Source organism: Ambystoma mexicanum, chromosome 9, assembly GCF_040938575.1.
Source record: "Ambystoma mexicanum isolate Mex_15411 chromosome 9, UKY_AmexF1_1, whole genome shotgun sequence".
In the NCBI taxonomy this organism is placed as follows: domain Eukaryota; kingdom Metazoa; phylum Chordata; class Amphibia; order Caudata; family Ambystomatidae; genus Ambystoma; species Ambystoma mexicanum.
Genome location: NC_090931.1, coordinates 1,277,360,046 through 1,278,513,478, shown reverse-complemented (window position 1 = coordinate 1,278,513,478; position 1,153,433 = coordinate 1,277,360,046). Strand labels below are relative to the sequence as shown.

The following is a 1,153,433-nucleotide window of genomic DNA, read 5'->3' as shown; positions in this document are numbered from 1 at the left end:
GGGTCCTCTCAGGGGAAATTCCCTTGAGCAATACCTTTCGCATTTTCGGTTGGTACTGGTTGCGTATAGGTCTACCTGGGAGGTTCCCCAAAGGGCGAAGATCTCTTGAATGACTTCCTGAGCTAGTTCCCATTCGTGGGACACCATGCTCTGCCTGCTCAGAGCATCTGCCGTCATATTATCTTCCCCGGCTAGATTAATTCCTGTTAAAGCGATTTCTTCCTTAATCGCCCAATACCAGAGCTGCATTGCCTCTCCGCACAGGGGTAGTGACCCCACACCTCCTCTTTTGTTTAGGTAGTGTATGGCCACTGTGTTGTCCGTCATTATCAGGACATTCTTTCCCCAGACAGATGGCAGGAAGGCCTTCAGCGCTAGTCTGATTGCCCTCAGCTCTAAAAGGTTGATATGTAGTTTGGACTCCGATGGAGACCAACGACCATTGATTGTCAAATCGTTGGCATGAGCTCCCCACCCCAGGATTGAGGCGTGCATCACTACTGTGATCTCCGGCCATGGTTGCCAAAAAGGTTCTCCTTTTAGGATGTCCTCTGTACAGGTCCACCATAGAAGGTCTTGTCTGACCTTGTTCGGAATCTGAAGAAGATCCGTCATTTGACCCGAGAACTGGGACCACTGAGTCTTTAGAGCCCATTGAAGGGATCTCAACCTCAAGCGTGCCTCTGGCACCAGGAAGATGTAAACCTTAAAAAGTCGTAAGCCTGGAGATTTTGGGCATTTTGGATTTTGGAAACCATTTGAAGAATGTCTTGAGCCCTCGTCTTGGGAGGCGAGCTCTTTCCCAAGGATGTGTCTAGTACAGCTCCTATGTACTGAAGCTGCTGGGAAGGTGTCATTTATGACTTCTTGAAATTGAGGGAGAAGCCCAGTTTGTGGAGGAAGTGGCAGGTGACTTTCAGATGATCCAGTGCTTGTTTGACAGAACGCGCTCTGATCAACCAATCGTGCAGGTAGGGGTAGACATGAATCCCCCCCTCTCCTGAGGTGCGCTGCCACCACTACCATTATCTTGGTGAAGACCCTCGGGGAAGAGGTCAATCCAAATGGCAGGACTCGAAACTGATAGTGTGAGTCGCCAACTACGAACCTCAGGTATTTTCTGTGTTTGAGATGAATCGGCACATGAAAATAAGCATCCTGGAGGTCCAATGACACCAACCAGTCCTGAAGTTAAAGGGCCTGAAGGATCTGAGAAAGGGTAACCATCTTGAATTTGTCCTTCCTGAGGAACTTGTTCAAGTTTCTTAAGTCCAAGATGGGTCTCAGTCCTCCGTCCTTTTTGGGGATCAAAAAATACGGGGAGTACCATCCCTTGTTCCTCTCCGCTGAAGGTACTGGTTCTATGGCACCTTTCTCCAGCAGGGTTAGAACTTCCTGCTGTAGGAGCGGGTTTGAAGATTTCAACGGGTGTCTCCCTGGTGGATTGCTTTGAGGTTGCTTTAGAAAAGGAAGGCAGTAGCCTTGGGCTATTATTTCTAGAGCCAAAACATCTGAAGTAATGGCTCGCCATTCTTGCAGCTGCTGTGACAGCCTGCCTCCAACAGGTGTTTTATGGTGCAAGTCCTCAAAGTGGTTTTGTGGCGGATGTTGCAGCCGCTGCTGGCAGAGAGGCTGCAGCTGGAGCTGGCTTAGCACGTTTTCCTCATCCACTGCGAGTGACCTTTCTTTGGCCCCTTTGACTGGCCATTCCTCTCGCACTTCCATATGAGGTGTAATAACGATAGGATCGTCCCCTCCATGATTGCCCTTGGGCACGAAAAGGCTGAGGTTGCCTAATAGCAGCTCCTAAAGATTTGGCCGCTGCTTTTGAGGTCTGCAACCTCTCAAGGCTCTCGTCAGCCTTGTTGGCAAAAAGGTGAGACCCATCAAAAGGCATGTTCAGAAGGCGGTTCTGTATGTCCGGTGCAAAACCCGACTTGCGTAACCACGCAAAGCTGCGCATTACCGTGCTAGTGCCCATGGACCTGCTTACACTATCCGCAGTGTCCAACCCAGATTGAAGGGATTCCTGCATGGCTTCCTTTCCATCTAGGAAATCTTCCCTTTCTTCCCCTTCTGGTATGTGCTCCGCCGCCATTGCGATGCACTCCCACAGAGTGTATGACAATTTTGCCAAGGCACATGTGGAGTTGGCAGATTTTAAACCCATGCTCTCGGCTGAAAATACCTTCCGTGCCCAATCATTCACACGCTTATCGTCCCTGTCTGGAGGGATAGACGGGTACGCAAGTTTGTTGGAAGCTGTGGCTGCCTGTATGACCAGACTCTCGGGAGTTGGATTTTTTGACAGATAGCCGGGGTCGCTACTGGCTGGGCGGTATTTTGATGCAAGGGACTTATTTACCGGAGAAATAGAATCCGGAGTTTCCCAATTCTTGGCCACCCTGTTTTGTAAGGCTACATGAAAAGGTAGTACTGGGTCTTCAGTGGGACCATGGTACAATATGTCTGTTAAATCATCTTGGACGAATTGGGCTGGTGGTCTAGCCCATCCCAAGTAATCTACCACCTTGGTCATTAACTGATGGTAAAATGGACTAGCATGCTCTCCTGGATCTGGTCTACCAAAGCCATTCTCAGGAGAAGTGTCAATGCCACTTGCATTATGTAAAGACTCCACCAAATCCCTCATTCTGCTTTCCTCTGAGATCAAGCATTCTGGGACATTTGGGGTGCCATATTCCAATCCAAAAGGTACATTTTCCTCATCGGATCTCTCGTGTTCCTCAAAAATTGAGATCAAGGATTGAGGAGGAGGAAGAGGTGTAGTACCAGACTCTGAAGAAATTATATGTTTTGTAACTTTCTCCTTCTCTTTTTCTGGTTTCCCTGGCTTGTCTGGAGCCTTTGGCGCCGAGGGTTTTGGCGTCGACGTCGATAAAGGTGTTGACGGCGTCGATGACATAGTGGTCGTCGACAGGGTCTGCTTCGAGGGCGTCGAGGCAGTCTTTGACGATTTTCCCTTCGAGGTGTGATAGGTCTCGGACGGCGTCGGTGACATCGAGCGGTCGACTCGACTCGAGGGTTGATCGCTCTGCGTCCTGTAAGGTTCCCTATCCTTCCTTTTACGATCACTCGGGCTCAAGGGCACGCGAGTGTCGGAGCGATGGCGCTCCCGGCCGGCTTCCGAAGAAGGCGCGGACCGAGGCTTCGCCTTCTCAAACACCTCCATCATTTTGACCCTGAATGCTTCCCACTCTTCGGTAGACAAATGTTTCGTGGGGCATTTCATCCTTTTCGGGACTCATCTGACAACGAGGTGGAGGGAGACCTGTGGCGTCGCTTCTTGGATTTTTTTGACAAAGACGACGAGCGATGAGAATCGCTTCGGGATCTAGATCGATGCCTTTCACGTCGAGGAGATTTCTCCTCATGGGGTCTCGACTCGACGCTAGAGGCTTTTTGATCCTTCTGACCTACCTGTAGCTTTCCTCTCCTTTCTCGCAAGGCCTTCCCCGTCATCCCCTGACACTTCGAATAGGCCTCCATGTCGTGGCCTTCACCGAGGCACCACAAACACTCGCAGTGCGGGTCCTTGATCGACATTTTTGAGCCTCACGACTTGCATTTCTTGAAACCCGATCTCGGGGTCGTGGTCGGCGTCGATGACCAGGACATATTTCTTATTATATTATATTTCTTCACAGAACTCGAGGCGCGCCGAATGTCCGAAGCAACGTAACTGCGGAAAACAGAACTGAGGCCAACGGGCACCGCGTGTGCTACTTATACACCCGATGACGTCACCCTCGACAGAGGCCTTCGAAGGACCATCGACTCGACGACATTGATGCACGGTGCCCATTGCCGAAAAAATTTCCGTAGAGCAGCAAAGCTGGATGGAATACATCTAAGATGAGGAATACGTTGAAGGACACAATCCACTCGAAATAAGTGCTGGGTGGCAAGAGTTGGGATTTGATAAATAAAGAAGAAAATCATCCCCATAAGCAGTGAACTTAAAAGTAAAATCTTCAATCATTATACCTTCAAGGCTATCATTGACGGAAATACTTTAGAGTAAAGGTTCTAAAGCTAAAACATCAAGGAGTGGGCATAGTGGACAACTCTGTCTAGTGCCTTGTGAGATGGGGAAAGCTTTAGTGAAGGTGTTATTAATAAAATTATGGTTAGGGGAGAGGACTATAGAAGTGACACTAATTTCATAAAGGTAGGGCTGAACCCGTGCCATATGAGGGATTGAAAAAAGAAAAGCCCAAGAGACTCTATAAAAAGCTTTTTCAGCATTTGAGTAAGGAGGAAAAGAGGATCATTAGAATTGCGCGCATAAATAAAAGTGTTGAAGGGGGCGTGGCTACAGGGCATGCGATAAGACATGCTTCCAGTAGTGCTATGCTGATCTGGAATGATTTGAACGTGAAACTATGCATAAAGCTTACCATAAGCTTTGAATTCTGAAGTGCACATGCATGAATGTGTACAGAATGCAGACAGCCTGAATTGGGAGTGAAGGGCACTGTGCTTCGTGTGCAACGTGAGTAAAAGGACATTGCTGGAGCTCTCCGACTGCAGAGACAAAATGGCGACGTGCCGGAGACAAAGAGATGAACTGAAGAGATAAGCAACAGGAGCTGAATCACTGTTTACAATTGAGGTTGGAGCATGCTGTAACATTGAAAGCGGTTGGAGCTTACAGAATATAGTGAGGATGCTCCAGGGCTGCGCGCTGTGTTTAGAACTGGGGGCCCGAGCGCCATAAAGCAGATTAGGGGGCAGTCGGTCGTGTGGAGGAGGAGTGCTGCCGGAGAAGTGTGGAAGGTTGAACGCAAGAGGAGCAGTTTAAGGATTGAGCGTTCTGCCCAAAACGTGAACCGAAAGCAGGCTTGCTAACCCCGGTTCGGACACAATAAATAAAGGAGCACCGTAATGGCGGTGAACAAACACACAGCTGTTGTAGTATCGGCATGCCCCAGGGGCATTACCTATGAAGCAATAACGTATAGAGACATGATGGACACGGCACTTGCAACTAAAGGGGGGCGAAAGTTCCAATTGGAACACTGGAAGCGCGACTAGTGAACACTATACCGTTGCCAGTTGTTGAGATAGCACTGGTAGGACCTTCTATGCTACGCAGCTGTTCGGACACTGGAACAAAGGAGCAAGGACACACCGCGGAACATGCAGGCGATTGTACAAATCAAGCCCGCACTCATTGTAAGGAAGAAGGATGTCAGAGAAAGTTACGTGAAACCTGGCGATGGCAAGCATCAAACAGCCACACCAAAAGACGGATGAGGACAGGTGGGCCAAAAATTTTGACATTCATGAGCAGTGTGTAGTGAGGACAAAATGCACATACAGAGTGTTATTCTTTGCCTGTAGCAGCTATAATTGCCGACCTTCAGGGAACGAGTGGAATGGACACACAGCTGTTGGGAGCATAACCGCAGAGACCACGTACTCCCTCACGGCGTGCGAGACTCTGGGTGGGACTGGTGGTATTCAACCCAAACCGACAGCTGGACACACAAGAGAGGCACGGCAGCCCACACAAGGAAGAGCTGTACTGAAGAGTTGGACCATAAACGCAATCCAACCCTCCTTGTACCTGCGCTGCCCAGATTGGTGCAGATTTGGCTCCGACAGGCCACAGAGAAATGAGACCAGGGCACTATCGGGTGGGCATCCAGTGAGAGATCCACGTGCTAACAAGAGGAACTGTAAAATATGCAGCAAGATAAAAGGCAGAGGAAGAAGCAAGACAGCGAATACAGAAGTATTGCCACGGGACGTTGGAGAGTTCAGGCAAAGGGCCAAAAGCGGAGGCAGTAATAGGAGTAGTACAAGAGGGTGAAACTGACAGATAGCTTCCACCTCAAGGAGGCATCAGGAGCACCTGAAGGTAAAAAAATAACGCCTCGGAACCAAACGAGGCCTGGGAGGTGGGGTGCACACAGTGGAAGGTACGGAGAATCCGACAGAGGCGTCCCAAGTCGATACGCTGAAACACACTAACAGTGTACTGCATCACTTATAGTGAAGGGAAGGACCGTGGAACGCAAGGGAGCAACAATGGCATCTGAGCCGAATAAGATCAAGGGGAAACAATCATCAATGGATATTTTTGCTAAACCAGCACAAACAGAAGTTGTGAAAACAATGGGGCAGGAAGCTCAGAGTACAGAAGCCCCCGGACGGAATGATCAACAGATCCTGGAGGCCATTGCAGAGCTGAAGACATCCCTGGAATTCAAAATTGACGCAGTCAGTATTAAGGGTAATCTCCTTAGACAGGATGTTAGAGCATTAGCAGAGTGCACAGGTGTGCTGGAAAAAGAGGTCAATGCTAACATGAGCAACTGCGCCTCCAATTCCATGGAAGTTTCCAAGCTTCAACAACAGGTTCGGAATTTAGAGAATGGAGTGGAAGAGGCATAAGCGCGAGCACGCAGGAACGTATGAATTGTTGGGCTCCCTGAGGGTGAGGAAGGCTCAGACCCAACTAATTTCATCGAGAATACGTTGCTGCAGGAGATAGGTGCAGAGTCACTCACCCAGGGATTCACGATTGAAAGAGCACATAGGGCTCTGTCAAGAAGACCACCACCCGGGGCCCAACCTCGACTGGTTATTGCTAAGATATTGAACTACAGGGACAGGGAGAGGATCCTGGAACATTTCTGGAAAGGGGGAACGATAAGCAGAGCATCAGCGACCATCATGGCGTAACAGGATTACACTTTTTTGGTACAGAAGCAGAGATTGAACTATGTGACGATCAAAAGTAGGCTGCGGGCTGCTAATCGTAAATAAATGCTGTTATACCCGGCAAAGATGAAGGTCTTATGCAAGGAGGGAGCTGTCTTTTTTTTCGAGACCCCAGACAATGTGACTAATTGTATGGTGTTAGGGAGAATTCCCATAAATGGTTGATTTCCCTTACCTACGGAGTCCCTCAGTAGCTTTGCTGGATTTCTAGGATACATATTTTTCACCTGGTAAGAGTGTGAGCATTTTTTACCACTCTTACATGTGTTTTGATATGTGTGTTTCTACTTTTTATGTGATCTTTGGCACTGGCCAGGGCACCATATTTTTCATGTGTGTTACCCAGCACCTTCAGTGCAGTGACACAGGGTTGTCTTTTAGACTTCCCACCGACTGCATTTTCTGGGGCGGACTACAGTCCCCCAGAAAAGGGTAAAGTTGCCATTTACTTTACCTTAGTCACTTTAAACCACAGACCCAGTGCATCCCATCTTCCGTGGCATATTGGAAAGGGTTAATTCTTATCCCTTTTTGTCTGTGCCCCTTGGGGCATTGTTTTGCTCCCTTTACATTAAGACTTGGCTGGTGGCAGCGGTACCTACCCTTACTTTTCTACTGCGATTATCTTATATAAACGTGGTCATGTTTTAGGCTATTATATTAGCCTCAAACATAAACCCACTTGATCAAATACATTTTATTTTGGCTCCGGCCGGGTTTATTCGACATTTCTTTTTGTTAGTCTTTCTTGTGTTTTACTCTCCACGCCAAACCAGGTTTAGTCCCTTTGTTCATCACCTTTTCGTGGGCTTCCACACAGAAGCCCTCCTTTAGGCGCCTGAGAGTCTGTGTAGGCAAGATGTGAGGGAGGGGTTTTAGGACCCCTGCCATGGGTTCCCTTGGTAACCCAAGTCGCACTCTTGTCTGATTGGCTAAGGGGACTGGCCTTGCCAGGCCAGCCAGCCTGCTGTGTGATTGACAGCCAGGCTGTATGAATGGGGGAAAACTGCATAAAAAGCAGGTCTCTGGGACTGGAAGAGCAGAGTCGCCACTGGAACGAAAGAACTAACGAGTAACTGGAAGAACAGGACCCCTAAAACGACTGGACCACCCGGTGAAGCCCTGCTGCAGGTCCGAATCTCCAGAATCTAACGACAGAGAAGATCCTCCAGGAAACTACTTCCCTTGAGCTGGTGGGACCAACCAGTTCACCCAAACTGCAAGCCAGGACCTATCCTCTGGTCGAATTTGCTGTACAGAGCTACAGTGGGCCGGATAGCCAGGAAGGTCGGAGCCTGGTTGGGTTTTAAGGAGGACACCTTTTATTTGTTACCTTGCTCTGCTGCTGGTTTCTTCCCTGGGTAGTGCAGGACCCTCCAGTCTTCCTACTTCTGATCAGTCCGACAGTCGCTTCAGGAACCATGAGCCTGCAGTAACTACCAGGAACGTCTGCCTCAGCTACAGCACATTCTCCGTTTTAAGGTACTGTGCAAATCCGGTTGTGCGTTTCGTTCAGCCGCGGTGAAATCGTTTGAAATCTTTCTCCAATCTGAGGGCTTGTCCTTCTATTTTCTTGTAACTAACTATTCTACCAACCAACCTCGTCCGGACACCGTGCCAAGAACTTCACTGCGAACTACCCTGAACTGTATTATCTTGAGCAAAATACTTTTGAACCATTGACTTGCCCTGAGTACTTACCTGTTGGTGTGGATTCATTTCTGTTAACTTTCATCTTTCCCTCCCTTTTAAATTGCTGGAGTGTCATTTTGCTCCAACTTCATTTTGTGAGCTTAACTTGTCTGGAATTTAAGGGAAGTGGTGTGGTGTATTAAGAGTGTGATTTTTAGACTGCTTATAATAGTGTAATGTTAAACAACTGAAGAGTGACATAAATGTATATTCTTTTACTTGAAAAACATGAGTCAATGTTTGCCTGAATCATAGTAATTGCTGTCCTTTGTGTAACTATTTGATACTACTCACTTACTCTTGAGATAAGTCTGGCTGTTCTGCTACTGCTAGCACTTTAACTGTGTAGTACAGGCTTATACCAAAGGTGAAGTTGTACTGTCACTTCTAGTCTTAATTGTGTGTGGTGTTCCCAAAGGGTACTGCATATAATTCTGCCTAACAGATGGATGGATGCATTGAACATCCCGTCGGAGGCAGATGACCCAGCAAAGAAACGAAGTGATAAGTGAACCTGCGTTGCCTGCATAATGTATAGTTCAACAGTTCAGAGACTATTGTGCAGAGTAGCAAGCGATTAGCGACATGCTGGAGCACCAGTGTTGTCTAGATACAGACAACGCCAGAAGTACGCTATCACCCCCATTAGAGTAGGTCACTTGGGTACTAGTAGGTTAGTATCCACCTGCTGCGCCCAGAGTACCAGCAGTAGAGCCGACATTGGAGCGAGATGCGGGAGTGCCTAAGCTCTGGATATGAAGCTGGGCAAATGTTGGGGAGAGAGAAGAGGGGTTTTGGATAGTTATGGGGGAGTTGGTCTACAGTCAAACACTACTGGAAGAGGGGGGTGGGGGAAATGGGAGGAAAACAAGACAAGTTTAAGAAAAATGGATGAACTCAAGATAGCAACCTGGAATGTCAGGGGGTTGAATAGTTACATCAAGAGGAATAGAGACATGGCATTTTAAAAATGCCAAAAAATAGGTATAGCCCTACTGCAGGAGATGCATTTGACCAAAGACAGACAAGAGACCTTGGCACGAAAATGGGGGGAGGTGACCCTGGGCTCTACATATTCAGCATACGCCAAAGGATTGTTAATATTGGTGGCGCTGACGGTCCCGTCAAAGTGCTACAGACCTATCCAGATGAGGAAGGCAGGATGGTTATATTGCAGGGAATGGTGGGAAATGTGCGTTATTAACACATATGCTCCGAATCATAATACAGCAGCATATTTCTGATCCTTGTATGCCAAGATAAGCCCGTACAGAGATGGGGTGTTAATATGGGGTGGAGATTTTAACTGTACGCTGAACTAATTGTTAGACAGATCACATGGGAAATTTGTTCACCCAACCCGTGCAGCGAAGGCCTTGAATACACTGCTACACACCTTTAAGTTGGAAGACGTGGGGAGAACAATGCATCGGCAGGACCGTGTGTACTCTCACTATAATACCCCTACAAATCTCTACACAAGGTTAGATTATATTATGGTGGGTGGTGAATTGTTTGGGGAGTTTGTAGGTGCGGAATATAAAGCAAGGGTCCTCTCAGACCATGCTCCTCTGGTTGTCACATGGCAAGCTCCACCCCAGCCCCCCTGAGGGACAGGATTCCAACCTGGAGATACAGGCTTTCGGGAACATCTAAGGAAGGAAGTGAACGAATATTTTTGACATAACACAGCTAGTGTCAATTCAGCTGGTACACTGTGGGAGGCTTTCAAAGTAGTGGTGAGGGGCGTGGCCATGTCACAATCTAAATGATTGCAAGATGGTGTTTTATGGGAATTACGAGGGGTGGAAGACAGGCTAGAGAACATAGCACGAACAGGACACGGGTCCCTAGCAGAAGCACAGGAAGTGGAGCAATTACAACAAGAATGTCGGTAACACTGGGACAGATTGAGCAATTTAAGCTACAGGGGGTATACTGAGAGACAACACGCAGAAGGAGACACGCCAGGGTGATTGTTAGCCTGGCTCTATAAAAGTGAGAATAAGCGAGAACCCATTAGAGCAGTAGCGGGGAACAATAGAGAACTGCATGAGTCGCAGGAGGGAGTAAATAAGTGCTTTTACTAATATTACAAGCAATTATATGAGGAAACCTTTGGGTGGGATGTAGCTGAGATACAGGAAGCACTGTCTGAGATTAGACTAGGTTAAGCTCAGCATGGAAGAACGAGACAAATTGGAGATTCCCATTACGGTAGAGGAGTTGGAGTACGTAATTAAAGAGTTGCTGACGGGCAAAGCACCAGGGGCAGACGGGCTCCCCAGCGAATTTTATGAAGAATATACGACTGATATCCTAAAACCACTGTTGGAAATGCTCAATGTATCACTGGAAATGGGCAGATTGCCCAGATCCTTAAGAGAATTGTTGTTAGTCCCCCTCTTGAAACCAAATAAGCCAGATACAGATTGTGGCCCCTTTCGCTATTGAACCAAGATGGGAAGATACTTACAGCAGTGATGGCACTCAGAATCAGGCCGCTGATAGCCAAGCGTATACATTCAGACCAGACAGGATACGTCCAACAGAGGAATATTACCAATAATTTGTGTAGATTGCATCATGTGATAGATTGCACTCAAGGTGATACGCAATAGTTCTTGGAGGCATCACCAGATGCAGTCAAGGCATTTAATTCGGTCAGATGGCCTTGGCTACTGGCGGTATAGGACTGTGTAAAGACTGGAGGGGGTGTCTGTACTCTTCCTCCCTATATGGTAGAGGAGATGCACAGAGGACCCCAGCCAAGATTCTCTATTGTTGGTAGCAATGGACAAACAATCGAGGTCTAGCTTCCCAGAAGGTGATGCAGGCTGGTTCGTAAGTACAGTGTAGTCCCCAAGCACCCACAAAGGAATGTGCACACACTGTATTAGTGAAAACACAGTCTTTATATAATTAAGGTTCAAGGTTAACTTTGTGCTCAGTTAATTTACAATAGCAAATATATCCAGTTCTAAGTGGTATCAAAATTATTATCAGATTTTATTAAAGTGCATCAACTGCACTCTGGTCAAATGTCACACAAATCAATTAATAAAGGCAACCAAAAATAGACATAGGAGGAACAGCGGTTGGTTAGAACAATTGGCAGAATAGTACTTTAGCTACTAAGTCACAAATCGGTATGAGGATCCCCCCACCTGGGCAACCTGCAAATAAAGATACACTACAAGCCCAGTCCATATATTGGCCAATTAGTCTTATTTCCTTCTAAAATGTTTCTACCACCCCAATGTACCTGGAATAGCAGAGTTCCTCGAGGAGGCGTCGATGGATCCTTCTTGAGTGACTCCCTTTAAGGCAGGAGCCACGGATTGCCGATGGGCCTTTAAGAAGGAGAACTTGGCGTTGATGATCCTCGATTAAAGGTTTGATGGCGTTGAGGCACAGGTTCGGTCCTGGCAGTGCTTGTCGACGATGGATCGAGGACGTCCTGCAAAGATGAGGTGTGCGTGGCCCCTCAGGGTCGATAGTTCGGGACCGCAAAGAGGCTATGAAGAACTTTGGCCAAGCAAGGGCGTTGAGTCGTCCGGCATCTCTGCGGTCTTCGGGTGGCACCAACACACCAGCAGATTCTTCTCGGTGCGTCGGCAGCCTCAACCTTCTCCAGCGGGACAAAGCAGTCAGCGGTGCTGGCGAGAGATTCCTTGGATTCAAATGTCTTAATCAATGGAGCATTGCGGTTCTGGTCGTCGACGGCACAGCATCAATCGGTCCCCGCTTCTGGGCAACACTGCTTCGACGGGCTCCCAGCGGTTATAGCAAACCTGCGAACCCTGGTCGACGACGGCGGACGGAATGTCCAGTGCTTCTCTTCGTTCTCCTCAGCGGTCCCCGTCTCCGGTCGGCAGCCTGTCGAGGGTCTGACTTCCAGGGTGCTACGGCGAAGGCAAGCGGTGCTCGGGAACAGGGCGCCTAACCAAGTCCTCTCTTGGATCAGTCCTCGATTAACTCGACAGCTTTCAGATCGGGCTGAAGCAAATGCAGCAGCAAATCTTCCTCCAGCTGGGCTTCAAGGATAAGCTTCAAGTATCAACTTCTGCTTCTGAACGAATTCTAGCAGTGAGAGGCCCCCAGATACACTGTTTTGTCTCTCATTCATTCTACTGGGTCACACTCAGGCACCCAATCACTCAGAAGGGCATTCTGGCAGCCAATCAGGCATACAGTGCATTCAGGCCATATTCCTCCCTCTCAGACACTCACAACAAGTAATGTGTATTGGGACAAGTACCCAGCCATTCAGCACTACGTACTGCATTCATACCAGTTTTGGGCAGAGCTGTCTCAGTCATGGTGTTTCATACCAGAAACCAGACATCCACAACAAGAAGTGCATATTGGTCACACACTCCATTTACCCAGGTCCCACCCACAGGGTGTACACACAACATACAGTCATTGGGAAGGCTCGAGCCAATCTGGCCTGGACTTCCCCACAATACCATATATGGATCTTCCCACCCAACAGCCACTCAAGGGGAAGGGACAGAGCCAGGGCTTCCCAGGTCTTTGGGAAAACAAGGTAACCGGCAATAGAAAGCAAGATGCCACAGGGGCCATCTTGTTTCCTATCAGGAATCAACTGATTCCAATGGGAGGGCCTGGGTATCCCCAAAATGGAGGATACTCGGAGCACCTGCCAAATTCAGCATGGAGCTGCCACCAGCCCATATCCTGCTCTGTGGGCCACACACAGGTGCCCAAAAACATACACTAGGGGCACATGGTTTTACCCCCACCCATGGGTGCCATAATGGTATTCCATGGGTCTGCACACCAAACCAAAAATAATAAGCGCTGCACTTCCAGGAGTCCTGCATTGACTCCTGGGCAGAAAACAATACAGAACACAAATGAAAGAGGACTACAGGACAAGGACAGGGAGGTCCTGTCCCTCCAATGAATTTCCAGCATCACAGACCAACGTATATTAAACGGGTGAGACTGCTGTACAGTGAACGAGTGGCTTGGGTTAAGACGGGTACGACAATTTCAGAACAATGGCAGTTAATTAAAGGTACAAGGCAGGGGTGTCCACGGTCTCCGATGCTATTTATATTGGCGCTGGAGTTGGAGCCGCTGGCCCTCTACCTGCGAGATAAGTATGGGGAGGCTGGGATAGAGACGCTGGGAGGACGACATTTGATATCATTGTACGCAGATGATATGCTACTCTACTTGCAACACCCAAAGACAAACTTGCAATTTATTTTAGACGTGAGAGCGCTACGCAGCCTTATTGGGCATAACCATTAACCGGCAAAAGTCGAGTCTGTTTCCGTTAGGGGAATACATCGGGAATTGGATACGTTTTGCTATTTGGGAGTGAACATTTACCATGATCCTCAGGTAGAGCATACACAGAACACTGTAAAAGCACTGACCGGGATTAAAAAGCCCATATCCTTTTGGGCAAGAGTACCATTATCTATGATGGGACGGGCGGCGCTGCTGAAAGTGGTGGTACTCCCGAGACTCCTTCACTTCTTCACAAATGTCCTGTTTGCAATACAGAGATCGTTTTTCAATAAACTGCACAGCAGATGTAGGGACTTCCTGTGGGGTAACTCAAGATGTAGGGTGGCCCTTTCGAAACTCCTGAATGCGTTCGACCTAGGAGGGCTAAAGCTACCCAATTTCGAGGTGTATTCTGTTACTAGCCAGTTGCAATTTGTAGCCTAACAGATGAACAAACACACGAGTCATGACTGGTACAGAAAACAACGGCGCAGATTTACCTGAAAGAAATTATATGGATGATGAACTCTCGCACAGTCCGCTTACCCAGGTTGATGAGATTAAGGTGTGTAATGAGGTGTAGAGCCTGTCAATTGATGAGAAGTCACACCATATTCCCCGCAGATTCCGCTGGTAGCATTAGAGGGAATGAGTGACCAATTGAGTTTAAATATCAGAAAATACTGGGGCCCTAATGGAGTCGTGACGGTTGGAGACTTGGTTAAGCAGGGGGTGCCTAAAGAATTTGGGGACTTAATGGAGGAAAATGGAGTGCACCCAGGTCAGCACCTGACACACTGTCTACTGCAGATTCTCCAGAGCAGATGGCCAGGGACTGACGCCCCGTTGCAGCCAGATGAAACGATTCAGTCATTTTATGATGTGTCAAAGGGAGGGCATGAAGTCTCAAGGATATACGAGTTATTAATGTCCAGAGTGGGGATGGAGTTGGAACATACGAGACAACAATGGGAGGCAGATCTGAAGAGACCAGTGTCGGACGCAATGTGGAATAGAGCTATGGTGTACCACAAGAAGGTGTCTAGGAACACATTAGGCTCCAGCAGATACAACTTTACATAAACCACAGAGTATTTAACCCCAAACAGAATAGCAAAGTCTGGCCAGGCAGTGATACAAACTTGCCCAAAATGTGGGGAGGTGGATGCAGATTAGATTCACATGTTCTGGGCCTGTATAGAGATTGGCAGATTTTAGGAAGAGGTGGCCCAAACATTAGCAAAAGCAGATATCACCTTAGATACTGGATCCCCCGCCTGGCTTGTTTACTAGGGGGAGTTACGAGACCCAAGAGAGACAAACATGTGAGTAAGCTGAAAGCTCTAGCATATATATTCGCGAAACGCTGGATAGCGATGCAATGGAAGGCACAGACGAGACCTCTAGTACAGGTATGGTGGAAGGACCTGCTAAAGTGGGCGAATGCAGAAACTGTCATGGCAAGAAGCAGTGGATAGGACCTCGGACCAGGGAGAGAGAGGGGTGGAAGCATGAAGACAGTTGAATGAGGATTTGGTCACTTCCACGATAGAAGTTGGAGCATCGGAGCAAAGTCCTGTACAGTAAAATACAGACACCAGAGTTGCTAGGTGAATGAACAATGATGTGGTGGAATTATGTGATATCAAGTAGGTCTGGGTAGGGGTGGGGGATTTGGAGGGCATTAGGGGACAAACAGACGATGATGGTAATGTGACATGGTGCACAATGTGAGACAGTGGGCCTCATTCCGAGGTTGGTGGTAGTCATGGCGCTATTTGCGCCATGACTGCCACCAATAACGGGTCTGGAACCGGTCTAGTTCAATGGGAACTTACCGGTGTAGTCTGACCTTTGCGGGATCAGTAAGTCCCCATTGAAAATCCCATTCCCCATTCCCATTTGAGCCCATATAGGGCTCAATGGGAATGGGGAGGGAGCAAATAACGGGCTGGCGTATGTCAAGCCTGTTATTTGCGCCCTGGTCCCTTAACAGGTCCCGTCCATAACGCCAGGTCAGACCAGGCGTTAAAGGAGGGACCCACCAAGGGACCTGGTAGTAGGGCGGTAAGGGATTACCGGTAGAGGTCTCCTTACCGGTGCCCAGTAGAGGAGGACTCGGCACCTGGACTCTCCCTGAGGGACGTTATGGCGCCATAGCAGACTCCCGCACATCGATGGAGCAGAAGATGGACAGAATCAGCCTGGACGTGTCCCTCCTCCGACACGACCTGCAGAAATTGTCAGCACCAACGGGCGAGGCGGAGCAGCTTATTTCCAACATGGAGGATGGACTGCACGCAGTGCAACAACAGCTTCAAGGGGTCACCGCCAAACTCAAAACTCTGGAAGCCAGAGTCGAAGAAGGAGAGGGAAGGTCCAGGCACAACAACATTCGGATCTTAGGTATTCCCGAGAAAGCCGAAGGCCCCTGCATGGAGCACTTTCTGGAGCAGTGGCTGATGGACCTGTTCGACCAGCAATCCTTCTCTAAATTATTTTCTATAGAGAGGGCACACCAAATGCCCACGGGTAGTCCAGTGCTCGGTGCTCCCCCGCGAGCGGTGATAGCAAGGCTACTGAACTATCGGGATCGAGACACGCTGCTGCACCTTGCACGAACCAAAGGCTCGATCACCTTTAACGGACCAAATATAGCCTTTTTCCCGGATTACACGCGGGAGGTCCAGAAAGCACGACAATCCTTTGATAAACTTAAAAGAGAGTCAAATACGGCCGCCTCTTCCCGGCACAGCTGAAAATCTATCACAAGGGCACAACGGTCCACTTCAGCGACCCAAGAGAGGCCTGGCGCTGGGCAGAGCAGCATATCAAGGGAGACTGGTCGGCACCTCGAGCCAACAGAGACAGAAATCCCAGGCCACCGGCACAACACCCACCGGAGCCGGACCGACCACCCTCACCGAACCAACTGGTGGAAGCCGGGGACTGATTCTGGCGGGCCCCCCGTGGGGGGGGGGGGGAGAAAAATCGACCCCACACGTGGGTCTGAGACCGAACTGATACCACGGACTAGGCCGAGTGGTGCCACGAACAGTTGTAAGTCGTTTATGTTGTTAATATTGTGGCTATCGGTGGCGTATCTCCATCGCACCTGGGATAAGACTACCGGGGGGCCCCCCCTAATTTCTTTAGTATTAATTTAAACGGGGGTTCGTAAGGTTGACGCTCCACTCTTTTTGAGAGTCAACGATGTTGGGGCTACAGGTGTTGGGGTGGAGTATGGGGAGGTAGTGGGAAGGGAAAGTTATAGGGAGTTTTTTTGTTATCCTGGGAGCAACGCGTTACCGCAAACTCCAGGGTTTGTTTAGGTTCATGGGAAGATGAGGCCACAGATGGTCCAGACAATACAATACCATTGATCCTGGGCAGACACTGCAATACACCAACACTGACGGGGACACCCTCCTCGTGAATCACCCGCCCAATCTCTTATCCCGATTATCGGATGGCATTCATACAACCCCAGTCGAGCCAGACTGAACCCTCCAAATCTTTGAAGGTACTCACCTGGAACGTGAATGGGATGGGCTCCGCGATCAAAAGGCGTCTGATTAAGCAACTACTTAGCAGACACTCTCCCGACGTGGCCCTGCTATCCGAAACGCACCTTGCGGGATCAAACTGTGCCCACTTCCAACGCACGAATTACAGGGTGGCCTTCCATGCGGGTTACACAATGGTATCCAGGGGCACCCTCATTCTTGTACACAAGCGCATTTCCTTTGCTATTCAGAGTCTGGAACAGGACCCCTAGGGGCCGCTATGTGCTGATTCTGGAAAATACCAGCCGGATAGGCTGTTTCTGGGGGGAGATTTTAATGATGTCATGTGCAATACCACAGACCGTACTCACCTTAGACACCGCAACCCAGATACCCCTGCGAAACTGTATAACTTTGCTTCTGCTTTGGGTTTGGGTGATGTATGGCTAAAGTTACACCCGGACACCAGGGGGTACTCCTTTCACTCGGGAGCCCAAGGCTCCCTTTCCAGGATCGACTATCTTTTTGTCCCACACACAGATCTTTACAGAGCACGAGCGGCCGACTTCCTTCCCCGGGGCATTTCAGACCACTCACCCCTACTTGTGGAAATTCACACACAGGGCCCCCCCCCCTAGAACTTGGAGATTGAACAATTACTATCTGGGCTTCCTCGAGCTAGTTGAACACCTTTCGGAAGTCTCCACTGAATACTTTGAGCTTAATGATAACGGAGAACAGGACCCAGTGGTAGTATGGGAGGCCTATAAGAAAGTCCTGTGGGGCGCCATAATCTCCTGGGTGGCAAATAGGAGGTGGGTGAGACTCCAAGGAGGCGGGTGAGACTCCAAGACATAGCAGCAGCGGCGGAGGGCGAACTGGCCCGACGTGAGAGCGAACACATTCTTGACCCATCCCCACAGACCCAGCTCTCCCTTAAACGAGCCACTGAGCGGCTCCGAAACCTCTTATTGGATAATGCTAAACAAGCCCATTGGGACTCTCGAGTCAGAATCTATGAACATGGGGACAAAGCCGGCAGAATGCTAGCTTGGCTGGAGAAAAGGGATGAGGGACAACAGTGCGTTCGTGAGATTGTCACCTTAAGGGGTGAAAAGTGCACATCGGACGCCGAGATAGCCGAGGCCTTCGTCCAATTCTATGAAACACTCTACCGGGCCCCGACCCTGCAGCTGGACGTAACTCTCCTTAGTGACATACCACTCCCAACTCTCTCAGTACAGCAAAGGGTGAGTCCTGACTAAGCCCTCTCGGAGACCGAGGTGGCTGAAGCACTAGCGCAACTGCAAACCGGGAAGACACCGGGCCCGAATGGGTTCCCAGCTGAAACTTGGCGGATGCTGGGGGGGGGGGGGCAATATTAGATCTTCCCTCCACAAAATGTTTTTGACAGCCCGGGAACTGGGCACCCTCCCGCAAGACCTCTGTAAGGCCACCATTGTGTTCATCCCTAAACCTGATAAGCCCCAGGACCAGTGCACCTCCTAAAGGCCAATCTCGCTAATCATTGGCAAGGCTAAGATCCGTGCCAGTAGAGTTCGAGAAGTTTAGGAGATAGTAGGGATGAAAAAGAAATATAAAAATCTATAGGAAAACCAGCTGGTCCCGGGGCGTTACTGATTTTAAGATCTAAAATAGCTTTTTGTATTTCCTGAAACAAAATCAGGTTATTGAGGAATGAATTAAAGGTTTATTGAATGTTAGGTTATCTTTTTATTAGAGTTTAGATATTTAAGAATATTATCGTTAAGAATTGATCTGCCGAGTAAATGTGGAAGTAAAACTGAACAAATGCATCATTCATTTTTTTTGCGAATTAGAAACTCTTAATATTTTGTTGATTAACTACTGAAGTCACGACATTTATTTCCTTTTTAGGTAAGCGGCTAATAATTTACCCGATTTATGGGATCCGCCATAAAACGTAGCTTTGGATCTTCATAAAGAGGAACAGGCTTTATTCGTGCTATAATTGTTGCATGTATGCTTTTTGCAAGAGGGATTTGAAGGATTCCTCTGTGGGATTGTTGAAGTACGCCTGTTCTAATCACTTGATGGAGCAAATAATTTTGTTTTTTTCTTAAAGGATTTGTAGCATATAATTAATCCACAAAGTGTGGCTTTAAAGGCATCCCAATTGTTATGTATAGATGTATCAAGGTGATTATTAAGGGTAAAGAATTCATTAATAAAGGTATTTGTTTGTTGGATAAACTCTGGGTCATTAGTAAAAAGGAATTGAATCTCCATCTGGATGAATGGAAAGGCAAGGAGTCCCACCCCAGGACAGTAAGAACAGGGGCATGGTCAGAAATAATTATGGGGGCAAATTGAGAATGAAGGATGTTGGGTGCAAGAGGGGAGTTAATAAATATATGATCTATTCTTGAAAATTATTTGTGTGGGGGAAGAAAAAGGTATATTGTTTCGCCTCAGGGTGGCAGAAGCGCCAAGTATCAACAAGGGCAAGATCTTCTGTAAAATTGAGGAATTGTTTGTGTGATTTTGAATTAATGAATTTGGATTCATATTTATGGTCTAGGGTAAAATCACAAATTTGGTTGCAGTCTCCGCAGATAATGAGGCGAGTAGAATTTTTGCTTAAAATAGTGTGTTTTAAATGGTTCCCAAAAATTGGGTCATGAGTATTGGGGCCGTAGATATTAAGAATTGTGACCGATACCTTGTTGATAATGGAATCAGGAATAGACCATCGTCCAGAGGAATCATGTTGCTCATCAATTAACTGAAAGGATCTTTTATTTATGTATAAGGATACTAACTCCACCTTTCTTATCAGCAGCAGGTGCAAAAAAGGCATGCTTGACCCAAAGTTTAATTATTTAATTATTTTCTTCCAGTGAATCTAGCTGTGTTCCCTGAATACAAGCGATGTCAAGGTGACCTTTTCCTAGATAACTAAGGACTCTGTCTTTAAATAGGGTTAAGCCCATTAACATTCCAAGATAAAACTTTAATACTCATAGCTATAAGGAGTTATATGGAAATAGCAATGATAAAGTGAAATATAAAGAATAAGGTAGTACCGATTTGGGGTCAGTTTGTATACAATGGTAGTTAGCCCCTCTGATATAACGATATATTCCATATTATACAGATGAGGAGGGTAAGGAAAACACATGAGGAAAGGTAACAACCAGAGCAAACAAACATTTAATTCTAAAAATGATAACAATCGTACAAGAGAACAAAGAAATTAGTGATCCTCAATTTGTAATGCAAATCAAACTGGAATCTGTTAGGAGCTGCCGTAGGAGGCAGCAAGACGGCACACATTGCATCAATGAGGCGGACATAGTTAAATATACATCTATAGCAAGATTGGGTTAATTAGTAAGAAGTAAATAAGAAAAATATCTGGGCAAAAATAAACCAGGATTAGTGGAGGAAGGAATTAAACCTTTCATGAAGTTGGAGCAATTTCTAACCCAGCATGTTTAATCCGGGACCTGGATGTATCCCTTTGTTTATCAAGATTGTCGAACACATTTATTTTATTTTATTTTAGTATTTGTAGAGCGCACTACAGCCCAGAGGCAACGAGGCGCTATAAGGTGATTTAAAGAAGGCTTGCTTGAGGGTTACAATAAGCGGCCCCAGAAGGTATCCTTAAGTAGATTCAATTAGCTCCAGTTACATGGCAGATGGACTTCGTTCAGATCTGTTCCTGGAGTGGTAAAGATCATCAGATTTTAATTTTTGCTGGTTCAGTAGAAGGTGGGCAAAATGACAGGGTTGATTGGAATAATTATGATCTTTGGAGGCCAATGCACAGGGCATGGTGTCCATAACAGAAGATTGAAGGGATTGCACCAAATCTTATACCTTTTTAGGGTTCAAATATTCGTATGTAATGCCTCCTGGAGGAGTAATCAGCATTCTTGCTGGTTCAATCAAACTACATTTAAGATCCTGTTTTTTCAGTGTCTTAAGTCCAGGAATCTTTTTCTTTTATCTTGCATGGATTTGGAAAGGTCAGATGGAATAAATATCTTGTTTCCTTGAAAAGGTGAGAGGTGAAATTGTTGTTGCTGTCAGGAGAATTAGTCCAGTTGGTTGATGTTGTAATAAACCAGCAATTAAGGGCCTGGGTGAGTTATTATGCGAGGTAAATCGAGCTTTCATTCTGTGAGCGCATTGAAATTCAAGATGAGGCATGAAGGTAACATTTTAAATTGTATGGAAGCCATTCAGTGAGGAATTTAATGGGGTCATTTAGTTCGACATTTCCTGGGAAACCGTATATTCTTATATTATCCCTCCTGTTTCTGTCTTCGAGGTTTGCTACTTCCACTTCTAAGTGTTGGATTTTGCTTTGCATTTGTTCAAAACCTTCCATTTTGTCTTCAGTGAAAGAAACATGCTCCTCAACCTCTGTCAATCTGGAATTAATAGTTTGCATATAATTTTTGAATGTATTCAAAGCATCTTGAATAGCCAAGGTCCTTGTATCTAATACAGAGATGGAGTTCTGGATGGATGATAGTTCTTTAAGTATCTTTTCCATACCATTGTTGATGGAAGATAAGTCTGCAGAAGTATTGCCTGAATTTTGGGTAGCCATTAGAACTATAATGGTCAAAATAGCATAAAACGATTAGAGAGTTTAAACTTATGAATGCTTATATGGTGTATTATCTACTATTTCCACAAGATGTCAGTCAGGAGAGGCCTGTATTATGAACTGAAGCTCTGGACTCAAGTAAACGTGATGCAGATTTATCACCTTGGAGGAGGTGGCGCAGCTGCTTCACTCACAAGCGGATGGCATTATCAGTTCACCTGACACTCATTGGCATACCCCTCTGCCTGTTAACGCTGGGTTCGCCGCTTCATATCAGCTGATAAGTTCTAGGTAGCGATAGTGCTAATTCTCAACCCATGTTGTGGCAACTTACTTCATGAAGAGCGGTAAAGCCCCATGGCGCCTACCTCATATGAGCACCAGAGATAATGTGCGTTTGCAAGGCATAAATGACTCTGCTAGATGTCTACAGCATATTCCACGGCAATATGCGAGTAAAACTCCTAGTTAAATTAGGATAAGACCATTTAACATGCACTCTGTGAGCTCATTAACTATGCAGCCATCTTATTTGGTCGCCGACCACACGCCTCCATGGTGGCCATTTTGTTGGTTTACTTTTTTACACTTATTTTTAATGGCCGCCATGGAAAGGGAAAATTGACTTTTGTTTTTCCTTCCCCGGCAGCCATTTTTTTAAAATGTATTTTTCCTGTTCCAAAACGCCAGAGCATTTCAGAACAGAAAGAAAACAAATGCTTTTAGTACCCCGATTTTACGGGCTGGTGAACTAATAGCAATAAGCCCCGAGCGGGGGGGGGGGCATTACCACTTCTGGTAATGCCACGGGGCTTCCGTTTAGTAACTATGGGCCCCGGGGCATTAACGGAAGTGGTAATGCCAACCTTGCTTGGGGTTTATCGCTTACGTGGTGGAGGATTACATCATTTTTGTCTCTTATCTACTAGATTATTTGTTGTTTATTGAGATAGGCCCCGCTACCTGACTGCTCATGTTAAAATCACTGCCAGATCAGTATTCTCTTAGTTCCACAGCTTGAAAAAAACATAATACAGTGTATTCCAAAACCGGCCGCCCCAAAGATGTAAGGGCTAGAGTACATTTCTGAATGGATTATTCCAATAGTCCACATGCCACCCTAATGCACCTAAAACCCATCGCTATTGTCCCAATCCAAAGATTTGGGTAATGCTCTAGTGTGCGGGGCACACATTTTGGAACAAGCTTCTCGATGTCAACCACCTTACTTTCAAGAACAGTGAACAGTCTCAATGTCCTCCTCTTTCAAGTCATGTTGCCCTTTGGGGAGGTGCTGGTCGGTTCATCTATCCTAGTTCAGTGAGACAGATAATGCCTGGTGCCTCGGAATGATTCACTCCATACAAGTTTGCCTTAAAAATGAAGTGAGTCACTCACTCAATGAACATCCAACACCCACTGGAAACCCTGACAATCACTCAATATTTGAAAATACTGCCTGGCTCTAAACCAACTAGGGTATTAGCTCGGGAGGATAGCTCAGGGGCCGCGCACTCGCCTAGGAAGCAAGACGACATGAAGCAACACAGGTTCGATCCCCGGGTCCGCGCTTAGAAACCCCTGGGTATTAAGCGAGTTATAAATAACCTATCATATCATATCATATTAAAACATTTGCCAAGTCATTTCAATCACAAGGTTACGTTTTTAAGGAGTGCCTCCCATCCCCTTGAACCTATTAAAGATCTGTTTAATAAGTAATTGACACATACTTAACTGCCAGATGAGGAGATGATGTTCCAGTGAAAACACATACAAGTGGTTTAGAATTAAACTGAGAAATTGTCAACTGCAGCTGCATGTGAGCAGTTCCATATTCATATGGTGTAAATTGAACAGTCACTTCCACCACTCCTTTGGCAGGAATCAACCCTTAAAAGGTGAAGGAAAAGACAGCAGAAAGACATATCACCGGTCAGCAGATTCTCCAATTTTGTGAAAAAGGTACACAGTTTGCCGAGTGTGCTCGTAAATTCAACCTCCTTAGTGGCAGTACCTTTAAATTCAAGTTCATATGCATTAATGACGACAATGTTTGTTAAAAGAAAGACTACGGAAAAGAGGAAGGGGCGGAAAGGGGGAAATAATGCATCGTGAGCATAAGGGAAATGACAGCTTGTGAATGCTGGAAATATGGCCTACTCCCATTAGATTAAGACCTGGTAAATACCCCGGGTCGGGGGAGCCTAGGAGAATCAAAGCGAAAGCCAACGCAGTCAGAAATACAACGTTGTATTTGTGATTGCCGTGGCTTTCCAACCACGGCAATCAGAAATACAACAATGTTGTATTTATAATTGCTGTGCCTTTGCTTTTTGCCTTTCATTTTACGTTTTCTGTGCTTCCCTGGGTTTGGGGAGCACCGAAAAAAAGTCAAATGAAAGTGAAGGCAGCCTTCCAAGCTCATGTACAGCTCTGCTCTGGCTGCAGTAAGCAAAAGCTCCCATCAGGGGGCTTTTGCTGCTTGTTTAGTGCCACTAGTGCAGAGCTTAACATGAGCTGAGTAGACTGTCTGAAATGGCAAAATGGATGCTCCCATGTAAACGCTTTGAACCTCTTTTGCTCAAAGGTTTACATAGGAACTTTCATTAAAATTATGTTTAATGCATGTTTTTAATTATTGCCCATCTGTTGGGACAATAATATTTTTGAGCGCACTATTCCTTTAAGTAGCCTCCAATCACCTTTACATATGGGTATTTGATTATTGGGACATGAAAGAGCAGTACTAGCAGAATGTAAAACAAGTGGTAAGAGGAGTGACCCAAGCAAAGTTCTGGTTTAGGCTTCCACATTTTTGGCAGAGTGGCGCTTAGCTAAATGGTGACTGTCCCACAGCTACTGTACGTTTGTTCAGGTGCGTCTGTGTGGAACTCAGATAGGGTGTTTAAAATGATTAACTGAATATTTACTTCACATGAAAGAGGAACACTTGCTTTGAAAGTTCTCTGTCTTTCTTATGAACACGGCGGTTGGGAGATTGGAGCAGCCAATGTTTTATTATACTCTTTGACGTTGCAATTACAATATATTGTTCATTGGGAAGACCAAGAACACAGTTCAGAAAGGCAAATTAAGGGCCTGGATACATGTAATTAGTATTGAGTTATTTGTTTATTGGGAGGGCATAGCCATGTATGAACATCCCACACCTACCAGCTTTTGGTCATAAGAATTAGGTCAGCGCTTTAAAGAATCAAACGCAGCTGGTCCCCTATGCAGGGAATTGTCCACTGTGGGCTCTTTAGCATTTCGGCGGTACAGTGCATACAACGGATGTCCAGATCTGTCAGCAACAGGGTTTTCATGTAATTATGCATTTTTACTGCAGTAGCAAGTTGAGCAAATTAGAAAAAAATATGTGAGATGTATGATATAAATAAGAGTAAATGTGTTATGAGACTGACAATATACGTGTGAAGTATAGGAAGATTTCCCAATGCAACCAAGGGAATTGTCCTTATGTAAGTATTAGTTGGGGGCACACATGCAGTATCTGCATTGCATGAATTTCTATGTACAAGCAGCAAATCACAGGAGTTACCATGCAGGAAGAGGTGGGAATTGAGCTCGTGGCCTAAACATACAGATGCCGAAGGCAGTAGTGCATGTTTAATAGTAAAACAAAAAAAAGTCTCCAGGAATGCCAGATTAAAACATATCCAATACAATGTCCTGCCCAGACCATAGTACACCCTGCACAGGTGACAAGGAATACGTTCTTTCAGCCTATTTGAGATGTCCTAGATGCCATGCCAGGGAGGCGAACATCTTCCACTTGATTGTGCAAAGGATCAGAAGTAATTAATACATTGGAGAAAAGGACATATAGTACTATCCATTGCACGCCTCCCAGAAGTTTATTGGGGCTCATTCTGAAAACCAAACAGGATAAATAGATATATACGTTTCTTTAGTTGAGGTTGATATCTGTAAAGCAGTTGATAGCCAGGCACTGGCCCTGTGAATATATGCAGAACTCCATGAGGGTTTTTGAGACAGTTGAACTTCAAGTAATTCAGAAGAAGGGGAAAAAAGGATGATAATAAGGGAGGGATACAGGTATTGGAAATTCTGATCAATAAACTATGTATACAAGACATGTATCCTCCTTAGAAAGCAAAAATGTTCTACATGAAACACTGGTGATTGTGACAATAATAAATGTTACTTTCACCGTTTGATAGGTATGATGTTGTGGACAAGGACACAGAATGACTGTTGCATTTGGTCTAAAGAGCTCAACGGATGTAGCTAGCATGTTCATATTAAAGAGAGTGGAAGAATGCTTGTAGGGGGTTAAAAAGTTGATTCGATACAAATACTGTTCAATTATGAAACACAGATATGTCAGATTTTTAAGATACCCACACGGAACACGGTATATATAGTCTAAGTCTTGTCTATATAAGTCTAAGTTGTCTTCATGGAAAATTGGTTCTGCTACTTGTAATTGTGTACGGATAATGAAAATCAATATAGAGATTTACAAAAAAAGCTTTGTGGTTCTAGCTTTTTGTGCTCAGGAAATATTCAGATCCAGAATCTCTACTTCTTTAGAATGCATGCCTCTGGGCACCAGACTTTACTCAGCCAGATAAGGCAGCTGGTGAAGTACAATAGCCTTAAAGAGCAGGCAGTCAAATTAAAAACAAATCATAGCTACCAAAGGAAACCAATACAACTGAGACAGAATAGGAAAACACAAATAGTTCTCAGTCATAAGTCAAGAAGCAACATGAAGTGAACATATCAGTGGAAAAAGAGCATATTACAAGACACCATGCAATGCCACAATCAGAATGCGAAATACCCACAGCCTGAACCGGGTGAAATAGCTCAGAAGGAATGCACGTTTTTACTTAAAGAAGCAAAAACGGTTTTAACTTCTGGGTAATCTGATCTTTCATAGCCAGTTGATCATGAAAATGGAAGCCTAAGGACAACTACATGAGGTAAGTGGTGGCGGCAACCATCGTTAGTTAGGTCTGCAAGACAGGTTTGGATGATATGCATTAGAGCTATAAAAAACGAATTCATTTTTCAAGGCATTTAATTTCAAATTCGTTAGTGACATCCAGCCTTTCAATGTCTTTCAGACATCTTCAGGAGAAAAGATATTAAAGCAGAGCTAGGTATCACAGGGATAATGGTGTATATTAACTTATCGCTGAACGATAATACTAATTTGTTCCACATAAAAACTGAAATGAATCAGGGACAAAATGGATCCCCGAGGGACTAGTCAGTAGCAAATTCGGGCTGAACAGTTCTTGCCTGAATAGCTTGGCTCCTGCCTATCAAGTATTACTATTATTAGGGTATTTATTGAACATGGACATGTCTTCGAGAAGCAACAGAGAACTTTACAAATCGTAGTGGGAAATATACAAGAGAGCAGAGAAACAACAATGGGGGAAGGGAGGGGCAGGACATTTGGCAACAAGGGATCTACAAGCACCCAAGAGAGGAAACTGGGGTGCAGAATACCAGTCTTAGGTAGGGTGGGGAGTTTAGGGTGTGTGGACATAGCTGTTAGGGAGGAGTCATTCCTTAAAGAGGAGGGTTTTGAGCTCATTCCTGAAATGTAGGGGCGAGCGGGCAAACCCTGTAAGAACTGAACCACTTCTGTAGCTGACTAACTAGGACCAACTGCTCAGTGGGGGATGACCTAAGAGATTCATTGGACACTGTATGGAAAGTTGTGGCTACATGGAGTAAAACCAGTAAGCAAGCGTCTAAGATTTGATGAATGTCATCCAGTACTTGAAGGGTCACAGGTTCAGTATGGGATGAAAAACATATTTTGGCTTTCACCCCCGCTGTGGGAGGCGAACATGGCCCTTAATGGACCACCAGCCCGAGCCTAGATAGGCGTGATGCCATCAGCGAGGGCTGGGGGGCATTAAAGCCATGTCCTCTTCCCTCCGCCCAAAGAGGAGTGAAAGCCATTTGCAACACAGGGTTTATCCGGGGTGCAAATGTTTATTTTTTCCTCCCTCAGGATATTGGCTGTTCAAGCAACGCCAATCTGTCGAGAAGAAAAAAAAACACAAGATGGCTGTCGCCATAGGGGAAAAGGGACTAAGTTGTCCGGGAGCAGGAGGAGCACCGGGATCGGAGCACAGCGCTCTGGTCCAGTAGGTAAGTGGGGAGGGAGTGAGGGGGTGAGGGAAGGGGTTTGTTTTGTTTTGGGGGTGGGGAGGCAACAGGGAGAAGCTCCCGGTTGCCTCCCCACATACAAAAAAAATATCAAAAGATGGCTCCTCCTGGTGAAGGGCCTCGGGTGGCAGGGAAACAGCAGGTGGGTCATGTTTATTCTCACCCGTTGTTCCCAGCACCTGATAGGCTCAGCACCCTTGCATACACTGATACGAACGATATTAATAAAGTAGATCGAATTTCATCATGTTGCTGTGTACTCTCACTTTCAGATGGTTCCTGCTGCTATGGTGATTTAGCCTCATTCTGCATCGACGGATCAATCAGTCAATCAATCAATTCACTTTATTTTGCACATTTCCAAGTGTACAAAAAAGTACAAATCCGTATACACACATCGATACAATATTAATAATAAAATAGCTAACATTTCATAAGATTCCTTTTGGCAGAAAGACCATGTCCTATACACACTTCATAAATTGACATAAAACAATTTTAATACATCATATGTTCCCCGGTCCAGAATAAATGCTGGTAATTCTGGCACCAACATTTTTTCCAGAGCGGGAAACATACGTTTCCCGGTGGAGGCAATGATCTACCGACCAGCATGGCTTGCCAGCAGTTCAGGCTCCTACTGGCAAATAAATGGAATCACTGTCACCGGTACCAATGGTGCCGTTAATTCCGGCAGTCATATTGGACTCCATGGAATGGGAATTTATCGGCATCTCGGCTGCCTGTAATATCCCGTCATTACCGGGATATCAGGTGGCTGAAACAGTAAGTGAGTTTTGCCGGTATCCTGCCGGAATTACTGGAGGGATACCAGCAAAACTAATGAGGGCCTCAGTATTTAAAATTAATTCTAAAAGCACCAGTTATGACATTTTCAACTCCAAAACATACAAGAGGATCGTTCAATAATTGGGGGAAGATTAATGCCTGCCGCATTGTCTCAATCCATATTTCCTTGGTATCGGTAACATATTTCGGTCCCAGACAGATTTATGGATTCTGGAGGGAGACTTTAAGGATATCATAGACCCCTCCAGGGACAACACTCACCTTCGGGGCAGAAACCCGCCGATGTACACTAAATTGTATACCTTTGTCTCTACGATGGGCTTCTCAGATGCTTGGAGAGCACTGCATATTCAAGAAAGTGTTGGGATGGAAATTAGTATATCCCACCCGCTTTAAGGTGAGGCGAATGCCATATGAGGTAGTGTAGTGTATAAGGGGGAAGAGAAACGCACTATGAAACTCGGTGTGGAGGAAACCTAGCACGAACAGCAGATGCAGAACATTAGGAAACACATAGAAAGAAGAACAAGTTACTTACCAACTGTAACGTTCTTTCGACTGGATGTTCCTCCCACGTATTCCTCATCTTGTGATAATCGTTATCTCCAGCTTCGCTGCTTTGGAAAAAAACATTCTCAGCAGAGGGCGCTGTGCTCGAGGTCATGGCGTCGATTGTCCCTCGACGTACTCCGTACTCTGTCGACGTCACCGATGGTATAAGTAGCTCGAGCCGCGCCCGTTGCTTCAGTTCTGTTTTTTCGATGAAATATATATAGGAACACCACCCAGGCGTGTCCCATGACCGATACATTCTTCGTGAGAGGAAAGTGTAAGAACACGTAAACTGTACTGTGGGGTTGGATGGGAGGGTCGATGAGGAATACGTGGGAGGAACATCCAGTCGAAAAAACGTTACAGTTGGTAAGTAACTTGTTCTTCGAATGGATTGTGTCCTCCCACGTATTCCTCATCTTGTGATAGGCTCCCATAGCAGTATCAATTTTTGGAGGTGGGAGTACCATTTCAGTTTTCGTGGACAGAATGCAGAACTGCCTTTGCAAATAAACCCTTGTCAGAGGAGGCAGTGTCCAAACAATAATGTTTAACAAAGGTATGTATTGTTTTCAGGTTGCAGCTGCACAAATGTCTGCTGCCGGGACTCCCCTCTTTAGAGCCGCAGAAGTAGCCATTCCCCTTGTAGAATTGGCACGAAGCCCATCTGGTGGTTCTTTTCCCGCTAATCTGTAGCATTCAACAATAGCTAATATGATCCAGCGGGAAATGGTCTGTTTTGTTACAGATAAGCCTAATTTTTGACCAGTGTAACCCACAAACAGTTGGTCATCTTGTCTCAATTTAGCCATCCTAGATATGTAAAAACTAACAGCCCTCTTGGGATCTAATCTGTGTAATCTCTCATCTTCTTTGCCCAGATGAGGAGGAGGATAAAACGTAGGAAGTACTATTTTTTGTGACAAATGGAAGTCCGAGACTACTTTTGGCAAAAATGAAGGTTTAACTTTAAGGACTACCTTATCTTTATAAAAAATAGTATATGGTGGTTTGCATGAGAGAGCCTGAAGTTCGCTAACCCTGCGGGCTGATGATAGGGCCACAAGTAGAACAGTTTTTAGAGTCAAAAGCCTCAATGGACATGAGTGCAGAGGCTCAAAAGGTATGCAAGTCAAGAATTTTAATACTAAATTTAAGTCCCAGGCTGGTACATGAAAAGGGACTGGAGGGTATACATTAGTGAGCCCCTTTAAGAATTGAACTATTAACGGTATTTTGAAATATGAAACCTCTTCCGAGGAGCGCTTGAAAATGGATAGCGCAGCAAGGTATCCTTTTATTGTTCCTATTCGGAGCCCCAGATTAGCTAGATGTAGCAGAAAGGAAAGCACCATTGGGGTGCCACACTGAAAAGGGTCCACATCCTTGTCTTTGCACCAGTTACTAAACCTATTCCAGCGACATCGGTACAAAGACTTTGTTGCTGGTCTTCTGGCCGAAAGCAAGATTTCCATTACGTCATCCGGAAGATCCCAATCCTTGTATCTCAACCTCTCATAAACCATGCGTGAAGGTTGAGTGTTTTGACCTCTGGATGGAGAACCCGACCTTCCTCTTGCGAGAGAAGATCCTCTCTTTGCGGAAGATGTATTGGAGGGCAGATGGACATGTCTAGAAGGTCCGGGTACCATGTCCTCCTGGCCCAATCCGGGGCAATTAGGATCATGGTTTTCCTGAACTTTCTCAACCTCCTGATTACTTGAGGAATCACAGGGACTGGGGGAAACGCGTACAGCAGTGGAAACTTCCACTCCACTACGAATGTGTCTCCCAGAGCTCCTCTTTGAGGAAATTCCCTTGAGCAGTACTGATCGCACTTCCGGTTGATCGCGGTGGCGAACAGATCCACTTGAGGGGTTCCCCAAAGGGCGAAGATCTCCAGAAGGACTTCCTGAGCCAGCTCCCACTCGTGAGAGGCGGTGCTCTGCCAGCTCAGAGCGTCTGCCGCCGTGTTCTTCTCTCCAGCTAGGTGAATTGCCGAGAGAGAGATTCCTTCTCGTATTGCCCAGAACCAGAGCTGCATTGCCTCTCTGCACAGTGGCAGTGACCCTACTCCTCCTCTCTTGAGATAGTACATGGCCACTGTGTTGTCCGTCATTATCAGAACATTCTTTCCCTGTACAGAGGGCAGAAAGGCCTTCAGAGCTAGTCTGATTGCCCTCAGCTCTAATAGGTTGATGTGTAGTTTGGACTCCGATGGAGACCAACGACCGCTGATTGTCAGATCGTTGGTGTGTGCTCCCCACCCCGTGAGTGAGGCGTCCGTCACTACCGTTATCTCCGGCCATGGTTGCCAAAAAGACTCTCCCTTGAGAATGTTGTCGTTGCAAGCCCACCATAGAAGATCCTGAGCAACTGCGCTCGGGACTTGCAGAAGATCCGACATATTCCCTGAGAACTGGGACCACTGAGTTCTGAGTGCCCATTGAAGGGATCTCATTCTCAATCTGGCCTCTGGTACTAGAAAAATGCAGGATGCCATGAGGCAGAGCAACCTGAGAAAATCGAAGGCCGGTAGACGTTGGGCATTCTGGAATTTTGTTACCATCTGCTGGATGTGGCGAGCTCTCACTTCGGGAGGCGAGGCTTTTCCCGATGAAGTGTCCAAGACTGCTCCGATAAACTGGAGTTTCTGGGATGGTATCATGTGGGACTTCTTGAAATTGAGGGAGAAGCCCAGTTTGTGGAGGAAGTGGCAGGTGATCGAAAGATGTTCCTGAGCTTGTTCTGGATAACTTGCTCTGATCAACCAGTCGTCCAGGTAGGGATATATGTGAATACCTCCTTTCCTGAGACTTGCTGCCACAACCGCCAACAGATTGGTGAAAACCCTCGGGGCGGAGGTCAACCCGAATGGCAGAACTCGAAACTGATAATGAGAATTGCCAATCGCGAACCTCAGGTACTTTCTGTGCTTTGGATGGATTGGCACATGAAAGTAAGCATTCTGAAGGTCCAATGATACCAACCAATCTTGGAGTTGGAGAGCCTGAAGGATCTGAGAAAGAGTCACCATTTTGAACTTGTCCTTCCTGAGGAACTTGTTCAAGTTTCTCAAGTCCAAGATGGGTCTCAGTCCTCCGTCCTTTTTTGGGATGAGAAAATATGGGGAGTACCAACCCCTGTTCCTCTCCGCTACAGGTACGAGTTCTATGGCACCTTTCTCTAGCAGGGTTAAAATTTCCTGCAACAGGAGCGGATCCGGAATTTTGACGGAATTGGCTCCCGGTGGATGATTGTGAGGCCTTTTTAGAAAGGGGAGACAGTAACCTTGGGCTACTGTTTCCAGTGCCCAAGCATCTGAGGTAATGCCCCGCCATTCCTTCAGATGTTGAGAGATCCTGCCTCCCACTGGTGTTTTGTGTAACAAGGTCTCAGAGGGATTCGGAGGCGGCTGCAGGAGTGGCTGAGGGTACAGATGCCGCTCCTGAGGCCGATTTTGCACCTCTTCCTCGTGTTCCACGAGGGAAGTTCCTTTTGCCCCTTTGAGAGGCCTGTCCTCTTCCTCTACCAAAAGAGGATTAGTATCGAAAAGAACGACCCCTCCAGGAAGATGAGCCGGAATAGGGTTTTAGAGGCTGGCGCAAAGAGGCGCTAAGTGATTTAGCTGCCGCTTTCGAGGTCTGAAGTTTTTCAAGGCTTTCATCAGCCTTTCTGCCAAAGAGCCTCGAGCCATCAAAGGGCATGTTGAGGAGTCTAGCTTGCACATCCGGTGCAAATCCCGACTTCCTCAACCATGCAAATCTGCGTAGCACAACGCTTGCAGCAATGGATCTGCTGATACTATCAGCAGTATCCAGTCCAGACTGAAGGCATTCCCCCATTGCCTCCTTCCCGTCTTTGACTATATTCAGGAAGCCTTCCCTTTCCTCGCCTTCCGGAATATGATCAGCCGCCGCCAAAATACAGTCCCACAGGGTATGGGTAAACCTGGTAAAGGTGACATTTGCCGACTTAAGTGCCATACTGCCTGACGTGAAAACTTTACCTGCCCAGGCGTCAATTTTTTTATCCTCTCTATCTGGAGGGATAGTTGGATAAGCAGTTTGTTTTGAAGTGGATGCTGCTTGAATGACTAAACTCTCTGGAGTCGGATGTTTTTTTCAAATATTCAGGATCCGATCCAGCTGGTCTGTATTTTCTTGGAAAAGTGCTGTCTGCAGCAGCAATGGTTTCTGGTTTCTCCCAGTTTTTCTCCACAGTCCTTTGAAGGGCCCTGTGAAAAGGGAGAACAGGATCCTTCTAAGGTCCCTTGACGATAATATCTGTCATGTCATCTTGTTCAAAAATGGGTGAAGTATTACCCCAACCCATGTATTCAACTACCCTGGTCATAAAACCCCTCTACCCAGCATCTGCATGCTCTGCAGGATCAAGTTTGGCGAACTCTAATTCTGGGGATGTGTCAACTCCACTGGAAGAATGTAGAGTATCACTCAGGTCTCTCATTCTGGATTCCTGGTCAATAAGTTCTTCAGGAACTTGTCTTGTCCCATAAGTAACTCCCAAAGGAGTAACTTCGTCTTCTTCTTCTGAAGCAGACTCTTCATAAATTGCAGACATAGACTTGAAAAAGTCTGATCTGAGCAAAGGAGTGAATCTCCTTTCTTCCTCTTCCATCTGCTTCGAAGGAAATGGCAAAACCCTCGAAGTTTTCGAGGGGGTCTTCGAAGTCTTCAAAGTTTTCGAAGATGACTTCGATAATGGCGTCGATAACGCATGTGGTTTTGGTGTCGAAATTATCGATTTGTGTTTCTTGGCCGGCACCAGAGAGGTGCTCGACTCTCGAGGTTTCTTCGACGGTTTTACGTCGACCCGAGGTTTTTTGTATTCCTCGACGCTACTGGTCTTAGCCATAGTAGCTTTGGACTTCCCTTTGTCGTCCAACGGAGTGACCTTAGGGGTATGGCTTTTTCGAGGTTCTTTCGAGGGGGTCCAGGCCGCATTCTCGAAAACCTCCATCATCTTTTTGCGGAATTCTTCCCACTTACTGGGAGAATCTGATTTAGTCGGACAACGAATTTCTTCGGTCGACTCTGATGAAGAAGATGATGAGGGAGATCCATGTCTCCTCTTCATTTTTTTCGATGACGACGAAGAATGTCTCGATCTACTTCTAGATCGAGATCCCTTCGAGTGCCTATGGCAATCCGATCCCTTAGAATCGGTCGCTTTCTTATGTTTTTTTGATGAAACCTTTTTTGAGGCCTCCCTCCCCACCGACAGTTTACCCCTCCTCTCACGAAGAGCTTTTTCGGTCATCGATTGGCAGGAGCCCCAGTCGTCGGTTCGGTGACTGGAACCGAGACACCAGAGACAAATCCGGTGGGGATCGGTAATCGACATCTTAGATCCACAATCTGCACACTTCTTGAACCCAGTCCTGGGTGTCGAAGGTGTCAAAGATGACATTTTCTTCACAGAAAATAGAAGCGCGCCGTTCTCGATAGCGAAGCGATCAGAAAAACGGAACTGAAGCAACGGGCGCGGCTCGAGCTACTTATACCATCGGTGACGTCGACAGAGTACGGAGTACGTCGAGGGACAATCGATACCACGACCTCGAGCACAGCGCCCTCTGCCGAGAATTTTTTTTCCGAAGCAGCGAAGCTGGAGATAACGATTATCACAAGATGAGGAATACGTGGGAGGACACAATCCATTCGAAATGCTATTTTGTAGTTATGACAGAAGCATCAGCTTGCATAACCGCGCTGCACCAGTCGAGCTCCATGAAAAGATTTGACTAGGCCTAAACTCACCAAGGCAGAATGAATCTGCACCACCAGTTCTCACGGAAGTCCACTTCCCCATTGTCCCTTCACTGTTGCAAATACTTAGTATCACTGGACGGAATGTGCCCTATAAGGCCATGAGACAAAACCAGGCTCCTCGCAGTGCCCATTCATCACAACTAAACTGCCAGCAAGCCTCTGACCCCCCCCCCCCATCCCCCACCCAGCCAGCTCCAAGCCAGAGCCCACACCACTGACGCGACCGCCATATCCCTGCACTGCATGATAAGCGAGCGACCCCCCCCAATCCTAGTATAAAACAAGTAACCATAAAAGATCTCAGCATGCACGACTGTTTCACCCCTCAGCATAAAGCACATCCTTTGTAACACGAGGCACAGGGAGGGATACATTATAGATCAAAGCAGGGATGGAAGCCTTGAGTGCGAGAGATGCAGTATCAACGAAGCCCAGAATGTGTGGGTCAGTATGACTATTTCTTCCTCCCTTCCCCCTGGCACCAATCACCAAGCCGCCCAGGTGCATGCCACAGTGATGTAGTAGTAGGCTTAGTATGCTAGCTTAGATTTAACAATGTAGCTCATGAGCGACCTGACCTTTACTCCATGGTGAAATAAGCCCAGCTGACTCATGTGGAGCCTGACGAACAGCAGAGAGAAGCCAACCAATTGTAGCCTGGCATCCCCTATGAAGCAGGATCGCGTGTACGTTTTTACCAATCAGCTGTGTGGGTTTAGACCCTATATGTGATGTCATCTGTGAGGTAGTGACCTCTCATAAGGCACCGACATGTATTCTGAAGGCAGAAGGTTCGAGCAGCAAAGACCTTTGCTGATATTTTGTACAATTACACCTTGTTATCCTTGCAAGCTATCTCCTGGCTTATTTTCCTAGAGGGTTGTATTCATTCTGGAGTGTGCGTAAACAGGGCCTTTCATTCAGGGATGTGTGCATCCATGTCCAGGTTAGACTACTTCTTTATCCCAAGCACACGCTACTTTCGGATAGGTTCCTAACACAGGCAATATCTGATTACTGACCATTAATACTAGAGATCAGGGGCAACAGATCTAAACCAAAGACACATTGGTGCCTAAACTACTACGGGCTTCCCCAACCTTCTTGAATATTTTCAGCATATTTCTCACTGCATTGTCACCATATTCAAAGCATTTTGCCTGTGTTTCAAAACTCCTATCTGTTGTATAAACTGCTGGGGGGGAATTGAACTGAATTCTATTTTATTGCATTCCTAAGAACTGTGTCATCTTCATCTTCATCTCCTTACATTGCATAAAAGGGGGGGTGAATTGTCCAATAAAGTGATTACATTGTCTTTTGCTGAAACCCTATCAAGTTTTTTCCACCTTGCATCCATTTGAAACCATAAAAGTATTGTTGCTATCTTATCCATCCTATAACCACTCATCATTGATTATAAAGAAGTGTGCTAGTGCCAGACTATCCATTATTGATTACTGCTCAGATTAAGTGTGATATTCAATTATTAATTTATTATAAAGTGTGATATATATATATATATTGTTTAAATTCTCAAATAAACATTTTAACTTGCAAAACAGAACTACTTCTTGGCTCAGTGGGATCAGGGGGATTCCAAGAGAGAGGTGTTATATAGGGGTAGTCATCCAGAACTCATGAACTGGACATAAAGATATATCAATAAGGGTTTCCATTCAGTATCCCAGACTAGGCATTGACTTAGCTGTAGTGCTGGATTGAATCCTCTTACAAAGTGGGGGCTCGAGCCGGACGTTTGGGTTAGATCTATCACTTGTGCAGATTAATACAGTGTGCCAGCTGACCAGATACACATATCCGGTCGGATCACCACGCTGTGTTACGCTGTAAAGCACTCCTCAAAGGAACGCTCTAAGGAAAAGGTCTGTTTTGCAAAAATAAAATATAAACTTCTGTAAGTCAGGAAGGAACTCAAATTCCAGAATGACGACCTTGGTAGATATGAAAATAGCCAGAGAACACTTCTTACATAAGCTATTTGTGAGAGGTGAGTGGACTCATCAGGACCAAACGGTCTGGTTGCAGGCAATCGCGCAACAGGTCACTGAAACAGGGTCAGATATATGGGGAGATCAGGGTCCCCTACATGTGGCCCTGAGTGAACTATATATGGCCCCTAAGGCCAAGGATGAGCACCACAAGATTGCCAGGGTAGCGGCATATTTATATTTACATATGGGAGCCATGCAGGACAAATGTGCTGAAGGCCAAGATCTGGCGAGTAGGCAACTGCTGGCACTACAGAAGGCCCAATCTGATCTGGACTCTTCTGAGCAGAGGCTGCTCAGGAGCCAGGAGTCAGAAAATGACAGCAGACGGTACATCACTAAAATAAAGGAGGATATGGATGTGCTGCAACAGGAAAAGGCGGACCAGGATACCAGATTTCTGGCCTTGCAGAAGGAGTACCAAGAAGGTTTGGACTCCCTACTGCAGAGCCAGAAAAAGCTGGAGCAACAGTTAGACTTCAATAGGGCATGTGCTGAGCAGGTAGTCACCCTGCAAAGCCACCTAGATAGGGAGAAGGCAAAGAGCAATAAACTGATTTTGAAAGACCTGCATACCAGGCAGTATTTGACCAGGAGCGCCAGAAAACTGGTGCCTTCCAAAGGCAATGGGACGACCTGGCTGCACAGATGCAGCCTCTTAGTCAGGAAAGGGATACCTTAGGCCAGGCAGTCTGCCACTTAAAAAGGAAAATGGAAGAAAAACACCTGGCCCTCCAGGGACTGGGTGACCTCCAAAAAGGACACCAGAACTTGTTAGAGCACACCAGGAGGGTGGAGGATGCTCTGGCAAGAAAGGAGCAGGCCAATAGGGACACAGCTCAGGAGGTAACCCTCCTGCAGCAGAGGCTGGCCCAGAACGCCAGGAACAATCAGGAGGCACAGAGAGAAAATGAGGCTTTCTGTCAGCACAATGATAGGCTCCAACAACAGGTAGCGATGCAGGAGTGACTGATAGAGTCTTGTAAGGCCTTAACTGAGGAACTGAAAGCGCAGGCTCTTGCGTTGCAACAGGGAGCAGTGGCGGATAGAGACCAGGTTCGCTGGGAAAGGGAAACTCCCGAGCATAACCTCAGGAGCCCTAGTACCAGAGGCCTTTACCTCTCTCAGTCCCTGGACTCTGCCACCCCCATGTCCCCTGGCGCACATGAGCACCGGGCCACAGGGATGGCAGATTACTATCCAGCCAGAAGCATGGGGGCTCATAGGCCAGTACCTCCCAGGAATGGATGGGCGGGCATCCGGGTATGGGCACCCAAGCACAGTGCAATTTAGTGGGGAATCCCAGGAGAATAGGCCCATTAAGGGCATCCTGAAAACCTCTGCCCAGTTACGTCAGTGGGGGGGGGGGTACCCATCAAATCCTGCCAGCAAGGAGGAATCTGAAGACTCCTCTGAACGGCGCAGGACACAGGAGACCAGGTCCCCACAATCTGCCAGCCAATCCCAGGCTCGCAGAATCCGGGAAAACCTGGAAGATCAGACAGGAACCTCTGGGAGCAGTGCCTCTGAGTCAGAGGATGAATGGACCAGGGTTACCTGAACCAAAAAGGCCAATAAGGCAAAAAGGGCCTTGCTTAAGGACCCATTGAAGAAAATAAAGGCAATAAGGAGTGTCATCACGCCTTATCACAAGAACGCCAAGTATTCTGTTTGGGAACACTTGGAGCTTTACGAGCAAATGATGGAGACTTTCCATTTGAAGGACAGCCAAAGCTGTATTCAATATGTAAAGTGGACCTTCTCACCAGAATACTCCAGTTTCTTTGCGGGTCTGGAGGACCAAAATCATTTAAGATGGTCCACCTATAAGGCGGCCATCTTGAAACATTTTTCTGTTCACAGAAATCCTCAAGAGGCTCGCAAGGCAGCCTACAATTTGCAATGTGGGGAGGACCAGGCCCCACAAGAATTTGTGCAAGAACTGAAACGTGCCTTTGCGCAGACCACCAGAAGGGTGCGCACAGACAGCAGAGAATTTGTCAATACATTTTTCCATGCCTTGCCCAAATATATAATGACCCAGCTTGTGAGAGATTTTCATGAGAAAAGATCTTTAGACTGGGTCATTGAACAGGCTACCCGGATCTATGAGGTGCAGAAGCCCATAGAAAATAAAAGCAATACCCAGAAAAATCCCAAAACCAACAGCACCCCTGCTGCTGCCAAGGTGGCAGAGGTAAAGGTCACCCCCGTTTTGGATTTGGAGATGGGGGGGCCTAAAAACCTACCTGCACCTAATAATTCACAGCCCAGAAGGCCCTCGGGCCAGTCACAGACAGGGAGTCGAAGAGGTAGTCCCACAAATGGGGTCCCCCGCTCCCCTGACTATGCAAGTCCCCGCTACAAGGGAAACCGACCAATCCCGGGTTATGTGTGGACTCCTCCAGCCCAATGGGGGTGTCCAGCAAAGCACCTGACCCGCAGAACTTCCCTCCTTACTTCCCCCAGGAGGGCAGAAATTCTCCAAATCCTGGGCAGAACTTTTTCCCCAGGTATCCACCCAATTTCCAGCCCCAAAATCATCCATCCTTCTTTCCCCAATTCCCTGAGCCCAGACAACCTAATCCGGGAGAGGGGAGGCCAAGGGTGGAGGGGTACCAAAATCTTCCCAACCAGGGGTACTACCAGAGAAGGGATAGCTACCCTTCCGGGGATCAGCCCAGGGGAGAAAATAGAGCCCCGTATCAGCCTGAGCGGGTTTCACAACTTGAGCGCCAGGTCCAAAATATGGCACGAGATCTGGGTCACATACTGAGGGCTCAACAGAACCCTCAGATGAGCATGCCACCGCCGAATGCCCCAAACTCTGGACCTGGTGCTCCAGAACAATGACGGGGGCAGCACCCCGATAACACACCGGTTCCCAGGGAGGAGGCACAAGGGGAAAGGGGGTGTAAAGCCTTGGAGGAAGCTTCCTTCCCAACTTGTAAACAGCCCCTGGAAAACCAGGAACCGGAAACAAAATCTCCTACCCCTGAAAGCCTGCCTCCCAGAGGGGGGGTAGGAGAAACAAAAGACCCAAACAGACCCACTTTGTGGAGGAGGTACAGGTCTTCCAATTTGAGGGAGAGGGATCCTCAGAAGATCCTGGGAAAAGGATCTTTTCCTTCAGAGATGGGGAACTCCTCCCAAGGAAAAATGGGTCCCAAGGGATGTCAATTCAGACTGGGGAGATATGGAGACTGAGCTACCGCCGCCCATCATCTCATCCCAGAACCCACAATACCAAAATCCCCTGGTTCAAACCCATCCTGGTGATTGCCTCCAAAAAGGGGGGGCGGCCCAGAACCGGAACCAGGGGAACCCACAATGGCTCTGATCTCCAGTTGCCAACTTTTTCTTTCAGATTCCCAAGGCTCTCCACAGAATTCTGCCCAAATCTCTTCTCTCGCCATGTCCAAAACCAGAAAGTTAGCCCACCAGTTGTCCAAAAATGTGCATTATCTGTGCCCCCTTGAGGAGAAGGAGGGAAGATACTATGCCCCGGTACAAGTATAGGGGCAGGGTACAATTTTGGCACTGGTGGACACTGGATCCCAAGCTACCCTTCTGTCCAAAAGGGCCTTTGATTAACTAAATGCAGGAAGGGGGGAGAATTACCGTATTCCTCGCACCTCTGTTCCTGGATAACTGCAGAACTTTGACGGGAAGGAAATTCCCGTTGAGGGGACTGCAGACTTGGACATTAAAATTGGGCGACACAAGGTGAAACACCCGGTCATAGTAGTGACTCCAGAGGGCACCCCTTGTTTACTAGGGAATGACCTCCTGAGAAGGTTGTCACCCCTAATAGATTGTGTAAACAAGGTCCTCTGGACCCAGACTAGCCGACCAATAAAATTAAAACAGAGTGTCAACCATGTTAGTTTAAACGGCACCTGCCACATGGTTGAACAAAAATCTGACCAAGTAGAATTTCACTTCCAGAACAACCAAACTCCCGACGTGACAGTAATAGCAGTAGGACAACAGACTGGTGATGGGGGGTCCTCTCCATTTCTGAAAATCAACCTTCCTTCCAGTTTAAGGTGGTATTCCACACTGGAAGGAAACACTCTGAAATTCTTCACCAATCCACAATCAGAAACTCCCACTCCTATAGTCCAGAAAGATGTGAAATCAGCTCAGAGCCTGGCTGAAATTCAGCAAATTGGAGAGCAGTTGTTCATCCCTGTTCAGTTAAATGATGGGAAGCACTCTGTTCTCGCTCGAGTGTGTGTGAACAACGGTAAGAGCTTCATCAGCGAAGCCATGTCCGCCAACTCCCAAAAGATCCAGCCATTCCCACATTCAAACTGATAGACAAATGGGAAATGGACCTGGAAGCACCCAATTCCAAACATCTCCTGCCAAGCAGGTGTATGCTCAAAATCTCCATTGGCAACAAGAGCATAGTCCACAATTGTTGGGTCGTGCGAGACGTCACTGCCGCTTTTTACTTAGGCAGTGACATTCTCAATCGCTTTGCCATTAGTTTGGACCTAATAAACTTCAAAGCTTGGTCCCGATTAGCGGATAATCCCATGGGCTTTGATGATCCAGAAAAAGCATTTAGGTCAGCTCAATTACTACCTTATGCAGTTGAAATTCAGATTAAAGAGGAAGTCACCATCCCAGAAAGGACCCGGCAATTCTCCCTGGAAGTGAAAGTTAAAAGAGGACAATATTTGCAAAACCCTGATGCTTATATACATCTAAATGCTTCTCTCCAACAGCAAGGGATGGGGGTAAAGCCAACTCCATTAGTCAACATAGAACATGACACCATTCCAATAGAGGTGGATAACAGCGACTTTAAGAGTATTACTCTAGCCGCAGGCACCATTATTGGAATGGCGGTTGATGACCGACATTTTTCCATTGATCTAGGAAATGAACTGTTAGGACCAATCCCCAAGGACTGTTTTGACAGTGACAGTGAGGACAATACAACACCAGACAGGATTTTTACCCGGCATGGGGGGGAACTTCCTGGTGTACACTTTCTGCCCCTATGGTAAGGAATATGTGACTTGTGACTTCAGGAGGGATGAGGAGAATTTCCAGGTCCATGAGGGTTGCCTTTCCCACCTGAGGCCTCCAGTCCAAATCAGCACTCTGACCAGGGACTTCTCCACCCAGCTGGAGGAGGCCGCTGAGATAGCCAAACCAGAAGTCTTTCCAGGCTTCAGGCAGATGGTGGAAGAGAGAGTCAACCTAGCTGATGCCTGTGTGACTCTGGAACAGAAGCAAAAGTTGAAACAAGTTTTCTTGGATTTCCAAGATCTCTTTGCGATAGACTCATATGACTGTGGCTGCACCGACATCCACACAACAATCCCCACGGACCCTGGAATGACTCCAGTGTTTGTGAAGCAATATCGCTTGCCTCTCGCATCCATGGAGTCCCTTACTGAAATAATTAAGAACCTTGAGTCCCGGGGAATAACCCGTCCAGCCCACAGCACTTTCAATAATCCGCTGCTGGGAATATTGAAGCCAAACGGCCAGTGGAGACTCTGCGCCGACCTTAGGAAGCTCAACAAACGGGTCCATACTTCCCGATGGCCTCTGCCCTACATTGACCAAGGGCTGGCCCAGATCCAGGGGTCACAGGTATTCATTGCAATAGACCTGATCAATGAATACTGGACTGTGCCTATCAGTAGGGAGGACAAATACAAGCTGGCTTTTACCTTTGGGGGCCAGCAGTACACATGGACCCGGACTCCCTTCGGATACCTCAACTCCGGCAATTAATTCAACATTTTCCTACACAAGGCCATGCCCGACCTGGGTGCAAGGGGTAACCTGGCTTATGTAGATGATGTCCTCATCAAAAGTTCATCTGTGGAGGAACACATAGCAGAGATCCGTTATGTTCTGACCCAGTTGAGGGCTGCCGGAGCAAAACTTTCCTTTCAGGAAGCACAGTGGTGTAGAACCCGTGTTCATTTCTTGGGGCATGAGATTACTCCTCAGGGTCTCTGTCCCCAGGAAAAGAAGGTGGAAGCACTCCAAAAACTGAAAGACCTCACAACTCTGCGGGAACTAAGGAGCCTCCTTGGACTGACTAATTACAGCAGAAAGTTCATTGAGGGCTACACAGAGATCCCCAGACCCCTGATTCATCTCCTGAAGGGGGGGTCAAGTGGGAATGGGGTCCAGAACAAGCCGAGGCGGTAAAACAACTCAAAAGAAGCCTCTCACAAGTGCCTTGCCTAGCTTACCCTGTCAGAAACAAGGAGTTCTTCCTGGAGACGGGGTTCTCTAATACGTGCTTGACGGCAGTATTATACCAAAAGCATGACAAGGTCAATAAAGTAATCTCCTATGCGAGCAAAACATTATCCTCTGTGGAGGAAAAATTCAACGATTGTGAGAAGGCACTCCTGGCAACGGTGTGGGCATTGAAGAATTACCGCCCGTTTATCCAGGGGGAACACATCATAGTGGAGACTCCACACCAGCCTCTGCAATATCTCCAAAGTGACAAAATCCGGACTGGAAACGTGAGTAATTCCCGAATTACTTCCTGGATTCTGTCAATGCAAGGCTTTCCTGTGGAGGTCAGATATTGCCAAAACAAGAAGAGTCCCCTCGCTCAAGGTCTGGCTGACTTGCATGATTGTGCCAGAGAAAACGGTCTCGAGGACGAAAGTCTAAAAATCAAGGACAACACGGAGGCATACCTTAATTCCCCACACAAAGTCTTTGAAGAGGACAAGTGTGAGGGAATGCCCACCGTCTATGTGGATGGATGCTCTTACAATGTTGACAACGACGGGGAGAAAGAACTGGTGGCTGGCGTAGGGAATGCATGGGTGAAGGAGTTCCTAGAACCCTCCGCTGGATACAAAATTGGTCCCCGAAAGTAGTCAGGTGGCAGACTTGATGGCTGTGCATCAGGCCATCCTCACTGCTCTCCACAAACTGGTCATAATCAAAGATTCTGATTATGTACGGAACGGGTTCGTGGAGTACCTGATTAATTGGAAAACCAGAGGCATGTTATGTGCTAATAACAAACCCTTGAAACATGGGAAGTTAATTCAAAACATTGATGATCTGGTCACCTCGAATGGGATGACCATCTACTGGAAGAAGATCAAGGGTCATTCCAAAGTAGAGGGACCAGACAAAACTGGAAATGACTTAGCTGATCAGCTGGCCAAAACCGGGGCCATCCAAGGGGATCTAATTGAGATAGAATCCCTGTTGGGGGAAATCCAGGTCACTGCTATCACTAGGTCCCAGACAAATGCTCACAATGATATTTCAACTGCCCAATGGAGCAAGGAGACCCCTGATGCTGATTTGATTACAGCTCAGAAGGGGGATCCAATTATTGGTAAGTTTTACCAACACCTTGAGGACCCTGAGAACTTTCCCCTGACAGATACCGATTACATTGGGAAAGAGGACCTAAGAGTGTTGATGAAATGTCCAAAAATGTTCCGAATCCAAGACGGTTTGCTGGTAAGAAAATCCAAAGCTGGCCACGATCAGTGGGTGGTTCCTACCTCATTCCGAAGCCTGATGTTAAGTCACACCCATGATGCGGCCACCGCCGGTCATAGGGGGTTTCACACAACACTGGAAATCTTAAGAGAGGTTGCATACTGGCCACACATGGGGCAGGACCTTGACCAATACTTGAAGGGGTGTCTTGTGTGTGCACAATTTCAGCTATCATCCCTCACGCACCGTGCGCCCCTCCAAAAGAGGGGAATGACACTCCCATGGTCAGATTTACCAATCGACTTTGTAGGCCCCGTGATTCGCTCCGCTAGGGGGAATAAGTACATGTTGACTGAGACATGCTTGTTTACCAAGTGGGTGGAATGTCTCCCAGCCCCAAATTGCAAGGCAGAAACAGCAGCTGCCCTGATGATTAACCACATCTTTTCCCGTTTTGGTCTGCCTCAAAGGATTGAGTCAGACAGGGTAGCCACTTCACCAGTGAAGTAATGACAAAGATGTGGGAGATACTGGGGGTCAAGAGAAAGCTACACATTGCTTACAGGCCAGCTTCCTCTGGGGCAGTAGAGCGATATAACCGAACCATTGTGAGCATATTAAAGAAGTTTGTGGCAGATTCTGGGCCAAGTTGGGATATCCGATTACCTCTGGTCCTAATGGCCATCAGATCTACCCCTTCATCTGCAACCAAAATGTCACCATTCGAGTTGATGACTGGATGCAAGATGGTGCTTCCGCAGCATTTGCTCTACCGGACCCAAGAGCAGACACTAATAAATGCCTCCACAACTCATGAGTACGTGGAGAATTTAAGGAAACACCTTCAACATGCTTTTGCCTATACTCAGCGGAATCTAGAAAGATCAGCTGAGAGTATGAAGACCCACTATGACCTGAAAATTTCCAGGAAGGAATATCAGGTGGGGGACCGGGTCTATTTATACAATTTCCAAAGGAACCAGGCCAAACAGCGCAAAATGTTTGCCTACATGGAAGGGACCGTTTGAGATTATAGACAAGATCTCCCCTGTGGCCTACAAGATCTGCATCCCCAAAGGCGGTTTGGCAGAGGGGGAAGACAAGTGGGTCCACATCAACCAGTTGAAGTGTTGCCATCCCAGGCACACTCTGCAACAACTGGAGGAGTCCTCTGCAATCCCAGAGGGTACCGCTCCAGAGCAATTCAATTCCAACCCTAAAATATCCTACATATAACCTATCAAATTCTGTGTTTCTCAAGTTTATGTGTTCCTGTCGCTTAATTTAAAAAAATGTGCATGTTCATATCTGTTGAGTTCTAAAATATATATGCCACCCCACTATATCAATGGTGGGGGAGAAATGTCCATGAATAGGTATTGCCGCTCTTCCTTTGTCGTCCTAGGAGAAAGAAAACCTGGAGACTGGCCAAGGAGGACGATCCGGAGACCGGGAGCAGAGACGCAAGGGGCCCGGGGTACCGCCCAATATTCCCATCAGGACCGGCGAGGAGAACCGATCGATCAGTACCGGATGGAGGAAAAGATGCTGAACTGTGCCATCTACCGGAAGAAGATGAGGAGAACATCCCAGATCTTGCAAGTTCCATCAGTGAAACAGAATGGCCATCGCAAGAGGGGGGCTTGTGGGATGTTTTTACCCATGCATCCGAGCCCTACCACAAAAACTGTGCAGTACTGGCATGGAAAACATCATGATGGCCAGAACTTCCCAGAAAATGCACAGGGAAATGCATGAAGAATAGGCTGCCACCCATTTTCGCCTATGTTGTGAGCACAGAAGGGCACGGAGCCTAAAACCATTGCAAAAGGGGCAATGCCGATTGCCAAAAGCAACCCATAACTGGTGGGAATTCGTTTTCTTAAGGTCAAACATGGCTAATTTATGGGCACAAAATGATTTTACTGCAGAACTACACCAATGCCATTTGTTGAACCTGGACAATATACTTCCATGTAATATCTCTTGTTTGAAATGCTTGAATTCAAGACTGATCCAAAATATTTGCATGCAGTACCCGCTGTTGACTGAGGGCGGCGCTAGCGGTCTAAACTCTGACAGGGAAACTGCATGTCAGGAGTTGCAGGAGAGGCCTTTACATCAAAGGCTGGGAGTTAATTAAAATCTTAACCACATGCTGTTCCCAGAAGACAATCTGATTTAATTAACAGGCCAAAGGCTGGGAAACCTCTCACCTCCAGAGATTCACACCAGGAGTTAGAATCTCACATGACCTCTTGATTGATAGAAGGAAGACTGGCTGGGAGCCTCCTGGAGACCACACGATAGGCTCTTGCACTTGAATAGAGTATGTTGATTTTGACTCTTTCCTGTCAACAAAGGCCTGCCTGCCAGAAGACACATGTGATCACTGACCCACCCAAGTCTTGGAGGCGGACTCCAACATTCTGAGAACTGAATTGAAAGCAAAATATCTATTTTACAGAAACACTGATAACTCTTTGTAATCAAATGACAGGAATGTATAACTTTGAGAGCCTTCATTTAAAAAATGTACCTTCGATTCAAGCCCAAACTCCAATTTGTGTGATGTTCTGGGGCAAAACCCTGCTATTTATGTATACTACAGACTCTGTGTTGAAGCTAGAGACATGGGAATTTACTGGAGTATGTATGGACAGGCCGTGTATATGTGTATAATTTTCAATTAAAAACCAATATTGCAAAACCAGTTAAACGCAAAATGTTGCCGTTTCTAAATGCAAGCTCTTAGAAACATCAGAGTTTGAACAGAGTATACCTCATGTGATACGTGATGGGTGCATGTAATTTCAAACCACTGTGTATCTATGAAATATGTCTTTAGGTCAAATATAGATTTGTGGGCAAACTGACCAGGGGAGGATCCTCTGACCCATAAAACCTACAGCATCACCATGACACACATTTCCTTCCCCCAATCAAAGCAGTGCGGAAAGCTTGACCAATGGGCAGTTGAAAGAGGGGCTGGCTAGTGATGCTGCACACACACCCACTTTCAAAAGACATAAAAAGAGCCACTGGAAGCTAGAGAGGGGATTCAAGACCAGTTGCTGCAACGCGCTCTGCCGGACCATACAACATCCAGAAGATACCAGATTCAACACTTAGACTTTAAAACTCCAAAGAACTTGATTCAGAACTCAAAGCAAGGGCCTAAACCCACAAACTGAGAACTCTTCTCAGTAGGCCTCAGCATCCAGCAAACCTAACAGCGGTAGCAGCATCAGGAGCCGTGCAGATCAGTGCTGGGTCCAGAGAAAGCTGTGCAGAAAGTTCCAGAAGCAGTGCTGTACCCAGAGAAAGCAGAGCAGTATCCAGAACCAGTGGCCAGAGATCCAGAGTGACCCAGACCGCTGTTAGCAGAACCAGAGAGCTGACCCAGATCACTGTGAAGTGCCGAGACCAGAACCGGAGTCCAGTCCAAAACCTGACCAGATCCGTGGGGAGGCCTATTTCAAAATATATTGTGAGTACCTAGCAGAACTGTGCAGAACCAATCTCTTAGTTAAAATAATATAATTCAATCTATTTTAAATCTAACCAGAACTGCCTCCTAACTTTCACCTGTCATTTGCAAAGCTGTCACCTGTCAATTTCTAGCTGCAAGCTGTAACCTGTCGCTTTGAACTTTTAAAATTTCAAATCCGAAAAACTACCTTTATTTAATCGTCCGTATCTCTGGAACCGTTTGTGCTAGGAACTTGACTATCCATTATTGATTACTGCTCAGATTAAGTGTGATATTCAATTATTAATTTATTATAAAGTGTGATATATATATATATATTGTTTAAATTCTCAAATAAACCTTTTAACTTGCAAAACAGAACTACTTCTTGGCTCAGTGGGGTCAGGGGGATTCCAAGAGAGGGGTGTTATATAGGGGTAGTCATCCAGAACTCATGAACTGGACATAAAGATATATCAATAAGGGTTTCCATTCAGTATCCCAGACTAGGCATTGACTTAGCTGTAGTGCTGGATTGAATCCTCTTACAGGCATTGCCACTTATCAGCCACTGTGTTGAAATACCTATACATCACATAATAAATCCATCCCATGTAAACATATTGCTGAGGGTTGCTATTATTTGTAAGCAATGTGAATTCAGGATACGATAAATTGCATCTAATGTTGCAGGTTTGAGTTAGTAAAATAATATCGATTTTGAATATGATATGGCATTTATAACGCGCCTATACACAAGTGATTCAAGGCGTGCCGAGGCAAGGGAGTGGCAACAGAGGGAAGACAGACAACGATCCTACTAGGCCAGGTGTCATTCAGATCGCGCACGTGCATGGGAAGGGGGAGGGGTCAGTGCAGTACATGGGATAATAGAATAAATAAAGTAAAAGTAAGGCCAGCTGGTGGCAAGTGCAGGGGTAAATGCAGACATCAAGTGCTCGTAGAGGGACTGTAGGGATACAGAAAACAGTCCCCAAGTGGGACTGGCGGGGGAGGGGACCTGGGCCCGAGAACAGAGGGTGGCCAGGTAACCAGTGCAGTTTCAGTTTCAGCCAAAAATTCAGCAGGGCAGAGGAGGAGAAAAAGCAGAAGCAAAGAGAAAGGTTTTGAGGTGCTTCCGGCACCGGAGATGATTCTCCTCGAGTTTCAGGGAGGGAGGGAGGCTCTTCCAGAGAGGCCCCAGCCGATGAAAGAGATCTACCACCAACTTGTTGCTTGGAGAAGCGACTGACCCTGAGGGAGTTGGAGGCGGATGAGCGAAGAGCTCGTGAAGGAAGATATTTAGGAAGAGAGTTGAAGGTATTGAGGGCCCCGGCCCTAGAAGGCCTTGTGGACAATGCAGAGTTTTTTTTAACTTGATCCTCGCAGCGACTCGGAGCAGGTGCAGAGATTTCAGTCCTGGAGAGATACGATCCCTGGGCTTGAGGCTAAGGACAAGTCTTGCAGTCCTGTTCTGGATGAGTTGCAGAGGGCAGAGAGTAGAAGCAGGCAGATTTAGAAAGAGGCTGTTGCAATAGTCCAGCCTAGAGAGAACCAAAGCTCTGAAGACAGTGAGCTTATGGAGGAAGGAGAGGAGGTGCAGCTGGTAGTGTGACTTCTTAGAGACGTTAGAGATGTGAGGAGAGAAGGAGAGTGTGGAGTCGAAGATGACACCGAGATTTTTTGCCTCACAGGTGGGAGTAGAAAGAGGGCCAAGAGAGGCCGGCCAGAGAGTGACAGGAAAGGAAGGACTGGGTGTGCCGATGAGGAGAATCTCAGTCTTACTAGCATTAAGGCAGAGATTATTGGCGGCACACCACTCCTGGATGACGGACAATTGGAGATGAGAGGGAAAAGAGGTGGCTGAAGGTAGCCTAAAAATGAGCCGAGTGTCATCCGCATAGCACTGGAAGTTGTGGCAGAGTGCAGCAATGCAGTGGGTAAGCAGTGCCAGGTATTGATTGAACAGCCAGAGAGAGGTTAGACCCCTGGGGAACACCACAGGTAGAAATAGAGGAGAGGAAGGACCCAAGTTGAACCTGGGAGGGTCGATCGGAGAGGAAAGAAGTCAGCCACGCCAGGACCTGACCAGTGATACCCAGGTTATCACAGAGACGGTTGAGCAGGTTGGCATGGTTGACCGTGTCAAAGGCAGAAGAGGGATCAAGTAAGATGAGGACACAGGGGGTGTTGGAATCAAGGTTGGAGAGCAGGTCTTCATGGATGCTCAGGAGAGCAGTTTCCGTGCTTCTGGCAGCTCTGAAGCCAGACTGATGGTCATGGAGACAACCAAAAGATTCAGTGTGAAGATTAAGCTGGGAGATGGCCAACTTTTCCAAGAGTTTGCCCAGGAAAGGAGTGATGGAGATTGGGCAATCGTTAGCCGGGTAGGACGGGTCGGCAGAGGATTTCTTAAGAAGAGGGTGCACAAGGGAATGCTTCAGGGGGGAAGGGAAGACTCCAGTGGCGAAGGAGTGATTGCAGAAGTCGGCCAGAGCAGTAGCCAGGGAGTCAATGTGGTCCTTCATGGTTTTGGAGGAACAGGGATGAACCTGTTTTGCCGAGACTTTCATAGATCAGACTTGTCTAGAAACCTTGTCTGGGGAGAACAGGGGAAAGGCAGAGAAGGAGGGAGGAGAGGTGGCCAAAGAAGGGCCAGAGGAAGAGAAAGGAGTAGAGGGAGGAAGTGGAGAGAAGGAGAGGGAGGACAGGATGTCTTGTGTTTTAGAGATGAAATGAGAAGCCAGCGCCGTGCAGAGGGCTTGGGAGGGGACAGGAGAGGTAGAGACTGCGGCAGTATTGCCCAGTTCCTTGCTGATTTTAAAGTGTTCGGCCGAGTTGTTAGATGCCGCAGAGGCGTAGGTTTGGATGTGAACTCTCTTCTTTTTGAGGACAGAGAGCCGGTATTGCCTTTGGGGCAGGCGTCAGGCCAGTTTGTCAGAGGATGTACCAGAAGCACGCCACTTCCTCTCAGCCACCCTGCAGTTGCGTTTGAGGGTGACAAGGTCAGAGTAGTACCAGGAGTTGCACTTGGCTTTGGGCTTCAGGCGGATCCTCATGACAGGGGCAAGAGCATCAGGAGTATCAGATATAGCAGAGTGGAGCATGGAAAGGGCTGTGTGAGGGTGCGAGTCAGCCAAAGGGGGCGGGGTGAGAAAGTGGCAGCAAAAGCCGCAACTGACACGCGCTTCATGGGTCGGATGACCATGAAGGTGGGTGGCAGCACTGGATTTGGCTTGGCCTGAGGGGTAGAAAGGGTGAGCTGGGAGGAAAGGAGAAAGTGATCACTTCAGGAGAGAGGAGTGGTGAGAGGGGTAGAAAGGGGAAGGTCTGAGGAGATCAGAACATCCAGAGTGTGCCCTGCAGAGTGAGTCAGGCCAGGGGGGAGAGAGAGAGAGAGAGTCGCAAAGGTTGCGAAAGAGTCCAGAGGAAGGACAGGAAGCATCAGGTGGATGTTGAAGTCTCCAAGAAGGAGGAATTGAGTGGTCGAGACCAGGACGGAAGAGGAGAGGTCCGCCCACTCCGAGAGGAAGGAGAAGATCTGACCAGATGGGCGATAGGTCGAAGCCACAGTAAGGGAATGGCTAGGAGAGAGAGACAGAGACAGAGAGAGAGAGAGAGACTGCAGATGAGACATTCGAAAGAGGAGTAGGCCTGCATAGGAATGACAGAGGCAGGAATCCACTAGGGGAAGATCAGGGCTACACCCCCCCAGAACGGTTGGATCTGGGCACGGAGAGGATCTTGTAGTAGTCAGGGAGGAGAGTGTCAAACCTCGTCACAGAACTGGCCGTGAACCATGTCTCAGTGAGACCGAGGACATGGAGGTCAAGTTCCTCAAGAATGCGGCAGATGTCGGATGCTGTACAGGTTATTGTTTGAGCCACCCAATGGTTTTATGGGTTTCTAATATAAGAATGAGTATCAAATCTCATTTGCAAATCTGGTCTCACAGCTGCAGAGCCCTTCCCCTACTGTCCAATGCCATGGAAGAGGAGAAGATTTGATTATCCTGTTATCATGTGCCATAAGAATGAATTTAGAGTGTGTAAACTCCCTTTTTATCTCCCCATTCTCTTTTTAAATATCTATTACCTTACAGTTTGCAAATTACCAAACGATTCTCTATTTAGGAATGAAGAGTGCCCCCCCTCCCTCCATTCATAGCCCAGCGTGTTTGTCTGTTCCTGTAAATACTGCAGGATTTAGTTTATTTCAGCTTTCCTTTACTCTCAGCAGTGGGAAGTGTTACCGGTTTTACACAGCTCACACAGCACAGAGAAAGCATTTTTTTCTTATTTAAATATAATCACCCTTAGCTTCAGCATATTGAAAACAGGATATAACTCACACTAGCAAACTAAAATATTCTATTCTCATTCTGGTAATAATCGATCAACCCCTGAGCTCTGCGCACAGAAAAATGGTGTTTTCTAAAAGAAGTCAATCTTGTCTTGGCTTTAAATATGGTGAGATAGCACTGTTGCATTTCACACAAAAATATCAAGATATCCCATTTGGAATGAGTGCCCCCTTGTGGAAATTATTTCCCCCAGTTCCCTCCCACTCCAGGGACTTAGCGCATCAACACTTCTAGAGCACTGATTTAATTAATTGGGGGAATTTTTATACCCACTTTGGAGTACTTCTTTACCGTGGAGAGTCATGAGTTTTCAAGAAACTCCCAGTCATCCTCTCCTCACTCATGAAAAGCAGGTCTGCTCGAGGGAATAATCTCATCATGGATAGGGCCTAATCCCCCTTGTAATTTCGAGGCTCAGCTCCCATCCATTTGAAACAGGGGTTATCCCTTCAATGCAGCCTTTTGATTCCAGAGAGAGCTCGATATACCCTTTGTGTGTCTGCTTTTATAATGGGTGATAATTCCCATGCTATCATACTTTATGATTGGTCAAACCTTTCCATTGGCTTGGTTAATAGTCAGATATTCCTAGAGAATACATCCCCAATTCATAGGTTGATCATAATTCTTATATGTAAAGTTTGGAGCTAATCTGCCCTGAACATTTTTGAGTGCAAACATTATTTTGATTCCATATTTCCTCATAGCAACATGTCACATAGATGTAATTTGGATTTCTGGGATCCGCCAGCCTACACCGACGTCTCAATATGTGGCACGGGTTTGTACCATAAATGTTACTAAAGTTATTAATATTCATAATAAAGAAATGTTTAAAAACTTAGGGAATTCAAATTTGGATTAATCTAATAGGGAAATATGTCATGAACATAACATTTTTCTATTTGTTTCAAGATTATATGGTGGTGGATTTATAAGCAAAAGTAGTTTTTAAATGCATAAAATGGGCCATTAAATTCTTGGAACCGAGCTTATCTCTTACGTTTCATTTCTTAGAATTGTGAAACCCTCAGCCAGCCTCTGAGTTTTTGCTGGATTGACCATCCAGTGGACTTCAAGGGAATTCAAGGTTCAAAGGTGACATTCTAAGTACATTCATTTGCTTTTGAAGTTCGGCCCAGTTTCATAGCCTGGATCACCACATGAACAATCCTGATTCTTATAAGCCCAAACCACACATTTCAACCTATGTTGGAATTTTAAAATGCATTTATTAGGAATACTTCTTTGAAATGGCTGGGTTCTGGCATATTAACTCGGAGGCCTCATCAAAATGGACCTTTGTATTTCCGTGAACTGTAAGGAAGTCATGGTATCAAAGTAACAGACACATGTGATCACAGTTCAAGGGTGTTTATTGAACTTTATCAGGGGTGTGTAAAACGCCTATCTAAACCTAAATCTAAGATGGGAGCAAGCTACGACCATCAAATAATACAGTCCTAGTGGAGTCTAGTCAAATAAAAAGGGCCTATGCTAAAGAAAACTATTGCCAATCCTTACCGCTATGCTACAAAATAGTGTGGGATAATTTTCACAAAAAGAAAGAAGTGTTCACAAAATGATAAGTCAGGATGCTTAGGCCGTGGGCATCCCTTCCCCACGTTTTCAGCACGGTACAAGGCGGGTCACTCAAGCACATCAGACTCCTAGGCTTCATTGGCACAAGGTCACAGTTTCTTTTACCAACATCAGGGCCTTTTGTTCCCAAGTCTCTTTTGTGCAAAGTCTCTTGCCTCAGAGGACCCGATGTACCACAAACAACAAAGAAAAGTTCCTTTTTCTATATTCACGACAAGCAATTTAAACTTCACCCTGGATCCCCCTCAGCCAGGCTCCGATCCTTCTTTGACCATTAGCCTCCCTCAGTCGGGTTCAGACCAACTTCAAATTTGTAGGCATCCCTCAGTCGGGTTCACATTTGCCACAACAATCTTCTCGGGTGTCTTACTGTAAACCCAGTAACCCCCTCAGCCGGACTCAGACCAATTTCAGTTTATAGACAATCAAAGACTTTTGAAGGTGCACAGGTTTTTATGTAACCCACTTCAGGACCACTTTGATTACACAGTTCAATAATTCTTCCCTGTTCAGGGGGGCAGGGCATCAAACAGACCTTCGAGTGAGCACCCACGTGGCGCCGGACCACTCTGTATCTTGTACCTATCTTGGTTTCACAATGTTCAAATGTATACAAGTTCTCTGTTTTCATACAATATTGCTGCTTGCAACCTTGAGCATAACACAATCCGGTCTGCTATCAGTTTCTCCAACTCACCGGCCGTGCTGAACTCGTTGGCGTTACTTTGCGGTCAGAGTCAAGGACAGTACCACAGTGGCAATCGCTTCTCACCGCCTTGGCTATCAATGCGGGAGGACCCTGTATACCTTTGACACACGCTACACTGTTCATCAGCTGCAATTCCTGGTCTTAGAAAGGGAGATATTTCCCAGCAAGTATTGTATTACTTCAGAAGCATGAGGAAAGGGAGACATTCCCCCTACAGAAAAATTAGCAACCGGAAACCTGAGAAAGGTTATGGGGAGGGAGACAACACCACGAACTGGGACAATAGCAGAGGGAGACATCCCCCTGGCCAAAGAGCTGGAAAAGATTATATGCCAAAGGAATCACAGTGAAGACAACTGTGATAGAAAATGAACATTTCTTGTGAACTGTGTTTTGGAGAAACCTGGTGAACCTGGAACTTTATGTTGTTTACAAACAGCACTATAACCTGAGTAAGAAACACATCCCCTCACACCACAGTCTCAACGTGGAGCTGATGAAAAACCCTCTGTTTTTTAGTTTAAGTTTACAGTGTAAGGGAAGGAAATAGGATTTTTAAAAAGGACGGTGAACTCTTTACTTTGGACAAATTGACAGATTCAATAGTATTTTTAGGGGCAGGGAAACCCCTCTTAGTATTAGGTATTGTTAAGGTTGTTCCTCCTTTATTTACATCTAATAAAAGTGTTGCCAGCCACCGTACCACCATTGTGTTAGACTCGTACTTCTGCAACCTTACAGTACGTATTGAAATTGGTTACAATACTGTAAACCTACCTGAGAATCAACAGAGTGCTGTGCAATAAGGGGGACACAGTACCAACACAACAATATGGATACAATTAGAAGGATATGGAGAGACAGTGCACAGAGGGTACAGGCAGGTGATGCAGGAAATAGAGGGAAAAGCAGACCCATTATAGGCCGGGGAGGATCTGCAGGCATGCTCTATTTCTGCAAGTGTCCAATGATCTGACCATAACTGTGAAGTTAACTCTCTGGGTCTACATCAGCAATTTCCTCCTTTGCCACCATCCGTTCATAGAGGAAGCGCATATCCGTCCCCTCACTGCTGTGATATATGTTGCTCATGGGTGTGGGTTCCCCAATGTCATTCAATTGCATGAGGTGATTGGTAATGTCCCAAAGCTTGCAATCACATTCCAGAGGGGCAGATGTACTGTGGATATGGGAAGAAGATGTGATATGGCATCCTCCTTATCCGCCTCACTTGGTGGGTCTGAGCTGTGACACTTTGAAGCATCCTCTATGCTCTTGATAGAATTACCAATGAATATCTTAGATGAAATAACTGGAAGATGGTAAAATACTGCTTCAATCTCACTGAAAGAATGCAGGGAGATGTACAGCTATCAAAATAGATGCAGGCATATTCATACCTCCTGTTTGTAAAGTGTTTATATACTTTTTCATACGTCATTTATGACGTCATCCTACATGGCATTTTGCAAAACCTAGTAGCATGAGGGATTGGATTAGGGGAACATGTCTACTTATAGAATTATAGAAGTGTTACTATCTCATTGGCTGCCCCTTGTCTGTAGGACACGCCCTGAGCTACTTCTACATACATAGTATACGGTTTATAGCAAAGAATATGGCAGCGGGTTGGTAACTGTAACATTGTATGTAAAAGTGAGTGGCAGGCTTTATGATTGGTTGCCAACCCCATCCAACCTTGGACTTTCGGCTTGTTTAGCAGCACATGAGGAGAAATTACACCTAGGTGCTTGAGCAGTGTCAAATCATTTCTTGTTTTTTTTGTTAGCACATCTATATCATTGACCTGATCCTTAGCCAAGGCCTTCTGTTTGTAGTTGACCTCGTAATGTGCTCACTGTTCTGGAACATTTGAGGGAGTATGAGCAGGCCACTATCTCCATCTGGGTTTTTATTGAATAGCCCATGTTTTCGACTTCTGAGTCACCTGTCGGAAGACCACGATTTTGTCCATTTCAGCCTCTTATTTAGGACTATTTGATTTTATTAAACATGGGGCCATTACCTTTTCTGGCCTTAAGAGACTTGCTTACTCCACCTCACATAGGCTTTTGCCCTCGTGATTGTTCAACACTTGGCACTTGCAAATGTCCTTGTCTCTTCTAATCTTAGTAGAAATATGTCTTATGCACATGGTCGGTTCATTCGACTCCCTTTGTGCCTTGCACCCATCTTTCGAAAAATAGCATCCTTGCTCCCAAGTTAAGGTACTCCCTTATTCTGCACACAAAAACAGCTTCTTCATCAGTTCTTCAATTTTCAATCCTAGGCTTGTCTTTTCAGGTAACAAGGTAGATTCTTAACACAGGACGTTGTTCATTTTCTTCCAATGGCCGTCCTAAACAACGTACATATATCTCTTTTTAGCAACCTTCTAAGTACCTTTTCTACCTTGCGTTAGAGCGTATTTACAGTTATTGGTGAGCACTTTATTTCATCTTCTTATATTCACAATTACTTTGTCTTTAGGTACATGTTTCTCTTAGTGATTTTGTTACATTGTCAGTTTTAAGTATTTTCATATCGTTTTGGCATAGGTTCATGCATCTTCTTTATGACCTCATTCTGTCATCATCAGACTGTACTTGGAGTTCAACCCGATTACTCACAGCTGCCTTCTGGCATCTTGTTAGTGGGCATCCTTCCTGGTAGCATCCTTCTTCTGCTTCTACGTGAGGGTATAATCTGAATGGGAGCCTGAGTGCCTATCGTCTTTCATACACTTGACGCAGTATAGGAATGTTGAATGGATTCATGCAAGGGTTCTCAATTGTAGTTCTTCATCTGCTACTCCAATAGGACAGTGGTGAAGGGGTGGGGACCAGAAGAGAGGCATCCACCTTCTCCTCTACAGGTCCTATTCAACTATGCTAGCGAAAAATAATCACAAGCAATCAAGGGAAAGGAGAAGTGATGATGTAAGACCAAATGAAAGTCTGAAACTAATACAGACAATGGGCCTCATTACGAGTCCGGCGGTAACCATGCCGGAAAAACCTGCAGGCTGCCGCCGGACCGGTAATTACATTCCGTCTCTGCGATTGCCAGACTCACCGGGGCGTAACAACCCCGGTGACCCAGTAATTCTGGAGGCGGAATTCTGTAAAGCCCCATTCCCAAAGGACTCCATGGGGATGGGACCATGGAAACACCAGTTCCGTCTATGACAGAGTCATTGTTTCCATGTCCGCCTGCAGGCGGTTGGTTTTACTTCCGCCAGGTCAGACCTGGCGGGAGTGACACCTCCCGCCTGTAGGACTCGGAATCAGCCGGTCCGGAAACACTGATGGCGGCGGATTTACCGCCACCGTTGTTTCCGGACCGGCTGACTTGTAATGAGACCCAATGTCTTTCGTCACTATCTTAGACACACACATTCTTTCGATTGATACAAATCTCTTCCTTAAAGTTCAAGCCACTACTACTATGACGAAACAATCCCTTAGTGGTGAAAATTGTGGATATTCAAGAAGACAAGCTTTGCTGGACTACTTGGTCAAGCATATAGATCCACTCAGTGGTACTCCAGGAGTACATGCATGCACAGATGCCAATACACAAGACTGAGAATTAAATAGGGGAATGTCTTATATTGCTGAATTACATTGGTGTAACATCCTCTCTAGAAAGGAACAACGAAGCACAAAAAAAATATTGAACTTTAAGCGGACAAAATTGTTCAAATGAAAAGATGAAGTGTAGTCAGTGTTGCTAGTATGGACTAGTATCAATATGGAAAATCGTTTCTTTCTGAAAGATATTGAAGCTAAAAGGAACTATAAAGTAAAAAGTGGAAGCTCTAAGAGAAATATGTCTGTAGGTTTATAATGAATATGTGCCACCATTTCCACAATCATATTTACATTCCAAGCAGGAGATTGAGCTTCAATAGTGGGGAAAGTGTTTTAATTAATTTTCATTAACCTCCCAGTCACTAAAGCGAAGTACCTCAAATATTACAAATCCCTCTCGGTACTCGGAGATGGCACACACATTTAACCATATTTGTCTGTACATCTATCTCCTTACCCCTGGATTACATAGTGATCTATAAGCAGCCACGTCAAAGTGAATTTTAGTTTAAGTGTCAAAGGAAATGTGCATCAACCCGCCTCCCCCAACCCCTTTCTGGTTAATCAGCACTGAGACAACTGTGGGTTTAGAGTATCAATGTATCGTCTTCATCAACCTCTGTTTACGGATCGATTGCAATTGGCTGAAATATGTGACCCTAAGAGGGTGTTTGGAAGATATCTGGAATATATGCTGTGCTGATAGACTGGACATGCTCTGACCAGTCTCTGAATGCCAACTGTGTGCCACCCTACGCTTCTTGCACCCCATCGAGATTCTAACCCACCCTATTACGTGACTATATTTTTATTTTCAGGGTCAAACTATGACATTGTGCCTACAAAGGTCACCGTGAATCAGTGCTGAATAGTTTATTTTGAAAAACTGTACTGTTCAGTCTACAGGTCACAGGTTTCTAAACCCAGCAGGTGTGACCCATCTCTTCGTCCTTTCGAGATCAAAACATTGAATACCCTTTGATTGGGTAATAACACCTACTAGTACAGAACTTGGATGAATCTGGCATTAAACACTATAGAAAAAAGTTATATTCCTATTAATGTTTCTGTACTAAATACGACTATTTGATGAAAGGTGAATGGTACAAAAGTGCAATTATGTGAAGTTTTATATTTTCATCCTGGAATATGTTGGAATCAGAATCATTGACACTATCATTGGGGGATTTGGCTAATATTCCAGTAACATAAAATATCCTTTGATTTTAGCAGATTTAGGAACTGGTATGTAAACATGCAATGAGGACTATACGAGTTGCATGCACGCATTCCAAACTTCAAGCTAACAGTCCACAAGGAGCAAAACGGAAGATTTGGAAACTCAAAACAACGAAACAAGAAAGGCTTGGAGTCTACCTGAAGTTGGCTGAACAGTGAAGGCTCGATGGGGTTGAATGAAAGTGATGCAGAATTCAAAATCTATTGGACAACTGCACTGTAATGGTATGACATATTTCTTGCTAAAGAAAGGGAAAAAACGAATTACTTGACAAGCATAAATATACACATACTATTTCATCACAAAAACATTAATGATGAGGTACAACAAATATCAACATACACCACATACCACGTATTTCTAACACAGCCTTTTAGAGAACCAACAATATCATCTAGCTCCAACTCTCTGCAGGTCAGACGCTTCTCCAAGCAGAGAGTGGGTGTTAGAGTGTTAGATCTCTCTCCTCCCCAGGTGCCTCCCCCTCTGGAATGGCCTCCATGCCCCTCTCAGACTTGAGCCGGATCTCCTTAAGTTCAGAAGCTTCTCAAGACCTTCCTTTTCCCTTCCTCCTTCCCCCTCCCACTCCCCTGCTAATGTCCCAGTCTGCCTACCGGCTGGCTGCCTGGTCCCTTCAGCCCTTCCAGCCCCTTACCTCGCACTTAGCTCATGGACCTTCCTTCCCCTGCACTCCCCCACTTTCCTCTGGCTATGTCCACCGGGCCTCCCTTTGCATTTGCTCTTCTCACGGATATTCCACCCAGACTGCCCCCCTCCCCTACACTTCTTTACTGCACTTGCACAATCCGAATGTCACAAGGCCTAGTAGAACAGTTTTTGGTCTATGTCATCCCTGTCCCCCACCCCATCCCCACTTATCTTGTTGCGCCTTGAAATACTTGTGTATAGGCGCATTATAAATACCCAATAAATAAATGCTATTTCTCTATGACAATGACACTTCCACAATTGGGAGGCACATGCAGTTAGAAGTACTGAAGAAAAGTCTATTGGTTCCAGTCTGATAAATGTGTTAGTGCAAAGGATAGCATGCATATTATAGTCCTAATATGGTATTGATTGTGTATTCTTAATGCGCAATGAACTGCCGACATGCAGTTTTTGGTCCGGTTTGAGGGAGAGTTACCCCCTCTCGCAGATTTTAGATGCAAGTCTTAGAGGGGAACCTAGTGTCAATCGGCTTTTCTGTGAGGCACATAGTACTTCCTACTAGGCCATTGCTTCTTGCCTTCGGTATTGTCCATACCAAATGTGTCCATAATCCTGCCAAGTTCTTTCCCATGAAGAAAAGACAAAAAAAAAAAAAAAAAAGAAGTGGGGGGGGCGGGTGTCCTCCCCAACAGTACTGAAATACTAATGTAATAGTGGTAAAATGATTAGAGCAACATAGTTTTAAGACTTTGGATGTAATCATAGTCCTAACTACATGTAGTATTTTATCTTGTTCTAACCAGGAGCTGGCAAGTAATGGAAAACCCAATAGGTGTGGCTTTGTAATTGCACAAAGAAAGATTTTTATTTAAAAACCCAAAGGAGAAGAAACATATCAAACCCTCTACATTTGCTTTGCCCTTGCCCAAGCTTCTTGCAAGACCCTGCAGGATAATACTGGTTCACCCCTTCCCAAACCAAGAAAGCCTGAATCTCTCCCTGAGCAGACACAAAAAAACGTGAAAAGAGAAAGCTTTCATTTGAAAGCAAGCGGCTTCTTGCTATTCGACAATGGTAGAGTGTGTTTGGATTGATTGACTGATTAATATTTTATTTCTATTGCGCTCATACACAAGTGTTTCAGAGCGCGACCAGGCAGGGAAAGGGAACAGGGGAGAACAAAAACAACGATCTTACTAGGGCCAGTGACATTGAGAACGTGCAAGTGCAGGGTAGAGGGGGGAGGGGGAGAAGTGCATGGAAGGGGGAACAAAAGGAGAGTGCGGAGCAAGAAGGGAAAAAAACTAAAATAATAATAAAATAATAAATAAAAAGGCAACAAACAATGGGAGTGCAGCCAGCAAGTGCTGGGTTTATGGCAGCAGGCCGTGTAGGTCTGAAATTGCAGGAAGAAAAGCGGAGGGCTGTATGGGTACAGATACAGACCCCAGTGCAGGGGGTGGCCCGGAGGCAGTGCATGAGGGTGGCAAGATGAGCAGGTACCTGGGCCCAGAGGACAGAGGGTGGCCAGGTGCATGGTTCTGAGGGAGAGTAGAATCAACAGGGGAGAGGGGAGGAGAAGGCAGAAGCAAAGAGGAAGGTTTTGAGGTGCTTCCGGAACCGGAGATGGTTCTCCTCAAGTTTTAGAGTGGCGGGGAGGCTGTTCCAGAGGGAGGCCCCAGCCGAAGACAGAGATCTACCCCCAGCTTGTTTCTTTGAGAAACGACTGACCCTGAGGGCGTTAGAGGTAGAGGAGCGGAGTGCTCGAGATGGGAGGTATTTGCGGAGGGATAGCTGAAGGTATGTTGGACCCAGGCCCCAGAAAGCCTTGTGGACAATGCAGAAGGTTTTGAATTTAATCTTTGCATCCACAGGGAGCCAATGGAGAGATTTCAGAGCTGGAGAGATACAATCCCAGGGCTTGAGGCCAAGGACAAGTCTCACAGTCCTGTTCTGGATAAGTTGTAAAGGGCGGAGAGTAGAGGCAGGTAGATTAAGAAAGAGGCTGTTGCAATAGTCCAGCTTAGAGAGAAACAGAGCTTGGGAGACAGTGAGCTTCTGGGGGAATGAGAGGAAAGGAAGAATACCTCTGAGGAGGTGTAGTAGGAGGTTTGACTTTTTTGATACATCAGCGATGTGGGCAGAGAAGAAGTGTGTGGAATCAAAGGTGACACCAAGGTTCTTGGCCTCGCAGGTGGGGATAGAAGGAGGGCCAAGGGAGGCCGGCCAGAGAGTGATGGGAAAGGAAGGTGATGGTGTGCCAATGAGGAGGATCTCTGACTTGCTGGCATTAAGACAAAGATCATTGGCGGCACACCAATCTTGGATGGCAGTTAGACAATCAGTGATGATTGAGGTGGAGGAGGTGGCCGAGGACAGCCAGAAAATGAGTTGAGTGTCATCTGCATAGCACTGGAAGTTAGAGCAGAAAATGGCAATACAGCGGGCGAGAGTTGCCAGGTATTGGTTGAAAATCCAGGGCGAGAGGTTAGACCCCTAGGGAACACCCTGGGGATACTGTTGTAAGTTCACCTGGTACAACCAAGGGCTAATTTCTGAGAGTTTGAGGGACCTGTGGCGAACTCTGCACCTCCAAAGATACTATTCTAGCTCAGACTTCCTGAATGGTGAGAGTTCAGCGTGGAAGGAAAGGTTTCATGGGCCATATTCACTGGCAAGAGATTCTCACGCCGGTGATACAATGTTACTATTAACCTGCATGCACAAAGAAATTAAGTTCTTAAAACCTTACCCAGAGTATTCCCTACCTTAAAACATATGCTGGAAACATCAAGGAGCTCAGCACAAACAGCACCAGGGAGGGTCTGAGCGAAAGATTCAAAACCAAGATGGCGGAAAGGCCAATTATGAGCCCAGCACAGCCTGACGTGCACTCAGGGAGGACAACCAATCAAAACCTACACCAAATTACAAGTCTCGAGGTTTAGCCCCTCACTGGAAGACCCATTTAGTTGGAGGAGGGACTATGCTATAAAACATCCAGCCCCAATTGTTCATTGTGGTAGTTGAAGGAGCTAGAGGTGTTTGGAGAGAGGGGTTGAGCAGTGGAAGGAGACAACTGGGTGTTGGAGATGGTTGGTGAGAATAACAAGTTACTTACCAACTGTAACGTTCTTGCGACTGGATGTTCCTCCCACAAATTCCTCATTTTAGATAATCTGCCAGCTTGCTGCTTCTTTCTTCAGAATTTTTTTTTCGCCAGAGGGCGCTGTGCTCGAGGCCGCGTAGCTTTAGTCCCTCGAGGGCCGCCGTCGAGTGTCGACGTCATCCGTCATATAAAGGGCTCGAGCCGCACCCGTTGGTCTCAGTTCTGTTTTTTCGGTGTTAATGGTCACATCAGTTGTATCAGGCATCGAAGGATGTCAGGCTCTTAAGGAAGTACAAGTGTACAGAGGGGTAGGTTGGGAGGGTCGATGGGGAATACGTGGGAGGAACATCCAGTCGAAAGAACGTTACAGTTGGTAAGTAACTTGTTCTTCGAATTGATTGTGTCTTCCCACGTATTCCTCATCTTAGATAGACTCAAACAGCAGTAGTAATTTGGAGGAGGGAGTACCAGAGTTTTTAATTATGTACTGAATGAAGGACAGCTTTTTCAAAAAGGTCTCCTTGGTAAGAAGTGGAGTCTAAACAATGTTTCAAGGTGTGAATGGATGACCAGGTGGCCGGTGCACAAATGTTCTGCACAGGAACACCGCTGTGAAGAGCCATGGAAGTTGCTATGCCCCTGGTTGAATGAGCCCTTAATCCATCTAGAGGCTCTTTTCCAGCCAACCTGCAACATTCAGATATTGCTAGGATTATCCATCTGGATAATGTTTGTTTGGATATACCAAGGCCCAATTTGTGTCCAGTGTAACCGACAAATAACTGTTCAGTTTGTCTACATTTTTCAAGTCTAGAGATATAGAAGCTGAGAGCCCTTTTACGGTCTAGCCTGTGGAACCTTTCCTCCTCTTTACTAGCGTGCACAAGAGGGTAAAAGTAAGGTAAAGTCATCTTTTGTGACAGATGGAAATCTGAAACTATTTTACGTAAGAAACAAGGTTTGACCTTCAAAATAACTTTATCCTTGTGGAAAATAGTGTGAGGGGGCTTACAAGAGAGCGCACGCAACTCACTCACCCTGCGGGTTGAAGTTAAAGCCACTAGTAAAACAGTTTTAAAAGTTAGGAGCCTTAAAGAGCAAGAATGTAAAGTCTCAAAAGGGGCACACATAAGACATTTTAAAACTAAATTTGAGTCCCAAATGGGAACCTGAAAAGCTGTAGGAGGGAACACATTTGTTAACCCTTTAAGAAATTGGACAACTAAAGGCATCTTAAAATATGAAACATATTCCGAGGAGCGCTTGAAGATAGATAGCTCTGCTAAATATCCTTTAATAGTACCAACTTGGAGCCCCGAGTTGGCCAAATGTAAAAGAAAGGAAAGCACCATGGGAGTGCTACATTGAAAAGGATCCACATTCTCATCCCTGCACCAGTTACTGAATTTCTTCCAATGACACCAGTACTTTTGTTGCTGGCCTTCTAGCCGAAAGCAAAATTTCCATAACGTTGTCCAGAAGGTCCCAATCCTTATATCTCAGCCTCGCAGAAGCCAAGCATGAAGGCTGAGAGCTTTGACCTCTGGATGGAGAACTTGACCTTCCCTTTATGAGAGGAGATCCTCTCTTTGTGGAAGACGTATTGGAGGGCAGATGGACATGTCCAGAATGTCCGGGTACCACGTTCCCCTGGCCCAATCCGGGGCAATTAGGATCATGGTTTTCCTGAACTTTCTCAACCTCCTGATTACTTGAGGAATCACTGGGACTGGAGGGAACGTGGATAGGAGTGGACATATGCAGTCCACCACGAACGCGTCCCCTCTCGGGGGAAATTCCCTTGAGCAGTACAGTTTGCACTTTTGGTTGGTACCGGTCGCAACCAGATCCACTTGAGGGGTTCCCCAAAGGGCGAAGATCTCTTGAACTTCCTGAGCTAGTTCCCATTCGTGGGAGACTGTGCTCTGCCTGCTCAAAGCATCTGCCGCTGTGTTTTCCTCTCCGGCTAGATGAATTGCCGATAGATTCCTTCTTGTATTGCCCAGAACCAGAGCTGCATTGATTCTCTGCACAGTGGGAGTGATCCTACGCCTCCTCTTTTGTTGAGGTAATACATGGCCACTGTGTTGTACGTCATTATTAAGACATTCTTTCCCTGTACAGAGGACAGGAAAGCCTTCAGCGCTAGTCTGATTGCCCTCAGCTCCAAAAGGTTGATGTGTAGTTTGGACTCCGATGGAGACCAACGACCGCTGATTGTCAGATCGTTGGTGTGGGCTCCCCACCCCGTGAGTGAGGCGTCCGTCACTACCGTTATCTCCGGCCATGGTTGCCAAAACTGCTCCCCCTTGAGGATATTTTCCTTGCAAGCCCACCATAGAAGATCTTGAGCTACTTTGGCCGAGACTTGCAGAAGATCTGACATCTCCCCCGAAAACTGGGACCATTGAGTCCTGAGGGCCCATTGAAGGGATCTCATCCTCAGTCGAGCCTCTGGCACCAGAAAAATGCAGGAAGCCATGAGGCCTAGCAACCTTAGAAAGTCGAAAGCCGGTAGATGTTGGGCATTTTGAAACTTAGTTACCATCTGCAGAATGTGGTGAGATCTTTCCTCGGGAGGCGAGGCTGTCCCTGAGGTAGTATCCAGGACTGCTCCGATGAATTGGAGTTTTTGGCTTGGAATCATTTGTGACTTCTTGTAATTGAGGGAGAGGCCCAGTCTGTGTAAGAAGTGGCAGGTCATGGACAAGTGTTCCTGGGCTCCTTCTGGTGAATTTGCCCTGATTAGCCAATCGTCCAGGTAAGGGTAGACATGAATCCCTCTCTCCTGAGACTCGCTGCCACTACAGCCATCAGCTTGGTGAAAACCCTCAGGGCGGAGGTCAGCCCAAATGGCAGAACTCAAAATTGATAGCAAGATCCGCCAATTGCAAACCTCAGGTACTTTCTGTGCTTGAGATGGATTGGCACATGAAAGTAAGCATCCTGAAGGTCCAATGAAACCAGCCAGTCCTAAAGCTGAAGAGCCTGAAGTATCTGAGAAAGGGTCACCACCTTGAACCTGTCCTTCCTGAGGAACTTGTTCAAGCTTCTCAAGTCCAATATGGGTCTCAAACCTCTGTCTTTTTTGGGGATGAGAAAATAAGGAGAGTACCAAGCCTTGTTCCCCTCCACTACAGGTACATGTTCTATTGCACGTTTCTCTTGGAGGGTTAAAATCTCCTGCACAAGGAGCAGGCCTGAAATGTTTACAAAATTGGCTCCCGGTGGATGATCTTGAGGTCTTTGATGAAAAGGAAGGCAGTAACCATCGGTCACTATCTCTAGTGCCCAGGCATCTGACGTAATGCCCCACCATTTGGCCAGATACCAAGTGATTCTGCCTCCCACCAGAGTTTTGTGGGTTAAGACCTCAAAGTGGCTTTGCAGCGGCTTCAGTAGTGGCTGAGGAGGTAGTAGCCGCTGCTGTGGCTGATCTAGCACCTCTCCCTTTTCCATCATGAAAAGGTTTTCTCTGTTGGCCTCTCCGACTGTCCTGCCCCCTCCCTTTTCCAAAGGAAGTATAGAAGCGAAAAGGGCGACTCTTCCAGGAAGATGAGCCTGCGTAAGAGTGTTGTTGAGGCTGTCTTATAGCAGCACCGAGTGATTTTGCTGCCACTTTTGAGGTCTGCAGCTTCTCTAAGCTCTCGTCCGTCTTGCTGCCGAAAAGCCTCAAGCCGTCAAAGGGCATATTGAGTAACCTGGACTGTACATCCGATGCAAAACCAGATTTTCTCAGCCAAGCAAATCGGTGTAAAACCATGCTAGCCACCATGGACCTGCTCACACTATCAGCAGTGTCCAGTCCTGACTTGAGGCACTTCTCCATAGCCTCCTTTCCATCTCTTACTATCGCCAGGAAACCATCCCGATCCTCACCCTTCGGGATGTGTTCACTCGCTGCATTCAAGCAGTCCAAAAGGGTGTAATTAAATCTAGCAAATTTACAAGCCACATTAGTAGATTTAAGGTCCATACTGCCCGAAGTGAACACTTTCCTCGCCCAAGCATCAATCTTTTTATCGTCCCTTTAAGGGGGCAGTGTGGGATGCTTTAACCCACTTTTTGCTCTGCCATGCGGCATCACTGTGTTATGATGGTGCCAGAAACATCGAAATGGCCACAAAATCCTTTTGAGTGCCAAAACCTCTGGAAATCGTGCTTTGCAAAGCACAAAAAGATGGCTGCCTAATCGGCCATGCATGTTGTCAGTGGTGGAACAGAGATCTCACTCCTGAAACATGTCACTGGGCTCCACAACATGTGAAAATGGAGCACAGAAGGAAAAAGCAGTGCTTTGCTAAAGGAAACCCCAAAACCTTGCCTTAAATCACTGTTTCTTTGTTGCTGAAACTGCAGAATGCCGGTACAAAACACCCTCAAACATCCATAATTCTTGCTGGGTGCCACAATTCACTTATTATAAGAAATCATTGTGAACATACAATATCCTGAAAAGCTGAAAGCATCAAGGTATTTCCACAGCAAAAGTGGCCTGTCTGTGGATCTGTCAAAATCTAGGTGCAGTACCCTGGGCCGCCTGAATGACAGCTGTCAGGGCCCTGCAGGATTAAACTTTAAACATGTATAAACTAAAATCAAATGTTTGCAATCTAAGAGGCCTGTTATTGACAGTAACCCATCGTGTAATTGTTTTGATTCCATGGTTTACAATCTTGAGTAAGTATTTAGCTGTGATTTGATCCCACAAGTTTGTTGTATGCTAAGGGAACATTCAACAGAATTAACAGTTAAAATAAGCTGGCTAAAAGCTACCAAACTGGAATAACAGCTTTCCTCACAGAGACAAGGCCTCTCCCTCCAGCTCCCTCCACCAGGAAATCACACCAAAGCAATAATTATAGGGTGGGGGAAGAATCTGGTCTGCAGTGGGGAAGGAAACAATGAACAGCTGCAAAGCAGGAAATACGAGGTGTGAGGACCGTCGTAAATGGAGCCTGTCAAGAGCCAACAGGGAGTAGATGCTTCAGGACTGAAGGGAGAGAAAAAGAGGCTGAACAATCACAAACAAAATTTTGTTTAAATACATACAACTTGCCACTTAGAATTGTCAAAAACACAAAAGTAACAGAATTGTACATCTAAATTTTGGCTGCACTTTTCAAGAGACAGCAAAATCGTCTGACATATTTTGGAAGGAAATGGCAGAAAATGTGATTTTACACCAAATGTATTTCTGCAAGAATTATGAAACTTTAGACACTTATGTCCATGTTATATGCGCACACTTGTAAAAATTTGCTGATAAATTGGACATTGTGTTCCGGATGAAAAGGGCAAAATTCTGTGAAAAGCAGACACAAGATCCCACAGCTACGGGGTTTGGAGTAGTAGCTGCTGTACAAAATATGTAATCTGTATATGTGGTTGTTATAGAGGTTGCAAATGTGTAAATATGAAGAGGCTAGGGGTGGACTCTAAGCCTCATAAACCCACACCATAAAGGTGACACTGTTTTTCTCCTCCTATCAAGGCAGAGAGGAGATTCTGACCAATCCCTGTCAAAGGGGCGAGCTTAGGCTAAACCAGCACACAGACCCCCTTTATCATAGCATAAATAGAGACAGCAGAGGGCAGATAAAGACAGACGGATTCACCCACTAGACTCCAGACTCCAGCAACTTGGGCAAGCAGAACCCATTGCATAGCTGAACCACTTTCAGCTAGGCCTCAATTTCCAGAACCAGAACCAACCTCACAAACCTAAGGGGAGCTAAAATACAGCTGGGCTGCGCTGTACTACTTGCCTGCTGAAATAATCATCATCAGAATCAAAAAGGGCATATGCAATCCAGTCCTGTGCCATACTGTGACCAGAGTGCATTGCAGATCAGATCCAGTCCGGTGCCCTGCGTATCTATAGATAGAACAGTGTCACTAGCATTGGTGCCTTGCTTAGTTTATCCCCATCTTAAATCCATCCTATCTTGTCTTCAGAACCTACATTGTTAGGAGTACTTTTGAATTGCCTGAACTCTCCATCTAATCTCTCCTATCTTCCTCTTGTGCTAGTTTTGTTAAAACTATCTCTGCGCTGATCTTTTCTCATCTGAAGAAGGCGGGACCAAAGCAGGTAGTCGCCCTGATCAAGTGGCTGTGTTCCTGTGAGGTATTTGTTGTCTTCATAGTTATCCTCTAGTGTAAGAAATCCTTTTTGTCATTTTAAAAGTGCACTCCTGTTTCCCTTCTTGCGCCTATCTCGAAAAAACTACCTCCACTAAACGTCCATAACTTCCTCAGTTGTTGTGCTAGAAACAAAATCTCAACTTCTGCTTGTAGCTAGCATCCACAGCTTTAAAGCGCATATAAAACCGCATCCCAAATCCATACAGTTATCCCGTTATCGCGATTATCGCGCAGTGAAAAGTTTGCTGCAAATTTCGTTTTATGAAAATTCTTACACGTCTTCATAGTTATCCTCTAGTGTAAGAAATCCTTTTTTGTCATTTTAAAAGTGCATTCCTGTTTCCCTTCTTACACCTATCTCAAAAAAAACACCTCCACTAAAACGTCCATAACTTCCTCAGTACTTGTGAAGAAACAAAATTCCAACTTCTGCTTGTAGCTAACATCCACAACTTTTAAATCGAATTTAAAAACCCAATCCCAAATCCATACTGTTATCCTGTTATCGCGATTATTGCACAGTGAAAAGTTTGCCGCAAATTTCGTTTTAGGGAAATTCTTACATGTGTAAAACAGCTTAGGATTGCTCCCGACCTTAATATTAAGATTTCAAATTGTTTCTTGGTATTGAATCGTTGCTAGTGTTTGTGTGCAACTATCCAAAGCGGCTCCCATAAGAATTATAACAATTTCAGCAATTTAAACCATATTTAGTGTTGCTGCCAAATCCATTTTCAAGGTAACTTTAAGAGCCATTCAGACAGCTTGACAGTCAATTCTGTTTTCTCTTGTGTTTGCTGGGGGAAAGGAGGATTGTTATTTTGTTTGAATTCTGCCATTCCTGAATACCTGCTCTCTCCTATCTCTTTACATTGCCTATTGGGGGGTTGAGGGGTGTGCACAGGGAACCTTTAACCACAGTGCTACTTCATCTACACACACAAACATATTATTTCTGTGTTGAATTGTTTTGCTCATTATTACTCCTTGTGTATTAAAGAGATTATTCACTGTTACATCACCCCATTGGTGATTATTGTATACCCATTAAAACATAGTGTGATTAAATTGTAAATACATAAATAAATATTTTAACTTTGCAAACCAACCTGATTCCTGGTTCAGTGTGACCAGGGGGGTTCCAGGAAAGGGGTGTGATATGAGTGGTACATCGTTCAGAATAAAAGAACTTTTAGACAAAAATAAATAAGGATTTCAGTTGTGCATTACACGCTAGGCGTTGACTTGGAAGTGTGCCGGATTGAAATCACTTACAGCTTGGGGGCTCGTCACGAGATCCTGAATTAGACATACTACTTGTGACAGACTAACACAGCGCGCTAACTGATGGGGTACATACACCTTGTTGGGCTACCATACTGTGCTACACTGTAAAAACACCCTTCAATAGAAATACTCAAAGAGTTGGGCCTGTTTTGCAAAGGTAAAAGTAACCCTGAGATAAGTCAGAAGGAAATTAATATTTCCGAAATGGGGACTCCAGTGGAAATGAATATGGCAAAAGAACACCTACTGCACAAATTGTTTGGCAGGGGTGAATGGGTTGAGCAGGATGAGAATGTTTGGCTGCAGGAAATCAAACAAGCCACTGCTACAGAATTAGATGTATGGCAGGACCAGGATCCATTACACCAGGCACTTTGTGAACTGTATATGGCCCCAAGGGTAAAAGAAGAGCAATGTAAAATTGCCAAAATAGCGGCGTACTTGTACCTCCACACTGGAGTAATACAGGAAAAATATGCTGAAAACCTAGACCTGGCAAAAATACAAGTACAATCCCTAGAGAAGGCCCAAACCAATCTGGACTCTGCAGAGCAAAGGCGACAAAAGAGCCAAGAATCAGAGAGTGAAACCAGGCAGTACCGGACAAAAGTAAAAGAAGATCTGGATCTCCTGCAGCAAGAGAGGGTAGAGCAAGACCCCAAATTACTGACAGTGCAAAAAGAGTGCCATGAAAGGTTGGATTCTCTACTACAGAGCCAACAAAAGCTGGAACAGCTATTAAATAATAATATGAACTGTGCAGGGCAGGTAATCACCCTGGAAAATAAGATTGATGAGATAAAGGAGGAAAATAAAAATTAATTGTGAAGGAGCTCCACACTCAAACAGATTTTGATGAGGAGAGCCAGAAATGATGTGCCATTAGAAAACAAAGGGACGACCTGGCTGCACAGAGGGGTACTCTAATTCAGGAAAGGGACGCCTTAGGCCAGGAAGTCAGCCATTTAAAAACCATGGTGGAAGAAAATCACCTAGCCCTTCAGGGACTGGGTGAACTCAAAATGGATTAGGAAAAGCTGTTAGAGCACACCAGGAGGGTGGAAGATGCTCTGGCAAAGAATGACCAGGCCAGTAAGGACAGGACTCAGGAGGTGAGTCTCCTGCAGGAAAAATTGGCCAAATACTCCCAAATCAGACAGGAAGCACAGAGAGACAATGAGGCTCTCTGTGAAAAAAATGACAGGCTCCATAGACAGATAGCTATGCAGGAACAACTAATGGAGACCAGTAAGGCCCCTAATAGAAGAACAAAAGGGTCAGATTCTTGCATGCCATCAGGGAGTAGGGGCTGAGAGAGATGAGGTCAGATGGGAGAGGGAAACCCCTGAGCATAACCTCAGGAACCCTGGCACCAGAGACTTTAATCTCTTCAATTCCATGGACTCTGCCACCCCCATGTCCACTGGCTCACGTGAACCAAGGGCCATGGGGATGGTAGACGTCAACCCAATTGGGAATATGAGGCTAATAGGTCAGCGACTCTCAGAAATGGATTGGCGGTCATCTATGTACAGGTTCCCAAGTGCTAGGGCCATCTTCTCAGATCAGGGAGACTCCAGTGAGGGGAGAATCGGAGAAATTGATCCTCAGAAATATAACTCAAGAGATCAGGCAGTGAAATTTGGTGGGGAATTATATGAGATTAGGCCCACTAAAAACATACTAAAAACCTCTTCCCAGGTAGGACAATGGGGGGTACTCAACCAATCCGGGGAGCAAGGCCCCCACATTCTGCCAGCCATTCCCAAGCTTGCAGAATCCGGGAGTCTAGAAGACCAGACAGCCACCTCTGGTAGCAGTGCCTCTGAGTCAGAGGATGAGTGGACCAGGGTGACAAGAACTTAAAAGGCTAACAAAGTAAAGAGGGCCTTACTCAAGGATCCCCTGAAACAAATAAAAGCTATTAGGAGCGTCATCACGCCCTACCACAAAAATGCCAAATATTTGGTTTGGGAGCATCTTGAATTATTTGAGCAGATGGAGACTTTCCATCTGAAGGACAGCCAAAGCTGTATTCAGTATGTTATTTAGACATTTTCTCATGAGTACTCCAGCTTCTTTGCGGGGCTGGAGGATCAGAACCATTCCAGATGGTCCACCTATAGGGCGGCCATCCTGAAACATTTTTCCATTCATAGGTACCCTCAAGAGGCTCGCAAGGCAGCCTACAACTTACAATGTGTGGAACATCGGGCCCCACAAGAATTTGTTCAAGAATTGAAAAGTGCCTTTGCGCAGACCACTAGAAGGGTGCGCACTGACAGTAAGGAATTTGTGAACACCTTCTTTCATGCTCTCCCTAAGGATATTATGACCCAGCTAGTGAGGGACTTTCATGAGAAAAGATCACTAGACTGGGTAATTGAACAACAACACGCATCTATGGAGCACAGAAGCTGTTGGAAAGTAAAAATCTCAGCAAAAGGCCCAAACCAACCAACACCCCTGCTGCTGCTAAGGTGGTGGAAGTGAAGGTTGCCCCCATTTTAGATCTGGAGATGGGGGGGCCCAAGAACCTTCCCGTGCAGAATCCAACCAACCCCAGTCCCAGAAGGCCCTCGGGCCAATCCCAAACAGGGAGCCAGGGAGGTAACCTCACAAATGGGACCCCCAACTCCCCTGACTACATCAGTCCACGCTACAAGGGAAATAGACCCATCCTGGGCTATGTGTGGACTACTCCAGCCCAAGGGGGGGGATCCAACCAGACAGCAGGAAACCTAGGAAAAATCCCTCCTCACTTTCCCCAGGAGGGCAGCAATACCTCAAATACTGGACCAAATTTCTTTCCCCGATACCCGCCAAACTTCAACCCCCAAAACAACCCATCCTTCTTTCCCCACTTTCCTGAGCCCAGACAGCCCAATCCGGGAGAGGGGAGGCCAAGGGTGGAGGGGTACCCACACTTTCCTAACCAAGGGGTTAGGGGTGGACTCTAAGCCTCATAAACCCACACCATAAAGGTGACGCACTGTTTTTCTCCTCCTATCCTGGTCCTGGTCGTAACTCGGGGGCACTGTCTTCCACCCCATGAAGTCGATGACTCTTCCCATGAGGTTCCTATACCCAAATTCTTCATGGTCAGTAGGGTCTGGTCTTTCAAATTCTTCCTCAGGAGAGGTATCTAGGCCACTGGCCGATTGTAGGCAATCATAAAGGTTGGCCATTTTGGTACTTGGGTCTATTCATTCTTCAGGAACTTCTGTTGTCCCAAATCTAACACCAGCTGATGTAATTTCTTCATCAGAGGATTGTTCTTCAAAAATTGAAGACAGATTAAAAAAATGTGTGCCTGGGCTGAGGATGGAAGATTTATTCTGGTAAAGGTGGCGGCATTAACCTAGGTTTAGTCATAAATGTCGTTTTGGGATTCAGCATTAAATATTTCCCCAACAAATGCGTCTAAGGTGTCGATGGAATAGACGCTGGCTTTGATATGCTCCAAGGAATCCAATGTCATCGAGGAAGGCTTTGATGTCGTCGAGAGAGGCTTTGACACTGGTTGAAGGTATCAACGCCATCTTTGGCTTCGACGTAGTGGTCGAAGGACGTGTCGAGTCAATGCCTGACTTCGACGACAAGGAGGCCATTTTGTCCTCGGTTAACCTCGATTTGTGCACCAAACGTTTTTCTCTTGTTTCATGAGGTGCTGGAGAATCATCCTCCGAGGATGCCTGTGACTTTTTGTAGGATTTCGCGTGTACAGTTTTAGATTTCCCCTCCGTCACTCTTGGAGTGGACAGGGGCATGCTCTTCACATGACTTTTTTGAGGGGGTTGGGGCCGCCTTCTCAAAAATCTTTAGCATTAAAGCCCCAAAGGCCTCCCATTTTTTGGGGGAATCATGGTTAGAAGGAAATGAAATGAACCTTCTGTCAGGTGAGGAGGAAGAAGAGGAAGAAGATTTGTCACGTCGCTTCTTCAGTTTTTTAGATGAAGAGGAGGAAGATTTCCTCGAGCAACTCTTCGACCTCGATCGCCTCGACTCGTGACAAGATTTTCTACTCAACACTCCTGAGTCTTTTTGTCTTTTTGCAGACTTAAAAGACTCCTCTCCCACCGCTAACTTACCTTGGCGTTCCTTAAGAGCCTTATTCGACATCGCTTGACATGAACCGCACTAGTCGACCTGATGGTCAGGGCTGAGGCACCAAAGGCAATTGTGGTGAGGATCCGTAATGGTCATCTTCCTTCCGCACTTTAGACACTTTTTAAAACCCGTCTTGGGTGTGGTAGGAGTTGAAGACATTTTCAATGAAAGAACTGATGCGCCGTTTCGAAACACGGTACAATGGAACTGAGACCAACGGACATGGCTCAAGCCCTTTATACGACGGATGACGTCGACTGCGGCCCTTGAGGGACTAAAGCTACGCTGCCTCGAGCACAGTGCCCTCTGGCGAAACTTTTTTCCGAAGAAAGAAGCAGCAAGCTGGCAGATTATCTAAGATGAGCAATACGTGGGAGGACACAATCCATTCGAAGAGTAGGTTGGATGAAGGAGAGGCAGGAGAGACCATGGAGAAAGGAGAGATAAGGCTGAAACTGCAAGGTTTTCAAGAGTGAGGGTTTTACTGAGAGGAAATAACTGGTCTCCCACTTAGTCCCCCAATCTTCTCCCACCCCTCCCATCTCCCTCTTGGGTGAAGACTACTCAACTGGGGCTAGTCCTGGAAGATCGATATTGACAGAAACCTGCAAACTGTTCAGACAAAATTAAAGGGTTAGGGATCCCTTAAACCAATAACACCAAGGAACCATACAGATGGAGGAGAGGACATTAAGACACTTTTAAGTCCTGGGATGCCGGATAAGACACTTGTAACTGGAAAAGCCTCACCAAGATTGGAAACTGAATGTTCTTTTGGTTCCTTCCTTGGTTGAAAAAGTGTTCATGTCAAGACCCTGCAGTAGGAGGACCAGTCCGATATATTATTTGGGTTTAGACCCCCAGTAAAATTAAATGAAGAAAATATTTATTATTAAAACGTTTATTATTTTAATAAATCCTTCTGACGAATCAAGCACATTCGTCCCTTCTCCCCATGGGGAAGCCCCCCCCCATGAGTCTAGGGAGATCAGCCTGCCCCGCAACACCCTCCCTATGGGTCGAGATAAGTGGACCTCACTGGGAGAGACTCCCCCTTTAAGGACAAGGGCTCCTGTTTCTGTGAGGAACTCCCTACAGCTATGCATACCATGGCCTACATGGGATATTGTGCAATACCAGAAATTACTAAGGATCAAGACTGGGACAAAGAAGCTCTCCGTAGATGTCTTTATTATCAAGCAGAAGAACATGTCCCTTCAAATCAAAACGCCCAATCCACTGGTACGAGTACATTGAGGAATACTGACTCGGCAACACTGGACGAGAGAGACCTGGAGAGAGGGAGCGAAAGCCACTCAGAAAGGGGAGGACCTCGAGCTATGCAACAACCAGAAAGAAAGAGAAGTCATAGGCCAAGAGGCCCACAAGTTTCAAATTCGCTTGACATTGCAGAGCGAAATACCAACGCTATGGCGAATCCCAAGGCAGAGCAATCAAAAGGGCAGCAGCCCGGAGAGAGGTGTTGACAAGACCACGGAATGGCTGTGATGGACATCCAGTCCCCAAAACATCACTGACGCCACCGGGGAGACATTTCAGTGCAGCATCCAGCCCCTCAATGCATGGCAGAGAGAACGTATGGAGTGAAAGGAACCCAAAGCAAAGAACATTGACTGAGAGACACCGACAGCAAGACGATACCAGGCAGACGGCTCCCGAGGTACGAGACTTCTGAGGAAGTTTTCCAGTATACTTGAAGATAACAGGGAGAACGGGAGTCACGGGAGTACCCGTGGGGTCATTATTCCATGCAAGTAACTTGTCTCAGTAGAAGTGGCCAGACAAAAATAAATCAGAAGTTAATGAACTTCAAAGATTGTGACTCAAAAGAAGCACATTCTAATAATCTAAGCTTGAAGAGAAAGGACGAGTGGATAAGAATACACTGGCAAAAGGGGAAAACTAGTCAACAGTCTCTCTACAAAATACAGAATAGTAAAGAGAAAAAACCTTATGAATCAGAGTTCTGAAGAACCAACCAGTTGCAAGTTGTGCCAAGCCAAGTAGGCCAGAATGAACTGAATTATAATCATCCAGGAGAAAAAGGATGTCAGAAAAATAGTCTAAACAAAGAATATGTTGAAATCAACAACCAGGATAAAAGATCTTTCAGAAGATTGCCAGAAGTGATTCCCAAGGGGATGAGAACAGTCAGTATTCCCTTTGAAGAATTACAAAGATTTTTCCATGAAGTCACAAGAGACTATTTAAGAATGGTGTATTAAGTAAGAAGACTGTCGACTGGTACTGGAAGTATCCTCAGGAGAAGAGAGTAATTTTCCTGTTATAAGTTTGTTTTCATAGTGGTATGTTCAGAGAGGTTAGTTTGGACAACAGACTTATTTCTTTTTGGACTTTCACACATGACAGAAGAGCACCTTAGTTAGAAGATAGGCAGGGATCATGCATAGTGATAGTTAAAGCTAGGCTTTATAATCTTACTTTCATTTAAAAAAATAAATCTCTGTACCATGTCCTTAGAGTGTCCGAGTCCTTCTGGCTCACCAGACCCTGTAAAATACAACTACTATGTTGGTCTGTTTCCCAATCCCAGTAATAGGTATGTGACAATAGTCAGAGCAGGTGAGGATTGTAAATGTATGAATTTGTTTTTAAATGATACACATATTGACAGCATTTAGGACAAATCATGTGATAATGTAAATATGGTTTCAACTATTATTATACAAATATATACAAAGAAGAGACAATATGGGCTCCCAATCTAGGGGTGGTCACTGTACCCTTATCCTTGAAGGGGGTTCCCACCTCTGTAGCCCAAGCTCCCTTCTGGTCTTATCGCATTACAGCCTCTGTATAGCCAGTTCTAGTTAGGACCCTAAGGGTGTAGTGTTATCTCTCTAACTGCGTCAGGGACTGCCTAAGTGACCTAGATGAGGTAGTCTGATTCCCAGGTGCAATTGTCTAGATGACCCTCTATATATAGGTGGATAAAAAGGTGTTCTAAAGTTTCTAGGAAATTATTTTCTTTGAAGAATCACCATATCCGAAAATTCCGTGGAGTCATCTTGCATGTACCTATTGTCTCCCTCTTCTACTGGTAAATTTCCTTGAATGCGGAAGAACTTGATCAAGTGAATTTTCTAAAAAGGTTGTACAGTGACGAAATAATGTGCAAGTCCTTGATCGCTCTAAGCATCAATCCCTTTCGCTGCCCATGGTCTTTTCTTGACTAGCATTGGATCGGAAACAAGGAAATGTACTGATCAGTCTAATTTTTCTAAAATGTTGATACACTTGAGAATCCACTTATTCAAAGTCGCACAGGATTGTATGCTCATGGACTTGTTAAGCTTACAAAAAAGAGGAAATGAAGGGGGATTTATTATTTTAGTAAATAACAACGACTTCCAGTCTATAAACGCATGCAAGGACTGAAGGTCGTCGTTCAAAACGTACTATGGCTATGGGAACCCCCTGAGGGCGGTTAAGGATGCTTCTTCAGATCTTGCCCTCAATTTGTGACCAGTTTGTATGCATAAAGGCAATCTCTGTACCAGAACTTAGGCAGGGGACTATTTTACCTTTATATAATTTCAAAAGCGGCAATATTGAAAAATTACAATATTTGTGATCGATTTCTTTCAGTTGAGAAGTGAATGACACTACCCACGGTTGAAGATCTTTAATAATAATAATCTAATAATAATAATAATAATTTTGTATTTATATAGTGCTACGAACCCTCAGGTATCTGAGCGCTGCTTAATATTACCCACGGTGTGTGGTGCTCATTTATCGACTTCGGAAGGATGAAAGGCTGAGTTTGGCACTGCCGGGATTCGAACCTGTGTCAGCAGGCTCTGCACAGATGTCAAAGCAAGCACTCTACTCGCTGTGCTATCGGACCGGCTTTAACCCTTTTACTGCCATGGGTATTTCCCCCCCCAGTTCCAAGGCCTTTTTTGGTGATTTCTGTATGTGGCCATTCAAAGCCTTGGAACTTTTTTGTTACATGAGATATCTCAGCCAAATTTGGCTCCTTTTTTCCCACATGTAGGCGGTCATAATCCTAGGTTGCTGTAGGGGGGTGAGAGAAAATAACCAAAAAGGGCGAAAATGCGTTTTTTAAAAAAATGCGAATAAAATGATGTACAAAGAAGCCTGTGGTTTTTTCCTTGTAAGAGCTAGGAACAAATGGTTTGCTGTGCTGAATTCCCCAATTTCCTGGCTTTCAGGAAAAGGTTGAGTGGAAACTAAAAAAAAAATATCTTGATGTGGTTATCAACCGTTTTGTGAGAGGTAGGCGATTTTGGCCATTTTTGCCAATTGGACATGCATGGACGGAATGGAAGAAAAGGGTAGGAAAGCCAAATTGGAGGACAGAAAGGCATATATTTCTGAAAAGTAGACAAAATTCCAAGTTTAGAAAGGCGTGATTTGCGTAGGTCGGGCAACAACTAGGTAGGGGGAAATGCCATAGATTGGGGGAAAAGCGGAAAAATTACCGAAAAAAAAGGTATGTGTTGGACATGGTTGGCTTGGTACGGCAATGGCTTTCATGAATTTTGAGAAAAGCAATGCTCTACTACATTCCCCCGACTCTTGCAGTTAGGAAAACACACATTTTTTGTAGTGTTTTACAAAACAAGCAATACCACAAGCCAAACAATGAGCCATGGTACACAGGAGTTTTATGCTCACGGCCTGAACAGACGCACTTAGCATGTATAAATCTGGAAAACCAATGTGGCGAAGAACGGCAAGCATACATTTTTTGAAAGAGCACAGGCAGACCTTTTCAAGGGTAGGTGACTTGTGCAGGTTACAAAAGTGTATGGTGCCTAAAGCAGCTACTAAATGTAAGTCACATTTCGGAAATGAAAGGGTTGTGTGACAAAGGGCACCAGCAAATGGGTCAAAACGTTATGAAAACCACACAAACACAACAAATGTTATACCTTCCCGCGCTCCCACAGTAAAACGGTACCTCACATGTGTGGATGCACCTACGTGGGCGCCAAGGGGAAAGCCTAAAACACAAGTAACACCAAGTCGGTTTTCACATCTGAATTTCACACTCTCTGCAGACGGGCACATCATACAGATATGGGCCTCGGGTGTCCAAGCCACCAAGGAAAACAGGGAACCCCATGTATTTCCGAAAAGAGGACACCCGTGGGAATCCGCAGAGGTATAATTTGTACAAATCGGCCCAGAATTTATTACCCAGACACCCCAGCAAAGTCCAAAATGTAGGGAAAACCCCCCACATTTTTCACTTTGTCGGGGCTTCTGAGTAAAACATTCTGGTCCGCTTTGCGCAAGTTGGACCTCTGTAGATTCCTACTGGTGCCCTCTTTTCAGAAATGCATTGGGTTCCCAGTTTTCCTTGGTGGCTTGGACACCCTATACCCAAATCTGTAGGTTATCTCCCCAACCCCTTTTGTGGTTACCAGTGGGTTAGCCTTTTCCCTTTGCTAGATTGGTGAACCCACTCATGTGAGGTACCGTTTTCGTTGGGACACCTGTGGGAACGCGGGAAGGTATGACATCTGTTGTTGGCGGCGTGTTTCGGTCGTTGAGCATAGTGAAATGTCTGGAAATTGTGTTTTTTACACCCAAATTTGGAATTTGCCGGGGGTTCTTGGTAGTAGATTCTGGGCCGATTTGCGCAAGTCAGACCTCTGGATTCCTGCGGGTGTCCTCTTTTCAGAAATGGATGGGGTTCCCTGTTTTCCTTGCTGGCTTCGACACCCTAGGCCCAAATCTGTAGGTTGCCCACATGAACAAATTGGGAAGTGGCGAAAGGCTTGTGGTTACCAGTGGGTTACCCTTTTCCTTTTGCGCCCCCGGTAAGTGCACCCAAACATGTGAGTTACCATTTTCATCGGGACACGTATGGGGACGCGGGAAGGTAGGCCATGTATTGTTGGCGGTGTGTTTCGGTGGGTGGCCAGAGCGAAATGTCTGAGAATTTTCTACATTTCCAGCCAATTTCAGAGACATTTCCCTATGTCCACTCACCGAAACACGTCGCCAACAACAGATGTCATACCTTCTCGCATTCCCACAGGTGTCCCGACAAAAACGGTACCTCACACGTGTGGGTGCACCTACCTGGGGCGCAAAAGGAAAAGGGTAACATGCTGGTAACCCCAAACCTTTCGCCACAGCACATTTTGTTCATGTGGACAACCTACAGATCTGGGCCTAGGGTGTTGAAGCAAGCAAGGAAAACAGGGAACCCCATGCATTTCCCAAAAGAGGACACCCGTCGGAATGCACAGAGGTCTGACTTGGGCAAACCGGCCCAGAATTTATTACCCAGAACCCCAGACAAAGTGAACATTGTGTTTTTTCCTCCCACCAAATATCACATTTTGTCGGGGATTGCGGCTAATAAAAACTGGGGCAATTTGCGCAAGGCACACCTCTGTGGATTCCCACGGGTGTCCTCTTTTGGAAATGCGTGGGGTTCCCTGTTTTCCTTGCTTGTTTTGACACCCGAGGCTCAAATCTGTATGTTGCCCACATGAACAAAATGTGCTGTGGCGAAAGGCTTGGGGTTACCAGTGGGTTACCGTTTTCCTTCTGCGCCTCCGGTAGGTGCACCCACACATGTGAGGTACCGTTTTTGTCGGGACACCTGTGGGAACGCGAGAATTTATGACATCTGTTGTTGGCCACGTGTTTCAGTCAGTGGACATCCCCATCCCCGTTCTATTTCTTTTTTTTAATTATTTTTTGCCACCTTCCCTGGGGGAAGATGATCTGCCATCTGCCCCCAGGGTTGTGCACATATATGCCCCCATGCTTTGGGGGTCAAAGGGGGGGGGAGAGGGCTGCTTACTGTAAGCAGCCCCCCCACTTCACAAACATATCCCTGATGATCCAGTGGATTGCTGGTCACGGATCGAGCGCTCTGCGCGGTCCGTGACCAGCAATGCTGTCACACAAGGTATCGCTGGAAAGGGGAGAATCTCCCCTTTCCAGCGATACCTGCCTCGATCTCCGGCTTGAAATACAGCCGGAGATCGAGGCAGAGTAAGGTGAACACTCACCTTCTGTTTTCACCGCGGCAGCCGAAAATGGCTGCCGCAGTGAATTTACTTTAAATTTCATGTCGGCGTGCATCACGCACGCCAACGTGAAATTGAAGGTAATCCAACCCCCGGGCAGTGAAGGGGGACCTCCCCCTCACATAGCCCGGGGGTTGGATTACAGTTTTGTGTGATGCCTGCTTTGCAGGGAGAGCACAAAACAGAGTGTCTGAAAGGCCGAGGTATCTTGTCCTTGGCAACAGGGAGGGAATTCCAAGGACGAGATATCTCGTCCTTGGCACTAATAAGGTTAATAATCATTGCAGGGCTGAAGTGTCCAATCGTAGTATCCAGATATTTCCAGCTATTGACCAATTCCAGCTTTCTGTTATCCGTATACCAAGTACATTTCTTTAGTTTTTTTCCTTGGGAAATCAAAATCATATATTTCGTCTTGGAGGAATAAGGGTCAAATAAAGGCCCAGTAAAAAGATGGATAAATAGTTTAATAACCTCTGATTTTGTCATCAGCATATACTAGATTTCAAACACAGAAATGCCCCAAACAATGAGGAAAAACTGAAAATTGTTGTTCAAGGGCTTTCCTATGTCAGAGATGTAGCCAGAAAGCAACCTTGGCATAACCTGCAAAAAGTAGGTACCGCTCCCAACATGGAACCCTTGATGTCTAAACGTATTTTGACACAGGTGTCTGAATGAATATGTCTGATGATGTAAATTAATGGTCTGGGGCAGACAATAGCATTCATTTTACTCCACAATGTCTGGGGGTGAGGTTTACAAAGGTCAGATATACATGGGATGCTGCACTATGGCCTGTTGCTGCAAAATGTATGAAATAAAGCCATATAAGGAGGTGCCCATGCCCTTCCTAAAATCTGACTGGTTGGAGGCCCGGCCTCCTGTGTCTTCCTAACAAAATGTTTGCAGCTCATGGAAACAACCCTAAAGCAGCCTTATGATGGGGAGACAACAAAAGGGACATTGGCTCATCAGTAATGAGCAAATCTACAAGAGTTCCTGGAGTGAGTAGGATCAGGTAACCTTCTGATTACAGGGCCATTCTTAGGATCCTGTATAAAAGTGTGGATATCCACGTCTCTTCTGACAAGAGCAGGATAAGCTCGAAGGATAAATACAAAAACAGCAAGTAAGAGTTAATGCACATCTCCGTCTGACAAGACCACAGAGCGAGCCAAATAAATGCTCAGTGAGAAACGAGTCGGGGTACTGCTCAAATTTCCAGTTCTTAACTAAGTGTTGTCGTTTAGGCATAATAGTGATACATCAACATTTCTCTGAAGTTTATTTTCAAAGATTCCAGTGACTCAAGCAAAGAATTGCACGGCTACTATAATATCTGTAAGAGTGTTCATGGGAAGTCACAGTACAAATACAAATTTACATTTATTAGTTTGTAGCTTTATCGTCCTTCTTTGTCATTAAGTCTGCACACGCTGAAATTCTTCTTCTTGTCTGGATTAACAGCTGGGGATGCTGCGGTCTCGCCAGCGTATAGCTTGACTCCGTTCAGATATATCCACACCCGTCTGCCTTCAACTTTCACTGCTGAAGGAGTAACATTTTCAACACAAAAGGTGCCACTAAATCTCGGCTTGTGCTACTTCCTAGTGAAGGCTTTAATTAGCATGGTGTCGCCAACAAATAGTCTAGGTGCTGATAATAGTTCACTTGATCTGGTTGCTAAATGGTTTGCATCTGTGTTCTGAGACCGTGCCCCGCTGGTGCTTGAGTTGCTCCGATATGAGAAAGATCTCCGCGGTCATACATGTTAAATAATCATGTAACTCATTTCCTAACATTTCTGCTGAACTCTGGGCATCACTTCTACTCCTCGATGGTGGAGTCAAAGGCGTTCTCATTCACCTTCCAGTCACTAGTTCATGGGGTGTGAGGTGGTTGTCCGAACCAGCCTGATTCCTTAGAGCACATAAAGCTAAGGGCAAGCAATACAGCCATCCCTTTTTCAACGTCAATTTAAGTTTGGCAATCCTTTCTTTGAGGAGGCTGGTGAGTCTCTCTCTGATCCCGTTTGCTTGAATGCGATGAGAAGAAGAAAACTTGTGCTTAACTTTCAATAATAGTGCTATCTGTTTAAATACTTCATTGACAAAATGTGGACCATTATCGGATCCCAGCACTTCACACACACACCCCATCTTGTAAAAACTTCATGTACTAAAAACGTAGATGCACAAGTGGCATCAGGGTGTGTGCATGGACCTGCTTCGATCCACCTGCAAAAGGGACACACCAGCACTATCAAATACCTGTATCCACTACACACCTGCAGCATATCAACATAGTCAATATGTAAATGCTGAAAAGGACCATTTGGTCGAGAAAACTCTTAATTGTTCGCAGTGTATGCCCACCGGTAAACATTTGTCATACGATGCAGTTTACTACATAACATGCAAAGTGCTCTAACAAGTTTGGAACAAACAAGTCTTCTGCAATTGTTGCAGCAAGACTTTCCCTAGTTACATCCGCAGGGTAGTGCAGCTGTTGAAGCGCTATCTTTAACAATGCTTCTGGCATCACCGGCTTTCCAGTGCTAGCCTGTCGCCATAATGCTTCAGTAGGGGATAAAGTACACCCCCTTTGCTTCCACAATTCCTGTTCTTCCTATGATGCACTTCCTTGAATCTCCGTTAATTGGGTTTTTGGCAAATGATTAAATCCTTCTTTCACTACCATAATTGTGACTACCTTCTCCTTGACATCTGGAGTTTCAAAACTTGAAATATTTGGTCCATATGCAACCCTTTTGGCTTCTGCATCTGCGTCTTTGTTTCCGCAAGAAATAAAGTCGGTACACTTAGTGCGAGCAGCGCATTTAACGACCGCTATGGCTACTGGGAGCTATAGTGCCTTAATAAGCCCGTCCAATAATGATGCGTGCTGCACTGGAGTGCCTTCCGCGCAGAGATAGACCCTCTTTTTCCAACGTGCTAGCCCTACGTGTATGGTTGACATTAGGTAGGCGGAGTCGCTGTACACCATTACTTCCTGCCCTTCATGATTCTTGAGCGCGACAATGAGCGTAACCAATAGTCTTGCACTTGCTACAACCTCCAACTCGCCATTTGCTATATGCCTCACTACAGCTGCGCCAGAATGCCTTTTTCCACAAAATTGATCAATTTTCGAAGAACCATCAATAAAGAGAATTGCCCCTCCTGGCAATGTATTTTCTTTGATGCAAGGTATATCAGAACTTAACATAGACTGCACAATCATGAACATGGTCGCCCTCTGCCACTGACTCAGCTAGAAATGTGGCAGGGTTCATTATTTAACATCTGACAATTTTAATCGTTGGGTTTGAAATCACTCTATAAGCAGAAGGTCTCTGAGAGGTTAACATACCTTTAGGTTTCTCTAAAATGGCAAACAGAGCATTCTCCACAAAAAGGGTCATAGAACAGCCCATTACTATACTTGTAGACTTCTCAATTGCGAACGCAGCGGCTGCCAATGACTGTTCGCAAAGAAAGTGTCCCTTCATAAATGGGTCTACAAACCCACTGTAATACGATAGAAGTTTGTACCCCAATGTGGTCCTCTGTGTAAGCACTGCAGTCATGAATGTCCCATTCGTGTGCGAAGATAAGAAAAGCTCTTCAGCACAATTGGGAATTCCTAAAACAGGAGCTGGACAAATTGCTTTTTTCAACTCTTCAAACCCTTCCTCCATTTACTCAGTCCATTCTATTGTGACTTTATCTACCTGTGCCTTTTTTAAGGCCTGCAAAAGGGGTCCTATATACTAACTATAGTGAAACACCTAGGCTCTAATATTATTACATAGCCCCAAAAAAGGTTCCATCTGTTTCAGTGTATGCGATTTTGCAGTTTTCATAATCGCCTGAGCCCTTTCCGGTGTAACCTTCTTCCCCTCATGTGAAATCAGTTGTCTTATGTACAACACCTCTTCATGACAGTACTGCAATTTTTCAGTGTCTAACTTGTATCGTTTGTCTGCTAAGCTAGTCATCAACTGAATTGAGACTTGTCTACACTCATTTTCTATAATGCTACAAATTAAAATATCATCTACGTACTGAATTACTGTGCTTTTCAAATCAACATTACCTAAGTGCTACGCTCACCTGATATCCGCAGGGACGCCACCCAGCCGGGTTACTCTCTGGTATGCTTCTCAGCTCTGCCCAGATGTGGTCTGCGGGGAAGGTTCTGCCTGAAAATACAGGAGGACTGTGTTCAAGACTAACCGACCGGGGTAAGTATCCTCCCTCCACCCCCGTATGATTTCATCACCTCTGGGCCCTCTCCTCACCTGGTGGTAGAATTAGGCGTGCTCTCCATCCTGCCTTCTTTGCAGGGGCGCATTGTCTTTTTTGGGCATGTGCGGTCCAGTTACTTCACTGACGCCGGCCCGTTTGATATTGTTCAGGTAGGTCTTATTGCTGTTCTTTAGTTTTGTTGCTATTCTGCATGCCTTTCTTTATTTAGAATGTCTCTTTTTCCTCCCTTAGGTATGCAGAGCTTCAGCGCGGCGAACTGGCTTGGTTGAGCCCCGCTGTTAAATGATGGTGCATTAAGAGCGCTATGATGCGGTAAGTAAGTGCTATGCGCAGCGCTGCAAAGTCTTGCCTTTGCTAACCTGTGTCTTCCTTCCTTGTAGGTCGCTGTCTTCTTCAGCGCGAGTAGAATGTCCGGAATGGTGCCAGCTGTGAGGCGACCAGCCCGGTAAGCCTTTTGAGCAGTTCGTAATTTACAAATGTCTCTACTGCTTTCTTTAATGTTGCCACTATCTTCCTCAATCAGGTCATGCTGTCCGGGAGGCGTGCCGATTCAAGGAAGCTGTTCTCAGAAGCTGAGAGTGGTTAAAGATGAAGACTGCAGGTAAGATGCTGCTGCTAATGATGTTCCTTTTGTCTCCTTGCAGGTTCTGCTTCTCCGAGGTTCGAGGGAATAGCTGGACACGGGGAGCGTCACGCTGCAAACTGCAAAGTAACACGAAGCGTGTTGTCTTGCTCGGGTGTGGTTTAAATAGCCCCAACAAAATAGTCCAGGTAAAGTAGTCCCTAGGCTACCACACCCAAAACACTAGACCGCATAGCCTGGTTCCTGGGAACCAAGCTATGTGGATGCCTCCATGTTGGCTGGCAACTCAATAAGTAGTTCCCAAGCACATGTTTCTCATGGTGTATGAGCCTGGCGCCATAGGCGCCAGGAGTGGCCCCAAGAGGGCTTTGGTAAAAGGATGCCTGGCACTAGAGGCCAGAGTCCTGACTCCACCTGGCCAATGGGTTTGCCAGAGGGGGTTTTGGGCAACGGTCATGGCACTAAGTCCATCTAAATATTGATGGAGACTCACAGTACCCTTGGGACAGCCTAGTGTGTTTCAGACGAGTCTGGTAGAACGTAAATGAAGTCAGATCTTGTGAGTTCTTGTGCAGCGGGATTGAGAAAAAGGTATTTTTCTAATCAATCACCGTGAAATATCGTGCTTCTACTGGGATACTGCATAGTATCGTTGCTGCGTTAGGAACTAAAGGAAAATCTGCCTCTACAATCTGGTTAATCGGTCTCATGTCCTGTATGAATCTCCACGACCCTCCCTTTGATTTTTTCACAGGAGACACTGCGATATTACACAATGATTCTCACAGTACCAGAATACCTTGTTCCATCAGTGCTGAAATAGTCTTATACAAAAAAACTCAGCCTCTCAAGACATGGGGTACTCTCTTGCTCAAGGTAAAATCACTCCTGGTTTCAGCTTTATCTTGACTTCCCGTATCCCCTTCAACAGTCCTATGTCATAAGGGCCTGTAGTCCATAAGACGCTTGGCATCTTCTCCAAGTCTTTGTCAAAAAATGCTGGAAGCTGCCGTATTATTGCCATTCGCTGTGAGATCTCACTTTTCTCTATTTTTAGCCAATATGTAATGCTCACAGAGAACACTACTTTATGGTCTGTTGGATCGTCTCTAAATATGCCATCATCAGTAATGTCAGTCAACCTGTACTCTTCCCCAATAGTGATCACTGTTCTCCATGGTCCACCCTAGTCACCCGTTCCTTCGAGCATTGCCATTTCCCCTCGTACTATGGCTGCATCTAATTCTATAGGGATGGTCTGTCCCCCCTCTTCGTCCATGGGTATCTGTGCTCTAAACAAACATTCATCAGGCATCCTCAATCTTTCCCACTAAGCCAGGTAGGCATATCAATAGAATGCTCACCCCATCAAGGAAAATCTCTGGCTCTACTGGAACGCCTCGCATAGCCACTTGCCCTGTGAATGTCCACATTCATATAATGTATTCCAGGAGTGGAACACACTATTTCTTTGTCAGTAAACAAAATCGTCGAGTTTTGTCATCAGATCTCTTCCCAGAATGTTAACTGGTGTCTGTCGAGAATACAAAATGGAAGAGACAGATCACACTCTCCTATGCAGACTGATAATTCATCAGTAAAAGGACCTCGACTTGTAGCTCCAGAGAACCCTTGAGCATTCATGGCAATTCCGACATTGGATATTCTCCCTCTCATATACATAAACAAATAGCCCCAGTGTCTACTAAAAAAGAAAAAGATTTGCCTCTTATTGTCACTTTGACCCTTGGTTCCTCTTGGGGGTCTGGTGTCCCAGATAGTACTGAACACATCAAGTCACCCTGTGAGGTGTTCTATTGTGGATACATGCATACCCCTGTACCTGTGAAATGATTTCCTCCCACCAAAGTGACACCCCCTGTTCTAGGTGTCAATAGTTGTCCCGTGTTTGCATACTGCTGTGCTTGCATAGGGGCGTGCTGCGACATCCCTTGTGGTGGATTTATTTGCGCTTGCTGTGGTTGCTGTGCCGGTTGCATTTGTGGTGTCTGTGTTTTAAACGCTGTCTGATCTTGGGCAAACTCTTCCCTCGCATGTGAGCTATATGCTGGAGGATAAGCTGTCCCAACCTCTTGAGAATTGGCCATTCTGTACATTCACTTGGCTCCCACATATGCGTGCAATGTGTCCTGTCATCCCACAAGTCCAACACACAGGAGGAGCCAGTCTGAGTGGTCCCTGTTGGTTAAATCCTCCTTGCGCATTCTGATTCTCATTCTGCGCGTTCTGAAACACACCTTGATTGTTTCGGAATCCATTGCTTCCTCTATAGCCCATGCCTCTACTTCGTGGCATAAACCCATTCCCTCCTTGGTCCATTGGACGCCGAGTATTTGCCTGCGATGTACCCACTGCTTGCTGTATTCCCAGCCCTTCTCCACTTGTCAATACTGCCCCTTTTATGGCATATTTTGACAATTTCTTCTGAACTAATTTAGCTTCCTTATGTTTCCTAGCCTCATCTTTCTTCTTATTTTTCTCCTATAACAGTCGACAGTGATGCACTATTGTCAACTGTATTTCAGCCCATTGCTTTGCTTCCATTCCCACTTGCTTTTTCATCTGCCTCTGTACTTGCTTGGGCAATCCCCGACATAAAATGTGGTAGAATAATGCTGTTTTTCCCACGGTTCCCTCATTTCAAGAATCCAACGCTCTTGAATATCCTGCATGTAAGCAAGAGGGTCTTTATCTTCCTTCATCTTACGTGTCATGATTGCACCCATGTCTGACGTATTGGGATACTGTACCCTAAAAGCTCTCCAGACATCTGCTCTGCAATTATTGAACGGCACTCCATCGTGAGCTGTATTATGTGCTGTCAGACTTGAATAGCCTTCTCTCCTCCACATATTAGCTCTTTCCCCAAGAATAGCTGCCAAGAGACCCTTGATGTCCCCTTTGGGTAGCGTGTTTCCTCCTGTCATTTTTTCTAGTTCATAAATCCATTTTCCCACACCTGATGTCAAACTCAGGAGTTTGCATCTTAAATTAACCTTGTCCATCTGTGGGCATGGAATATACTGTGGTCTTGCTCCCCCTTTTTCCAATAAGGCAAACTGCGTGAACCCTAACCCACAATCAGCTCCCATCGTCTGCCTATCCATGGTGGGGACAATAGTCCCTGATCACCTCCTCCCTAGCAATGATCTTAACCTACTCACATATGGTGGTGATTCTCCCTTCTCACTAAACGATCGTCCTCTGGGATGCTCCAAGTATGCTATGGGATCTGGCGTCCTGTCCTTAGGTTGCTCTAGATCAAACCATCTTACTTTTTTGTCCATCTGCAGGCTTCCCTCTGGGGCACATGCAACTCCTCCCTCTGCCCCACGGGAGGATGCCCTCTCCTCGTCGGACATCTAGCTCCCAACTAGTGTGACTCTCGTCCCCTTCAAAACTATCTAAAGTCAGTCTGCTTAGGGGTAAGGCCCTCTGCTTGAGACAAAGGATTTTCCGCTTTGCTTCATGATTGGAAGACTAAAGATTGATCTTCCTTCCCTCGGCTTCCCGATTTGCTACCTTCCTTTAACTCTTGATAGGCCTTATCGATCATATCGCTGATACTTCCTATATCAGAATTCTCTTCTAGGTCCACTCTAGATGGTCCTGACGTCGCTCCCTTTACCGGAAGGAACTCTTCCACTCTGTCCCATCGTAGTGTAGGACTTGGCTCCATTAGCTCCTTTTGAATGTGGTTAATATCAAGCTCCCGCAGGTTCCTCTTACGTTCTAATTCTACATCTAATTCTCTTTGCTTTCTTGCTTCCCATCTTACTCCTTCCTCTTCTTGCTTTATCTGTTCTCTCCTTACTCCTGCTCTCCTTTCTTCCTCTTCTCTTCGCCTCTGTATTCTTCTGTCCCTTTGTAGAGGAGCAGCCATGTGCCTCTACAGGAAGTTGTGCCCCTATTTTGCCTATATGTAGGAAACCGGAAATTACAACATGTGCAATGCCAGTAATGGTACCTATACCATGAAGAATCTTTGACACAAGGTATCCGTTGAGAAGACCCTATGTGAAATATCCCTGAAAGACTGGTGGTCTCTTAAGAGAAGCACCTGAGGAAGTGTGAAGATGTGAAAAGGAGAAGCTAGTGACGTCACGAAAGATGAGACTGACGCATTGGGAAGGATGACCAGAGAAGTGAATGCATAGGTGGTATAGAATCTAATGGTGAAGTAAAGAATCAAGTAGACTCACGTGCGGAATGAAGATTGCATGTGTGGAGAACACTGCAGAAAACACAAGTCATTTTTATAATTGTACAAATGCTGTAACACAAGTAGGCTAAGTACTCTTAAGGCTGGCTATACGTAGCATATAGACTGCAGGTGGTGCCGGCAAAATATATGTATATAGAGTTCTGGACAACAAGAGTTCAATTTTAGTAAGCGAGTCTCCATGAAGGAAGACGGATTGGAAACTATGTTTGTCGCAGCAAAGAATAGGCTTGAATTTGAAGCAAGACCAAAGAGGCTGTCTGGCTTGATGTCAAAGGCTGGAAGCCGAGGCATCACTTGTTAAAGTTGCAAAGAGAGAACGCCATGAGTGCCAAGTTTCTTCATTAAAGGACTATTAAATGCTATAATAGGAGCAAATTCACGGTCTCTGATCACGTGAGCCGAGGATGAAAATAGATGAAGAGCATGGTGCACCAGATTGAAGATAACGAGTGCCTGCACTCCCTTACATTCCCAGAGGCAAGAAGTTACTACAAGGGCGAGTTCAAAGACAAGTGCATGGCTGACGGCATGAGTGATGAGAGATATTGGGCTAATTGGGTGGGGACACAGTCAAGTTCACCCACCAGCACCTGGGGTACCAGTTTACGTGCTGCTAGAGCATTGAATGTTCCAGAAGGGTATAAGCGTCCCAACCAATATAGAAGGCCGTATAACGAAGAGCCTTATAGTTTGAGAGCCAATGAAGTGCTGTGTTTCTAATTACTGTCGAAGATGACTTGCACTATGACTTGCACTAAGGGAGGGTGTCTGTTCCCACCTGACTATAGAGACCCAATCACGATCCCACCCCATTTAGAAAGTATATTTAGATGTTCCCCTTAAGCCAACCACAATCTCCCATAGGTTTTCTCAATTTGCCATGTATGATGTCACGTATGACGAACATTTAGTATATAAATTATATTTTTTCATGAGATACTTTGAGATTATGCTGTGCAATGTCTGTTTATGTCTGTTGTACTCCCTGTTTTAGACAATTGTGAATAAAACAGAGTTATTTGCCAACTTCCTGAGTCGGTCTTACTGCTTTGTGTAAGAAGTTATTCTCCATCCCATCCATAGTATGTGATTTGTTACCTTGACTAAAAGGGCCTCTAGGGTTCATCTTCACTTCTGTGCTTCCTGCTATTCTCTCTTCCTTTCTTTTCTATCCAATTCTTATATTGCTCTCTACCTGTTGTCATGCTTTATTTGCTCCTCTGCCCCAACTTCTTTCTTTTGTTACTCCTCCTGATATATCTGTTCTTGCCGTTGTCTGCTCTTTCTTTTATGCTCATCTTCCTTTAATCTTTTTTCTCATTCCTTGTCTTTCCCGATGATCTTTTTGCCTTACTTCCTCAATGCTTTTCCCCATCTAGCCTGAGCAGTATCTGTCCTCCCAGCCACTCGTTCGTTATGAGCGTTACCTCGTCAGATTTATCCTTTTCTCCTTTCCATCTCTTAATCTCTCATTCTATCTCTGTCGATACATTTGATCGCTCACTTTTAACTTCCCTGTTTTGTGTCATCTTAAAGATCTCTTCTTTTCTCTTACTCTCCTCTGGCCTATCGTCACTGCTATAAGCAGGCAGTTAATATATCAGGATACTATACCCTTTCGGCGATTTCAGTTCCTACACGTACACTAGTTAAGCATCTACTCCTCGGGTGGTGGATCCTCCCTCTCTTCCTGGTACATTTACCAAAGCTCTAAAATAGCTAACCTCTTCTCCAACTTCTTTCTCATGTACGCAGCGTGCAAGTATGTGGTCATGTGTTGCAATACCGCTTTTGACAATGTTCCCCCTTGTGGCCATGGCATTAACCCATTCTGCACTATAATGTTTGAGCTTGGGCATGTGCTTTGGCAATGTCTTACATAAATGCATCAGAGGAGTAGTATCTCTCATTGTGACGAGTCTCAATTGACTGTCAATACTTACCAGAGCTTTATAAAATACCTTTGCCACTTTTCAATTCTTAAAAACAATAAATATGGGCGCGCTCCAACAATCGCAGCTCAAAACCTCTATTTCTCCAATTTTCTCTGTCTACCTCTGGATTGGTACCAACCACTTCCCTAGATAGATAGTATAACTTCTTGACTTCGTCTCGATTCTTGCACAACAGTTTGTGTCGCTCCTCACACCTTAATTCAACACAAATACACAAACCGACTAGTCGACTTCACATAAAAACCTTGGTGATCACCCTTATTCCTCTTTTGCCCCTAATTAATACTCTGATCACAGAGTTTAGGTTGTCTCCTTATGTGGAACTAACCTGCATGCAGCCTACTTTACTCCGACTGGAGTATGTGACAACCTCTTCTAAACCCCTTTGGTTAGGACTCTCGGGTGGTTATAGGTCTCTCTCTTTACACAAAATTTCCCGTAACTTTCATTACTTTATAAATTATCACACTACCGTCGCCTTAGTTTGCCATTCCCCTCAGTCTACTCACCATTTGCTTGTTTGGCTCGAGGCCTTCGGTATCGTGCCCTCCTCCAATCGAACACTTTCGCCTTCCGTCCGCAAAGCGACTGTGGAAGCCAGGTAGGGATTTCGTCACAGAGGGACCCTGCCCACTGTTTCAATTTTCTTGCAAGTTTTCTATTCGGCCGCTCTCCACAAGAAACCAGCGATCTTCCGGCTAGAGGGCAGAGGATGTCCGATTGTCCGAAACACTGGAGTTCTAACAGGTTGATGGGTCTTTATCAACCATCCGACAATACTACCACGTGAACCCCGGGTGTCCTTAAATCAGTAACATGTCATGCATGGATGGGATGCAGAATAACTCTTATACCAAATAATAAAACCGACTCAGGAAGTTGGCAAGAAGTCTCATCCGACTGTTTTATTATCAATTATCTAAAACAGGGAGTTACAACGGACATCGCCAGATAAAAAACAACACTTTTATATTAAAAACTCGACATACATGACGTCATACTACGTGGCAAATAAGAAAAACCTATGGGGTGTTGTGATATCCTCAAAGGGAACATCTAAGTATACTTTCTTTATAGGGACGGGTTGTGATTGAGTCTCTGTCAGGGGGACAATTTATGTCCACCCCTAGTGCAAGTCATCTTCATCAGTTATTAGATACACGGCATATCATTGGCTCTTATATGGTCCTCTATAATAGGTTGGCAAGCTTGTACCTTTCTGGAACATGCGGCTCACTAGCAGCACGTAAGCTAGTACCCCAGGTGTTAGTGGGTAGACTTTGGGCATGTGTCCCTACCCAACTACCCCAAAATCTCTCATCGCTCATGCCTTCTGCCATTCAGATTGTCTTTGAACTTGGCCTTGCAAAGTATCCTTGCTCCTGGGAATAAAAGGGAGTACAGGCACATGCTATCTCAAGTCCAGAGCAGCATGCCCACCTTCTATTTCTATCCATAGCACAGGAGACCATATTTTGGCCTGTTTTGTAGCATTTAATTGTCTTTAATTAACAAACTTGGCACTCATAATGCTCTTTCTTTGTACCTTAACACAAGATGATTCAGCTTCTCATGGTTACTGTTCTTCAAGGATAGAGAACCAGTTCTTGGCTACTTCATCCTTTGACACCAGGCCAGACAGCTCTTCCAGGCCTTTCCATGCTTTCGGCGTCATGTTGCTGCGACACAGCTTTCCGTTCCTTCCTTCCTGGTGGGTCCGAGCTTACTAAATATGTGACACTGATGTCCACCTTCTGTACAATGGCGGCACCGCTTGCAGTCTATTCACTACATATAGCTAGCCTTTTAGATCACTTAGTCTACTTGCATTGCTGCATCTGTACAGTTATAATACGGCTTGTATTTCTTGCAGTGCTCTTCACACGTGCAATCTTCATTCTGCATATGAAAGTTTACTCGATTCTTTATTTCGTCATCAGATTCCATAAGGTCCATACATCCTTTTCTTCAGCCACCTTTCTCAGTGCTTCACGCTCGCTTCTAGTGACACCACCAACTTCTTTTTCTCTCATCTTCATTTTCCTTCAGGGATCTCCTCCAAGAGATTGTCATCTCTATGGGGATACATCATATAGGGTCTTCTCAATGGATACCTTTTCTCGAAGGCACTAAGTGGAATAGGCACGATCACTGTTACTGTGGGCAGGACTTCCTGAGGAGGCATTCAGCTACTTCTCTACAACAGGGTGCCCAGGTGGGGGGGATCCTCATTCAGAATTATGCATTTATATCCAAAGAAAGCATTCTGCCATTGCTTAACCTTAACCTGCCTTCCTTCCTTCCTTCCTTCCTTCCTTCCTTCCTTCCTTCCTTCCTTCCTTCCTTGTTATCGATGCTGCTCCACCTTACTGAATGATTTGTATGCTCTATTATAACTGCAAGCAGTTGATGTATTTTAAAGAAATCTAAAGTCTAAGTATGGTACCACATAGGATTGTATAGATTTGTCAATTTAGTATTACCAGGGTACAAAGTGATGTATATCTCTCTGAACCTTATTTTTATATAAAGAACAGTGTTAGCACATAACATAGCACAAGGACATTCCTTTGTGGGGGCTTGGGGACTCACTGTACTTAAAAACCAGCCTACATCACCTCCCGAGAGCTTAAGCCTTGGTTGTTCATCCATAGCTACCATATAGCTCTGTGTCTCTACCCTATCATATAGGGGGCAGAAATACAGACTCCAGTCTTTACACCCTAACAAACTGACATGGGACACTAAGATGACTTCATAAGCACATATCACCAACCCAAAATGGTCAAAACCTGTTGGATCTTTTTATATAAGATATTGAAATGAGCAATATAACCCTCGTGGCACCCACTCATAAGGATATTCCATATTTCCTCGCTCTTGTTGTTCACTTCCATTCCTTCCTGCTGATCGCAATGCCAAATGAAGAAGCTTCAGAAGTGAGGGGCAGTCGGTCAGAAGATGTTTAACTGTCTCCAACTGCGACTCATCACACAGGTGACAGAATCTAGAGTTCCTAGGTATTTTTCTCCAGTTTCCAAGTATCTAAAAAGGAACAAGTTACTTACCTGTAACTGTTGTTCTCCAGCATGGGTCTGGCATGGATTCACATGCTCATGAATATTCCCCGTCTTCAGGCTGGGAATCCTTGGTACAGAAAAAAATCAGTATCAGTTTCGTTTCTGATCTGTCTTTCCTAGTAGTAACCAATCACTGATCTCTGTGTCATACTGCCCACAGCCAATGACTGCCCTCTCCCTAAGCCCCGACTCCGGCGCCCATCCTCAGATTTGGTAGCACGTAAAGTGGCAGTATGACCAAGTGAAAAGCTGCAGAGGGGTAGGCGGGAGGGTTCGCATGTGAATCCATGCCAGATCTTATGCTGGAGAACAACAATTGACAGGTAAGTAACTTGTTCCTTCTCCAGCATGGGGTCTGGCATGGATTCACATGCTCATAAATATAAGATTACATAGCAGTACACACATGCACAACCACGGGAGGTGGCAAAAGGCTCAACATTAAGCAATACATAAACTCAACATTAAGCAACTCTTACCTCCTCACCAGGCCCTTCAGGCGAACAGGTTGCGCAGCACTGCTTGGCCGACCCTGGACTCCTCCCTGGAATCCCGATCGACGCAGTAGAATTTCGTGAAGGTGTGCGTCGACCTCCACGTAGCAGCCCTGCAGATGTCCAGCAGGGGCACACCAGACAGGAACGCAGTGGTAGCAGCGGTCACTCTGGTCGAATGGGCTCTCGGACGGCCGGGCAGCAGTCGGTTTGCCAACCGGTGACAGTGCATGATACAGCTGGAGAGCCATCTGGAAATGGAAGCCTTCGAGAGAGCCTTCCCTTGATTCACAGGCCCAAAGTTCACAAAAAGCTGTGACGTCTTCCGAAAACTCTTCGTGCAGTCCACGTAGAACTTCAGCGCTCTAGCTACATCCAGCGAGTGCAAAGTCCTCTCGGCCGGCGACGAAGGCGACGGGAAGAAAACTGGTAACACCAAGGGCTTGTTGAGGTGGAAGTCCGACGGCACCTTGGGCATGAAGGAGGGATGCGTCCTGAGCACCACCCTCGTGTCGTGAAAAGTATGGAGGCTTGCAAGATAGGGCCTGAATCTCTCCCACGCGCCATGCGGAGGCGATGGCCACAAGAAAAGCTGTTTTCCACGATAGGAACTTCAATGGTGCCGTATGCATAGGCTCAAAAGGAGCCCCCCATGACCCTAGTCAGCACCAGGTTGAGCTCCCACGCCGGGGCTGGGGCCTTCACCAGTGGGAACGAGTGGAATAGTCCCTTCATAAATTCCTTCACCAGGCGATGAGATCACAAGGACACGCGTCCTGTTGTCCTGGTGTATCTGGAGATGGCAGCCAGATGTATCTTGATGGAGGCGTCAGCTAGTCCAGCCTTGGCCAACGACAGTAGGTACGGCAGTACTTGAGGGGCCGTAATCCATAGAGGGTTAATCTTCTGTGCCCGGCACCAGACAGAGAACCTCTTCCATTTGTGTCCGTAACACTTGAGAGTTGAGGACGCCCTGGCCTTTGCAAGAACCTCTCTGCAGTCGGCCGGTATATCGTATCCCCCAAACTCTAGTGCTGCAGGAGCCAGGCCTGCACGTTCAGCGACTTCGGGTCGTGATGAAGAATGGCGCCTCCTTCTCTGGAGAGAAGATCCGCATCCACGGGCCGTCTGACTGGTGGAGACGCCGATAAGTCCAGAAGGTCCGGGAACCAGATCTGTCTCGGCCACGCCTGTACGAAGAGGATCATCCTGCACCGGGACCTCTTGAGCTGGTTGAAGAGCCGGAGTAGCAGTGGCAACGTCGGGAAAGCATAGAGGAACAGGTTGTCCCAGGGGAACGAGAAAGCATCGCCCATGCTCCTCGGTTGGGGGAACCTGCTGGCGAACCTCTTGCACTTGGAGTACGTCGCCGTTGCGAAGAGATCGACCTGGGGACTGCCCCACAGCCTGAAGTGTCGATCGACTTGATCCTGGTGTAGCTCCCACTTGTGGCACGAGCGCAGCTCCCTGCTGAGTGAGTCGGCAATGGTGTTCTTTATCCCTGCCAGATGAAAGAGTACCAGAAACATCCCCTGGTCGACGGCCCAGTGCAACAGATCCTGGGCTTCCTTGGACAGGGCTGGGGAACTGGTTCCACCCTGCTTCCCGATGTAGAACATCGTGGTGGTGTTGTCAGTGAAGATCCTCACCACCTTGCCCTTGAGGGACGGAAGAAAAGACCTGAGGGCCCAAAACACTGCGCGGAGCTCCAGAATGTTGATATGAAGCTGTTTTTCCTCCAGGAGCCAAAGGCCTCTCGCGTGGAGATCTCCGGTATGCACTCCCCACCCTTCCAGGGAGGCATCCGTCGTCACCGTTACCTGGTGAGCTGGGGTCTGAAAGTCTGCGCCCGCCGTCAGATCAGTGCGGGTGCCCCACCACCGGATCGCTCGTCGGAAGGTCTCGTTGAGCGGTAATCCTGTCCTCAAAGCTGCCCCTCGTCTGGATCCAGCGTGCGTTGAGGAACTCTTGCAGTGGACGCATTCGAAGTCTGCACAGGTGTACCAGATAGATGCAGGAGGACATCATCCCGAGAAGGGATTTGATGGATCTTACCCTGGCTACCTCTGTGGCTAGCAGGCGTTGCACCTTGCCCAGGATGGCTTTCGTCCTTTCGTCGGACGGCGAGGCCAGCCGTGCCACTGTGTCGAGCTTGGCTCCCAGAAACAGGGCGACCTGCGAAGAGACCAGGTGGGATTTGGGGAAGTTGATTGAGAACCCCAGGTCTGTGAGTAGCTGGACGGTCTTCGCTGTGTGTTCTATGGCAAACTCCCTTGTCCTTGCTCGGATGAGCCAGTCGTCCAGGTAGGGATAGACGTGGATCCCTTGCAGGCGTAGCCACGCCACCACTGGTGCTAGGCACTTGGTGAATACCCTGGGTGCCGACTTTAATCTGAACGGGAGGGCCTTGAACTGGTAGTGCCGTCCTTGGACCACAAACCTGATGAACTTCCGGTGTCCTTTTAGAATGGGGATGTGGAAGTAGGCATCCTCCAAGTCCAACGACGACAGGAAATCGTCCTCCTCCAGCTGTCCCAGCACATGCTGGAGGGTGACCATCTGGAACTTCTGAGCCTTGATGTACTTGTTCAGTCGCCGCAGGTCTAGGATGGGACGCCAACCTCCTGTCTTCTGCTTTACGAGAAAGTATCTTGAGTAGACCCCGGAGCCCCAAAGTCTCTTTGGGACGAGCTCGATGGCACCTTTCTTGAGCATCGCCCTTACCTCCAGCAGCAGCTGGGATACGTGGTTTTCCTTCCTGGCCACGGGTGGCACGCGAGGGCACTTCTTTAGAAACTCAAAGGCGTGCCCCTGTCCCAGGGTTTACAGCACCCAACTGTCGGTGGAGATGGACTCCCACACGCTGACGAACTTCGCCAGCCGACTCCCACTGGGGTGCTTCGGTGGGGGCCCGACGCCACGGTCGGTTCAGTCCTGTTTCGAGGCCGCCTTGCTGCCTTGACCTCCCTGGTGACGACAGCGGGAACCTCCAGACTTGCCCCGTCCTCTACAGGCCTCCAGCGATGAGGAACGGGCCGCTTAACGGTAGGTAGAGGAGCCGCTGCCGGAACCTTCGGAGGCCCCTTGCTTGCCTCTGGTGTTCTGAAAGGACGGCCGTCGTTGCTGGAGAACTCCCAGTGACCGGGCTGTCACCGTGTCCGTTTTGATGGCTTGCAGGGACTCATCGACTGTCTTCCCAAACAGGTTGTTCCCGTCGAAGGGCATGTCCAACACTTTGGCTTGTACGTCCTGGCAGAAATCCGTCACCTTAAGCCATCCGCGCCGTCTGAGGCAAACACCGTTGCCCAACTGACGGAAACCGGTGTCAGCGATGTCCGTCACCACCGTTATGGCGTGGTCTGACGCCACCTCACCTTCTTGCAAGATTTCCAGGGCTTCTGCCCTCTTGTAGTCCGGCAGGAAGTCCAACAAGGGAGCGATTTTATACCAAAGTTCCCTGTCGTAACGGGTAACGATAGCCAGGGCGTTGGCCGCCTTAATCATCTTCGTCGCCGCCGACGTGATGACTCATCGTCCCATCGCGTCAAGCTTCTTTCCTTCGCCGTCCGGCGGTGAAGTCAATGTCGATGCCCCCCTTCTTCCTGGCCGCTGCCGAGACGACTGAATCCGGGGTTGGCTGTGCTCTAAGGCATAGAGGGCCTGCGTCGCGGACCCGGTACTTCTTTTCGTATCAGTCCCTTTTTGCCGGCGTCGTGGATGGGTTCTTGAGGAGGGAGAGCCCCTCGTCCCAGATGTCATCCAGTAGAGGTACCGCGAGGACCGTCTTCCTCTTGGTCTCTCAACGTTGATAGAGGAACCCCTCCTTTTCTTCGGGGCAGAGCTGGAAAAGCTCGGATGCCCTGGAGATCATCGCATGGAAGGATCCAATCTCATCGGGCGGGGAAGCCCGGGGAGGGGTGGGGCGGGAGGTCCACCCCACCGTCACCGCCCTCGTTGTCCGTGCCCGTCGTGGCCATGTCTGTGCCCGTGTCATCCCCGTGGACGGGGAGGAGGGTTGAGCAGGCCTTGAGGGCTGGAAGGGTGTAGGAGGATGTGTTCTTCTCCTCTTGGTGGTGGACTTCCCGACGGGCCTGCCCCTGGCTCCTCCGTCGGGCCTGGCTCCGGCTCCTCCGTCAGGGTAAAGGCAATCTAGTCCTTATTTCAGAGCATACGGATTGAATTGCCATCAAAATGGCCGCTGAGTTGTCCTACGGCACTGGCTGCGACGGTTGGTCTGGGGTCCCGTCGGCGCCGCTGTCGCTTCCGTCGTCCCCCTCGTCGGGATGCCTCTCGACAGGCTGGTCCTCCTCCATGCCCGCGTCGTGGCTCTCAGGGACTTGACAAGTTCCTCCTCAGAGGTTGTGTCTGAATCCACGACGGCCACTGCCCCTCCCACCCCCTTTCTTCGCCGAGGGCTTCGTGGCGGTTCTTTTGATGGGCTTGAAAGATGCCTCCCTCTGAGGTGGCAGGGAGACTCTGGGCCCCGAGGCCGCTACCACAGGTGTAACCTCCGCAGGCTGCGCCAGGGTTGCCGCGACCTCCTCGATAGAGGCCTTGGCTGGGTGAATCATAGTCACCGACTGCATGCTTGTGGCCTTCACCTTGGGGGAGGGCTCCCTGCCTCGCTCCCCATCAGCCGAAATCTTCGAGATCGACCGGGGCCTCTCCAGAAGCTTGGCCCGGGTTCTCGGATTTCCTCTTATCCGAGCCAGAACGTTGGCTCGTGGTCGATGGCGCCGGGGAGGATGCGCCCTGCCTGGCAGCCGAGGAGCCCGACCGTTCGGCGCTCCTGGTGCCCGCGGACTCGCGGTGCTTAGCCTTCTGTTGGGCCCCCGTCGCCGGGGTGCCCTCACAGGACTTAGAAGACCGCTCGGATTTCTTCTTTTTCTTCTCACCCGACGGGCTCTTTCCCTCCAGCCAGTTGGCGAGACGAAGATGGCGGTCCCTAATGGTCCGGTCCGACATGTTCCCGCAAAAAACGCACAGTCCTCCTCCACGTGCGTTTTGTCCTCGTGAAGACAGTAGAGGCATAAGGAATGCTCATCTTCCTTGAACACGTTCTGCAGCTGGCATCCAGGTTAGGCCCTGAACAGCTTCCCGGGCATCGAGCTCCCTTTCTCCTGGGCAGGCCTCAGAAACTTCTGGAATCCTCCAAAAGCGTCGTTCGATGAAATATTCACCCTTGAGGGGCGTAGAAACTTCCGAAAAGGATCCCCGTGGATCGGATGTAAAGACGGTGGAGCTTGAGGCTCAATTTAACCGAAAAATTTGAAATTCTCTTTGAAAAAGCGCGAAAACGCAGCAAAAGCTTGAGAGCTATAGCACAAGGACTCCCATCACTTGAACGTGCGGTAAAAATCTGAGGATGGATGCCGGTGGTGGGGTTTAGGGAGAGGGCAGTCATTGGCTGTGGGCAGTATGACCCAGAGATCAGTGATTGGTTACTACTAGGAAAGACAGATCAGAAACGAAACTGATACTGATTTATTTCTGTACCGAGGATTCCCAGCCTGATGACGGGGAATATTCATGAGCATGTGAATCCATGCCAGACCCCATGCTGGAGAAGACTCAACTACATTGAATTGAATTTTGAGGTAATCCAAAACAAGGGATTACAATGAGATTGTCGGAAGCATCTGACCGCTGTCGATGGTGAGGATCAGTGTGGCTTGATGATCTAACGTTTCGTGACGTGGTGGATGTGCTGAACGTGAGGTCCTTTTCTCTGTATTCAGCAGCGGCGGAGCACAGTGGAGAGGCAGGGCGCTAGTGAGCTGGTGCTGCGATAGCCCATGCTTTCTAGAGGAGTGGCTTGTATACGCACGGCTAAAAATATACGGCTGAGGATCCTTCAGTCCTGACTGCGGGTCTGGCCCTGTATCTCCACGGCCCCTCACCCCTTGCGGTCTAGTGGCGGGCTAGAGCTGGGACGAGTGGATTGCTGACCGTCAGCCGGGTGTTAAGCTTATCAGGCACTGTGGGTGCATGGGGTAAGGCCTAGTGTGCTATTTGAGTCTCATGAACTGAATATTGAGCTCCGAGTGCATTGCACCTGTGGGTTAGTGTGGTAATCAGCAAGGGAAGGTTCATGCCAGTTTTTCCTTCCCTTTTTTTCTGCATTTTCTTCCTGATTTTGGCCGTGTGTTTGGTGATAAAAGGACATACAGATAGTTTTGGTATTGGTTAGTTCAATTAGCACTACCTACTTTTGCATTTGGTAGTGGTATTGTTATTTATTCAGTTATGCCGGGCAAAGCGCCGAACAAGCAAAGTATATACAACCTCCATAAGAGCAAGAGTAAGCCTTATGAAAAAACGAATGACTACAAACGTGTTGTGGTGAGTGTTCCACAAGTAGTGATGTCTGTGAACACTGCTGGTAAACTGGCTAACGATCAACAAAACCTGCCTCCGGCTATGGCTGCCACTGGTGTGAGCCAGATAACTAATTATTTTAAAGCAAACAGTTCTAAAGTGGTGCCAGTTTCGCCAGCAAAGTCCACGCCAGAGGAGAAAACGGATGCATCGGTGGGTGGGCTTTCGCTGGGTATGGGCTCAAATGCTATGTTTGGCGGCATAGATAACAATTGTTTGTTGCAGTTGTGTTACTCATTATGTAACAATATACGAGTATAAGATCCCTTAGGAATTGCACCATCTGGAAACCTGCATTTAACTGGGGTCGAGCCTGCAACAACAATTGCTTCTCTGGCCGAACAACCGCCTCTCAGAGGCCATCTGTGTCCCCCAAACAGTTCTGCTCTCACTTTCTTTATCGGAAGAGTATGTGCAGGCAAACTATGATCGGTCGGCACATAAGGGGTCAGTTTCCTGGATTGAGGAATCCAATCACTCTGCTGATGAGCATACGGCCGAGTTGGAGGTGGGCTGTGATGTCTTAAATTTTGCAGTGCAAATATTCCTACAATTATGTGGGCGTATTCATGAGAAGTACTGAAACAAAATGGCCATACATTAAAACTGCAAGATTGTTTTACGGCAGGTTGTGGTACGGCTCAACGCAATGGCCTGGCTCCCGAAGGGCGGTCACTTAGTAACCAACATGAAAGTGGCTCTGAAGTTCCGCCCATCACCATTCAATCCCAAGCTTCTGAAGAGAATTGTGACAAACCTGAAAGATCTCTCCAATCTACCTTTTGTTATTTAAACCACAAACAATTCGACGAAGGGAAATACAAAAAAGGACTGCAGCCGTGGCACATACTGTGGAGACAGTGGTGCTCCCTTATGAAGACTCTTCCCAACCATTGAATTCTACGATTGTGACAGTGGTAAATAAGAAAAAGGTGACGATTGTAAGGAACTCATGGCGACAACAGTAAAGACAGACACAAGTGATCACAGTTCAATGGTGTTTATTAAACTGAATATGCAGGTTGGAAAAACACCTAATATAAACCTAAATCTGAGATGGGAGAAAACTTTGATCATCAAATAATAATAAGAGTGGCGTCTTGTCAAAATAAAAAGGGCCTAAACTATAAAAACCTATTGCCAATCCTTACGCTAAATACAAAAAGAAGTATGGGATAATGTTCTTAAGAAGGAAGTGTTCACAAATAATAAGCCTCCCTTCCCCACGTTTGAAGCACTGGATAAGGTAAAATTCTGGAGCACAGCACACGCTCAAGCTTTCCCCAACACGAGCCAACAGTTCCGCTCTCAGCAATCAGGGCCTTTGGTGGTTAAGTCCATTTTCTGCAAAATGTATCTTGTCGCCGTGGGCCTGATGTATTTAAAATAATAAGCAAATGTTATTTTCTGTTTGCATGTTAGGTATTGCCTTTCACCCTTTGATCCCCCTCTTCCAGGAGCAAATCCCTAGAAAGTACCTTAATGATACTAGGACCTCCAATAGCTATGTTTTCTTGCTTTCGAAGGCCTGACGGGTTCAAAGTATCAGAACAAAGGTTCAACAATCTCTTCTGTGATATTTACAAATCTTAATGTCCTCTTGAACAGTTCACTGTGGACATCCCTCGGCCGAGTTCACTCTTGTCAACACACTGCATAGGGGGACTTTAGACTTCACCCCTCTTTATCGGCATCCCTCTTTCGGGTTCATTCTTGCCAATCTTGTCAATTGGCCCTTTTCATTCTACCCTTGTGATGCAGGATTCATTTCCTTTAGCTTCACAATCATCTGTCGGTCAAAGACTTTTGACTGTACAGAGGATTATACAAGACCGCTGTATGACCACTTTGACCCTTTTCCTTGCTTTTCCCCAAGGCCTTCTGGCACTGGTAGTTTTAACAATTTGGTAATCTCCCAGAGTTTTCATGAGTGAGCCTGACCCCTCTGTTGCTGGTTTTCCCCCTTCTAGCATCAATAGCTCTTTATGCTTTCACAGTTCAATTAGCCATTTGCTACTTTTCGTCCAACAGTTCGGTTTCTCATTGACTCTCCCCTCGACTCACCGGCTGAACCGCTTGGCTTTCTTTCTCTTTGGAGTCAAGGTTGGTACCACGGAGACGAGCATCTCTCCACAGCTTGGTTATCAGCAGAGGAGGGTTTTGTGTACCATTGACATCTGCTGCAACACATGCTGGCTATTGTTCACGGTCTTACGATTCATTCTGCAGAGGTTTCACGGGTCTTGGTCGGAAAGGGCAAGGTCACTTCTCTCCTTGTCACCCTCTCGGTATGCACTGTCTTTCTCCCCCTCTTGAACTGCCGTGCTTCGTTACCTCTCATGTCGTGCGGTCTGCCTTGCTTGTTTTGCTCTCCTGGTCTCCACTTTTATCACTGTGGGGAAGGGAAAGGGCTGTCAAGTGTATGAAATTCTGGACAATTGCCTGACTTTGCCTGCCCCTGGTGTTGGGACATGTCAGGTAAATGGCTCGAGTGTTAGTCCGTCATAATATGCGAAAGTGTTTGCGTCAGAAAAGGCAGGGCTCGGGGGGGGGGGGTGGGGGTAAAGTGTCTGTGTATCCTACGTGGTAGGTTGAGGAAAAGGTGTCATAAGAAACAAAAAACATAAAAACATGCATGGCAAATTAGCTTTAGCAGTATCCCTATGTCCTCATGTACTAGTGAAAGCAGGTTTGTATCCGCTAGGAGCTAATGCGCGAGAAATGGTTTGCTGGCGATGTGAAGTCGTTCATCTGGAGGCAGAGAAAGCATGTCAAAAGGGCATGCAGTGAGGGTGTGTGCTGAAAAGACTTTCTGGTCTATAGTTGCTTACCTGAGTGCAGCCGTATGAATTGGCTGAGTTCAGTCCAGTAGGTTCGTAGTAGAACGTGAAGTGTTGTCAGGGGCCTGGCTAGTAAGAAGTATGTCTGTCGGACTTGCCGAAAAAGCGAGGTTCTTGTGTCAACGCATCATCGTCATGGCAACCAGTATTTTCATATTGTTGGGGCGTCGATTGGTGGAGTATGTGCCTGGCCTGGTCGGGGACGTCTGTTTCTATGCCACCCAGTGACGTATGTAAAGAAAGAATCCCGTTGTCCTGGGAACTGGAGTGGTTGTTTAAAAATAAGTGTGTAAAGGAGAGAGCGGGTGTGCCTGCAAGGTCTTGGCGTCTTGCAGGGAGCATGCCTATGGTGCTATAAAGTATAGACACATCAGCAGATTAAAACGGAGCCTGCATTTGTTTACAAGCTGTGTAAATGATGCCAATGATACTATTAATATTGATTGGAGCCGAGTTGGGTCATGTCTGTAAAAGTGGCAGCTCTGCGTTTAAAGGCTGCATGAATGTGTTCTATTGAGAGAAGAAAGGAAAAAATAAAAGAAAACCCTTTATGGTTTACAACGGGCGTGTGTTTGATCCAGATAGTCCTGCCTGTGACCAGAGCCATCGGCAGACAAAAAAGCCTGCATTTGTTTGGAAGCCGTGTAAACTATATCAATAGTAATGGTACTATTGATTGGAGCCGAGTTGGGACATGGCTATCAAAGTGGCAGCTAGTGGCTGCATAAATGTATTCTGTTGAGAGAGGAAAAAAAAAGTGAGGAAAAACCCTGTGTGGTTTGCAGTGAGCGCGTGTTTGATCCTGATAGTGCTGCATGTGTCCGGAGCATAGATAGCGGATGTTAGTATTGGTAGGACCCTGGTGTGTCCTGGGGGGCTAACTGGTCAGACAGGAAAGGGTATTTTATATCACGGGTAGGAATTCCTTGTTCAGGCCGTGGTTATACGAGTCCATTTTGTGTATCCAATGGATTTCTCTCTCTAACAATCTTCTCTGCACATTGGGTCAATTTTTAACTGTAACCAGAATCGAGCAAAGTAGGTCATTCGGGGAGAGGTTGAAATTCCATATAGTGACTCAGCAATTGTATTTTAGATCTATGTTCAGAGATCCTAGTGTTGACCGCTCTCATGGTTTGGCCAACATAGCGTAGTCCACACGGGCATTCAATGCAGTAAAATGCTTGATTGGTTTTGCAGTTGGTCATGCTCCAAATTGTCCATGTTATTTCTCCTATTCTGAACGTTTGCATTTTTCTGGTAAATGTACATGCCACACCGTTTCCACAGGGGTAGTGTCATGTTACTACTCGTATGTCCCATAGTCTGGTGCAAGATGATGCTTTCATGAGCTGAGCATGTACTAGTTGGTCACATAGGTTTTTGTGATCTGATCCGAGACACTTTAAAGGCACCAAAGACACACCTGATCTTCCGAAGCGATAGCTCTCACGGAAAAACTGAACTGAAGCCAACAGTCGCTGCAAGCACTATGTACCAGTGATGACATTGACATCGAGACAGAGGCCCTTGAGGGACATTGAGTTGACAGGCATCAACGAACAGCAGCCCATGTTGTAAACAAATTCTAAAGCAGTTAAAGCAGGATATGGATATATCAAAAGATTAGGAATATGTGGGAGGGCACATTCCATTTGAAGGAGGTTTATTTTTGCCAACCCAACAAATTGCCAGCAAATGTTTGACATACACTTCACACTCCAGGTTTGGGCTGAGAGTGGTTCCACATGGTGCAGGCTCAGGAATGTTGCTGGGTAGCGGCAGTTTGTCCGACTATCCCTCACTTTCTGTGGACTGAATTACCCACCAGTTCCTTCACATCAGTTGTCTCCAATCTCACTAGCAGGGCACACGTGAGGCCGATCTGTTAGTCTGAAAGCTGAGGGGAGAAGTCCACTCCGTCACATCTGGCTGTGCTTCAACTAGCACCATGGATCTATCTGGCCTTGGCTCCAGGCAAGTTTAAGCAAAACAAGGAGGATATCTCCAAATTTGTGTGGATGGTGGTGTGACAGGGTTAGCGCCTTGAGAAACGGAACAATCTCTGCAATGCCAGAGCCCAGTTTCAACTCTGAGGCAAGTTGAGACGAGCCAGCGGTGTCAAAGGCCAACTTTCACTCTCCCTCCTACCCAAGACAAGGGCTTGTATGCATCCCCTGTGTCGGCTCTATGCAAAACTACCAAATCATTTACTACAAATCCCAAAAATTCCAGCTTTTTTCTTGTTTTTTTTTGCACTTTTCTAAACATATAAATGTGGGGGGAGACCCCCGCATCACCCTACTACATCCCCCATTGCCAATTAATACCCCTACCCCTTTTACTGTCTATTTTTGGGCAAAAAAGTGCTAAAGTTCGACAAAACAAATCCTCTATTTTCAGGTTCGCTGTAAAGGGGTTCGACATTTTTGTCCTATCCCCCTGAATCAGCTGAAAGCACAGCAGCTACAAGTTTTTCTGTGTCCACAGGGAAGCAATGAGGTTGGATGCAGAGCAGGGGGGGGGGGGTAAGATACATTACTGCAAATACATTTCACATAAAACCAAAAACAGATCCCCTGCAAATCTCTAAAATCTAAAGATCATACTTCTCTTATTCCTGTTCTCTTGGCACATTACCTGTAAGGATTCATTTTGCATTTAGTGACCCAAAATAACTATTTTGCTATAACTGCTCTGCTTCTTCTGTAGCGCAACTTTCACACAACATTCAGCAATTCGCCATTTTATCAGGAGGTCACACTCAATATAATCAAGTCAAGCATATGATCATTTCCCAAAGCTAAATCAATATTTGAAGCATAACTTCAGCAAAACCATTACTCACCTTTGTCCCAGTTCGACATCAGATAAGTTTATGTGTGATGGAAAATCCACAACATTCATGGCCGGATACGCATGCATCGGGACAACTAACGTATCATCTCCCTGGGGACAAGAATATTAGCAAAATATTTAGACAAGCAATGATGACTATGTACAAGTCTTTTCTTTCTTTCTTTACGTTAGGAGGATCTCTTGAAACATGTTGCCAATAAAACATAATTTGGTCGCACGCTATACATTTGAAAGATTTGTCGGCCATGTCAAATTGTCTCTTCTACACACTTTAAATAATCTCCGCTTGGCATGGTCTTGCAACTGTTCTGGTCCAGCCCAAGGTTTTTTGTTGTCAATGGTGAACTACCATTTTTCGATCTCTTCCTTGCAATGCGGATGGGTTGTCTGCTTCTAGGGCCAACACGCTGATAAAAATGCATTTATTCTTTTTTTTGTCGAGAATTCAGTGTGACACATCATATGAACATGTAATTCTTATTTCATTTTACTTTCAATGTACTTAAAGCTTGGTCGATGTAATATAGGCAAGGAGACTTGATGACATGAAAAATAATTCCGACTACCAGCTAAGAGTTCAAGATACTGACCAGGGATGTCACTTAGGGGTCGCAACTGCGACCTCTGTGGCCTCCCTTAAGACCTCTAAAAAAAATTTAAAAAAATGTTATGCAAGCTCCTGGGCTGTCGCCAGCACCATGTGGTGCTTTACTTCTGGAGTGGCTGGTTATCTTGTTCAGGCCCTTTAAAAAAAAAAAAGAAGAAAAATAAGAACAGAAGTGCCACAAGTCTAACACTTTCAGCACTGACCCTGAATAAGAAAGAATAGGAATACCAAATAATGTGTCTTTCTGGAATTCTATACAATAATTGCTGGACTCATTAAAGGTTTATTTCAGGCACACTTCAGGGGGTGAGTCACTGATTTAGTCTGTTCTTAAACGCCTCAACTCGGCCTTTGATCCTTCTGAGGTCGATAAATCAGTGCCAACACAGGTTGGATGATATTGGGTGTGTATTTTTTCTGAATAAAGCGCTAAAGCGTAAATGCTATACAATAACACATCATTATCATTTGGTCATGGACGTCTGCTTGCAGTCACAGTAATTCGGTAATATTGGCCTTGGCCTATACACACTGATCTTAACGATACATATGGCGATCCATTCTTGTATGAAATGTACATCACATAGTGCTATTGTAACCATATTTTTCGTAGTGTACAATGCTATGTGATGCCACTTCCTGTTTTGTCAACGGGTGAAAGGTCGTGTTCCATCGCTTCCCGTGATATCACTTTGGGGTGGGGTAAAATGACATCACTTCCTGTGATGTCATCAGGGGGGTCAAGGGTCGTGTGCTGTCACTTCCGCTACCCCCCTGGCATTTTGGTGAAATGACGTCCCTGATACTGGCCTTTGTTGAAATAAAGTTTCAGTTTGGCTACAGTTTCAGCTCTCTCTCACGGATCTTGGTGTTACATAAAAAGGGAACCTGGTGTCAAGCAGCTGATCAGTAACAGAGTGCCTCCAATTGGCCCATCGACTCTTCCTTTGGGGGTTGTTCCTACCCATTTCTATCGGTCTCCTATCAAGTGCCTTGCAAACTAAAAAGGACATTCATGCCCACAAGTGGAGCATTGCCCTCCGCTGCAGGACCCAAAATATGAATTCAAATGTGCTAATGAACGTTTTAAAAAGAATGTCGCCAGACTCCTAGAAATACAAAAGTACTATTTCACCATCTGAAATCTTTAAAAAATGCTGATTAATACTCATAAAATCATATTTCGGGTGCTGCAGGGAAGGACAGGACTAGCGATGTAAAATGGAGAAATGGAAAACTTTTTTCCCGTTTTCATTCTAATAAAAAACATTTGAGGAAAATTGAAATATATACAATTCGTATTTTCTAAGCACCCTTTACAGAGGCAAATTCTCTTTGCGCCTAGAAACACTTGTGTACAGGCGCGTTATACATTACTTATATAATTTTAAGGACATACAATATTCTGTGTTAACTTTGGTGTAATCATAAAAGTGCAATGGTTGCTCTATTTATTATAGGGAGAAAGAAAAATGTGCAGTGGCCAGCTTTCACAGAATATACACACACACTAAGCTAAAGCTTTTGCTGGGGCATTTTTCAACAAACTAACAGAAACCTACTGAGATTTCCAATTATTTTGGCGCTTAATAAATGTGCACATATTACGTTACACTATGAATCTTTTACACAACATAATGCACTGAGGCTTGTTTGGAACTTGTCACATTGTGGGATCCAGGCAATAGCCTGCAGAGGACATCAATTGAGAAGCAGTGAGGTGATGTGGGATAGAGGGGACAGATATAATCAACAGTGTTGCGTAGTAATACGCGGTTCTGCGCATGCGCGGCCCATAACGAGGCTCGCGCATGCGCGCATTAATAAAGACGGTCCCGGCCGGCAGTTCGCGCCGGAGACCAGAGCAGCAACACGTCTCTGGCGTGTCTCTTGGTGCGAGTGCTGTGTGCGTGCGTGTGTGCCTGCAGGTGGGGCCTGCCATCGCCCCACACCATCACACTGGCGACGAGGACGGCGCGGGAGCAATCCTCCGCTCCGGTAGCGTCCAGAGATGAGAACGCTGAGGTCAGGTAAAAGGAAGGGGGCTAGTGATTGTGATAGTTTAGGGGCATTTCAATTCAGCCAAAGCAGATCTTAGACCTGGATTGCAGAAATTAGGAAGGTAAATTCAGTGTTTGAAGGAGAAGGGAGAATTTACAGAGAAATTAATAGGCATCCGTAAAAGTAGAGCCTTGAATCACGTCAGCTTTTGTTGCCACGGAGTACATTTAACTTCTCTGACAACACAAACTTCAGAATAGAAATTTTGAGGCTGGCCAGTTGTGTGTAACCCCTGGGGATCCAGAAATGAAAAGCAAAAAATATAATCCCGTCCCCAATGCGAGCCGCCCCAGGAACCCTGAAGAAAGGAAACAAATTAAAGCAAGTGATCTTCGCACAGGGGCACGCAAGGGTCCCATTACTCAAAAAAACAACCAATCACTGGCAGAAGCAGAGTGCTAGTGACCGTTGGAAAAACCGTTCAACAGGGTCAGAGGTGCGCTGCTCAGCGCCGTTGAGTGCAGCTCGGGCCTCTATACCCACGCTCCCTGGAAAGGGGAGCGCTTTGAATATTTAGCTGCCCTTCGCTGCTGTTGATTTGCTGGTCCCAGGGCACACATATTGAATTACTGGTGTTCCCCATAGCTGGAGAGCTAATTTTTTAAAAAAAGGGCCACCTCCCTTACAGGTGGCCACACAACTCCCTGGGCCACACCTGGCAGACATGGCTCAGGAGGAGTGAGTAGTGTGGGCCCCCCACATTCTCTGAGTGCTGAGCTGCATCTGACATACGCAGCCCAGTCCCTGTAAAGACTTTTGGGCCGACACACTTTTGCTGTTGCCACTGCTGCTGTTACTGCCTATTGCCAGCCCTACAAAAAGTTTGGGGGTTCCCTGCACTGTTGCTGCTGTTGCTGCCTGCCGCCTACTGCCACAAGAACCACCACTGAAGACCGCAGGAAGAAATGAGAACCCTCAGAGCAGCAGCAAGGACCTTGAGACAACCCTGGTCAGGTTGTCCTGCAAGTAGGGTCATTATAAATAGTTCTTAATACAGTGATATATGATAAGTCATTATAGCCCGCCTGCACACAAGTGTTGCTAGGTGCGACAAGGAAGGGGAAGACAACGGGGGACAAAACAAATGATCTTACTAGGCCCTGTGCCATTTAGATTGTGCAAGTGCAAGGGGAAGGGAGAGGAGACGTGCCAGGGGGAGGGAAGGGGAGAGTGCAATAAGCAAAGCTCAAGTAAGTGCCGCCGGGGTGGCTGGCTCCAAGTAAGTGCAAGGAGGCAGGGGACTGTAGGGTTGCAGATACAGTCCCCAGTGTGTGGTAGGCCCGGAGCCAGTGCATGTGGCTTCTGGTTGTGAAGAAGCCTGGTCCCCATGAGGTTCAGAGGGTGACCAGGTAACCAGTTAGCGCAGCAGACAGTAAGATCAGCAGGGGAGAGAGAGAAGGCAGGTGCGAAAAGGAAGGTCTTGAGTTGCTTCCGGAACCTGAGGTGGTCCTGCTCAAGTTTGAGAGAGGCAGGGAGGCTGTTCCAGAGGGAAGCACCAGCCAAGGAGAGAGATCTACTCCCCACCCCCAACTCTTTGCCTTGAGAAGCATCTGACCCTCAAAGTTGGAGGTGGATGAGCGGGGGGCTCAAGAAGGAAAGTGCTTAGGAAAAGAGAGTTGGATGTAGTGTGGTCCCCGGGCCCCAGAAAACCCTGTGGACAATGCAGAGGGTCTTGAACTTGATCCTTGCAGTCACCAGGAGCCAGTGGAGAGATTTCAGGGCTGGAGAGATACAATCCCTGGGCTTGAGGCCAAGGACAAGTCTCGCAGTCCTGTTCTGGATTAGCTGCAGATGATGAAGAGTAGAGCTAGGAAGATTTAGAAAGAGGCTGTTGCAGTAGTCCAGCCTAGAGAGAACCAGGGCTCTGGAGACAGTGAGCTTCAGGGGGAAGGTGAGAAAAGGAAGAATACCCCCGAGGAGGTGCAGCTGGTAGTGATAGATGATATGGCATTTATAACGCGCCAATACATAAGTGTTTCAGGGTGCGTAGTGGGACTTCTTAGACAGGTCTGCAATGTGAGGAGAGAAGGAGAGGGTGGAGTCGAATAATGACACCAAGGTTTTTTGCCTCGCAAGAAGGCGCAGGTAGAGGGCCCAAGGAGGGCAGCCAGAGTTAAAGAGGGTAAGCGGGAGCAGGGGTCCCAATGAGAAGGATCTCGGTCTTACTGGCATTAAGGTAGAGATCGTTGGAGGCACACCATTCCTGGATCGGGGATTGACAGTCAGGAATGACCGAGAGAGGAGGCGGTGGGGAGCCTGAAGGAGAGCCGAGTGCCATCCACGTAACACTGAAAGTTTGGAATGAATGTAGAGATGAGGTGGACCAGAGGTGCCAAGTAAAGGTTGAAGAGCCAGTGTGAGAGGTTAGAGCCCTGGGGAACACCACATGTGGAGAGAGGTGGTGGAGAGAAAGGACCCCAGTTGGACCTGGGAGGGTTGATCGTAGAGAAAGAAGGTCAACCAAGCTAGGGCCTGATCCGTGATGCCCAGATTGTCACGGAGACAATTGATCAGGATGGCATGTTTGACCGTGTCGATAGCAGAGGAAAGGTCAAGGAGGATGAGGACAGAAGGCTTGGATGACACTTTCATAGATCGGACTTGTCTAGAAACATTGTCAGGAGTGAACACGGGGAAAGAGGAGAAAAGAGGAGGAGTGGGAAGAGGTGGCTGGAGAGGGGCCGAGAGAGGTAGAGAGAGAGGAAGAGGAGAGAGAGGACAGGAAGTCCTTAGTTTTAGTGGTTTAGTGAGAAACCAGTGCCATGCAAAGGGCCTGGGAGGGAACAGGAGAGGTGGAGAGTGGCGCAGGATTGGCCAGCTCCTTCAGGATTTTGAAAAGTTCAGCCATGTTGTTAGAGGCCGCGGAGATGCAGGCTTTTATGCAGGCTCTCTTCGTGTACAGGAAAGAGTCTGTATTGCCTTTGGCGCAGACGGCGGGCCAGTTTGTTGGAGGATGAGAGGATGCACCTGATACCCTCCACTTCCTCTCAGCCACCCTACACTTACATTTAAGGGTGGCAAGGTCAGAGTAATATCAAGAGTTGCACTTGGAGGTGGGCTTCAAACGGATCCTCATGACAGTGGCAAGGACATAAAGAGTGTTAGAGATAGAGAGATACAGGTTAGAAAGGGCTGTGACAGAGTGTGAGACAGCCGCAGGCATAGGAGGAGGAGAGAAAGTGGCGGCAAAGGCCTCCACTGACACATGCTTAATTAGCCAGAGGACTGAGACGGTGGGAGGCATTGCTGGGATCAGCTTCACCTGGAGGACAGAGAGCTTCAGGGGAGAAGAGAGAAGAAAGTGGTCAGTCCAAGAGAGAGGAGTGATAAGAGGGTTAGAGAGATGAGAACATGCAGGGTGTGCCCAGCAAAGTGTGTCAGCCCGGAGCGTGAACTAGAAAGAAAGAGTCGCAAAGATTGCGAAAGAGCCCAGAGGAGGGGTTAGAAGCATCCAGGTGAATGCTGAGGTCTTCGAGGAGGAGAAGGTGAGAGGTAGAGGCAGTATAGGTCAGAGGCCCAAAGAGATTGAGAGCCTGCAGACCAGCCATTCAAAGGAGGAGTAGGCCAGCGTAGGAAAGACAGAGGCAGGGATCCACTCCAGGAAGATCAGGGCTATCAGGGAAGAGAGTGTCAAAACACGTGACAGAGCTGGCCATGAACCATGTCTCAGTGAGACCGATAACATCCAGATGAAGTTCTTCGAGGAGTCGGCAGATGTCGGAGGAGTGTTTGACAGCAGAGCGAGTGTTGAGAGTTACGACATGGAGCATTGTATAGACTTTGTATATTTATTTTTTTTAAAACACTTTTATATTTTTGTGGGATTGTTTTTCAGTAATGCATGCGCTTAGCAGAACCTATGTTTTACATAGTGTCTTGTGTTTTGCCCTTTTTCTAAAAAACCTCACAAAACCCTGCTGGTGTAACTGAAAGTTATAGAAGTACGTGTTTAACAACTAAAATGAACTGTAGACCAGCAATCCTTATGTCCGCCTCTCCTTTTCTGCTCCAGTTACTCTAACCTTGTGTTTTTTCCTTAGGGGTATTTGGGGAACCTGCCTGCCCTAACCTCTTGATCGTCCCTACCCTTACCATTTTCCTAGCAAGGTACACCATGGTGATCTTGAACCCAGCAGGGCGGGGTTTGGAGACAGGTAAGAGGTGTGTCAAGTTATAAGTGAATAGTTAAACTGTATATTTTGTGCTCACCTACACCTGTCTCCATATAAAGGTAAGTTGGAAGATCACCCCGCTACATTTGTGTCCAACAGTGGCCAAGTCAAGAAATGACTGTCAAAGGGAGGGATATACGAGACAAAAAGGGTATGCAGAGATAGATGGAGTATATGTCTGTCCTCCTCTATACAGTGACTGACCCACTGAATTGCAGAATGAAATACTGGTACTCACTCTGCCATTCTTTGAATAAATCAAAAATAGAAGATGGAAATAGACAAGTAAACCATTGATTGGTATAATGCTTTTTACTAATGTTCATTTTTTCCCACCTAGAATAGATGCATGTATTATTAATAGACTGTTAGATACAGATCTCGTTTTTATTGATCAGACCACTAATGGTCTGCAGCGGCAGATCCTAGCTTGCAAAATTATGCACAGGAACATGACCTTGTGGTTAACATAAATAAGACTAAAGTTTTGATTATGTGCCCTACGAAGAGAACTAAGATAAAGAAAATGAAATGGTAATTTGCTGAAGACCCGCTAGAGGTGGAGTCTGAATGTGTTTAAGTAGGCTTTTTAATTTCAGATACCCTTAATACAACAAAGCAGAGAACCTTTTTAAAAATCAAAACTTAAAGTGTTAACAAGGCAATCCAAAATATGAAATAGGCGTTATGGAAAATTCTCATATCTTCCACTCCTGAAATTTTATAAGGCAAAAGTTATTCCTGTATTCGTCTACAGAGCAGAATCTATTTTACATTAGCACAATATGCAGTGGCGCACTCTTGAGAGTTTATTTTGGAAACAGTCCCTGGGGGTCTCCATCAGTGCTATGACTGCTTTGATACCCTATGAGTTTGGTTTTCTATCTAACCAGTGTAAGGAAGGCATGGTATCAACACTAAGACAGACAAGTGACCACAGTTCAAGGGTGTTTATTGAACTTCAAAAAGGGTTTGAAAAACGCATATCTAATCCTAAATCTACAGATGGGAGCAAGCTACGATCATCAAATAATAACGCAGTCCTAGTGGTGTCTTGTCAAAATAAAACAGCCTAAACTAAGAAACCTATTGCCAATCCTTACCTGGGGGAAAGTGTTACGAAAAAGAAAGACGTGTTCACAAAATTATGCATCAGGATGTTCAGGCCATTGGCCTTCCTTCCCCGCATTTTCAGCACGGGACAAGGCAGTACACTCAAGCTTAGCACGGTATCTGGCTTCTCTAGCACAAGGATACCATTCAATCATTAGCATCAAGGCCTTCCGTGCCCAAATCTGTTTGCCTTTTAAAGTCTCTTCTTTCAGTGGGCCTGATGCGACAAACAAATAATACGTTCTTTTCCTCTTAAGATTTCGTAAGTACTCAATTTCTCAGGTGATTCTCTATTCATCTCGGAACGCCCTCAGCCGGGCTCAGATCCTCTTTAACACACTTTTCAAGGAGTCTACCTCCGCTGGGCTCGGTCCAATTTCATCTAGTTTGTCATCAATTTTCTTTACGCTATTAACATCAAAGACTTTTGTTTGTGAACAGGATTTTGCTTCACCCGTTGCAGCACCACTTCGATTCACAATTCCTTGTCACTCTTTTTCTTTTGCCACTTTTCAGTTGGATACCTTACAGAGACTTTCGAATGATCACACACACGGTGCTGGACCACTCTGTCTAAGAAATCGTATTTTGGCTTCAAAGTTCAATAACTCATCTGTTGTTCAATTTTACTTGTGTTGATTACCACATACGCTTCATACACTGTTCGCTTTAGCGTTCACTATGCAATGTTGCCGATTGCAACCTTGGCTTCAACACAGATCGGTCTGGTATCAGTCTCCCAAATTCACTGTCTGTGCTGACTTCACTGGCGGCGCTTTGTTGTAGGAGCCAAGGACAGTACCACAGCGGCATAGATTCTCCTTGCCTAGACTATCAACGCGGGAGAGCCCCGGGTATATCCGACACACAATGCAGGATTCTACAGCCTTGTTTCGTGGTCTTTCGTTTGCTATTTTCAAAGGTTCATGAAAGTAACGTTCCCTCGTTGAAAGGGTCAAGGGCACATCACTCTTTGCGATCCCTTTATGCTTTTCCGTTTTTTACCTTGTATTAAACTGCCATCTCGTAACGGCTGCTTCCTTGTGTGCTTTGCCTCGATCAGAGTGTGCTCTGGTGCTCTGCCTTTTATCCGTGTGTGGAAGTGTAATGGAAGTCAGAGGAGTGTAATGGTCAGTAATTGCCTGAACCCGGCTGACCATTTTATTGGGACTAGTCAGGTACACGGCTCAAGTGTTCGTCTGTTTCCTCTCATAGCGAGTTGTCTGTCAGAAAGTGTTCATGTTGGGGAGGAGGAGAGGGGGTCGAGTTATCCTACCTGGTAAGATGGGTTAAAGGTGTTACAGGAAAGGAGATACCATGTCTTGCCATCCGGTGTCCCACTTCCACAAGACCACTCACCCAGGTAATCCTTCTGCACTGGTCCACCCCCTAAGGAAATGGATCCAAAAGTGATGGCCGTGTCCTGGCCAACTGGATTACAGATCCACGGGGACTAGTGGGTGGGACACCTTCTGGTTTCTCACATACCCTTCCCCCTAAGTGAGGTGGATATACTTGGTCTTTTCCAAGATCCTCTAAATTTAGGATTGTGGAGAGAACCAGGAAAAGATGTATCTAGGTTCTCTCGCATATTCCGTGAGTTTTGTTTCCTCTGGTCTGCTAGAGGCGGGGTGTTCGTATTTGCCTCCCGAAGGTATCCTACAAACTGAGATTGAGTTGGTGATTTTGTCATTAGGTATTTGAGATTTGAAAGGTACCTCTTGGCAAATGATAGGTTCCTGAAATTTGGTTTCCGTCCACTTCCACACCAGGGAGGTTTGGGAGCAAAAGTCAGGTTGCTAACAATCCTGGTGCACAAACTCTCTAGGGGAATTTGGGACATCTTGTAAGGAGTAGACAATGCAGGAAAGTCTCTTCCCACAATAACTTCTTCGGGGAGTCCAGGAATAATGGCAGATTACACCAGCCGTGATTCTCCCCTGATGTTAATGTACACCGGTATCTTGGGGTAGATTTCATTATCTCTGTGCACACATGTGACTAACTAGACCTGCATTTTCTAGGTCTGCTGTTGTCACCAAATTAGCCCTTATAGCTGTCTGTTTGCTGCCGGAATCAATTAGAGCCTTTACTGGTCTTCCATTTACTGGGGCTTTGTCCTATGTAAAGTCAGTTGAAGACTGAGACATATGCAGGTTTCTAGATCAGCCTCTGTTTCTTGCCACTCATCCTCTGTGAGGCACCCTTTTTCCATTGGTTCATCTTTTAGATTTGTAGGGCAATGTCGAGCAAGATGGCCAGTTTCTTTACACAAAAAACAAGGTTTAGGTTGATTTGAGCGAAAACAAATGGTCGAAACAACCAAATGTTCTAAAAATGTTACCACCAAAGGATCGAACACCAAATGTTCGATCCTTTAGTGGTAGCATTGGAAAGAAAATGGGGGCGTCCCCTGCATTCCCCCGCTCACTATACTTTATGTATAGTGAGCGGGGGCTGCGAGGGACACCCCTGCAGCCTTCCGTGGTAAAAAAAAAAAAAAAAGGACCCTGCAGCGCCGGTTCCCTTTCACACAAGTGAAAGGGAACCGGCGCTGCAGGAACCCAGCCTGAAGACAAGGTAAGTGGGGTTTGTGTATGTTGGGGGTGTGGGTGGGGGTGTGCTGAGGGTGTGTGTGTGTGTGTGTGTGTGTGTGTGTGTGCGCGCTGAGGGTGTGTGTGTGTGTGTGTGTGCGCGCTGAGGGTGGGTGTGTGTGTGTGTGTGTGCGCTGAGGGTGGGTGTGTGTGTGGCCGCGCTGAGGGTGGGTGTGTGTGTGCGCGCGCTGAGGGTGGGTGTGTGTGTGTGTGTGCGCGCTGAGGGTGTGTGTGTGTGTGTGCGCGCTGAGGGTGTGTGTGTGTGTGTGCGCGCTGAGGGTGGGTGTGTGTGTGCGCGCGCTGAGGGTGGGTGTGTGTGTGTGCGTGTTGGTCATTCGAACACTTTGTTTTCGGTCATTTCATTTTCGATAATTTGACATTCGGTCAAATCACTTGGATTCAAAAACAAATAGGGGTGATGGCTTAATCTCTTTGAATTCTTCTCTCCTGCTTTCCTCTCTGCCCTTATGGTCTGGTCTTCTGATTTCTATTCTTTCTTTCGAGGTCCATTCTTTGGTTTTAGAGAGCCCTCTATCTAGTACCTGGCTTTGTGAATGGTATGTCGGTTTGTGATCCTACCGTTCCTCACCTCGGTGCACAGAGTGAACATTTTTTGCTGCATCTGAGTGATTCTGGGCAGTTTCCATAGCCATGATTAGGGTAGATCGGTTTAGCTGTAATACTGCTTTCTGTAAAAAGGAAGGTAGAGAATTGGTGTATTGCTCTAGAAGGATAATTTCAACCAATTCTTCCATGGCCTTGTTAATCCAGAGGGCTACTGTGTTCTTAATTTTTTTCCCCTAATTCAAGGGGGGTTTCCCCAGGGTTTAATCTAATAGACCTTAGTGTTTGTCGCTAGAAGTTACAGGTATGGCCTACTCTTAAGAAGACCTTTTATGGATATAAAGGTGGCTGTCTGGGTAAGGTTAAGTAGTTGATAGGCGGTCTATAGTTTGCCTTTCATTAGGGGTCCCAAATTTAAAAAAATTAGATTTTCTTCCCACCCCAATTGCTCAGCTAATCGCTCAACATTCAAAAAGAAATTCCCTAGATCTTCACCCTCCTGATAAGGCTGAAGTATCCTACAGGTAGTATGGGTCTGGCCTTTAGTTCGACTAATTTTGTTACATTCTCTTGAAGACGGGTTTCGGCCTGCATCTGATGGGCGGCCAGTTGGGCCATGATATCTTCAAGGTTGCCCATATCTTCCAGGGGAGTAAGGGTCCCTCTGACACTTTCTGAATCAGAAAAAAAGGGTCTCAATCTCCGGAAAGGGTCTTGAAGTCGTCTGACTCCTCAGAACTGGATCCTGATTGAGGAGAAGATCTGGGCGGATTGATCTCTAAACCCGATACTCTAGGAACTAGTCTGGTACCAAAGAAAAAAAGGTTTTGGGAAAGGCGGATTAAGGGCCCTAGGTCCAATGAAGATGTGTGCAGGCCTTATTTCTAAGGCTATTCGATCCCATTGTTGATTATAGTGGGAGAGTGGAAGGGTTTCTAACAATACCTGGGTTTTGAAAAACAAATCTTGTGGCCAATTGGGATTTGAAGTTGGCAGAACAAGGCTTCTTTTATGGTATGAATTCAAACAGACTCAAGGAGTTAAATATTCTTACTTTCTCCTTCTGGTGTTATGACGATTATCAGCATTAGTTTTCAACTTTTGTCAGTTGAATCACACCCGGACACCGCAAGTAAGGAACGCATGGTATCAACAGTAAGACAGACACAAGTGACCACAGTTCAAGGGTGTTTATTGAACTTCAAAAAGGGTTAGAACAACACCCATCAATTATTAAATCTACAGATGGGAGCTAGCTACGACCATCAAACAATAACAACACAGTCCTAGCAGTGTCTTGACAAAATAAATGGCCCATACTAAGAAACCTATTGCCAACCCTTACCTCTAAATACAAATAATGTGGAAAACAGTGTTACGAAAATGAAAGAAGTCTTCACAAAATGATAGGTCAGGATGATCAGGCCATTGGAATCCCTTTCTCACGTTTTGAGCACGGGACAAGGCAGTACACTTAAGCTTAGCACAGACTCTGGCTTCTCTAGCATGAGGATACAGTTCAATCACTAGCATCAGGGCCTTCCGCGCACAAATCTCTTTGCCTTTTAAAGTCTCCTCTTTCAGAGGGTCTGATGCGACAAACATACAATAAGCTCTTTTCCACTTAAGATTTCACAAGTACTCAATTTCTCAGGTGATTCAATATTCACCTCGGATCCCCCTCAGCCAGACTCAGATCCTCTTTAACACACTTTTCAATTAGTTTGCCTCCCCCGGGCTCGAAACAATTTCAAGTTAACTTTTTAACACAAACTTGCTTTAACTAAAATCTCTCAGCTGATCTCCCTCCACCGGGCTCGGATGAACTTCATCTAGTTTGTCATCATTTTCTTTACGCTATTAATATCGTGGCTTTCAATGGTGCACAGGATTGTGCTTTATCCATTGCAGGACCACTTTGATTCACAATTCCTTGTCACTCTTTCACTTTTGCCACTTTTCAGTTTGATACCTTACAGAGACTTGAATGAGCATGCAAGTGGTGTCAGACCACTAAGTAATTGTATCTTAGCTGCAAAGTTCAATCATTCATCCGTTTAATTTTACTCACATTGATTATCACATACGCTTCATACACTGTTTGCTTCAGCGTTCACCATACAATGTTGCTGCTTGCAACCTTGCCTTCAACACATCAGTCTCCCCAACTCGCCGGCTGTGCTGACTTCACTGGCGCCGTTTTTTGTAGGAGTCAAGGACAGTACTGTGGTGGCAAGTGATTCTCCACGCCTTGACTTTTGACGCGGGAGAGCCCTGGGTACCTCCCACAAACAATGCAGGATTCTTCATCCTCGTTTCCTAATCTTACATTTTCTATTCTCGCAGGATCATGAAAAGAACCTTTCCTCATCAAAGAGGTCAAGGGCACTTCCCTCCTTGCAATCCCCTACAGTTTTACCATTTTTCTCCTTGAGTTAAACTGCCATCTTGGAACTGCTGCTTCCTCGTGTGCTTTGCCTCGCTCAGAGTGTGCTCTCGTGCTCCGCCTTTTATCCATGTAGGGAAGTGTAATGGAAGACAGGGGTGTGTAATGGTCAGTAATTGCCTGACCATTGTATTAGGACAAGTCAGGTATACGGCTCTGGTGTTAGTCCGTTTTCTCTCATATCGATTTATACGTGAGAAAGTGTTTGTGTCGGGAAAGGGGGAGTGTTGAGTCCCTAAGAATACTACCTGGTAGGATGGGGTAAAGGTGTTGCAGGGAAGGGGATACCGCATCTCGCCATCCAGTGTTCCACTCTCACTCCCACTCCCACTCCCCGAAGACCCCCACACCCAGGTGATCCTCCCACACTGGTCCACACCCAGGAACTTGATCAAAGCCGATGGCTGTGTTTGGCCACCTGGATAACTGATCCCCGGGGACTAGCGGGTGAGACACCTTTGGATTTCTCACACCAGGATATGGCTACCTGCAAAGTAATATCTCTGCCAAGGAAAATATATATTGAGAAAGAAGGTACTTTGCTGAACTCTATTTGTCATATTACCGAATAGATGAGTACAGGCTCTGAATAAATGGCTTGATAATTGCCTGGCGATACTAGTGAAGAATAGTACCTCCTTGGAACTTCTGATTGTGAATCCATTGATAGTAAAGAAGAAATATGGGAGCCAGAATGGATTTGGATGATTGATGAGTGCAAGCAATTGAAACACTGACATTACATTGCGTTAGATGGCAACATTTTGCTGCCACTCCGTTATTTAATAACATTCCTGACTGCTCAATGGAGGCTATATTTTAAAAAAGAATTATTAATCTTCCTGCCTACGAATGTTATCCTTGGAGCACACAGTGGCAATCCCTAGATCTGAGAGAAATTGTCATTTTTGTAATTCAGGTGACAAACTCTTCATCTAGCAATGAACTGTTTAGGCTTGATTTACTCCATATTGAGGTTTCTGGCTAATGTTTCAGGAACCGTCAAGTTAGCTGTAGTGTCTCTATATGGCAAACCCTGCTTAAGGGTCCGCAAGTTGGTTGCAAAATCAATTTAATACGATTTTTTTTTAATTGTGTATACCAAATTTCTAGACTTAGTTTTCATTACTCAGCCTTTTAACCATGCACTACTACTCAGTGTTGATGATTTAACTAGGAATTTACTCTTTTACTTATCAGGACAATGTAACTGTAAAGATTTTAAGATGTTTATTTTTGAAAATGTATTTGGGTGCTTGTTCAATGTGTAGATTTTATCTATTGCTATGCGAATATTTAATGTGTTGAACTATATTGCAATAAATAAATACAATTCATTGATGTACTACTTGCCCTTGGGATACATGAAAAAAGTTATACGATAGTACATTCTGGCATGACAGTCTTTCTATTACATGTTTGGGGAGTAAATGGCAGCATTACATTTATTCATCATTCTCTAGCAGGGGCCCTGTGTGAGTGCGTAATCAATGAGGTACCAGACGTAATCAAAAAAGGAGTGCATGGCAGGCAAGAAGTAATGTTGTTACAGCTGGGAAAGCACAAATCAAACAGTGCAGTGGAACAGACCTGATGAAGAGAGCTGACAAAACCGCCCACTGCAGTCAAACCTTTTATACCATTAGTTGATTATATGCATAGAGAGAAATAGTTGCCATTCGAGTATCAAGTTATCGAACATTCCACTAAACTGATGGGTGGGACCACGTCAGTCCCCTTTAGCTAGACAAATGTTAGTTAAAGATGATTGGAGCAAACAGTCCGGCTGTCCCCTTGTTCATCACATCCCCTTGTGGTGCCACATTCCTTCTTGCTCCAATATGTAATCCTGATGACCTTCGGAACTTTATTTACCTGCCACACACATAGGAAAAACACAAGACATCCTGAACTGGTGGGAAGGGAGACATTCACACGGCATCTGACCAATAAGGGTCTTCGCGAACATTATCGAGGACACAGTATAGTTGTTGCCTTTCAGGACATCAAAATGTACCTTTCTTTTTTTTTATTTTTATTTGTTGTGTTTTAGTCAAAGAATTCGACTTTTCACAAAGTTACAAAAGTTAAAATAATTCTAATAAAATTACATATTCAATATATCAACATTTTGAAAAGCGGTTCAAAAAGAGAGGAGAAGAATAGCTATTTCAGCAGAGCGATACTTTGTGCGAAGTCTCACTGCAAAAGGCTCAATTTGCATAGAAATGTTACCACTCCGGGACTTTCCTGTGCAGAACATAGCCGGTCCCAAAAGGATTTGGTGACCCGCTACCATTCTTTGTCCACAAATCTTGCCAACTTTGTAGCCCTCTGAGAGCGTGTACCAGGGCATTCAATCAGGAGATGTCTTAGTGTCTCTACACTTGCATCGTTACAGCGCTGGCATATATTATCGCTATGCAAATCCTTAACCCTTGAGAAGAGAATTTGCCTCATTGGTATCATGTCGAGACAAAATCTTAGGAAGTAATTCCGTCCGCTTGCATTTGGGAAGCGCCTTAAATAATCAAGTAGAAATCTCTGTGGATTGTCATGCGGCGAGTGAGAAAGGGACAGTTTTGTAGACCTCATTTCTGCAATTGTTTGTATCCAATCCTTTCTTTTTAATCGTTTTTGGACATACATTTCACTGTCACAAAGATCACTCACATCGCATTCACACCATCTCAAGATATCCTGTGCTTTGATAGACAGACCCGACAGAAAGGGAGTATCCTTCTTCGGGAGTTCTTTTTTTAAATATTCGTACAAGGTGTTTACTTGGGGACCCAAATTAATCTATAAACTGACAATATTCTCCACTCTATATGGTAGCAGAGAGAAGGGAAATCCAATTCATAACTCAGTGATGATATTGGAAGTGATTGGGGGAGCGAGAGAACATTTTTCCATAGAGAACCCTCTAACCTCTCTCAGTTTAATGTTGTGATTGCTGGAATAACGTCTACGCCATAAATCAAGGTGGGAATAACTTTGCTGACATATTATTTAATCAGGGGCAATATAGAGAACTTACAATATTTGGAACTCAATTTCTTCATTTGACTCCCCAAATGAATCAGCTTCTCTTCCATAATGCCCTCTATGTAGCCCATAAAGACAAATTAGTGAATGTTAAATCCCAAGTAAAGAACCCTCTTGCCAATCAATATTACTTGGCCTGCTATTTCCCAGATAAAGGTGGGTTCCCAAGACACATTTGAAGGAAATTATTTTAGATTTGGCTGGGTTTATCATTAGGTTATTAACCCATGCAACCTCTCCCAGGGCATCCAATAGCCTCTGCAATACAATGGGTCCTTAGTCCAGCATCACAATATCATCTGAGTATGCTACCCAGTCCAACCTTTCCATGCCCACTATAGGACCAGAGAAGCCCTTCTCCCGGGGGTTATTGGCAAGATCTGCCAAGTACAGATTAAATAGGCAAATAGCCGCCATAGATCCCTGTCTCACTCCCTTATGAGACCGGATGCAAGTTGATAAATTACCTCTCCCGTCTAGCCTTATCCTCAAATAAGACTTATTGTGAAGTTCTACGATTACCATAACTGCTCTCTGTTTACAAAAATCGAAGGCCTGGGAGAGATCGACCCAGGCCCGAACAAAGACAGACCACCCTTCAGAAAACCTTTGCATAATGTTGTTCTTAGGACCAGTCCATTCAGTGTGGTGGACTGGCCCGTCCTAAACCCAATTTGATTTTTTCGAAAGGATTTTGTGTGTTTTTGCCCAACTTTCGAGCTCCCTCAAAACCAAGCCTGCAAATATTTTACTGTCTGTGTCAAGAAGTGAAAACGGGCAATAATTCATAGGATGGGCCCGGTCTCCCTTCTTGTATATGGGTATCACTATGCTTTCCCTCCAGGAATCTGGTAAGGTTCTAGAGACTACTATCTCCTGAAAGAGATTGAAGAGGATATTTGACCATAAGATGTCATCGGACTTAAAGATCTTATTACTGAGTCCGTTTGGCCCTCGATCCTGAGGATTTCTTCATGGCTTCCTTTACTATATCCACTGTGAGATTTAGGCCCCACCTACCCTTGTTCAGACTACAATCCGGAATGTCACCCAAAGGTCCATATAGGGCAGAGCAGAGAAGTGCTTCACCCATACATACTCCTATATGACGTTACTTTGAGTGTCTCTCCTGTTTACTATGGCCCAAACATTTCTGGAATTGTGGTTCCCCAGGGATCTTAACATTTGTTCACTATCATTTTGTAGTCGGATTGGTCTACGAAACTTCGACCAATGGTTATATTTTTGGCGTAGCCTTCTTCTCTCTGAGTTCAAGTCCACTTTATTAAGATCTTTATTATTAAGCCTGCGTAGTTCTTTCCTTAATGCCCTTTTTTTTTAAATAGGGTTTCCTCACTAAAGGAGTGCAGATGTTTATGTCATGGCCGCTCACCTACAAATGCAGGTATTTGTGCATCCCACAAGGATTACACAAAGGTTGTCGGATTATAAAGGCAATTAAGTTTTTGGTTTGACATGTTCTGACACCTTCTTGTTAGTTCCCGGTTCCAGTTAAGTATGCCCCTTTTGAATTTCACAAGTTGATTTTCAAGATTTATTCACGACCAAGGCCAGTAAGTACCGCCCTTCAATCTTTTCCATGGCTAAATCAAAACATCCTATCATCATGTTATTGTCACTCCAGTGGGACTTCTCAATATTAAATTCTTTACATTTGTCAGAGATCTTTTGTTAAGAACATGTAATCAATGGTGGAACCCTGCGCGCCCCTCGACCAAGTGGCTGCTGGAGGAACATCTCCGTTAATGTTACCGCTGACGATGAGAAGATTCCATTCTTTTAGGAATGACAGCCACTGCTGGCCATTGAGCGTAGGAACCTTACAGTTATAGCCTTGTTTATTTGTGATCTGATACACCGGGTGTTTAAATCTCTGATTAGGATGATACTACCTGCTCCATATAGGATTCTTAACTGTGTTAAGACATGTGCCAAGTGCCTCAGAAAGGGGAGAAGGGGTGATATAATAGAAATCCAATAGATGTTAATGACCCAAAAATCCATAAATATTTTGGGTCCCTAAATATGGTTTTTATTGCAAGGATTCCTGGAATGTCATTGCTGACTGTCATCGAGCCTGAGAAGATAGAATTCCTCAGTGCGATTAGCAGGCCCCCGCTGGTCTACCTTTCCCTTGATGCAAGGCTAGCTTTTCAGTTATTGTGAACCCATCTAACTTTAGTGTTTGCTTTAGCCATGTTTCCTGTAGTACTATTATGTCATAATTGCATAAAATACCCTTTCTACTGTCTTTATTTTTAAACGAGCTGGAGCCCCTCGTGTTCCAGCCCAGCCATTTTAGCTCCCTCAGAACTAAAGCGACGCCCAGTCCCAGCTTCCAGAAAACTTGTGAGATTATCTCAGGTGCCAGTGACCAGGGGTTAGGCGTCTTCGGTAGTGAATATAGGGAATGTTCTGTAGTCTTAGTCCCTTTCGTACCATTAGTTGTTTTATTAGTAAATGCCAAACCTACTTTGGCTTCCTTAGGGTCCTGGGCCTCGGTCCTGGGTCTCACTGGACCTCCCTGCTCACTGAAAGGTACTGCTGAAGCGTCTATTCCTAGGGTCCTTAATACTGGGACTGCAGCTACCATTGCTTTGAGTCCTAGTCTGGACTTCAGCCCCCAATTCCGTGATGTTATTGTTTCTGAGATCGGGACATTTTACGGATTCAATGTCATGTGATGACATGAGGAATAATTCATCAGCCTGGCAAAAAAATAATAATAATAATTACAAAAAATAATCGACAGAATTTCACTCCTGTTCAAGGTTTTTGATTTTTTCCTATCAATGCGTTTGACCCAGATTTTGGAGATGGTGAATGGATTTGAAGCCAGGTCGTGTTCCTATCTCACAATGCATCCCTTCATTGCCCTTGGATCGTTAGCGGCACCCTCTCAGTTTCCCAGAGGCTTGACTGGGCCGTCACTTATTTGTTTTGTTTATTCATGTATATTGCGCACAGGACCCAAAGGCATCAGGGTGCGGATATAACAGGAAGGTTAACAGCTTAGTTACACAGGCAAAAATACAATACACAGATTACACAACAAGGAAATGCAGACTATACAGTGAGGACAGGCAGAGAAGAGTACATTTACAAGTCATACTGGTGAAGGCAATCAAATATTGAGAACTGAGGCTGGTGTCAGGCCTTACTGGTCAAAGGCTTTTAACCTAGTGATAAGTTTCTGCCTGAACTGGAGGTATGGCTGGTCCGCTCGTATTGTGGGAGGTAGAGAGTTCCATAGCTGAGCAGCTTCTACAGGAAAACTACAACCCCCCCCATCTTGGATAGGTTAGTTCTTGGGACATTGAGGCAATTTGCATTTGCTAATGTAGTGGGCCTAGTTGACGATTTTCTGTAGAATCTTTCGCGAAGGTAGAGGGGGGCTGAGTTATTAAGACATTTGTATGTAAGTGAGGCAGTTCTGAGTTGGATTTTGTCGCTCGTCGAGAGCCAGTTGTTTTGTCTTCTGAGCTCAGATATGTGAACTCTCTTGGAGATGCCCAAAGCCGCTCTAAGGACATTGTTCTGAAGAGTTTGAATTCTCTTCAAGATGTATTTATTGGAGCCAATGTAGAGAGCGTTACGCTAGTCTAATTTAGACAATATCAGGGCTCTGGCAAGGGTGGTACAGCTAACTGTGGAAAGAAAAGGTTTGCCTGCTCTGATAAGTTTGCATGTATATGCAGTCATGGATACCATAGAGTTGACTTGTTTAGTGAATGAGACGGTGGAGTCGAGGTAGAAACCTAGAGTTTTTACCTCTTTGACGACATTGATAGAGTTACCGTCAATAATAAAGGAGGTGTAGTCGGGTCCTAATTTTTCAAGGTTAAGAGTAGTACCCAGGATGATTATTTAATTCTTGTCATCATCCAGGCATAAACCATGTGTTGCCATCCATGCCTGGATGAAAAGGTAAACCCTGCTCACCAAGGCCAAATCCTTGTCAATCTCCACAAAGTGGAAGGAGAATCTGGGTATCATCTGCATAATTGGTGTAGTTGATACCGAGATGGTCCAGATCGCCAAAAAGGGGCTTGGTGAATATGTTGTACAGGGTGGGAGAAACACAGGATCCCTGGGGTACTCCGCAGGTGATGGTGAGAAGACTCTCATGGTCCTATTGCTGAGAAATGATTCAATCCATGTAATGGCTTTCTTGGAGAAGTGTGCAGCTGATTTCAAGTGGCTGCAAAGGACCTTGTGATTAACAAGGTCAAATGCGGCTGAGAGATCTAAAAGGAGAAGAAGTGCTGATTTCCCTTTGTCCCTGACTTAGTCTATTTGAGCCTTGAGGTCTATTAAAGCAGTTTCTGTTCCATATTGGGGACTGAAGCCTGATTGTCGCACTCCTAGTAGGTGGTTCCATTCAAGGAATTTTTGGATTTGTAAATATGCTGGCTTATCTATTATTTTAAGGAGAAAAGATACTGTTTTGATAGGTCGGTAGTTGGTCGGGATGGATGGGTTTAGCGTTTGTTTTTTCAAGAGTGGGAGTACCCAGGACTCTGAGGTTGCTTGGGATGGAACCAGATGTAAAGGAGGTATTGATGAGCTTCGATAGGAATAGAGCTAAATCTCTCGCTGCGTCCTTGAGGAGTTGAGCAGGGCATTGGTCGCCCTAGCCATTTGAAGGTTTAAGTGACAGTTTACTTTTTCTGTCTTGACAATGGAGACTTTGGAGAAGCTGAAGGAGGTTGGGGGGTAATGGGGGACGTAAAGAGGGGTATGGGGGGTATGGTAGGGGGAGACACCTTCTTTTTTGCAATTTTGTCTTGGAGGGAAGTTATTTTGTTGGCTAAGGCAGACTGAATGTTGGTACACCATGTTTTATCCTTAGTACAGGTGTATTGTACTGGTATGGAGTTTCTAATTCTTTGAGAATTACAAAAAGTTCCTTCATGCTAGATTTAGCCTATGATATACAGTTGTTGTAGGATTCCCGTTTTGCCATACACATTTCTTTTTTGTATAGAGCGGATATCTTATTAAGATTAGTTCTATTTCTATTTTCAGGGGAGGGTAGTAGTCTCCAAGTTGTTACGCATCTTCTTTTCTCCAAGCGTAAAGCTTTCAGCTGTGGTGTAAACCAGGAGTTGTGAAGTTCTCTAGGTTTGCTATGTCTCATTTTGAGAAGGGCGATGGAATCAAGGGATGTTGTCATAATTTGATTGTTTTCTGCAACGAGTTGGGGTCCACCTTGTCAGGTAGGGCATTGAGGGTTGGGAGAATCAGAGGTAAAAAAAAGGGTATCCGTGGTGATATTCTTTTTGTTCCTCATTAAGGTGGGGGGCAATGAGCACGTTTTTGGATAATCGTATGGTAGTGGTGAGGTTAAAGGATACAAGGTGGTGGTCAGTCTAGATTTTAGGAGTAATGGCGGCAATAGTGACATTACAATTGTAATCCGCCACCCAATCCAGCATTCTACCTTTGTCAAGGGTAGGTACGTTAACTTTCTGTGTCAGTCCTAGTTCTGACAAGGTGAGGGCCGTGCTTGATGCGTGTATTTCAGAGGGATCATTGAAGCCGAAGTTAAATTCACCTAAAAGGAACATTTGTGATGTGCTTTTTTAAGTTGTCTGAGAGTAAGGAAGATGGGTCTTCCTTGAAGGACCCGATAGGGCCTGGGGGTCTGTATAAGAGCTGGATTATCAGAGTCTGTAAATTAGAATTGGGCAGTTTAGTTGTGACGGCCCCGCAGGAAGTGAGGTGTGGGTGGAGAATCAACTCTTATAGACAGACTGGTTTTAGCGATGAGGGCAATGCCTCCTCCTCGCATTTTACATCCATCAGCCCTTAAAATAGTATAACCATCTGGGACAGCAAGCATAATGGCTGGTCCTGCTGCCTCATGCAGTCAGTAGTTTGTTTATCATTCTTGTTTGTTTCCAGAGGCATTGGATTTATCCCCATGTTATTTATGCATTCAACATCCTGAAGACCTTCAGCCTCCAGAGGTTCCATTGATGCCTGAACACTAGTGTTCTTATCACCTCTTTCTACTCAGGAATATTGGGGCTAACCTTAAGGGTTTTAATGGCGACAGTTTGCACCCCGATAGTTGTTTTAGTTGAGCCCTTCCCAGAATTCTGTGAGTCTTCTCCCAATCATGTAACTTGACTTCTGCTTGACTATCCTATTTTTTCTAGGCATATGCAACCACTATCTGTGAGAATGCTGCTTTTAGATGTTTTACCATTAGTCATGGGCCTCTTAGAACTTGTTGGATTATTAGGAATAGTAATGGAATGTACAAACTGCACTGTAGCTGATTTCTTATTCCTTGGAGTTTTCAGATTTTTTGTTTTTGGTTTCTGAGCTGTGCTTGGAGGATCCTGATGATCCCCCCCTCAGCACTTTTCTTTTTCTTCCTTCTAGTTTTCCCATTGATCTTATTAGGCTTTGGCAGATTCCTGATGTTCACTTCTTTCGTTAGATCTATGGTGGGTGATCATCCCTCTTCCTTGTCCCCTTGGAGTTCGCAGGATTGTGCCATGCAAATAAATTCCTGCATAATTGACTCTGAAAGTACCCTCTGAAAGTACCCTCTCCTGATTATTCATCTCTGACCTTGGCTCTAAGCACGGCCTTCTTTGGGCATCATCCAGCATTGAATTTACAGAGGCAGGCTATATATCGCTAGCTTCTTGTGTGGACAACCATTTCCCATGTAGCTCCTCTATTCCCTTAGACTGATGCTTAATGTCAAGTTTTAATTCTGCTAGCGGGGAAACAGGTTTTTATTAATAGCTTATATTACTTATATCCCACCATAGTACTTTCACACACTCGTACTTCCCATGTGAGTTTCAGCAGTAGCAGCACTGAATGTGTTTGTACCTTCTCTCTTAAAAGCTAGAAAACATTCACTTAGGAATTGAGAACAAAATGTAGAGCTGGCAAGGTGGCCTCGTTAGCTCATCTTTTTGAGTCTTTATTGGTCTCCTCCCCGCCTGGTATCCTTCTATTCCAGTTATCTGGAGCTGAACTACTGCCCTGATTCCCACCAGGTGTCTGTATTGGACTGAAGGCTAGGCCCGAAGCTAAGGGGATATATGTGGTTGTAGACAGTGGCGGTCGCTCACATAGGGCGGGAGGGCACCGCCACCCCACCCAGAGCCCCTCCATAGTGTGCTGCAGAGTGCAGACACTGAACAAGTTCTGTGTATTTTTTTTCTTTTTGAGGATTTTCTTTTTGCAGCGCTGCATCTCTGTGGCAGCAAAAAAAAATGAAAGCATAAATAATGTGACTGCTGAGAGGCCCAAAGCCCAATCATTAACATTACAGAGCACGGTCTGACTCAGAGCGCTCTGCAATGTTGATGACTGGGCCTGGCCTAGAACAACACAGGGGCGCGTCCACTTTTACGCATCTTCAGTTGTATTGTAGATGCATGGAGCTAGTAGCTCCACGCATTCAAGTTACATCTCACAATATAGGAGACTGGCGGGGCGCTAGAGGGGTGGCCTCGCCAGTATATAATCTGTGCGCAAATAGCACACCACCAACAAGCCTCTGACTTGGGCATAGCAACAGGTATTTCCTGAATGTCATTGGCTGTTTGCCAGCCAATGACATTCATGTGTGGGTGGTGCTGGGGGTGATGGATGGGTGCCGGCTTCTGGGTGACGTCGGTGTTGCCTCGTTCCTTCTAGAACTTCTCTCAGGCTCACACTTGACTTTGTGCTGACTGAGTATTTGAGAAGAGGCTCAGCTGCCCAGCCAGCCAGCCAGGCCACAGAACAAGAGTCTGGACAGAGGGCCGTCCAACGGCCTATGTGGTGCTGGTAACTGCGGTAAGTAAAAGGTCGACTAACTCGGAAAAAGACTGCCCGGCCTGGGCTGGCCTTCAATCATTCCCCAGGCCAGGAGGACAGTGCTCTCCTGGAGCCCTGCGCTGGGGAATGCAGCAGGGCCAGGGAGGGCCTAGTGGCTGTCGGTGTCAACGGCATAATAGGCCCTGGCTGCATCATGTCCTCCTCCTCGTCCATTCTAAGAGGAGTGGTCGTGGACATGATGCAGCAGGGAATAGGCGTCATCGACACGACTGAAAGGGGGACATGCAGTCAGGGTGGATAATTCCTTTGCGGTCGGGATATTGTGTCCAGTGGACAGCTGATTTTAGTTTATTAATTGTGTTCTTGGAGGTGCCGTTTAGTCCCGAAGTCTGTTTTTATGCTTTAAATCGTTTAAGGGTTTGACAACAATGAGATGTATGGGCTGAATGCCTGGATTGAATTGCATACTGTATACACTTTTACTCCACATCACAGTACACATGCTAATCACCCATACTTCCTGGCCAGCAGGGCTTTGGCTGCAGATGAATTTTTGGGAAAAGTGAAATGGTTGCAATGCTGGGTGGGAAGTTACTTTATACAGTAAAAGGGCTGGGGGAAGAGCCAGGTATTGATTCTGTAGTGGGAGGTGGAATTTGCCTCATTGTGAAAAGACTGGTGTTCAGCGGTAAATAATCTAGACAGTCACTCACGCTGAATATTTCCAACCTAACCTGCTTAGCATTTTGCATTTTTTGTTAGATTCTCCAGAAAACCGACCTTACTGTGTCTCTGCTGATAGTCACTAACACATAGAAGGAACTCTGCTAGTAACTGCTATACGTTTCCAAAGTGTATAGCGCCGGGCCTCCTAGTAGCATGGCATTGGCGCTATAAGCGGCATATGCATTCGCCTTTTGCATTTTCGAAGAGTTGACAAATGAATGCCACCATGGTTGTCCACAGTCGCATTAATTTGTCAACGCATGTACATGCTGAGAAATGCACTGATCACTTACCACAGAACTGCATCTCCTGCGAAGTTTGGTTTTTGTTAACCTCCCTCTCCTACAGCTGACGCACCACTGAGATCAAGTCCCACGAATGTTATAATTTCTGGCCTTTCTGGTGTAATGGCCTAGTGTGCGGCCCTGGGAGCGGGCTGCAGCACTAGTGTGCACTGAGAACAGGTCACACGGATATGATAATTTCTGGCCTTTCTGGTGTAATGGCCTTGTGTGCGGCCCTGGGAGCGGGCCGCAGCACCAGTGTGCACTATCCGGTCACACAGATATTATAATTACTGGCCTTTCTGTTGTAATGGCCTAGTGTGCGGCCCTGGCAGCGGGCTGCAGCACTATGCAGCTCTGGTGTGCCATCTGCGAGCCCCCCTCCGAACCAATGAGGCACTAAAAATACACACTGCCGACGCTGAGAAACGCATGCTCCTATTTTGACTGTGATGTTTAAATTGCAGAGAGTGCAGCCCCGGGATGGCTCAAAGTACAAGCAATATCTCTCTTTCTATCTTCATCTCTTCAGAAGGTTCCTCTTGCAGCCTACAAAATCACTGCCCTGGCACAGGGCCGTTTTCTAGCAATTGCAAATGTTAAAGCCGAGCCCACACAAGCGTAATTCTCCAATTACACAGTCGTGGCACATGTATTTATCATGTGATTTGTGTGTCCTTTCAAAATACATTTTTTGCTACTGATCATATTAATGGCATAGCCATGCATAATACAGCACCACATGAGCAATACAGGTAGAGCAATGCCGTGTGGCGGACTCCAGTCGTGAGTATTCGAATAATTGCCAGGCAGAGACAGAAAACCAAGCAATGCTCTGGATGGTGTCCATGCATCCCCTGGTAGAGCACTGATCTTTAGGGTCGCCTATTTGAAATAGGGTTCGTGCCCCACAGTGACCCAACACAGCCTGTGATTGACAGGTATGAGGTGTGGTCTCCAGAAAGAAGGAAGCCAGTCGCCCAGATCACAGAATAGCATTGCTGCAAGGCTGCAAATTACATGGGCATTGCCTGTTTGAAGCAAGACAAATGGAAAATAACAATTTGAAGGGTTCTTCTTTCTAAAATGGGAAATTAAAGACACCCACAAAAAAGTCTGTTTTGAAATCTGCTGCTACAGGCAAACAACTGCCTAATGCCATATACAGACAATGAAATAGTGTCCCTCTATTATACATTGGGACATAAAGGGGAAATTGAACTGTTTCCTTCTTCTTGACAGATTAAAAATAATGCATGTTCGGTTAAACAAAGATTATTCAGTGTCGTCTTCTGCAGGTCCACACTGCTTGTCACTCTGAAGTAAAATACATTCAATATAGTAAACTATATTCCTTGGCTCTGGTGTGTGGTAAGCTTGCCATATCTGTCCCTATTCTGGAACGAGGTCCTAAAACATGCACTTGCCCTGCCTATGTAGCTTGCATGCATTTACGTGCGACTGTTTCGCGTGCACCATGATGAAGCTACCAGTGTATCCCACTTAGCTCTAGGCGACTATTCCCAAACTCCTGATTCCCCTAAGTTCACAACTATTAATTACATATCACCAGCTAACACACCCATATTAAATAATATTAATTTGCAGGAGTGTATGGCATTAGCAGATCCTTTAAAGTCTGGAACAAGGAAAAAGAAAATAATTTCACAGGCTCCATTTCTCCTTTCCCTCGCTGCTCACATTTCACCCCATTTCCAGGAGATTCACACAAGACACGGCTCTTTACTTTGCATATAAGCATAAAGAAGTGTCTACAGACTTCAATGTTCATGTGCTAAATGGACATTTGCATTGGGCTAGCATAGAACCGAAAAAGAGCCACAGCCCATCCTGCAGTGAGAACTGTACAAAGGGATGACATCTGACAGCTGTGGCAGTGCTGAATGGACAGATGACTCTCTGCATCTCTACTCTGATCCAATTACAGTGCACATCCCTCTGACAGACCCAGCAGCTTGAGTCTGACTCCAGCTTTTGAGGAAGGGCAGTATTGATCTCTCAGGTCATAGTATTCAGGTACAAAGAAAGGTGCAAAGGGTAGCCTCTAAATGCTCTAAACTTGAAGAAATCATATAGCAATATGACACCCCAATCATGCTTACGGTCCAGACTGGAGGCAGACCTGGTTAAGACATTTTCATTACACCCGTAGTGGGTTTCCAACTCCAATTAAGTCATTAACTCTCAGAAGACTGCTTTGATAAAGCACTGCTGGCAGGCACATTTTAGCACAAAGTTTGATGGCAAGCTCAGTTTCAGTGAGGAGGTGTTTTGTGCGGGGAAGGGCAGGAACTGTGTGGGAATGGACCATTAGCAGGCAATGGGTGGTCAAATAACAAAACAACAACTGCAGGCTTTGTGACCCTCCTCATATGCCATTTCATCATATGCCATTACTATGTTGTACAATACAACATAGTAGCAGCTAGTCTCAAATACAAGCTGCTGTAAAATACACCATCACACTTGCACACATAAGAATACTATACCACCATTAGTATGTAAAACCTAATGCTTTTTATATCATATTTCTGTGGGTTTGGACATTTTGGAAGACATTTTACAAAAGATTTCTCGTGGAGGGACAACCCCCCCACCCTTGGTGTGGGTTGGGCTCGCTCACTGCGCTCGCTCACTACCAAATTCGGACTCGCAAACTTACGCCCCACCACCTTTTAAAGTCACCAGCCGCCACTGGTTGTAGAGTGATCTTGCTTTCTATAATTTACCTTCGGGAACTGCTATTATCACCAGCATGTCTGATGGAATTAGAATTACCCATAAGGTCTTCTAACCTCACAGAGATTTGCATCCCTCACCCTTCGATATTTCCTTCTAGAGAAGACATTTTGTATAGTTCTTTTCATGGTACTAGCAGTTAGAGTGAATTCTAGGTCCTTCAATAGTGGTAGTTTTAGGCTCGAAGTGTTTGATATATAATCCGCACCTTTCCCTTTAATTCCCTCAGATGTCGAAGGATGTGCTTGCTCACTCGGATGATCCATTTGTAAAGAGTGAGCCTTTTTACCCCTAGAAGAGGGCCTTATATCACTCAATGTGCATGTCACCGCTGGATCATCGAGTTCAAGGGCTCTTAAATGAACCTCTAGTAGCCCACTCTGGAGGAAGTACATGTGTGACATTCCTTAAGTGGCTGTGGAAAAGAAACGCTAAAGCACTGCAGCACTTTGACAAACACGTTCTATCCTCCAAGAGTCCCTATCAGATCTACTTAGAGTTCATATACGGTCTCTGATCAGCTCAACGGCTCTACTGGCCCACAGTCACCAATGTTGAGGAAGCTAATTTTATGTTAAAAAGTATGACTCAACTGGGAGTGGTGCCCTTGATAAATACAGACAAGAGGCCCCTTAGAAGAAACCCTGACTGTCTCAGCTCTGGGTATACTGAGTTTTCGCTGCTTCTCCATCTCCATATACTTCTAACCGGCTCAAAGGCGTTCAGCCCGCAGTCACCGAGTTGGAGTGGAGGCTATACTTCCAACCGCCTCAAAGGCACTAGGCCTGCAGTAACCTATTTGGAGTGGAGGCTATACTTTCAACCGGCTCGAAGGCACTAGGCCAGCAGTCACCGAGTTCGAGTGGAGTCGGACTGGTGAAGTTTAGAGCACCTCAAAGGCACTAGTTAGCCAATTTAGCTGTTTACCAAAAGCGACTGTTCATAGCGTTCTTTATCAATTTATCCAAATTGATAGTAGACTTGATCAGTGTTAGTGTGCGTGTCAACGCTGCAACAAGCTGCGCGGATGGCTACGCGCATAAGGCAAGAGCTAGTTTGCTCCAAGTATGTAGTCTAGATTGATGTTCAATAAAGAGGGGATCTTGTTCATAGGTGGTGAGAGGATGGAGATTAATAAAAAGGAGCTTTACACTAGAGTGCAGTTTCTCCAGCCTTCATTGTGGCGTTGGTGTGGTTTTTATGTTAGAGCTCTGCCTTCTCAGGGGAAAAATAGTAGACCGATTTCCGGAAGTAGCAAAGGTATGCCCCGACTGCCTCTCTGTGCCTCTTACCTTCCTATTGGCTCTTCCCGGAATGCCCCTTCATCCCACATACTCTTCCCATACCCACTTGGCCAAAGGGTGATTTGAAACTGCTATGAATGTGTCTCCCCGCACATATTTTGGTGAATTGCAATTCCCCACTGGTCTCTGTGAACGCCTGCAAGCCTGGCTCACCGACCTTGTATTTATCAGCTGGTTCCGTTCCCATTGACTACAGCCAGCTAGGATTGGCCAGCTTGAATCATTCTTCCCATACCCCCACTGCCTTAGAGTGTCTGCCCAATCTTTTCCATGTGGCCTACCAGGCAGGGCCGGTCTGTGCCACCCCCATGTCATATACTTACCTGTAGCATTTACCTGACGCTGATAGCGCTGTGACACCCCTGTGTTATGCCAGCATATTTTTCTTGCACCCCTGTCCCATATTCCTGGAGCCTCCCATATTCCCCCTTGAGCATCCCCACCCACTCTTGTTCGCTGGCTTCTCAACCTGCATATGTGCCGTTTCTGGGGTGGCCCCTCCTATCACCATTAATCCCGCAGCTGGCAGGTACGATGATGATCCACACACTTTTCTCCACACTTTTCTCACTGTTTTGGGCATCTATAGCCTTGTTACCCGGTCCATGTCTCCTCCCACTTCTACGTACAGGTCTAAGGTGGAACCTATTACCATGCAGTCCCGCCCATCTAAGGAGCACTACCCAAAATGCATCATTATCATCTGCATTCTGTGGTGGCACTGCAAAGACCACCTCCATTTTATCTTTACCATCATTCATTCCAGGGTGCTGGACTTCTTTTTTGCCACCCTCCTTTCCCGTTTCAAGTACAGACATTAAGTACCATACTCTTTTCCAGCTGCAGATACATTTTTTTAGAATTCACTGTCCTGCACAGAGGTGAGGATGAGCAAAAAAACATGCATGGGGACAGTTATCTTGAATATTACGGACATCCACTCGCGCATCCCAGGCAAACAATGAGTTCAGCCAACTTTCTGATGTGGTATCATGTGTCTCTTTGGTCATTCTCTCGTGTAGTGTGCAGATTCTCCTCGACAGCCTCCGTGACTGTCCCATTGGCAGCATACTTAGCAGGTATTGCTGTGCAGCAAATCTGCCTATCTTGTGACAGACCCCGCCCTCAATGACTGTCATTTCTAAAACAAAGCGGTTCTGAAGTGCCACCTGGCATACTGCATTCAGTCCTTTCTCAGTTGCATTTTCCAGCTGTAGCACCTCATATTGCGTGATCTGCAGCCACTTAGCATTAGCAGTTGCTTTCACCCAGAAAGTAGTAGTGAAGCGACAAAGACAAATGCTTTGCTGAAATGCCTTAAGGGATGTCGAATGGTATTCAGGCTTGGCGAGGATTCCTCCGAAATGTAGTTGCCGCTTCTTTTCCTTCTGGTCATCGTTCTCTCCTGTCCTCCCTGTGCCCTTTGCTCTCTCACAATTTTCCTTTGCCAAAGTGCAGAGAGATAATTGAATGGTAACAAATCTGTTCGAGGCACAACCAAAGCAGTGTTGTGGAGCACGACAAGGGCACTCACTCCTCCCCAATCTGGAGGCAACTGGGCATATACGCCATCGATCTCAGGCCCACCACTTATCCATCACCACCACCGTCCCCTTCTCACCAGGGGTATGGTGTGGCACCATGGGGTATCACGCCCTGCAGAATTTTTCTAGTGCACCCTACTATGGGTCGTGAACTGTGCTCCCCGTCATGCTCCTTCATGATATATTCTAGTATTAAGTGCTTGTTACTTCCTTTGTGGACATGCTTTCTAATTGTATATAATTATCAGTGTATGCTTCTTACCCTTCATCTATCCAATGGACCTCTACCGATTGCCCATGAAACAATCCATGAGTCTTACATAAGCACAGGTGCATTAAACATCCCTGATCTCCTGCTGTTATCTCTTGGGGCAAAAATAGTTTGTGTCCCTGTAACGTGTGGGGTCAAAGAGCACACATAGCAACTGCCATTAGCCCTCTATCATTCCACACGTTTCATCTCATCATACAAAACATTCCCAGATACAATTGGGGGCGGAGGGCACTGTATCATTAATTGTTTCTGTGCTAAATATGCTTCTTTTGCTGTGCATACTCTTAATTGTCTTTAGACATTCCACCATACTCTTTATGCGAAAGAAACCGGAAGAGAAAGCGACAAGGCAGAAAAATACAAAACCATTGTAGAGAGGCAGATGTACACATCATCTCTAGTGCCCGCCCCTCACCTCCGTCAAACTGGAGGAATAGCAGGGAGACACTGTATGACACTCGGTATCATCCCAATACTGCATTGAAGATACAAGAGATGTTATGCACTCAGACAACCGTACTGAATGCACCCTCACACTGACGTGGTGGAACGATGTCTGCCTACACCATTGGACATAGAAGAGCTGTAAGTGAAATCAGACCAGAGTAAAGTGATGTTATAAAGAGAAGACACGAGGACGCACTGATACGATTTGCAAATGCTTAAAGAATGAAGATTTAACTCAAGTAACAAAGTAAACATTTCTGCAAATATGAAGAAAATTATGTACACTAAGAAGGTAAGTGAGAAGAGATGCAGTATATGTACATATGCGGAAACGTAGGGTAGATGAGAAATATAGAAACTTGCTGCAGTCGAAAATATAACATGGGCAAAGCGGCCATGATGAAAAGATGGACATCGGTTTTGTATAATTGTAATCTAAGAAGCCTGAAGGTGAGGGAGTGAGACTGCAGAAGCTGACAGATGCTTGAAAAACAGCTTTGTGCGAAGAACAAAGAATATCTGTTTGGCTTGGGGTCAAGGATGCCACATCAAGAGGTAACTGCAAGGCACAAGGGGAGTCAAAGAGGATAAGATGCATACGCACAACATATTTCTCTTAGATTAAGTAAAGAAGAGAACATTTTCAAGTGGCAAATATTGAACACTCAAAGATGCAGAAAGCATATACAAGATGCAGAAACCATGTCTCCAGAGGGCAAGCGGAGTAATAGCACCCAACATAATTGAATTATATAGCACTATATAATAATTAAGTGTAAATATAAATGATATATATTACAAGGCCGTGTAGTTATGGTTAAGTTGCTCAGCTCATAGGAGGAGCACTTTTTGGGCAGCTTGTAACTTTGCTCACCCTGGATGAATTCTTACCAAACTTTGCAGAAAAGGTTTATGGCCAGCTCCAGATATTTTTGGCAAGTTTGGTGAGGTTTTGTCAAGGTGGGAGGCAAAGTTATGGGGGGTCCCAAAACTTTTTTTTCCATAGACATAATGGAAAAAAAATGTGATCACGCCTACAGCCCAACCAGCTGGATGGATTTTCACCAAATTTGCACCAGGAGCAGCGGCTTCTATGCATATTTCTGCAGTACAGGGTTGGTGAAAAGCAGTTCTTGGATGGCTTATAACTTTTTGTGCCACTCAATGAAACTGCATGAAATCTTTGAATTTTATTCTAGACTTGATTCTGAATTGTTTTGGAAAGTGTGGAGCTGTTTTGTCAAGAGGGAACAAATCTGCACAAAGGTTTGCAAAACCATTTTAAATCTAGATATAAATGTTTTTGTAAAGTTTGGTGGGATTTTCTCAAGAGGGGGCTAAATTAAAGTGGGAGTCTCAGCATTTCTAGATGACTTATAACTTTGTTGCCGTTTGACGACTGTGGACAAAAGTTTTCAGAAATATTATAGACCCAACCTTCAATGTTTGTGTAAAGACTAAATGGATTTTGACAAGTGGGGGCTAAGTTATATGACTATTATATGTACATACCTTTTGATACATTTGAAAAAATAAAACATGGGTGGATTTCAAGCAACCTCGTGCAAGGAGCATTGGCAATGTCCTTAAAGCATGGTTTTGCAAATGTGCCCGTGTTTTATTTTTTGACAAGTGTCATAATGTAGGCACAAAAAATAGTGATATACCTTTGGTAACTGAGGTGCAGCCAGTGACCAGATTGTCCGGGTCATCGTATAAGGTCATGACCCGGACAATCTGACTACAGGCCATAACCACGAGGGACGGAAAATGGTGTTAAAGTGGACATGTCCACCTGGGACCGGCAATGTGGTAAAGTTATTCGAAAGTGGGATAGGTGTGAAAGGGAAAAAAATGTGCACGTGCAAATATGGTCATAGGGTTCTAACTTCACCTTCTGCAGGCTGCCATGGAAAGGGAAGAGGGGCACTGTACAGGGCCCCGCCTTCTCTTTCCATGGTGACCATCTTGGTAAAGGATTTTTCTTCCGTGTCCCGCTGTAGTAAGAAAAAACTATTTTTTCGCATCCCGGGTTCCCGCTTTGGGAACCAAGGGTGTCAATGGCCTTTATCCCCGATTGCAGGGGCTGCAATGGAGGATAATGGTCCGGAGCCCTCGTTATTTATTCATACCGTGGCGAAGCCCGCAGGCATCAGGGCGCACACAGACACACTTAGCTGGGCCGATAACTTAGGCTGCTGAGCCGTTATCCCCCGTTCCGGTCCCTGGAACGGGGAATGAACGTCACATTATTTCCATTAGCATAACACAAAATGATGATGGAAATGTTGGAAAAACATACTGAGTCTATGTACTTTACTGAGAAATGGAAAGTAGATGGAGTCTAAGATTTGTTTTTAGTTCTATTTTTTTTTTTAACTGTGAAAGGTGGTTCCTGAAGGAACCTTTCTTTTGTTGCACCAAGCAATAATATGAAGGGGCAGCTGGACAGGGGGAGATATTGTGCATGTGTTACTTCTAAGGTAGTGGGCAGTGTTTCTGATGCTCCTTGATTACAGCTTCAAACGCAGGTCAAAATTGCTTCCCCCTGCAGAGTAGTGTGAAGTATATACAGAGGACTGTTGTCTTCAAAGATATAGATCAACAACCTATTTTTTGTGTGGTTTACAGTCATAGTTTCGAAATCAAAAATTTCGAAAGTCAAAAAGTCGAAAAAAAAATGTCGAAAAAAATAATGTCGAATTTATTTTTTATGACGTTTTTTTTCGAAATGGGGGGGTTCCCCCTCTAACCCCCGTTTTTTCTTTTTTTTTTTGTTTTCACCTATTTTTATTATATAAACTAGAGCCCAAAAAAAAATATCGAAAAAAAAAAAATAATTCGACATTTTTTTTTTTCGACATTTTTCATTCGACTTTTTTGCCATTCGAAATTTTGTATTCGATATTATGACTGGACACCATTTTGTGTCCCACAGAAGTAGGCTGTGTGGTTACAGTATTGGTTGAGGAAGATGATGTGGAGGAAGAAAGCCTACTGCTTGCTAAGAAAGGAACAATCTTTCTGAGAGCATTGCGGTAGTTAGATTTGATGTGGGGGCGCATTGAGCTGGTCCCGTAGGACTAATGTCCAGGAAGTCCGTGACTGAGTACAAAGTTGCATTCAGTGCATTTCACTTTTGTAGCTTTAGCCTTTGGTACTTTCCCAACAGTAGTAACAAACTGCCACACCCTTGATGCTCTCTGGGTGCTAGAAGTAGGCACCTCCTCTACCTCATCTTCTTGGTCCTCTTCATTGTCTTTGGAAATACTGCGCTTTTTTGTTGTGTGGGTCCTCCAGCTGGTGGTGGTGGTGGCTCTTGGGGAGGAGGGATGGCAATAGCTAATGCCATTTTTAAGATAAATAGCAGTCTTGCTACTATTCTTCCAAGTATGTACTTTGACTAGATTGTTAATGGGTAATGAGTAAGAGTAGGTGTAGGAGCTGGGCAAGCGTACATTTTTTGAGCTTGAAAGTTCATAGATCAGTAGAAAATGCAGTTCCTACCGCATGGTCACGTAGCACTGTCCGGAAGGTCCACAATGACGTCAGACATTCATGGATGTCGACGGAAGCAAAAACTGTGATAAAAATAGAGAAGTGTTAAAAATGATGCTAGAAGGTGGGAAATGACGTAATAACCGACAAGCATAAAACACTGTCCTTAAGTGGACTGGATCTTGATGACATGAAAGGGACGACATACAAGCTGGGGTATAATGATGTCAGATGTAGAAAGGGAAGAAAACGAAAGAGCGCGATGAGAAGGGGCATGCAGTTTTTTAATAGACCCAAGCATAGAAAGACAGGTGAAATGGTCAAATTTAGAATACCCAAAAGAAAAAACACCAGAACCGACACCTTATTCTGAACAATCACCAGCGCGGTCGTGCAGTGTAGGGGATATATCCCTGCCGGTATCAGGTAATATTTTAGCCACCAAAAATATCGCCATACATATGGTCGTCGGGAACAGCCATAGGCGATATTTATGGTGTTGAAAATATTAGGTGCGGGGGTTGCATGGGTGTCCCCCGCACATACAAAAATGATGCAGGGGTTGCGGGGGTGTCCCCCGCAGGGTCCATGTGTTATTTTAGCTGCAAAAATATGGCGATATTTTTGCGCCGAAAATATCACATGGAACCTCCCTGCCGTATGTAAGCAGATTAAGGTTGTTGCCAGGACAGAGACGAACGGGCAAAACTGGAAGACGAGAAGTAAAGGTGGGTATGAGTGTGGTTCAGGATTTACACAATTCCCATTATTAGGGAGAGGGGGGCACCACAATATATACCGTGGCCACAAATAGATAAAGATCATTTGAAATGCAACTGACCTAGTTTGACTGCAGGTGCGGGAAAATACATTTATGAGTTCGAAACAATGACAATGGGAATGACATCAGCAGTGTGTGACATAAAAAGCCTGCTAGCAGCAATCCTAGGGGAGAGAGCCGACGACATTTGGAGACAAGCAGGGTATGCAAGTGTAACAACGCAAAACACGATACATGATGGGGTGCCATTTAATAATTGCAGAGCAGACGTATGGAGGGCATTCAGAGTACAATAGCCTGACACATCAGACATGGGTGCGATTATGATAAGGAAAATGGGTGAGGACCAAGCAGCTCCTGCTGCTTTTATTGGAGAGATTCAGGAACGTTGGTATCTTGAGACGAGGGAACCATGGAATAAAACAGTAGCATTATCCTATCAAATTTGATGTAAGGGACTGCCCGAGCCAGTGCAATTTCAAATGAAGTAACAGGTAGGGATGGACGCGAAGAAATGGCTAGAAATACAGTTGACTATTGTACATCATTGTCGATTGTTACAAGAGAAGAATAAGAAGACAGCAGAGAGCAGAAAGCAGGAGGAGGCAAAGGTGTTTTAAAAAATGGACATAATTTGCTATAGAAGGAGCAGCACTGACAAGTGTTGAAGGTGTGGCAACACAAGAGTTACAGCCAGCGCAGCCAAGCAATGTAGGGTACTCTATAGATCTAAGTGGGTATAGTTTTTGGCCACAAGGTAGAGGGAATGGACTGAGAGGAGGACCAGGTAGATTTCAAAACCCTCGAGGAGGAGGAGGATGATTTAATGGAGGACAGCCACAGCAATGCTGGAATTGTGAGAGGATTGGAAATATGGCCCGAACATGAAGCTCCTAGAAGGGGGATGGGCTATTCTCCATAGTATAATACAGATCTACAAGAATATTCTGCCCAAGATCTCATGTGTGCTGTAAATTCAACAAGCGCAGCAAGTTCCATTGCAAGCACAGTCACCACATGGGCAACCACAGCAAGCACCTATGCAAGCACAACAAGTACATACCCAGCAGGTACAGACAAGCAATGGTGCCACAATGGAATACGAATACAGGTGTTCCTATCCTGGGTGTGGATACTTGCGGGTGTGTGAACGTGTTAAGAGGAAATCCTTTCAAGGGTACAGGGATGAATTTATATCCACAATAGTAAAGCCCACAGTGTGACAGGATGTGTTCAGTACTGTCAGTGACACCAGACCTCCTGCACCTCGAAGAGGATCCGAGGGTCAGGGTAATGATAGGAGCCAAGACATTTGCATTTCTTGTAGAAACTGGAGTGACTCGTTCCTGTTTTCGAGAGGGAAAGTACCCATTGTCTGGTATTGCCATGAATGCTCAGGGATTCTCTTACTGACAAACTACCAATTTCGATAGGAGAACAAGACGAGTCTATGCCACCATTGTATTCTCATCGAACATAAGGTTAACACATTAGGACGTGATTTGATGACAAAACCTAACATGACGATATGGTTTCCTGACAAAAGTGATAGTGTGTTGCACACCAGGGATACATTATATAAAAGTAAGAGTTTACTTTAGCATTTGCAGACCAAAAAGCATTATGAGGGGTCCCTTTAGACCCATAGGTATTTTTGTATGCAGTAAATATTTAGGTGACATGGCTTCCTAGATTGGTAGGTAAATGTTGAAAATATGTGACAAATTGTTGTTTAGGCCAGAAATACCTACGGATGATGAAGGAGGACAGGTTATCCCTTTAGTTACAAGCAGCAGTGGTCAGAGAAGAAAGGGTGGTTGTTCATGGGACAGATGAGTGAAGAGGATGGAGCGCAGTAATGGCTCTTGGTGAAGGATATAGACTAACAGACGAACTGTTTAGAAATGACTATTCAGATGACGAATTTGTATTTTTCAGAAGTCTCCCTTATTGGATTACAGTAGAGAATAGAGAAATACCACAGAGAATGGCATTGGTAAAAAGGAAATAGTCATTTTTCCAGGAAGATTTAGAAAAGGTGCCAAGCATCTTGTGGACCAGCAGTCCATATGATGTGGGCCTACTGAGTGGAGCAGCGTCATGATTCCTGCCCCTCATGTCCCCAGCCCTCCCAGATGTCAGGCTGGAGCCAGGCCACGATCACCTACATGGCCCTCAAGGGCCTCTCCATCCCTCCAAAGACCCACTTGGAGTCAGACTTGGCGCTTGTGGCACCAGACTCACTCACTCCCATAGGATAACATTGGGGATTGGAATTGTAGTGCATTGATGGGGACAAGATGGATGCCCCCACATATTTCGGTATCCAGAACTGCATGTGCAGTCTAGTCTTTTGGGTGTGGTTCAGCCCAGAGACACCTGGGATACCCAGAGACTACTTAAGCCACACCCAGGCTGAGAAACATGCTTTGCATTTTCTGCACCTGCAGCGTGACACTCACCGTGTTCAGATCGGTCTCCAGTAGGCCTGCATCTTTCTTCTCCGCTCAGCTCCTGCAAGAACAAGAACACCATTAGGAACAGTCTTACCTTGCGGCGCTTCTGCCCATCATTCATCGCTCCTTCTGTTCTGCGGGCATCTTCGGCGGTGTCATTCCCATCCCGGCACGCCGCTTCCTAAGGAAAAGGGAAAAGAACAGAAAAAGGCATTAGTAAGCATTCTGCAAATCTTTGCTTATTTTTAAATACTGTACGAGCTTCAAACGCTTACCTGAATCCCAGCCGCTCTGGGGGAACTCTGTCTTCGGAACTTCTCATCCATCTGCAAGAGGGAAAAGACACTCCAGGTTAGCTTGGAAACATCTAGATGCGCCACATACCGCACTTACCCACCGCATTTGTTCTTCATAATCGGCATCCACGTTGCGGCACCTAAAAGACATAGAAAAATAACTCAGTTCAATAAAAATACGAAAGGGGTGCATCGCGCATCGCGCTCTCACTCACCTTCAGCGCTACTCATCTCAGCAGCACGCCGCCATCCCCGGATGCCGGCCATCATCTAAGGAAGGAAAGGAACGAAGTTAGAGAACTGTTCAAAAGACTCATTATACCTACCTGTCTGACTCTTGCCAGTGAAGTAACTAGACAGCAACGAGCCTGCATCAATCAACACGCCCCTGCGCTGAAAGCAGGACGGAGAGCACACTATCCAAGAAAACAAGGCCCAGTCTCCAGTCGAATAGTCTCCAGGGAAGGGTTCGAGGTCATAAGAGGTCAGAACAGGCTGAGTGACGTCCCTGTGGATACCAGGTGAGCGTTACAAGCAGGAGCAGTTAAAATTAAGCTCAGGGCAGGAGCAATTCTGCCACAAGCAAAGCAGTACTCCATGTCCACAGAAGCAAATGAAGATATATTTGAAACCATTTCCGCTTTAGTACAGCAGGGAATATTAGTTCCATTGGAATCCCCATGTAACACGGCTGTGTACCCAGTGAAGAAATCAGCAGGGGGGTTGTGGAGTTTTATTCAGGATCTCCATCCCCTAAATATAGTCAAAGCATAGTTTGGAACAAGTTACTTACCTGTAACTGTTGTTCTCCAGCATGGGTCTGGCATGGATTCACATGCTCATGAATATACCCAGTCGTCAGGCTAGTAGTAACCAATCACTGATCTCTGCGTCATACTGACCACAGCCAATGACTGCCCTCTCCCTAAGCTCCGCCTCTGGCAGCCATCTTCAGATTTGGTAGCACGTGAAGTGGCAGTATGACCAAGTGAAGAGCCGCAGAGGGGTAGGCGGGAGGGTTCGCATGTGAATCCATGCCAGACCCATGCTGGAGAACAACAGTAACTTGTTCCTTCTCCAGCATGGGGTCTGGCATGGATTCACATGCTCATGAATAAAACAATACATAGCAGTACACACATGCACAACCACGGGAGGTGGCAAAGGCTCAACATTAAGCATTATATCCAAAACTCAACATTAAGCAATTCTTACCTCCTCACCAGGCTCAACTTAGGCGAACAGGTTGCGCAGCACTGCTTGGCCGAACCTGGACTCCTCCCTGGAATCCCGATCGACGCAGTAGAATTTCGTGAAGGTGTGCGTCGACCTCCACGTAGCAGCCCTGCAGATGTCCGGCAAGGGCACACCAGATAGCAACGCCGTGGTAGCTGCGATCGCTCTGGTGGAATGGGCTCTCGGACGGCCAGGCAGCGGTCGGTTTGCCAACGGATGACAGTACATGATACAGCCGGAGAGCCATCTGGAAATGGAAGCCTTCGAGAGAGCCTTCCCCTGATTGACAGGTCCAAAGTTCACAAAGAGTTGTGACGTCTTCCGAAAACACTTTGTGCGGTCCACGTAGAACTTCAGCGCCCTAGCCACATCCAGCGAGTGCAAAGTCCTTTCAGCCGGCGACGAAGGCGACGGGAAGAAAACAGGCAACACCAAGGGTTCGTTGAGGTGGAAGTCCGACGGCACCTTGGGCATGAAGGAGGGGTGCGTCCTGAGCACTACCCTCGTGTCGTGAAAAGTCAAGTACGGGGGCTTGCAGGAAAGGGCCTGGATCTCTCCCACCCGTCGTGCGGAGGTGATGGCCACAAGAAACGCTGTTTTCCACGACAAGAACTTCAACGGAGCCGAGTGCAGAGGCTCGAACGGAGGTCCCATGAGTTTGGTCAGCACCACTTTGAGCTCCGGGGCCGGGGCCGGAGCATTCACCGGCGGGAACGATCTGAACAGTCCCTTCATGAATTCTTTCACCAGACGATGAGACCACAAAGACGTCCGCCCCGTGGTTCTGGTGTATCGGGAGATCGCAGCAAGATGAATCTTGATGGACGCGTGCGCCAGTCCAGCCTTGGCCAGCGTCAGTAGGTACGGAGCCGTAATCCGTAGAGGGTTAATCTTCTGTGAGTGGCACCAGACAGAGAACCTCTTCCATTTGTGTCCGTAGCATTTAAGAGTTGAGGACGCCCTGGCCTTTGCAAGAACCTCTCTGCAGTCGGCCGGTATGTCGTAGCCTCCAAACTCTAACACTGCAGGAGCCAGGCCTGCAAGTTCAGCGACTTCGGGTCGTGATGGAGGATGGCGCCTCCTTCCCTGGAGAGAAGATCCACATCCACTGGCAGCTTGATTGACGGGGACGCTGACAAGTCCAGAAGGTCCGGGAACCATATCTGCCACGGCCACGCAGGTGCGACGAGGATCATCCTGCACCGTGACCCCTTGAGCTGGTTGATGAGCCGGATCAGCAGCAGCAATGGAGGGAATGCGTATAGAAACAGGCCCTCCCAGGGGAACGAGAAAGCATCGCCCATTCTCCTCGGCTGGGGAAACCTGCTGGCGAACCTCCGGCACTTGGAGTTCGTCGCCGTTGCGAACAGATCGATCTGGGGTGTGCCCCACTGTCGGAAGAGGCGGTCCACTAGATCCTGCCGTAGTTCCCACTCGTGGCACGAGCCAGCTCCCTGCTGAGCGAGTCGGCGATGGTGTTTTTTATCCCTGCCAGGTGAAACAGCACCAGAAACATCCCTTGGGCGACGGCCCAATGCCACAGATCCTGCGCCTCCTTGGACAGGGCTGGGGATCTGGTACCACCCTGCTTCCTGATATAGAACATGGTGGTGGTGTTGTCGGTGAAGATCTTCACCACCTTGCCCTTGAGGGACGGAAGAAAGGACCTGAGGGCCCAAAACACTGCACGGAGCTCCAGGACGTTGATATGGAGGGACTTCTCCGTTGGAGGCCAAAGGCCTCTCGCGTGCAGATTTTCGGTGTGCGCTCCCCACCCTTCCAGGGAGGCATCCGTGGTCACTGTCTCCTGGTGGCCAGGGGTCTGGAAGTCCATGCCCGCCGTCAGATGCGCGCGGGTGCCCCACCACCGGATCGCTCGTCGGAAACTCTCGTTGAGTGTGATCCTCTCCTCGAAGCAGCCCGTCGTCTGTATCCAGCCCGCGTCCAGGAACTCCTGCAACGGGCGCATTCGGAGCCTGCACAGGAGGATGAGATAAATGCAAGAAGAAATCATTCCGAGGAGGGACTTGATGGACCTCACCCTGGCCGCGTCCGCAACCAGCATCCGCTGCACCTTGCCCAAGATGGCCCTCGTCCTTTCCTCCGACGGAGAGGCCAGAAGCGACACTGTCGAGATTCTCTCCCAGAAACAGCGCGTCTTGCGCGGGCACCAGGTGGGACTTGGCGTAGTTTATGGAGAATCCCAGGTCCGTGAGTAGTTGGACGGTCCTTGCCGTGTGCTCCACGGCGAGCTCCTTCGTCTTCGCCCGGATGAGCCAGTCGTCCAGGTAGGGGTAGACGTGGATCCCCTCTAGGCGCAGCCGCGCCGCCACAGGTGCGAGGCACTTGGTGAACACCCTGGGTGCCGACCTCAATCCGAAGGGAAGGGCTCTGAACTGGTAGTGACGCCCTTGGACCACGAATCTGAGAAACTTTCGGTGTCCCTTTAGGGTGGGGATATGGAAGTAGACATCCTCCAAATCCAACGACGACAGGAAATCGCCCTCCTCCAGTTGACCCAGGACGTGTTGGAGGGTGACCATCCTGAACTTCTGTGCCTTGATGAATTTGTTCAGTCGTCATAGGTCCAGGATGGGACGCCATCCTCCCGTCTTCTTCTTCACGAGGAAGTGTCTTGAGTAAACTCCGGAGCCCCGAAGCCTCTTTGGGACGAGCTCGATGGCGTCCTTCCTGAGCATCGCCCTTACCTCCAAGAGAAGTTGAGGGACGTGATGTTCCTTCCTGGCGACAGGGGGGACGCGCGGACACCTCTTTAGAAACTCGAGCGCGTGACCCTGAGCCAGGGCGTCCAGCACCCAACGGTCGGTGGAGATGGACTCCCACACGCTGACGAAGCTCGCCAGCCGGCCTCCCACCGGGGTGCTTCGGTGGGGGCCCGACCCCATGGCAGGTTCAGTCCTGCTTCGACGAGGCTTTGCCGCCTTGTCCTCCTTGGCGACGACGGCGGGGTCCGCCCGACTTGCCTCGTCCCCTGTAGGCTTCCTGTGACGACGAATGGGCCGCTTGACGATAGGTGGAAAATCCGCCGCTGGAACCTTTGGAGGCACCCTGTTTGCCTCCACCACTCCGAAAGGGCGGCCGTCGTTGCTGGAGAACACCAAGAGCCCGGGCCGTCTCCGTGTCCGCCTTGATGGCCTGTAGGGAATCGTCCACTGTTTTCCCTAACAGGTTGCTCCCGTCAAAGGGCATGTCCAAGATTCTGGTCTGCACGTCCTGACGGAAGTCAGTAGCCTTGAGCCATCCACGCCGACTAATGCACACACCGTTGCCCAACTGGCGAAATCCAGTTTCCGCGATGTCCGTCGCTATCGTAATGGCGTGGTCCGACGCCACTTCTCCTTCCTGCAAGATCTCTAGGGCCTCCGCCCTCTTGTCGTCTGGTAGGAAGTCCAGCAGGGGGGCGTGTTTGTACCACAACTCCCTGTCATAGCGGGCTACGAAAGCCAAGGCGCTGGCAGCCTTAATCGTCGTCGCTGCCGATGAGATGACTCTGCGTCCTTGCCGTCCGGCGGAAGGGTGATGTAGAGGCCGTGCCCCCCCGCTTTCTTCCTGGCCGCCGCGCAGACGACCGAGTCCGGGGTCGGCTGTGCCCGAAGGCACAAGGGGGCCGCGTCCGGGACCCGGTACTTCTTCTCGTACCGATCCCTTCTAGCCAGTGTTGTGGATGGGTTCTTGATGAGGGCGAGACCCTCATCCCAGATATCTTCCAGTAGAGGTACAGCGAGGATGGTCTTCCTCTTGGTCTCTCGCCGTTGATAAAGGAAACCTTCCTTCTTCTCTTCCGGGCAGAGCTGGAAAAGCTCGGATGCCCTGGCAATCATGGCGTGAAACGATCCAATCTCGTCGGGCGGGGAAGCCCGGGTGGGAGGTGACGACGGGAGATCCTCGTCGTAAACCTCGTCGTCAGTAACCGTCGCAGCCGCGTCAGTCCCCGTATCATCCCGTGTCGTGGACGGGGAGGAGGGCTGAACAGGGTGCGAAGGTTGAAAAGGAGGTGGAGGATGAATCCTTCTTCTCTTAAGAGGAGGGCTCCCAGAAGGGCCTGGCTCCGGGTCCCCCGTCGGGAGTGGTTCCTCCGTTGGTGGTAACGGCAGTCTCGTCCTTATCTCCGAGCATAAGGACTGTATAGCCAACAAAATGGCCGCCGAGTTGTCTTGCGGCACTGGTTGAGGGGGTTCCGACGGGCAATCAGGAGCCCCGTCGGCACCCTCGACGTTCTCGTCGTCTCCCACGTCGGGGTCCCTCCCGACAGGATGGTCTTCTTCCACGCCAGAGCCGTGGCCTAAGACTTCAATCAGCTCCTCCTCAGAGGTTGAGGCCGAATCCACAATGACCTCCTGCCCCCCCTTTTTCTTCTCCGTCGGAGGTTTCACGGGGGTCCTGTCGATGGGCATGAAAGAGGACTCCCTCAGCGGTGGCAGGGAGATTCTGGGCCCCGAGGTCGCCACCACTGGTGTAGCCTCCACAGGCTGAGCCAGGGCCGCCGCGACTGTCTCGATAGAGGCCTTGGCCGGATGGATCAAGGCTTTCACCACCTTAGGTGCGCTCACCGCCTTCTCCTTGGGGGGAGGGTCACCACCTCGCTCCCCCTCCGATGGGGCCTTCGAGCACGACCGGGGTCTCTCCAGGAGCTTCGCCGGGTGCTCGGCCTTCCTCTTACCTGAGCCAGAGCGTTGGCTCATGGTTGATGGCGCCGGGGAGGATGCGCCCTGCCTGGCGCCCGTAGAGCCTGACCGTTCGGCGCTCCCGGTGCCAGCGGACTCGCGGTACTTGGCCATCTGTTGGACCCCCGTCGCTGGGGTGCCCTCAAAGGTCTTAGAAGACCGCTCAGACTTTTTCTTCTTCTTCTTCTCGCCTGACGGGCTCTTTCCTTCCAGCCAGTTGGTGAGACGCTGATGGCAGTCCTTCATGGTCCGCTCCGACATACTGCCGCAAAACGCACAGTCCTTCTCCACGTGCGTCTTGTCTTCATGCAGGCAGTAAAGGCAAAGGGAGTGTTCGTCCTCCTTGAAGACATTCTGAAGCTGGCATCCAGGGCAGACCCTGAACAGCTTTCCGGGCGTCGAGCTTCCCTTCTCCTGGGCCATGTCCGAGATGGGCCTGAGAAACTTCTGGAGTCCTCCAAAAGTGGCTCGACGATATCTTCACCCTTGAGGGGCGTAGAAAAATCCGACACGGGTCCTCGTTGATCGGATAAAGAAACGGTGGAGCTTGAGGCTCTTTTGACCGAAAAATGTTCCTAAGAAAAAAGCGCGAAAAAAGCACTAACGCTCGAGAGCAATAGCACGAGGATCCCAACACTTGAACGTGCGGTAAAAATCTGAAGATGGCTGCCAGAGGCGGGGCTTAGGGAGAGGGCAGTCATTGGCTGTGGTCAGTATGACGCAGAGATCAGTGATTGGTTACTACTACGAAAGACAGATCAGAAACAAAACGGATACTGATTTTTCCTTACCGAGGATTCCCAGCCTGACGACGGGGAATATTCATGAGCATGTGAATCCATGCCAGACCCCATGCTGGAGAACCTCTGGTTCCAAATCCAGCTACGATATTATCCAATATTCCAACCGCAGTATTTTACAGTAATAGACTTAAATAACGCCTTTTTCTCAATTCCCTTTCATGAGGACTCACAGGATTTTACCTCATTTTCGTATAGAAAGCAGCAATGGAAACACACGATTGCCTCAGGGGTACTGCGAGTACCCCTATATTTTTAATAGGGTCCTTCATATGGACCTGGGTAACGTACAAATCGAGAGCACAATAATCCAGTACGTAGATGATGTATTAGTGTGCAGCGAGAAAGAAAGAAGAAAAGTGCAATAAAGACTCAGTTCAACCAATGACCATACTAGAAGAGAAAGGATACAAAGTAGACAAAGGGAAATTACAGTATTGTCAGGAAGAGGTCCTGTACACAGCACAGTTAATCTCTCAAGAAGGGAGAAAAGGGGACACCTGGGAGAGCAGAAGCCATCATGAAAAATCCAACACCGGAGCCAGTGAGGGAAATGCAACAATTTCTAGGCCTATGTAATTATTGCAGGAGCTGGGTTTCTGGTTACAGTACATATATTCAACCACTTTTAAAAAGGACTTAAGGAAGCATGGGTAGGCAAAAGTAAGATAACATGGGCAGATGAGATGACTGAAAGATTTGAAGAATTAAAAAGGGCAATTTATACAGCATCTGTGTTAGGAATTCCAGACTATAACAAAGAGTGTTATCTATTCTCCCACTTAATTGGAGAAGTAATGACAGCAGTCCTCACGCAGAAGACATTAGGACATGGATATAAACCATTAGCCTACTATAGTGAGATTTTAGACCCAGGAATGAAAGGATATTATCCTTACGAACAATCATTAGTTGCTGCTACTTTCACAATTGAAAAGGCTGCAAGTATTACCATGGGGTGCTCAATGACGTTACTTGTCGAGCATTCCTTATGAGCTATTTTAGAGAATCCCAAAAGTAAATTGACTACACAGAGAGCATCAGGATATGAGGTAATTATTTCGAACCCAGCAATCAAAATTGTTAGATGTAGAGTAGTGAATCCAGCAACATTCTTAGCAGAACCAGTGGGGAAGGAGGACTATGTACATGACTGCACAAAATATACTGAATTCTATGATGATATTCCCCATGTTGGAGAAAATGCTCTTGGGGGTGGGGGGAATTCTATTTATGGACGGTTCTTCTAAAATTGACCAAACTACGGGAGAAAGCGTATGGGAACAGCAGTAGTGAACCTGAACAGGAGTGTTGTATTTGAATTAGTGACAAGTGCAAGACAGCCTTCACATTGTTCAGCACAGGCTGCAGAATTAGTGGCACTTATCGCCGCACTTCAGAGATATGAGGATGAGGAAGTGACAGTGTACTCTGACTCCGCCTATGTGATGTCAACCATACATGCAAGGTTTGGCACACTGGAAAAGGAGGGGTTTTCACTGCACAAATGGCACACCAGTGCAACATCCGTTTCTACTGGGTAAACTCATAAAATCACTAAAGCTCCCATTGGCTATCACTGTGGTGAAATGCACAGCCCATACTAAAATGGCAGACATGATTTCTCGGGTATCGAGTAATTTTAACAAAAACATTTTAGAGAATGATTTTATAACGAACCAATTACAACAAAAAATATCTCATTTTTAAATTAAATATATATGGGATGGGGTACGAGGTTAAGGCGGGTGGGGAGGGGGTTGGGGCTAAAAGCACAGGGAAAACAGGGAGCTTAGTTATAATTATTTCATTATAAAATACCTCTCTAAAAATTATTTTCAGTAAAAAATCACATAGAACCGATTTCTCACAGTAACAAAGTCGCATATGTTGAAGCCAAAAGGGCAGCATACTTCCCAAACATTTCTGATTTTGAAGTGAAAAGCAGTAAGCAAATGTCAGGGTGATGTATGATGGTAAAAGAAGGTTTTAATATGCTATCCATTGTACAGTTAATTGAGTTGCAAGGTACAGCACCTCGAGAAGAGCAGGATTTATGGAGGCGACAGGGATGTCCTTATCCCCCACTGAGGCTTTATGGAGACACGATAGTACTGGAAAGCCTGTTATGCCTCTAGCATTATTGAAGGTGGCGCTGGAGCAACTTCACTACCCGGAACACATAACTAGAGAGAGTCTTGATGCTATGATTGCAGAAGACTAGTTCTCACCATATGTATTGGAGCACGTGGAACGGTTTAATGTGAACTGCATTGTATGCCAGAAGTTCAAAGCAAGACACACTTTGAGAACAGTGAAAGGAGCAATTTCCAGACCTAATGATCCTTTTCAGCATCTTCATATAGATTATGTTGAGATGTTACAAAAGTGCAACGGTTATAGATATACGTTAGTGGTAGTATGTGCCTTTTCAAGATGGATTGAGGCAGGTCGATGTACGCACTCTGATGCGACGTGTGCTGCCAAGCTTCTCGTATGTGAGGTGTTTTCTAGATTGTGTGCGTGTGAAGTCCTGTAGTGTGATAATGAGCCACATTTTGTAAACTAACAGTTTGCACAGATCACTCTTTTGGGTAAAAAAAGAGTGATCATCTCATCTGCCTATCACCCACAAGCAAATGGTATTTGTGAGAGATTCAATGGACTGTTTAATGAAAGGATAGCTCAAATCAAGATAACTGTCAAGAAGAGATAGCTACATTGCCAACCACTTGCATTGTTTGCCCTAAGAAATCACCCCGGCTCAGATCACCATTTGACTCTTCCTCCTCCACTCGAATAGGAACAGATTCCCACAGTGTAGCAAAAATATTAGGTGATGAGATTCATGATTATTTAACAAATCTAGTGTTTCTTTTATTTCTCAACAGATCAAAAATCGTAGGGAAGGGTCAAAGAAGATTGAAGAAGACAGCCAAACAGTTGATCCTAGTGACTTGCTAAAACAGCCTAGTTTGTACCAAGGGGACCAAGTGCTTGTGAGGAGTTTTGTACACACTTGGAATCAGCCCCACTTTGAAGGACCCTACCTAGTAGTACCTAGTAGAGGGGGGTTGCTCCCACGGCAGTGAAACTTGAAGGAAGAAAAGCCTGGCTGCATCTGCATGACGTAAAGTCGTATAAAGGAGAGACCCAGATCCTCTCCTGTACCAGTGTATGTTTTACATACACCCAATTACTGCACCATAGTAACAGATAGGTTCCGGAATACTGAATACTGATTCTTGTATTTGGGCTAAATCCCGTCTGAAAGTAATAACTTTCTCGCATCCCGCGTCGGGACGCGAGAAAGTTACTACTTTCCGACGGGATTTAGCCGGTACTACACAAAACTCTCAGCTATTATGCACATTTGAAACCACGGAGAAGGATACAGAGATACGCCCTGATTTGAAAAAGGCATTATAATGCCGAAACACGTGTTAACATAAAGGGCCACCAATAATACTTATCAATACAACAAGAATAAGGATTCCGGAACCTATCTGTTACTATGGCGCAGTAATTGGGTGTGTGCAAAACATACACTTTTACCTTTACAAACGGAGTAGGGGAACTCTTTGTCCCCATTTCTTGGACACACCAATGCGACATCCCTGAAAAATTGCAATCAAAATACTGGTCGCGGAGGTCAGACAGTGATATTACTAAAAAGTTCCATGGTTTTTTTGGGGGTTTTTCCTCTCCAGTACCAGCTGACAGTGAAGCAAAAGGAGAAATTCCACGGATGACAAGATTGGCTACCAAGAGCCAAAACAAAGTCTTAGCAAAATAAAGACACTTTGAGTGTTAAAGAAATTCCCAAGTGTAAGGGGAAAGAATGAATAACTTTTGAAACAGTTCCAGAACTATTCTAGAAAGGCAGAAGGGACAATGCGTTGATGATCGAATACAAAGAAACAGAGCACACAACACTTGGTTACCTATAACAATAATGTTTCACACATTCTTGTATGTGGTTTTCAATTACATACTGCAGTCTTACCCAGCTTTAGTAAGACACAAAGTTGTATTTTTGGGAAATCCTAAAAACAGTCCTATTTTCAGGATCATCATTGCGATCATTTTACAATTTCTGACATAAAAAGGTGTGGTTTATAAAAGTGACAAATTATACGTTGAATTAAAAAGAAAATGGGAATTTTCCAAGCTACAAGAGATACACTATCAGTAAGAAGATTGATACTTTTTTGGACTACTTCTTGTAAAGTCATTTTGTACAATGATTTCTCTTTTCTTGCTTGTTATCATGGCATTGCATCAAACAATGATCAATAATGCAGATGAAGTATTAAACAATGAGACACCTATCTGTATTCCTAACAAATGCACAAGTAATATTTTCCCCGATTATTTGAAACAAATTATCCGATTTTAGAGAGATGCTGAAGAAGATCATGAGGATATAAATGCATATCTTGACAATTCAGCCCATTTAAAGAATAACATGTGGTATCAGCACATGAATGAGTTGAGGAGGAGAATGTGGGATGAGAGCTGCTATGTGTGTTCTCTCATCCCTTATGCCATGAGCCCCGCCAAAACATTAATTGCAAGAGAAGAACAAGTTACTTACCAACTGGCAACGTTCTTTCGATTGGATGTTCCTCCAACGTATTCCTCATCTTGGATGTATTCCATCAAGCTTTGGCTGCTTCGGAAAAATATTTCGGCAGAGGGACTCGTGCGTCAATGTCGTTGAGTCGATGGTCCCTCGAAGGCCTCCGTCGGGGGTGACGTCATTGGGTATACAAGTAGCACGCGCAGCGCCCGTTGGCCTCAGTTCTGTTTTTCCTCCTCACTTTTGTTGTAGTGTGTAGATTGTGCTGGTAGTCAGGTATCAGCCTGGCGAGAGTTGAAGTCGAAATAACCCGGAAAAATCTACAGAGGGGTAGGCTGGGAGGGCTATGAGGAATACGTTGGAGGAACATCCAATCGAAAGAACGTTACCTTTTGGTAAGTAACTTGTTCTTCGAGTGGATTGTGTCCTCCAACGTATTCCTCATCTGAGACAGACTCCCAAAGCAGTATGGACAATTTCTTTGGAGGAGGGAGTAGATTTTTTGATGCCCTTAAATGGCTGAATATAGTACTGCTTTACCAAAATTCAGCTCCTTAGACTGGGAAGCATCCAGACTATAGAATTTTGTACAAGTATGCAGCAAAGACCAAGTTGCTGCTTCACAAATGGATCTTATGGGACCACCTCTTTGAAGGGCTGTCGAAGAGGCGATGCCTTTGGTGGAATGGGCCCATACGCCTTCTGGTGGGTCTTTCTCTGCTAATCTGTAGCATTCTGAAATGCAAAGCACAATCCAATGTGATATGGTTTATTTTGACACCGATTGACCCTATTTCCTTCCGGTGTAGCCAATGAACAGTTGATTATCCACTCTAAGCTTGGAAAGCCTAGAGATATTAAAGCTTAGAGCTCTTCTCAGGTCCAACCTGTGCAATCTTTCCTCCTCCTTACTAGGATGAGGTCGAGGGTAGAATGCGGGTAGAACAATTTTCTGATTTAAATGAAAATCGGACACAACTTTAGGTAAAAATGAGGGTTTCACCCTTAATACCACTCTGTCCCTATGCAACACAGTATAGGGTGTCCCAGAAGACAGTGCCAGCAATTCGGTCACTCTTCTTGCAGATGTTAAAGCAACTATGAAAGCAGTTTTCCATTTCAACAATCTTAATGGACAAGTGTGCAAGGGCTCAAAAGGGGCACACAAGATCCCAAATTGGTACTTGGAAAGGGTAAGGAGGAAACACATTGGTGAGTCCTTTTAAGAATTTTACTACTAAAGGAATTTTGAAATAGGAGCATTCTTCCGACGAGCACTTGAAGATGGAAAGCGCTGCAGGATAACCTTTACTGGTCCCAACATTTAGACCTCCTCTATGTGCTAGGGACAAGAGGAAGGACAGTACTTCCGGAATAGAACATAGAAAAGGATCAACATTCTTTTCTCTGCACCAGTTGCAAAACTTTTTCCAACAGCAGCAGTATAGAGATTTTGTTGCTGGCATTCTTGCCGAAAGCAACACCTCCATGACGTCATCTGGAAGGTCCCAATCCTTGTATCTCAGCCTTTAGATACCAAGCGTGAAGGTTGAGAATCTTAACGTCTGGATGGAGAACCTGACCCTCCATTTGTGAAAGAAGGTTCTCTCTCTGAAGAAGACCTACCGGGGGACAAATGACATGTCTAGAAGGTCCAGGTACCATGTTCTCCTAGCCCAATCAGGGGCAATTAGGATCATGCGGTTTCCGAACCGTCTTAGTCTCCTGATGACCTGAGGAATGATGGGAATCGGAGGAAATGCGTATAATAGTGGGAAATCCCACTCCTCCACGAACGTGTCCCCTAGGGTTCCTCTCGGGGGAAATTCCCTCGAGCAATACCTTTCACACTTCCGGTTGATTCTGGTCACAAATGGGTCTACTTGAGGGGTTCCCCAAAGGGCGAAGATCTCTTGAATGACTTCCTGCGCCAGTTCCCACTCGTGAGCCACCGTGCTCTGCCTGCTCAGAGCGTCTGCCATCATATTCTCCTCCCCGGCTAGATGAACTGCCGTTAAGGAGATTCCTTCTTGAATCGCCCAATACCAGAGCTGCATTGCCTCTCTTCAGAGAGGTAGTGACCCTACACCTCTTTTGTTTAGATAATGCACGGCCACTGTATTTTCCATCATTATCAAGACATTTTTTCCTCAGACAGATGGTAGAAAAGCCTTCACCGCTAGTATGATTGCTCTCAGCTCTAAAAGGTTGATGTGTAGTTTGAACTCCGATGGAGACCAGCGACCGCTGATTGTCAGATCATTGGCATGAGCTCCCCACCCCATGAGTGAGGCGTCCGTCACTACTGTAATCTCTGGCCATGGTTGCCAAAAATGCTCTCATTTTAGGATATTCTCTGTGCAAGTCCACCACAGAAGATCCTGCCGAACTTTGTTTGGAATCTGGAGAAAATCCGTCATTTGACCTGAACTGTGACCATTGAGTCTTTAGAGCCCATTGAAGGGATCTCATCCTCAGGCGTGCCTCCGGCACTAGGAAGATGCAGGATGCCATGAGGCCGAGTAACCTTAAGAAGTCGTAGGCCTGGAGATTTTGGGCATTTTGGAATTTGGAAACCATCTGAAGAATGTCTTGAGCCCTCGACTTGGGAGGCGAGCTCTTTCCTAAGGATGTGTCTAATACAGCCCTTATGTATTGGAGCTGTTGGGAAGGTGTCATTTGTGACTTCTTGAAATTGAGGGAGAAGCCCAGTTTGTGTAGGAAGTGGCAGGTGACTTTCAGATGATCCAGTGCTTGTTCGGCAGAATGTGCCCTGATCAACCAATCGTCTATGTAGGGGTGGACGTGAATCCTCCCTCTCCTGAGGTGCGCTGCGACCACTACCATTAACTTGGTGAAGAACCTCGGGGTGGAGGTCAATCCGAATGGCAGGACTCGAAACTGATAGTGTGAGTCGCCAACTACTACCCTCAGGTATTTTCTGTGCTTGAGATGAATCGGCACATGAAAATAAGCATCCTGGAGGTCCAATGACACCAACCAATCCTGAAGTTGAAGGGCCTAAAGGTTCTGAAAAAGAGTGACCATCTTGAACTTGTCCTTCCTGAGGAACTTGTTCAAGTTTCTTAAATCCAAGATGGGTCTCAGTCCTCTGTCCTTTTTGGGAATCAAAAAATATGGGGAGTACCATCCCTTGTTTCTCTCCACTACAGGTACTGGCTCTATAGCACCTTTCTCCAGCAGGGTTAGAATTTCCTGCTGTAGGAGCGGGTCTGAAAACTTCAAAGGGTGTCTCCCTGGTGGATTGTTTTGAGGTTGCGTTAGAAAAGGAAGGCAGTAACATTGGGTAATTATTTCTAGAACCCAAACATCTGAAGTAATGGCTCCCCATTTTTGTAGATGCTGCGACAGCCTGCCTCCCACCGGTGTCTTGTGATGCAAGTCTTCAAAGTGGTTTTGCGGCGGTTGCTGCAGCCGCTGATGGCAAAGAGGCTGCAGCTGGAGCTGGCTTTGCACGTTTTCCTCGTCCAGCACAAGTGGCCTTTTTCTGGCCCCTTTGACTGACCATTCCTCTCGCCTTTCCATATGAGGAGTAGTAACGATAGGATTGTCCCCTCCAAGATTGTCCTGGCACCCAAAAAGACTGAGGTTGCCCAACATCAGCTCCTAAAGATTTGGCAGCTGTTTTTGAGGTCTGCAACCTCTCAGGGCTCTCGTCAGTCTTGCTGCCAAAAAGGTGAGACCCGTCAAAGGGCATGTTCAGAAGGCGGTTCTGAACTTCTGGTGTGAAACCCGACTTCCGTAACCACGCAAATCTGCGTATTACCGTACTAGTGCCCATGATCCTGCTCACACTATCTGCAGTGTCCAGTCCAGATTGAAGGGATTCCTGCATGGCCTCCTTTCCATCTCCAACAATAGCTAGGAATCCTTCCCTTTCATCCCCTTCTGCTATGTGCTCCGTCGCCATTGCAATGTACTCCCACAGAGTGTTCGAAAACTTTGCCAAGGCACATGTGGAGTTGGCTGATTTTAATGCCATACTCCCAGCTGAAAATAGCTGACGTGCCCAGCCATCCACATGCTTATCGCCCCAGTCCGTAGGGATAGAAGGGTACGCCATTTTGTTTGAAGCTGTGGCTGCCAGTACCACCAGACTCTTGGGAGTGGGATGTTTAGACAGATAGCCGGGGTTGCAACTGGCAGGGTGCTATTTTGAAGTAAGGGATTTATTCACTGGAGGAATAGAATCCGGATTCTCCCAATTCTTGGCCACCCTATTTTGCAAGGCAACATGAAAGGGTAGTATTGGATCTTCGGTGGGACCATGGTCCAATATATCAGTCAAATTATCCTGGATGAATTGGGTTGGTGGTCTAGCCCATCCTAAATAATCAACCACTTTTGTCATTAGTTGATGGTATGAGGGACTGGCATGCTCTCCTGGATCTGGTCTGCCATAGTCTATTTCAGGAGATAATGCCACTTGCATTATGTAAGGATTCCACCAGGTCCCTCATCCTGCTTTCTTCCGAAATCAGGCTTTCTGGGACATTTGGGGTGCCATATTCCAGTCCAAAGGGTACACTCTCATCAGATCTCTCCTGTTCCTCAAAAATTGAGGTCAGGGACTTGAAAAATTCCTTCCTAGAAAGAGATTTAAAAACCTTTTCTGGGAGAGGTGGGAGAGGTGTGTTAGTGGGCCCTGAAGGCATTACAGGCTTTGCAGCCTTCTATTTCCCCTTTTATGGCTGAATTGGCTGAACTGGAGCCCTTGGCGCCGAGGGCTTCAGGGTCAACATCGACAGAGGCATCGATGGCATCGACGTAATAGTGGTCGTTGACGGAGCCGGCTTCGAGGGCGTTGGGTTTCAGATGGCGTCGGTGACCTCGAGCGGTCAACTCGAGCGGTCTTTCTAAATCGGCGTCCTGGAAGGTTCTCTATCCTTCCTTCTTCGATCACCCGGGCTCGAGGGTGCGCGAGTGTCCGAGCGATGATGCTCGTGGCCGGCTTCTGAAGAAGGCGCGGACCGAGGCTTTGCTTTTTCGTACACCATCATTTTGACTCTGAATGCTTCCCACTCTTCGGAGAAAGAATGTTTTGTGGGGCATTTCATCCTTTTTGGGGATTCGTCCGAGTATGGGGTGGAGGGGGACCAGTGGCGCCTTTTCTTCAATTTTTTTGTCGAAGACAACAAACGATGGGAATCGCTTCGGAACCTGGACCGATCCCTTTCATGTTGAGGAGACTCCTCAAGGGACCTCGACTCGACGCTAGAGGTTTTGCGGTTGGATTTACGACCTACCTGTTGTTTTCTCCTTCTCTCTCGCAAGACCTTCCCCGTCATCGCCTGACACTTCGTACAGGCCTCCATGTCGTGGCCTTCCCCGAGACACCACAAACATTCTCAGTGCGGGTCTTTGATAGACAGTTTCGAACCACATGATTTGCACTTTTTGATACCCGATCGCAGGGTTGTAGTCGATGACGAAGACATATCAACATATATCAGTAATATTCACTGTGTTTCACAGAACTCGAGGCGCGCAGAATCTCCGAAGCAACGTGTACCGCGGTAAAATGGAACAGACCAACGGGCGCTGTGCATGCTACTTGTATACCCGATGACGTCACCCGACAACATCAACGCACGGCGCCCTCTGCCGAAAATATTTTCAGAAGCAGCTAAAGCTGGGTGGAATACATCTAAGATGAGGAATACATTGGAGGACATAATCCACACGAAATACATGTGCATGAGGCGAGGTGTCTCATCCACCAGCCTGCACAACAAGAGGATACTTTGAAGGAAAATGGGCAACCCTACGATGGAGGTCGAGGACAACATTTACATATGGAGATGAATACATACAAACGCAGCAAATGGAAAAAGGCTGAGCCTGGATAAATAGAATGCTCGTGTATTTCCCTTGTTGGTATGACTGGACACCAGATAGGGATTGTTGAATAAGAGAGGCTGGGGTTGTACAGACCCATGGGAAATGCCAGGATTACCAGGATGCTGGGAGAGACCTCAACTATTAGTATATAGATGAATAGCAACTAGCACAGGATGGGAATACAGAATATTAGCCTGTAGTGCACATTTATTGATGACAGCACCAGTTCAGATAGTGCAAATAGTGAATGATGAGTGTCTGAAAGCATGGAAGATACAAAAAAAAGTTCCCTAGTCGGGAACTCACGTCCCCTGCACACTATCCTTTGTCTGGAAAACCAGACCAATAATTAGAAGTGTTCAAACATGACATTAAATCAATTTATATATATTTAGAAAAAAATGTTCTTGAAAGAAAATTTCTCAAACAGACAGTCTTAGGTCATAAGAAACCATCTTCTTTTTATTCATGATGACGAAGTCAGGAGGGGCCCAATGCGTTTCGAGTGCATCACACTCTTCATCAGGGGCAATAAGTGATATCTAAAGAGAAATTACAATTTGTGCTTACATTAGTGTTTAGACATCATTTTCAGCATAATTTAGTAAACAATTTTGACAATATATGTTCAATGCATTAGTACCATATGTCTGCCTATACAGCATCTTGGTATTTGTGGTTATCATGTTTCCCATCTTTGAGCATTCATCATAACCATTTAGATATTCTAGTAATAGAAACCTCAATGTTATTGATTTAGTTCTAGTCTTTACAAGGAAAATCCAAAATTGTAACATAATATTCACAAAATAATTAGGTGAATAAGAATTCCTAACTGTAGTAGTCAAGTAGCTAAAGAGAAGAAATAATGGTGTGTATATAATTAGCCTAAAAGGAAAAAATGGAGGAAGATTCTAACCTTGTGATTTTCAATCTTTAAAGAGCGCTGTCAGCAAGCTGATAACGGGATGGAATAGTCCTCTGGATAGGAACTTCCAATTTAGTCCGCTAAGTACGGCTGGGGGCTTTTAAGGCTTCTGCTTCCCAGTGCTGTCTGTTAAAAAAGGCCAGAATGGGACTAGGTTATTTAATAAAACTAAATTGGATAACTACTTTAAAGTGCATAAAAAGGACTTACATAGAAGTCCGGACATTCACTCCTTGTGTAGAGGCTGCGGAAGACCCAGCTGGATCAGGCTGTCAAGTCTGTGTGTGTCCCGTTCAGGTCTAAAGTAAAAACGGTAAGGGCTTAAATTAATCTACTGTGGACATCGTGGGGATGAAGTCCATAAGAAGGTGATTCGAACTAAATGTGAGGGATATGCTCTTACCTTAAATACGTAGTACAGGCCCATGGAGTCAGGATCCCTCGGGATAACTGGACTCCATGTTGTTTGTACTTTCCTCACATTCCTTTAAAATAAGTCGAGAGAGGTTGGTCGTTGGTTCGATCCCCCTCTCCTTTTTTTGAGCAATTTATTATCCCTGTTCTCACACAGGGACGGCTGATGTTGACATGTGACGTCATTCACGTTTTCCGCGTGATGACGTCACTAGGTAAACAACCGGAACGTCCGGGTGTATCATAACAGCTCCCGCATTTCTGTTTAATTTAGGGAGGATCATGCTCATCCCTCTTCTATGAGTGTTTTGTACACACTCAGTTTATTATTCTAATAATAAACCTAAAATACGCATTTTGCAAAGTCGGGCATTAACGTCACACGCACATGCGCGTGATGACGTCATGGCCCATACACACATAAATAACGTAAGTACAAACAACATGGAGTCCAGTTATCCCGAGGGATGCTGACTCCATGGGCCTGTACTACGTATTTAATGTAAGAGCATATCCCTCACATTTAGTTAGAATCACCTTCTTATGGACTTCATCCCCACGATGACCACAGTAGATTAATTTAAGCCCTTACGGTTTTTACTTTAGACCTGAACGGGGCACACAGAGACTTGACAGCCTGATCCAGCTGGGTCTTCCGCAGCCTCTACACAAGGAGTGAATGTACAGACTTCTATGTAAGTCCTTTTTATGCACTTTAGAGTAGTTATCCTATTTAGTTTTATTAAATAGCCTAGTCCCATTTTGGCCTTATTCAACAGAGAGCACTGGGAAGCAGAAGCCTTAAAAGCCCCCAGCCGTACTTAGCGGACTAAATTGGAAGTTCCTATCCAGAGGACTATTGCATCCCGTTATCAGCTTGCTAACAGCGCTCTTTAAAGATTGAAAATCACAAGTTTAGAATCTTCCTCCATTTTTTCCTTTTAGGCTAAATATATACACACCATTATTTCTTCTCTTTAGCTACTTGACTACTACAGTTAGGAATTCTTATTCACCTAATTCTTTGCGAATATTAAGTTAAAATTTTGGATTTTCCTTGTAAAGACTAGAACTAAATCAATAACATTGAGGTTTCTATTACTAGAATATCTAAATGGTTATGATGAATGCTCAAAGATGGGAAACATGATAACCACAAATACCAAGATGCTGTATAGGCAGACATATGGTACTAATGCATTGAACATATATTGTCAAAATTGTTTACTAAATTATGCTGAAAATTATGTCTAAACACTAATGTAAGCACAAATTGTAATTTCTCTTTAGAAATCACTTATTGCCCCTGATGAAGAGTGTGATGCACTCGAAACGCGTCGGGCCCCTCCTGACTTCGTCATCATGAATTAAAAATAAGATGGTTTCTTATGACCTAAAACGGTCTGTTTGAGAAATTTTCTTTCAAGAACATTTTTTTCTAAATATATATAAATTGATTTAATGTCATGTTTGAACACTTCTAATTATTGGTCTGGTTTTCCAGACAAAGGATAGTGTGCAGGGGACGCGAGTTCCCGACTAGGGAACTTTTTTTGTATCTTCTGTATATCACGCAACCTAGGTGTCAAGGTTGCATCCTCCTGCTCTGCACCTTAAAACACATCCTCAGATATACTAATTTTTCATTTCATTGCAATCATACCGAATTCATTTTTACATAGGGTCTGCTTGTGGTGTCAGTTGTTCTTCTCATGTCTGAAAGCATGGGCCAAGTATTCAAAATTATTAACATGGGTCAAAAATGAAGCAGGACCTGTATCCATACTGCCAATGAAGAACACCACCAGATTGTGTTTCAGGAACAGAGGTTTGACTGAAGTTGGAGAAAACAAGGAATGTACGCAGTTAAATGACCTACCAGGAGTGCATGGAGTAAACGCTGTGCTAATGGACCACTATTGGGCCTGTGGATCCAAAGCTTAAAATTTGGGGGGGGGGGGTATACTCTGTAGTGATCATACATGTTCCTGCATCGGTGATTCCCCCAAAGCGATCTCCATATCGAGGACATTCCGAAAATGGATGCAGACCAGAGAAAGAAGAGGCCACTTAACCTCATCCGGCTGAAAGACTCATAACCCTCCAGAACAGGTACATGCTGGACTTGATTTCAGCCCTGGGAGGCGCCGTGTCTGCCAAGATTGGGCATTCCTGTTGGACATACATACCTGCTCATGAGGAAAATGGAACCCTTACAGAGGCAATAACTATGCTGTTAACCCTGCATACGAAGATGGAGGAAGAAGTATACGACACTGAAGATGACTGGTTCACATCCCTTTTCTCGTGGGTTCCAACCTGGCTGGCAAATGCCTTCAAGTTGCTTGGAGCAATACTAGGGTTAGTATTCCTAGGGTTCTGTCTTGTAAGACTAATCATAGGACAGTGTAAGAGGACCACAGAGAAAGCTACTGGGATGAAGATTATGATCGAAGTGAGTGCTGAGACTGGCGTACATAGACACACTGAAAATACCACCTGTGAGCACATGAAAGGAAGTCCCCTGGCAACCCAAAGAACTATGTAGGGCATTGGGTATTCTGTCAACCAACTGGGAATTGTTAAGTGTGGATGAGCACATAAAGAATGCAGGTGACCTGAGAGGGGTGGCCAAGAAATGGATTCCGAAGAAACAAAAGTGTGGAGAAAAGGTGAAGATTGGGAATGTGGTCGAGGACTCAACCAAAGGGGGAAAATGTAGACAGGCAGATGTGTACGTCTTCTCTGGTTCCTGCCCCTTACCTCTGTCATACTGGAAGAATAGCAGGAAGGCACTGTAGGACACCAGGTATCGTCCCTATAGCACAAAGATACGAGACACGATATGCACTCAGACAACAATATCGAATGTACCCTCACACTGACGTGGTAGAATGATGTCTGCATACACCATTGGACATAGAAGAGCTGTAAGTGAAATCACACCAGAGTAAAGTGATATCATAAAGAGAAGGCACGAGGACGCACTGAAACAATATGCAAATACTAGAAGAATGAAAAGGTAACTCAGGTAACACAGTAAACATTTGTGCGAATACGAAGAAAATCATAAGTGAGAAGAGATGAAGTAGATGTGCCTACACAGAAACGTAAAGGAGATAAGAAATATAGAAGTTTGCTGCCGTAGAAAATAAAACATGGATAATGTGGCCATGATGAATAGATGGATGTCTGTTTCATATAAAAGTAAGCTAAGTCAATGTCTCCTCACACGTGATTCAGGACTGAAAAACAAGGTCTATTCATTAAGCTCCAAGTAAAGATAACAACACACCTACTACACTCCCTTAAAAGGAAGAGAATAGTCAGCAAGGACAATTACAGAGAAGAAGCATTGGCTGAGGGCCTAACTGATGATAGTATGCTAATTGGCAAAGTGGGCAGTGGTCTGACATTCACCTGCACCTGGGTTTCATTTGCTTAGGTGCTGCTAGCGAGCTGAACTTCCAAGGTTGGGAGAGAATGCCAACCAATCATCAGGGCCTATGCAGCAGTGTACTATACATTGTTGCAGAAGCCAATCCGGCCGCAGCGTTTATTCTGCTATTAATCTGTATAATAGGTAGTTAGCGATAGTTCCAGGCATGCCTACCAGATAAGGGGCAGCCAATTATGTTACTAACACGTAAATGAAGTATAAGTATATATGTCCCCTTAACCAATCCCTCCTTTTGATAGGTTTTTACTGTTAGTCACATAGGATGATGTCATAGTTGACATACAATGAGGCCTTTGTGTAATTGAAATGTAGATGAGTGAGTGAGCTGCAATCTGTTTGTTCACCAGGTCTCCCTACTTTATTTGAGCTGATTATAAAGTAGTTATTTGCCATATTCTTTGATTATGTCCAGTTATTTGGGTCTGAGATCATTTATTGGTAATTCCATCTGGCACTTGGAATGCTCCATGTGTCCAAGATACTTCTTCAACATTCCTATCACCCTCATTGTCTAAAGTTCTTATGCAATGTCTCCAATGGTACAAACGGTATGATACCCGTGGGTTGTGGCATTACACAAATGTAAAAATAAAATACTGCACACCATCCTATCCCTATCAGTTGCACATCTTTTTTCAATTTTCTTCCATCCCCCCCAATGTTCGTGTGCCCATTGTACTCTTCTTCTACAGCCCTTCTGTAAAATCTTATAGCGGAAAAGAGCAATAATGACAGTTAATGAATACTTCCCATCAATTTGTTCCTCTCTCTTCCTCTCCAGAGGGGGCGACACTGTTGTCTCTGCGAGTGTCCGAAATGTGGATACATGCTCTTCTTTCTTTAATATGCACTGCTGTAGGCATTGCAAATACCACCTTGTGAGGACCCATAAACCTTGTGTCTTGGCACTTCCGCTATTACTTTGTCACCAGTATAGAGGAGTGTCGCTTGTGGAAAACTCCTCGTCCTGTGCACTTGTGGATGTTGTATCGTTGGCCAGCCGGCTTGCAGAACATTAAGGTTGGCGGGACACTTATTTCAGTGCTTTAGAGAGTTCAGTCATATACTTGCGTTTCTTCCCCCAGAAGCAGTGCTGTTGTGTTAGCGGCCGAAATTGCACATGCAATTATTTCTACCAGGCCATCGGTTTGGGGATGGTACACAGAAGTTTGCAAGATGGTCATGTGGAGTAGCTCTTTGACTTCAGACATAAGCTCACTCATAAAATTGGAACCCAGGTCTGTTAGTATTTCCTTGGGAATACCGACCCTGGAGAAATACAGCAGAAGGTGTTTAAGGATCTGGTGTGTGGTATTGTATCGCATTGGGAATGCCTTGGGACATCGCGTCGCATAATCTACAATTACAAGGACATATTTATTGCCCAGTCTGGATGTTTCTAGAGGTCCAATTATGTCCATACAGATTCTTGAAAAGGGGATTTCAATGATCGGCAACCGGTTCAGAGGGGCAGGTAATGGGATGTGCGTGCTGGTCTTTTGACATATTTTGCACGTCTGGATTAATCTCTATATATCTCAGTGGATACGGGCCAATACAATTTGCCAATAATATGCGTCTGGGTTTTAGATTGCCCTAAATGCCCCCCGCTAAGATGGGAATGCACGATCTCCAGCACAACCTTTCGGTGGCTCTTGGGTGTTACCAATTGTGTTTTTACTAATCGTTACGTAGATGTTTCTCTCATGTAGTGCAATCCTTGTGTAAGAAATAGGGTTCTCTAAGCCTTCTCCTTCCGGAATTGCTTGTAGAAAAACTTCAGCAAGAGCTGCATCATTTTCCTGGGCGAAGGCTAGGTCAGGATAGATGGTGGGTTCTTCTCCCTTCCTTTCTCCGATGTTAAGAGATTTATCAGCTTCCACAAAGCCCAAGTTACCTCAATCTGTTTTATCTGGTTCACTTTCTTTAAATATAGGAAATAAAGCTCTTTCCAAAATTCCCTGGGAAATTTGATCTCCACAGCGTACCTCAAAGGAGATTTCTGCATGATTCTGTAAAAGAATCTTCACATCTCCCTGGAAGTTGGGATCAATAATGCCTGCTAAGACGTCTATCCCAAATTTCCACGCTAGACCAGATTTTGGGGACAATCTTATGTAGCACCCTGGAGGGGATATCAAAATCAAGTCTGTAGGAATCATTCCTCTTTTTCCTGGGGGAATAATCGCTTCTCTACTGCTATAGATATCAAACCCTATTGATTCCTTGGTGGCGATGAAGAGTTAGAAGCTCTCTGACTAAGTTTTTCAAATTGCAGGGTTCCCCAATTAGTGTCAATTGAGTCACATCCCACTCCTGATACCATATGTAAGGAAATCATGGTGGAAACAGTGAAGACAGACAGAAGTGATTACATTTCAAGGGTGTTTATTAAACTGTATAGGTAGGTTGGAAAAACGCCTAATCTAAACCTAAATCTAAGGTGGGAGCAAGCTACGACCATCAAATAATAATAAGGCAGTCCTAGTGGTGTCTTGTCAAACAAAAAGGGCTTATACTAAAAAAAACTATTGCCAATCCTTACAGCTAAATACAGAGAGTGTGGCATAACGTTCACAAAAAAGAAAGAAGTGTTCACAAATGATAAGTCAGGATGTGGTAGTCAGGGTTCTCCCATCCCTACATTTTGAGCAGGGGACAAGGCAGGACTCCTGAGCACAGCACACGCTGTAGCTTTCCCAGCATGAGATAACATTTTGCTCTCAGCTATCAGTTCCTTCGGCCGCTTAGTCTCTCCTACAAAGAAGCTCTTGCCTCCGAGGACCTGATGTGTTCATAATAATAAACAATATGTTTTGTTCTCCTTTCGTGTTGGGTGAGATATTTTCACCCGTGGACCCTCCTCTTCCGAGCTCAGACCCTTCTCAAATGTTTGCCTCCCTCCGTCAGGTTCACTACGGCTTTTGTCAATTCTTAATGTCCTTTAAACAGTTCACTGTGGACATCCCTCCGTCGGGTACACTCGTGTCAACTACAAAGTTCTTTCTTGTAAACTCACCATACGGGATTAATTTCCCTTAGCTTTTCAATTATGAGCAGGTCAAAGTCTTTCGACTGTACAGGGGTTTTTGCTAGACCCCTGTATGACCACTTTGACTTTTTCCTTGCGGCTCTACTGTGGCCTGCCGGTATCAGTAGTTTCAACAAACGCGGGATTAACCAGAGTCTCTGGAGTAGGCACCCACGTGGTGCCGAACCCCTCTGCAGCTGGTTTTCCCTTAATTTTCACAGTTCTTTGAACTTTTCTTAATGTGCGATTTTCAATCAACACAGTTTGGGTTCTTATAGGTTTTCCCTTGGATTCACTGCCTCTGTTGAACCGTTTGGCTTTTCTTGTATCTGTAGTCAAGGACGGTACCACGGTAGCAGGTGTCTCACTGTCCTGCTATCAGCGTGTGCATGCTCTGTGTACAGTTGACATCTGCTGCAAAACACGCTGGCTATTATTCGCAGTCTTACGATTCCTTCCATGGAGGCTTCGCAGGTCTGGGTCAGAAAGGGCAAGGTCGCCTCTCTCCTTGTCACCCTTTCGATGCTCGCTGCCTTTCTCCTACTCTTGAACTGCCGTGTTTGGACAGATGTCTCGTAGTACGGTCTGCCTTGTTCATAGTGTGCTTTTGTGCTCCCCTTTCATCCCAGTGAGGAAGGGAAAGGGCCATCAGGTGTGTGTGATTCTGGTCAATTACCTGACTTTGCCTGACCCTTGTGTTGGGACATGTCAGGTAAAAAATGGCTCTAGTGTTAGTCCATTTTCTTTCATGATGTTCAAAAGTGTTTGTGTCAGAAAAGGGTGGGCAAAGCTTCTGAGTAGGATGGGGAAAAGGTGCTATAAGAAGTGGGATACCGCCTCTCACCGATAAGTGTCCCACTTCCATTCCCTGAGGACCCCCCCATCCAGGTGATCCTCCCTCACTGGTCCAACACCAGGAAATGGATCCAATAACGATGGCCATGTCCTGGCCACCTGGATGACAGATCCCTGGGGACTAGTCAGGAAGACACCTTCAGATTTCTCACAGAAGACATTCATTCACACGGCATCAGACCAATGAGGGGCTTTATGAACATGAGCGAGGGCATGGTTACTTGTTGCCTTTCAGGGACACTAAAATGTACCTTCCGATTGGCTCTACCCGGATTGCCACTTCATTACACATATTCTTCCCATACCCACCTGCCGAAGGGCGATTTTAAACCACTGACCATGCTGTGAATGAGTCTGCCTGCCCGCACATTTCTGAGATTTTTTATTCCCCCCATCTCCGAGTGCCCATTAGCCTAGCTTGCCAACTTTGTATGTATCAACTGGTTCCATTCCCAGTGACTGCAGTCTCCTGGAAAATACCAGCTTGAATCATTCTTCGCATAACCCACTGCCTTAGAGTGTCCGTGCAATCTTTTCCATGTGGCCTACAAGGCAGGGTCGGTCTGTGTCACTCCAATGTGATATACTTACATGTCGTTTTTGATGATGCTGACGGTGCGACGATGCCCCCGTGTTATGCCACCATATTTATCTTGCACCCCTGTCCTGAACTCAGAGCCTCCCAAATCCCCCTTGAGCATTCTGACCCAAATCTTGTTGCCTGGCTTCGAGCTGCATGTGTGCCGTAGACACCGTTATAGCAGAAGTCAATGATATGACGTCCCGTGTCTGGGGTGCCCTTCCTTTCCCCATTATTTCCGCAGCTGGTAGGTACGCACCCCTGGATGGCACTGAATCAGCACCTTCATTGTAAGTCTAAAAGAAAATATTTTGCTTTATTTGAAATTCAAAAGGTGTGAAGCCTGGTCAAGCATGTTTCACTCCTTGTTAAAAATGTTTTGGATGTAGGCTTGGTTCTAAGCTATTTCCAATCACTACTTTTTTGCTCCTGGACCGCCATAAGCAGTAAATGGATGAGAAAAGCCTGTAACAACTCTTAAGGGAGACTTCCTATAAGTGAGCATTTGATATGGAATTCCATATTTTGTTTCAGTATTCTGGAAAAGCAGGATGAAGTGTGTAGTTAAAAAAAAAGAATGCTTTTGTTTGTGACAATGTAAACTTCAAATGTAAAACCTGAATTGGAGATCTGGGAAGGTAAATTGTGCTCAGACCACTAATAATTGTAGAACTAAGTAATGCTGTGAGTAAGTATCAGTATGACGGATCAGTCCATAATAAAAAAGATTTAATTTCCTGTGGTGTGCGGCCGACATGTGTTTCGACCACCTGGTTGTTCTCAAGGCTGTGAATAGTTGTGAACAAATCATTTGACATAAAAGAAATGTAGTCATCAAATTGTGCACATAAAGCAAAAGCAAAGTGGTAGATAAGCAAAGCTTTACAGATGGATTGGGCACAACAATCAGGATTAATGATTTCATTAATTGTAAAACGTGCTATGTTGTATATGCCATAATATGTGTTTGCGGCAAATTATATGTTGGAAGCACTATCAGACAGTTGATAGTGCGGATAAGGAAGCACCTTGCGACTCTGAGAAGTTCTGACCCTAAATCACCACTAGCCATACATTGGCAAGAACAACATCAGTGGGTTAACAAAGTAGACCTACGATTTATTGGACTGATGAAAGCTAAGAGGGGAAAAAGAGGTGGGAACTTTAGGCTCAAATTGAGACAATTGGAATGTAAATTAATTTGTTTTCTCAGATGTACCACCAATGGCCTTAACAGTGACCATGAGATTAATGTTTTTTTATAATTATCCACTGTAACCAAATGTTAGGGTTCATACCATATATACTAGAAATGATTGTCTGACGTGGTAGCACGCCCCTACCATTTTTGAAGGCATGAAGCTATACTACTGACTTGCCACCAATTAACACATATTCACTAAAGCCCATTTAGCAAGCAACTCATTTACGAACACTAGCTTATTAGTACCAATTGATGAATCATACCACACCAATTATGACCTTCTGACACATTACAACAGTCTGTGCTAAGGAGGTCGATGGAGTTCATCACTATATTTTTATTCCTTCCTACAACTAAATGCCAAATAGACCAGTCTGCTTATATGCCTAATCCTGGCGCTTTACATGTCAATTGTAAACATCCGGAGAGATCGACCAGGGATCCGACTTTTGACACCCCAAATTATCTAATACGTCTCTGCAATTATGGACTTCTATGAGTCAACCTGCTATGATTTGCAGACATATTTCTATAGGGTGCATATCACTTCAGTCCAGGCACATTTAGCCTGATTTATCTATTTTTTTCAACCAGTAGTCACAACAATTAGCCAGGATGATTGAATTTTATACGTATTACTTCTTTATATTGCGTCATAGTAAATGTTCTCAAACAACTTTTCTCTCACCCATCATGGGCAATAATAGTTATTACTCCCAATTCCATTCTTCCATTTCATCACATTGACTACGGACATGACAAGCTTAATTTCTTACATATGACTTCATGCATTGTTTTACGCATGATGTCATCACATGCGGACGTCATCGCACGGGTTTTTGCGTGTAGGATATGAGGTTTTCTCACGAGACTCCTTTATATTGCTTTATGCAAAGCGTTCTCCAATACTTTTCCTTTTACCCATCATGGGCAATAACAGTGATTACTCTCAATTTTATTCTTCTGTCATATCATATTGACAACGGACATGACGTTTATTATTGTTTACATATGACGTCATGCGTTGCTTTACACATGACATCACATGCGTACCTCATCACGCGGGTGTTCGTACGAAGGATATGAGGTTTTTGCATGAGACTTTCCCTCTAGGCATTGTCCGTGCGACTTTGTTTCAGGGATTGATCCCATGAAAGTTTTTCACCTATTCAAAGTTATGCTCCTTAGCAAGCGTTTCACTCCCCCCCTTGGAGTATGTTTTCTTTTCTTTTCATTTCTTCACAACACTTGCGCACAGATTTTAGCGGGATAGTATTAGAAAGAAATGTTATGGACCTTCCGTTCTTGATTCACCAATATGGGATGACGGTTTTCACACTGAGCAGCACTCTGTTACTAAGGGGACTGACATGTTTGGTCTGACCGGGTCATTATTATAACTTTAATCACACAGATTTCTTGATAGCTCCTTCTGAATCACTTTTACCTCTATCTTTCCAGGTCACATAGATCAATTTGATATTTCTACTGATTTCAAATACCAGGATACCTCAATTAAATTCACAAACCAAATTCGGACTTTTTGTCCAACAAGATTATACCAGTGGAACCAGACCTCAGGTAGGGGTTTTTGACATTCTCAATGGCATTAGGCTAGATCCTATACTGAATCACACACAATGTTAATTATCCACAATGGTTGCATTACAGATGAGGCAGTTTCTGAATTGTGGAACAGCCACACCGTATTGAATTCTATTGCTTGAGACTACTTTCTTCTATTAACGAATATTCAATCTTGCAAGGTATGTTCTCCAGTTACATCATCTTCATCAACCTGAATAGGACATGAATGTCTCAGTTCTGAATTTTAGAATATTTCTCATCCTCAATATTCTTGTAACGTCTACAGGTGAACGTGTCTTTTGCCTTTATACTCGGGTAGGCACCATTTTGAGTTTCGAGTTTTGTGCAGACTTGACCAACAGGACTATATTTTCACCATATTGCGTAGCCCTAAATCGAATCCTTAATTGCATCCATAACTTTCAACATGCTACTAATAGACCACTATTTTGTCCACATGCATGGGTGACCCACCACTAGCAAATTCATTTTAAGTACATTGTGATCTTTACTTCATTTTGGTATTGTCCCTGGCTATTAACATAGGGCAAGCCAGGAGGCCTCACATCTCACGCCTTCCCATTAATCCTTTTAACCTTGGGCAAAGAAGGATTTACAACATTAGACTGGAATTATATTTTTTGCACTATTAATATTAGAATTGTACATTTCCATTATTTTGAATTGTGTATTTTCTCTTGCAATTTCAACCAATCGGCTTTATTCCCTGTATCTGACCTAAAATGTGGCACGCTTGGTATGTCTTATTTTCGATTATTCCTTCAACTTTTGTCAATCTACAACTTTGCTTTTGCCTTTTTTATGTGCACAATTTGATAACTACATTTTGGTTAATTCTGATTTTTTTTAATGTCAAATGTTTTGTTCACAACTATTCACAGCCTTGAGAACGACCAGTTGGTCGAAGCACGGGTCGGCTGTACACCACAGGAAATAAAATATCTATTTTATTATGCACTGATCGGTCATACTGATACATAATCACAGCATTACTTAGTTCTACAATTATTAGTAGTCTGAGTGTGAGTTACCTTCCAAGATCTCCAATTCATTGTTTACCTTTTGCAAACCTTAGTGGGTGGATTGTGGGAACAGTGTGTTCGCTGCCGACCAACAATTTATGTTCTTATTTCAAACAGAGTGGTCAATAGCATACAGTAACTGTATCGAATACACGTTGTTTATTCAAATGTAAAACAAATGCATTTTCATTACCAAACGAATCAGGGATGAAGGCCACAAATGCAAAACAATAACATCAGGGTTATCATGAGCACTGGGAATGGAGATTTTACAGTAAAATATGACTGAACACATCTCAATGTTCAAGGCAAGCAGCTCTTTGTGAAAGGAAAATTACTGCGAGAAACAAATGCCCTTGGGGGCCGGTAGGTGAGGGGACAGAATATGACTTTTTCCCTTGAGGTTTGTTTTTCCCCCTGACCCTTACATAACTCGGTTGTAACCTTCAGTGCTCTAAAAAAAATAACAATAATGCTTAGTGACCAGATTGTTCTATGCCTGGAATAGAAAGACTATTCGTAATAGGTGCCGCAGGACCATGTATGTAATACATGCATTCATAAACATGTTTTTTTTTAAACTTTATTTTGTGCAGTAACAGACTTACATCCTCAGAAACACAGAAGCATACAAGAACATCAGTTACGGACATTTAAGTACTTGAGCAGATCATGTAGACCAAACATGAAATATAGTGGGCACAGCTTGTGACGTATTTACGGATCTGACCTTGTCCTTTGTATGTATTCTTGGAAGGAAATGCAGCTTGGTACTATGAGGTAAATGTATGTTTCCTCATTCTCATTTGCATGGGTCAGTTCTTTCAGCTATACATATATGTCTGGAGCGAATTTTGATTTCCAACAATTCAGTATACATTTCTTGGCAATCAGACATCCCAAGTTGAAGAGGCGACGTATCTTAACGGGCACCTTCCCAATGTCGCCAAATAAATATTTTGGGGCTAGAGCGGGGGGGTATGTTAGTGAATTCATACACGCCATCTGCGACCAGTTACCAAAACTGTGCGATCAGTGGGCAGCTCCAATACATGTGCATAGAGTCAGCTACGTCAGCACCACACTTTGCACAGCGTTCAGCCACATCCCGAGCAAACCGAGCCACATGCTTGGGAGTGTAGTGTAGGCGGTTCAATATTTTGAATTGTATTCATCTATACCTTGCATTCAGAGAGACCTCCTTCGCAAGCCTGCACCAACGAAGCCACCTCTCATCGTCTATCGGGCTATTTAAATCCAATTCCCACTTTGTTCTAGCACCCTTGGTAAATGGCTGGGCACCCTGGCAGGTCTCATAATCTGTACACAAACCCCCGTGGGTATCTGCCCGAAACCACGATCGCCAATAGTTCACATTCAATGGGCTCCATAGGGAAAGAGGGCCATAGTGTTTCCCAGCAGCCGCTCTCATCCTATAGTACTGTAGAGTTCCGGTTGGGTTGTTGCCCAGTTTTTCAGAAAAGTGTAGACACGTGACAAAGGAACCAGTAGGGAAGAGGTTGTGTAATATAAGTATTCCGTCGGGGTCCCACGTCTTCTGAATATCCTTGTCATATATCGGGGGGAGGCCCAGACAATTCCATAGCAGAAGCGCACCGCAATAGGGGGTACCAACTCCAAGCCTCTTAAACAATCTAGCCCATGCATTCACTGTTGTGTGGACAGGGTTTAATGTGCATATGTCCGCATGTTTATTGGCAATAACGACATTTCTCAGATCCGAGGGTGAAGCGCTGTAGCTCTCTAGGGCCCTGTGTACCCGATTTTCCAGTGTGGAGTACCAGTCACTGGCAAATTGTGCCTGCGAGACCTCGTGGTATAGCTCAAAATCAGGGTCATGGAGGCCACCCTGTTCATAAGGTCTGGTCATACCCTCCCAGCTCATCCGCGAGGCCCCGGCACCCAACACAAAACCAACTGCCATGGACCGTAACTTGACAAATAAAGTGTGGCCCGGCCAGACTGGGATGTTAGTGAAATAGTAAAGTAGGTTAGGCACCACAATCCTCTTGAGTATCGAGAGACTGCCGTTTGGGAAATAGGGATTCCAGCACAGAAAGCCAGTTTGTCTGTTAGTGTCAGTAAGTATATTTCATGATGTTCTGCCATTAGGGAATGATGTGTTTGAGATACCACTACGCCCAAGTATTTACATTTATTGGGGACCTAGGTGAACCCAGCCAGATCCGTCGGGGTGAGAGTTGACTTGGTCAGTGGAAACAGTTCTGATTTGGATTTGTTAATGCGGTAGCCTGAATAGACCGAGAAACTACGTACCTCTTCCAACAATGGAACCAGATTAAGGGCTGGATTACATATATAAAAAGGAGTGTGTCGTCGGCAAAGAGAGATTATCTGTGGTGTACCTTTTATGTGCAGGCTGCAATGTACATGTTTAAGTCGTATTATGATATGATATGATATGATATGATAGGTTATTCATAATGTGCTTAATACCCAGAGATTTCTAAGTGTGGACCCGGGGATCGAACCTGTGTTGCTCCATGTCGTCTTGTTTCCAAGGCGAGGACATTGCCTCTAAAATATCATCCCAAGACAATTCACCAGATAATGGAAGCGAGAGGCTCAATCGTGAGTGCAAACAGCAGAGGGGACAGCGGGCACCCTGGTCTTGTGCGGCGCCGTGCAGAAATAAGGACGACAGCACACCTCCAGCACAGACCCTGGTGTCAGGGAAAGCATATAACAGTCGGACAAACAGAAGAAAGCCATCACCCAAGCCCATCCGCTTAAGAGTTGTAAAGAGGAACTGCCAAGAGACAGAGTTGAAAGCCTTTTCAGCATCGAGCGAAGCGGCGACCACCTGTGCTTTTGAATCAATTTGGGACAGAATACCGAAGAGCCTGCGCAGGTTGAACGCTGTTGAGCATCCGGGATGAACCCAGATTGATCCGGGTGTACTAGATGCAACATGCAGGGGAGGAGGCAAGTGGACAGCAGTTTAGCGAAGATTTTTCTATCGGAATTAATCAGTGAGAGAAGCCTATATGAGGTCATCTCCGTGGCAGGTATATTGGGCTTCAGTAGCACTGTAATCACTGCCTCTTAGAGAGAAGGGGGTAGTCGTCCAAGCTGGAGAGACTTCTCCCATATTTGCAGCAGTTTGGGACAAGGATATCACTGAATTCTTTATAAAACTCGATGCCTAGACCGTCAGGGCCAGGGGTCTTGCCGGACGGGAGTGACTTGATGGCCTCCAGGATCTTGTCCAAAGTCAGTGGTTGGTTAAGTGCTAACTGTGTTTCCTGCGATACCACCAGAAGAGGTATCTCGGCTAAATATGCCTCCAACTCCGTCTTAGTACAGTGGTCCGAGTTAGCGTATAGAGCTTCGTAATACTGTCGGAATTCGTCATGGAGTCTCCGGAGCAGTATGCAGAATCTCAGAGTGCCCCTTGATACCTGTGATGCGTAGTGTCCCCCTCTCAGATCGAACAGTGTTTGCAAGGAGCCGATCTAGTCTATCCGCCTCCCCATATCATCTTGCCTCAATGGGTAAATACATCAATTTAACCTCCGTATCTGTCAGCTACTTGAACTTTGACAGGTTGCCATTAATGAGTCCTAAAAGTGCCCGGTCCTGTGTATCCCTGTATTCATTTTCGAGGATCCCGACAGCCAATTCCAAATTACCCAGTTCCCGTTGTGGCTCCCTGAGGGTGGTGGAGGATATGGATATCACCTCCCCCCCCCCCCCCCAACCCATTCCCTAAAGGCCTCCTACACTGTGTAATGATATTGCAGCAAACCTTCATTTCTATAGAAGAAATCTGTCACTCCCTGACAGAGCATATCACAAAAAACTTGGTCTAGTAGACATGTTGGGGGCATGCGCCATGGGGGCCGATGAACGGGTAATCCATCTCCCAACACAGTCAGCATAGTGGGAGAGTGATTTTAAATTGTCCGGGGGAGAATCCTACAGTCATGTATTTGTGGCATTAACGTGGCCGAGGTCAGCCAGTAGTCGATCCTGGAGTGAGCGTCATGTACCGACGAGTAATAAGTGCATTCTCAAGTACCAGGGTTGCGGTCTCTCAAAGCATCAACTAATTCAAAGTGCTGCATGACTTTAAACACTGTGCAACCAGCATTCGTAAGGGCTCAGAGTAGTCCTGGACCGATCCAGCACACATTCCAGGATTAAATTGAAGTCTCCACCCCAAATGATAGGTGTATTGGCATCCCCCTGTTAGGATGCCCATTATCTGGCCATACAACTCAGGATCATCTATATTAGGGCCATAGGTGTTCACTAGAGTTCTATTGATACCAGCCAATTCACCCCACAGAATCACATATCTCCCCAGAGAATCTATACAACGTTTGGACTCCTGAAAAAGGATAGAGCAATGTATAAGTGTCATCACGCCTCTAGATTGTGAGCAGTAATCGGTGTAACCTCTCTGTGGCCCCCAACTAGCAGCAAACCCTTCATTAATTTTCCCATGGGCGTGTGTCTCTTGAAGCATCACTACCTTTGGAGCTTGGGGATTAATGTATGCTACAACCTTGCATAACTTAATGGGGTGATTAAGACCACGGATGTTCCATGACATGAATGACATTTTCTGATCTATAGCATCAAATTGTCATTGAATAATGGCCCAGTCTCAATGTAGATGAACTTAGGAAACTGTACTGTGTAGTCGAGTAAAAGCCTGCACTGACTTTCCAATTTGCCAGTTGAGAACATCATAATACAAACAGACATCTAAAACAACCGGTAACTAATGTGTCATATATCCCCAACTTGACACAACTTCCTCCCTCCACCCACATCATCATTACAAAATTGACGATTGTCCCAAAAAAACACACTTGAAAATTCATGGGGGACACCGTGAGCAGGAAACTGAGCTCTTCAGACAGCTGCATCCCTGCAGCCAGCCCCAATCAAAGAATTACATAACCACTATTATTAGAAAGAGAGGACACAGAGCCAGGTGTGTTGATCAGTCGTTGTCCATGATGTCTGGTTCATTGTTGCAAGGTTGGGGGCCGCCTCCGTCATCCCTGTTTTGCTTCAGTAGCGGTATGGAGATGGAGGCCTCAATGTAGGCCGTTGTCTCCACGGGATGCCCAAAGAAGTGGGCGCAGCCACCGTGCTGGATGCACAGTTTTGCCGGGTACAGAAGGGCTTATGGGACTTGTCTCATGCGTAGCAGCTTTTTAACATGATCATACAACTTGCGGTGAGCTTGCACATTAGCGGAGAAGTCAGGGTAAATGTGTATATCAGCAGATTCCTAGCGAAGGGCTCCTTTCTCTCTGGTTAGTCGGAGAATGAGATCCATGTCTTGATAGTTAAGAAGCCTAGCCAGGATTGTTCGAGGGGGAGCACCTGACCAGGGGACGGGAGCCAACACGCAATGCACCCTCTCCGCCAGGAAGTGCTGGGAGAACTGTGAGGAGTCCAGCATCATTGATTTCAGTAGGTTTTCCACAAATTGTTCAATTGAGCCTTTACAGGCCACCTCCAGGATCCCTATGATGCAAATATTGTTGTGCTGTGAGCACAATACCAAGTCCTCACATTTATTGCGGAATTTGTTCATCTCATGCTGAAGCCGAGCTATATCTCGATCGTGTTTGACGACTATCTTCTGTTTTGCCAATCCTCCTTTCAGCTTCAGTTATGCTTGCGCCCTCCTTCTCTAACTTGGATTTTAGAGACCCCATCGTTAAGACGATTTTGTCCAGTCTCATGTTAACTGCCATGAATCCGTTCTGCATGGCGGCCATTAAGTAGTCGTCACTTGCAGATCCGGAGGATGAGGGTTGCTCATCTCCAGGTGTCGGTTCAGTAGTTTCCGTGGCTTTGGCAGTGGTGCTCGTGTATGTGTACATGGGGCCCTTTTTCTTTCCCCAGGAACGTTTTGTCATGATGCCTCGTCGTAGGGCCAAAGTAGGAAACGTTACAGAAGAGTAGATGGCAGAGAGTTCTTCAGCGCGGTCTGATGCGAGGATCCCAGTCAATGTAGTATCTCTACAGTTATCTCCCAGTACAGGGTCAACCTGCCAGTATGTGCACTGGTACATCAAAAGGATAGCAGCTAGGTACGCCCTTTTAGTTGACGTAGTGAAGCGTTGACAACACCAAAGGTGCCTTTTTACAGTAAGAGCCTGATCGCCCAGCAGAGTGCTGTGTCACCTGGGACTTATGCCAAGTGAAACAGGACTTATGCCAAATGTCTCCCTCCGCCCCAAAGTGTCCAATCTTCATAGGTGGTTAGACGGAGTGTACCCGGCACTCACGGGGTCGCAAGGTTTGGCAGTGTGCAAGGGCCCTTCAGTATTTCGGAGCCCCTCCGACCATCTCTCCACTCCCTGAGACCCCAAACCCAGCAAATGTGTTGTGCCCTCCACCACTTCCAGGCCTATAGCCTATTCTGGCTTGTCGTGGGAAAGCCTCAAAGCAAATAGTCCCCCTCACAGTCGACATAGCACAGAGGCCCGCAGCCCTGGACAGGCAATTCAGGTTGTCAAATGTTAGATAATGCCGACAGGCTGTCTCCACTCACCTCCGACGGATCGACATTGCCTGGTTGTTCCAGTATCAACAGCAATGTGGAGCGAGGGGAAGAAGACAGAGTGGTCCCCGCACCAGCAAAACACAAGCCAGCTCAGAGTTCTGTGTCCCACACCACTTACGGATGGTCAGCCTGATCTGCACTGCCACGGGACGGTGCCAAAACTGCTAGCTCTTCACCACCAGCGCCGTCAAGGCACCCACAGCAACAACTGGGCAAGTTGGGCTATCAGTGTAGAGTGGGGAGGGCAGGCCACTCGCATTCACCTCTGGTGGATATTGCTGTCAAGTAGCTCTGGTCCTATGAGCATTGACGAGGGAGGTGATGGGCAGCCCCCACATCAGCCGTCCACCGGAGCGGCCACATCACCAGTGTGTATAAGGGTATGAGGTACAGGCGGCAGGGACCCCCCCAGACCCCATTCAGGGACAGCAGGGCCCCGGTGCGCAGGGCAAGACACACCCAGGGTGCAGCATGCAAGGCCGGAGCAGGCGAAGGGCAGCAGTGCTCCACAGAGTCAGGGTTCCTAGCACCAGGGTTCACAGATAGGATCTTGTTGGTCAATATGAAGTGTGGGTTGATCTGGATGGTAAGCACCGTTGGAGGGCTTAGCACTAGGAGCCACGCGCGGGGAAGCCCCTGCGTTTGTCCGGATCGCACAGTCCGATTCCCACAGTGTTTTATGAGTGTTAATTGACCCGCAGCTGGCTCTGACGTCCAATCCTTTCCGGAGCCAGAAATATCACCTCCAGACCCCCCCACCCCGTGGCAGGCAGCAGCCCCTCACCGCACGTAGCAGGGGTACAGCACCTGGGAGCCCATAGTGCCTCGGGCACACCTTGACCTCGCACCTAAAATGGTCTGGGGGTGCAGTGTCCATTCAGACACCCTCAGAGAGCTTTGAAATGTTCAAGAAGTGGATGTAAGAGGATTTAAAGTAAGGATGTTATGGGGCCGGAACTCCGAAGTTAGGCAGCCATCTTCACGGCTGCTCAACAGCACCCCCAAACATGTTTTAATACATTTGTCCAAAACGATTGATTAATATCTTACTTACCCATGGTAACGTTCCTTTGACTGGTTTTTCCTCCTCCGTAGTTCTCATCTTTAGATATTTCCTTCAAGAATTAGCTGCTTTGGATTTATTTAATTTTTTTCGGCAGAGGGTGCCATGCATCCTCGTCATCGACTCGATGTCCCACGAGGGCCTCCGTCTGGAGATGGACGTCATTGATGGTATAAATTTCATGACCTGCACCGTTACTTCAGTTCCGTTTTTTCGGCTTCTTCCCACAGTACAACCAGCATTCGTGTGGTTGAATGAGATCAGGCGCTGAAGGAATGCAAGGTGTAATGCACAGAAATTCTACAGCAGGCTAGGATGGGAGCGGCGATTAGGAATACGTGAGAGGAGCATCCAGTCGAAAGAACGTTACCAGGGGTAAGTCACTGATCTTCAAATGGATTGTGTCCTCCCGCGTATTCCTCATCTTTAGAGAGACTCCCAAAGCAGTAGGAAAATTAGAGCAGGGAGTAAGGATTTTAGGGAAAGAATAATACATTTCAGTGTTTGTCATGAATGGAGTGTAGGACAGTCTTTGCAAATCCTGCTACCTCGCCTGAAGCAGAGTCTAGTCAGTAGTGCTTTGCAAACGTATGAGCAGACGACCAAGTGGCTGCCGCACAGATGTCCTGAATCGGCATCCCTCTCTGTAAGGCAGAAGAAGTATTTTACAGAAAATGATCAACACAAGTAGTACACGACAGAAATAGACATATTTAAATGAATGTCTCCACATCTATTTCATTTGAGCAATAATTATATCATCTTGTTTTGTTAAATTTAAAACAAACACAAAATACCAATTCATAAATATATACAAAATAAATTTGATGTCACAACACTTAACAATTCATTTTCCTGAGTACATGCGTATCTGGCAAGACATACACATACATCTCTTCATCAAAATAGACTTTCTAGAGAACAATACCCTATCTAGTCAGTTGGCCTGGATCACACATTATAGAACAGCACTACACAAGAAAACAACCACCTCACACTAATGACATAAATGTGGCCATTTTAAGACTCTCATGGACACGTGTTTCAGCTGGTTCTCGTTAGCCAAACACTATGGCTAAATACTGCTGCGGTCTTCTTCAGGAAAGGAATGGCATCTGAATAAGTACCGCTCCAACTACACTTCAATATTTAGGGTCTAGTCTGTGCAGTAAAAGGTTGTGAATGGTGGCTTACATAAAGCTTGAAATTCGCTCCCCCTGCTATTGGATGTTAAAGTGGTTAATAGGATTGTCTTCAGTGTCAGTAGCCTCAACAGGCAGGAATGAAGAGGCTAAAAAAGAGCAAACATGAGGAACTTTAAAACTAAATTTAAATCCCAAATAGGGACCAGATATGGGACAGGAGAAAACATGTGTAAGTCCCTTTAGAAATTGAATAAGCAGTGGCATTTTAAAGTAAGAGGTTTCTTCAGACGTGCGCTTAAAAATCGAAAGCGCCACCAAGTACCTCTTATCAGTACCAATCAGAAGCCCCGGATTAGCGAGATGCAGTAGGAATGATAACACCATAGGTGTGTCACATTGAAAAGGATCTACATTCTTTCTCTCTGCACCAGCTGCAGAACGTATTCCAACAACAGCGATACAGAGTCTTTGTTTCTGGCCTTCTGTCCGAAAGCAAAATCTCCATCATGTCTTCTGGGACGTCCCAATCCTTGTATCTCATCCTCTCAGAAACCATGCACGAAGGGTGAGTGTCTTGACCTCTGGATCGAGAGAGGTCCTCTCTTTGTGGTGGGAAGATGCACATGTCCAGAAGGTCCATGTACCACGTCCTCCTTGTCCAATCCGGAGCAATAAGGATCATGGATTTCCTGAACTTTTCAAGCTCCTGATGACTTGTGCAATGACGGGGACTGCAGGAAATGCGTACAGAGTGGAAACTCGCAGTGCACTTCAAATGCTTCCCCTAGAGCTCCTTTCTGGGAAATTCCCTGGAGCAAAACAGCTCCCAATTCCGGTTGACACTGGACACCGGCAGATCTACCTGATGGGTTCCCCAAAGGGTGAAGATCTCTTGAAGGACTTCCTGAGATAGTTCACAAGTGTGGGAGACTGTGCCCTGCTTGCTCAGAGCGTCTACTGCCATGTTCTCCCTGGCTAGGTGAACTGCTGATCGAGAAATTCCTTCTTGAACTGCCCAGAACCAGAGCTGCATTGCCTCTCCTCTGCAAAGTGGTAGTGACCCTACACCTCCTTTCTTGTTGAGATAGCACATGGCCACTGTGTTGTCCATCATTATCAGGACATTCCTCCCCATACAGCGGGCAGAAAGGCCTTCAGCTCTAGTCCGATTGCCCTCAGCTCCAAAAGGTTGATGTGTAGTTTGGACTCCGATGGAGACCAATGACCGCTGACAGTCAGACGGTTGTCGCGGGCTAGCCACCCCATGAGTGATGTGTTCCTTAACTACTGTTATCCGAAAAATGTTCCCCCTTCAGAATGTTGGCCTCACAGGTCCGCAACAGGAGATCCTGTGTGACCCTGCTCAGAACCTGCAGCATATATGACATCTTGCCCAAAACCTGAGATCCCTGGGACCTTAGGGCCCACTGGAGGTATCTCATTTTCAGGCGAGCTTCTGGCACCAGAAAAATGCAGGATGCCATGAGGCCGAGCAACCTCGTAAAGTCGAAGGCTGGAAGACGCTGGGCATTCTGGAATTTGGTGACCATCTGCAGAATGTGTTGAGCTCTCACCTCAGGTGAGGAGACTTTTCCACGAGTAATCATCCAGTACCGTTCAGATGAACTTGTTACGCTCACCTGGTTCCCACAGGGGTGTCGATCGGACCCGGACAGCTGCGGTCTCCACCAACGTGATGCGTAGTGCTGAGATGACTGTCTGGACTGGCCCGTCTAATCTCGTCTGCTTGACCCGTAGAAGTATTCTCCTGCAAGTGGAGAAAGGGATTTAGCCACCCGTAGATTTTAGTGATGGCCCCCTCCCACTGTTCTCGTTCTCCTCACTCGTCACCTCCGATATCCCCTTTTAGTAATCTCACCTTATGTTTTTAAATGAGCTCTCCATCCTGCATGGCATGCAGGGGCGCGTAGATACCAGTTACTTCACTGGTTTTTAGGTACTGGAGGAGTTCCGGAGGAATATTGACTCCGGGGTTTATAAAGTTCAAAGAATTCAATATGTCCGATGTTCACTCTTGTTCCATTCCCTTGTTGAATTGCAGTTGGTCCAAAAGAATATTGCTTGGAGGCAGATGATGGCATTCAGGTAAGAGTCTGTAGTACCCAACACTGTCCGGTGAAAGTTGCATGAGTTTAACTTGTTGTTTTCTCTCCCTTTATAGGTGCGGCATATGAAGATGAGGCGTATTAAAGGGTAATGCCTCCGGTGGTAAATCAGGTAAGCCTATGGTGGTAAGAGATTGCATTTGTCGGCTCTCTTGGCTCACCTTGTTTCTTTTGTTTTTCCCCAGGTGCTGGAGTTCGACGAAGAAAATGATGGAGGCAGCGCAAGTCGAAAGATGCTGTGGACTGGTGAGTATGACGCGGCGCTGCTGCTGGCGATGCGACGCGTGCTGGAATAATGTCCTTTCCAGGCTCGGAGACGTGCTGGATCCGTAATCAGGTAAGGAATTAAAATAATGTCTGATCTAACCTTTTCTCCTTCTTTCCCCTTTTTCTAGGAGCTCCTGATTCGAGGCGGGCGTGGCAGAAGACTGGATGCTGACTTGCAGGCACAGTGAGCGTTGCGCTGCAGGATGCAGAATAACGCGAAGCGTGTGCTGCTGTTCGGGCGTGGTTTAAATAGCCTCCAAAGTAGTTCCAGTTAAGAAGGTCCCCAGAACCACACCCGAGTAAAAAATAGTCCCTGTAATAAAATAGTCCCATCCAGGCCTCACGTTGGCTTGGATTCATTTGCAGCATGGTCTGCATGATGTAAGTAATGTCTATGAGCCTGGCGCCTATGGCACCAGGACTGGTTTCTAAGATGAGCCTGGCGTCTAAGGTGCCAGGACTGAACCCAAACAGCCCTCTCAGCCGGGGCTGCTGGGATTTTAACAAGTATCTGGATGCCTGCTCCCGGGGCTGATGGACTCGATCCGGATGCCCGGGGGTAGGCATCATGACAGAACTGGAGCTTTTGAGATGGTATCATGTGGGACTGTCTGAAATTGAGGGAGAAGCCCAGTCGGTGGAGAGAGTGTCAAGTAATGCTGAGATGTTCCAGGGCCTGTTCGGAAGAACAAGCCCTGATCAGCAAATCATCCAGGATGTGAATACCCCCTCTCCTGAGACTCGCTGCCACTACCGCCCTCAACTTGATGAAAGACCTCGGGCGCATGTCAGCCCGAATGGCAGAACTCAAAAACTGATCATGAGAACAGCCAATGGCGAACCTCAGGTACTGTCTGCGCGTGTGATGGATAGGCACATGAAAGTAAGCATCCTGAAGGTCCAATGACACCATCCAATCCTGAAGCTGGAAGGACTGAAGGATCCGATAAAGGGTAACCATTTTGAACTTGTCCTTCCTGAGGAACTTGGTCAAGTATCTCAAGTCCAAAATGGGTCTCAATCCTCAGTCCTTCCTGGGAATCAAAAAGTAAGGGAAGTACCATCCTGTGTTCCTCTCCGTCACAGGTACTGGTTCTATGGGACCTTCCTCTAGCAGCCTCAAAATTTCCAGCAAGAGGAATAGATCCAGAGTTTTGTATGAGTGCCTCCCAGATGGATGATCCCGAGGCCTCCTTAAAAAGGGGAGGTAGTAACCCTGGGCTACTGTTTCGAAAGACCAAGCACTTGAAGGAATTCCCCCCCATTCTTGCAGATGCTGAGTAAGACTGCCACACACCGGGGTCTTGTGGATTAAGGCCTCAGAGTGGTTCTGAGGTGGCTGAAGCAGCGGCTGAGGGTAAAGAAGCCGTTGCTTGGGCGGATTTGGCACCTCTCCCTCGTCCACCACGAGGACATTTCCCCTTGACCTCTTTGACTGGCCACTGCTCTAGCTCTTCTAGGTGAGCAGTAACAAAAGGACCTACCCCTCCAAGCCGGAGCACTGTGGTGCGAAGATTGTGGGTGTCTGATGGCTGCGCTGTGTGACTTGGCTGCCGCTTTTGAGGTCTGAAATTTTTCTAGGCTCTCGTCAGCCTTACTGCTAAATAGTTGTGTACCGTCAAAGGGCATGTTGAGAAATCTAGACTGCACATCAGGCGCAAATCCAAACTTCCTCAACCATGCAAATCTGCGTATAACAGAGCTCACTGCCATAGCTCTGCTAATACTGTCGGCAGCGTGCAAACCTGATTGGAGAGACTCACACATTGCATCCTTCCCATCTTTCCCAATGTGAAGAAAGACTTCTCTCCCCTCCTTCAGGAATATGTTCAGCCGCCATAGAAATACAACCCCACAAAGTGTGGGAAAATTTTGCAAGGACACAAGTGCCATTGACTGACTTAAAGGTCATACTCCCGGCTGAAAATACCTTCTTTGCCATAGTTACGAAACGCTTGTCATCTCTGTCCGGTGGTATTGTGGGATATGCTGCCTGTCTAAAGGTGGAAGTTTATTTTATTTATTTTTATGTTTATATTGCGCCATGGCGCACGGGCATCAGGGCGCACACAAAAGACAAACAACAACCTAAGCGGGGAGGATCAGTTCAGCAGTTAAACAGTAGTAGCTTTAGGCATTTCTGGAATTGTGTCACATTTCCTTCCTTCTGCATGATCCGGGTAGTTTGTTCCATGCCAAGACTGCTTGAATAGGAAAGGAGAAGCCATCCCTCTTGTACATTTTTGTCGTGGGTAACTCAGATACATAATGTTACTCAATCTTGTGGGCCGGGCAGATTGATGAGGGGAGAAACATTCTCTTAAGTATAACGGGGCTGACCCACATAAGCGTTTGTTGGTCACTGTAATGACCTTAAAACCAACCTGTGCTGTCACTGGCAACCAGTGCAATTCCTTTCTGCGGACAGATGTGTTCATTTTTAGGGATGTTATTTTATAATTCGCACTATGTGGAACTTGGAGTTTATGGATACAGTTTTGACAAGCTCCACTCAATAATGCACTGCAGTAATCAATCCGGGGCATTATAATTGTTCTTACCAGAGACTCACAATTTTTGTCAGAGACATATGGCCTGACTAACCTTAGCAGCCTTAGGTGGTACTGAGCTTTCTTCACCAAGTTATCTACTTGGGCATCGACCAGAGGGTAGAGTCAAAAACAAAGGCTAGAGTTTTGACTTTGTCAGACACTTGAACATGGTGACCAACAATAAGAAAACGTGCATACAGTGTTCCTAATTTGGCTCTTGCTTGTGAACCAAAAATGAGCGACTTGGTTTTAGAACCGTTGAGACAGAGCCAGTCTGTCGACATCCAAGACTGAATTGCCCCATATATATTTGCAATGTTAGCCCTGTCCTTAGTATAGTCTCCACTCAACTCTATAATGGGTTGAGTGTCATCTGTGTAGTTTGTGAACGGGGTCCCTAGCTCTTCAAGTAGGTTGCATAAAGAGCGGATACAAACGTTAAAAAGAGCAGGTGAAATGCATGCACCCTGGGGTGTGCCACACGTAATAATGTCTGCTTCTGAGGCAGATTCCCCCCCAATGAATTTTAGATTTCCTATCCCTCAGAAATGATTTGATCCAGGAGGTGGCTTCTTCCGAAGACTGCCCCGACTTGCTTTTATCCACTATGCGCAACACGTTGGTCTAAAGGTCCACCAGGCACTTTCAGTTCTGTGGTTTTACCTGAAACCGGATTGTCTAGGATGCAAGCAGTTTGTTTCCTCCAAATGTCCCTGAATTTGTGCAGTGGCAATTTTGGCCACTATCTTCAGCAAAAAAGGGGCATTTGTGGTTGGCCTCGAGTTGCCATATGCCTGGGGGTCTTGGCCGGGTTTTTTTGTTAAAGGAGTAACTACCACATCTTTTATGTTATCTGGGATTATCTCGTGAGAAAAACTAACGTTAACAAAACGGGTTAAAAAGGGGATGAAAAGCTCGATATTGTTTAAAATGATTTTTGCGGGAATGGTATCACCTGCACATGTTGTAAGGCCCATCCTCCTGAGTGTGGACATTGTTGTATCCACAGAGTAAAGTGGAATCATGGTTTATCTGTTAGCCATGGATTTTTGGGTATTTTTAGTACATCCAGATATCCAGTTTGAGTCCTCTTGTCAGCAATTTTCAAATGAGCCAATGTAATTTTGGTCCACAACAGCCGTTTGCACTTCAATACAATTAGCTTTAGTTGGAGTGAATGAGTTCCGCTCTGCTTGGAGTTTCTCTAATTTTCTCAAAACGTCAAACAACTTTGTAATTTTATTTTCAGCTTTTTTATTCTGATTATTAAATAAGCTCTTCTTTTCCTCTTGTATTTCACTCCTATATAGTTTTTCCAGAGTTGAAGCTTGAACCTCCAGGCTTTACGGTGTCGGTTGTCTGGACAGATACTCTGGGTCACTGCATGAAGGCCTATACTTCTTAGTAAGGTTTTTGTTTATAGCCGGGTTTGTCTCAGGCGCTTCCCAATTAGTTTCCCCCTGTTTTGAAAGGCTATTGTGGAAAGGTAATAGGGTCTTTTTGAGGCCCCTTGTATAAGATGTCTGTGAGGTTATCTTTTTCAAAAGGTGGAGATGGCCGGCCCTATCCCAGAAACTCTGTTACTTTGCCCATGAGCTGCCTCTAGGATGCGTCAGCATGTTCTGATGGATCAGGCTTTCCAAAGTCTAACTCTGGTGAAGTGTCAAGGCCACTTGCTGATTGTAAGTTATCATATGATATAAATTCCTCAGTCTAGATTTCTCGGATATGAAGGCCTCAGGGACATTAGGTGTGCCATACTCTAACCCAAAAGGTGGTGTGTCGTGATAAGAGGGCTCATGTTCTTTGAAAATCCATTCCAATTCCATCTTAGGAAGAGGTTTGAACATTTTTTTCAATTTCCCTCAAAAGCATTGAGGGCTTCGATGCTATCGGCGCCAAAGGAATCCTCAAAGGACTACACCCGTGACTCGAAGGAGTCTTCCACAGAAGAAGGGTCGGCAGGTCATCGAATCGAGGCCTCAAGGGCTCTCGATGGGTCGAAGGCTTCTCAGCCGGGCTCGAGGGCGTGCAGGCTTTAGCCTTGCTTTTCTCCCAGTTGGTCTTAGAAGGTGCGATAGGATCCTGGCTCTTTGCCTTTTCTCTCAAGGGGTGGGTGGGCGGGGGCTGAGGATGCCTTCTGGAAAATCTTTAGCATCTCCTGCCGAAAAGCCTCCCACTTGGTGACTTACTCGGGCAGGCTACCCTGCGTTCAGGCACGGAGTCCGAGGACAAGGGCAGGGATCTTTGGCGTCTTTTCTTAGGTTTTTTTTTTTAGAAGACAAGGAAAGGTGAGAATTGCTTTGTGACCAGGAGCGTTTCTTCGGCTGTTTCCTCTGCGGAGAGTCACCTCTCAACTCATACGAAAAATGCCTTTTGATGGGGTCGATGACGGGGACTTTAGAGGGGGGAATACTCGCCACAAATCTTCCCTTGTGTTTCTTCAACGGCTTACCAGTCATGGATTGGCACAATCCGCAGTCAGCCATTCTGTGGTTGACACCAAGAGATCACAAACAGACCCAATGTGGGTCAGTTATCGATATCTTCGCACCACAGTTGATGCATTTCTTGAACCCGATCTTTGGGAAGAAGAAGCAGATAAAGCCATCTCGAAGTTATGAAGCAGTTTTGTGGGAAACCAGACGTGCCATATCCAAAGCAAAAGCTATCAAGGAAAAACAGAACTGAAGTAACAGGCGCATTGCGTGCTATTTATACCATCAATTACGTCAACCTCGAGATGGAGGCCCTCGTGGTACATCGAGTCGACCACAACAACGCACAGTGACATCTGCCGAAAAAAAAATTCTGAAGCAACCGATGCTGAAAGAGATATCGAAAGGTGAGGAATACGTGGGAGGACACAATCCATTTGAAAGTATTTTTTATGTCTATGTTTCTAAACGAAATATGTTTCTTTGTATTTGTGAGAATTCTGTTTAGCGGTCCCAGAAGGGATGAAAGGCCACAGAAGCAATGTTTCCTCCTGGTCTCTGTTAGATATAGAATGTCTTCCCAATTTTTAACAGTGACACAGAGTAGGTGGGGGCATTTAAAAAAAAGGTTATTTCAATAGCCTTCCGAGTGTTAGCCTACACCGGAAGGATCCCGACTATAAATGTCCAATTATTCAGTCACACTTAAGTTTTTACCTGGGCCCACTGATACAAAACCTAAACTGTGTATATGTGCAGTCTCACTGCTATCATTGAATAGGTCAAACATAATAAGTTTACAGTACAAAACCAGACCTGCAAAGGTCAGTGTGAAAGGGCTCTGAACACAGACTGAGCCAGGATTTGTCATACTGTGAATCCAGTCCGAGATTTGGCGCACAAAATCACTGTTTCCAACACAACAGGCAGCTGGTACTAAACGTATAAACATTGTTGTAGTTCAGGAGCAACAAGAGGCCATTTTGGATGGGATGCCACTAAATCTGGAGGCTCCACTTGTGCTACACCACTCGATTTTGCAGGACAACTAGGGATACAAGAGTGGAATGATTTTCCCACACTCGCCCTTTAATTTATTTGCAGACAGTGTCTAGCTGCCTTCTCATGGTAGTAGTCTGTGCTCTATTAGTTTTAACACCATGCCATACCAATCAATGCCCGACACCGAGCATGCATGCACACCTGCAGCAGGGAAAGCATTTCTGTGCAGCCTCGAACAGACAAGCAGATCTGGCACCAAGGGGAGAAGACGATCACTGCAACCAACAGGCACTGCTGCAAATAGGACCCCCAACTATGTGGTACCCTACAATTGGTTGGTTTCTAACCCCCCCGTCAGTACTTTTCCACCTACGTTTAGCAGCAAGCAGACTGAACAACCAGGAGCGGGTGAGCTCGTCTTAGCACCAGCTTCCCACCAATTAAAATATCATCCATCATCACCTCAATGGTCCAGTGTCAATTTGTGCCTTGAAGTTGGCCTTGAGTTTGTACTGTTCTCTGAGAATCTTTAAGGAGTATGGGCACTAGCCGGCTTCCGTGCGTAGGTGTGATCATCTTGCTTGTCCAACTTCCTTCTATCACATGACTGGACACAATGAAATTGAGCCTTTTCGTGTATTCGATTTTATTTTCAATAGTCCTCTGACATCTTTCGTTTTTGCTTGACCTCTTTGAACAGGAGCTTCTGATCTTTCACGTTAATTGTATCCAATGTCAGCCAATTCCAGTCTGTTAAGACCTTGGCTTTCTTGGCTCCGTCAACTATTTAGCTGAGCTTTTATTCTGCTTAATTCATTTGCCTTTTCTTAACTGTGACACCTAAATGATGCCTTCTTGCTTTGTTCAGTACTGCTTATATTTGTAGCGGAAACATCCATCTTTTCTTAGTCCATATGTCTATAGAGGTATATGTGTATATGGTGGCGCTTGCCGTGGTCTAACTAGTTAAAAGCATGTAGCTAGCTTCAGGATTGCTTTGCTGCTTGCGTTTCATTGCATCTGTACACATTTAAACTAAGTATTTTCTTTAGGTCTGTGGCATAAGTCTCTTCATCCTGCTCCCAAGATGTCACTTATCCTTGGTACCTTTTTATACTTTATAAATTGTCTACCTTTCTGGACTGGTCATCTTTCTATATGGGTGTCGATTCAACTTTGTATGACGTCACCATTCACCTTTGCCATTTAAGTTCTCTGCTTCTTCAGGAATCTCGTTCAAATGGCCATCATATTATCTTGTATGCAGGTATGGTTTCCACAATGGGTACTTTACCTCCCATAATCTCTTAGGTATAGGTATTCTTATGAGTACTGCACAGAGTCCACACTCTTCTCTTTGCTCGTTTAACTGTTAGTATACGTCACAAACTTTGTTTCATACGTTTCAGGTAATGTAGGCGGGGTAGTTGGTGTGGGGGTACTTGGTTCCTCCTTTACACTCCCCCCTCTGGGCGATTTCTCAACCACTCTCACATCATCTTCTATATCTAGGCATCCTGGTCTGAAGAAATGCTTCTTAGGGATGCATATTTGTATGACTCCCTTCAAGCATCCAGCTGATTTCACATGCTCATCCTTGTTCCATTTCATGAGCATGCACTGTCCACTTGGACTGCAATAGATCCATCTTCACACATACGTCTTATGGTCCTTTGGATACAGGAACTTTGTACCCTCGGGTGCATGGATACTGGCCTTCACAAAGTCTCTGATTTCTTCATCAGTCAGATCTTAGGCTTCAATCCTGGTTAAACATCAATCATAATCTTCATCCCTATGGCTTTCCTTGGTGTCTTCTTGCACTGTGATATTATTATCTTGATCACACAGAATCCAAGCATCACTAATAATAACAAAGCTTCAAGAAATTTGAACATATCTGCAATCCATTGTGGAACCCACAAGAAGAGTGATCCAAACCAGCTGTCATCAGCAATGTCTTCAACTTCTTCCATCATCTGGCCATGGAGTTTCGTCAGCATGTCTATGGCCTCTTTCAATGTTCCGTTCTCGTCATCATGAGAAGGTATAAATGTGCAACATGATTCTCCGATTTTGGCACAAACACCTCCATCCATAGCTGTGATCATGTCCAGGACATACCTATTCTGGAGGGTCATCAGTCATATTGCTCTCATCTCTTCTCTGATTGCATTGAATCCCTTTATGGCTGTATTAATCGTCTGCAGCAATTCCCCATCTGGTGATCGGAAGCCACTTGGTATTTGCTCCAACCTGGATCCTGGGCATGAAGATCAACGTAAACACTGAAGAAGTATGGCTGAACAATCTGTGTTCATAGGGAATAGCATCAAAGGCTTCTATTAATTTGGCAGAGAAGTAGTTCTACCTCTTTATTCGATTTATCAGCTGTACAGATCTCTTCTTCCTCAGATGTGCATCTGCTTTCGGGAAACTATTAATGTTCAGGTCACGTTTAGGAATCACCAACACAGGAACATGAACATTTACCAATATGCAGATTCCTCCCCAATTTAGGCAGTCTGATGTAGGCCTTGGATCCACAAGCCCAATAATGATCCATGAGGACTGCTGTTCCGATATTCATTCCTGGTGCATCGAAGATTCATCCACAGTTCTGATTCTCCCCCATTTTTCTTGTACTATTGTTCCTGAAGCACAATTTAGAACTCTCCAATGGTACTAATCTGCAGGGGTCTTCCTCTGTCTTCGACCCATGTCAGTAGTTTAGCAGGTTTTGGCCATAATGGTTTACACAACAGTTGTGCATTCTTGATAGTTGGTTGGTAGTGACCCATTATTACCCAGTCTCTGCAGATTACTACTCCTTCTTCCCAGCCATCTGGTGATAGGACAGTTCCCCAAATCTGCATCTGGCCTCTGTTTTTCCATTTACGGATATCTTCTGTAGATTGTCCTGGAACTTTCAATGTTGTATTTCGCTCTCTTCTTACTCCAGTTCCTTTTACTCCAGGTTTCTCATATCTGATCACAATATTCTCTGTCTTGGCATGGTTTCCGGTCTTTATATCTTGAATATAGTCATCCTCATTTGGCTCTGTCCATTCAGTTGACCATTTGAGAGAGGCTGTTCGGCCCATGAACTGGCCTCTTGTACTACAGAAAGCGAGGCACATTATACAGTGTAAAGTTAGGACATCTATTTCAATAGCTATGACGATCATCGATGTCCCCATGCTGTATGGTAGGAGTGCACATACGAAGCATTCTTCATCTGATGTTCTTCTTCCAACTTCTTTCATGTGTTGGTACCATATGTTGTTTCTCAAGTGTGCTGTGCTGTCCAGATAATCATTCAGTTCGTAATTATCTGCTTGGGTGCTTCTTTTGGTTCTCATACTCTTCATGTAGTTTTCTATGACCACATCTCTAAAGGTATCAACATAGCTTCTTCTGGCTAATTTATTTGCAGGAACATCCGTCCAGACTCCCTGTGTAGAAGAGTTCAAAAAGTTTGTCTCTATCCATCTGTCTTTTTCTAGTAACAGCTAAAAACGGCCATAAAGATTCTGCTATAATCTCTGCGCGCGACTTTCCTGTGGGACTTGTGCTTGGGCCTCTTATCACTGGACCAGGTGTGTCTGCATGCATTATTTGTGTAGGTCCAACCTTTATTAACCCCTTACTTTGCCTGATCCACCGACCCCGGCCTCCAGCATTGAAAAGCAGTTTCTGAACCAAGTGCTATGTGTGACTGATTACTAACAACATCCATTTAAAGTTCAGGTATCTTCCCATGTTTTCTTGGGGCAGGAATAATTATATAGGGTCTAGGCTGCATTGTAGTTGCCACGCTCACCTTTTCTTTCTGCTCAGAAACATATACAGGATTCTTGGACCCATGTGCTCCTAAATAGAACGCAGTTCCTACTGTCAGTGAAAGCAATATGAGCATGAATATAATGCATATGTAGATTATACACTGGTACGTGATGTTGCAGCATCTACTTCTTGGACAATGTGTGTGCCTGTTCTCATGGAGAAACACAATGGTGCTATTGAAATAAATTCCCCATCTCGATCATTTGATGCGAAGGAAGAAAAAACAAACTTTAATGGCTCTGCATTTTTGATTGCTTTCTGGAAGCTGCCGTCTTCTTCAGCATTCGTCCTCTATCAACTATCTGCTTTCTGGATGCTAAGAAATGACTATCTTTCTTTCTGGAATAAGTTCCTACACCAGTCGGGATGTAAATGTTCCTTTATTGTGAAGATAAACTACCTCTGGAAGCCTTTCTGAGCTCATTTATTAGCTCCCAATAAATCCTCGATTCTGCTTCAGTCCAGATGATATATTGCTTCCTTGTCAGCATGAACAAAAAGGTTTTGTCTTTCATTCACTTCCTCGATCAGTTCCTCTGAGGAAAATTTCTACACTGCTCTGTGATTTGTTTCAGAATAGATGCTCACCTGGACAATAATACTTTCCAGGATCATATTCAGGTTTGCAGTGTTTTGTGGTTCTCTAAGGAATGTGTGCACATCAGTGTGCCTCCCAACAAGATGTGGAAACTCTTCTATTAGCCGAAAGAACACCACACTGACCAGTCTATGTGCTGCGTCATCTTATAAGGGCATTTGTGTTCTCTTCGCTGTACTCAGGAAACTTCAAGAATTGTTCTGTTATGACTGAGCAATCTTCTTATGATTTTGAATGAAAGCTGGAATGCGACAAGTTCTCCCCATCAATGACGGGTAAGAACATAACACCAACTCAAAATACGTAAGTGCGTGCCTAGAAAGGTCATCACTGGGTAACACCATGAGTAGAATCAAACAAGAACTCTGTGTGGAAGGAATCAGGATACTATATCCTCTTCCAATTGGTGTATCCAAAGTCTGGCATACTCTTATTCTTATCCAGGCTTTGAGTATGCCTCAGTCCAAAGTCAATAACTACTCTGGCTTTATGAATGCAAGTCTTCCTTTGACTCTGCAATCAAGCTGCATAGAGTGTTCGAATGTGTCCTTTGACCCTTTTAGTTATAGCTCAAGGGAATGTCCAAAATCAAGCCACAGTCCAATTAATGGGTTCTTTCCACTTGTCAGGTTATGCGTCCTTCTTCGATCTCGTCGGCACGTGCTGTGGTTCTTCCCCGATGCTTGTAGCTTCTTCGCAGAGGGATGTAGGCAGAGGGGTTTCTCCAGAGCAGATTTCTGTATCTCCCAAGAATATCCAAGCACACCTAACCTGCAATTTGACAGCAGATGGTGTTACGTCCTCAACGATAAGAGGACCGTTGAATCTGGGCCCGTCTCACCTTTTCCTTGTGTGGTTATGAACTAGGACCGCATGTCTGTGGTATAGTTTGGGAAGTTGAAATTCCGGAGGTTGGGTTGCAAAAGCATTTCCTTCTGTTATCTGTACTGCCCTACACCCTCATCTCTGTAACTGTCCTGAAATTACAGACAAAACTGGATGTCATACAGTTCAAATAGTTTTGCAATTCCAATCCTAAAATTTTGGACGTTGGCTGAGCATCACTTCTAACTCGGGATAGAGTCATTAAGGGTGTTCTCATTCGCTTTCCTGTCACAATTTCGTGAGGCTTGAGATGGTGGTCAGAACCTGGTTGGTTCCTCAATGCATATAATGCCAGTGGTAGGCAATGCAACCATCCTTTCTTCAGAGTTAGCTTCAACTTGGCTATTCTTTCTTTTAACAGGCCATTGAGCTTCTTACAGATCCCATTTCCTTGCAGATAAGCCGAAGAAAACGTGTGCTTTATACCAAGCAACAAGCTGGTCTGTTCAAGAACTGTATTAATAAAGTGAGGTCCATTATCCGATCATTACTTCGCACACTCCACATCTAGGAAACACTTCTCGCACTAAAAATGTAGCTGCACGGGTAGAGCCAGGGTGTGTGCATGGACCTGCCTCTATCCATCTAGAAAAAGGACACACTACAACAAGCAAATATCAGTATTCATTGCAAACTTGTATCATGTCGACATAGTCGATATGCAAGTGCTGAAAAGGGCCATTGGGTCTTGGGATGACTCCCCTCACTATGCGCAGTGAATGCCCAGCCATGAATTGTTGGCAAACAATACAGTTCACAATAAAAAATGCAACATGCTTCATTAGGTACGGTACGAAACAATCCTCAGCAATAGTTACATCTGTCAGGAACTGGAGATTGTGGAAGCGCTGGAGGCTATGATCAGCGCGCGCTCCAGTCCTCACCCAAGATGGCCGCCGTACCTTTAAGAGGCTGGCTCCTCCCACAAGCCGGTGCGTTGTATCTGTTTGTCAACGCTCGGTTCGTGTGTTGGAGTTTCTTCTGTGGATCCTTCTGTGCCTACAGCGAACTTACTTACCGCCTTGAATCCTGCCCTAGTCACCCTCCTCCTTCCTGCCCATGCCTCTTTGGTTTGTTTGCTCTGTTTTGCTTCCTGTCTTACCTTCTTCATTCTTTCTACTCCTGGTGTCTCTGTGCCACCTGTTCTGTGCCTTTGCCTTTAGTTTGTCCTTCTTTGCTCCTGTTCCTTTCGCTACTCAGCCTCTCTTTTAATATTTTATTTTAAATTGTGGGCGCCGGTATTTCTTACTTCTATCGGCGCTGCCTTGCCTTTCACTTGGGTCCCTGTTGCTCTGACTACACCCTGGGAACCTTTTGCTCTTGCTTATTTAGACTAGATCCCTATACATTTCAATTTCCTTTCGGTCAGCATTTCATAGCCCGTTCAGGATATTATTTTTGTCCTAATCCTATTTATATCCATCTTCGGTCTCTTATCACCTGGTGTTGCCTTTTCACCTTATATCCTTTACTCTTATCAGCATTCAATTTGGAGAACTTCTGGTGTTCTATTCCATTTATACTCCCTACAGTCTGGACAATTGTGGAATCAGACATCTATTCAACCAGCATTCCTTTTTGGTGTGGAGCAAACAACGCCTTCCTTGTCGATTGAGAGGAACCGACTGTCCCCCATCTGAGGCCATCTGGAAACAGGGTTTTTTTCTGCATTCGTGCTTTTTCCCTGGAAATTAGGACTGGCCCTCTGGGGATCCCCGAGGTCAGAGTTACATCTCTGCCAAGGTGGCCTCCGGAGGGGCCAGACCCTACCTACACGATAAGAAGGTCCGAACTCCAAAGGACAAGACTCCCTCAAGGAGAAGGGATCAGAAGAAGCCAGAGGCCAACCCTAAAGAATCCTTCCCAGAAGAATCAGGTGAGGAGTTGGGGGAGGAAGCCTCGGTTCTTGACAACATCAAGATTCTCCCTAGTTGTATGCGCTGGGTAGTAGAGCTGTTCCAGCGCCACCCTTAATAAGGCTATAGGCATCACTGATTTACCAGTGCTGCCTTGTCGCCACAATGCTTCAGAGAGGTTTAAAGAACATCATCTTTGCTTCCAGAAATTATTTTCCTCTTGCAGTTGTTACGCTCACCTGGTCTCTGCAGGGACGTTGGGGCACGGTTGGAGCCCTCCCTCGACTTGGCTCCCCTGGATCGACTCTCTCCCCCAGCTGCTGCGGAATCAACTGCTCTGGATGCTGATATTGCCCTTGAGAGAAGATGAGGCAATGAGAAAGGCGTGGTGGTGTTGCCATTCCCCTCGACCCTTTCGTGCCAGAACGAAGCGCGCAAGCGTTTACCCATGCAAGCTCACCTGTTTGTTTGTAATGCCGAGCTCTCCATCCTGCTTCTTGTAGCAGGGGCGCTTGGAGTGGACCTAGTTGCTTCACTGACCCGTGGAAGTGGCGATCCAGGCCGGCTGCTACCAACCACTTAGAAGGTGAGTCTTTTAGCAATGATTATTGTTAGTTAATTAGAATATCTTTTGACGTGATTGTAGTTAGTAATTCGTGCAATGTCTTTTGCTGTGATTATAGTTCGTAATTCTTGCAATGTCTTTTCTCTTCTCTATAGGTGTGAAGATGGCTGCCCAGAGTCGCGGTGTAGGAGCAAGTCCAGCGATTCCCCAGAGGATGGTGAAGCCTTTGAACTAGATGGTAAATTGGCTTTTAATGAAGAACGCTAGGCTTATGTATGGCACGGCCAAGCGTTAGATATTTATAGGACTCCTAACCTGTTGTGCTCTTTTCCCTTGCAGGAGAAGTCTTGAGGCGGCGAGCGGAGGCTGGCTGTTCCGAGGCCGATCCGCGGCTCCTGGATGGAGGTACCACGAAGATGAAGAATGGAATATAAGCTCCCGCGTAGCTGGACGTCCGGATCAGGTGAAGAAGCGCTCCAACTCTAATGGCGATGGGAGTCAGGTAAGATGCGATGCGCTGCAGACTATGGAGTGCAGGAGATAGGTCAGGTGCGCCTTCCGCAATGGTGCAGCTGGAGTCAGGTAAGATGCACGATGAGGAGAAGAGCAGGGAAAACAGGTAAGGACGGCGGTAAGCGTTATTCTGCAGAAAGCAGACGAACGCAAAGCACCAGTATGTGGGCGGGTTGGCCTTAAATAGGCTGGCCCCGGTCCCTCCCTTTGGCCACACCTTGTGGCTCCACCTTGCCACCCCCAGAGGTTCTTGCACGTGCTCCCCAATGATCCTCTATGACCCTGATGCAAGTGCCTTAGGCATAAAGTGTGCAAAGCACACTTTGCTATGAGCCTGGTGCCAGAGACTCCAGGACTGGGTCAATTTGGACCCTGTAGGTGATGAAGACATGGGCCCTTGCCCAGTGGCCATGACAGCACTCCCCCCTCTAAGTCCCTCTCACAGGCATTCTTCTCTCCGGTCCTGGTTTGGCAGGGTTATTACGGTGAAACCGCCTGATTAGTCGAGGTGCATGGACAAATTCAACAGGTTCCCAAGTGCGATCTTGAGGTCCATAACCCTCCCAGTCGATTAAGTAGTACAGTTTTGATCGTACTATCTTGGGGTCCAGAATGTCTTTAACCTCGTACTCCGGTTCCCCTTCGATAATTTCAGGCTCCGGTGGTTTTTTGATGCTAGTCTCTGGTTTCACAGGCTTCAGGAGGGAAACGTGAAACACTGGGTGGATTCGCATATTGGTGGGTAGATCTAATTTTACAGCGGCAGGATTAATGATGGCCTTGATGTGGTAAGGTCCGAGATATCTTGGACGGAAGACCTGAGGTCCTCTTAAAGGTATATTTCTGGATGCCAACCATACTATATCGCCAATTTGGTAATGCAGAGCTTCCCTTCTATGCCAGTCAGCAAACTTCTTCTGTTGTTCCTTGGCCTTGGTTAGATTCTTGGTTGCTTCCTTAAGAGTTTGAGTAATGGTTTTATGTAGAGAAGTGATCGCAGGCATTTCTAGTTCATCAAGGGGATCAAAGGAGGATGTCCGAGGATGTCAACCATTCATTATATAGAATGGGGTTTGCCCAGTACTAGTGAGGCTAGAGTTATTTTAGGCAAATTCAGTCAACCAGAGAATGCCTTTCCAGGATCCTTCCGTCTGTTACAGCATGCATCTCAGGTACTGCTCTAGCGTCTGATTGGTCCTCTCAGTTTGACCATCGGTTTGGGGATGGTGACGGGTGGGTAGGCGATAGAACGATTTGCGCTATCTTACAACAACTCCTCCAGAAGGCTGAGACAAATTGCGTTCCTCGATCTGAAATCAGTACCGAGGGGAAACCTCGGATGCAGATTTTATTCATACATCAATAATCAAGACGACACAAATAGTTTGGCAAGTTTGTCTGTTTTAATGTCAAGTATCTAACACAGGGAGCACAACGAACATCAGCAATTGCTTGATAGTCTGACTCTGCTTACTTCATAAAAAAATTGGGTTCTTTATACCCATAACTGGTGATCGACGTTTTGACCTGCGTCATTATCAACGTCATCCTACGTGGCAAACTAAAAAAAGCCCTCCCCTCAAAATGGCCGCTATGAATGTCACTAAATGTACAATGTCCCATTGGCTACACATGCTATAGGACCCCCAACTACGTGGTCCCCTACAATTGGTTGGTTTCTAACCCCGTCAGTATTTTTCCACCTACGTTTAGCAGCAAGCAGACTGAACAACCAAGTGTGGGTGAGCTCGTCTTAGCACCGGCTTCCCACCAATTAAAATATCATCCATCATCACCTCAATGGTCCAGTGTCAATTAGTGCCTTGAAGTTGGCCTTGAGTTTGTACTGTTCTCTGAGACTTTTTAAAGGGAGTATAGGCACTAGCCGGCTTTGTTCGTAGATGTGATCATCTCACTCGTCCAACTTCCTTCTATCATGTGACTGGACACCATGAAATTGAGCCTTTTTGTGTATTTGATTTTATTTTATTTTCAATAGTCCTCTGACATCTTTTGTTTTTGCTTGACCTCTCTGAACAGGAGCTTCTGTTCCTTCACGTTAATTGTATCCAATGTCAGCCAATTCCAGTCTGATAAGACCTTGGCTTTCTTGGCTCCGTCAACTCTTTAGCTGAGATTTTATTCTGTTTAATTAATTTCCCTTTTCTGAACTGCATCACTGAAATAAGTTCTTCTTGCTTCGTTCAGTACTGCTTATATGTGTAGCAGAAACATCCATCTTTTCTAAGTCCATATGTCTATAGAAGTATATATGTATATGTTGGTGCTTGCCGCGGTCTAACTAGTTAAAAGCACGTAGCTAGCTTCATGATTGCTTTGCTGCTTGTGTTTCATTGCATCTGTACACGTTTAAACTAAGTATTTTCATCAGGTCTGTGGCATAAGTCTCTTCATCTTGCTCCCAAGATGTCACTTATCGTTGGTACCTTTTTGTACTTTATGAATCGTCTGCCTCTCTGGTCTAGTCATTTTTCTATATGGGTGTTGATGACATCACCATTCACCTTTGCCATTTAATTTCTCTGCTTCCTCAGGAATCTCGTTCAAATGGCCATCATATTGTCTTGTATGCAGGTATGGTTTCCACAATGGGTACTTTACCTCCCATATTCTCTTAGGTATAGGTATTCTTATGGCTAATGCAGAGTCCACGCTCTTCTCTTTGCTGGTTTAACTGTTCAGTATATGTCACATACTTTGGTTCATATATTTCAGGTAATGTAGGCGGGGTAGTTGGAGTGGGGGTACATGGCTCCTCCTCTACAGAGCATTATCCAAATCCCACCTACCCATCCCAATATCCAAAAAGTCCCTAACCCTCTCTTGGGGTTCCCACTTCCCCCTACCCAACCACACAAGGGACTAACATTCCACCCTGGGGGGAGGGGGGTGTGCAGTGGCTGGTGACCTTATCCATCAACCCCCACCAATCCCCTAAACCTTTAGAGGGGACAGCAGCCCATCTGATTCCAGTTACAAAAAAAAAAGATGTATTTCTACTGGAACTGGGAGACACCTTAAAAAAGGTGCTGCCAAAGTCATAAGAATGGCTTTGTAAATACAAAGTTTAGAATTAATGACCCTTCTGTACAATTTTAAAAAATGTACCCTCCACAAACTGTACGCCAGACCTGTTGGCTTTATCAGCACGTGTTCTGATGGATACGGAATGCTCTGCAGAGGATAGAATCTTAAAATCTCGTATGTTCATGTTGGCATAAGAATGGCCTTAAATGAAGCTGCAAAACACCTCGTAGACAGAAGACTACCACGTCCGCCAGCACCCACACGGAGAAGCAGCTCCTGCGCAGATTCAGGAGCCCGCATTTGGGCAGCCAAGATTACTAGCAGTTTATAAAAAACAGCACGACTAGTACCTTTGAGGAACTCTACCAGCGAACAGCTGACAAAGCTCAGAATCCTGCATTATCTAAACCATTCAAACCCCCTTGCCTTGATAAAGACCCTTGGGTCAAAACACGTGTTGGCTGTTCTGTTCTATTGCCAATGCACACCTGCCACCATGATTATACATTGTAACCTGCCACACTGACGCAGATTGAATGTGCCGTCACATTACTGACAAATAATATACAGGCAGGAACTCCTTGACAAACACTGCAAGTACAAGGTTGCCTTTGGTCCTTCTTTTCTCCAAGTTAGAAACCCCACACCCCGGGCCACGTAGGGTGTGGCCTCAGACCAAGACTCATGCAGCATGCGTTTTTGAAACACTCATTAATACAATAAACATACACCCAGCGCAGATGATTCGACGATTATCACCCACTCACCTTGTCATCTCCTAGATACCCAACAACACCCCATGGAACATTGTGTTGTCACTGTGAGTGGCATCACTGTGGGTCTAGAGGGAAGCGTTTGCAAAACGTCCACGACTCTTGAGAAATTCGATAAATAGTCACTTCATAAACCACAGAGTAAACATTTGAGGCACCCACTCCAGAAGCAAGAGGCTTGGTACGAAAATATTGTAGAGAAATCAGTGTCCTGTGAAACTAAAGGTATGTTTAAAGTCTAATCGATGAACGATGCTCCTATGCAGACACTTCACTCCTGAAGGAGGGACCCTGAAATAAGTTCCATTTACTGGAGAAAAACAGGTTCAACAAAAGCAGTTGCAGAACAGCTAAAAAAACATTTAAAAAGCTTGGTACAACGTTGTTGCATCGCCAGGCTTTTTTACGTGCAGTTTGTTTGCCGAAACATTTCAGCCAAAAGAAACTCATACAAAAGTATGGAGGGGGTGGGTAGGGTGTAGGGGGTTGTGGGAATAGGGAAGGGGGCTTAGTGGGGCGTACCCCCAAACAAGAAAATAACATTAAATTCGTTTTTTTCAGCCAAAAATATTGAAACTCAGTGAAAACAAAACGGGTGGTCTAAGACCATAGAAACCTAAAATAAAAGAGTCCTAACTCCAGTGGCCACGTCTACAATATACTGGCTGCAAAAGTATGATTTCAGTTTTTAATGCCAAAAATTCGGATTCCACTGAGGCGATGGACGTAAGAGTAGTGCTGGTAAGTTCGACGAGGACCAGTGTCTCAGTAACTACATAGCATGGCAAGGAGGATCCATGTGCAAACAAACCTTTGAGTGGCAGTAAACAACTCTCCTTCATGACCTCCATCTCTCCTGGAGACATATTGGCCTAGGGTCACATCTGTGGAGTTTGCCCATGGCCTTGGAAAGATGAGGCAGCTTGAACAACGCTGGCACTTGACTAGTTTGACTTGCATGAAAATATGAGAACGTTAGGCCTAAACACTCAATTGGTATTTTGAATAAAACTGAGAGGTTTGATCTGCCTACAGGGTCCCTACCGGCTTAGGTAACTGCAGTATAAAGCAGTTTAACATGTCAAGAATGTCTTCCCATTCATGAAGAGGCTCAATGGATGCCCTAAGCATACCCGCACTAGATTTAAATCACAATCCAAGATAACAGAAGGTTCTAGAAGAAAGTGGCCACAAAGTTCATTCGAAAACAACCTAGCTATTATCAATAAAAAAATCCTAATTTCACTGCAAAGATGCACATTTATAGATGGTACTGGTTAAACAATGTATTTCCTTTGATAAACAGTTTCCACGCATGTTATTCTTTATGCTGCCAAGACAAAGTAAGCAAAACAAATAAACTGTTGCAAAACCCAGTAGCAATGTGGTGGCAGCCGGGCGGAATCCATTTCAGTACCAAGTGTTAGATGAGCCAGCATTTCACAAAGCGCTCCAGCTCTGACCTCAGCGAGGTGCCCCGCTGGGCGCCCCGGTGCAGGGGTGCGCCACGAGTTGCAAAGGGGCATCATGGCAGAGATGCATATGGGACTGGGCCTAGAAACAGAGACGGGATCTGGAGCGGCATTGGCCAGGAGTAGACTTGGGCCTTAGAATAGGGATGGCTTCAGGATAAAGCCATAGGCCACGGGGCAAAAATGGACCGGGTGAGGAGGGGGCTTTTTTTTAGGGATGGGGCATGGGTCTTTGTAGGAGATGGCTCTCTGTCACGTAGCATAGACGGGCCTTGGCTAAGGTACTCGGACACGCCTCAAGCAAGGTGTGGTAAGGCTGACTTGGGCTGTTGAGCAGTGAAAGCGTGTCTCTCACATACAGTGCGATGTCGCAGCATTGATCTAACTAGTTGTGAGGTCATATTTAGCCAATTGTAAGAACTGGAAGTCATTCATCTACTTTGTTACATTGCATGTGGTTCATATAGCGTACCTCTGTCATTTGCATAACCTTTCGGGGATGATAATCATTGAAAGTGGTTGGGATAGTTCTGGAAGGGGCCAGGGGAGGGTCAGAAATCAATCAAATCTTCTCATCACTTTTTAGACCGTGTTCAGTGATAAGTGGTTCCGGCAAGAACTTGAAAACCTTGTAGCCCTCTCCATCATCTTGCAGTCTGGGTTAGGCTTTTGGTCTGGTCTGTGTGTGGTTATGTGGAAAATGTGTGGTATTGTGGCATGTGCCTTGTGCTGTGGTAAGGGGATAATGTAGTGCGCTATCTACCCATAGCAATCCATTGTAAATGCTGCCTGCCATGCGTACATGGCAGATGGCGTTAGGCCGTCTGCACATCTGAGTGAAAAAGTGTGGCATACAACAGAGTGTGCCGCCATTTTGCACTCTGACGTGCAGGAAAATTAGGCGGCAGTGACCACTTTACACAAAAGTGTTAAAGTAACGAGTCCCGCCTCATAATTATGGGGGAACTCGAACATCTGAAACATTATCTGCGAACACACACACACACACACAAGTAAATGGTAGCATTGATTAGGCGTGTCCTGCCACTCCAAGATGGTGCACTGAAAATCAGTTAAGATGAAATGGGCCAATAGCCGGGCACCCACTGCATCATGGAACAGTTGATTGCTTTGGACTGAGGGGGGCTTCTTTTTATATCCTTTAACCTGGCTAAAAGTAGCATCCATACATACATACATACATACATACATACATTACAGCCAATTTCCAATAACAAGAAGCGTGTGCAGTGTTATTTCCAATAACAATTAAACAAAGAAAAAAGGAATGCAGCACTCAAAAGCACGGATACAAAAGATCTTAAAAGGGACATCAACAGTTCAATCCCCAAAGTGCACAGTTGTACTAGTGTCTTCAAAAGGTCCGAGTGAGACTATAACAGAGCTTTCACCAATGCGTAAACTGCCTCATGCAGAGCCCTTGATTGACATGGAGGACCGCTACATAGTGCTGCAGAGTTTTAACTCCGAACTAAAGCTCTTTATAGATGGAGCGAATAATAACCTTTCCGGCAATGAAAGTATGGCTTTGTTTTTCATTTTCAATGCGTTATCGGCAAGTGGCATTCAGAATAACTGATAACGAGTCTTACCTTGCAGTGTATGCGGACGCAGTCATAATAATAACGCCATTCGTCAGGACAAAAGTCAACGGTGACGTTTACGGATAACCCAGGTACAAGTCGGTGCTAGTAAAAAGTGCGTAATTGCAAATTAGTGGCCATGACAGTGCTCAACCAAGTTTAAATACGAGAAACGACCAACTGGAAAAGTCATGAGACAATGATGTATAACACTTACTATTTTATTGTACTTGATTTGAAAATATTTGGTCTGCGGGGGTATGATATGCATGTTCGTTACTTCCGTGGAAATGTTTATCAGTTTCTAAATAAAGGAAAAGAAACAACTTTAAAAGAAATACAAATTCGAACAGTGCATTATTCTTTCCCTGTATTGCAGTTTTATTTAATAATATACCCGAATTAAAAGAAGAGGTAAACAAAACAAGTTTAAACACTGAAAGTAATGGGGGGAAAAACAATAATAATTTTACTCCATTTTTTTTAAACTAACTATCGTATTTTGTAACAAAAATGCGTTTTTGTTTTCGTAATTATTTTTGGATACAGGTACCCCAATACCCCCCCCCAAACACCCCCCACCCCCCACGGCACCCCGCCACCCCTCCCATGACCACGCCAACGAGATCAACCCAGCACCATTTAAAAAAAAAAGTGTATTTACATATGTTTTTGGAGGTTATTGTGCTTCCGACATAAACACTTAGGAGTAATGAACGTGTAACGTAAACCAAATGCGTAAAAGCCTTGCGTAAGGTATTTACGCATTTTATTAGCATTACAGCTCATTTTTATGGTGGCAAGGAGGGGCACTTCATGACTTACGATTCTGCCACCCCCTTCCTCTCCGCCTCACAACTGCCCCAGCATTTGCACCAGCGCGTTTAATGCTGGGGAATGGGTTGCTATGGAGACCGCTGGCTTATGCATACATGGCATGTGGCGTTTACTTCATTTGCACGGCGGAGTGCAAAGGGGTGGCGTAGAAGTGCGCATGCCTTCCACGCCCCTTTTGAACTCCACCGGGCAAATGAGGAACATTTGGCTGTGGGGTCCTGTTCATGCAAAAGTGCAAACGTAGCAGGTCACTGCCGCCGAGCGCCTAGCAGAACAATAGAAAATAGGCGGGGCAGGCCCAGAAGCTGGTGCCTTGAGAAAGATGTGTGAGCACAGAACAGTGGGCGCATCACCAGCTGGGGAATAGCGTGTGACAGAAGAGAGAGCAGGGCTACAAAGATAGCATGACCGTCGATATTGCACGCTGCACGAGGGACTTTTACAGAGGAGATGTGAAAAGTGCACTCCACCATTTTGCTCCAATCTATTTCCACACATGAAGGTACACTTTAAAATGAAGCATAACCCCTGTAATCCAAGGACTTTTTCCAAACTCCTCTGCCCTACTCACCTGTTCAAAACTATACTGCTTCCCGACAGTTTTTTTTTCTCTTTTTTTTTTAAGTATGGGCTAAAAGTTTCTCTTTCTGGTGTCATTTTAAAATAAATGCCAACTGAATGCAGGCGACCACCAGTGCAAATGACGGACATTTGGCAGCGGGGACCTGGCTACGCACGAGTGCAAACGTGCCAGGACGCCTCCATCAATTTACGCTCCCGAGTCTTCACTTTTGGGAGCAATCACACACTGCCTGCATAAAAAGCTTCGCAGACAGTGTTTTATAAACGGCTTCCATCCATTCCCTTTACACCTGCATGGAAATCACATTCAGATGTAAAACGAGGTGCTCTTCTGAGACGGAGGAGGAAAGCAAAGCAGAGACCCTATACCTCAGGACAGCTGTAAACTGAAAAGGCAAAGCTTAAACGATTGCACGCTTTCCTTTAACGCTCCACGACATTATAAAATGCCCCCTTTATTTTTAGGTTAGTTGCTTTGAGTAGACGTTATTTTTGCCTGCATTTTCAGTAGTCTTTATTTTTTTCGTCACCATTCTTTTATTTTCACATCCATTTTGCAAATCTATTGAGTCCTCTTCCTGAGGTATTTAAAGCACTGAAGCCCATTGCGATCCTGGCCCATCCAGAACTGTCTTCTTTTGCTGTCCACCCACGCCACTCACCGCACACTGCAGGCTAAAGCGTGACAAAGGAAGACGTATCCACACAAACTGGTCCATGAAACTCGACTGCTTCATGTACACAACATTTTCGTAGCCAATCACTTCAAAAAGACCTCGACCCCGACCTGCCCGTCGTTCAAGTAGCTCAGCTCACATGATAAAACGTGTTCACAGTCATGTTTGTTCTTGTTCATTAAGGCGGTCTGATAGCACTGCGAGCTAAGCGCTCGCCCCTGATATCTGTGCGCCGCCTGCTGTAGCAGGTTCAAATCCCCACACCCTTTCATCCTTCTGAGGGCGATACATTGGGGACCACTCTGAGAAAATAATATCTTCGGTCTCGGTCTCTCTCTCTCTCTCTCCCTCTCCCTCCCTCTCTCTCCCTCTCTCTCCCTCTCTCTCGCTCTCTCTCGCTCTCTCAGAAAGAGTTTACAATGAGTTTTAAAAATTGATTGATTTTGAGTATGGGTGGCCATGAGGAAGTGGTCATATTACAGATACATACATTCTCTGCAGCTAAAGACATTGCACAGATGAGCTTTGTCTACTTTGGAGACAACTAAGGAGCCAGAGGATACGCCCATGTGAATGTATGACGTGAGCTGAAGTACACTTAACTCTTCTTCAGCTGTTTGGCTTTCATTGTAACAACATCTACTCCTATCCACCCTATGGCAGCAGTGAACGATGATGGGCACAATTAATCATTAATTAATCATGGGGTTGCTCGGTTGGCAAAGCACGGCAAGCAGCAAAAACAGAGATGAAAGATATGACCTGTCGGGAAGTAGTAAAAGAAGTGGCAAAAATAATCTACATAGTTCACGATGAGGTGAAGTACAAGGCCTTTGAACTTGAGCTAAACTGGGTTGGAGAAATCACCAAAGGAAAGCATGAAATTGTTCCCAAGGACATCCGAGAAGAAGCAGAGAAGTATGCAAAGGAGTCTCTAGAGGAGGAGGACGATTCAGACGACGACAACATGTAACATTTACACACACTGGCTGCTGCACTTTCTTCTCTGAAAATGCTTACACTTTCTGTATAATCTCTTGCTCTGAATCTTTCAGGGTCCTCGTTTTTATGTACATGATGCTGTAATTGTTTATGAATGACAAACTTGAAATAAAATTGATTTATTCAGTAAAAAAAAAAATCATGCAACAGATTGCAGTAAAGCTGTTTGGAGTTCTTAACTTCCTTTTGTCCTATATATGGAAAAACGCACGGGTCCTAGGAACAAAGGGCGATGAGAGACTATGGCCAGAAACGAGTTGCACAGATCCGTAAGGAAAGCGTTCTGTAATATAATACAGAGATTAATTTACGAGAATTTGTCGTTTCATTACTTGCCAGAGCTCCAACTTACAACAAAAGGAAAACGGACACAGCAACGAAGTTTCCTGATCATATAAAGCAGAGATTCATTCCCTCAAATGTATAATTACATGCCGCAGATTACAGCTGACGCGCGCGCACCAAAACGGTAACATTGTTGGTCATCAACTACCATTCCAAGATGGCGCCAGTGAAAATACTGCTTTTGCTAAGAAGCAAGGGCCCAATGAAAGGTCCCATCTTCATCATGGTGCAGCTGATTATTATGGAGTAGGAGTTATTATATTCATTCATTCATTCCACTGTAAAGCAGCACTAAAGTGGAAAAAACCCTGCAATGTACCAAGCAGCATAGAAAGAAAAGAAGCTCTTAAAAACCACAATGGACAAGTCTCTCCACTCTTGACCCTGTTGGTCCTCTCCATTGCACCTGCTGCTGTTTCAAGTTACCAGTTCTTCTACTCCCAGTCTACATTGGGGAGAAAAGTACAATATAGGGCTTATGAGAACTCAATGTGGCAAACACGGGACACTCAGTGTGGGGTCCTGCCACAAGTTGGGTGATGCTGGGCCCAGAGGCAGCATCAGGAGTATCCCCCAAGCATGTCAACATCTGGCGATCGCCACATTGTGCCATTACGGGGTGCTGCCTCTTTAAGGAGCCAGATTGCAGAGTTATTGCCACAGTGGCCGCCCCAACCAAATCATGTGCTGTCTAGTAGAAATGTTAGCTAGGGGAGTTAGTTATGTGGGGTGCCTGATGGATGGGGAAATCTGTCTTGAGTGTGCGGCTCTGTGAAACCTGAAGGACAGAACTACACCTTGCTCACCTTGCAAAGGGATGCTGGATGTGTACGAGGGATCATTTTCAAGAAATCGCCCCCATGCAGCCCTGGAGTAATTGCAGGAGAAACAGAGAGAGGGTGTAGTAACATCAGACTTGCACAAGCCTAGACCATTTAGCACACGCATGGAAATAGAACGCAAGATGGTGGCCGGCCTGAAGGCTTGGGTCACACAGAAGGGCTGCGTTGCCCAAGATGCAGGAGAGACTGCAATGTTTGAAATACGATTAGAGGAGTAAGGTAAAAGTAAGCAAGCTGAAGATTCTAGAAGTGTGGGCGTTTAGGGAAGGAGCAAGAAGAGAGGAGATTGGAGAGGAAATGAGAAAGGCAGAAGTGGTAAAGAAATCGGAGATCATCAGGAGGAGAATGTAAACATCAGGCGGAGGAGCTATGAGGAGAATAGGAGAAAGAGGGCAGCAGAAGATTTGGAGAGAAGACGAGTAGATGAATATTAGGAGGAGGGGGGAGAGAGAGAGAAGAGAGAGAGAGGGGGAGCAGAGGGAGAGAGGAAGGAGTGGGAGAGAGAGAGGGAGGAGGGAGGAGGCGAGGGAGAGAGAGAGGGAAGACATGGAGAGAGAGAGGTAGGAGAGGGCGAGAGAGAGGAGAGAGAGGGAGAGAGGGAAAGGGAGAGGGAGAGAGAGAAAGGAGAAGATCTCCAGAAAAGAGCCGAGATGAGAGAGGCCCCAAGCACTGAGTGGGTGGAGGAAGGAGCATGTGGTGAAGCACCGAGGAGAGGAAGGATATGCCAGTTACTAGGTAGGAGTTAGAAGACCCAATGTATGAGCAAGTGGTGAGAAGTTGAGGAGGAGAGAGGAAGGGAGGGTGTTGGTGGGTACTAGAGCCATGAGTCTCAGTTAGGGAGGTGGCAAGATGCCTAATGTAGAACCCCAGGAGGCCATTAACTTCTGTCCTGCTCAATGTTCTAGGCCTTCCTGTGGGAAGTGGACCCAGACTCAACATCTTGCACAGCCCAATTTCCTGACCCAGAAACCACAGAAGGAGGTATCTCCACTATACCCGAGCCACCAAATGTCATCCTTAATAGCAAAAACAACTAGACACCCACTCACCCAAAAACTGAGTGACAGGAAAAGACCTGAGTGGTTTCTAGAGACAGGGTTAAATGAGAGTTTCCTAGTTTATTGTTATTGTATTTGATGTGCGACCATCTCTTTTGCTTCCATGTCAAGTGTTGCCCTATCAGGCTAATGATCAGGCCAATGAGAAAGAGCAAGACCCAAGCTTAATAATACATTGGAGAACTTGGCAAATATCTTTCTGATTACTAGAGACATTTACATAGTCCACCACTCTTACTCAAGACCAACTGGGTGATGAAAGTGAGTTTGGGATGGGTTGGGGGTCACTAGATATCAAAAAAATTGTGTTCTTTTTAAGTTTGAGTGTATGTTATATTTCTGAGTTTGACTAAAGAGCAGTTGAAGACCACAGTGAGTTCCATGGTAACTTTGTGATATAACACTACTGACCAAAGTAAGAAAATACATTTTCAGGAGACTTGCTACACAATCTATTCTGTACATGGGCTCAAAAATGGGGCCCAGGAACTAAAACAGAACCATACTCAGTTCCCAATAGGCAGCACAGTTCCCACACCATAGGAAAAACATATTGAGGCCCTTGATGGGGTAGATGGATTTTATCTGAATACTAAGAAGAGATTTGAGTTGCATGCACCATATTAATGTTAAGAATGGATGTGATATTGTTACAATGTTGTAGTTTTGCATGTATCTAGAATAGGTAATTAAGGGTTGTTAAAAGTTACTTTTGGTGTTATTTTGTGTCTAGTGTGATACATTTTAGATTTGCATACATGTAGTGTAGGGAAGGCATGGTATCGCAAGTATGATACTGACACAATGGATACAATTTGTAAAACCTTTATTGAAATTGTTGGGGTCGGAGAAACTCCTAATTTGCCCTATAACTAAGATGGGAGTAGTATCGACCATCAAACGATAAACGAAACAGTCCTAGTGGCGTCAGTGAAATCAACATGGCCTATGCTAAAAAAAAAACAATGCCTGCCCTATCTCTTATACAAAAAGTGTAAAAGGAGAAATGTATGCGAAAGGAAAAAAATCACTGTTCAAAAGAATCAACGTAGTTGAACCAGCCCTCCTCCTCGCGTTACACCGCACAGAATAATGCTGTCCCTGTCGGCAGGATGACACATTCTGGCTCGGTTTCTAGCACTCTAAGCAGTTCAAAAGCGTGGATTGAGGCCTGCCTGGCCTTCCACGTTAAAGTATTTTTCTTAACTTACCAAAATGGTATTTCCAAAGTTAAGTTCACAAAAGGGCCTCTGCCAGGCTCAGGGCTTACAGCACACAGATCACAAAGGTCCCCGTCTGCCGGGCTTAGACCTTACAGCACACAGTTCACGAAGGTCCCCCCCTCTGCCGGGCTCGGACCTCTCACATCACAGTTCAACACAAACTTGCAAGGGGCTCCATTCCCCAAGTTTATTGTACTCTGGGTGTCCCTCAATTGGGCTCGGACCCCTTTCGAAGTCTTTAGAATGTGCGTGGTGCTTTTACCAGACCACCATAGGACCACTTTGACTCAAAGTTAAGTTACTTTCACTTAATTTGCTTTCACTATCTGTTTGCTTTATAACTTCAAACAACTTCACTGAGACTTTCGAATAGGCTATTCCCTTTTGCCAGACCACTCTGTTACTTAGTATCGCTGATCTGACAGCTGCTTTTTACTTCAAAGTTCATTCACAGGTCTGCCTTTCTTCGCATCTCATCCACACGCATGCATCCTTTATTTGTGATAAAATGTTGCTACTTCATTCGCCTTAACACACCTGTCCCTCGGGTTGCTTCCCAACTCACTGGCTGTGCGCGCTTCTTTCCTCTTTTGCTATTTTCAATTCACGAGTGAAGGTTAGTACCACAGGCTTGGCCTCGCCTCCTCAACTCTGCCGTTCACCTGGTAGGGTCTCTGTCGTCCTTGGAACAAAATGCCATTTTCACTTATGGGATCTGGCCTTCTCCACGTGTCTTTTGCAGTCTGTCAGAGACAGCAACCTCCAGTAGGGAGCCCTTGTGGTTTTCGGTTCACTGCTCTTGCCCCTTGGTCCGTTGCTCTGCTGCCGTAGGTATGGCCTCATACCAGAAGTTCTGCATCTGCTAGTGTTTCGCCTTGCTCAGAGTGCGTCTTTAGGTGTTGCCTTTTATTTGCAAGAGGAGAGCTAACTGGTATCAGGTGTATGCACTTAGTGTAAAGTGCCTTACTTTGCCTGACCTGTTTAATGGGATATGTCCAGTACGATGTGAGAGAGTTTGCCTGGTTGCTCTCAGTCATCCCATCCTCTTCCTCTAACTAGTGTTTGTAAAAAAAAAAGGGGGGGTCTGCAACCTCTCAAGACTCATCAGCCTTGCTGCCAAAAAGATGTTCCCCGACAAAGGGCATGTTGAGGAGCCGGGCCTGCACATCAGGAGCAAACCCCGACTTCCACAACCACGCAAACCTGCGTATTACGGTGCTCCCCGCCATGGACCGGCTGACGCAATCTGCCATGTCCAAACCCGACTGAACGGCCTCACACATGGCATCCTTGCCATCCTGGACCATAGCAAGGAAACCATCCCGTTCGTCCCCTTCAGGAATGTGTTGCGCCGCTAAGGAAACAGTTCCACAGAGTGTGCGTGAAACGAGACAAGGCTCACACGGAGTTGGCCGCCTGAAGCGCCATACCCCCTGAAGAAAACACTTTCTTCGCCCAACCATCAAAACGCTTGTCGTCCCTATCAGGAGGGATGGTAGGATACAACGCTTGCTTTGCTGGGGCCGTAGCCGCCTGCACCACCAGACTCTCCGGAGTGGGGTGCTTGGTCAAGTAGCAGGGGTCGCTACTGGCTGGGCGGTATTTTCGTGGCAAAGACTTGCCCACTGCCGGGAGACTCTCCAGAGCAGTCCAAGCCACCGCCACCCTCCCCTGTAGAGCCATATGGAACGGGAGTACTGGGTCAGTTGGTGGACCTTGGTCGAGGATATCCGTAAGGTCATCCTGAAGAAAATCCCCTGGGGGAGCAGGCCATCCCATGTACTCGGTGACCCTAGACATAAGGCGCAGGTATGAGGAGTCGGCATGAGTGCCACGCTCAGGCCTACAAAACGCCACCTCTGGAGAGGTGTCCAGACCACTGGCATCGTGCAGGTACTGACGCAGGTCCTCAATTTGGCTATGGCCCGAGAGAATCTCATCTGGCACCGTATCAGGAACCATTCCATCACCAGAGTCCTCATCCACCTTTGAAATGTACACAAGATGGCGGTAAGAGGGCACAGAATGGGGAACAAAGCCATGCTTGACCTTGGCCAGAGCCTTTCTAGGGGTTCCGCCGTGCCCCGGGGTACCCCCGTCGAAACAGCCTCGAAAGGCATCGAGTGAATCGACGCCGAACGCGGCGCCGACAGCATTGACGGCATTGACACAGGCCTCGAGGGTGGAGCCCCAAGCGTGTTCCTCGACAGCCTGGGCACCAATGGCGTTGACTACTTCTTCGGAGGCGGAGCCTCGAAAGAGTCAGTTGACGACCTCGGCGCCACAGGCGTCAATGTCTTCCTCGAAGACACCACAGGTGCACACGGTCTCGAGCGCGTCGAGTAGCGGAACCTGGAACAGGCATGATGAGAACGATTCCCCTTGTCCGAGCGAGAACTTTCCCACGAATCGTGCCGACCACCCGAGCCGGAAGGCGCACGAGCGGTGTCTCTCGACCGATCACGACCGACCCCACTCGGAGGCGCGGACGGACCAGTGTCCTGCGATTCGAGAATCGCTAGAATTTTCTTACCGAAGGAAGCCCATTCCTCTGGCGTCGCATGCTTGGTGGGATAAGCGACCGGAGTCCTCGGATGAGGAGGGGGAAGGCGACCGATGACGGCGCTTCCGGGAGTGCCTCTAAGAGGCAGAGGAGTGGCGGGACCTACTCCAGGACCGAGACCCACTGGACTTCCGACGACGATGCGGAGAGTCGCCTCTCGAATCGTCCGTCGAAAGCCCCACAGACCTAGACTTCCGTGGCTTGGACACCTTACCTACCGACAGTTTCTTCTTGCGCTCCCGCAAGGCTTTGAACATAAGCGACTGGCAGTCGACAGAATCATCCTTGTCATGGGCCTCCCCCAAGGCACCAGAGGCAGGCGTTGTGCGAGTCCGTCACCGACATCTTGGACCCACAGTCCCCGCACTTCTTAAAGCCCGGACGCGGGGTGGAAGACGAGGTAGACATCATGAAGGATAACTTCACAAACAAACAGGTTCGAAGAACCGAAAGAACAGAAACTCCAAAGAGTCGAGGCTCGCCGAGATCTCCGAAGCGAACACGTTCGCGGAAAAAACGGAACTGAGGCTACGGGCGTCGTGCGTCCTACTTATAACATCTAGTGACGTCGGCCGTCAGAGGAGGTCCTCGAGGGCAGCGTATCGACGTCATCGACGCAGGACGCAGACGCCAAAAGATTTTCCGAAGCAGCATAGCTGTGGTGATTACTGTCATAGATATGGAATACGTCGGAGGACCCAATCCCCTCGAATAGATCATTCTAGATATTTTGATAGTGTGTGAATGAAGGACAGAAAAGATAGGGGCTGGCACATGGTAGGATTCATGGAAAAAAACAAAACAAATCACACATTTCATTAGCCATTGTATTGAGTTTTGGCATATTTACAACACTTGATCATACATTTTAGTTTCTGTTTGGGTTTTACTCACCCTCATCAGTTTGGTTGTATCTCACATCAATTCGGTAAATTAAGAAGGTACATTTTCAATCACGCGTTATTCCCTCTACGATATAAATATTATTAAAACAAGTTCTGAATCAGATTTTCTCCTGACTATTCACACTCACACCTTTACTTAAAATCTGTATCTTGCCTCATTTAAAAAGGCTTGTTCCTTCAGTGAGGAGTGAGCATGCCATACGAGTACTTAAAGGAATAGTGCGCTCAAAAATATTATTGTCCCTAGGGTTCGGACATGTGTTTTTAAGCATACGTTGATCGATCGTACAAACATTTCCTATGCACCTTACCGTAGTTTTTCTCACTTTTACACATGCGAAATCAGGCAGCAGGGCGCGGCCATCTTATGCTAATCTTATCCGATGCTGCATCGACCGAAGGTGAACTGCCCTGGCGGCACTAAATCATATCCCCCGCCCCTGAGGCTGACATCACTAGACGCGTACCGGCCATTTCATAACGCCAATGCACGTCTCGTGTCAACATTCTCTGCGCTTCAGCTAATGACGTGTCTCCACGGAAAAGGCAGGACGCCTCTTTCCTCAATAAGTATAAACAGACCGCTTCTCATCAGACAACATCAGATTTGCTTTCCAATCATTTCACTGTCTTTTTTGTGTATCCTGTGCATCGCTTGTGCTCTGTTCAGCTATATTCGTTGCTCGTAGCACGTGCAAATAGATACTAGTACTATCATTACTATCTATTTTAATTTTGTTGCATAATGGCAACAATACAGCCCTACCAGTACGAGCCGGAGTATTCCGAGGTGGAATTACTCGAAAGACAAAGATGCAGAAACGATGGAGCTTCGGACAACAGTTGAGAGGACGAATGACCAGATCAAGAGCCTGAGCCTAGTCGCATGGATGACATCTCCACCTGGTGTACCTGCAGTCGGTGCGCAGTAATGCCAACCGAGGAGGAGAACTACTGCTGCTGAGAAAATTCTGAATGATTGTCCTACATATCGGAAGATGAGACACGGCCGCAATGCGTTACCGAGCTGCATGACTTTAGGGCAGCCTGCCTCAAACGGTTTGTGTTGAGGATTACGATGGTGCTTATGCACGAACTTCACGCAACAGTTTGCCCTCGCAATCCAAGTAATGAGTAAGTGTACTCTAGATGTGATGTCACTAAGGCCACTAACATTTCATGTTTGTCGCCTATATTGTCGTAACTTTGATCTATCACTGCAAAATGAATGTAGTCTTGCAATTCTATACATCACTCACGGGTTTGGGAAATCATAGTGGTCATCTTATGTTTATTTCATGTACAACCATGAAACAATATTTCTTTGTGTCCCAAATGCAAAGTTGTTCAATATTGTAATGCGTCTACACTTTAAAGCCCAAGTGGATTGATCCGTGAAGTAACATTTGTACTGGCAACAATGCCATAGGATACAAAATTGCATTTTCAACTAAGGTTTAATACACTTACCTTGTTCATTTAAAAACAGTTTGTATCTTTCTCTTCCACAGGTGGTACAGGCTGGTGGCCTATCGTTAGTTTACATGGTGGCTTCATGGGAGGCTTGGACACCGCGTTCGATGAGTGCCATTAGACACATTCCCCAGTGACAGCGGTCAGTAAAGGGGATTTTCCTACACTGTGCTACAACCCCAAGTATATAATGTGCAGTATATTTGTGGCATAAACATCAGCAACAAAATAAAATACAACTGAACTTTTATGTATGGTGTTTCAATTTTTTTCAGTGAATCATGTGTGTCTCCATTCAGCAGTGTTCCGTCCCTTTTCTGCATGATTCAAGCCCCTTCCACCCCCCCTCCAGAATCGATGACTGTTAGCAGCTGTGGCCGTGCCCTCCCAAGGGGGCTGGCAGGGTGGAAACGACCAAGGTGCCAAATACCATGTACACTTCAAAGGTATCTTACGCGCAGGGGCCATTGTTCAGATGCCCTCCTCAGACCCAGTGTCTCCAGGCAGGCTCCCCTGAAGCAGGCCATGCCCCTGCAATCCACATACGTGTGTCTCCATTCAGCAGTGTTCCGGCCCTTTTCTGCATGCCTCATGCCCCTTCATCCCCCCTCCAGAATCAATGACTGTTACACCTCTGCCATGCCCTCCCAAGGGGGCTGGCAGGATGGGAACGGCCAAGGTGCCAAACACTGTGTACACTTCAAAGGTATCTTCTGCACAGCAGACATTGTACACATGGCGTAGCCAGACCCAGTGTATCCAGGCAAGCTCCCCTTGAAGAAAGCCACGCCCATGCTATCCACAGAAAATCACGCCATATACACGTCACTCATTCACACCCACTTTTCAAATTATTTATAAACCCCCTTGATATTTATCATGAGGACATCTGTGAGCACTGCAAGTCAGTTCGTGATCGTGCTACCCGTGAACATCTCTGAGCAGTGGAAGTCAATTTGTGATCGCGCTACCTGTTCTCCTGCTACTAACTACCCTGCTTGCTGAATCTAACTGTTTGTTGGTCAAGGTAAGGGCAGGTCACCTAATCATCTCTCCCTGATCTCTAAATTTTTATGTATTTCAAAGAAATGTACCCAATAGTGTAATGTTCATTCATCTCATTGCCATAACCATTGACTTCTGTTTTATTTGTTCTGTTCTCGATATACAGCAATTGTAATCAGTGTCAATTGGTATAGAATGTCATCCTTCGCGGACCATGTCTATAAGCATGGTTCCTTTTGATGCATGAAAGTACATTCAACGGATGAGTAACACGTTAAAATTTTCATCGCATCATTCAATCCTTTAAGAAAATGATCCCAGTGTATATTTGATTATGCAACACAGGTTTTGCCTCTGTGACCAAAAGAAAAATTGCATAGAATGATTTATGATATAATTCCATCTTTCGCACACATGCATGGAACATCATTTTTTAACAATGTGGACTTTTTTTTTTTACAGATTATTCAACAATGCCTGCTTGTATGGTTTTCGTTTGCCGTTCTAAGACCCATAACAAACCTAAGGGAACAATAATGCATATATTCCTGAGGAATATAGATCTGATAAGAGAATGGGTCAGATATTGCGGATTTGTGCCTGATGACCTTGAAAGTCGAGTCCAGAAAGTCTTGGGGGATTTGAGGGGACATCTGTAACCTGCACTTTGCCACAAATATGTACGACGAATCATAGTACACAAACAAGCATCAACTCTGAACATCTTGTAAATTGCTTCCAAATGCAATTCCGACTCTATTCATGCACACGCTGCCTCAGGCGAGTCACGGTTCATGAATTAGCTGTAGGCCTTGGGGTACTGAACAGGTAACTACATGGACGGATTGGTGTTTTTGGTTTAAATGTTTCTTATAATACTTTGCATATTGACCAGATTGTATTGCTTTATAACCACACCCCATTTTGCTATACATCTGTCCCTGGTTTTAGGAGCATCATAGAAAACTATTTATGGACACAGAAAACTATGCTATAGTGCCCTTGGAAATAAGCATAATCTTTTCGTAATTGGTTGCTTTACATGTCAATTTATTTAGGTTAGCATGTTGACTGAAGCACAGACTATGGGTAGTGACGATATCACCGACACATCCAGTATGCAAACGGTGAGCCATACAGACTTGCTTTAAGTTCATATTGTTCAGAGTTGTATCTTCCCACATTTCTAATTCAAATCTAATTTTCCCTTTACAACTCCATGCACTGAAATTGAAGGAGCAAGATTCTGCATCCATTTCTTTCCCACAGTCAACAACAACTTTGAGCATTTATCAGGTAGTTTTATTTCACTAATCTATTCTGGAAATTTATTCTGCATGGAATTTTAGATAATATGAAATAGTTTACGTATCCTGTCGTTTGTTTATATTATGTTTCATTTATGGGTTTTTATTGATATGTACCATTGTCTGCATCCCATTGTTTGTGTTCAATTTCACTTTTTTCATCCATACTAAAACAAGTATAGTGTTACAGGGTGATGCTGGTACTTCGACTACAATTATATCATCCTTTGGAGCTGATCCAGAGCCTTAGGCATGCATACTGACAGTTCCCTTGAATGAAAGCAAGTATATCGTACATCTGATACTATTAGACAGTGACCTTATTTTAAACAAGCATCTTTTCAAACTTTTACCATTTCAGTTCTAACATTACAATTTCTACCCTAATGCTGAATACAATGCAAAATGCTTGAGTGCAACATTACAATCAGTGGGTTTCGCACGGTGATCTCTGATCGAGTACACTAGCCATCAATCAGGTGAAATTCGAAATGTATATTATAGCTAAACGACGTACACAGTGTACAAGGGTATCTATGTAAGCCATGTGTGCAAGGAAAGAATTTGATTTCAAATACAATTGACTTTTTTTAATGAATATTATACGATTTACTTTTTTTTTTAATGAATATTATTTTCAAGGGATGTATACAAGATCGGGAAATAGAAGAGGAGACACGTGGATCCGAGGTGGCGGACCAGCTTGCTAGTGCAGTCGTTACAGTGAAGAACACGGTACACAGAAAATCAAGAAAGCAAGGGTAGCTAACAAACAATTTCGATTACAAAGTGTTTTGGGCTGGTTTCATAACATGCTTTTAAAAAAATCTAAAGTGCTATATACTGTATGTTGGATTTACATTGAACATGTTTTTACAACCCATCTCCTAGAGGCCCAGAAGTAAACGAAGTATGAAGACACAAACAACAAATGAAACCAGAGATGCTGCTTGCCAAAAATATTTCACCATGGAGCAACTATTATTTGAGGCGCAGCGTGGTCAAATCAATAAGCAGACTCAAGATGCTTATGCCCAATGGCCAGAACAGGAATTGAATGTGACCGGCGAAGCCAGCAAAGTGTTGTTGGACCATTGCTACAATTTGAGAACTCCACAAGATGAAGATGAAACTGAATATAATAAAGATGCTTTTGAATTACTCGCTGACCACTTGACACAATCTACACCCGCAAAAAAGGGCCACCCAACAAACTATCGACATTGATGGTTTCTCCAATTCGTCTTCAAATAACACAATCTGAAATATCAGAGACTGAAGCCTCAACACAATTGACAGAGGAAATAGCCAAAGATCTCGACTTCAGTGTGTCCTGTTCGGCCGATAGGTCCACCACAGTTGAGTCACAAACCACATTCATGCAGGACGATAGTCTAATAAAGGAGCCCAAATACATTGTATTCGACAGCTGCCTGGTAGAGATTATACTGAAGCTGAAATGTGTCCATTCAGTGAGGGTGGGAGTATGCGGGAAGCCATTGTGAATGTGACTCGTGTATCACAAGGCACTAACCTGAAAAAACAAGCCACCTGTGATCTGCTCCATGCTAAATTTTCATAGTGCGCTCAACTGATGCTGGGGAAAGTGCCAGCTGGAAATCTATTGTGCGCAGCAGGTTTACATTTCAGTGGCTGTACTTTTAGTAAGTTGTCCAGTTTCTGTCAATTTGTGGGACTCCAGTTCCTTTCTAAAACGCAGTACTACAAATATCAACGTGAATATGTATTCCCTGCTATTAGTGAAGCTTGGAAAATTGAACAAATGTCAATTGAAAGGACATTCTCTGACAAACGGTTCAGGCTAGCTGGCGATGGACAGTGTGACAGCCCCCGATTTTTAGCAAAGTACTGCACATACCACTTTCAGGACATGGAAACTAAAAACAATTGTGAGTTTGGTGGTCGTGCAGGTGTCCAAATGTAAATCCTCAGTGGCCATGGAGAAACATGGTTTTATGAAATCCCTGGAAGATCTTAAATCGAGGGGAATGCAAATAGACCTCAGAGCCACCGACAGACATGTTTCAATAGCCAAGACCATGAGAGAGCAGTTTCCAAATATTTGCCATCAATTTCATGTATGGCATGCTGCCAAATCAATCAATAAAACAATCTCAGCCGCTGGAAAAAAAAGGTTGTGAAAATATTTTACAGTGGTCCCAGTTGTTCAGCAACCATCTTTGGTGGAGCTCCAAAACTTGTGGTGTTCTGTGGAAATTCTACTTGAAAAATGGCACACACTAATGCATCACTGTTCCAACATTCACTCTTGGACAGAAAACCTACATTTTCACCAATGTGCACATGGACCTTTGTCAGAGGAGCAGGAATGCAAGAAGAAGTGGTTGATTTCATCTTCATCTCCACACAAAGCTCTTGAGAAGATGGTTTGATAAAACTCTATGAAGAGATCTGAAGGGACTCACAGAATTCTGTCACGCAGGAGATTTGGAGGTGTTCCACAATATGTTAAAGTACAGGCCCAAGAGATTGCATTTTGGCATAGATGGGATGCAATATAGGGCATTACTAGCAGTTTTAGCGCATAACCAGAATGTAGGGCCTGAAAAATCGAGGACTGCCGGAAACTTTGGGATGCTTCGTTACATAATGGCCTTTACAAAAAGAAGCAAAAAATGGGTGGTCAAGTCAATATACCAGGAAATGGAATTCGATTTTGTGAAATATCTCATTTTGACTGTGTTGGACATAAATACTCGAATCGTGCATGATTTTGTTCCGAGGACACATACATTGCCACAAAACATTGCAAACGTGCCCTGTCCACTGAAATCAGACCTTGTGGAACAGTTCACTTCCAGGTACAAATAATTAGCAGATATTTATTTGTTCAACAATGTTTATATAAAGTCTCCAAATAAAGCGTCCAAATTGTCTTTTGAAACGTATCCTCTTTGTCAATTTATTTTTGCAAGAAGTGCCTTCTGGAGGATGCTATAGAGTGTAACGCTGTGCTTTCACACTTCGCGGTTTCGTCGAGCTCTTGTGGGTCCTTCACTAATTGGGGAGGGTCAGATGGATAACAGCATGAAAGCAACGTTGGGGTTCTGCAGTTGCCTTACCAAACACTTGTCCAAATAGTCCCACAAAAGAAATTAGACCTAGGCTAGATAAAGATACTTGGCACACAAGATCTACTGACTGTAAGCAAAAGTGCATCAAAGGGGTTTGTTGGTAAGAAATAGGTGCATTCTGACCTATATTTTTATGGAGGCATGTGTTAGGGGTCGTCGCTATCGGATGCCTTATCACAGGGGCCGATCTTGGATTTGCAGCCCTCAGAGTCTTACGATTTCAAACGCAGTGGGGGTAGGTGTCAGCGTTACCAGTATATATGACCAATCCAGAATGGGTATATGGGAGGTGAGGTTGAGGTGGTGCAGGGTTAGGGTCTGACGACCAGATGTGTTCAAAGGGAACTGGGGTCATGTGTTCAGGGGACCACGGCTGGCAGGAGGGGGTTGCAGCAGGGCTTGCTCTGACATTCTCGTACAAGCACATTTTGTCAGGGCTCGAGACTCGCTCCTTGCGAAAAATGTTTACGTGATTTGCCTTGTGAACAGGAGACGGGCTGAGCGGACAGGTGGTGTGGGCTGGCTGTGGGAGTCGCTGGGAGAGTGCGAAGTTCTCCAGAGGGACATTATAAATAAGACATTTGGAAGTAAACTAACTGTTTTCATTAAAAAAAGTAAATCACTAGAGAAATGTTGCGCAGCATTGTTGGATGGCAGCAAACAATTCATTTGTTTTTCAAAAATATTTCAAATGCCACTGTGGTCTGAAGGCCTTTCGCTCCCATTCGGAGTGAAGGTCAGCACTTTTGAATTTTGCTTGTGAGCTGAGCACACCCACGCATCGTACACAGTATAAGGTTCAATTGTTTTTCGACCTTGGAAGAAAGGGATGATTTTGAAAGTAATGAATGAAGGGAGGTGTATAATACCGTCAAATATGATAAGGTTCACCATTCCAAAACTGGACAAAGGAACATGTAATTTTATTTTATGAAAATTCGTTGATCTGAATGGACACTCTGCGTTACGTCGAGAGAATGGAAATGCCAAATATTATGTAAGTTTTACTGTAGACGATTTTATAGACTAATGAGTCAAGGTTTCATTTTCTGACCGTTATTACTGGCTTATATTGTACTCGGTTGTTGTTTGTGTCATATTGCAACGACACGCAAAAACAACCTGTGTGTACTTGTCTTTGTCCCAGGCACATGGGAAGTCCAGTATCAAAATGCATGTAGTCCACATCTGGGTTTCCCCAGGTTCCAACAACGCCAAATTCTACGCTAATATTTTGTTAAAATGCTGTCTATGTGTTCTTCGAATTCTAGCGTCAGCTTCTGCATCCCATTGCAAGCTAACATACTCCATAGCACTAACCTCTCAAGCAAATTGTAAACTACTTTCCACTAAGTTTTCTTTATGTTCCCATTGTTTCACGTTTGTGTTCATCAATAGTTTTCACACGGTGCAGAATAAATGGGTAAATTGAACAATTATAATAAAGAATGGCTACTGCGACACATTTCTGTTATGTTTTCCACACAGCTAAAACCTCCCTTTCTGCGAATGTCATCGATTCCAGATACCAATTGCTGGCTTCTTTAGCCGGCAGCTGCAGATACACTTAAATGGCTGGATAACCATGATGGTGTTTTGGGACGATCGCCACAGGCAGATATGCCCCTCTTTACGGTACCAGCGATAAGGAGCAGCCTGACATTGTTTACGGTGGAATAGCGCTAAGCTGATGCCGAAGCCTTGCGATTCATGGTGCGTCCAATGCGCTTCTTATACCCAAAAGGAACACTGTGCGACTCACGATAAACATTTGTGGATCGAGAACAAAGAAAAAAATTACCCATGTGGTTGAATATGGCAATCGCCGGATGTTCTCTGAGCATTTATTGTGAAATAAAAGTACATCACAAATTGTAGCGTGTTGCTATTTCTTAAAAAATATAGTTCTGTATTCAAAATTGGGACGCAATGTGTTTTGATATTCCGGGTTCTGGGTCAACTGATGTTAACACTTAGGTGATGACTGGGTGCGTTTGGCTACACTGGCCATTAACATCATGGAGATGGGCAGGGAATATCACTAGGTTTGGTGATGTCAGCCTCAGAGGTGGGGGATATAGCCCCGCCTACTAGCCCCTCCTACTACTCGTCCTCTGATCCGTACTTCAAGCTTACATTGCATATGCATCATATTCCATATGCTATCATGATTATAAGCCACACTTAATTTCGAATTCATAATCAAAAAGTTTCCCATGCCATTGGGCTGGCACCTTACCTCTGATTTCATGGAGTTCAATCGCTGCGCAACAGCGTTCCATTTCCACAAACGCGATCGCCATTATGGAAAGTGCTTAAATGCATGCACGTGAGTTTAGGCCACACCCCCCACATTGGTAAATTGATGACCCATCATATTAGTATTAGTTTGGTTTACCCAATAACATACAGTTATGTCTCCTCGAGACAGCGTTTAATATCTTTAGAGGCGGTCGCCACTGTAATACAACATTATTATTGTTTATGCATTGATGTGTGTGTAAAAATATATATGTAGTATGATCAGACCACATAAAACTAGAATAAGAGAACATATCTCCTCTATCAATAGCCAAGATCCTAGACTACCCCTCGCCATAAATTGACAGACACATCACCAGTTGCATGACAAGCAGGAAATAAAATTCATAGGTTTAAGAAAGGTGTTATTGCGTGAGAGGAGGAAATAAAGCATGCCTTATCAGACAAACAGAGGCAAGAATAATTTGCCAATTTCATGCTACTGAAATTGTTTTAAGTATAGACAGTGAAATGAGTTCATTTCTGTGATACCGGTTTATCACAATAGAAACATAAAAACAAATTAATTTGCAGCCATATAAATAGGTTTATTGATTAATTCCAAGGAGAGTCTAAGGGCCTAATGCACAAAAGCATTTTATAATGGCAAACCCCATTGGAAAACGCTCTGTGAGTAAGGGCCTAAATGACACAAACTTTATCGAAGGAACTATGGCGATGAACTGGAATAGTAAATAGGGCTATTGAGTAATATAAGAGAGAGACTAATTGACACAAGCCTTATCCAAGGAATTATGCCTTTGAATTGAAACAGTCAATATAATAGACTTAGAGATGAAAATGTTTATTTTCATACATAACATTTTCACTATAGAGGTCTTCCATAACTAGCACTATATGGCAAAAATAAGCTGTGTAAAATACTATTGATGCTAGTTCTATGGATAGGTATCTGGCTTGTTTCGTTCAAAAGTAATTAAAGATTACATTAAGAACACCAAGTTACCAGTATGGTGGGTGTGGCTCAAACCACGCACACGTTTATTAATTGAATCTTTTCTTACAGTGGCGACCGCGTCTAAAGATATTACACGCCATTGCGAGGAGACAGAACTGTATGTTATTGTGTAATCCAAACTAATACGGATATGATAGATCAACAATTTACCAATGTGGGGGGCGTGGCCTAAAGTCGCGCACATGCATTTAAGCACTCTCCATAATGGCGATCGCGTTTGTGGAAAGAGAATGCTGTTGCATGGAGATTTTACTCCATGAAATCAGAGGTAAGGTAACACAGTGCCCGCCCAATGGCATGGGAAACTTTGATTATGAATTCGAAATGAAGTGAGGCTTATAATCATGATAGCATATGGAATATGATGCATATGCAATATAAGTATGAAGTACGTACCCGAGGACGAGTAGTAGGTGGGCCTTTCTCATTTGTATGGGAACCACTAGAGGTCTAGAAAATGCTCAGACCATAGTCTGTAACGGAATTACACAACTTAAATGCATAAGCATTAACGACCCAGGAGATACTTCCATAAAATATTAAGGAACAGATATATAGGGGGGTGACTTAAGTACTTGTATGGCATGCTCACTCCGACTGATTTATAATAACTGAAGGAACAAGCCTTATTAAATGAGGCAGGATACCAATTGTAAATAAAGGTGTGAGCGTAAATAGTCTGTAGAAAATCTGATTCAGAACTTTGTAAAATAATTATATTTATATTGTAGAGGGAATAACTCGTGATTGAAAATGTACCTTATTAATTTACCGACTTGATGCGAGATCCAACCAAACTGATAAGGGTGAGTAAAAACCAAACAGAAACTGAAATTTATGATTGTTCTAGTGTTGTAAATATGCAAAAACTAACTACAATGACTAATAAAATGTGTGATTTGTTTTGTTTTTACCTTTGAATCCTACCTTGTGCCAACCCGTGTCTTTTCTGTCCTTTATTCACACACTATCAAAATATGTAGAATGATATATTTGAGGTCTGGTTTTGAAAAAAGGCCTGAGACCGAAACACGTGTAAATCAAAGGACTCAAGCCTAATGAATGTGCTTGGTGCAATCTATGAAGTACCACATTTTCTTGATTGAACTGAAATTGGCCTTACTTGGAAACCACTGGGTAAGTGCTGGCAGCATGCAGCATAGTTTATACAAATATACTTAGGATAATCATTCCAATAGAATATCCCGGTCTGTATTAAGGAAATAGCTTTTGAATTATATATTTTTTCTACAATTGGTCATTAAGTTTGAGTACACAGTAATTCTAGGTGAGCTGAATCAATCTGTTTCACTTTACTCACATTACCACATGATAATACTAATTTGGTGACTAGCGGAAGTTCCTAACTGATACTCCAACAATCATGCTCATAAGTGACAGTAACTCCTAATTCACAATATTACCACCAATTAATTTCAACACTTATCCAAATTACAACCCATAGTACTCAGGTGTGGGGACTAACAAACTATGCACAAGCAATTTAAGGAATAATTAAGGTGGTGGGGTGCCTCGCCTATTCCTCTCGGCAATTCTTTTAATGATACTACGGTCACTATAAATCAATATACTAATACTGTTAAGAGGATTTGCACAGAATGGTATCACACAGCAAAGATAATGCTCTTTGTTTCTTACATTAAGTTTTTCTAAATTCCTTATTTAGTTTCCTTTCCATATCCTAACCGAATAATGACTATGGTATGTATCCATGATTTGTATTAATTGTGACAAATGTGAACTTCAACATGTTTTGATGTACCTATATTATCATGGATTTATACAGCCTCAACAAAGAAAGTGTCGAAACACGTGTATGCTGTGACCGCTTTCACTGGCCCCATTATGAGGGGATGGGGTAATTCTGAACACATACATAAAAATAAACATGCACACATGCTTGTTCAGAAGACTGGATGGCCAAGGGGGAAAGTATCGACTGGCAGAGGGAAAGCTGAAACCATATGGGAGCCGCTATGTGGAGCTGAAATAGAACTAAGCGCAAAAATTCTAAATATATCCCCTCATAAGTGTTAAGAGAAATATCAAGTGTAAAATAAATACTAGGATGTTCTGTTGTGTAGGTTTTCTTTTTTCTTCAGTTTTCTATTCTAACGGATCAGGAAGAACAAATGTAAATATTCATGAGTTGTCTAGGGAAATAGAGTTTAATGAAGTATTGTTATGGTCGCCAAAGAGACCTGGAAACAGAATCAGAGAAAATGTATGAGTAATTCAATTTTGATAAGATTGTAAACACGCATGGGTTTGCTGCTGGGAATGTTTGATATGGGTATATGAAGGAAGCGGGAAGAGAGAAATCGGCAGGATCTTGTTATATCTGCTCACTCATTATCCACGCTTCTGACATACCTAGGTTATTTGTTCCAGATGAGAGAGTGTCTAGAGTTGGTTCACATAGTCTTATGTGGGGTTAGAGAGCAGTTTCAATGGCAGTCTGTTACAGCTTCAGCAATTTCGGTCAATGAAGATGAAGGTATCGGAAAATATGTTAAGGAGCAGGAAAATAATGTTCGTTGTACCTGAAGGGTACGACTGAATCTCGAAGGCTCTATTGTCGTAGATAACCGATAGGAGCAAGGGGTGAAGAGTTGTAGAGCTGCGGAATGAGGGGCTATACCAATGAAATGGTAGAACAGATTAATAAAGATTGTGGAAATATCTGGACCCATCATATAAAATGTCTTACATGGTTCAAGGAAGAAGAAAAACCTGTCGGAAATCAGCTACTTACACATTTTTCTCTGTGTTTTAAAAGCAATGACACGATGCCTGTGGGCACTAATGGACACTGCAGTCACATAATACGCCTTGATGACCAAGCTGGAGGAACATCTGTGTGGTTGAACACAGCTTGGACAAGTGGAATAAATTCCTATCAGCAATTACCTCCAGCCTGGCGGGGAAGGTGCAGTTTGACTACACTACATGTGTCCGTCTACGTGGTTCCAGAAAAGCACTTGACGTTTTTTTAAGTATGGTATCAAAGACTATCTGTGCCTACCTTGCCCCCCGTGCCCCTTGTATTCTTTGTGTTTCTGGATGCGAACAATACATCAAACCTTTCTGAGCCTAGGAGGAAGGAACTTCGTAGAAGGGTCAAACGCTCAAATTATGTTTCAGAAGCATCTACAGAAGCACTGAACAGGATAGACTCTTCAGCAAGGCTGAGATGATGTTTGCCTCATTCCTGGCACCGGGTGTTCAAGTCATAGCAAATGCGAAATGGCTCCGGATTACCCGATTCAAACTGCTTTTGTTGATAGACTCTTCAGGGTTAGCATTCAGTGCTATCAAGGAAGAAATGTGTACTTTGAGGCTTATGACATTACAGAATCACTACGTCCTCGACCTCCTCACTGCTTTGGGGGGCGGGTTTGTATCAAAATCAGTATTTCATGCTACACCTTCGTACCTGCATACGATGGGGAGGATGAGACATTTGCACAGACTATTACCGCATTACACAAACTGAAACAGGCCATGAAAAGTGAGGCTGGCATTAAATCAGATTTGTGGATGGGCTCTTGATTTGTGTGGACTCTGTCATGAATGAGCCTTGCAATGAAGATCCTGATGCCTATCATTTTTGTACTATGTATTCTTTGCCTTTGTCAAGTTTTTCTAAATGCTGTTCCTTTAACATGCCAACCTGTGCAAGGCTAGGTCCACCCCCATGTCATGCAGCTACTCAAACTGCATAATGGGAGTTAATTGGGGGTTCAGATTTGGGTCCAGGAAATGTATTAGTTCATGAATTAACTAAAGGGGAGGATGTTGGTGTAGATGGATTTTCTCTTAATAGAAAAGAGATGTACGCTGCACGCATCATTTTAATGTTAAGAATGGACGCAATACTGTAACGTCGTAGTTTCGCATGTATCTAGAATCTAGAATGGTTAATTAATGGTTGTTAAACGTTACTTTTAGTGTTATTTTGTGTCTAGTGTGATACATTTTAGATTTACATACATGTAGCAACATAATGAAGATTGTGTGAACATAATATGGGAGCACATTATGCAATTTAGTGCAATGAGATTTAAAGCGCAGAGCTTCATACAATGTGGAAAAAGGCTCTTGAATGGGAAACCCATTATGAGGAGATGCAGTAGTTCTTGACATACGTACATCAAAATAAACATGGACACATGCTGTTCGGAAGACTGGCTGGCCAAGAGGGAAAGTATCGCTTGGCAGAGGGACAGCTGCAACCATAGGGGAGTGGCTATTTGGAACTGAAATAGAATGAAGGGTGATAGGCCCAGGGGTTTGAGCTTGGAAATTGTTGCTTGAGTGGCTGAAGAAGAATTTGCCACATGGCAGAATCAATCTGGGGTTAGTGGCTAAAAGTGGCTGTAGTGGCTAAAACTGTAGCAGGGTAATTGGAAGCTAAGATGACCGCTGGGTACATTAGCAGGAAAAAGAGTAGAATGCGAGCGGAGGTCAGGTTAATTGAAATGGTGGTCGCTTATAATGAAAGGGTGTGAAAGGTGCCAAGAATAAGTATCCAGGGTGTCAGAGTTTGGAGAAACTTGTTTGTGCCCAGTCAAAGGAACCTTTTGTTAGTTCTCTATAGCCTCATGAAGAGAAGTGCTTATACATAAACCATGAGCGTCAGATTTAGCGTTGCAGGTCTGTGACCAAATGGAAGCAGTACTAAAACTGTATTGTATGCCATGTTAGGGTGGTGTGTCTTGCAGGAAGGAACCCAAGAAGAGGGTTGGGCTTGTATTTGCAATGTCATGAAATGTTATGATTAAGGGGATGGTGCCACAGGCAGCCAATGAGATTGTGGGGATTAGATTTTCTTGTACATGGCTAAACCATTTCATTTGTATTTTGGGTGATGGCTTGTAAGGGAACATGAGGGAACTGTGGGTGTGTGTTAACTGTGAAATGTATATATACACCGTATCCGTTCTGTGGTTCAGGGAGACTCAGGTTAGTTCAACTGCAAGGAGTTGTCTAGCCTCTCCCCAGTGGCCGTTGTGAAATAAGCTTGGTTTAATGACATTGTGCATTCACTTCTTGTGAGGTGGGCTATGTAAGAGTTCAGGGACCCGAGGTCAGTCCCGATACCTTCCAAGAAATCCTACATAATGGATATTATGAAGAATAATTTTAATTAGAGGTTTTCTTCAAGACTTCACTAGCTGACAGATTAACTCTTATTGTGGTTTAATGAAGCTCTGACTTGGTATGGAAGTATGTTATCCTCCTGGCAGGCACAAGTTTTTTCTTTGCCGAGTCTGGTCCTCCAAACCTGTGCTTCGTAGCTTATCATTAGTGCCCTGGCCCCATCACCTGCTGGGAGTAAATGGCCTCTGGTGGTCATTAGACTCTTGTGTCCCCAGGAAACTGTAACGGAGCAGGTGCAGGTGCATAGTAGTCCTTAATGCCATTAAGATCGACTTGGATTGTCTCTCACATCTACTCATCCTCTTCCTAGTGCACTCCTCTTCCAACGCCATCCTCTCTCCAGCTCGGTAACACCAGTTATCAGAAATGTGGAGACTGGCTGCCTTTTGAACTGTGGTCAATTGGGCGATAGAGGCAATAAGCACTCATTGGTTCACCAGTGCCTTCCAGGCTTGCTTGTCCCCAATTGATTCTGGCCCCTTCCACACACTGCTTCCCCTTTGTGTAAACCCACCCTATCCTTGCCTCCAGATGAGGGTAGTTGTCTACAGATTTAGTGTGCCCTTCATGTTAAAGTCAGGCAGGAATGTCAAGGATGCTGGCTGACCTAGCAATCTGGCTAGGATGTTTGTTGGGAATTGGCTGTCCCATCTCAGATTGCCTGAGATTTCTAGCCCAGTTATAGATTCACTGCTGGTTAGCTGCAGTGGACACGCGTTCTAGACTCTTTGCCAGATTTGGCTGGAGTGCATGACCTCTACAGGTTCTTCAGTTTGCCACATCCAGGGGCCACACGAAGGAGCCCTGCCTCCAAAGAGCTACAAAGCCTCCCAGTCTCTCTTGGCTGGTGTGTCCAGAGCGACTGTCCAGTGTCTCCTCAATTCACAAGCCTAATTTCTCTGGTCTGCCTCCTAGTCTGCAACCTGTAATGAACTATTGCGCTTCTTTCTTTCTTCTTTCTTGCTAACAGTTTATCCATCAGCTGTGATTATTGGACACAGAGGCTTGAGCCTCATTACTCATGATCTCGTGTTGAGTGTGTAGTCATGGATTGGATTTCTTCATGGTCTGTGCAGGCTTGTCACAGTAAGGCTTGTTTCAAAAAGTATTTGCTGTAAGGGGCCACAAGTAGCGGTCAGAAGGGTTTCCAGTGGTGGCAGCGCGTCTCCTGATCAGAGGGTTTGTGTTCTGATCCATTCCTTGGCAGAGGTCTTGCTCAGCTTCACTAGATGTTCGTCCAACATCTCGCTGTCCAGTTCTCTGTGACGGTCAGCTGTCCTTGTAGAGGAGTGGAGCTCCAGCCACTATCAGCAGGGCCTTTTTTAGGACTTTCTGAAGACCCCGCCGGTGTCGCCCCGGGCAGGTCATCCATGCTGGGGAGGTATACGGCAGGGTAGGTCTGATGTAGACGTTGATCTTTGTCCAGAGGGGTATGGCCTTGGTCTTCAAGAGTGGGTAGATCACCGCCAGCTGTCCTGATGCCTTCTGCTGAGTCTTCTCAATATGGCTGAGTTCTTTTTATAATAAATCTAATTAGCTTGATTAACTGTTAAAAGGTTCCGATTGGTTATCCCTGCTTTCACTTTACTTACAGAACCTAAATGGGTAGTCTCCCTGTTATCTTGCTCCCCTTCATGTGTCCTCTTCCTTTCACTAAAGTCCATCAGCTGGCCATGATCAAGTCATCCTTGTCAGTAAGGGAACTTTATTAAGGCTGGAGGAACAGCGGTTGAAGGCTTAAAACGCGATCAGAAATTTCAGTCCGATGGAAGAGGCAGCAGTACCTTGCGGCTACAAAGCAGTGGAGGGGGGTGAATGGGTTAGGGGTGGACTCTGGGCCTCATTACGAGGATGACAGTAACGCACCAGTGCTACCAGTGGGTTGCCACCAACCCTGTAACACTGGCTCCCACCTGACATCCCAGTGCTACCGGGATATCACAGGCGGCTGCAGTACAGCTATTTGCCATTCCCATGGAGTCCCACAGGAAACCTGAAGCACTGGCACTGTTCTTAACGGTGCCGGTGCTTCAGTGAAAAACATGCCGGTAAGGGTCTTAACTCCCGGCAGGTCAGGCCTGCCGGTAGTTCAGTGCCCCTACCGGCATACTTATAGTTTGGCGGTTTGGAAAGGGTGCCGGTACATTGCTACTGGCACATTTATTTCCAGACCGCCAAACTTGTAATGAGGGCTTCTGTCCCTCCAATGGCTCCATGCCAGAGAGCAGCATCAGGGAAGCAAAGTGAGCACTCAGGAACCTCCAGTCAATACAGGATTTGTGCTGCAATCAAAAATGGGAATGCTGAAGTTAGAAACAGGAGCAGCAAGCCTACATATTTCTGAAGGGGTTAAATTGTGCGCATCACAAACCATGACAATAGAAGTCTGCACCATGGTCTGAGAAAGAGGCTCACTTTCCCTAAATCTTAACAGTATATATATGCTGGAAGTTTTACAAATTAACTACCTTTCAGGTTAGTAAACATGGAGGGACCTGCGCATGAGGAAGGCCTCTGGGGATCCCCCCATAAATCTACTCCAGGCAGCACATCTCACGATGACTGTCCGCCAAATGGGGGTGGGGTGTGTGGGAGATTAGGGGGATTGCCCAATGTGGCTTTGTCAGACCAGATTGGAAGTTCACATCATTGTGAATCTGTAACTGGTCCAATGCTGGACAAGCTAATCAACACACTTCAATAATCATACACTTGCAGACAACTCACCACAATTTGCTGGTGGTGTTTCTCCAATTCATAACCTCCAAAATGCAGCACTGCTGGATTGGATTGTAGGACCTTGTTTCTGAAAAGTTTTGTGTAAATCTCTACAAAGCAAATGAGAAAATAGCATTGTTAAGACCCATCTACAGAAGGAAAACATTTGAAACAAAAACAATCACTATCAAAGTAATAATGCAAAAACCAATCTGGCATCTTCATTTACTCAACCATATCTTTCTGAAGAACAAATTACCGTTGCATTGCTCCGTCTGTTGGCTGCAGTTCATTCCTTGTATTCTTAAATTTCAATAAATTTCATGCAATAACTTTTGTGGAATGCAGATGCCCTGGCGTGTGGCCTAGGAAATAGGGGATGAAGTCTTATTTAATTGGAAAAAGCAGTTCCTCAATATCAGTCCTCCTACCACTGTTTTTGCTCATGTGCTGATGACCTGCCAAGTGTCCAAGGTTGGTAAGACCAATGCAAACCAATCACAACTCTCAATGCAACGTCGCCTTGTAACTGTTGCAGTAGCCAATTATCTGTTGTTAAAATGATGTCTTTCTTACCTTTATCAATTTCGGGATGGTCCAAGGTGTGGCCATCAGATGGGTATGTCCAATGAAAAGACTAACCCGTATATAATCCCTCAATCCCGTAGGTTTTTCTAACAAAGATTGTGATGTGACGTGGTCTTTTATTAAAACCTGATGTTCTGTATTGAGAGGACGAGAGAGTTGGAGATTTGTGTGCTTATTGCTTTCCCTGCTTCATGTGAATTGTTAATAAAGCAGACTTTGCCATTTACTTTGACTATTTCCGTCATTGAGCACAGAATTTTCCAGCCTGTTTGTACCGCTTGCAATAAAGTCATTTGGTGCCCCATTACATATGGTAGCAATTCGGATGGTTGGCCACTACTCTCTGATTGTCGAAACCCCCCTGCTACAAGCCAGAGTGCTGCGGAGTGACCTGTGGAGAACAGTGAATCATGCGTGAACTGAGACGGTCGACTGGAGTCAGTCAAGATCCCAGGACACAGGGGTTGAGGACACAGGGTTCTTGGTCACATTGGTCATTGACACTTTATTTAGGTATACAAAGGGACTCAAGGGAAGGTAGAGTGTTATTAGGAATTTGGGATGAAGTAACCCTTAACCTCAGATTCAGAAATCAGATGTTTCACCAGGCCAGGATGGAGGGATTGGAATCATGGGGAGAGGACTCTAGCATCTGGGCATTCTAAACTGCATTTCATCACAGAAATTGAAGCAGTAACCTTACGTTGAAGGTGCTTCAGAGCAAACAATCAGTTGGCAAGAAAATTACAGAATTACTGAGTCATATGAAGTTTAGGAGTTTTAAAAAAGGAGAAGCTCAAAAGACCTACTGGTGGGAACACAGCAGTTTATATTTTACATGATGTATTTAGTGTAAGCGCCTGTAAGGAAAAAACACCCCACCACCACAACCTATAGCCATCTCCTATTTTACCTTAGGCTGTTCCACACTCCACACTGGAGTCTTCCATACTTCCCCTTTTTCTTCCAGACCACAAAACAAGAAACAAAAAAAAAAAAACACAATAAGCATCACCTCCCCCCGAAGCAGATCAGAGGGGTGTGTTTCCGCCACCCCCCCTCACTCCCACCCATGTCCCTGATTCTGAGAGAAAGAATAAACTGTCAATTACAGAGATAAATCGGAGTGTTCTCCATTTACACAGTGGTAAACACAAAAAATGTGTCTCTTCAGTCCATTTGCCATGCTGCTCATTTTCACTTGCTGTCAATTTCAAGAGAGTCTCCCTTCTCTGAGGTATCAGTTTCAAGAAAAATAAACGTTTCCTTTAAAGGTTCACAAGTCTTTTAGAGGTAACTTCCCCAGCACTCCCAATCTCTTCCTCATTAGTCCAACTGATATTGTAGCGGTGCTTCTTGTGTCAGTAACTAGTATCAGTCTGTTTCCTCTTGTAAATTGGTACAGTGTCATACCAGCCGCTGTGACATACTACTTTATATTGCAGTGGCAGAGAGCAAGGAGAGCAGTTTGGCACTGGCTTCACCGATGAGTACTCAAATGTGTTACCACTTCCCCTTGGTCTCTGCGCTCTACACTTATTCCCTACCAATCGTCAGAGCTTGCCTCTCCCCAATGCTATGCTCATGCTTCTTTGCACTGTGGACTTTTCTACTCTGTATAGGCCATTGCTTGACCTCTAGTTCCTAGTTTTTCAGCCTTTTTGTCCTCGCTCTTGCCGGTTGATATTGCCCTCCTCCCTTCAGCACTTCCCCCATCAATCAACTTTTTCTACCCATCTCACCATAACGCTCCTCTGCACCCTCCTTTCCACTTTACATCTCCTGCTCCGTTCACCTACTGTGATGAATCCTACATATCTCTCACTAAAAAACTGCCTAAAGTCTCCTCCCAGGTGGCCAGGGAAAGGCAGACTTGACCCTAAGAATTACAGGCCGATCTCCAACACCAGATTTATCATGAAATTCATTGACCGGACCGCTTACTCCCAGCTCAACTGCTTTGTAGAATCCAATAAACTCCTTGACCCCGCACAATCAGGCTTCAGACCTCGACATGGACCAGAAACCACTCTGATCTCGATCTGAGATGATCTCATGGTCACAGCAGACTCTGAGGGTTGCGCAGCGCTGATTTTCCTCTATCTCTCTGCAGCCTTCGACTCCGTTAACCACTCAATCCTCCTTGACCGCCTCCATGCACTAGGAATCCATGGCTCGGCACTCAAATGGATTGCCTCTTTCCTCAGCAACAGGAAACAAATAGTCTTCCTCTCCCCATTTTGCCTCAATTGCTCGCCCTGTGAACACTGGAGTACCCCAAGGCGCTTGCCTATCTGCTCTCCTTTTCAACATCTATCCGACCACTCTACCAGGAATCACCTGCGCATGCAACCTCTCCTGTTACAACTATGCCGACGATATCAAAATTATCCTAAAAATCCCCAAGACAAGCACCAACCCACATCCGGACCTAGAAGCTTGCCTCAATGATATTGACCGATGGATGACAAGTAACCACCTCCTTTTGAAGCCTGATAAAACTGAAATCATGGTGTGTGGCAATACTGCCCTTCTCCCACTTCCCGCTCCTGTGCTGTGACCACCCCCCCCCACCGCCCCCTCCCCTTGGCCCACCAACCCCTCCCAAAGCTGCACTATGGACTCAGGTCTAACCCTCTCCCGTCAGATCAATAATGTTTCAAAAATATGTCACTACCACCTTAGACGCATTTTTTCTTACCTCTCCTACCACTACAGACTTGCTGCTGATATGTCGAGACTGGACTATACCGACTCCTTATACCTGGGAGCACCGGCATACCAACTCAACAAACTGCAAAGAGCCCAAAACGCCCCTGCCAAACTCCTCCCCGCCCTGGGACACAGACCACATCTCACCTGCTCTCCGGCCCCTTCACTGGCTTCCAGTCGGATGAAGGACCACCTACAAGACCCTATGCATTACCCGCCAAGCAGTGCACAAGACCGGCCAGGGTACCTACATGAGAAGATAAAACCCTACCTCCCATCTCGCATCCTAAGATCAAGCACTGCCCTCTTTCTAGTGATTCCAACCTCTAATTCTGTCAGGATCAGAGGATCCGCCTTCTCAACCTTGACCCCAACTCTGGGGAACTCACTTGCCCCTACATGTTCGGCACACCAAAGACTACATGGCCTTCCGCAAAGCTCTAAAAACCTGGCTCTTTCCAACATGACAACTATGACCATCTAAGGCCGCTGAGACCTTGCAAACTCATAACAAATTTTAAAGATAACCCAAGCAATGACACCACTAAATACGCCTACTAAGTGACTAATAAGCTTACTCTGAACGCAGCAAATGCAAATCGTGCACTTGAAATCCGGAATAGCAAGCTCGTTAGATCAAAATCTCCACCCAGAAACTCAACCTCTTATATCACTATGCTCACTCTTTACTCTACACCAACACACAATTAGAGCAGAGCTACACCTTCTCGATCAATTTCGGCCTAGCTACTCACATACGAACAATACCCCATGACGACCTCAGCAGCATTTTGATAAAACGCAGCTATAGCCCACGAAAATCGGCCTAGCTGTACACAACTGTCGTACACAGGCCTAACACAGCCAGGACCCAGTCTTGGTGACCATCCTCCAGACTGCACACATTCTACGGATATCAATACCAACACACCTAATGCTAGGATGCAGTAACCATCAGGCAATCGCACCAGCTGCGCACATAATCGGTGCACCCAAGCACCCTCCGACACCTTACTCTCTCAACTGACCTGAGGGCGTTCAACCTACCAGCGCTTTAAGGTCATACCAATGGTATATAAAGCGCTATATAAATGCCAAATAACAAATTAACATTAACCTCCATGCAAAATGCCCACATTATAGAGTCAATATAAATGCAGCAAAGAAATAAACCATGCTCACATGTTTTGATCTCGACACGTGTTGAAAAAGCTTTTGACAGGGTGGAGTAGTACCATACCCCATGCACATTTTGATTCACTAAGAACTATGATGAATTACAGCCCTCAATAAGGCCCAGGCTACTGCAGTTGTAAATGTCAAGTTCTCTCTTTTCAGTCTCGAAAGGGGAATGAGAAAGATATCCCCTCTTCCACTTGCTCTTCGCTCTCCCCCATAAAACATGGGCCTGTAAAATTCTTTAATCTCCTGATACGAAAGAGATTCCTATGGGTGAGGTGGCAAACAGGGTAATCCTGCTAATGGCTGTTCCGAGTTAGCAGTTACCACTTTTTGTGGGTGTGGTGGCAGACGTTTGGGACATTTCAGACTACAAGATTAACTTGGGGAAAGAAGATTTTCTCTCTAGACTGTGAGGACCTGTCACTGGAAGGGTTGGAACTCCCTCAGACTCAGATCATGCACACACAAACTCCTTATGGATTAAACTTCATGGCCTCTGCTCAACATTAATACTGGGGTAATATGGTCCACCACAGAGTGATACATGAGGTTTGCAAAGTCTCTGCCACTTTCATTAATGGGAAGAACATTTTTAATATTGTCTTACTCCAACAGATTCTCCATTTGTTCTAGATACTTCCCCTCTTGATCTCAGACTCAAATTTCAAGAAAACGACTACCATGCATCACCGATAAGGAAGCCCAGGAGCAAGCTTGAAATTGGATTATAATAACAAAGCAAATGAGGACTGCCATCACCCAAATGTAAAACTATTTCTGGGCTTTATGCCAATACAACTGGCTACAGTCTATATATATATATATATATATATATATATATATATATATATATATATATATATATATATATATATATATATATATATATATATATATATATAGATGGGAAGCAGGTGCAAGTGGAACTAGGTCACCTGGCCTAAGCCCCTCCCGCTTGGTGCCTTCCTGGTTGCTGCTCTTTTTCCACCCTTAAGGAGCCCTCCAGCCTCTTTTCCTTTGCAGATGAGGAGCAGGTGCAAGTGGAGGTCACATGGCCTAAGCCCTGCCCACCTTCTTAGCCCTGCCTCTTCCCTTCTTTCCCCACTTCACAAGCCCTTAACTCTTATGTCAAGAGTTTGTGAAGTGAAGGGCAGACGAAGAAAAGGGCAATTCCTGTTTGGACCTGTTCGGACCTGGAGGACCCAGGGCCCGAACCCCTGCTCAGACAGCAGGTAAGTATTGCTGTTGTTTTGTCCCTTACTGACTCTGCTTACACTGCCTGTATTTTCTCCTTTATATTCCCCTCTCATCTAGGTCCACTTTCACCGATTCTTATGTTTTCTTTTTTTGTGGTTTTGTATTCACCTCACTGACTGCCCTGTCCTTTATTGTACTGCTGTTCTGTTGCACTCTTCCTTCCTCCAGGTTCTCATTTGCCTACTACTTTGTCCTTGTTGTTTTTGTTTTTTTCCTCTAAGCAAATTGTTCACTTAGCAAACTGTTGTACTATTGTCTGAGCCCTTGTCGTACTGGTCAATTGTCTACTATTGTCTCGTCCCTCTTTGTCTCGTTTGCTTGCAGCCCTCCCTGTGTCTTTCCCTAGTGTCTTACCCCCGCCAGCCCCCTCTTCATTTCTTCTCTACCTACCTACTCTATGGTGCTCTCTGTTTCTTCTATCTTTTCTAACTGCTTCTCTATCGGCTATCCTTCTCTCCTCACTAAATCTGGTAGGAAGAAGTTTAAAAAGGACATCCTAGTCTCCAACCAAGGCCTCCCTATCGCGGACACCTATACCAGTGCTTCCTCTAGGCAAACCCTCACCGACATCCGTTTTGTCGTTCCCTTGCCACACCTATGGACTCTTCATATGGTTTCTGTGCTTTCTCCTTTATCTTCTTCTCCCATTAATGGTGGCACCCGGTTGGAGGCTCTCCTGGCTCCCTTACACTCCTCTAAGGTCTTTCTTAATATTTACCTGAATGGAACCGTCTTGGTCCAAGGCCCTCAGGCCAACCTTCTCCTCTTTGATAGACGCTTCCCGCGCCTCATCAATTTCCTGTCTTCTCCTGCTGTCCCCTCTCTTCCCTCCACGGCTTCCTTGCCTCCCCCGCTGTCCCCTCCTTGGCTACCTTGCCCTCTCCTCCTTCCTCTTCTGGCCCCCCACGGGCTTCCTCTACACCTCCGCAGGGCGTACCTCCGATTTGTAACCCTCCCCAGAAATCTTTGAAGGATGGCAACCTCCTCCATATTGCCCCTCTCAACTCTCGCTGAGCTGTCAAACATTCCTCTGACATCTGCCACCTCCTGGAAGAGCTGGACCTCGCTGTCCTCAGTCTCACCGAGACATGGTTCATGGCCAGCTCTGTCGCAAGCTTTCACACTCTCCTCCCTGATGGCTACAAGATCCTCTCAGGTCCAACCATACCAGAGAGGGTGTAGCCCTAATCCTCCTGGAGTGGATTCCTGCCTCTGTCATTCCTACGCAGGCCTACTCCTCTTTCGAATGCCTTGTCTGCAGGCTCTCTCGCTCTCCTGGCCATTCCCTTACTGTGGCTACCATTTATCGGCCACCTGGTCAGATCTCATTCTTCCTCTCCGAGTGGGCAGATCTCTCTTCCTCCCTCCTGGTCTCAACCACTCAACTCCTCCTTTTTAGAGACTTTAACATCCACATGGATGCTTCCTGTCCTTCCTCTGGACTCTTTCGTGACCTTTGCAACTTTCTCTCTCACTCTCTATCCTCCCCTCTGGCCCGACTCATTCTGCAGGGCAGACTATAGATGTTCTGATCTCTTCAGACTTTCCCCTTTCTATCCCTCCCTCTCACCACTCCTCTCTCCTGGAGTGATCACTTTCTCCTTTCCTCCCATCTCAACCTCTCTACCCCTCAGGCCAAGCTAACCCCAGCACTGCCCCATCTGACCTATGAAGCGTGTGTCAGTTAAGGCTTTTGCTGCCACTTTCTACCCCCTTCTCCCCCTTTGGCTGACTCACAACCCTGACACAGCCCTTTCCATGCTCCACTCTGCTATATCTGATACTCTTGATGTTCTTGCCCCTGTCATGAGGATCCGCTTGAAGCCCAAAGCCAAGTGAAACTCCTGGTACGAGTCAGACCTCTTCACCCTTAAACAAAAGTGCAGGGTGGCTGAGAGGAAATTGCGGTAAATCCGGTAAATCCTCTGACAAACTGGCCTGCCGCCTGCTCCATGGGCAATACCGGCTCTCTGTCCGCACCAAGAAGAGAGCCCACATCCAAGCAAGCGTTTCTGCAGCATCCAACAACTCGGCTGAACTCTTTAAAATCTGCAAGGAGCTGGCAAATCCTGCTGCAGTCTCTACCTCTCCTGTCCCCTCCCAGACCCTCTGCATGGCCTTGCCTTCTCATTTTATCTCAAACTCAGGAAATCCTGGCCTCTTTCTCTCCCTAAGCTCCCTCTACTCTCTGCTCTTCCTCTGGCCCATCTTTGGCCACCCCTGCTCCCTCCTCTGCCTTTCCCCTGTTCTCCCCAGATGAGGTTTTTAGACATGTCTGATCTATGAAATTCTCCTCAAAACAGGTGCTCCCCTGTTCCTCCAAAACCATCAAGGACCACATGGACACCCTGGCTCCTAATCTGGCTGACTTCTGCAACCACTCTTTCGCCACTGGAGTCTTCCCTTCCCCCCTGAAGCACTCTCTTGTGCAACCTCTTAAGAAACCCTCAGCCGACCCCTCCTGCCCAGCTAACCATCGCCCGATCTCCATCACTCCTTTCCTGTTCAAACTCCTGGAAAAGCTTGCCATCTCCCAGTGTTACGCTCACCTGGCTCCCACATAGGTGTCGATCTGGACTGGACTGCTGCGATCTCCACCAATGTGACGCGTAGGGCCGAGATGACGGACTGGACTGGCCCACCTAGCTTCGTTTGCTTGGCCCGTAGGAATATTCTTCTGCAAGTGGAGAAAGGGAATTAACCACCCGTGGAGTTGAGCGTAAATCCCCCCCACCCCGTTGTTCTCCCCACTGATCACCTTGGATGTCTCCTCCAATAGTCTCACCTGATGATTTGAAAAGATGAGCTCTCCATCCTGCATTGAGCGCAGGGGCAAGTAGATAACCAGTTGCTTCATTGGCTCGAAGGAATTGGCGAGTTCCAGGACAATATTGACTCCGATATTCCCAGCAAGATGCCGTAAGTATGTAGTTCTTAAGAGTTCAAATGCCTGACTTTCACTCTTGTCCGATTCCTTGCAGGTTGCAGCTTGACCTTACTGAAGAGTTCCTCGTGGCAACCGGTAATGTTCTGGTAAGGATTTGTATTATCCAACACAGTTTGATAAAATAATGTCCATATTAACCTGTTGCTTTCTCCCTTATACAGGCGCTGAGAGAAAGTATGAATTCTCGGGGAATAATGCCTCCGGCGGTAAAATCAGGTAAGTCTTTTGTGGTGAGGAGGGTTCCCCTTGTTAGTCCCTTGTTTCACCTTGCTGTCCTTTTGTTTCCCCTTAGGGGCCGGGGTTCGGCTAGGATGCAGTGGAAGCTGTGCCGACCCGTGACGAAGAATAGTACCTCGGTGGTAAAATCAGGTAAGTCTATGGGGGGCATTCCTCTGTGTATTCCCTTGGCTCACCTTGCGGTTCTTGTCTTCTCCTTAGGTACCAGAGTGCGGCGGGAACATGCAGGAGGATGCGGTGAAATGTGAAGATGCTGCGAAGACCGGTGAGTTCAGCGCGGCGCTACAGCATGCGAGGCGACGCGCATAAAATAACTTCTTTCTTCTAGCTCAAAGGCACGATGAATCGGGAATTCAGGTAAGGATCAAAGGTATTGCTCTTGTTCTAACCTATTCTCCTTCTTTCTCCCTTTTTCTAGGAGCTCCAAACTCGAGGCGGGCGTGGCAGAAGACTGGATGCAGACGTGCAGGCACAGTGAGCGTTACGCTGCTGAATGCAGAATAACGCGAAGCGTGTGCTGCTCTTCGGGCGTGGTTTAAATAACCTCCAAAGTAGTCCCAGGTAAGTATTCCTCCCCAGCCCCACCCGAGTAAAAAAATAGTCCCTAGGTAAAATAGCCTCTTTTGGCTTGGAGCTCTTGCAGCATGGTCTGCATCAGGTAAGTTTGCAGCATGGTCTGCATCAGATAAGTTTGAATCTATAAGCCTGGCGCCTATGGTGCCAGGACTGCACCCAAATAGCACCTAGCAGGGGTTGTTGGGCTTGCTTGGGGTAACTTGATGCCTGCTTCGGGGGTTGCTGGACTTGGTCTGGGTCCCCGGGGGTAGGCATCATGACACCCAGCTTAATCTTCACACTGAATCTGTTGGTTGCCTCCATGACCATCAGTCAGGCTTCAGAGCCGCCAGAATCATGGAAACTGCTCTCCTGAACATGCGTGAAGACCTGCTCTCCAACTTCAGTTCTAATACCCCCCCGTGTCCTCATCTTACTTGATCTCTCTTCTGCCTTTGACACGGTCAACCATGCCATCCTGCTCAACCGTCTCTGTGATAACGTGGGTATCACCGATAAGCCATGTCCTGGCTGACCCCTTTCCTCTCCAATCGATCCTCCCAGGACCAACTTGGGTTCTTCCTCTCCTCGATCTCTCTCTCTACCTGTTTTGTTCCCCGGAGATCTAACCTCTCTCCATGGCTGTTCAACCAATACCTGGCACTTCTTGCCCACCGTATTGCCGCTCTCTGCCCCAACTTTCAGTACTATGTGGATGACACTCAGGTCATTTTCATGCCCCCATCTGCCACCTCTTCTCCATCTCTCATTGCTGACTGTCTGTTTGCTATCCAGGAGTGGTGTGCCACCAATGATCCCTGCCTTAATGCCAGTAAGACTGAGATTCTCCTCATCAGCACACCTGCACCTTCCTTTCCTGTCACTCTCTGGCCGTCCTCCCTTGGCCCTCTTCCTGCTCCCATCTGCGAGGCTAAGAACCTCGGGGTCATCTTCGACTCCACACTCTCCTTTTCTCCTCACATCTCTAAGAATTCAAACTACCAACTGCACCTCCTCAGAGGTATTCTTCCTTTCCTCACCTTCCCACAGAAGCTCACCGTCTCAAGAGCTCTGGTTCTCTCTAGGCTGGACTACTGCAACAGCCTCTTTCTAAATCTGCCTGCTTCCACTCTGCGCCCTCTGCAACTCATCCAAAACAGGACTGCAAGACTTGACCAACTCCTTCAGGGCCAGTCTCTTCTCCAAGCAACAAGTTGGTGGTAGATCTCTTTCACCCGCTGGGGCCTCCCTCTGGAACAGCCTCCCTGCCTCTCTGAAACTTGAGGAGAACCAGCTCCGGTTCTGGAAGCACCTCAAGACCTTATTCTTCGCTTCTGCTTTCTCTCTTCCTCTCCCCTGCTGAACCAGTGGTTGAAATTGAAACTGCACTGGTCAGCTGGGTACCTTCTGATGTCTGGCCCAGGACCGCTCCCCGCCAATTGCACTCCTGCACTGGTTGCCCCCCTGGCAACCCTTGCACTCGGGTCTGTTTCTGTATCCCTACAGTCACCTACCAGCACTTGAAACTTGATGTCTGCACTTACCATTGCACCTGCCACCAGCCGGCCTCCCTTTTTTATTTGTTGGTTTTATTTGTTCTACTGTGTAATCCCATGTACTGCAATGCCCACTCCCTTTTCCCCTCACACTCTCCCCCGCACTTGCAATCTCAATGTCACCTGGCTTAGTAAGATCGTTGTCAGTCTTCCCTTTGTTACCCCTCCCTTGCCTTGAAGCGCCTTGAAACACTTGTGTATAAGGACGTTATAAATGCCATATCATAGTACCAATGAGAGGCCCGTCTAGGTTTGCTATGAACAGCATCTTCGACTGGTTTTCAACCACAAACCTCCTAGTTCAAGGTCACTAGTTAGAGCATAACTTGCTTTGGCGTGATATAAATAAAATAACATAACATAATACAATGCGGTGGCACTTAAGCAAAGTGTATCCTAAATCCCTCAGAAGAATATATCCATGTAGTTGATAGCTAACCATCAATAACAATATATATTTCCCAGTTGGTTGACATTACAACCTGATCAGAAACCTACAATCTTCCTTTATTCCTTAACAAATACTCCTAAATAAACAGAAAATATTTCTGTCTCGTGGTGTAGTCATTTGTAGATGCACAGCTCATAGAGGGATTAAAGAGACAAGAGCAGCGCAAAAGGTAATAATAGTTCATCAAAATTCACTGATTTTCCATTCAGGTCCGCTCACATCCTACCTCACTCCCATAATGATTCTCCACACAGAGGTATCCATTCTCCACGTCTGAGCACTACCTCCTGCCACACATCAGATCATGCTCTCCCTTCTTCCAGACTGTGCCACACGTTGCTGTGGCACTACACTGCTGTGTCCACACAGACACATGTTTCTACAAACATCAGCAACCCCTCACAGTGGTTCAACAATCCAGAGACATGCGGTTTACTTGGAGCACCATCACGTAGATAATATTATTGGATATAAATCTCAACAAGTTTATATACAGGTGTGATTAAATTGTGGCTCAAATAAATGCCAGAATCTTAGTTGCACCCCGATTGTTCTCCTAGAAGCAGGGGGCTGTCGATATCTTTTCTGACAAAGGGCCATGAGATCAAAAATCTGTCCCAACAGGACTGTGAAACAAATTTGGCGGTAACCCAGGGCACTAATGTGACCTAATCCATTTAGCAAATCGTAGTGTTTTTCTGACAGGTCATGTATAAGGCCAGGCACAAATTCAAGTAGTATGCAGCACAAAAATACTTACTTGAGTCCAGTAGATGATTTGGCACATTTCCTTTCTTGGGTTCCTCTACTAGACTGTCCAGAAGGAGAGCTGGGACTTTCTTAAATTTGCTTTCCAGGTTGCCAAACCCCAAAGGGAATGATTGGGCCACCGCCATGTTACCAGGACAAATGTTATCCCAGCTGCACAGTCACAATGCCCCCTTTAACAAAATAAAACAAAAAGACATCATGAGAATCTGGATACTGTAAATAATTGACATACCGTAAAAGCAGAATAGATTCGACAACAGAAAGTGCCTACAGGGTTCCATGTGATATATGAGACTAAATAAAGTTCACCTCAGTATTGATACTTATCCAAAATCAACATATTGTATGCTTAGAGAGGCACAGCTTCACCTCACTGACTAGGCCGAAACATGTGTCTGGAGTTGCTGTTAGTACTCTTGTTCAGAAGAGAATTGCCTAGCAGTTTGGTGCTGGACTGCCCATGTGGGTGGGACCAGACTGATATGTAAATGGATACTTCTCTGTTAAAGGTACAGTGAGCTAAAACGTGGTTGCAGACCCTACCAAGTGGGCACCTTCCCAAAGAACATGTTATTTGGCCGTGTTCGTTCTCGGCAGAGGGGCTCACATATCCCTTTTTGTGCATTAAATAAACACATTGCAACTGAAGCAAAAGTATAGCTTTGCATCGATAGTCTATGCAAAATACCAACTTTCACCCTTTTTCCAATGATTTTTGTCCTGCAACCGCACAGTTGAGCTCTTCTCTCGGTCCTTCAGTGGTTGGCTTTTACGCAGTGTGCCTTTGCAAGCAAATGTACAATAATCTTCCTTCCCTGAGGACTTGTCCAGCTGGCCTCAGCCTCAGAAGTCGAATCCTGAACCAAAGGAGGTTGAAGGAACCCAGCCATGCCGACCATAGCTTCTTCTCCTTTTCTGCTCCTCTGGCTTAGAGCCTCAGCCCGGATGACACAATCTTCAACAATCTTTCTATCCAAGGACCTTACAGTCCCCCCTGCACCAGTGTGTCATCACCAGAACCCTCAGTAGTGGACAGTGATCGTCTCCTCTAACCTCAAAACCGTGCTTTGAAGAACTGCATTTTGGACCCAATGTTTGCTCTTCCAGATCTCCTGCACTACTAGGGAGTCCTTTCTTCACTTGACCTTTCATCTCTGGGTCCCCTCTTCATCACCAAGTGTATTCTGTGGTCTACACACTACCACAACTCCATAAACTGCTCTTTTGGGCATTTTCAGAAAAGGTAACTTTTTGGCAAACGTCTACCTAAATCCACATAAACAGGTGGCCTATCTTGCCCCTGGACACTCTTTTTGGCATAGTTAGGGAAAATATTTTGATCACATGAAATTCTCCCTTCTACAAAAGGTTCTTTGTTAAACCGAAAGGTCCTTTGTTGAACTTTTAAGAACTCTTTTGAAACCATTTCTACTTACCTCTTACAATGTTGCATTTATTTTAAGAAGTGCATTTACCTGCAAATATAGTGTTTTATCTTGTGCCTTTTTCTATATAAAAGAAATAAGTTTATGAAAATACAGTGTGTGGACATTCTCTCACTTGGTATTTGTGAAAAGTGTACACTGCATCCAGTATTCACCCCACTCACCTCCAGAGATTTAATCCTGGAATTTAATCCCGAACATAGGATTTGAGGAAGATCTCCCTAACACATATCAGATTAGTCTCAAGACTCACAATGGGTTTGCTCTTAGAGAATCTTGTCCCATAGGAGACTGCATCTTTTATGGGAAAGTAGACTAGTTTTTGAGAAGTATTTTACTTATATGTGACACAAGTTGTTTTAGTTTTGAAGACTATGTTGGCGGGACGGGCAGCCGACTTAATTCTCTTAGGATGTGGGAGATGTGGTCAAATGTCTTAGTTATCGTTATGAGGTGTGCAGCAGAGTATTGAATGGCCTTGAGATGGGCCAGGTGTGTGGTCAGGGCGCTGGTGATGTTGGAGGGGGCATTTCATCCATTGAGGTGAGAGCTGCAGGACCTGGACCTTGGTTCTGAAATCCTCAGGTGGAAGGAAGGGTTTTATATTCTGGAGAAGAGCTAGTTGATACCAAGCAGCTTAGGTTTTTTTTGTTGCTATGCTGCCGAAAGGAGGGATTACCGTCAATAATGTAACCAAGTGATTTGGCACATTTGGCTAACTGAGGTTAGATTCATAAGGTGCATAGCATTCAGCCAGCCGTGGATTACCTCTTTTCTGGTCTAATAGGGTACATTGTGCTGTAGTGGAATTGAGTTTCAGGTAGGTGCTTTTTATCCAAACTTGATGAAGGTGAGGTCTTTTGTGAGGCATGAAATGTCTTGAGTACAATTTAAGTGAGATATCAGAGTTACTGAGTAACGGTTCCATGTCATAATGTCCCTGTAAAAATGCAGTGCCTTTTCCCGGCGACATTATGTCTGGGGACATTATTACCGATACCTGAGTAACGACCAGAGTGGTTCCATATATTGATAGAAGATCACTAGGGAGAGTACTGATCCCTGTGGGATACCCCAGGTGACCGGGCGACCATCAGATGTGAAGTTAACCATTTGGAATGCTTGGTATCTGTCCAAGATGAAGAAGATAAACCAGTTGAGGAGTGCGCCTGTGAACCCAATGCTATATGCAAGCAGGCAGAGGTCAAGGCAGACCAAGAGGAAGGGGTCCCTTGAATGTATGATTTAGAGTGCATCACTTATGACCTGAATGGGGTAATTGTCTGTGCTGTATCTTGGTGTAAATCTGGGTTGAGAGTCACAGAGCAGGCCATGTTGGTTAATCATATCTTGGAGTTGGTTGGCAACTGCCTTCCCAATTAATTTACAAATGAAAGGAAGGCTAGTGGACTGCCAGTAGTTTGTAAGATCACCTGGGTCCAGAGTGGGTGTTTTAGGAAGTGGACAGAATAATTCTTTTTTCAAGGTGCTTGCACAGATACCATGATTGAGAGGCAGTGGCTATTTGGAGGCGGTGGAGAGGGTGGATACTGAGAATTGTTTCATGATGGTAGAGGGAAGGACCATCATTCTTGTAAGAGGTAGGATTAGGGACCAGAGATTAATAGTAAGGTCCTTGTGGGTAAGGTGTGTAATAGTTGTCTGGGGTTGTGTTGCACGAGGTGGGGTATGGCGTCTGGTTTTTATCTATGTTGGTGATGAAGAAGTTGTTAATTACATTAAATGTAAATGTCCCTCAGGACTCTGAGATTACTGGGTCTGGCAACCATTTGCCTCTCATCCTAGAACAATGTCTAAACCAATACTTTGTTTTTGATGCCCATTTCTTTTATTTTGACCTACTTTATTTTCCACTGGCTATTTTGACCAATCACCTTTATTAGTCCTATGATCAAGCAGGCACTACACAACATCGCAGTAAGCATGAAAGTGTCTAACATCTAGACATCCAATCACAGGTATTACTGAGAATTCAGACAAGCTCTTGCCTGTCAGAGTAATGTGTCAGCTGGTTTTGCATGGGAAAGGCACATAGGTAATGTTGCACAAAAAAGTAGATTTGTGTGCCGTTTCTAAGTGTAAGTGTTGGGCTTTGTTTTTAACTGCCAGCAACATAGCAGGTGACACTTCTTTGTATCTCAAAGTCCCAGGTAAGTGGCATTCCATACTTAGTGTAATGTGGTAGGTCCAGACTCATCACAGAGCCTTCCATAATGTTCCTTTTAGCACAGTGATGTGTGGCGGTGTTGGATCAACAAACCACTTGAGAGTAAAGTTCATTTTAACATTTATTTGTACACAAGGACGGCTGGAGAGAGGCATATGAAGATGGACATTATTTAAAATGAAGCAGCTCAATTAAATAGTGTCAATTGCTCTCGACTACTGACGGAACTATGTATTCCTGCAGGTAGTGTTTGTTGAAACACGGATCCTCAGTTACTCCTCCAATGCAGAGGACACCCCTCCAATCCGCATGCTATACCCACCCCTGCACCACCTACACATTGCTGTGTGTTCTGTGGGTGACAACTTCAACCCCTGGTCTCCTGGCCCACTCCCCTTCATGGTCCACTCCCCTGGCCCCCCTCTCCCACATCCTAACCTTTCCCCCACCCATGCCTCACCCCACCTTACCTTACCGGTTTTCCGACACACTTATACCTGGCCCTGCTCCTTACATATGAATGCACAGTAAGCACATGTGCTCATTCCCAACAGGCCAATGTTTTGGCAAAGGTAGCCTGTCAGGGAAAACATTTACAACGAATGTGGGCAGAATACTGCTGACAATCACAAACACCTGCCAAACTCTCTGCTGTAGCCTACAGGAAGTGCTTTCCAAAGTGCACCCCATTATGTCCCGATTCGTGCCAGTAACTCGGGGGTAGCGTTCAATTAAAACTTTCTCCTTGCTGAGGGCGTGGCCAACAGCGCAATGGGAAAGACGCGAGTCTCTCCGGCTCCCGCGACCGCTAGACACATCCTGGTAAAAACGCCCGATTCCTGCACAATTTAAGACTACAAACACTCCTGACGGGTGTCGGACACCCCCCCCCCCCCCGAGTACAAGTGGGGTGGAAAGCAGCAGAAACACGGAGCTGTGGGCACGAAGAACTCTGAACGGGAGCCAAACAGCCCGCCTTAGAGATGGCCGCCTACGGGTGTAAACGAATACACTGAAGCCGGAAAGCGGGGCTGCACTGCAGCGGTGCCCTGTTGCCCACTGCCTGCTGGCAGCATCGGAGGCGGAGCTCTGGCTCGTGGGCAGCCTCTGGCGAGCCTGCCAGAAGAACGAAAATTCATCGCGCCTCCGCTGGTGCAAGACGCCCTGGGCCCTGTTGGCCGTGTCCCACAGCCGACGCCGGAGGAAGGAGAGCGCGCACACCCCAGGTAGCGCCACATGAAACGAGCCCGGGTACTGCCAGTGAGAAATAACTAGCGGTGACGAGCGCACTGGTCCGATCGGGTGCTTGGTGGACCTGCGGTGCGCTGGGGCACAAGAGCCCACCAACAGCTGGACTCGGCAGGGGCCCAGAGGAAAGCGGCATACACACCACCGAGGAGCGGGGCCTGGTCGCCTACACTGTGGCCTGCGCGCAAGGACGCCGGTGGCCCCTGACAGGGGGGGACTGCAGGAGGTAAGAGGACAAGAGCCCCGCAGCGAGGCACAGCCTGGACCCCACCCCAGAAACAAGCGGGCGGTCCTGGGGGGAGGCGGTGAGGCCAGCAGCCCTAACAACCATACTGTCACGCCGCCTGTCCTGGGGTCTCCTTACCCGCTACGGCGTTCCCCGTCCTGGAGGTTGTATCCCCGCTTTCGGCTTCGAGGTCCGGGGCTGTCCTGGGTCTCGGGCGCTTCCGGGTCTCCTGTGCGCACTGATTCGCGCATGCGCGGGCGTCCACTCTCCGCGCATGCGCAGTGCGTAGGATGCTCGATGCGGGGAGATCTGCGGCTCAAGCCTCGTTATGGGTTATCCAATGCCAGGGAGACGGCACAGCTTGCATTGCAAGCCTCTCAGGTGCTGGTGGGCCTATTTAAGGGGCCCTGATCCTTTCCACACCGCGTCTCAACCACGGTTTGTACGGATCGTGTTTTCGCTACCCTTGTGTTGCCTTCTGGTTTCCTGTTACCTTCCTCCTATCTTTGTTCTGCCTGGGGCTCCCCTGTCTCCTGTAATATTCCTCCCGCTCCCTCCATCCTGCTGCCTTCCTGGTTCTGCATTCCCACTGGCCCTCCTTGTTCTGGTCCCTGTCTTTCCTTCCTGCCTGCCCGGCTCAGTCCTTCCCGTTTCCATCTGGCCCTGAGTTCCCTCTGCTTTGTCAGTTCCTATTCTTATCCCGTTCCATCAGCCTGCTCCACTTGCTGCCTAGTCATTGCTCCTGGAGGTTCTGTGTTCCTTCTGGTCTCCAGCTCTTCATCAGTTACAGTCGGGATCTACCTGCCTCCTGTGGACCTTGAACTTCTACTCGGTGGTTCCCCCTGCCAGTGCTTGCACTGTCCTGACGCCACGCTAATCAGGGGTGAGCCAACTCGTGGCGTTGGGAGCTGGTTCATCTCCAATCCGGTTCCATTCGGGCTGGTGTTGGGCTGGTTCCCCGCGCCATCATTCACGTCTCTTCGGATCATCTGACAGCCTGGCCTCATCATCAAGGAATCCAGCCGGACGAACAGGTACGCAGCGTTCTCGAGACGCTATTTATAACAGATTGAGACGCCTTTCTTCTGACATTCCGGACTCTACGATGGAAGAGGATCCGGGTCTTCGTAATGAGCTTAAAGCGCTTCGTGCCGAAATGGCGGCACTCCGTCAGGAGAACGTAACCCTACGCCAAATGGTTACACAGAATGCTGGTGCCGTTCCACAGCCTGAAGGTCCTATGGCTCACACTGCTCCCATCAAGTTCGATGGAGATCCCCGCCGTGTGGGTGAATTCTGTAACCATTGTCGCATACACTTTCTCTTCCGTTCTTCTCACTTTACCAATGACAAGGCCAAGATCGGATACATATTGGGCAACTTGTCAGGAAATGCGCTTGCCTGGGCAACTCCTTTTGTCGTTACCAATAACCCGATCCTGAGTGATTTTTTAGCCTTCGAGAAGGCGTTTCTGGATGTGTTTCAATCCCCCAATCTGGCTTCTGCAGCACAGAACCAATTGATGGACTTACAACAAGGCAATGCTGACATCATTTCCTACATCAGCCGTTTCCGTCAATTAGCAACTGACTCCTTATGGCCAGAGGTAACGCAAAAGACCTTGTTTCGCAGGGGATTAAGAGAAGAATACAAGGATGAATTGTTACACATTTCCGAACCTGACGACCTACAGAAACTTATCGATCAGGTTTTGAGGATAGACCAGAGATTGGCCGAGAGAAAGGGAGAGAGACGACGGTTTGAGAAGGCCAATTCCAGACCAATGACTCTACCTACCGGGATGTCAGCACCTTCGGATTCTACCCAGGAACCGATGCAACTGGGAGCTGTAAGGGGTCCTTTATCGGAAGAGGAGAAGAAGCGCAGGAGAAGCCAGCGACTGTGTTTGTACTGCGGAGGTGCTGGCCATTTTCTGGGTACCTGTCCCCTGCGTCCTATCAAGAAAGGGGGAAACTAGAAGACCTGTCGTTTAAGGGAAAGGCTACGACGGGTCCTTTCTTGCTTTAAGACCTTTCCAGCCCGAGGGTTCATCTGCCCCCTATGCAGCCTGCCGTCTTGATGAGTCTAAAGATCACCTTGAAGTGGCTTGATAAAACGGTTGATGTCCATGGTCTGTTAGATTGCGGGGCCTCCGGAAACTATATTGATGAGGCATTCGCCAACAAGATCGGTATGCCATTACTTATGAAAAGAACCGCTATACCAGTGGAGGTCATCGATGGTACACCTTTGGCTTCCGGTCCCATCCGGTTGCATACAGTCGCCATGCTATTACAGATCAAGGGACATGAAGAAAGGATAGCCCTCGACGTCATCAAGTCACCTTCATATCCAGTGGTGTTGGGACTGCCTTGGCTTTTGCGACACAATCCTACTATCAATTGGGAGTCCTGCACGTTGAGGTTTGTTTCTACCTTTTGCCTCCGTGAATGTTGCTGCCACAACACATCCTTGAAGTCTACCACCTCGATCCCTCTAGTCCCGGAAGGGGGCTCTTCCGCCTTATGTTCCCTGTCCCAGATACCGGATGTTTATGCCGACCTTTGTACAGTGTTTTCTGAGCCCGGAGAAATACCTCTTCCTCCTCACAGGACTTTTGACTGTTCCATAGACCTGATTCCTGGTGCTGTGATTCCTCATGGGAAGTTATACTCTCTAACTCAGTCTGAAAAACAGGTACTCCGGGAATATCTGGATGATTGTTCCAAGAAGGGTTACATCGTACCTTCCAAATCCTCCGCCGGTTTTCCGCTATTCTTTGTCAAGAAGAAGGAGGGGACCCTGCGGCCCTGTATCGATTACCGTCAATTGAATGACATAACACTCAAGGACAGGTACCCATTACCTTTGATTCGGAACATCATGGAGTCCTTACGTTCTGCCAATATCTTCACTAAGTTGGACCTCCGGGGAGCCTACCATCTGGTTAGGATCAGAGAGGGCGACGAGTGGAAGACGGCTTTTAAGACACCCTTGGGGCACTACGAATACAGGGTAATGCCCTTCGGGTTGTGTAATGCCCCAGCCGTCTTCCAACGGTTTATGGACAACGTCTTTGGCGATTTGGTTGGCATCTCGGTCTGGGTTTACCTGGACGACATTCTGATCTTCTCGGATAATCTGCAGGAACATGTCTCACATGTCCGTGAAGTACTTCTGCGATTGTCACGTAATGACCTGTACGCCAAAGCCGAGAAGTGTTCGTTTCATCGGAATAACATGGAGTTCCTGGGATTCGTAATCAGTAATGCAGGTATACACATGGATTCGGGCAAAGTGAAGGCTATTCAGAATTGGAAACAACCGCATGATTTGAAATCCCTTCAGCGGTTTTTGGGATTCGCCAACTTTTATCGGCGTTTTATTCCACAGTTTTCACAGGTCACGGCCCCATTGACACGTCTGACCAGTGTTAAGAGACCTTTCCTTTGGGACCAAGAGACATCAACCGCTTTTGAGTGCTTAAAGACAGCCTTTAGTACGGCTCCTGTTGTGCGTCACCCTAACGACGAGATGCCATATATCATTGAAGCAGATGCCTCCAACTTTGCTGTTGGAGCGGTCCTCTTACAAAAGCATCCTACGTCCGGCGACGAACACCCGGTGGCCTATTACTCACGGAAACTCACCTCCAGTGAGCTGAACTACGCAGTCATTGAAAAGGAACTTTTGGCCATCAAGACAGCGTTCGAAGAGTGGAGGCATCACTTACTTGGTGGTCGTTTCCCGGTGGAAGTTTGTACCGACCATCGCAACCTGCAGTTCCTACGGTCATTGCAGTGTCGCACTGCTCGGCAAGCCCGATGGGCCTTCTTCTTCTCTCACTATGATTTCAATATCACATACATTCCTAGCTCCCGGAACCAGAAGGCTGATGCCTTGTCTCGATCCCTGGACAAGGAAGAAGCGGGAGTCGGTTTGAACACGCCTATGATAACTCCCAAACACTTTCTATCGACCTTAGCTCCTCAACTCCGGAAGATCAGTCAAGAAACCTTGGGAGATCCGGAACGTGACAAGCTGCTGAAGAAACCCCAGATCAGCGAACGCGACGGTTTTTTGTTCTTTCTGAACCGGTTGTACATACCATCGACTGCCCTTCGCTTGGACATCCTACATGGATTTCACGAATCCCAAGTAGCTGGTCATCGTGGTATCAAGGCTACCCAGGAGTTGATCTCCAGACAATTCTGGTGGCCTGGATGGGCCAAAGAAGTAAGAACGTACGTGGAAAGTTGTCCAACCTGTGCTCAGACGAAGACGTCCAGAAGAAAGCCTTTGGGGCTACTTAAGCCTACCGAAACACCACCCTACCCTTGGCATACTATCGCCACTGACTTCATTGTAGAGCTTCCACCCTCTGAGGGTCACACTTGTGTCATGGTGGTTGTGGATTGTTTTACCAAATACGCACACTTCATTCCTTTCGTGAAGATCCCAACTTCCTCCCAGATGGCCTTGGCATTTCTACACAACATTTATCGATTACATGGACTTCCAGAGAAGATCATCTCTGATCGTGGTTCACAATATCTATCCTCCTTCTGGCATCAATTATGTAAACATCTGGGTATCCATAGAGCCCTGAGCTCAGGCTATCACCCGCACACCAATGGTCAGACCGAAAGGACGAATCAAACCCTGGAGCAATACTTACGTTGCTATGCCAATGCCACTCAGTCAAACTGGCTAAAGCACCTGGATCTGGCGGAAGTTTCCTATAATAACGCGGCTCATGCTGCCACCGGCATCAGTCCTTTTTTTTGTTCAGCCGGACAACATCCCAAACTGGTTCCCTTCACACCTATAGTGCCCAGCACTGTTCCGTCTGCGGATCAATTGGTCTCCAATATTCAGAAACAACATGACCGGGCCCGGAACATCCTTACAGAGACACGAGAGCGCATGAAGGAGCAGGCTGATAAGGGCCGTACCCCAGAGCCCGATTTCCAGGTGGGCGATCTGGTTTGGTTGTCTTCCAAGAACCTGCCTGTCCGCAATTTACCCACTAAGTTGGCACCCCGGTTCTATGGGCCTTTCAAGATTGCCAAACGTTTGTCTTCAGTGGCTTTTCGATTGGTGCTGCCCCTCACTTGGAAAATACACCCTGTATTTCATGTCTCCCTTTTGAAGCCCTATGTGAAGGATGTCTTTAGGCGCTCTGGCCCACGACCCTCCTCTGTTCTGGTACAGGGGGTTCCTGAGTTTGAGGTTCAGGAGGTCTGTGATTCACGGATCCGTCGGGGTGTTCTCCAATACTTAATTGCATGGAAGGGTTATCCTGCTTGTGATCGCACTTGGGAGCCACACTGTCATGTGCACGCTCCCCGGCTTGTCCGTGAATTCTTTCTTCGTTTTCCCTGGAAACCTGGGACCCCGGGTCTTTCTGGGAGGGGGCATAGTGTCACGCCGCCTGTCCTGGGGTCTCCTTACCCGCTACGGCGTTCCCCGTCCTGGAGGTTGTATCCCCGCTTTCGGCTTCGAGGTCCGGGGCTGTCCTGGGTCTCGGGCGCTTCCGGGTCTCCTGTGCGCACTGATTCGCGCATGCGCGGGCGTCCACTCTCCGCGCATGCGCAGTGCGTAGGATGCTCGATGCGGGGAGATCTGCGGCTCAAGCCTCGTTATGGGTTATCCAATGCCAGGGAGACGGCACAGCTTGCGTTGCAAGCCTCTCAGGTGCTGGTGGGCCTATTTAAGGGGCCCTGATCCTTTCCACACCGCGTCTCAACGCGGTTTGTACGGATCGTGTTTTCGCTACCCTTGTGTTGCCTTCTGGTTTCCTGTTACCTTCCTCCTATCTTTGTTCTGCCTGGGGCTCCCCTGTCTCCTGTAATATTCCTCCCGCTCCCTCCATCCTGCTGCCTTCCTGGTTCTGCATTCCCACTGGCCCTCCTTGTTCTGGTCCCTGTCTTTCCTTCCTGCCTGCCCGGCTCAGTCCTTCCCGTTTCCATCTGGCCCCGAGTTCCCTCTGCTTTGTCAGTTCCTATTCTTATCCCGTTCCATCAGCCTGCTCCACTTGCTGCCTAGTCATTGCTCCTGGAGGTTCTGTGTTCCTTCTGGTCTCCAGCTCTTCATCAGTTACAGTCGGGATCTACCTGCTTCCTGTGGACCTTGAACTTCTACTCGGTGGTTCCCCCTGCCAGTGCTTGCACTGTCCTGACGCCACGCTAATCAGGGGTGAGCCAACTCGTGGCGTTGGGAGCTGGTTCATCTCCAATCCGGTTCCATTCGGGCTGGTGTTGGGCTGGTTCCCCGCGCCATCATTCACGTCTCTTCGGATCATCTGACAGCCTGGCCTCATCATCAAGGAATCCAGCCGGACGAACAGGTACGCAGCGTTCTCGAGACGCTATTTATAACACATACCAACCTGTGCAGCAGGCAAGCGCACCGCTGGGACCTACAGCAAGACAGGTTGTGCCTCTCACACAGCGAGCAGGCCTAGCAGGGTGGCTGCAGCCCCACACGCTCGGCTGTGAAGCGACAGAGTGCCTCCCGGGTCAGACACCCAAAAACCAGCCACTAGCATAATACCGAGACCCAGAGGGGAACCCCCCCCCCATAAGGTGCTGGACCAGCACACACCTCCTCATCCCGCTAAGGCACCAGAAAGTGAGCACCAAGGCCAGGGGTGAAGCATTGTAGACACAACCACGAGGCAATCAGACCAAAGTAGAAGGGCACACTGGTACCAGACTGGTCACGAAGGTCATAACCAGACCCGACGCCGCAGAGGACCCCAAATGCAATCCCAGTGCCAACAGACAGCGCAGAAGTGAGCGGACCAAACAAATCGCTATCCAGCTGCTAGAAAGGGATCTCTGCGCAAATCCCAGAGCCACAAGGCGCAACAAGAACCATGGGGAAAGACCAATCCAAAAGACTTCCCCCACCCAAAGCAGTATGGATCAATACACCATTCCTCTGCCACAAGCTCCCGACCTCCACTCGCTATCCTCGGAGGAGGTAGAGACAGAAAATACGATCTCCCTGAAGGATATGATGGCCGCCATAGCGGATTCCCGCACGTCAATGGAACAGAAAATGGACAGAATAAGCATGGATGTGTCCCTCCTCAGGCACGACCTCCAAAAACTAACGGCACGCACTGGGGAGGACGAACAACGCATTTCCAACACAGAAGATGGGATTCACAACATGCGACAACTCCAGAGCGTTACATCCAAGCTTAAGGTGCTGGAGGACAGAATTGAAGATGGAGAGGGTAGATCTAGACACAACAATTAGTGCATACTCAGCATACCTGAGAAAGCAGAAGGCTCTTGCATGGAACTGTTTCTGGAGCAGTGGCTCACCGACCTGTTCGAGCCGGAGTGTTTCTCCAAGTTCTTTTCTATAGAGAGCACACAGAATGCCCCCGAGCAGGCCAGCACCCGGGGCACCCCCATGCACAGTAATAGCAAAGTTTCTAAACTACAGGGACCGAGACGCATTACTGCAACATGCACGCGGCAAGGGCACAATCACCTTCAATGGTTCCAAAATCACTTTTTTCCCTGACTATACTAGGGAGGTGTAGAAGGCGAGACAATCCTTTGACCACCTTAAAGCAACTGCAAACAATGGGCGTGAAATACGGTCTGCTTTTTCCCGCACAGCTCAAGATCTACCACAAAGGAACCACAGTCCACTTTAATGAGCCCAAAGAAGCATGGCGCTGGGCTGAACAACACATAGAAGGAGACTGGTTGACCTCTCACGGCAGTAGGGGAAGGAATCATAGACCACCGCCTGACCAACAGTGAGCACCCCAACAGCCACCAGCACAAGACCCACAGGAAGACACAGGGGGATGACCCCGCCTCGACCTCCAACAGAGCCCCGATACTCAGCAGTAAACATGAACTGAATCATCGATCCATCTGCAACAAACCTTAACACCCAATCCAAGGTAACATACACTTGCATGATACGGTCACGGGGAGGGGACGCCTCGTACCTGCATGTTAAGGCCCCCCCAGACAAATACACTCCACGACAGCACTAGCGGTGGTTCCCCCCTAGTTATACTTCTCGAGGGGGAACTACCTGAACCTCAAGTTTAGTTTGTCCTATGTAAGTTGTCCGGTTGACAACTTGTTGTTCTTATGTTCGGGCGACCGATGCTTCTAGTTGGGAGGAGTATAGGGTGGGAGGTTATGGGGGTTGTTGTGTTTAGTTATGAAGGGGACCAGTCAAGCACGAAACATACTAAAGTCAAACAAGAGGGTAACAGCACATGGACGCAAAGTAGCCCGGCACCTGGCATCGCCATCAGCAGCACACACTTTCTCAGCTACAGACAGACATGGCATCACGTAACCCCAATGCCAGAACACTCAAACTCACGACATGGAACGTCAACGGCCTCGGCAATGCAATCAAACGCCGTTTGGTAGGGCAATACCTGAATAGGCATGCACAAGACGTAGCATTTCTGTCCGAAACACACCTCGTGGGCACAGTGTTCCCTATCCAAACGTACAAACTATAGGCTTAAACTCCATGCAGGCTTCACAATGGGCTCACAGGGTGTCATGATACTGATACACAAAAAACTCCCCTTCCACCTGAACACAGTAACCCAGGACACTGGAGGCAGATACATATACACGACAGGCACGCTCTGGGAGCACTCTATCACACTGCTAGCTATCTATGCACCACCCACTCTACTAACGCCGCTACTCACCGACATCTCCTCCCTGATCACAGAAGACACCTCCAACATTACGAGGGGACTTCAATGAAGACATGGACACAACCCTGCACCCTGACACCTACGCAATAAAAATCCCAGTGTACTCACCAAACTTGCTACATTCACAAATGCCCTGGGCCTGTGTGATGTATGGATGTATGGATGTATCTCCACCCCAACACCAGGGAATATTCCTTCCACTCTGGGGCCCACGCCTCGCTTTCCATATTGGATTACTTTTTTCTCCCATCAACTGACATACACAGAGCACAAGAAGCAGGTCTGCTCCCCAGGGGCATTTCCGACCACTCCCCACTGGTGCTGAAAAATCACAACATCCAGGCCGACCCCCCGCCTAGCTGGCACCTGAATAATTACTATCTGGGTAATCCGGACCTGGTAGACAAGCTCCAAGAGACAACCCAAACATATTTCGAGCTAAACACAGAGTCCGCATCAGACCCCAAGTCACTATGGGAGGCCTACAAAGCAGTACTGAGGGGGGAACACATCTCATGGATGACTGCACAGAGGAAACAATATCTACTCAAGGTACACGAAGCGGAACAGGTAAAACAGGCAGAGAAAACGCACATAATCCAAGACACGCACGGTACGAACCGAGCCTTACTCCTAGCACAGAAGCAGCTCCAAAACACAGCACTAGATAATGCCAGGCACGCACACACGGCAATGCGGGCATGGGTATATGAAACGGGCGATAACGCTGGTAAAATGTTAGCGTGGCTGGAACGCAAGGAGCAGGAACGCAGCCATGTCTGGCAGCTACAGGCAGGGGGCACAAGCCCACTAGTGTCAGATCAGGACATAACGCAAGGTTTTCGCAGACTATTATGCTGAGCTTTATAAGACACCCACCACCCGTGCAAACACTTCAATCATAGAGGAGATCAAATTCCAAACTTTAAACATAACACAACAAGAATTGCTGGAGAGGGACATCACGGAGGATGAGGTGTCGAATACCATGTCTGGCCTCCAGGCTGGCAAGTCCCCAGGCCCATATGGCTTCCCGATCGAGCTGTGGCGGAAGGTGGGAACCAACGTAATTGCCCCACACCTACTGCGAATGTACCAACACACAAGGGAACGGGACATCCTATCTCCAGACCTGAGGGAAGCCACAATAATAGTGTTACCCAAACCAGACAAACCCCCTGAAAACTGCAGTTCATACAGGCCCATTTCACTTATAAATAGCAAAACCAAAATATTAGCGAGGATACTTGCAGACCGACTGCAAAAGGTCATCCCCGTCCCTGGTCCATCCTGACCAATGCGGCTTCATGCCCCAGAGATCGACGCGCATGAACCTCTACAGACTGTATTCAGCACTGGAAAAAGTAGACAGCATACAAGGCCCACTGGCTTTGTTAGCAATTGACTTCGAAAAGGCTTTCGATTCGGTGAGATGGGAGGCCATCTTGGACATAATGAGACACATGGGTTTTGGTGCGAACTTTATGAGCTGGGTGCAACTACTATACATATGCCCAATCGCCAGAACTAGGGTCAACGGCTGGCAATCGGACCCTTTCAGACTGGGCAGAGGCACTAGGCAAGGTTGTCCCCCCATCAGCCATGATCTCCGCAATCGCCATTGAACCCCTGGCTATCCTCCTACAAAACACACCACTCTGGGAGGGCTTCCGCTAGTCAGAGACATGGGAGGACATAGTCTCACTCTATGTGGATGACCTGCTCATCTACTTGAAAGACCCACGCAACTCCTGCCATAGAGTCACACAAATGCTGAAGAGATACGGAGCCTTCAGTGGCCTACGCGTGAACTGGTCCAAATCCATCCTATTCCCCATAAGTAGCATGGCAGCCACATGTCCCGCGGACTGCCCCTACCAAATCGTAACAGAACAGTTGAAATACCTCGGGGTAAAAATCACAAAGTATCTTACAGACTACACAGCATTGAACCGCCATCCAGTCGTGACGAGATTCGCAGAGGACACTCGCCATTGGATCTCCCTGCCACTGACACTGACACTGATGGGCAGAGCTGCCCTGTTCAAAATGATCGCTCTTCCCAAGTTCCTGTACATCCTGCAAAATGCCCCGCTGCACATCCCACATCATGAATTCCTCAAAATAGACTGCATCCTTCGGAAACTACTTTGGAGCGGGGGCCACCCGCGGATTGCTCTCTCTACTCTTCAGAGGTCCGTCCAGGAGGGTGGGATTGGGCTCCCCAGACTGCAAACTTACTACTGGGCCAGCCAGCTGGCGGTGGTGAATGACTATGCTCCATGGGGACAGGAACCTGCTGCACATCAGAAGGATCAACACTAACAGTATAACAACACCCCTGGAACTCCTGTATTGCGGCCTGGGCCGCACATCAGCTCTCAACATGGAAACGCATATCACACGAATCTGGGCAGAAGCACACCGTCACGTAGGATGGGACTCGAAACTGACACTGGCCCAACCTCTGTGGAACAACAGTCTTCTCCCTGAAATACAGAAGCTGCCTAAATGGCCCGCCTGGGCCCAGCGTGGTATCACCAAAGTTGGAGACGTAATGAGGGAGGGGAGAATGGCCCCGTTTGAAACACTACACTCTGAATTCGCCCTCCCAACCTCTGAGGGATACCACTATACTCAACTGAAACATGCACTGCACACCCACCGACAGATCATCAGTGACACGCTAGAATGCACCCCGCTAGACCGCAACATAGTCCAGGACCAAATAAAACGAAAAGTCACTTCAACTATGTACAACGTGATCACATCCTTTGCCACGCCTGAACTGATCAGCCTGAAAGCCAAATGGGAGCGAGACGTGGGACCACTACAACCAGAAGACTGGACAGAAGCTCTGATGTTACCCCGGGAAGTGACCATTTCGGCAAGGCTCCGACTGGTCTAACTTAAGATCCTGCACCGCACCTACTATCCAAGAGTGCCACTCTTCCGCTAGGGCAAGGCCTCGGACTCGCGATGCCTATGCTGCAAGCGTGAGAAAGGAACGTTCTTCCATATCATATGGGACTGCGACAATATACAGCAACTATGGTGGGAATGTTGTGACAAACTGTCCAGAGTCATGGGCAAGCAATACAAAGGGGACCAAAACAGACAGCTCCTGTTAGGGATTTCCGACGAATGGGATCTGACCCGCTGTGAGAAACTGCTCTGGTCAACCGCTACAGCGGTACTCAGAAGGAACATTGCGCAGCTATGGGGATCGGAGAGAACACCCAGCTACGACCAATGGGTCACGGACGTGGACATTTGTGTAATAATGGAACGCAGGGTGTACGCGGCAAGGGATGCCCGCAAAAAGCAAGTAAAACATGGCAGAGATGGGCAGATGATAGCTAATTACCCGACGTGATGACACAAGCAATATGTACTAAATGGGCGGGGCGACGCCGGGCTAGCGAGCCCAATACGCACAAACTGCTTCATGAGATCCCTCATCAAAGAATTGATGGTCCGAGGGGCTGAGGCCCCATGCCCCTTTTTTTTCCCCCTTTGTTGTTTTTATCCTCGATGTTTCTTTTCCTTCCCCTGCAATGCACAGTGTTATATGTAATGTTTTTTCATGTTTGAAAATCAAATAAATATTTTGATTAAAAAAAAAAAAATGTATTTCTCCTTGTGTGCACACTCATTCGTTCGCCAACTGTTTCACCTCCCTGGTCCACAACACCAACTCCCTTCCCCGCTTTTGGGTTTCCAATGTGCCGTAATGTTTTACATATTGTCTCAAAGACCCCAATAATGTATTGGATGGTATGTAACTCTATGAACTCTGGGTTTTGAGTCTTCGTGCTATCTGCATGCCTTAATTGGTTTATTTTCTATGTGGGCATGGGCTGAACGTTTGAAATCCACTGCCATTACCAACTGTTACATCACCCATGCAGCTCTGCAGATAACTTATCTGCAATTCCCCTTCAAGTAAGCAGTCCATGGGTCCACCAGTACCCAAGCAATCCTGTCCCCTCGGTACTTCACTGGGGCCAGAGGGATAATGAACCGTTGTTTACTCTTTGTACCCCATGCACCCCTGCTGCTTGTATAGAGTCTACAGAAGGGTTTAGCATTTTCACAGTGTCCCTATCCTGGGTATGTGTGCGTTTGGGGCATCACCTCTTAGTAGAGGTTGGGGAGGGAAGGTAGACTGAGGAATCCTCCACATACTGCCTCCAGGAGTCACGTCGTGGTACTGATGGCTGTCTCGGGCCCCCAGCCTCCTGATCTGGCCACACTGACTTTCCATATGAAAATGTGTCACACGTGCCATTTCATGTTCTTCTGTTTTAGCTTCTTGTAACCTAGTAGTGGCAAGAACATCTTTCAGTAATGCAGAATTTCAAGTTAGGAGTTCTGTATTTATGTGCCTTTTTGACCCACCATCCTGGCAGCCTCAGTCCTTTGGCACACAGCAAGACCAGGAGGCAGTGTGTCATCTTCCCACATCACCCCAGATGAATCGGAGTGCTCTTCTTCACATTTGTTCCAGGAAGTCCCCAGAGCCGGCAGGCCCATGAAGACACCACACTTCGCAGCTGAAGCGCACCTTCTGGTAAGCTCCCTCTAGCTTCGCCGTGCCCCTGTCGCTCCGGTTCCCCAACATCCACCTACAGCTATATAGTACATTAGGTCACCTGGACCTCCCTGATAAAGCCCACTGGCTGTGTGCATTGGCCGCACCGCAGGCTTTGACTTCTGCACAGCACTTCTTCCAGAAGTGTGCATCGCCTCGGAGGCCCTCCGTGTGACAAGCAGACATGCAGGTCTTGAATGACGGCCCGCCCCCTCCCCACTATAGTGATGGTTAGGCCTTGCAAATCCTCATCAGATATCACCAAAGCCATGCTTTTTCCTAACCTCTGCAACTGTCTTTTTTCTTTTTTTTTCACACTCACTCACTCACTCACTCACTCACTCACTCACACACACTCACACACACTCACACACACTCACAACCTCCGATGGGTGTACCACCCCCCTGTAGCCCTCCTCGGAAACCCTTCAAAAGGTGGTGATGTGCTATACTTTGCCACTGCAAATGCTCAATTTGCTATCAAACGCTCTTCTGACATCTGGCTCATTTTTGAAGACTTTGATCTTGACATCCTCACACTCACCGAGCCATGGTTCAATGCCAGTTCTGTCACTGCTTCGGACTCCCTCCTTCCTGACGGCTACAAGATCTGGATATACGTGAAAACTTTGAATGCAGAAATGACTGCATCTTTTTTTTTTTTTTTTTAAGTGGTTTAAGATGTGGTGGGTGACCCCTCTACCCCCCTCTACTCACTACCTTAACTATTCCCTGCCGCCATACTCTTCCATGATCTTTGTACCTCTCTCTCCTTCACTATTCTCCTTTCCGGCCCTACCCACTCTGCCAGACACACTCTTGATGCCTTCATCCCGCTGACATTCTGTTCTCTAACCCTCTCACTGCTCCTCTCTCCTGATCTGACCATTCCCCCCTCTCTTCCCACTTGGGACCTCTCAGCCCCCTAACCAAGCCTACCCCAGCACTGCAAACCTCCTTTGCAGTCATCCAACCAATGAAACGAGTGTCAGTGGCTGTATTTGCTGCCACCTTTACCCTCCCTCCCCTATTGACATTCCTACTGACTCCGTCCTTGCCAATCTTCACTTTGCTATTACTAATACCCTTGACATTCTTGCCCCCGTCATGAGGATCCACCTGAAACTTGCCTCCAAGTTAAACAGCTGGTATGACTCTGATCTAGCTGCTCTGAAACGCAAGTGTAGAGTAGCTGAACGGAAGTGGCAGACTTCAGGCTCATCCTCTGACAAACTGGCCTGTTGCCTGCTCCAAAGGCAATGCTGCCTCTCCATCCGCTCCAAGAAGAGGGCCCACATCCAGGCCCGCATCTCCGGAGCCACTAACACGGATTAACTCTTCAAAATCAGCAAAGAACTAGCTAATCCATCTGCAGTCTCTACCTCGACTCTTCCATCTCAGGCCCACTGCACTGACCACCCATTTCTCCTTTAAAACCCATTGCCTCCTGATCGCTCCGTCTTTTGCCCCATCCTCTATTCCTCTCCCTCCCCCCTGCCTCCCTTGACCTCCACCACCTCCTCTCTACTCCTCACCTATCACAACGGATGAGATCTCTCTAGAGATCCATGAAGGTCTCCTTCAAAACAGGTGTCACCCTGCTCTTCCAGAACCATTAACAATAATATCTCCTCCCTCACACTGGCTGTTGCTGACCTCTGCAACCACTCCTTAGCCGCTGGCTCTTTCCCTTTCTCTCTCAAACACTCCCTTGTGCACCCCTTCTAAAAACGTCATCTGCCAACCCCTCGTGTCCAGCCATCTATCGCCCTATCTTTATCTTCACTACACCCTCCCTTAAGAAATTCCTGGAGAAGTTGGTCTTCCACCAACTGACCCAACACAGAGCTTGTTGTTGTTTGTACAACCATCAATATGGATTCTGAACATCCAGAGGCACAGAAACTGCCCTCCTTAACACCTGTGAAGAACGGCATTCAAATCTTGACTCCACCTCTCCCGCACCTAAAATTCTACTCCGCCTTTGACACAGTCAACCACTCTATCCTCATAAAGCGGCTCCACGATACCCTTGGTATCTCTGACCGGGCACTGATTGGTTGACCTCCTTCCCCAATGACCGCCCCTTCCAGGTGTTACTGGGCTCCTTCTCCACCACCATTCTCTCTACATGTGGTGTTCCCCAGGGTTCTATTATCTCGCCCTGGTTTTTCAATATCTACATTTCACCTCTTGCTCACCTAATCTTTGCCTTCTCTCCTCATTTCCAGTGTTATGCAGATGGCACACAACTCTTCTTCAAGCTTCCTTCCACCTCCTCTTCTCCCTCCTCTATCATCCCGCACTGCCTGTCTGCTATTGTCATGATCACTGGGTTCTTCTTCAGAGATTTTCCTAGGTTCCTAGTTCAGCAGGGTAAATTCAGAGGTTAAGGTAAAGAGGACTTGGTGGTTACTTGTAGAACACTTCATTAGATTTCAACATGGCTGCCCCCTGAATTCCTCGGAATAGAATGCGCAGTCTAGTGGCGGTCACTCACTGGGTATTTAAGCCCCTCCCCTTTTTCGTTCCGCGCTTCGCGTCTGATTTTCTTCAGAGACGCTTAACGTGGTTCGGAACTCCTGCATAGTTTCCCTCAGCATTTTCCCTTCATCGTCCGTAGTGATATTCCCAGTCCTTGTTCCCCCTTAGTTCCACCCATGTCATTGTTATTCCGGTATTTACTCCGTTCGTGTTTCACTGAGATCAAGTCAGTCGAATTCCGTTGAAAACATAGTGCTGAAGTTTCCACAGTCACCGCAAGTATAGCTTTCCTTCTTGGGTGTCGTGTTGTAGGCACAGTTTTATTGCTATGCAAACAAAGATTTTTCAAGGTACCAAGGGTTTGAGTTAGTTTTTGAGTGTTGGAGGTAAACCAGCAAATATATGCGCTCCTTGAAATGTGCCAGAGTTGTTTTTTGTGACAAGTTGTTGAGACACTCAGTGAATTCGCTCTCCTCATTAGGCACGCGCATTTTAGGAATTAGTTTATGCGTCACATGCAAGTGTTTATTCCGCACCATGCCCACATGTTTTCATTTTCATGACTAGTCTATGTACAGAATTCTTTCCCGATTCTCATTAGGCGCGCATTTTTCTGTGAAGAAACTTTTTAGACACTTCATTAAGCATTTCTCTTCAGGCATGTGTTTACAAACTTTTTTTTTTAACTAATGCATTGTTGACACAGCAGTTAAATGAGAATTTGAAGTGTGGTTCCTAGAGGCTGGTCTAGTATTTTCCACTCAGAAACTCCCCGTCAGGTTTCTTGTCAGCGCCTTCCGTCCAGTGAAGTTTTCTAGCCCTTCCGTTTCCTCGGTCTTCAGAACTAGCGCCCCTGCCAGTTGCAGGATGGAGAGCTCCCCCCCATACAAACCTAAGGTCATTATAAAAGAACAGTAGGAATAAATAGTTATATCCTGGTTAGTGGGAAGGATCCTTCTAATTAGTTGTCCCTGTATTCTCTCATTAGATACAAGGTTCAGGAAGGAGAGTAGCGATAAAAGAAATAGTCGAGTACAACGCACCCAGAGAAGAGAGTGATCAGCATTGAGAGTGGTGTCCCCGCAGAGTCTAAGGTAAGCGTTACACCTATCCAGTCCTGGTGCACCTCAAATGATTTGTGTCTTAATGCCAGTGAGACTGATATTTTCCCTATCGGGACACCTGTTCCCCGCTTCTCTCCTGCCTTCTTGAAGCCCCCTATGGGTTCTCCCCCTCCTCCTTCCTCTGAAGCCAGAAGCCTAGGTGTCATTTTCGACTCCTCTCCCTCTCCTTTATTCCTCACATCTTGAGCCTTGCCAAGAAGGCCCACTTTCAACTTCACCTCCTTAGAAACATTCTTCCTTTCCTCACCTTCCCCCTGGAGCTCAATGTCTCAATGCTTGTCCTCTCCGGGATGGATTACTCCAACAGCCAATTTCTCAGCCTGCCTCTTCCTTTCCTCCGCCCTCTTCAACTAATCCAGAATAGGGCTGTGAGACTTTTCCTTGGCGTCAAGCCCAGGGACCATATCTCACCTGCCCTAAAATCCCTCCACTGGCTCCCAGTTGCTGCAAGGATCAAATTCAAGACCCTCTGCATCGCCCACAAGGCTTTCTGTGGCCTGGGACCATGCTACATGCAACTCTCTCACTAAATACTCTCCTTCCCGATCCCTTCGATCTTCTTGCTCCAACTCCCTGCAGGTCAAAAACACCTCCAATCAGAGAGCCGGGAGTAGATCTCTCTCTTTGGCTGGATCCCTCCTCTGGAACAGTCTCCCTCTCTCCCTCCGTCTTGAACAAGATCACCTCAAGTTATGAAACAACTCAAGATCTTTCTCTTCTCCTCCTTCCCTCTCCCCCTCCCATGCTAACCATCCCCAATGCCTCTGAGATTGACAACCTGGTCCCTCAAGAGTCCAATAAGGGCCTGGCCTTCTGCCCAATCGCCACCGGCATTCACCCTCCCTGCATCTGCCATCTGGGCCCACACCTGCCAATTGGATGGTCTCTCTCAGCCAAGCACTTATCTGATGGGCTTTAGATCTCCCTCTTGCTTGGGATGTCTCTGCCCAGGCACTTACCTGTAGCCCTCCCCCTAACAGGCACTTCTCCCCCCCCAGGGGGAATTTACAAAGCTGGGGAGAAGTCTGGAAGGATACTTGCATGGTTAGAAAAGAAGAGTACATAAACCCAGCATGTTAGGGAAATTACAAGACCAGAGGGAGACAACCACACTGACAGAATAGAGCGACATGACCGAAGCCTTTGGTGATTACAATCCGTGGTTTATCAGTGGTTGTGGGAAGATCTTTCAGGTACTTTCATGATTTCAAAAGGAAGGTTCCAGTACCTCAGATAATTGGGTCCCAGATACAAAGATCTGGAGGAAGAAATATTTTAGGCAGCGGTAGAACTAGCAATACCCAAACTTCAATGAGGCAAAGCTTGCAGCCCTAATGGACAGCTGTGGAAATAACTGGGTGGGAATGTTTCTTAATCTCATGCGGGCTGTAATAGTGGTGCTTCCCAAAATGGACAAACATCCTGATGCTTTCTCTACTTACCGACCAATTTCCCTTACAAATGGGGAGGCTTGTAAGAGTAATAGCAAGTTTGACACACTCAGATCACTGGGAATTCATCCCAGGTAGGCCTATCCAGGTAGATGTTAGACTTTGTATAACATAATTTCAAAGGTGGATACAATTCCAGTGTCCCTACCCATCACACCACTAGATCCAGAAAAAGCGTTTGGCTCCATCAGTTGATTGCATCTTTGAACACTATGCCTATGTTATTACATGTGTACCTTAGTATATTGGAAAAAAATTCATAATACAACAATGCTATTTGGATTAATGCATTACTTAATGCACTACGTACCTCATGATATTTATTCCAACGATCCTTGACACTTTTTTATTAACATTACAATAACAATCCCTTGTACAGACTTTTCATGAAAGGTAAATGCACATGTGATGTCATCAGTGATGTCATCTTTGATGTCCTCGGTGTTAGTCTTAGCAATGCAGGTAGGTGGCGCGAGTTATGGTTGCTTAGCTTACCATAATTAGCGAATGGCAAGTGTTTTTCGGTTTTACTGTGAACCATAACGTCCCTTTAACAACATTTTTTTACTGAATATACATATATTTATATGGCAGTGAACAAAAACAAAGGGGCTACACATGTGATATCATCAGTGATGTCATCAATGACATTTGTGATGCCATCTTTCATGTCCTCGTGTTAGTGTTAGCAGTGCACAGTGGTGGGGGCAGGTATGGTTGCTTAGCCTACCATAACTGTTGTATTTCAGGGGTTTTTCGGTTTTACTTTGAACCATAATGGCACGTGTGTAAAGTTTTTTTAGTGAATTGCACAGGTTCTTAGTAGGGCAACTTAACCAGAACATCCCTTTAACGACGTTTTTTTTTAACTGAATTTCACAGGTTTTTAGAAGGGGAACTTATTCAGAACATCTCGTTAATAAAGTTTTTTTGCTGAATATACACTTTCATCATATGATTTTGGGAGATATGTAGTATAATTTCCTTACTTTATATACATGTAACATAGAACATACTCAACCCCCTCACTATTGATATTTGAAATGCACGATAATTCGTTAACTCCAACTTCCCTGCTTCGGAAAAAAAAAATAATCGGCAGAGGGCGCTGTGCTCGAGGTCGTGGCGTTATTGTGTCCTCCCACGTATTCCTCATCTTATGATAGACTCCCATAGCAGTGGCAATTTTGGAGGTGGGAGTACCATTTCAGTTTTCGTAGACAGAATGCAGAACTGCCTTTGCAAATAAACCCTCGTTAGGGGAGGCAGTGTCCAAACAATAATGTTTAACAAAGGTATGTATTGTTTTCCAGGTTGCAGCTGCACAAATGTCTGCTGCCGGGACTCCCCTCTTTAGAGCCGCAGAAGTAGCCATTCCCCTTGTAGAATGGGCACGAAGCCCATCTGGTTTTTCTTTTCCTGCTAATCTGTAGCATTCAGTTATAGCTAAAATAATCCAGCGGGATATGGTCTGTTTTGATACAGATAATCCTAGTTTATGACCAGTATAACCCACAAATAGTTGGTCATCTTGCCTCAATTTAGCCATTCTTGAGATATAGAAAATAAGAGCCCTCTTGGGATCTAGTCTGTGCAATCTCTCCTCTTCTTTGCCCAGATGAGGAGGAGGATAAAAAGTTGGTAATATTATCTTTTGCGACAAATGGAAGTCTGAAACTACCTTTGGAAAAAAGAAAGGTTTAACTTTAAGGACTACTTTATCCTTATAATAAGTAGTAAATGGCGGTTTGCATGAGAGAGCCTGAAGTTCGCTAACCCTGCGGGCTGATAAGGCCACAAGAAGTACAGTTTTTAATGTTAAGAGCCTCAATGGGCAGGAGTACATAGGCTCAAAAGGTATACAAGTCAATAATTTTAGTACTAGATTTAAGTCCCAAGTTGGGACATATAAAGGTACTGGGGGGTATACATTAGTAAGCCCCTTTAAGAATTGAATGATCAATGAATTTTGAAATATGAAACCTCTTCTGAGGTGCGCTTGAAAATGGACAGCGCAGCAAGGTATCCTCTAATTGTCCCTATCTGGAGCCCCAGATTGGCTAGATGCGGTAGGAAAGAAAGCACCATTGGGGTGCCACATTGAAAAGGGTCCACATTCTTATCTTTGCACCAGTTACTGAACTTGTTCCAGCGACATCGGTATAAAGATTTTGTTGCTGGCCTTCTGGCCGAAAGCAAGATCTCCATTACGTCATCCGAAAGGTCCCAATCCTTGTATCTCAACCTCTCAGAAACCATGCGTGAATGTTGAGTGTCTTGACCTCTGGATGGAGAACCCGACCTTCCTCTTGCGAAAGAAGATCCTCTCTTTGCGGAAGACGTATTGGAGGGCAGATGGACATGTCTAGAAGGTCCGGGTACCACGTCCTCCTGGCCCAATCCGGGGCAATTAGGATCATGGTTTTCCTGAACTTTCTCAACCTCCTGATTACTTGAGGAATCACGGGGGCTGGGGGAAACACGTACAGCAGTGGAAACTTCCACTCCACTACGAATGCGTCTCCCAGAGCTCCTCTTTGAGGAAGTTCCCTTGAGCAGTACTGCTCGCACTTCCGATTTATCACAGTGGCGAACAGATCCACTTGAGAGGTTCCCCAAAGGGCAAAGATCTCTTGAAGGACTTCCTGAGCTAGCTCCCACTCGTGGGAAACTGTGCTCTGCCTGCTCAGAGCGTCTGCCGCCGTGTTTTGCTCTCCGGGTAGGTGAATTGCTGATAGAGATTCCTTCTCGTATTGCCCAGAACCAGAGCTGCATTGCCTCTCTGCACAGTGGTAGTGACCCTACTCTTCCTCTCTTGTTGAGGTAGTACATGGCCACTGTGTTGTCCGTCATTATCAGGACATTCTTTCCCTGTAAAGAGGACAGAAAGGCCGTCAGCGCTGGTCTGATTGCCCTCAGCTCCAATAGGTTGATGTGTAGTTTGGACTCCGATGGAGACCAATGACCGCCGATTGTCAGATCGTTGGTGTGTGCTCCCCACCCCGTGAGTGAGGCGTCCGTCACTACTGATATCTCCGGCCATGGTTGCCAAAAGGATTCTCCCTTGAGAATGTTGTCGTTGCAAGCCCACCATAGTAGATCCTGAGCAACTGCGCTCGGGACTTGCAGAAGATCCAACATATTCCCTGAGAACTGGGACCACCGAGTTCTGAGTGCACATTGAAGGGATCTCATTCTCAACCTGGCCTCTGGTACTAGGACAATGCAGGATGCCATGAGGCCGAGCAAGCTGAGAAAATCGAAGGCCGGTAGACATTGGGCATTCTGGAACTTTGTTACCATCTGCAGAATGTGGAGAGCTCTCACCTCAGGAGGCGAGGCTTTTCCCGAGGAAGTGTCCAAGACTGCTCCGATAAACTGGAGCTTTTGGGATGGTATCATGTGGGACTTCTTGAAATTGAGGGAGAAGCCCAGTTTGTGAAGGACTGATAATGAGAATTGCCAATCGCGAACCTCAGGTACTTTCTGTGCCCTGGATGGATTGGCACATGAAAGTAAGCATTCTGAAGGTCCAATGATACCAACCAGTCTTGGAGTTGTAGAGCCTGAAGGATCTGAGAAAGGGTCACCATCTTGAACTTGTCCTTCCTGAGGAACTTGTTCAAGTTTCTTAAGTCCAAGTTTCTTAAGTCCAAGATGGGTCTCAATCCTCCGTCCTTTTTTGGGATGAGAAAGTATGGGGAGTACCAACCCCTGTTCCTCTCCGCTACAGGTACCTGTTCTATGGCACCTTTCTCTAGCAGGGTTAAAATTTCCTGCAACAGGAGCGGGTCTGGAATTTTTACGGAGTTGGCTCCCGGTGGATGATTCTGAGCCCTTTTTAGAAAGGGGAGACAGTAACCTTGAGCTACTGTTTCCAGTGCCCAAACATCTGAGGTAATGCCTCGCCATTCCTTCAGATGTTGAGAGATCCTGCCTCCCACTGGTGTCTTGTGGAGCAAGGTCTCAGAGATTTGGAGGCGGCTGCAGGAGTGGCCGAGGGCAAAGATGCCGCTCCTGAGGCTGATTTCGCACCTCTTCCTCGTCCACCACGAGGGAAGTTTTTTCTGCATCTTTGAGAAGCCTGTCCTCTTCCTCTACCAAATGAGGAGTAGTAGCGAAAAGAATGACCTCTCCAGGAAGATGATCCTGAATAGGTTTTCTGAGGCTGGCGCATGGAGGCACTAAGAGATTTAGCTGCCGGCTTCGAGGTCTGGAGTTTTTCTAGGCTTTCGTCAGCCTTACTGCCAAATAGCCTGTTAAGGAGTGTGGATTGCACATCCTGTGCAAACCCCGACTTCATCAACCACGCAAATCTGCGCAACACAGTGCTTGCAGCCATGGATCTGCTGATGCTATCAGCAGTATCCAGTCCAGACTGGAGACATTCCCCCATTGCCTCCTTTCCATCTTTGACTATATTCAGGAAGCCTTCCGGAATATGCCCAGCCGCCGCCAAAATACAGTCCCACAGGGTATGGGTAAACCTGGCCAGGGTACAGGTGACATTTGTCGATTTCAGGGCCATGCTACCTGAAGTGAAAACTTTACGGGCCCAGGCATCAACTTTCTTGTCCTCTCTATCTGGAGGGATAGTGGTATATGCAGTTTGTTTTGCTGTGGATGCAGCCTGAATAACCAGCCTTTCTGGACTTTCTGGAGTCGGATGTCTGTTTAAATATTCAGGATCCGTACCTGCTGGTCTGTATTTCTTTGGGAAATTACTATTTGTAGCAGCAATGCTATCAGGATTTTCCCAATTTTTTTCTACTGTTCTCTAAAGAGCCCTATGAAAGGGGAGAACTGGGTCTTTTTGGGGACCTTTGACAATTATATCTGTCATGTCGTTCTGTTCAAACACGGGTGAAGTGTTACCCCAACCCATGTATTCTACTACCCTGTTCATAAGACCACTGTACCCTGAGTCTGCATGTTCTGCAGGGTCAGGTTTGGCAAATTCTAACTCTGGGGAGGTGTCAATTCCACTAGCAGAGTGTAGAGTATCACTCAAGTCTCTCATTCTAGATTCCTGATCAATGAGTTCCTCAGGAACTTGTCTTGTGCCATATGTAACTCCAAGGGGTGACTTCGTCTTCCTCCGATCCAGATTCCTCATAAATTGAGGACATAGCTTTAAAAAAGTCTGTTCTGGGCAACGGAGTAAATCTCCTTTCTTCCTCAACAATTTCCTTTGAGGGAATAGAAAAATCCTTCGAGGTTGTCGACGGGAACTTCGAAGACTTCAAAGAAGACTTCGATACAGGTGTCGAAGGCGCTCTTGGCTTCGATGCTGAAGCAGTCGACGCCGATGAAGCCGTCGAAGCCTTCGATGACTTGAGCTTTTTGTGAGGCACCGGAGATGTGCTCTACTCTCGAGGAGTCTTCGATTCACGAGGAGCCTTCGACGACTTGGCGTCGACTCGAGTATCTTCGATACTACTGGCTTTTACCAAGGTAGTTCTCGACTTCTCTTTGTCGTCCAATGGAGCGACCTTAGAGGAATGGCTCTTCCGAGGTTCTTTCGAGGGGGTCGGGCCGCATTCTCGAAAACCTCCATCATCTTTTTACGGAATTCCTCCCATTTTCTGGGGGAATCCGATTTTGTCGGACATCGAATTTCTTCGGTCGACTCAGAAGATGATGACGATGAGGGAGATCTAGGTCTCTTCTTCAGTTTTTTTGATGAGGAAGAAGAGTGTCTCGATCTACTCCTAGATCGAGATCTCTTGGAGTGTCTATGTCGATCCGATTCTTTTGAATCGGTCGCTTTCTTATGCTTTTTGGACACAGCCTTCTTAGAGGCTTCCCTCCCCACCGACAGTTTACCTCTCCTTGTCAGAATGCACCAAAGTATCAACCGAAAAGGATACAATATTCAAAAGGATACAGGAGGTAGGGTCTTCCGGATCCCTGTTCACCCGACTTGATAGTCGTGAAGTCAACAAAGACCTTCCAAATGATACAACCCTCTGGCTGATAAAACAGGCAGAGCGATGGATCACTGGAAAGGGCGTGGGTAAGGTATAGTAATCCAGCCTAGGACAAATTAAAGTATCATGAATAACTGCTCCAACCTGAGTATGATGAGTTAGATAATGACAGGAATGATCACACTGACCTGTATCTCTGGGTAGAATAATCCAGAAGTCTCTTGATGGATTTGAAATGAAGAACAAAACGACAGGGAAGGGAAAATTAGTAAGGGAGACTTATCCCGGACGGAACGAGGCTCACGCTAGATACGGGTTGAATTCACCACAGGATAGCGTCCAAAGTTCAGTTCAAAGTCACTTCCAATAATCCTTGAAAGGCTTCCTTCCCACTTAGGGATCAATCCTTCTGTTAATTCCACAGATGCAGGAGTTAGAAGAAAATAGCGTTTGAAGACAACGTGAGCGTGTGGATTTACACGCGGGCAGGAATCGCGCAGCCTGGGCCAGCCGCGTGTGAAGACAACGTGCGCGTGTGAATTTACACGCGGGCAGGGTTCGCGCAGCCTTGGCCAGCCGCACTTGAAGACGAAGAGCGCGTGTGGATTTTACACGCGGGCAGGATTCACGCAGCCTGGGCCGGCCGCACTTGAAGACGAAGAGCGCGTGTGGATGTTACACGCGGGCAGGATTTACGCAGCCTTGGCCAGCCGCGTATGAAGACAAAGAGCGCGTGTGGATTTTACACGCGGGCAGGATTCACGCAGCCTGGGCCGGCCGCACTTGAAGACGAAGAGCGCGTGTGGATTTTACACGCGGGCAGGATTCACACAGCCTTGGCCAGCCGCGTATGAAGACAAAGAGCGCGTGTGGATTTTACACGCGGGCAGGATTCACACAGCCTTGGCCAGCCGCGTATGAAGACAAAGAGCGCGTGTGGATTATCACGCGAAGGGATAGCTCCAGGAATCAGCGTGTGGCGGAACACACGCTATCGAAGGCCCAAAAGTAGCTGTAGGAATATACCAGGATGTAGATCAGAGGTTCAGCTACACGACGCCAATAGAGACGATCAGAAGCAGCGAGTGAAGTTTCTACGCTGCTTAAATACGTGATACCGTAGTTCACGTGACGAAGCAAAAGTCACGTGAAGTTAGCGACGTGAAAAGTGTAAACGTCGTTTTCCCGGTAACGTATCGAATAGCCTCCATTTGGAGTAGAACGGTCTAGCTGTTCTACGAGCGTAGCGTCCAGCATGCATGACACTCCTCTCACGAAGGGCCTTCTCGGTCATGGACTGACAGGAACCACAGTCGTCGGTTCGGTGAGGATCAGTGATCGACATTTTCGATACACTTCTTAAACCCAGTCTTGGGTGTCGAAGGAGTTGAAGAAGATGACATTTTCACGAAGAAAATCTCAAAGCGCGCCATTCACGATAGCAAAGCGATCGGAAAAACGGAACTGGAGCAACGGGCGCGGCTCGAGTTACTTATACCATCAGTGACGTTGTGACGGTACGGAGACCGTCGAGGGACAATCGACGCCACGACCTCGAGCACAGCGCCCTCTGCCGAGAAGTTTTTTTTTTCCGAAGCAGCGAAGCTGGAGATAACGAATTATCATAAGATGAGGAATACGTGGGAGGACACAATCCATTCGAAATGTACAGTACTATGGAGTGGCTGGAGGAGAATGTTCCGCATGGGGTAATGTCCGAAGATAGCGATAATAATGGTAAACGCTACTCTGCATAAGCAAATTAATGGTCAGTATTTTATGGGAATTTAACATATATATATTTATTTTTAACAGACCAGGAAAAAAAAGAAGAAAGGCCAACAAATGACACAGAGGAAGACAGGCTGAAAAGGATAGAAGTGAAAATCGACACACTAAATGACAATTTCGTTTAAGGCAATTTGTGGAGGAATTTGTGAGAGGAAAAATACGTTATCACTGTCCCACCTGTACCTTCCCCCCTTCTCCATTTCCTAGTGAACCAGCCCCAAACCTTCAAGAAGAAAATAAACGTTTTGATGAAACATCCATCCCTTCATCCCCTCACAAATAATCCCCTCACAACCAGCCTGTGTTAAACCCTAATTCCCCTATATTCGTTTCAGTATCTGCTTCCCCCTGTATTTCTCTTGATTGATGTGTGTGTGTGTGTATTGAACGTTTTTTTTTATATTAGTTGTAGTGGAAGGGTTTGAGGATTTTATTTATTTTTTTAAAAGAGTTTAAACGTCCGCGTTCATCGCGCCTGTTCGAGCTAGCCATAAGCAGTAGAATATGGATGTTCCATATTCTACCCGTACCAATGGCAACCAAGATGGAACTGATCTTAGAGCGCACCATCTCTTCAAGTTGTGCGTAAATGAACAGAATGGGGCATCCTAAAGAAATTACACCTCTCCGTACCGCTCACAAACGATATAAAACATGTTCTTAGAACACACCAGGTGTTCGGGATGTCTGTAAATTAGCAAAATGGGATTGTCCTAAGGACACTCTACCTGTCTGTACCGTCCGCAGCCAAGATGGAACCGTCCGTAGAACCGGCACGGTGGCCGGCATGTCTGTAGTCAAACAAAATGGAGGTGTCCTAAGGACACTGTACTTGGCCATACAGTCAGCAGATCATGTATGCACATGCGCAGTACGCCCATAAGTACTGCGAACATCGCGCCTGTCCCCAACTGTCCGTCTCACTTGTGTCGCACTTTTAATTAGTTTCAGGACCCGAACACTGTCTGTAGAAAACTTGCGCGCATGCGTACATCCATTACTCTGCATTTGCTGTCCAGTGGGCACCCATTTCCCTCACGGATGTGTTCAGGACGTCATCATGTGACTGCACCCACCCTGAGCGTGTGGACTAATTTGCACAGTTTGTCTGCTTCTGCAACATTGCAAAAGAACTTATACAAACATTGGAAATTATTTTACAGTATAAAATCACCATTTCACATGTCCCATACAATGGCTCTACCTTTGAACGTATTGTTTAAAATTTTTGCAAAGCTTGTGAGTGATCAATATGGTCATGAGCCGCAACCCGTCACCCCTATAAATGGCCACACCCCCGAGCTCATCTTCATTGTGCTTCTGGCTATAGCAGATTGAGTTGTGCTGCCTTTACTGCTGAAGCGACCATTAGCCAAGTAATCCTTATGGCATCCATGGCTACCGTTGCTTCATTAGCCTCAGCACCACCCCCAAACCCTCCACCGCCACCACCTCCCCAAGAGCCTGTAGAGGGAAATACGGGTGAGGATGTAGAGATTGAGGAAGAAGAGGAAGAAGAGAATGAGGTGGAGGAACTCCGCACTACACGCACTCGCCGGGAGTCGTGGGTGTGGTGTTTGTTTTCCATTTTTGGGAACGTACCAAAAGCATGTGAGAACCTGGTCAGCTGTAACCAGTGCCAGTTGGTGCTGAGTTGCAGGAGACCTGGTGCGTACAGCTTTGGTACGACAACCATGAAGCAACATCTAACTTCGTTCCACAGTGCGGACATTCGCAAGGTGGTGCCATGTGAAGAACGTAGTAGATTGAGTTCCTCCACAGCATCCTCCGTGTCCGATCCTCTCACCACAAGAGACACTCCTGTGGGGGAGCACATTCCTCCAGCTGCCTCACAAGCCATTTGCGATGCTGTTGACCCTTACCTTTCGAAGGTCACAATATTGTGTATCTACTGCTACGTAGTACTCTGCAGGGGGGGGGAGAGTCTTCGAAATGCTTTTGAGGCTACGGTCACGGAGCACCAGAAGAACTGCCCCCTACCTAAGTAAAGCCCACCCTACATCTTTCTCTCTCCACCTGCCCTTTCTTATCCCCGTGGTTGGTGTCCCTTCCTTACCCTCCTTTGTCCTCCTCTCCTAGTGTGTCATGTGCTCAAAAGCAGTAAACTGTAAAACAACAAAAATTACAAAAAAAGGCTCTTTTAAGAGCCGCCTTTCTCAGTTTAACAATAGAACTATCAAGTGACCGTTGTAGGCCCCCACGCATTTTTCAAAAGGTCTGCGGATAGTCGTAGGACGCACAAAAATGGAGGGTGCAAGCATAGCAAAACCAATGGACTTTTCGCTGGGAGTAAGTGGTGGCTCTGAAAAGAGCCTTTCGGTGGCGTTTTGTGCGTTTCAAAAACTGTATATTGGAAAAAACGGATTGCCAAATAGGTGACTATGAATCCAAAAAAGGTTGCAATGCATTTTGTACATTGCGAAGAAAAATCTGTTTGCCAGCATATGTGAGATGGACTACATCTCTGCGAAAAATGAAAGTGCTGCGAAACAAAATGTTTTCATTGTGGAATGAGGACATGCCAACATCTCTTAGAAAGGCACAAACAGTCTTATTGACATTGTGCATTGCTTTCTCCATTTGTGGACCAAATGCAGAAGAATGCAGCCATATTTGTCTTTGTGCAATACGGGAAAAAACTATTTGGCAATTTGGTCCATGACCTTCGCAAGTCCTTCCTTCATTGCAAATTGCAAAGAAATTCCAGAGACATGGCCTAAACTGTTTCCTCCGCAATTAATGATAAGTATATTAGGATGACGCTCTGTCGGTAAAGTAGCACAGAGAGGTACCAAGTCCAGCCACCTCATTCCACGCACGCCATGCCAGTGCACTTCCACATGAGGAAATTCAAGATCTGCACATGGACCGCAACTTTCTGCATGCACCTTCAACCAATGTATCCATGAGTCTCCCAAAATCCAGATAATCTGTTTTCGAGCACACAGAGCCATGGCTGTCTGGTCTCCTGTCAGGGAAAAGACCTTCTGACTAAATTTCTTCGTTCAGAACACACCCACTGAACTTTACTGACCAATCCCTACCTTTGCACATTCTCATTTGCATGCGTCTCCACCCCAGAATCCCCGTTGGTAATACGCGCTGCCTGCAAACTACCGCCATGTCCGCGGACACGTAGAGGATCAGAGAGTGACGACTGTACATTTAAATATTATGCCCCTTTTCCCCTTTAAGGTGGGCTCTGAAAAGAGACTTTTTTGGGCAGATACCTTACAGACACCTGTTATTTTGTTTTTTAAAAATATTTTTTCTTCTTACTTTATTCCTACAACCATTACAGAACCTTCTCCAAAGCAAGCCTTACATTCCAAAAGAACATGGCATTTCCCAAAGAAGATAACAACACTATCTGCTTCAAAATAAGCCGTAGAACCAACTGTTCCAAATCTTCCAACAAAGTATGTGAACTCACGTAGCCGAAATGGCAAGCACCGTAGTGCAAAAGTACCACATGAGGAGTGGTCATCGTACGCACGTCTCTGCAAACTTGGAGAATTGCCACAACATTGCGATCAGTATCAGCGCTCCACACCACCTCCACTCCTCTCACATCGAAATTGTGTGCCACATGCCTACTTTCGGCATAGTGCTGTAAACCATCGACAAAAATATCTCCAAGCACCAAAACCCTGACCCTCTCCACCACTTCCATCTTCAGTATACGCACAGTCTTTCGACACAAAAGAGCAATGTGAACATCTGAGTGGCTGATGCCTACAGTCCCCTTTCCATGCTGGATTTGCTGTAGAACCCCGTATGTGACACGCCCTACCCGCGGACAAGCATTGTCTATGTGCAGCACGTAACTCTTAGCCAGTCCTTCTACCCTTTCCACATCACTAGTGAATCCATTCCCTCATTGGACACAGCTAAGCAGTCACACAACCATCCACCAATCACATTCAAGATCTCTACATCTAACTCCGTCATCAGAGTTCCGCACTTCAAATGTACTGTTGATCACTCTGAATGCAAGTCGCATATCATTGCAAAGCACCTACTTCAAAAACTACTGTGCAAGTGTCACGGATTTCTACGTACAGCTCCATGCATGCACACATGCATGAGTATGTATAAAGTACAGGTATGCATATTTTAATCAGAGAACATGGGCAACCCTTATGATTTCATTTAGACAAATTAATGCCGCTAAATCTGCATAGCCAATACATACCAACGCTCCCCCTTTAAGTGGAAGATGTCCGATTTTTCATTGACAAACCGCACTACTTCTTACTGTCTCCTGCATAACCTATACATATGTTACAACCCTCCCAATTTAGCGCAAAACTCGATTTTCCATTAGAAAATGTCACCATTTTTTACTGTGTACCGCCTACATTAATGCTACGTCCAATGCGATCGTATGAGAAAAATAAACGCGCCCGATTGCATTGGTGACATCTCCCTCTGAGGGTCTCCCAATTTTTTCGGATTCATACTTATAATATGAAAGTAGTGAAAGTTTTCACATCTACTATAATGACCTATCACTTACAAACCTCTCTGCTATGGATAACACAGCTTAAAAAAACAAGGCATTTTCATAACCTAAATATTGTACTCATTTCTGAATCACATGCAACTAACATACTGCAAATACCATACAAAGGCAGCACATAGTGAAGTGAAATGCCCACATTCACTGTGTTGAAATATAAAAGGAGAATACTCCGACGAAAGATGCAAAATTAACGTGTACAGTAACATCACTGCTTTAAACACACAAAGTTACTAACTTCTTCTTTTAACAATCGCAGTGAAGACTACTCTCCTGAAAATCAACAGCATCTACACTGCAAACGACATATCCGAAAAAACCAGGCCATTCCGCAAAAAAAAAGTAAGTACAGTACTTTAGATTACATTATATTACTTTATATTATTTCTTTTTATTTATATTATAGTAACTTTATATTCTAACTATTCCTCAAAGATACTGTGTGGGTTATTTATTTAATTTGCGCACCAAAACAAACATTGATTTCTGAACCATTCTACCCACAAATCCTCCTTTAATTAAACAATAACAGGCAGAATGGCTCACAAATCCCTGTGTTTTTGGAACTCAAATAACATACAGAAGCTTTAGAATGTTAGTACTAGAAAACAAATAGCTGTTTCAAATTTATACCATTATGTTTACTATCAATGCTTCTCCTCACCACTAGCTCACTTTGTACTCTCATCTGAAGCACATTGTATTAGTATACAAACAGAAAAATAGCCTTCCCAAATCATTGTAAGAGGCCAATGCACATTCACACACCACCACAAAGAGCTTCCCCTTCAAACTCATGCACGCATGCACACAGCACACATACATTGTACAACAGACCAAACCATGCCTTCTTTTTTTCAACAGACCCCAAAGAATGCCTACCAAAAAGCAAGTCTGTAGAAAGGAATGCAGAAATAGAGCAAATAAAAATAAAAGTGTTCAACCTAAGCATCCATCTGTAGCAGAGTGTGTAGAGAACGTTGGAACAAAACAGCTAATACAGTTGATTAGCGAAACAAAGCAAGCTTCAACTACCGAAACTTTACCTCCTCCATCAAAATGTGGCATGAAACACAAAACTCTTCACAAAAAAATCAGCTACCAGTACTGCTAACAATGCTCCTATTAATCCTGATATAGTAACAAGAACCCATAGTAAAAAAAGTATTTTAGCAAAAATGTTTCGCCAGAGTCCTTCAGAATCTAATAAGAAGAGGACCGAAATCATCCTCATCCCTTAAAACCTACCATAGAAAATTAATCCTACAAGCTCTCGTAGACAGTGCAATCCTTCTCAAAAGGAAGTTGTTTATATTCGTGTTAAATAGGATGAAACCACTAACAAAACTAAGTACCAAACTACAAAAGAAACTTATCAATAAACAGAATGTGAACAAAAATAACTTCTTACATATTTGTGGAGGTGAATGGAGTCACACAACAACCACATAACCATATTTTAATGAAGAAGCATACAAACAAAATCAAACAAACACATTTGTCATCCATAGCAGTGGACGAGGGTATGAAAAAATCAATAATACCATCATGGAAGAAGAAACACTGCTCAGAAAAGTATCCCCTGAAAACTCAGAATTACCTCTCGATTCGACTGAACCAGACCGTCCAGTATACAAATGGCCGTGCACGTCAATGTGTGCCATTCCTAACAAATCTTTCAAATCTTTACGTCAGTTCCTAAATCAGTATGTGAAAGGTAAAGACAAAATTAAAATGAATATGTTGGAAAATATGGATTTCTGTCCAGTGCGCAAATACACAGGACTACAAAGACATTCATTAGCCTGCATTTCAGGACCTATTTGCAAAAGCACCTTCCATGATATCAAGAGGATATCAATACATCATTCAAATGTAAGAAATCTAGTGTATAATATATATTATGCTAAAAGTCCAGCTTTAGAATTAGCCAATTTAAAGAAAACTCTTCTGCATGGTACACCCAAATACCTACAAGAAGAAATCTACCGTATCCAGAGAAAATATTTTGGAAGTGAAAGCCACTTACATAATGCAATAGTTTTACAACAGACTAGCAACAATTCTGCACATAGCAACCTTCTATTACACACATACAAAAAATTTAAAAGTGCACCGGCTGAAGTACCAAACCATGTGTGTGTGTGTTGCAGCAATACGTTTTACAAAAGATACACAAAAAATATAGACATAGCATACAAAATAGAAGACAAAGATTCCAAATGGTCTGAATTAGCTCTCTACCTTTTAGCAGAAAACAAATACCAAATAAGTGAGCACCTAATATGTTGCTGTTACTGCACTACAAAACTGGACAACAACCAAACTCCTTCACGTGTTATCACAAATAATTTGGAATTGTTCCCACTACCAAAAACCCTGCAACAACTCAATTTGTATGAGAGCATCATAATTCAAACAGTTCACCCATTTCAAGCAATTATACGCCTTCAACCAAAAAGAGCAAAATTACCTCCCTCTGAATTGGTGAAAGGCATTTGTGGCAAAGTAGTTTATTTGCCATTAGATCTAACAGAAAATGTACACAATCTAGGAGTGCAACTTTCAATAGAGCATTCTTTAATTGTCTTGGTAAAAGGTGTACCAACAAACGACAAAAATATTTGGCAACAACTGGTGGACTTACATAAAGTTAGACAAGCCTTGCAATATCTAAAAGACAATAACGAATACTACAAGGAAATAAATATTGAAGAAAGCTTAAGAGAAACAACTGAAATAATTCAAGAGTCATCAGAAACTGGACAATTTGAACTTCTGGATCCTGCTGCAGTATCCACTCTTTTGAACCATTACACAATCCATCCATTGCATTCCAATGAAAGCATAGATGATGCACTAGAAACTTACCAAATGCGACAAACCAAAGGGTCACCAATGAGCATATGGGAAACAAGTATAGAAGCACGTGCTTTTCCACTGCTATTTCCTACTGGCAAAGGTGGAAGATACGATGATAGACCCACTCAGATTACGGCATCAGAATATCCCCCATTAGGAATGTATTCACAAGATCCCAGGTTTAGACAAAATGTAGAATACATATTCCACCTACTCTTTGAAAGTGAACTAGCAACCCTATGTTATGGAGTTGCACACATTTTGAAATCTGGAACTCACTTTCAAAATATATCAGCTACACTATTAATACAAAAAGTAAAAGAAAAAGATGAGGTTTTACAATCAAGTATAACAAATCTGTTTGCAAACATGCGTGGTACAAAAGAATACCGGTTCGGACGGCACGGAGACGTATGTTGTATAATCAGAAACCTTGGACCACCGACTTGGTTTGTTACACTAAGTTGTGCAGAATATGCATGGGAACGTGAGTTCCTACGCATATCAAACAACAACAAAACCAACATAGCTATATTAACACCTGGAGAACTTTGCTATCTAGATCCAGTTAATGTGTCAAGATATTTCCAACATCATTTCATTGCTATGCTACACTTTATTTGCAATAAAACAGTTTCTCCCCTCTGAGAAGTGCAACACTTTTGGAGAAAAGAATACCAAGCGAGAGGAGCACCACATATTCACATGCTTTTATGGATCAAAGGTGCAACTAAATTTGGCCACGACACTGATGCCACTTTTTTGCAGTTCATCCAAAAATATGTCACTTGTGAAATCCCTTTACAACGGACACATAGTGACCTGCATGGGCAGATTTTACAATTTCAAAGACACAAATGTGGCAAATATTGTCGTCGCAAATACAAAAACAAGGGAAATACTACACAAAATGCCGCTTTGGTTTCCCTAGACCAGTTACAGAAATAGGTGAAGTGAACAACTTCATGTCTTCAGTTCGACATAGTGTTAAAGGTAAAACACCTAAGAACACGTATTACATAAAAAGAACAGAAGAATAAAAATATATCAATGATTACAATGCAATCATTGCCCTCTTATGGAATGCAAACATAGATGTGCAGTACATTGCAGACAATTCCACTGCTGTTGCACGATATGTTACAGCCTACTTAACAAAAGCAGAAAAAACAGAGCTTCAAGACCTCTGGGATGACCCATCATCAGACAAAACACTCGCTCAGAAATTGTACAGCCGAGGCATAAAAATGCTTTCTCATAGAGAATGTGGTGCCTATGAAGCGGCAGATCGTTTAACCGGTACTGCTTTGTATGGAAAATCAGACAGCATAGTATGGCTAAGTCTTGGTCCTGCTAAATCTAGAAAAAGAGTTCTGAAATCATATGAGTACATAGAAACAATTGCCAGAAATGACCCCAACAGCCAAGACATTTTAAAAAACAATTTACTGGACACATATTGTCCGAAAAGGAGTAGCACTTTGGAAAGCATGTGTCTATACCACATAGCTCAAAACCTTGCATACAAAAATAATATAAAACCTGATGAAAGCAAAGGTAGATATAGAGTGACAGATTGTGAAGGCAGCTTAGTGAAACTTACCAAACGAAGCTTAATTAATCATGTTAAATTGTCATTAAAAACTCCTCAACAGAAAGAACTATATTACATGTCTCTGCTACAACTTTTTAAACCATGGAGAAAAGAGGAAGAGATACTAGATAGCTATGACTGCTATGAAGATGCTTTCAAAGCAAATGAAAGCGCTATCACTGATGTGAACTTTACGCAGTACAAGACAATGTTGCACAATGAACAGCAACACGAAGAAGAACTTCAGGCCCAACTAGATAAGGACTCTTCCGACAGTAGTCAACCTTCTGTAACAGGAAGCCAAGAACCACTAGGACAGCCACTAATAGCAAATGAGGCAGAATTAGCTATGACAGAAGTGGAAAACACCATGTGTCACTATCAAGAAGATATAGAAGACTTAACTGTACAACAAGCAAAACTTAAAGATCAGCGCACCATTTTTGAAGACGTAACAAAACAAATTGCACATGGTGTACAACACGAATATAAAGAATGTACCTGCCAAAATTACAAACCTATATTGCTGTACGTCAGTGGTGAAGCTGGGTCAGGAAAAACATTCTTAATCAAAATCATCAGCAAGTTCCTTCAACAATTGACAAACAACAAACTGTCAGCTGTTGTAACTGCTCCCACAGGTTTAGCTGCCTACAACATAGGCGGTGTCACTTTACACCGATTACTACTCCTTCCAGTAGAACACCAAAACAAATTAGACTATTACAAACTTTCTGCAGAAGCTGCAATGGAACTACTCAGAGTATTACAACAAATGAAAATGCTACTAATAGATGAAGTGAGCATGGTCTCCAACCTAATGCTGGCTTTGATTCACCTGAGATTGCAGGAAGTACTTAAAACAAACTACGAAGCAGGGTAACAAATTATCGTTTTCGCAGATCTTCTACAATTGACACCAGTGAAAGGTGAACCTATTTTTAAAACCTTAGGACACAAACTCTGCCGTAAAACTGTTGGCAGCATAGGAAATATCAACCTTTAGCAACATTTCCAATACAGAGAATTAACAGAAAACATGCAGCAATCTGCAGATCTCACTTATGCCAACATCTTAAAAAGTATTAGAGTTAGTGTACTATCTCAAGAAGCACAAGCAATATTGAAAAACCGGCACATTCATGCACTTTATGGCGATAATGCATGTGCTACGGATGTTATGGAACAATTAGCGCACAAAAATGTCAATTGTATGGCCTCAATGCCAACTCTTGCAAGCTGTTTCAAATTGAATGAAACAATGTTAAATAAAGAAATGCAACCAATAATGGAAATGTGCGCCACAAACAAACCAGACGTACATAGTTTGACACTACCCATGTGTGAGCAAGCCACAACAAGACTAAGGACCTCATCATGAGTTGGGCTGTATTCCCGGCTGTAATACCGCCGACTGTAATAGCCCTAGCATCGACTAGCCTGGTGGTATTACCATCGGATCACGGGTTGGGCCTTAACAGTAAATCCCCATTCCTGATTGGGTCCATTAGATCCAATGGGGAATTTTCGGTGCTAATACTGCGGGCTAATACAGCTGGCTGTAATACCGCCCAAAACAGGGATTTTCACCTCCAGAAAAAAGCTGGAGGTAAAACAACCGATTTAGTGCCCAACTCGTGATAGGGCCAGCCCTTAAATGCGGCGGTAATACCATTACCACCGCATTTAAGGGCTACAGCCCAACTCGCGATGAGGCCCTAAGTGGCTTAGAAAATTCAATCTCCAACACAGCTGGGTTGGAAAAAATATTAAAATTATCCTTAAATTGTAGAGTAATGCTTAAACGTAACCTTTACGTGGAGCAAGGGCTAGTTAATGGGGCACTGGGTACAGTTGTTGGCTTTCAAACATACCCACGTGACAACATTCAGTTTGTCAATATTCGCTTTGACAAACTTTCAGAAGTGAAAATGATATGGCGCTCAACTGCTCGATTCCTTCTCTTCAAAGATATGTATGTACGTAGAGAACAATTTTCTCTAACTCTTGCATGTGCAGTCACCATTCAAAAATCTCACGGTTTTACGCTAGACAAAGCATTGATAGATATAGGAAACAGTCTTTAAAGAAGGCATGAGCTACGTAGCACTATCACGCTTACGTACACTTGATGGTCTATTTCTAATAAACTTTGATGCAAGTAAACTGAACACTGGTATTCCTTGCATTTTAGAATACAATGGACTGCGTTCACTGTACACCCGCCCATCTGAAACAATATCCTGTTCCAGAAAAAGTAAAACGTGGTAAAAGAAAACTAATTCAAACAGAAATGCAACAGAATCTGACGGCAAATCCTTCAAAGAAAACAAAAGAAGCTAAAGGTTCATCAATTAGCACAAGCAAAGAAGAACCTATTAGGGAAAGTAAACCAGGTACTTCAAAGAAGGAACAGAAACTCCAAAAAAAGCACTCGGATACAGAACTAGCTGGTCCATTCAAATTTTCAATTGAAACTGTAGTAAGTTGCTATGCAAATGCAGCAATGAATATTCTATTTCAATTGCCACCAATTGTTAACAATATTTACTTCCACAATGCAGACCAATTGTGTTTGCAAATGTTAGTCCTTCATAGAAACGCAACAAACAATCCTGACAACACGTACAGTGTTCACGGAATAAGGCAAGAATTGGACTACTGTGCTGGAATGGTGAGATTCACTATTAACTCACAAGAAGATCCACAAGAATTTCTAATGTACTTACTACAAATAGTGGAAAACAAAAGCATACCTATAAATGAAATCTTCCAGATTTCATACATGTGGAAACATACATGCACTCTCTGTAACACTGTGAACAGGAACAAATCCAAAATGAGCGATTTATGTATATAACCCATACCCAATTGTGAATCCATTCCATTTCAGCAACTTGTACAGAATGCAAACCATGGCAGATCATGTGCTATGTGCAATTCAGACAATCACTCCACCTTACTGATACAAACACATAGTAACTACATAATACTTATGCTTCTACGCTACAATGCAGATGGTACCAAAAACAACTGCAAGCTGACTGGATTCACACACGGTCAAGTGTCACTTGGAAAGAAAACCTTTACAACAATAGGTATAATCTACCGCACAGGAGCTACAAGCAATGCAGGTCACTACACTGCATACATTAAAAAGAAATATGGATGGTTGGAATGTAATGATAGCACCATTACTCTAAAGCAGAGATTGCCAGCTAATCTTACGAATGCGTATTTAATATTCTTAAAGCCAAAATTTAATAACTAATGTGTACTTCAACATTACCAAACAATCAAGTAAAAAAGAATATAAGTAGTTAGAATACACCAACAGGTATCTAACTGCCCAAGAGTGTATAACAACGACACAGATAAATGAATACCACAGATCCATAACAACAAATGCACAGTTAGAATACGCCAACAGGTATCTAACTGTTGTTAAAAATCTGCAACAAGGCAACAAACATAACATTAATCAGAAAGAACAAGGAAACACTCAAAGAAAACAAAGAAATAGTTTGTAGCATAGCAAATAAAGGGTTTTTTTAATCCGACAAGGATTTTTTCCCCCAGACCCAAGGATTTGAAAAACAAACACAGAAACTGAGCAAAATGCACAGTACACTGGTTTGTAAACTAAATGAGGGTAAAAAAAAAAAATAATGCTAAACTGTCTGTTATACAATAAGTCTTAATAAGTCTTCATAAAATGCAAACACGAACATGCTTTTTTCTTTTATCACAGAGATTAAAAAAGGATATTTCCGCCAAGTACTAAAGTCATGTAAGACATATATGGATTCTGAACAAAGTAAACAGCAAGTATAATTACAGTCATGTCATACATATTTGAATCTACACGTCTAATCTATGGCAGTAATATTGTGCAGTGGCTGTAGGCTGGGCCTAGCGTCTTCGATGTATAACCTACCACCTACACCTTACGGCCAAACAACCAAGACTATAGGTCCTACCCACAACCATCGCAGCATATGAAAACCATGGAGCTTGTAATTTCACTACTTAACAGTTTACTCTTGGGTGCATGGTCTGCAGCCATGCACCCAAGACGCGAGGTCGTACACACAACCACCGCACCACAGCACACCCATGTTCACTGATAACCTCACTGCTTATGACTTCAGTCTTGGGTGCATGGCCTTTGGCCATGCACCCAAGACTCTGGGTCCTGGCCAGAACCACCACAGCATATCGCGCCCATTGTGGCTTCTAATTTCACTACGTATGAAGTTGGTTTTGGGAGCATGGCCTTCGGCCATGCACCCAAAACGCTACGCCCTCCCCACAACCACCTGAATGATGTTTGATAGTACGAGTGTACCTATACCTGTGATATGCTGCAGTAGTTGTGGCTACAGACTTGGGTATAAGGCCATAGATTTTTCAATGTATGGGTATGCAGTATATACAATCCATAGTGGCTTATAACTGCAGTGCTTATAACTTTGTTCTTGGGTGCATGGTCTTCGGCCATGCACCAAAGACTCTACCTCCTGGCCACAACTACCACACCATATCACACCCACTGTGGCTAGTAACTACACTACATATAAATGTGCTGTTGGGTCGTCCTGGCCACAACTACCACACCATATCACACCCATTGTGGCTAGTAACTACACTACGTATAAATGTGCTGTTGGGTGCATGGCCTTTGGCCATGCACCCATGACTGCAGCTCCTCCCCACAGCCACCTGAGTGACGTTCAATACTACGGGTGTATCTATAGCTGTGATATGCTGCAGTGGTTGTGGCCAGGGCCTAAAGTCTTAGGTGTATGTCCATACATATTTCAATGTATGGGTGTGAAGTGGCTTACAACTCTAGTGCTTATAAATTTGTTCTTGGGTGCATGGCCTTCGGCCATGCAGCCAAGACTCTACACACTCCCCACAACCATCTGATCGATAATGAATACTACAGGTGTATCCATTGCTGTGACATGCTGCAGTGGTTGTGGCCAGGCCCTAGAGTCTTGGAAGTATGGCCTACGGCCTACAGCCATGCACCCAAGACTCTAGGCCCTGGCCACAACCACCGCAGCATATTACACCCATGGTCGCTTATAAATCAGTAGCACACCCATAGAATGAATCATTGCAACTGTAGCATTTACTCAATTTGTACCCAGGACTCTAGGCCCTGCCCACACCTACCAGATACATAATCGAATGTGTGGGTGTGATGTATGAATGTGATATCCTGCAGTGCTTGTGGGCAGGGTCTACACTCTTGGGTGTATGGCCTACAGCCTGCAGCCATGCACCCAAAAGTCTACGTCCTGTCCACAATCACTGCACTATATAAAACCCATGTTGGCTTATAACTTTAGAGCTTATAAGTTTGTTCTTGGGTGCATGGCCTTCGGTGACAATCCGTGCAGTACTTTTCTTTAAAATGACCAAAAAGTAGGTCGCAAAAAATTAGTGATATCTATATGGCCTCCACAGTCACACTTCCCTGTTCGCTACGCGGACAAGATACCGATTGGCTAAAGGGCTGTCGTCATGACCGCGGACACGCAACGTCTCTGGCGATTGGCTGCAGTGAGCCCCTGCCGCAATTTTGGTGAAAATCCGTCCAGCGGTTTGGCCTGTAGCCGTGCGCAAAGTTTTTCCCCCATTCAGACTATGGGAAAAGAAAAACGTCTTGGGACCCCCCCTATAACGTTCCCCCCCACCCCCCAAGGAATCCTCACCAAACTTTGCAAAAAAATTCAGAGTGGCCCATATACTTTTTTTGCAAAGTTTGGTGAGGATTCGTCCTGATGTATGAATGTGATATGCTGCAGTGGTTGTATATTTTCTCAACGGGAATCTTGCTTCTAGGATTCTCTTAGGTATTGGCACTCTTAAAAGGTACTGCACGGTTTTCATACTCTGGCTCCCAGCATATTGGTAATATTGGTTGCCGAAACAGTTGAAGTGGGGGTACTTGGCTCCTCCTCTACACTCTTATTCTACTAGAGCTAAGATAATGGGACCAAGGGTGATGAACATACTAAGAGAATGTGGCTGACACATCAGCCTCAACATCAACTGAGAGAAAAATCAACTGAGAGAATCTACCGGTTTCCCGATAAAAGGTAGGCAAGAAACTATCCTGAGAACATGCCCACTCCACATAGTGAATGATTTATTTAAATCCTGTAACAAAAAGATTACAGGCCAACAGAGGACATTGTGCAACATTAGCATCATCCATGCTGCAGTGGTGCATGGTTCAAAACAGTTAGGAGCTGAGAGCTATTTAGTTTTTTCTTGTAGCCTTGTAGAATCTGGTAGAATTTACCTCAACAGCTATCTTTGGCTGCCTAAGCCAACTGGCTGCCTACAAACATACCCATGTGACATTTGCAGTGTGTGTTTGGGAATGTGTGTAAAGTAGCATCAGAACACACCTAGAAAATAATTAAAGCATAATGGGCCATATATAATAAACAAAATGTTATAGTTGCATCTCGCACAGAAGGTAGATTTCTGGCATGCTATGTATTAGCACCCAGTTCTCTAGTGGTACCACCTGCTAACTGGGTGATTCCTTACACCCACATGCTGCTTGGAGCACCTACTAATCAGCAGTTCATTTCCCTTCCTGGATTTGACATATTTAAGACGATGTTGCTGAATACAACCATCTTGAAATCTCTATATCCAAACGTAATATCAAAAAGGGAGTTTGTTTTCAGGAGAAGGTTCCCCTGCGGTTTTGAGCACTTTATATATCTAGGTATAGAAGTTAGTGTAAGGGTGTCCCTAATTACGCTCAAACCAGAATAAATACACCTCTCTAGGAAAATAGGGCCAATAGTCTATCTTGTAAGGATAACAAATTTAATCTTACAGAAAATGAGGAATGTAGCAAAGAAGTCTGTTCCCTGAACAGTCTTCTTCTGTCCCTCATCCGCTCCTTTCTCCTGCCACAGTGATGCAAGGCAGCGGTTTATATTGTGTGGTCTTGCTGCAGTTGCGTTACTGGATACAGGCCATGGCTCCATTCCAAACCGTCCTGCTTCTACACAAGGGATACTTCAGAGCCTTCCTTTCTTCATTGTCAGTGGTTTCTGTCAGACCATGCTGCTCTATATTTTGCTACCTTACATAGAAACACACTGTAGCTCTGCAAACTTTTACAAACCTTGAGGCCTACCCCCAGGAAAACTTAAATATTTATAAACAATTTTCATTCATTCTGTCCATGTTTCATTAATTCTACTCATGTGTAGCTGGGCCCTATATGTTCCCCCACCCTTAATACTCATAATATTTTCCATTTAATTTTGTGCACAGAGCATGTAAAATCCCCAATTCTTAGCTTGCATAGACTCTTGACGGACAGTCTACAGCTGGTGAGTCACTTTGTGTGCTCTGTCAGTGCTAGCTTTAGTGACGCAACACCGCATGAGCCCTACGATCCATTTTTAGTGCAGGCCACATTCCTTCTGGGACAGAGCTGGACTCCTCTATAGCATTCAAGATTTTACATTTGCCTAGGATCTGACATTTTCAAATGTATTCAGCTAAGAATTAATTGCGCCTTACATTTAAACAATAACTGCCTTCTTTAGTGTCTGCCCAACTTTGTGTATGTGATTATAATTGCATGAAAAAAGTCTTCCCAGTGCCCCTCCTCCCCAGTCCCTTATAACGCATAGAAGAGCATGTGCCTAATTCTAAAGCACTTGGGGTGCGGGAAGACCCTAGTTCCTTCCCAACAGGAGATAGCATGGTATTACAAGTACACGATTGAAGCATAGCGCTTACCTTCTAAAAAGGTATCTTGGCACCGAGAGACTTGCCACCCTACACAGGAATTTCTCATCTACAGGGAATCGAACTTGTTGCACCACAAAATTATCTATGGAAGAGAGGAGTTTTCAATTTCAGTCAAAATTGCAGATCTTCAATTTCTGTGATAAGCAACAGGATCGATTTCCATAAAGATGACGACTACACAGAGAAAGCTCTACCCTACCTCCCCCCTCGTCCCCTAGTAGGTCAATCTAGTTCTATGGATCAACAGCATCTTTCGATTGACAGACTGCATGGATCTGGAGGGTACATATGGCACAAAAATGCCCCAAAGAAAAATGGGTCTGCTTTAAACATTGCCTTATGCACAATACAGAGTGCATTTAATGTGATCTCTTTCGGGCACAGGCAGCCAGTTAAAAAGTCTGAAGAGCTGTGGTAATCTGTTCTCTCAAGCCCAGCTACAAAAGGATGAGAGTAGCCGCATTCTGATCTGGTTGAGATATAAAAAGCAATAATTTATGGTGCCCTAAATAGATAAAATTGCAAAATTGCAATAAATTCAAGTGCCACCATCTAAAAAAAGCCATTAGCTAGTAGGTCTCTTTATAGACTTTTGCACTTTTACTTATTTCTATAAAGAGTCTGTAATTGAAAAAAAGCATGAGTGCAAAACAGCACTGATTTCTGCTTCAGGAGAAAACTCCTTTTCTTGCAGGACTCACAAAATGTGTACCCGTTTGGGAGATGAAGGACATTTATCCAATGCATCAAGCCAAAGCTTAGATGTCACTGAAGCTGTTCCTTGTTAAGGAGCAGCCTCTACTGGCCATCTGATGTGGCTGCCGAAGACAGTGATATGGTAGAGTGTGTCAAATGATTCCGAAATATCTAAAAAGGAAAAGGGCACTGTAACAAAGTCCACTGCCTGATGTTCGGACCTTTAAGGGGGCTGACCAGGAGGGGGTGGGGGGTCCGGTGTCTCTACAAGCCAGAAGATGATGGTCCCAGGAGTGGCATGCAGAGGATCCCCTGGTCACTCTCCATTACCACCCCCCGCCTCATCCCTCTATGGCAGGATATAGCCACAGGAGGAATCTGTACAGACCGCAGCCCATGTTAAAGAGAATAAAGCAGCTCCTTGCTATACCCAAATCGCCAGAAAAAAAGAAAACAAAACGTTCCCCCGCATTCAGCTTTGCAACCAAGAAACTCATCATAAACACCCTATTACTGTTGCAGAGGCGCTTTAGTAAACCAGAACTCACTTGAAAGGTCCAGCGAGATTTTATCTGCAACGCGCACACTAATGAGTAATACAATTGTGACGATTAGCATTGCGTAACATTTAGATAGAATTGCGAAGATTAGCCTCCTAGAAGAAATTTGAGAGTACTCAATGTGATAACCACCCCGCTCCTGCTACCCTCCAACACTATACACGCCCTATGGGCTATCCAAACTACACACAAACCCAACATAAGTAACACTCACATGCAATCAACAATCCCAGGCCCTGGTCCTTACACCTACGGATGCAACATGCCAGTGCACACAACAAAACCTTAAATACCAGCCAATCTACACATAAAACACACAAACACACAAACACGCATCCAACATAAAAGACATTCACATACAACAAACAACCAAGGCATTGGGCCTCACCCTTACGTATACAACAAGCCAGTGCTCGTACACATCTGCAACCCAACACACACAGACGCCAGTTTCTCCTGGTTCTGGATCTATCCTATCACTCTATCTGCACTAGCCCACCCAGTCCACTTCCTTGCAGAGCCACGTGAGCACCTGGAGACCGCCTCTGCAATGTTAACGGTGCGTGGTATAAGTACACATAAGATAACAAATGTAAACTATTTATATTTACCTGCAGCATTTCCAGGCATGAGCAATACAATGTTACCAAAGCATCGTCCCTCTACAACATTCTCAGTTGAAAGTGAAATAAGTCTGCAATTTCAAGAGACACAGGCCTTACTGTCACATGCACAAGATTAAGAACCAATATATATATATTTTAATGTACCATTTCAATCTCCTACGCTGAACAGGCAGAGAGGCTGTGCAAATCTCTGGCCCTATTTTCCAGCAAAAGGGGGAGGGAATGAATTCCAACATAGCAGCAGGGCCTAATAAAGACCAACGTGAGCCTATTGGGGATAGCCTATTGCAGCCCAAAATTAATTCCTGAACAGTGATGCAGGCCTCACAAGTAACCCAGCCAATGGGAGGGAAGGCGCAACTATAAAAACCCACAGGCTCTGATGCCCTTTGAGGGAGATTGGAGAAAACGTTTGAGGGAGGTGTTCAGAGTGAGTTAGAGGATTAGGGAGAATTTGGAGTGAAGGCTGGAGACAAGAGGAAGAGAAGGAACTGTAGAGAGTCAGGAGATGGTTGGTGGTAGTAAGGAGGAGTGTGGGTAACATCTGGGTGAGGTAGGAGAGTAGGAGAGATTACAGCAGAGGCTGGGGGGTATTATGAGGTGGTTGGAAAACATCAGAACGTTGGTGGAGATCATAAGAGGAAGGAAAGAGGACATCAAGAGAAAGTGAGGGAGGAAACCTAACAGGGAGCTAGAACAGGAAGATACAAGAGGGCCCCGGTTGGCCCAAGACAGGTTTGAGAGGTGGGAGGAGGCATGAGCTTTTACTATGAATATGGGATGACATATCAATAGAGGAGTAGAGAGGCTTTGTGAGGGGAAGCCATCTGAAGAGTCTAGAGTTAATTGGAAGTTCCTGGAATATACACTGTTGAAAATGGGGTTTGGTGCAGTATTTATGCGAATGATTGATTGTCTCCACCGAGACGTTAAGGCAAAAGGTATTTGTTAATGGATTGATTTCTGGATCCTTTCCTCTAACTAAAGGCACGTGACAAGGGTGTCCCTTGTTGCCATTTTTGTTCAATTTGGCATTGGAACCTTTAGCAGTATACATCAGACAATGTGAGGGAATTAAGGGACTTTGTGCAGGAAAAACAGAAGTTAAAATACTGTCTTATGCAGATGATATGAGGATTCTCCTATGTGGATCCTTGTTGAAACAAATGTTGTTTGAAGAAGTGGGGAAACTGTCGGATCACAAAGTAAATTTGGACAAAACTGAACTTTTTCCTCTATCTAAGACATGTAATAAGGGAATTTTAAGGTCGTGTAATTGTAATAGGTCTCCCAGGGGTGTTAAATATTTGGGTATACATATAATTGGTGACTTGAAGAAAATTGTTCTACATAATATTGATAAGGTATTAGACAACATTGCGTTATCTATTAAAAGATGGGAGAGGTTGAACTTGAATCTATGGGCAACAATTAATGCAATTAAAATGGTTTTGTTGCCTAAGGATTTATATATAATACAATCATTACCTCTATTGATTTATAAGAAACAACTACTGAAGATTGACCAACTTTTTCAATCCTTTTTTAATGGGACTTGGTAAAAGACCTTGTATCCCGAAATATGTCTTGATGCAAAAAGTTGGAGAGGGTGGGTTTGGCTATCCGGATTTGGTAAAATATTATAATAAGGCCTTTTTGCTCAAGAAAAGTTCATATTATTTTAGAGAAGAGAATGTTGAAGGACCAATTTGGTTCCGTATGGAGAGAGAGACTTGTGCACCATATCACTTAAGTAACTTTTATACTATGGGAAAGTTGTCAAATAAGAGGCTAAAATTGCAACCGATTATTGTGACTAGACAGGTTCTATGGTCTTGGTTTAGAGAAAATGAACAAAGTTTTGGTTTCAGTCAAGATGCGTCTATATGGCATAATGAGATATTACAACTTGATAATAGGTGTTTGCATTGGCAATGTTGGATCGGGAAAGGTATATTAAATCCAAGTGATTTGTTTGATGGAAATCGACTATTGCAATTTGAGGAGCTGCAGGGTAAGTATCATTTAGGAAATAGAGAACGGAGGAGATATCAGGATTTGATTTCATTAATCAAAGAATCAGTATGGCTGGTGATTTTTTGGGTAAGAAACTGGAGATCTGCAAGGTGTTGGTTGGGCAAGAATATAATGTACGTACCTATATGAATTTCATGTCCATGCAGGTAGGACATATAGTTGCTTGGAATGAGTTGAGGAATGTATGGTCGAATGATGTTAATATGGTCATTTCAGAAGACGACTGGAGAGATGTTCTTAGAGTAGGCGTAAATTTGGGAAAGGATAAGAATTTGTGTTTAGTTAGGCAGAAAATAGTTGGTAGGATTTATTGGACAGATTGAAGTTGAGGATGGATGAGTTGTGCTGGAGATGTGGAAGAGACAGGGGTACCCTATTGCATTTACTTTGGGACTGCTCGAGAAGAACAAGTTACTTCTTACCTTGTAACGTTCTTTCGATGGGATGTTCCTCCGATGTATTCCTTATCTTAGATATCTCTTTCCAGCTTTGCTGGCCTCGGAAATTTTTTCTCTCTAGAGGGCCCTGCGCGTCGACTTCCGCCGAGTCGATGTCCCTCGACAGCCGCCGTATCGACGTCTACGTCATCCTGCCTATAAAGGCCGCACGCAGCGTCCGTTGCTCAGTTCCGTTTTGTAGCCCACAATAATTCTTTCTGGACTCGACTAATCACCCTGAAGGAGCATAAGCTGCAACAACAAGGGAAGTAGTACTGCGGGGATGGATGGGAGGGTCGATAAGGAATACGTCGGAGGAACATCCCATCGAAAGAACGTTACAAGGTAAGAAGTAACTTGTTCTTCGAAGGGATTGTGTCCTCCAACGTATTCCTTATCTTAGATGGGCTCCCATAGCAGTATTCTGTTATTGGAGGTGGGAGTACTGACTTCATGCTTCCTCTTATTGATGAATAGAGTGCAATACTGCCCTTCCAAACCTAGTTTCCTGACTGGAGGAGGAATCCAAGTTGTAAAACCGTGTAAAGGTATGGACGGACGACCATGTGGCAGCCGCACAAATGTCTTGAAACGGCACTCCTCTTTTGAGGGCCGATGAAGCTGTGATACCTCTGGTCGAATGAGCCCTAAGATTTTGAGGGGGCTCTTTTCCTGCCAGTTTATAACATTCCAAAATGGCTAAAATAATCCATCTGGAAATGGTCTGCTTAGTTATCGGTAGCCCCAGCTTGTGACCTGCGTAGCCTACAAACAGCTGGTCTGCTTGTCTTATCCTAGCCAGTCTACTAATGTAAAAACTTAAAGCCCTTCTTGGGTCCAGCCTGTGTAACCTCTCTTCCTCTTTCCCTGGATGGGGAGGAGGATAAAAAGATGGAAGGGTAATCTTCTGTGTGATATGAAATTCAGAAACTGTCATGATGCCTGCTCCCGAGGAGCCAGGTCAGGCCCAGCATCCCCGGAAGCAGACTTCATACTCACCAAGCAGGACCCAGCAAACCCCTATAGGGGCTCTTTGGACCTTGTCCTGGCGCCTTTGGCGCCAGGCTCATAAAAGGCATCTGTCCTGGCGCCATAGGCGCCAGGCTCATCATGGCAGAACATATGGTAATGCTTGGGTGAACTCACCTGAGGCAGACCATGCTGCATACTCACCCGAGGCAGACCATGCTGTCTGAAGCTCCAAGCCAACTAAGGCTGGGGAGGAACTATTTTCTTTCAGGAACTCTTTTCTTACTCGGGTGGGGCCAGTGGAAGAACACTCACCTGAAGCTCTTCCAAGGCTATTTAAACCACGCCCGGATGGCCACACGTGCTTGGCGTTATTCTGCATCTGTCGGCTCCTGCATCCTGGCTCCTGCCACGCCCGCCAGCACCTGGAACACCTGCAAGGAGAGAAAGGCAAGCATTAGGACATTACCTACCTTCATCCTGCATCCGGATTCTTCACTCCGTCGATCCTGCAAAAGAAAGTCCTGCAAAAGTTAGAAACGCATCTCATCGCTCGCTGCAGCGCTGCTTCCACTTACCTTCACATGGCGCTGCCTAGCTCTTCAGCGGTCATAGGCGACATCGGCCGCATCCCAGCACCTACGGAAAAGAAAGACAATAGTTAGAAGCGCTCCGCTTCTCATGCTGCCGCGCCGCTTCCACTTACCTTCACGTGGCGCCGGCAACCTTTTCAGCGCCCATAGGCGACATTGGTCGCATTCAAGACCTACGGAGAAAATGGACAAAACAAGGTGAGCAACAAACTAATTGCAAAAGGGCAGATTACTCACCTTAAGTCTTACCAGAATTTTGTTGGGACCTCAGTTCCCTTTTCGGGTCGGAGCGGCTTTTCTGGCTTTTCCGTACCCCGGCCCCTATGGGGAAATAAGACACACTCATTAACGTGTCGGAGCAAACCACTACGGCACACCTTCATTAAAAGTACTCACCTGAGCTTACCTCGGCGAATCCATACCTCCACAAGGATTCCTCACCTAGTCCCTGAAAATTAAACAAAGGCCAAGGGACAAATAAGACTTGATCTTTTGAACTATATACTTACGGCAGCATTTTAGTAAAGGCAAGCAGACATCGAACCCTCGCCAAATCCGAGATCCAGTGAAGTAACTGGAAATCTACGCGCCCCTGCGTCAGAAGCAGGATGGAGAGCTCATCCATACAGAAATTAAGGTGAGAGTCTGCGGAAGGCACAGCTAAGGTTCGAGGAGGGTGAGAAGGGGGGACAAAGGGGGGAATCTCACACACAATCTAGCAGACAGTTAACTCCCTTCCCCCCCCCCCCCATCTACAGAAGGATTATTCTACGGGCCAGACAGACTAGGTTTGGGGGTCCAGTCCAGTCCATCTTCCAAGCACTACGCTTTACCGTGGAAGAAGTTGGAGCAGTCCAGAACGGGTCGGCGCCTCCGTGGGAATCAGGTGAGCGTTACAGAACGCGAAGCCTACCAATAACTTCCTACCCAGGCGCCCTGGAAACTTCCGAGACAGACCAGCTGGCCCAGCTATTAGGGGAATTACGGGCCGAAGTTCATTCCGCTTGCCAGGAGACGAATGCCCTCAGAGGGGAGTTAATTGTGTCAAAGGAACGAACTGATGATCTTGCCCGCCAGCTGTTGCAGAGTCAAGCTGGTCAAACTCCTCTACCAAGTTCAGGGGGTAGTTTCACCCCGTGGCGTCAACTAATCCAGTGCAAATCAATCTACCTGGAAACGTGCCACTGGCCTCACCTGAACGTTTTGCTGGAGATCCCAAAAGATTTGCAGTATTTATGAATCAGTGCCGATTGCATTTCCTCTGCAGACTTGTGGCCTTCCTGAATGACCAAACCAAGCAACCCTTCGTACTATCTTATCTCAGCGGCAGCGCAGCCGATTGGTCAATCCCATTGGTTACTCAAGACGACCCGATCCTTCAGAACTTTCAAGCCTTCCAGACAAGTATGGAAAGACTTTTTGCGAGGCATTCTCAGGGACAGGCCCTGGACAACGAACTCCTATCTCTACGACAGGGTAATCTGGACCTCTTAGCTTACATTGCGACCTTCAATAGGTTAGTTGTGGAAACAAGATGGCCCGAGGATAAGAGAATTACGCTATTCCATCGAGGTCTACGAGGAGAACTTAAAGATGTCTTGGCACAGGTCGTAAATCCACCCCAGGACTGCTCGGACTATATTGACTTAGTGGTCCAACTGGATCACAGGCTTCAAAAACAGAAAAGCAGATCGGTCCAGGCTTTAAACCCGGGTTTTTGCCAAAGCCCAGGTTCACCCTAAGGGTGTCGATGCTACTGAACCTAAGCAGATTGGAGTAGTCAAGGGACCTTTGACCCAAAGGGAGGGTGAAAGAAGACGGCAAATGCAATTGTGCCTCTACTGTGGAACTTCAGGACACTTCTTACGAGACTGCCCTGTAAAACCGTCCAAAAAGGCAGTAGGAGCCACAGATAAAGATCTTGTAGAATCTGAGCCAGGAAACAACCACGCCCGACAAGCGTAGAGGTCCGCTTGCCGAGCTTAAAAAAACAACTCTTTGACCTCGCACTTCACCATGCGAATGGTCCTCGTAAATCCAAAGCAGCCTGAACGGTTGCATGCAATTAAGGCATACATCGATAGTAGGGCTATAGGAAACTACGTGGATCGTGAATTGGCTTCTAGGATGAACCTCCCTCTTTGCCCTAAACCCAATAAAGATGTCATCACCACTGTGGATGGAACCGAAATCGCCTCTGGGCCAGTAACTCACTCCACCACGGAAGTGACATTGCTGGGTCAAGACGGGCATCGGGAGGCAATGGTGTTTGACGTAATCAAGGCTCCGCAATTTCAAGTAATTCTAGGAATCCCTTGGTTGGAAACACACAATCCTCAAATTGATGGGCGAGCAAAGAGGATAACCTTTCCAGAGTGTGTACAAACCTGCTATCCATGAAATACAAGCATTGGCCTAGCTACAGTAACTCCTGTCAGTTTGCAAATACCGCCAGAGTACCAAGAGTTTCAAGACGTCTTCCAAAAGGAACAGGCCAATAATCTACCGCCCCACAGGTCATACGATTGCCAGATAGATCTACTACCCGGTGCAACACCCCCTTGCAGCAGGATCTATGCCCTTACCGAGCCCGAGAATCTTCATTTACGACAATATCTGGACCAGTACTTAGCCAATGGTTTTATTCGCCCGTCTAAGTCTCCTGCATCCTCGGCTTTATTCTTCGTACCAAAAAAAGAAGGCGATCTCAGAACTTGTATAGACTACCGCGCACTGAACCAGATAACTGTCAAAAACAGATACCCTTTGCCTTTGATCCCTGAACTCCTTGACCAGGTGAAAGATGCCTGCATATACACCAAGCTAGATCTCCGGGGGGCTTACCATCTAGTGAGAATCAAAGAAGGCGATGAATGGAAAACTGCCTTCCGCACTAAATATGGGTTGTTCGAGTACCAAGTTATGCCTTTTGGACTTTGCAATGCACCGCCTGCCTTCCAATATTTCATGAACGATGTCCTCAGGGAACTCATCGATGTTTGTGTTATCATATACATCGATGACATTCTTGTATACTCCTCTTCAGAATCTGATCATCGAAACCATGTCAGGGCAGTCCTCGAGAAATTGCGCCAACCCAAACTATTTGCTAAACTTGAAAAATGTGTTTTCCATGTAACGGAAGTTGAATTTCTAGGTTTTATCCTGACACCTAAAGGAGTCCACATGGACTCACGAAAAGTGGATGCTATCCTCAAATGGCCATCACCCAGCTCTGTAAAAGGTGTTCAAAGCATGCTTGGCTTTGCCAATTTTTATCGCAGGTTCATTCCGGAGTTTTCACGGGTGGTTCAACCCATCACTGCACTCTTAAGAAAAAATAAACGTTTTGAATGGTCTAATGAAGCTGAGCAGGCCTTTCAAGAACTAAAAGCTAAATTTACTTCTGCACCCGTATTGAAACACCCGCGCGGGGATCTCCCTTATATCGTCGAAACCGACGCATCCAGTCTAGCTATGGGAGCTGTCCTTTCTCAAAGGGACCCAGAGACTAACCAACTGCATCCCGTTGCGTTCTGGTCCAGAAAATTCTCGGCACCCGAGATTAACTACGCCATCACAGACAAAGAACTGTTAGCGATTAAATCTGCTTTTAAGGCCTGGCGACATTATCTCCTTGGCGCAAGACATACCATCATGGTGATCACCGACCATCGGAATTTACAGTACTTGAAAACCGCCAAGGCTCAGTCATCTCGACGGCTCCGTTGGGTTCTTTTTTTTTGCTGAATTTGATTTCATAATCACCTACCGTCCTGGCTGTAAGAATGGCAAAGCGGATGCTCTATCCCGAATAGGAATGGGGGACACAGTCTCTAACTCAGAGCCTGTGCCGATAATTCCCGAACAGAGGATCTTAGGTATGACTTCTTCACAATCGCTAGAAAATATCCAAACTAGAGTTAAACAACTCCTGGACCCAACAGACTTGCAGGACTGGGTTCAAAAGGGATCTGATTTTACTATAGATAACGATTTACCTTATTTCCGAGGACGATTATTTCTTCCACACACGGATTTACAAAAGCTAGTTGTTTCTTGTTATCACGATACACTAATAGAGGGACACCCCGGCATTGCCAAAACTGAGGAAAAGGTGAAAAGACAATTCTGGTGGCCTTCTTGGCGAAAAGATGTAAAATCATTTGTGATGTCCTGTGGTGTGTGCGCCCAAAATAAAGGCCAAAAGAAAAGAAAAGACCAGCCGGTCTTCTTCAACCGTTAGACATTCCACCATCACCCTGGCACACCCTGTCATTGGATTTTATTACGGACTTACCCCCCTGTTCAGGCTATAACACTATTCTTGTTATTGTGGATTTATTCTCCAAGACGGCACACTTCATTCCATTAAAAGGTTTACCTTCAGCTTCGATTCTAGCTAAAGAATTGCTTGAAAATGTTGTCCGGTTACACGGATTTCCGTCTGTGCTGATTTCAGATCGAGGAAGCCAATTTATTTCCCACTTTTGGCGTAGATGTTGTCAATTGGCACAAATCGATGTAAGACTATCAACCAGTCATCACCCCCAGACCGATGGTCAAACAGAAAGAACGAACCAGACTCTCGAACAATATTTACGTTGTATGCTGCAACAATCTGAAAGTAACTGGAAAGACATTCTTTGGATAGCTGAATATGCATATAATAATTCTGTGCACTCTGGAACTGGGCAAAGTCATTTTTACACTTTATATGGGCTTCACCCTCGAACCTCTGACCTGGATCCACCTCATGATCTCGGAACACCCGCAGTGGACCAGCTGCATACCACAATTACCAAAGCCTTCAAAGAAGCAACTGAACATTTACAACAAGCCAAGAAAAGATACAAGAAAAGTGCTGATCGGCATCGAAGTGAGGCACCTCAGTACCAGATTGGGGACCGAGTCTGGCTGGCTACCAGACACTTATCACTCAAAGGACCTCGAACTTTTAATCCCAAATACCTGGGACCATATTCCATTACGGCCATAATCAATCCTGTGGCCGTTAAACTAGATTTACCAGCTCATATGTGAATACATCCTGTTTTTCATGTGTCACTTTTGAAACCTGTGCAACCTGGAACCAGACTAATCAAGCCTCCAGAACCCATTCAGGTGGAGGGAGAACCTGAGTTCGAGGTGAAGAACATTTTAGATTCTAAAATGATAAGATCAAGGCTTTTCTATCTAATCGATTGGAAGGGTTACGGGCCTCAAGAGAGGTATGTACATGCTCCTCGGTTAATTAGAACATTTCTCCGGACCTTCCCAGACAAACCAAAACCCCCGGGGAAAACAACCTTGGGAGGGGCCTTGGGGGGGGGCTGCGGGGGAGTGCTGTCATGATGCCAGGTCAGGCCCAGCGTCCCCGGAAGCAGACTTCATACTCACCAAGCAGGACCATGCAAACGCCTATAGGGGCTCTTTGGACCTTGTCCTGGCGCCAGGCTCATAAAAGGCATCTTTCCTGGCGCCATAGGCGCCAGGCTCATTATGGCAGAACATATGGTAATGCTTGGGTGAACTCACCTGAGGCAGACCATGCTGCATACTCACCCGAGGCAGACCATGCTGTCTGAAGCTCCAAGCCAACTAAGGCTGGGGAGGAACTATTTTCTTTCAGGAACTCTTTTCTTACTCGGGTGGGGCCAGTGGAAGAACACTCACCTGAAGCTCTTCCAAGGCTATTTAAACCACGCCCGGATGGCCACACGTGCTTCGCATTATTCTGCATCTGCAGCAGGACGCTCACCGAGTCGGCTCCTGCCACGCCCGCCAGCACCTGGAACACCTGCAAGGAGAGAAAGGCAAGCATTAGGACATTACCTACCTTCATCCTGCATCCGGATTCTTCACTCCGTCGATCCTGCAAAAGAAAGTCAAGGGTTAGAAACGCATCTCATCGCTCGCTGCAGTGCCGCTTCCACTTACCTTCACGTGGCGCTGTCTAGCTCTTCAGCGGTCATAGGCGACATCGGCCGCATCCCAGCACCTACGGAAAAGAAAGACAATAGTTAGAAGCGCTCCGCTTCTCACGCTGCCGCGCCGCTTCCACTTACCTTCACGTGGTGCCGGCAACCTTTTCAGCGCCCATAGGCGACATCGGTCGCATTCAAGACCTACGGAGAAAAAGGACAAAACAAGGTGAGCAACAAACTAATTGCAAAAGGGCAGATTACTCACCTTAAGTCTTACCAGAATTTTGTTGGGACCTCAGTTCCCTTTTCGGGTCGGAGCGGCTTTTCTGGCTTTTCCGTACCCCGGCCCCTATGGGGAAATAAGACACACTTATTAAGGTGTCGGAGCAAACCACTACGGCACACCTTCATTAAAAGTACTCACATGAGCTTACCTCGGCGAATCCATACCTCCACACTGATTCCTCACCTAGTCCCTGAAAATTAAACAAAGGCCAAGGGACAAATAAGACTTGATCTTTTGAACTATATACTTACGGCAGCATTTTGGTAAAGGCAAGCAGACATCGAACCCTCGCCAAATCCGAGATCCAGTGAAGTAACTGGAAATCTACGCGCCCCTGCGTGAGAAGCAGGATGGAGAGCTCGTCCATACAGAAATTAAGGTGAGAGTCTGCGGAAGGCACAGCTAGGGTTCAAGGAGGGTGAGAAGGGGAAAAAGGGGGGAATCTCACACACAATCTAGCAGATAGTTAACTCCCTTTTCCCATCTACAGAAGGATTATTCTACGGGCCAGACAGACGAGGTTTGGGGGTCCAGTCCAGTCCATCTTCCAAGCACTACGCTTTAACGTGGAAGAAGTTGTAGCAGTCCAGAACGGGTCGGCGCCTCCGTGGGAATCAGGTGAGCATTACAGAAACCACCTTTGGGAGGAAATTAGGCTTCACTTGCAGAACAACTTTGTCTTTGTGAAAGATTGTATGAGGGGGTTTACAAGAAAGAGCTTGTAACTCGCTCACCCTACTAGCAGATGTAAGTGCTACTAATAAAACAGTCTTAAGGGTAAGAAATCTTAACGAACAAGAGTGGAGTGGTTTGAAAGGTGTGCCCATCAGGAAAGTTAGGACTAAATTTAAATCCCATAGGGGAACCTGGAATGGTCTTGGGGGATAAACGTTAGTTAACCCCTTTAGAAACTGTATTACCAAGGGTAACTTGAAATAGGATGGTTCTTCCGCAGTGCGCTTAAAGATGGATAGCGCTGCGAGATAGCCCTTGATGGTGCCAACTTGAAGGCCTGAATTTGCTAAATAAAGTAGGAAGGACAAAACCATTGGTGTACCACATGAAAAGGGATAGATATTCTTTTCCCTACACCAGCTGCAAAATCTGTTCCAACGGCAGCGGTATAAAGATTTTGTTGCTGGCCTTCTTGCCGAAAGCAACACCTCCATAACGTCATCAGGGAGGTCCCAATCCTTGTACCTCAGCCTTTCAGAAGCCAAGCGTGAAGGTTGAGGGTTTTGATGTCTGGATGGAGAACCTGACCTCCCTTCTGTGAGAGCAGATTGTCTCTGAGTGGAAGTCGAATTGGAGGGCAGATGGACAAGTCTAGAAGGTCCGGGTACCACGTTCTCCTGGCCCAATCCGGGGCAATTAGGATCATGGTTTTCCGGAATCTTCTCAACCTCCTGATCATTTGAGGAATGACAGGGACTGGTGGAAACGCATACAGGAGTGGAAACTCCCAGTCCACTATGAACGCGTCTCCCAGAGCTCCTCTCGGGGGAAATTCCCTTGAACAGAACAGATCGCACTTCCTGTTGACACTGGTGGCAAACAGATCCACCTGAGGGGTTCCCCAAAGGGCGAAGATCTCTTGAAGGACTTCCTGAGCTAGTTCCCACTCGTGGGAGACTGTGCTCTGCCTGCTCAGAGCGTCCGCTGTCAAGTTCTTCTCTCCGGCTAGGTGAACTGCCGATAGAGAGATTCCTTCTTGGATTGCCCAAAACCAGAGCTGCATCGCCTCTCTGCACAGAGGTAGTGATCCTACGCCTCTTTTGTTGAGGTAATGCATGGCCACTGTGTTGTCCGTCATTATCAGGACATTCTTTCCTTGTACAGATGGCAGAAAAGCCTTCAGCGCAAGTCTGATGGCCCTCAGCTCTAACAGGTTGATATGTAGTCTGGACTCCGATGGAGACCAACGACTGTTGATGGTCAAGTCGTTGGCGTGGGCTCCCCACCCCGTGAGTGAGGCATCCGTGACTACTGTTATCTCCGGCCAAAGTTGCCAAAACTGCTCTCCTTTCAGAATGTTCTCCTGACAGGCCCACCACTGAAGGTCTCGAGCCACCCTGTCTGGAACCTGAAGAAGATCTGTCATTCTCCCTGAGAATTGTGACCACTGAGTTCTCAGTGCCCACTGGAGAGATCTCATTCTCAGGCGAGCCTCTGGCACTAGGAAAATGCAGGATGCCATGAGGCCTAGCAACCTCAAAAAGTCGAAGGCTGGGAGACGTTGGGCATTTTGAAACTTGGTGACCATCTGTAGAATATCTTGAGCCCTCACCTCTGGTGGCGAGGCTTTTCCCAGGGAAGTGTCCAGGATCGCTCCGATGAACTGGAATCTCTGCGATGGTATCATTTGTGACTTCTTTAAATTGAGGGAGAAGCCCAGTCTGTGAAGGGAGTGGCAAACATGATCTAGCTGGATCAGAGCTGATTCCGAAGATACAGCTCTGATCAACCAATCGTCCAGGTAGGGGTAGACGTGAATCCCTTCCCTCCTTAGACTTGCAGCCACTACCGACATTAACTTGGTGAAGACCCTCGGGCGGAGGTCAGCCCAAATGGCAGCACTCGAAATTGATAATGAGAGTTGCCAATTGCGAACCTCAGGTATTTCCTGTGTTTGAGATGGATTGGCACATGGAAATAAGCGTCCTGAAGGTCCAGAGATACCAACCAGTCCTGGAACTGAAGGGCCTGAAGGATCTGAGAGAGAGTTACCATCTTGAATTTGTCTTTCCTGAGGAATTTGTTCAATTCCCGCAAGTCCAAGATGGGTCTCAGTCCTCCGTCTTTCTTTGGTATGAGAAAGTAAGGGGAGTACCAGCCCTTGTTCCTCTCCGCTACAGGTACCGGTTCTATGGCACCTTTCTCTAGCAGGTCTAAAATTTCCTGCAAGAGGAGCGGATCTGGAGCTTTTTGAGAGCTGATCCCCGGTGGATGACTCTGAGGTATGCGTAGGAGAGGCAGGCAGTAACCTTTTGCAACTGTCTCCAATGCCCAAGCATCTGACGTGATAGCCTGCCATTCCACCAGATGTTGAGTTAACCTGCCTCCTACAGGTGTCTTGTGAGGGAAGTCCTCAGAGTGGTTTTGGGGCGGCTGATGCAGATGGTAAAGAGGCACCTGCTGTTGCTGCGGCTTTTGAACATCTACCCCGTCCACCTCGGGTAGTTCTTCTTTGTCCCCTTTGAGCCGGTCGTCCTCTACCTCTTCCGAATGCGGAGTAGAAGCGAAAAGACTTGCCTCTCACAAAGGTTCCTGTGGGACGAAAAGGTGTCTGACGATTGCAGCGCCTAGGGATTTTGCTGCTGCCTTTGATGTTTGCAGTTTTTCTAAACTGTCATCCGCCTTTTTCCCAAACAAAGAAGAGCCATCAAATGGCATGTTCAAGAGCCTGGCTTGCACATCTGGGGCAAAACCAGACTTTCTCAACCAAGCAAATCTCCTGGTTGTTGTACTTGCCGCCATTGCTCTGCTGATACTGTCAGCCGAATCAATGCCCGTCTGGAGGGATTCGCACATAGCGCCTTTACCATCCTTTATGATATTTAGGATCGCCTCCCTTTCCTCTCCCTCCGGGATGCAGTCAGCCGCTGTAGAAGCACACTCCCAAAGTGTATGGCTAAATTTAGCAAGGGTGCAAGTAGCATTAATAGATTTTAACGCCATGCTACATGCCGAAAAGACTTTCTTAGCCATAGCATCGTATTGTATTGTTTATCGTCCCTGTCCTGTGGGACGGTAGGGTAAGCAGTCTTGATGTCAGTAGAAGATGCTGCCTGTACCACCAGACTTTCTGGGGATGGGTGTTTGGACAAAAACTCAGGGTCTGCAGAAGATACCCTGTATTTAGTAGACAGTTTTTTATTTACTGCAAGGGACGACATCTGGGGTTTCCCAGTTCGTCATTATTTTTCTTTGAAGAGCTTTATGAAAAGGTACTACAGGATCCTCCTGTGGACCTTTATCAAGAATATCTGTGAGGTCATCCTGTTGGAAAGCCTGTGAAGGTGTTGACCACCCCATAAATTCTGTAATCCTGGCCATTAAGGCTCTATAAGGGGTTTCAGCATGCTCCCCCGGGTCTGACCTAGCGAACTCCACCTCTGGGGAAGTGTCTAAACCACTTGCCTCATGTAAGGAATCATGGAGTTCCTTTAATCTGCGTTCCTCTGAGGATAACTCCTCTTGAACTGGGGTTGCAGATCCCTGCAACTCAAAGGTCTCTTCTTGGTCAGACAGTTCTCCCTCTTCCATAATTGAGGACATTGTTCTCAATTGGTCTGAGCTCACAAAGGGTGTGAAACCCATCTCCAAGGCAGAGGGTGCCAAACTTGTCGTAATCGGCCTCGAAAACGTCGATGTCGTTGACGCCGACGTCGAAGGCTTCGAACGTGGCGTCGAAACCAAAGGTGGAGGCCTCGAGGTCCTCGATAGAATCGGAATTCTGCTTGAGGATATCGACAATCTCGACGACATCGTCATCGAAGACCTGGGAATAGCCACTGGGTGCGCCGCAACCGTGACTTTCCTTGGCGTGGACGCCGGTGTTGAGGATGGCGTCGAGTCGCCAGACCCGTTTGTCGAAGGTCCCTTCGACAACGGCGTCGAAGACACCGACCTCGGCGTCGACGGAACCTTCGAAGAAGGATTCGAGGTCTTTGCTTTACTCGAGGGTTCGTGACGCGCTCGAGAAGCTTCCTTCGCCGGGTGCTGCGACTCGCGGCGTTTTGGACCTTCGGGTCTTTCGACCAGAGCATCGCTCTCGGCAGTCTTCGAGGGGGTCGAGGCCGCTTTCTCGAAGACGCTCATCATATTTTTTCGGAATTCCTCCCATTCAGCCCGGGAACTATGTTTCGTGGGGCAAGGGATTCTCTTAGGTGAAACAGAGGAAGAGGAGGACGAAGAAGGTGATCTTCGGCATCTCCTTTTTGAGTGCTTCGATCTCGAGGAGTGATGGGACCCGCTTTGAGATCTGGAGAGCGAATGGTGACGAGGAGATGAATGTCTCGACTTTGTCGAGGAAGAAGAAGCTTTAGAAGTCTTACCTTTTTCCATCTTCCCCCTACGCTCCTTCAGGGCCTTAGCTGTCATGGACATACAGTCCTCACACTCCGAACAATGGTGTTCAGCTCCCAAACACCACAGACAGACCCTGTGAGGGTCTGTTAGCGACATCTTTTTTCCACAGTCTCAGCATTTTTTAAAGCCGGACCGAGGGGTCGTCGGTTCAGACGAGGAAGCCATCGAGTATGGATCGAATATCTCGAGGAAAATTGAATAATATCTCTACGAAACTGAGCAACGATATTCCGAGGCACTGAGTAAGCGCGGAAAAACGGAACTGAGCAACGGACGCTGCGCGCGGCCTTTATAGGCAGGATGACGTCGACGCCGATACGGCGGCTGTCGAGGGACATCGACTCGGCGGACGTCGACGCGCAGCGCCCTGTAGAGAGAAAAAATTTCCGAGGCCAGCAAAGCTGGAAAGAGATATCTAAGATAAGGAATACGTCGGAGGACACAATCCCTTTGAATGAAGGATTTGGAGAGATGTAATTGATAGGATTGATATGGCTTTTGATATTGTCATGCAAAGGTCGCAGTGAATGTGATCCTGCTTTTACATAGACGAAGGTGTGTGAACACTAGGAAATATATCTGGATAGATAAAGCTGTAATCGTGGCGATTAAGCTAATCCTTAGGGTCTGGGAAACTAGAAAGAAACCTACTGTTGAGGACTGGTTGTTAGAGCTGCAGGTTCTGTCTAAGTACGAAAAGATCTAAATGAAGGATAAAGGTAAAGAGGGTGATTATCTCTCATTATGGGGGCCATTCAATGCTTTATATGAATGATGAAGTAGAGAGAGTGTGGGAAGGTGGGAGAGGAGTGAGAGGGGACCTCCCTATTTTTTTGTTGTTGTTTTTGTTTTTCTCCTTTTCCTGTTGTCTTTTGTGGCGTTTTATGTGTGTTGGTGTGGATTTTATAACGGTTTAATTTTTTTGCTATTTACATAGGGTGATAGTACATTGATATATTTGGGTGAGGGTATACTGGAATTTTGGATATCTATTACTGGTGTTATTGAATGGTTATTGTATTATATTTTATTGTTGTAATTCATTGAACTCTATATGATGGAATTATTTTTTGTTGGTAATCTAATAAAAAGATGTTAAAATAAAACAAGGAAGATGACCAGGCCATCCTAGGAGATCCTAGGTAGGAATATGTATGCATTCATGCATGCAGGTATATGTGTTATAAAGCACAAAACTACTTGGGAAAGCCAGAATGCTGTACGCTTACGTGTAACACCTAGTGGGGTTACACGTAAGAGTGCAGGGTAGCAGATGAGCGTGGATGTATATGGGAACTGGGTTAGGGGGAGCTCTAGAGGGGACAATTAGCACTGATCAGAGATTGGAAGTATTCTTTCAAAGGTATGGTTTTAAGGTCCTTCTTGAAGTATAGGATGGAGCTGGCCAGCCAATCCTGTAACCTGTTCCCGAGATAGCGCATATAGCTGGAAGAGTTACATTTCCTTTTTTTTTTACTCCTGCTACAGTTCTTAGTATCCAGCCTGGTGCTAATGTGGCTTCTGGTGGCGTGCTAGCCGCATATCCTACCAGGTAGGGTGGTGTTTTTGTTGTGACCGCTTTGTAGGGATGCAGGATCCCTTGAACTTGATGCATGTTTGAAGGGGTATCTAGTGTACCTACCGGAGCATTGGGGTGCTGTGAGAAACCTGAAGGTGCCTCACCCGCTAGTCCTCAGGGATCTGTCATCTAGGTGGCCAGGACACAGCCATCGCTTTTGGATCCAGTTCCTGGGGGTGGACCAGTGCGGGAGGATCACCTGGGTGAGGTCTTCGGGGAGGGTTCTATGTCATTTCATTGCGGGATGTTTTTCGCTGGTTTTTTTACTTCAGATATTTCAATGAAAAAACTCAATTTTGTGTTTTTTATTTTTTATTTTTTGGGGGGGGGGGGTCACCCCCAATACCCCCCATCCATTTTTATTTTTGATATGATCCCGAACACCCACATCCCAAATATATATTTTCCAACCCCCCAAAAAAACATCCAGTGATAAAAGTACGTTATACCTCGGGGAGTGGGAGTGGGACACCGGATGGTGAGAGGCGGTATCACCTTCTCTGTAACACCTTTAATCCATCCTACCAGATAGGATCATTAGGAACTCAAACCCCACCATTCACAACATTTTCTCACAGACAGCTCGCTAGTAGAGAAAACGGACTAACACCTGAGCTGTATACCTGACATGTCCCAATACGATAGTGTCCCCAAACAGATGGATTGGTAGAAGAATTCAATAAGACCCTTAAAATGATACTAAGAAAGTTGGTAGATTAGGATGGGAATGATTTGGACTGCATGATCCCCTGGGCCTTATTAGCAGTAAGAAAATACCGCTCAAGCGTCCACTGGATTCTCCCCCTTTTAACTACTTAATGGTAGATAAGCTAGAGATGTCCTGGACATGCTCTGGGAAACCAGGGAAGAAAGAGAAGAGGCACCCATTCCCCTTTCGCAAACGGCCACCAGATTGCAAAAGCATGTGAAACTTCTTTGAATTCTTGTCTATACTCCTATGGAAAAAGCCCAAGCACAACAAAAGTCCACCTATGACAAAAAGGTAAACTTAAGATCATTTTCAATAGGATAAAAAGTACTAGTCCTCTTACCTACCTCAGAAAACAAACTTGGCTCAAAGTGGCATGGGCCGTATGCAATATTAGAACGAACAGGAACCTGTACCTATACCTATAAGGTAGCCCCAAGCGACAGGAAACAAAAGACCTATCTCTACCACATAAATCTCTTAAAAAAGTGTTAAAAGAGTGGAAGGAAAATCCTTCTGCCACCAAAGCCACAGTATTATCTTGTTTGGTACCCGAAGAAAGAGATAACTTTGAATTAATTCCCCAAGAGCAGTCTAATCAACAAGAAGATTTAAAAGATTTAGTTACAACATTCCCTAACTTATTCTATGAGAAACCAGGAAGAGTGCAAGGCACGTACTACTATATTAGCACTCCCAAGCGAAAAGTGGTCCATCTGAAACCATATAGACTATTGGAAGCCCGTAAACAGATTGTGGTTGAGGAAGTGAACAAAATGCTAAGGGCGAATATAATCAAACCCTCTTCAAGAACATGGTCCTCCCCTATAGTATTTGTCACAAAGCCTGACCATTCCTGGAGGTTCTGCATAGACTTCCGTCAAGTCAACGCCATCTCCGACTTAAATGCCTATCCCATGCCGCACATCAACAAACTGATCGATAAACTCGGAAATGCCACATTCCTATCAACCCTAGACTTCACTGAGGGGTACTGGCAGGTCCCATTCTTGGACCTGATGAGGAAAATACAGCTTTCTCGACACCCTTGGGACTATTCCAGTTCAAAGTCTTCCCTTTTGGCTTAGACAGGGATCCCCCACCACTTTCAGGCGACTTATGGACAAAATAGACAGTCCCACTCTGATTTCTGTGCGGCTTATATTGACAATATAGTCATTTATAGTAAAACTTGCGAAGACCATCCTTTCCATCTCTTTACGGTTATGAAAGCCCTCAGAGAAGCCGGCCTAACTGCCAATTCATCCAAATGCAAGCTGGCTCAATCAGCCGTGAAATACCTCGGCTTCTTTGTAGGGAATGGTAGTGTTCAAACTCAATGCGAAAAAAGTGAGAGATCTCAGAGCATTCTTAGGGTTAATTGGTTATTACTGTAGGTTTATCCCTAACTTCTCGGACAGGACAGCTAGGCTGACAGACAAGTTAAAGAACGCTGAACCCCAGAAAATTTGTTGGACTGACGAGGACGATTTATGATACAACAATCTAAAACAAACCCTGTGCCAGAACTCGATCCTGAAGGTAGTATATTTCTCGAAGGAAGGAATTTGTACTGCAAACAGAAGCCTCCCTTACAGCCCTTACAGGGCTAGGAGCAGTCTTGTCACAAGTTGCAAACTCTTACCACGTGAACAGAATTACTCTGTGCTGGAATTAGAGGCCCTTGCCATCACACACCTTAGATACTACCTCCTAGGAAGGAAGTTCACAATCGTCACGGATCATTCTCCATTAGTATGGATTAGTCTGCGAAAGGATTCTAATCCTAGAGTCATGCGATGGATCTGAGACCTGCAACCCTACTGTTTCACTGTGGAACACCGAAAAGGCAAAGTCCAAGGAAACGTAGATTTCCTTTCTCGGTTTCCTTGTGAAACAGATGTGGCTACATCGCATAGGGGAAGGGCATGTGAGAAATCTGAAGGTGCCTTACCCGCTAGTCCCTGGGGATCTGTCATCCAGGTGGCCAGGACACAGCCATCGCTTTTGGATCCAGTTCCTGGGGGTGGACCAGTGCGGGAGGATCACCTGGGTGAGGGGTCTTCAGGGAGTGGGGGTGGGATTCCAGATGGTGAGATGCGGTATCCCCTTCCCTGTAACATCTTTACCCCATCCTACCAGATAGGATACTTAGGAACGCTCACTACCCCCTGGACAGCCCCCACCTCCCCCCTTCACAACACAAACACTTTCTCATGGACAGCTCGCTATGAGAGAAAACGGACTAACACCCAATCCGTATACCCGACATATCCCAATACGATAGTCAGACAGGGTCAGGCAATTACTGACCATCACGCACACCTGACTTCCATTCCACTTCCCCACACGGAAGGCGGAGCATGACAGCACACTCTGAGCGAGGCAAAGCACACGAGGAAGCAGCAGTTCCAAGATGGCAGTTTAACACGGCGGCGAAAACTGCAAGAGAGAAGGGGATCACAAGGAGGGAAGTGCCCTTGACCTTTTCAATGAGGTACCGTTACTTTCACGAAACCTTGAGAATGGAAAGCGTAAGACGAGGAAACCAGGCTGAAGAATCCTGCATTGTAGGTACCCGGGCTCTCCCGCGTCGATAATCAAGGCGGGGAGAATCGCCTGCTGCCGTGGTACTGTCCTTGGCTCCTACAATAAAGTAGCGCCAGTGAAAGTGACACAGCCGGTGAGTTGGGGAGGCCGATACCAGGCCAGTCTATGTTGAAGCCAAGGTTTCAAGCAGCAACCTTGTATGGTGAAAGCTGAAGCGAACAGTGTGAAGCGCACGTGATAACCAACGCGAGTAAAATTGGATAACAGATGAGTGACTGAACTTTGAAACCAAGATGCGATACCCAAGACAGAGTGGCCCGCCACCGCGTGCATGCTCATTCAAAGGTATATGTAAGGTATCCAACCGAGAAGTGGCAAAAGCGAAAAGAGTGACAAAGGATTGTGAATCGAAGTGGTCCGGCAACAGGTCAAGCAAAATCATGTGCACAATCGAAAGTCTTCGATGTTAATAGAGTAAATAAAGTTGATAAAGTAGATAAGGTTGGTCCAAGCCGAACTAGGGAGATCAGCTGAGAGCTTTTGGTTAAAGCAAGTTTGTGGTAAAGTAAATTCAAATTGGTCCGAGCCCGTTGGAGGGAGACTGATTGAAAATTCTGTTAAAATGGATCTGAGCCCAGCGGAGGGGGATCTGGGGTGAACCGTGAATCACCCGAGAAATGGAATACATTAATTGGATACATGAAAATCATACGAGCATTCGGTTAAAGAGGATGTGAGCCTGGCTGAGGGAGATCCGAAATTAATAGTGAACCACAAGAGAGATTGAATGTGTGTGAAGTCCTGAGGAAAATGACATATCGTTTGTCGCATCAAGCCCTCTGAAAGAAGAGACTTTGAAAGGCAAAGATACTTGGGCACGGAAGGCCCGGATGCTAATGTTTGAACTGCACCTTTGTGCTAGAGAAGCTAGAAACTGTGCTAAGTGAGTGTGTAACCTTGTCCCGTGTGGAAAACATGGGGAAGGGAGGCAGACAGCGTGAATACCCCGACTTATATTTTGGACACTTCTTTGTTTTACATAACACTGTTCCCCTCACTGTATTTAGAGGTAAGGAATGGCAATAGGTTTATTAGCCTAGGCCCTTTTATTTCGACAAGACACCAATAGGACTGCGTTATTATTTGATGGTCGTAGCTTGCTCCCATCTTTAGATTTAGGATTAGATAGGTGTTTTTCAAACGCTTTTTGTAGTTCAATAAACACCCTTGAACTGTGGTCACTTGTGTCTGTCTTACTGTTGATACCATGCCTTCCTTAGAGTGCCTATTAGAAGGGACTTGGTTCTGATTAAGCCCTGAAAAAGAAGCAATTGTGGTATCAGTGGCTTGAAGGAGGGACCCAGAACCACATCCAGGAGACGCAACAATATATTTTTTGCGCTAGGGTCATTTTTTTCCTTGTACTAATGCCATGCAAATCTGCACTTACCCCCATTCAAGGTTTGTGTAATTAATCTTTTGGACACATTTGGCAAAATTGTGGACTTTTCCAGGAAGGCCTGCTGCTGTGAAGTTGCCACTGCATCCAGGAGATTGCAGGTGGCAAGGAGCTGGGACACAGGGCAATGGCACGCTTGCACTGAGGGGTCCAAAGTCAATTTCTTCAATAAAGGTCAACCTAATACTTGCTTCAATCTCATTGGCACAAGGCCAGGGTGAACAGAGGCATTCGTAACCTCCCCAGGATCAGAGCATAGAACTGGTCTAGCATTCTTTATAACAGGGTGAATATGGGTCATGAGGGAACCAGGTTAGGCTCAGTCAAGTTATTCATTTGAACAGGTGGTCTCAGACACTCGAAACAAGTCAGTCATTCTTTGAGAGGGCATTAAAGTAATTTAGCAATTTATTCTGAGCATACAGATCACTGTGAGGAGCTGGCAAGCGAACTTCAGCATTGATGTTCTATATTTTGGTTGTTGTGAAGCATGTATAGCTTGATTCAGAGGTGCAGGTCTGTTCTCTTATCGCCTCAAGAACTTTAAATAAGTCTTTGATAGAATTCCCTAAAATATTTCCTTTTAGCTTTTATAATCGTGAGTTTTTAAAATGGTTATTTAAAAAGAATTTCAGGTTTGTGTCAGAGGTCCAATGTCCAGTTCTGACCGCCGTTAGTATAAGCGATCGTTCAAGAGATTAGGAGAGAACCATTTTTAAAAATATTTGCTCTGTGCTTTTCTGTCTATTTTTAAATGTTGCACTTGGGTGAACGTCAAGAAATGATCCACTGAAGGATTTTGCTCACTATCAAAACTAGAATTAGTGTGAAGAATGTAGATTGGCAAACCAATTTCTAAGTGTTCTGTCGTAACAAAGTGCCATTTCCTTGTACTCAACGATCATTGTTAAGGGGTAAGTGTTATGCGACAGGTGCTTGGTCATTATGACCTGGACTAAACGAAAAAGGGTTCCTTGCATGATCAGTCCAGGAAAAGAACAAGGGATCTGCTACGTCAGCCTGAGGAGAGGATGAGAAGATCCAGCCCAAGGCCAGCAAGATGGGTAAGTGTATTAAATATGCATATAGTTGTAACAGTTAGAGACCTAAATCTGCAAAGTCACCCACCAACGTTGGAGCATGGGTATCGGCTGGTTGTTCTAGCTTGTAGTTTAAATCACCGAGAATATTTAAGTTAGCACATGTTGGCATTACATTTTCACATGAAGTCCGAAAGACAGAGTACAAAATGTCTAGTGCCTTCGAAAAGTAACAGATCAAAACAAAATCATACAAAATAGTGGCTGAGGATGCATTTTATATATAGCAGAATGAAACGTGGATGTGCGACTGAATTTTAATGAAATAGATAACTTATTTGTGTAAATAATATCTGTTTTAGGATTTCAATGTATTGTTTAGTTCAACTGCTAAAGCTTTGGGTACAATATCAATTAAAATGGATAGATAAATCATCTATGCATGTTGCTGCGATGAACAGCAATTCAAGACAGAAATTTAAAATCAGATCACATATACTAAATCCATTCTTTAAAACTGATCGAGCATTTATATGCGTGGCTTCAACCAGACAATTTGAAAACGTGTTATTCGCCACGGTGACACCGATTGGCTCAACGCTCCGAGGCAGATCTATTGCCTTCAGTGCTCACCTAAATGTAGAAAGCGGCTGAAGTAAACCTTCCTGCATTTCCGGAAAATCATTCTGCACAAACCCGACAACTAGGCGCCTCCCCCTCCTTCTAGATCGCATGCAGTTCATGTCTGGCTTCACGTGGCCACTGGGAATCGACATATTATACCACTTTCTAATGCAGAACAATGAGCTTCATGGTCAAACCCTTTGTTACATTTCGAGCTATATTGGAAGCCGATTTGGGCTCCCTGACTGACGATGGCTGGAGAGAGGCACTGATGGGACCCATGAAGGTTGGGATCTTGAGCCATTTCAGGCTAATTCGGCTCAAAATCCTACTTCGGGTCTATTAATCTTGAGACTTCTTACAGAAAGATGGTAGTGCTCCCAGTTCACAATGTCTTTCATATGTTGCAGGAACGGGCACCTTATTTAGTAATGTCCTAAAATACGAAGATATTGCGAGACAATTCAGGGAAGGAGCATTAGATTACTCCGGCAGCAACCCGAGATGGATTTTAGGTATCTGGAGTGGAAGTGGGTCTATCAAGGACTGAGCAGCGTTGTGTCCAAGGCAGTCGCCAAAACAGATATTGCAGCTCATTGAGGGGTTGCCCCACGGTACCAACCTGGAAAGGGCGGCACAATAGCTGTATGCATTTAGAAGAAAAAGTGGATACATCCTGGGGCTGACCCCAAAACGATAGCAACATTTGGAGCAAATGGAAAGACATAAGATGTGCCTCTGACTTACAAGATGATAACGGGTGCTCCAAGATGGGGGAAATATATGCATTACCCCCTTGTATCATCTTCCTCGTCCCAATTCTAAGCAGCCAAGACAAAAGCACTCTCGCCCTACCCACCGCACTATCTACGGGTTTGACCAATGGAGCCATGGACCTCCCCGAAATAGGAACCATATAAGGCGCTTCCTAGATGGGTTTGGATTGCAACCAATGGAAAGAAATTGGGGTAAAGGTAAATCTAATCCTAAACCGTGGAATGAGTTCTGAAATCAAACAGACTGTTCAATGTCTTATGTCAGGGTGCAGAACTCCAAGTTGCAAACTACTAGCCAAACAAAAAGTTACTTGCCCTTATTTGAGAAGAAAGGATAATACATGATGCGAGGGAGCAAGATCCAAACCTTCAACAATAACGTTGTGCTGCACCAACCATGATCCAATACACACTAAATATATTTCAAGACGGGCTGGTTTTGAGATGGTTTGCTCTAGATCTGGCTGCAGTCATTTATTTTTGGTTGAAAATGAAACAGGAGGAGGAGATGCAGAAACTTGAACCCAGGAGACATGGGTTTGAATCAGGGTTTGGTCTACAAAAAAAGAAATAATAATGTGATTTTAGTAGAATCACCTTACTCCTCTATATATCAGTGCACTATTACAGTCACATTTGGCATACATAAAACAGGGATCACTAAAGTATGCAAGTACATTCTAGATAAAAAAAGGACCATTGTCTTCTACTACTCAATTACAAAACGATGAACAGAGAAACCTGTGTTCAAATCCCAGTGTACCCATGTTCGCAAATGATATGCTCCTGCAAAAATTAGGATCACCTTAAAGCTTGCAGTGTTGAGCTATACTAAAGCTTCCCACTTCCCAGAAAGCCCACTTGTGCAGAGCAAGATTTCAAAACACAACTCCCATGCTGCGGAATTGGGGCTACTATTAGTATTTTGTTAAGCTTCATGATGAATAATCATAATTGGGCAGGTCATCTGACTTTGTAGGCCACGCTTTAGACGCTCCCTCCTCCAAGCCCCCGTATCTTTTTCATTTAATAAAAAAAAAAAAAAAAAAGATACAGTGAGGATGGGGGGAGCTATTGTGAATCTAAACAAATTATAAAAAGGGAGGCACAGTTACAATGGTTGAATGTGCACCTTCGAAAAAGAATGCCAGTCGAACCACCAACAGGAGGAAGGAATAAAAACACTAGGGGTTTACATTGACTCTTCACTCACATTAAACAGACCGATCAATGCTGTTGCGTCCTCAGCCGCCTACACAGCTAAACTGATAAGAGCCAGCCGCCAATTTCTCTCCACGGAAAACACTATCACCTTGGCGAGGGCACTGATACTCTCTAGGATTGACTATTGCAATTCTCTCTTTGCAGGAACCAGTACTAGAAACATCAACAAATTACAAACAGTTCAAACAACGCCATAAGAGCCGCATTAAATATCCCTAGTCACAATCACATCTCAACTCAACTACTAGAAGGAACCTTCACTGGCATCCGGTCGAAGACAGAATCAAATTCAAAATTCTGACAATGACGCACAAGTGCATTGCAAATAAGTCTCCAAAATACCTTAGCAATCACATCTGTAAAGTCAATTATAATAGACCAACCCGCTCTGCTTACACTAACCTGCTCACCATCCCCAGTTTTAGAAGACAGAAAGCGGGAGCTTCAAGCTTCCCGGTATTCGCTCCAAAACTGTGGAACGCACTCCCCGACCATTTGAGAAACGACACTTCCTTCTAGTCATTCAGAAAAACAACTTTAAAACCCTGCTCTTCAGATCCGACCTCCTGCAATAATCTCCTAGCCAATCTACTTAGTACTAGATATGAAGAGGATATGTAACAATATATAAATATGAAAAACTGTGTGATCTTTTGCTTTAAAACTAATGTAACATACTGTTTAACGTTTAATATGTAACAAAATGTCTGACCTTTATGTTCTGCAATTTCTGTAACCGTCTCCTTAAGCAGTATCAGTGCCTGGTTGCCTCTGGGCTATGAGCGCTTTCCAAATGAATGAATGAATGAATGAATGAATGAATAAATAAATAAATAAATGCTCTTCTTCCCCGGGTCTTCCTCAGGCTTCTCATCATGCCAGAGGAAATTACTCCCTTTTCCCATGGCTTTTCTCCAGCTTCTTGCAACACCATGGGGAATGCCTCCCCTCTATTGGTCTTTCTCAGGCTTCTATGCTGCTCATATAGCAGATCTGGTTCATTATCCTCCCAGTTACTGCTATTGTCCTGCGGTGAAGGTGCGGATTCAGCACTGTCAAGAGGGAGCACACCTACCAGCTGCGGGAATGAGGGGAGCAAGGACAGAGTATCCCTAGATGGGGACGGGACATTGTTACAGCTGTGATGTGTAGTGTATATGCAAGTGCACCTGTGCAGCTAGAGAAATCTGGGGGCAAGACAGCAGTGGGAGCACTGGAGGAGGGATGCATGGGGGCAAACTGGCCTGCAGCAGAAGCGAGGGGTAGAACAAGTAGTATAATGCAATGTTAACTACATAACAGCCATTGTGAGGCGATAAACCACAGGTAAGTAAACCACTCTGGGGTCTCACTGACATGAATTTCACAAGCGCCTCACAACAGTGGCCTGCAGGAGAAATGTTGCAAGCTAGCTGTTCCCAGGAGACAGCAGTCGCTGGAACAGGGGGAAATTGGCAGACACATACAAGGTCAGCGAGCCAGGCTGTTGGGCGCTCACTGGGAAAGGAGGAAATTAAAACACATAAATGCATGCTATGAGAACCATATTCACAGTGGGGCCAGCAGTTTCAAATTGCCCCTTGGCAGATGGGCCCGGACCAAAAGATGTGGGGTGAGGGGACGAGACAAGAGGGAGCCAATCAGCATATACGTTTTGTTGTCCCGGAGACGCAACAATATTTTGCGCCCCGTCAGATGTCTGCAAAGCACCTCATTGGTCAGACGCTGTGTAAATGTTTGGCTTCCCACAAGCTTAGGGTGTCTCGTGTTTCGCATATGGGCTGACCAAATACAGGATAATAAAGTTCCAGAGGTCAACACGGTTACGTATTGCTAATAAAGATTAATTTCTGGGGCGGAGTGATAGATATGTGACTTCACGTGGGTGGTAATGAACAGAGGGGTCAGAATTGTTTCCTCCAATCATGTTTCATTAACCTATGTCTAGCTATGGGGGGCTGACGCAGTCTCACCAATCGGCTTTGTAGGATGTCTAATATTTGCAACAAGGCTTGCAACAGTTTCTGTCTATGGAAATAACATGTAACTCTAAAGAATGCTTCACTGTGGTGGGGGTGTTGTCCGCTCCTATCAATCAGTTCTGTTCCACTGTGTGGTTTGATTTGTGCTTGCCCAGCTGTAATAAACAGCGTTACTTCTTGCTTGGGGTACGCTCCTTTTTGGATTACATTTATCGTTCCAGTAGTTACCCGACATTGGAGGACCCCTTTTCCAGTCCATATAACCGTTATATCTTCTTTTCTGTACTTGGGGTCCCAGACCCTTACTTCAGGTGCAATTACTCGTTCAAAGTCTCTTTCTCAGGCTCTCTTCTCAGCCCCATTTTCTAGGGTACTTCCACCCTTCTTCATAGGGTCCCAGACCTTTATTCTGTCCCCACTAGCTAGCCCCGGAAAGCCTCTACCTCTAAGGAGCTTCAGTTCGGGCTCCGGACAGTCCCAGGACTATCTCTTCCAACACACAGTCTCAGCGTGCTCTGCTCCAGCTATGGCATCTCCATAGTTGCTGCTCCCCGCTGGCGTGCCTGTCCGATGTGGACCACGTGGTCCCTTCGCTTTCTTCGGGATCGACAGCCTGCTTCTAGTCAGGCGAAGGGTCCTTTCTCTACCAACCCTTTTCGGAGGCTTCACCTTCTCACCTTGCGTCAGTTTCCCTTTGCTGTACCGCCTACCTGCTTGCGGCTCCTCGAAGGAGGGCTGAACGCCCCGTTCAGTCCTTCTCTTTTTTTACGTTCCAGTTACTCACGCATTGACTTGAATGCCGTTTTTGGTTCTACAGAACATTCTTCATAACTCCACGCCACTTCTTCTTCTTCTTGTTACGTATGGTATTGGTATGGTATTGTTTATTTATAAAGTGCCTAAACACAGGCAAGTGTTTCAAAGCGCTCAAGCAGGGTGGGAACATGGGGAAAAACAACAGTCGGCCAGAGACGATAATAGTCTGCACAGGCAGAGTAAGTGCGTAAAATACATTTAAGAGTTTGAGAAACAGCAAATACGCCTGACAGCGATTCTGCAGTTTGACCAGTGCAATTGAGGGATGAAGACAAGGAAGAACACACAGATGATCTTCAGACATAGTGCCTATGGATCAATCAAGTACACAGTGAGGGGGAAGTCCAAGAGCACCCAGTCGTTGGAGACTGGGGTAAATGCAGAGAGAGAGACACTCTCTTGGGTTATTTCTCAAGTGCAGTGAGTGTGGGTGGGTTGTAGGGACCTGAGGCAAGTGCAAAAGAGGACTGGCAGGAGTGCCGGGGACCTGTCAGAGTCTGACGTACACCAGGCGGCCAATCAGCAAACTGTAAGGAAGAGGAGTGAGAGAGCGAAAGAGCAGAGAACTAGGTTAGCAGGGTAGAGGGAGAAAGAAGGAAGAGATGAGAAAGGTCTTGAGGAGTTTCCAGAACTTAAGAAGATCAGGCTCAAGAGGGAGGGTGGCAGGGAGGCTATTCCAGAGGGAGGCACCTGCTGAGGATAAGGATCTCCCTCCAAATATCTGCTTGGTGAACCGGCTCACTTGCAAAAGGTTGGAGGTAGATGAGTGGAGGGCTTGTGAGGGACAGTATTTCGGTAGACAGGTAGGTCCTAGGCCCCAGAAAGCCTTGTGAACATTGCAGAGATTATCATGGGGTACTGATACTTGGTACTGATGGGGCTTGGGAGGATAGCCCAGGGGCAACACGCTAACTGTGGAAGCAACACCGGTTCGATCCCAGGGTCCGCGCTTAAAAACCTCATGGTATTAAGTGCGTTATAAATAACCAATTTTTATTATCATCCTCCTCCTCATCATCATCCTCCTCCTCCACTGGGTTACTTGGGTTCTTCTTCGTCCCAATCTTTCTACATGACTCACATAGGTAGGAAGTCTCAGTACCTTTTAAGGGGGTTGGATTTTCTACCTTACACAAGCACATGGAAGTGTAGGGAACTATGGTACCCTGTACAGAGTAAGAGGATGAGGGAGGTTATGGTGTAGTCTGGATATGCCGCGTTCTCCCCGGCTAGTCGTCCCTAGTCCCATGGGGGGTCCCTCCCCATCAGATCCACCTGCTGAGTACCACTTCCATGTGGACTATCGGGTAGCAGCCTCACCGCTCTGGGCTCATGGGAAGGGACTCCCCCTAGGGGAGAAGGGAAGACATCCAAGGATTCATCACAGTAAATATTTTTATATGTACATTAAGAACCCAGTATTTTGGTTAGTTGCATTTTCTCTTTCTGATCCCCTTACCACTAAAACAGGAAAGTGGACAGAATTGATTACGCAAAACATACCTTGCAACGTTTATAGTTGTTTAAAAGGTAATTGACTGCATTTTAATTAGAGTCTTGTGGGTTTCTTTCTGAATAATGATCCTGGTATTAACCTGTCTTTCTTTTATTGAAAACACAATAAAAATAGATGAAACAAACTACAAACAACAAATAAGAGGAGCCAAGAAAAAAAAAATGGGTCATTCCATCTTGAATGGAGGCAGCTGGACACTTAATATACATGCAGATCTTGAGAGGGTAGCCAGTAGCATACATTGGTAAATGTCTACCAGGGAGAAGTACTACTGCAGCATTACTACGATTTTGATAGAGAAGTTTGACTATGCAGTGTGACAATCCTTCCTATGGCGTGACTTCTCCCCATAGGGGACCCCCTTTCATGAGGCTAGGGAGGTGCAGCCGCTAACCAATAGCTCCCCTTTTCGTGGTAACATGCGGGAGGATCTCATGGGGAGGTACTCCCATCCTGGGGAAAAGGATGCGAGTCCGGGACATGGTTCCTTTAACTCCCAATCCCACAAGGTAGTAACAATAAAGATGATTGGCAAGATGTTGTCACTTCTCCCGGGGGGGGGGTTGGGAAGAGCCCTTTTTCCATGAGGCTAGGAAGGTGTGGTCTCTACCCAATAGTCCCCCTAGGGGTGGTTTAATACAGGAGGACCTCATGGGGATGGGCTCCCACTTTGGGGAAAAGGACGATCACTTAGGGTGCAGCCCGTTGAACCATGTCACTCCCCAACATTCCCTAGCCCCCCTTCCTTACCGAGCCATTTCATCGAAATGAAGCCCATGTATTTTTCTAACAAATGGGATAGTGTCAAAAGTACCTACTGAGACGATGAAATACACATTAACCATGAAGAGTAACCAACTCTTAAGTACTGCCATGAGGTGGCTCACCTGAAGCATGCCAAAAAAACATTATCTGCAGGTGCTGATACTGCGCCGGGGTGGAGTCGCAGAGATAAAAAGGAAAGAGAAGAGGGACTAAGGAGAGTCCGATCGCGGAGAAGCACGAAGCTGGCTAGAGCCTGGGCATAAAACACTCCCGAGTGACGGCTGGAAAGAAGGCTGTGCAGGGGACGCCGGCGGCAGGCTGCGAGAGTCCATTGTGGATCTGAGTAGAGCAGACCCAACTGCAAGGCCAAAGTGAAGAAGCATTGGCGTGATCGTAACGTGGTACCATCGGATCCCAGAGCGAAGCCAAGAACGCAAGGAGCAGCGGACCACAAAGGTGCACCGGGATCACTGAAGCAGACCAGAAGAACAGAGGAAGCTGCCGACAAGGCATCTCATCCCAGGAAGGGCCAGTGAGGTGCCGCATCTGACGGGAAGGTAAAGGGAGGCACGGGAGACCTGGTAGGAGCTGGAGAGATGGACACAACTTAATATTACTCACCACAGTGGCAGCAATAGGATTATTTGGGGAAAGAACTGTGTAGAGTGCATCAGGGAGGAGCTCCCTGATCCCAGTAGTAACAAAGTAGCTTCTTGACACTGGAAGAGTAATCCAAGCATCCGAGAACGTCCTTGTTGCAGTGGCAGCAATAAGCCCACTGACCACCAGGGAAGGGTCTGAGACCCTAACAGTGAAGAAAGCATACAAGGAGAACTACCTTGTTGCAGTTGCAACCATAAACCCACAGATCAACAAAGAGATCTGGGACCCGAGTACAAGTGATTGGAGAACCAGGGGAGAACTTCCTCGGTGGAGTGGCATCGATAAGGCCATTGACCAGCAGAGGAGGGTTTAACAACAGTGAAGAAAGCATCCAAGGAGAACTACCTCGTCACAGTGGCAACCATAAGCCCACAGATCGCCAAAGAGATCTGGGACCCCAGTAAAAGGGATTTGAGAACCAGAGGAGAACTTCCTCGCCGGAGTGGCAGAGTTAAGGCCATTGAACAGCAGAGAAGGGTTTGGGACTTTGCTGTTACCAAGAGATAGTGGTGAAACATAGAGCAGGTTGAAAGCCATGAACAATAACCTTTCGAATACCAGAAGAAGGCAGTCATTCTCCTGGGGAAGACACAAAAACCTTTGGGACATTTTCCAAAGATGCCAGGACAAGGGAGTCATTCCCGCTGGTCCAGAACGTGGAGTTGTGCAAAGATTGTGTGCAAACTGCAAACCAGGGGAAGGGAGCAATTCCCCCTGGTAACCCTTTCGCAAGAGAACATTCTTTTGAATAGCAACCAAATACCAGAAGAAGGTAGTCATTCTCCCGGGGAAGCAAATTTCTGTTTGATTATATATTAGTCTTTGGTTGCAGTGTAAGGGTTAGAAGTAGGTTGTTGAAGAAGTTAGAATTTAGATAGCTCGGAGGAGGCTTACAAAGAACGAGGAGAAAGCTAGGAGAAGGGAGTCATTTTTCTAGCCCCACTATAGTGTTGTGGAACCTTGTCTTGGATTGTGAGCCTTCAAACCTTTACAGAAGTTGAGAACACTGCACCTTGACAGACTCATACCCAGGAGAAGGGAGTCATTCTCCTGGGCTGTATAAAGGTAGGAATAGAATTGGAGTTAGGACTAGGATGGTGAATCTATTTTATTTGGACTACACAGACTTCCTGACTGCCAGAGTTTTAGTTTGTTTGAGGCAGGGAAACCATCTCTAGTTCGCGATTTATACATTTGTTGGTTGTTAATAAAGGTTTTTTAGCAATCACTATGCCACTGTTTGGTCAGACTCCTCATTCCATGCCGCCACTGCAGGAAATACAACAAGGAAGAATTACACAGACCACCCTGAATTTACTTTGTGTGGGGTCACACCCATCACGTTCTTTTGCCCATTAAGAGATCTTATGCTTGAACCTGTGGCAAATAAGGGTCTGAATTAAACAAATGTAGACATTTGAAAATTAGACTATGTGTTGCTTCCCCACATGCATTTTTCATACTTTGGGCACCTGCTACGACTAAATCAACTGGTAGTAAATGAAGTGCATCTGTATGTTCAGAAACCTGCAACATAATTGGAGGATAGTAGTGGATTTTATGACACCAAAGTGATATATTTAGAAGCAATGGCAGCTGAGCAGATACTATTAGAGATACCGACATTGGATCATTTGCTTTGGAATGTTGCTTATTTGCTGATGCTAGAGAAAGAAACAACCATCTCATCCAAGTGGGATTTTGAGCTAAAGACCGAGGATCGTTTCTTGTTTGATTCCATTACCAAAATACTTTAGCCTTGCTTTGATACTAGTGGCAACCTAAGCACCAACGCCATTGTCAATAATAGGTACTGAAGGAGGGATAGGTTTGTAACTCATGAAAGAATTCAATGTCCTTTTTCAATATGTAATTCTTTCACCGTGTGACATTAGAAGTGATTCCAAGAGTTTAGGAAATGATACCTAATCGAATCCAATGTGCAGATTGCAATGGTCTCCAAGACAATAAAGAAATCTCTGGTTCAATTTCCATACTACCCGCACAACTTAGGCTATGACCCCAGCCTCCAGACAACCCAACAGCGCTATGAGGCTAAGCCACTGGCTAATGGACACTATACAAAAATGCCTCTTAATATCCCATAACAAAGCAGGAACCTAGGTGCCTGTTTTTCACACCAGAGTGATATTGGTTGCTCATGTAGGGGTAAAATAGCCAGATTAAGAGTCTCAAGAAGGAATGAGAAAACGATTACAACTTTTTAAATGTGCTGTGCAAGAAGGTGGGGCCCCGCAGAACAGATACCTTATTATTTGATTTTCCAGGCTATATGTTAGATTTTATAATTAGCACCTGGCACGGGGGAACCAGCCAATCAAGTGGCTAGAAACACAGGCTGAAACCTACAATCGCAGCCCACGTTCCAAGCCGCCTGACGGCTGGTTTCACCTAGCTGTCATCTTCCCCCCCACCCTCTGTCCCCCTTTTTTTTATTACCATTTCCAACTCCCCTCCCAAACCCAACTTACCTGTTTATTGCGGTGGCACAGGACACTGTCGCAGCTTCCCATCTTCTCCGCCCGCTATGGAAAGGGAAAAGGGGCCCCACTTCCATTTCCATGGCGGCCATCTTAGCACTGTTTTTTCAGTAATTGACAGTGAGGTGCGAGGTGTCCCATTCAATGACTGAAAATACTTTTTTTAGCACCCCAGGTTACCGCTTTGGTAACCCGGGGTGCTAATGGCGTTAAGCCCCCATTCGAGCCCTTGGAACGGGGACTTAACGCCACATTAAACATTTTTATTTAAATACAGTGCATATTAATCCTTTCTATATATAATTATGAATGAAAGGTGAAATCTAGGTATAGTCATCATCAATTCTATGACTTAAAACTTTTTTCAGTAAAGTATTACTCCTGTCTGATGGTCAGACAAACAAGCTCCATTGTAAGGTATATGCCTTAGTAAGTTAAGTTCCCTTTTCTTTCATTGACAAAGTTCCTTCGCCTGAAATAAATGTTCCATACTACAGGTTTGGGAGCGGACATCAAGTTGAGGGTCCACTTCATTGATATTTATTGAGAGTACTATGAAGAGGGTGTGTGACCCAGAAAGACTTAGGGGGTCATTACGAGGTTGGAGGTAGCCATGGCGCTGTTAGCGCCATGGCTACCCCTTCCCGCATACCGGGTCTGGGTTCCCTGAATGGGGAATTACCGGCCCATTACAACCTTGGAGGAACCAGTATTTCCCCATTCAGGGAACCCATCCCCATTCACATTCACATTCGAGCCCCAGTAGGGCTCAATGGGAATGGGGATCATCCTAACAATGGGCCCGTTAATAATGGGCCCGGTGTTAGCATGTTGGTCCTTTAGCGGCTCCCACTAAGGGTGCTTGGTAAAACCAGGTGCCCTTAGCGGGACCCGCTAAAGGACCTCGTAATGCGGTGTTAACCCCTTAACTCCAACCTCGTAATGACCCCCTTACATAAGAAATAATATTCAACAAGGCTATCCTGGATCAGGTGACATTCATCTGCAGGTGTGATTAGTGAGCAATTGAACAGTGAGTGTTGGGGTATACATGGTGCATAAACATTTGGTGGGGAAGACAAAGTCAAAGAACGATTAGGGGGGGTTGACGTATACAACGAACTATGCACAATTTGATTATGTGTATGGTTGTCAAGGAGGGGTACAAATATGAGTGTAAGTAGAGGATGCCCCTTCTTGGTTCAGGGGGAGGAGTTTTAGTGCAGATTTAAAAGAGTTGAGTTAGTAGTAGAGTTTTTGACAGTGAGGAAGGAGGTTACAGTGGTGAAGTACAAGGAGGGAAGAGTGGAAGCGAAAGGAGGTAGAGGGTGGAACAAGAGCGTAGGATAGGATGCAAGGATGAGAGTAGAGTAGCACGAGATTACATTAGCTAGGTAAGCTGGTGAAAGCTAATCCATGAATTTGAAAACAAAGTCGAAATTTATAGAAGGACTAGTTGTTCATGGAAAGCCAGCCGGCATGGAGGGGTGGGGAGAGGGTGCTGGGGTGGGAAAAGAGAAGGGAAGATAGCTGAATACTTTATGAAGTGTAGAGAGGTTATGGAGGGGAGGCCCAAGAGGAATCCCAAAACAAACCGGAGGTCTCTCTAGAGGCTAGCTATAGGCAGTCAGATAGAACAGCAAGTTAAACGCTCGCCCCCAATGTCTGTGCACAGTCTGCTGTGGCAGGGGAGAAACCCAGCAGGGTCAACTCAGCTTTTCATTCTTCCGAGGTCGATAAATTGAGTACCACTCTATGGCATAATAATGTCATCTGTTATTTCAGCACTCAGAGACCTATGGGTGTCTAGTGCTTTAAGACAATAGATATTAATATTATTATTATTAATATTATAGGCAGGTGTTGACTGGGAACCAAAAGAGGCCCTGGAAATAATGTTCAAAGTGCCCTCATAGTTCACATTTTCAGCAACCCCAACCCTTTTCCTATGAGAACATTTGAAAATAAAAGAGGTTACTATACAAAAGAGGCCCAGGGTGCAGAGGAAATCTCCAGAGTTCCATGTAGGCCAGCAGTGCATCCTTGGCTATAATGCATATTAAAAAACAAAAAAAACAAAAAAAGAAGTTAAAAAAAAGAGTTATAGGCTCATTTAAAAAAAATGTTAAAGTCAGTTTACGTGTGCACTTACATGTAAGTGGTCTTCGCTGTGCAATTATGATGATTGTTTTATGGATGGGGTGCACTTGAACACAACAAGAAAGGCATCCTGAGCTTACTTTCACAAACTACACCTGATAATTAAAACCCGTGTAAATGCAGCTTGCAATGTCCATGCATTGTGAACAGCATTTACATGAACACTACAGATTTAAAAAAACAAGTGGAAATCAATGTGGATTCTAGTGTCTCCGTTCGCATCAAATTGAACGCAGGCGAAGGTGCATGCGCATTTTCTATCTGGAGCGGCTGGGAGAGGCGGATGCAGACTTAAGACAGCTCCATGCACATGTGACACAATGGCATGGTTTGTAAGTTACTGGAGGAAGTCATGTCGCTACCAGTAAATCACTGGGTGCCCATCAAAACCAGCACCCTATTCTGCACAGATGAATCAAATAGGGTTCCCCATCAAGTTTATGGACTCGTTTTTTCTGTCCATGTACCACTACAGAAATACTAGGTTACATAGTACACATCTGAAGAGGTTTTGAGGAAAGACCTTTAATTGACTTCCCCCACCCCATTCTAGGACAGTGCACAGAGGATTAAAGCACTGACTTTTGATCCAGACTAGTCATTGAAAGTACAATTCGGTATCATGAATGTTACACCAAAAAGATCGACCTTTGGTTCTATCCTTTCATTTTGAGGCATTCCAGAGTCAAGGAGGGCTTCTATTGGATGCACCTGTTTGAAACAATACATTCTTGCCCTCTTTAAAAGACCTACTTGCCTGCTCATCGAAACATTGCTAGTCTGAAGACTGGGCTACTGAAACACTGCAATGTATGTTGAGGAGGCGTTGCAGGGGCTGAGGGAGATGAAATGGGTACCTGCAAAATTGAAAACAGACCTATACTCATGCACTATTTCACCGCCCAGAGCATTGACCTGGCTCTCTGGAAGGAAAGGACAATCATCAGTTGTTTGATGCAGAAGGAGCTTGTGTGATGAACTGACTGGTTACCCCATCTCCATCCATCTACATTCACAACACTACTAAATGTAAAGATTAATCTTCCATGTGCAGACATTGCATGTATATTATGCCTATATAAGGTATAGCTAACCAGTTTGAAAAAGACAGCCAATGGATTGGTTTTTTGCATCCAATTCTAGCTCTGGTCAGAGGAATTTCTTTTTCTAGAGCAAATACGGTTATATAAACTGTAATATGCAGTCAGATGTCGAGTGACGATGGAAGTTATCATTTACAGAGAAGCAGTGGCATGGTATCACAAGTATGAAACTGACACAAGATGTACAATTAGAAAACCTTTATTCAATGTGCAGGGTTTGGAAGAAACTCCTTCTTTGCCCTATAACTATGATGGGAGTAGTCTCTACCATCAAATGATAAAGAAAACACAGTCCTAGTCAGTTTCTGTCAAATCAAAATGGCCTAAACTAACAAAACCTAATGCCTGCACCATCTCTTATACAAAAAGTGTGTAATGGGGAATATGCATGCAAAGGAAAGTCAGTGTAATAACAAAGGATCAAGATGGCTTAGTCAGCTCTCCTCCCCACGTTGGACGGCACGGAGTAAGGCGGCTCCTGTAGACAGGATGACACACTCTGGCTCAGGTTCTCAAAACAAAGGCAGTTCAAATCATGGATTGAGGCCCGCCTGGCCTTCCACACTACAGTCACCAATTCTAGCTTTCAAAAGTTCTTTCACAGTTCAACAAAAGTTCACGCAGGTCTCCCTCGGTCGGGCTCAGACCTCTCATAGCAACAAGTTCACGTAGGTCTCCCTCGATCAGGCTCAGACCTTTCAACCAAAAAGTACCTGATTCAATGTAGATCTCCCTTAGTCGGGCTCAGTTGGGCTCGGACCTCGCAATCACAGCACTTGCAGGGGTTCCCTTCCCCAAGCTTAATTCACATTCTTTAGGGGTTCCCCTTACCTTAACATCACATTTTCAATCTCCGTCAGCTGGGCGCTGACCTTTTCCTGATGTCGAAGACTTTCGAATGTGCAAGGCTTTTACCATAGACCTCTGCAGGACCACTTCGACTTTCTCTTTAGCTCACACTCTTATGTTATTTGCCCCAGTGTCTTTTGGTCTTAGTAGTTCAATACCATAAGCTCAAAATTTCAAAAGAAATCTTTCTTTTCAAGCATTCACCTTTTCACTTCCCTTTTTGCCGGGGTTATTCTTGACCATTTTGCATTTCAGAGTTCATTCACTTTGTCACTTCATAATCAAACATTTCACATTTCGTTGAGACTTTCGGGGGGGCTACTTCGTTTTGCCGGACGACTCCGCTACTCTTTCACACTGGCTTCACAGTTATCAGACATTTAAAAGTTAATCACTGGTTAGCTTTCTTTCGTGTCTCATCAGCAGGTGCTGTAAGGAACTCATGGTGACAACAGTAAAGACAGACACAAGTGATCACAGTTCAAGGGTGTTTATTAAACTGCAAAGGTAGGTTGGAAAAACGCCTAATATAAACCTAAATCCAAGATGGTAGCAAGCTTTCGACAATCAAATAAAAATAAGGCAGTCCTTGTGGCGTATTGTCAAGAAAAAGGGGCTTACTAAGAAAAACCTATTGCCAATCCGTATGCTAAAGACAAAAGAAGTGTGGGATAATGTTCATAAGAAAGAAGGAAGTGTTCACAAAGAATAAGTCAGGATGCGGTGGTTAGGGTCTCCCTTCACCACGTTTTAAGCATGGGACAAGGCAGGATTGCGGAGCACAGCATATGCTCAAGCTTTCCCAGCACGAGCCAACAGTTCCACTTTTGGATATCAGGCCCTTCGGCGGTTACGTCTCTTTTCTAGATGCACTTTGGGTGACAATTCCTCACCCTTCGGCCCCCCATCCTTTGGCCTCAGACCCCTCTCGCATAATGCTTTCCCTCCATCGCATTTTCTCTGATTGCTTTCAAGTGTTGCTCGGTGTCGAGTTCACCATGGCTCTCACTTGTTTTCTCCTTTCCCATTGCCATTCACAAATCTTCGGCTGCTCAACCCATGGATCTCCCTCGTTTGGGCTTAGACCCCTTTGGTTTTCAGAAAGCTCAATGTCTTTTTACACAGTTCATTGTGGACATCCCTCTGCCGGGTTCACTCTTGTCAACACACTGCATTTTGGGACATTGGACTTTGCCCCCTTTTCTTGGCATCCCTCTTTCGGGTTCACTCCTACCAACTTTGTCAATTGCACATTCAACTTTTACGATGCAGAATACACTTCCCTTAGCTTCACAATCATCTGTCGGTCAAAGACTTGACTGTACAGAGGATTTTACAAGCCCCCCGTAAGACCACTTTGACCCTCTTCTCGCCTTTCCCAAGGCCTTCTGGTTGTGGTAGTTTCATCAATCGGGTAATCCCCCAGCTTTTCATTGAGTGAGCACCCACATGGTGCCATACTCTTCTGCTTCTGGTTTTCCCCTTTTCGATATCAGTAGTTCTTTGTTATTGCACAGTTCAATTAGCTGTTTGCTACTTTCGTTCAACCAAGTTCGGTTTCTTATCGGCTCTCCCCTCAACTCACCGGCTGTGATCTGCTTTGCTTTTCTTCTCTCTGGGGTTAAGGTTGGTACACCGGAGACTAGCGTCTCTCCGCGGCTTGCTTATCTGTGGAGGAGGGCCTTGTGTACCGTTGACACCTGCTGAAACACACGCTGGCTATTGTGCGCGGTCTTACAATTCCTTCTGCAGAGGTTTTACAGGCCTTGGTTGGAAAGGGCAAGGTCGCTTCTCTCCTTGTCACCCTCTCGGTCCGTGCCGTCTTTCTCCTCCTCTTGAACTGCGGTGCAGAGTTAACCCTCTCGTCATGCGGTCCTCCTTGCTCGTATTGTGCTCTCGTGCTCCACCTTTTATCCCTGTGGGAAGGGAAAGGGCTGTCAGGTGTGTGTGACTCTGGTCAATTGCCTGACTCTGCTTGACCCTTATGTTGGGACAAGTCAGGTAGACGGCATTGGTGGTTATCCGTCGCCTCTCGCAGTGTGCAAAGGTGTTCATGTCAGAAAAGGGGGGGGGGGGTGTAGAGTATTTAAGCATCCTACATAGTAGGCTGGGGAAAAGGTGTTATGGGAAGGGGAAAACCGTGCCTCACATCTACTCCCCAAGGGATTCCCATCCATGTGATCCTCCCTCACTGGTCCACCCCCAGGAACTGGATCCAATAGCGATGGCCGTGTCCTGGCCACCTTTGATAGTGATATTTTATTTGTATCGCGTTTGTACACAAGTGTTTCCGAACGTGACGAGGCAAGGGAGGGGAACAAGGGAGAACAAAACAACGATCTTACTAGGCCCAGTGACAATGAGAACGTGCAAGTGAATGGGAGAGGGAAAGGGGAAAGTGAATGGGGATGAAGTGGAGAGTGCTGAGCAAAAAGAATAAAAATAAATAAAACATGAATAAATAAATAATAAAAAGCAACAAGCAGCGATACTGCAGCCAGCAAGTGGCAAGTGCTAGGTTTAAGGCAACAGAAAGGGTGTGTCTGATAAGTGCAGAAAAAAGGGGGAGGGGACTGTAGAGTTACAGATACAGACCACCGTGCAAGGGATAGCCAGGAAGCAGTGCGGGTGGGTGGCAGGGTGAGCAGGTTCCTGGGCCAGAGAGTCAGAGGGTGACCAGGTATACAATGCCAAGACAGAACAGATCAGCAGGGGAGAGGAGGAGAAAAGGCAGAAGCAAAGAGAAAGGTCTTGAGGTGCTTCCCGAACCGTAGATGGTTCTCCACATGTTTCATAGTGTCAGGGAGGCTGTTCCAGAGGGAGGCCCCAGCCTAAAACAAATCTACCCCCAGCTTGTTTCTTTGAAAAACGACTGACTGAGAGGGAGTTGGAGGTGGAGGAGTGAAGAGCTCGGAAGGGAAGGTATTTACGGAGGGACAGCTGAAGGTATTTTGGACCCAGGCCCCAGAAAGCCTTGTGGACAATGCAGGGGGTCTTGAATTTAATCCTTTCAGCCACTGGGAGCCAGTGGAGAGATTTCAGGGCTGGAGAGAAACGATCCCAGGTCTTGAGGCAAAGGACACGTCTCGTAGTCCAGTTCTGGATACGTTTCCAAGGGCGGAGAGTAGAAGCAGGTAGATTTAGAAAAAAGCTGTTGCAATAATCCAACCTAGAGAGAACCAGGGCACGAGAGACAATGAGCTTCTGGGGAAAGGAGAGGAAAGGCAGAATACCTCTGAGGAGGTGCAGTAGGAAGTTTGACTTTTTTGAAACATCAGAGATGGGTAGGAGGAGGGCCAAGGGGGGCCGGACAGAGAGCGACAGGAAGGCAGGGTGAAGGTGGGCCGATGAGGAGGATCTCTGTCTTGCTGGCATTCAGGCAGAGATCGTTGGTGGCACACCAATCCAGAATGGCAGATAGGCAATCGGAGAATAGAGAAGGAGAAGAGGTGGCCTGAGGGAAGCCTGAAAATGAGTTAAGTGTCATCACCATAGCACTGCAAATTGGAGCAGAAATGGCAATGCAGTGGGCGAGAGTTGCCAGGTATTTGTTGAAGAGCCAGGGTGAGAGGTTAGACCGTGGGGAACACTGTAAGTAGAAAGGGAGATAGATGAAATTAAGCACCCAAGTTGGACCTGGGAGGGTTGATCACAGAGGAAAGAGGTCAGCCAGGCCAGAGTCTGATCAGTGATACCCAGGTTGTCACGGAGACAGTTGAGCAGGCTGGTATGATTGACCGTGTTGAAGGCAGAAGAGAGATCGAGTAGGATGAGGACAGAGGGGATGTTAGAGTCAAAGTTGGAGAGCAGAGCTTCACGATGTTCAGGCAAGCAGTTTCCGTCTGATGGTCAGGGAGACAACCAACAGAATCAGAGTGGAGGTTAAGCTAAGAGATGGCCAGCTTTTCCAGGAGTTTGCCCAGAAAAGGAGTGATAAAGGTTGGGCGATAGTTAGCAGGGCAAGAAGGGTGAGCAGTGGGTTTCTTGAGAAGAGGGTGCACAAGGGAGTGCTTCATTGGGGAGGGGAAGGCTCCTGAGGTGAAGGAGTGGTTCAAGAAATCAACCAGGGCAGGAGTGAGGGTGTTAATGTGGTCCTTGATAGTTTTGGAAGAACAGGGAGGAACAGGAAGGAACCCGTTTTGATGAGACTTTCATAGATCAGATTTGTCTAGAGACCTTGTCAGGGGAGAAAAGAGGAAAGGACGAGAAAGAGGGCCAGAGTTCAACAAAGGAGAGGGGACGAGAGGGTGGACAGGATGTCCTGTTTTTTTTTAGATGAAGTGAGAGGCAAGGGCGGTGCAAAGGGCCTGGGAGGCGACAGGAGAGGTAGAGGCTGCAGTCGGGTTGGCCAGCTCCTTACAGATTTTAAAGAGTTTGGCCAAGTTGTTAGATGCCGCAGAGACACAGGCTTGGATGTGGGCTCGCTTCTTAGTGTGGACAGAGAGTCAGAATTGCCTTTGGAGCAGGTGACAGGCCAGTTTGTCAGAGGATGAACAAGAAGCCCTCCATTTCCTCTCAGCCACCCTGCACTTACGTTTAAGTGTAGCTAGGTCAGAGTCATACCAGGAACTGCACTTGGCTTTGGGCTTCAAACAGATCCTCATGACAGGGGCAAGAGCATCACGAGTATCAGAAATGGAAGAGTAGAGCATAGTCACCTGGATAACAGATCTGCGGGGACTAGTATGTGAGACACCCTGGAGTTTCTCACAGTGTGCAACCTTAACTTGTGAGATACACTGTTGCGGCTTCAATCTTTCTTTGACACAAACTGGCCTTTCATGTCTTTCACTAACTCACCGGCTGTGCGTGTTCCTTTCTTGTCTTTGTTGCTTTGATTGACAAGTCAAGGTTAATACCACAGACTTGGCCCTGCTCCCCGTTGTTGTTAACCCGGGAGGGTCGCTGGCATCCTTGAAACAATGCAGGTTTCTTCTGGTCTGCTGTTTGGCTTTCTTTGTATCTCCTTCACGGCTTACCAGAAGAAATTACCTCCTGCAGGCAACTTCAGGTTTTCTTTAACCTTTGGGTCCCCCTCCCTTCCTTAGCTATGTCTTAGCTCTTGAACTATCTGAAATGTCGTCAGGCCGAGTACGATAGTTAATTTCACATCCTTACTGTTCATGGCCTGTAAGAATGTCATTGTATTTTCCCTTGTTCCCTCCCTTGCCTTGAAGCGCTTTGAAACACATTGTGTATAGGCACTATATAAATAAACTATCATATCGCTCTGCTCCAGTAGGTTCGCCTTCGCCCCGGAAGTTCTGCTCCTTATCGTGTTCCACCTTGCTCAGAGTGTGTCTCTATGTTCCACCTTTTATCCGTTTGGGGAGAGCTAATGAGTATTTGATGTATGAGATTAAAGACAAGTGCCAGACCCGAATAGCGGGACATGTCCAATGAGATATGTGAGGGTTAGCCTCTTACTCAGTCGCCCTCTTCCTCGGCCCAGTGTTTCTGCAGAAGGTGGGCAGGGGTGGGGGTTGAGTTGGAACATTGGAGATTCCTATAAAATAGGATGGGTCATGGGTACTGGAAAGTGGGGGAGTACTGTGTCTCACCATAGGTTGCCTCACCCCCACTCCCCGAAGAACCCTCACCCAGGTGATCCTCCCACACTGGTCCACGCCAAGGAACTGGATCCAAAAGTGATGGCCGTGTCCTGGCCACCTGGATGAAAAGTCCCCGGGGACTAGGTGGGGACTAGGTAGTGAGACACCCTCTGGTTTCTCACACAACAGCTCATTCATCCATAAAAACACTTATAAACAACATCGGACAGGGATTCAGCAAGTAGAAGCTGATTAGTGTTCCAAAACACCTGGTCGATGCATCTCAAACTAGACTATGCCAGGGGTGCTCCTACTAATGGTAATGAGGCTTTTAAAGTTATACAACTGAATGTAACAACAAAGAAAAGCAACTATCTGAACTCTAATAAGAACACTTCAATGCACACATCAGAACGTACATTCAGAAGCGAGTACCTGATGTTTTTCCTGGGAATGCATTAGGTGCAGTCCAATATCTAAAGGCAAGTGATTATTCATTTCTGGTATGTGCCATTGTCGATGGTCAATATCATTATCACCCTATGGTTCATGGAGGCTTCACGTCTTTTATTATGAGGGGCATTAAAAGTGTCACTAAAGAACGGCACCAGTTTGTGGGACCATCTTTTGTTTCATGATGGACTTTATTATGCTTCATTTAAAAACAATCTTTTTTGTAATTGTGGAAACTGTTCAGCTTACTTTTGGAGTCAATTTAGAAAATAATACAATTATTTCTTTACCATTTCTATAAAGTTCAATTATATTTTAAACTCAGAATTATTATCTCCTCATTTCTTCATGGAATTATTTTACTGGGATCTTACGAGATAAAATAGGGCTAAATCCTCAAGCAAATATCTGGTATTTATTTCATGTATAGTCCCTACTTATTATTTCCAGCATTCTTGTGCATTTATCTTACCATCAAATAAGAGGACAAAGAATGAGTTGCAGTTCTATCCAGGCTTGCATTGGCTTATAGCGAAATACTGCAATTACAAAGTGCTGCGGCCCATTTTAATAACTCAGTGCACTGTGTCCCTGGTAATTGATTTGTTGCCTTTTGGTGGTGCAAGCACCACCAGATGGCTGAAATCAATACTACAGAGAAAATAGAGAGAAAGGGTGTTTGAATCAGAATATCTGGTTGGCATCGCAACTAGCCACCAACAATGAAACCTTGCCTATTGGTTGAAAATATTTTTTTAAGTTGACTCCTTTGACTAATCTGCTGCTTTTAGAATATCCTCCAATCCTGTTCCTACACTCTATGCTTTTGGCGCCATCATGCTTCCGACAGAATGAGCCCCGTAAAATCAGATATCAATACATGCCTGTTGCATGCTCCATCCTACCCACCTGGCTATGGTTGCTGATGCTACCGCTGCAAAATGCTTCTGCAGCATTATAAGTAAATGAGATACCGCATCTGTTCGTCATAGCCTTGTATTTCATCAGACATCTTACCGGGCAAAGCCTAGGTTGATCTCGGAACGACATATACAAGACTGATTTGAGTCCCGTCTTTGTTCTCTTATTGATGTAAAACGTGACCACCAAAAGGGGAAAACGACTTCCGGTCTACTTAAAACGCTCTAACATCTGATATCCTCTTGCAGAATGTGAGGCAGAGCAAAGCTGTTAGCTTGGCTGATAGTGCTTCCCTTGGTAAATCTGCATTATCCAGCCAACTTTAAAATAATCTCAGAACCTCGGGCGTTGAAGCCCCTTTGAGGAGCCAGCAAACTAACAAGTGTTTCCCTACTGGGTGACCTGACGATATACACGTGTTAATCATCCTGTCGCATTGCCTTGAGCTGCTAAAGACGCTAGGCAATTCACCAAGTTCACCTAACAAGTAATTAATTGTAACTTCGTGCCTGCTGACGTGTGAGGAGGAGCCCACGTGGATGAAGATGGACAGACGGGCTGGGAACAATGCCCTGGCATCCCATATGGAGCAGGTAGCCCATGTTGTCCCGGGAGGATAGCTCAGCGGCAGCGTGCGCGTCTTGGAAGCAAGACGACACGAAGCAGCAACAGGTTCGATCCCCGGGTCCGCGCTTAGAAACCTCCGGGTGTTTAAGCGCATTATAAATACGTAACTAAGACAAAAAAAAAACACAATTACGCAACTAAGAAAAACAAACAATTCCTGTAACAGCGCCTCGATGCCTGCGGGCTGTGTGAGCGCTTTATAAATGTAAATAAATAAAATAAATAAATGTATAGGGTCATGCCAAACAGCCATTTCTAATTTATACTGCATGTAATTGCTGCCCAAGCAACAAAGAAAGGAGAAAGTGAAGCAAGCAGACCAGGTTATGGACTGTAAGGAACAGAATTGGCCAGGAACGTTAGGTGGAAAAGGTTTCAGCCAATCAGTAGCAAACTACAAAAATACTGGACTTTAGGGAAATTGCATTTTTTGTTCATGTTTGTACTATTGTTATGAAGGTTTTAAATGCTGCTCGAGAAGAGTAAAGCATAATCCGAGCCTCCGGTCTGGACATAGAATTGTTTATATACCGAGTATTAAACCTGTCTTTTATATGTTCATTTCTCCTATTTCTATTATACAAACTGTGCAGCGAGCCACTCACCGTGCATATGAATGTACATTTTCACTTTGAATACAAAAAGGATACAAGTGAAAACAGGCAGCCATAAGGCCACAGTATCAATGGCACTTCACTTATCAGAGTTCAATTAGGAAATATAATTTCCCTGATGCAAGGTCATCATGTGATTTCTTATGAGGGTAGCTGTTGGCTATTATTAGACCTGCAAACTTCCTACCATAACAACAGATTGATAACATGGAGAAGAAAGGGTGCGGTACCATTGACAACGGAGATGGATTCACAAGAAATCACTTGGCAATCAACACTCGATTCCAATACCGAAAAACAACAACCAATTGCTCATATATTTCAGCCATCACGTGAATAGAAATCCTCCCACAGTGCGAGCAAAGCTGCTTTCCAATTGTCCATCTCATTCAGCAAATTAGTTTAGCCATGTGTGCTTGCATTGTGGTCATCTTGGTATACTGCAGTTTTTTTTAATGAGTGCAAGTTGTAAAATAGTAACTCCTGCATTTTCTTTGAATGAATGTTGCCTACTTCCGTTTCTCACATTGTGTGGCTTCTTTTTGTAATTTATTGGCATTGGAAGTGGTTTATTTTGAACTTCTTTCAAAAGGTGTTGGTCTTATTACAATTCCACCGCTCCACCACTCCAAACAATACCTCTGCATCATTCCACACCAACGCTCCACTATAGACGGCAACTTCACTTCACCCCATAAAACAAAACTACACTCCCACTCCAGCCCTTCACACCACACCAACACTCCATCTCACTCGACAACACTGCCCACTCATCATTCCAGTACACCCCATCATTCCAGACCACCAATTTAAACAACACAGTGTAACCCTCTCCAATCTCATATCATGGCCCCACACTACCCACAGCCCCACTCTAGCCCGCGCATATGCACCTCTACCCCACACTATTCTATCACCACTGACCTTCCTCACCCCTCTCTAGTCCCACTCACCTTGCCTCACATCCCTCTACTACGACCCTACCTCTATACCATACACCTCTCCAACGTCCACCCGCACCGCTATGCACTCCCACCTTACCCCACTCTAACCACACCTTTTATTGCAAGCACTAATTTGCAGCCATGCTTGGTTTTACATGTTAAATAGAGTCCAAGTGTTTATTGCATTCTTACCTATAAATGTAAGTGCAATAAAACTACAAATGCCAAAAGGTATTGCCTTGGTTATTGGTTCTATTGCTTTAAAAAGCACCATTTGCCACAAGGCTTTCCAAGAGTGGGAGCCCCAAAGATGATTCACTTTGCTGCAAAACACAAAGAATTGAGGTGCTCTAAGTATTTTTTTGTTCCAATCAGATCCTATAATGTAAAAGGATTCAGAACTAAACTCTAAGGATACAACCAGGTGACTGCCTTAACGAGGTAAGTGAAACGAAATTGCCATTGGGCCAATAAAAAGGTGTTGCTGTGAGATGCTAGGCAACAGCCCAAGATATACAACCCTCTCAAGAGAATCCCTGGCAGAAGCCAGTGCACGAAACAAACAAAATAGATCAAGAAGGTGTTGGAATGTAAGCAGTTCGCAAGTGGAACTAGAAGTAGAACAGCAGTAAACAGTTAATAGAACAATTATAAATGCAGCACAGGGTTCGGAATTGAGGGTAGCTGGGAGCCATTTAGCTTGGAACCAACAGCTACCAGGAGCTAATTTGGCTCCAAGGGCCCACTGGTGTCTTCCAAACATGTTAATGTGACATAACGTGTATTTGAGAATGTTAATATATAATAATTAGAACACATCTAATATACATTTAAACAAAATGGTTCATACAAAACAACAAAAAGTTAAAGGAGCATCTCTGGCAGCTCCTGTGGTAGCTCTTGCATACAGGGTGATGCCGACACCAGGAGCTGGTTTTAGCTCCTGCTCATCGAATCTCAATTACAAACCCTGCAGCACATGTGGAAAGATTATTAATGAGCTAGGCAAGGAAGACCAAAGGAGCTGTTTGACGCAGTATTCTACTACTCTAGCCCCAAACTTGCACAGTAGTCCATGGTTTTGCAAAAATGCTGATCTTAAGCACTCTGAACACATCTTGCTCATTTAAGAGAGTTGCTCAGCCCCCTCTTTATTTGTATTTGTATTTTGTATTTGGTTTATTTATAAAGCGCAACCAGGCCCAGGCGAATACGGGCGCGTAAGTATTTGATCATGTTACATAAGAGTACAGTTACATTAGCAAGCAGTAGGCAACAGTTACAATAGTTGCGGTTACAAATAAATACATACATTGGTATTACAGGTACAAGCATACATGTTGCAATTAAGGCGGTGGGCCGAAGGTGAGACAGGTAGTAATATTATTTACAATATGTACAGTGGGTAGGCAGTAAATCTAAGCTCTAGAATGACAGCTTAACAATGTGGCCAGGTCATGCAGCCAACGTTTGTTGTTGTGTTTAAATAGGTTGAAGGAGGTTACAGACCTGATTGGAGCAGGTAGTGTGTTCCATAGCTTTGGAGGCTTATACAGGGAAACTAACTCCTCCCGAGTTATTGAGTTTGAATCTTGATATAGACATAGTGTTAACTTGAGCTGTTTAAGTGGTCTTGTAGATGTGTGTGGGGTAAGTTGGTTAGAGATGTAGGATGGTGCAAGGTTAGCCCTGGCTTTGTGGGTAAGGGCAAGAGCTTTGAGGGATATTCTGTGCTCTATAGGGAGCCAATGCAGATTACGCCTAGTCTCAGAGATATGCAACTTCTTAGGGATGTTGAGGGCTGCCCTAATGGCGTTATTTTGAGTTACTTGTAGTTTGTTCATATTTTTGCGGCTAGTGCCCAAGCAGAGGGCATTACAATAATCTACTTTGGACAAGACTAACGTTCTACCAAGAGTAATGCAGTTGGGAGTGGAGATAAACGGCCTACATGCGGTAATAAGTTTACATGTGTAGACGGCTGAAGGCGCTACTGCATTGGTTTGTTTGGTGAAGGATAATGTGTCATCGAGGTAGATACCAAGGGTTTTAGTATTATTAGAGACAGGGATGGGGTTACCATCAATAGTGAACAATTTGAAAGCAGTATTTTGTTTTTTTAGTTTAGCGCGAGTACCAAGGATAATCAACTCAGAGCAGGACAAGCGTCGCCTTTGCAATTCGATGGTTTAAGTTTCTTAATGATGTTTTCTACTTCCCAAATTGAGAGGGGTGAGAAACTAAATGGTTTACAGGTTGGCTCAAAGGTAGGTGCGTGTCAGGAAGTTGTTTGTGATCAGGGTCAGCAAGTAACAGGTCTTTTTTCGCATTGATTTTAGATTGTAAACGGGCTATTTTATCCAGAAGGGCCTTCTGGATGTTGCTGCACCATAATTATTTTAGAATCTTAAAAATTTCTTTTTCGTTAGATTCCGCTTGTTCGATCCTTTTGTTATAGGTGTCTTTTTTGGCAAGTATAATAGCTTGTTTATAGCTAGAAGTTTCTAGAATTAGTTCATTTTTATTATTTACTGAAGGGCACTTTTTCCAATGTGCTTCTGCAGTTCTCTTAGATTTACGTAGTTTTAACTTTATCAACTGATTTAGCGTGGGAATGAAGGAGGGCAGCCAGTGTTGCATCCTTTGTTTGGTCACAAAAAAATGTTTGTCAGTTTGTAGCCATGCATTGCTTGTGTCAGACTGCACAGTGCCACCTACTAGCCACATGTGGTATTAGACTGGACAAGGAGCAATACGTATGCTTAAAAGCATGAGTCAACACATTGTTCCCCAATGTAGACAGTTCCACCAGCAGCAACAAGGTGAAATAAACGCCACTCTACAAGGCAGCCTAAAAATAAAACGTATGCCTTTTTATATATGATAAGGCATTTATAACACACCTGTACACAAGTGTTTCTAGGCGCGACAAGACAAGGGGGGCTAGACAGGGGGAGGACAAGACAAACGATCTTACTAGGCCTCGTGTCATTCAGATCGTGCAAATGCGACACGAGAAGTGCAGGGGACGTGCCATGCAGAGGGAAGGGGGAAGTGCAATAAGGGCAGCATAAGAAACATTCAGCACCTTAACCAAGAATACAAATGCATAGGTGGAAAATATATGGATACAGTAGGCAGGGTAGTCTATACAAGCAGTATTCTGTAACTCTAGCCTGGACGTACAATGTAGCCCAGGCCTTTACAAAATGGCTGATCGTACACACTCAGAAGCCACCCTGCTCGGTTTTCAAGGAATATCACACCACTTCTTTGTATTGCACATCTCCCTCTCAACCTGTAACAGTTGTTTTAGAATGGGAAAAAGGCAGGGCAATGTTATATCGTTTTGTGGTCACAAAAAATATTTGTCTGGTTTCGGCCATGCACCACTTATGCCAGACTCTACACAGTCGACTTTTAACCACGGGGTGTAAAAGCAGCATAGACAAAATAAATGCACTTTAAAGCAGAATTCAACAAATCTACCCGCAATGCGGACAGTTCCACTAGCAGAACACAAATGAAAACCACATCACTATACCAGGCAGCATGAATAAAAAAAATTAAAAAAAGAAACCTTCAAAGCAACCTTCAGCAAAGCCCTCACCAGCTTAAACGCCTGCACATGCTCGCACGAAATATCTGCTACTGTACGGAGGTGAAGGAAAGGAAGGACTGTATAATTGGCCTGGCCATTAAGGATTGGTCTCAGTATGCTGCATGGTCACAGAGATGAAGAAAGAACCTCAGAACTTGCTCCATTATCGATCGGGAACGTGCCCATGTAGTTTAACAACCTGAACTGAGGTAGCCACCAATATACATAACACCAAGACAATGCCCTGAAGTGGAAAATACATGAAAGTACCTAGCAGCAGGGAAACAATGACTTTAAAATCCTATTTCACAAGACTATCCCTGCTCCACTGGCTCTTTAAAAATAATGGCTGCTGTGGCAATTTTCAGCAAAACGCAGAGGTCATGTTTGAACAATCAGCTAGCTTCCCTTTAAACCTGTACTTGCAATAGGGTGGCAGAGGCCCAACTCTCTCTCGCCAGACCTAAAAAAGGGGTTTTAATAAGTCAGTATGTTTTTATGATGTGGAGTTGGGATTAATTATTTTAAAAGTTGCTTTGTACAACTGTATAACATTTTAAAAACAGTTTTTAAAAAGGAATTTTAGCTCCACTTTGTACCCAAAACCCCAAATAAAAAGGCCTAACTATTTAAAACGTTCACAGAACCGAAGACTCCGGACCAGATTAAATGCAAAACCAAACCATCCAAAATTTGATGGATATCATACCAATCGTCTTTGAAGACAAAAAAAAGAAATTAAGGCTAAACCTTAACACACATCACATTTTAGCCACTAGCTCCATTCCAGACTAACTATTCCCTCTAATTTCTCCTCATGTTGCCCCATCACAGATACCAAACTGATCAAGTTAGTTAAGGGCATGAAAGCATCTGCTACTCATAGCTGTCCCTACCCAGTAAGCATAATAAGATAACGCAATGCCAAACAGAACCCAATTAAAACAACCCTCTGAGACCTGTCAGCCCTGGAGCAAACCCTCACATCGCCTCCCCCTAAAGGCAAGATTTCTACCCTCTACAAGATTCTAGATAGAACCGACCCGACCCGCAAGGAACCGTACATGCTCAAATGGGAGAGGGACATCGGGAGACCCTTCGAGCCGGAAGAATGGGACCAGATCTGAACAAGAGCAAATAGAAGCTGGAAATGTGTGTCCAACAAGGAGGGAGCATTCAAGATATGCTACAGGTGGTACCGAACACCAGAATCGCTCAACAAATGCAACCCGGCGATCCCACTGTCGTGCTGGAAAGGGTGCCCAGACAAAGGCACACTATACCACCTGCTCTGGACATGCCCCAAGGCGACTCAATTTTGGAAAACTGTGCTAGCACAAATCAACATGATCACGGGCCTGTCAATCCCGTGGGACCCAGGAATCGTACTGTTGGGTGCAAGCGGTGAAGGCCAATTCCCTCGCTCAGGCCATAGAGCAGGACTTTGCTCCCATTTGCTGACGGCCGCCAAGATCTCAGTGGGTCCATCGGTCCAAATGTGGTTGACTAAATGCTGGGACATAATTGCGGCCGAAAAAAATCACTGCACTTAGGTTCGGGAACAGAGACAAATTCTTTCTTACATGGTCTCCCTTCCTGGACTACGCACAGACATACCCAGGCCTGGCCCGACAACCCCCCCTCTCTGCGGTGGTTGGACAAATATGATTGAAAGAAAAGATGGAAGAGCTGTCGGGAAGACCCTCCTGGGGAGTTAAACTCCCGCAAGCAAAAGCAGAACCAAAACAGCGAAGCCCCGGAACCGGACGGGGCCCTCTCCCCTCACCCAACAGGATCTCGGAGCAGCATCATCTGCCAGGAGCCCTTAACCCGAAGAGAGTCCTCGAGGAGGGCACGCCCACCGAACTAAGACCTCCCCACGCATTTACACCTTACCCACTGACCTACAGTTATTGTTTATGTTTCAGGTTTATTTTTTCTGTTATGTATCTTCAAGCTAGGCAGTGCTGACTGAAGCACCCACATTGCACATGCCGTAATGTATAACATGCTTGTTGAAAAACCAATAAACACATGTTTGGAAAAAACAACCCTCTGAAAAGGGTTTGTTAAAATCCCTACACACATAAAATAAAAACAGCAATAGCATGAAGTTACTATCACTCCTCTACTAAAACATGCATCCGCAAGGGCAACAGTTATGACAACAACAACTTTGGATATGTAGGCTGCTTCCTGTATCCCTGGCCGAGGAACGGGGTGGCAGGCTGTGATGCTGGAAATGCATGCGGGACTCTTAGCAGTGCAGCTCTTCCTGTTTTTGGTTTGGTGTACAGACCCATGGGATACCCTTATGTCACCCATGGGTGGGGGGACATCCCTGTGCCCCTAGTGTATGTTTTTGGGCACCTGTGTGTGGCCCAGAGAGCAGGGTATGGGCTGGTGGCAGCTACATGCTGAATTTGACGAGTGCTCTGAGTATCCTCCATTTTGGGGATACCCAGGCCCTGCCTTTGGAATCAGTTGATTCCTGATAGGAAACAAGATGGCCCTCCTGTAGCCTCTTGCTTTCTAGTGCCTGTTACCTTGTTTTCACAAAGTCCTAGGAAGCTCCGACTATGTCCCTTCCCCCTGACTGGCTGCTGGGTGGAAGTTCCATATATGGTATTGTAGTGAAGTCCAGGCCAGACTGACTGGAGCCTTCCCAGTGACTGCATGTTGTGGGTACCCCTATGGGTGGGACCTGGGAGAATGGAGTGTGTGACCAATATGAAATTCTTGTTGTGGATGTCTGGTTTCTGGTATGAAACACAATGACTGAGACAGCCCTGCCCGAAACTGGTATGAATGCAGTGTGTAGTGTTGAATGGCTGGGTACTTGGCCCAATACCCATTCCTTGTTGCGAGTGTCAGAAGGAGGAGAAGGTCCTAAAAGCACTGTATGCCTGATTGTCTGACTGCTGAATACGCATCTGATTGATTAGTTGCCTGAGTGTGACCCACCAGAATGAATGGGAGATCAACTAGTATATCTGGGGGCCTCTCACTGCTAGAATTCATTCAGAAGCTGAAGTTGAAATTGACGCTTGATCGCGACAACCAAGCCTGTAGAAGGTTGACTGCTGTCTCCCTTCGCCGAAATCCAAAAGCTGCAGAGACTGATCAAAGAGTGGACCTGGTTAGGCGCCCTCTTACAGAGCTCCGAGGGACAATCGAGGACCGCTAACCTTCGCTCAAGCTCCCTAGAATTCAGACCCTCGACAGGCTGCCGATCGGAGATGGGGACCGCAGAGGAGAACGAAGAGAAGCACCGGACATTCCGTCCACCATCGTCGACCAGGGTTCGCAGGATTGCTATAACCGCTGGAAGCCAGTCGAAGACGTGTTGCCCAGAAGAGGGGACCGCTTGACTCTGTGCCATCGACGACCGAAGCCGCAATGCTCCCTTGATTAAGACACTTGATTCCCAGACTTGCTCGTCTGCACCGCTGACCGCCTTATCCCACCGGAGAAGGCCAGGCCATCGACGCGCCGAGGAGCATCTGCCGGTCGGTTTCCCGCCACCCAAAGACCCTAGAGATGCCGGACGACTCGACGCCCTTGCTGGGCCAAAGTTCTTCACAATCTCTTTGCGGTCCTGAACTATGGACATCGAGGTGCCCTGCACACCTCTTCCTTGCAGGATGTCTTGGATCCGTCATCGACAAGCACTGCCGGGACAGAAGCTGCTGCCTCACCGCCGAGGTCACTTTCTTCGAGGCCCCTCGATGATCCGTGGCTCCTGCTTTAAAGGGAGTCACTCAAGTTGGATCCCTCAACGCCTCCTCGAGGGACTCTGCTATTCCAGGTACATTGGGGTGGTAGAAACCTTTTAGAAGGTAATAAGACTATTTGAACAATATATGGACTGGACTTGTAGTATATCCTTATTTTACAGGTTGCCCAGGTGGTGGGATCCTCATACAGAGTTGTGACTTAGTAGCTAAAGTACTACTCTGCCAATTATTCTAACCAACTGCTTTTCCTCCCATTTCCATTGTTGGTTACCTTTATTAATTGATTTGTGTGACATTTGACCAGAGTACAGTTGATGCACTTTAATGAAATCTGATAATAATTTTGGTACACTTAGAATTGTATATATTTGCCATTGTAGATTAACTGAGCACAAAGTGAGTTATTGTGATTGTGTATATAACCTTCAATCTTAATTATATAAAGACTGTATTAACTAATACAGTGTGTGGACATTCCTTTGTGGCTGCTTGGGGACTAGACTGTACTTAAGAACCAGCCTGCATCACCTCCTGAGAAGCTAGGCCTTGATTTCTTGCCCACGTTTACCAAATAGAGAATCTTGGCTGGGGTCCTCTGTGCTTCTCCTCTACCATATAGAGAGCAGGAGTACAGACACCCCCCTGCAGTCTTTACACAGGCCAACAAAGATTGCCATCAAATTCCCACAAATGCAACCCATTGCAAAGGGATGCCACCTGCTGCCCTCTGCCAGTGATTTCCATCAAATGGCCAAGAACATGCCCCAGTACCCAGATAACTGTGTCATTGCCATGGATGCCCATAAACTGCACAGGTTCTTGCCGCATAACCAGGAACTGCCATTAAGTACCCAGTTACTGGTCCCATTACCACAGATTGCCCAAGCATTTTCATGAACGGTTTGTACTATCCAAGTGTCATTGCTGCACCCTATTCCCCATACCTCCCTCTCCACTTGTACCAAGCTCCACTAGACTATCAGTGGACACGACGCACATTTATTCTTGGAGCATGTGCATTGGAAGCTGGTCCTCAGGTTCGATCTAGAACCCTATACCCTTTCCTGTCAACCAGGTAGTAAAGCTTTCTTCTCACCATCTTTGAATCCAAGATATCCGAACTTGGTATTCAGGTTCCGCATCCTGAGTTGTTACCAGAGTGGTCTAGTTATGGAATCCTGAGTACCGGGTTGAACGGGTTTCAACAATGATACATGGAAAACTGGGTGCACTCGTAAGGCAGATGTCAACTCCAGTTTAACCGCTACTGGATTTATATGGATACGATTGGATAGGGGCCAATATATTTCAGATGGAACCTTTTTGGACCCTTCAAATGGATATGTTTAGTAGCCAACTGTAACGCTCACCTAGTATCCACGGGGACGTCACTCAGCCTGTTCTGACCTCTTATGACCTCGAACCCTTCCCTGGAGGCTTTTCGACTGGAGACTGGCCTGAAACACAGGATTGGTATAGTTTAACTCCCTATTGTCTCTGTGTGCTTGAACCCCTTCTTCCCCGGGGTCCAACCCTTCCCTTTGATCCACAGTTCACCTTGTTTTCTTGGATAGTGTGCTCTCCGTCCTACCTTCAGCGCAGGGGCGCGTTGATTGATGCGGGCTCATTAGTTACTTCACTGACAAGAGTCTGACAGGTAAGTATAATGAGTCTTTTGAACAGTTCTCTAACTTCGCTCCTTTCCTTCCTTAGATGATGGTCGGCGTCCGGGGATGGCGACGTGCTGCTGAGATGAGTAGCGCTAAAGGTGAGTGAGAGCGTGATGCGCGATGCACCCCTTTCGTATTTGCATTGAACCGAGTTCTTTTTCTGTGTCTTTTAGGTGCTGCGACGTTTTCAGCGTGGATGCCGGTTATGAAGAACAAATGCGGTGGGTAAGCGCGGTATGCGGCACCTCTAGATGTGTCCACGCTAACCTGGAGTGTCTTTTCCCTCTTGCAGATGGACGAGAAGTTCCGGAGACAGAGTTCCCACAGAGTGGCTGGGATTCAGGTAAGCGTTTGAAGCTCGTACAGTATTTAAAAATAAGCGAAGATTTGCAGAATGCTTACTAATGCCTTTTTTCTGTTCTTTTCCCTTTTCCTTAGGAAGCAGCATGACGGGATGGGAATGACACCGCCGAAGATGCCCGCAGAACAGAAGGAGCGATGGCTGATGGGCAGAAGCGCCGCAAGGTAAGGCTGTTCCTAACAGTGTTCTTGTTCTTGCAGTCGCTGAGCGCAGAAGCTAGATGCAGGCCTACTGGAGACCGATCCGAACACGGCGATTGTCACGCTGCAGGTGCAGAAAATGCAAAGCATGTTTCTCAGCCTGGCTGTGGCTTAAATAGTCTCTGGGTATCCCAGGTGCCTCTGGGCTGAACCACACCCAAAAGACTAGACCGCACATGTAGTTCTGGGAACCGAAATATGTTGGGGCATCCATTTTGTCCCCATCAATGCACTACAAGTCCAATCCCCAATATTATCCTATGGGAGTGAGTGAGTCTGGTGTCACAAGCGCCAAGTCTGACTCCAAGTGGGTCTTTGGAGGGCTAGAGAGGCCCTTGAGGGCCATCTAGGTGATCGTGGCCTGGCTCCAGCCTGACATCTTGGAGGGCTGGGGACATGAGGGGCAGGAATCACGACACCAACCGAACCTTGTCCCCTATGTGATATGTCTGGTTTTCAAATTTCTTGCAGACGTTTTTGGGGATCTCGGGTGCAACTGTAGCCTGTTTTAGGGTCTCCTGAATGCTGGTATGCAAGAAGGCAATAGTGGGCATTTCTAGGGGCGCAAGAGGATCATAAACTGAGGTGCGTGGGTGTCTGCCATGTAGCGTAAAGAAGGGTGAAAAACCAGTGGAACTATGGGTGGTGTTATTATAGGCATATTTTACCACCCAAAGGAGGCCGACCCAGCTTTTATCTGTCTGTGTGAACATACAGTGCAGATATTGCTCCAGGGTCTGGTTTGTTCTTTCGGTTTGGCTGTCAGTTTGGGGTTAATGACTGGTTGAACGTCACAGTGAAGTCGTATTCGGTGAAAGACTGAGCCCATCTTAGTTGTCGAGGGGACTAAGCCATTGCTGTTCGGAGGTACTGCAGGTTTCGGTGGTCTGGGAGCACTGTGATGGGATGGCGAGCCCCGAGGAGATAATGCCAGCATTCCTTGAAGGACGCTTTGATAAAGAGTAGTTCTTTGTCACAGCATAGTTCGGTTCTGCGGGTGTACATCTTTTGGACCAGAATCCCACGTAATGTAGCTGGTTGGTGAACGGATTGCGCTGGGACAACACTGCGCCCATTGCTACGTTGGAAACATTGGTTTCGACTAAGTAAGGGAGATCCGTGTCCGGGTGCCTTAACACTGGGGCGGTTGTGAACTGGTGTTTGAGCTGGTCGAAGGCCCGTTCGGCATCTGCTGTCCAGATAAACATCTTGTTCTTTCGCAGCAACAAGGTGATGGGATGTACGATGTTAGAGAAACTGGAGATAAAACGCCGAAAGAAATGAGTAAATCCTAGGAAGCTCTGGTCTGCTTAAGGGAGGTGGGTGAAGGCCATTGAAGAATCGCCTCAACCTTACGGTTGTCCATGCAGACTTCTTGTGGGGTTAAGATGAAACCCAGGAATTCGACTTCGGTAACATGGAAGGCACATTTCTCCAACTTAGCATACAGTTTATGTTGGCGCAGATTTCTCCAGGACTGCTCTCACGTGTTGGACATGGTCTTGCAGAGAGATTGAGTTTATTAGGATACCTTCGATGTACACCATAGCACAGACATCCAGGGGTTCTCTCAGCAGGTCGTTCATAAAAAACTGGAATGCTGCGGGGGCATTACATAGGCCGAACGACATGACGGAATACTCGAGGAGCCCGAACTTGGTGCGGAAATCGGTCTTCCACTCATCTCCGGCTTTCACTCGCACCAGGTGATATGCTCACCCCCAGAGATCCAGCTTGGTGTAGCTGTTAGCGCTCTTCACTTGGTCTAGGAGCACAGGAATTAATGTCAAGGGATACAGTTTATTTACTGTGATCTTATTTAACGCTCTGTAGTCAATACAGGTACGGAGGTCCCCCTCCTTCTTGGGTAGGAAGAAGAGAGGCGATGCAGCCAGTGATTTAGAGGGTCGTATAAACCATTTGCTATGTGTTGATCGAGAAAACTACAAAGATGTTGGTTTTCTTTCTCCGTCAGTGCGTAGACGCGACTGCAAGGCACTTGAGCATCTGGTACCAGGTCAATTTGGCAGTCGTAGGGTCTTTGCGAGGGTAGTGTGTTGGCTTGCTCCTTCTGGAACACGTCTTAGTAATCCTCGCAATCAAACGGCAGCATTCCTACGATGCCTAGCGTAGATCCATGGCTCTTTATCAGTGTTGATGTAGGAGGTGAATGGCTAACAGATGGCTCGTCCTTGTAGCAGGTTCTTAGACAATCGATGGAGAAGGCCAATGTTCGAATTCACCAAACGATGCATGGGTTGTGGAACTCTGACCAGGGCATACCCAGGATAAGCTGGAACTGTGGTGCATTAAGTACAATACAATACGTTCGATGTCCATTGTGACAGAGTAGCATGACCTCCCCTGTACATTGGGTCACCGGTCCAGAGGATAACTGTGTCCCATCCACGAGACAACTTTGTCTGTTGTCCTTTTCTGCTGTAAGGGAACGGCAATTCACCAGGCCATCGTGTAATCCATATATAGTTACCCACAGCCCCACAATTCGTATATGTCTCAAGGGCATGCAATTTCTGTGGTTGTCCGGTGCAGATGAGTATAACGGGTATAGAGAGATGCGAAACCATTGGTGCCTTCTCCTTGCTCAACAACAGCGCTCGGGGGGTGGGGGGAATTGACCACTTGTTCCAGGACGTCTTTGAGTTCGCTTCACAAGCCCCAAAAGAATAGTGTGGTTCTCTTCTCCTCTGGCCACTTGGTTTCTGCCACCAACCGACTGAAGGTGGTGATATACACTATGAGGTCTTACGAGCCTTGGCGAAGGGACAGTAGTTCGCTGTCCAGGGCCTGTCCTTGTGTTTTGTGAGCGAAGAGCTTTTCTAGTTCTTGTTGAAATCCTGGCAAGTTGTTCAGAATAGGGTCATCACGGTTCACTAACGAGAATGACCAGTTGGCTGCGCCCCCCCCTTAAGTATGACAACACAAAAAGGATTTCCGTTTGATCAGTAGCAAATGCCCCACGCTTACAGAGGAAATGGAGCCGGCACTGATTCATTAACAATGCATACTTATGTAAATCCCCCATGAAGCGCGCAGGAGGGGCTAGGGGAACAGAAGCAGGAGTGGTCACTTTTATGTGCACTGGTGGGCTTGCATGGCTGTCTGACTGTCCAGGTAATGGGATCTGTCCAGTTTATGCCCAAGTAAAGCGTTTCGCTAGTTCCTCTGTAGGCCCCTGGTTCACTATTAACTCCTTTCTCATGGCATTAGCCTCTGAGCGGCTAGCATGCACTTTTCCGCCCGAATTTCCCCCAATATAGTAGCTAACAGGCCTATTTCAGATGCCATGATGCTCAGACCGGGTTTACACAGGTGTGCTTTGCGTTCTGTAATGCTTACTGGGTGCCCTGTAGGAACCTCCAGCCTGCTAAAGAATGGCGGTGTGCTCCAAATCGCTACTTCTGCTAAGTATCACAGTGTAGTATGAACAAACCCTGTGTACAGTGCAGCAGGAGGAGTTGGAATGTTGGTGGTTACTAAGGTCCCCACCGATGGATGTGCTGTGTCCCAAACGATGGATGGATGTGTTGCGTCGTAGGACCCAAGAACAAGGGCAAAGGAAAAGTAGTCACTATGTGCTACCACCTCCTTCCCCCCACAATACCCACTAGCTCCACAGGACTGGAGAGAAGGCTGGACTTACCTCTTGTTTGTTAGTGTGCACACATATGTGCAAATGGAAGTGCACCACGGACCAGTACCTTCACTGGTGAAATGCAGTACAGCCCAGCTGCAACTCGCGTGGTGTTAGGGCAAGGTGCCCTTCTTAGTCTTTGTTTGGTCTAATGCAGCGATTGTTATTCCCAGAGTTCAGGGGTTCAAAGTCTAAGCTGTACTGGTCAGCTTTTTCGTAGGTTTGCACAACGTGGTACTCCAGCGCTGCGCGGCAGTCTTTTGTGAAGATAATGTCTTTGCCTAATGTCTCTTCGTAATGTTTCCTTTTCTCCTTGCAGTTGTTGTGGGCCGGCAGGCCAGCAAGGCGCACACCGCAACGGTAGCCAGCTGAAGAGAAGCCCGGGTCAGTGTGGTATGCCCAAACAACGGAGCAGCTAAGGAGGAGCAAAGATGCAGCAGCGAAATGGCACGTATGCTGGGTGGCGCATCTGAAATGGACTGATATGTTTGCGGCGTGTCCAAGGGTGTGCGGTCACTGAACTTGTGCATTTTCTCTTGCAGGACTTGAGCAAGATGACAACGAGGATCCAAAGGTCCGGTAAGTGGTGGAGCAGGTGGCGTGGAGATGCAGAGCAAGAAAAAGTATAAGCATTAAGCTGCTTAATGCCAGCAGAACTAACAGGAAGCATCAGGTGAGGATCTGGGCGTGGTGTTTATAGTCCTGGGCCACTCCTAGTGTGTCTAGACTGTAGCCTGATGGATGCAATGGGGGCGTTTGTAGGCCATGTGGGTTTCCGGCTAGATCCATCCAAGGTGGCCATCTTGGAGGGGGCTGGATTCATGTTGTTCCCATGATGTGCCAACACCGGCCATGGCGTGCTTACGCCACCCAGCAACCAAGGTGGTCCAACCTTCTCCCATGTTTCTAACCTTGTGACTGCTGCATCCAAGGGTGTGTTCCATGTGATCATGACAAACACCAGCATTGAAGAGCAGACACCACAGGAAAAGAGTGCACCTTTACTGCACTATTGGTTCAATGCACCATTATTACAGAGGAGCCAACCACAGGAAAAGAGTAAATGGTTTCTCTGCTCCAGTTGCTCTGCCCACCTTTCTCTTCCCACTCTCAGTGAGAACGGGAGGCGGCCCGGTGAGTGCAGCAAGACTGATTGGCATTCTGATGCTTCTGTAGCTCTGCTCGCTGACCATGGCGGCAGAGTGAGGGGGCCGGGCACAGCCAGGGTAGCTCCTCTTAAGTCTCTGTGGAAAAGACTTTCAATACATTTATTTTTGCATCACACCTCGAAAAGAGAAGAAAGACTGCAAGTTTGTCTCGCTGTACTCCAAACCTAAAACGGATTAGCAGTTTAGTGTTCATGCTGCTGAGATATATCAATGTGGCACAAAGAGGATGGATACATAAAATAAATGTGTGTATTGTCCAACGCAAGCCACAGCCCATCTCTTTCTCTACAGCAATTTCAAGTCTACCACGAATAGCAAACGAAGTGGGAGTAATAGTTCTTCATCAAATCCAAAACTATAGTGAGGCTGTGGCATTATTATAAGACAGATCATTTTGTTTCTGGCCTGCAAAGGGCAGAGTCAATCATTCTGGACATCGGAGGGATCCCTATGACAGCCCTACATAATAATCAGAGGTCACCCCTCGTCTTACAGGACCTGCAGGCTGGATACTAAATTGCAGTATACTCAAAACTCCTAGACCATCTGTATTACTCGATGGGCTTGGGTGGGCTCACGCCTAAGTTGACACCTCTTTCCATGACAAAGGACCACATCACATTATGATAGGACATCTCTTGCAAGAGCCGTGCAACTTCATTTGTAGAGAACCCCAGTCCAGAGAGCAATACCCTTGGATGTTTAAAACATACTGTACATGAACCCTTAGGCATCTCTTTGAAACGCTTATAATCACTTTCCCAACTCTACCCCGATGTTTCCCAAACCCAATTCACACTAAACTAACATTAACAAAAAAGTCAGCACATGAAAGACTGCCTGATCAACATCCATGACTAAATGTTAATCAATAACATTTGCCTGAAAATCAGAAATGCTTGTCATCAGACTCACATTACCAAACAAGGTGTCATCCAGATCACCAATTCCTTGGGTAATCAATCTGCACCAGGAGAGATAAGACAAAAAGGGGGTCATAAAACATGCCACCAAACTAACCTTTACCAGGATCAAGATCCACCAACTTCAAGAATTGGGACGTAAAATATATGTGGTGGAGCGCTTAACTGATCTTGGTTGGACTATTTTGGTGTACAATACGCTGGCTTGTCAAAGAATACTTGAGCCTGCCCAAAATAAAGCTACAAATGACAGAGCTCAAGCTCAAAGACACTGGCCAGCACTAAAAACGCTACACTGGACACACATCTAGCTACAGCAAGGAAGCTCAGACCAGAATCAGCCAGCAAGGCAAACTGGTGAAAAGATGCTACCCAACTAAAGCTCTCATCTTTGAGCCACCAAGAAAATATTGGCAAATTTGGAAGAACTCCAAAAACAGAGATATCAAAACAAGCTTTGCCATAGTGGATAAGACATAGGCCTATGGTCATGATGTCCATTCTTAATCTACTGATCACCATTTTAAGGCTGTATTAACTACCTTAACCTCAGGAATGCAGCATCTGGACAAGCAGTGAATGGATTGATATGTTCCCAATACTTGTTTCTACCAGTAAATACTTTTACTCTGTACTTTTTACCCACAATTCCCCTACCCAACCCGCCACCCGCAAGCTATTCATTGGCATGTTTGTGCAGTTTAAATCACAAATAAATAATTCACCACAGTAAATAGGAAGAAGCTACATTGTAATGGGATTTTCAGATGATCCACAGATCTTGTAAGAAAGTTGACACTCGTTAGAGAGTAGATGGAAAGAATGCAGAGCTCCAAAGTTTCCTGTGGCCATGCTTGAAAATGCAGACCTTCAAAGTTTACTGTGGCCATGCTTGAGAAGGCCAACCAGTGCTGTTTTTTCACTTTGGACACTGGGACTTATAGTTTTTTCTTTCCCATTTGAAATTTCCAAAAACTACAGGTCCCAGAATTCCAGGCAAAACCAGGACTTGAAGGTTGTCTCATGCACGACCATGGGGAACTTGAGAGCTCTCAAACTAGGTTATTTAGAAAAGCTGGAAGATTGGTCTAGGTCGCAGAGTTAATGCAATCAAAAGTACAGGCATGCACATGCGACTCAGAACTCCTCAGAAATAATACACAAGGAGAGGTAAAATGTGAAATATAAAACAGGAGGGAATCAGTCGGACATGGTTTTGAGGAGATCAAGATGAATGTGGGGATGCAGCTGTGACGGCATGTGAACAGAGGTTCTGTCACCTACCACTGCACACACTTGTTAGAACTCATTGGTGTACTCTGCTCTGGATGCCACATCTTCAGGAGACTGCCTAGATAGGCTATTACAAGAATGAATGGTTTAAACCAAGGTTGTCCAACTCAAGGCCTCGAGGGCTGGAAACATGTTGGGTTTTCAGGATACCCCTCATTAATATGCAGGCAATGATTCTAAATGTATGCACATTTTATCTCATGAATATTCATGAGGCATAAACTGAAAACCCATCAGGATTCCGCCTTTGAGGCCTGGAGCTGGACACCCCGGGTTTAAACCATGTCCTATGAATAATCTCCTAACACATACAATGTGGTGGGAACAAAAGCGGAATATGGCAGACAATCCAGTGGTGACGAAGTACAACCATAAAGCATATTACAGTAGATATACTCCAAGATCTAAAGGTCACAAAAGGCTACTGGGTGAAAACGGGAAGAGTGCAGTGATGTGTTTAGAGGCAGCACCAGAAACTATGTTTCAAATTACGTTTATGTGAACGCAACGAACAGCCCCCAGTCTACGATAAGTAGTGACTTCAAAGCAGTTTATACATTTTTAAAAGTCTGAGACGGAGCCAGGAACACAAGGACATGGGCATGAGAAACATGTAGGATATGCTAATCATACTCACAGTCTTTTTATTGTCAGGAAAGTACTGTTATTACAATATCTTCCGTTTTTGCTTTATGGGCGTGTGGGGCGATAGCGACCCAAGTTTCCACTTTCTTTTAGCGGTTTGTATTCCCCCTTACCCATTTAATTTCATTGGCGAAACACAACACTTTTAAAAACTGTAATTTTCTGCCGTACAAAATACATATTGATGCATTGGTTCATAAAATAATAATATCACTGTTTAAAGAGTACACAAAAAATGGTGGACTGCGTGCGGCTGTTGATGCAGTTCTTTCTCCAGATTACTTGGAAAGCGACCAACTGAATATGGAACAACAGGCCCCATGCCATTCGGGAGATACTCATCCACTGGCTTAACAGGGGCCCCGCTAGCGCATGTCCTGAGAGGGGGCCCCACTATGAGAAAAAAATATGATAAAATATATTTTTTCATATGTTTCTTTTTGAATTCATTCTGCATTCATAAAGAAATTATTTATATAAAGAAATTATTTCTGTAACAGAAATAATTTCTTTATGAAGGCAGAGTGACTACAAAAAGAAACTTTCTTTTTAAAGTCCGAGGGCTGCCCCAACCCCATGACATAGAAGACCCCAGGATGGAGGTCTCCATGTCATGGGGTCAGAGGAGCCCTATTACTTCAAAAAGAAATAGTTTATTTTTGAAGTCACTCTGCCCTGATAAAGCAATTATTTCCATTATGGTTTGGTCCTTAACAGGAATATTTTCTTTATGAAGTCAGAGTGACTTTAAAAAGAATCAATTTAATTTTTTTTTTTGAAAATTGGTTTTATTGATTTTCAACATGGGTATAGCAGTTTCTGTTACATACAACATAACACAATTTTAGGTGCAATGCGTTGAGTTCAGAATAACATAACTCCAATCCAAACTTTACCCCCACCCCGCAACCCTTGAGGCAGCTGATGATCTCCTTGCTGAACTTAGAGCATGGGAGGAGATCATTGGCTAATTCGCTGGTGCAGACATTGGTACCACATCTGGATTTTTTTTAGGATCAACAAAAGCATTAATGGCAGATTAACAGGTTAGAACTTTGGCTATGTCGTGGTGCACACTTAACTTCAGTTACTGTACTTGGCTCGGAACTCAGACCATTCGGTGACAATGGAGGTGCGATCACCGTGAATGGCAGCTGTCACCCTGTCCATAGTATAGATTTTGCGGGAGACATTTATCCACTCAGATTTTGTCGGTAAACTTGCTCTTTTCCAGACGGATGTGAGGCAGGCCCTGGCCGCCAGCAAGAGTCCATGTATCATTTTGGGTACTTTAAGTGTATGTTCTTCCGTTTCCTCCAAACCAAACAAAATCAATAGTGGTTGCTTCTCCCTCCCCTCCCCATCAAGCTCTTTAATCCAGCTGAATACTTCGTCCCAATATGCTTGGACTGCCCTTCAACCCCACCACATGTGCCAGTAGTCTGCTTTCTGGCCGCACCCCCGCCAGCAGAGCGGGCTTATATCTTGATACAACCTGGCTAGTCTCATCAGGTCGTACTGCCATCTATACAGTAGCTTGATCCCATGCAGTTTGTACTGACAGGAGATAGAGGACTTTGAGGTCCTTCTGAATATCTTGAGCCATGTCTTTGGTGGGAGATTTCTTCCAAGGTCTTTTTCCCATTTGCATTTCAGGGTCGTTGAGGGGGTTGTGTTAGTACCAATTAGTGCTGTGTACATTGTCTAATGAGGCCCCTGGAACCCACGTACAGGTCTAAAATTCTTTCGAACAGAGTGAGGTCTCTCTGTAAGGGCTCCTTCCAAACCTCTCGTGTCATAACGCCTTTCAACCGCAGATACAGAAAGACAGAGTGGGCCTATGCCTCGGGCATCTTCTAGCTCATGGATGGTGATGAATGCATCATTTCTCCGTAGTTGCCCTGTCCTTTCAAGCCCAGCCTCGTACCATGATCCGAAGCTGCCTGGATCAGGGATATCATCCCTGACACCTGGCGCCCATATGTGTGCTAGGGGGGAGGGCCATGTCGCGATTCCTTTTATTCCTTTGTTTGGTTTCCATATAGCCCATATAGTCCCAAGGATGGGGTGGTTTTTAATACTGTTTCGTAATTGGGGTCCTGGTACCCATAACCATTCTCCCACAATAAAAGGTCGAAGGTGGTAATTATCTAGACTTATCCATTGGGGTTCTTTCTGTTGTCTGAAGTGCGGGATTAGCACTCGGAGTTGGGCAGCTTTGTAATAAAGCTCTATGTCTGGGAGGCCCACCCCACCATCATCCTTATGCAGGTGAAGTAGGGGGAACCCTGGGTTTTCTATTTTGCCACAGGAAGGTGTGTAGGATTTTTTTAGTGGTTATGAAGATGTTTTGGGGTATTTGGATAGGGAGCATCTGGAATAGGTAGAGTAGCCTTGGGAGGATCACCATTTTAATGGTATTGAGGCGACCCATCCAGGAAATGGTGAGTCTTGTCCACCGTTCAATATCTTTCTGGATCGTGTGTAGTATCGGGGGGAAATTGGCTTCAAAGAGGCCGCCCAGGTCTCGGGTCACATTGACGCCCAGATACCGCAGAGTGGTGAGACTGACCTTCATCCCTAGAGATGCAAATCTTTCCACATCTAGGTCCCTGCTCTTGTCGATCGGTAGAAGGACCGACTTCCCCGTTTTAATTTTCAGGCCTGCCAATTGACCATACTCCTCAATTATATCCATGGCTGCTGGTATCGAGCTCAGGGGGTTGATTGTGTGCAGGAGAATGTCGTCTGCATATAGGCCTAGTTTGTATTCCTGGTTGCCTACTTTAATTCCTTCCACCCTTTTATCGAGCCTTAGTTTCTGCGCAAGTGGTTCAAGGGACAGTATGAATAGTATGGCTGATAGTGGGCAGCCCTGCCTAGTTCCTCTTTCTAGTGCGAACCATCTTGAGTAGGCACCGTTCATGGCCACAGAGGTCTTGGGGGGTGGAATATAGAGCCTTAATAGCGCGGGATAGTTTAGGGCCAAGGCCTATCCAGGTTAAAACTTTCTCCAGGAACTCCCAGTCCACCCTGTCGAAAGCCTTTTCGGCATCAAGACAGAGGAGGGTTGGGTCATCGCTCCCCTTTTGTGCCTTGTGTATCAAATGTAGTGTTTTCCTCATCATATCTGCTCCCTGCCGTCCCATTACAAAGCTGACTTGATCTGTGTGTATCAATTCGGGTAGATGGGTTTCTAGTCTGGTCGCTATTACTCTTGCGTAGATTTTTGCATCTATGTTGAGGAGAGATATGGGGCAATATGATGCGCAATACTTTGGATCTCTACCTTCTTATTGGATGACCGTTAGAAGGGCCTGGGTGAAGAATGGGGGTGCTTGTCCCGTGCCAAATATACAGGGTAACTAGGAAGGGGGTAAGAAAGGCGGTGAACGTTTTGTAGAAGGCGGGGGTGAAACCATCGTCCCCTGGTGCCTTCCCAGACTTAAGGCGTTTGATGGCATCTGAGACCTCATCTCCTGTGACCGGTGCGTCAAGGGCTCCAGCATCAGAGTGTGTGAGTGTAGGGAGACCTGCCCCTTTGAGGTAGGCATCTACGCTTCCCACTGGGGGAGGGGGAGACAGGTATATAGGTCTTCATAGAAGAAGGCAAATGCCTCTTGTATGCCTTCGGGGGTGGATTCGACCGTGTCTACGAGAGTACCATCTGTCCTTTCTATCGTGTCCACCCACCCGGTGAACGTTTTGTAGAAGGCGGGGGTGAAACCATCGTCCCCTGGTGCCTTCCCAGACTTAAGGCGTTTGATGGCATCTGAGACCTCATCTCCTGTGACCGGTGCGTCAAGGGCTCCAGCATCAGAGTGTGTGAGTGTAGGGAGACCTGCCCCTTTGAGGTAGGCATCTACGCTTCCCACTGGGGGAGGGGGAGACAGGTATATAGGTCTTCATAAGAGAAGGCAAATGCCTCTTGTATGCCTTCGGGGGTGGATTCGACCGTGTCTACGAGAGTACCATCTGTCCTTTCTATCGTGTCCACCCATCTTTCTGCCCTTTGTGCGCGGAGCCTCGCTGCAAGGAGGGCATCAGCCTTGTCGCCTTTCTCATAATACTTTTGCTTGAGGTATTGTAAGGTTTGTGACACCTTGCCCAGTTCCAGGGTTTTTAGCTCGTCCCTTAATTCCTTGACTGTTGCGAGATGTGTGGATCTGTTCTGCGGGACGTCTGGACTAAGCTTTCTGCGGCCTCTAGTTTCTGTCTAATGTTGGTCTCAATTAAGGTACGTTCCCTCTTTTTCCTTGCACCTTCCCTGATCAAAATCCCACGCAAGGTGGCCTTAGCCGCTTCCCATACGTTCACTTTCGTGACTTCATCCGTATCATTGGTAATGAAAAATTGTTTAATTTCGTTTTCCAGTTCCTCTCTGAAGGCCGTGTCCTACCATAGTGTCTCATTACACCTCCACTTCGTGCTGCGGTGGGGGAGATCTTCCCAATCCAGATCCGCCACGACCATGTCATGGTCAGACCACGTAATGGGGTGTATGTCTGCTCCTTGGAGTATGCTCATTAGACCCTCGGAGAGGAACACATAGTCTATTCTTGTGAGTGTCTCATGGGGGATGGACCGGAATGTAAATCCCTTTTCTAAAGGGTGTAAGTGACGCCAGCTATCAGCGAGGCCTTATAGGGCAAGGGTGGTTTTGATTTCTGCGTGTACCTGTGTCTGAGAGGGTTGGGAGGGGTCGGGCGTGGTTTGCCTATCCATGGTGCTGTCCATCCATGTATTGAAATCGCCCCCTAGGATGGTGTGGCCTTGTGCTTTGTTAAACATCCATTCGGTTATCTTGTGTAGGAATCTATTTTGGCCCTGATTAGGTGCGTAGATTATGGCGGGGATTACAATTGTGTCCCTGATGGATCCAACTATCAGCATGGCCCTATCTTCTGTGTCGGACCAGGAATTCAAAATCTTTATACGGATGCTTTTTCGAATTAAGATTCCCACCCAAGCCTTTTTGGAGATACATGAACTCCAGAAAGTGTGCCCAATCATTCTCCTGAGGATCCCTTTCTCACTGCCCCTCTGGTATTTGGTCTCTTATAGGAACAGAATATCGACATTGCACCTCTTAAATCTTCTCGCTAGTAGGGAGCGCTTGGTGGGGGAATTGAGGCCTTTTACATTGAGTGTGCATACACATAGCCGTTGATGTCCAAGTTTTGTCGCCATTATGATTAACCAGTGTGGAATGGCACTCTAGGTGTATCTGCCTCGTTACCTCTATTCTAGGCGCTTGCCATATGCCTGCCTCCATATTAGCAAACTGAATCTCACATGACTTTGAGAGGGTCGTTAAGCGTCTCTGGTGTTCAGCATTCAGTGGTTCCAAGGGTATCTCTCCCGCCCACTCTTCCCAGTACGCATCTGTCCCCTCTGACCCTTTAGGTTGCATTATCCCTCTCTCCAAACCCCCGAACCTGTGCGGCGTCCGATCCGGCTGGGTTATGTTCACCCCGTCGTTTTCGGACCACCAGCGGAAACCATACCTAGAATGGTCCTGTTCCCATGCATACACAACGTAACCATGAGCCCCCAACTCCCCCCCTGCAATATAGGCACACATTAACAAACTGAACTGCATTTTTACATTTGTTTCTTAAACATGTGATCCCGATTCCGGGCTTCAGATATGTCACCTTATGGGTGATCAATGTTTCTATGTTACTTTTCGTCATGTTTCTATGTTACTTTTCGTCACCTCCTACATCTCCGCGTTCCATAAGTTGCCCCCACTGTCCGTCCACCTCCACTTTCATTACTGATCGCAGAAGCGGAATGTCCCACAACGCGCATGCATACTCTTGTCCATTTCGCAAGTGCATCTTCTGCGTGAGGTGGGGCGGAAAGAGGGGGGGCAATGGTGTGACAACTGCCCGCTGGTGCTCAGTAAGCGACCGACCAACGATATAAAGGGCTGCTAGTCAGCCCGGTGCACCAGCGGGAAGAGAGGGCAGGTAAGGAGACATGACGAAGTTAGTGTTCCGCTTCCTGGGAAGTGTTCATCCTTCTATATTTCCTAGAGCTTTGCATCCTCTTTCTACGTGGGCCTTTAGTGTTCCAGTCTGTTGTCTCGGATCTTTTCTCGCTTTGGTTCGGTTCATCTCCCGAAGCGCCCAGTAAATCAGCAATGCAGCACCGGATATCCTTCTCGGTGACCAGTTTTATGGTGTTACCCTCCCACTCAAAGGAGAGTGAGAAGGGGTACCCCCAGCGGTATCGCACACCCTTCTCTTTTAGCATTTTAGTGAGAGGGAGGCACTTCCTCCGCATTGCAAGTGTGAGGGATGACAAGTCTTGGTAGATGGAGACGTGCGTCGATCCCAATGTGATTTGCGGGGCATTTCTGGCCTTGTCTAGGTCCCTAGCCTTGTCTGCATAGTTATGAAAGCGGGCAAGCACCGTTCTCGGACCTCCCGGTCTTGAACCCGCTCTGTGGACACGGTCAATTTTGGGCTCGTCAACTGAGTCATCGTTGAAGAGTGTTTTCATTATGCCGTGCAATGTTCTCTTTAGATCCGACTCAGTCTCGCCTTCCATGTCTGGGATTCCGAAAAATGCGTATATTATTGCGCTGTTCTCTGTTTTCTAAGTCATCAATCTTTAATCGGAATTCCTCTTCTATGGCTTCAAGTTCGGCAATTCACACGTCCATTTGTGTCTCCAGAGTATTCAAGGATGATTGATTGTGCTCGACTTCTTCAAGCCTGTCCTCCATTTTATCCATCCTCTGGGTGATTTTATCAATTTTACCGCCAATGTACGCTCTCATGCTCCTCATTTCGTTGAGGATATCAGCGACGTCCGCTTTAGTTGAGGCTGCCTCAGGCTTCGGTGATGACATGTTTGTAGTTCTATACGGTCAATGGCTATCTTGTGGTGGTGCAAACTGGTATGCCGCTAATCTCTCCTTGACATTCATGCGTTGTATTTTGTGATAATTGGGCGAGCGAACCTCCCAAGGGTATCACTAGTAGCTGCTAGAAGGGTTAGTTCATGGTGTTACGGTCACCAGAGAGTGTATGATCTTGCCAGTTGAAGGGCACCGTGTTGGGGGGCCGGAATGTTGGGGGAGCTAGGATTTGTATAGCACCTAAGTACGTCAGTGGCCGGCCCCACCGCAGCGTTAGAGTTTTGTGGGGCGGGAAGTTCCGAGAAGGGCACACGCCCTGTAGTGTGCAGGGGCCCAGCTCTCAGTGTAGCTTGCGCCGTTAGGGAGGGAGATTAGTCCGTTCCTTGTGGGGAGGATTCCTCTTGTACTTGAGTTGTGTATCTGAAGGCTATTCCAAGCCGGCTCCCCACTCTTCAATTTATAATGGATGTCCTGCATGTTCATGGGAGAGGTGATCCCTACCCGGAAATGAGTCGCAGGGCCTAGTGGTCTGTCTGATCCGGGCCTGAAGGGTGCTGGACGTTGCGCCACACGGGACGCACAGGCCGGGTCTAGTGGCCTCGCTCCGTCTCCTCTTCCACGTTGATGGCACCTTACCTTGGGGGTGCGAGGCAAAGTCCGCCCTGGGATCGGCGGCAGGAGGGCGAGGCACCCCACAACGGGGTTCTGTGATGAGGCTGGCAGGCGCGCTGGTGTTCGCACCTTCTGTGGGTTTATGTGGGTTCCAACAGGCGCTTGTGCGGGTCCGCTCCAGATGCTCCAGGGGAAAGCACACGATGCACGGCAGCAGTGGAGCAAGGCGTATGGCCGGAGCCGCTTAGAGGTGGATGCGGGCCGAAGGCACAGGTTGGCGGATCGGCGACAAACAGTGGGAGGCGGGAGCTCTGAGGCCTGAAGGGTTTCGGTTCGGTCAAATCCCACAGGCCGAAACTCAGCAAAGCAACTTCCGTTTTTTGTCGGGTTTTGGCTCGAAGTGTGGGGGGGGGGGGGAGTTCTGTGTCCCAGATCGGATCGGTCCAGAAGTGGGGGCTCATGCCACTTTGGAGGACCTCAGGACGGAGCTCACGCGGAGGAGCTTGCCGTCCGTGCGCCCCCTGGTGGCCAGTCAACAATTTATTTTTGAAGTGATGGGGCTCCCCTCAACCCCATGACGTGTGCGAGTGTATTTTAAAAGGGTGTACACTCAAATGTGTATGTGGCTGCCTGTGTGATTGTATGGTGAAAGGGTGCACACAAATGTATGGGTGGCTGCCTGTGTGTGCCTGCATAATGAAAGGGTGCACACTTAAATGCATGGATGGCTGGGTGTGCATGTGTGTATAGGGTGAATGGTGTGTGTGCTTATGTTCAGGGGCGCAACAAAACCTACATTTCGGGGGGCTAATCATTCAAATGTTGGGAGAGGCGTTAACTTCACAGGTGGTGGGGGAGGGGCAAACTTATTTATGTGGGGGCATCCAACTTCTTCACGCATTTTAATGAGACTATTCTAGTGCAGCTTCAATGTTCTAAGCAGTTTACTCTCTCCTTTAAGTCTCAAAGCACCCACTTATGGACTGGCGTGAGAGTGAGCGGACTCCTGTTCCCTCTCTACCATTCCAATCTCTCCCCTGGAATGCAAGTACAAAACCCACATCACGATTTAAATTGCCTAAAAAAAATTGGAATTTGAATGCAGGTACTAACAGTGAAATGCTTTATGTTAGTAATTGATGTGCCCTTGTTAAAAGCAAAACCCAGGTGCCGTTTAACATGTGTCCTGTTCTTTCCGGCAACTGCTCTGAAGGTGAGCCAGGTTGAGTCAACATAGGCCAAAATTTCAGGGGGTTGTGGGTGCTAAAGCCCAGTGTACTCAATGGGGTTGCGCCACTACTTGTGTTTAATGCCTTGATTACATATTGGTAATTGTCATTACTCGTAGCCCCATTGTTCCTCGTCCCTGTACTTATGTATGAGGCAGTACTTGTGTATGAGGCAATATGCCTCATACACAAGTACTGGGATGAGGTAGAGGTACATGGAGGTAATGCCTGACATAGTTAGCTGTAATCTTCACTACTCCTAGTCCCCCTCTTCCTCATCCCAGTACTTATCTATGTAGCAAGTAGCCTCATACGTAAGCTCTGGAACAAGGACGAGGGACGAGAAGGTAATTCTGGGCAAAGAAGCTGATTTTGGAGGTTGGGGTAGGAGGTGGGAGGGAGAGGGGATGTGTGGGGGTGGGATTATGCGATAAATCATAATGGTTGTCCATGTACAGGCTAAGCAGGCATTCTATGTTGGGCTTACTATGAGGCCCCTGCATACACTCGGGCAGTCACAACAATCATACTAGGATACCACAGGGAGCTATAAGAGAACATGTTAGAGGTGGGGGCCAGAGGAGTAAGGAACCTGTATGCCAGTCAGACACAGATCAGGACAGAGCCGCATCAAGGGAGACTACGCAAGCCGAGCGCCTCAATTCAGGATAGAGGCGCAAACTAACCAACCCTGCTAACAATTTCCCTTTCTGCATACACCTCTCAAACTCCAAACCAAACACAACCAAAACCTACAGCGCAACAAACCGCACAAACTTCACTACATTGCAACAACAAAACAAAAACACACAGTCTTGCACAACAGTACACGACGACTACCGGCCACAAACACCCCAGGCCCAGCCATCGGACCCACAAGGCTGAGGCCGCCAACAGCACATCACTGCTCTCTTGCACTTTTCCTGCTTCCTCCCACTAACTCAACCTCCCCTCCTCTTTCAGAGCCGCCAGAGCGCCAGGGGACCACTCCGGTGGCGATAGTGCACAGTAAAAATGTCCTTTAACATTAACATGTATGTGGTATTAGTGTCATTTATAACACCTTTACACAAGTGTTTGTCGGCGCCACAAGACAAGGGAGGGAAGATAGATGGAGGACAACACAAACGATCTTACTAGGCCTTGTGTCATTCAGATCGTGCAAGTGCGAGAACAAGAAATGCAAGGGGAAAGGGACGGGGGAAGTGCAAGGAAGTGGGAGGGGAAAACAGGGCAGTAATGCTCTGAGTAAGTGCAGCCGGGGCAGCGTGGCTCTGGGTAGTGCAAGGAGAACAAGGGACTGTAGCGTTACAGTTACAGCCCCTGAGTGCGTTTTAGGCCCGGAGGCAGTGCAAGGATGACTGATTAAGAAAGAGCAGGACTCAGTGAGACTCTGAGGGTAGCCAAGCAACCAGTCTGTACAGCAGACAGGTAGGTTAGCAAGGGAGGGAGGGAGGGAGAGAAAGCAGAGGAGAAGAGGAAGGTTTTGAGCGGCTTCCGGAGCTTCAGGTGGTCCGCTCAGGTTTGAGAGGGCCAGGGAGGCCATGGAGGCACCTGCAGAGGAGAGAGATCTACACCCCCCCCCACTCTCTGCCTGGAGAACGTCTAACCCTTAGAGAGTTGGAGGTAGCTGGGGGAAGGGAATCGAGGAAGGAAGGTATTTTGGAAGAGAGTGTTGGATGTAGTGTGGGCCCTGACCCCAGAAAGCCTTGTGGACAATGCAAAGGGTCTTAAACTTGATCCTTGCAGCCACCGGGAGCCAGTGGAGAGATTTCAGGGTTGGAGAGATACGATCCCTGGGCTTGAGGCCAAGGATAATTCTCGCAGTCCTGTTCTGGATTAGTTGCAGAAGGCGGCGGAGAGTTGAGGAATGCAAATTGAGAAAGAGGTTGTTGCAGTAGCCCAGCCTAGAGAGAAACAGGGCTCTGGAGACAGTGAGCTCCTAGGGTAAAGTGAGAAAGGGAAGAGTCCCTTTGAGGAGGAGCAGCTGATAGTAGGACTTCTTGGCGGTGTCCGAGATGTGAGGAGAGAAAGAGAGAGTGGTGTCTAAGATGATACCAAGGTTTTTTTGCCTCGCAGGAAGGTGAAGGAAGAGGGTCCAAGGTGGGTGGCCAAAGTGAGAGAGGGGAAGGCAGGGGTCCCAATGAGAACGGTCTCCGTCTTACTGGCATTAAGGCACAGATCGTTGGAGGCGCACCAATCCTGAACCGTGGATAGACAGTCAGGAATGAGCGAGAGAGGAGAGGAGCCTGAAGGAAAGCTGAGTGTCATCCACATAACATTGAAAGTTAGAGGAGAAGGTAGAGATCAGGTGGACCAAAGGGGACAAGTAGAGGTTGAAAAACCAGTGTTAGAGGATAGAACCCTGGGGAACGCCACAGGTAGAGAGAAAGGTGGCAGAGAGAAAGGGACTAAGTTGGACCTGGGAGGGGCAGTCCAAGAGGAAGGAGATCAGCCACTCCAGGGCCTGATCCGTGATACCCAGGTTTTCACATAGTCGATTGATCCGGACGGCGTCGTTCACTGTGTCGAAAGTAGTTGAAAGATCAAGGAGGATTAGGACAGAAGGAATACTGGAATCAAGGCTAGAGAGCAGATCTTCATGGGTGTTCAGGAGAGCAGTTTCCGTGTCTCTGGCAGCTCTGAAGCCAGAGTGATGGTCATGGAGACAACCAACAGATTCAGTGTTACAACCAACAGATTCAGTGTTGAGAGTAAGCTGTGGGATGGCCAGCTTTTCCAAGAGTTTGCCCAGGAAAGGGGTGATAGAGATTAGGCGATAGTTTGCCGGGTAGGTAGGATCGGCAGACGGCTTCTTGAGGAGTGGGTGCACAAGGGAGTGCTTAAGGGGAGAGGGGCACGTTCCAGTGGTGAAAGAGTTATTACAGAAATCGGCCAAGGCTTGAGCAAGGGTGTCAATATGGTCCTTGGTGTTTCTGGAGGAGCAGGGGAGCACCTTTTCGGACGACACTTTCATAGATTGGACTTGTCTAGAAACCTTGTCAGGTGTTGTTAGAGAGAAAGGAGGAGGAGAGGTAGACATGGCCAAAAGAGGAAGTGGAGAAGTGAGAGGCCAGAGCCATACAGAGGGCCTGGGAGGGAACAGGAGAGGTAGAGACCGCAACAGGATTGACCAGTTCCTTGCAGATTTTAAAGAGTTTGGCAGTGTTGCTAGAGGCCGCAGAGACCCGGGCTTCAATGTGTGCTCTCTTCTTGATAAGCGTTATTGCTTCGACTGGCATTTTGATGCAAATAGTCTAGGTATGTCTAAATGTAGCCTGCATGCTTTACTGTAATGTTATTACGTGTCTACACTGATCTACATTGTGCAGCCATTGGGGCATGTTTTCCATGTGGCATGGCATTTTTAATAGCAAAGCATTAATGTTCCTGTGCACTATTGGTGACGTTCATGTATTTGATTGATGTTACCCTACAAAACAATTGCAAACACTCTGGCTTTTTAGCCATTTTTTATCAGAAAGTGTGCTGTATATTGCATTAAAACACATATTTATATCTTTCTCCTAGTAAAGTGTGCGCCATATCCCTTCAGCGGTTCAATGTAATAATGTCTCCACAAAAATCTCGCCATGCAAAAATCTCGCCGAAAAATTGCCGTTTTTTGTGACGACATTATTGCATGGAACATGCGGGGGACACCCCCACAACCCCCAAACTTTTTTTTTTCCATTATTTTTAAATTTTTTTTTTTTTGCTCCTGTCCACATATATATGGTCACCCATATAATATTGCTGCGACCTTTTCCCAGCAATATTATTTACAGCGACCATATATAGAGATAATATTACCTGCTACCCCTTCAGCAGCACGTTTGTGCGTATTGCGCAAGCATGATAATCTAGGCCGGCCCCGAGTGTGGCACGACCCGTGATTTGTTGCCGATTTGGGGGGGGGGGCCTCAGCATGGCTCTCAGGGGGGCCCCTACATTTTGTGTTACACCACTGTACTCATCCTGTCCAGGTGTTTGTACCTTTACATTCTGGGACTTACAATGCCACGCAATAAAAAGAAAAAACAGGACTGGATGATCATCATCCGAATAAAATAAGCAGCTGGTCCCATTGTATGTGTTACATGGGGGACTAGTCCTATCCGTTCAGCCTGTTGCACTTTCCGTTATGCCATTTCTAAGTCCATGCATGCACACTATATAATGGGAAAAGTCAACTGATTTGCAAGTGGCAGAATTCAAGGTGCTTTTGAGTGACGAACTGTGTGTGCTGGTGCCAATTTGAAGATAAGGATATGAAGAGTGTGGGCCTGATAACATATTCTGCTATTTGCTAATGGAGATATAAAAAGGCTGAAATAAAAGAATATGTGTAACTTATCAAAATGGTTTATTTAAATGGTTTAACACTTTACAAGTCTGCAACCTCCACGTATCTAGTGGGGGTTTTCAGGCTTCATACAGAAAGGCTTGTGTGTGAGGTTTATGAAGCCCACTTTACGTCGAACTTCAAGTTCATGAACTCGTGTTTTGCAATACGCTTACAGCACATTCGCTGGTAGTGTTAAAGCTTTTAAAGTGGAAATGAAAACGTGCCAACATTACAGTACCAATGAATGAGATAGCACATTTATTGATTCTTCGGGCACTTGGAAGTCATTTAGGTACCCCAGAAAATGCACACTACCTTGGATGAGGTTGTGCCAGATTTCCTCCTGGCTAGACTCCAAAGTTACCATTGTACCGTGGGATAGGTTTGTTGACCATTCGTGACACTATTGATTGCAATAAACTGAAAGATTAAGGGTACTGATGTGACAATCCCACAAAAAGTACAAGTACGTATAGTTCTGTACAAAGCTGGATCACAGTCAGACCAATCCCCGGGTACAGACACGATGTGTGTGCAGGAAATCCCTGGCACACCTGCATTCGTAAAGAAGTTGGCTCCACAGCCTGAGCACCTACCCCAGTGCGGCTCTATCTTACAACACCGCGTCCAGGCTCCGCTTGGCGGGGAAAGGAGACTCCCCGCTTCGCCCCTTCTCCGCTCGTAGGGACGCGGACTTTAGTCTCCATAGAAACAGTGGCGCACACTGAAACAAACGACGGACAATGCTGGCACAACTCTAATGCGCCCGTAACTCGGCAATCACAAACGTGGCGGCCATCTTCATAATGTTATAACAAAGAGCTCTGTGTGTGATAATCTTAACTGAACGTGTAGAAACATACTAACATGCAGTCTGGAAATGTCAGCCAAGTCCCGATTATATGATATTACGGCCTGTATTTATTTATATATTTATTTTTCCATTTCTAAAGCGTGCTCAACCCTCGGGCATCAAGGCGCTGTTATTGTTACATTAGATGTTACACATTGAAAGCAGGTTGAGATATGTGGGTGGGGCATCTCTTCAGTTCAGGCAAAGAGAAACACTTTCAACCCTTTCCTGAAGGACCAGTATGATTGTTCAGTGCAAGGCTGGTGGCAAAGAGTTCCAAAGCTTCACGCGATTGTGGGATAGCTTGCCCCTAAATACTTTGACTCTGCTTTCAATTGTTTCAAATGAAAAGGTCCTTCAACCTCCCCCCAGGAACTGCCCTTATGTTGGCAGTCAGCAGTCTTGTAACACAGCAAAATATACATTTTTCTATTTTCGTTCATTGGCTTAAATTGTGGCTTTGCAGCGCTCCCATTGCAAGGCGTGTTTTCTCATAGCTCTCAACTCACATGCTTTTGGCGGGTGTCACCCGCCTTGTAAAGGGCTGTGTTGTATAATGGTGCCTTAAGGAAGACAGGAGCCAGGCAGGTTTTTCACCAGGACTTTATTTCCAACAAGTCTGGATCAATGAAGCATAGATAATGTCCAGGATTAACTGGGCCAAACGTGGCCAACAGGGGTTTGGGTGCCGTGCTTTAATTCGCGGCAAAACTCGTGAATATATTCCCGTGCTCGGAGGAGCCGGGAAGACGCTGCTCTCCGCGTCCTCAGCTCGTCCCGTAATCGCGCGTAACGCGCGGGGGCGGAGCTGATCGCCGAGCGAGATCTCGCGAGAGCAGGGCTCTCGCGATACCTCTACACACCTCCCCTTTCCCAAAAGCAGAGCGGGTTCACTGTACTACATAGTCATTGTATCTCACCGGTCTTCTGTGCTCCCTTCGGGGCCTCTCACTGATTACAGGGCATGGTCTCTGCTGCTCTGGTTCAGGACTTTCACATGGTTCTTCCCGTTCCACTACGGTTGCGTCTCTTTCTCCATCGCTTCCTTCTACTTCTTGTTCCTCGTTTCTCCAATTATCTCTTTCGGTTTCTAAGTGGGGTGTCTCTTGGGTCCTCGCTTCTTCTTGCCTTCTCTGGTATAATGCTACCCTTTCCAAGTTCCACGAGCGCCCGTCTTCCGTGCGGACGTGATTGGTCCCTTGGTGAGTTACTTTTATGGGCCTACTGTAACGGGATCCCGTGGCTTGGTCCTTTCTTGGCAGTTTGATTTTGACCCAGTCCCCTTCTCTTATGTTGGGCGCTTGCTTCGTCCTTCTTCTTTCATCACTCCACGCTTTCATGCGTTTCTTGTTTCTCTCCATGCGCCATACTACTTCAGTCATGTCAACTGCTTCATCTTCCCTTACTTTCGCCAGCCATGGAGGAATGAGGGTGGATGCCGCACTCCTCCCTCTCAACATTTTGAATGGGGATATTTGAGTAATTCCATTTGGCGTAAGCCTGTGAGCCGCTATGGCTTCTTTGGCAGTTTTGAGGGGGTTCATTCCTGACGCTGTTGCCAGTTGGATGGCCCCTTTTATGAACCTGTTCGCCCTCTCCACCAGTCCATTTGCTTGGGGGTGATACAAGGCCGCTTTCTTTTGTTTGATGTGGTTCTTTCTCAAAAATGCTTCCATATCTTTGGATACTAGTTGCACACCATTGTCTGTGACGACTTCTTTGGGGAGGCCTTCCCTCTGGAATGTTTCAGTGAGTACCTCTATGACCGTCTCTGTGGTTATGTTCGGGACAAACTCGGCTTCGACCCACTTAGATAAGTAGTGGACCAGCACTATGCCATATTTATGTTCCGTTTCCATCGCCTCCAGGGGCCCTATGAAGTCAATGCCCACTTTGGACCATACCGCTTCTGGTATCTCCGTGGGAATGAGAGGCGCTTGTCGGACCTTAAGTCTTTTGTCACTGTTTAGGCATTCATGGCAGCGCTCTATCATGGCGCGTATTTCCTGGTCCATGGACGGCCACCAGTAAGCTTCTCTCACCCTGCGGCGAGTCATCGTGTTCCCGAGGTGCCCCGCGTGGGCCCTGCAGAGTATGGTGCGCCTCATTCCTGTGGGGGGGATGATCTGGTCCATTTTCATGATTATTCCCTCCGTTTCCGACAACTCATCTTGCACCTTCCAATATGCTCTCATGCCCTCCGGCAGCATTTTCTCATTGGGCCAGCCTTCTTTGATCCAATTGCGTATCTTGGCCATGATTGGGTCCTTCCCGTCTTCTTCTTCCCAGTGTCTTTCACTGAGTTCCAGGTAATCTGGGGCCCTTATGTCTGATATGGATGCGACTATGCATTCCCCATGTAGGAATGTGGTAGCCCTTTCCTTGTTCTCTGGCAGTCTCGACATGCAGTCGGCTTGCGAGTTTTTCCATCCTGATATGTGATGGATTTCGAATGTGTATTCTTGTAGTTTTGCTGCAATGCGAGCTAGCCTGGGCGTGGATGTTTTGGTGCCTCCCGGGCTGAGCATGTGGATGAGCGGCTTGTGATCTGTCACCAGCTTGAACTTTGTGCCCCACACATATGTTCTAAAATGTTCGACTGCCCATGCGCATGCTAGCATTTACTTTTCAATCGTTGAGTAATTCCGTTCCGCCTCTGATAGTGCCTTCGACGCGAAGGCCACCACATGTTCGGTGTCACCTCTCCTCTGCGTTAGCACTGCTCCTAATCCGTATGCACTGGCGTCAGTGGTAATGACCGTATCCCACTCTGGGTTAAAGGGTTGCAGACATGGAGCTTTCATGATGTGTTGCTTTATGGTGTCCATCGCCCTCTTCTGAGGTTCCCTCCAAGAAAATTCTGTCCCCTTTTTGAGTAGATCGCGTAGGGGTGACATGGTTTCTGAAAACTTTGGTATAAATTTCGCGTAATACTCAGCCAATCCCAGAAAAGACCTCACCTCTTCTTTGGTGGCTGGTTCAGGAGCTTTGGTGATGGCTTGCATCAGATTTTCTTTCGGGCTGATCCCCTTTTCCGAAATTTTGTACCCCAGATATTCCACTTCTTTTACTCCAAACGAGCATTTCTCGTGACGTAAACGCACTCCTGCATCTTGTAGTTTGTTGAGAACCACTTTGAGGGTGGTATCATGCGTCTGCTTGTCCTTTGCATAAACCAATATGTCATCCTGAAAATATACTACATTTTCGACTTTCCTGAGTAGGACGTCCATCATGCGCTGAAAGGCCGACGCAGCCGACGACAACCCGAAAGGCATTTTAGTGAATTGAAACGTGCCAAAGGGCGTGATAAATGCGGTAAGTGGTTTCGACTCTTCATGGAGCTGTATCTGATGATATGCATTTCTCATATCAAGCTTTGAGAATATTTTGGCCTCTTTCATTAATAATATGAGTTCGTTTATGCTTGGGAGCGGGTAGTTGTCCGTGATGACTTCTAAATTTAGGCTGCGCAGGTCTATGCACACCCTTAATTCCTGTGAGTGGGGTTTCTTTATCAGGACGACTGGGCTCAGCCATTCGGACGCTTCAATCTCTTCTATCACTCCTTCCATCTTCATTTTGTCCAGCTGTTGCCTCAGGGTGTCCCTTGCTGTGGCCGGTACTGGTCTCACCCGGTGCTTGACAGGGACGGCATTTCTTTTGAGCACGATCTTGTGAATGAAACTTTTAATGTGCCCCGGCTCCTCCGAGAAAAGTGTTGGGTAATCGCTCTTGACAACAGATTCATTCCTCGTATGGACTGATAGGACTTGATCTTCTGTGCTGGGATCCAGTCTGATTTTTAACTTGTCTTGATCATCCCAGCCCAATACTGCAGGCCCTTCATGGCTGAAGTAGACTCTGGTGATGGTTTCCCTTCCTTTGAATTCGACTTTTCCGTTGATATACCCTAAGAGTTCGACTGAGGCCCCGCCAAACACCGTGGGCTTGTGTCGTGTGGTGAGCACTTCCACTTTCTCTTTACCCACCATGTCTTTATATGTCTGAAGGGGTAGGATGGTGAGGTCCGACCCGGAATCTGCCATAACCCGAGTCTCTCTTCCATCGATTCTGATGACGCAGTGAGGCTTCTCTCTCCTGGCTCGGGTGCTGTTCACCATTATGACCGTGGGTCTCCCCTCCTCATCTGACGAGGATTCCCTTTCCTTTGTGTGGTCTGTGGTGAGGCTCGCGACCTTCTTGTTCCTCCATCGACACACTATCGAGAAGTGTCCTATGCGTTTGCAGATTGAACACTCCTTGTCTCTGGCTGGGCACTCTCTGTCATATGCCAGGTGTTTGGTGCTGGAGCACCTATGACACTTGAGGGGTTCTCTCTTGCTGTTTCTTGACTCTCTCGTGTCTGGTGCAGATTTTTCCTTTCTTGGACGGAATCCAACTGCTTGTATTTCAGTGGGGACTTGGGCCCCTGTAAACTCTTTCCTTCTCCCCGCGGTTTCCTCTACCGCTCTGGCAATTTCCACGGCTTTTTCTAACTGTAACTCTTTTTCGAGGATGAACTTATCCTGGACTTTGCGACTGTTGGTATGGACGATTAGCATGTCGCATATGCGGTTTTCCGCGTTGGTACCGAAGTTACACAGGGCTGCTAGTTCCCTTAGCTTCGTGACGTAGTCATCGACGGGTTCGGACTGCTCCTGTTTCCGAGTGTAAAACCTTATTCTATGGAGTACAGTGTTCTCTTTGCTGGCGAACCTCTTAATGATTCTTCTAACGGCCTCCATGAACACATCGTCATTGACGTCATCTACTGGTATCGGGGTAAGGCCCTCGAAAATTCTTTGCCCTTCCACCCCTAAGGCGTTAAGTAACATGGCCCTGCGTCTCACTGCTGAAAATCCAGATCCACCCATTGCCTCCACGTAGGTCGTGAACAGGGGCTGCCATTGTGGCCACGGAATGGCATGCCTACCTGGTGTCTGTAGAAAGGGTGGTGGCGGTGTGGCTCCCTGCATGTCTCTGCGCGGTTCTAGTGGTGATCCTCGTCGCCAATTTATGTTGTATAATGGTGCCTGAAGGAAGACAGGAGCCAGGCAGGTTTTTCACCAGGACTTTATTTCCAACAAGTCTGGATCAATGAAGCATAGATAATGTCCAGGATTAACTGGGCCAAACGTGGCCAACAGGGGTTTGGGTGCCGTGCTTTAATTCGCGGCAAAACTCGTGAATATATTCCCGTGCTCGGAGGAGCCGGGAAGACGCTGCTCTCCGCGTCCTCAGCTCGTCCCGTAATCGCGCGTAACGCGCGGGGGCGGAGCTGATCGCCGAGCGAGATCTCGCGAGAGCGGGGCTCTCGCGATACCTCTACAGGCTGACTCACCCGCCAAACCTCCTGCACGCCCATTCATTCCAATGGGCGTCTGACCCGCCAAAAAACGAAATCGGGTGATTTCACCCGCCTTTGCAACACAAATGGTTGAGAACTATGGTTTTCTCTTCCCACCGGATATACAGCAGAGCAGTGTTATCACTTATTTGTGCCTTGAAACACTTGTGTATAGGTGTGTTATAAATGCCATTTCATACATACTTGCTAACCCTACTGATTTAGGCAGTAGGCTACTGCTTTTTAAGCAGTACCGCCTACAGATTTGGCTGACAGATTCTACTACTTTTTACAGTTGCAGGAAACTTATGTGACTCTAAGGCAATTAATCTGTCTGTGCGGTGGGCGGGTAAGTGATACATTTGAGCGATGGGCTCAGATCAATCCACTGACCTGGCAGCTACATGACTCTGCCCTGCACTTTTGCCGGGACAGACCTTAGGTGAACCACCAGTGAAGGCAAATGGCAGAGCATACCACCATCACACAGCCTCTGCCTATCAGACTGACAATGCTATCAGTCTGCATGCTGTTCAGTGTTCAACCTGCACTAGATATCTACTGCCCCAAGCTGCTGTTACAGAGCAGTGGCAAACGTTGCCTACCAACTCTGTGTGATTATTTTCTGTGAAGATCTGTAATTGAATTTGGTGTTAATTTACCATTCACAATTATACATTTTAAACATCTGAGCATCTTTCCATGTTGTGCTGTTGATGGGTTGTGCATTTTAGAATGCTCCAGTGGTGCCAACAATGTATGTTTTGGCATTTCCTGTGATGTCATTGTTATGCTAAGTATCATTTTTGAAACTTGAAAAAAAATATATTTGAATAAATGCAAATATGTATCATATCATAATCAGACTTGCCTACATTTTAAATTTAAAAAAAACAGAGAATGACATCACCTGAGACCACACTCACACAGCAATAGGTCCTGCGGGCTAGTTTTGGTAAAAGATAAAGGCTGTATACTGCGTCTGCTATATCAAGCCCAGGAAGAGCAACTTGAGTCAGAGGAAATGCTGGAGCAATGTCTGCTCAAATCCATGCGGCTGCTGCGAGTGACATCTGTCCTCTGCACAGGCACGCTTTATTTACAAGGCCCGGCCAAAGATGAGCTGGAGAACTGAGTTTGATGCAGTGTGAATCCAGTCATGGAAAACCCAGAGACTCCACGCTCTTCCCCAGAGACCCGGAGAAGAGCGTAAAAACCCGGATTCTCCAGGCTAAACCCGGGGATGAGGTAGGTATGCTTCTAACAGTGGTTCCTCCACAACAGCCCCTTGCTGACAAAGAAGGGTTTAGAGCTCTTCAATGCATATTTAGTGTTTAAGCTCCTTGCTGGCTGGCCATCTTGTGATATTCGGTGGCTATTTACCGTATCTTTGTCGCCGTTATAATGTGTGCCCCCTATTGGTGCCTCAGACTGTTTTCGCTCTCAGCAGGGGGGCCCCCAACCATCATATTGAAATGGGCTCCCCCACACTTCTTCAGCCAGACCTGCCTCATTCATGCCAACATTTTGCCACAGCTGGGAGGGAGATTCTCTCCGAGCAATCAGTAGAGTTGAATTTCCCCATTCAAATGCATCGGGGTTAGAATTATTTTGGGAGGGAGGCGGTAAAAAATAGCAACATTTTTGCTATTTGCTAATAAAATCAGGAGTCTCACGCGTAAATAGGGAGGGTTGGCATGTATGCTGCTTGCCTAGTTTGTGCTATTAGTCCGAAACTGTTGCATTAGAGTACAGATAGGGAGAAATGGCATATGAGGAGGCACACAAAGCTTGTGGCTGATGTTTGGGTCTTTGCCCATCCATTGACTGCCCATGGCCATGCTAATCATATGCATATCTCTTAACCTTTTATTCCCTAGGGTGGGCAAAAAAAGGATAATTTTGTTTTGGGCAGGTGAGAGCCCACTGAAATGAAAGGCCGGGTGGGAGGCTTGACTGGTGAATGAATGCATTGTAAGGCGGGTGACACCGACAAAACTTTGTGAGTTGAGCGGTATGCATATGACCATTCCCACCCAGTACTGCCCCTCCCAGTCTTAAACACCTCCTCATGGCAACTCTTTGAGCTCCCGTTAATCAAGTCTTATGTAGCATTGAGCTTTCACGCGGGTCCTCCTGCACGTGAGACCCGCATGAGCGTCGAACATTCAGCATGACAGTCGGGAGGATGGTGTTAGAGGCTGCACCTGATGCAGACCTCTGATCAATAACTGCAGAGACACAGAGTATCAGTGTGTAACTGGCGAGCATAACATCTGTGAGAAACCAGTAGGTGTCTCACCCATTAGTCCCCGGGGATCTGTCCTCCAGGGGGCCAGGAAACAGCCATCACTCTCTGTTATACCTTTACCACATCCTACCAGGTAGGATATTTAGGAACTCAACCCTCCCCCATTTTACATCACAAACACTTTCTCACAGACAGCCAGCTATGACATAAAATGGACTAACACCCAAACCATACATGGTCAGGCAAGGTCAGGCAACTACTGACCATCGCACACACCTGACTTCCAGTACATTTCCCCACACAGATAAAAGGCGGAGAACGAGAGCACACTCTGAGCAAAGCAAAGCACACGAGGCAACAGCAGCTCCAAGATGGTAGTTTAACAAGAGGAGAAAGATGGCGAAACAGAAGGGGATCGCAAGGATGGAAGTTCCCTTGACCTTTTTGACAAGTTACTTTCATGAAGTCTCGAGAATAGAAAGCGTAAGACCAGGAAACCAGGCTGAGGGATCCTACATTGTGTGCTGGAGGTAAAAGGGGCCCTCCCGCATTGATAATCAAGGTGGGGAGAATTGCCAGCTGCCGTGGTACTGTCCTTGGCTCCAACAACAAAGCAGCGTCAGTAAAATAAACACAACCAGTGAGTTGGGGAGACTGATACAAGACCAGTCTTTGTTGAAGTCAAGGTTTCAAACGGCAACATTGTATGGGGAGCGCTGGGACGAACATTGTATGAAACGTGGATGAAACCAATGCGAGTAAAGTTGAACTGCAAATGAGTGATTGAACTTTGAAAGCAAGATATGATACCTTTGACAGAGTAGTCCGGAACCGCGTGTGTGCTCAATCGAAGGTCTCTGTAAGGTATCCAGCTGAGAGTTGACAAAAGTGAAAGAGTGACAAAGGATTGTGAATCGAAGTGATCCTGCGACGGGTTAGCAAAATCCCATGCATAACCGAAAGTCTTCGATGTTAATACAGTAAAGAGAGTTTATAACAAAGTAGATAAAGTTGGTCCGAGCCGGGCAGAGGGAGATCATTTGCAATCTTTGTGTTAAAGCGGATCTGAGCCCAGCAGAGGGGGATCTGGGGTGAATAGTGAATCACCTGAGAAATTAGATATGTGAAAATCCTTTCAACATTGTTTTAAAGTGGATCTGAGCCCGGCGGAGGGGGATCTGATGTGAATAGTAAATCACCTAAGAAAGTTGTGTTTATGTGAAATACAAAAAGGAAAGGAACTTTATTGCTTGTTTTTGGCATCAGGCCCTCTAAAAGAAGAGACTTTGAATGGCAAAAAGACTTTGGCACAGAATGCCATGATGTTGAAGTTTTGAACTGCACCCTCATGCTAGAGAAGCCAGAGACTGTGCTAAGCTCGAGTGTGCCACCTTATCCCGTGCTGAAAATGTGGGGAAGGGAAGACAATGGCTTGAATATCCTGACATATGATTTCCTGAACACTTTTCTTGTGCATAACATTATTTGCCACCCTATTTGTATAGAGGTAAGAATTGGCAATCTGTTTATTAGTATAGGCCCCTTTTTTTTTTACAAGACACCACTGGGCCTGTGTTATTATTGTTTGATGGTCATAGCTTTCTCCCATCTTTAGATTTAGGATTCAATAGGTGTTTTTCAAACCCAATTGAAGTCCAATAAACACCCTTGAACTGTGGTCACTTGTGTCTGTCTTACTATTGATACCATGCCTTTCTTACACATTGCTTGTCCCTTTTATTGTTTTTCTACAAGTGACCTTGCATGCACCACACCAGTTATGGGCTTTGGCCACCACATCCCTTAACCATATCAACATTATAACGACAACATAACAGTGTCCATCAACTTTGAACCCACTACCATCGACAGCTACTCCACCACATAGTGTTTCAGCCCGGTTGGCTATCTTCCGTCCATCCTTGCAGGGTACCATCTTTCCCCCCAGCACTCTCATGTTCTTCTTGGCTGTGTGGATGCAGTGGTGCTAGACTGCCAGAGTTGGGAGGGCTGGCCTCTTCTCTGTCACTCTGGTCGTCGTGTCCTTGTTCATTGTTGGGCGTATTCACTTCCAGCTGGCCAATATTCCTAAACCAGCTGCAGTTCCTTGTGTCAGTTTTGGCATCTCTTTTGACTGTCACCATGGAACCATTTCATTCTGCCACCCTCCACAGTGATAATTCATACAGGAGACTGAATTTGTGGGTGGTGTGCTCCTGCATCGTGGCCCTGATCTTCAGTCCCATGAGTGCTTCAGCCGGTGCTACTCCAGTTGTAGAATGCAGAGTAATTCTGTAGGATAATAGGAATGTCACCGGTGATTCCTTCAGCACCTTTCCCTCTGCCACCACAATCCGGAACACAATGTTGAGGGTCCACATGAATCGTTCTACGTCCCCATTTGGCCTGGGCCAACAAAGTGTGATTCTGATGTGCTTGATGCCCAGCGCCTCCATGCACTTCTTAAATTGTTGTCCCTGGAATGTGCCATTGTCGGAACACAATGTTTCTGGTAAGCCATGTGTGAGTAATGCAAGGTGGATAACTGCTTGTGTTTTTCTCATCAGTTACATATTCATTCTTTAGGTATTCTTACATTGTATCAGTGCATCACTGTCTCTTCTCTTCATGACGTCACTTTCCACTTGCCAGATTTTACTTCTAGCTCCATTGAGGTCTGCAGGCTTCCTTCCACTGCTTCAATCCTAGAATACATTCAATATGGTTGTCTGAGTGTGTAAGGTCTCTCATATCTTCGATGTGGTATTGGGATAATACCTGGGGTCATGCATAGTGTCTTCTTATTCTTCCAGTATTATGGAGGTGAGGGTGTGGGGTCTGATGATATGTACAACTGCTTCTCTTCATTCCCCTCTCTGGTCGAGTCCTCGACCACCTCTTGAATCCTCTTCACCTTCTCTCCACACCACAAAATGGCTTCTTTGGTATCCATATCTTCATCACCCCCCTCAGGTCACCTGCATTCTTTATTTGTTCATCCACACTACAAGTTATGTAGCAGCATCACCTAGTCGGAGAACAGAATACCCACATCCCACATAGTTCCTATGGTCCTTGTGACAGAAAAAATATGTTCCTGGGGGTGCCACAGGGTTGTCATTCAAGGTGCTCACGATTGGTGCTTTCAGTTTGGGTGTGCTTATCAGTCATAGCATTCACATCGATCATTATCTTCATCCCAATAGCTTTCTTCACAGTTTTTTGCACTGTCGTATGAATATTCATGTAAGACAGAATCCTAGAAACACTAACACTGGTATTGCTCCAAGTAGTTTGAAGGCATTTGCCAACCCGTTTGGAACCCATAACAACAGAGATGAAAGCCAATCTGAATCTTCGGTCTAATCTATTTATTCCACCATTTTCGTATGCAGGATTGATAGCATAGTTATTGCATCCATCATTGTTCCATTTTCTTCATTGTGGGCAGGTATGTACCTACAGCAGGAAGGCCTGATCTTTGTGCACATGCCTCCTTCCATTGCTTTAATCAAGTCCAAAGCATACCTGTTCTGGAGGGTCATAAGCCTGATGGCCCTCAGTTCTTCTTTGATCGCATTAAATTCTTTTATGGTCGTAAAAATAGTTTGAAGCAGCACCCGCCTAGTGATTTGTAACCACTTGGAGTTTACTGCAGTTTGAATTCCAGGCATGAATATGGGTGTAATTATCACTGCTGTCCTGTCAAATAGTTTGTGCTCATATGGCATGTTGTTATACGCTTCTATTGATTTTGTCAAAAGTAATTCTTCCTCTTCTGTCGGATAAGGTTTAGCGACCTCTTCTTCCTTTGGTGTGCATTCATTGTTGGAAAACCATCTATGTGGAGGTCACCTTGAGGGATCATCAACACAAGAATTTGTATCATCACCAAAGTACATACTCCTGTCGCGCCTTGAAACACTTGTGTATAGGCGCGTTACAAATACCATATCATATCATATCATATCCTTCCCAGCTGTTAGGTAACTTCACATAGGCTTCGGATCCACAGGCCCAATAGCGATCCATCCATCCTGCAGTTCTTTCTGCAGGAAATGTATTGTCATTCCTTTATTTCCTCCAAATTTGTTTCTGAAACACAGTGTTGCATTCTTCATGGGTAATATGGATACAGGTCCTGCTTCATCTTCAAACCATCTTAGTAATCTCACAAACTTGGCCCATTCCTTAAGAGATCCATTGTTCACTTTCTGCATTATTTACACTGGTGACATCATCCATAAATGTGCACAGCATGCCAACATTCCTGATTAACATCCTTCACTAGTGGCCACTTGTCCATATAGCAATAGCTGAGGTCTCTCCCAGCATCCTGACAATCCTGGTCTTTCCCATCCATCTGCATAAAGCAGCCTTGTTTGTTTGATTATTGTTATCTGTCCTCCAGTCAGACCACTAAATGAATAATGGAGTATCCTATTCTTCCACTCTTGATCTTTTTCCATATTTTGTGTTTGGTTGTAAGTATTTTCATATGGGAACGTTTTCTGTGACATCCATCGTAGGGTTGCCCATTTTCCTTCAAATTGTCCTCTGGTCAAGCATGCTGCTAGGTAGACGAGACACATTGCATCATGAGCAAGTATTTCTCTTGCTATACATTTTCTGGCTGTATTAATGGCATAAGGGATGAGAGAACATGCATAACAGCTTTCCTCTGACGTTTTTCTCCCCACCTCAGTCATGTGTTGATACCACATGTTATTCTTTAAATGGGATGAGTTATCAAGATATGTATTTATGTCCAGACTGTCTTCCCCAACATCCCTCCTAGATTGACCAATTTGTTTAAACAGATCAGGGAACATTTCACGGGTGCCTTTGTCAGGGATAGAAAGTGATGTCTCATTAACAGATACTTCAGATGAATTTTAAAACAATATATCACAAAATGTTATAAGCATAAGGAAGTAAAGGCAGCACATGGTATAAAACGTAGCAACGCGAAGTATTGCCATAGTATTCAGGTGTTGTAATGTGTCTTGTGGAGTGAGTGGTCTCCTTGTTAGCAATGTGTGTCTTACATAATGGAAAATTCCCATTTTCTTTAATTCACTTATTCACTTTTTATCACTTTTTGAAAACCACACGTTTATAGCAGAACATTAATTATGATTGTAATAATGACTGTGCGGATAATGAACTGTTTTTAGAATTTCCAAAAAAAGGAAAAAACATTGACGTTTCGTCGCACTAAAGCTGGATATGATAGGAGTATGTATACAAAACAGCATGCAGAAATGCGTGCAACGTTTCAGGTAACATAAAGTGTCATCTGCAAGCTTTGTGTCTTATTTTTGAAAATATAGTCTCTTTTTAGCTCAACTGGTATAGATCTGGAAATGTAGCAAGTCAATGTTTTTCCTAATAAACTTAAGAAAAATCAATTTGTTCCAGAATGTTGTTTTTGTCCATTGGGTCTTTGTTTTGGCTGTTGGCAACTGATCTGGTCAGCATGGAACTTCTTGTCTTGCTTCACTGTCCGCGGGTGCAGGAGGGGTCAGGGTCTCTCCTTTGTAGAGCTTCATGTCATTCAAGTGCAGCCAAGCTCTTCTTCCTGAAAGTTTCACTCCGGTGGGAGTGAACCCTTCTACTAGGCACGGTCCTTCAAAGCAGGGCTTATTCCAACTATGCATAAAACTTTTTACAAGTATCTGGTCCCCTGGATACAAACTAGGTTGTTTTAGTAAATCGATAGGATCAACTGGTTGGCTGTCTTCTTCAATCTTCTTCGATTCTTCCCTGATTTTTTATCTTTTGTCAAATAAAGAAACACCAGAGGTCATATTTGTCAAATAATCATGTATCTCATCGCCTTATGTTTTTTCGCTAAACTGTGAGCATCAGTTTTTAGCTTAGTGGGAGGAGCAAGTGGTACTCTCATGCAGCGTCCTGTCACCAACTCATGAGGAGTTAGGTGGTGATCTGAGCCAAGCTGGTTTCTTAGGGCAAATAAAGCAAGGGGTAGGCTATGTAGCCATCCCTTTTTCAGAATCATCTTGATTTTGGCTATCCGTTCTTTGAGAAGTTGGTTCAGCCTCTCACAGATACCATTCGCCTGTGGATGATAAGTGGATGAAAACGTGTGCCTTATTCCTAATAGAAGAACTATTTGTCGAAACAATTTATTTACAAAATGCGTCCCATTATAGACTGCAGGACTTCACACACCCCCCACCTAGGAAACACCTCACATGCAAGAATCTTGGCAGCGCATGTGGCATTGGGGTGTGTGCATGGACCTGCCTCGATCTCTCTGGAAAAAGGACATGCTACCACTAGCATGTACCTATAACCGTAGCACCCTTACATCATATTTCTTTTTCATTTGTTTTTATAGGTAATTTATTATGCACCTATACGTGTGTGTCTCAAGGCACAACAAGGTACCGGGTAACGATTCTACTAGGCCTTGTACATTCAGATTGTCCAAGAACAGGTTATTTATAACACGCTTGGTTTCAAGCACAGATCTGGGATTCGAACCTGTGTTGCTCAGCATGGTCTTACTTCCAAGACCCGTGCGCTCCCACAGAGCTATAATCCCTTCATCCACATAATCTATATGTAGATGCTGAAAAGGAGCTTTGGGTCTGGGAATTGCTTTTCTCACTGTTCGCAAAGTGTGCCCTGCTGTGAATTTCTGGCACACAATGCAGTTTAGAATAAACTGTGCAACATGTTCTAACAAATTTGGTGAGAACCAGTCTTCTGCGATCATAGCAGCAAGACTCACTCTGGTAGTGTGCACAAAGTGTAGTGAAGCTGCTCCAGCGCATCTTTCAATAATGCTAGATGCATAACTGGCTTTCCAGTACTGTCCTGTCTCCATATAACCTCAGGGGGGATAAAGAACACCCCTGTCGCTTCCATAAATCCTGTTCTTTCTGTGAAGCTCGACCTGGCACCTCAATTAACTGTACAATGGATAACATAATAAATCCTTCCTTTATTAACCTACATCATTCTGAAATTTGCTTAATATCTTCTACTTCAAAATCAGAAACGTTTGGGAAATATGCTGCTCTTTTGGCTTCTACATCTGCAGCTTCATTACCCAGAGAAATCATCTCTGCCCTTTTAGTATGGGCTGCTGACTTCACCACGGCGATAGCCAATGGAAGTTTTAGTATTTTAATGAGCTTGTCCAATGGAGATGCATGTTGCACTGGAGTGCCGTCTGCGTGGAGGAAACCCCTCCTTTTCCAACGTGACAATCCTGCATGTATGGTTGATGTAACATGGGTGGAGTCCTCATCCACAACTCTCTGCAGTGCGGTGATGAGCAGCACTAATTCTGAAGCCTGTGCTGAACAATGTGAAGGCAGTTTCGCACTGGTCACTGCTTCGAATTCATCGTTCTTTTTTTAATTTCACAACTGCCGATCCGGTACGTCTTTCTCCTGTCATTTGGTCAATTTATGAAGAACCATCAATAAAGAGAACCCCCCCTGTGAGAGCATTTCTACTAACATGGGGAATATCATCATAAAATTCAGTATATGTTGTGCACTCATTTACATAATCTGCCTCCTTTACTATTTCTGCTAGGAATGTTGCTGGATTAACTATTCGACATTTAACAATTTTGATTGCTGGGTTCGAAAAAATCAGTTCGAACCCTGATGCTCTTTGTGTAGTCAATGTACTTTTGTGTTTTTCCAAAATAGCAAATAAGGAATGCTCGACAAATAACCTCATTGAACATCCCATTGTAATACTTGCAGCTTTTTCAAATGCGAATGCAGCAGCAGCTAATGCGTTTTAGCAAAGGTAATGCCTTTTTATTACTGGGTCTAGAAGCTCACTATAATAAGCTAATGGCTTATGTCCATGTCCATGTCCTAATGTCATCTTCTGTCTAAGTACTGCTGTCATCACTTCTCCATTTGAATGTGAAAATAAATAAAACTGTTCATTATGGCCAGGTATTCCTAAAACAGGGGCTGTACAAATTACCCTTTTTAATTCTTAGAATTCATCAGTCCATGTCATCTTGCTTTTAACTGTCTTTGCTTTCTTGAGTCTTTTTAAAAGTGGTTGAATATATGCACTGTAATCAAAAGCCCAGGCCTTACAATAATTACATAGGACTACAAATTGTTGCATTTCCCTCACTGTCTCAAGTTTTGGAGTTTTCAGGATTACTTCTGCTCTCCCAGATGTCAACGTTCTCCCCTCTTGAGAGATGAGCTGTCCTATGTACAGGATCTCTTTCTGGCAGTATTGTAGTTTCTGTTTGTCTACTTTGTATCTTTTCTCTGCTAGTATTGTCATTAGTTGGACTGAATCTTCTCTTCACTTTTCTTCTTTCTCACTGCACACTAATATTTCATCTACGTAGTGCATTATTGTGCTCTCGAGCTGTATGTTACCTAGATCCATCTGAAGGACCCTATTAAAGATTGATGGGGACTCATAGTACCCTTGAGGCAATCTTGTATGTTTCAAGTGCTGGTTTCTCCAAGAAGGAGAATTGAAATGAAGGCATTTTTTAAATCTGTCAAAATATTTGGCTTTAGCTGGGATGTTACATAATACTGCAGCTGGTGTTAGAACCAGAGGAAACTCTGCTTCGACAATATTTTTTAAGGGGCCGAGATCCTGAATAAATCTCCACGACCCCCCTGTCGCTTTCTTCACTGGGTATACAGCTGTGTTACATGGGGACTCTGATGGCACTAATATTCCCTGCTGTATTAAAGCAGAAATGGTTTCAAATATGCCTTCATCTGCTTCTCTGGACATGGGGTACTGTTAAAATTACTCCTGGTTTAAGCTTAATTTGAACTGCTCCTGCTCCACTCAAAAGGCCCACGTCATATGGACTACTGATCCATAAAATACTTGGCACCTTTTCTAAATCTTCCTGAAAAAAGAATGTTTCTTTTTTACTATTGCCATTCTCTGCAGTATTTCTCTATTCTCAACTTTAACCCAACTAGTGAGACGAATTCATTGTCTGACTAATCATCTCTCAACAACTCCTCATCTGTCAAGTCAGTTAGTCTGTATCCTTCACTAAGAGCTATTACTGCTCTCCATCCTCTTCCCTCATCGTCTGTTCAATGGACAATCACCCTTTCCTCTCTTACCACTGCTGCCTCTAGTTCTAGAGGGATAATCTGTCCTTCTTGTCATCCATAGGTATTTCTGGTCTGAACAAAAACTCGTCAGGTATTCTCAACACTTTACACTTTACTTATCACTTTATCTCTCAGTCTAGGAAGCCATGTCAATAAAATATTTACTCCATACAAAAATACTTCTGGGTCCAAAGGGTCCCCTTGCAATGCCTTCTGGCTGATAAATGCTAGTATAAATTCTCTTACAATTATGTACTGTATCCCTGGAGTCTAAAACACTATCCCTTTGTCAGTGAAAGATATCATCATGTTTATTTTGTCATCAAGTCACGTCCTGTCATGATGCCTACCCCCGGTCATAAGGACCAAGGCCCTCAGCTCTGGGAGCAGGCATCCAGACATTTGTTTAAACCTCAGCAGCCCTGGCTAAGGGCTGCCTGGGTTCAGTCCAGGCCAGGCTCATCATAGAAATCAGTCCTGCGCCAGGCTCATAGACTTTACTTACCTGATGCAGACCATGCTCCAAAAGAGTCCAAGCCTACATGAGGCCTCGATGGGACTATTTTGTTACTGGGACTATTTTTTACCCGGGCATGGCTCTAGGGAACTTCTTACCTGGAACTACTTTGGAGGCTATTTAAACCACACCCGAACAGCAGCACATGCGTTATTCTGCATCCAGCAGCGTGACGCTCACCGTGCCTGCAGCCAGCATCCAGTCTTCTGCCACGCCCGCGTGCCTGCAGCCAGCATCCAGTCCTCTGCCACGCCCGCCTCGAATGCGGAGCTCCTAGAATAAAGAAGAGGAAAAGGACAAGGTTAGAAAACTAACTTATTTCAAATTCCTCACCTAATTCCGGAACCATTTCATCTTCGGACCTGGAAAGTACATCAGTCCTGCATGCGTCGCTTCGCCAGCTCCAGCACGGCGCCATACTCACCAGTTCTCACTGCATCTTTCGATCCGGCACTGTCTCCATCATTTCTTCGTCGTAATCCGTCACCTACGGGACACAAGAAAAAACAAGGTGAGCCAAGGGAATCAACAAATACAACCTCTTACCACCATAGACTTACCTGATTTACCACCGGCGGTATTATTCCATAACTCTCCACATTTTCATATGCCGCATCTGTAAAGAAGGAGAAAAACAACACGTTAACACATGCAATAGTTACCGGACAGCGTTGGGTAACACAGACTCTTACCTGAACGCCAGCAGCAGCTGAACTCAGTTGCAACTTAAGGAAGGAAGGGGACAAGAGTGAACATCGGGCACATTGAACTCTTTGAACTTGATACTTACCAATCCCGCCAGGGACTTCAGAGTCAATACTTACCAGAACTCTCCCAACGCCTTCAAACCAGTGAAGTAACTGGTATCTACGCGCCCCTGCAAGACACAGGATGGAGAGCTCATCTTTTAAGAACATAAAGTGAGGTTACTAAGGGGATATCGGAGGTGATTAGTGGGGGAGAGCGAGAACAGTTGGGAGGCCATCACTAAAACCCACGGCTGGTTAATCCCTGTCTCCACTTGCAGGAAAATACTTCTTCGGCTCCAGCAGACAAGACTAGGCAGGCCAGTCCAGACAGTCATCTCTGCACTACGCATCACGTTGCGGGTCCGATCGACACCCCTGTGGGGTCCAGGTGAGCGTACCAGAACGCAAAGCCTCTCTACAAATACCCACCCGGGTGTTATGGAAACCTCGGAAACCGACCAACTGGCCCAATTATTGGGGGAACTCAGGGCGGAAGTACCTGCTGCTCGCCAAGAGACTAATGCCCTCAGGAGAGAACTGATTGTCTCAAAGGAGCGCACGGATGATCTAGCTAGGCAACTACTGCAAAACCAAGCTGGGCAAACGCCCCTACCTGGATTTGGGGGAAACCCATCCCCCGTTTCATCAAGCAATCCTGTGCAAGTGGTTTTACCAGGAAATATTCCGTTAGCTCCACCCGAACGCTTTGCTGGGGCCCCAAAAGGTTTGCCGTGTTTATGAACCAATGCCGCTTGCACTTTCTATGCAGACCGGGAGCCTTTCCAAATGACCAAGCCAAAGTAGCCTTTGTATTGTCATATCTTAGTGGCAGCACAGCGGATTAGTCCATTCCATTAGTCAACCAGGATGATCCTCTACTCCGGGATTTTCAGGGTTTTCAAAGGAGCATGGAAAAACTATTCGCCAGACACTCACAGGGTCAAGCCCTGGACAACAAACTTTTATCCTTTCGACAAGGTAACCAGGATCTGCTAACCTATATTGCAACCTTCAATAGGTTGGTGGTGGAAACTGGGTGGCCGGAGGAAAAACGAATTACATTGTTTCATCGTGGACATCGGGTAGAACTCAAAGATGTCTTGGCTCAAGTTGTGAACCCACCTCAGGATTGCTCAGAATTTATAGACTTAGTGGTCCAGCTAGAACACCGACTTCAGAACCGAAAGACTGATCGAGCTAAGTTCGAGAACCGGGTATTGGTTAAACCCAACCTTGCCCCCAATGGAACAGATGCATCAGAACCAATGCAGATCGGGGGGGGGGTTAAAGGACCCTTAACTCAAAAGGAAAGGGAAAGAAGGTGACAGATGCAGTTGTGTCTGTACTGTGGAACCTCAGGACATTTTCTACGGGATTGCCCTACAAAACCACCCAAGAAGGTGGTAGGAGTTGCTGATAAAAGCCACATAGAGCCTGATTCGGGAAACGACCACGCCCGACAAGCGTAGAGGTCTGCTTGCCGAGCTTAAAGAAGGACACTCAGACCTCGCATCTGATCATCCCAATGGTCCTACTTGATGCTAGGCAGCCATCACGTATGCACGCAGTAAGGGCATACATAGATAGCGGGGCCATAGGAAACTATATGGACCACGAATTGGTGTCAAGGATGAATTTACCTCTTTGCAAAAAGACCACTTCGGATGTCATCACCACAGTTGATTGAACTGAGATTGCCTTTGGGGCCTGTAACTCATTCCACTACAGATATGACACTGTTGAGTCAAGGTGGGCATCAAGAGACTATTGTGTTTGATCTAATCAAAGCCCCACAGTTCCAGATAATACTGGGGATGCCATGGTTGGAAACACATAATCCTTGTATAGATTGGCGAGAGACGAGAATAACCTTCCCGGATTGTGCACAAACCTGTTACCCAGACAAAACTTTGAACAAAGGCCTGGCTACAGTCGTTAACCCAATCGTGCAGTTACCTCAGGAATACCAAGAATTTCAGGATGTTTTTCAAAAAGAACAGGCCAATACATTACCTCCTCACAGATCATACGATTGTCAAATCGACCTCCTACCCGGTGCACAACCCCCATGCAGTAGAATCTACGCCCTCACGGAACCTGAAAATTGTCACCTACGGCAATACTTGGACCAATACCTTGCTAATGGCTTTATCCGTCCTTCCAAGTCTCCTGCATCCTCAGCGTTATTCTTCGTGCCAAAAAAGGAAGGTGACCTTAGAACATGCATAGATTACCGTGCATTATATCAGATTACTGTAAAAAAACCAATACCCATTGCCTCTGATCCCCGAATTACTAGACTAAGTAAAGGATGCTTGTATCTAAACTAAGTTAGATCTCTGAGGGGCATATCATCTGGTACGTGTCAAGAAAGGCGACGAATGGAAGACTGCCTTTCGCACCAAGTACGGATTATTTGAATATCAGGTGATGCCCTTCGGGTTGTGCACTGCACCAGCAGCCTTCCAGTATTTTATGAACAATGTCCTTCGTGAACTCATTGACGTCTGTGTCGTCGTATACATAGATGATATTGTAGTGTACTCCTCCTCAGAATCAGACCATGTTAAGCACGTGCGTGCAGTCCTTGAGAAACTACGCCAGCACAAGTTACATGCAAAATTGGAAAAATGTGTTTTTCATGCTACGGAAGTTGAATTTCTTGGATTTATCCTGACTCCAAAAGGAGTCCGAATGGACTCTCGAAAGGTGGATGCAATTCTCAAGTGGCCATCACCCAGTTCAGTCAAAGGGGTACAAAGCATGCTCAGATTTGCTAATTTCTACCGCAGATTCATTCCGGACTTCTCCCATGTTGTACACCCCATCACAGCACTTTTGCGAAAAAACAAACGCTTCTTGTGGACCGAAGAGACTGAAAAGGCCTTCCAAGAGCTGAAAGCGAAATTCACATCAGCACATGTCTTAAAGCCTCCACGCCCTGAGCTTCCATACATAGTAGAAACTGATGCATCCAGTTTAGCCATGGGAGCTGTCCTGTCCCAGAAGGATCCTGAAACCGGTCAACTTCACCCAGTAGCGTTTTGGTCCAGAAAGTTCTCAGCACCTGATTTAAACTATGCGGTTAACGATAAAGAGCTATTAGCCATCAAATTCGCCTTTAAGGCTTGGCGGAACTATCTACTTGGTGCCAGGCATACTATTACCGTAATCACCGATCACCGGAACCTGCAGTACTTAAAAACAGCCAAAGCCCAATCATCGCGACAACTTCGATGGGCATTGTTCTTTGCCGAATTCGATTTCGTGATCACTTATCGACCAGGCTGCAAAAATGGCAAAGCAGATGCCTTATCCCGAATAGGGATGGGAGAAGCATATGCAAACCCGGAACCAGTGCCAATAATTCCCGAGCAAAGAATTCTTGGCAGAAATACTCTACAGACACTAGAAGATATTCATTCAAAAATCCAACAACTCTTCGATCCAGCAACCCTGCAGGACTGGGTAAAGAAAGGCCCGGACTACTCAGTCGTCAATGACCTACCTTACTATCAAGGACGACTATTTCTACCACACAAGGAAATACAAGAACTAGTCATCTCCAATTACCATGACACCATGATGAAAGGGCACCCAGGTATCGCAAAAACTGAAGCGAAAATTAAGAGACAGTTGTGGTGGCCCACTTGGCGAAAAGATGTAAAGTCATTTGTGATGTCTTGTGGCCTTTGCGCCCAAAACAAAAGCCAGAAGAAAAAACCTGCTGGCCTTTTACAACCTTTGGATATTCCACCTACACCCTGGCACACATTGTCTTTAGACTTTATTACAGATCTACCTCCATGTAATGGATTTAACACCATCCTAGTTATTGTGGATCTTTTTTCCAAGATGGCCCACTTTATTCCTTTAAAGGGGTTACCTTCTGCTTCGATTCTGGCCAAGGAGTTCCTCGAAAACATTGTTCGATTACACGGATTCCCTTCCGTATTGGTTTCTGACCGAGGTAGTCAATTTATCTTGCATTTTTGGAAGAAATGTTGTCAACTGGCACAAATCGACGTGAGGCTATCAACAAGTCACCATCCCCAGACCGATGGTCAGACGGAAAGGACCAACCAGACCCTTGAACAGTACCTACGCTGCATGCTACACCAGACCGAAAGCAATTGGAAAGATATTTTATGGATTTCCGAGTACACATACAATAACTCTGTACATTCAGGAACCGGACAAAGCCCTTTTTATACCATATATGGACATCACCCTCGAACCTCAGAACTCGATTCGCCTCAGCACTTAGAAATGCCTGCAGTTAGTCATTTGCACTCTACTATTACACAAGCCTTTAAGGAAACCACAGAACATTTGAAACAAGCAAAAGAGAAATACAAGAAAAATGCTGATCAACATAGAAGTGAAACTCCACAATACCAGATTGGGGATCAAGTTTGGCTGGCTACAAAACATATACCTCTGAAGGGAACTCAGACTTTTAATCCTAGATATTTGGGACCTTACACCATTAAGGCCATTATCAACCCGGTGGCCGTCAAATTGGAATTACCCTCTAATATGCAAATTCATCCTGTCTTTCATGTTTCACTTCTAAAACCAGTTCAACCAGGGACAAGATTAACCAAACCACCTGACCCCATCTTGATAGATGGAGAACCTGAATTCGAGGTAAAAAATATCCTGGACTCCAAGATGATTAAATCCAGACTTTTTTATTTGATCGATTGGAAGGGCTACGGACCACAAGAAAGATCATGGGAGCCTAGCGACCACGTTCATGCACCTCGGTTGGTGAAAAGATTCCATTCGAACTTCCCAGACAAACCGGGGCCAGGGGGAAGAACAATTTTAGGAGGGGCCTTGGGGGGGGAGTGCTGTCATGATGCTACCCCTGGGCATCAGGACCAAGGCCCTCAGCTCCGGGAGCAGGCATCCAGACATTTGTTTAAAGCTCAGCAGCCCCGGCTAGGGGCTGTCTGGGTTCAGTCCTGGCGCCTTAGGCGCCAGGCTCATCATAGAAATCAGTCCTGCGCCAGGCTCATAGACTTTACTTACCTGCTGCAGACCATGCTGCAAAAGAGTCCAAGCCTACATGAGGCCTGGATGGGACTATTTTGTTACTGGGACTATTTTTTACCCGGGCATGGCTCTAGGGAACTTCTTACCTGGAACTACTTTGGAGGCTATTTAAACCACACCCGAACAGCAGCACATGCTTTGCGTTATTCTGCATCCAGCAGCGTGACGCTCACCGTGCCTGCAGCCAGCATCCAGTCTTCTGCCACGCCCGCGTGCCTGCAGCCAGCATCCAGTCCTCTGCCACGCCCGCCTCGAATGCGGAGCTCCTAGAATAAAGAAGAGGAAAAGGACAAGGTCAGAAAACAAACTTATTTCAAATTCCTCACCTAATTCCGGAACCATTTCATCTCCGGACCTGGAAAGTACATCAGTCCTGCACGCGTCGCTTCGCCAGCTCCAGCACGGCGCCATACTCACCAGTTCTCACTGCATCTTTCGATCCGGCACTGTCTCCATCATTTCTTCGCCGTAATCCGGCACCTAGGGGACACAAGAAAAAACAAGGTGAGCCAAAGGAATAAACAAATACAACCTCTTACGACCATAGACTTACCTGATTTACCACCGGCGGTATTATTCCATAACTCTCCACATTTTCATATGCCGCATCTGTAAAGAGGGAGAAAAACAATGCGTTAAAGCATGCAATAGTTACCGGACAGCGTTGGGTAACACAGACTCTTACCTGAACGCCAGCAGCAGCTACGAGACCTTCTTCTCACGAACTCAGTTGCAATTTAAGGAAGGAAGGGGACAAGAGTGAACATCGGGCACATTGAACTCTTTGAACTTGATACTTACCAATCCCGCCAGGGACTTCAGAGTCAATACTTACCGGAACTCTCCCAACGCCTTCAAACCAGCGAAGTAACTGGTATCTACGCGCCCCTGCAAGACACGCAGGATGGAGAGCTCATCTTTTACGAACATAAAGTGAGGTTACTAAGGGGATATCGGAGGTGATTAGTGGGAGAGAGGGAGAACAGTTGGGAGGCCATCACTAAAACCCATGGGTGGTTAATCCCTGTCTCCACTTGCAGGAAAATACTTCTTCGGGTCCAGCAGACAAGACTAGGCGGGCCAGTCCAGACAGTCATCTCTGCACTACGCATCACGTTGAAGGAGACCGCAGCTGTCCGGGTCCGATCGACACCCCTGTGGGGTCCAGGTGAGCGTAACATGTCCTATCATGTTAACTGGTGTCTGCCGAGAACACAATAGTGGCATAGATATGTCATGTTCACCTTTAGAAAGTGGTAATTCATCAGTAAAATTAACCAAACTTGTGGCCCCAGAGAATCCCTGCGCATTCAGCGCGATCCCACACATTGGGTGCTTTCCCTCTCGAATAAAGTTGCTCCTGTGTCTACAAGGAATGCAAATGTCTTGCCTCCTATCGTTAGCCTGAACCTTGGTTCCTCTTGTGGGTGTGGTGTCACAGATGGTACTGAACACATCAAGTCGCTCTGTGGGCTTTCCTATTGTGGATATAAATTCATCTTTCTGCCTGTAAAACAATTCCCTCCTACTACTGTCACACTCCCTAACCTGGGTGTGGGTGCTTGTGGGGCTCCTGTATTCGCCTTCCATTGTGGCAACATTTCTTGTTGCTTTGGAGCATACTGTGGTTGCTGTGTCTGTACTTATTGTGTCTGCTTGGGTGCTTGCTGTGGTTGCCCTTGTGGCGATTGTGTTTGTTGCAGGATCCGCTTTGTTTGCTGTGTTTGGTGCATGCGTGTCTGATACTATGTGTGATCCTGTGCATAAAATTCCTGTGGTTCTGTATTGTACTGTGCAGAATAGCCCCCTCTTCCTCTCTTGGAGCTTGCCAGTTCTGTTGCATGCCTCCTCTACTTCTACAGGTTCATGCTGTATGTCCTGTCCTCCTACAGTTCCAACATTGTTGCGGCTGTCCTCCATTGAATCCTCTCCCCCCTTGAGGATTTTCAAATCCACCTCGTCCTCTCGCGGCTAGAAGTAGTACCCACCTTGATCCTGCATTACCTTGCTGCACTGGCTGTACTTCTTGTGTGGCCACGCCTTCACCCCTCGTCAATACGGCTTCTTTGATAGCAAATTTTGACAATTTTTCCAGAACTAACTTTCCTTTCTCCTGTTTTGTATTCAGCTTTCTTCTTATTTTTGTCTTGTAACAATGGTGTACGATAGTCAACTGCATTTCTGGCCATGGATTCGCTTCCACCCATACCTGTACCTTTATCTGCCATTCCACTGGCTCCGGCAGTCCCTGACATACAGTTCTCTCATTTTAGACACCAACATTCCTGAATCTCCTGATTAAAAGCAACAGGATCTTCCACCTCCCCCATTTCCTAGTCATGATCACTCCCATGTCTGATGTGTCAGGATATTGTACTCTAAGCACCCTCCATATGTCTTCCATGCAATTATTAAATGGCGCTCCATCATGTCATGTTTTGTTCTGTCACACTTGCATATCCTGCTCGCCTCCAAATGTCATCTACTTTCACCCCTAGAATGGCTGAGGGTAGGCCTTTTACATCACCCACTGCTAACGTCATTCCCGCTGTCATTTTTTCTAACTCATGAAATCATTTTCCTGCACCTGCAGCCTAACTAGGCAATTTACATTTCAGATTTTCTGTATCCATCTGTGCACACAGAATATATTGTGGTCATACTCCCCCTTTCTGTAATAATGGGAACTTTGTAAATCCTGGTCCACAATCATATCCACCTAAGCTCCTCATCTTCCAGGTGGGGCTAGTTTCACCTTTTGGTCTGCATCCTGTCAATTACCTCAATCTGCTTTCATAAGGCGGGGACATATTGTCATGCATGCACCACGGGCGCACTCATTGGCAACCATCATGGACTAATTGTTATTCATTCATCTTCATAATACTCTTTGAACAACCCATATTCACACTTTGGTCCTTAATTCCCATTTGCGCAACTTTGGTGCTTTCTTATTTAATTCAGGTAACTACCTTGCTACAGTTATCTATTCCTGGCTATTCCCATTCATCGGTAGTGGAACCACAATCCCCAGAAGCCGTAGCGATAAGTGCTGCTTCCACCATGTCAGGACCAGAGAGGGAGGAGGCAGATTACCTTCAGGTGTGCTGCTCCAGGTGCTGCCAATTAGCCTGCCTCAGTACAGGGCAGGGCTGTATTTAAGCAGCTGCCTGCAGGAGCTCAGTCTCTTGCATCAAGAGTCTCCCAGCACCTTTTTGCCTTGAGCCACGATTTGTATGCTGTTCCTGCTTTATCCTGCTTTTGATCCAGTGCCCTTTCCGGGCTCCCTGCCTTTCAGCCGATCATGCTCCGCTGCCTTCTACCTACAGTCCTTGTCCTCTGGGATTCCTGCCTTGCAGCCTACTACAGTCCTCTGCAGCCCTCTACAGTCAGCAGCCCTGCTCCTCTGGGCTCACTCCTTGCTGCCCTGCTCTTTTGAGCTCCTTGCCTTGCAGCCTGTTTCACCCCGCTGCCAACAGCCCTTGTCCTCTGGGCTCCTTGCCTTGCAGCCTGCTTCACTCTGCTGCCTACAGCCCTTGTCCTCTGGGCTCCCTGCCTTGCAGCCTGCTTCACTCCGCTGCCTACAGCCCTTGTCCTCTGGGCTCCCTGCCTAGCAGTCAGCTTCACTCCGCTGCCAACAGCCCTTGTCCTCTGGGCTCCCTGCCTCGCAGCCCTGCACCTCCGGGTTCGCTCCTTGCTGCCCTGCTCCTCTGGGCTCCCTGCCTTGCAGTCAGCTTCACTCCGCTGCCTACAGCCCTTGTCCTCTGGCCCCCTGCCTTGCAGCTTGCTACACTCCTCTGCCTTCAGCCCTTGTCCTCTGGGCTCCTTGCCTACAGCTCGTGTGTTCTGGGCTCCCTGCCTTGCAGCCCTGCTCCTTTGGGCTCGCTCCTTGCTGCCCTGCTCCTCTGGGCTCTCTGTCTGCCGTCTACTACAGCTCTCTGCCCTGCTCCTCTGTGCTCCCTGCCTTGAAGCCTAATACAGTCCTCTGCAGTCCACAACAGTTTACCTTCACCATGTGCCATCCGTTACTGCAGCCCTGCTTCCCTGTTTGCAGCCCCCCTGTTTCCTGGCTGCTGCTCCCTTGCTCTCTTCCTTGTTTGCAAACCCCTGTTCTTGATCCCTATCCTTCTCTTCCTTGAGTCCTCTGTCCTTCCCTTAGGTTACCCATTTCAGTTATACTGCTTTTCCTTCATTTCCTTCTGCTAGATTGCTCTTTGACTTCCTTTTCCCTGGATATTTCTGTTCTTGTCTTCTCTTTTATCATATGTAGATCCCTTTGTACAGAGCTTGACTGTTGGTTTCCGGCAGGCAACCTCTGCCCCTTCCCTTGTCGCGTTTCAGTGTTACAGCCACCCACTGCTGTTGTTCCCAGCCATGAGCATACAGCTTGGGCCCCTGTAATAGCAATCTGTGCAGAAGGCTGGAGTTTCCTAAGGTCCGTGGAACACTCTTTCCCATTTCTGCATACACCCCAAGAGGAAATCCAGTTTGTTTTTACCTTTGTATTTCCTGCTACAGTTGCCTACTCTTCGTTCTTGTTGAGCTTCCTGCTCTGTGTGTGCTTATCTGACACCCAAACCTTACCTGGGTGCCCTGTGCCAATCTTGACAGAGTGCCATTCCTGACACATATCCCCTGCACTACGTGGCGGTGCTTGTGCTCGTTCCAAATATGGTGTAGGTTCTGGTGTTTTTTCTTTTGGGTCTTCTAAGTCTGACCACTTTACCCCTCGCTCTTTGTTCGGATCTATCGAAAACCACATGCACCATCTCTTAGTGCTCTTTTGCTTTCTTCCCTTTCTTAGTCTGACATCATTATACCCCAACTGGTATGGCTGCTATCCCTTTCCACGTCATCAAGAGCTAATCCGCTTAGGGGCAGCGTTCCAATGCCTTCTCTCTCATGCTCATCAGCCCATGTCTGTTCCCTTGGTATCCCTTGCAGATCTCTGCAGGGCTGTTGTGATCCTCTCTCCTCTTCCCATCCCTCTCATGCTTCAATGGGTATTATACATCTATTAACTATGTGATCTATTTGGTTATTTATTTGTCCACTACTCCTTCTCATTTCTTCTGCCCTTCTTCACATCTCCCTTTTCTCTTCTTCCTCTCACCTTCTCTGCAACCTACATTCTTTCAATCTTTTGTGCTTCTATTTCTTCATGTTTCGTGTTCTTCATACCTTCTTTGTTCTTCCTTTCGCTTCCTCTCTTTTTTCTTCTCTTCCTTGTAGGTCTTTTCTCATTCCTTTCCCTTTTTTTTGTTCCTATCTGTCTTCTCTTTCCTTAACATTGTCAATGCCCTTTCCATCTAATTTAAGTAGTATCTGTCCCCCCATCCACTTGTTCTATACTATTGTCATTCCACTTGCTTTGTCTTTCTCTCTTTTTTGTCTCCTGGCTTCCTCTTCTATTTCTATCTGTCTGTCCCTTCTCTCATGACGCTCCTTATTTGTGTTGCATGTGGACATATATTTACACTCTTTACTCTTGCTTTCTTCCATGTTGTGCTCACTATTATAAGCGGATTAACATACCCTGATGCTGCTTTTAACTCCTTTAGAGGATAAATTCCCTGGTCGTTCACAGTCGTACCGTTAGTTTTAAGAGGAGCTGAGCGTGTTATGCCCTTCTCTTCATGCTGATTAAGCATTCACTCCTTCTCGGGGGTTCTCTCTCTCACTCTGATACACCTTAAATAGCTCTGCAATGGCTATCCTTTTCTGTAACTTTTTCCCCTGTGTACGCATCATGTATGTATGTTGCCAAGTGTTGTAATACTGTTCTTGATAGCGAGCCCTGTTGGGGCCAGGGCATGAATATCTTATCAGCCGTGTGTTTTACCCACTGAGTGTGGTTTCTTAATTCTGGGTGTGTATCGTGGCAGTGTTTTGCACAAATGTAAAAGGGGTGTGTCCCCCATAATGTCAAGTCATTTTTAACTGTCAATACTTAACAGTTCTTTTATTCTTTGTATTACTTTAATTAATTATGCTGCAACAATTAATTCAGGCAAGCACCATCAATCGCTGCCCTTATATCAAAAATATTCTCCCAACAATTTCCAAACCTATACACTAATATTCTTTATGTTTCTTTGTGTGTGATTTTATCGATTCTTATTATACTGCTGTTATTATTGACACACTAAGAATCTTTTTTTAAATTAGTACCCTCCTATGATTTTGATTGGCTGCTTAATTTTAGGATTTGGTAACTAGTCAAATAGTCCAATGTATTATTTATAATTGCTCTATAGTTTCAATCTATATTATCACAGCTAATACAAAACATATCAACTTTTTACACTGATATTTTCAAAACCCCAAACAAATGTGCACACCTTTTCTACGATTGCTTTGTCCTGTTCTCCTGATAGACGTATCTTATCTCTATTTTACTGCATTTTGGAGTGTGTCGCACACCCTTCTTTGGCTCTAGCTGCAGGAACCTCTTAAAAAATACTGTGTTCCGGAGTTTTGTGCTTTTCCTTCTCGCTTCCTTGAGGACAGGTATCAAGGTAACTTCTTTTCCCTTAATAAATCATGTTACGTTCCCCCACTACATATAAATACACATGTAATACAGCCCCTCCCCTTTTATTTGCTACTTGCAATGTTTCTGCTTACATCTGTTATCCAGTTTGAGCCCTTTGGTATCGACTCTTCCCCAATCAACCATTTTGCCTTTAGTACACGGGGAGTCTGTGGGGACCGGACAGGAATTTCTTCAAAGAGGCACCTGCCCTCCATTGCTGGTAATACGTGTTGTACTACCGTTCTCCACAGGAAAGTCTGTGGTCTTCTGAATAATGGTGGAAGACATCAAGAATCCTAGGTTTTGAACCTGAACCATCCACAACGCAACCAAAATGTGCAGTAGCACCTTTGCGCATTTCTATGCAGAATCGGATTACCACAATAAATGATCTCAGACCCAAATACCCGGACAGACTCAAAGAATATGGCGAAATACTACTTTATTATCAGCTCAATAAAGTAAGGAAACCTGTCGAACGACAGATTGTAACTCGAAGTGTAACCTCCCATTCTAAAAAAGCCTTCTTTGGATTCATCTTCCCCAAATAACTTTCATCCTATTTCTCTCCTACCCTTTCTCTCCAAAATTCTTGAATGACCTGCCCATACCCAGGTAACTTGTTACCTGACTCTTCATTCTCTTCTTCCCCCCTTGCAGTCTGGTTTCCACCCAACTCACTCCACTGAAACTGCACTTCTTCATGTTTCTAATTTTTTACTCAAAGCTTGTCACTCTAAGCTTTCTTCTATTCTTATTCTTCTCGATCTATCTGCAATGTTTGATACTGTGGACCACTCACTTTTCTTTCCACCTTTGGTATTTCGGGTCCTGCTCTCAAATGGTTCTGCTCCGATCCTTCGCAATGGACCTATTCTGTCACCTGGGCTGGACATTCTATCTCCTCGCCCCCTCTTCTTTATGGTATTCCCCAAGGATCAGTACTTGTTCTTCTCCTTTTTCCCTTCTATACTGCTCCTCTCTCTGCTCTGATTTCTTCTTTCCATCTCTCCTTTCATCTTTACGCTGATACCCAGATCTTTCTTTCTTTTTCTTCCTTTGATTCTGTCTTACATCTATTGTTTTAAACTCTCTTTTAGCATTCCCGAACTGGATGTTGTCTCATTTTCTACACCTAAATCCCTCAAAAACGGAGGTTCTGTTTTTCCCTTTCTCTACTATTTCTCCCACTTCATCCTCCTCTCTTTCTTTTCCTCCATCCACTCTTTCCTTCTCACTTTCCACACTCAATTTGGGTGTTATCTTTGATCCTTCCCTCTCTTTTTTCTCCATATTTCTTCTATTGCCCCCTCATGCTGTTATGCTCTGTTTAACATTCGTCGTGCTCATGCCTATCTTTCTTTTCACGCCACCAAACTTCTCTTTTCTGTTATCTTTTCCTGTATCGACTACTGTTCATCTTTATTGCTCGGTCTTCCTGCCTGTCGTCTCTTCCCTCTTTATTCTATTTATAACTCCTCTTTTTGCCTTCTTTTTTCCTTACCTCCTCTGGGCTCTATCACATCTTCTTTACTTTCAATCTTGCTACTTCCTTTTGAATCCCGTCTCTTCTATCACTTTCTTTCAATTGTTTTCAAATGCACCCATGGCCTGGCCCCTACTTACCTTTGCTCTCTTTTTCTATGTCCTCCCACACCCCTTACAATCTCAGAATATTTTTCTCTTGACTGTTCCTAAGTCCCCTTGTGCCTCGTCTTGTTTCCGTTCCTTTCCTCTTTTGGCTCCCAAACACTGGAACGTTCTTCCTCTTTCACTTCGTTCCGCCTCATCTCTTCGTATTTTCCAGACTAATCTCAAACTCTATCTTCTTTCGTCATTAGCCTCTTAAAATGTTGTTTCTCTGCTGGTGTACATTTTTACTCACTTGTATCAATGGGATTCTACTGTTTATTCTTTTGCTTTTTTTATTGTTCATCACCTTTGGCGAAATGCACTTTATAAATGTAATAAATATACAAATATACACACACTCTCAGTTACATTGTGTTTACACAGAGGCTTTATACCTCAATGTACGTCAGCTATGGCGTCATCCTACGTGTTAAATAATAAAACCTATTGGAAAGAGCGATTGGTTAGGGGAACATATCTACTTGTAGCTTATGTAGGTGTTAGTAACATTGCCTGCCCCTCATCTGGTAGGCATGCCTTGAACTTCCCTCTAACTACGTATAATACAGATTATAGCAGAATAACAGCAGTGGATTGGCTCCTGCAACAATGTATGTTCACCATTGCATAGGCCCTCACGATTGGTTGGCATTCTCTGCCAACCTTGAACATTCGGCTTGTTAGTAGCACGTAATAAAAATTAAAAAAAACAGGTGTGGGGATCAACGTCAGACAACTGCCCACTTGGTCAAATAGTCTACAATCTCTCATCAGTTAGGCCCTAACCAAGGCTTCTTCTTTGTAGTTCACCTTGCTGGATGTTCTTTTCTCTGCAACATTAAAGGTGGTTAAGGTACATTGATATCTTCGTCTGGAGTTTATGAGTAGGTCTTGTTTTCTGGTCTTGCACCACGTGTGAGGAGACAATGATTTTGTCCTTGTTGCTTTTCTAGTTAGTGCTATTTGATTCAATTAGACTGGGTGTCATTACTCTCTTCGGCCTCTGGAGACTTGGTTGCTCTGTCTTGCATATGCTTTCTGCATCTCTAATTGACAATACTTGGCATTCACAAATGTTCATTCATTTATTTTATCTAAGAGAAATATGTCCTACGTACATTGCTTATCCTGGCTGACTCCCTTTATACCTTGCAGTTTATTCTTGCCATGGCATCCTTGATCCTTGGCAAAACAGATATCCTTTGTTCGTGCATGGTTTCATATTTCAGCACACGTCAGCTCTGCAGCCTTGGCCTCTCCCCTTTGAGCTTTTTGCTTACTATATTCAGAGCCGCCGTCCATCTTCTCATCATGGTCACTTTAGCCATATTACATTTTCTACTGCAGGAAGCTTCTATGTGGCTCATCTACCTTGTGTTTCTGCATATATAAATCTACTACATGTCTGGTTACTTATCTTCTTTGCATATATATGATTTCTTCCACTCATATATTTGTTTACTTTGTTTCTTCAGTTACATCTTCATTCTTTAAGTATTCTTTTATCATTTCAGTGCATCACCATCTCTTCTCTTCATGACGTCACTTTACACTAGTCAGATTTTACTTATAGATCTTCTAGCTCTCTCGAGGTCTGCAGTCTTTCCTCTACTGCTTCAGTTCTAGGATACATTCGATATGGTTGTCTGAGTGCATAACATCTCTCATATCTTTGATGTGGTATTGGGATAATAACTGGGGTCAGGCATATTGTCTTCTTGTTCTCCCAATATGACGGAGGTCGGTTGTGGGGCCTGATGACATGTACATCTGCTTCTCTACAGGATACGTTGTTTCGGGTGACCAACCTGTCTACCCTGTAAAATCCCTACCTGTTTAACTCTTGATGGTATCCTGCCCTCTTTAATTCACTCTTCAAAGTACTGTTCAACTTTCACTCACGGTACTTGTTGGCGATCATTCTCACCATCATAGGTATCCTTGGATGGAGTCAACCACCCGCTTTGAGCTGCATCCCCAATTGCCTGACTCAGGCAAGACCTCATCCCGCCCTGCAGGCCACACCAGCCATGTGGTGTGGCCTGAACAGATGTATTTGTGCCCCTTAGTGATGCTGGGGAGTTGGTCTTCTTTACACCACATTTCCTGCACCCGCCACTGGACATGGATGCAGTGCTGGGCTCTTCCGTCTACAGCGCTGTTTCTGAGTTAATCCAGGTTTGTTACTTCTGTTCCTCTTTGTGAGATGCTTACATTCAGCGACTAGCCACATCTGATCTGAGGCCATAGTGGGGAAGCTGAAGTTTGGATGGTTGGGATCAGGCCAATGGGTGTTAAGGAGTTTTCTCAGCATGGTGCCTAGGCATTGTCAAGTGTGCGCTGTCCAGATATGCACCATGTGAGAGACCGAATTGCATCCCGGTGAGGACCAGGCGCAATTAATGTTGAAGTGAGCCTCAGACAGGCATAGCCTCAGGAGCAGCCCAGGGCTGCAAGGTGAGATCAAAGTGTTGATGTGTCCTAACACACCACAGTAATACATTACAGCTACTTGCACCCTTCTTTGACAGACAACTGTCATCCATCCAGACGTCGGCATGAACCTGCCGGTGTAGGAGAGGCTGGAGGGAGGCAGCACCACCCATCCTGCTTGCATGGCGAGATGGACCTTTGCCTTTTTATCTTCTCCAATTGGGATTCCATCAAGACCACTGTGGTACATTACAAATGGCTTCCAGGTGCTCAAACCACAAAGGCAGCCTTCTGTCCTGTGTGGCATCGTGATGGGACTTCACATGAGGGGCTGAAACATGCGTAACCGTGACTTGCGCCAGACCTTTAGCTCAATCACAAGATATATCTAAGAGCAAGCAACTACAACATGCGCAATTGGAGCTGGAATAAACACGGAGGGAGGCACCAGACTTGCTGTCACAGCAAGCCGATGGTCGCTGTGGCACTGGTGGAAGAATGGACACCGGCTGATCCACCACGCTAGCCGACTTTTCTAATGCAATGTTCTAGTCTATTTCAAAGGTGGCGCCCTTACGCGTGCATCAGATCATGTTTATTCAATTGTGAACAAACACGACTCGCTTTGCACAACTACATTCTCTCAAGATCCTGTGTAAGACGCTAGTTACTACCATGCATTGTTGTGCCCTGTTTCCCACTTATCCTATTGGCATTTTCCTGACGTTCCTGCCGCCTTTCTGTTTCTTGCACTTTTCGTGCTACGCTTCACATTGCCTCTAATTTTCCATCTTGTGCTTCTCGCACATTATTGGGGGCTCTGTTTACTTTTGAACTGTGGCATGCACCATCCGAAGTTCATCTCTGGCTACAACCTGTATGCTGCATGCTTCTGTTTAGACCTTCATTTGACATCCCTAGAAGTGTCTTGGAACCTATCACTTTGTCCACCATCTCTGCTTGACATACTGGGGAGGGAGCTTACAAGTACTACACTTGCCCCCAATGAATACTCGCTAAAGGATTTGAAGTATACACATTCCAATTACAGCCTCTTGAAAGAGTCCTATAACATGAATTGACGTCACTACCTCACCAGATTAGGAGGGGGTAATGTGCATGCTTTCTGCCCTCTTTGGATGTGCTAGTTGTTGCTCAGGCTCACTCTCTGGATTGGAATCCTGATTCCCCCTTAGCTGTTTTGACCATGATAGAGTTAGGAAGTACCATCTGAGGTAGATAGGGCAGACTTCAGAATGTACGGTTGCTGTCACGGGGAAGTCCAATCTGCACAAGCTTAGATACAGTCACCAAAGTGACTGTGCGAGCCCGGATTGGTCCTGCTCTGATAAATGCATGCATCCCGGGAGGTCAGCGTTAGTCGACATGTATTCACTGTAGATTACCAACACATCTATGGTTCAATCTTTCAGACAAACATATGCTACAGGCAGGATCAACCCGTTAGCTGCACCTGCTGGATGGTGGCAATGGGGAGAGCCTCAGGCTGACCTTCACACCCTGGGAACCTCTGTGGGATCCAAGCATCAGAGCGTGCCCCCACCAACACGGGGAGGTGGACCGGTTGTCCCAGGCTTCTCCTGGTGGGTGAAAGGGGAGAGGCGGGGCCCAGGCACAGCTTAAAGGGGAGGGGTATCACCATGCACCCTCTCCAGTTTGGTGACAGGGGGGTTGGCACACCACAGAATGGTTTTTCAGAACTGCTAAAGAAACATGCTCAGTGGAAAAAGGGGCAACAAAATGGCTTAAAATGCCTGCACTGGGCCTGCCAACACCCAACCCTGTCCACTGTGATCTGAGCACAAGTGAGCTGCCACCCTGCTTGGCTTTTGCTCTGCTTTGAGCGGTTAGCCACCACATAAGGTGGCCCTCCACAAGGGGGCATACCCTTGACACGGTCCCAAGGAAGGTGGAAGTTGAATCCTCAAAACAGCAGCCAAGGTTGGCCAAGCAGTCAAACCCTAGACAGACCAAGTGTGCCAGAACAATCTTGTGGAGTGCAGGGAGGCACACGGGCAGACTGCTCTGCCCTGCCATCTGCGTAAAAGTCAGCAGAGTGTCTTATTTCGGCCAGGCACCCTGCTGGCCTCAAAAAGGTTGGACTCTCGGAAAAGCACCAGAGGCTACATTTTCTTTCCAACTGCTGTGGGCCAAGCTGTGCTGGGACATTGCATGGGGTGTGGCCTTCACTGCCTTGGAGCAGGGGGGTTGCTGTGGTTTCACCAGGGGGCCCAGGTCGGGCAGTGAGAACCAAGTGGAGCACAGTCAGGATCCATACACGCTGTCTACAGTACTCCGGGGGAGGGTGACTGAGTTGCCTTGTCGTGTGTGTACCCTGGGTGAAAGAGGAGGAGGTCTTGGCAAAAGTGCCTAGCCTCCTTATAGACCCAACTGGAGTAAATAATCAAATTATCGCCCATCCGGAATTCCAGAGCAGGGTGGCCATCTGGGCCAGCCAATCATTTTCAAACGTGCCCAGGTGGCAAGGTCCCCTGTTGCCCTGGCACAACTTCCCCTGCTGCGTGGTCCTGGGAGGCAACACAAAGGTGGTTTGGCGGAAGGATGTGGGGCCCTTGGCAGGGTGGCCCACCGCTAAACCCATTTGAGCTTTCTAGGGCTGAGGGCCCAACAGTACTGCTAGGTACAATATAGCTGTGAAGTGTCCAATTCCATGCAGGACTATTCGAGCCAATCCTTGTTACATTCCACACTGCATGCCTATGTGAGCGGGTGAGTAGGTTTCACAAGCCCTGTTTATGATGTCTCACACAGCAACATTTCTGCTGGACCTGCTTACCTTCCAAAGGCAAGACACCACCACAATGGAGGGGCTGCCGGGTTGGGTGGGCAGTGGTGACAATGGTGGATGGGGCGGCTGGCCCCTGGGGGGAATGCCCGTCTCAAGTGCAGTACAATGTGATAAGCCCCCTGGACATCCTCCCCCTCCACCTTTCGCTGTCCGGCGCAGCCTGGATGATGAGAGGTGCCAGGCCATAAATGACCTGACATGCTGGGGACGGGGCGGAGGGGTGGGCTGATCAACTTAGAAGCGACATTGGCTCTTCTTGTCGGATCCCGGCCTGGGACACTTCACAGTTGAGGGAAGGAGCACATGTGTGTAGGCTTGGCAGTTGGAGCAGGGGGGTACTGCAATGCTAGAGGATGGCATAGTGAGTGGGGGTTGAATGCTTGTCAGAGGAGGAGCGTGGGGTTTGTGCTATTCATGTGTCATGTATGTAGATCGTCCGTGCCCACGCTGTTGTTCACTGCGATCAAATTGTGACGATGATTGCTGGGAGCAGGCTGGAATGAGCTAGTGCGGCCCATTAACAACTGTTTGTGTGTGTTTTCAAGAGCCAGTGGTAATCCTAAGTGCAGGGTCACTGAGAGGGGTTGTGCGTTGTTGTAAGGTGCCAGGGTGGGCGTTGCTCTACTCATCCCTCTGGTAAGTTCACATAGTGTGCTAGCGTTTCGGTGAAGGGGTAGAGCATGGACCCAGCGAAGTTCAAAGCTTAATTTCCCATGGTGCAGCATAGTTGTTCTGCTATGGTGATGGCTCAGTTGGAGGCCAGTGAGTAGGCACCGGATGCACAGGCCCCCAGGAGCTAAACACTGTAGTAGCGGATCAGGGGTCTCGTCACCCTAGGAGGACACACTTTCCTCCTAGGGAGGCTTTCCCTCCTTTAATAATAAGTTAGGTGGAAATAAAGCGAAGTCAAGAATGTGCCAGGTATGCAATTGTCAGCAGAGGTTGCAACAACAACCTCGCAAACTGGGTTATGTGAAAGTCCTCACGTGGAAGCAACGGAAGGGCTCACTGTCGGGGTACCTTCTTGGGGAACAAACACAGGATCACAGCTAACTGGGATGCAGGTGACAGGCTCACCAGTGGCTAGGGCCACTACCCTTAGCAGTACATACAATGACAGGGTTGGCTCTTCAGCCCTTGGCTGTGGGACAGTCTGGAATTGGAGGACAAAGTGGGCCTCATTACGACCCTGGCGGAACGGGTTAAACGGCACCGTAAAAGGTGCGGCGCCGTTCAACCCGTTCCGCCACATTACGAGGTCCTCTCGCGGGACACGTTAAGCACGCCTGGGAAAACCAGGCGTGCATACCGGATTCCGTGAGGGGAAGAGGGAGCAAATAAACAGGTCATCTCGTAATGGCCCGTTGTTTACTCCCTCTCCCATTCCCATTCAGCCCTATGGGGGCTGAAATGGGAATGGGGATGAACCGTGTCCGTGTCCTCGAGTGAAGCATTACCGGGCCATCCGAACTCGTAATGGTCCGGTAAGTCCTCATTCCGAGGACACGGACACGGATGCGGTTTTGCCGGCAGCCATGCCGCCAATAGCATGGCTACCGACATACCTCGTAATGAGGCCCAGTGTGCTCTATTTGCCACTGGAGTACCACAACAGGGCCAGCAAGGTGAGGGTGGGGGTCCTCTGGCCTAGTCAGGGTCGGCATGAGGTTGTGGGACTCAGGGGATGAAAGCTTGTCCACATGTTGGGGTGGTCCAGTCCACTGACAGGCTCCAAGGCGTGCTTGGGGGTCAACAGCTGGGAGGAAGCTCATGGGGCAGAGGCCGCCCACACTCTGAGGAACAGAATGATGTGTCTCAAGCCACTGGTGCATCTCCCTGGAGTGTTTCAGGGTACCAAAGAGAGGTGTTGCAGAAAACGAACCAATGTGAGAGGGCATTACAGGCATTCTAGAGGGCTATGAATTGGTGGGTGGTGCCAGGGGATCAGCGGGGGATCAGGAGGCAGTTGGTGTAGGTACAAAGTAAGGGGCTTCCTGGTATTGCACCCAGAAAGACCATGACAGGGATGGCAAGAAGGGATAGGGTTCTCACCACCATGTGCCACCCAGGGGGCAGGAGTTTATGGCTCACCATGTGATATTGCTACGCAAAGATGATTTTGTACAGTCATGAAATTTGATGTGTTCATAAATGTTTATGGGTCGCATTTGTTGAGTCGAGTGGTTTTTTGTTTGTAAAGAAATGTGGCTGGGAGGAATTCCAATGAAAGGGTTGGGTGCTATCTCCGCCCTGGCACGCTGCCACCTGCAGAGTGAAACACACCACAGCCACATACATGCTCCTGAATTGAGGGAAGTCAACAGCTCCCCATCCCAACTCCACATGCATGTTTCTAATGACCTCCACATTTTCATCCAACCAACCATGAAGGCATCTTCTGCTCACCAGGAATACCAGAAAGCAAACTAGCCAACTACAGGATACACAAACAGGAATGAAAAGGTAAGGTAACACACCCCTTCCCCTAAACATTCCTTGACCAAAACAATGGGTACACATTACCAACATTACACATGAAATGGACATACTTGCACCTCACAGGCAATGCACCATGCACTGATCACATCACACACATGCATGCCAACTGGATCATCCACCTATGTGAAATGTGACAGTCATGTGTTTTGCATGGCCCTGCAACATGAACAGGGGTGGACCGGGAACCAAAAGAGGCCATGGAAATGACACGCAAAGGGTCCCAATACCACACTTCAAGGCCAACCCGAATCCCATGGCAAAATGTGACACAGACACCACACAAACGAGGTCCAGAGTTCAGAGGCCGACCACAAGTTCACCAGAGTAACCAATAGGCCAGCCCACCCTTGATTATGTAGTGGCCTCTGGACATGACAAATGGCAGGAGACAGAATGCACAGCTGACATGACAAGAGTGGAAATGGAATACCACACATGGAATTGAACTACTGCATAAGCTCCCACCAGGAGCATTTGCACAGGAACATCCCAAGGAGACTGTCTTCAAGCACCAAGTTGTGAATGATATGATAAGTCACTTATAGCGCGCCTCTACACAAGTGTTTCCAGCAGAAACCCAAAGCACATGCATGGATAATCAAGGAGACATGCACACACAGACATGCAGGCCAATTCACATCTTCAGCGACAGTGACCATCACCCAAACATCACCAAATCACATCATCCATGCAAACCCTATGAGTTCCAAAGCATGCCGCTATTGGGGTGCAAAGGTCAGCAGCCATTGTATTGTGTTGTATTGTATTGTAATTATCATTTGTATAGCAACTTTCACAATTGGTATGGTCTCAACGAGCTGTGGGTTGAACTCCCTCGGGGGACGGAAATCAAGGTATGGGAACATTTGTGAGAGAAGTTTAGAATGCACGTGTGCATTTTGCCAAAGCAAAGTTGCCTAGCGGTGGCCAGGTCCCTACTAGCTACCCATATCGAGCTGGCAAATGGATGGGTGCAGAAATGATGACAAGAGAGAATGCGAGATTAGTGGATGCATTATGTGTCCTGCTTGACTGAATTTTTGTCGTATGGAATGGCTGCATTCTAATGGCAGAGGTGTTGTGCAATATGTCGTTAGAAATGGGCATGGTTGCAGATGTGTGCTAGTGAGTGGCCTTGCCTTCTGCTATCTTCCATAAGCATGGAGTGTGATACGTACCTGTCTGCTGTTGCTGGCCTCTTTTTTTCTTAGATGAGGCGTGGACTCTCTCCTGTGCTCTGCTGGAGATAATAAGATTACTCTTATTGTCATTTGATCAGAGTGTGGTATTGAACCTGTCAATACAACAGACAGTTATTGAACTGGCCTGTCTGGGGTGATTGGTATGCTCAAGAGGGCATGTTTATCAGGGTGCAAGGGGGAATAGCTATGTCTTGAGGGCCCTCTGGAAGGTTATGTGGTCCTCTACGGGGAGGAGATGGTTGGCCGTCATCAAATGGTCGATATCTTTGAGGCAAGGTGGAAGGTCAGGGTGGGGTGTGGAGACGGACTTGCGGATCTTAAAGATGATTAGTGTGTCATCTGTGTAGTTATAGCAGGTGAGATTGTGTGAGTGGATAAGTGTGGGGAGAGGGCTCATGTAGAGGTTGAAGAGGAGAGATGACAGGCAAGCGCCTTGTGCGACTCTGTGAAAGACGTGGCGTGCCAGTCCAGGTGAGAGGAGGAGGTCAGTGATTTCTGATGGCGAGGAAAGAAGAGATCCAGCCTACTGGTTTGTCCCTTATCATGAGGGAGTCAAGTCTTTCAATGAGGATGCAGTGGTATATAGTGTTGAAGGCTGCCAAGAGGTTGAGGTGTATGAGTGTGGGAGAGCCCTCTGAGTCTGCGGTGTGTATAAGGTCATCCCATATGGGGATTAGGGATGATTCAGTACCATGAAGGGGTGTGAAGCCAGACTGGGCGGGGCCGAGAATGTGATTGGCTTATGTGAAAATGCAGAGCTGAGGGTAGGCCGTTCGGTCATTGAGTTTGGCTCAGAAGTGGGTGTTTGAAATTGGGCTGTCATTGGGAGGATGGAGGGGGTCAAGTATAGGTTTTTTGAGGAAGGATTTGATGTGTGATGTTCTGAATGCTGTTTGGAAAATGCCTGAGATGAGGGAGGGGTTAAGACTGGATCTTACAATAGTGCCTGCACAAGTTGAGGCAAACATTTCCTTAAGGAGGGTAGGAGTGTATGGGGCTCTCAGGCATCCGGATGGGTGGTTGCTGGCAAGTAGCGTAAGGAACTACAGATGTGAGAGAAAAAGGAGAAGATAGAAAGGGAGCGGGAGGGTTAGAGGGTTCATGCAGGGGGTAGATGGTGGGGTTGTGCTGATGGCGCAGGCTATTTCTAGCCCTGTGTTGTAGAAATGGTCTGAGAGGGAGTCACAGAGAGATTGGGAGATGCGTGATGGGGGAGGTGCAAGGGGGGGGCCATGAATTCAGTGATGATCTTGTGGAGGTCCTTGCTACTATTACGGGCATTAGATATTCTGTTCCAGTAAAAGAATAATTTGGCCTTCTGGATTTTGTCTTATTAGGCATGGGCCTGAAGGCTCTAGGCTGTTCTGTTTGTGGGGATGTTGAACTCGAAGATGTCTCACCAGCTAGTCCCTGGGGATCTGTCATCCATGTGGCCAGGACACGGCCATCGCTTTTGGATCCAGTTCCTAGGGGGTGGACCAGTGTGGGAGGATCACCTGGGTGAGGGGTCCTCAGGGAGTGGAAGTGGGACACCAGATGGCGAGACGCGGCATCCTCTTCCCTGTAACACCTTTACCCTATCCTACCAGGAAGGATACTTAGGAACTGAACCACCCCCCCCCCCCCTTTCCCAACTTAAACACCTTCTCACGGACAGCTCAATGTGAGAGAAAACTGACTAACATCCAAGCTGTTTACCTGGCATGTCCCAATAAAATGGTCAGGCAGAGTCAGGCAATCCCTGAACATTACACACACCTGACCTCCATCAAACTTCCCCACACAGATAAAAGGCGGAGCACGAAAGCACACTCTGAGCAAGGCAAGCACACGAGGAAGCAGCAGTTCCAAAATGGCAGTTCAATACAATGCGAAAGACGGCAAGACTGGAGAGGATTGCAAAGAGGGAAGTGCCCTTGACCTTTTCAACGAAAAACTGTTACTTTGGGGAAACTTCGAGAATAGGAAACATAAAACCAGGAATCGAAGCTGTAGAATGCTGCATGGTGTATCAGAGGTACCCAGGACTCTCCCGCGTCGATAGTCAAGTTGGGAAGATTTGTGTGCCCCCGTGGTACTGTCCTTGCCTCCCACAACAAAGCAGCGCCAGTGAAGTCAGCACTGCTGGTGAGTTGGGGAGACTGATACCAGTCCGGTCTGTGTTTAAGCCAAGGTTGCAAGCGGCAACATTGTATAATGAAAAGAGAAGAGAACACTGTATGTAGCGTATGTGGCAAGCGACGCAAACACAATTAATCAGCGGATGAGTGATTAAACTTTGAATCCAAGATACAATTCCATAAACAGGGTGGTCTGGCGCCACGTGGGTGCTCATTCGAAGGTCTCTGCTAGGTATCCGGCTGAAAGGTGGCAAATGTGAAGAGTGATAAAGAATTGTGAAATAGAAGTGGTCCTGCAATGGATCAAGGAAAACCCTGTGCACATTCGAAAGTCTTCGATAGTTGATGAAAGCATAAAGAAAGTTGGTCCAAACCCGGCAGAGGGAGATCAGCCTGCAAAGCGTTCGGTTAAAGCAAGCTTGTGTAAAGTTATGAACATTGTGTTAAAAGAAATCTAAGACTGACTGAGTGGGATCTGAGATCTGAGCACGGCTGAGGGGGACCCGAGATCTGAGCCCAACTGAGGGGGATCCGAGGTGAACCGTGAGCCACCCGAGAAAGAATACCCTATGTAGAATTAGATGCATAAATAGTGTACGAACATTGTGGTGAAAAGATCTGAGCCTGGCTGAGGGGGATCCGAGGTGAATAGCAAATCACCTAAGAACATGAGTACTTGTGATAATCTGAAGAAGGAAAATAATTTATCGTTTATTTCTCGCATCAGGCGCTCTGAATGAAGACACTTTGAAAGGAAAAGAGACTTGGACATGGAAGGCCCCGATGCTTATGTCTTGAACTGTATCCTCATGCTAGAGAAGCCAGAGACTGTGCTAAGTTCGAGTGTACCAGCTTGTCCCGTGCAGAAAATGTGGGGCAGGGAGGCCAACAGTCTGAACATGCTGACACATTATTTTGTGAACACTTCTTTCTTTTTTGTAACATTATTTCCCACACTATTTGTATTTAGAGGTAGGGATTGGAAATAGGTTAATTAGTATAGGCCCTTTTATTCTGACGCGACACTACAAGGACTGCGTTATTATTATTTAATGGATGTAGCTTGCTCCCATCAGTAGATTTAGGACTACATAGGCATTTTTCAAACCCTTTTTGAAGTTCAATAAACACCCTTGAACTGTTGTCACTAGTGTCTGTCTTACTGTTACTATGCCTTCCCTACTGGATGGGTCGGCCCGCCATCTGCGTTCTAGGAATAGTTGAACATTTGAAGGGATTCGATGTGGCGGGTGAACCATCTGCATGAAGAGCCTTGTCCGTTGGGAGTTTATTTTGAGGGTGTGAGAGGTAGGAGAGTGTTGGAGAGCCATGTGTTGAAGTGACTGCTAGAAGGTACTCCTGCTTCGAATGGTAAGTTAGGGAGTGTGGCGAGCAGGGAGTCAGCCAGGTCTGGGGTTACTGTGACCTTGTTCCACAGCGGGATGGATCGACCAGTGATAGGCATGTATGGAAGATGGATGGGTGAGAGGACCGAGAAAGGGATGGCTGCATGTTTCATCCATATGAGTGGTTGTGGGGGAGCCTGGAGTTCAGGTTGGTGGAGCTGAAAATTGCATCAAGAGGGTGTCTGCTGTGTGAGTGACACCGGTTAACTGCTGAGTCATGTTGAGGTTTTCCAGGTTGTCCAGGAGCGGTAGTGTCACAGGGCTGTTTTGGCCATCGATCCATATGTTGAGGTCTCCTCAGTGGTCGAAGTGGGTGGGGGCAGTTGGGAGCGGTGCTCCTGCACTTTTTTATGTATAAGTTTAACTGATCCTATACTAGTTTAGTTTTAAAATAAAAGTGTAGGAAGAAGTTGAAACTTGCACTTCAGTGCACTGCACTGAACATTCCCTTAAACAGCAGGTGTGTTTGTTTGGAATTTTGGATTGTGTCTGGGAGGCGAGCGCGGGAGCGCGGCTATGGGTTTGTGGGGAGTGGGGGCAGGCCAGCAGTGAACGTAGTTTCACTCATTCTTTTTGTACACTTTGACCACTGGGTCTCCTAGTAAGGTGAGGGAAGGGTGGGAGACCAGGATGGTTGTTAGGGAGTTGCTAAGGACATCAGCAAAGTGTTTATTGTAGCTGGGTGTCTGTAGATGAGCAAGAAGACATGGGTGTGCGAGGGGTTGATGAGAGGTTTCACTAGGAACGTTTCACAGTCTGCATTGCATGCCTGTGACTCAGAGTGTGAGATAAATAGGTGAGGTTAATAGAGGATGGGAATCCCGCCTGCTCAGCTACCTCTGTTGTGAGTGATGAGTGTGTAGTCAGGGGGAATGCCTTATGTGCGATGTTTCGGAAGTCATCGGAGAACCAGGTTTCTGTGATGAGCAGGATGTCTGGGCTTTCAGAGGAGATTACATTGCATATGTTGTGTCTGTCTTTGGAGACAGATCTGGCATTGCATTCATTGATGAGAATGCTTGAGAGTGTGCATGAATGGTAGTGATGGTTAGCCCCAGGAAATGCCAGCGGCGGGGAGGGGGGCTGGGAGGGTTGTATTGGGAAGATAGTGAAGGGGATTCCCTAGTGGAGGTCTTGCGGGGGGGGTGTGTGGTGAATAGGTGGAAGGGTGGAGAGGGATGTGGTGTTAGTGGTGATGGCAGGGGGTGGGGTGAGTAAGATGAGGGGAGGGAGAGAAGGAGTATTTGTTTGAGGGAGGACAAATGGGGTTTGTGGTTAGGGATTATGCAAGGTTGCTGATTTCCCTGGGAATGTTGCAGTGGCTGGGGGGGTGTCCGTGCCAGGGGTGTAGAAGGATTTGTTGTAGAGGGACTTCACTGGATTGGGGGAGATGGGTAGGATGTAATCATGTGGGTGAGGGATGCTGTAAAGGATGGAGAGGGCAGATAGGGAGAGACATGCAGAGATAAGATGGTGTGGGTGTTGTGGTTTCTGTGTTTGAAGGGAATCTCGGTGCCTGTGGTGTGTGTGAGGGTCGGTGGGCCTGTAGAGGAGTGGGTGTTGGTGAGGGATCCCCGGGTGACACTTAAGGATGAGATGGTTGAGGTGGAAGGGTGTCTGGAAGGCATGCAGTGGGAAGGGCAATGAGTGGGTGATGAGGAGGGGGGTTGGCAGGGAACATTATGGTGGGGAGTGTTCCCTCAGAGGGCAGGATGTGTGGTATGAGTGAGCCGGTAGAGGGGATGGGCAAGGAGGTTGGCTGGTCTTCTGGTGCGCCAGAGTTCCCGTCTGGTCTGTGAGTTGGTTGAAATGATGTAGTCTGTGTCTGTTCAGTTAAAATTGAAGCAGTGGTTAACTAACATCCAACCAGGCTAACCCAGAATAGGCAGCTAAGATTGCTACAGTGGTGCAGGCAGATATTAAAAAGCAGTTGCTAACTTAAATATGCAGCTAGTAATTAAACAGCGGTTAGCTCAAAATGTCTTTCTACGTTTACATGCAGTGCATAGCTCCAGTATTAATCTGAATTCAGGCCTACAATTCATCAATATGCAATACAGGGCTACACTCAAATACTCAGCTATATGCTAAACAGTAGTCATATTCAATATACAGCCATGCACATGATTGACAGTGCACAACCTTACCTGCTGGCACAGCTGTTCTGCTGTGAATCGCTCACCACCTCCACCTGACTATAAAATAAATACAAATGTCCATCTTGCACGGAGATCAAAATGAAAGAAAATCCACCCTGGAAGGCGAGGGGTTGTCCTTTATACCCAATACACTAATGGCCTATTGCCATGTGACTGTTCCCCCTTACAGAAAATAGAGAACCCTTTTCCCAACATCCTTCAGGCCAAACTCCCATTCATGGTCTGAAAAGTAAAAGTTCCCAGAATACCTTTTTCAGTTCTAATTCCCCTTCATATAGAACTGATCCTTCATATGGAATCATTGAGAGGGGTTCTCCAAGTACTGTTCATCAGTTGACATCAGTAGACTCCAATTACCATAACCACCAAAGTACTGAGACAAGGAGGATGAAGGAAATGATGCAGAGTAGTAGGAGCCCCAAGCTCAATGAGCATTCTAGTTGTTTTGAGAAAGCACCTATGCGTGGGACATTTAAAAATGGAAACCAAACTGAGAGAAGAGGCTCAGGAGAAGATGTTGCAGCTCCCTCCAAGGCATGCAGAAGCTGGAGACACGAGTCAGTGTGGCACAGCCATGGGGCTCACCAGAAAAGAGGGAAAGAATTGTTGCAACAGCAACCAGGGTCGCAGAAATGCCAGGAACCACAAGACGATTCCTCAGCATTTCGGCAGCTGGAGGAAGCAGCATTACCCTCACCAAGACCTGAAGGCGAGCCGCCATGCAGGAGCGCAGCCGCGGGAGAAGGCGGAGAGGAGTCGAGGCAGTCCAGAGTGGAAGACAAGCTGCCGAGCCACGCCACGTAAGCGTGACTAGGACCGAAGATGCAAGGAAGAGCCAGTGAGTATGTCCAAGCGAAGTGGGGACCTGGGGGCGTTTCGGCGACCGCGCCAGACACAATTTGAACTTTGCAACACCACAGAAACAGAAACAATAAGAAGATTGTTTGTAAGTCAAAAATGCAGAATACAAATGCAACCACTAACAATATAGAGGCCGATTCATGGAATAATTAGCGTGGCGCAAGTGGGCAAAAACGTGCGAATCGCAGTGGAATAGCAAAAATCGCAGTGCAAGTGCGAAAATCGCACGAAAAGCAGCACACATCGATTCATGGAAGTCCGTGCGCGAGAAAACCAGCGGATGTGCGATAAAAAAGTGCGCGGCGCACGTTGGCGCACAGGCCATCTAACAGCGTGCGCCAGGTCACAGCGAAAATCGCACAGGCCACAGCGAAATTCGCACATAGCGCGGCGCACGCAACAAAAGTAGGCGGAACACGGGCGTAACACTCGGAATGGGGAACAACTTGCCAAAACGTGGGCATCACGGGGGAAGTACAGGGCACAAGTGCGCGGAACGCCCACACGCTCGCCTACAACACGTATTCATGGAATAGAATAGGGCAAAAAAGTGCACGCTCAAACCAGCGCACAGGCACAAACACGACCGCCACAAGAAAGCAGGCGGTAGCGTCTCTGCGGCTGTAAGAAATGTGCGCCAAAAGGTGCGCCAACAAATAGCACCTATATACTGCCATGATGAATGTCCTATACTGTGGCCCTCCAGGACAAATGACGTGCAAAGGGGTACCCACAAACACGGACACCCGCTGACAAAAAATACGTGTGCATGTATACCGGGGTGCGCGGGAAGTCTCACATGCGATTTGGCCGGGTACGTGGATTTCAGGGGTGCGCGAGAAGTTCCACACGCGATTTCAGCAGGGTACGTGTATTTCAGGGGTGCGCAGGAATTTCCACACGCGATTTCAGCAGGGTACGTGTATTTCAGGGGTGCGCGGGAATTTCCACACGCGATTTCAGCAGGGTACGTGTATTTCAGGGGTGCGCGGGAATTTCCACATGCGATTTCATCAGGGTACGTGTATTTCAGGGGTGCACGGGAATTTCCACACGCGATTCCAGGAGGGTACGTGTATTTCAGGGGTGCGCGGGAAGCCCAGTGCAAGCAGGGTACGTGTAGTTGAGGGGTGCGCAGGAAGTTCCACACGCGATTTCAGCAAGGTATGTGTATTTCAGGGGTGCGCGGGAAGTTCCACACGCGATTTCAGCAGGGTATGTGTATTTCAGGGGTGCGCGGGAAGTTCCACACGCGATTGGCCCAGTGCGAGCAGGGTACGTGTATTTCAGGGGTGCGCGGGAAGTTCCACACGCAATTTCAGCAAGGTATGTGTATTTCAGGGGTGCGCGGGAAGTTCCACACGCGATTTCAGCAGGGTACGTGTATTTCAGGGGTGCACGGGAAGTTCCACACGCGATTGGCCCAGTGCGAGCAAGGTATGTGTATTTCAGGGGTGCGCGGGAAGTTCCACACGCGAATGGGCCAGTGCGAGCAGGGTACGTGTATTTCAGGGGTGCCCGGGAATTTCCATACGCGATTTCAGCAAGGTATGTGTATTTCAGGGGTGCGCGGGAAGTTCCACACACGATTTCAGCAGGGTATGTGTATTTCAGGGGTTCTGGGGAGTACCACACGTGAATTGGCCGTGTGGGCCCTCCCAGGTGTCCGCTCCACAACCTCCACGGACCCTGCAGGCAGCCCACACCACGGGGGACTACCCTGCACCCATGCTCATGTCCGGCAGGCAGCCCATCCACCATGGGCATGCCCCCCAGCCAACCCACATGTCACCTTGCACTACTGATCAACAATGCATGTCTACCACCACCCCCACCCCCCTGCCACCATGGGCATCCTCCACCAGGCCCCCACTCATGTCTCCCACCACCCCCACCCCCCAGCAGTGCAGGGGCAGCCTCCACCAGGCCCCCACTCATGTCTCCCACCACCCCCACCCCCCTGCCAACATGGGCAGCCTCCACCAGGCCCCGACTCATGTCTCCCACCACCCCCACCCCCCTGCCACCATGGGCAGCCCCCACCAGGCCCCCACTCATGTCTCCCACCACCCCCACCCCCCAGCCACCAGGGGCAGCCCCCACCAGGCCCCCACCCATGTCTCCCACCACCCCCACCACCCCAGCCACCAGGGGCAGCCCCCACCAGGCCCCCACTCATGTCTCCCACCACCCCCACCCCCCAGCCACCAGGGGCAGCCTCCACCAGGCCCCCACCCATGTCTCCCACCACCCCCACCCCCAGCAGTGCAGGGGCAGCCTCCACCAGGCCCCCACTCATGTCTCCCACCACCCCCACCCCCCAGCCACCAGGGGCAGCCTCCACCAGGCCCCCACTCATGTCTCCCACCACCCCCACCCCCCAGCCACCAGGGGCAGCCTCCACCCGGCCCCCACCCATGCCTCCCACCACCCCCACCCCCCAGCAGTGCAGGGGCAGCCTCCACCAGGCCCCCACTCATGTCTCCCACCACCCCCACCCCCCTGCCACCATGGGCAGCCCCCACCAGGCCCCCACTCATGTCTCCCACCACCCCCAGCCACCAGGGGCAGCCCCCACCAGGCCCCCACCCATGTCTCCCACCACCCCCACCCCCCAGCCACCAGGGGCAGCCTTCACCAGGCCCCCACTCATGTCTCCCACCCCCCCACCCCCCAGCAGTGCAGGGGCAGCCTCCACCAGGCCCCCACTCATGTCTCCCACCCCCTACCCCCCAGCAGTGCAGGGGCAGCCTCCACCAGGCCCCCACTCATGTCTCCCACCACCCCCACCCCCCAGCAGTGCAGGGGCAGCCTCCACCAGGCCCCCACTCATGTCTCCCCCCCCCCACCCCCCAGCAGTGCAGGGGCAGCCTCCACCAGGCCCCCACTCATGTCTCCCACCACCCCCACCCCCCTGCCACCATGGGCAGCCCACACCAGGTCCTCACAATCCCCAATCATGTGCGTAATGGACAGCCTCCACAGCCAAAAAGCCCTACCAAGTAACCCATTCACCCACATGGAAATGGAAATCACATGTTACACCCCCAATGTTCATGAAGCTAATGAACCCATGTCCGTCACACACAATGGTTGCAATTGAATGGGAAAACACACATGACATGCATGAAACCAATGACATGATACCACACAGTGAAGTATGGAAACAAAATTGTATTGAAAAAAATAAAGAATGCTAAAGAAAGAAAACAAACTACAATGTGAATGAGAAAAAAAAACCTGCATGTCCGTATAAAAACACAAAACTGGAAATCAGAATCCAAAAAATATTTGTCCAAAGTCAAAATTAAAAAAATCTCCATGCAATAAAGAACTATGTAAAAAACTACCAAGGGTCCATGAGCCCAATTGAACAAAGGAAACCTACTAAAAAACCTACCTAAAAATCAACTATATACAAAAAGTGGAGCAGTGTCAGTGTTCAAATCATAATAAGAAAGAAAGGAAACCTAAAACTAAAGAACTATATACAAAGGCGGCGGGCAAGTCCAGCGGCTCACTCCGTGGTGTCCCGGGCCAGGGCATCATCGAACTCCTGTTCGATGTCCCGGAGGCGGTCCAGTTCCATGGCCCCGAGGGTCCGCAGGGACGACGCCGTGTCCTCCTCCAACCCCCTGCGGATTGCCTCGAGGCACTCGGCCCGCCTCAGGGCCCTCCGCATGGAGTTCTCCGCCCTGACCATTGTGAGCCGCGCCTCTTCCGCCCGCCGCCGCTCCGCACCTATGGCGTGGCCCAACCGCTGCCACACGGAAGACACTCTCTGTCCTGGGTCCCCCTGCCCTCCGGCCGATGCCTGCCCCTCCGATGTCAAAAGCCCCGAGCCTTCATGTCTGCCACCATGTTGCTGCTGCTGCTGCTCTGCCTCTGCCCGTGCACTGCCTCCTGCTGCCTGCACATCCTCCGCCGGCTGGGGTGCACTTGTTGATGTGGCCACCCCTGCTGGACCTCCGACTCCGGCAGGGATGCCTCCTCCACCAGCCTGGCCGCACCGTCAGTGGCAGCTCCACAGGGCACCCAGGTGACTGATGGGTGGGAAGATGGCACAGAGGACGACTGGCGCGTAGGGGGTCCAGTTGAGGAGGGGGTCGGAGCAAGCCCCATCAGATGGAGGAATCCGGCCTGGGTGACCTGTCCCAGCAGGCTGACGTGTTCAACGAGCCATTCGAGATGACGTGCAGTCTCTCCATGAAAAGACTGCAGGTCACCTCGCATGGCCCGTTGACGCAACGCCACACCAGCCAGGACAGGCTCAACCCGGACCTGGATGGCCACGTCCGCACGCAGAGGAAGGCCAGTTGACGTCAGCTCATCCCCTGCCTGAAAACGGGTCTGGACGTAGGCATCCCTGCTGGTGCAAGATGATGCAGGGACAGGATCGGGGACAGGATTGCACACAGGCACCTCCGTGGCCGCCTGTGCTGCCTCCTGTCCCTGGTCCTGCACTGCACCACTAGCACCAGTAGGATCCCCACCTCCAGACCCCGTCTCTGGTGCTTGCGCGGCCCCCTCCTCCACCAAACCCCCCACAAACCTGGATGACTCCGTGCCATCTTCCCCTGTTGGGCCCTGTGGGGTCCCAGCTGCCCCTTCTGCTGCCGAGGAGTCCAACTGCAACCTCCGCCTCTTGGACCTCCTCCCGGCAGCTGCGGCCTGGGACGCGGCACCGGACTCCTCACTCCCCGACGAGATGACAACACGGGAGGGGAGCCGGGCCTTGCGTCTCCGGCTGGCGGTCGGATCCCCGCCGCTGTGCTCCACAGCACCTTCTCCGCCCTCTTCATCAGTTGACGCTGCAGACAGGGAGAAACAAAACACAGGCATCAGGGCACTGTACAATGGACACATACACGCATGACAGTTGCACATGAGTGGCATTGGCAAACCTCAGACATGTCATCACAATCCCCAACACACATGTCATTGCAACTGGCACACATGAGCCATACCACAGCCATATCGCAACTGCCACCACCATCCCTACACATACAACAGCATCAGCAGCCAAAGGGGAGCCAGACATCACATGCAACACAGGAAGTGCACCACACATGTACACACACCACCACACTTGCATGCATGTCTACACCTCTGCCAAGTGTCGCACTGTTCAGACGGGCATCCATGTCACATCTGCCAATCAGGCTTCCACATACCGCTGTCACATGCATCCATGTTGCATCACTGTTGCACCCTTGACAAATACACACACATGCACATGTACACAGTGCTCATACATGCAGCCGAAAACAACATACATGCCTGACATCACGGACATGTCTACTTACATACACATTCATCCAAACATGTGTGCACGCACAACTGCATTTGCCATGCAAGCCCACACACACAAGCACCATCCATGTCTCACACATTACAGCCCTCGCATGTGTCAGCCCCACGGCCCTGTACACCCCCACCCATACTCGACCCCATACAAACAGATGTGCAACCGGCACAATGCCGAATAATCACCACACGCACTGCTCACAATCAGGATGCATTTACACTCACCGCTCGACTTCAGACGGGTCTGCTTCTCTAGGACCTGGACGTGGAGCGCTGGGGATATGCGTTCCAGGACCCCCATCTGTTCTTCCGACAAGTGGCCCCGGCGCCCCTTGGCATCTGCTGCCTTCAAGAGGCACCGGGCCTTGTTCAGGGTCCTGGACCTGAAGTCCTCCCAGCGCTTCCTGACATGTTGTAAGTCCCGGACTGCCACCCCCTCCGCGTTGATGGCAGTCACGATGTCAGTCCAGATCCGAGTCCGTCCTTCCTTGTCGGCGCGGGAACTTCCGAAGAGGGCATCATACTGCCCCAGGACTTGCTCCACCAGGACACCAAGTTCGGTGGCATTGAAGCTGGTGCCCCTCTGCCTCTCTGGCCGGGGGTTGTCAGTGGTCACAGATGGTGTTTGCCCCGAAATGACAACCCCAGAGGCAGGAGTGGGTGGGCAACTGGGTCCTGGGGCTGGGCTGTGGAGCGATGGAATTCCAGTCGGGAGTCTTCGGTTCCAGCAGGGGTGGTCACAGCAACAGCACCCCTGGCTGATGTGCAGGCAGCAAATGGCAGTGCACGTGGGCAGCAGGCAGTCAGGCAGCAGCAGATGGCAGGTGGGAGCGTGCTCGGGGCTCTGGGGGGCAGTAGTTCGGCCTTCTGGGCAGGAGCGTGGTCTTCCGTGTGCTTACGTGTGGCCAGCTTGGTACGGAGTGATTTGGCACGTGAAAATCCTGCACGTCAGCGTGAAAACCGAGGAAAGGCCCTTAGCGCGTAAGCGCGTCAGCACGCATACGCGAATCTATTGGACCAAAGGCCCTCAGCACGTAAGCGCGTCTGTGACGTGACCCGCACGGGTGTTTCCCACACAGCACGTGATGACAGAGCAGACGTGGAAAGACTGCACGTCAGAGTGTCATCGCGTGTAATTGGACAGCACGTCAGAGTCTCATCGCGTGTAATTGGACAAAAGTGCGCGTACACGCGATTGGCCTATGTACGTGTATATCAGGTGTGCGCGGACACTTACACACGCAAGTACGTCAGCGCACCTGTATCCTGGTGTGTGCGGCAATTTCCACACGCTATTGGACTGGGTACTGGATTTCAGGGGTGCACGGGTCACACGATCGCCTACAACACGCGCAACGCATTAATTTGCGCGCTAACAAAATAACAAGCTCAGACCCAGGATGAACATACCATTCCTAGCAGCAGTGGGCGTGGCCTACCAAAGGAGGAGGAGGAGGATAGTCAGGGCCAGAATATTCACACCCAGAACCAGCCTTTTCGGGATGCCTGATGACCAGGTGCATGGGAGGTACAGGTTTCCACCACACATCATACTGGACCTGGTGAGTGAGTGGGAGGACGACCTCACATCACCCACCCTGTGCTCCCAAGCACTCAGCCCCCTGGAGAAGGTCCTCAATGTACTGCACTTCTTAGCCACTGGATCATTTCAGCGGACAAGTGCCATTGTGGGTGGTGTATCACAGGCCACCCAGTCATGCTGCCTACACCAGGTCTTGAACATCATCACTGCACGCCCATCAGTCCGCAGGCACATATACCTGCCCAGAACCCCTGCAGAAAGGCATGCTGCCGCCCTGGATTTTTACGCTGTGGCCCGATTCCCCAAAGTGCTAGGTGCCATCGACTGCACCCATGTGGCTCTACGTCCCCCCAGGGCATCTGAGCACATCTATAGGAACCGCAAGCACTGGCATTCCATCAATGTGCAGGTAGTATGTAATGCCAAGGGAATCATCACCTCAGTATATGCCAACTATCCCGGGTCAACCCACGACAGCTTCATTTACCGAATGTCCACCCTAAGCCGGGACCTAGAAGCTGGCCGGCATGGCGATACATGGCTGCTTGGTGAGTATGAATGCCACTGCACATGCATGCATGTCAGATACTGAGCAAGGTCACAACCCCACCAATGATACCAATCACCACCTCCACAGGGGACAGTGCCTACCCTCTCAGCCCCCACATGATGACGCCAATTCGGAACCCCACCACGCCACCCCAGGTAAGATATAACGCAGCCCACATTACAACCCGGGGCATAGTGGAGCGCACATTCGGAGTGCTGAAGTCACGCTTTCGCTCCCTTGACCGTTCTGGCGGGCAGCTGTTGTACGCTCCCCCAGTAGTGTGCAGGATCATAGTGGCAGCATGTGTCCTGCACAACGTTGCAACACGGCGGGGCCTGGCCGTGGACATGGTGGTGCCCCCCCATCCCCAACCACATGCACAGCCGCTGCGCATGGGAGGGGAAAGGGCACGGGGGAGGCAGCCCGTACACAGCTAGTGGCTAATTACTTCACATAGAAATCACACCCCTGTGGAGTGCACACTGCCCTGGCACATTCCATCTGACAATCAATGATGACTCAACCTGACACTGATCCTGAATGTCTGGAGAAAGAACCGTGAAAACCATATCAGCCTGAGATTGTTCACCTGGAAGTGTCACAATGTGTGCATCCCTACCCACACTGACACCACCAATGCAGTTTTGTGAAGTTACACATTCAAGCAGCTAAAATGAATACCCACTTGCAAAATGCAACAAGAGGACAGTGCCATGTCAGCCAACCCAACCCCAGCACCGCCACACGACACACCGTGCCATGTCATGCTATTTGCAGGTAAACAAAGTAATCCCCACAACATGACACTAGTGTCACAATGTACAGTGTCCCTATTAGAAACACCTGAAATGCTCACAGTAATGCCGGACCAACAACAAACTTGAGCACGTACTACCATTAACATGACATCACTAATGTTTAATATTAGTAGTCTCACCACCTGGAAATGCCTGCACTCCCACCACTACCAACTGTGCAGTGTTGGCGCCATGTAGAGTTGTAGGTGCACTGCTGCCAACATGGACCACATCTCCAGACTAGAGGTCCTTGTGTAGACATGAGGGAGGGACCTGCAAATTGGGAGGTAGACACAGAAGATGAGTTACACATCAATGCAACATGCAGTGTACAACACAACAGCAATATGCACTAGGAATGTATACACAGTATTGACTACAGACTGCCCACACAGCTCATGGGAGTCCAACGTCACTGTGTAATTCACTGTCACTTGGGCACACCCTTTGCAAGCCCATGGAAACGGGAAGCAGGAGGGGTGTGTGTGACTCAAACCCAAGAATCTGAACCAAATACATTACAAGCCTGCATGTGCCCAGCCACAATGCAGCGTATGCCCACAGGAACCACGGAAGCCAACAAATTGTCCCAAAAAAATTGGGAATAAAAGAAATAAAAATAAAAATTAAAAAAAATAAAAAATGGCCATTGAAGGGCCCGGGGGGGTTGGGGAGGCCACCCAGGAGGTCCGAGGACAGGATGCACACCAGAACCCACCTGCGTGGATCCTGGGAAAAAAAAACACCTCCATGGGCTCATGGCCCACACGGCTACCCTATTGTGGGATGGGAGTATCACTGCTGTCGCTATTATCACCCTGTGCAGCTGCATCCGGAGGTGGTTGCACTATGGGAGGCAGCCCACGCAAGGCCCTAGTCTGCTCCTCCATGGCTGCAAGCATGCAGGTGTGGTAGGTCTGGTTCTGGAGGATGAGTGTGCGGAGGTCCCCATGCAACAACTCACGGGATGCCCGGACCTCCGCCCTCGTTGCCTGCATCTCAGCTGAGAGCGTACGGGTGAGACGCTCCAGCTGCTGTTCTGTCCTTTGGTGTGTTGAAGCCTCAAGCTCAACAAGAGTCGTCCTGAGGTGAAGGAGCTCCTGCCTCAGGGCTTCCCTGTGGCCCTGGGACTCAATGGAGATGGCCTCCTGCAGAGTCGCCAGTGCCGCCCGCCTGTCCCTGTTGGACCCCAACATGTCCTCCCTGTGTGACTGGCAGATGGAGTCGGTTGCCTGCTCTAGTCGCTCCATCAGCCTTTCAGGGGGGACAATGGAAGTGGCCACCCTATCCATGGCCTGAGCCATCATCTCGGATGATGCTGCCTGTTGGGTTGCCATACCGTAAATGGATTGCTCCCATGCAGTATTGCCAGGTGGCATACGGCCACCACGTCGGCGGGCACCACACCTGTCTGGGGCAAGGCGAACTGCGCCTTGCTGTGCCGGCACTGCCTGAGGCTGCAGGACTGCATTCCCCCTCTGATCTGCTGGCCCAGGAACAGGATCAGATGTCGCGGAGTGTGACCCTGCATCCGTAACCACCAAAGGCGTAGCTGCCAACACTGACATCCCCATTGAGGGTTCTGACCCTGGTGCAGGTGGGTGAGACAGAACAGAATCCCTCCCTGGAACACTCACCTGCGACGGCACGTAGGTCTCATCCGAATCAACACCTGAGTACAGCTCGGGGGAGGTGCAGCCAGAGACACCCCTTGAGAGCAGGACCTGCAGCACTTGTGGGTTCTCACCCACCACCACACCACGTCCCTCACTGGTGGTTGGTCGGCCCTCGGACCCCTCCTGGGTCTGCACCATCTCCACAACCCCAGCAGTATCAGGTGCGTCTTCCCCTGCAAAGACATAAAAACAAAGAAATGGAAACAGGCATTAGCACCATGGCACACAATGAGGGCTGAGAAGCAAGAGAACCAGTACTTGTTTGACACATGTCCCACATGACTAAAACCCTCCCATGCATGCACCCTCACTGCGTATGAAGGGCAGGCATATGGCACACACTGATGACACCAAGATGGAAGATGAACACATTTTCTGCATGCTGCCTGGCAGTGGCATCACACATTGGCCTGTGATTGGCAGGTGAAACACACATGCCATCACACAGATGGCATGTACCATTGCTATTGAGTGAAGATGGAGAGGAGGGCAGCACCTATTCATTCAGTCCAGTTCCCGCATGTAATAGCTTTTCTAAATCAAACAGGTCAGATTCTTCACCTGGAGCTGCCAGTCCGAAATGGTGCAATTGCACAGGGACATGTTTGAACAAATGATATCCAGGTAACAAAGTCACTCCACTTTACCATAGCCATGTCAGACATGTGACTAGAGGACTGCGCCATGCCTAGTAAAAGTGGTGGAATGCAAACAATCTGACTAAATGAACAGTGGAAAATTAAGCAACAATGTTGTGGCAAGGTGACACTTCAAGGGCAACTGGCGTGCAGTTGGGCTAGATGTCTACTGTTGGCAGAAGGGATACTGCTATGGCCAAATGCAGCTGCGCAGGATGTATTGCATGAAGCACATGGCTGACCCATACGACTCAGGTGCACACACTCTCACCTGTCACACAAACAGAAGCCCTCACACACACCATGCACATGGATGACACACACATGCATGTGCACTCACCGGACAATGCCTCGTAATCAGCCAAATCTCCCACGCCTTGGATCTGTTCCTCCGTGACGTAGGTCCCAGCGACTGACTCATGTGGAGTGAGTTCCATGTCTACTACTGGAGACCCACCTCCAGTCACTAGAGTTGCGGCATGACTTGAGGCCAGCTTACTCTTTGCCCTGCGCTTTAGGTCATTCCAGCGCTTATAGCAATCATTGGCTGTGCGCCTCACGATTCCAAGGGCACTTACGATGTCCGCAGCGGTCTGCCAGTGTGCCTGGCGTTGTGCAGGTGTGGTCTTGGATCCTGCAACAATGACCATCTCGTTGTCATGTGCGGACACATACTGGACAAGTGCATTCAGTTCATCATCCGTGAAGCTGGGCTTCCTGGACGGGCCGGACTGTGTAGCCGTGTCTGGGGCATCAGCCTGTGCCGGACGAGCACTCTTCCTCTTCCGCTTGGAAGGTGGTGGTGATCCTGAGTGTCCTGCGCCGCTCTGGACACTAGGGGCAGGAGCCCTGGTGGACTCTGTATCAGGAGTGTGGGATTGCACACTCAGCATGGGAGTTGGTGCAGGCATTGGCTCTAGTGTGATGGTGTCAGGGGGAATGTCAGCAGCATGGACTAGGACCGACACTGTCCGGGCTGGGTGTGTGAGGGCTGGGGTGGATGGAGCCGCAGCTGCCCCTGCAGCCTCTCCGCCCTGCCTACTTGGTGCAGCAGATGACTTTGCTGCCCCAGATGCACGTGGCATGGTGACATCAACGTGCACCAGCGCACGTGTCATAGGCCTGCTGACCTGGAAGTCAGCCATGGAGTCAGCCAGGTCTGGTGCCACAATGGGCTGGTCCAACAAGGGCTGAGCATGGATGGTGTCAGCCACATCAGCCTCAACGGGAGGGGGGGTGGGGGGATTATGGGTGCCCTTGACTGGTCCTCCACACATGGGGGGACAGGCTCACCCTGCAAGTAACGACCACGTCCCCTACCGGATCCACCACGGCCACCACTTGTGGCTCTGCCACCTTTGCCACCCTTACGGAATCCTCGCCTCCCAGCCATGGCACTGATGTTAATGTGCGTATGGGAGTGGCTGTAAAATATTGTCCTGGGCAATTGGGGGTCAAAGGGGTTGGGTACCAGATGGTATTTGTACCCTAGTGCTCTTGCAAGGCTGATTGTAACCCCTGGGGAAAGATGACGGGTCACGCTACGCACAGGAGCCCCAAAAAAGGGAGATGACGTGCACGCAACCCCTCCTAGACCACGTGTGCAGAAAGAAAAACCTGCACTACGCTGTGGCACCCAGTAACACAAGAATGAACGTATGCGTGTCACACGCAGCCTAGAATGACCTCTGAAGGGTTAGGCTACACACGGGGCAAGCACAGATGTTAGATACGTGCGTGACTCACCGTCTGCCAGGTAAAAGAGCGTGAAAAGGAGCGCGTTTGGTTGGCAACACCCCCGCCAAAAGAAGATTTGTACGCTGTCTGAGGAGACAGGACAACAGTAGAAGGGAACACTGTTTGAGGGAACAGGCCCAGGTAAACCAGTAAAAGAGGAGAAAGAGAAAAATCTGTCAGAGGTAACAGGGAATACGAACTTGAAACGCCGTGAAGTAAATCGCGTGTGAACCGACAAGAAGTACAGAATTCACCCACTCGCTCTCCACGAAAAGCACGTACAAGGAAATGGTGTTCTACGCGTACCTTTTATACAGGCCCACACGTCCAGCGTCACTTACGCGGCGTGTACGCGCTAGGGCCATTTCCACCAATTACACGCTTTGTCACTTATGCGTGTAGGGCCATTTCCACCAATTACACGCTTTGTGACTTATGCGTGTAGGGCCATTTCCACCAATTACACGCTTTGTCACTTCTGCATGTAGGGCCATTTCCACCAATCACACGCGATGACACTCTGACGTGCAGTCTTTCCACGTGTGCTCTGTCATCACGTGCTGTGTGGGAAACACCCTTGCGGGTCACGTCACAGACGCGCTTACGCGCTGAGGGCCTTTGGTCCAATAGAATCGCGTATGCGTGCTGACGCGCTTACGCGGTAAGGGCCTTTCCTCGGTTTTCACGCTGACGTGCAGGATTTTCACGTGCCAAATCACTCCGTACCAAGCTGGCCACGCGTAAGCACACGGAAGACCACGCTCCTGCCCAGAAGGCCGAACTACTGCCCCCCAGAGCCCCGAGCACGCTCCCACCTGCCATCTGCTGCTGCCTGACTGCCTGCTGCCCACGTGCACTGCCATTTGCTGCCTGCACATCAGCCAGGGGTGCTGTTGCTGTGACCACCCCTGCTGGAACCGAAGACTCCCGACTGGAATTCCATCGCTCCACAGCCCAGCCCCAGGACCCAGATGCCCACCCACTCCTGCCTCTGGGGTTGTCATGTCGGGGCAAACACCATCTGTGACCACTGACAACCCCCGGCCAGAGAGGCAGAGGGGCACCAGCTTCAGTGCCACCGAAGTTGGTGTCCTGGTGGAGCAAGTCCTGGGGCAGTATGATGCCCTCTTCGGAAGTTCCCGTGCCGACAAGGAAGGACGGACTCGGATCTGGACTGACATCGTGACTGCCATCAACGCGGAGGGGGTGGCAGTCCGGGACTTACAACATGTCAGAAAGCGCTTGGAGGACTTCAGGTCCAGGACCCTGAACAAGGCCCGGCGCCTCTTGAAGGCAGCGGATGCCAAGGGGCGCCGGGGCCACTTGTCGGAAGAACAGATGGGGGTCCTGGAACGCATATCCCCAGCGCTCCACGTCCAGGTCCTAGAGAAGCAGACCCGTCTGGAGTCGAGCGGTGAGTGTACATGCATCCTGATTGTGAGCAGTGCGTGTGGTGATTATTCGGCATTGTGCCGGTTGCACATCTGTTTGTATGGGGTCGAGTATGGGTGGGGGTGTACAGGGCCGTGGGGCTGACACATGCGAGGGCTGTAATGTGTGAGACATGGATGGTGCTTGTGTGTGTGGGCTTGCATGGCAAATGCAGTTGTGCGTGCACACATGTTTGGATGAATGTGTATGTAAGTAGACATGTCCGTGATGTCAGGCATGTATGTTGTTTTCGGCTGCATGTATGAGCACTGTGTACATGTGCATGTGTGTGAGTTTGACAAGGGTGCAACAGTGATGCAACATGGATGCATGTGACAGCGGTATGTGGAAGCCTGATTGGCAGATGTGACATGGATGCCCGTCTGAACAGTGCGACACTTGGCAGAGGTGTAGACATGCATGCAAGTGTGGTGGTGTGTGTACATGTCTGGTGCACTTCCTGTGTTGCATGTGATGTCTGGCTCCCCTCTGGCTGCTGATGCTGTTGTATGTGTATGGATGGTGGTGGCAGTTGCGATATGGCTGTGGTATGGCTCATGTGTGCCAGTTGCAATGACATGTGTGTTGGGGATTATGATGCCATGTCTGAGGTTTGCCAATGCCACTCATGTGCAACTGTCATGCGTGTATGTGTCCATTGTACAGTGCCCTGATGCCTGTGTTTTGTTTCTCCCTGTCTGCAGTGTCAACTGATAAAGAGGGCGGAGAAGGTGCTGTGGAGCACAGCGGCGGGGATCCGACCGCCAGCCAGAGACGCAAGGCCTGGCTCCCCTCCCGTGTTGTCATCTCGTCGGGGAGTGAGGAGTCCGGTGCCGCGTCCCAGGCCGCAGCTGCCGGGGGGAGGTCCAAGAGGCGGAGGTTGCAGTTGGACTCCTCGGCAGCAGAAGGGGCAGCTGGGACCCCACAGGGCCCAACAGGGGAATATGGCACGGAGTCATCCAGGTTGGTGGGGGGTTTGGTGGAGGAGGGGGCCGCGCAAGCACCAGAGACGGGGTCTGGAGGTGGGGATCCCACTGGTGCTAGTGGTGCAGTGCAGGACCAGGGACAGGAGGCAGCACAGGCGGCCGCGGAGGTGCCTGTGTGCAATCCTGTCCCCGATCCTGTCCCTGCATCATCTTGCACCAGCAGGGATGCCTACGTCCAGACCCGTTTTCAGGAAGGGGATGAGCTGACGTCAACTGGCCTTCCTCTGCCTGCGGATGTGGCCATCCAGGTCCGGGTTGAGCCTGTCCTGGCTGGTGTGGCGTTGTGTCAACGGGCCATGCGAGGTGACCTGCAGTCTTTTCATGGAGAGACTGCACGTCATCTCGAATGGCTCGTTGACCACGTCAGCCTGCTGGGACAGGTCACCCAGGCCGGATTCCGCTGTCTGATGGGGCTTGCTTCGACCCCCTCCTCAACTGGACCCCCTACGCGCCAGTCGTCCTCTGTGCCATCTTCCCACCCATCAGTCACCTGGGTGCCCTGTGGAGCTGCCTCTGACGGTGCGGCCAGGCTGGTGGAGGAGGCATCCCTGCCACAGTCGGGAGTCGGAGGTCCAGCAGGGGTGGCCACATCAACAAGTGCACCCCAGCCGGCGGAGGATGTGCAGGAAGCAGGAGGCAGTGCACGGGCAGAGGCAGAGCAGCAGCAACATGGTGGGAGACATGAAGGCTCAGGGCTTTCGACATCGGAGGGGCAGGCATCGGCCGGAGGGCAGGAGGACCCAGGACAGAGAGTGTCTTCCGTGTGGCAGCGGTTGGGCCACGCCATAGGTGCGGAGCGGCGGCGGGCGGAAGTGGCACGGCTCACAATGGTCAGGGCAGAGAACTCCATGCGGAGGGCACTGAGGCGGGCCGAGTGCCTCGAGGCAATCCGCAGGGGGTTGGAGGAGGACACGGCGTCGTCCCTGCGGACCCTCGGGGCCATGGAACTGGACCGCCTCCGGGACATCGAACAGGAGTTCAATGATGCCCTGGCCCGGGACACCACGGAGTGAGCCGCTGGACTTGCCCGCCGCCTTTGTATATAGTTCTTTAGTTTTAGGTTTCCTTTCTTTCTTATTATGATTTGGAGTTGACGGACACTGCTCCACTTTTTGTATATAGTTGATTTTTAGGTAGGTTTTTTAGTAGGTTTCCTTTGTTCAGTTGGGCTCATGGACCCTTGGTATTTGTGTACATTGTTCTTTATTGCATGGAGATTTTTTTACATTTGACTTTGGACAAAATTTTTTTGGATTCGGATTTCCATTTTTGTGTTTTTATACGGACATGCAGCTTTTTTTTCTCATTCACATTGTAGTTTGTTTTCTTTCTTTAGCATTCTTTATTTTTTTCAATACAATTTTGTTTCCATACTTCACTGTGTGGTATCATGTCATTGGTTTCATGCATGTCATGTGTGTTTTCCCATTCAATTGCAACCATTGTGTGTGACGGACATGGGTTCATTAGCTTCATGAACATTGGGGGTGTAACATGTGATTTCCATTTCCATGTGGGTGAATGGGTTACTTGGTAGGGCTTTTTGGCTGTGGAGGCTGACCATTACGCACATGATTGGGGATTGTGAGGACCTGGTGGGGGCTGCCCATGGTGGCAGGGGGGTGGGGGTGGTGGGAAACATGAGTGGGGGCCTGGTGGAGGCTGCCCCTGCACTGCCGGGGGGTGGGGGTGGTGGGAGACATGAGTGGGTGCCTGGTGGAGGGTGACCCTGGATGCTGGGGGGTGGGGGTGCAGGGGGACATGAGTGGGGGCCTGGTGGAGGCTGCCCATGGTGGCAGGGGGGTGGGGGTGGTGGGAGACATGAGTGGGGGCCTGGTGGAGGCTGCCCCTGCACTGCCGGGGGGTGGAGGTGGTGGGAGACATGAGTGGGTGCCTGGTGGAGGGTGACCCTGGATGCTGGGGGGTGGGGGTGCAGGGGGACATGAGTGGGGGCCTGGTGGAGGGTGGCCATGGTGGCAGGGGGGTGGGGGTGGTGGGAGACATGAGTGGGGGCCTAGTGGAGGCTGCCCCTGCACTGCTGGGGGGTGGGGGTGGTGGGAGACATGAGTGGGTGCCTGGTGGAGGGTGACCCTGGATGCTGGGGGGTGGGGGTGCAGGGGAACATGAGTGGGGGCCTGGTGGAGGGTGGCCATGGTGGCAGGGGGGTGGGGGTGGTGGGAGACATGAGTGGGTGCCTGGTGGAGGCTGCCCCTGCACTGCTGGGGGGTGGGGGTGGTGGGAGACATGAGTGGGTGCCTGGTGGAGGGTGACCCTGGATGCTGGGGGGTGGGGGTGCAGGGGGACATGAGTGGGGGCCTGGTGGAGGGTGGCCATGGTGGCAGGGGGGTGGGGGTGGTGGGAGACATGAGTGGGGGCCTGGTGGAGGCTGCCCCTGCACTGCTGGGGGGTGGGGGTGGTGGGAGACATGAGTGGGCGCCTGGTGGAGGCTGCCCCTGCACTGCTGGGGGATGGGGGTGGTGGGAGACATGAGTGGGGGCCTGGTGGAGGGTGACCCTGGATGCTGGGGGGTGGGGGTGGTGGGAGACATGAGTCGGGGCCTGGTGGAGGCTGCCCCTGCACTGCTGGGGGGTGGGGGTGGTGGGAGACATGAGTGGGGGCCTGGTGGAGGCTGCCCCTGCACTGCTGGGGGGTGGGGGTGGTGGGAGACATGAGTGGGGGCCTGGTGGAGGCTGCCCCTGCACTGCCGGGGGTTGGGGGTGGTGGGAGACATGAGTGGGGGCCTGATGGAGGCTGCCCCTGCACTGCCGGGGGGTGGGGGTGGTGGGAGACATGTGTGGGGGCCTGGTGGGGGCTGCCCCTGGTGGCTGGGGGGTGGGGGTGGTGGGAGACATGAGTGGGGGCCTGGTGGAGGATGCCCATGGTGGCAGGGGGGTGGGGGTGGTGGGAGACATGGGTGGGGGCCTGGTGGGGGCTGCCCCTGGTGGCTGGGGGGTGGGGGTGGTGGGAGACATGAGTGGGGGCCTGGTGGAGGATGCCCATGGTGGCAGGGGGGTGGGGGTGCAGGGGGACATGAGTGGGGGCTTGCTGGAGGCTGCCCCTGGTGGCTGGGGGGTGGGGGTGGTGGGAGACATGGGTGGGGGCCTGGTGGAGGGTGACCCTGGATGCTGGGGGGTGGGGTCCAGGGGGACATGAGTGGGGGCCTGGTGGAGGGTGGCCATGGTGGCAGGGGGGTGGGGGTGGTGGGAGACATGAGTGGGGGCCTGGTGGAGGATGCCCATGGTGGCAGGGGGGTGGGGGTGCAGGGGGACATGAGTGGGGGCCTGCTGGAGGCTGCCCCTGGTGGCTGGGGGGTGGGGGTGGTGGGAGACATGAGTGGGGGCCTGGTGGAGTCTGCCCATGGTGGCAGGGCGGTGGGGGTGGTGGGAGACATGAGTGGGGGCCTGGTGGAGGCTGCCCCTGCACTGCCGGGGGGTGGGGGTGGTGGGAGACATGTGTGGGTGCCTGGTGGAGGGTGACCCTGGATGCTGGGGGGTGGGGGTGCAGGGGGACATGAGTGGGGGCCTGGTGGAGGGTGGCCATGGTGGCAGGGGGGTGGGGGTGGTGGGAGACATGAGTGGGGGCCTGGTGGAGGCTGCCCCTGCACTGCTGGGGGGTGGGGGTGGTGGGAGACATGAGTGGGGGCCTGGTGGAGGCTGCCCCTGCACTGCTGGGGGGTGGGGGTGGTGGGAGACAAGAGTGGGGGCCTGGTGGAGGCTGCCCCTGCACTGCCAGGGGGTGGGGGTGCAGGGGGACATGAGTGGGGGCCTGGTGGAGGGTGACCCTGGATGCTGGGGGGTGGGGGTGGTGGGAGACATGAGTGGGGGCCTGGTGGAGGGTGACCCTGGATGCTGGGGGGTGGGGGTGGTGGGAGACGTGAGTGGGTGCCTGGTGGAGGGTGACCCTGGATGCTGGGGGGTGGGGGTGCAGGGGGACATGAGTGGGGGCCTGGTGGAGGGTGGCCATGGTGGCAGGGGGGTGGGGGTGGCGGGAGACATGAGTGGGGGCCTGGTGGAGGCTGCCCCTGCACTGCTGGGGGTGGGGGTGGTGGTAGACATGCATTGTTGATCAGTAGTGCAAGGTGACATGTGGGTTGGCTGGGGGGCATGCCCATGGTGGATGGGCTGCCTGCGGGACATGGGCAGGGGAGCAGGGTAGTCCCCCGTGGTGTGGGCTGCCTGCAGGGGCCGTGGAGGTTGTGGAGTGTACACCTGGGAGGACCCACACGGCCAATTCACGTGTAGTACTCCCCAGAACCCCTGAAATACACATTCCCTGCTGGTATCGCGTGTGCAACTTCCCGCGCACCCCTGAAATACACGTACCCTGCTCGCACTGGGCCAATCGCGTGTGTAACTTCCCGCGCACCCCTCAAATACACGTACCCTGATGAAATCGCGTGTGGAACTTGCCGCGCACCCCTGAAATACACGTATCCTGCTGAAATCGCGTGTGCAACTTCCCGCGCACCCCTGAAATTCACGTACCCTGCTTGCACGGGGCCAGTCGCGTGTGGAACTTCCCGCGCACCCCTGCAATACACGTTCCCCGCTGGCGCTGCTGCAGTGTCGCTGCGATTCTCTGCGCCACGGCTCGTTTGGAAGCCTGAAATCCATGAATACGCTGTGCGCGGAAATCGGTTTTAGCGCACGTGCCTGGCACAGTCAATCGCACGTGGACACTCTGCGCCAGCCGCTTGCGACACTTTTCTGCGAAATTCTATGAATTACCCTCATAGTGCATGAAATGTTGATGTGGGGAAAACTGAAAGTTAACATTGAAAACCCTAGAAATACCGAATGAAGGAAAAGATATACAATTGTGAATGTAAAGAGAAGCCCTGGCAGGCGAATAAATCAGTCAAAGTGCAAGAATATGAGAAGTCCTGGCAAGGAAGTATACCAGGCAGTTGGAAGTATATGAGAGGTCCTGGCAGGAGAGTATACCTGACAATTGAAAGACGTCCTGGCAAGGGAGTATTCCAGGATGTTGGAAGCATATGAAAAGCCCTGTCATGGGAGTGTATTAGGCATTTGCAAACCTACAGAGAAGTCCCAAGAAAGGTCCCAAGAAAGGACAGTGTGTAATTGAACAAAGAAGGAACTTTTTGAAGAAGCAAACCACAAGTCTGAACAGCTTTGTACCTAACAGAATTGTTGAGGGCCAAAGAAAGGCACAAAGAATTGTTAGAACAAGAGACATTGCCATCCCATTGAACAATCCAGAGGAAGGTAACTACCCTCTGGAAACAAGGCTTTGTTACATTGGAGAACTTTTGTGTTGGAGTTGTTATATGTTCATTAATGAACACTTTTAACAAATACCAGGTTAAAGACATTTCCCTTCTGAATTTATTATTTGGTTTGTAGTGTGAGGGTCAGGATAGAAAGTTTTGGACACAAGACCAGCTTTTTATATCTGACATCCTGACTAAGTCAGATCCTTTGTTGTTAGTTATAGGTAGGGAAATTCCTCTTAGAGCAGGGCCAGAGAGACATTTTCCCAACCTGTTTATCTTCATAAAGGTCTTTAACCATAAACATGACAACTTTGTCATCAGCAGTGCGCACCCATGATGCGCACATGGCCCTCCCCTGATGTAGCTGCATTGGTGTCTGCACCTCCCAGACCAACCACCTGCTCACTGCTGAACAGTCCACTGGCAACCTCTTCAAATGGAGTCAGCTCCTCCTCCTGTGGTTATCCACCTCCAGTGGCCTGGGTGGAGGCTCGGTAGCCACTGGACTTATCCTTGGTCTGTTGCAAGAGGTCCCCATCCTCTTCTGGACTTCTTTTGCAGTGCGCCGCTCCACGCCTCAGACATTCATGAGGTCTGTGACCACCTGCCACTTACTAGACTGCTGAGCAGAAGTAAGGGTACTGCCAGACTTACGGTACAGCTCCACAGAGTGTTCTACGGAGTAATCAGTGAGGATTTGCAGTTCCTCATTGGTGAAGCACTTCTTCCTCGGTGGCCCCTTCTTCACCTGTGCCTCTTCATGGGGCGGGGCCTCTTCCTGCTCTGCAGTATGGCACCTCTTTGCCCTAGTGGACCTTGGTGGTGCAGGGGCACCTGTAGGCTCACCACTCTCTGGTCTTCGTCCTCTCCCTCTCTGTGGATCCTTCCCACTCATGGTGTAGTCAATCCACCATACACCCCCAAAAAACATAATAAGGTACGTAATGCTAACTGTAAAATGTTGGTTCTGCAAGGTTCTGTGAGGCATCTCCCACAAAATAAATAGGATAGGTGACAGGAAATGTAAAGAATAGGCTCCCGTCACCCCAAAACAAAAATTCTGATACGCGACATCAAGGGGTGGTAAAAACGCAAGCATTCCTAAAGTCCTGCATCTGGATGCCCTACATTCAAAGGATAGTGTTAGCCCCAGTGGGAGCATTCATGGCGTACCAAGCATCCCAGCACCTGGGTCCTCCTGAACCCATTGCCAGCCCACCCCGCATTCAGCGAAAGTGGGGCGCTATTAGCATTGACTTTTGTATGATAGCCAATGAGACGTGTGTGTTGGTGGCTGTGGATGAGTTCACCAGGAACCCGTGCGGTAATCACAGCCCTGGAAAAGATGTTTGCAGTGCATGGGATACCAAGCAAGATCAAAAGTGAGAATTGGCCCCCTTCAAATGCCGAGAGTTTCAGGGGTTCTTCAACAACTTGAACATCAGTCATCATCGAATAACTACGCACTAGCCACAGGTCAATGGAGACCCCAAGAGATTCATGGCCTCAATCACTAAGGTCGCCAAGATAGCCAAAGATCGACAAAGGTCGTAGTTACTCAAAGTGTACCGGTTCCTCCGGTCATAGCGGCAGACTTCCCACTCGTCGACCCAGGTGGGCCCGGCCGCTGTGATGTTTGGGGTCCCCATACAAGTTGGGCTCCCCTTCCATCAAACCTGGATGCCCCGACAGTGGAAAATGAGGGGGTAGAACAAGCACGTCAAGCCCACAACAAACGAGCGAGCCAGAAGCGACACGTCACCCCCAGCAGGCTCCAAGTTGGCGACACAGCCTTGGTCGAGAACAGATCACCTCTAACCAAACGGCCATGTCAAACAAATGTCAGCCCTGATCAATTGTAGGGAAAGAGCATGACATGGTGACAGCGTCCCGAGGACATGAGACGGTGACCCGAAACTCCTATCACTTCAAAAAATTTCCGTCTAATGTGGAAGGAGACCCAGGAGGTAGCCCTGGAAATCAGTGAGGACGCCCAGGCAGTGACCGAGTCACAGCAGCCAAGTGAAGTAGGCCCCTCCAGAGAAGCAGATGCCTGTCCAAGAACACCCCCAGACATAGATTAGGGGCCACCAGCAAAGACACGGACCCCATGCCGAGAGGGTCAGCCTCATTACATCCTCCAAAGTAAACTGCAGCCGTCCCCCAGGCTCTGGGGGTTTATGCTGCATGGGGTCTACCATCGCTCGTCGGTGAGCAAGAGAAACTGTTGATTTCTGTCAATATGTTTTCTCTTATCCAATTTGGGGAGGGATGTGATGTTGTCAGGTGACACCACGGAGCGTGATGACGAGAAGCATCATCACACCTGTAAAGTTAAAGGTAATAAATAGGGGCGAAAAGCCTGGGGAGCAGGAGAGCGGCGTCCAAAGACTTGGCATTGTGAGTGTCTTGTCTTTTCTCTCTTTCTCTTAACACGATCAGCGGAGGCCCTGCTGAGGGAGCATCACACTTGTGAACTGTCCCTTTCCTGGCCATATTTGTATCATTGAATAGATGAGCAGAATGCTTATATATAATCTGCCGCCGGCTCCCCATCCTTCTGGGCCACTGCACCCACTTAATTTCCTTGGAAACTTTCCCAGTCTCGGGTGGGGGCGCTAGGGGTGAGCGGGGGGGGGGGCGGAGAGAATGCAAACCTGTATATACAAATCAGAATTGCCTAAAAGTACCTATGATTCCACTCCTGCTGCAGCCAGCCATGTACCTTCCCACTCAAGAGGAGTGACAGACTTTAAAAACAAGCATTGGCAATGCCAACAGTTTGTGTAGCCATGGGAAAAGCACTGCCGTAGTGGTATTAACTGGCCATTCATGGTAGCAGGTGCACAATTGTACGAGTACCTGGGCATCTAGTACCAGTGCCTGGACATTGCCTAATACTTATGCACAGGCCAATACTGTTGGGTTTGCCAATGCTTGTTTTTAACAGGACTTCAGTGATGGACATGTATAGTTCTTATAAATAGAGTGGCTGAAGGCAGACCTGGTTAAGACATTTTTATTACAGCGGTAGCATGTTTACATCTCCAATTAAGTAATTAACTCCCAGAAGAATGCTTTGAAAAAACACTGGCAGGCACTTTGAGTGCAAAGTTTGATGTTTAGTCTTCATTAAAGCCAGCTGAAAGAGTTCCCATGAGGAGGTGTTTTGGGTGGGGAGGGTCAGGAATCAGGTGGAAATTGCTGTAGGGATCAGCATGGCCGTGGGCAGTCAATGGGTGGGCAAAGAACCAAACAACACCCACAAGCTGTGTGTCCCTCCACGTGTTCCACTTCTCCCTATCTGGGCTCGAATACAACAGTAATAGCCCAAACTAATGAATCAAAGAAAAATAGAGCAATACAGGTTACAATCCCTCTGTTTATTTTGCAAACAATCCATGATTTTTATGTTAATATTTGATTGTACCGTTATTTTTACTGTTAAACTTAAATATAGCAATATGTTGCAAAAGTCAAACTTATTCTCTGTGTTATATTTTCCCTTCAGAGTATGCAAAGCAAATACTCGCACTCCAAATGAATGAAGATTCTAAACATGCGGTGGCAGTGCCATCTACTGGGCCAGAGCAGTAAGATCATGTAAAAAAAAATCGAATAACGACTCTTCTGGGGAAAGCAGGTCGAGGCCGTCAATAAGGTGAGCCTAGACCATACTCTTCAAGGTCTGAGATCTGGCTAGTGCCTGGCCACTTAAAGCTGTGTCTGTGGGGCCTTACGCTGCTGCTTTCTAGCCTGCTTGGCGCTTATAAATTACCAGCATGTACACGGTTGGATCATTCTCATAAGTGTTGCTATACACGTAGCGCTATAAGTGGGGTAAGAAATCGAGGGGGGCTCTAGCGCGCCATTATGCACATTTTTGCTAATGGGGTCTAAGACCCTCAAATCCCAAAGCCTTTAAAAGAGGCGGGGCCTACATAATTTATTGACCTAACAGACCCCATCGAATTTCCAATGAAAGGGAGTACATTCTACTTTAAAGTATATATTAAATATAATGTGCTTACAAATATTGACCAAAATAAATATATTCATAGATAAAAACTTCAAACCAAAATAGGTCACCGCACCATGCAGTCCCATAGACCATTTGAAAGCAATCTGTGATTCTTATGTACTAATTATCATCACTGCAATGACAATATTTTAATATAATGTTACAAAGGAGTGTGGGAGCCCCTCTACACTATACATAGATAATCGAACCTGTCTGAAAACAAACTAATTCAAAAGTATTTAACTGGATGATGTACTTATAAACATGACCGACAGTGGTATATACTGGCGAATTGTCCGTTTGGAGTTCCCTGCAGAGCTGGCTCAAGGGCAACATTTAGAGGTGGCTGGGGATGAGTCCAGGATAGCCCAGGCAGACTTAAAGCCCTGTGTACAGTTTTAAGAGGACAGCTGGTTGCTTCTCACCAGGACTGTGAGGAGTACCGTAGTCACTTCTCAGTGGCGAAGCTAAACGGCGAGATCTCCCAGCCCTGCTTTTCATTTGAATTATGGCACTTGCCGATTTTTCTTTCCCATTTTAAATTTAGGAAATCTCAAAGTGCCAACCCTTCTCACGCCTTTTATAGGGGGAACTTCAGAGCTCTGTATACAATTTTGGGGGGGACAGCAGTCCACTTCTCAGCCGGGTTGCAATACACTTGCATGGCGTCTTTTGGTCAATGTTGAGGACAGCTGCCATAAGGTTAATGTGACAGCACCTCGCGCGGCTCTACCTTTAATGGGAGCGAAGGGACGCAACCTGGCTATTCTAGCAAGGACATTCTCAGCGCGGATGCGATTGTCACTATAAAGAAATGTATAGAATTATATATATATATATATTTTAAAGTTCAATAGATACACGTACTACCAGAAAAAACAACTCTGATGAAATGCAGCAGTCACTTCTCCGAGTGGCTGGCCGCTGAATGATGGGTGTGCTTTTGTCGCGAGGAGAAGTTTGAAGTCCTCGATTCCCGCTGTTGGTAGCGCGGCCGCGTTCAGCCCCTTTTCAGTGCTCTCGGCCCCACTGCATTCGGTGCAGGCACAGAGATGCTTTTCCCCGGGAAGTAATCTTGCGTAGCGCTGCAGCAGAGGAATGCCGGCAGGAGAGGACCGGCTTTGACGCTGCTGCCTCTTGAGTTTTGAGAGGTCGCCTTTGTGGGCGGGATCAGCTTTGATGGACGGCCCCCTCCCGGGTCCGCAGTGGCCCGGCACCGAATGGGCAGAAAGGACCCGCGCCCCGCAATGAGTGACAGGTAACAGTGGCGCATGTTAAAGAGTCAGTCCGTGGGGCTTAGCGGAAAGGGGCTTTGGGGTCGGTTCTGCGGCCGGACAGAAGCTGCCCTCCCTGCAATTGAAGTAAGACCGGCGGTGCGTGAGAGGCGCAGTCTGAGCCGGGCGGGCTGTGCCCCCTTAACCCCGCAGGCTGAAGCTCCACGGGGCGCACTGAGGCAAGCCCAGCAGAGCGTCACAATGTGGGGGGTCCTGCTGCTCTCCTTCTTCATTGCAAGCACGTCTGCTGTAAGTTATAAGCCTTATTCTTTTTAAACTAATATCTAATAGCAATGCGTCTCGTGCAGAAATCAGTATCGCATGCATGCCCTTTGACTCGCCTTCGTCACGGAGACAACCCATAGCTCTGCGTTATTTTTATAAGGGACTAAACCAACTTTCGAAATTTCGTTTATCACAACTAGTGTGACAGACACTTGCCACACAGGCCAAGCACACCTCTGCCACCCCGTGTCCCCATTAGAGATGCTGCAGCCTTTGCTGCTTTGCCATTTCACCCTCCTGCCCCGAGGAAGTGGCTGGACCCTGTCACAAGAAGAGAGCCATCTTTATGGGAGAGCGACAAGGAGCACTTTCCCCGGCCCGCAGCCTGGAGTGTGGCCCCACAACTTAGTCTACATGATCTGAAGGCGCCTGTTCAGTGGTAGAAGTGTGCCGAAAAAAGTAGTGGAACTGTGGTCTCGGCAGGGGAGAGGGTAGGCGGAAACATAGAACAACACGTGACCAGGTGCTGCAGCGGGGCATTGCAATAGTCTTAAGTGAAGAGTAACTAAGGCTACACAACTTTACACTTGCACAGGGACATGAATGGGCAAATAGGGCGGCAAAAAGTAGAGGGGTTGGTAAACAGAAAAAAGTAAAAGTACTGGAACACCGCTCCCGACCGTTCCCGCTCACTTCGATCACTGCGCCTGCTCCCATTGCTTACCAAACTTAAATAGCACATGCCAGGATATGTTATCGTGTGTTGCTGAGGCTGAGGCTGCGGCTGCAAACCTGTTGCCTGTCTCTGGTTAAGTACACTCTGATCAATTCATCCTGGAATGCTTTCTGTGCACACTGCGCCCTATGCCTAGTTTGTGCGCGCACTAGAACTCCAGTAGCACTCCCACCCTTCTGTGGGAATTATATCGATCATGTGCAACAAGTAAAGTTAACATGCATATTCATATATTTGAATGCCATGATGTTTCACAAGATAGCTCAGTGTGTTAAGCACTCTTTGCAGAGGTCTGTGTTCATATGCAAGATTACAATAACAAATCACAGCAAGGCCCACCACGTCTGAAGTTGATATACCTACATGCATATTTACTTTGCTTTGTAGCACAACAGATGCTATTATCATGATTGTGCCTGCACCAGACAGTGATTGCTACAGAATTTAACATGGTAATGTGAGGTGAAGGTCTACACCTGTGTTTGTTCAGCTGGGGAGTTGTAAAACCTACGCAGCCACCTGCAATGATGAGCATAAAGTGTTAGTGCGAGAGGTGATTAGGTCTCCAAATTGAAGATTGCGGAACTACACCATTTCTGCTTGTATCATGGCTTTGCTAGCAGATACAGTGATCCTGGACAAATCATCTTATATCACTGACATTACTGTGCTGTCTTCTGTGAACAGGTTTGTTGTCTCACATGCCGGTGGCATCCTTTAGCCCATTACCTGACCTTTCTTTTTATGTAGGCCATTTGGTGGAAGGAGTTCTAGTCAGAAGAGAGCGGACTAGATATTGCAAGCCACTGGCAGGCATATTTTGCTCATTTTACACAAAAACATTTTTGATTTCTTTGTACAATTCAAAGGTTTTTCTGCACGTTTATAAACAACAATTTCACATGCCTGTGCTTTGGGCTTATTTAAAGTTTTAAAATATAAAAGAGAAACCCAGATTAAACATTGTAAGCTCACATCAATTAGTATGCTGGTACTTACACACGTTGCTTGTTGATGGAGACAATAAGCCTCATTCCGAGATTGGAGGTAGCCATGGCGCTATTTGCGCCATGGCTGCCGCCAATAATGGGTCAGGCGCCGTTCTTGTTCAATGGGGACTTACTGGTCCATTCCGACCCTGGAGGTTCCGGTAAGTCCCCATTGAACAAACCATTCCCCATTCCCATTTGAGCCCAGATAGGGCTCAAATGGGAATGGGGAGGGCGCTAATAACAAACTCGCTGGTAGCAAGCCCGTTATTAGCGCCCTGGTCCCTTAGCGGGACCCGTAAAGCACACGTCCCTTACGGTTCCCACTAAGGGACCTCGGAATTGGGCGGTAGGCGATTACTGGCACCGGTCTCCTTACCGGTGCTGGTAATCCCTTACCGCCCAACTCATAATGACCCCCAATGATGCTACAATCATTCCAATTTTGCATAATATGCTGCTATAACTTTTCTTTTTTTTTAAATTGTCATGTTAGGTTATGTGATATGTGTACTTTCCAAGTCAGTTCTATAAAATTGGATTATTTGAGTTCATGGTGCGAACTCTAAAAGAAATTGCGTGTTCTCCGCGCATGTTCAATGTAATAATGTCCCTGCAAAAAACTGCAATTCTTTGGTGACTTTTTTGCCAGGTGACACTATTACATGGAACCCAAATGCATGGCATCTTTTGGTCAATTTTGAGCACAGCTGCTATAACATTAACGTGACAGCACGTCATTTCGCATTGTGTCTGCTCTACCTTTAATAGGAGTGAAGGTCACTTCTGAGCCTGACTGTTCTAGCGAGGACATTCTCAGCGCGGATGCGGTGGTTACTGTAAAGAAATGCATAAATATATATATATTTTTAAAATGCAATCGATAAAAGTGCTACGAGAAAAAATGTACTGCAGGAGGCACTTCTCAGATGTATTATTATTATTATTAGTATGGCATTTATAGAGCACTGAACCAGCTGTGAGAATCAGCGGAGTGTTTTACAGAGGTACACAACAATACAGATACACAACAGAACACTTACAAGGGTATACAGTGGTGCAGATGCGTAACGGAGCGCTTTTCAGAGCCAGAGGTAACAACAGAACAGTGGGGGTTAGGATACAGAGGGACACAGAGGAGGGGTACAGCGTCACAGGGTGGCAGGGAGGAGAAGGGTGGACGGCATCTGGCGAGTCAGGTGGTGCGGGTCCATGTGTTGTGCTAGGTGTTGAGTAGGAGAGACTCCTTCAAGAGGTGGGTCTTCAGTTATTTTCTGAATTGTGGCAGCGTAGGGGCGAGTCTGATGCTGAAAGGGAGGAGGGTCCATAGTAATGGGGCATAGGCAGAGATGGCTTGTTTTCTGGTCCTTTCCTTCTAGCAGAGTGGTTGAATGATGTCCTTTCAATGGGGATTTTAAGACCCTCATATACGTTGAGGTCTACTTTCAAATCCCAGATGTTGTGAGGAGAAGTTTGAGGTTCACGATTAGCGTTGTTGGTGGCACGGCTGCTTTCAGCTATTTTTCAGTGCTCTCGGCCTCAGTGTATTCGGTGTCAAGACACAGATGGTTTTATTTGCTCTGGAAGGCAAGCTGCCTTTTTCCGGGAAGTAATCTTAAGTGAAAGCTTGTCAGGAGGGTGGTTGACAGTAATGTTCTGTGTGAATGCGTAGTATGTGAGGGATAGAATGTTGGTGGGTGTTATGTGGTAGAATGTGGAGAGAGCCTGGAGAATGACAGTTGAAGGTGGATGGCAGAGGGAGCACAGGGTAATTTGGTCTTCAAATAAAGAAGCATTGATTATTCTATACAGACTCTGTTATCTTTTAAGGTAAGTTACAACAATCAGAGATGAGCTGACCAACGACTGATTAAGGACCTGCGCAATAAGTATAGGTGGACGTTTTGCATTGAAGCTCCCTCTGGGTCATATTGTCTGATGATCCTGGGCCACAAAGGAGTAATAAGTAAGGTGCAGCGCGGCAGAGAGTAGCGTTCGCTGTTAAAAACAAGTACTTACTTCTGTGCCATTAAGACTTTGCTGACAATGTTAAGCACTGTAGCGTCACAGTGAGGACACATATTAGAGTAAATGACCCAAAAACGTCAAGCAATGTGCCTCCATTTTCAATACATTTTCAATAGATTCAATGGCCAGGCAGGGATCAACATTCATCCTGAAGTGCCTCTTCTTCACAGTACTTTGAAAGGGATAACAGTGCACCCTCCAGAAATTTTTTTCCCAAATCCTGGTCAGCTCAATGTTTTGTGGCCAGAATGGAGAGAATATTGGAAGAGCTATATTAAAACTGTTGAACAAGCTGGTATATCACCACTAAAGAAGAAACTACTGTTATTACATGCTTTAGGGCTTGAAGGGCAGTGCAAATATAGGGAGTTGCTGGAATTGACTGGTGATGAAGCTGGTGACATTGATGAATATGAGAAAGCTTTAAGGCAATTGGATAAGTATTATGCCCCAGAGATAAATGTCGCGATTAATAGGTACAACTTCTACACTAGGTTGCAAAAAGAGGAAGAAACAGCGGAGGAGAAGCTAGCTCACACCTGTTGATTTGGTTCAGGCATCACATTCGATGAGTTAATAAGAGATCCGATTATAATCCACACTAAACACTGGTTGGTTCAAGATCGGTTGTGGATGGTGGGTAATCCCTCATTATCGGAAGCTGTGGCAATTGCAAAGAGGGTTGAACACAATCACCTTTGTTCGAAGGAGATTAAGCATAAGAAAATTGAAGTTATACAAGATCAAACTGTCGGCCAAGGCCAAGCAACGCCAAGTCAAGAGTCTCGAGAACAATCTATTGTGAATATTATGAGAAGTAAGAGAGATAAAGAAGATGCTGATGAAGCAAGTGCAAGACAGTCTATGTTGAAAGATCAGGGTCGTAGAGAAAACAAGAGAGGTATGCAGGGACGTCAATTCAGCAAAATGCCAGGGTTAGCGGAAGTGACGTCACACGACCTTTGACCCCCTGATGACATCACAGGAAGTGATGTCATTTGACCCCACCCCAAAGTGATATCGCGGGAAGCGATGGAACATGACCTTTCACCTGTTGACAAAACAGGAAGTGGCATCACATAGCATTGTACACTACGAAAAATATGATTACGATATCACTATAATGTGATGTACATTTTATACAAGAATGGATAGCCATATGTATTGTTAAGATCAGTGTGTATAGGCCCATGTTACCAAATTACTGTGAATGCAAGCAGACGTCCATGACCAAATGATAATGATGTGTTATTATATAGCACTTATGCTTAAACGCTTTATATAGAAAAAGTATACACCCAATATCACCCAACCTGTGTTGGTACTCATTTATCGACCTCAGAAGGATGAAAGGCTGAGTTGAGGCGTTTAAGAACAGACTATATCAGTGACTCACCCCCTGAAGTGTGCCTGAAATAAACCTTTAATGAGTCTTGAAATAATTGAATAGAATTGCAGAAAGACACATTATTTGGAAATTCCTATTCTTTCTTATTCAGGGTCAGTGCTGAAAGTGTTAGGCTTGTGGCACTCCTGTTCTTATTTTTCTTCTTTTTTTAAGGGGCCTGAACAAGAAAGTCCGCCACTCCAGAAGCAAAGAGCCGCATGGTGCTGGCCACAGCCCAGGAGCTTGCATTACAAAAAATAAAAGAAAAAGTTTTTATTTTTTTAGAGGTCGCAAGGTAGACCTCAGAGGTCGCAGTTACGACCTCTGACGACCCCTAGATGACGTCCCTGGAGGTATAAAGCACACTGGATTCAAGAATGAGAGCAGAGATGAAGGTAGATGCTTTAAATGCGGCAAGGCAGGACATTATGCTAATTCCAGAAACTATCCAGCCATTAATCAGACATGTGCAATTTGTAGAATGAGGGGGCATATTGCAGTGGTCTGTAGAAATAAAAAAAGGTGTAATTTGTACAAGAAGACACAGGTTCAGAAGAGGAATGTGTAGTAGTAGTAGTTCGTGAACCAGCTGGTGGGGATTTAAAATGCTCCAGATGTGACATTTTGATAGAAAATTGGGAATTATCTCTCATGGTGGAAAATCAATCATTTCACAGTAACAGTAAAACACATTATACAAATTCAGAGCACAAAGATATAAAATCGATGCTAACATGAGCTAAAAAGCTAGAAATCCAATGACCCAACCCCGAGTTAGCTCGATAGATTTGAGTGCCAGTGTCTAGATGCAGTTCCGTTTTCTCTGTTGATACGCCTGTCTGAGTGCTACTTTACATAGACAGCATGCATGTCGACTCGACTTCAGAATCTTGACGCTTTTCGGCTGATTTGATTGGCCATCACTTTTCCTGGATCCCTTTGATAACAGACACAGCATCAGGACAGAGAGGAGATGCAGCTCACCAGCCGGGTCTCTTCACAACGCCGCCAATCTCGAACTAAGCGCGGTTCTGCCAGCTTATATTGCTCGTTAAAGCGGAATGCAGTTGAACGATTTATGAACAGTTCACTTAGCAAAACTAAGAGAACGGCAGGTGTCGTGGCTGCGTCCCTAGACCCAGGCAAAACCGAGGCTCGTCTGAACGAATCTGTTTAGTATAGTGGTTCACAACTGTTTGTGTTCCCAGCTTGATGCGGAAAGGTTTGCGCGTGTTAGAAGAGGGCTCTGGTTTCCAAGTGGTGTTGCACTAAGTAGCAGAGACACACATTGCTTTGTGGTGTGCAATATCGGAACGGTCCTTATTCTGTATGAAGCAACACTAAAGCCAGTTACAGCATAAGTCAGGCTCTTTGAAGAGCGTACCCTGTGAAGTAAATCACTCTTACCAAATGACAGTTCGCAAATGTTTAAAGATTCACAATTTTGACTGGGTATGCACTGTAATATTAAATGAGTTGCCCACTATCACAAACGCTGGTTAAGCGGTGAACCTGGGATTTGAGCCAAGTCTGCCATTTTGGCACCTGACCGCATTGCCTCTCAATTATTGTCAGACAGTAATGTGAAATTATTTGGGAATATTTATTTTATTTATTTCAATAGTTTTTTTTTATAACACGCCTAATACCATATCAGAGTTCAGGTTTCTAAGTGTGAATAATCTGGGACTCTGTGGCTTGGAGTGGTCTTGCTTCCAAGACCAGCATGTTGACCCTGTGCTATCCTCTGTTCACATCCTGACGTTCAAGAAATAAAAAAAATGTCTTGAATTGTAGACCTGAATTAGAAAGCACACAAATTACAAGAGAAACCACCATGCCATCTTCCCTCCCCACATCTGCAAAGAGGATAGCCCCGAGAACTCTTACCATCGTGCTTTTTCTCTATTTACTTTGCAAACTTCGATATTCTTGCAGTGCAAAGGTCCTTCATGTGATGGGCTCCTAATGTATGTTAGTATACTGGAAACCTTTAATAAAAATAATTAAAAAAATATATACAAAAAATAAAAATGATATGCAAACTGCCTGAATGTAGCCTAATTTTTTCCATCATAAATTAAAGTGTACAAGTACCAGAATACTGATTAATGCAAACTAGGTAATCTCACCAAGGTTTTAATACGGAATGTTGAACATTTAGGGGCACACATAAAAGATAAACTGTGATAAGGTCACCTGCTTATTTCACACAGATGTGCAGATTGTTATTCATGACGTGAAGAAGACACTCTGAAATCCTAGAATAAAGCAAACTGTTTACGTGCCAAATCAGCAGACCTCAAAAAAGTTTGTCAGAGGACAGTGACATTTGGTCAGCTTTCTTCTTCACGCTAAATCCCTTTCAACTTAAATCAGCTGAAGAACGTCGCAAAAATGCAAGAAGGCAAACTTTATTTTACCTGAAGACTGCACAGTACTATAGAGTGGGAAAAGATGATCGGTCCAGGACCACAGTATTGTCTGGTGGCAAAGCTGGGATTTGAACCTTGACAGTTGGTTCCAATGTCTGAATTTTGATTACCTAACCATATCTCCAGAGGCATATGTAGAGGAGCAGGTGGATGCATTCACCCTAGCTCCCACCCCCTCACCACCGTCATACTGGAACAGTAGGAGAAGGGCTATATGGGGGATAACATGTATTGGTCCTATACCACATCGAGTGTGTGAGAGACGTTATGCACTCAGACAGCCATACAGAATATATCCTTGCACTGAAAGTGTGTAAGGATGTCGCATGTCAGGAGGTCAGCATGCACCCATGGACATCAAGGAACGTTAAAGAGAAATCTGACAAGGGCAGAGTGATGTAATGAAGAGGATATAGGAACCTATGGTGAAACGATATGAAAATATTTAAGAGTGACAATGTAACTGAAGCACCAAGAGAAACATGTACCGAAAGCTCAAGTAATCGTGAACACAAAGAAGATGAAGTAACTTACTGATCAATAACTGTAAATATGCAGTAAGGCACGGTAGAAAGGAAACATATAGAGGCTTGCTATAGAAGAATATAAAACGTGGCAAGGACAGCCATAATAGGAAAATGGACACCGGCTCACGTCAAATACAACCAATCTACCCCAGAGACAGACTAAAGTTGCAGAATCAGGCGAGGCTGGAAATCAGGTACACTATGTTGGCAAGGGATCAAGGATGCTATTTTAAGGGATAATTGCAAGGCACAAGGGAAGTTAACCAAGATAAGCTATGAACGAAAGGAACATTGCTCTCAGATTAAAGAAGAAGAAAACATCTGCAACAGCCAAGTATTGGACAATTTAAAGTGTTTGACGTCTATGCAAGATAGAGTGAGCAAGTCTCTAGAGGCCAAGAGGAGTAACAGCACCCTGCATAATTGAATCAAATAGCAGTAAATAAGAGGCTGAAATTGACACATTCGTGGTCTCTTCACATGTGACTCAGAAGTCGAAGACAAGGGCTATTCATTAGAGCCTCAGACGAAGATAGTGGTGTGCTCACACTCCCTTGAATGTTCCAGGGCAGTGAGCAGGCTGCAAGGTCAACTACAGAAGGAAGACTTTGGCGTATGGCCAACTGATGAGAGATGATGGACTAATTGGGAAAAAGGGGAGTAGTGTGACGGGATTCAAACACCAACGTTTCGTTTCACATACGTGCTGCTAAAGAGCCGAAAGTCCAAGGTTGGGAAAGCATGCCAACCAAACAGTGGCTTTGAGGGACAACTGAACATACAATGTTGTATAGACCAATCCATTGCCATTGTGTCTGCCCTATTCGGCACTATATGCATTTAGAGGCTGTTCAAGGTGTGCCCTACAGATAAGGGATAACCAATGATGTACTAATTCGTATATGTTCTATATGTAGATATGTTTCCTTCACCAATCCCTTCCCTCAATAGGTTTTATAATTGCCATGTAAAACGACATCATAGATGACGTATAATGGGGTATTAAGACCTCTGTGTAAGCAAGCTACTTTGTGAGTCTGCTTGCATCAGTCCGATGCCTGTCAGTTCTCCCTGCTTTATTAGATGAGAATAAAATAGTACTTTGCCATATTCCTTGGGTCTGTCCGATTATCTGGTCTGAGGTCATTATTTGTAATTCCATTTAGCACAAAAGACGTTTCAAGATGCTAGAGCACACAACCACAATTTGCAAGGTCTACACTATATCAATGCTATGCAAATATGTATAGTTTATGCTTTCCGATCATATGTATATATGAGTCTACTTTGTGAACACAGATCCCTGCAACAAGTAATTAACATACTCAGCTATTTTGTTGACCACAGTAGTACTGAAACCTATCAATGTGCATTTCAAAAGTTGTTATTGCACATGATCGGTACATTCCCCAATGGGCAGTGAAACCTGTACACTAGTTGTGCTATAGTGAACACACAAACTATATGTACTAAGGTAATGCAGAATCATTTTCAGGATTAATTGATCTGATTGGAACTACAAAAGCCAAACAGCAGTATCAGAGCCTTAGCTGCGATTAATAGACCATTTGTTATTTAGGTTCTGGCCAAAATATTAGATTACTTCCTTGCATCTGCCAGCCATGTGGTGGGTCCCCCTCACTGTTAGGGCCTGGGGCAGATGTCTGTCTCTGATTAAACCGGTTGCACACCTAACATTATGAGTAAAGTGACTTCAACTAAGATCGTTATCTGTTAAAAGAAAAGTGATAGGAGGCCTGCATTATGTATTATAAACTTTACGTATGTATGTCACACGTAAAGAAGTTTCACCCTATCGCCCTATGCGATTGGGAGAGTGTGAACAGTCCTGAGATCCTATCATTAGAACAGTGTGACTCACAACTCGTCTGCAAAGAGCGAACCTGCAAACAATTCTTCTCTTGCCACGCGCCCACCCTGTGGAGCACCATCCCGGCATCAGCTCGTAATGCCCCCCCAATTCTCCAGTTTCACAAATCTCTCAAAATGTGACCTTTTCAGCAACACCCGACAAAGGACTAATCCCAATGGATGCACATACCTACGCACAGACAGCAACTCACCCTACACACCTTGAAACACTTGTGTATAGGCGCGTTATAAATGCCATATCATATCATATCATATCATACTGTGCTACTGTTAAAAGATTCCAGCCCAAATGCTGGCTACCCACACAATGTAAAGCGCTCCACTGCTCTCCAGCTAGGACTGTGCTTTAAACAAAAAAAATACAGCTGTGTGGCCCTATGTCACTGTGAGAGTCTGTACAGCCCTGAGGTCCTATGTCATTGGGAGAGTGCGTTCAGACCTGTGATCCTATGCCACTGGGCGAGTGTGTATAACCCTGCAATCCTATGTCATTGGGAGGGTGCGTTCAGCCCTGCAATCCTATGTCATTGGGAGAGTGAGTACAGTCCTGAAACCCTACGTCATTGGGAGAGTCTACACATCCATGTGATCCTTGGTAATTGGGAAAGTGTTTAGAGTCCTTTCACCTGCAGCCCTCTGAGCCTGTGTAGACACTACAGTCAGACGGCCTATAAGGAATCAGCAACTACCTCACCCACAGGAATACAGCTCAAACGGAACAAGAAGTATTCGAACCAGGATACAGACCCCACTAACCCAACGTCCAAACCTCTGCATACTCAACCCACCCAATACTCACACAACCACCTCTCACCCAGCAATCCGCACACACTTTACCACACTGCATCAACAACACACAAACAACACATAAACAACACCCTCAGCACACAAGGTCTCGCCCGATCCGATGCTCGCACCAAAGCTCAGCGCACGGTGCATAATGAACTGAAGCCGCCAACAGCACACCACGTCCCCCACTCTCCTACTCCCTCTCCACCCGACTAACCCTCCCCGCCCTCCTTCTTGTTTACAGATCGGCCAGAGCGCCTCTGGACCAATTCCATTGGTGACGGTGCACTATATAAGTACCTTTAACATAACATAACAGTGGATACCACCCGTGTGATCGCATATAATTGTGGAAGTGTTTATTGTCCTGCGATTCTGCATCGTTGCTGCCTAGCTGTGAGCATGTATCGGCGGGAGTGCGTGCTATAGAATACCATGATTTTTTCACTTGGCGTGCTCTGCTTCTGCAGTCGCGGGGTTTGTACATTGCCAGAGCACAGGAACTGACTTTCATCCTGATGTTCCCGTCGATAGATTAAAATATTTTCCAAAATAACTTATTTCTGCCGTTTTCCAAGTTTTCCGGTGTTTTCTTAGGAAGGGAAAGATAAGAGCGTGCAGTGTTTCCCGATGTATTGAACGTTGCTTTAACACATATAAATGTACTTCACGGGCACGCATAAGAAACAGAGAAACCTTGTTAATCAATTCTTTTTTTTTTGGTTGGCTGAAAATTTCAACCTTTCAAATATATTAAGTGCATTTACATTTTTAAAAGAAGAGCTAACAATCGTATAATTTGATAAAACAAAATTTTCAGTATCTTAGTTAGAGAATAAAGAAAAAAAACAGAATAAAGATATGGAAGAGAAGTAAGAGACTTGCATAATTACACATGTCTTGTTCAGCTGATTCAGGAGAAAAATTTATTAAAATACTCTTTCCACAATTTGTTATTTAACATACATTTACATATTTGGAATAACCATTTCAAGAAATTGGACCAATGCTATTCTGACAGTAGTTCTTGTGCTAGAAAATATTTGTTGCCACATTTCGTCTGAGTCCACCGGTTTACATAAATCAAACAATTTTACAAGATATAGTTGTCGTTTTGAAACTAGTGCAGGACAATCAACGACTGTATGTTGCAAAGTTTCTTTCTGCAGACTGCTAGAGCAAAAGCGACAAATATTTAGTTCAGGTGCTATTAGACGGCGTCTAGCCATTACATCCAGTGTGTGCCACAAATTTAATCCAAAACGTAGGTATTTGTGTCTTATCAGAGGAGACGGGCATTTGATTAAATAGTCTCACATGTGTCATAATCCTTTACAGCCAAACAGGTAGGTGTCGAAATCCTTGTAAGTCGTACATTTGGTACGACTGTTTATCCAGTCATGTTGGTAGAGTTTTATCTTTGCTCGATTGGGATTCTCTAGCAGAAGGGCTCGAGAAATGTCAGCTTCGGATAAGGCACTTAAGACACGATTTTCGCCATTTCACTGGAAAAAGATGGTTAGATGTTATCAAGTAAAAGGCAACTGTGCTTAGAATATTATTTTCATTCACTCCTAATGAGCATTTCCTGAATAAACTGCACATTTTCCATATAACAAAGGTAAATAATGGTAATAGGCCTAGTTCAAGTCGCAGCATAGGTAGTGGTGTGCAGTTAGGCAGGCAGTTCAATCCACGTTCCCAAAAGCATCCTTCAAGAACATTCCATTTTCGTTGAGCACTATATAAAGTGGTCTCAACACCATGCAGCAGTATTGGGATAACTTTCTGTTGATAAAACATAACAATATGCTTGCATGAGAATTTACCATACTTGTGCAACAAAATCTTAGTCTCTGATATCAGGGTTGTTAATTTGTTATCTAAATTTTGAGCATAGGCAGTCTCAGATATGGTGTAATGAAGGATCATACCAAGGTATTTATATTCAGTCACAATGGTAAGCCCAATGGTTTGTACACCTATAATTGGAGGGTGATGTTTTTTTTTGACACACTAACACTTGTGATTTTTCTAAGTTAATTGTCAAGTTGTTTGTTTCAACATACACTGCCAGGCTATTCAGCAAATTTTGTAAACCTATAGGTGTTTGAGATAATACAATGAGATCGTCAGCGTATAACAACCAAGCTATACGCTGAAGGCCTAGCCTTGGAGCATCGGAGAGAACAGCCGCAACCAGTTCGCCCATATCTAAAATAAATAAGTTAAATAAAATAGATTCCAGTATGCAACCTTTAAGCCACGCTCGGTATTAAAGGAAGCAGAAAGTAAATCTTCCATGAATAGGCGTTCTCGCATAGATGTATCAGAATGTAGATGTTTCACCAATGCTATTAAAGAGGTATGGCAACTCTAACAAGATAGTTTTGTGTACAGGAGCTGTCGGTCAAATGCCATTCGGAAATCGATGAAGGCCATGTAGAGTGATTTATTTTCAATTGCACTTTGTGACTTTAGTATGTTTAAAATATATATTTTTTTTATTATTTGAGCTTTACTCAGTAAAAACTGAGTTTTGTCAAAATCTTCTCATTCCAGTCTACTTGTGTTTACATACAAACATAAGATACCTCCCTCGAAAGGCTGGCCCGGCCTGAGGCTCGAGTTTGGCGACCTTATCTCGAAGCCTAGTGGGCATTAACCCTGGGGATCAATGTTCCGTATCATGGCTCCCTCAATCTTAAGAGTATTTATCTGATCAAAAATCGCCTCGATAATTTTGGCCAGAGCCTGATTCCATCTTGTTTTTTCTCCCGAAATAAGTCTGTTCCAGATTTCATCCTCTTGGTAGATCCACATATTTTCAGCCAAAGAAGGGAGGTATGCTTTTCTTTTTTCCATTGTGAAGGGACACTCAATCGCGAGGTGCTTTAACGTCTCGATAGTTTGGTCGTTTTTACATAGCCGACAATGATTTTCAGTTCCTGCTCCTCTAATAGTTATGATCTCTCTCGTGGGGAGGAGGTTGAGCCTCGCTCTCATGACCAACGTTCTCATCTTCTTGTTTGGAAACTTGACACAATACAATAGGGTTTTTTTCCCCCTATTGAAGGTGGGGGCGAGATGATTCAGGAGTTTATTTCCCACCGCTTCTTCTGTTGTCTCAATCCAATCCATCTCTTCCATCTTTTTTTTAAATTCTTTCTGGATTTTCTTTTAGGTCATTTTCTGCACTTCCAATTCTGAGCAGGTAATTTTTTCTCAGTTTCACCCATTTGTTCAAGGCCACACACTTGCCTGCTTCCATTTCATCTCGTATGGTGTTATAGATGGGAAGGGTGTCTGCCATGATGATTCGTCTATAAAGGCGCATGGCACTTTGATCCACCGTTGATGCTAACGATATAAGGCCCAGCTCTCTTCTTATAGCAGACATGGCGGTAGATTTAGGTAGGCCTAGAACTGTTTTCCAGAGGTAGCCTTCAAGTTTATTCCAGATATTTCGCTGGAGATATAAAGCACACTCTGTTCCATAGGTCAAGGCCGGCACAGCTTTAGCGTTATAAAAAGTTATAGCCGGGATCATGGAAAATTTGCCCTACTTGCGGTCCACTGCTCTGGTTTGCGTTGTTAACCTTTTCACCTTTTCCCAGAGTTGATCGACAAGACTCTTTTCTAGACCCGAACTGTCGACTTGAATCCCCAGATATTTGAAGCTGGTGACGATTTCAATTTTGGCCTCGGCCAGGGTAATCCTTAGATCTTTCATCTTTTTACTGGGAACTTTCTCGAGGACCATGATCTTTGTCTTCGCTTTATTAATTTCCAGATTGTTCTGCTGGATATACGACTCCAAGTTACGGATTTTTCTTTGCAGACCCACCTTCGTCTGATCAATCACAATGATGTCATCTGCATAGAGTAGCCGTGGGATCTCCATTTTCCCGATTTTAGGGGGAAAGGATCGTACTTTTTCCTCGGACCGCTGGTAATCACCTAGAAAAGCAGTGAATAGTACCGGCGCCATCGGGCACCCCTGCTTAACTCCTCGTCTGACATTGATCTCCTCTGAAAGTAAGCCCTGGGAGTTGAGTTTCACTCTAATTTTGGTGTTCGTATGGAGAGCTTTTATGGGCTCCAATATTTGAGAGGGGCAGTTCCAATCTTCTAGCTTTGCCCACAAAGACTGTCTGTCAATCTTATCGAAAGCCTTGGACAAATCCACGAATGCCAGGAACACTTTAGGCGCCCCCTCTTTAACTTTTGCTTTCAATATGTTCAATATGAGGAGATTTATCGAAGTACACCCATTTTTCTGGAATCTGGTTTGTAGTTTGTCTTTGGCCTGGCTATCTTTTTCCCATACTCGAAAGTGGACGAGAAGAAGGATGGCATACAGTTTTCCTAAAATATCCAGAAGGGCGATAGGTCTGTAGCTTGCGGGTTCTTGTCTTGGCCCCTTTTTGTAGATCGGGACGATTACCGCTCTCTGCCACGATTCCGGCACCATGTTTGTTCTTTTACATTCTGCAAAGATTTTACTGATCATTTCAGCCCATTTTTTTGGGGACATTTTCAAGTCTGTGTTTGTGAGACCATCTGGGCCTGGCGCTCTAGAAGTTTTTAGGTTCTGTATCGCTAATTCAATATCCACAGGATTGGAAAGATCGACCCACGTTGACGCTTGGTTTTGGTTCGCTCCTTGAATGACATTAGTTGGGCCATCAAATTCTGCGGTGAAATAACGGATCCAGTTTTCTTTGGCGACAGCGTTAACCATTGGTGCCCAGAGTGGCTTGTTCATTTCTTGTATCAATCCCCAAAACTCGCTAGATTTTTTAGTTTGAAGTTTTTGCATCATCGCCTCCGCATCCAGTTGGTATTGATTTGCTTTGTGATGTTTGTGCCAATTCTTGTAGCCTTTATTTTCTATGCGCCAGTTTTCCCAATCAAGCTCATCGTTGGATTTCTTTGCGATAAATGATTATATTTGGAGCTGTGCCTAGGCCTGCTACAAATCCTGATTGGAATGGATCTCTTTTACACATCTCGAGGGACCAGTTATTCAGGTCTCTTAAAATTAGCCGGCTGAATATTTTCCCTGGGGTATCCAGCAACGTAATTGGCCTATAACTTGCTGGTTGACAGCGATCTCCCTTTTTGTAGATGGGCATTGTAACAGATTGTTTCCATGATGTGGGAATAGATTGTGTGAAATTAATTTGATTGAACATATTCATGAGAATATCGGCCCATAGTTCTGGATGGAGTTTGAGTGCAAAATTGGTTAGGCCATCAGGTCCAGGCGCGCTCGATCTACTGGCATGATTAATAACGTATAATATATCTTCTTTGTCAAAGTTAAGGTAGAAATCCTAGATAGTGCATGTATCAGACACAATGGGAGTTTTCTGGAAGTGAATAGATTTCTTTGACTAGTATTCAATCCACTTTTGTTCTTTAACAGAATTAGCTTGCACAACCACTTGATGTCCTACTATGAATCTATTTTAAAACCTATTTTAATTCACAAAATGTGTTTATTGGATTATTATTTACAACATTAACATCTTGGCAATATTGTACACCTCTCTGAACAGTGTCTTCTAATACCATCTGACAAATGTGGAAAAACAGTAATATCCGCCATGCGCCACTGAGTTCGCGAATCGACCTATACGAATAAAAGAACAGCGCCGAGTCCAGTTGTTGCAAGAGACAGTGCAGTCAACGTGACATGGCCTTAATTCGCATTTCAAAAAGCCCTATGGGGGTTTGTTTGAAAAGCAAACATCTCGAAACTAAAGACAAAACATCATTTTCACTAGTGTTGGAAATGGGAAATAATTGGCGGCGGATCCCACAAGGGCGGGTTTGCGGCGGAGCCCGAGGAGGCAGGGTTTAGGGGGGCTGAGCTGGCAGTTGACCTCCGATCAAAGCAAATGTCCAAAATAATAGTTTAAACTGCACTATTTCTTTCATGCTGCTTCTTTTCCAAACTATACATCAATTCCACTTTAAACTACTTCCATGGCACTGGTGATCAATAGTTTCTTTAAAATACACAATTTCCATCCCATCTTATAATCCTTCCCCTTGGGTACTATTCAAACATGGTGATTTCTGTTTGCCATAAATAACGTTTTCTTTTACTTGAACCCACACCCCACAAAGCTCCTGCAGCTCCCCTCTGAAAGCAGTTGGCTGGCTGCATCGTGTGTGATAGTTTCAATGTTAATAAGGCTATTTATTTATTCATGCAATGTTTGTCGGATAACTGTATATTTATTTATGCAATGTTGGTCGGATACAGATATCCGACCAACATTGGATAAATAAATAAATAATCAGGGTCCATGTATCTGACAAAAATGGCATACATAAATAAATAAATAAACCGGGTCGTGGCAGAGAACTGTAACTTCCTCCGGTGACCCCTTGCATGGGGTCACCGGAGGAAGTTACAGTTTGCTTTTCCTGCAGCTGTGACCTGTATCAAAGCCCTGCTGTGTACACGTAGGAGAGCGGAGCCAGAAGAGCGCTCATGGCAATGAGCTGCTCCACCCCCTACTCTGTGCCCACACAGGCACTTTTTTTGTTTTGTTTCAACAACAAAAAAATTCAAAATAATTTGGGTTTTGCAGCGACTGACTCTGGCCGGGTCCCGAAATCCGGTTACACATCTGGTGCCGGATCTCGGATCCGGCGAGAGCCGGCCTAATGACCAGCACTGATTTTCACTGATACTGAAACCCAGTGACTTCGCACGGGGGGCAGGGAGGGGAGGACGCTGCCAGGCTCGTACCATTGGCTGCAAAATGTAACGCTTATTCTTTCACCATAAACAGCAAATACAGATAATGCAAAACCAAAAAATGAACTACGTCATCCCCAAAACTGGCTATTGTCTAAACTGGGGCAAGTTCTATGTTTGGGTCCAGAGACCCATGCAGTGTTGCATGAGTCTTAACTAAATGAAATTTGCAAAATAAATAGCTAGTTTATTTTTTGTGATTTGGAGACTATTGAGAAAAGGCCTATTTAAAACCATGCAGGAATGAAAATAAAAATGTCTTGAGCAGGTGCTGAAAGTAGCTCCTTGTGGGTTCCGTCATCACCCAGTTCACGGGAGTTACACCTGGGGAACAAGGATCTGGTACATAGTGACACCAACCCATCTTCCACGAGGTGCAAACATGCCATCTTGTCCATTAAATAAGATCAGCTATGCTGCAGCTGTCTTGCATATTGTCCAAAGTCTCCTTCATACATGTCACATAGATATGTGTGTAGGGCACTGTTAGTCTGGGGAGTCAATAATAGCTCCTAGCAGCTGTTGGTGTCACGGTAACCAGGCTCTTCTAGTCCACAGGCAGGAGCTAGCTTCCAGCAGATTGAATTTGTAACATATTAAGCACAATAAACAAAGGAAATTGACATGTCATCTTCAAATATTTACAATGGAGGCCTTCATCATGGCCGTCTTTTTTATAGATGACATACGCATGGTTACCACCGCTTTGAAATGGACAATGAGCAGACATATGGACTCTATGAGGGAACTTATTAAGCACAATAAACAAAGGAAATTGACATGTCATCTTCAAATATTTACAATGGAGGTCTTCATCATGGCCGTCTTTTTTATAGATGACATACGCATGGTTACCACCGCTTTGAAATGGACAATGAGCAGACATATGGACTCTATGAGGGAACTACTTGGGGCTTCGTTAGAAGCCAAACTTGATTAGTGTTATAAACATTTTCAATCGAGCAAAATCGGCTTGATTACAAGTGGCAGTATTAATCCCAATTTTTTAAGTCTATAAGCCTCTATGGGGATTTGAAGAAATTACTGGGAGTGCTAATTCGGTAACAGTAATTCCGGCATTTTTGGCACAAATGTGGAGGACGTACATCCAGGGAAGGGTTCGGAGTTATGCCAATGTCACAGTACGGGAGTGAATTAAAAGTGGCGTTAATTACTTTACTGCCACTGTTTGCCATACTTGTAATGAGTACTCTTTTGGGTCTTTAAACTAGTATTGACATCTTTTTGTACACATTTAGTAAACAACAACCCAAACATATGGACTTTTACAGGGATCAAACATGATCTCAATGTACCCATCAATATCTTGCAAAAAAAAGCACCCAGAATCTGGCAATCTATATCGATCAAACTTGATCTTTCATATCATTCTGTAAATCAATCCTTAAGTACATACACATTCCCGTTCAAGAGAGGAACATCTGACCTTCCAATAAAATCACACATCTGGATAAAATATACTCCATCACCAATGGGAAAGAAAAGAGGAAAGAAAAAAAGAGTTTTACATTGTTATGCAATAACTCAACAATCGGTTGTAACCAACCTTTAGGGAGAGAGTTTCACACACCAAGAACTACACTTGAGAAGGTCTGCCCAACTGATGATGCATGAAGAGATGTCTTTGGCGAGCGAGCTGGCCAGTGTCGGGATTAAAAGGCAGTGTTGTTACATCCTGCGGCATACAAGGAGATCTGGATCTCTGCACAGGCCTGCAGATCACAACTGTTATCAATTTTCTGGAGTTGACGATCATGGGAAGCTAATGGGAGACTGGGACTATTTTCCTGAAGTGAGAAATTAATGTGTGAACTGTTGATTTCTGGAAAGGCAGTTGTGTTCCTAATTCCTAAATATATGCAACCATTAAATTAGTATGGATCTTTCAAGTGATAATTTGGTTTAAAGCAATTTCTTATATTAGAAAACGAATTATTCTCCCCCTTGATCAATATCAATGAATGGTTCTTAAATATTTGAAGTCTTCTCCTTGGGCAACTTTAATGGTACCTGATTGTTATTTAGCACCTAAATACAGTCAATATTTAATTGAGTAATTATTGCTAAGTCTCTTGAAACATTGGCCCTCATTACGACCCTGGCGGAAAGTGACTGACCGGACCGCCACAGCGTAAATAGCGTTTCCGCCATTGCACGATGGAGCAAAATGCGGCTCATTCCGACCCATCGGGCACGAGCACCACGCCATGGCGGAAGTGCAAAGTCCGCGATGGCGGAAATGACCCCAAAACGGCCCACACCGCCGCCGTACGGCGCCCTAGGTGCAATACCGCCACCCATCTTAGCGGACACCGCAGTGAGCGCCAACCGGAAAGTACGGTGACCGTAAATATACGGAAACGGAAGTAAAAGCATGGTCCCGGAACGGGAAACATCACGCCGTACACCTATAAAACCACAAAATCCACACAACCATTAAAAATACTACCCTGAGACACATCCCAACCCGTCATCCACCCTAGTGAAACCAAGAAAAATGGGAAAAGTAGCGAAGAAAGCGTGCGACCGCAAGCGGCAGGTCCACTTCTCCCGTGAGGAACTCACCGTACTCACAGAGACCCTCCAGGAGAATGCTGCCGTCGTCTTCTCCACGCAAATGACCAGGACGGCACTTGCGAACAAGAAGGCCATATTGGCCCTGGTGGCACAGCGGGTAAGTGCGGTGGGGACCGCACCCCGCAACCCACAGCAATGCAGAAAGCGATGGGACGACCTGCGGATACGCGTCCGTAGCATACTTTCTGCCAACCGCAACATTGCCACAGCCACCGGGGGAGGATCGGAATCACCCATCAAGTTGACCCCCTGGGAAGAAATCTGTGCCTCCACCATAGGAATGGAGAGCATAGAGGGAGTCGGAGGGATGGAGAAAGGAGTGCAGACATCCGAAGAATCAGGTAGGTGGCCCAAATAAAACAATGCCAAAACCACAATGTCCAATCATGTGAAGTACCACGTGCCCACATAGTGCAACAGTAACACATGTCCAGGAGAACGTCCACATACATAGGCCTGATAGCACACTTCAAAACTCACATCAAATACATAAATAATTAAAAATCCTAAAAACACCCTCTACACGTGCAGCAGGCACACCCTAACTGCAGGCTGCCAAACAACTGCACCCTCACTCCACACACAAATGAAACCACCTCCAAGGCCCCGACCCAAATCACCCTCAGGTACCACCCCAATGCATGTGATACATTGCCATTCCAATTCCCACAGACCCATTAATAACGCTCGCCCTCCTTTACTCCACCACAGGGTCCGATCCAAACGACGAGCTCCAGGACACCCCTACCAGCACACCTGCAAAGAGGGCCAAGACCAACGGCCAAAGACCCTCCACCTCAGCTGCACGCATCAAGACACGGCAGCAGCACAAATCAAGTGGCAGCACAGAGGAGGGAACTCCAACAGGCACCCCAGCAGCCAGCATGCCCACACCACCACCACCACAGGTCCCCCCAATGGATGCCACAGTAGGCACTGCTTCTGGTGGCAGCAGCACCATAGGTGACACTGCATTAATGGCAGCATGCTCCGACACAGAAAACGGGGATGTCGAAGTCAGATCCATCCATGACCTGTCCCAATCCCCCTGTCTGTTCCATCCCGTACACCATGAGGATACCACGCAGGGGCACCCACAAGACGACGACTGGCCATCCCCCACAAGCCCTGTGGCAGGGCAACATGAGGCGAACAGCCACTCTGACACCACCGCAAATGGCCATGGCCCAGCAGAGGCAACAGTCCCTCGACCAGTTAATCGTGCAACAGCAGCAACTGGCCATGCTCCTCAAGGACCATGCCGATGAATGTGGGGGCACTAAGGCAGACATAGAAACATCAACTGAGACACTTAGGGCAGAAATGGAGAGAAGTACAGAGACACTAAGGGCACAAATGGAGAGTAGCACCGAGTGCCTGAGAGTCCAAATGGAGAGTAGCACCGAGAGCCTGAGAGTACAAATGGAGAGAAGCACCGAGAGCCTGAGGGGGGAACTGCATGCGACGTCCAAAGACGTATGTGCCGAACTTGCCGCAGTGCGCCGTGTGCTCACTGAGCTCTCACAAACCCTTAGGGACATGCATGGACGTGAGCAGGCAGAGACATCATCCGTTGCAAGTTCCGTCCAGGGCAGCCCCCAACGTAGATCTGGGAGGAACCTGCGCTCCACAGGCAGGGGTGCCCCTGATACCCGCAGAGGGGGCTTGCAATAGCGACTGCCCACTGACAATGAGCATCTTTGGACACTGGTGTTCGGGGGGGAGGTAGGAGGGTGGAGGGGGGGTGTTGGGCTCACTTGGGTGGCGGGTCGATAGGGTGTTCAACATGATATCACATATGCCATAAACAATGCACGATCAACCAATGAGATGTGTGGACATTGATCTTTGTGTACGAGGCCATTATAGGCGTACAGTCCATATTGTGCATGTACCAGACACACACAGTGCCACGAGTCCCGTGTCCATGTATCAGCCACCAGGCGTGAGTGCTAGAAGCATGCATCTATGAGATGCTGACGAATGTCACGGCCCTCCTGTGCCTCGCAGACTCCTTGAGGTGCTGCCACATCCCCACCCTCATCATGACCATCTTCAGGTGCTTGCAGGTCTGCGTCAGGGGGCATGGGCACATTTCTACGTACGCACATGTTGTGTAGCATGACACATGCCATCACCATCTTCGCAACCTTCACATGGCGGTACAGGAGTGCCCCGCCAGACCTGCTGAGGCACCGGAAACGAGTCTTCAGTAGGCCGAATGCCTGTTCTATGACTACACGGGTACGTGAGTGGGCATGGTTGTAGTCCTCCTCATGCTGGTCCCGTGGGTTCCGGACTGGTGTGAGGAGCCATCTCTTCAGTGGATATCCGGCATCACCTGTATGTGGACGATAAACGAATTATGTGGAATGCCATTGCTACGTACGCACCCCCCCCCTTCCTGCCAGGTCATTGCCGCATCACATACCCCACATCATCATGCATGAAATGAGACTCACCGAGTAGCCAGGATCTGTTCCCTGCGTGTCGCTCCATGTAGCGTGGTATTGTAGAGTTCCTCAAGACCATAGAATCATGGGTTGATCCAGGGAATCGGGCACAACAATGTGTAATGATCCTGTTGGAGTCACACACCATTTGTACATTCAGAGAATGAAATTGTTTCCGGTTGCGGTACTGGGCCTCCATGGCATGTGGGACGACCAATTCCACATGGGTGCAGTCGATGGCACCAATGCAACCCGGTATGCCGGCAAGTGCATGGAATCCCACTTTTGTGTTGGTAATTTCCTGCTCCGAGCGTGGTAGAGAGATGTAGTCGTCTGCGTGCTGCAGGAGGGCATCGAGCACTTGCAATAGTGTCCGTGAGAACAGTGGCTGTGAAATGCCATGCAACTGTCCGACTGTGTGCTGGTAGGTGCCTGTGGCCAGGAAGTGGAGTACAGACACCACCTTCAGTAGGGGTGGGATGGCGGTTGGGCTATCTATCATGCTGACAACGTCAGCCTGTGTCATGTCCACAATGGCGGTTATGGTGTCCCGGTCCAAACGGTAGAGGGTGTGGATCTGCTCAGCAGTGAGGTTGAACGGATGTGCTGGGAGGCGTGGGATTGCGGGCTGCCTGCGTGGTGGTAGTGGCTGTGCTGGCGGCCCTTGCTGGCCCTGCCTTGCCCTCCTCCTCCTCCTGCGTCTCCTCCGTGCGGCTGGTTGTAGTTGGTGTTCGTCTTCTTCTTGAAGTTGGAGTACTTGCAGTGCTATCAGGTCCCCCAGGACCAACATAGCTAGTCCTGCCGGTAGCATTTCGGAGTGGGTGTGGTTGTGGGAGGAGACTGGGTGTGGAATTTATGTGTTTTCAGGCTGTATGGCCTCCACCTGTGGTGATTCATTCCACCTGTGCAAGCTGCTCTCCCCTTTGGGCGAGCACGTCCCGCACACAACGCTGCAATTCGACGAATGGCATCTTGCTATTGCAATCATGTATTTGTACCCGATGGCAGTGTAACATTGGTTGATATGTTCATTCGGCTATGGTCCCATTGTTTCACATACTATCTTTGCAGTCGCGAACAGACTTGTGAAGGGTCAGTGGAACGTAGTACTCGAGTAACGGTGGACCCTCATGCATCACTGTACCGAGGTTCAACGACGGGCGGGGCGTCCCATTTGTGAGTGAAGGCAGTTGCCATTTTCACACACAGCCGCACTAGATGGATTAATTTGTGATTTCAAGCGGCCACAGATGCCTTTTCGACGTGATGTTGCAAATGAGGAATTCGAAGGGCGGCGCTTTCGGTTTTCAGCTAGCGGCGAGGAGATGCCCACAGGTCTGACTGCAAATATAACGTTCTATTGTTCAATGTCCTTGGGACAGGGGCCATGGCGAGGATGCAATGATTGATATGAATAGTTTGGGATGCGCAATGGCGAAGTGGACGATGAGGCCGGACGTTCCCAAATACATGTTACTTCACAACACTGGAATTACGGGCTGGGGCACAGTGGATTTTGCAGGCTGCATAACGCACAGACTCAATGGAAATTTCACATGTTATGTGAGTATGGAAACAGGCGTTTTCATTACGGGATGAGGGAATGATGAATGGATGCATGGACAGATGATTTGATACAGAGTTTGCCATGTACAGGGCTTCTTGGAATCTGTCCGCCTCCCCTGCGCTATGTGATGCAGGGCTGCCATAGTGGGACCATCGTCTATCTGGCCTCGTTGAGCCCTCCCTGTCTCGACGCGCCTTCAGACACTTGTGTCTATGCACGTTACCAATCCCATCTGATGGATTCTGTTTTTACAGGCGCATGCACAGGTACACTCGTTTGTGATGGTGTTTTCACCTCGATATAGATAGTTATGATTCGCAAGTGGTTTTTGGGTGGTGATGATCCTTTGGAGTGGGCTAGCATGCATATGGCTGTGGATTTGGTGTGATCATTGAAGTGAGTAATTCAAATGTAGTTCTGATGGCCATACTATTCTTTTTCATTTCATTTGGTTGACAGGTATCTCCTCCCCTTTTGCCACTGCCATCTGTATGCCACTCCTGCAGATGGATTTTACTCCCGACACCTGCTGCTTCGTGTTAATCAGTGGAGCAGCATTACGATCTTATGGGACGATCGCCAATGGGCCACATGCCCTTACGCAGTACTAGTGGCTAGGAGCAACATTTCGGCCTTTCAGCTGGACTAGTGCCTCCCTATTGGGACGGCCCTGCGGTTCTAGGCGCTTCCATGTTGCCTTTTCGTACGAGAATGTAGCCCCTGTGTACCATGAAGGAACAGGGCGTCACACAAGAAGTAGCTGTTCATTTATTGCGGATGCAGCCCACAATGGTGAAATGTGTTTTGGAGTTCATGGCCTAATGGCTGTATGGGCTTAGTGAATTTGTTGTGCATTAAATTTCTATTCTGATATGGACCGTGTAGCGTTCTTCTTTGCAAGTGATGTGGCATATTCCTATTTGGGGAGCGATGTATTGTGAGGAGATCTGCATTGGGTTCCAGCTTCGGAGTATAGTTGCGTGGTACTGTTCTGGGCGCGTTTGCCTACGAAGCCCAGTGAGGTCAGGGATAAGGGCTGCCAATATGACTGTTTTAATGATGTCATGCTCAGGGGCGGGGGATTAGCTTTTGTGTAACAGATGCCGGTCAGCCAGGTGGATTGGTGGAATGATGTGATTTTCGGAATGTTGCTGGTCACAGGTGCCTGTGTTTGCGTGCGTTTCTTGGTGGGAGACTGAGGTCATGTCCATTGGGATAGCTTCTGTATTCGTGCCATCTGTACCCTGCAGCTCCCATTGGCCCCTCTTGAGATTCATTTGTTCGTTGGCAGGCATGGATGACTAGTACATTTCACTGGTTGCATTGTGTGACTTCATTGCACCTACGGGGAGTTGTACAATGTGGCCAGGGAGCGGTGTACAGGCACTCAGTGGGGCCGTTTACGGTTGGTTCGCGATGCCGTACTTCTCACCATGGCGGAATGGTACTTTCCGCCGTGCTTGATGGCGTTAGGTGCATGTCCGCTAGGGTCAGAATTCGCGTACCGTTGCGCCATGGTGGTAATTACGGTTTGGCATGGCGCGCGCGCGCGTACTTGGTGCAGTTAGCGTTGGCGTTCACTACGGTGTCGCTAATGGCATCATACTTTGCGGTGACGGGTCATAATCGCACCGAGCGCTATTCGATGGCGGTATTGCATTTCCGCCATCGTTTTTCGATTTCCGCCAGGGTCGTAATGAGGCCCATTGTATTTAGCCAATTTAAGTGTGATCATTTGGCAGTTAATTCATAGTCGAATGGGGTCTTACCATCAGGATAGATAGTGAAATGGATGCTTCAGCTAATTCTGTCTGTTTCCTCAACGACCTCAATTTTCAGTTGATGTATATCAGTATTTAGGTAAAGACAGTGATCAACCAGTTAGTGTGTGTTATACTGTCACGCTCGGCCGCCGTTGGCGGCTGTGGAGACGCTGGCGATGGGGCGGCCATTGATTCGGCCGTCACGCTGCCGGCGTCCGCATGTAGCGGTCTAGTCTTCCGCCCCTCCTCTGCGGAGCCCATTTAACGTCATCCAACCCGGAAGCCCGCGCGTTGCAACCTTCGCGTCAGGCTCCGGGTTGGTACACTGCAGTTTTCCGTTCCGTGGCTGCTGCCACCGTTCTCTCCCTTTGCTTCTCTTCCCTTCTCATACCTTCTCCTTCCACTCCTCATTGCCTCCCACGTCCTTCTCGTTTTTTCCTCTCACTCGTCTTGGCTAGCGTGTGTTTTTTCCCCGTGCACTCTCTCTGTGCCCGGTTCCCTGCTGGCTCTCCTCTTTGCTTAGCCGCTCTGCTTTCTGAAGTAGGTCCTCCTGCCTTTGCCCTGCCCAGTGGTCCTGCCAAGCTCTACTACAAGACCTGCAACAAGGGTTTTTTTGTGCCTGCTCGGCTTTTTCCCCTACACCGGTCTACCCCGGTTCGGGGGCCCCCTTTGCCCCGAGTTAGAGGGGCAGGGTGGCTTCCTCTCGGGGTAGGTCTTATCATCAGACAAGAGAGCAAGCGGTCTGGAGAAGGAGATTTGGAGCAGAACCGGAAGAGATACCCCCAGGTGAGCAGGAAGGAATTAAGGAAAGACGGGGAACAGGGGTGAAGTTGGGAGAAAGTAGGAGTTTATCTGACAGATTGCAACGCCAGGAAGCAACTATGGCCACCCCCGAACAAGTACAAGAGTTAGTGGCCGCAGTCCAGGCCTTGAACGTCGAATTACAGAACGTTAAGGCTGACAATCTAGCATTGAGACAGTTGATCACTTCTCGAGAACCCAGGGATCACGATTTGCCTCCCATGGCTTTGTCTACTGGCAAGTTTGACGGGACCCCGAAGCGCCTCAAAGAATTTCTGGAAGCATGTTCTATGTATTTCACGTTCAGACCAAGTTTGTTTTCAACTGATCACACCAAGGTGGGGTTTATGGTATCCAACATGACAGGGAACGCATTAGCATGGGTCACTCCCTTGGTGTCAAACAACGATCCTGTGATTAATAATTACGGTGGTTTTGTGACCTTATTGCGCCAGACCTTTGAACAAGCTGAGATTACTCATGTGGCAGCAGAAGAGCTATTGGACGTTCAACAGGGTTCCAGCGACCTGTTGACGTATATATCCACCTTTAAGCGCTTGGCTTCCACCGCAGGATGGCCAGAACAGGCCCAGTATACTGTATTCCGTCGTGGACTGAAGGAGGAGATAAAAGACGAACTGGCAAGAATAGCTCGTCCCACAACCCTGTCGGATTTGTTCTCCATAGTCACCCAAATTGAGTATCGTTTGAGCAAACGCAAGGCAGAAAGAAAGAAGCATAAGTCCCCTGTCTCCCTTCCTCAAGGTACCCATTCCTTACCTTCTCTAGCTCACCCCAGCAACAAGGAAGAACCTATGCAAGTCGGGTCAGCCAGAACTCCATTGTCATCCAAAGAGAGAAGACGCCATAGAGAATTGGGGCTTTGTATGTACTGTGGCTCGGATTCCCACCTGCTTCGAAATTGTCCCGAAGTACCGCCGAGACGGTCGGGAAACGAACGACCTCGGAACTAAAGGGGACGAGTGACCGAGGTCGGACTATTAGTCCCTATCTTACAGTGACGGTGGCTCCTCACCCAACCACGCTGGACTCACGTCTCATGGCAGTTCCCATCCAATTGACTACATCGACGGAGGTCCTTACCACCATGGCCCTGTTGGATTGTGGCGCTGCAGGAGTGTTTATGGATACTGTGTGGGCACACAAACAAGGGCTCCCTCTTGTACAAAGGGAGGAAGTCCAGAAGGTTGAAGGAGTCGATGGTTCCCCGCTTTCGTCGGGTCCTATCACCCACTCCACAGAAACCATGACGGTTCGCATCTTCCACCATTCGGAACAGCTACAGTTTGACTTAATCCGAGCAGCGCATTTCCCAGTAATTCTTGGAATCCCCTGGTTGAGAAATGCCTCTTCTACCAGCCCTCTATTCCATACTTAGGATACATCCCCTCTCAGAAAGGAATCTCTATGGATCCGAGGAAGGTATCTGCCATCTTGGACTGGCCAGTTCCTGCATCCCTAAAGGACGTCCAACGGTTTCTGGGGTTAGCCAATTTCTATAGAAAATTTATCAATCACTTCTCACAGATCGTGCTTCCCATAACCGCCCTACTGAAAAAGGATGCCAAGCCCTTTCTTTGGTCGGAATCGGCCAACCAAGCCTTTATGGATCTGAAGAAAAGATTCTGCTCAGCGCCGATTCTGTCTCAACCGGATCAGATCAGCCCTTCATAGTTGAGGCCGACGCCTCGGCCAACGCCGTGGGAGCTGTTCTCCTTCAACTTAAGGATGGCAAGGAACATCCGTTAGCCTATCTTTCTAAAACTCTTTCAACAAGCCAACGGAATTACTCTGTAATAGAAAAAGAACTTTTGGCTCTCAAGGTCGCTTGTGAAGAATGGAGACACCTACTACAAGGCGGGACCCATCCATTCGTATTACGTACTGACCATAAGAACCTGAAGGTACTCGGAAGTATGGATTGTGTCAACTCAAGGCAGGCCCGTTGGGCACATTTCTTTAGCCAGTATGATTTCACTATAACGTACATACCAGGCACTCAGAATAGTCTGGCCGATGCTTTATCCAGAAGTCAGTCTTCCGAGTACCTCACACCTCCAGTCTGTAACCCTCTGTTTCCCCGAAGCAGGATTGTGGGATTAGTTTCTTCCTTCCTGCAAGAAATCAAGATGGTAACCAGACCAGACTTAGTCACCTCAGTACCTGGGAATCTACGTCCACAGATCCGTTGGTCGGAAGGACTTTTGCTTGTGGGACAGCGTTTGTATGTTCCCTCCAAAACCCTACAGCGGAAGGTCCTGGTCTGGGGCCATAACCATGTGACCGCAGGACATAGAGGAGTTAAAGGAACTGCAGAGTTGATCTCTCGCTCATTCTTTTGGCCATCACTCTTCCAGGATGTGAGACATCACTGTAGAACATGTATGGTGTGCGCACGGAATAAGAATACAACCCGCAAACCATATGGGTTATTGACGCAACCAGAATTACCCAACAGACCGTGGTCTCAGATTTCTACGGACTTCATTGTAGACCTGCCCTTATCCCAGGGTTCGACCTGTCTCATGGTTACCATAGACACGTTTACTAAACTGGCGCATTTTTCTGCACTACAAGGAATACCGTCTGCCGCTCAGATGGCAGAAGTTTTTCTTAGGGACATATTCAGACTCCATGGTCTTCCCGATAAAATCATCTCTGACAGAGGTAGTCAATATACATCTCGATTTTGGGGAGCCCTATGCCACCGACTAGGGATAGAAAGGGCTTTATCATCTGGCTTCCACCCCCAGACCAATGGTCAGACGGAGCGACTTAACGCCTCCCTCGAGCAATACCTTAGGTGTTACATCAACAAGAATCAGGACAATTGGGTTAGCCTTCTGCCGACAGCAGAATTCGCATACAATAATGCAGTACATTCGGCGACGGGTCTTAGCCCTTTTTTCTGTTCTTATGGGTTTCACCCTCGTAGTATACTTCCTGTTTTTTCCTCACCCTCTAATATACCCACTATTGAATCTACCTTGGATCATGTAACGGCCGCACACTCTACCGCTCAACAGAGTTTAGCGGCCGCTAGGCACAAGTATAAGGTTTTTTCTGATAGGGCTTGCTTGCCCTGCCCTGATTGGAAGGAGGGTGATCGGGTTTGGTTATCAACCAGATTCTTGCCTAGATGGGTGCATTCGACCAAATTGACCCCCCGATTTGTAGGGCCTTCTAAGATCATCAAGAAGATCAATCCAGTTGCTTATAAATTACAGCTTCCCAAGTCCATGCACCGGGTACACCCGGTCTTTCACTCCTCCCTCCTCCGTCCTGTTGATCCCCACATTTCAGTTAAGAAGGCTACAGGGCTGTCTAGTTATGCCAAATCCCTGTCCGAAGAATACGAAGTATCGGCCATCCGTGATTCCAGATATCGCAGGGGCAGGTTGGAATATCTAGTTTCCTGGAAGAACTACCCCAGTTCCGAGGACTCCTGGGAGCCTAATTCCTATATTCATGCACCCAGACTAGTCAGGAGTTTTCACCGGGCTCATCCGGGTAAGCCCGGGGGGATCGGCTCTGGAGGGGGGCATACTGTCACACTCGGCCGCCGTTGGCGGCTGTGGAGACGCTGGCGATGGGGCGGCCATTGATTCGGCCGTCACGCTGCCGGCGTCCGCATGTAGCGGTCTAGTCTTCCGCCCCTCCTCTGCGGAGCCCATTTAACGTCATCCAACCCGGAAGCCCGCGCGTTGCAACCTTCGCGTCAGGCTCCGGGTTGGTACGCTGCAGTTTTCCGTTCCGTGGCTGCTGCCACCGTTCTCTCCCTTTGCTTCTCTTCCCTTCTCATACCTTCTCCTTCCACTCCTCATTGCCTCCCACGTCCTTCTCGTTTTTTCCTCTCCCTCATCTTGGCTAGCGTGTGTTTTTTCCCCGTGCACTCTCTGTGTGCCCGGTTCCCTGCTGGCTCTCCTCTTTGCTTAGCCGCTCTGCTTTCTGAAGTAGGTCCTCCTGCCTTTGCCCTGCCCAGTGGTCCTGCCAAGCTCTACTAGAAGACCTGCAACAAGGGGTTTTTTGTGCCTGCTCGGCTTTTTCCACTACACCGGTCTACCCCGGTTCGGGGGCCCCCTTTGCCCCGAGTTAGAGGGGCAGGGTGGCTTCCTCTCGGGGTAGGTCTTATCATCAGACAAGAGAGCAAGCGGTCTGGAGAAGGAGATTTGGAGCAGAACCGGAAGAGATACCCCCAGGTGAGCAGGAAGGAATTAAGGAAAGACGGGGAACATGGGCGAAGTTGGGAGAAAGTAGGAGTTTATCTGACATATACCAATAATGGTATGGAAAAATGTCCTGATGTAGCTTGTAGCAAACAAAGTTTTGTGTGACTCTCTACCGCTGTCACAATTTTGGATTTTCATTATATAGGCAGAAGGCCTTATTGCATGACGTGATGACGTTCACTACAATATGAACGTTTGGCCTTTCTACCATGACAATGATGGTGTAAACAATTTCTCAGATAGAGTTAGTATTTTAACCATTAGCTCACAGAGTATTGGGATAAAGGTTCAGATATAATATCTGCAGTTGGGTTTCTAAGCTTGATAGAATGACACGTTGTTTTTTCATGGCATCACGAAATTGCCAAAAGATTAATTAAATAATAATCTCTGTGACTGGTTTTGCTTCCATGACATTCACTAAAATGTTAATCTTCCAATTAGGTCATTACCTAACTAATTAATGGATTCGGTGCAATCGCCTCTTGTAAATCATAATTGTTTGCAGTATATACATTAATCAGACATTTTGTCTATATGATATTGGATTTCTATGCCATTCAATGGGTTCTTCCGTTCGCCTGACCAGGCTAAGTTTTACAATTACCAATGACATGGTCTGAGTGAGTCACTGATCTAAGTCAAAATAACATCTAATCAAAGGGATGAAGTTGAATTTATATTGACAGTTTAGGTATCGCAAATTTTCTAACACTGTGCTGGCATGTTCAATTCAAAGATCATGTATTATACCATGTATTATACAAATAACGCGGTCTGAGTGAGCGGTTGATCTCATTCAAAAGTCTTCTCATCTAATGAATGTAGTTACATTTAGATTACATCAAAAGAATACAGTTGAGTTTACATTTACATACTCCATTGTGTCAGTAATTTTGACACTAGGAGCTGTCATACTCCATTTTGAAGGTCATGTGTTGAGGAATTGGTCTGATTCAAAATGTCTTCTAATCAAATGGATGTGATTACATCCAGGTTACATCAAAACAAATACTGTTACATTTGTATTTGCAAAGCTCTGTTGTAACAGTTGTTTTAACACTGTTCAATTTTAAGGTCATATGTTGAGGCATTATAAAAAAACATTCATCTCATGTTAGTCCATTTTTTAAACAAATGAGTTGACATATCATTTTCGATTCAGTTTGTCTTAACAAGAGCTTCTGATCTCCCACACGAATACCAGTGTGTAGTTTGCTTAAACCAATACAACTAATGTTGTCTTTATTATCCATGTGATGCTTTTCTTGCCAGTGTACTGCAAGGGGCAGTTTAATATATTGTGGGTTAAAGCTAGACAAATGTTCTCTAATACAGATATGTAACTCACGTATTGTACTACCCACATAAATGCAATGACATACACATATAATTGCATAGACCATGTATTTTGATCTGCAATTAATAAGATCTGTAATAACATCTGTACCATCAAAATGTGTGTATACATTAGTATCAGGGTGCGCATGTTTGCACATGGTACAGTTACCACATTTATAGAACCCTTCTGTGCTTGGCCTCATCCATGCGCAGGTTCCTAAAGTCTGCGTAGTGATGGATTTGAGGAAATAAGGACTCAATTTGCTTTTGAGGGTAGGCGCTCTAGTATATATGAATGTGGGTTTGTTATCTATATATGCATTTAGATTATTGTCCATCTTTAAGAGGTGCCAGTGCCTATTGACAATTTTAAACAGTGCATTCGTATCCTCTGAATATTTAGTAAAAAAATTGACTTTGCATGGTTCTTTCTGTTTTTTGGATTTAGTGGGTTTTAACATCTAATTTCAATCCATACTTTTGACTTTTTGATGAGCTTTAGAAATGCATTCTTCACTATATCCCCTCTCACAAAATCCCTTGCTTAGCAAGACACATTCTGATCCAAAATCTCTGTTGTCACTGCAATTTCTGCGGGCACTAATGAACTCCCCAACCGCAATATTCTTTATGATGTATTTTTTGTGAGAGCTGGAGGCAAAACGGGTTAGATTCACCTGAGTGGGTTTCCTGAATGTTCGACTCTCAATCCTATCACTCTTAATATATGTTGAAATTCAAAGATTTGATCGATCACTGTGTCCTGTGAATTCCAACACAAAACTATTGTTGTTCAGATAATCTGTGAACAAAAGAAAAGTATCCGGTCTTCCTTTCCAAATAATGAAAATATTGTCTATGAAGTGTTTCCACATGATAATTTGAGTTGAAAGTCTGGAATTTTCAAGGCATGGCTTTGCTCAAATTGATCCATAAAGAGATTGGCTAACGATGGGGCAAATGTGGCCCCCATTGCTACCCCTATAATTTGGAGGTAATCATTTTTGTCAAATATGAAGTAGTTATTTTTTAGGGCGAACCAGAGAAATTCTTTTACCATTTCAATGTGGAGGCTATTGGATGCAGCAAAATGTGAATAGTTAAAAAGTCAATTGCTTGTATGGCCAAGGAGTGATCTATCGAAGTATACAAATATTTTACATCTAAGGTAACCAGAATATAATCCGACTGCCGATGAGTGGACTCCCTAATGTAAGAGGGCTGCTAATAATGTTTAATTATAGTATCAATACAAGTTGATAGGCCCTCTGTGGCCCAACCAATGCCACTGACTATTGGTATCACCTCTGGTAAATTGTAAAATATTTTATGGATTTTCAGAAGAAAATATAAATTGTGGTCATGATTGGTTTTGTTATATTATGAAATGATATTTCTTCATCTGCTATCAACCCTTTGTTATGCCACTTGTAAATTAGTGCTGACAATTCCTTTACCACTGTCTTTGTAGGGGTAACTGTGAGTTTCTTGTATCGTCCTGCTGTAGCTAGATGTGAACCACCCATTTGGATGTAATAATTTCTTTTAAGTATTATAACTGCTCTCCCTTTATCTGCCTCCTTTATCACAATGGTTTCAGTCTCAGTCGAAGTTTTTAAAGCTAGTTTTTCTTCTCAATCAATATTGTATCTCCTGTAGTTGAATTGGGATTTATTTTTGTCCATGTAGTGATTAAGTCTCAAATAATAGCTTGTAAAAGGTGTCAATTCTATAACACTTTCAGTCGTCATTTGGGGACTAAATTTAGATCTAGGTTTCAGGTCTTCCATTGCAATATTTCTGGGATGTATATTCAGGTCCTCGCAAATTTGATCCCGTGTTTGTTCACAGGTACTTTCTAAAGTCATTAAAAGATGTGTATTTTCTATGTCAGAGATCGTTAAATTGCTTTGTGGTTCAATTGGTTCAGATACTGAAAATATGGGAACTTTGTGATGAAAGAACTTTTTCAATTTCAGTTTTCTAAGCAATTTGCAAAGGTTGATTTGAAAATCATTTAAGTTGGCTTTGGTATTTGCAGTAAAGAAGAAACTCCTGTTCAGTACTGATTCTTCCGCTCATGTCAGAACTCTATCTGATACATTTATTATTAAGTTTTGTTTGGGCTTTTTAATGGCTATTTTCAAGAGCCTGAACGGGTCAACCTTTGTTTTAGATTTAGGTCTACATCTATGCTTGTTTCTTCCTCCTCTTCTTCTTCAAACCAACTGAACTATTAAATCAATAATGAAGAGACACGGGTATGGATGAGCGATTTTTCTCACACTATCTAACTATTGAGGTTTAAGGTGTATGACAATGGAATTTAACAAATATGAAGCTTTAGTGTAGTTTAGTTTAGTTTATTTATTTGTATAGCGCACCAAACCCTTAGGTATCTGGGCGCATTTTGGATAATTGTGCAGGTTACATTGGCAGGTTGCAAGCAACAACAGTAAGGAAGCACTATCAAGAAGTACAATTCAGGCAGGCTACAGACATTTCCTAGTCAAATTGGAGCAATGGTTTGAATATAACCAGCCACTTGACAATTGATGTTTTAAAATATCTCACAGTGTTAATTGCATAATAGGTCCCAAACTATTAGGGTTACATAGTCAGGGGAGATTCTGTTGGAGCCTCAACTCCATTATCCCAATATATTTTTGTGGATATCTGTGCTGCCAATGCACACTGTGGTTCCTTGGATTAACCGATAATGTCAGCTCCTCTAGGCCAAGAGAACAAGACCACAGCGCTGGGAACTCATACACTAGCACTGAGTGGTCATTTAACTGGGTGTGTCGTACATCCAAGGAGTCACCCCTGGCCTGTTATTCCGAGGACACGAAGACATAGGGCCTCATTACAATGTAGGTGGTAGGGGGTTAACAGCGCCGGTAGAGCTGCCGGCACCGTTAACCCCCTACCGCCTCATTACGAGGTCTGCTCAGGGGTCCCGCTAAGGACGCCTGGTAAAACCAGGCGTCCTTAGCGGGTCCCTCGAGCAGACCAGGATTCTAACAACAGGCCCATCATTAACGGGCCGTTGTTAGTACCCTCCCCATTCCCATTGAGCCCTATGGGGGCTCAAAAGGGAATGGGAATGTGCCGGGTCCGGGTTCCCTGAATGGGGAAATACAGGGCCCTCCAATGTCGGAATGGCCTGGTATTTCCCCATTCAGGGAGCCCGGACACGGTACCCGGTATGGGGGTAGCCATGCCACTAAAAGCAGCATGGCTACCTCCATATTCGTAATGAGGCCCATAATCTATTGTCGAACGCCAGAGAAAATTATGCCACGTACATTTAGGGGGAATATCAGGCTGCAAAACTCCATTCACTGGGACCAAGTCCCATGTCAAGAGATCTTCACAAATCAGGCTCCCGTTGTGGATCTTTTTATTTGGGACATCCAATCGGTCGTGTTTTTGGTACCATGACCAGTTGAGACATTCAGAGTTGAAATCTCCCACCACTATAACATATGCACCTCCCTTGAGGGTTTCCCCCCAGCAGAGAGTAGGAGACATCTGATAAAAAGTACTCCAGAATTGCACGTTTGGGATTAAAATACACATTAAATATAAGGCACTTTGAGTTCTTATCAGCTGTGGACGGTTTCCAGGACAGTAATGTAATCAGCATGTCCTTTCTTGTTGAGTTATTTAATGTACCTTTAATTCCTTGGTTGTGTTTAATGGCTGTCAGCAACCCACCATATGGACAACCTCTTTCTCCCCTTTATGCCTTGACTGTAAAAACCTTGTAGCCGTCCATAATAGGTGAGTCGCACATAAGTATTTCCTGAAGGCAAACAACAGGGAAAGCTCTCAATTCCTCTTTATTTCTAGATATGTTGGCAAAACCCCTAGAGTTTCAAGACACCATGGTTTTTAAAATCAATTGTGCCTGAGGAACTGGCCTAGCTGATTCCCCATGCAACGAATTCACAATCCTAACCCAGTCATATTTAACTACTCTCTTGCCGGCCATCTTATTAAACTGTAACTTTTGGGACCCCTGGTTCTGGTTATTGCAAAGGTTGATTGTCAGTCGTTGAGCATGATCTCTAGGTGACCAATTATCGCCCCTACAATCCCTATCTCGGATAGGTAATGGTACCACCAAATTCTCAAAAATCACACAGCCCATTGACAACAAGCCTTTGCCCTCAGCAAGAATTACATTCTTAACTATATTTGATCGTAGGCACACTTTTACAATATTCAAACTGTCTTCAATGACAAAAACCTCCTGTTTGATGTCTTTAGAGATAATTAACCTCAAGCTCAGCACTTCTGAGAACACAGACACAATATGCTAACGATTTAGGGGATTATTATACTAGTCTTCAAACAAGCAGCCCAAAAAAAACAATGTGGCTGCTCTTCGAATTTCACTTTATGATTTCCCTTACTTTCGCCACAGCCTGAAATCTTTTGCTTCTGTGCCAGGATTGACCCACATTTTAAAGACTGAAGTCGGAGGCTAAGTGCTTCTGAACTTTTGCGGTAACCCTTTGATTCTAGCCTTGAGATAAGTTCCTTTCTTTTTTCCTCCATGATCCTGAATATTGGGAACACCTCCCTCTTATGGTGAGGAGGTGCTCTATTCACACCCTGGGTTATCAGAGCAACTTGGTTCAACCCTTCCCTCAATGGAGATTTGGAAAAGATGTAACATTTCCCAATCCCAACTTTTGTCCAACTTTCTTCAACCCCCCTCGAGTGGTTACCGGTCACCATCTTGATCTGGACCTTCCAAGTCAGAATACACAGAGATCTTACTCAAGTTAAAAGACTCACTTGCCATAGTTACCGGGACTAAGTAATGAGTAATGGAACCCCGGGCATTTTCAGATGTAGCCTTGAGAGACATGTCCCATTTCTGCATGCTTCCAACCCCTTTGTACCCCTCTCCTTACTGCACTTTGCTGCTTTAGGACCCCCACCCTGTGTTCACAGCAGGTTCACCCACCATTAACCTTACATTCCGTCAGAATTTCCTGGAGCCGTTATTAGTACGTTTCTCCTTGTTTTTGCATTTTTTTTATTTTTAGGTTTGCATTCCTTATTTTTTCACCTATACAGTGATTTTTGTCGGATAACCCCTGGGATTTGCTAGGTACACATTCCCACCCCCATAGAGCCGGGGTGTTTTGAACAAGAATGGAAACAGTAGGGCAGGGATCTGTATCAGGAGTCGATTCCACAAAACTCATCCTCCTAATGGGTGACTGGGGCTCTACCATCAAGATATTCTTGGTCGGTAGGGGAGCAGCAAGCCATATATTAAAGTTGGTGATAGGGGCTTTCAGGGAGGGGCAATGTTCTATTTGCTATATTTTTTCACAGGAATTCACGGGATAAGGTGGTCTTTCGTAATGCTACCAGTAATAAAAACCTTCGATAAAATTAACTTTTGCACACAAACCCTTCAAAATTGTCTGTACCTCCCTCAATTCTAAATTAAGGGTATCAGTTCCCCTGTCCATAAAGTCCAACAAACGGCATAAGACCGGGAAGGACAACTCATCAATCACCGTCTGCTCCTGGCCCTGTTCACATACCCTAGGGTTAGCAGGTGTGGCCGACAAGTGAACCTTCCCCCCTCCCCACCTGGGTGCTATGGTCTCACCATAGTCCACAGGCCGGCTTCCTTGAAGTAATAAATTGGTTGCAACATTACATTCGTGGGAAAACCCATTGTTCCCCTTGATATGGGCACCAAACACTGCTGGACGATATAACAAAACTTCTGTAACTTCAGCCTCTGCCTCAATAGATATAGTATATACACATTCAGGTTGTTGTGCTTGTTCTTAACAAATTAAGGAAATAATTAACAAAAATGTAAACAGTGGTGGAATTGTATTAATTGTTTGACTGTTATTTCTTGCTGACATGTGTTTTGACCTCCGGTTGTTTTCAAGGCATTGCTCTTTACAGTCTGACAATATTGAGATTCGTTTGTTAATATATGAAGTTTCAACATACAAGCATCGAATATCAGAAGTAATCAATTATTGTTATATGTTATGTTATGTTATTATATAATTGTTATCATTCCAATTGTAAAATTCATGTAGGTTCAGAATAATGGTTAACGTGCAGAAACAAATGAAATCCAATCATTGATACATAATTGTTACCATTCCAATTCAGAATATTCGTGTTGATTCAGAAGAGGTTGAAGAGCAAGAAACAAATAAAAAATAAAAAATAAAAATAAAACAGAAAAAATGTATAAGAACATATTTTAGTCAATAGATGATAATCATTTCTGGACATTTTTGGGTGATTTGATAGGGTTGGATCGCTGGAGACCCTGTGTTTTCAGGATGTCCCATATCGCGATGAAAATCTCAGCCCGATGGCGTTATGTGTCCTGTTTCGGGAACCCTATCGAATCACAACACACATTACCAGAGCAGTCAGTCTACACTGGCTACGGACTGTACAACATTTACTTTTTCTTTTGAGTGCCCATGTTTGAAAAAGACCCAAGCAAGGTCGAAACACAGGTCACCAAGGGGACGTCTACAAATAAAGGAACTTCTCTGTGATTTACAGTTGCACATTTGATTTTTTGTCGACAGTGGTAATATATTCAGCGTTAACCAATCACACATTCATTATTGGCATTTGTCAAAATTCCCCTCAATACCCCTATCCGAGGTTCTACTCTACATCCCATCATTCCTTCTTCCCATCCTTCAGGAGTACACACTTCTCCTATTATGTGCAACTATGGCCTATTCCAGCAGTAGGGTATTTCTTTCCATTGTGAATCTGTGCACTTCAACAGTGGCTGTTCGATCATTGTTACCTCACCTCTGTGTGGCCCTGATAATGTACATTTCATAAACATTTCTTTTGTTCCTTTCACTTTTGTTTGTTTAATAAAGTTATACTCATAAGGCGAGTCTGCTTTTGTTACCCATTGTCATGAACCATCGTCTATGTCCTTTCTGGTCCTCCTGGTCCCTGACTCGCAGAGGATTGCATGCAGTATTCCTTCCAACATGGCCGCTCGGAACGGAATGCTCCAGATCAGTCTATGCGTTCCACGCTGCTCATCCTACAAGAGAGACACACCTCCGCGGCTCTGCGCGTCTCAACGCTACCGCTACCTGTAGTCGGACGTGCTTTGCCGGAGTTCGATCGGGGCTCTCGCTTGATTCCTTGTTCCTAGCTCCTTGATTCCCCGTCCTATTCCTACCCTCTCCAAACTCCTGGAAAACCTTCTGCGCTCAAGTCAAGGTCCTCTGTGCCTCTGAACTTAACTTGTTTGCTTCCTGGTGTTGCCCTGGACTTTCTGAACGCTCCTGGAAACTGAACCGCTATCCTCACGCTGGACGCCGAAGATCAGCGTTCAGGTCTATATAAATCCCGGACCGTAAAAAAGAAGAAATCCCAGAAGGTCGCAAGTACTCAACAAAAACAGGTGAGACGGGGAGAGACTTGTGACAGATTGAGACGCCTTAAAAATGATACAGATACAGAGATGGAAGCCGCCGTCCAAGACCTCATGTGAGGCATGCAGGAGTTAACAATAGAGGTACAGAACCTCAAGGCAGAGAACACTGCGTTAAAGCAGTTAGTTCTATCACGTGATTCAGCGACAAAAGAAAGTGTGTTGTTGGGAGGAATAGTGTACGAGTATGACGGTTCTTCCAAGACTCTCTGCGCCTTTCTTGATTTGTGTCTAGTTCACTTCACCTTCAACCCCTACTATTTCTCCACTCCTAGAGCAAAGGTGGGTTTTATGATCTAACACCTCACTGGAAATGCATTGACTTGGGCAACCCCCCTGGTCAATTCAGGGGATGCCCTCTTGGATGACTATGATGGCTTTGTGAGAGCCCTTAAGGAAATGTTTGATCGCCCAGAACAAGTGTACAGTGCTCAAGAGAGACTACTCGAGTTTCAACAAGGGTCCCAGGATATGCTCACCTATGTTACTCATTTCAAACAACTTGTAAAGGAAGCAGACTGGTCTCCAGAAGCTAGTTTTACTCTCTTCCGAAGGGGGCTGAACGAAGAAATAAAAGATGAGCTAGCAAGGGTGGCCCGCCCAAGTTCCTTCCAGGCTCTTATGGACCTATCCTTACAGATAGATTTCCGAATCCAAGAAAGAAGAGCAGAGAAAAAGAAGTCTAAGACGAGTTTCCAAAAGACCAGCACGGAACATGCTCCTAGAGCAGAGCCTACTGTTCCTTCTACCCAGGACCCCGAACCTATGCAACTAGGAGCCTTCCATGGACCCATTACCCCTCAAGAAAGGATGCGACGGATCCATACTGGTCTGTGCATGTATTGCGCCTCCGATAAACATTTGGTGAGAGAATGTCCTATTGCTCCTCCACGGCGTTCGGGAAACACCAGCTCCTGACCCTAGATGGAGCACAGTGTCGGGAGAGAGGTGTTTGCTCCACATCAATTCCATCCTTGAACTCTCCTGGACAAAATAACCTTGTGGTTCTTCAGGCCTTACTATCGCCTTCCAATACAGAATCCTACCCCATCCTGGCATTAGTTGACTGTGGAGCCATGGGCGTATTTCTAGATATAGATTGGGTCACTGCTCACAACATTCCACATGAAAGCCGAGTAACAATGCAACCAGTAGAGGCCATTGATGGAAGGCCTCTTTCCTCAGGACCCATTACCCTTCAGACTAAAGAGATTCTACTTTCTATTAATCACCATCAAGCGAGGATCATATTTGACCTCATTAAATCATCCCATTATCCGATGGTTTTTCGGAATGCTCTGGCTACAAAGGCACAATCCTTACATCAATTGGGCAGCCGGCTCACTGTTTCTTGGATGTGAATATTGTATGGCTCATTGCCTATCCCTGGATACCGTACCGAAGCCTTCTGAAAACTTTCAAGAGAACCAACAAAGTCCAGTCACCGTTTCTAACATCATCCAGATTCCCAGAGCCTACCAAGCCTTTTCTGATGTCTTTTCGACCGCTATATTTCAAGCTCTACCTCCTCATAGACCAGAGGATTGTGCCATCGATACCGAGCCCTCTGCAGTGATTCCTTTTGGCAGAATGTTTATATTATCTGAACCTGAAAAGAGGGCTCTCCGAGAATACCTGGATACTAACCTGGAAAATGGTACCATACGCCCGTCCAAATCTCCAGCGGGCGCTTCATTGTTCTTCGTTCCAAAGAAAGATATCAAGGAACTCAGACCATGTTTGGACTACCGTGGTCTAAATCAGTGTACTCTCAAGGACCGTTATCCCTTACCCCTCATCTCGGATATCCTAGAAGCAGTCAGAGGTGCAGTAATCTTGACTAAATTAGACCTAATGGGTGCATACCATCTCATTCATATAAAAGAAGGTGACACATGTAAAACAGCCCTTAGAACCCCCTTTGGCCATTTTGAATACCTAGTCATGCCCTTCAGACTTGCTAATGCCCCAGCAGTTTTTCAACGTTTCATGGATAGGGTGTTCTCAGATATGCTGTTCCTCTTCGCCATCGTCTACCTGGATGTAAAAATGTTTCCCCACACAATCTTTGTTGCCCAAGCACTCACCCTCCTGGAGAACATCCAAGGCCAAACTCGACCTTCGGACCTCTGGAAGGAGCATAAGAAAAATAACAAATGGAATCTCACAAGTAAGGACGGATATTTATTCAAGGACAATCGCCTAGTTATTCCCACTCCTGGACTAAGACAAAGGATCACAAGGCTATGTCATGATACCTTACATTTGGGACATTGCGGAATTACCACCACTCTCCATTTAGTACAAAGACAGTTTTGGTGGCCGAAGATGACGGATGACATTAGGATCCATGTCCAAACATGCGCCGTTTGCAATCAGAACAACCATGATAATAAGAAGCCGGCAGGACTCCTACTCCAACCAGCAATACCAACAAGACCCTGGGAATTCATCGCCACTGACTTTATCGTGGAATTACCACCCTCTAGAGGCTACACAACGATCATGGTCACTATTGACTTGTTTACTCATATGGCTCATTTTACACCCTTATCCAAACTACCTTCTTCATCAGATCTTGCCGGAATTTTCCTGGAACACATATTCCGACTTCATGGGCCGCCTTCCAAAATCATTTCAGGCCGAGGACCCCAGTACATATCTCAGTTTTGGAAGCAAGTGTGTTGTATTCTAGGAATCCAACATGCCTTATCCTCTGGCTACCACCCACAACCCAGTGGAGCCACGGAGTGTGTCAACCAGACTCTCAAACAATACCTACGTTGTTTTGCCACCAAAGTTCAGGACAATTGGTCACTCCTAATACCTATGGCCGAGTTTGCTTATAACAATTCAGATCACTCAGCTATCAAGACCAGTCCCTTCTTCTGTAGTCAAGGATTCCAGCCATCTGTCCTACCCTCTATACTCCCACATCCTACCCCAGTACCTGCAGTAGACTCCTGGATCGGAAACCTCATCACAGTCCATAAGGAGGTTAAAGAAAACCTACAAAAGGCCCGAAAAGATCTCAAACGTTATGCTGACTCTAAGAGAAGACCTGGACCTCCCTATTCAGTAGGAGATAAGGTTTGGTTATCCTCGAAGCTCCTTCCTAGACACCTGCGCCCTAATAAACTGGCTCCCAGATACTACGGTTCCTTTTCCAAACAAGAAATCATCAACCCAGTGGCCTTTCGACTTTGGTTACCTGAATCTTGGAAAAGGATTCATCCAGTCTTTCACACTTCTCTGCTAAAACCATACATTCAGTCACCCCGAACAGCTCCTAGATCTACCCCTCTTATTGTAAATGATCAACTGGAATACGAGGTTTCCAGGATTTGTGACTCAAGAAATCGGCGAGGTCAATTACAATATCTGGTTGATTGGAAAGGTTACCCTTCCAGTGAGCGTACGTGGGAACCAGTGTCAAACATGAATGCACCCAGATTGGTTCGATGATTTCATCTGATCCATCCGGGCAAACCCGGAGGAGTTGGTTTTCAGAGGAGGCATACTGCCATGAACCATCGTCTACGTCCTTTCTGGTCCACCTGGTCCCTGACTCGCAGAGGATTGCATGCAGTATTCCTTCCAACATGGCCGCTCGGAACGGAACGCTCTGGATCAGTATATGCGTTCCATGCTGCTCATCCTACAAGAGAGACACGCCCCCGTGGCTCTGCACATCTCAACGCTACCGCTACCTGTAGTCGGACGTGCTTTGCCGGAGTTCGATCGGGGCTCTCGCTTGATTCCTTGTTCCCAGCTCCTTGATTCCCCGTCCTATTCCTACCCTCTCCAAACTCCTGGAAAACCTTCTGTGCTCAGGTCACGGTCCTCCGTGCCTCAGAGCGTAACTTGTTTGCTTCCTGCTGTTGCCCTGAACTTTCTGAACGCTCCTGGAAACTGAACCGCTATCCTCACACTGGACGCTGAAGATCAGCGTTCGGGTCTATACAAATCCCGGACTGTAAAAAAGAAGAAAACCCAGAAGGTCGCAAGTACTCAACAAAAACAGGTGAGATGGGAAGAGGCTTGTGACACCCATGCTATATAGGCCCAACTGCCCTAAAGTTGTCCTCTTGTTTTCCACAATGCAAGATGAGTTAGGCTGTATGCTGTCCTTGCTGGTATCTCCTTGGCCAAAAACACTTTGGAGGCGCTCAAATTGTAGGGAATGAGAGAGCACATAAAGCAGTTCCCATCCCATTTCTCTGTTGCTGCCTTTGTCATCTGTTTATACCATTTATTCATTCTTTGATTATAACTTTCAAAAAGATGTCTCAAAAAGTGGTCTTTATTGGTCACACCTTTTCTAACTCTTATTTCTTCACTCATGTTAGCAGCTATATTGATGCTATCATTGCTAAAGAATCAAATTGCTATTGTATATAAAAACTAAATACAACAAAAAAGAAAAGAAGCAGCGTTATACTTATGAAGTCCATTTTGTCCAAAAGTCTTTTTCTAGGCACATGTTGGGGCATTAGGGAAACAGTGTTTATTTTCCTGGAAAAATACATTGTTTTGTGGTCGGATGTCACGTGTCATGTTGCTGGTCAGTTCTCACTCTCGCCCTCTTCTGTGGTATAGTCATCTCTTCTTCCTCATCTGGCCTCTCTTCGTCCGGCAGGGGGCCGTGCCTCTAAATATTTTTACATCACCTAGATACACCCCCACACCTATTTTCCTTGCACTTTTACTGAGAAGGTGGTTGCCTACTCGACATAATATGGGCCCTCAAATCATGGTGTATGCCACTTGTGGACAAAGTTCTGTACATAAATTAATTCCCCAGGAAAAAGTTGGAGAGGTGGTATGACAGCATTTACAGCTACAATTCCCTCTATGCTGTTATTGGTTGCTTCATGGCCCCCTTGCAGCACCTCAATCTGTCGAGAAATTAATTTCATACATATAGTCATGGCAATTAGATAATCATGCAATTCATCTCCCAACACTGTCACAGAACTCTCTGCATCCAATCGAGCACACATGGGAGGAGCAATGGGGATGTGCATTCTTCTGCCCGTCCCTATTTCGTGAGGCATGAGGTGGTGATCTGAGCCTGGATGATTGCGTAAGGCAAAGAGAGCTAGGGGTAGGCAGTGCAACCAACTCTTATTTAAAGTGTCTAGCAATCTTGAAATGCGTACCTTCAAAAGGCTGTTATTGATATTGATATTAATATTAATATTTTATTTGTATCGCACTCATACACAAGTGTTTCAGAGCACAACAAGGCAAGGGAGTGGAACAAGGGAGGACAAAACAGCAATCTTACTAGGCCCAGTGACATTGGGAATGCGCAAGTGTGGGGGAGAGGGAAGTGGGAAAGTGCAGGGGGGAGGGGAGAAGTGGAAATTGCTAAGCAAGGGATAAAAAACAACAACTGGTAGTGCAGCCAGGAGGGTGACAAGTGCAGGATTTGGTACGCAGACAAGGGGTATCTGATAAGTGCAAGTAAGGGGACTGAAGGGTTACAGATACAGACCCAAGTGCAGGGTTGCCAGGAGGCCGTGCAGGTGCGTGGGTGGGTCGGCAGGGACCAGGGCCTAAAGTCAGAGGGTACTAGATGCAAGATACCAAAGCAGAATATATCAGATAGATCAGCAGGGATGAGGAAGAGCAAAGGCAGGGGCAACGAGGAAGGTCTTGAGGTGCTTCCGGAACCAGAGATGGTTCTCCTCAAGTTTTAGAGTGGCAGGGAGGCTGTTCCAGAGGGAGGCCCCAGCCGAGGAAAGAGATCTACCCCCAACTCCTTACTTGGAGAAGTGTTAAGTTGTGCGTCCCGAGGACGAGGCGTACCTGTATCTCCAGGAGTCTTGCGTGCCGAGGTAGCCAGGTCGTGGTAGGTGTAGACAAGTAGCTGATGAAGTCTTTCGCTAATGAAGAGTAGTAACGCAAAGAACCGACCCCGGACCCGTCCTGTAATACAGGATTGAACTGGGGCCAGCTCCTGACACCACGAATGACACTTCCCAATATTAACGTGGCGCCAGAACAGTGCAAGCACTGATCGGGAAGGTCGTAGATGTTACTGGCAAATACTGGCAAAGAATCCCAAGCAGCTATCCAGGATGGTGAAGGTTCGAGGTAGCCAGTACGGGTAAGCAGAATGTTCAAGGTACCTAAATGCGAGTAGCAGCAAGTCCAAGGTACCAATGCAGGTAAACAGTGAGTCTAAGGTACCGGTGCAGGTAAGCAGAGAGTCCAAGGTGCCAATGTAGGATGAAGAACAGGGATCCACAGAAGCCGGAGAAGCGGGCCAGGGCCACAGGAACCCCAGCAGAAGGCGGACAACTCAGGCAATACGAAAAGGAGCAGGAAGGGGAACCAGAAGGAAGAGACCAGAGAACACAGGGGAACAGGTAAGGGAAGGGGAAGAAGGCATCCTGACTAGAGGAGGAGCAGGAAAGGACCCAGCCCAGGACCAGGATCAGGACACAAAACCCCAGAACCAGGGAAGCGAAGCGGAAGGGAACCAACCGCGTTGAGACGCGATGAAGAACTAAATCGGATCGCTTAAGTAGCGGTCCTGTGTGAAACCGAGGCTTGAACCGCGCTGCAATGCGCATGCGCGAATGGGTCCCGCCGCGCGAACGAGTCTTGGAACGCAAACTCGCTCGAACAGCTACGTGAACGGCACCCGTGCCCTACACGGGTCAGGACAGAGAAACTCCGCCGGGGAAATGTGCCCAGAGCGGTGCATCGTCTCCACAACCTGAGACGTGGGTACAACTGCCAGGAACCAGCACGCCCCCTAGAGCCCCGTCGCCCCGCACAGGTAGGTGTTCTAACACTATGCTCCCCACCAGAAAGACCCGGAGCACCTGGTTTCCAGGGATTCCTACGAAAAAATTCCCACAGTAGTCGGGGGGCATGGATGTTCTCACAAGGCTCCCAAGTACGATCACAAGCAGGGTAACCCTTCCAGTCCACCAAAAATTGAAGCCTACCCCGGAAGAAACGGGAGTCACAAATCTCCTGCACCTCAAATTCCTGAGTGCCCCCAACATCTATAGCCGCAGGTCGGGGATGTGAACGACCGTATGGATCAGACCGGAATGGCTTAAAGAGGGACACATGGAAGACGGGGTGAATCCGCCAAGACTGCGGCAGATCCAATTTGAATGCCACAGAGGAAATTCGTCTGATCACCCGGAAGGGTCCCAAAAAACGGGGTGCTAATTTAGTCAGGAGATTGTGTACTGGTAAATTCTTAGAAGAGAGCCATACCATGTCCCCAACCTGGAATGCTGGCTCACTACTCCTTCTCTTGTCCGCCTGTGCCTTCATACTCTCACATGCCTTAGCGAGGGCTCCCGTGGCCTGGATCTGATTCTTCTGAATGTCAGCAACCATCTGATCCGCAGAAGGAACCGTACTGGAAGGAACAGGATGAAATGGAATCAACTTGGGATGAAGACCTGAGGAACAATAAAAAGGACTCATTCCAGTGGCAGAGTGTTTAGAGTTGTTATAAGCCACCTCTGCTAGGTCCAGATGTTTTGCCCAGTTGGATTGAGAAGCATTGGAAAAACAGCGTAAGTATTGCTCCAAAGTCTGATTAGTTCGCTCAGTCAGGCCATTGGATTGTGGATGATAGCCGGAACTGAGAGCACGCTGGATTCCCAAGTGACGACAAAGTTGCTTCCAAAAGGCAGAAATGAACTGAGATCCGCGATCTGAAATAATCTTCTCAGGAAGTCCATGCAAGCGATAAATGGAATGTAAAAAGGCCTGGGCCATACTACCGGCTGAAGGCACCTTCCGGAATGGAATGAAATGGGCTAACTTAGAAAAACAATCGATGACCACCATGATGCAAGTATATTCTTCCGAGGGAGGGAGGTCCACAATAAAATCGGTGGCAATAGTATGCCAAGGATATGGTGCTCTCTCGGTGGGTTGGAGAAGTCCAATAGGTTTCTTTCGTGGAATCTTGACCTGGGCACACACTGGGCAACATTCCACATACTCTCTTGTCTGCCTAGCCCATCCTGGCCACCAAAATTGGCGAGAAATCAGTTCCTGAGTGGATCGAATGCCGCGATGCCCCCCAATCCTAGAATCGTGTAAAGCTTGCAGGACGGCAGTCCGAAGTACCGCAGTGGGAAGATATAACCGATTGTGAAAGAAGAGTAGGCCACCGTTCTCCGTCATTAGAGGGTGTTGTAGAAGCAAGGAATACTTGGGATCCTTTAAAGTGTCCTGTAGGATGGTATCCAAGCATTGAGATGTAACCAACAAGAAGTGTTTAGAAGGAAGTAATTGTTGAGCTCGATGATCCATTTCAACGTTGTTCTCCAAAGAGCGAGAGAGAGCGTCAGCCTTCAAGTTGCGTGACTGAGGAATGTAAGAAATAGTGAAATCAAATTGGGAAAAGAACAAGGCCCAACGAGCCAAACGAGAAGTACGACACTGTAAGGAGCGTAGATACTGTAGGTTCCGGTGATCAGTGCGTACTTCCACTGAGAATCTTCCCCCCAGAAGATGGTGACGCCATTCCTCAAATGCAACCTTTATGGCCAAAAGCTCCTTTTCAATGATTGCATAATTTCGTTCACTGGATGTTGACTTCCGGGAATAATAGGCAACAGGAACCTCCAACCCTGTCTGTGGATCGTCTTGAAGTAGGACAGCCCCAACAGCAAAATCGGAAGCATCTGCCTCCACGATGAATGGCCTGTTCTCATCAGGATGATGTAAAATCGGGGAAGTACTGTATGCCTCCTTAAGTTTCTTGAAAGCACTGGTCGCTACTGAATTCCATATGAACGGAGTCTTATTGCTAGTCAAATCTGACAAAGGAGCGGTTACTTCAGAATAGGCAGGTATGAAGCGCCGGTAGAAGTTGGCGAATCCTAAGAAACGCTGAAGAGATTTCAAATCATAAGGCTGTCTCCATTCCTGAATCGCCCCTACCTTGGCAGGATCCATGTGTATTCCGGATTCACTAATGACATATCCAAGAAATTCGATACTACTCTGATGAAAGTGACATTTCTCGGCTTTGGCATATAAGTGATTCTGATGTAACCGACCAAGAACCTCCTTCACATGACGTAGATGTTCCTCCTTCTCTTTGGAGAATATCAATATATCATCGAGATATACCCATACGGATACTCCAATCAGATTCGAGAAAATGTCATCCATAAGGCGTTGAAAAACGGCCGGAGCGTTGCACAGACCAAACGGCATTACACGATACTCAAAATGCCCTGCTAGGGTCTTAAAGGCCGTTTTCCATTCGTCGCCGGGTTTGATACGTACTAAATGGTATGCCCCCCGGAGATCCAATTTAGAAAATATTCGGGCATTCCGCAAAGATTCCATAATGTTGCGTATCAAAGGCAGCGGATATCGATCCTTTCGTGTGATGTCGTTTAACTGCCTATAATCCACAAAAGGCCTTAAAGTCCCCTCCTTCTTTTCACAAAGAACAAAGGGAATCCCGCAGGTGACTTAGATGGTGTTATATAATCTTTCTGAAGACAGCCATCCAAGTATTCTTGCAGAACTTCTCTTTCGTGGGGTGATAAGGAATACAATTTGCTATGGGGAATTACTGCATTGGGCAGTAGTTCTATGGCACAATCAAAGACTCTGTGAGGTGGCAAAGGAATGGTACCAGGTTCAGAAAAGACCTCATGGTACTCATTGTAGTCGGAAGGTACCGAAGACAAGGTACACACTCGGAGCGGTCCTGATCCTTCGGTCTGAGTGGCAATGGTAGAAGATCTGGTACTAGGTCCGAAGGTACAACACTCCCGACCACATCGATTGGAAGCGAAGGTCAAGGTACGGGAGGCCCAATCAATAATGGGGTTATGATGTAATAGCCACGGTAACCCCAGAATTATCGGGTATGAGGGTGACTTAATCACATCAAGAGAAATCAATTCGCGGTGTTCAGCAACCTGTAGCTGTAGAATTCCGGTATGTTGGCGAACCGGACCGGAGGCCAAAGGGGTTCCATCAATTACCTCCGCCAGAGTAGCACAACCTTTATCAAGCAGAGGTATCCCGTTCTTCTTGGAAAATTCAAAGTCCACATAATTGCCTGAGGCTCCACAATCCAGAAGACCCAATACTGTCACTGATTTACTGTGCCAGGTAACCCTGATCTGAAGAGCCATAAGGGCCACCGGAGTCATGGGTGGATGGGTCGTCACAGGAATGGGAAGGACTGAAGAGATCGAAGGGCCTGTCACTGCCTTCCTCCATCGTGACAGGCCTATTAGTTTTCCAACTTCTTGATTGGTCGCAATGGACAAGTACTGAGAAAATGTCCGGCAGTCCCACAATACAAACAAAGACGGAGATCTCTCCTGCGTTTCTTCTCGGCCTCCGATAATGGTCCTCTTAGTGCCCCTAGCTGCATTGGTTCTAGACCCATCTCCGAACTGGCAGGTACGCCTCCAGCCTGAGGAAGAGGTCTGGGAAGGAACCTCTCTAGCCGACGTCTCTCACCTCTTCGTTCAGCCAGGCGATGGTCAATACGTAGGACCTGCTCCTGGAGTAACTGCAGAGTCTCAGGTTCGGGTATGTGAAGTAACTCGTCTTTATATTCTTCTCTTAGACCACGTCTGAACAGAGTCTTTTGCGTTACTTCGGGCCATTGAGAGTCCGTAGCCAATTGGCGGAACCGGCTTATATAAGTGATAATATCGCTGGATCCCTGTCTTAAATCCATCAACTGATTCTGTGCCGTAGCCGCCAAATTGGGAGACTGAAAAACCTCCAAAAATGCTTTCTCGAATGCCACAAAATCATTAAGAATGGGGCTGTTAGCAGACACCAAGGGAGAAGCCCAAGCCAAGGCACTTCCCGTTAGATTTCCCAAGATGTAGCCAATCTTAGCCCTTTCTTGTGTGGAATGTGATGCCCGGAACAAAAAATGTATCCTGCAATGGTTGCAGAATTCTGCCACACGCCTAGGATCACCATCAAACTTCATGGGTGCGGTAGTAGCCATTGGTGTCTCCACTTGTGGATTAGCAGGGGTGCCTTGCATGACCATCTGGCGGAGATTGAGATTCTCCTGACGTAATGCCGCCATTTCAGCTCTTAAGGCTCTGACCTCGTCATGGATATCCTGGGATTCCTCCATCTCAGTCTCAGAACTGGGGGTAAGGCGTCTCAATCTGTTAAGTTGTGCGTCCCGAGGACGAGGCGTACCTGTATCTCCAGGAGTCTTGCGTGCCGAGGTAGCCAGGTCGTGGTAGGTGTAGACAAGTAGCTGATGAAGTCTTTCGCTAATGAAGAGTAGTAACGCAAAGAACCGACCCCGGACCCGTCCTGTAATACAGGATTGAACTGGGGCCAGCTCCTGACGCCACGAATGACACTTCCCAATATTAACGTGGCGCCAGAACAGTGCAAGCACTGATCGGGAAGGTCGTAGATGTTACTGGCAAATACTGGCAAAGAATCCCAAGCAGCTATCCAGGATGGTGAAGGTTCGAGGTAGCCAGTACGGGTAAGCAGAATGTTCAAGGTACCTAAATGCGAGTAGCAGCAAGTCCAAGGTACCAATGCAGGTAAACAGTGAGTCTAAGGTACCGGTGCAGGTAAGCAGAGAGTCCAAGGTGCCAATGTAGGATGAAGAACAGGGATCCACAGAAGCCGGAGGAGCGGGCCAGGACCACAGGAACCCCAGCAGAAGGCGGACAACTCAGGCAATACGAAAAGGAGCAGGAAGGGGAACCAGAAGGAAGAGACCAGAGAACACAGGGGAACAGGTAAGGGAAGGGGAAGAAGGCATCCTGACTAGAGGAGGAGCAGGAAAGGACCCAGCCCAGGACCAGGATCAGGACCCAAAACCACAGAACCAGGGAAGCGAAGCGGAAGGGAACCAACCGCGTTGAGACGCGATGAAGAACTAAATCGGATCGCTTAAGTAGCGGTCCTGTGTGAAACCGAGGCTTGAACCGCGCTGCAATGCGCATGCGCGAATGGGTGCCGCCGCGCGAACGAGTCTTGGAACGCAAACTCGCTCGAACAGCTACGTGAACGGCACCCGTGCCCTACACGGGTCAGGACAGAGAAACTCCGCCGGGGAAATGTGCCCAGAGCGGTGCGTCGTCTCCACAACCTGAGACGTGGGTACAACTGCCAGGAACCAGCACGCCCCCTAGAGCCCCGTCGCCCCGCACAGGTAGGTGTTCTAACAAGAAGCGACTGACCCTGAGGGAGTTGGAGGTAGAGGAGCAAAGAGCTCAAGTGGGAAGGTATTTACAGAGGGAGAGTTGAAGGTATTTTGGACCCAGGCCCCAGAAAACCTTGTGGCAATGCAAAGGGTCTTGAATTGAATCCTTGCAGCCACTGGGAGCCAATGAAGAGATTTCAGGGCTGAGAGATACGATCCCATGGCTTGAGGCCAAGGACAAGTCTTGCAGTCCTGTTCTGGATGAGTTGCAGAGGGTGGAGAGTAGAAGCAGGCAGATTTAGAAAGAGGTTGTTGCAATAGTCAAGCCTAGAGAGGACAGAGCTCGAGAGACAGTAAGCTTCTGGGGGAAGGAGAGGAAAGGAAGAATACCTCCGAGGAGGTGCAGTTGGTATTATGACTGCTTGGAGACGTCGGAAATGTGAGGAGAAAAGCAGAGTGTGGAGTCGAAGATGACCCTGAGGTTCTTAGCCTCACAAGTGGGAGCAGGAAGAGGGCCATTTGAGCCATTTTACAAAGCCATTGGCCTGGGGATGATAGACAGAACAACGATTTTGCTTAATGCCAAGCAGGAATGTGATTTCAGAAAATAGTGCATTTGCAAAGTGTGGTCCATTGTCTGATTGTAGCACTTTGCATACTCACCATCAGGGAAACACCTCACATACAATGAACCTAGCAGCTGACTTGGCGTCTGCATGCGTACATGTTCCAGCTTCTATACAGCGTGAAAATGGACATGCAACCACGATTATGTATCGATATCCATTACAACTTTGGAGCATATAGACATGGTCTATTTGAGAATGCTGAAATGGGCCTGTAGGGTGGGGTATTGCTCCTCTCACCGTTCTCAAGGTATGTCCAGAGGTATATTTTTGGCACGCTGAGCAATTTCTGATGAAATTCACAGCGTGTTCATGCAATTAGGAACAAACCATTCTTCATAATACATTGGGCCTCATTACGACCCTGGCGGTGATGGTATGAACGGTGTCGGTAAAGCACTGGCACTGTTCATACCGTCCCGCTGCATTACGAGTTCTGCTTGTGCGTTCCTGACACCCTGCCAGGTGGTGGGCTGTGTGGCACCCGCGAGAAGGACTTGTGATTGTACCAGCACCGTTATGAACGGTGCTTGTGCAACCATGCTCCCTATCCCTATTATGCCCTATGGAGCAGAATGGGGATCGGGAGCCCGGCAATACCGCCAATTGCGAATGGGCAATTACCAACTCGTAATGGGCCGGTAATTGCCCAATCGTGGGAGGCGGTGCCGGTAGTGAGCATGGTGGTAGCCGTGCCTGCCATACAGGCACGGCTACCGCCATGCTCGTAATGAGGCCCATTGTGTGGTAATTTTATAATTTTACTTTCCTGTAATAACTGTTTGGCAGAAAAATCCAGCTAGTTATGTGTGATGTTAAGAAAAAATTGAATTTCCACTTTAAAGCAAACCTTTTATTTGTGTCAGACTACTAGATATGTATTTAAACAAAACTTGAAAACATATTTTGTGACTTAAATTAATCGTCTTTGTTTCGGGAGAAGTCCCACATTTGGTAAGTAACCACAGCTGTGTGCCTGCTTTCAGTGGGAATGTCCCATCATAGTCCCAATCATGCACATTTACGCATAAGAAAAGACTCTGCTGCTAACAAAGAAAGGTTTTAAAAGAAGTAATTGCCAGGCCCTCGGTGGCCTTTGTAGCAGTGTTGCAGAGACTGCTTATCATTGTCATCCTATCCTCGTTGAGAATGCTCTGCAGGCCAACAAAGTCCCCTGAGCAATGGCCCAGAATTTAATGGAGGCTAAAGCCCAATTAAAACCAATAGTGTTGTGCGCCTGACTGGAATACCCCCTCGCCAAGCAACACAGTTATGCAGCAGCCAACATCTGTCCTCCTGCCCCACTGATGTCTTTGGTGCATAGTCAGACTTGCATGAAAGCTCTGGTCCCAAGCTAAAACATGATAATAAAGACATGTCATCTCAGTAATTCTGGGAAATAAGTTCACTGTTTGCAGCCTGCAGCCAGTCTTGGACCCAGCTCAGCCTTTCATCCTTCAGCAGTTGATGACGTGAATACCATTAGGTTGTGAATGCAAACATACAATGATTATTATTGGTATAAGTCAAGACATTGGAAGTGACCTGATGTTATCAACCTGTAATGACCATGACACAGAAGCACTACCTTCCCCTGTAAACTGGGTGTAAGTGGGAAAGGACTTGCCTGGAATTAAAAATCGAGGAAAGCGTTATACCTATGAGGATGGTCCATGCAGCTTGTTATCTGTGCAGCCTTTAGCCTTGGGCTAATAGCCCACACTTCCTGACAGTACCAGACCTCCAGCCGTTTGGCAATTTTCTCTTAACCTTAAAAATGGCTTCCAGAGAAAACCTTGAGATCCGAACAGGGGCATTGTAGTAAGGAAGAGCACCTTGTTTTGTTTGTTAATCTCATTTGTTTCAAGGTCTCATTTTGGGTGCAGAGGAGGGTTAAATAGAGCAGAAACCTGTTACATTTAAATCGGCATATTATTCGGTTGCTTGATGGGTGCTGTTAGCAACAAGAAAGAATTACATTTTAATTCTGTCAGTTAAACATAGTTTCCTAGTTGGACAAATCCTCTGCAGACTTAGTTTATCTTCCTTTTGGTGTGTGTGTGTGCATTGCATCACATTTAAATGACATAGGACTAGAATGAGACTGTGAATGTGACTCAGGCTCCATAAAATACTAGGGTCTGCAGTTTTCCTTCATTTACTCGTGCCTCTGCCCAGACATGCAGACAGAAGGAAGCATGGTGAGCTGCAGGACACAACTAATGATATTCACTGACGGAGCCGATGCATGCCAATAGCATTGCCAGTCCCCATGCCAATAATAAAATGGCAGCTTCTTCACACCCTTTTCCATTCTCGCACCTCTCAGTAGCATTCTTGTGGCCACAGGCTGGTGCTAAAACACCAATATTTGAGCTAAAACCAAAAAAGGGATGTTGTATCTGGTCAGTGTAACATACATCATCAACAGTATCAATAGTTCTAACAAAACGTGTGCTGTTCAGACTGTAAACTGCTTCCGGGCTAACACACGTCAGTGTTAGCTTGCTTACCTGCCACCCAATCAGATGAGTGGTTACAACTCATAACCCTCCGGTCCGGTTTGATTTGGTGACTGTTAATCTACAACCGGAAACCTTGTTCCATTAGACGTATGGAAAATGTTATGGCGGTGTGCTAAACATCCTGTGCTAATGGACCTTTTAACATGTCTGCAATGTTAATTGCTTAGTTTAGAAAATACCTTCAACGTGCTATGTCAAGAGTTCCCCTAATGGACTTACTAAATCATATCAGTTTGCTAACAAATAGTCAGCCACGTGTAAACATTTCCAAAGACTGTATAATGTGCCTTTGAAACTGCGTTATTTGTGATTGCTAGAACCACTTAGTTGATGGCGGGAATGCGCTTTTCCGACATTAATTACTTCAAAGTAATTTACTTCGAAGTAATTACTTCAAAAACACTTTGAATTACATAAGGGTTGAGGCTTAAGGGGTTAAAATGGGTGGGGAAGGGCTTGAGGTAGGGGCAGTAGTGTAGGGGAAGTGAGGAAGTGGGGTTTAGGAGGGGACCCCTAAACATTTTTTTTTAATTCAAAGATTTTACTTCAAAGTAATTATCGTTTACCGCTCCACTCCTGCCCCCTTTTGCCTTGGATCTACTGGTCCTCATATCTTACTATCTTCCCTGCCTTTGCTTGTCTCAACGGTGGTCTCTGTTAGTTTCTCGACCCAAGCTATCTATCATTAACAACAATAAAATGACCAAACCAACGTCTTAGCCTATGCAATCTTCTGGGCTTATATATCAGCCCAGCAGCATATAACATACACCGAGTATTCCCTTAATGCTTGAACATTTCACATCCAAAACTGTCAAAGAAAATTGCTGATCCAATTACTGGGCATGCGGGTGATGTGAGAAACCAAAGGGTGTCTCACCCGCTGGTCCTCGGGGACTTGGCATCCAGGTTGCTAGGGCACAGCCCTCGCTTTTGAATCCAGTTCCTGGGGGTGGACCAGTGCGGGAGGATCACCTGGGTGAGGGGTCTTCAGGGAATGGAGGTGAGTCAGCCGGTGACGAGATGCAGTATTCCTCCCTTTCCCATATTCATGATCCCTCCTATTTCAAAGGATTCTCTGGTGTCCCAACTCACCCCCTCCTTTCCACACAAACATTGGGCTGAGGAAGAGGGTGACTGACAGTAATAATGCTAACTCTTATACATCACATTGGACATGTCCCGCTAATTGGGTCTGGCAAAGTCAGATACTTGACTCTAAGTGCACACATCTAATAGCAATTAGCTCTCCTCACACAGAGAAAAGCTGGAACATAGAGACACACTCTGAGCGAAGTGGAACACAAGTAAGAGCAGAAATTCTGGGACGAAGGCAAACCTACTCGAGCAGAGCAATGAACCGAGGGACAAGAGCCATGGGTGGAGAACCCCAGGAGTTCCCTGCAGGAGGTAATTGCCTCCAAAAGGCTGCAGAAGACATGTGGAGAAGGCCGGATCCAAAACTAGAAGGCTGCATTGTGTTTCAAGGATGACAGCAACCCTCCCGGGTAAACGGCAGAGTTGGGGAGGTGAGGCCAAGCCTGTGGTACTAACCTTGACTCGTAAACTGGAAGACAGTAAAGACAAGAAAGAAACACACACAGCCGGTCAGTTGACAAGCGACATGAGACACCGGTGTGTGCTAAAGAAAGATTGAAGTGGCAAAATAATATCGCACAATTGAAGGCTGAACGCATGTGAAGAAAGGCAGACCTGTGAATGAACCTTGAAGTAACGATAGCTGTATAGTCAGCGATACTTATAACTGGAGTGGTCCAGCAAAAGGAAGTAGCCCACTCAAAAGTCTCAGTGAAAGGTGAAAGGTTTTTAGCAATAAAGTGAATGAACTGTAGAGCGAGGTGATTGAAACTGACCCAGAGAAAAGGGGAGAGTAAAAGGTGAACGTTGAACTTTGGTGCACAATACAGTGAACTACCCAGACCAGGCAGCACTGGGGCAAATAACATAGGAGTGTGAATTAAAAGATGGAAAGTTGAAATGGTCCTGTGGAGGTCTGTCGAGAAAATGCCATTCACATTCTAAAGTCTTTGACATCAGGAAATGGTCCAAGCCTGACTGAGGGAGAGCGAAGGTGTAATAAGTTAGCAGAAGGGAACCCATAAAGGAGGTAAATTAAGCTTGGGAAAGGGAACCCCTGCAAGTGTTTTGATTTGCTTTGAGAGGCATGAGCCCAACTAAGCGAGACCGATGTGAACATTGGCTGTGAAAGGTCTGAGCCTGACTGAGGGAAACTGACTCAAACTTTTGCTGTGAAAGGTCTGGGTCCAACTGAGTAAAACCAACATTAACTAATGCTGTGAAAGGTCTGAACCCAACTGAAGGAGACCAATATGAGCTTTTCTATAGAGACTTTTTTTAAATTTCACAGAAAACAATGATGACAGAAGAGAGATGGGCACATTTGTTACAAGGAAAGGACAAATGGCTCATCATCACAGTAATTAAATTCTGGATAGAAATCACAAAAGAGGCTTAATTACATGAAAAGATTTGAAAAAACTGTCTCATTACTGTTATTGCTCTATATAAAACTGCTTGAGAATATAAATGAAAAGTTTGTAAAAGCAAACAAAACATTTTAATAAATAAAAAAAAATGAGCTTTTGCTTTAAGAGGTCTGGACCCCACAGAGGGGGACAGATGTGAACTTTTTGGTGAACTGTGTTTTGGGAATTGGAATGTAAGACTTTAACCTGGAATGCCAGGCGGGCCTTGATCCACGTCTTGAACTGCCTTTGTGTTAAGAGCCTGAGTCAGAGTGTGTCATCTTGCCTACAGGGACCGCCTTACTCTGTGCTGTCCAACGTGAGCAGGAGAGCTGACTCACCCACATTTATTCTTTATATTTGAACACTGACTTGCTTTTGCATACATATTCTCTTTTTCGCAGTTTTTGTACAAGACATAGGGCAGGCATTAGGTTTTTGTTAGTATAGGCCATTTTGATTTAACTGACTCAACTAGGACTGTTTAATTTTATTATTTGATGGTCGAGACTACTCCCATCTTAGCTATAGGGCAAAGTAGGAGTTTATCCAACCCCATTGAAACTTCGATAAAGGTTTTACAAGTTGTATCTTTTGTGTCAGTGTCATACTCATGATACCATGCCTCCCTTACAGTGCGCAATACCGAGAATGAAGCCCCTCCATGAACACTTCTTCCTAAAACATCCTTCCCATACCAACTTTCTCATCGAGTACCCTGCTGAACCCCATGCCATGCCACACGCAGACCGCATGCCTCTTCCTTGGACCCCACCAGATCAAGTGGCACAAATAGTGACAGACTGCACTTCTAGCATGGAAAAAGTTGATTTGATGCTTCGATCTGAAATGCTTAGGCTCACCATCAATGTTATCATGGCAATTGCTTTGCAAACTCAGTGTACTTCATTCAGCCCAACCACCTCCCCTAAAATTCCACCCATTGCAAACCCACTCCCAATTGTAACTTGGCAGTCTAGAAAGTTTCCTTCCTTCTCCAGTAGTTTGCTTACCCTGCCTTCCCCTCATTCTCTTTCCAGACCAAAACCATACATGACCTTCCAACACTCCTGGCCAACCTGCCCTCTTTTCTCATCACCTCTTGTCACTACCACTTAACTAGTTATCTGTTACCTTGTCACACTGAAATCATTCTAGACTTTTGTATGTCGTCTCCTACATCCCCAAACATTGATTTGGCCACAGAATGGAATCTTTTCACTCCTGCTACAACCTTTCTGACTGGAACTTACTGGTCCTGATTTCTTGTTAGGTTCCATGTTAATTTGCTTAAAAAAATTACTTTGAGGTCATTTACTTGAAAGCGATTACTTCAAAATGTTACTTCGATTTCTTTTTTTTTATTTGGCGGGTGCCCCTCTTCCCCTTCACTACTACTCCTACCCTAGACCCCTTACAACCCTCTTTTTAATCCCTTGACCCACATCTATATATCTGTATTTCAAAGTAATAATTTCTAAGTAAATTACTTTGTTATAATTTCCAGCGTTGAAACCACTGGATACCTTCTTAGTATGTTCCCTCCCTAGGCTAGCCTGTCAACACCTGACAGATAATTTGAATTGCTCTCCCCTTTCCTTTCCTAAATGTAAATGTAATTGGTCTTAATGACAACAGAATGACCTATTTAAATATTTTACCTCCCAGCAGGTCAGAACATGAACTGGCAGTCTTTTCTGACACCCACCCACTAACACTAGCACTGGCTAACCACATTCTCACTAACCAATTTACCGCTTGTCATGAATGCACTGAGAGGATGAGTTGGGCATAGGATTTCAATCTTTGATTTATTATACTAAATATAAATAAAGTGTCAGGTGAATGCCAATAAGGATTATTAAAGAATTTGTAAAAGGTAGAACAAAACAGGCTTTTAATCAACTTACAAACTGTGCCTTTTCGAGTGTGTCAAGTTATAATGGAAACAAAAAGGCTTACTATCCCCCAAGGTTCTTTGGTGGTCTCTCCTTCAGACCCTGGACTGGGGTTTATTTTTTATAAGATACATACACTGAGAACAAGACACCCCCTTCGTTTGTCTAGAAATATTCGAAGTCGTTAGAAGGATCGAATTTCCCTCTTTCTCCCTCCCAGGGTAGAAAGAATTCTGAAAACCCAAATGTGAACTGTTCAGACTTTAAACTGCTTCAGGGCTAACATACGCCTGTGTTTGCTTGCTTACCCGCCACCTATTCAGATGAGTGGTTACAACTCATAAATCTCCGGTCCAGTTTGATTTTCTGACTGTTAATCTGCAGCGGGAACCCTTGTTCCATTAGATGTATGAACAATGTTATGACGGTGTGCCAAAACATCCTGTGCTAATGGACCTTTTAACATCTCTGCAATGTTAATTGTTTAGTTTAGAAAACACCTTCAACGTGCTATGTCAAGAGTGCAGTTCCCCTGATGGACTTACTAAATCATATCAGTTTGCTAACAAATAATCAGCCACGTGTAAACATTTCCAAAGACTGTATAATGTGCAATTGAAACTGTGCGATTTGTGATTGCTACAACCCTTTAGTTGATGGCAGGAATGTGCACAAAGGGGGTTGGCCCAGGTGAAGCAACTCCCCCATTTGCTGAAACAGAAACACTCACAATTAATTTAAAAGAATATCTTCATTTTAGGCATTTTGCACAGCAACAAGGGCCTCATCACGGGTTGGGCGGTATCCAAGCTGTTTTACCCCGGGATACCGCCCATGCTAATAGTGTTACTGCCAAACCCTCTGGCACTGTTAGCACTGGATCACGGGTTTGCCGGTAACGGTAATTCCTCATTCCCCATTGGGTCCATCAATGGCGAATTTTTGGCGCAATTACCTTTGGCGGAATTACTGCATGGTAATAGTGCCGAAAATCAGGAATTTCCCAGCTCTGAGCTGGGGGTAAATTCAGCCAAACCTGTGATTTGGCGGACCCTTAAATGTGGCAGTAACACCGTCACCACCGCATTTAAGTGCTACCATCAAACTTGTGATGAGGCTGTTAGTCTTTGCTTTTGGGTACAGGCGGACTTTCCCCAGGTCAGTACTCCGATGATCTTGGATCCTCCCCAGGTCGATGGTTCCATGCTTGGGCAGCCTTAAAAAGCCTTTGCTGACTTAGCTGGTCAGTTGTCTGGTAAGTCCAATAGCAAGGCCGTCCCTCAGGACTTGAGTGGACAATGGATGATAGTCCAGACCAGAGCACATGCCTATTCTTACAGTTTTGATCTGAGGGGGGTCATCTCTCTCGGGAGTGTCTACCAAATGCTCCCTGTCAGTTGGTGAGGTTGCATTGACTCTTGCCTCCAATGGCCTCTGGTGTCTGCCCTGGAACTGTCTGTCGCTCTGGAACCTCCCTACTTTAGCCTACACTTAGCCTGCCTTCTAAGGCTTGATGTAGCTTGCCCCCCTCTGGCTGATTCCACTCTTAGCTACATCCAAGCAAAGGACTTTGATCCCCACCATCTACAGTCCTCAGATGTTAACCCGTGTCATCCCAATAACTCCTTTTCAGATGGTGGCTCTCCTCCACTCCAGCAATCTCTCTCTGGTATGCCTTTTTGCTCAGATGATTACCGTCCTCATTCCAGTAACTACCTCTTACATTATAACCCTTCTACTCTGAAGAGGGGAGGGCTAAATCTACTCCTGCCCTTCTTCCCCCAGACACATGAACAGGAAGAAGAGCAGAAAGAATGATGAGCGCACTCACCATTTTGCACCAGTCCCCAGTGCGCCCATGGGTGACAAATATGCTGAAAGATACCCACTTCACCAACACTGCAACCTAAAAGCAACACAAACCTTGCCCAGAGTGGATGAAGAGCTTCTAGGTGCTAGCAGATGCACTTTAATTGTCAATACATGAAGCACACAGATGCACAGTTCTGTAGTTAGAGGACAGAAACACATACATTCTGTCATTTCTTTTGTCATTTTGTCACTAGTCTCAATGCAGCAATACCGCCATGCAGAATCTACAAAACACAAGCGTTCCTATTTAAAGTCTTGCAGATGCTCAAATGAATTAACCCTATGGAAAAGCAGAAGTATTTGAGCCACCTAACAGCACTATAACTAATGAATTCATGCAGTTTAAAATGGTAGAGTGGAAGCCATGACTGGCTTAGGAAAATTACAACAAAATACACTTGTCTCAGTGAAGTCCAGCAGCGTTGGGATCTGTGCAGACAACAGGAATGCACCTCGCAAATCCGGGTTCTCAGCCAAGGTCATGCAACAGATAGAATTCCTCCCCCGGACGACAGTGAACTCAAGAGCATTATTAATTCTTATAAAATACAGCTAATCCAGAGCTGTAAAAGGCCAAAGCAAGACAATTTTGCAAAGCCCAGACATGATTTTCAACAACAGTGTAACAACTCGCACCGGCATGTTGCATTTGAAAGCGAGTGCACTCAAAACATATTGTTGATTCACACATAATTATGACGCAGCATAGAAAACAGTTACCTTAGATACATTCAAGCTGAGAGCCAATTATGTCTCAGGACTGGGACATCAGGTAAACCAATGGGAAGACCTTCAGACCTTCACAGTGCAACATATCAGAATTAGGTAATTGGGAAACAGCCAAGACAACCCTCTGACAACATAGGACCAGTTAAAAGGGTTTTTATAAGGGAGCTATATGTGACCAATCACTCAGCACCCAATCATAGGGTGAGACAGCTTCTGGGAACTGATCCAAGCTGTGATGTCAGCAGGGCACTGTGTCTTAGAAAAGAGCTTGCAGCAAGGCTCTGGAGAGATAGCATTTGGATTTATTTCCTAGCGCAGGTCCCTGTGTGTTTTCTGGAAAGAAGAAAACCAGAGTTGAACTTGCTGTTTGCTTGGACTCCTGGTGCTTTCATTTTGGCAAGAAGCGAGGTGTTGGGCCTCCCATGAGTTCTGAATCCAGGGACTCCCAATAGCCCTACCCTATCTATCTGGGGGTTCTCTCCTACCCAAGAAGTTGGTACCCTCTGTGAGGCACTTGGTGGAGTAAGGACACTGCCTGCGCAAGCTCTGCATTAAACCGGCCCCTTCGCCACAGACCCAAAGAAGCTGTGGGACCCTCACATGCACCTGAAGACCACCGGAAAAATGCATAACAGATACAGGATCAGGACCCACTTGTAAACCTTCTTGCTTGAGGGCAGGTGAGGGCCCTGCACAAGAAGGGGGCCAGGGAAGCACCTTGACAGGGGTCCGGTGGCCGAGCAAGTGTCAGTGCAGCATAGGAACGTAAGTACAGGTCCAAGCAACCAGCCACATGGGGTTTGAGGTAGGGTTTGAATTTTTGTGGGTAAATTATTGTTCATCAGTATATTGTAGAACTGTCAAGTTGTATTCTCTAAATAGGGACTGGAGCGGAGGTAGAAGTTATGTTTTCTGTGTTAGGCTACATTCAGGTTTAGAAGGCTTGGATGGTGAAAATGTGTAACTAAGAAGAGTTATTCCTGTGAGTAGGGTGTTGCAGTCTGGATCATGGATGATGTATTCCCGTAGTGATTGGTTAGCTGGAGTTATACTAGATTGCGGAAAGTGTTTTGTCTGGTTAAGTCTCCCTGGAGAGAGGCGCTTCAACCATCAGGCGATATGTCGGTTGCAGCAAACAGAAGAGATAAAAAGAGAATACGCCACCCCGGAGATATGGTAAGACAGCTGTGGAGTTTTCCTTTGGAATTTGTGTGTGGTTTTGTGTGGGATTGGGAGCAATGGGTTATTGTTCTGTGTATGCACATTTGTCTGTTAATTTGCACTATGATTTTAGTTTGTGACGTCACTTTTAGGTTGGTGCATAGGATGCAAAGTTTTGGTGGTGAGGAGCTAGTGGTGTGGATTGGGAAGAGGCAGAAGAGGTGAACCAGAGGTGAACGACTGGCGGTGTGCGTAAGGCACATACGCAAGATTGTGGGTGTGTACCAGAGAAGGCAATGCTTTGGTGAAGAGGGGCTGTACATGGAGTGCACTGGCTAAGGTGCAGAGCCAAGAAGGCTCATATAAATTGAAAAGTGTTAAATTACCTTCTAACTTTTGTTCCCTGAACAGCGGATTACCGAAATTCTCAACTTGAGGTGAGGTAAAAGTGGTACATAATGCATTTAGGGAATAGTAGGGGAATGACTCCCCTTGAACTGTTAAGGGAGATGCTGCCATCCTACAAGGATAGACTAGCCAATTACAGTGTAGGATGGTTCAAAGTTACAGAGGGTACAGTAATAAAACCATGGTCCCACACAGGCAGCTTCTCCAGGGGCGTGCATCAATCCCTACTGACACACATACAGAGCACTTACAAGTGAAAGAAGCTGAACAGGCACCTGGCTATATCTGAACTGTGGCACATGGGGGAAGGGGAAGTGGCAAAGCGTCAGCGGATGCTGAACCAGCATGAGGTGAGGGAAGAGTGGCCTCCGCACGTCCCCCTACCCGCCTGAGTGTAATATCTCATGACACAGATGATGAGCAAGGAATGTACCCTCTAAGAGAACTGAGGGTGGCAGGAGGATATTCAGTCGTCACAAACAAACCACCACCATACACTAAAGAGAACAGGACGATGCAGAACATCCCACTAGCAGCACAGGAGCGAGCAAGGAAGGGCTGCTTCTGTCCAAAATTTGAATAAAAGTGTAGCAAACTTAATTAGTACCATCTTAAAGTGCCAGCAGTCTGCTGTGGGGCACACCCTGAGAGTTGTGAGAGGAGCCATACAAAGACCTGCAGGTCCATTTCTACACCTTCACCTGAATTAAGTGCGTATGATCCAAATGCATTAAGGATACAGCTCCAGGATAGTGGTTGTCTGCCCATTTTCCAGGTGGATTTTGAATTGTGCAACAAGCTAGGGTCAGAGCACCATTTAGCGCCCCAGAAGGTGGTGACAGGACGGTGCATGCATCTACCTCTGGCTCCTCCCACTACGGTCACAAAGAGGACGACTACTGCATGATAATGATTTGTAATACCGTTTTAGCTTTTTCACTCATTGGCTACATGTCGCATACTTTTTTACTTTCGTGCAAAGGAGAAAACAAATGTTTACTCCCTTGAAATCACATTTACTCTCAAAGTTTAAAAATAGGGAGTAAAATACTCTCACCTCAAAAACCTATCTGGAGCACTTATTGTTAGCATAACATTGGGGTACTTACCCCTATAGCAACAAACACCTAACTTACGTCAGTCCTAATTAATTCATCTCTTCATATCAATCAGAGTATAATATTCGACGTACATAATGAATAACCTGAAATTACTGATAGATTCCTTAGCATTTCCATTGCTACAGATTTAATTGGACTGGGAATGTATTCTTTACCCTTATTCGCTTGTCATTTCTTTTCCCTGCAGTTATTTGCCAGAATAATTTCTTTCTTTCTAATTTCCTCCATGCTGTAAAGTCTCCATCTAGTAAATCAGATCACAAAGAATGACCCTTTATTGATAAAGATTTTCTATTTTAACCTACTATTCGTGGCATCATGTTATCACCGCAATATGGGGCATGTACCCAGCAGTGTGACTGTCATTTGAAAAACAGACAGTTTTTTGTGTTCTCCTTATATGGGTATTTCGATTAGGACCAAGTAATTACTCACTTCCTATATGGAGACTAAATTTTCCATGGAAAAAGTTGTTTCATTACATGGCCTGCGGTAACGGCCGTGTAGTTATGGTTCTGATGCGCAACACATAGGAAGATAACTTTCTGGGTGGCTTATAACTTTGGCACTGTTTGACGAATCCTCACCAAACCTTGCAAAAAGAGTATATGGATGCCCCCAAATGATTATGCAAAGTTTGGTGCGGTTGTGTCAAGGGGGGCAAAGTTATAGAGGGGTCACAAAACTGTATGGACGGATTTCACCAAATTTGTGCGGGGAGCAGCGAATTGTTCCCGAAAGCATTCTTTTGCAAATTTGGTATACATTCGTTCACTATTTGTTTTTTAAAATGGGCAAAAAGTAGGTTAAAAAAAATAAAAAAGAGAGAGAGAGTCGGATTCCAAGATGGCCGCCGGGACAGAGAGACGTGTTTAGGTCTCTCTCCACCTGGGCCGCGGCAAGAACCATAATAAAGAAGACAAAAAAGCGTAATTTTGCTCTCAAAAACTCACTCGCTTCATGAGCCCGACGCCCGTCACTCCCGGCAAGCGTGTGCCGACCCAGCAGCTGCTGAGTGCGGGATAACCAGAGGATCGGGGAAGAGGAGACGCGGCCGCCCCTCCCCCTTCAGAGTGCATCGCGGGTGTTCGCGGAAGGAAAGGAACCTGCTGGAGGATGCCGGAGACCGCGTGTGGCCTGGAGCCCTCGCTCGAGTGGCGGTGTGTGCCTCCCCCAGGGCCGGCCCTCGGGAGGGACGGGCGGCCGAGGAGCTCGGTAACTGAAGATTCCGAGCGAGGCCCGGCGCTGAGGAGAGCGGAGCGCCGGGGCCAGACTACGCACGCCATCAGCCGCCCGGAGGCAATAAGGTGAGCACCCCCCCCTTCCCGGCGGTCAATCTTTGGAGGCCACCCACAGAGCACGAATCCCCCCCTTGGGGGCCCACACAGCCCATCTGGGCTGAGGAGGGAGATGAGGGGGCGGAAGGGGATCTGAGGAGTACCCCCGTTAAATAAGCCATTGGCAGGGCGGAGGGGGTGACAGGCGACAACCACCCAGGACGCCCAAGGTGACCTCACATTGCCGGGGGGCATTACAGCAGACACCCCCCCGCCCCCTCACACAGCAAAGCAACTATCCCCAGATCTAGGGGGCAACAACCAGAAGGAGCACCTGGGAGGACACATAAGGCAATGCACCCACGCCCCCACCCCCGCCCCTCCGTTCATAGTGGAGAAGCAACCCCAGGGAAGACATGTCTAAAACAAAGGGGAAGGGGGGCAATGCAATCTCGAACCTACAATTGTCTAAGCAGGACACAAACTTGGTCCAAATGTGGTCGGCAGAACCCCAGGTTCATACTAGAGGAAGGGTATAGGAAGACCCCCAGGAGATCACAACCACCCCAACTCATCTCAATCCCCTCCTTCAAGAGATGATATGCACTCATGGTTCGTCGAGTTACAGGAGAAGTTCATGACCACGGTCCAGGACCAATTCACCACAATGAGAAATTAAATGAAACAGGCGGTCCAAGAAGTAAGGCTGGATGTGGCCAAATTAGAAGAGAGGACAGATACGATAGAGAGAATCGTCCAAAACCTAGAAGATGAAACACGGCAATACAGCGAGACTCAGGAACACTTGGTGCGGTTGACCCACAACCTAGAGATCCAATGCGAAGACCTATAAAGTCGGTCCCGTAGATCAAATATTCGAATAAAGAACATGGCGGAGTCGGTACTTGATAAGGACCTCAAAAGTGCGGTCCAGGAAGTATTCAGGGACATTCTGGAGGAACAAGAAACAGCTGCCATAGGGATCGACAGGGTTCACAGAGTGGGACCGAAAAGAACCGGGGCGCCAGGGGAAAGACCAAGAGATGTTCTAGCAGCCCTTACCTCATTTATTTTTAAATGTTTTTATTGGCATTTTGTATTGACAGAGAGCAGTTAAACATGGATGCATAACAACATCCGGAGTGTCACAAAGTTGCCTAATAAACAGTACAAAACAATAACAAAAGACAAACAGTAACTTGACCGTTCCGCCTCCCACCATCATGCGGGTACCTGCCGGCCCCGCTTCAGGCCTCGCTCCAGACACCATCTAGTTGTCCCTTAGAGTCACAGTGTCAGGGTTGTTGTGGATGTAGTTTTTAAATCTGTTTCGTGTCGACAGTCCATGGCAAGGGATGCGCTCAAGAGGGCTTGAAGTCCGTCAAAAAGATCATATCTCTCAGGAGGGCCTTGCAGGATTCCAGTGTTGCACTCACATCTTCGCCTCCACGGTTGTTCCCCTCCTCCCAGGCTTTGGTTTCAGCGCTGGTCCATCTCTCCATTTCCCTGATCCAGGGTTCATATCTGGGGCCTCCAGGAGATTTCCAGGCCATTGCTATCGTTCTCTTCGTTAGGATGCACGCCATGTCCATTAATTTCACTGTGTGCTTAATTTTACTCAGTCTGGGATATGTGCCCAGGAGGCACTCCTTAGGCGTCCACTCATACCTTTCCAATCCGGCCCCCCTGCAAGTCCTTTCGACAGTGGACCAGAGTTTCTTGGTTTTGGGGCAGGTCCAAAACATGTGGATTAGGTCTGTGTGCTCGCTGGTGCACCACGGGCACACTGGTAGGGTTTTTCCGCTGAATGTGGATACCCTGTGTGGAGTCATGTAAGTCCTGTAGAGGACATTCAGCTGGATGAGCCTGAACCTGGCGTTGCGGGACACTTCCTTCGGGTACATCAGGGCCCTGTCCCACTCACTCTCCGTGATGTTAGTCTCCAGGTCTGCCTCCCACCTTTCCTTCAGGAGCTCACTCCTCGGGTTGCGTCTGTCGTTTAGTTGGGTGTACAGTCTCGAGGTGGGTTTCCAGCCATCGCTTAAGTTGTGCATCTCTTGCACAAGGGGGTGGGTTTCCGGTTCCTCAGGCCATGTGCTCCAGGTCTTCTTAGCAACCTGTTTCACCCTTTGGTATCATAAAATTGACCAGCAGCAAGCCCTTCTTTCATCTGTAGTGAGTCAAAGTCCCTGAAACTTCCATCCTCGAACATGTCCCCCCACGTGTAGAGACCGAAATTCTCCCATTTCCTCATTGCAGGTAAATCGGACACCAGCGAGCAAGGGAATTTCAGGCATGTATGGTTGCTCGGGCCGAGCGATGAGCATACCTTGTTCCAGACTTGTCTCCCCAGCCTCACCAGCATGGGCGGATCAGGAGGCCCGACTTGTGAGTTCCATATTACTTCTTTGGGATGCATTGGTGCTATCAGTTGGCGAAGGAGGCCTGTCTCAGCTGTTGGTTCGTCGGACAACCACTTAACAATGTGTGTCAATTGTGCTGCGAGGTAGTATTTCTGGAATTCGGGCAGCTGGATTCCACCCTCTTTGTATGGGAGGGTGATGGTGTGCAGCGAAAGCCTGTGTCTGGCCGGGCCCCACAGGAAGTCTCTAAGGTGGGATTCCAATTTTCTGAAGAAGGGGGGAGGTATATAGTACGTTATGTTGGTGAAATAATACAAGAATCTCGGTAGTATTATCATTTTAGTGATAGCCGCTCTGCCCATCACAGAGAGTGGAAGTCGGGACCAAAATTTGGTGGATTTGCGCGCTCCTCGCATTGCTGCCTCCGTGTTTCTTTCGTGTGTGGAAGCAGGCGTGTGCGTGATGGTGAGTCCAAGATAGCGGAAAGCTTCCGTCTGCCACTGAATCCCAATCTCGGGTAGCTCTTCTGTTTCCCTCCCTCGAAGCCCGGCCAGAGGGAAGGAGCATGATTTCTGCCTGCTGAACTTTATCCCGGAGTATTTTGCAAAGTTGTCAAGGATGTCTAATGCTGTCAGTGCATTCATTCGGGGGTTGCGCAGATATAAGAGGACATCGTCTGCGTACAACGTGATAATGTTATCCGTCTCACCCGTTCTGATCCCTGCGTCGAAGAGCTGCTTCCTGAAATAGATCGCTACTGGTTCCAGGCCAAGGACGTACAACATTGGCGACAGTGGGCATCCCTGCCTTGTTCCTCTTCGGATATCCCGGGATTTGGACACCACGCCCCCTGTCTTTACCCTTGCCATTGGGGTGTTGTAGAGCACCTTGATCCACCGGATGAAATGCTCGCCGAGTCCGAACTCCCTCAGAGTTTCAATCAGCCATTCCCGAAATATTGAGTCAAACGCCTTTATGGCGTCCAGTGAGAGCACCGCCAGATCTTCCTTGCTCCCTGCGGTTTGAGCTATAACGTGCTGGAGCCTTCTCAGATTGGCTGTGGTGTTACGTCCCGGGACAAAGCCGTTTTGGTCCTTGTGTATTATAGACCCCATCACCCTAGACAGCCTTTTTGCCAGTATGGTTGTTAGGATTTTGCTATCGTAATTCAACATTGCCAAGGGGCGGTATGAGTCGCACTCGTCGATGGGCTTGCCAGGTTTAAGCATTGGTATTGTAAGTGTCTCTCTCATGCTGCCGGGTAATATGCCGGTCTCATATGCCTCTTCATATACTCTGTGTAGCATCGGAGCTAAGATCTCCTCATAGGCTTTATAAAATTCTGGTGTGAGGCCGTCGGTTCCAGGAGTCTTGCATGTAGAGAGGGACATAATTGCCTCCGAGATGTCCTCCGTCGTGATAGCTTCTCCCAACATCTCTTGCTGCTCCGAGCTCAGTTTGGGGAGACCCACTTCAGCCAGGGTGTCACGAATGTCTTCTATTGGGATCTGTTCATCGTGAGCATAGAGCTTGGCGTAGAAGTTTGAGAAGACATCGTTAATTGCCTGTTGTGTCCTCTGGGTTGCTCCATGTTCGTCCTTAATTTCCTTGAGAGCCTGCCTTGGTTGCTCTTTCCTGCACAGCCAGGCCAGTATCCTGCCCGGTTTGTCCGCCTCCTTGTGTGCCTTAGCAGTGCGTGTTGAAAAGTCAAATTTGGAAAGCCTATCCCAGGCGAGTCGGCATTCGTCCCTGATTTCTGCCAGCTTGGATTCCCTCTCACTGGGTGGGGTCAGACTGTTTTCCAGTTGCCTAATCTCCTCTTCCTTAGTCTCAAGTTCCCTTTTCAGTTGCTTCCTAATTCCACCAGCTTCTGCTATCACCTCACCTCTGGTTACTACCTTCATTGCCTCCCAAAGCGTGCTCCACTTCTCGACTGACCCCATGTTGAGTCTTACGTATTCTTCCAACTTTTCTCCTAGGGTGTCCCGAAAGGAAGGATCCACCAGGGTCTCCGTGGGCATACGCCACATCAGGATGGGGGGCCTGGGGCCTTTCAGACTTAGTTGCATGAGCAGAGGAGAGTGGTCCGAGATCGACCTGCCCAAGTAGTCCACGGAGTGCACCTGTGGGATGAGTTTGCCGTTGATGAAAAAGTAGTCTATCCTGGTGTGGAGGCCATGTGGAGATGAGAAGAATGAGTAGAATCTGTCGGCTGGATGAAGGTCTCTCCAGATGTCGACCAGCTCCAAGTCTTCCACTGCTTTGCGAAGTGCCCTTGAGACAGAGTTGTTGGTGGTTTGTGGCGTCCTAGACCTGTCCATCTCCTCATTCATAACACAATTGAAGTCTCCCCCCCATAGGAAGGTATCATCTCTGTGGTGCACAATTCTAGTGCATAGTTTTTTCAAGTGGGAGGGTACACCATGCTGGAGAAAGTATGAGTTTACAATACATATCCGTGTGTTCTCTATCGTGCCCCACACCACTACATATCTTCCGTCCTTATCCACTTCTGTTCCCATTTGGTGAAATGGGGTGTCTGGGCTCACCCATGTATTTACACCCCGTGCGTATTTGGAGTAAGATGCGCCGCTGCCCTACCCCCCCCAGTAGTCTGCCAGTTTGTGTGTGGTGTCTGCCAGGAGGTGTGTCTCCTGGAGGAGTGCACTCGACACCTTCTTGCGCCTCAGGCATGAGTGAACACGGTTCCTCCTTACGTAGGATCCCATCCCCCTGACATTCCATGTAATTATGTTAAGTTGTGGTGCCATCGCTTGAATGCAGTTGCTGTCGTGGGCGGCCCTTGTCTCTCCGCCGCATGATCTTTTGTTACTAGGCATCGTTTCTTGCTCTAGTTCTGCGGGTCGGCCAGATGCATCTCTCGGTGTCGGATACTCATTGGGTGGTTCCAGGTGGCGGGACGGTCTCAACGGTAACACATAAAAAATAACTCTAACTGGTGTACCCAGCTCCTGCAGGTGAAGTGCAGTGCTCAGGTGCTCTCGTGCTATCTGGCCCCATCAGGGTTTCCAGCGCGAGCGAGGTCGTGCTGGCAACGGGCCTGCACTGATCTTTCGGGGGTTGTCGTTGCGTGCTCATGTGTGGGAGGCCTGGCGGGCCCCGTAATCGTGTTGCTATCTCGTATCATACTGGTGTTCCAGCGTGCTCGTTGTATCGTTCTAGAGTGAAGTCCAATGTGCGCATCAGGAGAAAGAGGCTCTGGCGCCAGGCTATCGTGCTTTGCGGGCTGCAACACAGTTTTCGGTGGTGGGCTCTTCAGGGACCTCGGCCAGATTGTTGTGTTCCATCCACATGGCAGCCGCATCCGGGGTTTCAAGGAATATCGCTCTCCCTTTGTGGATCACTTTTAGTCTGGATGGGTACAGCAGCATGTACTTCAAGTTTAACTGTCTTAGTCGGGCCTTAATCGGGACAAAGGAGTTCCTTGCCCTCTGTACCGATTGTGTATATTCTGGGTAGATGGTGATTTTGGAGTTGTTTCTGTCAATCACCCCACCCTCCCTCGAGAATCTCAGGATCACTTCCCTGTCTCGGAAGTTGAGGACCTTCGCTATAATGGGTCGGGGATAGGAGCCTGGGGGAGGCCTCTTCTGGAGCGATCTGTGGGCTCTCTCTATGGCAAAGCCCTGTGACAGCTTCTCCGCCCCAATCTCCTGCTGGATTAAGGATTCTACATATGCAGTCGGGTCGGAAGTCTCTGTCCCCTCAGGGACACCAAGGATCCTGATGTTGTTGTGCCTGGCGCGTCCTTCCGCCTCTTCCGACCTTGCTTCCAGGATGCCCACCTTCCTCCTGAGATCTGCCACCTCGGCTTTAAGGTCTTTCGTGTCTTCCGTCGTTTCCTTCTGGGTGGATTCTATATTGGTGACACGCTCTGTCAGGTTGCGGGCGTCTTGACGGATGAGCTGGATGTCGGCCTTTACCTCTCCTATCTTAGTGTATATGAACTCCCTTAGGGCCGCTATTGCTTCCAGTACTTGACTGTTTTTAGGGCTCTCTCCCTGGGTGTCCTGTAGCGCCGCCCCCTTTGGGGTAGATTGGGCGGCAGGGTGAGCCTTGGTCCTGAGGAAGGGGTCCATTGTAGCGTTTTTGGGCTTATTTCTCAGGGTGGACATTGTAATGTTATTTGCTTGGTGCGGGCGGCTATTACGCCTCTTTAAGCTGGGTTTCTGCGTGGGCCCCTCCAGTCTATCTCCGGTCTGTTTCGCCAGTGACCCCACCTGCGATGCTCCGTGTTGTCGTGGTGGGGAGTGTTTGCGGTGTGAGCCGTGCCTGGCCCGACACGGCCGACGGTCTACTATCCAGAGGCCGCCTTAGCAACGTCGGTGGTCCGGTCCAAGAGGCGAGTTACTGGGATATTGCTTGCCTCAGCATTTAGGAGGATATGGCTCCCCTGGGGTGCACCTCCGGGTCTAGCGGGTGCGTGCTGCCTCTGGGTCCTCGCCGTTCAGAGCTCGATAGCGCCAGAGACAGGGCGGTGTCCTGCCCAGGTTTGTGGGGCGTGTTGCGGCCCCCAGGAGGGCCTCGACTTGGATTGCCTTGCTCAAGTAGCCGGGGGAGGCCCCCGGCGGGCGTGCAGTCCCAGGGACCTATCCGCCTCAGAGGTGGAGGGCCCACATTCGTGATGGGCTGGGGGTGGTGTCCCAGTAAGGCCAGGCAGGCAGGACGCCGCGCTCGGGTCCACCCCTGTTGGTTGTGGAGGCTAATGGTGGAGGGCGCTCAGCGCCTGCGGCCCCAGTGTGCCAGTCGGCCGTAGGCCCTCAGGGTGGAGGAGGCAGCGGCCCAGGTCCAGGCTGTCTGGGCCCAGAAGGTCAGGCCAGCCCCAGGTGGGCCCCCGGTTCGGCAAATTGTCGGAGTTCTTATTACGCGCTCCGCGCCGTCTCAGGGTTGCGTCTCACTGTGTCTAGTCGGGGGAAGATCCGCAAAGGCTACCGCCGACCAAGGCCACCCCCGGCGGCTCCTCCTTCGGCGCGTCTAGCAGCCCTTACCTCATACCCACAAAAGGAACAGATCTTAAAGAGGGTCAGACAATTGGACCACATTAGGATGAATGGGGTGGATATCCAACTCTACCAAGACCTGGCCGCAGTGACATTACAGAAAAGAAGAGATATGGCACAGTTAATCAAGGAACTAGTGGCGAGGGAAATTCGATACAAGTGGACATTCCCGTTCGGCCTCCTGTTCTCCTGGGAAGGCAAACAAAGAAGAGTAACCACATGCGACGAAGGCCTTCACATAATGGACATACATACAGAAGGGGCGGAAGGACAGGCCAACAAATCAAATGGAGGATACCGTAAAAGTCTGAGAGGCTGGGAGGACGTACGACAAAAGAAGAAGCAAAACGGGTAGAGAAACGCACATACAAGAATACACGCGGATTCTACAAATCGGCGGCCCGGCGAGGAGGCCGGGGATCTGACACTCAGAGTATACTGAGGAAATGCGGGGTTTAGGAACCCCCGCGATGGTTACACCGAGTTCATCGAGGGCTGGGAGCGATAGGCTCAACACCCTAGCAACCCTAGGTACCCGGGCCCTCCTCGGGATGTTATTTGTTACAAGGTTTAAAGTTGGGGGGGAAGTTAGGGGGACAGGGGGGGAAGGGAGGAGGGGATACTCCAGAAGAAGAAAGGAGCTTATTTCTCTGAGAATCAGAATAATCCACTACGAGTCACTTCAAAATGGGGAAACTTAGAATCTTAACATATAATATAAGGGGCCTGAACTCCCTGGTGAAGAGGAAGAAGGTGGAGACCTTGCTAAGGAGGGAAAAGTCGAACATTCTCCTATTCCAAGAAACTCATATAAAAGCTCAGGACAAACAGAAGGTACACCTCAGGGGGTATAAGATACGGGTGCAAGCAAATGCCACAGATAAAAGGGCAGGTGTGCTGATAGCAATAAAAGAGGGAACGGACGTAGCCCTAATAGACAGGCTAACGGATAGGGAGGGGAGGCTCGCATTTATTAACGTCAAACTTGAGGGTTGCCGCCTAACTCTAGCTACAATTTATGCGCCCAACACAGGGCAAGATGGCTTCCTTCAAGACGCATTGGAGAAGCTTGAGGGCTTTGCAAAGGGCGAAGTGATTTTAGGGGGAGACCTAAACATTGCATGGCATCCTCAAACAGATAGGAGCACGGGGGTCCCATAAGCCAGGGTGCACCCTCCAAACACCTCAAGCATAAAATGGCCCAGTTGGCACGTTGTGATGTGTGGAGGGAACTAAAAGGTCAACAGAGGGGCTACACTTACTTCTCGCATGTATATAACTCAATGTCAAGAATAGACTATTTCTGGGTATCGGTGGGCCTCATGGGCAAAGTTCAAGGAATGGAAGCAGGCGCAATTTCATTGTCAGATAATGCCCCGCTGTGGCTGGATATGACGACGCCAGGGAAGGGGGGTGGGCTATGGCGCTGGAAGCTCCCTCAAGATATAATTATAGACCCGATAATGGGTGAAGTGATAAGGGGGAAAATTACAGAATATTTCGCACAAAATGACACTGAAGATGTCTCATTGGGCACCGTCTGGGAGGCTTTCAAAGCGGTAATCCGTGGGCATCTCATAGCACTGAAGGCCACCAGAGAAACCCAGGGATGCTCCTGGGAAAAAGAACTCGAAAATAAAATAACGGACAAACAAGAAAAGCTATTATCCCACCCCTCCAGAATCCTCAAGAAGACCCTTAGACACGTCCAAGGGCAATTGGAAATGCTTCGCACCAAAGAAGCAGAGAAATCTCTCCAATACCTGAAACAACACCTCTACATAAAAGCCAACAAGGCGGACAGATATCTAGCGAGACAGCTTCGAGAAAAACAAAAAGCAACGACCATCACAAGCATTCGAGAAGCACAAAGTGAATCCCAAACACGAACCCAGGACATTGGGAAGGCCTTTCGAGAATTCTATCAAAAACTATATGCAACAGATCACCCAAACGAAAGCGACCAAGACACATACCTACAATCTCTCCCCATCCCTAAAATCCCAGAAGAAGATAGGATAGCATTAGAGAACCCGATAAGCGAAGAAGAAGTAAAGAAGGCAATAGCTGAACTTCCAAACAACAAAGCACCCGGCCCAGACGGCTTCACCGCCCCATTCTACAAAAAATATGCAGACCTACCCATCCCAGTCTTGACGAGACTCTTAAACTCCTTCAAAGAAAGCGGAAATGTGACCCAGTCAATGAATGAAGCAAAAGTGTTGGTATTCCATAAAGCAGCGAAAGACCCACCCCTCCCCAGCTCCTACCGCCCCATAGCTTTGATTAACTTGGATGCCAAAATATATACTAAAATTCTGGCAAATAGACTGTCCCCACTATTGCCCAATTTAATAAACACCGACCAGTCAGGTTTTATCCCAGGGAGACAAACACACGATAATTTGAGAAGAATATTATATCTAGTGGAAAAAACAGGGGTCACACACTCCCCGGCAGCCCTCCTCTCATTAGATGCCGAAAAGGCTTTTGACCGGGTAGAATGGTCAATACTCTTCAAAACACTAAAGTGCATGGGATTTGGGGAACAGTATATAAAAATGATAAAAGTGAATTACAACTCCCCAACAATCAGAATAGCCATTAATGGCGAGGTCACCGACTCAGTGAAAATAACAAGGGGTACCAAGCAGGGATGCCCGCTCTCCCCCCTTCTCTTTGCCATTTTTCCAGAACCACTCCTAATCAGAATTCGGGAGTCAGTCTGCATTACAGGGATAGATATGGCGGGTTCACAACACAAAGTAATAGCGTACGCAGACGATATGTTATTGGCCCTAGCAAACCCGGGGAGGACACTAACCACAGCAATTAGAGAATTGGAGACATTCGGGGCGATTTCGGGCCTCAAAATAAATAGGAAAAAAATCGGAGATTCTACTCTTAGCAGGTGAAAGAACGAAAATTGAAAGAATAGCAGCAACACTAGATCTAAAAATAGCGGAAAAAGGAATTAGGTATCTAGGCATAACCCTGACACAGAAGATAGATGCACTATACACGATGAACTTTCCCCCAATCCTGGAGCGGGTCAAGAGGGACCTAGAACGATGGAATCCCCTAATGGTCTCATGGTGGGGCAGAATCCAGGCAGTGAAAATGAACATCCGCCCCAGAATGCTATACTTCTTTCAGGCGCTTCCAATTAAAGTACCCAAGTCCTTCTTCAAGGCACTATCCGGAGCGGTTGCATCCTATATTTGGAACACAAAAAAACCCAAGGATTGCTAGAGCGACCCTCACGGCTCCGACAAGGGCAGGGGGAATGTCCCTCCCACATTTCCGCAAATACTACCAGGCCGCTCAATTGTGGGTCCTGCAGGAATGGCTGGGAGACTACCAACAAACAGTTTGGGTGACACAAGATCGGGCGCTAGCCAGATCCCCCTTGGAGGAAACCCTATGGAAATCGAAACTACACAGGCATCCTAATCTCCACATCAGTGAAATCATGAAAACCACCCTCGAAGCCTGGGATGAACAAACACGGAGGGGGCGCCATGACCACGGTGCTAGGCCCATTCACGCATGTCTGCCGGAACCCCCAATTCCCTCCGGGAATGGAACAAGGCTCCTATGAGAAATGGGAAGCCGCAGGGTGCACAAAAATAGGGGAAATGTTTCAAGATGAAGAAATAACGACATTTAACGAGTGCAAAACACTACTAAATCTAAAAGAATCAGACAGGTTCAAATATGAACAGCTCAGGCATTGGCTTGTGACTCCAGACGTCAAAGCGGCGGCCACAAGAGACCTCACCCCATTTGAAAAATATCTAATCTCCGACTCGGGGTCAAGAAAGCTAGTATCCTCTCTATATAGCTTCATCAACACCCAAGAAGAAGAAGTCAAATGGGCCTACATGGTCAAGTGGACGAAGACACTGGGGGAGGATATCCATAAACAGCAATGGGCGGACCTCTGGAACACCATTCCAAAAATTACCCGATCAGTCCAAAAAAGAGAAATGTGGCTAAAAATGATCACCCAATGGCACTTTGCGCCGGAGAGGTTACACTCCATGTACCCTCGAACAACAAACAGATGCTGGAGAGGGTGCAAAGAGGTGGGCACATGGAAGCACATCTGGTGGGACTGCCGGGGGATCAAAGGCTTCTGGTCAGAAGTAAAGTCAGAAATGACGAAGATCTTCCCAGACGTGGATCTACTAGGGTAAAGGGTTTGGCTTTGCGGAATGAAAGATCAGACGGCCAAGAAATTCAAAAAAGCACAATGGAGAAGCTTCATAGGCCTACTCATAGCTGCATGGGCTACCATAGTTCAAAACTGGAAGAAACAAGAGCCACCACTGCTATATGCTTGGTTACAAAAGGTATGGTCACAATTGACCATGGAAAAGCTCACACACACCATACAGGGATCAAAAGAGGCTTTCACAAAAGAATGGGGAGAGGTTTTGGACTACTTGCAATCAGACTACATGGAGCTTTGGTGTCCGCACAACATTAGAATTTCGGACATCTTCAGTTCATAGACATTCCCAGGGAAAAACAGAGACACTCAGAAGAGCTTCCGGGGAGGGAGGGGGAAGGGTAGGGGGAGTGGGGGAACGTTATCATTTGTTTTTCTGTACTTGAAAATAATAAAAAAAAAAAAATAAAAAAAAAAAGAGTGATATCTGCCTCCAGTCCACAGACTCACTTCCTGATTCGTGTCCGCTGACACCACTCGACCAATCAGAGAGCCGTGTGTTGTTCGTGGATGTTGTACACGCTCACTGATTTGTCAATTAAAAAGGTGAGGTGCATCAAAACCTTTGAAATGATGGCCATGTTGGATTCGCAGACTGTGTCCGTAGTCCGCGATCATTGTGGTAAAAACATATTAAAAAACACAATATTACACTTGTCAAACCAATTAAACAATCTCTGATGAGGATGGGATGGGATATGGTCATAAAAAGCCAAAAATCAGGAGTTTTCCTTTTCCGAAGTCCGCAAACCAAGATGTTTGGGGGGCATTTGTGGGATGTTCGGGAACCTCACAAAAGTTGGGGTACTTCCATGCATATTTCTGCTTTATAGGGTCAGCGAAAAGTAGTTTTTGGATGGCTTATAACTTTGGTGCCACTCGTTGAAACTGCATAACATTTTGCAATATCATTTAAGACCCAACCCAAAACGGTCTTGCAAAGTTTAGTGCTGTTTCGCCAAGAGGGGGCACTATTAGAGGGGGGGGTCCCATAATATTTGAAAGGCTGGTGGGGGACTGCAGGATACAGAAACAGTCCCCAAGTGTGGGGTTGCCAGGTGGGAAGTGTAGGTGTGTGACGCTGGCGGGGGAGTGTTACGCTCACCTGAGTCTCTGCAGGAGCGATGGAGTCCGCCGGTCCCAGACCTACTTCGTACACCACCACCATGAAATATGAGGAGGATACCTGTCAAGAGAGCGAAAGATTAGGAAGTGGTACCCCCACCGGAACCCCTTCTTCTATTTTCCCAGGATTTGAAAAGCTGTGAATGTGTGGAGAGCCGTGGCTCACCTTTTAGACTAAGATGGTGGGCTCTTCTTCCTGCTCTGCAGGGGCACTATGGTCTGAACCATGTGGCTGGTTACTTCACTCAGCAAGGGTCTGTTTGCTGTTTCTGTGTACTGCTGTCAGGTTGTGGCAAGTAGATTGCTGTGGAAGAGTGGAAGAATGCGTCCAATTTAGATAAGGTCCGTATTCCCTTGATTGCAGCTTACAGGTAAATGTCCCCGGAAACCAGTTACTGCACTGGTTAAAAAACTGTTGACTCCCTGGATACAATATCCGGTATGCCAGGTAAGTTCGGTAAGTTCAGGTTCCCAGCTACCTCACTGGGACTAGTGTGGATAGTTCAGGTGAGGATGGTAAGAGATAGCGTGTTGGGGCAAGAATTGCACAAGCAAATTCTAGCCTTTGTTCTTGTTCTCCTCCGCAGGTATCCAGAGTTGCTAAGGAGCAAGATTGCTGCAGGCGTTGAAGAAAAGGCGGAGCGGAGAAGACTCGAGGGTCCGTGCATCCAGGTGAAGACAGCTGGAATCACCGAAAATGAAATTCTGCAGGCGGTCGTCGGAGAGGTGAGTATGGAGATGCGGGTTCTTTTTTCTTTTTCTGCAGATGCTGGAGCTCGCGATGCAAGTGAGCGCTTTGCCGGGCCATGGAAATTGCTTGCTAAACTCTCAGGAGTTCAGGAGAGGTAAGCAGTGGAGTAACTTTGCTGAAAATGTTGGGGGGGACATGACATCTGAAGAAAAGGTGCCCAAGCCAAATGAATGGGGAGAAAATGATGTGCCATGAAAGTTGGGGGGGAGAAACACCTCCATCCCCCTCTAAAATCATGCCCATGCAAGTAAGCGTGTGCCAAAGGCATACAGAATGCACACGAAGCCCAGATTGTTCTCTGGGTGTGGCTTATATAGGCAGCCACACCCATAGACTAGAGCATGCAAATCAGTTCTGATTGGGCTATCCAGAACCATGTTGAAGAGAAACAGGAAGTGCTATTCTTCATTACTGGCATTGAGGTGCCCATGAAATGAGAGGATGATAAATTATGTCTGGCTTTCCAGGCCCTCCTCCACCTTGTCCCTGCCTACCTATCTTCCTTGTTCCCATGAATCAAGAAGGAAAAAGGCCTAGATGTGGGACCCAAACCTGTACCCATGACAGTCCTCCCCCTCAAAGCCCCACCCAACTGTGGGTTTCCTGGACCTAGTTTACTAGGGTTGTTTTTATGAATCCTGCGTAATAACCCGGGGGCATGGATGTTTTCACTTGGTTCCCATGATCTATCCTGAGGCCCGTATCCCTTCCCATCCACTAGTTAATACAGAGTTTTTCTCACTACATTGGAGTCTAGTATCTGCTTAACTTCATACTCTGGTTCGTCACCCTCAATTACTATGGGGCCTGGTGGTGTTAGCACTCTGGTACCTGGGTACACAGGTTTTAGTAGAGAAACATGGAATACCGGATGTATGCGCATCTGTGGAGGTAAGGTTAATTTCATGGCCACTGGGGTAATTACGGCTTTAATCGTGAAAGGATCCAAAAACTTGGGGTGGAGTTTTTTGGCCCCTTTTAATGTGATGTACTTTGATGCTAGCCATACCGAATCCCTGGCTTGGTAGTTTGGGGCTTCCTTCCGATGCCGGTCAGCATACCTTTTCTGTGTTGCCTTTGCTGTCTCTAAATGCTCCACTGCATTCTTGGTTGCCTGAGAGATGCCTTCATGTAGGGTCTTGATGGCTGGCATTTCAATGACTTCTGGTGGGTCATGTGCAGAGGTCCGTGGGTTACGCCCATACAGTGTGTAGAATGGTGTCAAGCATGTGGAGGAATGCACTGAATTATTATATGCATATTCGGCCATCCACAGGATTTCTACCCAAGAATGTTCTGATTGATGTAAAAGACAACAGAGGTATTGTTCAAGAGTCTGGTTTGTGCGCTCTGTTTGTCCATCAGTTTTTGGATGGTGACTAGTGGACAACCTGATTTCAACGCCAGCTAATTTGCAGCATTTCTTCCAGAACTGTGACACAAACTGACTCCCCCTGTCAGAAATTATGACATCCATGCAATTTAACAATGTTGTTGAGGAAAATGTGTGCTAAGGCTTGGGAGGATCGAATACCCTTTAAGGCTATGAAATGGGCCATCTTGGTGAACAAATCAACCACCACGAGGATAGTGTTAAACCTGGAGCTGGGAGGCAGGTCCGTGATTAGCTCCATCGATATGGTGTGCCAAGGTGCTGGTGGTACTGCCAGGGGTTGCAACAGGCCTGCTGGTCTTTGTCTTGAGGCCTTGTTCTGGGCACAAGTTCCGCATGAGTTGACAAATTCGGTAATGTCTTGACGCCAATTGGGCCACCAGTAGGATCTTTCGATCTTTTCTGCGGTTTTTGCAACTCATGGGTGCCCTTCAATGGGCGAATTGTGGTAATTGGCAAGGACTTCTTCCTGCAGAGCACGAGTTGGGAGATAGAGGCAGTCTTGGTGATAGGGTAGGTCATCCTTGATGGAAAAATTGACTCCTTTTTTGTTCCATGACAGTAGTTCCTTTGCTATGCTGTTTTTAACTTTCTCCTTGAATGTCTCCCAGGACGGGTTTTCACCTCTGCAAAGACCTAAGATCTTGTCTCCAGGAATGATATCTATTGGATCAGAGATATTTTAGGCTTGTTCCCCTTTGCCAATACGAGATAAAGCGTCAGCTTTACCGTTCTTAACTCCGGGTCGGTAAGTGATTACAAAATCGTACTGAGATAGAAACAAAGCCCAGCAAACTTGTCGAGATGACTGCGCTTTAGCTGAGCGCAAGTACTGGAGATTACGATGGTCGGTTATAATTGTGACCGTGTGTTTGGCTCAGAGCAAGTAATGCCTCCACTCCTTGAGGGCTTCTTTGATCGCTAGCAGTTCCTTATCTGTGACTGCATAATTCAGTTCTGCTAGGGAGAACTTCTTCAACCAAAACGCTACAGGTGGAGTTTGCCTGTCTCGGGATTTCGCTGGGATAGGACCGCCCCCATCGCAACACTTGAAGCATCAGTCTCTACAATGTAAGAGAGCTCTGGTTGTGGATGCTGTAAGATAGGGGCTGACGTACATTTGTTCTTGAGGGCATGAAAAGCCTGTTCTGCTGCATGGGTCCATTCAAATTTCCGATGCTTGCGTAATAGAGTAGTGATTGGGTGCACCATGTGTGAAAAGACAGGTATAAAGCGCCGGTAAAAGTTTGCAAAGCCGAGAAAACTCTGCACTCCTTTGAGGAATGTTATCCATTCTAATGCCCTGGGGTGACAACCAATGCTCCCTCTAATTATTTTTCTCTTTGTGCTGAACTGGTAGGCTGTTGTGCGCACATCATTTTCCATGTCCGCAGCTCACTAATGAGGTAAGCCACTTTGTGAGCATGTGTATTTAGTGAACTACTGTCACAGAAGAGAGCTTGAAAAGGGATTTCCTCTTCCCAGCCACTGCAATTCTTGACAAATCTTACAACACTTTTTCCAAACACATAGGCTAAAATAAAATATGGTATATGTGATTATACAGAAAACTCATCAACCAGTCCAGACTTCAACATCTGCCACAGTACCTCGTAAAACATTTTAAGCCACTGGAGAATCACTTGTGTACCACAAAACACAAATATCTTTTGTCATAACTGATGTGGAAGGCAAGAAATTCAGACAGAAAACATTTGCTGATGTATTAATGGCAATTAAAAGAAATGTGTCGAAATGTGTCGAAAACATGCTGATAGGAGTTCAAGCGCCACTTTAATTAGGTAATTCAAGGGCCAGGACAACATGCTTCTAATAATTTGTATAAGGATGATAATTACATCAGAATAACTGCACCTCAGAATATGATTATCAAAAATTCCTGTGCCTCTGCTTACTATCCACATTACGTTCTCCTGTGGATAGTTATAACACCAGCCTAGAGCCAAGAGACATATGTACCATCAATTTTTACTTCCTAAAAAATGAAAATGTGCCTAACAAAAAAGAGAAACAATGAACATATCGGTGTTTCAACCCACAAAGCTCCACAGATATTTTTTCGAATTATTATTGCTTATTGTTTTTGGTTTGTGTTAAACCTTTACAAAAGTACATAAAAGATTTCGTATTTGAAAAATATAAAAACAATCATTTCTTTTATCAAATCAATCGCAATCATCCTACATATCCAACTGCATAAAATGTATCTAAAACGGATCATAACTTAACAATTTAAGAAGAGACAAATCATTTCTTAGTTTCGGAGCGTCAATTCGAATCTTAGCTTTCCTTATTTCGTATTCAAATAGGCTCATCATAAGAGGCATCATTATACGATTCTTAATATAAGAATATGTTAGTATCATGACAAATTACAAAAAATATTCAAGAAGGTTATGACTCTTATTTTTAACACATTACAGTTACCATGCCGTATCTGATACCACAATAGTTCTCTATTGACGCAGTGTAGTTGGTTCACAAATTGTTTAAAATATAAAATATGTTGTTGCAATAGGGCTGGACAAACTAACAGCAGATGCTGCAGTGTCTCTTCGATTCCTTCCTCTCTACAAAACCCACACCACCCCCATTCTTTATCCGCAATCTGCCATCTTTTCAATATGTAATTAGTTTTTAAAACATCGAATCTGAATCTCATGAAAGCATTGCGTAATTCACGCGCAGGATATGTCTCCAGATAGGCTTCAAGAGTTGGATAGCACCTCCAGAATGAATACATATGTTACATAGATTTCGATAACATCACGTACATCATAGTTTGCTGCCAGTCGTGCCCTTTTACGATTTTCTTCACTTTTAAAGGATTTGAGATAAGAATATCTACTGATAGGCCTAAATCCTGGAGGTACGTTTGCATTGCTTCACTTTGGTGGATATAAAATGTGTTTCTAGTGTCATTGGCAGTAATCTAGTATAACATGTCTGCAGGCTTAGCAAGACACTTCCTCCATAAACATAACTTCTTCCATTTTATAATTGACCTCCAAGATTGCAATCCCAATTCGTATCTTATTGCCTCGATTGGGACAGATTTAGGTAGAAAGAAGAGAATTCCTTTCCATATCATGCTCTCTAGTTGTTTCAAGTAATCAGAGTCTTCTAAATCATGAAGTTCCATCCCATACAACAAGCCTGATATTCCTTTCATATTGTAAAAATTTTTAAGCGGCACTAAGGTAAATTTGCAATATAGTGATTCTAATTTTCGCATTTGGCGTAAGATACTTTCGGTTTTAATCTTTAAGTGTTTTTTTGTAGTGGCAGGGGAACCAGACCCAGAGAATAAGTAACCCAGATATTTGAAGCCACACTGACAGTTTATCTTTTTACCTTCAACTTTCCAAGTTAGATTTGAGGATCTTTTCATAGGTTTACCCAGATGTATGATGGTAGTTTTGTCAGCATTAATTTTCAATCGTAAATCTGCTATAAAAATTACGAACGCGTCAATCATTCTTTGTAAGCCGACTTTTGTGGAGTCAAATAACAAAAAGTCGTCGGCATATGCTAGCCATTCCAGTTGCATATCACCAATCTTTGGTGCAATTAAACCTTTGCCTCTCAATGCTTTGTCCGCACCACACACATATAGGTTAAAAAGCGTGGCTGCAAGCATGCATCCTTGACGTAAACCATTTTGAATGCAATCTCAGATGTCAACAGGCCTTCAGAGTTCAGCCTTACTTTGATCTTTGTATCTGAATACAGATTGATAATGATTTGTAATAGGTGGTTAGGAATCTTCAGGTCGCGCAGTTTTAGCCATAAAGTGGCCCTATCTACCAGATCGAAAGCTTTGCTGAGATCCATAGCGGCTACATAGATCGAGTTCCTATGTTTACCTAAGGCTTTGGAAAGAAGGGATCTCAAAATCAGACCTCCACAATCCGTACCAATTCCTTTTCTGAAGCCTATCTGTTTAATGTCAAGAATGCAATTTAGCTCAATCCATTCTAACAATTCCTCTAGAACAATGGAAGAGAACATTTTGGACCCTGGGTCTGAAATAGCAATCGGTCTATAGCTGTCTGGTGTTAATCTGGAGCCCTTTTTAAAAATAGGAATAACTAGTGCTAGTTTCCATGATTGTGGTAGGGTTTTAGTCAATAAGATGTCTTTATACAAGATGTGTAGAATTTCACACCATAGGATGACATCAGCCTTTAAGATTAAATTTGATAGGTTATTGGGGCCAGGAGCCCCCGAATTTCTGGATTTAGTTATAATGCGTGTGATATTAGTAGTAGAAATATCTAGCGACCATTCACAGGGTTCATAAATACCATCAAAAGGTTTGACATTATTACAAGAGTAGATTTTGAAAAAATGTTCACACCACCTTCTTTCGCTTATTTGGGTGAATTGTAAGTCTTTTTGTGAGCAGTCAACATTGTTAACAATTTGCCAGAAATTCGCAATATCTTTCCCTTTGATAGCATAAAGCATTTTCTCCCCATCCTTTTGAGCTCTTAACGACCTATAATTTATCGCCCAGTTCTTATACTGTTGCTTAACATTTTTAATCAAACGAGTTGTGTCGGTACACACAGCTTTTTCTCTCAGTACGGCACGAATATCTCTTCTCATTACAGATTTACGAATGTGAACCTCAACATCAAAATAATGTTTGTGTTGCGATCTATTAGTCGTTAATCTATTATCATTTTTCATGGTATATTCACAAATCTCATTCAAATGATCAGTAAAGATCCCAGAACCAAAGAGCCGTGCACGATTAAACGTAGACATTTCACAAAAATCTTGCATTAGCACAGAAGTAAATTTCTTAGTTTTGGAATAGGTCCATCTTATTCTGTTGCCTTTGGAATTTACAGTCAGGCCTTCAGAGTATCGTAAAGTTTGTTCTGCCAGTGTTGTAAACCACAGATCAACATACAATAATTTATGGTCACTGGTAGACATATCAATAACAGTTAAATCTGGCATATATTTTTCCAGACCACTAGTCACAAAAATATAATCTAGCACCAAGGTACAACCTCTGGCTGCCCAAGTGTCACATTCATTAATTATTTTGGTCATTCCCATGATTTCGATGAAATTACACCATAGGGCTCCTCTGATTTTGAGGTTCCCAGCATCAGTTTCAGATTTACTGGATCCCAGGGAAGTGGACAGTATCAACTCATCTAACTCTTTATTACTAATGTTGCAGGCAGCATTCAAATCGCCTGCAATAATCACAAGACCGTTCGTATGCAACAGACGCCATTCATCAATTTTGTTACTCAGATTGGTTCATTCCTTTTTAAGCTGTAGCATCGAGTATTTCAGGGGATTCCAATAAACATTTATGATAAGAAAATGCGTTTTGGTACCATTCCTAGCAATCACATAGATCGCCGCTAAAAAGGAATTGAGGCTCGACCATTCATTAGATATCAAAGCTTGTAAAGATTGTTTGCATGCTATAATCATCCCACCCATTGGTCTACCTCTGGGTCCTTTGATGGCTGGTAGTTGAATCATATCAAAACCTTCCCAGAGCAAGATTTCAGTAGCCCAGGTTTCTTGCAGTAGGAGTAGGTCATATCTCTTTAAGACGTCGCTAACATTGTCAATTTTTCGAATTAGTAACCAGTAAAGCACTGGCATAGGAAGGAACTCTAATATTAATGCCCGATCTCAAGAGGAATTTTAAGGGGAATAACATATTTTAATAAATAGAAAGTATCCCTACTGGCAAAGCTAATTACTGTTTTACTCCCTGAAAAATCATTTGATTCCAAGTAGGGAGCAACATTTGATTAGACCCCTGACATAGGAAGTGAAATAACAGGGCACATAATAAAGTCTATAGTTTTTCCCACCCTTCTGCACCACAGTCTAGACAAAATTAAACAAGAGCCTTACTGAGGTTTATTATGGTGCCCTGCTGAAGAAAATAACATATATATGCCTTTTAAGTTAATAGCATCAATTCATCAGAGATACAACTGATTGAGTGCTTTCTTCAGTAACTATGGATGCCTCTTCTGTAATTCTTTATCAGTTAAATAAGATTGGGGGGATGCTAGAAACGATACACACAGAACACATGGTTACATTGAAAAGCTCCCAGCAGCTGAGCATAGAAAGAAAAAGAAGGGGCTGTTGTCTAGATGGGTGCTAGACTTTCCTATCCTTTAGCAAACAAGCAACACATTTCCTTCAGTTTACTGGCGAAACGTATGACTTGTTTTTTTAATTTGCTGCTTTGTTCATCACCCACAAGGAGTGATGACCTGTGCTCTTCCACCCATACCCTTCCTGGCCCCTGTGTTATCCTCAAATACTAGTTGATAGAGCACTGTCAAAAGTGAGGGATTGTAACAGTAAACACTCGCTGGGATATTTGCAGACCCACAATACTTTGTAAGCAAGGCATATTTAATGCCTCAATATATTATGTGCATTTTAAGAATGTCATGACTCTGCATGTACATAATTATTTTGTAGTGCATACAAGATTGTTTGCAGCATACCCCACCCTTATATCATTGTGTAGGATTATGCAGTGCTCAGTGAAACCGTTTTTGTATAGCAGTGATTTACCTTATAATGTAAAAAGGTCTATGACCAAAGGAACTCTGAACACATGAAAACGATGCAGATTGGGTGAAAAGCATTCTCCTGTCTGAATATCCGGTGCCCTGATACTATGGACGAGTAATCCCAGGCATAGCCCATACCCATTATCCATTGTAGGGAAAGTAAATTATATTGCAATGTTCCTCTCCACTTATAGGGTAATGTTAGTGATGCTAAAGTAGGAGATGCTGAGCATCACATTTGTCTTCTTAAAATCCTTAGACAGAAAATTAATATTTGAGTTTTATAATGTGTTAACTTACAAGGGGGCCGTTTCAAAGCACTTGCGTGACATGTGTACAAAGAAGAGGAAGTATGGGATAAACGTTACACATCCAAGTAGCCTGATTACTTACAGTCATTATCCAATATTTGCGCTAGTTGTTCGATTGTATAGTGTGGGTGACGCTTTTGGTAAGGCACAATGAGTAACAGGAATTATGGCGTGTGCCCGTTATTCATATTACAACAAACATAAAACAAGTGGATGTAGGGACACGTCTGCTAACCTTTCGCAGAGCCAAGAGAGAAAGAGTCAAGGTTGTCTGGTAGTATCTTAATGTGTTCTGGGGCAGAAGTTAAAGTCATAAGGTAAAAGTGTGGTAGAGTCAAGTTTAGGAGTCATGGGTGGTGAACATTATTTGGTTGATGTTTGCAGGCATATCTTGGTTGGATTCTTCTGTTCCTGGAGCCAGTCTTTCATATTAGTTTTTAACCTCTTTTGTTTGTATTTTGCTATGAGGGATTTTAGGTGTTTACAGTCACCCTTGCATAGTAGTGTAATGCAAATCAGCAGGATATGAAGACTAGTTGCTTATTTTAAGAGAAAGAACATTTCAGGTAATTACTGTGGCTTGTGCCTTATTAAATCTTTTTGAATAGGTAAGTATTGTCTGTGCGCTGCTAAAAACCTCTGAGCGGCACCCTGAAGGAAGCAGGGCAAACGCACATGCGCACAGCTTAGAGGGAACATTGGTGACAACACAAATCCTAAGAACTCCACTTCGGTGACATGGAAGGAGCATTTTTCAAGCTTGGCATATAAGAGATTTTTACGTAACTTGCGGAGGACCGCTCGAACATTCGACACATGTTCCTGTGGAGTGGCAGAGTAGATAAGGATGTCGTTGAGTTATACTACGCCGCACACATCTAGTAATTCTCGTAGAACATCGTTCATGAAGTGTTGGAATGCCGCTGGTGCATTACATAGCCCGAACGGCATTACCTGATATTCATAGAGAACGTACCTGGTGTGAAATGCGGTCTTCCATTCATTGCCCTCTGTTACTCGCACCAGGTGATAGGCCCCTTGGAGGTCCAGTTTTGTGAATATCCGTGCTTGCCTGACTTGATCGAGCAACACAGGGATTAACGGTAACGGGTATCTGTTCTTCACCGTAACTTGGTTTAGCACCCGATAATCTATGCACGTTCTTAGATCCCCTTCCTTCTTGGGGACGAAAAAGAGGGGAGAGGCAGCTGGGGATTTGGATGGACGGATGAAGCCATTCGCAAGGTATTGGTCCAAATATTTCTTCAGATGAGCGTTCTCGCCTTCCGTCAGGGCATAGATCCGGCTGCAAGTGACTTTTGCCCCAGGTACCAGGTCGATTTGGCAGTCGTAGGAACGATGCGGGGGCAGTGTGTTAGCCTGCTCCTTGGCGAACACGTCTTGGAACTCCTGATATTCAGTGGGTAGGATCCCAAGTAACCCCAGTACTGGTGCTACCTTAGGATTTGCGAGTAGAGGATGTTTAAACGTCTGGCCCATCCCATAACTGTGGTTGCACTCTTTTGGAAAGGTTAGCGTCCTGTCACGCCAATCTATCATTGGGCTGTGCTTCTCGAGCCAAGGTATTCCAAGGATCAATTGGAATTGAGGGGCTGAGATAAGGTCAAACGAAATGTCCTCTTTATGTCCTCTTTATGCCCGTGTTGACAGAGCAGAGTGACCATTGTTGTACATTGGGTAACAGCTCCGGAGAGTAGCTGCGTACCGTCTACTGCGGTTTAGTTGTCTATGGTGTCTCGTGAGCGGACTGGCAATCCGATTCTGCCTGCTGTATCCAAGTCCATGTAATTTCCGATGGCTCCACTATCAATTAATGCATCTTTTGGAGGGAGATTGTTGGTATATAATGATTACCGGGATGGCAAAATGTGAGGTCAGGTGCTTCTTTGCTTCACTCGACAAACCGACCTCTATGTCTGTCGGGCCCTGGACATTTCTGCTTTGGTTGCTTCTTTGCCCTCATCTATGGCTCCTACAGTCTTTCGAGGGGGTTTTCGCAGGACAATTACGAAGGAAATGGCCAGACTGGCCACAGTACAGGCACAACTGTTCTTGTCGTCTTCTGTCTTGTTCTGCCTTGGTGAGAGGACCTCGGACTCCGGCTAGTTTCATGGGTTCAGGGTGTGTTTCCGTGGACTGACGAACGGGTGCCTCCTTGGTTTGCACGTAGAACGTTCTGCCTTCTGAATGTGCGCGGTCGGCTCTACGGGTTTGTAGTCGGTGATCGAGTTGGACGGCTAGGTCGATGTAGTCCATGCAATCGACTGGTGGATTTACGACTTGTGCCAGAACATCCTTGAGTTCCCCTTGCAGGCCCCTGTAGAACAAGGTTGTGCGATTCTCCTCATGCCAATTTGCTTCAGCAACCAGGCGGTTAAATGTCGCCACGTAAGCCAGGAGGTCTTGATTGCCCTGCCGAAGGGACAAAAGCTCATCATCCAAGGCCTGTCCTTGTGTACGGTGAGCGAAGATTTCTCCAGCTCACGCTGGAACCACCCATAGTTTCGGAGCAAGGGGTCATTCCTGTTCACCAAAGGTACCGACCAGTGACAATACAAAGGTCACTTTTGATTGGTCTGTTGGGAACAGCCTCGGTTTGCACAGAAAGTGTAAGCAACATTTGTTCATAATTGTTCTGAACTTTTTTGGGTCTCCTGTGAACCTCTCCGGTCGTTCCAATGGTACATTCCCTGGAATGACCACTTGTACTGGTGCGACAGGCTCAGATTGAATAGTTTGTGCAGACGTGGCCCCACCTGGCAACGGGGCCATGCCCGCTTGGGTTTGCAATAGTTGACGGGTGATCTCGTCGGTTTTGTCTCTGTTCACCACCAACTCACTCCTCAAAGCATTTGTCTCTGCATGGGCCGTGTGTACTTCGGCCCGTAACTCCCCCAATAACTGTGACAGCTGATCTACCTCTGAGGTCTCCATCGCTCAGGCGGAGAGGTTTAAGGACAGCTTTGTGCTCTGTCATGCTCACCAGGAGTCTCTGCAGGAGCAATGGAGTCCGCCAGTCAAAGAACTACTTCTTACACCACCACCCGGAAATATGAGGAGGATACCTGTCAAGAGAGCGAAAGATTAGGAAGTGGTACCCCCACCGGAACCCCTTCTTCTATTTTTCCAGGATTTGAAAAACTGTGAATGTGTGGAGAGGGCGTGGCTCACCTTTTAGACTAAGATGGTGGGCTCTCCTTCCTGCTCTGCAGGGACGCTATGGTCCGAATACTGTGGCTGGTTACTTCACTCAGTGAGGGTCTGTTTGTTGTTTCTGCCGTACTGCTGTCGGTTTGCTGCGAGTAGATTGCTGTGGAAGAGTGGAAGAATGCAGCCAACTTAGATAAGGTCCGTATTCCCTTGATTGCCGCTTTCAGGTAAGTGTCCCTGCACAACCGAATTCTAACCTTTGTTCTCTTTCTCCCCCGCAGGTATCCGGAGTTGCTAAGGAGCAGAATTGCTGCAAGCGTCGAAGAAAAGGCGGAGCAGAGAAGACTTGAGGGTCCGCGCATCCAGGTGAAGACAGCTGGAATCAGTGAAGATGAAATTCCACAGGCGATCATTGGAGAGGTGAGTATGGAGATGCGGGTTCTTCTTTCTTCTTCTGCAGATGCTGGAGCTTGCGATGCAAGTGAGCGCTTCGCCGGGCTGTGGAAATTGCTCGCTGAAGTCTCAGGAGTTCAGGACAGGTAAGCGTGTGCCAAAGGCATACAGAATGCACACAAAGCCCAGATGGTTCTCTGGGCGTGGCTTATAAAGGCAGCCACACCCAGAGACTAGAGCGTGCAAATCAGTTCTGATTTGACTATCCAGAACCATGTTGAAGGGAAACAGGAAGTGCTATTCTACAGTACTGGCATTGAGGTGCCCATGAAATGAGAGGATGATAAATTATGTTTGGCTTTCCAGGCCCTTGTCCATCTTGTCCCTGCCTGCCTATCTTCCTTGTTCCCATGAATCAAGAAGGATAAAGGCCTGGATGTGGGACCCAGACCTGTACCCATGACAGGGAGGACCTGGGCCCGAGATCAGAGGGTGTCCGGGTAGCCAATGCAGTTCCGGTTACAGCCAGGGGGTCATCAGAGGAGAGGAGAAGAAAAATCAGAAGCAAACAGAAAGGTTTTGAGGTGCTTCCAGAACCAGAGATGGTTCTCCTCAAGTTTAAGGGAGGCAGGGAGGCTGTTCCAGAGGGAGACCCCAGCTGAGGAAAGAGATCTACCACCAACTTGTTGCTTGGAGAAGCGACTGACCCTGAGGAAGGTGGAGGCGGATGAGCGAAGAACTCGAGAAGGAAGACATTTAGGAAGAGAGAGTTAAAGGTATTCAGGCCCCAGGCCCCAGAAGGTCTTGTGGACGATGCAGAGGGTTTTGAACTTAATCCTCACAGCCACTAGGAGCCAGTGCAGAGATTTCAGTCCTGGAGAGATACTATCCTTGGGCTTGAGGCCAAGGAGAAGTCTCGCAGTCCTGTTCTGAATAAGTTGCAGAGGGTGGAGAGTAGAAGCAGGCACATTTAGAAAGAGGCTGTTGTAATAGTCCAGGCTAGAGGGAACCAGAGCTCTGGAGACAGTGAGCTTCTGGGGAAGGAGAAGAAAGGAAGAATACCTCTGAGGAGGTGTAGTTGGTAGTGTGACTTCTTAGAGACGTCAGAGATGTGAGGAGAGAAGGAGTGCGTGGAGTTGAAGATGACCCAGAGATTTTTAGCCTTGCAGGTGGGAGCAGGAAGAGGACCAAGAGAGGCCAGCAGAGAGCTGCAGGGAAGGAGGGAGCGGGTGTGCCGATGAGGAGAATCCCAGACTTACTGGCATTAAGGCAGAGGTCATTGGTGGCACACCACTCCTGGATAGCAGACAGACAGTCAGAGATGAGGGAAGGAGAGGAGGAGGCCGAGGGTAGCCTGAAAATGAGCTGAGTGTCATCCGCATAGCACTGGAATTTGGGGCAGAGAGCGGCAATGCGGTGGACAGGTATTGGTTGAACAGCCAGGGAGAGAGGTTGGACCCCTGGGGAACACCATAGGTAGAGAAAAAGATAGCGGACAGGAAGGACCCAAGTTGGACCTGGGAGGGTCGGTCAGAGAGGAAAGAAGTCAGCCACGCCAGAGCCTGACCAGTGATTCCCAAGTTATCAAAGAGACGGTTGAGCAGGATGGCATGGTTGACGGTGTCAAAGGCAGAAGAGAGATCAAGCAAGATGAGGATGCAAGGGGTGTTAGAGTCAAGGTTGGAGAGCAGGTCTTCATGGATGTTCACGGATGTTCAGGAGAGCAGTTTCCGTGCTTCTGGCAGCTCTGAAGCCAGACTGATGGTCATGAAGACAACCAACAGATTCAGTGTGGAGGTTAAGCTGGGAGATGGCCAGTTTCTCCAGGAGCTTGCCGAGGAAGGGAGTGATAGAGATTGGGCAATAGTTAGCTGTGCAGGAGGGGTCGGCAGAGGGTTTCTTAAGAAGAGGGAGTACTTCAGTGGGGATGGGAAGACTCCAGTGGTGAAGGAGTGATTGTAGAAATCAGCCAGGGCAGGAGCCAGGGAGTCTATGTGGTCCTTGATAGTTTTGGAGGAACAGAGGTGAAGCTGTTTCGATGAGACTTTCATAGATCAGACTTATCTAGAAACCTTGTCAGCGGAGAACAGGGGAAAGGCAGAGAAGGAGGGAGGAGAGGTGGTTGAAGAAGGGCCAGAGGAAGAGCAGGGAATAGGGGGAGGGAGGGGATAGGAGGAGAGTGAGGACAGGATGTCCTGAGTTTTAGGGATGAAGTGAGAAGCCAGTGCCAAGCAGAGGACCTGGGAAGGGACAGGAGAGGTAGAGACTGTGGCAGGATTGGCCAGTTCCTTGCAGATTTTAAAGAGTTCAGCCAAGTTGTTAGACAACCATAACCGGTACCACTGCCATGCACTGCTAACACTAACACCCAGGACATCAAAGATGACATCACAAATGACATCATCAATGACATCACATATCATATTACTACTGCGTAACAATGCAAATGGAACACCGGTATAAGGGGTACTGCTTACAGTGTCATTAACAACATATCAAAGATGATCAGTAGCCTTGTAATAAACGAATCCATGTCAAATAAGAGGTTCTCATTGAAAGATGAACTTTGTAGTGAGGTTTTTGCGTGAATAGAGCAATCAAATATTACATAAAGAGAAACAATGAAGGCAGTATGGATCACAGAAATACAGTATTCTTAAGATGGTATGCTTAGGTAGTACAATAACTCAAACCATTCTTGAGAATTGTATTATCTGCGTGGGACTTGCTTCTTGTTCTATGTATGTGCATTATGACCCGAGGGTAAAGCCTAGAGAAATTAACTTCAGAATATAGCACAAGGTCAAGCTATACATGCACAGTACCTTTATAGTAGGTGTGTGCCCCCAGCTTAAAAGTAATACTGTCACTGAACAAAAACAACCACTCCAGATTTATTTATTTAATTTATTTCTTGTGCATTTATAAGGCGCGTATACATCAAGTAAATTGTTTTTCAAAGCACTCTAGGGGAGGCAAGGTATCAAAAATATGACACTGACACAAAAGGTACAATTTGTAAAACCTTTCTTGAAGTTTCTGGGTTTGGAAAAACTCCTACATTGCCCTATAACTAAGATGGGAGTAGTCTCGACCACCAAACGATAAACAAAACAGTCCAAGTGGAGTCTGTCAAATCAAAATGGCCTATGTTTGTTTGGTTGTTTGTTTGTTTGTTTGTTTATTGATTTGATAATGCGCACCAAACCCTAGGGTAGCTGGGTGCAGCAGTACAAGAAGTCTCGAAGCTTAGTTACAATGCCTGTCGCAGGCAGGTACATGTGTGTGCATACATAAATACAATACAATGCAAAAATGTACATGTCAGGGAGCATAGAGAATATAGGTATACATATGTACATGACAATACAGTACTTAACATTGCGTATAATTTGAAGGCAGGCCTACAAGGAATGCGTAGTCAGGTGCATTGGTTGCAGTAGTTGTGTCAAGTGCAGTGGTTACCTTGGTTATGTCAGGTAGGTCAAGAGGCAATGGGAAGGGTAGAAGCGGTTATGAGTCATTGATGCGAAGCCATTTGAGTGCATTAAGTCTAAATTTGGCGTAAGTTTGCGGTCGTCTGAGGTCAAGTGGGAGCGTGTTCCATGCTAACAAAACCTAATGCCTGCCATATCTCTTGTACAAAAAGTGTATAAAGGAGAAATATATGTAAGGAAAAATCAGTGTTCAAAAGAATAAATGTGGCTGAATTGGCTCTCCTCCCCACGTTAGAGCACACGGAGTAAGGTGGTCCCTGTAGGCAGAATGACACACTCTGCCTCAGTTTTTCTACACAAAACAGTTCAAGACATAGATTGAGGCCCGCTTGACCTTCCACGTTTAAGTCTTTCCGCTCTTTCAAATAACATTTTCAACAAAATGTTCACACCGGTCCCCCTTTATCAGGCTCAGACCTCTTCAAAACAAAGTTCACGTGGGTCCCCCTCTGTCAGGCTCAGACCTCTCACAACAAAGTTCACGTGGGTCCCCTTCTGTTGGGCTCAGACCTCCTCACAACAATACTTGCACGGGCTCCCTTCCCCAAGCTAATTACACTTTGGGTCCCCTTCAATCGGGCTCAGACCATTTTCGGATGTCGAAGACTTTCGAATGTGCTTGGATCTCTTTACAGACCTCTGCAGGAGCACTTCGACTCAAAGTTCAATGTTCAGCTTTTCATTCTCCCCGTCGCTCTGGGTTAAATTTTGCTTACTTCACTTTTGCAATTTATTTGCTTAATCGTTACAAACAATGTACATTTCACAGAGACTTTTGAGTGGGCTATGTCCTTTCACCAGACCAATCTGTTACTCAGTATTGCTGATTTAACAGCTTCCCTTCTTTCAAAGTTCTGCCTTCCTTGTATCTCATCTACACACATGCAGCCTTCACTTGTGATAAAATATTGCCACTCCAAACTTTTTTAACACACACCGGTCTCTCACGTTGCTTGCCAACTCACTGGCTGTGTGCATTTCTTTCTTAGTTTTTCGATTTTCAATTCATGAGTCAAGGTTAGTACCACAGGCTTGGCCTCATGTCCCCAACTCTGCTGTTCACCTGGGAGGGTAGCTGGTATCCTTCGAACACAATGAAGGCTTCTGATTTGTGATCTTCCCTTCTCCCTGTGTCTTTCAGGGCCTGTTGGAGGCAACAACCTCTAGTAGGAAACTCCTGGGGTTTTCGACCCACTGTTCTCGTCCCTTGGTCTGCCGCTCTATTCCAGTAGGTTTGCCTTCACTCCGGAACTTCTGCTCGTACTGGCAGTTCACCTTGCTTCAGATTGTGCCTCTAGGTTCTGCCTTTTATCCATGTGAGGAGAGCTAATGGGTATCAGGTGTATGCATTTAAAGTGAAGTACCTAACTTTGCCTGACCCTATTAGCAGGACATGTCGAGTATGCTGTATAAGAGTTAGTCTTGTTACTCTCGGTCACCCTCTTCCTTGGTCTAGTGTTTGTATAAAAATGGGGGGGAAGTTGGGACCTCAGAATCCTAAAAAATAGGATTGGTCAGGTGAAAAAAAATCAGGGAATACTGCATCTCATCATTGGCTGCCATGCCCCCACACCCCAAATACCCCTCACCCATGTGATCCTCCCACACTGTTCCACTCCCATGGTCTGGATCCAAGGGCTCGATAATGTTAAGCTTTACTTGCGTCTTTCATCAAAATGCGTTACCAATCTTCGTTCTTGCGCTCTGTATACAATGTTGCCACTTGCAACCTTGATGTCAACAAAGACCAGTCTTGCATCGGTCTCCCCAACTCACCGGCTGTGTTGATCTCTCTGGCGGTGCTTTGATCTTGGAGCCCAAGACGGTACCACGGCGGCTGCTATTCCTCCCCAACTCGGTCAGCCATGCAGGCGGGCCCCGGGTATCTCCGGCACAAAATAAATGATTCTTCAGTCTGATTTTCTGGGTTCCATGTGTTAAAATCGCAGCAGAAATGGGCATTTACACAAATGATTGCGGTAAAAAGGCAGTGGTTTTGCCGCTGAAATCCATGTAATGGATGCGGGGGACACCCTGTAAATCCCTGACCCATTATACCATTTGAGGGGAGCGGGGGAATCCCCTTAAATGGTATAATGGGTACACCTTCACCAGGTCAAACCACTGCATTATTTGTCGCGATTCTTTTTACAGATTACTTTTTTGCCACAATTTGAATACTGTACACCACTTCCTGGCCTTACACTTTCTAATCTGAAGGGTTCCAGAAAGTAATGTTTCCCGCCAGAAAGGTCAAGTGTATCTCCCTCCTTGCGTACCCTTCTTGGTTTGCCGTCTTTCTAACCTCGTTCAGATGCTGTCGGGAAAATACTGTTCCTTCGTGTGCTTTGCCTTGCTTAGAGTGTGCTTTCGCGCTCTGCCTTTTATCCATGTGGGGAAGCTTAATGGAAGTCAGGTGTGAGTGGTTACAAGTAATTGCCTGACTTGCCGGACCACAGTAGTGGGACATGTCAGGTAAATGCTTGGGTGTGAGTCTGTTTTCTCCCAGAGCGGGCTGTCCATGTGAAAGTGTCCATAAACGGAAAGGGGGGGTGTCAAGTTCCTAAATATACTACTGGATAGGTTGGGGTAAAGGTGTTACATGGAGGGGGATACCGCGTCTCACCATCAGGTGTCCCACTCCCTGAAGACCCCTCACCCAGGTGATCCTCCTGCACTGGTCCACCCCCAGGGGCTGGATCCAAAGGCAATGACCGTGCCCTGGCCACCAGAGAGAGAGATCCTCGGGGGCTAGTGGGCAAGACACCCTTTGGTTTCTCACAGGGCCGACAGGGCAACAGGGAGGAACCATGGGATGAAAATCAAATATAACAATGAAAGATAGAGGTGGACCTACTAGGCCTTGTGAGCATTTAGAATGTGCAAATGTGATGTCATCAGTGATGCCATTGATGTAATTTGCTATGCCATCTTTGAGGTCCTGGTTGTTAGTGTTAGCAGGGCATGGCGGTTGCGGGAGTTATGTTTACATAGCTTACCATAAATGGCAAATTTCTTAGGTTTTTCAAGTTTACTTGTAACCATAACGCCCCTTTAACGTTTTTCCCTCAATTTGATAGGTTTTTATTAGTGCAACTTAACCATAACGTCCCTTTAACAATGTTTTTTCACATAGCTGAAGCATGGTGTGTTAGGACTACAATCCTCAAGGGAAATGTAGTTCTTACTCTTTCAGGTTCAACATTCATCTCACCACAGTGCTACAAGTTGGAGACTACTCGTTCCATGGACAATGTTGTTTCAGAATTAGTATTATAGCCGCTGCATTGCCCTATTAACCCATGAATACATACTGTTTTGCCTCAATCTTTTTAGTAACCACATTTACGTCCCATCACAGTAAAACCTCCTTAAATATTCCCCTGATATCCCCTCGCCCTCCAGTGCCTATACTCTAACAACTATGCTTTGGGCTCATAAATGTTGTGGTTGCCCTCCTGTAAATTAATAATGATTAAAAGATCTATTCTGCATACAGCACTAACCTTTACCTTAGAAATCTCAATACTGACCATAAGGACTACAACCACTTACCTCATTGGCACTCACTTCACTGTCCCTAAACAAAGTATGTTACACACCAATGTTTGAAGCGCTTCCCTCATTGGACCCCTTTAACGATACAGCACTAGTGTTACCTATTTTGCTTCACCCTTGTCTCCCAATGTATACAGTTTTTATTCTTTCACTTCTTCCCCTTTTTTCTCCCTCTTTATCTCCAATCCCTTCCATCTCAAGGGCTCTGTGGGCTTGTATACCTCTGATTACCTTCACCCCTTGCAACAGCATGCAACAATGTGCCTATCCTTTGTTTGCTACAGCATGCATCTAAAACATGGGGAATTAGCGTGCTGTAATACTCCATTCATTCGGGTCCTTTATGGATACAATTGCCAGACATTGGCAGGGCGGTACACACATTTTACCACAGACAGTGTATTGGGTTGCCTAATAAAGAGAGTAGATCTACTAGACCACACAAACAATGGACCAGCACACGTACTTTCATGTATTTTTATATGCAGCTTTTCTGCAATATCTGCCACTTCGCATGGGAAAGAAAACACAATGAAAATGAATATGTTCGTGCCCCCTGTTTATTTTTATCCCAATTTCCCACACCCTAGACCAGGCCAGGGAACACCCTAATCAATTTCTTTGTTCGTTATAATTACTTTGAAACACATGCTCACCTAATTCATTAAGGAAACTCTGCTTGCATGGGAAGTGCCTTGGATGACACAAGCCGTCTCCCTCTCACTCTGGCCTGCGGTTGTCTACCCAGTTCAAGCAGCACCCCTCCTTCTTGTGCTGCCCAGCTCAGCTCGACACTGTAACTTCTCACCACACACGCAGCCACCCAGCAAGGCCTCGGATCTCAGAAATGTTCGTCCTTTTCTCTCTCAAACCTCCTTCTTCCACACTTTGTCTTGATCGGCCTCCCAAGTCAACTCCTCTCTCTTTTAAGTCCACCTCTCAGCCGTCCTGTTTGCTCCTGTAGCCAATATCGATTCTTTACCTCTTTTCCCCTCATTCCTGCATAAATAGTGATGTCATGAATAGTGTTTCTACAAAAGTGCCGCCCATCTTTAGCACATACCCTAGTAATTTTCCAAGCCTTCCTGATTGTCAGTGAACTTTATAGAGGGTTGAGTTCAGTGGCCCTGGATGGATATTTGAAACACTTGCAATCTAATTCCCTGCGCCAAAGGCTCACACAATGGACTGTTTCAGGCAGAATGATTCTGCAAATTCATCGCACAGCCTTCCGTCCACACACTGTGGATGGATTTGCAATTTGTGCATTTTATTTTCCAAACCAGCACTGCATTCTGTGCCTGCAGTCAGTATCTACAACCCGAGTATGCACCCATAGTTTGCACCATTCTAATCATGAATTATTTCAGTTTTTTAGGGTTAATTGTTAATAAGTTAGAAATTAGTACAGGATATATTTGTGAGTCCCTATGTTGTCATGCTGAGCTTTTATATGCTAATCAAGCAATTCAAGCATATTCTATGCTCACACCTTTCTTTGGTTTATATGAATTCTGGTTTGTTTAAATTCTCATCAGTGTCTCACATCAGTACTAAGCCACACACACCGGCTGCACGCTGCAACACCATCATACATTGATTGTAGCATTTAGGTCTAACTCACTTCCCCCTTATTGACTTGCATCTTACCCCTTCACTATTGTTCTCGCTTACTCAATATTGTATCCCTCTTCACTTACTCCATGCCCCTTCCTTTATCTCCCTCTTTATTACCTTAGTCATCCTTTTCATCTGCCTCGAGTGCCTACCCACCTGGTGTTTCTGCATCTCAATGCTCCCACATTTATTTTCCTTTATGTTAAGCTTATTTATATCACCATATTCTTGAATGACAACTGACCTTGCCCTGTGGGACCCCTCTCAGCTGGGGCAGGAGGTCTACCAGGGTGTTTGCCAAAGCCAGTCCCGCCCAGAGGAAGGGTGTGGGAGTTGGTAGGGCCAAAGTCTCTTTCCCGTCTACTTGTGCCTGGCTTCAAATATCAAGTACCACTTTTTATCACCCCATATCTTCCCTGTTCTGGCCAGTGTTCTTTTTCCCGAGTTTCAGGATTCTAGATCCCAGATGTCCTTTCGGTGGAAAAGTGCGCAAACAATCCCGTAACGAGATAGCTGGCGGTGAGTGTCAAGGCCCTGGAGCAATGCATGCTGTGGAGCGGCACCCAAGAGGATCCAGAATATGCAAACAAATACTTTGGGAGTGATGGTGTTTCTCACAGGGTGCCCTAGCAGTAGTGCAGCAGAACCGTGCTTGATAACAACACACATGAAATCTCTGAGTTTTATTGTATTTGTTGCATGCCATCATTGCTGAACTCTGGCAGCCTTGCACTTAAGGACTAAGTGTGCATGATTTTTGAAAATTAATATGTTTGCCTCAGGCTGCCATTACTGAACATCGGCTGACCCATGCTTGAGGGGACATGGCTTCAGGGGCATTTTAAAGCTTCATACCTGTATGCCACATATCCAGAGGAAAGACAGGATAAAGAATGTCCCCAGAGAAGCAGGGGGGCTCCAAGACCAGTGGGTGTAAGGGAGATATAAAGGGAAACACTGAAAACCAGGCAGTGTGGGTTGATCGGCTGAGGTCAAAGGAGGAAGAGGTGGACCAAGACATCAAGAGGAGGATGGATGGTGCAGCAGAGCATGGATGAGGATTGTTAAGAGCGTGTGTAAGGTGAGGTATTGGTTGGTTAGAGAAAGTGGTACTTGAATGTTCCAGTGCAGAGAGTGACAGAGTGACAGATTAAGGTAAAGAGTAGTGTGTGTGTGTGTGTGTGTGTGAGAGTGAATGCATGAGGTGAATCAGAGAGTGAGAGAAGGGTGACTGTGGGAGAAGCAGGGGTGGAGTGCAATGCAAGGGGTGAGTAGTAGAGTGTAGGGGTGAGAGCAGTAGCTTTGTAAAGGGAAGAGTCTTAGGGCAAAGAAAGGAAAGTAGTGGACTGACGAGGGGAGAGTAGTAGGAGTCAGAGGGACAGAGAGATAGGGCGAGGGACACAAGTTAGTGGGAGCAAGAGACGGGAGGAGTGTAGAAGGAAGGCAGAGAAAGAATAAAACATCAGGGCAAGGAGTTCAAGGATGTGAAAGGGTGCAGCTAAGTGAGAAATGGGTGATTGGAAGGGACTGCTTCTTAAAATCATTTCATTTTGTGCGACCCATTAAGGATCCACCTAGAAATTACCAGAGTGAGCCAGATAGAGAAAATGACTTCCTTTAGATCTTGTGCATAGCCAATCAGATCATAGAGAGCAGGGGTTAATGATCTATAGAGACCACCTTGGGATTTAGGGACTCCTGGGCAAGGGAGGGAAAAGCCAAAGGGAGACGAGAGAGGGATGTTTCTTAGTGAGACCTGATTCAAACATTCTAATAAAAACCCTTGAACTGTCTCCGAGAGTTGGTGTTCTCTTGAGGCCATCTGTGACACCTTTGGCATTCCCCTCTTCTAAACGTATTGTTCCTTTGCCCCCCTTATACTCCAATTACCTACAGACCTGCTGTAGGAAGTGATTAAGCTCCAGCCTCCTTATCTTCACCAGAGGTAGTCTGTTAGTCCCGAAGGTGTGTAGACACAATAGGATCCACTGCTCCCTCCTCATGCCTTAAACTAGAGTGGTGAGTCATGGGGCATATCCAGCATGGTAGGATTTAGGTGATATGGTTCTTCTGATGTGTGTTTAAAGAAGGGAGCCAGACCTAACCATTCATCATGGTCAACATGGACCAGAAAACATGCAGATCTAAAATTGCTACAACACATCATCATCAGACATATGATACAGAAGGCTTAAAATATACAATTCATGGTAACACCATTAAAACAGCTAAAGAAAAGTAGTCCATCTATGCAAACAATGAAAATAGCTTTAATAGCGACTAATCACTAATCAGAATATATCAAGTCTTTGAAGTGCTGAGGCGCAAGAGTACTCATTCATAATCATTCACATAACAACGAGTTATTGCATTTGACATATACAGTGTTTGAAAAGAAATGTAGAAAAAAGAATTACATTGAATACAAACCAATAAATAATTAGATGCAGGCATATACTATTAAACAATTTTTGCTAAACGATTATAACAAAATTAAAGAGTGGCCTATCTCCACTTCGACTGAGATCTGGGGAGCTACCTCATGGAGCCAGTATCTAATCGGAACTGCACCCTCTGAGACCTGTTCACATATATAATTTCCTGATCTTAACTGCTAATGTGAGGAAGACCGCCAATCTGTAGAGATCATTCTGTTTGTTAAGATTGAGCAGCACTCTCATAGGCTCTCTGTCCCTGAACCTCACTGGTACGTCCATAGAAGAGGTGCAACCTCTTATCTCTCAGGCTTTGGTTCCATGGGCAGAACAATATGAAATGCTTCCTATTTGCTATCTATTTCTCCCTACAGGAGCCGATGCTGTACCTGGGTGAGTTCCTTCCCCATTTTACTGCATTTGGCTCAGCTGATCTAAGGCATGGTCATTGTAAACCAATGGTATCTCCTGGACATTAGATCCGAGCGGGAACTCCTTACCTCCACCAGGACCAAATCTGCATGCTAAATTACTGAAGCCATACCCAAGACATTCTTCCATCTTCCATCTGTCTTCTCCTTAATCATTGCAGGTTTTAGGCAATGTTTCACATGACCAGATATGGATGACAGGAGACAACACCCGCATAATGTATCTATGTCCCTGAACATCCTCCACATATTCTGAGACCAAACTATTCTATGTCTAAAAGGATGTGCACTCAACTCCTCAACAATACCTCTATGCAGGGAGGAAGGCTTGTTACTTTACCATACCATAATCCACCAGAGAGCATTCTTGCACTACACTAGATCCTCAATATGATGTGTCTCATAAACTAAAACATTGGACGTTGACTTGAGAATACCCAACAACGTTTTGAGGAATGCATGTTCTGTATAATCCAGGCCGTCTTTTACCTACATCCTCCATGTTTGCATACCTTTCTTCCATGTAGCCTGCAGCAACACCTTTACCCTAGATAACTCAATGGCAGCCTTGACTGAAGATAATCCTATTGTTGAATGGCAAGCTAAAACAGTGCTTTGTCTCATACTCTGTTGAGCTTTGTGGATATGGATATAGTCATGCCGGTAATCTGTGGTTTGACCAATCATATTTTACAATATGTGTAGTTGGCCTGTGGAAGGGTGTGGTGGTAGGAACGGGTTCAGAGGGGTTAGGGAGGAAACCCCCATTAAAAACAACATACATAAGGGTAATAACCGGCCATTGGTGGTAGCAGGTGCAAAATGGTGCGAGTACCTGGACATCTGCAGTGCCTGGCAAATGCCTAATACTTAGACACAGCCAAAACTGTTGGCTTTGCCAATGCTTGCTTTTAACAGAACTTCAGTGAAGGACATGTACAGTGCTTATAAATCGAGTGGCTGCAAGCAGACCTGGTTAAGACATTTTTATTACTCCAGTAGCTGGTTTAAAAATCAAATTAAGTAATTAACTCTCAGAAGACTGCTTTAGAAAAAAAAAAAACCCTGGCAGGCACTAAGAGATCAAAGTTTGATGATAAGGCTTGATTAACGCAAGCTCAAAGAGTTCCCATCAGGAGGTGTTTTGGGCAGGAACTCGGTGGGAATGGTCACAGGGATTAGCATGGCCATGAGCAGTCAGTGTGTGGGCACATAAACAAACAACACCTAAAGGCTGTGGGTTCCTCCTCATATGCCAGTCCTCCCTATCTGTACTCTAATGCAATAGTTTAGGGTTATAGGTGTTCCAAGTGAAACCTAATAGCCCAAACTTTAAAAAACGAAAATAAAACGAAAATAAAACGGACCAGCAAAGGTCGGAAAAAACGTGGTCTTCATCAGTGTGGTCGTTGAAACGACATAGAACTGATTTGCCTCTTACTCAAAGATAATCGTACACCTTCACCAATTCCAGTTCTCCAATAGTCACCTTAAAATGTATTTATGGCCTACAGTTCTTGGCCAAAATCATGACCTTTCATTTTCCAATTAATTTCAAGGAGGCAATAATCACAAAAGCCCTCATATGCCCGTGATAAGTGTCAGGGCTTTTACGGACTTCGCAATGAAAACTGCGTCATCTGCAAAAAGTAAACGCGGCACTTTCCTGTTCTTAATTGTAGGCACACGAGTGGGTGCTAAGCACTGTTTCCAGACCATTTCTGTACAACAGAAGCAAGATGGGGCCAGCATGAATCTTAGCCCGATTCCTTGCTTTACTGTAAAGGGACTGTTAGCTGACCAAAGACGCCAAACTGAACCCCGCCCAAATAGTGTGCAGTGAGGCCATGAAGCGAGTGCAAGGGTATTCCTACCTTCGCTAGCATCTGCCAAGATTTGCCTCAGATGACCAGGTTAAAAGGGACTCATAGAGCTATATCTGCTAAGCACATGCACTGCACCACCTAGTCATCAACCTGTGCGCCCATGCACCACTCCGACAATATCACTACAGTGCAGAAAAGTGCAGTTGGTGAGGTTGTATAGAGGAGGGGTGTATTGAAATGTGCCTGAATGAGTGACACTCAACCGACCCAGGGATAGTTTGAGGGCTCTTTGCAATGAGAACATGTTTTAGGGGACAAATCATCTCATATGTGGCTAGGAAAAAGAAGAAATTAAAATAAGAATCAGAAGCTATTCTGAAACAACTGAACACCCTTGAAAGGCAGTATACTCAGAACCCTGTCCAGAATATTCTTAGCAACATTATACAATTGAGAATTAAGTATAATAAAATAACTTTGGAGTACTCATGTGCTACATTACTAAAATATAAGGCAAAATTATATACATTGTCCAATAAAACAAGCAAACCACTTGCCTCTTATTTTAAGATTAAGTGAGAAAGAACAAGAGTAGCAGTGTTTAAGGATACGTTGGGCATCAGAAGGTTTTGTGATACAGTATAGACATTTTCGACAAATTTTATCAGAAAATATTTATATGAGAATGAAAGCCAAATAATCCGTATTGTCAAGATTTCCTTAAGCACTTATTTATTTATTTATGTTTGCATTTGTAAAGTGCACAAAAAGCCAAAGGCATCAAGAAGCTGTTGCAGGAACCAGTTACACGTGGCCATTTAGGCGTGCAAGAATACAGTCAGAAAGATACAGTTGCATGCAGACACAGGTGGTAGATTAAAACAGTGGTGTGTTACATGCAAAGGCACGGAGTGGTAATTCATCCGTTAAGTGAACAACCAGGTTTTGAGAGCCCTGCAGAAGACCCAATAGGATTCTTCGGCTCTCAGCGCATGGGGGAGGGAGTTCCATTGTTTGACAGCAATGGAGGGAAAGCTAGAGCCTCCTGCTTTGGCGCACTTGAATTTAGGCTGGACCAGGCGATCCAATTATCCTACGTTAGATCTTAGACAAACCGATTACTCAAAGTGAAATCCAAAAAGCAATTTGGGACCTTAAGAAAGGTAAAGCTCCAGGCCCAGATGGCTTTTCTATGGATTTCTCTACACATTTCAAAGATTTACTCGTTCATAAACTTGATGAACTCTGCACTCATTTTGTTGCACAGAGTAAATATGAAGGAACCTTTTCAGAGACCATGCTAATTGTGTTTCCAAAAGCCTAATAAATATAGGTTGCCCTTATCTCCTCTATTATTTATATTAGCCTTAGAACATTTTCTGGAAAGCATTGGCATTGACTCAACAATACAGGGCATTAACTCCAGGGATGTGCACGTCAAATTAGCCGCCTGTGCAGATGATGTTCTTCTGCTCCTCAAAAATCCCAATACTAGCGTACAAAGTGAGCCGGCCATCATAACACGCTTTTCATTAGCTTCTGGCTATAAATGAAACACAGATAAGTCTGAACTATTACCCCTCAATGTATATTGCTCTAAAGATCACATTCAAGCGTATGGTATGAAATGGTGCCCAAAGGGGAGCAAATACTTGGGCATACATATTTCCTTTTTGACAAAAGACATTATTAAGGAAAATATGAACATTGTATTGTCTAAAATTAGAGAGCAAACAGATTCATGGTCGGCTTTATTTTTGTCCTGGTGGGGCCGTCTTGAGACCATCAAAATGATGATATCTCTAATTGTCCTATACACCCTATATATGCTGCCACTATCCTTTCCCTCCAAGTTTTATAAATCAATTGATTCATGTCAGGATATATTTTTATGGGGAAGGAACAAACAGAGATTTTCACTTGGTAAACCTAAAAGTTGTACTCAGAATGGGGGTGTAGGTTTTCCAGATCTTAGAAAATATGACTCGGCGGTTGTGTTAAGGGAGGCTCAGATGTGGTTTGTACCTGTAAATTATAATAATGCATCGGCATGGCTGCAGCTAGAGAAAAATATGGTTCTCCCCTCATCACTTACAGACTGTTATATGTTTACTGGGAGAAATAGATGTATTAAATGCACAAATGTTATTATCTGCGTCAAGCATATTAGAATGTACATATACATTGCACATTCATCCCAATTTGTCTCAAAATATCTTTCGTTTAATTACTTGATACGTCTAAATGGCAAAACGGTCTTCTGGAAACCTTGGCTCCATAAACAGGGCTGGTCTTAGACCAGATTGCACCCCAAGCAGGAAGCATCGTTGGCACCCTCCCACGCCCCCCAAAAATAAAAAAATGGTATGTTAAAAAATCTTGTTATTAGGGCACTCAATAAAGAACATGAACCCGTACGCCCTTTAAGCAAGGTAGTGATTTATTAGATGGATGGGGATGCAGAATTTACTCTTGCACCAATAATAAGTCAGACTAAGGAAGTTTGGCAAAACTAAGCTGTTTTATTCGCAATTGTCTAAACCAAGGATATTACAATGGACATCAACGGATGTCGCACAGGTTTTCTCTCAACGCTTCGCAAGAAAAAACCCACATTTATAGCAAAAACTCATCATCATTGATGTCATACTACATGGATAAATATAAAAACCTAACTAGGACTGTGGTTGGTCTAGAGGGAACATCTAAGTATACATTCTATAGGGGATAGGATTATGACTGGATCTCTAACATCAGGTAGACAATTTATGTCCACCCCGAGTGCAAGTAATCTTCGCTGTCATAGAATACACAACGTTTCAATGGCTTTCAAACTATAGGGCTCTTGGCTATGTGGCCTTCTACAATTGGTTGGCATGCTTGTACCCTTGTGGAATTTCCCACTTGCTAGCAGCACGCAAGCTGGTACCGCAGGTGCTAGTGGGTGAACTTGATCATGCCTCCCCACTCCATTAACCCATCATCCATCATAACTCCTTCTGTCTGCCATTCGAATTGTCTTTGAACTCGGCCTTGTAAAGTATCACTGTGCCTGAGAATATAAGGGAGTGTGAGCACAGTCTTATCTTCAGTCTCGATGTAGCTTGCCCAAGTCTATTTCCATCTAGACCATGTGAAAGTAGACCGTGTTTGAGCTCTTTCTTCATATTTAATACCATTAAATGAATAAAACCTGGCACTCACAGTGTTTTTCCATTGCACCTTAACGGGTTCTCCCCTTTGCTTCTCACATTCATTGTATCTTCTCAAATAGATAACCAGTTTCTTGGCTGCCTCAACCCTTGACACTGGGCCAGACAAGCCTTCTCGATTCTTCCTTCAACGTTAGCCATCATTCTTTGCTGCGCCACACTTTCAGCCCTTCTGTTCATGGGATCCTAGTTTGCTCAAATGTGATGTGGAACATCCAGATTATATATATATATATATATATATATATATATATATATATATATATATATATATATATATATATATATATATATATATATAGTCTATTCACTACGCATAGCCAGGCTTCATGATTACTTAATCTACTTGCGTTTCAGCATCTGTACACTTGTAAAACGGCTTGCATTTTCTTCAGTGCTTTTCGTACATGCAATCTTCATTCCGCACATGAAATGTCGCTCAATTCTTTACTTTGTCATCAGAATCTATAAGGTCTATATACTTTCTTCTTCGGCATCTCTTCTTGGAGCGTCATTTCGGCTTCATGTGATGTCACCAGGCTCTTGTCTTTGTCATACTTCTTCAGGCGCTTCTCCTAAGAGCCCATTCGTTCTTCGAGAATACCTCTCATAGGGTCTTCTCAATGGATATCTTGCCTCAAAGATTCTCTGTGCAATAGATACCAATGCTGGCGTTGTGCATGTTGCAATTTTTGGTTTCCAACATATAGGAAGAATAGGGGCGGGACTTCCGGTAGAGTTATTTAGCTCCTCCTCTATACTCCCCCTCTCGTTGATCCATCAACCATTCTCTTATCAGTCTTCTCATCTAGACTTCCTCATCTGAAAAAGTGCTTCTTAGGAGTCTATATCTTCACTAATCCTGTCTTCAATCTTCAAATATCCCCCTGATTTAACATGTTCATCAACAGTCCAGTTCATGTGGCTACATTGTCCATTCGGACTGCAATAGATCCATCGTCCCACATACTTCTTTTGGTTCTTTGGATACAGGAGCTTTGTTCCTTCAGGTGCTAGACTGCTGGTCTTCACATAGTCTCTGATTTCTTCATTTGTCAACTTTTTGGGTCCAAACCCTGTTTCGACATCAATCATGATCTTCATTCCAAATGCTTTCTTTGCTGTTTTCTTGCACTGTGTGATTATTATTCTGACCACACAGAATCCAAACATGATCATCACCAATAATGCTCAGAGGAACTTGAAAATATTCGCTATCCACTGTGGAACCCATCAGAAGATCGATGCAAACCAGCTGTCATCTGCAATATCTTCTAATTTTTAAGTGCAAGTTTGTCAGCATCGTTATGGCCTCAATCAAGGTTCTGCTCATTGTGAGAAGGTGTGAATGTGCAACATGATTCTCCGATTTTGGCACAAACACCTCCATCCATAGCTGTAATCAGGTCCAGGAAATATCTATTCTGAAGAGTCATCAGTCTTATGGCCCTCAGTTCTTCTTTGATCGCATTGAATCCCTTTATGGTAGTGTTGATCGTATGCAGAAGTTCCCATCTGATTATCTGTAACCATTTGTCATTCGCCATTGTCTGGATCCCTGGCATGAAGATTGTTGCGAGTACTGCCAAAGTCTGACTGAACAACCTGTGTTCATAAGGAATAGCATCGAAAGCTTCTATCAATTTAGCTGAGAAGTAGTTCTCCCTTTTTGTTCAAGTGAGAAATTCAATTGCTCTCCTCTTTCTCATGTGAGCATCTGCTTTTGGGAATTCTCCAATGTTCAAGTCACTCTTTGGAATCACCAACACTGGAACATGGACAATCACTATAGAACACAGCCCTCCCCAGTCCTTGGGCAACTTCATATATGCTCTGGATCCGCAGGCCTAGTAGTGGTCCCTTATCACTACTGTTTCATACTTCATTCATGGAACATTGAAAATTTGACCTCACTGCTGATTCATTCCGACCTTTCTTGTGCCATTTTTTATTGGAGCATAGCTCTGCACTAGCCAAAGGCAATATCTGTAACTGGCCTCCTCTGTCATCAACCCATGTCAGCAACTTTGCAATCTTCGGCCAGAGATTTTTACATCCCTTCTCCACATTATCTGAAATGGATTCATAATATCCTGTTATTGCTACTGTTCTGCACACAAGCAGACATTCCTCCCAACTGTCTGGAGAGACTACTGTTCCCCTGATTTTCAGCTGGCCTCTCTGCTTGCATTGTTGCATTTCTTCATAATCCTTTCCATGACAATTGAGCTCTTTGTTTACTTCCCATAGGATTCCTGCTCCATTCCTTCCAAGCTGTTTGTATCCTATCACATTATCTCTGGTGTGTGGTGTTTCTCTTGTGTTTAAATCTTGCACATATTCATCTTTTTCTGGAGCTGTCTTCTCATTCACCCATGCCAAGGATGCAGTTCGACCCCGGAACTGACCTCCCGCATGGCAGAGTACAAGGTGTGTCAGGCAATGAGCTTTCTGGACTGCTACTTCTATAGCTATGAATATCTTGGAATTCCGCACAGCATAAGGAATGAGAGCACAAACATAGCAGCTATCTTTAGTGGTTCTCTCTCCTACCGTTTTCATGTGCTGTTACCACATGTTATTCGACAGGTGTGCTGTACTGTTTAGATAATTATTTAACTCATAATCATCTTCCCTTGTGCGTCACCTGCGTCTCCCTCTTGCATAGTGAATGCCTGCATAATGCTCATGAAGTATATCAAAAATGGTCCTTCCTGCGGGGGGAATCATCGGTACACTTGTCATAGAGATGGGTGACCTTACACGTTTCACTGGTGTGGGAATAATTACAAATGGCCTAGGTCTTTCAGTAATAGATACATCTGCAAGTGTCACTGGAGTTGGAAGAATCACAGGAACCTCTATTTTCCTAGGACCAATAAAATAGACAGTATGGATTAGCAGGATCAGGATAACAAGGATAAATGCTGAACACGCATATATTATGCACCAATACATCAATCCCCACCATTTACGATTTTCCACACGTCATTGAGTTTGCTCACTTCCCAAAACTGTATTACTCTCGACATTCCACATTATGCCTGTATACTTCTTTAAGGAAGGAAAAATCCTTTTTAATCAGGCAGCCTTGTTAAATGATCAGTTAGTTGCATGATTTGTTAATCTATCACCACAAGTATCCTCCTGATCGCAGGGCCATTTTTAGGATCTTGCAGAAAGACACGTATATGAGTACTGTGCCCAACAAGAGCAGGATAAGCTTGAAGTATATAAACAAAACCAGCGAGAAGTAGCCTATGAGCATCAGTACCAATTAGAACTATTGGATTGACCAAAAAGAAACTCAGTGAAGAAGGAATCTGGACAATGCTCACGTTTCAAGTCATCAAATTCGACTCTCTAGATTTGGCATACTTTTAGAACATCACCACTTTCTAAAGTCCAATTCAAAGATTCCTGTGGCTCAAGAACTTGGTTTGCACCCTTGCTATAATATCTATAAAGAATGTCCGGGGTGAGCCACAATCCAAATGCACACTTGCATTTATTTAATCAGCAACCTTAGCATCCTTTTTCTTCGTCCTCGATTGAGTCTGCACATGCTGAACTTCTTCTCCTAGTCTTTCTTCTGAATCAACAGGCGGGGGTGCGTTGGTCTCACCAGCATATGGCTTCACGTCACTTAAATGAATCCAGACAAGTCTCTCTTGGACTTTTACTGCTGAAGAAGTAACAATCTCAACAATATAGGGACCACTAAACCGTGGCTCGTGCCACTTCTGAGTAAAATTGTGCACTAAAACTGAATCTCCTATAAATAGTTTTGGTAATGGTAATAGTTTCTGAGCTCAGATTGCTGAATGGTCATCATCTCTGTCCGGAGACAGACCCCCCCATTACGCTTGAGTTGATCTGAATTGACATAGATACTAGCAGTCATACATGTCAAATATGCACGTAACTCATTTCTTAAATTTATGCAGTCTTCTGGGCCTCACATCTGCTCCTCGATGGAGGAGACAAGGGCATTCTCATTTTCCTTCCTGTCACTAGCTCATGGGGTGTGTGGTGGTAGTCCGACCTAGGCTGATTCCATAATGCATATAATGGAAGGGGAAGGCAATACAGTCATCCCGCCTTCAGTGTCCATCTATCTCAATTTTGCAGTTCTCTCTTTAAGGAGACTATTGAGTCTCTCACATATCCCATTTGCTTGCGGGTGATAAAGAGGAGGAAACTTATTTTTTATGCTTAACAATAAGCTAATCTGTTCAAATACTTCAAAATGGGGCCCTTTGTTGGATGTCAATACCTCCCCATCTAGGAAAGACTTCTCAGACTAAAAACTTTGCTGCACAAGTGGCATCAGGATGTGTACAAGGACCTACGTCGATCCACCTGGAAAAGGGACACACCACTACTATCATATACCTGTATCCACTACATACTAGCAGCATATCAACATAGTCGATATGTAAATGCTGTAATGGACCATTCAGTCGAGGAATCACTCCTCTAATCATTTGCAGTGTATGGCCAGCGGTAAACCTTTCACATATGATGCAAATTACTACATAAAATGCAACATGTTCTAAAAGATTCGGTATGAACCAGTCCTCCGCAGTAGATGCTGCAAGGCTCTCCCTAGTTACATGCGCAGGGTAGTGCAGCTGTTCAAGCGCTACCCTTAACAAGGCTAGAGGCATCACTGGCTTTCCAGTGCTGTCCTGTCACCATAATGCTTCAGAGGGGGCCTCTTTGTCTGCGGCTTTGTTCCCGCATGATATAAAGTCAGTTTGCTTAGTATGTGCTGCGCATTTAACGATTGCTTTGGCTACTAGGAGCTGTAGTGACTTAATAAGCCTGTCTAATAAGGCTGCGTGTTGGACTGGAGTGTCATCGGCTCAGAGGTAGCCCCTCATTTTCTAATGTGCTAACCCTCTGTGTACTGTTGACATCACATAGGCGGAGTCACTGTACACCATCACTTCCTACCCTTCCTGTTTTACGAGTGCAACAATAAGCACCACTAATGCTGCAGCTTGTACTGAAAAGTGAGACGGTAGTCTTGCAATTGCTACCACTTCAATTTCATCATTGGCTCTGTGTCTTACCACAGCTGAACCGGAATGCCTTTCCCCACTAATTTGATACATTTTTGAAGACCCACCAATGAAGAGAATCCCCCCCTAATGCATTTTCCTTTGCAAGCAGGATCTCATAATAATAATCCTCGTAGTGAGTGCAATCATGCACATGCTCTCCCTCTACCAGAGGTTCGGCTACAAAAGTGGCAGGGTTCACTATTTTACATCTGATTATCTTAATGGCTGGTTTTGATATAACTACCTCATATGCAAAAGCTCTCTGGGATGTCAATTTACCCTTAGGTTTTTCTAAAATGGCAAACAAACCATGTTCAACAAACAATGTCATAGAACACCCCATCACAACACTGGTAGACTTCTCTATCGCGAATGCGGGTGCTGCCAGCGACTGTTTGCATGGAAAGTTCCCTCTCATAACTGGATCTAGAATCCCACTATAAAACGCCAGAGGTTTGTACCCCAATGTGGTTATCTGTATAAGCAATGCTGTCATGACTGTCCCATTTGTGTGAGAAAACAAAAAGAACTCCTCAGTATAATTGGGAATTCCTAAAACTGGAGCTGTACAAATTGCTTTTTTTCAGTTCTTCAAACCATTCCTCCATTTCCTCAGTCCATTCTATCTTTTCCTTATTCACTTGTGCTTTCTTTACAGCCTGCAAAAAGGAGCCTTGTGTGTGAACTATAATCAAATACCCACGCTCTGACATAGTTGCATAATCCCAAAAATTGCTGCAAATGCTTTATCATGTGCGGTTTAGCTGTTTTCATAATCGCCTCAGCTCTATAAGGTGTAACTCTTTTCCCTTCATGTGAGATTAACTGACTTATGTACAACACTTCTTCCTGACAATATTGCAATTTCTCTTTGTCTACTTTATATCCCTTGTCTGCCAGAATAGTCACTAACTGAGTAGAATCTTGTCTGCACTAATCTTTTGTCATGCTACAAATCAAAATATCATCTACATACTGTATCACAATGCTTTGCAAATCAATATTGCTTAGGTCCATCTGGAGGACTCCGTTAAAGATCGATGGAAACTCACTGTACCCTTGGGGCAAACGAGTGCTTTCCAGTTTAGTTTGGTGAAACGTAAATGACGTCAGGTCTTGGGAGTCCTTATGCAACAGGATTGTGAAAAATGCATTTTTCAAGTCAATCACCGTGAAATATCATGCCTTTGCTGGGATACTGCATAGTATCATCGCAGGATTTGGAACAAAAGGAAACTCTGCCTCTACAATCTGGTTAATTGGTCTCATATCTTGTATAAATCTCCATGACCATATTTTTTATTTTTTCACAGGGTACACAGCAGTATTACACAGTGACTCTGACCTCACTAAAATACCTTGTTCCATCAGGGCTGAAATAATCTTAAAAATACCCTCAAACACCTCTCAAGACATGGGTTACTGGCTTGCTCAAGGTAAAATTGCTCCTGGTTTCAGCTTAATCTTAACCTTTTCAATAGTCCAATTTCATAGGGGCCTGTAGTCCATTAAGAGCTTTCACTTTTTCCAAGTCTTCATAAAAAATGCTGGACATTGTCGCACTAACATCATTCACTGTGGGATCTCTCCTTTCTCTAATCTGATCCAATACATAATACTCATTTCGAATACCACTCCATCATCTGATGGATCATCTCTGAACATATCCTCATCAGTGACTTCAGTCAATCTACAACCTTCCTCAATGGCAATCACTGTTCTCCATGGCCTGCCCTCGTCATCAGTTCCTTTGAGCATGGCCCTTTACCCTCACACTATGGCTGCATCTAACTGTAGGGGAATAATCTGTCCCCATCTTCATCCATAGGTATCTGTGGCCTGAACAAAAACTCATCAGGTATTCTCATAATCTTTCCCACTACACGGGGTAGCCATGTGAATAAAATGCATACCCCATGAAGAAAGACTTCTGGCTCTAATGACATTCATCGCAGAGCCATTTGCCCTGTAAACGCTAATATAAACTTGCCCACATGAATATAATGTATCCCTGGAGTAGAACACACTATGCCTTTGTCAGTAAAAGAAATTGTCATATTAAGCTTTGTCATTTAATCTCTTCCCAGAATATTAACGGGTGTCTGCCGCTAATATGACAACGGAACAGACATGTCACACTATCCTATGGAGACTCGTAAGTCATCAGTAAAAGGAACTCTACTTGTAGCTCCAGAGAATCCTTGAGCATTCATGGCATTTCCCAACATTGGATATTTGCCCTCTTGTATACATGAACGAGTAGCCAGAATGTCTATTAAAAAAGAAAACGATTTGCCTCCTATTGCCACATCAACCCTTGGTTCCTCTTGGGGGTCTGGTGTCACTGATAGTACTGAACACATCAAGTCACCTGTGAGCTGTCCTATTGGGGATACATACTTATCCCCATACGTGTGAAATGACTCCTCCTACCTCAGTGACACCCCTTATTCTAGGTGTCAGTAGCTGTCCTGTGTTTGCATTCTTCTTTATCTGCATGTGTGTGTGCTGTGATTGCCCTTGTGGCAGAGTCAATGGGGCTTGCTGTGGCTGCAAAGCCTGTTGCATCTGCAGCGCTTGTGCTTGATATACTGTCTGATCTTGGACAAACCCATCCCTAGCTTGTGAGCTATATGTTGGAGGGTAAGCTGTCCCCCTCTTGAGAATTGCCCATTCTGTACATACCCTTGGCTCCCACATTTTCACGCAATATGTCCTGTCATTTCACATGTCCAACATACAGAAGGGAATCTTCTTGGCTTCAACACGCCCTGAGGCCCATGTGCATGTTGGCGCGTTACAAAAATAAAAATAAAAATAAATAAATAAATAATCTTCTGATTTGTCCCCCTTGCATATTCTGATGATCATTTTGCATATTCTGGAAACTGTCTTGGTTATTCTGAAAACTACCCCTTCCTCTGTAGCACATTCCTCTGCCGCGTGGTACAAACCCATTTCTTCCTTGATTCATTTGGCGCTGATTATTTGCCTGCGATGTACCTACTGCTTGCTGTGTTCCCAATCCTTCTTCGCTTGTCAAAACCACCCCTTATATGGCATATTTTGACAATTTCCTCTGAACTAACTTGGCTTCCTCAAGTTTTCTGATGTACTATGGTGAACTGTATTTCTGCCCATAGTTTTGCTTCCATTCCCACTAATTTATTGAGTTGCCTCTGTACCGGCTCAGGCAATCCCTGATGTAAAATGTGGTAAAACACTGCCACTGATTTTCCCCACGGCTCCCTCATTTCAAGAGTCCACCGTTCCTGAATGCTTTGAATATAAGCAAGCAGATCTTCATCTTCTCTCATTTTACCTGCCATAATTGCACCCATATCTGATATATCGGGATATTGCACCCGGAGCGCTCTCCAGACATTTGCTCTACAATTATTAAACAGCACCCCATCGTGCGCTGTGTTCTGTGCTGTGACACTTGAATATCCTGCTCTCGTTCTAATGTCATCAGCCCTTTCCCCAGGAATGGCTGCTAGGGGACCCTTAATGTCCCCTATTACTAAAGTATTTCCCCCTGTCATTTTCTTGAGTTCATAAATCAATTTTCCCGCACCCACAGTTAAACTGGGGAGTTTGCACCTTAAATTAGTTTGCACCTTAAATTATCCTTGTCCATTTGTGGCCTTTCTCCAATAAAGGGAACTGCGTGTACCCAAATCCACAATCGACTTCCACTGTCTGCCTATCCATAGTGGGGACAATGGTTCCTGATCGCCTTCTACCTGGCAATGACCTCAGCCTGCTCACATATGGTGACGACTCTCTCTTCTCACTTTGTGATCACCCTTTAGGTCACTCTAGATATGCCATAGGGTCTGGCGTTCTGTCTTTAGGCTGCTGTAGATGAGCCCATCTTACTTCCTTGTCTGTCTGATGACATCCCTCTGGACTGCATGAACTTCTTCCCTCCTCCACACGGAAGGTTTCCCAGTCTTCGTCTGACATATCTAGTCCTCAACTAGTATGGCTCCCTTCTCTTTCACCTTTATCTAAGGTCAGCCTGTCCAGGAGCAAGGGTCTATGCTCAAGACTAAACAAGCTTCCTTCTCCGCCTCATGACTGGGCAATTATAGATCGATCTTCTTTTCCTCTGCTTCCCGATTCACCTCTTGTTCTCATATCCAGATAGGCTTTATCAATCCTATCTCCGATGCTTCCTATCTCGAAGTGCACGTCTAATGTAATTTTAGATGGTCCTAACATTGCTCCCTGTACCGGGAGAAACTCTTCTATATCACCCCATGATATTACTGGACTTGGTCCCATTAACTCTTTTTGGATGCAATTAATAGAGTGCTCCCTCTGATTCCTTTTTAGCTCCATTTCCTCTTCCTATTCTCTTCTCATCTTGTCTTTTTTGTTCCCTTCTTTCGTTCGCTTTGCGCTTTTCTTCTTCCCTTCGTCTTTGTATCCTTTTATCCCTTAATTGCTGTGCTTCTTCCTCTTCTCTCTTCTTTTCTTGTCTAACTCGTTCTTCGATTGCTTTCTGCCTGTTGTCATATTTTCTTTGCTCCTCCACCCTTTCCTCTTTCTTTTGCTGTTCTTCCTGATACATCTCTTCTCGTTTCTGTCTTCTCTTTCTCTTATATTCATCCTCTTTCAGTCTTTTTTCTCGTTCCCTGTCTTTTCTATCCTGTTCGTCTTGATCTTCCCTTTGCCTAACTTCATCTATGCTTTTCCCATCAAGCTTGAGTAATATCTATCCTCCCATTGATTTTTTACGCTTCCTCGTCAGCTTTATGCTTTTCTCCTTTCCATTTCTTAATCTCTCGTTCTATTTCTGTGGTTACATTCGACCGTTCGCTTTTCTCCTCCTTATTCTGTAAGACCTTAAAGATCTCCTCCTTTCTTCTAGTCTCTCTAGACTATCATCACTTCTATATGCAGGCGGCTCATGTTTCGGGTTACTATAACCTGTCACCCCTTTTAGTTCACTTAATGGATACAATTCTGCGCTTTCTGCACTAACACCTTTTATCTCAGGCCAGGAAAGGGGAACAGAAGGGTCCGCACCTTCCTTCTTACACTGATTAAGCATCCAATCCTCAGGCAGCGGGTTCTCCCGCTCCTCCCGGTATATCTTCCAGATTTCTAAAATAGCTACTCTCTTCTCCAATGTCTTCCCTGTGTACGCAGCGTGCACGTACGTGGTCATGCGTTGTGCTACAGCTTTTGACAGCGATCCCCCTTGTGGCCATGGCACAAACATTTTATCTGCTGTGCCCTTTACTCACTACGCACTATACTGTTTAAGCTTAGGCATGTTTTTTATCAGCATCTTGCACAGATGCATTAGTGGAGTAATATCTCCCACTGTGACGAGTCTCAATTGACTGTCAATACTTACCGCTGTTTTACCCAAATATATTTCAGAAAAACAACAAATATGAGTGCACTCCAAACTTCGCCACTCAAAACCTCTATTTCTCAGTTACCTCAACCTATTTTGTTGGTCGGCGCCAACAATGACTGAAAAATGTGTAAACTTTTTATCTCTACTTCAACTTTACACAACTTATTCTTGTCGCTCTTCGACAACTTTTTAATTTACAAAATACACAGACAAACTAGTTGACTTTTCACATATTCACCATGATACTCCTTTTCTCCTAGCCCCTAAAATACTCCGATAGGAGTTTGAGTCATTCCCTATCATAAACCTATTAATGTGCCGCCATTTACCCCCTTGGGGTTGTAGAGGAGGAGCCAAGTACCCCCACCTCAACCACTTAACCTATATTGCCTATATGTTGGTAACCAGAGTATGAAAACTGCACAGTACCTTTAAGAATACCAATACCTAAGAGAATCCTAGAAGCAAGATTCCCATTGAGGAAGCCATATCTGCATTCGTGGAAGTATGATAGTCGTTGAAATGAGGTTCCTGAAGAAACAGAGCAAATAAACATCAAAAGTGAATGGTGACGTCACAACTGAGTCAAGTTGACGTACATAGAGGAGGCAGAGACATAAGAGAATGAAGATATTCGGTAAGGTATCAAGAAAGTATCAAGGATAAGTGACATCTTGGGATCAAGGTAAAGAAGCTTATGCCATAGAAGCAATGAAGATATCAAGTCATTTTACACGTGTACAGATGCAAGAAACGCAAGCAGACAGAGTAATCATGAGGCTAGCTTTATAGTGAGTAGATTGCGGTAAGCGCCAATATATACATATATGCAAGATGATCAAATGGAGAATGGATGTTTCCACTACGCATTATAGCTTTGCTGGACTTTAATAAGAAGGCCTCATTTTCAGTGTGTCGCAGTTAAAAAACAGCTTGAATTACAAAATGAATCTCAGAAAGCAAAGTTGGATGAGCCAAAGAAACCAAGGTCTTATCAAACCGGAGCAAACTGACATTGGATACAAATCATGTGAAAGAACAGAACTCCTTTTCAGAATACATGACCAAAACAACAAAGACATCAGAGTTGTATTAGAAAATAGTATTTTAAATGGATGAAAGGCTTGATTTCATGGTCTCCAGTCACATGGAAGGATGAAGCTGGATAAAACGAGATGGTCACACCTACGCATGAGGGCAGACCGTGCCTTCACTCCCATAATTTCTCAGAGCTAAGAACAATCTCAAGGCCAAGCTTCAAAGCCCTAATTGACAATAGACCTCTGAGGTGATGATGGATTGATATGCTAATTGGTGGGAAGCTATGGTTAAGACGGGCTCACCAGCACCCGGACGGCCAGCCTGCATGCTGCTAGACGTAGATGGAAAAGTACTGACGGAGGTTAGAAGCCAACCAATTGTAGAGGCACGCGTAATTAAGGGTTCCATAGTTTGTGTAACCAATGGGATGTCGTACATTTAGTGACGTTCATTGTGGTCATTTTTGGGGAAGGGCTTAGTTGCCTCACCTGATGTTAAGTAACCAATTACATTCACTCATTAGCCCATACTAGCATGGATTGTATTATGGAGTATGCATTCTGTTGACATGGCTACCAGGCCTGGTAGGCAGAACCATGAGAATACCTGATGAATTTTTGTTTAGACCAAGGATACCTATGCCTGAAGAAGAGGGAAATGTCTTTCCCTAAGAGCTACAAGCAGCCATAGTGCAAGGAGAAATGGCTTTGCTTGAGGGAAATGATGATGAAGTCAGACATTGGTGCGCAGTTATGGCCATTGGGGAAGGTTACAGATTGACTGATGTCACTGATGAAGATATATTTGGAGATCATCCATCTGATGACTAAGTAGTATTTGAAATGACCATTACTTATTGGGTAAGAGCAATCAAGCGAGAAGTTCCTCAGACAATGATGATAGCACAAAAACGTCCTGGGTATTTTGATGAGGACATGGCGACAGTGCCAGTTTCATTATGGACCACAGGCCCCTATGACATAGGCCTGTTGAAAGGGCTTGGAGAATTGAAGATTAAATTAAAACCAGGAGCAATTTTTCCTCAAGCATGACAGTATCCCATGTCTCGAGAGGCAGATGAAGGCATTTTTAAGACAATTCCCGCCATGATGGATCAGGGTATCTTAGTGAGGTCAGAGTCACCATGTAATACTGCAGTGTACCCTATCAAAAAATCTAAGGGGGGGTTGTGGAGACTAATTCAAGATTTACCCCCAATAAACCAAATTGTAGAGGCTGAGTTCCCTCTAGTTCCTAATCCAGCTACAATTTAATGTAATATACCCGTTGAAGCACAATATTTCACTGTGATTAATTTGAAAAATGCGTTGTTCTCAATCCCATTGCACAAAGACTTGCAGGATCTGACATCATTTACGTTCAGACAAACTCGTCTGAAAAGCACTTGTTTACCACAAGGGTATTGTGAGTCTCCATCGATTTTCAATAGAGTCCTACAGATGGATTTAAGCAATATTGATTTAGAAAGCGTTGTGTTGCAATACGTAGATGACATTTTATTTTGCAGCACTTCAGAGTAAGAGTACAGACGCAATTCTGTTCAGCTTATAATTACACTCACTGACAAGGGATATAAAGTTGACAAAGAAAAGTTACAGTATTGTCAACAGGAAGTGTTGTATATAGGCCAGTTGATTTCACATGAAGGAAAGAAGGTTACTCCTGAAAGAGCTGGGTCTATTCTAAAAACAGTCAAGGCACAGACGATAAAACACATGCAGCGGTTTCTGGGATTATGTAACTACGTCAGAGCATGGGTCTTTGACTATAGTTCATGTATAAGGCCTTTATTACAGGCTTTAAAGAAAGCACAGGCACGCAAAAGAAAATTGTGTCATCTGAGGAAATGGAAGAAGGGTTTGATGAATTGAAAAAGCAATTTGCACAGCTCCAGTTTTTTGGATTCCTAATTATGCTGAGGAATTATTTTTATTTTCGCATCCAGATGGCCCTTTTATGACAGCAGTCCTCACGTAGAGAACCACGCTGGGGTACGAACCCCTTGCATATTACAGTGGGATTTTAGACCCAGTAATGAGGGGTAATTTTCTGTGTGAACAATCTTTGGCAGCCGCCGCATACGCCATAGAGAAAGCTGCAAGCATAGTGATGGGATGTTCTATGACTTTATTTGTTGAGCATGCATTATTTACTATTCTAGAGAAACCAAATGGCACGTTGACATCTCAAAGGGCTTCTGCCTATGAGGTAGTCATATCGAATCCAGCGATTACAATAGTCCGATGCAAGATAGTGAATCCTGCCATGTTTGCAGCTGAGCCAATGACAGAAGGAGAGCTTGTACGCGATTGTGCAAATTATGAAGAGTTCTATGATGAAATCCCTAGGATAAAAGAGAAAGCTTTAACAGGGGGAGAGATTGTTTTCATTGATGGTTCTTGAAGGATCAATCAAAATGACGGAAAGAGATATACAAGTGCTGCCGTAGTGAAGCACACGGCTGATGGGGAATTTCAGGTGCTTGAAGTACTCGATTGCCATCTCATTATTCAGCAGAGGCTACAGAATTATTGGCATTGATACTCTTGCTCGAAAATTACGCAGACCAGGATGTAATAGTGTACAGTGACTCCGCCTATGTGACGTCGACGGTGCACGCGGGATTAGCACGTTGGAAAAGGAGGGGCTATCTCCGAGCAGACGGCACTCCAGTACAGCACGCCGCCTTATCGGACAGGCTCATTTTGGCACTACAACCCCCATTAGGCATTGCAGTCATTAAATGCACAGCTCATACTAAAGGGGCAGATTTGATCTCACGTGGAAATCAAGCAGCAGGTGATGAAGCCAAGCACGTAGCAATTGCAGATAAAAGAATGATGAAAGTTGAGACGCCTGATGTAAATGAAAAAATGGTTGTTATGATGAGTGTGTCTGAAAGTTACAATAACCTGTCAAAGGTCCAGGGGAAAGCCCCCCAAGATGAAAAGAATTTGTGGACACGAAGAGATTGTTCTTCAAACCCCTCTGAAGCATTGTGGCGTCAAGACTGCACTGGTAAACCAGTGATCCCTGTAGCCTTATTAAGGGTGGCGCTAGAACACCTACACTACCCAGCGCACACAACTAGGGAGAATCTTGCTTCAACTATTGCTGAGGATTGGTTTGTACCAAATCTGTTAGAGCATGCTGCGTTTTATGTAGTAAATTGTATAGTGTGTCAAATATTGACGGCTGGGCATACACTGCACACATTTAGGGGAGATATTCCGAGACCTAATGGGCCTTTTCAGCATTTGCATATCGACTATGTCGACATGTTGCAAGTATGTAATGATATAGATACATGATTGTAGTAGTTTGTCCCTTTTCAAGATGGATTGAAGCAGGTCCGTGTACATACCCACACTCTACCTGTGCAGCAAAATTCTTAGTGCGAGAAGTTTCTCCAAAATGGGGCATATGTGAAGTAATGAGGTCAGACAATGGTCCCCATTTTGTGAATCAGACATTTGAACAGATAAGCTTGTTGCTTGGTATAAAGCACACGTTTTCTTCGGCTTATCATCCACAAGGAAATGGAATTTGCGAACAGCTCAACGGTTTGCTTAAAGAAAGAATAGCCAAGTTGAAGCTTACCTTGAAGAAAGGGTGGTTGCATTGCCTAGCACTGGCATTATATGCACTAAGGAACCAACTAGGTTCTGACCACCATCTCACCCCTCATGAGGTAGTGACAGGGAGGCGAATGAGGACACCCCTCACACCTGCCTCAAGAGTTAGAAGTGACACTCAGACAACAGCAGAATTTTTAGGAATGGAGTTACGTGAGTACCTTACCTTTATGACTTCAAGTATCTCTGTTATTTCAGGTGAGCTATAGCAACAAGGGTGTGGGACAGCAAGGAACACAGAAGGAGATGCTTCAACAAGTAAATCTAAAAAAGTTTGTATTCCCCAACTATTCCCCAGAGATGCGGTCCTAATCCGCAATCACACAAGGAAGAAGTGGGACAAACCCCACTTCAACTGTCATTTTATTGTGGAAGATGTGGTGATGTCTGCAGTCAGAGTGCAGGGCAGGTGTGCTTGGACTTTCTTAGGAGATGTAAACATTTATGCTGGAGAAACCCCTCTGCCCCAACTCCTATCGGAAACCAGCATCGGTGAAGAACCTCAGCACATGCAGACTAGATCCATGAGGAGGAAGAAGGATGCAGAAGCTGCCAAGTAAAGATAAAGAGTTCATTGGACTGTGGCTTGTTTCGAATGCTCTGTGCAGTCATTACAAGGTTAAGGAAAAAATATTTGTTCTTAAGCCACAAGAGCGTGTTAACTTTGGTCTGAGGCATGCTTAAGCCTTGATAAGAAGAAAAATATGCCAAATTCTGAGGTTTTTTTTTGACAATTGGAAGGGGGTGCAGTACCCTGATTCATTTCGCACTGAGTTCCTGTTTGGATTTGTCCATGGTGTCACCCAATGACAACGTTTCAAGGATCATATTCAAAGTGTTTCTCTTCATTCTGAATACTTATCCTGCTATCGTGGGGAGAACTACTAGTGTTCATGTTTTCTTGCAAGATCCTAAAAATGGTCCCATTGGAAGGAGACTACTCACAGCAATCACCAAGCAAGTTTTTGTAACGCTCACCTGGTATCCACGGGGACGCCACTCTGCCTGCTCGGACCTCCTACGACCTCGAACCCTTCCCTGGAATCTGTTTGACTGGCGACTGGGCCTGAAACACAGGATTGCCAGAGTTTAACTCTATTGTCTCTGGTTGCTTGACCCCCTCGTCCCTTGGGGACCAAACCTTCCCCTTTGTCACTCCTCACCTTGTTTTCTTGTGTGGTGTGCTCTCCGTCCTGCCCTTCGGTGCAGGGGGGCGTCAACTGATGTGGGCTCTATGCAGCCTAGTTGCTTCACTGGTGCGGGTCCAACGGACTGGGCTTGCTGTAATTTCAGCCCGACTGAGATAAATGTCACTAACAGTCATTCACATGCAAGAAGGGTCGTAGAAGCTATTTTTGGACATCAGAAACAGGCTTTGCAAGAGAGACAGAAACATTGGTTGATAGAAGGTGAGTCTCCACAGGTAACACATGCAAACACACCTGGTCCTGTGATAAATGGCCCCAGGTTAGTTCCTAAAAGGAAGTCACACATGGAGATTGTGCTGTATATTTTTATGTCTAAAAGGTATGCTGAGAGAATGGAGCCTTCTGAACTTTCTCCTATTCAAGTAGCACATGTGAACATACCTAGACCACTGATAAATGCTCCTATGATTGATCCAGTAAAGAAGAGTTATGCTGACATACTTTGTGAAATGATTGTAGAAGGTCGCGAGAGAAGAATGAGACCTAAGAGAAGTACCAAGGAGGATGATTTTGAGCTGAATGATTATCTGGACAGTACAGCACACTTGGGAAACACCATATGGTACCAACATATGAAGGAAGTAGGAAGAAGAACTCAAAGGAGGGATGCTTTGTGTGTGCACTCCTGCCTTATAGAATGGGGAAATCCAAGATTTTCATGGCCATTGAAATAGATGTCGAGGCAGCACATTGCCAGTCGCATGTAGCACTTTGCCGAACAAGAGGCCAGTTCATGGGCCATGATGCCTATCTCAAATGGGCAACTGAATGGACAGACCCAGATGAAGAGGATTATATGCAAGATACAAAGACAAGAGACAGAGAACACACCAAGAATCATGTGATCAGATATGAAAGGCCTGGAGAGAAAGGAGCTGGGATCAGAAGGGAAGTGAACAAAAAACTTGAAAGTCCAGGAAAATCTGAAGAAGATGTTCAAAAATGTAAGAACAGAGGGCAGATGCAGATCTGGGGAGCAGTGTTGTCTCCAGACAGATGGGAGGATGGAGTGGTAATCTGCAGATTCTGGATGATAATTATTCCCTCTGAATCAACCATTGTTATCATACAAAACGGGTGAAAGCCATTATGGCCGAGACTTGCCAAGCTACTGACTAGGGTCGAAGATGGAGGAGGACCCTTGCAGATTGTCCCTTTGGAGAGTGCAACATTGTGTTTCAGAAATAATGGCACAAGAAGAATGGGAGAAAATCAGAATTGTGGCAGAATCTTTAATGTACCAGGAATGAAGATTGGGACAGCAGTGATAATGGATCACTACTGGGCCTGCAGATCCAGAGCATATAAAAAGTTGCCAGAAAATTGGGGAGGACTTTGCTCATTAGTGAATGTTCATGTTCCAGCTTTGGTGATTCCAAAAAGTGATTTGAATCTTGACAGTTTTCCAAAAGCAGATGCTCACCTGAGGAAGAAGAGATCTGTGGAACTGATGAAGAGAAGAGAGGGAACTATTTCTCAGCAAAGTCAATAGAAGCCTTTGATGCTATTCAATATGAACAAAGGCTGTTCAGCCAGATCTCATCAGTGTTCACAATGATTTTCATGCCGAGAATCCAGGTTGGAGCAAATACCAAATGGCTGAAAATTACCAGATGGGAATTGCCACAGACAATCAACACGACTATAAAAGGATTTAATGCAATCAGAGAAGAGATGAGAGCCTTAAGACTGATGACTCTCCAGAAGAGATATGTATTGGACATGATCACACCTATGGATGGAGGTGTTTGTGCAAAAATTGGAGAATCATGTTGCACATTCATACCTTCTCATGATGACGAGAATGGAACCTTGACAGAGGCCATAGACATGCTGACTACGCTACATGGTTAGATGATCGATGAAGTTGAAGACATTGCCGATGACAGCTAGTTTGGATCACTCTTCTCTTGGATTCCACAATGGTTGGCAGACATTTTCAAGTTTCTTGGAGCCCTGACAGTGATGATATTGCTGGGATTCTGTGTGTTCAAGTTGATAATCTCGCAATGCAAGAAGACAGCAAAGAAGGCAATAGGGATGAAGATCATGATCGATTTTGAGCAGGGATGGAAGGCCAAAGACCTGACAAATGAAGGAATAAGAGGCTTTGTGAAGGCCAGTATCCATGCCCCTGAGGGAAGGAAGTTCCTGTATCTGAGGAATCATAAGAAATATGTGGCAAGATGGATATACTGCAGTCCAAGTGGGCAATGCAGACACATGACATGGAACAAAGACGAGCATGTCAAATCAGCAGGTTGCCTGAAGGGAGTCATAAAGATATGGATCCTTAAGAAGCTCTTTTTCAGAAGAGGATGTCTAGATATGAAAGATGATGTGAGAGTGGTCAATGAGTCACCCAAAGGGGGAGTGTAGAGGAGGAGCCAAGTACCCCCACCTCAACCACTTCACCTATATTGCCTATATGTTGGAAACCAGAGTATGAAAACTGTGTAGTACCTTTAAGAATACCAATTCCTAAGAGAATCCTAGAAGCAAGATTCCCATTGAGGAAGCCATATCTGCATACGAGGAAGTATGATAGTCATTTAAATGAGATTCCTGAAGAAACAGAGCAAATAAATGGCAAAAGTGAATGGTGCCATCACAACTGAGTCGAGTTGATATACATAGAGGATGCAGAGACATAAGAGAATGAAGATATTCTATAAGGCACCAAGAAAGTATCAAGGATAAGTGACATCTTGGGATCAAGGTGAAGAAGCTTATGCCATAGAAGCAATAAAGATATTAAGTCGCTTTACACGTGTACAAATGCAAGAAACACAAGCAGACTGAGTAATCATGAGGCTAGCTTTATAGTGAGTAGATTGTGTCAAGTGCCAATATATATAGCAAGATGATCAAATGAAGAATGGATGTTTCCACTACGCATAAAGCAGTGCTAGACTTTAATAAGAAGGCCTCATTTTCAGTGTGTCGCAGTTCAAAACAGCTTGAATTACAAAATGAATCTCAGAGAGCAAAGTTGGATGAGCCAAAGAAGCCAAGGTCTTATCAAACCGGAGCAAACTGACATTGGATACAAATCATGTGAAAAAAACGAACTTCTGTTCAGAAGACATGAACAAAACAACAAAGACGTCAGAGGTCTATTAGGAAATAGTATTTTAAATGGATGAAAGGCTCGATTTCATGGTCTCCAGTCATGTGGAAGGACCAAGCTGGACGAACGAGATGGTCAAACCTACACATGACGGCAGACCGTGAATTTCTCAGAGCTAAGAACACTCTCAAGGCCGAGCTTCAAAGCCCTAATTGACAGTAGACCACTGAGGTGATGATGGATTGATATGCTAATTGGTGGGAAGCTATGGTTAAGGCCACTCACCAGCACCTGGACGGCCAGCCTGCATGCTGCTAGACGTAGATGGAAAAGTACTGACGGAGGTTAGAAGCCAACCAATAGTAGAGGTCCGCATAATTAAGGATCCTATAGTTTGTGTAACCAATGGGACGTCGTACATTTGTTGACGTTCATAGTGGTCCTTTTTGGGGAAGGGCTTAGTTGCCTCACCTGATGTTAAGTAACCAATTACATTCACTCATTAGCCTATACTTGCAAGGATTGTATACTTAAATGATTCACTGAGAGCCTATCACATTTGCCACTAAGTTTTTGTAGTTTGCCACGTAGGATGACGTTAGTAACACATAGGTTAACGTCATCAATGATGAGTTTTCTGTATAAAAGCTCTGTTTTATATGAAATGCGTTGAGTAAGAGGATCGAGCGAGTTTGTTGATGTTCGTTGTACTCCTTGTTTTAGACAATTGATATTAAAACAGTTATCCTTTTGCCAAACTACCTGAGTCATTTTGATTATTGATGTATGAATAACATCTGCTTCCCCATCCATCCCCATCCATCTTCAGCATATTGCTACTCATCTTAAAGGACTGGGATATGCTGTTCACGTGGTAGAAGAGAAATGATGGTTATAAAAGACCCATCGACATAAGTAAACTTTGGAGTCCCAGAAATATAGCACAACCTCTGCCATTCGGCTGAAAGGACGTGAAGCTCCCCGTAGATAGTGGTTAGTGTAATTATCAAAACTTGCAAGTTGGGTGTGACAGGTTGCCTGGTTTATACAGAGTCGCCTCCCACATCTACGACAAGCTGATCGCACAAAGGTTGAAGAGGCAGTAAAAGAGGCATACAATCCCGTATTGCTACTCATCTTAAACAGCTGGGATATCCAGTTCAGGGTTTTGAAATGACTCCTTCTAAACATGCCTTGAAGTAGGAAACCGGGCTATGTAAACGCTCCTCATTTTCTATACACTCTCCTCGTTATATATTATACTTTCTTCGTTTATTCTAGACAACCCCTGTTACTTTTCTATATTACCACAATCCCATCCCCTTATTTTGCCAATCCCCTCAATCTACTCACCATTTGCTCTTTAGCTCAAGGCCTTCGGTATCGTCCCCTCCCCCAATCGACCACTGTCGCCTTCTGTCCACTGAGCACCTGTGGAATCCAGGAGGGATTTCGTCAAAGAGGGACCTGTCCCACCTACATCAGTCTTCTTGCAAGTTTTCTATATCAGCCGCTCTCCACAAGAAACCTTGCAATCTTCCGGCTAAGTGGCAGAGGGTGTCTGATCATCCGAAACACTGGAGACCTACTGGTCGATGGGGACTTGAACCATCCTCTCTCTGCTACCACATTAACCCTTGGGCCCTTTAAATGAGATAACAATTTATTAGATGGATGGGGATGCAGAATTTACTCTGCATCCCCATCCATCTGACTCAGGAAGTTTGGCAAAACCTAACTGTTTTATTTGCAATTGTCTAAAACATGGCGGTTACGACAGACATCAACGGATGTCGCACAAGTATTCTCTCAACACTTCCCAAGAAAAAACACACATCTATAGTAAAAACTCGTCATCATTGATGTCATACTACGTAGCAAAATAAGAAAACCTAACTGGGACTGTGGTTGGTCTACAGGGAACATCTAGGTATACATTCTATAGGGGATAGGATTATGATTGGATCTCTAACATCAGGTGGACAACATATGCCCACCCCTACTGCAAGTCATCTTCGCTGTCATAGGATACACGTTTCATTGGCTTTGAAACTATAGGGCTTTTGGCTATGTGGCACTCTACAATTGGCTGGCACGCTTGTACCCTTCTGGAATATTCCACTTGGTAGCAGCACGCAAGCTGGTACCACAGGTGTTTGTGGGTGGACTTGATCATGCCTCCCCACCCAATTAACCCATCAACCATCCTCACTCCTGCTGTCTGCCATTTGAATTTTCTTTGAACTCGGCATTGTAAAGTATCACTGCGCCTGAGAATAGAAGGGAGTGTGAGCACAGTCTTATCTTCAGTCTCGATGTAGCTTGCCCAAGTCTATTTCCATCTAGACCCTGTGACAGTAGACCGTTTTTTAGCTCTTTCTCCATTAAATGAATAAAACCTGGCACTCATAGTGTTTTTCCATTGCACCTTAATGGGTTCTCCCCTTTGCTTCTCACATTCATTGTATCTTCTCAAATAGATAACCAGTTTCTTGGCTGCCTCAACCCTTGACACTGGGCCACACAAGCCTTCTCGATTCTTCCTTCATCGTCAGCTGTCTTTCTTTACTGCACCACACTTTCAGCCCTTCTGTTCATGGGGTCCTAGTTTGCTCAAATGCGAAGTGGAACATCCAGATTCTATATACATGTATATATTGGCGGCATCACCTGCAGTCTATTCACGACATATAGCCAGCCTTCATGATTACTTAATCTACTTGTGTTTCAGCCTCTGTAGACTTGTAAAATGGCTTGCATTATCTTCAGTGCTTCTCGTACATGCAATCTTCATTCCGCACATGAAATGTCACTCAATTCTTTACTTCGTCATCAGAATCTATAAGGGCTATATACTTTCTTCTGCGGCGTCTCTTCTTGGTGCGTCATTTCTGCTTCATGTGATGTCACCAGGCTCTTGCCTTTGTCATTTCATATTTCTTCAGGCGCTTCTCCTAAGAGCCCATCCGTACTTCGAGGATGCCTCTTGTAGGGTATTCTCAATGGATATCTTGCCTCAAAGATTCTCCATGGAATAGATAGCAATTCCGGTTTCCAACATATAGGAAGAATAGGGGCAGGACTTCCGGTAAAGACATTTGTCTCCTCTACAAACTAGATGAAAATGCAATACAAAATGCATAAATGAGATACTAGGTGACAGTCTTAGAATGTTACCTGTATTATGTGTTCAAAAGTACCTTTTGTGACTTTGTCCCTGCAAATTCATCGGCTTTTTAAGAGTACAAACTTTGGTTGGGTGATACTGTATGTAAATATGTTCTATGTACACTGTTTTGGTGAAAGTTCTATATAAACCACATATCATTATCATTACTGTATTTGCAAAACTTCCCCACTGAGCACCCTGCTCTCGTGCAAGGTGAGGTGACTGCACCTTGTACGAGAACAGGGTGTTTGGTGGGGACGTTTTGCAAATACAGTAATGATAGAGGCACCCACACCGTAGATTGGTGATCACTCTACTCAATCAGGCCTGGCTGAAGACGTGTGCGGGCCCATCTCAACAGGATGGTTGGGGGACCCCTGCTTAGAGCAAAAACAGTCTGAAGCACCCATGGAGTTCATACGTTACAAAGGCAACAAAGATAAGGTTAATAGCTGCCAATTATACTGAGTTGGCCAGCCGTCAGGGAACTTAAAAGTGCAATGCCCACTGAAGAGCTCTAAAGCCTTCTTTGTCAGCAATAGGCTAATGTGGAGGAACCAGTGTTAGAAAGAAATTAGGTGATAACACTTTTGTATATCCCGTGGGAAGAGAAAACACAGCTTGTAATGCAAGTGCTGCAAAACGCACATTTTAAGCCCCAGAACGAAAATAGAGAAATTAATATATTGAAAGACTGATGACTAAAAACCTGGGGGCAGTTGCTAGGGGTCCCCTCAGGCTTAAGACCCCTTTCATTTGAATCCAAACTCATTCTTTTGATCTTTGTATCTTAGTGGCTATTCAAACTATTACTGTTAATTGGGGATATCTTGATCGTATCAATTATAAAATGTGTAATATTCACAGTTTGGAAGGGTGTATTGCTTCTTCCACATGTCTAGTTTGTAAACATGAATTGAAGTGGAAAATGTTTCTTAACTTCCTTTCTACTGATGTCTCTATTAAATACTAATGTCTTTTTATCATATTATTCTGTTTTCCCCCTTCCACCTTGTTCTTGTTCCCTGTCAACATTTTTATATTTCTATAGTATTGTACACATATGCCTCGTTTCATCTAGTAGTCCTCTGATATTATGTCTCCTGCTTAATCTTCTTCATACATGATTGTTATCCAAAGACCCCCAATGTACCAACCCACAGCTGATTTCAATTTTCACATCTGTGATTTTGCTAACCCTAATCACATAAATTCCTCTACAGTACAAAAACCTGCCTGAGCATATTTCTGAATTCCACAACGGGGATATGACAATTTGTTTATAACTAACAATTAGCAGCAAATCAAATGCCAGAGTCAGCAGATTTCACAGGAAATGGCATAATTGAACAAGAGTCATTCATTCATCCTTAGTCATGTGGTTTGGCTGTCGGAAATATCCTGGCCTATACCAGAATCTTTGGTCGGACTATATACAGCCAATTCTGATCCATCTCCACGCTTGGCCGACAGATCAGGGATTCACTGCATGAGTGCACCTTAGCCCAAGTAAGCATGCCTTTCTCCTCATGCATGTGTGAAATCCAGTAGAACTGGTGGCATGCTCGTAAGGTGCACTGTGGCAGCTGCATGCCCTCCACAAACAGCTTATAATATACCATTGCCACCATGAGCCCTCTTCTTCAATTGTTGCTTTGGCAGATGCCACTCAACTCTTATTGGATTGCTTCTAGTGTCTGCAGGTGCGTGGCAGCATCATAATTCACAATGACCTCTGCATGCAGTCGCATCACACATGCTCACTGGGGATCGTTAGAAGTTGGGCGGAGCGTGTAAAATGTAGCCGTATTGCCATTTACCGCTGCATTATCGCACCACCCAACTATAACTATGGCGGAAAGTAGGAGGATTCACCTCCAGCTATGAGCTGGAGGTAAATCTGCCAGCTTTCCGCCAAATGTTGGCAGAATTACCACAGCACAGTAATTCTGCCAAAAATGCCCTATTGACGCCATGGGGACTAACACCACCCATCATCATGTGTGATCCGGCGGTAATGCCACCTACCACCATGTGTGATCCGGCGGTAATACCACCGGACCAAGTGGCAGTAATGGTAATGCAGTTTGGTGGTATTTCAGCAGATTTACCGAGATACCATCAGAGCCATATCACAAATCCATTTTTGCGCCAGAGCAAAGTACTAGGTCTGGGGCAAACATTGTCCTGGTGCAAAAAAGCATTGACGGAATATTTTTTGCACTATCACACTTTTCTGGACTAGGACAGCATTTGCCCTAGTGCTAATTGCACGTGCACCAGTGCATAATATCTGCAATGCAGCCCCTGATGATTGTACATGAAGCAATGCGTGTTTCTATTGAACACTCGGGTAACTAGATTCTGCCTGGATATTCACATGTCCAGTGCTCTGACGCCATACCATAGGGCAGGAAGTGCTGTACAAATACTAGATAACATAGCATCACGTGGCAGCCTCAGAATAGGCCCGCCTCTAGTACAGCTGCTTCAAATAATCCATTCTGACATGACAAAGAAAAGGTCTTGAGTTTCATTAACATCATCAGTTATTCCAGAAAAAGAATGGCGTTTCTCGAGACTTCAATTTGACCGGAAACTTTATATGTTAGTAACCGAGTGCTGATGCTCCATGGAGACACAAGCACCAAGTAAAATGCGTTTGCCATATTGGAACAGACAACTTTATGAAGGCTATTACCGTTTTATGACAGGCTGTTCCATTCGTTTTCCTGGCGCGCCCCTTGGTCAGATGGCTGTTCTTGTAAATAAACCAGCATCATTAATTCCCACCTCTGCCCCCTCTGCGTCAATGTTTGTGTGGATTGAAAGCTCCAGTGATGGTAACAACAAAAGTTGTCATAACCCAAAGGGTTAGGCAATAGAGTCAAAAGCATACACTTAAAAAACTGTCTGCTGAGCTTGCGCGTTTTGCTGGCCATGCGTGAGAAGTCATCCAGTATTGTTTTTTCATGGAATTCTTGGACTTGCAGTTACCTAAAATCAAAATGAGAAAGAAAAAACGACACATCCCGGGAACTTAAGTGGAAAACAGGAATAGATGGCATTCTCACTAGGGCCACAGGAAACTTGAGAGTGTTGTGTGTTGTACTGTAGTGCAGGCTGTACAGAAATAAATGACTGTGGTGAACTCTGACCACGGTGCTCATAGGTCACTCATTTACTAATATGATTTCTCATGAGGATCTGGTTTAGACCATGCCAGACCGTGCTTTACGGTGACCTGTTTACTGCCATATGTCAGGTGATGTTATCACCTGTGATGTCATCAGGTCAGAAATGTCATTTCCTACGATTTCTATCAAACAGTGATCATGTCAAGCGGAACTAGACTCAAATTAATACATACATGTTCAGCAGGCTTCAATGGAACAGTAAACGAAAAAGGCTCAATCAAACTAGCAAAAACATTTATATAAAATATTCAATATTTTTCTTTATTAACAAGTAGATAAAAAACATATTAAATCTATAGTGGCCCATAATGCATATTGGGTCTTTGTCAATATGCATAAAGTGCATGCAGATTAAAGTGCTAAACCTGTGATAGACCATAATACATGTTGGGTCTATCTAATATGGATGAAGTGCATACAAGTTAAAATGCAATTAACGCCGTTAGGTAGACCTACCTAAAAGATCTACAATACACACATGCAGTTGTGAGGCCGGATCCCAAATTCGAGTGAAGGGGATCACGCAAAAGGGGGACCGGTGTTCTCAAGTGTGTCTGTAAAAGTTTTTTCAAACTATACATGAAATACATTCAATCAAATGTTGCATTATTGCAAAATGAACAAAAGTACACAGTTCAATAAAATGGGGTGCTGTGCTAATTACTATTTTAAACGTAAAGAATCCTACATCTTTTTGGTCACAGAATGTTGGCAAGTATGGGAAGGATGTGGACCAAGGTGTTGTGGAGGAGCAGTTCCTTGAAGAGGTGTGTCATACGCTGGAAAAGGTGTGAACCTTTTATATTTGACCAGAAATATTTCGGGGCGTTGATGTTTAATTTACTGAAAGTCAATTGCTCATTTGTCTTTTGCACTCTCTTCAAATAGGAAAGGCCAATTGAAGGGCCCGTGCCTATTTCACTTTATAATATTTTCACTTCCTGTGCTGTCACTTCCCTTTGTTTGTTTGTCAGCCCAGCCACCCAAACATTTTTTGTCTGGTTAGAGTGAGCTTTGCTTTCTGCAATAGAGAGGGGTAATAAAGGTAAATAAAACAGAGCGACCCTGATCTCAGTCAGCTACTCAGTCCTGCCTAACCATTCCATCCTGCTCAAAACTCTGTTACAGCCGCAGCCATTTTGTAAGGGCCAGTGGAGCTACGTAGGTTGGGGAGAAATGTGCTGAACTTTGCTTTAAAGGTATTCGTTTGTTTTCATGCTGCATGTAAATTGTTCTTTTACTTTTATCATGTCCGTGGGACTGCCTACTTTGGCAGGCAAGTTGTTGAATAATGCTTTTAAGAGCATGTGCTGTTTTCAAGCTGCTTGGACAGTCAAATACCACACATGGTTACTAAGTGGCACTGTCTAGTCTGGCACAACCATTGAACTGCAGCCTAGTCACATTTGTGATACTTTTGTCCATGTTAAACATAGGGCTATAATGTTGTGCTGCTTTTTATTCCACAGCCATTTCCCGGCATTGATATGTTTTCCACCCATGTGCTGTAGTATTTTGTTTTGTGTAGGGAACAGGCAACTCCATGGTTCATTGGTAAACACTGACACATTGTTTTTGTGTCTACAAAAATATGTAACATTACCCTCCCTTTATGCATCCCAGCTAGAATAGCTGATACAAAAAGGGAGGCCTGCAGCACAGAGAAGCATGCAGCTTCTCTAATAAATCAGCACAATGGCTTGTGAGTGCAAAGGATCAGCCATGTTACAGAAGCCAAGGCTACTATGTAAGTTAGGGTTAGAGTTGTAGAATTTAGCCTGCCTAGTGCACTGATTTCTTGTCCACCTATTTTCTCAATGTGTATGCATTCTTATTATTTGGGAAAGGGGGCAGGCCCCTCCATGGTGCATGTCTAAACACTGACACAAGTTTGGCTGGGAGGCCTGTCCGAAGTGACTAGTTATGCCACCTTTTGAATTTATTAAATAAAACAACTTCATAGTGTGCCCATCGCCTCCATAGAGGTCTTAGGATGTAGAAGATTGTCTGAATAGCGGCATATTGGAATGTCCGTCATTTATTCGAAAATATTTGTACCTAATGGAGAAGTAATGGAATTTATTTAACCGAAAAAAGAAATTAACTTTTTATTTTTTCTACTTTTTTTTTTATAATGTGGCGGAGGCCCCTCACAGTTCCCCCCTCACGCCTCCCTACCCTAACTTATACCCTTACCCCACACCTCACCTATTATGCACTATACATATACCAATTTACCTACCATTTTCGGGGAAATAAATTCGGTCACTTCTCCTTCCGTAAAATCGCAAATATACAGGAAGGGCATGTTGTGCCTCCGCCTAGTGTGATCCAGACTCTGGTGGAAAGAAAAGGAAAGGGGGGTCGCAAGGATGACGAGAAGCAGATATAGGGAGAAGAGACACACAAACACATAGAAAGTAGAAGGGGGCAGAGCGGGAGGTTGCGTGCTTGCTGTAAGGAGGGTGTGTGTAATTATTGGTGGCGACTCAAATGCACGTTGATTGGAAAGAAGGAAGTGATACCCACTCATCAAGCTGAGCAATTTTTATCGAGTACAGTTTTGTAGTAGAGTGATTTAACGGTACTAGAATAATAAATTGGATGTTTGCATGATGTATTCAATGTGTGGCCAAGAGTTCCTTGAATTGTGGAGGGGTTTTCACCTGAAAGCTTTTCAACGTCCCCCCAAGTAAACCGGGAGGATAAACAGCCCGGTAAAGGTATCACAACCAAGAGTTGGCCCTTTAAAGGGGAACCCAGGAGAAGAAGAGGGAGGGGAAGAGGGTGCTATCTCCATCCTCCTAGAGCCATGCCTGCTTGGAAACTTGGAGAGGGATGAGATTGGCTGATCAAAGAAGACATGACATAATATATTCTGACATAGCACAAAATGACCAGCTAACATAGCAAAGTCAGCATCCTGCCCACAAATACAAAATGAGCCAGGGAATGAATATATGAAAAGATGAATAAGAACGAGAAAATAGATAAGCTCCCTTAAAAGCAAAAAATGCAATGAGTTACAAGTTCCAATTAAAAAGGGGTACACAGGGTGGAGCAGGGCTAGGCGCAGACGCAGTGAGAGGATCAGTGGTAGTCGGAACAGGGGTGTGCAGGGGGAGCGAGAACCACCCACCTAAAATCATAAGGAATGTGTGCATGTGAAGCACAATGTAAAGATAGCATGTGCGGCTAGCATGCACTCAGCAACAACATGCTTAGATCCTAACAGACCCGCATTATGCAAAGTGTGCCAACACCACAAAATGTGCATGGCAGAGCATGACATAACATATCGTATCATATCAACCCTAAGAAAAGATTGCATTTAAAAGCATGGCAGAGCATAGTGGAGATAGAACATGGCAGCATAGAGCAACCACATGGCAAAATGATGGCAAGGTGCAGCAAATGCGGAAAATAACCATGTAACCCACATAACAGCGCAGCAGAAGTAGTCTCAAAAGTTCGAGTCTGCGCTCCCCTCACCCCCACTTGCACTCATCCCTTCCAGATCTGAGGTCTGCTCTTCTGTTTCATGGCATGTGAGAATAGGCCATTTCAGCTAAAAAAGCCTCCTATGCAGAGCACCACCTAGTGGCCATTGCTGGACGTTAACCCCCAGCTCGAAGCCACACAGCAATGCAGCAAGGGCATGCACATGCGCAGAAAGGCTTGCTTTTAGTATCATGGGAGGAATTATGGCGCAGCCCCAGTGCATAGGAGATTGATCACCTAATGCCATGACCACATGCCGTTCTTCACACCACATGTCCGACAGCATTTGCTTACACACGGTCGATTATCCGGGAGAAGAAGTCTGCCCTGTCATTTTATTTTTGGGGGATCGTTCATCACTGAATTCCACATCAATGAATACCTCCTGCACCACTACTGCCCTTGTGAGTGGTGGCACAAAGGGTGGTATACAAGACCACTTACATTGCGCTCACAAGCAGGTGGTTCTCATGCCTTGTGGTTTCCCAAACCCATAATGGTGAAATGGGTGGTAATTCAAACACTGCCCATTTTACAGTTAGCACTATACTCACAGTAGTCCACGAGAAACATGGATCGTGCCCAATGCTTTTTGCAGTGCTCTTCTGCAAACAAGTTAACATATTCCTGGCTTTCCACCCTTGCTGTTGTAGAGAGAGAGCGCATACCAACTTTCTATCACTCACGCCAGTCCTCAAGCTCCACCCACCCACACCCTAACCACCGCAGCACTTATTCTCATCTATACGTATACACATCCTACTCGAGCCCGCTGTGCACATGCCTTGTTCTATAATATTCTGCGGTCGATCTTTAGTTCCAACCCCCAATAACATCATGCCATGTGCCAACTATCCACTACTTTACATATTTTGTGATGTATCTGCTGGCAGGAATGCCCAGTCTACTGTATTGGGTTATCTTTTGCTTTCATGTTTGAAATGCCATGTCCACGATCAATACAAATACTCTAAAGGGCATCTACTATATTATAAAAGGCCAGATGTATGTATGTCTGAGGCAATCATGCGCAGTGGAGGCTGCCTGCTTCACCTGTTGTCACCGCTAGAGGGAGCTGTTGCCTTAGGCTATATAGTGCTCCTACTGTATTAATCAAAACCTCTTGTACAAGATTACATTAAGATGTACCACATTATATATTAGCACTCCGAAAATGTATTTCTTTACGCACTTTGTCCCGTGTGCACATGCTTTCACAATAGTATTTTACATTCAATTTGCACGACTAACATTGGTGGCATAAATGTTAATGTCCATACAATCATGCTGAATTGCAATAGAATCGTAGATAATGGGGAAGATAGGGCATAGTCCCCCCTGCTTTCCTCTCCCTTCTCCCTCCTTTAGGTAACCGTGTATTGATTGTAGCCATCAGATCTTATAATTGATTCATTGCGTCTTATGAAGAGTGAGTTGTATGCTGCAATATATATGTGTTTTGTGTTTTTTTGCTCTTTCTATGTATATGTTGACATGGATATTAATTGTTTTGATTCTTTTTTACTTGTGCCAAAGACACAATGGGTTTATCATAAGCACTAACAGAAAATAAGAAATGTGTACCTACATGTTAGTATCCCCTGTTCCTGGTTTGACCCTGCTTAGGGGCAAGGCTTGCCCTGGGTAAGTACTCGAATGTGTGAATCCATTCTTGGACAAGGGGTGGGAGTACACGTGCACGGGTCGCTCCCTAACTGCACACACGCGCATGTTATGGGCTTCGGGATCTTTGCCAGCGTCAGTTGTGCAAATGCCGTTAGCGCATCCGGCCACATGCAAAGTATATTTAAACATACAAAATAATATGCGTGCAGATTGCATGTTGAAAAAAGGTTTTGAGGACTAGGCCCTAACTGCCTGGCCATTTCTGCACTTTTAGTAGGACAGAAAGTTAGACAAGTGTTCATTGAATGTACATATATATCCCTGAAAGTCAAAAACTATCTTTTTTTCAAATTTGTAGAACCAAACCGTTCAGCTGAAATGTGATTTATTGCTTCTTCTGGATAAGGAAAAAGAGCACTGTTTTGAGTCTTTGTCTGAAGAAAAACAAAATACATCTCAAGAGCAATGGCTGCTACAAGGTAAGCGTTGACATTTTGTGAAGTGATTGTTTCCCTGATGCTAACAGCAGGGCACGAAATGGGCAGGTACTGTCAGGCTCTGCGTCCCAGCACTACTTGAAAGGTAGCACTTGCACTTCGCAGTACGGATAACGTGCTTTATTTTGAGCGTACTGGCACTGTACTAGTTTTCAGTTGGATAGTACGGACCTTTTTAAGGGGGGATAATAGAGATTGCTTTCAAGGGGACAATACCAGCACTTTCCAGGAGAGATAGCAGGGACATGCTACTTTCGTTTGGGGAGAACCAGCATTTCTCAGTAGAAGCAGTAGGGGTACAATACTTTGTACTGACACTTCTCGCTAGGGATAGTAGGCAGCCAATTCTTTGAACTAGAGAGTAAAGCACATCATTGAACGCACAGTGGGGGTGCAGTACATTTGGAGAGTAGTGACACTCCTCAGTAGGAATGAAAGGGATAACCTACTTTCAGTGTGGCCATAGCAGCTCTACTCAGTGGAGGAAACAGGGATACGATACTTTCAGTGGGACAATACCAGCTAGTTAGGAGGCAGTACTTTGGGGGATTAAAAGCAATTATAAATATACCTGCGAGGCTTGAATGTGCTATTTTTCACACAGTGGAAATAGAGTGCTGTAAACCCTTCCTGTCTTCAATCCTTACTTCCAAAGAGTATTCTGCACGAGCAGAGCTCCACATTGTTCCTTGTTGGATGGATTGGCACACTGGTTTTTGCCTTGAATCCTGGTACTTGTAGTGTTGCCACCGGATGTAGCTGGAGAAGCAGCAATGGATGGGCGCCCCACTCCTGCTGTGCTGCACCGCGCCCCAGGAGCTCTGCAGGTGCAATTCTCAAGTGATTGCTTTTGGAATAGCATTGAGCTACTCCCCCTCCGCCCCCCTAATTTAAATATGCTGCATTTTCATCTCGTCTTCAGAGAAAATACTTCATTCATGCAAAATGTGATCAATGCATCATTGCAGTCTAAACATACAGTGGTAAATGGCAGCACCACCATCGCAGGTATTTGTTTTGTTTGTTTTATTTGCTTATGTATAGCGCACCGAACCCAAGGGTATCTGGGCGCTTTACTTGGGTACATAGTTACAATAATATACAGATTCAATAATATACATAGTTACAATAATTTAAAGAAAACTGCTGAGTTACTTAAATACTACCAGCCCAGTGGTAACGGTAGCTTTGCTTCTGGAATACCTCAGGGATATTCCTGGGATACACCTGGCTTTAATTATTTTATTATAACTATTTCTATCCATGTCCACTCTCATGTTGACCGTGCTAATTATGGGTAGTGTATAATTTTTTTTTTTTTTTTTTTTTATTAAGCGTGTAGAGTAAATAAATACAAACTTTTGCTTATTTCGCTCACTTACAAGGCCAAACCATATCTTGAAGTCTTCCTTATATTTCTTATGACAATTCCTCTCATACTTGCCACCTTTTTAATTGTTTATTCAAGTCCTCTTTGGTTTGGCCTGAATATAGGCATATATCAGAGGTTATGCTTTTTCCTTCGTCATAAGATCCTTTACTATTTCACTGTGAGATTCTTGTTTATTTTCCAATTTGACCATCATCGTTTGAAGAAAAATTCCAAGAGCTCTCGTGGTTTTCTGATTTGGGTTATCATACAAGGTTTCCCACCATAAATCGGAATCCAGCCCACACGTCGGCGTTACTGCTGGATGTAAATATAAATCTCTTGCTGATTTTAGTTCAGGGCAAAACATTATTAAGTGTTTTAAAGATTCCACTTCCTGCTCACAAAGCCGGCATATGTTATCACTTACTGTGCTGTATTTTATCAAATTTGTTTTTGTTCTTAGGATATTTAATCTAAATCGTAAAATTAGATCCCGATGAATTGGGTTACCACTCTTTTTCAGATAACTAGGTAGAGTTTTTGGAGTTGATCTAAGATTATTTGAGAGAGTGTGAGATTTGGAATTGGCGCAAGCAGTTTCTGTTTTATCCCAGTCAGCACACAGTAACGCAGTCTTCACCCTTTTTGGGTTATTGCATAATGTGTCCTCAGACATATTTAAGTTCTGTAAAAGATCTTTACATTTTTCTTTCCAGCTAGACAGTGGCCAGAATTGTGCTTTACTGTTTTCGTCCTTTAAGATTTCATATTGTGGTGGACAATCTTTGATTAGTGTCTTTCTAAATGTTAATAGGGCTTTCCATATGATTATGGCCTGCAGGGAGTGCAGGCCCAATTCATGTCGTATTATGCTCATTGGGACGCATTGAGGTAATCTCATTAGTCTTCTCCAAAATGTAGCTTCAACCTTGCCCCAAAATTCTGATGGTATTCTGAGTGCTGTATCTCCAGCATAAGCAACAGTTGTTCATGCCACGACTGCAAACATGTTTCAATAACCAAACGTGTTATGCTGACTCTTTTACACATTCCAGGTGGAAAGTGGCGAGAGGGAGGGCATCATAGATGCTCACTTTCTTATCTCGTTCCAATGTACCAAGGCAACTGTATTGAAGGCGTGCTTCCCTTCTGTACTGTAATGATATAATATATGATATGGCCTTTATAACGTGCCTATGCACAAGTGTTTCAAGAAGCCAAGAAACATGTTTACAATTTCTGCATATATTGTGAGTGTAGCCGCAGCATCATGGAAATTCTTCAGAGGGAATACTCGCATGTATTGTGAGCACAAGCATCATGAAAGTGATCTACAGTGGGTTTGCTGGCATATACTGTGGGCCCATCCTCATGAATGTTTTACATTGGGAATTCTGGCACATATTGTGAATCGTTCTTTCTCTCTTCTTGTCCCTTTACACTGGAATGCTCTCCCACTCTCTCTTCATTCCATCTCTCTCTATTCTTATTTCTGGGGCTCCTTCAGATCTTATCTTCTTTCTACTGGTTAAGGAAGGTTAATCTAATCACAGAATTCCTCTGTGTTTCACATTTTTTTTTCTGCATTTTAAATGTACCGTTTTTGTTCTTATGCACAGTGCTTTGGCGTAAAGCGCTATAAATACAGATAAATACAAATGTGATACTATAAACAGTTTACAGTCACAATGCTGGCATATATCGTGGGCACAGGCATCATGAACTATTGTCGAATTCTCCTACTGTTGGTGACCTGGCATCTGCTGAATTCTTTTGATGTATTACCTTACTGTAAATTGTTTAGCTTTTTTCCCCATTTTTAAAAATGTTTTTCTGAAAAATGCATCATTTCAACCCATTTAAAAAACATCTTGCAGGTAACCGTCCAGATCCCCCTATGTTCTTACGGGTGCCTGGCTGTGCCTGTTCCCTCATGCCACCCTCACCTTCCCCCTGGCATCAAAGCTGCCTCCACCATATTGGGTGTGACACGACGGTGCCAACTACTGACTTCCTAGGGTAGGGCTGCTGGGAGAACGAGCGGCTAAAGTGCACAAGTCACTCTCCAACACATTTGAACCGTGGAAGTGAGATCGGTAGGCTGCTGCTGAAAGACTGTGATGCTTTGTGTCATGTTCTGGGCTTCCATTCAGTTAGAGAAGGCACCGTCCCTCTCCTGCCTTCTCACGCTGTGTTGCAAATGCTCAGACGTTCTAGCTGTTGCATGATAAAAAGTGGGGTTATGTAAAATGAACCCTCTGTTGGCTTCTCATCGTTATTCTCACACTCGCCCATTTGCCCATCCTCACATTCCCATTGATTTGCCCATCCTCAAACTCTTTTATCCATCCCTAAATGCTTATTTAGTAATCCATTCTTCCATATCCCACACTGGTGTATCCGTCCATACATCACATCCTCACACCATTACATGGCCTTAACATTTCATTCATTTATCCATCTTCAAAATTGGTCATTAATCCTTCAGGCAGCATACCCTTACTCATACATCTATAGAGGTGGAGGAGCCAAATGGCTGGCTCTACCTGGGCTCGAGACCCTCTGGAAATCATGAGCCAAGAAAGAGCCGAGCCAGACAGTAAGGGTACAGATCTTGGTAAAGGTGGGGGCTTTTGGTGGGAGCTGGGAGTCGACAAGAAAGAGATAGAGGGGGAAATAGGTGCTGTGAATACAACTAGTGCCTACCCTTCAGATTTTGGACCTTTGGGGTCAGTCCTGCAAATGAGGGACATCCTCCTGGTTCAAGCGATGCCTGCCGGGCTATTTATTAGCTTCGGATGCTGCAGACTTACACAAAGAGGGTACAAGAGTGCTACTGGCCCACATGAAAGCTCCATGCAACCAAACATGGAAATAGCCCAATAAGTAGGGAGGACAGATTGGGAATGAGCTGTTAGGGGCTGTAAATGGCCAGCGGAGAAGCCTGTGAGGGCGAATCGAGACGGCCAAGAGAAACTAGTGAATCTAAAAGAGGCCATTACTGGAGAAAAAGGGGTTGGGGGGTCACCTTTTCAGGCAACAGCAGCTACAACTGGCAGATGGAACCAGGAGTGCAAATATGAGAGCCTGAGGCTGGAACAGAGACTCAGAGATTAAAGAAATTTAAGAGCACTGAATAATGTGGGGATGGTCCCCACCAGCAGTGACTAAAGTTAAGAGGAGCCAGCACTCCTCAGCTGGCTTAGGGGTTTGAAATATGTTCCAGTTGGAGGAGCACGATATCCATTATGAGTGATAAGGGCAGGATCTCACTTATTATTGGGTTGGACACCATATCTCTTACGCGTCAGAAGGGCACTATTTCTCTTACTAAGAGTGAGAAGGTGTCACAACCCCAGGCATCAGTGAGAGCTTCTCACCAACATCTACTTCACACCTTGTGGCGGTTCCAATGTTGGCATCCAAGCCACATTGGCTTATAGTGCTAGGCATGTTGGACAAGCTCAGCATCTCCTGTGGAAAGTTGAACGTGGATGCTGCCAACTTGCACAGGCAGCGTGCACATTGTTTAAAAGAGCACTGCTATGCATTATGATGACAACTTCAGAACTGAGGCCTCCATTCATCAGCCATGGCAGTGAAGGGTTCTGCATGGAACTTGGAGATGTGCGTCTTAAACTCTTTGTGAGTTCTACCCATTTTTTTCGTTTGCTGTTGTCCTGTCCTGCCCTGAATTGCCTATCATGCATTCAGCTGTTGCCCTTTCCTTTCTCACTACCCTCTCCTTCCAGCCCTTTGCTCAGGTTAGCGGTCTGTAGAAACTATTTCCTTGCTTGCTTCTTCCTGTCCTGCTCTTGGCCTGGCCACTGACTCCCCCTTGTTGTAACCTGTTTTCAACTTCTCTGAGTGCTCTACTACCAGCAGGCTTCTGAGCTCCCAATTACATGTGGTCACAAGTACTAGCCACCCACATTCTAGTGCTTGAACTTTCTCTATGCCTGGGTGCATGTGGGGGGATCCCAGTGTGGCATGGATAATTAATACCATATATTCTTTGGTGTTGGGTTCACAGGGTTTGGGAAAGCAAGCATATCGGATCAACCAGGTGGACCTAGAAGCCCGTGTGAGAACCAGATAATCATGTGCATGGCATTAGTGCAAAGTAAAGCTGGACAGAATGGCACTATAACCTTAAGAGTGAAACTGATGCCATATCCGCAGCTGAGAGTAAGACATATACCATGTACATTACTGAGCGTGACAAGGGGTTATATGCCTTAGCAACGAATTGGGGCACCATACCCCCAAGTAGGTGCCATCCTCCTTATCTGTATGCATGACCATATCACCAAAAGAAAAAGCACTGTGGCACTATTACATTTCTAGAATTGCTAAAATCAACTCATTATGACATCTTGTATAAGTATTATCTTCCTCTGCTTTAAATGATTGTCCAATACTCTTTTTAAATTGTGATATTGTCTGAAGATTTGATGTACTTTTTATGGATTTCTTCTCTTTTTCTAAATCCGAATGAAAGAATCTTGCTTATGTTATATGACACATTCTGAAACTATTTTCTTAGAGTATTTACTGGGAGGAATTTCCAGGTTTTTAACAGATAAAGCCCTAGACCCTATAGGTATTTATCCCGACCAACTCCCCATTATAAATAAACAAATGTGAACTTGTTCTTTGTGTGTTACATGGTTTGTCTATCTGGCATTACGGCTAGAGAAGTGCAGGGGTGGACTGGGAACTAAAAGAGGCCCTGGAAATAATTACTGAGGACCAAAAGAGGCCCTGGAAATAAAGTTCAAAGTGGCCCCATATGACACTTTTTCAGCAAGTCCAATGCTTTTCCTATGAGAAAATGTTGAAATGCTACACAAAAGAGGCCCTGAATGCAGAGGCCCACCAGGAAATCTCCAGAGTTCCCTATAGTCCAGTCCACCGCTGGAGAAGTGGGATCAATAGAACTTGACCACAAGGTTCCACCCAGGCAGCTCCAGATCTGGAAAAATGCATGACTACACGCAGTAAGGAAGTCAGATAGAGCGACACTACCCACCAGTGATACCCGTAGGGCAGAATGCTGTGGATTATATAACTGAGGGAGAAATGTAATCCCTCCTGGGAAGAGGGCATGTGAGATGATAGACCCAGAATCAGGGTTAACAGCTAATCATGCTTCATATGTGAGTACTGGTGTAAAGGATGGAGACTGTATTCTATTCCTCAATTAGGAAGGCCATTCATATCAGGTGGCAGTGAAACAGCCATTCGCACAGGGTATCTGTGAGAAAGTAGGCAGCGCTGAGATACAGCAACAATCTCACTTGCCACTCATGGAGAGAGGGAGAGAGGGAGAGACAGAGAGAGAGGGAGAGACAGAAAGAGAGAGAGAGAGAAAGAGGGGAAAAAGGCTTTAAAATCTCCACTATACATAAGGATTGCTTGTGAGCAAACCCAATCTCCTACCCTCCCCTAGTCTTTTCAGCTGTACAGGGAGAAGCACTTTGAGGACTATCCTGACCACTGAAGAGGAAGTTGTGCAATGACAGTGGCCCGTGTCCCTGCAGAAAAGGGTTTTAAACATCATGTGGAACAGAATTCGAGGCAGGTGGGTGAAAATGATATCAACTTTTAGGATCCCATCCTTTCCAGGGGACAGTGATGTACTTCACTCACTCCCACCTCACTGCGGCTCAGCGAGGTCTTGCAAAGACGCAAGGAAATGTCTTCTTAAGATTGTCCGACATGCCAACTACTCTCATAGAGTGTGTTTTATAGTATTTCAGAAAAATATTCACCAGGATAATAAAGAGTTCTTCTCTCTAGTGATTGACAGTTCTTAGGTCTGCTGACAGGCGCTGTAGAAACAGGTGACAATTCTCTGTGAAGCACTTTGCTTGGTCACTGACTCTACAGATGACTTTTTTCTTTATAGCTGGGGGTTCCTTACCTTTCCAGTGTCCGAGAATGCATACCTTTGCGGTCATCAAGGCAGCAGTCACTCATCTGACAATGTGTTTATTTACTTCCTCAAGTCATGAAGAATTGCTACTTTGTCAAATCTAGGAAACATAAGACCTGAGTATTCTCGAATCACTCCCCAAAATGATTTCCAACAGGTTTTGAGTTTGTGTTTAATGCACTTCCATAGGATATATATGAGGCTGCCCTTGTTTCGCCATATCTACAACATTGATTATTATCTGACAGCCCTGACTGAGGGATGTATATGGGGTGTAGCACCAATCGTGTAAAATTTTGAATTGCGTTTTAATAATAATAATAATAATTTGGCATTTATATAGCTTTACAAACCCTTGGGTATTACCCACGGTGTGTGGTGCTCATTTATCGACCTCGGAAGGATGAAAGGCTGAGTTTGGCCTGGCCGGGATTCGAACCAGCGTTAGCAAGCTCTGCACGGATGTCAAAGCAAGCGCTCTGCTGTGCCACTTGACCGGCTTTAACCCTGTTTCACGAATATATTTATTGTGGGAGCCCTCTATGGAAGACCATTGTGAATCAGAAATGTGAGGAATTAATTGCCCCTCCCAGATCTTCCTAAAACAAATCGCTGTGGTTTTGGAATGTGTCAGATTTAGCATTTGAGATTATAATGTATATATTAAAATAGGTTGAGTGGTGGGAACTGAAATGGGTTTAGCAATAGCAGAGGATGGGAGATCTGTATGGAGGATTCGTAAAGCAATTACTACTCAGTGGTGTAGTTGGAGGAACTTCAAGAAGTACTGAGGTAAAGGGGCAAGTTGAGACACTATATTCCTGAGTGATAGGAAGTTGTTATTAGCATAAAGCAAATCCTGCAGATGGGTACGTCTTTGCCAATATATGATATTGTTTGCTATTCCGAGATACTAATTGTGCCACAGTGAAGTCTCCCTGTAAAAATATGTATACATACTGAACAGCTTATGCACTCTTTGCCATGTAAATGCATTGGATTTTAGGATTGTATGAGATCTCCTGAAAGATGGCAGGCTGAACAAACTTTTAATATAGTGCTGGTCCAGTAAGATCTGTCTTTCCTGTAATACCCGAATTACTGCATAGTCTAAACATCTGGTATGACCTAGTCACCAGGAAGTAGATCTCTATGTCTGGAAAACTTAATCCTCTTGAATCGGTGCTGGCTTGTAGTTTTCTCCTGTTCAACCCGGGCGTACCATGCCCCCATAGAAAGCATTAAATCTCTTTAGTGACTCTGACCCACCAGAATTATTCAGGAATAATAGGGCACACACCAGTTTGGAAGCTGCAACAATTTTTGGGGATCAAATCTTTCCCAGTACGTACATGTTAAATAGTGGCCATTTATCTAAATCTAGTTTGATTCCCTCCCCTACTCTGTGAAGATTGTTTTCCAAACCAGTCTCTATTCTAGTGTTTAATACAATTCGTAAGTACCTAAGATTTTTTCTTAACCCATTTGGATCTGAAATCTCTTGAATCTTTCTCCATGGAAAACAGTTTCAGGGGCAATGCCTTGCATTCATCCCAGTAATTTTATATCCAGAATATGAGGATAATTCTGAAATTAATGCAATCATTTAAGGACTGAATACCCTAGGGTTGGCCACTACCAGCAACATCTCATACACATATAGAAAGATCTTGACTTCTCCTATCGGAAGATTGATGCCTGAAATATTTGCATTTTGCCCATAGTTAATGCCCGTGACTCTAGTACTAATAGAAATAGTACCAGGAAAAGGGGCAGCCGATTCCACCAGAGATTCTGAAAGGTTCTGAAAAAGAAGCATTACCTGCAATGTTTGCTGATGGTTCCATGTGTACAAGTTTAAGTATGGCAGTAAACCGTTTGCCTACAGTCTGAATTTATGCATCCTTTCAAAATGATATGACCCTTGCGCTGTGTGGAAAGCTTTTTCGGTCCGAGGATAAATGTGGTCATCCTGAATGTAGAAATGTTAACTAAGATGTTCATGCCTTTATTTATTAAGGAGATGGGCCTTTAACTGTGGCACATGGCATGATCCCTATCCGCTTTTGGGATCAGTGTAATAACTGCTTCATTAAACTCTGACTTAGGGCCTCATTACACGGAAGGCGGTGAGCCATGGCGCTATTAGCGCCATGGCTCATGCCGGTAAAATACCGGCACCGCCTTGGCGGAAAGGGGATTTACCGCCCCATTCCTAGGTTGGTGGGGCGGTAAATCCCCCTTCCGCCATTGCCCTTCCCCATTCCCATTTCTGCCCCATAGGGCTCTATGGGAATGGGGAAGGCGCTAATTACGGCACCGCAATTTTGCGGTGCCGTAATTAGCTCTGAGGTCCCTTAGCGGGTTGGTTTTTAACGCCTGCAAAAAGCAGGCGTTAAAGCACCAACCCGCTAAGGGACCTCGTAGTGAGGCGGTAATGGTTAACGGTCACCGTTACCATTAACGGTGGCCGTTAACCATTACCGCATTCCGTGTAATGAGGCCCTTAGTGCTATTCTGAGCTATTGCACCCTGAAACATTTGCGGAAGTATTGTGTTGACTACATATGTTATAGAATTCACTGTGAAGGCTTTACTCAATGGTAATGACTTAGTTGCTTGCAGGCTTTCTCTTTCATTTGTCAGGGCTTCCAGAATTGAATCTCTCAAAGTTGGGGACATTATTTTTTTAAAGAAAATTGTTCAAACTGCCTATATGTGCATTCACATCTTTAGGTGTACATAATGTTTCACAAAATAACCTAAATACTTCGCTAACAGTTTGCAGATCGGATTTCAGAAAACTGTTCATTTCCTTAGCGATCCTTAGCGATGGGATTTCCTTCAGTTTCTCTTTCGGTAAAATCTGTGCCAGTAAGAGTTTGTTTGCTTATTCCCCTTGCTCATATTGTCTTTGTTTAAGACAAAATAAAGCATAACCAGCTACTCTAGAATGAATGACATTAAAGGCATAATTTGGCTGCTGCTTATGTTCTTAGCAGGACGTCAGAAGGGTTGTGGACATATTTCATGCAGATGATGCAGTTTTAATAGCAACATCACCACAAGGCCTGAAGGAATCCCTCTCAATTTATTTAAGGAAATCAAGGGAACTCAAGGGAGCCAGGTCTCAGTATAAATACTGTGAAAACTAAGAGCAGATATTGGGGGGAGAAATATATTGTTTAAATGTAACAGTAATTACAGTAGTGGAGTAATAAAATACTAGACTAAATGAGTAATTAACAGAGTAGGTAGGGTTTAAAAAGTGGACATGGGGTGGGATAGAGAGAGTGGGAGTAAATTGTGAGGGTTGGGTTTGAAAGAAAAGAGGAAATAAATAAATAACTAAATAAATACAAAAGAGGGGGGAAATGCAGTTTGAAACATGCTGCTGCCTGCTTGGGACTCTGTTGCATCTCTGGGGGCCATATGGGAGGTGTTGGGGCCTCCCATAGCTGGTGAGGGTATGGCTGCTGTCCCCCCACTGCCCTGGGGGGGGTCCAGCTTCTCCCCAACACAGTGGTCATTAAGCCGAAACTCGGGAAGAACATCACGCTTCAAATAAAGATCGATGATTCTCAAATTGAACAAGTTGATAGCTTTGACTATCTAGGTGTGAGATTTCGGACGAGACCAGGATGGGCCCTTCAGATAAACAGGGCGACCGTTAGGCTGAACAAATTTCGTGGGGCTATTTTATCCTTCTTTTCTAGCCATTGGAGTGGTGCAATTACGCCTACATTAGAACTCTATCAGAAAAAGGTGGCTTTAGCAGCTCTTTATGGCTCAGAGCTATGGGGGTATGAAGATGTCGAGACGATTGTTAGAAGGGAAGATAATGTCCTGAAAAGATTGTTATTAGTACCCCCTAGTGCCCGACTGCTTTAGTTCATATGTAGTATGGCACATTTCCCATAAGCACCAACTTTATGTTTCGGCCTGTGTCCTTACGAGTAAGAGTCTGGACCCAGCCAGTCTTGGAGCCGTGTAGGGATGCTCTTTTACACATCATGTCTTTTGCAGTAGCAAGAAGCTTGAAATGGCTTTCCCACATAAAAAAAAAACTATTATCCTTTTTAAACATGGCCAGGTATTGGAATGATCCTGAGAGCCTTTGTGCAATTAATTTGAATGAAGCCCTTGATAGGCAAAGAGCACAGAATCTTCTACTCCTCGAGGTTTCAAGGCTACAGTTGGGCCCAGACTATCTTGCCCGGAGGCATAGAGTTGGATTTAAGGCCTACCTGGACCTGATCAAGCCCGCACATGCGGATCACTTTATATGAGGCTACGATTGGGGATCCTGCCAGTAGCTGCTATCACTTCCGAATGGAAAGACACAGATTCATCCATCTGCCCATTGTGCGACACCGCCGAAGAGACACCTGCACTTTTCATTTTATCTTTCAAGCTTACTGAGCGGCTGAGGTGGTTGTACTTGAGACCCTTATTGCTGGAAGCATAGTATCACAACATGTGGCCATGCATCAGAATTTTAGAGCCGATAATTAACGACTTGTTCTTAATTTGCATTTTCATTAGAATCAGCCTGTCAGTTCCATCCCCCAAACCCTGGAAAGGACGACATGCAAGCAATTACATTTTCTGCTGCTATTTGGAGCGCTATGCAGCCCCCTGGAATGCGATATGGAATGCGATATGGGTCTTCAGTAGTAAAGCTATGTCTGGAACCTGGGGGTTTATATATGAAAGGATCTTTTTTTACTTTTAATGAAGCTCATTGACATTCAATGAAACCATCTTCAGACAGCCATTGCCTGCGAGAGAGAAATGTATGGTTCCCCTGCAATGCCTAGGCACATACTCTCCTCAACAAGAATCTGAAGTATCAGATCAATGTGATAGAGACATGTTGGTGAATACCTTATAATATCTTGCAATGAAACTGAAACTCCAACAACAATTCAGCCCAACAGGGGCACAATAGATATACAAACGGTATGCCATTGTAATAAAGGTAACTAAAAACAAATACAGTTGCATGCTTTTAGGTAGGCGGGCCCCGTTTACAACCACCTTCAACCTGGTACCATGGTCAGAAGTCCAAGCTGTCCGTTTTCCTCCTTACTCGTTATGGGAAAGGGGATGTGCACATATATATAGTGAACCAGCCTATGATGACGAGTGTATGTGAGTGCCAACAGCTACTGCAGCCTTAGCGTATTGTAGAGACTACATTGTAATGAAGGCACAGAGATGTGCACAATAAAAGATGGGACCAAATGACAGGTTCAAGTAAATTCCTTTTTGATATCAGATTGAGCCAGCTCTTTGGTCTACAATGTCTTTATTCGGTAGCTAAATGTGTCTCGTGGTTGAGTCCGTGTTTGAGTCCAGTCAAACTCCAGTGAGCAGTGGGAGCAGACCGTTCGACTTGTGGATTGCACTCTGTGACTGAAAACAACTCTGTCCCTTTAAATGAAAGGATCTCCTATAAAGACCCTTTTCTGAAGCGTGCTGCTTCCTCGACCCTGAAACACAGATGTAAATCGGGCATCCGGTGGCGTTCGGTAAGTGACACAACTAGTGATATGGTAGCGAATCATGTGACTGCCGAGTGTGTCAATGTGGATGCAGACACAGAGGTGAGATGGGAGGAAAGCGAGGACACTTGCAGCACTGTGAATCGCGGCACAGACACACTTGATATAACGGATGCCAAGCTAAATGAGATCGGATCATTTATGGATCCGCCGTGAGACGCATTGCTGCCGCCGACCCTGGGGGGAGGGGGTGAATGTACAGACAAGCCAATACCAACTATGCCCAACCCTAGCACCAGCGCTAGCAGAGTATAAAACTGCAAACATTACAAACTTATCATCAGCAACACGAAATCGCAGCATGGACAAGCGGAAAGAAATAAAGCTCCTCTCTTCCGTAGCCGAAGGCATAACGAACGATAGACCCGGCTCACCAGGCGAGCAATGTCACTGGGCGCAAAAAAAGCCATGAAATTACAACAAACGGTGATCCAGCCCACGGGCTAGCCAATGTGAGCAATCTTGACGGTACTACAGATGGTATTACAGATGACACGCACAAATGGGAACCAGAACCAGAAATGGAATGATCCTAAGCTCCTATTTACCAATTCCCTGCAGACAGCTCTCAGCAAAATTTTCCATTGTGAAAAGAGCAGAGCGGCAATGACTCCAATGGCCATAAAAAATGCCACAAATAACGCAGCCACAATTTTGTCTAATCAATCGATGATATATCAAATCTACATCAGGATGAAGATCTATGGGTTGAACCCAAGTCACAATCTAAAGAGGATAATAACAAACAGGAATTCTTGAAAGACAATTTATGTTGTCAACTGGATACTTTAGAGCGGGATGAACAGTTGAAAAACCACACAAGAAATCAAATGTCAACACCGTTGATCATCAAAAGAAGGAATAAAAGAAGCTTGAGTCTGAATGAAACTTCTATAGCACCTGAAATATGGGCATGCGAATGGCGACAAAGCTTTATAAAAAAAATGAAAACAAGAGACAGGCAAGGCCTAGGTAAAACACAGCTCATTAATGAGATGATCAACGACGATATGAACCACTCAACAGAAACCCAAAGCAGCTGCCATATTGCAGTTGAAAAAGAAAGACGTTGAGACCCAGTTAGTAAAAAAGCTCCCCAACTATGGGAGATCTGTATAAATGATAAGCAGGAAATATTGAGAGGTTGCTTCAATAGGAAGACGCTGCTCTCTACTGAGGACAAGGAAATCCAAAGCCCCCAAAAAATGTGAAACACGAAGAGATACGAACCAACAGCATCTGCAGGTAATGAGTCTCTGTTGAATGAATTACATCATGTTAGGGGAAAAGGCCAGAGGAACAGATGTCAATGTGACTCAGATGACCAAAATGAATCGTCTGGACTCGTAGAAACGAGAGAAAAACGACATATAAACAAGAAGTTAACGGATGAAAAAAAATTGAGTGGTGAGGGTTCAAGCACTCTAACGACTGAAAAAAGACATCTGTGAATTGCTGCAGGTATGCAGATACATAATAACGTCATGGCAGCATTGACGATTTCCTTAGCCCCTTATACTAAATTATATGAAACCATAAACAACAATGTTAAGGATAACACAACAATGCTCGCGTTGATACATTCAAAATTAATCTCCATGGTTGTAACCAAAGTTGAGGAGCACCTAAACCAGGAGGCAGAGACCTCAGCAGTTTGGCAAAGGAGGCTCTACGACCTGGCATGTAGTGATCAGGGCAAAAAATCTGTATTTATGCAGACTCTACTGGACTCAATAAAATGGATGAGAAAAACGGCTGAAAAGTAAGGCGAGGGAGACCTACAAAGTAGCAAATATAGACAAGGGGCAAAGCCAAGCATCACATGGCACCATTGAACAAGAACCTGATGTCTTCAATCAATCAATTAATGTGGCAAAGTCTTCTAAGATTCAAACAATCTCAAGCACGATAAACAATACTCCTCATGAAGAAACTAACATAAAGGAGCAACAGTGTCAACCAACAAACAAAAAAACAGTGAAAGATATGCCTATAATGCATATTGCTATAGCAATGGTCGAAATATAGGTCCGGAAAAACAAGTGCCCTTACCTGCGGGTCCAAATGAAACAAGAGAGCGAAAAAGACGTGGGGGGGGGGTAGAGAGACAACTCTGCACCACCTAATCAACAAGGATGTCAAGATTCCCCCAAATACCAATTTGAAGGAAGTCATATCAACAAAGAGGAAACCTAGTGGATGTGACAGCATTTATCCAGTGTTTACATCAAAGTAAGGGTGGGCTACGGAAAGAACAGAAATTGAGGAAGAGAAGGGAATACAAACGAACGTTAAAAACAAGATTGAGAGTGAAAAAAGAAATGCTAAAACATTTTTTTTTAATAAAAGCGGCCCCAAATCGAAAATGACCAGATCTAGGGCCTTCCTTCACAACATCCATATATTGCCGCGCACTAACACCACCCAAAAAAAACCAAAAAGCTAAGTGAAGAGGGAAAGGACATAATCCGCTGTGAAAAAAGAAAAGTCGCAATCAAGCTTGACTCTTCTGTGGATGAGAGTGAGCTTGCATCAGACGTAGAAGATATAGAGGTGACACACAATCTGATTGACGATGTGTCTTTTTATATTGAAGATAACAAACCGATGGATGACAATGAAAAAAATGATTTAGGGGAATTAGTCCACTCTTTGGATGTCCTGAATGGTACAGAGCTAAATATTACCTATGGCGTCTCCAGTAATGAGGAAGAACACGAGGAGGACTCCTTCATGGAAGATGTCTCCTTCGCAACGATGGAGCAAAAACGTAAATCAAGACAGGTTGTGGAGACAAATAAAAAGACTGACCAATTGAAATGCCAAAGGTTACTAATTGGAATCCAACAAGGTCGGTGAGACTCTTGGATAAACGTGATGTAGGAAAAAAAACTGAGTCCGGTAATCAACCTACCGGGGAATCCAAACCAAAAGTGAGGATTGAAAATATTCTCATTGAAAAAAATGAAACAAATCTGAATCGGACAAATGTGCTACATTTTCTACACTCTGTATCACAACTAAAGGAAATCGGAACCGACGATATTGCGGTTGTCGTGTACACAGATGAAAACAGAGTTGACAGAGTAATTCTACATCTAAACTCAGTTAAAACAAAGAACATATTGTTAAAGGGAGCTGCAAAGTTACAAAATGGGGTTATGAGTTAAAAGATCACAGGAACGACAACTTGGATAGTACTACAAAATCTGTACAAAATAAAAGGACCAAAATATTGGCAAGAAACGAGAAAGTACCTGAACCAAAAAATAAAACGAAAACAGGAAGAAAATATATACAGATTACATTTGGAGATAGCAATATGGAAAAACAATTTAAAGATCAAAAACAGAACAAACAGGAATCTTTGGGAAACAACAACGATTGGTTGTGGGTGGCCAGCTCTTTAGTTACTACTAAAAAGAACTTGCAAACGAAGAGCGATGGAAATTAACAGGATTCCTTAATCTACTGGATCACAAGGGGATTTAAACTCCTGTTTAATAACCTGAGCAAAGACCTGGGAAATGCATCTATTAAATGCTTACAAGAGACTTGGATTCAGGAGCAGCCACTCAGTGAAAATGTTGAGGTATTCATGAAGCCTGCACAAAAAGGACAAAATGGAAGACCATATGCAGGTCTCCTGATGTTACTAAAGCAAAATCAAGGAACCGCAATAATAAAAAAAGGAAATACTAATCCATTTGTGCAATGGGCAATAATTGAATTACAAGAGCAGGAACTCGGAAAAGAAAGACGAATATTATTAATGCACATATTTTGGAACTCTTTAATATTCAACTCCCAGAGGCTGCTACAAAGTCTCTCAAAAATAATAGAAGAAGCGGTGGCTCAGGACCCCCTGTTGAACTTCATTTTATGTGGAGACCTCAACTTAAAATACTTAAACCAGCACGCAATACCGATCCTTGACAAACTGAGTCAAGGTGAGTCGAATGTAGCAAAATGGATCCAGTTGGCAGAAGCGAATAACTTAACTATGCTAAATGGTCAAGTGAAGGGAGACATTCTGAGCAAACTGACATGGACGAATGGCATTTTGAATTCAACAATTGACTATATGTGGATTCTGAATAACTGTCTACAACAGGTTGACAGTTTTGAGGTAATACCACAAAATGCCACTGATCACAATATTTTGACTCACATTGGTAAGAAAAAAACAGGAAATGCACCACAACAACTAGAACCGTTAGAAGTAAATCATGACGGGAACATGATGAAGCTTCATATAACTCTTTATTGAAGATCTTTGAAACAAAAAAGACTGGGCTGAAGTTACCTCTTCTCAAGCCAAAATACCAATATAGTACAATTGTGGTACCTAAGAGGAAACAACTAAGACAAGAAATAAAACAAATAAAGAAAACAATAAACGGTGAAACACAACTCCGTCAAATCAAAATAAAGAGGCAATATTATAAGAACTGGCTGATTGGGTTCCGACAACAACAGGACCAGGATCAAGGGAAAAGATGCTGCGACTTTTAGCACAAGCAACCACAAGAGATATGTGTTCTATAATTAACAACCAAACCTTAAATCAACAGAGTCATCTGGCATGTGGAGTCTCAGAAATAGATTGGTTAAATCATTACTCCAGGGTGTTTGGAAGTCGGGAACCCACTGTAGAAGACTCATTAGTAAATAAGGTAAATCCCTGGAAAACAACAATGGATGAAGGCCAAATAGAATAGAAAATAAAAAAGTTGAAAGATTCCTGAGCAGCAGTCCCAGATGGTATAACGGCCCTACACCTTAAAAAAGACCCTTAAAAATGGTCACTATTGATCAACTTGATATTCAAGAACATCCAAAAGCATAAACAACTTCCAAAATCATGGACAAAAAGTATTACAATGCTAATCTTTAAGAAAGGAAATAGAGAAGACCCATCAAAGTATTGGCCCATAGCATTGTTTGACACAATTGGGAAAATATTTGCTGGAGATCTGCTGAGCAGCCTGACTGAATGGACGGATAAAAACCAAAACATAGACACCAGGCAGACAGGCTTTACGAAAGGCATTGGAACGGAATTAAACTTATTTATTCTGTCATTACTCAAATTGAGCTCCTTCAAAGCCAAAGAGAAGAATACATCTAGCCTTTATGGATCTAAGGCAGGCTTTTGATGGGGTGAACAGGCATAAACTATGGGCAAAATTGCAGAATTGGAGATGCCCTGAGGAAATACTACAACCTATAAAAACCCTCTACACAAACACTTCTACGCATATAAGGACCAAAGAGGCGAGAATTATCTGTCGACATAACTATAAAAGGAGTAAAACAAGGATACCCACTAGCGGCTCCCCTTTTCAAATTGTACATTGCTGATCTACCAGAGGCTTTGAGACATACACAACAATTTCCACCAAAACTAAATGTAACGCCCACCTGGTTCCCACGGGGGTGCTGATCTAGTCTGGATTACTGCTGCCTTTTCTAGCATGATGCGCAGGACCCGGAACACCGATTGGACAGGACCTCCAAATCGTGCTTCCTTGGCCCGCAGGAATATCCTTCTGCAGATGAGAAAGGGGATTAACAGTCTGCAGAATGGTGTGCTAGCTCCCCCCTTCCCCCCTCCGTTCCTCTCTATTCCTCCAAACCCGGTTTAAGCTCACCTTATGGTTTGGAAGGTTGAACTCTCCATCCTGCTTCTGGTGCAGGGGCGCGCGTTCGTCCAGTTACTTCACTGGTTTTCAGAATGGCGCTGGCAAAATCCACTTGCCTTTCCTGAGCGATGCGCCTAAAGTATGAAAGTTCGAAGTTTAAGTGAGGCCCCCTTTATGCTGTCTTTCTCACCTGTGATCTGTCCTTTATTTCAGGTGCAGAATGAAGGCAATGCGTTGAGGGGTTAACCTGCCGAGGTGAGTAGTAATGAGGGCGATCCCTCTAGATGTCCTTATCATTCCTCTGAAATGTCTCTAGTCCTTTCCCCATAGGGGCCAGGGTACGGTACCTGCCAACGGGGCGGCGCCGACCCGAAATGTGGAAGAAAAGCCGGTAAGTATTATGGCTGTTAATCAGGCTTTCCTTCTGTGTGTCCTTCTGCTCACCTTTTGTTTCTTCCTCTCTCCCCTAGGTGCAGAGATGTGGCGTCCGATGCTGACAGCCGCGATGGAGCAGGGAGATGTCTCGAGGACAGGACAGGTGAGTGAAGCGTGGCGCTGCAGCGAGCAACGCAATGCTTTTAAATTGAAGTCTTCCTTCAGGGATGCTGGCGAGAAGATTCCGGATGCAGGTAAGAAGCTTGAAATAATCCTTGGTTTTCACCTTTCTCTTCTCTTCCTTCCTTGCAGGTCTTCCAGGTTCAAGACGGGCATGGCTGTTGTCCAGGAGCAGGAGCAGACACGGTGAGCGTTAAGCTGCAGGAAGCAGAACAACGCGAAGCATGAGCTGCTGTCTGGGCGTGGCTTAAATAGCCTCCAAAGAAGTCCCAGGTATGTATCTTTCCCCAACTAGGTATGTATCCTTCCCTGGCCACGCCCGAGTGAAAAAATAGTCCCTATGAAAAAATAGTCCCTTTCAGGTCTCAGGGAGGCCTGAAGCGTGCAGCATGGTCTGCATCAGGTAAGTGCACAAAACACCTCCCTTTATGAGCCTGGCGCCTATGGCGCCAGGACTGATGTCCAACATGAGCCTGGCGCCAAAGGCGCCAGGACTGAGTCCAAAGAGTCCCTATAAGGGGCTGCTGGGCTTTTACCCGAGGGCATGATGCCTGCTTCCGGGGGTGCTGGGCCTGGCCTGATGCTCCGGGGGTAGGCATCATGACAACACTCCCCCCCCCAAGGCCCCTCCCCAGGTCGTTCCTTCTGGAGGTTTCGGTTTGTTTGGGAAATTCCGATGGAACCTTTTTACCAGCCGAGGTGCATGTACGTGACCACTGGGTTCCCAAGACCTTTCCTGAGGCCCGTACCCTTTCCAATCAATTAGCTAGAAAAGCTTTGATTTTAAGATTTTGGAATTCAAAATGTTCTTTACTTCAAATTCTGGCTCTCCATCTATCAGGATTGGGTCTGGTGGCTTTATTAATCTGGTTCCTGGTTGTACTGGTTTCAAAAGTGACACATGAAAAACGGGGTGAATCCGCATGTTGGCTGGTAGATCGAGCTTGACTGCTACTGGGTTAATTATAGCTTTGATTGAGTAAGGGCCTAAATACCTTGGATTAAAAGTTTGAGGTCCCTTGAGCGATAAGTGTTTGGTAGCCAACCATACTTGATCCCCAATTTGGTACGGAGGCGCCTCCTTTCGATGTAGATCCGCATTCTTTTTGTATTTCTCTTTCGCATGTTGCAAATGTGCAGTTGCATCCTTTAAGGCTTGAGTTATCGTAGAATGCAAATGATCCACTGCGGGCATTTCAAGGCTCGAAGGTGAGTCCAAGTCTGAAGTACGAGGGTGATGTCCATATAGGGTAAAAAAGGGGCTTTGACCCGTTCCAGAGTGTATCGAGTTATTATAAGCATATTCAGCCACCCACAGAATATCCTTCCAATTACCCTCCGATTGGTGCAACAATCATCGTAGAAATTGTTCAAGGGTCTGGTTCATTCTCTCCGTCTGACCATCGGTCTGTGGGTGGTGGCTGGTCGAGAGTCTTACGTCGATTTGTGCCAGCTGACAACACTTTTTCCAAAAATGAGAAATAAACTGGCTTCCCCGATCGGAGACTAGTATGGACGGGAATCCATGCAAACGGATGATATTCTCGAGGAATTCCTTGTCAAGAACAAAGGCTGAAGGTAATCCTTTCAACGGAATAAAGTGGGCCATTTTGGAAAATAAATCCACCACGACCAGAATAGTATTGTAACCATTACAAGAGGGCAGGTCCGTGATAAAATCTAGTGACAGGGTGTGCCAAGGTGCTGGTGGAATGTCTAAGGGCTGAAGAAGACCGGCGGGTCTTGTCTTTTGACCTTTGTTTTGGGCACAAACTCCACAGGACATCACGAAAGATTTAATATCCTTTCGCCAGGAAGGCCACCAGAATTGTCGTCTAACCTTTTCCTCAGTTTTGGCAATGCCAGGATGTCCTTCCATCAGGGTGTCATGATGACAGGAAATAACCAGTTCTTGCAATTCCTTTTCTGGCAAAAATAAGCGTCCTTGGAAGTAAGGTAAGCCATCCTTGACTGAAAAGTTAGACCCCTTTTTGATCCAATCCTGCAAGGCTGAAGAGTCCAGGACTTGTTTTACTCGTGCTTGAATGTCTTCAAGGGTTTGTAAAGTGGTTATTCCCAAAATTCTTTGTTCGGGAATTATCAGCACAGGTTCTGAGTTTGTGTATATTTCTTCCATTCCAATTCGGGATAGAGCGTCCGCCTTACCATTCTTAGAACCGGGGCGGTAGGTGATTACAAAATCGAACTCAGCAAAGAACAAAGCCCATCGGAGCTGTCGAGACGATTGGGCCTTGGCAGTTTTTAAATATTGTACATTTCGGTGATCAGTGATCACGGTGATGGTATGCCGGGCGCCGAGGAGATAATGCCGCCAAGCCTTAAAGGCGGACTTAATGGCTAATAGTTCCTTATCGGTAATCGCATAATTTATCTCCGGCGGTGAGAACTTTCTGGACCAAAATGCTACGGGGTGCAGTTGGTTGGTTTCAGGGTCTCTCTGAGACAGGACAGCTCCCATGGCTAAGCTGGACGCGTCGGTTTCGACTGTATATGGGAGATCAGGACGCGGGTGCTTCAAAATAGGTGCGGACGTGAACTTAGCTTTCAACTCCTGAAAGGCCTGTTCGGCTTCCTCGGTCCATTCAAAACGTTTATTTTTTCGCAAGAGTGCAGTGATGGGTTGCACCACACGTGAAAACTCCGGGATAAACCTGCAATAAAAGTTGGCAAAACCAAGCATGCTTTGGACACCTTTCACTGAACTAGGTGATGGCCATTTGAGGATGGCATCCACTTTCCGTGAATCCATTCGGACCCCTTTAGGTGTCAGGATGAATCCGAGAAACTCAACCTCGGTGGTATGGAAAACACATTTTTCCAGCTTGGCAAACAGTTTGTGCTGGCGCAGTTTCTCTAGGATGGCCCTGACATGTTTTCTGTGATCAGATTCCGAAGAGGAGTACACAAGAATGTCATCGATATACACGATAACACAGACATCGATGAGTTCCCGAAGGACATCATTCATGAAGAATTGGAAGGCAGCAGGCACATTGCACAACCCGAAAGGCATCACCTGGTATTCGAATAGTCCATATTTTGTACGGAAGGCCGTTTTCCATTCGTCGCCTTCTTTTACTCGTACCAGATGATAAGCCCCCCGGAGATCTAACTTGGTGTATATGCAAGCGTCCTTCACCTGGTCAAGGAGTTCAGGGATCAGAGGCAAAGGGTAACGATTTTTAACAGTTATCTGGTTCAATGCGCGGTAATCGATACAAGTCCTAAGGTCGCCCTCTTTTTTAGGCACGAAGAACAAAGCTGAAGATGGCGGGGACTTTGACGGGCGAATGAAACCATTGGCGAGGTATTGATCTAAATATTGTCTCAAATGCAGATTCTCAGGTTCAGTAAGGGCATAAATCCTGCTACAAGGGGGTTGTGCACCGGGCACCAGATCGATTTGGCAATCGTACGATCTGTGGGGAGGTAACGTGTTGGCCTGTTCCTTTTGGAAGACGTCTTGAAAGTCTTGGTACTCTGGAGGTAGTTGCACGGGGACAGAGGTTACTGATGCTAGATTAATCTTTGGATTTTCTGGGTAGCAGGTTTGTGCACAATCCGTGAAGGTTATTCTCTTCGCTCGCCAATCAATTCGAGGATTATGTGTCTCTAACCAAGGGACTCCGAGAATAAGCTGAAACTGTGGAGCCTTGATCACATCAAACACAACTGCCTCCCGATGGCTATCCGGACCTAAAAGTGTCACCTCAGCTGTGGAATGTGTTACCGGTCCAGAGGCAATTTCGGTTCCATCTACAGTGGTGATGACATCTTTGCTGGTTTTAGGACGCAGAGCGAGGTTTATCCGAGAGACCAATTCTCGATCCACATAGTTTCCTATAGCCCCGCTATCGATGTATGCCTTTATAGCATGCAACCGTTTTGGCTGTTCCGGATCTATGAGGACCATTGGCACAATGAAATGCGAGGTCTGAGAGTTAGTTTTAAAGCTCGGCAAGCGGACCCCTTCGCTTGCCGGGCATGGTCGTTTCCCGATACAGAGTTTCCATGGATTTTATCAGCGGCTCCTACCACCTTCTTGGGTGGCTTAACCGGGCAATCTCGTAGAAAGTGTCCTGAGGACCCACAATAAAGGCATAATTGCATCTGTCGTCTTCTTTCCCGTTCTTTTTGAGTTAGGGGTCCTTTAACTCCTCCGATTTGCATAGGCTCCGAGGCATCAGCCCCCTTGGGGTTAGCGTGGGTTTTGGCCCACACCCGGGTTTCAAACTTGGACGGATCTGCTTTTCTGTTTTGCAGCCTGTGATCCAACTGGACCACTAAGTCTATATATCAGTGCATTCTTGGGGCGGATTTACAACTTGTGCCAGGACATCTTTAAGTTCTCCGCGTAGACCTCGATAGAATAACGTGATTCTTTTATCCTCTGGCCAACCAGTTTCCACAATTAGTCTATTGAAGGTTGCAATGTAGGATAGAAGGTCTTGATTGCCCTGTCGCAGAGATAGAAGTTCGTCATCCAGAGCCTGTCCCTGGGAATGTCGAGCAAATAACCTTTCCATGCTTGTTTGAAATCCTTGAAAATCACGAAGAATCGGGTCATCTTGAGTTACCAGTGGGACTGACCAATCGGCAGCACAGCCGCTGAGATATGACAACACAAAGGCTACCTTGGTCTGATCATTAGGGAAGGCCCCGGGTCTGCATAGGAAGTGCAAACAACACTGATTCATGAATACGGCGAATCGTTTGGGGTCCCCAGCAAAGCGTTCGGGTGGGCCAGCGGCATGTTTGCAGGTAGATTAATCAGCACAGGGTTACTGGAAACCACAGGAGTGGGGTTCCCCCCGGAACCGGGTAAAGGAGTTTGTCCAGCTTGACCTTGCAAAAGCTGTCTAGCCAGGTCATCATTCCTTTCCCTTGTTACAATCACTTCTCTTCTGAGGGCATTAGTCTCTTGACGAGCGGCGTGTACCTCGGCCCGTAATTCCCCCCGTAGTTGGGCCAGTTGGTCAGTCTCAGAAGTTTCCATAGCGCCTGGGTGGGAATTTGTAGGGAGGCTTCGCGTTCTGTAACGCCCACCTGGTTCCCACGGGGGCGCTGAGCTAGTCTGGATTACTGCGGCCTCTTCTAGCGTGATGCGCAGGACCCGGAACACCGATTGGACAGGACCTCCAAATCGTGCTTCCTTGGCCCGTAGGAATATCCTTCTGCAGATGAGAAAGGGAATTAACAGTCTGCAGAATGGTGTGCTAGCTCCCCTCTTCCCCCCTCCGTTCCTCTCTATTCCTCCAAACCCGGTTTAAGCTCACCTTATGGTTTGGAAGGTTGAACTCTCCATCCTGCTTCTGGTGCAGGGGCGCGCGTTCGTCCAGTTACTTCACTGGTTTTCAGAATGGCGCTGGCACAATCCACTTGACTTTCCTGAGCGATGCGCCGTAAGTATGAAAGTTCAAAGTTCAAGTGAGGCCCCCTTTATGCTGTCTTTCTCACCTGTGATCTGTCCTTTATTTCAGGTGCAGAATGAAGGCGATGCGTCGAGGGGTTAACCTGCCGAGGTGAGTAGTAATGAGGGCGATCCCTCTAGATGTCCTTATCATTCCTCTGAAATGTCTCTAGTCCTTTCCCCACAGGGGCCGGGGTACGGTACCTGCCAACGGGGCGGCGCCGACCCGAAATGTGGAAGAAAAGCCGGTAAGTATTATGGCTGTTAATCAGGCTTTCCTTCTGTGTGTCCTTCTGCTCACCTTTTGTTTCTTCCTCTCTCCCCTAGGTGCAGAGATGTGGCGTCCGATGCTGACAGCCGCGATGGAGCCGGGAGATGTCTCGAGGACAGGACAGGTGAGTGAAGCGTGGCGCTGCAGCGAGCAACGCGATGCTTTTAAATTGAAGTCTTCCTTCAGGGATGCTGGCGAGAAGATTCCGGATGCAGGTAAGAAGCTTGAAATAATCCTTGGTTTTCACCTTTCTCTTCTCTTCCTTCCTTGCAGGTCTTCCAGGTTCAAGACGGGCGTGGCTGTAGTCCAGGAGCAGGAGCAGACGCGGTGAGCGTTAAGCTGCAGGAAGCAGAACAACGCGAAGCATGAGCTGCTGTCTGGGCGTGGCTTAAATAGCCTCCAAAGAAGTCCCAGGTATGTATCCTTCCCCAACTAGGTATCTATCCTTCCCTGGCCACGCCAGAGTGAAAAAATAGTCCCTATGAAAAAATAGTCCCTTTCAGGTCTCAGGGAGGCCTGAAGCGTGCAGCATGGTCTGCATCAGGTAAGTGCACAAAACACCTCCCTTTATGAGCCTGGCGCCCATGGCGCCAGGACTGATGTCCAACATGAGCCTGGCGCCAAAGGCGCCAGGATTGAGTCCAAAGAGTCCCTATAAGGGGCTGCTGGGCTTTTACCCGAGGGCATGATGCCTGCTTCCGGGGGTGCTGGGCCTGGCCTGATGCTCCGGGGGTAGGCATCATGACACTAAACAACAGTGAGATATTGATGATCTGCTAGACAACATTGTTCTCATAGATCGAACCCAAATTCGCCTGCAACATCTATTAAATGAACTGCAGTCTTACATGGTGTCCAATAGTCATGAAATCAAAATTCATAAAACTAATATCGTAACCATAGGAGAAACCAAGAAAGTTAGCGAAAAATACTTTAACTGGAAGATTGGAGACAAGAGTCTAGAAAAGGTGAATGACATAAGGTACCTAGATTCAATCAGTCAATTGAAAAACTGGGATAATTCTGAATGGGAGATTCTGCAAATTTACAATTACTCCAGTATGATACTTCTACCTACAAAAAGTGACACAAATTTTGGTGTATGGGGGAGAAGCTGGTCTGAATCTATCATGGAGAATATGTGTGAAACTTGAAAGATATTTTCGAAACCGATATTGAAACTGCCCAGATGTACGCCAATTGCTGCAGTAAAATCAGAAATGGGGCTACAGTCCCTATACAAGGCTGTAACTTCCTTAGCCCTTTTAAGGAGGATCTCAATTCATGAACCAGTACACGGCTATACAATTCTAGCCCCACATGAGCAGGGCAAAAGTGCGGTTCTACTCAATAATTGGAAAGAAAATTGGACACAACAGTTAAGCAATCGAGACTCCTCACTCGAGGAACTAACATCAAATCCAAATCGAGGAAAAGAAAAACTAAAGAGACAAGATTAGATAAAAATGAGGGAAACACGGCTTTCATTCAAATAACAAAAAAACACATCCATAGAACATAGGAAAGAGATACGATGCTGCATTACTTGCTGAAGTTCCCAGATAAACATTTTTGGGAAAGCTTGATGAAAATAAGACTCGGCGTCTATCCTACTAACGAGTTTCTGCATAATAGTGGGAATCGGGGTTTATAGAACGGCTCATGTAGATTTTGCAACAAACACGACTTCATGGAAACAACTAAATACCTGTTGCTTGAATGTAAAGCAGTGGTGCAAGAAAGGTCTAGACGCTTGAACTGTTATATCACACCATTTAAAGAAAAAACAAAAGATGATGGGTGGACCGATTTTGTACAAAGAAGAAATTTGTGATTTACATGTGCCGGAATAAACTTTTTAGACAATTTAATGAAGGAGCAGCAACTGAGGCAAGAGTAGGATAAGGCATAAAGAATGCACACAAGAGCAACAATTTACAAAATTCATAATAGGATAAATGGTGGATAAAAACCTAAATACAAGCACTTTTTAGATTCACAGGGAAAAAGAACAAACTATGGGCAAAAGTTTAATTGGAGAATTATGACATTTGCAATGAGTAAAAAGTTTATTTTTGTAAAACTAATTCACAATAAAAAAAACTTTAAAAGATGTGTCTCTAGGGGTGCCCTCTAGCAGTTCTTCTCCTTGTTTCTTTATGCTCCCATCCTCTCTATGCTTAAGGACACTTTGTTTTTGATACCTGAACCTGCTCCATCAATCCTCCTTGGGTATTTGGTCTGATTTAGAACAGCAGTGAACTACAACATGAGGAGCCAAAGTAGAGTCCATTGTTTTATCTATTTGAAGTTTCAGAAAATGATTAATGTCCTCTAACTCAGTAAATTCCCTACTCAGCCCCCCTGAATCCAGAATGATCAGTTTAGCTGGACTTAACATGCCACACTGAAATCCCCTCTGCCTGAGTTCTTGTCTTAATTCTAGGACATGCTTCATCTTGTCCATTGCTGGTCTTGACTAGTCTGCTGCAATTAAAATGTTGTGACCTTGATATGAGCGTTTTGTCTTCTCTTTGCAGCTTGAAGTATTATTTGTGAGTGGTGGTGCCAGAGTAGAAAAACAATAATTGGTCATGGCTTGGTTCTGTGGGCACTATGGATTTCCAGCGGGGGACCTATGGTGAACTGGAGGCATTCAGGTATCCACGATTCCATAAACCCCCTAAACATGTCCTAACCTTCCAATGATTCCGGCAGGCCAAAGAAGCACACATTGTTCCTTCTACTTCTGTCTCCAGGATCTGTGCTTGCTTGTCTCTGGACTCGAAATGTTACAACCCCTGTACTAGATCCTCCAGGCTAGATATGTAGCCCTTCACATCTGATTCTTTTGCAGAGACAGACTACAATTCTCCACAAAGATCTTTAATTTCACATTGAATAACTAGTGTGTGCAGGTCTAACGCAGAAATTGATTCTTTAATCAGGGAGCAATCCCGCAGTATTTGGGCTATATTTTGCTGCAGTTGATTGGCTTGAATTATGACATTAGGTGTCCTCCGGTGTCCTATGTGGGTTACATCTAAATGTTTACATTTGTCTCAGGAGATCAGCGACTTGCAGTGAAGTGTCTTGTCTGTTGACATACCAGTGAGGTGTATGGACTATTATTTGACACTTTTTGCGGTGTGGATGAAGCCAAATCCTTTCAGTTGCTCCTAATTCCCTCAGGATTAGGACGTTTCTTGTGGTAGCTCATAAGTAGTTATTCAATTGACTTCAGTGGTACTTTGTGTTGAGCTGTGCCATGTCCCACTAGTAAGGAGAGATATCATTCAATAGTAATGCAATTTACATCTATGTTATCCTCCCAGAATGGCTACTGTGTACGCATGCACACATGCCCATTTCCTTCCTATCTGTGTTTTAGCTCTTGCCCTATCTGAAATGTCGTCAGGCCGAGTAATATAGTTAATTTCACATTCTTGTTGTTCAATTTCCTGTAAGAATGTCATTGTATTTTTCCTTGTTCCGTCCCTTGCCGTGAAGCGCTTTGAAACATGTTGTGTATAGGCGCTATATAAATAAACGATCATAACATATCAACCATATCATAGTTGCGATCTGTACCGGACATGGATCTGCGTTGATGGGGCTCAGGCGTTTTACTATTTCCCCGTCCTGGTATCATAGATCGGTTTAAGTACTTACCTCCATCCTCTCACAGGACCGCCATTATCCAAAGGAGCGTCAGTCTGTGCTCCGATGTACATCAATCCTTCCAGACCAGTCGTAGTCAGGTCTCTGAATACAAAGTGTTGAAACAGACAAGAAGGGAGTGTTGCCGATTTTCTACAGTTATTAATTGGAACAATTCACCACTGACTCCCCCATATCAGCCGTTCAATTATGATGAGTAGTCACCCCTGAGACATGCACTGAAACTGCTCCATTAAGACATTGCAATCACCATTCCAGCCATTCTGGTGGTCCATTCTGACACCAAGCTGAGGTGCGTGCGCGGGGAGAAGTCGATGTGTGCTGCCTCCTTCTGTGGGACGCTGCGACGCTGCGAGCCCCGCGGGGTGGATGAGTATAGGTCACGCAGAAACCCAAGGTGCTGCTGTGGAGATGTGAAATTAATTCATGCCACTCTTCCCTTTTGTAGAAAAGGTGTACATGAACGTGCTATTGACCCACTTCTGTTATGCCAGCGTTACGTCGTCCTTCACTGAGTTGACCTTAGAGCCAGGCCCACTGGATGCCATCTTAAGCAAAAGCAAACAAAACCAAGACTGGGAGGAGAGACCGATGTTTGTAGCCGCAGTGCGTGGGACACCACGTGTTCCTGTCAGGTAGGTGGAGGGCGTCTGCAGACACAAAGGGGTAGTAAAACACAAGCTGCTTTTCTGCCATGCAAAATAGGTCGCAAAATCGCCCTGCAACGTTGCTAAGTGCAGTAATTCTTCACCGATCTCATAGCATTCGTCACTAATCCCATAGCGGACACTGGTACGGAGCCACTGGATGCTACCACACATACACCTGATGTGGGGGTACACGTGTTACACCAGAAGGGGAGGTATAATGGTCAATGAACCAATCAGATTCACCTCATGTATCATGGTTCCTCTAATTGCCACTAGGGTGTCTCTACTATTTATGGCAGAGAGCTAAAGGTCCTTCATGCTAGATGCACTCTTTACTCAAATATATATCTTGGATGTGAGCTGAAATGAGTAAAGCACTCAAACAGATCGAGGGCCGGACTGGGAACCAATTTGCACCCAGCGAGCGTAAGGGGAGCGAGGCCGACCACCTGAATCTGTTCGGGATATCAATAAGTGCACCAACATTGTGAAAAACGACCAGCAAAAAAGCTAAGAAAAAAGGGCATTATTCATGCATGGTATATCTTCAATCTTAAATAACAAAAAAGTTGAAAATGAAGTGATTTGAAAAATCAATACATCTCTACTACTGTGCAAACATTGCCATGAAAGTAATCCACGGAAGCAGATCTTATAGGCAGTGTTAAAATAAGAAAATGTGGACACTTTTGAAGGGAATTATTTTTTCAAAGTACTGCATTTAGCTGGTGTGAAATGTTTTGACATATCAAAATGTTTAAAGAAATCACTCGAATCACTTCATATCTTGGAAACAGCATACCATACACTCAGTTCAGATTTCGGAAAAGCATGTTTGAAGATGGATGATTACACAGACATCCTTTTGAGCAAACTCCTCACAGGATCAATGATGGTGTCATAGCTTAGTCTGCGTCAACACATGTTTCCCACGGTAAAAAGCAGGAAGACTTCCAAATGTGTTTCGGAAAGTCCATTGCGCAATCTGTGCAAGATGTACTTGAGTCAAGAAAAGGGCCTTTCACGTGCCAGCTGAGCAGAAGCAAGCGTTACAGTCACTTTCCAGGTATAGAACTGGAGAGCCTTCCAGAGCTTTGGGATTTCAAATCAGCCCTAGCCAGAAGAGTCACTGGTGAGTTGCGGCCATTGGCCAAAAGGGACAGGACAGTATCCAGTGTGTAGGGGTGGTGCTCCCGGATTGGTTGGCACAGTGCTGGTTACTTCATGGAGCACGTGGGTCAGCTAGGCTCATCAGGGTGACGTGCAGGGTCAGGCAAGATGTCCAAATCATGAAGATATACCCTACTTAACGATATGCCCTTGTGGCCACACATAACTTACACATAAGAGTTATATCACTAGATGTTTGACCTAAACAGTGAAAGAGAGAATACATGGATCCGGGTGGTAGGATTAATCATAAGATTATGGTGTCACATTCACCAATCATTCTGTTAGATCTCCTGAGGCAATTATTTATTGTTTGTTATTGTGAGAAGGATATATTGCCACGCAGGGGGTCAGGGGTGAGCTGGGGCGGTACACTTCATGAGGGGCATGCACTCTTTTTCAAAAGCATTAAGAATAAGGTGAGGGGTTTACTGCCCATATTTCATTAACCGGAGTCTGGGGGTGCCAGGCAGATTCATGGTGGTATCGTGAGTTAAGGGGGGCTGAGGGGAGGGTGCATGCTTGGTGCAGGTTCAGCAGAAGGGGTGAGAGGTTACAATGGTAGCATCAAATCATTCACTAGGCTAAGGCTTCGAATCCCGGCCCGGCCAGAGGGGGAGGATAGGTGTGGGTTGCTGTGCACGTGGTGGTACCTGAGAGGGGTGAGGGGAGAGACGGCCCCTTAGCATGTTGGGCCATATATTTGCTATGTTGTGAAGGGCACACACATAGAGCTTGCATTCAATTGAGGCAGAAATAGGTTAGTGTGTGCATTGGTGTAGGGAAAAGTCGGCAAAGTTCTGCTTATAATATAACGTGCATATCTCAATAATCAGGGGTAAACACATGCCACAGAGGACACTTTATTACACAGTCAGCACCTATTACATTGAAACCATATATATTGCAACACTTAATTGAATACATGTAGAATTGTACATTTTTAGAAAATCATAGAATATATATGGATATCATACATTGCTTTGTGTATTGTGCAGCAGCAGTAATCCCTGATTAGTAATGAAAAGCCTCGAACATACACTTCATAATTTCGTGTGCGGTTAGGGATGGGTGAGGACCATCTTATTTCAATATGCACAATCAATCTCATGGACTCAAAGCAGATTTATCGTCCCTACAAATGGCTTAGCTGAATGGGTGAAACAGGATGGCACACAGGGTTGGCATATGTGTCTGGCACTTCAAATGGGGAACAGGGTTGGGGGTTATCCACAGCATAGGTCATGAATGTAGGGTCTGCGAGAGGACAGGACAAATTTTATGGAGGTAGCTTGTTTTTCTCAAACCCCAGCTTCAGCCTGGCCATCTGCAGGTCAATGATGGACTGCGGAAGGTGAAAGATACAGTGTTTGTAATGTAGCTTGTTTGCGCCTAGTCTCACGTGAGAACAGGCCTGCAGCAGAGCCGCCAAGGCGAGGAGGGTGAAGAAATCGCCGGGCTCGCTGTGTGCGGTCAGGAGGGGAGAGCTGCAGCCCTGTAGACTGCTTGTGCCAGTGAGGCCTAAATGTGTTATTTTCAAAATGGAGTCTAAGTGTGTCACAAAATGGAGTCTGTACCATACTACAGGATGAGCCGTGCAGCCCCATGTGTCGACTCGCAGCCATCCCGCATCCTGGGCCCCACGTGCACAGATGGCTGCTGGGCGAGTAATAGGCTGCACATTGATGAGGAATGGATGGGGGGGCCCTAAAGACCTTTCCTCCCATATATTCCCCCCTTTCATTACTTAAGTAACGAATATTACAGCTCACCCAACCTCTTCGTTCTTCCTCATCAGCTACCACTTCGTCCCAGGCCGGTGTTCCCTTTTGTGGCATCCAGGCCCTACACACACCCCGGAGGCTGTGTCCCGTTCTAGCATATTCATCAGGAGTGCAGGTCATATATATACACCCCCCATCTCCCTCCCAGTCCACCCACACTTCCTTATACCACTCTAGTGTGCGGGGCTCCTTTATTGTGGTGTGGTATAATCTGTCCACTATGTCCCCATCATAGTATAATGGTACCATTCTATATTTGGGCCCCGGATCCTCACCTGTTTGTACTTGTGCTTCATGTGTCATCTGTGCCACTCCACTAGCGTTGCCTATTGTCACCATCATCATTGCACAATTAGGGACTGTGTTTGCGCAGCACCGAAGACCTAGCTGGCACACACAAAAAATCAGAAGCAAAAAGACGATGGGACATCCCGTCATCCCAAGCCAGGAAGGTACTCATGAAAAAATGTCATCGAACCACGAGCTTGGCTGCACCCCTCCTTCTGCCTTCATCCATTCATCAAGGTTGTGCACAGCTGCAATAACGTGGGACAGGGTCCCATTGTCCGCGTCTGCAGAAGGTACGAACGTGCAACATGCGCTTCCGATTTTTCGGCAAACACCTCCATCCATGGCCGTCAACAGGTCGAGGACATACCTGTTCTGCATTGTCATTAGCAGTAGAGCCCTTAACTCCACCTTGATCATGTTGAATCCTTCTTCTGTGTCGTTGGCCAGTTGGATCAGCTCCCAGCGCATAATTTGGTGCCATTTTGCATTGGCTTGTGCATGGACACTTGGTACGAGGGAGGCAAAACATGTTTCGCGGAATTAAACAACCAGAACCTGTCTGGAATATGTGCCAACAGTTCTGTAGATGCCTTAGATATGTAGTTAGATGACCTTCTTTTTCTGGATACTGGGCTTTGCATGTTTTCTGCGGATAGGGCATACACTGGGGCCTTAAATGGCTGACAGCCCCTTCCCCTCTTGAATATGACTCTCCGGGACCACCATCAGGGTGGAATGCAGCGTTGCCAGAGAACACATGCCCCTCAATGGGTGTGGGAGGTGCAAGTATGCATGTTTACCGCAAACCCAGTTGGTGTCCATTAAGGCAGCCGTCCCTTTCTTCATGTCTGGGATGATGAGCGTTTTGTTACAGTTCTTATTTGTGCCCATGTTTATTTTTCCTTCTCCGAGAAAGCACACTTTGTAGGTAATTTCTTTTTGCAGTTTGAAGGGCTTTTCCACGGCTGTTACCCAAGTGAGCTTTGTGATGTGTTGGGTCCATACCGGAGCGCATGTTTTCGCGATCCACTGCAACTTTTCTGCTGCCAACCCTCGTAGTGCTTCTGCTTTGCATGTAATTTGTTCCTCTTGCCATTTATTGTACGAATACAATGTCCCTTTAATCACAAAAAATTGTTCCTTCAAGCACACCACTCCTTTGGCTCTTGAATAGCAAGTTTTTTCATTCTGCAGCATTTCAAAAGAAACTGTGTGTGCCTGGAAGGTGTTCTTTATTCTGCATGAGGCGAGATGAAGGAGACACTGGGCATCTATAATAGGTGATTCTTGTGGCAGGAGCACCTTGGGGGTACCTGAGGTGTGGGGTATTAGAGATCACACATAACAACTCTTGCTAGTTGTTTGTTTTGCAGTCGAACTCATGTCTGCATACCACTTGTTGGACTGGTGTGGGTGTCATGGATCTTCTATTGTGTCTAACCTCAGTCCAGAATATTCATAATAATTCCTCCTCCCAGCCTCCCTTCTTTTTCTTCTATTGCCTCTGGGTGCACTCTTACTTTCTCTACATCATGCTGCATTAAAGGTGTTCCCCCCCCGCAATCTCCTTTTCCCATTCATTGTACAAGGCAATAAGCCCCTCAGCTGTCTCCACATTTTCTTGTTCTACACTTGTCGGGGATTGATTACCTATAGAAGTTTCAAATAGCGGTGTTACAGTGGTGGTGGTGTCATCATATAACAAAGGTAATTCAGAAGAATTTGGGTCGTTAAGCTCGTAAATGTATTCAGGGCATTGTACGGGGCAGTAGGGCGTGGTGATACCTGTTCATCAATTGTACTATTTGGGTGCCGTGTGCCACCATGGTGTGTACCATGTCCCCATATTAGTTTAAAGCCATCCCATATGAGGTGGGTCCCTTGTTTTATCATGCTCGTCCCATTCCCTCCCCCCTCGTTTATATGAATAGATATAAATGCTACTGTCCAATTATTACTACTCCAAACATCATTGAGAAAAATATCACAGCACATACAAACAGACCACACTCATAACTGTATCTATGCAAGTCAAAGTTACTATTTCCGTTTCTATCTATTCTAATGTTGTTTACTTCGGGGGGGCCCCTTCGTTGCCATTGTTCCTCCTACATAATGAGAGATAAAAGTGTATTAAGCAACTCATATACATAACAGTTTTATGTTATTTTTATTTTTGTACATTTCATCTTCTTGTCATAACCATTTTAAAATTCAGTTATTGCTAGCACATTATTACTTAGAGCTGTGAGAGCGAAAAACAGAGAGAGAGAGAGAGAGAGAGAGAGAGAGAGCAGGAACGAGAGGGAGAGAAAGAGAGAGACAATAATATTTCTTGCTCCATTCATTTTGCTATATACATCATTATATCTCTTCATTTGATACCTCTCATTCTTGGCCACATTTGTACCTCTGAATGTACACTTTTCTCCTATTAAGTTTGTGTTTCTTCTTCTGCCATTCCTGTTTCAGTTTCCTGTGTCACACTCTCATAAGCTTTTCGTACGTCTGTCAAATGTATCCAATATCTCAGCCCTTTCACCTTTACTTCATATGGGCCATGAAATCTTGAAGAGTTCCACCGACGTACGAAGCTTCTCACATACACCATCTCCCCTGGCATTAGCTGACCTGTTGGACTGTCTGCCGCTGGTGTTATTGTGTCACTTGTTGCCTCTTGTGTGAACAGGGGTGCTAGCGGCTTGGCAATCATACAGGCCGCTTTTGTGAGCTTAGTCAAGTATTCATTAAATTCTTCCCCTAGTACTGTCGCAATTCTGTGAGCATCTGAATGTCTACAGAGTGGGGAGTGTGAAGTATGCATGTTTCTTCCTGTCACTATTTCATGGGGGAACAAATGGTGGTCCTTGCTGGGTTGATTTCTCAGTTCAAACAAGGCCAGGGGTAAGCAGTACACCCAATTCTTTTTTAGCATGAAACACAATTTCGACAACCTCCCTTTTAGGAGGCCATTTATCTTCTCAACCACGCCGTTCAATTGCAGGTGATAAATAGTGCACACTTTATGTGTTATTCCCAGCATTGGTGTTACTTCTTTGAACAGATCATTGACAAAATGTGTCCCATTATCTGAATGTATTACGTCACAAATTTCCCAGCGTGAAAACACTTCCTGCACTAGGAACTGTGCAGCACACTTTGCATCCGGGTGGGTGCACGGCCCTGCCTCCACCCACCTTGAAAATGGGCAAACTACCACTATCATGTAGCGTGACCCATTGCATCTTTCTCCCATGTCGGCATAATCAATATGCAGCTCTCTGAATGGGCCGGTTGGTTTGGGCAATGTTCCTCGCAGTGTTCTGAGTGTCATTCCTGAATTATATATATGACATGCTGCACATTCCATGGCCATTTTTGATATTTGCTCCTGCAGCCCTGGTGCAAACCAACTTTCTTGTATCTCTGCGGCAATGTGTTGTTTGGCATTGTGAGCCGGGAAGTGGAGCTGTTGGAACACTCTTTCTAGTAGTCTTTGGGGTATTACCACTTTACCTGTATTGTTTTGACACCAAAGGAGATCAGTGGATGACTGGCTACACCCTCTTTTTTCCCACAACTCCTTTTCCTCAACAGTCGCCCCTTGTTGTAATTCTAATATCTGAGAAATGGGCATTGAATTATACCCATCAAGGTGATCTTCTTCCACATGTTTCTGTAATATGTACTCACCTGTTTTTCCCTTGGCTAAATATGATGCTTATTTCGTGGCAGCATTCGCTGCTGCGTTTCCTAAAGAGATGACGTCATTGTTGTTTGTATGTCCCTGGCATTTCACAATAGCCACAACTGTAGGTTCTTTTAGTGCCTCTATCAACTCTTTTAGTAGCTCAGCGTGCTGCACTGGGGACCCGTCTGCTCTGTGGAATCCTCTTCTCCCCCATCTAGCCAATCCCCCATGTACTGTTGTGGTAATGTATGCAGAGTCAGTATAGATTGTAAATGCACATCCCTTTGCTGCATTTAATCCTTCGATGAGTGCTACTAAATCTGCTGCTTGTGCTGAGTAGTGGGCAGGTAGCCTCTGTTGGACAGGTACTTCATATTCACCTTCCTCTAGTCTCACAACAGCCACCCCCACATGTTCTCTCCCGTCTCTGAATTTATTGATGCTGACCCGTCTATAAAACATACTTCTCCTTCAGATAAAGCATTTTCACTTACTGTGGGTGTATCTCCATCCTCTCCTCTGTATGTAGCACAATCATGTGTTTGCATGTCTTCTACTGTGCACGGCTCTGTGATAAATGTTGCAGAGTTAACCGTTTTACATCTCACTATGTGTATGTTAGTGCTGGATAGGATAATCTTGTAGGCTGTGGTCCTTTGTGTTGTCAGTGTGCTCTTTGATCTTTCGAATATATTGCGAATAGTGAATGTTAAACAAACAGTGTCACAGAGCACCCCATCACAATTATTGCACTTTTCTTTATTGTGAACCCTGTGGCTGCGAAAGACTGCTCGCAAGCGAAGTGTCCTTGCATTACTGCGTCTAGCATGCCACTATAGTACGCCAGAGGCTTGTGACCTAAAGATGTTTTTTGTGTTAGCACTGTTGTCATGAGTATCCCATTGCAATGTGAAAATAAGTAGAACTTGCGCTCATAATCTGGGTTTGCAAGTACTGTGCTGTTGAGATCAGTTTGTTTAATGTGCTGAATGCATCCTTCTTTTCTGCTGTCCATTGTATTTCTGTGTTTTCCCTTTGTGCTTCTTTGAGTCCCTGTAGTAATGGTTTTGTGTATCCTGCATATTCTGATATCCAAGCACAGCAGTAATTGCACATTTCTGCATTTCCTTCACTGTTTTTGGCTCATTTACAGCATGTACTGCAGCCGCCCTGTCTGGTATAATTCTCATACCATCCTTTGATATCAACTGACCCAGGTACAACACTTCTTCCTGACAGTATTGTAATTTCTCTTTGTCTACTTTGTAGCCTTTGTGAGCCAATAATGTTCAAAGTGTTATAGAGTCTTTCCTGCACTCATCTTCATTTTTCCCGCAAATTAGGAGATCATCCACATATTGAATGATTGTACGCTCTGTGTAGATCTTCGTGTAGAATTCTGTTGAATATACTTGGGCTCTCATAGTATCCCTAGGGTAATCTACAATGCTCATATCTTTTCCCTCCCAGGGTGAATGCTGTCAAATATTGTGACTCGGGTTCCGGGGGACTGAGAAGAATGCATTTTTCAAGTCGACCACTGTAAAGTATGAAGCATCTTTTGGTATACTACACAAAATTGATGCAGGATTTGGGACCAAAGGAAATTCTTTTTGGATGATGTCATTAAGGGGGCGTAGGTCCTGGATCATCCTCCACGCCCCGCCCTTTGCTTTCTTGATGGGGTAGATACAAGTATTACATGGTGAATTTGAGGGCACTATTATCCCCTGTACTAACAGAGCATATATTGTTTCTTTTATCCCTTCTTCTGCTTCTCGGGACAGGGGGTATTGCTTTACTCGGGGCAGCAACGCCCCTGGTTTAAGTTTTATTTTTACTGGTGTCACCTCGCGCAGCAGACCCACATCGTGTGGGCCTGTGGTCCACAGTCCGTGTGGCACCAGTTGCATGTCGTCATTGAAAAAGGAAGGTGGCGCCCCTACCGCTGCCATTAGCTGTACTGGCACCTGTCTTGTTTGTATCATAGTATCACAGGGGATCGCTATCTCCATTATTATTTCCCCATCGCTGTCTGATTCTGTAAAAAGGTCCCCGTCAGACAAGTCTCGCAGTGCAATGTTAGCATTAATGCACAATACCATTTGCCACTGACATCCATGTATATCCATTCCTAGGACCGCTATTCTTTATGCTGACACCTGTACTGCATGCAAATCTAAGGACATCACTGTTCCTGGCAATATTTTTGGGCGTGCTACAGGGCGGAAAACAAACTCTGCGGATACTCTCCACTCTTGGCGTTTCAACTCGGGGACCACTCGTGCTAGTGTTTTTAGCCCCTGGATGAACATGTCTGGGTCAAATGGTATGCCGCGTACCTCTGGTGCTGTGGCTCGTGTGTGTACTACCAACATCACTCGCAATGGGCAGATCCCCGGGGTCGAGCAGACTATCCCCTTCTCAGTGAACAATATGGTCATATTGAGCTTGCTGAGGAGGTCCCTCCCCAGCAAGTTAATCGGTGATTCTTCATAGTACAGTAAAGGTGCTCGTACTGTCTTTCCCCCTACTGTTACATCCAAATCTTCTGTGTAAGGAACTTCGACCACCGCCCCAGAGAACCCCTGCGTTTCCAATTTACGATTAGATAACGGAAACCTGCCTTCTCGTAGGCACAATTTTTCGGCTCCCTGAGTCTATCATAAAAATGAATTGTTTAATCCCTATCTCCGCCCCCACCAATGGTTCCTCTGCTGCATCGAGGGTCGTTGATAGTACTGGACACGCAAGTGCTCTCTGTGGGCTGTCCTATGCTGGATGCCTTGTTGTTCTCCCATTGTCAAAAACATTCCCCCGATACCATTGCCACTCCAGCAAAGGGTGTAGGTGCACCATTTGCCGTTGTGACAAGAGGGTTACCTTGTACATGTGTCATGTGTTCGCGGTATTGTGAGTGTTGTTGAACAGTACGCGGCGGTGCTCTGCGCTCATCTGTGTATCTCTAATCCTTCTGTTCTTCTCTCCCTCCACCTCCCATTCGCAGCCCATATGAGCTCCCTGGGTGGGGGTGGCCATACTGCTGTTCATTCTGATATGTATTCATGGGTCTGTTCCTGCACTCCCTTGAAAAATGTCCCCATCTTCCGCAATTCCAACAATTCCCTTGTCCTCCCCCTGGACCTGGACCTCCGTACCCGCCATACCCTCCATACCTTGGACCACCCTCTCTTAGCCCTCTGTACCCACTTCTTCCTCCATGGGCGCTCCTCACTTGCCACTGTGGCCCTCCGTATTGTTCTTCACCATTCCACTGCTCCTGTCCATTTCCTACCCAATTGGCTGCCATTCTTGCTTGTATTACTGCTGACCCTTCCACCTCCTCTCTGTCCCCATCTGTGGGGAGCGCGGCTTCATCACTAGTTTCGTCTGAATTAATTTTGCTTCGTCTGCCAGTCTTCTCTGTGCTATCTCCTGCTCCCTTTCTTTGATCCTTTTGCAATAGTTTACTATGATGCTTTGTATCTCGGCCCAGCCTTTGGCTTCAATCCCAGCTATTTTATTGAGCGCTTTCTGAACTTCCTTCGGGAGCCCCCTCTTTATCATAAAATAAAACAGGGAGGTTGACTGATCCCAGGCCGTGCCCGTCTCCACTCTCCACATCTCCTGCACCCGTAAAATGAAAGCCATTGCATCTTCCACATTATTCATTGTGCATTGCATTAATGACTGTAAGTCTGGTGTGTCTGGGAATGTGTCCCTCAATGCGTCCCACACTCTTGTTTTTACTGTGTTAATAGAAGCGCCATCATATCGGTCACAATCTAATGTTATTCCTGGGAAGCCTGCTTTCACCCAAACTCGATCAGCTTGATCACCCACTGCGGATACCAGCAAACATGTAACGTCACCTACTGCCAAAGGAACCCCTGCAGTATGTTTCTCGAATGCATATATCCATTTACGTGCACCTCCTGACAGCGGGGGCAGTGATTTCAACAAATTTGCCTTATCCATCTGTGCCCAGGGTATATCATTTGGCCTCCCCCCTCCTCGATGTATCAGGGGTAGCTGCAATCTTCCTTTTATTCCTTTTCTCATACTCACCTTTTTTTCTCCTCCCCACTCTGTTTCTTAGCCTCCCATTCCATTCTTCTTCCGTTGCCCGCCCCAGAGGTGTTTCGTCTAGTCTCACCTGTACACCCCCAGCTGTGATCCCTATTCTCCTTACTTCTAACTCCTCTTCCTCTATATCACACCACAGTTCTTCCACTCTTCCCGATGCCATACCCTCTCCTATCGTTTCCCCCTCAGGCGTGTGTTGCTCTAGCTCTATTATCCTTGTTGGTTCATCATTTATTCGAAACAGTATCTCCCCTTTCTTCCACCCTTCCGGACAGTTCACTCCGGGCTAATGATAACCTTGAGTCTAAATCTTCTGTGAACTTTCTGATATCTATTGCCGGGGTACTCACCTGTCCACTCACTCTTGGCACTCATATGGCGGGGTTGCTGAGGGTCTTGGTGTGGTTGAGGAGGTGGGTTTTGACACATACACTGGGTCACTGTATCCCTCAGCTGGCACTGGTTTGTTTAAGAGGGGTTATATTCGTACAACCTCTCCTGCCCTTTCCTTTTCTTTGCCCTCCTTTCCATTAGTCTCTATTGCCAGGGGAGATGCAACCTGTTCCTTGATTTGTTCTTTCCTTTTTACTGGAGGTACCTCTTCAAATAATCTCCATAGGTCCAATATCTCTTGTCTATTCTGCAATTGTTTACCTTTATATTTTACAAATAGGCAAGTAGCCGCCATATCCAGGAATTTTTATCAAATGATCCTCCCTGGGACCATACCTGCGGTAGCCCTTCTCCTTTTAATTCTGTGATCCACTGATCATGGTACTTAGTTATCCTCTCTGCATAACCTGGTAGACTCTGGCAAATATGGGCCAGTGGTGTTTCGGTACCCATGTTAAGTTCTCCTCCCCCCTTTGTACCTCTTGCTGATGTGTGTGTGTTATGTAGTTATAATGCTAACTATAGCAGTATTGTGTCATTGATATACCACTTCTATACACCTACACCGATTCTTAAGGAGTGTCACATTTACAATGACCACTTATTCATAGGACATCAGTACAGTTGTTTTAGCCATTATCAAAATGCAGTGATCACAAAAGACATAACAAATTCAGTACATGACATTGACCAATAGTCATTTCACATATAACATGTAACACATACCCTCCCTGTCTTCTCTCAATACTCGAATTAATAAGGATCTCCCTTACCCCAACCCTTTGCACCCCTTATCCCCTAGGTCGTCTGAATATCTTCCTGTAAATCAGAAAAGAAAAAGAATAAAGCGGCTGTGCGTGCAGTGGTACCTGAGAGGGATGAGGGGAGAGACGGCTCTTTAGCATGTTGGGCCGTATATTCGCTATGTTGTGAAGGGCACACACATAAAGCTTGCATTCAATTGAGGTAGAAATAGGTTAGTGTGTGTATTGGTGCAGGGAAAAGTATGCAACGTTCTGCTTATAATATGACGTGCATATCTTAATACTCAGAGGGTAAACAAATGCTACAGAGGACACTCTTTTATACAGTCAGCACCCATTACATTGAAACCATACATATTGCAACACTTAATTGAATATATGTAGAATTGTACATTTTTAGGAAATCATAGAATATATATGGATATCATACATTGCTTTGTGTATTGTGCAGCAGCAGTAATCCGTGATTAGTAATGAAAAGGTTTGAACATACACTTCATAATTTCGTGTGCGGTTAGGGATGGATGAGGGCCATTTTATTTCAAGATGTACAATCAATCTCATGGACTCGAAGCAGATTTATCGTCCCCTCAAATGGCTTAGCTGCATGGGTGAAACAGGATGGCACACAGGCTTGGCATACGTGTCTGGCACTTCAAACGGGGAACAGGGTTGGGGGTTATCCACAGCATAGGTCATGAATGTGGGGTCTGCGAGAGGACAGGACACATTTTATGGCGGTAGCTTGTTTTTCTCAAACCCCAGCTTCGCCCGGTCATCTGCAGATGAATGATGGACTGCGGAAGGTGAAAGATATAGTGTTTGTAATGTAGCTTGTTCGCGCCTAGTCTCCTGTGAGAACATGCCTGCAGTAGAGCCGCCAATGGGCGGATGGTGAGGGAAGCGCCGGGCTCGCAGTGCGCGGTCAGGAGGGGAGAGCTGCAGCCCTGTAGATTACTTGTGCTGTCACATGGCTCACCGGCTAGCAACTGCTACATCTGAGATACCCCGAATTAACCCAGTTAGTATAGGAAAGAGAGGACTCTACAACTCTCGTTATTCCATATCAGGTCAACATCAAAACCTGGACCGCATCCAGAAAGTGTGTCTGGGGATTTGGGAAGGAGACCCCATGGGGAATGCCAATCCAAGATCAAAGGGTTCATAAAACATCAGGGAATACCTCCCCAACCCAGGCCAGCTAAGATTTTCGTATGGCACGGGAAGGGGGACTACATCTCCCATAATTCCTCAAGCCTACTAAAGGAAAGCCCAGACAACACTAAGAAACCACATTGGCAGTGACAGGAACTGAAAAACTGCAAGGGTGAGTTTGCCAGCACACAGAAGTGCTGTTCAACTATTAGGGTGGGCTCCTTGGAGGAACCCACAATCCAAGCCCACAAGAAAGAAGAACAAGGAGACAAAACGATTTATGAGCCTCGTTATCTTTTGAAAGGAACAAACACAGTTCTGACCTCACAAAAATTTAAGTAGCATTAGAGGAGTAGAGAAACACCAGAAGTGTCAAAATAGAGTGTCACATAACGGTTTACTGGGGTTAGGCTCAGAAAGGAAGACGACTGCATGCAGAAAGCAGGCGGGTGAGACTGGGCAGCCCAGTGAGATTCAAAATGTCTATCCACACCTCTCACAGCTTTTGCTTTTCTACCCACGCCCCCAGAAGAGTGACCTGAGGGGAGACAACCCAACCAGTAATAAACTAGCCCTTCCCGCAGGCCACAGGTGCAAACCACCAGCCTGGAAGCAAGCCTTGGGAGGGGACAGGATCAAGAGAAAAATCAGTCTGTTGAGTAGGAGGAAGGAGTTATGAGCAAGAAGGTAGCTAGTGGAGCCGAGCAGAGGTGGAGGTGAAGTAGTTTGGAGAAGAGGTAAGATAAGAAGAAGAAAGGGCAAAGGAGGTGGTAATAAGACCATTGGAGGTGGAAGCAGATACAATTGAGGAAAATACTTTATGGAGGAGGCTGGTGGAGGGAGAGTGTCAGAAGGGAATGTGGAAAGTGAGGACGATGTTGTGATATCAGAGGAGGAGGACGGGGAAAATAATTGAGGAAGAGGAGCTTTATTACCAGGAGTAGGAGGAATGTTTTGATTGCCCAGAGTTGGGGAAATGTGGTGTGACAGAAGAGGTGTGGTGTTGAGATCATGGAAATTAGTACAGGCAAAATTGACTAGGTTGGATAGGCCATCATATCCCGCCGGGGGAGCAGTGCACCATATCCCTGGTTTAAACTGGAGTTGAAGGTAGAAGGTGGAAAGTTGAGGAGGTGGTGGCTGAACAGCAGGAGGAGGTCAGAAGGAGAAGGGACCAGAGTGGGAAGCCATGGCTCAAAAGGGGCAAAGAAGGAAGAAAAGGGCTCAGAGGGGCAAAGAGAAAGAGGGAAGAAGTAGGGACCCAAAATGTTGAAGGAGCAGTCCGAATCTTTGAAGAAAGAATGGGGAGACAGAAGCAAAACATATCATCAAGATCTCTCCTATCTTCTATTCCTGCCAGTCCCCCAGAGGCGAGTCTGCCTGACCAGCTGAAGAGAACATCAAAAGAGCAGAAGCCAATATGTGAGCCCCCCAAGCTCTGTGACCTTTTGTCATGGCAAGCGGTCCTGGCGAGAAGCGGGGTCTCGGCTCCCCAAAGCCTAACAGCAGGGGAATCTAGGGGAGATTCCTGTAATAAACCTTGCACATTTTACTTTAGACATTTACTTTGGAACCTGTGATTTAGATAATAGTGCACACCTTATTTCATTCATGTTTACTCTTTTGCCCACACTTTGTTCACTTTCCCTAATACATATACCTTTATGTTTAGTGGATGTGTGTACCTGGTCATTGTTCACTCAGCGATCATCCAGATAGGCATTCTAGGTAGGCTTGAAGTTTGAAGTTTATTTTATTTGTAAAGCGCAGCCAGGCCCCTGGGCAACCGGGCGCATATTCTTAGATACAAGTTACAATATATACAATATTCACAAATTAAAATACACGTACATTATAAAGTATATACAAGCATGAGATATATTACAAGTCAGTAGCAAATCTATTGAAGGAGCTTATAGATTCTGTATGAACAGCCAAGATTTGGTATTATTCTTGAAAGTTAGGAATGAAGGCTCAGTTCTGATGGAGGTAGGCAGTGTGTTCCAGAGTTTTGAAGCTAGGACAGGGAAGCTCACACCACCTGCTTTTTGGAGTTTAAATCTGGGCAGGAGTAGGCTGTGAGTTTGAGCTGATCTAGTAGGTCGTGAGGAGGTGTGGAGTGTAAGACGAGCGGAGAGGTAAGGTGGGGCTTTGTTGTCCAAGCATTTATGAGTCAAGGCTAGAGTTTGCAGGGCAATTCTTTGTTTTGCCAGGAGCCAGCGTAGATCAGATCTGACATTGGAAATGTGTGACCGTCTAGGGATATTGAGAGCTGCCCTTATGGCATTATTTTAGATAGTTTGCAGTTTATTGAGGTTGGACTGGCTAGTCCCTAGGTAGAGGGCATTACAATAATCTATTTTGGACATAATGAGTGTTCTTGCAAGGGTAATGCAGTTATGAGGGTTCAGAAAAGGTCTGCAGGCGGTGATAAGTTTGCATGTATAAGCCGATGCCGACCTTACTGCATTTGTTTGTCTGTTCAAAGAGAGGGTAGAGTCCAGGTAGACACTAAGTGTTTTAGTGTCTTTAGAGACCTTGATGTCATTACCGTCAATGATGAAAGACTTGTAGGCTGGGTCTAATTTGTTAAGACGTTAAGTAGATCCTAGTAATAGGAGCTCTGTCTTGTCGTTGTTAAGGCATATTTCGTGTTGAGCCATCCAGGCCTGGATGACCAGATAGACATCACTCAAGGATTTGGTGTCGGCTGTGTAATCACCAGTGATGGGAATGAGTATCTGGGTGTCATCCGCATAGTTATTGTAGGAGACACCCAGATAATCGAGCACATCGAAAAGGGGTTTGGTGAACATGTTGTAAAGCGTAGGCGACACACAAGAGCCTTGAGGGATGCCGCAATGGATGGGAGAAGGGTCTGCCGATGCCGTGAGTGAGAAGACCTGCATGGACCTGTTGCTTAGGAATGAGTGGATCCAGGCATTGGCAGAGTCTGATAAGTGGGCCACAGATTTGAGATGTTGGCAGAGTATTTGGTTGTTAACCAAATCGAATGCCGCAGAGAGGTCAAGGAGAAGGAGTAGCGCTAACTTCCCATTGTCCTTTAGAGTCTTCATCTGGGATTTCAGATCAATCAGAGCTGTTTCGGTACCATGTTTGGGGCGGAAGCCTGATTGTCTTAGCCCCAGGAGATTGTTAGATTCAAGGTAGTCTTGGATCTGCAGGTATGCTGCACGGTCAAGGATCTTGAGCAGGAATGGGACCGTCGTGATCGGTCTAAAGTTGGTCGGTATGTTAGGGTCAAGGGATGGTTTTTAAAGTAGTGGGATCACCCAGGTGTCCTTGAGGTTGCCAGGGACTATACCCATTTTGAAGGAGGCGTTTATGAAGGCTGTGATAAAGGGGCCTAGGTCATGAGAGGCTTCCTTGATGATAGGCGCTGGGCAAGGGTCACCTTGGCAGTTGGAAGGCTTGAGGTTATTTATAATTCCTTCTACTTCAAGAGTAGTGAGAGGGGAGAAGGAGAACGGTTTATAGGTCAGGTTGGCTTGGTGGTTACTAGGTGTGGGAGCAGTCAGGAGTTGGTCTGACTGTAGGGACCTTTGTTTGACACTAATTTTGGTTTGGAGGGTGGCAATTCTGCCCAGGAGTGCTGTCTGTTTATTGGTACACCAGTTGTTGTCTTTAGATCAGGAGTCAGGGGGGCTGCAGGCGTCTCAAGTTCCTTGAGAATTTTGAATAATTCCTTAGTGTTAGATTGTGCCGACAGGATACGGTTGTTGTAGGAGTCTTTTTTAGCCTGGAGTATAGCCTCTTTATAATTGAGAGTAGCTAAGAAAAGACTGTCCTTGTGGGTGTCAGAGGGGTGACTTTTCCAGCGTGACTCTGCGCTGCGTTTCTCTTTACGTAGCACTCTGAGCTGTGGTGTGAACCACGAGTTAAGGTGCGCATGTTGCTTGGGTCTCCTGAGTTTGAGCGGGGCGATGGAATTTACGGCTGCAAGCACTGTCTGGTTATAAGTGTCGGCTAAGGTAGTAGGGTCCGAGCGGAAGTCGGTGGCGTTATTGAGAGTGGGAAGGATGAGTGGGAGTAACTTTTCGGGGTTATGTTCTTTTTATTTCTGATAGGGATGGCTGGAGCAACAGGAGGTGTAGGTAGAAGAGCTGCTTCAATGTTGAAGGTGATGATATGGTGGTCAGACCAGGCGCAAGGGGTGTTATAGAGCAAGCTGATGTTGCAGTTGGTGTCGCTTAGCCAATCTAAGGACCGCCCTTTGATGTGGGTAGATTCTTGTATATGATGTAAGAAACCTAAATCCGTTAGGGTGTTGGCAAAGTCAAGGGCTGCATGGTCATTAGGGTCCTGGTAGCCTAGATTGAGGTCGCCGAGGATGATGGTTTGCGAGTTAGTTTTCGCTTTGTCAAGTACTAATGAGGTGATGTCATCCACAAACGATGTGGGAGGGCCAGGAGGTCTGTATAATAGATGAATGGTGGCTGTTTGTTTGGCTGATAGTGGAAATTTGACAGAGAGTAACTCAGCAGAATCCAGATTAGTACTCGGTAGGGTTCTAAGTCCTAGTGAATGTTTATGGATGAATGCAATTCTGCCGCCTCTAGAGGTGCGGTCACACCTGGAAATGGAGTACTAAGGTAGAATTGCCAAGAAGAGAGCCGGACCCGAGGCAGGGTGCAACCAGGTCTCGGAGATGGCAATGAGGTTAAGCTCCTGAGACTTGATGAGATCAGCAATGTCCAGTGCATGAGCTGCTAGGGACCTTGCGTTAACCAAAGCGGCCTTGATCGATCCAGCCTTGCTTGGTGTGGCAAGGGTAGATTGGGGGCACTGGGGAGTAGGTGAGATGGTGGTCTGGGGGGACGGGCTGGGCATCAGTGGTTTCAGGTAAGCGCTGGCGTACGTGGGGTGTCCCTTCATGCCCATGAATCTGGTACCTAATCTTTTGTTTCTTAGGTGGGTGTAGCAGGGTAGGTTAGGTGTGTTTTTTTTAGTAAAGTGGTGAAGCCATAAGGCAGGGTCATTGAGATAGATGTTGGGATATTGAGGCTCAGTGCTCAGGTAGGTGTCCGAAGGTCTGTAGGTAGGGGCCATGGTTCCAGTGCACAGAGTGCTATGTGTAGCTAAACTGGCTGAAGATAAGTGGAGCGCACAGGTGGATGCCCACAGTAAGAGGGGTGCTCTCAGTAAGGAGAGCAATAGCCTTTGGGAGGAGGGGTGTGGTAGCATGTTACCAGTGTTGAGGTAATAGTGAGGCCCCAAGCAGGTGTAGTGGTCGCTAGCTAGGATTGCCGTCAGTTCTAGGATTCCGAGTGGTGGTTAGGCGAGGGCATATGGCAGTGCAGACAAGATGCAAAGTGTAGAGGGCTAAGAGTCAATTGAGGCTGCAGGGCACAGCTAGACTAGATGAAGCTAGCACGATGCAGAGCACACAGAGGCTGAATTCAGTTGTAGGCGCAGGGCACATCTAAGCTAATCAGTGCAGAGCACACAGAGGCTAAATGCAATTAGAAGGCGTAGGACACATCTGGGCTAAATGCAATTGTAGGAGCATGGTTCATCTAGGCTAATCAATGCAGAACACACAGAGGTTAAATGCAGTTGTAGGAGCAGGGCACACAAGGCTAAATGCAATTGTAGGCACAAGGTACACAGAGGCTAGATGCAGTTGTAAGAGCTGGGCACACAAGGCTAAATGCAATTGTAGGCGCAAGGTACACAGAGGCTAAATGCTGTTGTAGAAGCAGGGCACACAAGGCTAAATGCAATGGTAATGCGCAAGGTACACAAAAGCTAGATGCAGTTCTAAGAGCAGGGCACACATGCAATTATTGGCGCAGGGCCCCTATGGGCTAAGTGATGCGGACAATGCGGTACAGGTAATGCTGTACAATGCCGGACAAATAATGTGAGTAATTAAGTCTTTGTGGAGGGCAGATAGAGGGCTGGGATAAGGCAGATGCCGCCACGGCAATGGGACACAGTACCGAAGTATGAGTGACAGACCAAGCGCTAAGATCACCAGGGTAGTAATGTACCTTGAGGCTGGGGGCAGGGTATTATAAGTTACCTTTGCTCAGGAAAGTTACCAGACACCGCTCGTTAGAAAGGCAGGAAAAGACAATGGAGATCACAGCAACCAGCAGCAAAATGGACATAGGGACGTCGCCAGGCGCCGGTTGCGCTCGGTCAGCTCAGTCAGAGCGTTTGCCTTCTTTCCTCGCCTTACTTCCGTATGCCGGCTTCCGCCTGCCGGCGAATCGTGTTGCCCTTTGGAGAGGGTCAGTAGCCAAACAGGTCGCGGCTAAAAGCCTGGTGGGGACAGGCATAGGTCAGGACATGGCGATTCAGGGACGGCGGCCATCTTTGAGTATGAAAGCACCTCGTGTGCTCCAAAGGTGGATTCTTGAAATAAGAAGGCTGATGAGCCCTCGCTCTATATAGGAGCGTGAAGGTGAATAAACAGTGTAGGATGCGGTATGAGCATTCCGAACAGGTAATGCCAGTACTAATTACAGCGTGGCACGGAGGGGCTTAGGGACAGCTGGTAATGAGCCCCAAGCTTACCTCAGATCCTGTGTGAGCCGATGGGGTCAGGGGTGCTGCTCCTGCAATGCACCAAGTGCGCTGGGAAGCTCCTGCTCCGGGAGGCATGAAAGACGAATGGTCAGCTCAGCTTTTGAAGGGAGTCCTAACATTGTTTTGTTTAAGACATGTCAATTCTGCAAACAGCTGACCATGGGTTCTGAATCAAGCCTGCAGACTGCAACGATCTTGTCCATTGCAATACAGTAAAGGTTGATGCTGGATTAATCACTGGCTGACTGTATACTCACGAGATTCAATTTCCCCAGGAATCATCTTTTTTCGATGTACTGTGACAGGGTCAGGGTCATGACACAGTTGTGGGAGTGGCAGGGACCCCTCCCAATCTGGAGCAGGTGGTCCATCAGCAGGGATGAACTGCGAATCAAAAGAGGCCCTGGGTATAATTTTCAAAGTGGCCCTATATGACACATTTTCAGCAAGCCTAACCCTTTTTCAATGAGAACATTTGAAAATTAAATCAGGTTACCACATAAAAGAGGCACAGGGTTCAGAGGCCCACCGGGAAATCTCTAGCGTTCCCCATTGGCCAGACCACCTCTGCTCACCAGGACAAAAGCCAGATCCAACCCCATCCCAGATGCAAGTAATGGAAATTGGGGAGGTCCAAGTCCCTGAAACCATGCCATGTGCCCTAAATATAATCAGTTATACCACTCTTTGTCAAGTGATGCCTCCCGATACTCTTTCTGGCCAATGTTCTCTTTTTTCTGTTTCAGGACAACAACTCCCATAAGGCGCCTGGGAACAACCAAGAAAACCTGGAATAGAGCCCAGAGAACAGAATCACGAACAGCCAGGGAATGGACTAGGAATTTCCTTGTCAAACAAAAATGAGACGGCCAACACCCGACCTGCCAACCCTAACCATATCTCAGACAAATGGTGGGGCAACAGAGAGTGAGGAGAGACTGCAGGGAGGCAGGAGAGACAAAGACAGCCTCCCCAAACCAAATTGGAAACAAAACTGCATCAGAGGAAAGCCACATGGAGAATGAGCAAGCTGAGTCCCTGACTGCTACCACAATATCAGAGACTGCAAACAAACTCAATGCTGTAAAAGTGGAGGAGCTTACAGGGTTTTTAAAGTGTCTCACCTGTGTAACCCAGCCCCTGGGTAAAAGACAGGCACAGATTGGTTCCTAGAGTCAGGTGACCACTGCAACCAGCGGAGGGGAGACAGAACCAACAGGACCACAGTACAAAAGGATGCAGAAGAAGAGTCAGAGTGTGGGTGGCAGGAAGGAGGTCAGAAGGCATGATGGTGGCCCGAGATACCAGGTGGAGGATGGATGGAAGAGAGGACCTCTGGAAAGTTGGTGGCAGATATGGAGCACAGGGCAGGTGAGGTATTTATGATAGAGAGTGGTACCAGTTGTGTGTGTGAAGTTTAGTGTGAGGAGTAGATGTGTGAATGGTGAATGGGAAAGAAGGATAGAGACAGAGGGAGAAGTGTAGGGGGAAAATAGAGAGAGATAGGAAGTGAGAGAGCAAGTTGGTAGTTTGAGTAGTAGTGAAGGCGGATAAGAGATAAGGGGAGAGATTGTGATACGGTATAGATAGAGGAGAGGGGTATATGGAGCAGTGAGAAGAAGAGTGTACTGAGAGGGGAGGAAAGGGGCGTAGTGAGAGGTGACGAGAGTGGTTTAGTAAGTGGCGCGAGAGAGGACTAGAGATAGGTAAGGAGAGGGTGAGGAGACAGGTGAGAGAAGGAGGGAGTAGGAAGGGAGACAAGACATTAGAAGAAAGAAAAAGGTGGTAGTTAGAATAGGGGGAGGGGTTAAAGGGTGAGACTGAACCAGAGCATCTGAGATGGGCACTTTTCCCATCAAGCCACATTGACAATCCTGGGGAGTGTCAGCATAGGGCACCTCTAGAAGATCCCTGCAGGGAGTCAGATAAATAAGGCTGTTGCTGTTACGCCCTCATTGCCAGCGAGCACTAGATAGTAGGGGTTACCAATCGCTAGCTGACAACATTTGAATTTAGGGACACCTGGAAACCGGGGATAGGGAGGTGGAAGCCCAGAGGTGATGAGAAAGGGACGCCCAATAGTGCACCCCCAACTTCTCCAGCCCGATGTGTTGTATTGCACATCTAAAAAGTAGGAGCGGATCACTTCCGTTCCTGGATGAGCCCACTCAAAATACCCTATCCAGGGTTTCAACCAATGCTTAAATCAATTAACTCGTTTTTTTCAGTATTTATGATTTTTAATCATGAGTTCACAGTTCTATGTGTAATCCTTTAAATATCATCATTTAATCCTGACTTCTCAGTGTCACATCATTTTTAGCCAATGCATTTCAGACTTCCGTCCATCGTCAGGGCTATTAACACTGCTGCTTATTTATCAGTAAAGATCCCATAGTTATACAACATTATTCAATTGTACAATTCATTCCCCGTTTAACCATCATGTTGTAAAATACACCAGAAAGAAAATCATCATTACACATACCCGATAGTTGTTGTAGTAGTCCAAGGTGAAATTTTGAAAAAAACAGCAAAACAAAACAAAGCAAAAAGAAAATTCATTGTAATACATTGTTATGTCACTTATCCACTATTTTAAAAAGCGTATATTGGTGACTTAAATTGACTACCTGTTTGACTTATATCACCCAGAGTATTTTTTATGTTTCACTCTGCATATATTTCTGAGCAGCTCTCCTGTAAAGTCAAAAACTTACAATTAGGTCCCCATACTGTTCTGTTTCTCTAGTCCTACATCCCTATTCTTATCCACTTCCTACCTTCAGCACTCTGTGCTGTGCGTTCGCGCTGGCTGCTCAAAAAGGAGCTGCCGCCGATGTTGAGTGTTTGCCTTTGGTATTTTCCTTTACTGTATAAGAAGCCTGTCAGGATGATTGCATGTGCTCTCTCCCCGGTCTACGGGCAGTGGCTGTGGGTTCTTCATGTGCCACACAGTTTGTGAAAGAGGCGGTGGGCGATCACAATGGTCTTGAGCAAGGGGGATGCTTGTCTAGACATGAGGCTTTCCACCAGACACGCAGCCCTTTAGATTATGTCCTCAATCTTCGCCATCCACGACATGAGGGCGCTGCCTGCTGATACCACCAGTGCCTGCAGAAAGACTCCTAGCTCCCCTAGGGTGTATGCCCACTAGAAGCTGCGAACAATAAAAAGCTCAAAGTATCCGTTTTGTTCTTGTGTGTCCACATTTTAAAAGTACAGTTACAGAACACAGGAGATGGTTTAGTCCGACAGGCTGACAGTACTTTGTATTCCGTTACATGTAGAGTTCAGGATGCTGAAAACAAGCTATAATCACTTGTTTTAGTCAACAAAATGATTCATATACTGGGCAGGCTGTTTTATACTGTGATTTGTGTACCTTTTAGCCATCTTTATTAAACAGAGCATTATTTTTGCTCCTTAAACCGTATATTAACACACATTTAATCAAGATGAGAAGATACGTATGTGGTCAAGTCTTTAAAGTAAAGACTGGGATTAAATCCCAGGTATTTTTGTTGTGGGGTTTCAGGAGGCAGGATGGCATGTATGGGTTTTGCATTTGAGGGTTTGGAGGCAGATGGCAAAGTATGCATCTGCTGCTGGCTTGGGTCGGTGTTGGCTCCTAGAGCCAAGCCAGCCCCCTTAGCTCACCTTGGTATTGTAAAAAAAGACTGTATGGGCCTCATTCCGGGATTGGAGGTAGCCATGGTGCTACTAGCACCAGGGCTACCTCAAAACTCGGGTCCGGGTTCCATTCCAACTTTGGAGGACCCGGTAAGTCCCCATTCAAAATACCCATCCCCATTCCCATTCGAGCCCCTATAGTGCTCAATGGGTATGGGGATTGCGCTAATAACGGGCCCGTTAATAACAGGCCCGTTATTAGCTCCCTGGTCCCTTAGCGGCTCCCGCTAAGGGACCTTGTAATGTGGCGGTAAGGGGTTAACGGCACCGGCAGCCTTACCGGCGCCGTTAACCCCTTACCGCCGCACTTGTAATGACCCACTGTATCTAAATGGTCGCATGAACAAAAAGTTCTACAAATGCTACCACTAAAGGTTCGAACACCAAAAGTTCAAACCTTTGGTGGTAGTATTGCAGGTAAGTAAAATATTTTTTTTTAAACAGGGGCTGCGGGGTTGTCCCTCACAACATAGTGAGCGGGGTGTTGCGGCGGACAACCCCGCAGCCCCCGTTTTTTTTGGAAAACATTTTTTTTACTTACCTGCAATGCTAACAGTATAGTGAGCGGGAGTTGCGGGGGAAACCCTTGCAGCCCCCGTAAAAGAAAAAAAAAGAAAGAAAAGGACCCTGCAGTGCCGGTTCTCGATCACAGAAGTGAAAGGGAACTGGCGCCGCAGGGACTCAGCATGAAGAAAAAGGCAAGTGGGATTTGTTTATTTTGAGGGTGTGGGTGGGGGTGTGTTGAGGGTGTGGGCGGGGGTGTGTTGTGGGTGTGGGTGGGGGTGTGGGTAGGTACGTGTGTTCGCATGAGAAAGGTGCAAACTTTTGGTGGTTTGCACCTTTCTCATGTGAACTTTCTGGCCGCGGTATTAAATCAGCCGCGGTCGGATCACGTAGATCCCTCAGCTTTGGCTCGACTCTACCCATGATTATTTTGGCCCACTAACCTCTTCAACTAACTGAATATAATATTTCTAAATACATGAATTCAGAGCGTTTAGTTGTTGGTGTTTTAGTTAGTGTGTAACTTGTTAACCAAATCATATCAGCAGTAGAGATACCACTTCCACTTTCTTTGACTGGATGTACAAACAGTGACAACCTGACTTGGGTGAAGTGCACTGCATAACCAGCCATAGGTATGTCAAAGCATAAACACGACCCTATTGATCTGGATATATTGCACTGTATAGCATTAAATGGCATTAACCGTACCCACTTGACCTATGTATAGCTCATTGAATTCCATAGAACGGCAAGGCATTGATAATAATACTCGTTTGACTTTGCTGCCCTGCACTGCGATCGGAATGCATGGCATTGGCAATACTTAATTGAACAAGTGATGCAACTTAAATAAATCAGTCAATAAAGTTTATTTCGGATACATATGTCATCCTTATAGCATACATAATCATACACCATTACAACACTATAAAACACAATGGGCCTCATTCCGGGTCTGGAGCTAACCATGGAGTAATTAGCTCCATGGTTGCCTCCGAAACCGTCCCAAATCCGGCATGGTGAATGGAGTAATTACCAGTCCATTCCAGGGTTGGAGGGACCGGTAATTCCCCATTCACCTTTGGCCCTTCCCCATTCCCATTTCTGCCCCATAGGGCTCAGTGGGAATGGGGAAGGAGGTAATTACGGCACCGTAAATTACAGTACCGTAATTACCTCCGAAATACCTCTGCGGGTCCCGTACTTAACTCCTGCTAAAAGCAGGAGGTAAGGAAGGACCCGCAAAGGGAACTCCGAATACGTAGGTAAGGGATTACCGGCATCGGCACCCTTACCGGTGCCGGTAATCCCTTACCTCCAACCTCGTAATGACCCCCAATGTTCATAAACTATGCACATCTTAAAAGCACAACGAGATACAACATAGAACAAGATTAAACAAGGGTCATAAGAATACGATCATTAATTTAGGAGAAACCAGTCTGAGCCGAGAATCAAGCTGGGTACTATATCCTGGAGACTCTGCCTGTGATCAAGGAATCCTGAAAGAACCACGGCCGCTTAGGTAGGCCCTTGCACCATTTCATTAAACCCAATCCTGACAGGTTTAGTGTAGTTATCCTTATTGGATTTTATTTGGCAAATCCCTAGGCCTGTAGGTATTAACCCCCCTGTCTTGAGACAGTTATTAAACAATGCATTTCTGAATCGTGTGTTCTGGTGCCCCTACATTAGTGCAGCCAGGTATAACATGAACAACAAATGTGTGTGCGCCCTCGACCTCACAACATCTCTCGCACTGAACTGGCCCCTCCACACACTCAAGTGCCCAGACATCCTACCTGGGACCAAACAGAGGGACACAAGAGTCTAGTTTCTTTACATGGGATAAAGAAACAAACTGCAAGTTGCACTTCCTGATTGTAGGGCAAAAAGAGTGCTAAGAAGAAAAACGCAATCAGCTGCTTTCAGAATTATTAGCATGAGCCCTCATCCTCACATCAAACAACATGCTCCCAGCCTTTCCTTTATGTGGACAGCTACAACCATCTTCTATAAATATAAAATGCTTAGGTATGTTTCTGTACTCAGCTGATGCAATTTAGCAGCGTTAGGTTGCCTTCTGTTGTCCAAATAGCAAAGTGCACCTCTGTGTGCCCTTCCACTTCAACAAGAACAATCATTTTAACAAACAGAATGAGCATGGCTCTATGCGGTCACCTTCACCTTCCACTATCGCAAACATTCTGAATAATTTCAAGTTACTTTGAAGTTACTTCTTCCACTCCCACTTCTCTTTACACAGGGCACAGCGGTTCCAGTGTCAATGAACAGTTAATTATTGGCTGAACGTTTCATTCTCTAAAGAGCAAAACGCTGTACTACTATCGCAAACATTCAGAATAATTTCAAGTTACTTCTTTCCACCCCTAATTCTCTTCACACAGGGCACGGCAGTGCAGTGTCAATGAACAGTTAATTACCGGCTAAACGTTTCAGCCTCTAAAGAGCGAAATGCTGTAGGGTGAAAGCATCCTTGCGAGCTAAAACTGACAGTAGGTGCTGTAATTATGCTACTACGCAATCTTATGCCATCACGTGGACTCTGCAATTGAACAAGGTTGACAATTAAAGCGTCTACAAAGACAGTTCATAAAGGCCTGTGTAATCGATGGATTAAACTTAAATACTGTTCTCATATGGTGCATACCAGTCATTCCATCTAATAAAAATATGCCTTTCAAATTGAAAAGGTGACAGTTTCCTATATGTTTAGCCTTTTCAATGACCATTAATAAGTCACAGGTTCTCCGCCCCCTTCCTGGAAGCGATCAGTGGCAATTCCGATATTTGCGAAGGGGGACAGAAGTGACCCTATGAATAACCGACCGATATTGGCCATTAAGATACGCTAGAACGGACTATGTTATGCCGGGAACAGCTAGTTTATTTAAAAAGAGAAACACACAAAACTTTATTTTGATGTTGGGATGTCTTTCCTCCATGTTACACTTTGAGTCGAAAAGCAGTGTCCACCCCTACCACCACACCAGAGAAAGTCATTTTTCTCCCGTCTAAGCCACCACTGATCAGAACTTAAGATGGCTAGCCCAGTTAAGCTTCACCTGCCCCCCATGATAAATCAAGAATACGGTCAACAAGACTTATATATCACAACATATATCAAGATGTGCATGAAGAAAAACTTTCATCCCAATACACTCAGAAGCCATTGCAGGTCTTGGGATCGCGTATCTTGGATCATCTTGAAAAGCGACCACCTAGGAAATGCAACCCACATAAGACCGCAATGGAAGACAGTGCAGAGTGTGCCCAGAAGAGGTAAGTTGTTCATGGGGCGGGAGAGCTGGATAGAGGGGCACCCTTGAGTGGGGATTGGGGGATAATATGGAAGGTTCAGACAGGGCCGGTAGGATGGGACCTTCAAGGAGGTGAGGAGAAGAAGAAGGTGGTACAGGAGAGCCGTGCAAGGGCAGGGCAGGTGGCACTTGGCACAGGGTTAAGGGAGTGAGACCCCCAATGGATGCATATTCCCGCCAATTTGAGGCCGCTCTGAGGCCGTAGAAAAAAAAAGGCTGCAGCTTATATACAAAAAGGCATAATATTAACATGCAACCAAATCATTGCATACAACAACAACATGGTGTTCTTCCTGGACATCCTCATTGTAGTACAGATACCCCGCTGTTGTGCAGACATCCTTCCTCCTTTATTTGCCCCTCAGCCGTAGAGGAAATACAAATATGGGATTCCCCATCCTCCTTCCCTTCTCTTCCCCAATGTTGAAGAGTAAAAGAGGCAAAAATTATGTCACAAAGAGACTTCATCCCAAAGAGGGACACCTAAGGAAGCTGCACCGCAAGTGGGCAAAAGGAAAGGATTATGAAATTCCATCTTTAGGCCTGACAGCAGTCAGTGGCCTGCTTTTCCACCAGTAGCATCTCCAAGGAAGATTTTGGATGTCAATCCCATTTTAGTCAATGGTGGTGATCATTTTTGTAGGTAGATGAAGCGTTGCTGGGTGAGTCACCCCACTGAAGGATATGAAAGGCGTGGGATTTATTAGGAAAATGAAAATGAGACCAAAGAAGGTGACACCCTCCAAACGAGGGTATGTTGAGATCAGAGCTTCAGATAAGATTTTAAAGAGGGATAATTTTACTCCCTATTTTTTGAAGTTGGGAGTACATGATTTTTTAGGGAGTTAAAAAAAAGAATTCACTTTCTCAATGTGGGCATTTTGTAGGTGAGTTAAAATATATTGTAACTCTAAAGCAGGTGCCTCTGTGTAATCCATACTTTGTGTACCTTGTAATTCATACAAATTACAAGATATTTTTTTACTTAAAGTTCCTCTTTGGATCTTGCAGTAATATTAGAGCACTTACAATACATCTCAGATGGTACAACGTATCCAAAAATATCTGTGAAGTTATGTGGTTAGACCCAGGATTCCTGCTTCTATGATTCTGGTGTTTCCTATTTTTTGTTTGGTGTATTTCTACTCCCTATTTTTTTGTTTTGGTTGAAAGAAGTTGGTAAAGGCAATTTTGCCTCACAAAGTGTTCCTATATGTATGGCTTTCAGATTGATGTAAGGATACAAAGTAATTTGGTTTGTTGCTCCCTACCTGTAGAGCATTCATCCTATGCATTTTCTGAGGGAATCTTACCTTACGGCTTCAGACAGTCCCTGGTTGTGTGGACAGTTCTATCACTCCAATTTATGGTACTTTTTGAAGACGCGAGTCCTTCTGTCTCTTATCTCCGCCTCCTTCACCTCGGTTCTCCTCCTTCATCAACGTCCTCTGCCTCCTCTGTACCAGTCCTTCTCCTTCGTGGTCCCAGTCCTCCTACTCGTACTTCTTCATCCGAGTCCTTCTCTCTTCTTCGTCCCAGTCAAACATCTTTTTTTGTCACAGTCCTCCTTATTTCTTGGTCCCTGTGCATCCTCTTTTGTCCCAGTTCTTCTCCTTTTTTATCTCATTCCTTGTCCTTCTTTGCTACAGTCCTTCCTTTCCTGTTTTTACCCAGTTCTTCTTCATCACAGTACTTCTTCTTCCTGGTCCTAGTCCTTCTCCATCCTCACCCCAGTCATTGTCCTTCTTCATCCCAGGAATCCTCCTTCATCACCCTAAGTACCCTCCTTCGTTGTCCCAGTAGCCATCCTCCTTCATCCCAGTCATACTCCTACTTTGTCCCAGTGGTCCTCCTTTTCATCGCCTTCATCCTCCTTCTTTGTCCTTGTCCAACTCATTCTCTCTGGCACAGTCTCCCTTTCTTGCCACCCCCCCATATTTCTTCTCCCTTGCATATGCCCCTCTTTATGGTTTGCATGTACTCTTTCTCTCTTTCTGTTTCTCTCACTGATGAGTATAGTGCTGGTTGGTTTGGAAATTGCTTGGGAAAGAGAAAAAACAATTAAATGCTGTATAGAGTTTGTAAGATGGTGAGTGCTGAAACAACCACTCACTGTACCTATATATTAGCCGGTCAAGTGGCACAGCGAGTAGAGCGCCGTGCAGAGCCTGCTAACGCAGGTTCGAATCCCGGCAGGGCCAAACTCAGCCTTTCATCCTTCCGTGGTCGATAAATGAGCACCATACAGCGTGGGTAATAATAAGCAGTGCTCAGATACCTGAGGGTTCGCAGCGCTATATAAATGCGAAATTGTTAATATATATAGATTTGGTTGAGGTACTTCTACATTTCACAACTAGGGACCAATCATGCTCTACTATTAAGAATGAATATTGCAGGATTGAGTGGAGCAGCTGCTTCAGTATAGAAGGAGGTAAATGCTAAGGCATGAATGCCACCCAAACATCCAGCAATTGGCACATGACCTTCAAGCTAACATATACAGCTAGCATGTTTACGTGAAGGTGGATGCCCTCTCTCCATGGGTACGGCTGGTGCTCAGATGCTAGGTCTCGGTGGAGCGTGAACCATAGTTATCAAGCAGTACATGTCCTGATACCCATGGTCTTGTATATCATGTATGTCTGTATTCTATTTCTGTATTAAGTACTGTCCTGCTTTTCGTCCCTGCCGTGGAGAGATTGTCAGGGTTTATACTGTTCTGTTAGACAGCATATTTGCCCCTTGGTTATTTGAGTTTGAAGGTGTGTTTTAACACTGTTAATAATGTCATGCTGGAAGGTATACAGATCAAAAGCATTGTATGGGCCTCCATAACGGCTCAGTAAGAGGCATGGTTCATGCCTGAGGAACAGATGTAAAATGATAGAAGTACTTAATCAGCCAGAAGAGGCTAACAGCTCCTGCAGCATTAATCACTTGATGACTGGCCCTTCAGTTTGTGTGTTCCTTATGGGTCCGATACAAATTTATGCCTATAAATATAAAATGCATTGAACAACAGCAAAATCTAAAACTATTGGCTTTGCCAATGCCTGCATATTTTTTCGCCTACCATTCAAATATTCTGTCCATCCCTCCTACACCATACTATTACCAATTTATTTATCCTCATCCGAACTTGCTTCCATTCATTCATCAGTCCTCACATTCACATGAATTCATCCACCTCTCAAGCACCCTTTCCCCCGTTTCCCCATAACATAGATATCCCCAATCTGCCTACATGTGTCTGTGTGCATAAACCCAGAACATGTTTTCACCACACAACATCCAAAACTATTGGCTTTGGCAGTGCTTGTTTTTGTATTTGCCCACTTGTGGGGAGCAAAAGTTGCTGTTACACACTTATCTGTACGGCTGGTAGGGATCTATAGGCAGTTGTGGATAGCAAAAGCTTTGAAGTGGTTATACAGCATTTCACTTGGTTACACATGCATGGGTCCATATCAAACCACTCCAAGGCTAAACCATTGCTTATGGAATGTGCGCTGGTCTTTAGTGGCACTCAGGTGTAAACGCTATCAAGGCAGAATGTATTGCGTCAGGCACAAATCCTAAATACATATTTGTGGATACCATTGCAAAGCTGCCTCAGTCAATCTGTGTTCCTTGGCAGGTATGAGACTAGTTCGCTATGTATTAATCACTGGCTGTGGAAAGCACTTATCTAAAATATGCGTCATGCACACATCATCGTCACTATACAGAAGTGTGTTGCAGCTCTTAGCCAGGCTACATAACAATTCAAGCCGGCAAAATGCAGAGCGTATTTGGAATGCTAGCGAGTAACACTGGCCATCGCAGTAGGATGCCAGCCCTGCTGAAGCATACATGTACCAGCTTCTTTGCACATATTACATAGTTATCAGCTGAAAATGTGCGTTATGATCATGGGTGCAACCGCTGGGAGGCCTGGGCGCTAGTGAGGGGAGAATGCTCGTACCCGCCACACCATGCCTGGCCCATTTGACATATGAGTCCACCATATGCCTGAAAAAGAGGGCACCAAACATAAGTTGTCTCACTCATCCACATGAAAAACAGCGGCTCTATTGCCCATTAGCTATGTCACAGGACTCCCACCTCTCAGGAAACATGATGGCAGAGGAGTATATACCACAGAGGGTATAGTGCTCTGGTCTCCAAAGAAGGAGGATGTAGTCTTCCCAAACTACAAAGAAAATGTTTCATCGGCAACACTAGAACTAGCGAACTGCCTGTAATGTCATGTGTGCCCATGAATACACTGGACTGGCCCCTTAGGTGACTCTCCCCATCCCGAGGATATTAGCCTCAGGTGTATAGCACACACATAACTCCCAGTATCGAGATAAGCCCAAACCTTCTGATGTTGTATGGTGGTAGTGACCAACCTATAGGTGGGTTCAGTTTCCTGCATTTAGATATGTATTTTTTTTATTTTCCTTGAGGCTTCCTTCTTTTAGGCAGAGACACAGATGTACCTTTCTTTCGCCAAGGTGGGGCCTTTATGGCAGTTTGCGTATATAAGATGGTTTCAAAAGACATCTTGGTATTTTCTGATTTGGTCAACCTGGTCTTTTAGTGGTGAGATGGGAGGAGATAATGAGAATGATAATGATGTGTTATTTATATAGCGCCTTAAACCAAAGCGCTTTACAGAGCACATATTTACATGCAATATCACCCAACTGAAATTGTTACTTATTTATCGACCTTGGAAGGATGAAAGGCTGATTTGGCCTTGCCGGGATTCAAACCTGCGACCTGCAGATCACGCTCAGATCGCAGCAGCGAGCGCTCAACCCGCTGAGCTATCTTTCCGGCTAGATAAGAGATTGAGGGGGCAGCATCTTGTGAGGTGTCCTTATTTCCCACACAAATAATATTTGTGTTCCATTGTAGAAGGAAGGGGTGCTTGCATGCTTCTGTAAACTCCCTGATTTCCCCATTGGAGTTATACCTAGTGAGCCTTGTCCCTCCCAGGTAGCCACTGGTCCTGGGGACTAAGATCTGATAGTTACTGCCTTCTACGTTCTACCAAACGGGTAGGATGGCATTGGAAGTCAAGCCGTGGAAAGTGAGGCCCAACATACTTCCATTGGTGTCATGGTGATGATAGAACTCTGGCCAATTAGGGTGTTGAGGTCCCAAATCTATTGGGGAGTAGGCCGACCCCATCTCACTTGGTAACATGGATGTCGGATTGCTAGAGTCTACTACATGGGTCAACTCTCTGTTGGGTTGTCCATATCCTACTTCTGACACCATATGTGGTGAACCAGAAGAAGGAGTCGGACAACTTAATGACATGTTGGAAGTGGTTTTTTGGGGAGAATTCTCATTTTTGTGCTAATTTCCTTCACTCTTGGAGACCCCCAGCTCTTTTGCTGGACTTTAGGACTTTTTAATTTGAACCCTGGAGTGAGTGATCCCTTTTTCTCGCTCTCTCATGTGTTTTGACCTGATTTGGATTATGTGTTTCCTTTGTTTTTGGAGTCTGACAAACTCCATAGGCATCTACTTTTTGCATGGTGACATACAGCGCCTTCAGTGCAGTGTCACAGAGACATCTTTTAGATGTCTCATAATGTTTAAATACCTTTTCCTGTGTGAACTACTGTTCCCAGGAATAATAAAGTAAAATTGACTTTACTTACCTTTTCTCTTTCTGGGTCCAGCACACACCAGTTTATATGTAGTTCTAGGGGGTTATTTAGTAGCCCCTTATCCTACCAACACATCTAACATTTATTATGTTACCCTCACTACTTTAAATGGCTGGTGGCAGTGATTAAATGCTCCCACCATTGTGCTTTTCTACTGCAGGCTGAATCCTCAGCTGCAGTATAGCACCCATGGGTTACCATTTTGTCAAAATTACCCTGGTCTTCTTTTTTCACCATTTCCTGTGTGTGAGGTCTTTCTTGGGGTTTACTCTGTGCACCAAGCCAGGTTTGAGCCCTTTGTTAATTTTGCCTTTGGCAGGCTTCAGTACTGAAAACAGCATCTGGCTCCAGTGTGTCTGGAAGGGCAGGATGTGAGGGAGGTTCCGGAAACTCCTCTGTCCTTTGTCTTTATGAATGCCTGAATCCACCCAGCCCTGAGTGGCTGGCTGGCTGTCCTTTTAGGACAGCACCCTGCTGTTTGAGTGACCGCCTAGGATGTGCATGAATGGGAGAAACCTGCTTAAAAGGCAAGGGTTTTGAGACTAGAGGCAGAGTCGACCACTTGGACAAACAGTGTTGGATTGGCACGTCGGCTGATCGGCCCGTGGCCGATACGAAATCCTTACAGGCTGGCGAGGGGCCGGGTTTCAAGCCCATGCCTGGGCCAGTCTCACGCTGGCTCAGGGCTGCCTGCAGTGTTGATCTGCTCTGCATGATCAGGGCCTGCGGGCAGCAAGTCGGCGTGAGACTGACACCATGGCGCTACCGCGCTAGGTGATTGTGAAGGAAGTGTTACTTTTTTACAAAACACTGGTAGTGGGTCGGGCTGGCCTCAGCCGGGCCCGCTACCAGTGTTTTGTAAAAAACGTAACAGATTCCTGCAACTGCTCGCCCTTGAAGGACCTGGGGCAGCAGCAGGCAGTCTGATGGAGGAACCTGGAGGCCGCCTGCAGGGCTGGGCTTGGCCAGAGGCGCGAAAAGTTGCTTTCAACTTTGCAGGAAGCAAGCAACACATTTGTTGCATGCCACTTTGCAAAGTTGAAAGCAACTAATATTGGCCATGGCCAATGAAAATGCGGCGAGACTCTGTGCCGCCACCAGCCCTCACTCCCAGCCCCAGGTCAGGACTGGAGCTGCAGGCAGGTCGACGAGGCCCCTGTCTCCACACCACAGCAAGAGTCTGTCGACTTGTCTCCAGCAGTGCAGCGGAGGCCCCCCCCCCTACCCACACAGTCACCACCTCACAGTGGCAGCAGAGATGGAGAGACGCCCCTGGCTGAGCTAAGGAGGTAAGAGTCACCGGCCGTAAATGCAGTTATGGCTGGTAAGATAGCTCAGAGGGTTGAGTGCTCGCTGCTGTGATCTGAGCGTGATCTGGAGGTCGCAGGTTTGAATCCCAGCAAGGCCAACTCAACCTTTCATCCTTCCGAGGTCGATAAATGAGTACCAATTTCGGTTGGTTGATATTGTATGTAAATATGTGCTCTGTAGCACTTTGGATTAAGGCGCTATATGAATAACACATCATTATCATTAATGTCCCCCCCGCCTGTCTCACTTTGTCTCTCTTAGCTCCGACCACACCCTGATAACCAAAGCTCCATTCTTTGTTGCCCTTACATTTTCTCCCACTGCCTCCCCTTCACCCTTTTTGCTCACTACTCTTACAACTCCCTCTCCACCAGTGCCCACCACAGCATCATTAGATCCCAGGAGCAGCAAGCTATGCTGTTGGGGTGAAAGAGGAACATTCCTGCAATGCATGTGGGGCAAAAACATGAGATAGCGACCCCGCAGGGGCCGCTCCTACTCACTGCTTGCCATGATTGGGCGTTGCTGTGGAGAGTTGTGACTGGCAGCTAGGAGCAAGGAAAGACTACTATGGTTGGCCTCTAAATCTGGTTAATGGACAATGCAGATGAAATTGGATGTTTTTGTTTTTGATGATTTAGGCACATTGAAGTCTATGGAGGGGTCTTGGGTTTGATATGAGGGTGTACATTGGCCAGGGCTGGTGACACCCATCCAAAGAGAGTGAATTGAGGTATGCACCACAGGGCATCACAACTCTGCGTGATAAGTAGAGCGACAGACTGTGACATGTTTTCCACACTGCACTCCGCATGATTGTGGAAACGGGCACATCCTTTTTTTATGCTCAGACTCAAGCCCCATGTATCTGCACTGCTGGGTGGCAGTAGCTTCAGGTCTATGAGTTGGCTCATAAACTTCACAGAACCCTCCAATTGATGATGGCCTGCAATGGAAAAACATCTAGCGTGGTCTACATCATACACACGAGGGAATGCTACGGATAATTAGCAGTGGACTGAGGGTAGGGGCATTTACATCTCAAGGCAAATGTTCCACGTTGCTTTGGCACACCTTTGTTTGCTCATGTTGACTGTTTAGCAGTTTATTAAAAAAATACTCTTATCACAAATTTCGCTGCACTTGGAAAGCGACCTGTGTGTGAACTCATTTGCAGAAAATGTTTTGGGTCATTGCCTGTCAGGCTGTCCCATAAAAGGCGGAAGCTGACAGGACCACTGCGGTCACATACATTCATGTTTGTTGTTCGACGGGGTGGATGTGCACCGCGCAGGCACAAAGGGGTCCTGTGTGTTGCTGATGGGTGGAGGGAGGGGGCTGCCTACGCTGTAGTCTGAGTGTAACATTAGGAGACACTCCTGAATTTTCCTTATTGGGGGTTGTTGTGCTCGAAGCCTAAGGTGCCCTTCATTGTTGTTTTTTGCAACACCCTGGCAGCTCTGCCTTCTTCGGTGCCAGGGTGGTCGGTCAGTCAGTTAGTGTGCGTCACCCATAAAATGCGTGATTTATTGCAAAGGCTCCTGAGTCCTCACCCTTTCTCCTCCCTGTTGCTTACACAGACGAGCTCCAGTTTCCTGATTTTTACATCCACTTAACACTAACACGAGACACACAGAGGAGTTGCTGAATGCATCATTGAGGGCACACATGTGTCCAACAGATGAGATCTTCATGTATGTGTGTCATGATTCCTGCCCCTCATGTCCCCTGCCCACCAAGATGTCAGGCTGGAGCCAGGCCATGATCACCTACATGGTCCTCAAGGGCCTCTCCATCCCTCCAAAGACCCACTTGGAGTCAGACTTGGCGCTTGTGGCACCAGACTCACTCACTCCCATAGGATAACATTGGGGATTGGACTTGTAGTGCATTGATGGGGACAAGATGGTTGCCCCCACATATTTCGGTTCCCAGAACTGCATGTGCAGTCTAGTCTTTTGGGTGTGGTTCAGCCCAGAGACACCTGGGATACCCATAGACTATTTAAGCCACGCCCAGGCTGAGAAACATGCTTTGTGTTTTCTGCACCTGCAGCGTGACACTCACTGGGCCTCATTACACGGAAGGCGGTAAGAGTTAATGGTCACCGATAATGGTACCGGTGACCGTTAACCCTTACCGCCTGATTACGAAGTCCCTTTGCGGGTTGGTACTTTAACGCCTGCTTTTTAGCAGGCGTTAAAAACCAACCCGCAAAGGGACCAGGGTGCTAATTACAGTACCGCAATTTGCGGTACCGTAATTAGCACCTTCCCCATTCCCATTATGGCCTATGGGGCAAAAATGGGAATGGGGAAGGGCAATGGGGGAAGGGGGAATTACTGCCCCGCCAACCTGGGAATAGGGCGGTAATTCCCCTTTCCTCCAAGGTGGTGCCGGTATTTTACCGCCATGGACCAAGGTACTAATAGCACCTTGGTCCACCGCCTACCGTGTAATGAGGCCCACTGTGTTCGGATCGGTCTCCAGTAGGCCTGCATCTTTGCATCAAATGTGGTTTGTGAGCTATAAATAGTAAACACGCTCCAGTATAATTGGGCCCAATCAAGAAACATACCTTGGAAAAACGGCTCACATTTTTGCAAAAAACATGCATTTTACATAATATTTTAAATTAGCGAATGTAATGATAACTGATGACATACAGTATACACCATACGGACTACACGAGGGCCTGCTGCAGTCTTACGGATTGCTGCCCAACTGCCACTGCTAAAATGTGCCGATTTTTCAGAAATCATGCCATGTGTAGCTATTATCTAACCAAAAAAAGTTCCATTCCAGTCAGTGTGAGGGATGGGAATGGAAGTAGCACATCGTACTATTTAGAATAATGCACAGTCAGATTTGTAATGCAGTATTACTGCAAACCATATTCCCCGGAATAGCCTATGAGGGGAATACCTGATGCTCGGTAATCAAGCAGTCAGTAACAAGAAAATACTGCCTCTTTAGCTGTAGTCCCGTGAAGCCAGGATACCTGAGTTCATACTCCAGCTTACATGTCAGTGTGATTGAACCTATGCAAAACACTTTGCTTCCATTGCCCCATTAGAGAAAGAATTAAAAAAAATGGTGCAATGGATGCACCTTCTTCAAATGCTGCCTGCCTCTTGGAAATGTGGAAATCCTTGCGCCTAAAAGCTTGTGCTCAGTGTAGAAATATTTGACCATGCACATCAAGTGGCCATTGACTAGTCTTCATTGTGCCGCAATGAATGCCTTGTTGTAATGTGTCTATCTTTCCTATTTGCATAGCATGCTGTTCAGGATGTGTGTTTGCATGTATGAGGTAATGAGTGCTCAGAGTATGGGATGTCCTGTGAGTGCGCTGCTTTCCCTATTTTGCCAACCTCTGATCTGAAGCCTGAAAAGTAGATGCACGCAGTCTTGAAATGCAGCCAAATTTGCATAGACTTGCAGATGAACTTAACTGGTCTGCTGTTAAATCTCAGTTACCAGTTTAATGGTATCCACTACATAATAATTGCTCAGTTTACTATTGCTGATCTGATAGCTCAGTGGGTTGAGCACTTGCTAGTGTGATGTGTGTGTGGTCTGCAGGTTGCAGGTTCGAATCCCAGCAAGGCCATCTCAGCCTTTCATCTTTCTGAGGTCGATAAATGAGTACCAACACAGGTTGGGTGATATTGTATGCATATTTGTTCTATAAAAAAGAGCTTAAGAGTAAGTGCTATACAATAACATATTATCATGTGGCCTTGGACGTCTGCTTGCATTGACAAAGGTTTGAGGGCCACTTTTCTTGATGCAAGGGGTGGGTCACTTTTTGAGGTGACCTTGAAGGCTGGGCCACTTTTTTGAGGCCAGGGTGGGCCACTTTTTTTTGGGTTTCCGGGCCTATTTCTTGTCCCAGTCCGACCCTGGGGACAAACACCCGACAAAGAAACAGTGAACAAAGTTTGCTGCATCCTCTTGGACCTTTGATTTGGCCGGTGAAGCCCTACTGCGGTACTGAAAATCCTTTTTCTTACTGACAAGAGAAGCTCCGGAAGGGACGACTTCTTCCCTTGGGTTAGTGGGACCAACTAACCCTTAGACAAACTCCATTGGACCATCTTCCCCGACTGGCTGTACTTCTTAGCTGCTGCAGGAACCGAGTACCAGGGGTTGAGAAATCTGTAGTCGACTGCAAAGTCTGCCATTCGGCCAGAAGCTCTAGGAGTCTCCTAACGACCCTCCAGAAGCAGGACGACCAGAGCTCGAGTCCCGTCACCAGAGTGCAGGACTCAAGGAGTGAAGGAAGCCCAATGGTATCCAAGATCTGCGGTGTTGCTGTTTATTGCGCTCTGAAACTGCAAAGTGTTGCTTATCTGAAAAGATCCCGCAGCTGCTGCCGACCTCCAAATTGCTGCCACAGGAGTCCTCCAGATGTCCTCCCTCTTTTCCCCACGACTGAGTCTCAGGAAGCCAGCTGGACCACTCTTCTTCTAACCAGAGGTACTGTTCATCCTTGGGGTACTTACCTCAGTTTCTTTAGCTTTGCTCTCCTCAGTTGAGAATTGCTATAGCTACTTTTGTTAGAGTTGATTTCAGCTCTAACCTCAACAAGTGTAAAAGTGTGTGACCCCCTACGTTGATTTTCTACAAAAAACTCTCTTACATTGTGCAAGACTTTTATTAACTACGAAGTGCCTCAGTTCCATAGACTGTGCTCCAATTGACTTTGGTTGTCCTGGCTCCCTGCAGACTCTTCTAGTCCATTGACTTTGATATTTTCTGTCCCTTAGAGGTGATAACTTGGTTTTAAACTATTATTGCTGGGTTTTGTCTAGACTTCATTGGAAGATTTAAGTATACTCACATGCCCTGAGAACCTGTTTCACCTTTTTACTTCCTTTAACCTTTCCTTTCTGCAAACCTCAGAATCGGCAAAGTGTACTAGTGATATATAAATGCCATTACTGTCCTTGTGAATGAATTCACCTCCAGGTGTAGGAAGTGTGTAAAAAGCATCTCTAAAGAGTATCTACTAGCTTTGTGTTGATTCTGGAAACGTATTTTAAAGTATATTTGATTGTTACATATATTGCCCCTTTTTAACAAATGCTTATTTAAAACTGATGTTAAATAAATAAATACATAATTATTTATTTATGACTGAAACCTTGAGTGTAAGTGTTACATGGCTACTTGTGTTTTTGGATTTTATTGCTACAGCTGACAATTACCCCTCTTGAGATAAGCCTGGCTGCTCAGTCACACTGCCAACTTGTGTAGTACAGGCCTATACCAAACGGTGGGTTACCTAATATCAAGAGGACAAGTGTTGTGTAGTCTCCCACTAGTTTACTACATCAATTCTTGCCTGACATGGTTTTATTAAATTAAAAAGAAAACTCCTAACCTACCCTATTTCTATGAGGGAAGATCCCTACCTATCAAAACTAAAAACTAAAGGTGATCATTAAAGTAAAAAATAAAAGTCTTCAGTCTGGAAAATAAGCAAAAAGTGGGAGACTAGGACACAACCTCTGTGTTAGACCTCTGCTTTGCCCAACACTTGGATATTATTGATAGTTCAAAAGTTCTTCAATGGCATGCAACAGTTCAAATATTTCTTGCAGACGTTGTTCAAATTGCGGGAGAGAAATATCAGACTGGTTGGAGTAGAGGAAGACCCTGGAGTTGAGATCCTGATTTCAATAGTTACTGGGATCTTCAAAGATTGCTTTGGCCTGCAGTCGATTAAGGAGGAGGATATAGATCATATTTAAAGGATTGGTAAGCAACCGGGGCCTAGGCCTAGACACATAATGGTAGTTTTTGTTCTGGCCAGGAAGAAGGAAGGTCTGCTACTTGCTGCTAGGTCTAAGGGATCCACCTTTTACAAAGGGAAACCTATTTTTGTGTTTCCAGATTACCCTAAACAAGTCATGATGGCTAGGAAGAGCTTTAAGGGTGTGAAAGACCTGGCAAAATCCCTGAAGGTGAAGTCCTTTTTGAACAGATATAACTCATTGACTTTGGTGTTGCCAGAGGGAGAGAGAATAACTTCGGACCCAAAGGAAGCTATATCCTGGCTTGAGGCACTTCAGGATAAATCTACCACAATTTCTGATTGATTGACCATTGATACATTTTATTGGCCTCCCCCTCTCTTCCTCGTGTTTTTTTTTATATATATATTTTTTTTTTACATTGGATTTAATGTGAGAAAATGGCGCCGGATGTTGGATTCAGTTGCAGATTTGAATTCATCTGCATTCGATGCCGTAGTATAGCTTGTTGATACATGACGACGCTTCAATGGAAGTAAGTAAAGGACCTTCATTACCGACACGTTGACGCGTGACGCGTAGCGTTGCACTTCACTGCGCGTCACGTCACGTGTCGGTATTACAGCCGGTGAAGGGTGGCGCTGCGTATGGACCGAGCAACGCGTTCCGGGTTTCCGGCAGCTCTCCCTCCTCCTACGAGTGGCTGTGATGCGGCTCGAGGATTGGAATCAGCTGTCCTCGGCTTGCTGGATTAACATGGAAGGGTGGTTTCGAGGTACGTGTTTATGGAAGTAACGGTCATGGTGTGCTACGGGGCCTTGAAATATTTTAATTGCTGAACATATATTATTTGGCAAGGCTGCCTGACGAAAAGTACTTCATTTTATTTCCGGAATGGCCGTGTGTGCTGGAAGCAAGGCAGAAGTGAACAGCAATGGAACCAACACACACGTACTAGTGTTGATTCAATATTAAAAGCACATTTGAAATAAGAATCTGCATAGTTGTCTCCACCATTTTGCACCTGCTGAGAAGCGTATGCCACTGGATACAGGTCAGGAGAAGGAAGAAGGCATGAAGAGCCCCTCTTTTCATTTTCCCAGTTGTCTTCATCAGTTGATTCTGTGCAGTTGACGGTGACTTCACAACTTTATGGTGAATACTGTTTGTCCATACTGTGCCTTTGCTCCCAGTCGGGGGGTGATGCAATGGGCTGTTGGTGGCTGCATTTTTGCCATCATATTTTGAATAACTATATGATATATCTGCAGATATAAGTCAATGAGGCGGCATCTTGACATTTGGTATTGATGGGATCAAAAGTCCTCATTATTTCATGCTGGGTTTTTGATTCTGAGGCGCAGCCTCGTATTGTAGTCACACTGAAACTGGCATTGGTCAATCCAAAGAAGTGAAATGAAGTAGATTCATTTTGCGGTCTGACTAGCTACGTCCAAGACATTATTCAGGTACTGTGATTGGTGGCACACAATATGCGCTAAAGCAACAGGATGGCTATTTAACATGCTACAATTAAAATTACCGATGCTAATGTGTGGATTTGGATTATGAATGATTCCGGATGCTTGCTGTGATATTTTCATAAAAACACTGGAGTCAAGATTGTCGCACAGCTGCTGGGGTCTTGTTTCAAATCTTTACATTGGCCCCATGTCTCACTGCTTTCTTGGAATGTCCCTGGAGTCGTGAAGTGGTCATGTTGCTGCTCTGTAACTGCTTCTGAGTCCAAAGGAGAGTATGCATGTGACAAAAACATAATGTTGGGTGGCACCCTGTTTTTTCTCCTGAGTAGATTGCGGAGTTGAAAGAGATAGTAAGGGGTGGTAGCCAATCCATTCGCTGTGCTTTGGTCCATGTATGCTCTTATGGCGGGTCTGCTTGTGATGTTACAGCAGGACTTAGATGGGAATGGGGAATAGCACCATGTTTGTCAGTTATATATGTTTTGCTGCACTGTTATTGCTTTACTATTTTGCTATGTTGCTGTTTTTTTTTTAAGAGGGGGTAGGCATCTATCTCCTCACGGGTCAGTGATGTTTGGATAGATGGTCTGACGGGTGTATTTATTCAGTTTTTGATATATTTGCTGTTTGCAATCCTTTTCACCTGTTGCTTCAATGATTGGGATGCTTTTAAATCTGTGTCAAGTTGTGTTTTGCTGTAAGGTTACTTGTAGTCTGTATGGGCTCATTTTAACTTTGGTGTTTTCTGGTTGGGAATGTCTATATATGATTGGGAGGGGTATCGGGGGTGGCTTGGGGTTTGTTAGTTCTTGTTGACGTTGGATTCATACTTCTGCAGGTGAGGGTGGGGGAGGGTTTTTGGTTTCTATAAGTACAGAATTTTTGATTTGGTTTTTTGTTGTCTTCTTTTTTCCCTTGCAATGCCGTCTGGTAGGGGTGACCAGTTGTCTGTTTCCTCATGGAATATAAATGGTCTAAACAATCCACTCAAACGGCAAACAATTTTTAATTGTTTGAAGGGTATGCACAGTGATGTTTATTTTCTTCAAGAGACCCATTTATTGCTGGATGAAGTTAACATGTTACGCAAAGGATGGATTGGGGATTTTTTTGTCTCGTGCTATTCATCCAGGAGCAGAGGGGTCGCTATTCTGATTCGGAAGAACTCCCCTCTGATAAGGAGGCTAGGGTCATTGCACTCTTGATGGAAGTTCAGGGAGTTCGAACTATTCTTTGCAATGTTTATGCTCCCTCAGTGGATGATGGTTAATTCTTTGGAAAAGTGGCTCAAATATTACAGGATTTTGCTTGCCGGAATGTTATTCTGGGGGGAGATTTTAATTTGGTTATTGATAATGCCAAAGACCGAAGTGGATCCAGTGCTGCTTGCAGGCGGGATCCGACATTTTGTTCTTTTAACTCACTTATTTCTGAATTTGCCTTAGAAGACTGTTGGAGATTGCTACATGCTGATTTGAGAGAATACACGTTTTATTCTAGCTCTCATGGTTCACATTCTCGTATAGATATGCTTCTCATGGCAGGTTCAGCAACCTTGAATCTGGAAAGCTGTGAGATTGGCTGTATTGCTGTCACTGACCATGCACCTGTGTTTATGAATGTGGGCTTGCAGTTTGATACTTCCAGATCATTTTGCTGGAGAATGAACACCTCCATTCTTCAGGATGAGAAGATTGTGGAAAAGATCAGATCTGAGGCTGATCATTTTGTTGTGGAAAATAGGACTGATGGAATTGGTCTTGGGACAGTCTGGGAGGCATTTAAATGTACAATGCGGGGCTTAATTCTGGGTTTGTCCAGTAGCAGGAGGAGATGTTTGGAGAAGAAAAGTTTGGATTTGGAACAACATATTAAGCATCTTACAAAGGATTTGATAAATGATTCTGTGAACCTGGAGAAAAGGAGAACACTTAGGGAGCTGCAGAGGGAGCTGAATGAGACATTGAAGACAAGGTCTGAAAAGGACTTGTTCAAATTGAAATGTTCTTATTTTGAATATGGTGAAAAATGCGATCATTGGCTTGCCTATAGATTAAGACAGCAGCAATCGGAAAGATCTATCACTTCTATTAAAAGAGAGAATGGTCAGGTGACTTGTGATCCAAAACTGATTAATGAGACATTTAAGGAATACTATACGAAGCTGTATCAGAATGAGTTGGGTGTCAATGGATTAAATGGTTCATTTTTGGAAGGGTTGGAGGTACCTAGAGTGAATGATTTGGAGAAATCCATGCTGGGAGAGACTATGACTGTGGATGAAATGAAATCTGCGATTGGGAAATTGAACTCGGGCAAGTCTCCTGGTCCAGATGGCCTGCCTGCTGAATTTTATAAAATCTTGCCTGATTCGGCGGTGGAACTTCTGCGAGATATGTTCCTGGAGTCTAGGGTGGGGGGTTTGCTTCCTGCTTCTACTAGTCATGCCATTATATCGTTTTCTCTTAAGAAGGATAAGGATGGTTGCTTCACTTCAAACTATCGTCCAATCAGTTTGATTAATGCAGATAATTAGATTCTAGCGAAATTATTGGCCCTGCGTTTGGAGACTCTTCTTGTGAAGTTGGTGCACACTGATCAGTCAGGCTTCGTTCACGGCCGGAGGACATCTAGTAATATTAGGAACTTATTGTTGTTGATGACACATGCTCAGGATATGGAGGATTATATTGCGGTGTTTTCTTTGGATGCGGAGAAAGCGTTTGATTGCGTTGATTGGAACTATCTTTTTTCAGTATTGCGTACTATGAATTTGGGAGAGGAGTTTATTTCACAGATTACCTTGCTTTATGCTTGTCCGACTGCCGCTGTCAGAACTAATGGGCAATTATCAGACTCTTTTGTACTACAGAGGGGTACAAGACAGGGATGTCCTTTATCCCCCCTGATATTTGTTTTGGCCATGGAACCATTGGAGATTGCCTTGAGGTGTAACGTGGGGATACAGGGTCTGAGTTTTCATGGTGCCGGTCAAAAGTTGTGGTTTTATGCGGATGACCTGCTATTGTTATTACGGAATTTAACAGTGTCCCTTCCGGCCTTGCTGGATGTTTTGGATAGATTTCATACGGTGGCTGGATTTAAGGTCAATTGGTCTAAATCTGAGGTGTTGCCGATTTCAGGATACTGTGACAAGAATTTGATTACTGGAATTGGGTTTCAGTGGTGTGACAGGAAACTGAAATACCTGGGTATATGGCTGACCCCACTGGTGGATGAGATGGTTGTGGTGAACATGAGTGAGGTATGTAATGATTTGAAAATGAGCATTTTGAGGTGGTCTTTGCTTCATTTGTCCCTTTTGGGCAAGGTGAACGCTATAAAAATGAATGCAGCTCCGAAGATTAATTAAGTTCTAGGTATGCTTCTGATGAAAATTGGCCAACATTATTGGAAGAAAATTGATGGTTTGTTGCAGTCGTTTCTGTGGGATAATAAGCCGCCACGGCTAAAATTATGGAAACTTCAGTTGCCAGTGGAAAAACAGGGTCTGGGGGTGCCGAACTTCAGGGTATATCATTTAGCTTTTTCAAGTCATTTTATTGTACCTTTTTTGATGGATCTGCCTGATAAATGGGTAATTGCTGAGGCAAGTATGTTGGGCCCGCTCCCTCCAAGAGCAATTCTCACGGCAACAAACAAGTCATGTAAGAAATCGCCTTTGACAGTTTTTCTGAGAGAAACGTGGAGACAGGTACATGAATTGTTGGGATCGGATGCTTCAAGGACTATTCATGCATCCATTTGGTTGAACCCGCTGATTTCTGTCGGGGGTAGGTCTTTATTCTGGCCGGATTGGTTTCTAGGTGGGGTTCTCTGGATTGATGATGTTCTGGTGGATGGTGAGTGGATTGGTGAGCGTGAGTTGCGAGCGAAGTTTCACATTGAGAATTTCAGATCTGACGACTTCAGGAAATTTAAAAGGTGTATAGGTGATGTGGCGGAGCAAGGAAGTTCAATGGTAAATCTCTTTCTTAAAGAAAGGGAGCCAGGTGGTTGTTCGATTGCTAGCTGGATATATAATTGTATTGTGTCTGCTCATAAGGAAAATTCTGATTTGAGAGATGAATGGGGAAGTAGATTGGGGTGTGAGATTTCACCCGAGATGTGGTTGGATATGTGTGCGAATATTAAACTGTGTGCTGTTGATCTGGTGGAACGGTCTAGACAGATTAAGATCCTCAATAGAGTGTTTTGGAGTCCGGAACGAATGTTTAAGATGGGGTTGTTGGACTCGGATGAATGCTGGTGTTGTGGGAATGGACAGGGAAGTTTGGAACATCTGCTGTGGGAATGTGTGCGTGTACGGGGATTTTGGTATGATGTTTGTTGTGCATGTCTGCGTGTTTTGAATCTGGATGTTGAATTGGATTTTGTGACAATGATTTTGGGAGATGGAGAATTGCTAGAGGATTCTCTGTGTCACGGAAAAGGTTTCTGCTCCGTGGTGCTAGTCTGGACAAAAAGTTGGTTCTGAGGGGCTGGAAATCACGGAATGCGCCAGCTCTTGATGATTGGATTGAGGGGATGTCTGCCCTTACATCCATGGAAAAAGTGTTTTTTAAGAGGCAAAGGAAGTTGAGACTGTACGGAAAGGTTTGGGATGACTTTCTGAATATTTACTAATTTATTGCTAGTTATGAATATATAATGTTCTGCTATTCTGTGTATTTTTTGCTGTGCTGTGTTAATTGTTCTGATTGATTCCTTGTTTATCTATATGTGAAAGTTTGTAAATAAATAAATAATTAAACATTTTTTTTAAAGATCCTCAGTTGCTTTTCTCTTATCACAAGTCTACAACAATTCACCTCTTGTTGGCAGACGTCGATATTCAAAAGAAAAAAAAAACATCTTCTGTATGTTCGTCTTAACAAAGGTCTCTGGATAACAAGTCCACTGCTCTTGGACTCCTTGAAGTTCTATGTCTCTCGGGCAGACTTGCCCATTTTCATTTCACATTCTTTACATAGGGCACTTGTGCACTGAGGTTTCCCAGGTTCCCATAACCTCACCAGCTTCCCCAGCTTGGATGCAAAGTGTTTATATTTAGCTTGACTATACTCAGATATGCCGCTTGCCCGTTTGGGTTTCTCAGGATCCCGTAACCTTGTCGGCTTTTGCAGCTTAGATGCAAAGAGTTTGTATCTCTTTCAATTGCCTGTTTGGGTTTCTCAGGCTCCTGTAACCTCATAGGCTCTCCATCCTTGCTTCACAGTATCTGTACCTCTCAACAGTAGTCTCTCTGTTGGAGCATTCGGTTCCCTGGTGCTGTTTCTCTCAGCAGCTAATATCCTTCAGGCATGGTGCTTTGGGATACAGGCTTTCCCCGGTGATCTGGTCTCGGCATTGGTTGCTGGGCCCCAGGCACACCACGGCTTTGTCGTGGTCATGCCACCAGAGGAAGCTGGCGCTTCCCCATCTCCTCCTCTCTCTCTGACTGTGGCTTCTTGGCCGGATGGGATGCCAGCCTTCGAGCATCTGGCTAGCATTAGGCTGGCTCAACATGTCACCACCAGATACATGGTCTAGCATTGCTCCATCCCTCGAAGATATCTCCTCCACAGAGGTTCGCCTCTGCGTACAAATCACTCTCCTCCCAGCGTAGTGGGTACCTCTCCACTCACAGTTTCTCCTGTGCTTAAATACATCATCACAGTCAAAAGGGGGCTGTTCTTCTTCGTTGACTCTGGCGCTCAGATGAAAGCAAGCATTACCTGATGACAAAGGGGGAGGGTGCTCACCTCCCTACCCCCAGCGGAGAAGGGACGCATACCCTGGATTCGTCACTGTATCCACAAACTAAAAGCAAATAAATCTGTGGCTCAGATAAAATACTAAATGAGATGCTCAAACATAGCTCATTCCAAATCCAAAAAGCACTATTGAATAATTCTACAACTGGAGCACTTCACAGACACCTGGCCCGAAGAGCTCATTGCTCTCTTCTCTAAAGGTGGTGACACCCATGCACCCAAGCAACTACAAGGGAATCTGTTTAAACAGTAACCTCAGCAAACTATTTTGCAGCCTTATAAAATACTGAACTTCCTAATCAACAGTAACATCTTACATAAGAATCAGATCGGATTCCTAACCAAACACCAACTCATAGACCATACCTTCACCCTGACGTCCCTCATCAGCAAATATGTAAAGAACATAAACCGCAGGAAAATAATAGCTTGTTTTATAGATTTGCAAACAGTGTTTGATTCGATCTGCCACCCAGCACTAAACCTTAACGTATTACATGCTGGACTAGGGAGGGAGACTTACAACTCAATCAGTTGTAAGGTGGAGATTAACATTATGCAAACCGGTCCCTTTTTTATCAGAAATGAGAAGTGAAAATAGGGTGCAACCTCAGACCAACACTGGTCAATCTCTATTTCAGTAACCTGTCTATGTCGCTAGAGGTGTTCCAGACCGGTAGTCTGAGAATGAATGACTCAGAAATAAAGTGCCTGGTATATGCAGATGACCTGGTCATACTGCCACCAAGCAAGCAAGGCCTCCAATACAATATTACCCCACTCGAAGAATAGTGCAAGACCTGGACCCAGAAGTGGAACTAAAAAAAACAAAATCATGGTATTCCAGAATAAAACAAAAACAGCAGCACCAAATTGAAACCATTCATTATTAGCTCAAAGATTCAGCACATTACAGACTACACTTACATATTGATTGATTGATATTTTATTTCTATCGCGCTCGTACACAAGTGTTTCAGATAGGTCTCAGGAAAAGTGTATCAGGGAGTTAAAAACGGGCAATAAAAAAACTTTTTAAAAAGTCCTCTGTGCATTTTATGCCATCATGAAGCAACTGTCATACTTCAGTCCACCTGTAAAATGAATGCTAAAGCTTATTGATATCAGCAATAACCGCGTTCTATTTTACTGGTGTTAGGTGTGGGATCCAATACTAAAAAAGAGTTTGCAGAATGGGAGAAATCTCCCACAGAAATGTTGCAACTCTAGCTCTGCCAACAGGTAATAGGTGTGCATAGAAAATGCCTGTAACCATGTGTGCAGAGCAGATCTGGGAAGATTATCCCTGCTGCTCCAGATTCAAAGGTCTGGTGCCATATCAAGAGCAGTAACCCACACTCCCTCCACTAGCTGGCATGGCAAGGTCAAACAGAAAAACCTTAAAAACAATTCCTTGATCAATATATTACACAATGTGGGTCATTCAGCAGCAATGACCCACAGTTTGACAGCATAAGAACCAAATGATAAGAGAAACCTGGTCAAGGGCTTAAAGCAGACCCCAAAGAAACAATTCACAACGTGCTGGAGAGCAGAACTAGGACCGTAAAACAAGCTAGAATGCTGCCTGTCATTGGGGCAAGACTTTAAACTTGCAGATTACATAAGGTTTGTAAGTAGAAACCCAGGAAAAAACATACTAAGCACAGACTCAATGACCAAGATCAGGATTCAGAGACTGACTGACACAGTTCAAACAAAAAGCTCAGGTATGAAAGAATCTATCAGCAATGTGAATTAGAAGTAGATAATGAGAGACACTTTCTCCTGCACTGTCCTGCATACGAAGACAGCCAAGGCACCTATTTTCGCATATTTTGCGAGAAAAGTCTTTGCAAGTAAAACTGGAGAAGACTGAAGGAGATCTTCTTTGTGGGTATATTAAAGGGATTGTGAACTTAGGCTGGTGCATGTATGCCTGACTGCCGTCCTAACAGCCCCTCCATACACTCAAATTGGGTCAGGTTGGGGTACAGTGCCACAGCATTTATGAAGGGGTATAAGCGGAAGTCAGCATGGCTCATGTGAGTTTTCTGAGGAGGTTGGTTTCAATTTGGGTATGGTGAGTCACCAAGGCTCCGGATAAATGTATATCTCCATACATGCAGGAGTGGCTGGCTTTCTTCAACACCCATTTTAGAGGTTATTGACAGGTGACGACTCTGGTTAGAATGGTGCTATATCTTAATCTCAAAATGATATACTGTGCATCCAATGTTCTCCTATGGATGGATTGACATGTTGTGTTTTTAAGTTTCATGTTGATGGTTGATTGAGCTGGAAATGCCAATACCCATGTGGGGCTAAACCTCATCCAGGCGTGTTTTTTTCAATCGTTTTTTGACTAGTTTGTGCTATTCGTGTGGGTTTATCGTGTGCATTCTGTGCCCTTCCACATTGTTTTCTGAACTGGCCTGCATCTGGAGGGTGCAGTCCCTGAGGTGTAGCCCTTTGTTTCTGGCTTTCTTCCTGTCCCTGCCCTCCCCCTTGCAATTGGTTTGAACAGTCAGGTGTCTATATGCCTCTGTTCCTGGCAGCCATTTCCACTTGCCTGTTGGACTGCAATCTAGAAACATCCTTTATGAAAACCACTTGAGGAGCAGTTTTAGGGGCTGGTCGATGCTCAGTGAGTAGTTGTACATTGATTTGAATCTATATTTGGCATGTTTCATGTGCTCCTGTGGAGGGGTTTGTGTGTTTTTGTCAATCGTTTTTTGACTAGTTTGTGCTATTCTGATGGGTTTATCTTGTGCTTTCCTTGGCCTTCAACCCTGTTTTCTGAGCTGGCCTGCATTTGTTTCTGGCCTTCTTCCTGTCCACGCCCTCCCCCTTGTAATTGGCTTGAACAGTCAGCTGTCTCTCAGCCTCTGTTCCTGGCAGCCATTTCCACTTGCCTTCCAGAGTTTTTAAAATGTTTCTGCCGTACCTGTGTGACCTCTGTCCTGGCCCTTCCCTACCACGCCCTTTGCCCATGATTGGCTGTTGCCCTCCAGGAGGTAGGCTCTTAACCACACCCCCTAGGGCAGCCCACAGCCTGTGCAGCCCCTTCGACTAAGGGCCTCAAGGCAAAGGGCAGCTCCCAAAGAAGCAGCTCTAGACCGTGTTTGTCCGTGTTCGCCTGAGAAGCCAGTAGCCAGCCGTCAACCAGCAGTGACTGACAAGAGAAGTGTGGTCTGGGTGGGAGTACAGCAATGACTGTACGCCACAAAGCCCTGTCTATCTTATTACCTACACAACATAGCATACCAAAATCAGGCAGCTAGTAAAGAATACTCCAATCACTGCTGTGTACCAACTGTTCAATGGTGTTATTTACTGTTGCGTTCCATAAATAGTTGTTCACACTCTGTCCAGGTGAAGTTTAGCCATGCGCCAAAATCAGATAGAAGAACTGTGGAGATTAGCATTGCTTCATATCTCGACAGAACTGTAACATCATATTTGAACAGAATTGTGAATATTGGCTTGCGTCACTCTTAGACAGAATTGTAATACTAGCTCACGTCACATCTAGTCAGAATTGTGAAGACTAGCATTACGTCATATCTAGACAGAACTATAATACTAGCCTACGTCATATCTAGACAGAACTGTGAAGATTAGCATTGCATCATATCTAGACAACTGTAATACTAGCTTGCATCATAGATAGAACTGTGAAGATAATCTTGCGTCACATCTAGATAGAATTGTGAAGATTAACATGCATGAAATCTAGATAGAATTGTGGAGATTAGCATGACTTGCATGTAGATAGAATTTTGGAGATTAGCATGTGTCACATCTAAATAGAATTGTGGAGATTAGCATGACTGGCATCTAGATAGAATTTTGGAGATTAGCATGCAACAGACCTAGATAGAATTTTGGAGATTAGCATGCATCACATATAGATAGAATTTTGGAGTTAGAAATTTGGAGATAACCAGAGACAGTCATTCATGCCATTATGCTCACTCTCCTCTTTACATCAACAGACAATAGAATGCAGTTACAGCCCTCGATCAATTTGGCCTAGCTGCACACATACCTGTATCGCTCATAAAACGCATCAACAGCCTGGTAGGACGCTTCTTTACCCCACAAAGAAAATCACCTGGCGGCACACGTATTCTCCTACACATGACTCACAGAGGCAAGAATGCAAACTCAGAAACCTCCCTCCCTGCGGCACACATTACACTGATCTCTCACATCCTCCGCACCACACTTAGCATTAGAATGCTCACATACCAAGTGCACCCAAACACTATATGCTACACTACTCTTTCAACTGATACGGACCGCGGTTCCCAAGGGCGTTCAACCAACAGAACTTTGAAATCATACCAATGGTACATAAAGCACTATACAAATGCAGTATAACATAACAACATTAACATAACAGGTGTCTTGTGTTTATTATAACTAGATAACTCAGCCCAACTCCTGTTAATGCCCTGGCATTTCGAAGGTTGCCTAACATGCATTTTCTCTTCACAGCTGCTGTGGGGAGGGAGGAGTTTGTGTAGTAGCCCCTGTCTTGCCTGGGGGCAATTTAATTTTGGCTACAAAGAGGTAGAGAGAATACATGGATGGGAGACTGAAGGAAGTCCCGAAGGATAGGCACACTATCAGCCGGAAGAGATTGAGTTCATGAGTGATGGATGTATGGTCACATGGCAATGCATTGATGAAGACAGGAGGAGGTGAAGGACAGGGAGAGCAGAGGAGAGAAGGTGGGGAATACAGAAGAGATTCCCTTAGGTACAAGACCTCTGCGGCTCATCGAGGAGGCAGTGGAGGACTGGATTCGGAGAACTATAGGCAGGAATCCAAATGAGAGAGGTGGCAAGATCAACCTAACATCAGCTCCACGGAGGTTCATCTGCATAAACTGCATTGGAAGATTTGGAGTCTGCTACAGTACCACTAAGCCCTGATCCAGTGCCTTAGGAAGCCAATTGGCCAACTCTGGGGCTCAGCCTGGTGCTATCCAGTCACAACTGTTGCAGGGCTTGTGGCCTAGCATTCAATGCAAGTTAAGGCCCTGGTCCAGGTGAGAGACGTCTACCCATGAGTTAATTAGAAGAGACATGGAACCTCAGTAGAAAGAAAGAAGAACTAAGAAGGAATTACAGGAACAGTTAAATCCCACATACTGTGAGTCATTGAGAGACTTACTAGAGAAGAGACTTTCCCCTTTCTGGATTGAAAATTGCAAACCCTGAGATCTTGTTGAACCAAAAGACTTTGTTGAGCCTAGAACTGTACTGAAATCCATGACTTTGATATTTCCCAAAGACAACTTTTTTGTTATTATTACTTAAGTGGAGACAACCTTTGATAAGATATATTGTTCAAATTGGACCACTATTGGGTAAAGGAGGAGCAAAGGACAAAAGGAAATAGAAATGTGTAACTATGGTGATGGTTCCTACTGGTTCCATCGACAGCCAAACCATTGACAACCAGACCATTGACAAAAAAAAGCATCTAAAGAAAACCCATCGAATGCATTTTTTTTAATGGGGGATTCCCCTCCCAACTCCCCTTTTTTTAAACATTAAAACACATTTTTACTACACTAAACCCTTTACCATTTAAAAAAATGCATTCGATGGGGTTTTTTTTCGATGCATTTTTTTCAATGGTATGGTCTGTCGATGCTTTGGATTCGATGCAATGACCGGATACCATGGTGATCCATACCTGAATTCCCTCAATAACACTTTTTTCCACTCCTATTTATGAGCCTGTGTGGTGTTAATCACCCTTTGGCTTTGTGACAGTTTTGACATCTGGACCGAGGTAAGCATCCAGTATGGCAGAACATTAAAACATGCCAAGAGTGCATAGAAAACAGTATTAGCACTTACACATGTTACTGGAAAGACATCTTTGTAACGTTAAAGCAGCACCTTCTTCTCCCTGTGGACAAGAGGAGAAAAGATGCTTATCTTTTTATTGTTTGTGAACAGTATGATTCGCTGACTTTGTTATTTGGGAATGGGGGCTACCTCCTCATTTTTGTAGCCTCACTGCACGTGGTCAAGTAAAAAGAAAATAGTGGGTATGGTTGTAAGTGGCATAGGAGGGTAGGCAGGTGAGAAACCGAAAGCGTTGAAGAGTGCAGGCCGGAAGTACCCGAATCCTGAGGGCTGCTCTGATTCTAAAGGTTAGGTATGTTTATAATCCAGACGGGAGGGCACAAGAGCTGATAGATTACAGCACTGGGATTCTGGGTTAGCCGCTGTATTGGTTGGGTTGTGTGATAGATCAGAAGACGTGCTTTGGAATAGCTCTTTTAATCGTGTTGTGATACTGGTAGTGTAAGGCGTGTAAGGTGGTAGACGATTAGGGGGTAATTCGATTATTTGGGAGAAGAGGGTTGCAGACAGACCTGTGTACATGTAATGAGGGTCAGAAATGCATTGGGTACCAAGCAGGAGCAGGACGGCGTGGCATCATCCAGGAGCAGAATCGTGGTGGAGAGGATAAGTAAAGTGGGGCACCACCCTGGGTCATAGTGGGAACATACAAGTTTTAGGAATAATCCATGCACAAAACAATGAGCAACGCTGAGAAGTATACACTTCGGTAACATTTAGCCTGGTCAAGCAGGGAGCAAAATACAGGGGGTCGACAATTGATGCAGTTGGGCAGCAGTAGATCTAAGGAAACCAGGGAGGAAAATGCACAGGGGAAATAATGTGGCAGGGCAAATCAGAGCACAAACATAGTGGGCGATAATAAATACAATGGCAATAGTTATTTAAGTCCTCTCGCTTACTGCCACTGCCACTTGGTTCCATGTCCTTACCACAGGATACAAGTGATGGTAGGGTGGTGTTAATCCCCATTCTTCCACAGTACTCCATGGGGTTTTTAACTGTATTACTGCTAGTGGTAATTCCACTGTGGTAATTCCACTGATTTTTTTTACCTGTAAGTGGCAGATTTACATCCAGCAAGATGAATTCAAAGCAACCTTAAGAAGGTTCACAGAAAGACGGTACTGTGGCGAGTCAGAAAAAGAATGTGGACGCTCAGAGGACATGTGGTCCCTGCCTATGTTACTAACTAAAGTGCTCGTCAGACAGTAGTGAATGTCCAAAGGAATAAGTCAGCTGTCCAAAACTAACATAATTGACCCAACCACTATGAAAAGTATTATGTAAAGAGAATGACTCCCTTCTCCTGAGGGTACTTCTCGTACCAGTTTATAGGATTGTTTATTAATGCATAATCCTCAAATAGTCTCTCGTGACTTCTTGGATCAGTCTCTGTAACTCTTCAAATCGACTACTGCATTTCCCTCATCCTTGGGAGGCCCTTTTGGGATCTTTTATAAGATGTATATTCCTGGTTGCTGGTTTCAGTGTATCCTTGGAAAGTGCTATTGCTCTGGTAGGCTTCCCCTCCTGGACAATTATAGTCCAGCTTGCTTTGCTCTACTTGACTTTATATATGGTTCATTTAAATAGTTCCTCTGAACTCTGGCTTATAATGTTCTCTCTCTTTGATATTATGTTCTTCTTGTACAGAATATCGAGTTGCTTTCTGCTTTTGCCAGGGTATTGGTATCCACTGCTCTTCTCTCTCAGTGGGCCTCATTATGAGACCGGCAGTAGCTGTGCCGGTAAAACCGTCACGGCTGCCGCCGGTATAATTTTGTTTCCGGAACCCGGGAATGGGCAATTAGCGGGTCATTACACCCCCGCTGGACGCGGTAATTACCCATTCCCGGTCACCGGAAAAGATTACTCCCCATTCCCATTTGAGTCCCATTGGACTCAAATGGGAATGCGGAGGCCGGATGCACTGGCTCCATTTGTGAATGGTGCTAGTCCATCCGACATGGTCTGCTTGCGGGTGTCAGTCCGCCCACCAGGTCAGACCTGGCGGGTGTAAAGGCAGCCGCGAGCAGAACCTGTAGTTTGCCGGTCCGGTAGTAACGGTACCGGCAAGCTTACAGGTACCATTGTAACTGTACCGGCAAACTCATAATGAGTCCCGGTATTCAGATGTCTAGTAATTCTTTCTCTTATATCACAACATTTTAGGTTCATTGGGTTCAAATTTATCTTTGCCTCTTTCCCTCTTTTACCAGGTTATTTTTATCCACTGTTCTTTTCTATCAGTATTCGGATTTTCAATAATTCTTTCTCTTCTATCACAACATTTTAACTAAATTTGCTTCAAGGTTAACTTTGTATAATGACTTCTAATGAGATGAGTTCCTTTCATGGTATAATGATTCCCTTGGGGCCTCCGGTGATTTCTGTTCACCCTGTTACCTTCAACTGTGAAGGAGAACGTCTTCGGGAGCCTTGTCCCTCTGGGTTCTCCTCCCTTGTCCCGAACCGCCCATCGCCTTAGTTAGTCAGTGCTTTCCTCCGCACAGTGTCCCTTCTCCTTGCAGTGTCCCGTTGTTCCAGTGAGTGACCAGACATCTTGTGGCTCTCTACTTGCAGTGTTATCAGCAATGGTTTCCAGACTGGCTGTCCAACAGAGATCCTCCTTTGTGGTGGCACCACCACCTTCCTCCGGGCTCCTGCCCTGTCGGCTTCTCCTACTTTGGGTTCGCTGCGGCTCTGGCATCCCGCTCTTCAATATCAAGCGAGCTTGAAACTTGCTGGCTTCCTGGCGTCTGCCTTCTCCAGGTGTTAAGCAGCTCAGGGCCTTCCCAGGCATGAGTATGCGTTCCCCTCGCTTGGCAAGTGAACACTATTCAACATACTCATCCCAGTGGATTGGATATTTTGATTTAAAGGGACGTGTTCTTTTTCTATGTGATAATAACAACTATTCGGGGTTTCTTCGTCCCAGTCTTGGTATTTAAAGGTTTCTGGTATTTTACAGCATCCCATGAAGGCCACAGTGTGCACAGCTTTAGGGAGTTCCTCACAGGAATGGAAGTACTTGTTTGTCCCTTAAGGGGGAGTCTCTCCCAGTGAGGTCCCACTTGCCTTGATCCCGCGGGAGTGTATTATGGAGAGGGCTAACCTTCCTAGCTTCACAGGGTGTGGCTCTCCCTTTGGGAGAAGAGGTGAATTCCCTAGATTTCTCACAGTACCCACAAACTGAACTTACTGAAGCTAGCATCAAGGTGGATAACATCACCAGGGAATCTCTTCTGCAAGCTTCTTCTAAGACATTTCAACCAAATTTGGTATATGTCTCGAGATAATGCGTCCAGAGTGACAAAATCAAAATAAATCACCAAAAAACACTGGAATATCGTGCAACTTGATAGACTGATGAACTAACTGTTTACTACCTTTCAAGTGTTTTCATATAAGAGGAGTAACAACCTTAGAGATTTACTAGTGGATACCAAAGACACTAAGGGCCCGAATCATGGAACGTTTTCCTATGGGATCGCGCCATTATAAAACACTTCCATGAATCAGGCCCATAACCTATTAGAGTTGACATCAAGGGAAAGGCAACTAGCCAGGGATTTTGCCACTTGCAACACTAGTCATGTAGTTTACAGTATCAGCTGCTCGTGCAGAATCTATGTGGGTCAGACTAGCAGAATAGGCCGAATATGCTGGAATGAGCACAGATGTAATGTTAGAACCAGCAACAGTAATTCACCAGTAGCTAGACATTTTCATGAGAAGGAAAATTAGATTGCACAGATGAGGTTCCAAATATTTGAAGTAATTGACCCAAAGAAACTCAACATTTCCATGACTACCAAATGACTACTAAAGTATTACAGAAAGGAGTATTCTGGATTAGTAGACTGGTTTTCCCTAGTGTCACGAATGAAGAGCCACATTTGTACTGCTATATTTAACTACTTCTAGCAATGTCACAGTTATGAGAGAGGCAGAACATTAATGGTGCTCAATGTTCTTAGATTCGACTTTGTTACATAGATGAATACCGTATATTGAACGTTCTTATGCTATGCCAAGTCAATACAGAACATTATGGTCATTAAGTCTTTGTGTTCAAAAGTTCTGGTTTGTCATTAAATTGTCTGTATTACACTACGTAAAGGTTTTTTAACATTTAATCATATGGATCTTTGAAAAGAGGAGTACTTGTGACTACATTTGCAGCAGCATTGTATATTAACGTATGGAATATGTTTATGTCATGTCAAGGACATTCAGAACAACATGGTTATTATACTTTTGTCATTGCTTCTAGCAGTTTATCATTACACTGCATGTATCACATTATGTCGAGGTGCTTTCTGCATGGATGTTTTAGAAGATGTACGTTATCGTTGTTAAAAACCTGACGTGAGATTGTGCTTATACTGGACCTGTTTGAACAGTACATTGTTTGATTATTTGTCACTTACTTTCATATGTACCTCGAGACAATAATGATTTAGTTTAACTCCATTATATGCAAAGGTTTTTCACTTTGAATTCATAATGAGATTCATACATTATATTGTGATGAACTGAAGAGTGTACATGAGTCAAAGAACAATACGGTACGTCTCTACTATGATTTAATTGTTATCATCATTAGAAGAATTTCAAGGTTGGTTCTCGACACGGGATGAAGGGACGACATGGAATGTGTTGCTTGCCTCGTGCTATGATGTCATCGCATCCTGACGTGGTGATGTCATCCTGCGATGACGCGCACACATTTCTGGCATCTGTTAGTATTAATGCACTAACATATGGCTTACTATTTGCAGCCATCCTTTTGTTACTTTAGGACAAGGAGCAAGACTCTTTTTGGTAGGTTCCAACATTCCAACATATTGAATCTTCTAGGGTCAGCCTACAAGAACCAGTGATTTAAAAGGTAGTACATACTGGGCATGTACTACCTTTTCTTTCTCACCTTTCTCTTTATAAACATAGCATAGTTGAGCCAGGGTGAGCCCATTGTCTGCTCATTTCTACCTTGAGCAAAACAAAAGAGGTGATTGCTGGAAGGTTAAGAACCAATCTTAACCTCTGGCATTTCTCTGGGCAACCCTCCAGACCATCATTCTTCATTCTGCCAAACCATTACAAAAGGGGAAAGACCATATGCAAATCATGCTTAATCCCACCCCAAAAGGGATAGTCCAGCCCAAACTGCTTGGTCTGCTCGAGACCACAAGCATCCCCAAACATGTTTCAGCCTTGTTGGACCTCTTCAGTGAGGAGTAGCGTGGGTTTCTAGGGCCTGCAGGCACGGGACCTATTTCCACTTCGAGAACAGGTATGTTTATCCTAAGACCCTTCACTTAAGCAACTTTCTTGTGTGACTATGACTGTAGATGATCTTTGTAAGATCAGGATTTATTGAATGTACTTTATTTTGATTGTGACATTGATTTATAATCACTGTCTGTTTCTTTACCGACCTTATCTCAAAGGGTCAACGCCTATTTTATGTTTTCAGGGGACCCACACCTATTCGGGGTCAGCACACAACATAAATACACTGTGGAGTGGACTACCCCTGCCTTTTTTGTCGAATGATTTTAGTCCCAAAGAGGAGATGCATACATATCATTAGTGCACCTAATTTCCACCAAACATAACTATGGCTGTTATAATCATGTACACATTGTATTTATACAAAAATCTTTTCATAAAAACATTTCAGGAGCAATCCACGAAATAAACCAATTCTTAAAAACTATAGCAGCTGAGAACTGTGTGCAAAAATGCCGAACAGTGCAAAACGTGCATCAGGTGCTAGGGGGTCTGTATTCAAGTGTGAGTTAAACCCTTTGAGAGATGTCTAAACCCATTAATGATTTACTTTTTGGGGAAACAAGATACCATACCAGGTCAATATTCCTATGGATTCACAAATCATTAACAATAATCATTGACACTGTCTTATTTCAAATCTGGTAACTCTGCACCTCACCCAATAGTTATCAGAATCAGAGTCCTCGGATTCGTGACTCACCTGTTTGCTTCTTGTGGATTTCTTCTTGGAGTTCGCGGGTTTCTTTTTCCTGGACGAGCATGCCTTATAAAGGTAAGCTCTAAAGTCTTCTGAATCCAGTCTGCTGGGCTTCAGAGAGTGCGCAGGTCAGTGACTCCCGGTCGTGGTGGCTCCAGGGCTCGGGATACGTTCAATGTTCCAGGAAGGGTCCGGGACGGAACCAGGATAGGGAAGACAGGGTAACTAGGTTCCGAATAGAGCATGTGAAAGGAATAGGAAGGGGGAACCAGGAAGGATGAATGGATGGTTACCAGGATTCGCGAAGAAAAGGGGGCTAGGTATTAGAACACAACTTGCCGGGTGAGGCGCAAGCAAAGCAGTGAGACGCGCGGAGGCGCGGGGCATGTCTGTTTTCAAGGGAGCATGTGATCCACACAAAGGACTAGACTACACCGGAGACATGCCATCGGCCATGTTGAAGGTGAATGGAGTAGTGGTTATTGACTGAGGGACCAGGCAGACCAAAAGGGTCGATATCGCCGATTCATGACTGCATGCCTCCTCCTAAACTCCAGTCCACCGGCTTGCCTGGATGAGCATGATGAAAGCGTTGCAATAGGCGTGGTGCATTCAAGGCCCGGGATGCCTTTTGGTATCTGCAAACCTCTTTATGTCCATCCTGGCCTTTTCTAGATGTTCGTTAACTTGCTTGTGAATGGAGATTAGTTGAGCAATCCAAGCGTCTACTGAAGGAGTCAACGTGGGTGGTGGCAAAAGTGTGGGTAATACAGAAGGGTGGAACCCTCAGTTACACAAGAACGGACTGATCCTTGTCGTGGAATTATCTGAATTATTGTAGGCAAATTCAGCTACAGGAATCAGGAGCGACCAGTCATCTTGTACCTTAGATGCGAAACAACGTAGATACTATTCCAGGGTTTGGTTTACTCTCTCAGTAACTCCATTTGTTTGTGGATGGTAACCTGATGACAATGCACGTTGAATACCCAATTGTTGACAAAGATGCTTCCAGAACCTGGAAATATATTGTGGTCCGCGATCAGAGATGATTTTGGAGGGTAGTCCATGCAACCGGAATATGTGAGTGACAAACATCCCTGCCATCTCGGGCGCTGAAGGTAGTTTGGTTAGAGGGGTAAAATGAGCCATGTGGGAAAAGAGGTCTTTTGTGACCATTATGGTGGTAAATCCTCTGGATGGAGGAAGGTCGACAATAAAATCTGTGGCAATGATTTCCCAGGGTCGAGATGGCAATTCAGTTTCATGAAGCAAACCTACTGGCTTCCTGTTGTCGATCTTGTTCTGGTTGCAGAATGAACAGGCTTGTATGTAGGCGCGTACGTCAGAGCGCATCTGAGGCCACCTGAAGTTTCTTCTGATTGTCTGATAAGTGGCTGTGATGCCACGGTGCCTGGAATGAAACATGTCATGACAGAGACTCATAATCTTGGATTGAACTTTCTGGGTAGGAAAAACCAAGCACTTGTCCTTAAAGAGGTATCCATCCTTGATTGAGACGGTCCAGGGATTGTCTGTAACACACTCCTTCCAAATGTCCGATGTTGGAATGTTGCAGTCTCTTCACGTATCATTTCTAAGAGCGAGTTAGCCTGTGCTATGAACACCTTGTCGGGAAACATCTTGGGAAGGAGTGGTACATTCTCTTTTATGTGATCCGATCTTCGGGAGAGAGCATCTGCTATTACGTTGGATGGACCAGGAACGGGTTGAATGCTGAATTGATATTGGGCAAAAAAGTAGGCCCATCTTGCTTGACGACTGTTTTGGCATTCCATGGCCTGTAAAACCTGGAGATTCCGATGGTCGGTCCTTACCACGACCGGATATCTTGCGCCCAAAAGGAGGTGACGCGAATCTGTGAATGCTTGTCTGATGGCGAGTAGTTCTTTCTCCAGGACTGAGTAATAAGTTTCGCTAGGTTGTAATGTTCGCAACAAATATGGAATTGGGTGTTCCAATCCGTCTTCAGTTTCTTGCTTAGAACTGCCCCGATAGCATGTTCGGAAGCATCAGTTTCTACCAGGAAGGGTTTGGTAATGTCCGGTTGGGCCAGGATGGGTTCACTAATAAATAGATGTTTGAGTTACTGAAAGGCAGTTTCTTGGCTGGCAGTCCATTGGAAGAGAGTATCTTTCTTTAGCAGACAGATGATGGGTTGAACAATAGTTGAGAACGAAGGGATGAATTTCCTGTAGAGATTAGCAAGCCCTAGGAATGGCAGCACCTGTTTCACTGTGGTTGGGGCTGGCCAAGAAAGGATTGCTTCCACTTTAGATGGATCCATGGCTACCCCTTGAGGACTTAATACAAACCCTAAGTACTTGACTGTGAATACGTGGAAAATACACTTCTCGGGTTTGGCCAACAGATGGTGTTTGCGCAACCGTTGTAGGACCATAGGGATGTCTTTCTGATGCAAGGCCAGGTCTTGTGAATAAATCATGATATCATCTAAGTAGACGATAACGAAAAGAAACAACATATCAGAAAAAACCGGATCCATGAAGCGCTGGAATATGGCAGGAGCATTTGCTAAGCTGAATGTCATCACAGATATTCATAATGACCAAAGGGGGTCCGAAAAACCGTCTTCCATTTGTCACCTTCCTTTATGCGAATCAGATGGTAAGCCCCTCTTAAATCCAGCTTAGTGAAGATCACGGCTCCACGTAGGGCCTCCAGGATGTCCGAAGTGAGTGGCAAGGGGTATCTGTCTTTCAAGGTACATTTATTCAAACCCCGGTAGTACAGGCATGGACGGAGTTCCTTAATATCTTTTTTAGGTACAAAAAATAAAGTTGCTCCGGCTGGGGACTTGGATGGACGAATGGTTCCGTTGGAGAGGTTGGTGTCTAGATACTCTCGCAAGGCAACTTTCTTGAGTTCTGACAGAATAAACATCCTTCCAAATGGAATAATAGCATTCTCTTCTGTGTCAATTGCACAATCCTCAGGACGATGAGGAGGGAGTGATTGAACAATGGCAGAAGAAAATACATCTGCAAATTGATGGTACACCTTGGGTACCTGGGTGATGGCAGAGACCGTGAGGTGTTGTGGTTGAGGAAGCTTCACTCCGGCAGACTGTTTGGGTTCCCCAGATAGACAATGAGTGAGAAAGAACTCGGAACCCAAGAACAAGGATCCAGCTGTCCAGTTGATATACGGATTATGTTTCCGCAACCATGGCATGCCAAGCACTATGGGATAGTGAGCTGCTCTGATTATGTCAAAACGCAATATTTCTTGGTGATTGTGAATAGAGAGCATAAGCTCAGACGTTTGTTGCGTTATGGGACCGGAGGATAAGGGTTTCCCGTCGATTCCTTCCACTGCCTGGAAGACCGCGTTGGCTTCTCGGGGAATATTATATCTCTGTACCCATTCGTCATCCAGAAAAAGACCCATGGCACCGCAATCCACCAGGGCTAGTATAGAATGTATTTCTTTGTTGTGTGTTGAAAGGTTCACTTGGAGTAGCACCAAGGTACTGCTTACAGGACAGTCTTGTGAAGGTGAAATGTCGGAGCAAGATTCCCTTTCCCGAAAACTGGGCTCCATTCAGGATCGGGAGCTGGCGTTTCCTGAGCGCCATGGAGGGGCAATCGGGCAATTACGCACTAAATGTTTATCCGATGCACAGTACATGCAAAGAACGCTATTGATCCTTCGTGTTCTTTCCTGGGTAGAAATGGGGCCTCTCAAGGACCCAAGCTGCATGGGTTCAGGTTCAGATTGACCTTGGATTGAGGTTTCCTGTTCCCTGAGACTGTTATATTCAGGCAGAGGTTTGGGTGGCAGGTTCCGTGTCTTCTTCTTCTCTGCCTTTCTCTCTTGTATCCTGAAATCTATCTACAAGGACAGATCTAAGAGGGCCTGATAGGAGGCTGGGCGGGCTACTCTGGCTAATTCATCCTTGACTTCTTCGCTTAATCCGCATCTGAACCAGGTAAAACAGGCTTCTGGGTCCAGGTAGCATTCTTAGCCAACTGTTTGAAACGGGTAACATATGTCAACATATCTTGATTTCCCTGCCGGAATTCTAACAATCTTTCCTGGGCGGAATACACCTGTTCGGAGCAGTCGAACATGGCCTTGAGGGAAGAAACTGATTCATCATAATTGTCAAGTATCAAATCCCCAGCGGAGACTAAAGGAGTAGCTCAGGCCAGTGCGTTGCCGGATAGATGAGAGATCATGACCCCCACCTTGGCTCTGGGGGTAGAGAAGTAGTATGGTTTAAAGGTTAAATGAACCAAGCAAGAGTCCAAGAAGGAGCGCAAGGTTTTTGGATTCCCATCATACTTGTCCACAATGCCTCCTACCGATGCAGTTTCCTAATATGCTGAGTCCCTGGATAAAACAAGCTGTTGTAAGGCAATGTTTTCACCCTTAAGATTCTGCACTTCAGTAGTGAGTTCCTGCATACCTCTCATTAGGTCTTGAACGGCTGCCTCCATGGCGTAAACAGTTGTAGTCTGTTGGCGTCACAAACCATGAGAATCTGAGTCCTCGGATTCGTGATTCACCTGTTTGCTTCTTGTGGATTTCTTCTTGGAGTTGGTGGATTTCTTTTTCCTGGACGAGCCTGCCTTATAAAGGTAAGCTCTAGAGTCTTCTGAATCCAGTCTGTTTGGCTTCGGAGCGCGCGCAGGTCAGTGACTCCCGGTCGCAGTGGTGCCGGGGCTCAGGATACGTTCAATGTTCCAGGAAGGGTCCGAGACGGAACCAGGATTAGGGAAGACAGGGTAACTAGGTTCCCAATAGAGCATGTGAAAGGAATAGGAAGGGGGAACCAGGAAGGAAGGATGGATGGTTACCAGGATTCGCAAAGAAAAGGGGGCTAGGTACTAGAACACAACTTGCTGGGAGAGGCGCAGGCAAGCAAATGAAGTGAATGTCGACACAATCGGCCTCATTAGGACCCTGGTGGCCGCGGAATGAACGGTGCCGGTAAGGGACTGGCACCGTTCATTCCGGGCCGCCCTATTACGAGTTCTGCAGTGGGTCCCGCTGTGGAACGCCTGGTCAGACCAGCTGTCTTTAGCAGGACCCGCTAGCAGACGAGGATGCTAACAACGGGCCCGTCATTAACCTATGGGGGCTCAAATGGGAATGGGGATGTACCGGGTCCGGGTCCCGCGAAAGGGATTTACTGGGCCCTCCAAGGTCAGAATGGCCCGGTAAGTCCCCTTTTGTGGGATCCGGACCTGGTACCCAGACGTGGTACCCTGTATGGGGGTAGCCCTGCCGCTAAAAGCAGCATGGCTACCTCCATACTCGTAATTGTTCGGCAGAATCCTGTGCAGTGCCCTTAGGGACCACTACACACAATTAAGACTACAGGTGGCAATACAAGTTTTACCTTTGGTACAAGCCTGTACTACTATGTCAAAGTGGTAACAGTAGCAGAGCAGCCAGGCTTATTTTATATGAGCAGTAGCATAGATTACACAAAGGGACCACAATTACTGTGACTCAAGCAAACACTGACTCAAGGTTTCAGGTAAAAAATATAAGTACATTTATTTTTCAACCATTCATTAATAACACAACACTTCTACTAATTCAAAATCACACGTAAAATACACTACAACCAACCAATTCACTTTGGTACACTCTAACTCAAGGTAAGTATCCTATGTTTTAACGGACCAGTGTTGTGAAACAAAAGACGTTACCGGGAATACACTTGCAATCACTTTTTGACAGTAATGACAGTTCGGTCTTACTAAAGAAACGCGTATCCGCGGCAAGAAATGTTACCGGGGCAAAAACACACTTAGCACCTGAGTTAACCAGAGAGAGTTGGGGGCAGAAATCATAGGCAATACTTTTGTCAAGGCAGATAGAATCAGGGAACACCTATAGACAGAAATTCGAGAGTCAATAGGCCGGAGCCAGTGTCAAGTGGAACCGGGTTCCTGTTGTTGAGGATCACACAGTCGGATAGTTTGAGATTCATCATTGCCAGGAGTACTTAGATATTGTCAACAAAGGAAGCAAAAGTTATAAGAAGGAGGGAAAACAAGGGCAAGCCTTGGAGGTGAAGAAAAGGGGTTCAACCTACTTCTTCAAGCAGAACACAGTACCTTATTCAATGAAGAAGCTGGTGCCACGGCAGTTGTTCCTGGTAGCTTCCTGCAGACCCACGGTTCCTGGAGCTTCGGTGTGAAGGAGGACGTCTGGAGGGGTCTGCACCACACAGGGATGAGGCCGGCAGCAGCGAATGTGAATAAAAGGTGTGCTCCTTACAAACAGGAGAGGCTCTTCAGAAGGCTATCCGGACCATGACAGCAGTGTGCATCGATTTTGACCAAGAAGAGGATCCTCTGGCTGTGGAAGATGAGCTGGTTATCCCCACCAGGCACAAGGGAAGAAGACTCCGGACTGGATCTTCTCTGGTCGTCAAAGGGTAGATAGCTCAGGACTGCAGCAGGGCTTCACCGGGACGGGGTAGTTGCAGCAGCTGTCTTCTTCTCCGCTTCTCTTCGGTTCCTTGTATTTCCAGTGGCGACTCTGACTTCTAGCCCAAGAGACCTGCCTTTTATGCGAAAATCCCCCATTCACACAGCCTGGCTGTCAATCACGCAGCAGGGGGGTTGTCCAGCCCGGACAACCACCTCAGCCAATCATGGCAAAGTGAGACTTGGGTTTCCTAGGATACACTGTGCAGGGGGTGACTACACCCCTCCCTCACATTCAGCCCACTTAGACGCCCAGGCGCCTGGAGGAGGGCTGAATGACAGTGAACAAAGGAGGCAAACCTGGTTTGCCACGCAAAGTAAAGCACAAGAAGGACTTTAACAAAAAAGAAATGGCGACTAAACCCGACCGGAGCCAAAAGAAAAAGTATTTGGTCAAGCGAGTTTAAGTTCAAAGCTAATATAATAGCCTAAACCAATACCACGTTTATATAGTATAATCGCGGTAGAAAAGTTAGGGTAGATACCACTGCCACCAGCCAAGTCTAAATGTTAAAAGAGCGAAAATGCTCTAGGAGGTACAGATAAAAAGGGATACGGAGTAACCCTTTCCAGTACTCCATGTAAGATGGGGTGTACTGGATCTGTGGTAAAATGACTAAGTAAAGTTAATGGAAACTTTACCCTTTTCTGGGGGACAGTAGTCAGCCTCAGAAATGGAGTCGGTGGGAAGTCTAAAAGACAACCCTGTGTCACTGCACCGAAGGTGCTGTGTAACACACAAAAGAAGGGGGCTACTGCAGTAGTGTACTCCAGAGTCCACAATCACAAAAACAGATGAAATACACATGGCAAAACATGGGTAAGAGTGGGGGAAAAGCTCACACTCTAACCAAGTGAAAAAATTAACTCCAAAAGTCCAGCAAAGCTGCTGGGGGACTCACTAGGTGAGGGAAATTAGCCATAAATTGAGAATTCTCCCTAACAGTAATGAGGCCCAATGTGTTTTGACGTTATGGAGAAGATCCACCCATCCTTAAGCGTCCCCCTCGATTATGCAACATGGCCATCAGGACAAAATATCTTTTTTTGTTTTACTGTGATTCTCCTCTCTACTACCGCTTTTAGGTAAACCAAACTTCCATTCTGTGAAAAAAAGACAAACCAAACATCTATGTGAGGTGAAGTATCCTATACAACGTATTTCTTCAACTCACTCTTGGGAACTTTACTGACTTACATTTTTGACAGAGACTGGGGAATACACCCATTTTTATCTGCTTTACTGCCTTCATTGAATAGTCATGCATTGTCTGAAATAAATCAAGACCGGTAAACATCCCACATGCGCCTTTCACTTAATGGACCTATCACGTTCAATATGTGGAATCCTGTGTATTACTCACCCACACCGCTATACCGCAATGTGGCCAAGTAGAAGCCAATCATCACAAGATCATTTCTTGACAGTGTCAACTTCGGTGCTTCATGTCATTGGATAAAAACCCTAATAAAGTGAAATATAGTCTAATCAGTTTCGAGTGCATTTGATTGAAAACATGCACTTTAGCTTCACAATTCTTGATTTCTTGATTTGTACTTTTATATACCATGTCTGTAACCTAAGCTGAAAGACTTCTTGTATCTCCTGTGCCCTGATACCTCTGGGTCTGGTGCGAAATATAAATAAATAAACAAACAAAATAAACAAACAATCAGAAAAAATAATGCAGCTATGTGACCTCCTGTATTTCACGTTCAGTAACAGACTCACATTACTAATGACATACCTACTTCAAATTCAACAATGTAATCCATGTCTCAGAATTTTCAAAATACTGGGACGAAGAGCAATCAAAAAATGCAGATTGAAGGAGGCTGCAAGTCCAGCCAGCGCTCTAGTGTTCGCTCATGTGCACCTGAGCCAGGGAAGTTCAAAAGGCAGAGGCAGAGAGTCTGCAATGTCCACTGCTGTTGGGGGGGAGCAGAACCTTTCTGTGAGAACCAGGAGGTTTGCCGACAAAACAAGTAGAAACTGCGACAACGGGGCACGCTGCAGGAATACCAAGAACTGCTGAGGGACTTCTGGGCATTTGCAGGGGACCAATGCCAGCACTTCACTTACCGGGACGTAGAAGGAAGTAGATCAGAATTGTTGAACCCATGAGAGATGGAAAAAAGAAGCAGAAGAGGTTGCAACAAGGAAACAAGCAGAAATCCTGTACCGGCTGACCACGGGAGAACCTAGGAACGCCATTCAGAGCCAGTGAGTCCACCCAAAGACAATGGGGACTCCGGGGGCATATCGGCGAACCCATGAATACAAGTGTGCAAGAATAAGAAGTCCTGGCAGGGGATTATACCAGGAAATCACAAGTGTGCAAGAATAAGAAGTCCTCGCAGGAGAGTATACTAGCCAGTTACAAGTGTGCAAGAATAAGAAGCCCTGGCAGGAGAGTATACCAGGCAATCTCCAGTGTATAAGAATAAGGAGCCCTGGCAGGAGAGCATACCAGGCCATAACAAGAAGTGTACAAAATCCAAAGAAGTCCTGAGAGCTAATATCAGGACTAAAAGGAAGGGTTGGCAGGACTAGACAAGGGATTGTGCTGCCAAGGAGTTATGAACTCAATCAAGTTATTTTTGTTAAAGTGACTGTTGGCCAAGATAGGCCCAGACAACTATTATTTGTGAAACAGTCAAAAACAAGGAAGAATCCAGGGGAAGGAAAGCACCTTCTGGAACAAGGAACATTGTTCATGGAGAGCTTTTGTGTTGCAGCCATTTATTCCTTCGTTATGAACACTGTTTACCAACCATCCCTGGCTAAAGACATTTCCCCTTCACCCTAGTGTTAAGTTTATAGTCTGAGTGTCAGAATAGAAGTTTAGACACAGGACAGTTTGATTTGGATATTCTGACTCAGACAGACCCTTAGGTTTTGGTTTAGGTAGGAAAATTCCCCTAGAGCAGGGCCACAGAGACATTTCCCCAACCCCTTTTCTTTAATAAAAGCCTTTAACCAAAAACATGGCAAACTTGTGTCTGACTCTCATTTCTGGCCCCTCACAATGTTCACAAATCCTCTGCATTATTTCTTGTTTAGTCTTTATCTATTTTAGATGACACAATGGGTAGCTCTTCAGCTGTGAGAATGGGATGGGCATGGCCAGAGTTGTGGATAATATAATTCCCAGTGTAAAGACATCTAGGCTTTCAACACTCTCCAGATGGCGCCCACTCTTCCATAGAGGGACTCTTCTGAGCTTGTACGTCGATGCATTAATATGGTTGGATATATCAAGTGACGTGGGTATGCCACAGCCCAGATTGCCAACCATTCAGCATAAGACACATCGATGAGAACGCTAGTTTATGAAGTGATGCCGATATGGGGATGTGGATGCGATAACAAGCAAGATGAGAGCTATTTGATAATGTTTTCTAGGCTTAAGCCGGTATAAGATACACCGATGAGAACACTGGTGTGCTATGGGGATATGTACACGTTAATAAGGAGGTGAACGTCAGTTGGTAACGTTTTATTGACTCAGAGTATGCCAGAAGTTAGATATTCTCCATGTTAGCATAGCAAAAGATTGTAATTGAAGTAAGTATATCATTAGTAATGTGAGTCTGTAACTGAGCGTGACATACAGGAGGTCACGTAGCTGCATTAGATTTTCTGATTATGAAGCTGAAGTGCAAGTTTTAAATCAAATGCACTTGAAACTGAAGGCTATACTTCACTTTAATAGCGTGTTTGTCCAACGGTATGAAGCATTGAAGTTAACTACAGAAAGAAATTATCTCTTGATAATTGGATTCTATTTGTCCCATTTGCGGTATAGAGGCACGGGGCAGTAGAGCACAGGATTCCATATTTTGAACATGATACATCCATTGAATGAAATGCACACAAGGAATTTTGACCATTCACTTCAATTTTTTTAGGACAACACATGACTATTCAATGATGGCAGTAAAGCAGATCAAAATGTGTGCATTCGCCAGTCAATAAAAAAAAATTAAGGTCAGTAAAGTTCCCAGAGTGAGTGGAAGAAATACGTTGTATCGGATACTTCACCTCACACAGATGTTTGGTTTGTCTTTTATTCACAGAATGGATGTTAGGTTGAAATAATATGGGTAGTAGGGAGGAGAATCATACTCAGACAAAAAGAGATTTCTCGTCCTGATGAAGGCTGTGTTGCATAATCGACGAGGATGCTTACGGATGGGCAGATCTTCTCCGTAAGGTCGAAACACGTTGCATCTCAAAATATCAACATCCTTCTGAATTTGGGTTATTTATAAACCCAATGGGAGAAATTCAGCACAACCTTCTGGGGCAACTATTGGGTTAAGGTGGAGAGTTACAATATTTGAATTGAGACAGTGTCAATAATTATGTTTAATGATTTGTGAATCCATAGGAATATTGCCCTGGTATGGTACCATATTCCCCCGAAAAGTAAACCATTCATGTATTTAGACATATCTCAAAGTGCTTGACGCAAACATGGATAACAACCCCTTTGCACATTATGCACGTTTTGCACTGTTTGGCATTTTTGCACATAAGCCTCCTCGGCTGTTTTTAAGAATTGGTTTATTTCGTGGATTGATTCTGAAATGTTTTTATAAAAAGGTTTGTGTATAAAAAAAATGTGTACATGATTTTAACAGCCATAGTTACGTTTGGTGCATTAATGATATGTATGGATCTCCTCTTCAGGACTAAAGTCATTCGACAAAGATGGAGGGGTAGTCCACTCCACAGTGTATTTGTAATGTTTGTTCAATGATACTTTTAGCTCATCCTATAAGAACGTGTTCTCTAACATGTCTCGTAGAGACCTGTTCTATTCCTGCTCGAAGACAGATATGACATTTATATGCGATGCCATTTTTTCTGCTATTTTCATTTTTTGATGTTTCTCCACCGAAGGGCCAGATTGTAAATGTAACTGTGTACATTATGCTAGTTACAGTTGAATGCCCTGAGGATGTAATATATTGTCCGAAATGCATTGGCCAAAACTGTCAGCCTCGCCAGATTTTAAGGAATGGAAAGACATTAAATAAAGACGTTTTAGAATTAAGAAGAATAGCAAAGAAGCTTGATGTCCAGCTCTGTACACCCAGTCAGTGCAATGTGGGAGTGAACTGGCTGAAAGTGGGTTTTGGGGCTGTCTAGCCCCAAACCAACACTTCAGCCAAGGTAAATCCTGTTGCTGGGCAGAATGTAAGCTGAAGGGCTGCCGGAGGACTGCTGTTGCCACCATCATTGGCCAAGCCAACAACCGAGTTTTGACCTCTGCCTTTAACTCGACTGAGAAGACCTGAACTCGGTGCCTTCCTCCTCTGAACTAATAAAACCCATCAATCTGACGCTCTGTTCTGCTGCATCTATTGCTGTTCCATGGTCAGAGTCATTGTTGGGTCTGCATTTGGCCTGCACCTGATGGGAACTGGACAGCAGCGCTGCACGCGCGGGCCTCTTTGCACCTTGTTGCTGTAAACTTTGTAGGCATCTTTAAAGCTCTATTGGGACCTTGCCAAGCTGCTGCTGCTGCCATTACTCGCCATGACGAAAGGCATGTTGGACCCAAAGTCTGAACATTCTGTTTGCAAGGGCTGGCTGACCCTGTTCTGGGTCACACCAATGTCCCCTTTCATGTGCTGTCCCTGAGGAGTCACCTGAGGCTGTTGGGACCAAACTTGAACCATTTTCACCTTGTCCTGGGGTCTCTGGCTGAGCCTGACCGAACTGGTTTTGAAATCCTTGAAATTGCAGCCTTTGAACTCCCTATAGCTAAGCCGACGGTGAGACTCATTTTCCCTATCAGTTCCCTGTGTCTGTGGTGTTGCCAGTCGAGTCCAGGAGTCAAGATATCTTCTTTCTGTTTATGCACCACTATCCCCATTTACTTGCATTTTGTGTAAACCCCTTATTTTAAAATTATCCAATTTGCCGGGCCAAAAAGTGGTAGAGCCAGGGTCAGGAGTTCTGTCTTGTAAGTGACTTCAATCCAGCACTCCAACTAAGTCAATGCCTAGTATGGGATGCCCAATGGAAGCCCTTATTTATATATTTTTATGTCAAAGTTCTTTAAATCTGGATGATGAACCCTTATATAACGACCCTCTCTTTGAATCTCCCCGACCTCACTGAGCCAAGAAGTAGGTTTGTTTTGCAAATTAAAAGGTTTATTTGAACAATTTAACAATATATATCACACTTTTATGAATAGAATAATATCTGAGTATCACACTTATGAATATGTACAGTGAGCAGCAATGGGTAATATTACAATAACAACAATCTCTTTAATGAGTTAGGAGTAGGAATAGGAAGGATAAGGTAGCAGAGAATACTTTATATGATTCAAGGAAATGCAAGGATAGGAAAATGCAACACAGAAATAAACTTGATATGGTTTCAATCAAAAGACAATATGATCACTTTTTCCCCTGTGACTACTCACTCCCCCCACTATGCAATATGAAGAGATGGAAATGAGGGCACACAGGTTTCAAGAATACAATCAATAATGCAGATAAATTCCAGTTCCCCCAGCAAGCTTAGAGAAAACAGGTATGATTTTAAACACAGGTCAAAAATGCTTTTGAATAGAGAGGGCGCTAGAGAACAGAGAGGGCGCTAGAGAGCCCACCAAGATGGCAGCTTCCTAGAGAGCTCTGTGTGGCTCCCTATAAATCCTGCTGAAATCCTAAGCTGTGACGCTGTTTTCGCCCACCGGTTGTCGCCCAGAACTTGTGAGAAACTCGCCTGGTCACAGAAGTACCAAAAACGTAGCTCCGGACCCAATGTGTCTCGGCTGACGGTGGCCCGAGCGCGTGCGGCATGGGGAGACGGCCGCCTGCAGGGGCCGAGCAGCGAGCGTGTACTACGCGCCCCCCAGATGGAGACACCTGGTGTCCAAGACACGCGACAGAGAGGAGCGGTATTGATCGCCGGGTGATCCAGATGCCTGGCAGACGAGGCTGATCCTGGTCCCGGCGGAGGAGCCCATCCAACGGCTTCCAACAAGGCGGAGCATCGGCGTGGCAGCCCCGGAACCCGCTCGCGGGGAATCTGAGGTAGGAGTGCCCCGGGGCCGTCACAGCCCCACAGTACAACCACGCCCCGGGCGCCGGTGGCTGTCTGCAGCCGCGACCGCCCCCCCGCCGGGAGACGTTAGCATGGGCGAACCGGCGACAGAACCTTCGGTCACGGCCACAGCTGCCGCGTGTGTCCCGCAGCGGCAAAACAAGACGCGCCCACCCCAGCCCTACGGTGCGCCCCAGACCCATGACAGCATCCACCGCAGCCGAACTTGATGCAGCCAATCCCGGGGGCAAAGCGACCTGCAGCACATACCACCATTACCCATACCCTGGTCCATTGTCATTGGTCCATACATCCTCGGCGGATCCACGCCACGTGGCAGGGGCAACATAACGCCGCTCCACTGACTCTGCAATAACGGTACAGCTATCCTCACTACTCAACCGGCCACGCCGCCAACAATGTAGTGATCTGCACAAACGAGGCACGACAGTAAAAAGCACTGGCCCTCGAACCTATTAACCCCAACACAAGCGCGAGAGTTGGCTCCTGCCCCGGACAGACTGGCACAAGTCCACCTGCGTATCCGCTATATCAAACATGAGCTCAGGACACCAACCAGTGCACAGCAGAGGCCATAACTCTTGAACACTTCAGGACCCCTAAACGACGGTGAGCACACGCCGCACTGCAACGTCTAAGTGCTAAAGACACACCAGACAGATCCACAAGCCACCAAGGGAAAGAGACCCGCATAACCCATACTCCCATCGGAGGCGCCCAAAATAATCTGAACACAGCGCTGACACAAGCCACAGAGCACCGGAGGTCTCGCGCGCAAGCACTCCTGCAACACTGCCGACAACCCAGTAACGACCGCCAACAGGTCAGCCATGGGGAAAATAGATAAGGCCCAAAGAAAACTGAACTTTGAGGCGAGCTCCTCAGCCAAAACACCCAACACCAACAGCAGACCACCGTCGCCCATACAAGAAGCCCCCCAAGCTGAAGAAGGGACGCTAAATTTCGATATCAGGGAGATCCTACTCGAGCTAAAAGCTGGAATCGGAGGGTTGGGTTGCAAGCTAGACACACTGTCCTCATAGGTCGATCAGCTCCAACATCGGCTTGACAAACACACGGATAGGCTGGACACAGCAGAGCAACCCATATCGGACCTCGACGACGGGGCAGCGTCCCTAACCTCCAGGGTATCTACACTGGAATCCCAGATGAAAGCAGTGTCTGCCAAGAACGAAGATTTGGAGGGTCGTTCAAGGAGAAATAACATCAGACTGGTGGGGGTAAGAGAACAGCAGCTTCAGGGCAAAATGGAAGATCACGTAGAAAAGATTTGCAAACATTTATTTGGCGATGAGATCTTATCCCAACTGTTTGTCGTCGAAAGAGCACACAGGGTACCCAACGGCAGACCAGTCCCAGGCACAAACCCTCGTCCGATTATAGCAAAGCTCCTAAATTACAAGGACCGGGACGCAATCCTCAGGGCGGCGAGAGAAAAAGGTAACCTCCAATATGATGGAGACCAGATCCAATTCTTCCCCGACTTCTCCCAAGCAGTCCAGGCGCAAAGAAGAACATTCACAGTCGTCAAACGCCGATTACAGGACAACCAAATTCAATACTCCATGCTCTTTCCCGCCAAACTCTGCATCCAACATGAAGGGAGGTCTCTGTTCTTCAACACAACGGAAGAAGCCAGTGAGTACCTAGACCGAGCCGGCTGTGGACCCGGCCCCAACAACGCGAGACCACAACGAAGAGATCGGGTGAGAAGGGACCCACCATAAACTGCATGACACTCAATGCAACAATCAACGCGATTGCCCAATCGCTACAATCACTAGTAAACCAAGGCCACAGCTCCTTTTCTTTGTAACTCAGGGAGCCCACTTCCCTCTTGGAAGGCTACTAGCGCCCCAAGCGCAGCCATGTTGATTCAGTTGTTTACTAGGGGAGGGTCACCCCGGGCCAGTTGGGGGTTGCCCACGCAAGGGAGGGAGGGTAGTAACAGGAAGCCGCCATCATCTGTTCAACCGAGAACCACCACAACCACATGCTCATGCCTCACCCCAGTATCGCAAAATGCCGCTAGGACACTGGGAAAACCCGATCTCCGGACGTATCCTACTGAGCACGTCAGACATAGCACCTTCTACCCACCTGTCATCCAGTGACGCCGCTTAAAGTTGCCACATGGAGCATCCGAGGTGGCAATCAACCAACCAAAACCAGGAAAATCCTCCAATACCTCAGAAGACACAAAGTCAGCATAGCCATGTTACAGGAGACTCACCTTCTTCTGCCCGCAGAGCTACAATGGGCCCGGTCATGGGGGTGCCATAGGTACTTCTCATCATATTCATCCTATGCCAGGGGGGTCGCCATCTTAATAGACAAGAGAGCCAATTTCAGTCTGATTGAATCGAAGAAGGACACTGAGGGGAGAGCAGTGTTGGTGAGAGGCCTCCTAGCAGGGAAAGAAATTGTTCTTGTAAACTCATATGCTCCTAATACCGATGGACCAAGCAACTTTGATTGGATCATGAAACAACACGGAAGGGCAGACACTGCAACGATCATCTGGGGAGCAGACCTCAACACACCGCTAGATCCCAGAATCGATAAGTCCCATAACACAACAAGCAGACCGTCCAAAGCGAGTCTCCAAGTCAAAGACATATGCCACACTTTCGACCTGATAGATACGTGGAGACACGCCAACCAAGATGCCAGAGAATATACATTCCACTCAGCGGTCCACAATACCAGCTCCCGCATAGACTAAATTCTGGCATCAGCCTTCAGCTCATTCAACTGGGGACCCAGCCAAATCCACCCGCGCTCCTTCTCGGATCATTCAGTGGTAACACTAGATCTCACGACGTCGGATGCGCCATCATCAATGCTCAACTGGAGATTCAAGCCAGGCTCACTAGCCGATTCAGTGTTTTCGCAACTGAACTACAGCAGGAAATTGCGTCCTTCCTGGAGGCCAACCAATTCTCAGTGAACTCCGCCTGCACCCTATGGGAAACACTAAAGTGCTTTGTTCGTGGAGTATGTATGGCAAAGGAAAACGGAATCCTAAAGTTGATACGCCGGGAGCTGGCAGAGAGTGAAAAACGCTTAAAGGAGCTTGAAATCAAAAATTACGCCTCAAGCGATCCACGGACCCAAGCGGATCTGAAGGAAGAATTACTGAAATTCAAAGAGAAAGCTGAACGGGAGCGGAAATTCCTTGGACACTGGCATCAGATCCGACAATATGGTGAAGGCCAGAAACCGGGTGCGCTGCTGGCCCGGCTACTAACAATCGACAAGAAACCCACTCGGGTGGAATACATCAAGGACACCAATGGTACCTGAGTCTACACAGAAGGAGGCATTGTCGAGGTGTTTCGTAACTTTTATCAAGACCTATACAGCTCCAAGGGCAACACCGACCCTGGGATGCTCCAAAACTTTCTTAGGGATACCGAACTGTACTGGGTGGCCAATGAACTGGTCTCACTACTCTATAATAACCCGACATCCTATATCAGTCTTGGCAACACTAGATCCCCCAGCATCAGGTTGGAACGTGGAACCAGACAGGGCTGCCCCCTCTCAGCCCTTATCTTTGCCTTGGTGATGGAGCCCCTGGCCTCCAGACTCAGAGAATTCCAATTACACACAGGCCTCACACTTGGTTCCCACAAAATAGTGTTCTCACTATATGCCGACAATGTTATGTTATTTGTCAGCGACCCCCAAAATAATCTTAACCCAATAATGCGTGAAGTGATCAGATTTAGCCATGTATCTGGCCTTAAAACCAACCATTCAAAATCAGTGGTGTTCCCATTAACTCCGAATACCACTGAGTTCGAAGATGATCATGGTTTCAAGTGGGAAAGCTCAAGGGTCCGCTACTTGGGGATTTATATGTCCCTCAGTTATAACGACATATTCAAAGACAACTATGTGGCAACACTTACCTCCCTACAAGAACGGGTCCAAAGGTGGAAGTCACTCCCATTAACACTCTGGGGTAGAGCCTCATTGACTAAAATGGTTATACTTCCCAAACTCCTTTATTTATTCACGAACATTCCAATACTCCTCCCAAGATCATTTTTCCAAAAACTTAAAAGCCTCATATTGATACTACTATGGGCAGGGAAACCAGCGTGAGTAGCTTACACAACATTAACTTTACCTACATGAAGCGGCCTCCTCGCACTTCCAGATATGGAGAAATACTACTGGGCGGCCCAGGCACAATTTCTAAGCCATTGGTACACAATACACTTCATTCGACCACATGTTCAGGTAGAACGAGCCCTCACATCCCCTAACCTACTGCAAGCTGTTATCATCAGCCACATCCCAGTCCCACATAACACGCTGAACACTGTACTATCTACCTATGCAATCTGGAAAAAGATTGTACAGAAATACGATGTGAGCATAAGATTCTCCCCCCTGCTACCAGCCAAATGTATCCCAGGGATCCCCTTAACAGCTGAAAAAGTATTTCTCAAATGGCTCGACAAGATCAACATCCAATCCCTTGGCCAAGGACAGGGGAGGTACCACCCCACTAGACACGTTCCTATACTTTAGACTACGATACACATTACAAAGCATGTTCCCATCGTTTCCCAAACAACCTGCAACGTGGGACCTACTACATAATGTAATTCAGGCGAAAGGCGAGGGGAGACTAGTATCATTATTGTATAAAACTCTACTAACAGACATAGTCAGTACTGACCCCCGAACAAAGTCAAGGTGGGAAGCAGCCATTCAGGCAACAATACCCGATGAGGATTGGACATACATCCTTCGTCAGACCCAGAAAGTCGCATTAAACACACGCTATAAACAAATTCACTTCAATTTCATACACCAGACCTACCACACTCCAGCAAAAAGCCACAGACACCACCCAGAACTGTCACCACAATGTTTGAGGTACGGCGCCGCTGTCGCAGATTTCATGCATTTAGCGTGGGATTGCCCCGGGATACATCGCTTTTGGTCTTCTGTTCTACAAACCACAGCGGAGGTGGTGGGTGAGGAGTTGCCCTCTTCCCCATTGGTGGCACTTCTGGGTCTGACCAAAAACCTACAACCTGCAGTGAAGAAACTAGCAGCCCTTCTACTGATACTGGCACGCAGGAGGGTAGCCATGTCATGGGGCCGGGGCCCTACCCCCGCTGTTTCCGCATGGAAAAAAGACATCCTATATTGTCAGGATATGGACACCGAATTTATACGGACATTACTGCTACACGCACGTCCCCCCGACATCTGGGGCCCCTACACATCATACTTGCTAAATACCGCCGAGATATCAGATTCCCAAACTCAAGTTCCATGTTCAGTAGGGGAAGGTGAAATCCAACCAAGGGTGTCGCAAACAGCAGGCCAAGATGCTGGGAACCGGCATTGAACTAATAACCGCCATGGAGAGTAGTGGAGGGGGGTATCGTGAGCAAAGCAGATGGCAAGTTGTAACCGTTATGATTGCACCCGGTTGGTGCAAATGTATGTGTTCGAAGTTGTAAAACCCAAAAATAAAGTTTATAAAAAAAAAAAATGCTTTTGAATGTGATTGCAATGAATGGGAACATATGCTAAAATGATTTTAATTCACTAAAGGAGGATAAGTGATAGTTACTTTGGATTGGTTCAGGTTAACACTAGCAATGATTCATGAATGATTATCAAATTGAAAACGAATTTCAGCAGTTGAAAACAAGAAGCAGCTATTTTGACATGTGGCGAAATTGAGCTAAATTGCAATTCGTGGCAATTTATCCGCGTGCGGGAAATGCGATTACAAAACTATAAGGAATTGGAATGCCTAGGATCTTAGCTTCAAAATGTCAACATTTCGGTTCTAGGACGTGCGGTTCAAAAGTTAGAGGTTTTTGTGAAGGTAGATTTTTCAGAAACAGAATCAAGATTTCAAAAATGACAGATGCGCTTTAAAGATTTACCAACAAGTATAGGCTTATACTAAGGAGCTATGAAGAAGCAAGACACTCAACGGGCAACCGCCAGACCAGCGGTGCCTCCGCTCTGATCTCTGTCCGTTAAAACACTTGTCCCTCTTCAGAAAAATATCAGCGCAAAGATTATCACAGATAATATAATGAGAAGAATTCAGGATGGACATAAGATTCTATAATGCAGTTCTGGACAGGTTGTGATGGATGGAATAGAAATATTTTAAACTAAGGGATTGATTCTGTACAGTTCTAGACTGGATACTCACTCCTATGGCTTTGGAATGGAGTGGGCCCCGTCAAAGATCTGGTCAAGGGTTTGGCTGGAAGTCTCTCTTGCCACCGGACAGGTCTCCGGCACTCTGGTCTCAGCACGGCACTGCGGTCTGCGCGGCCTCTTGGACTGGATCTTGGACTGGATCTGACGGGTCTGGGTTACAGCTCCCACATCCCACAAGCCACCCTCTTGCGATGGCGGTTGATCTTCCATCAATGGAAATTCGCAAGACTGGGATGTCAGCCTCATCTATCCGGATTCCACAAATGGCAAAGTTCAGCATCTTTTCCTCCATCAGGGGTGGATTGATGGGAGTATTGAGCGATACTCCAGCCCCTCGGATCTTTGCTCCCGGTCCTCGGGTTATCCTTCTTGGTTAGTCTCCATGGTTTATCTCTCTCTCTTTCTCTCTCTCTTTCTCTCCTAGGATGACAAAACAAAAAACATATTTGTAGACATTTCCCCACCACTATTAATGTAGTGGGGTGGACATATACATTTTATAAATCAGGAGACATTTGCATTATTGTATTTTATAGACTATATGTGGAATATTTTAGAGTTGGAATTTTATGGATCTGGAGTGGCCCTCTCTGGGGTTCCAGAAGACTCCTCCAGTTGCTGCAGAGTGTGCCTAGGATGGCAACACTTTAGCTGATTAATATGGACCCACTTGTCTTCCCCTTCTGCCAAACTGCCTTTGGGGATGCGGATCTTGTAGGCGACTGGTGAGATCTTGTCTAATATTTCAAAAGGTCCCTTCCAGGTAGGCAGAAATTTCCGCTGTTTAGCCTGGTTCCTTTGGAAATTGTATAGATAGACCCAGTCTCCTACATTGTATTCTTTCCTGGTAGTCTTTAAGTCATAGTAGGTCTTCATGCTGTCGGATGATATTTCTAGATTTCGCTGAGCATAGGCAAAAGCATGTTGAAGGTATTTTCTTAAATTTTCAACATACTCATGAGTTATGGAGGCATTGATCAATGTCTGCTCTTGGGTTCTATAGAGCAGATGCTGAGGAAGCACCATCCTGCATCCAGTCATCAGCTCAAACGGTGACATTTTAGTTGCAGATGAAGGGGTAGATCTCATGGCCATTAGGACAAGAGGTAATCGAATATCCCAACTTGGCCCAGAATCTGCCACAAACTTTTTTAACATGCTCAAAATGGTTTTGTTGAATCGTTCTACTACACCACTAGAGGCTATCCGGTAAGCAATATGTAGCTTCCTTTTAACCCCAAGTATCTCCCACATCTTTGTCATTACTTCGCTGGTGAAATGGCTACCTCTACCTGACTCAATCCTTTGGGGTAGTTCAAAACGCGAAAAGATGTGGTTGATCATCAGGGCAGCTGCTGTTTCTGCTTTGCAGTTTGGGGCCGGGAGACATTCCGCCCATTTAGTAAATAAGGATGTCACGGTCAACATGTACTTATTCCCCCTAGAGGAGCGAATCATGGGCCCAATGAAATCTACTTGCAAATCTGACCATGGCAGAGTCATCCCCCTCTTTTGGAGAGGCGCACAGTGTGTGAGGGATATTGGCTGAAATTGTGCACACACAAGACACCCCTTCAAGTATTGGTCGAGGTCCTGCCCCATGTGTGGCCAGTATGCAACCTCTCTTAAGATGTATGAAACCCCCTATGACCGGCTGTGGCCGTATCATGGGTGTGACTTAATATCAGGCTTCGGAATGAGGTAGGAACCACCCACTCATCATGGCCAGCTCGGGATTTCCTCACCAAGAAACCGTCTTGGATTCGGAACATTTTTGGACATTTCATCAACACTCTGAGGTCCTCTTTCCCTACGTAATCAGTATCCATCAGGGGAAAGTTCTCTGGGTCCTCAATGTGTTGATAAAACTGACCAATTATTGGATCCCCCTTCTGAGCCGTAATCAAATCAGCATCTGGGGTCTCCTTACTCCATTGTGCAGTTGAAAGATCATTGTGAGCATTTGTCTGGGACCTAGTGATAGCAGTGACCTGGATTTCCCCCAACAGGAACTCCATCTCTATTAGATCCTCTTGGATGGCCTCGGTTTTGGTCAGCTGATCAGCTAAGTCCTTTCAGGTTTTGTCTGGTCCCTCTCCTTTGGAATGACCCTTGATCTTTTTCCAGTAGATGGTCATCCCATTCGAGGTGACCAGATCATCAATATTTTGAATTAATTTCCCATGTTTCAAGGGTTTGTTATTAGCACATAACATACCTCTGGTTTTCCAGTTAACCGGGTGCTCCACAAACCCGTTCCGTACATAATCTGAATCTGTGATTATGACCAGTTCGTGGAGTTGATGTTGGACAGCAGTGAGGATGGCTTGATGCACAGCCATCCTCTATGCCACTTGACTACTTCGGGGACCAATCTTGTACCCAGCGGAGGGTTCTGGGGACTCATTCACCCATGCATTCCCTACGCCAGCTACATGTTCTTTTTCCCCGTTGTTGTCAACATGGTAAGAGCATCCATCCACATAGACAGTGGGCATTCCCTCACACTTGTCTTCTTCAAAGACTTTGTGTGGGGAATTGAGGTATGCCTCTTTGTTGTCCTTGATTTTTAGCCTTTCGTCCTCGAGACAGTTTTCTCTGGCACAATCACTCAAGTCAGCCAGACCTTGCGGGAGGGGACTCTTCTTGTTTTGGCCATATCTGACCTCCACAGGAAAGCCTTGCATTGACAGAATCCAGTAAGTAATTTGGGAATTACTCACATTTCCGGCCCGGATTCTGTCACTTTGGAGGTATTGCAAAGGCTGGTGTGGAGTCTCCACTATGATGTGTTCCCCTGGATACACGGGCAGTAATTCTTCAATGCCAACACCGTTGCCAGGAGTGCCTTCTCACAATCGTTGAATTTTTTCTCCACAGAGGATAAAGTTTTACTCGCATAGGAGATTACTTTATTGACCTTGTCATGCTTTTGGTATAATACTGCAGTCAAGCATGTATTAGAGAACCCTGTCTCCAAGATGAACTCCTTGTTTCTGACAGGGTAAGCTAGGCAAGGCGCTTGTGAGAGGCTTGTTTTGAGTTGTCTTACTGCCTTGGATTGTTCTGGACCCCATTCCCACTTGACCCCCCCTTCAAAAGATGAATCAGGGGTCTGGTGATCTCGGCGTAGCCCTCAATGAACTTTCTGCTGTAATTAGTCAGTCCTAGGAGGCTCCTTAGTTGCCGCAGAGTTGTGGGGTCCTTCAGTTTCTGGAGTGCTTCCACTTTCTTTTCCTGGGGACAGAGTCCCTTAGGAGTAATCTCATGCCCCAAGAAATTGACACGGGTTCTACACCACTGTGCTTTCTGAAAGGAAAGTTTTGCTCTGGCGGCCCTCAACTGTGTCAGAACATAACAGATCTCTGCTATGTTTTCCTCCACAGTTGAGCTTTTGATGAGGACATCATCTACATATGCCAGGTTACCCCTTGCACCCAGGTCGGGCATGGCCTTATATAGGAAAATGTTGAACTCATTGCCGGAGTTGATGTATCCGAAGGGAGTCCGGGTCCATGTGTACTGCTGGCCCCCAAAGGTAAAAGCCAGCTTGTATTGGTCCTCCCTACTAACAGGTACAGTCCAGTATCCATTGGTCAGGTCTATTGCAGTGAATACCTGTGACCCCTGGATCTGGGCCAGCCCTTGGTCAATGTAGGGAAGAGGCCATCGGGAAGTATGGACCCATTTGTTGAGCTCCCTAAGGACGGCGCAGAGTCTCCAATGGCCGTTTGGCTTCAATATCCCCAGCACCGGATTATTGAAGGTGCTGTGGACTGGACGGATTATCCCACGGGACTCAAGGTTCTTAATTATTTCAGTAAGGGACTCCATTGATGCGAGAGGCAAGCGATATTGCTTCACAAACACTGGAGTCATACCAGGGTCCATGGGAATTGTTGTTGTGTGGATGTCGGTGCGACCACAGTCATATGAGTCCACCGCAAAGAGATCCTGAAAATCCAAGAAAACTTGTTTCAACTTTTGCTTCTGCTCCAGAGTCTCACAGGCATCAGCTAGGTTGACTCTCTCTTCAACCATCTGTCTGAAGCCTGGAAAGACTTCTGGTTTCGCTATCTCAGCGGCCTCCTCCAGCTGGGTGGAGAAGTCCCTGGTCAGAGTGCTGATTTGGACTGGTGGCTTCGGGTGGGAAAGGCAGCCCTCATGGACCTGGAAAATCACCTCATCCCTCCTGAAGTCACAAGTCACATCTTCCTTACCATAAGGGCAAGAAGTATACACCAGGAAGTTCCCCCCATGCCGGGTAAAGATCCTGTCTGGTGTTGTGTTGTCATCACTGTCACTGTCAAAACAGTCCTTGGGGATTGATCTTCATTTCCTAAATCAATGGAAAAATGTCGGTCATCAACCGCCATTCCAATAATGGTGCCTGCGGCTAGAGTAATACTCTTTAAGTCGCTGTTATCCACCTCTATTAGAATGGTTTCATGTTCTACATTGACTAGTGGTATTGGGTTTACCCCCAACCCTTGCTGTTGGAGAGAAGCATTTAGATGAATATAAGCATCAGGGTTTTTCAATTTGTGTCCTCTTTTAACTTGCACTTCCAGGGAGAATTGTTGGGTCCTTTCTGGGATGGTGACTTCCTTTCCAATCCAAATTTCAACTGCATTAGGCAGCATTTGAGCTGACCTAAATGCTTTCTCTGGATCATCAAAGCCCATGGGATTATCTGCTAATCGGGACCAAGCTTTGAAGTTTATTATGTCCAAACTAATGGCAAAGCGATTGAGAATGTCACTGCCTAAGTAAAAGGCGGCAGTGACGTCTCGCATGACCCAACAATTATGAACTATGCTCTTGTTGCCTATGGAGATTTTGAGCATACACCTGCTTGGCAGGAGATGTTTGGAATTGGGTGTTTCCAGATCCATTTCCCATTTGTCTATGAGTCTAAATGTGGGAATGGCTGGATCTTTTGGGAGTTGGCGGAACATGGCTTCGCTAATGAAGCTCTTACCGTTGTTCACACACACTCGGGCGAGAACAGAGTCCTTCATTTAACTGAATTGGGGTGAACAACTGCTCTCCAATTTGCTGAACATCAGCCAGGCTCTGAGCTGATTTCTCATCTTTCTGGACTATAGGAGTGGGAATGTCTGATTGTGGATTGGTAAAGAATTTCAGAGTGTTTCCTTCCTGTGTTGAATACCACCTTAAACTGGAAGGAAGATTGATTTTCAGAAATAGAGAGGACCCCCCATCACCAGTCTGTTGTCCTACTGCTATTACTGTCACGTCTGGAATTTGTTTGTTCTGGAAGTGAAATTCTACTTGGTCAGATTTTTGTTCAACCATTAGGCATGTGCCGTTTAAACTAACATGGTTGACACTCTGTTTCAATTTTATTGGTTGGCTAGTCTGGGTCCATAGGACCTTGTTTACACAATCTATTAGGGGTGACAACCTTCTCAGGAGGTAATTCCCTTGTAAACAAGGGGTGCCCTCTGGAGTCACTACTATGAGTCAAAGTTCTAAAGTTGTCCAGGAAGAGAGGTGAGAGGAATTTGGTAACTCTCCCCCCTTCCCAAATTCAGTTCATCAAAGGCCTTTTTGGACAGAAGGGTAGCTTGGTATCCAGTGTCCACCAGTGCCAAAATTGTACCCTGCCCCTGTACTTGAACCGGGGCATAGTATCTTCCTTCCTTCTCCGCAAGGGGGCACAGATAATGCACATTTTTGGACAACTGGTGGGCTAGTTTTTTAGTTTTGGACATAGAGAGAGAAGAGATTTGGGCAGAATTCTGTGGAGAGTCTTGGGAATCTGAAAGAAAAAGATGGCAATTGGAGATAGGAGTGGTTTTGGATTCCCCTGGTTCTAGTTCTGGGCTGCCCCACCCTTTTTGGAGGCAGTCACCAGGATGGGTTTGAACCAGGGGATTTTGATGCTGTTGGTTCTGGGATGGGATGATGGGCGGCGCTAGCTCAGTCCCTACATCTACCCAGTCTGGATTTGAATCCCTTGGGACCCATTTTTCTTTGGGAGGAGTTCCCCCATCTCTGAAGGAGAAGATCCTTTTCCCAGGATCCTCTGAGGATCCCTCTCCTTCAAATTGGAAGATCTGTACCTCCTCCTCAAAATGGGTCTGCTTGGGTCCTTTGTTTCTCCTACACCCCCTCTGCTTCTTGGGTGGCAGACTTTCAGGGGTAGGAGATTTTGTTTCCAGTTCCTGGGTTTCCAGGGTCTGTTTACAAAGTGGGGAAGGAAGCTTCCTCCAAGGCTTTACACCCCCCTTCCCCTTGTGCCTCCACCCTGGGAACCGGTGAGTTGTCAGGGTGCTGCCCCCGTCATTGTTCTAGAGCACCAGGTCCAGAGTTTGGGGCAATCTGCACCGGCATGCTCATCTGAGGGTTCTGCTGAGCCCTCAGCATGCAACCCAGATCCTGTGCCATATTTTGGACCTGGTGCTCAAGCTGTGAAACCCGCTCAGGCTGATACGGGGTTCTGTTTACTCCCCTGGGCTGATCCCGGGAAGGGCAGCTATCCCTTCTCTGGTAATACCCCGGGTTGGGAAGATTTGGGTACCCCCTCCACCCTTGACCTCTCCTCTCCCGATTAGGTTGTCTGGGTTCAGGAAAGTGGGGAAAGAAGGATGGATTATTCTGGGGTAGGAAGTTCTGTGGGTACCTGGGGAGAAAGTTCTGCCCAGGATTTGGGGAATTTCTGCCCTCCTGGGGGAAGTTAGGAGGGAAGTTCCCTGGGTTAGATGCTTGGTTGGATCCCCGCCCTTGGGCTGGAGCAATCCACACATAACCCAGGATGGGTCGGTTTCCCTTGTAGCGGGGACTTACATAGTCAGAGGAGTGAGGGACCCCATTTGTGGGACTACCTCCTTGGCTCCCTGTCTGTGACAGGCCAGAGGGCCTTCTGGGCTTGGAATTATTCTGTGCAGGCAGGTTTTTAGGCCCCCCATCTCCAAATCTAAAATGGGGGCAACCTTTACTTCTGCCACCTTAGCAGCGGCAGGGGTGCTGGTCGGTTTGGGGCTTTTATGAGCATTATTTTTATTTTCTTTGAGCTTCTGCACCTCATAGATTCGGGTGGCCTGTTCAATGACCCAGTCTAGTGACCTTTTCTCATGAAAATCTCTCACTAGCTGGGTCATGATGTATTTTGACAGCGCATGGAAAAACGTATTAACAAATTCTTTACTGTCCCTGCGCACCCTTTTGGTAGTCTGAGCAAAGGCATGCTTCAACTCCTGCACAAATTCTTGTGGGGCCTAATCCTCCCCACATTGTAAATTGTAGGCTGCCTTGCAAGCCTCTTGGGGATTTCTGTGAACAGAAAAATGCTTCAAGATGGCCGCTCTATATGTGGACCATCTTGAATGATTTTGGTCCTCCAGTCCCGCAAAGAAACTGGAGTATTCCGAGAAGAATGTCCATTTCACGTACTGAATGCAACTACTGCTGTCTTTCAAATGGAAAGTCTCCATCATTTGCTCAAAGAGCTCTAAGTGTTCCCACACAGAATACTTGCCGTTTTTGTGATAAGGCGTGATGACACTCCTTATTGCCTTAATCTGTTTTAAGGGGTCCTTAAGCAAGGACCTTTTTTGCCTTATTGGCCTTCTTGGTCCGGGTAACCCTGGTCCATTCATCCTCTGACTCAGAGGCACTGCTCCCAGAGGTGCCCGTCTGATCTTCCAGGTTTTCCAAGATTCTGCGAGCCTGGGAATGGCTGGCACAATGTGGGGACTTAGTATCCTGTGTCCTGGGGTGCTCAGAGGAGTCTTCTGATTCCTCCTTGCTCCCAAGATTTGATGGGTACCCCCCCACTGTCCTAATTGGGCAGAGGTTTTCAGGATGCCCTTAGTGGGCCTACTCTCCTGGGGTTCCCCACTAAACTTCACAGTACTTGGGTGCCCATACCCAGATGCCTGCCCATCCATTCCTGGGAGGTACTGGCCTATGAGCCCCATACTTCTGACTGGATAGTAATCTGCAATCCCTGTGGCCCTGGGCTCATGTGCACTAGGGGACATGGGGGTGGCAGAGTCCAGGGACTGGGAGAGATAAAGGCGCCTGGTACTAGGGCTCCTGAAGTTATGCTCATGTGTTTCCCTTTCCCAGCTAACCTCATCTCTATCAGCCCCTGCTCCCTGTTGCCATGCAAGAGCCTGAGCTTTTTGTTCCTCAATCAAGACCTTACTAGACTATCAGTCTCTCCTGCATGGCTACCTGTCGCTGGAGCCTATCATTGTGCTGACAGAGAACCTCATTTTCTCTCTGTGCTTCCTGGTTTGTCCTGGAGTACTGGGCCAGTCTTTGCTGCAGGAGGGTTACCTCCTGAGTCCCGTCCCTACTGGCCTGTTCCTTTCTTGCCAGAGCATCTTCCACTCTCCTGGTGTGCTCTAACAAGTTTTGATGCTCTTTTTGGAGGTCACTCAGTCCCTGGAGGGCCAGGTGATTTTCTTTCAGCTTCCCTTTTAAGTTACAGACTTCCTGGCCTAAGGTATCCCTTTCCTGAGCAAGAGCCTGCCTCTGCGCCACCAGGTCGTCCCTCTGTCTTTGAAGGGCACCAGCTTTCTGGCGCTCTTCCTCAAATTCTGCATGGGTGTCCAGGTCTTTCAGAAATAATGTATTGCTCTCTGCCTTCTCTCTATCTAGGTGGCTTTGCAGGGTGACTACCTGCTCTGCGCATGCCCTATTCAAATCCAGTTGTTGCTCCAGCTTTTTCTGGCTCTGCAGTAGGGAGTCCAAACCTTCTTGGTACTCCTCCTGCAAGGCCAGAATTCTGGTATCCTGGTCTGCCCTTTCCTGTTGCAGGATACGCATCTCCTCTTTGATTTTAACTAGATGTTGCCTACTTTCATTTTCTGACTCCCGGCTCCTCTGCAGCCTGTGCTCAGAAGAGTCCAGATCAGATTGGGCCTTCTCTAATGCCAACAGTTGCCTACTTGCCAGATATTGGCCTTCAGCACATTTGTCCTGTATGGCTCCCATAGATAAATATAAATATGCTGCTACCCTGGCAATCTTGTTGTGCTCATCCTTGGCCTTAGGGGCCCTATATAGTTCACTCAGGGCCACATGTAAGAGACCCTGATCTCTCCAGATATCTAACTCATTTGCAGTGACCTGTTGTGTGATTGCCTGCAACCACACATTCTGGTCCTGCTCAGTCCACTCACCTCTCACAAATAGCTTATGTAAAAGGTGCTCTCTAGCTATCTTGATGTCTACCAATGTCGCCATTCTGGAAATTGATTTCCTTCCTGACTTACAGAAGTTTTTTTAAATCTTATTTTGCAAAACAGTCTGTTTCTTTTTGAGGGGTGCTTCTACAGCGTAACACAGCGTGGTAGCCCAACAGGATTTATGTATCCTATTAGTTAGCACACTGTATTAAGCTGCACAAGTGGTAGATCTAATCCAGAAGTCATGCGACAAGCCCCCAATCTGTAAGTGACTTCAATCCAGCATTCCAACTAAGTCAATGCCTAGTATGGGATGCCCAATGGAAGCCCTTATTTATATATTTTTATGTCAAAGTTCTTTAAATCTGGATGATGAACCCTTATATAACGCCCCTCCCTTTGAATCTCCCCGACCTCATTTTGCCAAGAAGCAGGTTTGTTTTGCAAATTAAAGGTTTATTTGAAGAATTGAACAATATATATCACACTTTTATGAATAGAATAATATCTGAGTAGCACACTTATGAATATGTACAGTGAGCAGCAATGGGTAATATTACAATATCAACAATCTCTTTAATCAGTTAGGAGTAGGAATAGGAAGGATAAGGTATCAGAGAATACTTTATATGATTCAAGGAAATGCAAGGATGGGAAAATGCAACACAGAAATAAACTTGATATGGTTTCAATCAAAAGACAATATGATCACTTTTTCCCCTGTGACTACTCACTCCCCCTACTATGCAATATGAAGAGATGGAAATGAGGGCACACAGGTTTCAAGAATACAATCAATAATGCAGTTCAATTCCAGTTACCCCAGCAAGCTTAGAGAAAACAGGTATGATTTTAAACACAGGTCAAAAATGCTTTTGAATGTGATTGCAATGAATGGGAAAATATGCTAAAATGATCTTAATTCACTAAAGGAGATTCAGGATAAGTGATAGTTACTTTGGATTGGTTCAGGTCAACACTAGCAATGATTCATGAATGATTATCAGATTGAAAACGAATTTCAGCAGTTGAAAACAAGAAACAGCTATTTTGACATGTGGCGAAATTGAGCTAAATTGCAATTCGCTGCAGTTTTTCCGCGTGCGAGAAATGCGATTACAGCAAAACTATTGGAATGTGTTTTGGGTTCCTTAGAAAGCTTAGGATCTTAGCTTCCGAATGACAGTAACATTTCGGTTCTAGGACGTGCGGTTCAAAAGTCACAGAGGTTTTTGTGAAGGTAGATTTTCCGAAACAGAATCAAGATTTCAAAAATGACAGATGCGCTTTAAAGATTTACCAACAAGGACAGGCTTATACTAAGGAGCTATTGTTATAGACTGCGTCACGAGGACGTTGCGTACCTGTTCGTCCAGTTGAAGACCTTGAAGATGATGCCAGGCTGTCAGGAGTCCTGCGGAGATGTAGATGATGACGCGGGAAGCCAGCCCAGCTCCCGCCCGAGTGGAACCGGGTTGGAGGTGAACCAGCTCCCAACGCCACGGGTGCGCTCTCCCCTGATTAGCGTGGCGTCAGGACAGTGCAAGCACTGACAGGGGGAGCCTTCCAGATGACGATAAAGAGGCCCAAGGAGGACTGGATCCGGAAGGTGGAAGTCCCAAGGATCAGGTCACAGTGGAAGTTCGTAGGAGGCTGGATCCGGCAGAGGAAGGAAGTGGTTGGCTCACAAGGAAGGCACCAAGGCAGAGGGAGGCAGAGCGGGCAGGCAGACAAGGTACAAGGGGCAAGAACCAACTAAAAGGAACAGAAGGGAACCACCCAACTAGAAGGAAGGAATATGAGCCCCAACCACAGGACAAGGAGAGGACAGGACAACAGAACCATGGGAAGTACCAGCAGGGTACCAGGAACAAGAAAGAACGGGAATCAGGTAACAGGTAAGGAAGGCACAAGGAACCGGCGAGGAACACGATCCAATTCAAACCGCGTTGAGACGCGGTTTGAATGAATGGCCGGGCTCCTTAAATAGGGCTACCAACACCTGGGAGGCTTGGAACGCAAGCCGTGCTGTCTCCCAGGCGTTGGTTAGCCTGGAGAGAGGCGTGGACCGCAAGGCTGTCCAAACCGAGTGCCCCATGCAGTGCGCATGCGCGGAGAACGCGAAACGGCCGCCCGCGCATGCGCAGACCAGCATGCCCAGGGAACCCGGAAGCGCCCAAGGACCAGGACAACCCTGGAGCCCCCAAGCGAAAGCGCGGGTACATCCTCCATGATGGGGCGCACCGCTTCAGGTAAGTGGACCCCAATGCGGGCGGCGTGACACTATGCCCCCTCCCAGAAAGACCCGGGGCCCCAGGTTTCCAGGGACAACGAAGGAAAAGTCACGGACAAGACGGGGTGCATGCACATGACAGCGCGGCTCCCAAGTGTGATCACAAGCAGGGTAACCCTTCCAATCGACAAGGAATTGGAGCACGCCCCGACGAATCCGTGAGTCGCATATTTCCTGCACTTCAAATTCAGGGACCCCCCGTACTTGAATGGAGGATGGCCGAGGACTGGAACGCCCAAAGACATCCTTCACAAAGGGTTTCAAAAGGGAGACATGAAACACAGGATGCACTCGCCAGGATTGGGGTAACACCAGTCGAAAAGCAACTTTTAGAAATCCTGAAAGGCCCATAGAATCGGGGTGCCAATTTGGTGGGCAGATTTCATACCGGCAGGTTCTTGGAGGACAACCAAACCAAATCGCCCACCCGGAAATCCGGCTCCGTTGACTGACCCTTATCTGCCTGCTTTTTCATGCGCTCCCGTGCCTCAACCAGGGTACCCCGGGCCAGGTCGTGTTGCCTCTGGATGTCGAAGACCAATTGATCCGCAGATGAAACAGCGCTGGGCAGTACTGGACTAAAAGGAACCAACTTGGGATGTAGCCTGGTAGAGCAAAAGAAAGGGCTGACACCAGTAGTAGTATGCGTTGCGTTGTTATAGGACACTTCAGCCAAATCGAGATTCTTCACCCAGTTGGATTGAGTTGCATTGGCATAACAGCGTAGGTACTGCTCAAGAGTTTGGTTAGTTCTCTCCGTCTGTCCATTTGTGTGTGGGTGATAACCAGAACTCAAAGCTCTACGGATACCAAGATGATTGCACAATTGATGCCAAAATGAGGAGAGAAACTGCGAGCCACGATCTGAGATGATCTTCTCCGGTAATCCATGCAGTCGGTAGATGTTGTGTAGAAATGCCAGAGCCATCTGAGAGGAGGTAGGTATCTTTAAAAAAGGTATAAAGTGTGCATACTTCGTGAAACAATCCACTACCACCATAATGCAAGTGTAGCCCTCAGAAGGCGGGAGCTCGACAATAAAGTCAGTGGCGATGGTGTGCCATGGGTAGGGCGGTGTTTCGGTAGGCTGAAGTAGTCCCAAAGGTTTTCTCCTAGGCGTCTTGGTCTGAGCGCAGATTGGACAACCCTCCACATAACTCTTGACCTCCTTGGCCCAACCCGGCCACCAGAATTGTCTAGAAACCAGATCCTGAGTAGCCTTGATGCCACGATGACCACCGACTTGCGAATCGTGAAACCCCTGAAGGATGTCTAACCGAAATGAACACGTCGGTATGTACAGTCATTTCAAAAAGAACAGAAGACCATTGCGTTCAGTGATTTGTGGTCGCTTCAGAATGTCGGCTCGATCTGGGTCAACCAGTGTTTCTTGTACTATTCTCTGCAGATGAGGAGAAATCGTTAAAAGAAAATGCTTAGGGGAAATCAATGGAGCGTTCAAACTTCTCTTCCTTCTCCAGAGAGCGAGATAAGGCATCAGCCTTCAGGTTCTGAGAGCTGGGGATGTAAGAAATGTTGAAGTCGTAGTGAGAAAAGAAAAAGGCCCACCTGGCCTGTCGAGCGGTGCGTCACTGCAAGGATCGTAAGAACTGCAAGTTGCGATGGTCAGTACGGACTTCTACAGGAAAACGACCACCCAGCAAATGGTGCCTCCACTCCTCAAACGCAGTCTTGATGGCCAGGAGCTCCTTCTCTATGACTGCGTAGTTCTGTTCACTAGGAGCGAGCTTTCGTGAGAAATAGGCCACCGGGTGTTCTTCGTCAGATATAGGATGCTTCTGTAAGAGAACAGTGCCAACAGCGAAGTTGGAAGCATCAGCCTCAACGATGTAGGGCATCTCATCGTTGGGATGACGTAAAACAGGAGCTGTACTGAATGCCTTCTTCAAACAGTTAAAGGCTGATGACGCCTCTGAATCCCAAAGGAACGGAATCTTGACACTGGTCAAACGTGTCAACGGGGCCGTGACACGAGAAAATTGAGGAATGAAGCGCCGATAAAAATTGGCGAATCCCCGAATCTTTGAAGGGACTTCAAGTCGTGATGTTGTTTCCAATCTCGGATTGCTTGTACCTTATCAGAATCCATGTGGATTCCAGCCTCGCTGATAACATACCCCAGAAACTCCATCTTGTTCCGATGAAATGAACATTTTTCAGCTTTGGCGAACAACTGATTCTGTGATAGACGTAGAAAAACCTCACGTACATGGAAAACATGTTCCTCCAGACTGTCCGAGAAGACCAGGATATTATCCAGATAAACCCAGACCGAGATGCCAATCAAGTCGCTGAAGATGTGATCCATAAATCGCTGGAAGACGGCCGGGGCATTACACAACCCGAAGGGCATTACCCTGTATTCGTAATGCCCAAATGTAGTCTTAAAGGCCGTCTTCCACTCGTCGCCCTCATTGATTCTGACTAGATGGTAAGCTCCGCGAAGGTCTAGTTTGGTGAATACTCTGGCTGACCGTAACGACTCCATGATGTTCCGAATCAAAAGTAACGGGTACCTGTCTTTAAGGGTGATGTCATTCAGTTGACGATAATCGATACAGGGCCGTAGGGTACCCTCCTTTTTCTTCACAAAAAACAGCGGGAATCCCGCGGGGGATTTGGAAGGTACTATCTATCCTTTCTCGACACAATCGTCCAAGTAGTTCCGAAGTACCAGTCTTCCGGTCTGAGTCAAGGAATAAACCTTCCCATGAGGGATCACCGCACCCGGGATCAGGTCAATGGAACAATCAAAAGATCTGTGAGGTGGAAGGGGTATGTCTCCAGGCTCAGAAAACACGGTCCTCAGGTCAGCATATGCATGTGGAATCTGGGACAAGGAACACAAACCAGATGGGTTCTTACCAGAAGTAAGAGGTGTTGAGGCTGGTGACTTCAGTGACGGGCCGGAACCACAACATTCTTGAAGGCAAAGAGCAGAGCTAAACACTAGAATTCGGGACTCCCAATTGATCGAGGGATTGTGTCGCAGAAGCCAAGGTAATCCCAACACCACTTGATATGAAGGCGACTTGATGACATCGAGAGCAATTCTCTCCTCATGACCCTCGATTCGCAATAGCATGCCAACTGTATGCAACCGTATGGGTCCGGAAGATAAAGGCGTACCATCAATGACCTCCACTGGTATCGCCTTTCTTCTGGTAAGTAATGGTATGCCGCTGTTGATGGCGAATTCCTCATCAATATAGTTACTGGAAGCCCCACAATCCAACAAACCATCGACATCAACTGTCTTATCCTGCCACTTTAGACTGATTTTCAAAATCATCAAGATGGCTGGCTGCATAGGTGGAAACGCCGTACTGGCACAAGAAAGGTCTTGTAGCAAAGAAGGACCCGTCGTAGCCTTTCCAGTAGATGACAGGTCTCCTAGTTTCCCCCTTTCTTGATAGGACGCAAAGGACCGGTACCCAGATAGTGACCTGCAGCTCCACAGTATAGACACAATCGCAGACTTCTCCTGCGCTTCTTCTCTTCTTCTGATAAGGGACCTCTTACTGCCCCCAATTGCATTGGCTCAGTAGAGGAATCCGAAGGTAATGGCATTCCAGTAGGTAGGGTTGAGGGCCTGGGGTACACCTTCTCAAACCGACGTCTCTCACCCTTTCTCTCGGCCAATCTCTGGTCTATCCTCAAAACTTGTTCTATAAGTTTCTGAAGATCTTCGGGTTCAGGAATGTGCAACAACTCATCCTTGTATTCCTCTCTTAATCCCCGGCGAAACAAGGTCTTCTGTGTTATCTCTGGCCATAGGGAATCAGTCGCCAGTTGACGGAAACGGCCGATATAAGTTATTATATCGGTATTTGCCTGTTGATTATTCTTCAATTGATTCTGTGCTGTGGAGGCCAGATTAGGAGACTGGAAAACTTCCAAGAACGCTTTCTCAAAGGCCAAGAAATCGCTAAGAATGGGGCTATTAGTAACAACCAGGGGTGTAGCCCAAGCAAGAGCGTTCCCAGATAAGTTGCCCAATATGTAGCCGATCTTGGCTTTATCATTATTTAAATGAGTCGATCGGTAGAGGAAATGTATCCGACAATGGTTGCAGAATTCACCCATACGTCTGGGATCTCCATCGAATTTGATGGGTGCGGTGTGAGCCATGGTGTTTTCAGACTGTGGAATTGCCCCAATGTTTTGTGTCACCATTTGACGTAATGTCACATTCTCCTGACGGAGTGCAGTCATCTCAGCACGAAGAGCTTGTACTTCATTACGAAGACCTGGGTCCTCTTCCATCTCAGAGTCCGAAGTATCCGAAGGCAGGCATCTCAATCTGTTATAGACTGCGTCACGAGGACGTTGCGTATCTGTTCGTCCGGTTGAAGACCTTGAAGATGATGCCAGGCTGTCAGGACTCCTGCGGAGATGTAGATGATGACGCGGGAAGCCAGCCCAGCTCCCGCCCGAGTGGAACCGGGTTGGAGGTGAACCAGCTCCCAACGCCACGGGTGCGCTCTCCCCTGATTAGCGTGGCGTCAGGACAGTGCAAGCACTGACAGGGGGAGCCTTCCAGATGACAATACTGAGGCCCAAGGAGGACTGGATCCGGAAGGTGGAAGTCCCAAGGATCAGGTCACAGTGGAAGTTCGTAGGAGGCTGGATCCGGCAGAGGAAGGAAGTGGTTGGCTCACAAGGAAGGCACCAAGGCAGAGGGAGGCAGAGCAGGCAGGCAGACAATGTACAAGGGGCAAGAACCAACTAAAGGAACAGAAGGGAACCACCCAACTAGAAGGATGGAATAGGAGCCCCAACCACAGGACAAGGAGAGGACAGGACAACAGAACCACAGGAAGTACCAGCAGGGTACCAGGAACAAGAAAGAACGGGAATCAGGTAAGAGGTAAGGAAGGCACAAGGAACCGGCGAGGAACACGATCCAATTCAAACCGCGTTGAGACGCGGTTTGAATGAATGGCCGGGCTCCTTAAATAGGGCTACCAACACCTGGGAGGCTTGGAACGCAAGCCGTGCTGTCTCCCAGGCGTTGGTTAGCCTGGAGAGAGGCGTGGACCGCAAGGCTGTCCAAACCGAGTGCCCCGTCCAGTGCGCATGCGCGGAGAACGCGAAACAGCCGCCCGCGCATGCGCAGACCAGCATGCCCAGGGAACCCGGAAGCGCCCAAGGACCAGAACATCCCTGGAGCCCCCAAGCAAAAGCGCGGGTACATCCTCCATGATGGGGCGTGCCGCTTCAGGTAAGTGGACCCCAATGCGGGCGGCGTGACAGCTATGAAGAAGCAAGATACTCAACGGGCAGCCACCAGAACAGCGGCGCCTCCGCTCTGATCTCTGTCCGTCAAAACACTTGTCCCTCTTCAGAAAAATATCAGCGCAAAGATGATTATTGCTACAATTATCACAGACAATATAATGAGAAGAATTCAGGATGGACACAGGATTCTATAATGCAGTTCTGGACAGGTTGAGATGGATGGAATAGAATTACTTTAAACTAAGGGATTGATTCGGTACAGTTCTAGACTGGATACTCACTCCTATGGCTTTGGAATGGAGTGGGCCCCGTCAAAGATCTGGTCAAGGGTTTGGCTGGAAGTCTCTCTCGCCACCGGACAGGTCTCCGGCACTCTGGTGTCAGCACGGCACTGCGGTCTGCGCGTCCTCTTGGACTGGATCTGACGGGTCTGGGTTACAGCTCTGCTCTGCGGGTCTGGATCTTGGTTCTAGCACAGGGTTCTTGGCTAGAATAGCAAAACAGCACAGCCCGGCTGTTGAATGTGAGAGCCCCTTGGAAGTTTAGGGGTTAGAATTAGGTTGCTGTATTCTGAAGGCCTGCTGAAAAGGGTTCAGCTTTTGGGATTGGGCCTTTCTGCTTCAAGTTCTGGAGTCTGGATTCTAAGTTCTGGTCTATGTCTGGAGCCTGGATCTTCCTGCAGGGTGCATCGCCAAGAAATCAGTTGAGAAGTGGAAAGTGTGTGTGTCTATCTGTCCTCTGCAGTCCCTATTTATGTATTTCCAAAGTGGGTGGGGAGGCTGATTCTACAATGCCCAAACCTCTAAGGATCTGATAGGTTAGAGGATTCCCTGTCACCTGATTGGAGAAAGGATCAGCATGTCATCCTGTGTCATCTTTATGGCTTGAGGGAAAACACTCCCCTTTGTCTCTGTACAGTATATCTTATTTTTCATAAAACACATATTTACAATATGCACAACTTGTTAATATTACATAAATCACATGACAGATTAACTAAGGTATATTTCTGTTCAACTCTCATCTTCCTAAGAGCTTCGGTTCAGAAATGACCACTTTTTCGCACTTTTGGTGGGTTTCTCAATTATTTCTGCACCACTTTTTATCCATGAATGCACACCCCACCTGGGCACATTTCTGTATTTTTTTATGTTCATAGCATAAACACAGTGGCTACAATATGAATAATTCTGGGGTTTGGTCTCAGAACATCGCACGGAGTCCAGCTTAGTCTTAAACTGTGAGCACATTTTTCATTTTAAAAATCTCAAAGTTTCCCATTTTTGTCAGTTCAGTGCAATTTGTTATAAGCATTTTTCTAAAACATACATTTGCTGTGCTTTCTGAATCCACACATGGTTTGTCTCCGCCTCCAAGGTCTGGGCTGACTCAGAGGTCACATGTCTCTCCTTCCTGCTAGCAGTTTGTTGTCAGTCACACCCAAATTAGCATTTTCTATTCAACTCAAGGATTCCTTTGTCTGCACTGAGAGCAACAGACCAGGGTGCCACTCCCAGTTCCTTTTGACACCAGCCTGTCAATCTCTTAGCCAAGGGCAGGGGGAAGTCTCCTTTGTCCAGGGAGAAGGTGTGGAATTCGTTTGAACACAGTGTGGGAAACTTTTAACTCTGAAACCCAATGTCCAAAAACTGTCTTATTTTATAATATAACTCACATTTTTAACACATACAACAAACAATTTCTTACTTCAAGCCTTTTCAGAATATAGTTTTAAATTGTATCCACCTCTTAGCAAGTATTTCTTTGGCATAGTTTGGGCTCAATGTACAACTTTACACAAAATGGTTTTAAAATGCCGGCTTCTGGTAGAGGTGAGTAACGGTATTACAGCCATTTTTGACAGGTTTCTTCCAGCAAGCAATCCTCAAAAGTGGACTTTGTTCAGATATAGATACACTTCTGTGGACCTTAAATTTATGTAGATTCTTGCGGGAGAATGATGTTGACCACCCAACAAGGAGGTTGGATCTTTTTGGGTGGTTTGTGAGCCATGATTTGTGCAAATGTGACACCAAATACAAACAGATTTTTCCAACAGCCTGTTTCTTTTGCAATGATTTTGCTCTGTGGGCAGTCAAATGATGTGTTTTGGCAGTGGTCTCCTGTGTTACCACTGACATAGGCAAAAGTAGATGGTGGCCTATTTTTCAGGTTTTCACTGCGCACTTTCTGGTGATTTCTGGCGAGCAGCATGCTTTCCGGCGGCCATTATAATGTTTCTGCTGCCAGCAATGCACAGGCTTGGATTAGTGGGTTAAGACATCCCACATTCTTCAGTCATCTAGGACCTAGGAACTGGTAGTCTACATTTTACATAGCTGGAGGACTAACTTTGACTTTGCTACGGGGACTTATTTTACAAGAACATGCTTGATAAGAACAGCTGATTGTAATATAATTAACTATAACAAGGGTAGGGTTGGACTGCTAAATAGTTTTTATTTAGGCAATATGACCCTCGGAGGGGAGGCATTACCAGTTGGGTAATGCCCCCGGGGCCATAGTTAGAAGCCTGAGCAAAGCGATGGTTTTAATAGATCCCGGGGGCCTTACCCAACCAGTAATGCCCCCCCTCCGAGGGTCATATTGCCATTAGTACCCTGGCACGTTGTACCAGGGTACTAATAGCAATTTTTCTCGAGTTGAAAAATGGCGCTGCGACCGCTTCTCAACTTGAGAAAGGGAAGCACAAACAAATGACCTCCAGGGATCGGGGAGAAGGCACTACATGTAGTCAAAATGGTGGCCTTTCCATGGTAAATTTCCGTGCCCATTAAGTAAACACAAAAAATAGCCACCCTGGAAGGGGCGAAGGGACTACATGTTGTCCCTTCTCCCTTTCCATGGCGGCCACTCCGGGATGCCACGGTGTAGAAGCAGAGGCTTCAGAACCTTGTAGGCAAAGTAAGGCCTGGGCGAGGGCCAATGAGCTTGCTTGTAACATGCTCATTGAACCTCTCCGGGTATTAAAGTTGCTTAAAGTATATCTAGGCGACCAACGTCTTTTGAAAGTCTTTGCAACCCCCCACCGCCACTTTAGCTATTTACAGTATACCTTAATCTGTTATACCTCGAGCTAATGTATGTTAACCCTCCTATCCTGGTCAAGATAACAAAGCTTATGTGGATTCTTGCTGTACCACAACTCCGGGGTTTTTTGTTTGGTACCAACTTACAAAGTTACCATGCGCCTGATTATTATTTCAATTCGAGAAGGTGTCGCAGGTTGTGTGGAGCAAGAAAAGGGGACACTGGTGACCCCGACCCCTTGGAGCAATAGTTGAAATGGCTTCTCCACACCTCAAAAAAGCGCCACACTGGGTATTTGTGAAACCTTTTGACTTGAGATTTAGTATTGCCACCAGCCCTGATTTGAAAAAGACTCTGGTGTGTCGAAACACGTGTCATCCATAAAGGGCATTTTCAATTTAATATAATAAACCAACCTACCCTTCACAAATACCCAGTGTGGCGCTTTTTTGAGGTGTGGAGAAGCCATTTCAATTAAGTAGTTTCTTGTTTTGGCTCATCTATAGTGCTTCAGCACCACTCATTGAGGCAAAAATATTGCTATAGAAGATATGGTAGGTGACAGCATCATGGAAACAAAAAGGCTGCATTTTAGTTTTGGCTATTAGGTGGTGCTAAACGCGCTACCTATAAAGCTGAAATTATTGTCATTAAAATAAAAGCTTGAACATGAGAGCTTGAAACAGGGGCTTTGGATGCAAGTTAGCTGTAATGCCTTTCAATGCAGGTTGACATATGAAGATGGATACATGGTAGTTTGACTATGTGTCCCACCCATTTAACGCCCATTGCTAAGTGAAATGTATAGAAATGTCTCCCATTCCACCCATGTCCTTCCAGACACACCTACTTTTGCACTTTTTGGCTCAATTTCTACTTTGTGGTGGATTTGTCAGCCATTTTTACTTCCAAAATTGTAGTCGTCATCTGTTAATGTAATTTTAAAGTTGTTTGACTTGAGTGATGCTTTTTAAAGTATTAACTGCATCTTTTAGGTTATGTTCCATATGTTAATGTATTTGGTTTTCCAAATAAAGTAGTTTTGTTAAAGTTACGTGTTTTTCAAAATGGCTGTCAAATTGTCCATATACTGATTTGTGTGCGGTGTTCCAGTGTCTCTTGATGTGAACACAACCATATTCGCAGTGCAGATAATGATGTCAGGAGGATGCCAATGGTTCTGCAGTCTGTGTTTCTGTAAGGAGGGCAGCCATTTTCTTTCAGCATTCAATCATTGTTGCTGTGCAGTGATCGAAGATGGAATTCTGAAAGGGTTGTAGAAAGCCCATTGGTGGGAGAAAAGCCTATTGTTTGCATGTTAATTATTCTATGCAATGTTATTCCATCCGATTCTTGTTGAGCGCTGTTATCGTGTGCTTGGTCTTTGGGCACAATCCGTGGGCAGTTGCACCCTGTCGCAAAATGCTGTTCAATGTTCCAACCCCTCTCTACTTTCCGCAAATGAGACACACGCACTCACTTGACACAATACAACGCCCATGCTTTTCATTTCCAGCTTACTTGTTTTTAATGTGTTTTATTTCATTAATCATTCAGGATTCAGCATTTGACAGACGGGTTGTGAAAAACAAAAACAAAAATTAACAGGTACATGTATCCCGCCCACAAGCGTCAGTGGCTCTATGCATCCAGTGTTAAAACCAGGTCACGCCGACATTTCCCTCCACTTCAAAGGGGCGTTGGTAGGAAAATAAATACACAGTCACCCCTGGCAAGGAGCATAAAGGCAGTTAAGCAGAATGGTACAATTAAACAGTATAATTTTGTGCCAGCTTTGATAAATATCAGACTATACATCTACAAAGAGCGGCGATTAGTACCATTCTTACACTGACGTTTCTTGTGTAACTCGTAGGTTTTGATGGTTGTTCATTGAAACTTGCTAGGAATATCCAAAAGGACCTCTTTGAACGACTTCTGGTATTGCAGTCTATATTGAATGCCTGTACTTGGTCTGCAGGGACAACTAGTAACGGCATTTGGTATTATACCATTCTATAAGAAGTGCTGCTTCAATAATTTTACAAAGAACACTAATAAAAGTCTGTGATATTATATTTTTTATGTTAAGATTTCCCATTGATATTTCTGCAGCCAAAGGTTTTATTTTAATTCTGCGGTTGCTATTTCCATTTCCGAGTTATTTTTCGACGTGTTTATCTTGGGGTCATAGATATGTTTTCATGGTTCTATAATTGAACCATGCTAGGAATTGCAGAAAGGACCTCTCAGGGTCTGCCATAACAGTGCTCATGCTACACGCATGTGCAAGCTACCTATACTCGGCGTACTTTTGTCCTCAGATATCTGATGAACCACTGTCGTGTCATTGCAATCCCTGCCCCCCCCCCTCTGCATGCACACTCTGTTGGTGCATGCCCTGCCCACAGACTGCTCATCTGTGAGACACGTTCAGTTGCCTCTCCTCTGACCATATCTAACCCCAGCAGCACCATTCGAGTCTTTCCCCTTTGCTCAGTCTGACTTGCACCACACGGGGACCACCACCATCTCCAACAGACTGTAAACTTACCATTTACAGTATATGTGGCACACATCCTAGTCAGCATTGACTAGCCGATTGATTCATCCACCGACACCTCTTGCACTCTTCCTAACTGGACCTAACCCATGCTACCCATCCTCCTGACACACATGGCTACCCTACGCAAAGTAACCCTCACTATGGCTACTCTCTTCCCACTGTTCAACACCATAACACCTACTAGGTTCTTGCCCTTACTCAAGCCGAACCCACCATGGCCTAGCACCAATATCATTACTGCTGACTATGCTCCTGCCTATTGCCCTATCACACCTGCACAATGGATTCAACTTTATGCATCCCCACCTACATTTACAACACCCTGTCCACTGAGCATCAGGAACACTAGATTATGATTGCACCTTAACTGCACCAAGATGCGCAACCGGCTGTGCTTACCTCTCGCTAATCGCAATCATATTACACACCACAGTTTCCAAACCCTACCTCAAGCCTAACCATTCCACCATAAACCTGTCTCCTCAGGCCACTAGGACACCAGCTATTGCAGTACCCACCCTTGATGCACCAACTATCAAAGAAGCACTCATCAACGCAAGGTCTCTCACGGCTCCTGCCCTAGGCCTTGCAGATTTCATCTCAGATAACCAACTCGACTTCCTGGCAACAACGAAAACGTGGTTACACCTTGCTGCAGGGCCATCACTATCCCTAGCCCTCCCTGAGAACTACACCATTATCAGAGCAGACAGAGATACTGGTAGAGGTGGAGGAGTGTCCTTCATAGCCAAAACCCAACTTCCCGTCGGGTGAACTCCTCTTAGTCAAACTCCCTCTTACAGCCTGTTGCACCCTGCTGCTACACCTTATATACCGACCTCCGGGTCCATTATCCTCCTTTGAGGAAGACATCACCTTCCTCCTTAGATGCAACACTAAACCAAACTCCCAAATTGTACTGTCAGGAGACTTTAACTTAGGACTCCACGATGTGAAGTACAGCAATGCAACAGCTTTAGAGAATGCCATCTCTCAGCTTGGCTTTGAACACTGCATCAGTGGCCCTACATACAATAAGGGAAGAACCCTTGTTTGGTTGGCAGACCTAAACTGTACCACTACGATCCTTGCTAACTCTCCTTGCGCTTGGTCAGATCACCATTGCATCTCCTTTACCATACAAGGTAGTTTGTGCCCTTCCCTCATCACTACCCTTGCCCTGCAGATCATGTCTAGAAAGGTGGACAGTCATAATATCGAAAAAAAAATGTCGACAGACAAAAATGTTGACAACAAAATGTCGAAAAAAAAAATGTCGACTTTCGTTTTTTTTAATTATATATTTATTTTAGGGGTTCGGGAGTTAAAAAAAAGGGAAAAATTAAAAAAAAAAATTTAAAAAGGGGGGTGGGGGGGGGAACCCCCCATTTAAAAAAAAAAATGCATTGAAAAAAAAGTCTGCATTTTTTTTTCGACATTTTTTTTTTCGACATTTTGACTGTCGACATTTTTGTTGTCGACATTATGACTATAAACCGTCTAGAAACAATCGTAACATCACTGCAGATAAGTTAAGGCCACTACTTCAGCCCATCAACACTCCTGCTAACAGCTTCGGCAAGGACCCGTCCCTACTTGTGGATCTGTATAATCACACATTGCACCAAGCCCTAAACAAATTTGCCCCATTAAAACTAAGAAAAGCTAAACCAACAGCCCACCTTAACAATGGTTCAATTCAGACCTAAAAGCCCTACATAGCGCCAAAGGAAATTCTGAAACTGCTTGGAAAAGAACACCCACCGTCCGAAACAAGGAAAAGTTCTTAATCACTGCTAACACTTACAAAGCAGCTATACTAAATACTAAAAGAGAAACTTATAACGCCAGAATTCAAAATGCCAAATCAGGATCAAAATAACTTTTTACCATCCTAAGAGAATTGGAGACCCCTGTTCCATCTATAGAATCTTGCACCAAAGACGCCTTGTGGTGCACTAATATCCAAAAAGCCCTACTGCACAAAATAGCCCTTTTACAATCTAAAATTGAGGCAAAAAATCAAAATCTTACTTTAAATACCAATTTCAACAAGCTTCATGACTCACAACCTACCCTGTGTCACCCACTCCAATTTTCTCCAGTCACGGCTAAAGAAGTAGAAGACATCATAACTAGTTTGAAACCATCCAGATGCCAGGGGGACATCTGCCCAGCTACGGCTATTAAAGAAGGAGCTAAGGATCTTGCGCCATTCATCACAGCCCTGATCAATGCATCCTTTGATACTTGCACTGTCCCAAACAATCTCAAGGAGGCATGGGTCATGCTGCACCTCAAAAACCCAACCTAAATCTAAACATACCTTCCAATTACAGACCCATAACCACAGTGCCATTCCTCCTGAAAATCATTGATAGAGCGGCATACTTACAGATACAAAAGCATCTAGAAGATAAAAATCTCTTAGGCTTACATCAATCCAGTTTTAAACATAGAAATGCCACGGAAACAGCTCTCCTTGATCTTAAAATTCAAATGGACAAATGAAAAGACAAAGGACATCTTGCCATCCTCCTGCTGTTGGACCTTTCAGCTGCTTTTGATCTTGTAGATCACCAGATCCTCTCCAAACATCTAACCACAGCGGCCCACTTTTCCCATAATGCCACCACTTGGATTCAATCCTTTCTAGCAAATAGAACCATAGGGTGTTTGCTCCCTCTGATCTGCCGAACCAGTGCCAATATCATGTGGAGTCCCCCAGGGCTCTTGTGCCTCGCCTACCCTATACAATATATTTACAAAGCTCCTCTTTGACCACCTCGATGGATTGGGTATCACCTACACTAACTATGCAGATGACACCCAAGTCCTCATCACTCTCACGGGCTGCTACGACAAAGACTCTAAAATACTAAATAAAATCTATCTGCATATCCAGGCATGGATGGCCGCCCATGACCTATATCTAAATGATGATAAGACTGAGCTTCTCATCATGGGCTACCAACCTTGTCTTCAAAAGTTAGATAAACTCTACAAATCCTTTAACATTGATGGCAACATCATTAAAGTCTCTAGCAAGGTCAACACTCTTGGCATCTATTTAGATTCCACTCTTTCCCTCACTAGGTAAGTCCAATCTACTGCCTCAGCTATACTACTTTGCTGATTAATGCCTGCAAACCCTATCTTTCAACTCAGAGCTGCATTACTTTAGCCAGATCTTTGATCCTATCCAAGCTCGACTATTGTAACACTCTATATCTAGGTTCCAATGTACGAAACATAAACGAATTACAAGTGCTTCCTTCAGAATAACACACACAGATCAGCCTTAAATATCCCACATTCCAACCATGTATCAGCAACCAGACGAGACACACATTGGCTCCCAGTGCATGACAGAATCTCGCTTTGAACACTGGCAGTTACCCACAAATGTCTATACAATAAAATACCAAAATACCTGGTCGACAAATTCATCAGGAAGCAATCTTCCAGACCAACTAGAACAAACTATTTACACTGCCTCAACATCCCCAAGTAGAAACTAGAAAAGCTGGCGGGTCCAGCTTTCCGGTGCTAGTTGCCAAGCTGTGGAACTCCCTCCCTAATGCACTTAGAGCCGAACCATCCTTCTGGTCCTTCAGAAATAGAGTAAAAGAATGGCTTTTCGCCCAGAAAAACAAAATCTTTTTGAATTCCCTCCAGGGCTGATTATCTGTACCGATTTTGCTGACTTTCTGTTATTCATTGTCCTGTATACTGAGCCGCTGCCTGGCATTATAACCAGATTCGCGCTCATTTCTACTTATCTGTACTGACTGTTTCCCTTTGTAATTTCGGTATGTCTGGTACCTCTTGTCACATTGTTCTCGCCTTACCTCTTATATGTTGACCTGATATTTAACACTAGTCAACTGCTCTTTTTTGTGTTTTTTGTTTCTGTAACCATTGTTCAAGTGCAATCGCCCAGATACCTCAGGGTTAGGTTTGCTCTATAAATAAATAAACTAAACTAAACTGAATGACTTTTGGTATTGCAGTCTATATTGAATGCCTGTGCTTGTTTTGCAGGGACATCTAGTAGCAGCCTTAGGTATTGCACCATTTTACAAGAAGTGCTACTTCAATATTTTTACAGAGACCACTGTGATATTATTTCATACTGGCACGTATGATGTTGCTGCCGGTCTCTACAGGGACTTATGATAACAGGCTGTAACAATAACATAGCAAACTCACTCACATTTACATGCTCTCCGGTCCCTTGCACCTCCCTACGCCACTACAAACATCCTCCCTCCTCCCCAACAAAGACACACACAGGCTTACCTGGAACATCCACAACTTCCCTCTCCTAGCCCAGGCAAGCCTGTCAGCCCCTAAGTTTACTCATGTGCATCCTGTAGTGTGACCGTTCATTTAGAAAGAGAGCTCAAAGTCTGCTCTCTGCCAATGTCTTTAGATCTTCGCTTGCGTGCCAGTATGTCCTACTACTCTTGGGTGTGTCTTCTCATTTGGCAAAAATCTGTCCTATTCACAGCTCCTACCCAGGACATCCGGGCAAAAAAAAGGTTTAGCCACGTGTACTCTATGTGATGAGCAGCCTAAAGCATATTAGTCCAAGAATGTCGGTTAAGTACCAGCACAGAGTGTCCACTCGCCTGAATGAGCTGCAACTTCCTTTGTTTACTACCAGGTTACTCCCCAACTCCCTGAAACTCCCTATGTAACCTCCCAGCTCAACCATCAATTCCTTTAAGCAAATTTAACGTGTCTGGAAGTTTCATCAAGCACTGGCAATGCCAACAGTTTGGGCTTTTGTGTGGGCATGAGAAAGATACTTGGCAAACACTGCCGGAGTGGTAGTAACTGTTCATTGATGGTAGCAGGTGCAAAATGGTGCAAGTACCTGGACATTTCATATCAATGCCTGGAAAATGCCTAATATTTACACACAAGCCAGAACTGTTGGCTCTTCCAATGCTTGTTCCTTAGGCTGCTCAGGTGGCACTTTTACATTACTATTAATTTTGGCTAATGGGTGGCCTTTCAGAGCCAGCATTAGTTTTGGCTCATATGGCACACACTTGCAACACCCTTACTTTTCGCTCACCTAAAGCACCAGCATCCGTTTGAGCTCATAGGATTGTTGTGACCCCAATTTCATACATATCATCCATAACATTAATGATGACACTGAGACATGGATTAGGTCTTATTTCTTTTAATGTCTCATTTTGTCTGCCTTCCCAGGTGTCCCCAGCCCTACCTTCCAGAGTCCATTCTCCAGGCTCCCTTGCCTACATTCCACATTCTATTCAGCTACAACATTCCCCCCTTACTTATCTAAATTCATCATACCCATCTGTTCAATGTGCCCACAGTTCACAGTCTACTTCTGTTCACTAATAGCCTGTTTGATAATACACAAGCTGTGCTTTGCCGATCGAATACTCCATCACAGCCAGGCCCTTCACGTTCCTGTGTCCTTGGATCACCTCTCTGTTATTCTCTTATGAACGTTCCTTCATCTCCAGGTACGTTTCGATGTGAAGTTAATGCTGTGACAGTCAACCAGCGTGCTTCCACTGGCAATATGCCCAGCTTTTACACCTTCACCTTAGATTCCCTTTTCACTTGGTATCATTTTATGGGACAGCATAGTCAATGGGCCTCATCACGAGGTAGGAGGTAAGGGAAAAACGATGCCGGTAAAGAATTACCGGCATCGCTAACCGCTCCGGTCTAGTACGACCCACCCAGAGGTCAAAGTGGGCGGGAGCGGTCGGGAGCGGTGCTCCTATACTTTTATTTTAAAAAGAAACCGTTCTGGAATGGTTTAGTTTTAAAATAAAAGTTTAGGAAGAAGTTGAAGCTTGCTCTTCAGTGCACTGCGCTGAACATTCTCATAAAGAGCAGGTGTGTTTGTTTAGGGGTTTGGGTTGTGTGTCGGAGGGGAGGTGGCGATGGGGTTTGTGGAGAGCGGGGGCAGGCCAGCAGGGAACATAGTTCCTCTACTTCTTTTCGTACACTTCGACCGCTGGACCCGTCTACCCGCTATTAGCGGCACCGCAAAGAACGGTGCCTCTAATAGTGGCATGGGCGCGGGCACGTGACCCCTCATGCCGGCAATAGCGGTATGGCGGAAATAGGAGTACATCACAAGTCAGGCGGACATGCAAATAGCGGCATGAATCAGGCCCAAAAAGCTGATACCGGCATGACGGAAATACCGCCATCGCGAACCACCCGTAAAGGGCCATGAACAGTGTTCCAACTGCCACAGGTGCACACAATCAGCACAGGTGGAGGCAATGTGGACTGGGCAGCACAAAAGGAGCACACCACACCCCTTCCCACACCCATTCACATACCAAAATGATTCCAATACTAGTAGCAATCCTGGGGCTGGAGGACATGATTGCATTGCAACAGCAACAACAACAACAGGCAGCACAGAGGAGACGCAGGAGGAGAAGGAGGGTGTTGACAGGCACAGCATGCCCCACCAGTGCAGGCAGTTGTACCACAGAGGCATCCACCAATCCCCAGAATCAGAGCCAGTCCATTCAACCTAACCCCTGAGCAGATGCACACCCTGTACCGTCTGGACCAGGATACCATCACCACCATTGTGGACATGATACACAACGACATTGTTAGCCTCATAGACATCCATACCGCTATCCCCCCTCTACTTAAGGTGGTCTCTGTGCTCCACTTCCTGGCCACAGGCACCTACCAGCACACGGTAGGGCAGATGCATGGCATATCACAACCAGTATTCTCACGCACGCTGAACCAGGTTCTCGATTCCCTCCTGAAGCACACAAGTGAACACATATCCCTGCCACGGACTGCCCAGGAGATCTCCAACACCAAAGTTGGCTTCCATTCACTGGCAGGCATCCCAAGTTGCATTGGGACCCTCAACTGCACCCATGTAGAATTGGTGGTCCCACATGCCATGGAGGCAGTGTGTCGAAACCGAAAGCAATACCACTCCATCAACGTGCAAATGGTATGTGACTATCAAGATCATCACACATTGTTGTGCCTGATATCCTGGATCAACCCATGATTCAATGGTCCTGCGGAACTCAACGATACCACGCTACATGGAGCGACATGCCGGACAACGTTCCTGGCTACTCGGTGAGTAGCATGGCAAGCACATAGCAGTGTGATGTGGGGGAGTAGATTTGGGGGGGGGAGATGCATACTCCAACTGGGTGTGATTGGGGGGAGATGCATACTCCAACTGGGTGTGATTGGGGGGCGGGGAGAGATGCATACTCCAACTGGGTGTGATTGGGGGGGAGAGATGCATAATCCAACTGTGTGTGATTGGGGGGGGAGATGCATACTCCAACTGGGTGTGATAGAGGGGGAGAGATGCATACTCCAACTGGGTGAGATCAGTTGACGGATTTAACAATTCCCATACTGAAATACACCACTGTCCCCCAAGGCAGGCCAGACTGAACCTGACACATGAAAACAACATGCAAGACGTAAGCTGCACAACAATGACAATAAACCATTACTGCAACCATGCCATATCCATCCACATGTACACTGCACATCATCAGACCGTACCCTCTACAACACAATGCAGCAACATGCTGCCAATATGGCCAATGCAAATGTCCGCTGAACAGCATCACTACGGGAATGCGACCTTGAGTGCATACAAAGGGATCACCTGAAGCTAATATACGGAATCTCACCTGTACACCACAACAGAAGTGCTGCATGCCAGCATGGGGACATCAAGTTTGGAATGGCAGATCACTAGGAGTCTGGTTCCAATGGTGACAGGACCAAAGGATACGAATGACTACACATCACCTAGTTCATGGCAACAACTGCCGTATTCATGCACAGTGCATGAACACTTGCAAGGACTGGATCACCTTCCCACATTGCAGTTACTTTGATTACCTCCATGCATGTAGGGATATGTGGATGTCAACCACAAATCAAAGTTGACTTGTGTGTGATAGGTACTGGGTCCATTTTATGTAATCACTTACACATATCCATTGTTGCACCCATGCAGGTGATGCTGGCTATCCCTTGAAGAGGTGGCTCCTTACCCCTGTCCGGAACCCACAGAACAGGCACGAAGAGGACTACAATCGTACACATACCTGTACCCATGTGGTGATTGAGCAGACATTTGGCCTTTTGAAGACACGGTTTCGCTGCCTCAGTAGGTCGGTTGGGGCACTCCTGTACGGGCATGAGAAGGTGGCCAAGATCACCATGGCATGTGTCATGCTGCACAATATGTGCATCAGACGGAATGTGCCTCTGCCCCCTGACATTGAACTGCAACCACCTGGTAATTTTGAGGATGAGGATGAGGAGGGAGAAGATGGGGCTGCATGTCATGCAGGTGGCGATGCACAGGAGGGACGTGCTGTGCACCAGCATCTGATAGACCAATGTTTCTAATACACATGGATGAAGAGGGTGCAATGGATGTGTGACCCAGGGCACTGGGTGTTGTGGGGAAAAGAACACTGTGCACTGTCCGGCAATAAAGCACACATACGCAATGAAGAATGTCCACTCATGTGATTTTCAGTTTTATAAGATAATAAAGTGCATGGACCCTCCACCCCAAACACCCTTTCCCCCTCACCCCAAAACTCCCCCAAACACCCTCTCCCCCTCCTCCCACAACTCCCTCAAACACCCTTTCCCCCCTCCTCCCACAACTCCCCCAAACACCCTCTCCTCCCTCCCCCCACAATTCACCCAAACATGGCTTGCACTTCAGTGCAGCATTAGTGTACACGAGTCACCAACATAAGGCTGCCCCTACTTCCCACCTCCTCTACCAGAATTGGGTGGTTGCAAGTTTGTGCGCCACATGGCCCGCACGGACCTGCGCAGGGGGCTGGTCTGCCTTGAGCTGGCAGAGGAGGAGGTGCTCGGTTGGTCCAGTCCCTGTGCGGGACGCTGGCTCTCCATAGCATCTGCAATGCGGGTGAGGACCTGCCTCACAGCTGATCATTCTTCGCAAATGCGGTTGGTGCTGGCTTCAATAGCTTGTTTAATGCCCTTGGCATGTTCCCTGCACTCCTCCCTATGACGCCGCATGTCATTTGCAAAAACAACCTCTGCGTTAGCAGCTGGTGTGTTTGCTAACATTGTCAGTTCCTCATTGGAGAAGCGTTCCTTGCGCTGGCGCGCTGCACCTTTCTTTAGGGCTTTGGGCATTCTCAGGTGTTGTAGTAATAAATTTGGCCAGCTGTAATGTTGCTGCAGGTCCTGGGGGCAGAGGATGGCAATGGATTGTGTTTTTAAAGATGGCCGCCGTGCTACTTCCCGTTCCTGGGCGATGACGCTACTTCCGGTTCCGCTTATTTACGGTCAGCGCTATTTACGGTCACCGCTATTAGCGGTCACCGCTAATGCCAGATTCATGGATGGCGCAAGTGCTATCAGCGCTTTCCTTGATGCCGCTAAGGGTCTTTTTGGGGCCTTTAGCGGCATGGCGGTAGTGTCCTTACCGGCATGGCGCAAAACTTGTGCCCGCGTACTCGTAATGGCACGCAGTTAGCGGGCTGGTTACTACACGGACACGTTATTTGCGCCATGCCGGTAAGAACCGTTACTTACCGCCTACCGCGTAATGAGGCCCAATGTGTTTTTTCTTATTTCCAATTCTGTTTGCATTTTTTTTTTATGCAGTCTGTACCTGAATTTCTCCTTTCAGTTATTGCTTAATCTACCTCCATCTTCTTCCCCAGCTGGGTTATTGTATCTGGAATGAGTTGTGTTGTCATTGTTATTCAGTCCAGTTCATCACATCCTGCTCTCCATACAGTACTGTGAGTGCTACGGCCACTGTCACTGTAAACTCCTTACTGCTGACTTCAGGAGCCTTCCAGTTGCACACCTCACACTTTCCATTGCATACTTCACCTCATCATATCTCCCTTTTCCTTCCCCTTTTTCCTTTTTTTAAAAACATTTTTTAAATTTTCGTTTAGCCTTTCTTTGTTGAGCTCTTGCAGGCTGTCATTATTGCTTCACTTTATTTTGTAATCTATTCCATGGCTTCCAAATTACCCTGTCAATGCTGTAACTTTGAAGCAATCTCAAAAATTCTGAACATCCACCTTATATTACTTGTATTTGAGAAGTACATTGCCAATAACTTTGTTGTAGTTACTGCCTACTTAGTACAGATTTGCTTTCACTCACTATTATCTGATGTTCTTCAATTCTCATCTTGCGAGTTATCCAATCTACATTGGCCTGCAACTTTCTTCTTTCCATGTGCATGTCCAAGTCTCCAATGCTCTGTGGCTAGATCTTTCTTTGATTTGACTTTACTGCCTTGACAGACCCTCTTTGATATAATTCTCTTATCTTTGCACACCGGCATTTACATTTGCAGCCTTTGTATTGCTTTTATTTCCACTATTGCTGATTTTAAGTTGGCACTTTTGCCCTGCTTTTATTAACTTCTTTTGTTGTTCAGGAGCAGGTGCCACTCGTTTATCCTGTTTCGCACTTCGTTCCTGTCTCTTTCCTGCACTGATGTGGTGTGCATTGTTACATCCTCTATATTACTGCATTGCTACGCCAACCTTTCATTTCCCTTATCATGTATTTCCTTTAATTTCATTCTCCACTAGTGTCTTTATTTTGTATTATTCCCATCAAATAAGCTTTCATTCCGTTTTCATTTGTATTTTGAATCAGGTGACCTTTTGCCTTCAATTACTTTGCTATGTTTTCTTTTCGGATCACTGCATTAATAGATTCAACACACTACCACCAAACATGCACAACCTTTACAGTACAGGGTCCATAACAGTTCACTAGCTGTGCCGCATCTTCACATTGCAGTAATCTTTTATATTCAACCTGTACCTTTTTTTTTTTTAGCCATTCCAAGGTCTAATCGCGTGATCCCTGTCATCATCATTATTGTTCTTCACCTTCTGACTGTTGATTACAGGCATTCCGTGCTGAGACAGTTTTGTTTATTTACCAGATGATGAAGTCCACTGTACCTTGTGTTGAAATGAATCACCCTGTGGTTCCTCCTCGACAACATGTCTCCTGAACCACCAATCCTTGTTTCAAAGTCTTTAATCTTTGTACTAAAACCACAGTCTTGTGAATTCCTTTCTCCACCTTCTGCCAACTTCTGAGTGTTTGGCTTACCAGCATCCTTTTCCATCCTTACCACAACATTGCAGGACCATCTCTTTCCATCATCTAATAGCACAGATTTTCCCGAACAACTTATCACCCTCTGTGAAGACCTGAATTTGGACTCTCCTTTCAACACCTTCTTGGGCTCCTTTATGCAAACCTAGTCTCCATCTCTGATTTTCCTCTCCATTACTCCATTCCTGCGATCATAATACTCCTTGTAATTGGCTTGTTTTTCTCTCACTCTTCTTACAATCTCCCCAAGGTCAATATGTCCATCACAGGCATTCGTGAACATCCTAAACTGATTTGATGCTAATCTTCCCTGCATCATGGTGAATGGCTCTACTTCCATCCTAGAATGTGGAGTTGTCCTGTAAGTACAAAGAGCTTCCTTCAGACTCTCTCTCGATGGGAACGCATTTGCCAAGGCCAATTTGATAACAGTTTTCACAAAACTATTCATTCTTTCAACTAGGCCATTAGCCAGGGGATGGTATAAAGACATGATTCTATGTTCTATTTCCCTCCCAAGAATGTTTGAAACTCTTTTGATATAAATTGTGCCCCATTGTCCAAAACAACCTCCTTTCGATCACCTTCTCTATTGAAAATTCAACTAAAAAAAAAATTATCTTCCCAGCTGTGACATTTCCTTCAACTACACCCCACTCCACCCATTTTGAGGTATAGTCCAAAAGGACCACAATGTAAATCTTAAGGGTATACAAATTCTCATAAGGCCCCATGACATCAATCGCTAACTTGGACCAGACTTGTCCTGGAATTTCCACAGGTTGCAGAGGTGTTTTTGTCACATTCTTTACTTTATCACTTGCAGCACATGTCACACAGTTCTTAACCCTCTCTTCCGTATCTTTCCACATGCCTGGCCACCAATAACTACTTCTCACTCTTCTTTTAGTAAAGCTTCTGCCCACATGCCCTTCATGAGCCAAAGATATTATCCTCTCTCTTAATCTTGTAGGAGGAATGACCCGGTCATCTCTGTATATATGTGACAAGTCCATTGAAATTTCATCCCTTATCTGTGAATATACTCCAACATTTTGGTCACAATTATTCCATTCACTACTGAGACTCGCTTGTTCTGGATCATCATCAGCGGTTTTACACCATTCCTCCTTTGTTATACCTGGATTCACCATGGCCACAATGTCATCTGAATTGGAATCCATATCAAACACATTATCACCGTCTCCACAGTCCCACGGTAACCTTGAAAAACAATCAGCTACCATATTTAGCTTGCCTGGAGTGTAATTTATGCATATATTATATTGCATAATGTCCAATACTCAATGCCGTCTCCTCAGCAAAATTAAATGTGCTGTCTTGGATTGCAACACATGCACCAATGGGTTATGATCAGTCTTATGTAATATGGGCAACCCCCACACCAGGTTCCTGAAATGCTCCAAAATCCATTTACTCCCAACGCCTCCCTTTCAATTGTTGAATAATTTAACTCTGCACCCCTTGACGCAAATGCAATGGGCACTGAGCCTTTGTACTGAATCTATTCCAACACACAACCTAAACCAATCTTGCTGGCATCCACAGAGATCACTGTCTTTGCTTTACAGTCAAACAAACTTAATGTGGGAGCACTATTGATCTCCTTTTTTAGTTGCTCAAATTCCAGTTTACATCCTTCCGACCATATGAACTTTGCATACTTCCTCATCAACTCCCTCATACACTTGGTTTTCTCTGTATAATTGGCCAAAAACTTCGAATAATACTCAGTCATTCCTAAAAAAACTCCTTAGTTGATCTTTGTTGCCTGGCTCTGGAATGTTCATTATGGAATTTACTAACTCCCTCTTGGGATTTATCCCACTGGCACTTACGGAATGACCCAGGTATGATACCTCCTCTTTCTTGATCTTACATTTTTCCAAATTTAAAGTGAGCTCCCTCCCTTGAATCACCTTAAAACTCCCATTAACTTGGCATCATGTTCCTCTTCTGTCTCAGCTGAGACCAGAATATCGTCCTGAAAGCAATAAACTCCTTTGAGACCCCCAAACAAGTGTAACTTAAGTCTCTGAAAAACTGCTGCAGCGAAGGCAAGGCCGAATGGCATCCTTTTGAACATGAAAGCCCCTAGTGGGGTGACAAACGATGTCAGATGTTTAGACTCTTCATCCAGCACTATCTGATGGTATGCTGAAGAAAGGTCTAATGTGGTGAAATATCTTGCTGGGGCCATGGTCGCCAATAATTCCCCAATGATTGGTAAGGGATGCCTATCCACCCAGATATTTTTGTTTAGATCCCTTATATCCACACACATTCTTATAGCCCCATCAGGTTTCTTCACTAGGACAATTAGGGATAAACACTTTGAGCTCTCTATATGCTCAATTATTCCTTGTTATCAGAGTCTGGAAAGTTCCTTTTGTAGAGCCTCCTTTGTTCTGATAGGAATTCCCTTTACCTTGTGTCTTACTGCTTTCACTCCTTTCTTGAGGATTATTTTGTGTTGAAAGCCCTTTAGAAGTCCGATGGATTCATTGAATACTTGGGAAATTGTTTAGCCAAAACACCTTTAATTTCACCATTGTCCTTCAACACACGTAGGGCCTCATTACACGGATGGCGGTGGACCAAGGTGCTATTAGCAGCTTGGTCCATGCCGGTAAAATACCGGCACCGCCTTGGTGGAAAGGGGAATTACCGACATATTCCAAGGTTGGTGGGGCGGTAATTCCCCCTTCCCCCATTGCCCTTCCCCATTCCCATTTTTGCCCCATAGGGCATAATGGGAATGGGGAAGGTGCTTATTACGGCACCGCAAATTGCAGTGCCGTAATTAGCTCCCTGGTCCCTTTGCGGGTTGGTTTTTAACGCCTGCAAAAAGCAGGTGTTAAATTCCCCAACCCACAAAGGGACCTCGTAGTAAGGCGGTAAGGGTTTACCGGTACCGGTAAAACACCGGTACCGGTAAACCCTTACCGCCGTCCGTGTAATGAGGCCCTTAGAATCAGAAATTCCTCACCTGGGTGGATCCTTACTTGCCTGCTCCCCCCAACCTACCACAGATGACCCATGTCTTGCCACATATAACTTGCAGAAAGTTTCTCTGTCCTGGAAACACAGTTTAACCAATGTGTACCCAATAATGTCTATAGGTGTTTTGCCATAGCCCTTACACTGGTACATTGTAGTTCTTCAGGTTTACCCAATAAATCCTTGACAAAAGTATCAACATCCACCATAGTGTATGGTGAACCAGTGTCTACCATGACAGGTATGGACACCCCATTTATCTGCATGTGCAGCCAGGGCCCCTTACTGTCTTCCTTGGCCCTGACCGTCAGGATCTGTACATGCTGTGCATCCCCACTGGTAATAGACAACATGTTATCATGCCTCTTGCTTTCCTCAACCATCCTGACCATATTCTGTGGTGGTCTGTTCATCATCTGTTGTCCATATTTGCCTCCTCTCCCATGAACATTCCTGCACACCTTGGCGAAATGTCCCATATGGCCATATTTATAATGTTCTGCAGCTGCTGCGGGACATTCTTTTTCTATGTTGCTATGTTTGTACCAACCGCATTTCTGGCAGCGATTCTGAAATTGGCTTTTGTAGCCCGTCTCCTTCTCTCTCCTGGAATTTGCTCTGGCATTGCAGGTGGTCATTCTCTTTATCAATGCAACCAAGGATTCATCACTATCGTCCTTTTTCTCCTCTTGAATGGCTTTGATTTCCTTGACCTCATCTCTTTCAAATATTTCTTTCATACAGCGTTCCCCCATCTCCCTGGCAATTTCCAATGCTTGCTCTAATGATGGGTCTTTGGCTTGCCAAAGTCGCCGCTGGATGTGGGAGTCCGCCACATTTAGTACCAATTGGTCTCTCAAATACTCGTCAGCAATGCCTGTAAACCTACACGTGGACATAAGACTTCTTAGTGCTGCGATGTAAGTGTCTATGGATTCGTTTTTCATTTATCGTCTTGAGAAAAACTGATATGTTTCCAAAATAATGTTAATTTTATTTCCAAAGTGCTTGGCCAGCTTCCCCAGAGCACTTTCCATTTTACGGTTGTTGTCCCCTGATCCACTTTCAGTACCATCAAGGTCAAGCAAAGCTCTGAATATTCTTAATTCCTCTGCTCCTATGCAATTTAGCAAAGTGGCCTCTTTTAAATGTTAAATGTTAAAGGTATTTGTACCGCGCACCCTCACCAACGGAATTTGTCCCCAGGCGCTCTGGCGGGTCTGTAAATGATAAGGTGGGATGGGTTAGGAAGGTGAAGAGGGAGTAGGATAGTGAGAGGAGTGGTGTTCTGTTGGCAGCTTCAACTCGGTATACACCGGATGCTGAGCTTTGGTGCGGGTATTGGATCAGTCATCACTGTACTTAGATCCACCAATAGCCCTCAAGTACACTTGGAACCCATCTATCCACTGTTCCCATGGACAAATGGGGTTCCCTGGTTGAGGAAGAAACTGGATCGGCGCAGTCACATGCTGCATGGTCCTAAGTCAAGTGTGCCTCCTTTATTTCACAGTTTCCCTGATCCAGGGATGGTAATATTGTGTTATGTATTCACTGCTTCCCACACACTAGCAAGGAAGCAAAAAATAATCATTCATCCTTTGGTGGAGCTGTAAATCTGCATATGCATAAGCTTTGCCAGGCTTTATAATGATACACTGGAAGTTGTGTGACCATCAATCATAAGATTAAAGAAGCAGGTACATTGCGTTGTGTGAGTCACCACTTTATAAAGTTACAGGGTGGCCACTTATGTGTTGTATCCTCCTTTTGTGTGCAATACTGCTTATATATTGCGGTTTGCTTTTCCCCTCGCACAAAGTTTGTCCTTTCACTCATTACGGCGAACTCTGTGCATATGGTTGTCGTGGCAACCAAAGAAACAATTGCCCAAGATGGCCGTCACGCTTAGGCACGCCCAAAAGTACCTTCCTCTAATGTATCCATTACTGCCGCATTCATAAGATGCACTTCCTTTAAACGATGCAGCTGCCATATGGGGTCTTCAATCAAAATGTTTCCCTTATTGCGCCTCAAACTATACCTGCTTAATCGGCTCACAGCCCGGATTCCTTCCGCTCCTTCGCACTTGCCAGCTTTGCGTAGGTTCCTCCACACTGTCAGCAGCTGTTGCGGACCGCCTGTGCAACAGGAGACTGCTTTCTCCAGGGCTCTGGACAGCTGAATTCTTGTCGCCAATTGTTGTATTTACAAAGGTGAGGCATCTACACTTATAAAGCAATAAGTTTATTATACAGAGCCCCCGGAGCTCACAGCCACCAGAGACAAGCAACACTAACCGCACGCTGAATTGACGTTATCCTAGACGCCATGTATTATTCTCATTAAACATTTCTACTAAGGGTTTTGGAGATTGTAGTGCCTTTCACTTTGCCTACCTTTTCTTTTTTTTTTTATTTTGAGCTTGTTGCAGCTTGCGCAGCACCACCGTGTAATATTCCTATTAACAGACATGATGTTCCTTCACCACTTCTTACCTTCCTGCCAGTATATCATGCCCTCAACATTCAATCCATTCGTCACCTCTGTCTTGCATATTTAGTAACGCTGCGTATTGCCACAACATCAAAATCTCTTTCATTTTCGAACACCGCTTTGTTTATGTTCGTTAGCTTTGCTATGGCAGGGCTTGTTTGTTACTTTTCCTTTCACTCAAATGAATATGGCGGCATGCTCCTTTATGCAATAAGGTCCTTTTCTCTGAGGTTGCTATGACAATTATCTTTCCAAGCAAAACAAATGTGACACCACGCTTCCTTACGTACCAGGGTCCCTTCCTCTGACCTTTTGATGTTACGTGGCAGGACTTTCACCGCTCCTGGAATCTTGTACCTTGCGCTTAGTGAGGTTCGTTTACATTTCATTTTTGTTTAAAAAAAAATGCTTTCTTGAAGCAGCGGCTCTCTTCATTAATGAATATACATCACCATACACTGTGTTATCTAATAGATTGCAGGTTTCAATGGCCACACAGCACCTTACTATCAATAATCACAACCATACACACGCTGCAGCAGCATAAAGTCATAAAAGCCAGCTAAATACAGTCTAGCATAACATTCTTTTCTCCTTTGGGTTTATTTACTTTATGGGCTTAAATATGTAGCGCATCTTACCATCTCCATGACTGCTGCAGTTTTCTTTTCCCAAATGATGTCACTTTCAACTTTTCCCACGTTACCTTTATTTTGCTTGTTCCTTGTTTTTTTTCTGTTTGTGTATTTTTTCTTTTGTGCGACCTCAGGTCACTCTTTGGCCCCTTCCTTGGGCAACATTTCCTTTGATCCTTCCTTGGGCAGGCTTTTCTTTCCTTTGGCCCTTCCTTGGGCAACCTTTTTTCTTTGGCCCTTCCTTGGGCAACCTTTTTCCTTTGGCCCTTCCTTGGGCAACCTTTCTTTTTCTTTGGCCCTTCCTTGGGCAACCTTTTTCCTTTGGCCCTTCCTTGGGCAACCTTTTTCCTTTGGCCCTTCCGTGGGCAACCTTTTTCCTTTGGCCCTTCCTTGGGCAACCTTTCTTTTTCTTTGGCCCTTCCTTGGGCAACCTTTCTTTTTCTTTGGCCCTTCCTTGGGCAACCTTTTTCCTTTGGCCCTTCCTTGGGCAACCTTTTTCCTTTGGCCCTTCCGTTGGCAACCTTTTTTTCTATGTTTCCTTTTCCAGCCATCTCCATAGGCTCATTGGTGTGCTTTCAGCCACCTCCATAGGCTGATCATTAGTTCCTTATTGTCCAGCTTCCTGTGCCATATTTGTTTTTTCTTTTCATCAGATGAGTCGGTCAGTCATCTCCTCGTTGCCAATTGTTGTGACCCCAATTTCATACATGTCTTCCATAACATTAATGATGACGCTGAGACATGGATTAGGTGTAACTTCTTTTAATGTCTCATCTTAACTGCCTTCCCATGTGTGCCCAGCCCTGCATTCAACATTCCACCCTCCAGGCTCCCTGGCCGACATTCCACATTCTATTCAGCTACAACAACAAGCTCATAGGTGTTTCCTTTGCAACACTATCAATTTTGGCTCATCTGTGACACCTTATTGCCACCATCAGTTTTGGTTCATATCTGTGATTGAGCTTACTGTTTAGTTTTGGCTCAGATGGCACATTGATGGCCCTATCCGTTTTAGCTCAATGGTGTCACATTAGTAGCACCATTAGTTGTAACTCATAGGTGGCGCTTAAGCACCACCATTTGTGTTGTCTATGGTGGCACAATGGGCTCCATCACTTCTGGCTCATAAGTGGTGCTTTAGCAACCATTTGTTTTAGCTTGTGGGTGCTCTTTAGCACCGAGGATACTGGTGATATGTAGCATTTGGAAGGGAATCAGAGAGGTGAGTGGAATTCAGGCAAGTGTAGGGGTACAATACTCCTCTCCTCTGTCGGTTCTCCTTCCTGGGACGTTTGAGGCGGTTTCTGTGGGCAAATGAGTTCCATTTAGCAAAGCCAAAATGGTTGCTGGTTGGCGTTGCCAATGCTTGTATAATCAGCAACCTGTTTGCGGTAAGAAAACGGAGACGCCCCCTCCCCGTTCCATGCAGCTTTCATTTGAATTCCCCATGCCTCGTGCTCTTGCACACACAATCTTTTCGGCCTTGTGTTGAGAGCTTGCACCTCACGTTTAAGACACAAAGCAGCAGATATGGACGGGGCGTTTCTTACCCTTCTTTGCAAACCTTTACAAGGAACATGTAAAGAAAGGAATTTGCACACACAGAGATGTTATTCCACGTGACAGCTGAATCAACAGTCAATGGGGTCCTTCGGGCTCATCTGGGGAAAGCCTAGTGTGAACGCCATTTCGCAGCGGCCTGTTCGGCGATGGCCAGTTTGGCACAGATGTTTGGCCGTAAAACCCATTTTGACACGCCCAGTTCAGCGCAGAGATCTTTTGGCGCCAGCATGTTTGTGAGGGACAATATCACTATTTACATTTTTTTGAATTGGTCGGTCGCGAACCCAGGCCTGCAGGACTGAAAGACGGGAAAGTTAACGACAAGGCTTTAGAGATGTTATCGCTTTCGTATGCGCAAGTTACACATATGAACCCAAGTCATACTGGATGCTTTGCTTTCCTTTTTCTGAAACATGACCTGGTTTGATATATATATCGTGTGCTTACGAACACCCTAAGATCTGTACGGCCTTGTGGTATGTCTTCGGTCATGCAGTTCAACTGGCCCGGGTTCAAAACAGCAGCAATGCTTTATTTTTATTTTATTAAAATAGTGAGGACGTTGCGCCCAACTGGTCACGCCAAACTGGGCGTGCTAAAAGGGGTCTTGCGGCCAAACGTCCGCGCCGAACTGGCGGCACCGAAATGTCCTGCTCTGCTTAAACACTGTCCTTCAAAGTTTGCCTTATACTCTCCTGCCACCTGCTGGGTGACATTGCAAGGCTGATTAGAAATGAACGACCTGTTACTTATACCAACTAGCATTTTCCCCGCCTCGGTGCTCAGAATCCGAAGGGAAATTAAATGACTGATGTGCATTGCAAGGTGGAGAGTGTCTCATAACTTATTAAAAATCCCGCCTTTAGTAGCCTGACTTTCAGGTTAAGAAATGCAATAGACTACAAAACAAAGCTTCTGTGAACGTGACGGCCAGGGTCGAACTGGGACAAGAAATAGGCCCGGTCACCCCAAAAAAGTGGCCCACCCCTCGCCTCGTGACGACCTCTGATTACATCACCGGAAGTGATGTCATTTGACCCTACCCCAAAGTGACATCGTGGGAATCGATGAAACACGATTGACAAAACAGGAAGTGGCATCAAATAGCATTGTGACCTAAGTACACTAAATTACTGTGATTCTAAGCAGAGGTCCAAGGCCAAATGATAATATGTTATTGTATAGCACTTACGCTGAAGCTCTTTTTTATAGAACAAATATGCATACAATATCACCCAGCCTGTGTTGGTACTCATTTATCGACCTAAGAAGGATGAAAGGCTTTTTGTGAGAAAAAAAAAGTAGAAAAAAAGATATATTTATTTTCTATTTTTTTTTTCCAAACCGGTCCAGGCATGGCCAGAAACCGGCCCCCACTCCACAGGTACGATTTCGGCCCGTCACGGGCCGAAAGGCCCGACTCTAGTTATGCAAATGAAGGCAGGCATATGCACTGGTCGGATTATATATCTTCTGGGCAATATATGGGAAAGGATGAAAAAACAAAAGTAAAGTTTGGAACTAAGCACATTTTATGTAACTATTTCTGGCACCAAAATATGCCGCGACCCGTGTCTCATAAAAGCGATGAGGCGCTGTGCACCTCTGTAGTGATGCAAGGTTTATGTGATAGGCGCGACATAAAAGCCCGCGCTAATGACAGCATTGCAGACAGCCCTTTGCTTAGGCTACGCCCTTCTGACATTGGCCCCCATGTGCACGGCAAACGATGCAGCACTGGGAGCCCACCTCCTCCGTGGAAACGCACAGGTGGTGCTTTTTTTTGTTGCTTATGTACAAAGTTGGGTAAAAGTCATGCTATTGGAGAGATGCCATCCACGCGCATGAGAACACGCTGGCATCAGGGAATGCCCTGGCACCGCCACCCTGCGGTGTATCCTGTTGGGCATGCGATGCATTAGAAATCCCAACACAGACATTTGCACTGCAGACTCTGGGATGGCACTTGGAGCCTGATTCACGGAAGCATTTCATAATGGCGCAATCCCATAGGAAAACGTTCGGTGAATCAGGCCCTTGGAGCATGCCGAGCGCGGAATGATGGGGTAGACACAGTGGCTGCCAGAGACACAAAACAAACATCGACCACAAGCGTAACACAGAGTGGTCCTCGCTTTTCATCTTTGTCAAGCCTTGGCCAGAAGTGCAGCTAAAAGCCATTCAGGTGTAAGAGGCATCCGATGATCAGGTAAGGACTGGTTTAAAGGGGCTCTTGCTCATAGGGACAGAATGACTGAAATCCACTGGAAATCGGGAAATATCTGGAATAACAGGAGAATCCCAGCGTGGTCAGGTGCCTGGGAAGTCACCACGGGCAGTAGTTATCCTATCACAGCTGCTAAGGGAGGTAAGGGAGGTAAATAAAACCATGGACATGTCCCTTGCAGAGGCACTGCACTGCAAACGTCTTTCTTCCTGCTAGAACTGCACGAGTGCAGAAGAAAGACCCACGATATTGCACAACTGTGCATGGCCAGTTCTGGTCACTCCCTGTTAAGCAAAAGGAGTGTGATTGTGCGCAATGTAAGGAAAATGGGAAGTTCCTAAAGAGTAAACAGTCTGTTTAAAACAGACATCATGGAAATACACTGGACAGTATCGGGGTGGGGGTGGCAGGTATTTCAATGAGAAGGCATAGATTTCAAAAGCCAACTGCGCACCGGTGCAAGTACCTCAAGTACTGTTAGCTGGCCGGACCTGCTGCGTGACCTACTCTCCGCTGCCTATGTGAATTTCTGCCTGCACTTCAGCTGGAGGACGTCTTCTAAGGCAACACCGTGCCTGCCTGCCTGCCTGACTTCCCGGCTACGAAAGAAACAAAGAAAGGACTTCGGTCCAGTGACCCCTCCCCTGTGGTGGCCTCGCCCCCCCCGACCTCTTTATCCATCTCGGCATAGCGCACCGGTGCAAGTACCTCAAGTACTGTTAGCTGGCCGGACCTGCTGCGTGATCTACTCTCCCCTACCCAAGTGAATTTTTGCCTGCACTTCAGCTGGAGGACGTCTTCTAAGGCAACACCGTGCCTGCCTGACTTCCCAGCTACGAAAGAAATAAAGAAAGACTTCGGTCCAGTGACCCCTCCCCTGTGGTGGCCTCGCGCCCCCCCCAACCTCTTTATCCATCTCGGCATTGCACACCTGCACTGCGAACCGGTGCAAGTACCTCAAGTACTGTTAGCTGGCCGGACCTGCTGCGTGATCTACTCTCCCCTGCCTATGTGAATTTCTGCCTGCACTTCAGCTGGAGGACGTCTTCTAAGGCAACACAGTGCCTGCCTGACATCCCAGCTACGACAGAAACAAAGAAAGGTGACTGTTGCTACATGCTTTGCTCGAACTGTGGTATTCTAACACACGTCCTGTGACTCCTGCACGTTGTGCTTCAAGTGTGTTAGTAGTTAAAGCACGTTTTGTGCCCCCTGCATGTTGTGCTTGGGGGGCGTGATTGTAGAATACTAGTTTTGCGTATAACTCCTGTCATCCTGATCCTTTATTATTATTGCAGGACTTCGGTCCAGTGACCCCTCCCCTGTGGTGGCCTCGCCCCCCCCGACCTCTTTATCCATCTCGGCATTGCGCACCCACGCTGCGCACCGGTGCAAGTACCTCAAGTACTGTTAGCTATTCGCTGTGTGTGGCGCAGGGAGCGGTTTTTGCCATTTTATTAAGGCAGCACTTTTTTGTTCCAATTTTCAGCATCACACATTGATGACAAATGGGATTGATTGTTTGGGATAGGGATTTTCTGGTGATCGCCCAGTAAGTAAGCATTTGAATTACGACGAATATATGCATGTATATGTAGGACCCTTTTGATGGTAACGGTAATGCACTCGTTGCTTTGATGACACAAAGGGCGGACACACTTTTCTGTATAAAATTGCTTAAATAACTGAGAAAAAGTAGGGCTGTATGCCGCTAGGTTGACGTGTATTTTAGTTGGGACTATATTCTAAACTCGCATTTCAAGTTTCTGGCGAGTCCATAATCCCACTAAATTTGATACAACCACACACAATAATACAGAAAGTTCACAACAGCTGTAGTGAACTTCAAGATGGAGATCACACTCCACAATGGGAAGAAAATTAAGGACTCTATGTTAAAAGAGTCCTTTGGTACAAATCCTTCATGTACCAAAATTAATTTAAAAAAAATGAAAGTCTGACTACCCTCCCAAAAGAAAAATGCTCTTTTCTTTCAATGTCCATTCAACTTGTAGATAATACTGAAGAAAAGTACTCTCACGTAGAGATTCAAGAAAAGACAGCTCTATGCTCCTTGAAAGATGTAAATAAAGACATCACGCATGAGCCTTTCACTGAAAAAGAAAACACAAAAAATAAAATTGATCATATATTTGAGCAAGAGACGCAAAAAAATAGCTTTATTCCTGACGTGGATATCTCCATGTTAGCACCTGTGATTGTGGCCGATTTAGACAAAAGGGTACGCCTCTCTTTAGGCCCTTCAGCGCCAGTATCCACCGTTGGACAATTTCGTGAACATGTCCACTTCCATGAACTAAATATTCAGGAACATAGTAATCTTTCCCAGAGCTTTTTCCAAAAGGGTGAGGAACTTATTGACAAAATGCCATATCAATCTACTAGCTCCCCAACGACAACACTGGTAATGAAACAAATAACCTCTTCAGGGAGATATCCACCAAGCACCACACAAACTTCGATCCCTGTATTTAGCAACAGCCCGTTAGGGGAGCTACCGGTGCAAACAGAAAGAAAACTCTCAGATGCATTTGAGAAAGAAACGCATGACTTCCCGGTAATACCCAGAATCCTTAACTTGTTAGATAAGGGGCATAAATTGACACACACTCTGCTGAAGGATATCCAAAACAACCTTTCGTTAAATTCTGAAAAAGTATGCAAAATGGAAGGATTTATCCTGGCGCAAGAAGCCTGCCACAAATTTCATTTAGAATGTCCTATAAGAATGGCCGCAATCCTTAAGATGGATCTCCTTCTAACACATCTGCGTATCACTCTACGGGCACACAGACGTGTAATGATCCCTTGTTACACCAGGGATCCCCGAAAACCTTCGCAAACATGGTAAGAATGCAAGCTAATACCATTTCCATGGATATACATGAAAATCCGATAGACCTAACAGATGTCGCCAAATCACAACATGAGCGGCTGCTGCAGATTGAACAATTGCTGTATCACAACAATCCACACTTACATTTTGGAAAACTACATTGGAGCAAGACATACAGAACTCTTCTCCTGATAGCCCTTAGGAGAGAGATTTGGAGAAAATAGATGAGGAAGCTGAGAATACAAGCACATCAGCAGAAGGGATCTATCATATATCAAGAAGAGCAAAAAAAAACTATCAACGAGGATTAAAAAGAAGGCACAAAAAAAGAGCGGACGTAAGTGGAACTCAGCGAGGAGTAAAACAACTCCAGGTGACTGCAAAGAAAGCCAAAATACAGAAACAATTGCCTATAACAAAGTCAGACAATCATGCTCTGTCTGAACTTAAGTCAGCTAAACAAAGAAAGCAAGATTGTATTGCAAATACATCCACAAAACGATAAGGTAAAATGTGTTGTGGAGGAAAAAGAACAACCAACGGCTCACGAGGAACTAAAGATAGTACAAGCAACTCAAACAAAAATGAAGGCATATTTCACAGAAACACAAACAAAAAAAACAAGCAACACAAAAAAAGAGAATGTAATGTGGAAAGTACAAAACCATTTCTCAAACATGATATCATGAATAGTGAGATTGTGGACGCAGTGTCCACCCTCTTGCCTGGACAAATCATGACTGCCTCTACCCTAATACAAACATGTGCTGAAATTCACGGTAGTCCAAGTGAACAACATACAATTAACATATCGGAAGCAGTGCAAAAAACCCAAACGCAACTAATCTTTCTCAGAGTAAGGATGTCAGCAACTTGGAAGTAAAATCTACAGCTATCCAGGGTGAAAATACAAACAGCCTTGCTACATCAGTAGTCCTACAAAAAGCAAATAATCTACCAAAGAACTGGCAGGTACACGAAAGTAAGTCTTCGTTAAATGACAATGTGCCCGGTGTAGTAGGAAACGCTGCCCACTCTCAACCCTTGACCATCATTGATTCAACCCTCGTGGCATTCAATAACATTCCGGAGTCTATGAGAACCACCATTGGTTGGAAAAGTGATCCAATGATCAACGGGAAGGAACAAATTAATCGCTCCTTCCTAATGAAATCACTTTACAAAATCCTGCCAATAAGAAATCTAGTCTCCGACGATATAGAAAGTATCCGGCTATCGAACATAAATAATAACCGTATGCTCTCGATCTTGCTGTCTCCCATCATTGCAAAATTACTTTGGGAGCATAAATCTGACTTAATGATGTTGGGCCTAGAATTATAGGCATTCACTGTAGTGGAAGAGGCAATGGTCTTTCTTGATTTTCAACCACCCCCTATTGAAACTGCTGGTAATAGCACAAATCAAGCTACATCCAACATAGATACCTCAAAGCAAATGATGGAACACTTAGCCTCGCTCACCACAGTACTCAACGGCCTATCATGGCTGGAACCACTTATAAAAGCAGTATCACTAAAAAGTTCCGCGCAAGCACTCTCATAATTGAAAGAGCTAAAATTTATCACGTGGAACTGTTGTGGTTTCAACAACCTTAGAAAATGGTTGCGACATACTCACGTTGATATGTTGCCTCATATATTTCTGGTTCAAGAAACCATGTCCACATTTGAACTGCACTTTGACGGTTTTACTTCCTTGGTTCATCAAGCAAATGGGGAAGGGGGTGGCAGACCGGCAGGGGGACTGGCTATCCTTATCAATAACGCACTCTCCTTTAGGTGAATCACACCTACCATTCTGATTTGTTACTTTTGGTAGATGTGACATTTGACTCACTTCATAATCTCAATGTTTTCCTGATCACTTTATACTGGAATCCGTCTTGAATGCCAATTCTACACGCATGCGAGAAAGTTGAGGTAGTACTTCAGGAGGCTTATGAAAAATCTCTGCAAGCGGAAATCCTGATTGGAGGAGACTTTAACGCTACATTTTTATCTGTTGCGGAACTTAATACTAATTACATACTGAAATTGGATTCTAGAAGCACTTATGAAAAAGGTGAAATGTGGGTCCATCATTTTGAAAGCCATGACTTGTATCCCATTGAACCTGACGGTAGTGATGAGGTATATACATGGAAAAGAGGGTCACTTTCCTCTTGGATTGACTACTTGGTAGCCTCAAAAACTTTGTCTGGTTGGATGTCTCGCTCTAGCACGATAGATCCTAAGCTAGGAGATCATTTAATGATTACCCCCCTAATGAAATGTAACATTGCAAAACACACTTGTGACTCCTCGCTATCCCTGATTCAGAGTAACAGAACTAGATTATCTATCAATTGGGACTTAAGTACTTGTAGAAAAATAACGTTCCTGGTTAATCGAGATCTATGGATAAGTAAAACTCTGTGTTCACAGGATATGGATTCTATCATTCTATCATAAAAATGATAGCATTTCACTTAAATTCCATAGCTAGTATGCAAACATCCCCAGACCTTAATAAACATGAAAGTGCCCATGGAGAGCCGAATATTTTGGAGCTGAAACTTAAAAAAAACTACGGAAAATAAGAAAGTCCCTTCTGCCCCATGAATCGAGCTGCTTTACCATTGCTAAAAAGAAAATAATTACACACTATAAAAACGATATATCACGAATTCGGGCAACCATTCTACTGAAACAAAATCAAAACATGGTTACATTGCTATGTAAACGTAACATCAGAGATATATGGATACAGATTACAGGCAGCAACAAAAAACCATACTTGGAATTTGATTCAGCAATCGATGGGACATCATGGACTTCCTTTGTTCTACTCAAATACAGTATTCCTTCTGAATTCTCACATTTAGTAAGTGCTCCAAAAAGTGAAAACATTCCAGACACCTGCCCCTGGGTCATGCAAGATATTCTGTATGCTATAAGTAAACTAAAAAAGTCTAGATGTGCGGGACCTGATGGCCTACCCCCATGTGTGATCAAAAATGATCCGTTATTCTGGGCACAAGTTCTATTACAAAACTTTAAATTGATATATAGAACTAAAAAAATTCCATCATCTTGGCATACCTCGATCATTATACCAATACATAAAAAGGGACCTATCGATAACCCCAACAACTTCAGGCCCATAGCTCTAATTGATGTCTCTGCCAAAGTATTTTCCATTCTGTTGCTGCACGAAATAGAAATGGTGATTCGCAACACCAAATCACCATTGCTTGGGCAATGCTAAGTGCCTTAGCATTGCCCAAGTTGGATTTCGGAAAGCAATGGGGACAACTCTAAACGCGAGCATTCTTGCACATCTGATCGCATCCTGCAAAACATCTGACAAAAGTTCCATCTTTGTTGCTTCGCTTGACCTTAAAGCTGCATCTGATTGTGTGATTAGAGAAATCCTATGGAAAAAAATGTCAAGTGTTAACTTTCCAGATCACTTAATAACTCGAATATCCATGCTTCACCACAGAACACATTTTAGGGTAAGAATAACTCGAGAAGGAACCCTAACAGAAACCATCCCGACCTGGATTGGGGTGAAGCAAGGGTGCAATATGGCAGCTATTCTTTTCAATTTGTATATGGCTGATTTGGAGCGAAAAATAATCTTTTGCAGTGCGATTATGAAACCTCAAACTATCGTAGCTAGCATATGCAGACGATATACTTCTGTTTGATAAAACCCAATCCGGATTACAGGCAAAGCTCGAGAGCTTCCTCTTGTACTGCAACAATAACAACCTCAAAGTGAATCCCCAAAAATCCAACATCATGATTTTCTCAAATCGAAAAAAAAACACGCCATTTCACGTGGAATATAGATACAACCCAAATAAAGGTAGTCCCAGAAATGCTTTACCTTGGTTTCAGGGTCTCAAATAACATATCCTTAAAAAAAGCCAAGGAACAATTGATGGGGAAAATGCGACTCCTCAAAGGGCAAATGAAAATGGTATACTCTAAATTCTGTACCTTCTCCCTTATCCCTTTATATGAATACTATAATAAGAAAATAGAAGCGATCCTACTATATGGGGTCGAATTACACTTACAAGATCTGGGACCCCTCCTTAAATCTATACAAAGAACTTTATGGAAGAACGCCCTAGGTTTGCCGCAGAGTCTTCCATACGCTATCCTAAGACATGAATTGGGGCTATCTATGTTAGCGGTACGCTATCACTGGCGTCTACTATCTCTATATTTTAAAATGTTGGACCCCCCACGTAATTCGATTTATACTGAATTTGCAAAAATGTTAACTCAAGAACATCCGGTATCAGTACTAAAATTTAAGGAGAGAATGGATAAACTTCTAATGAAGATCAATCTTAGAGCTGATGAGCTAGATCTGAATTCAGACAAAATGAAAAAAAAAATATTCGAGAATGATTGGGTTGAATGCATTTCACAAGTTCAATCGTATTCTTCCTTTGACGAATTTGCAGGATTTATTGACCGGCAAAAGCCTAGATTGAACTATTTATTAATGTGTTCTGACAAGATGATTAGGAGAACTTTTATGTTATTTCGAATGGACTTAATTCAAACAAAAGTAAGAACAAAGCATTGGAATAAAGATCAATGTGAGCCACATGATCAATCGTGTAGATTCTGCAAAGAAAACCCAGAATCCTTAAAACATTTATTTTTATACTGTTCGTACTTTGAAAATATACGTGCACTTTTGCTAAAAGAATTTACAAATACTAACATGATTTTCGCAAGGAACTGTATTGGAAGCACTGTTTGTGGGGAGCGAGTAACACGGCCATAATAGCTACGGTCCGATTGACAAATCATATTAGAAATGAAATAGAAAAAGATTGCCAACATGATTATGTGTAAGAATAAGAAATGACTCATTCTGAAATGAAATTATGATTTTGTGAGCGGTCACTAAGCAGATGTTTCTTCTTTCTTTTTTGTTTTTTTAAAGATTTTTAAATATGGAACAAAAAAAATGTCTTTTTATGAAGTTATTTGTAAAGGTGTTGTACACCAAAAACAAATATGTTTTTTAATTTAAAAAAAAAAGCCAACTAGAGCTGCATTGGGGCTTTCAGAAGCAAAAGCCCCCTTGAATTTTTATCATTCAAACATTAATGCTAATTTATCGAGACTTGCTCTCTTTCTCCACTAACAAAGAGCTACCCATTTAGTCCATCAAGGTAGTCCTGAGGCCTACTCGGAATTCTATTCCATTTAATTTTTGTAGAGAGCTAACTCACCCACAGGCCTCAGAGCGCTTAACAGAAAAATACAAACGAGACATAGACAGTCAACAAACAATCTGGGGTTGGTAAATTTGATCTAGACACCACCGCCATCAAACAGACTGGTCTTAATAGACTTCCTGAATTGTGCATATGACGATAATTGCCTGATGGGGGAAGGGAGGACATTCCAGGCCCTAGAACCCTAAGCATTGAAGCTGAGGTCCCCATAAGTTTTTAGCCTGAAGCGCGGATGTTGCAGAAGATCTTTTCCACTCGAGCGAAGAGTACGTCTATAGGGCATTCTCATACAGTCTTACAGGTACAAAGGAGCAGTACCAGCAAGGCACGTATAGACGAAGTAACATGCCTTAAACAATGCCAGTCTTTGCCAGGTGCCAGTGGAGTGGTGTCCAGGGCACATCATCCTTCCACCAGCAGGGTTTGTAAGGCCTCCAGGAGTTCAGTGCCCAGCACTGAGCCTTCTGGCAAAAAATAAAAACTTTCCAGAAATCACCTACCACACGGTCCGCACTGTCACGGTGCACCGGTCCACATGGACTACGGTTTCTCTCCTGCCTGTAGAAAGATACGCAGCATCCTACAGAACAGCTAACAATCGCTAACACTCATCAAATATAAACGTTAAAAACAAACTTCCCATACAGTAACCACAATCACTTGTATTATGAATTCAATTTCTCTGAGCCACGTGCCATGTTCTAAGCAAATAATCAGCTACCCCCGCCACCATTTTGAGATTATCACGCATAGAACAATAATATAAACGTTTCTGAAGAGTCCTCCTCACACAGCAGTGTGTTTCACAATTAGCATCTTTGGGTCACAGATTTTTTTTTTTTTTAAGGGAAATTGTTGCGGTGACTTTCCCAAGCACCAATCCTCCCTAATAAAAATGTTAAAAACTATAGACCAAGCTGCCGCCACAGAGAACAGTCAAAGGAGTAAGTCCCTTAACTATTTCCACGTGGGCACGAAGAGGGAGAGTGTGCTGGAGACCGGAGAGGAAAGATAAGTGAGGGCGGAGATGGGGTGTGGGACTCCAGTGAGTCTGGGGGAGAGAATACCAGTGGAGGGTGAGGGGAGGACAAAGGGGGGAAGGGTCTGGGGCACTGGCCTGAGAAGACATGAAATGGCAGACACCTAGGGGAGGTGCGCTGATGACTGAGCGAACGCAAATGGCGGGCGAATGCGCCGCGGGACGCGGCATGGCAGGCGCCGCCCCTTAGTGGGGGTTGCCGGGCCAGAGACACCCCCCCCCTTCTTCCTTCTCCTTCGGCGGTCCCACGGGGGCGTGGGAGGAGGAGCCAACTCACGACCACGGGGGGGCGGAGGGGGAGGGGGCCGCCCCGGAAGTGGCTGGGGATCATGGTCTTGGTTGGGGGGGGGCCGGCGGGAGCAGGAAGCCGGGGGGGGGGAAGACCCTACAAAAGGGTAAGATCGTCACACGGACGAGATGTTGGATGAACATCTAGCGGAGCTGAGTAAGAACTTCTGCCAAGAACTGGATCAGAACCCGAACCCTCTGATCAGAAGACTCACTGCCACCACTGCAAACCCCTTCGACCGCTACCCGCGGCCCATCACTGCGAAGACCCTGTGAAACCAGCCCTACTGTGACAAGACCACACAGACCAAGAAGAATACAAACCCACGACTACACACTCAACCCGAGAAGATGGAGTAATGAGGCTCAAGCCTCGGTATCCAAAAAATCACCGCTGATGGATAAAAATCTATCAGCAAGAAGAAGAACAAGCGCACGGACGATCACTTCCCCCGGTTCCTGCCCCCGCCGAGTGTGGTCCAAAAGAAGCATTTTGATTTTGTTTTATCTCTTTGTCGGCTCCTCGCCAACGTTGCCGATGTATTCGTGTGCCAGTGCGAAGAAGGAAGCGGTCCAGGGCGGGTCGTTCCTGCGGTTCCAGTGAAGGAGTTGACCAGTTCCGGGAAGAAGGGGAAGGTGTCCCGGGTCGGTGTTCACTGTGGGCCGAGTTCCAGTCGATGCAAGTGGTGGCTGAAGGAGTCCTGTGAGTGCTTCGGTTCGGAGCATTAACGAAGAAAAGTTAAGTTACTGCTAGTAAACAATTGTAATAGAATAAAAAAAAAAAAAATAAAAATAAAAAAAAAAAATTAAATAAAGAAATAATGCCGATAATAATAAATAATATGTTGAGCAATATGCAAGTAGGCGGGGGGGGGGTACCGCATGATGCGCGCTATCTCAGGTAGGCAGCACGTGTAGGGCTATGAGTAGGGTTGAGGAAGGTTCAAGGGGATTACTGCATTGGGCACCGCGTGGGCAATGGCGGGTAGCGTGGTAGGTCAAGGGTCCCTCTGCTGCTCCTGCATCTCTCGCAGTATTCTTTGCTGCATTAAAGCGCAACAATAGCATTGTTACCTAAACGTATGAGGGGAGGCTAGGTGGTTATAGCGCCTTGCTTTTACAAAATGACGTTACCTGAAAGAAATAAAGTTGTAGGAAGTCTTCGTGGCGGGGGGGGGGTCCATAAGATCAGAGTCAAATGCTAGGAAGAACGGACATTTTGTGTGAGCAGCGAATATTGCCAGGGCGTTGAGAGAAAGAAGGGGCGCTTAATGTGATGAATATGTGGCCCCACGAGCTCAGAATTAGTCGGATAGCTCAGTGGGTCATGCGCGTGCTGCGGCGTTCGGGGTGATCCACAGGCTAGAACAGCATGAGGGTAAGCCTAGTCCACGCTACCTTTACACTTACACAAACGCAACTTACCCGCGAGGCAAACGGGTGTGCGCATGGTGTGACCTTGGACAAGCCGCACAGGGCCATAGTTCTGGTCATCATTCGGCTCTGTGGTTTCATGGCGGGCGGGAAATTAAAGAGTCACCCAGTGACCTCAGTTTGGGGCCCGAGCGCAGGGGATAGCAAGTTTGAGATAAAACTGGTTCTGGCAAGGCTATGTGTGTGTGTCGCTTCGGGAGTTTTGCATGGAGTTTCAAAGGTAGTGGGGGGGAGGCGGAACCGCGTCAGTAAGGGCGGCAAGCGCAAGGGTCAAACAAGAGATTTGAGTGACCAAGAGTTGTGTGTTAGGGCGCCAAAGCGAGCATTATTCGCCATGGGAAATAAGGGCACAACGGGCATATACAAAATCGGGGCTGGTATGTATGATGCCAGCAAACATGCACTAACATGGCGGGTACGGTTTAGCGAAAGAAAATGCAAACAGATATGGTTGGATACGTTCTGCAGCGTGGGGAATTGCGGGGGTTGTAGTTGGGATCAGATTTGTGCAGAGAAATCGCAGGGGGATGGGGTGGGTGGGGGTGGCGAGTTAGATGGGGGAAGGGCAATGCAGGTGAGAATTCCGGCCAACCCAGGTGCCAGATGCTGTGCTGGCGCCAGAGATAAGGAAATGGGGGAGGAGGGGAACCACCGAGCTGGCTGCAGGGTTTTCGCTAGGGACTGTTTACTTTAATGCGTGTTGGTGGCGGGGCACAGCAAAGTGAGGTAGCCTGGCAGGAACGGGTTAGGGAGAGGGTGTCATTTCCAATGGGGCACCGGCACCATACAGTGTGGAAGAAAGCATGATATGATACGGCATTTATAACGCGCCTATACACAAGTGTATGTTAGATGCACACAGTTAAACTGGCACAGAAAGCGCACACAGCACAGCTGGTCCAAACGCGAGGTTTGAGGCGGGTGAAGGAGATGGCAGTTCACCTGAAGGCTCGCCCCAGTGAGAGGGATAGCCTTTAGGTTAACATGGTGAATATTAATGTCAAGTGCACCATGAAGGACGGGGCCTCGGTTGAAAGCGCGCTCAGTCGGGCACTGACTTCCAAAGAGAAAAAAAAAAAAAAATAGGCCAACGGACAGTGGGGCGCTCTTGTCGAGGCGGCTCAGAGGTTAATTGTTGCACCACGTTCGGAGGTAGGCGGGCGATGGTTGTCAAGAAACGCATATAGGGGGACAGGAAATGCTTTTGGTGCGTGAATATAAAACCATGTAGGGGTTTTCGTGGGCATAGTTCTTTTTTCACCATTCGGGCGCTTTGCACAGGCATGATGTTCAGAAGTGTGTGGAGTATAAGTGCGGGCGAGTCAGGATGTGCATCTCGATACTCACCTCGAGTATGGGCACCTGTTTGGAATTTACATGTGCTAGTATGGCCACTGCACTGCGCAATGTTGTTAAGGAATATGGGGCAGAAATGTGGTCAGATGTAGGGTAATAACAAAAGCTTCAGCAGAGCTTGCACGGCAGGCTGGTTTGTAGCATCATTTTCTATGTTGCACGCCCTCCCCACCACACTTTTATTGTGCGGTTAGGCATGCGGAGGCGCGTGGGTGTTCAGCGCGAGGGAGGGTCCGGCTTGGATTATACGGATCCTCTCATCCCGGCATGCAGTACTGATGTAACTGGGGGTGAGACAGTGAATTTTAAAATAAAGGGGCAGTCTGCTTGGGGCAACGGTTAAACGGATGTTTGGATACTGCTTTTAAGAATCCTGGTAGGGCTAGTGTGGGAACGGAACCCCCACTGGCGCAGGGTAATTAAGTGCATGATTTACTATGATGGCGGCAGGTATTTTTCGCTGCTGGGCGGCCCGTACACCTTAGTATGTGCTATGCTGGGAAGTGGCTGAGCATGGAAGGGAAGCACGCTAGCTTTTACTTCACCACACAGCTTAATTAGCGACTGGTTCGGGCACTTTGGAGGTGGGAAATATCATGTTGTTGGTAAGGATAGGTTGTCTGGAGCCCTTCAATTCATATTAAAGGGCAAGTATGCTGTGTACTGAGATTGGGTTTGCTAGGAGAGATTAGAGGACCGGTCGGGTAGCACAGTGAGGAGAGCGCTCACTTTGACATCTGTGCAGTGTTTGCTAACATAGGTTCGGATCCTGGCAGGGCCAACCGCAGCCGTTTGATTAAAGAACACCACAGGCTGTGGGTATTAAAAAACAGCGCTCCGATGCATGAGTCTCCATAGCCCTATATAAGTCCAATATGATATGTCAAAAGGGACTGACCCATGGCGGCAGTTGTGAGGAGCTGACGGGTGGGAGGGCATGTCGATAACGAGTGGTTAGGTAGCTCAGGGAGCAGGGCCTAATATTGTGGATGCGGTAGACAGGGAGGCTAACGCGGGGTCTCACGTTATCATGAAAAAGGGAAGACACTTTTCGGTAACATGGGGAGTTAAAGCAGGGGTGTACAGCTTTCCTTCAAAGGAAGAAAGAACGTTGCGCGGGTTCGTGCGAAGCAGCGTGGAAGTTCCAGTGTTCCGGCAAGGGTGTTTTCGGTTCCGGTGGGACAAGGAGTTTTGAGGTACCCATAGAGCGTAGAGGTAATGGCCGCAACGTGGGGGGATTATGGAGGGATAAGTGGTTTTTATGTGCAAGGTGCAGCCGTGCGTCCACTGTGCGAATGGAATATAGTTCAGGCAGCGTTACTAAGGTGGGTGTTCTCATAGGGTCCCCCTGCATGTTTTTCAGTATCGGATGGCCGCCGCGCCACGTTTTAGTGGTTTAAATCGAGCTCACGGCATGTTCTGGTTAAGTAAGATTGCCGCCGTGCAAAGGTTAGCTTGTTTCAGGTGAACACAGCAGGTTTTTTCCCAATTGCGATGGCCGCCCCGCAGCGCACGGTCGTTTTGCAAGGTAATGTAGCATGTTGTCAGCAGTTCTGATGGCCAACGCGCGACTAACAGGTGTTTTCAATTTTAGGCAGCACGTGTGTAACAAGTTGGATGGGCGCGCGCCACATTGAGTTATTTCGAGTATATGGGGGCTGGTGATTTTCTAAATTAATGGCCTCCGCGCCAAGTGTGTCTATTAACTTAAAGGCCGGTGCGCCACGTGCTGTAATTCAGTGAGATGCTAGCATGATTTGCTTAGTTTGCTGGTGGCAGCACCATGCTCGGTTGGGTTCGGCAGTTTTAGCCAGCAAGTTGCCCATCATTGGGTGTAGCGGGGCAACCTGCGGTAATTTTAGGCATTTCTTGCTAAGGTGGCTTTTCCTTCCACGGGGTGTGCTTCCTAATGGGCTTATCCGGTGTTATAATCCCATGTCCATGGATTAGGAAACCTGGCACCAGATGTTTTACAGCGGTGGGAACGAAGGACGGAATGGGGCACAGCATCAAATTTATAATGCACCGGGTTGTAGTGGGTCTGAGGTGCGAGGATACAAGGGGGTGACTAAGAGTTTGCGATGCCTCGTGGGTAATGGCGTCTGCCGGAAGGGGCCATTTATGGCAGGGTGCCCCGATTGGCCCTGTACAACTCGGCGATGAAAATGTTTAGGTAACACGTTCATGGTTATGGGGCCTACGCAGGTAACGGGGTAAAGCGCCCAAGCGAAAAAGACACGAGGTGCGCAGGTATAAATGATGAATATTGGAAACAGTCACAGCAGTATGCAGGTTGGTTAATGTCGTACCAATTACGGTTGGGGGATATTGCATGTAATATGTGCTCTGTAAAGCGCGTTGGATTATGGCGCTACATGAATTACACGTCAGTAGCAGCACTGTTACTACTTCTTTTCGTACACTTTAACCACCGGAGGTGGATATAAAAAGGGCAGCATCCGCTCTCGTTAAAGGGGTCAAACACCAGTGTGGGGCCAGTCAATGTTTCAGGTGGATATTACGTTTGGGTTTTAAGGGTAAAAGCGCAATGCGGCGGAGGGATTTCAACAAGGGGATTGTCCACAAGGGGGGTGGGGGGTTAAGGGGGGCCGATTCCTCCCTGTGCATCTCCCCTCCCACAAACATCGACACGCTAGGGTATGTGTAGCTTTCTCCTTCCTACCAAACGGTCTCCTCTATCCATTCTTAAACATGTCTGCATTCGGCGAGTACTGGCCACGATGGCACGGGTGAGGGTATGAGATGCAGGAAGGAAAAATGGGGGAACTCTCTGCCGCCGGCAGCCCGCAGAGAGTCTTGGAGGAGTTACATTGCGATCCCTGTAGCAAAGCGCTGTCAGGCCCATAGGGGAATGCACAGCCAACAGATTACAATTTACGGTGCCGCAGGAGTACTAGACTCAGGGGAGGCTCTGGGGAAAAAGGGGAGGGAGATAGGGGTCTTGGAAACCATTCCAAACCCAAAAGAGAGGGGCGGGGGGGGATCAAAAGAATGAAGCTCAAAATACAACAAAGGTCTTCAAGGGAAGCCCGCCGGGGGGGGAAGGAATTTGGGGATGAGGGTCTCGAGTAGAGGCTGTGCTAGGGAAGAAGGTGGGACTGTGAGTCAAAGTAGTACGGGACACTAGTACATATGGACATCGCAGGACGATGACTTTTTAGGCAGGGAGAAAGTGGTGGGTCGGCACCGGAGGTCGGGGTCGGCCCGTTGTTGTATGTGAAGTACGAGTTGCATTGGGACACTGTCGGTGGTGTCTGTATAGGATCTTCCAGTCGCAAGGCGCCAAGGGGCGGCCTGCGGTAGATAGAAGGGGACCTTGGGGACTCAGAGAGGGGAGGGGGCGGGCAGAGCTGCATTTGAGTCAACGGACCAAAGTTAAGAGGAGAACAAAACGATATGGATGGGGGCAAGTGGCAATCAACGACAGATGACCAAGGGGTAGAGAGAAGATAGACAGGGCCGGGGTACCCCGGAGGCGTCCGCTCGACGCCGACGGCGGGGGGGGGAGACCCTAGGTAACCTCACACGGAGTAGGAGAACCTGTGGTGTGGTGAATTACGGATCGTATGTAAGATAACTCCAAGACTTTTTGCAAAATAAAGCTGCTGTGGCATTAACACTTCCAATCGTACAACTTGTCTCCGCCTATTATTGCTTGCACAGGGAATGCGGATGAGGGAAGGCCGGCACAGCAGAAAGGGTGGGGGGGAGTGGGGAGAGGGGCAGGGGTGGTTGTGCCGGCCTACACGACACCTGGACTAAGGGTTGGTTGGGTGTGCAGTGGGGGGGAGGTGAATGGCGTTAGGATGCCCCCCGCTATGGCGGGCGAATGCGCCGCGGGACGCGGCATGGCAGGCGCCGCCCCTTAGTGGGGGTTGCCGGGCCAGAGACACTCCCCCCGCTTCTTCCTTCTCCTTCGGCGGTCCCACGGGGGCGTGGGAGGAGGAGCCAACTCACGACCACGGGGAGGGCGGAGGGGGAGGGGCCGCCCCGGAAGTGGCTGGGGATCATGGTCTTGGTGGGGGGGGCCGGCGGGAGCAGGAAGCCGGGGGGGGAAGACCCTACAAAAGGGTAGGATCATCACACGGACGATCACTTCCCCCGGTTCCTGCCCCCGCCGAGTGTGGTCCAAAAGAAGCATTTTCCCACCCGCCCTCCCTTTATGAGGAAATATGATGTAATAAATTTTGTTTCTTTTGTTTCCTTTTCAGGTCGCCCGGCGGAGTTACATTGCGATCCCTGTAGCAAAGCGCTGTCAGGCCCATAGGGGAATGCACAGCCAACAGATTAGAATTTACGGTGCCCCAGGAGTACTAGACTCAGGGGAGGCCCTGGGGAAAAAGGGGAGGGAGATAGGGGTCTTGGAAACCATTCCAAACCCAAAAGAGAGGGGCGGGGGGGGTCAAAAGAACGAAGCTCAAAATACAACAAAGGTCTTCAAGGGAAGCCCGCCGGGGGGGGAAGGAATTTGGGGATGAGGGTCTCGAGTAGAGGCTGTGCTAGAGAAGAAGGTGGGACTGTGAGTCAAAGTAGTACGGGACACTAGTACATATGGACATCGCAGGACGATGACTTTTCAGGCAGGGAGAAAGTGGTGGGTCGGCACCGGAGGTCGGGGTCGGCCCGTTGTTGTATGTGAAGTACGAGTTGCATTGGGACACTGTCGGTGGTGTCTGTATAGGATCTTCCAGTCGCAAGGCGCCAAGGGGCGGCCTGCGGTAGATAGAAGGGGACCTTGGGGACTCAGAGAGGGGAGGGGGCGGGCAGAGCTGCATTTGAGTCAACGGACCAAAGTTAAGAGGAGAACAAAACGATATGGATGGGGGCAAGTGGCAATCAACGACAGATGACCAAGGGGTAGAGAGAAGATAGACAGGGCCGGGGTACCCCGGAGGCGTCCGCTCGATGCCGACGGTGGGGGGGGGGGAGACCCTAGGTAACCTCACACGGAGTAGAAGAACCTGTGGTGTGGTGAATTACGGATCGTATGTAAGATAACTCCAAGACTTTATGCAAAATAAAGCTGCTGTGGCATTAACACTTCCAATCGTACAACTTGTCTCCGCCTATTATTGCTTGCACAGGGAATGCGGATGAGGGAAGGCCGGCACAGCAGAAAGGGTGGGGGCGAGTGGGGAGAGGGGCAGGGGTGGTTGTGCCGGCCTACACGACACCTGGACTAAGGGTTGGTTGGGTGTGCAGTGGGGGGGAGGTGAATGGCGTTAGGATGCCCCCCGCTATGGTCACTCGTGGAGTCTGCGGACTCCAGGGTAATCTGCCGCCTGGGCACCGATGCGCACAGAACTGAGTGGAGACGCCCGTGCATCTGCCCAAGGGAAGCAGTTTGAGGCGTTGTCTGAATGTAAGATGGTTAAATGCAGCCCTGAGTGAGACAGGTAGCTTGGTCCAGTGGCGTGGGCGCTGCACACTGAATACTCTTCCGCCTCTGAGTGGGAGAGTAGGAATTTGTAATCCAGTGGCAGGAGTTTGGGCTCAGCATACTTGGCCCAGTGTCAAACTGTCCCCAGTTAGAATAGTACACAGTGGTGTTCAGCCCATTCTTTACACGCCTCCACACCTGCCTGTACTGGTTCCTGCGTGCTGCGGTGTTCCTACAATAATTCCCTATAGATTAAGTGTTACCTAAACATACTTCAATCCAGTTTAATCAATGAACCTACCACTGCTGACTTCTGGATGATTTAAGGAACACGTATTGACAAGGCCATTAGTTCTGGCGTTGTCTGGTTTGTGTTGTGTGCATATTAGTGTTGGACAAGAGAAAGGTGAGTGGTATGGGATATTTGCATGGTTGCGTATTTTGTTAGTTTTAGTTCGTTTAGCACCCAGATATGGACTTGTGCACGCGCTCATTCAGAGCCACCTACTAGCACGCATACACGTTTACAATCACACTCATAGGCACAAAACAAGACACACAACCATGCATGCACACATGCAGAAAAGTTACTTTTTGAACACTTAATGCAGGTAACATTCTAAGACTGTCACCTAGTATATAATGTATGCATTTTCTATGGCATTTGACTTTCTATCTAGTTCTTTATTTACAACGTTTGTAACTTACAATCGTTTTGAGGTTCGCGATGCTTCCCGTCTGGGGTGCAATCTGGTGTAAGACCCGCCATGGTTGTGGGCATTATCCACATACGTTCTTTTAATAAGAACACATTACTAAAATATAGATTGTATTGCATTATGGCATAATGTTAGTGCTTTATGGCATAATGTTAGTGCTTATCAAAAGGGCTCATTGCGGGTCTGGTTCTGGGAAAAAACGTTTTTCATCATTTTTAGGAGGTACCAGAAAAGTCAGAATCTTTAAAAAATGCGTCTATTTTACTTACTGTCTATGTCCCAATAGCTGGGGATATTTGTCATGTTATGGTCCTGGAAAGAAATGCAAAGAATGTAATAATAAATATATAATACAGCAGCAGGAGACTGAGATGCACTCTACAGGGCTTGGCTGCTCACACTGAAGTTGCTGCCCAGACTCACTCCACTGCTTGAGACTGGTGAGGGTTGGGCTCCAGGTCGTTCTGAGGCACTGGGTGCACCCGGACAGGCCATTAAGCTTTGACCCGCCCTTGGCATGCAGCATCATGTCCGCCCGTGCTGGGTCCCCACCCTCAGCCCTATCTCACGGAGCCAAGGTATGCCTCCGCAGTGACAACACACTAATGCTGTATTTCTATCGCCAAATTACCATCTGCGGCGGTGGCACTTTCTGCAGTGTATCCCACCCGTTCTTATTGTAAATAAACGCCTGCCTGACCACTCTGCGACCCAATCATGCTCACCAGGAGGTCACAGTTTTATGCCTGTGTGCTTGCTTCTAAAAACTCATTGCAGGTCACATTTCAGAAGAGCCAACTCCGTTTTGCATCAACAATGGTGGTCGCAAGCACTGTAGGAACACACACGAAGATGTGCGAGTGCCCTTATTCTGGGGATGTATTAGAATGTGGTTAGTCTGGGGGACATAAGTGCTGAGACCACATCGCACTGAAGTTGAGGGAGTGGAACATAACTTTATTGATGATGCATTTAAAGTGTGTACGACGAAGGAGGCCACGTATTTATGAATGGGAGGAATTAGGCCCTAAAGTCTATAATGTTTCTATTTTTAAGACCATCAAATAAGTTATATGCACACGTGAGTTAAATTGTGATTTGTGACAACATGTGTGAAACACGTGTAATGGTTGTTCTTTGTTTTAATGGAGAAATCTGAATACAATTCTCTGACGCCCTGACTGGAATAATATGTGGCCTGGTTTATCATGAAAGGCTTCTTTTACTTACAGTGGCCAGATATTTTCACTATCTGGCAAGATCACCCTCCTGGGCGAATCACTGATATTCTTCGTGATATATTTCCAGGCTTCCGGCCTTGCAGGCTCAGGCCTAAGTGGTCACTGTTACATTGGCGGGGGGGCCGGCAACCTGAATGGAAGGCTCTGTGGGCAGGGCCTCTGCCTGACGCGCGCTGCAGGAAGACACTACAGGCAGGAGTCATGGTGGTGAAAGCCCGCAGAGCGGGAAGCCGCTTGGCCCTTTATTAAGCACCCCACGTGGTGTGAACCACATGTGCAGGACACGTGACTGTGCACAAGCCCGGGAGGGGCGTTAGTCACAACATCCCATGCCAGGGGTATAAGCTAAAACAACTACAACACAATGAACAATAACTGTAACTGCTGGGTTGCCCCATATACTGAAGCCTTAAGTACACATTGCCAGTTGATTAACTTGGGGACCCTGTGAACCACATATAAGACAAACGTTGATACACAGGAGAGACCACATGCACCAGGAGCACCATATCATATCACTATGTCCGCTTTAAGCACCTTGCTAACATGCAGGCTCGTTTGGACACCCCAACAATAACAGGTGCTTCCAACTTTATTAGTCCAAGAAAGTCTGGGACCATGTCCCACCGGCCAGCAAGGCTGCACCCGGGTGTTAGAGGTGGCGTGTGACCCCCAGGCTCCCCGCACACCTACACATGCGCGCACGCCTGCAGGCATAGAGAGACACGAAACACGTGTTGCCGGTACGGGGTCCCGGCTGCAACTGGCGACCGGGACCTCCTTCATTAACTACACGCATGCGCAAGCCCGAACGAGGCTCGCACATGCTCACAATGCACGTGTACTACGCAACATCCCTCCCTTTTCCCCAAACAATGAACAAGTCTCAACAGTAACAAATAACAAACAAAACCTTGGAGCACGGGAACCGTTCTCGACCTCCTAAGAGACTGGGTCCATGATGAAGTCTTGGAATCTCAACGGGCGTTGGCGCCCTTCCCGGCTCGGGTACCTTCTGCTCTCCTCTCAAGGTGGTCTAGGTGTCCCCGGGACCTCTGGAGGGCTTTTGTCCCCCGGCGGGGCTACGGGCTGGGGTCCTGGGGAGGCTGCATCTTGCGGCACCGGTGGTGGTGCTGCCTGCAGGCCTGCCTCGATCCTCTTGAAGTAGGATATGTTTCTCATGCTCGTTCCCCTCTCGTTGGCCGCCGTGACCATGGACCCCTTGACATGGGTCACTCCTAGCGGCTGGGCCTCATACGGGAGAGATAGCTTCCCCTCCGGCCATCTTTTTCGGACCAGGACAGTGTCCCCTACTTCGATAGTCTTCTCCAGCAGGTTCCTGCGAGCACTTTCCCGCTCGTTCTTGATCCTTCGCTCCAGGCATACATGGTTGTTGTCGATCACCCCGGGGCGGCGCCCCTCTACCTCCGGCAGCAGTCCTTTGGGGCAACGATTGAATAACGCCTCAGCCGGCACGACCACGGTGGATTGATGGGGGGTTGTCCGATACTCTCGAAGGAATTCAAAGAGGTTCTGGTGCAGTTCCCCTCCTCCATCCAACGAGATTCGGAAGATCTTGTTGAGTGTTCACATGAAGCGCTCGGCCTCTCCATTCGCCCTAGGCCAGAGCGGGGTGACGATCTGACGACCTCTTAGTAGAAGGCCATCGTCCGTTACTCAGAGCTCATTGAGCACCTTCCACAGCGCTTGGAGGTCCTTTTGAGCCCCGGTCTCCCGTCTGGCGTTGTTGGTGAGCACTTCTCTCCATTCCCCGCTGTCCATTGCCTCCTTGATGACCAGGAACATTTCATCTTCTTTCGAAGCCTCTGCAATTTCCTGGCGTGCCAGGGCCACTGGCAGGGCCGCCTCCACGACATTGTGCACCATCTCAATACAGTCCACCACTTCAGCAGTGTCTCGGGGGCGCCCGGCCCCTGGATGTCTGGACAGGTAGTCCGCAGGGTTGTGGGTGCCCGGGCGATATTGCAGCTTCACACCATACTCTATCAGTGACAGCATCCACCGCTCGATGCGTGGAGTGGCTTGGAAGAGGCGCCCGCCATGATTGGAATGAGCGGCTTGTGGTCGGTTATCACCACAACAGGCTTCCCCAATATGTATATTCTAAAGTGCTTGCAGCCCCACAGAATGGTTAGGGCCTCCCGCTCAATCTGCAAGTACATTTTCTCAGTTTCTTGGAGTGCCTTGCTGGCATACGCTATCGGGCGCATGAGTCCATGCGAGTCTGCTTGCATAAGCACTGCACCCAGCCCCACTGGGCTGGCATCCACAACTATCTCGGACTCCCTGTCCGGGCTAAAGTATGCCATAGTTTCCTGGCCCGACAGAGCATTCTTGATCTCGGCAAATGCCTTTGTTCTTTAGAAGTCCACACCCATGCAACATCGTTCCTCGTCAGGGCACGCAAGGGCTCCGACCGTGATGCCATATCGCGAATGAATCACCCGCAATAGTTCACCATGCCGAGGAAGCTTCTTATCTCAACCGGTGACTCTGGTGGGGTCACTTCGTGTATGTCTCTCACCTTCTCTGGGTCGGGCGAGATGCCACCTGCATGGAATACAAACCCGAAGAACTCTATCCGGTCCTTGAGGAACTCACATTTCTTTCAGTGTAGTGTCAGCCCCAGACTTTTGAGTCTTTCCAACGCTCATTCCAGTCTCTTCAGATGTTCAGACTCTGACTGCGCAAAGACCAGAATGTCATCTGACATGTTAATGACACCTTTTAGTCCCGTCAGGGCTCCCCGGATGACGTTTCTAGAAGACTTCCGCCGCTGACGAGACACCAAAACGGAGTCTTTTAAACTGAGGTAGCCCTTCGTGGGTCGTAAATGTAGTAATGTACCGTGACTCTGGGTGGAGTTCCAGCTGGTGGTACCCAGACCTCAGATCAAGCTTGGAAAAGACTTTCGCCCCTGCAGCTCACCCACCATATCATCCAACGTGGGCGTGAGGTGACGCTCCGTCTTTATGGCGGCATTTGGCAGTCTCATGTCCACACAGATGCGGACAGCCGCTGGTTGCTTGGGCTTTGGTGCCACCACTATGGGGGAGACCCACAGGGTTGGGCCCTCCACCTTCTCGATAATGTCCAAGTCAATTGGAGTTCTTTTTCCACCTGCGCTCTCAGATGGAATGGAATTCTTCGGTGCTTGAGGGTCGTCGGCCTCACAGACCCATCAATGGGGAGCCTAATAGGGTCACCTTTTAACTTTCCCATTCCTTGAAAGATGCTTTCGAACGGCTGCAGCAGGCGATCAATGTCTGTATGGTACACTGCCAGAGTGAAATGCACAATGTCGAGGGCTTCGGAGGCCGCGCAGCTCAGTAGGGAGTGCGGACTGACATTAGTCACAAAAAACCTCGCCTTGATCTTGTTTAGCCTGTGTGACACCGGGGCCACGAAAACTTCCTGAATCGGTAGAGGCGTGTCCCCCCCAAAGGAGTATATCCGAGCTTTCGAAAATTCCAACTTGGGAGGACCTGGGAGAGCCTCATAGTGTTCAGCGGCTAGAATGCAGACCGACGCTCCTGTGTCGATCAAGACAGGGGTGGGCACATCACCAATGTTCACTGTGCACATCGGTTGCCTGCTCTGCCTCGCTCCTGTGGCGATGCTCGAGATGAAAAAGATCTCCTTGTCATCTTCCTCTTCCTCGGCAATATCCAGATCTTGCACCCCTTGCTCAATCGACAACACACCCCTCATGCGCCTGGGGTTTCCCCCGCTTGACCTTGCCGGCCCCCTAGATGCAGCTACTGGGGTTGTGGCCCTGCACACTCTTGAGTAGTGTCCTGGCGTGCCACATCTTCCGCAGATTCTCGTCTTTGCAGGGCACTCCCCAGCATGTGGAAGGTCGTATCCACAGTACGGACAGCACTGCGGACTTCCAGGCGTAGCGGGGCAGTCTGCTTTTTTGGGACCCCAGCGCGTCCTACCTGGGGCAGAGTGCCCGATGGCGAAGGCGTCCTCACTCTTGCCTGGATGCATCACTGCGTCCATCTTCGCGCCTCTAGACTCTGCCAGTTCATATGCTCGCCCAGTGTCCAGGATTTGCGGCAGCGTCAGGCCTGGCTCCCTGAGCACTTGCCTCCGCAACTTCCCGGAGCTGCACCCCTGAATCAACTGGTTCCGCACCATCTCCTCCTCATTCACGCACCTGCAGGTGCTTGCGAGGTGTCTCAACCTTGCACAGGACTTGTCCAAGGACTCCTGCCCTTGCTGCTTCTCCGCACATATCACAAATCTGTCGAAGTCGACATTCGTCATGGGGAGGAAATGGTTCTGTAGGGCCTGTTTCACCGCATCATTGGTGACCACCTGAAGGTTCAGCGAGTCATAAATCCTGTGGACCTCCGTGCCAGCTGAGCACACCATCATGGCCACCTTCGCATCATCATCAGTCTCACCTGAGGCCCTGAAAAACATTTCCATTTTCTTCACCCAAAGTAGCAACTTCGGACCCAGTTTGGATGGTGGGCCTGAGGTGTCGAATTCAGGCATGGGTGCCAAGGTGCTATGCATCCTGCATGGGACTGGTATGGGGGCTCCATCCTCTCCATCCTCCTCACCCATGGTGTTGACTGGGTGAGGGAGTAGCCGTTGGGTCAGCCCAGAAGTGTTTCTCACTGACCTTCTATTGTCCAGGATGGGTGTCCAGGCTCAAAGGGCCCAAGTTGGTGATGGGGTGGGCCTGCAGCTGCAGTAGGTGATGCCCTCAGCCTTTTTCTCAATGTTAACCACGGCCCTTTATCTCGTTACTAAGAGCGTAAGTTGCTATTCCTCCTTTCAGCCTGTTCCTTTTTGGGTTTCCCCCTTTTAATTAGATTTATCAGCCATGGCCTATCATTGTGTCCCTAATGGAAATTAGATTCATTTAATGTTGGTGCGTGCTGGCAAGAACATAAAAGGTACATCAGCCATTTTGAAGTCAGGCAGGAGAGCAGAGTCAGACTTGTGGCTCTATATCCCAAGGCTGTGTCTTCCCAGCGCTGCTGTGCTGGCCTGTCTTGGTTCCAGGAGCAAGGTAATACATTCCTTCATCAAGAATGAGTCAGCATCAAAAGCAAGTCTGTGATCACAAAGAAGCTTTCCTGAAGCCACTGGCACCAGTCGCAGTTGCAATATGGCTCTCATTACAAGAGGAAGTGGGGGTCAGGGGAGGTGGCTGCGACAAGTGATCTCTTTCCTCAAGCAGTAAACGTTTATGCTGAAGGCTTGAAAGGACATGTACTTTAGGGGACAGGAAACAAGAGGGGCTGGGACTAGAGGTGGCGCTCTTGGGAATCCTATATTTACCGCTCCTCTACTGTCAGGAATCTACGTTCCACTACTGTCTCTACATCACGCATATCTCAGGTACCTAGCTCTACACATAGGCACAATGTGAGGAAAGTTCTACATAAGTCCCTCTCACAACCGCACTTACTGTCTTTACCCAATATTAGGCGTTTATTCCCTTCCATGCTGTATCCGCACTACAAAACCCAGACACCGGTGCGAACCCACAAGAAAGGCCGCTATGGCCCGGAGGTTACAGTGGAAACTGACAACACGGCCATTGCGCTCCAGGAAGCGTTCGCTGTTCCTTGGTCATGTGTTGCAATCCTGTGACATCTAAGCACCTCCTTTCCAGTCCACGGTACTTATGAATTTGCAGAAGTACGTTTGTCTTTGCCTTGCAGTGTGTTTTTGGATTACCTGGTTACTGAACTTTGCCTATGTCCGGATTTCCTCTTGTCTTCATCCAAGTCGACCCGGAACGCCTCCTGGAACTGCCTTGTCCAGTCCTCATCTGTTTGGTTTGCCCTTTGCCTTTGTCTATGTTGTCTACTACCCGGACTGCTTTCTGGAACTGCCTTGTCTTGCCCTTGTCTGCCTCGTTTGCTGTGTGCCTTCGGCTCCATCGTTTTGACCCGCAACGTACCTTGTATTGTACTGTCGTCTGGTTTCCACGTCTCCGGCTGTATTGTTTCTCCCACCTGGATCTATTATTTTGCAGAATTGGAGCACCCCACAGATTGTTACACACGCACTGGTGACTTCTTTGGTGTGTTTGCGATTCCCGCCAGACGTCCTCGTTTCGTCGGGGTAATACCCGGACTAGAGACATACTGTCTAGGCGTCCTCGTTTCGTTGCGTATAGTCGTGAAGGGGTTGCTCCGATTCCTCATTTCCTGCTGCTACTGCTACTGTTATGGACCGCTCCACAAGAAACCCACCGGATTCCATGGTAAGACATCTCCCCAAAGCCTATATAGATTTACACATACATGTACACGCTGACAGACATATTGGTTAGTGGTTAACTACAGGGAACTTGTCTTGCAGATACCGTAGCAGTATTTAAAGAGGAACTTCCCGGCAGGCTGAGCTCGCAGTTGGTTCTTCAGCAGTTCGGTCCTTATTTATCTAAGGTTAGTCTTTGGGTCGGTACGATGTGTTTACACAATTCTCTGAGAATACAGGATTAATTAGTGTCCCTCCTCTCTTGGGTCTTCTGCCGGTCCCTGCACCCTTCTTCAACCTGTGTTCGTGGGATCCATTCTTTCAAAGAATAGATCCCGCTGTCTTGATTTCTGACATAGACAGTAGGTTATATTGTTGGGAAGAATACGTCGGCTACACAGGGCAAGTAGAGGCGGATTCTGACAGCTACATCATGTAGCCTTCAGGTCTCTGGGATCTCCCGAGCCACTCTGAGGTCTTAAGGAAGGGCGTCTAATGTGACTTTGCCACTGGTGCTGTATGTTTGGATGGCAGAGGTGCTTGGGCAGGCTCAGAAGGACGGGGACTGAGGTCTGCTTGAGTCGATGTGTCTCACCATGGACCCGTGCGTCCTTCTGTAAAGAACACACATTCACTTTCTCCACATAGAGGTTGCTGTGGAAGAGGGGGCACTGTAGACGGATGTGTGTGAATCAGGAAAAGTATGGAAAAGTGAGCTGAATAAAGTGGAAGCTGAAGAATGACAAACCTTCAAGAGTATGACCGAGTATAGCCAGCCCAAACCACTTATGGGAACTTTGGCAGATTTTCCGCCATTCACCATTTTAAAATATTGGTTTGGCGTGGTGCTTTTTACGGCACAATCTTTGAAAGACATTGGGCAAAAAGCCATAAAATGTACAATCGGTTCTGTATAAGACACAAAATTATCAAATAGATGTCATTTCACCAACAGGAGTATTTTAGAACATGGAATAATTACTTTCTATGAAGCATTCCTGCTATTATATTTTTTAGCTCAACTGCATATTTGTTCTTGATATTATGTCAATAACTCCTATTAAATTGCATTGCAATTCACCAATGAGAATTCATAATATACGTTTTATGCAATTCAATACTATTTAGAAATTTGAAAGTTCATACAATCACTGTTAATTCAAAAACCAAAAAGTAAAAATCGTATCATAATTATACAATCAACATTTTCATTGAACATATCATACAATAGCCAAAATCATGGATATGTTTTTCACCCGAAGAACCTTTTAAAGGCTGATACAGCGCATTCCTAAATTACAGAGTTCTAAATCTTAATTCTTCCAAATTGATACATTATAATTTTATTCTCATGTAAACTCAAAGTAGAAAAAAATAGAAGATAAAAGAAAATGTGTGAGTATCTTAAAGATTGATCAATTATTTTATCAGCTCCAATTATATCAAATATGAGCATATGTAATCATATGTAAGCATATGTAATCTGATCACCTGTATTTGGATAGGTACTGCATATCAGTTGATTTATTTTGCTATATTTTGATTTGACTTTTGCAAATCTTGCTGTCCAAAGTCATATTTTCAAATATAAAGATGTTTAATTTTTCAGGACTTTATTTCAGCTGGTCACCATAAAAGCAAATATACACATGAATATCAAAATTTAAAAAACACACGCGCTTAGTACAAAATATACTATTAAATTAATTCATATTCATGTTCATGCAGAATTTTAAAAAACATTGTGGTGCAAATAGGCACATTTTTGCAGGATAAATGATCATAATCAATTAAAACTGCATCAGCGTAAAATGTTCTGTTTCTTTTCTCCTTCTCCAGGCTTGAATAACATAATTCGATACGGCATACACAACATCAGGGAGAGAAGAATTCCACCATAGAATTCCGGCAGCAGATAATGTGCTTACACCGTGATTCCTTAGACATAATCTAAGGTTCCCACCTCGAATTTGTGAATATCCTGGACAGGAAAACATAAAGTGCTGTACAGATTCAATTACATTGGTGCAGAATGGACATTATATGTTTCCTGTCTTATACCAAACATTAAATGGGGCGAATGGAACGATATTGAATCTCAATGTCATATAAAGGGAGCATCCATACAGTGGCTCAATATCCATTAAATAATTTTCACGGCCCCACACAGTTTTGTTTGACAGAAATTTCCAACCTGCCAGCAATAACCAATTTGTAAGCTGTTGGGAGGACACATGATCCCAATATGCCTCTTCGATGATATCCCGGGCATTACCTTGCATGTTCCAGGGTTCAGACCATAAACTGCCCAGATTCAGTGAGTGCCATGTGGATTTAACGTAAGCTGGCCAGGTAAGATTGAATGCACCTTTGCAGCTCATTAAAACCCTAGACGCTTCGCAGTAGCAACCAAGATACTCCTTTTGCCAAATCGTTGCCCAATACTATAGGGGCTTGATAATAATAATAATAATAATAATAATAAATAATAATAATTTGGCATTTTTATAGCGCTACGAACCCTCAGGTATCTGAGTGCTGCTTATTATTACCCACGGTGTGTGGTGCTCTTTATACTATAGGGGCTTGATAATAATAATAATAATAATAATAATAATAAATAATAATAATTTGGCATTTTTATAGCGCTACGAACCCTCAGGTATCTGAGCGCTGCTTATTATTACCCACGGTGTGTGGTGATCTTTAACATCTCACCAATGCATTTTCCATCTAATTCCAGATGGAAAAATATATCATGGGTGCACATCGGGAGCATGAGGAGTTTTCGATTGTGAGTAAAAGGATACATTTACTATGGGCCACAGTTTTGCAGCATACCTTGTGGCACCAACTGCTTGTGATCTCTATAATTCTAAATCAGGGTTTACAACATTGTTCCCAAACTTCTTAGAGAAGTTCCCAATCGCAGCACAGTTACGAGATAATGTGAAATGGGCGTTTTCCACATGTTTGTCCCAAATACCATTTCTGGCCAGACGGAAACCTAAATAGTCAAACATCGTGACCACCTCAACCAAAATTCCTTTGATTGATATGGTTAGATGAGTGGAAAAGGGATTTTTTTTTGTTGCTTTATTAAACTTTCTGGTAAGAAAAAGGGGGAAGAAATTGAAAATGGGAAAGGAGAGTGAATATTCTTTTTCAGTGCTTTTTAATATCCTAAGGTTAAAAATGGAAAGACGACTAGGGGGCGAATAAACAGAAACCGACAAAAGGCAGCAAACAGAGATACAAAAAACTAACATCTAATACACTAAAAAAAGGTGATCAAACTCCTTCAGAAACCACCAAAACTCCCCTAAAACCTTCAATGTATGCGCTTGCGCTGAACACTCCTCTTCTTACAGACACCACCCATAAAGAGGATGTGTAAATGATCTGGTCCTTTCATGGTTCTATGAACATTTGCCAATGTCTTTTTTTGCCACATGGCAAATTCTCCTCATTTATTTTGACCAATTTTGCCACTTTTTTGCACAAACAGCAGGTGGAGAGCTGCCCCCTTTGCCCCCTCCCCCTCCACGCTACCTCCCACCCAACCTACTACATACCTTTCCCCAACTTCCCATCTACCTGTTTGTGGTAAAAATAAAAAAAATAAAGCAGCACAAGAAATGCAGCAAAAACGAATTTGGTAAAGTGGTAAAGTTGCCATTTGGCAAAAGTGGTGTATACCCCTTTCATGGGGTCCCCAAATGACGCAGAACATGTTGAAACTCCTGGGAGATCCTGTGACTCTTATTGGCCCGTCAATCAGAACCCTGTCTGGCCCGACCCGCACAATGGATTCCGGCACTGCTTTTGGTTTACGGCGTGCCCTGAATCATCCCGGGAGACCAGCAAATCCAGAGCGGTGGATTTAGGTCGAGCTGCATGTAAGGCTCAGCGTAGGTTGGCCTTGCCTTATTCGATATATAGTGACTGTACCAGGCATATAATGGCATTACGGGGATACTGAAGACTGCAAATCACATGTGAATGCCAACACATATTGCCTTTGCAAATATTGGTTAATTTTACTGCTACAGACATTGATGGACGCAAAGCTTTTTTATTTATAGCTTAGCTTTCTGCTCTGACCAGCACAATACTGCAATAACGCAACTAATCTGCCTCAACACCTAGAACATCATGTCCCCCCTTGCGCCACTAGACTCGCTAGACACTGCTCACCCCTCTCCTCCCTGCCACCCAATACAGCTGTACCCCTCCTCTGTGCCCCTCTTTATCCTACCCCACGCTGTATATCCGTTCTGTTGTTACCTCTGAAATGCGCACTGTATTGTATCTGTACTGTTGTACACCTCTGTAAAGTGCTCTGTTATGCATCTGTACTGTTGTATACCCCTGTAAAGCGTTCCGTTGGGTTTCTGTGTTGTTGTATACCCCTGTAAAGCACTCCATTATGCATCTGAACTGTGGTATACCTCTGTGAAGCGCTCCTTTATGCATCTGTACTGCGGTATACCTCTGTGAAGCGCTCCGTTATGCATCTGTACTGTGGTATACCTCTGAAGCGCTCCGTTATGCATCTGTACTGTGGTATACCTCTGAAGCGCTCCGTTATGCATCTGTACTGTGGTATACCTCTGTGAAGGGCTCCGTTATGCATCTGTACTGTGGTATACCTCTGAAGCGCTCCATTATGCATCTTTACTGTGGTATACCTTTGTGAAGCGCTCCGTTATGCATCTTTAATGTTGTACACCTCTGTAAAGCGCTCTGTTATGCATCTGTACTGTTGTATACCCCTGTAAAGCGTTCTGTTGGGTTTCTGTGTTGTTGTATACCCCTGTAAAGCGCTCGTTATGCATCTGTACTGTGGTATACCTCCATAAATCACTCTGCTGCTTCTCGAAGCTAGGTCCGCACTCAATAAATACCGTAATAATAATAATAATAATAATAATAACTTTTAAATTATTTATTACAGTGGTTGCTCGTGTGTCTTTGATTTACAGTCCTGTCATTATGAATCCTGCGTGTGTATGTATTTGATAAGCTTGCTATTGAATTTTGTTTTTAACAGGAGTCTGTCCTGGAATGTGGGATAATTTGAACTGCTGGCCTTCTGCTTCGGTTGGAAATACTGTTTTTTCTTATTGTTCAGAAGTTTTGCAGATTATCTCAGGATCTAAAGGTACAATATTTAAAATTGTGGTTCAGTGTATACCATGTGGTTGTGATGCAAAACGTCTGGCTTTTAGAAAAGCAAGTGCTGTCTGTTCATGTCTCTCTGCTCACATTGGCTAGCTCTCTTGCTTTCCCGCCGTGGACTGGCGAATAGAGAGTCAGTCAGCCAGCACGTGCACTGTACACGTGGAGGGATCCACTCACTCCACCAGAAAGAAGCATGAAACCTTGATCAGATGATAGAATACAAATATCACATAGGAAGCGGACCAGTGACAGACGGATATCTGACCATACTGATGAAGCAAAAAATGTTATTTTGTGTTAATGTATGTTTTTGGCCTATTATAGCATCCAACGCATGATGCATTTCTTCTAGGCCTTATAGTTATGAAATGAGCATAACCAACTCTCCACTGTGGGGAATAACTGTCGAAAATAGTCCAAAGTCTAAACATGTTTTCTTTACTGTAATTTGCATCAGGTTAGCTGTAGGCTAAGTAGAAAGGCACGTTTCTTCACCTCTTGGTCTCTCAGACAGTTCTAGATTGATCATACATTTTCTTCAGAGACATTCTCCTGCCTTTTCGCTTTGTCAGGCAAGCATTCCTTAAAGACTTTCACCAGCCTTTCAGCTTTTCCACACATGCGTTCCTCAAAGACTTTCACCAGACTCTTGGCTTTGTCAGGCAAGCATTCATCAAATACTTTCAGCAGACTCTTGGCTTTGTCAGGCAAGCATTCATCAAAGACTTTCACCAGCCTTTCAGCTTTTCCACACATGCGTTCCTCAAAGACTTTCACCAGACTCATGGCTTTGTCAGGCAAGCATTCATCAAATACTTTCACCAGACTCTTGGCTTTGTCAGGCAAGCATTCATCAAATACTTTCACCAGACTCTTGGCTTTGTCTGGCAAGCATTCATCAAAGACTTTCACCAGACTCTTGGCTTTGTCAGGCAAGCATTCATCAAAGACTTTTACCAGACCCTTGGCTTTGTCAGGCAAGCATTCATCAAAGACTTTCACCAGACTCTTGGCTTTGTCAGGCAAGCATACATCAAAGACTTTCACCTGTCTTTCAGCTTTTCCACACATGTGTTCCTCAAAGACTTTCACCAGACTCTTGGATTTGTCAGGCAAGCCTTCATCAAATACTTTCACCAGACTCTTGGCTTTGTCAGGCAAGCATTCATCAAAGACTTTTGCCTGCCTTTCAGCTCTTTCACACATGCGTTCCTCAAAGACTTTCACCAGACTCTTGACTTTGGCAGACAAGCATTCATCAAATACTTTCACCAGACTCTTGGCTTTGTCAGGCAAGCATTCATCAAAGACTTTTGCCTGCCTTTCAGCTTTTCCACACATGTGTTCCTCAAAGACTTTCACCAGACTCATGGCTTTGTCAGGCAAGCATTCATCAAATACTTTTACCAGACTCTTGGCTTTGTCAGGCAAGCATTCATCAAAGACTTTCACCAGACTCTTGGCTTTGTCAGGCAAGCATTCATCAAATACTTTCACCAGACTCTTGGCTTTTTCCGGCAAGCATTCATCAAAGACTTTCACCAGCCTTTCAGCTTTTCCACACATGCGTTCCTCAAAGACATTCACCAGCCTTTCAGCTTTTCCACACATGCGTTCCTCAAAGACTTTCACCAGACCCATGGCTTTGTCAGGCAAGCATTCATCAAATACTTTCACCAGACTCTTGGTTTTGTCAGGCAAGCATTCATAAAATACTTTCACCAGACTCTTGGCTTTGTCAGGCAAGCATTCATCAAATACTTTCACCAGACTCTTGGCTTTGTCAGGCAAGCATTCATGAAATACTTTCACCAGACGCTTGGCTTTGTCAGGCAAGCATTCCTCAAAGACTTTCACCAGACTCTTGGATTTTTCAGGCAAACATTCATCAAATACTTTCACCAGACTCTTGGCTTTGTCAGGCAAGCATTCATCAAAGACCTTTGCCTGCCTTTCAGCTTTTCCACACATGCATTCCTCAAAGACTTTCACCAGACTCTTGACTTTGTCAGGCAAGCATTCATCAAAGACTTTCACCAGCCTTTCAGCTTTTCCACACATGCATTTCTCAAAGACTTTCACCAGCCTTTTAGCTTTTCCACACATGTGTTCCTCAAAGATTTTCACTAGTCTCATTGCTTTGTCAGGCAAGCATTCATCAAATACTTTCACCAGACTCTTGGTTTGTCAGGCAAGCATTCATCAAATACTTTCACCAGACTCTTGGCTTTGTCAGGCAAGCATTCATCAAATACTTTCACCAGACGCTTGGCTTTGTTAGGCAAGCATTCATCAAAGACTTTCACCAGACTCTTGGCTTTGCCAGGCAAGCATTCATCAAAGACTTTTACCAGACTCTTGGCTTTGTCAGGCAAGCATTCATCAAAGACTTTCACCAGACTCTTGGATTTGTCAGGCAAGCATTCATCAAAGACATTCGCCTGCCTTTCAGCTTTTCCGCACATGCGTTCCTCAAAGACTTTCACCAGACTCTTGGCTTTGTCAGGCAAGCATTCATCAAATACTTTCACCAGACTCTTGGCTTTGTCAGGCAAGCATTCATCAAATACTTTCACCAGACGCTTGGCTTTGTCAGGCAAGCATTCATCAAAGACTTTCACCAGACTCTTGGCTTTGTCAGGCAAGCATTCATCAAAGACTTTTACCAGACTCTTGGCTTTGTCATGCAAGCATTCATCAAAGACTTTTGCCTGCCTTTCAGCTTTTCCACACATGCGTTCCTCAAAGACTTTCACCAGACTCTTGGCTTTGTCAGGCAAGCATTCATCAAATACTTTCACCAGACTCTTGGCTTTGTCAGGCAAGCATTCATCAAATACTTTCACCAGACGCTTGGCTTTGTCAGGCAAGCATTCATCAAAGACTTTCACCAGACTCTTGGCTTTGTCAGGCAAGCATTCATCAAATACTTTTACCAGACTCTTGGCTTTGTAAGGCAAGCATTCATCAAATACTTTCACCAGACTCTTGGCTTTGTCAGGCAAGCATTCATCAAATACTTTCACCAGACTCTTGGCTTTGTCAGGCAAGCATTCATCAAAGACTTTCACCAGACTCTTGGCTTTGTCAGGCAAGCATTCATCAAAGACTTTTACTAGACTTGTGGCTTTGTCAGGCAAGCATTCATCAAATACTTTCACCAGACGCTTGGCTTTGTCAGGCAAGCATTCATCAAAGACTTCCACCAGACTCTTGGCCTTGTCAGGCAAGCATTCATCAAAGACTTTTACTAGACTCTTGGCTTTGTCAGGCAAGCATTCATCAAAGCCTTTCACCAGACTCTTGGCTTTGTCAGGCAAGCATTCATCAAAGACTTTTGCCTGCCTTTCAGCTTTTCTGCACATGCATTCCTCAAAGACTTTCACCAGACTCTTGGCTTTGTCAGGCAAGCATTCATCAAAGACTTTCCCCTGCCTTTCAGCTTTTCCACACATGCATTCCTCAAAGACTTTCACCAGACTCATGGCTTTGTCAGGCAAGCATTCATCAAATACTTTCACCAGAGTCTTGGCTTTGTCAGGCAAGCATTCATAAAATACTTTCACCAGACTCTTGGCTTTGTCAGGCAAGCATTCATCAAATACTTTCACCAGACGCTTGGCTTTGTCAGGCAAGCATTCATCAAAGACTTTCACCAGACTCTTGGCTTTGTCAGGCAAGCATTCATCAAAGACTTTTACCAGACTCTTGGCTTTGTCAGGCAAGCATTCATCAAATACTTTCACCAGACTCTTGGCTTTGTCAGGCAAGCATTCGTCAAAGACTTTTACCAGACTCTAAGCTTTGTCTGGCAAGCATTCATCAAAGACTTTCGCCTGCCTTTCAGCTTTTCCACACATGCGTTCCTCAAAGACTTTCACCAGACTCTTGGCTTTGTCAGGCAAGCATTCATCAAATACTTTCACCAGACTCTTGGCTTTGTCAGGCAAGCATTCATCAAAGACTTTCACCAGACTCTTGGCTTTGTCAGGCAAGCATTCATCAAAGACTTTTACCAGACTCTTGGCTTTGTCATGCAAGCATTCATCAAAGACTTTTGCCTGCCTTTCAGCTTTTCCACACATGCGTTCCTCAAAGACTTTCACCAGACTCTTGGCTTTGTCAGGCAAGCATTCATCAAAGACTTTCACCAGACTCTTGGCTTTGTCAGGCAAGCATTCATCAAAGACTTTCGCCTGCTTTTCAGCTTTTCCACACATGCGTTCCTCAAAGACTTTCACCAGCCTTTCAGCTTTTCCTCACATGTGTTCCTCAAAGACTTTCACCAGACTCATGGCTTTGTCAGGCAAGCATTCATCAAATACTTTCACCAGACTCTTGGCTTTGTAAGGCAAGCATTCATCAAATACTTTCACCAGACTCTTGGCTTTGTCAGGCAAGCATTCATCAAATACTTTCACCAGACTCTTGGCTTTGTCAGGCAAGCATTCATCAAATACTTTCACCAGAATCATGGCTTTGTCAGGCAAGCATTCATCAAAGACTTTCACCAGACTCTTGGCTTTGTCAGGCAAGCATTCATCAAAGACTTTTACTAGACTTGTGGCTTTGTCAGGCAAGAATTCATCAAATACTTTCACCAGATGCTTGGCTTTGTCAGGCAAGCATTCATCAAATACTTTCACCAGACTCTTGGCTTTGTCAGGCAAGCATTCATCAAAGACTTTTACTAGACTTGTGGCTTTGTCAGGCAAGAATTCATCAAATACTTTCACCAGATGCTTGGCTTTGTCAGGCAAGCATTCATCAAAGACTTCCACCAGACTCTTGGCCTTGTCAGGCAAGCATTCATCAAAGACTTTTACTAGACTCTTGGCTTTGTCAGGCAAGCATTCATCAAAGCCTTTCACCAGACTCTTGGCTTTGTCAGGCAAGCATTCATCAAAGACTTTTGCCTGCCTTTCAGCTTTTCTGCACATGCGTTCCTCAAAGACTTTCACCAGACTCTTGGCTTTGTCAGGCAAGCATTCATCAAAGACTTTCCCCTGCCTTTCAGCTTTTCCACACATGCATTCCTCAAAGACATTCACCAGCCTTTCAGGTTTTCCACACATGCGTTCCTCAAAGACTTTCACCAGACTCATGGCTTTGTCAGGCAAGCATTCATCAAATACTTTCACCAGAGTCTTGGCTTTGTCAGGCAAGCATTCATAAAATACTTTCACCAGACTCTTGGCTTTGTCAGGCAAGCATTCATCAAATACTTTCACCAGACGCTTGGCTTTGTCAGGCAAGCATTCATCAAAGACTTTCACCAGACTCTTGGCTTTGTCAGGCAAGCATTCATCAAAGACTTTTACCAGACTCTTGGCTTTGTCAGGCAAGCATTCATCAAATACTTTCACCAGACGCTTGGCTTTGTCAGGCAAGCATTCATCAAAGACTTTCACCAGACTCTTGGCTTTGTCAGGCAAGCATTCATCAAAGACTTTTACCAGACTCTTGGCTTTGTCAGGCAAGCATTCATCAAATACTTTCACCAGACTCTTGGCTTTGTCAGGCAAGCATTCGTCAAAGACTTTTACCAGACTCTTGGCTTTGTCTGGCAAGCATTCATCAAAGACTTTCGCCTGCCTTTCAGCTTTTCCACACATGCGTTCCTCAAAGACTTTCACCAGACTCTTGGCTTTGTCAGGCAAGCATTCATCAAATACTTTCACCAGACTCTTGGCTTTGTCAGGCAAGCATTCATCAAAGACTTTCACCAGACTCTTGGCTTTGTCAGGCAAGCATTCATCAAATACTTTCACCAGAGTCTTGGCTTTGTCAGGCAAGCATTCATAAAATACTTTCACCAGACTCTTGGCTTTGTCAGGCAAGCATTCATCAAATACTTTCACCAGACGCTTGGCTTTGTCAGGCAAGCATTCATCAAAGACTTTCACCAGACTCTTGGCTTTGTCAGGCAAGCATTCATCAAAGACTTTTACCAGACTCTTGGCTTTGTCAGGCAAGCATTCATCAAATACTTTCACCAGACTCTTGGCTTTGTCAGGCAAGCATTCGTCAAAGACTTTTACCAGACTCTTGGCTTTGTCTGGCAAGCATTCATCAAAGACTTTCGCCTGCCTTTCAGCTTTTCCACACATGCGTTCCTCAAAGACTTTCACCAGACTCTTGGCTTTGTCAGGCAAGCATTCATCAAATACTTTCACCAGACTCTTGGCTTTGTCAGGCAAGCATTCATCAAAGACTTTCACCAGACTCTTGGCTTTGTCAGGCAAGCATTCATCAAAGACTTTTACCAGACTCTTGGCTTTGTCATGCAAGCATTCATCAAAGACTTTTGCCTGCCTTTCAGCTTTTCCACACATGCGTTCCTCAAAGACTTTCACCAGACTCTTGGCTTTGTCAGGCAAGCATTCATCAAAGACTTTCAACAGACTCTTGGCTTTGTCAGGCAAGCATTCATCAAAGACTTTCGCCTGCTTTTCAGCTTTTCCACACATGCGTTCCTCAAAGACTTTCACCAGCCTTTCAGCTTTTCCTCACATGTGTTCCTCAAAGACTTTCACCAGACTCATGGCTTTGTCAGGCAAGCATTCATCAAATACTTTCACCAGACTCTTGGCTTTGTCAGGCAAGCATTCATCAAATACTTTCACCAGACTCTTGGCTTTGTCAGGCAAGCATTCATCAAATACTTTCACCAGAATCATGGCTTTGTCAGGCAAGCATTCATCAAAGACTTTCACCAGACTCTTGGCTTTGTCAGGCAAGCATTCATCAAAGACTTTTACTAGACTTGTGGCTTTGTCAGGCAAGAATTCATCAAATACTTTCACCAGATGCTTGGCTTTGTCAGGCAAGCATTCATCAAAGACTTCCACCAGACTCTTGGCCTTGTCAGGCAAGCATTCATCAAAGACTTTTACTAGACTCTTGGCTTTGTCAGGCAAGCATTCATCAAAGCCTTTCACCAGACTCTTGGCTTTGTCAGGCAAGCATTCATCAAAGACTTTTGCCTGCCTTTCAGCTTTTCTGCACATGCGTTCCTCAAAGACTTTCACCAGACTCTTGGCTTTGTCAGGCAAGCATTCATCAAAGACTTTCCCCTGCCTTTCAGCTTTTCCACACATGCATTCCTCAAAGACATTCACCAGCCTTTCAGGTTTTCCACACATGCGTTCCTCAAAGACTTTCACCAGACTCATGGCTTTGTCAGGCAAGCATTCATCAAATACTTTCACCAGAGTCTTGGCTTTGTCAGGCAAGCATTCATAAAATACTTTCACCAGACTCTTGGCTTTGTCAGGCAAGCATTCATCAAATACTTTCACCAGACGCTTGGCTTTGTCAGGCAAGCATTCATCAAAGACTTTCACCAGACTCTTGGCTTTGTCAGGCAAGCATTCATCAAAGACTTTTACCAGACTCTTGGCTTTGTCAGGCAAGCATTCATCAAATACTTTCACCAGACTCTTGGCTTTGTCAGGCAAGCATTCGTCAAAGACTTTTACCAGACTCTTGGCTTTGTCTGGCAAGCATTCATCAAAGACTTTCGCCTGCCTTTCAGCTTTTCCACACATGCGTTCCTCAAAGACTTTCACCAGACTCTTGGCTTTGTCAGGCAAGCATTCATCAAATACTTTCACCAGACTCTTGGCTTTGTCAGGCAAGCATTCATCAAAGACTTTTGCCTGCCTTTCAGCTTTTCCACACATGCGTTCCTCAAAGACTTTCACCAGACTCTTGGCTTTGGCAGGAAAGCATTCATCAAATACTTTCACCAGACTCTTGGCTTTGTCAGGCAAGCATTCATCAAAGACTTTTGCCTGCCTTTCAGCTTTTCCACACATGTGTTCCTCAAAGACTTTCACCAGACTCATGGCTTTGTCAGGCAAGCATTCATCAAATACTTTTACCAGACTCTTGGCTTTGTCAGGCAAGCATTCATCAAATACTTTCACCAGACTCTTGGTTTGTCAGGCAAGCATTCATCAAATACTTTTACCAGACTCTTGGCTTTGTCAGGCAAGCATTCATCAAAGACTCACCAGACTCTTGGCTTTGTCAGGCAAGCATTCATCAAAGACTTTTGCCTGCCTTTCAGCTTTTCCACACATGCGTTCCTCAAAGACATTCACCAGCCTTTCAGCTTTTCCACACATGCGTTCCTCAAAGACATTCACCAGCCTTTCAGCTTTTCCACACATGCGTTCCTCAAAGACTTTCAGCAGACCCATGGCTTTGTCAGGCAAGCATTCATCAAATACTTTCACCAGACTCTTGGTTTTGTCAGGCAAGCATTCATAAAATACTTTCACCAGACTCTTGGCTTTGTCAGGCAAGCATTCATCAAATACTTTCACCAGACTCTTGGCTTTGTCAGGCAAGCATTCATCAAATACTTTCACCAGACTCTTGGCTTTGTCAGGCAAGCATTCATCAAAGACATTTGCCTGCCTTTCAGCTTTTCCACACATGCATTCCTCAAAGACTTTCACCAGACTCTTGACTTTGTCAGGCAAGCATTCATCAAAGACTTTCACCAGCCTTTCAGCTTTTCCACACATGCATTTCTCAAAGACGTTCACCAGCCTTTTAGCTTTTCCACACATGTGTTCCTCAAAGATTTTCACCAGTCTCATGGCTTTGTCAGGCAAGCATTCATCAAATACTTTCACCAGACTCTTGGTTTGTCAGGCAAGCATTCATCAAATACTTTCACCAGACGCTTGGCTTTGTTAGGCAAGCATTCATCAAAGACTTTCACCAGACTCTTGGCTTTGTCAGGCAAGCATTCATCAAAGACTTTTACCAGACTCTTGGCTTTGTCAGGCAAGCATTCATCAAAGACTTTCGCCTGCCTTTCAGCTTTTCCGCACATGCGTTCCTCAAAGACTTTCACCAGACTCTTGGCTTTGTCAGGCAAGCATTCATCAAATACTTTCACCAGACTCTTGGCTTTTTCCAGCAAGCATTCATCAAAGACTTTCACCAGCCTTTCAGCTTTTCCACACATGCGTTCCTGCAAGACATTCACCAGCCTTACAGCTTTTCCACACATGCGTTCCTCAAAGACTTTCACCAGACTCATGGCTTTGTCAGGCAAGCATTCTTCCAAGACTTTCACCTGCCTTTCAGCTTTATCACACATGCGTTCTTCAAAGACTTTCACCAGATGCTTGGCTTTGTCAGGCAAGATTTCATCAAATACTTTCACTAGACGCTTGGCTTTGTCAGGCAAGCATTCATCAAAGACTTTCACCTGCCTTTCAGCTTTATCACACATGCATTCTTCAAAGACTTTCACCAGACTCTTGGCTTTGTCAGGCAAGCATTCATCAAATACTTTAACCAGATGCTTGGCTTTGTCAGGCAAGCATTCATCAAAGACTTTCACCAGACTCTTGGCTTTGTCAGGCAAGCATTCATCAAAGACTTTTACCAGACTCTTGGCTTTGTCAGGCAAACATTCATCAAAGACTTTTACTAGACTCTTGGCTTCGTCAGGCAAGCATTCATCAAAGACTTTCACCAGACTCATGGCTTTGTCAGGCAAGCATTCATCAAAGACTTTCACCAGATGCTTGGCTTTGTCAGGCAAGATTTCATCAAATACTTTCACTAGACGCTTGGCTTTGTCAGGCAAGCATTCATCAAAGACTTTCACCTGCCTTTCAGCTTTATCACACATGCATTCTTCAAAGACTTTCACCAGACTCTTGGCTTTGTCAGGCAAGCATTCATCAAATACTTTAACCAGATGCTTGGCTTTGTCAGGCAAGCATTCATCAAAGACTTTCACCAGACTCTTGGCTTTGTCAGGCAAGCATTCATCAAAGACTTTTACCAGACTCTTGGCTTTGTCAGGCAAGCATTCATCAAAGACTTTCGCCTGCCTTTCAGCTTTTCCGCACATGCGTTCCTCACAGACTTTCACCAGAGGCTTGGCTTTGACAGGCAAGCATTCATCAAAGACTTTCACCAGCCTTTTATCTTTGTCACACATCCCCCACAAGAATTATCAGAAAGCACGTCAATGTAAGGCCTAACATTACCATGTTTCGGCAAAATAATTGCTAGTTTCTTGTTTTTCAAATAGGCTAAACGTGAATTGCAGTCACAACAGGCAGCTTTCGTCTTTATTCCTTTGACATATGAAACCCATTCCTCTTCAGCTGTTCATGTATTGTCATTTTAAGGAGCCCAGACTGCATCAAGAACTTGTCAATTTAGGAATACTCATTGTAAGAGTTGCTTAGGGCAACCCATCCTCCAGGCCTTTCTTGATGTATATCGCAGCTCACCCTTTTAGCAAAGATAATCATTTAAAAACATGCATGCTCTAGTGTGTTGGGGCTTCCCGTGCCTCGGTCCGCCCTGTACTAGCATCAACGCATATGCACAATGAGACTCGGACACGCACGTCTGATCGTTCCAGGGTCCCGGCGGCAACTGCCTCGCGGGCCGTCTTTATTCGTTACGCGCATGTGCGGCCACAACGAGGCTAAAACATGCGCACATGCATTACGGACGTAACATCCCTTTTTTTCTTCAAACAGAAACAACAACAACTTACAACTGCAACACATTCACAGGTCAACCATGAACGTTACAAACATTGACTTTCTGAATAGTGTCTCATTGGCCAAGGACAGTCACCTGTTCTGTCACCTGAATCTAGAATGTAATCTTTGAGCCGAACAGGTATGGCGCAGCCTTGTCGCGCCGGGTACCGCCTTTCCGCCTGCGAGCTGAGCGGTGGGGTCCCGACTGTCGGTGGTGGACCCACGGAGGGGTCATCTTCCGGTGCCTCTGCATGTTCCTCCTGCTGCATAGGCCTCGTAGGATCAGCGTCTGGTGGCCGGCTGTCAAATCTTTTGAAGAAGGACTCATTGCGGGTGATGGTTCCCCGTGCATTCGCCGCAGTGATCATAGATCCTTTGACATGGGTGACGACCCACAGTTGGGGTTCATATGGCAGTGACAGTTTCCCCTCTGGCCTGCGGTTGCGTACCATTACCGAGTCTCCAACTGCTATGTCCTTTTCTCGCAGTCCTCTCCGTTCGTTCTCCTTGGCATTGTGGGCTTCTCGTTCCCTTCTCACCCGGTCATTGTCTATGATCCCCGGCTCACGACCTTCCACCTCTGGAAGGTCGTGAGCCCCCATCTCCCAAACAGAGCCTCGGCCGGAGCCACACCTGTGGATTGATGCATTGTCGACCTATATTCTCGAAGAAACTCAAATAGGGTTCTCTTTAGTTCCACCCCACTGTTGGCCGTTATGCGGAATACCTTATTAAGTGTCCTCATGAGCCTTTCGGCCTCCCCATTCGCCCAGGGCCACAGCGGCGACACCTTCCGATGTTGTATGCCCCTTTCTCTCAGGTACTGTGCAAATTGGTTCCCAGTGAATGGTGGCCCATTGTCCGAGCAGAGGATTTCAGGGAGGCCATGCGTGGCAAACATCTTTTCCAACGCAAGGATCGTGTGATCTACAGCAAATGAGTCAACTAGTTCCACCTCCGGATACCTCGACCATTGGTCTACTGCCACTAAAAAGTACATGCCCCTCCCGGTTGACCCAAAGTCAGTGTGGACTGTGCCCCATGGCTTCTCGCTCCGTTCCATAGAATTTATCGGGGGTGCTCTTTCTACGGGGCTGACCACCTGGCATGACAAACACCCTTTTACATGCAGTTCAACTAGGGTTTCCAGATCTGGGAACCAAACCTTTGTGCGCAGCCTCGCCTTCATCTTCGCCACTCCCTGATGTCCGGTGTGAGCCAGTTCCATGACTTGGGCTCTTAGCGAACATTGGTACAACTATTTGGCGACCGCTTAGTAGCAACCCATCTTCTGAAGTGGAGAGCTCATCATGGATTTTCCATAGTGCCTGATGATCCCTCTGGGCTCTGTCCTCCTTCCTTGTGTTATTCTGCAGAATGCTTCTCCAATCGCCACTCTGAATTGCAGCTCTGATGATTTTAAACACCTCGTCGTCTGCCGACTCTTGTGCCATCTGATTTCTGTCCAACGCCACTGGCATGGCAACTGCCACAACATTGTGTACAAATTCTTTGCACTCTGCCACATCTCCCTGATCACCTTCCCTCTCCCTATTAGGATGACGGGACAAGTAGTCCGCTGGATTGTTCATCCCTGGCCGGTACACCAATTTGACCCCGTATTCAATGAGGGCGAGCATCCACCGTTCTATCCTGGGAGGAGGTTTCGAGGATACACCCGCTAGGATTGGAAGAAGCGGTTTGTGATCCGTGATGACAGTTACCGGTTTCCCAAGAATGTACAACCTGAAATGTCTGCAGCCCCATAAGATGGCCAGGGCCTCTCTCTCTCTATCTGAGAGTAGGGACGTTCAGTCTCCATGAGGGCTTTACTCGCATATGCGATAGGTAGCATCTCACCTCTCACGTCCTTCTGCATCAGCACAGCTCCTAAACCCACCGGACTTGCGTCTACAACCACCTCGGACTCGGCTGTGGGATCAAAATATGCCACTGTCCTGATCTGACAATGCCTTCTTGATTTAATCGAACGCACCTTGTTCTTTGGTACCCCAGACCCAAACAGCGTCATTTTTCGTGAGGGCCCGGAGGGGTTCAGAGAGGGATGCCAAACCCTTGATGAAGCGGCCGCAGTAATTCACCATCCCCAGAAAACTGCAGACTTCTGTTGGCGATTGGGGGGTGCAGCCTCGCGGATGTCTTTGACTTTGTCCCGATCCAGGGATACACCGTTGCCATGAAACACAAATCCAAAAAACCCAATGCGATCTCTGAAGAATTCGCATTTCTCCCGGTGTAAGGTGAGTCCAAGATCTTTCAGTCTCTGTATGGTTGCTTCTAGACACTTCAGGTGTTCGGCATATGTAGTGGCAAAGACCAAAATATTGTCACTCATGTTTATTACTCCCCTTAGACCCGCCAAAGCACCCCTGATTGCATTCTGAAACACCTCAGCTGCTGAGGATATCCCAAAGCTGAGGCGCTTAAACTGGTACAGACCCTCGTGCGTTGTAAAAGTAGTAATGTACCTTGAGTCCGCATGCAACTCCAGCTGGTGATATCCTGCTCTTAAATCAAGTTTCGAGAATATCTTGGCACCCTGCAGTTCACTGATGATATCATCTATAGTGGGGGTCAGGTGGCGTTCTCTCTTGATGGCCACATTGGGCAACCGTATGTCCACGAAGATGCAAACCTTGCCCGGTTGTTTGGGCTTAGTGCCACCACGATTGGCGAGACCCAAGGATTCGGCCCTTCCACCCTTTCAATGATATCCATATTGATCAGTGCTTTGAGTTCCTCTTCAACCTGGGACCGAAGATGGAACGGAATTTGTCTGTGTTTCAATGCTGTTGGGCGGATCGTTTCATCTATGTGCAGCCGCACTGGTTCTGCTTTTAGTCGACCAATCCCTTGAAACATACTCTCAAATTTCTCCAAAAGTGAGTCTACGTCCCCTTGATAAATTGCACACGCAAAGTGGACCAAATCTAATATTCCGAGGCCGCACAACTCAACAGGGACCGAGGGATAACATCCGTGACGAAAAACCTTGCCTTAATTGTCTTTCCTTCATGGGCTACAGGAGCTCCAAACACCCCTTTGATTGGCAGGGGAGTGTGACCCCCGAAGTTGAAAATCTTCGCCCTCGAATGGTCCAATGGAGGGGGGCCTGGGAGGGCTTCGTAATGTTCGGTAGCCAACACACATACTGAGGCACCAGTGTCTATTAGTACCTACGTAGGGACTCCTTGAATGTTAACCATACACATCGGTTGTCTGCGTTTTCTCGCCCCGGTAGCCAAATTTGAAATGAAAAAGACCTCTTCATCCTCTTCCTCCTCCTCTGCCATGTTGAGTCTTTGGACATCCTGTTCCACTGCAGCGACACTTTGTTGTTTTCTATATCCACCGCTTACCCTCGCGGGTCCCCGCTGTGTGGCAACTGGGGCAGCAGCTCTGCACATTCGGGCATAGTGCCTTGGCGTGTTGCATCTTCCGCAGGTCCTCGATTTGGCTGGACAGTCTTCCGAATGCGGCAAATCGGATCCACAATACTGAAAAATGACCGCATTGCCTTGGGGAGATGTCGGTTCCTGCCTCTTTTGGCTCCACCTCGACTTTGTTTGGGGCTGTCTCCCAACCCCAAAAGCTTCCTCGAGCTTGCCTGGGCATGCAGCAGCATCTATTTTAGCCCCTCTACTCTCGGCAAGTTCGTATACCCTTCCACTGTCCAAAATCTGCACCAACGACATACCTGGCTCTCTCAAAACCTGCCTCAGCAGTTTCCCTGAGCTGCACCCTTGGATCAGTTGGTGTCGGACCATTAAATCAGCATCCGTCCATCTGCACGTGGTGGCTAGCTGTCTCAAACGTGCACAGAATTGATCTAATGTCTCCTCATCGTGCTGCTTTTCTCCACACATGACAAACCTGTCAAAGTCTACGTTGGATAAGGGGATAAAATGATCCCTTAGCGCGGTTTTCACCGCATTGTAGTTTACCACCGGTAAGGTGAGAGACTCATAAATGCGCAGTACCTCTGTGCCCGCCGAGTACAACAGCGTCGCCACTTTGGCATCATCATCTGTTTCTCCGGTGGCAGCGAAAAAACATGTCAAGTTTTTTTATCCAGAGGGGCCATCTCGGGCCTAGTTTCGAGGGGGGACCAGAGGTGTCAAATTCTTGCATTGGATGTAATGAGCCATGCTGCCTTCTCACCACCCTCACTGTTCCAGAGGCCTCTCCGTCGCTCTCTGTCATGTTCACAGGTCGCACAGGCACCTCAGACCGTGTTAGAGGCCGCAAACTTGGCTATATCCGCGTCCGACGTAGGGAGACTGCAGAACGTCCAAAAATTGAGGGATTGTCTACCTCAGTGTTTAGACAGCGCACAAGCACCCTCGCGGGCCGCAACCGCCTTAAACACCATAAACAAAATGGCCACCGTCACTCGTGTGAGGATTGTGGCGCACGTGAGATGAAATACCCATAACGACATGTTTGTACGTGCCGGGCGTTTCTCTCCTCGTGTCCCGCCTCGTCGCCAGTGTGATGGGACTTCCCGTGCCTCGGGCCGCCCTGTACTAGCATCAAAGCATACGCACACAATGAGACTCGGACACACACATCTGATCGTTCCAGGGTCCCGGCGGCAACTGCCTCGCAGGGCGTCTTTATTCGTTACGCGCATGCGCGGCCACAACGAGGCTAGCACATGCGCACATGCATCACTGACGTAACATCTAGGACCCTCTAGGGTGGTCTCCATTGAAACCAACCCACGTTCTAATCTTCTCATGGTCATGGGCAGCACTGAGAAAGACATAATACACGTTGCCAATAGCGAGACTGCATTATTTCAGTCCATTGTGGGATTCAGTTTCAAAGTCAGAAAGTGCCAATGGGACAATAGTTTGGTTAAAATCTAAAATGGCAGATCTTAAGGAGACGCCCCCAAATTTCAAACGGAGTCCTTTTCATGCAGCAATAGCTGGCAGGATCTTATCCACGCGCTTAGTATGAGAAATAACAGCCTTTGTCGATCACACAAGAGGCTGGTTAGGTACAAATATTATTGAATCACTTCCACAGGTTTCTTACCTAACTTCTCAAGGTTAAATTTAAAAAGAAAAATATTCCGAGCTAAAAGCCATGACTTTGCTTGTGTAATGTTGATTTCAAGCCTGTTCTCTACTGAATAGCCTGGTGTTGCATTTCGATATCTTACATCCCAACTAGAGTGTGGTCCCCGCAGCCATTGGATCGGTATTGTCCTAAGTCAAGGAGGAAAGCATTGACCTTGCTTAAGGTACTGTTCAGATCGGCTGTGTGAATATTCAATAAGAGGGATGCGAGAACGCAGACTTGTTTAAGGCCTTTTATAGTTTCAACCTGTTTTGAACAGGGGCCTTCAAGTTGAAAGAGGACTCTTACTCTAGTGTGAATATAGAAAATGTTAACAAATTGAAGCACGGCCCTATCGAAACCTCTTCTCTGCAGCTTACACCAAAGGTGATCTCTATCGACCCATTCAGATGCCTCCTTGCAGTTGATAAAGGTGGATTCTGGCCATGCATAAGTGCACAGCTGATCAGATGTTTCAGTATTATTGGATTAACACTTGCCGAAAAGCCTTTCCAAAAAACCTCTTTGCACAGGAGATAATCGGTTTTCACTGAGATCCCAAAATCGGGAGGTTCGGGAGGATAGCTCAGGGGCAACACGCTCGCCTTGGAAACAAAATGGCGCAGAGCAACACAGGCTTGATCTTGGGTCCGTGCGTAGAAACCTCTGGGTATTACGCGTGTTATAAATAACCAATTACAAAAAGAAAAACTAAAAAAATTGTTCAGTTCCCTCGGTATAATTGAAGCAAAGCTTGTACTGCTCGTATCTAGAAGGAATATCAAACGATAATTACCAGGATCCACCCAAACCCCACCAAAACGATCTCTCTCTATAATACAAGTTTTCATCATATTAATAAATTATATCTGCAAGATTTATGGGCATAATTGTGGTTGTTTCTTAAGAAGCACATTTGATAGTCCGTTAAGGGCCAGGGAAGATTTTCCTTGGGATATCAAGGCTCCAAGACTTTGTTCATTACAAAGATTAAACATTTAGTCTGATTTCTGATATGAACCCTATATTTGGTAGGTGGGGGTGCAATGTTGGACATACTAATGCAGCTCTGCCAGTTTAATGAATCAATCTGATTAATTTGAGCAGACCACTCCTCCCCTTCAGTCCCAGTAATTAGTGACTAAAGGGCCGATTCATGGAACAAATGTGCGCCGAAAATCTTGGCGCAAGCCGGTGCAAGCGTGAAAAAGCAAGCGTGCAATTCATGGAAGGGCCTGCGCGTGTTTACAGCGGGATGTGCGCCAAGTCCGAGCGTGACGCGCACGGCGTACACGTCACAGCAACATCCCGAATGCTGTGCGCGACGTGCACAGCGAAATCGCACAACGTCGGCGCACACACCAAAAAGGGGGCGGGACACGGGTGTAACATGCGGAATGGGGAACAACGCGTGAAAAAGAAGTCGTAACTGGGGAAGTACTGCAGGGAAATACACGGAACTCCCACGCGAACAACACAGTCATGGAATCGAATATTGGAAACCCGCGCATGCTAAAAGACGCGCACAGGCGTCAACACGTCCACCACACGAAGGCAGGCGGAAGCGTCCCCGCGCACAGTATAAAAGTGCACGCAACAACAAACACGTATATACAGCTACGATGAATGCCCCATTTGTCGCAGCACTGATCGGGGACACCGCAGGAGGAGGAGAATAGCCAGGCCCCGCATTTGTTTGCCCCGGACCAGCCTTTTTGGGATGCCTGATGACCAGGTCTATGGCAGGTATAGGTTTCCACCTCATATCATCCTAGACCTGGTCAGGGAGTGGGAAGATGACCTTACATCTCCCACCCTGTCCTCCCAAGCATTAAGCCCCTTGGAGAAGGTGCTCAATGTCCTGCATTTTGTGGCCGCTGAGTCATTTCAGCGGACAAGTTCCATAGTGGGGGGGGGTCTCACAGGCCACACAGTCATGCTGCCTACACCAGGTGTTGGCAATCATGACTGCGCGCCCCTCAGTCCGCAGGCACATATACATGCCCAGAACACCCGCAGAAAGACAGCCCGTGGTCCAGGGCTTCTACAGGGTGGCACACTTCCCCAAAGTGCTCGGTGCCATAGATTGCACCCATGTGGCCCTACGTCCACCTAGGGCCACTGAGAACATCTATCGAAACCACATGTACTGGAATTCCATCAACGTGCAGGTTGTATGCGATGCAAAGGGAATCATCACCTCTGTCTATGCAAACTACCCTGGTTCAACCCATGAAAGTTTCATATACAGAATGTCTGTCCTGAGCCGGGCCCTGGAAGCTGGGACGCATGGTGACACATGGCTCCTAGGTGAGTACAAATGGCTGTGCACATGCATGCATGTCACACACAGACAAATACACAAACCCAGCTAATCACAACCATTATCACCTCCCCAGAGGACAGTGCCTACCCTCTGAGCAACCACATGATGACGCCAATCCGGAACCCCACCACACCACCCCAGGTAAGATACAACACTACCCATATTGCATCCAGGGCCATAGTGGAGCGCACATTCAGAGTGCTCAGGTCACGCTTCTGTTCCCTTGACCGCTCTACTATATGCACCACCACTTATGTGCAGGATCATTGTGGCAGCATGTGTCCTGCACAATGTTGCAACACGGCAGGGCGTACCGATGGACATGGTGCTGCCCCCACATACCCAACCACAGGCACAGGCGCTGCCCATGGGAGGTGAAAGGGCAAGTGGAGAGGCAGCCCGGACCCAGCTTGTGGCCACATTTTTCACCTAAACTCCCACCCCTGCGGAGTGCACACAGGCCTGGCACATACCAGGTGACAATTGATGACGACAAAGAGACAGTCAACTGTCACAACCTTACCACCCTGAGGATGTTGCCATGGAAGTGCTACATTGTGTGCATCCCTAGCTACTTAAACATAACCAATCCCGTGTGACCAAAAGGAACACATGCAAGGTGTGTATCACACACCCCCGCAAAACAGGCCATGACAATCCCTGGTATGTCACCCAAACCCTCCCAAACCACATCACCCTTGTCTGCCACAGCATGACATGGCATGCAACAGCAAAAGGCCAACACATGACCAAAAATATACAAAGTGACACGTGATAAATGGAAAGTGGCCTCAGACAATGATGCCTGACATGGAATCAGATGAAATGACTGACCAGCAACCTCCCACACATGCCATGTCATACACAAATGCCGTCCACCAGTTGTAGCTTGAACACAGCACTGAATGCATGTTCACATGCACATTGAGCAAGGCAAAATCGCCACTCCCAAACCCATGTGCTGTGTGTCTCCTGCTCCACACTGCTCAGCACACAGCACAGTGAGCAGCCATTGTATTGGGGATACACCTTGAGCATCACATCAAAAGGACAAATAACATTTTTTACCAACTGACGCATGTCCAGGACCCCCAAATGGTAATTGATCATGCGCTGCAGGGACACAGCGTGCCCGAGAAGGCAATATGTGTGCACCTGTGGGCATGGAAGGGTGGTTGTACGTGTGGTGCAGCATTGTGCAACTGTGTGTATCAGTAGGGACATGCACTCAATATATGCATGTGAAATCAAGTGAACCTCAGCGTCCTATACACATCACATGTGAACATTACCCATGTGTACACCCCCGCATGTTCAACCACAAAAATCCCCCGACACCTGAAAAGTAAATACAACACAAAAAACAGCCACTGACCAGCAGAACACATCATGTACATAGTATCCCACAATCACATTGTCAGAGAGTGCCCAAACACTGTAGCCCAGGCTTACTGTCCAACAGCAAGAGGCCCTTCCTCATTTACACATCACCATGATCTTCTGAACAACTGTGTCTGGGCTATGTAGCCTTCTCCCTTTTAGTCTACCTGGCTACAGGATCCCCCTACCCCTTGGTCTTCATGTTCCACCTTGCATGTAAATAGGGTCCAGCCCCCTCAGAGGCCTCCTTGACTGGTAAAAATACCAAATCGCAGAGAACTTCAAGGAGCCAAACCCCCAAACCAGGGAAAACGTTTCTAGGCACAAAAATACCCTGGAAGAGGCTCCAGTAGATTACTTGAAGTGGAAAAAAAGTCCTGGCACATGTACAAGCAGAATGATAGAACTACCAAGGTAGCACAGTTCAACAATGGTTCAACAGGAATGGTACCTTTTTTCGGAAACAACATACAATGAGGATGCAACAACTGATGGGTAGTGTCACAGCTCCAGTCTCCAGGCGCAGGAGTGGCACGAACCAACCACCCGCTCCGTGGTCTGGGCACCTGCAAGGTAAAACTTACACAGGCCTCCGAAACCCTGGCGGGGAAAGAGGATCAGGGATCCGTTGGTTTGACAGGCATTGGTATTCAGGATAACTGGAAAGAGGGGCAGGAGAGGGGAGTTGGATTGGCAAGGGAAAGTAGTCAAAATACAAAATACAACTATTGACAATAACACATACTCAATCAGAGAAACCATGTTCTACATGCACATAGTACGAAATGAGTCAAATGCAAGACAAAGAGAGACTTATCTCTGGGGTGAGTGTTGGCCTCCTGCCTGCGCACGCTCAGGTCCGGTAACAGGATCAGTTCAATGCTGCAAAGAGAGCGTTAGTTACTAATCTATGTGTGTTTACAACACACACACAACACCATTCATGCCCCAAAGTAAGTGACTTCTCCACAAACAAACACTCTTGTCTGCTATGTACGTATACGTTAGCTTGCCCCTGTGATGGTTCATGCACTGTCAATGCAGTAAGGCAGGCGCACGTGGGCATGCGGTAAATGGAAGACCAATGCGTCAAGAATCACACATGATAGAATGGTCCCTGGGTGACCTGCTAGATGCGTATAGCGAGGTGCGACTTCAGTACACGTCGTGTTCTGGCAGCCGTGGATTTCAATAGGTAGTGCAAGTGGCAATTTGCACATGCAAATGATATGCACTGCACACAAGTCTGTGCCTCGCTGGATGTCCCTGTGCGCTGTATAAGTTTCTGGCTCAGAACACTACTGCGCTAATAACTCAGCTTCAATGGAGCAGGGGGGACTGGAGGATATGTGCGACGGCCCCTGCGTGTGCCCCTGACAACTTGTAAAGCTACTTTGCATTTGCCCCTCAACGCATCTTAGCTGTACTGTGCGCTTCTACAACAATATCTGGCCAAGCTCCCCAGCACTGGTGCTACTTAGCATGCATGTGCAAGTGGCCTGGTGGAAGGTTGGCTGCGGTGTGGCCCCTTGTGCAGCTCACCTTGTTTGGAGCCCCTGGAAACACATCTGCTTCTGTTGGACATCTGAGCACAAGCCCTGTGCTTCTGCTTGGGCACACATACGCACGTCTGCACCACCGAACGTGGCCAGGTTTCTGTAGTACTTGGCCCTGTGTCTGCTGGCAAAGGTAGTCTGGAGGCTCATTTTCCTGCAGAAAGGGCATACAAAAATAATAATGCTGGAAAGTTCCCTGTGTGTGTGTCTTCATGCTGGTAGTCACTGGGCCATGTTACAGACCTACATCAGAACTCCTCCCACCATCAGTGTGACTTTGACAGGCAAAGGGTACAGGCTACTGTCTACAGCATGAAGTGCATCAAGCACATATACATGCAAGAAAATAACATACATCACAATCCACATCAATTAATGGACACATCAATCATGTACTCACCCAAATAGATTACAGACATGCCCTGGATATAACCCACTCAATCCCCACTAGGGGTGTTAACACAAGTAGTAGAGCAACGGGCAGGCCACAGATATGACGAAAGTCCAAAGCCCTTGTGTAAATGTTTGTTACACCCAACCATCCTTGCGATCCCATGGATAAGGGAAGCAGGAGTGGCCTATGTGAGTCAGGACCCCAAGCTGCAAACACATACACGAGACAAGCTTGAAGGGCCCAGCTGGAACAGACAGTGGTTGCTTTCGAAAGCCACAAAGCACCACACCGTCACATGAATGCACAATAGACAAGCAATTTTAAACTATATTAACTAATTAAACTAACTATAAAAAACCTACATTACCTAATTAAATTAACTATCAAAAACAATATTAACTAACTAAACTAACAAGAAAAATAAAAAATGGCCACATACGGGGGGAGGCACGCAGGAGGGGGGAGGTACAGGGTGCACCTCAACACCCACATGCGATGATGTTGAGACAGCGATGTTATTAATTGCTGCCCCCTGGTGTTCTGAATTGGCAACCATGGCTTGCTCCCACGCAGTATACCCCAGTGGCGCGCGGCCACCGCGTTGCTGGGCTTGACTCCTGCGGGGCATGCGGTGCCCAAGGAGGCGACGTCCTTGTTGAGTTGGCACCGCCCGCAGCTGCAGGACTACATTCCTCCGTCGACGTGATGCCCCAGGCACATCAGCAACTGGTGTGGAGGGTGACCCTGCGTCCTGATCCACCACAGGCAGAGGCCCCACCACCATCTGGCCCCTCAGTGCAGGTGTCACGGACAGAGGAGCATCCACATCAGAATCACTCAACTCTGACGAATGTACCCGATGCACATCCAACTCGACGTTGTCATCAGAGTGATCATCTGGGCTAGACTCATTGCCAGCCGTAGACAAGATGGTCTGTAACACAAGTGGGTTCTTCTGGCCTTCCAACCCATGACCCCCACTTGTGCTGGGTTGCTGGTGTGATACAACCCTGTGTCTGGCATGACAACACCATCCTCTGGCTCCCTTGCGTCATCATCTGCAAAGGGGAGAAAAAGAAACATTAGAACACATGTTAGAAGCACATAACACACACCTGTTTTAGGCAAACCTTTGTTACTAATTGGGCAAACCTGTTTTAGGCAAACCTTTGTTACTAATTGTTATTAATTGTGTGAACAATTTGGTAAACCTGAGTTAGCAGGCCAATCTGGTGCATTAACTGAGATTTTGGATATTCAGGTAAATTTGAATTTCTGATTATTCAGCCTGCATGTAACAACTACACAAATTGTAAATTGTATTTCTGCTCTATTGTTTGAATATTTGAAAACATAATGGTTTTTGTTTAATATAATAAGTTGTTTATTTTTTCTGGATTTTAGTATCCCACATCTTGCTTTCTTTCCTGATTTTTACAAACAATTTGTTTGTTAAGCATCCGTATTATATGCTTAATTATTATAAAATAAAAAACATTCTAAATATTTCTTCTTCACACTGTTTTTGTTTCGGCTGACTGTTCTTTTTAATTACAAAGGTACTAATAGATCAGAGATATCTAACGATACTCAAATTAGAAATTAGACTGAATTTATTTCACAAATTGGGCAAAACTTATATTTTTGTCAGCAGACTTTTGGAAATTTTAAGTTTTTTCATTATACAGACCCCCACCAAGAGCTGCATCACAGGGGCAAACCCCTCTTTGTTAATAACATAGCACACACATAGACATCACATAGACAGCCAACACATGAAGCGGAATTGTCATCGGAATGTTGCACTACACAACGTTTAAGCTGCTTGCATATGCACATGTGAAAATGTCCAAAAACACCCATTTCCCCATACACCTGTATTGTCAACATGACCAGCATCCAATACACCAAAGCAAGCAGCTACAACGCTGCTTGCTTTGATGTATGTGGAAGTACACACATACACACGTGAAGGAAGCTGCACAGTCATTACAACCCGATTGGCAGGCTACAATCAATCAGCGCCCTGTGCCAGTTGGTATAACCCGCAGATTGACCAATCAACTAATCGAAACAACCACTATGGAGTTCCAATACTGAGTACATGTGTCCCAGGATGCACCTGTGCCCGTCGCATTCATGACAGAGAAGGGATGAAAAACTGACCATACATGCCAGGTCACTTTGACATTGCATCAGTGAGTAGGCATGTAGAATGGTGTGACACGGCTCAGAAGTGCGTTGATGCAGTGCAGAACATGTGTATGTTACCCACTATCTACATGAACAAGTACATTATGATGTCCATCAATAAACGTGAAGGCAGTGCAAGGGCAAGTTCTGGCATCACGTGCAATGTGCGTGCAATGTGCATGTAATGGGTTGCATGGCTACAAGCAAACCCCCCCTCTAAGTGAAAATGCAGGAAGGCATTGCATGGCAACAAAAGGGTGACCAGAGACCTGTGTATTGGCAGACAGTGTTGACTAGCGTCAATTGCATCATCTGACTCAACTGACAACACAGCAGATGATAATGGGACAGTAAGCAGGAGACATGATGAACCCTCAGTAGTACACCCATGTGTGCAGAAGCCACAACACCAGTTGAACAGAGTCAGTGGGCCTGAAACAGGGGGTGGCCTGTGCCCCACACAGAATGTGACACCGTAAACATGTGTGTGATGCAGGACTGAGCCAGAGTGGGCATGGAATGGATGGTCAAATGGCATGAAATGCAGTTCATCCTGGACACAAACTACGATGATCATCCAGTCAAGCACAACACATCACACAAGCAAACCACACATGGACTCGACAAACACGCAACAACACTCACTGGACGTGGCATCAAAGTCCAGCATCTCTCCCACTCCTTCGACCAATCCTGTCGGTATGAACCCCGCAACGACTGACTCGTGCGGAGTGAGGTCTTCCTCTTCAGGTGGTGGCCCACTGCCAGTCACCAGAGTCATGCAGTAATTAGAGGCACGCTTCACCTTAGTACAGCGTTTGAGGTCATCCCAACGCTTTTTGCACTCTTGGGCTGTGCGCACCTCATGGCCGAATGCACTCACACGATCCGCAACTTGCTTCCAGTGGGACATACGATGGGCAGCTGTAGTTTGACAATTTGGCCCCACTAGCATATCACGGTTGTGGTCCCACACGTAGTCCACAAGGAAGTCCAGTTCCTGCATGCAGAAAGGCTTCTTCCTCGACATACCGGAGGCTGGAGCTGTGTCTGGGGTCCCAGCCTCAACTGCAGGTGCAACCTTCCTCCTCTTGGACACTGGTCCGGACCCTGGCTGGCAAATGCCGCCCTGATCAGTATGGGCTGTGGTGCTGGTGGAATGATCCGAGGGAGTGGCAGGTGGAACAAGGACGGAAGCCCCGACTTGCGCCAGTGGCTGCTGGGTGCCCTGGAATGGATCCTGCGCAGCAACATCCGCTGTGCCAGGGTCATTGACTGGGACTGTCGTGGATGGTAGAATCACAACCGGGGTGGTGTCGGCTGCATCTGCCCATGCACTTGCCAACACCCGGCTGGTCGGGGCAGCAGATGACATTACTGCCCCAGGGACACGTGCCTCGGTCAGGGCAGCCCTGTGTGCACCTACGGTGTGCCTCCTGACCTCCTGGAAATCGTCCTGGGACTCTTCAGGTGCCAACGCAGCCTGCGCTGGCAGACCCTGAGCCTGGGTGGTGGTGTCCACAGCTGTACCTGCAGCTACCACTCCCCTTGGGCCCGTGGCAGTCGATGAAACAGACTGCGGGTCACATGGGCGTCAGTGCCAGATGCAAGAACTGCATCTCCCGGAGCCGCAGGGGGTGGTGGCATGACTGCACCAACATGTGGCACAACATTGTGCCGAAGTGGTGCACCCCTGCCTCTTCCCCCTCTGCAGCCACCCTGGACACCCTGGAGTCCCCTTACTCCCTGGTCACCCCGGCCACATCCCTGACCACACCCGCCATGTGGAGTACGCCCAGATGAGGGGCCCCTCACCTTTCGTGGCCTCCCAGCCATGGCACAGATGTAGTAGTGCCGGCACAGATGTAGTAGTGCCAATGGGAGGTGTACATGACAATTGTCCTGGGCATTTGGGTTGAAGGGGGTGGGATACAAGATGTTAACAGCACCCCTGTACCTGCAAGGCTGTATGTGACCCCAGTGATGAAGTGACGGGTCACGCAACACTCAAGCACCCCAAAGCTGCAGTAAAATGGTGCACGCGCAACCCCCGGTAGCCCACGTGTGTGGAATTAACCTCCCGCAGTACGCAGTGGCACCCAGGGACAGGAAAAACATGTACGCGTGGGACACGCAGGCTACTATGACCTTGAAAATGGGTATGCGATACACAGGGGCACCTGCAGTGGGAAAAATAGCGTGCGTGACTCACCGTCAGACTAGCGTGATAATGAAAAACACGCATAGCCAATACCCCCGCCAAAAGAAGAGATACGTCCTTGATCAGCTGAGGAGTTGAGATGGCGCACGGAAAAACACGAAGTAGCAACACACACGTTGGTCTCCACGAAAGGCACATACAGCGAACTGCTGGCCCCACTCACCTTTAACCCGTGCTGAGGGAAACACCCGTGCGCATCACTTCTCTTACGCGCTTAGGCCCTTTCCTCGGATTACATGCATTCACACGCGTACGTGTTTTTTGGCACGTGCGATGCACCCGTGCTGAGGGAAATGCCCGCACCTATCACGTCACATACGCGCTTATGCGCTAAGGCCCTTTCCTCGAATTATACGCTGACGTGCATTTTTTTCATGTGCCAAATCACTCCGTATCAAGTTGGCCACGCGACAACACATGGAAGATCACGCTCCTGCCCAGAAGGCCAATTTCCTGCCCCCAGAGCCCCGAGAACACTCCCACCTGCTGGCCACATGCCCTGCTATTTGGTGCCTGCACGTCAGCCATCTGCAGGGGTCCAGTTGCTGTGACCACCCCTGCTGGAACAGAAGACTCCCGACTGGTATTCCAACGCTCCACAGCCCAGCCCCAGGACCCAGTTGCCCACCCACACCTGCCTCGGGGGTTGCCATGTCCGACACAACACCATCTGGCACCTGGGAGGACTTCAGGTCCAGGACCCTCAGCAAGGCCTGTGCCTCTTGAAGGCAGTGGATGCTGAGGGGTGCCGGGTCCGCCTTACCAACAACCAGATGAGGGTCCTGGAACGTATACGCCCAGCGCTCCACCTCCAGGTCCTTGAGAGGCAGACCCGTCCGGAGTCGAGCGATAAGTGTACATGCGTACTGATTGGACTGGTCAATGTTGAGATGAGCCAGGAGTGTGCAGGCTGGACATATGTCTTGGTAGGATGTGTATGTACAGGGACATGAGCCTGCCGCATGTGAGTCCTGTCATGTGTGAGGCACATCAATGGTGTATGTGTTCAAATGCATGGTGGCCAAATGCATGCGTGGTTACACACATGTTTAAATTTCTGTGTATGTACTGTGGCATGGTTGTGGTGTGACACATGGATGCTGGTTCCACCTTCATGTATATGCACAATATACATGTGCATGTGTGTGTATTTGACAAGTGTGCCACTGTGATACACCATGGATGCATGTGACACTGACATGTAGGTGGCTGATTGGCAGATGTGACATGAATGGCGATGATATCACTGCGACAGGTGGTGGAGATGTACAGATGCATGTATGTCTGGTGGCGTGTGTGCATGTGTTCTGCACTCCCCGTGTTGCATGTGACGTCAGGCTAACCTTTGGATGCTCACGCTGTTGTATGTGTATGGATGGATGGTGCTGCCTGCTGCAACATTCCTGTTGATTTGCGCATGTGTGTGAGTTCAAATGATATGTGTGTTGGGGAGTGTGATGCCATGTGTGAGTTTTACACTGCCACTCATGTGCAACTGTCATGTGTGTATCAGACCATTGTACAGTGTCCTGATGCCTGTGTTCTGTCTCTCCCTGTCTGCAGCGTCAACTGATGAAGAGGGTGGAGACGGTGCTGTGGAGCACAGCAGCAGGGATCGCACTGCCAGCCGGAGAGGCAAGGCTCAGCTCCCCTCCCGGGTTGTCATCTCGTCGGGGAGTGAGGAGTCTGGTGCCGCGTCCATGACGAGGGTAGGTCCAAGAGGCAGAGGTCAGAGGTGGACTCCTCGGCAGCAGAAGTGGCAGCTGAGACCCCACAGGGACCTATGGAGGAAGATGGCACGGAGTCATCCAGGTTGGTGGGGGGTTTGATTGAGGAGGAGGTCATAGAAGGGCCACACACGGGGTCTGGAGGGGGGATTCCACTGGTGCTAGTGGTGCAGTCCAAGGGCAGGGACAGGAGGCAGCACAGGCCGCCGCAGAGGTGCCTGTGTGTAATCCTGTCCCCGATCCTGTGACTGCATCATCCTGCACCAGCAGGGATGCCTTCGTCCAGACCTGTTCTCAGGGAGGGGATGCGCAAACAACAACTGGCCTTCCCCTCCTGCGGACGTGGCAATCCGGGACCATGTTGAGCCTGTCCTCGCTGGGGTGGCGTTGCGTCAACGTGGCATCCGGGATGACGTGCAGGGTTTTCGTGCGCATTATTTGGGATGCTTCATTGACCGCGTCGACCTACTGCTGGACCTTGTACCGACCCCCTCCTCACCTGAACCCCCTATGCGCTAGTCGTCCTCCGTGCCATCTTCCGGCCCAAGTATCACCTGGGTACCCTGTGGAGCGGCCTCTGACCCAGCGGCCAGGCTGGTGGAGGACACATCCCTGCCACAGTTGGGAGTCGGAGGTCCAGCAGGGGTGGCCACCCCAACAACTGGACCCCAGCAGGAGGAGGATGTGCAGGCATCAAGAGGCAGGGAAAATGCACGGCAGCAGCAGGCTCAAGGTGGGAGCGATGATGGCTCAGGCCATCAACATCAGAGGGGCAAGCATCGGGCGGACGGCAGGAGGACCCTGGATTGGGAGTGTCTTCCATGTGGCAGCGGTTGGGCCAGCAAATAGATGTGAAGCGGCGGTGGGTGGAAGAGGCACGGCTCACTATGGTCAGGGCGGAGAACTCCATGCGCAGGGCGCTGAGGCGGGCTGAGTGCCTCAAGGAAATTCGCAGGGAGTTGAAGCTGGACATGGCATTATCCCTACAAGACCTCAGGGCCAGGGAACAGGCCTGCCTCCAGGACATTGAATAGGAGTTCGATGATGCCCTGGCCTGGGAAATCAACAAGTGAGCCATAGGACTTACCCGCTGCCATTGTATATAGTTAATTAGCGTTACGTTTCCTTTCTATTTTTCTTTCATTTGGGGCGCATGGATTATGCCCCACCTTTTTGTATATAGTTATTAGCTAGGTAGGGTATTTTGTAGGTTTCCTTTGGATTGTTGGGCTCATGGACCCTGGATTTTTACATTGTACATAGTTCTGGACTGGATTTGACATGATTGATTTTTTTTTTACCAATGGAGCAATGGTTTTCTTTTTTGTTTACCTTTGGATTTGGTTTGATGGACGAACGCTTTGGAGCCTTTTTCTTTTGGATTTATTTGGATTCTGCATTCATATATTTTTCATTCATTTTGGACATGCAGCCTTTTGTTTATTATTTCTATTATTGTGTGATTTTCTTTCATTCCCTTACTTTTGTATTTAATACATTTTGGTTTCATGCTTCATTTGTGTGGTATTCTCTCATTGGTTTCATGCATGTCACGATGTGGGTTTTCTCATTCACTTGCACCCATTGTGTGTGTGTGTGATGGACATGTATTGAAGTGCATACTTGCCATTTGGGATCTATCATGACATGGGGATTTCAATGTGGGGTGGATGGAATACTTGGTTGGGTATTTGGACTGGGGTGGCGTGGAGTGGGATTTGGGTGGCCATAAGGGCCATCAGTGTGGATCGTGATGACATGTTGGGGGGACATGAGTCAGGGCCTGCTGGCAGGTGCCTGTCAATGCTGGGTGGGTGGGGGTGCAGGGGGACATGAGTCGGAGCCTGCTGGCAGGTGCCCGTCAATGCTGGGTGGGTGGGGGTGCAGGAGGACATGAGTCGGGCCTGCTGGCAGGTACCCGTCAATGCTGGGTGGGTGGGGGTGCAGGGGGACATGAGTCAGGGCCTGCTGGCAGGTGCCCGTCACTGGGGGTGGGTGGATGGGTGGGGGACATGAGTCGGGGCTCACAAGTGCGCTCACAAGTGCATGGTGCCATGTGGGCTGATTGCAGGGCATGGTGAGGGTTCTAGGGTAGTCCCCTGTGGTGTGGGCTGCCTGCAGGGGATGGGGAGGGGGGTAACCGCAAACCCGGGAGAGCCTATGATGCCAAATCGCATGTGAAACACCCCGCGCACCCCCGAAATACACGTACCCTGCTCGCACAGGGCCTATCGTGTGTGAAACTCCCTGCGTACCCCACAAATACACATACCCCGCTCGCACAGGGCCTATTGTGTGTGCAACTCCCCGCGTACCCACAAATACATGTACCCCGCTCGCACAGGGCCTATCGCGTGTGAAACTCCCCGCGTACCCCACAAATACACATACCCGGCTCGCACAGGGCCTATCGCATGTGAAACTCCCCGCGTACCCCACAAATACACATACCCCGCTCGCACAGGGCCTATCGCGTGTGAAACTACCCGCGTACCCCACAAATGCACATATCCCGCTTGTACAGGGCCTATTGTGTGTGCAACTCCCTGCATACCCCATAAATACACATACCCCGCTCGCACAGGTCCTATCGCGTGTGAAACTCACCGCGTACCCCACAAATGCACGTACCCCGCTCGCACAGGGGCTATCACGTGTGAAACTCCCTGTGTACCCCACAAATACACATATCCCGCTCGCACAGGGCCTATCACGTGTGAAACTCCCTGCGTACCCCACAAATACACGTACCCCGCACGCACAGGGCCTATTGTGTGTGCAACTCCCCTCGTAACCCACAAACACACGTACCCCGCTCACACAGGGCCTATCGCGTGTGAAACTCCCTGCATACCGTACAAATACACGTACCCCGCTCACACAGTGCCTATCGCATGTGAAACTCCCCGCGTACCCCACAAATACACGTACCCCGCTCGCACAGGGCCTATCGCGTGTGCAACTCCCCACGTACCCCACAAATACACATACCCCGCTCGCAGAGGGCCTATCACGTGTGAAACTCCCCACGTACCCCACAAATACACGTACCCCACTCACAGAGGGCCTATCACATGTGCAACTCCCCAGGTACCCCACAAATACACATACCCCACTCGCACAGGGCCTATCGCGTGTGAAACTCCCCACGTACCCCACAAATACATGTACCCCGCTCGCACAGGGCCTTTCACGTGTGAAACTCCCCGTACACCCCTCAGAATACACGTACCCCTCTCGCGCTACCAAAATCGCCTGGGAAAAGTCCCCCCAGTTGTGTGGGCTGCCTGTGGGGCATGCACTGGGATGATGGGCTGCCTGTGGGGCATGCACTGGGGGGATGGGCTGCCTGTGGGGCATGGGGAGGGTGGATGGGCTGCATGCGTGTATTGTGACGGGTGCGTGGGGAGTTTTACATGCGATTTCGCTAGCGCGTGAGGGGTACGTGTATTCTGAGGGGTGCGCAGGGATCTTTACACGCGATTTCGCTAGCGCGAGAGGGGCATGTGTATTCTGAGGTGTGCGTGGGAAGTTTTACACGCGATTTCGCTTGCGCGAGAGGGGTACGTGTATTCTGAGGGGTGCACGGGGAGTTTTACACGCATTTACGTGGTTGGGGGGCTGTATGCTGGTCCACTGATTTTTGCGCCATGTACTGGATTTGTGCGCTGTTCATGGCACACAGGGCGGGTTTCGGGGCATAACTGGTCCTGCTGCAGGGTCGCTGCGCCACTCTGCGCCACGGCTGGTTATGGATGTTAAAATCCATGAATACGCTGTGAGCTGAAATGGGTTTTGGCGCACGCAGTGGGTGGAGACAGCCGCACACACACACTGCGCGCCAGCCGCGTGCGCCACTTGTGCGCTGATTCCCATGAATTACCCCCTTAAAGATTTTAGCATCCTTGTCAGCAAGAACTGAAACCATTGTTTGCAATTTCCTGAGGATTCCTGTTATTTTATAATTTGGTATATGTCTGCATAATTTCCACCGAGCGACACTAAGAAGAAGGTCACTAAAGGTTTTAGGGGCCAATGCTCTTGAACTATAGAAAAGTTATTTTTTCCTCTTAGGAATTGTGGGAACATAAGTCTTTCTTTTTAAACTGATGCTTGGCTGTTGTCTGTTCCTCTTTTGCACCTATGTGTTACTGGTGAGGTTTTTTTTTTTTTTTAAGCGTGACTGCCCTGGATGTTATTTGAGGGTTAACAGGGGGCGCAGCTGTAACCCCTGGCTCCATCTTTGGTACCCCTGGCTCTGTTTTTGTAACCCGTAGTTCAGATAGAGGGTGCAAGAGTAGTGTGAAGGAAAGAAGGCAAAGCACGACTCATGAGCCTTGGTTACTTTGTGGATTGGTTGGAAGTCTCTGCGCACTGTTAAGGTATGTGTGCGCGGCTTGGTTTACTTCTTTTAACATGTTTTGCTTTCACTTACGTGCTTTTTGACTAAAGGGTTACTAGAGTGACCCTGCCCAAGTACTTAAGGAAGCTTGAGGTCAGTCAGCTCTAGTCACACAACATGTATTCATCACTTTTCAAAGGCACAATAGCTTTCATACAAACCTTAGTGCGAATTACCGTTAATGCTATCTCAGTATCGGTTTTCCTGATGTATTTAAAAAAAGAAAATGGCACTGAAATTTCACATGTGACATTTAAAAGATTCCAGACATAATTAAAACTTCACTAATGGGTTCTGGGGAAAATATTTCCAGACTGTGCAGTATTTGATTGAGTTCATATATATTTTCGGTAAGTCACTACTTCCTACATAACACATGTAAATTCGGAATTGCATATCCATTGCTGTTTTTTCATTTGCATTCTGGGACTTGTAGTCTTTGAATTGTAATGGAAAAAGAGAAACTACAATCCCAAAATGGGAGTGAATGAGCATTTCCCAAACTGCGCACATAAAGAAAATTCCACATTTTGGTGCAAGTGTATAATCCACAATGGCAGCTCACATAACTCGGTGTCAGAGGAATGCTAAGCATCACCATTATATCTGCATGGAAAGTGCAGCTTCCAAAGTACTTTCTTGTGGTTTTTAATATGCAAAAGGATCTGTAACCTTGAATATTGTACTTTAAGTTTAGGAAATGCACTGTTGCTTCCCTCAATACTTCAAGAAGTGTAAACATGTCCTACTTTGACAGGTGCTTCGCGCGGCAGCATGCAGATGGTGCTTAGTAGGCGATTTGGGGCAAGAAGGGTGCAAGGGGCAGAGAGGTCATGATATGGGCACTTGAACATGCAAGGCCATACATAACACATGATAACTATACACTTGAGGCTGTACTTAGTAAATATTAGCAGCAGCTAGACGTGTGAGGCTTTCCCTTAAATGTGGATTAACTGGCATTTCTGGGTCATTAAGGCTGCACTTGGCATATGATGGCATCACATGGACAAGTGAGACTGTCCTTTGCCTATTATGGCTATATATGGCATGTGACGCTATAACTGCAACCCATTGGCAGTACCCACATATACGGGACTGCACTCATTCTGGAATGTGGGGCACTATTTAGCATGTAATGATTATACCTGTTCTGTCAGGCTATAACAGCCATAAAGTGGCAGTAACAGGCAAAAGGTTGTACTGACAGATAAAGGCAGGGCAGCTGGTCTAAGCTGCTTCTACTGTGTGTACCTCTGGATTAGTAAATCACTCTTTAAATGTATGCTTAGCTGTTTATTGATGTGCGAATCTATTGTATTTTTGTATCTGTAATGCTACTTCCTGTGATGTCACCAGGGTGAAAGGTTGTGTGATGTCACATCCTCTGATGTTATCGAGTGAGTGATGTCACGTCCGCTGCCCTGGCATTTTAGTGAGTTGACGTCCCTGGTGACTGCTCGTAAGCCAAAAACCTGTGCTAATTCAATCACTTTTGAAAATTTCTATGCCAAACTGAGCCATTTGCTGATGCTCATGTCTGTGTTTGTGTACTCCTCTAGAACGTGTTTACAGGAACTGCACCAGTGACGGCTGGTCGGAGACATTTCCGCAGGTTCACATCGCGTGTGGCTATGACTTGAATGATACTTCAAGCGACGACGGGGTGAGTCTCATTATTTTTCATGGTAGAGAGAGAGAGTTGAGCTCTAGAAATGAACACTCCTGTGCTGAGCTCACTTATTTAGCTTCACGATCTGAATCTTCTTGTGCAAGCTCACAGGTGGGAAGAGGTGAACCCACACCTCTAGTAGGGTAAATGTAGACAGTCCTGGTTACCTCACAGTCTAATATTTTCAGTGAGTCTTATGAATAAATGGACTCACGCTCAGTGCGTTTTTTTTCCAGTGAGAAATGTATTTTAGTGTGGACACATGGTCCATTGGTGGTCAGCCGACACGTGTTTCGACCCCGAGGGGTCCTTATCAAGGCTGATGTTTTATTTTACTTAACACACATTTCACAGTAGCTTGCTGTACATCACATTGGTTTTTGAAGGCGAAGTGTGTTGAGCAAAAGTGGGTTAGTGAGTGACAGTGATAGCATTGCATATTACATATATTCAATAATAAACACATATGGGGTTTTAATACAGTCCAGCAGTTGGTCACATTGTTCACATATGTTGTGGATGAATAACCAAAACATGATTGTTTAGAGAGCATTGAGGGCGGGGAGAAAGAGAAGATGGAAGGAAAAAAGCAAGCAAAAGTGAATTAGAAGATTGCATGAATGAGAATTAGATATTTAGATGTGTTAGATATTTTGGGTTCTTACCAATATATTTCTCACTGGAAACAAACGCACTGAGCTTGAGAGTCAATTTATACACAAGACTCACCGAAAATATTAGACTGCGAGGTAACCAGCACGGTCTACATTATTTTTCATACATTTGGTCCTAGGAAACATCCAATAAAAGAACATTTTCAAGTGCTCCCTGTTGCCAGCTCACCTTTACGATTGCATTTGCAGTCAGAGTGGCCTCCTTGATGTCAAAGCCACGTGGGACTTTTCTTTTCATTTTCAGGCTTTACCGCAGAGCATCACGGTTTAAGAAGAAGCCTTAGCCAGGCAATGGACGTGGCTTCTTTCAAGTGCATGTCTTCTGTAGTTTATTGATAGGGGCTGTGGGGACATCATGTGATCGCGCGAGCGAGGTCTCACGAGATCTCGTTCCGACGTGATCTCGCGGACCCGCGCCCCGCGAAAAGAACATTGCCGCGAGTAGCAGGCTGGCAGAGCGTCAGACAGCAGGCCTGACAAGCGCTGTTCCTGGTAGTGAGCCTACTACCCGGGGCCCTGACAGCTTGCACACCAAACTTCCAGGGCATAAATCCAATGCCACAGGAGGCCTCATGGGGGCCCTGGAAGTCTACAGCGTGCAGTACCACTGCACACCCTGCCTCCAGTGAAGTAACTGGGAGGCACAGCCTGACATTGTGAGTACCTGCTCCTGACCAGCATATGGACCATTGAGCTCACCTGTTCTGTTATATATAATAAAGTCAGTTAGAACTGTCCAAGCCTCCTGTCGTCCTTAGAGGCCACAACATAACTGGCGACGTGGATATCAGAGTACTCACGGACCCATCATGCAAGTCGCCACACCGCCCCCTGCGTTCCTCCCCTCACGGGGGACCCCAGCAATCCCGTGGATGCAATGGGAGCCTCTGTTCTCCATGTATCTTGAGGCCGTAGGCGGCACAGGATATGCCCCCGCCAGGAAGAAGGCTATGCTGCTGAACGCAATGGGCGTCGAGGGACAGCGCATTTTTGCCAGTTTAACGGCTATACCAGTGGACGACGACGACAAGAACGTCTACAAAGAGGCAACCTGTTGCATCGTAAAGCGGTTCACAAATAAAGAGAACGTGGTGCTACACAAGCTGAGATTCTACACCCGTAAGCAAGAAGGGAGCGAACCCGTGGACAACTACATCACCAGGATGAGGGAGCTGGCATCCTTATGCGCCTTCAGCGATAACGCGGAACAAGTCATCTGCGACATGCTGGTCGTTCACACAAATTCCAGGAAAGTGCAGGACAAGTTCATACAAGAAAAAGAAGTGACACTCGACAAGGCCATCCAAATCGCCAGGGCCGAGGAAGAAACCTCCAGCAGGCGCAAAGAGGCGGGAAGTAATCTACCTGTACACGAGCTTACGGCACTACAATGGAGAGGGCGCAGAGACAAGCAGTCCCATGACAGCCCCAGAGACAAAGGACCCAGGCAGAGGGATGTGCCGAAATGCTACAGATGTGCCAGCACCAAACACATGGCGAATGACCGTGACTGCCCCGCCAGAAACAAGGAGTGCTCCAAGTGCGGACGCATTGGTCACGTGGGCCCGGCTTGTACGTGGCGGGAAAAAACCGGTTCCCGCATCGATGGCGACCGTGCCTCAAGCGCCGAGGACGAGCTACAGGACAGACCCATGGTCATCAGGGTCAACACCCTCCATGCCAGGAGAGAGAAGCCCCACTGCACCATTAAAGTGGACGGCATGGAAACACGCATCATGGCAGACACAGGGTCAGACCTCACTATCCTTCCAATCGACACATACAAGGAGATGATGGGACAAGCAAAAGTAGACATTAGAACAACCAGGCAAAAGCTGATGGTCTTTGGAGGTGCAACTGTCGACCTTCTGGGTTACATCAGAGCCCAAATTGAATTCAAAGGGAGGTCTACCACCACCAAGGTGTACTTCTCACCCAAAGGTCCAGCCGTGCTCGGGTGGGACGATCAACACAGACTCAGCATTAAACTAGACACCAGCACTCCGGAACAGGTACTCATGGTCTCCTCAGGAGCAGCGCTAAATTTCAAGGAGATTTTCCCAAGCCTGTTTTCCGAGAAACCAGGGAAAGTGAGAGACTTTGTCCACAAGATTCGTTTGAAACCCAATGCCGTGCCTGTGAAGCACAAAGTTAGACCAGTGCCTGCCATGGCGAGGCCTGCGTTAGATGCCCATCTCCGGAAGATGGTCGAAGAAGGGACCATTGAGACAGTGGAATCCTCAGAGTGGCTGAGTCCGGTGGTTCTAGTCAAGAAGAAATCCAGCAACGACTTCAGAATATGCATCGACCTAAGAAGTCTGAATCTAGAGGTTGTCACTGATAGCTTTCCGCTCCCCAACATCAGCGAAATTGTCCTAATGATGAAAGAGGCGTCAATCTTCTCGAAGCTGGACATGCGTGATGCCTATCACCAGATTCCACTACACAAGTCTTTGCGCCCTCTTACGGCATTCATCACCCCTTTCGGCACCTTTCAATACACCCGCATGCCGTTTGGGCTGTCCTCAGCAGCGTCCGCATTTCAGAGAATGATGAATTCCCTACTCAAAGGACTCACAAACGTCTCATTCTTTCAGGACGACATCCTTGTGTATGCCAAGGATAACGAGACCCATGACAAAGCACTCAGGGCAATCCTGAGCAAGCTTCAGGAGACAGGCGTTCATCTTCGCCACAAGAAATGTGTCTTTCGAGTGAGCAAGGTAGAATACCTTGGGTACTGCATCTCAAGCGAAGGGGTGAGCCTCAAGAAGAACCTTATGGATGCCATAGCAGATGCCCCGGCCCCGATGTCCAGAGATGAACTCCGCTCGTTTCTGGGACTAGCGGAGTACTACACAAAATTTGTCCCAAGGTTCTCCGAAACCACGTCCCCCATGAGGGAACTTTTGAAGAAAGGGCGACCTATTCCTGGGGGCCAGTGCAAGACGAAGCCTTCACTGAAATTAAAAGTAGGATTCTGCACGCACCATGCCTAAAGCCCTTCAACCCTGAATGGGACACCTGCATCACTACGGATGCCAGCGCGTACGGACTGGGGGCCACCCTGACCAAGAAGAAGGGCGACACTGAAAATATCGTGGAATTCGCATCTCAAGCACTATCATCAGCGGAGAAGAATTACTCCACCGTAGAGAAAGAAATGTTGGCTTGTGCCTGGGCCGTCGACTACTTCAGTTTGTACGTTTGGGGCATGAAATTTAGATTGGTCACGGACCACAAACCCCTCATCCACATGTTGAGCCCAGGCGGCACCAAGACTGCCACCCCGAGACTGGCCAGGATCGCTGCAGAACTTCAAGAGTACACGTACGAGATAGCCCACATTGCCGGCTGATAAAACGCACAAGCGGACTGCATGTCCAGGCTCCTGAACCAAAGCGCCCCTGGGACCACATTCTTAGATGACGAATGTGTCGTAGCCTCTATAGGCGACTTGAGGAATGGCGAGTACATAGACCTGAGTGAGCGCTACTGGCAGGAGGAGTTCGAGCAGGACGATTCCCTACGGTGCATAGCAGCATGGGTCCGCGAAGGGTGGCCTGATGAAAGAGTGATTCCCGAAGGCCTACGTCCTTAGTGGAAGGTGAACGACGAAATCACTGCCATGAACGGTCTCATTCTGAGAGGCGACCAAATGATCCCACCCAGCGGAATTCGCAAAGTAATACTGTGCAGAGCGCACTCAGGCCATTTAGGGTGCAACATGACCAGGTGCAGGATACGCAACGCCTACTGGTGGCCAGGCATGGATCAGGACATACGACATGGTTGAAAGGTGTCATGAGTGCACTAACAGCGACAAGCGCCTGTCTGTGAGACAAGCCCCCATGCTGCCCAACGATATCCCCAAAGGAGTGTGGCGCAAACTAGGGTTGGACTTCATCAGGCCGCTGGACAGCATGTCCCCAGAACATAAATATAGGATAGTCACGGTCGACTACTTCTCAAAATGGGTCGAAGTTCACTTCACTTCGGACATCACCACAAACACAGTCATTGAAGCACTCACCGCCATATTCCATCGCGAAGGCCTCCCGGAGGAAATTGTGACGGACAATGGTGTTCAGTTAGTCTCTCGAGAAATGGAGAAATTCCTCAAACTCAACAATATTCAACAGCGAAGAGCAAGTCTCTACCACCCAAAGGCCAATGGCCTGGTCGAGCCGGCGAACCGCTTCATCAAAGGGGCGCTGCAACTAGCGCATGCCTCGGGCCTAAACCCATACAAGACTGTCAAGAATGCCGTCGCAGCCCACCGCATCACTCCCAACGCTCTCACCGGCGTGTCACCATTCCATCTGCTAAGGGGGAGAAGGGCAGCATCCACACTGGTACCACCGTGGCTCCATCAAGTGAGGGCTGACGAAGATGTGGACATGGAAGACGTAGTCTTTCGCATGCAGCAGAACAAAGAAGCCATGAAGGCTCAAGAGGACACGCGTCGGGCCTCTCGCCACACAGCGGTCAACAGAGGCGACCTGGTTAAGATACACCACCCCCACAAAGACACCTCAACTGGCTCCAGTTACAGCAGTCCCATAGAAGTTGTTGCCAAAGGGTCAAACCACATCTGCACCAGCGACGGAAGGAAATGGAATCTAGAAATGGTGGCCATGTACTGCAGGAAAGAAGCTATTGAACAGCCACACTGGGAAACCGGAGATGATCAAGGCCAGCAAGAGCCATCCGAAAACCCTCGCCAGTCAGGAAGAGATACCTCGGAGATACCCTATGGCGACGAGCTCTCGAACACCAACTCCCCAACCCCACTCAGGGAGTTACACCTCAGGGCAAGACAAGGAGAACCTGAATCACCCGCATCTCCCCCAGAGTACTCCCGCAACCCTGCCCCGCTTCTCGATCAGACCAGAGAGAGAGAAAAGGAAACCCAGCAAGTTTGCAGACTTCATCATGGAATGACCGTCCATCCTTTTCCCAGCAAAGGAGGTGTGTGGGGACATCACGTGATCGCGGGAGCGAGGTCTCGCAAGATCTCGTTCCGACGTGATCTCCCGGACCCGCACCCCGCGAAAAGAACGTTGCCGCGAGTAGCAGGCTGGCAGAGCACCAGACAGCCGGCCTGACAAGCGCTGCTCCTGATAGTGAGTTTACGCACCCGGGGCCCTGACAGCTTGCACACCAAACTTCCAGGGCATATGTCCAATGCCACAGGAGGCCTCATGGGGGCCCTGGAAGGCTACAGCGTGCAGTACCACTGCACACCCTGCCTCCAGTGAAGTAACTGGGAGGCCCAGCCTGACATTGTGAATACCTGCTCCTGACCAGCATATGAACCATTGAGCTCACCTGTTCTGTTATATATAATAAAGCCAATTAGAACTGTCCAAGCGTCCTGTCGTCCTTAGAGGCCACAACAGGGGCTTTCCTAGAAAGCAAATGCATGTATATGTGAGACTCTGTGTTGTGCCCCCTGGACCCCTTTTAGCAGGCCTCGGCCTCTCGTACCTGGGAAGAATACGCAGGACGCAGATCATGTTTGTTTGGGTTCCCGGCGTGCTCTGAATAGCTCCCCGGAGACGCCCACTTTATATAACGTCACGCATGCGCGATGGTGAACACTGCTGTCGCGCTCACGTGACTTCGTCACAGTATGGTTGGGAACACGTTTGTGTATTGGTGCATTTGCTTGCAGGGTGGTGGCATTTTTCACAGACCGGTGAGCCAGTGAAGAGGAGAGAGAGCGATTCAGATATGTGAGAGGACAGGGGGGAAGAGAGAGAAAGTGGGGTGGGGAGACCGAGAGAGAGTTAGAGAGGGAGTTAGAGAGCGCGAGAGAGAACCAGAAACAGAGCGAGGGCTACAGAAAGAGAGAGAGCTAGATGGCGAGGGGGAGAGACAGAGAGAGCTAGAGAGAGACAGAGACAGAGCGAAAGCTACAGAGAGTTAGAGAGATAGAGGGAAATAGAGATGGAAAGAGAGAGAGAGAGCGCTAGAGAGAGAAGGGGAGAGAGAGGGAGAGACAAAGCAAGAGAGAGTAAGAGACAGAGAGTAGAATAGAGAGGGAGAGGCAGAGAGAGACCTAAAGAGAGAGGGAGAGAGAGGGGAGAGACAGAGAGAGAGTTATAGAGAGAGTTAGCGGCAGAGGAAGAGAGACACAGCGACCGAGTGAGAGAGAGGAGAGAGACAGAGAGAAAGAGAGAGTTAGAGAGGGAGTTACAGAGAGCGAGAGAGAAAGAGAAACAGCTAGGGCTACAGAAAGAGAGAGAGATAGATGGCGAGGGGGTGAGACAGAGAGAGAGCTAGAGAGAGACAGAGACAGTGCGAGAGCTACAGAAAGAGAGAGAGCTAGATGGCGAGGGGGAGAGGCAGAGAGAGACCTAGAGACAGACAGAGACAGTGCGAGAGCTGCAGAAAGAGTTAGAGAGATAGAGGGAAATAGAGATGGAGAGAGAAAGAGAGAGAGAGCGCTAGAGAGAGAGGGGGAGAGAGTGAGAGACAAAGAGGGAGCTAAAGAAAGGGAGAGAGAGAGAGAGTAAGAGACATAGGGCCTCATTACAACCTGCCAGTCCGGGACCGTGCAAAATCCGTGACGGCGGTAAAAACGTTTCCGTGTCCGCAAGGTTGCGGAAAAACCGTCCGATTACACGCTGTCGGTCGCGCGCACCACACGGACTCGGAAACGTTGTTACCACCGTCACGGAAAACCCCACGGAAATGGAAATAACGCAGCCACAATTGGCGCAAAACCCGTGTCCGCCTCCGCCGCCACGGACACGGAACCGGAAATACCATGATCGCCAAAACAGGAAACAGAGAGGCGGCCATCATATAAAAGCACAATCCATTGCCATCCAGAGCCAGCACAAGCACAATCCTAACTCTGAGAAGCCAAAAGGGACCACCAGCAGGTCTGCCAGGAGTCCTGCTCAGAGGCAGGGCAAACAGCGCTTTAGCGAGGCGGAGCTAACCGTCTTGGTGGAGCACATTGTGGACAATGCGGAGATGCTGTTCAGCGCCGACCAACGGCGTGCCACACAGCAGCGGAGGAAGGAGGTGTGGGCCGAAGCTGCACGCAAGTGCACCGCTGTGGGCGTGACAGCGAGGAGCGTGAAGGACTGCCACAAGCGGTGGGACGACCTGAGGCTGAGGGTATGCAACCTCATTTCCACGCACCGCCAACGCAGCAGTGGGACAGGCAGAGGACCCCCTTCCCCAATGAGGCTGCAAGCATGGGAGGAGCGTTGCAGCAGCGTCCTCCACCTAGAGGGAATCCATGGGATCGGGGAGGCTGAGGCAGGAGTGAGCCCACCTGCAGATGCCGGTAAGTGCCCAAACATGAATGCCACATGAAAACATGCAGTTGTGAGTACTGGGCCAAAGGACCCATTAACAACCCCCCCCAGGCAGTGCATGTGTGGGCCAAAGGACCCATTAACAACCCCCCCAGGCAGTGCATGTGTGGGCCAAAGGACCCATTAACAACCCCCCCCAGGCAGTGCATGTGTGGGCCAAAGGACCCATTAACAACCCCCCCACCCCAGGCAGTGCATGTGTGGGCCAAAGGACCCATTAACAACCCCCCCCCCAGGCAGTGCATGTGTGGGCCAAAGGCCCCATTAACAACCCCCCCACCCCCAGGCAGTGCATGTGTGGGCCAAAGGACCCATTAACAACCCCCCCCCCCCCCAGGCAGTGCATGTGTGGGCCAAAGGACCCATTAACAACCCCCCCCAGGCAGTGCATGTGTGGGCCAAAGGACCCATTAACAACCCCCCCCCCAGGCAGTGCATGTGTGGGCCAAAGGACCCATCATGATCCGTATGGCAACCAATATCACAGAATGCATACACCAGCAATCAGATGCATGTGACTAACACTATTCAATGTACAATCTTAATGACGCATGTGATGCACCCATCTGCCACCACAACAACACTAATTGCATGCCCTTTGTGTCCCCACAGCCGTTTCAAGAGACAGTGATACTGCACAACAGGCCAGCCAATCTGCACCAGCAAGTACACAAGCCACCGCCACCACACAGGAGGATGCTGACGGCAGTTCTGCACCTCTGGCCACATTACCAGCCACTACAGATATGCGGCCCACCACCACCACCGACATCCCCACCGTCTCCACACTGCCTGAGTGTAGAGAGGTGCCACGGGAACCTATCATGGCCACCCAACACAACACCGAAGGCAGCAGCTCTGCAGAGGGGGCGCCTGCAGTGATAACAGTGCCCCGCAAGAGCACTCGGAAACGGGGCCACAGGGGGGGATGCCCACATTGGAAGACCTGGGCTCCTTCCATGAGCAGGAGTTCAGCCCCACATCACTGGGGAGTACCATGAGGTCGCCCACCCCAACCATGGCCGAACTGAATGCCCGCATGCAGCGGATGGAGGGCCAGCAGGGTACCCTCACCCAGCTGGTGGAGAGGCAGCTAGAGGAATCCAGGCTGCAGAGGGAGAGCTACCGCGCCTCAGTGCGTCGCCTGTCGAGGTCCATCGGACGCTTTGCGAGCACTATAGTGACCCTTGCACGCCATGTGCGGGAGGGCAACGACCACACCTCCAGGCTTGTAGAGGCCATGTTGGTTGGCCAACAGGCAAATCTGGCACGGATGCCCTCAATCCCAGATTCTGTCAAACACAACCACCCCATCCAGCTCCACTACTGCCAGTCCAAGGAGGCGCTCGAGTAGGCTAACGGGTCCCTCGGGCAAGGTTGCACAGCCACAGAAGCGCACACGGAAGTGATGGCATGTGGGGGTGGGCACGTTTGGGTGGTGGGGTAGGTAGTTTTGTGGGTTTGAACAATGGGGCCTGGGTGGGGGTGGGCACGTTTGGGTGGTGGGTGGCCCGGGGTGTACAGCTTCCCTAACCAATGCACCTCCTTCCCTGTTGTTATTACATCAATACATCACCATTTCAAATCAAGACATACATGTGTGGACATTGATCATTTATTTTGCAGTGCAACTATTAATTCATTGACGTCACCATGTTCGTGCATTTCTGTGAATGTGCTGTGACTCAAAAGTAAATGCGAATCAGGGCATCCGTGCTCTCTGGCCATCATGTGGACCCCCAGGGGGAGGCGGTGCCATCCCATCCCCATCCCCATCTCCATCCCCATCCCCATCCTCCTCATCTGCGTCTGGTGGCATTGGGATGTTCCTGCGCAGGCATATATTGTGCAGCATGGCACATACGAGCGTGATTTTACCCGTCTTCACTGGGCTGTACAGCAGTGATCCGCCAGATCTGCTCAGACAGCGGAAACGGGCCTTCAGCAGTCCAAATGTCCTCTCAATCATTCCACGTGTGCGGATATGTGCCCTATTGTATGCCTCTTCATGCCTGTTCCTTGGTCTCCGTACAGGTGTCATCATCCATGGCGTGAGTGCATATCCCGCATCACCTACATAGGATGTAGATGGGGGAACATGTCAGTGTTTGTGGCATCATGTCCTCATCTGCTGCTGTGCATTCTTGTATCATCATTCATTCATGCATATGTACCATGCAGTGTATGGAGGTATGTTTTGGGCATCACGATGTATGTCGCTAACTGGATATGGGCCTACACATTAACTTGCATGTTTACTGTGCCCTGCGGGTGACATTTGATTGTGTGCATGTCACGGTACAGTGCTGTCCACACATGGCAGAGTGACTCCACTGTACGGAAGTAGTAAATACACGTCGTCTCGTCTCATTTACACGCCTCTCGTGCCTTTTGAGGCAGTGTTTCAATTGAGGGTGGGTGTCTGCAGAGGCACAAGGTTCATGGGACAGTGACGGGATTGGCTGTGCCAGCGTGTGCACGGGCACATTGTCGTGCCCTGTCATGTCTTCCTTCATGATGTTTGGCATCCGCTGTGTATTTGGTAGATGGAAGGGGGGTGATGCATGTGCGGTCACAGCAGCACACTCACAATGCTCATTGGCCTGGACACACACACACCACTTCGACAGGGTTGTAGCATCGTCAGCTGTACTCACCCAATAGCCATGTGCTTTGTCCGGCATAGCGTTCCATGTACCGTGGCAACGTGGAATTCCGCAGTACCATTGAGTCATGTGAAGAGCCTGGGAAACGTGCGCAGCAGTGTGTAATCAGTTGCATGGCATCACAAACCATCTGGACATTCAAAGAGTGATACTGTTTCCTATTGCGGAACACCGCCTCAATTGCACGTGGTACTGTCAGCTCAACGTGGGTGCAGTCAACTGCGCCTATGCAATTTGGCATGCCTGCTATGGCATGGAAGGCCAACTTGGTGGCAATGACCTCGGGGAGGGTGCGGGGTAGGGCCATGTGTTCCGACACATGGCGCAACAGGGCATCCAGTACCTGTACCAGGATTTTTGAGAAACAGGGTTGTGATATGCCGTGCAGCTCACCAACCGTGTGTTGATAGGTGCCAGTGCCAAGGAAATGAAGTTCTGAGACAACCTTCAAGAGGGGGGGGGTGGGGGTGTCAATTTGGCTGCTGATGTTGTCCTCAATCATGGCGGTGATGTGCAGGATTGTTGCACGGTCCAGCCGGTATAGTGTGTGGATCTGTCCTGGGGTGAGGTTCCAGGGTGAGGCCCTGATGCGTGGTATTGCTGGCTGGCGGCGGGGTCGGGTTGGCTGGGCAATGGGGTTTGCCATAGCTGCAGGGTTGGCTGGTTGCCGCCTGCGCCTCCTCCTCCTACGCCTCCTCCTCTGCGCCATTACTGCCACCATGTGCAGTGCTGCCTGTTGGTTGAGTAGGCCCAGTCCCAGTGCTACTAGACCTGCTGCCTGCATGGTTCTGTGTTGTGTTGGGATGGGTGTGGCCCTTTTGTAGGCTCCCAGTGGCCTGCTAGGTCCAGCAGGGCTGATTTGGTGCACCTGTGCCCTGATTCAGTTCAGCAGGCAGTGTATAACGCCATGTTCGCGGTGGTGGCGGTTCCGCCACCGTGATCACGGTATTTATGCCATTTTTTGCCAGTATTTCCGTGTCCGCACTAGTTGTGATGCTCACGGTGTTTCGTGTTGACGGTAACGGAGGGGTTTCCGTGCAGACGGACTTAACAGGACCCCTATTTCCGCGGTGGCGGTTGAGGGTGGTGCTATTACCGGGGCCGCTGGTCATGATTGGGCGGACATGGAAACGGTGCCGGTATGGTTTTACCGGCAGTGTTAATTCCGGACCGGAGTACTTGTAATGAGGCCCATAGAGAGTAGAATAGAGAGGGAGAGGTAGAGAGAGAACTAAAGAGAGAGGGAGAGAGAGGGGAGAGACAGTGAGAGTTATAGAGAGAGTTAGCGACAGAGGAAGAGAGAGAGAGAGGAGAGAGACAGAGAGAGCGAGAGTTAGAGAGGGAGTTAAAGAGAGCGAGAGAGAAAGAGCGAGAGCTACAGAAAGAGAGAGCGTTCGAGAGATAGAGAGATATACAGAGAGGGGGACAGAGAGCTACAGAGAGAGTTAGCGAGGGAGTTGGCGAGAGCAAGAGGGACAGCGCGAGAGCTTCAGAGAGAGAGTTAGAGAGAGAGAGAGAGAGAGAGGGCAGTGGTGTGACAGTGAAGAAAAGGGATGAAATCAAAAGGCAGGTTGGGATTTGCGCCCCTACTGTTCACCCGTGTAGGTGCCGATGTGGATAATAGGTCCATGTGCATAGGGTCATCCGCTTAAACAGTCGGATATTATGCATCTCTCAGATGAATTCTATAACAGAACTAAAGATAACTTTGTATACTCAACTGCCAAATAAAAGTTTTCATGTTTCTGCTTTCAATAAAACATTTCCTTTTGGAAAAAAAACACGTATTTCATGCCATGCTCTACCAAACTAAAAAGACAATGCCCGGTTCTTCTGAATGAAGGTTGTTATTGGGAAGCGAAAAGTTGTATGTTGCATATATTTGTGTGGCTACTGTTTTGCCAAACATTTACATGAATTAAGGATTTCAAACAACGTGAAGCCTAGATATTTTTTAGAAGGAACATAAAAAACAAAAGGGTAAAGGCATATCTATCATTTGATGGCATAAACCTTCTGGTGGTCTGGCCCGGCCCCCACTGCAGCGCCACGCCTCCTGTCCCTGGTGCTGCTCTATGCTGCCCTGTGTGCTTCCTGTAGAGAGTGTGGTGTGGAAACTGGGCCAGATTAACTATGGAGCAAAAGGTTCATGTGCACTGTGGCGTTGGCCGTTTAAGGGCACGCACGCGACGGGGTGACGTTCACTCCGTCGCGTGCCCAGTTAAATAAAAGGGGCATGTCCGGTGGCGACACAACCACCGGGGAGCCCACACGAGAAACATCTCTGTCTCCGTGTCTCTGTGTCACGGGGGGTGGGGGGCTCACGGACGGCGGAGTCCGAACACCGCCAACAGTGGCGACGATGACCGGGATCACTCCCTGGGACAGGCGGAGATATTCGCTCGTAGCGTAGATGATCCTATGTGAGCGCTTCAGCGAATTCTGACCGCGGAGAGGGGAGAGACGCACGCGGACGGCGGCCATTTTGATGATTAGGCCTCGGATACTCACGGCTTCATAACGAAGCGCCGGTGAGCCATCCGGACACAATTTCTGGACAATCCGGCGGCGGACAGCCACTGGAAACAGCACGTGTCAATTCTTAAATGAATCATTGACATTTTCACTGTTTTTCACCGAGTTGATGGGTGAGACTCCATTGGAAGCCTGCTGAATACACTCGGGGTCTCCCCCCCTGCACAATTTTTGGACGTTTCATTTTCCTGCCTGCTGGCTGGAGCAGTACATCCACGAGGGGCACATCTGAGGAGAGGCAGAATTTGGACCGTGTCAGGAGGCTGCCTGCTGGTGGTGAGTTGCGGCCCCATTACTCATATCATCTGGGGTGCCTGTGCGCTATACACCAGGAGCCAAGGTGCTGCTGCTGCTGCTGCTCCTGCTCAGCCTCCGCCCGCCCTCCCGCTGAAACCACCTGGGTCCCTACAGCCAATGCCTGAGTTTGATATCTCGGGCGCACCATCGAGCCTGGGACAGAGGTGGAAGATGTGGATTGATAGACTCGAGATGTACTTCAGGGCCACGATGGAGACGAGCGACGACAGTAAGCTGGCCACTCTCCTGTACTCTGCGGGCCCGGCAGTGCATGAGATTTTTCTGTCCCTGCAACCAGCGGATGGGTCGTTTGCGGCGGCAAAAGATGCACTCCATAATCATTGTCTGCCAATGGCCAATGCAGATTATGAACGTTTCCTCATGGTACGGCTCGACAGAAGGATGACTAGACTCTAGATGTGTTCTACGGGCGGCTGCGGAGACTGGCGGCGCCATGTGCGTGGAACGACCCTGAAGTCATGATTCGCAATCAACTCATTCAGGGGTGCACCTCTGGGAAACTGCGGCGCCAGATATTGTGCGAGCCGGGCATCACCCTTCCCCGCATCTTAGAACTGGGAAGATGCCACGAAGTGTCTGAACTGTGGGCGACCAGAATGGAAGCTAGTGCCCGCCCAGGCAAAGTGGAGGAAGTCTGCGCGGTCGGGAGAGGCCGTGGAGCGAGGCGCCCCATGAACACCCAGGGCCCGCACCCGCCAGGGACAACCTCCTCGTGCCCAAAATGTGGGTACAACCTCCCGCACCCGGCTGAATGCCCTGCGACTGGGGTGAAGTGTGGTAGGTGCGGAGGCGCGGACCATTTCGCCAGGATGTGCCGATCTGGAGCTCCTAAGGTAGTGCCTAGGGGGCCTGTTTGAGCCGGTTTCTTCCGCCCCCAGAGGGCATCCAACGTTGCTCAAGTGGACCAGGGTGACGAAGGGGCCCCTCAGGAGGGGGAGGAGGAGGAAGAGGATGATGAAAACATTTTCTTTGTGTCCAGTGTGAGCATGCTGAAATCTCGCTCCAAGAGGCAGCCCAGATGCAATGTGCTGGTCAATGGGGACCCTATACCAATGCTAGTGGGCACCGGTGCATCCGTGAATGTGATGGCCAGACAGCACTATGACACCATGCAGATCCCGCCCACGCTGACCACGCCAAGGGCACGCATTTTCGCTTTCGGGGGCGACCAGCCCATTCCCTTGGACGGCGTGTTCGTGGCTGAAGTTCAATATGGCGACTCACATATACGGGCCAGGTTCTATGTCACGCCGGTGAGCAACAACACACTGCTCTGCTGTGCTGCGGCTGAAGCTCTGGGCATTGTAACATTCGCCTATTCGGTATACCTGGACGACATTCAGGTGCTCCTGGCCAAACACCGCTCCCTGTTCTAAGGCATTGGACAGTTGGTGGGTGAGCCGGTCCGGCTCCACATCGATGAGTCGATCCAACCAGTGGCGCTGAAGCACCAGCGAGTTCCTTTTCATCTCAGGGATCTGGTGGATCGAGAGCTGGACAATCTCGTAGGGCTGGACATTATTGAAAAGGTTGAAGGCCCCACCCCATGGGTGTCTCCCATTGTCATCGCACGCAAGCCCAAACAGCCCGACGCGGTGAGGATCTGCGTGGACATGCACTTCACCAACAAGGCCATAAAGAGAGAACGGCACTTGACCCCTACCATCAATGACATTATAGCGGAACTGCAAGGGGCGAGGTTCTTTTCCAAACTGGATCTGAGAGCAGGCTATCATCAGGTGGTCCCGCACCCTGAGTCCCGCTACATCACAACGTTTACCACTCCTTGAGGTCTTTACCGATATAAGAGGTTGAGCTTTGGGGTGTCTTCCGTGGCAGAGGTGTCCCAGAACATCATAAGAGGAGCACTGGCTGATCTGGATGGAGTCCTTAACATCAGTGACGACATCCTGGTGTATGCCAGGTCAGAAACGGAGCATCTGGCATGCCTGGCCAAGACCTTTGAGCCCCTTCGCTCGCTGGGACTCACCCAACATGAGGACAAGTGCGAGTTCCTGAAAACAACGATCGAGTTTTTCGGATTCGTATTTAAGGCGGATGGGGTGTGACCGGACCCCCGCAAAGTAAGGGACATAAAGGAGGCGCGTCCGCCAGAAAATGTGGCGGAGGTGAGGATGGGCATGGTCACTTACTGTGGCCGGTTCATCAGGAATCTGGCGTCCCGCTCAGAGCCGCTGAGATCTCTGACAAAGAAAGATACCGTCTGGCAGTGGGGCCCTCTTGAGCAAGTGGCATTCGATGATATTAAGAGTGCTTTGGCGGCGGACGACACCATGGTGTTCTTCGATCCGAGCCTGCAGACAGAGATCGTAGTGGATGCCAGCCCCTATGGCCTGGGGGCAGTGCTTACGCAAGTGGGGAGTGACCAGGAGATTCGACCCATAGCATACGCCAGCAAGGCGCTCTCCGACACCGAGCAAAGATACTCTCAGATTGAGAGGGAGGCCCTGGCGGTGCTGTAGGGTTGCAGACATTTTCGCCTCTACATCCTGGGGCGCCCCGTGACTGTGGTCACGGACCACAAACCGCTGTTGCCGATCATGGGGGGCTCATCATCCCGTCCACCAGTGAGAATAGAGCGCTGGATACTTGCCCTGCTCGAGTATGGAGTGTCGTTGACATATCGTCCAGGGGCTAACAACGTGGCAGACTATCTCTCTCGACACCCAAGAGGGGACTCGCAGGAATCGACGTCGGCTGAAGAGACCGACGAACATGTCCGCCTGGTCGTGGAAACGGCCACCCCAAACTCCATGCAGGTGGAGGAGCTGGAGCTCGCGTCGAAGAGTGACGAGTGTTTTGCCATCCTGAGGGAAGCAATGCAGTGGGGTGCCTGGAAGACGGTGCTGGAAGCGGTAGAATGCAGGACATGTGAAGCCAGAGTGGCTCTGGAGCAGTTATGGCGAGTGAGAGAAGAACTGACATTCTCGGAGTCGGGGCTGCTACTAAGGGGGGAGAGGATCGTGGTGCCCGAGGCCAAAATTGCACAGGTCATCGCCCTGGCGCACCAGGGCCACCAAGGGACGCCCAAGACAAAGGCTCGCCTCCACCAGAAGGTGTGGTTCCCGGAGCTCGAGCGGAAGGTGGAAGCGTTTGTGGCATTGTGCGTATGGTGCCAGGCTGCGGCACCGGCCCAGCGGGAACCGTCCATTGAAACGATGCCAAGAGGGACTAGGCCATGGGAAGTAGTGCACGCAGACTCCGGGTCCACGTTGAGAGGCACTCACTTCCTAGTGGTGGTGGACGAGTGGTCTCGATACCCGGAGGTCGAGTTCATAGAGTCTGTCGCATTTGAGAACGTGGTGGTGGCGCTGGAGAAGATTTTCGCCACCCATGGCCTGCCCTCCGTGCTGTGCTCCGACAATGGGGCACCATTCCAAGGCGAGAGTTTCGCTGAGCTCATGAAGGAGTATGGCATTCAGCACCGGCGGGTAACCCCGCTTTGGCCCCGGGCCAACGGTGAAGCAGAGCGCATGATGCGCACCCTTAACAAAGTCTTCAGGATTGCCCACAGAAAAGGCGAGTGCTTGCAGAGGGCACTATATGTCTTCCTGCGGGGATATCAGACCACACCCCACTCCTCAACGGGTGTGGCACCGGCGGAGGCTCTCTTCCAAAGATGCCCGAGAGACGTTATACCGGAGGTGGGGGACAGGGACCCCGCCGTCATTGACAATGAACAGGTCGAGGAGGACAGGCGAACAAGGACGCATATGGAAAACATCCGAAGACGCCTGAGACCCCCACACATCGCGTTGGGGGATGAGGTGCTGGTGAGGAATCGCCACCCACAAGGCAAGCTATCCCTCACATATGAACCTGCCCCCCTGGATGTCGTGGTGGTGAAGGGCTCCATGGTGACAGCCTCTGATGGGACGTCGTCCGTGACTAGGAATGCCTCCTTCTTCAGGAGAATCGGCGACCCGAGAGTGGACAGCCCGGACAACTGAGAGGGTGAGGATGCACTAGATGAAGGTGGGGGTGAAAGCCCCGCCGTGGACTCTCCACTGCTCGGGGCAGTCCAGGTCAAGAGACACCGGCCAGGGACGTTGGCAGGAGATACCCCCTGAGAACAGGGCATGGGAAACCTGCCCGTCTCACAGACTATGTAACGGACTGAGCTGGGGAGGCTGACCTGGGGACATGGTCAGGCCGTGACAAGCACCCTCGGGGATCCAGGGTGGCTGTTAATAAATGGGGGTTTTTGTTGTGTGCGTAGTTGCATGCTTTACACATGTGTGATAGTTAGTCCCTCCTGTTTCCAATTTGTTGTTATGGAAAAGGACGAGTGTGGCGTTGGCCCTTTAAGGGCGCACATGCGACGGGGTGACGTTCACTCCGTCGCGTGCCCAGTTAAATAAACAGGGCGTGTCCGGTGGCGACACAACCACCGGGGAGCCCACACGAGAAACATCTCTGTCTCCGTGTCTCTGTGTTACGGGGAGTGGGGGGCTCACGGACGGCGGAGTCCGAACACCGCCAACATGCACCAACTCCCCCTAATGACAAAGCCACCCCAAAGCAGATGACTTGCACAACCTTGCATTTTGTTTTTCGCTTTTCATCACACTTTTGTTTGTGAGACATGCCTGTGCAGTTTGTTATCTGGCGTTAAAATATGCTTGGGTCATTTACATATCTTTTCCTTAAGTGGCCAATCAGTGAGAGCCTTGTCTGCTAGCACGCTCTGCTGCAAATAGAATCCGAATTTTCTCTTAGCGTGATGCTTTAAATGAAAGGGGAGAGGACGTCAAAATGTCGTCTACACAGGACTGCATTACATCATAAGTCTGAAAGGGCAAATAAAAGGATGTAACTGGAAACCTAGGTTATTTTTGTAGTTGCGTGTGAACTGTGGTGGGCATCTGCACACTTAAAGGTCTGTTTCGCAGCAGCATGTACCATGAAACATGTCTGGCAACAGGCCCAACCTCTGCTGCCACACTGATGAGAAAGCCTGTCTCTGGAAGGAATATTTTCTCTGCAAAAAGGACTGTCAGTTTATGATTTTTTATTTTTGTTTTGTTATTGATATAGTTGAAAAATCAACTTTTCAATACATTTATGAGATAAACGAAAAAACTAACTTATACGTACACAAAACAAACTTAAGCATACAGACCAAATGAAAATACATACTTATTACACATTATTTCATTTCATATAAAAACTAAAACATATCAGTTCATGGTCAAAGCAATAAGAAAGTATTACGAACATTTCTCGCTTTCATCGACCTATCGCAAGCATTCGACATGGTGGATAGAGAAATGCTATGGGAGAAGTTAAAAACATGGGACTGTCCCCCGAAAATCCTTGCTCCAATAAAAGCTCTCCATAAAGGAACAACCATGAGGGTCAAATTAGACCATCAGGGCTTACTTTTGGAAGAGATCGAAACCAACCGAGGAGTGAAACAGGGATGCCCGTTGGCCCCCGAATTATTCATTGCTTTTCTGGGAGACATAAAAGAAGCAACCAAGCAGACTCGATCGTTCCCTCTGAAAATTGGTAATACACCAGTCTCGAGAATGCTATACGCCGATGATATCACCCTGCTGGACAAAACTGAAATTGGTCTACAGAGACAAATGAACGATCTAGCAGAGTACATCAACCAGGCCAACCTAACCATAAACAAAGCAAAAACAAAAGTGCTTATACTGGGAAACAAAACCAAAAAAGCGAAAGACTTTACCTGGAACCTTGAAAAAGTCAAAGTGGAAACAGTAAAAAACTTCAGATACCTGGGTGTAATAATAGACAGCACTCCCACGGACTCAGCGATGCAAACAGAACTCTGGAAGAAAGTACGTTCCCTGACCTCCCAAGCTAGAGTGCTGGACAAGAAATTTGGCCACTTTTCTCTGATTCCGACAATTACCTTCTATAAAGCCAAGGTTGTCCCGGCCCTGACATACGGAGCAGCTGCGATGCCATCGGTCCCAAACACAATTTGGAAAAAACTGGAGGGTTACTTCTGGAAATCAGTATTAAATCTGCCAAAATCAACCCAGATGGAGGCAATAAGACGAGAACTTGGCCTCGTCTCACTTGGCACGACAGTGGAATTGGCAAGTGTATCCTTGTTCTGAAAAACAATCCTTCCCGACGCACCTCCTCTCTACAAACTAATTGACTTAGAGATCAAGAAAGGCGCGTGCAGTATGATTCTGAAATGGGCCGAACTTATAAAATCAAAGCTGACCCAAATTGCGTGCACAAAAGAAGATCTCATCACGAATCCAAATAAGATTAAAAAAAAACTGGAAGAGGCTGACTGGATTAACACCGAAGAGACAGCTAAAAGAAACAAGACCTTGTCCACCTTCCCTCAAGTACCAAAGAAGCTAAATGAGACAACCCAGCTACTCAGAAGATTTCCAAACAAAACTATGAGACACTTTCTTCTAAGAGCTCGCCTAAATCTGTTACACACAAACGAGATTCTGTTTGCAAGAGGACACTCGACCTCCAAAAGCTGTCGTCTATGTAAAGCTGACTCTGAAACAGTAAGACATTTGCTAATGGTATGCCCAGCGATGCACCAGCTTTGTTTACTATATCTTCACCCGCACCTTGAACTATATACTGATAGCGAAGAAGAAATATGGTGGAACCGCCTTATCAGTGGACAAAAAACAAACTGGTCGATCGCAGCTGCAAAAATCCTACAGAATGCCCTACTGCAGTGCACACAGAGTACGCCACCGACCGCAAGCACATAACTTAAAGAAAAGAAGCCCTTTTTTTTTTTTTGTTAAATCCAGATTTTGGATAAACACAAATAAAAAAAAAAAAAAAAAAAAAAAGTATTACATTTACTAACTCATGTTTTTACCTTTACTCTTGTTAAAAAAATAATATGCTATTTTCAAGTAAACCTTAGAAATATATAAAGATATATTTAGACTATTTTAAAATGAAACATTCACTGCTGCAGGTTTCATTTAGTTTGCCATTATTATTGTTCTCTAAAGTTTTCTTTTAGTTTTAGGGCTTTCAGGTAATTCAAAATTGCTAGTCTTATGGTTGTTATTTGAGTGTTGAAAACTCGATACCAAAATAGTTCAGTTGTTAATGGAATATAAGTTTCAAAGTATTTCTTAAAGTGCTCAGTTCTTATATGCAGTAACATGGGACATTCTACAACTACATGATATAAGGTTTCAGAAATGTGTGGATTCTTACAAAAGCGACAAAAGTCCTCCTTTTTGGTTATGACATTCCATTTGGCCAAAATATTTCTTGTATGCCACCAGTTCATTCTAAATCTCAGGAATGAATTTCTCGCTTCAGCACCAGGAAATTTTAGCAGGTAAAACTCGGTTATCCTAAGTTTCTTTATCATTATCTTATGAGATATATCATGTTTAGTCTTTTGCCATTGCTCAAAGGTATTTATCCAATCCCAAATCATGATGTTTTCTTTAGCTCCATTGGGATTTGACATTACTACTTCCTCTGAGACCTCAGCTTTTATCAAAAAATGTTTAACTTGCTGGCGTCATATACCCAGTACTTTGTGTTCGCTTGTTCTCATATAGCTAGACAAAACATACAGTAATGAGCTTTCCTGTTGTGCCATAATACATTTGCGATATAGGCTGCATAGTCTCCACATATACATGCAATTTAAAGAGGATAAACCTAGTTCATACCTCAGCAAACACATTTGCGTAGCTTTTGGTACATGTAAGACCTTTTTCCGAAATTGGCCTTCCAATCTTAACCAGGCCATCTCGTTTCTCCAAGATCTGGTCTCAGCACCAAAGAGTGCCGTTGGCACTACCTTCCGACAGTAGAACATAATTAATGGTTTCACAGAAAAGGTGCAGTATTTATATTTTATAATGGAAGCTGCTCAATGGAAGTACTGATTTTCCTTTTTAGTTCGTCAAGGTACGGAATGTCAGCCTTGGACTTATTGACATTCATTCCCAAATATTTATATTGGGTTACATTTTCTAAAGGTTGGGCTATTAGGGATCATGAGAAACGAGATGCTCTAGCTTTCCTGTTGGGTACATTCTTCAAGGTTTTTGTTTTGGAGACATTTATGACCAATTCATTTTCTTTTACATATTCCCCCAGTTGGTCAAGTAAGTTTTGCAGACCTCTTGCAGTTTTTGCAAGTAATACCAGGTCATCTGCATAAAACATCCACGGGACTGCATATTTCCCAAGCCGAGGCGCGTCTGCCGTAACCCTCCCGAACTCCTTCTCAACATCAGCTATAAAGTAGTTGAAGAGGGTTGACGCCAGAAGACACCACCGCTTCAGACCCTTATGTGTATTTATCGACTTCGATAAAGTGCCATCCATCGTCAAACAAACTTGTATAGAAGTTTGCGTATGGAATTGTAATATCCAGTGTAGTAAATACTTTGGACACGCGTTTTTGGCCAATTTGTTGAATAGTCATTTTCTTGCCACTGAATCGAATGCTGTTTCGAAATCAATAAAAGCCATAAAGACTGCTTGATTGACCTGTAGCTCATGTTGTTTAATGGCATTCAGGACTTGTAAGTTAACAGAAGTACCTAGACCAACAATGAAACCCGTTTGAAAGGGATCATTAAGTCCTGCTTCCTTGGACCATTTGTTAAAATCTCTTAGTACCAAGCGTGCAAAGATCTTCCCTGGTGCATCAAGAAGAACAATGGGTCTATAGTTTTTGGGATTCAGTCTGTCCCCTTTTTTGTAAATGGGGACAATAATCGACTTCTGCCAAGAAGATGGAATTTTTTTGCTGATAATTACTTGATCGAATACAACTCCCAAGATGGCAACCCATGCCTCCGGGTTTTCCGTTAGCATGGCATTGGAGAGACCGTCTGGTCTGGGGGCTCTTGACTTACTCAGTTTTTTGATGTACATTTCGATGTCCATGTTGTCATAAATCAGTTCATCTTTCCCATTATAGCTGTGCTCTAGTTGCCTTACCGGGATATGGGTTTCAGCATACAAAGAGGTATAGTATTGCACCCATATTTCCTCAGGGACAACATTTATTTGTTTTATAGATTGCTTGCTTCCGTAAGTAGTTTTAATTAAGCCCCATACTAAAACGGAATTTTTAGAGGCTATTGAGTGAAGCATAGCATGTGCATCTTGCAATATCATTTCTGCTTTTCGCTGCTTTACCCAATTTCTGTATTTGTTCTTGCACTTAGCTATCATAAAGACTTTGTTGTTAGAATTCTGTCGTATGATATACCGAACCTCCCTTCTGAACTCAGCTTTTCTGTTTCTGATCACTTCGTCATGTACATGTACATGATGTCTCTGATCACTAACAGACATTCGGGCCAGTTTTTTAAATAACTGTAACGTCCCCACGTAGTCTCCTTGTGAATAGTATAAATCTGGTTTTAGAATGTCTTTAGGATATGAAACTGCTAAAAGCAATTCATTTAAAATTCGCTGGAGTCCATTTGAAGGGATTACTATTGATAGATACTTCCAATTTGCCTGTATATTTTGAGCTGGAACTTGCATCAATTACAGCAGGCCAAGACCATGTAAGGTGAAGCAGGTTATGATCACTTTTAGTTTGATGTAGCACTTTTTTAGGGAGGAGACAATGGAGAAGAGTTCACTATTAGTGTATACATAATCAATGGTTGAGACCATGTATCCTTGCTGCCATGTGGCCTTGGGGGGGATATCTCCACATACTGATCCATTTATCATATTGAGGCCCCTCTCTTTCATCAAGGACTTCCACCTTTCCCTAGTTTCTTTTAGTTTTACCCCCTTTTACATTTATGCAATCCATGTTCAAGTCACCTGCACACTACCCAAAACTAGAACTCTAGCCATCCATCTAGATACAGGACTCTCACACATTATACAATGCTCCTTATACTATCCTATCTAGTATACCTGGCCTCCTCACTCGCCCTACTGGAACGACTCATCATGTCGCCTCTTATAGCAACCACAATACAACAATCCACCATACAATGTAACATAGCCGACAGAAACCTAAGACTACAAGCAAGACTACCCAGAATCTTTGATCCGCTCATCAAATACGAAACTAACACCATTCGAGCCAAAAAGGAACCCACTCGCAAACCTTTCACCCACAACTACATTAAGCACAACAATTACCAAACAAACAAAGAAACAAATGCCACTCCTAATGCAGCAATAAATACTGTTACACACCCTAACCGCACACCTAAACTTAAAGGAGCCTTAATAAACGCTAGATCCTTAGTCGCCCATGCCATAGAAATATCTGGTCATCTCGACAGAAGACTACGACTTCCTAGCCATTACAGAAACTTGGCTGCATGAGGCATCAGGCCCAGCACTATCCCTAGCTGTGCCCAACAATTATACTATCCTCAGAACGGATAGGTGCGGAGCTCGAGGTGGCGGACTAGCCATCATCGTCAAAACTATACTTGGGATGAGACTCACCCCCTCACCAACCATTGAATCTTGTGAGATAATGTCCACCAAGACATCAACAGCTAACTCTCAAACTCTTAACCTTCACTTGATATACAGACCTCCAGGTCCTATCAAGAATTTCATAGAAGACTTAACTACCATCCTATCAGAAAACCTCAAAGATACTACTCAATCAATACTACTAGGTGACCTCAATATTGGCTTCAATGACATCAACGACTCACAAGCCACAGCAGCATCCAACACCCTAACAGAACTGGGATACACCCAAAGAGTGTTTGAGCCCACCCATATCAAAGGGAGAACCCTTGATTGGATTGCTGACCACAACTGCAATATATCTACTCTCACCATCTCACCCCAAATCTGGTCAGATCACCATCTTATCTCATTCTCCTTGGACACCGTCACCCCTAAACTGCAACAACTGTGTGCACCACCCGCACTTACCAGAAACAAAAAAAACATGACACTAGACAAACTACTCCCTGGCATCATGCCCACCTTGGACGCTTTACCTGATAACCTTAACCCTAACAGCCTAGTGGAAGAATTTAACAACATCATGAACAAAACCCTTGATGACATCGCACCACTCAAGCTCAGAAACAGCAAACCACAGAGTCACCTGAACAACTGGTTCACCCCTCTCCTAAAAAATCTGAGATTAGAAAAAAGGAAATGGGAAAATACGTGGAAAATTAGCCCCACTCCAGAAAATAAACTAAAACTAGTTAATATCTCCTCTCATTATAAAAAAGAAATCATCTTAGCTAAACAAGAGACCTACAATAACAGAATTACACAAGCTAAATCAAGCACAAAAGAACTGTTCGCCATACTCAGAGAACTGGAAAACCCAATAACACCTCAAGATAACTGTCTTAAAGACAAAAAGTGGTGCTCTGAAATCCAGCAAGCTCTCTCTAACAAAGTCCGAAACCTTCAAAAGAAAATAGAACTAAAACGCGAGACCTTAGCATCCAATATATTACCGCCTACTAAGACACTTGCTAACTTCAAACCCACTACGCAATTCCACTTCTCCAAAGTCTCCATACTAGAAGTAGAAAAAGTAATACTCGGCCTAAAACCGTCCAACTGCAAAGGAGACCCATGTCCAGCACAACTCATCAAAGATGCCGCACGAGATCTAGCACCATTTATCACTAAGTTAATTAATGCCTCCTTTACCACAGGCATTATCCCCAGTAACTTAAAAGAGTCTTGGGTGCTCCCACTCTTAAAAAAGGCTACTTTAGACCCCACTATACCCACCAATTATAGACCCATCACTACGGTACCGTTCCTTTTGAAGATACTGGACAAGGTGGCATATATCCAAATCCAGAATTTCCTGGAACAAAACCAACTATTAGGCTCCCGACAATCTGGCTTCCGCCCTCTTCACGGCACAGAAACTGCACTGATTGACCTTAAAGCCCAAATAGACAAAGTACGAGATTCTGGAAAACCAGCACTCCTCCTGCTACTAGACCTATCGGCCGCTTTTGATTTAGTGGACCATAAAGTCCTATGTAACCACCTAGATTCAGCAGCACACTTCTCCACTGAGGCCATAGCATGGATACAATCCTTCCTTAGTGACCGCACCATGAGGGTTTTCTCACCTACAGCAGCTGCAGACCCCATCCCTATTACCTGCGGTGTGCCACAGGGATCGTGCGTTTCACCAACGCTATATAACATATTCACTAAGCCCCTGTTTGATGATTTGGACCATCTGGGTATCACGTATACTAACTACGCTGACGATACCCAGATCCTCCTCCCACTCACGGGGGTTTACGAAAAAGATCTAGCACTGGTGAACAAAATATACAGCATCGTTCAGGCATGGATGGCAACCCACGGCTTATGCCTGAACGATGATAAAACTGAGCTTCTCATCCTAGGCACCACACCCCTCATCAATAAACTAAGCACAAATTACTCTTCCTTTATCATAGATGGGAACTGCATACAAGTTGCTAAAGAAGTTAAAACATTAGGGATCTACCTTGATTCTACCTTATCATTTTCCAAACAGGTAAATTCCCTAGCTTCCTCAACAGCCTACACATGTAAGCTCATTAGAGCAGGAAAACAATTCCTATCCCAGCACAGTTGTTTAACACTAGCCAGAGCCCTTATCATCTCTAAACTAGATTATTGTAACGCACTGTACATAGGAGCCACTAAATCCATCATCAACAAAATCCAGATACAGCAAAACAAGGCCCTCCGAGCGGCTTTGGACATCCCCAGGAGAGAACACATTACAGAAACAAGAAGGAAACACAAATGGCTCTCCACCCATGAGAAAATCAAACTTAAAACTGCATCTCTCACATACAAATCTCTACACAACAAAGCCCCTCAATACCTTAAGGACAGATTCACCAGATCACACTCCGCAAGACAAACCAGACTTGCCTACACCAATCGCCTCCAAGTACCTCGCTTTAAACTGACCACCATAGGCGGAGCTAGCTTCCCAGTCAAAGCTGCTCAATTGTGGAACGAATTACCCACTACCGCGAGGCTAGAACATTCTCCTTCCAAATTCAGGCAAATTGTAATTAACTGGCTGACGACAGCTATTGCTAATTGAAATTATGATAATGCTCACGCCTGTTTTGCTACACAGCATCTATACCATATGATTGTAAACTTGTATTGTAAACCTGCATCTGTAACTTGTAATTATCTGTAACATGTAACTGTAACCTGTAATTTATGCTCTAAGCTGTACATCTTCTTACTTCCTGCGCCCTTATACCCCAGGGTCCGGTGCGCATAATAAATACCAAACAAACAAACAAACCTGCAATAATTATTAATTTAACCAGCAGATCTTTATCAATCATGTTTAGACAATTCGTTAGATCCTTAAAGAACCGATTGTCAGGAATGTCTATATGGTTCCAGTATAGATTGATGCAGGCAATAATGTGATTATTGGAAGTGATTCGGGCCAACTGCATATAACTATTCGGGGATGCCCATACTTCAGTTTTCAAACCTTTTGTTAGTTTGACGGCTGTAAGAAGACCCGCTTTAGGATGTCCTTTCGCTAGTTTAATGGCTGGTTCCAAAATCACATAATGGTTCTCCCACACAGGGGGAGAAGTGAGCCATACTTCTTGCAGCATAATTATATCATAGACACCTAATATGGACATTGAGGACGATGTTAGATGAGTATGGCCTCTGGTATTCCAAGACGCTAGGTGAAAGTCTATTCTGCTTTCGTTACAAGATAGCTAACATTCATTTGACGCTCTGTTGTGAGAAAATCTCGTTACCATTCATAACTGATGATCCCCTGCTGTAAAACATTTTATCGTCATTGGTTCTGAAGGTCTGTCACCAAGTCGTGCCTTTACATTTGTACCATTCATATGAATATTATTGAAACTTGAAGGATATGTATTAGCTACATTCAAAGGAAGGGCATTAGCTGTGTTTGATATTGCAGAGGAATTATGCAACAAAAAGCCCAGTTGGTATATTTCATCTCTGGCTTGCCAGATAGAATATTTGACAATAGCTGAGGACATCCATATTTTCACAACTGACCTGTCTTGGTCATTAATGAACTCTATTTGAGCTATGTCATCAGATTTAGACTCTTGCAAAACCGGAATACTCTGCAAAATATTTAATACAGAGGATCGATTTAAATCATATAGGCCAAACTCACCGCCTCGACATTGCAAGATTAGACTCACATAGGTGGAGTCATTACATTTGTTATGTCTATTTCTCGGTGGTATCTTCGCTTCTTTTTGCTTATGTGTCATCATCATTTTTGCATTAGCTGTCACAGCTTTTGCTCTATCACAGGTGTTATTCTGATAGACTCTTGTCTCATGTACATTAGGGATATATTTCCCAGACTGATTTGGCTCATTTTCAGAGGGCCTTGTTGTGGTTGTCTTTGTACTCTGTATGTTTCGCGAAATAAAGATGCCCATCGACTTCATGATCTCCTCACGCCTATCTTCTAGAGTTAGGAATGGGATGCCTTGGGGTCTTTTGTCTCAAAGGGTCCGAAGTTTGTTCAACGTTGGTAACTTCCGTCACTAAGTTGTCGAGAGGCTCACATCTCAATACATTGCTCAATGGATTTTTGTGTTCCTGAGTTACCAATTGTATAGGTGGAAGGGTAGCTCTATTTCTATTGATAGCAGTGTATTTTTGGACAATTGCAGCACTTTTTTCTTGAGTTCTTTTGTCAGATAAAGATAATAGTTTTATAAATTGGCGAGAGTTTTTGTTCTTCTGTGTTTTCGTTAGCTTTTGATTCTTAGTTTTTTTAGTCTCGGGTTGCAAGTTAGCCAGTTGTTTTTTTCCTTTTTTAGTCACACTAAATATGTTGTACGTTTCAGTAGAAAATGGGAGAGGCTGATTGGACCCATCTACTTTTTCATAGATTCTCTCTCCTATTATAATTTTTTTCTTGTCTTTAATTTCTTTTTGATCCATAATTTCAATTGTACTTTTATCATGTATCACACAGCCAGTACTTGTTTTGTTTCCCCTTACAGTCAGTATGCTCGAAGTGTCCTCTTGCTGAATTTTTGGGTTATCTGTCACAATAACCGCCACTTTATTTCCGGAAGTGGATGGGATGGAACATGTTATCTGGGCATTTGTGTTTTTATACAATACATTTTCAACAGGCAAATACATAGTATTCTTACTTTCTAACATCTCTTTAAGTAGGAGGTTTTGATCCGTTAGCCTTGCATCTAAGGTTTCATATAGCTTGGCTAATGAGAATAATGCTGTATTCATAGCCTGTAGGGTTAATTCAGTAGGAGTCAGCGCAACAGACTTTTGAGGGCATTGAAAATCTTCCTTGCTGTGTTCAGAGTGCTTGGGGGAATGTTGCGTAAACGAAATTGACAAGATGGAAGAATCTTGGGAACATTCTGGGAACATCACAGGGGATTGCGACATATGTTCCACGTCATCTTCACACGAGGTTGTTCTACTACGTCATCGCAAGTAGGTGGAACTATACCAGCTGGTGATTTCTGCATATCTTCTCTATTATCATTTTTCCCGTCATGCACATCGTTCTCAGGAGATATAACTTCAAGAGCTTGGGCTGGCTCAGGGTGTATGATAATCTCTGCTACAGCTTTGTTATTTGTAGGCAGAGCAAAATCCCCGAGCAGATTTTGTTCAGAGAAGGCAGCTAAGAGGGAATCAGAAGGCATTCACAAGTCTATCACGGCATCTCCTGCTGTAATCTTTTCGGTGCTTGACACGACCACTTGCGGATCATCAATTATGTTCTTACAGTTTATATCGTCGTCTTTTGTAGTGTTATTTACAGCCCCAATAAGGCTATCAGAGTAGAACTTCCTGATGTCAATAGTATGTGACAACGACCGTCCCCGCGATAATCCGCGTGTAGGGGGACCGTTCATATTATGTTTAGGAGTAATATGAAAGTCGCAAGGTCTGTCAATCAACGGTTCAATATTAGGCATATTTGTCTTCAAAGAATATAATTTTGCCATTGGTATAATTGGTCAGTATCAGTACAATTCTCTTGCTAGGAATTACAAAATTTCACGCTCAAGCGAGCTAAGGTGGGGAAAAACACAAGACGTAAAGTGGATTTTATGCCCTTTCCACCTCTACATTTGCATAAAGAGCTTTCTCAGGAGGGCAATTAGTTTTGGGAAATAAGTTAGTTTAGAAAATGTAAGCCTAGACAGGGAGCCACTCACCGCTCACTGTTCACTGTTAGTGTACTTCTCGGTACTTCCGGGTGCACGTGTGGGTGCGCTGCACACTCGGTATTTGAAGCTGCTGTGGGGCGGGGATGGAGGAGTGGCTAGGATGGCTAATCCAGTCACAGGGGAGCTGCAGAGGGGAAGAACACAGAAACAAAAAAGGGAGGGTATCAATTAACAAAATCTCACTAACAGTCCTCTGCAGAGCAGAGGACTACGCTTAAAATTCTGGGTTGCAATTTCGGAAGTCAAAAAAATTACTTCAAAGTCAGGCAACTTCCGTGTTGCTTCTTATGACGTCCTCTCGTCGGCGAAGCACAGCCACAATACAAGCTTCTCAGAGGGATTTTTTTCAAAAAACGAAACACTGTCAGCAAACACCGCTCCAGTGAACAGTGTACTTCTCGGTACTTCCGGGTGCGCGCACGGGCGCGCTGCACACTCGGTATTTGAAACTGCTGTGGGGTGGGGATGGAGCAGTGGCTAGGATGGCTAATCCAGTCACAGGGGAGTTCAAAGTCAGGCAATTTCCGTGTTGCTTCTCATGACAGCAAAGACCGCTCCAGTGAAGTACTTCTCGGTACTTCCGGGTGCACGGAGGGTTGCCCAGAGCAATGCCAGAGGTTAAGATTCATTCTAAACCTTGCAGCCATCTCACCTTTTGTTTTGCTTTGGAGAATTGAAGTCACCAGTAATAGAAAATGCATTGTAAGGTCACTTTCTTGTAGTCATTGCTTTACACAGCATTGAGCTTGTTATGAGCCCCTCCCATTTCTAATCACACAATATTTGCACCTCTTAAGGGACATCCCATTAACAATAATGACTGCCAATTACCCATTCACAGCTGTGTCTGCAGTCAACTACCACTTAATACTCCACATTTGAAATGCTCTGCTGGCAACAAAGGCATCTTGAGAACACTAGACAGACAGACTCTGCCATCCTGTTATTTTTCATTGTACTTGTAAATGCAAAATTAAAGAAAACACTTAAATAGGAACAGGGCTCATAAATGAATCTCTGAACGCTTACTGGAATAAGCTTATCCTGTGCCATCAAACTACCTGCTCATCGGGCAGCCAACCACTTTGCCCGCCCCAAGAAATGGCCCTGATTGCCGGTTTGGTGACCCATAAACTGAAGCTAAGACTGTAAACACTCATTAAACAATTATACAGTCATTTCTGTTCAACCCGGATTTTGGATTAGAATCACTTTTAATACAGTCAACCAAGCATCAGGGGTGTTGCTAGGTCTGGAAAAGTTCTGGGGAAACACTAATGTTGCGACTGTCAGAACTCGGGGCTAGCTAGCCTTTTGGCAGTACCCCCTGAACTTGTATCCGGAGTACAACCAAAAGACCCAGGGCTATAGCCCCCTCAGCCTTTCCTGGGCTATAGCCCCCTCAGCCCCCCCTAGCAAAGCCTCTGCCAAGCATTCCTGTGAGATTATTGTTCTGGGAGACCATTTTCTGGGTTGTTTGCAGCACTTCCTTAAAGCTGCAGTGCATCAGGGCTCATCATGCTCCCGTAGGAATATTTGCTTCATCAGAGGCACTCATGGCTATGAGCCGTCAGGTGTGTGTGATGCCTGGGCTAGAATTGGACTGAGTTCAGAAATGATGGCGTGGATGTGGCATTATTCATTGGAAGCACAGGAGCTCTGCAGCGGCAGGCACGCTAGTCAGCTTCACCCCCATGTGCAGCACTCGTTTTCAGATTTGTTTTTGTTTGGCTTCCATTTGCACTCCTCACAAATCCCATTCCCTAAATTTCACATGCCAGCCTTTTGTCCTTGCCCGGTAGGCAAAATAAGTGCCATCATAGAGGCAAACAGCATTTGTTAGCAACAGCCTCAATGGGGGTCATTTCAAATGTACTTCACACATTCTATTACATATGACTATTCCAAGGCTTCTATAAAGCACTGTATTGAATTATTCTAGGCAGTAGTCATGAAAACCAAGCAAAACATGGAGTACTTTACACTTTAGGAAAATCTCCTCGTGTAAACTGGTGAGATAGCTCAGCGGGTAAAGGTTCCAATCCCAGTCACATTACTCTGCATGTTAAGGCGCCTACTGCAGAAATCGGTGTGCAGCCTGCCTGTTACGGGTCGCAATCCTAGTAAAATAGCTCAGCTGGCTAATGCATCTGCTGCAGAGATACTCTAAACCATCTAGGCCCCCTTAATTATTGCACACTGGGCCCACCTAGAAGCTTAATCCAGCCCTGATAAGGAATGCCAGTGGAGTTCTGAGGGAGTTCAGTTGATGTTATACCTACGCTCCGGAAGTGCCGGTCGGTCTTCGAAGCGCTTTGCCGGTCGGGTCTTCAACACCACAGTTAACGTGTAATATTGTGCGATAATGCCATCTCGGGTTACGGATAACATTTGAAACCATTCGGTCGTGTGGCTTATAATGTTTATCTTTTTGTGTCATGGCTTTTTACAGCCCAAAATCAGTTCCATGCCAGCAATCACTTTTTCGCTGACCTAGTCAAACACAAAATCTTCCCCTCCCAACATATAACAACTGTTAAAGACAACGTTGCAGAACCAGCCATCTCTGCCAAAGCTTGTGTTACTGTCCAACAATGTAATGTAATGTACAGTCTTTACATGGAATGTTCAGGTTGATGTCCAGTAGGTCCTTTTAATAGTGATAAGTTTTGTGGAGTAAGTTAGCTTGTGGCCACAAAATAAACACGAATATATATGCAGAGATGGCAAAAGTATGCCGGTTTGGGGGGAGAGGGCAGGGTAGTGGGAGGGAGGGCAAATGGGACTCATGAAAAGGAAAAAGGCTGAATATATCACAATCTAACTTTACAAAATGTGCAACTTTGAAAAGTGACTTGTAACCATGTAGAGCCATCCAGGCACAGTCTACTGAATTGCCAGACAACCCACAGCGCCTCAAGGTCATAGCAAGAGAAGTTAGGAAGTATACAAATGTCACATGCTGCATCTCCAAACACTTTCTGGAATTTTGGATTATTGAGAGGACATAAATGATGTATTTATGGATCGCTGGGATTCTTGGGTAACGCTAAAACCTGGATACACCAGTGATTCCCCATAGAAGCCGATGGGGCCAAAGGTATGATACGATAAGTCATTTACAACGCGCCTGTACACAAGGGTTTCTAGGCGCGACAAGGAAGGGGAGACAGAACGAGTATAACACAACGGGCCTTGTGTCATTCTGATCGTGCGAGGGGGAGGGAGGAGGAGAAGTCTGGGGGGAGGGGGGTGAGACTGCAAAGGAACATGTAAGTGCTGCCAGGAAGGTGAATCATAAGTGCAGAGAGTCAGGGGACTGTAGGGTTGCAGATACAGTCCCTTAAGTGGTTGGGAGGCCCAGAGGCAGTGCAAGGGCAACTGGTTGTGCAGTGCAGGAGCCTGGTCTCATAAGTTCAGTGGGAGGCCAGGTAACCAGTATGCACAGCAGAAAGGGACATCAGCGAGTGAGTGAGAAAATGGAAGCGAAAAGGAAGGTATTGAGTTGCTTCCGGAACCTAAGGTGGTTCTGCTCAAGTTTGAGAAAGGCATGGAGGCTGTTCCAGAGGGAGGCTCCAGCTGAGGAGAGAGATCCTACCCCACACTCCCTGCCTGGAGAAGCATCTGAACCTCAGAGAGTTGGGTGAGGATGAGGGGAGGGCTCGAAAAGGAAGATGCTTTTCGGAAGAGAAAGTTGGATGGAGTGTGGTCCCTGGCCCCAGAAAGTCTTGTGAACGATGCAGAGGGTCTTGAACTGGGCTGGAGAGATACAATTCCTGGGCTTGAGGCTAAGGACATGTCTTTCAGTCCTGTTCTGGATAAGTTGTAAAGGGTGAAGAGTAGAGGCAGGTAGGTTTAGGAAGAGGTAATCATTGGACTTAGCCTTCCAGAAAATAAGGTTGAATGAAAAGGAATTACTCAAGAGTAAGTCTACGGAGAACATGAGTGTAGGCCAGACTGAAGGTGGCTATTTTACAGGTAAAGAAGGACAGTTATAGGGTCTCACAATTTGTCCAGCTCTTTCTTCCAGAGGAGTTCAATTCCTGGAACACTAGTTGTCGCAGACACAAAATTAAGCTATCTGGCTATGAGTGCAAAATGGATTTCTTGCAGCTGAGACCCACAATATCATTTGGACTGGATATAATATGAGGTTCCATCAGAACCGGAAACTTACCCATCTTGGAAATTGTCATTTTCTAAAGGACAATCACTTGGAAGTGCCAAGAACGGGAAGGGACATGTTCTCCACCCACCAAAGTGTATCCCTAATATGATAAGTGTGTGTAAATATTTCCTGCTCTAGTCCGGAAGTAGAATGGGATGGGGCTTGGCCTAGGAATGCCAAGTGATGGTAAGGTATTGGTGTCCACATTGTGGCTGAGGACAGGATCTCCCTGATGTGTGAAAAATGACTTCACTGACAGATAAGGACCATAAACCAACAAGATGACCCCCCCACCCTGTTCCACTTCCTTTAGTATACAGGGCTCATTTCTATATAAATCACTACCTACATACATACATAAATAAAAGTTCTGCCCAGCCGTACAGAGGCTGGGAATTAGATGATACTTAATAAAAATAGTGGGAATGAGATGATACTTAAAAGAATTGTAGGATACAATGTTTCCTACCTATTCAGGGCTTGGTAACACCAACCACCATCTTAGAACATCAAAGGAAAGGGAACATAAAGGGCAGGTAAACATTCCAAGACTGATACGGATGAGAATTAACATAGTTTCCCTTTGACAGTTTACATTTCCAGGCCCGCATGCCTGATGGGCTATGCAAGGCCGGGGGCATTTTACAGCCCCAGCCTTACAGGGTCCATTGGAGATGCAAGCGGGGGAACTGCACGACTAAATGTACTGAAGGGATTTAACTTCACCACCCCGAACATTTAGCACTCCCTTGCCGTCCCTGTGCATTCCCCCAGAAACCAGGAAGTTCCCTCTGCTTTTTCTTTCCTGACTGCTGCATGGTGCACAGGATCTTGTGGGCCATTATGGCAGGCAGAGTCCAGACCAGGCTGGTCTTTCTCTTTCCAGCCAGTTGGTGTCAAGGAGCACGTCCTGTTTGCGCCATGTACCTGTAGACTTTTGGAGTGCAGCGTGAAGGCATAGAAATCCGATTGTCCAGGTCATCCAGATCGTGGCAGAGTGAAAACTGGAAATTACCCCTAACAAGCCCGGTGGCTAGAACTCCTGGGAATGGAAAGAGCCCTCATCAAGTTCCAGGTACTCTTTGCCAGTCGTCTCCAAATGAGCTTCCACATATTTCTACCACTGACTCTTTCTTCATAGGGTCTTGACCCTGCCTTCCAGCCTCTCTCTAGTATAAGGGCATTTAGTTGGGTCTCCCTATGCAGCTGGCATGGAGACTGATTGATGCGACCTCCCCTGGGGATGGCTTGCAGCTCTGATGTGGGACTTGGGATAGGCTGGTCTATGTCCCTGTGCGGTTCCCTCTAACCTTGAGGGCTCTCTTAGCCTAGCCTTCCTTAAGTTGGGTTGTTATATCATGCGTCATGCTGGAGTCCAGCCTCTAAGCGCAGGAGCGGTTTTTGAACCAGTGCAGATCGGTATTGCCGCTTGTTTTCAAGGCAAGCGCGTTGCGTGAGCTATCCTAAATGCGACACCAGTATGAGCATGAACTGCCAATTCAGCACTGTGGTTAAAAACTCAGCTAAATTTACTGTGCAAGATTCTCCCCTACAGTCCACAGGAAAATAATGCCATGGTTCCGGAGCCCTTTTCAAGTCGAGACTGGGCTATTGCAACATGCTTCATGCAGACCATCAGGCCCATCAATGAATTGGCTCCAAAGGGTTCAATTCTGCAGGCCATTGGATTGTTGGTCTAAAAGAGCATCAATCTGCCTCAAACGCCTTAAAACATCTTGACTGGCTCGGTTTTGCTGCAAGGATCAATTATGACCGAGATGCTGTGACTCGGATTTAGATACATTCACAGTTTGGCCCCCTACCATCTACTTAACAAAACTCCCTGCTGCCAACCATAAATGGCCATCTGCTCCTCAGATGCTACCCTTCTCAGAGTGCCCTCATTACCCCGAGTCCTCCTTCCTCATCACAGTCCTTACAGATTGGAGGGTCCTCTGCCTTCCAGACAGTCCCTAGATTTACTCCTTTTGCACTTTCCCCACCATCCCTAGCAAGCACTATGAAGCCCCTCTCCTCCCATTAATCCACCAGTGTTTTCTGTCTTGGACAGTTGGTAGAAGTGAGATGGCGTGCCGGAGCTATTGCTGGTGACCGCGATATTTCACAATAAGTAGTCCCGGGGGTCACGCTATTGTGGGTCCCATACCTTTCTCACTCTCCCGCCCTGCCTTGAGCTGAAACAATTGAAGTCTGGGTGGGAGCAGAGGGCTGCTGGAATCACAGTAACCCCCTTTCTAGGTCACCGTGCGACTGCGGGTCTTCCTGGAATTTCCAGTTAAGGCAGAAGCACCTGAGAAAAAACTCTTTAAACAGTTTAAGAATATCCCTGCCTCCTTTTTTCCATTGCACAGGAATATTGAAAATGTGCTGCCGGAGGAGTGGAAAGATACGGAAAGACCGTGGGGGTTATTATGACCCGGGTGCAAAGGGATACTGGGCACCGGTAATCCCTTTGCACCCTATTCCGAGGTCCCTTTGCGGGTCCTTCCCTTAACGCCTGGTTTTAGCAGGCGTTAAGGACGGGACCCGCAAAGGGATACCGGGGTCAATAACGGTACCGTGATTTACGGTACCGTTATTGCCGCCTTCTCCCTTCCCATTGAGCCCTATAGGGGCTCAAATGGGAATAGGGAATGGCATTTCAAATGGGGATTTACCGGTCCCGCAAAGGGCGGAATGGACCGGTAAGTCCCCATACCGCCACGTCGGTGGCGGTACCGGAATTGGTGCTAGTCATGGCGCCAATAGCACCATGACTAGCACCAACCTCGGAATGAGGGCCCATCTGTTTAAGCTGTATCCTCTAACTGACAGTGGGCCTCATTACACGGATGGCGGTAAGGATTTACCGGTACCGGTAAAATACCGGTACCGGTAAATCCTTACCGCCTTACTACGAGGTCCCTTTGCGGGTTGGGGGATTTAACGCCTGCTTTTTGCAGGCGTTAAAATCCAACCCGCTAAGGGACCTCAGAGCTAATTACGGCACCGCAAAATTGCGGTGCCGTAATTAGCTCCTTCCCCATTCCCATAGAGCCCTATGGGGCAGAAATGGGAATGGGGAAGGGCAATGGCGGAAAGGGGATTTACCGCCCCTCCAACCTTGGAATGGGGCGGTAAATCCCCTTTCCGCCAAGGCGGTGCTGGTATTTTACCGGCATGAGCCATGGCGCTAATAGCGCCATGGCTCACCGCCTACCAGGTAATGAGGCCCATTGACACAAACAGGGTAATTCATAGAATTTCGCAGAAAAGTGTCGCAAGCGGCTGGCGCAGAGTGTCCGCGTGCGATTGACTGCGCCAGGCACGTGCGATAAAACCGATTTCCGCGCACAGCGTATTCATGGATTTCATGCTCCCAAACCAGCCGTGGCGCAGAGTATCGCAGCGACCCTGCAGCAGCGCCAGTAACGCCCCCAAGAACGCCCTCGCGCAAGGAAAAGCCAGCAAAATCGCTAAATCATTGCAAAGGGCTGCGCTAACCCTGGACCAGCCAAACAAGGAACGCAAAGCGGGTAACGTGCATATCAGGGGTACACGTGAAGTCATACACGCGATTAGCCAGGGTACGTGTATTACAGGGGTACGCGGGAAGTTTAACACGCGATTAGCCAGGGTACGTGTATTACAGGGGTACGCGGGAAGTTTAACACGCGATTAGCCAGGGTAAGTGTATTACAGGGGTACGCGGGAAGTTTAACACGCGATTAGCCAGGGTAAGTGTATTACAGGGGTACGCGGGAAGTTCAACACGCGATTAGCCAGGGTACGTGTATTACAGGGGTACGCGGGAAGTTTAACACGCGATTGGCCAGGGTACGTGTATTACAGGGGTACGCGGGAAGTTTAACACGCGATTGGCCAGGGTACGTGTATTACAGGGGTACGCGTGAAGTTATACACGCGATTAGCCAGGGTACGTGTATTACAGGGGTACGCGGGAAGTTTAACACGCGATTGGCCAGGGTACGTGTATTACAGGGGTACGCGGGAAGTTCAACACGCGATTGGCCAGGGTACGTGTATTACAGGGGTACACGTGAAGTCATACACGCGATTAGCCAGGGTACGTGTATTACAGGGGTACGCGGGAAGTTTAACACGCGATTGGCCAGGGTACGTGTATTACAGGGGTACGCGGGAAGTTTAACACGCGATTAGCCAGGGTAAGTGTATTACAGGGGTACACGTGAAGTCATACACGCGATTAGCCAGGGTACGAGTATTACAGGGGTACGCGGGAAGTTTAACACGCGATTGGCCAGGGTACGTGTATTACAGGGGTACGCGGGAAGTTTAACACGCGATTAGCCAGGGTAAGTGTATTACAGGGGTACGCGGGAAGTTTAACACGCGATTAGCCAGGGTACGTGTATTACAGGGGTACGCGGGAAGTTTAACACGCGATTGGCCAGGGTACGTGTATTACAGGGGTACGCGGGAAGTTTAACACGCGATTGGCCAGGGTACGTGTATTACAGGGGTACGCGTGAAGTTATACACGCGATTAGCCAGGGTACGTGTATTACAGGGGTGCGTGGGAATCATCACACGCGATTAGGCTGGGTGGGTCCTCACAGGTGTTCCCTGTACACCCTCCACGGCCCCTGCAGGCAGCCTACAAAACAGGGGACTACCCTGCACACCTGCTCATGTCCCCCTGCACCCCCACCCCCCCAGCAGTGCAGGGGCAGCCTCCACCAGGCCCCCACTCATGTCTCCCACCACCCCCACCCTCCCGCCACCAGGGGCAGCCTCCACCAGGCCCCCACCCATGTCTCCCACCACCCCCACCCCCCGCCACCAGGGGCACTCTCCACCAAGCCCCCACCCATGTCTCCCACCACCCCCACCAGTGCAGGGGCACCCTCCACCAGGCCCCCACCCATGTCTCCCAACACCCCCACCCACCAGCACTGTGGGGCACGTGGCCAGCAGGCAGTCAGGCAGCAGCAGATGGCAGGTGGGAGCGTGCTCAGGGCTCTGGGGGGCAGTAATTTCGCCTCCTGGCCAGGAGCGTGGTCTCTCGTGTGTGAACGCGTGGACAGCCTGATAGGTAGTGAAATCCCACACGTCAGCAAAGGCCCTTAGCGCGTAAACCCGTCAACAGCATATGCGCGCCTATAGTCACCTGCACGTGCAGGAAATTGTTGCGTGACACGTCCCAGTGTCAAAGCGTGTGATTGGTGAAAATGGATGTACACGTAGAAGTGACAAAGCGTGTGATTGGTGAAAATGGATCTACACGCAGGAGTGACAAAGCGTGTGATTGGTGAACGTACACGCCGCGTAAGTGACGCTGTACGTGTGGGCCTGTATATAAGGTACATGTAGAACACCATTTCCTTGTACGTGCTTTTCGTGGAGAGCGAGTGGGTGAAATCTGTACTTCTTGTCGTTTCACACGCGATTTACTTCACGGCGTTTCCAGTTCGTATTCCCTGTTACCTCTGACAGCTTTTTCTCTTTTTTCTCTTTTACTGGTTTACCTGGGCCTGTTCCCTCAAACAGTGTCCCCTTCTACTGTTGTCCTGTCTTCTCAGACAGCGTACACATCTTCTTTTGGCGGGGGTTTAGCCAACACAAACGCGCTCATTCTTCACGCTCTTTTACCTGGCAGACGGTGAGTCACGCACGTATCCAACTTCTGTGCTTGCCCCATGTGTTGCCTACCCCTTCAGAGGTCATTCTAGGCTGCGTGTGACACGCATACGTTCATTCTTGTGTTACTGGGTGCCACAGCGTAGTGCAGGTTTTTCTTTCTGCACACGTGGTCTAGGAGGGGTTGCGTGCACGTCATCTCCCTTTTTTGGGCCTCCTGTGCGTTGCGTGACCCGTCATCTTTCCCCAGGGGTTACAATCAGCCGTGCTAGAGCACTAGGGTACAATTACCATCTGGTACCCAACCCCTTTGACCCCCAATTGCCCAGGACAATTGTCTACAGCCACTCCCATACGCACATTAATATCAGTGCCATGGCTGGGAGGCGAGGATTCCGTAAGGGTGGCAAAGGTGGAAGAGCCACAAGTGGTGGCCGTGGTGGATCCGGTAGGGGACGTGGTCGTAACTTGCAGGGTGAGCCTGTCCCCCCATGTGTGGAGGACCAGTCAAGGGCACCCATCATCCCCCCCCCCTCCCCCCCCCCCTCCCGTTGAGGCTGAAGTGGCTGACACCATCCATGCTCAGCCCTTGTTGGACCAGCCCATTGTGGCACCAGACCTGGCTGACTCCATGGCTGACTTCCAGGTCAGCAGGGCTACGACACGTGCGCTGGTGCACGTTGATGCCATCATGCCACGTGGATCTGGGGCAGCAAGGTCATCCGCTGCACCAAGGAGGCAGGGCGGAGTGGCTGCAGGGGCAGCTGCGGCTCCATCCACCCCAGCCCTCACACACCCAGCCAGGACAGTGTCGGTCCTAGTCCATGCTGCTGACATTCCCCCTGACACCATCACACTCGAGCCAATGCCTGCACCAACTCCCATGCTGAGTGTGCAATCCCACACTCCTGATACAGAGTCCACCAGGGCTCCTGCCCCTAGTGTCCAGAGCGGCGCAGGACACTCAGGATCACCACCACCTTCCAAGCGGAAGAGGAAGAGTGCTCGTCCGGCACAGGCTGATGCCCCAGACACGGCTACACAGTCCGGCCCGTCCAGGAAGCCCAGCTTCACGGATGACGAACTGAATGCACTTGTCGAGTATGTGTCCGGACATGACAACGAGATGGTCATTGTTGCAGGATCCAAGACCACACCTGCACAACGCCAGGCACACTGGCAGACCGTTGCGGACATCGTAAGTGCCCTTGGAATCGTGAGGCGCACAGCCAATGATTGCTATAAGCGCTGGAATGACCTAAAGCGCAGGGCAAAGAGTAAGCTGGCCTCAAGTCATGCCGCAACTCTAGTGACTGGAGGTGGGTCGCCAGTAGTAGACATGGAACTCACTCCACATGAGTCAGTCGCTGGGACCTACGTCACGGAGGAACAGATCCAAGGCGTGGGAGATCTGGCTGATTACGAGGCATTGTCCGGTGAGTGCACATGCATGTGTGTGTCATACATGTGCATGGTGTGTGTGTGAGGGCTTCTGTTTGGGTGCCAGGTGAGAGTGTGTGCGCCTCAGTCGTATGGGTCAGCCATGTGCTTCATGCAATACTTCCTGCGCAGCTGCATTTGGCCATAGCAGTATCCCTTCTGCCAACAGTAGACATCTAGCACAACTGCACGCCAGTTGCCCTTGAAGTGTCACCTTGACACAACAGATTTGCTTATTTTTCACTGTTCATTCAGTCAGTTTGTTTGCATTCCACCACTTTCACTAGGCATGTCGCTGTCCACTAGTCACATGTCTGACATGGGTATGGTAAAGGGGAGTGACTTTGTTACCTGGATATCATTTGTACACACATGTCCCTGTGCAATTTGACCATTACAGACTGGCAGCTCCAGGTGAAAAATCTGACCTGTTAGAATCAGAAAAGCTATTACATGCGGGAACTGGACTGAATGAATAGGTGCTGCCCTCCTCTCCATCTTCACTCAATAGCAATGGTACATGCCATCTGTGTGATGGCATGTGTGTTTCACCTGCCAATCACAGGCCAATGTGTGATGCCACTGCCAGGCAGCATGCAGAAAATTTGTTCATCTTCCATCTTGGTGTCATCAGTGTGTGCCGTTTGCCTGCACTTCATACGCAGTGAGGGTGCATGCATGGGAGGGTTTTAGTCATGTGGGACATGTCAATCAAGTACTGGTTCTCTTGCTTCTCAGCCCTCAATGTGTGCCATGGTGCTAATGCCTGTTTCCATTACTTTGTTTTCATGTCTTTGCAGGGGAAGACGCACCTGATACTGCTGGGGTTGTGGAGATGGTGCAGACCCAGGAGGTGTCCCAGGGCCGACCAACCACCAGTGAGGGACGTGGTGTGGTGGTGGGGGAGAACCCACAAGTGCTGCAGGTCGTGCTCTCAAGGGGTGTCTCTGGCTGCACCTCCCCCGAGCTGTACTCAGGTGTTGATTCGGATGAGACCTACGTGCCGTCGCTGGTGAGTGTTCCAGGGAGGGATTCTGTTCTGTCTCACCCACCTGCACCAGGGTCAGTACCCTCCATGGGGATGTCAGTGTTGGCAGCTACGCCTTCGGTGGTTACGGATGCAGGGTCACACTCCGCGACATCTGATCCTGTTCCTGGGCCAGCAGATCAGAGGGGGAATGCAGTCCTGCAGCCTCAGGCAGTGCCGGCACAGCAAGGCGCAGTTCGCCTTGCCCCAGACAGGTGTGGTGCCCGCCGACGTGGTGGCCGTACGCCACCTGGCAATACCGCATGGGAGCAATCCATTTACGGTATGGCTACCCAACAGGCTGCATCATCCGAGATGATGGCTCAGGCCATGGATAGGGTGGCCACTTCCATTGTCCCCCCAGAAAGGCTGATGGAGCGACTAGAGCAGGCAACTGACTCCATCTGCCAGTCACACAGGGAGGACATGTTGGGGTCCAACAGGGACAGGCGGGCGGCACTGGCGACTCTGCAGGAGGCCATCTCCATTGAGTCCCAGGGCCACAGGGAAGCCCTGAGGCAGGAGCTCCTACACCTCAGGACGACTCTTGTTGAGCTTGAGGCTTCAACACACCAAAGGACAGAACAGCAGCTGGAGCGTCTCACCCGTACGCTCTCAGCTGAGATGCAGGCAACGAGGGCGGAGGTCCGGGCATCCCGTGAGTTGTTGCATGGGGACCTCCGCACACTCATCCTCCAGAACCAGACCTACCACACCCGCATGCTTGCAGCCATGGAGGAGCAGACTAGGGCCTTGCGTGGGCTGCCTCCCATAGTGCAACCACCTCCGGATGCAGCTGCACAGGGTGATAATAGCGACAGCAGTGACACTCCCACAATAGGGTAGCCGTGTGGGCCATGAGCCCATGGAGGTGTTTTATTTTCCCAGGATCCACGCAGGTGGGTTCTGGTGTGCATCCTGTCCTCGGACCTCCTGGGTGGCCTCCCCAACCCCCCCGGGCCCATCAATGGCCATTTTTGATTGTTTCTTATTTTTATTTTTATTTTGATTTCTTTTATTCCCAATTTTTTTGGGAGGATCTGTTGGCTCCGATCTGTTGGCTCCGATCTGTTGGCTCCGATCTGTTGGCTCCGATCTGTTGGCTTCCGTGGTTCCTGTGGGCATACGCTGCATTGTGGCTGGGCACATGCAGGCTTGTAATGTATTTGGTTCAGATGCTTGGGTTTGAGTCACACACACCCCTCCTGCTTCCCGTTTCCATGGGCTTGCAAAGGGTGTGCCCAAGTGACAGTGAATTACACAGTGACGTTGGACTCCCATGAGCTGTGTGGCCAGTCTGTAGTCAATACTGTGTATACATTCATAGTGCATATTGCTGTTGTGTTGTACACTGCATGTTGCATTGATGTGTAACTCTTCTTCTGTGTCTACCTCCCAATTTGCAGGTCCCTTCCTCAAGTCCACACAAGGACCTCAAGTCTGGCGATGGGGACCATGTTGGCAGCAGTGCACCTACAACTCTACATTGCGCCAACACTGCACAGTTGGTAGTGGTGGGAGTGCAGGCATTTCCAGGTGGTGAGACTACTAATATGTAACATTTTTGATGTCATGTTTATGGTACTACGTGCTCAAGTATGTTGTTGGTCCGGCATTGCTGTGAGCATTTCAGGTGTTGCAGGTTTCTAATAGTGCCACTGTACATAGTGAGAGTGATGTCATGTTGTGGGGATTACTTTGTTTACCTGCAATTAGCATGACATGGCACGGTGTGTCGTGTGGCAGTGCTGGGGTTGGGTTGGCTGACATGGCACTGTCCTCATGTTGCATTTTGCAAGTGGGTATTCATTTTAGCTGCTTCAATGTGTAACTTCACAAAACTGCATTGGTGGTGTCTGTGTGGGTAGGGATGCACACATTGTGACACTTCCAGGTGAACAATCTCAGGCTGACATGGAATTCCCGGTTCATTCTCCACACATTCAGGATCAGTGTCAGGTTGAGTCATCATTGATTGTCAGATGGAATGTGCCAGGGCAGTGTGCACTCCACAGGGGTGTGATTTCTATGTGAAGTAATTAGCCACTAGCTGTGTACGGGCTGCCTCCCCCCGTGCCCTTTCCCCTCCCATGCGCAGCGGCTGTGCATGTGGTTGGGGATGTGGGGCCACCACCATGTCCACGGCCAGGCCCCGGCGTGTTGCAACGTTGTGCAGGACACATGCTGCCACTATGATCTTGCACACTACTGGGGGAGCGTATAACAGCTGCCCGCCAGAACGGTCAAGGGAGCGAAAGCGTGACTTCAGCACTCCGAATGTGCGCTCCACTATGCCCCTGGTTGTAATGTGGGCTGTGTTAAATCTTACCTGGGGTGGCGTGGTGGGGTTCCGAATTGGCGTCATCATGTGGGGGCTGAGAGGGTAGGCACTGTCCCCTGTGGAGGTGGGGATTGGTATCATTGGTGAGGTTGTGACCTTGCTCAGTATCCAACATGCATGCATGTGCAGTGGCATACATACTCACCAAGCAGCCATGTATCGCCATGCCGCCCAGCTTCTAGGTCCCGGCTTAGGGTGGACATTCGGTAAATGAAGCTGTCGTGGGTGGAGCCGGGATAGTTGGCATATACTGAGGTGATGATTCCCTTGGCATTACATGCTACCTGCACGTTGATGGAATGCCAGTGCTTGCGGTTCCTATAGATGTGCTCAGATGCCCTGGGGGGACGTAGAGCCACATGGGTGCAGTCGATGGCACCTAGCACTTTGGGGAATCGTGCCACTGCGTAAAAATCCAGGGCGGCAGCATGCCTTTCTGCAGGTGTTCTGGGCAGGTATATGTGCCTGCGGACTGATGGGCGTGCAGTCATGATGTTCAAGACCTGGTGTAGGCAGCGTGACTGGGTGGCCTGTGACACCCCACCCACTATGGCACTTGTCCGCTGAAATGATCCAGTGGCTAAGAAGTGCAGTACATTGAGGACCTTCTCCAGGGGGCTGAGTGCTTGGGAGCACAGGGTGGGTGATGTGAGGTCATCCTCCCACTCACTCACCAGGTCCAGTATGATGTGTGGTGGAAACCTGTACCTCCCATACACCTGGTCATCAGGCATCCCGAAAAGGCTGGTTCTGGGTGTGAATATTCTGGCCCTGACTATCCTCCTCCTCCTCCTTTGGTAGCCCACTGCCACTGCTGCTAGGAACGGTATGTTCATCCTGGCGTCTGAGCTTGTTATTGTTAAAGTCCGCAATTTATGCTTAGCGCGTGTTCTAGGCGAGCGTGTGACCCGCGCACCCCTGGAATCCAGTTCCCAGTCCAATAGCGTGTGGAAATTCACACGCACCACGGGATACAGCGTGTGACCCGCGCACCCCTGGAAACCAGTTCCCAGTCCAATAGCGTGTGGAAATTCACACGCACCACGGGATACAGCGTGTGACCCGCGCACCCCTGGAAACCAGTTCCCAGTCCAATAGCGTGTGGAAATTCACACGCACCACGGGATACAGCGTGTGACCCGCGCACCCCTGGAAACCAGTTCCCAGTCCAATAGCGTGCGGAAATTCACACGCACCACGTGATACAGGTTCGCTGACGTACTTGCGTGTGTAAGTGGCCGCGCACCCATTAAATACACGTACATAGGCCAATCGCGTGTACGCGCACTTTTGTCCAATTACACGCGATGACACTCTGACGTGCAGTATCTCCACGTGTGCCCCGTCATCACGTGCTGAGTGGGGAACACCCGTGCGGGTCACGTCACAGACGCGCTTACGCGCTGAGGGACTCTGGTCCAATAGAATCGCGTATGCGTGCTGACGCGCTTACGCGCTAAGGGCCTTTCCTCGGATTTCACGCTGACGTGCAGGATTTTCACGTGCCAAATCACTCCGTATCAAGCTGGCCACGCGAAAACACACGGAAGCCCACGCTCCTGCCCAGAAGGCCGAGTTACTGCCCCCCAGTGCCCCGAGCAGCCTCCCACGTGCCATCTGCTGCTGCCTGCCTGCCTGCCTGCCTGCTGCCACCGTGCCCTGCCATTTGGTGCCTGCACATCAGCCATCTGCAGGGGTCCAGTTGCTGTGTCCACCCCTGCTGGAACAGAAGACTCCCGACTGGTATTACATCGCTCCACAGCCCAGCCCCAGGACCCAGTTGCCCACCCACACCTGCCTCTGGGGTTGCCATGTCGGGCACTTCAACATCTGGCACCAGTGGCAACCCCAGGCCAGAGGGGCAGAGGGGCACCAGCTTCACTGTCACCGAAGTTGGTGTCCTGGTGGAGCATGTCCTGGGGCAGTATGATGCCCTCTTTGGATCGTCCCGCGCCAGCAGGGAAGGACGGCAGAGGATCTGGGCCGACTGTGTGGTTGCCATCAACGCGGAGGGGGTGGCAACCCGCGACGTCCTGAAGATCAAGAAGCGCTGGGAGGACTTGAGGTCCAGGACCCTTGTGAAGGCCCGGCGCCTCGTGGAGGGGGGCCGGGGCCGCATGAGTTCCATCCAGATGAGGGTCCTGGAACGCGTACGCCCAGCGCTCCACGCCCAGATCCTTGAGAGGGAGGCCCGTCTGGAGTTGAGCGGTAAGTGTCCATGCATTACTGTGTGAGACAGGGCATGTTGCGGTGTGCTGGTTCTATGATACTTGCCTGTATGTGTGCCATAGGCCATGTATGCATGTATGTGTGCAGGGACATCATGGTAATGCATGTGCGACCAGTGATGTTTGATGCACATGGTTGTTGCATGTGTTGAAATGCCGCATGGGGAGCCCTATTCAGATTTAGAACATGAGAGCATGCCAGTCTCTGTACGTGGACATGGGTGGGGGTGAGGGATGGGTGCTGATGCCAGGTACATATATGGTAGCCATGTCTGTGTGCCTGACCTGCGTGTCTGTGACTTGTGCATGCCATGGATGCATGACACATGTGTGTGACAATGCAAAGATTCAGTAAAGCAGTCAAATTACCCTTGTAACCGCTGTGTTTGGTGTGTTTGGGGCCAGATGGATGTGACTGAGGTGAAGTGTGTGCATGTGATGGGCATGAGGCATGATGCATGTGAGTTACATATCATTGAATGTTTCAAGAGTCCATTGGACATGCATGGAAATGTCCATGGCATGCACCATGCCTGTTACTGTGTGTGTTTTGCCTGGACTGACCCATGTGTTGTGGAGGGACATGATGGAAGTGTACTTTGACAGTGGTGCTCATCTGCTATTGCTTCCTGTCTAGGGGACCATTGTACAGTGCCCTGATGCTTGTGTTCTTTGTCTCCCTCTACGCAGCGGCTAGTGAAGAAGAGGGCGGAGACGGCGCTGTGGAGCAAGGCGGCGGGGATGCCCCCACGGCTGCAGCGGAAGGGGTGGGTGAGCCCCCACAGGGGCCTGCTACGGTGGGAGACGGTGAGGAGCCATCCAGGTTGGTGGTTTGCACAGAGGAGGAGGAGGCCGCCACTGGGGCACACATGGGGCCTGGTGGGGGCATCCCTGCTGGTGCAAGTGGTGCAGTCCAGGGCCAGGGGCAGGAGGCAGCACAGGTCACCGTGGAGGGGCCTGTGCATGTCGCTGTCCCTGACCCTGTGAGTGCACCACCATGCACCAGCAGGGATGCCCCGTCCCAGGCCCGTCCGCAGGTAGTGGGGATGTCCATGTCACCTGACTCCCCTCCACCTGCGGACGTGGGAACCCCTGGCCGTGCGGAGAAGGTCCTGATTGGGGTCGCGATGCGCACGGCTGTGATTCGTGATGCCGTGCGTGCTTCCCGGGAGGAGCACGCACGTCATCACGAAGTGCACCGTGCCGACGTGGCCCAATTGGGATCGGCCATGTTCGGGGGTTTCCTGCATGTGTTGGCCAATGTGGCGGCCCTCTCCTCCTCTGTGCAGGCTATCCACCAGTCGTTCTCCTTGCCGTCTTCCAGCCCAGATGCCACCAGGGCCCCCTGTGGACCTGCCCCGACCAATGCAGCCAGCTCGGTGGGGATCCCATCCCTGCCACAGTCGGGAGTCAGAGATCCAGCAGGGGTGGACACCAGAGCAACTGGACCCCAGCAGATGGAGGATGTGACGGCATCATCGGGCAGGGCACGTGCACGACGGCGTCGGTGGTTTCCATCAGCCTGGATGCCGTCGTGCTGGCACAGGCAGTTGCGTCGGAGGCAGCAGCAGGCTCAACGTGGGAGGCATCATGGCTCGGGGCCATCAACATCGGGGGTGCAGGCATCGGCCGGAGGGCAGGAGAACCCTGGAATGGGAGTGGCTTCCGTGTGGGAGAGGTTGTGCCAGCGGATAGGTGCGGAGCGGCAGCGGGCAGAGGAGGAACGGCTCACGATGGTCAGGGCGGAGGACTCCATGCGGAGGGCGCTGAGGCGGGCTGAGTGCCTCGAGGGTCTTCGCAGGGAGTTAGAGCTGGACACTGCGTTATCCCTGCGGGACCTCGGGGCCAGGGAACATGCCCGCCTCCAAGCCATTGACCAGGAGTTCGATGATGCCCTGGCCCATGACAACAACCAGTGAGCCGTCCGAATAGCCCGCTGCCTTTCTATATAGTTGTATAGTTAGGGTTAGGTTTCCTTTGTTTTTTTTAATTTTTTTTGGTTGCGATTGGACAATGCACCACTTTTTTGTATATAGTTCACTTTTTAGTTAGTAGTCAGTTAGGTTTAATTTGGTAGGGCTCATGGACCCAGGATGATCTTCTTAATTTCCTTATTTTAATAATTCAGAATTTTTTCTTGGACATTCTTCTTGTTTAGTTTGATTTGCTTTGTGTTTTTTCTTGTTTGCTGTTCAATACATAATATTTTTTTATTCTTCAATGTGTCGTATCATCTCATTGCTTTCAGGCATATCATGTTGGGTGTTTTGTCATTCACTTGCAGCCATTGTGTGTGACAGACATGTGTTAAATTGCATTATTTACATTGGGGGTGTAACATGTAATTGCCTTTGATATGTGGGTGGGTGTGATAGTTGGTTGGGCCTTTTGGCAGGGCAGGATGGGCATTACGGACATGATTGGGGAATGTTGGGACCCAGGTGCAGGGGGGCATGGATTGGACATGGGTGGGGGCCTGCTGGCAGGTGCCCCACAGTGCTGGGGGGTGGGGGTGGTGGGTGACATGAGTGGGGGCCTGGTGGAGGGTGCCCCTGGTGGCTGGGGTGTGGGGGGGGTGGGAGACATGAGTTGGACATGGGTGGGGGCCTGCTGGCAGGTGCCCCACAGTGCTGGGGTGTGGGGGGGGTGGGGGACATGAGTTGGACATGGGTGGGGGCCTGCTGGCAGGTGCCCCACAGTGCTGGGGGGTGGGGGACATGAGTTGGACATGGGTGGGGGCCTGCTGGCAGGTGCCCCACAGTGCTGGGGTGTGGGGGGGGTGGGAGACATGAGTTGGACATGGGTGGGGGCCTGGTGGAGGGTGACCCTGCACTGCTGGGGGGTGGGGTGGTGGGTGACATGAGTGGGGGCCTGGTGGAGGGTGCCCCTGGTGGCTGGGGTGTGGGGGGGGTGGGAGACATGAGTTGGACATGGGTGGGGGCCTGCTGGCAGGTGTCCCACAGTGCTGGGGGGTGGGGGTGGTGGGAGACATGAGTTGGACATGGGTGGGGGCCTGCTGGCAGGTGCCCCACAGTGCTGGGGTGTGGGGGGGGTGGGAGACATGAGTTGGACATGGGTGGGGGCCTGCTGGCAGGTGCCCCACAGTGCTGGGGGGTGGGGGTGCAAGGGGACATGAGTTGGTGTTCAATAGTTCAAGGAGACATGTGCCTTTGCTGGGGGGCATGCCCATGGTGGGTGGGCTGCCTGCGGGACATGACCAGGGATGCAGGGTAGTCCCCTGTGGTGTGGGCTGCCTGCAGGGGCCGTGGAGGGTGTACAGGGTACACCTGGGAGGACCCACACTGTGAAATCACATGTGGAACTTCCCGCGCACCCCTGAAATACACGCGCCCAGGCTGTTCGCGTGTGGAACTTCCCGCGCACCCCTGAAATACACGGGCCCAGGCTGTTCGCGTGTGGAACTTCCCGCGCACCCCTGAAATACACGCGACCAGGCTATTCGCGTGTGGAACTTCCCGCGCACCCCTGGAATACACGCGGCCAGGCTATTCGCGTGTGGAACTTCCCGCGCACCCCTGAAATACACGCGCCCAGGCTGTTCGCGTGTGGAACTTCCCCCGCACCCCTGAAATACACGCGCCCAGGCTGTTCGCGTGTGGAACTTCCCCCGCACCCCTGAAATACACGCGCCCAGGCTGTTCGCGTGTGGAAATTCCCGCGCACCCCTGAAATACACGCGCCTAGGCTGTTCGCGTGTGGAACTTCCCGCGCACCCCTGCAATACACGCGCCCAGGCTGTTCGCGTGTGGAACTTCCCCCGCACCCCTGAAATACACGCGCCCAGGCTGTTCGCGTGTGGAAATTCCCGCGCACCCCTGAAATACACGCGCCTAGGCTGTTCGCGTGTGGAACTTCCCGCGCACCCCTGCAATACACGCGCCCAGGCTGTTCGCGTGTGGAACTTCCCCCGCACCCCTGAAATACACGCGCCCAGGCTGTTCGCGTGTGGAAATTCCCGCGCACCCCTGCAATACACGCGCCCAGGCTGTTCGCGTGTGGAACTTCCCCCGCACCCCTGAAATACACGCGCCCAGGCTGTTCGCGTGTGGAAATTCCCGCGCACCCCTGAAATACACGCGCCCAGTCTGTTCGCGTGTGGAACTTCCCGCGCACCCCTGGAATACACGCGCCCAGGCTATTTGCGTGTGGAACTTCCCGCGCACCCCTGGAATACATGCGCCCAGCCTATTCGCGTGTGGAACTTCCCGCCCACCCCAGAAATACACGTAGCCCGCTCCCCCAGACCCGATCGCGTGTTAAACTTCACGCGAACCCCTGTGATGCACGTACCCTGCTGAAATCGCGTGTTAGACTTCCCGCGCACCCCGGTATACACGCACACGTATTTTTTGTCAGCGGGTGTCCGTGTTTGTGGGTACCCCTTTGCACGTCTTTGTTCCTGGAGGGCCACAGTATGGGACATTCATCATGGCAGTATATAGGTGCGATTAGTTGGCGCACCTTTTGGCGCACATTTCTTACAGCCGCAGAGACGCTACCGCCTGCTTTCTTGTGGCGGTTGTGTTTGTGCCTGTGCGCTGGTTTGAGCGTGCGCTTTTTTCCCCTATTCTATTCCATGAATACGTGTTGTAGGCGAGCGTGTGGGCGTTCCGCGCACTTGTGCCCTGTACTTCCCCCGTGATGCCCACGTTTTGGCAAGTTGTTCCCCATTCCGAGTGTTACGCCCGTGTTCCGCCTACTTTTGTTGCGTGCGCCGCGCTATGTGCGATTTTCGCTGTGGCCTGTGCGATTTTCGCAGTGACCTGGCGCACGCTGTTAGATGGCCTGTGCGCTAACGTGCGCCGCGCACTTTTTATCGCACATCCGCTGGTTTTCTCGCGCACGGCCTTCCATGAATCGACGTGCGCTGCTTTTCGTGCGATTTTCGCACGTTCACTGCGATTTTCGCTATTCCACTGCGATTCGCACGTTTTTGCCCACTTGCGCCGCGCTAATTATTCCATGAATCGGCCTCAAAGTATCCAGGCCATGTGAAGCTGGGTGAGCAGCTGGGGGACCTGATTGGACCAAACTGTTTCACCCCGGATGAGGCCACGCTGGCAGAACCAGTAGAAAAGAAAATTGATGGGGCCTTCAGGTGAACATACTCAGCCATAAACGTATCCCTCGGACTGGAATTTATGGCAGTTGCACAGCTCAATCGCTTCTACTGGATTTCCAGTTTCTATTTTCTGCCCATCAGGGGGGGACGGACATTGCCCCTCTGCTGGAAATGATGGAGCGCCAGTTACAATATCTGTCTGACATTAACTACAACATCCTTAGAGCAGCTGCATCAGGGGGTAGCTCGTCCATTGCGGCCTAACAACAATTGCGGCTAAGGAATTGGACGGTGGAGGTGGCCCTTTCATTGAAACTTTCATTTAATGGATCTTTTTTGTTCGGACCTGAATTGGACTCCTTCTCAGAGAAGTTATTTAACGACACTAAGCACGTCCTGTCCTACAGAGGGAATTGAATGCTTTTTTTTTACTTCCTGGGCTTCCTTTCAGAGTGCCTCAGTACCTTCCCCCTCCGAGCAGTATCCCGAGGTACATTTAGGGTGAGAAACAGGAGACGTCATCCCAAAGGGTTCCCAACCTCATCCAAGTCAACTCCAATATGCCTGTTCCATCCCAGTGGGGGGGAGGGGAGTCGTCTTCTCTTCTTCAGCAAGCCGTGGCAGGATGATGGAGATGCCTGGGCTTGGGAGATTGTCAGAGCAGGTTATGGGATCTATGTGATTTTACCTAATAGAAAACAGTGAATGACAATAACAGTGAATAGAAAACAGAGAAAGAAATATTGATTTCTTTTTCCTTTTTCTATTTGGGACCGCCCCTACCCCAAACCCCAAATTTCCTATCTGTTTAACCTATCCCAACCCCCCTCTTTTAGCCCTTTACCCCACCCCTATATATATTTTTAAACATGTTCAATGCTTTTTCTCTGTTCTCTATTCGCTGTTATTGTATTATCTGTGATTGTTTTCACTATGATCACTCTATACCCAGGTTATGCTCTCGAATTCAGAAAGCAACCTCTCTTCTCAAAGGTGTAATTGACTCATCTCCTGAAGAATCCAGTCAAAATTCAGGTCCTTCTCAAGGGAGTGGTGGATCTTTTAATGAAAAACACTATCTGCAACGGTAGAGAGACAGCAAAGCCCGGCTTCTTTTCCATAACTGCCCAGGTGCAGAAGCCCTCTGGAGATTTGTATCCCATCCTCGACCTCCAGGGTTTAAATTACTATATGGAGTAGAAGCCTTTCCACATGATCCCTCCTTAGCAGGCCATTCTGACTGTCCATCAAGAAGATTGGCTCACAGCAAGCGATCTGGAGGGTGTACATCTCCAAGTACCGACCAGGGAGTGTCATCAACCCTTTCTATGGTTTGCTCTAGACCAGAGCATCTTCCAGTTCAAAGGGCTACCTTTCAGCCTCTCCACAGCCCCTCGGGTGTTTTCAAAGATCCTGGCTCCCATCGTCGCACTATTACACGAGGAAGGGATCATGGTTCATTCCTACCTTGACTTGTCCAGGCATCCTCAATAGATGTTTCTATCCTGCACACAACCCCAGTTTCCAAAGTTCTGCAAGCACTTGGCTTCAAAATAAACTACAGGAAGTCATACCTGCTCCCAACACAGGACTTGCAGTTATTTGGATCCACTTTGTACTGACCTCGCAGAGTGGTTCTGCCAGTGAGCAGAATTACCAAGATCCACTAACAGCTGGTAGATCTGACCAATCTTCACACACCCACAGCAAGCCTTTGATTGAGGCTGAAGGGGAATATGGTGGCCTTCACAGCACCAGTCACATGGACCCGATGTAATTTAAAACTCATTGTCTGCCACATTCTTCCACATTGGTTTCCTGACTCCAAGCACTGCGAGAAGCCAATACCAATTACTGCAGAGGTTCGGAATTCCCTGGTTTGGTGGCAGCAGCATCAGAATCCTCTGGGTGTTACGCTCACCTGGTATCCACAGGTACGCCACCCAGCCGGGTTACTCGCTGGTATGCTTCTCAGTTTTGCCCAGATGTGGTCTGCGGGGAAGGGTCTGCCTGAAAATACAGGAGGACTGTGTTCAGGACTGGCCGACAGGGGTAAGTATCCTCCCTCCACCCCCGTATGATTTCAGCCCCTCAGGGGCCCTCTCCTCACTTTGCTGTAGAGTTAGGCGTGCTCTCCATCCTGCCTTCTTGCAGGGGCGCCTTGTCTTTCGTGGGCCTGTGCGGTCCAGTTACTTCACTGACGCCGGCCCGTTTGATATCGTTCAGGTAGGTCTTATTGCTGTTCTTTAGTGTTGTTGCTATCCTGCATGCCTCTCTTGTTTAATAATGTCTCGGGTATGCGGAGCTTCAGCGCGGCGAACTGGCTTGGTTGAGCCCCGCTGGTAAATGATGGCGCTTTAAGAGCGCTATGATGCGTTAAGTAAGTGCTGTGCGCAGCGCTGCGATGGCTTGCCTTTGCTAACCTGTTTTATCTTCTTTCCTTGCAGGTTGTGGTGTTCTTCAGCACGTGTGGAATTTTCCGGAGTGGTGCCAGCCGAGAGGCGACCAGCCAGGTAAGCCTTTTGAGCAGTTCGTAATTTGCAATGTCTCTTCTGCTTTCTTAATGTTGCCTCTATCTTCCTCTTTCAGGTCGTGCAGTCTGGGAGGCGTGCAGATCCAAGGAAAGCTGTTCTCAGGATCTGCGAGTAACTTAAGATGAAGACTGCAGGTAAGATGCTGCTGCTAATGATGTTCCTTTTGTCTCCATGCAGGTTCTGCTTCTCCGAGGTTCGGGAGTACAGCTGGACACGGTGAGCGTCACGTTGCAGTCTGCAAAGTAACGGGAAGCGTGTTGTCTTGCTCGGGTGCGGTTTAAATAGCCCCAACAAAATAATCCAGGTAAAGTAGTCCCTAGGCTGCTATACCCAAAACACTAGACCACATAGCTTGGTTCTGAGGAACCAAGCTACGTGGATGCCTCCATGTTGGCTGACAACACAATAAAGTAGTTCCCAAGCACATTGTTTTTCATGGTGTATGAGCCTGGCGCCATAGGCACCAGGACTGGCCCCAAGAGGGTTTTGGAAGAGGGTGCCAGGCTCTAGAGGCCCGAGGCCTGGCTCCACCTGGCCAATGGGTTTGCCAGAGGGGGTTTTGGGTGAGGGTCGTGACACTGGGGCGGGATGGTTCAACAGGATCCAGACCCGGTGGTGACGATTATGACAGATGCCAGCTGCAAGAGTTGGGGGGACACCCTGGAGTCCCTCTCATTTTAGGGGCTTTGGTCCTTGAGGGAAACCTCACGCTCCTCCAATTAAAGGGAATTGACAGCAATCTGGAAAGCCTTACAAGAATTCCAGATGGAAGTGTTCGACACTGAGTCAAGCTGCAGATTGCCTGAACAGGTACTGTGAAGGCATCATGAAGCAGGCACAGACAAATGAATTCAGGTTTTCTCTTGGTGCTTTTATTATATCAAAAGGATGGTTGGAAAAAGGCCTAAATTTCCCTAGACTAAGGGGCATTTCCCTACCAAAACAAAACCAAGGATAGTCTATGTCAGGATGTCCAAAGTAAGTGTCGGTCTGTGTCAAAACCTATACTTGCCCTCAAAGCTAGTTGTATATACTTGTGTATGGATATCAGTATCAAAATCATAAGTGCTCAAATAACCAGTGTCTGCCCTTAGCTTCAAAAGGACAAGTGGATTAGGGGGAAGGTGGGATAGTGGGAAAAGTGCAAAAGGGGTCAACGTAGGAACCGTCTGGAAGGCAAAGTCACATTCAATCTGTAAGGACTGTGAGAGGCAGCAGAACTGGGTAAATAAGAATTACCATCCGTAATCCAGGCATTCTCAATGCAGGAGCAACGGAGATCGATGTTTCTCTGTCTTTGGCCCTCGCCTATGAAACTCCCTACTACCTCATCTTAGAGCCATTGCTTCCGGCCTGCAATCAAAACCGACCTCTCCTTAACGGCCTGCTCATCCTCCAGGATTGGTAGCTTACTCCTGTGCTGTTTCTTTCCAACCCCTTGCCGCGTTGGCCTGTTCTCCCTTCCCCTCTTCCCTTTCCCTTTCCTTACCTTGTCAGTGTGAAGCGCCAATTCACTTTCTGGTGAGCGCAATATGAATGCAAATACACTTAAAATATTCCTGTATGTTTGTGGAAAACCTGTTAGGTGGCCAGTTCACTGCTATAATTTTCTGTATAAGTACAGGCCCACTCTTTCCCTGTGCGTTTGGGTGTGATTTTTGGAACTGTACGCGCAGAGTGGAGAATGAAGGAGTTGCCAGTTCCACAGGAATGACTCTCATAACCTATTCCATTAAAGGGACAGTAGCATCTAAAATAGTGATATGAGGAGCCCATGCCTGCATTGCGTATCAAGGTGGAATTAACCAGGAGGGATACTCCCCACACAATCCTTGATCCTAGCATCACCCGGCTTGTGGTTGCACCCAGCCCCTTAGACAGCCCACTATCCACCAGTAATGCAAGGCAGGGGACTTTACCACAGCTCCCATGCTAATCCTGATGCTTCCTGTTCCCACACTGTTCTGATCACTTTGGTATGACCAGAACTTGCTTGTTCTCTAGCACCAAAGGACAGAAAGTCAGTGAGTGCTGCAAGTTGGTCCTCTTAACCTATTTCTCATCTGTCTCACCGTGACTACAGCTCTGCGGGGATGAGGGGGGAATGACCAATCCACTGTTAGGAATGCACCGCACTCTTACTGGCTACTCGATGTTCAGGCACAACAGCCACCCAACTATTCAACAGTGGATGCAGGTGTATAAGAACGGATATAGCCAAAAAGAACTTCCAGCAATAATCCTGCTATGCCCCACCATCAGCGGATGGGTGTGGCACTAGCCGCACAGTGTCCACCGATGCAGGTTACTCATGCCTGTGAGAGCCTAGATCACAGAGATCTTCTGGTCAAATTGCCCCAAACCCCTGGGCGTGGAGGACGGATAAACCAGCATTGCATTTGTCAAACATGAGGAATTTCGAGGCAATTGTGGTGCACCACTAAGTGAAGCAATCACAATTAATACTGCTACCGGGAGTTTCCTCGTGAAGGTCGTGCTGATAGCAGGTTCCTGGTCATCTAGTAGTCACCAGCAGCCATGCACCGTTCCACCACCGTTCCTCCAGAACCTGAAGCAAAGAGCAAGAGTTTCTGTTACCCCTCGGCCTAAGGTTTTGTATTATTCATCTGTTTACTTGTATTTTAGCTTGATTCATTTCTGGACTTTATGCTGGCCTTTTTCAAATGTTACTTTATAACTCACTATCAAATGCTTAATATTGCACTGTCTGTACTTGAAATCCCACGCTGGTATTAACTGACCGCAAATCAAGGCTCAACAGGGTACTTTTTGTGAGAAGGCATGCAGTTTCCTTGAGTGGCATAGAGGCGAAGACAAAAGGTCTGTGCGTATGCAGAACTTAGAGAAAGTATCTAGAAAGATAATTGTAGCCATTCTTACTGAGGCCGCCATAACGATTGTGATTTTATGCCAAAATCAGAACAGCCCACAGGTTTTCAAGGAGTGTAGTAAACCCTTCCATGAACTCAAATCAGTCTTTTTCTTTTGTCCTTTTTTAGACATCCTATTATACCAAATTGAAGGTTTTGTACACCGTGGGATATGGGACCTCCCTTGCAGCACTGATCATGGCTCTGGCAATCTTGGGTTCATTTCGGTGCGGTAAAAGTATAGCTTCGTGCCTCATTGTTTGGTTGAAATGTTACCATCCCTTCTAAATGTGTATTACTGATTGTATATTTGCAAGCACTCCCTGTTGTATTTGTAGGTGTGATATTATATATAGCAGTACTCCTGGACATTAGATTCCTAAAAGTACCTTTGTTTCTTTTTCATAGAGTGTCACTAGCATTATGTTTTCTGGAAAGGACTATTTCTGTGAGGAAGTGCCCACAGAAAACCATTTTAAAATATCATGACCTCAACAGAAAACAGGCCAGGAGATGCAGAGTATTTCTTTTATGCCCATGACAATGAATAGGGATGGACAGTTAGGTAGATCAAGATGAAGGATTTGTGTCCTCCATAGATGCAGCAGAAGCAGGAAGTGTGCGCAGTAGACCAGATGTGTTGGTGCTGTGAAGTAAACCTGCTTCAAATGCTGTTGGTGAGCACAGAAGCGCAGAAGAGAAATCACATGGATGCCATCAAGCCCTGCAAAGGAAGCAATGAAGGCCAAAGGAGGCTGGCAGGAGAGATGGAATGCTGCAGACCTAGTCCACAACCACAGCTTGTCAAAACCAGAGAAGAGAAAAAGCCGAGCCCACCGTGACAGAGAGAATTGGCCGAATGGGGGCCCAAAATCAAAAAAAGTTGTCACACAATGTGGGATCATCAAAAGACTGGGACACTCCTGTAAGATATTTGGGTTTCAAAAGCAGAGGACGGGTTAGGGTAAGGGAAAACACAAGTGGTTGATTCTCTGTGAAAGAGACTGAAGGTTCAAGAGCAGCAAAACATGTGGAGAAATGGTCATAAGGCACAGAGTTATGTCCCTGCTAGGACCATGGACCTGAGTCCTAATATGTAGTAGTTTGGGGTCAGGGTGATAGCACCTGACAACAAAGGATCGGAATAAGGCATAGTTCTGTAGGGATGTGATTCCTGGGACTCCTTCCTTCTGGACCCTCCTGGCTGTGGTCGCATGGACCTGGCAAATGTCAGCCCTTCTGGGATGTGGTCACTGGGCACTGGTGAACGTTGGCTTCAAAATGGTCACTGATTTCTTCCTCACTAGTCCTGGATTCATTTTCATCCCATCTTCATGCCAAGGGCAATGTGAATACTTCTGAGCTCACCACTGCAACTGACATCTCCCCAGCCTGCCACTGGCACAAGGCTCTCAGGTGTGCCATCTGGCCGTCAGTGAACCTGTCTGGTTCAGATTCGTGCAAAATCCCTCTGCCTTATGTTCTCCAAGAAACCTCTGGGTTTAGATTTGCGAGGGGCCCTCCTGGCTCAGATTCTTCCAAGAGCCTTCCTGGATCATAGTCGCGTAGAGCCCTTTCGATGTGGCTCTTGGCTGGGTTGGCTTGGCTTCTTAGCCAGCAAGTTTATTGTCCTTCGTGGACTTGCCATTGCTGCCAGAGTGTGGACGCTGGCTCCTGGCTACACATCAACGTTTTCTTTCTCTTAGCGATTCTCTTATTGGGATTTTAGGAGGCGGCACTATCAATCGAGGGCCGAGGTTGAATAGTCTCTACCTGCTCTGAGGGTTACCAGTCAAATGGTCGAAAACATTTGGTCGACAGGACAATTGGTCGACACCATTTGGTCGAATGCCAAATGGTCGAATTTTTTTTTTTTTTTTTTTACCCATTTTTTGTTTTTTTGGGGGGGGGTCCCCCCCCCCCCCCAACCCCCTTTTTTCTTTTTTTTTTTTTTCCCCACACGAAAACCCACAAAACACATATATATATATAAAAAAAAAAAAAATCGACCATTTGGCATTCGACCAAATGGTGTCGACCAAATTGCAGTCGACCAGTTTGTTGTCGACCAGTTGACTGGACACCTGCTCTGAGTGCTTGTCAAGTCACTGCACTGCAGCTCAGGTCCCACCGGCTCTGTAACCTGCTTCTCAGCACCTCATCTATCTTTCGGCCCTGTTGGCTTGGCCTATGTTGGTTGTTTGATTTTGACCTTTTGGTTCACCTCAACCTTTGATACTTCTTCTACACTCCTCCGATAATGGCACAATGTCGTTTCATCGACGTTCATTTTTTACGGCTGTTGTTTTTACGACTACACTTTGCCGAAATAAATCATTGAAATATTAGGGGGGGGGGGTCGTGGTTTAGGGGCGGAAACCCCCTCTAAAAATAAAGAAATAAAAATGTCTATGACTTTTTTCGGCAAAATGTATTCATAAAAACACCAATCGTAAAAATGACTGTTGATAATATGATAGAACCCTGATAACTTCCTCTTTCCTTCTCTGGCTCTCCTTTATCGTCTACCTTGACCATCTCACTCCTTCCTGCAATGCCTTCCTTCTCTTTCCTTTTTCCACCACTCTTGGTTTTTCACTCCTCCAACAACTTCCTTTCCCTTCTCTCCCGTCCTGACTCCACCCACCATATCAGTCTTTCCCATGACTCCACACTGTCTCTTGGACTCCATACTCCCACAATCTCTCTCACATCTAGCCCTCTTTTTATAACAGGGACCTGATGCAATGTGTGGCTATAAGGGCTTCTGTGGAGACACCTGTGCACCGTCACTATTCTGGCGGTGTGATTGTCAGAGGGTTGTATGTCCTTACCGCTATCCAGGCGTAGCTACCGAGGTCTGCATTAATGATTGTTGACTTATGGCTCCGGAAAGGAGTACTTAAAATGGGGTCCACCATTTTGCAGTCAGGCACCAGGTAATGGTATTCCCTACCACATGCTTCTCTCATCGCCTTAAGGCAATAGCTGAGATGCATTCTCAATTTCCCCTCCTCGGTGTCAGCGGTGGACCACACAGATACTTGAGAATGCATACACAGCACAGAACAAGATCCATGTTCAGGGTTCTGCTTCTGGCCAGAAACTGGAGCCACGATCTTGTTCGTTAACCATGGACACCCGGACCCCTCCGAATGACTGCTGTCTATCCTTTTCTGCTTGTTAGGGGGGTTCTCTTTGGTCTTAAAGGAGGGGTGCACTCACGTGTTTAAAACTTCAGCATTACACCATATATCGATGTATTAAACTATTTATTTCCGTGGTTCTTCACTCACATTTCATGAAATTAATATCTATGAACCTGTAATGGTCCCCAGCCGCACTTGTGATAATCTAATCTGCTGTATGATGGCCCTAAGGTTAAGCGCTCTGGTGGCAATAAATCATGGCATGCGTCCCTCTATGTGACATCAGCAGCTGCGAACACTATGCAACTCCCATTGTCATGATGTTAGTGCACAACGGAACTAGGCGTACTGCCACTGTGATAAGTCAGAATCAGGAGATGGAGAAGGTGGCATTTTGAATGATTGTTCTGTTTATTCAAAGTAATCCTTTCTCTCCCTGTCTGGGCCCTATTCTAAAGAAAAGAAAGAAGTCAAACAAGTGCTCGTCAGGATGTCCAACAACATAATGTTCGCCCGTCATCCAGATATCCTAATCTTCCCTCATTTCTGTTCCAACCGCTAATACAAAAAGAAACAAACTATAAGAACACAAGGTTATGGCTTCTGGCACAAGGTTTGAATGCTGGTTGGCTTCTGACCCACTGTTCGGTTTCTTCCTTGCAAAGGGTCCTGCGCCCTGTGGTTCAGCCAACAAAAGAATATTACGAGTATGGCGGTGTGGGAAATTACCACCACTTTTCCTGGCCCTGGAGTGGGGGATTTACCTCCAGCATTATGCTGGAGGTAAATCCTCCCACTTTCTGCATATAAATAGGCAAAATCGATGGAATTACTGCTGCAGTAATTCCACAGAAATCCTCAATGGCGTCATATGGACTCTAAATTAATGGGGACTAACACCGCCACCACCACTTGTAAACCAGTGGTAATTCCTCCAGACCAAGTGGCGGTAACAGTAAATTTGTTTGGCGGTATGCTGGCAGTTTTGCCACCAGAATACTGCCCAACTGGTAATGAGGCACTATCTATTTCAGCTCATCCTTATCCTGGGTTGAGAGTTCACTTTAAGTCATTATCCTTTCTTCCCTCTTTCGCTCTCTACTTTTTTCACTTATCATATAGTTTGTACCGGTCCCCAGCCTCTGATGCCCTTGGGATTTGTAAGTCTTGTACCCGGTTGTCCCCGGGGCTTCTAATTGAAGGATTCCAATAATGTCCTCTCCACTCTTCCTATTGTTTACCCCCCGCCCCCCGGGGTCTCAGGTTTCCTTCCCTACATTGGGGTCTTCCTCTTTCTGTCCCGCCTCAGGGCTGCTTTACTTTTGAACCGCCTTGGGGTCCGGTCACATGTTGTTTATCCAGTCTTGTGATGTGCTTGTTCTCACCCTGCCTTGCGGTCATCAGGCTTTGATCCAGCTTTGGGGTCATTTGTTTCTCACACCACCCTTGGGTCATTAGTGTTTCACCCCACTTTGGGGTCATGTGGATCAACCGTGCTGCCCACCTCACCTGAGCAACCACGTACCTGTTGCCTCCAGTTAGTGCTCCTCTGGTTGGTCAGGTCGAGGAGGTGGCTGGGTCTTGCTTCGTCCCCTTCCTTTGGCTTAGTTGGAGTGGGTGCTCCTTGACTACCAGCTGCTAGCAGGGTTTTGGCGGTGGCTCTGCATTTCCTTGCGATCCTCTTCATGGTCCGGTGTTTCCAGCTCCATGTGCTGGGACACCTGCACCAGATCTCGTTCTTCTCTGCTGTGGCTCGCCGGCTGTGTGTTTCATAGGCTCCACAACGGGTCCAAGCACCAGGTCTGGTGCCAGCATTTTGTGCCGCGAGACCATTCTGCAGAATATAGTTGGCATGCCAAGAACACATCAGAAAGACATATCTGAGGATAGACAGCTAAAAGTTTTAATATTTGGCTCTTATGAATGTATTTCATATCATGAACTCTTTCCTGCCTGTCCGGTGGTCTTCAAACTGTGGGACTGGCCCCCTACAGGGTTCAAAAGCATGTCCTGGGGGGATAGCGAGGCCTTTTAAAAAGGGATGATGCTGACTGCTTTCAATAGACAATATAAACGTAATAGCTTGTAGGGGGGGCAGAAACAATATTTTTACTCAAGAGTGCGACGAAGTATAAAAATATTTGAATACTAATTGCTTATACTAATGAATCTCTAATCGCCTTGTGCGCTTTCCCCCCTTCTGCACTATTTCATTTTTTTTAAGCAAATGTAACTTAGACAGTGTTCACAGCCTCCATTTCAGAGGTACCCTTCCTGATCCCAGGAAAGGTGCACGCTGGTATGAGCCTCCTAAGAGCAGCATGTAACTATCAACATTTACTTCCTCAGATTGTTTCAGTGAGAAAAAGTTAAACATGCTCTAACACCACGTTGGTTTTACCTGTTGATATTTGGATGGCATAACCACACCCTCTCCCTCATCCCTATTCTCCACAGCAGGATTCGGTGACGTGATAAAAATCCTCAGGCCCTCATTACCCAAAGCATACATTGCAGAAGTCTCCTTCTGGTCAAAATACTATCTACCGTTATGATAAATGTATAGTCCAAAGAAAAAAAAACTTGAGGCAGGACATTAGAAAAGGGAAACATTCAGAAAGTGATGAACTGAACACATTTACCCTGATCAGGAAGCTCAAAAATAGATATAGTTCCTGGATAAAGTGGTATCGCCTCTCCTCCCATACAAAAGCCTGGAGGGATTTATACAACGTTATACATCAACATGATACCAAACATCTGTGGTTGTTATATAATAACAATTGTCTACAGCCCAAGTCTGGCCTAGCAAATCCTATTCCCAGTAATACCTGGGAATTGTACTTGGGTAACAAATTTGCTGTTAAAACTACTTACATCACTTTACTGCGCCATCCATTAGACTTGTACTTTGATAAGGATTATCTGATCAACCTCATAGGTTACCTAAAATAATCTAGAGCCCCGAGCCCGGACAGTGTTTCCAATCCTGTTATCAGAGCCAATCACAAACATTGGCCAGACATTCTACTAACTCTTTTCAAACAAATTGAGGAGTTGGGGGAAATCCCAGTTTCCTGGAATGAGTCTTACTTTATCCCAATTTTAAAGCAAGGTAAAATTGATGACCCCTCTAACTATAAGATCTTATCCCTTTTAGATGTTTCAAGTAACATTTTTGCCACGTGTCTTCTTCCGAAAATTTAAAAATGGATTGATTAAAATCACATCCTTTGTTGCTAGCACACAGGCTTTCGGAAGGGTCTATCAGCTAATTATACTGTATGTAACCTCAATTCCCTAATAAGACAAGCACAAGCAAAATCCTCTTTACCACTTCATATATTATTTGTGGATTTCGCTTCCGCATTCGATACAATTGACCGCTCATTATTATGGAAAATGTTAAAGAAGTTGAAGATGCCTTATGATTAACTCCTGGCCTGTCAATTACTTCATGAAAAAACTGTTGCACGAGTGAAGCTGAATAGTATGGGGGAGCTTTCTGTACCGATAGAAATCACCAGATGTGTAAAACAGGGGTGCATTTTGTCCCCTGTTTTGTTTAATTTGTTGATGTCAGACATAGATGAGTATTTAGCTAATATCCACAACTTTCCTCCCAAAATGGGTGCAATTAAAGTCTTATATCTCACCTACGTCAAATACCTGGCTATTTTTGACACTTCGGAGGTTGGTATGTGCAGAAGTGCTAATGCAGTGTTTGAATATGCAAGATCCAACAACTTGGCTCTTAACCTGGATAAATCAAAATGTATGTACTTTGGTAAAGTTAGGCACGAAAATCGAGGATCGTCACTTCAGGGTGTCCTTGTAGCGTGTTTGTAATTATAGATATCTTGGGTATGGGGTCAAAGTCCATCCACTTGAATCTGTGGCTTTAAGATAATGCCATTCTAAGACCATTGCTATAATGTTATTCATAAAGAAAATGTGTAATCTCCAGTGCAGGTTATAGTTTGATTGGAATTATAACACTCTACCGTCAAAAACGAATACGTTTTTCTTTTGCACTGGAATGTTACTAACCAATCATGAGCAATGGGCCAATCGTCTGGCGGCAAATATTTGGCGTCGCATCCTGGGTCTTTCCAAAGTCACTCCTATACAGGCTATAAGAACAGAGTTGGGTCTAACTTCCTCGAGCACGACTATTTGTGTGATCAGAGGTCATCTGTTTCTATAAATAATGTGCGATGAATCATCATCTGTGTTAGGTTTGCTTAGACCAGAAATGCTTAGGGGTACATGTAGATCTTTGTCTGAATTTAAGATTAGAAATGAGGAATTTCTCTTTAGAGTGTCTTGGGCTCCAAATTGGTCTGACGGCCTAGGTCCCTTGCTGAAGGCATTTAAAAAGAAAGCTTACGAATGGGACTGGACATATAACCACGACTATATTTGTAAATTAACCTCTTTAAATACCTGTTCAAAACTTTTTTTTCCTTATCACAATGCACAAATGTATGCTTATCAATTTCCTAGCCCAATAGCTAGGTGAGTGTTTATGCAGATAAGGTTGATCAAGCTTCCGGTCATGGAGGTTAAGAGTGCATGGATGCGTCTTACGATTGAGGATGCCGTCTTTATAGGGTAGATGGAGTTATAGAATCTCTTTGTCATGTACTCACGGCATGTAAAAGCATGACTAAGTATTATTTGAAATATTATATAAATCTTGCCGATGCTTTGTATGATCTTAGGAGCGATGTTTTCTAGTTTAATAGCCTGTCTGGATGCAGCCTAACCAGATCGTTTGCTCTGGTTAAGACATGGCAGGCCTTTGAATTTGAACTTGATAGGTGAAGCCAATAGCCCTCTGAATTTGGATGATTTTGGACTGTTCTAAAAATGGATGTTCATATGCTATGACAATATGTACTTATGAAACGGAGTGGTAAAATGATGTTGAAATTAGTCATAATCTTGTTTGATCGGTGCACAGCATTGCAAAGTATGTACATTGTATTAATATATTGTTCTCCTTTTTTCTTCTTTTCTATTTTATGAGCTTTTCTAATCTGTATTGTATGAATATGGCATGTAATTTTCTTTCTCTTTTATTTTTATTTTCTTCATTTGAATTCCCAGGTGTCTGAAGAAATTGTTGAGGTGGTGGTAACCATGGCATGTTGTGTGCTGGAAAGGGAGCATAATGGGGGCTTATTGGATGTTCCACCTTGTGATGTGGTCCTCAGCTGAATGCCACTACCTTGCCTATTCTAAGCGAGGTAATGGTGCAACAAGGCATAAGTGCCTTTGTTAACCAAATTGCCCGGCTAACTGACAAAGAACAGATGAGAAGGAGTCATTTGTCACATTGGGCCTCATTACAAGGTGGGAGGTAAGGGATTACCAGCACCGGTAAGGGCACTGGTGCCGGTAACCCCTTACCTCCCTACTACGAGTTCCCTTTGCGGGTCCTTCCTTAACGTCTGGTTTTTGCAGACGTTAAGGACGGGACCCCCAATTTGCGGTACCGTTTTTAGCGCCTTCCCCATTCCCATTGAGCCCTATGGGGGCTCAAATGGGAATGGCCCTGGTGAATGGGGAATTACCGGTCCCTCCGACCTCGGAATGGACCGGTAATTGCTCCATTCACCAGGGAGGAGTCGGAAGGGTTTTGGAGGCAGCCATGGAGCTAATAGCTCCATGGCTGCCTCCAACCTCGTAATGAGGCCCATAGTCTCTTTTCCCTGTGTGCTGATCTACATGCTGAGCTCCCTTCCCCTTCCTAGTTAGTGAGATACAGCTCCCTCTCTATTAATGAGACTTGCATGACATTCTGTGGTAAAAGTGCTGATAAAACGGATCATTATTTTATTCCTGATGTGGTTTCACGTTTTCCCACCAAACCCTCCCACTGCCAGCATTCTTTCTTAACCCATTCACTGCTGCAGAAAGGTTCCTTCACACCCTCAATTTGAAAAGGGCCCAGAGTTATCATTAGGAGAGGATTAAAGATTTTAGTCCAGACAAACCTTCGTCAGTTATGAGGTGTTCAGGACAGGTTCTATGATTGGTGGCAGGTGGTAGATACAGTGATTATTAATAGAGTTGAAAGTGACCACTTTAAAGATGATGATATCCTCCGAGATAACCCATGTCCAGAATATCGGATCGATCAGGTTTTCAATAACAGTGAAAGGATTAAATGGTGCCTTGCTAATGTTATGGGTGGGCTGTGATTACATGATGGTATGCCTGTCTGATGACGCAGAGGAAAAGGCAATTGTGGAAGCTTTTAGTTAATTAATGATATTATTAAAAAGCTCCTAACTGCTAAGCCTAGTAGCAAGTGCAGACCTTTGCAGCAAACTTGGTATTCTAAGGCAGGAGGATAGCTCAACGGCAAAGTGCGCGCCTTGGAAGCAAGACGACACGAAGCAACACAGGTTTGATCCCCGAGTCCGCGCTTAGAAACCTCTGGGTGATTAAGCGCGTTATCAATACGCAACTAAGACAAAAAAAATACGCAACTAAGAAACACTTGTAACAGCGCCTCGATGCCTGCGGGATGTGTGAGGGCTTTAAAAAAAATTAAATAAAATTTAAAATAAACATTTTAAAATAAGGCGTTTAGATTAGAACATCTAAGAACAGCCAACTATCCTTTGCCACCCTCTTGACACTCACCATCTCTCCTATATTCTCCAACTGCTACACTATCACCTACCCTCCCTCTCTTACAAAGTCAGAAAGGAAAAAGCACAAAAAAGACATACTGAGTGCCAACCCTGGCCTACCCATCATAGACACCTATGTTAGTGCAACTTCCAGAGAGGTCTTCACAGACCTCCTTTTCTCTGTCCCTTCTCCAGATCTATGGACTCTCCTTCCTTTCACACCCTCTCCCATTAATGATAGCACCAAGTGGGCAGTCCTCTTGGCCAGCTTCTCATCATCCCGCTGCATCATTAATGTCTACCACACAGGCACCATATTGGTTCAGGGTCCTCAACCCAACTTCCTCCTCCTCTTGCCGTCCCTCATTAACGTCCGTCCTTCACCTTTCTCTCCACCTACCACTCTCTCTGTCCCTCCCCCTCTGACTGGTGTATCACGCCCCTGTAATCCACCTCAGAAAGTCTTCAAAGGCGGAGACCTCCTTCACCTGGCTACTCTTAACGCCCGCTCAGCCAACAAACCCTCTGCCGACATCTGCCTCCTTGAAGACACTGACCTTGATATTCTCGCTCTTTCCGAGACATGGTTCAATGCCAGTTCCATCATTGCTTTTGACTCCCTTCTCCCTGATGGCTTCAAGAACATCTCCAAGCCACGACCTCACTGTGCTGTTGGGTTGCCTTAATCATCCCTGAGTGGGTTCCTTCTCCTGTCATACCCATGCAGCTCTACTCTTCCTTTAAAAGCCTGATCTGCAAGTTGGTCATCGCGTCCTGCTCCTCTCTGACCATTGCTACCATCTAGAGACCTCCCAGTGCTTCCTCCCTATCTTCTCTGAATGGGCTGATTTATGTGCCTCCGTACTCTCAACTACCTGCAATCTCCTCCTCATGGGCGATCTCAACATCCAATTGGACTCCACTGTCACAGCATCCACTCTCTTCCTTGACCTCTGCACTTCTCTATCCCTCTCCATTCTCCCTTCTGGTCCCACCCACTCAGCTGGGCACACTCTGGATGCCCTTATCCATTCTGACCTCCCTCTCTCCCCTCCTCGGGTCACTCCACTCTCTTGGTCAGACCATTCTCTCCTCTCCTCTCACCTGGGTCCCCTCGGCCCTCTGACTGCACCTCCAAAAACCCTGCCAACCTTGTACACAATCATTGGTCTGATGAAACGAGTGTCTGCTGCTGCCTTCACATCCACATTCATGCCTCCCTCCTCAGGCCCCAGACTCTTCCACTGACTCTGCTCTCAGCAGCCTCCATTTGGCCACTACCAACACCCTTGACATTCTTGCCCCAGTCACGAGGATCTGCCTGAAACCCACCTCCAAAGGTAACACCTGGTACGACTCTGGTACGACTCTGAACTTGCAGCCCTGAAACGCAAGTGCAGAGCTGTGGAAAAGAAGTGGCTAACTTCAGGCTCACCCTCTGAGAAACTGGCCTGCCGCTTGCTCCAAAACAATACAGACTCTCCATCCATGTCATGAGAAGGGCTGACATCCAGGAACGGGTTTCTGGGGCATCCAACAACACAGCTGAACTCTTTAAAACTTGCAGGGAACTAGCCAACCGTTCCGCAGTCTTCTCCTCCCCTTTCCTTTCCAGGCCGTTAGCAACACACTGGTCACACATTTCACCACTAAAACACTGGACATACTGAGCACCCTTGCTACCCTCCCGCCCAACCCATCCCTCACACCCTTGCCTCCTATGGCTTCTCACCCACCTTCTTCCTCTCTCTCCTCCTTCTCCCCTGTCACACCTGAAGAAGTCACCACATTTGTCTGCTCTATGAAGGTCTCTTCCAAACAGGTTTCCCCTTGCTCATCCAGAACCATCAAGGACAACATTGGCTCTCTTGCCCCTGTACTCGCTGATCTCTGCAACCACTCTTTTGCCACTAGATCTTTCCCCTCCTCCCTCAAGCACTCCCTTATGCGCCCCCTCCTGAAAAAACCTTCAGCAGACCCTACCTGTCTAACCAACTAATACCCTATTTCTATGACCCCTTCCTTGGGAAACTGCTGCAGAAGCTTGCCTTTCCACAACTTACCTTGCACACTGAACTTGGTGGTCTTCATGACCATCAGTTTGGATTACAAGCATCCAGAGGCACTGAAACTGCTCATCAGAACACCCATAAAGAACTGCCTGCATCTCTGGACTCTAATTCTCCAGCTGTCCTCATCCTACTCGATCTCTCCTGTGACTTCGACACGGTAAACCATTCTATCCTCATAAAACGGCTCTTTTCCAATTACCCTCTGCTTTAATGGCAGCAGGACTGAGATCAACCCTGTTGGGACCACTGCTCCCTATTCTTCCCCTCACTCTGGCCATCTCTATGGGCTCTCATCCTGCTCCTTCATCTGAAACCAGAAACCTTGGAGTCATCTTCGACTCCTCTCTCTCCTTCCTCCCTCACGCCAAGGATATTGCCAAGAAGTTCCACTTTCAACTCTTCCTTCTCAAAAGAAATTCTCCCTTTTCTCACTTTCCCCCAGAAGCTCAATGTTACGTGAGCCCTGACTCTCTCTAGACTTGCCTACTGCAATAGCCTTCTCCTGAGTCTACCTTCTTCCACACTACGAACCCTCCAGCTAATTCAGAACAGGGCCATAAGACTTATCATTGGCCTTAAGCCCAGGGACAGCATCTCTCCTGCCCTAAAAACTCCTCTTCACTGGCTCCCAGTTGCTGCACAGATTAAATTCAAATCCATCTGCATCATCCACAAGGGCCTGGGACCATGCCATATGCAACTTTCTCTTACTAAATACCCTCCCTCTAGCCCTCTGCGTTTCTCTGTCACCAACTCTCTGTGTGTAAAGCATTTAGCTAAACAGAGGGCCGGAGGCCGAACACTTTCTTCAGCTGGCTCCCCCTTATGGAACAGCCTTCCCTTCCTCTTCATCTTGAGCAGGACGTCCTCAAATTCCAGAAGCTCCTCATCAAGACTTTCCTCTTCACCTCCTCCTTCCCCTCTTCCCTCCTATGTAAATCTCACAGTCGCTGTGATTGGTGACCAGGGCCCTTATGCATCCTTTGGGGTCTGGCCTCCAACACTCAATCGTCCCAGCCTCTGCCTACCTCGCAGCACTTGCCTCGGCACTCACAGGCCTTCGTCCTGTAGGCTTGCACCATTTACCCAATGCGGCTCCAGGCTGCATAGCACTTACCATACTATGCACTTCATCTGCTGCTCACCCACGAGCACGGACATTCCATCAGCTACTCCCACTCCCACTGCCCCTCTTCTCGCTGCACTTGCACGTTCTGAATACCCACAAGGCATAGTAGGTTTGTCTTTTATCTTCCACTGTATTTATTGTATTCAATCCCATGTTCCCTCTCTGTTGCCCTGTGGGTGCTTTGAAACCGAATTGACTTACTGTATAAGCGCCTAACATTTGCACAATAAATACATAACTAAATAAGGGTGAATGAATAGTGGTGTTTAGAAATAAACATATAAGTGGAGCTCCTCTTGCTGAGGCACATGCAAAGTTCTGAACAGTGCCAAGCGCAATTATGAAAAGGATGGATTGATTGCACTTTAGCATGTTCTATGGCCAAGCTGATAATGAGGGGGTAGAGAATAGTCCACCCTTACATAGTTTGGAGAAGTTGACGGAGGGCTTTGCATAACTGATGTGATAAATCGTCTAGGTACTGCAAAAGCACCAGGGCCCGATTGGGTGTCAATGGAACTTTACAAAGCCAACATAGTGGACTGGGCTCCTCTTTTTTGGATTGTGATAAGAGCCATTCTGACAACGCGTAAATTGCCAGATACATGGCATATTAGTTCTATTTCCTCTAATATTTAAGAAAGGTTCAAGAGATTTGTCCAGTTGTTATCACCCATTCACACCCGGAAAAAGGCAGATTGACCAATCACAATCCGCCATTCCCGGGCGTGATTGTGCATTCACCACACACAGGGGAAAAAAAAGGAAATGCCCGCTGCCTTAAAAATAGGAAAGGGACTAGGTCCCTTTTCGGATGATGGCGGCCATTATGTAACCCGTTTTCTATGCCGCCGTCATCCAAAATGAGACCTAGTCCCTTCTCTATTTTAATGATGGCAGCCATTTCTTTGGACAATATTTTTTTCATTCCAATGGGAGATGTGCTTGTGCTGAACACATCTCCCGTCGGAAGGAAAAGAAAATTAAAACTATCCACACTCGGAAAACCCCGGGATGCGAATGGGCTTTAACAGCCCACAGCCCAGGCTGAGACCCTCGCTTCGCTTGTGCCTGCAAAGCTCGGGCTGACGGGCCGTTAAAGCCCATGTCCGTGCCGGGGCGTGTAAGCTACAGTATTATTATGCGACATCTCCTTGAAGATCATGGGTTAATGTATCTAATCTAAATTGTATGTTTGGGTGATTGATGCTAATAGTCTCCCTGATTCTTGGTTTTCACCCAGGGTTTGGGGACAGTGTTTAAATCTGTCGCCTCTAATAGTAGAATATCATGTGGTCAAAAAGGGGAGCCTATTTTTGGCATTCATGGATTTATCCATGTCTTTTGATAAAGTGGATAGAGTCTTAATGTGGAATCATCTGTCGAAATTAGGGATTGACCCTAATTTATTAAGTATTCTGAGAGAATTTTACTCACACACAGAAGCATTTACTATGTATGGTTCATCAGGTGAATGTAAAACCAATTTGTTGTTCAACCAGGGACTTTGTCAGGGATGTGTTTTCTGCCCCCTCTTATTTAAATTGTACTTAGGTGAACTGGACTAGCCTTACAGGCTGCCAGGCTGGATGTACCTAAAGCTTAATAGCAATTCAGTCCATGTCTAGTCTATGCTGACCATGTTGTACTCATAGGGAGAACTGAAATTGCATTGCAAAAATTACCGAATGCATACGTAGAGTTTATGAACTCAAAAGTGTATGGTGGCCCTGTTATGCATGAGCTAAAACATGGCGCTGATGCGCAGTGCATTCTGGGGGCACTTGAAGGCAAGCGTCCCCAAACAGCACGATCCTCCCCGCAATGAGAGACAATGAAGGACTCTCCCAAAATGGGAATAAGGCCAAGACAGAGTGCGGGTGAGCGTAAATGGGAGTTTATCAATCAGAATAGGGCATGCAAAGGACTCTGCAAACTCCGAGAGCGCTCTGTCTGACAATAGCAAAGACAGGCGTATATATTTACAAAAAACGTCATAAGAACCTACACACTATAGGGGGCACAAGTTCATGGGGATTGGGTGGCGACGACTAACTATAGGTGCTGCTGTGATGTGGTTGGCTTTGGCTGGAAGACGTCACTGGGCAGCCTCGTGGGTTGGGCTGGGCCTGGCAGGGTGGCGGAGTTCATCCAGGCGGTGTTGTGGGGCCATCGCGGCCAGTGGCAGAGATGAATGTCTTCTCCTGATTTATTAGCCCTAGGCCATGCACACCGCAGTCATTCAGGCATTTTTAGTATTATCTTCTTTAGTAAATCTTACAATAGGTTATACAACAGGTTAATGCAACACAGGAGGAATGCACCTTGTGAGGGGACTGGAGGCAATACGTCAGGGCATGGTTACCAGTGTCCTGTTGACCGGGGCCATAGGTCGAGGGGCTAAGCTTCAGGGCCTGGCACGGGCGGTACATGTCTTTCTGCCTTGTTAGAAGTTGTTATGGATGTTCCGCTGTGTGTTGTCAAAGTGTTGGGTGTCTTGATTGCACAGGGCCATAAGTCTGAGATGGTCCGGTGGGTTGTGAGGTTTACGAGGGGGCGCGTGTGTTCAGGCAGAGGTTTACTGCTGTGCTGTAAATAATGCATGTGGCAGGTGGTGGCCTTGGGTGCTACAGAGGGGGTTACAAATCTTTGAAGTGACTCCAGTCTGGTTGGGGGAGGTAACGCAGCGCGGCGCGGTCTCTGCTCTCATGCCTTGGCAGCCGTCGTAGGGTGGGAGGGGGAATGCCCTTGCATGTAATTCACAAAGGTATCTCCCTCGTGTGTTGCCGATTTAGGTAGAGACATCATAAACATTTGAACACTCTATAATACTTATTCGGAACATTACAAAACATGCATTTAAACTTTGCTGGATGTGTCTTGATTATACCCAGTCTGAGTACCTTATTCATACATTATGTTTTAACAAGTACAGTATTTAGTTATATGCATATATATTTGCAGTAAGTGAGGTAGAGTTAGGATTGGTGGAGAACATAGAAAGTAACCCGCCACTTGTTCGTGACGGTGGTGGCGCATGTGGGGCCTAGACATGCACACATGACATGTGCCTTCTCGTGCATTCTTCACATGGGCCCTTTGTATGGTTACATTCGTTTTCTTGTGTCCTCTAGCAGCATTAGTTCAGTTATGGCGCGAGCCCATGGGGTGTAAGTTTTCCAGTCATACACGTAACAAACAGATTCCTGGTGCGTTCCGTTATTATTAGTACCCAACTGCAATGGTATATGCTCATCATCGCTTATATCATGGGAGCATGATCTCTTGTAATTATACATCTTACAGGCTTTTGTAATATAAGGGATTTTATGGAAGAAAAGCATCCTTTGCAAGTAGTCTCAACATTAATATACAAAGATTGTCTGTCATCTAACGACCATTTTACTGTTCTTTTCATTTGCCTAGACCTGCTGGCCGGGTCATGCTGGGAGCGATGATACACTGCAGGAGGTGAACTGTTACAATGTTAGTGTATTACACTAGCTCATGTCCGTCTTGTTCGTGGGAACGTGCTCGCAGCGGATCTGCCAGGGTGCTGCGGCAACAAGGATGACTGAAACCCTCCAAGGGTGGGGGCCGCGCTACAGTGCGCTGAGCTCACACCATCTTTACCAGACAAAATGGTTTCTTAGGCCTAGCTAAATTTTAATACATGTGGGCAATTAATACATGCGGGCAATGTCTCCAGTGGGTGAACCCTCCACCACCTGGGCCCGGGTGGCATGAGGGGACGCCCAAGAGAGCCATAGTCCTCACCTGGGGAGAAAGCGCAGGCGAGGGGGGTCTTCTTGGACCAGTCCTCCCCTACATTTCCCCCCTTTCGTTACTAAAGTAACAAATTCTTTAAATCTTCTATCCTCCTACATTCTGCCTCGTCCATCACCGCCTCATCCCATGCAGGAGTTCCTTTGATGGGCATCCATGCTCTGCACACCCCCCTTAAGCTTTCACCTCTCCGGGCGTATTCATCCGGGGTACACATTAGATATATGCACCCACCATCTCCTTCTAAATCTACCCAAACTTCCTCATACCATTCTAGTATACGGGGCTCTTTGATGGTGGTGTGCCACAACTTATCTACAATATCTTTATCGTGGTATATGGGCACCAGTTGGTACTTGGGCAAGTTATCTATCCCTGTTTGTACTTGTGCTTCTTGCATCGTTTTTATTGTACCGTGTGAGTTGCCCATTGTCACCATCATCATTGCACCATTTGGTACTGCGTTAGCACAAACTCGAAGACCCACCTGGCACAGGCAAAAAAGTAGAAGGAGGAACACAACAGCTGGTATTAAAAATTTCACAGTTGTTCCAAGCCATGAGGGAACCCAGGAGAAGATGTTGTCGAACCATGTACTCGCTTCTGCTCCACCTTCCATTTTCATTTTTTCTCCTAGGTTGTGGACTGCTTCGATCACATGGGACAGGGAGCCATTCTCTGCGTCTTCAGAAGGTACGAAAGTCAGCAGGCACTTCCTATTTTTCGGCAAACACCACCGTCCATCGCCGTCAACAGGTCCAGGACATACCTGTTTTGCATGGTCATTAGTCGTAAAGCTCTTAGTTCCACTTTTATTATATTGAATCCTTCTTCAGTGTCGTTTGCCAGCTGAATTAGTTCCCAGCGTGTTATCTGGAGCCACTTTGCGTTTGCCCTTGCTTGGACACTTGAGACGAGTGAGGCAAAAAATGTTTCTGCTGAGCTGAATAATCGATACTTGTCTGGGATCTGTGCCAACAGTTCCGATGATGCCTTTGATATGTAGTTTGATGCTCGTCTGTTACGGGTCAGCACTTCTCCCTTGCTTCCAGAAGACAGGACATATATTTGTGTCTCTGCAGTTGGTTGAGCCACACTCTGCATGCGTTCCTGTGTCCCATCGACGTGGCTTTCTGGTATCACCATTAGGGCTGAGTGCAGAGTGGCCATTGAACAGCTGCCACTCCATGACTGGGGGAGGTGTAGGTATGCCTGTTTGCCGCACACCCAGTACGTGTCCATCAGGGCCGCTGTCCCTTTCCTTAGGTCTGGGATGGTGAGGGTTTTGTTGCAGTTCTTGTTTGTTCCCATGGGGGTTCTCCCTTCTCCTTTTAAGCACAGCTTATAGTCCATTTCGCTCTGCAGTTTGAACGGCTTTTCAATGGCAGTTACCCAGGTTAGTTTTGAAATGTGTTCTCTCCATACTGGTGTACATGTTTCCTGTATCCACTGCAATTTATCCGGTGCCACACCTCTTAGTGCTTCCGCTTTGCACAGTACTTCTTCATCCTTCCGCTTGTTGTCAGAAAAAAGTGTCCCTTCAATCACGAAAAATGGTTCTTTCAAACATACCACTCCTGCCGTTTTTGGGTAACACGTTTTCTCGTTCTGCAGCATTTGAAAAGTCACTTCGTGTGCCTGGAAGGTGTTCTTAATCCTGCACAGCGTGAGATGAAGGAGACATTGGGCATCCACAATAGGCAACTCTTTGGGTAACAATACTTTGGGTGTACCTGATGCATGGGGGATGAGGGAACAGACATAACAGCTTTCGTTTGTTGTCTGTTTAGTTGTGGCACTCATGTCTGCATACCACTTATTTGTTTGATGGGGGTGTCGTGGGTCTTCCATCTTATCTAGACCTAGCCCATAGTACTCATCATACTTCCTCCTCCCTGCTTCTCTCTTTCGTCTGTTGTTCTTGTTACTCATGTACTTCCCAACCCCCTGGGCAGCGGACAAACTAGACCCCCCTTTCTCATTCCCGCCCCCCTTGGCCCATTCATCATATAATATTTCGTGCATTGCTAGTAGCTTTTCGTCTTCTTTCCTGACGTTATCTGGCTGATTGTTTTTTGGGATGGGGGCAAGCTGGCTGGTGGGGGTGTTATACAACCATGATATGGCAGACGGGTTTCGGTCATTGAGACTATGGGCATTGTAATTGGATACCCCTGGTGGAGGCACTGTGTTGCTCTGCATTCCACCATGTGGCTTTTCTCTTTGTGAGGTCACGACACTGGATGGTGTGGTATGATACCCCCACACAAGTTTAGTTCCGTCCCATATCAAAAAGTCACCTTCCCTGGTATTGACACCTGCAGTTGCATTGGGCCCGGTGGTACTGTTAATTGGTCCAGTAGTGTTGTTACTCCCTCCCCCCTCGTACATCTCGATAGAGATGAACGCTATAAACCAATATGTAACCAAGCCAAACAGTATCATAAAAAACAATGTGATGCATACTGATAATCCACACTCATACGAATATCTACATCTCTCATATACTAATTCTCTCATTCTACTAATTCTATCCGTTGCAGGCTGCCCGTTAGATGCCATGGAAGCTCCTGTTTGAGATATAAAAGTGCATTAAGTGCATGCATGTAAACGTTTTGCTGGCACCATCTGTGCCAATACATTTGACGGGGAATGGAAGCGGGTGGGGATGCGGGGGAGGGGTATTCACAGACAAGGGTGTATACAAGCTATAATATTATTATTTCATTAATTACATACCACTCAACAAGATAAAAAAAAAGAAAGCACACACATACATTTTTTTTTTTTTTTTTTGGGATATCCTTGTCAGTCATTATTCCATTCAAGTCCAGTGCTGACACACACACACACACACGCAAGTCGATATGTAGACATCCTACTCATTTGCATCGTTTGCTGTTGTCTGTGCCTCCTCATCTATTTCCTCTTGTACATTGTTGTATGCTTTTCGTACGTCGGTCAAGTGTACCCAGTACCGCAAGCCCTTTACCTTCACTGCTGTGGGCGTGCAGAATATTACTTCGTATGGGCCATGGAATCGTGGTGCATTCCACCGACGCACAAAGCTTCTAACATAAATTGAGTCACCTGGCATCAGCTGTAGCTGTTGCTCTGGCTCCGTGACAGATCCTGTTACGTTTCCCTCTTCTCTAGTGAAGGGTGGGGAGAGTTGCTTTGATATTGCGCGCGCTGCCCTTGTTAATTTTCTTAGATAGTCTGTGAACTCATCTCCCAATATTGCGGCGCTTCTGTGGGCATCTGAGTGTTCGCGCAGTGGAGAGTGTGCTGTGTTCATTCGTCTCCCAGTCACGATCTCGTGCGGGGACAAATGGTGGTCTTTGCTTGGCTGGTTTCTTAATTCAAATAGCGCTAGTGGTAGACAGTAAATCCAATTTTTCTTCAATGAGAAGCATAGTTTTGATAACCTGCCCTTTAACAGGCCGTTCATCTTTTCCACTACGCCATTACTTTGGGGATGATAAATCGAACACAATTTATGTTTTATACCCAATAACGTGGTAACTTCCTTGAAAAGTTCATTCACAAAGTGAGAGCCGTTGTCTGAGCGAATTACGTCACAAATTCCCCAGCGCGGGAACACTTCCCTTACTAGGAACTTGGCGGCGCTTTTGGCATCAGGTCGCGCACAGGGTCCTGCTTCCACCCACCTTGAAAACGGGCACACAACCACGATCATGTACCGTGCGCCATTACACCTTTCCCCCATGTCTGCATAATCTATATGCAGTTCTCTGAAGGGGCCAATGGGTTTAGGAATTGTTCCCCGGAGTGTGCGTAATGTCATTCCTGAGTTGTATATTTGGCATGTTGTACATTCCATTGCCAATCGAGACACATGCTCCTGGAGACAGGGCACAAACCATTCTTCCTGTATTTCTGCTGCGATGTGCTGTTTAGTGTTATGTGCGGGGAAGTGTAGCTGTTGAAATGCAACTTCTAGTAACTGTAGTGGCATTACCACTTTCCCTGAGTTATTTTGCCGCCATAGTAGGTCTGTTCCTGATTGGCTGCATCCCCGTTTTGTCCATGTTAGTTTTTCTTCTGCACTAGCTCCTTCCTGCAATTCTAGTATTTGTGATAAGGACATCATGTTATACCCTTCTGACAGTTCTTCGGTTGTTGTGTTCTTGATCATGAACTCACCTGTGTCGTATTTCTGAAAATAGGAAGCCTCCTTGGCGGCAGCGTCCGCTGCCGCGTTCCCTAAAGACACAACGTCTGAGTTGGATGTATGGGCCTGGCACTTCACTATTGCTACAGCAGTAGGGTTTTGTAGGGCCTCAATTAATTCTTTTAACAATTCTGCATGCTGCACTGGTGTTCCATCTGCCCTTCTGAATCCCCTACGGCCCCATCTTGCTAGACCTCCATGTACTGTCGTCGTCATGTAAGCTGAGTCTGTGTATATTGTTACTGCACAGCCCTTTGCTGCGTGTAGTGCTTCTATGAGCGCAATCAGTTCTGCTGCCTGTGCAGAGTAATGCGACGGGAGGCGGTACTGTACTAGTGTTTCAAACTCACCTTCCTCTAATCTCACTACTGCCATGCCAACGTGTTTTTCTCCCGTGTCCATATCAATTGATGCGGACCCATCCACAAAGTACACTTCCCCCTCGCTGAGAGCGTTTTCACACACAACTGTGCCCTCCCCTCCTCCTCCTGTGTGGGTTGCGCAATCGTGATTTTGCATATCCTCTAATGTGCACGCTTCTGTAATGAATGTGGCGGGGTTCACTGTTTTACATCTCACTATGTGGATGTTGGCGCTGGACAATATAATCTCGTATGCTGTTGCCCGCTGTGTGGTCAGCGTGCTTTTTGATCTTTCAAGTATTGCAAATAATGAGTGTTCCACAAACAATGTCACAGGGCACCCCATCACTATTGTGGCACTTTTCTCAATCGCAAATGCGGCTGCTGCGAGCAATTGTTTGCACGCGAAATGACCCTGCATCACGGCATCCAAAGTACCACTATAGTAAGCCAGGGGCTTGTGTCCTAAGGATGTTTTTTGTGTCAGTACCGCTGTCATAAGTGTTCCTTTGCAATGGGAAAATAGGTAAAATTCGCGTCCATAATCAGGGTTTGCTAGTACTGGAGCGCTAGAAATTAGCTCTTTCAGTGATTGGAACGATATGCTCATTTCTTCTGACCATTTTATTTTTACATTCTCCTGTTGTGCTTCTTTGAGTGCTTGTAGGAGGGGTCTCGTGTATGCTGCATAGTCTAGTATCCATGCTCGGCAATAGTTGCACATCCCCAAGAATTTCTGCATATCTTTTACTGTTGTGGGTTCTCCTACTGATCTTATTGCCTCTACCCTGTCGGGAATTATTCTTTTTCCATCTTTTGATATGAGTTGTCCCTGGTATAGGACCTCAGTCAGGCAATACTGTAGCTTCTCCCTGTCTACCTTGTATCCTTTGTTGGCTAGTAAAGTCAGGAGCGTCGTTGAATCTTTTCTACATGTTGCTTCGTCTTGTGCACACACCAATAAATCGTCCACGTACTGAATAATCGTACTCTCTACTGATAGGTTTCCCAAGTCTTCATGCAATATGCGGTTGAATATGCTCGGGCTCTCACAGTATCCCTGTGGCAGTCTGCAGTGTTCATATCTTTTTCCCCCCAGTGTGAACGCTGTAAGGTATCTACTCTCTTCAGCCAGGGGTATTGAGAAAAATGCGTTTTTCAAGTCCACTACTGTAAAATGTGATGCTGCTTTTGGGATACTGCATAGTATTGATGCAGGGTTCGGGACTAGAGGGAACTCTTTCTGGATTACATCATTGAGGGGGCGTAAGTCCTGTATCATCCTCCAAGATCCCCCTTTTGCTTTTTTTATTGGATAAATACATGTGTTACATGGGGAGTTTGAAGGCACTATTATCCCTTGTACTAGTAGTGCATTTATCGTTTCTTTTATCCCTTCTTCATCCTCACGGGACAATGGATACTGTTTCACTCTGGGTAAGATAGCTCCTTGTTTTAGTTTTATTATCACAGGTTGTACTCCATGCAACAGCCCTACATCATGGGGGCCAGTTGTCCATAAATTGTTTGGTACTAGCCTCATGTCGTCATCAAAAAATGACGGTGGTGTTCCTACCACTGCCATCAATTGGACGGGGATCTCTCTGGCTTGGATCAAAATGTCACAGGGCATCGCTATTTCCATTACTATCTCACCATCTGCTTCTGTGTCTGAAAAGAGATCCTCATCTGTTACCTCGCGTAGGGCGAGGTTGGCGTTTGTACACAGCACTGTGCGCCACTCACATCCTTCTCTGTCCATTCCAATCACAGCGATCTGTTTCGCTGATACCTGCACGGCGTGCAAATCCAACGACACCACTGATCCTGGTGCTGCGTTTGGACACACTATGGGGCGGAAGAGGAACTCTGCTGGAATCCTCCAATCCATGCTTTTTAGCTCTGGAACTATAAGGGCCAAAGTCTTTAGCCCTTCAATAAACATCTCTTCATTCTGTGGCAGCCCTCGTATTTCCTGTGTGGTTGTGTAGGCTTGCACTACCAACATTGCACGCAAGGGGCATATCCCGGGTGTCGAACACACAATTCCTCCTTCGGTAAATGATATGGTCATGTTAAGTTTACTCATAAGGTCCCTCCCCAGCAAATTTATCGGGGACTGTTCATAATACAGTAAGGGTGCCTTTACAGTCTTGCCCCCTACGGTTACATCCAAAACTTCTGTGTAAGGAACCCCTGTGTCTCTAACTTCCTGTTAGATAACGGGAACCGGCCCTCCCTGCTGTGTGGGAGTGCGGCTACTGCCGCTGCGACCTTCACCAATTTTGTCTGTACTAACTTTGCTTCGTCTGCCAATCTTTTCTGAGCTAACTCCCTCTCCCTTTCCTTTATTCGTTTACAATGGTGTACTATTATGCTCTGAATTTCTGGCCATCCCTTTGCTTCAATACCTGCTATTTTGTCGAGCGCTTTCTGCACTTCCTTTGGGAGCCCTCTTTTTATAATGAAGTAAAATAAAGAGGTCGATGGATACCAAGGCGTGCCCGTTTCCGCTCTCCACATCTCTTGGACCCGAAAAATGTAATCCATAGCCTCCTCCCCGTCATTCATGGTACACTGCATCACGGACTGTAAGTCAGGTGTATCTGGAAATGTTTCGCGTAAGGCGTCCCACACTCTAGCCCGCACTGTGTTAAAGGAGGCCCCATCATGGCGGTCGCAATCTAACGTTACTCCCGGGAAGCCGGCTTTAACCCATACTCTTTCAGCCTGATCGCCCACCGCTGATACGAGCAAACTTTTCACATCCCCTACAGCTAGGGGTACCCCAGCAGTATGTTTTTCAAAGGCGTATATCCACTTACTTGCCCCTCCTGATAACGGGGGCAATAGCTTTAGTAAGTTGGCTTTATCCATTTGTGCCCACGGGATATAGTTAGGTCTCCCTCCTCCTCTGTGTATCAGCGGGAGCTGTAGCTTTCCTTTCGTTATGGCACCCGGCCCCGATGTGGGTGCTGATGTCTCTAGTGATGTCATTTTCCCCACTCGGTTCCTTAGTCGTCCCGACCACTCATCGTCCAGTGTTCTCACTGAACATGTGCCACCCCCCCCTTCACTTCCTCCTCCCATAGCCATGCTCAACCTGTCACTTTCTTCTAACTCGTCCCTTATATCGCATAGTAATTCCTCTCTATCCCCCATAGGCCTTTCATCCTTGTCAGGATCTCCCTCACGTGTCTCTATTTCAATTATTCGGGTTGGTTCTTCCTCAATTCTGAACAGTATCTCACCTTTCTTCCACCCCTCTTCAGCTCTTCTTGTCTCGTCTGGCGCTCTAGACGTGCGCCCTGATCTAGTCGCATTAAGTGCTGTTTGTCCGCACATGTCTTTTATTCTTGAGAGCTCATCTTTTGCTATTGACAGTCTTGACTGTAAATCATCTGTGAGTTTCTCTATGTCCACCCTTTGTGTACTCGCCTGGCCTCGCTCCCTTGTACTTTCATATGGTGGGGGTGCAGTGGGCCGGTGGGGTGTAGTGGTTGTCGGGGGAGGCACATACGTCGGATCACTGTATCCTTCTGTGGGTACAGGCTTTTTTAATATCGGGTACACACTTATTACCTCTACTGGTGGCGCTACACTTGACAATTCTTTGATATCTTTCTGTATCATCAGTGGATTGTCTGTAGTGGATGGGAGATCAGGATTTGATGCTGGCGCTTTAGGCGGTGGTACCTCTTCAAATAACCGCCAAAGATCTAATATTTCCCTCCTATTCTGCAGCTGCTTCCCTCGGTACTTCAAGAAAATGCATGTCATCACCATATCCAGAACGCTTTTGTCAAATGACCCTCCCTCTGGCCATATCTGGGGTAGCCCCTCTCCCTTCAACTCAGTTACCCATTGGTCGTGATATTTCTTAATCCGCTCCGCGTACCCTGGAAGACTTTTACAAATATGTGATAAGGGTATTTCAGCCCCCATCTCTGTGCCCTCCTAGTGCTTATGTGTCTCTGTGTGTCTGCAACTACAACGTGAATGTAGTATCAATATTATTTTTCGTATTCTACTTCACATTCAGTGTTATGCTCGGTTGGGCTCTCCCTCCCTTGACTGCACAATACAAAACTGACTGTACACAGTTTCTACTTTGTTCTCTTTGGGGGACACATACAAGAGCAACCCATCATTTATTTTGACAATATCAACCCGGAAATCAAAAGGCACCCACTCACGTCACTGTATCAACGTTGCCTTCAAAAAGTTTTATCCGGTCACACTTACCATGACCATTTAACAATTATACATTTATAGCCGTTTTACACATTCGCAACATCAAAGTCGTCCCTTGACACATACGAGGTGCACACACCTCTTGGTAGCATTCAATTCACCATACGAGCTGCCCTCCCTTTCCTCCCTAGCCGGCTGTCCCTGTCTGTTTTACTTAGATAAATGGATGCGCATATACATATATTTGTGTTTTTTAACCTGCTCTCCCCCTTCTAGTAGGACCCTTGTTCTCTTACTTTTCTCCCAAGTCCGTGCTAATTCCGTTTTTATTCTCCCCCTACCCCTAAAGAAAAAGAAAAGAAAGAAGTAATAGCGATCACTAATATATTCTCAGTGCCCCCTTTTGCTGAACACTTTTATCTTGTATTTCACTTCGTCATATATTCCCAGTACTAGTCAATATAGCACTATGCGGCGCCGCCTTCCACCCCCTTTCGGAGCTAGGTTCCCGTCACTTCTATCTCTTATTCACCTCGTAGTCCTAATGGCCATATGCAAAGAAAAAGAAAGGAAATTTTAGAATAATCTTTAGTATATCTTCGTACCCCCTTCTCGTTCCCTGTCCTACGCTTCTCTCCCCGCTCCCTTTACAATCGCTCACACTCAGTACTCACGTGCCCGTCTTGAACCGATAGTCTCCGAAACTGGGTCCGTCCAGGCAGTGTCGCCGTCAGCTCAACAGTCAGCCCCGACTCCGGCGAGCGGTACTCAAAGGGGATTTTTCAACCGGGATCCCGTACCCTTTCTCTATTGAGTGCGCACTTCTTAGTGTACCGGTCGCCGTTGGCGGGCATCCTCCCGGAGCCGGCTCACCGTGCGTATCCCTTTTCGACCGGAGATTCTCGTGCCAAAAGGGGACGGTTATAACGAGTTTAGGAAGAAATAATATCACGCTATCGGGGTCACCACTGAAGGCAAGCGTCCCCAAACAGCACGATCCTCCCCGCAATGAGAGACAATGAAGGACTCTCCCAAAATGGGAATAAGGCCAAGACAGAGTGCGGGTGAGCGTAAATGGGAGTTTATCAATCAGAATAGGGCATGCAAAGGACTCTGCAAACTCCGAGAGCGCTCTGTCTGACAATAGCAAAGACAGGCGTATATATTTACAAAAAACGTCATAAGAACCTACACACTATAGGGGGCACAAGTTCATGGGGATTGGGTGGCGACGACTAACTATAGGTGCTGCTGTGATGTGGTTGGCTTTGGCTGGAAGACGTCACTGGGCAGCCTCGTGGGTTGGGCTGGGCCTGGCAGGGTGGCGGAGTTCATCCAGGCGGTGTTGTGGGGCCATCGCGGCCAGTGGCAGAGATGAATGTCTTCTCCTGACTTATTAGCCCTAGGCCATGCACACCGCAGTCATTCAGGCATTTTTAGTATTATCTTCTTTAGTAAATCTTACAATAGGTTATACAACAGGTTAATGCAACACAGGAGGAATGCACCTTGTGAGGGGACTGGAGGCAATACGTCAGGGCATGGTTACCAGTGTCCTGTTGACCGGGGCCATAGGTCGAGGGGCTAAGCTTCAGGGCCTGGCACGGGCGGTACATGTCTTTCTGCCTTGTTAGAAGTTGTTATGGATGTTCCGCTGTGTGTTGTCAAAGTGTTGGGTGTCTTGATTGCACAGGGCCATAAGTCTGAGATGGTCCGGTGGGTTGTGAGGTTTACGAGGGGGCGCGTGTGTTCAGGCAGAGGTTTACTGCTGTGCTGTAAATAATGCATGTGGCAGGTGGTGGCCTTGGGTGCTACAGAGGGGGTTACAAATCTTTGAAGCGACTCCAGTCTGGTTGGGGGAGGTAACGCAGCGCGGCGCGGTCTCTGCTCTCATGCCTTGGCAGCCGTCGTAGGGTGGGAGGGGGAATGCCCTTGCATGTATTTCACAAAGGTATCTCCCTCGTGTGTTGCCGATTTAGGTAGAGACATCATAAACATTTGAACACTCTATAATACTTATTCGGAACATTACAAAACATGCATTTAAACTTTGCTGGATGTGTCTTGATTATACCCAGTCTGAGTACCTTATTCATACATTATGTTTTAACAAGTACAGTATTTAGTTATATGCATATATATTTGCAGTAAGTGAGGTAGAGTTAGGATTGGTGGAGAACATAGAAAGTAACCCGCCACTTGTTCGTGACGGTGGTGGCGCATGTGGGGCCTAGACATGCACACATGACATGTGCCTTCTCGTGCATTCTTCACATGGGCCCTTTGTATGGTTACATTCGTTTTCTTGTGTCCTCTAGCAGCATTAGTTCAGTTATGGCGCGAGCCCATGGGGTGTAAGTTTTCCAGTCATACACGTAACAAACAGATTCCTGGTGCGTTCCGTTATTATTAGTACCCAACTGCAATGGTATATGCTCATCATCGCTTATATCATGGGAGCATGATCTCTTGTAATTATACATCTTACAGGCTTTTGTAATATAAGGGATTTTATGGAAGAAAAGCATCCTTTGCAAGTAGTCTCAACATTAATATACAAAGATTGTCTGTCATCTAACGACCATTTTACTGTTCTTTTCATTTGCCTAGGCCTGCTGGCCGGGTCATGCTGGGAGCGATGATACACTGCGGGAGGTGAACTGTTACAATGTTAGTGTATTACACTAGCTCATGTCCGTCTTGTTCGTGGGAACGTGCTCGCAGCGGATCTGCCAGGGTGCTGCAGCAACAAGGATGACTGAAACCCTCCAAGGGTGGGGGCCGCGCTACAGTGCGCTGAGCTCACACCATCTTTACCAGACAAAATGGTTTCTTAGGCCTAGCTAAATTTTAATACATGTGGGCAATTAATACATGCGGGCAATGTCTCCAGTGGGTGAACCCTCCACCACCTGGGCCCGGGTGGCATGAGGGGACGCCCAAGAGAGCCATAGTCCTCACCTGGGGAGAAAGCGCAGGCGAGGGGGGTCTTCTTGGACCAGTCCTCCCCTACACACTCAAAGCTATAATGGATATTTATTCCATGCCTCAGTGAAAACTGCCCTTGCTTTGCTAAAAGACATGCTTTCAATGTTATCCGTTGCTGAGCCTGGTATGCAGACCTTAGTCAAGGACATTGTGCTGGGAAAGCTGGTTTTGTTATGTCTTGCTATGAGCTATGGAATTGTTTTTTCCGTGGTGTTTAGAAGAGGGAAGCTTTGCTCCTTGGGGGTTACTGTCGGTTGATCCGGCCAGCAACCAACGGTGGTTCTAGGTCAAAGTTTTGAATGCAAAGGATCGAATGACCAAAGGGTCGAATCAAAAGGACCGAAAACCAAAGGGTTGCATTTTTCTGTTTTTTTTTATTTTTTGGGGTGGGGGCCCCAAACCCCATTTTGTGTGGTAAAAAACATTTTTTTCCAAAACGGAAACCAAAAAAAAAAAATTACAAAAAAAAAATATTCATCCCTTTTGTTTTAGGTCAAATTGACTCTTACCTTTGGCATTCAATCCTTTTGAATTCGGTACTTTAACTGGACACCACCACGGTCAATGTGCAAGTGCTAATGCCAGAAGGTTTGAGAAATTGCCACCCCTTTTGAGGAGGGCATATATTGGGAAGCTCTGGGGAGGTCAGATGGGGAAGAAACACAAACATGTCAGTCGGAGGGGAGGCGCCTTGCTCCAACCTTCCTGTGGGCTGTTGTGCTCTCTGCCTGGCTGTTACCGGGGTCTTCTAGCCGCTTCTGGCGAGATGAGGTATTCAGTTACGCCCACGGTGATGTATTTTCTTTTGAATTCTCCATCTTCTCTGTGATTTATTTCTGTTTTTATCACTTGTTGCTTCTTAGCTATGAATAAATAGCCGTATAAGTGCTCATTATTTTGCTAACTGCGTATCTGGTTGTGAGTTATTGCTCCGTCTACCTGCGTTCAAAATATTTTCTTTGCTCTGCAAATGTACTGGTGATAAATAATTGTCTGTGCACTCTTGGCGAGCAATACAGGCCCATAGAGGTTTATCTCGTGTGCTAATCTATCCGATAAAGGATACCAAAAAAGCATCATATTTTTATGTGGATTCTAAAGCTTTGACATGAGTAAAAATCTTTGAAAAACTAGGTATCAGATTTTCAGAAATAAATGTTGCCATTCTCAACTTGATTATGTGGCTGGGAGGATGAAACAATGGAATATAGGTATTTTACGATTTTCTTTTATCCTATGGTCAAGTGGCTATCCCAGTGCTTAAAATATACGAAGCCAAATCGCTAGGAATTGGTCAATATGGTGCTGGGGTCTGGGCTATTACTAATCTTAGTGCTCTCTCATTAAACAAAAGAAAGTTCTTGAAAGTTTGGTTGGGAGTAGCACCCTATACTGCAGAAGAACCTTTATGCTTGGCTAAAAGTTGGATTCCTATTTCTCTCATTCTGCAGTACATCCGTGCCCATTTATGGTTATCGATATAAGTGAATGATAAAACCCAGCTGAACAAGTTGATTTTAACTGATGTTCTACAGATGCAGAAAGCTCACAATATTCCATGGCTTGGCTTTGTCAAAAAATCAGTAGAGTATCTTGGTTAGGTCACTAAATTCTCAACCAGCATGAATCAATGGGAAATCCTCTGGAATCCAAGCTAGGTCATAGGTTTTTATTTCCTAAAGATAGGAAGTCGTCTGTTTAAGCGCATTTACCGCAAATCAATGGTTTTTCTACAAATGGGGTTCATTACTTGTCTTTGATACCCAATAGTGTAGACAGGAAATGAATCCTTAGACTGCGATTTCATCAGCTTCGGTTAGCCCTGTACACACAAGCTTGGAATAAGTAGCACTGCAGTATCTGCATTTGATATAACGAGTCTATTGCATCTAATATGTATAAGTTGTTTTTTGTACTGTATCATCCGCCTCATGCACGTTTTTCAGTACCTATTTTAAAATGATGTCGTTTTAGACAATGCTGAGTGGCATATTTTATTTGATGTCAGCCCAAGATCCAAATGTTTGTCATGTATTGGGACGTTTCGTGTTACATGTTATTTATTTATTTATTGTTATAGTTGTCTTTAGTTCAAAGAACTATTACAACTGAGCAATCATCTTTTCGTTAAAAAAAAGAACATGTAAAATATATGCATATAGATTATCGTCATCATCAACCATAACACATTCATTATTTACAGTTACATGGTATGCACATTCGGAAAACAAGTAATTGGCTAAATTCGGAGAAAAGTAATTGCCTCTATTTAAGTTCTTATGAATGTATTATGGGCTTTATATATTGCTTATGTTTTTCAATGTATTGCAGTTTTATGAATCTTGTATTCGAAATAAACTATGAACTAACTAACTCGTTCTTCGTCATGGGCATCTTTATTAAATTCAGATTCTGCCTGCCTGTCTCCCTGAGAGGGATCAGGAAGGAACAAAGATGGAGGGAGAAAAAGGAGGTTCCTCCTCTGTCAAAATGAGCTGAGCTCCGACGGGCGCTCCGGTGCCTCATGGGAGTTGCCCAAATGGCAAGAAGTTGCTCCATACCAGACTACAGCACATTACATGATGTGGGAGGCTGGAACAGGCCGGCTGCCTTAAAGTGGCACTGTTCTACTTTCAGTTGGTTCATTGTATTGAACAAAAAGTCAAAGTTGACCAAATGTATGATTTGGCTAAAATGAGGGATTTCTCTCCCTTAATCTTACGAGTGCCCTTAGGACATATATATAAATATTTATATTTGTGGCCTCCTCTTGTCCTCAGGATATGGTGAGCAGGTGGATAGTGTGCGGCAGGGGTACAGCATGAGGCTGATGTGCTTCCCAAGGCCTGTGCACCCAGAGGCGAAATCTATTCTTTTGCCTCAGCGTTCTGCCACCCTTGGGTGCTGTAGTATGCAGCAAATGTATGTTCTGAGACCCTGCATTGAGGGGAAGATATTCAATGTTTCAGAATTAAATGAAGGTGCCCGTAATGGAAAACTAGAATTACCCCTTGCAGGCCGAAGCGGCCGCTCTGGGAGAGATCATCACGGGCACGCCCTCTCGTGTTGGAAAACTAGGATTACCGCTTGCAGGCCGAAGTGGCTGCTCTGGGAGAGGTCATCATGGGCACGCCCTCTCGTGTTGGAAAACTAGGATTACTGCTTGCAGGCAGAAGCGGCTGCTCTGGGAGAGATCATCACGGGCACGCCCGCTCGTGTTGGAAAACTAGGATTACCCCTTGCAGGCCGAAGCGGCTGCTCTGGGAGAGATCATCACGGGCATGCCCTCTCGTGTTGGAAAACTAGGATTACCCCTTGCAGGCCGAAGTGGCTTCTCTGGGAGAGATCATCACGGGCACGCCCTCTCGTGTTGGAAAACTAGGATTACCGCTTGCAGGCAGAAGCGGCTGCTCTGGGAGAAATCATCACGGGCACGCCCTCTCGTGTTGGAAAACTAGGATTACCTCTTGCAGGCCGAAGCGGCTGCTCTGGGAGAGATCATCACGGGCACGCCCTCTCGTGTTGGAAAACTAGGATTACCCCTTGCAGGCCGAAGCGGCCGCTCTGGGAGAGATCATCACGGGCACGCCCTCTCGTGTTGGAAAACTAGGATTACCGCTTGCAGGCCGAAGCGGCTGCTCTGGGAGAGATCATCACGGGCACGCCCTCTCGTGTTGGAAAACTAGGATTACCGCTTGCAGGCCGAAGTGGCTGCTCTGGGAGAGATCATCACGGGCACGCCCTCTCGTGTTGGAAAACTAGGATTACCCCTTGCAGGCCGAAGCGGCTGCTCTGGGAGAGATCATCACGGGCACGCCCTCTCGTGTTGGAAAACTAGGGTTACCGCTTGCAGGCAGAAGCGGCTGCTCTGGGAGAGATCATCACGGGCACGCCCTCTCATGTTTGCATGAAGGCGATGATTGAGCGAAAGTCATGCTTTAGTCTGGATTTGGGAGGAAAATTATTTGAAGAAAAACAGCTGACTTTTTGAAAAAAAGGGGATCCAAATCAGTGGTGTCCCTCTTCCTAACAGCCTTTTGTTGGTTAAGGGGCTGGTGGTGTTGCATGCCTTTAGCTGTCCTACATCCTGTGACTTTGGCAACGTGTTGCTTTATTATAATCATTGAATAATCTGTGTGTTAGACCTCGGTTAAATATTAGAACGTATGTTAAAGAGGAAACAAATGGGTCAAACATGCTCGAACACTTGTTTTCACCCTCCCTCCCCCTTCCAGAAATGAGAAGACACAGTATACTGAGACCCAAGAAGGAGTAGTAGCCATGTAGGCTAGTCATGGGACATCCAACGGGACTGTAGCGAGTTTAGTATGCAGGCGTGGCAATCGCCAAGGGCTCCAGTTAAGAGTGGGAGATGCTCAGCAGTGAGGGTGAAATTCATGGCAACCAGGTTCTCGCCCAATGCAACATGTAGCTGTTTCTTTCTGTCAAGGCATCTGATGTGTTTATTGAGAACACTGTTCGCCTTCCGTTCAAGGTGGGTTATGGCCATGTCCTCAGCAGGGTTGCACAAGCCTTCCGTGTTTCTCCTGCCCACTCCTGGTCTGATATAAGGCTTCACTGAGCCAGCAGTTGAAATAACTGGCCCTGGCCTTTCCCATTTAAAAGAAAGACAGTGGAAGGTACTCAAACACTTGTGTCCTCGCCTTTGTGGCTTTTCCTCTGTTGGAGGCTTCACGTGTCCTTCTCGTCTTCAGGCTTGGTTACCAGATGACCAGTGAATCCATTTCAGTCATCCCCGTGACATGCTTGGGTTTTGCCTTGGATGTGCTTCCCGTGGCAGCGAGCATAGTACAGTGAATATGTCCCTAGCAGTAATATGCCCTGTGCCCACTCTCCTCATGGAAATTCTCCCAATGATCAAAGACTGCTCTGATTCTTCTCTTAGGTTGAGGGCTGCAGTCTCAGCTGCTGCCAACAACCTATCAAAGGGCTTTACGGCTCTGGATCCTCCTCTGCTAAGCAATCTCTGGTCCCTGATGGATGAAGATTCACTCCACCAGCTGCAAAAAAGAGGGGCGCCATCCTTCTCTATAATGAGGTTATAAATTGAGGATGGCACTGCTGGCATGTCTGCTGAAAACTGGTTGTGTGGTTGATGCATTAGACTAGCATACATGTCCAGCGCTTCCTTATCCTGGGTTACGCCATTCCTCCCTCTTTTACTCACATGGGCACCACCCAACTCCCTTGCCATATACTTTCAAAGTGGGCGACCCTCCGCCCCCACCCTTGGCTGTAAGACTCTGCACTGGCATGGCAGATGTAATGTCTACCGTTTTCCAGCTGGGCCATACAATTAAGACTGTCACCTTTTGTGTTGAAGGTATAGGTGCACAACATCTTGAATGACAATAAACAGGCTGCTCACGTTTTCAATTTCAGTTCAAATCATCACAAAAACAGGTTCAAATTAAAGCCTTCCCATTACTTTTAAGGTAAATAAAAAAAAAACTCAATTCCCACCTACCAAATCCTGATTAATTCAGTTTATAGTGTAATTTTACCAATTGTACAAGCGCTTTTGAATCATATTGCAATGGGTTTAAGGACTCAAAGCTATAGTCGAAGGATTTGTTTCAGTTGTATTACGATGGCCCCAGGAAGAAGTCAGTGCAATCTTGATTTCCTAGTGGTACCCGGCAACGCAAAACCACGAATTACACTTGTGGATTGGCTCATTTCCGAGCCATACCACTGTGTAATCCTGTGAACGCACATATATGCTTCGCACGCCGGGAACACTGTTTTTTTTCTTCCTTTTTTCAGGTGACCATAGAAAGGTAGAAGGGACCACATGTAGTCCCTTCTCCCTTTTCCAAGGTGGCCATTTTTTTATGTTTATTTTTTTTTCAATGTAAGTGAAAGGCCGCCATGGAAAGGGAGAAGGGACTACGTGCACTCCCTTCTCCCCTTCCAGCCGGCCATTTTTTTTGTTTACCATGGCCGCCATGGAAACAGAAAACGGACTACGTTTTCTGTCCGCGGCAGCCATTTTTTTGTAACTATTGTTTACTTTTTTTCCTGGCTGCGAAACGCAACACGTCTCGCAGCCGGGGGAAAAAAACATTAGTACCCCAGTCTAATAGGCCGGGGTACTAATGGCAATAAGACCCTCGATGGTGGGCCATTACCGCCCACGGTCATGGCAAGCCCACTGGGTGCATGTTGCATAAACCCAACAAGATTTCAAATTGTTTAATGATTTTTGTTTTTTCAAGTTCAAAATGGCAGTTTTTGTCCAGCTACCACAGTATCTCCTCTTCTTGATTATATGAAGAGACATTTTGAATCTTGTTCTTGGTGATGGGTTTCATGTGATAATATCGCTGTGAAAATGTCTCCACTAAGCAAACTTTTTTTTTCCTGACCCCTAACATTCTTTCCCCACATATTCTAGGGGGTTATAATTATATATTATTACCTCCAACCCTAGAATATTTGGAAAATGTGTTTGATTGTCTTTAGGGTACATTTTTAGGGGAAATGTCGCCACTTGGCGGCCATTTTCACAGCAACATTATCACTGGATACATGGTGATGCAGGATTGGATGGATACACAGAACCTTACTTTTTTTCCATTCAACAGATGGCCTTTTATTTTTAAAAAAGAAGAGCAGGTATTTGTATTCTTTAATTATGTGAATTTTTTAGGATCCAGCTGAGGTTACATGGCACACTAACCTCACCCTTCACCATATCTTCTTTGATTGACAGGAGGCTGCGGTGCACCCGAAATTACATCCACATGCATCTGTTTGCATCTTTTCTCCTGCGTGCCCTGTCCATCTTCATCAAGGATGCATTCCTGTTTTCTACGGAGGACATTTATCACTGCAGTGGCTATCTGGTAACGTATCCAACAATGTTAAAGTGCCTCTCTAGCCCTTGATGAAAAAATATCTCAATGATGAATGTTAGGAAACATTTTGCTTACAAAAATATCTTTTCTCGAAAAAGACCTTCCACTAAAGCATCTTGATTCATTAAATCATGAGTGCACCTTAAAAAAACACCAAGTGGAAGCTAAAGTTTCGAGGGGTCTGACCCTGGGAGTGCACAGCCCCAAACATGTTTTTAAAAAGCACTTAAACAGGAGAATAGCAGTTAAGGAATGCAAAACAATTGTGAATCTAACATCCGTTTTTCATAAGAAATGGTGCAAAAGCAATGTATAAGATACAATAATGCAGTAGCGTCTGAAACTCAAATTTAATCCAGGGCTGAGGTTGGGGAAGGTGTGAATATGCAAGCAGGATAGTGTTGGTCAAAGTGAGGCATAAGTGCATAGTGAAAGGCAGAAAAAGCACGGTCAATGGAGGAGGCATGAATAGGGTTGAGAGACAGGAGAGAGGTCCTCACATCATCAAGGTAAGGGGCAAGAAGATACTGCCTACATTTCCTCTTAATCATTGAAGAGGCTGAACTGGGTCGCCTAGCCCTTTAAGATGAGTGGCAATACCCTGGAGATGGATGGGGATGCAGATTGTATTCATACATCAATAATCAAAACGACTCAGGTAGTTTGACAAAAGGGGAGTCTGTTTTATTAACACGTAATGCAGTTAATAAGTACGAGAAATTGAGACGGAATAATTGCGAAAGATACTTTTATAAAATAATTGATCACATGGAGTCCCTAGATAATATGTGCACATATAGAAGAAATTGCCATTCTCCTCCCGTGCAGGAACCTATTCCAATCAACAAACTGGACCATCAAATGGCACAGTCCAGTCACTTAACCCGAATGCCAGCTCAGTGGCACTTGATTGCTATGCGCCTCATACTCGTTTGCTATGCTGTGACTGACAGTCAGTTCCAGAATCAATTTAAAAGCATTACATTTTTTTATTTTGGACTATTAGTTGGCCTTTAGCGCCACCTATACACCGAAACTATTGCATTAGAGTAAAGCCAGGGATAAATAGCACGAGGAGGTACACAAAGCTTGCTAGTGTTGTTCAATTATTTACCCACCCATTCATTGCCCATGTCCATGCTAATCCGTATGGGCATTCACATCCAGTTCCTGCCCCTCCCTGCCCAAAACACCTCCTCTTGGGAACTCTTTGAGCTCGCCTTACCATCAAACTGTGTGCTCAAAGTGCCTGTTGAGGTTTTTTAAAGCAGTCTTCTGGGAGTTAATGACTCAATTGTAGCGCTAATACGCTATGGGTGTAATAAAAATGTCGTAACCAGGTCTGCCTACAGACACTCAATGTATAAGCACTATGCGTGTCCTTCACTGAAGTCTAACAGTTTAGGCTTGTGTATACGTATTACGCATTTGCCAGGCACTGTTGTTAAATGCCCAGTTACATGCACCTGCTACTATCAGTAGCCAGTTAATACCACTACAGCAGTGTGTTTCCCATCCCTACACAAAAGAACAAACTGCTGACATTGTATATACATGTTTAAAAAGCCTTTTCACTTAAATTTTGCAATTTCAATTCATTGTGTTCATTGCAAATTCAATCACACCATTACTAAGCCAAGCTTAACACTTCCCCTTGTCCTGTTTAAACCAAGAAAAGCAAATCCACATGTGCAAACAGTTTATTTCTTGATTTGTATAGTGCCACTAATGTTGGGTGGGTCAGTGCTTGGCAAGAAAAGCCGGTAGTAAACAGCTTAATAGGCACCAGAGAATAGATGAGTTTCCTGAAAGCATTGAGATCAGAGGTCGAGGATAGCTTGGCCCGCAGCTGGTTTCTGAAGTAGAAGCGTAATTCTGGCTCCAAGGTGAGTTGATAGGAGGGCCTGGCAGGAGGGCAGGTTTGGGGAAGATGATCTGAGGTTGCAAGGAGAGTGTTACACGGACCATTTGTTTTGAGGTAGCCCGGAGAGGTGCCATTTAGGGGTCCACTCTGGAAAACAAGTGGAGTCTCGGCACCGGCTAGAGGTCTGTTATCTGTAGGTAGACTTGCATGAAGCCAGGAGCCGGATTGAGTCCAAAGCAGGTTTACAGATGTACTCAAGTCTCCTGTCCTCTTGAAGGACACTGATGCAACACTGCAAAAGCGCTTAGATAGGGCTGTTGCTCAGGAGCGACCAGACGTCCACAAAACATCCCTGCAAGCATCCGCCTTGCCCTTTTACTAGGGTGACCAGGCGTCCCGGTTTTGCCGGGGCTGTCTAGGAATTTGCACCTGCGTCCTGGGGTCCCGAGACTTTTTTAAGTTTAAAAAACCCATCCTGAGATTTGGGGATCGGGTGGATACCATCCCGGTTTTTGGCCGGATATCATGATTTTTCCACCAGTTAGCCAAAAACTGGTATGGTATCCACCCGATGCCCACATTCCGCATGGGTTTTTTAAACTTAAAATAGCCTCGGGACCACGGGCACTGCAACATGACACAGGACAGGCCACCCACGTAAGACTACAGTTTCACAGCTGAAGCTGGAGTCCTACTTCCATGTCAGTGGCCTGTCCCGGTTTTATATTTTCGAACTCTGGTCACCCTACCTTTTACATGTGCACTTCAGGAAGAGGCTGACAAAGTACTTCTCCTAAGGAACCTCTCACCAATCATAGATTATTAGTCATCTGAGTTCCCTAGACTCCTGAGCATGTCCCCCCAAGGAACCTCTCACCAATCATAGATTGTTAGTTATCTGAGATCGGTAGATCCCTGAGCCTGTCCCGCTATCTCCCTTCCACCAGCCACCTTGCATGCACCCGATGTCAGATCACTCCTGTAAGCTGCCCTGTTGCCTCTCAGGTAGCTTTGTGCCTTAAATGTAAGACTGCGCGCAAACACCCATTCACATCTCCTAGCCGGCCTTCCTTCCACAGCTTCTTCCATAGTCCGGCATAATCCAGAGCACTCCAGCAAGCGGCCCATAATCCCAGGGGATCAGCAATACATGTCTTGCTGAGGGACAAGGACAGGGCTGGACTGGCCTATAGGCAACTCTGGAGATTTCCCGGGAGGCCTCTGCACCCTGGGCCTCTTTTGTGTGGTACTTCCACATTTTCCTGTAGGAAAAGGGTTGGACTTGCTGAAAATGTCTAATATGGGACCACTTCGAACATTATTTCCAGGGCCTCTTGTGGTTCCCAGTCCACCCCTGGAGAAGGAACAGGCCTCGCCGCCAAACATTTGTGAGGAGGTGTGTTGGGGGAATTGGCGGATGCAGCTATTGGTAGTTGGGGGTTTTGGGGGAGGCGTAAGGGGCCATCTCCATTGTAAACAATTCCAGGTCAGTGGTGGCTGGGGTTTTTCTTTATTTTTGATAATTGAAGGAGTGTCAATACTGCCTAGCGAGGGATCCCAAATGAATAATGGTGGATTTGGGGTGGGTTTTCCCCCTGACAAGAATGTCAATATAATAGGTTGGAAAGGTACATTTTACACCTCATTGTTTGGGAACAATTGGATACAATCGGTTCAGTGGGGTAACATACACATAGCCATGTAGACGGATCACCTAGAGTACACAGGAACCTTGCACAGCATTTCATGATGTCATTGCAGAAAATATAAAGCCTGTTTAGTGTGTTTTCATCAACCACTCACTTTCTGTGAACACAAATTACGCTTAAAAATAGTCAACCACATAGAAAGTTTGACACTCTTGGGTCACAGCACTATTAGGCCCGGAGTGGGCCGTTGCAATAAGGACAGACACGCCGAGATAGTGCATACGTCTTTCTTTATTCGTTGCACATCCAAAAGTGCTTAAACACTGCCTCCTCCTTAGGTAATCCTGTCACATGTCCTAACCGACGTGACACGATCTCAGTCTCTTAAAGAGACACGATCAGTGTAACAAGCACAACCTTTACTTAATGCATTAAACAACATGACTTTGTTAGCCTTAATGCGTGCTAAAGCAAACCAGCGTGCCTACTGGTATACAAGTCTACGATATTTTATTTTAGGGGCATACTCACATGATGACAACACATCTGGACAGGTGCGTGAATGAAGCAAGAGTGAGTGGGCTGGGATGAAGAGGTATTCGGCAGGATAGCTCAGGGACAACGGCTCACCTTGAAAGCAAGACCACACGGAGCAACACAGGTTGGAGCCCCAGGTCCCGCGCTTAGAAACCTCAGGGTATTAAGCGCATTATAAATAACATATCATATCATATCAGTACGATAATGGCTGGAGCAACATGGTTGGCACTGAATGGCAAGCCTCGTGCACAGCTGATGAAAAGGCATTTGCATCAGCGACCCTTCAAAGGAACAGGCCGTTTGCAAAACAGTGAGGGGAGCCAAGATTAGATGTTTGGTGTGCAGGTAAGAGAGGGAGTAAAAGGGAATTTAAGGGAATGAGGGAGAAGCGCAGTGTCTCATGGGGTCCTTCTAGCAAGGTGAGGGATAGGGGTGCAATGGTTAGCTGGGGCTCCCCAGGGATGGGCTGGCGCAGGAATGGGGATGTGTTCTGAGGGCAAATGAAATAGAGGGGGGAGGGAGGGTTAAGGTGTGAAGGGTTTGGCTAGTGTCCTCCCAATCATTTATGTCATAGGGGGTGGAGGGCAGGGGGGTCTATCGGGCTAAGGGTTTGTGGTTGTCCTCAAATCACTGCTGCATTAGGAATTAGAAGTTGAGGGAAGGTTTGGGAGATTCCCCCCAGTTATTGATGTCATTGGGTTTGGGGGCGAGGGTGATCTTACATTTCTGCCTCCCCCTACTGTGTCCAATGTCCTGTAGCGTATCTGCCAAGTCACCAAGTATTCTACAGATTATTTACTAGGACATGACAATATTGTGACGTTGCTGAAATAAACAAATAACGATGCTTATAAAAAATGTCAGGTTGACAAAAAGATGACAAAATAATTGAGGAATAAATTGTCCACCTTTAAAACGCGGTCTGCATCCTGACATAAAACCTATATGCGAGCACTGCCAGTATAAAAAACGATAATGATGGGCCACCGTATATACCAGCACCACAACTCTATAGGACAGTTTCAGGCTGCCCTTGCCAAAATATGTACCAAAATTGCCACTGTAAATCATGTTGATGCTTCTTCAGGAAAAAGGGCACAGATATGATGCATATTTTCTTTTTCGATCCAGCAGCTTGAGAAATCCACATATACAACACTTTATCCAATATTGAATAGAATGAGGTGAATGGGTCTAAAATATAATACATTCTAAGAGACTTCACACAGCACGTAAAGCCCTGCCTTGCATTTCTTTGCCTCAGCAACCCTTCACATGGCCGCTCCTTCTCACCCCGCTGTTGTCCTGGACCATTCCCCCTGAACGGGATCCCCTCTGACCAGCCCTTTCATTCCATACTCTAGATTGTATCTATTTTCTACCACCCTCTCCTATACCTGCTAAACCACTCTCAGCCAGGCCCTAGCAGGGATATCACCACTCTCAGTACCTGCTCTGCTAGCAAACACAGAGTTAATATCCATGATTTATTGACACCAAACTACATGGTCTTGCTTTAACAGAGACCTGGTACTGTGGTGCTCATGTGTTGGTGAGCAAGTTGAAGTGGATATGTGCAAAAAGCTACTGAGGCGATGTGTCCCGAGGCAGCGGGCCGACCCTGTTGGTAACAACTCGCTGCTGAAGTTAAGGGACAGAGTGAAGCTGGTGTAGATTAATTACTGCACCTGTGGTGTACGCAGGTTTCTTATGAGGCGGGCTTCTTTTTTAACTCTTGGTTGCTTTTTAGTATTGCATCGCCATTATATTAATCGTTTCGCATCTCTATGGCACTCCTCATTGTTATGCACAATAGGTCAGTCACACACCCACACAACACCTTGCATAACACTCCGATACAAAGTACTGTCAAGCTCCCCGGTTCTCAGCCCATACCTCCTGATGTCCCATCACCTAGGGTGCAGGGGAGTCGCCATCACCGATGGTTGCGGACCACACGTAGAGGACGGTGTGGTTTGTTTCCTCGTCTCCAATGGCAACTGCCATGGAGATTGCGATCGGGCTGGAACAGCCGATCGCGATTGCTTCCTGGTTTCACATCAGCTTCCCGATCACGTACACGGAGCCCCACTCACGTGATCGGGAGGCGGCTCGCATAAAAGCCGGGAGCTTTGAATCACTCGCCGCTTCACAGCTGTTCTCTAACACTGTTCGGCGTTCTTGACTCTTGTTTTTTGACCTCATCGGATTTCGACCTCTGGCTTACTCTCACGGATTTGATTGACTCTTGCTCCTTGGATACGGTTGCCGATACTCTGCACGGATACTGGTACTTTGGACTTTTGGTTTACGCATAACGGACTGCTTTGGATTGTTTACGACCTTCCTTCTGTTCATTCTTGGAAATCATTACGGGTTACTGGTGGTCAGCTCGTACCTACCTCCAGGTACTTGACTGTTTGAATCATCGGCGCTCCCTTGCACCAATTCCTCAGGCTCCCTTCCACTGAACATAGGTAAGAAAGTATCCTTTATTCACTCTTAACTAAAAGCACTGTCTTTGCCTGTATTAATCCCGACTTCCTTCCAACAGCCTCTGGAGTCCTCGGCGCCACCTGATTCTACAACCAACAACCACCTGTGGCCTCAAGGCTCGCACAGGGAGTGTTTATCTTTTCTCTCCCTGTGGGTGATTTGTGGACAGAGGCTCAATACTCTTCACTACGCGGCAAGTCTCGACAGACTGTGAAGCCTTTGCGCTGTGTCTAGTATGGAGCCTTTAGCCGAGGACTGCATTGGTACAGGCACTCACAGTTTTGAGGGCAGACATGACAGCCGCCAACGCGGCTATACATCAGAGGTTAGATTTGATCCAAAGTGTACAACACCCGTTACCCGCTGATGTAGAGTTCGGGGAAGCCGCTGCCCAACCCCCAGTTGTCCAACCTATTGCTCCCCCTGTAGCGCCACAAATTCCTGTACTCATGCCTACGCCTTTTCCCTTGGCCGCTCCAGAAAGATTCCACGGAGACCCCAGAAAGTTTCGCACTTTTGTGAATCAATGCAAGCTACATTTTCTCTGTAGACCTCAGGCCTTTCCCGACTCCACCACAAAGGCGGCTTTCACCTTGTCCCATCTGGCCGGCACTGCGGCAGCATGGGCCAATCCCCTACTGGAAAACAACAGCCCTGTCCTATATGATTTCGAGTTATTGGTCACAGAAATGTCTCATGTATTCGACACACGTCATAAAGCCCAATCCCGGGATCTTGAATTGCTAGATCTAACTCAAGGAAAGGGGTCACTCATAGAGTACATTGCCCGATTTAACCAACTGGCTGCTGAAACATCTTGGCCTGAACCCAAAAGGGCAGTTGTGTTTTACAGAGGGCTCAATAGTACCATGAAGGATGCTATGGCCGTCGTTCCTTCTTTGCCCACATCTCAGACTGACTTAGTGGATCTCGCCCTACAGATCGATGCAAGGCGTTCCGAACGCAAGTTCGAGACAGGGTTCCCTACTCCTAGTTTATCCTCCCCCTCCTCTGATACCGGTGGTGAACCTATGCAAATAGGCGGTATTCGTAGCCCGATCACACAACTAGAGAGGGACCGCAGAAGAACCGACCATGCCTGCTTCTACTGTGGCCTGAGTGGGCATTTTGTAAAGTCCTGTCCCAGATGCCCCAAGTTAAAAAATCCGGTTTTTCGGAATGCTCGACCCTAGATCCGGGGGCCGGATCGAGCAATCCTTCAACTCCCTCGGACAAGTTCCCCACATTTGGCAGGATCAGGCCGGTGATGGTAAAGGCTACGTTAAAACCAACACCCGACATCGTTCATGCTGTTTCGATCTATATCGATTCTGGTGCCACTGGCAATTATGTCGATATAAACCTGGCCGGGTCATTGAATCTGCCCCTGATTACCAAACAGCATCCGGAACCAGTACAGGCAGTGGATGGCACAGCACTGATTTCTGGCCCAATTCGACAACAAACTGCCCCGATCACCCTAACTATACAGAAAACACATCAGGAAGTCTTATCCTTTGATTTAATTACGATGCCCCAATTCGGGATTATACTAGGGCTCCCATGGTTACATCAACACAACCCTTTGATTGACTGGAAGTCTGGGCAGGTTCACTTTGAATCGGAAATCTGCCAGAATTTTTGCCTTACCGCACCTGACGACACCGAATCTCCTTCACGTGCCTTGGGGGCCGTCGCACAACTTACCCTACACGAGGAAGCATCCACGTCCTTGGAGTCTCACATGGTGGGGGTGGTGGCGACAAGCATCCCTATGGAATATAAGGACTTTCATGAGGTCTTTGACAAGGGTTCTTCGGAGGTACTACCACCACATCGTTCTTACGATTGCCCTATTGACTTCATCCCTGATTCCAGCATTCCTTCAGGTTGTATTTACTCCCTGTCCCCCTCAGAGGAACAGGCATTGAAGGAATACATTCAAGTGGCTCTGAGGGTTGGCCATATACGTCCTTCCACCTCTCCGGCAGCTAGCCCTATTTTTTTTGTCCCCAAAAAGGAGGGCGACTTACGTCCTTGTGTGGACTACCGACGCTTGAATGCTATCACCATAAAGAACCGGTATCCGATTCCCCTGATTACACCATTGTTGGACAGGTTGAGTCACGCCAACATCTTCACGAAACTCGATCTCCGCGGAGCCTATAATTTAATCAGAATTCGCCCCGAAGACGAGTGGAAAACGGCTTTTTGCACTCGTTACGGACTGTTTGAGTACGTAGTCATGCCCTTCGGGCTTTGTAACGCCCCTGCTACGTTTCAGCGTTTCATGAATGAGATTTTTCATGATTTATTAGACATCTGTGTAGCGGTATATCTCGATGACATCCTAATATTTTCGCAGGACCTGAAGGAACATGTACTACATGTCCGCGAGGTATTGTCTCGACTTCGCCGTTTTTCACTCTATGCTAAGCCAGGAAAATGTCAGTTCCATAATGGAAGTGTGGAATTCTTGGGATTCCACATTACCCCTGGGGGTTTAGCAATGAACCAATCCAAGGTTCGTGCAGTTTTGGACTGGCCAAAGCCCTGTGATATTAAGGCATTACAATCATTCCTTGGGTTTTCAAATTTTTACAGGCGCTTTATCCAGGATTTCTCATCTCTTGTAAAACCTCTTACTGCCTTGACCAGCCCCAAATTACCTTTTATCTGGTTGGAACAACACCAACAGGCTTTTGATGCGCTAAAAGCCGCATTTACTACCGCTCCTGTACTGAAGCATCCCGACCCGGAACTCCCCTTCATTGTAGAGGCGGATGCATCCTCCTTTGCTCTTGGAGCAGTATTATCCCAACATTGTCCTTGTTCAGGTCGGCTACACCCGGTGGCGTTTCATTCTCGAAAGTTTACTCCTACAGAAACGCACTATACGGTCACGGAGAAGGAATTGCTGGCCATCAAAGACGCCTTTCAGGTCTGGCGGCATCACCTGTTGGGAGCAAAACATGCAGTCACAGTATACACAGACCATCGTAACATCCAAGATTTAGCCTCACTCAAGTGCATCAATAGTCGGCAGGTGCGGTGGCATTTATTCTTTGCAGCCTTTGACTTCCAGATAAAACACCGGTCAGGTCTGTCCCACGGGAAGGCGGACGCTTTATCTCGTTCTCCTGGTGGGGTATCCTTGCCTGTTTTCCCTGAAAAACTACTAGATCAGCATGTCATTTGCCTCTGTACTCCTCCTTTACCGCTTCTAGAGTCCATTCGCGCATGGGTTTCGTTACATCCCGAACAGACCTCTGAGTGGGATCCGGTGTTACATGATGGGCTGCCATTCATACAGAACAAATTATGGTTACCAACAGCCGACACTCGTAATCTTGCACTGGAATGGTCCCACAATAGTGCCATTAATGGTCATCCTGGACAGAAGCGCACGCTGGACCTCCTCAGGTGATGGTGTTGGTGGCCCTCCATGAAACGCGATGTTGAAGGGTATGTCAACACGTGCGCCGTGTGTGCCCAATGCAAACATCGCCGGGGACGTCCGGTGGGGCTCTTACTTCCCTTACCTATACCTCCTAGGCCCTGGCACACAGTGTCAATGGATTTCGTGACAGATCTACCTCGAACCAAGGGCTTTGACACCATTTGGGTGGTGGTCGATTCTTTCTCTAAAATGGCCCGTTTTGTTCCCTGTTCTGGCATCCCATCAGCACCGGCTCTGGCCGACCTTTTCTTTAGATCTATCTTCTGTCTTTTCGGGTTACCCACTGTCATAATCTCAGACAGGGGACCTCAGTTCACTTCTCGGTTCTGGCGGGCACTCACAGGCCTCTTGGGCATTGATTCCCGTTTTTCCTCCGCATATCACCCGGAGACAGACGGCCAGACGGAGAGGGTGAACCAGGCCATGGAGCAATATTTACGTTGCCTCATTCTACAGCACCAACAGTCCTGGCTGAGTGTACTGCATCTCGCTGAATTCTCGTATAATAATGCTCTGCATTCTTCTACTGGCTTTTCTCCCTTTTTTGTCTTGTATGGCCAACACCCCCGCACCTTACCTGTTCCAGACCTTACACATTCCGCTAACCCTGCTGCTGTTTCCTGTGCGCGTGACCTATCGGCCGTTCATGCCCGGACTCTCGCTCACCTTCGTGAGTCCCAAGTCTCCGCTAAATCTGCGGCTGACCGGCGGAGGGCCGTGGCACCTTCCTATGTTGTGGGGGACAGAGTGTGGCTTTCCTCTCGTCACCTCCGGCTGCCCGGTTGTCGCAAATTGCTACCCCGTTTTGTGGGTCCATACAGGATATCTGCTGTGATCAACCCTGTGGCTTATCGCCTTTCAGTTCCCGCCTCCTGGCGCCTTCACCCTGTATTCCATACATCTTTGCTAAAGCCTTGTCCTGCCCCTACTCGCCTGAGGTCTATGCCTAGCCCTGTGTCTCTGGGTAGCTCTGTGGAATATGAAGTGTCGGGTATATTGGGGTCTCGTATGGTTCGTGGTTGTCTCCAGTATCTGGTGGACTGGGCGGGTTATGGTCCAGAGGAGCGGTGTTGGGTCCCCGCGTGTGACGTCCATGCTCCGAGGCTTGTCTCCCGTTTTCATTTGGACCATCCCACCTGCCCACGTGGTCGTGGGCCATTGAGGGGGGGCTCTGTTATGCACAATAGGTCAGTCACACACCCACACAACACCTTGCATAACACTCCGATACAAAGTACTGTCAAGCTCCCCGATTCTCAGCCCAACCCTCCTCATGTCCCATCACCTAGGGTGCAGGGGAGTCGCCATCACCGATGGTTGCGGACCACACGCAGAGGACGGTGTGGTTTGTTTCCTCGTCTCCAATGGCAACTGCCATGGAGATTGCGATCGGGCTGGAACAGCCGATCGCGATTGCTTCCTGGTTTCACATCAGCTTCCCGATCACGTGCACGGAGCCCCACTCACGTGATCGGGAGGCGGCTCGCATAAAAGCCGGGAGCTTTGAATCACTCGCCGCTTCACAGCTGTTCTCTAACACTGTTCGGCGTTCTTGACTCTTGTTTTTTGACCTCATCGGATTTCGACCTCTGGCTTACTCTCACGGATTTGATTAACTCTTGCTCCTTGGATACGGTTGCCAATACTCTGCACGGATACTGGTACTTTGGACTTTTGGTTTACGCATAACGGACTGCTTTGGATTGTTTACGACCTTCCTTCTGTTCATTCTTGGAAATCATTATGGGTTACTGGTGGTCAGCTCGTACCTACCTCCAGGTACTTGACTGTTTGAATCATCGGCGCTCCCTTGCACCAATTCCTCAGGCTCCCTTCCACTGAACATAGGTAAGAAAGTATCCTTTATTCACTCTTAACTAAAAGCACTGTCTTTGCCTGTATTAATCCCGACTTCCTTCCAACAGCCCCTGGAGTCCTCGGCGCCACCTGATTCTACAACCAACAACCACCTGTGGCCTCAAGGCTCGCACAGGGAGTGTTTATCTTTTCTCTCCCTGTGGGTGATTTGTGGACAGAGGCTCAATACTCTTCACTACGCGGCAAGTCTCGACACTCATAGTTTTCCGTTATTGTCCACGTTTTTAATATAGTGTGTTATTCCCCATGTGCTCAGGGTTTTCGTTGTGTTTATTGTCGGAGCTCTGCATCTCTCGCGTGAGGTGCTTCAAAATTTCTGTTCTGTTCTCCCTGGGTCTGCCCCCGTATACAATGGAGTATACAATGGAGTGACAATAATAGTCATGCTAAGTACTCATCACTAGCAGCCAGAGAGGATACACATTATCCACAGCGGGCGAAGAAAATAAATCAGATTGTCAATTTGTTAAACCAATTATCCCATGCTGGTTTATACCCCTGAAGAATGTTCTATGACGAAGAAAAAGAACAGAAACATGTACATGTTGGGTGTTATGGACAAACATTGATAGATTAGTCCATTTGAATAAAATAGACTCAGGTAAGATTTCTCTGTGAATACTATATAAATCTATATTATTGTTTTTGAATAGTTAGTATTCATTTTTACAATTATAAGATGCCAGCCATCATGGCTAAATGTTAACAATACACAAACAGTAACTCGATTGGAAATCAGATTGATGTACAACTATGGTGAAGGTGTTTACAGGTGTTAAGAATGTAAAATTAACATTTTATTGCTACGATATATTTTTGTGCTTTGTATTTTCATATTAAGAAAAACGAATTTCATTCGATTTTAACAAAGTAAAAAAATGATCGAATAGTGTATTCAAAAGGAGGTGTGGTTTCTCTAACTGCAACAAAGAAAGATTAGAACTCAGGTCCTTTGAGTGCATAATTACATATGTCTCACGGCGGATTTGACCAGTTGCTCTAATAAACCATAGGGCCACCAGCTGAGGGCCTTTTTTTGTCGTAAACGTGTTCAGTAAATTGCAGACATGAACTGTCGATTTTCAGCTTAAGAAAATAGTTTACTTTGCAAAGTTCTTAACTTGGGCAGCTGGCCGTTACCAACGGGTCGTCCGGGCACCTCTGGGCTTATCGCCTCAGTAGCTTTTTGCACATATCCACTCCAGCTTGCTCGCCAACACATGAGCACCACAGTATAGTGAGAGACATGATATATATTGACGCCTGATACATGTAGAGCACTCCAGTGGGCTGTGTCTGTATGGGTACATTAGCCTGGACCATGCACAGGAACGTGACTAGACTTCTGAGACCAAAGGATTGTGAAGCAAGCAGGGAAGATTCCACTGGCAAGCAAGGAAGGGGGAGAGTTGTTGGTGTGCATTCCACCTGCAATCAGCCAGCAGGAAGGTCGCCATCCTTGATTATTAGGGCCCCAACTGATAATATATAGAAATGAAGAGGTGAATAGTGGAAGACATCTTGAAAAGGGATGTTCTAAACTATCTACGTGAGTCAAGTCTCTCAATCTCGAATCCACACAGATTGTGGAACAAAGACAGGCTTCAATATACTGACCACTGTCTAGGGGTGCAATGGCGAGTACCATACGTCACACTATATGCTGACCCCAGAACCTTAATTGCCCATGCATACCTGGCGTCCTGACTGTAAACACATATACTAGATGCACCAAGTCGCTCCCATTGGCCCAATTTCGGTGTTGAACAAGGCACATAGGATACTGAGGAATATGGGTTGTGTTATGCAAACATACACACTGATGATAAAACAAGGACCATTTTATTATCAAAGAATTAAGATCAGCAAAGGATACAAAACACTCCTACTCATGATATCTGAGAGGTGTTCATCCTTTTCTTCTCACACACACTCCCCGTTTTACATTCCTGACTCACATGACGTGCCACCAGAAACAGGAGACAGGACCCTGCTCCTATCTTCTCATCACCCCTCATCTCTGGAACTTTCCTTTCATTTTACTGAGGGGGTGCAAACTCGCACTAAGATAAGACATCTTCTGCATTCTGTGCTTTTTAATTTCGTTGTTCCCTCTTTATGGTTGTGTGTGGAGTGCATGACTGTATGTGAATGGCTGGATTGTGGGGCAGTCTTTGTGGCTTAGTGAGATTTTATGCAGCTAAATTATAGTTTCTAGCCGACATTTTTGTATATATGTGTTTGAAATTGTTGTTGCTCATCATGTCTTTTTGTGCTGTGGAAGAGTCTAGTTTAAAAGCTTGACAGGTATGGTTTATAAAAAGAGTTAAGTATTTGAGGAAGCACGAGGAACTTAACATGTGTATGGAACAACAAAATGAGCGGTCCAGTCAACCGAGGCGAGTTGCAGCACATGAAATCAATCCTTGCAATATGTTTGGGGAGTAACAGTTTGTTGAAGGCCCAAACTATGTCTAACTTCAGAGAAAGCATCAACAGCATCATCATCAGACGTATTGCAATTGCTAGCCGATTTAAGAAAGAGCATGGTGCTGTGTAGGAAAACTATTAGGAAATAGACCTGGGGTGACTTGAGGATCTTTAACTCCAACCAACTCTTAGATCAGTGCAGCCTGAATAACATTTGTATTTGTATTTATTTGAAGAACAGCATGGCAATTTCGATAAGAAATTACTTACAACACATTTACAGATGACCAAGAATGCCAGCGAACTGTGCCTGTACAATAGCACAAAGATGAGAACAAGTGGTGAGTCAGTTTATGAGGGGGTAAAGAAACATTGGAGCTACACCAGGGACAATACAATACAGAAGAAAATATATAAGGAACAGGTGACTTACAAAGGTAACATTAATCTAAAGGGGCAAGTGCTTTATACTGAAGAGGGATAATATATATATATATATATATATATATATATATATATATATATATATATATATATATATATATATATATATATATATATATGAATTACATTATTAAACGTCACAGGAGAGAGTGGTGGGGTTAGGATGGGAGATTGGGGGAAAGGGCAGGAGAACTCCTCTTTAGCAAGTAAGTGAAGTTTAAGCCAAGCTTAGAAGGGTTCCAGAGTTGGTCTGGCTTTGATTGGGATGGGCATCGTGTTCCAGTGGAGCAGGGCGAGTAGGGAGAAAGAGCAGACGGAAGCAAGAGGAGCCACACTGGTGGCATGGGGCAATGAGGTTGCGTGCAGAGGAGATACAATCAGACAGGTACTGGGGAGCAAGAATATTAATAGATTTCTGGACTAGAAGAAGGAACTTGAGAAGGGAGAGGTTGTGCATGGAGAACCAACCAGCATGTTGTTGGCAGGCAGATGTGGGGAAAACTCTGGGTTGGTTGTAGAGAGTGTGCGTAGCAAAGTTGAGGACTTTACCTAGAAGCAGGAAAGAATAGAGAAGAAAGCCAACGAGTAGGCTTGAGCAGTAGGAATGTTTGAGGGTGGAGATTAGAGTTTTTGTAGAATGATTAGTAAGAAATTAAGGAATTTTCTGAATGTTGAGGGGATCAATACAAACAGCAAAGACAGTGGGAGTGATGAATTGTTGCAATCGGAGGTCGCTATCAAACATGACCCCAAGGTTGCAAGCCTCATGCGAGGAAGCAAGAAGATGAGGTGGGAAAGAGAGGGGAGGTGGAAATTAGAGTTTTCGTAGGATGATTAGTAAGAAATTGATACCTTTTCTGAATGTTGAGGAGGTAAAAACAACCAGCAGAGGCACTGGTAGTGGTGAATTTTTGCAGTCGGAGGTCGCTATCAAACCTGACCCCAAGGTTGAGGAAGCAAGAAGGTCAGGTGAGAAAAAGTTAGGAGATGGGAGGGATGGCAGTAAAAGCTGGGACATATAGGACTTCAGTTTTGAAGAGTTCAACATGAGGCAGTGGAGAGCCATCCAGTGATGAATTGCACTGAAATAGTTGGTAATCCATTCCAATATGGCTGTGTTAAAGGAGGGAAAGGAGAAAAACATTTCAGTGTCATCAGCAAAAAGGTGATAGTGGAAGCCAAATGATGAGAAGTCTTCCTAGGGCAGAGATATAAAGGGTGAAGATCAGAGGTAGAAGGACTGATTCCTGGTGTACGCCAAAAGGGAGAGAGTTGGTGTCAGAGGTTTGCGAATTCCAGAATATTTTAAAGGATCAAACTTACAGTTAGGCAGTGATCCAAGTGAGAGATGATTTGTGAAACCCAAGGTTCTGGAGAGTGAGAACAACAGACTAGTGGTCAAACGTGTTGTACGCAGCAGAGAAGTCTAAAAGCATAGGTAGAAGAGGGTTTGGAGAGGTGAGCATCAGAGAGAAGATCACCAAGGACATTATCCTCAAAATAGGAGACCTTTTGGGGTCAGCAGACGTTTCATTTTAATAGGGGTAGGAAAGTTGCAGATTTGAAGGAGGCAGGGAAGAGTCCGGCAGAGAGAGAGAGGTCAAAGAGCTGAAAGAGATTTGGGCAGGTGATTGAGACTAAGTCTTCGAAAATTTGGCGGGCAAACAGGATGATAGCAGCGCAAAATGGGTGGTGCTGTGAAGGATGGGTGCTAATTCACAGTGAGGTAGTCAAGAGAAGGGCAAGTAGGGGGTAGGTGATGGATAGAAGAAGGGTTGGGGAGGGAAAGAAAGGAGGGATGTAAGAGTGTCAGGAGAGAACTGAGGACAGCACAGGGGCAATGCGCTGGTCTTGGAAGCAAGACCACGCATAGCTACAGAGGTTTGAATCCCGGATCTGCGCTTAGAAACCAAACTCTGTTATGGTGTTAGGTGCATTATAAAAAAAACGATTAAATACATAAATACACACATTTTAGTGGAAAAGTAGTGAGCAAAATCATTAGCAGAAAGGGAGAAGGCGATGCATATTGGCTTGGGGGTGTACACAAAGGTTGGAGGGATGATGAAAGTTTGAGCGGGTGATTGCCAAGAGAGGCGATTAGGTGTGTGAAGTAGGAGGATTTGTCAGAGTCCAGTGCAGAGGTGACGGCAGTAAGGGAAATTAGGTATGCTAGGGGTGAGGTAGGGCTCTGTAATTTGCACCAGCATTACAAGTTAGAGTACATGGTTTTTTGGAGCATCTGAACCTCAAAATTAATCCAGGGCTGAGGATGGGGAAGGTGTGAATATGCAAGCAGGATAGTGTTGGCCAAAGTGAGGCATAAGTGCATAGTGAAAGGCAGAAAAAACACGGTCAATGGAGGAGGCATGAATAGGGTTGAGAGACAGGAGAGAGGTCCTCACATCATCAAGGTAAGGGGCAAGAAGATACTGCCTACATTTCCTCTTAATTATTGAAGAGGCGAAAGGAGGAGTAGAGGGTGGAGAGTCCGAGATGTTAAAGTGAACAATAGAGTGATCAGAGGGAGAGAGGTCAAGGGTGAGGTTAGAGGAAGACAGTGAATTAGAGAGAGCGACAAGGTCAAGAGAGTTCCCACCAGAGTTGGTAGGCTGGTCATGGAGGGAGTAGAGAGAATGGTCAGATAGGAGGGAGTTATGTTCAAGGCAGGTGGCTGCAGAGGCCTTGGGAATGTTAAAGTCCCACAGCATGGCAATGGCGACATTGGTAGGATGTCACTCAAGGAGAAGGTCTGATCAGGGAAGAAGGAGTTGAGGATGAAAGAGAGCCAGAATAGTGGGAGGATTAAGTGGGTGGAGTTGAACAGTGACTTATTCAAAAAAGGAAGTAGTAATGTCCGACAGGGTAGAAGAGCAGTGTTGAGGCCTTATTGATAACCAACCCCACAGCGTTACCCTTTGCAACACATTGAGTGGAAAAGGTAACAGAGTCAGTGTGAAGAACATTTAGTAAAGCTGAGTCATGAGGGGAATCCAGATTTCTGTGATAACAAGAAGTAAAGGTTGAGGGTGATGAGAGCCAAAGTGGTCAGTGATGTAGGAAGACTTTCTGCAGAGGGATTCTGTATTCCAGAGGCCAAGTGAAAGAGTGAGAAAGGTGACAGAGAATGGGAGTACAGTGTTTGAGTTGTGCAGGGAGGTAGCTGAGCAGGGGTTTCTGTAGTGTGAGGCAGAAGTTAGAGCGAGTTGAAGCTGAAGGCAATGAGAGAAGGGAAAGAGAAGAGTGAGTACAATGAGGAATGGAGTGTAGTCAAGGTGCATTATGGAAGGCAGAAGAAATAGGCAAGTGAAGTCAAAGAAGAAAGTGCAGCCCAAGCGAGATAGGGTAGGTGGCTGAGCAAAAAAGGGAAGAGGAGGATGGTTGGCTGAGAAGAAGTAGGTGTACGTTCTGAGTGCAGCTAGAATGGGGCTATTGGTATCAAAAAGGCAACTAATAGGCCCAAAACAGTAATGTGCCTTAGTTCTGTGAGATAACAGACGTTTCAAGGTGACTGGATAGTCTGAATGGACAGTCACTGAGTAGAAGGATTCCTATGCCTGAAAGCAGAAGTCGGGTATAGGGGGAATTCGGTGAAATCCTGGCTTGAGCAGGGGTTCTTACCCAAGCCCTCACCGGTCCCAACAGACCCAAACAGGGAGTTACACTTTGCTGTTTTTGGCTCTTAGCTGAGGACACCCAGGGGAGACAAAATCAGGGAGGCATTGCATCACATGACCCTCTGGGAGCCAATCAGAGTGCTCCAGATGGATTCTAGACTTTCAGTAAGGATGCAGGCATTCTCCTGGGATATGACTTCTGTTATGACTCCTTACTTTTCGGAATAGAAAATAAAGTAAGAAAAAGCAGCACTTATAAAACATTTCAGCTTCAAATGCATTCAGTATCTAATTAGTGATATGTACACTAATCACGACTCAGGCAACTAAATGCCAGTGTAAGTGTGATTTTAGCCATCATTATTTCCTTGACTGTGGGTTGACCATGGAAAGGTTGTTGATTTTCCTTTTTTATGCCTTTTAATTCTATAAAACGGCACCAGAACTTAGTGACACCACATCAATGGTCTTTAACTATGGAGCTGAGGTAAGCCATGATCATCCGAATGATGCCATCATAGAGCTCGAAGTGTTGGAAACAGTGACGCAAAAGTAAAATATCTGCTAGAGCCAGTTATGTTTAACAGTTATGCACAAATTACATCAACAGAACATTTACGTTGTTGAAATGATCTGTGTACCCTGGTGAGGGATGATTAAGCTTTTATTGAGAGCATAGGGTACACCCCACCGGACACATAACTGAATATGAACCTGCATCTCTGTCTCTATGTTCTACATGCTACAACATACACCTTCTACATTCTACATTCTATTAATTTCACCACCTGTAATCAAATGGTACACATCTCCCTTTTTCCCCCAACTAAAAGAAACTTATATGGAAAACAAAGAATGGTAACAAAACACGCAACAAAGAAAAGGTATATACAGGCCTGAGGGGAAAACTTTGTAAAACAACATGTAAAATACAAGAACTTACAAAACAATTAAGGAATTAGCCTGAAGGTGTATGACTCACTCTACATATTCTCTGAAATACGCAGGTTTTCTATAGAGCCGCAAAAGCTGACTTCGACCTTTTGTAGAATGATCCTTCTCCATGAGGGTACCAGTACCTCACTCTATTTGGACCATAGAGTCCTGTACAACCACATCCTTTCTCTCAGTCTGTGCATGCACCTGCCCTTCCACACACTTGCAAACTATTTTAAAATTCCACACCTTTCCATCTGCCACCTTTACAGCACCATGTAGTCTCTTGGCAACTTCTATAGGTTTATACCAACATATTCCCTTCTCAGTTCTATTGTGGGAAAGTTTTAATGCGCACCCAATCACCTTGCTTGACTGTACATTTTTTTGTTGCATATCTAACATCAAAACAGGTTTTATTGCATACTTGTTTCTTACTAATATTTCCTTTGATGGTATTCAAATCAATGTCTCTCAAACATGCTCTTCCAAGCCACGCTGAACACAGCCTGGTATTGGGCTTTCTCCCTCTGAATATTTCAAAAGGTGAGACCCCGGTGGTAGCATGAGGGGTGTATCTGTAAGCTACAACAGTGTCTTCTGCTGCCTTTTTTCCTGTCTCTCCCTTCTGAAATGGCAGCCCGTATGCTTTCTTTTTTGACCCTATTAAATCTTTCCACCATTCCATTGGATTCCAAATGATATATGTAACTGGTCCTGTGCTCTATACCATTACCTTTCAAAAATATCTCTATCTCCTCAGATATGAGCTGAGGACCATTGTCTGTCACAATTGTAGAGGGCTAGCCCTCCCTCTTAAAAATGTCATCCAGAAATGTAATTACCTCCTTGGATCGTCGCCAGTGAAATTAACTGTGGACACTGGTGAGTGATGATTAAGCTTTTACTGAGAGCATAGTATGCACCCCACCACATACATCGATGGCCCTCTTACAACTGAATACAAACCTGCATCTCTGTCTCTACGTTCTAAATTCTACATTCTATTACATACACCTTCTACATTCTATATTCTGTTATTTTCACCACCTGTAATCAAATGGTACAGTTCTCAAGTATCAAGATATTCTTTGGGAGATTGCACAGGATTTGGAATACCAAAAGTGGACCCTTTGTATCTATTTGACTTGCAGAATCCTGATTGACAGGACTGTTTACATTTAGTTACTTAAAGAGCTTCTGGGCTATATCTGTGTCGGGAAAGTTCTTAGTATGTGTGTCCAATGGTCAGGTATTAACAAAGAAATGACTACTGCTCTGCCGGAGTACAAGGAGGAGTAGTGGCCAAACCACCTTATCAGCCCGACACTAATACAAAATCAGCAGTGATCACAATCATTAAGGTAAAAGAGACATAGCCCGTTGGGTATTCTTCCTATTCCTTTTGTGGTAATGTGGACGAGGGAAGGCTATTTTCCTCAGAAGGGGTGTGAAGTGATAACAGTAGAAATAGTGCAAAGATTCTGAAATAAAATAAAATCCAAACAAGGTTCTATTAAATACATGTACTTTATTTAAGAATGAAAAATACAAACTGAATTTAAAAAAACTCACAAAATTCCACCCCTGTGGAGAAGCAGAGAAGAGACAGAAAATGGCGAACTGTTAAAGTATGTAACTCTGGGTACTTGAGATGGGATGATCGGGCAAGCAACTGTTGCAAAGTCACTGTTCAAAGGATAGGCTCATGAAGAATGAGCTGAACAAGGAGGAATTCAAGTCACTATGGTCCCACAAGTGGACTAGGGGACAAGGCCTCACAACAGTTCCTAATTCTTGTTTTAGGAGACACACCAGCATTCAGCTGGGTTTCTGGGTTTCTTTGTACTTTTCAGCAAGTCTTGTTGATATATCGTAGAGGTGGCACTGAGGAGGGGGCCCTGTGAGGTTTGCAAGGAACTAAAGACAGACACAAGTGATCACAGTTCAAGGGTGTTTATCAAACTGTATAGGAAGGTTAGAAAAATGCCTAATCTAAACCTAAATCTAAGATGTGAGCAAGCTTCGACGATCAAAACAATAAGGCAGCCCTAGTAGCTTATTGTAAAAAAAAAAAGGGCCTGTTCTAAGAAAAACCAATTGCCAATCCTTACGCTAAATACAAATGAAGTGTGGGATAATGTTCATAAGAAAGAAGGAAGTGTTCACAAATAAGTCAGTTTTCGGTAGCCGGGGTTCTCCCTTCACCACGTTTTTAGCTCGAGACAAGGTAGGATTCTGGAGCACAGCGCAAGCTCGAGCTTTCCCAGCAGTTCTGCCCTCAGCAATCAGTGCCTTCGGTGGTTAAGTCTCTTTTCTACAAAAAGTCTCCTGCCTCCTAGTACCTGATGAGTTCCAAAATAATAAACAAAAGTTCCTTTCTGTTTGCTGATGTCTTTTCACCCTTGGATACCCCTCTTCTGGGCTCAGACCCTTCTCGAATGTTAGCTTCCCTTCGTCAGGTTTACTACGGCTTTCAAAACAATTTCGTCTGTGACGTTCATGGATCGTAATGTCTTTTTAAACAGTTTACTGTGGACATCCCTCTGTCGGGTTCATTCTTGTCAACATGCTGTGTATCGGGACTTTAGACTTCGCCCCTGTTTATCGGCATCCCTCCTTCGGGTTCACTCTTGCCAACTTTGTCAATCGAACATTTTCTCAATCAGTTCTTACGATGCAGAATTTGCTTCCCTTAGCTTTACAATCATCTGTCGGTCAATGACTTTCGACTGTACAAAGGATTTTGCTAGACCCTTGTAGACCCCTGTATGACCACTTTAATACCCTTTTTCGCCTTTCCCAAGGCCTTTTGGTAGCGGTAGTTTCAACAATCGGGTAATTGTCCATAGTTTCCTGAGTAAGCACCCACGTGGTGCCGACTCCTCTGTTGCTGGTTTTCCTCCTTTTGGTATCAACAGTTCTTTGTACTTTCACAGTTCAATTAGCTGTTTGTAACTTTCGTTCAACACAGTTCGGTTTCTTATCGGCTCTCCCCTCGGCTCAACACCTCTGATAAACCACTTGGCTTTCTTCTCTCTGGAGTCAAGGTTGGTACCACGGTGACAAGCGTCTCTCCTCGGCTTGGTTATCAGGTGGAGAAGGGCCCTGCACACCGTTGACATCTGCTGCAACACACGCTGGCTATTGTTCGCAATCTTACAATTCCTTCTGCAAAGGTTTCACTGGCCTTGGTCGGAAAGGGCAAGGTCTCTTCTCTCCTTGGCACCCTCCCGGTTCGTGCCATCTTTCTCCTCCTCTTGAACTGCTGTGCTGAGTTAGCTCTCACGTTGTGAGGTCTACCTTGCTTGCATTGTGCTCTTGTGCTCCACCTTTTATCCCTGTGGGGAAGAGAAAGAGCTGTCAGGTGTGTGTGTGTGATTCTGGTCAATTGCCTGACTTTGCCTGACCCTTGTGTTGGGACACGTTAGGTAAATGGCTTGGGTGTTAGTGTGTCATCCTTCGTGATATGCAATAGTGTTTCTGTCACAAAAGGGGGGTAGAGTGTTTGAGTATCCTATGTGGTAGGTTGGGGAAAAGGTTTTATAAGAAGGGGGATACCGTGTCCCACCAGTCGGTGTCCCACTTCTACTCCCCGAGGACACCCCATCCAGGTGGTTGTTATGCTCACCTGGCTCCCACAGGGGTGTCGATCAGACCCGGACAGCTGCGACCTCCTCCAACGTGAAGCGTAGTGCAGAGATGACAGACTGGACTGGACCGCCTAATCTCGTCTGCTTGACCCGTCGAAATATTCTCCTTATGTTTGTAAATGATGAGCTCTCCATCTGGCGTGGAATGCAGGGGCGCGTAGATACCAGTTACTTCACTGGTTTGAGGGCGTTGGAAGAGTTCCGGATGAATATTGACTCTGAGGTTCCAGGCGAGAACCCGTAAGTATAAAGTTCAAAGAGTTCAATATGTCTGATGTTCACTCTTGTACATTCCTTTCTTGTGTTGCAGCTGGGTCCAAGGGAAGATTGTCTTGTGGCAGCTGATGGTGTTGAGGTAAGAGTCTGTATTACCCAACACTGTCCGGCAAATGATGCGTGTGTTTAAATTGCTGGTTTCTCTCTCCTTACAGGTGCGGCGTAAGAAGTTGCAGTTTGTTACAGAATAATCCCTCCGGTTGTTAATCAGGTAAGTCTATGGTGGAGAGGTTGTATTTGTTGGCTCTCTCGGCTCACCTTATGTTTCTTTTGTCCCCTAGATGGTGGAATTCGGCGGAGAAAATGATGGAGGCTGCGCCGGATCGAAAAATGCTGTGAGGACTGGTGATTATGGCGCGGCGCTGCCGCTGGCGATGCGACGCGTGTAGAATAATGTCCTTTTCAAGTTCGAAGACGTGATGGATCCGGAATTCAGGTAAGGATTGAAATAATATCTGTTTTCTAACCTTTTCTTCTTCTTTCTTCTATTGCTAGGAGCTCTGGATTCGAGACGGGCGTGGCTGAAGACTGGATGCTGACTGCAGGCACGGTGAGCGTTACGCTGCTGGATGCAGAATAACACAAAGCATGTGCTGCCGTTCGGGCGTGGTTTAAATAGCCTCCAAAGTAGTTCCAGGTAAGAAGTCCCTAGAACCACACCGAGTAAAAAATAGTCCCTGTAGAAAAATAGTCCCATCCAGGCCTCACGTTGGCTTGGATTCATTTGCAGCATGGTCTGCATGAGGTAAGTAAAGTCTATGAGCCTGGCGCCTATGGCGCCAGGACTGATTTCTATTATGAGCCTGGTGCCTAAGGCACCAGGACTGAACCCAGACAGCCCCCAGCCGGGGCTGCTGGGGTTTTGTTAAATACCTGGATGCCTGCTCCCGGGGCTGATGGGCTTGATCCGGCTTAGGGGGTAGGCATCATGACAGTGGTCCTCTCTCACTGGTCCACCACCAGGAACTGGATCCAATACCGATCGGTGTGTCCTGGCCACCTGGATGACAAATCCGCAGGGACTAGTCAGGAAGACGCCTTCAGGTTTCTCACATACCATTCCTCCATGCGATGTAGCCACATTTTTTTCAATGGGGAACCGGGAAAGAAAATCTATATTTCCCTGGTCTTTTCCTTTACGGTGTTGCACAGTAAAACAATAGGGTTGGAGGTCTAGGAACCATTGCATGACCCGAGGGTTAGATTCTTTGCACTGACTAATCCAAGCTAGGGCTGAGTGATCTGTGTCCTAAGAGGTAGTATCTAAGAGGGATTATGGCCCATTTGATGGCCAGGTCCTCTAGCTCTAACACAGAATAATTGTTTTCCTGTGGGAATATTTTGTGGCTGGTGAATAATATGGGGTGTTCCAATCCATCGCAAACCTGACATAGGACTGCTCCTAACCCTGTAAGGGAGGCATCCATTTGAAAAATGAATTCTTTAGAAAAGTTGACTACCTTTAGGATAGGGTTCCGGCCCAGAGGCTGTTTCAGGGTGTTGTAGCATATCTCATCCTCGTTATTCCAATGAAGTTTCTGGGGTTTGGCATTCTTAAGTTTATCTGTTAGGATGTTTTATCTGGAAAAGTTGGGGATAAACCTACGGTAGTATCCTATTAACCCGAGAAAAGCTCTAAGATCTCCTTTGGTCTTGGGAGTTGGTGTATCTGAGACAGCTTTTACATTCTCATGTTGGGTTTGTATGTACATTCCCATTCCTTACGAAGAAGCCTAGGTATTTTACGGCTGATTGGGCCAATCGACACTTATCTGGATTTGCAGTTAGTCCCGCTTTTCTGATGACTTTCATGATGGTATAAAGATGGAAGAGATGGTCCTCCCAGGTTTTACTGTAAATGACGATATCGTCAATGTAAGCTCCACAGAAATAAAAGTAGGGTTGTAAAATTTGATCCATGAGGCATTGGAAAGTGGCTGGCGCACGGTGTAAGCCAAAAGGCAGGTCTTTAAATTGAAATAGTCTTAGAGGCATTGAGAACATGTTTTTATCCTCATCTGGCCCGTATACAGGGACTTGCCAGTATCCTTTGGTTAAATCTAGGGTGGATAGAAAGGTGGCTGCTCCGAGTATGTCAATTAGGTGATCAATGCAAGGAATGGAATATGCATCAGAGTCCAAGATGGCATTAAGTTGATGGAAGTCTATGCAGAATCTCCAGGAACGGTCAGGTTTAGTGACCAACACGATAGGACAGGACCATGGGCTTGAAGATGGTTCAATAATATTGACTTTTAACATTTTGTTGATTTCCTCAATCATTATCTGTTTACGGCTGCTGGCAGTCGATATGGTTTTAAATGAACCACTTTACATTTAGGTGTTCTAATATAGTGGTATGTGCCGTTTACTCTTCCTGGTTTTTCTGAGAATACATCGGGAAATTAGTTTACCACGTCTTTTAAATCTTCTTGGTGTTGGATTGATAACTCTGGAAGAATTCATTCGAAGTTATCTATCTCTTCGGGAACCAGACAGGCTAGTACTTTGTAATGGGTGGCTGTTGGATTCTCTTTCCACTCTTTCAAGAGATTTAAGTGATATAAATGGATTTCATGTTTCTGTCCGGTTGGGCTACTTTGTAAGTACACATTCCCGCTAGCTCCACGATTTCATAAGGCAAGTGCCAATTGGAGACAAGTTTTTTTTCTGGCATGGGTAAGAGGACCAGTACTTTCTGTCCTATGGAAAATAATCTTAAGTTCACTTTTTTGTTATAAGTGGATTTTTGTTGGCTCTGGGCCTTTTCCATATGTGTAAAAACCAAGTCTCAGACCAATTTTTATATGTTCTTGCATTCTGGTGGCGGTTTGCGAGATGGGAATGGGAGCCTCCTCTCGTTATTCCCAGGTTTCCCGGAGCATGTCCAGGACATCTCTGGGCTCTCTACCATAGAGCAGTTCGAAGGGAGAGAAACCAGTGGAAGCTTGGGGGGGGGTTTCTCAAGGCAAAAAGTGTCCATGGGATCATTCGATCCCAGTCTTTCCCGTCCTTGTCTACCAATTTTCGTAAAATCACTGTTTGGGTCTTGTTGAATCTTTCTACCAAGCCATTGGTTTTGGGATGGTACACAGAGGTTCTGAAAGTGGTTTCAACGCCGCACTCGAACTAAGTCAATGCCTAGTATGGGATGCCCAATGGAAACCCTTATTTAAATATTTTTATGTCAAAAGTTATTTTATTTCTGGATGATGTACCCTTATATAACTTCGCTCTCTTTGAATCACCCCAGTCTCACTGAACCAAGAAGAAGGTTTGTTTTGCAAAGTTAAAAGATTTATTTGATAATTGAACAATATATATATCAAACTTTTATGAATATGAACAATATCGGAATATCACACTTATGAATATTTATGCAATGATCAGCAATGGGTAATATGACAATATCAACAATCTCTTTAATCAATTAGGAGCAGGAATAGGAAGAATAATGTAGCAGAGAATAACTTTGTATGGGTTCAAGGAAATGCAATGATAGGAAAGAATGCAACACAGAATAAACTTGATATGAATTCAATCAAAGACAATGTATTCACTCTTTCCCCCCCTGTTACTACTCACTCCCCCCAACATGCAATATGAAGATATGGAATGAGGGCACACAGGCTTCAGGAATAACAATCAACAATTACAGTTTCAATCCCGATTCCCCCAGCAAGCTTAGAGAGAACAGTAATGATTTTAAAACAGGTCAATTGCTTTTAAATGTGGTTTGAATTGAATGGGAAAAATGCTAAAAATGATTTTAATTTGCTAACTAGGGTTCAGAACTGGTGAGAGTGGCTTTGGATTGGTTCAGGGAAACAATAGCAATGATTGTTGAATGGTTAGCAGATGGAAAACGAAATTCAGAAGTTGAAAGCAAGAAATAGCGGTTTTTACATGTGGTGAAATTGAGCCAAATGTGAAATCACGGCAAACTTTTCAGCGCACGAAAAACACGATTACGGAAAAACTATAAGGAAAAGAGTCAAGATTTCAAATGAAAGATGCGCTGTTGAAGATTTGGAACAAAGATTTCTTATCACTAGAGAGTCTATTGAGCTGCAAACTACACGGACAGCACAGCCACCTAACCAGAGGCGCCTCCGGATGGTTTCTATCTGCCTGAGATGATTGCCTTTCTCCAGAAAATATATATTAGCGCCAAGATGATTATCACTATAATTATCACAGGATTATGTGGAGGAGAAGGATTTAGGATAGACAAAAGAGATTCAATAATGCAGTTACGGATGTGTTGGAATGGTTGGATTGGGTTACTTAATACTAAGAGATGACTATGGACAGTTCTATGCTAAATACTCACTACTATGGCTTTGGAATGGAATGGGCACGTCAAAGATCTGGTCAAAGGTTTGGACTGGACTTCGCTCGCCACCGGACAGGATTCAAGGCACCTGGACTGCTCTCAGTAAGGCACTCTGGTCTGCCGGCCTCTTGGACTGGATCTGATGGGTTGTGGGTTACAGCTCTGCTGGACTGATCTGGATCTTGGGTTCTAGCAAGGGTTCTTGGCCAGAAGTAGCCAACACAGTTCAGCCAGGCTGTTGAATGGTTTAGGCCCCTTGGAAGTTTAGGGGTTAAAATCAGGTTGCAAGATTTTAAAGGCCTGCTAAAAAGGGTTCATCTTTTTGGGTTAGGCCTCTGCTTCAGGGTTCTGGGGTCTGGTTCTGGATTCTGAAGTCTGGATCATCCTTCAGAGTGCTTCGCCGGTAGATCAGTGATGAGTGAATGTGTGTGTTTAGGATCCTCAACAGTCCCTATTTATCCATCTTCCAAAGGGGTGGGGAGGCTGATTATACTATGCCCAACCTTCAAAGGATCTGATAGGTCAGAGAATTCCCCCTCTCCTGATTTGAGAAGGGAACAGTGTGTCATGATGTGTCATCATGTGTCAGAGTGACACGGTGTTTAGGGTCCAGAAAAAATCCCTCCCCTTTGTTCTTACCCAGAAAATCTATTTTTCCCCAAAAACATATTTCCAATATGCACAACTTGTTAATAATACATATTTACATGACAGATTTACTAAGGTACGTTTCTGTCAAAATCTTATCTTCCTACGAGTTTTGGTTCACCAATAACCGTTTTTTGCACTTTTGGGCGGTTTTTCAGTGTCAGTTCTGTACCAATTTTTACACATGCATACACATACCATCTCGGCATATTCCTGGAAATGTTCATGTTCCTAACATAATCACAATAGCTAGAATATGAACTTTTTCATGGTTCAGTCTCTGAATGTCGCACAGATTCCAGATTAGTTTTAAACTGTGAGCGAACTTTTCATTTTAATAACCTATAAATCCCATATTTTTACCAGTTCAGTACAATTTGCTATAAGTCTTTTCCACAAACATACAGTTACTTCAGTTTCAAATCCACATTTTCAGACTGGCCCACCTCCAAGGCTTGGCTGAGCCAGAGAGTGACATGGGCTTGTCTTCCTGGGCAGTTGGTGTCAGTCACACCCGAATTAGCATTTTCTTTCAGTTCAAGGAACCCATTGTCTCTTTCCCAGAGCAGCAGAGGAAGTCTCCTCCCCTTCTCATTAGCACCCCCCTGAGATATTCTCTCCTTTTGGTGGGAATGAACAGGGTGGTGTGTTCTCAGTGGTGGGGAACCTCTTTGAAGTTTTAGCTGAATCGGGTTACCTTATGGTCAATTGTGACATTGTTCCTTGTGAAAAATTACAGTTACAAATTTAAAATAAGCAAACATATCTTCAATTCCAGTCTTTTTCAACATGAAAATCAATGTGTGGCACCCTATATTGCATTTGATGGAAGTCCCTTCTTTGGCATATTTAGCTTTTGAGACACAAGTTTCACCTGACAGATTTAGAGATCGCCAGCATCTGACGGAGGCGAGTAACGGTATTGCACCCATTTTTGACATATTTCTTTCCAGCAACCATCTTCAAAAGTGGATTTTGTTCTGATAACATATACTTCTGCTGACATCATATTTATGTGGATTCTTGAAGTAGAATGATGTTCACCACCCAACCAGGAGGTTGGATCTTTTGAGTGGTTTGTGAACCATGATTTTTGCAAATTTGACAACCAAAAAACGGATTTTCACACAACTCTGTGTTTCTTTTGCAATCAGCCTTGCTTTTTGGGCAGCCAAATGATGGGTTTTGGCAGTGGTCTCCTGTGTTACCACTGACATAGGCAAAAGTGGATGGCGGCCTATTTTTCAGATTTTTACTGTGCACTTCTGGGTGATTTTTAGCGAGCAGCATGCTTTCCAGCGGCCATTCTGATGTTCCTGATGCAAGCAGTGCACCTGAATGTTGCAGGGCCTGGACTAGTGGTGTTAAAACATCCCACAAGCCATAGGGTGGTAATATGGAGTAGTTATTTGACTTCGGCCATAAGCTTACTCATAAAGTTTGAATCCTGGTCTGTTAGTATTTCCTTGGGAAAACCGACTCTGGATAAATACGGTAGAAGATGTTTGAGGATCTGCTGTGTGGTATTATTTTGCATCGGGAAGGCCTCGGGATATCTGGTCACGTAATCCGCAATCACAAGGACATATTTATTGCCTAATCGGGCTCTCTCTAGAGGACCAATTATGTCCATACCGAGTCTTAAAAAGGGGATTTCTATGATTGGCAGTGGGTTCAGAGGGGCAGGTAATGGGATGTGTGGACTGGTCTTTGGACAGATTTTGCATGTCTGGATGAATGTTTTGATATCAGGTGCATACTTGGCCAGTACAGCTTTCCACTAATATGGGTCTGGGTTTTAGATTGTCCTAAATGCCCTCCGGTGAAGTGGGAATGTGCAATCTCCAGTCCCACCACCTACTCTTAGGTAACAATCAGTCTGAAGCAGCATAATTATGTCACAAGTGCTCTCCAACTCAATGATACATAAACGTGCACGTGACATGGTCCTGCCAAGTGGAGAGACCTTGATTAGATCGTAGGCTGTCAATTTCCTGGGATACATGTACAACTGACAAGGCTGGTTCTACAGCAAGGGAATATTAAGCAGCCACATAAGGGACCACCAGATGGAGGAGGGATTTCGGGTAGCCTGATTGCACATTCAAGCAATATTTTTCTGAATCATTGTGGGGAGGGGATTGGAAAAACAATGCAATGCCCAATGTGGCCTGAAAATTGGGCCACATCTACAAGAATGTGATATTACACAGTACTGGTTACAAACGCTGACCCGGTTGTGCTTTTTTATTCTTTCAGCCTGGATGTAAACTGGTCCTGGTCCTGTTCCAGTACTGCATTATGGCCAATTACAGCTGGCTGCTCGTAGAAGCAATGTATCTTCATACCCTTCTAGTTGTCTCATTCTTCTCAGAAAGGAAGTACTTTTGGTGGTACATCGCTCTCGGATGGGGTAAAGTTGTATCCAGATGTCTTCTCAGACCTGTTGAATTGCTTTGTGTTTTATGTTTACTGTTTGACAACTTTGTGAGTTAATGGAAAATTGAATCATGTTATCTTTACAGGTTCACCATTGGTGTTTGTCATAGCATGGTCCATATGCAGGCAACTCTATGAAGATATAGGGTAAGCCAATGTCTGGAAATATGTTCTTCAATGTGAGATAGGTATATAAAGGAACACAAACTAATCTAGCCACTCATGTATGGATGAATGGATGCATGAATACTTATTTCATTTTTATAGCACAGACATGGCTTTAGGAGTTAAGGGAAGAGTGATATGTATACCCAGTTAGACGTGAGACCTCAGATTCCCTTATGCCCAGTAAGTGCATAGCACAGACATGGCTTTAGGAGTTATGGGTATGAGTGGCATGTATAGCCAGTCAGAAGTAAAACCCCAGATTCTCTTATGCCTAGTGAGCGCATAGCACAGACATGGCTTTAGGAGTTAAGGGCATAAGTGGTATGCATACCCAGTTAGAAGTAAAACCACAGATTCCCTAATGCCCAGTTAGCGCATTGCACAGACATGGCTTTGGGAGTCATGGGTATGAGTGGCATATATAGCCAGTCAGAAGTAAAACCCCAGATTCTCTTATGCCCAGTTGGTACATAGCACAGACATGGCTTTAAGAGTAAAGGGCATGAGTGGTATGCATACCCAGTTAGAAGTAAAAGCCCAGATTCCCTTATGCCCAGTTAACGCATAGCACAGACATGGCTTTGGGAGTTTTTGGGTTGAGTGGTATATGTAGACAGATAGAAATTAAACCACAGATTCCATTATACCCAATTAGCACAATTAGGACAGATTCTAGCAGGCCCAATAAGCAGACTATAGGCAGATTCCAGCATGCCCAGTTAGCACAGAAAGAGCAGATTCAATAGGTCCACTTAGCACAGTATGGTCACTCCACTTTGAGCAGCGTGTGCCAATTTCCAAAGACCCATTTTGCAGGTCAGACCAGATTTCAGTATGCCAGACTCCATAGGACCATTTAGTACAGTAAAGCCAAATTCCAGTTTTCCCGCTTAGTACAGTAAGGTCTTGTTCGATAGGTCCAGCTAGCATAGTAAGAGCAGATGTTTCCAGTAAGCCCATTAATAGCAAAGTCCAATATGTCCAGTTAGTACAGAAAGGCCAGATTTCATAGGTGCAGTTAACTTTGCATTGGAGATTCCAGTACACTGACGTTGCGCTGTAAGATCATATTCCAGTATGTCCAGGTTGCGCAGCAAGTCCAGATTCCTTCGGTCCATTTATCAGAGATAATGTAGGTTCTGTATTGTCTTGTCAAACCAAGCCTTCTATTGTCTATGTCCCTTGGCAAAGGTGGTGTTGCTCGGACCCTGTTTGGCAGGAGGATTGGGCAAGAGGATTGGGCAGGAGAACAAGGGCCATATCCTGGGGCAACCCAACACTTTGGTACATCATGGGAAGGGTTTGACATTAGATTGGGAGTTGCATTTTTTACATGGAGTGGGTCTAAGAGCAGGGTGTGGCAGCCAGTGGTGCCTTTTTGTTTAGAAGGGTGTGGGTGGGAGAGAAACTGACTGCAGGTGAATGTCTTCCTATCATGGAATTTAATAGGAGAATGGTAGGCTGAAGAGGCACGGGTATGCCGCTGAGCTAGGAATGTCAGGGTTGTGACAGGCAGGGCGAGAGCACTAACACTGTGCATGCAGTGGTAGACAGGCACAATTGACCCTGTACTCTCTGCCTTGCTGTGCATCCCGCATTCACCCAGCAAGCTTTGGATATTGCAACCATGGCACAGAATTAAACACATTTTGACCACCTCCCAGCCAAACTAAAAAAGGAACACTAGTGCTGGGGCAGATGTATGGACTGGCAGAACAGGGTCAGATATGTGTCTAACTAGTGGTGTATCAATGGGGTTGCTTGAGGTACTCTTGCTCAGCAGAGATTTGCCTAGCATGTTATTGCTGGACTGCACCTGTTGGTGGGTCCAGACTGATATGAAAATGGGTATTCTCCTCTGTAATGGCACTGAGAGCCAAAGCCTGATTAAGATCCTCTATAATGGGCCACAGCCCATAGAATATACTGTTCCAGCCTATGTTCATTTTTGGTAGAGGAATTCTCAAACTCCTTGTGTTTTAGAGTTTTATTTAAAATAAATAGCAGCTAAAGGTTGCTGAGCTCATGAACTGCCTGAAAAGATTTGCCTTCATAGTTCACTCTCCTTATAATGAAATATTATTTATTTTCTAACGTCCAAGTAATTGTTAGGATATAAAAACTGGAGAAGCTCCGGAGCTTTCCACTGCCGCCTCCTTGACCTCCATAATCCCTAAATTCTCAGCTCCCCGATCTGCTGTCCTACCTCTGTCCTGCCTACCAGAAACATTGTCAGTATCGCCAGGGCACAAACAATGAAAAAGCCGTATCCTGAAGCCTGGCAGCTGACACATAGCCTGAAGTCTGTTTCGCGGATAGAGGCTGGAGCCAGAAGCCAAGCAAAGTGTGGGGCCACGCCACAGCCAGAAATTAGAAGATTGTGCGACAAGCCATCGCTCTACAAGACTTCTAAGACGGAAAAATGCGCTTTATGCCCTAAAGTATGACCATGGGCAGTGGAAAATGAGGCCCACTTCCTCTTATGCAGTCCCAAACATAAGAAGTCAAGGAAAATGTACTCCAGAAAAATAAATGGCTTTACAAAGCTCAAAGATGATAAACAGACAGAATCCCTGCTAGGGGAAACCCCAGTGCCAGTGGAACACACATGACACCATGAGAAGCTCAATGAGTAAAGCACCACACCCTCTCACATCACATAACTGTGATCGGTCAATATCATCCCTCATCAAGTTTCCCAGCTGTGTGGCTCTTGAAAGATCACGATTTGTCTTTTCCCCCTCCTCTCTCCCTTTTCTGTTCCCCCGCATACATAGTTACATGGCCGAAACCCTTGCTTCTGGCGTTTCTCCCAAGTGACTTGGCACCCCCAGATTCTTCTGATTTTCCGGGAGGGACATTTGAAACGCTTCCGGTGAAGAACCTGCCACACTTCAAGGGCAAGCTTGAGCACACCTCGAACACATCACACAGCCATGTGGTTGCCTAAATCTAGTACCATGAAATCACTGTAGTAGAAGCTGCCCTGACTGAAAACTGCTCGGCATCACGGGCGGGTTTCCCTTCCTTTCTTTAAGGTCCGCATTCATTTATTCCACGCGCAATGATTACAAACTCGCGCAACATACCACAAGCATGCACCCCCACGCAAGCACCTTCCACCTTTCCAATTGTCGGTCTCCTTTCTATACTTATTCTGCTTTTCTTATCCTCTCCCCCTTTTTCATCCATTCCCCTTCCAACAAAGACATCAACTGAACAATGACAGCTGATTTGTAATGAGGCTCCCTTTCGGGGAGGGGTGATTGACTGTGCGTCTTATTGATGGATATAAATTGCATCTATCAATCTTTATTAAATCAGATTTCTCCATTAACAAAATGAAAACCATGAAACACAAAACATAAAAACACAAGAAGCCACACCATGTGCCCAGTAAAGTTTTAAACAAGATGATATACATTACGTGCAATCGTCTTGCAAGAGCCTCCTTGACAAATTAATTTAAACTATACATAAAATGTCTATCATTACAATTCATTATGAAAAATAATAGAGTAGCCAGATAAAACCTAACATTGAATCTCCTAAAATAAAGGTTTACACATGTCCTACTTATCCTGCAAGGTCTTCCCCCATTCCCTTGGGTCTTTTAGAGGGAGCATTTTCAGGCCGGTCATTAACACTCCTCTTTTATGGCACACAACTCGCCTCTGTGCATCATATGTACACGGAGACTGGCAGACATTTTCAGGGAGGGCAGGGTATTCACTTTCTGTCTGCTCAACTCTCTGCTTCAATGAATATAGATTGCATCATCATCACCTTTAATAAAAAACAAAAACTGTGCCATCAGTGTGTGCTATGGGCTACTCGTTGGGTGCATGTCACGTTTCTTATTGTGACTTGTCCATGAGCTGCTATGCTTTAAAAGCTGCTAAACTAATTCTGTTCAAGCTTTATAGACAAAAGCAGAGTGTGCCAAATTAATTTGAAAATTCTGCATTTTCAGGTCATGGGATATTAAGATGAAGTGCAGTGGCAGAAAACCTCACTGTTAAGATTAGGACACTAAATACGGCCACGAACCTACTTGTTTAATATGGGATCTGTTTATCTGCGTGCAATTGTGTGGTGGCCATTTCATAGTTCATGTATTCAGTGTTATTCCAACTCTTGTTCTGTTCAATGTTAGAGTGTATTTCCTTTATTTAACTAGGCAGCCAAGCGGCACTGTGAGGTCAGCAGCTTCGGGAATGGAATGTTATCTTTGGAGGGTGGTTCCAGAATGGGTAGAGTTCAGTTGGAGGTTGACTTCTTGTAAGGGCCTGCTGTCGCGTTAGCTCTGATTTAAATAAACAGTTAAAGCCTCCCTTGCGTAGATATCAATACCTAACATTGGCGACGAGGATAACTTGAGCGGTCCTCCCCTGCCCTGGCTGTGCCTGACATCCTCCCGGCGACCGGCGGTGTACCTGATAGTGTGTGCCAGCCTGCAGGTGAAGTCTCGGAGCGGCGACAGCAGGGAGGGCGGGATGCAAATGCTGAGCGGTTTTGTGGTTTTTTTTGCAAACGCCAGCATTATTTGTTTGTCGACGTTGGACCGCAGCGGACCGTTGGGGCTTGCGCAGTCCGGTGTACTGCTGCATGCCATTGTCTTGGGCGCGAGCTTGCAGTCCCGGCTGATCTCGCGTGCTGCTGCATTGTTCGGTGTGCGCTAAGGGGCGTGGCTTTAGTCCCTGCGAGACAGCTACGAGGAAGCCTGCCCACGCACGTCAGAGAGGGGCGTGGCGTGGGCGTGGTTATCGGCCTGAAGGTTCTGCCTCATTTTTTCATAAGGATTGTGACGCTGGTTGCCAGGAGACGGCATCAACAAAGGAAGCCCCTCCTCGCAACCATAGCAGTGTATTGTGATGGTGGCTACTTTCTACCGCAGAAATAAAGAAGCAATTCCATGGTGCTAGTGACTTCACAAACCAAAGCTGTGCAGGGTCTAGCATCACACTTACACGGTTCAGTCCAGGATAGAGATGACTAACGAATACCATTAACAATTTCCTTCTCTGCATACACCTCTCAAACTCCAAACCAAACACAACCACAAACCTCTAGCGCAGCAAACCGCACGAACTTCACTACACTGCAACAACAAAACAAAAAAACACATAGACTCGCACATCAGCACACGACGACTACCGGCCGCATACACCCCAGGCCCAGCCGACGGAACCACCGGGCTGAGGCTGCCAACAGCACATCACTGCAATCTTGCACTTTTCCAGCCTCCACCCACTAACCCACCATCCCCCCCTCTTTCAGAGCCGCCAGAGCGCCAGGGGACCACTCCGGTGGTGATAGTGCGCGGTACAAATGACCTTTAACATTAACATTAACATTAACATTAACATTAACATTAACACTGTACCTTGGCACAAATCAAGCTTGATCCAGCAATTCAAACGAGAAGTCCTACATATTAAAGGTTCCACCTCTCCTGAACACCTGAGATTGAGCCCACATTGTACAGTATTGAAAAATCCTTGCCTCCAATACTTCAACAGCCACATCTCGACCAACACTAGTGGGTTTCACTAAACCTTTGGAAACTTGAAACTAATTCTGCAACTCGTTCAGTTTGGCCATGGCTGCAACAATTCCACCTCCCACACCCTTCCTAGCTGAACCAGGTCACCCCGTGATAAGGTGGGACAGATGGAATGGCATCTTCGTAAACTACCTGGTGGCAATAGGAGGCTACCGATTTAGCTCTGCTAGGAAGAAAGCATTGTTGCTGCATAATCTGGGGCCAGAAGGACGCTGTGTTTTTGATGGTGTTTTTGATGGTTTATCGAGACGCCAGGGGGAAGAGGCTGGAGATGCAGATGAACATGCCATAGCCCTAAAGCAAATTGAAGAACACTTTGAGCCAAAGAAAAATATAACTTTTGAATGTTATAAGTTCTTCCAACGCACTCAAGAACCCTCAGAATCTGTTGAGTCTTACATAAGGGACCAACTGGTGAGGTGCACCAACAATATGAGAATTCAAGAGAAGCTGCTGGCAAAGGATGTTACCATAGAACAAGCTGTTGAACTGGCCAGAAGCATCGAACAAACCACTCAATACATCAAGGAAATAAAGATTGACAAACAAGTACCACATGCGGTATGTGCGGTTGGGCAAAGAAAGAAACCCAGTGCTGGTTGGAATAGAAGAGATGGATGGAACACAAAGTGCACCAAATGTGGGAGTCTCAAACATGGCTCGAATTTCCCCACATGCCCCGCCAGATTTGCTGAATGTTTCAAATGTAAGCACAGAGGACATTTTGCGAATGTCTGTAGGGATTCATCAATAAACTTGGTGGAGTCAAGAGAAACTGGTGGTGAAGTGAGCCGGACAACATCGAATACGTCAATGGTGACATCCACTCAAGATGTAGCTCCCAAGCACATTTTTCAAATTTCGGCAGTCTCCGGTGAACAGAGTGGGCCTTTGGATGAATTTGAAGTTGATGGATGCAAAATGATGATGAAGGTTGACACAGCCTCACCTTGGACCATCATATCGGAGGAAATGTTAAGAAGTGTATTGAGAAAAGATCCAAGGTCACTTGAGCATGCAGAGGTGCAGCCTTAGGGATATGGAGAATCAGCTATCGATATTGTAGGACAGTTCCAAGCACAAGTGTTGTACAAGGGTAGGAAGTGCGCAGCCAACATACTTGTAGCTAGGAAGGGCGCCTCATTACTTGGATGTTAAGAACAAAGAAAGTTAGGTGTGAGAGTTCAAGCTAGCGCACTGGAACCAGTGACTATAGCAGACATGGAGGACAAATGGTCTAAAGAGTTTCCGGAAGTGTTCACTGAAAAGTTGGGCAAGCTTAAACATTTTGAACATGACATTAAACTCAAGAGAAACTCTCAACCTGCAGTTCACAAAGTTAGACATGTGCCTCTAAATTTGAGAGAACAACTACGTGGAAAGTTGGCCGATCTCATGAACAAAGGTGTGATTGAACCTGTGGGGGGCACAGAATGGTTGTCGCCGGGGGTATTGGTAGCCAAAAGCAATGGGAAACTGAGACTGTGTGTGTGGACCTGAGGAGCTTAAACCAAAACATCCTGGTCGAAAGACATCCTTTACCAATCATTGCGGAAACTCTGGCCACCTTGGGAGAACCCAAATGGTTCTCTGTGATCGACCTGTCGGCAGCGTACCATCAAGTGCAACTTTCTAGCCAATGTCAACATCTCACAGCCTTCATTATCCCTGAAGGAATGTACATATTTCTCTAAATGCCATTTGGTCTGGCATCAGCAGCTTCTGTGTTTCAGAGAGTGATGGAGAAGATTTTGAAGGGTGTGGACAAAGTGACTGTATTTCAGGATGACATACTAGCGTATGCGGAGAATGAGAGTGAACATGAGAGGGTGTTGAGATGTGTATTGACAAGATTGAGAGATGCTGGCTTAACAGTGCAGAGAAGCAAATGTAAAATAGAAGTTAAAGAAGTGGAGTATCTAGGTCACAGTATATCAGGTGAAGGCATCTTGCCAAAACAAATCACTGGTAGATAGTATCAACAAGGCCCCTCCACCCAAGGACAAGGATCAATTGAGGTCATTCATTGGCTTGTCAGAGTATTATTACAAGTTTGTGGATGGCTTTGCATCAATATCTTCCCCATTAAGAAACTTACTCAAGAAAGGAGTGAATTTTAAGTGGTTCGAAGACTGCCAAGTGGCTTTTAAATCCATTAAAGAAGGAATTACTCAAGCGCCATCACTTAGTGGGTTTGTCTCAGCAAGGAAAAACAAATTGTCTGTTGATGCTATCTTACTTGGGTTGGGTGCTATGTTATCTCAATATGATTCAAGAAAGGTAGAACATTTGATAGCTTTTGCTTCTAGGCCATTGAGAGGGGCAGCAAGAAATTACTCTGTAATATAGAGAGAGGCTCTGGCAGTGTCTTGGACTATTTCCCATTTCAAGTTTTTCTTATGGGGTCAGGCTTTCCAAGTTAGGACTGTTCACAAACCGCTGGTACAACTCATGAGAAGCATGGATTGGGCCAAAGGCTCACCCAGAATCTCCAGGTGGATGGTGGAATTGTTAGGATACAATTGTAAAGTATGTTACATACCAGGCAGAGAGAATGTGGTTGCGGATTGTTTATCCAGACTACCAGTTGATAGTGATGTAAACACAGAAACAGCCAGAGAACAGGATTTCAGTATTGCTGAGGTAGTGTGTAATGCTACAGACAAGGAAAAACGGCTGCAAGCGGACAAGGAGGACAGAGAGCTTAATCAGGTGAAAGTTTGGACATGGGATGGATGGCCTCAACAAAAAGAAAACAATGTGGACAGGTGTTATGACAGATTCTTTGAAGTAAGAGAAGAGTTGAATATGTCTGAGGATGGGTGCAAACTCAGGAGAGGAACAAGGTAGTGCCTTGGAGGGGTATTAGATCTCAATTAGTGAATGTGGCTCATCAAGGGCACTTAGGAATGGGAGGGACAAAAAGGTATTTGAGGCAGTCATTCTGGTGGCCAGGTGTAGATAGTGATGTTGAAAAGAAAGTCAGACATAGCAGGGAATGCGAGGGGAGTGATAAAAGCAAGGTAGTGAGGGAGGCAACACTAGCTCCCGTAAGTGTACCTGGAGAACCATAGGAAAAAGTAGCAATTGATCTGGTGGGACCCATAGAAGAACTTGGTGAAGGATACAAATACTTGGTAGTAATGGTTGACTACCATTCTAAATGGTTAGAATGGAAAGCCCTCCGTGAAGCTAGCACTGCTGAAATGATATCATTCCTGGAAGATGTGTTCTACAGAGAGGGTTTTCCCACAATATTGGTTACTGACAATGGAGTACAATTCTGTTCAGAGAGGATGTTACATTTTTTAAAGAAATTCAGCATAAAACATGTGCGAACAGTGTTATATCACCCGAGAGACAATGGGCTAGTTGAGAGAGCGAATAGATTTGTTAAGAGCGGAATACAATTGGCATTGGCATCTGGGTTGGAGTGGTCGAAGGTACTCAAGGAGTTAGTATGGAACTACTGTACCATGCCTCACTCAACTACAAAGGTCTCACCATTTGTATCCCTGAAGGGTAGACAACCTGGGACAAAATTGTGTCCAGGTTGGTTAGAAATGGCAGGGAGTGTAGAAATAGATCGACAAGAGATAATGAGACTCATCAAAGAAGCACAAAATGTGTACAAAACGAGATTTGATGATGTCAATAAGACTATAGATGCCAAGTTGGAAAGGGATTATTATGTATTGATAAAGAATCCAAGGTTGGGTTCCAAATGTGTGGAGAGCAAATTTTTAGGTCCAAGAAAGATTTCGACTGTTAGAGGGAATGTTGTGATTCTAGAAGGTGGAGAATGTTGATCTAAGTCTAGGTTAGTTAAGACCTCTGCCAACATGGTTGATGATAGCATGACAATGGACAAGAATGTTTCAACAAGTGATGCTAAAGTGAGAGTTGATGTTAGCCAAAATTTGGAGAGTACAAAGGATGAGAATGTTGAAACTGCGGGTGTATTTGTAAATGCACGTATGTGTGTTGGGAGAGCCAGGAAAAGACCAACATGGTTAAGAGATTACTCTGTGGAATAGATGCCCCTTTTTCTGTAAATGTAAAGGGAGGAGATGTGTTAAGATTAGGACATACACTAAATACGGTCACAAACCTACGTGTTTAATATGAGATGTTTATCTGTGTGCAATTGTGTGGTGGCCATTTCATAGTTTATGTATTCACTGTTATTCCAACTCTTGTTCTGTTCAATGTTAGAGTGTATTTCCTTTATTTAACTAGACAGCCAATCGGCACTGTGAGGTCAGCAGCTTCAGGAATGGAATTTTATCTTTGGAGGGTGGTTCCAGAATGGGTAGAGTTCAGTTGGAGGTTGACTTCTTGTACGGGACCTAACACTCACCCATAACAATCTTGTATTTAGCAAATGTATGTTTTCCAACTGATTTCACTGATTCAGTGCATTGCTATGTTTGTATTGTAAATAATTATGCATATGTTTTCTATAGGTGCTGGGACATAAATACCGATGCAAGCATTTGGTGGATCATCAGAGGTCCTGTAATAATCTCTATTTTTGTAAGTGGCACTACTTTATTGTAAATATATTGATTGGCAATCATCCCTCCTTATGCTATGTTTCTTTGTTTAGTTGCTGTTATTGTACAATAATGCATGGCAGTGTGCAATGTGTGTATAAAAGCCCGTACATGATTTACTTGTTACAGTACAGCAGTGACATCCCAACTCACATGACAATTGCATAACTACTGTAACTGCAATAACTCATGATAGTTCGGTTATGACCTCACAATGCCTGATGCTATTCAGAACAGAATACAAGCTATCACTGGAGAACTTAATTCAAGGTTCTGCCCCCTTTGGCTCTCGAGATGCTTTGTACTACAACTCCCATCAGCTTTATCCAGCATTGCCAATGGGAAGGGATCATGGGTATCGCAGACCTCTGCCTCAATTAAAGCCATAGCTAGCTTTTCAGGTTAATTTCTTGTAAAACAACGTTCTGTGACACTTCACAGACATAAACTGATAAGGAACTGTTTATAGAAGTATGTTTATTTTGTGCAATGATGGAGTTTATTAGAGGAGAGCAAGAATCTATCAGCATGCTATGACTTCTTTTAAACCACAAAAAAGCTACTAATGAATTATTTTAAATTTTTTAAGTATATTTTTGGAACACATTATACGTTGCTTATTGATGACATTAAATTTGAGAATATGCCACATTGATTATATGTATCAAGAGCTGGACGATCTTTTTCTTTGTCACCTTGGAGTTCTGTGGAGTTCTGTGTCCTTATGAAGGAAGTGTGTCTTTGGCCATGTTCCTTTGTTTAATAGCCGGTAAGACAGCTCAGCATGTTGCGCACTCGCTCGCTGCGATCTGCGATATGCAGGTCGCAGGTTTGAATCCCGGCAACGTCAAATCAGCCTTTCATCCTTCCAAGGTTGATAAAAGAGAACTAACTGTGGGTGATAATTGCATGTAAATATTTTCTATGTACAGCGCTTTGGCAAAAGTGCTATATAAATAACTAATCATTGTCATTGTTTGGTCACATAACTCCAACTTACAATATCCTTCTAATGTATTTTAAAAAAGGTAGCAGGCGCTCCTCTCCAGAAAGAACATGGCATGATAACCTGTTCTGAGATGAGAGTTTGCAGCACACGCTTTTTGCTCACTGTACCTTTCACAGATAGGAAATCCCATTTGCATATCAGCTTTTGTCCTGCCCACATGGGCAGTCCAGCACCGAAATGCTATGGCAATTCCTCTCTGAACAAGAGTACCAAAAGCAACCCCATACACGTGTTTCAGCCTTGTTGGGCCTCATTAGTGAGGTGAAGCTGTGTCTCTCTGAGCACAGTGAGCAGGGAGTCCACGTCTGGTTGCCCCCAGGTAACTCAGGGTGACCAACCCCAAGTTCCTTGCAAATATTTTAAAAAAAGGTAGCAGGCACTCCTCTCCAGAAAAAAACATGGCATGATAACCTGTTCTGAGATGAGAATTTGCAGCACACACTTTTTGCTCACTGTACCTTTCACAGATGGGAAATATCCATTTGCATATCAGTCTTTGTCCCGCCCACATGGGCAGTCCAGCACCGAAATGCTATGGCAATTCCTCTCTGAACAAGAGTACCAAAAGCAACCCCATACACGTGTTTCAGTCTTGTTGGGCCTCATCAGTGAGATGAAGCTTTGTCTCTCTGAGCACAGTGAGCAGGGAGTCCACGTCTGGTTGCCTCCAGGTAACTCAGGGTGACCAACCCCAAGTTCCTTGCAAATATTTTGAAAAAGGTAGCAGGCGCTCCTCTCCAGAAAGAACATGGTATGATAACCTGTTCTGAGATGAGAGTTTGCAGCACACGCTTTTTGCTCACTGTACCTTTCACAGATGGGAAATCCCATTTGCATATCAGCTTTTGTCCTGCCCACATGGGCAGTCCAGCACCGAAAAATGCTATGGCAATTCCTCTCTGAACAAGAGTACCAAAAGCAACCCCATACACGTGTTTCAGCCTTGTTGGGCCTCATCAGTGAGGTGAAGCTGTGTCTCTCTGAGCACAGTGAGCAGGGAGTCCACGTCTGCTTGCCCCCAGGTAACTCAGGGTGACCAACCCCAAGTTCCTTGCAAATATTTTAAAAAAAGGTAGCAGGCACTCCTTTCCAGAAAAAAACATGGCATGATAACCTGTTCTGAGATGAGAATTTGCAGCACACACTTTTTGCTCACTGTACCTTTCACAGATGGGAAATATCCATTTGCATATCAGTCTTTGTCCCGCCCACATGGGCAGTCCAGCACCGAAATGCTATGGCAATTCCTCTCTGAACTAGAGTACCAAAAGCAACCCCATACACGTATTTCAGTCTTGTTGGGCCTCATCAGTGAGATGAAGCTTTGTCTCTCTGAGCACAGTGAGCAGGGAGTCCACGTCTGGTTGCCTCCAGGTAACTCAGGGTGACCAACCCCAAGTTCCTTGCAAATATTTTGAAAAAGGTAGCAGGCGCTCCTCTCCAGAAAGAACATGGTATGATAACCTGTTCTGAGATGAGAGTTTGCAGCACACGCTTTTTGCTCACTGTACCTTTCACAGATGGGAAATATCCATTTGCATATCAGTCTTTGTCCCGCCCACATGGGCAGTCCAGCACCGAAATGCTATGGCAATTCCTCTCTGAACAAGAGTACCAAAAGCAACCCCATACACGTGTTTCAGTATGTTAGGGTGTACTTTATCCCGTATATATGCACATTTGTCACTTTTTTTTATAGAAATCAAAACTTTCAGCCTTTACATTTGTGAGCAATACCATGATTGTATTCCCTACTGTTCCAAATACTTTTCGCTCACACAATAGATAATTATCATCCAAAAATGCCTGCAGACGAAGAAAACAACAAACATAAAAAAAATATATATACCTACATCACAAAGCAGTGAGAACAGTGTTTACTACTTATGATAATAAGCCAATAGGTTGTGTTGCGCAGACTCCTGTCTCAATAGTGAAAGTAGAATGCGGAAGCTATTGTGCACTACAATGACATCACAGCGCTGTACAACCAAAGCCATGGAAACCTGGTGTGATGCCACACGAACAGAAAATGGTTTTAACTGCATCTACAGGGCTTGCAGAAGAGGTATGTTAGCCATCTTCTCCTCTAGTTTAGACTGGCCTATCAGCTGAAAAGCTCCTCACGTCATTTTTATTTGGGGACATTTTATTTTAGTTTACAAAATATACAAAAGCCAAACACATCAAACCAAAACTAGACAAGAGAACTATATACAACATCATCTGTACATTCAATAAAGTCCCCCTAGCATGCCCCCTCTCACCCTAGGTTCACAAAAAGCACGTCATAAATCTAGTACAACAAAAGAAACTTCCCCCATATCTTCTCAAACAATACAAGTTTCCTTTCACTTTTAAACAACACTCTCTCCATCTCTGCCAAATTATGTATTTCCCCATAATCGTACCTCTGAACACCCATTTTTTTCTGGCATATAGTGAGGCCATCCAATATCTCATCACTTACCAGCACCAAGCTTTTTTTTTAATTCAATTTTATTGGTTTTTCATGGCAACAAAGAGCTCATACAAAGAATAACATTGGGGCACATTCCCGTGCCAACTTCCGTTATAGAACCATAATTCTCTGCTGTATATATGTTCCAGCACCGCAGTTCTCTTGGTAAAATCTGTGTCCCCAGCCAGGGTTGCTTACAAGTCGATCTTACCCTTCTTGTTAATCTGTCTTTATTCTCCTAGTCCCCTCCAGCTTCCGACGTCGGGGTGTTACGTTTTCTGAATTTTCTCCTGCCCTTTGTCTCCTTCTTTGTGGACCAGGGGCCCGTCGGCTCTCTCCTGGTTTCGTCTAGTTCTCGGGTCTCCACCTCATTTCCCCCTTACGGGGCGTCCTCCTTGAGCACTTGCAACACTTGCGAGGCTTCTTTACCACTAATCACTCTGTAGTCTACCCCAGCTCGTTCAAAGGATAGGGCGAAAGGGAAGGACCACCTGTATCTTATATCTTGGCTTGTAAGCTACTGAGTGAGTGGACGACATTCTCTTCTGCGGGTGAGTGTGAGGGATGATAGGTCCTGGTAGATCTTAATTGTATCGCCTTCAAAGATAAAGCTCCCCAGCCTTTTCACCTTCTCCAGTACTTCCATTTTCTCTCTGTAGCGGAGGAACCGCAGTACGATGGACCTTGGGCCTCCTCCTGTTCCCCCTCCACCTCGGTGCGCTCTTTCCAGCTGGACCTCCTTGCCGCCTTCTAGTGTAAAGAGTTGGTTTCTCAGACCCTGGACCTTCCTCCCCACATCCGCCGCCGTCTCCCCTCTCTCCTGTGTCACACCCATGATGCGCAGGTTGTTTCGGCGCTCTCTGTTTTCTAGATCGTCCATCTTCAGGGTTATGTCCTCCTCTCTCATTTCTAGGTCTGTTAGCCTTGCCTCCTATTTCATGTCCAGCAGGTCTGTCTGGAGGTGATTATTTTCCATCCCTTCCATTTTCTCCTCCAAGGTGTCCACCCTTCCCTTGAGATCTACTATTGAAGCTTGAATGTCTGTTCGAATCGCCTTAATCTCGTGGAGGATGTCCTTGAGATCATCTTTAGTAAGTGCCGCGGGTGGGGGGTCACTGCCGGAGGGCTTGGTGTCTCCAGGGACCTCACTCGTGGCTGTGCGGGGCCGGCGAAAGCGCTGGAGGGATGAGATCGCCCCAGACACTGGGGATTGCTCCAGGGTCTGAGTCTTCCGGAGCACCTCAGGGCGGTGCTGCCAACAGGGTTTCCCTTACGAAGGTCTCAGTGTCAGGGTCTGTGGTCCCGAGCCCTTTCCGTTGCCGAATTGCTGTGGTCTTGAGCGGTATGCTCCGTGTTGGCTTGTGGCTCTGTAGGAGGCGCCGTGCTCCAAGCCAGGGCCTGCTTATCTGAGTGGGGCTTCCGAGGTGTGGGCCTGAGGTGGGTCATCCGTTTTCAGATGGCTCCGGCCTCCCTATACCTCTCCCCGGCTGGGCGAGGTGCCGGTGTGCGACTAGGGGGAGGTGGCAGGGGTGGGGCTGCTCCTCAATGCTGGACCCACTCAATTTTTTCTTCCCCCCACACTCTCCTCACCTCCACCTGTTCACTGTCACTGTGTTGGGCCCCGCTGGGTGGCCCTAGGTGTTTCAGTGGCACCCACGGGGCCGATGCTTAAACTTGGGCGTTGTCTTCCGCGGGGGCGGCAGTGCGTGGGCCCCAGAGTGAGTCTCCGTGCTCTGGATGTGGACCGGGGGGGGTCTGGTCCCCAGCAGAGAGGGAATCTCCTCAGAGTGCTGGAGGGCGCTCCTCTTCACTGCCCCGTCCAAAGTGCTGATAAGGGGCGGGAGCCCGGGCTGCGTCCTTGTCGGCCCGCGGCTCCCGCTCGGCTCTCTATGTTGGTGGGGGCTGCGTGTGTGCAATCCTCACTCCGTGCCTCCTAAGGTGCAGCGCCTCCCCCAACACGCATCTGCCAAGCCTGCGTCTTCAACCGGGGGGGGGCGCACAGCTCCACGGGCCTCTCCACAGCGCCACGGGGACAGCAGCCTCCAGTGTCTCAGGATCACACCGGTCCCCACGGCTGGCGTGCGCTCGATGTTCTTCCTCTGGGGTCACGGCCCGGCGCTGCAGCGGGTCCCTGCCGCGGGTCCCCAGGCACTCTCTCCGGGTGAGGCTGGCTAGACAGTGGGAAGGTCTTCTATGGCTAGGCCCTGTACTCCAGGCCGGGGACTGGAAAAGTCCACTAGGCCCTGCGGTGCTGTCAGGAGCGCGAAGCTTTCACGTCCTGCATGCTCCGCGCCCCCTGGTGGTCTCCCAAGCACCAAGCTTTTCAAATCAAAATCGATTTTCTCTGCCAGAACTTTCTCACATATCGTACCAAATTCCAATCAAAATCCTCTCACTCTCCTACAGTCCCACAACATATGCTCAAGGGAGCCAATCTCATGCACACATGCCCAACAATCTGAATTGTCCAATATACCTCTCTTCCACATCCGCTCCGGGGTCCAGAAAATCTGATTCAGAATCTTAATCTGACGAGATCTTTCCATGAGCCCCAAAGAACAAAGGCGAACATTCCCACATATGCTTGACCAGAGCTCATCCGGAATATCACTTCCAATCCTCCGACTCCATTCTTCCCTCAAAGAATCCTTGCCTTTGTACTCTGCCACAATCAATCCGTAAACTGGGATGGCTAAACCACCTTCTCTCAATTTTAGTTTCATGGTGAACAAGTCTACATTCAGCCTCACCCGCACATTAACCTACCAATAACTCTTCTGCGTTTCCGATAATATGTGATCTTGAAATCAGAGATATTAAAGTGTTTCTGCAGTTCTCTGGCTGTCTTCCATTTTCCATTTGTAAAAAAATCTGCAATCCAGATTACACCACCAAAAAACCATTCAGGCCAAAATATTACTTTACCCTCCAGTCTAATGTTCGGATTTATCCAAACTGATGCCCCTGGAACCCCAAACGCATCAATTCTCAGAAATTCATTCAACTTTTCCAGGAACTCCTGAATCCTGCACTTAAGGGATCTTTCACACAGCCAGACCTCAAAACAGAAGTTAAAATCGCCCTAGGCGAGAGAGGTCCATTATTACTAGTTTCAGCAATCACCCACTCATCCGGTTCAGGTTCTAGGAAAGCAGCCAAGAAATGGGAAATGAACACCAAATGATAAGCTCTAAAATTGGGCACCCCTAACCCGCCCTTTGCCAAAGGTAATTGCAATTTACAACGTTTTAACCTGGGCGGTTTTTGGTCCCAGAGGAAGTCTATCTAATTCGTTCCAATATTTCGTGTCAATATTTAGCAGAATCCTGCTCAGGACATAATTTATCTTAGGTGTTGAGACCATCTTGAGAGCATTGACCTTCCCGCAGAGGGAGTGATGTAATAAACTCCATTGTTCCAAATCTTGCCTAAAATCAGGACAAACCATCTTCAAGTTCTCCTGTACATGATAAGTAATCCTAGGTGTAATCCATACCCCCAAGTACAACAACTTTTCGGCACACCAATTGAATCCCAAATTCGATATAAACTGCTTATCACAATATGGCACTAGGGGCAGTACTTCCGACTTAGCCCAATTTATTTTGTAACCTGAACACAGATGAAAAAATGACAACATGTACATAAGTAAAGGTAAATACTTTTTAAGATTCCTGAGAACCATTAAAACGTCCGGAGCCTACAATGATTCCTTATGGGAATTCAGGACAAACATACATGCCCTTAGCATTTAAGGGGAAGTCATCGGTCACAGATCAGCTGAAATCCCAACCCATATCTTTTACGGACTGCAAAAGCAAAATATGCAGAATAAACAATTGTGGATTCATTTTCTCCATTTCAGTGTTTTACGTGTCGACGGGTAACTCGAGTTTCACTCTTGTTATCTAAGATGTCACTCAAACCCCCTCAATGAAAAAAAATCCTGCCCTTGATAGGAATCCATATACAATACTATACATGCTTTTCCGGGTCCCACACTTAAAATATCAGAAAATGAAAGTTCTTTCTTTTGTCCATAAGGTGTCAATGCCTTTTGTCTTACTGTTTTACTGGAAACTGCACAATTTTAAGATTGCATACTGACTATTTTTGCCAATATTTTTCAGCAACCCCAACTCAGATAACAGTGAGGAGAGTGATGGAATTTACCCAGCCCTAAGGCAGAGTCAGTCCTGGTAACAAGCGGTAACACCAGTTAGGGTTAGATTACCTAGAACAGGATTCCAATGTTCCAGGTGCAGAGGGGAGCGGGGAGGTTGCACAGAACCTTGTTAGAAATTTTGTTGCAAAATGTGTACTTCTTGTTTTGCTATAGATTACTGTACAGTAAGCCAGGCACTCCTTTGGGGTGCTCTGGCGAAGCCCTCACGGTTCCGGCAATTGTGTTGATGGCATTTTAAAGCTTGGGAGTGTTTGAGATGAGAGCAGGCACTCCACCAACTCATCAGGTCTGGTGATCAGAACAAGGAACGTGTCTCCTCCAGGTACTACATCTCCCAGGACCTATGGGATCTAGGGATGTGAAGTAGCATAGAACACCTGAGGTCAGGAGAAATCTTTGCTGAAAGCTGATTCCTAGGTTCTCTGGGTCAGCAAATAGGGAATTCAGTAGTGTGGTTACAAGGATGTTGTCTGCACAAGTTTCCTCCAAGTACTACATCTCCCCAGACCTATGGGATCTAGGGATGTGAAGTAGCATAGAACACCTGAGGTCAGGAGAAATCTTTGCTGAAAGCTGATTCCTAGGTTCTCTGGGTCAGCAAATAGGGAATTCAGTAGTGTGGTTACAAGGATGTTGTCTGCACAAGTTTGCAACAACTTTCAGCTATGGTGGCCTAATGTTAGATGCAGTTTCTGAATGCTAAGCTCTTACTCAAAAGGAGATAGCTCAAGGAAACTTACTAAGTTTCTCCTCAAGTGACTCCTATCCTTTGAGAGGTATTAAAGTCCCACCCTAAGGGGTCTTCGGCAATCTGATGATCCATGAGGATGTATTCCCAAATCCACCAGACACAATACTCTTTGCATAGGCCCTTAGCAGAGTTTCCAGAGCTCAGGCAAATGGTAGAGAGGCACCAGTGTTCAGGAGTACAGTTATCATAGTTCTATATGAAAATCCCGCCATTGAAGGCTGCTCCTTCAAAGGACTGCCCTTATTTGGCTGTCCCGCAGCGACCTCCAAAGGGCAGGATTTTCTTTCCAGCAGGACGTTTCACCCACAAACCCTCCTTTGCACCTCTCACCCACCAAACCCTGCCTGATGCATACATGACCTTTCCTGCCCTTTTCTCCCCACGCTTCACGCTCCCCACTTGCCTGAACACAGTCCTCAAACCCCTGATCACCGTCGCTGCCTCCACCTTCCATACCCTTAACTGATTCCCCACGGTTGCCAGTGAGTTCCCTCTTACACTCTGCTTCCTCTTCTGGTGCATCATTTAGGCAGTGTTTCCTGGATGTTCCCCTTAGAATGTGGCCCTCGCAACATGGTATAAAGGCTAAATACTTTTACCAGTAGATCAGATAGTTAATACTTTCTCTATCTCCTCATTCTTATGGAGCCTCAAGGGATGGACAGATCCCATGGCTTGTCTACAAGGCACACCTCTTTCTCTTTCTCATAAGGGTCCTTGTTCTGCTTCTCTCTCTGTCAGGCTGAGAGGTCCTGTATCCGCGGAAGCTGCTGAACCCCCGACAATCCCCCTGAGATGTATTTCCCAGAACTAGTTTTCAATACAGCTCTGTAAACTACACCCCAAAGGGAAAGGGGGAATGGGACAACAAAACAACACCAGGCAGACTGCGTCAAGGCTAATCAGTGCTGAACCTGGTTCTTCTCTTGAAATTTCTTAGAGAAGCGGATAAGAAGCTGAAAATCTCTCTTACTTGCGATACTAGAAATTCCCAGCAACTTCTTACATTAGGCAAAACTGGAAGTTTTAGTTCTTTGTTTGTCTTTTTTCCAACATGCACTGGTAGTTCAATTAGATTGTCTTTAAAATGTTCTTTCTTGTAATATCAAAACTTTTCAAACTATTTATAATTATCTTGAGTCTTTGAATCCTTGAAGAAAGAGGAAAAAACGTGCTAACTGCACACGCAGGTTATTTCCATTAATCGTTGAACTTCACATAGAAATCTTCCTGGTTGAAGAACACGCGCAAACGGATGAAGACGCGCGATCCAAGTAATCCACACGCGCAAAAATCCACACGCGCAACAATTCACACGCGCAATGGTCCACACGCGCAATAATATTCTCCTGCGAGACACGCGAAATAAGAACACCCGCGCTATTGAGTTCAAAAGCAACGAAGTGATTGTCACGCGCAAAATTACTCGCGATGGAAAAAACACACGCGCACTCACAAGGCACGCGACGAACAGATTCTCGCGCTTAAAATCACACGCGCTTTGTATTTCATACGCGCTTTGTACACACGCGATAAAAATCACACGCGCTTTATATTTCACACGCGAATTGTATTTCACACGCGCTTTGTATACTCGCGCTAAAAATCACACGCGCATTGTATTTCACACGCGCTTTATACTTCACACGCGCTTTGTATACTCGCGCTAAAAATCACACGCGCATTGTATTTCACACGCGCTTTATATTTCACACGCGCTTTGTATTTCACACGCGCTTTGAAAAATGGCACGAGACCAACCTCTGCTCGCGCTCGGAATACAAACGCTAGAAAGCACGCGCTCACTGGAATACGCACGTTACAGTCAAAATCTCGCGCTAAGGAACACCGCACTGGAAACACAAGCGCACACCGATAGTTCAATTGTTTTAGTTGAAACACTACTTTTAACGAATTTTCAAGGAGACTGTATTTAAGATGAACAGATTTACAGTAGAAATAAAGTCACTTATCTCCTTAGCGAATTCACAAAGATTTCCTGCTTTTCCTATCTTCCAAAACGAATTCCTGCCAGCTGAAGACTTCTCCTGAACCCCCAAGAAAGTAGCCGCTCAACTGCTGAGATCTGAAGGATAAAATCCACCAGGCCTAGTACTAAAGCAGGAGCAGCCACTGAACACGTCCTCTCAGATGGGGTTTTGATGATGAAAGGCACAGAGTGACAGTTTAGAATGTTCATTGTTGTTCAGCATTGTCTTCTAGCCAATCAGAGCTGTCACTGTGAGGCTCCATCTTGCCTTGGGTCAGAACCAGGATTCTGAATCATCTAGTTAAGGCCTAACCAACTATAATGGAAAACTTCCCACCCACACAAAGCTAATCTGAAAAGGATAAATAATGAAAAGGAAACTTGAATAAGAGAAGGAAACCTGACAGTACCCCCCTCCTAATGCCCAGTCTCTGGGCCTATCTTGTGTGGGTATTTAGCGTGAAACTTAGCAACTAAACGGGGGGCATGTACATCAACTGAATCTTCCCAAGATCGTTCCTCCGGTCCATATCCCTCCCAATCAATCAAATACTGCAATCTTCCCCTCACTTTCCTAGAATCCAAAATTTGTTTAACCACAAATTCCTCAGATGAATCCTCCAAAATCACAGGGGAAGGTGGTGTTCTGAATCTAGCTCCTGAACAAACTGGTTTTAAAAGACTAACATGAAAGGTAGGATGTACCTTCAACTGCTTGGGTAATTTCAATCGTACTGCCACAGGGTTGATGATTTTCTCTACCTCAAAAGGGCCTACAAATCTTGGACTGAACTTATTCTTCCCCTTAATTTTCAGGTATCGGGTAGAAAGCCAAACTAAGTCTCCCACCTTATATTCAGGACCAGTTTTTCTTCTCAAATCGGCATATCTCTTATATTTCAACTTATTTTCTCCCAGAACCTTTTTTGCTCTATCCAAGTTATTTTTCATTATCAACAAGCGATCTTCCACTCTAGGATTCCCTGAATCCTCCTCCAACACCTCAAAACTCAGAAAGCGAGGATGAAACCCACGACCCAACAAGAAAGGGGACATAGAAGTAGCATCTTTTCCACAATTATTGTAAGAGAATTCTGCCAACCACACCAAATCCACCCATTCCTCTCTAGCTTGTAAATAACACCTTAAAAACTTCTCCAATTCTTGATTTACTCTCTCCACTTGTCCATTACTTTCCGGATGATACCCAGAAGTCAAACTAACTTCCACTCCAAGTTTCTTACAGAAGGCCCTCCAGAATTTTGAAATAAATTGAGATCCCCTGTCAGAGATAACTTGACTTGGGAGTCCATGTAGTCGAACTACACCTTGCAAAAAACTATGAGCCAGTTTTTCCGCGGTAACCTCTCCCTCTATTGGTAAAAAATGTGCTTCTTTAGTAAGAAGATCGACCACAACAAGAATGGTAGTACAACCCTTATCTTGAGGGAGATCTACTATGAAATCCATAGAAATTGTGTGCCAAGGACGAGGAGGAACAGGTAACGGCTCCAATAAACCATGCGGCTTCCCAACTTGACTTTTCGCTTGTGCACAGACTACACAAGTTTTAACAAAATTCAATGTGTCTTGGCGAATTTTTTCCCACCAAATATTTCTTCGAACCAGTTCCAGAGTTTTTCTGAACCCAGGATGTCCTGCTAAAATGGATTCATGACAATTTCTCAAAACCTTTTCTCTCAACTCATCAGTAGGTACATAAAGCTTATTATCAAAAAAAGGAAGATTGTCTTTCAACTTTCTAGCTGGATCCAGTCTCACCCACTCCTCCATCTTCTGCAAGGACATATTTTGACGAACTTCATTCAAAAAATCCATTTCTTTAATGGCTCCAGCTAACAAAAAACGTTCTGGAGCAATTATAGGTTCTGGTTCTATAATCTCTTTGTCTTCACTTCCAGGAAATTGGCGAGATAACGCATCAGCTTTTTTGTTCTGACTTCCAGGTTTAAAAGTCACAATGAAATCATAATCTGCAAAGAACAAAGACCAACGAAGTTGTCGTGGAGACAAAGTTCTTGCAGATTTTAAAAACAATAAATTTCTGTGATCAGTAAGGACCGTTACTGTATGTCTTGCTCCTTTAAGAAAATGTCTCCATTCTTCAAAAGCGGACTTTATTGCTAACAGTTCCCGATCAGCAATTGTGTAGTTCACTTCAGCAGCAGAAAACTTTCTAGAAAAGAATGCAACTGGATGTATTTGACCAGTAGTTTCATTCCTTTGAGAAAGCACCGCCCCCAACGCTAAATTTGAAGCATCCGCCTCCACAAAAAAAGGTTTAGAAAGATCTGGATGAATTAGAATTGGACTAGAAGTAAATCTTTGTTTTAACTCTTGAAAAGCCTTTTCTGCTTCAAGGTCCCAGTCAAATTTCACTCCTTTTTTCAAAAGTCTCGTTATAGGAGCAACCAGTCGAGAAAAACCTTCTATAAATCTCCTATAAAAATTGGCAAACCCTAAGAAACTTTGTATTTCCTTAACCTTAGTAGGAGGGGGCCATTCAAGAACGGCTTGCACCTTTTTAGGATTCATTTCTAAACCCTTAGGTGAAATTATAAAACCTAAAAACTCCACAGAATCGGTATGGAATTGACTTTTTTCCAATTTGGCAAACAAATGATTTTCTCGCAATTTTTGTAACACCAAGCGCACATGTTTCTGATGTTGATCTAGGTCAGAAGAGAAAATCAAAATATCATCGATATAAACGACAACAAAAATATCCAAGAATTCTCTAAAAACCTCATCAATGAAAAATTGGAAAGCCGCTGGAGCATTACATAGACCGAATGGCATAACTTGATATTCAAACAGCCCAAATCTGGTCTTAAACGCTGTCTTCCATTCGTCCCCTTCCTGCACACGTACAAGATGGTAAGCTCCTCTCAGATCTAATTTAGAGAAAATATTTGCTCCTTGTATTTGATTAAGCATTTCTGAGATGAGAGGAAGAGGATACCGGTTCTTAATAGTGACTTTATTAACTGCTCGATAATCTATGCAAGTTCTAAGCGAGCCATCCGGTTTTGGTACAAAAAATAAAGGAGAGGCCGCAGGTGACTTAGAATGACGAATAAATCCTTTGGCCAAATTTTCCGACAAATATTCTTTTAAATAATCATTCTCTTTCTCAGTAAGAGCATATACCCTACTGCTAGGCAAAATTGTTCCTGGCTCCAGTTCAATTTTACAATCAAAGGATCTATGGGGTGGTAATTCTCCTGCCACTTTCTCATCAAATACGTCCCAGAAATCTTTGTAACACTGGGGAAGTTGACCCACTACAGCTCCCACATCATGACATCCAATTCCAGTCTCAGCCAGAAAACTAGATACAGAATTACTTTGTTTTACCTCTTCCTCTAAGAGACTTCCTGAAAAGCAATTCTCTTTACAAAAATCGGATTGCATGTCAATTGTCCTAGCACTCCAATCAATTAGGGGATTATGAAGAGTAAGCCAAGGCATGCCTAAGATAATCTTCAACAAAGGGGCATCAATTAACTCAAATGAAATTATCTCTCTGTGACCTCCTGATAACTCCAAAGTTAAAGAACCAGTTCTATGAGTAATAGGACCAGAAGATAAACATGTACCATCAACAGCCCTAGCCTGCTCTACAACCTCCTTCAGAATAATTGGAATTCCCAACGATTTGGCCAGACCCCAATCCATGAAATTCCCAGTCGCACCAGAGTCAATCATTACAGGACCATTTCCCTTACACTCCAAATCAAAAAATAAGGATACATTTATGGTTATATGAGGAACCGCTGTCTGCACCGTATTGGCGATCTGTTGTACCTTGACTGCTGAGGAAGAAGTCTTCTTGGGAGTGTAAGGACAGTTTCCTAAAAAATGCCCACCTCTTCCACAGTATAAACACAAATTATTATCTCTCCTCCTAGTCTTTTCCTCCACTGTTAACGGGCCTCTGATTCTTGGAGATGAATTATTCCCTTTGGGTCTACTCTCTATTTTGGGTCTATCTACTCTAAGTATAGACTTTACATCACTCTGACCATGACGTCTCTCTGCCTTCCTTTCACTCAAACGGAAATCCAATTGAATAACCAAATCAATCAGACCTTCACAAGTAGGAGGGCGTTCAACTACTCCAGACAAGGCATCCTTTAACTCATCTCTAAGGCCCCGATAAAACAACGAGGCTTGTTTAGCCTCGGGCCACTTGCTTTCTAACACAAGGGACTTAAATTGTGTTATATAAGCAATCAAGTCTCTATTACCTTGTTTTAATTCTAAAAGTTCACCATCCACTTCCAGAGATAGCTGTCTTCTATCAAACATTTTTCGGAATATCTCTAAAAAGTTGGTATAATTTTCTAAAACCGCACTCTTTTGACTCACCAACAACCCAGCCCAAGCAGATGCTTCCCCAGAAAGATATGACAACATAAATGTTATCTTAGAAGCATCCGATGGAAATAATTCTGGTCTACTCATAAAATGTAATTCACATTGTGTTAAAAACACCCTAAATCTCTTGGAATCCCCATGATAACGTTCTGGGGACGCCAAAGGCACTGGCATAATTATACTCCTTACCCCTTCTGCCACTGTAGGCGCCCGTTGTATGTGTGGTAACTGATCTTCTCTTTCTAACTCTGGTGGAGAACCTGCGCCCCCTGAAACCTCATCCTCTCTCCTTTCTCCCCTCTGTTGAATTTGTGTAACTTTAACACTTAAGTCATCCACCTTTTGACTAAGTAAAGCATTCTCATCCCGAGAAATTTTCAACTCCTCCCGTAACTCCCTAATCAAAGATCCTAACATCTCCATGGATTCGTCGGGGTTCATGACAGCTCGGGCGGACTAAATTATTGGCCTTTCATTCTGTCAGGCTGAGAGGTCCTGTATCCGCGGAAGCTGCTGAACCCCCGACAATCCCCCTGAGATGTATTTCCCAGAACTAGTTTTCAATACAGCTCTGTAAACTACACCCCAAAGGGAAAGGGGGAATGGGACAACAAAACAACACCAGGCAGACTGCGTCAAGGCTAATCAGTGCTGAACCTGGTTCTTCTCTTGAAATTTCTTAGAGAAGCGGATAAGAAGCTGAAAATCTCTCTTACTTGCGATACTAGAAATTCCCAGCAACTTCTTACATTAGGCAAAACTGGAAGTTTTAGTTCTTTGTTTGTCTTTTTTCCAACATGCATTGGTAGTTCAATTAGATTGTCTTTAAAATGTTCTTTCTTGTAATATCAAAACTTTTCAAACTATTTATAATTATCTTGAGTCTTTGAATCCTTGAAGAAAGAGGAAAAAACGTGCTAACTGCACACGCAGGTTATTTCCATTAATCGTTGAACTTCACATAGAAATCTTCCTGGTTGAAGAACACGCGCAAACGGATGAAGACGCGCGATCCAAGTAATCCACACGCGCAAAAATCCACACGTGCAACAATTCACACGCGCAATGGTCCACACGCGCAATAATATTCTCCTGCGAGACACGCGAAATAAGAACACCCGCGCTATTGAGTTCAAAAGCAACGAAGTGATTGTCACGCGCAAAATTACTCGCGATGGAAAAAACACACGCGCACTCACAAGGCACGCGACGAACAGATTCTCGCGCTTAAAATCACACGCGCTTTGTATTTCATACGCGCTTTGTACACACGCGATAAAAATCACACGCGCTTTATATTTCACACGCGAATTGTATTTCACACGCGCTTTGTATACTCGCGCTAAAAATCACACGCGCATTGTATTTCACACGCGCTTTATACTTCACACGCGCTTTGTATACTCGCGCTAAAAATCACACGCGCATTGTATTTCACACGCGCTTTATATTTCACACGCGCTTTGTATTTCACACGCGCTTTGAAAAATGGCACGAGACCAACCTCTGCTCGCGCTCGGAATACAAACGCTAGAAAGCACGCGCTCACTGGAATACGCACGTTACAGTCAAAATCTCGCGCTAAGGAACACCGCACTGGAAACACAAGCGCACACCGATAGTTCAATTGTTTTAGTTGAAACACTACTTTTAACGAATTTTCAAGGAGACTGTATTTAAGATGAACAGATTTACAGTAGAAATAAAGTCACTTATCTCCTTAGCGAATTCACAAAGATTTCCTGCTTTTCCTATCTTCCAAAACGAATTCCTGCCAGCTGAAGACTTCTCCTGAACCCCCAAGAAAGTAGCCGCTCAACTGCTGAGATCTGAAGGATAAAATCCACCAGGCCTAATACTAAAGCAGGAGCAGCCACTGAACACGTCCTCTCAGATGGGGTTTTGATGATGAAAGGCACAGAGTGACAGTTTAGAATGTTCATTGTTGTTCAGCATTGTCTTCTAGCCAATCAGAGCTGTCACTGTGAGGCTCCATCTTGCCTTGGGTCAGAACCAGGATTCTGAATCATCTAGTTAAGGCCTAACCAACTATAATGGAAAACTTCCCACCCACACAAAGCTAATCTGAAAAGGATAAATAATGAAAAGGAAACTTGAATAAGAGAAGGAAACCTGACACTCTCCTACATATGCTGTCCTGAGGAAGGTAGGTAGTTAGTGAAAGGGTGTGTGTGTGTGTCAGTGTGTGTGTCAGTGTGTGTGTCAGTGTGTGTGTGTGTGTGTGTGTGTGTGTGTTTGTGTGTGTGTGTGTGTGTGTGTGTGTGTCAGCATGTGTGTGTCAATCAGGCACACATTGATAATAAGTTGCCTGGCTTATAGCAAATCCACACAGTAAAGTTTCAATAGGTCTGGTGTGTCTCAGTGGTGGCTGGGGAATTACTTCATTCAAGGAGCATGAACATTTCCTATGAATATGCAGTGCAGACCAAGCGTAGCAAAGAAGACTGAACCAATCAAGGGATTTTCAGGAGAGTTCTTCGCCCAAGAACATTTTTGGGTCAAAAAGATGCCTTTTACCGCACACTTTCTGTGTAAAATTGGACACAAAACACTTTGCAATCATTTTTTGTAGTGCAACCCATGAAAAAAATCCCAAACGTGCCAATTAACCAAAAGTGCAAAGGAGAACTTGCCAATGCTTATTCATTAATCATGTTCCCACTATATATGCAAGTGATCTGCCAGTGTAAAAAAACATTTTCATGCTTGCTGTACATATGCATATCCATACTGACTGTACAAATATATGCTATATATGTATTCCGACATAAGAACATGCTCATGGTTGCTTTGCCCATTATGCCAGTAATGATACTATAAGAAAACATGTCCATGTTGGCTCTGCTAAATATGCTAATATTCCTACATAAAAAACATACTCCTGTTGGTGTTGCCCATAATGTCAGTACAACATGTCATGGCGCTGTAAGCAAACATGTCCAAATTAGTTGCACCAATGTAGGCCAGTATGGCCATGCCAAACACCCATGATGGCTTTGCCCATAATACTAGTAAAACGTATAATGCCACTGTAAGAAAACATTTCCATGCTGACTGCACCAATGTAGGACATTGTGGTCACTTAAGACCACTCATTATGTTGGATTTACCCTTGATCCCAGTATATTTCTGTACACACTGTAAGAAAACATTCCAGTGCTGCCTACAACAACATACTCCACCCCATATAAGAACATTCATCATGTTGGCTTTCCCATTATTCAAGTTAAAATGCTATGTCCACTGTAACAAAACATGTCCATGATGCATGTAGCCATCTCCCATCCCGCACCACCATGTAAGAACTCAGGTTGGCTTTGCCCATAATGCCAGCAGAAACGTACATCCAATATAAGAAAACCTATCCATGCTACCATCCCTCCCACCCACAATCAGAGGCCCGCTGACCAGCCTACATGCATGTATGCACACACATTCATATACACACCCACACAACATACTACAACAGCTATCTCATTCACACGTGCACCAATACAACATACACTGCTCTCTCATTCACATGCATAACAAAAAAGATAAACCCTCATATGCACACATATATACATACATATACACACACGTACATAAATACACAATACATGCAGATTTGTTCACTTCTATCTGATGCCTAGCTTTCACTATCCCGTTATCATTGATTATTCTACTTTCTCATTATGACTGTACAATATTTTTCTGATTTGGTGAAAGCGCTATAAAAAATAACAATAAATACAAAATAAATACAAATTGATATTTGTCTGGCCTGCAGCCCCAGACTTTAAATGCTACCTCACTATCTGCCTATATGGCCTCCTGGTTCCCATGCACCACAACAACAGGAACCAGGAACCAGGGAACGTTTCCTGGTTCTATACATGTTTGGAACTAGATCACTATGAAATCACTATGAAATCACTGCCCCTGGCCTCTGAATGTGAGAGGAGGCACACGAGTACCCACTATGCACATTTGGTTCTGCAGTTCCCCAGCCTGCATCCATAATTGGCTATGCAAGGTTGAAGAAGCAAAATGCCCCATGCCTTTCTTTCCAAACCGTGATTCCCTGAACAGTATAGCAAGCCCAAGCCCATGAGCACGTCCTCAGCTGTTTGCTGCAGTTGATGGAGCACTCAGTGTTTTCTATCTGCTGGCTTTGCTGCTCCATAATAGGTGGCTGGATGGCTCCATGGATCCATTATGGACGAGATAACCCTATGTGTTCTTCCTAATACAGCCTAGTACTATCTCTCTGACGAAGACTTCTGAGATGACCAGACTTGTGCACACAACAAAATGGGCTAGAAATCCAATTGTTACAGTTTATATTTTAAAATGTACACTAAAGTACCAAATACTAATTCGGATTTCTAAACTTTTTCATCACACATCTAAATATCTCTCGAGTCAAAATGCTGTCCCTGTGTGCTGTTCAAATGGCTTAACCTCAAACATGAGTAGGTTGCTGATAAGACCGGCGGGGGGGTCTGCACTTCCACTCTCTATATGGTAGAGGGGAGGCACAGAGACCCCTGCCAAGATTCTCTATTATGGTAACGAGCAATCAAGGCCCAGCTTCTCAGGAGGCGATGCGAGCTGGTTCTTAAGTACAGTGCAGTCCCCGAGCACCCACGAAGGAATGTCCACACACTGTATCGGTTAAAACACAGTCTTTATATAATTAATATTTAAGGTCATATACACAATCACGATAACTCACTTTGTACTCCGAAAATCAACAATGGCAAATATGTACAATTCTAAAGTGGTACCACTAACGTTATTAGATCTTAGTCAAGTGCATACGGTCAGAATGACACACAGATCCAAAAGAGGAAACCAGCAGTAGAGAAAGGAAGGAAAGCAAGATGGTTGAATACTTGGCAGAATACTGGCCCCTACCACTAGACACAGTTCTGTGTGGAGATGCCCCCACCTGGGCAACCTGTAGGTGAAAGATACAAGCCCAGTCCATATATTGTTCACCCTTAGACTTCGCAATAGTTCTGCAACCCCAAAGTACCTTGGTGTTGTAGCGTTCCGCGTCAGGGAAATCGACAACCCTTCTTGAGTGTCCTCCCTTTCAGGCAGGAGTCACGGGTCGCCGAACGTCCGACGGAGAACAGGTCGAGCTACGACGGTGAAGTGGCCGCGTCGTTCCTAGCGGTGCTCGTTGACAGCGAAGAGTAAACGTCCTGCAAGGAAGAGGCGTGCGGGGCACCTCGGTGTCGATAGTTCTGGACCGCAAAAAGTTGAAGAGCTGTGACCCAGCAAGCGCGTCGAGTCATCTGCGTCTCTGTGGTCTTTGGGTGACAGGAAACCCACCGGTGGATGCTCCTCGGCGCGTCGACAGTCAGGCCTTCTCCAGCAGGATACAGCGGCGACGATGCGGACGAGAGCGTCCTTGGATCAATGAAGTTTCTTATGCAATGGGAGCACGGCGGCTCCAGTCGGCGACGGCGGTCGCGACAGTGACGGACAACAGTCCAGGCGCTTCTCCTTGGAGTTCTGCATCAGTCCCCGTATCGGGTCGGCAGCCTGCCGATGGTCTGTCTACCGGAGAGCTTAGGCAAAGATCAGCTGTGCACGATGGTCCCTCCTAGCTCAGGAAGAGGGCGCCTTACCAGGTCCTCTCTGGGTCAGTTCTTGAAGCACAGCAGCTTTCAGATTGCGAAGGAGAGCAACAGCAATTCTTCTCATCCAGCAGGGCTCAAGGTTAAGCTTCACTCCAGTTACTCGTCGTAGTGGACTTCAGCTTCTGAACATGATTCCTAGCAGTGAGAGGTCCCCAGATATACTGTTGATCTCCCATTCATTCTGCTGGGTCATACTCAAGCATCCAATCACGACTACGGGAATCCATGCAGGCAGGCAGCCAATCAGGCACACAAGGTATTCAGGCCATTCACTTCTCTCCAGACACTCACAACAAGTTATGTGTATTGGGACAAGTACCGAGCCATTCAACACTCCAAGCTGCATTCATACCGGTTTCGGGCAGGGCTGTCTCAACCATTGTGTCAAACACCAGATACTAGACAGTCACAACATAGAATGTATATTCGTCACACACTCCATTGACTCAGGTCCCACCCACAGGCGTACCCACAATATATGGTCATTGAGAAGGCTCCAGCCATTCTGGTCGGCACTTCCCCACACTACCATATACGGAACTTCCACCCAACAGCCAGTCAGGGGGAAGAGACAGAGGCAGGGCTTCCCGGGACTTCGGGAAGATCAGGGTAACAGGTGATGGAAGGCAAGAGGCCAGGGGGGCCATTTTGCCTCCATCAGGAATCTACCGATTCCAATGACAGGGCCTGGGCATCCCAAAATGGAGGACGCTCAGGGCACCAGTCATTTCAGCACGGAGCTGCCACCAGCTCGTACCCTGCTCTGTGGGTCACACACAGGTGCCCAAAAACATACACTAGGGGCACAGGGTTGTACGCCTACCCATGGGTGCCATAAGGGTATCCCATGGGTCTGTTCACCACCAAAAGAGAGAGCTGCACCGCCAGGAGTCCCACATGAACTCCTGCACAGAAAACACGACAGAACACACGATAAAAAGCATAAAGGACAAGGATACAGAGGCCCTGTCCCTCCGATGCATTTCCAGCATCGCAGTCGCACAGTCGCCCCCCCCCCCCCAGACTGAGGTGGAGGGTGCCTAATCTCCCACGGAATAGGCACCCTCATCCAGACGGTCAACATACCTTCTGGAAAGGCCATCTGCATTATCGTGACTCTTCCCTGGTCTGTGCTCAATGGTAAAGTCTAGTCCTTGCAGACTAATGGACCACCTGAGCAGTTTCGGGTTTTCACCCTTCATCTGCATAAGCCACCACAGGGGCTTATGATCGCTTTGGACCTTGAACGTGGACCCGGTAAGGTAGGGTCTAAAATGCCTAAGGCTCCAAACAATACTTAAACATTCCTTTTCAACAGTAGCCCACCTAAGTTCCCTACCCTTAAATTGTCTACTGATGAATATGATCGGTTGTTCTCTTCCTTTGTCATCTAACTGGGACAAGACAGCTCCAATTCCGGTGTCGCAGGCGTCAGTTTGAACGATAAAGGGCTTGCTGTAATCAGGCGCACACAGCACGGGTGCCCGACATAGACTTCCTTTCAAGCCATCAAAGGCCCTCTGACAGTCTTCAGTCCAATTAACCTTCCTAGGTTGCTTGGGCGAAGTCAACGCTGTCAGGGATGCAGCTAGGTTCCATAGTCTGCCATGAAATTGTGATAATACCCAGTGAGGCCCAGAAAGGCTCTCACCTGGGTTTGAGTAGTGGGAGACTCCCAGTCCTGTACATCCTGTACTTTACTGGGGAGAGGTTGGATTTGACCCCCTCCTACGTCATGACCAAGATAGGTGACTTTCCCCTGAGCTATCTGGCACTTGGTGGCCTTGATAGTGAAGTCAGCCCTTTTTAACGCCTGCAACACTTTATCCAGATGAGTCAAATGCTCTTCCCAGGTGAGCTGTAGATGGCAATGTCGTCGAAGCAAGCCACACAAAAGGCTTACAGCCCACTGAGCGCATGGTTGACTAATCTCTGGAAAGTAGCAGGGGCGTTCTTCAGTCCGAAAGGCATGACCCTAAACTGGTAGAGTCCCTCTGGTGTTGAGAACGCCATCTTTTCCTTGGCATGGTCCGTCAGAGCTATTTGCCAATAGCCTGAGTTAAGGTCGAAGGTGCTCACAAATTTGGCAGCACCTATGGTGTCCACGAGCTCATCAGCCCGGGGCAAATGGTGCGCATCAGTTTTGGTGACGGCATTGACTCCTCGGTAGTCCACACAGAACCTCCAATCCTTGGTACCTGGCTGGGAACTTGCCTTGGGGACAAGGACCACGGGACTGGACCAGGGACTGGTTGAGGGTTCAATAACACCCAGATCCAACATCTTGGCGAGCTCAGCCTGGATGTGGTTCTTGACGGTATCTGACATACGGTAGCACCTGCTTTTGACAGGCACACTGTCACCAGTGTCAATCTCGTGCCTACACCACGGTGTAAGGCCTGGTGTCAGTGAAAACAGAGAGGCGTACTGCCGGAGCAAAGCCCGGCAGGCCTTCTGCTGCTCTGCCATCAGATCGGGAGAGAGATGCACTCCCTCCACGTAGCCATCCTGAGGGTTGCTATGCAGCAAATCAGGAAGGGGCTCACTCTCATCCTCTTCTTGCCCTGAAGCTAGCAAGAGGCATGAGACTTTGGCCCGCCTGTGGAAAGGCTTGAGCCTGTTAACATGGAATATCTGAGGGGCTACCCCAAAGGCTCCCATGTCAACCAGATAATTGACCTCGCCCATCTTGGAGATTATCCTGAAGGGTCCAGTCCATTTATCCACCAAAGCCTGAGGCTTGGTAGGCTCCATCACGAGGACCTCCTGTCCCGGAGTCCAATCCACTTGTGATGCTTTAAGCTCATGCGAGTACTTATTCAATTCCTGGCTGGCCTTAAGATTCGCTGTTGCCTGACCCATCATCTGTGTCATCCTTCGTCAGAGGCCTAATACATAGTCCCCCACTTGCTTGGCGGGACCTGTAGGGGTGGCCTCCCAAACTTCTCGGATCAAGGCGAGGGGCCCCCTCACAGGATGTCCAAAAAGTAACTCAAAGGGGCTGAAACCAACACCCTCTTGAGGTACCTCTCTGTAAGCAAACAGCAGGCATGGCAGGAGAAGATCCCACTTCTTCCTGAGGGGCTCTTCCAAAGCGCCTAACATGTCCTTGAGAGTTTTGTTAAATCTCTCAACCAAACCGTTGGTCTGGTGGTGGTAAGAGGTGGAGAATTTGTAAGTTACCCACATTCTTTCCACATATTTTTCATGTAACTCGACATGAAGTTGAATCCTCTATCAGAGACAACCTCCTTAGGGAATCCAACACGGGTGAAAATGCCCAGGAGAGCCCTGGCGACCACCTTGGACGTAACCGTCCGAAGGGGTATAGCCTCAGGGTACCTGATGGCATGATCTACCAAAACTAGGATGAACCGATGTCCACCCGACATGGGCGGGTCAAGGGGACCGACGATGTCGATGCCAACCCTCTCAAATGGTGTGCCCAACACTGGCAACGGTTGCAGTGGGGCGATGACTCTGCCTCCAGTCTTGCCAGACAGCTGACAAGTTGGGGAGGTCCTGCAGTGGGACTCCACTTCCACTCCCATCCGTGGGCAGCAGAAATGGGCAGAGAGCCTCTGCTTAGTCTTCTTGGTACCAAGATGACCAGCCAAGAGCACCTCATGCGCCAACTGCAGCAGGAAGGGCCGGAAGGGCCGGAAAACCTGGGGTACCACCAACCTCTTGAGGGCGCCAGGTTCAGGCTTAGTAGACTCACTAACAAGGAGTTCACCCTCCCAATAAATCCGAAATGTCCTAGGCACTTCTCCCTGTGCCTGGGACAGGGCCTGTGTCCTCAGACCCTCGAGAGAGAGTGGCACTCTCTCTGTCCCTTACAGAAGTCCGCCCGGGAGGGTCCCCCTTCAGCCAACAAGCATTGAAGGTCGGGATGATCCTCCGGGTTAAGAGCCTCTCCCACAGGAAAGTCTTCTGGCTCATCTCCCACAGGAGTTGAGACGGGATTTACCACTGGACCCAGCCCGTCCAGAGCATGGATCCCAATGGGTGCTGTCGGAACAGCGGGAGGAGTAGGGACTCCCTCCACAGAGGTGGCCTTCTTACTCCTCCGTTTCTTTCGTGCCTTGGGTTTCCCCATTGGCAAGGGTACCGGGCTCGCAGCCAGACCCTGTGTGACCTGCGATCGGGTGACTGCCACAGCAGCCATGGGTAGACCATCGTGATCATCCCCAATTCAACCAAATAGTTTCCCAACAAAATATTCGCAGGTACGTTGTCCTGAACCAGGACCGGAAGCTTTGCTGTCTTGTCTCCAATCGTAATGTTGACTAAGGCTACAGGCGATATTTTGGGAGGCCCACCAGCTAACCTGGTGGTTCTCAGAGGAGCACCTACATAGTCCTCTGGCTTGAGCAGGGTTCTGTCCACCACTGTCATGCTTGTCCCAGTGCCTCTCAAACCAGTAGAAGGCTGGCCATTCAAGAGGACACTTCTCAAAAACCTACGAGTGTTTTGCGGGATAGTCACCAGTACTTCTGCGTACTGGTCCCAGGCCCCAAGGGACACTAAGGAAATCTCTACGGGAGCACCGAAGGTGATCCCAGTAGAGGAGGGGAGGATTGTGGCCTCCACCTCAGGTACGGAGTAGGGATAGGTCAGGCTGACAGCCTGGACTCCAAGTGCCTTACCCCTACACTTGGGGTCACCCCTTCGGTGATCCAGAGCCCCACAATCCCAGCATGTGCCGGGCGTGCGGGGTACGGTACTGGAACCACTGGGACCCTGCTTTGCAGCAGGCGGACCACTACTCTTACTCCCACCCACAACAGACTTATCCCCACTAGGTTTTTGGGTCTTTCGGAGAGGAAGGTTTTGGTTTACCCAGCTTTTAAGACTCCTCAGCTTTCTGAGAGGCCCCTTTTTCTTTGTCTTTGTCCTTGTCCTTCCCACTGGAGTCCTTAGGGGACACCCGGTGGGAGACCCACTTGTCAGCCAACCTAGCCAGCTTAAAGGGGTCCAAAATGTTCTGGTCAGCAACATACTGACTCAGCTCTGGCGAACAGGCTTCTGAAAAATGCTCAAAAAACAAGAGGTGAGACAATTCAACAAACGTTTTCACTTTGTAACCATCAATCCATCCCATCATGTTCATGTGCGCCGCACTCACCCAGTCATCCCAAGACACATTCTCTCGTTTCTTAAAATCCCTGAACCGTTTAAGATATAGGGTAGGCGTTTTGCCAAACTTGGCGATAAAAGCAGACTTCATGCACTCATACAGACCTCTTTCTTCTACACTCAGTTTCAGAATACAGTCATATCCAGTTTGAGGCACTCTGCTTAACAAACACTTAGCCCAATATCTCTTATCAACATCGTGAATTGCACAAACCATTTCAAACGCTTCAATCCATTGGAGGATATCAGAACCCTCTGCATACACACGAACCAAATCTTTCATAAACTTGGTTGCTGGGGACCTGGCACTCTCAACTGGTTTCGCTGAATTCTCCACTCAAGCTTTCTCTAACTGGATTCGCTGACATTCAGTGTTCTTGAGTTCAAGGTCCTTATCTTTGAGTTCAAGATCCCTATTGCTGTGCCAACTCCTCTTTCTTAAGCTCAGCATCTAGTTCCAACTTGCGATATTAAAGGCTAACTTCATCCTCAATAACTCAAGCTCTTAAGAACTGCTGGGGTTCGGAACAGAGGTAGCAGGAATGGCGGCATTCCCAGAATCCGCTTCGGCGACAACCCCCAGGGTAGGGTCCTCATTGGTTGCATCCCCCCCTTCAAGAGTTTCACAATGGATCTGGTAGTACACCAGGGCAGCTATTAGCTCAGCCCTAGACTTATCCACAAAGTCTAATTCCCTGGCTTCACAAGCACTCTGGAGAGCCTCTAAGCTCATCCGAGTCAATTTACCATTCGCAATAAATTCCATTGCTTGTAATGCAGTTAACTTCTACACGACTAAACCTTAATTTAACAAAGTGCAGATATCCTTTGTAAGTGGCACGGTTATACACTGAGTCTTAAAACCATAAGCATCCCACCGCTGCCACCAGCTGTAAAGACCGGTGGGGGGGTCTGCACTTCCGCTCTCTATATGGTAGAGGGGAGGCACAGAGACCCCTGCCAATATTCTCTATTATGGTAACGTAGTCGAGCAATCAAGGCCTAGCTTCTCAGGAGGTGATGCAAGCTGGTTCTTAAGTACAGTGTAGTCCCCGAGCACCCACGAAGGAATGTCCACACACTGGATCGGTTAAAACACAGTCTTTATATAATTAATATTTAAGGTCATATACAGAATCACGATAACTCACTTTGTACTCCGAAAATCAACAATGATAAATATGTACAATTCTAAATTTGTACCACTAACGTTATTAGATCTTAGTCAAGTGCATACGGTCAGAATGACACACAGATCCAAAAGAGGAAACCAGCAGTAGAGAGAGGAAGGAAAGCAAGATGGTTGAACACTTGGCAGAATACTGGCCCCTACCACTAGATACAGTTCTGTGTGGAGATGCCCCCACCTGGGAAACCTGTAGAAGAAAGATACAAGCCCAGTCCATATATTGTTCACCCTTAAACTTCCCAATAGTTCTGCAACCCCAAAGTACCTTGGTGTTGTAGCGTTCTGCGTCGGGGAAATCGACAACCCTTCTTGAGTGTCCCCCCTTTCAGGCAGGAGTCACGGGTTGTCGAACGTCCGACGGAGAACAGGTCGAGCTACGACGGTGACGTGGCCGCGTCGTTCCTAGTGGTGCTCGTTGACGGGGAAGCGTAAACGTCCTGCAAGGAAGAAGCGTGCGGGGCACCTCGATGTCAATAGTTCTGGACCGCAAGGAGTTGTGGCCCAGAAAGGGCGTCGAGTCATCAGCGTCTCTGTGGTCTTTGGGTGGCAGGAAACCCACCGGTGGATGCTCCTCGGCACATCGACGGTCAGGCCTTCTCCAGCAGGATACAGCGGCGACGATGCGGATGAAAGCGTCCTTGGATCAATGAAGTTTCTTAGGCAACGGGAGCACGGCGGCTCCAGTCGGTGAAGGCGGTCGACGACAGTGACGGACAACAGTCCGGGCGCTTCTCCTTGGAGTTCCGCAGCAGTCCCCGTATCGGGTCGGCAGCCTGTCAAAGGTCTGTCTACCAGGGATCTTAGGCAAAGATCAGCTGTGCATGATGGTCCCTCGTAGCTTGGGAAGAGGGCGCCTTACCAGGTCCTCTCTGGGTCAGTTCTTGAAGCACAGCAGCTTTCAGATTGCGAAGGAGAGCAACAGCAATTCTTCTCGTCCAGCAGGGCTCAAGGTTAAGCTTCACTCCAGTTACTCGTCATAGTGGTCTTCAGCTTCTGAACACGATTCCTACCAGTGAGAGGTCCCCAGATATACTATTGATCTCCCATTCATTCTGCTGGGTCATACTCAAGAATCCAATCACGACTACGGGCAATCATGCAGGCAGGCAGCCAATCAGGCACACAAGGTATTCAGGCCATTCACTTCTCTCCAGACACTCATAACAAGTTATGTGTATTGGGACAAGTACCGAGCCATTCAACACTCCAAGCTGCATTCATACCAGTTTCGGGCAGGGCTGTCTCAACCACTGTGTCAAACACCAGATACTAGACAGTCACAACATAGAATGTATATTCGTCACACACTCCATTTACTCAGGTCCCACCCACAAGCATACCCACAACACACAGTCGTTGAGAAGGCTCCAGCCAGTCTGGTCGGCACTTCCCCACACTACCATATACGGAACTTCCACCCAACAGCCAGTCAGGGGGAAGAGACAGAGGCAGGGCTTCCCGGGACTTCGGGAAGATCAGGGTAACAGGTGATGGAAGGCAAGAGGCCAGGGGGGGCATTTTGCCTCCATCAGGAATCTACCGATTCCAATGACAGGGCCTGGGCATCCCAAAATGGAGGACGCTCAGGGCACCAGTCATTTCAGCTTGGAGCTGCCACCAGCCCGTACCCTGCTCTGTGGGTCACACACAGGTGCCCAAAAACATACACTAGGGGCACAGGGTTGTACTCCTACCCATGGGTGCCATAAGGGTATCCCATGGGTCTGTTCACCACCAAAGGAGAGAGAGCTGCACTGCCAGGAGTCCCACATGAACTCCTGCACAGAGAACACGACAGAACACACGATAAAAAGCAGTAAAGGACAAGGATACGGAGGCCCTGTCCCTCCGATGCATTTCCAGCATCACAGTTGCTGTGTGCAGTTTTTTAGACAAAGGCTTCATCTTCTAAGATGGCATGCACTCAACATAGAAACCAGCCTTCACTTTGCAAACAGGAGGGGCATACCCTTAACAAAGTATGAAGGATGAATCCAATTACGGGGTTAAGGGACAGGCATGTTGGGCACAGGGAATGTTTGACAAATCTTGCTAGTGAGTCTCACACCCTAACAGGGATATAATCCCACAACATCCATACATTCCAATGTCCACTGTAAAGAAGTCACAGTGGCAACAATAAAGACAGACACAAGTGATTACAGTTCAAAGGTGTTTATTAAACTGTAAAGTTTAATCAACAGGCTGGTTCTCAACACGCTCCTCAGCATCATTAATTCCTCCCTTACAGAAGGGTCATTCCCAGTCACCCTCAAGACTGGTCCAATACGACTTCTTTTGAAAAAACCAACCCTAGACCCAGATGGCCTGTCCAACTACCAGCCCATTACGAACCTCCCGTTTTTTGGCAAAATCTTGGAAAAAGTAGTTGCTAAAAAACAACTTGCCAGAAACAAACACATTCCCCTGCTAAATTCAGTCAGTGGTCCAAACCAAGTTTAGCATCGGGACAGCCACCATCCAGGTATTGAATGATGCTCTCCAAATCATGGCTAGGGGCAACTCATGTCTCTGCATGCTCATTGACCTCTCGGCTGCATTCAACACCATTAACTTCTGCATCTTTGTCTCCGTTCTTGCTGACAGGATGGTATTCTTTGGCACTGTCCTGAATTGGTTTGTCTCCTATCTCTTGGGCAGACACCAGGCCATCCAGAGGAACCCATTGCATTCTAACCGACACCCAATCTCCTGCGGAATCCCCCCAGTTTCCATCCTTTCATCAATCCCTTTTAAACTTTACATGCAGCCTCTGGGCACTCACCTCAAAGATCACAATATAGCCATCCGCCAACACGTGGATAATACTCAGTCATACATGATAGTAAAAAGCCCAAAAGACAACAGTCATCTGCGTGAATACCTAGCCATCATCCAGTCCTGGATTTCGACTGCCAACCTCGAACTTAACCCACCCAAGACGGAATTCGTCCTCATCCTTAGGCTTCACCATTTACAGCAGCCTGTCCAGCCTGTCCTTCCCAAACGGCCTGCCTCCAAATCTCCACCCTTCACAAAATCAAACCTTTTCTCCCACTGAAGGACTTCTGAACTGTAGTGCAGGCCCTTGTGGTCTCGCACACCAATGGGGGAAATGCCCTCATGACGGGGCTTCCAGCTACTCATTTGACTCCCCTAAAAGAAGTCTACCACACTGCAGCACGTCTGATTATGGGTGCATGGAAATTTGACCAAAGCACAACATCCTACGCGAACTGCATTGGCTCCTTCCCCGTGCCAGGTGACTGTTCAAGACTTCATGTATCATATACAAAGCAGTCACGAGTAGCACACCAGCGTAACTTGTGGTTAAGCTCCATATATCTGTTGGCACATGCTCCTGCCACAGCAAATCAATGAACCAGCGAATCACAATTCTTCTGCAAAGAGGACCTGCAAACCATTCTTCCCTTGTCACGCACCCATTATTTACAACTCTATTCCGGTATCGGCTTGGAATGTCCCCAGAATTCTCAAATTCCGTAAATCTCTCAAAACTTGCTTTTTTCAAAAATACATTACTAAGGACTAATCCCAACAGGCACACATACTAACGCACATATTTCAACTCACTGTACTGCACTACTGTTAAAAGATGCCAGCCCATATGTTGGCTACCCACACTCCGTACAGCGCTCCAGTGCTCTTGAACTAGCTCAGCACATTAAACAATAAAATAAAATAATAATAAAATAAAATGATAGGTGGTGAGATCGAACAGTGGTAGCAGTAGTGAGGCAGAGCTTGGTGGTGAACCTAAGGAAAGGAGAGGACGGCAGAGACGATTCTGGTGAAGACCTCAAGGAGGCATTTGAGGAGTTTAAAGAGGAGGTTGTCAAAGATTTGGAAGAGAAGATGGGGAGTTTGGGAAGGGTGTTGCTGGACAGACGGAGTTGAAATTTGAGGAGGCTAAGGAGATATTTAGTGGAGATTCAGAGGAGGGATATGGAACGTTGAAGAGGTAGGATGGTGGAGAGTTAGCAAAGAAGTTAGAAGACACACAGGAGGAGTTTAGAAAAGGGAAGCTTTGTAACAACGAGGAAGGGCTAGTTGAGCAGGGCCTGGAAGTACTTGGAGAAAATCAGAAGATTGAGCAGTTAGTTAAGCACAGATCAGAGGGAACTGAAGGTATTTCAGTGGAGGGGCGGGTGAAGAGAGCAAAATGACAACGTGATGGTGGTCGAGCGAGTCAAGAGGAGGTTGAAGATTGTCAAGTACGAAAATAACTGGAGGAGGTTGGAGGTAACGAGGAGTTGTTAGGGAGAGGTGGAGAGGTTTTTGAACATTGGCAAAGAGCGATTGTAAAGGAGGCTGGAGATGAGACGAGGAGACAGGGACAGTTGAAGAGGTCAGGGAGGTGGTAGGAAGAAACCCGGAAGTAATAGGTGAGAGGTGTGAGAAAAATAAGAAACCTCCGGAAGGGGAAGTATTTTGTTTCCAACAGACCCCCCTTTTTGTTATTTTTTCCAATCCTTAAACACGGTTAATGCTGTCACTCTACATGACAGTGCTGTGACACTTAAGAGGGGTTAAGGCACCAGGGGCATTCTGCAAGTTCTCCTGTTTAGTGAGCCGTGTGGCGCTCTTATAAATCACAATAAGTTAACGGCCCTCACAACTGCAAATTTTAAAGAGTTGAATGCCACAAAATGACAATAGTGTTATACTTGTATCTGTCTTGCAGGAATCTTGTGGATTCGTGCCCTGTAAAAAAGAGATTGTACTATCTCACTCAGTGGTGCTTATTAAACCCTCTCGAAAGGAAGACCGGTTGAAATTTAAACCGGTACCCGTCAGGTTTCATATAAATTTAAGGAGCAGTTTCTTTAACCCATTAAGGTAGCATATTGTTCTAGATCTTTGCTAATATTGGGAGGAACAGAACTATACCAGCTAATGATTGCTTATGTTATATAAGTAGGTAGGTTAGGATAGCGGTCATCATGTAAATTAGATACTCTTCGTGTGCTGTTATGCACTCACTAAATCCCTGTTGCAGAACTCCTTTTGGCCTTGAGGTAAAACATTCTACTTGTTGTCTTCCTGCACTACTCGTACTATTGCAGTCACTTGCTGCATCAGTCCCTCCAGTGAAGGCTGGTGCAAGGTGCCATTTTGCAATGCTGGGGGTGCTTGACATCAGCAAGCACCATGCTCCAAGTAACCCTTTCCATTCGGTGCCAAACACATCCCTGGTTCACCTTGCGCAACTGCCTCTGCCTAGAGTCACTAGTCACAAGAACTTCGTCTATGTTATCCAATTTAATTCCTAATGCGCACTAACAGTGCGCATGCTGATCTTTCGGAATGAGGTAACACCAATTGAATACCAGTGTGCAACAATTTATAGGGTAGCATAATTAAGAGATGCTGGAAATAAATGCTTAACATCATTTCAGTTTTCAGGTTTTTTTGTTTCCATTTACAGAGCTTACCCTTCATTTCTTGCAGATCAATTTCATCCTGTTTGTGAGAATTGTAAGAATTCTGAGGAAAAAACTCAAAACATCAGATCTTTGTCGAGACGATTTTGGCCAGTACAAGTAAGTTAAGCATAAAACCATGAACAAAACGAAAAGAAAAGCAAAGGCAGGTTTTGTGGTAGGAGGGAATTGAGAGCTAGCAGGAACATGAGGAATCTTCTGTGCAATGGTATACTTGGAGATCAATTCCCTAAGCACGAATCCTTGGTTTGGATAGTGACAGGGCACTGTACAAGGGTTCCAGCTGGGTATTAGTCACAGAGTGGAATTTTCAAGCAGGCTTTGCTCTTTTTGTGCTACCACATTGCGCCTGATCTAGAGCAAGTTAGCAAAGGTTTGATTGGCCGTTCTGCCATAATGTTCAACGTGAGAAAAATAATTTGCGTTCTGAGATATTTCTGAATTAATTCGGATTGCTATGGACGAATGAGGGCAGCGGCACAGTGGGATAGGAAGAAGAAACGGGAGACAGGAAAGTAAGGCGCACGCTATACAAATATATAGTTCCTGAGTATGTCACATGCATTCTCAGTCTATGCCCTCCAGAGTGTCTATCTTCGGCCCCAACCCCATGCAATCCAGAAAAGAAATGAAGAGAATACTCTTGGATGAGCACATTGTTCACACACTAAGATACAGCCACCCACCAAACCCTTTAGGTCCAGTATCCCTCCTGATGGCTAACCTTTACCATTCACCCTCCTGCCCCACCCTTAAAGCCGCTTTCAGAACTTCTCAGCTTTTCAAGCTGACTTATCTTCTTTGTCTTCTCTTCACCCCACCCATGACGCCCTGCTTCTCTCTGCTAAGCAAAAAAATGTCCATTCCCTTTTTTCCTCACTTGCCTCTCACCCGCGTCGTCTATTTCAAAACCGGAACGGCATCCTCTCTCCTTCTTCCTCTGACTCTTCTTCATCTTCTTCCCACCCTGCATTTGACATTTAAAAACAATACAAAGAAAGTTGAAAAGAAGACGATTTTCAAAGGAAAGCCAGTGCAGATAGTGCAGGGAGAGAGTGAGCAGAGTACCCGAATTGAGGAATGGAATATAGAATGAAGACAGGTAAGATGAGATGTCAGCGCCACGGAAGGGCCTAACGAGCGGGTAGTCCACCCCCGGTGCTCCGGAAGGTTGGTACCCGCCAGCCCAGACATTGCACAGACGAGGCTCGATATCCGTGCCTGGCGAGGACCGCTCCCTCAGCGGCGTCAAGGTGGAGGCGGGGGCTAGTCTGGGCCTCTGCAGAGGCAGTCCTGGAGCAGTGTTTGTCCCAAACCTGAAGCGGGGAAAGTGGGGGAAAACGGAACATCAGCCTTGGGATAAAGGCCAGAAACAGTCTCCTCAATGGAAATGGATCGCCTTTGGCAGCTGGAAGAAGCAACAGACCACAGACGGCGTTTGTGGGTGTTGGGCACAGTGTTGATTTCAACATGGTTCCGTGGAGGTAGTCGAGGTGGCCACAGGAGAACCCTCTCTTAGACAAGTAAGCAAGAGATTGGTGGTGTCACCACCTGGCACACCATTTCATTTATTTGGCAGGTCTAGGATGGGAAGCGGAGTCTTCCTGATGTCTAAAGGTAAGGGCAAAGAGACACCTGTCCAGCCAAAAACACAAAGCCCCCCATGAAAAGGGATCCTGCAGCGCTGCTGAAACTTTGGATCAGAATTCGAAGGGAACACACTGGCTGAGGCAACAGCATCCCCAGCACAACAGCACAGCTCCACTGGAGCAGCGGCCACCACTAAAGAGAACCATATGCAATGCCTGAACACTTTTCAAGAGAAGATGGCAGCAGCGTTTCAAGACCAGATCGCCACCCTCAAAGCAGAATTGAAACAATGATAGGCTGAAAATAAAGGGGAATTGGCTAAGCTAGAAGAAAATTTGGACTTGACTGAAGCGGCCCTACAAGACGTTGCGTAAGATGCTTGGAAAAACAAGTAAGTCCTTGAACAAGTCACTATAATATCAAGTAACCTAAAGATTCAATTCAAGTATCTGGAAAATCTCTCCTGATGCTCTAACATTTGCCTAAAAAACCTTGCAGTGGATGTACTTGACAAAGATCTGAGAGACACTGCACAACACATATATGGCGATTCATTTTGACAGAATCCACCACACAGGCACCAAGAAATCAGGCCCAAGGTCAAGACCAAGGTATGTCCTTGTGGCAATGAATTCTTACTCCCAAAAGCAAAATATATTGAGAGCAGCTAGAGAATCAAGCCCTTTACGCCTAAATGGAGCAGAAATTCTACTGTTTCAGAACATTTCACAATCTACTCTCCAAAGAGAAGAGAAGTGGGACCGTTGGTCAAAACCCTCGTCCACAAGCGGATCAGATATAAATGTACGTTTTCTTTCGGATTGCTTTTTACCTGGGAGGGCAAGCAACATCGAATCACCACTGCTGGAGAGGGGCTTAACATTCTGAATACTGTGGAGGATGCCATAGGAGAAGTTTCAGCATTGCAGAGGAAGCTTTACCTGAGGAAAAGACCCTGGGAATGGTCAAGGATAGCAGGCAATCCCCAAAATCGGAGACATGGTCCGTCCCATCTGGAGCCGATATCACTGTGAAGGACTAGTCCTATCATGTAGGATCGAGGCTCGGGGGCCCAGAGGAGCCATTTGGCATCCCTCTGTACATTGAGGGCATCGGGTATATGGGACATTGGCAGGAACTCTCTACAGGAACTATGAAGGGAGGAAACCAGACGAGTCATACAAGATGACAATGGAGGTTCTCAGGACGGCCAATGTTTTCTCGGGGTCCCCTCTTGGTTTCAGAAGTGGGCCTTAGGACACCCTCATTCTACTGGAGTTGTGTGGGTCATCCCTAAGGAGATTAGGTACATGGGCCCTGTGGGTTCAATGGCCACTTTTATTTTGTATATATGGTTTACAAGAATTTGTTGGCCAGGATGGCTTTCTACGAGAGGTCCTATCTCAGCTGAAGGGAGTTCTCAAGAAGTGAAATTACACTAGTGGGGGATTTTAATTAGGCCTGGTCTCCAAGGATCTATAGAAGCTGGTTCAATGTGCACGGGAAAGGTGTGCCATCCAAGACCCTCAACAGCGCATCGAGTGACTGAAACTCATTGACAGCTGGAGATCTATTTGGTCACAAGAAAAGGGGTTCACATTTTATTCACATGTACACCGCACACAATCTAGAAATGAGTGCTGTTACAGTAGCTGGGGTGGGTGGAGGGGATCGAACTCGGAATTATATCGTTCTCTGATCATGCCCTGATCATGGGCTCCCTTCAGATCCTGTTGATCAAACACAATTTGTGGAGGTGGCATTTCCCAATGGAATTACAAAAGGATAGAGTCCTTGTAAAGTCTATAGGAGATAAAATTAGAGAATACTTTGAAAATAATCTGTCCTCCCGCACCTCTGAGTGTATTACTTTTGCCACCTTCAAAGCGGTTATGAGGGAAGAGTTAATTGCCATGAAAGCAAGTAAGATAAACAAGTGAGACAACTGGAACTAGAGCTGGGGGAAGATTGAGACTTAGCATACAGGCACTGAAGGAATAACCCAGGAGAGCTCATCTGAGGGCATACAGGAATACTGGGAATACTAGGGGTTAACTCGAGATATTGTGCACTAGACAGGATGAGATGGAATTACTATATACCAAACAAAAATATTTTGTAAAAGCCAAAAAAGCGGACAAATTATTAGCAAGAATGCTGAGGGATCAGGAGACCTCTAGGACTATAGAAGTGATTAGGGATTCAGGGAAACTCAAGATCACAAACAATGTCCAACTTTTGTAGGAATTCACAACATTTTCTGCCTTATTATACTCCTCGTATTCCCTTCTGGGATCTTCTCAAATAGACTACCTGAAAGATTAGCCCCTACCAAAATTATCCCCATTAGAGGGGAAAATCCTAGATGCGGAAATCAAACAGGAGGAGGTATTGGAGGTCATAAAATAACTTCCTATTATTAAATCTCTGAGACCTGATGTTTTCCCAGCTGTTTTTTTTATAAAACCTTCCACCCCATTTTGGCACCCAGATTAACTGGGTTATTTGACTCTTTCCGAGCGTTGGAGAGGATTACCACTTGTATGAATGAGGCTAACGTGGTACGGCTTCCTAAACCCAATAAGATTCTAGACTTGTGTGGGTTCTATCGCCCCACAGCACTGATAAATATTGGTGCTAAAATCTACACTAAAATGTTGTCTAACAGACTGGGCCCTCTACTTACCAGACTTATAGGGCCAGATCAATCAGGTTTTGTCCAGCAATGCCAAAACTTTGATATTCCAAGGAGGGTCTCGAACTTAATTGAAAGGGTGTTGAAGTCTGGTATCCCAGCACTCCTCCTTTCTTTGGACATGCAAAAGGCTTTCGACCAGATGGAGTGGTTGTTCCTTTGTGAAACCTTGTCTTAAATTAGTTTTGGGTCCTCTTTCTTCAGAATGGTTAGCACAAACTATCAGACTCCCTTGATACGCTTACTAATCAATAGGCAATTTTGTCAAACGATACCAATCAGCAGGGGGACTAAACAGGGATGCCCATTGTTTCCCCTTTTATTTGCAATCTCTCTGCAGCATCTCCTTGCCCGCATGAGAACAGCTATAAAGATACATGGCATTTCATTTGGGGGGAAGAACATTAAGGATCAGCGTTTTCAGATGATATGCTGCTGACTTTTACGAGCCCGGTAGAATCTGTGTTGGCAATAATGCGGGAACTGAACGTTTTTGGGGCTGTAGTGAGGATGAGGGTAAACCGCAGCAAGTCTGAAATTCTGAATCTTTCCAACCAGGGGAAACTCTGAGTCAGGTCAAAGCCTGGCCTCCCTTTACATGGCAGCCTGAAAGTATAACTTATTTGGGTATAACCCTTATGAATAACCTTGAGACAATGTATATTGCTAACTATGTACCACCTTTGAATAGGATGAAGGGGGATTTGGCCAGATGGGGCCCACTCTCAAAATAATGGATGGGAATGATAGCTACAATTAAAATGGTGGTTTGGCCTAGGGTGTTATATGTGTATGAAGCTCTACCCATACCTTTAAGGGTTTTATTTTTCAAACTATTGAACAAACTTATTTGAACATTTGTGAGGAATAATAGGAAACCACGTTTGGTCCTCAAGACCATGATGGGTCCTAGATCCAAGGGAGGTTTATTGCGGCCAATCTTTTGGACTTACTATGAGGTGGCCCAGATACGGGTAAAGAGTGGTTCAATGTGGACATGAGCAAGATCTGGGTCAGAATGGGCAGTGCTCCGTTGAATGATGTCCTATGGCTACACAGAAACCAAAGACCCATCAACATGCATCTTAATTACATCATGAGGTTGATGGAAGATACGTGGGACACACTGGTTGAGAAATATGGGACCCGGTCCCATCCTCGTTCACTCCTATCTTTCGCAACCCACAATTTGTGCCTGGGCTGGAACAGGAAACATTCAAGCAGTGGGGAGAGGCATTATGTAGCAAGCTTAAAGACTTGTTTCAAGGGAACTAGATGAAATCTTCTTATGCGTGTAAAGGGTGCTTTCGGATAATGGAAGGCGAAGGATGCTGGTACTTTCAGCTGCACCATTGGGTTTCTTGCCCGATTGTTAAGGAGGCCGCAAATAGACCCCTTGCTTCATTTGAACTTTATCTGGTGACTCAGTCAGGCTCTTAAAATCGGATTTCCTCATTATACAAGATTTTCATAGAAGGCAGCCCTACACATTGGCCCTACATGAGCAAATGGGAAACAACATTGGGCAGGCCCATTCCCTAGGAACACTGTATCTTCTTGCGGTGGAATATACCTAGGCTTACCAGGGCAATTCAACTTAGAGAGATGTGATATAAGGTCATGGTTCAATGGCGCTACATACCAACTAGGATGCAGAAAATGGGTATGCTTTGTTTATACCGAACATGTTATATTGAAGCACACATATATCAAGTACTTTATAAGGAAAACCTGTATACCGAATGTATTTTTGGGTGGGGTAAAGGGTTACATTTTTGGGGGAAATGTTTGGAGTGCGTTTTTAAGGGTGGAAAACGGGGGCCCAAACCCATCCCAAAGAAAAATGCATTTGTTATATGGTTTTCGTTATTAAATACTTGATATATGTGTGTTTCAATATAAAATGTTCGTATAAATACATGTAAACCAGAAAATGTATCCCCAGATAGTCCCGGAGTGTTGGAGAGGATGCGCCGCGCAAGGAGACTGTGTCCAGATTTGGTGGTCATGCCCTGGCGAGGAGCCGTTTTGGTTAGTCGAAAGTACATGAATGCAGTGGATGTTTGGTGCAGGGCTAGAGTTGGGGGCATCTGAATGTATATTATGGATCAGTGATCCAGAGTTAGCGCCTCGAAATAAACCTCTCTTTGAAGCATATGCGGTGCTCATTATGGCAGCTTTACTAGTAATAGCGCAAAGGTGGAAAACCAAGGAAGCCCCTCCAGGGCATGACTGGTGAAAGCAAGCGTCCCCAAACAGCACGATCTTCCCCGCAATGAGAGGCAATGAAGGACTCTCCCAAAATGGGAATAAGGCCAAGACAGAGTGCGGGTGAGCGTAAATGGGAGTTTATCAATTAGAATTGGGCATGCAAAGAACTCTGCAAACTCCGAGAGCGCTCTGTCTGACAATAGCAAAGACAAGCGTATATATTTACAACAAACGTCATCAAAACCTACATACTATAGGGGGCACAAGCTCATTGGGATTGGGTGGCGACGACTAACTATAGGTGCTGCTGCGGCGTGGTTGGTCTTGGCTGAAGGACGTCACTGGTCACCCTCGTGGGTTGGGCTGGGCCTGGCAGGTCGGCTTGAGTTCATCCGGGCGGTGTTGGTGTGCCAATGCTGCCTGTGGCAGAGATGAATGCCTTTTCTGACTTACTTGCCCTCGGCCATGCACACCGCAGTCATTCAGTCATTTACAGTGTTATTCTCTTTAGTAAATCTTCCAATAGGTTATTTTTATAGGTTAATGCAACACAGGAGGAATGCACCTTGTGAGGGGTCTGGAGGTAATATATCGAGGCCTGGTTACTCGTGATCTGTTGACCGGGACCATAGGTCGAGGGGCTAAGCTTCGGGGACTGGGGCGGGTGGTACAGGTCTTTCTGTCTTGTTAGAAGTGGTTGTGGATGTTTCGCTGAGTGTTGTCAAAGTGTTGGGTGTCCTGATTGCACAGGGCCATAAGTCTGAGATATTCCGGTGGGTTGTGGGGTTTACGAGGGGGCGCTTGAGTTTAGACAAAGGTTTACTGCTGTGCTGTAAATAATGCAGGTGGCTGGCCGCGGCCTTGGGTCCTGCAGTGGGGGCTACAAACCTTTGAAGTGGCTCCAGTCTAGTCGGGGGGAGGTGGGGTAACGCAGAGCGGGCCTCTGTTCTCATGTCTTGGCAGCCTTCGTAGGGTGGGAGGGGGAATGGCCTTGTACGCATTCACAAAGGTATCTCCCTCGTGTGTTGCCGAATGTAGGTAAAGACATCACAAACATTTGAACACTTTCTATAATACTTATTCAAAATCACTTTAAAACATGCATTTAACTTTGCTGGATGTGTCTCGATTATACCCAGTCCGAGCACTACATTTGTACATTATGTTCTAGGAGCTACAGTATTTTAGTTACATGCATATACACTTGCAGTAAATGAGGTAGTAGTTGGGTCGGTGGAGTACATAGAAAACGACCCGCCACTGTACGTGACGGTGGTGGCACATAAGGGGCTTAGACATACACACATGATAAGTGCATTCTCGCGCATCCTTTACATGAGTTCATAGTATAGTTGCATTCGCTTTCTCGTGTATTCTAGCAGCATTAGCTTTAGTTATGGCGCAAAACCATGGGGGGTAGGCTGCCCAGTGATATACGCAACAAACAGATCCCTGGAGCGTTCGATTATTATTAGTATCCACCTGCAAGGGTGTGAACTCGCCATTGCTTATATCATGGGAGCATGCTTTCTCATTTTAATACATTCTACAGGCGTTTGTAATATAGGAGATTTTGTGGAAGAAAGCATACTTCGCAAGAGATCTTGACATTAATATATACATATATATAAAGACTGTCTGCCATCAGATGACCATTTTGCCGTTCTTCCCATTGCTCAGGCCTGCTGGCCGGGTCATGCTGATAGTGATAGTACACTGCGGGAGGTGAACTGTTACAATGTTAGCGTATTGCGCTAGCTCATGTCCGTTTTGTTCGTGGGAACGTGCTCGCAGCGGATCTGCCAGGGTGCTGCGGCAACAGGGATGTTCTCCAAGGGTGGGGGCCGCGCTACAGTGCGCTGAGCTCACGCCATCTTTACCGGGCAAAGAATGGTTTCTGGGCCTAGCTAAACTTGTGTTGTAATCAATACATGTGGGCATTCGATACGTGTGGGCAATGTCTCCAGTGGGTGAGCCCTCCACCACCTGGGCCCGGGTGGCATGAGGGAACACCCAATGGGCCATAGCCCTCACCTGGGGAAGAGACGCAGGCGAGAGGGGTCTCCTGGACCAGTCCTCCCCTACATTTCCCCCCTTTCGTTACTTAAGTAACGAATTCTTTAAATCCTCTATCCTCCTACATTCTGCTTCGTCCATCACCGCCTCATCCCATGCAGGAGTTCCTTTGATAGGCATCCATGCTCTACACACCCCCCTTAAGCTCTCACCTCTCCTGGCGTATTCGTCTGGAGTACACGTGAGATATATGCACCCACCATCTCCTTCCAAATCTACCCATACTTCCTCGTACCATTCTAGTATGCGGGACTCTTTGATGGTGGTGTGCCACAGCTTATCTACAATATCCTTGTCGTGGTACATGGGCACCAGTTGGTACCTGGGTGTGTTCTCTACCCCTGTTTGTACTTGTGCTTCTTGCATCGTTTTTATTGTACCGTGTGAGTTGCCCATTGTCACCATCATAATTGCACCATTTGGTACTGCGTTAGCACAGACTCGAAGACCCACCTGGCATAGGCAGAAAATCAAAAGGAGGAACACCACAGCTGGCATCAAAAATTTCATCATTGTTCCAAGCCATGAGGGGACCCAGGAGAAGATGTTATCGAACCATGCACTATCTTCTGCTCCGCCTTCCATCTTCATTTTTTCTCCTAGGTTGTGGACTGCTTCGATCACATGGGACAGGGAGCCGTTCTCTGCGTCTTCAGAAGGTACGAAAGTGCAGCAGGCACTTCCTATTTTTCGGCAAACACCGCCGTCCATCGCCGTCAACAGGTCCAGGACATACCTGTTCTGCATGGTCATCAGTCGCAAGGCTCTTAGTTCGACCTTTATTATGTTAAAACCTTCTTCAGTGTCGTTTGCCAGCTGAATTAATTCCCAACGGGTTATCTGGAGCCATTTTGCGTTAGCCCTTGCTTGGACACTTGATACGAGCGAGGCAAAAAATGTTTCTGCTGAGCTGAATAATCGATATTTGTCTGGGATCTGAGCCAATAGTTCTGATGATGCCTTTGATATATAGTTTGATGCTCGTCTGTTACGGGTCAGCACCTCTCCCTTGCTTCCAGAAGACAGGACATAGATTTGTGACTCTGAAGTTGGTTGGGCCACACTCTGCTTCATTCGCTCCTGTGTCCTTTGGCTCCCATCGATGTGGCTTTCTGGTATTACCATTAGAGCTGAGTGCAGTGTGGCCATTGAGCAGCTGCCACTCCACGACGGGGGGAGGTGTAGGTATGCCTGGTTGCCACATACCCAATACGTGTCCATAAGGGCCGCTGTCCCTTTTCTTAGGTCTGGGATAGTGAGGGTTCTGTTGCACTTCTTGTTCGTCCCCATGGACGTTCTCCCCTCTCCTTTGAAACATAGTTCATAGTCTATTTCATTCTGCAACTTGAAAGGCTTTTCGATGGGCGTAACCCAGGTTAGTTTTGAAATGTGTTCCTTCCATACGGGTGTGCACGTTTCTTCTATCCACTGCAATTTCTCCGGTGCCACACCCCTCAGTGCTTCAGCTTTACACATTACTTCTTCATTTTTCCACTTGTTATCAGAAAAAAGTGTCCCTTCGATTGCAAAAAATGGTTCTTTCAGACATACAACCCCTGATGGTTTTGGGTAGCACGTTTTCTCGTTCTGCAGCATTTGAAAAGTCACTTCATGTGCCTGGAAGGTGTTCTTAATTCTGCACAACGTGAGATGAAGGAGACATTGGGCATCTATAATCGGCAACTCTTTGGGTAACAGTACTTTGGGTGTACCTGATGCGTGAGGGATGAGGGAGCAAACATAACAGCTCTCGTTTGTTGTTTGTTTAGCTGTGGCACTCATGTCTGCATACCACTTATTTGTTTGGTGGGGGTGTCGTGGGTCTTCCATCTTATCTAGACCTAGCCCATAGTACTCATCATACTTCCTCCTCCCTGCTTCCCTCTTCCGTCTATTGTTCTTATTCCTCATATACTTCCCGATTCCCTGGGCAAGGGACAAACTAGACCCCCCTTTCTCATTCCCGCCCCCCTTCACCCAGTCATCATATAATATTTCATGTGTTTCTCTCATTCTTTGATTCTCTATGGCCGTGGGGGCAGGTTGGCTGGTGGGGGTATTATACAACCAGGATATGGCAGAGGGGTTTCGGTCGTTTAAGCTGTGAGCATTGTAATTAGATATCTCAGGTGGGGACAGTGTGTTATTTTGCCTTTTACCCTTTGGCCCTCCATCTTGCGAGATGACAACAGTGGATGACGTAGTATAGTAGCCCCACACAAGTTTAGTCCCGTCCCATATCAAAAAATCACCTTCCCGTGTAGTTGCATTGACACTGGCAGTTGTATTGGTCCCAGTAGTTGTGTTGCTCCCTCCCCCCTCGTTCATCTCGATAGAGATGAACGCTATGAACCAGTATGTAACCAGACCAAATAATAATGTAAAAAACAATATAATGCACGCAGATAGCCCACATTCATACGAATATATACATTTCACAGTTAACCACTCTCTAATTCTAGTAAATCTATCCGTTGCAGGCCGCCCGTTAGATGCCATGGAAGCTCCTGTTTTAAGATATAAAAGTGCATTGAGTGCATACATGTAAACATTTTGTTAGCACCATCAGTGCCAATATACATGTGACGGGGAATGGAAAGGGGTGGGGAGACAGGGAGGGGTATTCACAGACAAGGGTGTATACAGGCTATAATTTGGCATTCCATTAACCACACATATATATGTATATTTGTATATACACTCAACCAGGTAAAAGTTAATATCTTTATCAGTTGTGCACTTATTCAAGTTTAGCACCAGCACATACACATAAGTTCATATTCAGTCACTCTGCTCAGTCGCATTGTTTGCTGTTGTCTGTGCCTCCCCATCTACCTCCTCTTGTACGTTGCTATATGCTTTCCGTACGTCGGTCAAGTGCACCCAGTACCTCAATCCCTTAACCTTCACTGCCGTGGGCGTACAAAATATTACTTCGTATGGGCCATGGAATCGTGGTGCATTCCACCGACGTACAAAGCTTCTGACATAAATCCAGTCGCCTGGCATCAGCTGTAGCTGTTGCCCCGGCTCCGTAACAGCGCCTGTTACATTTCCCTCTTCTCTAGTGAAGGGTGGGGAGAGTTGCTTTGATATCACGCGCGCTGCCCTTGTCAATTTCTTTAAATAATCTGTGAACTCATCTCCCAATATCGCGGCGCTTCTGTGAGCGTCTGAGTGTTCGCGCAGTGGCGAGTGTGCTGTGTTCATCCGTCTCCCAGTCACGATCTCGTGCGGGGACAAATGGTGGTCTTTGCTTGGCTGATTTCGTAACTCAAATAGCGCAAGCGGTAGGCAGTAAATCCAATTCTTCTTTAATGAGAAGCATAGTTTTGATAGCCTGCCCTTCAACAGTCCGTTCATCTTTTCCACTACGCCATTACTTTGAGGATGATAAATCGAACATAATTTATGTTTTATTCCCAATAATGTAGTGACTTCCTTAAAAAGCTCATTCACAAAATGAGTGCCGTTGTCCGAGCGAATCACGTCACAAATTCCCCAACGTGGGAATACTTCTCTTACTAGGAACTTGGCGGCGCTCTTGGCATCCGGTCGTGCGCAAGGTCCTGCTTCCACCCACCTTGAGAATGGGCACACAACCACGATCATGTACCGTGCGCCATTACACCTTTCCCCCATGTCTGCGTAATCTATATGCAGTTCCTTGAATGGGCCAATGGGTTTAGGAATTGTTCCCCGTAGAGTGCGTAATGTCATCCCTGAATTGTATATTTGGCATGTTGTACATTCCATTGCCAATCGAGACACATGCTCCTGGAGACAGGGCACGAACCACTCTTCCTGTATTTCTGCTGCGATGTGTTGTTTGGTGTTATGTGCAGGGAAGTGTAGCTGTTGAAATGCAATTTCTAATAGCTGTATTGGCATTACCACTTTCCCCGAGTTATTTTGCCGCCACAGCAGGTCTGTTCCTGACTTGCTGCACCCTCGCTTTGTCCACAATAGTTTTTCCTCTGCACTGGCTCCTTCCTGCAATTCTATTATTTGTGGTATGGGCATTGGGCCTCATTACGACCCAGGCGGATTTCGCGGTGCTAAATGCACCGCGAAGCATGGCGGAAAGCCGCCGATAGCGCCATGGGGGTTGGCGGATTTACCGCCCCATTCCGACCTCGGCGGAGCGGTAAATCCCCAATCCCCATTCTGCCCTTCCCCATTCCCATTTTTGCCCCATAGGGTATAATGGGAGTGGGGAAGGAGTTAATTACGCCACCGTAAAATACGGTGGCGTAATTAACAACGAGGTCCCGTAGCGCCATGGTTTTCTCCGGCTGGTAAAACCAGGCGGAGAAAACCTCCATGGCGCTACGGGAACTCGTAGTATGGCGGAGAGGTACGCCATGCACTACGCTGGCGTAATACCCTCTCCGCCAGGGTCCTAATGAGGCCCATTATATTATATCCCTCTGGGGGCTTTTCGTTTGTTTTGTCCTTAAGCATGTATTCACCTGTGTCATTTTTCTGAAAATAGGAAGCCTCCTTGGCGGCAGCGTCCGCTGCCGCGTTCCCTAAAGACACAACATCTGTATTGGATGTATGTGCTTGGCACTTTACTATTGCTACTGCTGTAGGGTTTTGCAGGGCCTCAATTAATTCTTTTAACAATTCTGCATGCTGCACTGGTGTTCCGTCTGCCCGCCTAAATCCCCTACGCCCCCATCTTGCCAGTCCTCCATGTACTGTCGTTGTCATGTAAGCTGAGTCCGTGTATATCGTCACTGCACAACCCTTTGCTACATGTAGTGCTTCTATGAGCGCAATCAGTTCTGCTGCCTGTGCGGAGTAATGTGATGGGAGGCGGTATTGTACCAGTGTTTCATACTCACCGTCTTCTAACCTCACCACTGCCATGCCAACGTGTTTCTCTCCCGTGTCCACGTCAATTGATGCGGACCCATCCACAAAGTACACTTCCCCCTCGCTTAGAGCGTTCTCACACACCACTGTCTCCTCCCCTCTTTCTCCTGTGTAGGTTGCGCAATCGTGGGTCTGCATGTCTTCCAGTGTGCACGCTTCTGTAATGAATGTGGCGGGATTCACTGTCTTGCATCTCACTATATGGATGTTGGCACTGGACAATATAATCTCGTAGGCGGTCGCCCGCTGTGTGGTCAGTGTGCTTTTTGATCTCTCGAGTATTGCAAATAATGAATGTTCCACAAACAATGTCACAGGGCAGCCCATTACTATTGTGGCACTTTTTTCAATCGCGAATGCGGCTGCAGCGAGTGATTGCTCGCACGCGAAATGGCCCTGCATCACGGCATCTAAAGTACCACTATAGTAAGCCAATGGCTTGTGTCCTAAGGACGTTTTTTGTGTCAGGACTGCTGTCATCAGTGTTTCCTTGCAGTGTGAGAATAGGTAAAACTCGCGTCCATAATCAGGGTTGCGAGTACTGGGGCGCTTGAAATCAAATCTTTTAATGTCTGGAAAGAGGAACTCATCTCTTCCGTCCATTCCATCTTCCTGTTCTCCTGTTGGGCCACCTTTAATGCTTGTAATAGGGGCCTGGTGTATGCCGCATAATCTAATATCCATGCTCGGCAGTAATTGCACATTCCCAAAAATTTCTGCATGTCTTTTACTGTTGTGGGTTCTCTTACTGATCTTATGGCTTCTACCCTGTCTGGTATCATTCTTTTCCCATCTCTTGAAATCAGCTGTCCTAGGTACAGGACCTCTGTCAGACAGTATTGTAGCTTTCCCTTGTCCACTTTGTACCCCTTGTTGGCCAGCAAAGTCATTAATGTTATGGAATCTGTTCTGCATGTCTCTTCGTTTCGTGCGCAGACTAGTAAATCGTCTACGTACTGAATAATGGTGCTCTCAACTGATAGGTTTCCTAGGTCTTCATGTAATACGCGGTTGAAGATGCTTGGGCTCTCGCAGTACCCTTGTGGTAATCTGCAATGTTCATATCTTTTACCCCCCAGTTTGAAGGCAGTAAGGTATCTACTCTCTTCAGCTAAGGGTATAGAGAAAAATGTGTTTTTCAAATCCACTACTGTGAAATGTGATGCCTCTTTCGGGATGCTGCATAGTATTGATGCGGGGTTCGGGACTAGAGGGAACTCCTTCTGAATTACATCATTGAGGGGGCTTACCTGTATCATCCTCCAAGACCCCCCTTTTGCTTTTTTGATTGGATAAATACAAGTGTTACATGGGGAGTTTGAAGGCACTATTATCCCTTGTGCCAGTAGGGCATTTATTGTCTCTTTTATCCCTTCTTCAGCTTCACGAGACAGAGGATACTGTTTAACTCGTGGTAAAATTGCTCCTTGCTTTAGCTTTATTACCACAGGCTGTACTCCATGCAACAGTCCCACATCATGGGGGCCTGTTGTCCATAAGTTGTTTGGTACGAGCCTCATGTCGTCATCAAAAAACGACGGTGGTGCTCCTACCACTGTCATCAATTGGACGGGGGTCTCCCTTGTTTGTATTAAAATATCACAGGGCATCGCTATTTCCATTACAATCTCACCATCCCCTTCCGTGTCTGAAAAGAGATCCTCATCTGTTACCCCTCGTAGGGCGATGTTGGCGTTTGTGCACAGCACTGTGCGCCACTCACACCCTTCCTCGTCCACTCCAATCACAGCGATCCTCTTTGCTGACACTTGTACAGCGTGCAAGTCTAATGATACCACTGATCCTGGTGCTGTGTTGGGACATACTATGGGGCGGAAGAGGAACTCCGCCGGAATCCTCCAGTCCATGCTTCTTAGCTCGGGAATTATGAGGGCCAGTGTCTTCAGCCCTTTGATAAACATTTCCTCATTTTGTGGCAGCCCTCGTATTTCCTGTGTGGTTGTGTAGGCTTGCACTACCAACATTGCACGCAAGGGGCATATCCCGGGTGTGGAACACACTATCCCTCTCTCGGTAAATGATATGGTCATGTTGAGTTTACTTAGGAGATCCCTCCCTAGCAAGTTAATTGGGGAATGTTCGTAATACAATAAGGGTGCCTTCACAGTCTTACCCCCCACTGTTACATCCAAAGCTTCTGTGTAAGGAACTTCAACTACAGCCCCAGAGAACCCCTGCGTCTCTAACTTCCTGTTAGACAACGGGAATCGGCCTTCTCTGATACATGATTTCTCCGCTCCCGAATCAACCATGAATATAAACTGCTTGTCTCCTATTTGCGCCCCTACCAATGGTTCCTCTGCTGCATTGTAGGTGGTGGATAGAACTGGACACGCAAGTGTTCTCTGTGGGCTGTCCTATGCGGGGTATCTCGTCGCCCCTCCCTCACTAAAGACATTCCCTGAAACTACCGACATGCCGCTGTAAGGTGCTGGCGCGGGGGCCCCGTTTGCTGTTGTCGCGAAAGGGTTACCTGGCGTGTATTGCATACTGTCATTGTTTTGGGGGTGGTTCTGTGTCCTATACTGGTGTCCCTGTTGCTGGCCCGTGGTACCCTGGCCGGGGTTTCTTAGTTGCTGCTGTCCCATTGGGAGACCATATGGGCTTCCCGGGTGTGGATGACCATAATTCTCCTCCTCTTGGAACCCATTGGTTTGTCTACTCCTGCACTCCCTGGAGTAATGTCCCCATCGTCCACAGTTCCAGCAACTCCCCTGGGGGCCCCTGGGACCCTGCCATCCATTTCCTCCCATTCCCCCATACCCCTGTCCGCCTCCTCTCCGTCCCCTGTGCCCACCTCGTCCCCCTCGAGGGGTCCACTCTTGCCACTGCGGGCTTCCACCTTGCTCGTGCTCAGTCCACTGCCGCTGTGCTGTTCCTGCCCAATTAGTCGCCACCCTTCCTTGGAGTGCTATCAGCCCCTCCTCCTCATCATCTCCCTCTCTACTGTGTGGGAGCGCAGCTACTGCTGCTGCAACCTTCACTAACTTTGACTGTACTAACTTCGCCTCGTCTGCCAATCTTTTCTGCGCCACCTCCTTCTCCCTCTCCTTGATTCGTTTACAATGGTGTACTATTATACTCTGAATTTCTGGCCATCCCTTTGCTTCAATACCCGCTATCTTGTCAAGCGCCTTCTGCACTTCCTTTGGGAGCCCTCTCTTTATAATAAAATAAAACAAAGAGGTTGATTGATACCAGGGCGTGCCCGTTTCTGCTCTCCACATCTCTTGGACCCGAAAAATGTAATCCATAGCCTCCTCCCCGTCATTCATTGTACACTGCATCACTGACTGCAAGTCCGGTGTGTCTGGGAATGTTTCGCGTAAGGCATCCCACACCTTGGCACGCACTGTGTTAAAGGATGCCCCATCATGGCGGTCACAGTCTAACGTTACTCCCGGGAAACCGGCCTTAACCCATACCCTTTCAGCCTGATCGCCCACTGCTGATACCAGTAGACTTTTTACATCTCCTATGGCTAGGGGTACCCCGGCAGTATGTTTCTCAAATGCATATATCCACTTACTTGCCCCCCCTGACAACGGGGGCAGTAGCTTTAATAAATTGGCTTTATCCATCTGCGCCCATGGGATATAGTTAGGCCTCCCTCCTCCCCTGTGTATCAACGGGAGCTGTAGCCTTCCCTTTGTCGTGCCGTCCGGACCCGTTTTGGCTGCTGATGTTCCCAGTGATGCCATTTTTCCCACTCTGTTCCTTAGTCGCCCCGTCTACTCATCATCCAGGGTTCTCAGTGAACACGTACCTTCCTCTCCTTCGCTTCCCCTCCCATCGCCATGCTCAACCTGTCGCTTTCTTCTACTTCATCCCTTATATCACACAGCAATTCCTCTCTAATTCCCCCAAGCCTTTCTTCGCTTACAACATCTCCCTCCCTGGGCCCTACTTCTATTATTCGAGTTGGTTCTTCCTCAATTCTGAACAGAATCTCGCCCTTTTTCCACCCCTCTTCGGGCTTTCTATTTTCACCTGGCGCTCCGGATGTACGCCCTGATCTAGTTCCATCTAGTGCTGTTCGGTCGCATATGTCTTTTATCCTCGAGAGCTCATTCTTTGCTATCGTCAGTCTTGACTCTAAATCATCTGTGAGCTTCTCTATATCTACCCTTTGTGTGCCTGCCTGGGCTCGCTCCCTCGTGCTTTCATATGGCGGAGGTGCCGTGGGCCGGTGGGGTGTAGTATCTTTCGGGGGAGGTATGTAAGTGGGCTCACTGTACCCTTCTGCGGGCACAGGCTTCTTTAATATCGGGTACAAACTTATTACCTCCACTGGTGGCGCTACACTTGGCACTTCTTTGACATCTTTCTGTATCAGTAGTGGATTGTCTGTGGTGGATGGGAGATCAGGACTTAATGCTGGTGTTTTAGGCGGTGGTATCTCTTCAAATAACCTCCAAAGATCTAATACTTCCCTCCTATTTTGCAACTGCTTTCCTTTGTATTTTAGAAAAATGCATGTGGCCACCGTATCCAGAACACTTTTATCAAATGACCCTCCTTCAGGCCAAATCTGGGGTAACCCCTCCCCCTTGAGCTCGGTCACCCATTCGTCGTGATATTTTTTAATCCGCTCCGCGTATCCTGGGAGATTCTTACAAATATGTGATAAGGGTGTTTCAGCCCCCATCTCTGTGCCCTCCTAATGCTGGTGTGTCTCCGTGTGTTTGCAACTACAATGTAAATGCAGTATCAATGTTATTCTTTATATTTTACTTCGCGTTCAATGTTGGCTCCCTTTGTGCTCCCCTCCTCCCTGACTGCACAATACAGAACTGGCCGTACACAATGTCTATTCTGTTCTCTTTGGGGGGCACATACAAGAGCAACCCATCCCTTATTTTGACAACGTCAGCCTGGAAATCAAAAAGGTACTCACTCACTTCACTATATTGACGTTATCTGAAAAGGGAAAAAGGTTTTATCCGACCACACTTATCATGACCATTTAACTATTATGCATTTATAACCGCTTCATACATTCACAACATCAAAATCTCTTCTAGCACATACGAGGTGCACACACCTCTTGGCACCACTCAATTCACCATTCAAGCTGCCCTCCCTTTCCTCCCTAGCCGGCTGTCCCTGTTCGTCTTATTTGAATATCTAGATGCGCATATATATATATATAGATATTAACCTGCTTTTCCCCCCTTCTAATAGGACTCTTTTTCTCTTACTGTCTCCCTAAGGTTGTGCTAATCACAGTTCTTTATTCTCCCCCCTACCCTTAAAGAAAAGAAAGGAAAAAAGTAATAGCGGTCACTAATGTACTCTCAGTGTCCCCTTTTGCTGAACACTTTTATTTTATACTCCACTTCTTCATATATTCCCAGTACTAGTCAAGATAGCACTATGCGGCGCCGCCTTCCACCCCCTTTCGGAGCTAGGTTCCCGTCACTTTTATCTCTTATTCACCTCTTAGTCCTAATGGCCATATGCAAAGAAAAAAAGCAAGGAAAATTTAAGATGATCCTTAGTAGATCTGCGTACCCCCTCTTCGTTTCCTGTCCTACACTTCTCTCCCCGCTCCCTTTAAAATCGCTCGCACTCAGTACTCACGTGCCCGTCTTGAACCGATAGTCTCCGAAACTGGGTCCGTCCAGGCAGTGTCGCCGTCAGCTCAACAGTCAGCCCCGGCTCCGGCGAGCGGTACTCAAAGGGGATTTTTCAACCGGGATCCCGTACCCCCTCTCTATTGAGTGCGCACTTCTTAGTGTACCGGTCGCCGTTGGCGGGCAGCCTCCCGGAGCCGGCTCACCGTGCGTATCCCTTTTCGACCGGAGATTCTCGTGCCAAAAGGGGACGGTTATAAGGAGTTAGGAAGAAATAAAAATCACGCTATCGGGGTCACCACTGAAAGCAAGCGTCCCCAAACAGCACGATCTTCCCCGCAATGAGAGGCAATGAAGGACTCTCCCAAAATGGGAATAAGGCCAAGACAGAGTGCGGGTGAGCGTAAATGGGAGTTTATCAATTAGAATTGGGCATGCAAAGAACTCTGCAAACTCCGAGAGCGCTCTGTCTGACAATAGCAAAGACAGGCGTATATATTTACAACAAACGTCATCAAAACCTACATACTATAGGGGGCACAAGCTCATTGGGATTGGGTGGCGACGACTAACTATAGGTGCTGCTGCGGCGTGGTTGGTCTTGGCTGAAGGACGTCACTGGTCACCCTCGTGGGTTGGGCTGGGCCTGGCAGGTCGGCTTGAGTTCATCCGGGCGGTGTTGGTGTGCCAATGCTGCCTGTGGCAGAGATGAATGCCTTTTCTGACTTACTTGCCCTCGGCCATGCACACCGCAGTCATTCAGTCATTTACAGTGTTATTCTCTTTAGTAAATCTTCCAATAGGTTGTTTTTATAGGTTAATGCAACACAGGAGGAATGCACCTTGTGAGGGGTCTGGAGGTAAAATATCGAGGCCTGGTTACTCGTGATCTGTTGACCGGGACCATAGGTCGAGGGGCTAAGCTTCGGGGACTGGGGCGGGTGGTACAGGTCTTTCTGTCTTGTTAGAAGTGGTTGTGGATGTTTCGCTGAGTGTTGTCAAAGTGTTGGGTGTCCTGATTGCACAGGGCCATGAGTCTGAGATAGTCCGGTGGGTTGTGGGGTTTACGAGGGGGCGCTTGAGTTTAGACAAAGGTTTACTGCTGTGCTGTAAATAATGCAGGTGGCTGGCCGCGGCCTTGGGTGCTGCAGTGGGGGCTACAAACCTTTGAAGTGGCTCCAGTCTAGTCGGGGGAGGTGGGGTAACGCAGAGCGGGCCTCTGTTCTCATGTCTTGGCAGCCTTCGTAGGGTGGGAGGGGGAATGGCCTTGTACGCATTCACAAAGGTATCTCCCTCGTGTGTTGCCGAATGTAGGTAAAGACATCACAAACATTTGAACACTTTCTATAATACTTATTCAAAATCACTTTAAAACATGCATTTAACTTTGCTGGATGTGTCTCGATTATACCCAGTCCGAGCACTACATTTGTACATTATGTTCTAGGAGCTACAGTATTTTAGTCACATGCATATACACTTGCAGTAAATGAGGTAGTAGTTGGGTCGGTGGAGTACATAGAAAACGACCCGCCACTGTACGTGACGGTGGTGGCACATAAGGGGCTTAGACATACACACATGATAAGTGCATTCTCGCGCATCCTTTACATGAGTTCATAGTATAGTTGCATTCGCTTTCTCGTGTATTCTAGCAGCATTAGCTTTAGTTATGGCGCAAAACCATGGGGGGTAGGCTGCCCAGTGATATACACAACAAACAGATCCCTGGAGCGTTCGATTATTATTAGTATCCACCTGCAAGGGTGTGAACTCGCCATTGCTTATATCATGGGAGCATGCTTTCTCATTTTAATACATTCTACAGGCGTTTGTAATATAGGAGATTTTGTGGAAGAAAGCATACTTCGCAAGAGATCTTGACATTAATATATACATATATATAAACACTGTCTGCCATCAGATGACCATTTTGCCGTTCTTCCCATTGCTCAGGCCTGCTGGCCGGGTCATGCTGATAGTGATAGTACACTGCGGGAGGTGAACTGTTACAATGTTAGCGTATTGCGCTAGCTCATGTCCGTTTTGTTCGTGGGAACGTGCTCGCAGCGGATCTGCCAGGGTGCTGCGGCAACAGGGATGTTCTCCAAGGGTGGGGGCCGCGCTACAGTGCGCTGAGCTCACGCCATCTTTACCGGGCAAAGAATGGTTTCTGGGCCTAGCTAAACTTGTGTTGTAATCAATACATGTGGGCATTCGATACGTGTGGGCAATGTCTCCAGTGGGTGAGCCCTCCACCACCTGGGCCCGGGTGGCATGAGGGAACACCCAATGGGCCATAGCCCTCACCTGGGGAAGAGACGCAGGCGAGAGGGGTCTCCTGGACCAGTCCTCCCCTACACTGGATATGGAAACTTTGGGACTTGGTAGCTTTGGAATGGGTCCCATATGCAATCCAGGGGGAATGTGCATGGTTGAGGCAGGAATGGGGTCCAGTGTTGGACCTCTTACATAAGGATGTTATCCTATATGCCCACAAAGACTGGAGCTTCTGAATTTACTATAAGGGCGGTATTATGCATGTATGCCCCTGTTTGCAGGGAGGGAAGCGATGGGTCTTTGGGATCCGGGTGGGGGATAACGGGGGATTTGTTAGGGCGTTTCTTATGTATGATTACAAGTTGTAATTGAAATACCAATAAAAACTCATTTAACAAAAAAGTGTGCATTATCTATAAAGCAGTCATGAATGCCACACCAACATACCTGATGGCTAAAGTACACACCTATAGAGGCTCACATGCCTCCCATAGAAAATTCGTCTAAAGGAGGGCCGTAAAGAGAAGACCCATATACAGTCCTCCTCATGCCAAGCACGACCGTCCCGAACTCTATCCCACTGCAGGTTTGGAATGCCCCCACCTGTTATATCCTGTCTATGTGTGAATGAATGGATCCTTGGGTGCCTGCCTACGCTATGGCCTCTTGGAATGTTCCCTGAGTGTTCTTTCCGGAGTGTTCTGTGTCTGTCAGTTGGTGAGAGTCAGCTGACTTCTCTCCCGGGTGTGGCTGCCCGGTGTCTCTGCCCTACTCATGCTTAGCTGTACTTTCTTACCTGTACCTCACTGGATCTTCCAATAAAGGACACTATCCACACAACTGGACTTCTGCCATCATTGGATACTCTGCACGTGCAATATTACACCACCCTACTCCAATTCCGCGAAACACTAAAAACGTAGCTCTGCGGTCAATACCTCGCACAGGACTACGTTTTTCCATCCTTCCAACAAAAGTACTGTGCTACTGTCCACAAACTTCATACCCTGCGCTGGCCTACGCACGTTGTAAAGTGCTCCACTGCTCTTGAGCTAGGTTTATGCTATTAACGATCAAATAAAATAAATAAAAAACCTAAGCCCCAGAAAATCACGGCAACTGTGCAGCCTGATAAGCAGTGGCAGTGCCCAGAAGACAGGAGGCATTGGTGTAACGGGGGACAATGCTGAGAAGACGCTGCATCATTGGTGTGGCAGTGGACGAACATTTTGGCTGAATGATCTAGAACAAATGTCAAAAATGGAAAGATTAATCCTGTGTAAGTGCAAAAAAAGAAACTTATTTGATGATATATGGGGAAAATTCCTGGAAATGTAATTATTTAACTCCTCGTCTTTAATAACTTGAATTCTCTTCTAAGTTGATTTGACCACACATGTACATTGCTGTACCTTTATATGGTAAATAAGTTGCAATAATTGACACTGTTAATGTTCTGTGCAAAATTCTAATAAATACGTGAATATAAAAAAATCTTTAAATGGCGGGTCATTTAATTTTTTTGGTGTGCACGCAACAAATAACCATTCATTCATTAACCCTTTCGGTACTCAGCCAGTTCTCACAATTCTACCGGGTTTGAAAGCAGACATATGAATCCCATTTGGAACATGTGTGTACGTCATAAGGGTACTTTAGGCGTCTGGGTTTGAAGAACATTCTTTAACAGATAGACTGACACTAAAATGGGACGAACTCTTCCTGTGACCAGATTGTACAGGTCGTGCTCAGAAACATTTCTTTAAGGCATTTCTGAATATCCGGAATTTTTGTCTGGGGGTTGGATGACATGGAGCCATCTTACACTTTGGGGTACGGACTCAGGATCATCAGGAGGACCCCAATAAGGAATATCAGGAAAAGATAAACATTCTGCAGAATATTATGCAAAAACCTATTTCTGTGTTTATTTTGCAGGAGACTCGCGAGATCTACTCTTCTGCTGATCCCTCTCTTTGGGGTGCACTATATCATTTTTGCTTTCTTTCCTGAAGACGTGAGCAGCAGGGCCGTGGAAATACGCCTCCTGTTTGAACTGGCACTTGGATCTTTTCAGGTAGGAACATGACACCATATGGAAACCTGTGGCTTTTGTATTTCTTTTATTTTGAATTGTCATGTAATTGTAATTGGTTATTTATAACGCGCTTAATACCCAGAGGTTAATAAGCGCGGACCCGGGGATCAAACCTGTCTTGCTCCGCGTGGGCTTGCTGCAAGACAAGCGCGTTGCCCCTGAGCGATCCTCCGTAGACAATGTATGCTTTCTATGTAGGGTAGTGTTCAAACTGGAAAGTAGCCTTTAACCCATGCCAACATCTTAGAGTGCAAGAAGTCCTCTGCTTCCCCTCCTCCAAATACTGCTTGCCTCTGCTGGCAGAAGGCAATAACCCTGTTCTCTATTCTGCTCCTAATACACTGTAGAGTACAGAGAAACAGCCCCCCGGATCCCACCACACAAACTGGATAATAGCTATCAACTCAGGGCCATGGGGGACTACACCGAGGCACCGGGGGAGGGTACAGGAAGGCCCTGCCAACGCAATGAAGTGTGCTGCGTCACTGTGCCCCGCCCTGAAACCAAGAGAAATCACAGTTCCATATGGCAGCAGTTTGCTCTTAGAGGGGAATCAGCTTTTCTATGAGGAAACAGAGCTAAAGTGCTATCTGTGTGCAAGCTGCTGTAAAGCGTGTCCAAAGATCGCTGCTACACTTGGTGATAAATAGTAACGCACTGCCGTATTAAGGAAAATAAGACATTGAGTTCTTATGGGAGTCTATAGCCGTAGATAAGCGGTAAGAGACTGATATATTGCTTAGCAAAGCTGTTAGATAACCCAACAAAGCTCACAACAAATCAAATTCTTTCTGAAACGTGAGTGAGATAATAAACCCCTGCTACACAGCTGCCTTCGGAAGCTTACCCTTGCAAGAATTGAATGACAGCACCGAAGGGCCAATGAATCACTGGCGTTTACATATTCCTCATCATATGCCAGCCTCCTTTCTCCATATAGCATTGACTTTTTCTCTGGAGGTGGTGCTAATGTTCTACTCTAAATCTTGGAAGAACCCAAATTATCACTAAAGAGGCGTGATCCTCTACCTTAGTTTTGGGATAGGAAATCTTTCATTAATAGGAAGGTAGAAGAGAGAAATTATCAACAGTTATTCCCTCAAGAACAGACCATTAGGAATTACATATACAAAATGTTATTAAGATACAAAAAGGTTTTAAAATTCTCATTAGATGAGACCACAATACATAATACCTATTAAAAGAACTCTAAGACAACATGTACAATTATATGTGACACAACAAATCTTCTATATTAGAAGGAAAGATGTTGAAATACATCCGATATTTAAAACAGAACTTATGTGTGAAAGGATTAGTCCTTCTTTTTTGTTCTTCAGATCTCGATGAGATCTCCAAATCAATTTCTCAGACTTTGTTATTGTTCAGAAACATTAACTCGACATGTTTCAGTCCTCTCTATTATTGTGGGACTTTCATCAGGAATATTCATGTCCAGAAATAGAGTTGTAATCACTACAATCTCTTCTTTCACTGAAGCAATGTTCACAAATTATAAGGTATAACTGAATACACCAGTGCGGTTGGTCCCTTGTTCGGTTCAATGTCCAAATTTAGTCTGGTTTCTCTGTTTCCTGGGGAACACTATTTTTTCTTCTTCATGGGACCCTGTAGCTGGACAGGTTGATAGAATCGGAACTATGCACTAGTCTCTGATGTGATGCATCACATAGACACAACAGCGGTCGACTGCTCTCCATATTTTGGATCAGCACCGAAAAGCTAGGACGCGGTACAGAAATCAGGTTTCCACACTGACACAGCAGTAATGATGAACAGAGGTTCCATTAAACCATCCAGTGGACCGCACTGTCTGTGCGCCACCGGACGGGGGTTCGCCGATGGATCAGTGAATGCGTCACAACTCCTATTCAGAGACTAGTGGATAGTTCCGATTCTATAAACCTGTCTAGCTACAGGTTCCCATGAAAAAGAAAAAATAGTGTTCTCACAGAAACTGAGAAACCAGTCTAAATTTGGACATTGAACCGAACAAGGGACCAACTGCACTGATGTATTCAGTTGTACCTTATAATTTGTGAACACCACTTCAGTTAAAGAAGAAGAGATTGTAGTGATTGCAACTCTATTTCTGGATATGAATACTCCTGATGAAATTCCCTTTATAATAGAGAGGACTGAAACATGTTGAGTTAATGTTTTTGAACAATAACCAAGACTGAGAAATTGATTTGGAGACCTCATTGAGATCTGAAGAACACAAAAGAAGGACTAATCCCTTCATACATAGTTCTGTTTTAAATATCGGATGTATTGCAACACCTTCACTTCTGATATAGAAGATTTGTTGTGTCACATATAATTGTATATGTTGTCTTAGAGTTCTTTTAAGAAGTATTATGTATTGTGGTCTCATCTAATGAGAATTTTAAAAGCTTTTTGTATCTTAATAAAATTTTGTATATGTAATTCCTAATGGTCTGTTCTTGAGGGAATAACTGTTGATAATTTCTCTCTTCTACCTTCCTATTAATGAAAGGTGCTAATGTTTTGCCATAAGAGTCAAAACTAAAAATTGGTGAGGACTGGTCCAGCTGCTGGTGATCTGATACATGACGTCCAATTTGAAAGGAATGTTTGGACAAGCCTTACAGAGCCCATCTATGTCCATATTAGGAAAACGTCTTCACAAGCAAACCAATACCTACACTTTGCCTATGCCATGCAACTGCTTTGTGTATGCACTTAAAATGAAGCTTGCAATTTGATATGAGGGGATTTCACCCAGTTCAGATGATGGATCTGAACACAGAAGCTGCGTTGGCGAAACCAAACTCTTTGAACTGATCATCTGGTGAGAACAATTACAATTTAAAACGGGAAACCCGTACGTCTAGGAATCACACTTCCTAAAATGTGCTTTTAGTTTTTGTTGTTAAGTGGAACTCTAACGAAGATGAGATGGAAGGGAGATGACCTGAAAAGTGAGACACAGCCTGCAGGTGTTGCTTGGTTATGTTCACACCTGGGGATTGTCCTCTGCATGAAAATGCCTTTATCAGCCCACTTGTAGTAACGCCCCTCCCAGACGACCCCAACAAGGGTCTTTTTTCACAGCACACTGTGCTGTTTTGGGGCTGCCATTGTTATTTGTAATCAGTCTTCTGAGAAGTAATGAGTTAATTAGAGCTTCTGGTGTAATGAAAATGTCTTAAGCAAGCATCACTTCAGCCTTGATTTATCAGCAATATCTTCCTACAACTCGTTGAAACTTCATAAATGCCCCATGATCATTCAATGACACCCACTCCCTACAGGTTAATGATTTAACTTGAATGTACCTATAAAATTATGTTAGTAAAGTGCCCCCTATCAGTTCAGCAGCCTCATTTCTTTCAGTTGTGCAAAAGTATTCATCGTTGCAAGGTCATATCAATCGCTGCTGGTGTGCTACTATGTCAGATGTGTACAGCTGATATGTATGTGTTGAAGGACACAGCATAGTTGAGGAGGTGGTGATCGGCTTGTCTTAAAATTCCTAGTAAATGGTGAGATTCATCCTTTCAAGGAACACAAAGGGAGGTGGGTCCCTCTCACGCACAACGTACACACAGATATAGTGGCACATTGGAGAAGATCTCTTAACTCACAGGCATTGGGCTCCCCTGTCACATGCACCTATCTGGCAAAGCCTGCGTGGCCCAGACCTGGTCACATGCTAAATTATGCCTCTCAATCCCAACATCACGTGCCCCCAACCAGCCAGTCTGATAGAAGCAGCCAATCCTTTGGACAGAAAGGCTCTGAGGTATGTATGAAACACACCGTGAAACATATTAATAGCAAGAAGTCAGTGTCAAACTGGACAGGAGATGCACACCTTTTTAGGCCTGCGGGTGCAAGACCCTTCTCGAATCAGTTGGGGGAGGAAGATAGCTCAGGGGCAAAGCGTTTGTCTTGGAAGCAAAACAACGCTGCGCAACACAGATTCGAATCCCGATCTCGTACTTAGAAACCACTCGTTGCTATCAAGCGAACATTTATAATTGAGGGAGAATTTCTAACGCAGCAAATGCGCACACTACATTTCACATTGTGTACAATAGGGATTATACTATGTTGGCCTACCAGATGCATTCAATAGCAATCTTATTTTTTCAAGGATTTACTGTCTCAGTCCTGAGATTTCAAGAGCTCTAATCAGCATAGTTTTGTGGGAACAAATGAACCTCTGCAGGATGAGAGGCTGAGTCAAACTGCTGGGATTTGAATGTAACACGGCTAACGTCCCACAGCACGGGTCTTTGTCTTAAAAACGTAGCACAGCTGAGATATTTGCTTGAGTTTTTCTCATCACCTAGAGGCAAACGTATTATTGTTTCTAAACCAGACACTGCAGGTTGTATTCAAATGTAGCACTGGTAATGGGGCTTGCACCAACTCTTTATTTGAAAAGCATTTTAATTTCAATAATATGTACGTAGTAAAATCCATGAAAGAAGAATTATAAATCACGCTATTTTCTTTCTAGGGATTTGTTGTAGCAGTGCTGTACTGTTTTCTGAATGGTGAGGTAAGTCGGCCATAGATGGCCTGTCGAGCTTGCATCTGAAAAAGTCCAACTGTATGAAAGTGAAAAACAGAAATACTCGACACTAAAATGAAATAGAGATATAATCACAGAGCGATTACGGGATGAGGAGAGTCATTCTCATCTGATTGGGCAGCATTTAAAAAACAAGCATTGGCAAAGCCAACCGTTTTGGCTTGTGTATACGTATTAGGCATTTCACAGACACTGCCATTAGATGCCCACATACCTGAACCATTTTGCACCTGCTACTACCAATAGCCAGTTAATACCTCTACAGTAGTGCCTGAAAAGTACCTTTGCCATGCCTACACAAAAGTCCCAACTGTTGGGATTGCCAATGCTGGTTTAAACTGGGCACATGTTGCGTTCAACAGATGGACCCTGCTGGGTATGACACACTTTGAAGGGGAACATTAAGACAGCTGAACTATGATATTTCCAGTTCTAAAAAGATGGAAATTTTGGATTTATGTGGTAATCGAATTGAGTTGGAATCAATTGTTGTACAGGAATTTGTTTCCTCATTATGCTTCGATGGGGCCTCCTGCTTTTGCCACTCAGTGAGTCCCACTGAGCTCAATCTGAGGTAAATGCCACTTGTATGCCCTAATAGTAGGCAAATACAGAAGAGATGAGTTAAAATACTCCCAACAAGAAATGGAAAAACAACCGACGAATAAGAGCCTGCACCCTAGCTTCCAGCCATCATACAGCTCTGTGAATATGTTTGGATCAGTGAGTAGCAGCGCCACAGGAAGGTTCTCTACTATTACTGTTACCTTTTATGAAGATACAATTTAAGGTAACTCTTCATTTAAGTTAGAAAGCTAATAACACGTTTAAAGGCGATGCGCTCTAAACTCGTTATATTACCTTTCTAATGTTACAGAATATTAACATATGTGCCGGCGGCAGGTTAAAAACATTACTCCACCGCCGGCACACATATACAATTTAAACAAGAATGTTAGTCCTACCCTATAAAAACTAAAAATGGCGGCCCCCTGTAAAATAAAACTACAAATGGCGGCCATCACGAGGAGACCTCGCCAGTCCCCGTCATGTTACAAGTTTCAAAACACTAACTTTGAATCAGTTTAATTCAAAGTTAATACATCGAGTTCAAAGCCCATCAGCTCTTGCCTCCGAACTCGTTTTATTAACTTTTAACATTACTGAAAAAAAGTGAAAGCAGGTGACAGCATGGGGATTCCTCCCAGGAGGATAGCTCAGCGGCAACGTGCGCCTTGGAAGCAAGACGACACAAGCAACACGCGCTTAGAAACCTCTAGGTGTTCAAGCACATTATAAATACGCAACTAAGACAAAAAAAAAAAAACAATTCCACAACTAAATAAACAAAAACAATTCCTGTAACAGGGCCTCGATGCCCACGGGCTGTATGAGGGCTTTAAAAATGTAAAATAAAAAAATTAATTCCTGATACTGTCACCTGCTATAACTTTCTTTCAGTAATGTTTAAAGTTCATGAACGAGTTCAAAGCCTGTTGGCTCTAAACTCGTTATATAAGCTTTATAACGTTACTAACACAAAGTGAAAACCGTTGATGGCATCGGAAATACCAATGCCTCCACCCGCTCTGACTTTGATTCAGAAGCGTTAGAAAGCTAATATAACGAGTTTAAAGGCGATGCTCTAAACTCGTTCTATTAGCTTTCTTACATAACAAACACAATGGGCCTCATTCCGAGATTGGTGGTAGTCATGGCGCTATTTGCGCCATGACTGTCACCAATAACAGGTCCGGCACTGGTGTTGTGCAATGGGGACTTACCAGTCTAGTCCGACCCTGGCAGGACCGGTAAGTCCCCATTGCACAAACCATTCCCCATTCCCATTTGAGCCCAGGGCTCAATGGGAATGGGGAGGATGCTAATAACGGGCTCGCGACTTGCAAGCCTGTTATTACCGCCCTGGTCCCTTAACGGGTCCTGTAAAGAATGGCTGGTCAGACCAGCCGTTCCAGGTGGGACCCGCTAAGGGACCTCGGAATAGGGCGGTAAGGGATTACCGGCACCAGTCTCCTTACCGGTGCCCGGTATCCCTTATCGCCCACCTCATAATGACCCCCAATGTCAGAACGGGTGACGTCATTGGAAATACTAAGGCTGCCTCCTGCTCTGGCTTTGTTTCAGTAGCGTTAGAAAGCTAATATAACGAGTTTGAAGGCCATGCTGGAAACTCGTTATATTAATTTTCCAGCGTTACTAACACAAAGTCAGAACATGGAACGCCATTGGGAATACCAATGCCGCCGCCCGCTTTAACTTTGATTCAGAAGCGTTAGAAAGCTAATAACGAGTTTAAAGGCGACACACTCAGTGCTATTACCGGCGGTAATATCGCCCACAGCCCCCATGGACCCAATGGGGAGTATGGATTTACCATTATCGCCGAACCTGTGATCCAGCACTAATATCGCCGGACCGGATGGCATTGACGCAATTATTGTTGAGCGGTATCCTGGTGGTATTACCACTGGGATACCCCCCAACTCGTGATTAGGCCTAGCGTCTGGTCAGAGGGAGCAAGAGGTTATCATGAGTGGCAGAGGAAAATGTACAGATATATTGTTCTAGGGTTTGATCCACCCTCTCTGTTTGTCCATTGCTTTGGGGCTGATACCCAGAGGATAAAGCTCTTTTGATTACAGCTCAGAACTTTGAAATATCCTGTGGACCCCAATCGGAAATGATGGTATCTGGTAATCTATGTAAGAAAACTATCTCTGTCAGAAAAAGTATAGCCCATTTCACAGGTGGAAGCTAATTTCTGTAAAGGAGCAAAATGAGACATTTTGGTGAAAGAATTGATTGTCAATATTATCGTGGTACACCCTTCTGGTGGTGGTAGCTTGATGATAAAGTCGGTCAGGGCAGAGGGCAGTGACAGCTACACAAGTTTGCTAATGGTTCAGTGACTGGGTGTCTTGTTCTGCATGTAAATTCCACATGTAGTGACATAGTTGTATCAGCAGTGTGAGAAGGCCATGAGAAGTATATTTTTGCGGTCTTTTTAGTATTTGCCACACTTTCATGCCTGACAACTAGAGTGTCATGACACATTGATAGAACCTTTTCTTGCAAAAATCTGATGGGAGCGTTCAGGTGTTTGCCTCAGAAGAGTAGTCCTTGATCTGTGCTCAGTCCCTGTTTGTAATTGAATGCAGAGTCTTTGGGAGATACAGCTATAGCCAAACAGACTTGTTGAAGGAAGGTATCAATAACAGAGATTATAGTTTTTTCTCCAACAATCTTCTCAGGCCAAGTTTAATTCCATCACTCCATATGAGTGCATACATGAGAGTGTTCATGTTTCCCAAAAGATAATTGGGGTAGGAATCATATTTTGCTAAAAATGATCCCACATGGAACATTCAAGTTATGTAACACCTGCAGGTTACGGTGCTCTGTTTGATTCCCTATCAAAATACAGACTCATGAGAGCAAATGTCTCCACTCCAAATAGGTGTGATCGTCTGGATCAGTAGAGTAGGCAAGACCGAAATGCATGACCCTGTATTCATAATGACCGAAATGTAGTCCTCCACTCATCTCCCCCTTTTACTTGGATAAGGTGATACAAAACTCAGAGGTTGAGCTTAGTAAAGATACAGGGTCCCCTTGTAGCTTTTAGGATGTCTGGAATGACATTGAGCAATTATTTGTCAGGGATGGTAACTTTGCTTAGTATTTAATAGTCGATGCAGGGTCTTAACACTGTAGAGTCCTTCCTTTGAGTGAAAAACATGAATGCCACTCGTGGGGTCTTGGATTCTGTCATCAATCTGTTTTTCAAGCTCTTGTGTAGGTATTCTTCCCACGCCATTTTTACAGAATAAGAGACAATTTACATCTAACAAAAAGGTATTGCTCTGGTTGCAGTTGAATGACACAATTGTGGACGATGAGGAGCTAGAACCTTGTGTGTTTCCTTTGCGAATACATTAAAATACTCATTATATGTTTGTGATACCTGGCATATTTGAGTTACCAGTGTCTTACTAAGAGTGACATAGTGTACTGTGCCTTTTGCTGAGGCATGTCTATGGCTCACAGATAGACAGTTTAAAACAATATTCAGATCCCACGAGTGGGGTAGATGCTTGTAGTATCCAGGATAAACCTAGGACATTAGGGAAATGAGCCATCTGTATTAAATTAAAGGAATTTTCTTCAGTGGGGCAAGAAACCCTCATGTTTAGCCACGGCGTTCTTTTGTCCCAGGTCTAGTACCCTGTGGTGTTCCATCTGCTCCTTCAGTAGGCAATATGATCTTTTTCTGGCAGGCAATTATGTGTTCTGAGCCCAAAAGTCTTAATTGAACACAAAATAAAGCAATAAAAACCATAGTCAACCAGGTCAAGAACCATTAATCAAACTTTTGATGTTGGAAATAACGGCATCTGAATCACCAAAAGGGCCACCTCAGGTTACCCAGTGGTTGGAAAAGATGGACAGCAATGTTGAATGGTTCTGTGAAAGATGTCCCTTGCCCTTGTGACTCCCAAGGACTGGGAGCTGTCGCCTCCCGAGCTTCTAGCTGGGGCTAATGGGGATTCTCTCACCAGATGTACTTTGGACTCACGGTATCTGCAAAGGCCTGGGATCTTCATCTGCGCTTTTCTTCTTCCAATGAAGGATCACTTGCTGTGCCAAACTGAATGAGTTTGGCATCTTTGGGTATTTCTTGAAAATGTTCTGACTGGTTAAGAATGCGTCGAGGACCAGGGGCTCAATATTTTTTGTGCTCCTAATTGCGTTCTTGCAGGTGGTAGTGAATCTGAAGGACCATTTTTAACTGGCCATCAAAAGAGGCAGGGCAAGGAAGCCTGGTCAGTTCAACCTTTAGCTCTTCATTCAGACCCCCACAGTATAGCATAAAACATGCCTCTTTGTGCTTTTTGGATTCCTTTGATAACTGCTACAAGCAAGTGGCAACTGTCAAAATATCCTGCTTGCCTTGGGCAAAGAGCAGCAAGGTTTCTCGCACGCAATAATCAAGTGTGGGTCTATCATAGATGCCTTTAATGGCCACCAGAAAACCCTAGGTAATTATTTAAGAGTGTGATCATCTGCTGGAACCAAAGAGGTAGCCCAGGCTAGGGATCTACCGGTTATATGAGTGATCATGAACCCAATCTTGATCAATTTGGAATAACTGAGGGTTGAAAGTAGGGGGGCATGGCCAGAAGCCATGCAGTGAGGCTGTCTAACCTTTAAGCTCCTGCACGATCCTTTACAAAAATAGCTTATATTGCCCTAATTTTGCCTAGAATTGAAGATTCCAGGAACGGAACTAATTCAGAACGTGACTGCTGTGGCACTGCTATAGATCCCCTGCAGATAGCAGCATGAGAGTGGGGTGACTGTAGTAGGGGCCCTGCTGCATCTGGAGAAGAGCCAGGGAGCTCAAGTTGTGGGGCCCCCGAGGTCCACGGACAGCAGAGGAGACAAAACCCAGCCACAGCAATGAGATTGCAGCATAGAGGTGCCCCAGCGAGCAGTTGCACAGGGACACGGAACAGCAGATAGGTGTAGAGTCCTGTCAGCTGAGATAAGACCGAGGAGCATGTTGCCTTGCCACACAGGAGCTCTGGATTGCCGGGGGCACGTGGCAGGAGCATTCAGACAGGGCAGTGGAGCCCGGTGGTCAGACGAAGGAGGAGAAAACCCCTGGGTGAGTCTGCGCCACGCTAAACACATGCAGATGAGCAAACAGGGAGGAGAAGCATGCAAATGGCAAAGGGTCTCCCACAGACTCAGTGGAGCCATTATGAGAGCTGCCACAAAAGGTACAAATGCTTCTATACCCCGAACTGACACAGTGGCACATGGAACACTCCTGTGGTTCTTTACCATGTGCCCTTCCCACACCGCATGGAGCGGGGCCTCCGGGTAGGCGCAGATGACCAGTGGTGCCTCACGAATCTCAGTGTGCATCTCTAGGCCTGGCACTACGGTCCCCACCTGCGGCCTGACAGGCTGTGATTGCATCCCATACATTGGATCATTCGATGAACTGCTATGCAACCCTATGGGCTTCCAATAGGATTCCCTCCAGATAAAAGATATTGGTGATCTCAGGAGCTGAGGTGGTGTGAGGTGCCCTGATGCAGGTGACACAAAGACAAGCTGTGCTCAAGGAACGAACCACATGGCAGGACATCACGGATGCTACTAGTCACCTTAGAAGGTTGAAGACAGCACTGCGTCAGTGTGAACCACTGCATACAGAGCCTGGGACCTGGTTGGGCTGTGGGTGCGGCTGGACGGCAGAGCCAAGGCTTGTGGCAGGACAAGCACAGGGTTCATGCAGCAGAGTAAGGCACCACCTCTGCCGGCACTTCGTTGGTCTTCTGGGCAGGGGCACACACGGTTTTCCCACGGGACATTGATCCCCAGCACAGCTGCATCTGCACAATCCTAGATGACTTGCTTGTGGCCAGCATCCCCATCACAATCACAAATGCCTGATAGGCACCACAGGGTAAGGGCAAACAGACAGTCATGGAGGCTTTTGTGAAAAAAGACAGAAGGAACGATGCCCAGTCAGCCACAACCACTGCAGAGGGTACTGCCCCACCACTGATGAGCAAGCAGCAAGAATATCAAATTCTTACAGAAATTGCGGCATTGCAGACCGCCCTGGAACATAAAATTGATGCGGTCATTGTCGATGTCGGCCTACTATGACAAGATGTGCGAGTACTGGCTGATCACCTAGGAACTGCAGAAACACAAGTGTGGGACAACACAACCAACAAAGCTAATACCCAATAATAGGTAACCAAATTGACTGACAAAGTGTGGGTATTGGAACATCGAGTTGCGGACGCAGAAGGGAGGGCCAGGAGAAATAACATCAGTATCCTAGGCTTGCTTGAAGGAGAGGAAGGCAATGACCCAATGTCATATGTCAAAAATCTACTGCTGCAAGAAGTTGGCCCCATCACGTTATCGCAGGTTTTCACAGTTGAGCGCACACACACAGATCCCTGGCAAGGAGACCTTCACCCATGCCCCTCCACCCCACAAGACCATTGATCACAACAATGAATTACAACGACAGGGAGAGGATGCTGGCCTTCTCCAGAGAGGGAGGTAACATTGTACACAGTCTCAAAGCTGGTTTAATACCCCCACTACACAGTACTAGTAGAACGGTACAGAGCAATGTTTGGCCCCACCAAGGAGTGGCTACGCTGAGCAAATTTGAGATATATGTTAATTTACCCTGCTAAGCTCAAAGTGCTCCACAACAGCAAATTGCACTTCTTTGAGGACACTGCGGAGGCGCATGCTTGGATGGACACAGTAGGAATAGCAAAGCTTCCAGAAAGAAGGAATATCGCACCATAGCACCCGAACGTTAAGACATGGACATATCCTTTTTTTTCTTTCACACGCAAGAGAGGGCAATGAAAGAGTTGCAGACAGTGGTAGCAAGAAACATTGTCATATAGAGACTCAGGGCTTGAGCCCTGATGGTTGTCTGCACCAGCAGCTGGTTGAAATAGGGGGACACTCTGCCAACAAATTTCAATAATTGCAACTATTTCATGCAAACTTGTTTTCCTTTGTAATGTATCACTGAGACAAGAATCTCTTTGTCTCACTAATAACCAAAGCACCACATTCAAAAGCACACTCGAACTCAGTATTGTTTCAACAGCTTTTTATTATTTGGCTGCTGATTTTTTTAAGTGTTCTTATGTGTGAGCAGTTTGTGATTATTTGACTGCTAATAAATAAGTAAGTTATATGGTACAGATACAATTGAAAGGGACTTATTAGCATCCACAAACATGTAAATATGTGATGTAAACAATCAGATACAATGTGCAAACAAACAAACAAAAATGGAATACTGTGGGAGAATATTTCAACAATATTTGATTAACTACTTCACTAAGCACAGGAATTAAACTTGTATGAGACACATTATTCTTTCTTTCTTGTATGAGCCAAATTATTCTTTCTTTAGCATACAATCATGGTACAAAGCAAACACCATGTTTGGAGAACTGGGACAAAACTGGACCTGGAAGAGAAATAGAGCCCTATAAGTGCCATGCAATTGCACACTTATTCAGAGTCCCATGAGGTGTGTGTAATATCACACTCCTAAGTGGAAACTTTGAATACAGGTCTACCAGTGCCAGGCAGAAGGGTGACCTATTGGTAGGTCGATGTCTAGATCTTAAATCATTGGACTGTGAGGGCACCAAAGGATGCAGCGTCCTGTGATGTTTCGGCTTGAGGAGTTAGAAGCCTTGTTCTAGGTCCAGGGAAGTGGTGTCCCTAAATGTGGGACATGTAAATAAAGGGGGTAGATAAATAGACTGAACTGTGGTCTGTTTGGGTACATAGCAGTGCATACATGTGTGATTACAAACAAAGGGTAAAACATAATCAAATTACGTGTGGTTTGCACACGTACAGTGCCTTACTGACCTTAAATGCAAGTCCCTGGGTCTGGGCCCTCTGGAATGGGAGGGAAAATGTGTTCAGGACCCAATCGGTCGGGAGAATGGAATGTCCACAAATGGAGACGGTGACTGGGGAACGAAAGACATGGGGAAACTATGAAAGTCATGTGGAGGGGCTGCGAGACTGAGCTGGCTGGATACAGAGGCATAACAATCAGCAGCTGCCCGTCCCATCACTGGTTACCTGCTGTGAATAGATTCCAGGCTCATGGACATGTTCATGTGGTAGATGCCAGTGGAAGAATGCAGCAGTCACCTGAAACCAGAGACGGAGAGGTAATGAATAAGAGGCTATCGGGCGGTGACCACAATGGAGGCACCGAAGTTGCTCGCGAGCACCGCGTGCCCCGTTTCTCTTACCTTGCATCATATAGAAAAACTACAGAAAATTGAAGGTTCACAGGATTCAATCCGACGCAGGAGGAGCAGCCGCTCCTATGAAACACCTGTGTAGTAGTGGAGCCGTTTGGCTTCCTTAGCTGCACATATGCCAGAGAGCAGCATCCGCTAGAAGGGCGCATGCGCACTGCCGTGCGCATTCCATTGTTATGGGAACGGGCAGGCTGGCGCATCATGTAGGTGGAATCCTTGTAATGAGGAAGAGCGGTGGCCGGAGGAGCGACCCCGATGGCCCCAATATGGTGTGAGACGGCTCATGAAGCAAGTAAAAGGGCGGAGGATGCCATTGGAGGAGAAATGGCCCGGGGAATGGGGGTTGTCGGGGTCAGGGGATGTGGCCTGGTGGGGGCAAGTTAAAGAACTGGGAGGTGTGCCCTATGTATGGGAGAAAAGGGGGAGGTGACCAACCCTGATGGGCATGGGCAGGCAAGGGAAATGGAAACTATAAGCTGGCATGAGGCAGGGCTGTGAGGGGACAGGGGCCTTAGTGTCTGGGGGGCCTATAGGGATCATGTGTATGGATTACTAGGTCGGGCCTCATTTAACCCCTTAGTTGTCAATTTAAGCTTAAAAATCCACCACGACTCTTTAAAGTTAAGAACACTGGTGGTGTTGGTCGTACCCAGCACTTTGTCCACCACCCACCAAATAAAGTAGTTCGGACCATGCTGGAATTCAATGAAATTGGATACTAGGTGTGCTGTATGTGTTCTGCACCGAATTCTCGACCTATGTTCTCCAATCCTTTTTTTGATAGGTCTAGATGTCTGGCCCATGTAGCAAAGGCCACAGGGGCATTCGATGACATAAATGACATTGGATGACTTACAATTCAAAAAATGTCTCAGTTACCATTCTTTGTTGTCTAAAAGGAAAGAGTTCATTTTGTTGGTTTTTCTACACGCAGTGCAGGTGCCACAAGGATGATTGCCTTGAATCTCCCTCATGTTCCACATGGCTGATCTTGTGGTTGTCTTACCAGTTCTGGCATGGGTGAGCATATCTTTGAGGTTCTTAGACCGCTTTAATGCCATTCTCGGTGTGGGCTCTCCTGGTAGGCTCAGTTCAGGGGCCAGAACTTTTTGATGAGTCCCTTGAGTTTGGTGGTAGTAGGTCCGAACGTGGATACACATGTCATGGTATCATCATTGGTGGTGATCTTTGGTTTGGGAGAGAGTAATGATTCTCTGGGTGTGAAGCGTGCCCTCTTTTTAGTATGTTTGAGCAATTTCTTGGGGTAAGCTCTGGCTGCTAGTTTGTTCTGCAAAGCTATTGGGTTTGTCTTGAATTGCTCCACCTCAAAAATTGCCCATAAGGGAGGTTATCTCATAGATTTTTGGGGTGGTGGCTTCTGTAATGGAGGACAACCTGTTGTTTCTGGGTGTGATAATGAGGTCCAGGAAATTAAACCCATGGTTGCTGTTACTCATGGTGAACGTGATCTCCTGCGTTTGTAAGTTAATCCAATTAAAGAAGTTCTCTAGGCTATCACTTTGCCCTTTCCAGATAAAAATGCTGTCATCTATGTACCGATGCCATAGCAGGATGTTGTCGAGGAATGGGTTGGAGGTGTTGAGCATGTGGCGTGTTCGTATTCTGCCATGAAGATGATAGCCATACTGGGGGCAAAGGCTGCCCCCATGGCCGTGCCACAGATCTGCAGATTAAAGACGTCATCAAATGAAAAAAAGTTGTTGGTCAATGCCAGGTCCAATAATTCGGCAGTGAAATTGGTCGGGACCCTCTTCTGGGTCATGTGATGCTTTATCTTGAGGGGTACTCGTATAAAGACTTTTGATGTCCATGGTGACCAATTGATCTTCTTCTTGGTTGAAAGGCTGATGTCGAATTTTACAATCGTAGACATGGGGCCTCATTACAACTTTTGCGGAATGAGTTAACGGGTTGCGCTAATGGAGGCGGACCCGTTAAACCCATTCCACAAGATTACGAGGTCCCCTCACGGGACCCAGTAAGGACGCCTAGTAAAACGAGCGGACCAGGGAGCTAACAATGGGCTGGTCATAATCGGCCCGTTGTTAGCTCCCTGCACCCATTCCCATTGAGTCCTATGGGGGCTCGAATGGGAATGGGGAAGGCCCGAGCCCGGGTTCCCTGAGGGAGGAATTACCGGGCCCTCCAAACTCGGAATGGCGTGGTAATTCCCCATTCAGGGAACCTGGACCCGGTTTTGAAGGCAGCCATGCCGCCAATAGCGGCATGGCTACCGCCAAAGCCGTAATGAGGCCCATGGTGTCCCTGAGGTAAGTGGGGGTTTTCTGGCTAAGGGGCTTGAGAATGTAGTCAATAAACGTCCCAATAGGTTCCAGAATGGAGCCGCATCCTGAAACAATGGGTCTCCCCGGGGGGGATAGTATTGTTTTTGTAAAGTTTGGGGAGGGCATAAAAAGCCAGTGTTCTTCCCTCTCAGATGTTTAAAAAGATTTCTTTGTTTTCAGAAATCCCATTATGCTCCAGCGCAAACCTTGTCATTTGCTTTTTTCACTTTTTTGTAGTTACCTTCTTCATTAAGGAGGGCACCGGCAGCTGGAACACCCCAGTTGGCACTGTACCTTTCGATGCCCTATTTATGGTATCACACTGCTGTATGCTATCCGAGTGGAGGGAGCGGGAGAGGCAGCTGGGCCTGAGTATGCGTATGCAGTATACCTCTGGGCCATTGTTATACAGTTGGGGAGATGGTTCTTGTTCTATCTCACCTTTTTTCCTTTTTTCTTCTATTTTCAACATATTGTGCTCGGTACCTTTGACTTGTTTACCCGGTGGATCTGAATGTAGTGACCGTCATACACATAGTCAAAGCAAATGTATGGGTAATGCCTTAGAAGAACTTTCTTTCCTTCTTTTTTGTCAATACCTTCTGTTTGGTATTTTTGACTTGTTCACTGGAGGGTTTGAATGTTATGAATGTAGTACTGGGCAGTGTTTAGAGAACCAGCACTCTGTAGGATGCCTTTAAGATAGTGTTGCAAGGGGCAGCCACTGTCAAGAGGGGTGGAATAAGGAAAGACATAGTAAAGACCCTCACAGAAACTGAAGCGGTAATTGAGGCGGCAGAAGGCAGAGGGGAGAGGGCGGAGGAACAAGCGGCGGACTTAACAGCACTGTGTCAAAAATGCATTGGTGAATGGGAATGACTTGGGAGATTTTATTTGCCTAAATGCATGCAGAAATTACATGCAGAGTGGGACAAATCCGGAAGACTGCTGGTGTGGTTGTGGCACAAAGGCCCATGGGCGTGTGGCACTTTATAAGAATTAAAATAAATAAATAAAGAGCCAAGGGAGAGGATTAGCGTCATTATTGATGAGAAAGGGGTCATCGTACAAACAAAGGGTGGGATTAATTATGTTTTCTCGGTTCCATGTGTTAATACCCCCGCAAAAATATCCCCAATACAAGAATGGTGCCATATTTCTGTGGCAATATTAACCCATTAAACCTCCGGGGGAAATCCCCGAAAACCCCATATTATTTTAATGGGAGCGGGGGACACCCCCGCAGCCCCCAGTCACATTTACCACAGAAATGATCCCCACTTATAATATCGCCTATGTCCGTTCCCGATGATCATATATATGGCGATATTATTGGTGGGGATAAAATTACCTGATACCGTTTTCTCAGGATATTTTAAATCCCTGTACTCAATAAGGCCGTAGGAATGTTGAATGCCGCCGCGCTCACCCATGGCGAAATCCAGGCTGTCATAACGACCTTACCGTCTGGTAAAACCCCTGGGCCAGACAGATTGCTGGGGGAATTTTACAAAACCAATGCAGAACTACTATTGCCTAAACTCCTAGAGATGCTAGAAGAGGCTTAGGAGGTGTGAATGTTGCCCCGAAATTTGAGAGAGTCAATCATAGTACCTATCCTCAAACCTGGCAAACCCCTGCTGGACTAAAGACTCTTATAGGCCTCTCTCCATGGTTAACCAGGACTGCAAGATCCACACAGCCTTACTGGAAAACAGACTCAAAAGAGTGATTGGGATCCTGGTACTCACTGTCCTGGGTAGGAACATTTCATGGAATCTACAAAGACTTCACCACATGATAGACAGCAATAAAGACCTCAAAGTGGACTGCACAGCGGCCTCACTAGACAGGGTCAAGGCTTGGATGGGACTGGGTTCACAAGACTTTGAGACATTTTGGTACAGTGGCAGGATTCTTGAGATGAGTCAAGCTGGTCTACACCAAACCCACGTCTAGGGTGAGGAAAGGGAAGCAGATTTCTAAGGCCTGAGAACTGTATAAATGCACCAAACAGGGCTGCCCATTATCACAGATGCTGTTTATCCTTGCCCACGAGCCGCTAGCCATGTTCCAAAGATTGGAATACGTTGATGCTGGTATGATGATAGACGGGGTCTGGTATCTGGTCTCATTGTTCACGGACGACTTGTTACTTTATATCAACCAGCCTGAAGTCAACTTACTGCATATCATTGAAATAAATGATCGCTTTGCTGTGAACTTTCTGGCATCAATATTAGCCGGGACAAGTCTTTTTTTCCCCCACTAGCAGGCTTTAAAGGCCTGATTCAAGACCAGCTGTCTGACTTGGGAATGAAATGGGAGACAGACACCTTCCGATGCCTAGGCGCCAATGTGTGGCATGATTTCACATCCTTACATGAACACAATACGCAGAAGGCCCTAGATGATAATATAAAATCAATGTTGTTCTGGAAGAAGCTGCCCTTGTCAATGGAGCGCAGGGCTGCCCTATTGAAAATGGTGGTGCTACCTCGCCTATTACACCATTTTGTTAACATACCCTATAATATACCTAACAGATTCTTTTGTACCATAAACTCAGTATTTTTGAGTATTCTTATGGGGGGCGAAATGGAACAGGATTGCATAGAGCACTACGGCAAGGGTGTGATTAAACTGCCCCACTTCGAATGATATGATTTGATATGATAGTTTATTTATAATGCGCTTAATACCCAGAGGTTTCTAAGCATGAACCCGGGGATCGAACCTGTGGTGCTCTGTGTCGTCTTGCTTCCAAGGAGAGCATGTTGCCGCTGAGCTATCCTCCTGAGACTTGGCAGGGCAGCAGAAGTTTGTCATGAGTTGTTATTGTAATTACAATGGGTTATTTATAACTAACACACTTAATACCCAACGGTTTCTAAGCACGGAACCCAGGGATCGAACCTGTGTTGCTCCTCGTCTTGCTTCCAAGACGAGCGTGTTGCCGCTGAGCTATCCTCCCAAGCCATTGGATAGCGGATGAGGCTTCACTAAATACAATACTTCTGCAACCGCCGTTAGGACATTTCCTGAAAGAGGTGCTATGGATGCTTGAGGCCCAACTTCTGTGCCTGCCACAGCTTCTTGTGCTTGGCACGGAATTGTGGCACAGAGCCTGGAAACTCATGGGAACCTCGGACCTCTTCTCCCCAAATATCCCACTGGTCAGAATGTTTGGGTAAAAGTCCTGACTCTTGAGAAAGTTCAGGAGTTACTGGGAGAGTAACAATATAGTCACAGTGGGATATTTACTACAAGACGGGAAACTGATGGATTTCACGTCCTTGGCACAGGGCTATGGCATATATAGTGAGCAATTCCTGCTGTAACTGAACTTGGTGAGAGAAATAAAAGTGAGATGGCCAGACATTCGAGTGGGCATTGAGTGTGACCAGGTGCTAGAAACGATGTATGACATGTCGGAAGGGGACCATGTTTCTGAATAAACTCAGTGAACCAGACCAAGCGGTACACTTGAAGTGGGACGGCGACCGGGGTAAGACATTCATAGATGTGGAATGGACCTGAGTTTAGCAGCTTTACACTAAAAAGGTCTCCAGGAACTCCAAATGTAAACTTACACAACAGTACATCACACACTAGGCATCCATGACCCCTCACAGGATATCATCACTCCAGGGAGCGGGAGACCTGCATCGCCCCTGATGTGCACATGATGTAGTAGACATCGTACACATGTTTTGGACTTGCCCGGATATCAGAAAGTTCTGGCTGTGGCAGTTGCAGACAAATTGATCAGGGGAGGGATACAGATGTTCCTGAGAGGGTAAAAGCACACGGCATCACCTCACTAGGATGAAGGATCCAATCTGTGTGTTAGATAAATGCAGAATTGCAATGGCCTGGAAGTCGGTCGAGGGACCCAGAATTGAAGAATGGTGGACAGATTTGAAGAGTTTGGCTACGGCAGAGACCACAGTCTGGTGCAGAGTAGTATACAGCGGGATGAGAGAAGTGGGCACAGATGCAGCTATTTGGGATGCACTAATGCAAGTAATGATCACCCCTCTGACCCCAAACCTCTGTGAACACGTCCTTCCAGAAAGCGCCATCTGCTAAGGAGGGACGTCTGCTATTAAAAATTGGGGATACCACTGGGAACGACTAGAGCCGCAGCTAATTATCTAAAGACTTTGTTGAATGGTAACCATACAATAAATGCATGTCATAGATTTTCTTTGGTTGTGTTTAAAGTTTAAGTTATACGAAGAACATTTGTATTGGCCGTTGCACACAAAGGATGCTATGCAAACGATATGGACACCTGTTGTTGTATGTCAATATTTGTTTTAATTTTTTAAAACAGAGGTTTGAAAGTAAATTAGACAGATCGTATAGGCATCCAAAAATGGTGTCATCTTTTATGGGTCCCGTTGAACTTGCCAGCAGCCAATCCACCCTTTAGGAGTCCTAATGCTAAGGTGCCCAGGGCAGCAAACGATTGACACAAAGTGGCCTTCTTGTTCTTAGGAACCTGAGCCTCAGTAATTAGAGCTTGAACCTCAGCTCCTAACTCCTGTATGCTCCCGATTCCTTCCTGTGTCAAATGGCGTTACAATCTGTCAGAGAAGGGTCTCACCTGAGTATTGGGGCGCCTGTGGTGAGTATTGCAAGCATGCTACCGAAAGAAATGGCCTTTCTCCTTATAGTGATAGTTATGTACACTTCCAGTCTCCCCATTGTTTTGATGTTTTTCTCGGAATGTGGTATCCAGATCTGGATACAATACTCCAGAAACTTCCATCGAATCTAGGGCACTGATAGTGTCAGTGACTGGCCTCACCTGTGACGGATGCTGGTAGTGTTGAGCGGACTGAAAAGGCCTGTCGCTTTGAGCCGCCATGCTGCTGTCTGTTTTATTTTGTAAGCAGGTGAGTTACTCCAGGATGGGCAATACTTTGGAGGGAAAAACCTTTCATATGTCAGGATTTGGAAGACCTGGATGGAATACTGCAGAACCTTCAGGAATATTTGGGCAGGGCAGAAAGATATCAGCATCTCAAGAACCTGGTGAGCTGATCCACTGGCAACTGCTTGCAGAAGCATGGCATTTCGAGGAGCGAAGGCAATGAGTTGGCCGCCGTGAAAAAGCATATATGCCAACTCTCCCGATTTAAGCGGGAGACTCTCTATTGTTATGTAAAAAAATGTTGCTATTTTTTTACGTTCTCCCTCCAAAAATATCCCGTACACCAAAGCAATTAAAAGCAGAAATTCAATTCCCTCTCTTTCCATGACAAAATCTCATTCCCAAGTGATCCAAAATGTTGGCATGTATGCAAAAGGCGAGCAGCAGGAGTTAGATGAGCAGCAGCTGTTAAGCAACTAAGATGGCGGCTAACAGCAGAGCACCAGGGAAAGTGGTGCTGGCAAACAAGTGCGGGAATCAAATCGGTGCACAGGTGACGGAGAGAGAGAACGATGAAGGATTGCAGCATAGCAACTAAACAATCCTATGCATTGCCACGCATCTTCTCCATGGTAGATCATAGTATTATGCGGTGCAGTGCTATCGAGTCCAGCGCCACAGCGGCCACAGGCACGTCTTAGTATTTCTTTAAAGGCATCAGTGTGGGAATTTCATTTTGGAAAAGAAAAACAAAAGAAAAAGGATAGGGGTTGGAAAAGAAGAAAAGTGGGGTATAGTATTACCCTCGTTTTGATTAAGTCATTCGAAAAACGATGCCTTTTGACCAATTGTAGAATATGTGGATGGCCCTCCAGAAGTGGCCTCGCCTGACCCCTGTTCAGAAGTGTGAGTTTGTTCCTTTCATGGTGCACATATCACTTTCAATGAAGGCCAGATTGCGATGGTTTCCCTTCCTGCCATTTTATGAACTTCCTGCTCATTTTGCATGTACTACGGGGTCCACCCAGGAGATGCAGAGAACTTCATTCCATTGGACTAGAAGCAGCCGAGGACGGGGACTTCTGAGAAACGGGTATGAAGACGCCGAAGCCTCAAAGCAGCAGACACACCAATATTCCCTCAAAGCAGCAGACACGCCAATATTCACTCAAAGCAGCAGGCATGCTAATATTCCCTCAAAGCAGCGAACCGCCAATATTCACTCAAAGCAGCGGACACGTCAATATTCACTCAAAGCAGCGGACGTGCCAATATTCACTCAAAGCAGCGGACATGCCAATATTCACTCAAAGCAGCAGACGCGCAAATATTCACTCAAAGCAGTGGACATGCCAATATTCACTCAAAGCAGTAGATACGCCAATATTCACTCAAAGCAGCGGACAAGCCAATATTCACTCAAAGCAGCGGACTCTCCAATATTTAAATTTCCAGGCACATCTAATTTTAGTGTACTCTACCCATTGCTCGTTGCATGCTGAGGACCCCTAAACTGTCCTAATCGCGTCACAAAAGCTGGAGGACTAGCCCTGATTTAAGAACATCTGGAATACGCATACCCTGCTCTCGCTAGCGAAATCGCGTGTAAAACTCCCCACACACCCCTGGAATACGCGTGCCCCGCTCACACCAGCGAAATCGCATGTAAAACTCCCCGCGCACCCCTGGAATACACATACCACGCTCGCACCAGCCCAATCGTGTGTAATTCTCACTCCCGTACCCCCAAATTCACGCACAGTCCACGCCACAGGGGTCTACCCTACACCCCTCCCCATGCCCCGCAGGCAGCCCATCCACCCTCCCCATGCCCCGCAGTCAGACCATCCACCCTGACCATGCCACGCAGGCAGCCAATCCACTCTGACCATGCCCTGCAGGCAGCCCATCCACCCTCCCCATACCCCGCAGGCAGACCATTCACCCTGACCATGCCCCACAGGCAGAACATCCACCCTGACCATGCCCCACAGGCAGCCCATCCACCCTCCCCATGCCCCGCAGGCAGCCCATTCACTCCGACCATGCCCCGCAGGCAGCCCATCCACCCTGACCATGCCCCACAGGCAGAACATCCACCCTGACCATGCCCCACAGGCAGCCCATCCACCCTCCCCATGCCCCGCAGGCAGCCCATTCACTCCGACCATGCCCCGCAGGCAGCCCATCCATCCTGACCATGCCCCGCAGGCAGCCCACCCACCCTCCTCATGCCCTGCAGGCAGCCCATCCACCCTGACCATGCCCCGCAGGCAGCCCATCCACCCTCCCCATGCCCTGCAGGCAGCCCATCCACTCTGACCATGCCCCGCAGGCAGCCATCTATCCTCCCCATGCCCCGCAGGCAGACCATCCACCCTGACCATGCCCCGCAGGCAGCCCATCCACTCTGACCATGCCCACAGGCAGGCCACATGGCACCATGCACTTGGGAGCCCCGACTCATGTCCCCCCACGCATCCCCCATTGATGGGCACCTGCCAGCAGGCCCTGACTCATGTCCTCACCCCCATTGACAGGACCTGCCAGCAGGCCCCGACTCATGTCCCCTCCCCAATTGACAGGCACCTGCCAGCAGGCCCCGACTCATGTCCCCCCACCCACCCTCCATTGACGGGCATCTGCCAGCAGGCCCCGACTCATGCCCCCCCAATTGACAGGCACCTGCCAGCAGGCCCCCGACTCATACCCCCCCAATTGACAGGCACCTGCCAGCAGGCCCTGACTCATGTCCCCACCCCCCCATTGACAGGCACCTGCCAGCAGGCCCGACTCATGTCCCCACCACCCCATTGACAGACACCTGCCAGCAGGCCCCGACTCATGTCCCCCCAAACACCACGTCATAACTATAGAAACCCATGGCCCTAATGACAACCCAAATCCCACACCCCCACACCCCAGTACAAACACCCAACGATCTACTGCACCCACTCCCTATAAATTACCCATTCCATAATAGTCTGAAAAGAACCAGCATGCCCATCAACAAATGTCCTACAGAGCCACACAGTGGCAACACATGACTTAGCCAATGCTCATGGAGACATGCACAAAAGAAATCATAGTAGACCACACCAAGAATGAAGAATAATTAAATGTATTAAAAATAGAAAACAAATGACAATTTGAAAATCACACATGCAAATAAAGGAATATTGATAGCAATATGAAAAAGAAAGTGAAATCCAAGGAAAAATAAAAATCCAAAACATGAAAAAATAAGTGGCCCATCCCCAAAGTCCATAGAAATAAATACCAAGATGAAAAGCATAAAAAACATTACTCCATGTGAATATTAAAAAAATAAAGTATGTACATGTCTGTAATATTGAAAACAAAAGTCTGAAGGGTCCATTATCCCAAAACAAATGTAAACCTACCTAAAACACTATCTAAAATACTATATACAAAAAGTGGAGCAAAGTCCATGAACTCCAAATAATAATAAAAACTAAATGAAAGCTAAACCTAAATAACTATATACAAAGGCGGCGGGCTAGTCCGACGGCTCACTTTTTGATGTCCTGGGCCAGGGCATCATCGAACTCCACGTCGATGTGCCGGAGGCGAGCCTCTTCGCTGGCATTGAGGTCTCGCAGGGATGCAGCCATGGCCTCCTCCAACTCTCTGCGAGTTGCCTCGAGGCACTCAGCCCGCCTCAAAGCCCTGTGCATGGAGTTCTCCGCCCAGACCATTGTGAGCCGTTCCCTCTCCGCCCGCCGCCGCTCTGCGCCTATTCACTAGCCTAACCGCTGCCACACGGAAGACACTCCCAATCCTGGGTCCTCCTGCCCGCAGGCCGATGCCTGCCTGCCCCGATGATGTAGAGGGCCCAGAGGCCACATGCCTCCTACGCCGAGCCTGCTAACGCCTTTCTGCTGCCTGCCGCTGCCATCACGACTGTCTCCGGGTAGATGGCAACACCTGGCCCGTCGTGCAGGTGCCCTGCTAGTATGTGCCTGCACATCGTCTGTTACCAGGGGTCCAGTTGCTGGGGTGACCACCTGTGCTGGAGCTCCGACTCCCAACTGTGGCAGGGATGGATCTGCACCATCCTGGCTGCGTTGGTTGGGGCAGGTCCACAGGGGGCCCTGGTGTCATCAGGGCCAGAAGACGGCACGGAGAACAACTGGCGTATAGTGTGCACAGAGGAGGAGAGGGCTGCAAGACAGAGCGACACATGGAGGAAACCCCTGACCATGAGCCCACCCAACTGGGCCACGTTGGCACACATCTCTTCGTGATGACGTTCGTGGTCCCCCAGGAAGCACGCAAGTCATCATGAATGACATATGTGCGCAACGCAACACCAATCAGGACGGACTCAATCCTGTCTCGGGACCCCACATCCACAGGTAGTGGAGTGCCAGATGACGTGGACCTCCCCCCTACCTGCGGACAGGCCTGGGACGGGGCATCCCTGCTGGTGCTTGATGATGCAGTCACAGTGTCAGGGACAGTGACATGCACAGGCCCCTCCATGGCGACCTGTGCTGTCTCCTGCCCCTGCCCCTGGACTGCATCACTTGCACCAGTGGTACCACCCCAACCAGGCCCATGTGCGGCTCTGAAGCGGCCTCCTCCGTACACAGCACCAACCTGGATGTCTCTGCACTGTCTTCTGCGTCGCCAGCCCCTGTGGGGGCTCACCCGCCCCTTCCGCTGCAGCTGTAGTGGCGGACGCGGCACCAGTCCCCTCGCTCCCGGATGATGGAATTTCCTGGGAGAGTGACTGGGCCTTGCATTGCCGGCCGGTGGAGGCATCCCTGCCGCTTTCCTCCACATCTCCGTCTCCGCCCTCTTCTTCACTCGCAACTGTGTAAACTGAGACATTGAACACAAGCATCAGGGTACTGTACAATAGTCCCCTAGACACAAAGCAATAGCACATGAGTGGCACTGTCAAACGTCACTTCCATCATGTCCCTCCACAACACATGGGTCAGTGCAGGCAACACACATGCAGGAACAGGCATGGCACATGCAACAAACATTTGCATCCATGTCCAAGGCACTGTAGAAACATACAGTAGGCACTGTACAAACATCCAATGGTGGGCTGAAACTCACATGCATCATGGGACATGCTAATCACATGCACACACATCACCGGAGGGTCATGTATCTGGCCCTGTATACACCAAGACACAGTGGATACAACGACGACTAGGCTGTATCAGTGGATCAACACATCATCACGGACATGTGTCATGCATCCATGGCATTTACCAGTCACTCACACACTGCTCAGACACACAGACATGTACACCATGCATGTCCATGACAGCAGCACCCATCTCTCACACCCCAAACATGTCCAAGTACAGACACAGGCATGCATACATGTGTGCATTCCGCATGCTGCTCCACATGATGCATTGTAACACATACACCATCCATGTGGGTCACGCCTGACTGAACTCACATGCAGCACCATCATGTCCCTGCACACACACATCCATCCATACATGACGCATGTCACACATACAGCCAAGTAGCTAACTACCACGCAACATGCACTGTTTTAAATGGGAATGCATGGGCACTTACCACTCGACTACAGACGGGCCTGCATCCTGAGGATCTGGTGATGAAGCACTGGGCAAATGTGCTCCAGGACCCTCATCTGCTGGGTGGTAAGGTGGACCCCTTGAGGGTCCTGGACTTGTAGTCCTCCCAGCGCTTCTGTACGTGTTTGATTTCGCAGGGTGCCACTCCCTCTGCGTTGATGGCACCCACTATGTCCTTCTAGATCCTCTTCCGTCCTTCCTTGTTGGCGGGCAATGGTGTGAAGAGGGCATCATAATTCCCCAGGACTTGCTCCACCAGGATGCCAACTTCATTTGCACTGAAGCTGGCAGCTCTCTGCTGGGGGGTTGCCACTGGTGCAGGATGATGTTGTGTAGGACATGGCAACCCCCGAGGCAGGTGTGGTGGGCAACTGGGTCCTGGGTCTGGGCTGTGGAGGGATGGAATACCAGTCGGGAGTCTTCTGTTCCAGCAGGGGTGGTCACAGCAACTGGACCTCTGCAGATGGCTGATGTGCAGGCACCAAATGGCAGAGCACTGTTGGCAGCAGACAGGCAGGCAGCAGCAGATTACTTGTAGGAGGCTCCCCGGGGCTCTTGCAGGCAGGAAAATGGCCTTTTTGGCAGGAGCGCGGTCTTCCGTGTGTTGTCGCATGGCCAGCTTGATGCAGAGTGAATTGGCACGTGAAAAAACAGCACGTCAGCGTGTAATTCGAGGAAAGGGCCTTAGCGCGTAAGCAACATGATGCGCATGTGTGTTACCCTCGGCACGGGTGCATAGTGAATCCACACATGCAAAAACAGCACATCCACATGTGAATGTGTGTAATTCGAGGAAAGGGCCTAAGCGCGTAAGTGACGTGATGCGCACAGGCGTTTCCCTCGGCACGGGTTAAAGGTGAGCGTGGCCCAGCAGTTCGCTGTATGTGCTTTTCTTGAGACCGACGCGTGTGTTGCTACTTCTTGTTGTTACACGTGACATCCCTTCACAGCGATCGAGGACGTACTTCTTCTTTTGGTGGGGGTCTTGCCTACGCGTGTTTTTCTTTCCAACGCTAGTCAGACGGTCAGTCGGGCATGCTATTTTTCCCACTGCGGGTCCCCCTGTGTTTTCATGTCCCTGGGGGCCACCACATACTGCGGGAGGTTAATTCCACACACGTGGGCTACCTGGGGTTGCATACACAGTTTTATTGCATATTTGATATTTGGGGTGCCTGAGCTTTGCATAACCCTTCATTATCTCACCGGGGTCACATACAGCCTTACAGGCGCACAGGGGTGCTGTTTACATCTAGTACCCCACCTCCTTCACCCCAATTGCCCAGGACAATTGTTGTGTACACCTCCCATTGGCACTACTACATCTGTGCCATGGTTTGGAGGCCACGAAAGGTGAGGGGAACCTCAGCTGGGCGTCCTCCACGTGGTGGGCATGGTCAGGACCGTGGCCAGGGTGACCAGGGAATAGGGGGAGTCCAGGGTGCCCAGGGTGGCTGCAGAGGGAGAAGAGGCAGGGGGGCGCCACTTCGGCAAGATGTTCTGACACGTGTTGGTGCAGTCATGCCACCACCCCCTGCGGCTCAGAGAGATGCAGCTCTTTCATCTGACACTGACACCCATGTGACCCAGCAGTCAGTTTCATCGACTGACACGGGCCCAATGTGGGTGTTAGTGCATTCGGACATGAGGTGCGCACAGCTCAGGAGTGCAAAAAGTGTTGGGATGACCTCCAACGCTGTGCTAAGCTAAAGCGTGCCCCCAATTATGCCATGACTTGGGTGACTGGCAGTGGGCCACCACCTGACGAGGAAGAACTCACTACACACGAGGTGATCGCTGTGGAGTTCATCCCAGCAGAATTGGTCGAAGGAGTGGAAGAGATGCTGGATTTTGATGGCCCGTCCGGTGAGTGCTGTTGCGTGTTTGTCCAGCCCATATGTGGTTTGCTTGTGTGATGTGTTGTGCTTGACTGACACTACATGATATGTGTACATGGTTCTCATGTGCGAGTTATGCAATGCTTCACTAATGTGTGCCTGCTGTGCTGCATGCTGGGCATGTAGAGCAGACGGGGACTGTCCTCATCACCACACTTGCACCCTACTCACATGCTAGTCACCCGGCTGCCCCTCCGGTCCATGTTCCAGCTCAATGGCCCTTCTGCATGTAGCCTGGGGTGTCTTTCCACTCAGCACTCGGACTATGTCATCGCATGACTGACGTGCATGTGTGTTCTGCCTGCATGCGGCTACTCCATGTAGGCATGCTACCTTGCCCCTCCACCCCCGTGCACCCCAATTTCACCATGGCACTGGTGGGTAACATGTTGGACTACTGCAATGGCCTGTTCAACGCTCCTGTGTACATGCACACTTCCCCCTGCCAACCTGCCAGACACATACTGTGGGGTACATCCTTTGTCCTTGATGCAGGGTGGCTCACTCGGGCTGAGCAGATGGCAGATGCTCCAAAGGGACATGAGTGCCCATTCATGCTCCATGTGCATTCCATGCATGCCCCTATGTGTCCTTGGCAGGATGATCATTGTAGTACGAGTCCAGGATGACATACATTTAATGGCATTTGATCATCCATTCCATGCTCACTCTGGCTCAGTCCTGCATCACGCACATGTTTAGGGTGTCATAGTCTGTGTGGGCCTGTTTCAGGCCCCATGACTCTGTTCAACTGGTCTAGTGCCTTCTGCACAAATGAGTGTACTACAGAGGGTTCATCATGTGTCCTGCTTACTGTCCCATTCTTATCTGCTGTGTTGTCAGTTGACTCAGATGATGCAATTGACGCTACTCAACACTGTCTGCCAATACACAGTTCTCTGGTCAACTTTCACTGCCATGCAATGCCTCACTGCATTTTTACTGGGGGTGAGGGGAGGGTTGCCTGTAGCCAGGCAACCCATTGCATGCACATTGCACGTGATGCCTGAACTTGCCCTTACACTGCCTTCATGTTTATTGATTGACATCATAATGTACTTGTTGATGTAGATAGTCGGTAACGTACACATGTTCTGCACTGCATCAACCCACTTCTGAGCCATGTTACACTGTTCTACATGCTTACTCACTGCTGCAACGTCAAAGTGACCTGGCATGTAGGGTCAGATTGTCATCCCTTCACTGTCATGAAAGGCACGGGCACATGTACTCAGTAATGGAACACCCTAGCGGGTGCTTAGCAAAGTTGATTGGTCAATCTGCGGCCTATACTAACTGCTAGAGGCCGCAGATTGATTATAGCCTGCCAATCGGGTTGTAATGACTGTGGAGCTGCCTGCACGTGTGTATGTGTACACTTTCACATACATCAAAGCAAGCAGCGTTGTAGCTGCTTGCTTTGCTGTATAGGATGCTGTTCATAATCACCATACGGGTGTATATGAACACAGGTGTTTTTGAACACTTTCACATGTACATATGAAAGCAGCTTCAATGTTGTGTAGTGCAACATTGCAGCTACTCACTTATGTGTGTGAAAGTGTTCATTTACACATGTTCTCTGAAGATTTTTTGTTGAATGACTAATATGTAGTTTATTAACGTCAATGTTGCTGAGATTTCAGCATTGCGCACGTTATGTTCAACTGGCACAATCCTGAAGGTGCACTGTTGTGCAGTATGTGTACGCCCAGGCCCACTTAGCTAATCTGGTGGGGCCTGGCTGTGATGATTTGACACACTGAATAATGTTTTAGGGCACAATCAATGCACAATATGCTCAATCAGGCCCTGAGGGGTGTTCGGGAGGCTTCATGGACCGGCAGCTTGGATCGTACTGGGCGTTATAGCCCGTCATGCCTGGTTGCAGGCCCTCGGTTTGCTCGGGACATTCACTATGTATACATGGCCCAATGACGCCCGGTACGGGCCGAGCTGCAGATGGATGAAGCTATATTGGTGATGATTTAGTGATGCATGTGTACATGCATATTACGTGTGTCATGGTGTGTTTGGATTCACTTGCAGCTGTGGACATTTGGCTGTTCAGACATGCTTATGGTATGTGCCATTTCTTTGTAGCTATCTGTCACTTCTGCCTGTGACATGTGCCTGACAGGGGTGGTGTGCAATGGAGGCGATATACTACATTCAGTACATGTGCCGGCTTCGCTATGTACACACATCCATTTCTGCTTTTGGGATGCGTTTGCATATCAATGCCACTGGATGCATGGTGTAATTTCAGTTGTGTGTGACATGTCTGCTTCATGTATTGGCTGTCGATATCATGTCTATGTGTGTGTGTGTTATGTGCCTCTGACATGTGTACTCATGTTTGTTTTTTCCACATTGCAGATGATGACGCAATGGAGCCAGAGGCTGGTGATGTCATTCCAGACACAGTGTTGCTATTACATCAGCAACCCGGCACAAGTGGGGGTCATGGGGTGGCAGACCACGAGAACCCACTTGTGCTCCAGACCATTGTGTCCAGGGCTGGCAATCAGTCTAGCTCTGATGATCACTCTGACAACAATGCCGAGTTAGATGTGCGTCATGTCCATTCATTGATGGTGAGTGATCCTGATGTGGACGATCTTCTGACACCTGCACTGAGGGGCCAGACAGTGTTGGAACCTCTACCTGTGGTGGATCGGGACGCACGGTCACACTCCACAGCAGTTGCTGATGTGCCTGGGGCATCATGTCAACGGAGGGATGTAGTCCTGCAGTCGCAGGGGGTGCCAATCCAGCGAGGACCACGGCTCCTTGGGCCCCGTGGGTATCAATTCCAGCAACACGATGGCCATGCGCCACCGGGGTATACTGAGTGGGAGCAATCAATGTATGCCAATTCAGAACAACAGGGGGCAGCTATTGAGAAGATCGCACAGAGCATGGAAAGTGTGGCCCAATCCGTGCTCCCCCCTGCTAGGCAGGTGGAGCTCCAGCAGCGGGCAACACAGTCCATGGCCCGCTCACTCAGGCTGTGCATGGCGGTCTCAGACAGGACACATCGGGCTGAAATGGTGTCTCTGCATCAAGCACTTGCTGCTCACGCAGAGGCACACCTGGAGGCCCTGAGGGATGACCATCAATCCCTCAGATCTACTCTGGGTGTGCTCAACATGTCCCAGAGGCAGCGGTCAGAGGAGAGCTTGGAGCAGCTTGAGAATACCATCTGGGCTGAGCTACGTGCATGCCGGGAGGTGCTTGAGATGTCATGCGAGGCCATGCAGGCAGAACTCTGTGTTACATGTGCTACCTTGCAAGAGGAAGCACGCGTATCACGTGAGGTGCTGCATGCTGACCTACATGCCATTGCCACATAGGACAGGGCTTACCAGTCCTGCAGACTTGCTGCCGTCGAGGGGCAAGGTGCGCATAGGCGTGTTCAGGGTACTGTGCCACCTCCACCTTCTGATTTCCATCCAGAGGGTGAGCAGGACGACGATTTATCTCCCACACAGGTCGGGCCGTGCAGGCGTTGAGCCCATGGAGGTTATTTTTTTATCTCAACATCATCACATGTAGGTGTTGAGGTGCACCCTGTACCTCCCCCCTCCTGAGTGCCCCCCGGGTCGTATGTGGTAATTTTTTATTTTATTAGTATAATATTGTTTGTCTATTGTGCATTAACGTGACGGTGTGGTGCATTGTGGATTTTGAAAGCATCCACTGTCTGTTCCAGCTGGGCCCATTCAAGCTTGTCTCGTGTATGTGGTTGTGGCTTGGGGTCCAGACACATATGCCACTCATGCTTCCCTTTTTCCATGGGCTTGCAAGGAGGGTTCGGTGTGACAACAATTTGCACAAGGGCATTGGACTTTCGTCATATCTGTGGCCTGTCTGCTTGTACTACTTGTGTTTACACCCCTACTGGGGATTATGGATGTTTTCTCCACAGCATATCTGCAATCAATTTTGGTGAGTACATTTTTGAACTGTCCATTTATTGAAGTTGATTGTAATGTATTTTCATTTATTGCCTCTACACGTGCTTGATGCACTTCATGCTGTAGACGGTAGCCTGCACCCTTTAGCTGTCAAAGTTATACTGATGGTGGGAGGAGGCTGGGTGGTGACAATGTCAAGTTGGTACGTGTTGAGTTCAGGCCATGGGGATTGTGGCAAAGGAGGATTTATTAGGAATGTGACACAAGAAGCACAACTCACAGTCCAGTCCTCACCTGAGATGTCCTCCTACACTACTACTCCGCTCCGTTCTGTTTGGACAGCACGTTGTATCTGTCTTCCCTCTGGGACTTCGCTGCTGCCTGACGGCGCAGTTTTCCTACTGGACTACAGCTCTTTTACTTGTTTTTCACATTCTGGTGACTTTATTCCCTGTTTTTCTTCCTGCCACTGTCCTTGATGGAGTTCTGTCTGCCCGTCTCGCGGGCAGTTATTTCCACATACTCTTACACTGCCTCAGTTTGCCTCAGTACACTTCTGTTCCACAGCATCTCTCTCTCGCTCCTCCTGTCTTTCATCTATCACATCCATACCTTTATGTTGACTTTGGCCTTTTACCAATGCTATTCAACTGTTGTGGCTCTTAACTTGCTGTCAGCTGTTTCCGGCTATCTCGCATTCACTGTGACTTTCCAAACTTGTGCTGTCTCTGCCTTTCTTCCTTCATGATATCAAGGATTGATTGGGTTTCAGCTCTACCATACAGTTGTGCCAGCCTCTTTGGTTATTTTCTACTCAAGTTCCAGTTCTACCCATCAGTTGTGGCATCCTCATTGATTATTGTGTACTCAAATTCCTACCCATCCTGATGAACCATTGTTCAAGTGTGCTACCTTGGTAGTTCTTCTGTCATTCAGCTTGGACATGTGCTTGGCCATATTCTGTGATTTCAAGTCATCTACTGGAGACTCTTCCAGGGTATTTCCCTGGTTTGGAGGTTTGGCTCCTTGGAGTTCTCTACAATTTGGTATTTTTACCAGTCAAGGTGGCCTCTGAGGGGGCTGGACCCTATTTACATGGAAGGAAGAACAAAGAAACCAAGGGGAAGGGGGATCCTGAAGCCAGGTAGACTCGAAGGAAGAAGCCGACGGACCCCAGACACAGTTCTTCTGAAGGTCATGGTGTTGAGGAAATGAGGGAGGGGTTTTTGGTGTCGGACAGTATTCTTGGGCTACAGTGATTGGGCACTCTCTGACATTGTCAATGTGAGGTACTATGTACATGAAGTGTTCTGCTGGTCAATGGCTGTTCCTGTGTTGGGTTTACTTTTCAGGTGTCAGGGGATTGGTGTTACGCTCACCTGGTATCCACGGAGCGCCACACGATACTGGATAGAGGTCTAAGCACTATCCCGGACCCTTCTCTGCTTGGTTATGTGCCAGACATTGGGTAGTGCCTATAACAGGAGAATGGAGGGTTAAGATACTGGTTCTGTGATGGTTGGACTCCCACCTCCCACTGGTCCAAATCCCCTCCCTTGGGGTTATTGCTCACCTTAGGTTTTTGTGCGTTGAACTCTCCGTCCTGCGTCTCTGTGCAGGGGTGCGTGGTTGGTGCAGGCGTTCCGTGGACCTAGTTGCTTCACTGCTCCATGTGCCTTTATGTCCGGTCCAGACCGGCTGTGTCTCTGACTCTGCTTGCTGTCTTCCAGGTGAGTTATAATGTCTTTTCCGTCTTTATTCTGTCTCTTTCTTTCCCTCTGTTTTCTCTGTCTTCTCGGTGTCTTGCTCCACTACGCTGTTCCCTAACAATGTCTTTTTTTGTTTTCACAGGGATGGTTGCAATCTCGGAGTTGCCGAGCCGATGGCGAAGACCACGGTGAGTTATTGATGCACGGAGCCCTGCGCTGTTTATTGGTGTTAATTGCTAACCTGTGTTCTCTTCTCTTCTTTGTACAGGTTGCGGTGATGTTCCGGAGTGATGAGCGATCGAAGCGCTGGTTGTCCAGGTAAGTGCTTTGTTAATGCTGACCTTGTTCCTTCTCCCTTGCAGGTTGCGGTGAAACCCAGAGATGGGCGAGGTAAGAGAAGAGCAGGGTGCTGCCAGGACTCGCTGCTTGCCCAGGTAAGAATTGTAATTAATGCTGTCCTTGTTTCTTTACCTTTGCAGGTTGCAGCGAACTCCAGAGATGGGCGAGGTAAGCGAAGCGCAGGATGGATTCAAGGCCGGTTACTTCACAGGTAAGTGTTCTTGCTCGCTAATGTTGTTCTTGTTCTTCCAGGTTATTAATGCAATACAGATCTAGGGCATCAGGATCGGGCCACCGGAGAAGCAGATGAGCAGGAGCTGGCCACGGTGAACGTTATGCTGCAGGAGTGCAGAATAACGTGAAGCGTGTTCTGCTGTTTGGGTGTGGTTTAAATAGCCTAGGTAAAGTAGTTCCAGGCCAACTAGTTCTGGGCCAAGCCACACCCAAAACACTACACCGCATGGCTTGGTTCTTAAGAACTGAGCTGTGTAATAGGCCTCCATGTTGGATTAAGGTACAAAATTGGTATTGCTTCATTCCTGATAATGAGCCTGGCGCCAAAGGCACCAGGACTGACTCCATGTATGTTTCGATGGAGTTTTAAGGCCCTTGGGGCTGATGTGAAGGACTTTAGCCCCACTGCTGCTAGGGGGCTTTTATACCTGAGTTATTTTTGTTGCTTGTACTTTTTAAATAAAGCTCAAGGTGTATCCCCAACAAAATGGCTGCTCACTGTGCTGTGTGCTGAGCGGTGTGTTGCTGGAGTCACACACAGCACACGGTTTTGGGATTTGCGGATTTGGATTGGCAAATGTGCATGCTAACAGGCATTCTGTCTTTTGTTGATGGTACCGCTGGTGGCATGCATTTGTGTATGACTTTGTATGTGTGGGAGGTTGGTGGTCAGTCATTTCATCTGATTCCATGTCAGGTGTGATTGTCTCAGGCCTCTTTCCATTCATCACGTGGCACTTCGTATCTGATTTGTCATGTTGTGTGCTTTTGGTTTGCTCTTTGCTGTTGCATTCCATGTCATGGTGTGGCCGACAAGGGTGATGGGGGCTGGGAGGGTTTGGGTGACATAAAAGTGATTTTCATGGCCTGTTTTGCAGGGGGTAGTGTGATATGCACCTTGCATGTGTTCCTTTTGGTCACCCAGGATTGGTTATGTTTAAGTAGCTAGGGATGCACAAAATGTGGCACTTCTGTGGAAACATTCTCAGGGTGGTAAGGTTATGACAGTTGACTGTCTCTTGGTCATCGTCGATTGTCACCTGGTTTGTGCCAGGCCTGTGTGAACTCCGCAGGGGTGGGAGTTTAGGTGAAAAATGTGGCCACAAGCTGGGTCCGGGCTGCCTCGCCACGTGCCCTTTCCCCTCCGATGAGCAGCGCCTCTGCTTGCGGTTGGGGATGTGGGGACACCACCATGTCCACCGGTACGCAGCGCCGTGTTGCAACATTGTACAGGACACATGCTGCCACAATGATCCTGCACACTACTGGGGGTGCATATAGTAGCTGCCCGCCAGAGCGGTCAAGGGAGCAGAAGCGTGACTTGAGCTCTCCGAATGTGCGCTTCACTATGCCCCTGGTTGCAATATGGCTGCGTTGTATCTTACCTGGGGTGGTGTGGTGGGGTTCCGTATTGGTATCATCATGTGGTTGCTCAGAGAGTAGGCACTGTCCCCTACGGAGGTGAGGATGGTTGTCATTAGTTGGGATTGTGTATTTGTCTGTGTGTGACATGCATGCATGTGAACAGACATTTGTACTCAGCAATCAGCCATGTGTCGCCATGCTTCCCATCTTCCAGGTCCCAGCTCAGGGAGGACATTCTGTATATGAAACTGTCATAGGTAGACCCAAGATAGTTTGCATAGACAGAGGTGATGATTCCATGGGCATCGCATACAACCTGTACATTAATGGAATACCAGTGCTTGCGGTTGCAGTAGATGTTCTCAGTGGCCCTAGGTGGACGTAGGGCCACATGGGTGCAATCCATGGCACCAAGCACTTTGGGGAAGTGTGCCACCCTGTAAAAGTCCTGGACCACGGACTGCCTTTCTGTGGGTGTTCTGGGTGTGTGTATATGTGCCTGCGGACTGAGGGTCACGCAGTCATGATTGCCAACACCTGGTGTAGGCAGCGTGACTGCGTGGGCTGTGAGACATCCCCAACTATGGCAGTTGTTGGCTGAAATGACCCAGAGGCCAAAAAATGCAGGACATTGAGCACCTTTTCCAAGTGGCTCAGTGCTTGGGTGCACAAGGTGGGTGATGTGACATCATCCTCCCACTCAGTGACCAGGTCTAGGATGATATGAGGTGGAAACCTATACCTGCCATAGACCTGGTCATCAGGCATCCCAAAAAGGCTGGTGTAAGTGATTTCAATCCAGCACTCCAACTAAGTCAATGCCTAGTATGGGATGCCTAATGGAAACCCTTATTTATATATGTCAAAAGTTTGTTTAATTCTGCATGATGTACCCTTATATAACGCCCCTCTCTTTGAATTCCCCCAGTCTCACTGAACCAAGACATAGGTTTGTTTTGCAAATTAAAAGATTTATTTGAAGAATTGAACAATATATACATCACACTTTTATAAATATGGATAATATTGGAATATCACACTTATTAATATGAACAATGATCAGCAATGGGTAATATTACAATATCAACAATCTCTTTAATCAGTTAGGAGTAAAAATAGGAAGAATAATGTAGCAGAGAATACTTTGTATGGTTCATGGAAATTCAAAAATAGGAAAGAATGCAACACAGAACTAAAACTTGATATGAATTCAATCATAAGACAATATGATCACTCTTTCCCCCTGTTATTACTCACTCCCCCCAGTATGCAATATGAAGAGGTGGAAGAGGGCACACAGGTTTCAGGAATAACTGATATGAAAGAATGCAGTTCAATCCCAATTCCCCCAGCAAGCTTAGAGAGAACAGGAATGCTTTAAAAACAGGTGAAAAGGCTTTTGAATGTGATTTGTAATAAATGGGAAAATGCTAAAATTATTTTAACTCGCGAAAGGCGATTCAGCACTAGTGAGAGTGGCTTTGGATTGGTTCAGGTCAACACTAGCAATGATTGTAGAATGATTAGCAAATGGAAAACGAATTTCAGAAGTTGAAATCAAGAAACAGCTGTTTTTCTATGAAGTGAAATTGAGCCAAATGGCAAATTCGCTGCAACTTTTCCGCATACGGGATATGAGATTACGGCAAAACTATAAGAAATTGGAATGTCATTTTGGGTGTGTTTGAAAGCTGAGGATAGACATTAAGATTTCGTTTCTAGGGCATGCGGTTCAAAAGTTACAGAGGTTTTTGTGAAGGTCGATTTTTCAGAAACAGAGTCAAGATTTCAAAATGACAGATTGCGCTTTAAAGATTCGGAACCAATATGGACTTATACTAAGGGGCTATGAAAGTACAAGATACCCAACGGGACAACCACCAGAACAGGGCGCCTTCCACTCTGGTTGTTGTGCACCAAGACACTTGACTTTCTTCAAAATATCAGCGCATAGATGATTATCGCTACAGTTATCACAGACAATATAATGTAAAGAATTCAGGATGGGCACAAGATTCTATAATGCCGTTCTGGATAGGTTAAAATGGATTGAATAGGATTACTTTAAACTAAGAGATGACTATAGACAGTTCTAGACTAAATACTCACTCCTATGGCTTTGGAATGGAATGGGCCCGTCAAAGATCTGGTCAAGGGTTTGGCTGGTATTCGCTTGCCACCGGACAGGTCTCAGGCACTGGGTTCTGCTCTCAGCACGGCACTCTGGTCTGCGCGGCCTCTTGGACTGGATCTGACAGGTTCCGGATACAGCTCTGCTCTATGGATCTGGATCTTGGTTCTAGCACAGGGTTCTTAGCTAGAACAGCAAAACAGCTCAGCCAGGCTGTTGGATTGTGTGGCGCCCCTTGGAAGTTTAGGGGTTAGAATCAGGTTGCAAAAGATTCTGAGGCCTGCTGAAAAAGGGTTCAGCTTCTTGGGTTAAGCCTCTCTGCTTCAAAGTTCTAGAGTTTGGTTCTAGAGTCTGTTCTCTGGATCTATGTCTGGATCCTGGATCTTCCTGCAGGGTGTTTCGCCAAGAAATCAGTTGAGGCGTGGAAAGTGTGCGTCTCCCTGCCTGTCCTCAGCAGTCCCTATTTATCATTTCCAAAGTGGGTGGGGAGGCTGATTATCTATGCCCAACCCTCTAAGGATCTGATAGGTCAGAGAATTCCCTGTCCCCTGATTTGAGAAAGGAATTGTATGTCATCATGTGTGATGCTGTGTTTATGATCCAAAAGAAATCCCTCCCCTTTGCTTTTACATAGAAACTCTATTTTCCCCCAAAAACATATTTCCAAGAAACACAAGTTGTTCATAATACATAATTACATGACAGATTGCCTAAGCTACATTTCTGTCCAACTCTAATTTTCCTACGAGCTATGGTTCATAAATGACAACTTTTTCGCGCTTTTGGTGGGTTTCTCAATGTTAATTCTGCACCAATTTTTATACATGCATGCACGTCCCCTCTGGGCACATTCCTGTAATTTTTCATGTTCCTAACATAAACACCATGGTTACAATATGAAAAATTTCTGGGGTTCAGTCTCAGAACATCGTACAGATTCCAGCTTAGTCTTAAACTGTGAGCGAATTTTTCATTTTAACAATCTCTAAGTTTCATATTTTTGTCAGTTCAGTACACTTTGCTGTAAACATTTTTCTAAAACATACATTTACACCAACTTCAATCAACAATTTCAGTCTGGACCGCCTCCAGAGCTGGGCTGAGTCAGAGGGTCACATGGCCTGCCTTCCTGCCAGTGCAGTTTGTTGTCAGTCACATCCGAATTAGCATTCCTATTCAGCCCAAGGAATCCATTGTTTCTTGGTCTGGACAGCAGGGGAAATCTCCTCCCCTTCTGATTAGCATGCCAATGCGAAATGCTCACCTTTTAAAGGGAATTAACAAGGTGTAAGATTCTCAGGGGAAGAAGGCCTCTTGGAAGTTTTAACTGAATCAGGTTACCTTCTGGTCAATTGTAACATAGTTCCTTGTGAAAGAAATACATTTATAAATTTAAAATAAGCAAACCCATCTTTACTTCCAGTCCTTTTTCACCATGAAAATCAATGTATGGCACTCTTTTATGGTATTTGGATGGAAATCTCTTCTTTGGCATAGTTTGAGTTCAATGTTTAACTTTACACATGATAAGTTTTAAATCGCCGGCTTCTAACAGAGGTGAGTAACGGTACTACACCCATTTTTGACAGATTTCTTCCAGCTCAACCATCCTCAAAAGTGGACTTTGTTCAGATAATATATGCTTCTTTGGACATTGTATTTATGTGGATTCTCGAAGTAGAATGATGTTCAGCACCCAACAAGGAGGTTGGATCTTTTTGTGTGGTTTGTGAGCCATGGTTTTTTCACATTTTTGACAATCAAGAAACGGATTTCCAAACAGCTCTGTGTTTCTTTTTGGCAATCAGCATTGCTTTTTCAAGTGATTTCAGGCAACTTTGTGGGTAACCCAATGGTGGGTTTTGGCAGTGGTTTCCTGTGTTACCACTGACATAAGCAAAAGGGGATGGTGGGCTATTTTTCATATTTTTACTGCGCACTTTCTGGTGATTTTTAGCGAGCTGCATGCTTTCTGGCGGCCATTTCTGAGGTTTCTGCTGCCAGCAATGCACAGTAATGTTGCATGGCCTGGACCAGTGGGTTGAGACATCCCACACTGGTCGTGGGCAAAAAAATGCGGGGCCTTGCTATTCTCCTCCTCCTGCGGTGTCCCACGATCAGTGCTGCGAGAAATGGGACATTCATCGTAACTGTATATAAGTGTTTGTTGTTTGTGCGCACTTTTATACTGCGCGGGGTCGCTTCCGCCTGCCTTCGTGTGGCAGACGTGGTTACGCCTGTGCGTGTCTTTTGGTGTGCGTGGGTTTCGCCTATTCAATTCCATGAATACGTGTAGTTCGCAAGCGTGTGGGCGTTCCGTGTATTTCCCTGCAGTACTTCATTTTCCCGCGCTCTTCCCCATTCTGCTTGTTCCGTCCCCTTTTTGGTATGTACGCTTTCGCTGTGCGCGTCATGCACAGTGTTTAGGATGTCGCAGTGACGTGTGTGGCATGCGCGGTTTAGGCGCAGCTCCCTGGGAAAACACGCGCACAGACTTCTATGAATCGCTTGCGTGCGAATCGCACGCGTGCACTGGATTTTGCATGCTTGTGCCACCGATTTTGGTGCAAAATTGTTCCATGAATCGACCTCTGAATGTCAAAGTGATTTTGTGTGTTGTGTAGCGTTAAAACAGAACAGGTCTGCCTAACGTACCATATGCACTAGGGTTCCTGATAGGCTGCAAATCTGGATCAATTATGACAAAGGGGATGAGCAAAAGGCACTTTGTCTCAAGAGTCATAAGTACTTTCACTGGCCCTGAAAGGATCTTTTGTAGGAGTGCATGAGATTAAATACTAAATAGCCTGGAACTCAAATTCCACTTTTTATTGCGAGTCAGATAAGTGCAGTGATCAGCTGGCCTATGGTGCTATCTATCTATATATATTTGTGAAAGTGTGTTTGTATGTTTGGGGTTGGCTCCAGCCCCATAACAGTTGGTGGGCTGAAATGTTGGCCAAAGGTCAGCATACCAGTCTTGGGTCTACTGGTGATAGCGAAGTTTCACCAACCCCACCCATTCGCCCTGCACAAGGTCCTGTGATATCAGTATATGTGATTTTGTTAAATTGACAATTTTGCGATTGTTGGCACCAGCTCCACAGCAGCTGGTGGGCTGAAGTTTTGGCCCGAGGTCAGCATACCAGTCTGGGGTGTACGGGCGATATTGAAATATGACCGACCCCACCCATTCGCCCTGCACAGGGCGAGATCCGGCCCTGTGCTATCAATATGGGCGATTTCGGGAGAGTGCCGATTTTGCGATTCTTCAAAAATAGGAAGTTATGAAAAAATAAAACATACACAAGGCATAGCACACCCCACATGCATGCAGCTACAGACCTGGGCAACGCCTGGTGGTACCACTAGTTTTTGTATATCAGCAATTGACCATATATCGACGCATACTTCACATTATGCATGTACTTCCAACATATTCTCCATGTTCGGAGTGCCTTGAAAAACTGCCCAAAGAAGTTATTTTTGCAAATGTTTTTCACATAGCATGTTCACATAGTACTACCTCCACAGAAATGTAGAAATCTCCAAAAAAAACAACTTCTGAAAGTGGGACTATTCTGTGGCATGCAGAACAGTGGTAGTAGCTGACGGCACTCTGCAAAGCACTTCTAGTTTCCAGATTGGATGCCCAAGTACCCTGGGTTGTGTGTTTCGAGGGTGGGTTTTATTTTTCAGAACCAACCCAGAATTCCTACAGCCAATGATCCTTGGCGAAATGACTACTTCTCTGCAGGAGTCCAGGGCTGAGTAGTGACTGAAGTGCCTACTCTGCCGCCACACTACTATTAAACCAGCAGTAATCCAAATCTTGAAGGTGAAACAGGCACAGCCTAAAAGGAATAACTCCTTTGCCTCTTTCAGTAATGTGCGCCAAGAGCAGGCTATATCTTCAGGAGGGTTGTGAGCAGATAACTTTAGCAACCCAAATACCTTTAGTACAATGGTTCCAAATATAAGAATGTCCAATCAAGGTTCTATACAAATATATGACCTTTAATAAAGACATCAATGCAACAAGCCCCTAAAAACATAACAAACCCACCTCAGCAAAATAAAAACAGAAAATGAACAACTTGGTGTGAAAGGGAACTCTGGGTTGATCAGGAGGGGGTGTTCAGGAAATACTTGACAACAATATCAATAGTTGTAGAAAAGAGGTACATACAGGGGGCTTAAATATCACTATGGTCCCAAAGGGCAGACGAGAGGGACAGTGCCTCTTCATAGTAGCTTTGGTTTCTTGTATGTGGGGTCTCAACAGCATTGAGCCAGGCTTCCAGGAGCTTCCTGAGGCAGTGAGTTGGTGTTGGTTTGATGAGCTGGGCAACTAGATACAACACGGGGTGCAGCCCAAGCAGCAAAGGCATGTGGTATAAAGAAACCTGGGACAGCAGGGGGATGTACCAGATGATGTAACTCACAAGCACTTCAATGTGGGAATCGGGACCCAGAGCTGTTCCCTGACTTCTGAGTTGCTTGAGGCTCAATCCCCAGTATGCAGGGACAAGGTGCGCTCTTAGTTCTGCACTTCCATTCCAGGAAGTCGTCTGGCACATACGAGTGGTCCTTCACCTCCAGCAAACAGGATCTTAGTTCTATAGCACAGCCGGCAGAAAGGCCTTGGTCCAACAGCAGTGTCATCGACCCCCTGGTTTCTGGGGATGGGAAGGGAGCAGAGTTCAGTTCTGCCTTGTAAACTTCTGCCTGTCTTCACTTCTTTGCCAGAGGACTTTAGAATAGACTGTATCCCCAACATGTTCCAGACAAATACTTCTTCTTTCAGAGTCAAAAGATTTGTCAAACAAGGATAGAATTTCCACTCCTTATAAAGGTGAAATGTCACAAGGAATTGGTCCAATGCAAGCTTGCTGTAAGAAGTCCAATCTGGACTGTTGTAACAGATTACTTTGCCTTCTGGCATCTTACCCAGAGTGTCTTATCCTGCAGGAAATGGGGGCTGCAAGGATCAGGTAGTGGTAGAGAACCCCAACGGAAACCAAGCCAACCTCTCCTTTCTGACTACTCGAACTCTGCCCCCTCGCCTTGTCTGCTGACTTCAAAGAGACTCCAGTGGTCAGCGTTCTGGTGCAAGAGGGGCTTTGTTATGTTGGTGCTGCCTTTGAAGCACTGGCTCGCAGGAGGCCTCCTAGGGAGGGTCATTGTGCCCTGGAGGAAGGTGTTATCCTTCCTCTGGAAGATCAAAGAAGGCCACTTGCTGCCCACGTCTCACAATGCTGTAATGGAGACATCCAGGCTAGACGCTGATACGAATCAGCCCTCTGATACGCATCAGCCCTGTTATAGCTGCAGCTGCCCACAGAGCTGAACATGGCATGTTACCAAATTGCTTTTGCTGTATACTTGTGTGCTCTTAGTGTTCTCCATGCCACAACCAGGCCTGGCCTTTATTTAAAAATGTGTGTGCCAGCAGATTGACAGATAACAGGCATACAGTTATTAGGTTGTATATCAGCTGTGTAGAAGATTATAAAGCCACCTCTGCCTGCTATCACACTGTGTTCCAGCCGCTGTCAGGGATGCACATGTGACCTTTGGACCTGCCCTGTGCCATGGCAGGGCTGGTGCTGAGGGTGCCTTTAGACTACATCAACAAAGGCACATTTGCACTATGATGTTGGCATGGAAAAAAATTATGTCGGATTAGCAGACCTCACTTTCAGAGACAGATTTGCATGCATCCTTTTATATAATAAAAATCAAACAAAGGCTTTTACACCCTTGCAGTTGGCCATCTGTACCATAAACACAGGCACCCAACCGGTAACAGGGTGACTTGAAAAACCAGGTTAAAATTAAGGAATGTATATCCCCAAGCTGAAGAATTCAAAGGAGGTAAAGGTGGGCAAGGGTAGCAGGGATCACCCTTTGTAATGTAAATACATCTGTGATGAGAACTATGTTCTAACTTAACTCATGCGCTATCTGCATGGATCTTCACATACTATGCCTCAACTTCTAGAAAGCTAATGTCCTCCCCAAATGTTGTTCTGTCATTGGCACACTCTTTGTCATTGAAAAGCTAGTTGAATCCAGGGTGTAAGGCTGTCTATGCCACTTGCATAGGTTATTGGGCTGCAGCCTTACCACCACACCAAAGTTACATGATACAGGAGAAGGAAAAGAACAAACAGCATCAATGTAGTTGAGAATGTTCAGCTGGGAAAGTATTTCATAAGAATGTAATGTAACATGCTCTTGTCTGGCACACCTTTTCCATTTTGCCAGCCTCGTGGTGAGGTCAGCAACAAGCACAGTGTAGAATATCCTCCCCATCAGCATCAGATTCACCCCCAGGTTTCCTACAATTCAGAAAAGATCTCAAGTCCCACCTCTTCAAGGAGTCTCTCCTCCTCAGTACCTAGGCCATCAAGTCGCCCTCCGCGCCACCTGACTAGTTAGATGCTGCTTGCCCCTCTCCTCTCTGCCACCTTGTAAAGCTATACCCGTCCTCTGTGCCCTCCATACCCTCCCCCCTGCAGTATATCTGTACTGTTATATACCTCTGTAAAGCACTCCATTGTGTGTCTGTATTGGTGTATACCTATGTAAGGCGCTCCATTGCTTCTTGAAGCTAGGTCTGTGCTCAGTAAATATAATAAGAATAATAATATCCAGAATTATGATAGCTACGGAGAGCATGTTGAAAGTCAGCTGCATTTCAATGGATTGAATGCTAAAGGTGAAGCGTAGAAGCACAGCTGTCTGCATATGTATCAGCATTTTGTGTATATAGATTCAGATTAAAAATACTGTGCCATTACTTCCTAGGTTCAATGTGAAATCCAAAGAAAATTGAGGCAACGGGATTTAAGCAAAGATCTCCAATCACGACAGAAAAATAGCTCTAATAGCGGATCAAGTGCTTCGACTCTAGTGATGCACTCGTCCAAGTCCAGTCCAAAGGATCAACGACGGATACAGGCACCGAATACCAGCGTCATTTAGCATAACCGTTGAAGGCATTTCTTCCAAGAGCCCCGCGCTCCATGGGAGAGGCATCGGATCATATTGTGAATGGACTACTGTTAAGACTGTGTTTGTTGTGTACAACACGTATTGTGTGTGATCATTTCATTGAAGTCTTACAAGGAGTGCAAATAGAATCGCCTGTCTTAGTGTTTGTATGCACATTTTTTATTATTTATCAAAATACTTGTAATGGATAGTAAAACATGAATACTTCTCCTGTTCATTCAATTGAAAATAGAGTACATATAACAGAAACATGATAATCACTGGTGGATGACTTATTCAAATGGATCAAAGAACTAAAGTTGCACACATTAAAGTGAATTCCCAGAATGAGGGTGTAGGATACAATCTTTGACTTTTGGTTTTACCCCACTTTTCCTATATTGTTTACTTTGATTAGCATATGCTCCAAATCAACTTGCAGTTATGAAATCTCTTAGTAAATAATTATCCATTCCTTCATAATAAAAACAGTTCATCTAATGTGTTGCACATGAGAGTTCATGGAGGCTGCTCATTTATTCTGTATATTCTTTTAATTGACCCACCCTCATATTTCATCACTGCTTATGTTGCTGGTTACTGCAGACTAGCCAATAGGAATTATATTACCAGACTGATGCCCTTGTCATGTTGCCTTTGAAGGGAAGGCTTCTCATCATGAGTTATTTTGTGGATACAAAGAGATGTGCAGATGAGTTCCAATAATTGAGCGGTCACAGCCACAAGCCTAATCAATGAATTAAAGCATTACAATCTATTTTACAGTTCTATAAAGGGTTACCAACCTAATAATTCTATAAAAAATAACTTCCAAATATTTCCAATATTCTATTGAAGGAAATGTATCTTGAACAGTTTAAGATTTTCTGTAAATGTCATTCACTTCAAGACTCCAGGAAAGGGTGCTGGTGCATTGCCTGAGTGAGGGTGCTGAGATCAGGATTTAAAACCCCAAATGTGCGCCAGCAATCACAGCCTTCTACTAATGATGGCGCTGGGGTGTGGAGGGGTCTATTTTGATTCATGAAAACACAAGATACATTCTGGTGTCTACCTCTCTTGCCCTCTCGCAGAATTTGACCAACCATGCTTCGATTCTGATGTCAGTACTCAGATGTGGTGCAGAACCAATCAGAGGGTCAGAAACAGAGAGAGAGTTCATTGGTCCCAGCGCAGGTGGTTCTTTCTCAGTAGAGCCAACCCCAAAGTGATTACCATTCGTGTGTAAAATGATGACCTTGTTGGAGAAGGCAAACATAAGCCAAAGGCTATGAGCTACAAACATTTAGAAAATCTAGCAAAGGAATGGCATGGCCAATAGTCATCACTTAATTAACTGTTTTACAGAGTTTGGGAGATGTGTCTGATGTACAGTGTGTGTGTGTTTTATTTTGCGTATTCCATTTTGGGAAGAAGGGTTTTGAACTTGTTATGTGGGTAATATCTGGTAGCTTGGGGTAGTTTGTTTCATTTATTTCGGTGTTTGTTAGACACAGGTGTCACACCTTGCGACCTATTCACATGGGTGTGCATGTATGTGCTGAGTTTTACATAGTGCAGGTCTGGCTGTTACACAACAGAGCACTGTACAACATGGGGCTACAGTGTTAATGAAGACAGAATGTAAGTGGAACACCTGGAAGGACATGGAGAGTGGGGGTACAGAAGGTTACAGGGCAAGGGGCACAGGTTAGGGAGCACCCGCTGAAGCTTGTGAGTCGGAAACGCAAAGTACAGTTGGCATGAGTGTGATATTTGTCTAGTGAAGAGGGAGTATGCACTTGCACAGGGCCTGAGGTTTGTCAACTTGCAAGCGGTAATCCACGATGAGCAAGTGGGCTATTTGCTTTCTCAATGAGGTGGTGCACTGGCTATGATTGCACTCTGTGCACTTGCAAACTATGTAGGTATGTATTGTTTGAAGAGGAGCATTGCACAGACTAGGAGTGTGATATTGGGTTAAAAGATAGGGGTAGTACGCTGGCTGCTAGCACAACATATATTCCTGATTCAAGTGGGTGCCTTTGCTAGAAGTGTGTCTTTTATTGTATGCAGAAGAGAGAGTAGTAACGGTTGCTATGTTTGTTTTTGAAGATGGGGTTGCACTTTGAGAGTGTGGTATGCATTCGGTGAAGTGCAGTAGGGCACACACTCAGACCCATATACGCCCACAATCTCTCTCTCTCTCTCTCTCTCTCTCTCTCTCTCTCTCTGTCTCTCTCTCTCTCTCTCTCTCTCTCACATGGACACATACTCACAAACACATGCAGGCATCAATCAGGTATGATAGAATGCAGTTTTGTAAAATAACATTCATGGCGCAAACCTTCATTAGAGTTATCCTCTGGTGGCTTCTCCCCACCCAAAGGATTTCCCTATCCATGCAACATGGTGGCTTTTTCTATTTAGAGTGCTATGAAATGGTGCAAACAGTGGTAGCAGGTGCTATGTAAAGAAGCTATAGCTGCTTTCAATGTCATAGCAACACTACTGCTATGTCATCCCACTTGGTCTCCAAGCCAAGTCGTTCCAGAACCTCAAAACAGGTCCTGAAAGCATGATCTTGGCATTGAAATGCTACAACCAAAACAGCTCTTACCTCAGGACTCATCACTTGCTTCCCATCAAACTGGGCACAGAGTTCAATTCCCTCTCCCTGGTGGAGAAAATATTTAATAGATCTGCTCCACAATATCTTTCCAAGGCAACATGAACACTCTGGGCCTGATTCACAGAGCTTTTTCCTATGGGATTGCGCCATTATAAAACACTTCTCTGAATCAGGCCCTCTAATTAACATATCCTGAGAGTGGAGGGTCCTTGGGGATTGAAAAGAGGGTGCCTGAAGGCGAGACATGGTATCCCCACCTTTCCTGATATTGGCCTACCCTCACCTCCCTTAACGTTTATGGGCTATTGCCAATCTTATTCCATCCTCCCCTGTAGTTTTCCTTTAAGTATTGCGAAGAAGAATAAACAACTAGGAGTAGTGCAGTGTTCCTATTATAAACACCACTCTGGTACGGGGACAAAGAAGAGTGATCTGGAGGCATGTAGTAATAAGGATCAGGCATGTCACACTAATAGACTTAAGCAGGGTCAGGCAATTCAGTATACCTTGTTTCACCTGCAACCTGTTAGTAGTAGAGAACAGTATAAAAGGTGGAAATCAGAATCACATTAGAGTTGCAGTTGCAGAAGGAGTAGAGAACCGGGGAGTTGTGCTGAGAAGTGAGAAGCAGAACTGCTGAGACGCTGACAGAGATCCTGAGAGTCCTGCTGAGGTGACTGTGCAGGACTGGAATCCCTTGCAAGGGAAGGCGTACAGCAGGCGCTTCCAGGGAGCAGAGCCGGAGCCACGCACGAAGGCCGGCATGTGCAGAGTGGAGCACCCGGCGAACTGGCGAGTTGGCTTTCTCGCTTCAGGAGAAGCTGCCGAACTGAGCTGCGGAGATTCGGTAAGTTTCAGGGGACACTAGAAACGCCAGTAACGGTCCAAAGAAGAAATGAAAAATAGCACTTATTGAATACCGCACTAAATGAAAGGTGTTATTTACAACACATACAACTTAAAACTGCATTTAGGTATTGAACTGTATAAAGAGTGCTAATCAAACCTGCACCACTTAAGAATGCCTTTATTGAATACCAAACTAAATGAAAGATGCTATTCAAGTCTGCACAATTTAAAACTGCATTTATTGAAAACGGAATTGAATGAAAGGTATTTTCCTGACAAATACAATGCAACATGACATGGGGTGAGTAACACTCTGCCACCCTTCCTGCCACCCCAATGCCCCGCCAACATCCAGAGGCACTCCCGACCAGGGGTAGATCCTGAGTGGGGCGCACTGTTCGCTGCCTGCAGCCTTTGCCTATGCAGAGGCCCTGACCCACTGGCCTGGAGATGGTGCGATGCACCGCCACCACTCTGTTGCCAACCTCTGATGCAGGCCCGGCTCCAGCAGGGGGTCAGGACGGCCAGGCCCCCCCAAGGCCACTACCTGGTCTCCCCAAGAAAGGAGGCCTTGAATGTGGGACCCAAGGGAGTGGGGGAGCTAAATGTGTTTTTATTTTAATACATATAGCCTCGCAGTGCTTTGTACAAAGACAAAACAACATTAAACACATGAGCTAATACATCAATATCAGAAAATCATAATGTGAATTACAAAACTTAATTACAGACTAAACGTTTTCTATTAACATCTATTATCTTTCACTATGGTTACTGTGATAGTATTTTAAAAATCTTCATAGTATCTTTATACAATCTCATTACATGATATATTAGATAAGCATCATTTCCACTCATCAATTTAGACCACACATCTATCGGTGAGAAGTCAGGACACCTATTTGAGTATGCTCGCAATGTGCTCATTCTTACTGTGTTCAAACTCTCACATCTGCAAAAAATTTGTTAGATGGATTCTATTTCATTGTTACAACATAATCAACAGTTGCGTTCTTCTCATTTTATATGCAATCGCACACCTATTATTTCCATCACTTCTGCCCCATTAAATTTGCACAACAAATAATTTTGCATGCTTTCACTATTGATATAGGCATCAATGTAAGAACCTCGATTTGATCTTTCTTACCAGTAGGCCATAAAATGTCCGCTATTTACCATAGATGTTAAATTCACCACATCTCTTTCTCAGTAGTGATCCAGTATTGTGTTCTTACAGAAATGTTTTATTTGATATAAGGATGCAGGGTGTTTTATTATCAGATTTTCTTTGATCCATTTCTTATGTTTTACATGCAGCCGACCCAAGGTCCCTATTTGCGCTTGATTCGCCATTGTTGCAAAGGCTTTCAAAAAAACACTCATAATAGTTTGATTACTGAGACGTTGCAATTTATCGTAAATCATAGCTAGCTTATGTTCAAGCACTCCTGTGATTTTCACAATGGAGAATTCTAACAATAAAAATTCAATGGGGAGGTAAGGGGAAATACGAAATAGAAGTCTCAGAATCTTGCCCTCGAGTTTCCCTACTTCATTAGTCAATTTATACCCCCACACCTCTGCGCCATACAGCATGCAAGACACTACCTTCGAAATGTATAACAGTAGAATAGTTTTGATGGAAATTCCACATCGGCGGCCAATAAAAAAGCACGTGCAATGGTCATACATTTAGTTGCATTAGCTGTCCATTGTTCGTCCCAGCTCAACCTCTCATCTATTACTATGCCCAAATATTGGTAGCATTTCACCTCTCCTATCGCTTTTCCATCTATTTTCTACACCATATTCAGTTTTTTCTTGTTCTTATTTTTACCCTGAAATGCCACTATCTTGTTTTTTTCGATATTAATTTTAAGGCCATTTGTCAACGCATAATCACTCAGGGCATCTAGCAGTACCCGAAGACCTTTTGGTGTGTAATCAGCTACCAACAAATCATCAGCATATCCTAGACAATTGTAATTCAGTGGGCCAAATTTGACTGGTCGGGCATCCGGGCAGTTAAAGGTTGATACCAGATCTGTGAGATACAAATTGAAAAGTGTAGCTGCCAGTATGCACCCCTGTTTAATTCCCCACACTATTGGAAATGCGTCAGTAACATGGCTCATATTGTCCGTTGTTACTCGCACACTAGTATCAGACTAAAGCAGCTGTATCATATTTAACAGGCCATGCGGAATATTCCATTTTGCTAGCTTGTTGCATAGCTTATTCATCATGCCGGTGGCAAAAGTCGCACTAAAATCAATGAAGGCAGCATAAACTGGCAATTTCCGACACTCCCACGCGTATTCAATAGTGGACACTAGACAAATCAGATTATGGCTGGTACTAGACTTCATTCTGAAATCTGTCTGGTTAATAGGCAAAACCAGGTTGTTGTCAATCCATTGATTTAGTTCTTTTAAAAGGACACATGCAAACATTGCTAGCATTTTATAGTTGGTGGGTAGTTTCCACGTGCCCTTTTAAATAGATTGGAAGTATAATACTTTCCTTCCATGTTGCTGGTAATTGACCACTACTCCTTATTTTATTAAATAGTGGATACAAAGCATTTGCCCAAGCATCAGGCAACAATTTGAGGAGGGCATTACAAGACCCATCAGGACCAATTGTTCGTGATGATGGAAGATTGGCTATCATATGGGGGATCTGTTTGATGGACTGACTACAGGACCATGAGGAATCTGTCTGGGAATGATGTTCGTCGCTAGGTGATGATGCTCATGGGGCATTCTGAATATGGATTCGCTAGCTTGCTTCTGGGGCACTATTTGTCGGTATATTTCTTTTAGATGCCCCACTGAGAGTACCACATTCCCATATTATTGTTATTTCTTCCATGAAAAGCCAATGTTAACCATAATGTATACTGTTGTTTCTTTCGGTATCTTCTCAGAAAGCTTCTGAAGCAGTTTTTGATTTCTTTTATCCTCAACAGGATTTGATTTTGTTTTGATTTATTTGTAAGCGCACTCGTAACCAAACTAATCGTATCTGGGCGCAGATGTATCCCACGGTAGCCAAGTCTACCGTCTGTAGAAATGTTATCAGTTCAAAAGTTTTGCAGACCAACAACTAAACATCAGTATTCCAAATAACAAAATAGATAGGTCTTCAAGGCTTTTCGGAATGCAATAAGAGTTTTTTGTTTTCGAATGACTCTCGGGAGGCTGGACTGTAAACTCCAAACCTTCAATCCCCTTTATTCAAGTATCTTGATCATGGCACTTGCAATAACATCTTATCGCAAGAGCCTAATTGACGGCCTGGAGTGTAAATCTTAATTTTATCCGACAAATAGCTTGGTGCTAGTTGGTTCACACATTTAAGGATAACGTAGAGGATTTTGAAGTCTATGCGTTCCTTCACGGATAGCCAGTATAATGACCACCTTAAGTTAGCAATAGGGGATGAATTTGCCACCCTTAACACCAGTCTCAATACTGCATTTTGGGCTACTTGCAGTCTCCGAACTTGGGTTGCTGGAATTCCTGTCAGCAAAGCATTACCATAGTCTAGTCGTGAGTTGAAAAGGTGTTTCCCGGTACATGTCTACTATGAACGGCACAATCTGTTTTAGCATCCGTAGGGTATAACATACAGATTGTACTTTTGCAGTAACCTGTGCCTTACTCCCCATGTCCTCTTTCCAGATACAACCCACATTTTTTATCTTGGAGGAGAAATCCAATTGTGATCCTAGAAAGCATGGTGACAGTAGCTGCTTGTTATGTTGCACTTGGTGTTTAGAACCAAACAATACTACCTCTGTCTTATTGACATTTAGCAACAGCTACTTTGCACACATCCATGCTTGCACCTCCTTTAAGCAGTGTTCCACTAGTTCAAACATCTCCTCCGATCTCTCCACTCTTAAAAATACTTGAGTGTCATCAGCATATGAGTGGAATTTAACTTAATGTCTCCTGAAGATATCCATAAGAGGTTTTATATATACATTAATAGGATATCGATCCTAGAGACCCAGATCTTTTATTATTAGTAACATTAGCTATTTGTTTTCTCATTGTTCTTTTCGCCTATTGGATATTGTGGTCATATCTCAGGTGTTTACCAGCTGGCTTGTTCCATCGTTCACTAAGACAGCTATGTTTAGATTTTTTCTTCGTTGTATCACTAATACGTGTCATTAAGTGTGCAAACTCTTATGGGATGTCAAAAGTAGAGTTTGTATGTTGATCCTGACATTTACTAGCGATAATAGCCACACTATTTGCAACTTGAAGGTTATTAGGGTTCCACCCAATTCTGTTTTTATTGGGCATTGAGGATAACCTCGCCTGTCTCAAGTGTTTCGTGTTCTTTGACCACCATCTCCAACATAGAGGAAGGTGATCGCTTTCCTTGCGATGGATGACAGCCATGTCAGTTGTTATACTCTTAGCTGGTTCTTTGGTGAACACGCAGTTGTTGATGGCTCCCATAATTATTCATTGTGGGAGGGATTTACACTTTTCCAGACATATACTGGAAAAGTGAAGATCAAAGTCTAGATTTACCAGTGTTTTATGCATCACTTTACAAGTACTCGGTGGAAACAATTACAATTGCATGGAGGCCTTTTGCAATAATTGCTAACAGGAGTGGGTCAATTTAAGATTAAACAAAAAAAAATGACTCCCTTACTCTTTTTCATCAACACGTTTCTACAGTGATGACATTGTCAGGTTGGTTTCTCATGTGACTTTGTAAAGTAATTGTATAAAATTTTATTTTGCTTATTCAAAACTAAACTTCAACACATATTTGTACCAACTTGAGCTTGAACGATGCATGGTCAAGTATCTAAATTTCAAGCCTATCTCAAATTCTGGCTTTACCGCTTAACTTAAGTGTGTGATCCTGAGCAAATCCTTCAATCACACTGTCCCTTAGCTGCCAATATTAGGTGCCTCTAGAAGTGATTCAGTTCACAGTATAAGCTATTTTTGAAAAGCCTCACTCGTGGTTTAATAGATGGGCAGTGCATGTGTCAGGACCTGCCAAGAACACACACACCTTTCTTTGAAAATATCAGGCCACATGAACTGAACAAAATTGTGGAATTCAATAGTAAATAAAAGTAAACACATCAAACAAAAAGTCATAATGGATAATTACCTATTTTATAACCAGTATGTAAACAGCATGTACCAGGCAATGATGTACAGGGGCATGGCAGGGGAACAAGGGCCTCTCCTCCCTGCCAAACCCCACCAGAATCGATACCTGGAAGCTGGAAAGCCCTCAACCTGCACTGTCTGCCTCCAGATCCTAATTCCCTTCAACCCTGGTTCTCTCTCCTGCATACTAGCAATCCCTCATGCACTCAAATCAATTAAAATGTTCTTCAAAAATGCAGCACTAAAATTAAATGTTGTGCTTCGAAATGTCATTCTGTAAGAAACAAGATGCCCTATTCCTTGCTTCAGTATTGTGGATGGCGGGGGCTGTCTTTTACAACAAGATGGCATGACGACAATCCCCTCCTTTGGGGCCTGCTGGGAGCAGCCACAGTGTTCAGGGTGGCATTGTTGAGTGCCCACCGTCTGAGATGGAACAAAGACTGGGGGCCTCGCTGCTCAGTCCTCGCAGAGGAGGAGGAAGCATCACCCTTGATTCTCCCCAGCCAGGCCAAGAAAGACATGGTCGGTGTTTTTGGGGTAGGTGGGAGTGGAGGTAAATGGGAATGGTGGTCAGAGGGAGCTGATGGAAGGTGCCTGGGGGGTGAAAGGTGAAGGAGAAGTGAAGAAGTGGATATAATAGAAAGGGGAGAGCAGATGGCAAGGGAAGATAGGTAGATTGATGTTGCAACACTATTTTCCTTGTTTCTCTTTTGCTATGTACTGTTTTTTATAGAGGGGTGCAAATGTATTTTTGTCCGGATCTGGGGAGACATTTCTTTCTGAATCACAGATATGGGAGAGCTGGATTAATGCCAGCACTTTGTTTAGGGTACTCATACACCCACACACAATGGAAATTGGGCCCCATGATCACAAACCTGGCCCACCCAGATGAACATTTCTGGAGCCGGGCCTGCTCTGAAGTATTACTACCTGGGGGAGCCTGAACGTGGCACACCCTGATCGCTGCCTTCAGCAGCTCTGCCAGCAGTTGTTTTAGTTTGTCGGCCCGGAACTTCGAAGCCGGGATCCCGCACGTCAAGTGTGCTCAAAATGGACGCCGAAAGGAGACATGTCAGTGCCAGTGACACTGGAATAGAATGATGTATAAAAGTATATATGCCATAATGCTCCCCAATGCAACACGGAATGTTGATGGTTATTCCATGCTGCGATCCTGCATGGCCACATGCTTAAAGTGGGCCCAGTACAGAGACTTTCTGTTACTGCTCCTTTATCTCTACCATCACTCTGGAGCCAACTGTACAATTGCATACATGTAAATTGTCCATGCCAATGTGTGCAGTGCCCTTCATTGTAGATTATGCTACGTGGTTTGTCTGTTATTTGTCTTTACCCTTCGCATGGAGTGTAGTGACTACACCCAGACACCATGGGTGCCAGGCTGGTCACGTGCATCGGTACTCGTGGTCACAGCACGTCACCCAGGGGTGTATGCTGTCTCAAAAGGTGTTTCCAAATATAAGAGGCGAGTGGCTTCCCGCTCGCCAGTTAATCACCCACTAATAGAGTTGTGTGCAGTCCTTGTGTCGTGTGTGGATGCTGTAGTAGTAATCACCACAGATTGGCTGAAACCAACCTGTGTGAATAAATGCAACACTGTGATTGGTGATCTGTGCTCTGCCCCTTGTCCCATTTACATATAAGTATGAAGGACCCGGTTCACTTACTTGTAGTGTAGGGAAGAAGACCAGAATATGTGGTTTGTGGGCGCCCTGCTAAGGAATCCACAAGGTCCTCCCGATGGCAAAGCTCTGCCAGGTACTTTGGTCAACTAGCCTTTTTCCCAAGGACCGGTGCTACTTTCTCTCAGCGGGACTAGTCAATTTGAAGTTTCAACTGTGGCCTCTTCTCCAGCCAACAGCTTGGTCAAAGATGTGACTGAATGCTGAGAAAAAGGACCTGTGGGAACCACAATCCCCTGCAGCTGGCAGACCTAGAGACAGTCAGCAGCAAAGCCTACCAGAGTGTGCAGGTTCTCATTAACCAAATAATTATAATCTGGCCATGCCGTGATTGGCGAAATAGAGTGCATGCAAAATATTGTCTCTGTTAAAAATATTAGCCAACTTTATTTTCATTGTAGCATGTGCAAATCATGCAATTGAAACCTTTTGCACTGAGTGCTGAAACCTATTTTTGTATTCCATGATGGTGTGAAGTTTATGTTTTGCTGTGTAATCTCTGAGTAGCCTAACAATATAGATGTGGTTCTACAGGTGACAGCAAATGTTATGTTCATTTTGCAGTACAATACTAAGTGGGATATTTGCAAATCCCGTATTGTTCGTAGAAGTAGAAAATAGGAGTACATAGGTCTTGGAACAATCTCATGTGGTGCCAAGTGGCTGGAGGAATTCTTTTAATTGTACTATGTATTTTAAAAGCACCTCGGGGTGTTTCCAGCACATAATTATTTACTTTCCTAATAAGAACCCTATAAAAGAGTCGCTGATATACATTGCACTTCGGTGTGGACTCGTATCAATGGTATATACAAAAACATTATACAACTGGGATACACACATAATCTGATTCCATTATTATGATTACACTGCAGTTCATGGGTGAATTACATGTGAAGTCTGAGCCATCACAGGATGCTCCAGGGAACTCTGCAGGTAGATTGCCCTTTTCAAAGCCAAGGGACCCACTTTCCTCTTATCATGTCACAGCAGTAAACACCCGTATGTTCGACGTTCAGGGCAGAAGGCTACAAAATAAATACAGGTTATTTCAGGAGCTGCAAGACCAATAATTGTGTTTCAGGCCTAGATACCAATGCCCTCTTCCCCCGTCTACCTGATCAGTTCACAGTGGGTAGAGCCTTTTAGGACCCGGTTCACGTGGATACTGTGTGACCGAAGCAGAAGGACGCCTTTGCCCTATGGGACACTGGGAAAGCCAGCTGTCTTTGTCCTGGCAAGGAGATGACTCGTGCATGGATTCAGCACCCTCAGTTGGACTCTGCAAACGCAGGAAGGCCCTGCCTACCTTGCCTGGTTCTGTGAACAGGTGAAAGAATGGCATTGGGGGTCGGCAGCCTCACCGAGCCTAGGGATGATAGGCACAAAGCACAATAAAAAGAACCCAGATACACTCTCCCACTGTCCAGGCTGTTTTGCAGGGGAGAGTCACACTGGAACCACTAAAACATCTCATCTAAGAATTGTGGACACTAAGGAACCCCACACATACGCATCAACACCACAGGGCCCCAACCCATCCACAGCCCTGTTTACAAATGTTTGTGAGGCTCACAAGCCCCCAAAGGACTGCACATCCAGCCACAGCACTTCAGGAAGTGGGCAATCCCACCAACATGGACAGAGAGTCCCTGAGCTCACATAGGAATGCAAAGAGCCTACACATCACTACAGCAGACCTGCCCACACAGCCAGTGGACTCATGAGCGCAGGATTGGTACGCAGCACTTTCCAATAATTTGAAAACACACCAAGGGGCAAAACAGACTCCTCTTGAATACTGTCAATACAGCCTACATTTGAACAGCAGCTTACACCTTCTCCAAGCCCAAGCTGATGACCGGAGAGAATCTAAAATGGACATCGTAGTAGGTCCCTGCAGCCCCACTCTGGCCTGCAAGGAGAGAAGAACTTTGACAAAACTCAGTCGTCAAACTTTTCAATCCCAAAGATGCAGGGCCTCAACCAGAGTCCTGCCTGAGGCGCGAGAAAGCCTTGTTATGAAAGACCGGACTTGTGGGTTGTTGGGGGAAGTTGTGGTCTGGAGTGAGAGAAGTTTCCAAGTTGGGGCAAGGACTGTGGATGAAAGGAGGTTGCTTGAGGAGAATGAGCCAGGATTGGAGGATGCAGTGGTAGCAGGCGGTGATAAAGAAAAGGTGTCAGAGGAGGTTACATCTGGTGGTGGAAGAGGAGGTAGAAGACAGGAGGGAGGAGGTGGTGGCAGCAGGAGGTCGCAGAGATTGGCTGACAGCAGAGGTTACAGCTGGAGGAAGAGGCAGGAGAGGATTGGAGGAGGAGGTGGTAGTGCTAGGTGATGGCGAGAAGGTGACAATGGAGGTTACTCCTGGAAAATGAGGAGGTGGTATAGAACTGGATGTGGAGGTGGTGGAGAGAAGGTGGTAGAGGAAGTTCCATCTGGAAGTGCTAGAGGACTGGAGCAGGAAGTGATAGCAGGTGGTGGTGGTGGGATGTTGGAAGCAGAGCAGGAGGCAACAACCAGCCAAGAAAGAGAGGATACAGTGGACAGAAAATGATGGTTGACATGTATGAATGCGTGACAGGAGGTAAGGTTGTGGCATTGAGGGTGGAGGTCAAAGCCCAAAGGAGTGAAGCACCTAGCAAGACCAGGAAGGAATGAGGGGGGCAGGCCAATCTAAGCCAGACAGAGGTGGTGTGAGGAGGCATAAGGCCCAGGAAGGAAGGTCAGAGTAGTGAGGACTCTAGATGCCAGTGAGATCACTGATCTATCCATAGCATATGAGGTGCCTGCAAATACTATAAGTCGGGCGGTTGGAGCTTAATGGAACTGTGGATCTCTGCGCTAGCAAACGCACATTGGTCTATCCATAAATAGTAGATATTTGTCTGCTTGTAGTTATATTTCCTGCAGCCTGTATATGCTGTTCCAAAGGGACAGACTTCCTGCAGTCCCAGTTTTAGAATTGTACATTTTTTTGGGGGGTTGGAACCCTCTTGTACTGTGGCGCTGGATCAGGTGATAACCTGTTTCGATTTGGAGTGCTCAAGTTTCATTCTTCAATGATAGTTTACACCATTTTAGGCTTCGAGAAAAGATGTATTTATTATGCCAGAGGGTCAGTTGCACGTTTAGTCAGAAATATTTGTCACTTGTGTGACATGTATCTTGGCGTACAATTTTTCAGACTTAGGTCATAAGCTGCTTGCTTGTGCTTTCAGTGCGACACATGTTTCAACCATAGGTTTTTCTCAAAGCTGCGCAGTTTGGTGATGTTGGTGCAATTGTGCAGTTGTGAAAACAGAATCAAAATATCGAGGCTGAGTACCCCAAAAGGAAATACACCGAACACGGGTTACAAAGGAACATACCAAGATCTTTATTTTATACTGAACAGTTTTAAGAAAAGTAACGGATAGCTATCGGCCCTCAGTACAACACAACTAACTCCAGCGTGGCTCAGTGTGCTCAGTGGGTGGCGATGTACATTAGAATTCATCACTCTTTTATACCATTTGCGAACATGATGTCCAACCCTACTGCGGGTTAATATTCCTCTAATACATTACTGATCTAGGGTTCATGCCGAGTTTACACATCCATATGCATAGGGTTTTGCCTTTAATACATTTGCCAACAAGTCTGCATGGTAACAGTGTATTTTAGGATTTCTCATAAAGTCTTTTCAAATATGAATACAATGTAGATAAACACGTGTTCTCAGTTCAGTATTTGAATACATTGTTCTTAACATATGCTCGTGGATTAGTTTCATTGGCGCGAGTAATCCTTTACACACAGGTCAGCGAAGGACAAGGTCTCAGTTCATGACCCCAACAAGTGGCCTGCAGGCAAGTTACATATTGATTACACACAGAGGTCAAGATGGCCATGTTGTATTTCGGAATGACATCGTCCACCATTTAACTCACAGGGTGACTTTACAAAGAGAACCTAAAATGGCAGATTTTACCTAAAATGGCGGCTTACGTTGATTCTAAGGTCAGGACCTTGCAACACGGATTTCTTCGCAAGTGGCTTATAAGCAGCTTGGCGTAGGCCAATATACATATATTCGTTGCAATAGGAGGTACGATATCATTTCTCGTTTGACAAACCCTCCTTTTGGCCTATGCCAAGTGCTAAACTACTTCTGATCTCCTTGCAAATAACTCCATGCATCATCGTCCATGCACCGTGAATCGCTGTCACAAATATCTATTGCCATTAGATAATTTGCTAAAATTTCTTTTAACACGTATTCCTTGGAGGTTTTATCTGGGGCATACACTTTATGTCCTATTGTACCTATCGCCTGTGCGCAACATCCCCCTAGCATTGAACATATACTAGGTAGACACTGGATACAACAACAAAGGAACAACAGAATTCCCAAAATGATCAGTAAGACCGAAAGTACCTTCCAACCCCAAGATCCCAAGAAGTCCCAGAACCAAGCACTAAGATCCCAGTTTCCCTTTCTGAACTAAGGACGTGCAGATTCTGTATTCTGTGTTGCCTTGAAGATAGTTGGGGAGGAATCTGGCACGAAAACACAGCAAGTGGACCCCACCAATTTACACACTCCACCACGTTCGGCCAGAATGACATCTAATGCCATCCGGTTCTGGAGCACTACTAGTCTAATCGCTTTCTGTTCTAATGTCATATTATAGAGTATGTCCATGGTCCGGTTGATGGTTCTCTCCAGTACTCTCGCTAGTCTTCTGATGTCTTCGGAATTCGCTATCTGCCCCCACAATGGCACAAGTGATTTTGCTACATCTCCCAAGACCTGTGCAGGAGTGTCACCGTTCCCGTCCCGCCGTGGACGAGCCTTTGAAACCTCTACTGTACTAGCTATGAACACCCCAGGTAACAGGATCCCTAAATAACAGGTTCCCTGCCAATCCCTTGGCAACCATGGAAATGCTACATTACCGCAAACAAAGTAGACAGGTAAGTCTACTTTGTCAAATTTGCCCCAGTCAAATTTGCAACGTTGGCACAACCTTTAAAATCTCCCATTGACTGAGTACCATTCCTCTGTATGCAGAAAGAAACTGAATCGGGGCTATGGTTAACAGTGTAAGTGGGAGGCATGGCATCCTTATTGCCTATCAGAGCCATCTTGAAGGAAATCAAAGATTGAAAAGGACGAGACAGTCTATCAGAAGGCCTAATAGAAGCAGCGTTAAGCTTACTCCTATTTGCAAAAAGCGAGCCTCCCAGGGGAGTCAGAACACGTTTCTCAAAACTATTCAAATTAGTGCCATCAAAGTTCCCCGAGATGCTATCGTTCCAACGGCCAAAGAACAGTGCTCTAAGAGAAGCATAACAAGCAGTCGTCAAAGGTAAAGGATGAATATACCAACCTAGCCCCTTATCCCCATGTTGCGGTAAATGTGAACAGCCCCAACAGTTGGACCTATTAAAAATGGCATGCGTAGCATTCATGATAAGTAACAGAGTGTTGTTACGGTACCTTTGTCTATGCTGAGAGTCCCTAGGGGACAGAGTATGTAAATGTACAAAGGGAGTAGGAACAGTGGGTACATTTTCAGTCGGTAACAAGGACTCTAAAGGATGAGTTTCCTCGAGGTACCATAGGCCTAAGACAGTGACTATTATTAAGCCAAATATTATTATAAAAACACAGCAATATGTTTTCGGGGCCCAAGTGCTTTGTCCATTATCCCGGCTGGTCACACGATCATTTACAAGTCCCATACGAGCCGTAGCGGTGGCAGGCATTGTAGTCTTCAAACGAAACCCCCAATGTTCGTTGCTGGCAACCTCCCGACCGCGCAACTTCTTAGTCCTTCCACAACCCTAGCCAACAGAATCCCCTTTCTCAAATTTGGGCAAAAACAAGCCCTCAATGATCCTTTCCTTCTCCGAATGCACAGCCGAACCGTGCCATAAGTCTATCAGATGCACAGCAACACTGTGGCGTAAGTCTATCGAATGCACAGCAAAACCGTGCCGTAAGTCTATTTTCTTGGACGCAGATCGTACCTTGCTTTTCCCGGCACTGATTGATCCGGAAACAATGTGTTGTCACTTCCCGTTGGAAGCAACGTATCAGGAGCAAGTGAAGATGCCGAATTTGAAATGACAATTTCCGGATACAAAACTTTTGGAGAGTGTGGAGACAAAATGGCAGGTTTCCCAAGCCTCACGGGCTCAGAAATATTCTCCGATACACTCTCGGCGCTATTTACTGCTTTGAGATCGTTGGTTGCAGCGTTAGCGAGGGGTTATGTTTCTTCTGTATCGTGTGGCACTGGGTGAGGAAGTTTCTTGACATGCGACGCGTGGATCCAATGCTTTCTGCCAGAGACCTGCACCGCTGTCTGTGTGACCAACAGCAACTGGAATGGGCCCCGCCACCAAGGTGCGAGGCAAGAAGAACGCTCAAAGGCCTTCATGAGCACCCAGTTCCCAGGCCGTATGCTGTGGCCCGGGCCCTCGTATCGCACAGGTAAAGCCTCTCGCACCTGAAGATAAATCAAATACAGGTTTTTAGTCAACTGGCTGCAATAATCTGAAAGAAGCACATTTTCAACATTCCTCAAGGATCTACATTTAGGAAGATTCCAGATATTGGCAGGTCTCCCCATTCCCACCTGAAATGGAGAGAGCCCAGTCTTAGTTTGAGGGGTTGTACGCATGGCTAATAACATGATCGGTAAGGCGTACAGCCATTTTAATTTAGTGCCGGCACACGTCTTAGCGAGCTTGTTCTTGATGATACCATTGTGTCTTTCTACTAGTCCGGCGCTCTGAGCGTGTCTGGCCGAATGGAACTGTTCGTCGATCTGTAATGCCGCACATATCTGCAGAATCATAGCAGCGATAAAATGTGGACCATTGTTCGACCAGATGACTCTTGGTAGCCCGAACCGCGGAAAATACTCCTTTAACATGGTTTTCTCAGTAGTCATGGCTGTAGCATCTTTGAAGGTGGCCCAAAACTTCCCCTTGGGGTTGGTGTCCCCTTTCCCACATTGTGTTGTAGGCAAATCATGCAGTCCTGAACATAGCGCTGGGCAATTTTAGAAATGTTGTCATTTGCCCAAACTTTCTCTAACATTTTCGTGACTTTCTGGGCACATTTATGCGTAGGACCATGGGCCAAGATGACCATCATCATTACATAAGAGTCAGGGAGTAGCCATTTCCCTTCGACTATGTCCACCCAACACCCATCATCATCGAGTTTCCCCAAGCCTTCAGCCCACCTCTTGGATTCTTCTAACATGGCATCGGCTTGGATATCCAGTACAGACCCTCATCCTTTGCATAGGCATTTACAGTCTCCCTTGAAACATACATCTCCGTAAAGAGATCGGTAGCAGTTTGTCTAGCTATCTGATCAGCGAAAGCATTCCCTTTTCCTATATCATCTATAATCTTTCGATGCGCTGCGCATTTTATGACAGCTAACTGAATAGGGAGCGCAAGTGCTGAGAGCAGTTGTACTATTAGGGAGCCATGTTGGATCTTGGTACCATGTGAAGTTAAGAACCCTCTGTATGACCAAAGTCTCCCAAAGTTGTGAACCACCCCAAAGGCATACTGACTATCAGTATATATGTTTACTGTAAGCCCTTCGGAAAGTTCACAAGCTCAGGTCAATGCTATAATCTCTGCAGCCTGCGTGATTCTCTTGGTTTCCACGACCGTGCTTAATGTGGTGATTGCATAAGCAGCTGTGGATGTACCATCCGGAAGTTTGAAGCAGGAGCCATCACAAAACCGCTCTCCTTGCGGATTGTTCAAAGGAGTGTCTTTTAAATCAATTCTACCCTTTGTCTCTTGTTCGGTAGTATACAGGCAGTCATGTGACTCTTCGTCATCAGAAGCAGTATCTTGCGGGAAATGTAGGAGTTCAGCCGGATTAAGAACACAACACCTCTTAATTTGGATGTGAGAAGCAAACAAGATCTATTCATATCTCGTCAATCGTGCAGAGGTGAGGTGTTGCGTTTGGGTTCGGTTCAGTAGAACATCTACAGAGTGAGGCACCATCAGGGTTAGATCATGGCCTAGGACTATTCCCTCACTCTGTTTTACAGACGCAGCAGCAGTGACAGCTCGCAAGCATCCATCTAGGCAAAGCGCATGCTACAGGATCAAGGGCAGAAAAAAAGTAACCGCACAGCCTATTCTTCCCTCCATGTTCCTGCGTTAATACGGCCAAAGCACATCCATCACATTCATGCACAAACAACACAAAGGCATTTTCATAGTTTGGTGTGCCCAAAACTGGTGCCGAGCATAATGCAGTCTTGAGCAAATCAAACGATTTCTGGTGCTCCGTGTTCCACGGCAATGGCGAAGAAATGCCCTTCTTTGTCAAAGCCAACATCGGTTTAATCACTAGTGAGAAGTTTGGGATCCACAACCTACAGTAAGAAGCCATACCTATCAAGGCTCTAACTTCCTTCTGTGTATTTGGGACAGACATGCCAGAAATGTGTTTTATTCTTTCAGGTGTCAATCTTCTTCCCTCCTTTGACAGGAGATAGCCTAAATAGGCGACATCCTGGCAACAATATTGAAACTTTTTAAGTGAAGCTTTGTGACCATGTTTAGCTAGATGAATAAGCAATAACACAATGCCCTCCTTACAGGTGCTCTCAGAGTGAGCAGCTAAAAGCAGGTCATCAAAATACTGAAGCAATGTACAAGTAGAGGGTAATTCAAGGGTATCGAGCTGTTCTTTCAAAGCCCTACTGCAGATGCTAGGACTCTCTGTGTAACCTTGAGGTGCATGAGTAAATGTGAACGAGCGTCCCCCTAAGGTGAACGCGAACAAGTATCTACTGTCCTTGTGTATAGGAATACTAAAGAAAGCATTCTTCAGATCCACAACACTAAAGTAAGTAGCTGTAGCTAGAATCATGGTTAATATTGTCGTAACATCAGGCACAATTGGAAATTGTGGAGCAATGACTTTATTAATGGCACGTAAATCAATTATGAAACGGAATGGAATTGCATTATCGCCTTTTTTGTACATGGGTAAAATCGGACTATTGCACAAACTTCCTGAAATTTCCTCAATCACCTGGCGATGCACAAAATCAGAAACAATGCATTTCAAAGCTTGCTCGCCCTCAACTGAAATCTTATACTGGGGAATGCGTGGCAGCTCAATTCCATGTTTCAAGACTATTTTAACAGGCTCAATCTGTAGAACACCGACATCATTATCATCAACTGCCCATAAGAACTCTAGTACGTCACTGAATTCTGGCGGCAAAGGTCTAGTCAAGAATTGAGAGACAGAAAGTTGCTGTGGTGAAATCGTGAAACGCACTCCGTCAGGAGAACTATAAATTACTGCATTTAATTCTTTCAATAGATTCAACCCCAGCAAATTCTCTCCACAATTTGAAGTCAACAGGAATGAACCGTGGTCCGTAAAGGTACCCAAAGAAATAGGTACCGGCAAAGAAACTGGACAAACAACTGGTGTGCCAGAAAACCCTACAGAAACATTGGTTTGCCCTGACAGTGGAATGTTTGGAACCCGTGAATGATCAATGGAACACTTCTGTGCTCCAGTGTCTATCAAAAACTGATGTTTCCTATTGCCCACCACCATTTCAACGTAGGGACCTTTCTGATTGACGGGAATAGGTGTAGGTTACAAACCCTGCTTCGGGCAATCCTAACAAAACAAAATATCATTAAAAGGAAGCTCTTAGGTAGATATGCAGCAGAAGGATGATCAAATATGTTTCTGGTATCCACATTCGGAGTCTGATTATCCTGTAAAAAAGGTTGCTGAGGATCCTGTGCAAACTGACCTCTACCAGGGCCCCCTACACCCGGGCGACCTCTGGATCATCTACCCATATTTCCAAATGTGTTATTCGACCTCTGTCGAAGGACGGGGCATTGTGCACGCCAATGACCCTCTTGTCGACAATAGTCACACTGGTTAATGTTCACAGGACCCAAGGGCATATTCCCTTGTGGAACATACTGACCTCTAATCTGCGAACTACCCCCTCTGGGGCCTCTAACAATTTGCTGTAATAGTACTTTAGCCTTTAAATCACCTTTTCGCTTTTCAACTCTATCTTTTTCATTGTTGACCCGATTCTTGTAGTACTGAGCCATTTGCAGTACTTCTGATTGGGACTTCGCCTGCCAAGCGCTCTCAGAAGAAATAATTTGTGACTGGGTGTCAGGCAGCAATCCTCGCACAAATTTGTCCACAAATAATCTTTTCCCAGACTCTGTGCCTGAGTCTTGTCTTCTGAAATCCGAGAATACCTGTTCGAACCGATTAAAGAACTCGGTAGCACCCTCAGACTTCCCTTGGACACAGGCCGTAAGCTTGTCCCAAATAATTCTTTTCTCAGGAATTATGGTTTTCAATTTTGCAATGATTATATCAGGCAAAGTTAGTATCACCTGGGGCGGTCTTTCACCAGCTGGCCTTTCTCCATCGAGTCTAGTAATGTTAGCCCATGTATCTCTCAACCCAGGTACGTCGTCTATAGTCCTAACTTGTTTCCACAAATCTATGGGCAGGAGTACAGGAAATAACAAGTCAATATCACCCAGGGTGAATACTGAGGACTGTAATACAGACTCTATTTCTTTATAGAATCCTGTCGGATTTTTCCTAATATCAGGAATAGATTGTCTAATAGTATTCATTTCCTGTCTTGAGAACGGGACGTGAACAAACTCTGATACATAATGTGCAGGAATGTGCACAGCAGCTGTACCTGCTGCAACATTAGCGGGGATCTCAACCTTCGGGACAAATGTCGGAGGAACGTCTCTCATAGGCAACTGAGAGGTAGGCAACTCCAAACGCTTACTTAGCAACAGAGCTAAGTCGAGCGCTAAAGCAGTCGAAGAAGTGTCAAGTGAAAAAGCTCTCTTAAAAATACTCAATAATTCTGTGGGACAACAAATCTTTCTCTTTACACAATCATCCTGTAGGTACTCTATCATTACCTGTATCACTTTCCTCTGCATTTCTGGCGTATACTGACTATATGTGTCATATACCTCTACTGGAGTTATCGATATGTCTGAAATCCATCTAAGCGCGTCTTTCGTACAAATTCGTGCTTCCTCGGATATTGATTTTCGACAAGGAGGGAACCGTTTCTGTACATACATACTTTCCCCCTCGTCATCCTCATTCTGTAACCTTTCCAACTCCTTTCTATACTCAAATAACCTCTCGACATGCTCATTTACTTTCTCCACAGTGTCTCTTAAAAACGCTAAAGTGTTTAGATCCCTTAACACTTGCGGGAGATCTGTATTATTTAATTTGCCCCACATTACACATAAATGAATCCCTAAACCTTCAATAAAAACATTTTTCTCAGGAAAATTATCCATATTAAAAAGTGTGGCAAAAACATTAGCTTGATCATCTCTCTCCATACAATGCTTAGCCCATGCAATCAAATCACGTTTCTTTTCTGGCGGTACAGTATTGCGAGTGACAACCCTTGACCCTGCACCCTGATCGACTACAAGCGGTACAGGACTACTTGGAAGAGGGGGAGCAGGCAAATTCAATGGAGGTATTGTTACTGGTGCAATAGGAAGGGGTGGAGGAATAGGTGGAGAAACAGCAACTGGAGGAAGAGGAACATTAGGAGGAGCAGGAACAACAGGAACAACAGTAGGTAGAGCAGGAATAACAGCAGGAAGAGGCAAAGCAGCAGGAAGAGGAACATACAGAGGTGGCACAGAGGCACCAGTCCTTCGCTCATTTAATAATTTGTCAATGAATTAGTCAGAAACATGAAGATCTTTAGAAGGATAGATTTTCTAAATGCCAAGCGAGAAAGCCCTATCCATATTCCTAGCTGACTCAGACTGTTTATCTTGGTCATACAACAACGTTTTTTTTTTCGGCGTTCGTTTTATGACGGCATGCATGTTTTTCCCTACTCTTGAGTTTCTGTAACGCTTCTTTTTTCCAATTCTGCAAAACATCAAATGCTGCAGGTCTAGCCTTTTTCTTTAATAGAATTCACTCTAAATACTCAATACGAGGGATTTCAAAACTACCATTGATTGGCCACTGAAATTCGTAGGTCATGTCTGGTTTGTCTGTGCCAAATGTCATTAAATACTATACTACCAATGCCACGCTTACAGTACATAGTACACGCCGGCGACCCCTTCTGTGGTGCTGGCCGGCTAAATTCCAAAGATTGTCTATCGCTGCGGAACAACGCCCTGAAGCAGGTAGACAATTTCCCAGGCATATCAAATTATTGGTGTTACCTGGTCAATAATTGTGTCTGCAGATACAATACGCCAAAATCAAATTATCAGGATATTTAAGAATTGGGTCACGACTCACCTGATCAATCCTAAGGAGGTCCGATCGGATTACAAAGAATCTTACCTAACTAATCTTACCTCGTGTTTGGTGATTCCGGCAAATCTGCCCGCCTCGATAAGTGGACCCTCGTCAAGATGCCGTCTCGGACCACAAGTTCATCGTCCAGGGATCGGGTCGTGCAGCGCTGCTGAGGTGTCGCGTCTCGTTCAGAAGGGGCCCCTTATTTTGTCACACCGTCCGATCCCGGTCTGATAGCGTGTGTCAACCTTCGACAATCCGGCATCAATCTTGAGGGTTCCTATTCGGGCGCCAACTGTGAAAACAGAATCAAAATATCGAGGCTGAGTACCCCAAAAGGAAATACACCGAACACGGGTTACAAAGGAACATACAAAGATCTTTATTTTACACTGAACAGTTTTAAGAGAAGTAACGGATAGCTATCGGCCCTCAGTACAACACAACGAACTCCAGCGTGGTTCAGTGTGCTCAGTGAGTGGCGATGTACATTAGAATTCGTCACTCTTTTATACCATTTGCGAACATGATGTCCAACCCTACTGCGGGTTAATATTCCTCTAATACATTACTGATCTAGGGTTCATGCTGAGTTTACACATCCATTTGCCTTTAATATATTCACCAACAAGTGTGCATGGTAACAGTGTATTTTAGGATTTCTCATAAAGTCTTTTCAAATATGAATACAATGTAGATAAACAAGTGTTCTCAGTTCAGTATTTGAATACATTGTTCTTAACATATGCTTGCGGATTAGTTTCATTGGCGCGAGTAATCCTTTACACACAGGTCAGCGAAGGACAAGGTCTCAGTTCACGACCCCAACAAGTGGCCTGCAGGCAAGTTACATATTGATTACACACAGAGGTCAAGACGGCCATGTTGTATTTCGGAATGACATCGTCCACCATTTTAACTCACAGGGTGACTTTACAAAGAGAACCTAAAATGGCGGATTTGACCTAAAATGGCGGCTTACATTGATTCTAAGGTCAGGACCTTGCAACACGGATTTCTTCGCAAGTGGCTTATAAGCAGCTTGGCGTAGGCCAATATACATATATTCGTTGCAATAGGAGGTACAATAAAATTTCTCGTTTGACACAGTAATTGTGACAGGTAAGTGCAATTTGTATGATCAGTTTCATACATGTTAGGAGACCAATTTCCATTCAGGTTTTTGTGGGGTACATGTTTAAGGTGCATTGTATGAAGTATACACATTTACAATCATATTCCAGTATTTCGTATATTTTAGGATCATAAGTGGTGAGTTGTGAGTCGGGCATGCACAGGGTTGCATGTGCATGACATGTTGATACAATAACAGTGAGTTAGTAGATAGATATTCAGTTAAATACATTTCAATAATAAGATTTATTTTATTGCAATCCGAAGGAGAGAAGGAGATGGTGAATATTAGTCCTTAGTCAGGTGTCTGGCTGTTGTCAGTAAGATTAGGTAATTAGGAGGTGCTTACCAAGAACGTGGTTGCTTCCTATCCCGTGTGGGTCTTGGTTAAGTATGGGTCCTGTGTGGGTAGCTGTGTAGCTGTGTAGCTTCTGATCCAGCACCACTGTACAATAGGGTTCCAACCTCCAGAAAAACACTGCAAATACTACCTACACCTCACAGACCTGACCCAGAGTACCCTCTTGAAAGAGTCCAGAAGCAAGCCTGCATTGGACCCGGAGGATAGACTTTCAGTATATAGTCGAGGGCACAGGAACCAAGTAGTCTGCATCTAAACAGTTGATCCAGAGGACTGAACACCCAGAGAATGAGTGGTGAAGAGCTGGACTTTCCGGACCGGCCAGACTCTGAGTAGTGTTTTCATTTGTCATAGAGGTTCCATTTGTGTTATTTCCTGTACACTCTGTTTTCAATTGAAAGTGTTAAACTTGTCTGCCCATTTGAATCTCTCACCTGGCCTCTTTGACATATGATGTTATTCTCGGAATGGGACAAAGGTTGAAATGAAAGCCTACCCTACTGGTACTGGATGTTGGGGCTAGAGTCATTGAGCGAGATTACTATCGAGCGAGATTACTGTCGAGGCTCAACTATTGCAATGCCTTGTACCTAGGTATGAGTAGTCGTGATGTAAAAAAAACTTCAAGGTCTTCAAAACAATGCCTTAAGAGCAGCTCTTAATATACAGAGAACCAATCATATCACGCCTGCCAGGCGATCTGCCCACTGGCTTCCAATACAAGACAGAATTGCCTTCAAAACTCTTTCTATGACACATAAATGCCTCCCTAATACAGCTCCTAAATACTTGGTGAACTAATTCACCAAAAATCAAACTAATAGACCAACATGTTCTACCCAGGCACACCTATTCATGATCCCGAGATTCAATCTACAGAAAGCAGGGGGCAATAGTTTCCCAGTACTAGCTGCCAAACTCTCGAACTCTATGCCCCTTGCGCTCAGAGCGGAATCCTCCTTCTGGACCTTTAGAAGAAATGTGAAAACCTGGCTCTTCACTCGTGAGCGTTAACTATTGCGATACTACCTTTTATGTTCTATTTTTGCAGAATTAATGTTTCTTTCCAAGCTTAGTATTCTTTTTTTATGTAATGACTAGATTTGACTATTTGTATTGCAATAAAATGTAACGACCAGAAATGTAATGGCAATGTAATGTAACGTATACCAAGTAATGCGCCCAGATACATTCGGGTTAGGCGCGCTCTACAAATGAATACATAAAAATAAAATGACTACGGTTGGGACAGACAATACGCTGCAATGGGCAGGACCAGAGGGTCAGGCTCACCTCAGGGTATGGTAGCCCGGGCGATGGGAAATGGGCGGCCCGGGCCTCAAGAATTACAAAGGCAACTAATGTGCTGCGAGTGATCAACTTGAACATGAGGGGTCTTAACAATTATGTTAAGAGACTGAGGGTGCAGACATACTTGATTGGGAAAGGCATCCAAGTGGCAATGTTGCAGGAAGTACACCTCACCACTGACAGACAGTATTGGCCAAGAAATGGGGAGGCAAAATGTATAACTCACCCAACTCAGCATATGCTAGGGGAGTCCTTATTTGAGTGGTGCCTACTGTCCCCTTCCGACTACTGGAACATAAAAAAGATGACAAAGGAAGACTGATACTAGTACATGGGTTACTGGAAAAAAGGGACGTTTGCTTCATTAACTCCTATGCCCCGAACCATGACACCATGACGCCACAACATTCTTTAAATCACTATACACCAAGCTCCCTGCGTACAGATCATCTATATGGGTTTGGTGCAGAGGCTTTAACTGTACTCTAGACCCTATCTTTGATAGGTCAGATGGAAAACACAAGAAGCCAGCGCCATCGGCCAAAATCCTTGGTGCCCTTCGGCAATACCTTGGATTGGTAGACGTCTGGATAGAAACACATGGAGAAACACAGGGATACTCACACTTTTCGGCTCCACGCAGGGTACATACACAAATCAATTATATCTTTGCTGGAAGAGAACACTTGGGAGAGTTTGCACACATAGTATACATGGCCATTGTACTCTCTGATCATACACCCCTCACGATAACATGGCAGGGCATACAACAAAGACCTAGAATTCCCACCTGGAGGCTGATGTCGGAGGGGCTATTGGACGACGCCTTCAGCGAATATCTGGAGGAACAGGTTGTAGATTACTGCAATGAGGACACATTCAAGGTAGTCATAAGAGGGGCGGTGATAGGGAAGATGGGGGGCCTCATGAAAGGAATACTGGACAGTTTGGAAGCTATTGAGGAAGACATAGCTCCGAATGGAAACATTGGGGCGGCAGCAGGGGAGGAACCAGTGGAGGTGATAAAACTGAGGCAGAAGTGCTTTGGTGAATGGAAAAGACTAGAAAGACTGGACTTTGCGACTGCAGGAAGAGGGGGACAAACCAGGGAGACTGCTCGCTTGGTTATGTAAATGGGAAGAAACAAGGGACGTGATAAGTGCCATAATGGACGAAAATGGGGAGATAGTCAAGACAAAACACAGGATCAATGAGGTGTTTAGCAGATTCTATGAAGTCCTATATTCAGAGAACACGACTGAAGCAGACCGGAACTTAGCAGAAGCACTAGCCCAACTGCCACGATTGACAGATGCATAGGCCACTGAGTTAGACGCCACGATGATGGTAGATGGAATTCAGGAAGTAATTAGGGAATGCCTGAAAGCTAACGCCCCAGGACAAGGTGGACTCCCAGGGGAATTTTACAAAGCATACATCGACACACTGGCCCCTAGACTGCTGGAGGTCTACACAGAGGCACATGATCGGGGGGTGTTGCCCGACAGCCTGAAAGAATCAACCATTGTATCCATTCTAAAACCAAGAAAAGATCCCCTGAGCTGCGGATCATACAGATCGCTGTCGATGGTGAATCAGGATTTGCAAAATTCTAACCGCAGTACTGGCCAAATGGTTTAAGAAAGTGATAGGAGAGCTGATACACATAGACCAGACTGGGTATGTCCCTGGGTGTAATACTGCATGGAACCTGAGGAGGTTCAACCACGTCATAGATAGCGCAAACCAGAGGTAAGGAGACTATGCGATCTCCTTGCTGGACGCTGTGAAAGTCTTTGACTCCGGCCACTAGGACTGGCTACTGGCGGCCCTAGAACGCTTTGGGTCCAAAAATCGTACCTAGGATGGGTTAAACTAATTTACTTGTGACCCATGGCAAAAGTCAAAACAGGCGGACAGGTCTCAGAACACTGGAAGGTCCACAGGGGCACCAAGCAGGGGTGCCCACTGTCGCCGATATTGTTTACTTTGGTGCTGGAGCCACTGGCGGTGTTCCTCAGGGTTGAGTACAGAGAAGCTGGCATAGTGATAGATGGGGCAGTGCTTCATATTTCCCTGTACGCTGACAACATGTTATTATATATAAACCAACCTGAAGACAACCTACCGCACCTCTTAGACATCATTGATCACTTTGCCATGTTCTCGGGTATCAAGATACACCGCAGAAAGTCTTGTCTGTTTCCGCTTGCAGACCTCAGAGGGCTCTGGGTGGCACAACTACCGCACCTGGGCCGACAGTGGGAGACTGACACCTTTAGATACTGGGGCATTAATGTGTGGCATAGCCCTGCAGAAATGCACAAGGATAATACAATGAGAGCATTGGAAGGGGTGCAGATGCCGGGCAGAGCCGCTCTCCTGAAGATGGTGGTACTCCCCCACTTTGTATATCATTTCACTAATATTCCCTACAACATACCCAAAGCATTCTTTCAACAAGTAGACGCACTAACCAGATCATTTCTGTGGTCGGGTTGGGGGGACAGGATAGCATCGGGCACCCTACAGTGGGAACACAAAGAGGTTGGGATAAAAGTGCCACGTTTCGAATGCTATTACCAGGAAGGACACCTGCAATTTGTACTGACCTGGCTGGGGGATAAGGCCTCCCAGGATACTGCGTTGCTACAGCCAATGCTGAAGCGACACTTCCTTAAAGAGATTCTATGGGTAGAGGACATACACTTGACTAGACCCTCTGGGCTCCTGAAACTGGGTAGGAAAATATGGCGCATGGCACGGAAGCGTCTAGGAATACTGCCACCCTGCTCAGTGCACACCCCCCTGATTGGCGTCATTGGAGGACGGCAAGGTGCGGTGGGACAGTACAGGCGACAGTAGGAAGACAAAGGTGTAGCTACAGTGGTTGGATCTACTGCGAGAGGATAATATGATTGACTTCTATACCCTACTTAGAGAATACGATATTCACAAGGGCCAATTCCTGCTGTACCTGGGAATGACCCAAAAGATCAGAAGGAAATGGGAGAGCCCACAGGCACCGATTGTGACAAACAACATACTTGACACTATGTATGATGTATCAGAAGGGGGGGCACATGGTCTCTAAACTGTATGACGTGCCCCTGGGAAGCTTAAGCATGACAGGGTTGAAAGGGCAGGGTAAATGGGAAAGGGACACAGGAACGGCATTCAAAGATGCAGAATGGGGAAGGGTGATCACATACATCAAACAGGTCTCTAGAAACGCCAGATTTAGAACCACCCAACTGTACGTAACACATAGAGCATATATGACCCCACACAGGCTATCATACATGACATGGAAAGGAGTCCAGGTCTGCCCATGGTGCGCATGGCAGGGGGCAGACATGATGCACATGTTTTGGAGGTGCCCACATATTCAGAAATTCTGGAGGGCAGTGATGGAGAAAGCAGAGAAGGGAGGCATCCAAATGCACTCGTGCCCCCCCCCACCCCCAAGTACTGCCTGTTGGGGTTATTCCCGAGGCGCAAGGGTCAACACGTGCCTATCTCCAAAATCAAAGACTTGATCTGCATACTTGCAAAACATAGGATAGCAATGTCCTGGAAAGCGGTAGAGGGTCCGAGGGTTGAGGCCTGGTGGGCGGACCTGCAGAGATGGTCACTGGTGGAAACGGCAGCGTGGCCCAGAGCCATGAGAGGAATGCACGAGAGCATTGCGGGGGTGGAGGCCTGGAATACATTAATACAGAGTATGTTCGCCCCGGACGAGGGCGTGCCTAGCGGAGACGAACATAGCGAGACAAGGAACGCCTATGTGGCCTGCACCTCCCCAGGCACGTGACATTGGAGTGTGCAGGTGAGTGCTGGGTAATAATGTGCAGCTGAACTGAAAAGGTGAAGAGTAACGAGACCACAAAAAACCAAAATGCTCAATAACGTTTCACACGATATATGCCCACAGAATTGTAATGATACAACTAACCCTGTCCTCGCTGTCTCACACCTGTACCTATCCACCCTTTGTTGGTTAATTAAAATAAAAATAAAAGATTTGCAAGTGCTTCTCTCAGTAGCGCCACTCATTCCAGCTAGCAAGAGGGACAGCATGGCATTTGCCTTTAGTCTTAAAGCTCCTTCTGCGCCTCGCCCCCTTTGAGACACTGGTGACCATTAGTCTAAAATATCTGACTATGAATGCAGCATTTTTGGTAGCAGTGACGTCAGCTCGCAGGTTAGGAGGAATTGGTCCTCTTATATGTAAAACACTTTCTCCAGATAATAATCTTACTACGATGCGACCTGAGTTTTTTACCCATAGTATTGTCAAAATGTCATCAGTATCAGGAAGTGGGCCTTCTGGCTGTTTTTCAGGATTTTTCTTCACAGGAGGGGGATAGATGACATATGTTGAACCTACAAGGGGCAGTCCTGCTGTATCTAGAAAGAACTGCTACATTCAGGCATCCCGAGAACCTGTTCATCATCTTCGGGGGTCAGATCCTGGTAGGAAGGCCTCACTATCTGCTGTCAGCAGATGGATTCTTAGGACCATCACAGAGGCTAGGGCGAATTCTACCAGTAGCCATCGAAGAACATTCCACCGGGGGTGTATCAACATTCTGGGCAGAAACATAGGCAGTCCTCATCCAGAACATTTGCCATGTGGCTCCATGAGCTGATACCAATATTTTGCATGCCATTACTGCCTGAACATTCCAGGTCAGAGTTCCATGCCTTTTGGCACAGTGATGTTGTGTGCAGGAAATGATGTGTGATCTTTTTGTGCACACTGAATAAAGATGGTGACGGGGTATGCTAGCAGCATGAAGTTGTTCCAGTCATTACAGGTTGGGGTATATAATCAGGCATTATGGGTGCTGGGGAACTTTTATGCAGCATGGGGACGTAACCATGAAGAGGCAAAACGATTTGGAAGAGCTCCTTTCATGAAGGCTATAGCCTCACAGAGTTTGTACTGTGACAAAGAAGGGTGTAGAATGAGCACACGGACACAGATGCTCACTCTCTGGACTCCACTCCTGCACTCCCTACATGCCGAGCCTGACGCCCTTTAAGTGAAGGAACGCAGTGATGTAACCCATCGCTGCTTCCTTATAGTGACCACACCACACTCCTCCTTTTTCATAACTCTTTCAAACAACACAAAAATAAACAACATAACATTTCAATTAAACAACTGTAAAACATCTTTTCCGTCATAGTTCTCAAACATTAACCTCATAATTCTGGAGGTAGGTAGGATGGCATCTGGATTCACTTAAGGGATATCTCCTATCCACTCCTTGCTCCTGGACACATTCTTTCTGTCCTTTAACTCCATCTTAGTCAGCTGGACCATCCTCATCATTATCAGCTTGATAGATTGCCTGGTACATATCCTCATCCAGCTCCACCATCTTCGGGACAAAGTCCTCGCCTTGCCACACATGTTTTTCTCTAGTCTCCTCGGGCGATCCAGACAGTCTTCTGAAGAAACTGGAATTCCTCGTAAGAGTGCCATAGCCATCTGACACTGTTATCAAGGATCCTTTCGCGTCCACCACCTGGAAAGGACGAGGGTCATAAGGGAGGGTCAGCTTCCCCCTGGGCGTCTGGGGCGAATTAGGACTTTATCCCCCACCACTAGAAGGTAGTCACGGAGTACCCTCGTGCTATTCTCCACTTCATTCGCCAGCCTCTGCTGCTCAAGGACCACTAGATTATCGATCACTCTTGGGCTGCGGGGCATGGACTCTGGGAGAAGTCCTTGTGGGCATCTCTGGAACAACGCCTCTGCTGGGGGCAACCCAGTGGAGCAATGTGGAGGGGTGCGATATTCCAGCAAAAACTAACCTTGCCCTTGAGCAACTCTAGAGACTTTGTTCTGGGGATGCATTTGCTTTTCAGCCTCCTCATTGGCCTGTGGGGACAGTAGTGATTTTCCAGTGCCAAATACCACGGGCCTGTAGGAACTCTGAAAATAATTTGCCCTGCTTTGCAGGATGACTTCTGAGAGAGATGTGGATGTTACAAGCACAACCTCAGGATACTGAGACCATTGGTCCACCATCACGAGAAAATGGGTGTATCGGCTTTTGGACCCCAAATCCAAATGCACAATTTTCAAAGGGTGGCAATCTTGGTCATTGATTCAATAAGCAGCTTCTTGTTTATGGGGGCTGCCACCTGACACCAGACACAAGCCTTGCCAAACTCATCCACTTTATCATCTAGACCCGGAAACCATACTTTGAGCCTGAGAAAAGCTTTTGTCTTCACTGTTCCTTCTAGCACTCTTGGTATCAGCTTGGTGGGATCACAATCTTGGACCCTCACAGCACTAGGCCATCAGCATCAAATGTTAGTTTGTTCCTTACTTGCCATAGCTTTTCCAGCGCCAGTCGTGCTTCGCAAGTACGCTTGTCCAGTTTTGCAAGCACACCTTTCCAGTCCCTTTTCATGACTGCTTCCTGCATTATTTGGAGACATTCATCTTCACCCGAAACAGCTTTGATGCCGTCCATCGAGTTGGGAGTATTTGCCTCCACGAGCATTCGTATGAACTCTTCAGTCTCATCTTCGACCGTACCAAAACCTGCGTCGCTGGGTGTAGGATTTCTGGACAGGTAATCTGCTGCATCATCATTCCCGTGGCAAGATCAGTTCCACATTATATTCTTGGAGAGGGAGAATTCACTTTTCAATCTGGGCTGGTGGTTTTGATGATGAGCTTGCCAAGATTTGGAGCAGGGGTTTGTGATCAGTGGTCACTGTAACTGGTTTACCATAGATATATGAGTATCTCTGTTCGGTAGCGGATAGTGCTCTACTTGCATATGCCACCGACCTCACCACATCTGTTGGATCTGATTGTGTCAATACTGCCCCCATACCAAACATGCTCACATGGACTATGATTTCCGTCTTCTTCCTGGGGTCGAAGAACACCATTGCGATGTCCACCGTGAGCACGTTCTTGACAGCATCAATGCAGCTTGCTCGAGAGGAGACCACTGCCATGAACTCTCTCTCTTGGTCAGATTTTGGAGGGGTTCTGAAATGGTTGCAAGGTTTCTTATGAATCTTCCACAGTATGTAACCGTCCTGAGGAAGCTTCTTACTTCCGACACATTTTCCCGAGAGCAGGCTTTTTATATGTCCTTGACCTTGGCGGGATCCGCCGAGACCCCACCTTCGTGAAACACGAAGCCAAAATTCAAGTTTCTTCTCTAAAAGGGCATATTTTTCTTTATGCAGAGTCACACCGAGCAATTGTACTCTCTCTAGGACCTTCTACATTATTTCCAGGTGCTCAACCTCGGATCTGGCAAACACCAAAATATTCTCGCTGATATTGATGGCTCCATAGATATCAGTTAATGCTCGCCTCAAGCGTTTTGGAACACCTCTGCAGCGGACGATATTCCAAAATTCAAACGTTTGTACTTGTACAAGCCTTTTTGAGGGGTAAAAGTAGTTATGTATCGTGAGGCCGGATCGAAAGCCAACTGGTGATAGCCAGCCCTGAGGTCAGGTTGGAGAGTGACACTGTGCTCTGTTAATCGGCTACAATGTCATCTATACTCTGCATAAGGTGCCTCTCCCTTTTTATATCTTTATTCGGGAGGTGCATATAAACACAAATGTGGACCGCTGTTTGGGTTTTCGTGCCACAACTATGGGGGACACCCATGGGGTAGGGCCTTCGACACATTCAATGATGTCCATGCACACCAACTTGTCTAGCTCTTGTTCCACCTGTTCTCTCAGATGGAATGCGTCTGTGTTTCAGGGCTATAGGCTGAACAGTTTTGTCAATATGTAGGTGGAAAGGGTCACCTTTCATCAGTCCAATGCCAGTGGACACATCCTGAAATTGTTCAAGCAGTGACTGTACATCCTCCATGTACACCCCAAATGCAAAGTTTACCATGTGGAGTGCCTCAGCCGCTGCACAGCCTAACAGAGTCACGTTGCTTACTTTGGTGACGAAGAACCTAGCCTTAATGTTCATTCCTCTGTGTTGGATTGGGACAGCTAATAATCCATCCACTGGTAAGCAATCTTTTCCTCCGAATATGATGATCCGGACATGAGTATCTTTTGGCAGCGGTGTAGCAGGGGTTCACGTAACCATTGATAGTGAGTGTCAGCCATAACATTTACAGATGCCCCTGTGTCAATGAGCATCGGGTTGTCGGTATCATAAACCTGAACCACACACTTGAGTTGGTGTCCCTTCCTCTTCCCCGGTTCCAGCACACTGGAGATGAAGAATATGTCTTCCTCATTGTGGTCTTCTGCTGCCTGTTCATCAACTTCCTCGGGTTGTTCGCCCCTGTGCTACCTTCTGGGTAGTCTTCTGGGGTTTCTGTCTCGGTTTAGCTTTTCCTCTGGAATGAGTGGCTGGCGATGAAGCACAGCAGACTCTTGCCAAATGGTTTACTGTCCCACAACTGCCACAAGGGTGACCTTTTGCTGGACAGAGTGTGGGAGGTAGTACCCACATTGTGGACATATGGGTGCGGTCCCCGCACAGTTCCCTTTCTTAACCCATGCAGGCTTCTTGCCTGACTTGTTCAGCGGTGGCTTTACGAAACGTTCATAGTCGACATTGACCATGGGCATAAAGTATTCCCGGAGCACGGCTATGGCTGCTGCATACGTGTTGTCAATGGGTCTTAAAAATGTAATGTATTGCCGGGCCAGTGGAGTATAGCAACGTCGACTTCTTAGCATGGTCATTTAGCTCCCCAGTGGCATCGAACTACATTTCTAAGTGTTCGATCCATTTATTCCATCATGTTCCTAGGCTCGAGGAGGAGCCCGCAATATCAAACTCGACTAGAGGGGCGAGGGATCCTTGTTGGCGGGGCATTCTGCCTACCTCGGGTACACATTCATCCTCTTTCGGAATGGTGACCAGCGTTTGAAATCTTCTGCCTATGCAATGCTGTCACACCTATCACTCTAGATGTACAGTGATGTATTCGTCACCACCTTGCCGCTGGATAGACTGCTGGGCACACAGGTAGCTGAGAGTGCAGGGGCTCCGAGATACTACATTGCTTCAGCACAAAGGGGCGCACAAGCACTGTATTAGGACCCACTACCCCAAGCACACACACCCTTATCAGTCACTGCCGGAAGCTGAATGGTGCAACCTCACTCCTCATCCAGCCTACAGTAGGAAATGGATATGTGGTTTTTTTTCATACACTCCGATCACGGAGTGTCGAAGAACGTTTCTTCTCTTCTTTTTCTTTTGTTGTGCAAGCACAAAGCATCACTGAGTGTCAAGAATCAGTGCACTAGTGGCCAGGGCCCACCCCGGGGGGCTGCTCGCCCCCTCAAGCTGTCTGGGCCGCCGCAGCATGGGGCCACTCCACGGCATTGGGGGCACACGCAGCCGGAAAGAGCCCAGCGCTCAGGAACGCTGAGCAATACGCTCAACAGCCACAGCGTCTGTCGACCAGACGGTTGAAGCACGCAGAGGTCCTAGAGACCCTTGTCGACACAGTTGTAGAATGAGCACAGAAACACAGATGCTCACTCTACGGGTTCCACTTGTGTACTCCTTACGTGCTGAGTCTGATGCCCTTTTATTGAAGGAACGCAGTGATGTAACCCGTCGCTGCTTCCTTAAAGTGACAACACCATAAAGGGTAAAGTGAGGGGTAACTGAGATTACCAATCACCGCAAATACACTTATCTACCTTATCACAACACCGTGCTTCTGTTTCTGATGCTGTGCCTTTCATGCAGTGGGTTCACAGTGCATTCAGTCTTTTTAGGGTGGTGGATGTGATTATGGAAATGACAGAAAGATGCAAAATCAAGGAAGTGTAAGGGGTGTGGGCTATACACAAGTACATTTTGCACACATGCCAACATCCCCTATTTATTAGGCCGATGCAAGTCCAGGCCTGGCTTTAACTGCATTCTGGGATTCGTAGTCCATAGTTTCCTCATTTAAACCTGTAGCATCGCGAGATGCTGCCGTCATCCGGACGGCCCAATGGGAATCAAGGGTCGTGGACTCGGAAATGATGCGCGCGCATTGCGCAATATAAAGTAGTTCACTGCAGACCAGCCTTGTGTCTGTGTGTGTGATTATTACACTGCTGCCGCGCTAGGCCCTGCTTACCCCCAACCTTCCTTAAAGACATCACAGTGGCGATGAGGAAATAAACCCAGACCGCGGATGAAGAGCGGTTTACACGCAGCAACTGCAACATTCCGAAATGACATCAGATGATGCAAGGAAGGAACCAGCAAGGCTACAGGGCCCACAGGTGAGTGCATGAAGCCCACAGGAGCACCCCATAAGGCCTGTAACTTCGTTAACTGCCCCAAAGTGACTGAGAGGGGCACCAAAGCTAGGGAGCACCCGTGCACAACAGGCACACCAGCCACAAGAAGGTGTACCAGCCTGCCAACCCCAAAGAAGGGCCATTTTTGCATAGGCCCACAGGCAAAGTGACGCAGGCCAAAAGGTGCGATGTCAGACCAGGACCAGAATGCAGCCACGCTTGCCCACGCACAGGAACAAAAAGAGAGAGATGCAATCCCTGTCCCATCAATCCTGCCTTTCGACACGGTTGACACCACTAGCCTGGGTCCACGAGGGACCCGGTGGATGAAGGCATTTAACCCCTACCTGGATGCAGTAAGCCTGTACGAGGACAAACTGATCATTTGTCTACTCACCCAGTGGTGCGTGACATCATTTTTGAATTGCCTGAAGATGTGGAGTACAAGTATGATGAGCTCAAAAAGATGTTAAAACAACATTTTGCCACGCACCGCAATGTGGACTAAGAAAGGCACATCTTTCATACTACCCCGCAACTAAAAGGGGGCAGTATGGACAAATTTGTCACAAGATTAAGTGCCAGAGTAAGACACTACGAATTCCACTTATACAATAATGAGGAGGCCATAAAAACCCCAAGTGATCGCAGGCTGTGAGTCACTGGTGTTAAAAAAGAGGTTGCTGCAAATACTACATTCCTTGGCAGAAATACTAATGCTGGCGAGAACCTCATCAGCCCTAGACCTACAAATCTCCACATTAAGCAAGACACACATCACAGCGCCCGTCATCAAAGAAGAGGGAATAAATAAAATAACGTCACAAGTGACAACGCCTCATGACATCAGGCAAGAGAAAAGGCAGTGTTTTAAGATGCGGATACGACCTTCCCATGACGGATCATGCCCAGCCATTAGGTCAGACGTGTGCTGCCTGCGGAGGTGAAGATCACTATTGTGCAATGTTCGTAATCCAAAGGCAATGAGGACCTCCTCCACTAATCAGGGCATGTTTAGACAGAGGTCAACACCTCAATAATACCACAACGAGTGACGACACGCAAGAGGAAAGCACTCAAGTCACCGGAGGCTTGCCCGAAAGGGAGACGAAGAATACACAGATTGTACACGTCCACTCCCTCCATCAGTGAGTCCGAGTCACAATCCAGCACGGACCGACGCAAAAAGGGATATCTGTATGCCTTAGGGAATCCCACTATGTCAGAACATAGTCCCAACCTGGCGTTGACAATACAAAACCAGGAGTTTGAATTCTTGGTGGACTCAGAAGCAACCATTAACGCCATGCCAGAGTCAGAGTATCTCAAACTGAAGAGCAAACCAAGGCTACGCAAGGCTCAAGTAGGCATTTACGTGTATGGAACCAACAGTTGTATTTGGCGGCACCATCCAAAGCAAATATCTTTACATTTCATTTTTAACATAATTTTGTACTGGAGAAAGAACCCTGGAAAAGTAAGATCAAATTCTGGAAACAATTTATTGATGACATTTTTGGCATCTGGCAAGGAAACACAGAGGAGTTACAGGAATTTCTGGCATATTTGAACAATTGCCAGGATGGAATTACATTTACATCAGAGATTGGGAAACCCAGCATTCACTTCCTGGATGTGTTCAAGTAGAAAGAAGTGGTACGGAATTCATCACGAACATCTATAGAAAACCGACTGACGTGAACAGTATCTTACACTTTGGAAGTTTTAATCCCCTACATCTCCAGGACAATTTACCATTTAGTCCATTTTTACGACTGAAGAAAATAACATCAGAATCCACACAATTACAATCACAACAGAACATCATGAGAGAAAGATTTAAAAAGAGAGGATTTCCAGAACAGATTGATGATAAAGCAATCCAACGAACTGACCATATAACAAGGGAGAACCTGCTCAAAGAACAACCTAAGAAGGATATAACTAGGCGTATCCACACTCTGAAATACTTAAGCCAAAGCTATCAAGTCATAAAATCAGACCCGAACCTTAACAGACTATTCCCTGAACCACCAATGTTAGCATACAAAAGGGGCAAGAACTTCACAAATTCCCTCATTCGAGCAGAAAGAACAAAGAAACCATCACAAACCACCTTGAAAAAACAAAAACAGGGTACATACGCCTGCCTTAACTGTCAACATTGCTCGAATTTGATAAAAGGTGATCACGTAAGACATCCGAACAGTGGAAAAAAGATAATGTTAAGAGATTTTTCGACCTGCGAAAGCAAGAATGTGATATATGCACTGAGATGCCCATGCAGCAAATATTACGTGGGAAAGACAGCACGCAAAGCAAGAGAACATTGGACTGAACACGAGTCGAACAACAGAGCCAGGAACCTTAAATCACTGGTATATACACATTTTAAGGAAAATGGACACAACATCTCACAATTACGGTGTGTGATACTAGAAGGGATCCGTCTATCCCCAAGAGGAGGAGACATGGCCAAAAGGTTGGCACAAAGTGAACTCTTTTGGATACACAATCTTGACGGAATGACACCACTAGGTATTAACAAAGATTTCTATTTGGGACCATTTCTTTGAGGAATTCAACTACCTAGACATCAGACATTTACTTTAAGAATAGCAACTCTTATTCATCTGAAATTTCAGAAAGTGTAATATGAAAAACACACACCTAATAGTGTGGGTATTATAAAAATTCACAAATTTTAAATTAGTTATTCCAAAACAGGGAATACTCCAAAGTAACATGATAGATTGTGAGCCTCTTTTTGAGAGACAGATTGAAAATCGTTTGAACAAACAAGATGAAGGTTTCAATATCATGTTTGTAAACACTCACAATGAGTATCTTAGAATGGGAGACAGAATACAGGTCACCTCTCTCTAATTTTTAAACTTTATAGTGCCCGAACTTGAAATGACACATTCTGAAATCTAAGATGTTGACTTAATTGAATGTTGGATATATACAAATCGTATTTTCAAAGATTGTATGTTCATAGCTTTGGCACCTACTGGAACCTGCAAGTGGCACATACTGTAACAAAATATACAGATTTGATTCAATGTTGAAAAACCACTGTCTAAAATCAAATGTAAATAACCTCAGTGAATCTACAAACATGTAATTTAGGATTTAGGTTTTCACTTATACGATAACAACACAATGATGGAATCTTTATAAATGGTAATCCAAAGAGTATATGTTGATAACTTTGGCACCTTACTTGAGCCTGGAGCGGCACATGCTGTAACAAAGCATGTAGATCTGATTCAATGTTACAAACCACTGTTCTAAAGCATATGTAAACATAAACATGTATTACAATATCCTAGATATCAATGGATCTCTTGTAGTTATCTACTCAATCCTCTTGAAACCAACTTCACTGCATCAATTTATTTACAGTAATAGCGGGAAGATATCCTGCACTTACACCCATATAGGACACTATGGGCCTCATGACGAGTATGGAGGCAGCCATGCCCTTAGTAAGGGCATGGCTGCCTCCATACCGGGTCCCAGCACCGGGTTCTTTCAATGAGGAATAACCGGGTCATTCCGACTTTGGAGGACCCGGTAATTCCTCCTTGAAGGAACCCATCCCCATTTGAGGCCCCATAGGGCTCAATGGGAATGGGGAGGGAGCTAATAACGGGCCTGTTAATAACAGGCCCGTCATTAGCTCCCTGGTCCCCTAGAGGGACCCGCAAAGGAGGTCTGGTCTGACCAGGCGTCCTTACCAGGCCCCGCAAGGGGACCTCGTAATAGGGCATCCGGTAATGAAGGGTGCCGGTCCCGTACCAGCACCCTTCATTACGGGAGCGGCTATGTTGTAATGAGGCCCTATGTCTTTATTACTTCACGCCACCTACTCCAAAGAGGTTGAATACGTTTATTTTAATATGTATTTTACACAGATAATTTTTATCTTTCATTACCTCCTTTCCCAGCGTGACCACAATAACCAATATATCAGACTCCATCGGATTTACCAAAACAATTCTTAATTTCCTAATTTACTGTGATGAGTTATAGATCTAATTTACTACTAATACACAGTACCAATATCTTAACAAGAGAGTTTAATTTTACATTCTTTCATATTTGGGGTTTAAAAATTTGACGTACATGTGTTTACACTCGTGACGTCATTGCCCGCTTTTGCACGATGACGTCATCATAAAACGCAGCTATTTAAGTCAGCCATTTTGTTTTCCTTAATCACACGCGATCATCGTGAGGACAAGAATATAGCTTCTTGCAGTCTGCCAGGGTAAGTGAGAGCCAGCCACTAAGGCATTTTCGTTTTTTGAAGAAGTATATTTGGATAATATGATTATATTTAGATACCTATATATTACATTTTTCATAGTCAAAGTTTGGAAAACAAAAGGGTCGAATAAAATACGTTCTAATCAAAAGGATCGGGAAAAAAATGACCGAATGCACTTTTTTATTTTATTTTTGGTGGGCCCCCTAACCCCTGCTTTTTGGGGAAAACCCACTAATTTTTCCTATACCAACGCCCAAAAAAAAAAAATACACTAAAAAAAAAAGCATTCGGTAATTTTTTATCGATCCTTTTGATTCGAACGTATTTTATTCGACCCTTTTGTATTCGAAATAATGACTGGACACCCATTTTTTTGCAGTTATGCTCGCGTGGTCTTCTGAGACTGATATTGAGACGGCTACCTTTTTCGCCTGATTATCTCAACCATCATTGGATTACCCCTCAATTAAAGGGTAAGACACAAGCTAAAATGATCTCTACCCTGCATCATTTCTATTATTTGCCTGAAATGATGAAACTAATAATTGCCTTTGTCATTTCCCGTAGGATCCGTTTTAGGAATTGCAACTGAAGACGCCTTAGCAGAGCGAGGCCCAATTGTGCCTAAATCTCATTAATCCACAGTCACCTATTGACAAACTGGGTATGATTTATTTATTTTAGTGACAGTCACCATATCATTTCGATTATTTTGAATATTGATAGGTATTTTGTGACCTCTAGGAACATATCTGACCGTGAGCCAGTCCCTAGACCTACCAATTGGGAGGACCCCAGACTCAGTCCTACCTCCAGCATCCTTAGAGCCGCAGTTTTTCTTTTGGTAAGAATTTCCATTAACTTTTCACAGTACATTTGGCTTGTGGAATAAACACCCACTTATTATAGCTTTTTTTCTGAACATTATCTGAAAACAAGATTGAACATAGAGATTATGTGAAAACAAGATTAACAATAGAGATATTGTGGGTGGAAAAACAGGCAGAACACATCGGAGGCTATTACATTGGTCCATCGAGTAGACCATTCAGGTCAGTACAAAATACCCACCTGATTAATAATCCAAGATAACTACAGAGTGGTTCAGAAAGGGACATTTGGAATCATAAGAGTGGTCTATAACATACATCTGTTATCCAATTATTGAGCATAACATAAGAAATGTACCTAATGAGGATTTGACCCAAGTGAAAAAGCAATGTTCATACATTTAAACCATATTGATTACAAAAGAAATAATTATATGTTTTTGAAATTTCTTTTGAGATATTAATGGAATGTATAATATGCCCCTGAAGAAGAGATTATTCTCGTAACATGTTGGGCCCTTTGAAAATTAAATCATATGTGAAAATTACAATAAATGGTGATCCTGAGTTATTATTTGAAGTATTAGAAAAACTTTTTTTGATAATTGAACATTTTAAAAATTGTATATGTATCACAAATTGTTTTGAAAACATACCATAGACTGTTTGGCTCATTTTTTGAGGTAATGAAAGTGTGCAGGCGATGGGAGTTCCTCTATTAAGAACTTATTTTGTCTTCTATTTATGTGTATGGAGCCAAGGAACCACTGCCCTGTCTGGGCGCGTTCAGAACATTGTGCCAACACAAAGAGAAGAAAGAAAACGTATTGATTCACTTATTGGCCACAGAGGTCGTAAGCGGCTGCAAATTAAGCTTTAAATCCGCAGTTCAAATGTGCCTCATAAACATTCTGTATCGACTCATGGCAGGGGAATACATGTCTCTGGCGGCAAAAGTGGCAGAAAGTTTCCCCAGTCTGTTCGAAAGAATTGGAAAGCTCAAAGTAAGAAAAATATCCCACATTGACCCGAAAGTGAAACCCATCACACTACATTTTAGGGGGATTCCTTTCAACATTCAACACCAGGTTGAAAAGGAGCTTCTGTCGCTGTTAGAAGGGGGCATCATAGAGCCTACGAATGGACCCACCCCATGGGTCTCACTGGTTGTCACAGTGCTGAAGAAAAGTGCATATGGTCAGATCAGACTGTGCGTTGACATGAGGGCACCAAATCAAGCGACCCTGCATCACCGACATGATACATCTTCTAAACAGCACCACCGTATATTCCCGCCTCGACTTAAACAAGGGCTATCATCAGATAGAGCCCAGCGAGGAGTCACGTGACATTACAACATTCACTACGCACCTGGGACTCTTTAGATATAAACGCCTGCGTTTCAGAATCTCATCTGTGGCAGACATATTTCAAGAAGAAATACACAGACTCATCAGACACATATCGCATTGCATCAACTATAGCAATGACATTCTGGTGTTCGGACGGTCACAAGAAACACATGACGCCACCCTCCAGAAGGTATGCGTTTCTCTGAGCGACGCCAATCTCACGCTAAATAGAGACAAGTGTGACTTCAACAAAAGCACACTAAAATTCTTCAGTCACATTATTTCGCAGAAGGGAATCCAACCGGACCCGGACAGAATGAAAGCACGGAAGGAGGCTCCGAAAACCTGGAAACATAGTGCAGGTGCGATCCTTCCTGGGTCTAGCCAGTTATTGCACCAGATACCTCCCAGACCTCGAAACCCCAAGCACATCCCTGAGAGCGCTCATAAGACAAGATGCAAAGTTTGAATGGGGACCAGCACAACAAGAAAGTTTCGACACCATACGGAAGGACATGGCTGCGGCCGTATGCATGTCATATTTTGATCCAAACCTACAGACGGAGCTCACTGTCAAAGCTAGCCCCATGGGCTTGGGGGGTAATACTATCTCAACACTCTGGAGATGAGCACGCCAAAAGAAACATAGTGTCCTATGCCAGCAGGAGCCTAACAGAGACAGAGCATAGGTACTCACAAGCTGAAAGGGAGGCACTAGCGGTGGTGTGGGCCTGAGAACATTTCCATTTATTCGTGTATGGAAAGCCATTCATGATAGTAACAGACCACCAGGCCCTTTTGTCATGATGAACAGCAAGCCAACTGCCCAAATGCCACCAAGGATCGCAAGATGGGGACTTCCGTTTCCAGGAATACAAATACTCCATAATGTCCTGGGAGGATAGCTCAGCAGCAATGTGCTCGCCTTGGAAGCAAGATGACACGAAGCAACACTGGTTCGATCCCCAGGTCCATGCTTAGAAACCTCTGGGTATTTAAGTGCGTTATGAATACGTAACTAAGACAAACAACTACGCAACTAAAACAAACAATTCCTGTAACAGCGCCTCGATGCATGTGGGCTGTGTGAGCGCTTTAAAAATGCAAAAATTAAATAAATAAAATAAAAATAAAATAAATAATACACAAACCTCAAAAAGAGGAAAATCCAGCTGACTTCTTCTCTCGACATCCGCTTACTGGAGGTGGTTATATCAACTACATCATTCACAACGCCATCCTGCCCGCGATAGCAACAACGGAGCTCGCGAAACACACGGCCGAATATGTCACGCTGGCGCTAGTGATGGCATGCATCGGGAACGGAAGATGGAAGTCAGAGGAAGAGGCGCTTCAGGCAAGTCCAGCATTGGATGAGCGGCTATTCAGGACATTGGCAAAATCAAAAGACGAACTATCCATATCACTGTCATCTTTACTATTGAAAGGAGATAGCATAGTAATACCGGGAACCCTTCATCAGAAAGTGATATAAATAGCACATGAGAGTCACTGGGGCATCGTCTCCACCAAACGCCTGTTGCGTACACGTTATGGCTCGCAGGAATGGACAGGCTTATTGAAAAAATGCTAAACTCCTGCCACATCTGCCTGAATTTGCAAACCACAACATTCCCGGATCCACTCCGCATGTCGGAACTCCCTGAAGGAGTATGGGAAGAAGTGGCGAGAGACTTCTTTGGACCCTTAGGCTCAGGGGGATATGTGGTGATAGCGCTAGATGAACATTCCCGCTACCCTAAGACTGAAATTGTGGCATCCACAGCAGCCACTGCGCTAATATCGGCACTAGATCGCATCTTCTCAGCATTTGGAGTACCAAAGGTAGTAAAAATGGATAATGGGCTGCCGTTCACCAGCAAAGACTTCCAGAGATTTGCAAACTATCTGGGATTCAGACACAAAAAAATGACACCTATGTGGCCTTAAACAAATGGAGTGGTATGATATGATATGGCATTCATAACGCGCCTATACAGAAGTGTTTCAAGGCGCGAAATTGGTGGAGTGCTTTATGGCTAACATTACAAGGGCAATCCGCATTGCAACCATCACACACATGCCTACAGAGCAGACACTCTACCAACTACTAAGAGACTACCTGAACACACCGCACGACTCTGCAGGGAAATGTCCAGCAGAGATCAGGAAGTGGACGAAGAAAGGACAAGGGCGAGGAAAAAAGACAACCGAGCCAAAGAAAAAATGAAGGACTACACGGACCGGAGGAGAAGGACATGAGAGGCAGATATACTACCAGGAGAATAAGTACTTGTAAAACAAACTCAGATACACAAGGAGATGCCACCGTTCGACCCCAGACCCATGACAGTATCTCACGTTAAGGGAGCAATGGTCAAGGCGGAAAGAGATGGATGGGTCATTACGAGGAATAGCTCTTTCCTTAGAAAAACAGGATATGAAAACACTAAAACATACAGACATGAGCAAGAAAATGAAGAGGAAGAAGAAGTAAGATGAAGAGAATCAGGATACTCAACAAACAAATAGATGGGCTAGACAGAGAAAAGCACAACATAGAAGACCATATGGATGGGAGAATTCTATGGCAAGACTGGAGGCGGGCATTATGCTCAAACTTCATTTATTACTACTCAAGCAGTTTCAACAAACTATAACCAGAAACAACAACATTGAAATGTCCCAAGTGACTTTTCCACTTTTAAACTATGAATCCCATAGTCTCTGTAGTTCTTCATACTGCAGCTCAGCTATGACCACTTCCTGTCCGAGCACCTCCTTCTTTTACTGCTCTTCAAGCAGATAAGTAACGTTTTCTTTACCTCCCTGTTTACCTATAAGAATTGTATACCATTATCTTATTATCTAGAGGGAGAGTAGGTATAAAGCATAGATCATGCAAGCCTAGCAATATACAAAGCGTTAGATTAAAATTGCGTGGATAAAATAGCAGAATAGTGTTTGTTATGGCACTTAAGACCGTAAGAGGCATTGATGCCGGCCGTTGAATAAGGTTCACCAAGTCGTCTTTCGAATATTGGGTGTCTCTAAATGTAAAAAGGAGCTCCAGCGGCGCTTCAACCCTGTGCCGTATGTCCGGCATGTCAGGGGTTTCGCCTTTTAGCCCGCAGAGGTCACAGGCCCTCTTACGAGGAAAGGGGTGCAGGAGCGTGAGCCTCCTCTCAGGCCCCCACCCTTGTGGAGGCGGAGCAGAGGTGCGCAGGAGCGCAGGCATCTCCCCTTGTGGAGGCGGAGTCGAGCGCCGAATTGCGCTCAGAGGAAGGTGACGGAGAGATTTGTGGACGCAGGGCGCTCCGGCCCCCACCCTCGCGTGGGCGGAGGTAGTCCCCAGAGCATTCACGCCACGTCGCATTCAATCTGCGACACAGCCCTGTGCACTTCAGAGAGGAACGCTTGAGCGAGAAAGAAGGCTTTAAGCGCAGAGTACAGCAATTGTAGGAATTAAGGAGCTCAAGCAGCTTGCGGATCGTGAGAGGGAACCCCTCTCCACAAGAGTCAAAGCCTCAGCCCCACAAAGAAGGAGGCTGGGAGGAGCAGGGCACAACAGCAGAATCAAGCCTTTCCAGCATATAAGAGACAGCAGCCTCACAGCAAGGAAAGAAGAAGAAGAAAGAAACTAAGCCATCACAGGCATAAAGAACTGTATAAACGTCCGGTGCAGCCACATACAAAAAAATAAAAAATGAAAAAGACATATGAATTATGAATAGATACTGAAATTTATATCAGTGAAGGTATCTACTAGGAAGTGGGCGGCAAAGACACCTTTCATCAGGTATTAAGGCAACAGCACACTTATGACATTGTCTGAGTTCGAATGGAGCGAGGAGGAGCAGTCTTTAGACATAGCCACCAGCTTCAAGGAGGTGCTGGGGAATTCCCTAGTAGATGCAGTGGCTCATGGGGTCAGACTCCTACAAGAAAGACTGTAGACCTTAGAAGCGATGCTTCACCAGCCTAAAGATAGCACCACGAGGCCAAACAGCACGCCCACCGAACCCTCTGGAGCAGGGTCTAAGGGGAGTTCTTAGGCCTGCAAGAGGAAAGCCTCTGCAGACCCCCAGGGCCCTATTGAAGGGGCGAAAGACAAGGCCCTGGAGGTCACCGACGCCTTTGCAAAGCTTAAGGAGGCCTACTTGCAGCGTTAGGCAGTGCCGGACCTCACGACCCCCACTCCTGGGGAAGATAATGAAGGAGAAGAAGATCTAGGCTCGGAGGAAGAGCCAGCAGAAGGGGACCTCTCCCCTCAAGAGTCTGAAGAGCCAGTCGAGGGGTAATGAGCAAAGCCCAGCGGGAGAAAGGGAGCCCGTAAAGAGAAGCACCTCGAAGAGGAGCAGGATGACATGTTTGATCCAGGAAGCATCCGTAACCCAAGATCATCCGACTGGCAGCCATCCCAGAGAGTAGCCCAATACATGACGGTGAGGCTGAGAAAAGCCTTAGATAAGGAGGTAAGGCAACGCCTCAGAGCAGAATGCCCTCACCCAGACCTGCCGTGGAAAGTGGCTGAGACCCCAGAACTAGACCCCAAAATGCTTACTTTTGTTTCCAAGACCAGCAAGGACCCACGGAAGGGTATAGACAGGTCATGGAAGATTTGCCAGGAGAAGGTGCTAGACCTGGCGGGCCCTCTCGATAAGATCATGGACCTAGCGGAAAGAGCGAGAGACACTGGGGAGGAAATAGATCTGGAAGCCTTAGCAGGTTGGGCGCAAAGAGCTGTTTGCCTTTTGGGGAATGCGAACTGCGCCAAAGCATCGGAGAGAAGGAGGGGTCTATTGCTAAAGATCGACTCGAAGCTCAGTGACCTGGCGTCCTATGAAGCTGGAGAAGCAGCTCAAGCCCTCCTATTCGGAGAAATTTTCGGAAAAGAAATGGGCCGTTTCGTGGGCCTTACACATCGCTAGAGAAAGGCCAAGCATCCATTCGAAAGATCTTCCCACATAGAGTTTTTGCCGGGACCGGTCGTTACACAGGTTGCACGACCGGTCGACAACAAGGAGGGAGAAGACCCCCCCACTCATAGAGCTCAATACTGGGAGAACAGGCAGCAGGATGTGTTCTTTCCAGCCAGAGGCCGCAACACCAGAGGGCGCAGAGGCAGAGGTTTCAGACGAGGTCAAGGATTTACACCAGGTACGAGCGGTTGCCTACCCCCGAGTAGGAGGGAGAACCAGTATATTCTGGGAAAACTGGCACGCGCTTTCCAGTGATGCCTGGATTTTGCAAACTGTCAGAGGTCTGCAGTTAGAATTCATGCAGACGCCAGTGCAGATCCAACTACCCCAGCACCCGTGCCTAGCAGCAGCAGAGCAGGAATCTCTAAATGTCGAATTATCGCTCCTAGCGAAGAAAAAAGCCACAGAGAGGTGCCCGATAGTCCCGAGTTTCATAAGCAACATGTTTCTCGTTCACAGGAAGGAGAAAGTACGACCAGTAATAAATCTGAAAGAGGTGAACGGATGGATAGTTTACCATCATTTCAAGATGGAAGGGATCCACCAGCTCAGAGATTCCCTGAGAGAGAGAGACTGGCTGACCAGGCTAGACTTAAAGGATGCCTACCTGACGATTCCAGTGCAGAAGCAGTTCAGGAGATTCTTAGCTTTTCACTGGAAGAAACAGCTCTGGCAATTCAAGACGATGCCCTTCTGGCTTGCATCAGCACCTTGGGCTTTCACAAAATTGATGAAACCCGTAGCAGCAGCTATCCAGGAGAAAGTCATAAGATTGATAATATATCTAGACGACCTATTGCTTCTAGCAGAGGATCGAGGAACGCTAGAATATCAGACGAAGTGGGTCCTAGACCTATTGCAGTCTCTGGGGTTTCTAGTGAACCTAGAGAAGTCGGATACCAAGCCAGCGCAGAGACTAGATTTCCTCGATTTCGTTTTAGACACGAGGAAAGCCACGTTAGAACTTCCAGCAAGAAAGATTCGGGATATCAAGAGAGAGATCAGGATGTGTCTGAGGAAGAAAGTGATTTCACTGAGAGTCCTAGCGAGAATAGTGGGCCTCCTAGCAGCCTCCATACAAGCCATATTTCCGGGTCCATTACACTATTGAGCCTTACAAAGGTTAAAGATAAGGCACCTCCAGCAGGGATTGAAATAGCATCAATTGATAACATTGGATCAGGAGTCCCTTCACAGAACTGGAATGGTAATTGCAGAATATGGCTTCCTGGAATGGGCATGCCATATTCGGAGACCGTCCAGACCTGATCATAGATTCAGGCGTCAGTCGTTTAGGCTGGGGGACACGGTGCGGGGAGCTGCAAACAGGAGGAAAATGGAGTGAAGAAGAATTTAATTTACACATAAACTGCCTAGAGCTTCTGGCATGCTCCTTCGCGATAAAGACCTTCACGAGAGACAAAGTGAAGTCATGTGCACTGCTGAAGATGGACAACATCTCAGCAGTGCGTTACATAAACCACTTAGGCGTAACGAAATCCAGGATGCTAGCGGAGCCAGCGAATGATTTTTGGCACTATTGCCTGCAGACAGGAACATCGGTGACAGCGGAATACTTGCCTGGGGCACTGAACGTAGCAGCAGATTGGAATTCCCTTTACCTCACGGACTCCAGCGACTGGAGGCTGGTTCCAGCAGTATTTCAGGTACTGGATCAGAGGTGGAGTCTGATACACTCGGATCTGTTTGCGTCTCGTCTCAACGCGCAGACATCCAGCTACTTCAGCTGGAGGCTAGACCCAGATGCAAGCGGTACAGACGCATTCCTGCAGGATTGGGCAGGCGGACCCCATTACGCATTCCCTCCTTTCATGATGCTGAGCAGAGTGCTAGCGAAATGTCGAAGGGAGAAAGCGGAGCTGGTAGTAGTAGCGCCTTTGTGGAAAGCACAAGTATGGTTCCCGACGCTGATGGAACACTTGATAGACTTGCCGAGAGTCCTCCCCAAAGGAGAGCGACTGCTCACGGACCCAGCTGGGCAGTGTCATCCTCTGAGAGTGAGAGGGACACTCCCGCTCATCGCGTGCAGGATATCAGGAGACGATGGGAGCTGCCAAGCATTTCGATGCAGGCTGCAGAACTCATCGCAGAATCCTGGGCTCCATCGACTAGGAGGAGCTACGACGCAGCTTGGGCCAAGTGGACTAGTTGGTGTAGAAGGAGAGGTATTCATCCCATTTCAGCACCAGTAGTAGCTATAATAAACTTCCTAGCTCAGCTCCTGCAAGACGGGAAAGACTTCTGTACCATAGGAGTGTACAGATCTGCGATCTCAGCGGGGCACCTACCGATCGAGGGAGTGCCAGCAAGAGAACACCCGGCAGTTAGCAGACTCATCAGAGGAGCTAAGTTTAAGGTACCGGCAGAACCTAAATACAAGGTCCTATGGGACGTGACAGTAGTGCTGCGGCTATTAGAGATCTGGCCAGTTAACAGATATCTATCTCTCAAGCAGCTGTCAGGCAAGCTATCGATGCTGCTGTGTCTCATATCTTGTAAACGGGTGTCGGATATTAAAGCATTAGAGATCAATAGAAGGACCTTTGGGCCGGAAGGAGTGACCTTTGTGGTAGTACAAAGGACTAAGACAGGCACTTCCACAGTGCACTACCCACATGTTCTGAATAATATCAAATGGTGAGTAGCAAGCTGCATCAAAGAGTACGAAGCTAGGACAGAGGAGAATAGGGCAGCGAGTACGACTCAATTGCTAATAGCGCGTAGGAAGCCTTTCCATGCTATAAAGACAGCTACCATCGCAAGATGGGTCAGGGAGATAATGCAAGCAGCAGGGATTGATTTGCAGAAGTATGGGGCCCATTCCGTAAGAGGAGCGATGGCGTCCAAAGCATATACGACAGGAGTACCCTTACAAGTCATTATGTCAGCAGCAGAGTGGACTAATGATCGTACCTTTAGAGAATTTTACTTTAAGCCGGCTGAGAGTATAGCGGTTACTGTGTTGGGGCAGCTTTAAACAAGCATAATGCTCGCCTCCAGTCTTGCCATAGAATAAAGATTACCCCTGCTAACTGCGCAGGGAGTATTAATTCTATTAAAGACTAGGAGGCAAGCTTTAGTTCCCACCCACTGTTATTTGTTAATCATATATTCTGTATGCATATTTCGTGATGATATGATAACAAGCTAGACACCACCCTGATACTCTGTTTTATATTTCCTTAGGGGAAGAGTAGGAGAATAGTGAGTGAGGTGGCTAGTAAGGAGAAGGCGAGAGAACAGCCGGAGGAATTGATACCCAGCTGCAGTGGAAGAAGTCTTCGCTCTGTTGGCAGGACAAAAGGTTAATGGTTAAATGACATTCAGAGCACATAAAAGAGAGGAGGAGTTCAGGGACAGGAAGTGGTCATAGCTGACCAAAGATGAAGGACTACAGAGACTATGGGATTCGTAGTTTAAAAGTGGAAAAGTCACTTGGGACATTTCAATGTTGTTGTTTTTGGTTATAGTTTGTTGAAACTGCTGAAGAGTAGTAATAAATGAAGTTGAAGCATAATGCTTGCCTCCTAGTCTTTAATAGAATTAATACTCCCTGCCCAGTTAGCAGGGGTAATCTTTATTGCATCTCCCCGACAAGGAAGACCCTGTTGCGTTATACGAAAGCCTTGACGCTGGACCAAAGAAATGGGGGGGAGGACTGTAATTATTTTGGGGGGTGATGTAGCATTGCGAGATGCTGCCGTCATCTGGACGGCCCAATGGGAATCAAGGGTCATGGACACGGAAATGCTGCGTGCGCATCGTGCGCAAATTAAAGCAGTTCACTGCCGACCAGCCTGGTGTCCAGGTGTGTGTGATTATTGTGCAGTGCCGCACTAGGCCCTGCGCAACCCACACCTTCTTTAAAGACCTCACAAAACCCAATACTACAAGTCCCAGAATACAAAGTTAAAACCAGGACTGGCCTAAGAGCTCCCGAATGAATAGGACACATTGGCACCTATGCCCTGGAACTCACTGTGAAAAATTGAATGTCATCTATGAAAGAGTCCCTGCTGCTAAGTACAGTAAATTATATACAGTTGCATGAAATCATCTGGTCACCGTACTCAGGGTTAACATTTTCGCTCACACAAAACATTTAGGAAGATGCTACACAGGAAGGACGAAAAGAGTCCTTTTGAATCACACGTGAGAGAAACCATACCACAAAGGGCGCCCTGCATGGGCCCCTCCCTTCACTTTGTTTTTCTCTGGCAGAGGCATAAACAGAGAGAAAGGACGCCCTGTTTTGCTGACACCGCAAGTACAGGGGAAGTTCTAAAAGTGCAAGAGTCGCCTTCTTCTAATTGCTTTATTACCGCCAGATAAACATGTTCGCATCCTGAGCTGCCTTGAAGCTGGACTTCAGTCTCTCCGTCGAGCTTAGTGCGGGTTAGTGCCGCTTTGGGGCTTGCGGCGAGGCACGGCATCGCATCACACGGCACCTAAGTGGGCACATTGTTCGCGGCAGCAGCTGCTGTTCCCGAAACTTGTCATGACGGCCATCGGAGTGCAACAGGTAGGCTGGTCCGCGCGGAACTTTGTAGGAGGCGGTGGTCGCGAGTTGATAATGCCCATTTTTGTTTTTGTAATCGGAATATCTCACTCAAATACGCAATTCGCTTCAAAGAGAAACGGTGACCCTATTGTTGGCATATGTGAACACCCCGTGGGAACATTTATTATTTTCTTTACGATTCCGTTACATGTCTAAGAGGAATAGGTGCGAAAGCTAGTGGCTCCCAAGTTTAGGTCGAGCGTGAGTAGCTCGTCCTGTTTGTGGATGGCTTTTTTTTCTCATTCTGAACCTTGTCGTGCTTTATATCCAATCCTCTGTTTAGGAGTCGCAATACAAAAAAAGAACCGGGGGGCGGGGGGTCGCCCTCTCAAGTGGCCTGGTACTGATGACGAACCGGAAAATTACATACTTCCTTATTAATCGGTTTTTCAAAAAGGTGTATAGGCCGGGTACTGTCCGAATAATACAAACAATGCTTGCCACAGATTGGGGGGCGAGGGGAGTTTGGGTTCAATTTGGTGGAAATGTTGCCACCTGTTTATTTTTCCTAAAGTACAATAAATCAGTAGACGGCACGTATTATTTTCCAAGAGACAACAGGAAAAGAAAGAGGAACCCAATACACTGCCGACCCCCCTCACCAATGAGGGGCAAGGGGTGGACTCGCAGTTTATGTGCAATATTTAAGGATTAGACTTAATATGGGCGCGCCGCGAGCCTATTTTATCGTGTGATTTGGTTACTCACACTGCGAAAAACAAGTTGAAATCCTGCCTGCTCAAGATTACTCGTGACTAAGACCAAGTAAAACAACAAGCCACTCAGCCACACGCCTGCCAAGTCCAGTTACTGTTTTATCGGACTGAATCACCATAAATAATTTGGCATTCTTTAATTTGGTGTGATCCATCCAAGTACCTGGCATTAGGAATTACTTCCTTTGGCAGGGTGGCACAAATCAGATACAACCCGATTATTGTGCATAACGTGGTGAGCCGATGTCGTACTCTCTCACGCAGAAAATGCAACTTAACCTAAGAAGGCCAAGTAGGGACGTAATTGGGGCCGTACCTAGGGTCTGAGAGGCCGTGGGCGGCAAAATATGTTTAGGCTCCAACTTATTTACATAAATAGTGACATAAGAAAATAATTAATATCACAGAATGAGTCTTTAAGACGCAAAGATATCATGAACTTAAATCAAAAACAGGTTGCCAAAAGGAAGGCCGGAGACTACGACCTCAGTATAATGTGGCAAAATAATATGCCCTGGCAGAAAGACAACCTAGAACAACCCATATATGAATTCACCCCTCCTGCCCCTGCTTGGAGACTGGCCTCCGGTAGTAAGTGTGTTTATAAAAGATTACATTTTTATTTTTTAAGTAGCAGGTCGTGTTAGCCAAATACCTTCTAATTTTGGCCGGTAAGGCATAGTGAGATTTGCCCGTGGAGCGCCCACTTTGGATTAGTGGCGAAGCCAGGATTTGATACCAATCTGCAATTCAGGCACTTGAATGCATCTCTTCCCAGATATAATTGGTAGAAATATTGTTTTCGAAAGGTCTCTTTGAAACTTTGGCGTGAACCACATGACTGTCGAAAGCATTTAAAAAATATGGTGATTGTGATTTGTTACCTGAAGCCAACTGCTGTTTTTGCAGAAGTTTCACGATTCTTAAAAAAAAAAAAAAATTGGTGGATATATTTGGCCATATTTATTTCTTTTATTTAGATTTATAGAGTGCACTACAGCCCTCGGGCATTGAGGCGTTAAAAGGGGAGCATAAGAAGGCTTGATTCTGTGTTACATGAATGCCGCCCAAAGAAGAGTTCTTATACATGGTTATACAACTGAGATGAAACACAGGTTGCTTGGTTACAGAGGCTGAAGTAAATGCAGGACAAATGCAAACAATATCAGACAAAAGCCTAGTTTTGATAGCCTTGCGAAAAGGCTGCATGAGAATCAATTAGCCTGATGGATGTTCCAGTAGTAGGCTGCCTGTGTTGGGGAAACTGCTGCCGCCAGCACGAGTTTTGGCAACAGTAATCATGTTAGCGTAAGGCGTTCTGGCTGGCCTGATCGAAAGGGGTTTGGAGATTCTTTGGACCAGGTGGGGGGAGGGGGTAGGTTGTTAAGACACTTGAGTGGACCTGAGTCCTGAGATATGGTCTCTATGTGAGAGACCCGTGGCGGCCCTGAGGGTGTTATTTTGAGCTATTTGTAGTTTTGCAATGTTTTTAGATGAAGTTCCTACAAGGAGAGCATTGCAATAGTCCAGTCTAGAGCCAATTATTGCCCTAGCGATGGTGAGACAGTTCTGTTGGGATAAGATTGGTTTAACTGTGTTGTTACGTTTGGAGTGATCGGCTGAGGAGGATGCTATGGCGTTGACCTGCCTGTCCATGGTCAGGTTAGGTTCTATATATACGTCCAAGGTCTTAATCGCCTGTGACACAGTGATGGGGATATTGTCGACTGTGAAGGAACTGTATTGCTTGTCCAACTTGCCCTAGGTGGATGGGGATCCAATCAACAGAAGTTCGGTTTTGTCCAAACTAGCAATATGCTTTTATTTCAGAAGCTAAAGGCAAGGCTTATTTTTACTGTCAAAAGAAAAAACTCCAATGATGTCATGCCAGTGCAGGGATTGGACCCGGGGAAGGTTGTGTATACTGCAGAATGGCCTTGTGCATTAGAGCCTGTTTACCTTGGAGGTCTTGAGGCAGTGTAAGCAATTACACAGGTCTTCAAATGTTAACAAAATTGACAGGGCTCAATTTGTAAAGTTGCGCGGAGTACAAAGAGGCAGAGGGCACAGTTGCTCAGTTCTTCTTGAACAACTGGGGTAGTGTGTCATTTTGCCCCTCTGGTGATTCTGCAAAGTATTTGCATGGGCTGACCAAAAACAGGCAGGGCGTCTGGATTGAAGGCTGTGCGCATCCAAAATCGCTGTGTGGCAGAATTTCTGTCTCCTGCTGGGTTTACAATTGGGTGGTGTGAGAGGCCAAATCGTTTTGGCGGTTGCGGAAATAGAAGCAGGGGATCCATAGCAGAATGTTGCAGAGGCAACTGAGCAAGTTGGGCGACTGTTGCTGAGATTTTATATTAAGACCTTTCTGTAAATCAGATGGCATTTTTCCTATTCCTGCTGTAAAATGTGGTGTTTCGACCTGGGAATGGGTACGGCTCCCACGCTTCACTTGTTGTGGGAACGTATGCCCCCATAGCGAAAAAGCTGGCACCCATGAATGCATGCACAGTGAATGAACCTGGCACCCTTGAATGCATTCACAGCGAGTCAACATATCTTAAAGTGAAATATATGCTTTTTTCTTTTTTGCTACAGATTCCAGATGTGAAGCTCGCCATTTTAAAGAACAGCGAGCGAAAAATGATTTGTGTGTGGTATACAACTTTGGAGTGAAAAACATTATAGAGCATTTGAAACGGCATTCACTGCAAGAGAGGGATATCAATTAAGAGTCCCAAGAGCTTCTGAATAAGAAATCAAGGGTCCACCTAACTACAACATTACAAATTGAAGATGGGAACCAAATACTCTCATGTCCTGACGAAGGCTCAGGGCGCTCAATTTAGTAGTAGAGACCACCATGCACAGTCCGAAACGCACAACATTCTGGTTTTATTTTTTTCCATTAACACAGTACGTGATTCGATCAATGCAAATCTGAGACAGGAAATACAAAGACTAGTAGTTGCTGATCAGTTTTGTTCGGCGCACGATCCAGGCCCATGGAGATGCTCTTGATTACTTGTTTAATCAGCAAGGACCATTTTTGAAGATTTATGGCATCTAGTCCAGATTATCTACAGTGTTGTATAGAGTGAATATCTGCCAATATTTGAATATGGTAGTTTAGAATATTTTGGTGCTTGTTTTTCTTCTGTAACCCCATCACAAATTTTAATTTCTAAAAGATTCCACTACAGTGGAATCAAGACTGTATTGTTTAAGTCTTTGATACTGAACAAATGCATATATATATATATATATTAGCGTTTGGGTTTCTCCTGAAAAGGAAGAATGGTATGATTGCAGAGTGCATGTGGAAAACATAGGTTGATAGAGGAATAGCCAGTGTTACTCAGTTCCTACGTGTCTCCTGTGGGCACTTTTTTACACATTTATCAGGGGTCCTCCAAGGCAAGTAACGACAGGAACACCGACGTAATCCAAAAAGGAGCGTACACCAAGCAGGAAGTAACACTATTTATTTGGTCCCAGATGCAGCTTGGAGCGCATGTTTCAAACAGCACAGTGGACCATAACTGTGTGAAGGGCGCTGTCAACGCTGCCCACTGCGGGCACACTTTTTCTATACAAATGACATATTTGTCATACTCGAAGTTGAAATATTTGTCAGAACATCCCACAAAACTGATTGGTAGAACTACATCAGTTCCCTATATCTAAGCATATATTGAATACTTGGGATTCGTTCAGGCCATCCTGACCCCCTTTGTCCAACACCACTCCTTGTGACATCACAAACCTTCCACAATGTTTTATAGCATTGCGTGATAGTGCTGATCACTGGAACTGTATTCATCTGCCATTGGTCAGTTGCCATCGAACACACAAGACCACCTGAGTTTGTCTAGGGGGGCGACATTCACATGGCATCCGGAAACATCCAAAAAGACTGAATGAAAGATTTGGCCGAATTTCAGCTACATCCCCTATTCAGTGGCAAGGGCTGCAGGGGTGTCCCCCCGCACCCTTGTTCACTATACTGTCAGTGGGGATGTTGCAGGGGTGTCCCCTGCAGTCATTCGTGTACTTTTTTTGTTTTAAATAAAATACATTTTTTATTTTTTTTAAATTTAACAAAAAAAAGGAAAGGTCCCTGCGGCACCGGTTCCCGATCACGGGAAGTGAAGGGGAACAGGCGTTGCAGGAGCACAGCAAGTCGGCGGCACACAGCGAAGTGTGCCGCCGCAAATTAAAGTGGGTGTCATGTATTTATTTTGGGTTGTTTCAGCTTGACGAAAAACATATTGAGTTACCCTGTGGACATCAGCAAGGACACAAAACACTGTTGCACCCTAGGGACACTGAAACCTCACCCAGGATTGGCTCCCCGTTGCCCGCTGCACAGTCATCTTCCCATGACCATCTGCCAAGGGGCGATTTGAAACTGCTTACTCCACATGGTTTGGATTTTAGTTGCATGTGTATAATTTTTAATTCTGTACACTTACAGCGTGCCAGGCACCTGGGTGCTCGCTGTATCTGTTGGTCCCATTCCCCTGCGGCCACGTTCTCCTGGTAACGGTCAACTTGTCACATTTCTACAGCACACTGCTGCATCTGAGCGCTCAAGAAATTCATGTTTACTCGGGGCACGAGGCCTGTGGTTGCGAAAAGGCAAATGTTCGTTTTTTTTATTGGTTTAATCAAACCTTTAAAAAAGATGACATCACATTTAACTTTGCATATACATAAATAACGTGAATGGCGAATAAAACATAAAAAGCAAAAAATATCACAAATTAAGAAATTTAAACATCAAAATAATGAAAAAATAAATAATAATGAGCACTGAATTCGGCAAAATACATCACAAATCGCAAGCCCATATTTAAGTCAATTTTTCGTGTGATTTGGCTCTGTTCTACTAACCTGTGGCCTATACTCCACAATGATTGCTATGTTCATATTGTGCTACACTAATGCTTCTACCCACTACCCCTGCCTTTATCCCCATCCCCAGCGGGCCTCTTTTGCCCCATCGCCCACTTCGTACCCCCACTACCCCTGGACTTCTCTGGCTGCACCTGTGGACATGGCATAAATTACACTGCACAGCTGTCAATGATGTCCTCCCCTCCCAGAGTGCACCCTCTCCTGCCCCGCTGTGTCCCCCATCGGTCACGTATTTGATGGGTGCGCCCCCCTTAGCAGCACTGAATTTGCACCTTTACGCATTCCCCTTCTATCGATCAACACTTTCTTGCTCGTCGTGTTTTTTTTTTTTTTTATACTTACTGTCTTGGGGCTCCATAACCTAGCTACCCTGTCGTGGTCCCCCCTTCTTCCTCATACTTCCCTAGGGAGAATTCTATTATCACACACCCCTCACCATAAGCTGCGCCCACCACCCAAAAGGTGTCCTCTTGCTCTACATTTTCAGGTGGCATTGTTACTACTGCATTGTGTATCCTGCTTGTTTGCTCCCGACTGTGTTGAACCCAAGTGTTTATTATGTGCTTTATCACTTCCCCACCAACATTCAGAGACATTATATATCTCCTTCTCCCCTTTGTGCATTTACAGTGTTGTACTATCAGCTGGACCGCACAGAAGGTGATGAGCACCAGAAAAGTCACTTTAAAAATGTTCACCAGCCACTTGGCGACCCAAGCAAAAAAGAGTCAAACCAGCTGTCTGAAACTGCACTTGTCTCTCTGGTCATAGTCTCATGGAGTGTATGCATTTCCTCTATGGCTTCTGTCAAAGTTTCATTAGCTGGAATTACAGTACAACAGCTACTACCTATTTTGTGGCAGACACCAACCTCCATTGCCGTAAGCATGTCCAAGACATGGTGATTCTGGAGTGCCACCATTCTGACTATCCAAAGCTGCTCCCTTACCACATTTAATCCTTTCTTGGTCGAGTTCGCCAGTTGTAACAACTCGTAAAGGGTCACCTGCAACCACTTGGCATTTGCAGCTGCTTGTACCCCTGGAAGCAGAAGAGCTGCAAAAATGTTTGATGCCTTAGAAAACAAGCAAAAGTGGTGGAGCTGCAGTCAAACTCTGATTTGCTGGACCAATAGTTGCTGTGCCTGTCACTTTTCAGTGTCGGCACCACAGGATGGTCACTGAAGGGCATCCATTCTGCACCGGGGCGAGGTTGTGCAGTGTGACAAGAGAGCAGAGCCCCAGTCGGGAGGGAGCTGGGTGTACGCCTGGGTTCCACATGCCCCCCCAGTACTCCATTACAGCTGCTGTTCAGCTCTTCAGTGCTGGAATGCTCATCACCTTGGTACAGCCGGCATTCTACCCCTACTTTGTTGACCCCGTGGACCTGAAACATAAGGAAAATCGTGTAAGAGGCTTTGTGTACTGGTTGATGTCTCTCATCTATCCATGTTAAATCAGTACACATTTATTCCACGTTGCCCTACAACTTTCATTAATGTTTACCATTACATCCTCTTCAAACCTTACTAACCCTTCTGCTTGACGTTGTACCATGTTCCCCCCCCCCTCCCATTGTCTACCATGAAAGAAAGACTTATCCTGCCTGGTTTAATTTCAGCATTGCGCTCTGCTGTGCATTGTGAACAGCTGTTCTTTCCCCACCCCATTACTCCCCTGCAGGCATATTCCAGTATTATGTTTAGTCTTCCTTTTATGCCATTCTCTCCAACTGCATATAATTGTCAGCGTACACCCTTTTTCCCCTTCATCAATCTAGTGGATGAAAACTGACTGACCCTGAAACAGGCCCCTTGTTTTGCAAAGTGGTGCATTAAGCACCTCCATTTTCGACCACAACATTTTGGAGAAGGAAAAGCTTGGGTGCCCCTGTGATGTGTGGGATAAGGGAGCACACATAAGTGTCATTAGCCCTCTCTCAATCCGCACGCCTCATATCATACCACACCTTCCCAGATGCTGTGTCTTGCCTGCCACAATGCCATCGTGAAACGCATCTGCATTAAATAAGCCGCTTTTGTTTCTTGTTCGTTAGTTTTGAGTGCTTTCTGATCCTTTGTATAAAAGGAACCAAAGAAAAGAGAGCATTTTTTTTTCTGCCTCCTATCATTACCAACATTACTGCAAGGCATATCGTCAATCTCCTCCATGTGCCTCCTATATAAACTAATGGCAGAGAAAAAGTCAATGGGCCTCATTATGACCACGGCAGTAGCCGTGCCAGTAAACGCGGCACGGCTGCTGCCGCGCCCGGTAATGGGGACTTACCGGGGCATCATAGTCCCGGTAATTCCCCATTGCCGGGCAAGGGGGAAAAATTACTCATTTCCAAGTCCCACTCAATGGGAATTGGGAGGACGGATGCACCGGCACTGTGTGCATCCGTGCTGGTGCATCCATCAAGGTCTGCGAGTGGGTGCTGTTCCGCCCGCCAGGTCAGACCTTGCCGGCTGAAAGTCACCCGTTCGCATAACTGAGTATGCTGATCAAGTAACAACAGTGCCGGTACCTTACCAGCACCGTTGTTCCCGGACCAGCATACTTAAAATGAGGCCCAATGATGGCTGAGAAATACTCCCCATCAAGTTGTTCTCCTATCCTCCGAGAGCCTACACTGTGGTCTCTGAGGATGCCTGAATGATGCCCGGCGGTCGGTCACCTTGACTGCAGTGGGCGTGCAGTAGACCACTCTGTGTGGTCTCGTGAAGCAAGGTTCTTTCCATTTTCTTATTACATTTTCTAATAAAATCTGAAATTGCCTGCGCCTTTTATTCCTGGACGTACATTCTCCTGCCAGTGACAATTTTGGGTGTAGTCAAATGGTGATCTGCGCCAGGTGAGTGGTGTAATGCAGATAAAGCGAGAAGCAAGCAGTATAGCCAATTTTTGCAACAGCTTGGCCAAGCGCTCTTTAAGCAAGCCATTCAAACGTTTGAGCCAACCTTAAGCTTGAGGGTGGTACACTGAGCTGACTTTATCCCCAGGAGGACTGTAACCTCCTAAAGAGATCACTGGCAAAGTGCTGCCCATTGTCTGACCTCAATTCATCACATGTTCTCCCCCCCCCCCCAACCTCGGGAATACCTCCCGCACCAAAAATGTGGCCACTGTTTTTGTATCATGGGCACAGGGTCCCGGCTCCATCCAACACGAAAAAGGACACCCCAGAACAATTATGTACCCATAAGGCACATCTATCCTGCATATCAAATAGTAAATGTGCAAATGCCGGAAGTGTCTCTCCGGTCGCAGTAGTCTTGCCCTGACAATTTTTAATATGTGCCCTGCCAAAAACCTTTGGCAGGCCATGTAATTACTCGTACATTCAGCAACTAACTTGGAGGTTGGGCACAAACCAAGTCTCTGCAGCCACGTGTACCCCTCTCTTTATCCATGGCTCCCTTTTCTCCGGGGGCATTTCACCTTGCAATTCGATGACCTGAACAATGGGTAGTGCATTAGAGACCAGTAGCGTTGATGCTCTCGTGTCTCTTGGACCCGAGTGCCATCATGGTTACTTTTTATTATTTTTTTTGTGTTTTTTTTCTCTTTACCTGGGAATAATAGCAGTTCCTTCAGGCAAATGGGCCGCTTCTTTGGCTGCTCCATCGGCCATATCATTACCCTGGGAAACAAAATCCAGGCCGCCTATGTGGGTGGCGCATTATATTGTTGCTACCTCTATTGAGAGGGGTAACCCTTCAATAAGATGTGGCAGTAATTCTGCATGCTGAACGGGGGATCATCACTCCTTTTGAACCCTCCCCTCCTTAACCATCGAGCCAGGCCTGAGAGCACTGTGGAGGTGATGTATGCCGAGTCTGAAAATATTTATCACGTGCCCTTCTGACATGTCTAGTGCTGTTATTAGAGTCACTAACTGCCGCATATGCCGAATAATAAGCTGGCAATTGCACTTTATACCAAATGCAAAATTCACCCTCCTAATGGCATACCACTGTGGCACCAGTATACCTGTATCCCGTGCTCAAATCTATTACCGCTCAATAATTTCCTCCTTCACCTGGGGGTTCCCTTCCATTCTGTCCATGTAAGATGCGCAGTCATGAACATATTCTCCCTGCGCAGCAGGCTGTGCTAAGAACGTTGCAGGGTTCACTACATGACATCTAGGAACCTCAATTGCTGTGTTTGTCAGTATCCTCGGGCCCTCTGAGCTGTTAACGTGGCTTTGGATTTCTCTAGGATCGGGAAAAACGAGTGCTTCATGTATAAAATCATGGGGCACCAAATCATTATGATGGCTATCTTCTCTATGGCAAACGCTGCTGCCGCAAATGCCTGTTCGCAGGGAAAGTGACCTTGCATTACTGGGTCTAACAGACCGCTGTAATATGCAGTGCTGCAGATAAGATTTGGAAGTGGGAGTATTTTACTCCCTGTTTTTTTTTTTTAAGTTGAGAATAAAATTATCTTTTAGGGGTAAAAATGTAAGTTTAGTTCCCAATATCAGTATTTTATAAGTATGTAAAAATATATTTAAACAAACAGAATATAATTTTTGCACAGTTATTCATGCACATTAAAAGATACATGTTTACTTCTTTCCATCAGGCAGGTAAAGTAGTAGTTTCTTCCTGTGGTACTAAGTGCACTACTAGTCCAAACATCCATGGAGCTGTGAGGCGGCTGAAAGTAGGGGCTCAGATTCAGCATTTTTTTATTTTTATTTTTTTGCTATTTTTTGTTGGGAGTATTTTTACTCCCTATTTTTTTGAGGGGTGGGGGGGAGTAATCTTTAGGGAGTAAAAGTGGCGGATACACCACTTATCTGTAGGGCTGGTAATACGCCAGAGGCTTCTGCCCCAGTGTTTTTCTCTAGGTGACGACAGCCGTCATCACTGTGCCATCATAATGTGAAAACGAATAGAACTTCTCTTTATAATTTGAGCTTGCCAGCACCGTGCATGTGCCAGTGACTCTTTGTTCGGCAACATTTTTCCACTCAATGGGGCTCTTAACCTTTGGGCTTTTTTTAAGCGCCTGAAGGAGGGGCTTTGTGAATGTTGAATAACCAAATGCCTGAGCCCTACTGTAATTGCAGAATCCTAAACTGCTGCATCTTGTATGCCGTGCAGGGCGGTGGTGTCCTGTGTATTGCCTCCACTCTTTGGTGTTATCTTTTGCCCCTCTGCAGATGTGACTTGTCCCAGGTACACCACCTCTGTCGCTTCTCCTTTCTTCCTTGTACCCTTTCTCAGCTCGAAGAATCAAAAAAACTATTGAATCTGTCCAGCAGTTGTCCTCAGTCACACTGCACACTAGGAAGTTGTCCATCTACTGTATCACCGTACCGAGTACTTGCAAATTGCTTAGATCGATATGGATCACCCTGTTGAACACACTGGGGGATTCGCAGTATCCCTGTGGTAACCTTGTGTGTTCAAATCAAACACTGCGATATGTGAATGCAGTGATATATCTGCAATGTGATGAAAATGAAGGCTTTTCTCAGATCAATCACTGTGAAATATTTTGCATTTGCTGGAAAATTACACACTATTGTAGCTGGGTTTTGCACGAGTGGGAACTCTGCCTCTACCATATTGTTATAGGGGTAGAAATCCTGTATAAATCTCCAGGCCCCTCCTTTTGCTTTTTTTAATCGGATATATGTCCGTGTTGCATGGGAATGTTGATGACTGTATTATACCCTGCTGTCATAATGATAATAGCATGTCACTAATGTCCTCCTCTGCCTCGCGGGAAAGCGGGTATTGCTTAACCCGGGGCAGCAACGTCCCCTCTTTTTAATTTTATGCAGACTGCGCCAGCTCCTCTGAGCACTCCCACATGATGGGGCCCTATTGGCCCGTAACATTTATGGACCACCTTTAATTATTCTCGAGTGTAGGCGGCCTGCTTCACTACCCTTTGTGATTTGTGGCACCAGCCTTTCTACCGCATGTATTGGGCATGGGATGTGTAGCTGAAACACAATTTCTCCCTATCCGCCTCGCTGTCTGCAAAAAGCTGTTCATCAGTCAATGTTAGCGTTGGAGCAATACAGAGGATTGTATGCCGCGTTTTCGTCCTAATCTTCACACACATGCATTTCCATTTTATTGCCCCCTCCAACTGCACTGCTATTCCAAAAACTGCATTCTCTTATGCCTGAAGTAATTTGAACATTTCAAAAATTTACAAGTTATTTTGTTTGCCTAACTAAGGTGTCGTCTTGTCTTTAAAAAATAAAAAAAAGTTTACCAACACTTGTTTTATGCTACCATTGTCTAACCCAGTACAAGCAAACATAACTTTATGGCCTTAATTCGATATGTGCAATGATTCACACTGAAAAGTTTCAGTGTGGGGGAAAAATTGGCAACAGGTTTATTACAGATCACTTTTCCAAACAAGAAATGACTTTAAATAAGCAACCAGCTGACCAGCATCCTACAGGCATTGTCCTCACCCTTTTTGTAGATGATATATTCCCCCTGTTACTGAAGTCCTTATGTCTGTTACAGGCTCGTTTTGCTCCCCACAATACCAGTGCGCCCTCCCCATCCCTCAGGCACTTGGACACAAGTAATACACAGGAGACCAGAAGTATAGAGACATGCAATGTAATGCAAACACACACCAATGCATGGGAGGGCTTCATTCTGCTCTGTCCCTCCCAGACCTAGCTCATCTGTTGGTTTTAAGTAATTTAATCGGGGGAATGTTTATTTTATTTTTACCGTGAATTTTTTTTAACAAAGCCCATCAAATTTTTTTTTGTTTGGGTCCCCCCCAACCCCCCATTTCCTTTCAGTTTTTATCTATCCCCAAACACCCACATCCCATATAATATATATTTTCTAATCCCCCCCACCTCCCTCAAAAAAGATGGGTTTTTTCGTTAAAATGTTTGCGGTAAAAAACCCTGTGAAAAAACACCCCGCGATGAAAGGACGTTGTAACATCCGTATGTACAAATGGAGAGGCTAAATCCATTAGTCGCCCTTGAAGCAGTATTTATACAACTGAGGTCAATTTCGGAGAACAGCCTGCAGTTGCGAATGCACGGTCATAACTGCAAAGCAGCCTCTGGCAGTCTTTTGGATTTGAGCCTGTAGCATTGTCGCTGTGTACAACACAGCAACATCACGCATTCCACAGCTCAGCGACTTCACTTGACATGGGGTGTTCAGCTGTTAGTCTCTTAGGCAAGTTTGTAGGCCAGTCTCATTGCATCAGATGTGTCTCAAAGAAACCCAGAGAAAATGCAAAATGCAGCATCAGTGATGGTAACAATGTCCAGCCATAACCCCTCTGTAAAGACTGGTAGGGGGTGTCTGTGCTTCTGCTCTCTATATGGTAGAGGAGAGGCACAGAAGACCCCAGCCAAGATTCTCTATAAGGTAGCAATGGACGAGCAATCGAGGCCTAGCTTCTCAGAAGGTGATGCAGGCTGGTTCTTAAGTACAGTGTAGTCCCCGAACCCCCACAAAGGAATGTCCACACACTGTATTACTGAAAACAGTCTTTATATAACTAATATTCAAAGGTATGTACACAATCACAATAACGCACTTTGTACTCGGAAGTCAATAATAATAAATATATACAATTCTAAAGTGGTCCCACCAATGTTATTGAATCTCATTAAAGTGCATCAACTGTACGGTTAAAATGTCACACAGATCAATAACGAGGAAACCAGCAATAGAGATAGGAAGGAACGCAAGATGGTTGAAACAATAGGCAGAATGCTGACCCCTAACACTAGGCACAGTTCTGTGTGGAGAACCCCCCCCCCCCCAAACCTGGGCAACCTGTAAATAAAGATATATAGCACAAGCCCAGTCCATCTATTGTTCAATAGTTTTACTTCCTCGGTTCTACCCCCCCCAATGTACCTGGTGGAGTAGAGTTCTCTGACGATGCATCGACCAATCCTTCTTGAGTGACTCCCTTTAAGGCAGGAGCTACGGATCGTCGAGGAACTCTGCGTTCAGTGTCGGGGAATCGACAGCCCTTCTTGAGTGCTCTCCCTGGAGTCACGGGTCGTCGAACGTCTGACGGAGAACAGGTTGAATTACGACAGTGAAGTGGCCGCTTCGTTCCTAGCGGTGCTCGTCGACGACAGAGCGTTGGCGTCCTGCAAGGAAGAGGCGTGCGGGGCACTTCGGTGACGATAGTTCTGGACCGCAAAGAGATGAACTGTGGCCCAGCAAGGGCGTCGAGTCGTCGGCGTCTCTGTGGTCCTTAGGTGACGGGAAACCCACCGGCGGATGCTCCTCGGCTCGTCAATGGTTAGGCCTTCTCCAGCGGGATAAAGCGGGCGACGATGCAGACGAGAGTGTCCGATGACCAAATGAAGTTCTTAGGCAAACGGGAGCACGGCAGCTCCGGTCGGCGACGGCGGTTGTCGACAGTGGCGGACAACAGTCCGAGTGCTTCTCTTTGAGATTCCGCGGCAGTCCCTGTCTCGGTCTGTCTAGCAGGGAGCTTTGGCAAAGATCGGCTGTACACGATGGTCCCTCGTAGCTCGGGAAGATGGCGCCTTACCAGCTCCTCTCTGGGTCAGTCCTTGGAGACACAGCAGCTTTCAGATTGTGAAGGAGAGCAACAGCACTTCTTCTCATCCAGCGGGGCTTCAAGGTCAAGCTTTAGTTACTCCAGTTACTCGTCGTAGTGGACTTCAGCTTCTGAACACGATTCCTATCAGTGAGAGGTCCCCAGATATACTGTTGTTCTCCCATTCATTCCGCTGGGTCACACTCAAGAATCCAATCACGACTAAGGGCATTCATGCAGGCAGGCAGCCAATCAGGCACACGAGGTATTCAGGCCATTCACTTCTCTCCAACAAGTTATGTGTATTGGGACAAGTACCGAGCCATTCAACACTCCAAGCTGCATTCATACCGGTTTTGGACAGGGCTGTCTAGGTCATTGTGTCAACCACCAGATACTAGACACCCACAACACAGAATGCATATTTGTCACACACACTATTCACCCAGGTCCCACCCACAGGAGGTACCCACAACATACATCACTGGGAAGGCTCCAGCTAGTCTGGCCGGGCCTTCACAACAACATCATATATGGCATTTCCACCCAACAGCCAGTCAGGGGGAAGGGACAGAGTCAGGGCTTCCCAGGACTTTGGGAAAACAAGGTAATGGGTAATAGAAAGCAAGAGGCCACAGGGGCCATCTTGTTTTCCATCAGGAATCAACTGATCCCAGTGGCAGGGCCGGGGTATCCCAAAATGGAGGATACTCTGCGCACCTGTAAATTTCAGCATGGAGCTGCCACCAGCCCATACCCTGCTCTGTGGGCCACCCACAGGTGCCCAAAAACATACACTAGGGGCACAGGGTTGTACCCCCACCCATGGGTGCCATAAGGGTATCCCACGGGTCCATTCACCAAACCAAAAGAGAGAACTGCACCGCCAGGAGTCCCACATGAACTCCTGCGCGGAAAACACGACAGAACACACGATAAAAAGCAGTAAAGGACAAGGATACGGAGGCCCTGTCCATCCGATGCATTTCCAGCATCACACCCTCCTCCCCCCAACTTGTCCACCAAAGGCCTGGGCCAGCTGTGCCGGGCCTCTGTCCTGGGCTGAAAGCATTTGTTTGCATTGACTGTTTTAAAGTTTTAAATTTTCTAGAACCTTGATTAGATCTTATGTTGGATCCATAGTATTAAAAACTGTTTGAGTTGCTGCCATCAGCTCTCGCCCTCCCCTCCCCCCCCCCTGCTTAATATGGAACTGGGATACAGGCCGATTGGGATGTGGCCTCTCTACAGCCGGTACTTCACTAGCTGAGGCTCTGGGGTAATGAGAAATCTAGTCTCGCGCATGAATTGATAATCTCCATGATCAGTAAAGACCGTGGTGGTAAGGTCCCATGGATGTGCCATATTAAGAAACATCTGAATGCGATTAATACCACACAACTGTACCCACCTGGTAACTTGCTCTCCTGGGGTGAGTTAAATTGTGGACCGCCCGCTTCTGAGTCCGTGGGTGTGAACAGCGAGAGCTTAGCACTGTTGAAACCAAGAATCGTGGACTAATTGCCATCATGTCACCAGGTGTGCAGAGGCATTTGCTGTGGGCAGAACGCCTGGGAGATCAGGTATTGATTATTAGGGCACGATTCAATTGAATTCCTTCGCGGGCAGTGATGGCAGCCTGGTTCAGAGGGAGCACGGACGTGTCTTGCCCAATGTGTCAGGCTTAACGGGATGACCTTGTGCATTTATCATTTTTCTTCGCAGCTTATGCAAGGGCTAGGTCTGTTTTTGCGGCCCCTATTGCAGGAACTGGGTTTTGTGCAATATCGGCCTGTAATCATGTATTTACTGTGGGTGGAGTCACTGTGTGTGGGCTGGTCTTTGCTCACATTCTTGAAATCTGCACTCTATAGGAAAAAGAAGTTGAGCACTATGCTCCGATAGGTGCTTAGGTATACCCATACATGTTTACGCTATGGGATGCACACTGACCACCGTTTGATGCATATTAGCTGTAGTATTTTATTATGTTGTATATGGAAAATGTATTGCATGTATTTTGTACTTCATGCTATTGTAGATTTTGTTTTTATGGAATGTTTTGCACATATCCAAATTGATGATGATCTAGCCTTACAGCGACCTGTGCCTGTTCACCTTCACCTTTATGCTGGTTTATTATTAGGGTATTTATTAAGCACAAACCGCTTTAAGAAGCAATAGTGCTTCACAATCATAGGAGGAAAAACACCGGGAGGCATGCAGCGAAACCAGTTGAGCAGGGAGGTAACAGCAGGGGAGGGGGGCGGCAGGCAATTTGACAGAAGTGATCTACAAGCGACCAGGGGCGGAAACAGTGGGAAGCAGACCTCCCAGCGTCAGATTTGGTGGGGTGCGCAGGGTGTGTTGACCTAGGAGTTAGGGAGGAGCCATTCCCTGAAGGAGGGTCTTGAGCACCTTCCTTAGCTGTAGAAGCAAAGGGGGCAAGTGGAGGGTGGGGCGAAGGCAGTAGTCTACTGTTGATGGGGAGGAGGTTCCAGAAGTTTGAAGGCATAGCCAGAGCAGGCCAGTCTTCTGGTTCTTTCTTTCCTGCAATGGCACAGTTCGGGTCTGCACAGGTCCTTACTTCTCCTTGATCGCAGGCCTCCGGAGAGGTGGAGTTACTCGGTGAAGTAGCTTGGGGACTTCTGGATGACAGTCTTGTAAATGATGCAGCAGTACTTGAAGCCGATACATGCTTGCAGTGGGAGCCAGTGTAGTTCTAGGAGGGCAGGTGATTCTAATAAAAATCCTTGAACCGTCTTTGAGAATTGGTGTGTTCTTAAGAGCATTTATGACACTAAACTGTTCCACAAAAAAGCTCAGACTTCACCTGCTTGCCAGGGAGAGCACAATTCTCCTTTGTCCCTCCCCTCATCCCCAAAACCTTTTAACCTCGACCTGTGCCTTTGAGAGGGGGTACAAAGCAAGACTATGACCTAGTGCTAGCAGAAACTGGTATATTTAGAAAGGGTTTATCTGAAGGATTTTACAAATTGACGCATACCTTCTACGCATTATTTATTAAGATTAGAGAGGACTTTTTTTGTTGTAATTTCCTGTGCTTTAACTACATCTTAGTATTTATTGCAGCTCATCTACAATTTCATATGCAGCTTTAACTTTAACCATGAAAATTATTTCCTAGAATTGAGTAAGACAAGAAGGAACAACATTCAATTTGAAAATGCAAATGTTACAAAGGAAAAATATATATCTCGGTAAAAAAAAATACATTGTGAAAACATGCGCTAACTTTGATACAAATTCTGGCCTACACCTATTTCACTCAAGGAGCTTCCTCAGGGCGTTAAGCAGGTCTTAACACATTCTACTAATTAGGACATTTGATTCCCAAGTGTCGAACATTAATTTTGCAATATGTATATGAATCATCCAACGTAAATCTATGCAGTGTTGCCTTTCTGCTTCAATGTTGAGCATGATCGAGGAGGAATGGTTTCGATTAAAAAGGTTACGGGTACAAACCCCTTTTATTGAGGTAAGGGGGCACAAGCTGGTCTGCTTGATGTTAGTCACAGAAATCCTCGGTAGTTATCAAAGGGTTTTCAAAAATATCTTGCACTTGTCTGTCAAATAGAGGAACTTGCAAGGTCCCGTCTTGATTCCGTGGTGGACTGTAAAGTTCAGGATTGCACTGTGGGGAGGGTTCAAATTACTAGTAGCCATTTAGCTCTGGCTTGTGGCATACAAGAGCCTGGTTAGCATGTAACCAACAGTTGCCAGGAGTTTTTTAGTCCCCAGGGCAGGTGGTGCAATACAAATACATGTATGCAACATTACGTGTAAAAGTGTTTACCAAAAAGTGTCATTTAAATATGATAGGTTATTTATAACACGCTTAATACCCAGAGGTTTCTAAGCGCGGACCGGGGGAATCGAACCTGTGGTGCTACATGTTGTCTTGCTTCCATGGTGAGCAGGTTGCCCGTGAGCTATCCTCCCGAGACAACAAAAGTTAAATCGTGTGGATCATCTCTTCGGGAGGTTGGAATTGTGGCATTCTATGCAACACCTCTTGGAAACGAGAAAACGCCAAGCTGCATGGGTTTTGTTCCCGTGCTTAGATGCTGGATTCCTGTGGAAGGCCCTCGTCTGAAACGTCAACAATGTTTGTACAGATTTATGGTCCTTTTGAATTAAACACAAAAATCTTGCCCATATTAAATATCAGACGTTGCTGTCACTATGAAGACGATGCAAGAATGGGATCTGATGTTACCCAAATTAATATATTTTAATTGTTTAGTTCTCAGTCAATGTAAATATGTTAGGTAACCTCAAAATTGTCTGTCTTAAGCAAGCCTAATGGAAGTCTCAGTTTTTGCAAATGTATTGACCAAAGTTGCTGGATTTCTTTTTTAAACTATTTTTTAGGTTATTAAACCGTTACAATCTAAAAGAAATGCCTAAATGAAGCACTAGAATACACTGAATTTGCATATATGTGAAGAAAAATTAGGAAACAAAAATTGCATAAATATAATATAAAAAAGGTTCTCAGCCCTTCTTTTCCTACCAATTAGAGGCTGGAGCCCGGCATGACGCATGATATAAGAAAAAACCAAATATCATACTCCCCAAAGATGGCTCCCGATTCTTGCATATAGCTCATGGCCATAGCCTCTTTATTTTGATTCCTGGAGGCTAGAGGAGATCCTAAATACTTGCAGTGTCCCATACACATCCTCCAAACTGGTTGTCAAGAAACCCTGAAGGTGCAGGGGACAAGGGGAAAACCTGGTTGAAGGTTAAAAAGCAAACCCCACTAAGGAAAGACCCCCGTCCCCACGCCCCCCCCTCCTGACCACTCCCCCGTCCCCCAGACAGACTACTAGTTCCTCAATGCCATCACACATGGGAATGTTTTGGGACTCCAGGTCCCATAATGCACTGATCCATCAAGCTGAAACCCCAGAATGTATCAGGGGTTTGGATCACAGAAATTGAATGCAACATGAAAAGCCCAGGACATCCTGGGAAGCCTCTTTTCTGTCCAGGGAGGTGAGGTATGGTATGGGAAGGGGAACCAGACCACAATGCCCCATAGCAACACAAGTAAGACTGCACCCATGCTTATGCACAAGAAGGACAAACGCATGCACCCCCACCTCTCCAACAACCTCGCCTAATAACCACCAATGTAAAATCTCCCCTAAAAAAACACAGTAAATCAACCACCAAAACAGAAAATTCCACCCAGACTGCCAACCAAAAGAATATTCGACCTCTTGACTTCGACCTCAAGGTCAAAGGCACACTTATTAATGCGCGCTCACTCGGAGCACATGCCATAGAAATACACGACCTGATCATGGATCAACAACTTGATATGCTAGTTATAACTGAAACCTGGCTTCACCCGACCGTAGGCCCGCTACTTACCATTGCCATCCCACAAGGATACAGCATTCTCGGAACAGATAGAAATAACCTCCAAGGAGGAGGAGTGGCAATTCTAGCCAGAACATTGTTACAACTTAGAGCCTGCCCCCTGGAACAACTAGACGGTTATGAACTTCTACTAGTCAAATTCACGCCCAACCCAAAAACCACTACTAACTTTTTAGTTGTCTATAGATCACCCAACAAAAACACCCATCCAAATCTAGACATACCACTACTGCTTACGCCCATTATCAAACCTAAAACTAAATGCATCATTCTAGGAGATCTCAACCTAGGATATGGTGACCCTTCGGATACAGACTCATCTGCCTTCCACTCAGCTATGTCAGATATGAACTTTGCCCAAATGATTAATGAACCCACGCACTCCAAATGTAGAACATTGGACTGAATCCTCTCCCTGAACTCACACCGCACTATCGACTCCATTCTCCCTGTAGCGTGGACTGACCACCGAGTCATCAACTTTACCCTGCAATATAGCAGTATCAACCTTAACAGTTTCAGACCATTTGACACATTTGAAACTAGAAATATCAAAAAGCTTTCAGCAGATATCTATCCCCTGTCCTAAGCTCAGCTTTAGCCAAAGTCGCACCAAACGGTAACAATCCTGACTATCTAGAAGATTGCTACCAACAATGCCTTACCCACACCATTGACTCTCTTGCCCCTGTTACCACTAAAACGAGGAAACCTGACAAACGCTCCAGCTTCTGGTTTTGTGATTAACTAGTTTCCCTCAGACGCACGAAAAGATCGCTGGAACACGCACATAGGAAAACAAACAGCCCTGAATCAGAAAAAGCCTTTGAAATAGCTAATAACTACAAGTCAGCGATCAATATCTCACAAAGCCAATGCCTTTATTCAATGTATAGCCAATGCTAACTCCGATAGTAAAGAGCTCTTTTCCATCCTCGGGGAACTTGAGAACCCCGGCCAAACCATAGCACCTCATAACACAAGTAAAGCTTGGTGCACCACTATTCAAGACGCGTTAGCCGGCAAAATAACGCTCCTACAAAAGAAAATTGACAGTAAAAAGACTCTACTTGCCGGCAAAACCTCCCCTCTCATCGCCACCAATCCCACCAACACTCCTTCATGCACACCCTTTCAATTCACTCCAGTTTCTAATAAAGAAGTACTAACTACTATAGCCAAACTCAAAGCCTCAAATTGCAAAGAAGACAAATTACCATCCCACCTAGTCAAACTATGTGCCCCCACTCTTACACCCATCATTAAGGAATTTGTGAACGCCTCCTTCAGCTCCAATATAGTCCCCACCAGCATCAAAAAAGCCTGGGTCATACCCTTGCTAAAAAATAAAAACACTTTGGACCCCTCAGTACCCACCAACTACCGACCCATAACCACTTTCCCCTTTCTCTTGAAAATCATCGATAAAATAGCATACTCTCAGATCCAAAACCATCTAGAACAGAACAAACTCCTGGGGGACCGACAATCGGGTTTCTTTCCCAACCATAGCACGGAAACAGCCCTACTAGACCTGAAAATCCAAATGGATGCCTCTAGAGAAGCAGGCAAACTTGTCGTCTTATGCTATTAGACTTATCAGCGGCCTTTGATTTGGTCGACCACGACAAACTCTGTGCCACCGTAGCCAACAATTTCAACTTGTCAAACAATGCAACAGACTGGATCAAATCCTTCCTCGCAGATAGGACCGTGGCCATTGGGAAAGAGTCAGCCGATCCACTAACAGTCCCATTAGGCGTCCCGCAAGGATCGCGCCTATCACCTACCCTTTACAATGCCAGCACTGGATGCTATGGGTGTCATCTACACCAATTTCGCAGATGACACTCAGATCCTCATCCCCTTAACAGGTAATCACAAGCAAGACACTATCCTTATCAATGAAATCTACTCTCTAATCCAAAACTGGATGGCCAACGATAGCTTATGTCTCAACGATGACAAAACAGAGTTACTCATAATAGGTTCATCATCTAAAATCGATTCCCTACAGCAAACCTACTCCTCTTTCATCATCAATGGCACTACAATCCGAGTACTCAAACAAGTGAAGACACTAGGGGTATACCTCGCCACATTAATCATGACCAAACAAATCAACACCCTATCCTCCGCCACATCCTATACATCTAAACTCATCTCCCTCAGCTGCAAATTTCTCACTACCATGAACTGCGTCACCCTAGCAAGAGCACTCATACTCTCGAAGTTGGACTATTGCAACATCCTCTTCCTAGGCAAACTCCAACTCCTGCAGAACAAAGCCCTACGAGCAGGACTAGGCATAAAAAAAATCGGACCACATCTCCAACATTAGGAAAACTAACAACTGGCTCCCCATTAAAGCTAGAATACTGCTCAAAACCCTTAGCATCACCCACAAATGCATCTCTAACAAAGCACCCAAATACCTTTGCAACATAGTTACAAAGAAAATCAACACTAGACTCCTCAGATCAAATAACAGTGACAACCTCGACATCCCTTGATACAAAAGAGAAAAAGCAGGTGGGAGTAGCTTCAAAGTACTCGCTCCCAGGCACTGGAACGCCCTTCCCACGAATATTAAGAATGAAAAATCATTTTGACTATTTAAAAAAACTGCTAAAAACCTGGCTATCCAACCAAGCTTAATCATGAACATATAAACGGACCTGTGCAGACCCAACCCCCTACTAATGTATATATCTGTTTATAAATGTAATTGTGCATCGCTTTGTATTACTATGCTCAACATGAATATTGTATTTGCCACTGTCTGTAACTACGCCGTGATACCTCAGGGTCTGGGCGTATAACAAATGTAATAAAATGAAATAAACACCTATAAGACATTTGCCTGAACCTAAAATGGTAGAGCCAACAAGGTGTGCTATTATCCCAATCAGGACTAGATGGAGAATGAACTCTCCGCACAACTGGTCCCTGCTGACCTAGACCAAAGACTCCCCAGTACCCCCGAAGCTCATTTTCCAAGCAAGACAACTTGGTCAGGAGAACAAGGAACTAGGGATGCCTTATACATTAACAATTTCGGGAATAGACTCCGCGACAGGTGTGACCCGGTCCCAAAGCCAAAGTGGACGCCTTGAAGCAAGCCATGACGGTAGGCTAAAGTCGCCCTCTAGGAGCTGCAGTCAATTATTGGGCCAATGATACTTTGAAATCAGTGTCTTTCCAGCAGGTTGGGCTTTTGGGACGCCTCCCACCATGTTTGATTAGGAGCGATGCTGAAGGCCGACTTGAAAACCTGGGATACTTTTGTGGCAAATGTCAATGGAGTCCAGTTGTGGAAGGTCCCTTGTGTAAATAGCAACAGCATTGAACGCTCTACGGATGCACCAGGAAGAGAAGGCTTCAGCGCAATTCTAAGCAGTGAATTGTTCACAGATAAGTAGCAAGAAGGAAGTCTCACAAAACATGACCCTGCTGAACAGTTCCATATTACAGTAGCCTTCCACTTATAGGGGCAGATTTTGAAGAACGAAAAAGGAACCCTATGGTCCAAAAAATTACCGGTAGTGCAGGTAATTAACAGAGTTTCTGCTGGATGTGCCAGGGTACTCGCATTGCTTCGGGAGTTGACGGCAAATATGTTAAGAATAAATACAGATTTAAGAGCTAGTCGCATATCAGGAGTGAAAATTGTACTTCTGATGCGCTTTTCAGTGGGCAAGAGTCAAAACTGGTCAACCAGGCGAAACAGCAGATGGCATTGTCATCAACAGAGATGTCAGAGATGGTTGGGTAGAACTGAGCAGGCTCTAACACGTGGGCACTGCCTGCATTGAAGTGCTACCAAGCATGCTGGGACAAATTCACAAAGGTCTCCCGGGAGTGGAGGGGCCAACAGATTGTGACAGACTATGCGAGCAGTCCTACCTAAGATGGGTCATTGCAAAGGAAAAAAAAAAAAGTTAGGCTCTGCGCACATTTGGAAAGTAGCGACCTCACAAGCCTGGACAGAGGACATTTATTTTGTGAAATGATTTCAACCATGCTAGGATTGCCGTGGGGCAATGTCACGCCAAGCTGTGGAAAAGTACAAGGCCATGCAAAAGTTCTGTAAGGGTTTTGGGTTCTTACAAGGGCCTCATGGCCTGAAATCTTGATATGCCCAAATATTTGGAAATTGACAGCTGTGGGTATAGTGAACTGTTGGAGGGAGCCTATAGAAGCCTGTAGCTCTATTTTGGTGTAGTAGCGTTTTGAAAGCAACCAGGCTGATCAGTGAATATAAAAACATTTTTTTAAATGCATTGTTATGAACTGACGGAGGGGTAAATGCCCCCCTCCAAGGCACTCTGAATGCCGGACGGCAAGGGTGCCTTTTAGAAAGAACGCAAAGTGCCTTCACCCTTAGTTTGGCAAAGCAATGAAGGTGCCCTTCCACCACGTCTTTACTGATCATGGAGATTATCAATTCATGCGTGAGACTAGCTTTCTCATTACCCCAGAGCCGCAGCTAGTGAAGTACCGGCTGTAGAGAGGCCACATCCCAATCGGCCTGCATCCCAGTTCCATATTAAGCAGGGGGTGAGAGCTGATGGCAGCAACTCAAACAGTTTTTAATACTATGGATCCAACATAAAGTCTAATCAAGATTCTAGAAAATTTAAAACGTTAAAACAGTCAATGCAAACAAATGCTAAAAAACCACCCTTGTAAAAGATGGGGATCATCAAGTGTTCAGGCAAGAGACTTAGCAGCAATATCAGTTCCTTGAAGATGGGTCTTTGAGAGGCATAGAAGGGTGAACCGCACAAAATCAGTAAGATGCTCTTAAAAATAGCTTTGTTCTTCTCTTTGGGTGCTTGACCGGATCAAGATTGGCTTCTAGGTGCTTTTGTTGCAGTTGAGCTGATGTCCAGATGTGTGGACTTGTGCACTCCCATTGGTGAGTTGACATAGAGCTGGTTTGATGTGTGGGCTTACGTTGGGTCGGCGTTCGCAACGGCCGAGTAGATGGCTTTCATCAATTCAGGGTGGCAGTTCAGTCAGCTGCAAGATGATTCTTCTGCTGGATCAAGTTGTCCGCAATGGTGTTTCGATGGCTTCCAGGAGGTTGAATCAGCATGTGAATAGATTGCCACCACTGAATCGGGCTAGTGAACATATTAATCGATGTGGTCGGCGGCAATTAATTTAGATGGTGTCTGAATGGCTCAAAGTGCAGCAAGTGATTCGGAGGTTCGTAGAGTGCCAAAGCAGCTCTGTGGCTCCTTTAGGGGCTCAAAGTGCTCACAGATGTCGCTATGCCACAAAACCGAGTCCACACAGTTTCCAGACTTCTGGGTTGCTTAGGGGCCCAATTTAGGGTAATCTTTTAGTTCTGCGCTTCCACTTTAGGAAGTGGGATGGCAACCATAGGGGTCATTCACCAGCAATGAACAGGAGTCTGGTTCCAGAGCCAGTGGGGAGGCCTTGGTCCACAGCAGTACACCCCCATTATTGTATGGTGATGGTTATGGAGCAGAGCTTGCCTCTACCTTGGATGTCTTGACCTCTGTAGCAGAGGACTTTGGTTTAGGATGTAGCCCCAACAGAGGTCCAGTGGTACCTTCTTGTCTTGAAGGTCTGAAGATGATGAAGAGAGGGGTCCTCAGGCAAAATGTCACAGGGGATTGGTCCAAAGTAGGCCTGCTGTAAGTGCTCCAATCCAGACTGTTAAAAAGTGCCCTTTGCCTTCTGACATCATACCCAGAGTGCCTTGTCCTGTAGGAAGTTGGGGTGGGGACAATAGGACGTTGGTAAGCCCTACGAGAAACTAGGATGGTGGAACCCTTCTTTCAGCCTCCCTCTGTCCTCTCCAATTCCACCTTTACCATGCCTGCTGACTTCAAAGGGACTCAACTGGTCAGCACCCTACTGTGAGTGTGGCTTTTCTTTATCAGTTCTGCCTTTGAATCCCTTACTCTAAGGAGATCTCGGGAGGATTCCTTTGCCCTGGGTGAGAAGTTTTACCCTTCTGAAGTAAGCTTAAAAGGGACCGCTTCCTGGCCATTATCCCTCTTGGCCCTAGTAGGGATGAACCCGGGAGGGGTCCTTAAATCAGTAACGAGTCTGGCATGGATGGGATGCAGAATAACTTGCACCAGTAATAAGACCAGGAAGTTGAGCAGAAAGTCTCTTCTGACTGTTTTATTATCAATTATCTAAAACGGGGAGTTACAACTGACGTTCGCTCGAGCTCCTAATCATTTTGCATAAAAAACACTAATATTCGTCCTACGTAACGTCCTACTACGTGGCAAACGTCAAAACCTATAGGGGGTTGTGATACACATCTTTCTATACAGGGATGGGTTGTGATTGGGTCTCTACAGTCAGGTGGACACCTTATGGCCACCCCTAGTGCAAATCATCTTCCAACAGTTATTAGGTACACGGTATATCATTGGCTCTAAAACTATAACGCTCTTTATTATATGGCCCTCTACAATTGGTTGGCACCCTCGTTCCCTTCTGGAGCATTCGGCTTACTAGCAGCACGTAACCTGGTACCCCAGGTGTCAGTGGGTGGACTTGACCGTGTCTCCCCACCCAATTAGCCCAACATCTCACATCGCTCATGCCGTCTGCCATGCAGATTGTCTTTAAACTGCCTTGCAATGTATCCTTGCTCCTGGGAATAGCAGTTCTGGTCTGCACGCCCAACTCCCATTTCCATCCTTGGCTCATGTGACAGACCGTATTGCGGCCTGTTTTGCAGATTTAATTGTCTTCAATTAATAAACTTGGCACTCATGGTGTTTTTCCTTGCACCTTGACACTGGACGATTCACTGTCTCACAGTTCCTGTTCTTTATAGATAACCAGTTCTTGGCTACTTCACCCTGGCTCCAGGCCAGACGGCTCTTCCAGGACATTCCGTGCTCTTAGATTCATGGTGCTGCGACACAGCTTTCCGTTCCTTCCTTCTCCGTGGGTCTGAGCTTACTAAATATGTGACACCGATGTCCAGAATTCTATAGAAGGGCGGCACTGCCTGCAGTCTATTCACTACGTATAGCCAGCCCTTAAGATCACTTGGTCTACTTGCATTGCTGCATCTGTACAGTTAACAGCTTGCATTTTTTGCAGTGCTCTTCACATGTGCAATCTTCATTCCGCATATGAATGTTTACTCGATTATTTATTTCGTCATCAGAGTCTATAAATCCTTTTCGTCACTCTTCTCCGTGCGTCACGCTCACTTCTTGTGACATCACCACTTCTTTCTCTCATCTTCATATTCCTTCGGGGATCTCCTCCAAGGGATTGTCATCTCTACTGGGATATATCATGTAGGGTTATTTCAATGGATACCTCTTCTCGAAGGCTGTCCGCGGAATAGGCACTATATCTTGTGTCGTGCATGTCACGATTTCTGGTTTCCATCATATAGGATGGGGGCGGGACTTCTGCAGAGGCATTCAGCTGCTCTGCTACAGGGACATCAGGCCAGACGGCTAATGACATCAGTCCTGTCCTAGCTGAAACCCTGCTCGCAGAGCTGACACTTGTACGATAGCAAATTGTTATGGCTATATTATTGTGTGACCTTAGTAGCCACCATGCCACAACCAATGGTCTGTAATTAAAGATTAATGTACCACCGAGATGATTATAGTACCAAATTATTATGTTTTGAATCGGAGGTGCTGAAGATTAAAAGCCTTCCTTTGCCTGCTGTTACTTTGTGGTCCAGCAGCTGTCGGGAATGCACACGCAACCTTTCAACCTGCCCTGTGCCACTGCAGTGTTGGTGTTGAAGGTGTCGCACTAGCTCCATAAAAGCACGTGTTTGTACTATTAATTTTGGCATGGACCATTTATGAAAGGTGGCCTGTTTATTACCAGCATGATGTTAATATAATAATCAAAGAAGCTGTGGCCATCTTGCCCTCAGATGCCCATTCTGTCGCAGCGTGCTGACTCAAGACCTGCACCATGTAATTTCCTGCTTCCCACTCCTCCAGTCCACCCCATCAAAACCCCACAGAATGTGTAAGGTTAAACCCTATAAAATTCATGGCTGCCAGAAATGGCTCAAAACTGACCATATAGTTCCCACGAATTCCCCCTCCCCCCACCCCACACCTACCTTAAAACCACCCAAAAAGAGGGAGTGGGAGGGAGAGATCTGTCATAATCTGTGTGGGATTGATTATGGTTATGAGTGTTGTGGTGAAGGGCGGTGATGTCACTAACATTCTAGGTGGAATGTTGGTGTGGGGATGTCACTGGGACTCTAGGTGGAATGTTGGTGTAGGTTTGATTGCAACGTTCTACTGATGGCAGTTGGACCTAAGATACTGGACCAGATGGATGTCCCAGTGCTTTCTCTACGTACTAACTAAGAGAATAAAACCTACATGTAAACTACTTACCTTCTGGTGTTCCTGATTGGTGAAGGAGGCTTAGTTTATGTCACTGGCGACGAGGATGGTTCCGGTGCTGCTGGGAAGGGGCAGCTGGTGAGAAGCGCTGCCTTCCAGGTTGACATCCATCCAGTAACGAGGAGCTGCAGGCCAGGCGGTGCAGTGGAGGTCCAGGTCGGGGTCCAGCTGAAGCAGAGGTGTCCTGCGGGCTGGAGCTGTGCAAGTGCTGGGGCATTGAAGGATTCGGGTGGCCCGTAACAGCTGTGCCAGTGGAGGAGGTGCAGCTGGTGGCGCTGTTATACCTCTGTGTGTGTCCAGCTGTATTGGCTTTTAGTTTAGCCTGAAGGGGTTGCTGTGGAGCCTGCTGGCAGGAGGCCTAGATCGAGGGGGCCAGAGGTTGCAGCCGTTGGACTGCTGGACTGTCGTCGTCGCAGCGGGGGTGTGCAAGCCCCTGGGTCCGAGGATTTTGCTGTCAGACGGGGTGGCAGGGTCCTTGGTCCGGAGCCGGAGGTCGTCTGTTTTTTGGAATTGGTGTTTCGTCAGGGTGCAGGGTGTTAACTTCCCCTGCAAACGATAGGTGGCGCTGTGGTGCGCGGCCATCAGGGGACGGAGAGCACCTGGAAATGCTTTAGAGATTTTTTTTTTTTTTCTCTCAGGATGTCGGGTGCAGATATGGTGACGTCGGCAAGGGCTGGGCCAGCATCAGTGGGCGGAGGACTGGCATTACAGCAGGCCCAGCTGGAGCGCAACAACCTCTTGGAACGCAACGTCACCTTGGAACGCGACGTTGTTTGTGAGTGTCTTGCCGGTGCTGGATTAGGAAGCTATTGTTCCGAGGTGCACAGGAATAATATTGGGACATATGCCATGGATGGACACATGCCTTGTCTGGATTGTCCCGGTGTTCATGATGGTCTCGCACAACTGGAGGGCGTTGAGGTTATGCCTGCAGGAAGATGGTTGTTATTGGAGCTGGTGAGAAATGCGGGGATCGTGTTTGCTCTAACGGGAGTTTACAATGTTTATGCTGTAGTGGGTGTTTTGACACCAAGCATGGCAAAGTGGCGAGCGCTGGATCCAGACCTCTGGGGCTCGCATGGCGGGGAGGATCTGTCAGGTCCAAACTTATGTGGTAGGTGTTGGGGAGGCCCGTGTAATTATAATGCTGTGGTGTTTATGTTGTGGCCTCTGGGTTTAGTACAACTATGGTTTGGTCCTGGGTTAATGTTAGCAGTTATGGCCTGTAATTTATTATGTTGTGTTTATGTATGTGGCCTGCTGTCAGGACATATCCTTGGGTTTTCAGTATGGACTTGTGGGTGTGGGGTCCATGGGACTTTGTAATGTTGTTTATGCAATGTTTGCTTTGCAGGTTGGCTGAAGTGGACATGTGGGTGGGGGTATGGCGCTGGGACTTAAGCGCCATGTCACTTCCATCAACAAAAAAGAATTTTTTTTTTTTTTGCATTTACAATTGCTTGTCATGCATTGGGTGTTTTGCATTTCAGGGACATGTTGGGGTTGGGCGCAGGGACTTTAGCGCCATGTCACTTGCATCAATTTTATTTTAGCATTTTACAATTGCTTGTCATGCATTTGGTGTTTTGCATTTCAGGGACATGTTGGGGTTGGGCGCAGGGACTTTAGCGCCATGCTTTTGATATGGTTATCGCTTACTGTGGGGTTTACATGTTGTCCTGCAGTGCTTTGTTTGTCATGTTCGTAGGGGCATGTCCCCTGGTCATGTATGCATAATCCCAGTGTTTATGGGTGCAGCGAGATGCTGTCTGGTCATGTTTTAGGGGACAGGTGGTGCTGACTTGGCTATTTTTAGCGGGCAGTGAGGTGCTGTTTGGTTGTTTTTGGGGACAGTGGGGTGGTGTTTGGCAGGCAGTGTGTGCTGTCCGTGTCAATTTTGGGGGCAGTGTGGTGCTGTCTAGCGGGCAGTGAGGGCTGTCGCTCTTTTGTGGCAGTGGCGTGCTGTCTGGCTATTTTAGGGGGGGGCAGTCAGGTGCCACTTAGCGGGCAGTCAGGTGTTACCTATGTCACATTGGGGGCAGCGAGGTGCTGTCTGGTTGGTTTCTGGTGTGTTTGGGGGTTTTAGGGCACTGAGGTGGTATTTGTTGGAACCGTGAGGTGCGGTCTGGTTGTGTTCTGGTGTATTAGGGACAGTCAGGTGCTGTTTGGTTGTTTTAGGGGCAGTGAGGTGCTGTCTGGTCTGTTGTGGGGGTAGTTGGGAGCTGTCTGGTTGTTGTTGGGACTGTGATATGCAGTCTGGTTGTTTTAGGTGCTGCCTGGTGTATTTAGGGACAGTGAGGTGCTGTCTGGGTGTTGGTAGGGACTGTGAGGTGCAGTTAGGTGTTGTTTGGTTGTTTTAGGGGCAGGAGGTGCTGTCCACATGTTGGTAGGTGGGGTAGCGAGGTGTTATGTTGGCTTTAGGTTATTGAGGTGCAGTCTGGTGTTTTAAGGGACTGTGGGGTGCAGTTGGTCTGTTTGGGACAGTGAGGTGCTGTCGGTCATTTTTGGGGGCAGTATGGTGCTGGCTAGTGGGCAGTCAGGTGCCACTTAGCGGGCAGTCAGATGTTACCTAGGTCACCTTGGGGGCAGCGTGGTGCTGTCTGGTTGTTGTCAGGGGCAGTGAGGTGCTGTCTGGTTGTTGTAGGGACTGTGAGGTGCGGTTGGTGGTTTTTGGAACAGTGAGGTGCTGTCTGGATCATTTTAGGGACAGTGTGGTGCTGTCTGGTTGGTTTCTGGTGTATTCAGGGACAGTTCCGTGAGGTGCTGTCTGGTTGTGTTCTGTGTGTTTTGGGTGTTTTAGGGTAGTGAGGTGGTTGTAGGGACAGTGAGGTGCGGTCTGGTGTTTTTAGGGACAGTGAGGTGCTGCCTGGTGTATTTAGGGACAGTAAGGTGCTGTCTGGGTCATTTTTGGGGGCAGTGAGGTGCTGTTCATTAGGCAGGCGCTGTTTGGTGTTTTAGGGACAGTCAGGTGCTGTTTGGTTGTTTTAGGGGCAGTGAGGTGCTGTCTGGTCGTTTGTAGGGGCAGTTGGGAGCTGTCTGTCGTTAGGGACTGTGCAGTCTGGTTGTTTTGGGGCAGTGAGGTGCTGTCTGGGTCGTTTTTGGGGACAGTGAGGTGCTGTCTGGTTGTTGGTAGGGACTGTGAGGTGCAGATAGGTGCTGTCTGTTGTTTTTGAGGCAGTAAGGGCTGTCTGGTGTTTGTAGGGATAGTGAGGTCTTGTTTGGTTGTTTTCTGGTGTATTTAGGGACAGTGCGGTGGTGTTTGGTTTTTTTAGGGGCACATGCGTGTGCGCCCTGGGTGTTTTAGAGTTTAGTTAGGTGCTGTTGTTTTCTTTTGGGGACAGTGCTGTCTGGTTGTTTTTGGGGACAGTGGGGTGCTGCTTAGCGGGCAGTGAAGTACTGTCCGTGTCATTTTTTTGGGGGTAGTGTGGTGCTGTCTGGTTGGTTTCTGGTGTGTTTTGGGGGTTTTAGGGCACTGAGGTGGTGTTTGTTGGGACTGTGAGGTGCGGTCTGGTTGTGTTCTGGTGTGTTGGGGACAGTCAGGTGCTTTCTAGTTTCAGGGGCAGTGAGGTGCTGTCTGGTTGTGGTAGGGGCAGTTGGGAGCTGTCTGGTGGTGTTGGGGACTGTGCGGTCCATTCTGGTTGTTTTTGGGGCAGTGAGGTGCTGTCTAGTGTTTGTAGGGATAGTGAGGTGCTTTCTGGATGCTGTCCACATGCTGGTAGGTGGGGTAGCGAGGTGTTGTGTTGGCTTTAGGTTATTGAGGTGCAGTCTGGTGTTTTAAGGGACTGTGGGGTGCAGTTGGTGTGTTTGGGACAGTGAGGTGCTGTCTGGGTCATTCCTGGGGACAGTAAGGTGCTGTTTGGTCATTTTCGGGGGCAGTGAGGAGCTGCTGGTGTTTTGGGGATAGTGAGGTGTTGTGGGTTGTTTTAGGGGCAGTGAGGTGTTGCCTGGGTGTAGAGGGGGCAGTGAGGTGCTGTCCATCAGGCAGTCAGGTGCTGTCTGGTGCTTTTAGGGACAGTCAGGTGCTTTTGGTTGTCGGTTTGGCAGCGAGGTGCTGTTGTTGATTTAAGGTTTATTTAGGTGCTGTATAGGCTCTGGTTAGGAATAATTAGGGTTGTTATGGCGGTACTAAGGGGTTTTTAGATTATTTGTTTGTAGGGACTGTGAGGTGCGGTCGGGAGTTTTTGGATTATATCTATGTTTTGGGTAAGGACAGTTAGGTGCTGTCTGGTCATTCAATGGGCTGCCAGAGCCTGTTTCTAGGTTAAGGGGCAGCCAGATGATGTCGTGGGGTTGTGATGTGTCAGTCCAAGGGAGGGAGACATATGTCATGACCTGTTCTGGGCCCGATTATGGCTATTAGTATTGGGTTGGTTTAGAGAGGGACACATATATGTCATAATCTGTGTGGGATGGGTTATTGCTAGGTGTGTTGTATTGGTTGAAGAGAAGGACATATGTCATAATCTGTGTGGGATTGATTATGGTTATGAGTGTTGTGGTGAAGGGCGGTGATGTCACTAACATTCTAGGTAGAATGTTGGTGTGGGGATGTCACTGGGACTCTAGGTGGAATGTTGGTGTAGGTTTGATTGCAACGTTCTACTGATGGCAGTTGGACCCAAGATACTGGACCAGATGGATGTCCCAGTGCTTTCTCTACGTACTAAGAGAATAAAACCTACATGTAAACTACTTACCTTCTGGTGTTCCTGATTGGTGAAGGAGACTTAGTTTATGTCAAGATCTATCATGGCAAGAGGCAATACTGTTGTCATTAAATGGTAAAAGAAAGGCCAATTTGTTTATTATAGTGACCCTCGCCCATTAAAACCAGTGAGTGCTTGCATGGGTACAAGTTAGAAGTTTCTAGCTGGGCCCCCTTACTTCTCCCATGTGCACAGAACACCATATCAGGAGCCGATTACACATGCCATTGTCTTGTGGCGAGTGCACCTTTTTGATCCCTGATGGGCATTGCATTCATGTTGTCCTTTGAAATCTCATACTTGCATTCTGGAGTGGTGCACCGTGATCCATCCTTCGCTTGCTGCTTTGTGTGCCTCCATTCGCACTAGTGCCTTGAGAGCACTGCCTACTCTCCATTGCCATCTTAAGCAGTCTTGGTGCAGAGCTTAGCTGTCTGGGTAGGATGGTGGTGGTCCGCATTTGGATCCCGGCATTGGCACTTGTTCCGAGTGCATCAGGTTTATGCCACAGATAACCATAACTCACCTTTACCACCAAATGCCTTATTTTTCCTGGACACCGCCCGCCCGCCATGGGTACCAAATGTTCGCTACAATGGCAGAAGTGCCCACACCAAGCGAAGGGAGAGAGCTACATACAACCCCAGGTTGAAACGATGCATTTTACAGCATGCTTACAGCAGGTGCTGGGTAAAAGACAGTGTTTCCATGCCGATTTAAACCTAAAACGTCCAACCAACAGTCAAATAATCTGCTTTTCCAGCAGTCTGCTGTAGGATTCCATACTTCTTACTTCTTCCATGCCTGTAAACCGCGTTGGCTTGTCCTCACCCCGCCCCTCAATCGTGGTGGTGGTGATGGTCTTGTCACTGTCAAGTGAACAGCACTTGTTCATTTTTCAAGATGCATGCAAACACTTTACCTAGACTGAGCCTAGCCGGGGAAGAGCCAGAAACCCTGCTCCGCCCAGTGATGTAGGCAAGCATACATGGCAAAATGGAACTGCTGCCCCTGTTCAAGGAGAAAGGGGTCTGAGGGGTCGGAAGTGAGGAGGCCGACACAGTGAGCTTGAATCTCGAAGTGTTTTTATTCAAATAATAAAAGGGGTAGGAAAAATGCCTTACTAGCCTTAACTCCAAGGGTTTTTCCTGTCTCAACAAAACTAATGGGGCAATCGTCAGGATGTCTAAAATAATGGTCGCTGTCATGCGTCCAAAACCTATTCTGACCCTCACACTCCAAATGCTTCAAAAGAAAACTACAGGCGAAAATGATGTTTGGCTGCTCCTTTGCAGCCTTTTCCAATTCTGTTATTCAACGTTCCAATGTAGAAAATTAAAAGTGCAAAAATGTTCCCAAAAGAAAGTTCCACAAAGTTATAAGTAAGACTTCCTTACTTCTTGGTGATGGTGCTTTTCGGAGAAGTATCATTCCTCCTTGAAGGTGGTTTTGGTAATGCCGGGGGAGGGGGGGGGACAATCCTCTTCCCCTAGTTGTTGATGTGTGGATATTTATTTTTTATTTATACATTTTATAATGCGCCGGCAGCCCGCAGGCATTGGGGCGCAACAAGAACACGAAAGGATGGGACAATGGTCATCTGCGGAAATTGAAGGGTCACGGTGGCAAATCTATCAAAGTCCAGTTATTACCTGAAAATATGTGTTAATGAAGCTTCTGGTTAGGGCTGGATCTAATAGCTGAAGGTAAGGCGTTCCAAAAGGACGACACGATGACCAAGAAAGATCTGGATTGTGTGAACTTGATTCCCTGCAGCTGAGCAAGGGTGAAAGATTGTACGTTTCTTGTAGGTTGATGAGGTAAAACCAGGGCTTTATGATATTCTGGAGATTTGCCATAAAGGGAGTGGTGCTCAATGAAGCCAATGAAGAGCTCTCCTGAAATTGGAAATATGGGATTGTCTGGGGACCAGTGCTCCAGATAAGATTTTGAGGTGGGAGTATTTTACTCCCTACTTTTAAACTTTGAGAGTAAATGTGATTTCAAGAGAGTAAAAATGACTTCTCCGTTGCAAGAGTAAAAATTGTGACATCCAGCCGACTTGTGCAAAACTGTATGAAATCATTACCATGCGGCAGCTTTCTGCATTCTGACAGAATACACCTTTCATTAATTCTCTAAGGTCTGGCCATTTGATCTCTCCTATATATATTTAAATGTTGAGAACGCAAAAATCTAGCCAATTGCGTAGTAAAACATTAATTGTATTGTGTGTTTTGAGGTTTGATGGCAGAATTTTCCTTTTAATGTTTAATGATAGTCCTCATTTCCTGGAGCTATTAATACCTAATGGTAAGCCAATGTTATGATGCAACAGTGCAGAGAGGCAAGGACTCCATTCTAAATTCTTTACCTAATCTCATGGTCAAATGGTTATTTATATAGCACTTTTGGCAAAGTGCTGTACATGGGACATATGTATAACAGTTATCAAACTGAAGTCGGTACTCCTTTATTGACCTCGAAAGAATTTAACACTGAGATGGCCTTGTCGAGATTCGAACCTGAAACCTACAGATCGCAGCAACAGGCAGGCACTCAACCGGCTAAGCTATCTTATTGGCTAACATCCTTCAGATGTCGGTAAACTGACTCTCGACTGAGGTATAATAATCAGTGCCTAGATGTTGGACGAACCATGTATGCCTGCAGTCCACCGCGCTCGCCACTTCCATCAGGCAGACCCGGTGACTGCAGGCCCCCAGACTAAGGTATTTGAGCCCTCCGTGGGCCGTGTGTTTTTCTGCCCATTCTTGGGCTGCTGCCATTGTTTTTTTTCCCCTCGTGTGTTCTCCCCTTCCGTGTTTCTCCTTGGTCCCCTCCCTCCCGCCTCCAATCCTCCCAGCTCCCCCCTGATTGGCTGCTGGCCCGTGTCTCCTCCTCCTCTTATTGGTGCTACCAGGGCAGCCCCTGCCCGGCAGCCCCAGCGGCTAAGGGCCCCCTTAGGCAAAGGGCGGCTCCCTCCTTTGCGGCTCCCGGTGCGTCTGCAGGGGACGCCAGGGCCATTCCACCGCTTCATCTTGTGAGCTCCACCTGCTCCCTCGGCCCACCCCACCCCTACCTGTTCACTTCCTCGCAGTGTGGCTACACTTCTTTGTGTTCTGAATTTGTGGTAAACTAGGGTTTTTCTCCCTCTGCAGGATTTTCAAACTTAGGTGGCTTCTCCACTGTGTACTTGATACCCCTTACTGTGTTCACTGTGTTCCGAATTTGTGGTAAACTAGGGTTTTTCTCCCTCTGCAGGATTTTCAAACTTAGGTGGCCTCTCCACTGTGTACCTGATACACCTTACTGTGTTCACCGTGTTCCGAATTTGTGGTAAACCAGGGTTTTTTCTCTCTCTGCAGGATTTTCAAACTTAGGTGGCCTCTCCACTGCGTACCTGATACGCTTACTATGTTCTGAATTTGTGGTAAACTAACGCCTGCCGCTCTCTTCCTGTCCGCTTGCGCTTGTCCTGTCTTCCCCCACCCACTCCCTCCTATTCTATGGTGCTCTCTATCTCACCGATCTTTTCTAACTGCTTCTCCATTGACTATCCTGCTCTCCTCACTAGATCTGGTAGGAAAAAGTTTAAAAAGGACATCCGGGTCTCCAACCCAGGCCTCCCTATCGCTGACACCTACACTAGTGCCTCCTCCAAGGAAACTCTCACTGACATCCTCTTTTTCGTGCCTTCTCCTGACCTATGGACCCTTCATATGGTCTCTGTGCTCTCTCCTTTCTCCTCTTCTCCCATTAATGGTGGCACCCGTTGGGATGTCCTCTTGGCTAATGGGACCGTCTTGGTCCAAGGCCCTCAGGCCAACCTTCACCTCTTCGATAGACGCTTCCCACGCCTCATCAACTTCCTTTCCTCTCCTGCTGTGCCCCCTCCTCTGTCCTCGACTAACTTGCCTCTTCCCCCCCCTCCCCACCCCCTCTCGTGCTCCTTCTTCACCTCCGCAGGGCGTACCTCTGATCTGTACCCCTCCCCGGAAGTCCTTCAAAGATGGCAAACTTCTCCACATTGCCACTCTTAACTCTCGCTCTGCCGTCAAACATTCCTCTGATATCTGCCGCCTTCTTGAGGAACTGGACCTTGACGTACTCGGTCTCACTGAGACATGGTTCACGGCCAGCTCTGTCACCAGCTTTGACACACTCCTACCCGACGGTTACAAGATCCTCTCTGTGCCCAGGCCCAACCGTGCGGGGGGAGGTGTGGCCCTTATCTTCCCTGAGTGGATTCCTGCCACTGTTACTCCCACGCAGACCTACTCCTCTTTTGAATGTCTTGTCTGCCGACTCTCTCTCTCTCTCTCTACTAGCCATTCCCTTACCGTGGCTACTATCTATCGGCCACCTGGTCAAATTTCCTCCTTCCTCTCCGAGTGGGCGGACCTCTCCTCCTCACTCCTGTCCTCAACCACTCAACTCCTCTTTCTTGGAGACTTCAACATCCACCTGGATGCCTCCTGTCCCCCCTCTGGACTCTTTCGCAACCTCTGCGACTCTCTCTCTTCTCCCGTCTGGGCCAACTCATTCTGCAGGGCACACTCTTGATGCCCTGATCTCCTCTGACCTTCCCCTCTCTGTCCCTCTCTCCACTCCTCTCTCCTGGAGTGATCACTTTCTCCTCTCCTCCCACCTCACCCTCCCTACCCCACAGGCAAAGCCACCCCCATCACTGCCACCTTCCTTCTCGGTCATCCGACCCATGAAGCGCGTGTCAGTTGAGGCTTTCGCTGCCACCTTCTTGCCCCCTCCTCCCCCTTCGGCTGACTCCCACCCTGACACAACCCTCTCCACTCTGCTATATCTGATACTCTTGATATCCTTGCCCCTGTCATGAGAATCCGCCTGAAGCCCAAAGCCAAATGTAACTCCTGGTATGACTCGGATATCGTCACCCTTAAACGCAAGTGCAGGGTGGCAGAGAGGAAATGGCGTGCTTCATGTTCATCCTCTGACAAACTGGCCTGTCGCCTGCTCCAAAGGCAATACCGGCTCTCCGTTCTCACCAAGAAGAGAGCCCTTATCCAAGCCCGCATCTCTGCGGCATCTAACATTTCGGCCGAACTCTTTAAAATCTGCAAGGAGCTGGCCAACCCTGCTGCAGTCTCTACCTCTCCTGTCCCCTCCCAGGCCCTCTGCACGGCACTGGCCTCTCACTTCATTTCAAAAACTCAGGACATCCTGCCCTCACTCTCCTCCTATAACCTCCCCCCCTCTATTCCCTGCCCTTTCTCTGGCTCTTCTGCAGCCACCCCTCCTCTCTCCTTCTCTTCCTTTCCCCTTTTTTCTGCTGACGAGGTTTCAAGACAAGTCCGATCTATGAAAGTCTCGTCAAAACAGGTCCACCCTGCTCCTCCAAAACTATCAAGGACCACATTGACTCCTTGGCTCCTGCCCTTGCTGACTTCTGCAATCACTCCTTCGCCTCTGGAGTCTTCCCATCCCCTCTCAAGCACTCCCTTGTGCACCCCCTTCTTAAGAAACCCTCTTCCGACCCTTCCTGCCCAGCTAACTATCGCCCAATCTCTATCACTCCCTTCCTGGGCAAGCTCCTGGAGAAACTGGCCATCTCCCAGCTTAATCTCCATGCTGAATGTGTTGGTAGTCTTCATGACCATCAGTCTGGCTTCAGAGCTGCCAGAAGCACGGAAACTGCTCTCCTGAACATCCGTGAGGACCTGCTCTCGAACTTTGACTCTAACATTCCATGTGTTCTCATTTTGCTTGATCTCTCTTCTGCCTTTTGATACTGTCAACCATACCATCCTGCTAAACCGTCTCCGTGATAACCTCGGTATCACTGGTCAGGCTCTGACGTGGCTGACCTCTTTCCTCTCAAATCGACCCTCCCCGGTCCAACTGGGGTCTTTCCTCTCTGACATCTTCTTCTCTACCTGTGGTGTCCCCCAGGGATCTAACCTCTCTCCCTGGCTGTTCAACCAGTATCTGGCACTTCTCGCCCACCACATCGCCGCTCTCTGCCCCTACTTTCAGTGCTATGCGGACGATACCCAGCTCATTTTCAGGCTACCCTCGGCCTCATCTTCTCCTTCCCTCATCTCTGACTGTCTTTCTGCTATCCAGGAATGGTGTGCCGCCAACGACCTCTGCCTTAATGCCAGTAAGACTGAGATTCTACTCATCGGCACTCCCACTCCCTCCTTCCCTGCTGCTCTCTGGCCGGCCTCTCTGGGCCCTCTTCCTGCTCCTACCTGCAAGGCAAAAAACCTTGGGGTCATCTTCGACTCCACACTCTCCTTCTCTCCTCACATATCCGAGGTATCTAAGAAGTCACACTACCAGCTACACCTCATCAGAGGCATCCTTCCTTTCCTCTCCTTCCCCCAGAAGCTCACTATCTCTAGAGCCCTGGTTCTCTCTAAGCTGGACTACTGTAACAGCCTCTATCTTAATCTGCCCGCCTCTACTCTCCGCCCTTTGCAACTCATCCAGAACAGGACTGCAAGACTTGTCCTTGGCCTCAAGCCCAGGGACCGTATCTCTCCAGGACTGAAATCACTACACTGGCTCCCAGTGACTGCGAGGATCAAGTTCAAAACCCTCTGCATTGTCCACAAGGCCGTCTGGGGCCTTGGGCCAAAATACCTTCAACTCTCTCTTCCTAAATATCTTCCTTCTCGAGCTCTTCGCTCATCCGCCTCCAACTCCCTCAGGGTCAGCCGCTTCTCCAAACAACGAATTGGGGGCAGATCTCTTTCCACTGCAGGGGCCTCCCTCTGGAACAGCCTTCCTACCTCCCTGAAACTTGAGGAGAACCACCTCCGGTTCCAGAAGCACCTCAAAACCTTCCTCTTTGCCTCCGCTTTCTCTCCCCCTCTCCCCTGCTAATACTACTGAAACTGCACTGAATCTGCAACTGGGCCATTCACCGTTCTCGGCCCAGCCACTCTCCCCTGCACTGCCTCCACGGCAACCCCTGCACTACGGGACTGTGTCTGTATCCATACAGCCCCCCTTCCCAGCACTTGTCTGCACTTACCTCGCACTTGCCACCAGCTGGCCCTTGTTATTTATCCTGTATGCTGTATGCTAATAACCCTGTACTGCACTTTCCCCTCTCCCTTTCCCCCATGCACTTTTCCCTTCCCCTCTACCCTTGCACTTGTGCGATCTGAATGACACCTGGCCTAGTAAGATCGTTGTCTGTCTCCCCTTGTTCCCCCCCTGCCTCGTCGCGCCTTGAAACACTTGTGTATAGGCGTGTTAAAAATGCCATGTCATATCACAAATGCCTTATCATATGAAGCGCTACATAAAGTTAAGTACCTATCTGGATTATCACAGTGACCGGTTTTGCTTAGTTTCTATTTCAATTACAAAAGTAACTTGAACAGAGCTTGCACTTCCTGTAGAGTCAGGTTTTGGATGCTTAACTTTAGTGTTGAAGGTTTGAGAGGCTATAACACCCGTGATGTGTGCAATGACAATCGCTCACCCTTGAGCAAAGACTCTGCTGCCACTGACCATATATAGTAATGTACCCCATTGACTGCAAGGTTGAATGGATGTAAACTAAACCGTGCATACTACTATTGAACAAATTATTTTCATAATTAGTGTAAATTAAATTATAGTGTAAAAATTATCTGCCAGAAACTCTGAAAAATACAATTGTGCAATACTGGTTTGCTTCCACTGGAAAAAAGCATAATTTGTTACAAAACATGGATTCTTAATTGAAACTTAGTTTTCTATGTTAATAGTTATATCCTAAAATGCTAGGAAAATAAACATGCAGATTGCTTCCTTCTGTTTGCTCCATGAGAATCAACACAGCAGAAGGTGAATGGAAAGAAACCATTCCTTTTATCAGTGTGAAGTTTTTTTTTTTTTTTTTTTAAAGACTTCATTCTGTTTCAGAGGCTATTCTCCTTGGCTTGCAATTACATGTGGATACAAATCAAAAGAAGTGTTCTGGTTTCTGTCAAGTAACCTGACCTTTGCACTGCCCTCTGCTCTAAACTTGTGTGTAAATGTACACAGGAAGATAATCAAGCTTTCGTATTTACAGGCCTGGTAGGCATCTCTGGTGACCTGTCTATAATGAAATACATAAGGATATGTAGTTTTTCTTAACACGGACTGTATTGAAGGGATCAATTAAGGGTCTTTGATCCATATATACAGTATGTGTTCTTATGGTCTAAAGTTGGTCCTGAAAAGGACCGTGATATGGGGGGGGGGGGAATAAGGAAAAGAGGTACGAACTGGAAAGGGAAAAAACACTAGGATGCATGCATATAACTAAAGGTGAATTTTTTCACATTTTATATTTTGTCAATTTGTTTTAAATTTTCTTCTACTAAAGAATGGGGTGGAAAAAATGGCACTTCAAAGTATACCTAGCGTTTCCAATTAGCCGTATGTTCTGAAGGAGCCTTTCCCCAAGCCAGGGTGCCACCTTATAATAATAATTTAATAATAATAATTTGGCATTTATATAGCGCTACGAACCCTTAGGTATCTGAGCGCTGCTTATTATTACCCACGGTGTGTGGTGCACATTTATCGACCTCGGAAGGATGAAACGCTGAGTTTGGCGCTGCCGGGATTCGAACCTGCGTTCGCAGGCTCTGCACTGATGTCAAAGCGAGCGCTCTACTCGCTGTGCCACTTGACCTGATCATTTGAACTTATGCAAGCTGTGACAGGTTTTGCACATCACGATAAAATTAGAAATACTGGGTGCAGGCAGGATGGACTGAGGTTGGGTGTTGGTGGAAAATGGTCATTGTATGGCAAGTCTGTGGCGCAGATGATCAATACTGCTGTACTGATCTTGCTCCTTGTGCTTTTACCTTTCACATGAGCCTTCCTATGATTCCTTCACTTCATCCCAATGAACGCGGACAAGATCTTGAATTAATGTGAATGTCCCCAAGCTTTGCGACGGCTTGTGTGAAGGTCCCGCCCCCCGCAAAACCTTACCACACAAATTGCACATGACATCCTCGATCTGCTTTTTGCTGTGGTGGTCCATTATACAGAAATATTGGCAACTATCAGCAATGGTTTTTTGCGCACATTGCTTCTTCCGTGGCGGTAAAGCTGAAGCCACCTCATCATCGCTGCTGGTCGTAGTCATTTTGAAATGCAGGACCGGGGAGGAAAAACTGGAAAAATACACAACACAAAAAGGCTTCTTCCAATTACTAGCAGACGAGAAAAAACAAAATAAAGCTTTAAATTACAAACCACAAGACGAAGGTATATGAAGAAGAAAGGTAAAAAGGGAATGGCTAAATCCAGGTACTGCTTTTAAAAGTTCCTGAAGGCTTACAAAAAAAAGTTCTCCCACTAAGAGACAAAAAGCAAGGACCGAAAACGGGAAAGGGGTATGTGGGAGAGTGGTATAACCGTAGTCGCACAATATAGCGAACAACAATGTGTTGTCCATACACGTGGGCACTCCCAAGTGCACGTACGTGTTTGCGCCTAATTATTGACCAATCTCCTGAATGAGCGAGGAGAAGAGCCTGCACATGGCTGTAGCCGCGTCGATGGAAGGCTCGATCACTTTGAAAACTGTGTCTATGCGGCGCTCGTTTTCCACAGGCTGTGCCCCTCCCCAGCTTAGCCGTGTCAACAAATGGCCCAATCACACACTGCAGTAAATTGATAGGCCCACGGCATATGACAAAATGTGTGCATGCAAAATCACTTGGTGGGATGTCAAGCTTCATCGACGCAGCCAGCTCTCTTCGCGCCTGTAGTGCCAGCCAATCACATGCTGCTGCTGTTCATCTTCACATGACTCCTGGCTGCGTCAGCAAACTGACCAATCGCATGTTGCAATGTATTGACGCAGCGACGCCCATGCCGTTTGACAAAATCTGCATGTTTGAAATCACAAAATCGGACGTCTAGCCGCTTCAACGCGGCTACGCATATTTGCGCCTGATGCACCAGCCAATTGTATCACGCGCTGCCACTGCGCATGTACACGTGATTCCTATCTGCATCAATGACCGGTCCAATCATACCGGGCTGTATGATGGATATTCGCGCATGCGAAAGCGAACAATCTGAGCGTGCAGCACTGCGTAGCCATGAATCATCACCCCACCCACAAAAGAAGTTTAGAATTGATCATTGCTTGAAGGTTTACCAAGTAAAGATAACCCTTTATTCCTCCTTTTTACCCACATGTATCCTAATTGTCTTTTCCCTTGTCTTCAGTTTGTTTGACTGTTTCTTCTTTTTTTTAAAACGTTCATTTTTGTGGTAATGGGCCTCATTACGACTTCTGCAGTATCTGTGCGGCTGAAGGTTTTTTTTGTCCAGCGTCTGGGAATGGGCAATTACCGGGGTATTACAACCCCGGCGGACCCACTAATTGCTCATTCCCGGGCGCCGGAAAATATTCTTTCCCATTTGAGCCCCATAGGGCTCAATGGGAATGGGGAGGCCGGATGCTCCGGCACCATTCGTGAATGGTGCTGGTGCATCCGACATGGTCTGCTCGAGGGTGCCGGTCCGCCCGCCAGGACAGACCTGGCGGGTGAAAAGGCACCCGCGAGCAGTCCTCATAGTATGCCGGTCCGGTAACAACGTTGCTTGTAGCTTACCGGCACCGTTGTTACTGGACCGGCAAACTTGTAATGAGGCCCATTGTGTCTTTAGTGTCATTTTTCTGATTATACATTTTCATCCCCAGTTAGACATTTCAACATGTCTAACCATGAGAACAGCAGCAGCGATGATGTCACCTGGGTCCCTGTTCCATCGCCACCCAGGAAGAAAGCCACTGGAATGAAAACCCCAGCAGACAGTTGGAGATATTTCCAAGTCAAAGAACACTGCTCTATAAAGGAGGCAGAGGATGTACCGTGCACATTGTGCATGAGGCCCATCAAATGTACCAATCATCTGGTGAGCGTGCATTGGGATGATGTGGACGACACATCGGAAATCACACTTAACACCACAAACTTAAATGCATGTTGCTCATGAAAAGCACCTACTTGTAAGGAATTCATGGTGGCAACAGTAAAGACAGACGCAAGTGATCACAGTTCAATGCTGTTTATTAAATTGTATATGCAGGTTTGAAAAACGCCTAATCTAAATCTAACATGGGAGCAAGCTATGACCATCAAATAATAAGGCAGTTCTAGTGGCGTCTTGTCAAAATAAACGCGCATATACTAAGAAAAACCTATTGCCAATCCTTACGCTAAATACGGTGTGTGGGGAAGTGTTCCCAAATAAGTCGGGATGCGGTAGTCTGGTCTCCCTTCCCCCACATTTTGAGCGCGGAACAAGCCCACGCTCATGCTTTCCCAGCACGAGCTAATAGTGCCGCTAATTATCGGGGCCTTCAGTGGTTAAGTCTCTTGCATACAAAAAATCTCTTGCCTCCGAGGATCTGATGGGTTCCAGAATAATTAACAAAAGTTCCTTTCTGCTTGCACCTTGGTTGATGTATTTTTCACCCCTGGATCCCTCTCTTCCGGGCTCAGACCCTTCTCGAATGTTAGCCTCCCTACATCGTGTTCACTACGGCTTTCAACACAATCTCTTCTGTGACATTCATGAATATTAATGTCTTTTTAAACCGTTCACTGTGGACAACCCTATGCCTGGTTCACTCTTGTCAACATACTGTACCTTGGGACTTCAGACTTTGCCACCTGTTCATCAGCATCCCTACATCGGGTTCACTCTTGCCAACTCTTACAATTCACACAGTTCTTTGAACAGTTCTTACCATGCAGGAATCACTTCCCTAGACTTTGGGCATTACGGAGGATTTTAATAGACCCCCCCCCCCCCCCCCCCCGTATGACCACTTTGACCCTCTTCTTGCGCAGTTCCCAAGGCCTTCTGGTAACGGTAGTTTTAACGATAGGGTAATTTCCCAGTTTGTCAAGTGAACACCCATGTGGTGTCTGACTCTGTAGCTGGTTTTCCCCTCTTGTATCAACAGTTCTTTGTATTATTTTCAATTAGCCATTTTGTTACTTCTGGTTAAACAGTTGTGTTTTTTTTTTTTCTTTTTTTTTTTGCAGCTCCTCCACTCGACCTGCCGGCTGTGATAAACTGCTTGGCCTTTTCTTGTCTCTGGAGTCAAGGCCAGTACCACGGTGGCAAGCATCTCCCCTCCGCTTTATCAGCGGAGTAGGGCCTTCTGTACCGTGACATCTGCTACAGCGCACGCTGGCTATTCAGTCTTATGATTCCTTCTGTGGAGGTTTTACAGGCCTGGCTCGGAAAGGGCAAAGCTGCTTCTCTCCTTGTCATCCCCTTGGTTCGTGCTGTCTTTCTCCTCCTCTTGAACTGCCGTGCTGAGTTAGCTCTCTGGTCGTGCGGTCAGCCTCGCTCATATTGTGCTCTTGTGCTCTACCTTTTTTATCCCTGTGGGGAAGGGAAAGGGCCGTCGGTTGTGCGTGATTCTGGTCAATTGCCTGACCCTGGCGTTGGGACAATAGGTAAATGGCTTTGGTGTTTGTCGTCTTTCGTGATGTATGAAAGTGTTTGTCGCAAAAAGAGGGGTGGAATGTTTGACTATCCTAGGGGGTAAGAAGGGGAATACCGCGTCTCGCCTGTCTTTGTCCTACTCCACTATTCGTGACCCCCCCACCCCCCACCAATCCAGGTGATCCTCCCTCACTGGTCCCCCTCCCAGGAACTGGATCCAATAGCGATGGCCATGTCCTGGCCACTTGGATGACAGATCCCCGGGGACTAGTCAGGGAGACACCTTCAGGTTTCTCACACTCCTCCAGCACCGGCATCCACCAGTGGGATGTCACCGACACTAAATGAAGCCTCAACTTCTGCAACAGCGTCAACTGCACCTGTTATGATTTTACAAATTAATAGACATTCAAACTAGGAATCATTTTCCTCGAAACAGATTGCAGATATCATAGCTGGTTTGAAAACTGTGGCTGATCAGAGACAGTTAGCTGTTTTTGGTTTCTGGCGTTTTGTGAGAAACAAGATTTGGACATAGATTTGAGAAATTTTACAATTAAATGGATTGCAGGGAATGCATTGGTTCCATGTTTTTTGGAAAATTGTTCGGTCTGAGAAGTACAGGGCAGCCATACGTCCTATTCATTTTGGGGGCAATGATTTGGGGAATGTATGAGGTGTCCCTTCCTTAAATGTTGAAACAAGACCTGGGAATACGAATGGATATTTTTCCTCACATCCTCTTTCTTTTCCAATCTGACTTCGAGGCAAAAATGGAGATGGATCACCAGATTTAATCGTAAAATTGAAAAATCACGGAGAAATGTCAGTTTCATCATTCACAACCATTTAAGGATTTCAAACAACATACAGTTCTACATGGCCAATTTAAATAGACTTGATGGAGTGCACCCAACCAAAGAAGGAAATGCGGTGTTACTTCATAACATCAAAACAGTACTCCAAATGTGCTAGAATACTACTTGGTGTACCTCAACAGTCCTTTTAACCCCCTAGTGCTGAGGGCTAGGTATCTTGTTCTCTGCACTACGTTGCCAGTGCGGGGGACGAGATGCCTCTTCCTCCGCACTGCTTATCTTTGGGGGGTAGGATTGCCCTCCTCCCTCACTGCTGCTCTCTCGATCTACCCGACTCCCAGGCAGTGAAGAGTAGGGTTGCCACTTCTGGTGCCGGGAGGAGAGGGATTGCTGTGATGACGTCAGCACATGCTACGTGCACAGACGTCATCAGGAAATATTTACATGCTGAAGCCTTTTGGCATGTAAATATAGCGGCCACGCTTTTGCATGCTGCTTGGGTGTTTCCTGCCCGATTTGCATGGTGGAGGGCTTGTTGCAAAGGAGAGAATCTCCCTTTCCAACAAACCGTCCCACAATCGGATTGCTGGTCGAGGATCATACGATCCTTGACCAGTAGTCCCCACTGGACCACCAGAGAATGATTTTTGAGGGTGTGCCACCCCCAAGCCAAACTGGCCCCACCCCCACCAAAATAAAGGGCACACAATGTTTTGCCTTCTTTTGTGGCAGATGGGTGCTGTTTTACAAGGGATTGATTGCAACATCCCAAAATGTCCAAAAAAAGGGTTCAGCCCTATGAGCGAAAACCCTCAGCAGTTAAGGGGCTATACCACAAATAACAGCGGCTAGAGTTCGAGGTTTTTTTTTTTTTTTTTTTAATATAGCCGCAGTTTTACATGAGAGCGGCTCTCATAACGTTTTGTACATATATACATATTTATGTAAAGGTTCTTAAAAAGGCCTCTTAAAGAGTACTTTGTCAGCGTATTGCGGCCTAAAAACCACATTGGACGAAAAGGTAAACAAGGTTATGGAAGAAAAAATACTGCATATACGTGTAAAGTCGCATATTAAGGTAAATCAAAAGAGATGGGAGTATAGTTAATCTCTAAGGTACAGAAGCTTTTAATAGATTTGCTACATATAGAAAAGGGAACATACAATATCCTATCTGTAAAAAAAAAAAAGACCATAATTAAAGACAGAACACACACTTTAAGAAACGCCATTAATGCTCAGCTTTTTGACCCTTGCATCTTCTAGAACAGTGAATAAACCTGAATTTGTAGAACATGTAGAAACACAATTCCATAACTTTTATTTTTTATTTGACATATTACATAACTGGTGCTATAACCCCGGCTACACTTGGAGGACCCTCCCATAGCGACGGGTATATGTCCATTTTTCCATACACTGAAAAACACATATTGCAAAGGTTTCAAATTTAAATCGCACATGCCTGGAGGTAAGGACATACAAACAGAAAGACATGTACAATTCTGTGGTAAAACCTCCATAAAATATGTTCACTGCATCAAAATGCTAAGTTGTAGCTGCGGGTGGGGCGGGCTCATACCCACGGCTACACCAGCCTGCTAAAATGCTCGACATCCAAGCGTAGCGTTGATAGCCATGGGTGTGGACAACTGCTGTTAGCCGCGTCTACCAGTACAATTTTTATTTTTTTACAGATTCAAAAAGACATATTAACAAGGTGTGAGATTTGCAAACACAGATACATATGAGGGCATAGAATCAGAAACGCATCTAAAATTGTGTAGTGTAAAATCGATGAAATATGATTATCGATGCACAAGAATTGGTATCGTTGTACCCGCGGCTAGGTCGATAGTAATAGCCGTGGCTGCACCTGCCAAAAATACACAACTCCCATTGGCTTAGTGGTACCAACGGCTATAACCCATCTGACAGGGCATGATGTTTAGAGAGCAGAGCTACAAGCCACAGTGCCATCCACCAATCTGGGGATGTGGGCAAGATCTTGGGGATAATACTGAGGGATAATGTCATGCAGGCGTAGTACTTCTTGTTTATGCTGCTGGTTAATGCACCCTGCTCCGTCATCTTTCCCCATGTGTGTAAAAAGGGGCAGCAAGTTAAAAACGGCATGCAATCTTATCACTGTTTACGTGGAACAAACCCCCAACCCTCTATTTTATTCAATTTAATAGAAATTGTCTTATTGATCTAATCATCTAGGCTGGTGTTGTAAGGCCTGTTTGCTTCTACTGCTCGAATGTGGTAACGCCTGTGTACGTTTTGGTGGATGGGGTTGGGGGGGGGGGGAAGGGGGGGACCCGAGTAAGCCTGCTCACAAGCATGGGTGTTGACCCCATTAGCACCCTGCCCTTGCACCTGGGGTGCTGTGCATTCCCCAAAAAGTTTGCTTTGCCTGAGCGACATGTGTGGTCATGTGCCAGGCACGGCTGAAGATGTGGGGGTGAGAGGGGGGGAATTTTCACATGATTGTGGGGGTCCCCCTTGCCTGGAGGGGAAATCGGTCTTCAGGCAACCATGAGGGGCATACATTATAATGGAGATAAGGTTAATGGCTGCCAATTATCACAAGACGGTGAGCCAGTAGGAGCTGAAACAATGAATGCTCGCTGAATAGTATGAATCCTTCTTTGTAAGCAAGTGGCTGACGTGGAGGAACAAGTGTTAAAAGGCAAAGACATAACACTTCTGTTTTCAGTGACTGCCAGACGTCTCCATCAACGCAGCTTGTGAGGCGAGCACTTCAAAGCACACACTGTAAGCACTGCGGACTGGCAACATCAGGGCAGTTACTGGCCCATCAGGGACTCGAGTCCTCTTTCGTTTGAAAGGCCCTGATGCTGCCACTGCATGTGCCTTTATCAAAGGAAACGGTTACCCAATCTAAGGGGGCAGTCATAGACATGGCAGGGTCTTGGGAGCATGTCCATTGTCACTGTCTGTGGTGGCCATGATGTGAGTAGGGAGATGGTGGCAGCCAGCAAGTTATGTGGTGGTTGAGGGGTGAGGTGACTGCATGGGCCAGGCAGACCTAGGAGGAGCCAGAGCTGTGGCTGTCGGTGTCGTCGATGGCATGGTGGACCCAGCAGCTCCTTCCAAAGGTGGGCTTTTACTGCCCATTCGTATCTATCGTTAGAAGGTACTGGTTGGCTGTCTCCATGTGCTAGGTGCTAATGTCTGTAGCCTAGTTCTTGCGCATATTAGAAGAGGAAACTATGGCACATTTGCATAGGTCTTGACTGTAGGTTAAGAGTCAGCCAGTGTCCTCTTATTATTGATTTTATGAAGGCTTTTTAAATGGATTAATCTTATGCTATTGCTGCATCAATCATGGTATCCATTACTTTTATCAAGGGGTTATGGCGAATGGACCGTATTCCAACATGTGGGACTTGGTGTTACAGATCGTACAGCTTCTGCATCCATGGCCCAGTGTACATATACAAACTGTTTGCCAGGAGACGAGCAGTTATAGGAGCGATATGTGGTTCGGATTTGAGCTTCATCTTTTGGGACACAGTATTGAAAATGGTTAACTACAAAGTATTGTTTGTAGCTTAATTCCGATTTTCCATACTAACGTTCAGGAAAGTCATAATTCTATTAAAAGATACAAAGGCAAAGTATTATGCTCGCACTCTTTATTCACTACTCGAGCAGCAAAACCATTAAAACATGAAACCTATAAAATAAAGTTCTTCCATAAGCACAGTCTCTTTTCATTGAAACTCGAATGCCTCCACTTCTTCTTGCACTACTCTATCCACCAATCTGGCATAGCCCCACCCAGAAGGTTCTGTGATCCTCATTTTTAATCTTCTTTCTGCCGCTGCTTTTAGCTCTTAACATTATCCACAACTGAAATTGTTGGTGCCCAACAATTAACAACTTCCTCTCCCGTTCTACGCTTCAAACCAGATCTTTACCTATTCTTCATGAGCCTCCTGTTATGACTGGATTTGAGTATGTTGACTGGACCCGAGTTTATGCAGAGCTTGATTGATGTCAATGCTGTCTGGTGTGAGTGTTCCACCCTCGGCAGTTGGAAACCATGTAGCCTGGGTGGTGGGAGCCAGTGGGCTTCCTCCCTGCTCCTGACTTGTCCTGTCAACTTTTGTACCTAATAACATGTAACGTAATAAAGTATCGAGTACTGCCTAACCTCAACTGTTTACAAGATGTTATTACCGTAACTGGCGACGAGCTGGTCTTGATCCGGGCCCTGGAAGTGAAGTAGAGGAAAGCTGCTGCAGTGATGTTCAAGGAGGTGGAAGAGCAGTTGTAGAGATGGACAAGAACCAAAAAAAGTAAAGTGGTGCGGGGGCTGCACACAGGAGGAGCATGTGTTAATGAAAGTAGAGGCTCCACTGCCCCCAGTGAAGTTATCCCACCACCCAGGGCTAGTAAGACTGTAAAAATATTTGGAAGTGAGAAGTAGCTGGAAGCTGATGGCTGACCGCGCCCCCACCCCAGCGTCACTCCGAGTTGATCTCTGGTCTGGCTCTCATGCTCAGAAGGAGGGTCTGTGAAGTCTGAGAGGCACTCCAGGAGCCTGTGCTGCCTGCGAGGATGGAGAGGGGCAACCTGCTGTGCAGAGCGCTGTGTGCAAGTGCTCCATCAAGACGCACTTATGTGGGCAGAGGAGAGGAGTACAGCTTTGGTTTCTGAAGCTGGGGCAGAGGAAGGGCTCCCCATGGTCTGTCCTGCGCTCCTGTCAATGAAACTTGCAGTGGTCCAGGTCACGGGTCCTAGAGCTCACTGTTGATTGCTGGAATGGGAGCGCCGTTGTCCTCGCATCCCAAGGGCGCTCGGACGTCGTGGCATGCTGAGAGGTTGGCGAAAGAGCGGAACGCTGCAGTCCTAACGTTCGCAGTGTATGCTGCAAGGATTTGGAGGAAAGCACGTATGTGCGATCTGTAAGACGTGATGACGACATCTATTTATTTTCGAGTTGAAACTGAGGAGACTGTCCGTCCCTCAACCAGCAAGAGGACAGCAGACAATCGCCGCCCCATCCCACCCCTCCCCTGTGATGCTGGAAATGCATCGGAGGGAAAGGGCCTCCGTATCCTTGTCCTTTACTGCTTTTTAATCGTGTGTTCTGTCGTGTTTTCCGTGCAGGAGTTCATGTGGGACTCCTGGCAGTGCAGCTCTTTTGGTGTGGTGAACAGACCCATGGGATACCCTTATGGCACCCATGGGAAGGGGTACAACCCTGTGCCCCTAGTGTATGTTTTTGGGCACCTGTGTGTGTGTGTGTGTGTGACCCACAGAGCAGGGTTTGGGCTGGTGGTAGCTCCGTGCTGAAATGACTGGTGACCTGAGCATCCTCCATTTTGGGATGCCCAGGCCCTGTCATTGGAATCGGTAGATTCCTGATGGAGACAAAATGGCCCCCATGACCTCTTGCCTTCCATCACCTGTTACCCTGATCTTCCTGAAGTCCCGGGAAGCCCTGCCTCTGTCCCTTCCACCTGACTTGCTGTTGGGTGGAAGTTCCGTATATGGCAGTGTGGGGAAGTGCCGACCAGACTGGCTGGAGTCTTCTCAACGACCGTATGTTGTGGGTGGGACCTGGGTGAATGGAGTGTGTGACGAATATACATTCTATGTTGTGACTGTCTAGTATCTGGTGTTTGACACAATGGTTGAGACAGCCCTGCCCAAAACCAGTATGAATGCAGTTTGTAGTATTGAATGGCTCAGTACTTGTCCCAATACACAACTTGTTGCGAGTGTCTGGAGAGAAGTGAATGGCCTGAATACCTCGTGTACCTGATTGGTTGCCTGCCTGCTTGCATGAATGCCAGTAGTCGTGATTGGGTGCTTGAGTGCAACCCAGCGGAATGAATGGGAGATCAACAGTATATCTGGGGACCTCTCACTGCTAGGAATAGTGTTCATAAACTGAAGTCCACTACGACGAGTAACTGGAGTGAAGCTTAACCTTGAGCCCTGCTGGACGAGAAGAATTGCTGTTGCTCTCCTTCGCAATCTGAAAGCTGCTGTGCTTCAAGAACTGACCCAAAGAGGACCTGGCAAGGCGCCCTCTTCCTGAGCTACGAGGGACCATTGTGCACAGCTGATCTTGCCTAAGCTCCCTGGTAGATAGACCTTTGACAGGCTGCCGACCCTATACGGGGACTGCCGCGGAACTCCAAGGAGAAGCGCCCGGACTGTTGTCCGTCACTGTCACCGACTGGAGCCTTAGTGCTCCCGTTGCCTAAAACGTCCGTGATCCACGGACGCTCTCGTCGGCATCGTCACCGCTGTATCGTGCTGGAGAAGGCCTGACCGTCGACGCGCCGAGGAGCAACTACCGGTGGGTTTCCCGCCACCCAAAGACCAGAGACGCCGACGACTCGACGCCCTTGCTGGGCCACAGTCAACTCTTTGCGGTCCAGAACTATCGACACTGAGGTGCCCCGCACGCCTCTTCCTTGCAGGGCGTTTACGCTTCCCCCGTCAACGAGCACCGCTAGGAACGACGTGGCCACTTCACCGTCGTAGCTCGACCTGCTCTCCGTCGGACGTTCGACGACCCGTGACTCCTGCCTGAAAGGGAGGACACTCAAGAAGGGTTGTCGATTACTCCGACGCGGAACGCTACAACACCAAGGTACTTTGGGGGTTGCAGAACTATTGGGAAGTCTAAGGGTGAACAATATATGGACTGGGGTTGTATCTTCTACAGGTTTCCCAGGTGGGGGGGGGGGATCTCCACACAGAGCTGTGTGTAACAGTAGTTACCAGTATTCTGCCTATTGCTCAACCATCCTGCTTTCCTTCCTCTCTCTACTGCTGGTTTCCTCTTTAGTTTGATCCGTGTCTCATTCTGACCGTATGCACTTTAATAAGATCTAATAACGTTAGTGGTACCACTTTAGAATTGTACATATTTACCATTGTTGATTTTCGGAGTACAAAGTGAGTTATCGTGATTGTGTATATGACTTTGAATATTATATAAAGACTGTGTTTTAACCGATATTGTTAGGACATTACTTTGTTGGTGCTTGGGGACTACACTGTACTTAAGCACCAGCTCGCATCACCTCCCGAGAAGCTAGGCCTTGATTGCTCGACTACGTTACCATAATGGAGAATCTTGGCAGGGGTCTCTGTGCCTCCCCTCTACCATATAAAGAGCGGAAGGGCAGACCCCCCCCCCCCCCCTGGTCTTTACAACCACCCCCCCCCCCCCCCTTGGCAGTTGAAACTGGGAAGGAGAATTGCTGTCCCTCCTAAGGCAAGGAATAGCCATTAGCTGTTCTGCGAGTGGGTGTGTGAACATTCGAGGGACAGATGACAGAGCGGGAGCGGCGCATGTTCCTTCAAAAAGGTACTGTTCAGTGACTTAAGGACGGAGGATTTGATTAATTGCTGCAACGGAGTGGAGGCCATTAATGTATCGCTGACGGAAATCAAGAGTTTGGCGCATTATCGCCCACAGTGACAACCCGTCCTGTGGGGCGCGTATTAGTAGAGACAAGTAAAGTAATGCATTACACTGCCTGGCAAGTGACTCTGGGAATCAAATGGTTTCCATTACAGTCAATGTTTTTAATGGACGCTATGCTGTTTGGGAGCGTAGACCTCCCATATTTACTTTCCATTTACGTTTCCCATTTTCTAGCAATGGAAAGTGTTATCTGTAACGTGAAGTGTTCATGACTAGTCTTATGTGTGCAGTGTGTTGGTCGGCGGTGTTTCTGTGAGACATTCCTATTGCTCCTATTTGGTGAATGATTGTGGTGTGTGCCGGCAGTGCTTCGGGGGATGGAAGTTGTTGGTATCACAAGTGCGTAGTTGGAGAGTTTACTGTGAAGATTGTTTAGCATGTTTATCTTTAACACTTTTGAGGATTTGCAGGACTGGACTGAATCTATGCATGCTGCAGCATGGACTTTTAGAGACTAGGCTTTTGACTAGACTTACAAGAGAATAGTATTTTGTTTTGATGTTGTGTGCATGGCATATATAAAATGCAAAGCATAAATTAGTTTTCAGAAATTGAGGAGCAGAGTTTGCTTAAAAATAAATCTTGATTAGCATTGTTTTTACTGCCACCAGAAGATACTTGTACCCAAGATACAAAATGAGCAACAATACAGCAGTTTTGTATACCGCTGAAGTAAGACATTTAGTAAGTCAGGCCTTGCAAATTCTTTCTGTAAAATGGTGTATGTCACCACAAACTCACTTTAGTTTGGCACACTGCTGCCACTCAGAGGCCAGTCATGCACAGTGAAACTTATTTGACATTTACTGTGAACAATGTAAAGTTTAAATAAGTTTCCAACATCCCCTGCCCTTCTTAAAATCTCCTCGACTATGTGAGTGGGCGAAAATACTTTGCAAGCCCTGGATGAGTGTCTGTAAAAAGGTTAGCTGCATGATTGGACACAAATAAATAGATTTGATATAAAGGTTCTTAAAACAGTTTGGCCAGCTCTCTACTGCAGGTGCAAATATATAAATCAATCATAGAGCAAAGTGAGCTCTTGAGGCCAACTACAGTGTACAGTTTTGGAGTAGGTCTGTAGATGTACAGACTCGCTGAAACTATTGATTGCTACGTAAGTAAATATCAGTTAGCTTTGTGTATTCATTATGTAAAATACTAAGCAGAGTGGAAGGCATAGCAGGCAGAGAACTGGGCAAACTAGGCAGAGTATTGTAGTTTGCAGCCATCTCACTTTCAGGGTAGCCGGTATAAACCAACATGGTAAGATAGAATGTCAAGGAGTATGGGATCAGCTCATGGTTTGAGCACCAGTTGCAAACTATGTAACCAGTAGACCACAGGACTATGTTTGGCATCCAAGCATGTGGCCACGTATTAATGTACATTTTCACTCATCAATATGATGCATCTTCCCCAACAAAATCTAACTGACACTGAGATTTAGATACACTTCACTGTAAAGCATGGAGACAATGCAGTGTTTTACAGTAGCAACACTGTAATTATGCATTATTGAACCTATACAAATTTTAGAAACGGAATTGAAAGCCTTTTTAAAAAAACAAATGACTAACACATACTGGTCTTTGGCAGACCGGATACAGTTAGCTTAATATGAGTATTAACCAGATTATTTATTTGCAATGATTTGAAGAAAAAAAAGTGCATAGCACACCCACAGTGAAGGGGATGATTACTGCTGCACTTTCTCTCCATTAGCCCCTTTCAACTTGCAGTGAGCAGAGAAAAGAGGGTGGAGAGAGCTCCGAAGGCAAGAGAGGAATGATGGTGAGCTGTGCTTTCATTGAACAGGGTAACTTAAATAGCTAACTTTGCTACACAAGTGTCAATTTAATTAGCAGACCTACAGAATTGCATAGCAAATTGCTCCGCGACACTGCTTATTTTATGCCTTGAAGATGGGTTACGTGCTGTGTGGTAGCTTAACCGTTTGGGCATTTGAAGGTCGTATTATGGTATTGAAAGTGATGCTAGGTTGTATTATGGTATTGAAAGTGATGCTAGAATTTAAGAAATGTATAACAGTTTAAAGGGTAGCATTTTGGGGAAGGTTTTTTTACAATTTTTAAAGTAAAGCGTGCTCAATGCATTTTAAGTTTTATTGTATTTGCGGCGCAGCACACTCGCGATAATGTGAATTATCTGGGGTGCACCGTTTTAATGAGTGAAGAAATATGCAGGTGCGTGAATGTGCACATTGAGGATAGTGTGTTGTTGAACATTGTGTTTTGCCTGATAAGGGGTGGGGGGTTGTGTGTGTGGAGTATGCCCGAGTGCGTAGTAATGCTGGTGATTTTGGGACACTGGTACATCATTAGTAGTTACCTTGGTGTGAATTTGCAGTTATGCCAGAGTGTGTCTCAGATTTTCAGTCATTGGCAGGATAGTGTATTGGTCTAATGCGTATTAGTGATTGTCTGTGGTGGGCATGAAGTTATTTTGGTCAAAGGGATGTGTGTTACTGGCCCCAGTAGTAGAAGCTTCCCATGCTTGCTGGGTGCTGAGGGTTGTTGATGCTGTGCTCACAGTAGGTTGTTGGTAACATCACGGTAGGATCAGATTCTAGTTTCCACTTTGTAGAATTTGATTCAGAATTGTTTTTGTCTCTCATTTTTGGCCGGCAGCACTGTGTGGCACCCCCGTGCTACTGCTGTTGGTCCTTGGTTCATCCAAGTGTTCTGCCCCTCAACATGTTTACTGCCTTCTAGAAAATAGTTTTGATTTTTTGCTGTTTGCATGGCCAACAAACATGCAAGTGTGGTATAGATTAGCTGCCTTAGGGCAAATTGGTAGCAACCATGTGGTGCAGTTTTTGCCAGCCTGTGCTGTGGTTGTGTTGTGGCCTGTCTGTGTCTGCAGTTTTCCATTGTGTTTCATCTGATGGTCTGGGGTTTTAGTTGAAGGGTGATGGACATGCCTAGTGTTGGATTCTGGTGGAGTGTTGATTATGCCCTAGTTGAGTGGCTCGCCGGCGTGTCAGTGCCCCGTGTTGGGCAGTTGTGCTTAGGGGTGGCAGCCCTAAGACTGCTCGGTGGCGGGGGTGGTAAAAGGTGGTTGTGCCTTTTTTATAAGGCACAGTGTGGTTGGTTTGGTGGGCAGGTTTGTGCTTGGGGTGGGGGGGGGCGCGTCAAGATTCATGGGTGGCAGCCATGAATGGAAGGTGAGTGATAATTGTTCTGGTGGTTGGTGAACATGGTTTTGGTTGTCCCATTTGAGTCACCGGATGGTTAATTACGCCCTGTTGGTCGATGTCCGCTCGTTGTTTGCTTTTGTTGATGTGCTTTTGGAGGTGAGCAGGTTAGGTTTTCGTGTTTGATGGAGAGGTTGTGCATTATGTTGTTTTGGTTGTGAAGGGTAGGAAGTGTTATGACTGGACTTGAGTATATTGACCGGAGTGTGTGTGTGTAGAGCTTGATTGGTGTCGGTGGCTGAGTGATGACGTGTGGAATATTGTCTGGTGTGAGTGTTCCACCCTAGGCAGTTGGAAACCATGTAACCTGGGTGGTGGAGCCAGTGGGCTTCCTCCCTGCTCCTGACTTGTCCTGTCAACTTATGTACCCATTACATGTAACCTAATAAAGTATCAAGTACTGCCTTACCTCAGCTGCCTACAAGAAGATTTTACCTTGACACCTCGCGGATTCGCCTCTGCTCCGAGAGAGTGAAACATGTTCGACACTCACATAGGACATCTGGTGGGAAATTTCGCAGACTTGCGCTGTTTCCCCTCATTGTTTGCACCCCTGCGCGAGTGTTGCCCGACAAGCATATACTGCCCTCTCTAGTCGAATTGCTTGGGTGGGATAATTCTTCGCCTCCATGTCTTTAATAGAATTATGACTTTCCTGAACTTTTTAGTATGGAAAATCTGAATTCTGTGCCCGAGGGTCATGTTATGCTTGTTCAAAGCTTACCACCAATGTGCCACGTGTTCAACTTGCTTAAAGTAAAAGGTCTGGAAAGTGACTAATTTGACAGCTTTCATGATATCTTGAAGCTGAGCACCGTTTGTGAAAGCATTTGAAGCCAGGGTGCTGAGTGTGCTCTGAATCTGTTGATGTCAATCCCTGCCTGGTGCACGAGCCACCTATTGGGCCAACGTGGCTACTGACACTGCTTTTAAAGGTTTATGTAGTGCAATTAACACATCGCTCTCTCCGGCAGGCCTGAGGGGGTTGGTTCTCACTTCGTGCTCTTTAAGATATCTGACACTGGATAATTTCGGTTGTGCTGGGGAAACTCGGGAAGGATACTGAGGTGATGGCACTCTTGGTCCTTCTCCTCACGTGAAGGGTCACTCCTTCTGGAGAAAAAGATTTGCCATCTACCTCCAAAGCTCCCACATCCGTCACTCCCCATTGCATGTTTTAAAGAAAACATTAAATGTGGGGGAGGAATTATTACCCGTGGACTGTATCTGTTTCTCTAACATTATTGAATCCTATGATCTGTATGTCCTTTGATATGGATGGCTGTCATCTCACAGAATGCATCTGTTTTGTTGCTTTTTAAAAACAATGTATTTAGGTCCCGTTGGCTCGCTCTACTTGCATGTTTTGCTTCCCTGAGACATGTTATACTTTAGAATAAAGTTAAGGGTATGGTCTGGGTTTGTCCAATGTGATCCCCAAATCAAAACAATGTGATTTGTTTCTGTACACAGCTTTAAACATCATAACCATGGTGCACTACTGTTTGTCAGGAGCACATGTCTGTGGTGACTGTTCGACAATATGGAATATTGACAAGAAATGGAGAAAATTAAAGTCACTTGTCAGATAATGTTCGCTCTCCATTATTTCTCACAGAAGGATGCATTTATTAACAAGGTATTATAAAGCCATAAACAACGTAAATGCAATAAACCACTTCAGATGCCAAAACAACTGCCAATTCTTGTAGAATAGTTGTAGCCTTGGAGAGTCGTTTTAAAAAAAAATAAAAATAAAAAAATTCCTTTTTGGGTAGTGCAAAAGCGCCACCTAAGAGACAAAACTATTGCATTGGAGTGCAGCAAGCATGAGGAGGGACACAGCTTGTTGTTTGGCTGTTACCCACCGATTGACTCCTCGAAGCCATTCTAATACCTATAGTCGTACCCTCTACTGACCCTTCCCACAAAAGACACAGCCTCCTGGGATCTCTTTCAAGCAGTAATGCCAAATTTTGGCTTGCCAGTGTTCTTTTATAAGCTGCCCGACAAGAGATAATGGCTGTAATTCACTACTGGTTTAACTAAAAGGTCTTAAGAAAATGTGCTTTCAACAATTTGATTAATATATGCTTTTTGCACTGAGGTGCTATTTGAAACTAGCATTGCCAAATTAAACAATTTGACTTGTGTGCCATTATTAGACGGGCATTTGCCAGACTGACATAATATGACCAGGAATTTACACGATCTTGCAGCCGTTTCCATTTTATGGCAAGATGGTACCATTTATAGCAGTGCCTGGCAAATTCCAATCCAGTGCCTACACAAAGGCTAAAACTTTGTGACCGTTTCTCTTTGGCCATGCAAAACCCTGGCCTCAAACTTTTCACAAAGTGAATTCCTAAAATATAGCCTCTAATTAATACGTTCTGTTTTGACTACACAAAAGCACATGCTGCTAAAACAATGGGACAATGTTATGCTTTGGCTGTCATTGCAGATGGTAAGATCAGCGATTTCATATCCACTATCACTCAATGCAGGAGACTATTACCAGTTTAAATGCTGTTTTATGTGCAATTCTGTGATTGTGCACGTAGTCTTGTTGTTTTGTAGGTGAATTGTAGCATTGCTAATTTCTTTTCTGTTTGTCCATAGGTGGCAAGGCCACTCCCCTGCCGGAATCATCGGAGATCCTTTTTTGAGGTTTTTATCAGAGGTTTAATTGTACTATGTGCTGCAATAGCTGTGCTCCTGTCTTCTATTTCAGTCTGTGATGGTCGCTGGCTCTTGGCCCATGGGAAGCTGTTTGGACTTTGGCACTTCTGCATTGTGAACAACTTCAGCGACCCAGCATGTACCACTGACCTTGACCTGGCTGGGGTGGAAGGGCTGCGGCTGGGTATGATCTTCTGCAGGAGCGCTCTCTCGTTTGCCGTGGTGAGCGCCATCTTTGGCTTGGAGCTTATGATGGTCTCTCTTATTTGTGAGGATGTTCTCTCCAGGAGGAAGTGGTTCCTGGGATCTGTTCTCGTCGTCGTGTCGTTTCTTCTCTCCTCTGGAGGGGTGTTTGCTTTTCTTGTCATCCTGAGGAATTACGTGACCTTCACCGGCTTCACCTTAACCTACTGGTGCCAGTTCACTGCCGTCTTCCTTTTCTTCCTCAATGGAATAAGTGGACTCCATATTAACAATATTACAGATCCGTGGAACAGGCAAAGCCTTGGAAAAGTGTAGGAACTGGACTTTGGAGTCTTGGTCCTGCTCTGACATTTTGGCATTGAATGTCTCTTAAAAGTGGAAAGAACATTTGGACATTGTTTTTTCTCCCCCTAATTTGTTCATGGAGGCCTGTGAATGTAGTTTCTACTGCTTAAAACGTTAACAAAGTTTGCTTGGTTTTTTCTCCCTCTCACCCCACTGACTGACAATGGTCTGGGATCCATCTGATTGACCGAGCTAAAGAAATGGGTTGTTATGTACACACACCTTCAAAAGTGCTTCTAAATGAAACCTCAAACCTTCTCTTTACCTACAGCGCTTAATCTGGGAAACCGGGCTCCCAAATTGGAATGCAGGAAAAATATGTGGAATATCTCCCATGCTTTATTACACCATATTTTTGGAATTTGTAATCACTCGATCATTTAATGTTTGTATTCTCTCCTTTCAAGCGGTGAGCTGATGAATAGGAAGATATTTGTAAGATTGTAACCTGTGGTAAAGGGACTTTATTTGTGTCTAGATCTTTGAAATAAGCGCCTAAGCTTGTCTGTTGTACTGCACACCTACTGTGACCTTACTGCACTGTTTGATAGAATGGGATACATATATACACACACTCCAAATACAGTATTATAAGATAGGAAGAACTTCCATTTAGTTTACAAATGGAACAAGGACCTTGCTTGTACAAATATGCCGGCATCTTCTTAAGACCAGTTCATAATTTACCATTTTCATGTACATAAGTGGGTGTTGCGTGATATTTTTACTTCAGTTTTAGAAGTGACATCTTTTCTGTGAAGATGCCATCTTATAAGGGCATGTTTATGGAGTTTTGGAACAGGAAGGCATTTTGACAAGTTTCTCAACAAAATGTGCTCTTTTTCCTACAAACTTAATTTTTCAGTAGTGGGTTGCTCTGCTGCCAGTAATTGCAACTGTTTGCACTTTATGATTCTGGATGCATTCCGTTATCTGCCCAATGCTAGTGTAAAAAGTGTTCATATAACTAACTGACGTTTATCATTTCTGTGTTTATTGTACATTAAATCACTCCAATGCAAAGAAAATGTGATTTCTTATTTATTTTTTTGCTCAGTCTTCTGGGATTCTGTAGTTGTCTTTTTAAGTGCCTACTGATATGGTGTATTGTCTGCCTCCCACATATGCAATTGCAGAATATGGGCCACTAAGCTTTGGAGGTGCCTTGGTAGGAGACATGGTCTTGGGTTGGTTCTTGTCCAGTGGTGCACATGGCCCATGGGGAGGAGCAAATATTCTTTCCCTGGTTCTTGACTAAAAATTGCTGCTGAGCATTGACCAGTGTTCTGGAGTCCTGCTACCTGCTCATGCACCACCATGTGCCTGGTGCAACGATTCATGTTTAGAAGGTGCTTTCCCTGCTCTTAAGGTAAGTTATCATAGCTGTAAGCACTCCCGTGGCCATGCGCTATGTTCAGCACTGAATTAAAGCCTCATTGTGGCAAAAGCCCCCATCTTTCTCCATTCCCACCCTTGGGCAATAAGCAGACCTTGTCCGTTGGGGGGGAAGGGTGACAAGGTTTCAAGATAGTCTGACCACCTGAGCTGAACACCCCTCCTACTTTGAATAAGAACAAAACATGCACAGTAAGCTAGAGGTGAG

At 46.3% G+C, this 1,153,433-nt stretch overlaps 3 protein-coding genes across 3 annotated transcripts in view; 2 read left to right on the top strand and 1 right to left on the bottom strand.

Moving 5' to 3' along the window:
* The window catches only part of CFAP221 (cilia and flagella associated protein 221), a 988,124-nt gene extending 609,976 nt beyond the window's left edge, over nucleotides 1–378,148 (bottom strand). The window contains exons 1-8 of the mRNA XM_069616611.1: nucleotides 378,040–378,148; nucleotides 250,465–250,645; nucleotides 238,229–238,329; nucleotides 210,320–210,406; nucleotides 210,112–210,207; nucleotides 108,705–108,805; nucleotides 59,755–59,858; nucleotides 23,559–23,718 (exon numbers count right to left, since the gene is read on the bottom strand). Coding sequence (XP_069472712.1) covers nucleotides 23,559–23,718; nucleotides 59,755–59,858; nucleotides 108,705–108,805; nucleotides 210,112–210,207; nucleotides 210,320–210,406; nucleotides 238,229–238,329; nucleotides 250,465–250,600 — 785 coding nt within the window. The 5' untranslated portion in view covers nucleotides 250,601–250,645; nucleotides 378,040–378,148. The remainder of the gene's footprint in view (nucleotides 1–23,558; nucleotides 23,719–59,754; nucleotides 59,859–108,704; nucleotides 108,806–210,111; nucleotides 210,208–210,319; nucleotides 210,407–238,228; nucleotides 238,330–250,464; nucleotides 250,646–378,039) is intronic.
* A 71,898-nt stretch (nucleotides 378,149–450,046) lies between these two features.
* On the top strand, nucleotides 450,047–1,040,571 carry SCTR (secretin receptor). Its single transcript, XM_069616610.1, has 13 exons — nucleotides 450,047–450,456; nucleotides 589,744–589,864; nucleotides 772,513–772,623; nucleotides 806,028–806,131; nucleotides 863,342–863,439; nucleotides 898,471–898,603; nucleotides 929,102–929,255; nucleotides 929,368–929,428; nucleotides 939,482–939,551; nucleotides 971,824–971,915; nucleotides 995,085–995,223; nucleotides 999,758–999,799; nucleotides 1,039,897–1,040,571. Exons 1-13 carry the CDS (start codon nucleotides 450,205–450,207, stop codon nucleotides 1,040,071–1,040,073), a joined length of 1,554 nt encoding a protein of 517 aa, XP_069472711.1. The 5' UTR covers nucleotides 450,047–450,204; the 3' UTR covers nucleotides 1,040,074–1,040,571.
* A 51,007-nt stretch (nucleotides 1,040,572–1,091,578) lies between these two features.
* Nucleotides 1,091,579–1,152,858, top strand: TMEM37 (transmembrane protein 37). The gene is made up of 2 exons (XM_069616609.1): nucleotides 1,091,579–1,091,869; nucleotides 1,151,222–1,152,858. The coding sequence occupies exons 1-2, from the start codon at nucleotides 1,091,846–1,091,848 to the stop codon at nucleotides 1,151,798–1,151,800; spliced, it is 603 nt and encodes a 200-aa protein (XP_069472710.1). The 5' UTR covers nucleotides 1,091,579–1,091,845; the 3' UTR covers nucleotides 1,151,801–1,152,858.
* The last annotated feature ends 575 nt before the right edge of the window (nucleotides 1,152,859–1,153,433 follow it).

What these genes read in the sequence shown, in the direction of transcription:
- TMEM37 (XM_069616609.1), top strand. Translation starts at nt 1,091,846, where the DNA reads ATGACGGCCATCGGAGTGCAACAG. An exon ending in CGGCCATCGGAGTGCAACAG is followed by an intron (nt 1,091,870 to 1,151,221) that starts GTAGGCTGGTCC and finishes GTTTGTCCATAG; the next exon opens with GTGGCAAGGCCACTCCCCTG.
- SCTR (XM_069616610.1), top strand. Translation starts at nt 450,205, where the DNA reads ATGTTAAAGAGTCAGTCCGTGGGGCTTAGCGGAAAGGGGCTTTGGGGT. An exon ending in ATACTTCAAGCGACGACGGG is followed by an intron (nt 806,132 to 863,341) that starts GTGAGTCTCATT and finishes GTCCTTTTTTAG; the next exon opens with ACATCCTATTATACCAAATT. An exon ending in GTACATCGCTCTCGGATGGG is followed by an intron (nt 929,256 to 929,367) that starts GTAAAGTTGTAT and finishes TTATCTTTACAG; the next exon opens with GTTCACCATTGGTGTTTGTC.